General features: G+C 33.2%; 1 protein-coding gene and 1 pseudogene across 2 annotated transcripts; both read right to left on the bottom strand.

The window, feature by feature from the left end:
• Positions 1-70,958: 70,958 nt before the first annotated feature.
• SNTG2 (syntrophin gamma 2) lies at positions 70,959-711,184 on the bottom strand. 2 transcript variants are annotated; one of them, XM_051976027.1, is made up of 17 exons: positions 710,451-711,184; positions 509,463-509,600; positions 486,051-486,107; positions 485,888-485,945; positions 461,337-461,380; positions 461,189-461,230; positions 406,055-406,142; positions 394,403-394,494; positions 351,326-351,453; positions 276,772-276,901; positions 273,664-273,702; positions 230,668-230,784; positions 213,102-213,173; positions 206,568-206,777; positions 126,714-126,806; positions 118,257-118,367; positions 70,959-72,196 (listed from the first exon to the last, which is right to left on the bottom strand). In XM_051976027.1, exons 1-17 carry the CDS (start codon positions 710,520-710,522, stop codon positions 72,065-72,067), a joined length of 1,623 nt encoding a protein of 540 aa, XP_051831987.1. In that variant the 5' UTR covers positions 710,523-711,184; the 3' UTR covers positions 70,959-72,064. The 2 variants fall into 2 exon arrangements, with proteins under 2 accessions (XP_051831987.1, XP_051831988.1); XM_051976028.1 differs by lacking the exon at positions 710,451-711,184 and having other exon boundaries at positions 486,051-486,102; positions 509,463-509,579.
• LOC127548579 (elongin-C-like) lies at positions 610,096-610,471 on the bottom strand (annotated as a pseudogene).
• Positions 711,185-999,898: the final 288,714 nt, after the last annotated feature.

The raw sequence follows: 999,898 nt of genomic DNA, 5'->3' as shown, positions 1-999,898 counted from the left end.
AAAAACAGAACTTATAGTATATGAATGAAGTTCAAGAACAAGGACCAACAAAATAGATGGGGAAGGAGGGCTGATAGTTCTTCACATTTGGAATGGGTTAAAGCTTGAATCATAAACATAGATATCCATGTACGTATCTATATCATGAATCATAGATATGGATATTCATATCTATATCTATAATTCAAGTTTTAACCATTCTGTATATTTATGTGTATGTAAGGGTATAAAGCCTCCAAACCTACAAAGAAATAAGAAGGGGAGGGAATAGGACAAGGTGAGGTATATCAGGGTTTATAGGTTAAAGGAATGGGATAAGATGTGCATATTAATGGGAATGGAATAAAGAGGGAAGGAATGGGTGGGTGGAGAAGGAAAGGGAGGGATCCAAGGGACCACAATTGAAAGAATAAGCAAAGGCATAAAGGAAACAAAATTAACATATTTGCAGATGATTTGACAGCATATTTAGAGAAACCTTGAGAGTTAACTAAAATTTAATTGAAATAATTAATAATATTCAAATAACTAGGATATAAAATAAACTCACTCAAAACATTAGCATTCTATATGTTACCAACAAAACTTAGTAAAAAGAGTTAGAGAAATTTTATTCAACAGAACTAGAAGATATAAAAGTTTTCTATACCTCTATAGATACATTATAACTAAGGGGGTGGGTTTAAAAGAGAGGGGGAAGCAAACCCAAACTACAAGACATACTTTTTTGTTTGTTTCAGAATCTTTGTTTATTTAATATTCCCCCACCCTCAGTTACATTTAAAACATTTTTTTACAATTGTTTTTAAAACCTTTGAGTTCCATATTTTCTTCCTTATCCCCACCCCTAGCCCACATTAAGAAACCACATGTAAGATTATGCAAAACATTTCCATAAAAGTCATGTTGTGAAAGAAAACATAGATTTCCCACCCTTATTTTTAAAAACTCTAAAGAGAGAGAGAGAGAGAGAGAGAGAGAGAGAGAGAGAAACACAGAGAGAAAGACAGAGAGAGACAGAAAGAGAAACAGAGAGAGAGAGAGAGAGAGAGAGAGAGAGAGAGAGAGAGAGAGAGAGAGAGAAACAGACAGAGACAGAGAGAAAGAAAAGAAAGGGAATACTTCAATCTATATTTAGACACAATCAGTGTTTTCTCTGGGTATGGATAGGATTTTTCATCATAAATCTCTCATAGTCATGGATCATTATATTTCTGAGAATAGCAAAGCCATTTACAGCTGGTCATCCCAGAATGTTACTACTACTTTGTACATAGTACATTTCACTTTGCTTGAATTCATGGAGGACTTTCCAAGTTCTTTTTCTTCCTGAGAGCATCCTGTTCATCATTTTTCATAGAATAATAATACTCCATTATAGTCACATACCACAATTTATTCATCCATTCCCCAACTGATAGGCATTCCCTCAATTTCCAATTTTTTGTCCTGAGAAAAAACTGCTACAAATATTTTGTACATATAGGTCTTTTCCCTTATTTTTTAAAAAATCTTTGGACATTCATGTATACTAGTGGTATTGTCAGGTCAAAGAATGTGCATGAATTTATAGCCTTTAGAAATAGGTCACGTGTTTTGATGATCAATTATCAATTACAACTTAGCTTTTTTTTTTTTTTTTGACTAATAAGGCTTTATTGGGAAACTTGCTTCAAAATTCTTTTTTATAATTGCTATTTCTAATTGTATTTCCACCCATTTATTCTTTCTCTTCTTTTACCCTGTTCATCCTCAAAAGTCTTTTGCTACTGAACACTGCCTCCCTTCATATAACTTCTTTTTTTTATCTCCTTCCGCCTTCCCATATCTCATTTCCCTCCTATTTTCCTGCAGGGTAAGATAGATTTCTATACCCACATTGAGTGTACAAGTTATTTCTTCTTTAAGCCAATTCTTATGAGAGTAGGGTTCATTCATTCTTTTTCTTCTCCCCCTCTTCTCATTCATTGTAAAAGCTTTTTCTTGCCTCTTTTTTATGGCAGATAATTTATACCATTCCACTTCTCCCTTTCCCTTTCTTCCAGTACATTCTTCTCTCACCCTTAATTTCATTATTCTTTAGGATATTATCCCTTCATATTCAACTCACACTTGTACCTTCTGTCTATATATACTTCAAACTACTGTAATGATATTAAGTTCTAATGAGGTAATATCATTCTCCCATGTCGGTATGTAAACATATACAAAGTTCCTTATGATATTACTTTCCTGATTAAGTCCTTCTCCTGAATCTTGTATTTGAAAATCAAATTTTCTTTTCAGCTCTGGTCTTTTCATCACAAATGCTTGAAAATCCTCTATTTCATTGAATGTAAACCTTTCCCCCTGAAGGATTATATTCAGTTTTTCTGGTTATGTGATTCTTGGTAGTAATCCTAGCTCCATTGCTCTCTGGAATATCATAATCCAAACTCTCTGGTCCTTTAATATAGAAACTGCTAAATCTTGTGTTATCTTGACTGTGGAGCCACTGTACTTGAATTGTTTCTTCCTGGATGTTTATAATATTTTCTCCTTGAGCTGGGAGTTCCAGAATTTGGTTATAATATTCCTGGGAGTTTTCATTTTGGGATCTCCTGAAAAAGATGATAGATTCTTTTAATTTCTATTTTACCTTTTGATTCTAGAATATCAAAACCGTTTTCCTTGATAATTTCTTGAAAGATGATGCCTAGACTCTTTTATTGATCATACTTTCAGGTAGACCAATAATTTTTAAATGATCTCTCCTGGATCTATTTTCCAGGTCAGTTGTTTTTCTAATGGAATATTTTACATTTTCACATTTTTCAAAATTCTTTTGGTATTGCCTTATTGTCACCACGTAGCTTTGAATTATTCCAATGTCCCCCCCCCATTCTGGGGGACAATTTGGAAATACACTCCTAGGCCCCCTGTCATGATCACTCTATGACATAATACAAAAAAGGAAAAGAACAATCAACTACTGTAATGGGTTGAGGCTTGAGTTGATGCACTGAGGTCCCAAGCACATGAGGCAAAATAGTAATTGGACCATACTCTATTAATATATAAGCTTGGAGAAAGAATGGCCCCCACCCACTCTTTGTGCAAATCCTGATGTGTTGTATAGGAAATGACGATTTTGGTGGGTGGAGGCAGGGGAGTGGAAAAGAAAGGGGAGAAGAGACTTTTGGGATTGCCATTGCCACGGTTGGCTCAGCTCGCGTCGCTCTCTCTTAGCTGGCTTCCTGTCGCAACTGCCTATATTTGCTATCGCAATCTTTCTTGCCTATATTTGCTATTGCAATCTTTATTCACCTCTTCACTTCAATAAATATTGAAGATTTTTCCCTTAACCTGAATTCCTGACTCCGGCTGATTTTAAATACGCGGTCATTACAAACTACAAGCATTTTTATACTAATTCTTTTTATGTAGAAGAAAAAATGACAGTACATAGTAAGAAAAGATCAAAGGGACAGTTTCAGAGGATCCTAGAGAGACTTGAATGAACTGATACCAAATGAAATAAGCAGAATTTTTAAAAAATGCAATGATATCAATATAGTCAAGAAACAATTTTGAAAGACTAAAACTTTTAAATGCTTTAAGAAATAGCAATTCTAGAGGATCAATGATATCATGTTACCCATCTCACTCAGAGTAGATAAAACATACATTTTTAGTTATCGTCAATAGGGGAATTTCACTAAGCATATTTATTACAAAGATTTTATTTGTTTTAGTTTTCGTGGTTGGAGATAAGAGGAAGAGCAGGGTTAGAAATAGGGTTGCATTTTCAAAAAAAATAAGAAATAAAGAAAAAAGGATCAAGAAAACATTCTTAAGCACCTAGAATACGAGGAATATTAGAAGAAAACTAACTTTGAAAGTTTCAGGAAAGTTTTTCCTCATGAAAAGAAAAGATCTGTACTTTGATAAACAATTTATTCCTTACTGTTTTGGGTATGGATTTATTTTTGATGCTATGTACAGAATAAAAATAATAAAAAATTAAAAGCAAAAATATAGTAAAAAATAGAATTAAAACACACTTTATTTTGAGTTACAAATAAAATAAAATTAATCAATTAAAAACAAAAACAGAATTAGAATTTTTAAAAAAACCAGAGTTTCCTTTACTAACAGTTACATAAATTTGTGATTACATAGAAAGAGTATTCAAGTGGGATTTGAGATCTTGATCAGAGAATAAGTTCTGTCTCTATCTCTGTTTGTTTAGCTATTAAATGGGAATGAGAAGTAGTGCAATATAGTGGATAGAAAGCTGACTTTTGCAGTTATAACTTGTCATCAGGTCCCACCTCTGACACATACTGTTTAAGTCATCATAAGAATATTACTTATTCTTCCAGGATTCAATATACCTCTCTAAAACTTTAAGTTCAGAGCAGATACTTAGCTGCATTGGTAGAATTTTTTTAAGAGGGACTCCTAACATCAATAATGTCCAATTAAATTTCCCAAAATTTGGTAATGAATCTGTATTGCTTGCCTGCCAGAGCTGTGAAGAAAACATTTTGTAGATGGCAAATTTGAACTGCTAATATTATTTCATTATCTTGTTTACTTATCATAGAAAGCAGTAGCTGAACAGTACAAAACAAATAGCAGCTATTTGTGCTTTCTGGTTGCTTAGATTTTAGACAAATTAGAATTTATGAGAAGCAACCAGAATTTATTCTACTTGGTGAAAGGAAGGCATAGGATGATTCAGTAATTGGCCTAATTTCCTGCAGCAATTCAAAGACATCTGGAATCTTATTTCACAGGCACTCTCTCCATCTTGGCACAGATTGTGGGTTTTAAAAAAAGTAGTAGTTAAGAGGTGTTCATAGGATCACAGACATTGAATTGCCACCCTGGTGAAGGCTCTTGTCATCTCACACCTGGACTATTATAATAGTTCATGGATTGGTCTCCCTGCCACAAGTCTCTTTCTACTCTTTTCTATTCTCAACTCAGATGTGGAAGTGAGCTTCCTAATGCAGAGCTCCCTCTAGCAACCTAGACGTACTCAATAAAATCCAGTGGCTCCCTATCACCTTCAGGGTAAAATATAAAATCCTGAGGTTGGAGTTGAAAGACCTTCATAACCTGCTCTAGCTTCCTTTCCAGTCATCTTACACTTACTGCCATCTTTAATAAAGATGTTGTTCTCCTTCTATTGCTCAAAGAAAAAACTCCAACTTTCAATTTGAGTCAACTCTGGTTGTCCCCCCACCTGGGATGCTCTCTCTTTTTATCTCTGCCTCCTGACTTTCCTGACATCCTTCAAGTTCCAGATAAAATTTCACCTTCTATATAAAGGTTTTCTTAATCTGCCTTAAATCTAGTCCCTTCACTTTATTGATTATTTCCCATTTTTTTGGTATATAGCATGCTTTTACATGGTTATTTGTAAGCTATCTCCCCTATGAGACTATGAGTTCCTTAAGAACAGGGACTTTGACTTGTTTGTATCCCTAGAAATTGGGACAGCATTCAATATATTGTGAGCATTTAACAAATATTTCTTCACTATCTGACTAACATCAAGTTTCTCATTCATTCAGTCCTCTATATCTTCTGTCAACCTTTTTAACTTTTAGGTTCTGTATTTCCACATTTCTATTTGGTTCTTCAATTTCTACCCAGTGATTCATAAGGAGGTTTGATTATTGTTTGTTTGTTTTTTGGTGTTCAGAAAACTCATCAGAGAAACTGTTTTGCTACTTAGAGTGGTGGAGAATTGCCTAAGGTAAAGAGAGAGTAAGTAAATAGCTAGGGATCACAGAGTTAATATGTGTCAGATCTTGGAGATGAATTTGGGGCTTCCTGATTCTGACTTTAGTCCAATAGATTAAGTATTCTGGTGATCTGGTAAAAATGATGTGCTTTTTCTCAGAATAGGGTTTTCCCAGTACCTTTTTATTATTTATTTTAGCTATATCTCTATCTATGTAGACATAGAAATATAAATCTATACATTTTTCTTTCTCTATATTTATATACATATATACACACATTATATGTACACATACATACATGTATAGAACTGTATTTTATTTTTCTCTTAGATACATAACAAAAAACTTTAAGCATTCATTTTTATAAGATTTTGAATTCCAAAGTTTTCTCTCTTCCCTCTTTCCAAAGAAGATAATAGGCAGTTTAGTCTTGTTTATTCATATGTTATCTTGTAAAAACATATTTCTGTACATTAAACAACCTTTCTTTGTTTTGCTAAGGCAATTGGGAGTCAGTAACTTACCCAGGGTCATACAGCCAGTGTCAAGTATCTGAAGATAGATTTGAACTCAGGTACTCCTGATTCTAGGGCCAGTGCTCTATTTACTGTACTACTTACCTGTTTCCAGATAGTCTCCAATTATAAAGAAAATTAATTATAGTGAAATTTTGTTTTTACATATATTATATAATCTCTATATACATATACAGGAAAAGATAAAGGAAGAGATAAATATGTATACGTATTTATTTATATTTTTAACTCCAGCTAATTTGTCTCTTCACCATAGTTTTGGATAGAGAAAAATAGACATTGGATCATTAGACTGGTGGTATTATAGTAAATAAAATTGTGGCAGATTTGAGCCTAAAAATGTACACCAAAAATGTATGCAAAACACCAAGAATGTTGTTTTGTGTTCATTGTTTTAAGTACACATGAGGACACTCCTTCTGTATTGCATTTCTGAATGTGCTCCCCTATAAACTAAGCCCAAGCAACTACATGGAAAGATTATAACTGAATTAATCACAGTCCCTGATCCTTTGTTCCAATGAAGGATACTCTGCTAAAGCTTCTTTATCACATAAAATTTAACTCCACAATTATAGTCTTTAAAATGGCAATAATATTATCAGTCATCTTTGCTTCCAAAATTCCCAAATATTTTGTGATTGAATAGAAATAGAAACAAAACAAAACAAAACCTTCCTCTTCTAATTTGACATCAAATTAAGTATGGAATATATTATAGCCAGAGTAGGCCAAAGGACCTTGTTTATCCTATCCATATCCTCTTCCCCTCTCCATTCCCCAGTTAACTGTTCAATTTAGCTAAACAGCTGAGATTAACATGGCACATTTATGTATATTCAAAATTTTGGAAAGTTCTTGGGGGTCCTGAAAAGGTCCAAACATTGTCATTTAAAATACCTATTACAATGCCTTGCCTTGGAGTTCCAAAGGAAATATTAAGCACCTTCCTCAGGCACATATTCAGAGTTCTGTGGGGTATACTCTAGCTTGGGAAAATAAGGGTAAGATTTGTTTATCCTTCATTACATATGTGTATGTATTGTGTGTGTATGTATTATGTGTGTATACGTACCTTTGCTCATTATAATATATTTCTTGACTTTATAAACTTCTTTGGGAAGGGGCTCTTTCATCATTGTTCTTGCTTTCCTAATATCTTTCATCATATTTAGAACATTGTATAGGCATTTTAAATGTTCATTTATAGAGTAATTGATATCAGTAATATATTTTTTAAATATTCTCTGCAAGGGATTCAGTTAAGGTGTGGGGCATAAGGTGTTGAACATAGACCTGGCTCTGGAAAAAGCCTTTTCTTCGACTACACCATATACTTCCTAGGCCATGGCATTTTGTTCTTTTTTTGGAGATTTGAATAGCTTTTCAGAAACTTTTACATGACTTTTTGTATACGTGTATAAATAGGAGAATAATTTAGAAGCATTCATCTTAATTTTAAATATTATCACCTGCCTGTGTTTGGAGGTTAAAATGTTTTGTGTATAAAACAAGAGAACCCTCTAAAACATGCAAATCGGCATAATGAGAATACATTCTTCTTTGTTCAAGAGCAAAGAGCATAACCTTAAAGTGCTTCCTTAATGCAAATTGTTGGGAATAATCACTAATGGGAACAAAAGAAGAATCAATTTGTGGGAAGACACAAAGGAACATCAGAATAGATGCTTCATTATTGCAGGAGAGTTGTGATTTCCTCCATGTAAGCACTCCCTCCACCAACGCTGATCACACCCCATCCTCAGCAAACAGACGATTTCATGAGTTACTGTAGCCAAAACAATTCATCACTGAGTGGCCAGTTTTTTAGCTTATAAACCTTGCTGGAGCTGGATGTAGCTAGGCCAGCACTTAGATATCTGGCACACAAATTTCTATTATTGAGAGTGTCCTTGAAGGATTTCTAACTGTGTAGAACCCATTAAATTTTATGTACCCTCAGGGATCCAAGGTCATCTCCATGCTACCATTATTCATTAAGGAGAATGTTGGTGGAAGATCATAATGTAAATTACAGAACTTTAGAGCTAGGAGGGAGCATAGTGATTTTTCTTGGCAAATTGGTATAGTGGCAAAAACACTGGCTTGAAAGTCAAGAAACCTGGGTTCAAATTCTACCTCGAAGGATTATTATGTTTTAATACAGACAAGTTGCTTCAACCCAGTTATCTCAGTTTTCTTATTAATGAAATGAAGAGGTTGCAAGTGATCTCTAAAATTGCTTTCAGCTCTGTTATGATCCCATGATCCCTAGATTTTGAACAGAAATGGAGCTCAGGGATCATTTAGTAATACTCTTTACTTAAATGTAAGAATTGTTAGAAGGAATGACTTGCCCAAAATTTCATATTTAGTTATGACAGCAGGCACTAAAAAAAAGTATACCTGATACCATTTTAAAATCAAAGCCCTTAATACTTCCCAGCAATGTGACCCTGGGTAAGTCACCTAATCCCAATTGCCTCAGCAAAAAAAAAAAAAAAAAAAAAATCAAAGTCTTGTAGAGACATAGCCCTAGTGGATCTTTATCTGATTGATTGGGAAATTAATCTTATTAACTGCCCAAATTTTCCTTCCTTTAAAGTCTTCCTTAAATCTTTAATTAGAAAAAAAAACTATCGCAACATACAAATTAACCTCATGTAATAATACATTTCTAATTGTAAGTCTGTAAGTCGCAGAGTAGCTCCTTAGCTGAATTGGAAAAGGAAATTTACTCACAAATAAAATCACAGATTTAACTCACCAAAGAAGATCTAGAACAGTAATATCTCATAGTAAGCAATGTAGTAACACTATGGAAATAATTCTAGCAGAGTTACTTATTAATTGAATGATCAGCAACTCACTTCAACTTTTCTCAGCCTCAATTTCCTTAGTTGTAAAATGGATTGGATCTAATGATCTCTAAGGATTCTTCTGGTTCTTAATTTATAATCCTATGTTTTTAAGAGGAGACAAAAAGGCTTTTTGGGGGGAGTATAATGTATTAAATATATTAAGAGAGGCACTCAATCTTTTAAAAAGAGTGCCTCTTTTCTTTACTTCACTGCTTCCTAATCTACCTGAATTATTAGTGCTACGACCCAACTTTCTCCCTTGAGAAAGGAATAAAATATCAATGGAAGGAACAAGATCTTGGTTTGTTCCAGAAAATTAATGGTTCATGTAACTTTAGTGACTCAATTATTCTTGCATCTTAACCCAAACTATATTTTAAGGCATCTTTTCCTTTTTCAAGATCCCTATAAATGTTATTTAAATCATCTTGTGGCAGCGACCTGTCGAAAGGTCTGGAAGGCTCTCTCTTTGGATATTTCTATTTAAGTCCAAATGTTTTGATATTACATTAATGTTATATTAAATACAATTGTTTGTGACTGATTTGAACCTAAAAATTCAAAGTACATATTAGTCTTAATATTTTTCCCATAGCAATTTCCCTGTAATCATTGCTCTATGAGTAAGTAGAGCCATTACAGTGACATTAAGAATCAATGTGTGGTTCAAACTGATCCTTTGAAAATAAGATTTCAGGTTTTGCCTTAAAGTTATTTAGCCCTTCTGAACACAATTAATTCTTTATTCAGAGGTGCTACTCATTAACTAATTAGTTAAGTAAAAGATTGAGGGCTTTTCCACTAAGTCTAAGCTCTATCTGCTGAGACCCAAGTGTGTGTGTTCACTAAGTCTAACCTCTATTTGCTGAGATGCAGGGGTATTGAAAAAAAGTTAGGTTAGCCAGATTAGAGGTAGAGTTCTTTGAACATCTGTTCAGATGTGTTTTTATTTCCTTTAGAAATAATGAAAATGTGACCTTAACAGAGCAATAAGATACCTGGAAGATGTGTACAGAGAGAAATCAATTGTACTTGGAAAATATTATTTTTATTAAAGTTAAGGGAAAAAATAAAACTGAAGGAAGATAACACATTACTAAAATATATTCATACAATAGACAAATTGATCATTCATTTAACAAAATAATAGGTCAGTATAGAAAATTTCTTCTCTGAAATTCTTAAGTGAATTGGCTAAAATAATAAACTAATTCTTAACAAAATGGTCCCCAAACTATGTGACTTTTATCCATTTTGTTGTAAAATATCACTAGAGGGAACTCCCCAACAACCTGGGAGACTTCTTTGATTTTACTTCTCATTGAAGACATTAGCTGAGCACTTTAACTAATGACCTTTCAAGTTTTATTCTTGTCACATTTATTTACATCAGGATTGGTCTGATTCAGGTCTTCTAGTAATATGATTACTTCTTGGTCATTGGACAAGTATTTTACATTTAGAGGGCAAACAGTCAATAAGAGTCCACTTTCAGACTAAAATATCAAGCAATTCTTGCACATTCTACCAGTCTATGCTATAAGTCCAGATGTACTAACACAAGTTAGAAGGACATTTTATTTTTCATTGTTTCATGGATCTCAAAATTTACATGCAGTAACTACTTGCATATTAGATTTCTGTGGTCAAGAAGTACTTAAAATGGCACCACAAGATCAGCTTTTAACTTTTGACGTCAAACTGCTCAAGCAGGGTACCCACTTGACATGCTCAGGTGGGTCTGAAGAATTACATGATCATACTAAAATGTTCCAAAACATGATTCTGTTAATCAAGTTTTAGCTAGTTCTTTTTACCTTGGATTAGAAAATGGATAGTTAAACAAGCAATGCCATTAAGTCATTCTTGAATAAAAAACAAAAACAAAAGCGTTAAGTCACTGTATGAGGGCAAGAATATGGTGTTTTGATTCTTTAGACCTAGATTTGAAAATTACCACTACTTAAAACATGACACAAGGAAAGGCATTGCATCTAGTAAAATGCGGGCATTGATGTGGGTGATTTTTGCACCATGAAAACTATACTTGATTTGATATTTGAGGACCTAAGTTGAAATCCTGGATCTGCCACTTCTTGCCTATCCCTTGCCTCTTTGGGGCTTGTGTTCTCAAATATAAAATGAAAGGGTTGGGATAGATAGTCTTTACATTCTTTTCTAGGTCTAAATTTTGATCTCTAAATTCTCTTACAACATAAATTCTATTTTCACAAAGTAGAAATAATAAAATGTCTCTTCCTTTCACCTTGGAAATCTTTTAAGATTTAGTTTAATTAGCTCTTTCCAATCTTGTTTGAAGAAGGAATTTGGAATGTGAAATATTTGGATTTCACATATTCTCATACTTTTTTTGGTGAATTTAAATTAATCTTATATTTACTCTTTGTGCTAATCCAGTGCTATTAAAAGAAAAAAAAAACACTAAGGAACTTTGTAGTTATCTTTTTAAAATAAAGATAATAAATTATTTCTATAAATTTGTATATACATTTCATACTTTACAATGTTCATATATTCAGAAACTGAACAAAGAAGTACAATAACTTGGGTTAAAATCTCTTTATCTTTTGCTATCAGTACAGGTTTAAAAGTGATTTGAAAAGAGGAAATTCTCAAGTAGTTTTTTTGGGGAGGAGGAGGTGTTTAGAAAATATGCCCAGTTTTATAAATATTACTGAATAATTTCTATTTCATCATCCACAAAGAAACAAACTGCACAGGCTATCAGTTCCATTAGTACTGGAATTATATCATAAAAGAGAATGCTGTTGCTGAAGTAGGAATACTTTGACAACCCCAAGTAGGAGATTTTTTTCTCATAAATCAGAGGAAATTATGCATTTTACTTATAATTAAAATGAAACCAGTATTTTGTCAATTAATAGTTTCTATACATTTAAGAGGGTAGGCCTTAGTGACTGCCTACTCCCACTTATAGTAGAAAATTAAAACACCATACATGAGAAATCATTCAGACCACGTGTCTTTCTAGACAAGGAAATGGTATAATAAAAATAAACAGAAAATAATAAGATTAGGAAGAATTGAGAACAAAACATTTTTAACCTCCAAAATGCCCTAAGAAATCAGTCAACCAATCAATCAATTAATATTTATTGAGTACTTGCCACATGTTAGGCACTACCTAAATGCTGGAAATACAAACACAAAAGAGACATTTTCTGCCTTAAAGAAGCTTATTGGGACAGCTAGGTAGTGCAATGGATAGAGAGCCTGCTCTGAAGTCAGGAGGACCTCAGTTCAAATCTGATCTCAGACACTTAGCTCATTCTAGCTGTGTGATCCTGGGCAAGTCACTTAACCCCAATTGCCTCAGCAAAAAACAAACAAACAAAAACAACCCTATTGTAGGAGAAGATACAATATATTCAATAAATAACTAAATGGAAGATACATAGATAGATAATTACAAGATGATTTTTAGGCTAAACTATGACTGGAGGACCTTAGTAAAAGATCCTTCCAGGAGGTGGTCTTTGAATTGAATAGAATCAAGAGTTCTAAGATGTAAAGGTGAATAGGAAGAGTATTTTAGGCATGAGAATGTGCATTTAGACAGAAGATGAAATGTTGTACACTCAAAATAGCTAGTAAACCAATTTAGAACATAGATTTCACAAAAAGCAACAACATGCCATCAGTTTGGTTGACTAGAACCAGATATAAAAAGGCTTTAAATGCTAAACAGAAGACTTTGCATTTTATCTAAAAGATAATCAGGAGTTATAGGAGTCTCTTAAATAGAAGAGTGACATGATTAGACCTCCCTTTGTGAGAATATCAATTTGACGGTTGTGTAAAAGAACAATTAGAGAGACATAGAGAAGTTGGCACTTGTCCTACTAATACCCTATCTCTCCACTGCCTTATATTTAATGACCTTATATTTATTTGGATAAATGTATGTGTATATGTGTAGATACACACACATGTATATATGTATATATACATATGCATATAGACTGCATGTGCTTAAATACATATTGTATTTCATAATAGAATGTAATTTTTTTGGGACCAGAAATTATTTCATTTTTCCTTTTTGCATCCTTAGTATACAGTACTCTGTCTGTCACATAATAGATGCTTAAAAAATACTTGTTGATTGATTGGTTGATTAGAAGGTGATTGTAAAGAATCCTAGTGAGATGTCATTAAAACCTGAACTAGGGAAAATGTAGTGCAAATTGAGAGAAGAGTACTAATATGAGCAATATTGTGGATTTGGAATCAGTGAAATTACATTGATGATGATGTTAACATGGGCCAAAAAAATCAAAAGCACCACACGTTGGAAGCAATTCTGCCTTTTCCATAGTTCTCACATCTGTAACAACAGGGGGTTGGTTTTGATGATCTCTGTGGTCTCTTCCAGCTCTAATAGCTCCATTATTTAGATTCTATTCTGAATAAAGTAATTATTTCTGGTGCTGCTTAAAGTAACATTGAGCATAAAGAACTGAGAAAAGACAAAGATATTATTGTCAGATACTTAATATACCAAAGATTTCTCAAAAAGGTCATTCTTTTTTTCTAGTTCTTTAATGAAGGAATGGATTAAATATTGTTCATGTACTAATGTAAAATAGAAAACAGATTTATAAGTAGCCTATTAAACACATATTTCCCCTCTAAGTAATATTATAGTTCTGGCTGCTTGGAAACCAAAGTATTCTATTAAAGCAAAATCTTTTACATATTCTGTAAATGTATTAAAATAGAAACACTCAATTTTATACAATGGCTTCACTATTAGTCCTTTACTGGTGGTATACCAAAATTTAAATATAAATATCTAGAATATTCATAATTCCCAGCTTCCTTCTAACTGGAGGTGAAACAGAGGAGGGATATAGAAAAAAATTTTTTTAATATGAAGAGAGACAGAATAGTGGAAAGAATATTAGCATTAGAGAAGCTGGGTTTGAACTGCTTATTGAAGATATATAGGGGAAATAATATCTTAACTTCTGCCCCAATGCTAGCTATTTTTTTTTCATCCCTTAATAAAGATTGAGATCATCCTTAATATTTGGTTGGTCCAGATAATTAAAGATTATGATTGTGGACATTTCTTCCCAGTTCTCTGAGTATAAAATATCCACAAAGAATCTCAGCTCTTCTCTCTGATGCTTTTCTGATAGATCATAATGAATAATTCAGGTTAGAGAGCTTCACTCAGCTGAATTAGATTGGAGAGGAGCACTCTGGGACAGACACAGAGCACTCTGGGAGACTGAGAGCCAGAAGCCCTCTCTTGGAGGCAAGACAGATTCACCTTTGTGCTGGCTGGAGGCTGAAGAAAGCAGAGGCAGAAGTAAAAGACAAAGCTGCAAGAGCTCTTGGAACCAAGCAGAGAGATAGGCCTCTAAGCTAACCAGGCTATTTTGGAGGAAGCAATAAAAGATCTGAACTTTTATCAGTTGGCTGTATTTGGAGTGATTATTGATCTTAACTGAAACTAAGGCTGCCTCCAGAAAACTTCCCCAAGAAATCTGCTCTCCCAGAGAGAAACATTATATTATAAAGAAGAAAAACACTACATTTTGGCAGTGTTTTCAATGTCTAGCTTTTTAAGTGTTCTTCTATTTCTATGCTTAAGTAAGTCTTCTTTTGGTAACTGTTGAAAGACCTATGTGTGTCTCAATTTGTACCAGTATCAGAGCTAAATTACCAGGAGATTGTTCTGAATCATATCTAGTCAGGAATTTTGGGTAAGTTAGGATGAATCACTTAAATTATCCGAGTCTCAGTTTCCTTATCTTTAACATGAATGGTTATACATATTCTTGGAGGTTCCTTTTAGCTTTAAAACCTATGATTTTATGACACTTCTCTATGAGGAAATAAACTAGGCTATTTTTCCCCCCAATGGAACCATTTCCCCCCCCACACTGCTAGCAACAGTAGTTCTTCATGAATCAATTCATTATTCAATCTTAGTGACAGATAAAGCCTTAGAAGTAATTTTGATGAACTTCCCTCCCAGTGTAGGAATTATCAGCAGGGATTTGATTACTCATATGTAAAATGGAGAGATCAGACTATATGGCTTCTGAGGTTTCTTCAAATCCTATGTTCTAATGATCTTTAAAATGTTTTTTAGGTCAGTATATAACCTTTTACTTCATTTTGGGTCAAATAATGAAAGCAAATGTTACAAGGACCAATGAGCCAAAGCAAGACAAAACAAAGAGTATGCCCAGTTTACATTAGCATGGCTCACACTGGGAGAATTTTTAGATCCTTGACATGTATGTAACAATAGAACCTTGACAGAACTATTGGAATGGTAATACTCAGCTGGGAGCCTCACAATTTGGAGTGCTGAATAATGAGAATGTTAGTGACCCATTTCATAAGAATAGCTCTGACACACATACAAAAGCAGCCCAAGGCAGCCTGGAAACCTCTATTTTAGAGGTTTCTCTTTTCTTATATGAGGAAATTGAGTATATTAAAAAGAGGATTGGATTTGGCATCAGAATATGTGGATTTTAGTTCTGGCTTTGCTACTTAAACAGGTAAGGGATCTTTGGTTCAGAAGAATCCCCCCTGGGATGAAGGCAGGAGAGGCAATTATTTAAACCCTCACCTCTCCTAGCCTGAGAAGGAATAGGATATAACATGACTTTGACTAGGCTGTGAATAAAATTACCCCAGACCTTACCAGAAGTTTTTGAACTTCAAGAGATAAATTATTTCATGGGAAAGAAAAGGAAAGGATGTTATTCTTCTCCCTCCCCCATTGCTGCTAACTATATAATTTTGGAAATACTATTTTACCTGTGTCTCAGTGTCCTAATATGTAAAATGGGCATAATAGTAATTGCATTTCCTATATCATAGGATTGTTATAGGGAAGCAGATAGTGAGATATTATTGTATATTGTTTAGAGCTAGAAGATAGTTTAAAAATCATTTAAAAAATCATTTATACCTCAGTTTTCACTTAGAAAACTGAGAATCTGAGAAGAGATTATTAATAGTAAGTTTTGCTCACAGTAAATAGCAGACCTGGGATTAAAATCTAAGACCATTCTCTTCAAATTCAATGCTTTTGATTAAATTATTATTAATTCTGTGATTACATGCCTTACTCTGTAACCCAATTTGAGGTTTTCTTGGTAAAGATACTAGAATGGTTTGCCATTTCCTTCTCCAATTCATTTTACAGATAAAGAAACAAAGGCAAAAAGGGTGAAGTGACTTGCTTAGAATCAAACAGCTAGTAACTTTCTGAGGCAACATTTGAAGTCAGGAAGAAAAAAATTCTGTTATAATTAAAAATATCTAGATATATTCCTCACCCCAGGCCTGGCACTCTATCCATTATGACAACAAGCTGATCTGCTTTTATTACCTAACTTTAATGACTACACTTATACTTGTGGGTCACCCTATACCTACACATGTGTACATGTATATCTAGCTACATAGACAGAGACATATGTGTCTATGTTTACATGTGTATATTTATACAAATATGTACAAATCTGAAATTAGATAATAAAAAAGACAAGGAAAAATAAAAAGGAAAATAAAATTAGTTATTATAAAATATTAATGATAGTATTTATACAGTGATATAAGGTTTGCAAAGTACTTTATATGTATTAATTCATTTTGATTTTTGTGAGACAAGTTCTGTTACTGTCCCCATTTTATGAATGAAAGAACTCATTCATGAGGCTAAGAAAAGCTATGACTTGCCATAGTTAATATATGTCTGAAATAGAATTTGAACTCAGTCTTCTTAACTGTGGGTTCAATGCTTTATCTATTACATAACTTAGTTGTCTACTAAACAAAAGCAAAGTTCTTCAACTTTTAAAAAAAACTCCCAAATGACCTTCTGGAGATTTTCGATTGCTACAGAATTTCATTTAGTAATTCATACTGTACATTAACAAAGTATATTCACATTTTAAAAAAGAAAAACTACATGTTATTCATACTTATACATGTATGTGTCCAATTATGATAGTAAATGGCATAACTGAAAGAACACTGAATTTTGAATCAAAGAATTTTCATCTGAAATGTAGTTTTTTATGATCTTGAGTAACTCCCTCAATCTCTCTGTTCCTCAGTGTCTTCTTCTATAAAAAGAGGAGTTTAAATTATGTCATTTAAATACACAAATAATTCATGGAGGATTTTACAATGACAATGAAACATCTTTTAATTTGCAGACATATAGTTTAATTAAGAATTATGGAGGATGGGATGATGTTATTGTTGTTGCTAAAAGAAAGCTTATTGTTAAATTAAATTGTGATTAAAAACATCAAATCTAAAAAGAATCACTGTAGGAACAAGCCCTTCTATTCCTAAGTCAGTGAAGAGATGAGGAGGCAAAAGTCAAACCATTTGGAATAAATGCAATTTCATTTCTTAAGAAAAAATGCTGTTATAATTAAAAAATGTCTAGATATATGCTACTATTCCCTCAATCATAAGTTTTATAGGATCAGGACTATTCTCCTTTCTGTTCTCTTCCCTGTCTAGCACACTATCTTGGCTAATACGCATTTACTTTAGAAATATTGACTAAAAGATTTTAGTGATAACATTTTTCAAAAGAATTGCAAAGGATCAAGAAATAAAAGAAACAATGTTTAGTCATTAATAATAAGAGAAATGCAAATAAATTTTTTTAAAAACAACAAACGTAAGATGTTACTTCATGGCTATCAAACTGGGAAAGCTAAAAAAAAAAGTTGGAGGGACTAAGAGGGAGACTGGCACACTAGTATACTATCAATGGAGCTTTAAAAACAATTCTATAAAACAATTTGGAATTGTGATAATATCACTAAATTGTTCCTTGAATATTTGAACATCCTTTGAACAAGCAATAGCAAAAGCTATTGGCACTGAGGTCAGAAAGTTTTCATTTAAAAGTTTCATATTGGTACAATTCTGTGATTTCACTCACATGGAAAGCTGCTAATGTGGAATTCTCTTCTCTTATAAAAACGTCTTTCATGACTCTCATAAAATGGAAACTCCAACACCACATAGCTTCATATTCTGACTCCAACCTTTCTTTTCAAAGTGAGTTCACATTGATTCCCTTCCCATACTCTTTATTTCAGTCAAACTGGCCTACTCTCTATCTCTCAGAAATATTCAGTTTCCTACTTCTCTGCCGTAAGAGTTTATCCATGTCTGGGATATATTCCTTGTTTATCTCTGCCTTTTAGAATTTCTCTTTCCATCAAAGTTAAAGCTCAGTTGTAATTTCCTTTAAGAGGCCTTTCTAGATCTTCCCACTTTTCTCCACTTCCCAAAGTCATTTTGTATTTACTCTGCACACATTTTCTATATAAAGACAGTTTGTTATTGTAGATAAAGATTTAGCTTTGAAGCAAGAAAAACTTGAGTACAAATCCTATTGACCTGGTTAAGTCGCTTAACTTCTCAATAATCTCAAGAAATTTTGTAAGATTTCAAGTTACAGAAGAAAAAGTAGTGCCTCTCATAGGATAAATATATCAGTGAAATCACTAGTCTAGTCAAAAATATATTTTGGATATATTTATGTGAATATACATTGCTATTCCACAATAGGATATAAGGTCTTTGAGAACAGGACTATTTCACTCCTCCACATTTTTTTTTGTCCTCTACATGTAACACTAGAATATAGTGATCACTTCATAGCTACTTAGTAAATTGAATTGACTAAGCATCTCATCTATAAGTAAAGCTGCCTTTTTCCAGGCATCTCTCTGTGTCTCTATTTCTCTCTCTCTCTCTCCCTCTTTCTCTGACTTTCTGTATCTATTTCTGTCTCTGTCTGTTTCTCTGTCTCTCTCCAGATGTATATCACCATCTAGCTAGCAAACATTTCAATCTAGGTATCCCAGAGATATTACAAACTCAGCATATCCCAAACTGACTTCATCATATTTTCTCTCCAAGCTCACTCTTCTTTAGAATTTGCCTATTTCTTTGGAAATACCACCATTCTTCTATCATCTGAGGTTTGTGACTTTGATATCATGTTCAGTTTTTCATTTTTCCTCAACTAATATATCCAACCAAGTTGACAAGTCTTTACGTTTCTGCTTCCACAATATCTCTTCCATTCATTGCTTCTCTCCTTTTCATTCTTCAGCAGTTATAAATATACTCAACATTGTTCTCTTTTATAAGATTGATTGTTGTAGTCTAAACTATTGTTCTGGTTCTGCTTACTCCCCTCTCTATAAATACATAAGTGTTTTCAGGTCTTCTGGAATCTCTATTTCCTTATTTCTTAGAATATAATAATATTCCATCACAGTAATATATTTAAAATGATTCATCCTTTCCTCTGAGTTTTTAGTTTTTTGAAACCTTTAATTTAACTGATGAAAAGCTATTGTCATTGAAATTAGATGATTTACTATTGCTCTTTAGTGAAATCTACTGTTTGAAAGATATGAAATCTCTAAGAAATATTTAATTGCTTTTTGATGCCACTACTCTGGTTTATATTGAAAGGGAAAAGAAGAGGGAAGTAGCTGAAAAGATAAGTTTCAACCAGGTTTTCTGAACTTTAAATGTTTTATTAATATATTTTGTTTTTAAAGTAGATAAAAAGTCACAGATTCCTTACACAAATGTTACCCTAGTTCATCTCCTAAATTAGGTCTCACATAGACTAGTTCAGTGGGCTTTTAATTGGTCTCTCTGTCTCAAGTCTTCCCCCACTCTAAGCAATTTTCCACATAGCTGTCTAAGTAATAGGGAATTTTCTTATGCAGAGTTCACATCACGGCTTCCCCCTACTTAATCAAATCCAATGGCTCTCTCTTGCTTCTAGGATCAAATATAAACTCCTGTTGACATTTGACATCCTGGAAAACTTGTTCCAACCTAATTTTCTTCTCCTTTTCCCTCTTAAAATAGAGTAAGGGTAAACCAAGAGCAACCAGGAGAAGTTTCACATCTCTCAAACTCTAGATGGAGCTAAAGGGCAATTGTCAGAATTCAACTATTTTCCAATGAACTTCAGCCAATCAGTAACTCTGGACTTCAATAAAGTTTTCCTTTGAATTAATGGTTCCTTTTCATTCTGCTCCTCCTGCAGTCTTTACAACTCTCATTCATGCTGAGTTCTTTAGAGTCCTCAAGCATGGTTCAAATCAGGGTCTCCTGGTGCTCAGTGACGCATCTTTCTCTTTTTAGATAAAACTCAGAACCCACCTTTCTGTTAATTATAAAAGCAACAGTCTTTAATTATCCTATAGTCTCCCACAGTTATTTGATTTGTCACAGTGTGAGTTTTAGCTCCTTTAGCTCTAAAAACAGTTACAAAAAGTGAACTCAGGAACTACAGTGTCCTGCAGTCTCAATCATTTCTCTGTCCTCACACATATTCTCTCATTTGCCTACTCCTATCAGTCTGTAGCTCACCTTTTTAAACAGTTTTTTTTTTTTTTATAATTGATTTTAAATTTTTTTTAGGTACAAAATTTCTTTTCTGCCTCTTTTCACAATCAAGTTGGGCACATAGATAGTATATTGGATAGAATACTGATTCTGGAGTTAAGAAGACCTGAGTTCAAATATAACCTACTAAATGTAGAACTTTGGACAACTGACTAAATTTCCGTCTGCCTCATTTATAAAATAGGAAAAAGAATAATACTTATCTCCCAGGGTTATTATGAAGATGAAATGAGATAGTAATTTAAAGTACTTAGCACAGATCCTGGTACATTGTAAGCATTATACAGATAGCCGTTTTCTACAAATTCACATTATGCAAATTTGATTTTACTTAAAGAAAACTGTTTTCCAAAAAAACGCCCATCCTCATTGTACAGTGCTGTCGTCTCTTTCCCTGCTCTTGCCCTTTAGGTTTTATTGACAAAAAACAATAAAAATAAGCAACAACAACAAAATCCTACAAGTCAAAGTAGAACTGATGCTAGGAGAGGGACCACCAGGGAAGCTTCCTGAGTTGACATGGACTCAGCTTGAAACCTTTGACAAAGATAGAGGAGACCTTTGTCCTGCTCATTCCACCTGCTCTTGGGTCAGGTCTGTCTTCTGTCATTCTGCACTCAGGATACATCTGTCCCCTGCTCTTGCCTATTTCTCTTTCTGCTCTTGCTTCTCTTTCCCTTTTTTCAACATATATCTTAAAAGAAGCACATCTCACAAAGTCTGAGAAGACTAAGCTTATAGAATATGACTCTCTTCTGCATGCCTTAGATTATAACTCTAAACCCATTCAAGTGTCCCTATGACGTTGTGACATGGCCAAAAGGAAAAAGAAATTCTCTACTTTACACATCATAGGACTATTTCGGACTGCAGAGAAGAACTTGTGGGAGAGCAGAAAGTATCCTGGGAAGATAATGACATGGATCTACCTTAAAGGATTACTTATCTGTGAACCTCTTAAGATACTGCGGAGATACAATTCCACCTCATAAAAGATAGAGAGCTGACTTTAGATGTCATATAGCTCCATATCCTCCTTTAATCCATGAGGAATCTGTGGTTTGGAGAGTTTGTCACACAAGTAATGCATGGAAGAGCCAGGACTTAAGCTGAGATTATCTGACTCCAAATCACTGCTCACTACTTCTCACATCTGAGTAGTGATACTCTCACCCCCACTTTTACACCCCTAGTATTAATCCCCCTAGGGATTAATAAAGTTTTGTGCACAAGTTATTATGTTGGGCTTCAATACAGCCTCAGATATTTTGTGGTAGAAGTAAATGCTCTTCATCCCTAACCTGACACATTTGATAAATGCAGGATTTGTAATTTCTCCAGCATAAGCAATTCCCTGTACTAAAATAAATGGCAATCCACCCATGTAGAGGACAAGTTCTAGAAGTTGTCTGGAGGTACTTGGAAGTCAAATGACACCTCCAGAATCACACAGCTAGTATGTGTCAGAGGCTAAATTTGACCCAGATCTTCCTAACTCCAGGTCCAGCATACTATCCCTCTCAAGGCAAGAAGAGAGATATAAAATGTATAAAAATGCCCGAGGCATCAACCCTGCCCTAGGCCAGGGAGAAAATAAATAGGTATAGCTTCAAATGTGGCTCAAGGCAAAATAAACATTTAAAAGAGACCTCATTCATATCCTGCTATCAATACTTGACTTGTCAAGACATGAAGCAATCACACTCCATCTAAGTAAGGTATGGATATTTCCTAATGATGCAAATTCTGAATAAATTCACACCTACAGTGTTACCATGCATCAGTTTCACCAAAGATGAAGGGAATCACATTTTCACTTATATACTTTAGAGAACATGAGGGGAGAGGTGTCCTTTGCCAAAGGCACATTTGAAAGGAAATCACAAATAAGGATTAAATTATTCAGTAGAAGCTAGTTAGAGCATTATCTTAATTTTATTGCAGGTTTATTTCTTTTCATCTTCTTTCTCTTTACTGCTCCCCCCTCCTAAAATAGTCTAACTTATAAATAGGTACGAATATTTTTCAAATGTAAAATGGGAAGCTAATGAAATAGTCGAATAAATATTCATCTGACCAATAAAAGAGCCACAATCTCAATTAAAACTGAAATCAGAAAATATCTATACAGTCTGACTTGTTGTTCAGTCATATCTGACTCTTCTTGACTTGATGAATATTGCTTTGCCATTTCCTTCTCCAAATTAAGGCAAATAGAGGTTAAGTGACTTGCTCAAGATCACACAACTAGTAAATGTGTGAGGCCTTATTTGAACCCGGGTAATCCTTTTTCCATTTCCAGTATGCTATCCACTGAATCATCTAGCTGTCTCAGGCTGATACTATTACCATTATAATTATTTCCACTACCAAGAAAACCCAGTAAGTCTAAAACCAAATTGTTACATTATTGTATATTACTAATTATCAGGTGTTTTTTTTTTCTAATGATAACTGAGCTGAATATTGAATTTTGTCATTTTGAAAGTGTCATATTGTTAACACTCTAGGCCTTAAAATCCTGATGTATTCAGATACATGTATGTGCAGACACAGGATGCGTAGAAGTTGTAGTACAGGAAGTAGCCTGAATATTGACTTGTAAAGTTATACATATGTAAGCTCAAGGCATAATTGAAAAGTAGTGAGATTTCCTACTTATAAGTTAATTTTGATATATTTCTGAAAAATTCATGGCTAATATAATAAATAATTCTGCACATTTGTTAGAGTTTGTGCACACATAAGTATTTAAGTTGGAGAGAGAAATAGAAAGAAAGAGATGGAAATCAAGTCAGACAGACAAGGAAAGGGGAGAATTTAGTATTTACTCATGTGCCTTTTGTGCTTTAGCTTTTCCTTACTTTGGTCATCTTGGAAAGAATGGAGTCCTGAATCCATGTCAACAATAAGCAAAGCAATGTATTAACTGCCAAAGAAAGAAAAGTTGCTTGAACATGGACATTTAAAAAACAAAAACCAAATTTTATTTATGGAAATAAAAGGAGTCTATGAATATGAATAAGTCAAAATAGAGATATCTGGGTCCTTTCTACAATATTGATTGCCTAACATGCATTCCCTCTGTTCAGCCAGCAGTCACTTCCCAAGACCTCTTGTATGCCATAATCATCTTTACTTTTCAAGGCCGTAATAAGTGGAGTGCCAGATCTGGAGTCAAAAGAAAAATTTTTTTTTCCTAAGATCAAATGCTACCTCAAACATTTGCTAGCTTTGTGACTCTGGATAAGTCACTTAACTTTGTTTGCCTTAGTTCTTCATCTATAAAATAAGCTAGAGAAGGAAATGACAAACTCCTCCAGTATCTTTGCCAAGAAATCCCCAAATAGTGTCACAAAGAGTTGGAGATGACTGAAAATGTTTGAACAACATATCCATCTTTGTTTTGCATCTATGTGTAGATTTTGGTGGGGAGGGAGCAAATATGGGCCCCCAAAGAACTTAGTGGGTGGCCAGATTAATTCAGAGGATAACTGCCCAGCAAGAATCCTGATTGGCAAATGAAGCAAGGTCTAGTGATTTGTACTAATTGGGTTAGAGATAGGGCAGAGAGATGAGGGGGTGGTATATCTAGTCAAAACAAACATTTTTGGATGGTCTATAGTCTACTTGTGATATACAAAGAAAAATTATTGTACATCTATTTACATGTACACAATAAGAAGTAGATATCTGAATAACACTTCAAAACTGCAGACTTTCTATAAGTCTCATGATCAAGAAGCAAATAACTTGAAATCATCTAAAACTCAATATTACTAAATTAAATTTGAATCCCTTATTGTAAAGCAACAACAACAGCTATAATAATGGTGACAATAATTCTCATTTATTTATTTAATTGATTGATTGAAAATTAAAGCTGAACAGAACTTGAACTTGGCAAGTAAAAACAATTGAAAATTTCCTTTTCTTTCTTGGTCTCCCCCCATATACCATATTTCTATTATAATTCCTGTCCTTTTCTCCCTTCTTGGCCACTACTTTAGGTTTTATGAGAATGGAGAAGAAAAGAGAAAGGATGAAATTCTGAAAGGTTTCACCTGATTTGTACTATTTATCCCATATATAGCATGTTTGGACACATGGTATACGAATGTATGAATGTTGTCTCCCGCATTAAGTTGTGAGTACCTCGAAAGTATTTTTTTTTTTTTTGCCATTGCTTATTTTCTAGCACTTAGGTCAATGCTTGGAACATAACAGGCGTTTAATAAATGAATAGAGACTCATTTGCTGAGAACAGAAGCCTTTTAAAAAATAAGAGAAGTAAAAGTGTGATTACCTTGAATTCAAAGCACTAAAAAATGTGAAGACTGAGTTAACATCATGGATACTTTAGAATCAGCACCCTGGATACTTTAAAATCAGCTGGACTCAGGATGAGCAAAAGCCCTTGGTCTTTATTCTTTGTCGAAGTTAGAGGAATGGACACAGGAATGCAGCCAGGAGTCACTCTGGCTTGTCTTATTCCATCCTCTAATCCCTTCTCCCAATCGCTCTATACACCAACAAATCGAGCCAGCACAGAATGGTGAGGCAGGTCATTTTCCAAGCAAATGCTAATAGAGTATTGTCCAATTGATAATTAGTCTTAAGTGCTCCGACCTCAGTGCATCAACTCAGTTTCAGCCCATTACAAAAAAAGCTCCCCAAAATTATTAATAATTCTAGTTTGCAACAATCTTGTAAGAAAGATGCATTATTATCTCCACTTAATATATGATGAAACTGAAGCTCAGGGAAGGGTTATGACTATCCTAGGGTCCCATGAATGGTAAATGCTGAGACTAGAACTCAAATTAAAGACTCAATTTCGAGAATAATATTCTTTCCATTTCCTAAGCATTATTTTTTTTATTAATTCAGTCTTAGTTCTTCATCTACATTTGGAGTCTTCAAATTTAGTAGAGGGATCCCTATTATTTTAAACTATGATATGATTGCTTTGAGGAGCATATAATATCTATGGAGCTTTCTCCAAACATCCACAATTATGAAAGTGTGAATGAATGATTTTCTAGTCAAACTACTTCATGGTTTGCAGTCTGGTTTGCTATCATAAAGCCTTCTTTCAATTCCCCTGACTGGGAAAGAGCATTTCTTTGGATAAAAATCGCTATGGATATTTCATTTTCAAAACATGCTATAAATAATGGATTCCAATGACCTGCCTCAGTGCACTCAGCATTCAGTAAGATTATACTTTCCTTTAATAAAATGGTGTCATTTTCCTCTAAGGCATTAGCAACACTCTGGAGACAGTATACACAGATCAAGATGGACACTAAAAATTGCTTGGAATAGAGGAGACCCTCAAGGTAATGTCTTACATAGATGGGCTGAGCGGTTAGAAACTAGGAAAGTTAATTTGTTTCTTAAGAATAGCATTCATTACTTGATGAGCCATTCTCTCTGAACTTTGCCTGCCATGGCCTGCAGTTTCAGTAGAATAAACTAAGCTCAAAGAAGAAAAAAAAAAGCCAGGATAAGAGGCTGTACTTTATTAGAGAACATAGATCACATAGTCATTACTCTGAAAATAGCATTCTCTGCAGCACTAACTAGATGCAGACAGGAAATATATGAGTTTGAAATGCTAGTCTTGGATTATGTTCAAGCCTTCTAGCTGGCAATTATCTAGTACTCTCAAGTGGGCATAGCATAATGTTCCAGTTTTGGAGTCCCAGAGAAGTTCATGTTCAAATTCCATCTCTGACTCTAGCTATATGTCTAGAGGCACTACTTAATATCTCTGTGCCTCAGTTACCTTCTCTGTAAAATAGGGATAATAATATCTACACTATCTATCTCCCAGGTTGTTATGGAGCTCAAATGAGATATCTAAAAACCACTTTGCAAACCTTAAGGTGATATGTGAATACTAGATATTCTGCTTACTAATTGTATAAATATGGAATGTCACAACAGCATTGCAAGGAAGATTTCCTCGTTTTATAGATTAGCAACTATCAGCCAAAAATATAGCCTTTAAATTACTATTAAACTATACATTCTCATCTACTTCTAAAAACTGATAAATCTTTCTATGCAGTCTTTCTTTAGTGATTAGAGTCTGATAGTTAATTGATCAGTCAGTTGAGACTTCATTGAAAGGCAGGATGGTAAAGTGTTGAGCTTCATTCACATCTGGAAGACCTGTTTCAAAAGCTATCTCCAATTCTACTAGCTGTGTGTCCTTGGGTAAGCAATTTTTCCTCCTTGAATATCTCTTTTCTCATGTGGAAAATTAGCATAATAATAACTATATTACATAATGCATACATTGTAGTGTGACTAAAATGCAATAATGTTTATAAACCTCTTTGCAAACTTTTAATCACCATACAAAGTTACACTGAAGTCTTCCAGTAGGTTTGAGTGAAGACTTTTGGGACTTCCTGTATAAATTTTATCTATGTCTTTTGCAGTGCATCCGAATATTTATACTTAATCTTATTTTCACTAATAACAAGCTGTCCTCTCTTGCTTTCAAATTGCTCTGAAAAACTTCAGTGTTTCATACAGGCGCAACAGTATAAAACTTTTTTCACACTTTATTTGAAATATTTATGCCTCATTGTCTGTTACCTGTCCTTTACTTTCTATGATTAATCAAATAGGATGGGTGAGGAGAAACAATTGACAATTATCAACTTATGCCCACTTTATTCTTATTAAATTTAACAGTGTGAATGTTGATTTTATAGGACATCTTTTTGCCCATGAAATTAATCAGAGTTAATCACAGTTTATGTGAATTCTGGAAACTATTGATTAATATTTTCATTTTATCCAGAAAACTAGATTGGGTACATATCTTCAGAATATAAGGTCAGTTCACCTGTTCAACCTACTTCTTTTTCTCTAGAAGTTGAATTTTATAAATCAAGAAGTTAAACAAAATTGAGACTCAGAAGTTTCTAAAATACCATTGATGCATTTTCTCCTGTCTTCAGATCTCATTCTTTGACCTCTTATAATCTCTATTGTCCATCCATTGTAATTTCATACTAAAATATAATATTTTAAGACAATATTCTTATGTTCTTACTTTAGTAGATAAAAGATATAGTAAAAAAAGATACAGAAAATAGTGATAGTAAAATTAGAATATTGTTTTCATTTCATTTATTTTGATTGAAAAACATCAATACTTGTTTTCTAGCAAGGAATTGCAATAGTATCAAATCTTTTCCTGATCTCTGATAAATCTGTTTCTTAGGACCTGACCAGATATCTATTTTCCCTTAAGCATTTATAGGTTTACAAATATATTTTCAACAATTGTTAATTTACAGCTAAATAAAACTTTATTTGTAAAATATATCTATCCTTTTATATTATTATTATGTTACTTTGTATTTATTTGTATATTTTTGCCCTGGCCTGTGATTTCATAAGGAATTATGAGTTTGGAAATTCCTTATACTAATCAAAATGGCTTTTTACATTATATATCTATATTAAAATTTTACTTAAGGATATTAAGATATTAAGTGATTTGCCTAGGGTTGTTCCATCAATGTGTAGCAGAGAGGGTAATGTGATTCTTTACTAAAATTATTAATCTCTAGATTGGGAGGCAGGAGTTTTTCCTCCACTGCTGACTGGGTGACCTTGGATGAACTAGTTATGCTTTCTGGGCATTCTATAAAATGGGAATAATAGTTCTTACTTTACTGAAGACAGAAGTCAAGATCAGATGATTTCTTTATCTCCTTTCCAACTTTAAAATTCATAATGATAGGGGCAAGGTAGGAGAATACTAAACCAAAAACTATTCTGGACCAAGTCCAATTTAGATCAGTCTAGCAATTCTAGCTGAAAAACTACTCTAAGTTAAAATAGGATATTGACTCAAATAAAAAATTATTCCATTCCAGGGCCTTTCCCCTTTGCCATGATTGGCAAATCATGTTATGGTAGTGAGAAAAAGAGCTCCAATCAAAGACTCTATATATAGAGTCTAATATATTAAGACTCTGACAATGGTGCTTTTCAGCAAATGCAGAGACTAACTGCCAGATCCCTATTTGTTTCACCAAGAAAATATGGTGAGTCATTCTTTCACTAAGTTGCAACTCTAGGTGGTAAGATCCCAGAAATTTTCTAGGATATCTTTGAACATTGAAAACTAAAAACATTTTTTATACTAATAGCTTTTTATTTTTCAAAATATAAGCAAACATAGTTTTCAACATTCCCTCTTGCAAAATGTCATGTTCCAAATTTTTCTCCCTCCCTTCCCCTCTCCTCCCTCCCCTAGACAGCAAGTAATCCAATATAGATTAAATATGTGCAATTCTTCTAAACATATGTCCACATTTATCATTTTACACAAGAAAAATCAGATCAAAAGGGGAAAAATGATTTTAAAAAGAACAAGTAAACAACAACAAAAGATGAAAATACTATGTTGTGATCTATATTCAGTACTTATAGTACTATCTCTGAAAGCAGAAGGCTCTCTTTATCACAGATCTATTGGAATTGGCCTAACTCATTTCATTGTGAACACTAAAAATAAATAACAGCATAAGCAGAACTGGAGAAGGTCAATATTAACAATAAAAATATAAAATAATTCAAGCAATCTCCTCAAAAGTACAATTCATACAATGGAAATAATGTCAAGAGAAAGAAAAATATTATTAGATATATATTAAATAGATAACATGATACTTCTGATGTTGCTGATATAAATTATTTTTCCCCAAGTGACAGCTTTTTTCCTTATTTTATTTCCACTGATTCTCTCTGTACAGATTTTTAAAAATCAAAAAAATTTTTTTTTGTTTTCCCTGATCTCATATTCTTTTTTTATATTTTTGAATTTTTCCTAAAAGCATAAATCTGAAAACTGCATTATTTAATTTCCTACATTTTTGCTTAGTTTTGGTTTTCAATGATATGAACTTTAACATTAACATTAAGTATGTTTATCCATTTAGGACTTATGTTAGTCTGTGATGTCAAGTGTCTACTCTAAATCTAATTTCTGCCAAATTGCTTTCCAGTATTCCCAGACTTTCTTATTAAATAAAAAATACTTTCCATAGTGGTTTGTGTTCTTTGGCATATTAAATGCTAAGCCACTTTGTGTTTGATTACTTTTGAATATTGCTTATTTGGTCTGTCTCTCTAATTTACTTTTTTATTTCATTTCAATCCTCCTTTTAAAAATTATTTGCCTTGAAATTCTAGACCTCCACATGAATTATGCTATTATTTTATCTAAAGTCATTAATAGTGTCCTGTTGATTGAATTTTGGGGGTAATACTACTACTCCTACTCCTACTCCTACTCCTACTCCTGTTATTTTACTCAATTGTGTTTTTTTTTTTTTTTTCTTTTTTAGACCTCTTAAAAATCAAGTGTGTATTTTCATGTGTACAATATCAAGTTGTTTCTACATGGGTTTCTTTGTTGTTTACTTGGTCTGATTTAACTGATATTTCCTTATCAGATAGAATACATTAAGACTCTTAACAGTGGTGCTTTTCAGCAAATGAAGGCACTAACTCTGCCAGATCCCTATTTGTTTCACCAAGAAAATATGATGAGTCATTCTTTCACTAAGTTGCAACTTCCTGGTTTCATGTATAATCATAATTGCAATCATGTTGTAAACAAACAAACAAAAAACAAAAAAACAAACACATTCATTAATTTAGTGCTAGTAGCCTAAGGAAATGTCATATTCATCCTATAATTCCTATTTCTTTATTTGTTTATTCTGACACACACATATGTTTTAGAATAAGCCCATTTTAAGGATCATATTCAAAATAGAATGCATGTCCCTCTTCTTTGAACTGTTCTCTAGGAAAATATACATCCATTCCATTCTACGAAAAGAATTTCAAACAAAAAAAGAATGATTGCTATACAAATATAACTAATCACTGACCTAAATTTAGGCAATTCAGGATGTTTTGAGGATAGTATCAGACAAAGAAAATTCTGTCTTTTTTGATACTGAAGAATTAAAAACATTTTTAAAAATTTCTTGCCTGAGATAATTAATGGTAAGTCATTTACCCTCTCTAATCCTCAGTTTCTTTCTCTGTAAAATTTAGAGTGTTAGAACCAAATGATCTCAAGATCCATCCCCACTCTAACATACTGTGATTCTTATGCTTCATGGAATCATTGAACCTATTAGTTCCTTGTATCTTGGGATAATAAAAGAATTCATAATCTGGGTTATATAATGCTAAAACTCAGTGATAAGATCAATCAAATCAGTAATGACTTTTTGTAGACGTACCCTCTGTTCTCCAATTCGTATTTAGCAATCTGTCAAAAATTAATTTCCTAATACTCTGCTCTAGCCATGCTATTCTTTTGTTCAAAAATCTTAATTGGTTACTCCATGAAAAGAGGTACCATGCCTCTTTCTTTAAACATACACTTCGTCTTCCAGGATAAAATCACAGGTCCTTCAACCAATCCTTTTAAAACATATCCTTGAAGCCATTTCTTATCTTATTCATCCTCCTGTAGATAATCTCAACTTATTAATGTCCTTCTTAAAATATAACTGATGTCACAACAAAACTTTTCAGCTGTGATACAACTTGAGCAGCATACAGGAATTTTTGTCTTGTATATCATGCCTTTCTTACTTCAGGCTAAAATTGCATTTTCTATTTTATTTAAAATTTTAAAAGTTATAGCTTTTTATTTTCAAAATACATGCAAAGACAGTTTGCAACCTTCGTTCTTGCAAAACCTTGTGTTCCAAATTTTTCTCCCTCTTCCCCACTCTCACCCATAGACAGCAAGCAATTTAATATAGATTAAACATATGTAATTCTTTTAAACATATTTCCATATTCCTCATGTCATGCAAGAAAAGTCAGATCAAAAAATGAAAGAAAAAAACAAACAAACAACAATAAAAAGGTTAAAATACTATGGTGTGATCCACTTTCAGTTCCCATAATCCTCTCTTTGGATACAGATGGTTCTCTCTATTACAAGTCTATTGGAATTGGTCTGAATCACCTCATTGTTGAAAAGAATCAAGAACATGACAGATGAATATCTCATAATTTTCTTGTTTCTCTGTATAATATTCTTCTGATTCTACCTCACTTCACTTAGCATCAGTTCGTGTAAATCTCTCCAGGCCTCTCTGAAATCATACTGCTGATCATTTCTTATAGAACAATAATATTCCATTATATTCATATGCCATAATTCATTCAACCATTCCACAACTGATGGGCATCCACTCAGTTTCCAGTCCTTGCCACTACAAAAAGGCTGCTACAAATATTTTTATACATGTGGATCCTTTTCTCCTTTTTATGATCTCTTTGGGATACAGACCCAATAGAGACACTGCTAGATCAAAGGGTTGCATTCTCTACTTTAGCTACCATATTACACAATTGAATTAGCTTAAATTAATCAAGTTAAGTCAACTAAATTTCCTGAAATCTTTAAGATACACTTCCTATCTTGTGCTAGCAACATTGATTTTTTTTTAACTTAAGTGAAAAATTGTACCTCTCTGTTTTAAATTTCATCTTTATGTGATTCATCCCAAAGTTTTAACTTGTTAATAAGGTATTAACTATCACTGGATATATTAATTGATCCTCTTATTTTTGTGATAAACATGTTTGATAGATAAATATATGATTTATCCTTTCCATATAAGTTATTGGTTAAAATTGTTAAACTTTCCAGAAGATAGTTTATCACGTATATTCTTCTAGACATTCCTCAAAGTTGATATACTGATATGTTCTTTTGATTAATTCATTCAGTTATTTCCAGCCAGATTTCTCTAAGAAGATAAGAATGGAGTGGGAATAAGCGTTCACAGCACTTGAAGATTCACCTTAGGTGGGCAGAAGACTCTAAGAAGGAAATGCTTTGCTCCTAGATCACTTGAGAACTTGTGCCTCCACCTCTGGAGTCTTTATGGATAATTATTTCTTCTGCTCTTTGGTTGAAGGAGGCCAGTGTCAATGTAAATTTATGACAGTTGCTTCCAGTGCCAAATAGATGACCCCTCCTGTCTCTTTCCTTCAATGACTGATAGGAGTTCTATTAATCCCAGGAACTTCAGGTCTCGAGAAACCAAAAGTTCTGGACTTCAATAACACCAAGATAGAAGGACCATCCCAGTACTGGCCAGATTCAAACAGGTGACTAAAGGCCTAGGCTCATTGAGAGTCCAGAGTGAGCAAGATGAAGTGGCTATTTTCTCTTTCCTCTTTTTCATCTCCCACACATATCTTATACCTTATAATTTTTGGGAAAAGTTGTTAACCCCTAAGAAGTATTTCTACTCCAGCCCTAAAGATTGCTCTTTGGGACTTTCTTCTATAAGTCTTGGTCTGCTTTGCTTTTGTGGCTTTTTAAGATAAGGAGAAAAAAGGAGAGGAAGCTGAACAAGGTATAAAGAGAACAGAGAAATAAAGAAAAGAAAAAAAATGAAAAGGAACAGATTTTAGTTTTGTTTTCCAAATGTTCAAATTAAAAAGTTTTAGGAGGTCCTTGAATTTGCTACACTGGCTATTTTAAACAAAATAGAGTCAAGTCTATTTGCTTTTCTTTCTTCTTCTTTTTTTTTTTTAAAGAAAAACATTTATTTAAAATTACTCTGTGTGAATAAAAGTGCAAAGCACCAGGAATTCAAAGAAAGAAAATGAAACAAACAAACAAACCATCTATCTTCAAGAAACTGTCAATCTAATGGGAGATAGTATGTTAAAAATTAAGTAATGTCCAAGATAGACATAGACTAGAAAGAAAGTAAGCTCAGATGAGAAGATTCTGGTTACTAGGAGCTGGGGTGGTTTATTACAGAAAATAGGATTTGTTTTATACATACATATCCATATGTATATACATATATATGTATGTACACACATATTCTATGCAATTTCTATGAGATTCTTGCTACTTCATAAACATACATTTAAAAACGGAAAGCAAAAATCTCATCAAAATTAAACAATGTAAATCCTCTCATGCATTGGATATATACACTATGTAAAGATGATAGAAAGATATAATGAGAATCCCATAGGATTAAAAGACATGCTCATCATTGCTGAGGAAACCCCCCACAAAAAAAAAACAAAAAAAAAAACAAAAACAAAAGTCAAAAGCCAGTCTCTGTTCTCAAGTTCACAATTAAGTGGAGGAGACCACATACAAACACTATGTGCAAATAAATTGTATGTAAGATAAATTGGAATTAACCAACAGAAGGGAGTCACTAAAATTAAGACAGATTGAGAAAGACTTCACATAGTAACTTGGATTTTAGCCTGTTAGAACCAAATGATCTCAAGATCCATCCCCACTCTAACATACTGTGATTCTTATGCTTCATGGAATCATTGAACCTATTAGTTCCTTGTATCTTGGGATAATAAAAGAATTCATAATCTGGGTTATATAATGCTAAAACTCAGTGATAAGATCAATCAAATCAGTAATGACTTTTTGTAGACGTACCCTCTGTTCTCCAATTCGTATTTAGCAATCTGTCAAAAATTAATTTCCTAATACTCTGCTCTAGCCATGCTATTCTTTTGTTCAAAAATCTTAATTGGTTACTCCATGAAAAGAGGTACCATGCCTCTTTCTTTAAACATACACTTCGTCTTCCAGGATAAAATCACAGGTCCTTCAACCAATCCTTTTAAAACATATCCTTGAAGCCATTTCTTATCTTATTCATCCTCCTGTAGATAATCTCAACTTATTAATGTCCTTCTTAAAATATAACTGATGTCACAACAAAACTTTTCAGCTGTGATACAACTTGAGCAGCATACAGGAATTTTTGTCTTGTATATCATGCCTTTCTTACTTCAGGCTAAAATTGCATTTTCTATTTTATTTAAAATTTTAAAAGTTATAGCTTTTTATTTTCAAAATACATGCAAAGACAGTTTGCAACCTTCGTTCTTGCAAAACCTTGTGTTCCAAATTTTTCTCCCTCTTCCCCACTCTCACCCATAGACAGCAAGCAATTTAATATAGATTAAACATATGTAATTCTTTTAAACATATTTCCATATTCCTCATGTCATGCAAGAAAAGTCAGATCAAAAAATGAAAGAAAAAAACAAACAAACAACAATAAAAAGGTTAAAATACTATGGTGTGATCCACTTTCAGTTCCCATAATCCTCTCTTTGGATACAGATGGTTCTCTCTATTACAAGTCTATTGGAATTGGTCTGAATCACCTCATTATTGAAAAGAATCAAGAACATGACAGATGAATATCTCATAATTTTCTTGTTCCTGTGTATAATATTCTTCTGATTCTACCTCACTTCACTTAGCATCAGTTCGTGTAAATCTCTCCAGGCCTCTCTGAAATCATACTGCTGATCATTTCTTATACAACAATAATATTCCATTATATTCATATGCCATAATTCATTCAACCATTCCACAACTGATGGGCATCCACTCAGTTTCCAGTCCTTGCCACTACAAAAAGGCTGCTACAAATATTTTTATACATGTGGATCCTTTTCTCCTTTTTATGATCTCTTTGGGATACAGACCCAATAGAGACACTGCTAGATCAAAGGGTTGCATTCTCTACTTTAGCTACCATATTACACAATTGAATTAGCTTAAATTAATCAAGTTAAGTCAACTAAATTTCCTGAAATCTTTAAGATACACTTCCTATCTTGTGCTAGCAACATTGATTTTTTTTTAACTTAAGTGAAAAATTGTACCTCTCTGTTTTAAATTTCATCTTTATGTGATTCATCCCAAAGTTTTAACTTGTTAATAAGGTATTAACTATCACTGGATATATTAATTGATCCTCTTATTTTTGTGATAAACATGTTTGATAGATAAATATATGATTTATCCTTTCCATATAAGTTATTGGTTAAAATTGTTAAACTTTCCAGAAGATAGTTTATCACGTATATTCTTCTAGACATTCCTCAAAGTTGATATACTGATATGTTCTTTTGATTAATTCATTCAGTTATTTCCAGCCAGATTTCTCTAAGAAGATAAGAATGGAGTGGGAATAAGCGTTCACAGCACTTGAAGATTCACCTTAGGTGGGCAGAAGACTCTAAGAAGGAAATGCTTTGCTCCTAGATCACTTGAGAACTTGTGCCTCCACCTCTGGAGTCTTTATGGATAATTATTTCTTCTGCTCTTTGGTTGAAGGAGGCCAGTGTCAATGTAAATTTATGACAGTTGCTTCCAGTGCCAAATAGATGACCCCTCCTGTCTCTTTCCTTCAATGACTGATAGGAGTTCTATTAATCCCAGGAACTTCAGGTCTCGAGAAACCAAAAGTTCTGGACTTCAATAACACCAAGATAGAAGGACCATCCCAGTACTGGCCAGATTCAAACAGGTGACTAAAGGCCTAGGCTCATTGAGAGTCCAGAGTGAGCAAGATGAAGTGGCTATTTTCTCTTTCCTCTTTTCCATCTCCCACACATATCTTATACCTTATAATTTTTGGGAAAAGTTGTTAACCCCTAAGAAGTATTTCTACTCCAGCCCTAAAGATTGCTCTTTGGGACTTTCTTCTATAAGTCTTGGTCTGCTTTGCTTTTGTGGCTTTTTAAGATAAGGAGAAAAAAGGAGAGGAAGCTGAACAAGGTATAAAGAGAACAGAGAAATAAAGAAAAGAAAAAAAATGAAAAGGAACAAATTTTAGTTTTGTTTTCCAAATGTTCAAATTAAAAAGTTTTAGGAGGTCCTTGAATTTGCTACACTGGCTATTTTAAACAAAATAGAGTCAAGTCTATTTGCTTTTCTTTTCTTTTTTTTTTTTTTAAAGAAAAACATTTATTTAAAATTACTCTGTGTGAATAAAAGTGCAAAGCACCAGGAATTCAAAGAATATATGTTCTCTCTTGAAAATATATATATATGTTCTCTCTTGAAATTAGATTCCAGACAGCTAGAATCTCTCCTCTCCTAAGCTCTCACAAATGTTGTACCTCACACAAACTCAGAGCATAAAGTAATCATTTTCCAGCAATACATAGAGGCTTAAGTGAATGGGGTTGAATTTCAAGTTATACAGATAAAATATATCTACAGCATCTCTCTGATCTACTAACCTTGCCATAAAAGAATGTAAAGTAAATTTGTCCTAACTTGTTCTTTTTTAATAGTTTTGTTTTTTCCAATTACACATAAATATAGTTTTCAACATTGACTTTTATAAGATTTTGAGTAACAAATTTTTTTTCTTCACTCCCTTTTCTTTCCTCTTCCCAAGATAACAAGTAATCTGATAGAGGTTATACACATAAAATCATATTAATCATATTTCTATATTTGTCATGTTGCAAAAGAAGAATCAGAGCAATAGGAAAAACTCATGAGAAAAACAATGAGTGAAAATAACATGCTTCTAGCTGCATTCAGACTTAATAGTTCTTTTCCTGGATGTGGATAATATTTTCCACCATGAGTCTTTTGGAATTGTCCTAGATTATTGTATTACAGAGAAGAGCAAATTTATCATCACACAATGTTGCTGTTACTGTGTAGGGTGTTTTTTGTTGTTCTGTTCACCTCACTCAGCATCAGTTTGTGTTAAGTCTTTCCAGGATTTTTCTGAAATCTTCATTTTCATCATTTCTTGTAGAACAATAGTATTCCATTATATTTATATACCACAACTTGTTCAACTATTCCCTAATTGATGAGTATCTCCTCAATTTCCAATTCTTTGCCACTACAAAAAGTAAGTTTAAATATTTTTGTACATGTGGTCCTTTTCCCTTTTATATGATTTCTTTGGGATACTGACCTAGTACTGGTATTGTTGGATAAAAGGGTATACACAGTTTTATAGGCCTTTGGTTGTAGTTCCAAATTGTTTTCTAGAATGGTTGGATCAGTTCACAATTTCACCAACAATATATTATTGTTCCAGTTTTCCCACATCTTCAGCATTTATCATTTTCCCTTTCTGTTATATTAGTCTATCTAATAGGTATGAGGTGGTTTTAAAGATTTGTTTTAATTTGCTTTTCTCTAATGAATAGTGATTTAGAACATTTTTTTCATATGATTATAGATAGATTTAATTTCTTTATCTAAAAACTTCCTGTTCATATCCTTTGACCAGTTACAATTGGGAATAATTTGTATTTTTATAAATTTGACTTGGTTCTCTATATATTTGAGAAATAAGGCATTTATCATAAATACTAGCTGTGAAATTGTTTTCCAGATTTTTTCATTTCTTCTTATCTTGTTGACATAGTTCTTAATTCTCTTTGTGCTTCTTTCCTTTCTAGAGATTAACAAACTACTCCTTCATAAAGTGTTCTAGAATTTTGCCATGAATTGAAATCAGACAAGCCTACAGTTTACAAAGTGAGAATTGAAATCAGACAAGCCTACAATTTACAAAGTGGGAATGTTAAAATATATGCCATATATTTCCTTTGTGTTTTAAGGAATGTGTTTGTGCTCATTTTATATGGTGAATATTTGCATAAAAACAAACACAAAAACCATGAGGAACTACAACTCATGAGTTGCAGTTTCACAGTTTGTCTTTATGGCTTTCACTTCACTAACAACAGAGCTCCTACAGCATGAAAAACGAAAGTGCTGTTTCTGTCAGTATGACCTACTTCTGGGGGAAAATCACTCATCTCCTCTTTCTGTTCATCATAAAAGCAAGTCTTTTCTCTGCCTGACCACTATTCATTTGCCAATATCTTTGAAGTAATTCAAAGTGTTGGTAAGAGCACTCTATACATTCTCACTATTATTATTTGAGATTTTACTCTTCTCTTCTGCAGTAACTGCAATTATATTATTAAGAAAATAGCCTGTCAGAGAAGGGGAAAGTTCTTTGAATGTTATTTATAAGTCTAGCCATATCAAAGAGAATATGCTGAGGTATTCAGTTTTCAGAAAAGTTGATCCAAGTCTAATTTGGGTGAGGACTCATTTCCTCAAGTTGATAAATCTAAATGAAGTTGATATTACGTGACTGTCTGTGGATCACTGCACTTCACAGATAGGCAGCCTCACTCTTCTCCATATGGCACATAATGCTAACTCTGAGATTGAGCAGTAGGAGATAGAGATCAAACATATGGTCTTTATTCAAGTAAAGTAGGGCCATATGTGCAACTCTATATAAAGTTTGGGGTTCAAGGTATATTTCTCTGGCTGCTAACCACATACTCAACTTTGTCATCTTCAACCTTCTGTTGACACAGCCAAGAATCGCTAATATTGGAATGGTTGAGATTCTCATTGTAGGGCAGAGATGAAAATAACCTAGGATTTTTTTTTTTGATTTTATAGTAGATAATACATGACTCATTTCCCAGAATATGTTTTCTGTGGCCCCTTTAACATTGTTTCTTCCAGTTGTGTAAAATATTAAACTTCCAGTTGTGTCAAAATGTGAAAACTTCAGGTGGTAAGCTCTTTGAGGCCAGAGACTATTCCTTTTAATATTCTCTCAGTGCCTGAAACAGTGCCCTTTGTTATATCTTAATAAACATTTATTAAATTGTGACATAAAGTCATTCAGCATGTATTGTATTACTCAATAAGATCATAAACTTGAAGCTGGAAGTGACTTTGGACATTGTAGAATCCAATCCACTTATTTTATAGATAAGGAAACAGAGGCACAAAGAAACCCAGTAATTTTTCAAGGTTGCATAGGTAATTAATGTCAAAGCCAAATCCTTATGTTTGAATTCAGTGCTCTTCCCACTATATTATGTTATCCCTCCTCTTTTTATGATACTCATCAATAGTTTTGTCCCCACAGCTTTTCTTTTTTTTTTTTTCCTTCAGTTCTAAAGCTATACATGGCTCTATATACTATCCTATACATTATTCAAATTGCTGTTAAATCAGACTTCTAATTTCTCCAGTAGTAATATATGTACTGTATTATTTTAAGACCTTCTTTGGAGATATAGTGAATCATCTATTACCTACTAGTAGTCATATCCCTTTAACTTTTTAAGCAACATTTTTTATTCTTCCAATGCTAATATGATATGACAATAATGACTTAAATGATAGACATAAAAATATCCTAGTTGAGGATACATTTTTCAACTGATGTTAATCATGATATGCTACTGATGGAATTTCTCAGTGGTTTATGAACATATACTGGGTTGTTTCAAGTGTTGGAAATTATCCCTACATCATTATCCATCTTGATCTAGAAGTGGACAATCATGTGTTCTGGGTGGTTGAAATACTTTTCAACAAGATTTAACTCAGTTAGTCAACAAGAATTTATTGAGTACATATTGTGAACCAGCATTGTACAGAATGTTGGAGATATAAATATAGAAAATGTACATGAAGAAACTTATTCCAATGGAGAAGAAAACATGAAACAAAAATAAATAAACCCAAAAAACCTTATGTATAAATCTTTATAAAATAAAGATAGTTGACATGAGAGGTAATCTCAGAGGGAAGTCACTGAGCAACAGAGGAACTGGGAAAAACTTCTTGCAGATACCTTGCAGGATATCAGTTGAGTCCTGAAGGAAGCTAAAGCATCCAAAAAGCAGAGATGAAGTGAAATATCATTCCAGAAATAAGTGACAGCCATTAAAAAGATATAAAGTAGAGAGACTGAGTGTTCTGTGGGAGGAATAGGAAGGTCAGTGTCCCTGAATCACAGAGTTTGAGGAAGGGAGCAAGGAATTAAAGGGTAAAAAGGGATGCTTAAAAGCAAATCAGAGGATTTTATTTTTGATCATGGAATGGAGCCATTAAGATTTTATGAGTTTGTAGGGAAAGGGTTATATATAAGTGACCTGATTAGCTATTAGGCTAACAAGTGGATAGAAGAACATGGCAGCTTTTTCTTTTAGGTTTTCTACCTGACAATCGAGATATTATAGTGATACTGAATTGTTAGTGTCTTAGCAATGCCTACAAATCTGGGATACCTTCCCTATACTCCAAAGGGATGGATAGAGGTATTATATGGTCATTAAATTTCCCCTACCAAGGATTCAGTTCAATTAAATAAATCTTTATTAGGCATCTACTATGTTACAAGTACTATTTTAGAAAGAAACAATGCTTGTCCTCAAAGAGCTTATAATCTGATGGGGGGAGACACAAAAATGCTTAATGTTGGTGTATGGGTGTGTGTGAGGGGGAGGGAAGAGGACCAGAGTTCAAACCTAGACAACTGCAAATGAAAAGAGGAAAGTTACTTCAAAAATACAGATTTCAGTTTTCTATAAAGAAAAGCTGTGAAAATGCTCCACTCCCTACCCCCCCCCGCAGCTGTCCCTCCAAATCCCCAATCAGATCAAAAAGAAGGCTGAGTTGGAAAGAAAGGAGAAAAGAGAATTTCTTTCCCAGATAGCAACTGGGAAAATTTGCTTTCTCCTTTGCCCATGTAAAGTGACCATGCAGCAAGGTCATTTTTATTGGTTTCATTTGTTTTGTTTCCCCCTGACATAGGAATAATAGGCATGATATTGAAAAGGTAGAGAATTGTACAGACTTGGTAAGATAGAGAACTATAGGAAAAGTAGCAAGAGACAGACCAGGTATAAAGAAATAAGCAGGGAAAGCAGATGTTCTTAGCCCCAGATTCTGCCCTTTCTATTTAATACATTGGACTAAAGAGAGTAAAATAAGGCTTTTGCTACTGGAATCACAGTTTCGAACACCTAATACAACCTTATTGGCATTGGGAGGTATAAAAAAACTTTGGAAAACCGTGTATTCCTTTGAGAATATGGCTGATGCTATTTTTGTTATTTCAATATTCATTTCTAGCTCAATTGTTTACTCTTTCAAAGCCATTTCCCTCCAGATCTATTAGTAAGATGAAAATATTAGAACTTAGTCATGAGTCAACTTCAGAAGCACTAAAAAATTCAACATGATAGTGGAAAATGAGGTGGCATAAGAATACTAACATTAAAAATCAATTTAAATTCATACAGGGCCATAGGCAGAAGGAGGAGCTTTAACCATGACACTCAGAAGCAGGCATAGTTTGAAAAGATTTCATTTCCTTAGAGTTTATTTATACTCTCAAATTAAATTTATTAGTAGACAAATATCTTTGAATTGACTGTCTCAGACTTCTCACAATGATCACTATCTGTTATCTAGAAGGACTTGTAAAATGTTTTAATGAAAAAATAGAAATATTTAATATCCTTTTTTGGGAAGGGGAATACAGTTATTTTTTGAGTCATCATCTCTGTAAATGAGATAGAATAAAATTGGGTCAATCATAGCTTATTTTAATTTCTTAATGATAGGCTGTGCTTCTGTGGCTATGAACTCCAAATTCATTAGTGGTATCAGACCAAATTACCTTAAATTGTTAGAAAAAGTCTTTAGGCTTGCCAACTCAACTAGAAATTAAGTAGAATCATTAAGTCAATAACGATTTATTATGTTTATCATATGCTGAGCACTATGCTATATACTGAGAATAATAATATAAGCAAAAGGGGAAAACAACAACAAAACACCTTCCCTCAAAGACCTTATGTTGGAATGGGAGGGAAGCAATGCATAAAAGAGAGCTAAAAAAGGGAGAGGGATATAAAAGGGACATGGCAACACACATTTGGAGACTCAGGAGAGGAAGATGAACAGGAATAAAGACATAATTGGCCTGAGCACTTTCTTTAAATTAGAGGTTATGGGAAGAATTGATTAATAGGAGAAAGAAACTGTAGGGGCAGAGAGATATACGTTGAAAAGGCTACAGGATGAGAGTGACCTTCCAAGGTATGAAATCCAATCAACAGCTGAATTTTCAGGACAATCAAGACAAAATAAATGTAGCGAGTGATACAGGGGATTGTGCATTGGGCCTGGAGTCAAGAAAACTTAAGTTCTTAACCAGCCTCAATATTTACTATCTGTGAGACATTAGGTAAATCATCTAATCTCTTTCTGCCTCAATTCAACTGTAAAATGGGGATAATAATAGTATCTATTTCCCAGAGTTGTTGCAAGGATCAAATAAAATATTTGTAAAGCACTTAGCATAGTTACTACAACATAGTAATTGCTATTTATCATAATAAAAATTATTATGATTACTGTCTCAGGCTATTACAAATATCAAACACTATGATTAAAACATGGAATCAAAGGACTGTAAGAAACCATAGCGATCACTATGTCTATTATTACTTGAATAGGACTTTCATCTACAACATCCCTGTCTACTGGGTATGAAGCCTCTGAAGATTTCCAGTTAAAAGGAATTTGGCTCTTGCAAAAATAGACCAGTCCATATTTAGAAAGCTAGGGAATTCTTCATATTATGACGTCCAAACTTACTACTTTACTACCTAGTTTTGTCCATTTGGACCAAAAAAAATAGATCTAATTTTAATTTTTTTTTCAAATACTTGAAAAAAGTGATGTTGTTTCTCTTAAGTCCTCTCTTTTCTGCAGTGGATATAGCACTGTGTCTTGAGTCAGGAAGATCATACTACAAATTTAACCTTATATACTTGCTACCTGTGTGACCCTAAGTCACTTACCATCTTTGGGAAGGGGGAGGTAAATGGTAGGATCCAAAACTATTTTTCTCTTTTTACTACTAGGAGATACACTTTTCAAAAGCTAAGGCCCAGTCAGCAAGCTATGCCCTGAGCTTGACATAACAACAATGCTTTGTGCTTACCTTTTGGATGAATTCTACTGCAACTCACAGAACTGATAGTTCCTGAGCTCAGGAAAGCAGCAATAGTCCTGTTGTGCCAAAGTTCCCTTTTTAATGTTGTGACCCAGTTTCTCCAATTGTCCTGTTTAGTTATTCTGCCTCAGGTTATAACCTTTCCTCTTAATGTTTGATGAGATAAAGGTTTTATATCTTTAGGTTATAGACATTCCTTCTTAATGTTTGACAAGATAAAGGTTTATCCATTTTAGATGTCATTAGAATATCAGCAACCTCCCCCACCATTAGGTTATCCCCACTTAGGTACCTGTCATTGTTCTTATTATTCTATAAAAAGCTTGCTGTCCCAATACTCAGGACTAGACTCTTTGAGATGATAATCTCATCTAGCCCTGGGATCAACCATGGATCCATTGGTCCCAGTATTTCTCTCCATTTAGTAAACTATTGAATTGGTCTCTAACCTCTATCTTGCTCAGTTTCTTCGGCATTACAGTTCAAGAAATGAAGCTCTGTAATGAATGGACATTTTGTCATTGGACAGTCTTGACTTACTATTGCTTTTTTTTCTCACTACTGCTACAATATTACACTGTTTGATTCTTTGTCTAGTCACAAATCTCTCTCTCTCTCTCTCTCTCTTTTTGCTTTTAACACATGTGAGTTTTTTGGTATATTTGGAGTCAATAGTGGTTGCAAAACTTATGTGACTCTTTGGTCACTTATTACCATAGTTAACATGAAGGAAGGGGAAAAAAAATTGGAATTCAAAATGAAAAAAAAAAAAGAATGTTAAAATTTATCTTTTCATGTAATTAAAATAATATATTATTCAAATAAAAAACCCAACAAAATATTTTGTTAAAATTCAAATATGCTGTGTATGCCATTCTTATAGTCTAACAGCCTAATAAAGTTAGTAAAAATAGAAAATCAGAATCATTTCATGTGATTTATTCTTAATGAAGCCATGATAATTCCCAGTGTTCCCTTCTTTCCTTTAAATGGACAAATAAATAATAAATAAAATAAAATAATAAAGAAATAATTAAAACGGCCAAAACATAATTTTAACAGATCTTTGCCAAAAACTAAAGTCAAATTCATTTCCCTATAATGACCACAATTTATTCTTATAAATTGTGGTCACATTTATTCAAATAAATTAAACTTTCACTGACAAAATTAGCCTTTGCATCTTCTCAAATAGATTATTAAACAAAAATTCTTCTGCTTAACCTTTTGTAAAGCCCATTTTAATGTAACAGTGTGACATTTTATGATGACTCCATCAAAAAAATTTAAAAATTCTTCTTTTTGTTCTACTTTCACTTTTAGGGTGTTTGTTCTTGACATACAAGTCATATTACATTCTTATGGGAATAGCATTCATTTTGAAGTCACAAATAATTTGAAGTCCTAGCTTCCTCAGATACTTTGACCTCTGTTTCTGTCCTGTGTCCAGGTAAGTTGCTTTACTTTTCTGTACTTCCCACAGAGGAAATAATACTTTTAGTATATAGCTCACAGGGTTCTTGTGGAGTAAGTGATTTGAAAACATTTAAGTGAAATGATTATAGGTAGTTGTTATTATAAACAATAGTTTGATTAGAACTGAATAAAATGAAATAGCTTTGATTTGAAGGCCATTGAAATGCCCACTCTCCCCTGAATATCTTTCCTATAAGTCTTCCATGATGACTGAATTCCCACTATTGAAAAATATTTTTTTAAAGAGGGGGATTATATCATATGAAATGGAAATATTTTATCTGTAAGAAATAATATTCAGTATTCCAAGGATCCAGAATTTTTACTGTGTGAAAACCCTCTCTTTGATCAATAAAAAAAAAAAATGGGGACAGTTGGAGTGGAGGCAGGAAGCGTGTACCATATTGTATGGAGCCTGGGGAGAGCTACTCTCAAGGGACTTTCCCTAAGGAGATATAATACATTAGCATAATAAAATAAGTATTTAACAGTAGCATCAAGCAGCAATCACATAAGGTATCAGAGTATTTCTGGCTTAGCTGATACATATCCTTTGCCTCTAAGTTTTTTCTCTCATCTTTTCTGGTTCACAGACATCTGTTCCTTGACTGATATTTGTTACTGATATTTGTTACAAGACCAGATGTGATTAATGTTGGGTAAGAGCTTGGTATAATTCTACAGCTGCTGTAAGGAAGACACCCATGCCTTCAGCAAACTTTCATCCAATTGTGTTTAATCTCATTTGTGAATTTTGATTCCAATGCAATAAATCTGAATTTATTTTGTTTCTCCCAGAATTTCAAGATTTTAAAAATAGTTCAATGAAGTCCTGCTGATAATCATCCTTTTGTATTTTAGGTTGATATTCTAAGCCACCTGGTAATAATGGGGTAGACTTGAAAGAACACGGGGCTTGGAATCAGGAAATCGGAGGGGTGCCTTGCTTTCTCATTATATAAATGGAGGTAATATTACTTGTATTATGTTCTTCATAGAATTGTTGTGATGAAAACACTCTATAAAATTTAAAGTATGATTACATTATGCCAAGTTAGATATATCTAGAGGATTTCAAGAGCCACAAAGATCCCCAAGGAAGGTCTCTTTCAAGTCTTCTTGATAACAATTGTCATTGTCATTATTGTTATTATTATTAAATAATCAAAAATAGAAATTAATCTCTACATGCCAAATATCTTAGGAGATTCTCAGAACTTCTATTGATTAACTCTCAATAAACAAATAGATAATAAACTTGTATCTATTCTAAGTAGGATTCTGCTTCAGGTAGTCATTGGTGAAATCATTTGGGATACTTTCACTAATCATTTGTTTAGGGTTAAAATAAGACCCAAACACATTCCCAAGTATTTAAAAAAATTGGAGAAGTCAGGGCTAGCCAAGGATCAAATTGAATTTGGTTTAACCAGAGCACCAGATCAGATCTCAGGAAAAGGACTATATAAGCCTAATGTGGCAAAGAACTTTGAAGAGGGGTATATGACCTTTCTTTCTCTGTGAGATGATATTATTTGACTTGTGATCAAAAGGACTTGAAAAAATCCTTTAAAGGGGATCATTGTGGCTCTTGGAACCTTCTTGGAATAATGTAATCATAATTAGGCAAGTAGAGTAGTTGACTTATGAGGGCTAGAAGTCCTCATAAGATGTTCTTAATAGATGAATAGATATTAAGAACATCTATAGATGTTCTTAATAGCCCTAAATTTTGTGCTGGCCTTTTTTCACTCAAAGAATGCTGGTAAAAAAAAGAGATAAAAGATGGAAGATTAGCCTCCAGGCTGGTGTCGAAACTTGCCTATTTCTAGAAAGAAATAGATGATTGTTCATTATGGCAGAATAATTCAGCTTTAGTTCCCAGGTGACTTTCTTTGTGCTCCTGTCCCCCTCCCCCCTCCTCTATCCCTTCCCCTTGCATGCATTTCTGGGGAAAGTATTGAGCTTCCTCAAGTCTTAGTTACAGAATGAATGAGATGAGGTGAGATCTTTCAAGACAGTTGTGAAAATCGAGTAAGGCTTCATCTACTTCAGAATTTGTGTAGGCCTGAAGGACTTTGAAGATTGGGTCAAGGGCATACCTAAATCCCCTTCCTGCTATCCTTCTATGACATCAGTTTCTCCCTATTTCAGTCAAATATGGGCAACTATGTACTTATTGGTCAAGTTCAATTTCTTGGGTAATTCCCTCATTTAGAATGTAAGATCCTCAGCCAATGGGGATGAGGGTCAGTGGCTGGGAGGGGATATTTGTGTTAGGGATTAAAAGTGTTAACCCTGCCCCTGAAGGTGCTTCCTCCCTTCGATTGTCTGCTCACGGAAGCCCTTCTCCTGAGTATGTATAATAAATTTTGCTTTGCTTCTAGAGATCTCTCCAGCTTTTTTTTATTAAATTGTGACTCCTCACCATTTCTGAACCACACATAGAATACACCAAATGGTTAAGCAAAATTCAAGATTAGCTGAGCCTTTGAAAATATCTGTACCCAGGAATGTGTTGGGATTAGTTTAAAACTGTCCCTTAGAACCATTGTTAAATCCTGAGGCATGAACATTTTTAACACAAAAATATCCAAAGGCTACAAATTAGGTCTTCATTCTTTTTGTTGTTGATTGTCTAGACTTTGGAAAGTGATGGAGAAAATGTTAATAATACAGATTAAAATGTATAAGTACACTTTTTTTTTTTTCTGAGGAACCAGTTGTTTAATATTTACCAGCACTATTCTCCATGGCCCTGCTGAAAGGAAAATTCTTCATTTGGGATGTCAATCTGATTAATGATGTAAAATTTAGGACAAAAAGAATTTAAAGGATTTTATTATAAGTATGTCAGGATAGCAACACATAAGATGGGTTGATCATTAGAAATCAGCAAGGGCTTCAAGAAGAATAACTTTAATAGAGACTTCTGGCCAAGATGGTAGAGAGGAGGCACACATCTGCATAAGGTCCGCGTTCTCTCTCAGAATTCATTTCATTACAAGCCTCTGAATTAATGCTTGACTGAAAACCCCCCCCACAAATAATTACCAAGAGAAGACATCCTTGAAATTCACCAGGAAAGGTCTGTTTTTGTGCGAGGGCGGGGATGGTTTTAGATCGGGCGCAGGCTGAGGGCAGGCAGCAGGAGCACAGCAGGCAGCTCACAGCTGAGTAGACCGGAGCGAGGTGCGGTGTGATCGCAGCAGTCTCTGGGGGGGGAGGGGAGGAGCTTTGCTACAGGATTGGATACTTTGCTTTGGCAGCAAGCCAGCAGCCCAGCAGAGAAGCTAAAAACACCGGGGGTGAAGAATACAACCCCAAACAGCTGGAGTCTCTCCGGGACCTGGCCACCCCTCCCCCACAGCATCTCAGCACGCTCTCAGAGTCTCAGAGCGCAGACGCAGCACAATCGGGCTAGTGCCTCACTGCTGCCCCCGCAGTCTGTAGAGGAAGCTCGGTAACACCACCCAGCCCCTCCCTCCAAAAAAGCAGACTTCATTTAGGGTTTTTTTCTTTTGTTTCTTTGCCAGTTTGTCTTTGATTCTTCTCTGACAAAATGAGCAAAAAATTGAAAAGGACCTTAATCCTTGTCAGCTTCTATACAGATAGAGAAAAGACTCTAAAGCGTGAGGAGACTAAAAACAGACAGTCTCCAGGTGCATCCCCAAAGGAGGAGATCATCTGTTCCTCAGCACAGATGAACCTCATAGAAGAAATTAAAAAGGCTCTCACAAGGGAGCTAGAAGAAAAATGGGAAAAGGAAAGGAAGGCTTGGCAAGAGAGTCTGGAGAAGTCATCTCACTCATTTAAAGACAGAATGGATAAAGAAATTAAATCCTTGAAAAATAGGATTAGTGAACTGGAAACAGAAAACAGCTCTCTAAAAAACAAAATTGGTGAAATGGAAAAAAATTCCACAGAACAAAAGAACTCAATTGGACAATTAGAAAAAGATTTTTAAAAAAGTAAGTGAAGAAAATACTTCATTGAAAATCAGGTTCGAACAAATGGAATTGAATGACTCGAGGAGACAAGAATCAGTCAAGCAAATCCAAAAAAATCAAACAATGGAAAAGAATGTGAAATACTTTCTTGGGAAAACAACAGACCTGGAAAATAGGTCCAGGAGAGACAATCTGAGAATTATTGGACTCCCAGAAAAGTATAATGAAAAAAAGAGCCTGGACACTGTTTTCCAGGAAATTATCAAAGAGAACTGCCCAGAAGTCATAGAAACAGAGGGTAAAATAGACATTGAAAGAATTCATTGATCACCCACTGAAAGGGATCCTAAAATCAAAACACCGAGAAATATAGTGGCCAAATGCCAGAACCCTCAGATGAAGGAAAAAATACTGCAAGCGGCTAGAAAAACCCAATTCAAGTATCAAGGAGCCACAATAAGGATCACCCAGGATCTGGCAGCATCCACATTAAAGGATCAAAGGGCCTGGAATATGATATTCCGAAAGGCTAAGGAACTTGGTATGCAACCAAAAATAACTTACCCAGCGAGAATGAGCATCTTTTTCCAGGGGAGAAGATGGACATTCAACGAAGTAAGAGAATTTCATCTATTTCTGATGAAAAAGCCAGAACTTAACAAAAAGTTTGATCTACAAATATAGAACTCAAGAGAAACCTAAAAAGGTAAAAAGAAATCTTGGGAACTATATTTCTGCTATAAAGATGTATAAAGAATACATGTATACCTTGTTCTAGAAATTGATGTGGAGAGGACATTGTACCAGAAAAAGGGTAAAGTGGGGGTAGTACATCTCATGAAGAAGCAAAGGAAACCTATTATATCTGAGAGAAAGAATGGAGGGGGATGAATATAGTGGGTATTTTACTGCCTTCAGAATTGGCTTTAAGAGAAAAATTTTAGACATATTCAATTTATGGTGAAACTTCTTCCACCTCATTGAAAAGTGAGAAGGGAAAAGTGAAAAGGGAAGGAATAAGCTAAGCAGAAGGGAATACGGAAACTGGGAGGGGAAAGGGGTAAGATAGGGGGAGGAACTCTAAGGTGAGGGGAGGGATATTAAAAAGGGAGGGGTGTGAGAAGCAAGTGGTGCTCACAAGCTTAATACTGGGAAGGGGGGGAAAGGGGAAAGAAGGGAGAAAAGCATAAACCGGGGTTAACAAGATGGCAAGTAATATAGAATTGGTCATTTTAACCATAAATGTGAACGGGGTAAACTCCCCCATAAAGAGGAAGCGGTTAGCAGAATGGATTAAAAGCCAGAATCCTACAATATATTGTTTACAGGAAACACACCTGAAGCAGGGAGATACATGCAGGTTAAAGGTAAAAGGTTGGAGCAAAATCTACTATGTTTCAGGTGAAGTCAGAAAAGCAGGGGTAGCCATCCTGATCTCAGATCAAGTTAAAGCAAAAATTGATCTAATTAAAAGAGATAAGGAAGGGCACTATACCTTGCTAAAGGATAGCATAGATAATGAAGCAATATCAATATTAAACATATATGCACCAAGTGGTGGAGCATCTAAATTCTTAAAAGAGAAATTAAGAGAGCTGCAAGAAGAAATAGACAGCAAAACTATAATAGTGGGAGATCTCAACCTTGCACTCTCAGAATTAGATAAACCAAACCACAAAATAAATAAGAAAGAAGTCAAAGAGGTAAATAGAATACTAAAAAAGTTAGATATGCTAGGTCTCTGGAGAAAATGTAATGGAGACAGAAAGGAGTATTTCTTTTCAGCAGTTCATGGAACCTATACAAAAACTGACCATATATTAGGACATAAAAACCTCAAACTCAAATGCAGTAAGGCAGAAATAGTAAATGCATCCTTTTCAGACCAGCAACAAACTGGAAAAATATCTTCACAGTTAATAAAAAAAAAAATAAAAAAAAATGATAAAGGCCTCATTTCCAAAATATATAGAGAATTGACTCAAATTTATAAGAAATCAAGCCATTCTCCAATTGATAAATGGTCAAAGGATATGAACAGACAATTTTCAGATGATAAAATTGAAACTATTACCACTCATATGAAAGAGTGTTCCAAATCACTATTGATCAGAGAAATGCAAATTAAGACAACTCTGAGATACCACTACACACCTGTCAGATTGGCTAAGATGACAGGAAAAAAAATAACGATGAATGTTGGAGGGGATGCGGGAAAACAGGGACACTGATGCATTGTTGGTGGAGTTGTGAATGAATCCAACCATTCTGGAGAGCAATCTGGAATTATGCCCAAAAAGTTATCAAACTGTGCATACCCTTTGATCCAGCAGTGTTTCTACTGGGCTTATACCCCAAAGAGATACTAAAGAAGGGAAAGGGACCTGTATGTGCCAAAATGTTTGTGGCAGCCCTGTTTGTAGTGTCTAGAAACTGGAAATTTAATGGATGCCCTTCAACTGGAGAATGGCTGAGTAAATTGTGGTATATGAATGTTATGGAATATTATTGTTCTGTAAGAAATGACCAGCAGGATGAATACAGAGAGGCTTGGAGAGACTTACATGAACTGATGCTAAGTGAAATGAGCAAAACCAGGAGATCATTATGTACTTCAACAACGATACTGTATGAGGATGTATTCTGATGGAAGTGGATTTCTTCAACAAAGAGAAGATCTAACTCAGTTTCAATTGACCAATGATGGACAGAAGCAGCTACACCCAAAGAAAGAACACTGGGAAATGAATGTAAACTGCTTGCATTTTTTTTTTTTTCTTGCCGGATTATTTTTACCTTCTGAATTCAATTCTTCCTGTGCAACAAGAGAACTGTTCGGTTCTGCACACATATATTTTATCTAGGATACACTGCAACATATTTAACTTATATAGGACTGCTTGCCATCTAGGGGAGGGGGTGGAGGAAGGGAGGGGAAAAATCGGAATAGAAGAGAGTGCAAGGGATAATGTTGTAAAAAAAAATTACCCTGGCATGGATTCTGTCAATAAAAAGTTATTATAAAATAAAAAAAGAAAAAAAAAAGAATAACTTTAATATAATCAAGATAGATTCACTTTATGAAAAGAACTCAGCCCTTGAATCAACAGTTCCTCCCCAAGGTAGAAAGAGTATGACAATTTGCAGGTATGGTTAAGTGAAGAAGAGCTAGTGATACTGAGGGTGAATAAGACCACAGAAAAAGTCCATGTCCCTGCTAGCAATTCAATGTTTAGGTGGGTCATAAGGAGGGACCAAGTTGACCTGCAAAGGCTTTAATTGAATTCAAGTGGGCCTTACTTAGTAGAATTCCCATAGCTACTCCCAGAGGCAAGCTAGGAGGAGCACTGATAGGATAATCTCCTGTTTAAATGGATTTTTTGTAATCTTAATCAGGCTTTTATTGCAGTAGTCCCTAGTTGACCTCCTTTCCTCCCCCTACACATACACACAGACTTACTGCATCTAATTGGAAGGCCAAGTTATGATATAAACCTTTGAGGTTATTTCTCTCCTATAAAAGAACCTACTAGTACCTCCAATCCTGCCCCCCAATTCCTTTTAGGACACTAGTTCCTTTTAGGGTTACGGTAATCTCCCCTTCCTCCCCCGCCTCCCTCCCCATTTTTTGTGTGTTTTTTAGGAACCATAGGCTTTAGGGCAGCAAATCTTTAGGGACTTGTTATGCTTTCTGGTATCTTCCCTCTTAATAGCATCTTCTGCCTCAGTTAATTTTGAGTTCCCTAGGAAACTTTGGGCCTGAGTTTTTCCCCTTGTTAATTGTTAAAATTCTCTTTTGGAACTTAGCCTCCCAATCAATGGCATAGTAATAAAATATCATCTTATTACAGACACAAATCAAGAGGTAAAGCCTACAAATTCTTTTAAGATATTTCATGACATTGACCTAAAATGGCAATATACTTTTGGGGTGCAATCATTTCTCCCTAATGTTTGGTAGATCGTATAAGTAAAGTCCTAAAATCCTAATTTTTGGGAGGGTTCAGTGCTTTTGCTCTCCATACACATCAATAGAAAAGCTGCAGAGACTTTTTCCTTCTCCCCTTTTCCCTACTACTGTTTGATATGAATCAATATAACATTCAGCACTACTTTCTCTTTTCTTTTCTTTTTTTTACCTTTTCTCTTTTTTATGGTATGGGGACTTCTTATTCAGTAGTTATGAGACTTTGCACTATAATATTGCTCTTTAATTAGTCAACAAGTTCATATTTGTGTAGTTTCCTGCATGCTTAAAATTCAACTTTTATCTTCTATTTCCTTAAATTTATGTTGCTAAGGTGAGTCAGCCACAGAATGATATAATGGGAAGAAACCTAGAATCAGTCAGAGTACTGAAGGTCAAATCTCAATCCCCATGTTATTTGTGTGACCTGGAAAATTCATGGAACCTTTCTGAAGTTTTTTCCTGCAACTTGTATATTGAGGATAATAATATATATATATATACATACTACCTAGTTCACAGTGTTTTTCTATAAGGAAAGCACTTAGTAATAATAGCTAGCAGTGACCTAGTACTTTGATGTTTGAAAAGTTTTATAGACATATATGTATGTATGTGTGTATATCCTAGATATATAATATATGTATACATAAATATAAACATGTGTGAAATATATGTATATATGTAAAATCTCTCTCATAAGTATAATCATCATTTCGTCTTGTCTTGTGAAGTAAGTGCTATTGTTTTCTCTGTTTCCCAAATAAGAAAATAGGTTTAGAGAAATCGACCAACTAACCTAAGAAGGTACAGCAATTATATGATTTGAATTCTGGTCAGTCAGTCAGTCATAATCACTAAACACTTATTAAGCACCTATTATGTGCTAGTGTCAGGAAGGCAACTAGATATGGATAGCACACTAGGTCTGGAGTCAGATTTCAGATATGAATTTCAATTTCAATCTGAACTCAGATACGTTTAGCAAAGTGAACCTGGCAAGTCCTTAGTTTCTGACTGCCTCAATTTGCTGGAGAAGGAAATGGCAAACCACTCCCATAACTTTACCAAGGAAAACTTTATATAGGATCACAAAGAGTCAGACATGACTGAAAAACAACCACAAAAAAGTATACCAAAAGAGGCAAAAGACAGCCACTGTCCACAAGGAACTCATAATCCACAATCTTTATGACTATAGGACTTTCACCCTATCTTTTATCCCATCTAGCTTCCTCTTTAGGCTAGTCTACTTAGCAGTCAATAAAGATTAAATTGTTCTAGAATTGAGAATTGTTCATATTGTTTCTCACAGTGAGGCAAGAGTGCTGCTCTTGGAGTCAGGAAGACTGAATTGAAATTTTGTCTCCATTACTAGCTGTATAACTTTTGGCAATCACTTAACTCCTATCTTAGTTTCCTCATTTCCAAAATGGTGATAATAATAGCACCTACCTCAAAAGGTTGTTGTGAGGACCAAATTGGAAAGTATTTCTAAAGCCTTTGTAAAAACTAGCTGTTGATAACTGACATTATGAGGTGTTTTGAGATCTGTGGGTTAAAGGCATTGTGGAATTTTTGAAGTATTTGAGTAAAACTATAATTCTTAGGTTATTGCACATGCATCATGGCCTCAACAATCAGAATCAACAATCCAGAAGAATGTGAATAAATGTACTTGAAAGAACATATATGATAACAATCTTGATCTTTATGACAAACAGAAATTAATAGCAATTGGAAATTTTTTCACTTTAAAAAAGATTATAAATATATCAATATATATTCTAAAATATAGAATATTTTAAAGAAGACTAAAATACTTGCCTAATACCAAATTAAGCTGAAAGAGCCCCTTTTTCTGATGCTTTGAGTAAAATTCTTTTTCCTGAAACTTGGTCTGAACCTTTGGACAGTACATTAACTGTCAAAGTTGTGAAAGGCTATCAGTCAGCTTAAAGCAAAGAATGTCTTTGGCAGCCCAGCTTACATCAATTCCTTTGGACATAGATCCAAAATTGAGAATAAGTAGGAATGACCTGATTTGTTTTGACTGAACCTGTTCTCCTTCCAAATCTTTCTGGGTCCATTTTGAGCTGTTGTGAAGCCCTAGAAAATCCCTATTCATAGAACAAGGGGGTCAGATGCCATTTTTATAATGCCACCGGTAAAATCTCCTCTCTGCTGCTGAGCCTCAGTAAAAGAAGGATTTTGCTTAAAAGTCTAGCAATACCTTCAATCACCTTGAATCAGCTTTTTTGCTGACTTATAGAAAATGTTTTTCATAAAACTATGACAGGTTATCAGAAAGAGAGCTGTGGTTCCTGCATATTTTTTTCTATTTAGGTTCATATAATATCAGAAAAAATCTATAGAAAAAGAATTTATTTCAATAGAACCATGCTTGTCTTTGTTTGACATTTTACATAGTAAATTATCAATGGCAGTTTTCTACTTGAAAATTCATTCATTTAATAAACCAAGAAAATATTTTACAAGTTTGTTTAAAATTAAAGTTTCAAATTTTTTAAAACAAGGAAAATTCTTTTAAAGTTCAGTATATTTACAAATGCTAATCAAAATTCATTTAAAGTTCTGATTTCTATAATCATATAAGACCAACATTTACTGGAACTGCTTTTAGATGTGTTGTTCAGTCATGTTCAAATTTTTGTGACCCCACTTGACTTTTTTTGGCAAAGATATCAAAGCGGTTTATCATTTCCTTTTCCTATTTATTTTACAGATGAGGAAACTGAGGCAAGCAAGGTTAAGTGTTTTGCCCAGAATCATACAGATTAGTAAGTATATGAGGTCAGATTTGACTTCAGAAAGAGGGGTCTTCTTGATTCCAGGTCAAACACTTTTAATCTAATGCACTACCTAGCTGATCCTACTTTCAGATAGAAACTGGATTATAACATGAAAACAAGGATACCACACACACACACACACACACACACACACACATACACTCACATATTTTCTTTCTTTTTTCTTTCTTTCTTTCTTTCTTTCTTTCTTTCTTTCTTTCTTTCTTTCTTTCTTTCTTTCTTTCTTTCTTTCTTTCTTTCTTTCTTTTTTTTTTTAAATCAGGGGCTTCTATGCTCCATCTCTTGACTGCAAGACTATAACATATGACTGTTAGAATAGTGGTCACTAAAAGTTGTACTTAAAATGTTCAGTGGTTTTATCATGGTAGCAGAAAGAATCCCATCCATATCTTAGTGTAATGCTGGAGAAACTGAGGCAAGATAGAGATTAGAAAGTTTTTAATATTTTATTTGGATTTCTGAGAGGGAGAGATTTTCTGAGACCAAAGGATCCATTTTGGTCCCAGGGCTGATGTCTCAAAGTATTCAGCAGCAGCAACAGCAGCAGCAGTATGGAATGTGAGATTCCAATGGTTTTTATATATGTGGCTCTAATGGATCAGAGTAGACAAAGGCAGGGGTGGAATCAGAACACTGAGAGCAGGAATTTCCAAGGATGGACCATCAATTCGGTTCTGAGAGGGTAGGGGATGAGGACCACAAATTCTTAACAATTGGGAGTTAAGGAAGTAGTCAAACTAGAACCAGGAAGTCTGGAGAGAGAGGCAGAGGGTGTCAATTAGGTATCTGAGATAGGATATCAGGAGTTTTATCTTTTGGAATATCAGAATGGCCAGATCTCCATAGCCCTAATTATCTCAGTTCTAATGGTCAGGAAGTGGGGTGGGGGGGAGGGGGTTGCAACCAGGGGGATTGAGGCAGAACAATTCAAGGTACTGAGGCATAACAGTTCAGGGAAATTGAGGCAGAACATTTAGGGAAGCTGAGGCAGAACAATTTAGGGAAATTGAGGCACAATATTAGTAGACAATTCTGAATTTCTATGTCTAAAAATTAATTCACCACCAGGAGGACGCCTGTAGGGGTAAGCATCTTTGAACAAGCCCATCATTAAAAAAAAAATAAAAGTAAGTGAAACATCATGATATACCTTGAACCTCAAGATTGCTTGTCTGTAAAATGGGGATAATAATTGTGGCAAAGTAGAAAGAACATTCAATTTGAAAGATGAGAACCTGGATTCCAATCCTGGTTCTGCTACTCACATCTAGTTTGACATTGGATAAGTGATTTATTTTTCCCTGACATCAGTTTCTTTATTTGTAAAATGAGAGAGTCCCTCTCTCACAGGTCCCTTCTAGCACTAGATCCAATGATTCTAATCTTGGACTCATAAGTAAAATGGGACTTTATAAAGACTGAATGAGATAGTACATCTTACCCTCTATGCAATTGTCAGCTCTTATTATTAATGGATGAACATGGGATGAATCTGTCTAGAAAGATGGATATGAGTTTCCTTCAAGTCACTCAGTAAACATTTAGTAAACATCTATCTGCTATGTGCCAGGCATTGTGCTGAGTAGCAATGTCAAGGACTTTGGGGAACACCACTGAATAGTTGTTGAAAACCTTAAACATTGTTTCCTAACATTTATTCTTTGCTTTCATGGAGAAGAAAGAGTGAGAAACAAAAATAAAGACAGAGAGAAAAACAAGAGATAGAGAGGGACAGACAGAGACAGAGACAGAACAAGGACTGTGTTAAGCAGGCTCTTAGTCTTTTATGGAAAGGAATCAAATATCTATGGAAAGCATAAAAAATTGTTTCTATTTATAGATAGAATAAAGTTTTTAGACTTGCCGAAGACTTAGAACTTAGATTCATTTGCAAATATTAATTGACATTGTAGGGATAAAGTGAAATATCTTTTTACAGCATATTTGTTTAATGCAAGTGAAGTAAGAATCTCCCTAAGGCATAGCTCAAAACTTCCCTGGACTGACTGATCAAGTAGCATTGATTTATTCTCTAGCTTTCATTAAAAAAAGAAAATCTCCATTATAGGGTGCCCAACATTAGCTGCCAGTGTGAAAATGAGGCCAGAGAGCTTTCTTTTCTGTATTGATCATCAAAAAGTGAGAAATATGAGCTTTGACTTGTTCATGCAATCCATACATAGCATTGGTATATTTTATCCCATTCTTTTTCTAAAATGTCTTTTAGTATTATCTGATTCTAAATAGAGCAAAACCACTTGGCAAAATAGTGTTTTGTACATAGTATATTCATAATTAATATTTGTTGAATAATTGGTGTCCAGTTTTGGCCTTCAAAAAAAACAAAAAACAAATGTGCTTTTACGTATTACTATTAAAGATGCTATTATCTAGAAGTGAGTCTATAATAGAAAGTTAATGAAATCAAGATATAAATCTTATCCTGGCCTTATTAATAAATAGCTTTGTGACCTTGGACAAATTACTTTCTTAGTCTCAGTTTTCCCATATATAAAATGAAGAGTTTGGGTAAAATAAACTCTATGGTCCCTTTCAACTCCGACATTACAATAATCAGTTTGGATGTGATATAGTGAAGAGAGTACTTTATTTAGCACTGGGAGGCCCAGGTTCAAATCTTCACTCTGCTACTTTATGGAATACATAAATTTTAGAAAGATAACTTGCTCTCTTTTGGTTTCAGATTCTCCATATAGAAAATGAAGGCTTTAGATTCGATTATCTCTAAGGGAAAAAAGTAGTAAGATATATCTATTTATATATTTATAAATGTATAATTAGTGGCTCCCTGTGAGATCTAGAAAAGCTGGGCTCAAGTCTTGTTTCTGACGCACAATGACCCAGTGTTAGCTCATTTAAACTTCTCAGTATCCTCAATGACTCAAAAACATCTACAAAGTCTCAAAGAAAATAAAGTTTGGACATGTCAACCAGACATACCTGGTCTCTAACTTGTGGGAGGATGTTGCTGAATAGAGCTGGCTATAGTGAAACACAAATATTCAGATGTTTAAAAAAAAACCCAAAACAGATAAATTAGGGCTGTGAGCCCTGACCATTAGCATTCCATAAGAGCAGATGGCTCATCTCAGATACTTAGCTGGCACCCTATATCTCACTTGTTCCAGACTTCCAGTCTCTAGCTTGACTACTTTCTTTACTCCCAATTTAATAGAATTTATAGTCCTCACCCCCAAAACTGTGTCTTCCCCCCTAAAATAATACTTTCGGAATAATATTTTCTATTCACAACTTTAATTTTCTAGTATAGATTTTAAGTATGGATTTCATTTCTTCTTTAAATGTTAGAGGTTTCATCAGCTATAATGCACACATAGAACATACATTTTTATGCTAATCTGATAATGTATTTTTCAGGACCTTACATATGTTTATATATAAAAACTGGCCAAATTATTTGAGGAGTAATTCAAAGTCACAGAAGAAATAAAATGTTATTATCTATAAAGCTTTTTTTTTTCTTTTGTAGCTTATAAAATTTCTTTGCTTTCCTGAATCATGAAAGATTTTTCGAAGGATTTTTGTTGTTGTTGTTGTTTACTATTTTACATAATCCTTTTTTATTCATACTTTCATTCATTTTATTCGACTGATAAAGTCATGGACTTTAAAAAATAAACAACCTTCTAGTAGATACAAAAATTTACACTGAGCATCTTTCCTGCTTTATTTTGACAAAGAGCTGAGTAATAAATTATTATTGATTAATTGATTGATGGAATTAGAAAATTTGCAACCCAACTTGAAAACACATTGGCTAGCTCATATGAAAGAGTATTCCAAATCACTATTGATCAGAGAAATGCAAATTAAGACGACTCTGAGATACCACTACACACCTGTCAGATTGGCTAAGATGATAAGAAAAAATAATGATGAATGTTGGAGGGGATGCGGGAAAACTGGGACACTGATTCATTGTTGGTGGAATTGTGAACGAATCCAACCATTCTGGAGAACAATCTGGAATTATACTCAAAAAGTTATCAAACTGTGCATACCCTTTGATCCAGCAGTGCTACTACTGGGCTTATACCCCAAAGAGATACTAAAGAAGGGAAAGGGGCCTGTATTTACCAAAATGTTTGTGGCAGCCCTGTTTGTAGTAGCTAGAAACTGGAAAATGAATGGAAGCCCATCAATTGGAGAATGGTTGGGTAAATTGTGGTATATGAATGTTATGGAATATTATTGTTCTGTAAGAAATGATCAGCAGGATGAATACAGAGAGGCTTGGAGAGACTTACATGAACTGATGCTAAGTGAAATGAGCAAAACCAGGAGATCATTATGTACTTCAACAACGATACTGTATGAGGATGTATTCTGATGAAAGTGGATTTCTTCAACAAAGAGATCTAACTCAGTTTCAATTGACCAATGATGGACAGAAGCAGCTACACCCAAAGAAAGAACACTGGGAAATGAATGTAAACTGCTTGCATTTTTGTTTTTCTTCCCCGGGTTATTTGTGCCTTCTGAATCCAATTCTTCCTGTGCAACAAGAGAACTGTTTGGTTCTGCACACATATATTGCATCTAGGATGTATTGTGACATATTTAACATGTATAGGACTGCTTGCCATCTGGGGGAGGGGGTGGAGGAAGGGAGGGGAAAAGTCAGAACAGAAGAGAGTGCAAGGGATAATGTTGTAAAGAAATTACCCAGGCATGGGTTCTGTCAATAAAAAGTTATAATTATTTAAAAAAAGAGAGCGAGAAAGAGAGAAAGAGAGAGAGAGAGAGAGAAAGAAAAGAAAATACATTGGCTATATGTGCACAGCACCAGGAAATCAGTTGCTTAAGAATTCATCCAGTTCAAATAAAAAAAAAAAATTAAGAAGAGCCAATTGAATGGTATCATGTGGACAAAACATTAAGATGAAAGAATCAGTTTTTGAATGAATTGGGCAGATGTTCAGCATTACAGACTAATTCAACTAGAGAAATTCATGCATGAGTTAACTCATTTGAATTCAACTGTAATCTACACTTCTGGGTCACTTTGTGATATCTTAAGTGTATTAATACAAAGGAAAGTTCAGTCTTTTATCTCCCTAATCTCCTTATCCCCTGAAATCAAGGGATAAAGTTTTGTTACTTTGCACCTGTGAGAGAATCCTTCTAGCTGGGGTTACATGCTCAATTTATCTTAAATAAAAGTTTTAAAAATCAGTTTTAAAAGTCTAATCAGAATTGAGCAGAACATCTTTCAAGGGTCCTATGAGATTTTGATTTTGAATGAATCATAGATGTTACTGTAAAAAATTGGCACTAGAAAAAATGACTTTGCTTTAATTTTTTTGAGAAGTGGGTAGAAGGGAGTTCTGTGTTGTTCTAATATTACTAAAAGGTAAAATCTGTCTTGAGGAAAAATTAAAAGGAAAATCATATCTTTTAAAGTTTGCTTAATCAACGTTGTTTAAAACAGTCCCAAAATGTTTGTTTTGTCAGACATACCCAAAGGACCATGAAAATGAAAAGCTAAAAGAGATTTTTTTTTTTTACAAATTTGTCCCATATAGAAAAAAATAATAAATATTTTTATTTTCTCATTTAAAAATCAATCAAAAAACAAATTAGAAAGCATTTGTTTAGCATTAACTGTGTGCTAGCACTAAGCCTTGGGAATACAAAGAAAGGAAAACCCAAAACAAACAAATAAAAAACAAGAGAATGAAATCTCTTTTGGAAATGTAGATTTTGAGATGTCTGTGGTCCACTGAAATATTCAAAAAACAGTTGTTAATCTATGTCTCTATGGTGTTCAGGAGAGAGGTTAAAGCTGAGTACATAAATCTAGGAAACATCTAATAAGAGATGACAATCAGTTCCATCAGTTCCTCAATTACTGATGAGATCACTAAGTGAGATAGTATAGAGTTCTGTCCTTAGCCTGTAAGGTGCACCCACAATTAGTGGTTATGACTTGGATAAAGAAGCAGCAGGCACAAAGTGTGTGTGCGCACATACATGCGCGCGCACACACACACACACAAATTAAAAAGAATAAAGAGAAATGAGAGAATACAGTCATGGAAACATAGAGAAGGTGATAAACAGCGTCAAATGCTACAGAAGAATAAACAATGATAGAGATCAAGGAAAATATATTTGGCAACTTAGAAATAATTAGTCACTTGAGAGAGCAGTCTCACCTGAATAATGAGATTGGAAGCCTGAGTAAAGGTTTAAAAGAGAGTTAGAGAAGAATAAGTAAATATCTAGTACATGTGACTTTCTCAAGTTTAGTTGAGAAGAAGTAGAGCATAGTATAGAGAATAGATCAAGTCAAGACATGGTTATATCTATAAGTAGCAGAAAAAACAACAGAATAGGAGAAATTAAAGAGAATGGGAATTATAGTGAGGGCAGTCTGCTAGAAAGATGAGCAAAAACAATATCAAGACTGTTGGTAGAGGTATGCCTTGGGAAGAAGGACCACCTCTATTCTAAAACTGTAGTGAGGAACAGATAGTGAGGGGAATTGTTTGAGTTATGTGAAATGAAGAAGGGAGGGAAGATAAAGAAAAGGAGAGAAAAAAAGAGAGGAAAAAGAGGGGGGTGAAATTCAGCAAATAGCTTCAACTTTTTCATATAAGAAAAAACTCAGCAGAAAGTTTGGGAGGAAGGAAAGCTATGGATGAATTGCTTGAGAAAAAGGAGAAAGTTTGGAACAGTTTCTACATGGAAAGTAGGATAGTAGATAAACTGGGGAGAAGTACAATTGCCTTATAATGAGGGCTCATTTGAAATTATATGCCATCAATGAGTGGATTCAATTTGTATGTTTTTATTTCATCCAGTTCCATTAGTAATATAAATAGGAACAAAGAGAGTAAACAGTAAAAATAATCCAGTGTTAGGATTTGTCAAAAACAGATCCTTTGATCCAAGAACAAGAGAGTGGAAAAGTTAAAGAGAGAAAAATATAATGTCGAGTTGACCTGTTCACCTTAGGATTGAAATAGGAAAGAGGAGAACATAGTACACGAAAAGGTGAGGGCCTCAGGAAGAACTAGGAGGTGCAAGTAACAGAGATCATGATGAATATAAAGAAAAGAGAAGAGATCCTAAAGTCTAAATAAATATTGTTTATGAAAGATTATAATTTATTGAAGGAATTTTTGAACTCATGAACATGGAAATGGAACAATTTTAGATGATTTATCAAGAGTATGATCATATTTTATGTAGCTGAGGTAAAGTGAAGGGAAGATCATGAAAAGTGACTAGATTGAGGAACTGAAAGTTAGAATGAGAGATCACACACATATATGTATATAAACACATAGACATATATGTATATATATATATATATATATATAAATATATATACATGTATATACATATATACACTGTTTCTCTCTTTATAATTCCCTAATATAAGGACTTCATGGGATGAAGAGAAATATTGTGAAATAGACACTGATCTATTTGAGTAAAGAAGAAAATTATAGAGATTTATAGATAAAGAACAGTAAGGACCAAATTGGATGAAAAATATAGATAATTTGGAACTTAAAGGAGAAGTTACTGAGTAATGATGGAAGAGCTTAGCTTAGATTTGGCAACGGAGAACAAAGAAAATTCCAAGTCCCAAATTAGGTTATGAGTGAAAGTGTAGTCAACAATAGAAAGATTAGCAAGGGAAGTATCATCTGAAGGGATTCAAATGTCAGTGACTGCCATAAAATAGAGAGAGTAAGTTTGTTCATTTTGGAGCCAGTGTTATAGAAGTTATAGTAGAATGGGTATAATGATTTAAAGTATGACACTGAGGAAGGAGGGTCAGGGTGAGATGGATAGGAGCCAGGCTTTTGGTGATGAATAAAAGAGTTTGTGCATTTGCAAAAGCAGGGTTTCAGAACATGAAATGGAGAATATATAAGGATAGATGTAATAAGTGTTTCTGGTCTATCATTTGGCTGGCTTCTGTATATGGCAGTTTAAGAAGTCCCTGGGCCTGGGCCTATCTCAAGGTCTCAAGTTCTTAATTCGACAACTAGAGCAGGCCCTAGATTTTTATATTCTTGTCAAGGTTAATTTTAATATTTTAAATCCATGTATTAATTATGGATTTTTAAATTTTTCTTCATTGAAAATATTTGAATCTAAAATAGTCTAGCATGGTAGAAAGAATACTTGATTTAGAAACTGTAGATTCAAATTTCCACTCTGGAACTTACTATTTGCATGACTGTGGGCCAGTCACTTGAGTTTCTCTGAGTTTCAGTTTCCTCTTCTGTGACATGAGTATGATATACTTCAGATGTTTACCTTGCAGGGTCATTGTTTTCACTAGAGTTGAAATCATTAATGTGTCTTTCATATTAATCTTATCCAAGTTTTATATAATTATATAATAAGTTGAAAACTTTCATTCAAAAGCAGAATTTCCAAAGACTTTCTTATCCAGCTTATACCTAAAATCATGAATCCTTTCTGCAGCATCTCTGACATGGAAACCTCCAGACTCTGCTTATTTGTAGATCTCCAGTGAGGGAAAACCCACTATATCCTGAAGCAGCTTCATTCACATTTGGATCATTCTAACTGCAAAAATGTTTTTTTATACATTAATGCTAAATTCTTTTTTTTTTTTGGTAATTTTTACTTGTGCTATCCTATGGAGCCAAATGGAATACTTTTAGTTCTTTTTCTTGATGAAATACTTGAAGAAAACTATCTTCAAGAAATACTTGAAGAAAAATAGAAAACTATTTATATTATATATAAATATAATTATATTATATTTATATATAATATAAATCTCTCTTGAAGAACTATCCATTCCCCTTCCTAATTCCTCAAGTATCTTCTCTAAGTGAAACAATTTGAGTTTCACAAATGGTTCATCTTCTAGTCTCTATTTCCTGACTCTTTTAAATCTAACACTTTCCATAAATTGGTATGGACTCATTCTATCACTTTCCCAGTCTTTTCCTTAGCATATAGTGGGTGCTCCATAAATGCTAGTTGATTGACTGATTTCCCCTTGACTTTGTCTATGTACTGTTGCAAACATCACTACCTTCTAAATAATGTTTCTGCCTGAGTTATCCACATTAATATATCCAGTGACCAAATAATAGGGGTCAAAGGTATAAAGGGAGATAAAGGATAAAGAGAAAGCAATAAGTATTTATGTAGCATTTGTGTGTCAGGCACTGTGCTAAGTGTTTTATAATATTTTCTCAATTGATCTTCACAACTATCCTGAGAGAAAAGTGCCATTATAACCCCCATTTTATAGCTGAGAAAACTAAGTCAGACAGAGGTTAAGTGACTTGCCCAGGATCATACTGTTATAAGTGTCTGATACAGGATTTGCATTCAGGTCTTCTTGATTCCAGGACCTGATGCTATTGCTGCTGTTAAATATATGGTGATTAAGTCAATTATGTCTTTATTCCTTTATTGTGTGTCAATTTTCTATGGTCTCATTCGGATGGACATCTAACTTTGCTAACAATAAATTCCTCACCCCTCCAGCTTCTACTTCCTTACACAAAATCTTATTTTGGGACTCTGAAACTGGAGAGTTGGAAGGGACTTTTGAGATAAACCCTTATATCTAACAGAATCATTCAATGTATTTGAAAAGTAAGGATATTTTGCTTGCAAATTTCTCATAAACAGAAACACAATCTCTAGCTACAACTCATTCCATTTTTTGTATACCTCTAATTAGTCAAGTAGTTTTTCCTTTCTTTAAATCCAAATTTGCCTCTACAACTTCCAACAACTGTTCCTTATCTGGTCCTCTGGGGAGAAACAGAACAAGTGTAATTTCATTCTTGAAACAATTCTTTAAATACTTGAAAATAGCTCCCAACTCTTTTTTCAAGAGTAATGATCTCCATTTACTATAAATGTTCTTCATCTTGACACCCTCTATTATTTTGTTTTCTCCATTGTGGACTCTCTCCAGTTTATCCCTTTCTTAAAGTGCAAGACTGATGATTTCATTTAAGGTGTAAAAGTGATCCTAGGTTTTCAAACAGTAAGCCAGCAGTTAACAAGCATTGGTAGGTTCTACAATGCTGGAAAGACTTTGAATATGAGTTATGGTGATAAATTGTGTGTCTATCATTTAAAGATCCAATTAATTGTCTCCCAGCTGCTGCTGATTTTTAAAGTGCTACAGATTCATGAAACCTCTTCTAACACATAAACAGATTGCGATATACATTGATGAGAGGATCACCATCACAGTGATAATGATAGATCCTCCAGGTTTTGTGGTATGTTAGTCTGAGATTGTATTATTGCAAAAATTTCTGATATGACTGAAAAATTCAGTGAGACAGCGTTAAGAACCACATCTAAGTGTGAAAGCCAGAAAGCTTGTAAAGAGTTTAAGGGGATTGTACCATAAAGGGGTGGGTTGGTTCTCCCAAAGCCCCACAGCTATGAATCATAACACACTTGAAGGAATTGCAAATCAGCTTTTCCTTATGCAGATGTTTCTTGTGAATTACGAAATAAATGTGAGGCAAGGGGGAAGAGAAGAGAGGTCAGAGAATACAACTGCCTCTCAGCCTTCTTGTATTGTTATCATCCTCTTACATGAAGGGATTTATTCTGCTGGTCAGAATTAGATTCCCAGCAGCCACTAGCAGGTGGCTCCCATAACAACATAGTGTAGCTTCTTGAGCATGAACTTACTCGATTCTTTCAATGGCCCTATGAAGATATCTATGTCAGATAAGTGAATCTTAAGAAAGTGATATTCTGAAGATGCCATTCATTGACTTTAGCAAGTTGTCAGTGGAATTCATGATATTTAAAAAATAAGTGGTAAAAAAGCCTGATTTAGATCAATTGATTAATTAACAAGCATTTACTATACATCTATTACATGTGAGTTTCCCAACTGAGTCTAGGGTGCTAGGGTGCTAAAAGAGGAATTAAGGATGGGAGAAATCTTGCTGAATATTTTTCATGTGTATATGCACATGTCCAGGACTCTGATATCTACTAATTGTATAGCCATGAGCAAGACCTTTTATTCCTCTGACCCCTGTATCTTTATCCATAAAATTAGGATAACAATAGTTACTACAGATCTCATTTGTGGAGAAGAAAGAAGTTTGAAGATTTAAAAAGTTTTATAAAATGTGAGTTGTTTACTTATCTTTGTTGTATTTATCATTGAGTAGAAAGAAGAGCTAACCATAAAAATGTTTGCCTTTTTAGAATACTCCAGAGTTTTGTATTATTAGTATTTTACACAATGCAAACTTCTTGAGAAATTGATACAACAAAATTTGTTCCATAAAAAACGTAAGAAGAGTCCTGGGCTCTGACAAGTGATGATAGGTCTTCTGGTTGAGCTACTTCCCGAAGAATGCTTAGTCTGTGCTCCAGACACTTCCAGGAAAATGTGTATTCAGGCCAGAGAGAGTTGGCGATTTAGAACAGCAATACCTTGGTCCCCACAACAGAAGCAGGAAGAAGAGGCATCAAACAGAAATGGTCCCTGAAATTGGAAGAGCCAACTATTCAATAAATCTAAAAAAGGAGTCATTCCACTCTTTAGCATTCTTTCTTCTCTGATTATTTGTAACAACTAATATATGTCTCTTTCTCTGAGACTTCTCATGGGGGGTGGAATTTCCCCCACTTCACCAGGAATTATTATTGATTCAAACTTGAGTGAAGATTAAATGAGTCTGAGTCAAAGGCTGCTGCTTCTGCTATCACTGAGTATAGGTATCTCTAGAGAGATATTTTTATGAGGAGATTCTTGAGAGTCTGAGAGTTTCTGAGTTACTCATTTCATTCCATTTATACTTTGAGAGCTCCTCCCAATAGCCACTGAAGTACTTCTTGGGGAAGACAGACAGTGAAAGGTTAAATTCAGTCTCTTACCATGAAATAGCCTGAAGACATATGCCTGGGACTACATTGGACTTATGATTAGAAGGTACAGAGTTGAAGTGAAGGTGAAATATAGATTTAGCAGCCACAAAATGTTTCATATTTATATGTTTTAAATATCAATTTGTTAAGAATGTACAATAGTAATTGTCATTATTTCATATTTAATACTTTGTCAATATTTGTGAATCTTTTTGTGTTTTTTAACATTTGTGTGTGTGTGTATGTATGTGTGCAAAGAATAACTGTCCTATTCCTGATCTTCATTGCATATTGAATACCTTTTTATTCTCTTTTGAAGAGATCCTTGACATGAGTCAATTATAACTTTAAGTAATTTTTCCTGAGAGCAAGAAAGAATCCAACAGTTTTAGGGAGGAAAAAAGACTGATATTTTAGGGATGTGGAGCCAGTTCACACCCTTTTTGGGGAGATAATTATTAAAATTTTAATGTAAGCATTTATATCCCTGAAATAAGAGTACAAAACAGGGCACAATTTCTTGTTTTGCTAATTGTCTAGATTTAAGAAAGTGGACGATACAAATTAAAAAAAAAAGACTATTTAATTTTGGAAGAGCTGGTTGTTAAACACTGACCAGCATGATCCTATTTACCCCTCTTTTTAGGGATCAGGCTATTCCAGGACTGAGTATAATTCACACATATGCATCCAGAGTTGAGAGGGATGTTTAGAAAGGCCAGTTCTCTGTTGTTATTAGTATCCTCCTGAGGCCAGAGCAGAGACTATAAAGGGAGGGAATGGACTGGCTCAGTAGTATTGTGCTGTAACAATGAAATACACTTCAAAGTTATTAAAATAATAGGCATTTAAAAGATGGATGGCTCAATGGAGCTTTCAGAGTAAGAAATGCACTGGGATCATTTAAAATGACTCTTAATGCTTTTACCTTCTAACTGTAGACATTATCTTCATTAGCATTGTGCCTAGCTTGGCCTGGAATATCTGACATCTTAGCCTACTGCTAGCATTCCCCTCCTTTTTAGAAGTTTTCTTACTTAAACTAAATTCCATTCCTTGGTATCAGACATCTTTCATGAAATGTGATGATGTCTAACCTGAGCTTTCTTAAATTTAAATTCTTTTTTCCCCCTTTAGCAAAACTTAATCATTACTGCTACTACTAGATTGAGGGGAAAATGATCTACATTGTGGGAATTTTCTTACCCAAGTCTAAAATAGACCTTTATTTCCTATACATACCCCAGTTGAAACTCTCAGAAATGTCAATAAAATGTTTGCCTATTGATCATATAAACTATAGTATCTAGAGCATTCCAGAGCTTTCCTCTCTGAATTTATCATTTGTATCTATCTATCTATCTATCTATTCTTGTTCACCCCTCTTTTTAGGGATCATGCTATCTATCCATCTATCTATCCATCTCTCTATTTTGACATAGATATGTAGATACATATAAGCATATAGATATAAAAAACTTGTCTCCATAAAGACTTTCCTGACTTTTCCAAATAGAAAGAATCTTTTTTTCCCCCTCTACTCTAGGAGTGACTTGCATTCTATTATAAGGAGATCATATTCTAATGATTTGCTTCAAATTTTTCTGGGTGTATGTTTTATTTCCTCTATGTGACACAATCAGATGGCACAGTGAATAGAATGCTAGTCAGGATGACCTGAGTTCAAATTCTGTCTCAGACACTAGTTGGAGCCTCCAAAATTCAAAATTAATAAGAAACATTTTTTCTAGGTCACTTAATCTTTCTTGATTTTTGTTTTTCCAGTTGTAAAAAAGAACAAATGATAGTACCTATTTTATAGGTTTGTTGTGAGGACCAAATGATATAGTATTTGTATAATAATAATACTATTATTATTCTTATTAATTCCTTTTGTAAGTTCTTTAAGGAAAATCTTTAAAGGCAGAAAACTATGTTTTAATTATCTTTGTTTCCCCTAAGCACCTAGATTTTGTTTTTCATAAACACTTGATAGCAAAAATAACAACAGCATTTATATAGTGTTTATTATGTGCCAGAAACTGTGCTAAGCACTTTTCAGATTCTATCTCAAACGAAGCACACAACAACCCTGAATAACAAATGCTATTTTTATTCTCATTTTATAGATGAGGAAACTTAGGCAAAGATGAAAGGATGACATCACTAGAAAGGTATAAGACCTGATTTGAAATCAAGTCTTCCTGATTTCTGATCCAATAGGCTATCCACTAAGCCATCTTGTTCTGTGTTGATTTGATATGTATTTAGTGAATTAATGGATATAATGTTGAATGTCTAAATATAATGTTACTTTTTGTATTCATCATATGGACCAATTATGTGTACCTAAGGTAGAAGAATGCTTTTCTTTCTTACAAGATTTTAAATGGAATATTTCAAGCTTAATTAATTAGCCTCATTTTAAAAATCATTTTATTTTATCGCACCATATTATAGAATAAATGTGACTTTGGATTTCTGAAGGTTACACTAAGGGAAGCATATGTTCTAGTAAGTCCCACTGAATTAGAAAGCTTTTTTTTTTCTTAGAATAATAGAAACATTTATATAACAACATAACACCCAGTATGTGTCAGGCAGCATACTAAGCATTTTATAAATAACATCTCATTTGATCATCACATTAACTTTTCATGTTGTTGTTCTTCAATCATTTGGAGTCTTTATGATCCTATTTGAGATATACTTGACAAAGACACTAAAATGTTTGCCATTTTCTTCTCCAGTTCATTTTACAGATAAGGAACTGAGGCCAATGGGGTTAAGTTTTATTCAGGGTCACAAAGCTAGTATCTATCTGAGGCCATATTCGAAAACATAAAGATGAGTCTTCCTGATTCCAAGCTACATTGTATTGTATTGCATTATATTATATCATATTACATTATATTACACTATATTATATATTTTGTTATATCATATTATATTTTAGTTATATATATATATGCTGCCCAAATAATCTTTTAAGATAAATGCTGTTATTATCTCCATTTTACAGTTGAGAAAACTAAAATAAATAGATGTTGACTTGCCCAGGGTGGAAGCACTCCTTTTAATTTGGAAAAAATTAAAACAGGGTCATATAACTTATGAGTATCTCAGGTTGGATTTGAACTCAAGTTGAATAAAAGGCTAATGACAAAGCCTAGGCTACCTACTTAAATTTGGAGAAGCTCATCACTAGGACTGCCACAAGAAAACATTGTAATTTTTAATTTTTTTGCCACTGTGTCTTTCAAAGGGCATCAGTCAAATCATAGAGATGTTATAGTCTTATTTTGAACTAACCAAATAATGACTTCTTGGGTGTTGAAAAACCTACATCACATTTTCTAAGATTTGTTTAAAATTTGTTTTTCAAAAAAAAAAAGAATAAATCCAAATATGATTTTTGTTTTGGGATAAAAATTAGAAATTTGAAAAAAATTATGGGAAAACAATATTCTGCTTTCATTTTTCTAGGCCTGTGAATATTTTAAGGTTAATATTAATGGAAAATTTGGGTTAAAAAAAAGAGAATAACTAGCCATGTAGTTAAAACTTCTCTGGCACTGTATCAGCATTATTTCCTCTACTATATCTTATTTTAAGATGTTAGCTGTATAAAATATAATATTTCAGTAGGAATATTTGAAATCATGAATGTGTTTTGGGGATTTTTTAAATGAAAGTACTATTAAAATAATATATTAATTAGAAATATTCCTGCTCCACTAAAAAACATTTCTCTTCTTTCCTCAGTATGAGATATATAGGAAAGAGATTCATGAATCTACTGCATTGTTGTAAACATGATTTATCTTAGCCTACTGTTTATTTTTTTCCTACTATTACTCATCTACATCTTGATGACAAAAGCCTGAGATTTGATAGCTGAGAGCTCTTGCACTGCCTATGTTTTATTGGTTTTGCGATATGTGCATGGTGTTCTTAGAAATGTCATTGTGTTTTCCTGCAAGTAAAATACAACTGACTCCATTAAAGTGCTTTTTAATTAAAAAACAAAACAAACCAAATCAACCAAAAATAACTAAGCAGAACAAACAAAAACATGGGAAAGATTTTTTTCTTTTGAGAAGAAAAATATTGGAAAAAAATATTGTGAAGAACCTACATTGTAGGAATTATACTTCAATGTCTCATCTCCCTCACATCATCTCTCATAAAAGCAAGACCAGAAGACCATGCCAGTCTCTCCCCTTTTAAGAGAAAATAAAACAGTGGAACCCCAGTCTCTCCATTAATATTATTAATGAATCTTCTCAACAGGGGCAGTCAAGTCCTTAGTGTTCCATATTTCTTATAAAAATGATAGTAGAAATGTTATAGATCACTTTACTTGGGAATTCTGATTTATGTTACATATAACAAGCTGATTGCCCTGAACAAATATGTTCTAAATTGTCAAGTTTAACAAGTATGACCCAAATTTGGAAACTAGTTACATATTTTATTGGTATCACAACTATAGGCTCATTATAAAATCACACAAAGTTGCAATATTGTTCAGGAAAGAATTAATGTCTTAAGAAAATAATTTAATTTTCAGTCATCACTTGACAGGAACAATTTTCAGTTGCTATACATGTATCTTCTTGCAACACTCTGGCTGTCTATAAACATGGGATCTATCGATGCCACTTTTGCAGCAATAAAGGAGTGTATGCAATGTAAAATAGCTGTCAGGTCCTGGAATTCAAGTTCCTATAAGAAAAAGAATAAATATACTCATTATTAGAATATAAGAGAAACAACAACAACAATAACAACAACAACAAAATCAAACAAATAAAACCGATCCAATAAACCAAGAACCTATTGTAAAACTTTAGGTGTCCTTAAAAGTTATGTCCATGTTCCTGGGGGAGAGAAACAGTTTTGCTAATAGGAAGTAGAAAACACTGAAAAATGGAAACCATCAAAATAACTATCATTTCTTGGAATCTATGTTTTAGCAATATGTTTACTAAGCAGAACTCTGATGCTGGAACTTAGGTGCCAGAGAAATAGAGTTTACACCAATCTAACAACCATTTAGGTAGCACTTGAAGGTTTGAAAAGCATTTTGTATATATGATTTCATTCGATCCTCACATGGAGCTTGTGAATTGCAAAGTTGAGTGTCTTACCCAGGTTCAGTAGGTGTTTAAAGGAGAAATTTGAAGGGGAGTTCTTTTGATTCCAACTTCGCCTGTTGTCATCCACTGTTGTCATCTTGATGCCAAAAGTTATTTTTGATGTCTTGCTTTGTAATTTGATAAATGCTAGATTTTAATATGGAGCGATTCTATGTAACAACTGTAAATACTCATAAAGCACCTAGGAGGGTTCTGGTACTGTGCTATGTGCTAAGTGTAGAAAGAAAAAAATTGAATCAATTCCTATCCTTTGGGAGCTTATGTTCTACATATCTTTAGCTCCTGTATCCCTCAAGTTACCATGCTCCTTAAATCTTATTGTAATTACTATATGAGGATCAATTCTGATAGAAGTGGCTATCTTCAGCAATGAGAGGATCCAGTTCAGTTCCAATAGATCAGTGATGAACAGAACCAGCTACACCCAGCGAAAGAACACTGAGAAATGAATGTGGACTATTTCCCTTTCTGTTTTTCTTCCCAGATTATTTTAACCTTTCTAAATCTGATTTTTCTTGTGCAGCAAGAGAACTGTATAAATATGTACACATACATTATATTTAAGACATACTTTAACATGTTTAACTGTCTGCCATCTAGGGGAGGAGGTGGAGAGGAGGGGAAAAATTGGAACAGAAGTGATTGTAAGAGTCAATGTTGAAAAATTATCCACGCATATGTTCTGTCAATAAAAAGCTGTAATAATAATAATAAAAATCTTATAGTAGTGAAAATGTCATTAAAATAGTCACTTTCATGGAAAAGAATTTTTGTAATGGTGATATGATAAGAAATTGGCCTCTGTCCTTTTACTTCAATAAGCATTAAGTTTATGACTTGCATTGCAAAGTGGAAAATGAAAGAATGACTAAGACATCATTCCTGTCTTCAGGAAATTTAGAACTTTTGCAACTATTTATGATGTCATTTTCAATTGCATATTTTTTAGTTATTTACAAAACACTTTCTTCATAGGTATCTATATTCAAACCTCACTTCTGAGACTTATTTTGTATACATACATACCACACACACACACACACACACACACACACACACACACACATACACATACACATAAAACCTTGGAAAAGTCAACTAAACTCCTGAACTTAATTTTCTCATCTACAAAATGATGAGGATGTTGAATTAGTTGGCCTCTTTCATCTTTCATCTTTATGAAAGCTCTGAATCCTTCACAAAGGTAGTGCTTTATATATATTAGACATCTTCAATTCAGGTCCACAATGGAACACAAACCCTTCTTTAAACCCTCTTCTCCTCCCATCCCTATTACTATAAAGGACAACACTAATGTCCCAGTGGTCTCCAGCTTACAACCTAGGAGTCATCTGGACTCCTCCTTATCTGTCATCCCCCATATCTAACCTTTGCTAATAGTTTTCACATTTGCCAACTCTCTTAAATATTCCCCTTTTCTCTCCTCCGGCACTGCCACTACTTTAGTGCAGACCTTCATTTCCTAATAATACCTGGACTATTGTAATAAATTACTTGTGGGTCAGTCTTCCTCAAGTCTGTCACAGTCCATCTTCTATTAAGCCATTAAAGTGATTTTCAAAAAGTGGAGGTCTGACTATGTCACTATACTACTCAATAAATTCCAGGGGTTCCCTATTTTGCCTCCAGAATAAAATACAAAAATATTCTCTTGATATTTAAAAGCTTTTTACATTGTTGTCTCATCCTACTTTTCCAGTCTTCTTAAACCTTACTTTTACCAGGTAATCTGACCCAATGATATTAACCTCCTGGCGGTTCCATAAGCAAGATATTCCACCTCTGGCTTCTGGGAATTCTATCTGGCTCATGCCTGGAATGATCTCTCACCCCTGCTCTCCCTACTTATCTTTCTGGTTTCTTTCTTTTACTTAACGAAAACCTTTCTTTTTTTTTTTTTAAATAACTTTTTATTGATAGAACCCATGCCAGGGTAATTTTTTACAGCATTATCCCTTGCACTCACTTCTGTTCTGATTTTTCCCCTCCCTCCCTCCACCCCCTCTCCAAGATGGCAAGCAGTCCTTTACATGTTGATGGGTTATAGTATATCCTAGATACAATATATGTGTGCAGAACTGAACTGTTGCACAGGGAGAATTGGATTCAGAAGGTATAAATAACCTGGAAAGAAAAACAAAAATGCAAGCAGTTTATATTCATTTCCCAGCCTTCTTTCTTTGGGTATAGCTGCTTCTGTCCATCCTTGATCAATTGAACTGAATTAGCTCTCTTTATTGAAGAGATCCACTTCCATCAGAATACATCCTCATACAGTATCGTTGTTGAGGTATATCATGATCTCCTGGTTCTGCTCATTTCACTTAGCATCAGTTCATGTAAGTCTCGCCAGTCCTCTCTGTATTCATCCTGTTGGTCATTTCTTACAGAACAATAATATTCCATAACGTTCATATACCACAATTTACTCAACCATTCTCCAATTGATGGACATCCATTCATTTTCCATCTTCTAGCCACTACAAACAGGGCTGCCACAAACATTTTGGCACATACAGGTCCCTTTCCCTTCTTTAGTATCTCTTTGGGGTATAAGCCCAGTAGAAATACTGCTGGATCAAAGGGTATGCACAGTTTGATAACTTTTTGAGCATAGTTCCAAATTGCTTTCCAGAATGGCTGGATGTGTTCACAATTCCACCAACAATGTATCAGTGTCCCTGTTTTCCCACATTCCCTCCAACATTCCGCATTATCTTTCCCTGTCATTCTAGCCAATCTGACAGGTGTGTAGTGGTATCTCAGAGTTGTCTTAATTTACATTTCTCTGATTAATAATGATTTGGAGCATATTTTCATATGTCTATAAATAGCAAAACCTTTCTTTTACTTAAAGCTTTCCTCAAGCCTTTTAAATATTAATGCCTTCTCCCTGTTGATGACTTCTTTATATTCCTGTATATAGTTTGCTTTGTATAGATTTGTTTTCATGTTGCCTCTCCCATTAGATTGTAAACTTTTTGTTGTCAAAGGAATATCTTTTGCCTCTTTTCATATCTCCAGTTCTTAGCTCAGAGCCAGACCCATAACTGTTTAGTGATTAATTGATCTTAAAGATTATGGCTAATTATACTAGAACTTTCTAATCAGAGAGATTTGATTTCATCTGTGCTAAAGGACTCTCTCCAATTGGATCCTTTATCTGTTCTCACAGTGGAACACTGTATGCAAATCAAAAGATTATAACAATTTGTAATTAGTCTAAGGGATAAGAAGAATGGGTACAGACACAATGGAAAAATAGCTTCTGGCATTCATCTCCAAAGTAATCTGGAACTGGAATGTTCATTCAAAATATCTAGTTGGTATTCATGTGCACAATATAATTGTACTCTGGCAAAGAATACCTTTAATACCCTTTAAACTATAGGATCCTGAGTTTATCACCTTTCTAATGGAAATTGTCTTTTTTTTTTTTTTTTACAAATCATAAGAGTGACACAATTGAAATTAGAATACAATGAAAACAAGATATCTGAGCATAATATCTATAATAAAAATAATATCTGTAATATCTCATTTCACCATTTTGTGTCTCAGTTTCCTTAATTATACCATAAGAACGTTGTACTCAGTAGACTTTAATGCATATTATTGTAAATTCAATAATCATAGTAACTTGAATTTCTAAAGCACTTTTAATGTTTGCAAAGCAGTTTATTTATGTCATCTTATTTGATTTTCATCTCAACTCTGTGAGGGAGGTTCTATTATCCCATTTCAGAGATAAGGAAATTGACTCTCAGGGAAATTAAATAACTTGGTGGAAGTTATTTGAGATAGGAGTTGAACTGAGGTCTTCCCAACTCCAACTATTAACAATCCATCCATTCTAATACTGATGGCTGTTTTCAGTAACTTCTTAAGTACATATATTACCTAGTTAAACTTTGTATCTTTCAACACAGTTTTCTGCAGAAATATTTACTTGATTATATCACTGCCTCTTTAGTAGTGTTAAGATGACAACAATAGTACATAGATGTCTCTTGGATTATAGAAAATAAACAAAAAATTTCCAAGTGTAGACTCTGTAATCAAGGGTGGAAAAAGAGGGGAAGAAAAGTTTCCTGAGTACCCTGGAACAAGACAAAGATTATTCAAAAACATTGGAAACTGTTGCACAAAACAATTGGGATCCTCATGAATTTTGAAGCCCTGCTGTTTCAGGTTCATTATTTTTTGAACACATGTTGTTAGTAATGATGCCTTGTGTTACAATTTTAAGGCTAAGTAAAGACCAAAGGTGTATTTTTGATTTTGAATTAGAATTTTGACTGAACAAAGCTGTAAATGATTATTACTGTTGAGTCCCAGAATTCCTCAGGTAAAAGTGTATTTGGGCTTGTAGACTAAATAAATGGTCTATTTTTAATACTGAATAAATCTTTGGGCATGAATATTAAAGGCCTCTGGCTCAGCATCCTGCATTATATGGGTCCTACTCTTGGCTTTACCACAAACTTACTCTGTGATCTTGGGCACTAATGTCTCTGGGTCACAGTTTCCACATATATTAAATGGAAAAAATGACATAGAAAATCACAAGATGATAGAGATCTGGCTGAGTAGTCTTCCATATGGAAAAAAATAGCTCAAGTGTTTTATCAGATTTTGATCTCTCTGAAGGCAAGGACTATGTCTTACCTAAATCCACAAAAATAAGGAGGTGACTGAAAACACAATATAACCTGGAAATTTGCATTGGCATGGTATGATTCAATACTTCAATGTCTACCGTATGCCATTTATCCAAAAAGAGAAATACAGTGTGTATGTATCCAAAATCCAAATAGGACTTTTACAAGTGATTTTATTACCACAATTAGGTTTACAGCTGTATGATACAAACTATTGAGGGATGACATGAGCCAAGAATTCTTTAAAAAGGCAAATGGTTTTAAATATATTTAGTGAGCAATCAACTAGTATTCTCTCTTTCCCTATTCAAGCACACAGGAGACTATGAGTTGTGTCATTCAAGTAGAGAATCTCATTCTCTCTTTTTCCATTGGACGCTTTCATTAGTGTTTCCTCAAACTGATATTCCTGAGTGATCATAAGATCATAGTTCTAGAACCTGTTAGTCATCAGGTTCAACCTTTTCATTGATGAAATTCTGAGGCTGAGAAAGGTTAAACTACTTGTCACATAGCTACTAATTATTCAAAGTAGGATCTTAAGTCTTTCTAACTTCATGGTCAGTACTCTATCCATTGTACCACATAGCTGCTTCATAGTAATAACTGATATTTATAAGGTATTTTAAAGTTTGCAAAGTACTTTACAATTCTCACAAAAACCTTGTAAGGAAGTTAATATTATCACAGAAGAAAAAACTGAGTCTGAGAGATTAAGATACATACAACTAATAATTATCAGAGGCAAGATCTGACTCAGGGCTTCTTGACAAAGTTCAATTCTGTACTCATCATACCACCTTGTTGTCATTAATCCTAAATAGAAGACTAGATTAAAAGTCCAGCATATAAGCCTTCACATTCACCCTTGAATACATCTTCTCATGATTTCCAAATGTGGAATGGGCTGATTTAAAAGGTCTTCATGAAAAGACTGGATAATCATTTGTCAAAAGTATGGGAGAAGGAAAATGGGATGATGATTTGATATGGTTGATGGATTGGAGGTCTAGATATAAATGATGAGTAGGATTTAATAAAGGAAAGCAGAAGAAGAGGTGGAAATTCAATAAATTATGGGCAGATAAGAGAACTATTGACCATGGCGGGGGGGGGGGGGGGGGGGTTCAAGGATGTGGCGGAATAGGTCATGAGAATTGAGTAGGTTGAGGAATTGAGTGAAGAGAGTATCTTAATGAGAGTCAATATGTTATGTAAGTTGAATTCTTCTAGTATGAGGACAGAAGTTGGGGAAGAAAGACAGATTGTCAGCCAGGTATCAGATTTATTGAGGAAGAATCAGACTGATTGGAAATCTATAGACAATAGTGGCCTGAATTTTGAATGAATGGTAGATATAACATGGTCTTCAAAGGTGAACAAATTACTGATTGATGACGCTAAAGTGAGAACCCAGAAGAGCCAATGAGGAGCAAGGAATTTTCCATTTCCCTTACCTGAACCAATGAATTGAAGAGAATGAATAAAGATACAGCCAGCACTAGAAAATATAGCCAGTGACTCTGTGCCATCATAAGAGAACCAGGTTTTGCTAATTTTTAGAAGATGAAAGAAATGAGAAGGGAAGTAATTTAGATTAAAAGGAAGTCTGCTGTCTATAGAAAAGACATTCCAAAGGCACAGTAGTTTGTAAATATAGGGTTGAAAAGGATGGGAATAAAGAATTAGAGGGTAGGGAATAAAAGGATGAAGTTTGGCTATTTACCTACAGTCATTCAGAATCACCAGAATATTTAGGGAATGACCAGATGAAACAATACACATTTTTGAAAGGAAGGTGCCACTTATCTTCTCAGAAGAAAGTGTCAATCAAGCAAGAGACAAAGACAAGACAGAATGAAATATATGTAAATAGATGATCAAATTGGAGATGCCATTTTGCAATCCTTCTTCCCTTTGAAGCCTGGGGCTTAGGTAGGAGATGGCACAAGAACAGAGGAAAGCCAAACATTCACAGCAGAGAGGGAAGTCATGTTTCTCAACAACTTTCCTCTTCTTCCTCTTCCCTAAAAAACAAGAACAGCAGGAGATGGAAAGCCTTAGGAAGTTTGTTCCTGTTTATACAGGAAGTTCTTCACATTGAAAAGATGGGGCTGGCAGAGATCAGGTTGGCAATAAAAGTCAGAAGTTGCCTTATATTGGTCCCTAGCAGAATTCCCTCATAATACACAAGCATGGGGAGATGGAAAGCAGGAGCAATAAGAGAAAGGTCATACTTCTTTTCTGACTTGGGGCTGGAGATCAGATAGGCACAATGAGAGCTAGAAGTCTTACATGTAAGGGGGAATCATTCTGGGGAGAATGAAAACCAGCCTGGTTCCTGCTGCCATCCCACAGGGGACACCACATTAGGAGATGATGGTATAGTTCAGAAGAAGGGATAGTTCCTCTTGGCATAGTTAATTGCATATGATCATTTTAGTGATACCACTCAGGTACCAAGTCTTGTCATTACTAACTCAGCATCCTTAGCATCCATCCTTTCTTTACCTCACACAGTCATCATTTCTTGTTGGGACCATTGAAGAACAAGCCTTTAACAGATTTCCTTGACTTAATTCTATTCTCAACTGAACCTGTCCTTTACATAGTTGCCAAATTGATTTTTCTAAAACACAGATTTGACACATCGCTTTCTTGCTCAACACACTTCAATGATTCCTTGTTCCTTTTAAGATCAAATATAAATTCCTCTGCTTGGCCTTAAAAGCCTCCATAGCCTTATACCAGCCTACTTTCCATGTTTATTACATATTATTTACCTTGAGGCAATTAATATGCTTGCCAAATTAGATTTCAATTTCCATATATATGCACATATATACATATATGTCTCATATAAACATACATACATATCTGTACATACATATGTGTGTAAATATAAATATATTTTAATATGTCAACGTTATTTATCTGTCTCTATCTATCTATAGTTTATCCTCCTTATCTCTATGAATTCATGCTGGCTGTCCCTCATGAATGACACACCTTCTTCTCCTCTGCCTCTTAGAATCCTAGTTTCGAAAAAAAGTTACTTTAAGGTCCATCTTTTTTTGTTTGTTTTCTGAGGTAATTGCAGTAAGAGACCTGCTGAAGGTCATACAACTAGTAAGTGTTAAGTGTCTGAGACAGGATTTGAATTTAGGTCCTCCTGACTCCAGGATTAGTGTTTTATCCATTGCACCACCTAGCTGCCCCTTTTACATGAATATTTTTTTCAATTTATCCCAGCTACTACTGGCCTCCCTAAAAAAAAAATCATCTTGTATTTTTTTTTGTTAATATTTCCCACATACCTATATGTTCACATATTGTCTTTTTTGATATATACAAGAGGACAAAGACTTTTTTCACTTTTATTTTTATATCTCTAACAAACACTAGAGTGCATGGCATAAGTTGGATTACTTATCCTGGCTTCACTTCCTCACATGTCAGATGACATGCATGCAAGCTGCTTAAAATGTTTTGTGGGTATTTTTAGATATATACATTCTCCATTATTCTGATAATAAAGAAATCCAAACTGTCTTTTGGCATATTCATAATTCTTTCTATCTTATAGCACTAGAGGTTTTTGATCTTTCAACACTGATTGAGTCATGAAAACTCAAAAACCCTATTTAGGAGAAAAGGCAGATGGCAGTTGTGATAATGGTCTGACTAGCATATGTTTTCCAGTACCCTCACCTTCACCTTCATTTGCAACTCGGCATGCTTCCCTCCCTTCTTTCCTATTTCACTGTGATGACTACAACTTCAAAACAAAAGGTGAGACTATCTAGTTTAAACAAACGACACCAAAGAGAAACTTCTTTTAATTCTAGGATAATGTGTTACACCTAGTGTAGCCTCATTAAAGCTTTATAAATTCTGAACATAGGCCTGAATTAAATAGTTAGCCCTGGGAAACCAAAGCTTCTTGGTTTGACAAGTTTTTTTCTTGGAACATCAATGTTATGCAGACAAATTAGGATTCTTACTAATTTAAAGGTTGTTGAAGATAGAAGAAATAGAGGAAAGAAGATAGATCTTGGCAGCAGCAACAACAACTTCTGATATAATAACCTGTATCAGGTATCTCTGACACTTAAACTTGCAGTGTCCCCACACTAGTACAAAAATCTCCATGTGTCAACCTTCCCAAATATATCACTGGAAGGAGTCCCCATTCAATGAATTTACCATACCAATGATGTCATGGTGTCAAACTTAAAAAATTAAAAAAAAAATTCACAGATGTCAAAAAATTGGGAGTACACTCAAGTAATAGAGTTAGAAGTCAAAGTCTTGTTGAGTTAAAATAGGAGCTTAAAATAAAATAAATTAAATTATTAGCAACGGAAAAAATACTATACTTATGGAAGAGAAAATAAACTGCACTGATGAAAGTTATCAAGGACTATGTTTTTATCCTCAAAAATCTTTTTATTTTCTACCAGTCAATACTTCTTTTGGATTTCTTTGATTTCTACACCATACTCCTATAGATAGGCACTTTCCATCTACTCCCACCATTCTATTTCTCTTCAACTTTCTTTTCTATTAGATTTTAAATCCATGAGAGCAGGACAAATGACAACACAGGGTGATATTTTGATGTGATTATACATTAGATTTATCAGCATTACTCTCTCTTCTAGAGAGTCATTGAAGCTCAATGGCAAGAAAAAAGTTGGGATAACTTATGATGGTCTGGGAAGCAGTGGATGACTTGCCATCTTCAGTGTCTGACCAAGCTCTAAGCACTCCACAATATCTACTACAATTATCTTCATGATAGCTGGAACAAATTGTTCTCATCTTCACATCCCACCATGGAAAGTGTTCATTTGCTTGAGTTAGACACTTCCTAACTGATATATATATATATATATATATATAAGTATAGCTCACAGGTTGACACAGCTTACTTGTACTTGGCTTATGCTCATATTGTAATTTCTTAGAGCCACAGGTGAGAGCTGAGTGCCAGGTGGACGTCTAAGGTGGATGAGCAGTCTGGAAAAAGATTCAGCAAACTGTCACGTCAGAAGCATTAGTCCTCCTTGAATATCCATAAATCTATATATTTATACACACACATATAATCTCTATGATTCCTTCCTAACTCTAATTCTTTAAATCTCCTTCATAGATTCAGTTAAATTTAAAAAAGATTATATGTGTGTGTATAAATACATATATCTATATATCAATCTATATATTGTTGCTTAGTCATTTCAATCATGTCCAACTTCAATTTGGAGGTTTTTCTTGGCAAAGATACTGAAGTGGTTTGCTATTTCCTTCTCCAGTGCATTTTACAGATGTGGAAACTAAGGCAAATAGAATTAAGTGACTTGCACAGGGTCACATGGCTGTGTGTGTGTGTGTGTGTGTGTGTGTGTGTGTGTAGAATATGGGAGAAAAAATTCTGAACAATAAAAGTAAATACATGTTTAAATTCAACTATATCGAGAATCAATTTCAAATGGCCATTTCCTTAAATGCTGACATGTTGAATGCAGTAGAATTTATTCATTTATAGTCTAAACAATTAAAAATCTTCCTGTAGAAGGTCAATAGCTTCCCTCATTTGTAACTGTATTTTAATTCTTCATGCCTTAGGGAATGGATTGGACCTAGTTATCACCATCTGTACATAGTCTTGAAAATAGTATTCTAAAGTTATTAGACTGGAAAATTCTATTTCCAGAGGCAATCAAAATTTGCATTAGCCTCACTCACATTTGCCAATGCTACCTCTCCTCTTCTGACTCCCAAGTTCAGTACTTTTTCCATTATACCTCACAGAGCTATATTATTCAGATTGTTTTCCCCCAGTATATTTGTCTTTGAAATCTAATTTCCTAACAAATCTGTTCATGGGCCAAGATATTCATTTTAAATATGATATATAACTTGGCATTATTTACCCCCTTTTAAGACTATAGAACTTTTCCCTAATTAAAGAAAGGTTTAAGTAAGCTCCTATCTACTCTTACAAAATATGAATTATAAGGTCAATCATAAGTTGTGAAAATATTTCTCCTTTCACACTCCTTAGCTTTAAGTAGTCTCTATTTATCATTAGAGTGACACTTTCAATCAACACATCAATGTTAATATTACCCACATGTCCTCAATAAATCTTCTCCAGTTGAAATCACATTTCTTTATTGCACTATCCATATTTCCATCTCAGTGCACAAATTACTATACATTTGTCATCAAAATGAAAAAAAAAAGTCTGTGGAGTTGATTGGCAGTTCTGATGAATTACAGCTATCAGAAGATTTTGGATTTTCCCTAATTGACATCTAATGACCCTTTGTAAGGCAAAAGAAAAAAAAAAACAGAAAAGAAATACCAATAGAGAAAATTGCTGCCCTCAGCCATAACAGTTCAAATACATGTTCAGTTTTAAGGCAGGGGGCACAAATCATTACTCATACATCAGATTTTCTATGCAAACCCCCAAAGCAGGGGTGATAGAAGAGTAGTGATACATATTCTTTCTCTGGAGGATATTTATTGAACAAATGTAATGGATGGATATTGTATGCAATTTGCTTTGGGAAATTGCAAATAGAAATGCCAATTATGATGATCGAGGTGGAATGATGTACATATACTAAGGAGTTTCTATTGATTGAAGACCTAGATGAGTTCTCTCTACACACAGTGTTGAGAGGTTAAAGGATGTTGTACAGAGGTGCAGTAGACAGCTCTGGGCTTGGAGTTAGAAAGATCTGAGTTCAAATTTGACCTCAGATATTTACTATTCATATGACCCTGAACAAAACATTTGATCTCTTACTGGCTCAGTTTTCTCAGATGTAAAATGAAGATGATAATAGCATCTATCCCCACAGTGTTGTTGTGTGGATCAAATAATATAATATTTGTCAAGCACTTAACATAGTGTCTGGCACATAATATTATGTAAGTGTTAGCTATTCTTATTCTTATTGTTATAATCTAAAAAAAGCATTAGGTTAGCTGTCAAGAAATTTGGATTCAATTCAATCCTTGCCACTTACTGTCTCGGTGAACTTCAGTGAATTACTTTACTTTCCTGGTCCTCTGCACCTCATTTCTCAGCTGTAAAATCAGAGGTTAGACTGCCAAAAAAAAGGGGGGCTAATTTTAAGGCCTTGGGTAAATTATTTAACTTTTCTGAGTCTTAGCTTCCTCATCATTAAAAGTGATGAAAACACATGTCTTATTTATCTCATGGGGAGATTATGAGGATTAAATGTGATAATAAAGGTGAGAATGTTTAGTTAACTCTAAAGCATACTACTACTACCACCACCACAACTAATACCACTACTGATACTAGCACCACTACTGCTACCACCATCACTACCACCACTACTACCATCACTACCACCATCAGTATCACTACTGCTGCTGCTGCTGCTACTGCTACTACTACTACTACTATCCTTGGAGAGTTAGGATTCAGATGTTTTTGGTCCAAGAAATTCCCAGCCCTTTAATTATTCTTGGCCGGCTACTACTCCTGGCTTTATGCTTACTTAAAAGGACATCTGTGCTTTAGAGGAAGATTCTTAATAAAATCTCAAGTTTCAGTTCACAGTAAGTTAACTATTATGATAAAAACTTTTGTTGTTATGTGGTGCTTTTCACTTTTTTTCAAAATACTTTAATATCATTTATAATCAAAATATTTATAATATTTAAAGAGAAGGGAGAAGTTAGGGAGCATATTGTTACACTTTTTTTTTTGCAAGTTAGGAAATTGGATTGAAAATATATTATGTAATTTGTATAAGATCACATAACAGGCTAGTGGTAGATTCTAGCCTTGAATTTATTGTTCTTTTTATTTTTTTTATTTGTACACATTTATTGTGAACTTTAAATAAAGATAAAATCAAATCAACCTGGCAAATATTTATTAATAGTCACTGGGAATGCCAAAGATGAACTCAAACAGTCCCTGACCCCAAGGGACTAATATTCAATGGTGAGGAAGGGAAATAAAATATGCATCCAGATAAATAAATCATTTAATATAAGGTAACATAGGAGAGAGAAAATACTAACAAGGATATGCATGTTTGTATGTGCACAATATATTCATGAATCTAGTATGTTGAATAAAGAGATGAACAGGAGCAGAGCCTTTTAAAAGGCTGACATGGAAAGGAAGTAAAATCCTAGGTTTTGGGAGGTGGCTTGAACTGATGTAGGCATACAGGAAAGAGGATGGTGATTGTAGGAATCATAGAATAGAAGGATCTTTTGAAGTCAATAAGTTAGCCCCTTCACCTGGCAAATAAGAAAATTATGATTCAAAGAAGGATCATAAAACTAGCAAGTTTCTGAGGCAGGAACCTTAATGAAAATCTGCTCTTCCTTATCACAAATCCAGCACTCTAGATATTCCATCACATATCTGATATTTAGATTATGTGAAAGGTAACAGTGAGAAGTAAGAATGGAACGATAGGTTAGCATCAGGCTGTGAAAAATCTTACATGCTAAACTCTAAATGGTTTATATTTCTACTGGAAGTAATAGGGAGACACTGAGTATTTGATTGAGGAATGGAGTGGTGGTAATAGCATGTTTGTGTTGTACATTAGAAAGTTTATTTTGGCTTTCATGGGGGAATGGCTAAAGACATTAAAGATCAGGTGACCCCTGAGGTGACTATACAATAATCTAGATAATACTTTATTGCACTCTGAACTAATGAATCACATTATGTGTTAATGAAATGGGGAAGACTGCAAAAGATATTTGTAGATGTTGAACTGATTGGTTAAAGGATCAATCAGTCACTAATAATTTATCTCATATCGAATATGTGTTAAATACTATGACAAAAAACTTGAGAAAGAAAGAGCAAAATTATTCTTATCCTCAAGGAGCTCACATTCTAATGGGGAAGTTACATATACATAAAATCAGAATATGCAAGTTATATGCAAAGCACATCCAATTTGAAAGTAGAGATAACTTTCAGCTCTGAGAACCCCAAAAGGCTTACTGTAGTAGGTAAAATATAAGCTGAGACTTGAAGGAAGCCAGAGGACAACTAGTACAAAGGCATGGAAATAAAAAGAGTGTTGTATTAAAATAACTTTAAGTAGACCAGTGTAGCTGGATAAACAGTAGGAAGGGTATAATGTATAAAAAGTCTGGGAGAGTCAGATCTATGCTTTAGGAAAATCATTTTGACAGTTGAAGTAAGGATGGATTTGGGTGGAGACTAGATATAATAAGGAGATCAATTATTAAGCTATTAAAATAATCCAACTTGGAACGGATAAAAATCTGAACTAGAGTCTTGACTGAGTGTGAGGAGAGAAAGAGTTACATATTAGGAAAGGAAAAATAATACAATTTGATAAAGTGAATATGTGGGGTGAGAGTGAGGAGTTGAAGATGACATCAAAGTTATAGCCTCAGTGACTAGGAGGGTGGTGGTTCCCTAAAGAGTCATAAGGAATTTTGGAAGAGGATGTTTGGAAGAAAAGATAATGAGTTCAGTTTTAGACATATGAGTTTGAGATACATATAGGGCAAGTTTGAAATGTTCAAGCAGAAGTTGGTGATGCAGGACTGGTGCTTGGAAAAGAGAGGTGCTTGATCTGGATAGCTAGATCTAGAAATCATCTTCATAGAGACAATAAGCCATTTGCCATGAGCCATGGCAAATGATGAGAACAACAAGTAAGATGGAATGGAAGAAAAGAGAGAACAGTCTAGTACAGATTTTTGGGCCCACATGATTAATGGTTGTCCTAGGGATAAAAGTAAGCAAAAAAAAAAAAAAAAAAAAAAACAAAGAAAGAGTAGACAGATAGAATAGAATTAATGAATAATCACAGAAGACAGCATGTCCAGAAGGAGGTGATAGGCAGTGACATGTTAGAAATCCAAAAGGGAAAAAAATTGAGAAAAAGTCTATCAAGTTTGACAATTAAGAAATCACTGGTATCTTTGGAGAGGATAATTTTAATTTGAAGATAAAGTTATGAGATTTATAAACTAGATTGCTGAGAGGTTAGAAAGGAATATTAAAATAATTTTTAAAAAAAGTTAAGAAGGGGAGAAAAAATATAGTGTTGTTTAATGGAAATCAAATGAGAGGTTTTTTTTTTTTTTTTTTAAATGGGAAAGATATAGGCATGCTTGTAGTTAGTAAGAGATTCAGTAGATAGGAAAATATTAAAGAGAAGAAAGAAAGAGGAAGAACCAAAGATGACAACAAATTTTGTGAACTTAAGTGATTGTGAGGAAAATGGTGAAATGAGCATCAGGAGGAAGTGTTAATATGGGTGATAAAAGAGTTTATTTTTTTCTCTCTAACTATATATTTATGAAACCATTTCAAAAGTAAACTTGAAATGTGGTGCTATATCATTCCTAGTACACATTTACTAAACTTGACAAAACTTCCATTTTTTAAGAACTTGGAATGAGAAAGAGGTTAAGCGGTAACCCCACAGATGTTTGGTGTTTTTTAATATTCTAATAGCCTATGCTTTTTAGGAGTTGCAGTGTTTATCCCATTTCTTCATTTTTTCTTCTCTTAATATTATATACTACTTTTGGTATAAAGGAAAAAGAATGTAACAGGAAATCACGAGATCTTGTTTCTATTGCTGGGTGTTCCATTACATGCCTTTGTGACCTTAGAGAAACTGTTTCCTCTCTTTGGATCTCAAATTTCTCAATAGTGAAATGTGGGGATTGAACAAGATGGTCTTGAGGTTCTTTCCAGCATTAGTCATCTATGGTTTTATGTATGCTTTCATTGGGGAAGGACTGGGGAGGGTAGATGGGCAGATTAGTTGAGAGTGAGATAGCATATCTGTCAACTGTTAAAGTTACACCAGCCCATATCCAAGTTATGTGAACAAAATACATCTATTTGTGATATAAATTCTCCTTTCCCAATCTTATCTGGAATTTACTTGGGTCAACTATTACTCTTTCTTCTCTGTGGCCCAGATTCATTCAGCTAGACCCAGGAGGATAAACTTTCCCAAAGAAAGTGCTTCTTTGTAACCTTTAAAGGTTATATTCTATAATTTACCACTTCTGATACTGTCTGCTTTCAGCCATAAAATCTACTCAGTTGTTTCTTTGGCTCACATTTTAAAACCACCTTTTCCCCTTCAGCAAATAATGGAATTATAACTTCATAAATTTTATTTATACTAAAGCTCAGCATTATTACTTTGCCAGGATGCTTAAAAATTTGACTTTTCCAAATAGCTCTACATCTATCACTTTCACCCGCTTTCCTTGTCTCTGGAGACATATATTTTAAAGATGAATGATCACTCCTTGCAAAGTTGTTTGCACAATATATAGTCCTTGCAACTTATGATAGTCCAGAGTTGCTTAGACATATACCAGGAAAATGACAGCTAGGAGGTGAAGTAAACCTATGTTTCTTTTTCCTTCATGTAAATATTTTATTTAGAAACTGCCAAGTTCTGAACAGAAATAAATAATACCTAAACTTGTCTAAGTAAAAATAAATTTTAGAAGGGTGATATAGAATTCTACTTATTATGAAATGAAGGTTGAAAAATAGAAATGAGAAAGAATATGTCTACGTAAGAAAAGGAAAGAGATAATTCCAACTCATGCATAATCACAGAAAATGAAAACCAGACATCACTTCATGCTATTAATTTTCTAACTTAAACTATTAATTGGCTGAATAAGGTCTATTCCCATTACTATTCTCTTCTAATGCCACAGGTCCTTATTTTAGGAAAGTGATTTCTCTCCCTTTCCCTCTCTCCTTTCTTTTTCTAATCATCAAAGAACTTCATTTCCAGTCATTTAAGAATCTAAGCAGATTGAAATTATGTGACTGAAATGACTAAAACAAATATATCCTTTGACCCAGAGATCACACTATCAGGCATATATTACAAGGGGTCAAAGATTTTTTTAATGTCCTAAATACATTTTAAAAAGTGCAAAGTAGCACCTTTTTAGTGATTAAGACCTGAAAAGTAGACTCCATTAACTGGAAAATGACTAGACAAGTACATGAATGTATTGGGATATTACTCTGCTGTATGAAATGATGAACAATATGAAAACAGAAAGGTATGGGAAATTTTATACAAACTAGAAGAGAAGTAAGCAGAAACAGGACAGCCAAACACAATTACTATAAGAACATCAGAAACAAAACAATTGAAATGGAATATAGTGAAATTATCAAGACAAAACTTGTGCCTCAAAGGAAAAAGAAAAGAAATTTTTCCTCTGGATTTTCTTTTCCTTTTTGCAAAGGGGGGGGGGGCAATATGTACAAAACATTGCATATTATGCTAGAAACTTATTTAATATATTGACTGATTTTACTTTTTTTTTTCATTTTTATAAAATTCTTGATTATATGAAATATCTATCTGGGACAAAGTAGTGATTCAATGGGGAGTAGTGATATCAAACCAAAATATTTTGATAAAATTTATTTAACAGAAGATCTATGTTGTAAGGAGAGTACACGCAGTTGCCAAGATATTCCAAAGAATTATATTTCCAGTCAAATGAAGAAGCTTGTTTGGATAGAGAAGCTGAAAAAAAAATCAAAATGGGTAGGTATTCCTCTGCTCCTTATCATAGAATCTTTTTAGATATCATTATCATCAGAGATAATGGATATCTCCCATATGGATATAATAATCACTTATATGGGAGACAGGAAAATTAGAGGTTCCCTAACATACTAATAGTCTAATTTGAAACATGGGGCTAAGTTTGGCAACAAACATTCCTACTTGTTAATTTCCAAATGACTTCCAAATCTTTATTTTTCAGTCTTAATTTATTCCTGTATTTCTAATTTCCTGGTGGATAGCTCAACCTGGATATACCATTCCACTTCCAAAATTTAGTCATCTGAGAAATATTTTAAATTATAGCTCTTCGGTATCTTTTCAATCTCTGGGTTACATAGCTAGTGAGTATTTGAGACAAAATTTGAATTCAGGAAGATGAGTCTTCCTGACTCCAGGCCTGGTGCTCTATATACTGAGCCACATCTAAGCTTTAATTAAGTCTAGAACCAGGATGACTTTCCAATCTTATTTCATATTATTTTCCCTTACATATTAGATTCCTACTAAATTGGAAACTCCTCGACTTTGTTTTTATTTGTATTATTATCTCCAGTAGCAAGCCCAGTGCTTGGCATATAGAAGGCACTTAACCAACATTTCTTGGCTGAGTAACTAACATACACAATATTTTCTCTAAACTAAACTATTATTTGTTCTCCAAATTCAGAATTCCATTTCTCTTCTCCATGTATTTACAGAAGTTAGGTCTGGGACCCATTTTTGCCACATCTTTGCTTTTGTGAATTGTCATCTCTCTTCTTTCATGGGCTAGCTTAATTGCCAGTTCTTCTGTGACTACAGTTTCTCTGATTCCCAAACCATGAATTTCTTTTCATCAGATTTTCTTGGAGTACTTTTTTTTCCCCCTCTCTGGCCTCTTTACCACATATTTCAGTTATATTTATTTTTGCATGGTTGTTCTCTCAATAGAATATAAGCTCTTTGAGGTTGGGGATATACCATTTTAAATCTTTGTTTCCTCATGACCAGCATAGCTTGATGCACATAATAAGTACTTAATTTATACTTTCTAAGTAAATAAAATTAAATGAACAATTCACCTTTGTGATAAATGTTTGGCAAGCATCTGTATATACCAACTCTGCCCAGTGTTCAACCCTGACTAGCTTTTTAATTTGTGTTTCTGCTTGGTCCCACTTGGCTGTGCTTTGGCCTGCTTATCCAAATTCCACAATCCATGGCCTATGTCCTGGTTATACTACAGCCTGTTCTTCTAATACTAACTTCTGTCCTTATTCTCTTCAATTGAGTTCCCTCTGGAGAGCTTCTGGTTATAGATAATTGATATTCCTACTTTTGATCTATTTCCTTAGCTGTGAGAAAGAATCTTTAGTTACCCAGCCAGCCCAGTTCAGCAGCTTGCTAGTACAGCTTGTTTAGCCCTGGTTGGCTCTATGACTCTTGGAGCTTTACCTAAAATCATGATAGCAGCTTAACAAAATCATGATAGCAGCTTAACTTTCCCTCCCCCTCTCCCCCAGACTTTCATTAAAGTCAGGATAGGAAATGACAATGTTTAAACTCTGTGTGTGTGTGTGTGTGTGTGTGTGTGTGTGTGTGTGTGTGTGTGTATGTGTGTGTGTGATTCTTACATCTCTGGCTCTGGATAAAATCATATCATAATCTTTTTAATCACAATATTTTCTTCTATTTACCTCCTAGTCACTTCCTTTACCTTAGAGGTTAGAAGCTAAGAAAAGAACTTTATATTGTATACTAAAAAGTAAATCTTAATTATTTATACAAGTACCCAATACTACTAAATATCTCTCTCCTCTCTCACCCCTTCCCCCACTCTTTCTCCATCTCTCTCTCTCTCTCTCTGTCTCTCTGTCTGTCTCTCTGCCTCTCTGTCTCTCTCTGTCTCAGTCTATCTCTGTCTCTGTCTCTCTCTCTCTGTGTCTCTGTCTCTCTCTGTTTCTTTCTCTCTGTTTGTGTGTCTCTCTCTGTTTCTCTCTGTGTCTTTCTCTCTTTCTCTTCCTTTCTCCCTGTCCCTGTCCCTCCCCCTTTAAGCTAGATTGCATTCCTTTTTGAACAGAGGAAAATTAGTATCTTCAGATTAGCCCTCTTCCATGAGGAGAAATTGTGAGAAAGGATACAATCTAAATCAATAAAACTATAAACAGTATAAACACAGTAATAAGGGCATTGCTCACTAAATCTGAATGTGAGATATAAGGAGTAGCAATTTGAGATAAAGAAGGAAGCATTTCTTTACACAGTAATACAATTAACCATTAATCCATCTGTCTCCCCACCACTATCACTCAAGAAATTATAGTAACATCAGATTTAGAACTCAAAGGATCCTTATTAGTTTATGTGATCTCAAATGAAATAATTAAAAATCTTTGCACAGAAATCAACTTTATAATCGCCAGTTATCATTATTGTCTAGTCCAAATTTCTCGTTTTACCAATTTAAAGACTAGAGTGAATCAGATTAAATGTGTGAATAGGTTTTAAACAATTTTAGATAAATTCTGAACTAGTATATTGTTAAAGAAAATCAAGATTTTCCAGGGCTTATACTTAACTACCAAAAATACAATTAGAGAAGATATCCATGGATTTTTGCAAAACGTTTCTACAAAACATACAAGAACAACAACAACAAAAAATCCAAAACATTGGGTTGTATTATAATAACCCAAAACCATTTAATTGATATGGTGCTTTAAAACTGGCAAAGCACTTTATATAAAGAAGATTTTTTTGTTTGATTCTCATAACTGTTATGCCACAGTCTCCTTGAACTGTTCTACCTCAGTTTCCTTGCATTAGTTTCCCTGAATTATATCTCCATTTCCCTGAATTAATATGCACCCCCCCTCCCCTTTTTCTGTCCATTAGGGCTGTACTACCCACTCTAAACATTCCAAAAGATAAGACTATCTCAGATATCTAATTGACATCTTTACTTCTGTTTTTTTTTTCAGACATCCTGTCTCCAGCCAGATACTTTCTTACCTCCCAGTTAGTAAGAATTTAGAGTTTTTACCCCCATCCTGTCAGAACCGAATTTATGGTCTATCCCTGAAAATTCCCGCTTTTTGCTTCATGCTTTTGTTTCTCTTCTCACTAGAATCCTATTAAAAAACCCTTGGAGTCTGTTAGACTGTTAGAATGTTAGAATGGAGAGACATTCACTGCTGGATTCTTGGAGACAATAGTCTCATTCAGCCCTGGGACCAAACCATAGATCCATTTGGTCCCAATAAATCTCTCCCTATCAAATAAAATATTAAAAACTCTCTAGTCTCTATCTTGCCTCAGTTTCTCTGACATTACAATAACAACCCTGTGGGATATGTGCTATTATAAATCTTATTTTATAGAAAGTGAGGTTCAGAGAAGTTAATTTACTTATTCATGGTGGTACACCCAACAATTATCATATGATTATTTTTCATACTCTTATCTTTATCTGTTAATATTCTTTTTATACTTTAGTAGGTTTATTTTTCTACTTCTTATATTTTAAGGGAAGGGGCTTAACCCTTGTCTCAATATAATTAGAGAAAATCTACAATAGAATCACAAGGTGTTAAGTGTCAATGAGGAAGTGATTTGTCAGCTGGACTAATATCTATTAAGCATCTTATATGTGACAGACACTCTGTTAAGTACTTGAGAGATATCTAGGTTTATTTATATGTATGTATGTGTGTATGCATGTATGTATGTCTCTATCTAGGTAAACAAACACATCAAAAACATAAACAAAGACAAAAACATCCCCCCTTCAAAAAAAAAAAAACACAACCAAGGAGGAAGCTCATAGTATAATTGAAAATTGAATAGACAATTTGCAAACAATTATTTACAAAGAAAATACTTAGAGGATTGCAGATAGTTTCTAAGTGAATGGATGAAAATTAAAGAAGATTGGGAAATGCTTCTTATAGGTGTGTGAGACTTGAAGCCAGGGAAAACAAGAGGTAGAGAAGAGAATGAAAGAGAGATCTAGGCAAAGGGAATGACCAGGGAAAATTCTCAGATTTGAGAAATGGGGTATTGTGTATGACGAATAACCTGGAGGTGAGTATCATTCAATTGCAGGTGGTGTTTCCCATATCCTGCTCACTCTGATTTCCCCACAACTGAAATAGTCAGAGAATTAATCAGTCAAGTGATTTAGATTGTAATCACAGAGTATAAATTAGATACCAAAGAATTTTTCTACTATCCTACTATAATGTATGAATAAGCATTAATCAATTAGAAAGGATTATAGATTGTCCTTTCTTCCCCCTCCTACAAGATAAAGGCAAATGATGGAATATAAGAAATGTTTTGTGATTGGAGGAAAGATCCAGTCATGTCCCTTTTTCCAATGTATTAAAAAAAACAGCTAGTCAATTCATAAAGTTGGCTGTTTTCCATAGGTGGAGTTAAAAATCAAGTCCCTGAGAGATAATTGATCTTGGGAAAGGGAGTCAAACAGATGGAATTTTCTGATCTTTCTGCTTCACTCCATTCTTCACTGAAAAGTTCATGGGAACTACCAGAACAGTAAATCACAGAGCATCTAGGAAAGAACACAGACACATACAGAGCAGAAGCAGATGTAGGCACTAAGTCACATGATGAATGAAGCAGCTTCAGAAATTATGATCTCTTGTAGCAATATCATCTATGGACTCAATAAAGAAGCAAATCTTGGGACTTTAGTTGAGCAACCAGCTATGAAAAGAGTTGTACCCAGAAGTAATGCATAAAGATTCCATGCAGGATTTCTATCATCAGAAGTTGTGTTACTCATTTGTCATATATCTCATTTCTATTATATTCTAAGTTTGAGCTCACTCTTATTATGGATATGATATACACATATTGGGCTGATTGCCTCAGGCCATTGAAGAAAACGTTTTTGTATCAGTTCTTTTTACTATATCTCATTTCTAAGTATCTTTGTTAAAAGTGAATTAAGTATAATGGTAGATTGTTAATGAAAAAAAAAAAACACTGCTAGAGGGTCATAATCAATAACGTTAAGAATAGTACCTCACAAGGTGTACTTTAGAGCCAAACGGTACCCACCTTCATAGGGTCTTAATTTGATGAGTTGAAGAGAAAGTTTGAGGAATGGCCCAGTGAGAATATGATACTGAGAATACCCTTTGATCATGAGGGACCTATACTTTTGTAATTTTAAGTACTTTTCTGAACTACACAGTTTATGTGACTTCATAGATGGCCTCTGAGAGATATTGAGGCTGTAAAATTCATTATCCTTGGATAGTCTAGTGAATACCCTCTAAAAATGAGGTAGATTGGTCTTTGAGAGAAGAGATATACACTTCTTCACTCGTTCATATTCTAAGACTTTTTAGTTTGCTAGGACATTCAAGTTAGGGTTTGTGTTCTGGCATAAATTTTGAGAACTTAAAGAATTATCTCTATGATGAAGCATAGACTAACTTTGAGGTACTATTAATGCTTATTTTACTAACATCATTAAAATCCAATATTTTACACTCTTTTAAATTCACTAATGAAAACCACTTTTAACACTTGTCTCAATTCATTCCTAACAGGTGATTCATGCTTCTACAAATACAATTCTTACCCTTAATTTGATTCAGAAAGAAGTGATACTGCTCATGACTTTTGTATCAGAATGAAAAAGGCAAAAAAAAAAAATTGTAAAACATAGTGATTAACAAATTCCTGATCACAGTATTCATCTAGCTAGGATTGGTCTAGGTATCATGGGGTTTAGGGTTGAGAGGGGGAAAGATAAACCTCCCATCCCTTTACTTTATTTTTGAATAGTATTTTATTTTTCCAAATACATGCAAAGATAGTTTTCAAATTCACTTTTGCAAAACCTTGTGTTACAAATTTTGTTCTCTCTATCCCCTCCTACCCCATTCTCAAGACAGCAAGCAATCTGATATAGATTAAACACGTGCAATTCTTCTAAACATATTTCCATATAAGTCATGTGTGCAAGAAAATCAGATCACAAGGGAAAAAAAAAAAACATGAGAAAGAAATACAAGCAAACAACCACTAACAACAAGGTAAAGCCATTTTGCTTTAATCCACATTCAGTCTTCTTAGTTTTCTTTCTGCATGTAGATGTCATTTTCCATCATGTCTATTGAAATTGCCTTGAATAATCTTGATGTTGAAAAGAGCCAAGTCCATCACAGTGGATCATCACATATTCTTTTTGTAACAGGTATAATGTTCTCGTGGTTCTGATTACTTCACTCAATATCAGTTTGTATATGTCTTCCCATGCTTTTCTAAAGTCAGCCTGCTTGTCATTTCTTATAGAACAATAATATTCCATTACATTCACATACCATAACTTTTTTAGCCATTCCCCAATTTATGAGCATCCATTTAATCTCCAGTTCTTTGTCACTACAAAAAGAGCTATCAACTAACATTTTTTCACATGTGGGTTCTTTTTTCTTTTTATGATCTCTTTGAGATAAAGACCCAGTAAAGATACTGCTGGATCAAAGGGTAAACACAGTTTTAGAGCTATTTAGACATAGTTCCAAATTGCTGTCTAGAATAGTTCATTCCTTCTTTAGAGAGAAGGGAAATAAGGCTGCATAAGGTGTGACTGAAATTATGGAGGTAACAAAATAATGGAGTTGGAATTCAAACACAAGTTATTTGGGTACAGATCCAAATCTATTTCTACTATACTATTTCTATATCATTATGTCATCCAATTGCCATGTTGTCAGGAAAAATAGTATTTTCTGACAGGAGTAAAAGAGGGGCAAGCACCCTTGCTCCATTTATTCTGAGCTTTTAAAGTATATACAGCATAGGATAGTCGATAGGTCTTTGAGAAAGTATTTTGTTACTTTCTCTGCTTTAAGACTTGTGCAAAAACCAACAGAAATAAGATTAGAAGAAAAGTGCAAAGTTGGGAAAAAATTTTACAACCAGTGTTTCTGATAAAGGTCTCATTTCTAACATACATAAAGAACTGTATTAAATTTATAAGAATATAAGTCATTCCCCAATTGATAAATGATCAAAGGATATGAAGACAATTTTCAGATAATGAAATTAAAACTATATATAGTCATAAGAAAAATATTCTAAATCAATATTGATTAGAAAAATACAAATTAAAATAACCACCTCATACCTCTCAGATTAGCTAAGATAACAGGAAAAGATAATGATAAATGTTGAAGGGATGTGGGAAACTGGAACACTAATGCATTGTTGGTTATGATTCAACTATTCTGAAGAACAATTTGGAACTATGCCCATTGTTTGTGCATACCCTTTCACCCAACAGTGCCATTACTGGGTCTATACTTTAATCATAAAGTAGGGAAAAGGACCCACATGTGCAAAAATGTGGTAGCAAAGAATTGGAAAATGAATGGATGCTCATCAATTGGGAAATGGCTGAACAAGCTGTGATATATGAAGGTAATGGAATATTATTATTTTATAAAAAAAATGACAACTAAGTTCATTTTAGAAAAACTTGGAAAGATTTACAGGAACTGATGCTGAATGAAACAAGCAGAACCAGAAATACCTTGTACATAATAACAGCAAGAATGGTGATGATCAACTATGAAAGATTTGGTTCTTCTCAGTGGTTCAGTGATCCAAGGCATTCTCAATAGACTTTGGATAAACTGCATCCAGAAAAAGTATCTAAGGACACAATATAAATCAACACATGGTATGTTCACTTCTTTGAATCTCTCCCATAGTTTTTCCATTGGTTCTGATTCTCTCTCTCAACATAATTCATAAAGCAATTTATATTAAAAATAAATACATTTAAAAAAAGACTTATGCAAAGAATCTGAACTCTATGTAGAGTTTTTTTATGCTAAGAGGCTTTAAGTAGCAAATACTTCTATGCAGGTAGAAAATTAAAATGTCTTTTATTTGGATTAATTTGTTATCAATATAACAATATGACAGAATATAAGATGAAGTTTAAAGATATATCTCATAGTCTGCCCTAATGAAACAAGAATTAATCAAACAGGAATCTATTAAACACCAACTATATGCTAAAACTAAGCTAAAGGCTAGGGGTATATAGTAAAAGCCAAAAAAAAAAAAAAAAAAAAAAAAAAAAAAAAAAAAAATACCTTGTATTCAAGGACCTTATATTTTCATGGTGGACATAACATGTACCCAAAGATCAAATTGAAGGGAAAAACACAAGCAAGAATAAGGACTGGCAAAGGCCTCCAGAAATTGGTGTTTGAACTAAATATTTTAAAAAATCAGGAATTGAAAAAAGAACATTTCATGCCTAGAGGCAGATAATACAAAGGCATGGAGATGGAAGATGTGTTAAGTGAGAAGAATATCAAGTAATCCAGTAAGACTGAAGGGTATAAAAGGGAGTAACATCTAAGAAGACTGGAAAAATAGAAAGAGGGTAGGTTGTGAAAAACTTAAAATTCTAAACAGGAGTCTATATTTGATTAATAGGAAGATATTGGATTTCACTTATTTGAGTTTTAGGGTGATAAGAGGAGTGGTTGGGGAAAATCACTTTTGCAACACTTTGGAGGATGCTTTGAGATGGGGAGAAGTCTGTGTTGAGGAAACTCAAAAGGAAGCTATTGCAACAATCTATATTAACGGTTAATAGGGCTTGAAGTAGGCTAAATGAATAAGTAGAAGGTGGTGTGTAGGAAATGGAAAAGATCTTGTGCCTATGTATGTAGTAAGAATTGAATTGAAGACAACAAATAATTTGTGAATTGGAAGAATGATCTATCACATTAGGCAAGTTCAAAAGAGAGATATATTTGGGAGGAAAGATATTTATTTCTGTTTTGAACATGCTGAGTTTGAGATACCTATGGGATATTTAGTTTAAAATAACTTAAAGATAATTAGAAATGTGCAACTGGAGCTTAGGGGAAAAAAACACAAAAACTAGAATTATGTAACTAAATATGGAGATATATCTCCATAAAGAGGGAAAAGAAGAGGGAGAGAAAAAGAGAGAGAGAGAGAGAAAGAGAGAGAGAGAGAGAGAGAGAGAGAGAGAGAGAGAGAGAGAGAGAGAGAGAGAGAGAGAGAGAAACACACAGAGAGAGAGAAAGAAACAGAGAGAGAGAGAGACAAAAACACAGAGACAAAGAGAGACAGAAACAGAGAGACAGAGAGAGAAAATGATTGTTCAGGTATATTGTACTAATATAGTTGGATATAAAGAGGGAAGGAAGAAAGATTTTTGAATTGCAATAGACATGAAAATGTTTAAGCTTTTTATAAACCCTCTTCCTCAGTCTTTTCTTACATAAGCTTATTCTTCATTTGCTCTGTGACCTCCAATCCTTTTAGGAGAATTGGATAAGAGTTTAGTTTCCATAGTTATGAAACAAAAAAAAGAAAGTAAAACCTAAGAAATGGAGGCTAACTGCAAAACAAGGGTTAAAAAAAACACTAATAATTAGGAGAAAATGTGATGGGGTGGGGACTTAAAATTAGAAACACTGTTATAAAACATAATTAGAGGTGGTGGAAGCAAGTGAAAGGGAAAATGTAATTAGGGGTTTACACTCATGTGGTGATGGTGGGGGAAATAATGATATAATTAGGGATGGAGACTCACATGGGAGAATTAGACTCTTTAGATAGGCTGAAAACTTTTGGGGTACTAAGTTAAGAAGGAATCAGGGGAAGGATTGAACTACATCCAAACAAGGAATCCTAAGAAAATATGTAAGGATGTAAACAAGGGTGGAGATTAACATTCATTTGGGAGGATTAGGCACTTCAGATAGGTTATGACTTCTGTGATACTGTGTTAATGGAGAATCAGGGGAAGGACTTTTGTTTTGGGTCTTAAAAAAAAGACATATTTATTGATTCTAAATGTTCCAGTTCTGTAGGATACACACTTCTATAGTTGTATAATTAAAGACTTTTAACTTCACCTTTCCTAAATCCAATGGAATTATTTCTCATCTCAAATATCTACTATCATCCATTGTTTTTAAGTTTACATATATGCTGCTGAACAAAATTAGAGAAAATCAAACAACTTTTCTGACTAGTCCACTACAAATTTATGTCACATAAAGTCAGCTGGACCCTCACTGTTGCTTGAAAATCCTACAATTACTGTCTTATCAATTCACTCCTTTTCTCAATCAAACTGGAAAAAGTCATCTTAACATTTTACAATCTGGCTTCTGAGTTTATCATTTCACTGAAACTACTCTCTAAAATTACTAATGATCATTAGGTGCCAAATCCAATGCTTTTTTCTCAATCCTCATTCTTCTTGATCTGTCTTTAGCTTGTTGATCACTCTCTCTTGTTCTCTTCTCTCTAGATTTTGGAATATTGTTCTCTCCTTGTTTTCCTCTTACCTATCTGACCCTTCCTCTGTCTCCTTTGCTGGTTTCTCCTCCAGAGCATGACTTCTAACCTTATATTCTGAATATTCTAACCTGATCCCTTTTCTTTTTCTTTTTTTCTACTTCACTTATGATCTCATAAGCTCTCATGGATTCAATTACTATCTCAATGCTAATGATTTTCCAATCTAGATTTTCTACCCCAATTTCTCTGTTGATCTCTAATCTCACATATCCAATTGCCTTTCAGACATTTTGAAGTAGAGAACTAGGAGAAATCTTAAACTCAAAATATCCCCAAAGACCTCATTATCTTTCTACCTAAACTTTCCCCTTCTTTTCTTTTTTCTATTATTGTAGTCCCTCAGGCAGACAATCTTGGAGTCATCCTGAATTCTTCAGTATCTTTTGCCTCTCCCTCCTCCCAACCTTACATGTAAGCTGTTATCAAGGCCTATCAATTTCACCTTTCCAACGTCTTTTAAATATGCTTCCTTCTCTCCTTTGACACTGCCATCATTATAGTACAGGTTTTCATTACCTCATTCATGCCTTGATTACTGCAATAGTTTGCTGTGGTCTGCCTGCCTCATCTTCCCCCACTCCAAAGCATTTTCCACTCAGCTGTTTAAGTGGTTTTCCCAAAACACGGGTTCAATCATGTCTTACCTGACTCTTCTCACTTTTTTCCAGTATTTTTTCCCTGCTTTAATAACTTAACTCTCTTATACTTTCCTAGTGAACGAGATAAAGTGAGATCTTTCAAGACAGTTGTGAAAATCAAGTAAGGCTTCATCTATTTCAAAGTTTGAGTAGGCCTGAAGGACCTTAAGCATTAAGTCAAGGGCATACTTAAAGTGTCTCCTCCCTGCTATTCTCCTAAGGGCATATTTAAAGTCTCCTCCCTCCTATCCTCTTAAGGGCATATTTAAAGTCTCCTCCCTGCTATCCTCTTAAGGACATAGTTAAAGTCTCCTCCCTGCTATCCTTTTAAGGGCATAGTTAAAGTCTCCTTCCTGTTATCCTCCTAAGGGCATACTTAAGTCCCCTTCTTGTTATCCTCCCTATTTCAACCAAATATGGGCAACTATGTACTTATTGGTCAAGTTCAATTTCTTGGATAGTTCCCGCGGTTAGAATGTAAGATCCTCAGCCAATAAGGATGAGGGTCAGTGGTGGGAGGGGAATTTACATTAGGGATTAAAAGCATTGACCCTACCCCCTACGGTGCTTTCTCCCTTGGATTGTCTGCTTGATGGTTGGGAAGCCTGATTCTTGCAAGAACGTATAATAAACTTTGCTTTGCTTCTAGAGATTTCTCCAGTCTTTTTTTTATTAAATGTTTCTGATCCACACACTAGTCCTCTTATCCCTTACTTCCCAGACCTACTCTTCTGTACGGTTACACTGACATTCTGCCTGTTCCACAAACAATCTCTTATCTTTTTTCCTAGTTGTCCCTCATGCCTGGAATTCTCTCCCTTCTATGCTCCAACTACTGACTTCACTCACTTCCTTTTAAGTTCCAAATAAAAGTTCACTTTCTACAGGAAATCTTTCCTAATGTCTCTTAATTATAATGTTCTCCCTCTTTTAATGATTTTTTATTCTTTTATATAGCTGCTTTGTTTGTTTGTAAAAGCTATTTGCTTGTAAATTATTTGTTTGTAAGCTACCTCCCTATTTATTTGTAAACTCTTTGAGGGCAGGGACTGTTTTTTGTCTCTTTTTGTATTTTAGGTGCTTAGCACAATGACTGGCACATAGCAGGCACTTAATAAATGTTGATTGATTGGCTATATGAGTGGATTCCATTAATAAAAATTAAGCAATTATCCTATAACTTTATATGGGCACTTATTTTGAAAATATCAAAGGACTTTTTTTGTCAGTAAATGAATGGTAGATTATGCCACAAAGGAAATGCCACTTTATTATCCAGTGAAAAATTCTAGTCACATATTTGTCTTACATATAAAAGGAATATAGTCTAGGAGTGAACTTAGTTTAATAGTAGAATACAATAAGCTTTAGAGCCCTTGAGGACACAGACTCTTGTAATCTATACTTGAGTTAAGGAGGAGGAGGGAGCAAGCTTAAAGGAAATATTTCACTCCTCCATTTCTTGCTCATTATAAAATTGGACAGAAAGAACTAGTACAAGACAAGTATTCAATTTAAAGCACAAAGACATACTGAAAACATACAACTTCTCACCTGATAAAAGGGAAACTATGCTGCAAAATTCAAAATTTAAAAATTTACAGACAAGAAGAGATGGGAAAAGAAATAGTAGGGTAACTACCAAGGGGAAAAAATAGCTTCAAATGTTACCTTTTTTTCCTTTCACCATGGAAGAATATTGACTATGGATTCAAGAAAGCAACAGGGATCATGGATTTACCCTTTGGCTATGATTACTCTTAGAACTCTGAGAAAGTAAAGTGTATACTGCCTTGTTTTTGGAAGTGAAAACTAAGAAAGTAGTCTTGGAATATAAGTATAGTATAGTGCAGCATGGTATAGTATAGTATGTATAGAACAGCAAAGTACGATACAGTATAGTATAGCATTATAAATAAAAGAATATAAGGCATAGAGCAATAGCATTCAAAGGAAGAGGAGGAAGAAAATGTCAAAAAGACTGAATAAGGAAGAGGAAGGAGTTGGAGGGACAAGAAGGTAGAAATAAAAGCAAGAGGTATAAAGAGGAAGAAAAATGGGCATACCAGTAATTAGATGCTGAGCCTTAGAAATTTGTTAAAATCACCATTCTGAATTCCTGGAGATATATGTGTGTGTGTGTGTGTGTGTGTGTGTGTGTGTGTGTCCTATGCCTAGCAATTATTTTCTACTTCTTGTTCTTATTATTTGAGAACAGCAGAATTTTTAATGATTAGGGGTAGAGCTTTGTTCATGGAAGGTAAAGAAATAAAAATCTTTTAACATTTTTCTCTCACTAGCAGAAATTCTGAAATAAATAAATGAGAAGGCTACTTCCTCCTTGAATTTTGATGCACACTTCAGAAAAAAAGCATCTCAAGTTGTAAAAAGAATAATCATAACCTAATAGACTAGAAAAACTGGTTTCATGATTGAGTCTCAAAGTGGCTTAATATCATATATGAACATTTTTGAGTTGTACTTAGTGTACTTAGTATTTAAGAAAGTTTATTTTCCATGAAAGAAAAACTCTTTAAGAATCCTATTATTCAAAGATTGTATATTTAAAGAAAAACAAAACAAAACAAAACAAAAAAAAAACAACTAGTGGGGAGAGTGTCACAAAATCACAGGAAGCTTCTCTTAAATATTTCAAATGCAGAATGATGCACATGCCTGCATGATTCGAAATCTCTTGAAATCCTCACCACATGGTTGTGTGATGGGGGAAAAAAATAACATTTGGAGTCACAAGACCAGATTTCTAATCCTGTCTTGCTTTCTACTTGTATGATCTTAGGAATGACATCGTAATGAAGATAGAATTAACCTTAAAGATCATATAGTTCAATTCCTTCTCATTTTATGAATGGACTGAAGCTTAGAAAAATTCAATGACTTGTCCAAGAAAATACAGGTAGGATTATAAGATCATAGATCAAGGGTCAGAAGGAAATTTAGAGACAATCTAGTCTAACTCTATTGTTTTACTGATAAGGAAACTGAAGAATAGATTAGGTGATTTTCCAAGGAAACAAAATTAGAAAGTAATAGAACCAAGATTCAGACCAATGACTTCTGACTTCAAATGCAGAATTCTTTCCATAGAACCAATTCACTGAGCTTCTCTGGACCTCAATTTCCTTCTCTGGAAGATGACCAGAGTGCAATGAGAATTTATTAAATTTTTATTATTTATCAGGCACTGTGCTAAAAGCTGGAAATAGATACAAAGACATAAGAGTCCTTGTCCTCAAAAAGCTTATATTTAAATGTAGATGCTAACTCTCACATGTATAAGTAGATTGGTTTATTGTCCTTTTAAGATAATATTCTCTTATATGGAACAGTTTAGGGATAAAAGGAACAGAAAAAATATTTTGACATGAAGTAAAGGATCAATATTAATTACTAAATGATATAAGGTATTGCTGCTGTTTGGGATAAGTATTTTGATACCTTAAAGGAGTAGAAAAAGAACTTTGTTTTGATTTTTTTTTAAAAGAAGAGTTTTCAAATGCTCTTTCAGGCATTTTAAAAAAATGAATGGTAGCATAAATGTAATTGCTCAAATCACCTTTTGAATGAAGTTGAATAACGCCTCACTTGTGAGAGAACAACTTGATGTTTCATAGAAGCAGAGAAAGAACTTATATTTATTTTAAAATGTAAAAATACAAGTATGAAGAAACACAGCTTCAATAACACAAAATGACATACTGGACCATGTTAAGGATTTACAGCTGCAAGTAATTATGCCACTTTAGCTCATTTGCATACAGCTAGCTGATTAAAGAGGATGAAACTTTAAAACCAGAAATCATATAAACATTTAGAATCTAAGGCTAAAACACTTTCCAGTTCCATAGTGAAGGTTGAAAGGTGAGACTGAGAAATCAGGAGAATCTCATTTAAATCCATTCAAGGGAAGGGAAGTGGAAAGAAAAATATAGCCGAAGAAATGCTATAGAAAGTCTTGTAAAAGAATCAAAGAGAAGCGTTGAAAAATCTAGAATCAGACAGCTGACAGAAAGTTTCAGCTGTTATCCCTGATTGATTAGAGAGGAAAAAAAAAACCCTTTAATTATGAAAGAGATTCATTCACAAGTATTGTTCTTCAGGGTCATCTAGAGCTTAACAATGGTGAAGTTTCTTACATGTCTATTGTCATCTTATGCCACTTCTGACTTGAAATGAAGAAGCAGAATTGAATCCAGGCTTTGCAGTGACTTAGTATCCTGGTAAGCTGACAAGGTTTTTTTCTTTCCCTTGCTCAATAAATCTGTCTGAACTTTGTTGCTGTGAACTCTGTTCTGATTGGACAATTTAGTATCTGGGTGGGCTTCTTTCAAAGACAAGAGTCTTGGGAACTGGTTCTCTGGATCAAATTGGAGTAACATTTTCTAAATGCTCTTTCAAGGATGATCGTAAATTGAAAGACTTCATATTAGCACATTCTAGTATAGAAGAGAAAAGGATTTGCCATGCAAAGAGCAGTGAATGGACCAATGCCATAAAAACTGTAGCACTCCACTTTTTTTTTTTTTTTTTTTTTGCCTCAGGAATATTTGTTTTCTTACCTAACTTACTTTTCTTACTTTATTAACATACTTCTCTGCCAAGTTGTTATATGTACTAACTCTTGTTCATATATACACATTGGTGAGAAAGTATTCCCATTTTGGGGTAGATTATGATGTATTTTATTATATGAGTCCCTTGACATTATTATACTCTTTGTCTTACTATTAAATGTATGGTAACTTTTAAGAATTAAAAGCATTATTATTGTGAAGGGTTACATTGTAAGAGGTTGACTATGTGAATGAGAAATGCATTAGTGAGAACTAAAGGCTAAAAGAGTGATGATAATAATAAAAATAATAACAATTCTCTTTTATATAGCATTTAGAAATTTATTTATTAACATATTTTATATATTAACTTAGTTGATTCTCATAACAGTACTGTGCTAATATTATTTCCATTTTACAGATGATCAAACTGAAACACAGAAAGTATAAATAAGGAAGGTGATAATATTTTGTCTTAACAGTGTTATCCTCTAAGACCCTGACAGAGTATGAATTTAATGAAATGTTGACATTTTCTCTGAGAACTTTAACTTAATATTGAGAGAGCCAACTAGAAACTCCAGGACATGCATGGGGATATGCCTCTCTTCCTCCCTCTTAAAGGGTAATACATGGATGAAAATACAGGAAAAGACATTTAGAATAAATGGAATAGTTGAAATAGGCAGGTGATGAATTCAAATAGGTCCATCCTGACAAAACAGAAAAGAAAGAGTATCTAGGAGCAGAGGGTACTTAAATTGGGTCAAATGCTGAAGAAAAGTAACTAGAAAAGGGGGGCAGTAATCCATATATAAAGATCCCTGCTGGGGGATACTGACAATCAAAATCATTTATTTTTATATTTATTATTTAAAACATAAATACCATCTATGTTTTGCTGTATTTTATATTTTATTTTATTAAACATTTTCCAATTACATTTTAACCTAGTTTAATTACTCTAGAAGTACTATGGGTCACATGCTGCAGTTCATGTTATGCTGGACACTTTTGTCTTATTAGAACATTAGAGGAAATTAATTTTTGTTTGGTTCTTTGTATTCCTAATATACTAGGTATTTAATGAATAGTTGAATTAAATTAGAAAATACTATGTCTATATCTATGAAAAATTATAGTATTTAAAAAACCAGTCTTATTATAACCAAAGCAATATTCCATCACACTAAATTGTATATGAAAGAATGTATTCCTATATTAAATAAATAGTTGCTTTTGGATATCAGATCAACGATTTCTATGATATTTTTAGAGACTTCTGCTTTGACAATAAGGACTAAAATTTGGCAGAGATAATTATACATCTTTGGAAACATTCTATGGATGACAATACATTGTTATTTAATATTATAAAAAACCTAACAATACAATTAACTGCAAAACAGAGGAACTCTTCCCCTTTAGTTAATATTGAAAAGATGCTGTTATTTGAATACTTCATGTCATGACAGTTTGAGAGCAGTATTTCATAATCAGACTTCTTATTAACTTGCTTATTCGTCTGAATTTCACATCAATCTTCTGTTTTTATATACTAGCATTATTTTTGAATAGCATCAGAACACAATCATATACATTTGTGAGTCTTTTCTCCTTTAATAAGCATCGTAAAATTATATCCTCATGTTTCAGAATTGGAAGGGATTATAGAGATTACAGAGTTCAATCTACTAATAATAGACGAGGGATCTAAGAATTAGAGAATCCAGTTCCTGACTCCAAATTCTATATTCTCTATACTGGTGTTTTTGTCCTTCATTTTCAAAGAGGACCAATGATATCACAGGGTGATATCTTGACTTATGTGAAAATTGGATTTAAATAAGGCAGAGTTGCACAAAGTTGCATCAACCTTACTCCCATTTTCAGATTCATCAAAATCCAATAGCAAGAAAAAAAAGTCAAAACAATTGGTGCTGGTGCAATGTCTGGCCAAACTTTAAGTGTTCTACCGTACCTGCTTCAGTTGCCTTCATGGTCACTGGAAAACACTGTTCTCATCTTTCTATGCTTTGGATAAACATCCACTAACTCGTTGACAAGTCTATTGGTTGCTTTCAATCATGTTTATTTCATCTGTTGAAAAGTTTTAATGAATTATGGCCAAAGTGTATCTTATAGCTTCTTGGAGCCATAAATGAGAGTTAAATGTCAGGTGGATGAGAATCCCTGAAAAGGTCCTGGCAAGCCCTCACACCAGAAGTGGTAGTCCTTTTTCAATTCCCCACACATTCCATTCTATTCAATATCGTACTAGTACTATGATTAGTATAATTATCACTACCACCATCCTACTACTACTACTACTACTACTATTACTGCTACTACTACTACTTTTTCTCCTTGTTCTTCTTTCTCTTTTTTCTTCTTGTTCTTGTTCTTCTCCTCCTCCTTCTCTTTCTCCTCATTTTTCTCTTCCTCCTTTTCCTTTTTTTTTCTTTCTCCTCCTCCTCAACTACCACTACCAGCACTTCCACCACCACCTTTACCACTACTACTACTAGCTGAAATGTATATAATTCTTTTTATTCATAATTTCATTTCATTCTCATGACAAGCCTAAGAGAGAGATACTCAATATTATTCTTATTTTAAAGATCAGAAGCCAAGCTTGACTTTCCTAAGGTCATAAAACTAATAAAGGATAGAGATGGGATTTAAACCAAGATCTTCTTGATTTCAGGTCTAATTCTATATCTCTTGTACCATTATATTAACTCCTTAAACCATTACATTAAAATTTGAGGGTTTTTTCATCTTTGTTTAGGTTTCAGCTTTGTGTTTACTCTAGTTTCAGAAAATCTGCTGCATCACTGAAACATCTTCAAGCTTTCTGCAGTTGACAAAGTTCTACCTCTTCCTTATCTTATTAGATTATGTCTTTTAGTCATGTACTTGCAAGCTCTTCAGTTTACTGTCCTTCAGTAAACTCTATTACAGTTTATATAGTATATACTATATAGTATAAATACTACTCATTTATGCCTTAATTTTCTCTCCATCTCTTAACATTTCCATTCATTATGAGCCCTTCATTTAACTTTATTGAGAATAGTGGATGTTCATCGAGACTGAAAATTTAGGGAGATAACATATCAGGCCCAACATAACCTAATTATTGGACAAGTTATCTTCCTGAAATATCTGTACATCTGGCTTTGTCTCATGGTACCATGGTACCATTGGCAGTTCTGAGACGTGATATATCTGGGAAAAAGTAGGAAAAAAACCCACTTTTTTCACAGTCACATTTATTTTGTTTCCTGGGGTAATGTTTCATTTACTTAGTGATAATTTTTTTCTTCAATTTCAATTACCTGGTATAGTCTCAAGTACAGAAAAAATAATTTCAGTTTTTTTTTTAAATCTGTGTAATGATGAGGAAGAAATCTGTCACAAAGCTTATATAATTTTTATAAAAGGAAAAGCTGAAGGCATTCTCAATTTCTCACCAAATCATAGGTGAAATAAGGATAAAAGCCAATGAAAAATCAGTGAGAAAAGATAGCTGACAATCAAGGAAAAAAACATGCATTTTAAATAGCCACCTAAATATCTTTAAATGCACAAAATATTCTGGGATACTTTAAAGTAGGGAGAAACATTCTTAAATTCTTCAACAGTTATTAATATAGCCAATTACAGGCAAGTATAGAAATGTATGTAGGATGTTGACCTTGACTATTTATAGAGAACAGAAAGCATGGATTATATATTTTAGGAATGGTTTCTTCAAGAATTATGTAAAAAAGCTTTGATGCTTAAATTAATAATCATCAAGTTTTTTTAATGCTTTTTTTGTGGAATATTTAATTTTATTTGTCTGCTTATGAAATTTGGTAGATTTGTGACTTCACAATACAGGCACTTCCACCAATGATGCATATTGAAATCCCTCCACAATTTTTTTTTCTTTTCTTTTCTTTTTTTTTTTTATCTTGTGAATTCCCTTATTTATGGATCTCCTATTTGCTGGAGCCTTTCCTCAACTCCTCATACCTCTAATTTCCAATGTACCAATGTATAATCAGACTATCCATCTGTTTTCTTTTCTTTTATTATATAACTGGCTTAATTCAGCGTTGTCATCCCCATTGTCTTTTATGCCACTTCTCACTTAAAATTGTCATGTGTGACATAATATTGTTTCTTTATATTCATCATATGTCTTTTAGTTCCTCTTTGGGTTATTTGTAATTTCATTCCTCTGAGAACAGTGTTGTGTTTCATAGCCACAAAGAACTATCAGAAGAACGCTAACTGGTGTTGAAATGATAGTCTTGGGAGGAGGAAAGGATGTACCAAAAAAATGCACAGTTACTCAAAAATGACTCAGTTTCTCTATTCCCAATACATTTTTGGATTCAAGTCATCATCCATATATCCTACTGATAAAACACAAAGGCCAAATACAAAAAAAAAAAAAAAAAAAAAAAAAAACTGAAGCCTAACTGCATGCCATAGTTATATGATATTTTAAAAATTCCATTTTGTTTTTCTCATGTGGATGGCTAGATCAATTTCTTTCATATTGAGTGGCTTCCACTTAGAAAGCTTAAGAATTTAATAACATTAGACAAAAGCAAGCAATTGTTGGAGGGTGCACAGATGTAAGAAATCTCAAAGGAGAAGAGACTTGAGTTATATTATTTGAAGGAGAAAAGTATATTTAATTCAGAGAAAAGAAGACTCAGAAAGGGCATCAAAGCTATGTTCAATTATTTAAAGAGTTGTTCCATAGATTAGGCAGAGATAACTATGATCTTTTTGAGATACCAATTTTTTTTTTGAGGGGGCTTAAGGGAAAATTTTTGTAGAATATTTCTTTAAGATGATGTAGTATTATATTGAATCTTGAAATTATGTTTTTTCTCTGTAAAAATTGTGGAGACAGTATGATTCATAATTAGTATGTGTTTTGCAAAATTTTAAGTTTTGATATTGCTTCCAAGAATGTATGTAAAAAAGTTTGTGAAATAAGTAAAATAATCAAATCCAATTACATCCTACAATTCAAAAACAAATAAAATGAACATTTCCAAAGTGTCTCTACCTTTCTAATAGGAATCAAATTTGGAAAATTTGAGGACTTAAGGAGAATTTTTGTTTTTTTTTTCCCAAGAAAGTCATAAGTAACTGTAAGTTTATAATGGAAGGATTTTAATCAGTTAAAGATAGCATTCTATCTCCTCAACAGAATAATTTGGTAGTAGGTATACTGACATAGTAGTGACTGACAAAGGAAACTCCCTTGAGTTGGATTCTATCAGCAATGTCAGAGTAACTGCTAAATATGATAGTTTTTAGAAATTTCACTTAGAATGATACAAAAAAAAAGGTGTTCTATAAATTAAAAAAAATTCTCAAATTGAAACAGTATGTTTCTGTCATCTTAAATTTAAGTTGAAATCATTCAACATTTTTGATGCTCAACCATATTGTTTCTATTTCCCCCATGACATCTACTGACTTACAAAATAAAATATTCCTTACAATGTCTCAATCTTTTCATTTATTGAATGAAACAAGTCTTCCTTTTAAATTGAAGAAAAATTGCAAACTGTCTCTATAAAATTTAGGAAAAGGCAAGAGAAACTCCTTTAAAGTCTCTGTATTAATGGGGGGTAGTGTTGAAATTTAGATTTAAGTGTTTAAGACATAATGAAAAAGATATTTTGTAATCAGGGTGCCAACATCATTGACTTTTGTGAATGCAACTGTTAGAGCACTATATATAATATTTATGTTATATATGTTTCTATATGTTAACGAAATAATTACAATCTTTCCCTATAACTCCTATTTTTATTTCTATTTGTTCTTCCTATGTTCCCAAAGAATTGGAATGGCTTATGCTGAATCATAGAATTAATATCATGTAAAGGAAACGCCACAGAAAAGAAAGCATCAACATAGATCTATATCTATATCTATCAATCAGTCAATCAATCAAATTTATTTGACTGCCCATCTAACTATATTCATAGCTAAGTTTTGATACATATATACATACTGTATATATATATGTGTGTGTGTATGTACACACACACAACATAACACAATGCCTTGCACATAGTAGACTTAAAATGTTTATTGAATTAATTTATAACTAAGAAGCATATATCTCACATAAATATAATATGTAACTAAATTACTGAGTTAAATAATAATCTTTTCATTAAATTACTTGGGATATAAAATGCCACCAACAAGATATAATGAAAAATAGAACTAAAATCATCAACCAAGCTAATCTTTCTTTTTCCAAGTCCTTGCTGAATATATGATGTTCAACATCCAGCATTTTTATCCTACAGAATAAAACATTTTCCATTAGGTGATTTGTTCAGTGCAAATGTTTTGCACTTGATCTAAATCATCTCCTCCACCTCTATACAAATTAAACTGAAGATAGCACATTGAATTCTAAAGTGTTAAGGTGGTGGATTTCTTTAGCCAGGACTGACAGAAATGGAACATGTCTTAAGTGACAGTTTCTAAATGTTCCACTTACATTAATATACCTCATAAATCTACATTTGACTTCCCACAAATACCCAGGGAAAACACAATTCATTGACAGACTTAAATGCTTGTTTGGGACTTATATAGTAATAGTTTTGAACTTGTGGAAATAGATCATAGGATTATTAGAAGTGGGAAAAAATTTAAATGTCATTTAGAGTAACTTCCTCATCTGAAAAAAGGAGGAAACTGAAATCTAGATAAGACAAAGTAACTTATTCAGGTTCACCTTGAGAGTTAGTAGCAGGGTTAATACTAGAACCTGTCTCTGATTTCCTAAAACAAACTTCTTTGTTGATTAATGCTATTTTTTTGTTGTTGTTGTTGTACATTGGATACAGTGAGCCAATATTTAACCTCTATGCCACATATCATTGTTGCAGGACCCTAGGATCAAAGATGTAGTGCCAAAAGAGTTGTCAGCTGCTATCTAGTTGAAATCCCTCCTTTTAGAGATGAGGCAAATAAGATCCAGGTAAGTTAAGTGACCTGGCCAGTCATACATCATAGGAATGTTTAATCTGACTTAAAAAAGTTTACAAATTAATGGGAAGAAGACATGTATAAAAGTAAATGATATGAGAGAGAACAAAGTAAGTGCAAAAGAGATCCAAATAAAATACTGTGAAGAAAGAAAGAAAGAAAGATCACTTTTACCTGTACATTAAAAGAGAGAGGCTTCATGGAGGAAATGGTACATGAGTTAGGTTTAGTTTTCAATGCTAAATATAATGTACTCAGGGATGTGAGTCCATTCAAGATACAGAGAAAGGTTAAAATGAACTAAGCATAGAAGTAGAGGGTGACTAATATATTCTAAATTTTCTAGCTTGACTAGAATATAAAATGGGGAATAGTATACAGCTCATCTAGATGGGAGCTGGATTATGGGCACCCCAATTCCAAAGTTACAGTTTTATATTCTATTTGGGAGGAAGTAGGGAACCAATGAAGGTTTTATTTTACAGGAATAGACTTATCAGAGTGGTGAAACATGAGGAAAATGATAGACATATGCAGGAGAAATAAGAGAAATGAAAGATTAAGTAGGAGGTGATTAGTGTAGGCTCACATGAGAATATGTAGCCGCTTTTACCAGAAGGAATGTGCTATCTTACTTCCAATTGCCTATAAAAGTGAGAAAGCTAAGAACACAGATGGAAACTCTATAAGGCCTCAGAAAAGTGACTAAACATGCCTCTTTAAGGGTACTTGGCTTTATTCATCCTGGATAGATTATTCACTTAGCTACATCTCATGGGGAATTATAGACTTTCATTTAATGAAACAGAAGACATATAATGAGTGTAGCCAAATTCCATAAATTAAATTGTTTAAAACATCCAAATGAAGCATCTCTGGGGAAAAATTAATTTCCCTACCTGATGCACTCCTCTAGATTACCAAATATCTGCTCCTTAAAAAAAAGCTAATGCTTTTTCTTAACTAACTCAGAATCAAACATCTAAGACTTTATTGATAGCAGTCACTAATACATATTTAGTAAGCTGTGAAAAAGAAAGTTTTCATTAAATGAAGAAATAAAATCAAAGCAGAAATGATTATTTTTCTATTATCATCATAATAAAAGCCCAATAGTCCTGGTACCTGTGTATATGTGGGAGCAAGCAAGAAAGAGAGAAACAGAAAGACATAGAGAGAGGAAGGGAAGAGAGAGAGAGTGAGTAAGTGAACAAGCAAGAGCAAAGGAGAGAAGCAAAGAGACAGAAACAGAGACAGAGAGAGACAGAAAGACATAGAGAGGCAGAGAGAGAGATGGAAAGACACAGAAACAAAGACACAGAGAGGTACACACAAAGAAACAGAAAGAGAGAGAGAGAGAGAGAGAGAGAGAGAGAGAGAGAGAGAGAGAGGTGGGGAGGGAGGAAGACAGAGACAGAGACACAGAGAGGCCTCAGAGAGAAAGAAACAGAGAAAGAGAGAGAGAAAAAAGAAAGACAAAGACAAAGACAAAGAAAGACAGAGACAGAGAGATAGACAGAGTGACAGAGACAGAGACAGAGAGAGACAGAAAGAGACAGAAAAAGACATTGGAATCCTAAGCTAAGGTTGGTATAAATTGGTTTTTTTTTTTTTATCATCCAGTAAAAAATGTTATCTTTGAAGAAAAGTGAGGCAGGAGAGATTTCCTCATTATGTCTGAAGTAGTCTGATGTTCTTGGATGGCTTCTTCTATACTGTGTTTGCCTAGGGTTAGGGTGGAGTGTCAGTATCTGCTGTGCTGCCAGAAGTCTTTGGCATTGACAACAATGCTACATTTGTTAGTCATAGATATATCACAAAATCATCTTTGAGCCCTCTGCTTGGCTTCTTGGGTGATCCTTGTGTTATAGGTCATGAAAATCTGATACTCATTCCGATACAGTCTAGAACATTTTACTGTATTCCAATTCTTTTAAGCTAATCCTTGTATACAGAGAATCTAGAAATGGTTCAGGTTTTGGTGAAGTTTGTCCAAATTCATAGCAAGTCCTACATCTTTTGCTCAATATACACATTACATATTAGAATTATAGGATCAGGGTCTTAGATATGACTCATACAGGGCCTTAGAGATAATAAAGTATAAATCTTTCATTTTCCAAAGGAGGAAACTGAGGCTCAGCAAGATCAAATGATTTTCCCTAGGTCACAAAAATAATAGGAAACAGGGCTAGGATTTGAAACTAGATTTGTGGAGTTTATTTTTTAACACAATGCAATGAGGATGGTTATGCTATAATGGAGGGATTTTATCAGTATTCATTCATTCAAGATATATATGGCATTTGCTTATTTGCTTTGATGAGGAAAATTGCTAACCAGGTGCTCCTTATATTGATGAAATCACAGGTCTGATTAAAAAAGGAAAGGCAATTAGCAAGTTGTCTGAATTTTTTTCTCTTTGAAGCAGTCCAGAAAAATTTTAAGGCCTTTGAATCCTTCAAACATTCTAAAAATAGTTGTCATTAAAGAAAGTCATGAGACATCTTGTGTGGCTGTCCTTGGTCTCCTAAGGAACTAAATTTTACTCAGTAGGGTTGACTGCCATTGACTAAAGAACCAAATTCCATGGAAAGGTCTCAAATGATTCATTATTCTGGTTGTGCAAACAGAGCATAAAGCTGCAACAGAAAACGAAAGGCATCCATCATGTCCACTTTTTATAATGGAGGCTACCTTCTTATATTGTTGAGAATTTCCATTTGATAAGCCATTTTGAAGGTTCAAATAAGCTGTGTTTTATTTTTAACATTCTCAGGTACGGGCCAAAGCCCAAATTATTGTAGAAATAGATTTTTTTGAGAAAAGGGAGTATATCAAGGACAAGAAGCCTCATTTCATAAATTTCTTTTTAATTCTTTATCCCTTGACTTCTTAGTCTGTACTACCAATTCTAATGAACATTCTGTGTTCCTTAACCATGTACACAAGGGATCTGAAATTTTCTATTTGATGACATTTTGTCTTGGTTGTCCCTTCTTTGCTGCACCATCTGGCTACTTGACAATCTTTGTTGCAGCAGAACAGCTTCACTTCTATCAATAATAAATGCTGTGGATCTCAGTTCTTTGCTGATGAAGTTTAGTGCAGAGGATTCAGCTTCAGTTTCAGAAACATGCCAAATTACTTCCACTCTTTCAAGTCCTCAATCAGTTTTTAATCTACTCTTGAAACCAAGTTCAACTCTCAACTACCAACATTCTAAGTCTCATACTAATCTTTTTCTTCCATGGCAAATAAATGATTTTTCCAGAGAATTTATCATCACAGACTTTGGACATGTGAAAAATTCATATGGTTTTTTCATTTAATTGCATTAATTATTATCCATTGAACTGGTCTTTGCTTTTTCAGGCTAATTTATCTTTTATGGTTATATATAAATACAAAAGCATCAGATATTTGTGCATTTGAACCAGTCACAAAACTGAGGCTAGTTATCTTTCAGTTAATTTAGATTGTCCATTATTCCTTTCAAAAATATTGAACCACTTTTAGGGGCGATATTTGATGTTACTTTTAGCAGTATTCTGATACACACTTTCTTTTTTCTAAAAATTTTGCTTTTATTGTTATTGTTTTTATGTTGTTCAACACATTCTTATCCCCTTTTTGGGGTTTTCTTGGCAAAGATACTGGAGTGGTTTGGCATTTCCTTCTCTAGTTCACTTTAGAGATAAGGAAACTAAGACAAACAGATAAGTACTTTAGTCAGTCATGCAACTATTAAATGTCTTGTATTCAGGTCTTCCTGACTTGAGGTCTGATATTAAATATACTATACCACATAACTGTCCTTTAAGAAGTTGAATCCTGCTAGTCCATCCTTGACTTTAAAAAGAACTTTAAATTTGCGAAACATCTCAGTTCTTCCTCACAACAGTGGATTACAAGTCATATTATTTCCATTTTATGAATGAAGAAACTAAGGTTCTGAGAAGACAAAGCAGATTCAGCCTAATCATCTCACTGATAAGTGTAAGAGACAGGAGTCAAACTCAGGTATCTCCTGACACTAAGGGTGATTATAAATAACATCTGAATCTTTATCCCAATACAAATTGTTAGTTTTTCCTTAAAAAAAAAAGATATGGAGACATACTTGGGACTTGGTTGACTCAGGGAATTAAAAGATTTTATGTTAGTTTCTCAATTCTTAAATACAAAGCAGCAAGAATGAATTCTAACAGATTCTCTGGATTATGCTAGGCAAGAGAGTTTCATACTTAGGCAAGAGAGTTTCATGGAGCTAAATTAACTCAAGATAACCTCAATCTCTAGACATGCTGAATATTTTCCTCCAGTTTTGATTAAAAATTCATTTATTTTTAAAAGATCCTATGACATATATTCTAAGGTCACTATAAACAACTAAATTGACAGAATTTCAAATTAGTATTAATGATTAAAATATAGACTCTGAGATTCAATGTCCTCTAACACCCAAGATTATATTTTCTTCACTAGGCTATTATATTGGACAAAATGGACTTTAGAAAAAAAATTAGATTAAAATAAAAAGAAATTGCAGGGTCTTTCTCAATAAGAACGATAACAAAAAAAAAATCTAGTTAATTGAGGTTTAAAGAAAATAATTTTACCTTCTGACTACTAAAAAAACCAATGTTTTCCATACAACTATGCCAAATTCTCTTATGAGAGATATAATATAAATAAGAAATTATTTAATAATTCAGTTTTATTTTTTTTTTTTTTTTAGGTTGTCACCTTTCTACCACTAAGCTATTTAGGTCACCCTTCTGCTCTACTCTCACAAAATACTCTCATAGTTAGGAATGAAAAAATGCTAATTTAACAAAAATGCAACTTGAAAGGAAAGTCTAATGATTTTTTAAAGGTTAATGTTAAATGCATAAATTTTGGATTTATAAAAATTGTTGATGTCATCATAACTTCTATTATTCCAGGGAACTGAGAATAGATTGAATATTTAAAAAGATAGAATCTACTGATATTTTTAAAGAGATAAAACTCTATCAAAGCATATTCCAATAGGTCAGATATTTCTCCTGTAGAGGATAACTCTCTAGAACAATGATGTTGCTAGTAAGAGCACATATTACATTAGTGTACTAGAGTATCTTATCAAAGACATCAAAAGTAAATAGCAATGTTGAGCAATTTCAACTTTCAACAGTTTAATAAGCTCTCAAATATCACAATTTATTTTTGGAGAATTGGACTTATTAAGCAAACAGGCAATGTACTAGATGCTTCTATAGTTCAGGAGAGTAGGACCCTTCCAGAATGCTGTTGGTCATTATTAATCATCTGGTCATTCATGATATCTGTATGTGGCAACTCAATTTTCCTTCCTTCCCTCTTTCCTTCTTTCCTTTCCTTCTCTTCTTCCCTATTATAGCCTTAGCTACAGATGCTCTTAAAAGCATTTTTTCTTTTATTTTGCACTTCTGACCCCCTCCCAAGATGATATCTTGGGGCTTGCTGGCTAGATTTCTTACGGATCATGCCTTAAACCAAAACCAATCTTATTCTCATTGATTGACCAGGACTTTCCCTAAAAGTCTTGGTGCACAAATTTATTTTATAACATATGTAAGAACATTTTGATCCCTACGCCAATGAAATTTGACATCTTTGTGGTTTTTGTTGCAAAAGACAGACTACATTCCCTACCTTCATTTCAATTTGTTTGGTGTCTAGATTCTGAAATAGCAGCTTTACTCGAGTTTTCCCATCATCTGAAGATCCTTTAAGCTGAGAGAATTTAAACCTCCAGAGAACATTCTGTTTTAAAAAAAAGATATTAATTAGTAATTTGTCATTGAAATTATTGAAATTCACTGTTATTTTTAAAAATGTAAATAAGTTGAACATGCTATTTAAAGAAATTCAGGTTTTCACAGAGATTTACCCTACTGTTGCTATAACCCTGACATAACATTTTATCTTTACAAAATATTTTATATATATAGCATATTTCTAAAGACTTCATTTCTTTTCCACCACACACCCATAAGGTAAAAAAAAAAAATAAATAAATATTTTTATCTTCTCTCAGCTGATTAGACTGAGACAGACTTGCTTACTCAAGCCTCTGCAACTAGTAAGTAGCAGAGCAGAAACTTGAAACTAACTCATCTGACTAGCAGTCCAGAGAATCTTCCATAACCCCACCTTCCTGTTCTACAAAGAGTGTATATTATGTTTTTTCTTCTCTTTTTATCAATTCAAACATCTCTTCATAGATCCAACAGTTTCTCTCACAGTTAGTGCTATATTAGGAAGGATGAAAGGAACAAAGGAATAAAAAAGGGAGGAAGCAAAGAAGAAAAGAAAGGATAGAAGGAAGCTATCAGCATTTATTCAATGTCTATGTGCCATTGTGCTAAGCATTTTATAAATATTATCTATTTTATTACATCATTATCTGTTTAGTTCATTATATGTCTGAGTCTACAGTTTTCTTTCATCTGATTATAACCTTTCTATTCTCCTCTTCCCCTTAACCCTCTCTATCTCTCTGTCTGTCTCTCTCTATTCCTCCCTCCTTCCCTTCCTATTCTTCCTTTTCCTCCTCCTTTTCCCCCTCTTCTTCCTCGATTTCCTTCTTTCTCCTTCCCTCCCCCCTCTCTCTCCCTCTCTCTTTCCCTCCCTCTCCCTTTCTCCCTCCCTTCTTCTCTCTGTCTCTGCCTCCCTTTCTCACACTCTCTCCTCCTCTTTTTTCTCCTCCTTTTCCCCCTCTTCTTCCTCGATTTCCTTCTTTCTCCTTCCCTCCCCCCTCTCTCTTTCTCCTTTAATGTCTCTGTCTGTCTATCTATCTGTTTCTCTTTGTGTCTCTCTGTCTCTATCTGTCTGTCTGTTTCTCCCTCCCTCCCCCCTCTCTCTTTCTCCTTTAATGTCTCTGTCTGTCTCTCCCTCTTCCTTCTCTTTTTCACTTCTTCACTGTGTGTCTCTCTCATAGGTTCCTGTTTTTATACTGAAAACTTAAGGAAAATGTCATTTCTTTGCCTGGAAAACTTTTGGCACATAATACCCTGTTATTGCTCTAGTATAGAAGACATGGTCTAGTGGAGGGCAAATAGAATGAAAAATTTTAATCCTGACTGACACCAACTCCATCAGTGGCCTTGGGCAAATCATTTAACCTTAGTTTCCCCTGGACCAAGTTGGAAAATATTGATAAAACTGCTTTTTTGCAATGTTGTGAAAATAACTGAACATTTACTAAAGTACTTAAATATGAAAATACATGCTATAAATTTTTACTCCTTTAATTTTTAAAAAAGACAGAGAAAATAAAAACTTAATGTCTATATATTTGATAAAAGATAGCCTTAATTATAGGTTTTTAAAAATTATAATAAATGCCTTCCACTGCTGTAAAATCTATGACAAAATAAATGCATTTTTTATACCAAGCTGTGATCTTTTTTTTTTAATTAAAAGATTTTATTTTTAGATAATTTTCACAAATTTTCCTTAGTGTTAATGTTTTGGAGGCATGGGGATGCAATGTAGGTAGTGGATTGGGCATTTTAATTTCTTGCCACCTTTTGGCCTATTTTTTTTTTTAATAAATCTCCATTAAACTAAGGTGTTGTAGCATTCTAAAACATATTGGGAAGTTTGTAAAGATTGTGCTTTATATAAAAAAGTTAAAGTGTATAGGTTCCACTTAAATAACTTAAAATAAAATCTCTATCTGTATATAGAAAAAAGGAAAAAGCTCAAAAAAACCCCCAATAAATCCCAGAATATTGGAAGAATGACTTCTAAGTCTCTTTCTATCTCTAAATGTATATAATTTAATAATAATAATAAATTCACATTATATAGTTCTTTAAGGTGAACACATTTTTTATCACAATATACTTTTGAGTTTGCTATCAAAAGCATGTTTATCCCTATTTCACAGATGACTTGGCCAAGGTCATACAAACTACTTTAGGGATCTATTAAAGCTTATGCAAATGAACTCAGCTTTTAGGAGCAACCCCATTAGAGATAGTTTCTCACAGAACTGTACACTCAATTTTAGAAAGCATTAATCTACTCTCTTGACAGTATCTTATTTGCTTACCAAAGCATAATAACTTTAGTCTCAGGGTAAAGCTAAACATACTCTTTGAAGACTTAAAACTGAGCATAAAGTTTGAGCATGAGCTATTAAACTTGCTTTCCTCTGATTTGTAATATGATTAGCTATAGATATCTAATAAGTTCCCTTTTTTGCATATCCCTGCAGTTATATATTGTAAGATCAAAAGAAATCTGGTGATATCTGATGAATAACAACTTTTTCCAATTGGCTCACTAAATCAATACTACACTATTAATGCAATCCACAGTTCTTTGAACTTCAGTGAGGCTTGGTTTAAGTTTGATTATGACAAGGAGGTAGGCTTAGAGGAGCTTAAAGATACCATTTTAAAATGTTGAGAACATGGGAGTGGGGGTGTGTGCCTAGATGTCAAATTGCAAAAATAATATAAGGAATTGTCAATAATTGTAAAGAAATACCTATGCTTACATATTGTAATAGAGACTATGATCCAATACTAGCATCTTTTGAGTCATTATATCATTTCAATATAAATGTAATCATACTGCTGCCAGACAACATAAAGTGGGAAAGCTTGCTTGTTTAAATGATTATATATGCATTGTTATACTTCTAAAAAATGAAGAATAGTCACTAAGAATAATGACTAGTAATTTTCAGGTCAAGCAATGAGTACATTTTATGGTTAGAAAAGACAATAAAATATGGCTCTACTTAAACACACTTGTACACACTGGCCGCCCAGATTCTAACTGTACAATTATTATATTCATTAATTCATGAGTTGGGTAATGAGAGGTGACTTTATTAGCTTCATGGAAATTTATGTCCAGGTGGGACATATTGACAATTGACTCACTAGTAAGGAAATGAAAAGAAATGTATTCTCCCTAACCCTTGAATTATTCTTTGCTAGGGATGGATGTTGAAAAAAGAGACCCTCTTTCAGTTCACCAGAAACACTAAGTTATGTTTCAAATTATGAATGTCACTTGAGATCATAGAAATACAATTGAATTTTGATTTAGACTTGAAACCATAAGAGCTGACTTCACATTTTGGCTCGGCCATTTCCTAGGCAGAAACTACAATTAATTAATTACAATAGAATGTTATCATGTTTAATATAATTTGGGGCAGCTAGGTGACACCTGAAAGACCTGAATTCAAATTTGGCTTCACATGCTAATTACTTGAGTTACCCTGGATAAATCATTTAAGCTTTGTTTGATTCAGTTTCCTCATTTGTAAAATGAGGATTATAGATACATACCTTGCAGGACTATTGTAAGGATCTGATGAGATTGTATTTGTTTTTGTTTTAAAGCACTGGCAATAACTGGTATATTTCTTTCTTTTCTTATTTTTTAAAAAACATTTCTCTCCAGTTACATGCCAAATTTTTTTTTTACCATTCATTTTGGCAATATTTTGAGTTTCACATTTTTGTACTTTTCTCTTTCCTTTACCTCCCTTCTTCCAAATATGGTAGGCAATTTGTTATAGTTTATACATGTGCTATTATGTAAAATACATTTCCATATTAGTCACAATTCTGAAAGAAGAATCAGGTCAAAAGAAAAAAAAAATACATGAGAGAGAATAAACTGAAAAAAACCCCATGCATTGATTTGCATTGAGAATCTATCAGTTCTTTATCTGAATGTGGATAACACTTTCCTTCATGAGCCCTATAAGGGCTCTGGATGCAGTTCATGCATATTTCTAATGAAGATTCATAGAGTTACTCTTAAAAGCTAGAAATATGTGTCATACTCATGGCCAGCTCAAGTTCATTTAACTCATGAATGGGAAGGTAAATTGAAAGAGTAACTTAGATAGGGAGTCCTATTAATTATTGTGAATTCCTTTAAAACTGTTCCAAAGAGAACAAATTCTTTTAATTTTTTTAGAGATAATCTTCATCAATTTAACACCCTGAGAGGATTAAATTAGATAGCCAGGAATTATGTTCTTTTCTTTCTATATATGAGTAATATAATTTTGATATTTCATCATGTCTTCCAAATAGTCAGCTTGCTTCTATTTTGATACCTTTAACAAGGGGGAAACATCCTTCAAAGACTGTGTATTCTGTTCTTCTTTTCTAAATGTGTCTGTGTTAGTTTTATTTAAAAAAAAACTAGATTATATATGTATATCTAATTTTTTTTTTACATATTTCCATATGAATCATATTGGGAGAGAAAAGTCAGAACAAAAGGAAAAAAAAAAAAACATGAGAAAGAAAAAAAAAACGGGAAAATAATATGGTTCAATCCATATTTAGTCTCCAAAGCTCTCTCTTTGGGTGCAGGTGGCATTTTCCATCCAAGGTTTATTGGAATTGCTGTGGATCATTCAATTGCTGAGAAGAGCTAAGTTTAACATAGTTGATCATCACACAGTCTTGGTGATGCTGTGTACAGTGTTTTTTTTTGGTTCTGCTTGCTTCATTAAGCATCAATTCATGTAAGTCCCTCTAGGCTTTTCTAAAATCAGTCTGTTCATCATTTTTTATAAAACAATAATATCCCATTACTTTACTTTCTTATACCTAATGCTGCCATTCCCCAGTTGATGGGCATTCACTTATTTCCCAATTCTTTACAACTACAAGAGCTGCTTGTGTATTATTTTCTTGAATAGCCTTGATTGTTGGGAAATACATAGAGTTAGTCCTAAATTACTCTTTTTTTGTGTGTATTGTAGGCAATGCTGAATCAGCATAAGATGTCCAGAAGGACAATGTAAAATTATATTAGAAGCCTTGAGAAACTTTAGAAGGCAAGTAGAGAACTAGAGAGACAGGAACTGAGAATTTAAGCTAAAAGAGATAAGGAGCCATATCACCTGGAAGAGTAGGCACCATAGACAGAAAAAAAACTGAAGAGTTAGAGAATCTGTACAGGTTTGAGGATGGATTTTTTAAATAACAGAGAATGAAAAAAGTAAAAAAAAATACACATACACACATGTACATATGCATGCATGTATTCTAGTAGAAGTAACAACCAGGATTCAAAATATCTCTAGTGCCTCTTGCTGTTCTTGATCATGTTCCTGAAAAGCATCTTGGATAAATTGATCAAAATAGAATGTCCTAGACACATAATTTATCTGGTATATGTAATGATTACTATATTTTGTTCAAAAGATTGGTATGTAGAATGTTAAGCACTATAGTTACATTTACTATAGCTTAAACTAAATATAGGACAAGCTATGTCTTACAATGGATAAAACAGTGGATTTGGGATTAGGAAATCTTCATAAGTTCAAATCCTGCCTCAGACACTTACTAGCAATGTGACTGGACACATTGCTTCAGTTCCCATTACTAAAATAAGCTAGATAAAAATAGCAAGCCACTTTAATATCTTTGCTAAGAATACCCCAAAATGGGATCATGAAGAGTTGGACACGGCTGAAATGACTGAACTATAACACATCAAATATATTTCTCTTTGGTCAAGTTGTAGAGAATGATCTTGAACATGTCAGGTGGATGCTAGGTGTATTCCATTGAACTGGTTTTATATTGAAGCTTAATAAATGCCAATTTGGTTTTCCAGAGATGAAATTCTTGAGATAGATAATAGGAAATGGCCACATAAATACCATGTTTGGTGATAATCAAAAAATTAGGGGCTGGAAAGTGCCTGCAAATAAAATAGATGGATCAGGTTATGAAAGGAAACTTATTATATTCTTGATCTACAGACAGCTAGGTTATTATGTGATTTTACTCTTAAGGATAATCTCAGAAGGTCATGTGAATTTAAGAATGTCAAAAAAAATTATAACATAACAAATCTGTAATCTTGAAGATCCTAGACTTTTCAAGTCCTTCACATTCAAAGTCAACATTTTTCCTGTTTTGTTACAATTCCTACAATGTAAAGAAGACTGTAGAGCTGGAGGGGAAATTAGAGAATATTTAACTTTACTCTCTCACTTTTTTTATAGATTGGGAAACTGAAACTCAGGGAGGCAAAATGACTATCCTGGAATTACACAAAAAAAGCAAAAACAAATAAACAAAAAGTAAATAAATAAACCTCAAATAAATAAATATACACATATATGTATATGTATATATATACACACACACGTACACACACACATATATATATATATGTAATACACACACACATATATGCATATGTATATATATCTTTGACTCCAAAATTCAGTGTTATTACCATTTGCTATTACTATGATGCTCTTTATCTTCCAAGATTATATTTATCCATTAGTTGGGATGAGTAAGATTATCAGGGATTATCAGAACTTGATCTATTGTATAAAGATTATCTAGAATATTAATAGCCCAGAGTAGAAATTGTTCTGAAATGTTTTGGACTTCTTGGATGTTTATTATTTATTAACAACGATATTCTTATTTGAGATAATATCCTAGTAATATGCATGGGAAAATGGAACTCTGTATAACCCAATGGCTAATGCAATGCAAGTAGATGATCTGTTCTTTATACAAGAGTCTCAAGAGGAGTAAGAAAAGAGACTTTGTTATAAATGTTTAAAAACTGATTACATTGGATACTTAATGTTCAGATGAGAATATTTTTAAAAAATTGAATTTGAAAAGGTGCCTACAAAAACTAAACTGATTGACAGTTTTCCAACTCCTTCAGATTTGCTAATCCATTTACTTTGTGCTAAAATACTGCAAAAATACAAAATAGAACAATAGGTCAGTGAGATCATATCAAGTGATATTTCACATTTCAATAAATATAATAATAGCATGTAATAGCAGCATACTAACAAAGGTTAAGTTCTTTTGGGGGGGTACCTCAAAATTTATTTAGTTCAACTTTCTTGTTTTGTTGATGAGGAAACCGAGGCTCAGGGAGAGTAAGTTGTCTGAGGTGATACAGATAGTAAGTAGCAGAGCTAAGATTTGAATCCAGGTCCTCTGATTCCATATGCAATATTCCATGCACCACAGAATACTACTAACATTAAGTAGGGTAGCTAGATAGCACAGAAGATACAGCTTTGGCCTTGGAATCAGGAGGACATCTATTAAGTGAAGTTTTCCATACACATGTCAAAATAGGGATTCATAAATAGATAAGTTGATATATAAGAGGAAATCTGTTCATTATTTTGTTCAACCAACCAATAAACCTTTATTGAGCAGCTATTGTGTTCCAGACACTGTGATATATGTTAGGAAGATAAAAAGGGTCGAAAAACAATCAAGAGGCTTACAATTTAATGCAGAAAGTTACACTGTATATATTGTTAAACAAATCCTAATTTCAAGGGGATGTAGATAAAGGTCCCAAAAATCAGTTAGGTCTAAAATGTCCACAAGATACTGATTCTGTTCCTTACCTCAACTATATTCATCAGGAAATTTTATCTTTCTTTGCTAATACTTAGGATTCTCAGGCAGGGAATTTAAAAAAAAAACTGAATATAAATAAGCATTTCTTGAATGCTAATGTGAGCAGTTAGAAGTAGAAATATAACTATACCTATAGTATAGTTCCATGAGTAGCTAAGTTTTGTTTCCACAATTCTTCTATGACTTTCCTCAGCTTAAGTTGAAGACCAAAGGTAGAGGTGTCAAACATGGCCACATATAGCCCCAAATACTTCCTAGTTAGGCTGAATCATATTAAAATGTAGTTGGAAAATGTTTAACAAAATAAATGAAAATAAAATAAAACAGATAATATTACATTTTAAAACTAAATGCAGTCAATATGTAGCCACCAGAGATCATTATGTATGGATTTGTAGACATTTATCTTTTTTAGTTTGACAACTGGTTTAGACCTTGAAAAATACCCTTGATATTTAGCTTATCAGAAAGAACTATAGTCTATATTATCAAGTGTGGTGCATATATTAAACTATATTGACTAATATTTTAAATGTCTTTCTCTTTGATTCCCCCAATACCAAATCAATATACATTAGTTTGACAAAGGAACTTAAACTATTATTTAAATAAATGTTCCAATTCAAAAACTGATTATTAAAAATTAGAAATATTTATGGGTAAAGTATTGAACTCCTTGACATCTTACCTTTGTTTTACTGTCAAAACAGGTGAATCCCAAGGCAAAATCCACCGTGAAGCACAGTGCTTCTCCTTGCCAGCTACACATATATGTTTTGGACTACAAAAAAAAAGCATTAATTTTGAGAAGATATGATTTAGAAATCATTTTTAGATCTAATCAAATAACAATTTTAAACTTCAATTCTAGAAGTAAATACTGGGGAAAACAATGACATACAAACTAACAACCCAGGGTGAGATAAAAATAAAACCCAAGTTATACATAAAGGCAGAAAGAAGTATTGGGAGTCCATTTGGTGAAAATGTGTTTTTTCTCCTTTTTGACTCTAGGCAAAATAACTATTAGTATATGCATATATTGTATTTAACATGTATTGGACTACCTGCCATCTAGGGGAGGGAGTGGGGGGAAGGAGGAAAGAATTTGGAATAGAAAGTTTTGCAAGGGTCATTGTTGAAAAATTACTCATGCATAAATAAAAAATAACCATTAGTATATGAAATTTATACAAGTTTTTATGAGGCTCATTGTGATTTAGACACATCACAAATTAGTCTGACCAAACACAACCTTTCAACAGAGATGTTAATGAGTGGCTTGAGGGTTTGCAGCTAAAGAGATATTTGCAAACTTGCAACACAAGCACTTCCAAGAATCATCTACACAGGAAAGGCAGGTTGTAAGCTACTTGCCACAGGTCCTGCCTGAAAACAGTCAGACTAATGATGTATATAAATTCATGTCAGAATTTTTCCAAAGCTGAGTAATTCTCATCATTCCCTTCCCAATCCTAGAGGATGGGCAAATTATAGAAAAATAACTTTTTGGTTATAAAATAAGGAAATTCAGAGAATATCTGGTAGGCTAAGGAATTCCATCCTTACCATATTCATGTTCATTTTAATCTAGCTCTTGTGTTTTCCTCTGAGTTAGAACCTTAGGCGCTGATAAGGAAGGGAGTAATAGGAAAAGAGAGAGAGAGAGAGAGAGAGAGAGAGAGAGAGAGAAGAGAGAGAGAGAGAGAGAGAGAGAGAAGGAGCCATTATATCTATCTGTCTTTTGTATTTCTGGGAGGGTAGGGACCTCTACTGGACTGCCCACTGGCTATGAACTAACCTAAGAATCCCTGAAAGATAATTACAGATAAAAAGAAAAGTCCCACAGTCTTCCAGATAGATGTACATCTCAAAGAAGGGCTCTGCAATACCAGTTGTCCTTTATGACAGCTCCAGAGAAGAAACAATGCCATCCTATTGAGACAGCCCTCCACACAACTTAGATTACTTAGTGTTATTTGTTTACGATGTAAATATGTGAAAACTGGCTTTCTTTCCCACATGACTGCCATTGAATCTTTCTGAGTATTGCAAATAACTTGCTACCAACTACAATTCAATTTTTATGTACACTGTAGTATCTATATAAATTAAATTTGGTATAGAATGTCAGAGAAAGCTTTGAGGGCATGGAACTTGAAGTGAGAATGCTCCAGGGAACTTTATTTCTTCTTTTCTTAGGATGCATGCTGGGTGAGACAGTGATAATTGGTTTCAAAAAGGAGACACCCTCAGTTGCCACTTTACTCACTAGTCCTCCCTATACCTCAGGGATAGCCTGACTGCCACATATAAAATAAAAAATGAGGTCCCTGCTGAAGTTGCCCTCAGTCACTGGAAAAATTTTCAAGGAGAAATCATTTACCACAGAGATTTGCAGAATTATTCATATAACATACAAATATTATACCTTAGTGATGCTCAGTTTACCAAATATATACAATATATATATAGAAATATAGAAATGCTATAAAAAGAATACCATTAAAAGTGTTTTCCATTCAGGAAAATAATATACACAATGATACAATATAAACAGAAAGAACAACAATAGCAAAAACAACAATAATTACAATGAACAAGTTTATACTTAGAGAAGAATTGAGACAATGAAGCTCCCTTCTCTTTTTGTAGAGGTAACATATTATAGGATGAAATATTACATATATTGTTTTATATAATTAATATGTTGGTTGATCCCCTCTTCTTCCTCTCCTTCCTTTCCTCCCTCCTACTTTTCCTTCTCTTATTTACTCTTACTCTTCCTTTCTTCCTTCTTTCCCTTTCTTTTTCTCTTTTAACAAGGGATAGCTTTGTAGGAGAGGAAACAGTCATATTAAAAAAAGGTGATATTAAAAATAACAATAAAGATAAAAAATATAGCATTTGTACAAAAAATGTCTTAATCTTTCATATTATCCTACTCTGTTTTAATTGATCATTATTTCATAAGTAAAAGCACTCCCCATATCAGTGGTGATTACATACTTTCCATTCTTTGGTATTTTAGATGTCTTAACACTGGCTATCCTCCTCTCTTCCTCCCCAATTCTTAAAATGTACTTCTTCCTCACTTCCATCTCTGAAATCCTTGGTTTATTTTTACAGTCAGTTTTTAATGACTTTAAAATTTAAAATTAATGATTTTTTTGGCCTTTTCAGTTGCTAGGGCCCTCTCTTTGAAAATCACCTGGTACTAATTTTGTTTATACTTATATGTTTCATTAGAATGTAAGTACCTTGAGGGCAGGAAGAGTTTCACTTTTGTTTTTGTACATGTGAACAAATAATCAATTCACATTGGCTTATCTATTGACAGTTTTTTTTTCATGAATTTATTTTGTTTCAAAATTCCCAGAAGAAATAATTTTTGGTCTTTAGAAGTTGCACACTGCTTAGACTGATCCTTGGACAATAACCCATTTCACAATCTGGATTTGGAACTTTTCTGGCATGAGAGAAAGAGCCAAAAACCTAGGATAATCAATCAACCAGAATATAATATGAGAAATAAAATATTCTCAACTTTTAAAATAATTTAATCCACTTCCTGTTCTTATCCTAAATTTCTTGTGTTTAATTTTATTGCTGCAAAAATGGGGGTGGGGGAGAAAATGCCCTCCTTTTACAAAAAAGAAAAAAAAATCCCATAATTTTTGTAAGTGTACCATCAGCACAGAGTTGTCCAGAATCCTATCACTAATCTCCCTTAGTTTTGCACTTGGAGTGAAATCAGGAAAAGAGATTCATTTATGTAAAATTCAGTTCACTGCTACTTTCTTTTGTCCTCCAAAATTCTAATCTTCAGAATTCTCTTATCTCATATGCCCAAGAGACTCCACCAAAAAGAAGTATGAAAAATATTTCCAGGTAGAATTCTCCTTGTTATTCTCTTTTTTTTTTTTTTTTTTTTTTCTTTTATGGATGTGAGCCAAGATGCGAGAAGTGAAAAAGTTGTGAAAAGAACCCACAGTTCATAAATGGATTTCCAGTACTCTCTGAAAGTTGATGAGAGTGAAAAGTTAGAAAGATTAGGCTTGACTAAAAAAAGAGCTAGGAGGGGACACTCCCCAACCATCCCTTTGTGGAGGTAAGAATACCGTATGTATTTCACATTACATGTTTTCAAACTTTGCTTGATAATAGTCTCTTCTTCATTTTCTTTTGTTTTTCTTTAAAAAGGGACTATTTATCATATGGGATGACTCTTTGCAAGAGGGAAGGGAGAGGCATACTGGGGAAACCTATGATACTATAAAAAACAAAATAAAAAAATCAACAGATTTATTTTAAAAATAACTTCAAAAAAAAAAAAGGACATGAGAATTGAAATTCTTACATTATAAGATTTAGGAACATTAAATAACCAGGATATCAACCATAAACTACAGTCTTTCATACTGATTCAGCAACTAGTATTCAATACCCATTAAAGTCTGGGTCAATTTAATTTTTCAAGGGATGTGGGCTGATAGCAAATCATAATTATTGTTATTGAATAATATTAGCCTATCTGTGCTCTTATATAGAGAGGAATAAGAGAAAACTTATGGTGAAAGATTGCATAGTACACATAGTCACATTTGCATAATCTCTAAAGGAGTTTAGATAGAGAGAGAAGAAAAGAATAGGCTTTAGTTTATTGTATTTCTGTGGTACATAAAATCCCATTTTCTGCCATGATTCAATCAATATATTCTCTGGAACAGATAGTACTGCATTAGTTGCATTTTTAGAATTTCTTCTCAATATTTATATTTGTTTTGTCTTATGTTGTCCAGTATGGGGCTGTTACAGTTACTAAATAGTCATACTATAAATGTTGATATTTATTAAAATATACTTTCTTCTTAGGTCAGAGTTTCTACAATAAACACCTGGAGTAATGGAATCATTTCTATCCTCCTCTTAAGGAGGATAAGCTTTCTTTCCTTCCCCATTTTTCAAGAGTCTTAGATTTGCAGATAGCTTCTAGACTCTGCAGAAAAGATTGGATTTTTTATCATTTTCTGTTTCCCACTTATACCTATGATTCTTTTGTGCATTTTAAACATATTTTGTTCAAATATAAGAAGAAAAACTTTTAGAACTTTTTCTTTTTTTTTTTTTTTTTTTTAAATTTTTTTATTTAATAATTACATTATATTGACACTCATTTCTGTTCCGATTTTTTTTTCCCCTCCCTCCCTCCACCCCCTCCCCTAGATGGCAAGCAGTCCTTTATATGTTGGATATGTTGCAGTATATCCTAGATACAATATATGTTTGCAGAACCGAACAGTTCTCTTGTTGGGTAGGGAGAATTGGATTCAGAAGGTATAAATAATCCGGGAAGAAAAACATAAATGCAGATAGTTCACATTCGTTTCCCAGTGTTCTTTCTTTGGGTGTAGCTGCTTTTGTCCGTCATTTATCAATTGAAACTCAGGTCTCTTTGTCAAAGAAATCCACTTCCATCAAAATATGTCCTCATACAATATCGTTGTCGAAGTGTATAATGATCTCCTGGTTCTGCTCATTTCACTTAGCATCAGTTCATGTAGGTCTCTCCAAGCCTCTCTGTATTCATCCTGCTGGTCATTTCTTACAGAACAATAATATTCCATAACATTCATATACCACAATTTACCCAGCCATTCTCCAATTGATGGGCATCCATTCATTTTCCAGTTTCTAGCCACTACAAACAGGGCTGCCACAAACATTTTGGCACATACAGGTCCCTTTCCCTTCTTTAGTATTTCTTTGGGATATAAGCCCAATAGAAACACTGCTGGATCAAAGGATATGCACATTTTGATAATTTTTTGGGCATAATTCCAGATTGCTCTCCAGAATGGTTGGATTCGTTCACAACTCCACCAACAATGCATTAGTGTCCCAGTTTTCCCGCATCCCCTCCAACATTCATCATTATTTTTTCCTGTCATCTTAGCCAATCTGACAGGTGTGTAGTGGTATCTCAGAGTTGTCTTAATTTGCATTTCTCTGATCAATAATGATTTGGAACACTCTTTCATATGAGTGGTAATAGTTTCAATCTCATCCTCTGAAAATTGTCTGTTCATATCCTTTGACCATTTATCAATTGGAGAATGGCTTGATTTCTTATAAATTTGAGTCAGTTCTCTATATATTTTGGAAATGAGGCCTTTATCAGAACCTTTAACTGTGAAAATGTTTTCCCAGTTTGTTGCTTCCCTTCTAATCTTGTTTGCATTAGTTTTATTTGTACAAAGGCTTTTTAATTTGATGTAATCGAAATTTTCTATTCTGTGATCAGTAATGGTCTCTAGTTCATCTTTGGTCACAAATTTCTTTCTCCTCCACAAGTCTGAGAGATAAACTATTCTATGTTCCTCTAATTTATTTATAATCTCGTTCTTTATGTCTAGGTCATAGACCCATTTTGATCTTATCTTGGTATATGGTGTTAAGTGTGGGTCCATGCCTAATTTCTGCCATACTAATTTCCAATTATCCCAACAGTTTTTATCAAATAATGAATTCTTTTCCCAGAAGTTAGGGGCTTTGGGTTTGTCAAACACTAGATTGCTATAATTGACTATTCTGTCTTGTGAGCCTAGCCTTTTCCACTGATCCACTAATCTATTTCTTAGCCAATACCAAATGGTTTTGGTGACTGCTGCTTTATAATATAATTTTAGATCAGGTACAGCTAGGCCACCTTCATTTGATTTTTTTTCATTAATTCCCTTGAGATTCTCGACTTTTTATTGTTCCATATGAATTTTGTTGTTATTTTTTCTAGATCAATAAAATATTTTCTTGGAAGTCTGATTGGTATAGCACTAAATAAATAGATTAGTTTAGGGAGTATTGTCATCTTTATTATGTTCGCTCGGCCGATCCAAGAGCACTTAATATTTTTCCAATTATTTAAGTCTGACTTTATTTGTGTGGAGACTTTTTTATAATTTTGCTCATATAATTCCTGACTTTCCTTTGGTAGATAGATTCCTAAATATTTTATGGTATCAACAGTTATTCTGAATGGAATTTCTCTTTGTATCTCTTGCTGTTGGGTTTTGTTGGTGATGTATAAAAATGCTGAGGATTTGTGGGGATTTATTTTGTAGCCAGCTACTTTGCTAAAATTATGAATTATTTCCAATAGCTTTTTGGTAGAATCTCTGGGGTTCTCTAGGTATACCATCATATCATCTGCAAAGAGTGATAGTTTGGTTTCCTCATTGCCTACTCTAATTCCTTTTATATCTTTCTCGGCTCTTATTGCCGAGGCTAGTGTTTCTAATACGATATTAAATAATAATGGTGATAGTGGGCAACCTTGCTTCACTCCAGATCTTACTGGGAAAGGTTCCAGTTTTTCCCCATTGCATATGATGCTTACTGATGGTTTTAAATATATGCTCCTGACTATTTTAAGGAAAAGTCCATTTATTCCTATGCTCTCAAGTGTTTTTATTAGGAATGGATGTTGGATTTTATCAAATGCTTTTTCTGCATCTATTGAGATGATCATGTGGTTTTTGTTTGTTTGGTTATTGATATAGTCAATTATGCTAATAGTTTTCCTAATATTGAACCAGCCCTGCATTCCTGGTATAAATCCTACTTGGTCATAGTGTATTATCCTGGTGACAATTTTCTGTAATCTTTTTGCTAATATTTTATTTAAGATTTTAGCATCAATATTCATTAGGGAGATTGGTCTATAATTTTCTTTCTCTGTTTTCAGCCTACCTGGTTTAGGTATCAGTACCATATCTGTGTCATAAAAGGAGTTTGGTAGGACTCCTTCAATCCCTATTTTTTCAAATAGTTTATATAACATTGGAGTTAATTGTTCTTTAAATGTTTGGTAGAATTCACATGTAAATCCATCTGGTCCTGGGGATTTTTTCTTAGGGAGTTGATTGATAGTTTGTTCTATTTCTTTTTCTGAGATGGGACTGTTTAGGATATTTACTTCTTCCTCTGTTAGTTTGGGCAAGCTGTATTTTTGGAGGTATTTTTCTATTTCATTTAAGTTGTCGAATTTATTGGCATAAAGTTGGGCAAAGTAACTCCTAATTATTGCTCTAATTTCCTCTTCGTTAGTGGTGAGTTCTCCCTTTTCATTTTTAAGACTAACAATTTGATTTTCCTCTTTCCTTTTTTTAATCAGATTTACTAAGGGTTTGTCTATTTTGTTGGTTTTTTCATAGAACCAACTCTTAGTTTTATTAATCAGTTCAATAGTTTTTTTACTTTCAATTTTATTGATCTCACCTTTTACTTTTAGAATTTCAAGTTTAGTGTTTGACTGGGGGTTTTTAATTTGTTCCTTTTCTAGCATTTTTAATTGCAAACCCAATTCATTGACCTTCTCTTTCTCTATTTTATACAAATAGGCCTCTAGAGATATGAAATTTCCCCTTATTACCGCTTTGGCTGCATCCCATACATTTTGGTATGATGTCTCATTATTATCGTTTTCTTGGGTGAAGTTATTAATTATGTCTATGATTTGCTGTTTTACCCAATCATTCTTTAGTATGAGATTATTTAGTTTCCAATTATTTTTTGGTCTACTTCCCCCTGCTTTTTTGTTGAATGTAATTTTCATTGCATCGTGGTCTGAAAAGGGTGCATTTACTATTTCTGCCTTACTACATTTGAGTTTGAGGTTTTTATGTCCTAATATATGGTCAATTTTTGTATAGGTTCCATGAACTGCTGAAAAGAAAGTGTATTCCTTTCTGTCTCCATTACATTTTCTCCAGAGATCTATCATATCTAGCTTTTCTAGTATTCTGTTTACCTCTTTGACTTCTTTCTTATTTATTTTCTGGTTTGATTTATCTAATTCTGAGAGTGCAAGGTTAAGATCTCCCACTATTATAGTTTTACTGTCTATTTCTTCTTGCAGCTCTCTTAGTTTCTCTTTTAAGAATTTAGATGCTACCCCACTTGGTGCATATATGTTTAATATAGATAGTGCTTCATTATCCATGCTACCCTTTAGCAAGATATAGTGCCCTTCCTTATCTCTTTTAATTAGATCAATTTTTGCTTTAGCTTGATCTGAGATCAGGATGGCTACCCCTGCTTTTTTGACTTCACCTGAAGCATAGTAGATTTTGCTCCAACCTTTTACCTTTAACCTGCATGTATCTCCCCGCTTCAGGTGTGTTTCCTGTAAACAACATATTGTAGGATTCTGGCTTTTAATCCATTCTGCTAACCGCTTCCTCTTTATGGGGGAGTTTACCCCGTTCACGTTTATGGTTAGAATGACCAATTCTGTATTACTTGCCATCTTGTTAACCCCGTTTATGCTTTCCTCCCTTCTTTCCCCTTTCCCCCCCTTCCAAGTATTAAGCTTGTGAGCACCCCTTGCTTCTCACAGCCCTCCCTTTTTAGTGTCCCTCCCCCGCCTTAGAGTTCCTCCCCCTATCTTACCCCTTTCCCTCCCAGTTCCCGTATTCCCTTCCACTTAGCTTATTCCTTCCCTTTCCACTTTTCCCTTCTCACTTTTCAATGAGATGGGAGAAGTTTCACCATAGATTGAATATGTCTTAAGATTTTTCACTTAAAGCCAATTCTGAAGGCAGTAAGATACCCACTATATTCATCCCCCTCCATTCTTTCTCTCAGATATAATAGGTTTCCTATGCCTCTTCATGAGATGTACTACCCCCACTTTACCCTTTTTCTGGTACAATGTCCTTTCCACATCAATTTCTAGAACAAGGTATACATGTATTCTTTATACATCTATATAGTCAAAATATAGTTCCCAAGATTAATCTTTACCTTTTTAGATTTCTCTTGAGTTCTATATTTGTAGATCAAACTTTTTGTTAAGTTCTGGTTTTTTCATCAGAAATAGATGAAATTCGCTTACTTCGTTGAATGTCCATCTTCTTCCCTGGAAAAAGATGCTCATTCTCGCTGGGTAAGTTATTTTTGGTTGCATACCAAGTTCCTTAGCCTTTCGGAATATCATATTCCAGGCCCTTCGATCTTTTAATGTGGATGCTGCCAGATCCTGGGTGATCCTTATTGTGGCTCCTTGATACTTGAATTGGGTTTTTCTAGCCGCTTGCAATATTTTTTCTTTCATCTGAGGGTTCTGGCATTTGGCCACTATATTCCTTGGTGTTTTGATTTTAGGATCCCTTTCAGTGGGTGATCGATGAATCCTTTCAATGTTTATTTTTTCCTCTGTTCCTATGACTTCTGGGCAGTTCTCTTTGATAATTTCCTGGAAGACAGTGTCCAGGCTCTTTTTTTCATCATGTTTTTCTGGAGTCCAATGATTCTCAGATTGTCTCTCCTGGATCTGTTTTCCAGGTCTGTTGTCTTCCCCAGAAGGTATTTCACATTTTTCTCCATTGTTTGATTTTTTTGGATTTGCTTGACTGATTCTTCTTGTCTCCTCGAGTCATTCAATTCCACTTGTTCAATTCTGATTTTCAGTGAAGTATTCTCTTCACTCACTTTTTAAAAATCTTTTTCTAATTGTCCAATTGAGTTCTTTTGTTCTGTGGAATTTTTTTCCATTTCGCCAATTTTGTTTTTTAGAGAGCTGTTTTCTGTTTCCAGTTCACTAATCCTATTTTTCAAGGATTTTACTTCTTTATCCACTCTCTCTTTAACTGACTTCTCCAGGCTCTTTTCCCATTTTTCTTCTAGCTCCCTTGTGAGAGCCTTTTTAATCACTTCTATGAGGTTCATCTGTGCTGAGGAACAGAAGATCTCCTCCTTTGGGGAATCACCTGGGGACTGCCTGTTTTTAGTCTCCTCAGGATTTAGAGTCTGCTCTCTATCTGTATAGAAGCTGTCAAGGGTTAAAGTCCTCTTCAGCTTCTTGCTCATTCTGTCTATTAATCAGAGACAAACTGCCAAAGAAAAACAGAAAAAACTGGAGTCTTTCTTTGGGGGGGGGGCTGGGTGTGTTATCGAGCTTCCTCTACAGACTGCAGGGGGCAGCAGTGAGGCACTAGCAGGACTGTGCTGCGCCTGCGCTCTGAGATCCCAAAGCGTGCTGAGTCACTGTGGGGGGGGAAGGAGGGGGCGGCCAGGTCCTGAGAGACTCCAGCTGTTTGCGGTTGTATTCTTCAGCCCCGGTTTTTTTAGCTTCTCTGCTGGGCTGTTGACTTGCTGCAGGTTCCAAACCTGTAGCGAAGCTCTCCCCGCAGAGACAGCTACGATCACTCCCCTCCCCCTCTCAGCTCTGCTCCCGTGCTCTCACTGCCGCTGCCGCCTGCGCCCGATCTAAAACCGCCCCAGCCCTCCAGTAAAGACAGACCTTTCTTGGCGGATCTCAAGGATGGCTTCTCTTGGTAACTATATGTGGGTTTTTTTCAGTCAAGCATTGATTCAGAGGCTTGTAATGAAGTGGATAGTGAGAGAAAGCGCGGAGCTTATGCAACTGTGAGCCTCCTCTCCGCCATCTTAACCGGAAGTCCTTTAGAACTTTTTCTTTGTCAACTCAGTTAAATATATAAAGTAAAAGTTGCTAATAATTGTTATGGGCCAGAACCCTGAAACAAGGATTCTTACAAGGTGTTAAGTCAGTAGAATTGATGAGACAATGGTTATCTAGTTTAGCATGGTGATTAATAGTTTTCTAAGTTCAGTTTAATTGAGTTAATCCTACAACAAATAATGGTTTCCTAGTAATATAATGATTGGTTATCACTATCCAATAACCAGGTGGGATTCAGAGCCAGGGAGGAGAAGCAGACTGGAGATAGGAGCTCAAGCTTTTGGAGCCAAGGAGAGAGAGATTCATTTCCATCGCCCACCTTTGTGGTGGCTGGAGGCTGAAGCACAAACCTTTGGACTCAGACTCACTTCATCTCACACCACTGTGGTGGCCTATTCTCCTGCATTTTCTCCACTGAAACCAAGTCCTCTCTGAAGGCCATGAGAAAGCTGAACACCAAGCAAAGGAGACAATAAAGACTTTTGGATTTTAATACCTGGCTATTCTTGTGGCAATTTTAATCTATTGAAAGGAAGGCTGCTCCAAAGACCTCCAGAAAACCAACGAAATACTTATTTGAACATTTTCTCAGATGTCAAGAACTCAAGATCATTCTTTTAGACTGTAATCAATTTGAAGAGATTTTATTTGGTTGTAAATATGTAAAAAATATTGAATAAAGATTATTTGCAAAAACAAATATTGAATGATTATACACTAATTTTTTTTTACACAAACCCAACATATTCTACCTGAATTGTGGGAAAAAAAAACACTAGGCACATAAATGTATATTATCTCTCTCTCTCTCACATACATAAATCTTTATACAGATAGAAAATCCGAAAAATTTTAATGTGGTTTTAAATTTAAATACATATATTATTCCTGAGTTTCAAAAAAATTCAAAACTGTTTAAAATTTTCAAGCAATGCATAATTAATAAATTTTCCTGATCTGGGAGATAAAGGCTTAGGATATCTTAAAGAATCTTAAGGACATGATGAACTGCAATTGACTCACTAATCAGTACCAATTCTAGACAAAAATATGAAGCAAAGAAGGATGTTTTTAATGACCCCTTATTGATGTTTTTACTTTCACATTTATTAATACAATGTCCTTCTACATTTTGCTCATCACACATTCCCCACATATGGGTATTTCCACATATGTGTATTTCCTTCCCCAATGGAAATCATGGACCTTTCATACTTTAGTTAATACTTTCTGTCATGGATGAAATTTCAAGTCCCAGTCACCAATTTCATTGGTGCCTCTTCCAGTATTTGTAGGATTGTCCTCAAGCAACAGAGTATATAAGCCGGACTGAACTTCAAATTTCTTTATCATTGCATTGTTTTATAAATTCCAATCAATTAAATAATCCAAATAGCAATCAATTTTATGAGGCATCTTCCATATATCAGTCACAGTGCTAAGGAATCTAGATGAAAAGAATGTAATGATTCCTTCTCATAAGGAACTTACGTTTTAATGGGAAAAAAGTACATGTTATATGTTGTTGCTGCTGTTCATCCTTCAGTCTTGAAGAGAACTAGTAACATCAGGTTCTCAGAATTTGCAATTGAATTGAATTTAAGTGAGGCAGAACTGTGCAAAGTTATCAGCCTAATTCTTTCCTCTAGAGTCATTGGAGTCAACTGATAAGACTCTAGTCAAGCGAACTAATAATGATTGTGGAGACAGTGGAAGATGGCATTTTAAAGCTAAAGTATTTAAAGATGTCCAAGTGGAATATTAGAATGGAAAAGATTGGAAAGGATTCCATGTAAGATGAGGTGTTTGAACTGTGTTTTGAATGAGGAGAACCCTTCTGAGGAATGTGGAAAGAATGAATGTTAGGTATAGGGGAAGAACTAATTAACAGGAATAGATAGGAAAGTTTGAGTGTCATGTATGGAGAAATGAGAAGAACTGGGCTAGGTCAAAGAGTGTAAGAGAATAAGAATTGTCTTTGAGGCTTCGAAACATAGTTTTGATCAGATCATAAAGGACTTTGATGTCAAAGTGAAAAAGTTATATATTATTCTAGCAGTAGTCAGGAGTCATTAGAGTGACATAGCTCTCTAAGGAAAATCATTTTGGCAGTTTTGTGGAAGACAGACTTGTATGGTGAGAGATTTGAGCTAGGGAAACAAAATAGGAGGCTGCTATGGTAATTTAGGTGAAAAGTGTGTGAAAAGGACATGAACTGAAACCTTAGCTATTTAAGTAGAAAGAAATGGTCAGATTTTAAAAGAAGGAATAAAAGTAGACCCACAGGAATTGATCATTGATTAAATATGCAGGAAAAGGAAGAGAGAAGAGTTGGAAATGATGCCAGAATTACAAAGTTAAGAATGCTGAATAATGGAAGAATGGTGATACCTTTTAAAATATAAGGAAGTCTGGAAGAAGAATAGATTTAGAATGAAACATTTAAAAAATCTATTTGGGATATGTTGCATTTGAAATATCTCTGATACAATCAGATTGAAATGTACAAGAATTTGGTGATACAGAACCCAGGCTGAGGGGAAAAGACTGGGATTAGATTTATCTGCATTGACATAATACTTAAACCTATAGGAGATGATGAAGTTACCAAGAAAATAGAAAGAAAGAAGCCCTGGGAAAGAGAGTTGGTAGTAAATATAGCAATTGAGTGTGATGTGGCTAGTAAGACAACAACAACAACAAAAAAAAAAAATTGAGAAGAATCAGTCAGATATGCAGGAGAAGAATGAGAAGAAGGCAATGTCAAGAAATTCCTTAGAAGAGAGTATTCAGAAGAAGTAAGTATCAACAGTGTCAAATTGTTGTTCTTTACCCTTTTTTCTCAGAGGACCATAACATCAGGAAGGTAATTCCATGGCTTTCAAGGGAACTGGATTTAAGTGAAGGAGAGCTATTCAAAGTAACTGGCCTGAGACTCTTCTTTGGAGCCATCTGATCTGCATCCAGTGGCAAGATAGAGATAGTTCATGATGACTGGAGATGAATCCCAGTGTCAAATGTTATAGAAGCCCAGGAGGAAGACAACTGTCTACAGCTAATGAGATATGGCAATTAAGGTCACTGATAACTTTGGAGGAAACAGTTTCAGTTGAGTTAGAGGCAACTAGTATAGATGACTTTTTTCTTTTTGACTGAGAAAGGGAAGAATAATAAGATGATAATTCAGTGGGATGGGAGAGTCTGTTTTATCAAAAGATGTGACTCAAGCAAAGCAAAGTTAAACCTTAAATACATTATGTGTTATTGTATTTGCTGTTGTCCAAACTTGATAACTGCCAGACCCATCTGTTGACATAACCTTTGTGACCTCAGGTTATTGTCATGGGCTTTCATATTTCATTAGAATCAATATGATAAACAACAAAAAGCCAGTCATTTAGACTGCCCTCAATATGTAGATTTACTAAACAAAAAATTTGCAAAGAACTTCAGATAAATACATAAGAACTCACTCTACAGTATTTATTACATATAATCATTTAACTTTTCCTTGGGAAAATTCCTATGTGAGAGAATATACTACAGCCTGATATAGTATATTCCACTTTTAGATAGTTCACATTATTAGGACATTTGTGCTGACAAACTACTACTTATAGTTCTAACTTCTATGGCCAAGTAGGAACATAGAAATGTATTCATTTTCTATGTAACACTTTCTCAAATAAATGAAGGCATTCTTTCTGTTCTGCTTAAATCACTTCTTGAGGTAAAATATCAGTTACTCATAAGTGTTGGGCAATGTACTAAACTCTGTTATAGAAAAAGAGGCAAAAGACAGTCCCTACACTCAATCTAAAAGAGGAGACAATATGAACACACACACACACACACACACACACACACACAGAGAGAGAGAGAGAGAGAGAGAGAGAGAGAGAGAGAGAGAGAGAAAGAGAGAGAGAGAAAGAGAGAGAAAGAGAGAGAGCAAACTATACATAAAAATTATCAGTGGACAGGCACTATAATTAAGAAAGGTTGGGGAAGGCTTCCTATAGAAGGTAGAATTTTACTTGGGACTTAAAGAAAACCAGTGAGGTCACTAGTCTGGGCAGAGGAAGGAGAAATTTGCAGGCTTGGAGGACAGCCAGAGAACCTGAACTAAGAGACTGAATGTGGAATTGGCAAGAATGCTCAGTCACTGAATTGATGAGTTCATGTCAGGGAGTAAAGACAAGATTGACACAGTAGGAAGGTGCTATTATGAAAGCCTTTAACAATGCATGCATTTTTTTTTTTTATATATATAATTGCTTCTGGAGGCAATGGGAAGCCATTGAAGTTTATTGAGGAGGGTAGGATGACATGATTGGTCTTGTGCCTTAGAAAACTCACTTTAGTTGCTAACTGGAGGGTAGATTGGAATGGAAAGAGATTTGAGAGGCTGGCAGACCCATGAGTAGATTATTACAATAATAAAAGGCCTCTACTAGAATGGTGGAAGTTTTAGAGAAGAGAAAGGGATGTGCTGGGGAAAGGTTATAAAGGTGAAATTGACAGGTTTCAATAACAGCTTGTATATTGGAGGGGTGGTAGTGGTGCTGTAATGCCAGAGAAACTGAGGCAGGATAGAGATTAGAGAACAATTTAATATTTTATTTGAAAGGGAGAGATTTAATGGGACCAAATGGATCCATAGTTTGGTCCCAGGGCTGAATGAGACTATTGTTTCCAAGAATCCAGCAATGAATGTAGGATACAAGATAGGATAACAAGAATGATGACATAATGGGGGAGGTACTTAAGATGACATAATGGAGAGGTAATGGAAAGGCTCCTGATATTCTAATGATGTCTAAGATATAAAACCATTATCCTATCAAACATTAAGAGGGAATGGTTATAACCTGAGTTATAACCTCTCCCTGAGGCAGAGTAAACTGAGTGGGACAATTAGGGAAACTGGGTCAGGATATTAAAAGAGAACTGTGGCACAACAGAGATATTGAGACATAGTGAGAAAATGAAGACCACTCCTAGGTTGTAAGCCCGAGGCACTGAGAGAATGATGTTACCTTATACAAAAATAAGGAAGGTGGGGGGTAAGAGGACAATTTAAGGAGAAAGAGAATGGATTTTGGTTTTGACATACTGAGTTCAAGGTGTTTACTGAACATTCAATTTGAGATGAATGAAAGGCAGTCAAGGGTAAAAGACTAGAAATCAGCAGACAGACTGGGCAGAAAAGGAAATTTTGAGAATGATCACCATGGAAGTGGTACCAAGATGGCAGAGTAAAGGCAGGGATTCACTCTTGCTCTCTCCTAAACCCCTCAAAATACTTTAAAATAATGAATCTAAATATATTTTAGAGCATTAGAATTCACAAAAACACAGACTGAAGCAATTTTCCAGCCCAGGACAACTTGGAAGGTTGGCAAGAAAACTTTGTTGTTCCTGGGTGAAAGTGGAGCACAATCCTGGTCTCAGCAAAACAGAAACAAATCCTGGGAGCCACTGAATCAGAAACAGCAGTGATGGCTTCTGGAGCTCTCAGCCTATAGAGGATAAGGGATTAAACAACTTGTAAGAAGAATATTACAGGGGTCTCTTTGCCAGCATTGAGGCAGGACTTTGTTGCTTTGCCCATATTCAGATTCAGGATGCAATCCTAGATTGCAGTCCCAGGGTGAGGAAAAGCACTAGCACACCAGAACTTAAAGCCATAGTGGAACATAATCCTCCTCACAGTTCCAAGGAAGTAAAGAGTGTTTGTGTTTGCTCACAGGTCAGAGCACAGACCAGAAAAGTAGTAAACATATTCTCCTTCGATCATATCAACTTGGAAGAATTGAAAACTTACTGGTCCCTAGAAGTTTCTCTCATACTGCATAAAACCTCTAAAACTTGGGACAGTGTACCCTTCTCCCTAGAAGTAAAGCCCTGCTTTAACAAAGAGTTCAAAGTCAAGTAATAGGAAAATGAGCAAACAACAGAAAAAGATTCTGAGCATAGAAAATTATTTTGATAACAAAAAAAGATCAAAACATACTCAGAAGTATATCTAAAACCTCCAAGAAAGATATGAATTTGTTTCAGGCCATGGAAGAACTCAGAAAAGATTTTGAAAATCAACTAAAAAGTTAGAGGCAAGCATACATTTGCCATCTGAACAGTGTAGCCACTTGGCAATTTAGTTCAGGAAAGGAGTTCAGTGTGTGGTATCTTATGTCAGGTAATCGTCAGAATCTTCCTAAGACAATTCAAATTGAAGAAATTCAATTTCCTGGCATGGCAATGATAAACTGTTCAGGTTTTATAGGCATACAACGAGGTCAACACAAAGGCTCTGTAGATCTTCTGTTTGATTATCAGTCTAATACGTCTCCTCTCCTACAATTTCCTTCAGAGCTTCTCAAATACTGAGCTAGCTCTGGCAACACCTGTGTTGATCTCATTATCAATGTGGAAATCCCTGGAAAGTATAGGGCCAATATCTCATATAGGTATGAGAATTTATCCACAGCATTAAAAATTTCACCATTTGATGTAACTGATGGTTCCACATATGGATGTTGTGGTGCTGGCTGATATAAGTCCTGTGTTTTCTTGGAATCAATTGTTAGATCAATATTAGCACTAATTTAGTAAAGTTAGCATTAGTTCATGGAGAACTCACATAGACAAGCACCCACAAGGTGATCAAAAAAAGCAATACAAAGACACTATCAAGATCTCTCTTTAGAACTGCAGAATTGATTGTATGACACAGGAGATACTAGCACAGGACTGCCCAGCATGGAATGCCCTCATCAGAGAAGGTGTTGTAGTCTACGAGCAGAGGAGAATTGAATTAGCTGAGAAGACATGAGATTCACAAAGTTAGAGTCCCCCAAAGTTCATAGGTACTATTTGTATCCAACCACTGGCAGAGCAATCCAAACTTGTATTGGTGTGATCAGCCACAATCAGAGACACTGCAACTCGACTCTAGCATAGTGATGTCATTTTGGTCCTTTTCAAGAATAGAGGACAACAATCAAGAGAGATTTTAAAAAGTGGGAAGAAAAATGAGAGTGAGGCAAGAATATCACAATAAATAAGTCAACAACTTTGTAAAGAAGAAACAAAAAAAATACTAAAGAAAATAATCTTTAAAAAAAACAGACAAGCTCAAACAAAATCCTTTTTCTGTACAAAAAGCCATCAAGGAGAAGAATGCCTTAAAAAGCAAATTGGCCAAATGGAGGGGGAAATTGACTTGATAAAACAACTCCATAAAAATAGAATTGGACAAATGATAAAAGAGATACAAAAATTCACCAAAGAAACTAATTCCTTAAAAATTAGAATTGAACAAATGGAAGCTAAGGACTTCATGAGAAATCAAGAAACAATCACATAAAATCAAAAGAATTAAAAAAGAAGAAAATGTGTAATATATAACTGGAGGATCGTCAGCATAGAAATGGTAATTAAATCCAAGGATATTGGTGAAATCACCAAGTGAAGTAATCTAGAAGGACAAGACATGAAGGTCCAGAACAGAGGGTATGATCTGAATGAGGATCCAGCACAGGAGACAGAAAAAGTCATTAGAATTTTTTCAATTTGACAACATCTTGACTTTCTTCAACAGTTGACATTGTTTTGGCATATCTTTAGACCCTTCATCATCTTTACTACTCTCCTATGTGTTTTACTCTATCAATGTTTTAATTAAAATGTGGTATCCAGAACTAAACACCATATTTTCAATGCATATGATCAGAACAAAGGATGGTGGGATTATTGCCTATTTAGTTCTTGACATTATGTTTCTCAAAACAACCTTTCCTTTCATTCCCTTTTTTGTTGCTGTATCATAATGTTGAATCACATTGAGCTTAACAATACCTTAAAAACTACAGAAACTTTTCAGATATAATTATATAGTCACAACTCTCCTATCTTGTACTTGTGAAGTAAACCTTTTGAATCCAAGTGCAGGACTTTGAATTTCTTTTTTCAGATTCTTACTTTGTCAAAAAATATGTTATCTATCTTACCTGGATTTGTTTCTTCTGAAAAATCTGATAAATGTAGCATACCATTTTGATTTTTATCCAAATCACTGATAAAAATTTTAAACAGCTCAAGGGTAAGCACAGATCTTTGGGCACACCACTGGGACTTCCCTCCAGGTTAACATCAATCCATTAATTAACACTCTTTATTTTCAGTTTTTCACCATTTCTAAATCCTAACTATACAATTCTCAACAAAAATATAGTAAGACTTTGTCAAATGTTTTGAAGAAATACAAGTGCACCTTGCCTTCAGTGTAATTCCATCCCCAAACAATGTTTTTTTTTCCCACTTTCAAAACCAGGGAATGAAATTATTCAGGTGCGGCATTCTGATGTCATATTGGTCTATATTACCAATTTCTTTTTTCGGTGTTCACCAGCCACTTTTTTATAATACTGTATTAGCTTCTCTTAATCCAGCTCTGGCCAAGATCAGGGTGCTAGTTTGGGAGATATTTCTCTCAGTATTCCCTTTATCTTCTCTCCAGAGAATTTTGACAAGAGGAAGATTGGTATGAATTATTAGCTAACGCTTTCCAATCTTTTCCTAAGCTCGGGAAATCAGGAAGTAGGTAAGCTTCTAGAGGACTGTACAAAAGATTGTCAAGGTTCCCAAATTCTTTTGGAATTGCATACAGAGCCTGATAGTTTAAAAAAAAACTTTTTTGAATTTTTTTAAAGTTTTTTTTTTTTTAATACACATTTCTTTATGAATCATGTTGAGAGAGAAAATCGGAACAAATGGGAAAAACCAGGAGATTTAAAAAAAAAAAAAAAAGAGAAAAAATAGAAAAAAATAAAGTGAATGTGTTGATTTACATTTATTCTTCATAGATCTCTCTCTGGATGTAAATGGCATTTTCCATGCAAACTTTAATTGGGATTGCCTTGGATCACTGAACCACTGAGAAGAACCAAATCTTTCAGAGTTAATCATCTCACAATCTTGCTGTTACTATGTACTATGTATTCCTGGTTCTATTCATTTTGCTCAGTGAGCCTAATGATTTAAAAAAAAATTTTTTTTTTTCTCTTCTCTTGAGAGGATATTTCTTAGTCTCATGTTTCCCACTTAGGCAAGGGGAAAGGCTTGGTTCTTAGGTTAAACTTGTTATGTTTGAATGTTTACATAATCTCTGAATCCAATAAATGCATTAAAAACTGGTAATCACTCACTCCTTGGAAAGAGAGGTGATCTGAATTTCAGGAAGGGAAATAGAAAAATCTAAAAGCTATAATATTGTCTAAAACTCAATCTCTGGCTTATCTCTCTGGGGCTTAGAGTTATATGTTAGACATAATTTGATGGACTGGACCTGAGGCAATACTTCTATCATTTTTCCTGGCCTTGTTTTGAGGGAAAAGGAATTCCTATAGGACTAGAGCCAAAGGAATGGTTGGAGAGAAAGGCACATTGAATTGGAAGAACATTTCAACAAGCAGCAAGACAAGGGATAGTTAGGAGAGACTAGACTTCTACCCAACTTGTTCAGTAGCTCACCAAGATATCACAACCCATGCAAGACCTTTAATTATATATTCTAGAACTGAGACAGGATTCAAAGTTAAGTTGGGCTGTAGTTTAGAGATGCCATTCTCCTCCTTTTTTTAGTAAATGGAGGAATAATATTCTTTGCTTATAATCTTGCAAGACCTGTTCCATTGATTACAGCTTTTCAAAATGGTCTTTGAATTAAAATGAGTGTTTAATAAATGGAAACCTAAAATGAACATAGAGGTAAAGATAGATCATTTCCCTAGGAAGAGAAAACAGAAGTAACACAATTGGGAGTTCTTTCTTGTTTTGAATCTATTGTCATTAACTTATCTAGTTTGGAGCAAGTTCTCCCATTCTTTCTTTGATATTCATCTTTCTCTCAAGTTAAATTTAGCTCTCCTTTTAGCTGATATTATGACTACTGAGTTCCCTGTGCCTTAAGTTCAGTTCCTTTAGACAATGTCCTTTTTCTGTTTTATGAAAATCTTTTTTCCTTGTTTCTTTAGAATTTCACTCTTAGGGACTTAAAATTCTTTCTGAGAATAATTTCACTAAAATTATTGTCTATTAGATTCTTCTTGTCTTTTCTTTGAATCCTTGAAAATTGATTTTCCTTAAATCTAGGGTAAATATCAGACTGTGTCCTACTTTCTTCTTCTTCTCTACCAGAAATCAAGATGAAGTGATCCTTTACCTCAAAGTTTTAATCATTCTCCTTTAGCAATCAATTTCTCCTCATTAGTGAGAGTAAGATTTAAAATAGCAGTTACCTTTTAGTTTCCCTTATGTTTTAAACATCAAATGGGTAGACTTCCAGGAGACAAAAAAGCAGAATAAGTAGCAAATTGCTGTAACTTTCCCCTATTCACCTCACAAGCAACCACAATAGTTCCCCAAAACAAATCCTGGAACAGAAAAACCAGCAAAAAGATGGATGGAACAACCTTTTAGCCCAAGAAATTTGTAAGACTGATACACAGATAAAAGGAGATCCCAAGCATAGAAATAAGCCAGTAGCAGACATCACTTCAACAAACCAGCAGGAGATCCTATGCACCAGTGTGATGGGGTAGGCAAATGGCAAGGCCTCTACCTGCCTCCTATGTGCCTTGGAATAGCCAGGGGAATAAAAGACTCCAGCTCCAAGAACAGCTATAAGGTTTCAAAACCCCAAGTAAACAGGCAGACTCCAAGGGCCAGATTGTTATATGCTTCAATATAAAGCCAGGGAAATGCAGAAACACACTACAGGCCTCAGCAGGACATAGCAAACATCAGACATCAGCAGTAGGAGCATGGTTCAGTACTAGGTAAACTGCCAGACTCCTATTACCTCTAGCAGTGCCAGCCACTCCCAATTCCACACATCAACAAAAGATTAGACATGATGGTCCCCATGGACCTCAAGGCAACATCAGTGCAGCATCAGGTAAACAACCATGGCCTGCAACCCTCAATAAAAGAAACCTGAGAAAGTATCCCTTCTATCCCTGGAATAGAGCTCAAATTTAAAAGAAAGGAAAAAGCCAAAACATATGATCAAAAAACAACAAAAAACTGACCACAGAAAATTATTATGGTGACAGGGAAGACAATGACACAAACTCAGAAGAGGACAAAAAAATGTTGAAACACCTATGGGCAAAATCCCAACTTTTTTAAAAAATAAAATTGTCTTAAACCCAAAAAGGATTCATAGAAGAGTTCAAAAGGAAGCTTAAAATAATATGAGAGAGACAGAAGAAAAATGAGAATGATGCAATAGAATTATGAAAATAAGAGTCAATGTTTTGAAGAAAAAAAGAAAACAATTCCCCCCATCCCCCCACCCCCAAAGTAGAATTGGCCAAATTGAAACTAAAATCGACTGAAAAAAAACTTCTTAAGAGTTAGAACTGGGAAGCTACTAATTCTGAGTCATCAAGAATCTAGCAAATGCAAAAAAAAAAGAAAAAAAAAAGAAAATATACAATTCCTCATTGGAAAAACAATGGAAAATTGATCCAGGAGAGAAAATGTTAAAAAAATCATTGAATGATATAAAAGCTATAATCAAAATGAAGATCTGGACAGCATCTTTCAAGAAATTATCAAGGAAAACTGTCCTAATATCTGGAATCAGCTAAATAAACATTGAAATAATCCATTGATCACTTTAGGAAAGAGAGACTAAGATAAAAACTCCAAGGAAATTGGAAACTCCAAATTATAGAACTATCAGTTTCAAGAAAAAAAAAAAAAACCCTCCAAGTGGCCAGAAAGAAACAACCCAAATATTGAGAAGCCACAATCAGGAGCACACAGGACTTAGCAGCTGCAACAATTAAGGATCAGAGGTCATGGAACATGATATTCTGGAGGGCAAAGGCTAGGATCATAAATATCTTCTACCTAGTGAAATTAAGCATAATACTTCAAAAAAAGGGAAAAAAAAGTCATTCAACAAAATAGAAGGATTTCAATCTTTCATAAGGGGAAGACCAGAAATGAACAAAAAATTTGATCTCCAATACAAAGAAACAAGAGAAATCTAAAAAAAGATAAAAAGGGGAAAAGTAACACAAATGATTCAAAGAACTGAACTATTTACATCCTTATATGGGAAAAAAATAAACTTGTAATTCTTAAAACTTGTGTCACTTCTAGTATAATTAGGAGAATACATGGACAGAGGATGAGGTAAATGGTGAATTTGAAGGAATGAAATAAAAATAATCAAGAGATAAGAAAGCAGAATATAATTGGCACAGAAAGAAGAAAGAGGTATAGTAGAGTAAACTATATAAGAAAAGATACAATCTCAAGGAATATCATTTGAACCTTATTCTCATCAGTATTGGCTCAAAGAAGGAATAATATACATAATAGGTAGAATATAGAAATCTATCTTACCTGACAGGAAAGTGGGATGAAAGGAGAATAAGTAAAAAGGGAGGGGAGTGACAGAAGAGAATGTAGACAGGAGGGAATGGTAGACAGGAAAACACTGTTGAGAAGAGAAAGCTTGAAAGAAGAGAGGGGGGAAAATAGGAAGAAAAATAGGATGAGGGAAATATACACATATGTACAAGATTAGAAGGAAAGCAGAAAACTGGGAAACAATCTTTATAGGAAATGTCTCTGATAAAGTCCTATTTCTCAAATATAAAGAGAACTAAGCCAAATTTGTAAGAATAAAAGTCATTCACCCATTGATAAGGATCCAAACAGGCAGTTTCAGGTGAAGAAATCAAAGCTATCCAATTTGTTTAATTAGCATTTCTCTTATCAGAAGTTATTTAGAGCAATTCTTTCACTGTATAACAATGCTATTTTTATTGAGTAAGCAACAGGGAATTTAGAATAAAGTGTATATTAGATACAAAGAAAAAATACATCTGAGTTTAATAACAATAGGCTTAAGATTAAAGATGTGACTAAAAACAATGAAGTTTTAAAAGGGGTGATAATTTATTTAATTACCTTCAAATCTTCCTAAACTCTGAAGAATTTTTTTTTCCTTTGCTTGAGCAAGGATCATTAGTTAATTTGGATATGACCTTACTCAATTTCAAATATTGACTTTGGCAGAGTGATGGAAGGAGAATAGACTTGATTTAAAATCCTGGCTCTGATATTTAATAAGTTGAGTGGTATTATACAACTTCCTCAATTTCTCTGAACTTGAGTTTCCTCATCTATTGTATAATATAGAGGATATAAGTGTGATTTATCTGACATAAGGTATTCCCAGGTAAAGAAACTTGCTTTCCCAATACTTGTCAGCTCATTCTTTGCAATTTATAATCTTTGATCTGGGATTTTCAAAAAAATGACCTGCAACTACTTGGGGAATGAAACCTGAGAAGCTTTTAGATGATATATAATGCCAAAGCTATCTTCAAAACAGTACTAAGATATTGTTTATCTATTTAAATCCCATCCTTTTTCAAGTTCATATTAGTTTGAGATGAAATTTCTTCATTTACTTCAACTAAAATATTTTGCAAAAGATAGAAGTAAATAAGGGAGATATTAAAATACAGCTGTTTCAAATCACACATTATGCAAAAATTATAAAAACAAAGCCACTCCTTACTATATTTTTCTTTTGGAAAATGTGGTTTTTCATAAAAATATCAATTTAACATGTAGTGAGTTTACTACTATTATTTTAAATGAATTAACAGTTAAAAATTTATTTTAATTACTAATTTAGTATTTATAGGTAAATATAAAATACATAAACAAAAGTTTTTCAGGGTCCTCAATAATTTTTCAAAGTATAAAGGGGTACTGAGTCCAAAAATTTAAAAATTACTGTCATGGGAAATTGCTCAATGCATTGAGAAATTACATGCTTTGACCAGAGTTGCACAATTAATATGTGTTGAGTGTTCTCAGTATTTATTGCTGCTAATGTTGCTGTTTGTCCTTTGTTTTTGAAGAGGTCATTAGGGAGCTGATATCATGATATGCAAATAAATTGGATTTAAGTGAGGGAGGGCTGTGCAAGGTCACCTGCCTCACTTTTTCCTCCAGTGATATCTGGGTCTAGTGACTAAATATAGATCAGAAAAAAAAAAATAGGAGATGACCCTGGATGCAATGGGAGAACTTGGTCTTTATAAACTATGGTCTTTAAGAGGTTTCAGTTTGACTGAGGCAACTCTGCATTCATTGACTAGTTTATTATTCCATGTTACCTCACTACAGGAAGAGTATTTTGTACTATACTGTCTGAGATTCTGTGAAGATAGGTGAGTTTGGATCACAAAACATCTTCACCATAATATAGCATGTGCTTACATTGATGTGGAAAAACACTCTAAGATTCTTGCACAGAAATATTAATCTCCATGAGATTTTAACTCAATCTGGACTATATGATATAATTAAAAGAGCACTACATACTCTTTAGTATCAAAAAAAGTCAGGATTGTCCTGTCTGCAGTTTATTTCTGTCACGGAGTTCCTAGGAGAGAAGTTCCTTATAAACCTGAAATTACTCTGGGCATTTATGCTATTATTACTACTGTGTGATCTTAGGCAAGCCCCTATACTTTCTTGACCCTCAGTTGCATCTCATTTGCCTCCTCTGTGAAATGATGGAATTGGGTGAGATTAATTCTGAGGTACTTTTTGGCTCTAAATAAAATTATTCTATTTTCCCATTGAGGAAAAGTGGAAAGATAAAGAACTAACTCTCTCTCTCTCTCTCTCTCTCTCTCTCTCCTCTCTCTCTCTCTCTCTCTTTCTCTGTCTCTCTGTCACTCTCTCTCTGTTTCTGTCTCTCTGTCTCTGTCTGTCTGTCTGTCTCTGTCTTTCTTACTCTCTCTCTTTCTCAAAATTTCTTAATATAGGTATGAAGTGTTCTATAGATAAAGCATCATGCAGCTCTACTTCCTACTGTTCAGAGTCCATTTAATCACTAATCAAAGTTTCCTGGGGGTTTGATTCATTCCAATCAAATTTCTTTAAATATTTCAAGACTTTATCTAAGGTTGTTAAAATGAAAATAAGAAATGAGGAGAGGCAAGAAAATCAGGATAAACAGAAACGAAAATGGCTGCCCACAGGGTACTTGGCAGTGATATATATTAGAGAAAAATGGAAATTGTAAGATTAAAGAGCACTCAAATAATCACAAATTTATTTATCTTTTAAAATACTGTTATAAAAATAACAAAAGTATTATTATTATTTTTAAATATCATAAAACATTTACCAACATGTTTTAAGGATGGAAATTATCTACATTCATTCACATTCTTCTTCTTCATAAACATTATCTAATATCCAACCTGCTCGTTAGCTCTTTGTTGCATATGACACCGAATCTTCCTTCTCTTTGCCTTGCACAGGTTATCTAGCTCCCTTGACTGAAATCTATTACTTTCTAACTTTTGCCTCCCATAAATGTTATCTTTCTCCAAAGTTCAGATATATTTCTACAAGTTCTATGACACCTTCTTCAATTTTCCCAGTTAGTACATAATCTCTCCTCAAACCATTTTGTATATATTTGCCTGTGACTATGTTGTAAACCCTTCTAACATGTCTGCTTTTGGATGGTAAAGGCTTTCCCTTATAGACTTCCCACTTGCATTACATGGGGTTGGTGCTTAATATATGTTTATTGAATCGGATTAGGACTGATTTATTGAAAAGGAAGTATGGTATAATATCAGATAAAATACTAGACTGGCAATCAGTCTTAAGGCAGCTAGATGGAAGAGGAGATAAAGTATTGTGCTGAGAATCAGGGAGTTCACATCTGCCTCAAATATATCTTAGCTGTGAATAATTTTACCTGCCTCAGTTTTCTCATCTGCAAAGTAAGGATAATAATAACAATTACCTTGTAGAGTTATTGTAAGAATCAAATGATATAACTTTTATAAAGTACTTTGTACCGTGCTGGGTATCAGGAAGACTCATCTTCTTGAGTTCAAATCCAACTTCAGATATGTACTAACTGTGTGACTCTGGGCAAGTCACTTAACTTTATCTGCCTTGCTTTTCTCATCTTTAAAATAATCGTCAGAAGGAAATGGCAAACTGGTCTAGTATCTTTGCCAAGAAAACTTCAAATGGGGTCATGAAGAGTTGGACACAATTGAAAAAATTGAACAAAATGGCACATAATAGGTGCTATATAAGTGTCTATTTCCTTCCTCCTTTTTCCTCTTTTTCATATGACTGTGGCAATAAAATTACTTTGTAAACTTTAAAGATCTATAAAATCATAATTATTTTTGCTAATGGGGAAAATTTTTTGCTTTTTTTAGTAAGAGGTGGAATAGTGGAGTATAGCTCTGTAGTCAGGGAGACCTAAACTTATGTTCTGGCACTTATTGGCTATCTGTCCACTAGTCATATACCTCAGTGCCTCAATACCTTTCCAAGAATATATATTATAGACAAGTTGCTCATTTGTATTAGAGGAGGGAGTTTCTACAACCAGAATTTCTTATGAAGATATAATCATGAAATCTGGACAGGAACAACTTGTATACATACAAGTACACATGCACATACATATATACTGTAGAGGGCCACAGATAGTGGAAGAACTCAGGGTAAGTTATAAGACCCTTCAGCCCAGAAAGAATCTGCTGACAATGTCTGATTTGACTCCCCACTTCCCTTTGATGTTCTCACCCTTCCTGAAAAGTCAAGGAGGGAGTGACCCCTGTGTTCTTGAACAAGGGATACTTACATTAAAGAGATGCATTTACATATCAATATCAGGGTGCTTATAGTTAGCACTTGCTGAGTGTGATTAATGAGATAATAGTTCTCTAGTTGGCACATACTTAGTGTGCTGTAATAATATAACCATACCAAGGTATTTAAGGGCTGGGAGGATTTGGAATAAAGACTCCATCTTTGACCATCCTTGTGAATCTCCTTCCTCTTTTACTCCTCTACTAAGACCAAGACAAGTCCTGAGAGCCTCCGGAGAGTTAGTCCAGATGGTATATTTTGGCATCCCAATTTGAGGACTCTAGAAAGCACAATAAATTTTGGTGCCCAATGTGGGGCCTACAGAATGACACTACAATATGCAATATGCATAAATACACACATTATGCAAAATACATTGATGGATCCATAAATAGCTGTAGCATTGTATACTGGGAAGCCAATCACCTGAGTTCAGATTCCAGTTCTGTCACTTAATAAATTAAGGACAAGGGAAATTAACCTCACCGACCTCTAGTTTCTTCATCTATAAAATGGGAATATGAATATTTATGCTACTTACCTACATACCTTACAAGGTTATTTTGAAGATCACTGACCACAAAATACTTTATAAGTAACATAGCACAGTGGGAAGATTTTAGATATGGGGCCACTTTGCTCTGACATGGAACACTTGAAAAGCCTGGAAAAAAAACACTGAGCTTTGTTCCTCATCTATAAAAGGAAGATTTTAGGATTTAGAACTCAATGAATGAAGAAACTGATAACCAGATAATGACTTTTGCACTGCCTGCATTGTGGGGGTGTGTGGTATGTAGTGAACTTCATAAATTGTAAAGTGTTATAGAAATATAATTGAATTGTAAAATCATTATTTAATCTAAGCTATTGTTATTAGATGATTTCCCCCAAATATTCAATCCCAAGGTAGCAGCCCATTTATTCTCAGGTCAAAAAGTGCTGACTGACATTAAGAGCTATTGAGTAGTTTGACTTTTTATTTCTCATTGGAGGTCCATGAGTCCCAATAGTCTAATGCTGTCTTCAGCAGAAAACAGAATCATTCACAGAGAAATAAAGGTTATATGATGAAAACTAGTAGAAAAAACCATGAGTGACCAAAAAATACTATAGACCTTAAAAAAATTCCCTAAATGGCTGGCCCAAATAAATAGGATGATTCATAACAGCATAGGACCTTCAACATCAATGTTCAAAATCATTTAGTAGTAGCAAATGGTCCCATTTCTATAAACACTTCAAGATCTAAAAAGAACTTTCTCCTCAGTAACTTTGCAAAGTAGAAACTTCAAATATCATTTCCATTAAATAGCTGAGAAATTTGATTCACAGAAGGAATAAAATAACTAAACCAAGACTCAAATTCAGGTTTGCTATCTCAAATCTAGCAGTCTGTCAAGTAAACTACTTTTCTTTGATTTCTTTGGTTATTATCTTTGGTCCTCCTAAGATGGGAAATGGAGAATTTGGGGAAAATATTTGAATAATATAGGAAGACAGCAGTGTTAGACACCACATTTGCTATGAATAAAAGGAGAGGAGAGGAAAGGAAAGGAAAAAAGAGAGAGAAAGAAACAAATACCCAGAGAAAGACAGAGAGACAGAGACAGAAACAGAAATAGACATAGAGAGAAAAAGACAGAGAGAAAGAGACAAAGAATGACAGACAGAGATAGAAACAGAAACAGAAAGACATAGAGATAAAGGGATAGGGACAGAGACAGAAGAGACAGAAACACGGAGACAAACAGGCAGATACACACAGAGAAACAGAGACACAGACATAGAGAGATAAAGAGAGAAAGACAGAGAGCAAGGTGGGGAAGAGAAGAAAGGAGGGAAGGAAAAGGAGAGAAATGGAGAGGAGACAGACAGAGAAAGAGACACAGAGAGGCAGAGGCAGAGGCAGACAGAGAGAAACAGAAAAAGAAAGAGACACAAAGACAGAGAAACAAAGGTGGAAGAGCAAAGGAAGGAGGGAGGGAAGAAAAGAGAAATAGAGAAAAGAAAAAGACACACAGAGGCAAAGACAAGAGAGACAATGAGAGAGGGAAAAATGGAAAATGAATTTATTCAAGAAATATTTTTGAATACTTTATATTGGTAGTTTTCTAAATTGTTTACTTTGGTTGTTTTAACACTGATAGCACACTGGTCCAGAATTCAGGAGATCTCAGATCTCAGGAGATCTCCAATATCATCCATTCTCTGGCAAGGTTGTACAACCTTGAAAAAGTCTCTTGCCATCTCTGGACTCCAATTTCCTCAACTAAAAATAAAAAGGTAGCACCAATTCTCTGTAAGTTACATTCACACTGACATTCTGATACAGACTGATATAACTTCATAGAGACTCTGTCCCTTGATGTAGAATTCAGACTAAATAGTGCTATGTGAAAGTTACCATTCAGCCTTCACTTTGAAGATTTCTGATAAAGGGAAACCTCCTATTGTTTAAAGCAGCATATTCCATTTTTGGATAGCTCTCATCATTAGAGCTATTATGTTAAATGAGCTGGAGAAAGAAATGGCAAACCATTCTAGTATCTTTGCCCAAAAAATCCAAATGGGGTCACAAAGAGTAGGACACAAAAGAAATGAACAACAAAAAATTTAGGGCATTTTCTCTTTCATCAAAGCTAAATTTACCTTCCTTTAAATTCCAGCCATTGTTTTTAGCTCTGTGATCTTGGACCATATCAGGCACATCTAATCTCTCTTTCAAATTTAACTTTGAAGAAAGCTATCCCATTCCTAATATGTTTTTATTTTTGTAATTAAACATTCCCAGTTCTTTCAATTGAACCTATTATGACATTATTTCTAATTCCCTTGTGAGTCTGGTGATCCTCTTCTGAAAGCTCTCATTTGCAAATCCACTTACTGTTCAGAACTGGCCACTGTACTCCAAGCAAACATGTCCTGATGCAGGGGAAAGAGTTTGGACAGATGATCTATTATCCTTTTTCTTCACCCACTCCTTCTCTCAAAGGAGCCTATGATCGCTTGAGTTGTTTTGCATTGCTGTGTTAGTACCCATTTCCTGGCAACTTCAGAATTTTCTTCAAATTAACTGTGAATCACATTTTTGTATTACACATATTGAGACAAGCCCTGTAGCAAAGAAAATATGCTTTTCTCCATGCTAGGATTTCTAGAAAATCTGTGCTGGGATTGTTGAAGAGAGAGAAATATTGTGGATAGTTGTTGTGATACTGGAGCCACTTGCTATTGGCTTCTGGAGGTCTAACTCAGACCTATAGAATGAATCTCTTCATGTGAGAGGATGATGATACAAGGAGACTGAGAGGCAGTTGCTGTTCTCTGACCTCTCTCCTCTTCCCTCTACCTCCAATTTATTTCATTCACAGTCCATAAGCAGCACCTGTGTCAGTAAAGACTGCTTTACTTCAGATGTCATGATTCACAGCTTTGGAGGCTCTCAAAGAATTGACTTTCCCCTTCCCCTAGGCATGGTCCTTAACAAATAGTCATTTTGGAGATATACTAGATGAAGCTTTTAAGATTTATCCTTAAATTTTGATCTATTTTATACTAATTCAACTAAATGTAGGCCAGTCATTAGAAATTCCTCATTGTAATATGGAAGTGATGGTTCTTAAAGACTATGACATTGGGACATAAGCTCGAGTGCAGCTTTTGAGGGCTGGTCTAAAGATAAACTATATGTCTATCACTTGAAGACTAACCTAGCTAAATTCAGACAGATTTTTAATCTCAAACAGATATTGAAAAAAAAATTTGGCCATAAGTCATCAAGACTATAGACTATGGTACAAAAAACAATTAGCTACTTCACTAGCCAGAGTACCCATACTGACAAGCTAGGACCTTGGAAATATTGAAGAAGAATCACAGAATCATATAATACTAAGCTAGAAAGTAACATAGAGAGCATTTCATCCAAATTCTTTATTTTACAAGTAACGACATTTAAATCTGGCACTCAAATGCTAGTCTTTTAACTCTAAGATGTGGTACTCTTTCATGATAACCACATTTCAAAGTGGCAGTGAATCCACATCTTGTAACAGAAATACCCCAAATACTAGCTATCCTCTTGCTATGTGACATTTAATTAAATGTTTGCTTTTGAGACTTGGTATACAATATGAATATACAAAAAAATTTGAATCCTGTAACATTTAAGTTTTGTTTCAGAATAATACACAGTTATTACTTTTTGTTTTCTATCTCCCACCTCCAAGATTTAAGGGAGTTTAAAGCATTAAATTCACTTGGATATTTGAAATATGCAAGTAGGAATCTAATTTTTAGTGTACTAAGAAAAGCATCATAAATCAGAACTTATTATGCCATTTGTACTCAGAGGGAAAACAGAAACAGGAAATATCTTTAATATCAAGAGAATCATGACCCCTGTAGTTTAAACTATCCCCTAGGGATGTCTGAGTTAACATGTTGCATTATGAAAGTACTCACCCTAGAAGACTTTGAAAGTGAAGTGCTCCATCATACATTGTTTAGGCAAATGTCAGGTTATTTGTTGTGTATGGTGTTTGATTTTAAGTATAAGAAACACTAAATGTTTATCTGACTTTAATTACTACAAGATCCTTTAGGGGTGAATATATGCTATAGTCTTTTTGATAAATGAGGCACTTTCCTAAAAATGAAATTCCACAGTAGGACTAAAAACTGAAGGCTTTTCTTAAAGGGTGATGATTTATTCCTAGATAATTTGCTAGGAAAGCACAAATTGCACAATATGATGTATATTGCTTGATGCTAATGGAGTCACCCATGAATGGCAAACTCTTCAAGGGAATACACACTTCCACAATTAGGAAAAGTAAAGAGTTAATGTAAACCAAAACAAAACACAGTTTACTAATGAGTGAATCTGAAGTGATAATACCCTTAAATAGCTGAGAATAAATAGAAAACCTAGAATGGCACAGAACTGAGAAAAGCATTTTATATTGTGATCATTCTTTGTATTTGGTGCACTGTGTACTCCTTTGATAAATATTATTCCATAGAAATACAAGAAAGTACATATATAAATGATAATAAATACCCCTACAAGAAATTGGGCAGCAATTAATTATCATCATCACTGTAATTAAAGTCACAGAGACCTGATACTCTAATTAATATGATTAGCAATAGCAACAATCTAGTTGTCTCACCATTCCAATTATTAAAGGTCATATAGCTAGTTAATAGCAAGATGGTAAGCTAGAATTCAGTTTTTCTGACTCTAGTTTATGCTGTACTACATCTCTAAATAGAATGAATGAATGAAAAGCTACAGTAGTAAGATTCTATCAGGCTTGAAGTTAGATATAACTTAAGTTCAAATCTTTATTCTGATTACTTGTTATTTGTATGATTCAGGGCAAAGATTTAGAAGATCTCTTCCTACTTTAAAGTTATATCTCATGTTCCTAAATAGTACAATACTAGAACTAGCTAAGTTAACCATTAAACTTTTGCCCTTTTGAAACTGGCAAACTCTATGATGACATCTTTCTTTATTGCTTTTCTGATTATCTAAAATTTTTAAAAAATGATGGAAAATGTGAATAATGCAGATTAAACTTAAAGGTATTATAAGCAGAAATACATATATATCTGTTTTGCAGGAAGGAAGAAAATTTTATAAGTTTTTAAAGTGTTATAAAAATGTGAATTTAAAAAATATATGCTTAATTATATTGACAGATGAATGATCTCTGGTAGCATTATTCATGTTCTTAGATAAATATTTGATCATAAAAATTTAATAAATTCTTAGTAAAAAGGTTAAGTCAATAGTGGTCACTGTCATGGATTAACTCCCTTAATTATACTTCACAATCATTTTCCTGTGGGAGAATACAGAATAAGGTCATGTATTATAATTTATTACAGGTCATAAATTAGATCAGAGTTATAAGACTGAAAATAATAGTGTTAAAGCTGTGCTCTAAGAATCAACTATGTTGTTCAAAATCTTAGACAATCTTATTTTTGAGATACTACTAGCCAAACCTGTGGATACAGCTGGTAATGGATGTTAATTTCAAAACAAAACAAAATATACCCTTAATAAACCATTCTCGATTTAATTCTTTATTTATTTAATGCAGCATTTTGGGTACCTTATTTCTAAAGACTCTTAAAACTATGAACCTAATGATAAAAGGAGAAGATTTGGAAATTTCATAGATCAGTGGTTTTAGGGAATAAGATGGTGAGGTTGTAATGGAAGAGTCAGTTAAAGAGTTTGACAGAAGGTTAGTTTTGGAGGTGAAGTGGAGTATGAAGAAAGAAGGAATTTCACTGGCAAACAATGGGTTTTCAATGGAGATTTCTCAATTGCAATGACATCTGCAAATTAGTATAACTAGTGGATAATCTTTTTGGGGTGAGTGGAGGTTTAGGATAATTATAGTAGGGGAGAAACTGAATATAAGGAAATCAATCAGGGAGCTAGTACAATAATCTAAACAAATAATAATAATAGTTATAACAAATTACATATATTATAAATATTATGATATAAGGTTGAACTAGAGTAACAAATGAGGGCAATGGAAAGAAAGAGATAGATATCAGAGATATGACAAAATAGAGAATCCACAGGACTAAATGACTGACTAGATATAGTAAAAAGAGGGAAAAATAGCTACAGCAATATCAGTAGATTGCTTATAAAGTGCTTTAAAGTTTACAAAATTTTTTTCTTCCTATCCTATCAGATAAATAGCATAAGCATCATATTCCTTATCTTCTAGATGAAAAACTGAGACCAAGAGATAGCTAGAAAAATGCAGAGGCAACCCTGAGAACATCTTATCTTTGTTCATTTCTTTGGGGTTCACAGCAATTTCATGCAACATAAATTATTTGTTTTGAATTTTGTAGATATTTTTTGAAGGACACGGTTTAGGTATTATATTTATTTTTCATTCTCTGAAATTATAGGTTAGAGTGGCATAGTAACTTGCCTATAAAACTATTCCAAAGTTTCTAATTAACCCTAATCTTAAACAAAGGGAATAATAGTGTTTGAAAAAAAGTTGTTAAGGAAGTCTGAAAAAAGAGATTTTTTTTAGGACCCATGATGAGCTTAATAATAAGCATTTTGTCACTGTTAAGTCATTTTAGTCATGTCTGACTCTCTGTGACTCCATTTGAGGTTTTCTTGGCAAAGATACTAGAGTGGTGCGCCATTTCCTTCTCCAGCTAATTTTAAACATACTGACTTTGCATTAACAAAGGATCAGCAACATTGGTAATACTTAGATCAGCAATTCTCAAACTTCTTAGTCTTAGGATCTCTGTATACTATTAAAAATTACAGAAGTTATATTATTCTTTTTATTTATCCTTTTTTCCCTCACAGAAAGTCAATGACATCATGGGGTGATGTCTTGACTTGTGTGTGAATTGGATTCAAGAAAAGCAAAATTGAATTGTCATCAGCTTCACTATTTCTTTTAGAATACTGGAAGTCCAATGGCAGAACAAAAGTAAAGATGATTCAGTGCATGATCTTGGTATCTTCAATGTCTGATCAAGCTCTAAGGATTCTATAATGCTTTGGTTTTTGAGGAGGAGCATATCATTCAGAGATAGATGATTCCAGTTGAGAATGGGGAGTTTTAGAGAAAGATTTTTAAAATACTAACAATCTCATCTCATTGCCTGGTTGAAATTTTGAAAGCAGCCTAGTACAACAAAGAACCATGTAGCTCATTTCTTGGGATTTGGGAAGAGGAACAGTTTAATGATTTATATACTAAATTCTCACTGGTGGTCAGTACTAGTCTGGCCTCACTGGAGGCTGTACTAGTCATATCTCAAAAAGGACCTAAATGGGCTACAGGGCTAATAGCTTCAGAAGAACCAAAAGCTCATCAAAAAGCTCAGTGCATTGTCTTTCTTCCTGAATGAGCGAATGAATGAAGAAAGTATCAATTAAGTACTTGGTAGATAACACACACTGCTGTTAAATGCAGATCATACAAATAAAAATTACAGACCCCGATCTCAAGTTCATTTCAATACAAAGAATAAAGTTCAGTTGAAGAATAACAAAACTCAGTGATTCTTAAGATACATTAAAGAAAAGTCTAGTTTTATGGAAAGTTTAGTAGAGAGGTAAATGGCTAAGCCTAGTGCTTTAGAGGTGGCAGCAGAAGGGCTGCCAAGTCCTGGATGATTCTGACTGTGGCTGCTTGTTTCTTGAATTTTTCTGCCGCAGTATTTATTTATTAATTTATTTTTTAAATGAATGTTCACAATGGTATCTTGCAGTTCTAGATTTTGTTGTTAATTCATTTTCAAAGCTGGTCAATGTGTGTCATCACAGGATGATATCTTGATTTTTATAAGAATTGGATTTAAGTTAGGCAGAATTGCACAGAATTATCAACCATACTCTCTCTTCCCGAGTCATCTAAGTCCAGTGACAAATAACTGACAATGGTCTGGGAAGCAGTAGATAGCCTTGACATCTTCAATGTCTCACCGAGCTTCTAAGCATCGCCCAGTGCCTGCTTCAGCCACTTTGGTGGCCATGGGAATAAATTGTTCTCATCTGTCCATTCTGCCTGGGAAGAAGACTTCAATGCTTGGAGTAGACATCCTCCTAACTCACCAACTGGTCTGAGATCTATTCATTACTATCAATCTGATTTAGCCCATCTGCTGGTAAGATTTTACCAAGTTGTGACTGCTGTGCATGCTACAATTTATATGTATCAAAATATGTGGCATAGGCATAAACCAATGAAATGATTTAGAATTATAATTAGGGAAACCAGGGGAAAAATGTAGGCTTTGAAGGAGGAGTAAAATTTTGAAGGACATTTTAGTAGGAAAGAGGGTATTGCAAGTGAGAGAGTATGAGTAAAGATTGTTGACATGGGAATTAGAGTACTGCAACTATAGTTTATTATAATGTAATTAAATTAACTGGCATACTGGAACTAAGGCTGGCATTAGTAGTCTGGCATGATAGTCTAGTATTAGAAGCAAATTTTAGGATATTTTTTTTCCTGGCTGAACCAAATACATTATTTCTGCTGGAACCATGAATTCTCCTTAGGTGCTTTAAAGGAAAACACCAAACTTGAATCATAACTTAATTTAGCAAATAATACTTAGGAAAATCCAGATGAGAAATATCAAACACAATACTTAATAGGTGATTAGAAAAAATCTTGGGACTCATGTTTTTCTTTTTCTTTCTTTTTTTTTTTAAATTTTTATTTAATAATTACTTTATATTGACAGAATCCATGCCAAGGTAATTTTTTTTTTTTACAACATTATCCCTTGCACTCGTTTCTGTTCCGATTTTTTTCCCCTCCCTCCCTCCACCCCCTCCTCTAGATGGCAAGCAGTTCTTTATATGTTGGATATGTTGCAGTATATCCTAGATACAATATATGTTTGCAGAACCGAACAGTTCTCTTGTTGCATAGGGAGAATTGGATTCAGAAGGTATAAATAACCTGGGAAGAAAAACAAAAATGCAGATAGTTCACATTCGTTTCCCAGTGTTCTTTCTTTGGGTGTAGCTGCTTTTGTCCGTCATTTATCAATTGAAACTCAGTTAGGTCTCTTTGTCAAAGAAATCCACTTCCATCAAAATATGTCCTCATACAATATCGTTGTCGAAGTGTATAATGATCTCCTGGTTCTGTTCATTTCACTTAGCATCAGTTCATGTAAGTCTCTCCAAGCCTCTCTGTATTCATCCTGCTGGTCATTTTTTACAGAACAATAATATCTCAGGATATTTTTAAATGCATAAAATAAAATATGTAAGTGTTATAAAGGAAACCAATTATATTAAAGCATAATTATCAACATATTAAAAAAAATTGTGTATCCTTTGTCGGGGAATGAACCTTTGCTTTAGATAAAGGGCACCCACATAGTAAAGTCCTAATGAAGGTAGCATCATGCAGTGGAAAATATATCAGGTGTAATGTTAGGAATGTGCAATGATCAACTTTGAAGACTTGGGTTCAGTGAAACAAGGCAATCCCAATAAATTTTGGATAGAAAGTCATCTGTATCCAGAAAAAGAACTATGGAGATTGAATGTAAATTAAGACATGTTATTTTCAATTCTTTTTTTTTTTCTCATGGTTTTTCCTTTTTGTTCTGATCTTTTTCTCCCAACATGATTCATAAAGAAATGTGAATTAAATAAATAAAGAAAAAAACAAAAAGAAAGGAATGATGAGCAGGATGCTCTCAGAAAAACTTGGAAAGACTTCCACGAGTTCATGCAAAGGGAAATGTATTATACACAAAGTAACAGCAATATTGTAAGATGATCACCTGTACTTGATTTAACTATTTTCAATAATACAATGATACAGGACAATTCTGAAGGACATATAATGAAAAATGCTATCCATATCCAGAGAAAGAACAGATAGTATCTGACTGGAGATTGAAATATTCATTTTTAAATTTTTCTTTATTTTTCTTGAGGGCTTTTCTTTTCTTTATTTTTTATTTTTTTGGAGGGGAGGGTGTTATATTTTCTTTCCCAACATGAGCGATGGAAATGTTTTCCTTGACCACAAATGTATCTTCTATGTTGAACTGCTAGTATTTTTGATGAGCAGGGGTTTAGGATAGAGGAAGGGAAAGAATCTGAAAATTAAAAAGTTTTAAAAACAAAATCTTTAAGATTGTTTTTACATGTTAGTGGGGGAAAAAAAATACTAAAAGTAAAAAACAAAAAATCTTTATCACCATCACTATTTTCAGTGGCACAGTGGTCATAACACTGAATCTGAGTTTAAATCCACCTCGAATTTGAACCTCAGACACTAATTATGTGACTGAGAAAGTCACTTAAATTTTTTCTGTTTTAGTTACCTCAGCTATAAAATGAGACTAATTATAGTGCCTATCTCATAGTGTTGTGAGGCTCAAACGAAGGAATATTGATGAAGAGCTTAATACAGTACCTGGAACACTCTGGAACACTTTGAAGCTTGTTTCTTTACTTCCCTAACTCCCTTTTCCCCCCTCTTCTCTTCTTTTCCCTTCCCTTCCTTTCTCCTTCCCTTCTTTCCTCCCTCCCTTCCTTTCTCCTTCCCTTCTTTCCTCCCTCCCTCCCGTTCTCCCTCCCTCCTTTCCTCCTTCCTTTCCTCCTTCCTTTCTTCTTTCCTTCCTGCCTTCCTGCCTTCCTTCCTGCCTGCCTTCCTTCCTTTCTTCTTTTTACTCTCTAATCAACAGTATTTATATATCAGTATTTATATAGCACTTTAAGGACTTCAAATTCTATACAAATATATATATATGTATATATATATATTTAATCTTCAGAATAACCCTAAGATATGATGCTATTATTATTCCCAGTTTACATATGAAGAAAATGAAGCACAGAGCCTTTAAGTGATCTGCCCAGGATCACAAAACTTGTAAGTGCCTAAGGCACTTTGGATTTGGATGCAAAAGGTCTAACTGCATTCTGCACTCTCTCCTGGCTGCAGAGATGGGGAAAGAGAAAGGATTGCATAAATATGCATTCTGAAGAAAGGTACAGGTGCTAGAAGGTATTACAAATATAGAACAGATGATAATCAAATTTGGCTGGGACACATTTGAGGAGGAGTCATGGGAAATAAGATTGGAAAGATAAGATTAGAAGGGTAGAGATAGCATGTGAGTGGGGGTTTTAATACCAGATTATTAAGGCCTGAACTAGGAGCCACTAAAAGACTTTTATCAGTGAAATGACAATTAGATTTGTACATATTTAAGATAAATATGGAAGGTTGAAAAGGTTGTTATTCAGCTATCTGGGATCTTGGCACTGGAACTAGAAAGAAAAGTACTGAGATTATAGAAAAAATAATTTTGGCAGCTGATTGAATGTGGGAGGTGAGGAAGAGGAAAGAGTCAAAGATCATGCATGGGTTATAGATCTAGAACTAGAAAGGATCACAGTGGCCATCATTGTATGCATGAGGAAAATAAGAACTGGGCAGTCATTAACTAAAAGTCAATTGCCACAATCTTCAGTGTCATTTCCTTTTTGAAATGCCATGATCCCTTAAAAAGGACAAAATAATAGACTAAACTTCATTCAAAAAAAATTCATAATCCCCCCCTAAAAAACTTAAATGAATTTTTAACTAGATGTAATGGCTTTAAATTCTGACAATATCAAAAGTTAAAAACAAAGAATTGATACAAAGAATAATGCTTTCAAGATATACTCTTTACATTATGCTTAAGTGGTTTTTGTTATCAAATTGTTTCTTTAGAAAAGAAGAAAATAGTATTAATCAAAATTAAATTTTATAGAACAAAAACTTAAACTCATTAGTGAAACTTTAAAAAAGAAAGAAAAGAGCTATATATTTAGGGTTGGAATACAACATTTAAGATTTACTTTGAGATTGTGAAATGACAGTGTTTTAATGATCAAACCATATTTTAGAGCTTGTCTAAGTATCAGAGGCAAGATTTGAATTCAGATTCTCTGATTCTCTTTCTTCTATATCCTACTAAATATAGGATTTTCCCATGGATGTCTGAGTGGTGCCACTAACAGACATAGGGAATTTAGGAGGGGTCGGATTTGAGTGTTGAAAAAATAATTTTTGTTTTATACATGTTGAATTTAAAATATTGTTAGCACTTCTAGTGTGAGATTTCCTATAGGCATTTAGCAACATGGACCCTTGAATTAAAGAGGAAGTTTATATAAAGTGAAAAATATTTAAGACCATTTCTCTAAAATTACAGGTAGATGAGAATTTGTTACTCTGGGATACGTAGACCTGTTACTACAATATCAGCCAAGACTTTGAGTAGCTAACGTTGTCACTTGGAAACAAATAAAAAGGGAAAAAAAAGACCAAGATAATTCAATTTTCAATGCAAAATGCATTTATTATGCACCTATTACGTACAAAATATAAGAAGTCTTTTGCCAGTAAGGTTCAATAGCATAGGCAACTATGTCTATACTTTGCTGACAGGTATGAAGAATATTAAAACCCAGTGTTTTTAAGGATAAATTTTAAAGTTTTTTTGTTGTTGCTGTTATTGTATAGCACCTACAGAAATAATGGAGGTTTAATGAATTCCAATTTTGCTAAACACTATAGATACAAAGAGGAAAAATAATTGCAATTTTTACTGGAAGGAAATTGGCATGGGCAGTGCTTACCTGAATTGTAGATGAGATGTAATAGGGAAGAGAAAAATTTGAGGATGGAGAGGGGGAAAAATGGGGAAATGAAAGGACATTTCCTTAAAAAGGTGGCACTTGAGCTGAACCTTAAAGGGAGAAAAAGATTTTAAGAGGTAAAAATGGAAAGGAGAAGACATAGGTTTGAGTAAAAGTTTACTTCAGTATACTGAGAATGAGACAATGGGTTTCAATATAGATGGAGTGAAGTTTGCATGAAGAGGAGTATTGTAAAATAAGACTTGAAAGATAGGTTGGAGCCAGATTGCAAAGGTTCCTGAATGCCAGGATAAACTTATTTATAATTTATCTTATAAGCATAAGGGAACCAATGAAAATTTGATATTATAGATGTGCCACTTTCAGAGCTGTGCCAAAGAAAGATTATTTTGGCATCTTTGAAAAGGAGGTTGAAAGAGCAGAGTCAAGGAGATCAGTTAGGTAATTATATTAAACTTTTAAAATACTCCATGTGAGTTGTGATGAAAGCCTAAACAAGGACAATAACAATTTGAATAGAGAGAAATGGATGGCTCAGAAAGGAATTTCTGGAAATAAAATTAAGGGAGTTCAATAAGGGATTGAATGTGAGTGATTTGGGAAAGGGAAGAAAAAAAATCTGATATTTGAACCAGGTGACTAGGAAAATGTAACTTCTTGTTTTTGTCCTGTTACTAATGTGCTATGTGACCTTTTCTGTCACTTACTATCTACATTTTCCAACTCCATTTATAAAGATAAATGAGAAAAGATATAGGGAAGTCTTGACAGTAAAGTACATTTGTATGAAGAGTAGAAGGTAAAGCTTATTTTTACTTTAATAAATACAAATATTGGTATCACAAGGAAACAGAAACATTGCATTTGGATTTTGTCAAATGTATTCAGTAGTGAAAAACTGTGTATGAGATGAAGAATAGAAAGTGACATTGAAGTGAACAGTTTTTATCTGATATAGAGGATGGAGAAATATTTCAATGAGTTTGATGTACTGTTGGGAAGGCAGAAGAATTCTAATGAGTTAAGCTTGACAAAATCTTGAAACAGACACTGCATCAGTTTTGAAGCATTTTTTGGGGGGGAGGATGGTGGATGATAATTAAAAAACCTTCAACACAAATGGCATTGAGCTCAGCTTGACATCTGACAGTACAAGAATATGGCATCCTAAATATACATATACATTTTTGACTTCAAAAGCGTAGTGTAGCATTTTCCTAAGGAAGAATGGTTATAAAGAAAAAGTATAAGTATATTTACAAATAGTGAATAAAAATACATTCCCAAGGGGAAAATGCTAACCCTTAAGAAAGGCTAAAAAGGCAGTCATAATTATATAGATAGATAGATAGAGAGATATTGAGAGATATAGCTATATAGATAGATATAGATTCATTCATACACACACATATCGTTGTGCTAAAAACAAATGACAAAAACCTTTTTTAAAAGCATGCAAGCTTTAATGGTTGGTAGATCTAAATCCATTCTTGGTAAATCACATGGGCTTGTTTTGTTTGGTGCCAGGTGGAAGAATTTTTACCAAAGAGGAGAAGTGATAAAGAGAAAAATTTTAGTATTACACAGAGGGAAAAAAAAAAAAAAACAACTTCCTAATTATCAAAGTAATCAAAAAACAAAATGGCTAACCATTGAAAGAAATCCATTATCATTGGAGCTGTTCAAGTAGAGACTGCAAGGCCACTTTTTAGAGATGTTTTAAATAGGATTTGATTTGAATACAGAATTGAACTAGATGACTTCTTGAAGTCCATCTAAATTTTATGATTTATGGATTAAAATTAGGAAGAAAAGGGGGGAAAACATATATTTCTGGGACTTGGAAACATGAGCAGTTAAAAAGTTCAACATTTGTAAAAAAAATTTATAATATTTATGTAAATGTTGCCTCTGTTATCAGATTCTATGTTCTTTGAGGGCAAGGATTACTTCATTGTTGCCTTTGTATTGCAGAGAAGGGCACATAGTTCTCACTTGGTGTATGATTACTAATTTACTCTTTACAAAACGAGTTGTACATTGAGAAGCAACCTCAGAGTCTGAATGACATGGGATTAAGTCCTATCTCTTTCAGTTTGTATGACCCTGAGCAATCAATTCTTTTAACTTTTTTGGTGTCCTCAGACACTAAACCAATAAATTGCTGGGCAGATATCAGTCTGAATGGATAGAGGGAACTTCCCTACTGGGAGATGCCCATATTAATGATATCACTCATGTTGTGCCGTCCCCCCAAAAAAACAAACAAACAAAAAAAAAACAAGTAGGAATTTTCCCTAATATATGAATAAATTGCATTCATTTCAAGAAATATTTATTAAATGTCTAATTTATTCGGGTTACTATTAGGTTTGCTAGGAGCTGAAATGGATATATAGCATATATAGTAACTCATAGATATATAATACTTCCATTGAAACATGATGAGGTCCTGAGCAACTAATTGGGGTTGACAGAAAAAGTACTGATGAAATTACTCCCTGAGGTAAACTGAGGGCACTGATGGGGATCAGTTCAATCCCACCTTCTGTGTAGATTGAGTCCCACCTTGCTATGTTCAGTCAGAAATCCAAGTTTTGTCAAACCATTAAGGTTAAATTTCCCCTATAAGTCTGTCTATGGCCCATGCCATCTTTGCTGAATCTCTTTTGGGGTTATAGCTCTCCACAGCTTTCTGCCTCATAGTGTCTTTACTTCCCCTTCCCCATGCCAAGAAATGTCTCTCCTTTCATCATCTCACCATGCCTTATAGTGTCTTTCCTCTCTTCTTCTTATAGCTAATTACTCTTTTAAGATGATAAATATCTTTAGGTGAATCCTGTCTTTTATAAATTTGATCCAACTTCATAGGGTGTCCCCTTTCTCTTGGTTAATTGTGAGATGCACTAGGGAACTTTCTTTTCCATTGTTAATTATTACATGATCTCCCAACTTTATTTCATATTTATCATTCCTGGTATGTCTATTTTATCTCTCTTTTCCTAAATAAACCTACCTTTTGCCTAATAGAATGGCCATTATGAATTCTTCACATGACTGAACGCCAACATTTAGTGCCTGAACATCAATCTCATCATTAGGTGCTAAACTCCAGACACATCATTTTGTTGAGGTTGGGAAAGGGGACCCCAAAAGTTTGGGGTCACAGTCTAGTGTAGTGGGGTGTCTCAAAAGAATTTGCAGGCTTGAACTCATCACCTTAGCCAAGGGACACAGTTTTATTATAATTGTAATACCATTACAAGCAGACTAAATTGCAAGGGAATTCATGAGAGAAACAGAAGCAAGGAGAGACATTTATCCAGTTTCTATCATTTGATATGCTAATTCTATGGCTCATAGGTAGGAAGGAATGTGTTCTTATTGACCAGATTTTTACTGACCAGATTATCAGTCAGCAATAAAATGAGGATTGGTTTTATTCACTATTGTCTCAGGTGTTTGATCTGTGGGACTATCCTAAAGCCAGAAACTGACTAAAGAGTGATCAGAATCAGACAGACTGGGTGTGGGAATTTCCTGAGGCAGACTCTAAAGTGAGAAAATCTAGAATCACTGATTTATTTCCAGAACAGAGGCTCCTTCTACTCCTAAAATCAGGGGACCACAAAATCATATTATATCAATTTGGAACTAGAAACCATTCTCCTAAATCACATCACTGGTATGCCAATCAGTCAATTTACAAGTACTTATTAAGCACCTAATATGTGGCCAGCACTGCCCTAAATTTTGAGTATATGAATTCGAGAATTAAACTATCCAATCTCACAAGGAACTTAAATTTTAATGGGATATATATATATATATATATATATATATATATATATACACATATATATATATATATGTATATATATATATACACACATAAAACAATCATACAATATAAATATGAAGTTTAAAATATAAATATATACAGAGTATTTAAATACAAGATAATTTGGGAGGATGGGCACATTTATTGGGCAAAGCAATCAGGAATAAGTGACTTGCCCAAGGTCACACAGTTAGTAAGTATCAAGTGTCTGAGGTCACATTTGAACTCAGATCTTTCTGATTTCAGGGTTTATGGTCTATTCATAGTCCAAACTAGATTCCTCTTTGGTTTTCTTTTTTTCAGGACTTGCTTAGCTAAGTACAGATCTGGCATCAGATTCTACCTGCCTACGTGCCTGTACCATGGCAACCTGTGAAACCAAAAACAAACAAACAAACAAACAAACAATCAAACAAACAAACAAAAAAAAAACAATTCAAATGTTTCTTATCCATTGTGATATTTTTAATTTCTCCAGTATAGAGTCTTTGAAATAGTTAATCACATTTGTGTTGGGAAACAAGGACAATTGGATACAATGAGAAAAAGCAGGTTCCATACTCTACAAGGAATTAAGCAGAAAAGCTACATCATAAATAAGGAGAAACATACAAATACTCAATGAAAGGAACAAAAGTATTTCTAGCAACCACAAGTTGTGAAGTACCTTTATTACAAGTACTTTTATCAGCTTAAATTCACTTTGTCTTAGACTCTATAAATATGTTGTTGGGAAAGTGTGGTATGCCTTTTTTTTTTTTTTTTTTTTGAAGGGTGGTGGTATTTTATATTGACTTCTTATTAAGTTCTTAGTAGTAATCAACTAGGTGGCACAGTGGATAGAGTACTAGGTCTGGAGTCAGAAAAGACCTGAGTGCAAATTCAGCCTGAATTTGTGTGTCTCTAGATAAGTCACAATGCTTTTTCATTGTCCTCTAATTGTTTATTAATGAAACCACAAGTCCTCCCAGTTATATATGGTGAAAGAGAAAATATTATATACTATTTTTGTACTCCTATGGTGCCTACCTCAGTATTGAACAGGGAAAAGACAAATAGGTTCTCAATAATACTTATTGACTGATTGAGAACAGACTCTGGAAGACCCATTACCTTTAGGACAATAGCAGTCTGGCTTAAATAGCACACTGCAGGAAGTTGCTTGTTTGATAAGTTATAAGCTTTACCTGTCAAGCCATTAGAATGAAAATGTAATTTGCCATGGGCCAAAATGACAAATTACAATGAATACCCTCTACAAAGAAGTATTTTATCTTGTCACTAAAACCCTTCAGGTTCCTTGTGTGCATTTCTATTCAAATAGCAGTCTCAACATTCTAACCTAAATATTTTATCTGCCTTTTTCTAGAATTGGAAAAGGCAGTGATTTACCATCAACTTTCCATTACTTGGGTAAATTTCCTTTCTCTGATAGACCTCCTCCTCTCATCTGATTTTCATTATGCTCTTAAGTTGATTATGATTAATCAATAAATCAGTATGTAGCATCTTCCAAGTGCCAAGTATAGTGCTATATGCTGAGGATATAAATATTTAGAATGAAAGAATCTGTACCTTTAAGTTGTTTATTTTATTGTTTACATGAGGATGAAGGAGAAAGACAAGTACAAAATAAGCCAAATAATTCAGTAAGAGAACTATACAATCAGATCTGCCCTTAAAGAAAATCTCTTTGGAAGATTTAGAGATGGACAGAAGTGGGGAGATTTTGAGTCCTACAATTAGGACTCAGATTTAAAAATCTAGAAATGATGAAGTCCTGAAGGTGTTTACTTCATTAATGGAGAGAAAGGAAAGGGAAACAAATATTTATTAAGTGTCTATTATGTACCTGGTACTGTGGAAAGCTCTTTGCAAATCTTATTTCATTTGATTTTGAAAGGTAGGAACTATTATGATTTGATGAAAATGTTTTATGATTCAGTGTATTATATGTGTTCTATAATCAACTTGCTTTATTACTGCAAGTTTTTTTTTTTGTGTGTGTGTGTGTGTGTGTGTGTGTGTGTGTTGGGGTGGGGGGGAAATAGATGGAGAGAAAGAGAATTGCCTTTGAAAAAAGAAAAGTAAAATTATGACTTTCATGTCTAAAATGCTTGGTTTTCTATACTTCTGTTGTGCCACAGTTCCCTTTTATTGTCCTGATTCAGTTTCCCTAATTGTCCTGACTCAGTTTCCCTAAATTGTTCTGCCTCAGTTCCTAATTGTAATACTCAAACCTGCAACATCATCCTTCCCTTTTAATCATTGGAATGGTTGATAGGATAAAGATCTTATATCTTAGCCATCATTAGAATATCAGTGCCTCTTCCCCTATTATCTCATCCCCATCCCAGGTGCTTCCCCGCATTGTTCTTATTACCCTATTAAAGAATCCTTGTATCTGACATTTGTTGCTGGATTCTTGGAGACCATAGTCTCATTCAACTCTAGGACCAAATCAAGGATCCATTTGGTCTCAGTAAATCTCTCCCTTTCAAATAAAATATTAAAAACTCTCTAATCTCTACCTGGCCTCAGTTTTTCCAGCATTACACTTCACTAGCACTTTTTTGGGAAACAACAATCGCTCTTTTGTTTTTAGCAATTTGTCAATTACAACTTTTCCTTATGAATGAGATAGACAGGTGAAGCTTTCTGAAGAAGTCAATAAGAGTAGGCCTAAAACATGGGATCCTTATTCCCAGAGATCTGCAAAGCCGGAAGATCAGATCTTGGGCCAAGGTTGCTGGAAGTCATATGATCTTTAGGCCTTCAGGTCTAAAGGCCATGATCCTGGGTCAGTGACAAGAAGTGATATTGTTATGCCACAGTTCTCTTTTAATGTTCTGACCCAGTTTCCCTAATTGTCCTATTCAGTTACTCTACCTCAAGTTATAATCATTCCCTCTTAATGTTTGATGGGATAAAATTCTTTATCCATTTTAGATATCATTAGAATATCAGGAGCCTCTCCAGTACCTCCCATTATGTCAAGCTAGGTGCCTCCCCCCATTAGGTCATCCCCATCCAGGTACCTCCCCCATTATGTCATTGTTCTTGTTATCTGATAAAACATTCTTGTATCTGACATTATCTGCTGTATTCTTTGAGATGATAGGCTTATTCAGCCCTGGGACCAAACCATGGATCCATTTGGTCCCAGTAAATCTCTCCATTAAATATTCTCTAATCTCTATCTTGCTCAGTTTCTCTAGCATTACAACATGACCCAGAAGAAGCAGACAACATTGGTCTCAATTGGTCAATGATGGTTATTTACGTTTAGTTTATCCAATGAAAAGGCTTGGGTCTTTTGCTGTTTAAAGAACTGTTCTATTTCTGGCTTGTCAAGTCAAGGAGCACATGTTGGGAGCTGAGATTCCTCCCAGTTGTGCTGGGCCTCTCCCTGCAGGGACTAAATAAATGCTTTTATCTTTGTACCTGAAGATGTCTCTGATTAGTTAATTTGGGAAAAGGGGGTCTATAATCTGAAAAATGACTTTTCAGACAGTATCCTGGACTCCCAATGAAAATGACTTCCTTAGGACAATATTTAATTTATTATGTAGAGAGGTACCAGACTCTAACAAAAAGTTTTGCCTTTGTAGTCCAGAGAACTGAGTTTGAGTCCCAAGCCCCAGTCTTCTTCTGATGGTTAATAGTTATGTGGCCTTAGGCAAATCACTTAAGCTTGATATTTATTAAGTGCTTCCTATGTGCCAGGCAATTGTGCAAGTTCTGGGGAAACAAATATAAATAAAAATAAAGACAGTCCCCCAAGGGACTTCAATGACAGACTAACTCACTCCCTCCAGCAAAAAAGGTCATAATGTTTAACAAGAAGAGATTACATAATCAATAAAAATTCCTTAAGCACCTGACCACCACAGTATTAAATTCTAGAAATACAAAGAAAAAGGTTTGTCCCAGCCTTCTAAAGAGTTTATAATCAAAAGGGGAAAGATAAGACATACTTAAGCTGAAAAGTAGAAGGGGAAGAGAATACTTAGTTGTAGGGTACCTCTAAATAGTCAAATATTTCTCTCCTACACTTTCCTTCTAAATCTCTAAATACTGAGCTCCCTCTGACAGTGTGTGTGTGTGTGTGTGTGTGTGTGTGTGTGTGTATCTCATTACCAATGTGGACATCCTTGGAATATATACTGTCCAGGTAAGTGAATTTGTCCATAAAATTTCATCATTTACTGTAACTGATGGTTCCACATATAGATGGCATGGTGCTGGCTGATGGAATACTTGTGGTTTTTGGTCTCAATTGTTAGGCCGAAAACTGAAGGTCTACAGAGCAGTTGTGCTGACCTGATTGTTGTATGCTCATGAAATCTGGATAGTATACCAGTACCATGCCAAGAAACTGAATTGCATTCCAACTCTACTGCAGAGAGTACAACTCCATTGGGCTGGCCACTTTGAATGCCAAATGTGCGCTTGCCAAAAAAAAAAAAAAAACTATTTTATGGAGAACTCACACAGGGCAAATGCTCACAAGGTGCTCAGAAAAAAACAGAACAAGGATACATTCAAGGTCTTTTTTAAGACCATTAGAATTAATTGTAGGATATAGGAGACACTGACACAGAACTGCCTAGCATAGCGTGCCCTCATCAGAGAAGGTGCTGTGCTTTATGAGCAAAACAGAATTGAATTAGCTCAGAAAAAACTCGAAATGCACAAAGTTAGAGAGAACATCCCAAATGTTTATAGGGACTCTTTGTATCCAATATGTGGCAGAGCATTCAGTACCTTTTCTGGTCTGATCAGCCACAGTAGGACACACTGTAACTCGACTCTACCATAATGATGTCATTTTGGTCCTCTGTACCACCACATTCTAATACAAATGAATCTAGCTTGGAGGGAAAGGATGGCATGGTTGCTCTTAGACACCCTCTTTAAAAGAGGAATCTGGGAGGAGTTCTCTGACGTCTGCCCTACCCTCCTACCTCTCTAATCAAAGAGAAAAAAAAGGGCTGCAAACATAGGGGAAATTGAGGAAATAAGTTTAAGAGTGGATGTGAGGAAAGAGCAGCCTGATTAATTTAGTTATTTTTACTGGCTGTATGTGTGCTTCTGTATCTGTATAGCATGTATGTATACAGACAGATACAAATCTTTCTTCCAAGTGCTACTCTGATGCCTTTGCTTCTTGTGAAGCAAAGGCTAGATCAGTAGGTCTCCTATGTTGGTAGAATCTATGAAACAAGAGATTTTAATTACCCTAGGAAAGACTGGCTGAGCACCAGTTTAGCTAAGCAGCTTTTGAAGTACTGAAGAAAATATGCAAAAATGAAGAAAGACTGAACTTGGTCTAAGGCCTACAAACAGTATAAAAATCTTTAGCAACTTCATTATTTAAAGGTCACATTTCCACTTCTATTGTGAAGTTTAATCATTTGTGTGCTTGAACTGATAAACTTGGTTTATCATTCTTTATTGAGTGCCATAAGAGATAATGCCTAGACTTCCAAAAATCTGTCACCTGAACAGCTCTTGAATTTCTAAATAGTTTTCCAGTTCAGTGAAGTTTTTAAATGACTGACAAAAGAAAGAATCTTAATGAATGATTACTCTTGCTAACAGAATTGTAAAGGTAAATCTCATTAAGGAATCTGCTATCAGTAGCAACCTAATTAAGTATACTAGAGTAACCTATACATATGTTCAGAATTTATTCCAAATCTCCATATAGAATTCTTTGAATCCAAATACAATGATTCCAGTGGGAGCATCTGGCAAAAAGATTGGAGCATATAGTATAGTGATCATGTCTATAGAAAGAATATGTTGTTTAGTCCCAGGCTTTTTCCCCCAGTTTCTGCATATGTCAATGATCTATAGAAAAGCAGTTTTCTTTTTCCATTCAGTAGAACTAAAAATACTTTTTCTACCTGCTTCTTAAATGAGTCTTTGAAGACTTGCTTTTTCCTCTATTTTTTTTTACCTATTTTCCCCAAATGTGTTCTCAAAGGGATAACTGATTGATATGTCTTTTATATAGAGTTAACAGAAAACTTTGGATTTAACCAATAATTTGAAAGCTATATATAAAGACCTAAACTTGTTGCTCTTGCTCTTCCCCTAACAATGCACTGACCTTGGGCCTTTTCACTGGCTATTCTCCATTCTTGGAAAGCTCTGCCTCCTTGAGTTAGCTTCTGCGCTTCCTTCAAGTCCCATTTAAATAAAATACTCCCTTTTCCAAGAAGTATTTTTTGATTCACTATTTACCTTCCAACTGTGATTATCTTAGACGTACACACACACACACACACATACACACACACATCACATAGTGTTAACATGTTGGCTTCTCTATTAAACAATGAACTTAACTACAGGGACAATTTTTGCTTTTCTTTGTATATGCATCAATTAGTGCCTGACACGAACTAGATGCTTAATAAATGTTTGTGGATTGACTGACATGCTCAAACTATCACAATCATAAATGTAGGGTGGAATAGATATGGTCAAATCACATATCACATTATAAAGAGTATAAAGGAAATATAAAGACAAAAAATTAAAATACTGTATTCAATATCCCAAATGTATCATCCTCTTTATGGACAAATGCTTCTATAGCTGTAGCCTAAGACAATATTAGGTTTGGAGAGAATATCAATCACACTGTTCTTGCCTTTGAAAATTCATTCTAAAATTTTTGTGTTACAGTATAACAGCTAAAGCCAGATGATCTAGAGCAGTGGTCACCAAACTTGTTTGACTGTGCACCTTCTAAGTAAAAGTTTCTTGAACATTCCTCAAATGTATAATTATACACACATATAAAAGATAGCTTCACACAATGTACAGAAAGCCAGCCTTGAAGATAAAAATGCTTGAGTTTCAGTTCTGCCTTTGACCTGTAGTTGCTGTGTGAAACTGGATAAGTCATTCTCTTGGTGCTTTGAACTGACAGAAACATGTTAACTAGTATTGTTAAAGAATTTCTTCACTTGAGCATTTTCTGTATCAATGAAATTAGTTATATAGCTTTTATTAAGTACCTGTTATATAGCAAATGGACAAGTCGGTGGCATAAAGTACTGGGCCTGATTCATGGAGACTATCTGAGTTTATTACCATGAGACTACTTCAGACACTTAGTAGTTGTGTGACTTTGGGCAAGCACTTAACCCTGTTTGCTTTAGTTTTCTCATCTGTAAAATGAGTAAGAGAACGAAGTGGTATCTTTGCCAAGAAAACCCCAAATGGGGTTTCCAAAGAGTCAGACATGACTGAAATGAATAAACAACAGCAACATTCCAGACATTGTCTTAAGCACTGTGGTCCCAAAGAAGACAAAAAAGAATCCTTCCTTATCTCTACATATGTATGTGATTCAGAATTAAATTAATTTTGATATTCAGTTTTACTTTCTGTCTTGGTAGAGATATTTCACAGATGTGCATATACATACATACATATACACACATATAATTATGTATATACATATATATCATAAACATACATGCAGCTTAAGTAAAAGAAGAGTAATACTGGCTATATCGCTAAATCATAATGCACATGTTTAATTTCATCTACTAATTATTTTGTTGAAGTTGAAATTTGGTTACTAATTTGCTATCTTCTCCAATATCTTTTGTTATTCTTTTGAATCTAAAGTTGTTGAATTAAAATAATAGCAAAAATGAATTCCAAACCCTCAGAACTTTAATGCAAAAGATTTTTAAATAAGTTACAGAATTTTTTTCAAGGTTTTTAAAGTATGCACATATGACATTGTTTATAGGTTCCATAAATTGTTTTTGGGCGACATCAGGATAGAAATCATTCCAAATATCTGTTTCCAAATACTTCCTCCATATGTATTTCTTTCCAGAAAAAAAGTTATTTTGTCACTCATTGTTAAAACATCACCTTTTTATGACAAACAAGACATATAGAAGGCACAAATATATAACACCAAAATTCCCCCATGAATAAGTGGTTAAAAAATAAGAACAAACTTTTCAAAAGAAGAATTCAACCATGTTAAACATTATCCCTGCTCAACAACAGAGAAAATAAAATAAAAATAACTCTGAAGTTTCATGGCATATATTGCAAATTGACAAAGATGACATAATGGAGATATTTACTGTTTGGAGGAAATGTAGAAAGATAGGCATATTAAAACACTGTTTATGAAACTGTGAATTCATCTAAACATTTTGTAAAGCAATTTGGAATTATACTAAGACAATGTCTAAAGTATACATACCTTTTGTTCAAGAGATCCCACTATTTGGCATATATCCCAGTAAAATCAAAGATTGAAGAAAAGTCTCCATATACATCAAAGTATTTATAGTGACACTTATTTTGTAGCAGCAGAGAATTAAAGACAAAGTAGATAATCACTGATAGGAAAAGTTAAGTTGTGGCTTGTTAAGAGTTTTAAATACCAAACAGAAGAGGTTATAATGTGATCTATGGGAAAACTTTATTGTTGTTTGAACCTATCCCTGCATGATTGAGAGACCAGATGTGTTTAATGCTTATGCCTAGGTCATAATGACCTTCAAAAAGCTTTCCAGAGAGCTAACTATTGATGCAGAGAATGTCAGAAGTTTCCTTCCATTTTACATCTCTCTCTCTCTCTCTCTCTCTCTCTCCTTCTCTTTCTCTGTTTTTCAATTTCTCTTTCTCAATGTTTATTTCAAACTTAAATACAAAATAAGAAAAGAAAAAAAAAAAAAACATGACAGCAGACCATAAGAGAGGATTCAATATAAAACAATACATTTGCACTTCAAAAAAACCTATATAGTAAGCACAATCCATTATTTTCAAAACTTTTTTTTTCTTTGCTTCCTTCTTGGTGTTCTTTTGTTCTCTGATGCACTTTTAAATTTTATTTTTTTCTCCATTATACAACTCAAACAACCTTTGTGTCTGATTTGGAAACTGCCTTTATGCTGGCCATTATGTGTCTTTGCTTGAATTTTATATAATGTTAAGTTTACAATTTTGGCTCTCTCCTTCCAGATGACTTATTAGGTTTCTTTCTACATTTTTTTTTCCAGCTATGGGTTTTGTTCTTGACTGATAGATCCCAGAGGTGATAGGAAGCTACTATAATTTATTGTGTAGTAGAGTGAAGAGGTCAAATCTGAACTTAAAAAAAATCACTTTGGCAATTTTGAAGAGATGGATTGAAGAGGGGAGAGACCTGAGGCAAAAAGACCAATTTATGATGCTATTGTAAACATTCTAAGGTTGAGGGATAGAAGTCCTAAACTAGACTGATGGCTATGTGTGTAGAGGGAAGGGCAAAAATGAGGAGATGTTGTTGAGGTAAAAACACTAACATTTGGCAAATGACTGGATATGTGAGATATTTGTGGAATAGAAGACATATATAATGATAACCTGGTACAACTCAGAAGCTAGGTCAAGGAGTTGTCTCTAAATAGATCATAGGTTTCCCCCTCTCCTTTTCCTTATGTTGGCCTAAAGATCATCTCATCCAGGGCCCAGGTTCTCTTTTTCTGATCAAGTCATCATTTATTCTGCTATTGCAGAAATTCATTTATATTTTTGTCTCTCCAATGAGATTGTAATCTGCCCATCTCCTTGCTTTTCCTTTTTTTTTTTTTTTTTTTTTTTTTTGCCCTATTTCCTTATCCCCACATACCTCAGATTTTTTTTTTTAAGGGACAAAAATAAAAGAAGCCAGAAACCTAAAAACACTGCACCAAAGCTTCTTGATTTTAGCACCATTGACTGGTGTGCCTCATTTGTGGAAGGCTGTAGATATCAGCTATAATGAACTGGCATAGTCACCATTTAAATCACTGATAAATATATTGGATAGCGTAAGAAAGATCCCTGAGGTAATCCACTAGAATTCCCTTCAGGTTAACATCAATCTATTAATCATTTTGCCTTCAATCTAGTCATTCAACTATTTCTAAATCCTCCCAAATGCATTATAATCCACCAATATCTCTTTCATCTTGTTTCTAAAACTAGTGTAAGGGGCCTTGTTGAATTCTCTGCTGAAAACCTTGATAAATGATATCTAAAACTCTCCTGTTTAGCATCCCTGTTTACCAGTTTAGCATCTCTATGAAAAAAAAGTAAATGAAATTAGTCTATTCTTGATGAATAAATCATCATTCTTATTTTCCCCAAGAACAACCATACAAAGCCTATTTACAAATACACGTATTTCCTCAAGTGCAAGATAAGAGAGAGATTTTATCAAGATACTGAGTCAGACATAAATTCATGGCACTTTTCAGTTTCCCTAGATAATTCTGAAAACACACAGTCTCCTTTGTCTTCTCTTCATCTTTCCTACGGAAAGATTAAACAATACAAGATCATACCTGTTCAGACTGAGAATCACTAAAAATTAATGTTCTAATAAGATCAGTCCATCAATCAATCATTAAACTTTAATTAAGTGCCTACTATGTTCTAGGCAACATGGCACTCAGCTCAGACAAACCAAAGAAAACTAGGAAGGTCAGCAGTTAATATTGGCAGTAGGGTGAGAGGGGATTGGGAAATCAACAGACTTGAAATGGGCATGGTTGGCAGTAGTGGCAGCAGCTTCCAGAGACCTCAGTCACAGGAAGTCTCTTTATTTACACTCAAGAAGGCCTCTGTTTTAGTATACTAGAACTTACAGCCACATTGGAGTGGGGACATGCATCACAGTTCCAGGATAAAAAAGAAGAGTTATTGTCAGGTCCCTAGAAGGTTTTCTGAAAGTAGCTGCACAAAACCTGTGGAGCCTGGGACAGAGCCCTACTTTAATAAAGAATTAAAAGCCAAGTAATAGGCTGGGAAAATGAACAAACAATAGAAAAAAGATTCTGACCATAAATGATTACTATGATGACAAGGAGGATCAAAACACACACTCAGAACAAGATACCAAAGTCAAACATCCTATATCCAGAACCTAAAAAAAAAAAAAATTCTCTCAGGCCATAGAAGAGCTCAAGGGATTTCAAAAGTGAAGTAAAAGAGATAGAGGAAAAAATTGGGAAGAGAATTGAGATTGGTACAAAAGGAAATACAAAAAAAGCTAATTAGAAGAATGTCTTAAAAAGCAAAATTGGCCAAATGAAAAAGGAGTTACGAAAGCTCATTGAGGGAAATGATTCCTTGAAAATTAAAATTGAGGAATGAAAGCTAATGACTTTATGAGAAATTAAGATACAACAAAACAAAAACAAAACAATGAAAAGTTTTGAAAACATTGTCTGAAAACAATGTGAAATATCACATTGGAAAAACAAAAACAACTGACCTGAAAAATAGATCCAGGAGAGATAATTTAAAAATTATTGATCAATCTTAAAAACATGATAAAAAAAGAGTCTAGATACCATCTTTAAAGAAGTTATCAAGGAAAAAATGTTCTGATATTGTAGAATCAGAAGGTAAAATAGAAATTGAATGAGTCTACTGATCACTTCCTGAAAGAAATGCCCAAATGAAAATTCCCAGGAATATTACAGCTAAATTCCTGAATCCCTACATTAAGGAGAAAATATTACAAACATCCAGAAAAAAAAAAAAGTATAGTGGAGCCACAGTCAGGATATCACATTTTTTTTTAACAGCTTCTGCATTAAAAGATTAAAGGATTTGAAGGGTTTGGAAAATGATATTCCAGATGCAGTGGAACTAGGATTACAATCAAAAATTGCCTACTCAGCAAAACAGGGTATAATCCTTCAGGGGAAGAGGTTGAAATTGAAATAAAGGACTTGCAAGCATTTGTCATGAAAAGACCAGAGCTGAATAGAAAATTTGATTATCAAATAAGACTCAAGAAAAGTATAAAGAGGTAATCAGGAAAGGGACATCATAAGGGACTTAATAAAAGTTTATCTGTTTACATTCCTACTTGAGAGAATGAGACTTGTAACTCATAAGAACTTTCTCATTATTATGCCAATTTAAAGGAATATATATAGACAGAAGGCACAAGTATGAATTGATGAATTCTCTGATGAAGGCTTTATTTCTCAAATGTATAGGGAACTGGATCAAATTTATAGAAAAATAATAAGAACCATTCCCCAAGTGATAAATGATGAAAAGATATAAATTATACCCAAAGGACTATAAAATCATTCTTGATCTAACAATACCATTATTAGGCATCAATCTCAAAAGCTATTTTTTTTTAAAGGAAAAGGATCTGGGTCAGCTAGGTGGTGCAGTGGATAGAGTACCAGCCCTGTATCGAGGTCAAATCTGGCCTCGGACACTTAACACATCCTAGTTGCATGACCCTGGGGAAGTCACTTAACCCCAATTGCCTCAGCAAAAAAAAAAAAAAAGATCATCTGTAAAAATATTTATAGCAGTTCTCTTCTCAGGGCAAAGAATTTGGAAATTGAGGGGATATCCAACAATTGGGGAGTGGTTGAATAAATTTTGGTATGTGATAATAATGAAATATTATAGTTCTATGGGAAGTAAAGATCAAGATGCTCTCAGAAAAACATGAAAAGTTCTCCATGAACTTAAGCAAAGTGAAATGTATTGTGTATAAAGTAATAGCATTGTTGTAGAATGATCAGCTATGAATAACTTTGCTATTGACAGCAGTAAAATTATCCACAATTACTCTGAAGGACTTATGATGAAAAATGCTATTTGTATCCAAAGAAAGAACTGATCATGTCTGAATATGGATTGAGGAATATTCTTCTTCTTTTTTTCTTGAAGTATTTTATTTTGTTTTTGTTTTTGTTTTTTTTTTGTGGGAGTGGGATCTATGTTTTCTCTTGCAGCATGACTTTTATGAAAGTGTTTTGTATAACTTTGCATGTCTTCTTAATTGAGATGTGGGTTGCAGAGGAAGGGAGAGAATCTGAAATTCAAGAGTGTTAAAAACGAATCAAAAAACCTTATTTTACATGTAATTGGGAAAAGATAAAAATATTAAATAGTTAAAAATTAAATAAAATACCCTCTCCTCCCCCCAAGAACTTCTTAGAAATGTTGTATGGGTAATCTAATCCAATTAATTTTTTTTTTAATAAAGTGTCTACTACATGTCAGGCACTAAACCAAGTGCTGGGTATATACAATACTAATAAAAGACAGTCCCTGTCCTCATGTAGCTTAAAATCAAGAGAGGGAGAAAACATAGAAAAGAAGGCAGGAAAAGTGAGGGGAGAAAGAAGATCAGGATGTATCTTATTTCATATAAATTGATAACAGGCAGAATTGATAGTCCAATCTCTACTCAATAAAACAAGAAATTGGGAGGAGTTGGGTACTAAACCCTCCAGCACTATCTGAGGAGAAAGGAAGCTGAGGAAAGTAGTGTCAGTGAGGGCTTGAGTTAACATGATCAGCAGATACAGAATGGATTGATAGAATGCTTCTATTTGGTTGGTGGGACTAAGAAACCTTTAAGATCACTTCCATTTCTTAGATTTATGATGCCTAGGGTAACTTAAAAAAACTTCTAACAGAATGAAACAATATGACCTGACATGATGGTAATAATGATGATAAACATCACCATGATAGTCATTTTTTTTTTTAGAACTAATATAGATCATGTAAATGTTAAAAATTCATATGAATTTCCTAAAACATAAAGCATAAATATATATACCCTAATGAATGCATGTAACTCCCTGAAGAGCATAATATTCTTAGTTTCAGTATTTGCAGTATCTCAGCAAACATAAATATCAAAATAATAACAATTTTTTGTAAAAGTTGATATAATAATCCATTAAATATGAACTGAACCCAAGTGCTTGAATTAGAAGGATACTGAGCATAGAAACTCTCCTTAGTTTTTTTTTTCCCATACTTACAAAAGAATTTATAAAAATACTTTTGTCATCTGAAGAATCATTTATGAATATAGAGTTTCAATAATTTCACAGGTGACACAATGAATAAAATTCCACCCCTGGAGTCAAAAGGACCTGAGCTCATATCAAGCCTCAGACATTTACAATTATGTTGATCGTATTAACTTCAAAATAAACCTATCTCAAAAACTACATCCAAAAACAACCACTCAAAAAACCAAAATGACTAGGTAAATTAAAATTACAATAAGTTTCCTATATATAATGGAGACAATCTAAAACTTAATTGTGTAATTAAACTGGTGCTTTGGATAACAAATCAGTAATTACCTTTTAATGATCCCATAAATCTATTCTAATCTAGGTACTATTTAATGTCCTACTGAATTTATATTAAGAGCTTTCTGTCTTTTTTTTTTTTTTCTTTAGGAGAAACAAAGGAACATATTTTCAATGTACCATACAAAATGTTATAAGACCTCTCATTATCATCAGCAGGGATTTTATGGATAACCTCAGCCTGGTTTCCTTAAGCATTTGTCTGGAAATTGTTTTAAGCATTCAAAGTAATTATATTCTGCACCTTTTATCTGAAAGTGCTTTTTAAACATCAATTCATTAAATTTGATAACACCACTCAAAGACAGAAAAAGGTAACTATATTTTATATGTAAACTAATAATTCAAAAAAGATTAAGTAACTTATCCAAGGTTATCATGTCAGTTCATTGCAATCTAGCAGAGAAGCACATTGTTAACTCATTGGTTGCACTTATTGTTCTGAGTACTTTCTTTACTAAAAAGGTCATTCTTCCTCTTTTTCTTTTTCTCTTTTAGTCTCTAGAATCCTGAATATTTATGGCTTCTCAAATCTGTCTTCCTTCCTTGGTGTCAGCCTGGATTCCTGAAAGTTAGGCTAGTGAAATGTAGTCTCTGATTTGTTCCAAACTAGAAAGTTTTCTCATGATGACTTACTATATAAGAAACATTTTACTGAAGTTCAGTAAAACTCATTTTATCATCCAAAAGTTGGCCACTAGTGGTAATTTCTTTCTTTCTTTCTGTGTATGTGGGATAACAAAACTCTCAATTGCTTCCTACCAAGATGTGGATGCACTCCAACTGGTATAAGAGGAGAGAGCCCCAACACCAATTGAATTGTAACTGCTTTGAATTAAGTATTATCAATATTTCTAAATTGTCCTTCAGAATACAGATTTGGGATGTAGGTGACTAGGATTATGAGTTCCAAATGAGGGGGACTCATATCTTCCAAGGCATCTCATTCTGCTTTTAGAGAGTTCTGATTCATAGGATCTGAGATCACATAGCTTTTGACTATCAGAGCTTATCTTTTTTTTTTTTTTTTTTTCATAATTATAACTTTTTATTGACAGAACCCATGCCTGGGTAATTTTTTACAACATTATCCCTTGCACTCACTTCTGTTCCGACTTTTCCCCTCTCTCCCTCCATCCCATCCCTTAGATGGCAAGCAGTCTTATACAAGTTAAATATGTCACAGTATATCCTAGATACAATATATGTGTGCAGAATCGAATAATTCTCTTGTTGCATGGGAAGAATTGGACTCAGAAGGTAAAAATAACCCGGGAAGAAAAACAAAAATACAAACAGTTTACATTCATTTCCCAGTGTTCTTTCTTTGGGTATAGCTGCTTCTGTCCATCATTGATCAATTGAAACTGAGTTAGATCTGTTGTTGAGGAAATCCACTTCCATCAGAATACATCCTCATACAGTATTGTTGTTAAATTATATTATGATTTCCTGCAGAGCTTATCTTTTTAGGTTACCAGATTTTGGCAAATGCTGACTGTTATATCACACAGCTTGTCCAATAAGCTTGGTTACTTAGTTTCACATTTAAAATATGATTAAAACAACAAATTACAGAGTTATGAAGGAGTGGATGAAGTCTGGGGGAGATGAATTGAAGGTTCTTGAATCTTGAAGCTATAAATAAAATAAAAATCTACAGGGGGCGAAGCCAAAATGGTGGAGAAGACACACGTGACATTCTAAACTCCTCTCATACCTTCACTACTAATTACCAAATTCAGCCTCAAAAATAGTACTTGACTGGTAAAATTCACGAAGATTGGAAGTACAACAAATTATCCAGTTAAAGATAATATGGAAGATTGCCAGAAAAGGTTTGTCCTGAGTAGCAGGAGCAGACCAGCACAAGTAGGGAGATAAGAGAGGCTAGCATACTGAGTGGAGGGGTGGGGTGGGGAATGGTCTCCGTGGCAGGAAAATTTACAGGGAGGAATCTACCATAGGTTGATTGCTCTGTTTTGGTTGCAAAGTTGTAGACCAGCAAAGAAATTAAAGCCAAAGGTAAAGGGTACTCCAAAAAACACCAGAATCTAACAGCATCTGGCTACACTCACATAGCACTAGAAGTGAGTGACTCATCACAGACCACAGCACAGCTGTGCAGCTGCACTCTGTAGCATGGAGCTTTTGCTTGGGGCAATCATAAATCTGCATGGCAGGGAGACTAAGCCTAGAGCATCCTCTAATCTGTATGGGGGAGTGGGGCTCAGTCTGGGGCAATAGAACTTCTGCAGTGCAACTGCACTCCCCAGGGCAGAGACACTTCTGATCTGGTTTGGGGATCTTCCCAGGGCAACTGCTAATCTCCACAGTGGATTCTGTCTGGGGTAGTGACTTTCCCAGCTTAGCCCCTGCAACCCAGGGCAGAGACACTTCCAGTTCAGAGCTTTTCCCAGGGCACTTCCACAGCTGAGTTGCTCTTTGCAGCTCGTTTGCAGGACAGCTACTGTACATATACCTGTCCCTGCTCTGCAGAGGAGGCTGGTAACCTCCTTGCCCTGAAGACAGACAATAAGGGCTTTTAAAAAATAAATGAGTAAAAAAGCCAAATGGACCATCGATAGCTTCTATATAGAAAGAAAGCAGGTTTTCAACCCTGAGGAGACTAACAGCAGACAGTGTCCAGACAAAACCCCAAAGGGGGGATGTAAATGTGGACAAATCTCTCCTAGAAGAAATTGTAAAAACATCTTAAAAGAGAGCTAGAAGAAAAATGGGGAAAGGAAAGGGAAGCTATTCAAGAGAGTAACAACTTCTTGAAATGTGAATTGGAAAAAGGAAAGAACTCCCAGGAAGTGCAGGGAAACAGAATTTGTGAATTGGAAAAGGTAAAGAACTCCCAGGAAAGTAGGATTTGTGAACTGGAAAAGATAAAGAACTCCCAAGAAAGTAGGATTTGTGAATTGGAAAAAGAATATAACTCAGTTAAAAAAAAAGTGAAATGGAAAAAAAATTCCATAGAGCAAAACAACTCATTTAAAAACTCAATTGAACATAAACAAAAAGAAGCAAAAAAAGCTAATGAAGAAAATAACTCATTATAAATCAGAACTGAACAATTAAAAATGAATGATTTGTTGAGATATCAAGAATCATTCAAGCAAAACCAAAAAAAAAAGAAAAATTAGAAAAAAAGTTAAATATCCACTTGGAAAAACAACAGACCTGGAAAATAGATCTAGGAGAGATAATCTGAGGATTATTGGACTTCCCAATAATTATGATGAAAAAAAGAGCCTAGATAGTATTTTACAGGAAATCACCAAAGAGGACTGCCCAAATGTCATAGAATCAGAAAGTAAAATAGGTATTGAAGAATTCATTGAACACCTTCTGAAAAAGACTCTAAAATAAAAACTCCAAGGAATAATGTGGCCAAATTTCAGAACCATCAGACTAAGGAAAAAAAAAATGTTACAAGCAGCCAGGAAGAAACAATTCAAATACCTAGGTGCCACAATAAGGATCACTCAAGATCTGGCTGCCTCCACATTAAAGGATTGAAGGGCCTGGAATCTTATATTCTAAAAGGCAAAAGAACTTGGAATGCAGCCAAGAATAAACTACACAGCTAAGCTGAGCATTTTCTTCCAGGGAAGAAGATGGACATTTAATGAAACAGATGAATTCCATCTATTTCTAAGGAAAAAACCAGAAGTAAACTAAACCAGAACTAAAAAAAAAAAAAAATTACCTCCAACTATAGGATTCAAGAAAAGCAGAAAAAGGTTAAAGAAAAAAAAAAAACTCTTGAGAACTGTATTTCTGTTATGGATATACATAAAGAGTACATCTGTAATTTGATTTTACTGATATAACATTAAAAAAAGGGAAGTAGAAATGGAAAAGGGATAGTATCAGAAAAAGGGAAAAGGGGAGATAAAAAGAGGGCAACTACATCCCATGAAGAGGCAATGGAAACCCTATCATATCTGAGGGAATTTAGAGGATGGGGGAACATTGTGTGAATCTTACTCTCATCAAAGTTGGCTCGAAGAGAAAATAATTGACATATTTGGTTTTCAGAGAAACTTCTCTCACCTTACTAAAAAGTGGGAGAGGAAAAGGGAAAGGGAAAAGAGTAATAAGGGAAAGGTACAAGAAAGGGGAAGGGATTCAAAGGAGGTGGGAGGGATTCTAAAGAGGGAAAGCTGTGTGAGGCAAGTGGTACTCATAAGTTTAATACTGGGGAAGGGGATAAGGGGGAGCAAGAAAAAAAATCTGGGCATATTAAGATGGTAGAAAATACAGAATTAGTAATTTTAAGCATAAATGTGAACTCTCCCATAAACTCTCCCATAAAGTGGAGGTGGATAGCAGACTGGATGGAAAGCCAGAACCCTACAATATGTTGTTTACAGGAAACATATTTAAATCAGGGAGATACATACAGAGTAAAGGTAAAAGGCTGGAGCAGAATCTTATTATAGTTCAGGGGAAGTCAACAAAGTAGGGGTAGCCATTCTTATCTCAGATCAAGTAAAAGCAAAAATTGATCTAATTAAAAGAGATAAGAAAGGAAACTATATCTTGCTAAAGGGTAGCATAGACAATGAAGCAGTATCAATACTACACATATATGCACCAAGTGGTATAGCATCTAACTTCCTAAAGGAGAAGTTAAAAGAGTTGCAAGAAGAAATAGACAGCAAAATTATAATAGTGGGAGATCTCAACCTTGCACTCTCAGAATTAGATAAATCAAACTACAAAACAAATAAGAAAGAACTTAAAGAGGTAAATAGAATATTAGAAAAATTTGGTATGATAGATTTTTGGAGAAAACTGAATGGAGACAGAAAAGAGTATACTTTCTTCTCACCAGTTCATGGGACCTATACAAAAATTGACCAAATATTAGGACATAAAAACCTCAAAATTAAATGCAGGAAGGCAGAAATAGTAAATGCATTCTTTTCAGATATGCAATAAAATCTATATTCAACAAAAAGCTAGGAGTAAATAGACCAAAAAGTAATTGGAAACTAAATATCTCATCTTAAAGAATGATTGAGTGAAAGAGCAAATTATAGACACAATTAATAATTCCACCCAAGGAAATGACAACAATGAGACATCATACCCAAATTTGTGGGATGCAGCCAAAGAGATAATAAGGGGAAATTTTATATCTTTAGAGGCTTACTTGAACAAAATAAAGAAAGAGAAGATTAATGAATTGGGCTTGCAACTTAAAAAGCTAGAAAAAGACCAAATTAAAAACTCTCAATCAAATACTAAATTTGAAATTCTAAAATTAAAAGAAGAAATTAATAATATTGAAAGTAAAAAAAAGTTATTGAATTGATAAATAAAAGTAAGAGTTGGTTTTATGAAAAAACCAATAAAATAGATAAACCTTTAGTCAATCTGATTAGAAAAAGGAAAGAGGAGAATCAAATTGTTCTTCTTAAAAATGAAAAGGGAGAACTTTCCACCAATGAAGAGGAAATTAGAGCAATTTAAGAGTTACTTTGCTCAACTTTATGCCAATAAATTTGATAACCTAAGTGAAATGGATTACTACCTCCAAAAATATAGTCTTCCCAGATTAACAGAGGAGGAAGTAAATTGCTTAAATAGTCCCATTTCAGAAAAAGAAATAGAACAAGGTATTAATCAGCTCCCTAAGGGAAAATCCCCAGGACCAGATGGATTTACATGTGAATTCTATCAAACATTTAAAGAACAATTAGCCCCAATGCAATATAAACTATTTGAAAAAAACAGGGAATGGAAGAGTCCTATCAAATTCCTTTTATGAGATAAATGTGGTACTAATATCTAAAGCAGGTAGGTTGAAAACAGAGAAAGAAAATCTCCCTAATGAATATTGATGTTAAAATCTTAAATACAATATTAGCAAATAGACTACAGAAAATCATCCCCAGGAGAATACACCATGACTAAGTAGGATTTATATGGAATGCAGGGCTGGTTCAATATTAGGAAAACTCTTAGTATAATTGATCATATCAATAACCAAATTAACAAAAACCATATGATCATCTCAATAGATGCATAAAAAGCATTTCATAAAATCCAACAACCATTCCTATTAAAAAACACTTGAGAGTATAGGAATAAATGGACTTTTCCTTAAAATAATCAGTAGCATCTATTTAAAACCATCAGGAAGCATCATATTTAATGGGGATAAACTGGAACCATTCCCAGTAAGATCAGGAATGAAACAAGGTTGCCCACTATCACTATTACTATTCAATATTGTATTAGAAATGCTAGCTTTGACAACAAGATTTGAGAAATAGATTAAAGGAATTAGAGTAGGTAATGAGGAAATCAAATTATCACTCTTTGCTGATGATATGATGGTATACTTAGAGAATCCCAGAGATTCTACTAAAAAGCTATTAGAAATAATCCACACCTTTAACAAAGTTGCAGGATACAAAATACACTCATATAAGTCATCAGCATTCTTATATATCACTAACAACATTCAACAGTTAGAGTTACAAAGAGAAATTCCATTTAAAGAAACTACCGATAGCATAAAATATTTGGGAATCTATCTGCCAAGGGAAAGTCAGGAACTATATGAGCAAAACTACAAAACACTTTCCACACAAATAAAGTCAGAGCTAATCAATTGGAAAAATATTAAATGCTCTTGGATAGGGCGAGCAAATATAATAAAGATGACAATACTACCTAAACTAATCTATTTATTTAGTGTTGTACCAATCAACCACACAAAAAACTATTTTAATGACCTAGAAAAAATAACAACAAAGTTCATATGGAAAAACAAAAGATCAAGAATTTCAAGGGAACTAATGAAAAAAAAAAATCAAATGAAGGTGGCCTAGCTGTACCACACTTAAAATTGTATTATAAAGCAGTGGTTACAAAAACCATTTGGTATTGGCTAAGAAATAGACTAGTTGATCAGTAGAATAGGTTAGGTTTAAGGGACAAAATAGTTAATAACTTTAATAATCTAGTGTTTGACAAACCCACAGACCCCAGTTTTTGAGATAAGAATTCACTGTTTGACAAAAACTGATGGGAAAATTGGAAATTAGTATGGCAGAAAGTAGGCATTGATCCATATTTGTGACGACTGCACTCACACCCTGGAAAATTTTGAATCAGCCGGAATCAGGATAAGCAAAAGTCCTTAGTCTTTCTTCTTAGTCTTTAGATGCAGGATTGAACAAGAAGGAAGCAGAATCTCCGTGACTGCCTTCTCCCTTTTCTACCACCAAAGTGTGATCCTGGCTCATCTTTCTCTACCCCCTAGTCCCTCCTACAATCTTCTGTATACATCAATCATTGAACCAGCACAGGATAGTGGGAAGGACCATTTTCCAAGCATATACCCATAAAGTATCATCCAATTGGTAGTTAGCCTCAAGTGCTCAGTAGTCCTGACCTCAGTGCATCGACTCATTAATTTCAGCTCTGTACACACACTTAACACTGTACACCAAGATAAGGCTAAAATGGGTTCATGATCTAGGCATAAAGATGAGATTTTAAATAAATTAGAGAACATGGGATAGTTTACCTCTCAGACCAGTGGAGGAGGAAGGAACTTGTGACCAAAGAAGAACTAGAGATCATTATTGATCACAAAATAGAAAATTTTGATTATATCCAATTGAAAGGTTTTTGTACAAACAAAACTAATGCAGACAAGATTAGAAGGGAAGCAATAAACTGGGAAAACATTTTTATAGTCAAAAGTTCTAATAAAGGCCTCATTTCCAAAATATATAGAGAATTGACTCTAATTTATAAGAAATCAAGCCATTCTCCAATTGATAAATGGTCAAAGGATATGAACAGACAATTCTCAGACAAAGAAATTGAAACTATTTCTAGCCATATGAAAAGATGCTCCAAGTCATTATTAATCAGAGAAATGCAAATTAAGACAACTCTGAGATACCACTACACACATGTCATATTGGCTAGAATGACAGGGAAAGATAATGCGGAATGTTGGAGGGGATGTGGGAAAACTGAGACACTGATACATTGTTGGTGGAATTGTGAGCATATCTAGCTATTCTGGAGAGTGATTTGGAACTATGCTCAAAAAGTTATCAAACTGTGCATACCTTTTGATCCAGCAGTGTTACTACTGGACTTATAACCTAAAGTGATCTTAAAGAAGGGAAAGGGACCTGTATGTGCAAAAATGTTTGTGGCAGCCCTCTTTGTAGTGGCCAGAAACTGGAAACTGAGTGGATGCCCCTTAATTGGAGAATGGTTGAATAAATTGTGGTATATGAATGTTATGGAATATTAGTGTTCTGTAAGAAACGACCAGCAGGATGATTTCAGAAAGGCCTGGAGAGACTTACATGAACTGATGTTGAGTGAAATGAGCAGGACCAGGACATCATTTATAGTTCAACAACAACACTATATGATGATCAATTCTGATGTATGTGGCTCTCTTCAACAATGAGATGAAACAAATCAGCTCTAATAGAACAGTAATGAATTGATCCAATTTACAGTCAAAGAACTCAGGGAAATGAATGTGAACCACTACAGAGAATCCCCAATCCCTCTATTTTTGCCAACATGTATTTTTGATTTCCTTCACTGGTTAATTATACACTATTTCAAAGCCCCATTCTTTTTGTGCAGTAAAATAACTTTATGGACATGTATACATATATTATATTTAACATATACTTTAACATATTTGACATATATTAGTCTACCTGCCATCTGGGGGAGTGGGTGGAAGGAAGGAGGGGGAAAAATTAGAACAAAAGGTTTTGCAACTGTCAATGCTGAAAAATTACCCATGCATATATCTTGTAAATAAAAAGCTATAATAAAAAAAAAAGAAAAGAAAAGAAATACCTGAAAGCACAGAGTAGTTTGTGGCTATTTGGCTATAATGTATCACTGGTGGATTCATGTTTTTCTTTATATTCCCTTGTGAGAATACCAAATATATGGGAATTTTCTGTGATTTTTGAAGTTATAGGGAATAAATATAAAGAAATTTGATTTAAAAAAGTTAGTAAAGCAAGGATTCTTATTGTTGTGATCATGTGGATTTATGTGTAACTCCTTTGGCAGTCTGTTGAATCATCTAGATCTTTTCTCAAAATAATATTTTATATAAATAAATTAAAAATCATAGGATTTAAAAAACCCCCAATATTGAAATGAAATATATTTCCCCATATAATTTCACAGATCTCCTGAAATATATTCTAGGTATCCTGGTTGAGAACCTCTGGAGAGGACTGGAGCCTAAGAATGGGTACAACATCATCTTAAAAGGAAGCACACTGTATCTCAGTAAGAAAATCTGGATTCAAATGATAACTTCACCACTTAATACTTGTATGACCTCAGCTAAGTTCCTTAAGATTTGTTGGATCACACTTCCCTTACAGATTACATGAGGGAGTTGGATAAGATGAACCTTAAGGTCTTTCAAAGACCTAAATCTAAATCTGTGATCATATAAATCAGAACCATCCATACATGTAAAGGACTGCTTTGGGAGATAAAGAGTTCCTCTCCTTGGAGCTCATCAGTCAATAAGCATTTATTAAGCACTTATTATGTACTAGGGACTATGATAAGCACTGGGGATATAAAGAAAGAAAAAAGACATTGTCTATTCTTAAGTACTTCCCAGTCTAATTGGGGAGAAAACATACATACCTCTATGTATAAACAAGATATATAATGGAAAAATTGGAAATAATCACATAAGGAAGACATTAACAATTGATGGGGATCAGGAAAGACTTCTTGTAGAAGACTGGATTTTTAGCTGAGACTTGAAAAAAGGGAAGTCGAGGCAGAAATGAACAAGAAGAGAATTCCTGACATAGAGAAGAGTTAGTAAAAATATTTTGTACAAAGAACAAGAAGATTAGTGAGGATGAATTACAGATGTTATAAAGGAGAGTCAAGTATAAAAAGACTCAACAGAGGAGGGGAGCAGGTTCTGAAGGACTTGGAATGCCACACATTTATCAAACAAAATGGATGCCAATTTAATAGGCACTTTATAGAGATGATTCTTTTTCTTTTTTATACATGGCTTGGACTAGATGGTCCCTGGAGTCCCCAACTTTAAAATTCTAAGATTCATTAAAGATGAACAGGAAACTGGTTTAATTCTAGCCTAAATAATGTAAGGAAAATTCTGACAAATATTCACAAGAAAAATGGAAAGTGGTGTGTAGGAAACTTGTGCCAAGGTTTCAGGCAGGCATTTTATGTGTGTGTGAGTGTGTGTGTGTGTGTGTGTGTGTGTGTGTGTGTGTGTAAGAAGGAAACTGAAAGAGAGAGCATTTTGAGTTTGGGGAACCACCTCTTGGCTGAAGCAGGGATTTCACTCATTTCTGCCTTGCTTTTTCCCTTTCCATTTTTATGGCTCATTTAAGGTTGGTAATGCTAGAGAGAAGAGATATTGCTATACTCCTTTGTATTTTGGTGGCAAATAGCCTCATATGCCTTAACACTCTTTGATGACACGGAAAAGGCAGTATAATAACTAATTCTAATAATGATCCTGAGTTGTCAAGAATATGTTCATGTTTTTCCACTATTCTTTGATTATAAAGGCAGGGGAATGTGTGACAAATTGAAAAAAGATTTTCATCCACATTCAGTTTTTTAAACTTCAAGTTTTAAAGATTTACATTAAGTAGAAGAATTCAATCATGTGGAATAGTTCACTCTTCAACAATTCCACTAAATGAAATAGTACAGAAGGTGATGATTATTGTTTCTGAATAATGTTAAGCTTAATAGTAAGTATCTGAGACTACTGTATACATGGGGTAAATGAGATTCATTAAGCTAGAATAAGAGACTGATTTCCTGGGGGAACATCTTGAATGAAGTGCCTTTTTGGAATTATCTATAGATCAAAGAACTATTCATTCACATGTACTTCTATGTTTCATCTGTGTTTCACTTATCCAATCATCTAATCATCTATCCATAATGTATATAACAATGACATGTGGAGATACAGAGAACATGGGGTAAGGGTATAACAGCAAAAACACAGAACTTTGACCAGGACACCCAAGATAAATCTTTACTTTATGACTTAGAAACATTTTAATTCTTTATCTAGACCTTTATTTTATTCTCTACTAATGGCTCTAGTGAAATAGTATCTTTTTTTTTTTTTCTGGTTTTAATTTTTTTTTTCAAGTCTAAGAAGGATAAAATAGTGTCCTTATGTACACGAGGCTGTAGAATTTTAGAAAAGGTCAAAAATAACAAAATGTTACTCTGATGCTGTATTTATGTGGAGTTGATCCTCAAATGCTGCACCATTAGAGGAAAAGATTTGAGAATGATCTTGTGACAAACTGTGTCTCCTGCCCACTACCAACTCATTTAAGTATGGAGCGACAATGCCAGCAGATTGGCTACTGGGTGATAAATTCATTGGTTCCTGTAAATTAAAATAAAAACAAAAACATAGAGATTAGGAATGTTTTTGTTTGTTTGTTTTTGTCTTTATTCTCAACCTTAATGTTTAGTGCACAGTACCTACCACATAGTGGTCTTAATAAGTGCTGCTTCACTGATGGACTGATTAAAAATTAAGATAGAGAGTGAAAGTTTAATGTTATAAAATGCTATGGGAGTTCAGAGGGCTAAGAGATTTTTTTTTTCTTTTTGCTTGGATAGGAGGGTAGATTTCATGGAGAAGATGATATTTAAAATGGATTTTTGGATTTTAAATGAATATTTGAAATGGATGCATGGGAATTAAAAAAAAGGAGTTAATATCTTGGGAAGAAGAGAAAAATCTGAATAGCAAGTAGTCTAATTTGATTGGAATTTATAGAATGAAAATGAGAGTAACAAAAAAGAGGCTTACCAATAGAGAACTTTGAATAACAGAGGAACTGTTTGAATGTTACAGTATCATCCAAGAGACATAAGTTTTCTTTCTTTTTGGACATATACATCCTATTCTTTTGACCTCACCAGCCAAATCCATAGAACAACTCTGAGCTATTTATTGACTTAGCCCAAAGTCGGAGAGTCATTAGAATAATATTTTTAACTCATGATATTATTTAGTAAATAAAACTGATCCCAAACTATATTTAGCATAAGGGCCAATATTAGTCTCCTCTGGTCAATTCTGAAGAGAAAATTATTTTGAAATCTTGTTTCAAGCAAAATATGTACCTTTATGAGTCAGTGGTAGCCTTTTTTTTTTTTTTAACCAACCTTCCAGATGGATGTTCAATTCCAGGGAAATTTTTCACTGATATAATGATCCATTAATATATATCTTCAGTCATCCTTATCCCAAACTTTGAGCTCTATTTCTTCCTTCCTTTATTTAGTCATTCTCACTTTTTCAAAGAATTATCTTGCAGCAAAGAAACTCTGAGTGTTTAGGAGCATATTTTTGCATGGTTTCATAATAAGGTATAATCAGTCCTGATTGAATTTGTTAATTTTCTTCATAGTTGTATGTAGTAAACAGTAAAGAATGTAGTAAACATTCTTTATGATCTTTTTAATAACACTTCTTTTGTAGGGACCTCACTAAATATTTTCTTCACTTAAATGGATAATTTTGCTATTTCCTATTACTGTTTTGAAGATAATACCTTGTGAAGTTGAATTGAAGTCTAAACAGTTAAATAATATAGAAAATGGAGATAATAGTTGTAATTCTTCCATCAGATAAATGTAAGTGCATTACAGCAAATTTAAGATGTGTATTCTATTATCTGAGTGATGAGTAACACAAATAGACAAGATTATGAATTTATTCTGTGACGTATTAAGTAGAAGCAACCTGGATTTACATATAATAGATTTAGTAGCTTAAAATACAAACAATCCACAAAAGAACCTCCTGATATCCTTTTCAAGGATGTCCTGCATTCTCATCACTGTGTGATAAGGATTTTCTCTTACTTCAAAGTTTATCTCAGGTGGCACTTTCTTTTCTTTTTTTCTTTTTTCCTGAGGCAATTGGGGCTAAATGTCTTGTGTCTGAAACCAGATATGAAGTCAGGTCATCCTGACATCAGGACTAGTGCTCTGTCCACTGCACCACCTAGTTGCATGAGGTGACACTTGCTTGATGCTTCCAGTTAGAAATGTTATCTTTTGGCTCAGATTGTCTTATTTGCCTCTATCATTCTATCTTATATAATTCTGCATTTACCTGTACATGTTTTGTTTTCCTAAGTAGAATGCAAAATTCTTGAGGATGAGATTTGGGTAATCTTTTTTTTTTTTTTTAATTTCCAACACCTTATATCATATTATGCTTTTGGTAATCAATGAACAAATATTTGAATTGAAAGTATATACATTGACTGTTGGATTGATTAAGCTTTAAAAAGCCTGATCTTTATGATGGAAAGATAGAGTATATTATATAGCATGCTATAGAGGACAGTATGCTGGTTTAAAAGATTGAGGTTCAAAAGCTGCCTTTGACACTTAAGTCAGTCTCAATTTCCTCATATATAAAATGGGATAAAAAAGATCATCATCCAACTAACAGAGTTTCTGTGAGTAGAAGATGGTACATATAAATAATTTACAATAGTAAACATAATGATGATGATGTGATGAATCTCCACCAACCTGATTGGATATTGTCTCATTTCCTTGCTTCTATTTGATTTTTATTCTTTAATTTTTAGCCTTTAAACACTCTATTTTTTAAAGGGATACACATTTCTTCTCTTATTAAAAGTCTTTCATAAATAAAGCATTTTGTTATTTGAACCAATACTTTCCCCCCTCCACACTTATATTCACAACACTTCTCATGTAATACCATTCTCTCTACACTTACATTTTACCACTAGATTGTCCTCACCTCATGTTTGGAGGCTATTGCAATAGCCTGTTGGTTAATCTTCCTGTTTCAGTTCTCTCCCCACTTCAGTCTATCCTCATCTCTGCTCTAGAGTAGTCTTCTTAAAGTACAGTATCATATCACCACCTCACACAAAAAAGCAGTGAATCCCTATAACTATCAAGATTAAACATAAAATCCATCATTACCTTGCGCTTTCCTTCAATTCTAGTCTCCTTATATTTTTCCCTTTGACATACTCAATCATTTATTGACAGTATATAGGGGACAGTGGTCTATATACTGTTCCTTATGTCTGTAACATCATCTCCTAACTCCAAGCCTTACTTGCATCAAGGTTTAATTTATATGCCAACTCCTTCAAGAGACCTTTTCAGATTCTTCCCATTAAAACTCCACAAAAATATATGTATGTACACATCATTGTTTCTGCATGTTTGTGTCTATGTCTGTCTGTCTATCTATCTCTCTGTCTTTCTCTTTCTCATTGTGTTTTGAAGAGAAAACAAAAGCAATGAAAGAATCAATCAGTTCTGCCTTCTCTTTGGCCTTACCTTGCAAGTAGAAATCCTATATCTTCTTTTATCCTTTTTCTATCAATAGAATTCAAGAGATTTTTTTGATTATCTATAGCTTCCCTAGTTAAACTCCCTTATTAAACAAAATGATATTTATCATTCTTGATGCACTTTTATAGGACAATGCTATTGTTTTATGTTCATTTTTTGTTCCATAGTCTTTCTTCCATCACCTGCACATGTTTGTTTGCTTGTTTTTTTTTTTTAATTTTGACTCTCAGTTGATGAATAAATTATGACATGACATCTTCAGACAAATCTCATTTCCCTCTCCTCATTGCAATTGTTTCCCTTTGTACTCATAAGTTTATTTTTGAATTGAATAAAGTATGTTAACATATAATAAATGCATCTGATAAAGCATTTTCCATCTCTTTCCTATTGGCCTCTCAGTTATAAATAAAATAGATGATCCAATGTAAAGTTTTTTTGAAATCTTCAACATTGGCTTTCCCAAAATTTTTGTTTTCTGATTCTCAATCCAGTGTTTTTTTTTTTTTTAATTATACTATAATACTTTCAAAGAATATAATGATTAATAAGGAATTGAGAGTTCCAATCTGGTATATACAGAGGTGGGCCAAGGGTATGAAGAAATGGGAATTACCAAGATTTTCTGAATTTTGAATGGCTTCACACTCTTTCAAACTCCACCATTTTACCACTCTTTCCAATCTCCCAAATTTGCAATATTGGCATTATTCTTGGTTTGTCACTGTCCCTCACCCTAGATATCTGATCACCTGCCAACTTGTGCAAGAGTTATCTCTAGAATTTCTGAGTCATTCTCTCCATTCAAAAAGAGACCCTCCTATTTTGGGCTCTCATCACTCCTCATTTAGATTATCAAAAGTCTCATAATTGATCTCCCTGCTTCAAGTGTTTTCTCAAACACTATTACATAATGCTGCCAAAATCATTTCCCTTAACCATATATATAATGAGTTGACCTACTCAAGTTTTATTGCTTCTAGGATAAAATATAAATTTTTTTGTTAAGCTTTTTAGTATCTCTCACAACCTGCACCCAACCTCTCTTTCTGACATCATTTGAACATTATACCCCAACCTCAACTCAAGTCAATAAAACTAATCTTTCTGCTCTTCACACATAATACTCCATTTTCTGTCTGCACTGACTAAACTATTTTTATTTATTTAATCTATATAAACTCGTATTTGTTCCTTTTTATAATTATAATATGTATACTTAGATATGTATTTATTGTTTTCTTCCTTAGAAAGTAAGTTCCTTCAGTCAGTCAGTTAGCAAATAAACATTTTACATTTATTAAATACCTACTATGCACCAGGCATTATGCTAATATAGCACTTTATTTTTTTATAAATACTTTATAATATATGCTTTAATAATAATAATCAATCAATAAAAATAAGAATAAATAAGAATAAATATTTAAAACTTAATATTTAATTTGATCCTCATGGCAGTTTTTCATATTCCCATTTTACATAAAGGAAACTGAGACAGATAGAGATTTAGTGACTTCCCAAATTCACACAACTATTAAGTGCTTGAAGTTGGAATTTAATTCAAGACTTCCAAACTTTAGGTCCATCACCTCATTCTCTGTATCATCTAAATGCTTCTGAGGTAAAGTGGAAGAAGTACTGAAATGGAATAGGCTTGTGAAAAAGGACCAGACATGGCAAGGCATGAGACCACTCACAAGATGAAAGCACTGTCAAGGAAGAGAAGTGGGGTAGCACATTATGATACCAATAATATGGGAGGTAGATAATAAAAGCCTGATGGAATCTAGATTATCCTGTACAAGTGGGAAGATCACAACATCCTTAATAGTCATAGGGAAGTTAGCAAGAAGGGAGGGTTTTTGAGGAAAGACAATGAGTTCAGTTTTGAAAATTCTGAGTTTAAGATTTCCATGAAACAGCTAGGTCTAGGTATGCAATAGACAGTTGGAGAAGTAAAACTAAGTTGGAAAGGAGATAAGGTCTGATTAAATAAATTTGAGACTTTGCAGTATAGAGATGATAATTGAATTAAAAGATGCTGATGAGATTACTAAGGGAGAACAGAGAGGGAGAACCAATTTGGATATAGATTCCACAAAGGAAATTGAGAAGAAGCAATCACTTAGATAAGAAAAAGAAATTGAAAAGAACAATGCTATGAAAACCTAGAGCAAAGTATCAAAGGCTGCTGAGAAGTCAAGAAGGATGCTGATTGAGAAAATGCTAGTAAATTTAGAGATGTAAGTTTTAATTAAACGATCAGGTCAGAAGGAAGTCTGTAGGGATTTAAGAAGAATAAGATGAAATTAAGTAAAGTCATCTGTTGTAGGACCTTTTCAAGGTATTTGTCCACAAAAGCAAGAAGAGATATGGAATGATAGCTAGGTAGCAGGCATGGATAGATCAAGTGAGAATATTTGGAGGGTGAGTGATTCATGGGCATTTTGTAAACATTAGTGAACCAGTTGACAGATTAAAATTTGAAGATAAAATAGAGAATAGAAATGATAGGGCAAACTGTTGGAAAAGATGGGATGGTTTGCAAGGAGAGATATTTTCCTTTTTTTACACTTATAGCTCCAGTGGCTTATATAGCACATAGCAGATACTTAATAAAAGCTTATTATTTGATTGCACATGAAAAACATCTTACATTTTACATACATAAAATTATCCCACAATCCACTTAGATACTTGTTATTCTGAACAAGTCACCTAATCTTTTTTACTCTCAATTTGTTTACTGTAGCATGTGGATAATTATAGCACCTACCTAACAGGGTTGTTGTGATGATAAGTGAGACAATATAGAAAAGCATTTAAAAATAAAAACTTTACAGTGTTACATGGATGTTAGTATTATTTTTATTATTCAGTCATTAAGGATCTGGCCAAGCCTCAGAACCCTCACTTCTAATCAGCAGCTCTCACAGCTTTCTAAGTAATTGAATATATGCTTCCTTTTCCCCTATGTGATCTGTTATCTCTTTTGACAACCACAAAATTCTTTAAAAGGCAATAAAATTCATTCAGTAAAACTAAACAAATCCATTAGATTTGATATTATAAGCACTATTCCACAATCCAGTCATTTTATCTCTACAAATAGAAGAGAAAGACACATTTTCTCATCTTTTTTTAAAAAGACAAGCTTGATCATTATATTCCATAGAATTCAGTTTTAGGCATTTTTAAATTTTTGCTTTTCAGTCTTTCCATTTACATTGTTGTATAGTAAATGCTTGACAAATGATTATAGACTGACATATTCTTTTAGCTATCACCATTCTTATTTCACTTTTTATTTTTGCTCAAAAATGATTTTTTAACTGATTTGTATGACTCAGGTGTTAAATTTGTACTTTTACCTCCATCACACTTCTGCATTTATTATTTCTTGTTTAGAAGGTCATCTTCCCTTTATTTTTCTTATCCAAAAACTACTCAGCCAAAAAGTTCTACTTCAAATACCATTTTCTTCTAGAAACTTTCTTTGAATACTGCAGCAATTTTTTAGCCATTTACTCTAAACTAGTTCTTATAGTTTAGGGTGTTCACTTTATCCTTAAATTTATCTGGACAATTTCTTTGGATCACTCTTATGACTTCTTAGTCCTTGCTTTGTAACATATTCCCTGGATATAAAATTGTGGCTCCTCCTGTGACACTTAAAACATAAGGAAGGACTTTTCAACCACCAATTTTTTTTTTAAATACTGTTTCCCTAATGTACAGAGATTATTTTTTCTCAAAGAGGACTATGACATCAGAAGGTGATGTTATGACAAACAAATGAATTGGATTTAAGTGAAGGAAAGCTTTGTAAAGTCACCTGCCTCACTTTCCCTCCAGAGCCATCTGGGCCCAGTTGCAAGATATAGATCAGGACTCCAATCCTAAACTAGCATTGCTAATTGTTTCCATGAAAATATTTTAGGGGAAATGACATTGAAGCTGACCATTAATTCTAGAGAAAAAATAGTTATAAATAAATGGGTTCACATCTTTAAGTGACTTTGTTACAATGCTGAAAAGTTATGAAAAAGTAATATTCAAGACAATCACAACACAGGTTGTCTTCATAGTAGAAAAGACTCTTAAGTGAGCCTGTTCAGTTTTTATCTCCAAAAAACTTCAAGATAGGAGAGAAAATTTGTCTGTCTTGGAAGGTTTAGCTTATCTTCCTGTAAGCAGGTAATTTGAAAAAAAAAATGGCCCTTGGAAGTTCCTGCTTGGAATACCTTCTCTCTTCAGCTCTACCAATTCCCATCACATCTCTCAGAATTCAAAACCTTACTCAAAAAATCACCTTCCAAATATAACTCAAATTTTACCTCTTCCCTCCCCACAAGAATGCTTATTTGATTTTAATTATTCCTTTATATCACATTTTATCATTTCCCTACTAAGTCTGTAGAATATATATATGAAAATTGTTTAACAGTGTTTTGTAAGTTGTTCTAAGACTAAACTGATTTGTATATTCTTTGTATCCCATCAAACATTATACTTCAGTGTCTTATACATAGTATGTCCTTAATAAATCTTTGTTGAAGTAAATTTAATTTATATTTTGTTTCTGAAATTAGGATATAAAGTGATTGAGATCAAGGGTCATTAATTTTGTACTTATTATTTTATATAATGTTAGGAATGAATGCAAGACTTGTCATCAGAAGATTCAGTCTTCAGTTCTTATTTTATCTTTTAATAATTGTACAAATCAACATCTTTGGGTCTCAGTTTTTAAATTGTAAAATAGGGATAAAAATAATTGTCTTATCTTTTGCCCTTTTGCTATAACCTCTGGAACCCTGTATACTCACATCTGACCTGCTGGTGTTTCCTAAGGATTCCCAGGTCTTGTCACCTAGTTTGTGGCTGAATTCTAAGACCTCTGAGTCTTTCCATGTGAAATTTCCTACATGTGTTATCTTCTTTAATGCGAGTTTTTTTATATCACAGAGAATCTTGATTTTCTATTTGTCTCCCTAGAATTCAACAGAGAGCTAGGCAAATCACACACATTTAATAAATAGCTTTTTATTCAGTATCTAAAAATGAGAATTAATTTGTATACACATACATACATACATAATAAATATAACTACCAAGATACATGCATGTGCATTCATGCTTTGTAACCAATAAGCACTATGTAAAGATTAAGTTATTGGTGCAATAAGTGAACTGGATGGTCTTTGAGACAAAATTATGTCAATTTAATTTCTATTATCACAGTTGTACTTAATTAAATTTAGGCTGCAGAATGGTATAGTGGTTACTGGATGAGTGTTGAAATTATGTACAGTAGAAAACATGAGTAGGAAATAACTTGCTAGTAGTAATAAAGGATTGAATTTCTATAGTGTTTTAAGTTTGATGACCACTTTACATATACCATCACATTTGAATATAACAATTTGTAACCATTCATAGGAATGTATATCCTTTTATCTAAATACACTAACAAAAACACCACAGTCAAAACATATAGAAAACTTTAAGGTTTGCATTGTGTTTTATTTAGACAAATTCATGGGACTTCCATAATGTCAGGGAAGTATATTTATCCAAATTTTATGGATAAGAAAACTAAGAGTTAGCGAAGTTGAGTGACTTTCTATCATCACTCAATATGTCATAGGTGGGAACTGAATCTTTTTGTTGTGACTACGAAGTCCCATCTTTCAGTCAATAAACATTCATTAATTACTTACTATGTGCCAGGCACTGGGCTAAGTTGCCTTTTATATTACAAAGATAGGTTTCACTGTGCTTCCATCTTTTAATGTAAAAGTACTTCAAACCTCTATCTGTATATCAACACACCTGAGTAGCAAATCAAATATTGAACATAAATTAGAATTGAAAGAAATCATTTAAAAATGCAACTAATATTTGGTTCACAGCATGCTTATGATGTTCATGATGTAGCGCACAAGGTTAGGGGAAAATGATTCCATTTTTGTTTGTGCAAAATGTAAACTCCATTGTGATATATTTGATTCATTTATGTTCTGTAATTTTTATTTCTGGTGATCTATAGCCTCCTGGAAAGGAATTCTATTATTTTAGATAATACATAGTCTAATAAATTCTTTGTTATCAATTTCATGGATTTCCACTAGAAATTGTATGTGACATTTCTTGTAATCAGTAGGGAAAAATTCACATTTGACAAATGTGGAAATTAAAAAAGTCTTCCTGGATCACATGTAGGACAAAAAGGAATATGGTATTCTAGAAAAACTTGTTCAGTCCTTTAATTTTATGTAGTTATTTGGTTTTCTATAAATATAGTCTGCAAGACAAATTCATCTCTTCAGAGAATATTCAGATAGTCACTGGATATCAGTTCAAGAACATAACAATTAAAAACATGGGCCATTTTTCAAGTATGAAAATTAGATACTTCTTCCTTACGCTCCTCTCTCACAATCCATGATATAACATATGTTGCTCAGCAAGATTACCATGGAATAACCAATGCTTACATAGTTAATGATTTTTTTTTGCAATCAGAAAATAAACTGAACTTTGGTAGAACTTAGAAAACATATTTTTCTAACATCTAACATATATGATTGTCATTTCCTACATATTGTCTATTAAGGATGAAAGATTACTAATAAAGAGCATATATTACTTACCCCTGTCCTTTGAACTTCCATGAAAATGGCTCTTTGGAATGATTTTTCCCACACAGCTAGCTCACTCCCTAGCTCTACATTGAAAAAATGACTTTTTCCCTGTCCAACCATGACACTGAAGCAATATGGCCGTTGGTCTTCCAGGTCATAGTCCTGGTGAAGACCTAGATAAAAGTTTGCCTGTAACCAGTAGTCATCAGCAAGCCAGAGCTGAAAAACATAGAATAAAAATTTATTTGTTTATTTTAATTGCTAGAGAGGTCCTAACAACATAGAAAGACATATTAGATATGGAAGGCATACACAATATCAAAGGTAGAAGGGATTTTAACATAGCTCAAATATAATTGAGTGTGAGAGGACTTTAGGAGGTAATATATCAAGAATACAGAATGTTGGAAAGGAACCTACTTGTCACTTAATTAACTTCTTTATTTTAGACAAAAAACTAATAAGCAGAGAGTTAAAGTCAGTTGCTTAAGTTCATAAATTGAATAAGTAAAAGACTTAAGAGTAGAATTGGGACTTCTAGTACAATCTTTTATTATTATATGCATAAATATAAATATACCTACACATATATATGTGTGTGCATTACACCCACACCCACACTATACATATGTGTATAAATATATATGTATGTGTAAATATGAATTATGTATATATATATATATACATATATATGAAACAAAATACATTTATGTAGAAATATTTTATTCTATCTCATACTCTAATGTCCACGAATAACATCCTTAAATAGAACATAACAGTAGGTATTATTATCTACAGCAGTGGAGAAAGGTCAAACATGTTGATGGGCCAGTGGGAAATACAGATCATTATAGCGAAATAAGTAATTGCTCTTTTGTGTGAGCTCACAAACCTGTGAGAAAGGTAATATAGTAATTATTATTCTTATTGTTCAGATGAAGAAAGTGAAGCTCAGGGAGAACATATGAATTGCATAAAGTTCAACCTCAAATTTCTTCTGATTCCAAGTCTTTCCCTCTTTCCACTGTTAGAAACATGCACACACACACACACACACACACACACACACACACACACACACACACGTCTTTGTGTATAGACTAGAATTATTTCTCCACCTCTCCTTTCCTCTTCTCTTTTCTCCTCTCTTTTTAATTTCTCCTTACTCTTATTGTTCTTTTTTTCTCTCCCCTCTCACTTGCTCCTTCTCTCTATACGTATATATTGTGTTTGAGGATGAGACTGGATAGAAAGATAGAGCAACTGTCTTACTTTCTATGTGACCCTAGATATATCACTTGACCTTACTATCCCTTGGTAATACTCTAAGAATATAAGATACAGAGTATGTGCTGTTTTGGATGTCCTGCACCAGCAAATGAATCCTCTTCCTCTTCTGTTTCCCACCCCCTAGCAGGGGTCCTCAAACTATGTTCTGTGGACTAGATGCAGCATCTGAGGATGTTTATCCTCCTCACCCAGGCCTATGAAGTTTCTTTATTTAAAGGCCCATAAAACTTTTGCTTTTACTATAGTCCAACCCTCCAACAGTCTGAGGAACAGTGAACTGGCCCCCTATTTAAAAAGTTTGAGGAACCCTGCAAGAGATTCCTTTGATGAAATAATGGTGAAATGAGGTCAATTTTAAAATAAGAAAGCATAGGCTTGTAAACACACACACACACACACACACACACACACACACACACACACACAAATTTCCTCAAAGGCAGGACTATTAATTTTATCTTTATATCCTTAGCACATAAAATACACTATCTTGCACATAGAAAATAGATTCATGTTTGTTGAATTGAATTACATATAAAACAAATTCATTAACCAATTAATGGTTCTCTTCCATTAGTTTTCATAGAAAACATTATATAGAAAGATTACAGATGGTTTTACTTTGCTTGAAAGAACTTAAACATAAATTTATTTTTCTTTTTGAAGGGGACATTAAAGTTGCTTGGAGTATATTCTACTTTATCATTAAAAAGGTATGTCTTTGATACATTACTCAGATGATGTTCCTAATTTAAGTCACGACTGCAATCAAGGCACTGATTGATGCAATTTTCTCATCAATTTCACGGCTGATATAGAAATTTAGTATAAACATAATTTTAATAGGAGAAAAATAACCTCTAGGAAGAAAAGAACAGCACTGAAAAACAAAATAATTTCTCTAAACTTATGTTTAGAGATATTTCTAGCCTAAACATTGATAGATATAATTGTGGAAGAGGGATTATGAACACAGATCAGAAAGAAAAACTGAAATTTAAGACTGTTGTTTTCTAATTATATATTTACTCTAATTCCTGAAATATTAACTTCATGTGAGAAAAAATCTAAGATGGAAGAGATTCAACATTAAATTTACAAGTTTGCTAAACAAAAATGGATTTTTGCACGTTGATTTAGTTTTTTAGAAAACCCTACAACATTGGATGCAGGAAAAGTGAATGGGCTCAGAAGGTATTGTTAGAGATACAAACTTATGTTCCCTAACTGATGACTGATAAATTATTGTGAGACTTTGAGCAGTTTTTAGTTACACAATACCTGTGATGAGGAAAGAAAAGAAAGGCATATTCTGACACATTTATTCATTCAGTAAGCATTTATTAAGTGTCTAGTATATGTCTGGCATTGTGCTAAATACTGAGGATGCAAAAAGAGGCAAAAGACACAAGGAATTCACAATGTAGTGGGAAAGACAATAAGAAAACAAATAAATACTAGGCAAACAATAAATGATAAATAAGAAATGCAAATTATCAGAGGGAAGGCAATAGAATTAAGAATTGATGGGAAAGGTTGATATAAAAAAAAACTAAGAGTATGATAGGTGGAATATCTCACTCACATCTCAAGTTTCTTTTTGGATCTCTTTTTACAAACTACATCCCAGCCCAGTAGAAGCCTCTGCCCCTGTGGCCATTTTTATGACTGGAGACATATTCTCCTAAATTTTTTTTCTCTTTATCCTTTCCCTATTTCCAACTCCTCTTTATTTATTGTTTTTCACCTTTAAATTCTAAATTCTTTGAAGGTAAGGCCCATCTCACGTGTTTTTATGTGTATCAGTAATACTTAGCATAGTACCTGGCATACCACATACTCTCTCCTTTTTCTCTCTCTCAATGTTTAAGAACTACGTTGTAACTATTGTATTAAAATCTGGGAGTCAAATTTTAGCATAGACAAACTAGAAAGTGTCTAATTATACTGGAATGGTACTGGTATAAAAGATTATTTCATAAGAAGATTTATTGAAGGAACTGGGAAAGGGAAAAGGTAGGGGCATCATGTCAATTATTTCTAATTAGGTGAAAGCTTCTTACTCAGAAGAGGAATTAGCCTTGTTTTAGTTTGTCCCCTTAGACCAAGAAGCAGTGTATGTAAATTCAATTGGGAAGATTTAAGCTTACTAGAAAACTTTTCTTTATAATTATATTTATGAAAAATTAGAACGGTCAGGCCTGGTGAATAGCAGGTTCCATCTTAGCAGAAGTTTTCATTCAGAGAGTGGATAACCATTTGTTAGCCATTCGTTGAGGGGATTCTTGTGCAGGTGTGGGTTGGCTGAGCTAGATGGTTTTGAGACTCTCTAACTCCAAGATTCTGTATTTCTGTATTACTCACTGTACAAGTCTTTCCAGGGATACACACTGTACAAGAACACACAGAAAAAGAGATCAATCTCCTATATAACTACACTGCTTTGGCATAAGGAGGTCTCACTTGCCTTTCCTGCTCTCCTGTCTCCAAATAGAGTCATGTTAGTAAGTTTACCAAAAATCAGTCCATAAGCTTGGGCTATCTTTGCTGATATGAAAATTCATTGTCAGAAAAGCTGATTCTTTTAAGTAATAGTCTCTTCCCTAGTTTATAAATTAATTGCCCTCATTTCATGATTGTGCTAACATGTATAAGTACCCTTTAAAAATTTGAAATGAATGTTAATTAACTTAAATGACTACTTTTCCTTCATATGCTCCAAGCTATATAATTATCAATAGGGAAGAAAAGAATTCAATACCTTTGCTTTCTAGTATCTATTACATTCCTCAAGAATACAAATGGAATTATTTTTATATCTTAAATTCCTAAAATTTAGACTTTGAAGTTGGGTTTTTCATTTCTTTGTCAACAAAAAAATAGCCTCAAGATAAACTGAAAGTTCCAGAAATTAACATTAGTAGAATACATCAACTTTTGAATCCGATTGAGCAAGAAGTCAGCAATTATAATTATGCTGTAAAACTTAAAAAAAACAAACAAAACTGTTTTATACATGAAATAGTAGTAACGTGGTCCAAAGAGAAGAATATTGAATTTGAAGATAGAAAATCTATGTTCAAATCCTGCCTCGGAAATTATCAGTGTGACCTTGATCAAATCATAATATTTTTCTATACTTAGTTTCCTCATCTGTAAAATAAAAAGCTTGGACTGAATGGACTCTCAGATCCCTTCCAATTCTAAATTTATAATTTATTTGTGATCTAATCCAGATGATAATCTAATTCTAAATGTACAGCCCTCAATTATTCAGGCCAATGGAGGGCACAAATACATATATAATGAACTAAAAATGTACAAATCATCTGTATAAAAAATTACACATTATCCCCCATTCCCTACTCTTTGATCCAATCTCTGAAGAAGAAATTCTTCTTACCAATTCCACCTCCTTTGCTAGTCACTCAGACAGTTAGCAGCATTTATTAAGCTCTAACTATGTGTCAGGTACTGCTTAAAACTCTGGGGGTACAAAGAAAGGCAAGGATCTTACAATCTAGTGGAGGAGACAAAATGCAAACAATAGTGCACAAACACAATTTATATAAGATATATTAAAGATGATCAATGGTGACAAGGTGCTAATATTAAGAGAGCTCATAGTAGTTCCATTCTTTATTACTTCTGACCTGGACTGTTTTAACATCATTTTCTTTGAATCTGCCCTTTCCTTTCTTCAATCTATCATCAATACAATTGTCCAATTGATATTCATAAAACACATGTATATCTTATTCCCTTATTCAAGAAACTTCAGTGGCTTTTCTATATACTCTGGGATGAGTTCCTCTTTTAATCACTTAAGGTGTTTTCACAATCTGGTTCTACTCTTTCTTTTCAGAATAATTACACTGCTTCTCCCTCTCATGCACTCTAATTTAGTTCCAGCTGATCCTAGAAAGAACTGAATATAAATAAACTTACTAGCTGTGTGATCCTGGGGAAGTCATTAAACCTCAGTTTGCCTCAGTTTCCTCAACAGTAAAATGGGAATAATAATAGCATCTACTTCATATGGTTGTGTGAGGATCAAATGAGATATTAAAATTGCTTAGCACTATGCTTGGTACCCAGTAGGCACTATATAGATACATATTCTTATTCCTGCATAAATGATAGTCCTCCTCCCACCTTTGTGCCTTATTCTATGTTGTCTTCAAGGATCTGTTGAAAATCACTTCCTTCAAGAAGCCTTCCTGCTTTTCCCAGTTGTGACTCCTCCCCTGTTACTTTGAATTTGCTATCTGTCTTCTCTATTTGTCTCGCTATCTATGAATCTATGCATTTAATTGTCTGTGAGTATGTTGTAATCTGTCAATTGAATATAAACTCCTTGAGAGTAGACAAGAATTATCTCTTATCTCAGCCCATTGAGAACTGACTATGCTATTTAAGTGTATATTAAGATTAATTTAATAAATACTTTGTGATTCACTGATTGATTCAAATGATAGATTGAAATCTATTGATCATCATGGGAATTAAAATTTTAAAGATACTAAAGCAATTAACTTCATTTACAGCTGAAGAGGTTGAAGTGATTTGCTTAATGTTATATAGTTAGTTTCCAATTAAGAACCATAGATGTTCATAATTGGATATTATGCTTTTAAGATTTTTATGTCATTTGAAATTCTTTCATTTCAGATGCATTGTCCATTTGTCCTTGTACGTAATGCTATATTTGGATTTGAGATTTTTATATAAATTGAAATCTGACTTGAAATAATTTTCTTCAAAACTAGTCATTTCTTCAATTGATTCAATGTACCTAACTTTGCTTCAATATGCTTAACATTACCAAAAAAAGATAAATAATGTCAAATAATTCCATGTATTTCAAAGATATTATGTTCCTTTACATTGACAAGCTTTGTTAATACATGGCAGACAGGCCATGATAACAGTTAAAATTTGATTTGTGCAGCAAGAGATTAACTAGTTTAAAATTATCCACACTAAATCAGATGTCTTTAATTTAAATGCCATGGATAAAATTGTACATATTACCAGTGATGTATTCTGATAGTAAAAGCCACCAGTAAATGCACACCAGTCTTGACTAGATATAACTCCACAGGGATTATGTGGCTATCTAGAATATTTTAAATTTTTTATTAAATTCAAGAGTATACCTGAAAGATGAAGCATTTGTTTTCTTTTCCTATTATCTGAAATGCCAAATACTCTTGGTTATTTGAAAATATCTCATTACCACAGTACACTTACCTTGTGAACTTTAAATAGTACCTCACAGAGGTTATAGATTTTTTCAGCTCGCACCCAGTCTAATGTACTCACCTGTAAGAAAGAGAAAGTACAAATATAAATATATGCTTTTTTCTATTAGTCTGATAATGCAGATCACCTGTAGATATAAAATGAAACTTAATATGCAGTTATGTCAATGAAATCTCAAATAAGCACTAATTATTGGTAATATCATCCTGTATATTCTGTATATGTCAATTGCTAATCACAGCTGTTTATTTTAAAAGCAAAAAAAGAATATCTTCTAGATGTATTCAATATATTAGATATGCTAAAACAGAAAACTTTTTGATTCAAGACAATATTAATATATAGCTTTATGAGAAACAACACTATGACTTGGGATGTCCTCCCTCAAGTTACTAGCAAAGAATTCAAATTGAGAGGCATTAGGACCAATCATAGAAAGGCATTAGTATTAATATTATTATTTGGAGAAGTATGATGTAGTATAAACAATCTTGGATTTGGAATCAAAGGACCTGAGTTCTTATCCTGGCTGTGCCAATTGATACCATCGTGAATCTGCTTAAATCACTCTGCCTCAGTTTCCTTCATCTGTATAATTAGGAGATAGATGACCTTTAAGCTCTAGATTTATTCCCTCTAGATTTATTATTTCATAATTCTATGTGCTCCTCCAATCAAATTCTAGCTCTTTTATCTATCAGGTATTGGGCAATTTACAACAGCTCCAAGCCTTACTTAGTTTCATCCTTTCTATAATAAGAATGATATAATCTCTAAGCTCTCTTTCTACTCTTAATCCTGTGTCTATCTGCATTAAGAATTATTTTGACTAAACTAAATAGATAATTCAGACATAGACACAGACACAATCAGACAATTTGACTGATTAACTAGTTATTTTTTATTTGGCCAATTAAGAGTTGAATTGATCTAAGTAGGGGCTCCAAGGATTATATACCAAATTTGTATTTTTTGTTATATTTTCTATGTTTCTTTTGCTCTTCTACTACCCAGGATAATTAAAAGTTTACTGCATTATGCCTTTCAAGTACCAAAATCACCATGAGCAAGGGATTTAATCAATTTGCTCCTTCCTGCAGTAAACATCTTATTAAATAAAATGCCAGAGACATACAGAATCTGAAACTCCAAAGCCATTAGATTTTCCTAAATATTCTTCTAACTATAAGTTAATGATGTGAATAAAAATTACACTTGGCATATTATTAGCTAATATTTAATTGATTCCACAGTGAACCAATCCTAATTGAAATAATAATAATAATAAACACTAAATCAATCTATAAGTGAGATGTAAAGAATAGTTCACTCAACAGGTAATTGTGTTATTTACTTTTAAATATCTATATATTTATCTATATACAAACACATATATGTGTGTGTATATATATATATGTATCTATACATATATATATATACACACACAATTAAAGCCATAGAAGTTAAAATCTTACATTAGTATTGATATTTTAAGAAACTACATAACAAAAATTTTGGAAGAACTATTATGTCTTCCAAGACCTTTAGTTAGTAATAGATGCAGCCTTTAATAAGCCTGCCTTTCTGTGCTTATAGTAATTTCCATTGTGATCATAATAACTGACCCAGTTATTGTACTGCCTAGGATTCCAAAAACATCCCCTTCCCTTTGAATTTTTATTACTGCTGATACATTCACAGGATTACTTATATAATTATGGTGGAGTACTTTAAATATTTATATCATTAGAGCTGAATTATTTTTTTGGGGGGTGTAAGTAGGGTGAATTTGAAGAGATTCAATGGTTTAATAATGTATCTGCAAATATGTCTTCGGATTATAGTTATGTAATGGACTCAATTCAGAAATTATGGTTTTGATATTTATTCTCTCTGTGTGTCGTTTTTCCTTTGCTTTTTCAACTTCCTCAACCACAAGATAAATTTCTTTCTTTAGGGATATCAATTGCTGCTTATGTATTCTCCAAAGAACAGTTGTAAACACAGAGGAATCCAGGATAGTCTGCAGATGGGAAAAGGAAACTTTCTATATTCTATTTTATTTATTTTCTATCTATCCTATATATTATATGTATGCACATAAATGCATATAATAAATATATAATGTAAACAGGTGCTTTTTTCTATTTGGTCTGATAATGTAGGTCACCTGTAGATGTAAAATGAAATATGAATATGTATAATAAATGTATATAAATACATATGTATGTATATTTGTTGTCATTCAGTCATTTCAATTGTGTCTGATTCTAAGTGACTGCATTTGCAGTTTTCTTGACAAAGAAACAGGATTGGTTTGTTATTTCCTCCTCCAGTTCCTATTGCAGATAAAGAAACTGAGGCAAGCAAGTTTAAGTGACTTGCTCAGAGTCACACAGTGAGCACCTGAAGTCAGTTTTAAAATCTGAAAAGTGAATGATGATGTCAGGCCTGACATTCTGTCTACTGTGCCATTTAGTTGTCTCTGTTTCTCTCTCACACATGTGTGTACATATATACATGCATGTATAGATATATGTATTTAAATATACACACACAAACATATATATATACACACACAAACATACACATAGTTGGTTTGGTTTTAATGCAGGTAGATTACTTTTTTTTTTCCTTTTTAACAGTTGGGAAAGTTTATTACTCATCTTGCTCTGCCTTTTCTTCCAATTAATGTAATTTTATTCACTTTTTGAAGCTTAATATCCAACTCCTAGACAAAGTTACTTCTAATCATTTTAGTCCTAAGTGAATCTTTTCTTTTCTAAAGCCAAGAGACCTCGACTGTGTCATTTGTCTGACATTTATCTAAGTTGACCCAAACCACATATTTTATTTTTAAGTACCTCTCATGATACTGCAACTCCATAAAAATATTCCTGAAGTCAAAGACAGTGATTTATGCCATTCTCCATTTTCCATGGTACTTTACATTGTATATTCAAAAAGAAATGATGTGCAACAAATTCTTGATTGATTTGAATAAATGTGTAATATTAGATATGGTATATATTAATGGTGGAATATTAATTATACCAAAATGGATGAACAATCTATATGTGGTGACAAAATGTCTGTGGTCAGAAAACTGGATTGTTTTCTGTGTTGATAAGTCTAATCTTTTAAAATACACTATCAGGATGACTTTTATATTAATCTGTGAGGATGTGCAGCTAAGAATTACCTTATTCATTAAAAAGGCAAAAAATGGAACTAAAAACATATATTACAATTCTTGAGACTTTCTATCTTATCACAACAAACATTTAATGTGATATTTAGAGTTCCTTCCTTTTGTAGTTATAACTGTAAAAACTAGTTAGGAAAAAATTGATAATATAAGCCATCTGTTTTCTACGTGAGGATTTGTACTTAAGATGATGTAATATTTACTAAATGATTTTGTTGTTAGGTATCTGACTCAAAAGATAGAATTTTTGTTTTCATAATAAAAAAGATAGTCAATAACAACAGAAAACCAGCCAAAAGCAAATAGACATAAGTAAAAGACAAAAAATTTGTTCAGCCAACAAATTTTGTATGGTAATGACTTAGTAATTGAAGTAAAAATATACAAAAGATGTTCTTGAAAGGAAATTCCATCCCAAGAAAATTGTTTCTATAATTTTACATGATGACAAATACAAAGACCAATCAAAGTCAACTGTCTCCACAAGTGAATGAAATAAATATTTATTGAGTGTTATGGACAAAGCATTATGCTAAGTGCTGGGGATACAGACAGAAAAAAAAATTATGCAATACTTGTTCTCCAGGAGCTCACATTCCAGTAGAGGAGATAACAGATATTAGCAGGTTTCAGGTGTAAGTCAGATAGAAAAGTCCCATTGATCTTTGAGTGAAAAACAATTGTTATTTAATATCTTTAATATCATTTTTACTGATTACATTATATTAATTTCTAATATTGACTCATTTTAAAATGCCAAATACTTTAGTTGAAAGAAATTCCTTTTTTGGAGCCCTGGTAGCTGTGGCTGTAATATTTGTAGGAATAATCAGGTTTCTGAATCTTCCCAGTATGATGGTAGAGGGTACTATGCTGGAAGCATTGCTATTTTCAAGGCTCTTGGATTTAGGATCCTGAACTGTCCCTATAATACGAAAAGGGAAATGATGATCAAGGTTGTAGGGGCAATTTGACTTGCTTGCCACATGCTGTTTTGTATTTTTCTCTTGGGACACCTTAGTGCTTCATCTAGGTTGGTTTACATGCCTTGTGATTGGCAGTTGGTTGAAAGCTTATGGGGATCCTGGTTCCTTCTCCATAGAAAGTGCTTCCCTCTAGGTTAGCTATATGATTTAGTCTGGAAGTGGAACTGATGGTTCTATATGGTGCTATATCTGTCTTTACTGGCAAAAACAATAGTCTAGCACAATGGAACAAATCTGAACAATGTTTTTAATATGGCTGTAGAACAAGAATGTAAGGTCTAAAGTATAGGCATGTCATTCAGTATCGGTAAAAATGCCTTAAAAAACTAAGTGAGGTGATAACAGATGGATGTGGCCATTATTCATATAACAGAGGGGTTCTTCACTTTGGAATAGCCACAAGTCTTAGAATACAATGGTTTCGGCAGCCAGCTTTTTAAAGGAACACATCTTTTGGAAAGTGAGATACATTTGTAATGGCAAATAAGAAATGGGGGAGAAGACAACTCAAACTTTATGTCTTTATTCCAAAAGCCTAGAATTTTTCTCAGTAAAATGATTTTGTATCATTTGAAATAGTATGAAATCAACCATGTGACAATACTTCTTAAAATCACTTCATTGATGGTCATTCTGGGGGTAATATAATGGAAAACTACATGCTAATGGCTCAAATCTTTATTTGGCCAAATATATTGGGGGAAAAAAAAGGTAGCATGAATTAGTTACACAACCATGGAAAATAACAGATTCAATAGCCCATTCTTTTAAATATTTTCTTGAATAACACATATTTTTCATAACTAATTAATTCATTTCAATAACCTATGAAAACTAGGGCTGTTTAAAATTACCAAAAAATTTACCAAAACCTCCTTTTATGTTATTGTTCTAATTATTACTTATACCAAACTAAAATCTCAAGGCCAGTAGTTTGTTTTTTGTTTTTGTTTTTGCTGAGGCAATTGGGGTTACGTTAATAAGTTGTGTCTGAGAACAGATTTGAACTCAGGTCCTCCTGATTACAGGGCTGGTGCTCTATCAGTTGTACCACTTAGCTGTTCCAGTGCCTGCAGTTCTTAACCTGGGGTTTCATGAACTTTTTAAAAAAACAAATGTTCTGATAGTTATTTTTCAATATGATTCAATCCCAGTGAATTTTATTTTATACTTTTAAAAATATTATTTCAAGAAACAGTCCATAGGCTTTCCTGGATTGCCAAAGAATTTCTTGACACACAACAAAGATTATAAGGTCTGGCTATGTTAACATGAGATTTATAATGTTTGAATATCTCTTCAATCAACACATTTGCACTTGTTATTTTCTTCTGGGTAAACAACAAAATCTGATAGGCTGTGATTGCTTAATTGGTGTTAAAAATTGCTTCTCACATTTTCCTGAATACATTGACAACTGTTGCATAATTTATATATTTTTAAAATTCTTTAATATGCCTATAAATTTGAATTTATGGTTATTTTAGCACATTTTAATGAAGTTTGAAAACATTGAATTTCTGGAGGATTTTATTTCTGATTGTCTCTTGTAAACCATAAATCAATAACAACAAGAAGCTCTTTCTGTCCTAGAGAGGGAAGTTAAACATTTCAAAAAACATTTTTTGGGAAAGTATCTTCCAGTGAAATAAAATGTTACTTTCTCAAGTTATGGTTGATGTATGATTTCCAGATCTTTTAAAAATCTTGACTAAAATCTGATCATTGGAAAAGCTAGAATGGATTTTTGGCAATTTGTGAACTACCTTGGGCAAGCTGCCAATTTTTCTTGATTTTCTTGATCTGTAGCTAATTCAGATGAATTAAATAATTTTTTAAAAAATCTACTTTAAGTAGGGTATTATACTAGGATCTGGAGATATAGACAGAAAAGAAACAATTCTTGACCTCAAAGATCTTAGTGCAAGGGATTTATTTACTTTAAGATATCTACCAAAGATAATTAAATCAAAGACCATTTCAGGTAGAGAAATGTCATTGCTATTTAGGAAAGAGGAAAGACTTCTCACAGGAAATAGCACATGAAATGATCATGAAAAAAGGTAAGGGTTCTAAAAGATAAAAATTAGAAAGGTGTTAGAAAGGAAATAGTCTGGGCAAAATCGTGGAGACAGGAGATGGGAATATTAAGGTCGAAAAACAGTTAGGCTATTTAGGGTGATAGGATAATGGGAAACGGAGTAATAGGAAGTAAATCCTTATGGGTAAGTAGAAGCCCCCTGGGAGAGGGATTTAAACATCATGCTTAATAGTTCGAATTTTATCTTAATGACAATAGAAAACTATTTTTGTTTTGTTTTGTTTTGTTTTGTTTTGAACAGAGAAGTGACGAAGTAATAGTTGGGTTAGACCATATTTAAGGGTTTGAAATGCTGATATTTAAGTGTCCGAAATGGTGATGTATAAATACTCTTGAATGGAATGACTTGTTAAAATCACTACACTGATACTCTTCTTTGTCAGGAAAGAAATAAATGACTGTGATTACACTTCTGCACTGTTACACTTCTGCACTGTGAAGATCAGTATACAACCTGAGTAAAAATGCTGTTCTCTCTAAACATAGACATTAATATGTTGCAGGAAAAGGAAACATGGAAACTTTTGCAATATTTGTCTTCATTCATTTTTTCAAAAAAAAATTAATTTTTGCTTCTGATTGACAACCAGCTTTTTCTTCCTTTTAGCTTTTTTCCCACATTGAGCCTTTTTTCTTCTGATTTCTTTGAGAGATTTGTGCTTAACAATATATTTGATTCTAAATGTCTTTTTAATCAACAAAAAGAAGCAGAGGTTACATTTTATTTAAGTGACTGAAATTAAAAAAAAAAAAACTTTCAACTTAAGTACCAACTTAAGTAGCAGTTGACAGTTTCTTTTCCATATCTCTTCTCTCTTATCCTTCTCATCTTATTTCATCTTGCAGTTTCTTTTTACACCCCTTATCCCCTCCTCCAATACAATGTCTCATAACTATTCTGTTACAAATGGCTTGGTTATTTTGTTGTTTATTTTCTCCAGACCTTCTTACCTTCTTTAGTTTACTTTCTTTACTTTCTTCCTTTCTGGTGTAGTGCTTTATGACCTGACCTGGACAGGGTTTGAAGTGTGGTTATATACAAAGCTGAAAAAGACATAATTTCTGTATCTAGGAATGACTGTTTCTTCTTATGTTTATGTATATTCTACCCAATATTAAGGTTTTTGTGGCTTCCAAGTCTTCCAGGGAGAATGGATTTCTAACATCAGATCCTATTGGTCCTCATACACTATGAAGAGTAAATTGTTCAGTTTGTGGACATGTGTTAACAGAGCCAATAAAAATCTGGGAACCTGTGATAAGGCTGACAGCTCAGAAGAGATATATTGGTCTGCTGATTTTGAATTCTTGATGGCTATTTCAGAAAAGCATAATATCTGAAAGGTTTTTTCATTAAGTTGAAAAATTGAACATAGGTCTTGTTGTATATTCTTTTTTGGAAATCAGCCTACCTAAATATAGAGACATATCAGCAGAGTTTGACCACTGGTTAATATTTTTTTTAAATAAAATTTTACTAACTTTGCAATTTATAATTAATTTGCAATTTGTAATATAATTAACAAAAATTTAATAATTTTAAAAATAAAATTTTACTAACTTTGCAATTTATGAATCTATATGAACATGATTGATAAATTAGTTACTGATAAAATATTTATTTTATTTAACAAAAGACAAAATACTCTGGTAAGTTTTTGGCTTACACACAGAAAAGTGAGTTATTCCCTGATGTCACAAAGCTCATATTCTAATAAAAGGAAGCAATTGTTTGCTGCAGGGAGAGTGATAAAATTAGGCAGGTTGAAAGCTTCAGTTGGCAAAGTGGTATCATGGCCATGGATCTTTAGAGTACAGAAGCAAGCCACTTGTGCCTTTGAGTAAACCACTTGACCTCAACTTATTCATCAGTAGAATTAGAGTGCAAAAGAGTATATCCTCTGAAGTCCATTTTGGTTGTACAATTATGGTCCTATAACTACAGAATTCTGAAGCTTCAGGATCAAGTTAGAATGTGCTTCACCCTCCTACCTCCATTTATTTTATAGCTCTAAGAGATTTCTATACCAATAATAAATAGTACATCACCCTAATGTAACAAGAATCACAATGTTTTATTTTGATTTAAAAGCAGGCTCCTAGGAGTCCTGTGTATATTGATTTATATTACAGATATTAAAATGTGATCACTTCTCATGACTTTATACATTTCTGGGTTATGGGTAATGGATCTCTGAGTTTCAGAGATTCAAGACATTAAATTGACAAAAGCTTTAACTTATAATAACTATTTAAAATTCATTCTGACTATTCTACTCAAATAACTATTTAATATTTAGTTCACATCTGATAAATTGTTGTTCTAAGGTGTAATGGAAAGATAATTTGATTTGAAGTCAATGGATCTAGTTTAAAATTCCAGTTTATTTGCTACCTGTATGACCTTAGGCAAATTACTTATCTTTTTAGGCCTTGATTTATAACTTCTTTAAATGAAAGGTTGGATTATATGATCTTGAAAGTTCCTTTAAGGCTCTAGATTCTGCAATCATATGAAGAGATGGTATGTAAATACCTTTTAAACTCCTAGCTCACAAATCAAGAATAGTGCTTTTTCTATCTAAGGAAGGAGGTACATCATTATATTTTTTATAGGTCCACTGATATATGAAAAAAAAAATTCAAGACTAGTTTAAGATATGACCTAAACTATTAAGAATCAAATATTCCTCTGCAAGAATCAATATTGGAGGAAAACCTCAAAATTTCAAATTGGCTCAGAAATTTTCATTATTCTATTCCTGTACAATTCTTAGTTTGATTTCTTATCACTTGAGACTATTAAACCCTGAAGTAAAATGCAAAGCTAGGTGATTAAATCTCCTTTTCCACATATCACCAAATAAGATATGTATTTATTGATGAGATCCTTTATATACTAGAAAGGGAGGTATGCAATGATGTAATAATTCAGGTACAAGCTGGTCTGGATTATGTAAAGGCAGATAATCTGAGTTTATAACAATTTTAAGCCATTTAAAGTATTTATTATACATTATCTCTACTCTTACAAACAACTTTTGAGGTAAATGCTATCATTTCCACTTCATAGATTTAAAAAAAAAAAAAGCTAAGACAAAGAGAAAGAAGTAAATTGTCCATGGCTGTACAGTAAGGAAAAAAAAATTTGAGCTAGAAGCTGATCCCAGACCTTTAAGTCCAGTACTCTATTCACTTCATTGCAAATATTTTTGTACTAAACTTTTATACCATATATAAATGTAATTATTTGATTCTAACAACAGAGTCCCAGATTTACTTATTACGGTGATAGAATTGTATCTAAAGTTGGGAAAAGAGGCTGGATTAGCCTAAGTACACACAGATGATATACATATGGGAGGCCACATGACTTAAAGCACATTAAGGAATAATTGAATCAAAAAATATTTGAAATAAAAGAAGATATCAAAGGCATGAGAAATGCCTTTATCAAACACAGATTTTAAGTTTGAGGAGAATTCCCATTAGATTGTGAAATCTTCTAGGTGCTCTCATTTATAAATGACATTGTGTTATATGCACTAAGCTTTGGTCTATCGCAGAGCCTCCTGAACAAGATTTAGCACCACTTAGAACTTTGGCTGAACCATGCACATGGGAAAAACCAAGTGGATGAGTAATCATTCCAAATATCATTGAAAAGCACTCATATATAAATGTGTATAATTTAGATGGGAAGTGCAAACTGAAAGTGAATCAAGTCCAGAACCAAACAGGAAAAAAGTGGCCCTCTGCCTCTGGGAATTGCCAAATCTGCTTATTATTCCAGATTTTTCCCAAAAGCAAATTCCTATCTTTTTAAAACACCTTTACTCTAAAGGCAGTATGGTTTGATTATAAATCATAGAAAATTAGTCTTCATAGAATTAAAATGATGAAAGTTCAGAAAGTATTAGAACTTTCTAATGAACATATATAAGTGTATGTGTGTTTATATGTGTGTGTGTATATACATATATACATACATATATATATATATATATATATATATAAATCCTTCAATATAAAATGTCATCAAGGAAATATATAATTTAATTTAAAAAAAAAAGAACTCAGGCTATTCCTGCAGTAAGCATAACTAATAACTAGTTGGTAACCTATGGGATCTGCTGTTATCTTTGATTTGGGAGAAGGGAAGGAAGGCAGGGCACACATAATATTTCCACAGGATAGATAGCATAGTGAACTGCATCATTTCAATGAATATCCAAGTCAATGACATAGCATATGTGTTTAAATCTGATGTGTGTTCTAATTTCATCCATAGTGTTGCTCCTTGGGGTAAGAGATAAGGAATAAAGCTGACGATTTATTTATGTAGAAAAAATATTTATAAAATAATTCTCTCCCTCTAGTCCTTGAATACATCTAGGTTTTGAAATTGTTTCAGTACTAATCATAATTACTATAAATTATAGACAAGAAATAAAGTTGTCTAATATAGCATAATAACAGTAATAATAATAAGATTTATTCTCTGTTTCATTTATATGTCAAAGGGATATGTAGTCAATTGTAGGCATTATTTACAAAAGCCTAAACTTGATCAGAAAGCAGTTAATTTTGAAGATAGTTCTTCAATTTATTATTCTGTATAAAATATATTTTTAATTTTTTTCTCATATTAACAGTGGAAAATTTATTGTTGGGTTAAAGTCTAAAAAGAAATGGATATATTGAAAGCAAGTAAGTGCAGGCCTAATCATAACTTTCTTTATATCCACTTCTTCATTTTAAGATCATGAGATCTAGAGGGTGGAAACAGGCCTACATTTTGAGTCAAAAGGATTCAAGTTGTGACTCTTACAATTACTCTTCCATTCAGAGAAATTTTAAGATAAAAACAAATAAAAAACACCAGAAACCAATAATCCATTTAGCAGATCATATTTTTACTGTGTATTATAGTCTTGTATATAACTTGTTAATTTAATGATTGATTTTATCTGCAGATAAAATTATATCATAGAAATGTCTTGATTTTTGCAGGCATGTTATGTATATATCCTGTTGGAATCCTTACTAACTGCTAACTAATTAGAGTTGATCTAATCTTACAAGAAGATGTTTTGGGCAGAACCTGAAACAAGGTACTAAGTAGAACTACCCATAATCCCTCTCTCTGGAAGGAGCATAAATAGGCCAATGGGCCAGTCAGAGAGTTCGAGAGAGGAAGACGCTACAAGTCGAGATTTCACCGGAATGACATGAAGACTGGAGCTGGCTGGAGGCTGAAGAAAGCAGAGGCAGAGGCTGTAGGACCAGACCTTTGGATTTGGTGACATTTGGAGAGAGCTCTTGGAACCAAGCAGAGAGATAGGCCTCTAAGCTAACCGGGCTACATTGGAAACAATAAAATATCTAAACTTTTATCACCTGGCTGCGTTTTTGAGAAGAAAAAGCTCCCAACATTTTGGCGCCCTGAACGTGGGGCTAACAGACCCCTCAGTGGATTTCAGTGGAAAAGCTCCGATCCTGATTCAAGTGGAAAAGCTCCGATCCTGATTCAAGTGGAAAAGCCTCTGATCCTGATCCAATGGAAAAGACTCTTCAACCCAGAAACTAGGGTGAGTGCAACAAAGAAATTTTGTTAGAAGAGTTAAAGTAGAACTTCAGCTAAGATGGGACAGATATTTAGAAAACAGCCTGTTTCTGTTCAAGGAAAATGTTTAGAGAGCATTGTCAAAGTTATGGAAAGCCAAGGTTTAATTATAAGTTTACAGCAAATCACTGAACTTTTACAAACTGTAAAGGACATATGTCCTTGTTTCTCTCTTGATAAGGAATTAGATCTAAATGAATGGAAATTGGTTGGAGAGGATCTGTGTCAATTCTATGATAAAAATGGGCCTAACTCAATAATTAATACATATAATGTAATACAATTGGCTATAAGAAGTTATTTAAGTGATAGAATGATGAAAAGGAAAGTACAGGAGGAAGAAGTGCCAACTTTACTAGGTGAAAAGGAGGACGAATCAGATGAGAATGGAGTTAATTACAATTCTGAGTATGATACTTCACAGCAGGAGGAATTAGGTGATTCCACATCTCATGACCCTCCCTCCGCAATTAACCCTTCATGGGTGGAACAAGGGGGAGGGAGTGAGACAGAAACACAGTCAGCTTCTCCTGTAAAGCAGAATTTAACAAGATTAGAAAAAGCATTAATTAAGGCAAAAAATGAAGGAGAAGATATATCTGATTTTATAAATGCATATCCTGTGATTGAAGAGCTCTCTAGAGAGGAAGACACTACAAGTCGAGATTTCACTGGAATGACATGAAGACTGGAGCTGGCTGGAGGCTGAAGAAAGCAGAGGCAGAGGCTGAAGGACCAGACCTTTGGATTTAAAGACATTTGGAGAGAGCTCTTGGAACCAAACAGAGAGATAGGCCTCTAAGCTAACCGGGCTATATTGGAGATAATAAAAGATCTGAACTTTTATCATCTGGCTGCTTTTTGAGAAGAAAAAGATCACTGTTTTACTTCTTGAAAAACCAGCAAGAATCATTGGGTTCCCTGAGATGAAAAATTGTTGATGAGACTTTTGCAGTACTTCAGGGCTTACAGGAACTATTGGATTCCTGGCACATGAACTAATGGACAATGGAATCCTATTGGACTGTTTCTAGGACTTATGGACATGTGTAAATTTTTAGGTTGATTCATGTTGTTACATTACTACTAGCCTGTGTTATATTGCTATGTACTTATGTAAATTATGTATAATGCCTCCCATATTGATGGATTTATGTATACCATGTATATCTGTTACAAAGTTCTGGCCCATATTGATGGATTTATGTGTACCCCCTCAGAAACCCCCTATGTTTTAAAACAAAAGAAAGGGGGAGATGTTGGAATCCTTACTAACTGCTAACTAATTAGAGTTGATCTAATCTTACAAGAAGATGTTTTGGGCAGAACCTGAAACAAGGTACTAAGTAGAACTACCCATAATCCCTCTCTCTGGAAGGAGCATAAATAGGCCAATGGGCCAGTCGGAGAGTTCAAGAGAGGAAGACGCTACAAGTCGAGATTTCACTGGAATGACATGAAGACTGGAGCTGGCTGGAGGCTGAAGAAAGCAGAAGCAGAGGCTGTAGGACCAGACCTTTGGATTTGGTGACATTTGGAGAGAGCTCTTGGAACCAAGCAGAGAGATAGGCCTCTAAGCTAACCGGGCTATATTGGAAACAATAAAATATCTAAACTTTTATCACCTGGCTGCGTTTTTGAGAAGAAAAAGCTCCCAACAATATCCCATCTCCCTTTCACTCCCAAAGTGTTGCCTAATTTCAAATGATTCGGAAGAAGGAATTTCTAGAGTTGTCAGAATCCTGACTCCGCTGAACCTTAATAATTCATATGGAATTTTAATGGAGAATTCTAGAAAAATTTTGCAAATTCATAGTTTGATAGATTTACAGCTATGATGGTCCTTGAAAGAAATTGAGTCAAACCTCTTCCTCATTTTAAAGTGGAGACAACTGAGTTTAAATGAATTGCACAGGATTACACAGGTAAGATGGTATTTGTACCTGGATCTTTTTGACACCAAGTTTAGTACTCTACCTAGCATCTCATGCTATCTGGTCATATTTTCTCAATATTGAAAGGAGACCTAGAAAATGAGAGATTTATTGTGATGTGTTGACTTCTCTTCCCCACCCTCTACTTAATAGTATTTTATTTTTTTCCCAATTATCTGCCAAATAATTTTCAGCATTCATTTTTGAAAGATTTTGAGTTCCATTTTTTTTCTCTTTCCCCTTCTCCCCCAGCTCCAAGAGAGCAAGAAATCTGATATGTTATATGTATACAATCATATTAAACCTATTTCTACATTACTCATGTTGTGAAAAAAGAATCAGAACAAAAGGGGAAAAAATGAGAAAGGAAAAAAAAAACAAAAGTGAAAATAATATGCTTCAATCTGCATTCAGACTCAGGATTTCTTTCTCTGGATATGGATAGGATTGTCCATTGTGAGTTTTTTGGAACTGTCTTGAGAAGAGGTACATTTATTAAAGATGATCATTGTATAATAACAGTGTTACTATATACAATGTTCTCCTGGTTCACTTCAATCAGCATCAGTTCATTTAAGTTTTTCCAGTTTTTCTGAAACCTGTCTACTTATCATTTCATATATAACAAGGTATTCCATTACATTCATGTACCACAATTTGTTCAGTCATTCCTCAGCTGATGAGCATTCCCTCAATTTTCAATTCTTTGTCACCATAAAAGAACTGAAAATATATTTTGTAAATATGAATCTTTCCCCCTTTTTAAATGATCTCTTTGGGATACAGACTTAGTAGCAGTATTGCTAGATCAAAGGATATGCAAAATAGCCTTTGGTTATAGCTCCAAATTGTTCTTCACAAAGGTTCAATCAGTGTTCACTTTACTCACATTCTCTCCAATATTTATCATTTCCCTTTTCTGTCAAGTTAGCCATTCTGTTGATATGAGGTAGTACTTTAGAGTTGTTTTTATTTGCATTTCTTGAATAAATAATGATTTAGAGCATTTTTTTCATATGACCATTGAGAACTTTAGTATATTTATCTGGAAATTGCATGTTCTAGGGTTTATTGGACCATTTATCAATTGGGGAATTGATGTGTTGATTTTTCAAGCTGCTGGCATGCCCTCAGGTACAGTGAATTAAGAAAAAAAATTCAGATGGAAACTTGGAGGATCTTTATAGAATAGAGCTGAAAGGAACTTTAGATATTATCTAAACAAGCTCTTTTATTTTACAATGAAGGAAAATGAGGCACACCAATAAGTGACTTGACTAAAGGAGTACACAGAAAGTTAAGGACCAGAATCTGCATTTCAGTTTCTTTTGAAAACAACTGGAGAAGATAATATAGGTTCAGAAAATCTCAGATTAAGAGCCTTCAGCTTTTCTCTTATATCCTGGGTTGATATTTTTAAAATGCACATAAATTCTTTATTTTTTAACACACACCCACTCACACACACACACACACACACACACACACACACACAATCTATATATAGATATTTTATGTATCTCACAGGTTTCAAGGAAATTTGTAATACTTAAGGAGCTTTAGAAATATGAATTGTGATTTTTATTCTTTTAATTGAACATATTTTAGCATGTATTTAATAAAAAGATCGCATGGACTATTGAGTTGTCTGTAACTTAAACAGACACTTTGACAGTCATAAAAAGAAATGAAGAAAAAGGCAAATTTCATGCTGTAAAGGCAAAGAAGAGAGGAGTACTTTTTCAAATGCATTTACCTTGAATACATATGGCTACTACATAAAGGTTCCAATGTACACAGCTGTTGTATTGATTCCAGTTCTTCAGTTATTTATTTTTCTTTAATGGAAAGCTACAAAGATATTAATTTCCTAAACTGGATATTACTAAAAAATGCAAAATGCAATTGCACAGTCTGCATGCTTTTGGTAGGGCAATCTATTTGTAAGACAGAGTGTTAACTATATAGATCAATATAATTGGTCACTGTTTTAAAATAAGGAAGTAAGGCATGCCATTAATATAAGAAAAACAAGATTTTATTATATGTCTTGTCAATTTATTGTGGAGAACACCATATATATTTTTTCTTAGTGAAGTTGAATCATCTAGAAATATGGAATTATTTGTACTAGGATAGAGTTTTGAAAAATAATTGAAATAATTTCTCACCAAATAGTATTATAAAGATAGAGAGAAGCCCTTATATAAAGAACCACATTTCAACTTTTAGAAAATAAAGAACAACTGTGATTCAGGCATATATATTTTAATTTGTTCATTTAGGTATCTATAGCATTTACTTCTTGCTACATTATCTCCAGCTTTGAAAAGAGAAGGAAACCCCCAATTTTCTTAAGTGAAGCCTTTAAATGTTAATGTGTTGAGCTAGATTTCTATATGAATACATGTTCTTTTCTTCTTTTCTTTTCTTTTTTTTTTTTTTAAACAATTTCAGGTTAAATGTCGAATAATAACATGGATATTTCTTGTGTTAATAAATGAAATGCTCCAATCTGGAAATAGTTAACAAATGTTGGTTATTGATAAATACTGTCTCAAATGTATAAATAACATTTAATATATACCTTTGCTTTATCAGGTGGCTTGAACTGAGTCTATCAATGTTACTTGATTTAAAAAAATCAACTTTTTCTTCTTTTCTATTTCTTTAATAGAGAAGCAAATCTTAAATAGTTGCTATCTGATAGTCCTTGGATGGGATTCTTTTTAAAGAAATTAATTTATCCTGATCTACAGAGCACACAAAATTTTATTTTAAACAACCTCAATTTATAAAAAAAAAAGCATATTATTGAGTTCTTTGTCTAAATATCCAAGTTCTTATTATGAAAATATCTATACTTTTAGATATAGGTACAGTCTATATAATGTTGTATATAGCATTATGATCAAATCCTAAATTCTATGCAATTGTTTTCTTAATATCTCATTTACTCAACTATAAAATATTAATTTGGTAATTATTATTTAATAATAAATTAAGGGAAAAGGCGAGATATGATTGAAACAGGCTTTAAGACTATCTTGAATATGTAATCCAGACTTGTGATAGCTATGCTATTCTTGTTCTACCTCTTTGTGACTCTGCTTCTTATTTTATAATAAACAGAATAGCCTTGTTAAATATGCTGAGACTGAAAGGCTCTTTGAAAAATGGGAGTCCTGACAAGTATTTGGACAGTTTAAAATGCACAGAATATAAATGTCAATCTCTCTAATGGGGACTAAATAATATGAATTTATTATCTATAGACATAAAATTTTTAAAAAGATGCCTGGTAAGAAGAAATTTCAGACACAAGAAGAATGGGTTAAGTCAGAAAGTATGTCTTTACCATATAGCGAGTCCCTTGAGTTATCATATTCTTCTAAATTCCACTACCACATTTTACATTTAGATTGGTTTTCTATTAATTATTTCTAGTGAGAGTGAAGAGATAATTCATATATAATTTCATTGGGCAAAATAAAGAAGTAAAAATGTTCATCAATGAGGAGTGTATTTTTAAGTCAATCTGCTAAAAGATAATAAGTTCATTTTGGGATCTCTAAAAGAGAAGCCAAATGCTGATTTAGCTGGAGTCATGCCTTCTCCTTCAATCAATTTGATCAATGCTTCTAATATAACCAACTGTATCAACAATCTATTGCTTACTGAAAGCAAATATATTCTTACCGGTGGAGTGCTGAAAATGTAGAAGGATGAACCTTTCAGGGCCAGGAACTTGTGTTTGTAGGGTTGAGATGAATCATTTCCCTGGGGCCTTTCATTTACCCACCCCATATGTATAACCTGCAGAAGAAAACCTTTGAAAATTAAAAATCAAGCCTTACTATCAGCACACATTAAAGAAGTAAAAATAGCAAAATTATCAACTATCCCCAAACAATATTTGTACATTTAAAAATAGATTAATTTCAGAGACTGAATAATACAGCCCAATTTTCCAGTCAAAATTTCCTATACTTCATACTCCATACTCCATATACTTTAAGTGTCTTGAGGAACACTTCTAAAATTCAAGATTAGTTTGGCTTAACTATGTATGTTTTCACCAATATATAAAAGTGATATAGCTGAAAAGTCTAGACTTCCTTTATTGATTATGTTAGATTTTCTATATAAAGGATTCTATCAGCACCAGCTGGAGAAATATTGAAAAAAGATTTCGTTCTTTAGATTTTTTCTCAGCATTCCTAAGGTAACTATTTACATTTTAAGTTTGCAGTCAATCATAGAGAAGGGATAAAATAAGGTAAAACTGATTAATCTTTGTCTTTATAATGTAACTATATTGAAATTAAAGTTTCAGTGTTAAAATTCACAATATGAACTTGATACTATGCCAATAAAATGGTTTTTAACTAATTCCGTAACATGTTTTTCACTGGTATTGAATGGACCTTCCTTAAATATTATAAACACATATAATGAAATACCAGTAACAACTGGCATTATAAAAATTAAATTTAAAATGTTTTTTGAAACTTTTAGAGAATCAAAAGACATCCAAGTCTGAATATCACTACTAATTGTATGAACTCAGGCAATTCACATAAACTTGGTATCTGATACTGAAGATTTTCTGTGTTCAAAAACTATTATCAAACTGAGGTCAATATAATGATGAGCCTCTGCAAACCTAGCTAACATTCCCTTCCTGAAAAAGATATAGAATTCAATCCATTGCTAAGGCCATATATATTTCCAGGTTTGTAGGATTTCTCTAGAGTTTATATGTTGGCAAAGTCTTTAGAAAGAGGGTCACTTCCATACCATTTAGAAATTTAGAAGATAATTTTATTAAAGGTATATTAACTAAAAATATTAAAAGAACATTTCATTTATAGATGTCTATATACATATTTAGGTATTTTTATATATGCTTCACAGTGCTTTATATAAACCATATTTAATACATGATTATTGATTTCAATTCCATTCTGAATCAATCAATGTCTTAAAAACAATTGGCTAACTTGATAACCATTAGACTGGATGTAGAAATTAAAATGTAGAGAATGCAATTGCATTTACAGTTTTATTCACTTTTCTACTTTTCAACATTATTAGTATTCATAATCTTGACTCAAATAGATTGAAAGTGGCAGAAATAATATATGAAAACAGATATCTAGGTGGCACAGAATGTTAGACTGAATCATGAAAAATAGCTCAAATTATGCCTTGCACACTTACTAACTAAGCAAATTATCTAACTTATCTTTAGTTTAGTTTCTTTATCGCTAAAATTAGGATAAAAGTAACACCTAGCACTCAGTGTTGTGAGAATGCAAGGAGATAACATATGTAAATCATTGTGAAAACTTTATTGTCATATACACATCATTTACATAGAATTTCTGTTCTCATTATCCCCCTTTCCTGATAAGTACAATAACAGTACAAATAGATCCTCTTAGTATCTCTCCTCCATCATCTTTTTATGTCACCGGCATTGTCCTAAATAAAGTATGCATAAATGAGCAAACTAGTAATAGACTTGTAAATTGATGGCACTGCAAAGATGCTTGTAGAATTCTAGACTATTTTTTAAAATTTCATTTTAAATTCGTCCAGTGATTTTGATAATTTCATATGCTTATTGTGAACTAGGAATTATTATTGTCCATAGGGTTGCTAGTACTCATTCACAATTCCACTTAGAATACCATTTTAATTTTATTGAATGGGATTCGAATGCCACAGAACTCATAGGTCAGTATTCAAGATCCTGTGAATTCTTTGCTGGAAGGAAAACTATGCCATTAACATGTAAGAGAGTATATTCATGCATTCAGCAGAAGACAGGACAAGGTAATTGCTTATGGTGACTTATAATTATAAGATTTTATGAAAGGATGCTGGCTTAAGAGCAAGGATGACCTGAGCTCAGTTCTTATCTCTGACACATATTGACCATAGGGCTTCTAGGTATAAGCATAAGCAATTCCTGAAGACTGTAACTTGCAGAGATGAATATATGTGGTGGTAGAGAGTTCCTTCATCCATGTAGCAATCCATATAGCTAAATTGATAATCCTATGTAAACTCATAACTGATTGACTAAATTGCTTATGTGATGCTTAAAAACCATGGTGCAATAGAGTTTTGGATTTATAATAAGATTTTGCATTTTTACTTAGATTCTGTCACTCTATCAACTTTGAGCAAAGCAAAGCATGTCACATCTTGAAGACTATTTCTTCTTCTGTAAAATGTAATTAGGTTATTGGGAACTAAGTATTTATTAAGAACCTATTATGTGCCAGGTAGTGCCAGTAAGATCTTTGGATACATAGAAAGGTAAAACAAAATACAACTTCCCCCCAGAATTCCCTGATTTCAAGGTGGTCATCTTCTAATGGGAGGAAGGAAGGGGGCAAGAAAGAAAGAAGAAAAAAAGGAAGGAAGCAGGAAGGAAGAAAGGAATCAAGAAGAAAGAAAGGAGAGAAAGCAGGAAGGAGGAAGAAAGGAAGGAGTGAATGAAAAAGGGAATAGGAAGGAAGAAAGTAAAAAAAGAAAGAAAGCAGGAAGAAGGAAAAAGACAGGAAAGAATGCAAAAGGAAGGAAGCAAGAAGAAGGAAAAAAGGAAGAAAAAATAAGTTTTATTAAGTATCTATCATGTAGAAGGCACTGTTTTCAGTATTTTACAAATATTATATTATTTATTTCTCACAACTACCCCACAAGTCAGGTGCAATTATCATTTCCATTTACTGACTGAGACAGATAGTGCTTAAGTGACTTGCCCAGGGTCATAGAACCAGTGTATGAACCTGGGTTTGAATTCGGGTTTTCCTTATACTAATCCCACTGCTAAATCTAGTGAGTCATTTAGGAGTCTTGAAAAGGGAAGAAAACATGCAAACATCTCTACACAAATAACATATGGATAATATAAATTGGGCATAGTAACAAAGGGAAGTAATTAAGATTAAGGCAGATAGAAAAAAAATGCTTATGGAACTTCACCTGAGACTTAAATGAAGACAGGAAAATGAGGATCCAGAGATGAGGAGAGAGATAATTTTAGGTCTGGGGGAACAGCAGAATTGATGGGTGGAATGGGCCTATGCAAGGAGCAGCAAGGAGGCTAGCATCACAAGTTACTGAATACATGGAGGGGACTAAATTGAAGAAAACTGGAAGGGCAATAGATTACAAAGGACTTTAAATGAACAGATATTTTAATATTTGATCTTGTAGGTTAAGTGCCATCAGAGATCATTAGATGGGAGGATAACATGATCAAACTTCACCTTTAGAAATATCAATATGGTGGCTGAATGGAGTTGTATGGATCTTCTGCCTCCCTTGAGAAGAAATGAAATGTCATTCCATTGTGAACCACTCCCCTACTGGAAGGTGAAGGGAGAAAATACCATTACATCCCATCAGGACTCCTGCCTGACCTCTTGTTTCCCTTGACATGAGAATCATCATTTCATCAAGCTTCAGTTTCCTACATTTCAGGCAAAAAGAAAAACATCTTCCTATCACCCTTGTCTCCTACCTTGGAATAAGGGGAATGATAATGCCTTCAGCTCCCAAAACTTGTTCCCTAACCTGAATTATATAACTCTTCTAGCCTGAAGAACATAAGCAAGTTCCTATACCCATGGACAATGAAAAACAATCTACACTTATGCCTCAATGATTAACAAGTTTTACTCTCCTACTTCCCAGTCTGGTCATATACTCTCCATTCCAGTGATTCTGAATGCCTAGATTTCATCATTCAAACCTGGTTTTCAGTCTCTTACTGCCTGATCTCTTCTCATTCCCATCAATGCAATTCACAGCTACCAGGCCATTCTATAGTTACATACTCCTTCCTCTGTGCTCTCTGGAATGCCTAATCCATAGATAACAAACTTGGCTTTCATATTAATTTTCCCCACCCTTTCCTACTTCTTCCATTTTCTGTAGTTTAGGAGAGTGGCTCTCTTCTAAATGACAAAGCCTCCCTGATCTACCTTTCCTGCACTGGCTGCACTTTTATTTATTCCCCCAATTTATTGATCTCCATTACCATATCCATGTTCTACTTCTACTGTCATTCCTTAGAAGCTCTTTTCCTTTGAGGTGCACTACATCCAAATATACTTCTTAATAAAAATTCTAATTGCTATTATATTGAACTCTAGGCCAGTATTTTATTTTCTCAATGAGTTTGGTATCTAGCTCAGATTCTTCTGCTTTTTAACTTTTGCCCTTAGCTTTCATACATAGGAAACTTCAATAGATTCACTGATATTCTCTCAAATAACCTAACTTCCCAGTTCCTCAATTTATTCATATCACATGACTTACTCCTCACCTCACTCACCTCAGCCACATATAAATATGTTTATATCCTTGAATTTGCCATTATTAATTATTTCCATATTCATGATCTCTGAAATGTCCTATACCCAAACATAATCTATTGTTATTCTAACACTCTCTCTGCCTTGTAAACCTAAACTCCATTTTTCAAACATACTTAGCCCTCAATCGCATAGTACTTTAGTTCTTTTACAGGTAATTTCCCCACGTACATTCTCCTCATTCCCCTTTGCAAACTAGTTCATCTCTTTTTCTCCTCTTGATTTCCTGGTCCTCTTATTGTATTACTAATTTTGCTCTGCCAAATGTCACCTTGGATTAATTAATATCTTGTCTACCATAGTAGCTCTTTCAAATTTTTTTACCCCTCTTTAAACCAGTATTGCTTTCTCTCGTCTTAATATATTTAAAAATTTTAATCATCACAGTAGTATTTCAGCACAATTATATATACAACTTATTTAGCTATTCCTTGTTTGTTGGTCATCCCCTCAGCTACCACAAAAAAGGAAACACAAATATAGAACATATAGGCTCTTTTCCTTTTCCCCTGATTGACTTTGGAAATAGACCTAATAATGATATAGCTGGGTCAAAGGGCATACACTATTTTATAACTCAGCATCATTCCAGATTGCTCTTCAAAATGTTCGGATCAATTTGCAGTTTCACCAACAGAATAGAAGTGTTCAATTTGACTCAATCTTAATGAAAAAATTGAGGCCATTTGCAAAGAGCTTCCTTTTCTTTCCTCCCCTTCTCACATCACTCAGATACTTTCTGCAACCATCTCTTCCTTCAACCCTGTATGAAGTAATATGATAATCCTTTATTTGTCAAAGTAAACACTTTTACATGGGCAAGATAACCCATTCTATCTTCTATTCTTTACCAGATTGAGTGCATCAACTATTATCTCCATATTCTCAATTATTTTCAATTTCTTTTTGTTTATTCTTCCCTATTGCCTGCAAACATGTTCATGTCTCCTTGATTCTGGGAGAAAAAACAAAAAAAGCAACAACTTGTTTGACTCATCCATTCATGATAACATGCCACATCTCTCCTGCTTTTTGTGGCTTAATGCTTTGAAAAAGCCATTTTTAATTGATGCCTCTACTTACATTATTTCCCACTCTCTTATTTCTTGATTGTCTCTTACAACTTTATTGTTCAGCTCAAACCAAACACAACCTCACTCTTCAACTGCTAATTATTAGTTAGTTGCCAAATCTAATGGTCTTTTCTCAATTCTCTTCCTTTTTGATCTCTCAAAAGGAACTGGCACTGCTGATAACTCTTTTCTCCTTGATACTCTTCCTCTCCCCTCTTTATGTTTCCAGACACTACTCTCTTCCACTTCCTTTCCTATTTATCTGGCATTCCTTCTCAGTTTCCTTTTTGGATATTCATTAAAGTCATACTCAAAAACTGTGGGTGTCCCATAGGGCTCTGTGCTGAAATTCTATTTCTTTATTGATCTCATCAGGTCCCATTAATTCAATTTTCATTTTAATGCTGATGATTCTGAAATCTACTTATGTAGCCTTAACCTCTTTGTTGACTTCCAGTCTCCAATCTTCTGTTGCATATTGGAAATCTGGAAGTAAATGTCTGATAACAACTTAAATTCATCATTTCCTAAACTGAACTCAATTATTTTCTGTTCTATACTTTCTCCTCTTTCTAATTTCCCTATTACTGCATCCTCAAATTTGCAGTTACCCAGATATGCATTCTGAGCGCCATTCTCAACTCCTTGCCTTTTCTCATTCTTTATATAAAGTCTTTTGACAAGGCCTTTTAATGTTACCACTGTAACATCTCTTCTACATGATGCCTTCTCTCCTATGACATTGCCACTACTCTGCTCATACTCATAATTTGATGTCTGGAGTATTGCAATAGCCTTTTGCTTGTTATTCTTTGCCACAATTTTTTTTTTCCTCCCTATTTCAGTCCATCCTCTACTCAATTGTCAAAGTCAACTCCTTAAAGTATTGGTTTGATCCTGTTATCCTCTTATTCAATAAATTATATTTCTTTTCTATCTCCTTCGGTAGCAAATATAAAATCTTCTGTTTGGTATCCCAGGTTCCTTCCAGATGTTTTAGACTTTATATTCTTTCATGTATTTTGTAATTCAGTGAAATTGACTTCCTTGGTGCTTCTTGAACAAGACAGTCTACCTTCTGACTTCAGGCATTTTCATTGGCTGTCTTTTATCCCTGGAATGTATGTGATCTCTTCTCTTCTCTTCTCTTCTCTTCTCTTCTCTTCTCTTCTCTTCTCTTCTCTTCTCTTCTCTTCTCTCTCTTCTCTTCTTCTCTTCTCTTCTCTTCTCTTCTCTTCTCTTCTCTTCTCTTCCCTTCCCTTCCTTCTCTTCCCTTCCCTTCCCTTCTCTTCCCTTCCCTTTCTTTCCCTTCCTTCCCTTCCCTTCCCTTCCCTTTCTTTCCCTTCCCTTCCCTTCCCTCCCCTTCCCTTCTCTTCCCTCCCCTTCCTTCCCTTCCTTCCCTTCCCTTCCCTTCCCTTCCCTTCCCTTCCTTCCCTTCCCTTCCCTTCCCTCCCCTTTCTTTCCCTTCCCTTCCCTTCCCTTTCTTTCCCTTCCCTTCCCTTCCCTTCCCTTCCCTTCCCTTCCTTCCCTTCCCTTCCCTTCCCTTCCCTTTCTTTCCCTTCCCTTCCCTTCCCTCCCCTTCCCTTCCCCTTCCCTTCCTTTCCTTCCTTCCCTTCCCTTCCCTTCTCCCTCCCCTTCCCTCCCCTTCCCTCCCCTTCCCTTCCCTCCCCTTCCCTCCCCTTCCCTTCCCTCCCCTTCCCTTCCCTCCCCTTCCTCCCCTTCCCTTCCCTCCCCTTCCCTCCCCTTCCCTCCCCTCCCCTTCCCTCCCCTTCCTTCCCTCCCCTCCCCTTCCCTTCCCTCCCCTTCCCTTCCCTCCCCCCCTTCCCTCCCCTCCCCTTCCCTCCTTCCCTTCCCTCCCCTCCCCTTCCCTTCCCTTCCCTCCCCTTCCCTCCCCTTCCCTTCCTTCCCTTTCCTCCCCTCCCCTTCCCTTCCCTTCCTTCCCTTCCCTTCCCTTCCCTTCCCTCCCCTTCCCTTCCCTTCCCTCCCCTTCCCTCCCCTTCCCTTCCCTTCCCTTTCCTCCCCTTCCCTTCCCTTCCCTTCCCTTCCCTTCCCTTCCCTTCCCTTTCTTCCCTTCTCTTCCCTCCCCTTCTCTTCCCTTCCCTTCCCTTCCCTTCCCTCTCTTCCCTTCTCTTCCCTCCCCTTCTCTTCCCTTCTCTTCCCTTCTCTTCCCTTCTCTTCTCTTCTCTTCTCTTCTCTTCTCTTCTCTTCTCTTCTCTTCTCTTCTCTTCTCTTCTCTTCTTCTCTTCTCTTCTCTTCTCTTCTCTCTTCCCTCCCCTTTCCTTCCCTTCTCCTTTCTTCCCTTTTTTCTTTCCCTTATATATTTCCTTTCCTTATATATTTTGTTTGAACATTAGATTTTAAGAATAGTTACTCTCTTTTGCATTTTTTTTCTATTCCTAGTCCTTAGCACAATTCTAAGCTCATAAAAACTAACTGACTGAATAGAGTTTGAATTGTAAGGGAAAGATTTGAGGCAGAGACACCAAACTGGGCATGAAATGATGAAAACCTGCATCAAGATGGTCATTTTAGATAAGAGAAGGAGATAGAGATATTTGGAAGGTAAAATAAGAGGATTTGACAATTGATTACATATTAGAAATAGAGAACAAAGAGGTAAGGGCAACTGAAAGAATAGTGGTACACTGGATAAGAATTGCAAAGTTAGGAAGAGTGGAAGAAATTGAGAGACAAACAATGATGGGGGGAGACAAGAAAGAGCCATATTTGGTCTAAATGATCTTTGAGTTCCCTGTAAGTTCTAAGTTTATGATTCTAGGAAATTTCCCTCCTATTGATATAAAAAAGTATATATTCTTGAAACATACATAATTAACTGCTAGAATAAAATCTTCATTTAAGAAAAAAATTCAGTGTGTTATAATCAGTAGTTAAAAGCAGCATTAAGGACTTTATCTAAAGGATGCTTAATCAGAATGGAAATGGGCTGGTTATATATGGGAAGTTAATCTATGACAATCATTGAAAGGCATATCGCATGGTTTTCTTTGAGAGTTAACTAATTTATAGGCATTGAAAGGTGTATCTATATGGAAGAAGGAACAGTTGAGTATCTTTATTAAAGATTTATTATGTTTTATTATTATTAAGATTTAAGTGTAAGAGATATAAATGCAAGCAAGTAAAACTGTACCTAGTATAAAAGAGCTTACATTCTAAAAGAGGATAAGAAAAGGACTGAGCTCAAAATACAAGAAAAATCACAATATTATTTAAATTATGTACATATGTTATGTATATAATTTTATACATGTACATGTTTTCATATTAATTTTTGCTATTGCTATTTAAGTTATGCTATTACAAATTTATACTTTGAACTGAGATTCAAATGAACAATTGCTTTAATCATGAAAATACTGAATTCATGATCTATCCCATTATGGGCAGTGCTATTATTTAAAGGAAATCTTACTTTTAAGCTCAGAATCACTGAAACTATGTTGAATTCTGAACTTTATATATTGCAAAAAATCAAGTTAAGTAAGTAATTTTTGCCTTAGAAATGTCTCAACTACATGAAGACAGACGATGTAAAAAAGTAATGAAAAATGAGAAAATTTCTTTTTAATCTATGATCATATTAAAATTAATTTTACATAACATATGCATATATATATATATATGTTTCTATGTTATATGAAAAATATTTTGTCAAGATTTTCCAAACTAAATCATGGCTATGGGAGATTCTAAGACTACACAGTTAATAGCAAGTAATTTCTTTTTGTAATACCAAGTTTGAAACTTAATGAGCTGAATTATGTTACAGGAAAACCAGGCATTTATGAACACTCAGGCTTCTTTTTCTATTCATTTTATTATTCTCTTCTCTTTCAGGATTGCATTTTTATTGTGAGTTGATATGTTAATGACTAGTAGGTAATGCTGCAGGTAGAACAATAATAAATTGTCATTTTGTCATATAACTAATTTTTAAGTACAACAAACCATTCAAATGTAATTTTTTCTAATTATAACAAAGATAAACATGTCCTATTTCATATTTTGTGCAAGTTGTTTGGAAGTTCTTATTTTCACTGATCATATTTTTTCCCATGCCTCTAGGATTTCAAGCCTATCAGGAGTAAGAATTTAATGCTGATTAAGTATTAAACTTTGGCCACAACTTATTAACAGTCACTAGCAGGCAAAATAAGGTGACTATTTCTCCTAAGAAATTTGCCATATTCTATTAACTGAGATTCTATCAAGTCTTTATTCAGTTGACAATCTGAAAAAAGTCTTTATTCAGTTGACAATCTGAAAAAAGTCTTTATTCAGTTGACAATCTGAATAAAGACTTTATTCAGATTTGAATAAAGTCTTTATTCAGATTGTCAACTTGGTAGGGAAGGGGTGGGACCCAAATTATAGCAGTAATTGATGGGGTGACACCTTTTCTCCAACTTTACAGGTTTAATATGACTATGTTATCACTAATCACAACATTAAAGTTTCCATTGGTGAGAAGTTCTAGGAGGTTAAAAATGTTTTATGTTTATGTACAATTAAAATAATAAAGCTCATCCTCTTGGAAATTCAAAATATTTAGATTTTGACAGGTGATATGATGGGGAAATTATTGTGGGTTCCATATTTTCCATGTAGCTCCCCATCTTTTAATCCTTTCTCCCCACTTTCTCTCCACTGAATACTTATTTTCAAATATATCAAATTTCTACAATATTGTCATGCAATTGCTTTTTGATTCACCACAGGGAATTGAAAGGTAAACCTTCTTGGACTTAATTTTTAATCTTATACAGTTTCCTAAGTCTCTAGGACTAAATTTTTTTAGTGACTTGACTACAGCCATATATCTATGAAGTATCTGATGGATGGAAAATTTATACCCAGGAAGACAAGATCAACACCCTCTCTACTATGAAACCTTGTTTCAAAGAGTTGCACAGTAATTACAGTGTTGCATAATTTAAATATAGAAATAATGTAATTCATAGAATAAATATAATATAAATTCCATGCTCGGATGGAATTTACAATCTAAAATGGTTGGGAACAGAAATGTATAGTATATATATATGTAGCAGAAAAATGCTACATTAAAAAATGAATAGAATAACTATTTATTCATACTTGAGAAGTTGAATGGAGAAGTAAGGCCTTTACTGAGAATAGAGATTGCTGATGCAATAGGAGCTCTATGTCCATAAATATTGTAAAAAAGGGAATGTAGTTGGGTATTCATAAAGATTCTGTATGTTAATAAGTTATCTGATCTACTAGTAAATTACACTAAAGAAAACATGCCAAGATAGAAGACCATGATGACAGCATTAACTTCTGAAGTGGTTAAACTCTGGTATAATAAATTAAGGTTATCCTTCTAGTAATAAGCAAAAACCAGGTGGGATTTTCATTTGCTAATTAATAGATTAATATGATCTGCTTTTCTTTTAGCAGTATGCTGCTATTTATTGATTAGTAACAATAGTGAGACAACAATTTTATTTCTGATGAATGATATTTATACCTTCACTACAAACACCCCAAAAACAATAATAATAGAATTATAAATGCTTAAATGAATGCAGATGAGAAAATGTACTCAGGAAGTTAAGGGAGTCACTTGGACTTTTTTGTATACTACGAAACAGTATGATGAGCACAGGAAAAAGAAAAGAAGTTACTAAATGTAGGGATATTTGAGAATGGTGAGCCTACTTTTTTTTGATGGTGATTAAGGAAAGCTTCAAGGAGAAAATAATTATGCTAAGCCTTTAAGACAGAGAATACTCTGGTAAGAATAAGTAAAGTATGAGTGTATTCCAGATCAAGGTCATACTTATGCTAAAACATGCCTGTAGGAGACTGCATAATAATTTTGGTTAAGACATAAAATGTATGAAAGAGACTAGTATAAAATAAATCAGGAAACAGATTATGGAACACATAAAATATCAATCTAAGGAAGTGGAAGCCATCAAAGGTTTTCTGAACAGAAGAATAATGCAGAAGAACCTGTATGTTAAAGTGAAATGGGGTCGTAGCTGAGCCCCCTAAAGTTCTCTTATAGGTGGTACAGTTTATGGAGAAAGATCTGAGTTTAAATCTGACATCAGACACTTACTAGCTATGTAACCCTGGGCAAGTCATCTAACCTCTGTTTGCTTAAGTTTCCTCAATATCATAAAATAATACCAATCTTGCAGTCATTGTGACAAATGAAATGATATGTGTAAAAGTGCTTATAAGAATTTCTGACACATACTAGGAACTATACAAATGCTTAGTTCCTTCATTTTCCCTTCCTGTTTCATTAATAACATCCATATTCTCAAGGACCTGCTCCCTTGCTTCTCTATTTCAGGCCAGATGCAGAGTAATCTTGTCACATAATCTCCTTCCTCAAAAAGTTTTATTGTATCACTCATGTTTATTGGATAAAATAGGAATCCTCTAGACATTCAAGATGCCCTTATCCAGCTCCACCTACTTCTCTAACATTATCTTCAAGCACATCCTTTTTTGCTCTTACTTTCTGAATAAGCCAAATTGGATGACTTTGTTTCCTTGATTCTACCTTGTTCCCTATTACTGGAATAGACTTGCATCATGGCCTACCTCTTCAAATTGACATTTCAATTCTTCCTTCAAGGCCATCTCTGGTGCTACCTCCTCTGATCTTCCAGCTGCAAGTGATTCTTCCTTATTTGAGTCTAAGACCATGCCTAACAACAATAGCAAAAACAATGATAATAGTAGAAGCAGTAGCAACAGACATTTATACAGCTCTTTAAGGTTTGTAAAGTATATTACACATTATATCATTTGATCCTCACAACAATCTTGTGAGGTAGAAGCTTTTATTGACTTCTTTACACATGAAGGAATGGAGACCAAAGAAGATTAAATTTCTTGTTTAGAGTCACACATTGATAAGACATTATCCTAGAGAAATAGGATGAATATTTCCATAGTATTCTCAACAGACTGTCATCAATCAATTTTGAAGCCATTGACCATTAAATTCAGGTTGAAGTTAATTCCTCTCTAGCTGAAGTTCCAACTGAAGAAGAGATTTTGAGTGCCATTAGTCTCCTTTCATATAGCAAAACCCCAGATGCTAATTCTATTTCAGCTGAAATTTACAAGGTGAGGGTTAGAGTTCATTGCTCACACAAAAGTTGACTGAAATTTTCTGAATTATGTGGCAACAGGAGATTATCCCTTAGGAGTTCAAAGATGCTTCCATCGTCCATATTTATAAAGGTAAAGGGAATAGATTTTTTTGTGACAGGCACAAAGAGGTCTCTCTTTTAATCATAACTAGCAAGATTCTCATCCTTAATAGGGTGTTCCTTCACCTGGAAGGAGGTTATTTACCCAAGAGCCAGTGAGGCTTCAGAAGGGATTGAAGAACAGTCAATATGGTGTTTGTTGCTTGACAATTCCAGGATAAATGCCAGAAGCAGAACAGAGGTCTGTATACAATATTTGTAGATCTGACCAAGGCTTTTGATACTGTCAGTTGTGAGGCCTTAAGGAAAATTGTGTCAAAATTTGATTGCCCAGAATATTCATCAGTATTGTACATTAATTTCACAATGGCATGCTTGCCTGGATTCCCAGTCACTAATGGAGTGAAACAAGACCATGTGCTTGCTTTCATGCTTTTCAGTATGATGTTTTCAGCCATATTGTCAAACTCCTTCAATAAGTTGAAGGTCAATTCAAGGTCAGTTATCACACTAAAGGTAAATTCTTCACCTTGAAAAGTCCATAAGCCAAAACTAAAGTGGAGGGCATGTTGGTGCATGACTTTTTGTTCACAGATGATTTTGCACTCAATACAGCCTCTGAAGCTGAGATGCAATGTAGTGTGGATCAATTCTTTGCTATTTGTACTAATATATTGGCCTAACAATTAATACCAAGAAAATATAAGTACTTCTTCAGACAGCAAGCACCACACCATCCATCTATGAAATCACCAATTACAGCAAATGAAAAAGTTATGAATACTGTGGATAAGTTCACTTATGGTAGTATACTTTCCAAGAATGTACACATTAAAAATGAGACTGAAGCATTCATTTCCAGAACTAGCTCACAGTTTAGGAGGCTTCAAAAGAAAATGTGGGAGAGAAGAGGTACTAGACCAACTATCAAAAGAAGGGTCTATAGAATCCTTGTGCTGATCTCATTGTTTTATGCCTGTGAAACTTGGATAGTATAACAGTGCCATAGCAGGAAATTGGATTACTTTCATTTGAATTTTCTTAGGAAGATACTGAAGATCACCTAGTGGGATAAGATACCAGACACACAAACTAAACTGACAAGCATTCAAATTCTGCTGCAGAAAGTACAACTCTCTGTCAATGCCAAACATATACTTGTCAAAAAAGATGATTTTCTCAAGAATTCACAAAGGATAAGCTTACATGGTGATCAAAGAAAAGCAATACGAGGACATTCTCAAGACCTTTCTTAAGAACTTTAGAACTGATTTGTGACATGGGAGACACTGGAAGAGGTCCTCCCCTCCCAGTATTGTGTGCCCTTATCAAAGAAGGCACTGTACTCCATTAGCAAGGGAGAATTGAAATAGCTCAAAAGATGTGAAAAATTAGAGAATCCATTTGAAATGTTCACATGGATTATTTGTGCTTGACTTGTGGGTAGAGCATTTTGAACTTGCATTGGTCTGATCAGCCACAGTTGGACACGCTGTATCTTGACTCTAACATAGTGATGGCATTTTGGTCCTTGCCAGGCCATTTCCAGGATCTTGATCTATATCTTGCAACTGGATCTAGATGGCTCCAGAGAGAAAAGTGAGGCTAGTGACATTGCACAGCCCTTGCTCACTCAAATCCAATTCATTTATATGTCATGGTATCACCTCATTAATGTCATGATCCTCTCTGAGAATGAAAGACAAACAATAAACAACAGCAACTGGAATGAAGGACAACAACCAACCAAACAAACAATTAGACTTACATAATAAGAAAATGGAATTCAAGTTTTCCTATACTATTCAGTGTGCATCCTAGATGATCAGGAGCTTAATTATTTTAAATCTTGAATTTTTAGCATCTTTGCAAAAGTCTTACCCTCCCAATGAAGTCACAAATCCTTTGGGTCCAGAAGATACACAGAGAAACACAAACAAAATTTATCTATTCTTTGAGTATAGCATAGATCTTTTCAGCTTTTTAGATACTTAAAAATGTTTGCTGAATTTAATTGAAAGGTAAGTCTTTATTATCTTGGGACATTTCTTTAAAAGAAATTCCCAGAAATTGCAAAGGATAGACTAAGGAAAGGGGACCTTTTGTAATATAGAGACACAAACATAAGACTCATAATTTTAATCTTAGAAATCTTGGATTTTATTGGTATGCTTTCATAAAAGTGGACTTATGTTCACACAATGGAGAATTCCTAAAGCTTTCATATTTTCCAAATTACGTCTTCAGATAGGTAGATTATTTTATTTTTATAATAGAGTATTTAAAGTTCTCAGGCAGAGCCAAGATGGTAGAGAAGACACATGTGTCATTCTAAGCTCCTCTTCTACCCTCACTACTAATTAACAAATTCAGCCTCAGAAATAGTGCTTGACTGGTAAAATCCATGAATATTGGGAGTACAACAAATTACCAGGCGAAGATAATCTGGAAGATTGCCAGCAAAGGCTTGTCCTAATCAGGAGGAGCAGGCCAGTGCAGGCAGGGAGGTAGAATACAGAAGCTAGCACACTGAGTGAATGGGGCAGGGGTGGTCTTTGCAGATGGAGATTTTACAGAGAGGACTCTACCAGAGGTTGGCTGCTCTACTTTGGTTAAAAGCAGTAGATCAGCAGAGAAGTATACTCTAAAAAATGCCAGAATTTAACAGGTTCTGGCTACATCCACCCAGAACCTGAAGTGACTCAGCGCAGACCATAGCACATCTGTGCAGCCCCATTCTGTAGCACAGGGTTTTTGCCTGTGGCAGCCACAAATCTACATGGGGGGAGGGCAGAGGAAGAAAAGGGGGAAGGCTTCTGACTGGGGCAGCCACAAATTTGCACAGCAGGAGGGTCTGCCCAGGGCAATAGAACTTTGGCAGAGTGCTTCCCAGGGCAGAAACACTTCCAGTGTGAGGCTCTTTCCAGGGCACTTCCACAGCTCAGCTATCTTAGACGTTTGCAGGGCAGCTACTGTCCATAAATCTATCCCTGCTCTGCAAAGGAAGCTGGTGATCTCCTTGCCCTTAAGGCAGATCCTAAGAGCTTTTAAAAAAATGAATAAAAAAGCCCAGCTTACACTAACCATTTATAGCATCTATACAGAAAGAGAGCAGGTTTTCAACCCCAGGAGACTAATAGCAGACCGTCTCCAGACAAAACCCCAAAGGGGGATGTAACATGGTCCTCCTCACACAAAGTTCTCCTAGAAGAAATTATAAAAGATCTTAAAAGAGAGCTAGAAGAACAATGGGGAAAGGAAAGAGAAGCGCTGCAAGAGAGTTCAGAAAAGGCATATAATTCACTTAAAGAAAAATTTGATAAAGTAGAAAAAGAAAACAACTTCCTGAAATATGAATTGGAAAAGGTAAGGAACTCCCAGGAAAGTAGGATTTGTGTGAATTGAAAACAAAAATAACTCAGTAAAAAAAAATTGGTGAAATGGAAAAAAATTCCATAGAGCTAAACAACTTATTTAAAAACTCAATTGGACATATACAAAAGAAGTAAAAAAAAAAAAGCTAATAAAGCAAATAACTCATTAAAAATCAGAACTGAACAATTAGAAATGAATGATTTGTTGAGACATCAAGAATGTCAAGCAAAATTTAAAAAAAATGAAAAAATAGAAAAAAATGTTAAATATCTACCTGAAAAAAAAAAAAAAAAAAAAAAAAAAAAACAAGAGACCTGGAAAATAGACCTAGAAGAGAAAATCTGAGCATTATTGGGCTTCCTGAAAATTATGATGAAAAAAAGAGCCTAGAAACTATTTTACAGGAAATTACCAAAGAGAACTGTCCAGATGTAATAGAATCAAAAGATAAAATAGGCATTGAAAGAATTCATTGAACATCTTCTGAAAAAAACCATAAAATAAAAACTCCAAGGAATATTGTGGCTAAATTTCAGATCTATCAGACTAAGGAAACATATTATAAGCATCCAGGAAAAAAAAAATTCAAATACTGAGGAGCCACAATAAGGATCACTCAGGATCTAACTGCTTCCACATTAAAGGATCAAGGGCTGGCAATCTGATATTCTGAAAGGCAAAAGAACTTGGAATGCAGCCAAGAATAAACTACACAACTAAGGTGAGCTTTTTTTTACAGGGAAGAAGATGGACATTTAATTAAACAGGTGAATTTCATTTGTTTTTAATGAAAAAAAAAAAAACAGAACTAAATTAAAAAAAAAATTGACCTCCAACTATAAGACTCAAGAGAAGCAGAAAAAGGTAAAAAGAACTTTTGAGAACTATTTCTGTTATGAACATACAAAAAGAGTGCATGTATAATTTGATTTTACTGATGTAAAATTAAAAAAAAAAGAGAAGTAGAAATGGAAAGGGGATAGTAGCAGAAAAAGGGAAAAGGGGAGATAAAAAGAAGGAAACTACACTCCACGAAGAGGCAAAGGAAACCTATCATATCTGAGGGAATTTAGAGGGGGGGGGAAAGTTGTGTGAATCTTACTCTCATCAGATTTGGCTCAAAGAGAAAATAATTGACATATTTGGTTTACAGAGAAACTTCTCTCACCTCATTAAAAAGTGGGAGAGGAAAAGGGAAAAAGAAAAAAGTAATAAGGGAAAGGTATAAGAAAAGGGAAGGGATTCAAAGGGGGTGGAAAGGATTCTAAAGAGGGAGAGCTGCATGAGGCAAGTGGTGCCCATAAATTTAATACTGGAGAGGAGGGTAAAGGGGGTAAAAAAAAGAAAAGCATAATCTGGGGATAATAAGATGGCAGGAAGTACAAAATTAATAATTTTAACTGTAAATATGTATGGGATGAACTCTCTCATAAAGTGGAGGCAGACAGTAGACTGGATCAAAAGCCAAAACTCTATAATATGTTGTTTACAAGAAACACATTTTAAGCAGGGAGATACATACAGAGGAAAGGTAAAAGGCTGGAGCAGAATCTTATTATGCTTCAGGTGAAGTCAAAAAAGCAGAGGTAGCTATCCTTATCTCAGATCAAGCAAAAGCAAAAAATTTATCTAATTAAAAGAGAAAAAGGAAGGAAACTATATCTTGCTAAAGGGTAGCATGGACAATGAAGCAATATCAATACTAAACATATATCCACCAAGTGGTATAGCATCTAACTGCCTAAAGAAGTTAAGAGAGTTGCAAGAAAAAATAGACAGCAAAACTATAATAGTGGAAGATCTCAACCTTGTACTTTCAGAATTAGATAAATCAAACCACAAAACAAATAAGAAAGAAATTAAAGAGGTAAATAGAATATTAGACAAGTTAGATATGATAGATCTTTGGAGAAAACAGAATAGAGACAGAAAGGAGTATACTTTCTTCTCAGCAGTTCATGGAACCTATACAAAAATTAACCACATAATAGGATACAATGACCTCAAAATTAAATGCAGAAAGGCAGAAATAGTAAATGCATCCTTTTCAGATCACAATGCAATAAAAACTACATTCAACAAAAAGAAGGGGTAAATAGACCAAAAAGTAATCAGAAACTAAATAATCTCATTCTAAAAAATAATTGGGTGAAACAGCAAATCATAGACATAATTAATAATTTCACACAAGAGAATGACAACAATGAGACAACATACCAAAATTTGTGGGATGCAGCCAAAGTGGTAATAAGGGGAAATTTGATCTCTTTAGAGGCTCACTTGAATAAAATAGAGAAAGAGGAGATCAATGAATTGGGCTTGCAACTTAAAAAGCTAGAAAAAGACCAAATTAAAATCCCCCAATCAAATACTAAACTTGAAATTCTAAAATTAAAAGGAGAAATTGATAAAATTGAAAGTATTAAAAAACCTATTGAATTAATAAATATAACTAAAAGTTGATTTTATGAAAAAATCAGTAAAATAGACAAACCTTTGGTAAATATGATTAGAAAAAGGAAAGAGAAAAATCAAGTTGTTAGTCTTAAAAATGAAAAGGGAGAACTTTCCATCAATGAAGAGGAAATTAGAGCAATAAATAGAAGTTACTTTGCTCAATTTTATGCCAATAAATTTGATAACCTAAAAGAAATGGATGACTAGCTTCAAAAATATAGGCTTCCCAGATTAAGGAAGACGAGGAAGACGTAAATTGCTTAAACAGTCCCATTTTAGAACAAGAAATAGAATAAGCTATTAATCAACTTCCTAAGGAAAAATCCCCAGGACCAGATGGATTTACATGTGAATTCTACCAAACATTGAAAGAACAATTAACTCCAATGTTATATAAACTATTGGAAAAAATATGGAATGAAGGAGTCCTACCAAATTCCTTTTATGACACAGACATGATACTGATACCTAAACCCGGTAGCTTGAAAACAGAGAAAGAAAATTGTAGACTAATATCCCTAATGAATATTGATGCTAAAATCTTAAATAAAATATTAGCACAAAGATCACAGAAAATCATTGCAAGGATAATACACCATGACCAAGTAAGATTTATATCTTACTGCAGGGCTGGTTCAATATTAGGGAAATTTTAGCATAACTGACTAAATCAATAAATAAATTAACAAAAAAAAATATGATCATCTCAATAGATGCAGAAAAAGCATTTGATAAAATCCATCAACCATTCTATTAAAAACACTTGAGAGTATAGGGATAAATAGACTTTTCCTTAAAATAAACAGTAGCATCATATGTAAAACCATCAGTAAGCATCATATGTAATAGGGATAAACTGGAATCATTCCCAGTAAGATCAGGAGTGAACAAGGTTGCCCACTATCACCATTACTATTCAATATTGTATTAGAAATGCTAGCTTTGGCAATAAGAGTTGAGAAAGAGATTAAAGGAATTAAAGTAGACAATGAGGAAACCAAATTATCATTCTTTGCAGAAGATATGTCTGTATACTCAGAAAACCCCAGAGATTCTACCAAAAAGCTATTAGAAATAATTCACACCTTTAGCAAAGTTGCAGGATACAAAATAAACCCACATATGTCATCAGCATTCTTATATATCACTAAGAACATCCAACAGTTAGAGTTACAAAGAGAAATTCCATTTAAAGAAACTACTGATAGCAAAAAATATTTGGGAATCTATCTGCCAAGGGAAAGTCAGGAACTATATGAGCAAAACTACAAAACACTTTCCAAACAATTGGAAAAATATTAAGAGCTCTTGGATAATAAAGATCTAATCTAAATCTAATCTAATCTAAAAACTAATTTATTTATTTAGTGCTGTACCAATCAGACTCCCAAAAAAACTATTTTAGTGACCTAGAAAAAATAACAATAAAGTTCATCTGGAAGAACAAAAGATCAAGAATTTCAAGGAAACTAATAAAAAAAAAAAAGAATAAAATGAAGGTGGCCTAGTTGTACCAGATCTAAAACTGTATTATAAAGCAGTGGTTACCAAAACCATTTGGTTGTGGCTAAGAAATAGACTAGTTGATCAGTGGAATAGGTCAAATTTAAAGGACAAAATAGTCAATAACTTTAATGATCTAGTGTTTGACAAACCCAAAGACCCCAGCTTTTGGGATAAGAATTCACTATTTGACAAAAACTGCTGGGAAAATTGGAAATTAATATGGCAGAAACTAGGCATTGACCCACACTTAACACTGTACACCAAGATAAGGTCAAAATCGATTTATGATCTGGGCATAAAAAAATGAGATTATAATAAATTAGAAGAACATAGGAAAGTTTACCTCTCAGACCTGTGGAGGAGGAAAGAATTTGTGACCAAAGAAGAACTAGAGAACATTATCAATCACAAAATAGACAATGTTGATTATATCAAATTGAAAAGCTTTTGTACAAACAAAACTAATGCATGCAAGATTAGAAGGGAAACAATAAACTGGGAAAACATTTTTACAGTGAAAGGTTCTGATAATGACCTCATTTCTAAAATATGTGGAGAATTGACTCTAATTTATAAGAAATCAAGCCATTCTCCAATTGATAAATGGTCAAAGGATATGAACAGACAATTCTCAGACAAAGAAATTGAAACTATTTCTAGCCATATGAAAAGATGCTCCAAGTCATTATTAATCAGAGAAATGCAAATTAAGACAACTCTGAAATACCACTGCACACTTGTCATGTTGGCTAGAATGACTGGGAAACATAATGCTGAATGTTGGAGATGTGGGAAATACATTGTTGGTGGAATTGTGATCACATCCAGCTATTCTGGAGACCAATTTGGAACTATACTCAAAAAGTTATCAAACTGTGCATACCCTTTGATCCAGCAGTGTTACTACTGGGCTTATATCCCAAAGAAATCTTAAAGAAGGGAAAGGGACCTTTATGTGCAAAAATGTTTGTGGCAGCCCTCTTTGTAGTTGCCAGAAACTAGAAACTGAGTGGATGCCCATCAATTGGAGAACGGTTGAATAAATTGTAGTATATGAATGTTATGGAATATTAATGTTCTGTAAGAAATGACCAACAGGATGATTTCAGAAAGGCCTGGAGAGACTTACGTGAACTGATAGTAAGTGAAATGAGCAGGACCAGTAGATCATTATATACTTGAACAACAATACTATACGATGATCAATTCTGATGGACGTGGCTCTTTTCAACAATGACATGGACCAAATCAGTTCCATTTGTTCAATAATGAATAGAACCAGCTACACCCAGTGAAAGAACTCTGGGAAATGAATGTGAACCACTACATAGCATTTCCAATCCCTGTGTTTTGGTCCGCCTGCATTTTTGATTTGCTTCACAGGTTAATTGTACATTATTTCAAGTCTGATTCTTCTTGTGTAGCAAAATAACTATATGGATATCTATACATATATTGTATTTAACATTTACTTTAACATATTTAACATGTATTGGTCTACCTGCCATCTTGTGGAGGGGATGGAGGGAAAGAGGGGAAAAATTGAAATGAAAGTTTTGCAATTGTCAATGCTGAAAAATTACCCATGCATATATCTTATAAATAAAAAGTTATAATAAAAAAATAAAGTCCATTCTCTTCAAATTAATTTGAAGGAACAAATAATTCTTGACTTTGTGGCTCTTCCAGAAAGTCCAGGCTATACTGACATTAGTCAGTAAGTAATACTTGGGGTTCTAGATTGAGGTAGAAAGTACATGTCAATATGTCAATGAAACCATATGGCAAAGTATAACTCAACCATGTATCCTAACCTACTGTACAACTATGTTTCTAAATCCTGCTTTCAGACACTACAGTTTTATAATCTGGGAAGGCCATTTAACTTCTACCTGTTTCATTTTTTTTTATTTGCAAAACAGGCACAATAATAGCATCTATCTCACATAATTGTATTGGAGGATCAACTGTAATACATGTAAAATACTACAAAGAAATGTTAAAGTATCTTGAAAATGTTAGCTATTATAGATCTTCCACATATATCCATCAAATATCCTTGAGTCATTTTTTATTATACATTAAATATTTCCTGGATACTAGTACAACCCTTAAGCTGCCCAGTAATCTCATTTTGCACACTTATATAAATATTTTTTCTTTTAAATACTACTTACATGCACATCTGACTGTACTTTGATGCTTTCTGTCCTTTTTATGAACTTCTCTTATAACTAATGAAATTTCAGTATAGTATATATGAGTTTGAGAGGGGAAAAGCCTTGAAAATAAAAATCCATGACCTACAAAATATATGAATTGCAACATTTCTTTATTTTATACTTATAAAATTCATATCTGTAAAAAGAAAGTAACAGAGAACTGAGAATAATTCGTCTTCAAATTTCAGGGTATAAGCAGCTAAATAGAGGTTTTAAAATGTATATATTCATGGACCCACACTTAACACCATATACCAAGATAAGATCAAAATGGGTCCATGACCTAGGCATAAAGAACGAGATTATAAATAAATTAGAGGAACATAGAATAGTTTATCTCTCAGACTTGTGGAGGAGAAAGAAATTTGTGACCAAAAATGAACTAGAGACCATTACTGATCACAAAATAGAAAATTTTGATTACATCAAATTAAAATGCCTTTGTACAAACAAAACTAATGCAAACAAGATTAGAAGGGAAGCAACAAACTGGGAAAACATCTTCACAGTTAAAGGTTCTGATAAAGGCCTCATTTCCAAAATATATAGAGAACTGACTCAAATTTATAAGAAATCAAGCCATTCTCCAATTGATAAATGGTCAAAGGATATGAACAGACAATTTTCAGAGAATGAAATTGAAACTATTACCACTCATATGAAAGAGTGTTCCAAATCATTATTGATCAGAGAAATGCAAATTAAGACAACTCTGAGATACCACTACACACCTGTCAGATTGGCTAAGATGACAGGAAAAAATAATGATGAATGTTGGAGGGGATGCGGGAAAACTGGGACACTAATGCATTGTTGGTGGAGTTGTGAACGAATCCAACCATTCTGGAGAGCAATCTGGAATTATGCCCAAAAAATTATCAAATTGTGCATACCCTTTGATCCAGCAGTGTTTCTATTGGGCTTATATCCCAAAGAAATACTAAAGAAGGGAAAGGGACCTGTATGTGCCAAAATGTTTGTAGCAGCCCTATTTGTAGTGGCTAGAAACTGGAAAATGAATGGATGCCCATCAATTGGAGAATGGCTGGGTAAATTGTGGTATATGAATGTTATGGAATATTATTGTTCTGTAAGAAATGACCAGCAGGATGAATACAGAGAAGCTTGGAGAGACCTACATGGACTGATGCTAAGTGAGATGAGCAGAACCAGGAGATCATTATACACTTCGACAACGATATTGTATGAGGACATATTTTGATGGAAGTGGATTTCTTTGACAAAGAGACCTAACTGAGTTTCAATTGATAAATGACGGACAAAAGCAGCTACACCCAAAGAAAGAACACTGGGAAACGAATGTGAACTATCTGCATTTTTGTTTTTCTTCCCGGGTTATTTATACCTTCTGAATCCAATTCTCCCTATGCAACAAGAGAACTGTTCAGTTCTGCAAACATATATTGTATCTAGGATATACTACAACATATCCAACATATAAAGGACTGCTTGCCATCTAGGGGAGGGGGTGGAGGGAAAAAAATTGGAACAGAAACGAGTGCAAAGGATAATGTTGTAAAAAATAAAAATTACCCTGGCACGGATTCTGTCAATATAAAGTAATTATTAAATAAAAATTAAAAAAAAATAAAATGTATATATTCTAATTTCACAGCTATTGAGAAAATTGGATAGAATTATTTGGGGAAGTAACCTATAGTTAAAACAGAGAAATGACAATATTTTATTTTGCAATGGATTCTGGAATGTCTCATCAATATGTTTACTCTCTCCAGTAGGATAGATCACAGATAATCTAGGCACCCTGTGCAACTCAGCCATTTTCTGCTATACTACAGAATTTAATAATCTAAATTTTCTATTAGTCAGATGTACATTTAATTAAGTTCTATTTTAAATTTGATTTTCCTAAATAAAATTAGTAAAGATTCAGTAATAGCTTTACTATTATTGGAGACATTAGATGCTTTTGGAATTCTATATTATGCACCCAATTAATAAATAATATTAAATGATGCTAATTTCATTTCTTTATAGATTTTTGTGATTGCTTATTACAAGTTTCTAGCAAGTGCATATTATAATGTTATGAACACTTACCTGATTGTATCTTCATAACTAAATTTAAAAAAAAATCTACTACAATAATAAAGAAGTAGGTTTTCATTTATCTTTCCTGAGGTCATTTATATAGAAATTATATCAGAAGGCCCAAAGCAGGCACCATAGCTAGTTATAAATTCATTGACTGTATTATTCCTGCTTTACATTCCTTAAAGAAGACTAGAGCCAACAGCAATAGTTAGGTGATTGGTTAGCATAAGCAAGCAGACACATTGGTATTTTGGATTTTCATTTTTATTTTATTTGAAGGAAGTTTCTTAGAAAATATGTTTTTCATTCTGTAAGAAATAAGGACATCGTTGATTTTTAAGCATGGCAGTTTCCTTTTTATTAACCTACTAAATTCTGTTTTTTTTTTTTTTTTTCTCCTTTTGCTTGTGTTTTGCCAGTCTTGATTTCTCAAAGCACCTTCATTTCCTCCATTTTTTATTCTAGTTCTACTCCCTGTATTGCCAGGATATAGAATTAATTTCTTAGAATGAAACTAATTGTTCATTCCTACTGTTTTTAGAGAGAAAAGATTTAATTACTCAGAATTGTTGCACCCATTTGGAGGATGAGAAAATAAAGCATCTGGTTCCAGTACTTTTTCAAACTTAGAGAAAGGGAAGTATCTGAACAATCAAGCCATTGTAATAGACACTTTATTCAACTGAACCTGTGAGGAAAGATTGCTGATGTTTCTTTGCCTTGGGGGAGAAGGGGAGAGGAAGGAGGAAAAAAAAAAGCATTTCAGATCACTAATTAAAAAATTTTAATCCAGAACACAAACCTATTCCACTAGAGTCTTCTGACCTGATTTCTCATGATGAGGAGGAGATTCTGAGTCTCCAAAATCCATACTATTGAGCAGGTGTCCCAAAATGCTACCTATATTTTAAAACTTAGCCACTAGGAAATGACTTTTGGGGAGTATGGGATGTCGCAATAGAGCACAAGTCCTTAATTAAGCATATAGAGAGGGGTACCAATACTACCTTTATTAGTGGAGGATGTAGTTATATTTGTCAAATCACAGAATCTTTGAGATATTGAAGCTCACTAAGTAAATGCCAATTACCTTCATAGAATAAGCAGTCATATCTATTCTACAGGATTGAATATATTGATAACAGGTCAGAACGAAATGGCAAACCATTCCATTTTTGCTAAGAAAAACCCTTGAACTGCACTGGAGTGCTGCTTTCCACAGGATCAGGAATGATTGCAAGAGACTGAATGACTAAAAAACAATATCTTTTATTTATTATATGGCAAAACAAATAGGTTTAGGTGTTTCACAGGTAGTCACCTATAATAGTGAAAATGCCTAGGCTTTGAAATAAATTCATACTTTGCTATTAAAATGGAGTTAATTTGTTGGTTGGGTATAAACTCCATATATAATTAGTACAACTCCATCAGTTTTTCCTTTTTCATACTTTGTTAAATGTAACATAAGGTATAGTGACCGCGCTAGTGCCTAGGACACTCCAGAATCAGCCAGAGTCAGGATAAGCAAAAGTCCATCTTTATTCTTGGTCTTTAGGGGTAGAAGTGAAGGGGATAGAAGAGAATCTCTGTGACCACCGTCCTACTCACCTTTTCTGTGTAATTTTGGCTCTTCCTGAAATGTTATATTTTCAGTTGAAATGCCTATTATATATTTCGTAACAATCTATGTAATCTAATCTCAGTGACAGAAATCTATCAGTAGCAGTTGTGCCTCTAGAAGATTAGAGGTTGTTGTAGTGGAAAGACTATATTTGCAATCCAAACATTTGAATTTAAATCTTATTATGCTGCTTACTAACTTACTGTCTGACCTTAGCCCATTTAATTTGGACAAAAATATTTGAACAATATTTCTGTCTTTTAATAAATCAGCTGAGGATTTGGGGAGGCAGTGTAGAGGAAGATGACCAGCTTTATAGTTGGCTAATCTCTATTCAAGTCTCCATTCTTTTGCTAAATAGTTATGTGACCTTGGATGGTTCTTTTCACCACACTGAGCCTATTTGACTAATCTGCAAGACAAAAAACTGTAGGGCTGATGTTAGTTCTATTATTCTCTCACATTTTAAATTATTGTATTAACATATATTTCACTGTTAGCCACAATGCCATATGTAAGGATGAAACATGCATTTCTTCATAAATTTAATTATAGGAATAATTTTGTCTAGGCATATGAACATGTACAAATTTTTACTGTCCTCAAAACAGAATATTCACACATATGTGAATACATAAATACATATATATGTGTATATGTGTATAATAGACACATATATAAACATCTCTCTATATATATCTCACATATACACATAGACATATATTTAATGTATGTACACCACTTAACAAACTATTTCTAACTCATTTATATTTATCTTTTCCAGAGGGGTTGCTTACCTTCTCTTATGTCAAGGTAATGGTTGAGTCTCATTTAGGCTTTGACTGCTTTTACTAAGCTCTATCAATATGAATCAATAAAATCTATTATTTCAAGTCTAATTTTTTATCAGGGCATCCCCTTCTCAAAAAACAAGGCAGGTAGGTGGTACAGTAGATGGAGTGCTGGACCTGGAGCCAGAAAGATTCACTTTCCCAAATTGAAATCTGGCACCAGATACTAGTGGGCACTTCAAAACATGTCACTTAACTACCTTTGCTGAAGTTTCCTCTATTGCAAAATGATCCAGAGAAGGAAATGAAAAGATACTTTGCCAAGAAAACACCAAGTGAGGTGACAAAGAGTTAGACACAAGTGAAAATGACTGAACAGTTTTTTTTTTTTTTTCCTAAAATGACTAACTCCTTTTCCTAGGCAATTCACCACCCACAATTGGAATGTTATGTTTGGTTAGATTCAACAAAATATAAGAATGTCATTGAACACTGGGAAAATATCCTATAGAGAGCAACCAGGAAGGTGAGAAGATTGTAGATTTTTCCATACACAGACTGATTGAAAGAAGTGCAGATGTATAACTTGAAGAAAGGAATTTAGGGGGAAAAGGGTGTCCTAGCCGTTTTCAACTATATGAAAGACTGTCATGTGACAAGGGATGGGACTTATTCTTCTTGGCATATAGAAACTAATTCCAAGATGGAAATTGTAAAGAGGCAAATTCAGGTTTGATGTGATGAAAAGTCACTTAAAATGTGAAATGGAATACCCCCCAAAATAATAGGTTTCCTCCAAATGAAAATCATTAACTAGATGATCCTTTATCAATAGATAAAGGTTCTAGTTGAATTAAATAATCTCTGAAATCCATTATATCTTGGAGAATCGGTGATTTTTACTAGATGATTTTTAAAAATTTATTGAACTAAATTCAAAATAAGAAAGAAAACAAAATAGAAAAAAAGATAGAAAAAGAAACTTGAAACAAAACAAAACAAAACAAAATATTGTCACGAACTCAACAAAACACCAAAGAAAATTTGAAATAGATAACAATAAATTTCCACGTCAATAAAACATAATAATAAATTATATTCATGAAAGTCCATTTTTTCTTTGCTCTCTTATAGGTTATTCCTTTGTTGTCTGATGAGCAGTTTTTACTTTATTCTCTTTCCCCCTTTCATTTTTCCTGCACCTCCTCCAAGTAGGCTACAGTTAAGCATAGATATGTTTATACATACAGACACATACACACACATTCACAAACACACACAGACATGCACACATATACATATATCTATGTATACGCACACACAAATATCACACACAGACACACACATATATATCTACATGCATACTGAGACACATAAATGCATATGCATTTACCCATTTATAAATATGCTTCTAAAACAACAATAAGATGGCTGGCATATAATGTACAATTTTCTCTTGATTGAATCCTTAATTTTGATTTTGTCTGAGATCAATGATTACTACTTCTACTATTTTTCTAACAAATTCCGCTCTTGATCCTTGTTGTAGTGTTTCTGTATATCGCTAATTTCCTATCCTTGCTAATTCTTCTATTTTAATTCTGTTCTTTAACTTGACTTGCTATTACATGACCTTCACCCTCTCATGGATCCCTCCTTTATCTTTTCCCTCCATCTTTTCCTTCTCTCTTTATCCTTTCCCCATTAATCTATACAGCCTTGTCCCACTACCATTACTCTATACACACTTCTGTACCCCATCTTATTCTTTATCCCTTGCCTATTAATTTACACACCTTGTTCTACTATCATAAATCTATACATCCTTCTATGCCCCACCTAATTCTATTCCCTCCTCCCTTATTTCTTTAGGGATTTTGTAGGATGCAACATACTTCATGGCATATATGTTGTGTGGCCTATTTAACCCATTTCCAATGTGAATAAGTTTTCAGAAATATGAGCTCTCCTTCTCCCTCTAATGTCTCTGTGTCTATTCTTTCCTTGAAACTCACTTGTGTAACATAGTTGCTATTTTTAGCAACTATTCTTTAGAAAGTTTTGCTTTTTAGAGGTAGATGCTACTCAGTTCTGCCACAATCTTTCTTTTGAGCTACCCAATTCTGATGTCAATCTTAAACATGTGGTATACATTTTGTGCAAAAAAACCATAATTTTTCCATGTTAAGTTTCTTGAAATTAATCTTTGATATTAGGTTTTATGTATCAAATTTTCTATTTATTAGGTTGAAAGTCCTGAAAATTTGCAAATTTATTGAATGTCCATTTTTATCATTCAATATTATGGATAATTTTGCTGGATATGCTATTTTTGGTCACAGGCCTAGTTCTTTTGATTGCTGGTACATGATCTTTTATTATGACTTTTGGTAAGTCCTGTACAATTCTAATTGTAGCTCTAGCATATTTGAATTGTTTTTTTCTGCTTTCTTGCACAATTTTCTCTTTACTTTGGGGATTTTGAAATTTGGTGTCCTATATGTTTTCCACAAAGGCTCTTTGAGGTGGTAAACGGTAACCCCCCCTCTCCCCTTTCTACTTTTTTCTCATGTTCTATCTCCATGGGAAATTTTTCTTGGATTGTTTCTTGTATTATTCTGTCAAAGTTATTATTATTATAATTATTATTTTTGATCACAGCTTTTAGGTAGTTAAATTCTTACATTTTCTCTTCTTGCTCTGTTCTCAGATTTTTGTTTTTCTTATAAGATGTTTCACACTCTGTTCTATTTTTTGATTCTTTATGTTTTGTTTTGTTATTTCTTGGTCTCTTATAGCTTCAGTGACTTCCCCTTACCCAATTCCAATTATCAAAGAACTATTTTCTTCCTTAAGAATCTCTCTTTTTCTCATAATCTTCTTGTTTTTCTTATGCAATGATGATGATGATTGTTATTTTTTCCTCAGTCTCTCTCATTTGAATTTTAAAGTCTTTTTTGAGCTCTTCTATACATTTTCTCTGGGTAGGGAGCAATTTATGTTATTCTTTGGGGCAGAAGCAACTTTTTAAACTTGAATGTCCTCTGAAAATGAAGCCTTATCATTCCTATTCTCATAGGGAACCTATGGTTGGCTTCTGTGTTCTTTACTGTTCATTTTTTAAAATGAGAAATATTAATGTAAGCACCTCTAATCATGGAAAGAGGGAATGGTGCTTCACTTCAACTCAGCTCTCTGGCCTGGAATCCCAAGCTAAAAGCTCCACCTTTCTGCAAGTGCCAACAACTAGTAGTTTTACTTGCCCCACTGCTTCTGATCTCACCAGGTATGCTGAATCCGTCTCAGCCATAGCCCTGTCTCTGCAGCTATCTTAATCAGCCCAAATTCCCTCAGTCTTCTCAATCTTAGACCCCCCCCCACCTCCCCATTCTGTCTGAGAAGTGAAAGTTTTTCTGGATCTGGCAGAAGTTCTAGCTAAAGCCAGCTACCTCCAGGGATTTTTCATTGCTGTTCCTGTGAAGCTAGTCTCAAGGTTTTTACTTACACTTTACACTGGTTAAAGTTGTAACCAGCATTCTGGTTTTCCTGGGTTGTCCCAGGAGGACCCCTGCTCTGCCCCATCTTCTTTGTATTCCACCAGTCTATGTTTGCCCTGAGGTACAAATTTGTGTTATTTGTGGGGGAAATCTGAAGAGCTTGAAATTTAATGACATACTCTTGTCATCTTCCTAGAATCCTCTCCTGTTTTTTTTTTTTTTTTTTTTTTTTTACATTTTAATCCACCTCATATCTTTTCAGAGGCTGTGAAAGTATACACTGACTTGAATAAATTACTAATTATCAAGGAGAAGCAGACAACAATGGATAGAATGAAAAAGACACTGACTCCTTTTTCACAAGCAGAGGATCTGATAATTTTTCCCCAAATTAGGTTGGGTGAAATTAGTGGCTTGAAAGGAGAAATCAAGGCAGCTCTCCATTACTCTTTGGCATTAGATTTAGTGTTAGATACATTACTAACACTGTTCCTAAACTGTTACCTAAACTTCATGCATTAGAGTTTGAAAGTAACTACAATGAAAATGGTATCTACTAAATACAATGCAAAACTTTGATTTCTTCAAATAGTTTATTTTTCCCCAAAACATGAAAAAACAATAATTAATATTCATTAAAAAATTTTTGGGTTCCATATTCTCTCCCTTCCTTTGCAGCCACATCAATAAGAATTCATGGAATTTGATATATGTAGTAAAGCAAAAATATTTTTCAATATTAGTCATATTATTAAAAAAAAAACAGATAGCCCCCCCAAAAATCACCAAAAAAATTAACAGGTTAAATATTTTATGTTCCCCTAATTTGCTTATAGAATCATTCTTTATGTTTAAATAATAAATTTATTTGACTTTATCTTGGTAGATAGTAATAGTTTAGTCTATACTTTGTTTCAGACAAATGATGCTCCAGTTTTCCAAGTAGTTTTTCTCAAATAAATTCTTGCTCCCAAAGTCTGGATCGTTGTATTTATGAAACATAAAATTACAACTGTAATTTAATATTATTGTGTGCACCTAGGTTATTACAATGATCTACCACTCAATTTTTTAGCCAGTATCAAACTGTTTTTTTATGATTATCACTTTAGAATAGTGTTTGAGATCTAGCATTACTAAGCCTCCTTCTTTCACATTGTTTTCCATTGTATCCTTGATATTCTCAACATTTTTTTCTTTCAGATGACTTTTATTATTTTTCCTAGTTCTGCAAAATATTTTTTGTAGTTTCATTGATATAGCAGTTAATAACTAAATTATTTTTAAAAAATAACTGGCTCAATGAAACATACTATTTTCCCCATCGCTATCTGCCTAAAAATCATTTTGTAAATGTGATTAAATAGTTCCTGGGTTTGTGTTGGCAAATAGAATCTGAAATATTTTATATTGTCTACAATTACTTTATTTAAAGTAATTCTTTTTCTTTTTATTGTATTTTAGTGTAATATATATAAGGTGGATGATTTATATGTGTTTATTTTATATCCTGCATTTTTGCTAGAAGTATCATTTCAACTATTTTTTCAGTTGATTCTTCAGAATTTTCTATTAAAACATCATATTATCTGCAAAGAATTATAGTAATATTTTCTCAATGTGTATTCTAATTCTTTTTTTCTTCTTCTCTTATTACTTAATTAACTTTTCCGGTACAGTATTGTATAACAGCAGTAATGATGACCATCTTTGCTTTACATTTTATTGAAAATCTTCTAGATTATTCCTTTTATAAATATAGTTGCTGAAAGTTTTAGATATATACTGTTTATCATTTTAAGGGAAAACTACACTTAGTCTAATACTTTAGAGTGTTTTAATAAGAATGACTTTTATTTTGTGAAAAGACTTTTCTCTATTGAAATAATCACATTATTTTTGTTAGTTTTGTTACTGATGTAATTAATTCTGCTGATCATTTTCCTAATACTGAACTAGTCCTACATTCCTGTTTGAAATTTTATCTGGGCATAGTATATGATTTTTGTGACATATTGTTGCAATCTCTTCCTAGTGTTTTTTTCCCCATTAATATTTATTAGGAAAATTAATTTCCTATTTTATTTTCTGTTTTTTTTTTCTCCTGTGCTTGTTTTACATGTCAGCACCACATATATATGTTGTAAAAGGAATTAGGTAGGACTCCTTTTTCACCCATTTTCCCAAATAATTTTTAATTTTTATTGTATTGGAATTACCTGTTCTTTAAATGTTTGGTAGAATTTACTTGAGAATCCATTTTGTCCCAGTGATTCTTTATTCCCCCCTTAGAGATCTAATTGCTGTCTTGTTCAATTTAAAACAGGGGTTGTTTATTTTTTCTTCTATTAATTTGGGCACTTTATATTTTTATAATTACATATTGATTTCACTTACATTATTAGACATATTGCCATATAACTAGGCAAAATAACTCCAAATAGAAACCTTAATTTCTTCTTCATTGATGGTGAAGTCAGCCTTTTAATTATGGATACTGGTAGTTTGGTTTTCTTTTTAAAATCAAATTAACAAATAGTTTGTCAATTCATCATTTCCACTCTAGAATATGTTTTTATTTTTAAATTAGTTCAACATTTTTATTTTGTTTTGTTTTTTACTTTCAATTTTAATTATATCAACATTGATTTTTAAGATTTCCAATTTGCTGCTTAATTACAGATATTTAATTTGTTCTTTTTAAGTTTTAAAAAATTCTATCCTTAATAAAATGACCTATTTTTCTCTATTATATCATAAACTATGTGTGTGTGTATATATACATATACATATACATATATATATATGTACATATGTATATATACACACATATATATGTTTAGGAAGTGAGATGATACAGTGAATTAAGAAGACTCATCTTCCGGAGTTTGAATATGATCTCAGACATTTACTAGCTATTTGACCATAGGCAAGTTACTTCACCCTGTTTAACTCAGTTACTCATCTGTAAAGTGAGCTGAAGAGGGATATAACAAACTACTCCAATGTCTGGTAAAGAAAAACTTCAAATGGGATCATGAAAAGTAGGACATAACCCCGAAACTACTGAACAAGAAGAATTATTTGGAGATGCACTTAGGGGAAAATGTGCATCTCCAAACAATTCTTCTTGTTCAGTAGTTTTCTACATTCCATCAATTTTGGTATGTTTATTGTCTTATCATTTTCATTTTCCTTAATTAAATTTTTATCATTTCTATGACTTGGTCTTTGACCCACACGTTCTTTAGGATTATAATATTTAGTTTCCAATTAATTTTATCTATACCTCTCATTTTATTGAATGTAATTTTTATTGCACTATGATCTGAAAATGAGACACTTAATGTTTTTATGTTTCTGCATTTGGTTGCGAAGTTTTATGTCATCATATGTTAAGGATCATGCCTAAGTAAAGGGACAGATCAATTCTCCAAGAGCTTCCATATCTGTGAATCATAAACTTAAAGGAGTTGCAAAGCAGCTTTCACAGGTGTTCCATGTAGATCGGGAATGAAATAAATTGGAGGCAAGAGGAAAGAGGACAAAGGTGAGAGAACAGCAATGGCCTCTCAATCTCCTTGTTTCATCATCATCCTCTCACATGAAGAGATCCATTCTACAGGTCTGGGTTAGACCTCTGGCAGCCACTGGCAGGTGGCTCCTGTATCACAACAATAATATATGATCAGTTTTTTTTTTTTAATAATAGCTTTTATTTTTCCAAATAGTTTTCAACATTCACCTTTGCAAAAACTTGTGTTCCAATTTTCTCCCTCCTTCCTTACCTCTCCCATAGACACCAAGCACTCTGCTATAAATTAAATGTGTAATTCTTCTAAACATATTTCCATATTTTTTATTCTGCACCAGAAAAATCAGATCAAAAGAGAAAAAAAAAATGAGAAAAAAAAAAAAAAAACAAGCAAACAAACAATGCCACCACCAAAAAAGTGATAATACTACATTTTGACCTACTTTCAGTCTCCATAGTTCTCCCTCTGGATGCAGATGTCTCTTTCCATCACAAGTTTATTGGAAGTGTCTTGAATTGCCTCATTATTGAAAACAGTATAGTCAGTTTGGGTGTGAGTGTGTGTGTGTGTGTGTGTGTGTGTGTGTGTGTGTGTGTGCGCGCGCGCACATGCTATGTGCTGTGTTTGTGTGTGTAGATCCCCATGTACCAGTTTTTATCCCTATTTAAGTTTTCTTCAGAGGTATATTAGATATAATATACAGATTTTTCTAAAATTCTATTCATCTCCTTAACCTTTTTCTTGTTTTATGTTGTTTTTTTTTTTTTGGTGGTGGTGGTGGTGGTGGTGGTGGATTTATTTAATCCTGAAAGAGGAGAATTTAAGGTCCCCAACTAGTATACGTCTATTATTGGCTTAATTCTGTGACTTATTTAACTTTTCCTTTAAGAATTTGGATGCTATATTTTTTGTTGCATATGTTTAGTATTCATATTACTTCATTACATCATTATCTATGGTGCCTGTTAGCAAAATGTCATTGCCCTGTTTATTAATTAGTCCTGTCTTTTAATCAAATCTATTTTTTCTTTTGCTTTATCTGGGGATTTATAGGGATATTTACCCCTAATTCTTACACTTTAGTTGAAGCATAACAGAGTCTGCTTCAGTCCTACATCTTTACCCTGTGTGTACCTCTGTTTCAAGTATGTATCTTATAAACAATCATAATATTTTTTAATTTACTTTGCTATCTACTTCCATTTTATGGGTGAGTATACCCAATTCAAAGGACAGCTAGGTTGTTAAGTACATTAAGTATATGGAGTTAGGAAGACTCATATTGCTGAATTAAAAATCTGGCTTCAGATACTAACTAGTTGTATCTGAGTTGTTTAACCTCATTTGTCTCAGTTTCCTCTTTTGTTAAATGAGCTAGAGAAGTTAATGGCAAACTGCTCCAGGATCTTTGTTAAGAATACTCCAAATGAGATTACCAAGAATTACACATGCCTAAAAAATGACTGAACAAGAAGAAAATTATTCCATTTGCATTCACAGTTATGATATCGCTTCATTTCTCACCATTTTATGCTTTCATTTTTTCTTCTCTTTCTCCTTTAATTTTATCCCTCCTTAAAAATACTTCTGACCACCACTACTTTCCCCAATATGACCTTCCCTTCTATTAGTCTTTTATTTTCACCTTCCTTTCATACTTCCCTGTAGCTGATTGTGTATGTTATTCCTTCTTTGAACCAAATTCTGCTCTTCCTCACCTTCTCATTTCCCCTTCTATTTTAGAAACTGTTCACATCTCTTTTATATGAAATAATTTACCTTGCTCCCCTGTTAGGATTCTTACAAGATACTAAGCACTAGAATTGATCGAGACAATGATTATGTACTTAGTACTTACTAGAGTTCCACAAGATTCACACCTTTAAGAGAGTATATATAAGCTAGGAGCCTCAACTAGGATTCACTCTGGGAAATTCAGAAGCCAGGATTCAGTTTAGGAGATTCACAAGCCAGAGAAGGCAGTCAGGCAGAAAGAAGGAAGACAGAGAAGTGGTGGCAGGCTGTCCTGTGCAGAACACTGAAACCAAGATCCAGAAGGCCTCCAGAAAACTAGCCAAGCCTCAAGTGAAGGAGATAAGATTTTGAAGGAGACAATAAAGGATTTGGACTTTAACTCCTGGCAGCATTTGAGGTGACTATACTGAACTGAAAGGAAGGCTGCTCCCAGAAGCCCACCAAGAAATCTGCTCTCAGAGAATATTATATTTTAGAGAAGAATATTACACTCCCCTGTTCTCCTTCTCCCAAGGCATCCCTTTTCTTCTCATTGTAGTCAATTCATTTCCATTCCATCTATTGTACTCCTTTGTTTCTTTTCTTTTAAAATTTTTCACCTATTTATTTATTTTTGCTGAGGCAATCAAGGTTAAGTGACTTATATGGGGTCACACAGCTAGGAAGCGTTAAATGTTAAATGTCTGAGGTCATGTTTGAACTCAGGTGCTTCTGCTCCTATGTTTACTCCTTCTAACTTCCCTTAGAATGATAAAGGTTTTCTTTTCTTTTTTTTTTTTTTTTGTTTTGTTTTGTTTTTTGTTTTTTTTTTTTGTTTTGTTTTTTGTTTTGGAGTTGCAGTATTACCTTCCCATGTCAGAATGTAAACAGTTTAATTTTATTACAATGCCTTATGGTTTCTCTTTCCTGTTTACTTTATTTTTATATTTATCTCCCCCTCCCCCGAGAAAAAAAAAAGATTATACCCTTTTACTAGATAGGCATTTCATTGGTCTTTTGCCTTCTGCAATATCACATATCAAATCTTCTGGTTGTTTAATATAGAAGCTGCTATATTTCGTCCTATGCTGACAATATCTGAATTGTTCTTTTCTGGCTGCTTGAAGTATTAGCTTTATTCTATGTCTATATTTTAGAAACATTATTAAAAAACCTAGAGAGTGTAACTGTATTTATCTTTGAGTAAATGTGGTTTTGAGTAAAATAAATTCCCAATTTAAATCCCTTACAATTTAAAAAATTTAAATATTAATGGCAGAGTGATATATTTTCCTCTCGAAAATATGTATATCTTATGTGGAACAAATATAATTATCTTTAAAAAAAATCCATGTTAGAAACAAATCTGAACTATTCTAGACATTCTAAAAAACATTTGATAGTATATGGCAAAAAACTATTAAATTGTTCATATCCTATGACTCAGCATTACTACTACTAGCTCTATACTCAAAGAGATAAATGAAATAGGAAAAGGATCCATATATATATATATGTATTTAATCAACTCTGTTGGTGGTGAAAATGAATTGGCAACTAAGGAGGTGTTATTCAATAACTGGAGAATGGTTCAACAAGTTATGATACATGAATGTGATAGAATACTGATTATGCTGTAAGAAATAACAAAATGATGGTTTAGAAAAAAAAAAACAGAGAAGACCTTTTTCATAGTACAAATCATCTTGTAAAAACAATTGATTTTGAAAGACTTAGAAACTTTGCTCAACATGATGACCAATCACAATTCCATCATCTTTAGGAATAATTGGATTGAAAAAGCTCAGTCTCCTAAATGTCACATTTTCTGGGCTATTTAAGGCAAATATGAAAAATTTTGTTTTAGTTAATTTAAAAACTGAAAAAGCCTAAGATATCTCTATACCAAAATTAAGAACAATAAAGATATATTAATTATACTATAAGCTTTATAAATTCATACAATTTGAGTTAAGATTTTATTTTAAAAGAAAATGAAAACAAAAAAATACAATTCAGTATTTACCTGAAATGGGAACAACTGATTTTATTTGAAGTGACTATTCTGAAATGTCAATATCATCTGTGGATAAATTGTTATTATGATTGTTTTAAAAACTCCTAAAACTGTGCAATAGCTCTCAGATGATCCTATTTTGAATCAAACTAAAGTATTACTTATTATACAGGATAGTGGCATAAAATTGGAGTTATATAAGCATTTCTCAATCAATAACTTGCCTAGTATTTTCAAAAATCAAATATGGGAAATTCCTCTTGAGAACAAGAGTTTTGTTTGGATATTTTCCAGGAAATTAGGCATTTTTCAAAAATAACATTTGCTATCAGGCAGATTGACTCATAGATATGAAAAAATGGGTGCATTTACAAGTAAAAATCAATGTGAGTATTAAGGAAAGTTTTATAATGACTACTCATTAGTGAATAAGAAACAATCAATTACCAATATCCTGCCAATGTAGAATAAATGTCTTGTTTCAATGTAGCTTGATATTTTTATCACAGTTTGACAGGTAATATGCTATAATACAAAGAAAAATATGCATGGTATATGGAGATTGTGTTCTTAGCCTGGCTACAATATTTATTCCATGCATTTTACTCTCTCAGTCTCACTTTCAGCATATATGAAATACAATGCTTACAATGTTGTGAAGAAAATCCTCCTGTCTAGGTCAACAAAACAATGTTCTTGTTGATCTAAACAGAAGTTGACAAAACTCTTAAATAAAATTAATTTTATTTGTAAAATTAAGGGCATGGATGTGTTATATCCATATGAAAGTAAAAAAAAATAGAAATATTTGACAATTGACTAGTTATGTGGAATAAAGGTTAGTGAAAAATCCAGGATAATGATGAAATTATGAACCTGGGAAATTTGATGTATTTTCAAGAAAAAAGGAGAAGTTTGGAAGAAGGGAAGGTTTTCAAGAGAAAATAATAAGTTCATTTGTGAGTATGTTGAGTATAGGAAGTCTCTGGGAGAGACACCATGTGAGATTGATAAGAAGAAAAATTATCAAGTAAAGAGAAAAAAAAGACATAGAAATGATCTTAGAGAATATTGACATGGTATAGATGATAAACTGAGAAATAAGACTAAGTAAGAATGATGAGATGAGGGCCAGGCATCAGTCTTTAATTAATATGCATTTATTTATTTAACAACTACTTTGTGGCAAGTTAAGCACTGGAAATACAGAGAAAGGCCACATACTCAAGGAGATCACATTCTAACCAGGGAGACAACATGGAAATAACAAGGAAGAGAAAAAGTATACTTAGAAGGTAATCTCAGAGGGAAGGGCACTAGCAGCTCTTGGATTAAGAAAGATTTATAGAAAGTGGGATTAAAGATGAGACTTGATGAAGACAGAAAACCTAAAGAATGAAGGTGGGAGCAGAGAGGACAGCCAATTCACAGACACAAAGATGGGGAATGGAGAGTTGTACATAAAACACAGTCAGTGTACCTGAATGGTACATAGTATTGTACCATTATTATATTACTATGATGGTAATAGTGATATCTAAGTGGTTATGAGCTGTAGATTCTAAATTCACTTGCTTAACTATTTGAAGTTAAGTGAAAGCCCTCTATTTTTGATTTGCTTTGTGATGATGAGTAAGCTCAGTTTGACAGAGTTGACAACAATCTGGAAAGTCCCTCCAAATGTTTTTGTACCTCTTAACCAATCAGCTGTCCAATAGGAGCAGAAGACCATCTTATGACCACTTAGGTTTGACAGCTTGTATCATTTCTTCCCTGTCCAAATTAAGGAGAAACCTGTCCATCTTACATAGAGATATTTCTTGCTTTACCCAACTTGTGATCCTACTGACAAATTATTTTGCTTATTTAGTGGAATTATTCTGTATTTTGGTATAGCTCTTCCAAATGACTGGACATCAGCCCTATAAAAATAGGGCCCTCGAAGGAAGTGGCATCTCAGATCATGAGGAAGATCTGACGTCTACTTTATTAGAGAGGATCATGGACTCTTTAATAAAGTGTCATTGGCTCAGATCTCTGCCTCATTCTTTCTTATTATAGGTGGAAAAATTTTAATCTCTACAAGATTATATTCAATTGGAGCAAGTATGGTAATATAGAAATAAGCATAATGCAAAGTCAGGGATAATAGTGATAGAGGAAAAATCTAGGAAAATTCCAGAAGGGAGAGAAATGAGGGAGAGAAATCACATGGAGAAAGTGATAGCTATACTGAACTTTCAAGGGAGATAGGAATTGTGAAACGGTTAAGAAGCTAATGCAATTCAAGCATGGTAGATGACCTCCCACTAGATTGTGGGTTCTTTAAGTGCGGAGAAAATGTTTGTCTTTCTTTGCGTCCCTAACATTTAGCATATAGTATATCATAATTGTTTGTTGACTACTGACTGTCAAACTGACAACGCACAAATGAAAAGTTTTGGGATGGTTTTTCTCAAACAAAGTAAGGAAGAAAAAATATCAATGGAAAGTAAGAAGAGAGATTAGAACCAGACTGCAGAGCTTTAAAAACAAAATTATCTTAAATCTATTAGGAATACACTGAAGTATCTGAAGAGGAGAGTGATGTGGTCAGATATGTGAATTAGGTAATTTTTATATTTCTCTTACATATATCATTTTAGAGAAAAAATATTCTTGAACATTTAAATATCAGTTTTTTAAAAGATGAATATTCTGCAGCAAGCTTAGCTCAGGCCAGTCTAGGGATTCAGTTTCAGGCCCAGAACATATTAAATCACTTGTAAACTATAAAATTCAAGTAAAAAATTTGGTCCCTTCTGTCTCTGCATTATCTAGGCAACAAAGCTGGGTTAGTGATATATCCCACAAGGTAAAAATGGAAACTTTCCTAACCTAATCAATTCCCTATGGCTTGGGCTCTTTGGTGAGAGAGAAACCTTGTCTTCTGACTAATCACATTCTATGAACATCTTCCTTGCTTTCTTAAAGAGAAACTAATCCCCACACTTAACACCGTACACCAAGATAAGGTCAAAATGGGTTCATGACCTAGGTATAAAGAATGAAATTATAAATAAATTGGAAGAGCATAGGATAATTTACCTCTCAGACCTGTGGAAGAGGGAGGAATTTATGACCAAAGAAGAACTAGAGATCACTATTGACCACAAAATAGAAATTTTTGATTATATCAAATTGAAAAGGTTTTATACAAACAAAACAAATGCAGACAAGATTAGAAGGGAAACAATAAACTGGGAAAACATTTTTACAATCAAAGGTTCTAATAAAGGCCTCATTTCCAAAATATATAGAGAATTGATTCTAATTTATAAGAAATCAAACCATTCTCCAATTGATAAATGGTCAAAGGATATGAAAAGATAATTCTCAGATGAAGAAATTGAAACTATTTATAGACATATGAAAATATGCTCCAAATCATTTTTAATCAGAGAAATGCAAATTAAGACAACTCTGAGATACCACTACACACCTGTCAGATTGGCTAGAATGACAAGAAAAGATAATGTGGAATGTTGGAGGGGACGTGGGAAAACAGGGACACTGATACATTGTTGGTGGAATTGTGAACACATCCAGCCATTCTGGAAAGCAATTTGGAACTATGCTCAGAAAGTTATCAAACTGTGCATACCCTTCGATTCAGCAGTGTTTCTACTGGACTTATACCCCAAAGAGATACTAAAGAATAGAAAGGGACCTGGTATGTGCCAAAATGTTTGAGGCAGCCCTGTTTGTAGTGGCTAGAAGCTGGAAAATGAATGGATGCCCATCAATTGGAGAATGGTTGAGTCAATTGTGGTATATGAACATTATGAAATATTATTGTTCTGTAAGGAATGACCAGCAGGATGAATACAGAGAGGACTGGCAAGACTTACATGAACTGATGCTAAGTGAAATGAGTAGAACCAGGAGATCATTATATACCTCAACAACGATACTGTTTGAGGATGTATTCTGATGGAAATGGATCTTTTTGTTAAAGAGAGCTAATTCAGTTTCAATTGCTCAAGGATGGACAGAAGCAGCTACACCCAAAGAAAGAACACTGGGAAATGAATATAAACTGCTTGCATTTTTGTTTTTCTTCCCCGGGTTATTTGTCCCTTCTGAATTAAATTCTCCCTGTGCAACAAGAAAACTGTTCGGTTCTGTACACATATATTGTATCTAGGATATACTGTAACCTATTCAACATGTAAAGGACTGCTTGCCATCTGGGGGGAGGGGGTGGAGAGAGGAAAGGGAAAAAATCGGAACAGAAGTGAGTGCAGGGAATAATACTGTAAAAAAATTACCCTGGCATGGGTTCTATCAATAAAAAGTTATTAAAAAAAAAAGAAACCAATCCAGGCTTCATAAGATGAAACACCATCAAGGTGGTGCTTATAAACTCACAAACCAATTCTTTTCTCCTTACTGCAAACTTCACAATAGTCTTGATTTAAAACATATTACTACAGGCTTAAGTTGATCTAACTAGATGATGATGATATTAATGATGAGGCAGTTCTGCATAATTGATCACTGATGTATTTGAATTCAGAAACTGGGTTTATGCTTTGCCTCTGATTTTTTCTAGCTGTGTAATTCTGAGCAAACCAAAAAAAAAACCTCTCAATAACCTAGACAATTCATTACAATTCCAAATGAGTTGGGGATCTGCAAAAATAGAGGAAGTTCCTCACAGAAAGAATGTTCACTATATTAATGAAATTACAGGTCCAGTCCTATCTCTAACTTTCCCTCTCCAGAAGAAAACAAAAGAAACAATGACAGCAACAAAAACAACAGACACTTACATACAGCTTTAGAACAAAAACATTTTTGTTTTCTAAATATATGTAATATTTACTATTAATAAAACCTTGTTTTAATGCAGTCTTTCAAGTAATGAAAGCTCCACCTCAGGATGAAGTTTTAATGTATTTTCCAAACAAACTAGAAAAACAGTTTAAGGGATTTCCAACAAATTGTTTGTAGTATAAATGAAAAAGTAAATCAAGTTTAAAAAGAAGTCTTCAATACTGGGCTAAAATCCTTTACTTTGTAGTGGCTTCCAATTTCACATACATAATACATCTTTAAAAGTTAGAAAAGGTTTAGCATATGGAAATCTATGCCCCTGTTAAAATGAAAAACAAAAGTCCTACCTGGTCACAAGGAGAACAGCATTTATTTGCCATTTTCATCTGGAGAAAGAAGTTAGTGAAGAGTCAGTTTAACAAGAATATTAATGCTATAAATTTTCAAACTATCTGTTTGGCAGTTGAAATTAATTAGCAATTCAAAATGCCCTTGACAAAAGGTGGATTTTTTTCTTTTCTTTTTAGTATATTTCTCTGTAAGCTATAGAATGGTTCAAGTTGTCATGAATTTATTTAATCAATTCTGATAATAACAAGTCATAAAAATGTAATTAAAAGACTCAAAAAACTAGAAATTCAATCTGGATGAGATTTTTCTGCCACCTCATACCATTCTCAAATAGGGATAATCACTTTGGAACCATCTGAGTTAATAAAATTATTGTAGTCAATCAATATTGTGAAAAAATCATTTTGTTTCTTTAGGTTCCCCACTTGTAAAATAAGAGGATTTGCATGAAGAGATTATTAGAGTCTTCTTAATCCCTTTTAGTTATGCCATACTTCTTTAAAATAATCTAAAGAATAGGAAAATGCTTTAAAGATTATAAAGGCTTTTCAGCACATAAGATTTGTAGGGATACATTAGGGAATCTGAATTTAGATTCATTAGTTTTGAGTTCAGATTTATGTACTCATTTATTCTGCTAGTTATATGAATTTCACCTCTTGAGTCTGCCAGAAGTTTACTCTTCTATAAAATGCAAGGGTGGGACACAAACAATGATATCCACTACCCATTTCAACTATTAAATTCTTGGATCCCATTACTGACAAGTTGTAAAATGCTTATTTAAAGCATAGTAGTTTCATCTTAAGAATCCTAGAATGAGCAATACATTGAATAAAATGCACATATACTCTAGAACAAAATAATTGCAAAAACAAACAAAAATTAAATGCATGCCTAAAATTTAATTTATATAACATACATTTATTAAAAAATTAATTTTAAAGAGATATGAATTGGACCTATAGTATTACTGGTGAACTCCCAGATTCAGAAATTCACACTACCCATGCAAATTGGCATCTTCTCTGAAAATTATGTCTCAAAGTTGTCTGAAGTAGTGAGTGAATCAGTGGCTTGTCCAAAGTCATGCATCTAGTATGTGTCAGAGAATTAACTTGAAACCTGTTTTTTTCTGAGATCATCTCACTACTACTCCAGGGTTGTTCTTTTGAGCCTTAAGAAAAGATTCATAATTATTGTATTATTTATGTCTCATGTATGTCATAAAGGGAGTGATTTGTAAACAAAAAGGAAATAAACATGTTTATCATTACTGTTATTATTAATATTTTTTTCCACTTACTGGTATTTTATTTTTCTAATCACCTGCAAAATTTTTTTCAGCATTCACTTTTTTTTTAAAGAATTTTAGTTACACATTTTTTCTCTGATATTGTTTTTTTTTTTTAGAAAATCAAGATGATAGGGGATTTATTTCTACAGATAAATGGGAGGAAAAAATCTAATTCTACTGTAGAATGTACCTTTGGTAAAAACAATATGCTGAATTTGAAGTTGAAGATCTCTCCGTGGCAATTGCATTTTGGTAAATGTTATACAGGTGTCATAACCTGTTTTTGTTTCTTCATCTCCTCTAAAAGGTTTTGGAGTCCAAAATATATCATATTCTTGAATGAATAACTTATAGTGGTGGTTGCACTGGCCTATTTAATTGAAAGGCCAATTTCATATCTACAGATCAGAATATCACACCAATTTCCAAGGTTATTTGCATATTCAGCCAAGAATAACTAAGAGAAGATACATCAGGCTGGTAATATTTGGAAAACTCAGTCTCTTTTTGGGTATAAAATTGCTCAGCTCAGAGTCAGAACTGATCATTTAGTGTGTGTGAAAGCAAAATAAAATATATCTGTCCCAAACTATGGCTCTTCATCAAACTTCCATAATTTTTAATTCCTGCCAACATTGTCCCTCTGAGTATTAAACCCTTAGTTCTCCAGAATTTCTTTTTTGGAAGACAAAGATATTATCTAAGAACAGGATCATGAAGAGTATGCATGATAAAACATGCTAAATTTGTAGACAGAAGATCTAGGTTCAAATCCTGGCTCTGCTAAAAATTGCTTGGTCTCTGTTCCTCTTCTGTAAAATGAGGATGTTGGACAAGGTAGACTTTAATATCCTATTCAGGACTACAGCTATGATCCTAACCAGCTATGCAGCACATGTACAGAATTGGGCTTTTATACACTTGTCTCTGTTGTTAGAATATAAGCTCCTTGAGAGTAGTCATTTCTTGTTGTTTTTTAATTTGTATCCTCAGCACTCAAAACAGTTACTGGCATGCTAGATACTTAGTAAATGTTGATTGATAGCTTTTCTTTTTAAATACTATAAAAATGTGTATTATAAACACTGAGTTTCCCTAAATCTTCAGAGTTTTCTCTTATTTAAAATCTTATTCACAAAAATCAAATCATGCATATATAACTGCAAGGCTGAGTTATTTGTTTTGTGTTTAATATTTGTTTTTTTTGTGGAAATTTCCAATGTGTATCCTGGAAAGCATTTTCTGTGGTCACTCAGTATCAGAGTCCAAGAAACTTAGATTTCCTGATTCAAAATCAAATCCTCTTATTATAGTATCATTTTGCCACATAATTAATATTTAATATTTACAAAATTACAAACTATCTGGGTGGACATATGGTAAAAATGTCCTTCATATGAATGTTTGGAAATGAGCTTCAGTACTGCACTACAGGACACTAAATGAGATATCAGAAAAGCTAGATTTAATGCCTTTGTCCAGTTTTTCGAAATTAGAATAATAATACTTAAATTATACTTAAATTTACTACTTCATAGCAGTTTGTAGGGATCAAATGAGGCAATTGATTTGAAAGTATAAAGTGTAAATAGATGTAAGGAAACTGCAAAGTAATAAATACTTGAAAAATTTTGGATGACTTTTTTAATTCATGTTTTATGAGAATTTTAGGAAGGTTTTGAAATATGATTCTAAACCCTTATTTAAAACAACTTTATTAAAGACTAATTAATGATGACATTGTTACTATGAATGATTGAACATAACATTGCAAAAGTATCAAGGTTGGGAAAATTTATATACCTACATTTTGGAGTGTCAAATCACCAATGTTAGCTGATATTGCTCTTAGCCAGTCAGTACTCTCCTGGATTGTATAAAACTGAATGATGCCCGTACTGACTCCATCCAGGGCTAGCACTTCAAAGGCGTTAGATCTGCAGGGAAAAGGGAAGAATATAATGCTATGTTTATGTTTCTATACTAGCTGATAGACTTCTGCACCATTCTTTTGAAAGGAATTTTTTAAAAAGGAAAGACCTTTGATATGTAGTAGTTTTTCCCTACAGTTTATACTTAACCTTTCAAAAAATATTATTCACTATAGGCATATAGTAGAGAGAATGTACTCATAGACTTGACATATTTAAGTGATCTTATAAAATATTTGTTGAAATTAAGTAAAAACTTTCAAATCCCTCATCTCCAAGAGTCATTTCTTATATGATAAAAACTTAAAAAGGGAATTCACAAAGTCAATAACTTCTTGTAAAAATTTTGTCTCCTTATTCTATTTCCAGTAATAATTCATTCAAAATCCATTTATTATAACCATTAAATCTGCTAACATGATGATTATGTATATCAAAGTCATTTCTACATATTACTTAAGACATTTAGAATCATAAAATCATGTATATATATTCAGTTCTTAAAGCAATGATTTGATATAGTTCCTGCATGGCTAGTAAATGACCAAAATCAGTCCAAGCAATTTAAGAACAAAAGAGAAACTCTGTAATTCTTCAGCATTTTAGTCCTGAGGTCATATTTGTCCCTCCACAAACAATTGTTTTGAAGGCAATTTCCAAACATTATTTCCAGGGGGAAAATGAAATCTGAATTTTAGTTCATTTTTGGTTGTAGATTATTATTTGTCTTTGGAGTGGGCCTATTGACATGTATGAAGCAAGTAGTTAAAACAAAAATCAATAGTTGTTTACTTATATTAAATGTGAAATTTGCAAGGATTTTTTTCCAAAAGAACTCTGTGTAATAGACATTACACCACCAAAATTCTATTTTATAGATGACAAAATGTACATATCAGAAATTAAACATTATATAATATATTTTAAAGTTATTTATTTGTTTAAAAGTTTTATTTGTTTATCTTCCTTTCTACTTCTTACTCAAACTCTTTTTCCCAATTTAGAACACAAGAAAAATAAAATGTATTGCCAATTGAGGCAAATTTCCACATTGGCCATATCAAAAAAAAAAAAAAAGTGTTATTCTTTATTCTGAGCCCTTCATCTCTCTATTAAGAGGGAGAAAGTACATTTCATAATTACTCCTCTGGAATCCTATTTGGTAATTATGCAGATGAGATAAGGAAAACAGATTTCCATCTCATTGATATACCATAATTTTTTTTTAACCCATTCTTTAATTTATGAGAATCCTCTCAGATTCCCATTCTTTGCTACCTCAAAAAGAACTATTAGTATTACTTAAGACTAATTTCTCCTTAATTCTACTGTCCTTCTAATCCCCCATTTCCTCTTCTTCCCTTTCCTCCCTTATGCCTATTAATTGAAACATATTTCTGTACCCACCTCTGTGTATGTGCCTATTCTTCCTTCTTTTCAATAGACACTTTTCTCACTAATCCTCTTCCTTGTTTGTAGAGATGTCTTTCTGTGCATTCTGATTATGGGCAATAATTAATTTAAACTCCTTTAACCTGATTCCCAACCTCAACTACAGTTCATTTCTCTTTTCTTCTCTTTCCATTCTTTCCATACAAAAAAGAACAGTTCCTAGGTTCCTTTACTTAGAATCTCTCTAGAAACCTAATCATGAAAAATTTCAGAAAGACACTTGTATAAATTTTCCATATTTGAATATAAAATTTATTTTTGTTTAAGGCTTTAATTGTATATCCAGAAAAACTTCTTTTTTTAATGTGTAAGTATGTGTGTGTCTGTATATTTTCTTCTTCCATTTCCTTCTTTCCTTCCAATTTTGATTGTACTGATTTTGTTAGTACAAAACTTTCTTAATTTAAAGCAAACATTCATTTTTATATCATATGATCCATTTTGTCTTTTGTTTTGTTATGAAATCTTTTTTCCACATATTGGACATACATGTTTTCTCATGCTTTTTGAATTTGTTTATGATATCACTTTTGCTACCTAAATTATGTATTCATTTTGATCTTATCTTATAAATGAAGGTCTATGTCTAGTTTCTGCCAGACTGTTTTCCACTATTCCCTAAAATTATTGTCAAATATTGAACTGTTAGCCACAAAACTTAGAGCTTTGAGTTTATCAAATAATTATAGTGATCATTTACTTTTATTTATTATGTATCTTTATATTTCGCTGGTAAACCACTCTACTTCTTATCCAGTACTAGATTGTTTTAATAATTACTACTTTGTAATATAGTTTGAAATCTGACACTTAAATTTCCTCCTTTTGCTTTAAAAAAAATTATTCCCTTGATATGTTAGACTTTTTTATAATATTTCTCCAATTGTTTAGATGTGTCTTTATGTGAAAAGTGTTTTGTTATTATGTTCATATAGCTCCCATGTGTATATTTTAGAAGGTAGGTTCCCAAGTATTTTATACAGTCTACAGATATTTTAAATGGAATTTCTGTTTCTATCTCTTCCTCCTAGGACTTGTTGGTAGCATTCAAAAACGCTAATAATTTATGTGGATTTATTTTATATCTTCCAATTTCACTAAAGTTTTAATTGTTTCAATTAGTTTTTAGTTGATTCCTTAGAACTCTCTAATTATAGTAGCATATCATTTGCACAAAGTGAACATTTTCTTTCCATGTTCCTAATTGATATTCCTTCAATTTCCTTCCTTCCCCTGCTCTGATTGCAATAGCTAGTATTTCTAATACAATACTGAATAATTTTAGTGACATTCTTATTTTATCCTTGATCTAATTGGGAAGAAATAGCTTATCATCATTACATATAATCCTTAATTTTAATTTTGGACAATTATTATTACATAAAGAAAAACTGCATTTATTCCTATGCTTTGAATAGGAATACTATATTTTGTCAAAAACTTTCCCCTCATCTATTGAAATAATTATATAGTAGTTGTTATTCTTATTAAGTACATAATGCATTATGTATATAGTTACTTTAATATTGAACCAGTTCTGCATTCCTTGGTATAAATCCCTCCAAGATAGAGAATATGATATTTGTAAAGTATTGTGGTATTTAATTCTTTTTAAATTGCATATATATTCATTAATATTTGTCAATATTTTTTCTTTTTCATTTTTGCTTATTCTGGCATAGGTATGAAAATCATATTTGTATCACAAAAGGAATTTAGTAGGATATATTTACCTACCTATTTTAAAAAATAGTTAAAATAATATTGGAATTAATTTTTAAAAAATGTTTGGTGGAATTTGCTTGTAAATTCAACTGGTCCTAAGACCCTGTGAATATAACTTGTTCAATTTATTTTCCTAAGATAGGGTTATTTAGGTCTTTATTTATTTCTAATAAACTAGGAAATATATATTTCCATAAATATTTATTCAATTCATTTGTATTATCTGTTTTGTTGCCATATAATTAACAAAATAGGTTTTAATAATTAATTTAATTTCCATTTCATGGTGTTACCTACACCCTTTTCATTTTTTGATGCTGGTGATTTTTTTTTCATTTTAAAATAAAACAAATCAATGATTTATCTGTTTTATTTATTCAATTATATATTTCTTTTTTGGTGAAACCACCTCTTAGTTTCATTTATAAGTTCAATGGCTTTTTTCAATTTTACATTCAATTTTGTTAATCTCAGGATTTCTATTTTAGTGTTTAATTGGGGAATTAATTATGTCATTTTTCTAATTTATTATTTTTTGATGAAACATTTAGGGATATAAATTTTCCTCTGAATACTATTTTGGCTGCCTACCACAAATTTTGGCATATTGTCTCATTGTTGTCTTTATCTTTAATGAAATTATTGGTTGTTTCTATGATGTGGTTTTTTTTTTTTTTTTGGACCACTCAGTATTTAGGATTAGATTATTTAGTTTCCAGTTAATTTTAAATCAATGTTCCAGGCCATTTAGTGAATGTTATTTTTATTGTAGTATGTTCTGAAAAAGGTGCATTTAATTGTTGGAATCTTTACAAACTGCTAACTCATTAGAGTTGATAGATTATTGATCTAATCTTACAAGATGGTTTGGGCCAGAACCTGAAACAAGGTACTAAGTAGAACTAATTGATGCAATGCTTGTGTTCACACCTTTACTCATTGGAGTTCCCACATTTGGGAGATTTCAAGGTTTGGTATGAGATATGTGAATTCACACCTCCCTTGAAGCTCTTAGGGCCAAAGAACACTCTGGGAAGAAAGCCATAATCCCTCTCTCTTGTATCCCACAATTCTTCTCTCTCATATATAAGAAACAGACAGAGGCTCTCGGAGAGAATTCAGCTGAATTACATGAAGAGTGGAGGTGAATTTAGATTGAGAGGGGAGCGTCAAGTGAGTTCAGCCAGAAGCCCTCTCTTCTTTGGAACATTGGGGTTGGAGAGGAGCACTCTGGGAGATTGAGAGCCAGAAGCCCTCTTTCAGAGGCAAGACAGATTCAACTTGGCTTTGGAGGCTGAAGAAAGCAGAGGCAGAAGCAAAGGACAAAGCTGCAAGAGCTCTTGGAACCAAGCAGAGAGATAGGCCTCTAAGTTAACCGGCTATATTGGAGGCAGTAAAAGATCTGAACTTTTATCACCTGGCTGCGTTTTGAGGTGATTATTACTTTCAACTGCAACTAAGGCTACCTCCAGAAAACCTCCTCTGAGAAACCTGCTTTCTCCCAGAGAGAACTTTTATTTTAAAAGAAGAAAATCACCACATTTAATATTTATGCTTTTTAAAAAATTTGTTTGTTAGGTTTTTAAGCTTTAATATATAAATAATTTTTGAAAATTCTAACTATAGCTGACAAAAAATGATCATTTCTATTACCTTTTAGTTTTTCTCCAGGGGTCTATTATATCCTTCTTTTCTAAAATTCTATTCATCTTTTTAATTTCTTTCTTATTTATTTTATAGTTTGATTTATATAGGTCTTAGAAGGGTAAGCTAAGGTTCTTTACTAGTTCAATTTTGTTGTCCATTTCCATATTATCTTAGAAGAGTAGTTTAAGGTTCCCTCTAATATAATTTTATTGTCCATTTCCTATAACTTATTTAAAATTTTGAAGAATTTGAATGCTATGCAATTTGGTACATATGTGTAATTTTTAAATATTATTTCATTATCTATAGTATCTTTTAGTAAAATGTAGTTTTCCTGCTTATTTTAATGAAATCTATTTTTGCTTTTGATTTGTCTATGATCATGACTGTCACTACTGACTTTTTTACTTCAGCAGAAGCATAATGTATTTTGCTCTCATCTCTTATTTTACTCTGTGTCTTTCTGGTTCAAGTCTGTTTCTTGTAAATAACATATTATTGTATTCTGGTTTATAATACATTTTGCTATCTGCTCCCATTTTGTTATTGGGCTCAACTCATCAAATTCACACTTATGATTACTAATTGTGTATTTCCTCCATCTTATTTATAATCTGTTTCTCTCTGTGTCTGTTTCTGTCTTTTTTTCTCTCTTCCTTCAGAAGTCCTTACTTCTCTCCATTGCCTGTCTTAATTTGTATTCTTATCATCACTTTTCAGCTCTTAGCCCCTCTTCTCCTCTTCTCCTGTTGAATGAGATGAATTTTGTATGTAAATAAGTGTAGATGTAAACTCTTCCCACTTTGAACAAGTTTAGATGAGAGTTTAAATGTTTCTTGCTTCCTCCCATTTTATCTTCCACTGGAAAAAATTCTCTCCTATCTGCTTCTTTCACATAAAATAATTTTCCCCATTCTTCTTCTCCTTTCCCCTTTCTCTCATTGCATCTACCTTCCCTTCTTTCCCTTCCATTCTTTAATTTTTTTCATCATCACAACATAAGGAACTCACTCACACTCATGCCTTCTGTCTAAGATGATACCTTCCAACTGCTCTAATGACAAAGCTTTTAAGTTACATATATCATTTTTCCATATAGAGATGCTTAACCTTATTAAGTCCCTTAAGATGTTAATGTTTACCATTTCATGCTTCTCTTTAGTTCTGTATTTGAAAATCAAATTAGTTTTCTGAGTATGTTATTCTTGTTATTATCCTAGCAATTTTGCTTCAAGGGGATTATATTTCAAAACATTAGCTCATTTATGGTATTAGCTGTTAAATATTTTATAATCTCCACCATACTCATTTCTTCCTCTTATCCCCCACTGCTACTATTTGCAAAATTTTTTACTTCATCGGGGAAATTTGACTATATATGCTCGGAAGTTTTCTTTTTTGACATGGCTTTCTGGAGGTGATCAATAGATTCTTTCAATTTTCATTTTAACCTGTTAATTGTAAGATATCTGGGGACTTTTCCTTTATAATTCTTTATCCAGAAAGGGTCAATGCTCCCTTATGATCACAAACATTTCTCTTCTTCCTGTAACTGGATAATAAGCAATGGAATTGTCAAAATAAGTCCAACTCTGTCCCTAGAACTTGCACATTGGTGTCCTATAATCTTGAGACCAAGTATACAAATACTTTACAACCTCTGTGTTGTGAGAGCTCCAGCTGCTGTTGCTGCTTTTCTCATTGCCACTGACATCTCCATGGTGCTCAGTTTGTGTCATTATAATGGTGTGCTTTTTTAGTCATTTCCCTGAAACTCCAGTCCATAGATTTTTCCTTTTGACTTTATAAAGTGTGCTGGGAGGGGAAAATATCTCACTTGGATATTTTGTTGGCTATATTGCTACAGAATACCACATATTAGTTTAAAGTTGTTTGGAGGGAAATGTTGGGAAAGTTCTGCTATCGTGTTTCCTATATGTATCATCTTAGCTCTGCCTCATTCAATCAATTTTAGTTTTTAAGTTTTCTTGAAATATGATGTTGGATTTTTATAGTCATACCATTCAGATAGAATAGTGATCCGCATTTTTTTTTTTTTGCCTAGATCAAATTGCCAGAATTTTCTTCTTTCTTATTTTTTTCAGCTCATTTACTTCATTTTAACATTTTTTGTCAGTCTTTGATTTTTACTTGATCTATTAAAATTTTCAGAGAGTTTTGCTTGGGAAAAGTTTGATTTCCTTTTTTAATTCTTTTTTTTTTCTATAGCATTCATTAATTGTTCATTTTTTTCCCTTTAGAATTCTTATTCCATTCATAAAAATATTTTTATCTCTTTAGAAATATTCTTGCTTCATTTCTTTCACAAATTGTAGCTGAGTTTGAGCTCAAATTCTGTTTTTTCTCTTAGTCAGGATTGTAGATGTTTTGTAATTATATGCCTCTTGTGCATAATAGCTCATTATTGTGGACTTTTTTTCCTTTCTATGTGTGAAAGCTTTAGATTGTTTGATGTTATAATTATAAGATTCTAATATGGAGTCTCTTAGGCTAAGTACTCCTGCCCATAAAACATATAGATAAAGACCTACAGAGTTGCACTTTTTTTACTTTTCTCACTTATGTTAATTCTTTTTTGAGAAATTATTGCTAGTAATTTTTGAACAGATAAAACTCCTTGCTGATTTTAGCAATCTTTGAATCATTCTTCTTCTGCTAGCCACAGTAACAGACCCTTTCCTAATTTCTGGGTTTGATAATAAAATTTTTCCTACCAGACTCAGCCAAACCTAGTTTGATAATGGCTCTAAGGACTTCTCTGCCACATCTATGTTAATTAAGAATGTCTCATCTAACATCTAGTACTAAAACACCAAATACTTATTCTTCACAAAGACCAATTTTTAGGATATAACTTCAATTATTTAATCCCCATTTAAGAGTGTGCTTTCTCCTCAACTCATCTCTCTTGTACTGGTTGAGTTTCTTGCATCTGTTTGAAATAAATCTCTATTTATATTGTTATACAGTGTGTGTGTGTGTGTGTGTGTGTGTGTGTGTGTGTGCGTGTATGTGTGTGTATGTGTCTGCATTTTGCACAACATAAGATAAAGCTCTTGTTTCTACTAGCTTGCCAGGTACCAATTTTCTGTAAATTCTTATACCTAACTATTCCATGAGGCCAAATAAAGCACTATCCTTCTAGCCCATTTTCTAAATTTGAACTTGATGTTATAGCTAGATTCTACTGTACTTCTGGAGGGAAGATGTGGGCTAATTCTGCTGCTATTTGTTTATTTATTTGTTTGTTTGTTTGTTTTTTGGAATACTGGATATTGCATCATTTCAAGACCCAGGGGATAGATTGAGAACTTTGAAGTGGTCTTACCCAAGGCAAATTCTGATTAATGCTCCTCTGCTCTGAGCTCTGTAAATTTCTGATCTTTGTTTGGGTCCAAGTAAAGCATTCATATAGTATTTCTCTAGCAGATTGTCCCTTTAATTATTTCCACTCTCTCACTTCAATATCTTCCTATTTACTGGTTATTTCCTTATTGTCTATAGATATGCCTATATCTTCTCCTACCCCTAAAACACTTTCAGTTTATTAATCAATGAACTAGCTTTTACCCCAAATCTGTCCTTTTTATGACTAAACTTGAGAAGGATATCTACACTGCAATCCTCCACATCTTTTACACACACATACACACACACACACACACACACACACACACACACATTTATGTATATCTGTAGGTCTAGATAGGCAGATATAGATAACCATTTCTTTTCATTCTCCTTTGCTGGATATTCATCTAAGTCTATTCTGCTAACTGTGGGTATAATATAGGGTTCTGTTCTGGGTCTTATTTTTTTCTCCCTCTATGTAATTTCACTTGTTAATCTTATTTGCTCCCACAGTTCTAATGCTATCTTGATGCATGACTAAGATCTATTTGTCCAGCTCTAACTTCTTTCCTGATCTCTAGTCTTTTATCTCAAACTGCTTTTTAGACACCTTAAACTGGATTTCTTCTTAATCAAAGATGTCAAATTTGGGATTAGAAAAGTATGGAGCACAGACTGAATAAGATTAAAATATAATTGAAAATGTTTAATAAAATATTTTATTTATATATAAACAAAAAAAATGTTGATTTGTGGTTTTCTAAATGCATGTTTCTCTTCATATTTTGTAGAGAGCCAGAACTCTGCAGAAGTATACTTGAAATAAGGATACTTACAACAAAGTGTTAACTCAGTGGAATTGATGAGATAATAGTTCTCTAGTTTTCACATATTTAATACTTAGTATGGTGATGTAATGGTTCTCCAGTTTACACGTATTTCGTGTGCAGTAATGATGTAATTGTAATAAGGTATTTAAGGGTTGAGAGAACTGGAGACAGAGTCAGTCAGTCAGAATGAACAGACTGTGAAAAAGACAGACTGTGAAGGAGACAATAAAGACTATAGAATCTATACCTGACTATCCTCTTGGTGACTATCTTGCTGAGACCAAGGCCCATCAGGAGGACCTAGCCCGAACATTACAGTATTTGATACTAAAGCTTCTTACATTCAACATATCCAGAACTATGCTCATTACTTTTCCTTTATCTTCCTACTTTTCCACTTACTGTTGAGTGTACCATCATTCTTTCAGCCAATTAACTTCATAAGTTAGGTATAATTTTTTACTCCTAACTTTTTCTCATTTTATATATCCAATCAGTTGCCAAGGCTTGTCAATTTTACTTTCAAAATATTTTTTTCAAAAATGACACTGCCAGATCTCATTTCTTGATAACGGGATTATTGTGATAGGTTAGTATTTGTTTTCTCTTCTACAAGTCTCTTCCTCACTTCAGTCCATCCTTCACTCAACTGTCAAGCTGATCTTCCCAACATGCAGGTTTGGACAGAGCCATGAAGCTGAAGAGAAGTCAGGGAATTGCCTGAGCTCTCCCCAGTTTCCCTTGGAAGCAATGCTAAATCAAGCCATGAAACAGATTGTGAAGCAACAGAATCCACAAAAAAGATACAATGAAATAATTGGCCAGTTTAAGATGTTAGGAAGACTTCAAGAAATATATACCTTATTTGGGTAAAAGGGCAGCATGGCCCAGTGCAAACATAGTGCTGCAATCAAGCAAGAAGCTCTTAGTTGTGACATAGGTTAGCAAATGATGCTCTGTAGTACTGGCTCAGCAGACCAGTGGCACAACAGTCCAGTTGTGAGACTTCCAGTCCCATCCCAGAAAGCAAAGGATCCCTCACATAACAAGTGTGATTAGGCTGGGCCAATTTAGCACAATAAGCAAGCTACCAGCACCTCCAGTCTTAGCTGAGAAAGCCAATGACAAGGGCCCTGTCCCCTGAAAAAGAAGCATGTAAAAGTATTCACTCTTCTGTAGGAGCAGATTTCACCTATTTAAAAAAGAGTGAAAAACCAAAAAAAAAAAAAAAAAATAGAGTTCCGGCCAAGATGGCAGAGAGGAGGCACACTGTTGTATAACCTCCACATTTTTCTCTCACTATCCATTTCATTTCATGCCTCTGAATTAATGCTCGACTGAAAAAAACCATACAATTAGCTACCAAGAGAAACCATCCTTGAGACTCGTCAAGAAAGGTCTGTTTTTGCGCGAGGGCGGGGACGGTTATTAGATCGGAAGCAAGATGTGGGCAACAGCGGCAGTGAGAGCACAGAAGGCGGCTCAGAGCTGAGCAGAGTGGAGAGGGAGTGGGGCATGATCGTAGCCGTCTCTGTGGGGAGAGCTTTGCTACAGGATTAGATACTCTGCTCTGGCAGCAAGTCAGCAGCCCAGCAGAGAAGCTAAAAACACCGAGGGTGAAGAATACAACCCCAAACAGCTGGAGTCTCTCGGGACCTGGCCACCCCTCCCCCACAGTGTCTCAGCACACTCTCGGATCTCAGAGCGCAGGCACCGCAGCACAGTAGGACCCGTGCCTCACGGCTACCCTGCCCCTCCCCCAAAGAAAGCAGCCTCCATTCAAGGGTTTTTTTCTTCTGTTTCTTTGATAGTTTGTCTTTGATTATTAGACAGAATGAGCAAGAAACTGAAAAAGACTTTAACCCTTGACAGCTTCTATACAGATAAAGAGCAGACTCCAAATCCTGAGGAGACTAAAAACAAACAGTCCCCAGGTGAATCCCCAAAGGAGGAGATCATATGTTCCTCAGCACAGATGAATCTCATGGAGGAAATTAAAAAGGCTCTCACAAGGGAGCTAGAAGAAAAATGGGAAAAGGAGAGGGAGGCTTGGCAAAAGGAGAGGGAGGCTTGGCAAAAGAGCCTGGAGAAGTCAGTTAAAGAGAGAGTGGATAAAGAAACCAAATCCTTGAAAAATAGGATTGGTGAACTGGAAAACAAAATTGGCGAAATGGAAAAAAATTCCACAGAACAAAAGAACTCAATTGGACAATTAGAAAAAGATCTTAAAAAAGTGAGTGAAGAAAATACTTCACTGAAAATCAGGGTCGAACAATTGGAATTGAATGACTCGAGGAGACAAGAAGAATCAGTCAAGCAAATCCAAAAAAATCAAACAATGGAAAAGAATGTGAAATACCTTCTGGGGAAGACAACAGACCTGGAAAACAGATCCAGGAGAGACAACCTGAGAATCATTGGACTCCCAGAAAAGTATGATGAAAAAAAGAGCCTGGACACTATTTTCCAGGAAACTATCAAAGAGAACTGCCCAGAAGTCTTAGAAACAGAGGGTAAAATAGACATTCAAAGAATTCATCGATCACCTACTGAAAGGGATCCTAAAATCAAAACACCAAGAAATATAGTGGCCAAATGCCAGAACTCTCAGACGAAGGAAAAAATACTGCAAGCAGCTAATAAAACCCAATTCAAGTATCGAGGAGCCACAATAAGGATCACCCAGGATCTGGCAGCATCCACATTAAAGGATCAAAGGGCCTGGAATATGATATTCTGAAAGGCTAAGGAACTTGGGATGCAACAAAAAATAACTTACCCAGCGAGATTGAGCATTTTTTTCCAGGGAAGAAGATGGACATTCAACGAAGTAAGTGAATTTCACCTATTTTTGATGAAAAAGTCAGAACTTAACAAAAAATTTGATCTACAAGTACAGAACTCAAGAGAAATCTAAAAAGGTAAAGATTAATCTTGAGAACTATATTTCGGCTATAAAGATGTATAAAGAATAAATGTATACCTTGTTCTAGAAACTAGATGTGGAAAGGACATTGTACCAGAAAAAGGGGAAAGTGGGGGTACTACATTTCATGAAGAGGCAAAGAAAACCTATTATATCTGAGAGAAAGAATGGAGAGGGATGAATATAGTGAGTATTTTACTGCTTTCAGAATTGGCTTAAGAGAAAAATTTTAGACATATTCAATCTATAGTGAAACTTCTCCCACCTCATTGAAAAGTGAGAAGGGAAAAGTGAAAAGGGAAGGAATAAGCTAAGCGGAAGGGAATACGGTAACTGGGAGGGAAAGGGATAAGATATGGGGAGGAACTCTAAGGGGGGGGGGAGGAATACTAAAAAAGGGAGGGGTGTGAGAAGCAAGTGGTGCTCACAAGCTTAATACTGGGAAGGGGGGTAAGGAGGTAAAAAGGGAGAAAAGCATAAACCGGGGTTAACAAGATGGCAAGTAATACAGAAATGGTCATTTTAACCATAAATGTGAACGGGGTAAACCCCTCCATAAAGAGGAAGTGGTTAGCAGAATGGATTAAAAGCCAGAATCCTAGAATATGTTGTTTACAGGAAACACACCTGAAGCAGGGAGATACATGTAGGTTAAAGGTAAAAGGCTGGAGCAAAATCTACTATGCTTCAGGTGAAGTCAAAAAAGCGGGAGTAGCCATCCTGATCTCAGATCAAGCTAAAGCAAAAATTGATCTAATCAAAAGAGATAAAAAGGGCACTATATCTTGCTAAAGGGTAGAATGAATAATGAAGCAGTAGCTATATTAAACATATATGCACCAAGTGGTGGAGCATCTAAATTCTTAAAAGAGAAATTAAGAGAGCTGCAAGAAGAAATAGTAAAACTATAATAGTGGGAGATCTCAACCTTGCACTCTCAGAATTAGATAAATCAAACCACAAAATAAATAAGAAAGAAGTCAAAGAGATAAATAGAATACTAGAAAAATTAGATATGATAGATCTCTGGAGAAAATGTAATGGGGACAGAAAGGAATACACTTTCTTTTCAGCAGTTCATGGAACCTATACAAAAATTGACCATATATTAGGACATATAAACCTCAAACTCAAATGCAGTAAGGCAGAAATAGTGAATGCATCCTTTTCAGACCACGATGCATTGAAAATTACATTCAATAAAAAGCCACAGAAAAGTAGACCAAAAAATAATTGGAAACTAAATAGTCTCATACTAAAGAATGATTGGGTGAAACAGCAAATTATAGACATAATTAATAACTTCATCCAAGAAAACGATAATAATGAGACATCATACCAAAATGTATGGGATGCAGCCAAAGCGGTAATAAGGGGAAATCCCATATCTCTAGAGGCCTATTTGTATAAAATAGAGAAAGAGAAGGTCAATGAATTGGGCTTGCAACTAAAAATGCTAGAAAAGGAACAAATTAAAAACCCCCAGTCAAACACTAAACTTGAAATTCTAAAAATAAAAGGAGAGATCAATAAAATTGAAAGTAAAAAAACTATTGAATTAATTAATAAAACTAAGAGTTGGTTCTATGAAAAAACCAACAAAATAGACAAACCCTTAGTAAATCTGATTAAAAAAAGGAAAGAGGAAAATCAAATTGTTAGTCTTAAAAATGAAAAGGGAGAACTCGCCACTAACGAAGAGGAAATTAAAGCAATAATTAGGAGTTACTTTGCCCAACTTTACGCCAATAAATTCGACAACTTAAATGAAATAGAAAAATACCTCCAAAAATATAACTTGCCCAAACTAACAGAGGAAGAAGTAAATATCCTAAACACTCCCATCTCAGAAAAAGAAATAGAACAAACTATCAATCAACTCCCTAAGAAAAAATCCCCAGGACCAGATGGATTTACATCTGAATTCTATCAAACATTTAAAGATCAATTAACTCCAATGCTAAATAAACTATTTGAAAAAGTAGGGATTGAAGGAGTCCTACCAAACTCCTTTTATGACACAGACATGGTACTGATACCTAAACCAGGTAGGCTGAAAACAGAGAAAGAAAATTATAGACCAATCTCCCTAATGAATATTGATGCTAAAATCTTAAATAAAATATTAGCAAAAAGATTACAGAAAATCATCCCCAGGATAATACACTATGACCAAGTAGGATTTATACCAGGAATGCAGGGCTGGTTCAATATTAGGAAAACTATTAACATAATTGACTATATCAATAACCAACCAAACAAAAACCATATGATCATCTCAATAGATGCAGAAAAAGCATTTGATAAAATCCAACAGCCATTCCTAATAAAAACACTTGAGAGCATAGGAATAAAAGGACTTTTCCTTAAAATAGTCAGGAGCATATATTTAAAACCTTCAGTAAGCATCATATGCAATGGGGAAAAACTGGAACCTTTCCCAGTAAGATCTGGAGTGAAGCAAGGTTGCCCACTATCACCATTATTATTCAATATTGTATTAGAAACACTAGCCTCTGCAATAAGAGTCAAGAAAGAGATTAAAGGAATTAGAGTAGGCAATGAGGAAACCAAACTATCACCCTTTGCAGATGATATGATGGTATACCTAGAGAATCCCAGAGATTCTACTAAAAAGCTATTAGAAATAATCCATAACTTTAGCAAAGTAGCAGGATACAATATAAATCCCCATAAATCCTCAGCATTTTTATACACCACCAACAAAATCCAAGAGCAAGAGATACAAAGAGAAATTCCATTCAAAATAACTGTTGATAGCATAAAATATTTGGGAATCTATCTACCAAAGGAAAGTCAGGAATTATTTGAGCAAAATTACAAAAAAGTTTCCACACAAATAAAGTCAGACTTAAATAATTGGAAAAATATTAAATGCTCCTGGATAGGCCGAGCAAATATAATAAAGATGACAATACTCCCTAAACTAATCTATTTATTTAGTGCTATACCAATCAGACTTCCAAAAAAATATTTTAATGATTTAGAAAAAATAACAACAAAATTCCTATGGAACAATAAAAAGTCGAGAATCTCAAGGGAATTAATGAAAAAAAAAAATCAAATGAAGGTGGCCTAGCTGTACCTGATCTAAAATTATATTATAAAGCAGCAGTTACCAAAACCATTTGGTATTGGCTAAGAAATAGATTAGTTGATCAGTGGAAAAGGTTAGGTTCACGAGACAGAATAGTCAACTATAGCAATCTAGTGTTTGACAAACCCAAAGATTCTAACTTTTGGGATAAGATTTCATTATTTGATAAAAACTGCTGGGATAACTGGAAATTAGTATGGCAGAAATTAGGCAAGGACCCACACTTAACACCATATACCAAGATAAGATCAAAATGGGTCCATGATCTAGGCATAAAGAACGAGATTATAAATAAATTAGAGGAACATAGGATAGTTTATCTCTCAGACTTGTGGAGGAGAAAGAAATTTGTGACCAAAGATGAACTAGAGACCATTACCGATCACAAAATAGAAAATTTTGATTATGTCAAATTTAAAAGCCTTTGTACAAACAGAACGAATGCAAACAAGATTAGTAGGGAAGCAACAAACTGGGAAAACATTTTTACAATTAAAGGTTCTGATAAAGGCCTCATTTCCAAAATATATAGAGAACTGACTCAAATTTATAAAAAATCAAGCCATTCTCCAATTGATAAATGGTCAAAGGATATGAACAGACAATTTTCAGATGATGAAATTGAAACTATTACCACTCACATGAAAGAGTGTTCCAAATCACTATTGATCAGAGAAATGCAAATTAAGACAACTCTGAGATATCACTACACACCTGTCAGATTGGCTAAGATGACAGGAAAAAATAATGATGAATGTTGGAGGGGATGCGGGAAAACTGGGACACTGATGCATTGTTGGTGGAGTTGTGAACGAATCCAACCATTCTGGAGAGCAATCTGGAATTATGCCCAAAAAGTTATCAAACTGTGCATACCCTTTGATCCAGCAGTGTTTCTATTGGGCTTATACCCCAAAGAGATACTAAAAAAAGGAAAGGGACCTGTATGTGCCAAAATATTGGTAGCAGCCCTGTTTGTAGGGGCTAGAAACTCGAAAATGAATGGATGCCCATCAATTGGAGAATGGCTGGGTAAATTGTGGTATATGAATGTTATGGAATATTATTGTTCTGTAAGAAATGACCAACAGGATGAATACAGAGAGGCTTGGAGAGACCTACATGGACTGATGCTAAGTGAGATGAGCAGAACCAGGAGATCATTATACACTTCAACAACGATATTGTATGAGGATGTATTCTGATGGAAGTGGATTTCTATGACAAAGAGACCTAACTGAGTTTCAATGGATAAATGATGGACAGAAACAGCTACACCCAAAGAAGGAACACTGGGAAACTAATGTGAACTATTTGCATTTTTGATTTTCTTCCCGAGTTATTTTTACCTTCTGAATCCAATTCTCCCTGTGCAACAGGAGAACTGTTTGGTTCTGCAAAAATATATTATATCTAGGATATACTGCAACATATTTAACATATATAGGACTGCTTGCCATCTTGGGGGGGGGGTGGAGGGAGGGAGGGGAAAAAACGAAACATAAGCGAGTGCAAGGGATAATGTTGTAAAAAATTACCCTGGCATGGATTCTGTCAATACAAAGTTATTATTAAATAAAAAAAAATAGAGTCCTGATCATAAAAAGTTATGTAGTACTAGGGAAGATCAGAACACAAACTCAGAATAGGATAATAGTGGTAAAATGTCTAAATGTAAAGCCTCAAAAGGGAATGTGAAGTGATCTCAAGATCCAGTTTCTCTTGGAAGAGCTCAAAAAGGAATTAAAATCAAATAAGAGAGGTAGAAAAAATAGGAAAAAGAAATGAGAATTATGCAGAACAATTATGAAAAAGAGTCAGAAGCTTCAGAAGCAAAAAAATAAAGAAAAGACTCCTTAAAACAGAATTGGCCAAGTGGGGAAATGCTCTGAAGGAAACAACTCAAAAATAAATTTAGTGAAATGGAAAAAAAAAATCAATTTTAAACAAAACAATTTAAAAAGTAGAATTGGGTAAATGTAAAAGAAGGTTTAAAAATATAACCAAAGAAAATAATTCACTAAAAATTTGAATTACACATAATGACTCTATAAGACATCAAGAATCAATCATACAAAATCAAAGAATGAACAAAGAGAAGAAAATGTAAAATAGCTTATTGGAAAAACAACTGACTAGAAAAAGAGATCCAGGAAAGAGAATTAAAAATTAGTGAACTATCCAAAAATAATGACAAAAAAAGAAGGTTCTGGATAATATCTTTCCAGAAATTGTCATGAAAAACTGCCATGATAAGGATATCTAGAGCCAGAGGGCAAAACAATAATGGAAAGAATACAAGTAGTCACTTCCTGAAAGAGATCCCAAAGTGAAAACTCCAAAGAATATTGTACTAAATCAGCAAATTATCAGATAAAAGGGAAAATACTGCAGGTAATCAGAAAGAAGCAATTTAAATACCAAGGAACTCCAGTAAGAATTACATATGATTTAGCAGCTTCTACATTAAAGGATTGGAGGGCCTAGAATGTGATATTCTCTAAGACAAAGAATTACAATCAAGAATCAACTACTCAGCAAAATTGGGCATAATATTTCAGAGGAAAATATGGATATTCAGTGGAACAGAGAACTTTCCAGCTTTACTAATGAAAAGATTAGAGCTCAGTCTTCAAATATAAGTCTCAAGAAAGGCATCAATAGGTAAACAAGAAAGAAAACAACAACATGGTACTAAATAAGGTTAAATTGTTTACATCCCTACGTGGGAAAATAATATGTGGAATTTGATGTGGTGATAAAAAAAAAAGAACTATTGAGAGAAGAGAAAATGGAGACAAAAAAGTGTAAATCCTATCACATACAGAATTATGAAAGATTTTTTACCACAGAGGGAAATAGGGAATAAGGGAGGGAGGAGTATTTGAACCTGATTTGGCTCAAAGAAGGAATAATATATACATTTATCTGGATAAAGAAATTGCTTTACCATATACAGAAGTAGGAGAGGAAGGGGAAAAGAATAAGGGTAAAAGTATTGATAAAAGGGAATATAGGAGAAGGGGGAAAGGGAAACTAAAGAGGGAGTGAGAGAAGGAAGGGCAGATTGAGGGAAGTGGGTAATTAGAAGTAAAACTGATGAGGAGGGACAGGTTAAAATGAGAGAGAAAAGTATAAATGGAAAAAAAAATAGGATGTGAGGAATTCCCCACACAATAATCAGGACTATGAATGTGAATGGGATGACATCTTCTGAAAAAACAGAAGCAGATAGCACAGTGAATTAAAAAACAGAATTCTGTTTGCCAGAAACATAATTACAGCAGAGAGACATACACAGAATAAAGGTAAAAGGCTGCAGCAAAATATTTTATGTTTCAGCTGAAGTTAAAAAAAAGCAGGGGTAGTGATCCTGATCTCAGACAAAACAAAAGCAAAAATAGATCTAATGAAACGATAGGAAACTGTATCTTGCTAAATGGTACAGTAGACAATGCAGTAATATCAATACTAAACATATGTTTAATATATAAACATTAAGAATGTAAGAATTTAAGAATATAAACATTCTTAGTGAAATTAAGTCAATTCCAAAAAGAGAAAGACAACAAAACTATACTAGTGGAGGATTTCTACCTTGCTCTCTCAAAACTAGATAAATTTGACCACAAGATAAACAAGAAAGAAGTTAAAGAATTGAAAGATTTTAGAAAAGTTAGCTATGATAGACCTTTGGAGAAAATTGAATTGGGGATAGAAAGGAATATACCATTTTTTCCCCAGCAGTATATGGCATCTACACAAAAAGATGACTATATATTAGGGTATAAAAAACACTGCAATTAAGTGCAGAAAAACAGGAATCCTAAATGCATTCTTTTCAGATCATGATGGAATTAAAATTACGTATAAGAAAGGGCATAAAAAAAAGACAATAATTAATTGGAAATGAAATGGACACAATAATTTCATGCAAGAGAATGACAATAATAATACAACATATTTATGGAATGAAGTTGACACAGTTCTTAGAGGAAAATTTTATATTTCAAAATGCTTTCATGAATAAAATAGAGGAAAAGGGGATCAATGAATTGGATATTGAAATAAAAAAAAAAACTTTAAAAAGAAAAATTAAAAAACAATTAAATACCAAATTAGAAATTCTGCATATCAAAGAGGAGATTCATAAAATTGAAAGCAAGAAAACTATTGAACTAATGAAGAAAACTAAGAGTTGGTTTTATGAAAACAACAACAACAACAACAACAACAACAATGAAATAGATAATCTTTTGGTTCATTTTATTAGAGAGAAGGAAGAAAGAGAGAATTCTGGGGAAATAGAGGAGTAGGCACAAAAAATCCAAGCTCTTCACATTTTCCCAAAAAATAAAACAAAATTTTATCTCAGAGAGAGTATAGAGGTTTGGAAAACAAGTAAGACTTGAGGTAGAACAAGAGTTCTTCTGGGATTACTGGAGAAAAGCCTGAAGAAAAAGACCCTAGGACAAACATTTGGTAAATGTGAAAAGTAAAAACATCTAGACTATCTCTACTGAAAGAACAAGCATGGATTCCTTGGGCCACCTGGCTTTGGAGATAGTCTTAATCCCAACCAAAGGAATTTATCTTTGTGACAGTGTGAGGAGTTGAGGATTTGAGTCTAAGAAGACTAAAGAATGCCTAGCCCAGTTGTGCTCTTGAGACTCTTCTAGGGATGAAGGAATCAGCACTGAACAAGTGAATACAAAAATAGTAGAGCTGAGAAGCTGCTACCTGTGGGCACTTACAAAAGGTTGGAGTTTTTGATTTTGCATTCCAGGCTAAAGAAAAGACCTGAAGGAAGATCTGAAGGTAGAGGCACCATTCTTCTCCCAATCCAGTATTAGAGGTTATTACATTAACCAACTCTTATTTAAAAATTTATTAGGCAAAGAAGAACCCAACTACAGAAAATTACTTTGGAATAGGGAAAACCAGGACTCACCTTCAGAGGAGAATATTGAAATACAAAAGAGTCTCTCCTATTCTAAAGAGTAACATTAAATGGTTACCTGATTAAAAATAAGTCATAAAAGGACTAAAAAAAGGACTTTAAAATCATATTAGGGAGCTTGAGGAAAAATTAAAAAACATACAAGAACAATCCAAGAAAAAAAGAAGATTGTGAAAAGAAAGTCAACTAACTAGAAAAGGAGTTTCAGAGATTTATGGAAGAAAATGACCTTGAAAATAGAATTGGGCAAATGGAAGCTGGTGAAATGATGAGACCAAGAAATAACAAATGAATGAAAGAATGAAAAAAAAAAACCAGAGGAAAATATGAGATATCTGAAAAGAAAATCAATAGATCTGAAGAACAAATCAAGAAGAGAAAATATAAGAATGCTTGGGCCTGAAAGCTATAAGCAAATAAAAGAATCTTGATATAATAATAAGCAAAATAATCAAAGAAAATTGTCCTGAAGTGATAGAACAAGAAGGGAAAGTACAAATAGATAAAATCCAACAACTATCACCTGAAAGAAATCCTACAAGGAAAACCTATAGGAATATCATTTTGAAATTTTGAAACCCAGATCAAAGAGAAAATTTTACAAGTAACCAAAAAGCAAACCCTAACAATTCAAATATGCTGAAACTACAATTAGAGACACAGAAAACCTATCAGTGACTACCATAAGTGTCCACAAGTCTTAGAATACTGTTTATCAACAATACCCCTCCTCCCAAAATTAGAGTTGTGACTGAAAATATTATATCCAACATAATTAAGAATGATATTTATGAAAAAAATGAACATTCATTGAACTGTCAGATTTTCAGGATTTTTTTTTTTACAAAGAGACTCAATAAAGACAAGCCCTTTATTTTATGATTGATAGGTAATGTAAACTATATCTCTAAGATTACCATTAGTAATTGAGTTTTACAAAATGAAAGCCTAGAGTAGAGCTGAATATGATGTGATTATAGAAATCAAAATTATGTAGGAAAGGGCAAAACCAGTAATTATGTTATACAAATGAAGTGTGAGAGTAAGAACCAGCACAGAATAATTTGATGGATCCCCTCACCTGTGGGGATTCTATGAGGGTTAATAAGGAAACAGTACATACATACATAAATACACATACATATGCATATGTTTTTACACAACACACATATTAAGAAGGTTATAGCACCCTCCAAAATCTATAAAAAATAAAAGAGAGAGGGAAAAGGACAAAGTGTGGTATAGAAGGGTTAAGGGTACATTACTGGGAGTGGGATAAGTTATATAGATTAATGGGAAAGGGATATAAAGGTCAGGAAAAGGTGATGGATGAGAGGTGATAAAAGGGATTCTTTTGTCGGGAAGTTAAGTAATAGCAAGACAAATTAGCAGGTAAAAATAAAGTAGAAGAGTTAGCAGGAATAGTGAGATAATATGCATATATATACATATATATATGTATTTATGTATATATGGATGTATGGATGGATATATGTGAATGTGTGTGCATATGTATGTGAATATGTGAAATATATTTATACATGCATATGTATGGACATGTGTATATACACATACCTACCTACCTACATATATGGAACCTTAAGTATGTCTATGCTTTACTGTAGCCTACTTGGGGAAGAGAAAGGGGGAAAAATTAGAAAAAAGAAGTAAAGAGTGCACAGCAGATAACAAAAGAAAATCTACAGGAAAGTCATGAAAACATGGACAGCTTCGAATACAATGTGTTTTATATATAAGCTTTCTTGAAATGGAAATTTATTGTTATATATTTTTAAATTTTCTCATATATTCTGCTATGCTTGTGATTTTTTTTGTTTTTTCTTTTTCTATTTTGTTTTTTCCTGTTTTGTAGGTAAGTTCTAATTTTAAAATAGTAGAAAAAATGAAAGAGGGAAAGCAAATTATCTAATGAAAAAGGTAAACTCACTACTAATGAGGTAGAATTTAAAGCAAAAAAAAAAAAAAAAAGGAGATATTTTGTCCAACCATATGCCAATAAATTTGACAATCTAAATGAAACATGAATATTTACAAATATAAATTGTCCAGAATAATAGAAAATAAAATATGCAAATAATTCCTTTTTAGAAAAAAAAAGAAATTTGCCAAGCCAACAATGAACTCCCTAAGGAAAAAAAAATAGGGCCAGATGGATTTACAAGTGATTTCTACTAACCATGTAAAGAACAATTAATTCCAATACTAAATAAACTATTTAGGGAAAAAAAAAACAGTTCTGGTACCTCAACCAGAAAAAGCCCAAACAGAAAAAAAAAAAACAATTAAATTATAGATCAATTTCCCTAATGAATATTGACAAAAACATTTAAGTAAAATATTAGCAAAGAGATTATAATAGTTTATCACTAAAATAATAAACTATGACCAAGTGGGATTTATACCAGGAATGCAGTTCAAATTCAGGAGAACTATGATCATAATTGACCACACCAATAACAATACTAACAGAAATAATATAAATATTTCAATAGATGAATAAAAAAAGCTTTCCACAAAATAAGGCATCCATTTCAATTAAAACAACAACTATTACCACTATAATTATAGGAATAAATGTAATTTTTCTTAAAATGATAATTATTATCTACATAAAACCATCAGCAATCATTATATGTATTGGGGATAAAGCTAGAAGCATTGTCAATAAGATCAAGGACAAAATAAGGGTATTTGTTATTGCCACTATTATTTAATATTGTGCTAGAGATGTTAGCTTTAGTAATAAAAGTGGAAAAAATAAACTGAAAGAATTGGACTAAGCAGTTAGAAAACAAAATTGTCACTCTTTGAAGATGATGATATGATGGTATACTTAGAAAACCCTAGTGAACCAAGTTAAAAAAAGAAAAAAAAAACTACTTTAAACAATGAAAAGACTTTAGCAAAGTTACAGCATATAAAAGAAATGTCTATACATTATTGGCATTTCTATATATCACCAATAAAGCTCAGTAGTATGAGAGAGAAAGAGAAATCCCATTTAAAATAACTATAGATCAAATAAAATATTTGGGAGTCTACCTGCAAAGAAAAATGCAGGGATTTTGTAGACAGAAATATATAATACTGCTCACACAAATAAAGTCAGATGTAATCAATTTAAAAAAATATATCAATTGCCCATGGGTAGACCAAGCTAACATAATAAAAAACACAATTATATATTAATTATTTTACTTACTGCTATACTAACAAAATTGTCAAAAAAAAAAAACTGTTTTAAAGAGCTAGAAATCATCTGGAAGAACAAAAGTTCAAAAATATCAAAAGAATTAATGAAAAAAATGCAAAGAAAGGTGGTCTATGCATACTAGATCTAAAACTGTATTATTAAATAGAAATCATCAAAACCATTTGGCATTGGCTAAAAAGTAGAGTGATACATCAGTAGATCAGATTAGGTACCTAAGTAGTCATTTATTCTAGTAATTTACTGTTTGATAAACTCAAGGGCAGCTTCTGGGATAAGAAATCATTATTTGACAAAAACTGCAAGGAAAACTAGAGAATAGTATGACAGAAACTAGGCATAGACCAACATCTCACACCAATGTCTTGGTATAGTAACAAGATAAAAGCAAAATCAGTTCATGATTTAGACATAAAGGTTGATCAAAATGTACTATTTTCACTTTTTTTGATCATTTTTTTCTTTCTTATAATTATTCCCTTTTCTGATTTTTCCTTCATAACATGACCAATAGGGAAATATGTTTGATTGGACAAGTATAACTATATGAGATAGCTTTCTGTCTTGGGGAAAAGAGAAGAAAGTCAGGAGAGAGAAAAATCTGGAACTCAAAATCTTATAAAATTGAATGTAGAAAACTGTATACATTAAAAAAAAGCATTATTAATTGAAAAAAAGTCCAGGTTTGACCATATTATTCTCCTATTCATTAAAGTCTATTGCCTTCCTATTTTCTCCAGGATTGCATAAAAAACACTGTTTGAAATTCAAAATCCTTAATAAACTTTTCTACATAATTTTCCAAACTTCTCACATCTCACAATATCTTCTCTTTCATACTCTGTGATCAAATGTATTGGACTCTGTTTTCCAAATAAATCTCTACATAGCTTGACTTTGGGCAATATCACTGCAATTCCCTCATTCCTTGAAAGCTTTCCTTTCCCATCTCTGTCTCCTGGTTTACCTGGTTTCCTTTAAGTTCTAGTTAAAATTTCACCTTTTATTGGAAGCCTTTCCTGTTTCCCCTTAATTCTAATGCCTTTGCTCTGCTGATTATTTCTAATTTATTCTATCTATCTATCTATCTATCAAATCTAAATTGTTCATAGATTTCTGTGTTGTCTTTCCCATAATACTGTGAGATCCTTTAGATCAGGGATTATCTTTTACACTTACTATGCTTCCTAGAACACAGTAGACACTTAATTGATTGCTTATTATTCTCTCTAAGCCTCTATTTTCTTATCTATAAGAGAGGGATACAACAACCCAAAGTACTTGTCTCACTGAATAGCTATGAGGCATCAAAAGTTTTCCTCTTTATTTTGTTTTGTGTGTGTGATTTTTTTTTTTTAAGCAATTGGGGTTAAGTGACTTGGCCAGGGGTCATATGGCTAGTAAGTATTAAATGTCTGAGGCTTAATTTATTATTTATTTTATTTCATTTTATTTATTTATTTTGTTAATAACTTTTTATTGATAGATCCCATGCCTGGGTAATTTTTTTTTTTACAACATTATCCCTTGCACTTACTTCTGTCCTGACTTTTCTCCTCCCTCCCTTCAGCCTCTTCCCCAGATGGCAAGCAGTCCTATACATGTTGAATACATATTCAACAATATTCAACAAAATTCAACAATATATATACACTGTATATCCTAGATACAATATATGTGTGCAGAACCGAATAGTTCTCTTGTTGCACAGAACAAATTGGATTCAGAAGATAAAAAATAACCTGGGAAGAAAAACAATAATGCAAACAGTTTACATTCATTTCCCAGTGTTCTTTCTTTGGGTGTAGCTGCTTCTGTCTATCCTTGATCAATTGAAACTGAGTTAGATCTCTTTGTCGAAGAAATCCACTTCCATCAGAATACATCGTCATACAATATCATTGTTGAAGTATATAATGATCTCCTGATTCTGCTCATTTCACTTAGCATCAGTTCATGTATTCTCTGTGTTCATCCTGCTCTCTGTATTCATCCTGCTGGTCATTTCTTATAGAACAATAATATTCCATAACATTCATATACCATGATTTACCCAACCATTCTCCAATTGATGGGCATCCATTCATTTTCCAGTTTCTGGCCACTACAAACAGGGCTGCCACAAACATTTTGGCACATACAGGTGCCTTTCCCTTCTTTAGTATCTCTTTGGGGTAAAAGCCCAGTAGAAACACTGTTGGATCAAAGGGTATTCACAGTTTGATCTGAGGCTTAATTTAAGCTCAGGTTCTCCTGACTCCATGGCTGGTGCTCTATCTACTATGCCACCTAGCTGCCCCAGCATTACATGTTTTAAAGCATTAAATCTCTCTCTCTCTCTTTCTGTTTCTCTCTCTCTCATTCTGTCTCTGTCTGTATCTCTCATTCTTATTACTGATTAGTGTTAATCAGGGAGAGCTACAGGAAATGATGTCATTTGAATTGATCTTTAAAGGATAAAGAAAAATTCAGACACAGGAAAAGAAATGGTAGCATTACATTTAATAGATAAAAGTCAGCAAAGATGAACTAAAAACTAACAAATCACAACAGAAACTCAGCCTGGGATCAGGGAGAAATCAAACTGGAAGTGGAAGATAAAATAAAAAAAAAAGACTTAAGAGACAAAGTTCACTTTTCTATCTAATGTTTTTTTTTCTGTGAAATTATTATTATTATTATTATTATTTACAAATGTATGTGTGTATGTGTATGGGTAAAGTATAGAAAGGAAAGAAGGAAGTGGCAATTCAGGACTATGGAACATTTTCTAAAGTCTGGGTACTTATGGGGAACTTTGAAATATAATAAGAGATATCATAGAAGAGTCACTGAAGGAGAAGTTAATTGTCATGCTTCCTAAGTTAACAGCATAACTCTTTCATTGGCCAAGACAGCCCCAAAGAACTTTTGGTTTGACTTTGAAAAAAGACTCTTTCTACACATAATTATAAGCAGATCCATCTTATTTGTGTAACTTTTGATTACAAATACAATACTAATAAATGAGGAATAGCTGTCGTGAGTTTATTAAAAGTTCAGTGGAGAAACCTGAGTGATTCTTCAAAAAGAACCAGGGCTTCTTATTAGCACACAGTAAAATACTGTGCACATACCAGGAGTTTAATAAATATTGAAGGATTTTAATCAATATCTTGTTTTTAGAATAAGTAACCATTAGTACACATTAATGTAAGCTAATTGAAAGCAGAATCATGCCATAATTTAATGTGAAAATGCTAAACTGTTAAGCAAAAAAACAAAACAAAACAAAACAAAACAAAAAACAAGTAAGTTAACCTGCTTCAACAGCATTAAAAAAAAAAAAAAAAAACAACTCCAACCAACCAACCAAAAATATTTAAATCTATTACTAATACTGACTATTTTTTGGGCTTCAAAAAAATTCTGATAGTTCCCTCTTACACTTAAGAAAGTAAATAATCTTTTGTTTAGATATAAAAACTAATAATAAAACCAAGTAAACCAAACTCCATTTTGTCCAATAACATTAAATATAATAACTCAATGATCTCAATAACTTAACTTTTAAAAACAAACAAATAATAACAAAACCTGCAAATTATTAGAAGATTAAAAAGTCAGTTTATTTTAAGTAGGAAGGTAGTACTTTTGTAATAGAATTAAAATAAAAAAAAGTTTCCACTTAAGTGCTTAAAACCTAATTGTATTGGTTAATTATAAGATGTGTAATGATTAATTATAAGATAATTCTAAAGATAAATGTAATATGTAATGACTTTTGATTCTTTGATATTACCCAACCCATCAACCAATCAACAAATATTTACTAAAGGCCAAATATTGTGCTATGCTTGAATAGTTCACAACTCAGTACCTTATCTTTTCCTTTGGAATGAATGAACAAATGAGAATATATGTCTATAGCTGTTTTATCCCTCTCTTCCCTTCAACAACAAAAAAGAAACATCTCCACTTTATGTTTGACACTAGAAATTCCCTTACAAATTATGAATAATGATATCAGATACACTCTCATTTTAAAAGGAAAAAAAAATCAGAAAGCTCTGAGTATTTTAGGGGAGTCAAGGCAAAAGGATCAGGAAAGGTTAAGTACATTTTGGAAGCAAATTTCATTAAATAAAACATTGCTGGTCTGAGAATTTGGAAAACTAGGCTTCTAGTTTCATTTCTGAAGTTGTTTGCTTGATTGGTTGAGATGCAGTTAGAAGCACCAACACTATTTGTTATATGTTTATTCTGCTGTCTATAAATTTTTTTTTTATGAGTTTCATCTACATGTAACTTAAATGTATCTTTGATGAGGGTACAGGGAATAAGCAGGCTTTTACAATTAATATTTAATAATGGGCCAAATTTAACCAATTCACATTCATTTGAAAGAAAGCAATAATATAAGACATCATTGTACTTGTTGACTATGGGAAAAAATGGTAGAAGAAAGTACAGATTTATATTCTTTTTTATAGCAATGTATCTACAACAGTATTTCTTGGAATATATAATAGGAAAAATAAACATGTAAAATGACAAGAATAAACATTAGGTAAGGCATAAAAGAAAGACATACTTGTCAAATACATTTCCTGTTGAAAGACAGGAAATCTTATATAAATTCTAGGTTAAAGCAAGATTCCCTTTGGGCCCTCAGATAGTTACTTGGGAATGATGATTTGCTGATTGAATCAAATCCCAGAACATTGCGAAGACCCCTAGAAGAAATCTATAAAAATTCAAATAAATTTGTCTCTTCATTCACACAGAATCAAATGAATGAAAAATGTCTCTTGCCAAGATTTCAACATGAATTTGTATGAATATGGTATAAAACTTATCTAGGCAAGAATAAGGTGAGAGATGACAAGTGGGTAAATATTGTTCTAACTATACTGATGGGATGTTGGGAGAAAGATAGGGAGGTCCTGAGTATTTTTGGTGAATACTCTTTGATGAACTTTTGAAAGGTCATACATTGTCTAAAAAGGAGAGGCAGGCATAGATAAATTATAATCTGTCTAACTGATTGATTCTCTAGTTTTTTGATAGCAACCAGAATTATGAAAGTCCTTGAACTCAGATCATTTCAGAATTCCTTTAAGAAATATACTTTATATTCTGAGCTTTTATGACTTTGTCTGGCTCACTATGCAAACTTAGTTGAGTGACTTTTCTCTGAATTCTAGTTTCTTTGTCTGAAAAATTAAAAGTTTGGATCAGGTGAATTTTCAGTTTCCCACTAGGTTTCAAATTCTATAAATCAACATTACCATTTTTCTTATGACCCTCTTCATGAACACATGAATTAATATTCTGGCAATAAGCATTTTTTGTTGTGTAGAAGTTTATAGAGTCTGAAAATAACTGCTTTCTTGATTAGAAGTCATTTCCGAATAATGTATATAAATGTAGTCAATTCACCCATTAATTGGATGATTAAGGAAAAGTTAAAATTGATATCAAATGAGAAAAAAAGATACAATAAGAAGTTGCTATTTTTAATTACAGAATGTCCACATTAGCTTTTTTGAACAAACTTTCATCTTTGAAGAGTGAGATTAAAAAAAAAAAACAGTTCAAATTGATACTTAATAGTTACCTTAGTAAGAATGTTGTTAAATTCAAAACTTCCCTACTTAGTAAATATCTGATCTCCTCACCAATCAGATGGTGAAACCCAGGGTAACATTAAAACCTTAAAAATTATTAAAAACATAAAAAATAGATACTAATGATATGTTGGAGCCAACTTAGATCAGCAGAAAAATGTCAAATTTTTGTATGTCCATTTGCACCTTGGAAAGTGGCAAACAATACAAATCAGGAAGAGATTTATTCATTGGTTTGACTTAATAAAGTAATGGAAAAATATCAATAATGCAGATTAAGTTTAAAAGTATGTCCTGGGCACATTTTAGGGAAAGATCCCGTTATTAAACATTTATCACTACAATTCTGTATATGGTCTTATCATTAATAACTTGCAATTATAAGATCCTTTCTATTACCTAAAAATATACCCATATCTCTCCAGTTCTTATAAAATATAAATACAATAAACAAAAAATTTATTAATCTTATCATCATCATTTACTATTAGTTAATTATTAGCTATTATTCCATGTTTTCCTCCTCTTACCAGGTAAACTCCTTGAGAAAGCTATCTATATTAGGTCACTCCACTTCTCTAAATTCTCTTTCTAATCAGATTTCTTACTTTATCACTCATCATTCATTCATTTCTCCAAAATTAGTCAGTCAATAAAATTTTTGTTGAATATCTACCTCATATCAAGTATCATGCTAAGTGCAGAGAATATAAAGAAAAGATAGCCTCTGTTCTTAAACTGCTCATAGTCTAAAGTGGGAGACAATATGCAAAGAGTCAGGTACAAGTTATATACAAGATACATGGGAATAACAGAGAGAAGGCATTAGAATTAAGATGGATTAGGAGATGCTTCCTAAAGAAGGTGGGACTTAAGCAGGTTCAGAAAAGTAAGGTGGCAAAATTCATAAAGAAGAGCTTTCCTCTCTTGGGGTACAGGTAGTTAAATTCTAAGTACTGAGAAATGTATTGCATTGCTTAAGAAAGAGTGAACAAATTAGTGTCACTGGATGACAGAATATGTAAGTGTGTGAGGTACAAGATGTAGGAAGACAGAAATGTTTTGGGGTAGGGGGTGGAAATTGTATATGAAGGTTTTTGAATGACATAAAGGATTTATATTTGATCCTGGAGGTAATTGGAAGCCAGTGAAATTTATTGTATTATGTGGTGTAAAATTTGAGACATAGACTTGTCCTTGAGGAAAATCACTTTGACAATTATGTGGAGGATGAACTGGAATAGAGAGAAACTTTTGGCAAGAAGAGTAACAAAGAAGGTATTTAAATAGTCCAGGCATGAGGTAATGATGTTCTGTATCATGTTGCTGGCAGTATAAGAGGAAAAAGGGGGACTTATATAAAATGTGTTTAAAGATAAAATTAACAGGACTTTGCAATAGATTTAATAGTGTGTGTGCTAGAAAGAGAAAGGCATTAAAGATAATACCTAGGTTGTAAAACTGAAAGTTGGAGGATGGTGGTGTCCTCAACAGTATTAGGATAGTTAAGAAGAAAAGGGAGATAGTTTGGGGAAAAAAAATTTAGTTCTGTTTTAGACATATTGAATATAAGATATCTACAGAATATCCATTTTTGAGATATTTCAAAGGTATTTTGAGATGTATGACTCAAGTTCAGCAGACAGGTTAAGTCAGTACAAGACAATCTGAGAATTATTAGTGTATCACAAAAAATGTTAATTGAATCCATGGGATATGATGAGATCACCATTGATCCAAAGTTAACAAAGATCTCTAAACTGTCAAATCTATTATCCTTTTCTTTATCTTCATTCTTGACCTCTGCAAAGTAGCAGTGTTGATCACCTGAAAATATTTTCCTTTTATGACACTGTTTCTCATAGTTTCTTCCCTTGTTTGTTGACTCCTTAAAGTCTCCTTTACTAGTTATTTCATATTATGTCCAATAACTATGAGTATCCCCCAAATCTATATCCTGAGTCCTCTCTTCTGTCCCTCTGTATTCTCTTAGTGATCTCATTAGCTTCCATGACTTCAAAATGACCATTCCCATTCAGATGATTCTCAGACCTAATCTTATACTATTCTTAGTTCTTAGTTCAGTTTCTGGAGGTCTCTGGGCAGCCTTCCTTTCAATTCAGTAATTACCACAAAAGTAGCCAGGGGTTAAAGTCCAAATCCTTTATTCTCTCTTTAAAAATCTTGTCTCCTTTCCTAGGGCCCAGTTAGCTTTCTTAAAGGCCTTCTGGAATCTTGGTTTCAGTGGAGAAAATAAGGAGGAGAGCCAGCCACCATGGGATGAATGAATCTGAGTCCAAGGGCTTGGTGCTTCAGCCTCCAGTTCACTTGTCTTCTCTAGCTCTCTCTCTGAGCCTCTCAATCTCCCAGGAGAGCCACCAGGAGTCTGACTGAAGATCGAATGAATCTTTCTCCTTGGCTCCAAGAGCTTGAGCTTCTGCTTCCATTCCTCTGTCCTTTCTTCTCTCAATCTGGCTGAGGCTCCCAGTTTATATGCTCTACACTGAATATAAACCAATCATTATATCACTAGGAAACCATTATTTGTTATAAGATTAAATCAATCATACTGAACTTAGAGAACTATTAAGCATCATGTTAAACTAGATAACCATTGTCTCATCAATTCCACTGAATTAGCATCTTGTAAGAATCCTTCTTTCAAGTTCAGAGTTCTGGCCCATAACATAATCTTTCTTCTACTATAGGTCCTCATCAAAATTTGCATTTTGTATATCTTGAATAACATATTAAATATGAATGTTAATTCAAAATAGTCGAAGCAGAAGCCATTTATATTCCTTTTCTACCCAAATTATCTCCCTTAATAATCTTCCAAATAATTTTCTTTTTTTTATTATATAACTTTTAATTTATAAGATATATGTTTGGGTAAATTTTCAGCATTGACAGTTGTAAAATCTTTTGTTCCAACTTTTCCCCTCCCTCCCCCTACCCTCTCCCCCAGATGGCAGGTTGACCAATACTTGTTAAATATATGAAAGTATAAGTCAAATACAATATATGTATGCATGTCCATAGTTATTTTGCTATACAAAAAGAATTGGACTTTGAAATAGTGTACAATTAGCCTATGAAGGAAATAAAAAATGCAGGTGGACAAAGATGGAGGGATTGCTTATTCTATTTAGTGGTTCATAGACATCTCCCAGAGTTCTTTTGCTGGATGAAGCTGGTTCAATTCATTACTGCTCCATTGGAACTGATTTGGTTCATTTTATTGCTGAAGATGGCCATGTCCATCAGAATTGATCAACATATAGTATTGTTGTTGAAGTATATAATGATCTCCTGATACTGCTCATTTCACTCAGCATCAGTTCATGTAAGTCATTCCAGGCCTTTCTGAAATCATCCTGCTGTTCTTTTCTTACAGAGCAATAATATTCCATAATATTCATATACCACAATTTATTCAGCTATTCTACATTTGATGGGCATCCACTCAGTTTTCAGTTTCTGGCCACTACAAAGAGGGCTACCACAAATATTCTTGCACATACAGCCCCCTTTCCCTTCTTTAAAATCTCTTTGGGATATAAGCCCAGTAGTAGCACTGCTGGATCAAAGGGTATGCACAGTTTGATAACTTTTGGAGCACAGTTCCAAATCGCTCTCCAGAATGGCTGGATGTATTCACAATCCCACCATCAGTGTCCCTGTTTTCCCACACCCTCTCCAACATTCCGCATTATCTTTCCCAGTCATTCTAGCCAATCTGACAGGTGTGTAGTGTTATCTCAGAGTGTCTTAATTTACATTTCTTTCAGTAATAATGACTTGGAATATTTTTTCATATGGCTAGAAATAGTTTCAATTTCTTCATCTGAGAATTGTCTGTTCATATCCTTTGACCATTTATGAATTGGAGAACTGTTTGATTTCTTATAAATTAGGTTCAATTTTCTATATATTTTGGAAATGAGGCCTTTATCCGAACCTTTAACGGTGAAAATGTTTTCCCAGTTTGTTGCTTCCCTTCTAATCCTGTCTGCATTAGTTTTGTTTGTACAAAAACTTTTCAATTTGATATAACAGAAATTTTCTATTTTGTGATCAATAATGATTTCTAGTTCTTCTTTGATCATAAATTCCATCCTCTTCCACAGGTCTGAGAGGTAAACTATTCTATGTTCTTCTAATTTATTGATAATCTCATTCTTTATGCCTAGGCCATGAATCCATTTTGACCTTATCTTGATGTATGGTGTTAAGTGTAGGTCAATGCCTAGTTTCTGCCATACTAATTTCCAATTTTCGCAGTAATTTTTGTCAAATAGTAACTTCTTATCCCAAAAGCTGGGGTCTTTGAGTTTGTCAAATGCTAGATTATTAAAGTTATTGACTATTTTATCCTTTGACTCTAACCTATTCCACTGATCAACTAGTCTATTTCTTAGCCAATAGCAAAAGGTTTTGGCAACTGCTGCTTTATAATATAATTTTAGATCTGCTACAACTAGGCCACCTTCATTTGAATTTTTTTCATTAATTCCCTTGAAATTCTTGACCTTTTGTTTTTCCATATGAACTTTGTAGTTATTTTTTCTAGGTCATTAAAATAGTTTTTTTGGGAATCTGATTGGTACAGCGCTAAATAAATAGATTAGTTTAAGTGGTATTGTCATCTTTATCATATCTGCTTGCCCTATACAAGAGCATTTAATATTTTTCCAATTGGTTAGCTCTGACTTTATTTGTATGGAAAGTATTTTGTAGTTTTGCTCATATAGTTCCTGATTTTCCCTTGGCAGATAGATTCCTAAATATTTCGTACTATTGGTAGTTACTTTAAATGGAATTTCCCTTTGTAACTCTAACTGTTGGATTTTGTTAGTGATATATAAGAATGCTGATGACTTGGGTTTATTTTGTATCCTGCAACTTTGTTAAAGGTGTGGATAATTTCTAATAACTTTTTAGTAGAATCTCTGGGGTTCTCTAAGTGTACCGTCATATAATCAGCAAAGAGTGGTAATTTTGTTTCCTCATTACTTACTCTAATGCCTTTAATCTCTTTCTCAACTCTTATTGCCAAAGCTAGCATTTCTAATACAATATTAAATATAATGGTGGTAGTGGGGAACCTTGTTTCACTACTGATCTTATTGGGAATGGTTCCAGTTTATCCCCATTACATATGATGCTTACTGATGGTTTTAAATAGATGCTACTGAGTATTTTAAGGAAAAGTTCATTTATTCCTGTACTCTCAAGTGTTTTTTAATAGGAATGGATGTTGGATTTTATCAAATGCTTTTTCCACACCTATTGAGATGATCATTTGGTTTTTCTTCATTTGGTTATTAATATAGTCAATTATGCTAATAGTTTTCCTAATATTGAACCATTCCTGCATTCCTGGTATAAATCCTAATTGATTATGGTATATTATGCTGGGGATAATTTTCTGTAGTCTTTTTGGTAATACCTTATTTAAGATTTTAGTATCAATATTCATTAAGGATATTGGTCTATAATTTTCTTTCTCTGTTTTCAACCTACCTGGGTTAGGTATCAGTGCCATGTCTGTGTCATAAAAGGAATTTAGTAGGACTCCTTCATTCCATATTTTTTCAAATAATTTATATTATACTGGGGTTAATTCTTAAAATGTTGGTAGAATTCACATGTAAATCCATCTGGTTCTCGGGATTTTTTCTTAGGGAGTTGATTAATAGCTTGTTCTATTTATTTTTCTGAAATGGGACTATTTAAGCAGTTTACTTCCTCCTCTGTTAATCTGGGAAGCCTATATATTTTTTGGAGGTAGTCATCCATTTCACTTAGGTTATCAAATTTATTGGCACAAAGTTGGGCAAAGTAACTCCTTATTATTGCTTTAATTTCCTCTTCATTGGTGGAAAGTTCTCCCTTTTCATTTTTAAGACTAATAATTTCATTTTTCTCTTTCCTTTTTCTAATCAGATTGACCAAAGGTTTATCTATTTTATTTGTTTTTTTTTTCAAAAAACCAACTCTTAGTTTTATTTATTAATTCAGTAGTTTTTTTTTTTTTTTTTTTTACTTTCAATATTATTAATTTCTCCTTTTAATTTTAGAATTTCAAGTTTAGTAGTTGACTGAAGGTTTTTAATTCGGTCTTTTTCTAGCTTTTTAAGTTGCAAACCCAATTCCTTAATCTTCTCTTTCTCTATTTTATTCAAGTAAGACTCTAAGGATACAAAATTCACCCTTATTACCATTTTGGCCACATCCCACAAATTTTGGTATGATGTCTCATCATTATCATTATCTTGAGTGAAGTTATTAATTGTGTCTATAATTTGCTCTTTCACCCAATCATTCTTTAAGATGAAATTATTTAGTTTCCAATTACTTTTTGGTCTATTTACCCCTAAATTTTTGTTGAATGTAGTTTTTATTGCATCGTGATCTGAAAAGAAAGCATTTACTATTTCTGCCTTCCTGCATTTAATTTTGAAGTCTTTATGTCCTAATATATGGACAGTTTTGTATAGGTTCCATGAACTGCTAAAAAGAAAGTATATTCCTTTATGTCACCCTTCAGTTTTCTCCAAAGATCTATCATACCTAATTTTTCTAATATTCTATTTACTTATTTAATTTCTTTCTTATTTGTTTTGTGGTTTGATTTATCTAATTCTAAGAGTGCAAGGTTGAGATCTCCCACTATTATAGTTTTGCTCTCTATTTCTTTTTGCAACTCTCTTAAATTCTCCTTTAGGAAGGTAGATATTATACCACTTAGTGCATATATGTTTAGTATTGATATTGCTTCATTGTCTATGCTACCTTTTGGCAAGATATAGTTTTCTTCCTCATCTCTTTTAATTAGATCAATTTTTGCTTTTGCTTGATCTGAGATAAGGATGGCTACCCCTGCTTTTTTGACTTCACCTGAAGCATAATAGATTGTGTTCCAGCCTTTTACCTTTCCTCCATATGTATCTCCCTGCTTTAACTGTGTTTCCTGTAAACAGCATATTGTAGGGTTCTGACTTTTGATCCAGTCTGCTATCTGCCTCCGTTTTATGGGAGAGTTCATCTTATTCACATTTATGGTTAAAATTACTAATTTTCTATTTCCTGCCATCTTATTATTCCCAGATTGTGCTTTTCTTTTTCTTGCTCTCATCTCCCCCCTTTCCCAGTCTTAAACTTATGGGCTCCACTTGCATCACATAGCTCTCCCTCTTTAGGATCCCTCCCACCTCCTTTGAATCCCTTCCCCTTTCTTGTATCCTTTTATTATTATGTTTTTTCTTTTCCCTTTTCCTCTATCACTTTTTAATGAGGTGAGAGAAGTTGCTCTGTAAACCATAAATGTCAATTATTTTCTCTTTGAGCCAATTCTGATGACAGTAAGATTCACACAATGTTCCTCCCCCTCTCTAAATTCCCTCAGACATGTTAGGTTTCCTTTGCAACCTCATGGGATGTAGTTTCCCTTTTTTTATCTTGCCTTTTCCCTTTTTCTTCCACTATCCCCTTTCCACTTCTACTTCTGTTTTTTATTCTATATCAGTGAAATCAAATTATAGATGTGCTTTTTATGTATATCCACAGCAGAAATACAGTTCTAAAGAGTTATTTTAACCTTTTTCTGCTTCTCTTGTGCCCTGTGGTTGGAGAGCAAATTTTTTGTTTAGATCTGATTTTTTTCCCCTTAGAAACAAATGGAATTCATCTGTTTCATTAAATGTCCATCTTCTTCCATGGAAGAAAATGCTCAGCTTAGCTAGTTTATTCTTGGCTGCATTCCAATTTCTTTTGCCTTTTAGACTATCAGATTCCAGGCCATTTGATCCTTTAATGTGAAGGCAGCCAGATGTTGAGTGATCCTTATTGTGGCATCTTGGTATTTGATTTTTTTCTTCCTGGCTGCTTGTAACATTTTTTCCTTAGTCTGATAGTTCTGAAATTTGGCCACAATGTTACTTGGAGTTTTTATTTTAGGGTCTTTTTCAAAAGGTGTTCAATGAATTCTTTCAGTGCCTATTTTACCTTCTTATTCCTTGACATCTGGCCAGTTCTCTTTGATGATTTTCTGGAAAATAATATCTAGACTCTTTTTTTTTTAATCATAATTTTTGGGAAGTCCAATAATCCTCAGATTATCTCTCCTAGATCTATTTTCCAGAATCTCAATCTCAAACATAGGATGGGTGATAGGAAAACTTTGGAATTAATTGAATAAAGTGTTGCCATAAGTGGACCTGTGCTTTAGGAAAATTACTTTGTTGACCAAATGGAGGGTGGACTGGAGTGAGGAGTGAGTTGCACAGGCAGACTCATGAGGAAGCTATTGGGATTAATGATGATGATGATTGATGATAATATTAACAACAAGCACTTCTAATCCAACCCAATAAACATTTATGAAGTATCATCTGTGTGCCAGACACTGTGCTAAGTGCTTTTGTTTTTCCAAGTGGATATTTAACGTTTTTTCCCCTAATTTTTCTTTTCTTCTTCTTCTTCTTCTTCTTCTTTTTTTGGTTTTGCTTGACTGCTTCTTGATGTCTCAATGAATCATTCATTTCTATTTGTTCAGTTATGATTTTTAATGAGTCATTTTCCTCATTAGATTTTTTTTTGTTTCTTCTTGTATATGTCCAATTGAGTTTTTAAATGAGTTGTTTTGCTCTATGGAATTTTTTTCCATTTCACTATATATATATATTATTTTTTTTTTTTACTGAGTTATTTTCTTTTTCCAATTCACAAATCCTACTTTCTTAGGAGTTCTTTATCTTTTCCAGTTCACAAATCCTACTTTCTTGGGAGTTCTTTACCTTTTCCAATTCATAAAGTCGGTTTCCCTGTACTTCCTGGGAGTTCTTTACTTTTTCCAATTCACATTTCAGCAAGTTGTTACTTTCTTGCATAACTTCTCTTTCCTTTCCCTATTTTACTTGTAATTCCCTTTTAAGATTTTTAATTGTCTCTTCTAGGAGAGCCTTGTGTAATGGGGACCAGATTAGATCCTCCTTTGGGATATTGTCCAAAGACTGTCTGCTATTAGTCTGCTTGGGGTTGAAAAGCTGCTCTGTATCAATATGTATATTGATAAATAAAATAAATAAAAAGGTTAAAAAACTATGTTGTTATTTATATTTAGTCCCCATAGAACTCTTTCTGGATGCATATGACTCTCTCCATCATGTCTATTGGAATTAACATGGATCACCTCATTGTTGAAAAGAACTATTTCCATCAAAATTGATCATCACATAATCTTGTTGCTGTGAACCATGTTCTCTTGGTTCTACTCATTTCACTTAGCATTAGTTCATATAAGTCTCTCCAGGATTTTTTGGAATCATCCTGTTGATCATTTCTTATATAAACAATAATTTCCAGAACATTCATATACCATAACTGATGAGCATACACTCAGTTTCCCGCTCGTTGTCACTGCAAAAAGAGCTGCTACAAACATTTTTGCACATATGGGTCCGTTTTCCTTTTGTCTGTTCTCTTTGGGATATAGCCCCAGTAGAGACACTGCAGGATCAAAGGGTATGCAGAGTTTGATAGCCCTTTGGGCATAATTCCAAATTGCTCTCCAGAATGGTTGAATTAGCATATATCTCATTTTAAAAGACAAAACTAAAGCTTGAATTGCTTTTTACAGATATACAACAGAAAACAACATAGGCAAATCTTTGTCCAGGAGTCCTTAAAAATTTAATTCAATGTCTTCTACTTTCTATATCTGCTGTATATTACTACTACTACTACTACTACTACTACTACTACTACTACTACTACTACAACTACTACAATTACAAATCAATTAATAAACATTATTTGATCATCCACTATGTGCCAGACAGTGTGGTAAGCCTGAGGGATTAAAAAAAGGAAAACTACATTCCTTCCCCTTAAGAAGCTTGTAATCAAAATGGGGAGACAACATGCAAATACATACAAACCAAATAACATATAAGATAAATACAAATAATTAATAAATGGAAGCTACTGGAATTAAAAGGGGCTGGGGAAACTTTCTGTAGAAGGTGGAATTTTGTTCAAGACTTAAAGGAATTCAAGGAATTGAATAGGTAGAGTTTATTGTTCATTGATCCAAGAGTAATTGGTGGGGGATGATAATAGAACGAATAGGTTGTGATGGATTTTTCAATCTCAAACATAGGATGGGTGAAAACTTTGGAATTAATTGAATAAAGTGTTGCCATAAGTGGACCTGTGCTTTAGGAAAATTACTTTGTTGACCAAATGGAGGGTGGACTGGAGTGAGGAGTGACTTGCACAGGCAGACTCATGAGGAAGCTATTGGGATTAATGATGATGATGATTGATGATGATATTAACAACTAGCACTTCTAATCCAAACCAATAAACATTTATGAAGTATCATCTGTGCCAGACACTGTGCTAAGTGCTTTATAAATATTATTTAATTTGATTCTCATGATCACCCTGGGAAGCTGATGCTATTATTGTCCTCATTTTATAGCTGAAAAAACTGAAGCAAACAGAGAGTTATTTGCCTAAGTTACACAGCTAGTAAATGTTTGACACAGGATCTGAACTCAGATCTTCCTGACTAGGACTAATCCTCTATCTACTATCTTACTTAGTTACTTCTAAATAATAATTTATATCCCAAATGATTATCTCCTGCCACTGAAAGAATTATGATATATAAAGGACTAAGCAATTCTACCTAGAAAATTCAATTATTGTGATCTTTCTTTTGTAAATTCTTTTCCCCAAATATTTTGGATAATAAAAATCCAGATGTCATTTCTTCTTAATATTTAGCTCTTTATTGAAAGGCTTTCTTTATCTTGTCTATTACTTTGTTTTTGTCATTTCAAGTCTAAATGCTCTGTGAGATAAGGGAGGGGGATGTGTTTATATAAATGCACAGCTCAGCGTATAGTAGTATAATGTGTAGCATCAAAGGAATGCACATGTGTACTTCTTAGGCATTGGAAAATGACCATATTAATGCAAAATAACAAAATCTTAAGTTTTAATAAGCATATAGTGAAAACTAACGTTTCAATATGACTGGGGTTACTGTTTGTATAGAGACATAGGGAATATTGTACTTAATTATTCTTCTTAATTTGCACAGTGACATTTCAAGTATTAAGTATTAAATATTAACAAAGAAGTCTACTTAAAATTCAGACACAGTTCCCCACATATACTGACCAAAGAATAAGTCACCACAACTGGAAAACTCATAGTCCCAGAACAATGATTGGGAAAAAGTACAGAAATCAAAATTAATTTGGTTTCAACAGAGATTTTCTAAGCAGTATTTTTACACTCTGAAAATAATGGTGGTTTTTCACTGGTGAAGGGAGGTTCTCTGAACTTTTAGAAATAATTGTTTTAATAACTACATTTCAATATAATTGTTTTGCTTGGTAATTTTATGTATTTTGTGTTATACTTTCCAAACATTCTAAGAAGAGGTGCATAGGCTTCTTTAGATTGCAAAGGAACCCCTGTTATAGAACCAAACATGTTTTCCTTCAGTAACAGCTAAACCACACAGATATATTTATACTTATACAGATATATTTTATATAGTTGTCCTTAAAAAGCCTTTTCTTTGAACAGGAAAAGACATAAGATTTTAGATGATCTTAAAAACATATTCATAGAATGATAGTTTCAGGCCGAAGAGAAAACTTTACACATCATTCAGAATAATTCTATTATATTGTTGGGGAGGAAACTAAGGCCCAGAAAGAAGGACTTTGCTAAATTCATCATGCTATGAGAAAGTTCTCTTTGGATGATTTCAGTATTCTTAGTTTAGTAGCAAGCTAAGTCACTTTGGTGAAAGGCTTGAGAGTGGTATTGCAGGTCATAAGATCAAATATTTAAATTTGTAAAGTTCCTCAAAGGTAAACTAATTCAAAATTCTCCAATGAAGGAAGTGAGATGAGAACTAAAATGATATAGATTAAGAAGTAGAGTTGAAATTTTATCCCAGGTTTTCTAATCCAAGATCAACTATTATTTCCATTGTGCTACTGATGACATTTTTGAATTTATAGTTCAATTATGAATTTTAGTTCTTTTAATTTTTGTTCCAACTGTAACAGAGGGCAGCTAAATCTCTGGTCTTGGTGTCAGGAAGGCTTATCTTGCTGAGTTCAAATCTGTTATCATCCACTAGCTATGTGTTCTTGGGCAAGTCATTTTTATCTCTTTAACTCAGTTGCCTCATTTGTACAATGACCTATAAAAAGAAACAGCAAAATACTTCAGTATTTTTGTCAAGAAAACAATGAGCATGAAGAGTCTGACATGATTGAAATGATTCAAAAACAAAAACAACCAACTATCCTATTATGTCTTTTTTTTTAATAGAAAGTAAGATTTTGTGACCTTTTGTTATCTTAATAGCATTTTATATGTTTGTAGAAAAATAATGTTATTGAACTATAAATTTGTTGCTTTGTCAGCCATTCTTGAAAAAGACAATTTTTGAGACCAAGACTCAAAAGGAATCAGTATTCATCTAGTAATAATCAAACTTAAGAAAGTAATACCTATTTACATTTTTAAAGCAAGCAATCAATCAATAGGCAAGCATTTATTAAGTACATACTATAGACCACTGGGGTAAGCACTGGCAATAAATAACAAAAGCACAATAGGTCACAACTTCAAGGAACTTGAGTGCAGCAGGAAGAACAAGTATATATATATATATATATATATATATATATATATATATATATATATGTGTGTGTGTGTGTGTGTGTGTGTGTGTGTGTGTGTGTGTGTGTGTGTATGTGTGTGTGTGTGTATGCAAAACACATACAAAGTGAATACAAAGTAGTTTGGGAAGGCAGATATATATATAATTTATTTTATAATAACTTTATATTGACAGAATCCATGCCAGGGTAATTTTTTTACAACATTATCCCTTGCACTCGATTCTGTTCTGATTTTTCCCCTCCCCTGGATGGCAAGCAGTCCTATATATGTTAGATATGTAGGCAGATATATTTTGAAAAGCTTCACTTTGAAGTTGAGAAGTCTGCAGGAAAACAAGGAATTCTAAGAGGCAGAGACCAGGAATATAGACATTTCAGATGGGAGGGGACAGGCAGGTCAAATATATAAATATTTGTTGCGCTAAAATAAGCTCAAAGTGCTAGGTCACAGAGCACATGAGAAAGAATGAAGGCCATAAATATCAAACAAAAAAATTTTGTTAGTAATAAGAAGGATCTGGAGTTTCTGAATGGGAGGGTGATGGGAGACATACAATCAAGCCTGACGTTTGGTGGCCAAAGAGAAAATTCATTGGATGAGAGAAATTTTTGAAACAGAGAGACAAAAATGAGATCAGTGAAACAGTTCAGAGAGAGATGTAGGTGCTGGCATTGTGATGGAGGAAATAAAAGTAAACAGAAAGGAGAAATATTCAAGGGATGTTGTGCAGATAGGAAGTATAAGATTTGTTCACCATTTGGATGTGTGGGATGAGTGGGGAGACATTCAAGAATACAAGTGAATGAAGTATTTTCCTTAGAAAAATACTGTTGTGTATATGAGGAAATTGATGGTCAGGTAAGTTATGATACTTGCCCAACATGGCAAAAATAAGTAAGTATCTGAGCTGGGCTCTCAACTTAGGTCTTCTGAGTTTAAGAATTTACCACTAAACACAATTTTTCAGGAAGTGTATGCTCAATCTCCCTTTTTCTATTTACAGTGCATTCTTCCATGATCTATTCTCTGAATCCAGCCTCTCTTGGCTGAACAGAGTAGGGACTTAATTGATATTTGTTGAATTTTATCCTCAAAATTGAGCTCACCTTTCAAATACCCTATTAAGTTTTCACTGACTATACAACATAGGGTAACTCTTTCAGATGTGAACATGTTTGTACTAAGCCCATACTTATAGCAGGGTCTGTGCCCAATAAATTAGTAATAGCCACATTGAATAAATGTGAATAGTGGGACTAAAATTTAGTTTTAAGGTCCTAAAACATAGAGATAGGAAGAACAAAAAAGATGTCTATCACTAGAGAAGTTGCTAGTCTCTGTTTTCAAAATGGTTCAGGAAGTAAGTAGAACATTGGACTTGATGTCACCAAAATGTGACTTCTACTCCATCCTCAGGAACTCCATAGCTGTGTGATTCTGGGTAAATTACTTAATTCCTGTCTGCTTTGACATACAGATGAAGATCCTGTTGTGAGTTGTGAGGATAAAATTAGATAATATATTTCGTAAAGTACTATACAAATATTAAAAAGTCATGTAAATATTATTTGTTATTATTAATAATATGAACACAAATCTTATGACAATATAATGCCTTTCCCTTCCTTTTACTATGTTCATAGCTAAAAAGGAAATACTTAGTATTTTCATACCAAATTGAGCCAAACTCCTGTTTTGCCAGTAAGTAAGCAACTGAAATGAAGCTAATCAGTCTCCAGCCAGCTCACAAATTAGAGTGCTAAAAGCAGATCTGGCACAGGAAGTAAAATAATATTTCCTCCACACCAGGGTTGCCTGAACTGATCTCATTAAGAAAAAAACAAAGAAAGCATTTATGTGTAAGTAGCTCACTCCTGAGCATTGTCATCTTTTGTAAAGACCAGCTTTGCTTTATGAGAAACTATCTGTAATAGGAATGTAGAAAATAATTCAAAGTACACAGACTTAGACATGAGGGTTTAGACACAGGAGCAACCTTAGTCACTGAGTCCAAAAACTTTATTTAATAGGTGAGAAAACTGAGACTGATGCTATTTAATTTTTATAACTTTATAAAAAGTTTTATAATTTTATATGTCTCTATAGTGATATAGGAGTATCATCAAAAGATAGAATTGATTGTATGAGTCACCTATGAAATCTGCTTTTTTAGATTACTTTTTAAAATTAAGGAATATTAATTCAATCAAGGTAACATTGAATAATAAAGTAAAAATATAAAATCATTTATTCTGGCTCCAAATTTGACAGGGCTCAGCTCAACTATAGCCGTACCCTTGAATACCTCTTTTCTCATCTCTGTTATGGGCCAGAATTTGAAACAAGGATTCTTACAAGATGTTAAGTCAGTGGGATTGATGAGACAATGGCTATCTAGTTTAGCATGATGCTTAATAGTTCTCTAAGTTCAATATGATTGATTTAATCTTACAACAAATAATAGTTTCCTAGTGATATAATGATTGGTTTATACCCAGTATAGAGCATATAAGCTGGGAGCCTCAGCCAGATTGAGAAAAGAGAGGACAGAGGACTGGAGGCAGAAGTTCAAGCTCTCGGAGCCAAGGAGAGAGATTCTTCAGCCTTGTGGTGAATGGCCTGTCCTCTTGCATTTTCTCCACAGAAACCAAGTCTCCTCTGAAGGCCATGAGAAAGATACCTTAGCACCAGGCAAAGGAGACAATAAAGAATTTTGGACTTTAATACCTGGCTATTTTGTGGTGATTGATCTGCTGAAAAAGAAGGCTACCCCAAAGACCTTCAGAAAACCAAAGCAGAAATTACATTTTGGCATCCAAACATGGGATTGACAACCTACATCTGTGACCCAGAAATTAGAGTAAGTACAAAAATAGACAAGAAGGAAACTTTGTTAAGGGCTAAAGCTGAAATGGGACAAAAAAGGAGCCTTTTCCACTTCAAGGAAAATGTATTGAAAGCATAGTTAAACTCATTAAAAGCCAAGGTTTGATTGTAATTTGGGAGCAGATCATTGAACTTTTAGAAATATTACAATACACATCTCCTTGGTTTTCCAAGGAAAAAACAATTAGATCCTGACGAGTGGAAATTAGTAGGAGAGCAACTATGTGAATATTACAATGATAAGAGTACTGTTCAATACCCAAAGAAACATCATATACATATATATATATATATATATATATATATATAACTTAATACAACTGGTTTTAAGGAATTATATAAGTATTAGAATAAGGAAAAAGAAGAAAGTGCAGGAGGGGAGGGGTACTGACAAACTAGGTGAAAAGGATGAAGAATCAGATAAGAATGGAATTAAGTACAATTCTGATGAAATTCAGGAGTGTGGTGCTTCACAGTAGGAGCCATAATGGCATTCCCAACTCCTGACCTACCCCCCTCAATTAACCCTTCATGGATGGAGGGAGAAGGAGGAGGAGGAGGAGAAGTGACACCATCAGCACCATCCATGTAAGAGCTTTCACCCCCCCCCCCCATGACAAGATTACAAAAGGCACTAGGTAAAACTAAAAATGAAGGACAAGATATATCTGATTTGATAAATGCATACCCTGTGATTGAAGAATTTGATTCTTCAGGTCAGACCAGGAGAAGATACACTCCTTTTGATCTGGAAATTATCAAAGATTAAAAAAAAAAAAAAAGGGTTCCACTCTTTATGGGGCTACATCATCTTATCTTAAATTGCTATTAGAGAGTTTAACTTATGACATTTTTAACCCCTAGTGATTAGAAATCTATAGCAAGGACATGTTTAGAGTCTGGATAAAACTTGTTGTGGCTTTTGGAGTACAGTGAACTATGTAGGATACAAGCACAATGAAAAAGGAAAATTGGAGTTAATATACAAATCACCTTTGACCAACTAGAAGGTAAAGGTCAGTATGCAGACACTTAACTACAGTTTAATTATCCCATAGTAGCATATGAGCAAATTGCCGCTGCTGCTATCAAAACATGGGGCTTCCTCCCAGGAAAAGATCGAGGGGAAGCATTCACCAAAATAGAGCAAGGTCCAAATGAACCCTTTGTTGATTTTGTGGGACATCTGCAAACAGCTGTCATATGAACTATTGGTGAAAATGCAGCTACAGGAATAATGATGAAACAGCTTGCTAAGGAAAATACTAATGAGGTTTGTAGAAGAATTATTCAGGGACTATACAAGGATGCTCCTTTAGAGGAGACCTTAAGACACTGTGCCACAGTAGGCACAATGCTTTTTATACCCAGGCAATGATACAGAACATGGGAAGAAAGGGTCCCTTTTGGCAAGGGACTTCCAGAAAGACTCATGGATGCTTTCAGTATGGTAAAGTAGGGCATCTTAAAGTTCAATGTAGGCAAAGAGATAGAGTTAAAAGACAGGGTGAGAGAACAAGACCCCAAACTCCCTGCAATAAGGGCTTCTACTGGGCCTCAGAATGCAGATTGACCCAAGGAAATGAGAAATGGGGTCCAGCTCCAAGACCTCAAACAAAAAATAGATGGGGCATGATGGCAGCCGAGGTTACACCCAGAGAGTCTTTAGAAGTTCAGGACTATGATATGATCAATCAGATGGAAGAAAGGGATTACATGATCAATCAGCCAAAAAGCAATCAGATAGAAGAACGGGATTGCAATTGGAGAGAATATAGGCTTTTTAATCCAATAGAAGGGCAGTGTCCAGTGCAAGCAACTCCAATGTGATTGCCAGGTGATAAGGAGAGATCTAGAAAGTGGTAAATAGAAGGGACTAGATAGGTTAACTGCTTGGGAGAAAGGGTTTGCTTGTCTCTCTACAGATGGAGAAGGAATCAGATGGGTGACAATCAACACTTTAAGAGAAACAGAAAAAGAGAAAAAAACTCAAAACAAAGGAGAAGATCTATGAAACATCTAACTGAAAGAGCATGGCTGATAATGAGACTGTTACAGAACTTCAAAACCCACAAGAATCATTGGATTCCTTGAGATGAAAAACTGTTGATAAGATTGTTACAGAATTTAAAACCAGCAGGAATCATTGGATTCCCTGAGACATGATAAGATTGATACAGGACTTCAAACTCTGCAGGAATCATTAGATTACCTAATGCAAGATGAGACTATTGCAGGACTTCAAAACTTGCAGGAATCATTGGATTCTCTGACACATGAAATACTGGATAATAGATTGGTTTTGGACTATTTCTAGAACTTATGGACATGTATAATTCCTCATGTTGATTCATGTTGTTTGTTATGTACTACCTCCCATGTTGATGGATTTATATATACCTGTTTCAAGTGAGACCCTTCAGAAACCCACTACTCTGATTTGATTCCTTATTTTCCTTTGCTTTTCATCTCCCTTCCTGAGATGTCAGGGAGGGCTTGATCACCTCCTTCTTTGGTATTTTCACACTTTTTTGAGAATTCAGGGAAGGCATGATCACCTCCTTTTTGGGGTTCTCACCTCCTTGAGAAGTCAGGGAGAGTATGACCACTTTATGTTCTAAAACAAAAGAAAGCAGGAGATGTTATGGACCAGAACTTGAAATAAGGATTCTTACAAGATGTTAAGTCAGTGGAATTGATGAGACAATGGCTATCTAGTTTAGCATGGTGCTTAATAGTTCTCTAAGTTCAATATGATTGATTTAATCTTACAACAAATAATGGTTTCCTAGTGACATAATGATTGATTTATCCTCAGTGTAGAGCATATAATCTGAGACAAACTCAATCAAAGGAGGCAGAGACAGATTCATTCCACTGTCTACCTTTGTGGTGGCTGGGGGCTGAAGCGCAAGCCCTTGGACTCAGATTCATTCTATCTTTAGTCAGGCTCCTAGTGGCTGGTCTGGCCTCCTGCATAATCTCCACTGAATCCAAGTCCCCTCTGAAGGCCACAAGAAAGCTTGCTGAGCACTAGGCAAAGGAGGTAGTAAAGACTTTTGAACTTTAATACAGACTATTCTTGTAGTGATTATTCAGCTGAAAAGAAGGCTGCCCAGAGACCTCCAGAAAACCACCAAGAACATTACATATCTGCATGTACTTTTTGTTTCATATAGTACACAACATATTTATTATGCTTTTATTGCCAAATCCAATTCCTTTTCACTTAAAAAAACCCAACTGCGCTATTTTTCCTCCATCTATCTGATTTAATAGGATCACCTTTTCTCTCTTCTTTGAGCTTTTATCAATATACTATCTCTTGATTCTGTTTCAACTTGTCTGACTATCCCTTCTCAATCACGTTTACTTTTTCACTATTCATGCCAAGTCCTTGAACTGTAGTTATCCCTCAGAACTTTTCTCTTTCTTTTTCTTAGGCCATAAAATTTCTCTTGGTGAAGACGAATCTTATGGGCTTGTCATCTCCCATCTTGAAAATGGCACTTATTCCTGTTTCTGTTAAAGACACTATCATTTTTCTAGTCTCCAAGATTTGTAACTTTAGAATTATACTTGAAACCTCATTTTCCTTTATACCACATGTCTAGTCAGCTGCCAAATATTGTAACTTCTAACTTCAAAATATTTCTCAAATCTGAATTTTTTTTCCTACTTAGTGACTACTTGAGTAAAAATTCTCATCACTACTCACTTAAGTTATTGCAACTACCTCCTAATTGGTTTGAGTCAAATTTCTTTCCATATGCCCTATTTTCCTTGAAAGCACATATGATCATTCCATACATACACCATAAATTTCAGTGGATATTTATCATTATTAGGATGGCATATAAATGCTTCTCTTCAGATTTCAATGTCCTTTACAATCCTGACTACAATCTTTCCAAATTTGGGGACAGAAATTAATTAATTATCCTACTACACTCTTCAGTCTAGCCAAATTGGTCTTCTTTCTGTTTTTCAGAAACACCTCTATCTCTTGTTTCCTCATCCACAATGACTGTTGTTTGTGCCCAAAATAAATTTTTTTATTTTGTATTTTAATGCGCCAAATTCTTCTCTTCCTATAAGAAATAGCTTACAAATCATCTACATGGAGCTTTTCTTGATCTGTCCATGGTTGTTAGTACCTTCTCTCTCAAAGTTTCTTATATTTAACAACTTTGTGGTTTTGTGTTTATTTCCTCTTGTATTTTGTTCTGTATATAATTATATAACTACACATTTCCTCTACTGCTAGAATATAGATTTCATGTGAGTAGGGATTGTTTTGTGTACTTGCATACTCAGTACACTGTCTAAATATTTTTAAATACTTGCTGATTGATAAATTCAGGATTCAGATTAATTTCCAGAAAACAACAAAAAAATTAAATAATAATAAAATTTAAAATGGTTTCAAATAGATGTTTAAATATGAATATTTTGATGTGTTAGAACTAAATAACAGAATTCAGATCCTAATGTTTTACAATTAAAAATTGTAAGATGAGATTATTGCTTAAAATACTTCTAAAAGATACACTTCTAAAGATAACGGAATTTCCATTTGTAAACTTGGAGTAATATATCTAAAATTGGGAGAGATCTTAGACATCAACTAGATTATTTATTTTATTTTTCACTTTATAGATGAAGGAACTGAAAGCTGTTCTTCTCATCATATAATTATCAAGTGGCAAAAGTTCTATCATACTTTTTCTATTATATTCTAAATGAAAACTAAATTCCCCAATGCAGCATTCAAATCCTTTCACAAATTGTGCTTAATTATCTTTTCAGATATTTTCCACACAACTTTTTCTTATTGTTCAGTCATGTCTAGCTTTTTGAGACCCCATCTGAGGTTTTCTTGGCAAAGATATTGGAGCACTTCGTCATTTCCTTCTTCAGCTCATTTTTTATAGATGAAGAAACTGAAGCAAACAGGGTTAAGTGGTTTACTCTGGATCACAAAGCTAGAAAGTGTTTGAGGTCAGATTTGAGCTTAGGTATTCCTGATTTTAAGTGTGGTCTCTATCTTCTTTACCATCTAATTACCCCACTCTACTTTTTGAATAATTCTTTATAAACTCAGGCCAAACTGGACTCCTCTCTGTAGTACAAAAACCTAATCTTCTAAACACCATGCAATTTTACATTTGGTTTTCTATACTTAACATCCTGTTTACTTTAAACATTGTCTATTGAAGTCAGTTGCATATTTCAAGCATCATCTGAAATGCCACCTGCTTCATGAAACTTCCTAGTTCCCTAATCAGAAATCTTCTTCCTTAATTATATTATATTATATTATATTATATGTATTACACGGTAATTTCTAGATCTATTGTGCTAATTATATTTGATTATGTATTATAGTAATTTGTGTATATGCCATATACTATTTCTCATACTTTCTACATCCTCTGAAACAAACCATTTCCAATTCCAGTTTCCAATTTAATTATCATCTTTCCTTGTATAAAAAATAATATCCTATACTTAGTCAGTATTTAGAAAATGTCTATTCAAATGAACCATTTCATAAGAACTTGAATAAATTTCAAGAGAGCAATGTAGATAAATGAAATGAGTGCTCAGTTTTGTGTGTGCTCATATTTCCCTCACTCAGAAGGGGACAAAATTTATTTTAATGAGAAAATAGCTTCTTGTAGCAGAGTACAAGAGAATATGTCTGGGAGGGATTCAGCCATCTGAATTTGAATCTCAATTTCATCACAAATTGTTGTGTTACCTTGGCAAATCATTTCACCTCTAAGCACATATGTCTTCATCTGTCAAATGTTTATAGCAGCTGTTATATAGAGTAGTTGTGAAGATTGGATTGGATGTGTTAAAGTCCTCCTCTGATGCCTTACTAGTCCATGCTCAGGCACATTATAACTATAAAAAAGGTTTTAGGTATGGCTGCAGTGATGAATTCTTTTCATTTCATGTGGAGATCATCCTCAATGTGGAAAGGTTCATTATCGGTTCCACAACAGGGACTCACAGAAACTAAATATATAGACGTGATATAATGGAGAGAATGCTAGACTTGGATCAAGGAATCAATTAGCATAGTCCTCATCACAAAATCACTCTCATCTACAGCAAATTATGAATTTGAAGGCAAAATATATTCACATATTCAATTTTAAACATTTTAGTTCCACAAACATTATTTCGGTACTCACCATGTGCAAAATATTTTACAATGTGCAGAAGATATACAAATGAAAAATAGTATCATCTTTACTTTCAAAGAACTTATGTTCCTTAGGGAGATAGGACATGAACAAAGATGAATATATGGCAAGAAAGGTACCAGTATAATTTCCCTTCTCCATTTTAGAAAATTGGAGTAGAGAAGTTCAAATCTTTTCCCCAAAGACTGTAATCTTCATAAGAAGGATTTGAACTCAGATCTTCTATAACTTACTCCTCCTTTTCCAGAACCTAATTAATATCTTCTTTTTCAAGGTTATCCTCATTCTATTCTGTATTTATTTTATATGCTTTTATTTGTGAACATTATCTTCTCCACTAAGATATAGATTCCTTCAGAGAAGGGACTGTTGCCTTTCTTAGCACTTAGTATATTTCTTGTTCTATTTATTATTCAGTCATATCCAGCTCTTTGTAATCTCATTTATTTTTCTTTGTTTTTTGGCAAAAATACTAAAGTGGTTTGTCATTTCCTTCTCCAGCTCATTTTATAGATCAGGAAACTGAGACAGGAAGGTTCAAGTGACTTGCCTAGGGTCACACAACTAGTTTTCCTCTCTTCAGTCAGAATAATTGTTTTCTGAACCTGACTTTCTTTAGTATGTCTAGTTTGTTCTCTTTTACCTTCTAGCTGGATGTATAGTGTGATCCTATTTTTGTCAATCTTTTGTGACATGGTTACTGGTGTGTGTGTGTGTGTGTGTGTGTGTGTGTGTGTGTATCAGTGATAGTAGTAGCAGTAGTAGAAGCAATAGTAGTAATAGTAGTAGTACAGGTAGTAGTATACTCTCATTGCGTTTGTTCCTCTTCCCCACTCCCCCGCCTTTTACCCATATTTGTGTAGTTATATGGTCAAGGATCTGGCTCCTCAAAGTACAACCAAAGTTTAATTACTTTCCTCTTTGATTCCTTTTTCTATACAGCTTGATCCAGAAGTGTGACTAAGTCCTTCAACCAATCCCAACACACCATCATTTGTATTCAACCAATGGCTCAAAGTATATCACTCTTCTTATCTAATTTATATTTTATTTTATTGGTTAGTTTCATTGAGATGAATTATTCACCTTGAGTTTATACATTTGGTTAATTCTAAAATTCAATCAAAGAGTATTTTCATCCGATAAAGGTAAAAAAGCTAGGAAATCTTGTTAGTGACAATTATTGGGGTATAATCTTCTTACATATACATACTCACACATATGCACACACATATTGTAAACAATTAAAATTCACCTATAATGTATTCATGTACCATCTGATTTAATTAGAATCATATTTGATAATTCCAAGATAATATGTACTAATAATTCTATCTCAAATAACAGATTTTACTTTGGAACAGAAAGAAATAAAATAAAAAGTGAAACAAAAACATTGCATGTATCACAAAGTTTGGGTGGGAATTTGGACATTTATCTTCTCAAATGTTTACTTTTCAAGTCTTTTCTATGGTACATATTCAATCTACAATGTGCTTCTAGGTTTAGAATATATTTATAGGTTTTTTTCCCCCTTTCCATTATAGAAACTATTAAATTTCCTAAAAGCATTATTGACATTTTCCACCTGTGACCAAGGTGAATAACTGCTGACCTAGCATATGAAATACATATGGAGTGATATAAATAAAGGAGATTCTTGAATGTACTTTTTATTTACCCTGGAAAAAGTTGCAAAGGTGATCTGAAACTATTAATTTACAAATAGCAATCCCTCTTCAAATGACAAATATATTTGGGCAATTAATTCTTCTCTTATTAATTAAGAATCCATATGAATCCATTCAAAATCCCTTAAAGTTTGGTCTATCTGTCCAACCTTTTGGATTGTTAATGAACATTTCTATTCATTTATTCAACAAGCATCCACTTGAACTTAAGAATCATATTGGTTACAAAAGTTTTGTCAACTGGATAAAAAATATTTTTGTAAAAAACCAAGTTAATAAGTGCTACACTGACACAATAATAATAACTATCTAATAGTATCTTATGTTTTGCAAAATACTTCAAACACATTATCTCCAATCTTCAGCACAATGGCTCTGTGATACAGTTGCTAAATCAGAGTTACTATTTTCAATTTATAAATAAAGAAATTAAAGCTCAAAAAAATAATAGTAATCCCCATCATGTAGTGGTCAGTGTCTGAGGCTTGTTTGAAACACATCTTTCCATGACCTCTAAGCTCATCAACCATTCTATCACACCTGACACAACTTATCAGATTTTTCATGTTCTGATCAGTTGCTATGGAATCTTATAAGCATAACCCTACTTGGATGATAACTTGTTCTTGTACAATGCTTTTAGATGTGATTTCATTTTCTCTTCACAACAAACTTTTGAGATGGGCAGAGTACATATTAGTATCTTTACAAGACAAGAAGTAGACAGTAAGTCTACACAAAATGATTTGAAAATGTTAGATGTGAAGACATAAAGACAAAAAATGAATATTCTTCGATCTTAAACATCTTATACTCTATTGGGAGGAACAATATGTACACAAGTTTATAAATGAAATAGTAAAAAGGGAGCTGGTTTGGAGATCCAAACATACGGCTTTTAGTCCTATTTCTGATACATAATAACTTGGGACTTTTGGTCAGCCACTTTTATTCTCAGTGTTCTGGAAAATGCTCTGACTAAAAGCTGTAGAATAGGTAAGAACCTAGATTTTTTTAAAGAGTTTCCATATCTGAGAGTTCTCTACACCAATGAAATCACAAGCCCAATTCAGTGACCATAATCATTTCTAATATATGCAAAAAAACATGCTAGGTTCCATAGAAGGTTTAGTTGTTATAGTCCAAAGGTTTCTTCCTAAATAGTAGGACAACCATTTAAGGAGTCAGTTTAATTTCAAGTAGGTAATTAATAAAAGGAGAAAAACAGGGAAGAAGGATGATTATGTCAGTATAACCTGAACATACCCAAAGGATATTTCCTGAGGAGTTGATTTTGCAATACCAGCAAGGGGATGATATAACCAAAAAGTTTTCAGCAAGACTTCAAGGAATGTGGGAAATGTTAAGAGAGTATTGTTGCTTAAGCTGATATCCACTGTACTACTGCCTACTATATATTCAAACAAGTCAAAAATTAACTCTAATGAAGAAAATAATTGCTAGAATACTTTGCTCCCCTGCTAGGTTCCCCTTCAATGAATACACTCTTCATGTTATTTTCATTTAAATATCTGAATTTTGCTTCAACACACTTTTTCTAACAATGCTAACAAATGCCAACAATGCTGACTATGTTTATTCTATGGAGACATTTAATTAGCTATAAAGTATCAACAAATCAAACTTCATTTTATTTTTCCTTTATCTTGTCTTGTGCCTAATTTAAAGCTTTCAGAATTAGAAAAATATGCATGAAATTTCTATTGTCTATTAATGAAGATAAACATATTTTTCTCTTGAAACTATCACAATTAAGCAATCACTAATATTGGGAGGGATTGTGATAAGGAAGCAGTATGTCTGAAAATCTATTTACCAGAAATAAATAGGTCTGTGTGCCTGCACTAGAATGGCAAAGATTTTGTGAGTTTTAAATAACCAAGAAACATTTTTTAAACATATATATATATATATATATATGTATATATATATATATATATATATATATTTTTTTTTTTTTTGCTAAGGCAATTGGAGCTAAGTGACTTTCCTAGGGTCACACAGCTAGGAAGTGTAAAGTTTCTGAGGTCAAATTTGAACTCAGGTCCTCCTGACATCAGGGCTGGTATTCTATCCACTGCCCTACCTAGCTAATCCAACATTCATTTTTAAAAATTTTGAGTTTCAGATTGTCTACCTCCCTCCTACCCCACAATGAAAATTTAAGCAATCTGATATAAGCTACACATATGCAGCCATGAAAAAAATGTATTTTCAAGTTTTTCATGTGAAAAAAAAACCCAAAGGTTTATAGCAACTCTTTTTGTAGTGGCTAAGAATTAAAAATTGAGGGGATGTCATCAATTGTGGAATGGCTGAACAAGTTTTGGTATGTGAATATAATAAGATATTATAGTAACATTAGAAATGATGAGCAGGGAGATTTCAGAAAAACCTTGAAAGACTTACATGAATTGATGCTGCATAAAGTGAGCACAACCAGAACTTTGTACTCAGTAATAACATTATTGTATGATGATCAACTAAGTAATTTACTTAGCTCTCTTCAGCAATACAATGATCTAAGACAGTTCCAAAAGAGTAAAGATGGAAAATGCTTTCTGCAGCCAGAGAAAAAATGGATGGAGTCTGAATGCAGATTAAGCATACTATTTTCACTTTATTTTTTCTATTTCCTTTCTCTTGCAAGTTATAAATTTTTGCAAGGTTTTTTTCTTTAAAAATAACTAATATGGAAGCATTTTATATGATTGCAAATATGTGATAAGCACACAATTGCTTATTGTTAGAAAGAGGAGGAGGAAAAGAGGAAGAAAGGAAATTTGCAACTGAAAATTTTATTTAAAAATGTTAAAATTGTCTTTTCATGTAGTTTGGAAAAATAAAATAATTTTAAAAAGAAACAAAATATAAAAAACAGGAACTATAAAGAAAATAAATAAAAGATATGCTTAGTTCTACATTCAAGGACCATTGGTTCTTCCTCCAGACATGGATAATATATATATATTTTTTATTATAGCTTTTTGTTTACAAGATGTATGCATGGGTAAAATTTTTAGCATTGACAATTGCAAAACCTTTTGTTCCAACTTTTTCCTTCTTTCCCCTCACCCCTTTCCCCCAGATGGCAGGTTGACAAATACATGTTAACTATGTTAAAGTATAAATTAAATACAATATATGTATACATGTCCAAACAGTTATTTTGCTGTACAAAAAGAATTAGACTTTGCAATAGTGTACAATTAGCCTGTGAAGGAAATAAAAAAAAAATGCAGGTGGACAAAAATAGAGGGATTGGGAATTCTATGTAGTGGTTCATAGTCATCTCCCAGAGTTCTTTCGTTGGGTGTAGCTGGTTCAAATCATTACTGCTCTATTGGAACTGATATGGTTCATCTCATTGTTGAAGAAGGCCATGTCCATCAGAATTGATCATCATATGGTATTGTTGTTGGAATATATAATGATCTATTGGTCCTGCTCATTTCACTCAGCATTAATTCATGTAAGTCTCTCCAGGTCTTTCTGAAATCATCCTGCTGGTGTATTATCTGGGGGATGATTTTCTGTAGTCTTTTTGGTAATATTTTATTTAAGATTTTAACATCAATATTCATTAAGGAGATTGGTCTATAATTTTTTTCTCTGTTTTCAACCTACCTGATTTAGGTATCAGTACCATGTTTGTGTCATAAAAGAAATTTGGTAGGACTCCTTCATTCCCTATTTTTTTCAAATAGTTTATATAACATTGGGACTAATTGTTCTTTTAATGTTTGGTAGAATTCACATGTAAGTCTATCTGGTCCTGGGGGTTTTTTCTTAGGGAGTTGATTAATAGCTTGTTCTATTTCTTTTTCTGAAATGGGACTATTTAAGCATTCCCTTCCTCCTCTGTTAATCTGGGAAGCCTATATATTTTGGAGATAGTCATCCATTTCACTTAGATTATCAAATTTATTGGCATAAAGTTGGGTGAAGTAATTCCTTATTATTTCTCTAATTTCCTCTTCATTGATGGAAAGTTCTCCCTTTTCATTTGTAAGACTAATAATTTGATTTTCCTTTTTCCTTTTCTAATCAGATTTACCAAAGGTTCATCTACTTTATTGGTTTTTTCATAAAACCAATTCTTAGTTTTATTTATTAATTCAATAGTTTTTTTTATACTTTAAATTTTATCAATTTCTCATTTTAATTTTAGAATTTCAACTTTAGTATTTGATTGTGGGTTTTTAACTTGGTCTTTTTCTAGCTTTTTATGTTGCAAGCCCAATTCATTGATCTTTTCTTTCTCTATTTTTATTCAAGTATACTAAAGACAAAAAAAATTATTCCCTTATTACCACTTTAGATGCATCCCACAAATTTTGGTATGATGTCTCATCATTGTCATTATCTTGAGTGAAATTATTAATTGTGTCTATAATTTGCTCTTTCACCCAATCATTCTTTAAGATGAGATTATTTAGTTTCCAATTACTTTTTGGTCTATTTATCCCTAACTTTTTGTTGAATGTAGTTTTTTATTGCATCGTGATCTGAAAAGAAAGCATTTACTATTTCTGCCTTCTTGCATTTAATTTTGAAGTCTTTATGTCCTAATATATGGACAGCTTTGTATAGGTTCCAAGAACTGCTAAGAAGAAGGTATACTCCTTTATGTCATCCTTCAGTTTTCTCCAAAGATCTATCATACCTAATTTTTCTAATATTCTATTTACCTCTTTAATTTCTTTCTTATTTGTTTTGTGGTTTGATTTGTCTAATTCTGAGAGTGCAAGGTTGAGATCTCTCACTATTATAGTTTTGCTCTTTATTTCTTCTTGCAACTCTCTTAAATTCTCCTTTAGGAAGGTAGATGTTATACCACTTAGTGCATATATGTTTAGTATTGATATTGCTTCATTGTTTATGCTACCCTTTAGCAAGATATAGTTTTCTTCCTCATCTCTTTTAATTAGATCAATTTTTGCTTTTGCTTGATTTGAGATAAGGATGGCTACCCCTGCTTTTTTGACTCCACCGGAAGCATAATAGATTGTGTTCCAGCCTTTTACCTTTCTTCCATATGTATTTCCCTGTTTTAACTGTGTTTCTTGTAAACAGCATATTGTAGGGTTCTGACTTTTGATCCAGTTGGCTATCCACCTCTGCTTTATGGGAGAGTCCATCCCATTCACATTTATAGTTAAAATTACTAATTTTCTATTTCCTGCCATCTTATTATCCCCAGATTATGCTTTTCTTTTTCTTGCCCCCCTCTTTTCCCCTTTCCCAGTATTAAACTTATGGGCTCCACTTACATCATGTAGCTCTCCGTCTTTAGGATCCCTCCCACCCCCTTTGTATCTTTTCCCCTTTCTTGTACCCTTTCCTTATTATCCTTTTCCCTTTTCCTCTCCCACTTTTTAATGAGGTGAAAGAAGTTGCTTCATAAACCATAAACATTAATTATTTTCTCTTTGAGCCAACTCTGATGACAGTAAGATTCATACAGTGTTCCTCCTCCCTCTCTAAATTCCCCCAGATATGATAGATTTCCTTTGCCACCTCATGGAATGTAGTTTCCCTCTTTTTATCTTGTCTTTTCCCTTTTTCTTCCAGTTAAAACAGGGAAATACATATGGAAGAAAGGTAAAAGTCTGGAACACAATTTATTATGCTTCCGGTGAAGTCAAAAAAGCAGGGGTAGCCATCCTTATCTCAAATCAAGCAAAAACAAAAACTGATCTAATTAAAAGAGATGAGGAAGAAAACTATATCTTGCTAAAGGGTAGCATAAACAATGAAGCAATATCAATACTAAACATATATGCACTAAGTGGTATAACATCTACCTTCCTAAAGGAGAATTTAAGAGAGTTGCAAGAATAAATAAAGAGCAAAACTATAATAGTGGGAGATCTCAACCTTGGATTCTCAGAATTTTTCTTCCACTATCCCCTTTCCATTTCTACTTCTGTTTTTTTTATGCTATATCAGTAAAAGCAAATTATAGATGTATTTTTTATGTATATCCACAGCAGAAATACAGTTCTCAAGATTTATTTTTACCTTTTTCTGCTTCTCTTGTGTCCTATGGTTGGAGATCAAATTTTTTCTTTAGATCTGTTTTTTTTTTTCCTTAGAAACAAATGGAATTCATCTGTTTCATTAAATGTCCATCTTCTTCTATGGAAGAAAATGCTCAGCTTAGCTAGGTAGTTTATTCTTGGGTGCATTCCAATTTCTTTTGCCTTTCAGAATATCAGATTCCAGGCCCTTCGATCTTTAATGTGGAGGCAGCCAGATTTTGAGTGATCCTTATTGTGGCATCTTGGTATTTGAATTGTTTCTTCCTGGCTGCTTGTAATATTTTTTCCTTAGTCTGATAGTTTTGAAATTTGCCCACAATATTTCTTGGAGTTTTTATTTTAGGATCTTTTTCAGAAGGTGTTCGATGAATTCTTTCAATGCCTATTTTACCTTCTGATTCTATTACAACTGGGCAGTTCTCTTTGAGGATTTCCTGTAAAATAGTATCTAGGCTCTTTTTTTCATCACAATTTTTAGGAAGTCCAATAATCCTCAGATTATCTCTCCTAGATCTATTTTCCAGGTCTGTTGCTTTTCCAAGTAAATATTTAATATATTTTTTTAATTTTTCTTTTTCTTTTTCTTTTTCTTTTCTTTTCTTTTTTTTTTTTTTTTTTTTTTTGGTTTTGCTTGATTTTTGATGTCGCTATGAATCATTCATTTCTATTTGTTCAGTTCTGATTTTTTTTTTTTTTTACTTCTTGTATGTGTCCAATTGAGTTTTTAAATGAGTTGTTTTGCTCTATGGATTTTTTTTTTCCATTTCACTAATTATATTTTTTTTACTGAGTTATTTTCTTTTTCCAATTCACAAATCCTACTTTCTTAGGAGTTCTTTATCTTTTCCAATTCACAAATTCTGTTTCCCTCCACTTTCTGGGAATTCTTTATCTTTTCCAATTCACATTTTAGGATGTTGTTACTCTTTGCTTAGCTTCTCTTTCCTTTCCCCATTTTTCTTCCAGCTCTCTTTTAATATTTTTAATATACTCTTCTAGAGGAGCATTATGTGATGGGGGCCAATTAACATCCCCCTTTGGGGATGTTCTCCTGGTTCTTATGATTTCACTTTGCATCCTTTAAATCTTTCCAATTTTTTTCTTAGAGAATCCTGCTTGTCTTTTTTTTTCCCCAGTTATATGTAAAGCATCATTTTTACAGGTATGTTCATGTTTTATATATTTCCTTATGAATCATGTTGGCAGAGAAAAAATTGAACATGGAATAACCATGAGAGAAAAAAATGGAAGAAAAAGGAAAAAAAGTGAACATAGCATGTGTTGATTTACATTGTCTCGATAGTACTCTTTCTGGATGTGAATAGTGTTTTCCATCCAAAGTTTACTGAGATTGCCTTGGATCACTGAACTGCTGAGAAGAACCAGGTCTGTTATGGTTGGTCATTGCACAACCCTGCTGTTGCTATTGTACAAATTTTTTCCCCTGGTTCTGCTTGTTTCTCCTTTATGTACAATGCTAAAATTTTATTTATTTTTTCCTCATATTTTGCTATCATTTAAAGAATTTGGTAGCATGTTAAATCTCCACATACTAAGGAATGAAAAATCAACTGAATATTTTAAAAAAGAGTTGTGATGAATCTATCATGCTTACATCATAATAAATCATCTTTATAGTGAACAGTTGTGCCTTTGCAGTTCCTATGAGTAGACATAGTACTCATCTCTTATAGTCAAAATGAATAATCCATAATTATATAAATGAATGTAAATTTAAATGTGAATTTGATGTATCAAATGAAAAGTTTAAACATGTGTTTTCCAGAAATAATACTTTACTTCAGAGATAAAAAGTAGTCTTGAGAGAAAGTTTATCTTATTTAGGAAATCTCTATTCCACACAAAAGAAAATCTTGCTATTGGAAATAACATGGGAAATGATGCCCAGGGAAAATTTTTGAGTTTTTAGAAAAGGAAAAAAAAAAGACTTGCATTAACCAAGAATTTATCTTTTAGTGAGAAAGGATTTGTGGTTTTAAAATTTTAGTATAAAGAGAAGGGTGAAATACAATTAATTTGTGGGTTATGACATTTTCTTTTTATTTTTTTAAAATTGAAAAAAAATTTTTCTATAGCTATTAGGCATAGATAAGATATTAAAGAAAATAATGACCTATTTATGCCTCATCCCTACACTTTTAATTTCAAGAATGTACATTCATAATTCTAATGGAGGAAACTCCTTGTGAATTACAGAGATTAGAGGAAAAGGAATCCTATTTTACACACTTGCATGAAATGCATAGAAATTATATTAATCACATGCATAATAGCACTAGGTAAACCAATAATTTTTGGGACAAGGATAAATGTAAATCTGCATAGTAGAGGGGATAATTTAAATTACATTGGATATATACAAGAAGTTTCAGTTAACTGAAATGGGTTTATCTTAAAAAAGTAATTAAAGCAATGGTTTTATACTGTGTACAAGGACAATAAGTACATAATTTCATAGACACTTGGTCATCTTAACCTACAATGATCATGAAGAATATTAACAAAAAAAACTTACTAAAAAGATAAGGGCAACATACTTGCTAACATCAAATGAAGAAATGGGCATAAATTCTATCAAGAACTTGCACACACTGGATATTTAATAAGGATCTGTTGATCCAAATTGAAATGTAAAACTTGCATGAGAAACAACATAAAAACACAAATGTGTGCATGCATGTATGATTGAGAAGGGAACTATTCATATTTAATAAGAATAATGAATGACAATTAACTCTCTATAATGCCACACTGCTGTCTTCAAAAGTTAGAGCCTTAACCTCCCTCCCCCACAAAAATTAGATCTTTCCTGAAGTATTTGTGAAAAGACTTGAAGAAGAATCACAATTTTAAATAAAACATAGATTCTTCATTATCTACCAAGATATCTTTGTTATCTTGATAAAATTCAGCCTGCTGCTTTTTCTGCATGACATGTGAACTAAGCAAATTGACCAAAGTCACAGAAAAGGTAAAGCCTATATATGAATACATGTCCTTTGACTCTAAAAACAAAACAAAATAAAACAAAACTTCTCATTCATTATTCATTAAAATATAGAGAACAAACTTTATTACTATCCCATTAACATGGAGATCTATTACTTTAACAAAAGATTTCATTTCACCTGATTTTAGGAAAATTATAGTTGCAATTTCACAATTTAAATCCAATATACATATATATATATATATATATTTGCCATAAATCTTCAAAATACAACATTTTCAATAAAAGATAGAATGTAAGATGTTAATGTTAATGTATGATTTTTTTTTTATAAAAGTATATTTATCACATCTATTTATATTAACTACCATATAGCTGATTAGGTAGAACATTATATTACTCAAGCATAAAGAAAAAAAACAAAACAAAACACAAAGTGAACTCCCTGAAAAAACAATTATAAATTTTCAGAAAGTTTACCAAAAAAAATCTGATAACTTTGAGCATAGTCTTTACTCTAAGCTCAATTCTACTATTAATTTGCTGTGCTATTTTGGGCAAGTTATTTCATGCCTCCAGAATTCTGCTCAGAAGGCAGAACTCATGCAGTTTCATTTTACTATATCCTGATTACTCTCCCCTGGAAAGCATACTTTTTCTTTTAAAAATAAATTCTCTGTTGGGATTCATGAATAGTAGTGGTATTGTTAAGTCAAAAGGGTATGCATGATTTTATAGCTCTTTGGGCATAATTCATATCTTTTTATGATTTATCAATTGGGGAATGGCTTTCATTTATTTATTTTATAAGTTTGGCTCAGCTCCCTTTATGTTTGAGAAATTGGGTTTTATTAGAGAAACTTGCTTCAAAATTATTTTTATAATTACTATTGCAACTGTACTTCTTCTGATTACTTCATTTCTCTGTTGTCTTTCATTTTGTCTCTCTCCAAAAGTGTTTTGCTACTGACCACCTCCTCCCCAATATGCCCAATGTTCTATCATTCTTCCTCTTTCCTGTATACTATTCCCCTCCTACTTTTCTGAGGGATAAGATAGATTTCTATGTCTATACTAAGTGTATATATTATTTACTCTTTGAGTTAATTCTGATGAGAATATGGTTTACTCCCACCCCTTTTCCCTACCACTGTAAAAGTTTTTTTTCTTGCCTCTTTTTGTGGTAGATAATTTATACTATTCCCTTTTTTCTTTCTCTTTCTTTCAATATACTCCCCTCTCAACCCTTAATTTCTTTATTTTGACAGATACTATCCCTTCATTTTCAACTCATGCCTGTGCTTTCTGTCTATAAATACTCTTTCTAATTTCCATAATAATGAGAGTTCCAAAGAGATAAAAGTATCATCCTCTTATGTAGGAATGTAAACAGAAAAAGCTTAAGTCTCTTATGATATCACTTTACTGATTTCTTCCTTATACCTCTCCTGAGTCTTCTATTTGAAAATTAAATTTTCTATTCAGCTTTAGTCTTTTTATCATCAGTGCTTGAAAAAGTCCTTTATTTCCTTGAATATCCACCTTTTCCCCTGAAGGATTAAGCTCAGTTTTGCTGGATAGATGATTCTTGATTGTAATGCTAACTCCATCATTTTTCAGAATATCATATTACAGGCTCCCTGGTCCTTTAATGTAGCAGCTGCTAATTATGTTATAATGATTGTGGCTCCACCAAATTTGAATTATTTTTTTCTGCATGCTTGCAAAATTTTGTACTTGACCTGGGAATCCCAGAATTTGGCTATAATATTCCTGGGAGTTTTCATTTTACATTTATTTCAGGAAGTGATTAATGGATTCTTTCAATTTCTAACTTACCCTCTGGTTCTAGATATCAGGGCAATTTTCCTTGATAATTTCTTGAAAGATAATGTTCAGGTCCTTTTCTGATCATGACTTTTAGGTGGGCTAATAATTTTGAAATCATCTCTTCTGGATCTATTTTCCTGCTCAGTTGTTTTTCTAATGAGATATTTCACATTTCCCCTATTTTTCCATTTTTGGTTTTTACTTTATTGTATCTTAAATTTTCATAAAGTCATTAACTTCTATTTGTTCAATTTTAAATTTCAAGGAATTGTTTTCCTCAGTGAGCTTTTGTACCTACTTTCCCATATGGTCATTTTAGCTTTTGAGGGCATTCTTCTCTATTTTTTTTTTATTTATTTTTTTTTTGGACCACTCTCAATTCACTTCTTTTTTTTTTTTCTCTTTATCTTTCTTACTTCAATTTCAAAATTACTTTTGAGCACTTCCATGGCCTGGAGCTAATTCTTATTTTCCCTGAGGCTTTGGATGCAGTACTTTTGATTTTGTTTTCTGAGTATGTTTCTTATCACCATATTATCTTTCTATGGTCAGATTTCTGTTGTCTGCTCATTGTTCTAGCCTATTATTCAGCTTTTAACTTTTTGTTAAAGTAGGGCTCTATTTCCAGGGTAGACGGTGTATTGTTCCAAGCTTTTTTCAGAGATTCTTCTAGGGACAAGATAACAAGTACTTTTTTCGACCCTAGAACTGTGAGGCATGTGCACACTCCACTTATAGCTGTAAGTTGTAGTGTGAAAAACAATAGAATCTTTTCTCAGTGTTAATAAAGAGACTTCCTGTAAGCTGAGACCTCTGAAAGCTACCACTGCCACCACTATTCATGTCTACTCCTAGTTTGCTGGTTTCTCAATGTCCTTTCACTCTACTGATAAATATTTCCTGTTGGGTCTTCCAAGTCATCTTTGGTGTCCCTGTGCTGAAAGGTCTAGAAATTACCAGTATAACTGATGATTTAGGAGCCCGAGATTTGTTTCTGCTTTGCTGGGGCTGGGATTGTGTTGGCATGGCCTGCACGGGGATCTCATCTTTTGCCCTAGAAGTTGTCTTCATCTGGAAAATTGTTTCACTCCATTTTTTTTTTTTTTTGCATTTTCTGATGCTCTAAAATTTATTTATTTATTATTTAAAAGAATTTGGAGCAGTTTGGGGGAGAACTCAGTCCATGTCTTTACTTTGCCATCTTGAATTTGTGTCTTAAACAGTTTTCAAATAAATGATTGCTAACCTTTGCACCCATATAAAAAAAAAAAAACTATTCCAAATTACTACTAATAAGAAATTTTCAAATCAAAATAACTTTAAATTATTTAACTGGCAACTTCTCAACTATGTCAGTCTTACATAGGTTGAAGAAAAAGGCCCAATAATGTATCTTTGATACATTGGATCATTACAATCATTTTTAAAAAAAGCAAAGTGGCATGATTAAAAAAAATAAATTCAAATGTCTCTATTCTTTGACCTTACAAAGTAGTCAATGACAAAAAAAAAGTTCTTATGCATACCAAAATAGTTATAGCAGGGTCTATAGCTTTTTGATAGGCTAGGAGAAGGAAAATAAATGAGCAACAGCAATAGAGTATTGAATCTTTTTTTTTTTTTTTTTTTTTTTGTTGCCTTTTTTTTCTTGGTAGTGAGAACTAAAAACAGAATAGATGTTCATTAACTATGAAATCAGTAAATCATCACATATTAATGTGATGGAAAATGATTGTGCTATAAAAATTGCATGTTTTTTTTTAAAACAAAAAACATGGAAAAATATGAAGTCATGAAAAGTAAAGCATAAATAGGAAAGCATTATGCAAATTTATTACTGCAATGTTAAAAGAAAGAACCCAAACCACAAAGCATTCAAAATTGAATGTTGTGAAATTATAATGCCCAAGTATGACTGAAAGAAGGGATTTTTATTCTTTGTAGAAGTGAAGCTTCATTCTTTTTAAATAGTGTCTATTTTCAGATATTAGCATTTTTTTATTTAATGTTGCTGAGTTCTTTCTTCTTCAGAGGATCAAATCAGGTGATATACAAGGCATTGTGCAAATTTGAAAATCCTATAACAAATATTTAAATTAAATTAATCTTTCCTATCTATCCTTTTTTGAAAACTTCACAAGGAAATGTAGATAGTATAAAAAGAAGTTATAATTAAAAATAAATTTGGACAGAGACTAAGTTTCATATATACCATTTTCTTAGGATTCTCCGTCCCTCCACCCTACTTTTCTTGCTTTCAAAAGATAACTAACTAGAGTTTCACTATTTACCTTGTCTAGTCCTGGATGATTTGTTCTTTTCTCTACATTATAAAATCTGAGTGAAGAAGCTAGTCTTGGCATCATAGTCAATATATAGTTTCAGTCTATGAGCAGCTCTTTGTGCACTATTATTTTAGCATATGCAAACTATATACATTATTTACAATAACTCCATATCTAAAGTCAGATGCTTGTTTCTTTATCTCTTTTATGTTTCTCCGTCACACTTCCACATTTGCAAATGCTAAAACCCTGCCTGAAATTATGAAATAGAGTTTAGCAAAGCTTTTAAGCTATGTTTACATTCATGAAATTTAAAATATTTCTGCTTTTTTGGAAAGTCAGGAAATTGTCAGTCAGCCAACTAGGTTTTCTAATGCAATAAGAATGACTAGGGGAGGTAAATGGCCTGAACAATAAACTATCTGCTTGCTTTCTATTTAATTCTTTGTAGAGACACTGCATTTATCTTAATGAATGCTTTATGGATGGCATAATAGGTCAAAGTCTTTAATCTTAAGGGATAAAAATGGGTCTTGAGATATTTTCAGAACCTCAAAATAGCAAGTAAAATCTCCATTTAGTTAATAATTATCAGAGAATCCCATCACTTCTAGGTTAGTGAAAGTGGCATTTTATCTTGTGTCCTGCAGGCATTTTGGCAGTGGGAGGACAGGGCACAACTGGTGACAAATGAATTGCATTAATCTTTAAACTCATGTGGCTGGGATCCCACATCTTTTGTACTTTAGCTGCTTAAAAGACAGAAATCTACTCAATAAAGGTAGGGACTCTATTTTTCACAATAACTTATTCACTTAAAATAAAATAAGAAAAGTGACTCAGAGAAGTATTGATATACCTTTGGCAAGACTGATATTTTAATGTAAATGCTTTTTTACCTTGTTTCTGACAAACCTAGACTTATATTTTCCTAAAGGTTATGATGGTGAAAGTATTATTCTTTTCTGGAATCCTTTTAGGACTAAATATGTTAATATGTTATAACTGAAAGTAATATCCTCCATAAAAGTTTCTTTTATCTATGAGGGTGATACTTCTCTTTTGGTGATTATTCTAGCAGAAGAGAAGTTCTAGAAAGTATTATCAAGTTGACAGACTTGTCCTGTTGCAATTTGTAAATGAAATAATCATCTTAAAAAAGTCTTAGAAACCATCTAGTCTAACTAATTCATTTTACTGCTAAAGAAACTTAACCCAAAAGAGAGACTAATGTCACACAGGTAGTTAGTGGCAGAATTAGATTTTAACTTGACTTCCTTTCACTACAAGCTCTACCATCTTTCAACTTCATTTTTATAAATGCCACTCTAGTTCAGAAATTTAGCAGGCAATAAAAAGAAAGACCTGAATGTAGCTTCAAGAGGAGACAGCACTAGGGAGATCCCCCTGACCTTGGGTTGTGTTCTAACCATCTGTGAGTGATTCTAAAATCTTTTGGCTTTCGAATCTGTGATCCTGAGGAACCCCTTCCTTGGAATGCTATTGTTCTGGCAATCTGTCAATAGTTGTAAAAGTCTTCTGGCCTAGGAATATAATAATATTTCTTCCCTTAGATTTTAGGGAAGATATATTAGTGATCCTGAGGCCCTCTGACTTCCGTTGTTCTATTCTAACAACATGCTATTGTTCTAATAATTTGTCTGTCCATGATTTCAAAGTCTTCTGGCCTTAAAATACATTACTGTCTTTGGTCAGTGATAACCAAATTCCTAAGACTACTCCTCAGTTCTATCTCTAGGCCATAACATTAGCATATCAGTGACATAAAGAACTAGATAAAGTGTCATTCTTGGTTCTTTGCTAAAATCTTTTGGAATTTAGCCCACTTCAACTGGTTTTATAATGACAATAAACTTGCCCCTTGACTTGGATATAGGTTCAAGCCTGCAAATTGTTTTGAAAATGAAACTTGTGTATGACCCCCAAACTTTTGGAGTCCCTTCCCAACTTCAACAAAATCAAATGCTTCCTTAGATACCTCTAAGACATTTAAACCTAGATAAGTCACTTGACCCATTTCTAGACTTAGTTCCATCATTTTAAAACTGAAAATAATAATAATATTACTTACTTTGCAGGGTATGGTAAAGAGAAGAGATACTATATAAAAAGAGTTTTTCAAATTTTCAAGTACTATATAATTGCTAGTTATTATTTTCATCATAGGGACATCTAGCAATCACTATTTTTGATAATATACTAAAGCCTTATAATTTTCTTTGAGCTTCTAGATTACTATATCTTATCTTACCCCAAAGTGTCTTCCACCTTCCTTTTATAGAACAACAAGAAGAACAACAAACCCTGATACTCTATTTGGCTTTAAATTTCAAAATAAAAAATAAAATAATTAGCATTTATGTACTTATTTATATACAGATTTAAACTTAAGTCTTCCTGACTCATGGTTCAGCATTCTGAACTCTTGTGCTGAGTTCCATTTCTCTTTGTGGATCACAATTGCTATGACCTTCCAGAGCATTTCTTCTATAAAACACCTCTTTTTTATTCTCATCTTATTCTCATCTCATCAACTTATGATCCCTCCACCCCTCAGTGCTTTGGTCACAATTACTTGCTCATCTAACATCACTTTCCCTAAAAAGTGCTCTTGAATACTTCTAACTTTATCAGAAATTTGACTCTGTTCTCTTCAGAGATAATGTCTGCATTGCCAAATCTTATAGTCTTTTAAAAAGTTTTTATCTTATCTTGACATCCCTGGTGCATTTGACATTGCTTACCACTCTCTGTCAAGATAATTTTTTCTCTCTTTGTTTTTATGATTCTGCTTTTTCTAAGTTCTACTTTTATCTGTCTGATTGGTCATTCTCAGGATATTTTGCAAGCTCATCTTTCATATCATGTTCTCTAACTGAGCATTCTCTTTAAGGCTTTGTCCTGTACCCTTTCTACACTCTTATGCATGTAATTTCATTAGTTACAGTGGTTTTAATTGTCATCTCTATGTGAATAACAGATCAATATACTCAGTCCCTATTTCTTCTCTGATCTTCAGTGACCAAATCGCCTATTGCCTATTGGACATTTCCATCTGAATGCCTTTATGCACCCTAAAGTCAATATGGCTTCAGAACAGAACTCCTTCTCCCCAACTCCATTCCAATCCTCCTATCTTCTAAAATTCCTCATTTTTCCAGGTTCATAGCTTCAACATTTTTTGCATGCTGTCTTTCCTATTAGACTGTAAGTTCTTTGAGAGTTGGCACTGTTTGATTTTTCCTTTCTTTTTATCTCCAGATTTGTATGTACTACACTATCATTTTGGCATTTTAAAATATACAAATTTTGTTGCTTTAGTTAGCATTAACTTTTACTTCTCTCCTATGCTCCCCCATTTTTTTTTCTTTTTCCTCCCTTTCTTCCCTTTGAACTTAGCTGGCACACAGTGGCCACTTAATAAATGTTAGTTTACTAAATGACTGATTCTTCACTTTCTTCTAAATCTTATCAGTTCTCTTACCATAATTTTTGAAACATCTAAATGTGTCTACTTATCTATTGAGCCGCCATATTAGTTCAAGACATTCTTTATCACTTCTCAACTAAATTGTCAAAACATCTTTTTAAATTGGCTTCCTTGATTTATTTTTTTTTTCTCTGCTCCATCCTATCTATCCTTTCCACATTTTCCAGAGTGATTTTTCTTAAAGGCAAATGCATTTTCTCAATCAAATTTAATGGCTTCTGTTTATATGCAGAATAAAGCATAAACTCTTCAGTTTAGATTTTAAACGTCTTCATGACCTAGTCAAAATCTGTTTTGACAATAAGGTGGTGCAGTAGATAGAGCTTTGTGCTCAGAGTCAAGAAAACCCAGGTTCAAGTTTAACCTCAGATACTTAGTAGGTATATGACACTGGGTGTCACAAATTGTTTGTCTCAGTTTCCTCAACTGTAAAATAGGGATGATAATAGCCTTATCTCCCAGAGTCATTTTGAGGATCAAGTGAGACAATATTTGTAAGTCTCATGATTGTCTCAGCTTCTAGTATCTTCTTCTTCCTTAAATAGTGTGTATATCACCACCTAAATACATTACACAAATTTCCCTCCCTTCCTCACACTCCCTCCTTTAATAGCAAGCAATCTAACAAAAGTTAAATATGTTCAGTTCTGCCATGCATATTTCCACAATTATCATGCTGCACAAAAAAAATCAGATCAAAAAGGAAAAAAAAATGATAAAGAAAACAAAATACAAGCAAACAACAACAAAAAGAGTGAAAATACTATATTGTGATACACTCTTAATTCCCACACACCTCTCTCTAGGTGTAGATGACTCTCTTCATCAAAAGATCCTTGGAACTGCCCTCAATCATCCATTGTTGAAAAGAGCCATATTCATCAGAATTGACCATCATATAATCTTATGGTTGCCATGTACAATAATCTTCTGGTTCTGCTCATTTCACTCAGCATCAGTTCATTTAAGTCTCTCCAAGCCTCTTTGAAAACATCCTGCTGATCATTTCTTATAGAATAATAATGTTCCATAACATTCATATACTATAACTTATTCAGCCATTCTCTAACTGATGGGCACCCACTCAGTTTCCAATTTCTTGCTACTACAAAAGAGCTGCCACAAACATTTTTGAACATGTGGGCCTCTTTCCCTCTTTTATGATCTCTTTGGGATACAAGCTCAGTAGAAACACTGCTGGATCAAAGGGTATGCATAGTTTGATAATCTTTTGGACATAATTCCAAATTGCTCTCCAGAATGATTGAATCAGTTTTCAACTCCACTAACAATGTAACAATGTTCCAGTTTTCCTACATCCCCTCCAATATTCATCATTATCTTTTTCTGTCATCTTAGCTGATTTAAGAGGTATGTGGTAGTACTTTAGAGTTGCCTTAACTTGTATTTCTCTGATCAATAGTGATTTAGAACACATTTTCATATGACTAGAAATGGTTTTAATTTCTTCATCTGAAAATTGTCTGTTCATATCCTTTGATTATTTATCAACTGAAGAAGAATGGCTTGAATTCTTATAAATTTAAGTCAATTCTCTATATATTTTAGAAATGAGATATTTATTAGAACACTTTAATGTAAAAAAAAAAATACCAGTTTATTACTTCTCTTCTAATCTTGTCTGTGTTGGTTTTGTTTGTACAAAAACTATTTAATGTAATATAATCAAAATTATCCATTTTTGTATTCAATAAAGTACCTCATTCTTTTTTGGCCATAAGTTCTTTCTTTCTCCACAGATCTGAGTGGTAAACTATCCTTTGCTCTTCTAATTTGCTTATAATATCACTAGTTCTTCTTTGGTCACAAATTCTTTCCTCCTCCATAGATGTGAAAGGTAAATTATCCTGTATTCTTCTGATTTAAAATATAATTCTTTATGTCTAGATCATGAACCCATTTCAATCTTATCTTGATATAAAGTGTTAAGGATAGGTCAATGGGTAGTTTCTGCCATACTAATTTCCAATTTTCTCAGCAATTTTTGTCAAATAGTGACTTCTTTTCCCAAAAGCTGAGGTCTTTGAGTTTGTCAAACACTAGATTACTATAGTCGTTGATTATTTTGTTCTGTGAACCTAACCTATTCCACTGATTGACTATATTTCTTAGCTAGTACCAAATGGTTTTGATGACTGCAGCTTTAGAATATAGTTTTGCATCTGGTACAGCTAGGCCACTTTAATTTGCATTTTTTTCATTAATTCCTTTGAAATTCTTGACCTTTGTTTTTCAGGATGAACTTTGCTATTAGTTTTTCTAAATCTCTTAAAATAATTTCTTAGGAGTTTGATTGGTGTGGCACTGAATAATAAATTAATTTAGTTAGTATTATCATTTTTATTATATTAGCTCACCCAACCCATGAGTACTTGATATTTTTCCAATTAATTAGAGTTGACTTATTTGTGTGGGAAGTGTTTTGTAATTATGTTCATATATTTCCTGACTTTGCCTTGGCAGGTAATATTCCAGATATTTTATATTATCTATTGTTATTTTAAATGGAATTTCTCTTTGTATCACTTGTTGCTGAATTTTGTTGGTAATACATAAAAAATGCTGATGATTTATGTGGATTTATTTTATATCCTGCAATTTGGCTAGAGTTGTCAATTGTTTCTTGTAGTTTTTTAGTTGATTCTCTAGGATTCTCTATATATACCATCATATCTGCAAAAAGTGATAATTTGGTTTCTTCATTACCTTCTTTAATTCCTTTAATTTTGTTTTTTCTATTCTTGCCAATACTTACATTTCTAATACAATATTGAATAGTAATGGTGATAGTGAGCAAACTTGTTTTACCCCTAATCTTAGGGGAATGGTTTTAGTTTGTCCCAATTACATATGATGCTTGCTGATGCTTTTAAATAGATGTCACCAATCATTTTAAGGAAAACTCCATTTATTTCTATACTCTCTAGTGTTTTAAGAGGAATGGGTGTTGGATTTTGTCAAATGTTTTTCTGCATTTATTGAAATAATCATATAATTTTTGTTAGTTTGGATATTAATACAGTTAATTATGCTAACATTTTCCCTAATATTGAACCAGCCCTTCATTCCTAGTATAAATCCTATTTGGTCATGGTGTATTATCCTGGGTATGATCTCTTTGATAATATTTTATAAGATTTTTGCATCAATATTTATTAGAGAAATTGGTCTATAATTTTCTTTCTCTGTTTTGACCCTACCTAGTTTAAGGATCTGCACCATATCTGTGGCCTAAAAGGTATTTGGTTGGACTCCTTCTTTCCTTATTTTTCAAAATAGTTTGCATAGTGTTGGAATTAATTGTTCTTTAAATGTTTGGTAGAATTGACATGGAAATCCATCTGGCCCTGGAGATTTTTTCTTAATTAGTTGATTAATAGCTTGTTCAATTTCTTTTTCTAAAAAGTAATTTAAGTATTTTATTTAAGTAATTTATTTTCTCTTCTCTTAATCTGGGCAGTAAATCCATTTTTATACATATCTCTTTAGGGGTTAGCATTAATGCCAGCACAGAGGAGACTTAAAATCCTACTGATTAATTAATTGCTAATTGACATAAATAAACAGGTAGATTATACTTGTAAGACATTTGAGTAAACAAATAAATTATTTGCTCCCTCCCACCCCTAATTTAAGAGATGAAGTCAAGTAGTTTTAGCAAGGTCAATATCTCTTTAGGGAAAGAAGTAGGGACTGACCTCGAGTGTCTTGATTCTAAGGTCTTGTTAAAAATTTTAGAAATCAAGGTTTATTTTCTAGTGGCTATAAATGATGACTGTCATATTATCTTAATCTTTATGTATTATCCTATTTACCAAAAGACAGACAAAATGCTCATTTATCCATAAGACTAAAATATTTCCATTATATGGTTTCACATTTCAAAATAGCTAATAAAATTTTATTTCCCTTCAATTTCTTTTATGCAAATCTTGAAAACACAATAATAAACCAAAAATAATTGTCAGTTTTTTTTAATATTTAGAAAGTTATATATCTAGCTTATTTGATCATTACAACAACTTTGTGAAGTAGGTGCTATTATGAATCTCATTTTAGAGATGAGAAAACCAAGTCCAAAGGAAGTTAGGTGACTTGTCCAAGATTATTCAGCTCACAAATTTCTGACATGATTCAAACTCTGGATTTCCTGACTACAGATTCGGTACTCTAACCATTGTACCACTTATTTGCTTCTTACCAATTCATCTCAAGCATCAGATATACTACAATCATAATAATATGAGCAGAAATGGAAGATATAATTACATTGAATCTTTGCTCAATGACAGAGGCTGGGCCTAGCAAAAATGTCTTTTTTTTTTTTTTTCTTTCTCTGCCTGTGTTGTTATCTCCAAAGCTGAGCTTATATCCATGGAGGAGAAATAGCTGCTAATTGTGAAAATCTTCTTCATATTTTTTTCTCAGTCATACCAAGAAGAAAATCTCTACTATTATACCCAGGAAGAGATGACATATTTTACCAATCAACCAACAAATCAATCAAATCAAACCTAAAACCAGATCCTTTTATTAAAGCCCTCTTTTGATGCCTTACAGGCATGGATTTGACCTCGGGTAATCAAGCCTGTTAATAGAATACAAACTCCAGCAAGTTCTCACAGTCTCTAAAGGCTTCACATAGGAACCCAGTGAGATATTGTCAGTCTTCCATCTAGTGTTCATCATTGGTAGATTTGCCAGACCAGTTTATGAAAAATATATACTGAGTTATGCAGGGACTGAGATCTTTGTAATTGAGGGAAGTAGCCTTATTAGAATCATTAAAAAATCCAAGTAGCCAAAGCAATAACAAAATTAATCCAATAATTCAACTTTTCTCCCACCAATCCCACAAAATTGTAGATTATTAAATCTAAAATATCCTTGAGAGATAATCAAGTGCAGATCATACAGCAGAAAATCAATCATCTGCCTAACCTACGACCCTTCCCCCAATCTAGTTTTAGGGATTTCTAGGTCACATAGTTTTAATAATAGAAAGCAAATCTACTTACTCCTAACCAGCTCTCTCTCTATGTGATAAACTGAAAAACTATGCTATCTTTCCTAGTAGATATAGATGACATGACCCAGGCAACCACAAGATATAAATAAATTTTTTCATTAACATTTTGGTCCTCTATTTACTATATTTTCATTTTTCCTTTAAGGATTTTCCTAAATAAAGGAAATCATTACTGAGTCTTTCTGGAATATGTAAATAATACCAAAATAGAAGCATGGATTTATATAACTAAATGAAATAAGATATAAATAAAATTTTACATGTATTTATCATAAAAATTGAAAGCAACTTATTAACTCTTCTATTTTGAGATGATAATTACACACCTTAATTTATCTGTTCCAGCTTTGTATCTTGAGATTCGAGCCATTGAGAGAGGAATTGATAAGGCATCTAGCCATCGCTTCTCATATTTTGATTCATTAGCTATGGGCGAGGAAGGTGATGATGGTGCCTGTATAAATGAATAAATGAAAATCAATAATCACAGTCTATCAGTTCAGAAAAAGCCAGATATATAGAATGGGACTATTATCTGAAAATAATATTCTCCACAATTATGCTTATTAGACCATATTAGTTATCCTACAGCAGGAAATGATTTATTTCCTCAAAGATCTTTAAATATTCAAGTTATTCTCAAATTTTCAGTGACTACTTATATTCTTTTTTTGTAAGTAAACTATGAGATAGGTATTAGAAAGAAAGAGAAGATGGCAGAAGTACAAAAAAATACAAATATGGGGATTTGGGAATAGGTAGAAGAGACAATATCCAGAGGAGAGGTTGGATAGGGATAAGTAAGAAAGGGAAGATAAAAAATAATTGAAAACCTTTAATACTTTGTCTAAAAATAATGTTGTTTTGATTAGTGTTTTGTGGTTATTTTTTTCCACTAAAAGAATTTATACAATGGAAAGATGATCATACAATAGACATTTACTACAGAAAACATGAAAAGAAATTCTAATAATCACAGACTGTACCCTTCAAGTTGATGAACCCTCTCAAATAATCACAACAAAGACATTAAATAGATGTTAAAACTATTTCACTATGGAGGGAAAAAGGAATTCTCACACGGATTATGAAATCTGAAAACAATGTATCTAAACAATAAAATTAGTTGAACATATTGTTTCCTCCTTTGCTCATTTAAAAGTATATTTCTTAATAATATCATCTTGCAATATGTAGTCTATGGAAAAAAGAATAAGGGATGACTTTTTCATTGCTGAAATGAAGATCATTTTCACCATCCATGTTTTACCATTGAAAAGGCTAACTTCATATACTTTTGATGACAATCCAGGACAATAGTGACTATCTGTAGCATAATTTTTGAGTATAAATGGAACAAGAAAACTATTTTATTTCTTCAACAAGACTGTAGAACTAGAGTTTCATCTTTTTGGTTGACTCAGCACCAATAACTGAGTCTTATACAGAGTAGAACTTAGTGTAAACAAATGTGTATATTTGTATTTGTTGGGTTAATAAAAAGACTATAATTAATTAAAACAATTATTTTTCATGAAAATATCTATTTTATTAAATTACAGAAATTCAGTAGGAATTAGAATGAATAATGATATTGAAGACAACCCTTTCTATTGAGGCAAGTTTTTTTTTTTCCTCAGTCACAAATTACTTGGGAATTATCACTTCAAAATAAGCTAAGATTAATTAAATAGTACTATTTATTTTAGTTGAGTCAAGTTAGAAAATTCATCTTTGATTAAAGTAATTTATAAAATAATTTAAAAATATTTTAATAATCTATATATTGTGAATTAGTGTCCACATCTACTTATTCTTTATGTGAGAAGTAAAGAACCTTACTATAATTTAGGATAACACTTTCTCTCTATTCCACAAATTTGAACTTCTCATAGTATTGAGGTGACCATGGTTCATGGAAAATTGTCAATAAAAAGTACACTATGTTAGGTCCTAACAAATTTGAAGAATTTTGGAATACAGATCTGATGATAGACTATGTGGGATGTTTCAGGATTAGATTAGCTAAGTAACTTAAGTCTCATCACCAAATAATTTAGTCAATAAGTAAACAACATTTTTATCACAGTAGATCATAAAACAAATAAAAATTCAAATCAATGTTCAATTCTGTTAGGAGCATTCTACATCTATTAGAAATTAGGAAAATTTATTTTCATCACTTTTCATGTTTTATTTTTCAGATGAAAATGATAATAAATATTTTCTCCTAGGTTTTATAGTAAGATTTCCTTAAATATTAGAAGCTTTCGGGTCAGGATAACTGATGTCCTATTAAGAAGATTAGCTGACAGTATGGCAGAAACTAGGCATTGACCCACACTTAACACCGTACACCAAGATAAGGTCAAAATGGGTTCATGACCTAGGCATAAAGAATGAGATTATAAATAAATTGGAAGAACATAGGATAGTTTACCTGGCAGACCTGTGGAAGAGGGAGGAATTTATGACCAAAGAAGAACTAGAGATCACTATTGACCACAACATAGAAAATTTTGATTTTATCAAATTGAAAAGTTTTTGTACAAACAAAACAAATTCAAACAAGATTAGAAGGGAAACAATAAACTGGGAAAACATTTTTACAGTCAAAGGTTCTGATAAAGGACTCATTTCCAAAATATATAGAGAATTGACTCTAATCTATAAGAAATCAAACCATTCTCCAATTGATAAATGGTCAAAGGATATAAACAGACAATTCTCAGACGAAGAAATTGAAACTATTTATAGACATATGAAAATATGCTCCAAATCATTATTAATCAGAGAAATGCAAATTAAGACAACTCTGAGATACCACTACACACCTGTCAGATTGGCTAGAATGACAGGGAAAGATAATGGGGAATGTTGGAGGGGATGTGGGAAAACAGGGACACTGATACATTGTTGGTGGAACTGTGAACACATACAGCCATTCTGGAGAGCAATTTGGAACTATGCTCAAAAAGTTATCAAACTGTGCATACCCTTTGATCCAGCAGTGTTTCTACTGGGCTTATACCCCAAAGAGATACTAAAGAAAGGAAAGGGACCTGTATGTGCCAAAATGTTTGTGGCAGCCCTGTTTGTAGTGGCTAGAAGCTGGAAAATGAATGGACGCCCATCAATTGGAGAATGATTGAGTAAATTGTGGTATATGACCGTTATGGAATATTATTGTTCTGTAAGAAATGACCAACAGGATGAATACAGAGAGGACTGGCGAGACTTACATGAACTGATGCTGAGTGAAATGAGCAGAACCAGGAGATCATTATATACCTCAACAACGATACTGTTTGAGGATGTAGTCTGATGGAAGTGGATCTCTTCGATAAAGAGAGCCTTAATTGATCAAAGATGGACAGAAGCAGCTACACCCAGAGAAAGAACACTGGGAAATGAATATAAACTGCTTGCATTTTTATTTTTCTTCCCGGGTTATTTATACCTTCTGAATTCAATTCTCCCTGTGCAACAAGAAAACTGTTTGGTTCTGCACACATATATTGTATCTAGGATATACTGTAATCCATTCAACATGTAAAGGACTGCTTGCCATCTGGGGAAAGGGGTGGAGGGAGGGAGGGGAAAAATCGGAACAGAAGTGAATGCAAGGGATAATGCTGTAAAAAATTACCCTGGCATGCGTTCTATCAATAAAAAGTTATTAAAAAAATAAAAATAAAAATAAAAATAAATAAATAAATAAATAAAAAAGAAGAAGATTAGCTGAGGTGGATTTTTCGATCTCACGTCTTGCTATTGGTGAAATCTCTAGAAATTTTCACAAGTGATAATGACATGACTTCTGTAAGAAAACTGTATTCTTCAAACTTATTTTGAAGAAAGGAAAATAAAACAGAAGATTCTGCTCAGTGTTACAACTGTTGAGAAAGGATTTAAATTTGCAGGATTATAAGAATATTTAGAGATAGGAGAGATGATCAGAATTTCCATATTGTTAGCCACAAAATAATTCTGGGTCTTTAATCTGCCAAAAACCACACTAGAGAAATAAAAAAAAAAACTATCTTGTAAATGATTATTGAAAATTTGTAACCAAAATAACCATGAGCAATGAAATTCAGAACATGGCTTCTGGTTCTCCCAGATTTTTGCTATATAAAATAAGAACCCACATTTTATCTTTTCAGGACATCTAGTTCCCATGAAGTATGGTATATATGTTTCTGTCATAGGATGGAATTAATATGATAGCTTCTGAGCTTTTTCTTCATGTAGAGAAAGTGTTCTATCTCTGAGAACTACTGGAGATACTTTGCCATTTTCCAGATTTCTTAAACATTGAAGAGCAATGGCTCGTGGATATACCAGCTGCTATTTGATGTTTCTGTATCTCTATATTTTTGGATTTCAGAGCATTATAAGTGATTGGGGAAGGGTATTAAAAGAAGCAAATAATGACGGATATGGCAAAGGGAGAGAAAAATAGACTAACTCATTCCATGGCTAACCTTGAAAATTTATTATATTCATTGTTTAGAAGTGGAGACTTCCTCTAACAGCCTTGACATATTCTCATTTCTGGAAAATGTAAAGATAAAATATTTTACCATTTATCTTTACATTTCCCAGAAATGAGGATGTGATAATAGAAATAAGAAGCAAAAACAGGGGTAGCTAAGTGGTACAGTGGATAGCTCACCAGCCCTGAAATCAGGAGGACCTGAGTTCAATTCTGGCCTCAGGCACTTAATTCTTCCTAGCTGTGTGACCCTGAGCTAGTCATTTAACCTCAATGGTCTCAGAGAAAAAAAAAAGCAATAACAAAATTAGTTGTCCATAACCTGAAATTCTTTTTTCTTTTTCTTTTCAAAATACATGCAAAGATAGACTGTATCATTCACCCTTGAAAAATCTTGTGTTTCAAATTTTCTCTCTCTCTTCCCCCACCCACTCCCCCAGACAAGTTATGTTAAACATGTGTGGTTCTTCTATATATATTTCCACATTTCTCATGCTGCCAAAAAAAAAAAAAATCAGATCAAAAAGGGAAAAAAATGAGAAAGAAAAAAAGAAAGCAAAAAAAAAAAAAAGGTGAAAATACAATCTTATGATCCACATTCAGTATCCACTTACTAATTGCACATGGCTCTCTTCATCACAAATATTTTTCAGTTTGGCCTGAATTACCTCATTGTTGAAAAGAATTATGTTCATCAGAATTGAGCACCATAAAATCTTGTTTCTGTGTACAATATTCTCCTGATTCTACTCACTTCATTTAGTATCAATTCATGTAAATCTTTCCAGGTCTTTCTAAAATCATCCTGCTGATCATTTCTTATAGAATAATAATATTCCATAATATTCATATACTATAACTTGTTCAAACATTCATCATCTTAGGGGCACTCACTCAGTTTCCAGTTTCTTGCCACTACAAAAAAAAGGCTACCATAAATGGTTTTGCATGTAAGTCCTTTTCCCTTTTTTTGTGATCTATTTGAGATACAGAACCAGTAGACACACTTCTGGATCAAAGGGTATGCATAGTTTAATAGCACTTTGGACAGAGTTCCAAATTGCCCTCCGTAATGGTTGTATCAGTTCACAACTCCACCAACAATATATTAGTGTCCCAGTTTTCTCATATCCCCTCCAACATTTATCATTATCTTTTCCTGTCATCTTAACCAATCTGAGAGGTGTGCAGTGATACCTACAAGTTATATTAATGTGCATTTCTCTAATCAATAGTATTTTAGAGCATTGTTTTATATGACTAGAAACCATAACTAAATATCTTTTTAAATTTTTATTTTATTTTTTAGTATTATAGCTTTTTATTTACAAGATATATGCATGGATAATTTTTCAGCATTGACAATTGCAAAACTTTTTGTTCCAATTTTTCCCCTTCTTCCCTCCACTCCCTCCCCAAGATGGCAGGTTGACCGATACATGTTAAATATGTTACAGTATATGTTAAATACAACATATGTTTACATGTTCATACAGTTATTTTCCTGTACAAAGGGAATTGGAATTTTAAATAGTGTATAATTAACCTGTGAAGGAAATAAAAAATGAAGGCAGAAAAAAAATAGAGGGACTGGGAATTCTACAAAGGGGTTAAAACTCATTTCCCAGAAGTCTTGTGCTGGGTGTAGCTGGTTCAATTCATTACTGCTCTATTGGAACTGATTTCGTTCATCTCATTTTTGAAGAAGGCCACGTCCATCAGAATTGATCATCATATAGTATTGTTGTTGAAGTATATAATGATCTCCTGGTCCTGCTCATTTCACTCAGCATCAGTTCATGTAAGTCTCTCCAGGCCTTTCTGAAATCATCCTGTTGGTCTTTTCTTACAGAACAATAATATTCCATAATATTCATATACCACAATTTATTCAGCCATTCTCCAATTGATGGGCACCTACTCAGTTTCCAGTTTCTGGCCATTACAAAGAGACCTGCCACAACCAATTGTGCACATACAGATCCCTTTCCCTTTAAGATTTCTTTGGGATATAAGCCCAGTAGAAGCACTACTGGAACAAAGAGTATGCACAGTTTGATAACTTTTGGAGCACAGTTCCAAATTGCTCTCCAGAATGGCTGGATTTATTTACAATTCCACCAACAATGTATCAGTGTCCCAGTTTTCCCACATCCCCTCCAACATTTGTATTATCTTTCCCTGTCATTCTAGCCAATCTGACAGGTTTGTAGTGTTATCTCAGATTGTCTTAATTTGCATTTCTCTCATTAATAATGGCTTGGAGCATCTTTTCATATGGCTAGAAATAGTTTCAATTTCTTCATCTGAGAATTGTCTATTCAAATCCTTTGACCAATTAGCAATTGAAGAAAGGCTTGATTTCTTATAAATTAGAATCAATTCTCTATATATTTTGGAAATGAAGCCTTTATCAGAACCTTTGACTGTAAAAATTTATTGCTTACCTTCTAATCTTGTATGCATTTGTTTTGTTTGTACAAAAACTTTTCAATTTAATAAAATCAACATTTTCTATTTTGTGATCAATAATGATCTCTAATTCTTCTTTGGTCATAAATTCCTTCCTCTTCCACAGGTCTGAGAGATAAACTATCCTATGTTCTTCTAGTTTATTTATAATCTCATTCTTTATGCCTAGATCATGAACCCATTTTGATCTTATCTTGTACAGTGTTAAGTGTGGCTCAATACCTAGTTTCTGCCTACTAATTTCCAATTTTCCTAGCAATTTTTGTCAAACAGTGACTTCTTATCCTAAAAGTTGGTGTCTTTGGGTTTATCAAACACTAGAATGTTAAAGTTATTGACTATTTTGTCCTTTGAACCTAACCTATTCTACTGATCAACTAGTCTATTTCTTAGCCAATAGCAAATGGTTTTGGTAACTGCTGCTTTACAATATAATTTTAGATCTGGTACAGCTAGGCCACCTTCATTTGATTTTTTTTTTTTTCATTAGTTCCCTTGAAATTCTTGATCTTTCATTTTTCCATATGAACTTTGTTGTTATTTTTTTCTAGGTCATTAAAATAGTTTTTTGGGAATCTGGTATAGCACTAAATAAATAGATTAGATTAGGTAGTATTGTCATCTTTATTATATTTGTTTGCCCTATACAAGAGCATTTAATATTTTTCCAATTGGTTAGCTCTGACTTTATTTGTGTGGAAAGTCTTTTGTAATTTTGCTCATATAGTTCCTGATTTTCTCTTGGCACATAGATTTCCAAATATTTTATACTATCGGTAGTTACTTTAAATGGATTTTTTTTTTTGGTAACTATAACTGTTGGATATTGTTAATGATATATAAGAATGATGATGACTTATGTGGGTTTATTTTGTATCCTGCAACTTGCTAAAACTGTGGATTATTTCTAATACCTTTTTAGTAGAATCTCTGGGGTTCTCTAAGTATACCATCACATCATCAGTAAAGAGTGATAATATGGTTTCCTCATTAACTATTCTAATGCTTTTAAGAGTTGAGAAAACTCTTATCGCCAAAGCTAGCATTTCTAATACAATATTAAATATAATGGTGATAGTGGGGAACCTTGTTTCACTTCTGATCTTAATGGGAATGGTTCCAGTTTATCCCCATTACATATGATGCTTACTGATGATTTTAAATAAATGTACCTGATTATTGTAAGGAAAAATCCATTTATTCCTATACTCTCAAGTGTTTTTAATAGGAATGGATGTTGGATTTTATCAAATGCTTTTTCTGCATCTATTGAGATGATCATATGGTTTTTGTTAATTTGGTTATTGATATGGTCAATTATACTGATAGTTTTCCTAATATTGAGCCACCCTGCATTCCTGGTATAAATCCTACTTGGTCATGGTGTATTATCCTGGGAATGATTTTCTGTTGTCTTTTTGCTAATATTTTATTTAAGATTTTAGCATCAATATTCATTAGGGAGATTGGTCTGTAATTTTCCTTTTCTTTTTTCAACCTACCTGATAACATGAATTTCTTTAAAAAAGTTCTTCACTAACATTTGTGAGATGTTATCCAAACTTTAAAGAATACTACAAAGTTAAGCTCAGTATAAAGGCTAACATTCACTCACTAAATATTATAATTTTTTTCTTTTTATTAGTTTATATGTAGGATTTTCTTACATTTATGAGCTCAATCAACAGACAGCTAAAGGGGAAGTTAAAAAAAGAAAATTTCTGTGACTCCACCTGCAAATCCTAAGTATTTGGGAGAGTGAAGAAGAGTTTGTATTCTCAATATGATAGTGAAAAAAACTAGTTTTATATCACAGAGGAAAACTTACTCCCCTATATTATGGATAGGAGTATAGAGGAGAGAAAAGAAGCTAGAGACAGATCTTTCAATGTCTCATCTTTTCCTTTATCAGCTTACTAAGTTTCTCCCAAACCACCAAAGGATTTCAATTAAGAACCATAGTCATTGGTACTTAGCAGTTAAATTCCATCAGGGACAAATGAGTAGAGAATAAAGCAGCCATCATTAAAATCAATACCAAAAAGCTTCTTCTCTAAAGGAATGTCAGATGGTAATGATATGTTTTGGGGAGCTGATTTTTTTCTGTTAATAATGATATTTTAAGAGGACATCAAAAATTTTAAATTTGAATAGACTTATAGTCTAATCACTTTATTTTATAAAAGAAACAAAAATAAAAACCAAGGAAAGGGAATTTTCATTTCTTAGAAAAATGGCTATCAATTTTTCTTAAAACCTGAGTTTCTATAGTATCCACCTTCCTGAGAATGAAGAGATCACTGAAAAAACAATGAAGTAAAATGTTGTTCCTTTGAAATTATGCCCCTCTCCCCACAAATAAAACAAAAGAAACAAACAAAAAAAAAGCCCACTGTTGGAATCCTTACTAACTGCTAAGTAATTAGAGTTGACCTAATCTTACAAGAAGTTGTTTTGGCCAGAACCTGAAACAAGGTACTAAGTAGAACTAATCAAGACAAGGCTTGTGTTCCCACCTTTACTCATTGGACTCCACAAGTATGCTAGCTTCAAAAAGTACACTTTCTACACCACACCTTAAAGCTCTTTGGGCCAGAGAGCATTATGGGAGAAAACCCATAATCCCATTCTCTCAGAAGGTTCACATATAAGGCGAGACAGCCATTCCAGAATACATTTTTTCCTCTTGGCTGGCTGATCGCGCTAGACTCGAGAGAAACGACTCTGCTGCAGAGAACACTTTTGACGGATTTCAGTGGAGCTATGCCAGAAGCCATCTCTGTTGGAGGCAGAAGAAAGCAGAGGCAGAGGCTGAAGGACAGAACCTTTGGATTTGGAGACATCCGAAGGGCTCTAAGCCTCTAAACCGGCTGTGCCCTGAGAAGAACAAACTCCAACATTTGAACTCTTAACATTTGGCGCTACAGAAAAAATTCAAAGGCATGCTCCTTTTCAATATTTAGGATATGAAATATATCCTAAGGCACTTACACTACAAAAACTGTCTTTAAGAACAGAGAGGTTAAACACGTTAAATGATTTCCAAAAATTAATAGGAGATATCCAATGGATGCGTCCAGTATTAGGTTTAACTACCAATCAATTGCAACCCCTATATGACATTTTAAGGGGAGACACTGCTTTAAATTCACCACCCCGGCTTACAAAAGAAGCTCAAGAGACCTTGAGAGAAGTTGAACTGGCTTTATCCAATGTAGTTGAGAGAGTAACTCAAAAACCCTTGGAAATATCAGTTTTGCTACGAAAGAAGCACCCACAGCAGTCCTTCATCAAGGAGACAGTGTGATAGAGTGGGTGAACCTCCCAGCACAACCAGAACAAAGCCTTACGCCTTACCCAGTGCTTGTGGCTAGAATTCTATTAAAGGCCATTAAGCGAGCAGTACAATTATCTGGGACAAGACCTGACAAGATATATACCTTCTATACAAATGCACAAATTAATGTATGCTGTGAAACCATCCCAGAGTGGCAGATTTTATTGGCCATGGCTCCAAATTTTGCACATGGATCTCCATTAAAGATAACCAGACTACTGCATAATTGGCAATGGATTTTTGAGGAGAAGGTTTCTAAGGTTCCTCTTGAAGGACCAACCATTTTTACAGACGCAGCCAAACAAAATATTTGTGCTGTATACTCTCATGATCTAACCGTAAAAAGAGTAGTCAGAACTCCTTTTCAGTCCACTCAGCAGAACGAATTATATGCGATCATGCTAGCTCTCACTTATTACCCAGGCGACATAAATATAATATCTGATTCAGCCTATTCAGTAGGTGTGGTACAAAGAATTGCAACAGCCCAAATAAAATTTGCAGCTTCTAATATATATCAGCTCTTTAAGGAACTTCAAGAGCAAGTGAGAAAGCATCCGGGAAAGATTTATATCCTGCATGTCCATTCACATAGTGGACTTCCAGGTCCTATTTTTGATGGAAATTCAAAGGCAGATAGCCTTTTAACTATGTTGGCCAGTACGCCTTTATTTCAGGAGGCCCAGGAATCCCATTCTAAATACCATCAGGCTGCTCGAGCTTTGCGTTTACAGTTTGGGATTACAAGAGAAGAAGGTAGGAGCATAGTGAAAAGCTGTACAGCTTGCCTTCCCTTCCACGCTCCTACACTGCCTCCAGGGAAGAACCCTCGTGGTTTGAGACCCAATGAAATCTGGCAAATGGATGTGACTCATTATAAATCTTTTGGTCGTCTGTCTTTTATCCACGTTGTGGTAGACACCTTTTCAGGATTCACTTTTGCCATACCAGCAGCAAAAGAGACAGCCCGAGTGGTCACTGAATTCCTCATTCAAGCATTCGCAATTATGGGTGTGCCACAAGAAATAAAAACAGATAATGGACCGGCATATACCTCCAAACATTTTGAACACTTTTGTGCACAGTATAAGATTCTACACACTACTGGCATACCCTTTAATCCTCAAGGTCAAGCAATAGTAGAAAGAAGAAACAGAGACATTAAGACACTCCTCCAAAAACAAAAGAAAGGGGGAGCCGCGGGTAACCCTAGAGAACTTCTAAATTTAGTTCTCTATACCATTAATTTTTTAATCTTTGATAAAGATGCACTGGCTCCAGCAGACAGGTTTTATAACCCACCAGAAGAGCAGTGTCCAGTGCGAGCAGCTCCACTATCTTTAGATAATCGCCAGGTGATGTGGAGAGACCCAGAAAGTGGTGAATGGAAGGGACCAGATAGTCTAACTGCTTGGGGGAGAGGATTTGCTTGCATCTCTACAGGTGGAGAAGGAATCAGATGGGTGCCTACGAGCCGCATTCGCCTTGTCCATCGCAGAAAGATGGAGCAGACCCTTGAAACAAAGGAGAACACCCAAGAAATATCGGGTGGTTCTGTTGCTGATTGTGCTCACAAGAATTATTAGATTCCTGGCACATGAACTAATGGACAATGGAATCCTACTGGACTGTTTCTAGGACTTATGGACATGTGTAAATTTTCAGATTGATTCTTGTTATTTGTTACATTACTACTAGCCTGTGTTATATTGCTATGTGCTCATGTAAATTATGTATAATGCCTCCCATATTGATGGATTTATGTGTACCCCCTCAGAAACCCCCTATGTTTTAAAACAAAAGAAAGGGGGAGATGTTGGAATCCTTACTAACTGCTAAGTAATTAGAGTTGATCTAATCTTACAAGAAGTTGTTTTGGCCAGAACCTGAAACAAGGTACTAAGTAGAACTAATCAAGACAAGGCTTGTGTTCCCACCTTTACTCATTGGACTCCACAAGTATGCTAGCTTCAAAAAGTACACTTTCTACACCACACCTTAAAGCTCTTTGGGCCAGAGAGCACTATGGGAGAAAACCCATAATCCCATTCTCTCAGAAGGTTCACATATAAGGCGAGACAGCCATTCCAGAATACATTTTTTCCTCTTGGCTGGCTGATCGCGCTAGACTCGAGAGAAACGACTCTGCTGCAGAGAACACTTTTGACGGATTTCAGTGGAGCTACGCCAGAAGCCATCTCTGTTGGAGGCAGAAGAAAGCAGAGGCAGAGGCTGAAGGACAGAACCTTTGGATTTGGAGACATCCAAAGGGCTCTAAGCCTCTAAACCGGCTGTGCCCTGAGAAGAACAAACTCCAACATTTGAACTCTTAACAGCCCACCACTAGCAACAACTTAACAGCTTACAGAGATAATGAAGCATTTGGCCACCAGCTGAGCCAAAACACAATTGCTTGTGGCTATCAGATTTTCATGACTTTAGTACAACTGGTGTGCAAAACCCATGCTATCCATGAGAAAATTACAGGAGGGAACACAATCCATTTTGATCCTTATAATTTATTATCAAAAATCACATCAGGATTTTAAGAAATTTAATGTCTATAATATTTATATTTAATTGACAATTAGGAAAGGACTTAACAAGTGGATAGTTCAGAATTGATAGATTAAATTTTGATCTGATTTAAAGGGAAAAAAATATGTATATATACTTCAGAATATATAATATACTTCAAATTAAAACATATTTAGAAAGAAAATTTTACATAAAGTTTAGAGTCATCTCTGACTCTAATCTGGACTATAAGATATTGGGGTAAATAAAATTGATAATAATTGGATAAATAAAATTGGAATCAACTCCCCTTTCCCCTTTTGTAAGGTGAGCAGAGATGTGAGAATAGGAAATAATGGGTTGGATTAAATGTTATCTGAGATTTTTTTTTTTTGACTTTGACGTTTTATAATTTACTGGTTCCCAATCTTAGAAAAATAATAGAATCATCTTCCTTTCACTTATATCAAAGTGTTGTCAATCACTTTTTAAATGAAAGTAAATTAAAATTAAATTTGACTTTAAGTATTTTTTTGAGAATTTCATAATACACATCTATGAGCAGTATGATGGAGTGGAAAAGCAACAGATTTTTAGAATCTGAATAACTGAGTGTGGAGTTTGGAATAAAGGATATCTAAACATCCTTCTAGCTCTAAAACAATGATTCTAAAACTACAGATATCCCAAGTCATCCACAGTAGATCAGGAATCCATTGCCTCATAGAGTTTCTATTATATTACAAAGCTTTCACAAAACTGGTATTTTTCCAGGCTTCCTCAGAATATTAGGAAATGTGCTATTGTAATAGGATAGAAGAGAAATTGTAAACCAGGAAGACAATTTGCACCTACCCAAAAGTTTCATTTTTCATTCATGCTGTTCTTGCAACTCTTTAGAAATAGTATTTTTAGCTCCCAAAGTTTTGATACATATTAATTTTTCCCTCTCTGTTTGTCATATCAATGATGTGACTTTATAACATGAAGCACTTTCACAATATAATACTTAATTTATCTAGGCAGATAGCTGGTGCAAAGAGAATAGAATATGGTACTTGGAAAGAGGGAAACCTGAGTTTAAACCCTGAGTTGCTCTCTGTAAGACATGAGGCATGTCACTTACCTTTACATATAAATATATATATATATATTTTCATTTGTGTAATGGAGAAAATAATAACAGTATGAAATTCACAAGTTTGTTATAAGGATCAATTGAGTAAAAGCATTTAAATCACTGAAACTTTAAAATGCTATATAAATGCTAGATTTTATTACTATCATCATTGTTGCTATTATTACTTTTCTGCACATCACTTATAACTCAGCCTCTATATAATCTGGGACAGCTGAAAACATGTAAGTAAAATCAATAAATGACAAATGAATGAATGAATAAAAAAGTGAAGAAAAGAACTGGCAGACTTTTAAAATAGATGTCACAAAATCCACACAGATCTTTTATGCACTTAATTTATAGAAGAATCACTTAATGTCATGAGAACTATTTATGTTTATACACAAAATTTGAGTAAAACTAGTTCTTGTTGCCTGGTCATTGGTGGAGAAAAAGAGTACTGTTTAACTCAATCTCTTGATTGAGTAACATTCCTCAAGGGGATGAGAACATACTTAATTACTTCTAGGGTAAGCAAGAGGTTTATCTCAAGGTGATTACTGTATGGCAGAAAAGTTTTACATACCCATATTTTACATCTATTCATAGTAATTTATAATGATACTCCTGCTGAAGTGTCAGGAAAGTATAGAATGTCCCATATGGGAAGAAAATGGTTATACTCCAATGGATCTGTGTTCTCAGTGATGTGACTATTCCCTCCCAAAATGCAAATAGTAACCTATGTAGGCAAGTCTATTTTGTACAACTTTCAATTATGTCTTCTCATAAATTAAATATAGAATATTCATTCAGTCTACTGAGGTTTTTTACCCTTTTTTTTCATTTTTCCATTTATTTTTCTAACTTTGCATGACTACCAGGGGAGCTTGTGTGTTATCAAATGTTATCTCTGTGTGTAGGTATATGACCAATCTATCTTTTTTCCCCTGGTCAATCATTTTCTGGGTTATATCATTTATAACATTTATCCTTCATAATTACTCAATTGAATTGTTTTGTAGTCTGTTCAAACCCATTATGTATACCTCTCTCTATTGCCCTTTGGGTGTCCTACTGGAAAGAAGTTCTTCCTTGATAGTGGTCAGGATAAAACTTGAACACCTTATCAATACAAGTCTTTCATATACAAGACAATACAGGTCTTTTTTGATCCCTACCAGATGATTGTTTTGTTTTTATTTCATGTATGTTTTTGTATATGAATATGTATGCATGTGGCAAACTGAAGACATCTAACCCTTCTGCCAATTTTTTTTTTAGAATCACTGATGTGTAAACACATCTCTCCCATCTTATAGTTGTCAAATTTATTTTTAAAATCTAAATGTATCCCTTTACATACCTTTATACATTTGTATTTATATATGTGTATAAATATATATGTGCCATTTGTTTAATGTGTCAAATAAATAAAATAAAAATATTTTCCCTACCTTAACCCAATTTTGTCTTTATTAAAAAAATTATTATTATTAATTTTTTAGTTTTTAGAACAAGGTCAAAGATAAAGTAAATGGTGGGGAGATATAACATAAATACAAATAAATCCAAAGTATATATTAAATAGGCAGCTAAGTGGCATGGTGGATAGAATGCAAAGTCAGCAATCAGAAAGATTAATTTTTCTGAGTTCAGGGCTGGACTTAGACATTTATTAGCTAGTTGAACCTAGGCAAGTCACTTAACCTTAATCATTTTACATTAATCTTTAAAATGATCTGGAGAAGGAAACTGCAAAGCACTCTGGTATCTTTGCCAAGAAAATCTCAAATGTGATCCCTAAAAATCAGACATAACTGACATGATTGACTGACTGAACAACAACAACAATAAAGCAATGGACAAGGAAAAATACTAATAATTGGGGGGAAGGGAGGAAGAATATTAGGGAAAAAAAAAACCTAAATTAGAAGACAGCATCTAAGCAAAATCATAAGAAGGCACCATAAGGCTATTTAGCCTATCTTTAACATGAAGGCCTTGTATGAAACAGCTAATAAATGATCACATGCTCTTTTTTTTCCTGAAGAGCTCTAATAAGAGAAAATTGACCATTTCTTTCCAAAACCTAGCTAACCGCATCTCTGCTTTCTCTGTAATTGATCTTACTTGGTTTTACCAGTTTCATGAATTGGAAATTTTTCTGTGGGCAAAGAAGAAGAGAGTCTTGGGAGCATAATGCAGAATCATACTTTCATGTATTCACAGAAATTGCACCATGATACATAGTATTCTTGAATAAATAACAATTTAAAATAAAATATAGGAATGATAATTATTTTAATGATAAATTGTTTTAGCAAGCCTTTGGCATGAGATTTTACTGAATCAAAGTTAGCAAACTTATAAATGACCTGTTTTGTTCCCTGGAAATAACATAACATTTACATCTAAATTAGTTATGTAAGAAAAGTGTAATTTTGTCTTAAGAAAACAACAGAAAAATACACACAGTGACACAAAGTTAATTAAATAATTTTTATAAGTGTCACAACTCTCAAATGCAATAATTGCCTAATTACACCAGAACTCTGACTATATAGACCTCATAGCACTTTCAGTGCTTTGTTTATTAAATACAAACCTTTAAATAATAAAATATTTCAGATAGATATGTAATAATTAAGAATAATAGATGAAAGGGAGACATATCATTTCCCCAAAACAGAAAATTTTATTTACCAACTTTATTTCAAACAAAACCAAAATGAAGTCAATATCTCAAATATGATAAATTATTTTGATTGTAGTTTTAATATAAATACTTAATGGGTTCATACTAAACTTTAAAAAAAATTACTATTTGATAGTAAGTAAAGATTCATTATTTGAAGAATTGTATTTATAATTTTTGAAAGCTATTTTTAACACAAAATGACATTTCCTATTTTATTTACTATTATTAATTGGAATATCATATTATTTAGTTACCTTATAATGTTGCATTATGGCACTTTGAAGTTTTAAAAATTTACTCTTTGATTTTTAAGAAATCTATGAAGTCACCATACTGATATTTTTAAGCCCATTTTACTGATAAGGTAATTTATTCTCATGGAATTTGAGTGGCTTGTCTATAGCCATAACGATTTAGCTAAGATTTCTTTATTTTTGGACTTTTCTATTTCTATGACATCATACATTTAATTTACTTCATCGTAATGCATTGGAAGAGATGAAAGGAATTGAAGAATAAAAAGGAGTAGTTAATGATATAATATGCCATAATGAAGAGCATTTAGGGGAGCATGCTAGACCAAAGACAGCATTAATTATTAGGCCATTAGAAATTTTTTTTTTTCTTTAAGATCTGACAATTTATTCTCTGCCAAGCAGAAATGCCATGGGATAACTTCCTCTTCAAAATTAGTAGTCTTTACTATGCTATGAAGAAGTAGGAAATTGGATATATAAAATAACTCATTATGATGAGGGAAGCCCTGAACTCTCTGTCACTCTCTCTCTTTGACTTTGGGGGGAACACTTGAGAAACTCCTTCAGAGAAGCTCTCCCCTGAGAGACCCGCCCCAGGGAATCAAGATAAAGTTCTTTCATTCTATTATCTGGGTGGGACTAGTTGAATCCAGGACCACTCCTATTTATCCCCAAGCTGGAAAATTAGATTTCTATTGACCTCTATTGAGTTGGAGATTAGTCCAGGGACACTCATTCAATTAGAAGATTCTCTATTTGATTTCAAATCAAACTGCTCCCAGCCTCCAGCAAATGCTACCCATATAACAAGCTCAATTCCTTGCAGAGAGGGCAAAAGCAGGAATCATGCCAGGCCAAGAGACCTCCCTTGGCATAGCTGCCTGTGAGGCACTCTCTGCCCACTGAACAGCTGTTCTCTTTTCAGCATTAACCTCTCTTTGTCTCTTTCACATATTTCCCTAACAGGACTGTACCCACCTTTACCTCTCTAGCAGGATTTCTCTGCTAAAAACTTTCTCTTTCTCTGAGAAGATTTTTCTGCTAGATCTTTACTTCTCTGTCAGGACCTTGCCACTAAGGAAGTCATCCTGTAAAAGTTGACTTCCCAGTGCCAATAAAAACTTTTTTTTGCCAGTCTAACTTTTCAATTTTGTAAATTCATTTACAAAGGATCAGAGCTGACCAGAAGGGGGTTCCCACAATTCTATGTCCTGCACCAAACCTCAACAATTATGACCACCAACTCTGAAAGAATTTTGAACTGATCAATGCAATGACTAACCATGACTTCAAAAATCTGATAATGAACAATGCTAAGAGAAGGGTGATAACTTCAGTTGAATATTGAAATATAGCATTTTGAAAAAGGCAAATCTATTGAACTATTTTGCTTGATTATAGTTATTTGTTACAAGAATTGTGGGCTTGTTTATTTTTTGTTTGTTTGCATTTGTAATGGTAGAGGGCAGGAAATTGGTAGGAACTTGGAATCAGAGATACTATTGTCAACCAAACCAAAGAAAAGATGATTATTAAAGCATGTTTAAGTGCAGATAACAGAATAAAATAACAAACCTGACAGCCCTGAAAGTAATCTTCTAAATTCAGTATAATTTAATATATGTTCCATTTTTAAAAAAAAGAAATTAAGTTTTATGTGATGAGATTAGTCGTTTTAATTACAATTCATTTTTAAATTTTTACTGTTATGCTTTTTGTATGGTAATTTCTTTTTTGAGGTTCAATTTCAGAATAAAAATTTAAAAAGAAGAAGGTTTTTAATGCTTTTTAAAAGTTTTTATTTTTAGTACAAATGCATATTTTCTTCTAAGGTTTTTTTCTGCATATTTTGATGAAGCAAATCTCAGTTGTTTCTTCTTTAAAAAAAATACTAAATTATGTGATGTTTGTAACTTTTAGCCATTCTTTCATCTTTAGTACAAATTCAATTTGTTCCTTTTAATGAGTTTTTTCAGATCTTTCTATATTCTTTTGTTGATAATTTTATTTAAATTTTTCCATCTACTGCAGCAATATTTATCTTCAGTCCTCTTTCTTCTGCTTCATTCTTCTCTGGTAATATGATTTGTGAATTCACATTTTAATCTTGCCCACTCTTTTCCTATTATTTAATTCTGGATGCAACTTATCATTTATCTTCAGTGACTGCCTATACTCCTTGCTTTAAGAATCTGTTTTGTTTCTAACTCCCTTAATCTCCAGTCATTTCTATTTCCTTCCCCTTTTCTTTTCTATTTTCTTGTTAAGTGAGATACATTTTTATATCTACTTGCAAGTGCCAATGTGTATTCTTTCCTCTTTTACCAGATCAGATGACAATGAATTTTCAAGTATACCCACTTCATTCAGTCCATTGACTCCTCCTTACTGAATAACCTCTTCTTTGTGTATCTCTTTTATATCAGATATTTTTCTTTATTCTTCCTTTTTATCCTCCCTCATCTAGTCTATTCCTCTTCTCCATTCTTTCCATTGTTCTTTTGAGGTAATCAAAATATAACAAATAACTTTCAGGTCCTGTATGCAATTAGACTCCCTCTATGACTCTTGATGGCAAAATTCTGAGGAGCTACAGGTATCATTTCCCTAAAATGAATATGTAAACTATTTAACTTTGTTTAATACATTTTGATTGGTCATTCCTTTGTTTCTACTTCAAGGTTTTGAATCATTTCTGGTCTTTTCACCAGGAATGCTTGGAAGTCCCCTGTCTTGTTAATGAACAATTCCAAGATTTGTTGGAGGTAGTTATTCTTTGTTGGAAACTGATTTTTCTTCAGGACATGGTATGCAAATTCCTTCAATTTCTATTTTGCCTTCTGGTTCTAAGAAACCTGGAAACTTTTAAGGTTTCTTGAAATATAATTCTAGTTATTAATTTTTGTTGTCATTGTTATTCATGACTTGCAAGTAGTCCACAATCAATTTTCCAGTTTAGCTGTTTTTCCTATGTTTTTTTTTTTCTCCCTCTCAGCTCTCTCAGCCACAGACACAAAAAATTATACATTTCAATTTATTTTTTCAAATTCTATCTCCAGAATCTACAGACTTTTCTGTCTGTCTTACTAAGTCACTCCAGGCTGGAAAAAATGATCTACTATGACATTCTCTTAGCTTTCTCACTTAGACATTGTCTGTTGTGTTTTCTAGAGCATTGTAGAGAAAGTTTGTGGGAAGTTTGGCTTTATTGCTTCCTCTCATTCTATCATCTTGACTTCATCTCCTTACCCCTCTTCCCTCTCTATATGCACTTGTACAATATACACTGTATCCTGCTGGACTCATTGGATTACACATTTGACTTTATGTCATAATCTGGGCAACAGTATTTCTTCAACTTTTTTGCCCTTTATGGAACTGTTTTGGTTAAACTCTTGATTGTCAATAAATCTGTCTAAGGAGCTGCCATACGTTTACAGGGCTTTGTGTAATCAGTAGTTTCATTTTCAAATGAAGATTTCTCATTAAATTGAATAATCCAATGGAAAGAACCACATTAGGAATTTCTTATTTGCAGGGTATTCTTTTGAATACCCAAAAGAAATACATAAAGGATCTGAAAGCTTGTTGATAAGTGACTTTCTATATCAATGCAGCTAATTGCTTTCCCCCTCAACTTAATGGTCTTTTGAGAACTGCTGTGGTCCAGAAAACTAATATTCTGAAGTCAATTTGATCATGTCACTCCAGGAATATAGCTAGGCCAGTCTTCAGATAACACTCTTCCCATCCCTATCCTCCTGCTACAATAACTAGCTTGCTAGAATTTCTATCATACTCACAGAGCCTTTGAGGGTTCAGAATCCCATTTATGCTTTAAGGAAGCATTAGAGAAGGACTCTTGTATGATATATCTAAATAATAAATCATAAATCTAAAACATAAATCTAAGCAATGGATGTTCAGAAAAGAAAGTTGAAAGGCTATACAAAGAAAACAAAAGATAATAGATGGCCAATCCAAATATTGCACTGTTAGCCACAGAAGTGGAAAGAATATGTACTTATTAAGTACCTACCATGTTCTAGGCATTGTAAAAATTCTTTGAAATATTATTTCATTTGATTCATTGATATCTGTGGATGAGGTGGATTATCAAGAAGGACAAAAAACAGGTATTGGGAAAAAAAGTTGATACATGGAGACTTAGTTGGGGTCTGTACCACTGGAGGTAGTACCCACATTGGTGAGATAGCATAAGTATTATTATTTTTTAAAATCCTTATGTATAAGCATAAATATCCATGATTGTATTGCTGAATAGTTTTGACTAAATTAGTTTTTATGTATAGATTTCTATTTTGTCATATAATTATAGAATCATAAAAATAGCAACTTGCAAATGACATCATAGATCATAACATCCAATTATTAATATTATAATTAAACAAAGAAAAATCATTTCAAAAGTATCTATCACACAAGTCGGTACTTAATAATTGTCTACTTAGTTTATCAAATGTACTATCCAACTTCCTTTTGAAAGTCTATAGTAACATAAAATTCATTAACTTTGAAGCAAGCCTATTCTCTTTTCAGATGCATCATACTTCTTTATGGTTGAGCTTTTATTGATCTGAAATTTTTCTTCTTATAATTTCTACTTTACAACTTTAGGTTTTTTCCTTTAGTTTAATAAAATAAGTTTAATGTCCTATGTAGAGGGCAGGAACTCTGAAGAGGTATACTTAAGATTCAGTATGATTTATGAAAAATTTGATTTTGGTTAAAATTTGATTAAATAAAAATTGATAATGATTCTCTAGCTAAGTATATACTTAGTGTGGTACTTAATGTGATGTAATGATGTGCTCAGTGTGGTGTAGTGATGTAATCATACTGAAGTATTTAAGGGCTGGGACAACTGGGAACTCTCTCTTAGCCACAGCTCTCTCAGTCACAGACACAAGAGAAATTTCCAGATTCCAGACTCCATCTTTGACTAACCACATGGTAGCTCTCCTGCCTCCTTCACTCTCCCACTAAAACCAAGAACTCAGAACCTGGGGTCCTCCAGAGAGCTAGTCAGGACATGACATTTTGGCAGCCAAAACGTGGGGCCCTAGAAATGCAGGGCCTTGCAAAGTAGAGCACATCAGTTCAATTGACACAATTGTAAGCTCAGTAGAGAAGTCCCCTGTGACCTGGAAATAGGGTGAGTATAAAAATAGATAAGCAAGAAACTTTGGTAAGGGCTAAAGTAGTCACTTTTGCTTTTTAGGTGAAATGGGGCAAATACTAAGAAAAGAGTATACTCCACCACAAGGAAAATATGCAGAATGCATAGTTAGATTAGTAAAGAAGCACAGTTTGTTGGTAACTCAGAGGCAGATCACTAGACTCTTAAATACATTAAAGTGTACATCTCCTTGGCTATCTAAGGAAAAAAAATAAAGCCAGATATGTGGGAACTAATGGGAGAGCAGCTAGTTGGACATTATGAAGCTATGGGTCCAGATTCAATTCCTGAGGATACACTCTTTGTACAATATAATATAATCGGGTTCAAAGAATCCCAGAAGTTCTAAAGAAAAGGAAAAGTTTTAAGGAGAACAGCCAGACAAGGAAGTGTGAGGAGAAAGAGGAAAGGAGGGGGATGGTACTGACAAAGCAGCTGAAAGGAATGGAGAGTTGTATCTTAAGTACCATGCAGATAAGCTTGAAGAGTGTGGTGATTCTTACTTTCACAGCTCAGTTACACCAAAGCAAGTGCCATTAGGGCATTCCTCATCTCTTGATAGTTCTTCAATTTTACCTTCATGGGTGGAGGAAGGAGGAGGAGGAGGGGGAAGGGCAGTGACACCATCAGCACTACCCATGAAGCAGCTTTGTTCACCCCCTATGACACAACTACAAAGGGCACTAATTAAAGCTAAAGAGGAAGGGCAGGATACATCTGATTTGAGAATAGAAATGTATCCTGTGATTGAAGAGTTTGACTATTTTGATCAAGAAAAAAGAAAATACAATCATTTTATCTGGAAATTATCAAAGATCTGAAAAAGCTTGTACTCTTTATGGGTCTACATCATCTTATGTCAAGACAATATTAGAGAATTTGGGTGTTGAAATTTTAACCACTAAAGATTGGAAATCTATATCAAGGACATATTTAGAACCTGGACAAAACATGTTATGGCTTTCTGAGTATAGTGAACTCTGTAGAATATAAGCCCAATGAGACAAGCAACCTGGAGTTAATATACCAATCACCTCTGATCAACTAATAGGTGTAGATCATTATGCAGACACTTTAGCACAGATTAATTACTCTTTGTCAACATATGAACAAATTGCTTCTGTTGCTATCAAAGCATGGGGCACCTTCTCAGGTAGACAAGATAGAGGGGAAGCCTTCATGAAAATAGCACAAGGTCCAAATGAACCCTTTGCTGATTTTGTGGGATGTCTGCAGACAGCTATCATAGGAACTATTGGTGTAAATGTAGCAATAAAAGTTATGATAAAACAATTTGTTAAAGAAAATGCTAATGAGGTTTGTAGAAGAATTATACTAGGACTACACAAGGATGCTCCCTTAATAGAGATCATAAGATGCTGTGCCACAGTGGGCACAAATGCCTTTTATACTCAGACTATGATGCAGACTTGCCAAGATATGAACATGGGAAGACAGGGTCCCTTTTGGCAAGGGACTTCCAGAGAGACTTGTCAGTGCTTTCAATATGGTAAAGTTGGACATTTGAAAGCTCAATGTTGGCACAAAGATAGAGTGAAAAACCAAGGTGGGGGAACAAGACCCCAAATCTTATGCCCAAAATGCAACAAAGGCTCCCATTGGGCATCAGAATGTAAATTGACTCAGGGAAATGGGAAGCGAGGCCTAGCTCCGGGGCCTCAGGCAAAAAACAAAACAAAACAAAACAAAAAACAACAAAACAAACAATTGGGATATGATAGCAGCCAGTGTTACACCCAGAAAGTCTCTAGAAGTTCAATGCTCCAATATGGTCAATTATCCAAGAAGCAACCTGACGGGAGAAAGGGATTACAATTGGGGAGATTAGAGTTGTATGCAGCTAGGACTACTGAGATATACCCTAGAGAGGTGAAATCTGTCCCTGTCTGGCCTATAGATTCTTGCCTCCAGGCACAGTAGGCTTCACCATTTCACCTCCTGAGAGTACTTACAAAACAGTGTTCGTCCCTACACTGATGTGGGAAAATGGGGAATGTGTAGCTAATTACCAGTCACTAATACAGATAGACAATGTGTAACATCACCACAGGAAAAGTAGTAGTATCATATTTACTGATACACACTGCTAATAGGCAATTTGGTGATTTTGCACAGATTTTGACTCCCAACAACAGAATCCAGGAATATTTTGGACTGCAGCTGTTATAGCTGATCATCCTATGCTCACTATCTATATAAATGGCATACCATTGAAAGAAGTGGTAGACATGGGTGCAGATTGTACAGTCATTAGAGGTGTGAATTGGCCATCATTGGCCAAAGATTAAGGCAGACACCTATATGTCTGGCATAGGAGGCTCAACAGCAGCTGAAGTTAGTGCTATGAGGTGGATATTTGAAGGTGAAACAGGAGTTTTTGCTCCTTTTGTAGTAGAAAAAACCCATCAATTTATGGGAAAGACATCTTACAACAGTTAGGATTATAATTGAGTACTTTTGCTTTTTAGGCAAGGTTGCTATTGAAGGCCTGACTGTACACTCACCTGTTCCCATTCAATGGAAAACTGATACACCAGTGTGGATAGAGCAGTGGTCCTAAGTGAGTGATAGAATTCAGGCCTTATTAGATATAGTATGAGAGCAACTTGACCAAGGACACTTACAACCTTCTTTAAGTCCTTGGAATTCCTCTGTATTTGTTGTAAAAAAGACATCTGGAAAATGGGGGATGTTCACTGATTTAAGAAAGATAAATGAACAGATGGAAACTCTGGGAACTCTTCAGCCTGGACTTCCATCTCCTATTCAATTGCCTAGAGAATGGCCTCTTTGGGTTATACCGTGTTTCCCCGATAATAAGACACTGTCTTATTATTTTTTTGGACAGAAAAACACCAGAGGGCTTATTTTCAGGGGAGGGCTTATTTTAATGAACATTGACAGCAATTTTAATAAACAGGTAAATGTGAACAAAAAAAGTACCTTTATTCAATAATAATCATGTCATCTTCTTCAACAACATCGTCATAAGTGTCCATACCCTGAATTCCGTCCTGGATGTCTTGCGCCTCTATTTCCTTCAGAAGAAGTGGACCCAATCTGTCATGTCCAGCAATATAGCTCTCTTTAAATGAACATGTCTTGTCCAGGTAACCTGCTTGTAGTGCCTTGGTGACACAGCTGTCAGTAATTTTATCCCATGACTTCTTCACCCAAGTCACGACTTCTTGCAGACAGGGCTTCACAAAGTTTCCATGCTGATTTCTTTCCATTCTATTTTCAATGTAGTCATTGACTTCCATGCACAAATGGTCCTTGAATGGCTTGTTTATTGCAATATCAAGGGTCTGGAGATAGGCAGTCATTCCTGCAGGAATCATTATTTGATCTATTCTTCTCTCTGCAAGGAAGTTCTTCATTTCTTTAGCACGGTGAGTTCTGGCTGAGTTCTTCTTTTATCCTCCATCATGCCCCCTGAGTTCTTCTTTTATCCTCCATCATGCCCCTTTTATCCTCCATCATGCCCCCTCACTCCTGCTTACATACCAGGTTTTTATGTTGTCCTGCCTCAGCTCTCCTCCACGGCACTGCTCTCAATGGCGCCAGCAAGCACATCACTGGGGAAGAACAGGATGATAAGCTCACTGCTGCAGCTCTGATTGGATGCAGCTCGGAGCACGGCATGCGTTTCACCTGGGTGGGTGGGTGGGGGGCGGTGCATACAGAGGGTACTGTAATGTAGTGTGTAGCGCAAGGGATCACCTTCACTACAGTAGCAATCTCAATAGGGCTTATTTTGGGGGGAAGCCTTATGTTAGAGGAATCTTACACAGTAAGGGGAGGGCTTATTTTCGGGATAGGTCTTATTATTGGGGAAACATGGTAGACATTAAAGATTGTTTCTATTCTATCCCTCAAGATAAGTAGGATATAAAAAGATTTGTCTTTTCAGTACCCAGCTTTAATTTAGCTGAGCCTTACAAAAGATATGAACAGGCAGTTTTGACACAGGGAATGAAAAATAGCCCTACTATGTATCAAATGTATGTGGCTGCTGTATTTACTCCCGTAAGAAAAGCATTTTCAAAAGTTGCGTTGCTACATTACATGAATGTTATCTTAGGATGTGCACCTGAGGAGCAAGTATTAGAAAAATGTCTACAAAAGACCATAGAAACACAAAGGAACTACAAATTGCATATAGCTCCAGAAAAACATTCACACTTCTTTTCAATATTTAGGATATGAAGTATATCCTAAGGTGCTTAAGTACAAAAACTTTCTTTAAGAACAGAGAATTTGAAGACCTTAAATGACTTTCAAAAATTTTTAGGAGATATCCAAAGGATGCATGCAGTGTTAAACTTAATTACCTATCAATTACAACCATTATATGACATTTTAAGGGGAGACACTGCTTTAAACTCACAAAACTTTAAACTTACAAAAGAAGCTCAACAAGTTTTGAGAGAGCTATTCTGGACTTTACAAGAATACATACTGAGAAAATCAAATTACCACTCTTTGCCTATGATATGATGGTATACTTACAGAACCCTTGAAAATCAACTAATAACATACTAGAAATAATTCATCATTTTAGCAAAGTTGCAGGACTTCAAAATCATTGCATTCTCTGACATATGAAGTAATGGACAATAGATTGGTTTTGGACTATCTCTTGGCTGCTGAAGGAGGTGTATGTGTGATTATTATTTATATACCCTCCTTCTAGGACTTATGGACATGTATATTCATATTGTTTGTTATATCACTATGTTGATAACTTCCTTTTTGGTGTTTTCACCTCCCTTCCCGAGAAATTTCACTTGTATTCTAAAACAAAAGAATTCGGGAGATGTAGAGGCCCTGAAGAGGTATACTTAAAACTCAGTTTGACTGATAAGATAACAATTCTCTAGCTAAGCACATACTTAATGTGGTACTTAATGTGATATAATGATGTAATATTCTACAGCTGGTGTTTGCTCAGTGTCGTGTAGTGATGTAATTGTACTGAAGTATTTAAAGTCTGGGGCAATTGGGAATTCTTTCTCAGCCACAGAAACAAGAGAAGATGCCAGATTCCAGACTTCATCTTTGACCAGCCATGTGGTAGCTCTCCTGCCTCCTTCACTCTCCCACTAAGACCAAGGACTCGGGCTGATCCTGATATGCTCCAGAGAGCTAGTCAGGACATTATAATCCTATTCATATGTTAATCTTTTTAATACTAGAAGTCAATCTCATCATATCATATTCAAGTTTTTTCACTGAACTGAATGTTGAACCTTATATGGAATAGCAAGGATCAGATGAGATTTTATATGCACCCAAGTGCATGTGTGTGTGTGTGTGTGTGTGTGTATGTGTGTATTGTGTGCATGCTGTGATAATGGGGAGCAATTAAATGAATAATCTCAAATAAAAGGACCAAGTTAATTTAAGCACTTTAATGTTAATAAATTATTTTGATGATTAAGAAGACATTGGTTCTTAATATGAAATTAATAATTTTAATTGGAGGCCATTTTTGTATTCATATTTTTTTGATGCATGTTCAAATCTTATTGAGATTTTACTGAAAAATTTCAATAAAAGTTAATCCATCTTGACTATCTCCTAAGGTCCCCATACACTTTTGGATGTCTGAAAATGGGCAGGCTCTCTGAAATAGAGATGATGTATGTTGTTTCTGTATGTTATAAGTTAGATATCTGTATTTGCCTCACACTGGTCATTTCAAGAAAGAGACATTTTACCCAAGCAGCTGAAAATAAATAATTGCTTTAGTCTGTGGGGAATCTCTATGAGTCACTTTTCTCCCAAGTGTTTTTGCTATAAATGAACCAATATAAATATATATTTTAAAAGCTTTCATATAGGTATAGTTTTCTTCTAAAATAACAACTCAAAATTGAAAGTATGCTATGATGAACATTTGCATTTGAATATGTGGCGCAGAATGACAAACTATATTCTTATAATACTATTGCTATCAGCTTGTATCACTATTTTCACTTTCACTTATGGGCAAACTAAGTTTAGACAGAAATCTATTTAAAATCTCATCATGAACAGTGATATTAAAACAAAATACACATACAGAATTTCAAAGAGTTGTGAATGACCTATTAGACAAAGCTACTGAGGTTATTCAGAAGCTAATTAAGAGTACTCCTTAGGGAGATAAGAAGTAGACCAAGCCTTGCAAAAATGTTATTCCTATATGTTCTCTAAAAGTGTCACATTTGTAGATATTTATACAGGTTTATTCCTTTCCATTTCATGATGGTAGTGGTACTTCTTATGTTGTTTCCTCTGTATAGAATATTACTCTAGGAAAAGCTCAATTAACAGCCCTAAAATTTAAAGGTAAATGAAGGAAGTTGTTTTAGCTGTGGTTAAATTAAAGAATACTTTCTTGGCCAAATTATTGTTGTTTTTTTTTTTTTACTAATTTTCATTTTATGAGTATTTTTTAGCACTGTTTTGATATATTCATATGGGAAATTTAAATGGTAACTTCAGTTTAAATGTTTTAGAGATTTTTGATGAAAAATGTTCAATTTGTGATCTTCCTTTTTTAACCAATTTCTTTGATATGAAAATGGTATAAATAATGCTGTTGAAGATTTGTATGACCAAAAAGTGGGATGGGCTGCTTATATATAGGAAGAATGGAAAATAGATATCAAATATAAGTAACAATACACTGATAACTATGATTCACAGAAAAGATGGAGAGAGGGAGAGAAAGTCAGACAGACATATAGACAGAGATAGAGATAGAGATATTGAGAGAAGGAGGAATGAGATAGGAAGAGGGGAAAACAGAAAGAGATGAAGAATTATTGATCACCTATAAGATATTTTAATAAAGATACATTATCGATATATAGTAAGCTCTTAATAAAAGCTTTGTCATTTATTCAGATAAGGACAAAAATAACAAAGTTAAGAAAGCATAGATTGGTTGCAATATGGATAAATAAAGGGAATAGCCACACTGGTCAGGATACAGATTCTTGAACTATTGAAAATTTAGTCACTAAGAGTGTATCAAATCAGTTCAAAAGTTAAACTAGGAGAATATGCACAGGACAGAAAGACAAAGAAGTGCCTAGTTCCCACATAAATTCTCTTGTTTATCTTTTGCATATAACAAGATATGTACATGCTATCTTTTGGAGCTAGACTATAACTTCCAGGGTATGAGAGATTTGCTTTTTTCTTTATCTTTTATGTATGAGAGACAGAAAGAAGATCAGTAGTTTCACAGTGTCCTAAGCTTCTGACAAGACTTCTCTTCTTGTGTTTACATTATGATGATAATGATGATGATGATGATGATGATGATGATGATGACATAATGAATGCTCATAATTAGTGTAATGGGCTGAGGCTTGAGTTGATGCACTGAGGTCCCAAGCACATGAGGCTAAATAGTAATTGTACCATACTCTATTGATATATATTCTTGGAGAGATAATGGCTCCTGCCCACTCTTTGTGCAAGTCCTGATGTGTTGTATAGGAAATGACATTTTTGGTGGGTGGAGGCAGGGGAGTGGCAAGGGAAGCGGAAAGAGAGACTGCTGGCTGGTTTCTTGACACAGCTGCTCGCATTGCTATCCTGACCCCTCTTCACCTCCTATCTCCCTTCACCTACAATCTCCCTTCACCTCTGCTGGCTGGCTTCTTGTCACAGCTGCCCATATTGCTATCACAATCCCCCTTCACCTCAAAAAGAATAAAGATTGAAGATTTTTCCCTTAATCTGAATTCCTGACTCCGGATGATTTTAAATACATGTCCATCACAAATTAGTGATGATATTGATATTGTAAAGTTCACAAACAATGTCAATTACAATCAGTCAGTTAGTACACATTTAATAGGGACCTGTTAAATGCCAAGATTGGGATAAGCACTAGGGATACAAATAAAGGATAATAGGCAATACTTGCTCTCATGGAGCTCATGGTTTAAAAGGTGAATAACAGGAAAACAACTACATACAAAAAAGCTAAATACAGAACAAATTGAGAATAATCTACAAAGGGAAAGCAGTAATATTAGGGAGATTGTAAGAGGCTGCCTATAAAAAGTGAGATTTTAGCTGAAATGTAAAGGAAGTAGAAAAGTCAAATGAAAGAAGTAAGGAGTGAAAATATTCTGTGCATAAGGGATAGCCAGTAAACATGCCAGGAGTTGGAAGATGGAGTGCCAAGTTTGGAGAACAGAAAAAAAAAAAAAGGACTGTGTCACTAGATCATGAAATACATGGTGAGGCATAAGTAGAAGAAGAATGAAAAGTTCTGGGAAAGAATGTTATGATGTACTTTATTGCAAAACATGATTTTATATTTAATTCTGAAAGCTCCAGGGTGCAAGTGGAATTTGTTGAATGGTAATGTGAAGTGACATGGTTAGACTTGTACTGTTGAGTGAAGGATGTAGGGAAATGGCAAAAAACCTGTGTCTGGAAAACAAATCATCAGATGTTGTGATCTTTTTCTTCTCAAAACGCAGCCAGGTGATGAAAGTTCAGATCTTTTATTATCCCAATATATCCCGGTTAGCTTAGAGGCCTATCTCTCTGCTTGGTTCCAAGAGCTCTCTCCGAATGTCACCAAATCCAAAGGTCTGGTCCTTCAGCCTCTGCCTCTGCTTTCTTCAGCCTCCAGCCAGCTCCAACTCTTCATGTCATTCCGCTGAAATCTCGACTTGTAGCGTCTTCCTCTCCCAAGAACTCTCCGACTGGCCCATTGGCCTATTTATGCTCCTTCCAGAGAGAGGGATTATGGGTAGTTCTACTTAGTACCTTGTTTCAGGTTCTGCCCAAAACATCTTCTTGTAAGATTAGATCAACTCTAATTACTTAGCAGTTAGTAAGGATTCCAACATCTCCCCCTTTCTTTTGTTTTAAAACATAGGGGGTTTCTGAGGGGGTACACATAAATCCATCAATATGGGCCAGAACTTTGTAACAGATATACATGGTATACATAAATCCATCAATATGGGAGGCATTATACATAATTTACATAAGTACATAGCAATATAACACAGGCTAGTAGTAATGTAACAAATAACATGAATCAACATGAAAATTTAACTACTGCAAAAAGTCTCATCAACAATCTTTCATCTCAAGAAATCCAATGATTCTTGCAATTACTTAAAATACATAAGCACATAGTAATATAACACAGGCTAGTAGTAATGTAACAACATAAATCGACCTGAAAATTTACAAATGTCCATAAGTCCTAGAAATAGTCCATAAGGAATCCATTGTCCATTAGTTCATGCGCCAGGAATCTAATAATTCCTGTAAGCTCTGAAGTACTGCAAAAAGTCTCATCAACAATTTTTCATCTCAGGGAATCCAGTGATTCTTGCTGGTTTTTCAGGAACTGAAAGCTGAAGATTTTAAAGTTCTTTTGACAGTCTCATTGTTAGCCTTTTCCACCTGTGGAAATATAAGCAGATCCTTTTCCCCAAGCAATTAACCTAATTCCCTTCTATTTACCAAATTTGGGATTTCTTCTCATCATCTGGTAATTACATTGGAGTTGTTTGCATTGGATATTGTCTTGTTGTCTTAAAAGGCCTGTATTCTCCCCAACTGTAATCCTGATTGCTTTTCTGTTGGTTGATGACATCAGAATCCTGAATTTCTAAAGTCTCTCTGGGTGTAACCTCAGCTGCTATCATGCCCCACCTGTCCTTTGATTGATACTTTGGAGCTGGGCCTTGCCTCTCCTTCCTCTGGGTCAATATACATTTAGAGGCCCAGTGAAAGCCTCGGTTACATTTTGGACATGGGGTTTTGGGTTTTCTCTCACCCTGTCTTCTCACTCTATCTCCATATCTACAATAAGCTCTCAAATGTCCAACTTTTCCGCAGTGAAAACATCGACGAGTTTCTCTAGAATTTCTCTGCCAAAAAGGACCTTGTCTTTCCATGTTCATCATAGTCTGGGCATAATAAGCATTTGTGCCCACTGTGGCACAGCGTCTTATGATTTCTTCTAAAGGAGCATCTTTGTCTAGCCCCCATATAATTCTTTTGCAAACCTCATTGGCATTTTCCTTAGCCAAATGTTTAGTCATTATTTTTGTTGCTGCATTGTCTCCAATGGTTCTTATTACAGCTGTTTGTAAATGTCCCACAAAATCTGCAAAAGGTTCATTGGGACCTTGCTCTATTTTTGTGAAAGCATTATTTCCATCTTTCTGTCCAGGGAGAGAATTCCAAGCTTTTATTGCAGCCTTAGAAATTTGCTCATACACTGTTATGGGATAATAAATCTGTTCTGAACTCTCTGCATACTGACCTTCTCCAGTTAGTTGGTCAAAAGCAACTTGTACAATAGCTCCTGTTTGCCTATTGCGTTGGGCTTGAATCCTACATAATTCATGAAACTCTGAAAGCCACAATAAATTTTGTCCCGGTTCTAGACAAGTTTTTGTTATGGATTTCCAGTCATTCGGGGTTAGGATTTCATAAGACAAATTATCCAGTAACATCTTCACATAAGATGATGTAGCCCCATAAAGAGTGCAACCCTTTTTCAAATCTTTAATTTTTTCCAAATTAAAAGGAGTGTATCTTCTCCCTTTTTGACCTGAGGAGTTGAGCTCTTCAATCACAGGATATGCATTTATAAAATCAGATATATCTTCTCCTTCATTTTTTGCTTTAATTAATGCTTTTTCTAATCTTGTCAAATTCTGCTTTACAGGAGAAGCTGACTGTGTTTCTGTCTCTCTCCCTCCCCCTTGTTCCACCCATGAAGGGTTAATCGCGGGGGGAGGGTCATGAGATGTGGAATCACCTAATTCCTCCTGCTGTGAAGTATCATACTCAGAATTGTAATTAACTCCATTCTCATCTGATTCGTCCTCCTTTTCACCTAGTAAAGTTGGCAATTCTTCCTCCTGTACTTTCCTTTTCATCATTCTATCACTTAAATAACTTCTTATAGCCAATTGTATTACATTATATGTATTAATTATTGAGTTAGGCCCATTTTTATCATAGAATTGACAAAGATCCTCTCCAACCAATTTCCATTCATTTAGATCTAATTCCTTATCAAGAGAGAAACAAGGACATATATCCTTTACAATTTGTAAAAGTTCAGTGATTTGCTGTAAACTTATAATTAAACCTTGGCTTTCCATAACTTTGACAATGCTCTCTAAACATTTTCCTTGAACAGAAACAGGCTGTTTTCTAAATATCTGTCCCATCTTAGCTGAAATTCTACTTTAACTCTTCTAACAAAATTTCTTTTTTGCACTCACCCTAATTTCTGGGTTGATGAGTCTTTTCCACTGGATCAGGATCAGAGGCTTTTCCACTTGAATCAGGATCGGAGCTTTTCCACTGAAATCCACTGAGGGGGTCTGTTTGCCCCACGTTGGGCGCCAAAATGTTGTGATCTTTTTCTTCTCAAAACGCAGCCAGGTGATGAAAGTTCAGATCTTTTATTATCCCAATATATCCCGGTTAGCTTAGAGGCCTATCTCTCTGCTTGGTTCCAAGAGCTCTCTCCGAATGTCACCAAATCCAAAGGTCTGGTCCTTCAGCCTCTGCCTCTGCTTTCTTCAGCCTCCAGCCAGCTCCAACTCTTCATGTCATTCCGCTGAAATCTCGACTTGTAGCGTCTTCCTCTCCCAAGAACTCTCCGACTGGCCCATTGGCCTATTTATGCTCCTTCCAGAGAGAGGGATTATGGGTAGTTCTACTTAGTACCTTGTTTCAGGTTCTGCCCAAAACATCTTCTTGTAAGATTAGATCAACTCTAATTACTTAGCAGTTAGTAAGGATTCCAACAATCAGATTCTTGGAATATGCAGGAGATGATAAGAGTCTGCATGAGAACAGTGGCAGCATGAGAGGACAGAATAGAACATATGCAAGAGATGATACAAAGGAAAAAATTAACAGGCATTGCTTATAGAGAGATGTGGGGGCTGAGACAATGAAGAATCAAAGATGCCACCTAGATTTTGATCATGGGAGATTGCTAATGCTCTTGACCAGGTTTTCTTAAACTTTTTCCACCTGAAAAATTCACATGACTCCAGGCATATAAGTATATAAAATAGTTTTACAAATCAAGCATTTACTGATAATAAACCATAATTTCATGACCAACAGTCAGTTATAAGAACCCATAAGGGTCATGATCCACAATTTTAGAAACTGAGTCCCCGTGACAATAATAGGAATGATTGACTAGGGTAGAATTAGGCATAAATTTATGTTTCCAGATAATTTTACATAATTTCATGTATTATTCATTGTTTCAAACTTCATCTTAAAGCATATTTCATCTTGTTTTCAAATAATTGCAATTTCATTTTGCCTTTCAATTTTATATTCATTATCCCTTCACAGTTTAGAATATACCCTACAATAGCATTTTAGCTCAGAATTTTTAAAAGTTGCTTATTTATCATTTCAAGATCCTCCTTCTGCCACTATTACACCAATTGCTTTCTCCTATAATTATTTCATCTATCTATATCACTCAGTTCAGATTCTTGTTACTATTTATCAGCCCCTAGCTTTGCCCTATTAATGTTTTCCTCTTATTTCTCAGACTACTTTTTCTTTAGTGCTTCTCATTTTCTTTTAATCCTTAAAGATGGATATTCTCCAAGATACTATATTAGCATTCTTTTTTTTTTCTTTTCACATTCTTACTTCTAAGACTTCAATCATCTATCCATACTTTTCCCCCAAACTCCACACTTGTATTTTTAAATGCTTCATCTAACATATTCCTTCATTAAATAATTCACATGCCCAAAACTAAACATATCTTTTTTTTCCTCTAAATCCCCTATTTCTGTTATCATTTCCTGGCATTTCTAGGACACTACATTAGCTAATTTGATTTTATAATCTTTGAAGTAGTGTCTATAGGTAACAAGTAAAGACAGAAGTAGAATTATCAGATTTTTCCTGACCATATTCCCAAAATCCTTTCCATTTAGCAATGTTTCTGTTGATAAGATGAAAAATCATCCTCCTATTCTCTTAGGTTCATGTGTTTTAAATCATCTTTTTGAATTTGACCTCTCTACTATCCTATCCATCAATATGTTCTTCTATCCTAACATATTTACTTTTACCATTTCTTCCACAATTTGCCCTATCTTCATATTCCTATAGCAGACATAGGTAAATTAGTCCCTTGCTTTGTTGTCATAGTTGGATTATTAGATTCTTCTAACTGGTCTTCTTATCAACAATGCGACCTGTATAAACCATCCTTCAAAACATTTCCCAAGAAAGTATATAATTATACAGTTTATATCTGCACAAAAACTTCACTTGTCTTGTACTGCCTACTAACTAAAGTTTTTCTGGCATTCAATGTTCTTCACAATTTGAATCAAACTTACCTGTCTAGTTTTATTTCCTACATATATACTATATTTTGTATACTCCAGATCCTAGTAAAAATAGTTTATCTCTTCCTGTGTCATTGTTTCTGTTATTTGTACTTTTCCATATCACAATTTACAAATGGAATGGAACTTCACAAAAGTTTCATTTCTCACCAGGATTCAATCTCTTGCTCTCTCTATGATGCCCAAACACCTCTTCATCTTGGAAGATTACATCAGTCCTGGAGTCCTAGAACTCAAATGCTGGAAATACCTTCTGTCCTTAGCCTCTCTTTATGACTGGAAAGTAGAGGGTTCCTCCTGGAACTTCTATTTAAGGAGGTTGCCCAGACTTGTCCTCTTTCTCCACTGGACTACAGAGCTCTGTACCACTGAGCATGGAGTCAAGAAGACTGAGTTCAAATTTAGCATAAGACACTAGCTAAGTGATCCTGAACAAGGCAATTAACCTCTATTTTCCTCAGTTTTCTTAGTGCTTGTGAAGATCAAATGATATAATACTGGTAAGACACTTATCATAGTGCCTGGCATATAGTAGATTCTTATAGTGTATATAGTAGCAATTTTATCATCATTATTATTAATATTATAATTGTCTTTTCTATTAGCATAAACACTGTTTGAGGATAGGGTTTTTCTGTCATTAATATTTGCATTACCAATTCATCAGCTTAGCACCATAGTAAGCACTCAAATGCTTGTGGACTAAGATAGCCAACTATTCCAATTCTACTCTTCCTTCAAGTTTTTATTCAGTTGTCATGAATTTACCAGGTAAAAGTGACCTCCTTACGTTCTCTTAATTTTCTAGTAGTACTTTGCCTCCACCTCTCCTTTCTACTTATCTCATTGTTTCCTTTATAACATAGTGATATTTGTACTTGCTCTTCCCCTGCATTATACTGCAACCTCCTTGAGAGCAGAGCCTGTGATAGATGTGTGTGTGTGTGTGTGTGTGTGTGTGTGTGTGTGTGTGTGTGTGTTAGAGACTTTCCTTCTGAGAACTGCCATGCATGCCATGTCAGCTGGTGGGGTGGACCCAGGTGGTAAAAAGGAACTTGGCCTTTGAGGCAGGAGGTTGTGTCTTACAGATGTTACCTTGAGATGGTGAGGGGTGTGTCCTCTTGCTAGATCTTTTCTTAGGATGCAGCACTAACTCCAGGTGTCTCCCTTCCATGGATCTACTTACACAGTGCTGAGTAGACTAGGCACAGGGTAATCCCAGAGGAGAGTAAATATAGCTTTGACATAGGTGAAAAGAGAAGGATGCAGAGAGAAGTAGAGAGAGGCAGAGATACAGAGCAATTTAGGGAAGCAGAGAGACACAGAGACATGCAGACACTTGCTCTTGCTTCCTGCTAACTCCTGCTGAGATTACCAGTAAAGAAAAGCTATTTGGACCTTTAACATTGGGCTCATCTCCATGTCTATACAGGGAAGATTGGTTTGGATGGTCCTGGCAAACAGTAGCCTTGGAGTGGGAGGTTATGTGTGTGTATGTATTTGTATTCTTAGAAGCAAGCCAGGTGGTTTGCAAACAATAGTTAATTTAAAAATCTTAGTTCAGTTGCATAGAATAGAATAAAAAAGCATTGTGTAGAAAAGTACATAGAATATTCAAGCAATTCCAGAAAGGACTAATACACAATTATTACCAATGCTTTTTACTTCCTAATCATTAAAATTATGGTGGTTTGTAATATGTAATTATTATAAAGTTAAGCATATATGTTGGAATCTTTACAAACTGTTAAGTCATTAGAGTTGATTAAAAACAATAATTATCTAATTTAGCATGGTTCAGTATCACTGATCTGATTTTACAAGGAGATGTTTTGGGCCAAAACCTGAAACAAGGTACTAAGTAGAACTAATTGATACAATGCTTGTGTTTACACTATTACTCATTGGAGTTCACTAGTATGGGAGATTCACAAAGAAAACTTTGTAATTTTGTGAATTCACACCTCCTTTAGGTGTGCCTCCAGAAGGAGGAGTCAACCTTTGGGAGATGATATATAAGAAGTGGACTCAGTTGGGAGTTCAGCTGAATTAGATTGAGAGGGGAGTGTCAAGTGAGTTCAGCCAGAAACCCTCTCTCGGAAGAGAGTTACTTCAGAACATTGACTGGGGTTGGAGAGGAGCACTCTGTGAGGAAGCCCACAAAGGACAATCTGCAAGAGCTCTTAGAACCAAGCAGAGAGATAGGCCTCAACTAACCGGGCTATTTTGGAAGGAGAAAATAAACATTTGCATTTTTACCAGCTGGCTGCATTTTGGGTGATTATTACTTTCAACTGAAACTAAGGCTGCCTCCAGAAAACCTCCCTAAGAAACCTGCCCTCCCCCAGAGAGAATATATTTTAAAGAATAAGAACACCACACATATACAAAAAACTTGATCTGTATTCTCTTTTATTAAAATCCCTGGTGGTTCAGGAGTTTAGAGATCAATTAAGGTTACACTTTTCTAGAAATTTCAACATAATTTATAAAAACCCAATGAAGAAATATTTTTAGCAGCCCTCTGCCACATCTACTTAAATGGGTTCCAAAAAAATTGGTTGCCTTAAATTAAAAAGTTTTTGCACAAACAAAATCAATGTAGCCAAGATGGGAAGGGAAGCAGAATGTTGAAAAACAATTTTTACATTCAGTAAAGGTAAAGGCCTCATTTCAAATTTACAATAATACAAACCATTCCCCAATTAAGGATAGAAAGAGACAATTTTCAGATAAAGAAATTAAAGCCATCTACAATCATATAAAAATGATCTAAATCACTATTGATTAGAGAAATGCAAATTAAAACAATGCTGAGGTACCACTTCACAACTATCAGATTGGCAAAAATAATAGGAAAAGGCAGTGATAAATGTTGGAGGGGATTGGGAAGAATTGGAAGATTGAAGCATTGTTGTTGTTGGTGGTGGTGGAGTTGTGAACTGATTCAGACATTATGGATCAGTAAAACTACACCTCCTTTGATCCAGCAGTATCACTACTGGGTCTGTATCCCAAAGATATCCCAAAGAGATAAAGCAAAGTACCTACATGTGCAAAAATGTTTGTAGCAGTTCTTTCTATGTTAGAATGGAATTGAAAATTGAGTGGATGCCCATCAATTAGAGCATGACTGAATAAGTTTCAGTATATGGATGCAATAGAATATCATTGTTCTATAAAAAAACAAACAGGTTGACTTCATAAAAACATGGGAAGACTTACACGAACTGATACTGAGTGAAAGTGAGCAGAACTAGAGAGCATTGTAAACACTAATAGCAAGATGATGATTAGTTATGATGGACTTAGCTCTTCTCAGCAATACAGTGATCCAAGACAATTCCAATAGATCAGGGATAGAAATCATCATCTTTATACAGAGAGAGAACTATGGAGAGTGAATATGGATTGAAGCATACTATTTTCACCCTTTTTTTTTTTTTTTGGTTTGATTTTTCTTATAATTTTTCCCTTTTGTTCTGATTTTTATTTCATAAGATGCCTAATATGGAAATATGCTTAAAATAATTGTACATGTATAAATTATATCAAATTGCTTATTGTCTTGAGGAGGGGCAAAATAAAGGAAGTAGAAAAAATTTGGAACTCATAAACTTACAAAACTTAATGATGAAAACTATATCTTTATTTTCAAAATAAAATAATATTGTAATAAAATAAATACATAAATGAATGAATGAATAAATAAAATGGATTACTATTATTCCATCTACTCTGAACTTAATAATATGTGAGCTCAATCCTTAATCACAATCACTAGGGAAAACATTATCTATCTATCTGTAAGGGTCTGGAGAGGAACCTCACATAGTATAATGAGTAAGTAAAGGAGCTTTGATGTCTGAGGCACCCAGATGTGATCTCTGCATCTAGTAGGGACTGCCTTGTGAGTGGAAGGGCCACACTGAGAACATATCATCAACAGGAGACATCTCCTTCTCTTATTGCCAGTGTGTGTGACCTCATAGATCCTATATAAGTAGTAGGGTTCAGGAAGTAGGTGGAGTGCAGTAGGAATGCAGTAGGAGTACAGAAGAGTGCAGGAGTGTGCAGGAGTAGTGCAGGATGTTATTATGTGGAATAAAAACTTGTGCTCATGAGCTGCTGTTTCTGAGCACTCTGTTGAACATAAGAACCACTGCCCAATGAGGCAGCAGCTAGAGATCTCTGAAGGCCTGGGATTAGGCAAGACTGACAATCAGTAACCTCTGAGGGGGAGGTTACATCTATCTATCTGTCTGTCTATCTATGTATCTAACTATCAATACCGTCCATGGAGGGTTGATGGCCCTCACAATCTACAGTTATTCACCGACTCAAGTATTTTAGACATAAATATGGCCTACTAAAACAAGACCAAGGTGAAGAGGTCTAATGTACTCTAAAAGTAACCTTTTTTAAAAGCCAGTCTGTAGTTTCAAATTGTGGTAAAATATCTTTTGACAGCAGAAACTCCAAATGGAGTTGATTCACAAAATTCATGAAAACTGAAATTTGTATTTATATAGAGCTATGAAAATGATACAAGCATACCATGGATTAAATCCTATGAAACTGAAATTGATGCTTCATTTTTGGCAGTTTTGAATGTGTTCATGACTGGACAGTTTAACAAAGAGAAGGCAGCTGCAAAATAGGAATGTGATTCATTTTCTAATCCAGAAATCAGGTTAATTCTATAAGTTCATCCATTTGATCAAAGACAATGACTCATCAAGTCCTGTTATTTTGGGGAAATAGGGGAAAGGAATGAATTACAACACTTTAAACCTTCTTTAGAAAAAAAGGCAGTTCAGGAATGTAAATCTCTCTTTAGCTCAAACAAACTTATATAATTTTGATTACTATTAGAGATATGTGGGGGCATGTATTTGGGGGGACATTAAGGAGGCAAATATTTAAAAGAGAAAAAAAAAAGATGAGTAGTGAGTCTTTGTTTTATATCTTTTTTAGTATGCATATTTATCCTGCTTTTCTCTCTGAAATTCATATTTTATATGATGAATATCTATTCCATGGTGAACTAAACAGCTAGATTTAGTGATAATCTTAATATTATCTAAGTGCTGTTACTTGAAAGAGTCATTAGAGATACCAAACAACCTGTGCCTGAGTCAGTTTTATCAGAATACTGTTCTAGGTGTGCTTGTGAATAGCTAGAATTTAGGTTAGTTGTCTCATTTATCATGGAATTTACAATCTAGAAGGAATCTCTGGAAGGATGCCTGAAGAGAAGCATCCAGACAGCTGTTTGCCTATTTATTACTTTTCATCTTAGGGAAAGTAAAAAGGACTTTTAAACATTAACTACTCCAACCCTCTCATTTTAAAGTCCTAAGGGAAGTTCATTGTTTTGCTGGTCACAAAACTAGAAAACAGTAGTTATGCTTCTGAATTTTCCTCTTTATTTACCTTTCTCCTCTAAATAACAGTAATAAGTAAAATGGTTACATGGGATAGATATGATGACAAGTTGAAGGCTGAAGACTGGCTCTGATTGTTTAATTTAATATGTTAATTGGTGCTTGGTCACTTAGTTGACACGTGTTTATAGATGTTAATAAATAACATTATATATGTTTAAAATTACAAGTTTATATGCCTCTCATAATAAACTTTTGGCATAAATGTCAAAAAAATGTACATTCATATTTCAGTGCTCTTGTTTTTTTTTTTTTTTTTTTTTTTTTTTCTCAGTGTGATCATGGTCAAGATATTTACCCTTTCTGTGACTCAATTTTCTCATGTATAGGGTAAATCTATTGTTAAATTAAATAATCTCTAATTTTACTTCAGAAACTAAAGCTTATGATATTATTGTTGATCAGATGAAAACTTATTAAAAATAATGCTATTGCACCTGCTGCTGCACAATGGATAGAGTATTAAGTCTATAGCTACAAAGACTCATCTTGCTGAGTTTAAATATGACCTCAGACCTTAACTGTGTGATCCTGGACAAGTCAGTTCACTCTGTTTGCCTCAATGTCCTCATCTCTAAAATGAGCTGGAGAAAGGAATGGCAAATCACTTTGCTAGAAAACCCTAGAAGGTTATGACAAAATTGAAAACCCACTGAGCATTAACAGCTATTACTACCACTATTGCTACTGCTAATATTAGCTAATATTTACATAACACAAAGAATAAAAAACTTTTGAAAATGCTAAAACAGTATTCAAAAATAAATAATTTAATGACACTCATTGTCGATTTATTATTTTTATTATTACTATTACTAATTAATTTTTGGACTCATTACCCTTTTAGGGCTTCTTCTGTAAAATAAGGGGATTGTACTAAATCATTTGTAGGGTCTGTCATAACTGTAGGATTTTAAGCTTCTATGTTCAAGAAACCTCCAATATTCTAGCAAATACAATCGTGAAACATTATTCTTTACTTTAAGGTCTTCAAATGTAGATTAAATAGATGATGTCTGTATAATTGTTTTTTGGAGAAGGAATCATGATTCAAAACATTTCTCATGTTCTTGAGATGCAGAACTCATAGTAAACAAGATGCCCTTTTGGGATTTATACATGGGTTAGGTAGTAGAAGGGATAAGAAATCTTGAAAAGTAACATAGATAGATAGTAATACAAATTTTGCCTACTTAACAACTTTCTTCTTCTTCTATCTATCTTGGGAGAAATGAAAATTACATTAATTATTTCATATTCATATCTGAAAAGGTGTTTTAAACCATCTGTTAAAGAATCTCTTGAAATTCTTTGACCAGTGAGTTTCACTGAACTTAGAACCAAATTTGATCATTTAACACATTCCAGATGAATTTTGAATGCCTACTTAGATCTAAGTTAGTTGAACTTAGGGTAATATCATTGATTTATCAACCAGGCTTCAAAATGCAGTGGCATGGTATATTAACAAAGATGAAACCATATACCAAGAGGATTGCTTCTTAAATCAATATTATATCAAGTTGTGTCTGTTGAGACTAGTTTAGCCCAATATATTATACAGGTAAGGAAACTAGATCAGTTCTCTGCAAACTACAGCCAAATATTGCTTGTATATTGTTTCCATACTTTCAAGCTGTACAAAAACAATTCACTGGTGAGATTTTGCTCAGAGGCTGTAGTTTGCCAATCTCTGGACTAGTTGTTGAATTTTTGCTATTAAAAATGTAGGTGTTCTCATGAACTACTTCTTGATTCTTTTACTGTTAAAATATTGTTTTCATGTATTACCTTTTCTATGTATTTGCTCAAGTTCTTCCCTAAAACTAGAATGCCATTTTCTACCCACAATCCCTTTTCTGCCCAGTCTACCTATTGAAATTTTACTTATTCATAAATGTTCAGTTCAAGAATGATAGATATAGAACTTCAAGCAAACTTAAAGGCCATCTAGTTCAAATGTATCAAATACATAGGCTGCAAAACTCCTAAGTGCTCCTTGAACTGGATTAAAATGAAATTGGGAAATATTTAGCAAAATAAATAGAGATACAAAAACATCACATTTTAAACTGTTAATGTGTGGCCTGTGGGAATCCTTAGCTATGGATTAGTCTTTTGAATTTGATACCTCTGATGTAGCTAATTTTCTTCTTTTTATAGATGAGATGTCCATGACATCTTATCTCTCAGTTAGAAGTGAGCTTTCCTTTCTAGTCTCAGATTTATTTTTGTGATACTTTTAACATGCTATTTTTCTTACTATTGTTATTTGCTTCTCTGTCCTATATACCTCAGTATTCTTCAACCTCCTTCATCTTTGTATCTTCCCAGAAGAAGGCATAGTATTTTGATGCTATAGCATCAGACACTTAATGCATATTTTGTTGAAGGAATTAGTTAAAATAAAGCTCATAGTAATAAACAGCTTACTGTGTTGTTGGAGTTTCCATTTAAATGTAAACCACTATCAAAGAGAGGTGAAGAAGCCCCACTGCTGTGATCACTGGATGGTCCTGGAGATCCTGAAAACCAGAGGAGAGAAAATTATTGCTAACCTATACTTTGAGAAAACAAAGAGTAAAATATGGCCAAAAACATAGTATTAATTCTTCACATAAAAATATTATTCTATAACAAAAGGAAAATTGATGTCAATTTTTTATTATATTAATTATCTCCTGTGAATTATTTGGGTACCATGAATCATAAAATTAAAAGCTAAAAAAGAATTTATTGTTAAAGCAGTCCAATAGCCTTAAATTAAACAAAAAAAAATGCTTAGGATCACATAACTGGTAATGAAAGGGATGAGATTCAAACCCATGTCTTCTGATTTCAAATCCAATTTTCATTCCACCACTTTGTGGTGGAATATTTATATATTTAATACCTTCTGAATTTAGGCCCTACTCTACTCTACTCCCTGAGATGTTGGTGAATGAATAAATTGATGAATGAATATTAAGTAATCTCTAGCACTAAGGCAGTTCCTGCACTCAAAGACCTACTATCCCAACAGAAGTTTTAAATTCAAGCCAGAATAGCAAACATATGGGAATAACTACTCTTTCATTCAGTTTCTGATTGCAACCATTTGGCAATGCCACAGACTGTGAGTCTTTAGTAGATATGATTACTAAGGAGTCAAAGATTGCAGTAGTTCTGTAAGTACTTTCTTGATCTTATCTCCACAAGAGTTGATTCCCTTGCCATGGCTTTGAGCACTGGGCTAGGAACAAAATCAGAAATCTAAGGAGTAAGAGGAACTGCCATTCTTGTAGAAGAATGATCTGAATATCACTGTTTCACAATAACTCTTAGAATCCCGGGTGGCTGGATATTAGCCTTTGATATCCCATAAATATCTATTGGGAGAGCATGAAAGAATCAATTGTAGAAGATTAACTTGCCTAGTACATGATGAAGGTGAAAGAGGAGAATGTAAAAGGTGACTTGAAACTTAACATAGAAAAAGGAAACAAAAAAAAAAGAAAACCAAGATCTCAAGAACTGGTCCCATAACTTCCAAGAAAATAGAAGCAGAGGGGCAGCTAGGTAGCACAGTGGATAGAATACTAGCTCTGAACTCGAGGACCTGAGTTCAAATCTGACCTCAGACACTTAACACTTCCTAGTTTTGTGCCCTTGGGCAAGTCACTTAATCCCAATTGTCTCAGCAAAAGAAAAAGAAAAAAAAATAGAGGGAGAAGAAGATCACTGCAGACAGTGACAGCAGCTATGAAATTAGAAGATGATTGCTCTTTGGAAGGAAAGTTGATGGCAAATAAGGACAACATGCTAAAAAGCAAAGACCTCATCCTGCCAAAGGTTCATGTAGTCCAAGTTATAGTTTTTCCTGTAGTAATGTATGGCTGTGACAGTTGAAGGACAAGAAGGCTTTTGAATTGTGTTGCTGAAGAGGATTTTGGGGAGTCCCTTGGACATCAAAGAAATAAAATCAATCAATATATTTAAAAATTAATTCATACTATTCACTGGAAGGTCAAATACTGAAGCTGACAGTTAAATACTTTGGTTACATAATAAAAAAAATATGATTCATAGGAAAGGGCTCTGATATTGGAAAAGATAGAAGGAAAAGGAGAGCATAGAGGGTGAGATAGTATCATTGAAGCAATGAACATGGACTTGGATAGTTTTTGAAAAACAGAAGAGGATATAAGAGCCTGGCATGCAATAGCCCATGAGATAACAAAGAAAGGAACACAACTGAAAGGATGAACTAAAACAAAAAGCTTATATTATCTTCTCTCTCTCTCACAGGAAACCTTATTGCTACAGCTATGATGTTTGGTTGTTTTTGATGTTTTTTTTCTCTGTAGAATGCTCTCCATTTTTAAAATAATTGTGGAGGTTGAACCAGAAGCAGAGCTAAAAGTCTGAAAGGACAGTCAGAAGAGGGGAGGGTACTGATTTTTTAGGGTTTGAATTTAAGGACCTGGAATGTTTCCATTGGGGTATTAGGGTTGTGCTTGGAAAGTAATGGGTTTCAGTAAGACAAAGATTCAATGATGTTGTGGCAAAATGGATTTTCAATCAGCTTTGAGATAAGACTAGATGTGTTTTAGGTTCCTTTCTAACACTAAAATTCTGTGATTCTCTGTATACTACCAAAGAAGGTCCTTCTAAGAAGAATTTGAGAGCCTGAAAGGAAGAATAAAATGCTGAAGACTGATAAGGTAGAGAAGAATGTCACTGACCATTTTTAGCTTTAGAACATAACTAGTAAAAGATAAATTGAGAGTACCTGAAAAGACGGACCTCTCCTATTCTTATCCATTCAACTCATATCTCAAACATCAAAAAAGGTAAAATAGCCAGCCAGAACAGTATCCTTTTTTTATAACCACAAAAGACATGTTTTAAAACTCATCTCTTCTTAAATAAAACTTATTTGACCAACTTAATGATACTCTTGTGACATTAGTCACAAGAGTCCTTCAAGTACTAGGCTGCTTGTCCACTAACTCTTCTCTACAGTCAATTTTCTTTTGTCTATTTCCCTACCTTAAGTACTATGCTTTTTAGGTCTTTTATATTCCTTCTTTCCCTTCTCTAGGCACAACTAAAGTCAAGTACAATTGTGTGTCCACAGAAAACATTCAATAAAAGCAGCTAAGTAAAGAAATAAATTGGTGAGTATTCATGTTATTGTCAATTTTGGCCAGTCATGTGTGTGCTTTTATGTTTAGTTCATCTCTCTCTGAACTGCTGGATAAGGGTAAAGGTCACTTCTTTCAGAAACTTCACAAAAGAGAAATGGATTTGGAGGTTTGAATTGGTATAAGATAACTTTGTTGTAGAGCTTATAATTTAGAACTCATAAAGACCATATTACAAAAGAATAGCAGAAAGATTGTTGGGTTTTGTAACTCAGAGCATTTGTATACAGATTCTAGCCCTGATACAATATAGATATTACCTTGGGACAGTCCCTCCCTGCCTTCAGTTTCCTCCTTTATGATACCTGAGGATTTGTTAAAATGACTATTAAGTTCCCCCACAGCTTTCAATGTATGATCCTATGAATATTTTTAAATAAAACATTTTAAGTGCCTGGGGCACTTTTTTTTTTTTTTTTTTTTTTTTTTTGCTATAATAGCAAATTATAAAACAAAGCAAATTCAAAGCAAATTATTTTTGTGACATGGAATGGATTGCTTTCATTAACATCAGAATTAAGTTCTGAAAAATATAAAACATACTACTTCAAGATATAATTTCCTTTTTAAACTCATTGTATAGATGAGGAACCTGAGGCAAATAGGATTAAGTGAGTTACCAATACATTGCAGTTACACAACCAGTGGATTTCTGAGATTATATATGAACTCAGATCTTCCTGACTCTAGGCTTGTTGCTCTATTCATTGTGCCACTTAGCTGTTTACTCTGTAAACATTGAAAAACAATAGATCAGGTTATTTTCCTCAGTCAGGCAGATTTATCTTTATAATTTCTTAATTTTTTCCCAAGTAATCTATTTTAATTGTTTACCTGGATAGATTTCTACAACTAGATTTCTAAGTCAATTCAGACACACACACACACACACACACACACACACACACACACACACACACGATTCTTTTAAGTTGTTCAGGCAAAAACAAAAATATTTTGAATTGAGTGGAAGATATTTGTTTGTCTGAATTACTAATCTTGGTCCTCTAGGCTTGATTCTATTGTTTAAGTGTACAAACTAGAACTGATCTACCATGTGGCTAAGCCTATATCTGTATTTGATAGGAAAATCACTTATCTTTTTGGCTCTTATTTTGTCATTTGTAGGGAGGGCTGGACTTAATCTTCTTTAAGATTCCTTTCCATTTTTAATCCTTTAATCTTAATTTTCCTTCTAACAATCATTTATGTTGCTTAGTTACCTTTTTTTTTACTAAGGCAGTAGAAACTTATAGATAACTAGTTATCCTGAGAATATTTTCACTTTCCTTTCCAAGGAAAGCTTGAGGTCTGGATGACTTTGGAGTAGAAGCAGCTTCTCCTAAACCATGGATGACAAAACCAAATAACTAAGTTGGCAATTATGAGATTATTAAGCAGAATAAAATTCAGGTTCAGGGAAAAACAGCACTCAGATTAACTACATGGATGGGTTGTATGCATTGATTAATGATGACAGATGATGAACAAATATGTTCTTTTGATAATACATGTTCATTCTTTCACTTTCTCATCCACTTGTATAACAGACTTTAGCAATGTAGAAATACTAAAATAACTTCAGATCATATCAAGAATAAAAACAGAAGAGTCCTCAGCTATCAACTTAACTAGTATTCCAAAAAATGGTAAAGGAGTTCTAAGAACATAAAAATTAAAAAAAAAATGTGCCAGAAAGTATCATGGGACATGTAGGACTGTACTGAACTTCAAAAAATACTATAAGAACAGAACAGAAGCACTGTATCGATTCTAATTGATGTCATAGTTATTTAAATCTTCAAGCTTCAGCTATTCCCTCTTTTCAATATTGTTTTTCAAATTTCAACTTTTAATTATGCTTTTGGAAATGGCATTCATTCTAGTGGTACAATAAGTCTCTATTTCTTCCCAACACTCCTCATTATGATGGTTGCTTGCCTTGGCCCACTTTCTGATCACCAAAATTAGGGGGAAATATTTTAAAAATCCATGCAATTCTATCCAGATCCAAGAACAAATCTCTTTATGCAAGGCCACCTAACAAAGTGAGGGATATCAGAGCAAATCTGCCTTATCCACAAATTCTGATTCCCTTCCCATCCCCATCCCTCCAAACTCTCACAATACAATTTTCCTCTAAGAAGGAACATAAGAAACTCCATATGAATATAATTTTCCCCTACAAAAATGATCCCATGACTTTCCCTCTTCTTTCCCCAATTTATCTTGATACATTGTAAATGCTTGCTGACTAACTAATTTAACAGAATACACAAACACACTTGATATTAGAAAGAAAACATAACAGTGGGAAGAATACTGGAATAAGAAATCAAAAGTTTAAGTCCTTGTGAGACTCACTAACTGTGTCACTGTGAGCAAGTGATTGTTGATTGATCTATATCTACACTTCTTGGAACTCAGTTTTCTTATCTGAAAAATGAGGGAATTGTATTATATGATTTCTGACATTCCTTCTAGCTCTAAATCTATGATCCTAGGAACTTTTGTTAGCTTTATTTACACTTTTGATCTAGATTACTTGTATTTCTGGTAATATTCTAAAAAAAATGATTCTGGAAAATATACTACCTCATTTTATTTACTGGTTAAAATGTTTATGAACTTAAAAAAACACAGATTAACATTTATAGTTACCATTGTGGTATATGAATGTTATGGAATATTATTGTTCTGTAAGAAATGACCAGCAGGATGAATACAGAGAGGCTTAGAGACTTACATGAACTGATGCTAAGTGAAATGAGCAGAACCAGGAGATCATTATATACTTCAACAACAATATTATATGAGGATGTATTCTGATGGAAGTGGATTTCTTTGACAAAGAGACCTAACTCAGTTTCAATTGATAAATGATGGATAGAAGCAGCTACATCCAAAGAAAGAACACTGGGAAATGAATGTGAACTATTTACATTTTTGTTTTTCTTCCCGGGTTATTCTTACCTTCTGAATCCAATTCTCCCTGTGCAACAAGAGAACTGTTCGGTTCTGCAAACATATATTGTATCTAGAATATACTGCAACATATCTAACATATATAGGACTGCTTGTCATCTAGGGGAGGGGGTGGAGGGAGGGAGGGGAAAAATCAGAACAGAAGCAAGTGCAAGGGATAATGTTGTAAAACCCTGGTATAGATTCTGTCAATATAAAGTTATTATAAAACAAAATAAAATATATTTAAAAAAATTATAGTTACCAAAGTCTTTGGAATATTTTCCCAGTTATTTCAACTCAAGTCTTTTGTGCTCACAATCTTTCAAGACTTTCAATAAAACTTGACAAAAGATAGCAATTTCTCTTGATTAATTTGTATTCAATTTTCTTTAAGTTAGGAAAAGTTTCACAAAGCTAAAGAATGCTTCAATGATATATTTAAGAGTGTGAGGAATGTAGAAGACCCTTACCCAAAATGACTATTCAGAGATCACTCAGTAGAAGGCATAAAAGTTGTTTACTGAAAACCTCCAGAGATCCTCTACTGAGTGATCTCTGAGTAGTCATTTTGGGTAAGGGTCTTCTACAACCCTCACAATTGGGGGCTTGCCCGGGATGGGTCTTTGGGGGAGACAGCTATGTGTACCCCGAACAGGGACAGGCGCCCACGGAGTAGTTTTCTCCATGGTCTCTGGCTCTGGGTGAGCAGCCTTCCTCCCCTCTTAGACAATGACCCAAGGCAGGGATACTCAGCGGAATGAAGAATTGAAGATTGAAGGAAGTAGAGTCCTGATGGCCGGCATTTGCAGCCTGAAAAGAAACATATGTTCTTGAGGTAAAGCTCTTGGGAAGTCTGGGAGTTTATTGGCTGGGTCGAGGGAGACCCTAAGGGATTAACCCTCTTAAATATATTTTTGGTGTGGACTGCTGTTGACTCCAACGATAAAGGACTTTTCCTAAGGTGGCTTTCAGGTGGCTGTGGGGGCATGAGGGTAACGTAGGGCCTCTGCCCAAGTGTGAGGGTAACATAGGGCCTCCACCAACACCTGGATTGGGTTCAGGGTGGTATAGAAGCAGTTCAAAAACTTGTATCAGGACGTTAGCTAGGGAATTCAAGACTGGAAGGAACTTCCCAGATATAAAAGGGAATAAAACTGGGAGGATGTATTTCCCAGGACTATTTGGGTAAATCAGACTTAAATGTATGTAAAAGTCGAAAATAGAGTTTTGTGAATGTCTGTGTGTATGTCTGCTTTGCATTGCCTTTGTTCTGTGTTAAAAGTTAGAAAGCTTGTAAGAGATAAGAATTCAGCCTCTGTGTTAACAGGCTTAGAAAAATATCAGACTGAATTGTTAATAGTTGGAAGTCATTCAAAGTGGTATTCTTTCAAAGTGCTTCAGAATGTAATTTGGGAACTAGTTTTGGGCTTCTCAAGAAAAGAAAATCTTTTTTTCTCTTTCTTTCCCTCTGTCTCTGGCAGTGGCTTTGCAGGAAGGAGGAAAGAAGGGGAAAAAAATAAAAACATAGATTGAAAGTTTAGAAAGTTTTGAGAAAATAGAAGAATAGTGGCTATCACTCCTATAAACAAGGAGCCTATTATCAGGATTCAGCCAGAAAAAGAATTCTCAAGGTAAAGCAAGGATTGCATAACTCTTTCTTGGTTACTAAAGAAAAGATATTTAAATGAAATATCTAGGTAGATTTTAGGAAATTTCACAAACTAAAGTACTGGTTAATTTTAAAATAACTTTAAATTGGTGTGTGTGTTAAGATTGGAAATAAGAAACTGCAGATATTGGAAAGGAGGAATAAAAATAGAATAAGAGAGGTAAATAGTTGAACACAGGGGCGTTCTGACCTGTTGGACCTATGGGAAAACTAGGCATACTTCTAAAGGAAAAAAAAACTTTTTTTCAGGAGAAGAAAGAAAAAATCATTATTAGTAAGTTTGCCTTCATGGAACTGGAGAACAGAAAGTTTAATAAGACTAAACTGGGTAATTGTCTGCAATATTTGATTAAGAGTTTTGGAAATTTACTATATTTTAAAGAGGTACTATAATTTTGAAATTGAAAATAAAATTGAAATTGGGGGAAATAATTTTACTGTTGCCTTGCACATGTTAGATTTATTCTGAGTGTAAAATCTTAAGAATTTTTTTGAATACTGTGGCCTTTACATCTGAAGAGAAAAACTTTTCTTTTTTTATTATTTGGTTGGACTTCAAATTAGAAATATAGGTTATTAAAGAAAATGCCAGTAGTTTACCTTAGGGGAGCCTTGTGTTTGTATCTCCCTACTTAAATGGTATGTTGCTTTTTAAAAGTATTGGGTAATTTGTAAACTATATTATGAGTTTTATAAAATTTGGTTCAAAATTAATGGTGAATCTTGAAGTTTAAAGTTTTTTTTTTTTAAAGATGATTTAAAGACAAGGGAAAAGAGATTGATTTACAAAAGCAATTAATAGTTTAAATAGAGCATCTAGTCAGAAGTATTTTGGAGAAGGTTTGAGCAAGTAGGCATTGGGAGGAGAGAGACAGAGATGCAACAGGAGAATGAAGATAATTTAAGAAGGATTGATTAGTAGAAGCAAATGATTTCAAGATGAAGTTGGGGGGAAAAGAAGGAACTGGTTAAAAAGGGTAGTCACAGAGAGATGGCTGTGAGATGGGATGTGTTTTTTTGGGGGGAGAGCAGCAGAGCAACAGTGGAAAGTGGCAGCCGCTTGGTTCCTTTGGCTGAAGAAAACAAACAATTATTTAAAGGGACAAGCTGCTCTTACAAGATATTAATTGATTGAATATTTGTTTCTTTAGATACATAATGATTATGAATATTAAAAAATATGATCAGAAATGTGGTATATTGTTTGAAAGGGTTATTTCAAAAAGTTTAATTGATGTTTTCAAGAACTTTTCAGATTCATTTTATGTGAAAATAGAAAGTTTTAATTAACTGTATTGATGCCAATTATCTGAAATGAGACTCCAAGGATAATAGTTTTTGCCTTCTTCCTTTTGAAAATATTTTTGTTGTGAACAATATGTAGTTTGGGATTTTTCTGTGTATTAGGTATTTTAAAAGCAAAATGATTGGTATAATATTCAATTTATTCAAGATGCAACATCTATTTGGGCATGTAAGAATTGTATGAATTTTCTGGGATAAATGTCTTATTGTTACTGATATAAAGTCATGGTAAATAACTGTTTGGGATTTATCTGAAACTTTGGAGATAAAATTCTTTGGGCTTATAATTAATGCTATTTGGGAATTTTAAAGTTCCACTCTCTGATGTGCTGAAGATTGAGTTTTAACTGTTTATATTATGTTATAGTTATGTTCTTGCATTTTTTTCCTCCTGTGACTGATTTCTATGATCAGAACAATAGTCAATAAGAACTGTTAATGCAATTCAAATATGTCATATACTGCTGCTTTTAATCTGGTTACATGTAATCATTATATCCTAAATACTTAGGCAAATAAGTATGATCATCTATCTGTTACTGGATATTTGTGTCTGTGGATATTCAGTTTTTTTTTTTTTTTATGTTTCTAAATGATAAGAGGACAATTAACAATGGTCTGTGAAACCTAACTGCTATTTATTGGGACTATAGCCGTCTGCTTGTCCTGTGAAGCAAACTTGTTCCTTCACATAGGAACTGCTGCTCAATCTATATTGGCCTCCCCACATGTTGTTGCAGCTCCAGACTGTTCTAATCTTGTTAGATTTATTTTTTTGTTGTTCTAGATTTTGGTCAAATTACAGATTATTGAACCTCTTCTGGGACATGGATTGGCCCATCTGAAATTTAGATTGACACCATACCCATCCCCCTGCTTGGACTAAGAACCAGTTCTTCGCCCATTTATCAGCCCGAAGCAGCTAAGATTGAGACCATCACCCATGCTCTTGATGTAATTTGAACTGATATGGGGAACTTGGGAATGGTTGATGAATGACTGTTAAACCTTGACTCGGTCATCTATTATTGTGTGTTTAAGATTTGGGATGGAAATTGTTAAAATTGATAACTGTTGCTGTTAAGGAAGTTATAATATGTTTATAATATCTATGTATGTTCACTTCAGAATATGTAATTGTTTGAGGGATTTGATTTTATTTGATTTTCTTTTATGAAACTCCTCCTGTACTAGTCTGTTATATATAGGAACTTTAATTCACTTTTGGGATTTATATGTGGATGGTTATTTGACTATTTACTTTTTTTTTTTTTTTTTGCATGATTCCTTTCCATGAGGGGAAAAAAAAAAAGGAGAGGAAGAGATAGGGAAGTAGGGAAACTGGTGCATGCTCTGATAGCTCTGCTCAGAAATCTGTATTCTAGTGACAGCTCTGTCTGTTCCTCTGGGTGGGGCCAGGTAGAGCTACTCCAAGCCTCACCCTTCTCCCCTCGAGTGGGTTGCCCCTCTGAATGGGCAGCATGTCTGTCTCGAGCCCTGCTACTCCCTGTATAAGCAGAAGCTGAGTTAAGTGCACAAATGACTGAAGACCACCTAACACAGTGAATTGTCCATCTCAAACTGGATTCTCTGGCCAAAATGAGGACTTTTGTACTGCTGATAACTTTGTCAGGAAGAGACTTGCCCTTGCCATTAAGTCCTTGCATTTTCTAGTTTCATTTTGATTTATTTGCCTCACATTGGATTCGTCAAAATTATGGTGCTGACATCTCCCAGGTATCTAGGAGAGGTCCTACATATTGCTTGCACCAACTATCTTAAACAGTTATCACAGAACAGATTGGCATTTGCCAAACATAAAAATACAAAGATAAATAAAGATGACAATCTAGGGAAACTGAGGCACAACATTACACACTCTTCTTCTGAATATTTGAATTATTGAATTACCTCCCCTAGATAAACTTTGAATCAGCTTTTATTTTCACTTTGTTTACAAACATACATATTGCTTAATTTCCTTAATCATTTTCTTCTACTATTCTGCCTTGAAAGAAGTAATGCATTTAGAAAAATATGTAGTTAGTTGATATTAGGAATGTTTTTAGGAATATAATTAGGAAAGTTTTAAAAACATTTTTATCAATGTCATGTTTCTGAGAAAAGCAAATCTACTGATCATTGTCTGATCTATAAAACTAAGGTATAAGTAATTTTTTGCTTACATCATAAATTTAAGCATTTTTTAGGATGTCAGACCTCTAGCCCTTAGCTGGAAGCTTTCAGGAATTAATTAGCAGTCCTTTCAACTTTGTAGGGAATTGCCAAAGTTTTCCCTCAAAACTCTAGGACCAAATAGTCATGATCACAGCATGGTGTCCAGAGAATAAAACTTGGCTAGAGAAGGGTCACATGTACAGCAAAATAATTACTGGCATATTCTTGCCCTTTCCATTTGATTGTGGGTTTCTTGAGGATTGGGTTTGATTTGAGTCTCTTCTCTATATCCCTAGTGCTTACAAAGAAGAGGCTTAATATACATATATTGCTGATTTTGTTAACAGTTATCATTAAATATTCTATTATGGCATGGGTAGAATTCAACCTGTGGAAGCAAAGGAAATATTCATTTAGGTTTCAGGGAAAAATCAGAAAGCCCTAGAATAATCATTTCATCAACCATTTTGATCTAGAGTTTTCCTAATATGAAAAAGGAATGCAAGCAAGTATCACTGGTAAGTCTAAGAAAAGAAAATAAACAAAGTGGCACATTTGCTATTGGTTTAATTTAAAAGATTAATCATAGAATAATTTAGGATGCAGATCATCTCAAGGATATAGAAACACTATATTGCTAAAGTTTTAAAAACAAATCCTTTCTTTCCAATGTATGATTACATAAAAGATTTATATTTCTGTCAGTGCTACTTCATTTGGATAAATTTAGCAGGAAGGGAATTCCAGCTTTTTCCTTTGATTTTCCCCATTTCTTCTTACCTAATGGGAGCTTCAGAAATGATGGAGCTTCCCTTAAATACTGAACAGTGATAGTAACTTCATCGCCAGCATTTCGTAATAGATGTACCTGTCAATGTGACAAAAAAAAAAAGCTACTTTACCATCACAAAAGAACCAATCACATAAAGTTATATCTAGTCTTCCTCCCACTCTTTTGGGGTTGATAGTTACCTTTGGAATATTGAGACCCTAGAGAGCCCAGAAGGAATCAATAATGAAAGAAAAAAAATACGATTCTCTCCAAAAATAAATTCAATGAAATTCAGCTTTTATTATATATAAACTACATGCATGATACTAAGATTAAAGTAAAATCACTGATCCCAAGAAGCTTGTGTTCCATTAGTGCATTATGATGAAAAGGATGTGATTCATGAGAAAATTTGAGGAGAAATATGATTTTTCCCCCCTTTTTTAATTAAAGGATGGTGAAGTGCAATACAGAGAGGAAATTAATTTCAGTTGCTCTGTTTACAACACATGTTACCTCAAGCAAGTGTCTTAAGTTCTTTAGGCCTCACAGGCTTCAATTAGAAAAGAAGAAAATAGGATCAGAATTTTAATCTCTTTGTGACTTGCAAGATCTTCAGTAAATATCTGTAATAATACTTAGTTACTTATAACATTTAATTTTTTTTTTAACAAAAATAAACTCTAGATATCAGGAAACTTTATTTCTGAGACAGTAATGCCTCTTTTCTATATATTAAATTAAAAGTATGAATGTTTCTTTTCTGCTTTTAGCCATAGTTGTTAATGCTAGCTTATAATCTTTGAAACTTATGTATGATTTATCTAAAAACCATACAATTGAGCACATCCTAAATGCCTAAAATAGGCACATCCAGATATTATGACTTATCTTTTTAAAAAATCAATAAATCAACAAGTATTTGTTACCATTTCTCCCCACTCACACCATGGAGTATTTATGGACCATTGACATGCAAATAAGGTGGGTGTTCCTGAATTCTCTAAGTATGTACATTTTTGACCTTGAAAAAAACATACTTCAACAGACAAATCACTCAGATAAAAGAAAAGGAGTACTCTGATTCAAACTGGTCCACCTTGTTTCTCCTGCAGAGAACTTAAGGGTTGACTCTTGTTCCTTTGACATAAAGCAGGAAAAATAAATAGAGCTGAGGTCTTGTGGCAAAGCAAGCATTAAGATGATAGAGACATGATAAAATGGATGGTTAGCAAAGGGCAACTTGAACAGAGACCTGACTGGAAATTAGCAGCACAGTGGACACTGAAATTTAAAAGTCAGCCCATAGTCTTTTTGTTCCTTCATCCCCCAGTTCTTCTCTAGATTTTTTCCTGGGGTAAATCTCTTTTCTCTTTTACCTATAAAAATATCATGGAAAAGTCAGGTTGTTAGCTATTCAAAACTCTTAGTCATCAAGGCCTTAAGAAGATGCATGTTTCTTTAAATTCTTACTGACCTTTCTATTATGTAAAGCTACTATTGAACAATAGTCATTTACCATAATTTTAGTCTAGAACTTTAAATACAGAATTTGATAATGAAGGAAGAAAAAATTAGTCCAAAAGTGACCATAGATTTTTCTAAGTTCATGTTGAAGTGATTAAAAAGAAATTTCTATAATTTTAGTAGCTTCTAAGCTTATCCCTAACTAGGAATGCTTTTAAGATCTAATAAAGTCTTAAGAAAACATGCCAATAGCAATAAGAGGCAGAATTTACTGTGTTTGTTGAAATAACAACTTATTCTTATCTCCCAGTGAACACTTTTGATTATAAACTAAATATCTGCTAATAACCTCAAAATCCTAAATATTTGCTAATTAATATTTTCTAGTATGTCTTCCCTCATTAAATTACTAAAAATAGTTATAGGGCAGATTGCACTGATTAACTGGTGACTAATTTTTTTACTTTTCTTTTTTTCCAAAATTTAACTTATTTAAATTTAATTTATTTAATTAATAACAAAGTATAATAAAAAGATGATTGCCCAAGAAATTGCAAATATATTTTATACAAGTTGCTATTAATTTAAAATATATAATGAAGTTATCATGCAATTTTTTTCTTCTCTCTTCCCTAGAAATGGCTAACATTAGAAACAAATATGCAAATATGTATATAACATATTATCTATATCACATATATGTGTTATATAGATAGAAAGAGAGGAAAGAAATAGAAGAAAAAAAAAGAAGAACAAAAAGAAGAACAAAAAAGAATCATTCTATTTATACTTCTATTTATCTGTTCTTTCTCTGGATCCTTCATATGTCCTTTGTAGCCAATTTGGATATTTATAATAGTTAAAATGACAAATTCATTCAAAGTTGTTCTTAAAACAATGGTATATATAATATTTTTTTGGATCTGCTCATTTTGTTTTTCATTATTTCATGCATATATCATTTGCATCAGCTCATCATTTCTTATAGCATGGTAGTCTTCCATCACAATCATATACCAAAAGTTGTTCAGCCATTCCCCAACTGACGGACATCTTTGCAATTTCTACTTATTTTCACAACAAAGAAAGCTGCTATAAATATTTTAGAAATTTTAATTTAATTTTAGTAATTTTCTTTTTTTCTCATAATCATCTTTGGAAACACACTGAGTAGTGCTATTGCTGGGAAAATAGGCAATTTAATAATACTTTGGTAATAATTCCAGATTATTTTCCAGAATTGGGGAATCGGTTCACAATTATGTCAGTGATGAATTAGTGGCCCAATTTTTCCACATGTTCTGCATTTGTTGTTTTCTCCTTGGATTTTTGTCAACCTAATAAGTGAAAAATGATAAAGTTATTTTAGCTTTCATTTCTCTAATTAATAATTATTTAAAGCAAATTTTCATATGACTATACAGTTTTTTTTTGTCTTTAAAAATTTTGAAAAAAAATTTAATAGTCGTTATCTAATGTTATCCTATACAAGTTTAAAAATTAAGAAAAAAATAAAAGATCTAGCTGAAGTATCCTGAACTAGGAAAAAATGTTTAAGTGAATCAACATTTTATTTGCCTTTTAAGTGATGATGTAAGAAATGATGTAAATGAATTATAAATGTATAAGTCTGAACTATGTTGGCACTGACAAAATGAGTGTAGATAAATTTATATGACAATCATATTATCTCATAATTTGTAGTATGCATGCTAATTCTTGGTCTAATAAAACTTTTGGATATAACCAGAATTCTGAATTCAGAAACAAGAATATTTCCATATGTGACATTATAAAACTAATTTTTTAAAATGAAAATGAAATGCCTAATAGATTTGGATTCAATTGATGAATCAAGATTTTTGTAGTGTTTTTGGAATCTCTCATTTATCTTGAATAATATTTTATCTTAGAATATTCTGAAAGATAATGTGAATTTTATATATTTTGCTGCCTGCTTTTTTCACTTTATATTATATTTATATATAATATATATATATAATATATATATATAATATTATAGTTTAAAAGAGATATAATTTTCTCACACTAATTTCCTGTGTCACTTTATGTTTTCTTATTATTGATGTTTATGTGACAAGTCATAGTAGAATTTCTTTCCTAAAATAATTTTTCATCCTGTACTATATGTTATAATCAAATGATGCTAAATTTGGAATAAAAAGATGAAAATCACTACATATAATCAAATTCACATTTTTATCAATGAAAGAATAACTAATTCATATGTGACCCTCATCTTCTAAGAAAATCTGCTAATTCCATATAGAAAACATTTCAATGCTGATTTACATATGGTATAAGCACTCCAGTTATGATAAATTATCTGTGATATGAATAATTTAAAATGGAAATTCATACTCAAGTAATTTACATATGGTTTTAAAAGTTATGTACATAAACTGAAACTGTTTAGCATATATTTCTGTGCTTTAAACATGTAAATGGTGAGATGTTTGACATTTTGAGTATTCATCATACACTAAAATCAATAACAGATATAATGCTGTCAGTTCAAGAAAAACTTGAAACTTTACTTTTCTTCAGATTTCATGATTAATTCTTTCAACTTTGCTACCCTCTACAAAGAATCAGCCTGTCATGATAATTTGTTCTTTTTGATATTGTCTTTCTGTTTCTTTACCTTCCTTAAAGTAATAAATTGCTCTGAATATATTTCAAGTCCAGTGGCTAGTTCTAATATGAAGATACAGAATGTCACTACAAAGGGGTTCTTAAAAGACATCATTTTCAAAGCCATCATATTAAAAATTAAATCAAATTCATTTTTGTTATATTTGAAATTTCATTCTATCTTCCTTTCCCACTCTGCACTACAGAAGGCCAATATCACAAACACACACACACACTGCATAATTCTATTTATCATTTTTTTCTCCTCAGCAGGTGGCTACCATCTTCTTTCATAGGCCATTTTCAACTGATTTGTATGTTTATAGTACTTTGAATAGCTTAGTCATTTCACATTTGTTCTTTAAAAAATATTGCTGTTACTGTATACGATATTCTCTTGGTTCTTCTCATTTCATTCTTTCTTATTCCATTCAAGTTTTCCTATGTTTTATAAAACCAACAAAGCTTGTTTGGATAGATTTATTTTTAGGAAATTAATTTTTGTAACATACAAATCATGAAGTCATATAGATAAAGGCAAATAATCAACAGAGATTGATACTACCACCAAGACACAAAGTAGATAATGTTGCATTAGTTGAAACCAAGATGTGATTACATAAAAATTGCAATATACATGGCATACTTCATTGCTTATATTAAAAAAAAAACTTTATAAACCATAGAAGAATCACTAAAAACCAAATTGTAGTCATAAAGTATTTAAGACTTCAAAAAAGTAGCATTAGTTTAAATTTATTAAAGGATGGAAACATCATCATGAATTTTCTTTGAAAGACAATTTATTGGACTTCTAGGGATAGAACCTGGGGTGGAGTGAAGCCAGGAATCTTTACAAATTCTCCCAGTTTCCCTTGAAAACTATATGAAACCAAATCTCTGTACAGAGCCTGATGGAATAAAACTCTTCTCCAGCTCAAGACAGATTGGACGGACTTCAAGAAAGGTCAGTCTCATTGAGGTGAAAGAGGTGTTTATCCCAGCTCAAACAGAATCTGAGAAAGTAAGTGAGAAGCTCTTAATTACAACAGATCAACAACTAAGACTCTCAGTCCCCGCTTAGTAGTGGAGCAGACCAGTGGGATAACTCCAATACCAATTCAGGAGGCAAATTCTGGGAAACCAGGCTGTTTCTTGGGGAAAAAAAACATGCAAAGCTGTGAGCAAAACACCAAATACAAGAGGCTCCTGTACTCAAAGTCAAGGCTCAGAGCTGAAGAGGAAACTTGGAACAGCATCTCTTTGCTCCTTAACATATAAGTAAAAAAGAGCAAATATAAAAAGAAAAGGAAAGAAAATGAGCAAGGAATAAACAAGAACTTTGGCCATAGAAAACTGCTATGGTGATAGGAAATATCAGAAAGACCAACTCAGATGAGTGTGGTGAGCTTTTTCTTCTAGCCCAGTTAGCTTAGAGGCCTATCTCTCTGCTTGGTTCCAAGAGCTCTCTCCGAATGTCGCCAAATCCAAAGGTTTTGTCCTTCAGCCTCTGCCTCTGCTTTCTTCGGCCTCCAGCCAGCTCCGTTCTTCATGTCATTCCAGTGAAATCTCAACTTGTAGCGTCTTCCTCTCCTGAAGAACTCTCCGACTGGCCCATTGGCCTATTTATGCTCCTTCCAGAGAGAGGGATTATGGGTAGTTCTACTTAGTACCTTGTTTCAGGTTCTGCCCAAAACATCTTCTTGTAAGATTAGATCAACTCTAACTACTTAGCAGTTAGTAAGGATTCCAACAGATGAGGGCAAAATATCCATAGAGGAAATCTTAAAGAATGATAAGAATTGGCCTCAAGCCCAAAGCGCCTTCTTGGAAGTGCTCATAAAAGACTTTAAAAGACAAATAAGAGGTAGAAGCAAAAAATGTGAAAAAGTATGCAATAGAGAGCAACAGCTTTGAAAAACAAGGCAATTCCTTAAAAAATACAATTGGCCAAATGCAAAAAATAAATCCACTAAAAAAAACACCTTAAAAGTAGAATTAATCAAATTGAAAAGGAGAGACAAAAATTAACTGAAGAAAATCACACATTAAAAACTAGAATCAGACAAATGGAAACTAATACTCTATGAGATATCAAGAATCAATCAAATTGAAAAAGATGAAAAAAATGGAAGAAAAAGTAAAATATCTCAATGGAAAAATAGCTACTCTACTAAATAGATCCAGAAGGAACAATGTAAAAAAATATTGGTCTAAGTCAAAGCCATGACCAAAAAAAGAGTTTGGATAGCATTCTTCAAGGAATACTATCTTGATATTCTTGATACAGAGGGGGAAATAGTCATTGAAAGAATCCATCAAATAACCTTTGGCAAGAGAACCCACAAGGAGAAACCCAATGGAACACTGCAGCAAAACTACAGGACTATAATTTCAAGGAAAAATACTGCAAGATGCCAGAATAAAGCAATTCAAGTATCAGAGAGCAATCATCAGGTTTACCAAAGATCTGGCAGCATCTACAATAAAGGATCAGAGCCTGGAATACAATCTTCAGGAAGGTAAGGAACCTGAGGTTACTACCAAGAATTAACTACCCAACTAGACTGTAAGAGACTTTAATTCATTTCTATTGAAAAAAAAAAAAGAAGAATTAAACAGAAAATGTGATCTTCAGAAACAGGACTGAAAAGAAATATAGAAAGGTAAACTGGGGAAAATATATATTATTGAATGGTTAAACTGTTTAAATCCTGATGGAAAAATGATACCTGTAACTCTTGAGAACTATATTTGTTATTGGAGCAGTTAGAGGAGGTATCACATTGACAAAGGATTGGTTGTGCATGGATTCCAATGTGATAATATCAAAGAAAAAGACAGTAAGTGATGGGGAAATGATTGTATTGGGAGAAGAGGAAAGAGGAGATAACTATGGGATAAATTGGATGACATGAAGAGGAAAAAAAAGTCTTATGACAATAGAGGGAAAGAAGGGAGAAGGATAAGCTTGATATCATCAGTTTTGGCTGAAAGAGAGAATAACTTAATCATGTAGTTGGATATAGAAATTTATCTTAGCCTATAAAAAATAGGAGGAAAAAAGAAAAAGAAAAGGGAGGGGTTGAATAAAAGGGAAGATAGAAACACTCGGAGAAAGGGGTAAGAGAAGGGGGAGGGGTGATAGAAGATAGGGCAGGTAGTGGGAAGTGGGTTAAAAACTAAACATTACTGAGGAGGCACAATGTGAAAATAAAGAATAAAACTATATGCAGGGGAGAAAATGAAATTGAGAGAAAGACAGAGCTGTTAATCATAATTGTGAATGTGAATGGGATGAAACTCTTCCATAAAATGGAAGCAAATAGCAGAGTGGATTAAATAAGGAGTTCTACAATATGTAGTTAATAAGAAACACATTTGAAGCAGAGAGATACAATTGGAGTAAAGGAAAAAAGCCTGGAGCAGAATTTATTATGCTTAAGGTGAGACAAAAAAAAGCAGGGGTAGCAATTCTGATCTCAGATAAAACAAAAGTAAAAATAGACCTAATTAAAAGAGATAAGGAAGGAAAATACATCTTGTAAAAGGATATCATAAATAATGAAATAGTATTGACACTAAATGTCTATGCACCAAATGGTAGAGCTTACAGATTCCTAGAGAAGTTATTAAGCCACTGAGAGGAAGAAATAGACAGCAAAACTATATTAGTGGGCAATCTCAAACTTCTCTCCTCAGAATCAGAAAATCAAACCATAAAATAAACAAGAAAGTAACTAGGGAGGTTAATGGAATTCTAGAAAAAACTACATATTACAGATATTTGGTAAAACTAAACAGGGACAGAAAGGAATACACTATTTTTTTCTTGGCAGTATATGGCACCTACACAAAAACTGACCATTTATTATGGCACAAAAACCTCACAATCAACTGCAGAAAGGCAAAGATGGTAAATGCTTCCTTTTCAGACCGAGATGAAATAAAAATTATTTTCAATAAAAAGCCAGGGAAAGATAGATTAAAAACCAATTGGAAATTAAATAATCTAATTCTAAAGAAAGAGTAGGTCAAACAACAAATGACAGAAACAATCCATAATTTAATTCAAGAGAAGGACAATTATGAGACAACATATCAAAACCTGTGGAATACTGCAAAAGTTGTTCTTAGGGGAAATTTTATATCTCTAAATGGTTACATGAGTAAAATAGAGAAAGAGGAGGTCAATGAATTGGTCAATGTACTAAAAAATCTAGAAAAATAGGAAATTAACCTCCAATTAAATACTAAATTTGATATTCTGAAACAAAAAGGAGAGATTAATTAAATTGAAACTATGAAAACAATTGAATTAATTAATAAAATTAAGAGTTGATTTAGAAAAATTAACAAAGTAGATAAATCTTTAGTTAATTTGATTAGGAAAAGGGAAAAAAAAACAGCTATCGATATCAAAAATGAAAACGGTGAAATTAGCACCAATGAAAAAGAAATGAAAGCAATAATTGGGAACTAGGAACTCCAACTATCTGTCAGGAAGTCCGACAATCTAATCAGAATGGAATAATATTTTAAAAAATATTAATTTTTTAGATTAACAGAACAGGAAATAAATTATTTAAGAATTTCCATTTTAGAAAAAGAAATTAAACAAGCACCAATGCTACTCCATAAGAAAAATCTCCAGGGCCAGATGGATTCACAAGTGAATTCTGCCAAGCATTAAAAGAACAATAAATTCCAATACTATGTAAACTATTTGGTTGTAAAGGGCTGAAACTATGGAAAGGTATACTTGAATCAGAAAACCAAGCACTTAAGATTAACTATTCCATGTGAGACAATGACTCTATTAGCACATGTTTCGGATAAATGGCAGGATGAAGAGGAGAAAGGTGGAGATTCTGGACTCCAGAACTGAAAAGAGATCTTTGGCAAAATTCCTGGCAATTTGCCTACTTCTTTCACTTCTCCCCCTAAAAACCAAGGACTTAAACTTATCTTGATTCTGGCTGATCCTGAGACCTCCAGGGAGGTAGCTTGGACTTAACATTTGGTAAAAAAGGATTCCTGCCAAATTCTTTCTGTAACAGCAATATAAAACCATGAAGAACCAAAACAGGGAAAGAAAATTACAGACCAATCTCCCTAATGAATATTGATTCAAAAATTTTAAATAAAATATTAGCAAAGAGAAAGCAATTTATGAACAAGTTAGTACCAAAAATGAACATTTAAATTAAATTCAATGGACTATTCAGCATTTCCCATCCATAGTTTCCCTATGCCTTATTTTTTTTTTTTTTTTTGGTGGTGGTGGGGAGGCAATTGGGATAAAGTGACTTGCTCAGGGTCACACAAATAGTAAGTGTTATTTGAACTCAGTGTTCCTGAATTTACAGCTAGTGCTCTATCCACTACATCATCTAATTGTCCCTAATATCTGCTCAAGAATTAATCTTGGCAAATATAATTGTTCTCTCTCTCTCTCTCTCTCCACACACACACACACACACACACACACACACCTATATCTGTGTGAAAGCCTTTTTAATGATTACTTCATTTTGAATTAAATCCTAGAAGTCTTCCCATGCTCCTAGATTTGATTTGTAATCTTCATTTTTTTTACAGAGCATTAATCTTCTATTGCAGTTTTGAACACAATTTGTTTATCCATTTCCCAATAAATTGTTATCTATTTTGAATCATGTTCTTTTCTATTATAAAATGTGTGGTTTAAATGTAGATTTCTGCTTACTTTGATTTTCCTAAGCTAAATGCCAAACTATGAGATTCTTCTTCTTCTTCTTCTTCTTCTTCTTCTTCTTCTTTCTTCTTCTTCTTCTTCCTTCTTCTTCTTTCTTCTTCTTCTTCCTTCTTTTTCTTTCTTCTTTTTCTTCTTCTTTCTTCTTTTTCTTTCTTCTTCTTCTTCTTTCTTCTTCTTCTTCTTCTTTCTTCTTCTTCTTCTTCTTCTTCTTCTTCTTCTTCTTCTTCTTCTTCTTCTTCTTCTTCTTTCTTCTTCTTCTTCTTCTTCTTTCTTCTTCTTCTTTCTTCTTCTTTCTTCTTCTTCTTTCTTCTTCTTTCTTCTTCTTCTTCTTCTTTCTTCTTCTTCTTCTTCTTCTTCTTCTTCTTCTGTTTTATATTTTACTTCTATTATCACAATTGTGAATTTAGTATGTTATTTTTTAATTATAGTTTTTATTTACAAGATAAATGCATGGGTAATTTTTCAGCATTGACATTTGCAAAAACTTTTGTTCCAATTTTTCCCCTTCTTCCTTCCACCCCCTCCCCCAGATGGCAGGTTGACCAATACATGTTAAATATGTTAAAGTATATGTTAAATACAATATATGTTTACATATTCATACAGTTATTTTGCTGTAAAAAGAGAATTGGAATTTGAAATAGTGTATAATTAACCTGTGAAGGAAATCAAAAATAAAGGTGGACAAAAATAGAAGGACTGGGGATTCTATGTAGTGGTTCATACTCATTTCCCAGAGGTTTTTCACTGGGTGTAGCTGGTTCAATTCATTACTGCTCTATTAGAACTGATTTGGTTCATCTCATTGTTGAAGAGGGCCACATCCATCAGAATTGATCATCATATAGTATTGTTGTTGAAGTATATAATGATCTCCTGGTCCTGCTCATTTCACTCAGCATCAGTTCATGTAAGTCTCTCCAGGCCTTTCTGAAATCATCCTGTTGGTCTTTTCTTACAGAACAATGATATTCCATAATATTCATATACAACAATTTATTCAGCCATTCTCCAATTGATGGGCACCTACTCAGTTTCCAGTTTCTGGCCACTACAAAGAGACCTGCCACAAACATTCTTGCACATACAGGTCCCTTTCCCTTTAAGATTTCTTTGGGATATAAGCCCAGTAGAAACACTGCTGGATCAAAGAGTATGCACAGTTTGATAACTTTTGGAGCATAGTTCCAAATTGTTCTCCAGAATGGCTGTATGTATTCACAATTCCACCAACAATGTATCAATGTCCCAGTTTTCCCATATCCCCTCCAACATTCTGCATTATCTTTCCCTGTCATTCTATCCAATCTGACAGATATGTAGTGGTATCTCAGAGTTGTCTTAATTTGCTTTTCTCTAATTAATAATGACTTGGAGCCTCTTTTCATATGGCTAGAAATAGATTCAATTTCTTCATTTGAGAATTGTCTGCTCATATGCCTTGACCATTTATCAATTGGAGAATGGCTTGATTTCTTATAAATTAGAGTCTATATATTTTGGAAATGGGGCCTTTATCAGAACCTTTGACTGTAAAAATGTTTTCCTAGTTTATTGCTTCTACAGGGATTAGCTTTACAAAACTTTCTCCAGAATTTGGCTGGCCTTCCCTTACATTTCTTGTGCACCTAATGGCATAAAAAGTCTCAACTTGGTTGAATTACTGAGATTCTTCAAATATGGTGACTTACTGATGGATATCAAATTATTTTGATTGACTTTACTAAATTCTTCCTTGATAAATTTTTTTGGATTTTGATAATTTTTTGTGATCACAAAAAGAGAAACTGTAAATATTTGTGTACTGATAGGTCCTTTCTCCTTTTTTATGATCTCTTTGGGATAGAGATCTAATAGCATAGATCCCTATTACTATAGCACTATAGTGCTAGATCAAACAGTACATAGTTTTATTGGTCTTTGTGCCTCCAAATTACTTTCCAGAATATTTGGATTAGCACAACTCCAAAAAATGGTAACTTCTTAAACTCCCTTCTGATGACTGATAGCCAGTTTTTGGATTTGTCTCTCATGTGATTAACATTTATTCTTTAGCCATTATAGTCCTATAGTTCCTCAGTCTACCTCTTTGCATCACTATGCACATTTCAAACCTTTCTAATTTTATCACTAAACCCATTGATATCCTCTCAAGACAATAATAGCTTAACCCCAATCCATCCATTCAAAGTAGCTGCTGCTCAGGTGTAAAGATCCACATTTCATCTCTAGCACTTTCAGCAGAAGCAACTAGGAAGAAAAGGAGTTATTGCTAGAAGTTCATGATCAATTTCTTCCCAGGTTATTTTTACCTTCTTTCTAAATTTGATTTTTCTTGTGTAGCAAGACAACTGTATAAATATGTATACATATATTGTATTTAGCATATACTTTAACATATTTAACATGTATGGGACTGCTTGCCAACGAGGGGAGGGAGTAGAGGGAAGGAGGGGAAAAGTTGGAACAGAAGTTTTTACAAAGGTTAATGTTGAAAAATTACCGATGCATTTATTTTGTCAATAAAAAGCTATACCATTTAAAGTAACTACAGATAGGATAAAACACTTAGGAATCTATCTGCCAAGGGAAAATCAGAAACTTTATGAGCAAAACTACAAAACACTTTCCACACAAATTAAATCTGATCTAATCAATTAAAAAAATATTAAATGCTCTTGGATAGGGCGAGCAAATATAAAGATGACAATACTACCTAAACTAATCTATTTATTTAGCGTTATACCAATCAGACTCCCAGAAAACTATTTTAATGACCTAGAAAAAATAACAACAAAGTTCATATGGAAAAACAAAAGATCAAGAATTTGAAGGGAATTAATAAAAAAAAATCAAATGAAGGTAGCCTAGCTGTACTAGATCTAAAATTATATTATAAAGCAGCAGTTACCAAAACCATTTGGTATTGGCTAAGAAATAAACTAGTTGATCAGTGGAATAGATTAGGTTCAAGGACGAAACAGCCAATAACATTAATACTCTAGTGTTTGATCAATCCCTCAGTTTTTCTTTTAAACTAGGTGAAGTTTCATGAGCACTGAATATGCTGAATCAAAACAAGTAGCTTTTGTGTGAATTAAGATATATATTATTGAGGGCTTTTTTTTTTTGTTTGTTTGTTTTGTTTTTGTTTTGTTTTGTTTTGTTTTGTTTTCATGGATGTACTAAAATGTGCTGTGCCTTACAAGAAGAGTTAATAAAAATGAATGTCTATAAAAGAGGACAAGACTAGCTAGGAATCAGAAGACATGGGTTCAAATTTCAGCTCTCTATATAACAAATTTAACAATGATCAAGAAATGTAATAGAACTAGTTTGTTTTCCTTCTTACTGAGTTTGATAAGAAGATGTTTAGATTTCCTTATATTTAACATAATCTGGGAATCTATGAAGACGATAAGGTAGCAGAGATTTCATAGAGGGGAATACATTATTATGACATTGAACCTGATGCAAGATTCAATTTGGAGGGACTATGGTGTTCTTAGAATAGAATAAATGTCATGTTAATTTGTGGCAGCCTAATTTACTTTTTAATATTTGACAGCGTGACAGAACTTAAAAACAAATTAATTTTACTCACCCATTCTCCAATTGATGGACATCCATTGAATTTCCAGTTTCTAGCCGCTACAAAAAGGGCTGCCACAAATATTTTTGCACATACAGGTCCTTTTCCCATCTTTAATATCTCTTTGGAATATAAGCCCAGTTGTTATGGGCTAGAACTCTGAACTTGAAACAAGAATTCTTAAAAGGTGTTAAGTCAGTGGAATTGATAAATACAATGGTTATCTAGTTTAGCATAGTGCTTAATAGTTCTCTAGCTCAGTACATATACTTAGTACTTAATACAGTTCCACAAGATTCACACCTATGATAATGAAGTATATAATAGCCAGCAAGGACTGAACAAAATTCATTCCATCTTCATCCAGGTTCCTGATAGCTCTCCTGGGGGACTGAGAGGCTCAGAGAGAGGGCAGGAAAGCAAAGGATTGGAGGCAGGAGCTCAAGCTCTCAGAGCCAAGGAGAGAGATTCATTCCATTTTCGGTCAGGCTCCTAGTGGCTCTCCCGAGGGACTGAGAAAAGGTTCATTCATCCCATCTCACACCCTGTGGTGGCTGGCCTGTCCTCCTGCATTTTCTCTACTGAAACCAAGTCACCTCTGAAGGCTATGAGAAAGCTAGCTAAGCACAAGGCAAAGGAGACAATAAAGCTATTTGGACTTTAACACCTGGTTATTCTTGTGGTGATTACTCTGCTGAAAGCAAGGCTTCCCAGAGATCTCCAGAAAACCGAGAAGAACATTACATTTTGGTAGCACTATTTTTCATGTCCTGTGGCAAAACTGTCCATCCATATCTTTTATAAGGCACTGAAAAGGCAAATGTTTTCATATTCTTCTTATCTAGAGGGATAGAATAGAAACAATCCTTAATGTCTATAACCCAAAGAAGTCATTTTATAAGCAATTGAGTAGGAGATGGAAGTCCAGGCTGAAGAGTTCCCATAGTTTCCATCTCTTCATTTACTTTTCTTAAATCAGTCAACATCCTTCATTTTCCAGATTCCTTTTTTATAACAAATACAGGGGAATATCAAGGACTTAGAGAAAATTGTAAGTGTCCTTGGTCAAGTTGCTCTTGCACTATATCTACTAAAGCCTGAATTTTAGCACTTGTTAAGGGACACCATTCTACCCACACTGATCTAACAGTTTTCCATTGAATAGGAACAGATGAGAATGCAGGTAGGTCTTCAATAGCAGCCCTGCCTAAAAAGCCAAAGTACTCAATTGTAATCCTAACTTCTGTAAAATGTCTCTTCCCCACAGATTGATGGGAATTTTTTTAACTACAAAAGGAATGAAAACTGTTTCACTTTCAAATGTCCATCTCATAGGAGCAGCACTAACTTCTGCTGCTACTGATCCTCTTACACCAGACATATAGGTATCTGCCTTAATCTTTGGCCAATGACTGGGCCAACTGGCACCTCTAATGACTGTACAATCTGGACCCATGCCTATCAAGCCTTTCAATGGTATGGTATTTACATAAATAGTGAGCTTTAGGTAACTGCTGTAATCCAGAATATTCCTGGATTCTGCTGCTTGAAGTCTGCAATTATCATCAGATTGCCTATTAAGGTTATGTAACAGTAAACTTGATGCTACTACATCTCCTGGTTGATGAGTCACACATTGTCTACCTGTATTAGTGACTGGGATATTAGCTACACATTCTCCAGTTTCCCACGTCAGTGTATGGATGGACATTGTTTTGTAAGCACTCTCAGGAGATGAAATGGTCAAGCCTATTGTGCCTGGAGGCAAGGGATCCATAGACTAGACAGGAACAGATTTCACCTCTCCAGGGGATATCTCAGTAGTTCCTGCTGCATACAACTTTATTTTCCCTAACTGCAATTCCTTTTTTCCTTTTAATTGCTTCTTGACTTGGTTTCAGTGAAGAAAATTCAGGAGGCCAGGCCAGCCACTACAAGGCTGATGAAGATGGAAATGAATCTCTCTCTCCTTGGCTCATAGAGCTTGAGCTCCCACTGCAGTCTACTGTTCTCTCTGACCCTCTCTCTGAGCCTCTCAGTCCCCCAGGAAAGCCACTAAGAGCCTGACTGAAGATGAAATAAACATCATCCAGTCCTTGCTGGCTGTTTTTATTCCATTATCATAGGTGTGAATCTTGTGGAACTATATTAAGTACTAAGTACATGTATTGAACTAGAGAACTATTAAGCATCGTGCTGAAGTAGATAGCAATTGTCTTTATCAATTCCACTGATTTAACACCTTGTATGAATCCTTGTTTCAGAGTTCTGTGTCCATAACACCCAGGAATAACAGTGTTGAATCAAAGGGTATGCACAATTTGATAACTTTTTGAGTAAAGTTACAAATTGCTCTCCAGAATGTTTGGATCTGTTCACAACTCCACCAACAATGCATCAATGTCCTAGTTTTCCCACATCCCCTCTAACATTTCACATTATCTTTCCTTAGCCTTCTAGCCAATCTGACAGGTGTGTAGTGGTAACTCAGAGTTCTCTTAATTTGCATTTTCCTGATCAGTAATGATTTGGAATATCTTTTCACATGGGTAGAAAAGGTTTCAATTTCATCATCTGAAAATTGTCTGTTCATATCTTTTGACCATTTGTCAATTGAAGAATGGCTTAATTTCTTATAAATTAGAGTCAATTCTCTATATACTTTGGAAATGAGGCCTTTATCAGAACCTTTAACTGTAAAAATGTTTTCACAGTTTATTGCTTCCCACCTAATGTTGTCTCAATTAGTTTTGTCTGTACAGAATCTTTTTAACTTGATATAATCAAAATTTTCTCTTTTGTAATCAATAATGGTCTCTAATTCTTCTTTGATCACAAATTCCTTCCTCCTCTGCAGGTCTGAGATGTAACTATCCTATGTTCTTCTAATTTATTTATAATCTCATTCATGAACCCATTTTGATCTTACTTTGGTTTACAATGTAAAGTGTGAGTCAATGCCTAGCTTCTACCATAATAATTTCCAATTTTCCCAGCAGTTTTTTTCAAATAGTGCATTCTTATCCCAAAAAGTGAGATCTTCAGGTTTGTGAAACACTAGAGTGCTATAGTTATTGACTATTTTGTTCTGTGAACCTAACCTATTCTACTGATCAACTAGTCTATTTCTTAGCCAATACCAAATGTTTTTGGTGACTGCTGCTGTATAATATAATTTTAGATCAGGTACAGTTAGGCCACCTTCATTTTATTTTATTTTTCATTAGTTCCCTTGAAATTCTTGACCTTTAGTTCTTCCAGATGAATTTTGTTATTATTTTTTTTAAGATAATTAAAATAGTTTCTTGGGAGTCTGATTGGTATAGCACTAAATAAATAGATTAGTTTAGGGAATATTGTCATCTTTATTATATTCACTCAACTTATCCAAGAGCACTTAATATTTTTTTCCCCAATTGTTTAGATCTGTCTTTATTTGTGGGGAAAGTGTTTTGTTGTTTTACTCATATAGTTCCTGACTTTCCTTTGGCAGATAGATTCCCAATTATTTGATAACATCAACAGTTATTTTCAATGGAATTTCTCTTTGTTTCTCTTGCTATTGAATTTTGTTAGTGATGTATAAAATTGCTGATGATTTATGTAGATTTATTTTATATACTGCAACTTTGCTAAAGTTGTGGATATTTCTAATAGATTTATAGTGGAATCTCTGGTGTTCCCTGAGTATACCATCATATCATCTGCAAAGAGAGATAATTTGATTTCCTCATTACCTACTCTAACTCCTATTTTTTTTTCATCTCTTATTGTCAAAATTAGCATTTCTAATACCATATTGAATAGTAATGGTGATAATGGGCAACCTTGTTTCACTCCTGATCTTATTGGGAATGGTTCCACTTTATCCCCATTACATATAATGCTTGCTGATGATTTTAAATAGATGTTACTGATTATTTTAAGGAAAAGTCCATTTATTTCCAGACTCTCTAGTATTTTTAATAGGAATGTGTATTGGTTTTTATCAAATGCTTTTTCTGCAACTATTGAGATGATCATATGATTTTTGTTAATTTGGTTATTGATATGGTCAATTATACCAATAATTCCCCTAATATTGAACCAGCCCTGCATTCCTGGTATAAATTCTACTTGATCATGGTGTATTGTCCTGGGGATGATTTTCTGTAATCTTTTTGCTAGTATTTTATTTAAGATTTTTGCATCAACGTCCATTAGGGAGATTGGCCTATAATTTTCTTTTTCTGTTTTCGTCCTACCTGGTTTAGGTATCAATACCATGTCTGTGTCATGAAAGGAATTTGGTAGGACTCCTTCATTCCCTATTTTTCAGAGTTCATATCACATTGGAGTTAATAATTCTTTAAATGTTTGGTAGAATTCACATGTAAATTCATCTGGTCCTGCAGATTTGTTTTTTTAGAGAGTTGATTAATATTTTCTATTTCTTTTTGTAAAATGGGACTAATTAACCAATTTACTTATTTCTTTGTTAATCTAGGCAATTTATATTTTTGAAGATATTCATCCATTTCATTTGTTATCGAATTTATTGGCATAAAGTTGGGCAAAGTAACTCCTAACTACTGCTCTAATTTCCTCTTCATTAGTGGAGAGTTCTCCCTTTTCATTTTTAAGACTAACAATTTCATTTTCCTCTTTCCTTTTTTAAATCAGATTTACTAAGGGTTTATTTATTTTGTTGGTGTTTTCATAGAACCAACTCTTAGTTTTATTAATTAAATTCAATAGTTTTTTTTTTTTTTTGTTTGTTTGTTTGTTTTTTTTTACTTTCAATTTTATTAATCTCTCCTTTTATTTTTAGAATTTCAAGTTTAGTGTTTGGCTGGGGGTTTTTAATTTGTTCCTTTTCTAGCATTTTTAATTACAAGTCTAATTCATTGACCTTCTCTTTCTCTATTTTATGCAGATAGGCTTTAGGGATATAAAATTACCCCTTATTACCTTATTTGGCTGCATCCCACACATTTTGGTATGACATTTCATTATTGTCATTTTCTTGGGTGAAATTATTAATTATGTTTATGATTTTCTGTTTCACTCAACCATTCTTTAGTATTATTCAGTCTCATATTATTTTTACTATGGCATTTTATTTATTAATTTTCATTGCACTGTGATCTGGAAAGGGTGCATTTACTATTTCTGCCTTTCTGCATTTGAATTTGAGGTTTTTATGTCTGAATATATGGTCAATTTTTGTATAGGTTCCATGAACTGATGATAAGAAAGTGTACTCCTTTCTGTCTCCATTTAGTTTTCTCCAATGATTTATCATACCTAACTTTTCTAGCATTCTGTTTACCTCTTTGACTTCTTTCTTATTTATTTTGTGGTTTGATTTATCTAATTCTGAGAGTGTAAGATTGAAGTCTCCCACTTTTATTGTTTTGCTGTTTATTTCTTCTTGCAGCTCTCTTAATTTCTCTTTTAAGAATTTAGATGCTACACTGCTTATTGTATGTTTAATATTGATATTGCTTCATTATCTATGCTACCCTATAGCAAGATATAGTGCCCTTCCTTATCTCTTTTAATTAGATCAGTTTTTGCTTTTTCTTAATCTGAGATCAAGATGGCTACCCCTGATTTTTTTACTTCACCTGAAACATAGTATATTCTGCTTAAGCCTTTTACCTTTACTCTATGTGTGTTGCCCTGCATCAAGTGTGTTTCCTGTAAACAACATATTGTAGGATCCTGACTTTTAATCCAGTCTGCTATCTGTTTTCACTTTATGGTGGAGTTTGCCCCATTTACATTTACATTACATTTATTAAGATTACTAATTTTGTATTTTCTGTCATCTTGTTAACCCCAGATTATGCTTTTCTCTTTTCTTTTTCCCTTATCCCCCTCTCCAGTATTAAACTTATGAGGACCACTTGCCTCACACAATCCTCCCTCTTTAGGATCCCTCCCTCCCCCTTATAGTTCCTCTCCTTTTCTTAAAGCTTTCCCTTTAAATTTATGTATTACCTTCTATTTATTTTACCCCTTCCCCTTTTGCTTTTCCCCACCCCAATGATGTGGGAGAAGTTTCTGTGTAAACCACATATGTCTAATATTTTCTCTTTGAGCCACTTCTGATGAGAGTAAGATTCACACTATGATTATCCCCCTCCCTCCTTTCCATCACATATAATAGGTTTCCTTTGACTCTTCATGAGATGTAGTTTCCCTTTTTACCTCCACTGTTTTCCTTTTTCTGGTACAATTTCCTTTCCACCTCTAGATCCGTTTTTTGATTTATAACAGTAAACCAAATTATACAACTACACTTTATGTATACCCATAACAAAACTACAGTTCTTAAGAGTTCTTTTTACCTTTCTATGCTTCTCTTGAGTCCTATATTTGGAGGTCAAACTTTTTGTTTATCTCTGAGTTTTGTTTTTTTTTTTTTTTTTGTTGTTGTTGTTGTTGTTGTTGTTCACCTATTTCATTGAATGTCCATCTTCTTCCCTTGAACAAAATGCTTAGTTTGGCTCGATAAGTTATTCTTGGCTGCATAAAAGTTCCTTTGCTTTTTGGAATATCAGATTCCAGGCCCTTTGATCCTTTAATGTGGAAGCTGCTAGATCCTGTGTGATCTTTATTGTGGTTCCTCGGCTTTGAATTCCTTTTTATTTGGCTGCTTGTAGTATTTTTTCCTTGGTCTGATAGTTCTGGAATTTAGCCACAATATTTCTTGGAGATTTAAGGATCTCTTTCTGTAGATGCCTGATGAATTCTTTCAATGTCCATTTTATTTTCTGTTTCTGTAATATCTGGGCAGTTCTCTTTAATGATTTCCTAAAAAAATAGTGTTTAAGCTCTTTTTTTCATCATCTATTTCAAGGATTCCAATAATCCTCATATTCTCTCTTCTAGATCTGCTCTGTTCTCCATGCTGTTGTTTTCTGCATTAGGTATTTTACAGTTTTTTTTTTTTTGTTGTTGTTGTTGTTGTTTGTTGTTGTTTTGTTTTGTTTTGCTTGACTATTCTTGTTGCCTTATTGAGTCATTCATTTCCATTTGTTCGTTTCTGAATTTTAGTGTGTTATTTTATTCATTTACTTTTTAAGCTTCTTTTTGTATTTGTCCAATTGAATATTTAAATGAGTTGTTTTGTTCTATAGAATTTTTTTCCATTTCACAAATTCTGTTTTTTAAGAAGTTTTTCTTTTTCCATTTCACAATTTTAGTTTTTAAGAAGTTATTTTCTTTTTCTGTTTCACAAATTCTGTTTTTTTCTGGGAGTTGCTTTCTTTTTCCTGTTTATCAAATCTATCTTTTAATGTGTTACATGCCTTTTTCCATTTCACTATGTCTATTTTGTGTTGCCTTTTCCAAACTCTGTTGCAAGACTTTCATTTCCTTTCCCCATTTTTCTTCTAGCTCTCTTTTAAGATTCTTTTTATGTTCTCCTAGGAGAACAAGGTGCCCTTGTGTGATGGGCACCAGGTTATTTCACCTTTTGGAACTTCATTTGGAGACAATCTGCCTTTAGTCTCTTCAGGATTTAAAATCTGTTTTTCTCTTTTGCCATAAAAGCTGTTAATTGTTAGAGTCCTCTTTACTTTTTTACTATTTTTTTAAAAGTTATGTTAACATCTACCTTTAGGGTTGGAGAGGTTTTCCAAGCAACCTCAGCTGCACTGGGTCTGTGCTGATTCATTCCTGGTGCTGGCTCTGCCATACTGCATTGTTAGTAATGCTCCAGAGTTCTGTGCTGTCTGCCCTGGTGTATGTAGTCAGAGTCTGCTCAGCCACCCCGAGACTGTACTCCTCTGGGACTCTGAGCTGTCTGTTCTGGTGTTTGTGGTCAGCTGCCCAACTCTTGCTATCTCTCTCCTGCTTCCAATTGAAATAGACCTTCTCTAGTCTGCTTCCTCTCTTAAACTCTCTGCCCTGGGAAGTCACACCACCACATTGAGACTGCTCTGCCCTGGGGCCCTGATGTGGTGGCATTTGTGGTCAGCTTTTTGTGCTTTGCTTTCTCTCTCCTGTTTCTGATTGAAACAGACCTTTTCTGTCTGTTTCCTCCCATAAATTCTCTGCCCTGTGACTCTGAGCTAGCTGTGTTTGCATTTGTACTGGTTGCCCTGGATGCCTCTCTCCCATTTCCAGGTGAAACAGACCTTTTTTGTTGATCTTTGAAATTATCTTCTGCTGATAATTTGTTGTACTCCCAATATTTGTGGGTTCTGCCTGTACAGAGATAATTCAGAGGCTGTATTTCATAATTATTGTGATGGTTGTAAAGAATTTCAGAGAGAAATGTGTGTCATCTCCACCATCTAGGCTCCATTGTGTACTTTTTTTTAATGCATGTAAGAAAACTACATTTAACTAAGAATGTCTATAAATATAGAAGCATCTGAATCATATTTGCTACTTTTCCCTTTATACTCATCAATAGATACTGATTTTTAATAAAGCTAGAGATACTTTAAAAACAATATCATTCTATCCAATTCAGTTGGGATATAATCTTTATCCAGAACTATTAACATTTTCTTCCACTAGATATTTGCTGACTCTGAGGAAGGCTAAGAGAAAATTTATTATTTCAGTCTTGAAATATTCTCATATTTGTAGACTTAATCATTGACAATGGAATTTTCAAAAAAAAATAATATCAATATTACCTCAGTATTATCTGTTTTCTTTGATTTTATCCCTGTTTCATAGTCATTCCAGCTTCTTCTTCGGTCATCTTTGTTTTTGTATATTTAGGATACAATGTTGACGTGTATTAAGTTTCTGAAAATGTAACAGTATGGAAAACTAATTTTTGTTCTTTTGGCTATCACATTTCTATACCACTTTTTTAGTTTGTAAAATACTGTCCTGAAAATAATCCTTCCTATGAAGGAGGAATGTTATTATAATATTCATTTTTAGGAGAGAGATGAGTAGGTAGCATATTTCTCCATTTGTCCTCTGAAATCTTTGATAATTATTGCCTTGATTAGAATTCTTAAGTCTTTCTTTTTTAAAAATACATTTTTCAGTTTGCATTGTTTGCTTGCCGCTGTTTACTTCACTTTGATTTCCTACTTTCTTTTCTAAATAGGCTTGTTAAAAGCATTATTTTTCCAAGAAGGCAATGTGATACTTAAAAACAAAAACAAACACACACACACACACACACACACACACACACACACAGGTCCTAAAGTTAGAGAAATGGGTTCATAAAACCTGATACTTATCTGTGTGACTTTAGGCAAGTTGTTTCACCTCTCTGAAAATGAATTTATTCAGTTTTTAAAACATGAAATTGAAATAGAAAGGTTCTGAGGCTCCTTTCAGCTCTAGCTCTATGATATTACTATTATTTGAAGCTAAGATGAATGGCTTTCAAATCTGTTTCTGTCTCTCTCTGTGACTCTTGCCCTGTCTCTCCTCCTTTCTTCTATCTCAGATAGATAGCTATTTTCATTTCTCTATCTTTGTCTTTCTCCCACATCATCTTCTACTCCCACTCTGATTCTTCTCTTTCTCCTCATCTCTTTATGGACGGGATGGATCTCTTTCCCATTAGCCCTGCTTTTCTGCAGTACTTTCCCTTCCCCACAACCTTCTGAAGGCCACTGAAAATCTCAGAAATCTAGTATTAGAGAAAATATAGGAAATATGTAATTGAACTTACCAACATTGATTTATTCACTTATTTATTCAAGAAAAAAGATGTTGTATGTATAAAATAACAATGTGTGTGCGCGCTTGCACACACACACACACACACACACACACAAACTTTCTCCCATAATCCTTCTTCTTAAATCAAAGTAAATTTGAATAACAAAGACAAACTTTTTTTTGCACTTCTAAATCTAAGCTAATGTCTTTTAATGTTATTGACTTAACAAGCATCTTAATAGACTCATTTGGCTTTCATCTTCTTTTTCTTTTTTTCTATCTGCTATTTAGTGGAAGTGTTAATAATATGAAACTTTTAAAATATTGTTCTCTGGTAGAAATACTAAATATTACTGACATTATCAAAGTTTCCTCTCAGGAACAGAAGAAGTAGAAATGTCAAATAACATTTACAATCTACAAACTATAGTGATTCATCTCTGGTGATTAAAATGTTTTGGAAAAAATATTTATAGTTAATAGAATAAAAACTATGTACTCACAGATGAATAAGCATTTTCTAGTATTCTAACAGTTTGGCTTAAATAACTGTTTACTTACTGTTTGGTTTTATCCAAATCATTGAATTAATAATAATTTGTCACTGGCATTTAAATAGCACTTAATGCTTCACATTTGCATAACTTGGTAAGGCTTATAAAGTTTCCTCATAGCAACTTTGGAAGATAAATAGACTCCAATAAAGGATGCAATTAAGAATCCCCAATCAGTGGTAGGGCTTGAAGCCAGATTTTTTTATTCTATATCCAGTTCTTTCTACTATTACCAGTAGAATAGTACTAAAAGTCAATTACTTACTATTTATTAACTTTTTGTTGCTGTTATTTTAGAAGAAAATTCTTACATATATCTCTTATCCTCTTTAATTAAAAATTTAGTAACTTATAAGCACAAGGACATTCATTTCAGCAAGAAGAAGGTATTCTTTCATCAGTTATCATATTGATACTCTTTCACCTCTAGTCAATTCTCCTAATGACAGACTCAATCATTAAGTTGTCTCTAGAGTATACCAGTAGTAAGGACATCTTTTTTACTGATAGACTCGTAGTACTTTTAATTAAAAAATTATTTTCAAGAAAAACTGAAATCTTTTCTGTGATATGTACTCCATAATACAAATTGACCAGTTCAGTCTACTTTGCCTTGGTATCATGGCACCAGACTGTGTTTGTTTATTTAAAAAAAAATGTGACAATCATTTACAAGAGACAGAGACAGCCTTTTTTTTTCCATTCTTAACAGATAAATGGAAAAAGAATCCTGTTTCTTCAAGGGAAAAGCTCATTAGCATTTAAAAAAAAATCAGATCATGGGAAAATTTATTAATTAAGGATTTGGAAGTCCAAAAACAAATACACATTAGCCTCACTACATTCTATTTTAAGGTATTTTGCATAAGTAAGTTAGCATCAAGTGAGATCAAAATGGTAAATATAACCTTACATTGTATAAGACTATGCAGAGAAAATATTTTAGCTTACATTATTTATTACATATTTTATTATATAATTTATTATTTAACATGATATATGAGAGAGATTGTGTCAGTGCTCACGCTGAAGTCCTTTTTTAAATTTTGCAAAGATTGGGAGGTTAGGCTAGATTCCTGAATGCTCTGAACAATTTCAGGCATATCCTAACAACCTTATTGAACTTAATGTACAAGGGCAGTGACAATCAAAAGACATCTAAAAAATGGATTTGTAATTAAGTTTATACAAATCTTGAGTGTTAGTCTTAGCAGATTGACACACATTTTGTGAATTTTGTTGTTAGTTTGAATGAAAATTCCTTTTCTTGCTGTATTTTTAAGAACTCATATAGAAAAGTTGATTACTATCAAAACTAGAAGGAGGACAAAATATTTTTCTGGTTTTATCTTTTGCTGAAGCTGCTTAATAATATTCATATTATTATGACTGGCTGACACACACAGGATATATGAACCTATATGAGTTATTTAGCTACTGAGTTGTAGGCAAATCTATATCACTCTTAAGTTGAAGAGAACATGTCAACAAACATTGGTGTAGAGAATTTCCTCATTTGGGAGCTCCTGCTACCAATACAATTATATCTCTATTCTCCATGCCTAACCTCTGATAATAGATAGAGATGTGTTTCTTCTATCTAACACTGCTAAAATAATTTCAAATAATTGTGGACATGACATATGCTTACTATATTCTTATTTCCCCTAGAATATTTTCAATATTTCCCCACTAAAAATAATGTTAGCATTTTAGATTTAGATAATGATTTAATATGCTAAAAGTATAAAATTAGCTAATATCTATGTTTTTAGTACTTTCTTACCATAAATGACTGTATTGTTGTGTGAAATACTTTGTCTGCTCCTATTGTTATGATTACATATTTGTGTTATTGATAATTTAAATGTCACTAATCATGTTAATTGCTTTCTTAATATTTACACATCCCTGATAAATATTCAATTTTGTAACACTGACATTGCATTTAAATATATAGATACACATAGAATGCTAGAAAATTACATAAATATATTGTATATTCTTTTTGCAGGGATTATATTTCAGTATCTTTCAAGTGCTATTCATTATTGATATTGATTTGCAGATTTCTTTATTTTCTCTTGAATTAGTTATTATGGACAAATTTGTCCAAATAAAAGTCCTAATAAGAAATAGTTTTTTTTTTTTGTTTGTTTTCTAAATATGTTATTATCTCTTTCAGATCCAAATGTTTTAGTAGAGAAAGTTCTATATGGTCATTTTTTGCTTTTTTCTGCATTAAGTTCTCTGATTTCCAATATTTCATTCCTTTTAATCTTCTTTTAATAGCAATATTTGTCTTTAATAATTTTTGAGTTTTAATTCTGGGAAATCTATATAATTGCTTGTTGATCTGGAAAGTGTAGTTTCCTTTCTTCTTCATTTTTTAAAAAAACATACTACTAATTCATGGAATTTTGCCATCATTTTGAGTTTTGACCCAAGTGACCTATTGTTTTTATGAAAATATGTTTGTTTATCAGCTCCTATCACTCTTTCCCCTTCTCTTAGTGATTTTTTTTTACTTACCCCACTCATTGCCTTATCTTATTTCACCCTTTTCCCTCTTCTCTTACCTTTTCCCTTAGTGTTTTTGCCCTCCCTTCAATCCTGCTCCTCCCTTTTCTTTCTTTTTTTTCTCCTCCTAATTCTTTATAGAGTTAGATAAATTTATATATTCAACTTAATGATTAAGTTATTCCCTCTTAGAGCCAAAACTGATGGACCTAATTTCATCATAGTTCAGACAATGCTCATGCCCCTTCTTGCCCTGAACTGTAATAGGCCTTTTGTGCCTCTTCATATGAACTAATTGGCCCGTTATACCTCTCTTTTCCCCTTTTTTCTAGTACAGACCTGTTTCCATCCCTTAATATATTTTTCTTTGATATCATCCCATCAAAGTCCATGCACAGCCATACGCTCTATCAATGTGATGCCCCCTCTAACTGCTCCAATAACAGCTATCATTCTCAAGAATTACAGATATCATTTTACCATCTAGAGGTATAAACAGTTTAACCTAAAGTTTATCTTTCTATGCTTCTCTTGAATCCTGTATATGTAGATTAAATTTTCTGTTTAGTTCTGTTTTTTTTTTTAATAGAAATGATTGAAAGTCTCTTACTTCATTTAAGATCTATCACCTCCCCTGAAAGATGATGTTGAGTCTTATTGGGTAGTTGATTCTTGTTTGTAACCCTAATTCCTTTGCCTTCCGGAATATGGTATTTTAGGTTCTCCAATTCTTTATTGTAAAAGCTGCTATATCCTAGGTAACCCTGGCATTGCTCCTTGATATTTGAATTGTTTTAGTCTGGTAGCTTGCAGTATTTGTTTCCTTGAGATTATAGTTTTTGAATTTTCCAACAATGTTCCTTATGGTTTTCCTTGTGGAATCTCTTTCCAAAGACGATTTGATGGATTCTTTCAATGAGCCTTTCCTCTCTGTTTCTATAATATTGAGGCAGTTTTTCTTAATGATCTCTTGAAAAATGGTATCCAGTCTTTTTTATTTTATTGGTAGGTTTTTTATTGGTAGGTCAACAATTTTTATATTGTTCTTCTGTATCTGTTTTTCAGGTTGGCTGTTTTTCCAATGAGATATTTCACATTTTCTTACATTTTTTCCCATTCTTTTTAGTTTGTTCAATTTTTGCTGTCTTACAGAGTCATTAGCTTCCATTTGCTCTGTTCTAGTTTTTAATGTGTGATTTTCTTCAATTAGCTTTTGCATCTCTTTTTCTATTTGGTTAATTGTACTTTTAAAAAGTTTATCAGTTTAGTGACTTGTTTTTTTTTTTTTTCCTGAGGCAATTGGGATTGTGACTTGCCCAGGGTCACATAGCTAGGAAGTGTTAAGTGTCTGAAGCCAAATTTGAACTCAAATCATCCTGACTTCAGGGCTGGTGCTACATACATTGCACCATGTAACTGCCCCTAGCAGTTTATTTTTTAAACCTCATCTTGGATTAATGAACTTTTAGGTTATTTAACTTGTTTTCCTAGCTCCAGTCTCTAATTTCTCTCTTTACCCCTTGGCCCTTTGCACCTGCATTCCTACAGATTCTCCATGGCTATATTTCAGCAGTATCCTCTTGAAATATTTTCTTCTCTAAGAGATTTTCACCCTGCCTAGCTTCTCCTATTGTTAGCTCTCCCTCTCCCCTCCCAATCTCCCCACTTCATGGTAACCATTTTTATATCTTTTATGTGTATGGACAGAGACACTGTATATTGCCTCTAGTGGATGAAAAAGGGTTTATACTGAATTATTGCCATATGGAACTGTTCATAAATACTAATAACCAGACCCTGTTTGTGACTCATGATTGTGAAATTGAAAAAAAATAGAGAAAGGTTCATGGAAGCTATAGATAATCCAATGTAATTTTCATGCTGAATTTAGCTTTTGGGGTATTTTGGTTCCACAACAATAGTCTTCTAATTGGTTTCCCTGCCTTTGCTCTCTTTCCCATTCCAACCCATTCTAGAGAGACCCTTTGAAATATGGAAATGCAGATGATTTCCATATGTGGAAGCTAATTCCTTATATAACAGAAGGATTATTTTTGCTTCAAAAAATAAGGGTTTGAGATTAGATGCAGTCAACAATTATTTGAGGGCTTTATATAGAATAGTTATGGTAAAAAGTATTGTGTTCTCTAAGCCAACTTCTAGCTATATGATGATAAAATTCTACAATTTTTAAACTACACATCAAGCCCCACATTAACTATTATATAACTTTTCTGGGCTCTCATTGATTTGATTAATGTCATAAAGGTCAGAATTGAAACCCTTTTCCTTCTAGCTTCTCTTTTTTCTTCAAACTAACATTCATTTGCTTTTAGTACCTTTGAAAGAAAGGCCAGAAAATACTTTATAAACAACTTATTTATTTTTACCTCCTCTTTTATGAATAAGGTCACTGATAAGGTTCCAGTTTTTCTTTCAGATGATTAAAGTATACTTTCCTTCTCCCCTCAAGATGACAATCGGGACTCTATTATCTCTATTTTCCTTTGGGTATTTCATATCTTTACAATATAATGAACAAACATTAATCTATTTTTGAGAAAATCTTTTTGAAGATAATTATCATTTGGGAATGAATAATATAGTAATGTCTGTGCTGTGTAGTTTTTTTTAAATTCATATTTTTGCATCTATTTTTTCTTTGTGTTGATTTCTGCTCTTTATGTCTGATGATCTAAGAATTTCTTCTCTGGATATATGCATATTTTCCATGATGCAATTAAAAATGTTTTCAAAATCTATTATTGGAGTCACAGAGAAAATAAAAAAATTATGACATTCTTTTAGAAGTTTTCTATGATATTTTAAATTCTATTTTATTAAATTTGAGTCAGAAATGGAATTTTGAATGACCAATGTCTTTTATAAAGAGAAGAGGTGACCATGACAGTACAGATACAGCTTGGAAACACTAGGAAACACTAGGAACTTCTAGAAACTGTTTATAGTGGTTAAATCTCATTCAATTAAATAAGAGGAATGGTATTGTAAACCAGGACTCATTTAAAATCCACTCACTTGTATGTCATAACATCATCTCCCTGAAAATAATGGTCCTCTGAGAAAGAAGAACAAATGACAACAGTTAAATATTTGCAGTTTACTAAAATGTGTTACATTGTACCTGAACTTTTGAGAAAATCAAACTTTTTGAGATACTAATTGCTTGACCCTCACAAATTCTATCTGTCCATTGTGGACTGGAGGATACAGTCTGCAACAAGGAAGTCATAGATATATTATCTTGTCAGTATCTTAGTCCCCCAAACCATGTGGATTCTGGGGTTGACAATACTGGAGTGATTTAGTCTTTCTGTCAGGACAGTGAAACTACTTAATTAAATTAGTCAGTAAATATGCAAGGTTGGATTGGGATTGGAAGAAAATTAACAGGAAAAAAAGAATATTACAAAATTGTTTTAGATGAAGGGCCATTCAGTTTGTTTCTGAAGACCTTTCTTGAGGAAGACCAGCATTTTCTTATCTAGCATAGTCTATTTTTAGACAGTTGTGATTGCTAGGATGTTTCATCTCCTATTAAACTTAAAATTCTTCATAACAAGCCTTACTATCAATACTACTTTACCCTTTGGGGCCAAACAGCAAATCAAAATCCCCTTCTAAATGATAAGAATTCAAATATTTGAATACAATTTTAGTTTTTAACTGCCTCAGCTTTCTCTTCTCCAAGTCAAATATATCTACTTATTTAACCCAGTCTTCATTTAGGCTGGAATTCATGGACCACTACATTACACTCCTTTGAATATGCTCCAGCTTATCAATGCCTTTATAAAATGTGCCTAACTAAATACAGAGCTCTAAATATTATCAGATAAGCAAGACTAAAACATCTTAACTCCTCTTGGACACTATAAATCTGAATTTAAATTTGCCCTAAGACAGCAACTTACCACTCTCATCTTCACTCCCCTTGTATATAAAATAAGAGTAAAGTCAGCGCTTATTTCATAATCTTGTTGTAAGACAGATTAAGTGGTAGATATAAAGCATTTCACAAAAAGATAATGGACATAAAGCATTTCTCAAACTTTAAAATGCCAAATAAATAGAAAAGTTAGATATTTTATTCACTATTGTTTTTAAATTTGCTGATATCAGTTTTGTATCAGATTTATATCACATTTATATCACTCTAGCACATCCTTAGGTGTACTAAGTGCACATGTCCACAATTCTATTCTTTGTGCTATATTTCAATTGGCATGGATCCATGGGATCCACTTGAAACATTATTCTGCATTGTTACAGGGTAACTGTAGGTAATCCATAGGACTCTTTCCTGGATCTTTTTATCTTCTCTTTCAATATTGTTTTACTTGGAGAACTTATCAACTCCCATGGATTCAAATTTCATCTATAATAATTATTCTTGAATATATATTTATTCAGCTCTAACTTTTCTGTTGACCATTAATGGCACATGTCCTACTGCTAATTAGAGATCTTAAACTGAATATTCTGTAAACATCTTCAATATTTCCAAAATTGAATTCATCATCTTCCCCCCAAAGTTTTCTTCTCTTCCAAACTTATTATTTTCAAGGGCATCATAATCTTTAAGTCCCTCAGGTTCACAATTTAGGTATTATCTTCAAATCCTCACTCTCCCTCTCACTAAATAACCAATCTGTTACTAAGGCATTTCAAGTCACTTTAGGAATATCACTTATATCCAGCCTCTTTTTTTCCACTTAATACTAATCCTTGGATTTGGCAACATTCGGAGGGAGCTCTTGGAACCAAGCAGAGAGATAGACCTCTAAGCTAACCGGGCTATATTGGAGATAATAAAAGATCTGAACTTTTATCACCTGGCTGTGTTTTGAGAAGAAAAAGCTCACCACATTTTGGCACCCGAACAGGGACCGACAAATCCTGATTCCAGGGAAGGCACCCAGAGAGAACTTTTATAATATTTTAAAGAAGAACAAGAACTCCAACATTTCCACCATGATGCATGCCTTTATCAACTATTAGTTGGGTTTTTGAAACCAAATATGTCTCTTGTCACTCCAGTCCATCCTCCATTCAGTTGTCAAAGTGATTTTCTTAAAACACAGTTGTGACTGGGTTATCCTACTATCATCTCTGGGATCAATTAAAACGCTTCTGTTTAATATACATAGTCCTCCATCATTGGGCCTCTCCTGATTTTCCATTCTTTGTATACCTTACGCTCAGTCTCCATGAGAAAGCCTCCTTGCTGTTCTTTAATAAAAGATTCCATCTATTACTTCTTGATGTTTTCTCTGACTGTTTTCAAAGTAAGAGACTGTCTTTTGACATTTTTTGCATCTTCAAACACTTAAAACAGTTCCTGGCACACAGTCAGCATTTAATAAATGTTTGCTGATTGATAAAAATTTTAGAAATAAGCTGCTTTGTGAGATCATAGGAAAGTAAAATAAATTTTGGTGGGAAATTCAGTATCTATTTTAAATAAGTGAAACCAGATATGAAACTTGAAGGATAAGTATAATTTCAAAGAACAGATTTTTTTTTTTTTACAATAATGTTTATGATTCATTCAAAATCAAAATCTCACAGGGCCCTTGAAAGATGTTCTGCTCAAAAATTACAAAAAACTTTCCACACAGTCAAATTTAAATAATTGGAAAAAATATTAAGTGCTCTTGGATAGGCCAAAAGAATATAATAAAGATGACAATGCTCCTTAAATTAATCTATTTATTTAGTGCTATACCAATCAGATGCCCAAGAAAATATTTTAATGATCTAGAAAAAATAACAACAAAATTCATATGGAAGAACAAAAGGTCAAGAATCTCAAGGGAATTAATGAAAAAAAAAATTCAAACATGAAGGTGGCCTAACTGTACCTGATCTAAAACTATATTATAAAGCAGCAGTCACAAAAACCATTTGGTATGGGCTAAGAAATAGATTAGTTGATCAGTGGAATAGGTTAGGTTCACAAGACAAAATAGTCAACTATAGCAATCTAGTATTTGACAAACCCAAAGATCCTAACTTTTGGGATAGGAATTCATTATTTGAAAAAAACTTCTGGGATTTTTATTGATAGAACCCATGCCATAAAAAAAAAAAAAAAAAAAAAAAAAAAAAAAACTTCTGGGAAAACTGGAAATTAGCATGGCAGAAATTAGGCATGGACCCACACTTAACAGTTTACCAAAATAAGATCAAAATGGGTCCATGATTTAGGAATAAAGAACAAGATCATAAATAAATTAGAGGAACATAGGAGAGTTTACCTCTCAGACTTGTGGAGGAGGAAGAAATTTGTAACCAAAGATGAACTAGAGATCATTATTGATCACAAAATAGAAAATTTTGATTATATCAAATTAAAAAGCCTTTGTACAAACAAAACTAATGCAAACAAGATTAGAAGGGAAAAACAAACTGGGAAAACATTTTCACAGTTAAAGGTTCTGATAAAGGCCTCATTTCCAAAATATATAGAGAATTGACTCTAATTTATAAGAAATAAAGCCATTCTCCAATTGATAAATGGTCAAAGGATATGAACAGACAATTTTCAGATGATGAAATTGAAACTAGGTCCACTCATATGAAAGTGTTCCAAATCACTATTTGTGGTGTTTTTCTTCTTTAATATATAATATAATAATGGTGGTTCTCTCTGGGAGAAAGCAGGTTTCTCGGGGAAGTTTTCTGGAGGCAGCCTTAGTTTCAGTTGAAGTAATAATCACCCAAAACGCATCCAGGTGATAAAAGTTCAGATCTTTTATTGTCTCCAATATAGCCCGGTTAGCTTTACTTGGAGGCCTCTCTCTCTCCTTGGTTCTAAGAGCTCTTGCAGCTTTGTCCTTTGCTTCTGCCTCTTGGTTCCAAGAGCTCTCTTGGAATGTCTCCGATTCCAAAGATTTGTCCTTCAGCCTCCAGCCAGCCAAGTGGAAAATGGAATGAATCTCTCTCCAATTGGGTCTCTGCTTTCTTCTTATATATCAGAGAGCAGGATTATGGGTTTTCTCCCAGTGCTCTCTGACCCTAATAGCTTCAAGGGAGGTGTGAATTCACAAAATTACAAAATTTACTTTGTGAATGTCCCATACTTGTGAACTCTAATGAGTAAAGGTGTGAACAAAAGCATTGTATCAATTAGTTCTACTTAGTATCTTGTTTCAGGTTCTGGCTCAAAACATCTTCTTGTAAGATCAGATCAATAATCTATCAACTCTAATGAGTTAGCAATTTGTAAAGATTCCAACAACTATTGATCAGAGAAATGCAAATTAAGATAATTCTGAGATACCACTACACACCTGTCAGATTGGCTAAGATGACAGGAAAAAATAATGATGAATGTTGGAGGGGATGTGGGAAAACTGGGGCACTGATGCATTGTTGGTGGAGTTGTGAATGAATCCAACCATTCTGGAGAGCAATCTGGAATTATGCATAGCTTTTGATTCAGCAGTGTTACTACTGGGCTTATACCCCAAAGAGATACTAAAGAAGGGAAAGGGACCCTTTGTGCCAAATGTCTGGGGCAGTTTCAGTTTCAGAAACTGAAAACTGAGGGGATGCCCATCAATTAGAGAATGGTTGGGTAAATTGTGGTATATGAATGTTATGGAATATAATTGCTCTTTAAGAAATGAGCAGCAGGATGAATACAGAGAGTCTTGCAGAGACTTACATGAACTGATGCTGAGTGAAATGGGCAGAACCAAGAGATCATTATCCACTTCAACAATACTGTATGAGGATGTATTCTGATGTGTGAGGGGCTCCAGAATAGACCTCCTGAATGGGGAGTGAGCGGTTCCGTGTCTGAACCCGCCCACCCGGAATTGCCACGTTGGCTAAGGCTTATGTGGACAAGAGCCGAGGGCGCTGGGAAGGCACAAGAGGAACATAGCTCCACCTTCGGGGTGGAGGAGCCACCGAAATTACAGGAAGAGAAGCCCAGAGAGATAAAAGGAAGAAGCACGGACTTGAAGGCGGATATTTTTTTCCCCTCCATTTACTTAAATAAACTGTTGCAGTAACTCCGGCTCCCTGTCTAGTCATTTCCCTTTCAAGGGAACCGGGGACGCCCGAAGCTGAGTCCGTGGTGTCGGACTTAGAGTGCGGAGGAAGGAGACCTGCTTTTGCCATGAATACCACGAGTTGGCCCTGAACATGATGGAAGTGGATTTCTTTGACAAAAAGAAGATCTAATTCAGTTTCAGTTCATCAATTCTGGACAGAAGCAGCTACACCCAAAGAAAGAACACTGGGAAATGAATGTAAACTGTTTGCATTTTTGTTTTTCTTCCTGGGTTATTTTTATTTTTACCTTCTGAATCGAACTCTTCCTGTGCAACAAGAGAACTGTTCGGTTCTGCATACATATATTGTATCTAGGATATACTGTGACATATTTAATATGTATAAGACTGCCTGCCATCTAGGAGAAGGGGTGGAAGAAGGGAGGGGGAAAGTCAGAACATAAGTGAGTGCAAGGGATAATGTTGTAAAAAAAAAAACTACCCAGGCATGGGTTCTGTCAATAAAAAAGTTGTAATTATTTTTAAAAAAGTTGTTTGGGTGTACCTGTAACATCAGAATGTAAAACTTCATTCCCCTCTTCCTAAAAACAAAAACAAAAACAAATAAACAAACAAAAAAAAACAACTTGAGAGTTAAGAAAACATGATTTATTGAATCTAGAGTCTGAATACTTCCCTTTTAGGGAATTATGAACTCTGGAAATATATATATATATATTTTCTTTTTGTGAGGCAAGTGGGGTTAAGTGGCTTGTCTAGGATCACTCAGCTAGGAAGTATTTAATATTTGAGGCTGGATTTGAACTCAGGTCCTCCTGATTTCCAGTCCAGTGCTCTATCCACTACACCACCTAGCTGCCTTGACACAACCTATTTTAAAAAGAAAACATTTCTGAGGAGAGCACTTTATAAAACTTAAAATTCCATAGAAATAAATTATTATTATTACAAAATTGTAATTTTTGTAATGTTACAGACTTCAGAAGGTCCTATGGTTAGAAAGTATTTTTTTTTTAATGTTGGCATTTAATTTTAAAATGTTTGGCCACTGGAGAGGATCTTATAGACCATTTAGTTTGAATTTTACATTTTTTAGATAAGTGAATTAAGGATAAGATAAATTGACTTCTCTGAATAAACAAAATAATTTAATGATCAAAGTATGATGAGAACCCAGGTTTTCTCTCAGTTAAGTGTTCCCTGACACTTAAAAAAACACATTCTATTGGGGTGATGCCATAGCTTTTATTCTTAAATAAGTGTGATATCCACACAAAGACAAACACACAAACACATACACAATAAAACAGAAATTTTAGCAAGATGGAAGACACACTGATAACTGGGGTATTCACAAAGAACTGTTAAAAGCATGAATCTAATGATTTGATGACATCAATTCCCATGGATTTTAATATATAATATATATGTATAATAATTACAATATAAACTATAATACATATAATATATGTATAACATAGTCATAGAATGTATAATAATATACAATATGTATAATATACAATTTATAAAAAAGTATAGAATACTAGCTCTACCTCTCTTTTTGACTCCCTAATGTACCATTAAAGCCATCACACAATCAGATTCCATACTTATTTCTGATTATTATCCTCTAACACTTTGATTCAGTTACACTAATCTATTTATATGTGAAAGAACACATTTTGTTTTCTGTATAAAAATTTCTAAAAGAAGAGGCTAGATAGTTGCTAAATGGTGAAGCTGAAAAGAGAACTCATGCTTATAGGTAGTTAGAACAGATTATTTCTGACTTCTCTTCCAACTGTGATAGCCTATGACATCTATTGCTCTTCAAATACATTGTACTTTTGATATGGTAGCATTAAAAGAATGATGAATATGGAGTCTGTGAGAATAAATTGGAAGTTTGTTTCTGATAATTATTAACTTTGGACAAGTCATTTAACTTTGCCAGGCCTAAATTTCCTCATCTGCAAATTGTTGGAATGAGATTAGATGATCTCTAAGAGTCAAGTTAATTAATAGATTATAAAATAATTACTTCTTACCCCCCAGTACTTAAATCCTTCAGAGATAAGTTAATCACCTGGAAGTGGCTAAGGAACAAGCTCAACATGCTATGGGATGGATTCTGAACCTTCGCTATAATTTACCTTTAGCTATATCCCTTTTTATATTTAAGGTTTGCCCTGAAATATCTTCATTAAGTTATAATTGATACTATTCTGTGCCTCATTCTTTTCTAAAATTTATTTCAACATTTTGTTTAGTTATTATGGCCTCTTTCCTCAATTGTAACAAGCCACAACTTAACTATGACCTGGTAGATTCACTTAAATTGAAATTTATTTCCCTCTAGTTATGAGCTACTCCCCACTTCTAGGTGCCACTCTCAGAAGACAATTAATTAATCAGTGGACCTATAAAGTAGGACTGGTTTTAAGAGCTTTGGAGAACTTAGCTTCAGCTACTTGCCGTGAAGAAATATTGGATAAAGATTTTAAGAGTAATAAAAATTAAAATTGAACATTATCAAATTAGTTTAAGTTCATTGGTTTCCCAAAATATGGAATTATGCAAAAAACATTTTATTTTAATCTTATTCACTCAATGAAAAAGAGTGGCAATTTTGGATAAGGAATCAAGGAGGGAAAAAAAAATCTGTAAATACTTTGTTTTCTTTTCTTTGTTTTTTGAAGGAGGAAATGATAGAACTGTGATTTCATCAATAAAGGAAACTTCTATAATAAAAAATTCCTACAGATATGTAGACTGGCAACTTGTATGTTTCATATAATCAAAGACAATTGCTTGAGTCATTCAATGACAAGTATGTGTCAGAAGTAGAGAAAAGATTAGAATATTATTGTACTATAAGAAATCAAAAACAGCTTGCTCTTAGAAAAATCTGGAACGATTTTCATGAACTGATGCAAAGTGAAATGTACTGTGTACAAAGTAAAAACAAAATTGTAAGATTACTGGCTGTGAATGATTTAGCTATTTTCAGCAATATAATGATTTGAGTCAATTCTGAAAGACATGAGATAAAAAATGCTATCCATACCTAGAAAAAGAACTTTTGGTATCTGAATAAAGACTGAAGTATACCTAATTTTTTCTTTATTTTCCTTTAAGGATTTTTAGGGGGTCTATATTTTCTTTCACAGCATCACTATAATGAACACATTTTGCATGATTGCATATGTATAAACAACATGAAATTGCTTGTATTTTTGTTGGGGTGGGGCTGGGAAAGGAGAAAGAGAGAATCTGGAACTCAAAATTTTTTAAATGAATGTTAAAAATGTGTTTTTACAAGTAACTGCAAACAAATAAAATGATAAATAAAAGCCTGAGAGCAAAAAGTAAAATAATGGCAGTAGGATTTATTATTGATTAACATATACTGTGACACAAAGTTGAAAGAACAAACAGTAGTTTATTACTATAGTATCTATATTCTGTTGTGTATTTTTTTTTTCTGCATAACCATTCATAACAGTTTTGATTTACACAAATCTCAAAATAGTCGATCTTTGAGCAGAGGTCAAAAGATCATTTGGCAGAAAATTTTTTTGTTTTGTTATTATTAAACTGATAAAGTATTTTGACATTGCCTTCTGCAGTGGATTAAGATAAAAAAGAAGGGTGATAGAGTTAGTTAGTATGGGAGCCTGGATTTGAACTCAGCCAAAGAAAACAAAAACAAAAAAACAAGTACAAAGTTCTATTTATATAAATAAAAGAATATATAATTAATTGGGAAGATATTTACAATTCACAGTTGGAGTTTGTTATTATAATAAATATAATAATACTGCATAAATTTAGTTTCATATGTGGTTTTAAACCAATTCAACTTGTTAAGGAAATGTAAATATTTTGCATTTTGCATATCTGCCATATTGTCTCCAAAGGATGCAAACCGTTTAAAAGGAAGGCTGCATTGTTTTGCCAGTCTTTATTCAGATACCAGAAGTCCTTTTTCTAGGTATGAATAGCATTTTTTTATCTCATGTCTTTCAGAATAGATTTAAATCATTGTATTCTGAAAATAGCTAAATCATTCACAGCTAGTAATCTTACAATTTTGTTTTTACTTTGTACACAGTACATTTCACTTTGCATCAGTTCGTGAAAATCTTTACAGATTTTTCTGAAAGCAAGCTGTTTTTGATTTCTTATAGTACAATAATATTCTAACCTTTCCTCTACTTCTGACACATACTTGTCATTGAATGACTCAGGCAATTGTCTTTGATTATATGAAACACACAAGTTGCCAGTCTTCATACCTGTAGGAAGTTATTATTATAGAAGTTTCCCTTATTGATGAAATCACAGTTCTATCATTGCCAAATATACCAAATGATCACTTTGCTTTCTATCCTTGCACATAACAGGACTTAAATAAGTCCTATTTAATAAGGGTTTTTTGAATAAATTTGAATTACTTCAGAACAAAGCTTCTTAAACCGTGATTTATGACCCAATATAGGTTCACCTAACTGAATGTGGGGGTCATGAAATTATGGTTCATTATCAATAAATGTTTGATTTGTCCACTTAACATATACTTACATATCTGGGATCATGTAAATTTTTTTTTTCAGAAACAAAAAACAGTCATAAGTGAAAAAAGTTCAAGAAATTCTACTTAAGAGAACTAGATAAAGTATCAAAATTTCAAGGCAAATCAGGAAAATAAAAGGAAGTGTGAAAGGGGGAATAACATTTTTTATTCTTTAAACTTTATCAATTGCATTCATTAGAACTTTTTTGGCATAAAATAAAGTACAGAAAAATAGATCGATGAAACAGATTAAATAAAGAACAGAAATAATTTAGCATAATTTCATTGATAAACTTTAACAAAGAAGTAACTGTGGGAAGAGTTCCCTATTCAACAAGGACAATTAGAAAAGTGCTAGGCAGAATTTATATTTGAAGCATTATATTAAACCTTGTATAATAATAAGCTTTAATACATAATATAAAAATAAAAGGTCAAATCTTTCAAAGAACAGAGAAAAATCAAGCAGAGAGAGTGGTGCAAATAGGGAAGAGGCATATGTGTGTTTTATAAATATGAGTATGCCAAAAGCACCTGAGGCCACAACACAAAAAGACAGTGACAGGACTTTGGTCCCCAAGCACAAGAAATCTGGGACAATCCCTCCTGTTCTCCATAAGCAGAGCTCAGTTAAAAAAAAAAATCAGGAAAGGAAAAAAAAAAAGCTCTGATCACAGAAAACTATTATGGTGACAGAGAAGATCAAAACATAAACTCAAAATGACAATAATGTCAAAACACTCACATGAAAAAACTTAATTAAGGTAATATGAATTGGTGTCAAGCCCTAAAAGTCCTCTTGGAAGGACTTGAAAATCAAGGTAGAGAAATAGAAGAAAAATGGTAAAAGCAATGAGTTATGGAAGAGAATTTTGAAAAAAAAAAAAAAAACTGAATACCTTGGAAAAGGAAGCACAAAAAATGGCAGAAGAAAACAACTCCTTTAAAAGTAGAACTGACCAAATGGAAAAACAGTTACAAAAAACTAATGAAAGAAAACAATACCTTAAGAATTTAGAATTGGTTATGACCAAAGAAGAACTAGAGATCACTATTGACCACAAAATAGAAAATTTTGATTATATCAAAATTGAAAAGTTTTTGTATAAACAAAACAAATGCAGACAAGATTAAAAGGGAAACAATAAACTGGGAAAACATTTTTACAATCAAAGGTTCTGATAAAGGCCTCATTTCCAAAATACATAGAGTATTGACTCTAATCTATAAGAAATCAAACCATTCTCCAATTGATAAATGGTCAAAGGATATGAACAGATAATTCTCAAAGAAATTGAAACTATTTATAGACATATGAAAATATGCTCCAAATCATTATTAATCAGAGAAATGCAAATTAAGACAACTCTGAGATACCACTACACACCTGTCAGATTGGCTAGAATGACAGGGATAGATAATGTGGAATGTTGGAGGGGATGTGGGAAAACAGGGACACTGATACATTGTTGGTGGAATTGTGAACACATCCAACCATTCTGGAGAGCAATTTGGAACTATGCTCAAAAAGTTATCAAACTGTGCATACCCTTTGATCCAGCAGTGTTTCTACTGGGCTTACACCCCAAAGAGATACTAAAGAAAGGAAAGGGACCTGTATGTGCCAAAATGTTTGTGGCAGCCCTGTTTGTAGTGGCTAGAAGCTGGAAAATGAAAGGATGCCCATCCATTGGAGAACGGTTGAGTAAATTGTGGTATATGAATGTTATGGAATATTATTGTTCTGTAAAGAATGACCAGCAGGATGAATACAGAGAGGACTGGTGAGACTTACATGAACTGATGCTAAATGAAACGAGCAGAACCAGGAGATCATTATATACCTCAACAAAGATACTGTTTGAGGATGTATTCTGATGGAAGTGCATCTCTTCGATAAAGAGAGCTTTAATTGATCAAAGATGGACAGAAGCAGCTACACCCAAAGAAAGAACACGGGAAATGAATATAAACTGCTTGCATTTTTGTTTTTCTTCCCGGCTTATTTATACCTTCTGAATTCAATTCTCCCTGTGCAATAAGAAAACTGTTCGGTTCTGCACACATATATTGTATCTAGGAATTACTGTAATCTATTCAACATGTAAAGGACTGCTTGCCATCTGGGGGAGGGGTAGAGAGAGGGAGAGGAAAAATCGGAACAGAAGTGAATGCAAGGGATAATGCTATAAAAAATTATCCTGGCATGGGGTTCTATCAATAAAAAGTTATTAAAAAAAAGAATTTAGAATTGGACAGGTGAAATTCAATGACTCTATGAGACATCGTAAATAAGTTAAATAAAAATAAAAGAATGAAAACATATAGAAGAAAATATATAAAACCTCATTGACAAAACAAGTAATCTGGAAAATAGATCGAGAAGATATAATTTAATAATTAGTGGATTTCCTGAAAGCCAAGATTTAGAAAAGATCCTTGACAGGATTATCAAGGAAAACTGCCCTGATATTTAGAATCAGAGGACTAGTATGGTAGATAAGTCAGTGAAAGAATATACTAATAATCTCTTGAAAGAAATCTTAAAGTAGAAACTCCAATTGTAGTCAAATTTCAGAATATCATGTCACGAAGAAAATACTGCAAGAAGACAGAAACAATTAAAATATCAAGGACCACAGACAAGATTAAACAGTACTTTGCAGTTACTATGTTAAATTGAAGGGATTTAAATATGATATTCTATAAGGCAAAAAAAATAGATTACAATAAATAATCAACTACCCAGAAAAATGAGCAAAATTTTTCAGGAAAAAAAAATTGATCTTCAATTACAAGACTCAAGAGAAACATAAAAATGTATTCAGGAAAACCTGTCATCAATATGTTTGGATGATTATATAAATAATTATATAATGATGGAGAAATGATATTTGTAACTCTTAGTGGGTGTAGGTATAAATGCAATTCAATGTGATGACAAGAAAATTAATGAAGAGGTTAGAAAAGAATTATATTGGGAGAAAAGAAAAAAAAGGAAGGCAAAATATGTTGATTTTATATCACATAAAGAAGCATGAAAGTTATATTACAATAGAAAGGAGGGTGAGCATTGTATGAAACTTACTATCATTAGATTTTGCTCAAATAGAGAAAAACATACACATTCAGTTGGATAAAGAATTCTATCTTACCCTATAAGGAAGTAAGAGGGGAAGGGGGAAAGAAAGGGAGGAGTGTGATCAAAGGAAGGACAGATTGAGGTAGTCAGTGGTCAGAAGCAAAACTTCTGGAATAGGGTGAAAAGAGAAAGAGAAAAGTATAAACAAAGGGAATATTGGCTGATGGAACATATACAATAATCATAACTATAAATTGGCAAAATTCATACATAAAATAGAAGTGGATAGTAGAATGGTTTAAAATCAGAATCCTACAATATGTTGTTTGAGAGAAACACATCTGAAACCGAATAGAATCTATTGTGCTTCAGTTGAAGTATGAAACAAAGTAGCCAAACAAAAGCAAACTAAACAAAACAGGGGAAGTAATCCTGGTCTCAGACAAAATAAAAGCAAAAACAAATCTATATATAAAATAAGGAATCTATATCTTGCTAAAAGGTACAAAAGACATTAAAGAAATATCAGCACTAAATATATATGTACTAAATGGCATAGCCACCAAATTCTTAAAGGAGATGGTGAGTTACAGAAAGAGATAATAAAATTATATGAATAGAGAAATCTAAATCTACCTCTTTCAGAACTGATAAATCTAACCAAAAAATAAACAAGAAAGAGATTAAGGAAATGGCTAGAATTTTAGCTCTTTGGAAAAAACTGAATGGGGATAGAAAGAAATATATTTTTTGCCCACTGGCACAGGGCACCCACCCATCCATACACAAAAATGACCATATTGAGAAAGGAAGAAATATTAAGTGCATCACTTTTAAATCATGGTACAATAAAAATTAAGTTTATTAAAAGGGCCATGGAAAGATACACCAATAATTAATTGGAAACTAAATCTAGTCCTAAAGCATGAATGGGTCTAACAACACATAATAAATACAATTAAAATTTCATCAAAGAGAATGACAATAATTAGGTAACACAAGAAAATTAATAGGTTGTAGTCAAAGCAGTACTTGAGGGAACTTTTAGATCTCTAAATATTTACATATAAATAAAATAGAAAAAGAATAGATCAGTGAATTGGGCACACAACTAAAAAAGTTAGAAAAAGAACACATTAACCCCCAAATTAAATACCAAATTCAAAATTCTGAAAATCAATATAGAGGTTGATAAAACTGAAAATAAGAGGACATTGAACAAATAAAACCAATTAAAAGCTATTTTTTGGGGGGTGGAGGAGAAACAATAAAAGAGATAAACCTTTGATTAATTTGGTTTTTAAAAAAGAAAAGATCAAATTACCAGGATCAAAAATGAAATGGGTGAATTCAGCACTCATGAAGAGGAAATTAAAATAATAATTAGGAGCTATTTTGTTCACATACTAATGTATGATTATGGATCTGTACATTCTAAGTGAAATGGATGAATATTTGTAAAAAAAAAATTGCACAATTTAACAGAAGATGAAATAAAATAAATGACTCTATGTTATAAAAAAAAAAATGAACAAGTGACCAATGAACTCCCTAAGTAAAATTCTCCAATGCCAGGTAGATTTATAAGCATGTATCACCAGACATTTAAAAAACAATGAATTCCAATATTCTATAAACTATTTGGGAAAATAGATGAAAAAGGATTCCTACCAAATACTTTTTAGTTCACTGTATGGTGCTGATACCTAAACCAGGAAGAGCCAAAACAAAATTACAAAACATATTTTTTTAATGAATGTTGTTGCAAAAGTTTTAATATTTCATTTATATTAACAAATAGATTGCAGCGATTTATCAAAAGGATAACATATTATGACCAGGTGAAATTTATACCAGGAATGAAGGGATGGTTCAATATTAGAAAAACTATTTAACATAATTGACTATATCAATAACAAAACCAACAGAAATCATATGATTATGTCAATAGGTGCAGGAAAAAAAAAACTTTTGATAAAATACTGCAGCCATTCCTTTTACTAGCAGTAGAAAGTCACAGAATGAATGAGTCTTTACTTAAAATGATTAGTAGTATCTATCTAAGACCATCAATCAGCATATTTGTAATACTAATAATCTAAAAGCCTTTTCTATAACATCATGGGTGAAGCAAGAATACCTGCTATCACCTGTTATCATTATTCAATATCATACTAGAAATATTAGCTTTCATAATAAGAAAAGAAATTGAAGAAATTAGAATTGGCAATGAGGAAACAAAACTATCATTTGCTGATGATAGAATATTTAGAGAATCCTAGATAACCAATTAAAATTACTTAAATAATTAATAACTTTAGCTAAGTTGCAAGATATAAAATAAACTCACAAAATAATCAGCATTTATATATGTGCATATATACAAATTGACAATTTTATATAAATTAATCTACTCATTCAATCTCATACTAATCAAACTGTTAAAAATTTATAGAACTAAAAAACAAATAACAACATCATTTATCTGGAAGAACAAAAGATCAAGAATATAAAAGGAATTGATTTTAAAAAAATGCAAGGAAAGATGGTATAACCATATCAGTCCTAAAACTGTATTATAAAGTGGCAGTCATCAAAACCATTAGATATTGGCTAAAACATAGAATGGTGGATCAATGAATAGATTAGTTACAAAAGGCATAATAGTCAATAACTATAGTCATCTATTGTTTCATAAAGCCAAAGAATCAAACTTGTGATATAAGAATTTACTATTTACCAAAACCTGTTGGGAAAACTAGAAAAGAGTATGGCAAAAACTAGATAAAAATCAACATCTCACACCATATGTAAAAAAAAAAAAAAGTTAAAATGGGTAAATGATTTAGACATAAAGGCTGATATCAAAAACAAATTAAGAAAGCATGTGATCATTTCCCTATCAGATTCATGGAGAAGGAGAAAATTTATGACCAAAGAAAAGCTAGAATACATTATAAAATGCAAAATTGATCATTTTGGTTAAATTAAATTACAAAGATTTTTCACAAACTAAACAAATGTAAGCAAGATTAGAAGGAAAGGAGAAAGAATGGAAACAATCTTTGCAGCATGTGTCTCTGATCAAGGCTTCATTTCTCAAACATATAACAATATAAGTCATTTCCCAATGGATAATTTTCAAAAGATATGAACGAACAGTTTTCAAATGAGGAAATTAAAGCTATCTATAGTCATCTAAAAATGTTCTAAATCACTAGATTAGAGAAATTGATTAGAGAAATGCAAATTAAAACAGCTCTGATGTACTACACTATACCTATCAGATTGACAAATATGACAGAAAAGGCTAAAGATACATATTGGAGAAGTGAGAAAACTGGGACAGTAATGCACTATTGATGGAGTTGTGAAATGATCCAATTATTTTGGAGAGTAATTTGGAAATATGTCCAAAGTGCCATGAAACTACGCAAATCTTTTTGATCTAGCAATGCTACTATTAAGTCTGTCTCCCCAAAAGATCATTAAAAAAGAGAAAAGAATTTCTGTATCAAAAAAATATTTATATTTGCTTTTTCTGTGATGCCAAAGAATTACAAGTTAAGGGGAAGCCCATAAATGAGGGATGGCTGAACAAGTTGTAATATTTAAGTGGAATGGAATAGTATTGTGTTGTAAGAAAAGATGAATAGGCAGATTTCAGAAAAACTTGAAAAAAACTTACATGAACTGATGCTGAGTAAAGTTAGCAGAACTGGGAGAAATATTGTACACAGCAACAACAACATTGTGTGATTATCAATTATGTGATGTGTGATTTAGCTCTTCTCAGTAATGAAGGGATCCAAAACAATTCCAAAAGACTCATGACCAAAAATGCTATCCACATCAAGGGAAGGAAATGTGAGGTCTACATGCAAATTAAAGCATACTATTTTCTCTCTCCTCTCTCTCTCTCTTTCTCTCTCTCTCTCTCTCTCTCTCTCTCTCTCTCTCTCTCTCTCTCTCTCTTTTTTGAATAGTAATGGTGATAGTGGGTAACCTTGTTGCTTCTAGTTTAATCCCTATTATGTATGATGCTTTGCTGGTGATCTTAAATAGATTCTACTAAACATTTTAAGGAAAACTCCATTTATTCCTATTCTTCCTAGTATTTTCCTAGTATTAGTAATGAATGTTGAATTTTGTCAAATGCTTTTTCTGCGTCTATTGAGATAATCACATGATTTTGTTAGTTTAATTATTAATATAGTCTTTCCTAATACTGAACCAGCCTTGCATTCCTGGTATAAATCTTACTTGGTCATGGTACATTATCCTGATGATAATTTGCTGTTATCTTTTTGCTAATATTTAATTAAGAATTTTTGCATCAATATTCATTAGGGAAATTGGTCTATAAGTTTTTTCTTTGTTTTGATCCTGCCTCGTTTAGGTATTAGTACCATATCTGTGTCATAAAAGAAATTTTGTAGGACTTCTTTTTCTGTTTCCAAATAGTATACATTATATTGTAATTAATTGTTCTTTAAATGTTTGGTAGAATATGGTCCTGGAGATTTTTTTGTAGAGAATTAATTAATAGCTTGTTAAATTTATTTTTCTAAAATGGGACTATTTAAGTAATTTATTTCCTCTTTTGTTAATCTGAGCAATCTATATTTTTGTAAGTATTCATCCATTTGACTTAGATTATCAGATTTATTGGCACATAACTGAACAAAATAGCTCTTAATAATTGCTGTAATTTCCTCTTCATTGGTGGAAAGTTTTTTTTTTTTCCCCAAAAAAACCCCAACTCTTAATTTTGTTTATTAATTTAATAGTTTTCAATTAATTAGAGGTTTTTAATTTGTTCTTTTTCTAGATTTTTTAGTTGCATAACTAATTTATTGATCTTCTCTTTATTTTATTCAAATAAGCATAGAGAAATCTAAAATTTCTCTTAAGAATTGCTTTGGCTGCATCTCATAAATTTTGATATGTTGTCTCATCATTGTCCTTCTTTTAGATGAAATTATCAATTGTGTCTATGATTTGTGGTTTCACCTACTCATTCTTTAGGATTATTTAGTTTCCAATTAATTTTTGGTCTATTTTCCCCTGGCCTTTAATTGCATGTAATTTTTATTGTATCATGATCTGAAAAAAAATGCATTTACTATTTTTGCCTTTTTTCATTTGATTTTGGGGTTTTATGCCCTAATACATAGTTGGTTTTTGTATAGGTTCCATATACTGCTGAGAAAAAAAAGTATATTCCTTTCTGTCTCCATTCAATTTTCTCCACAGATTTATCATAACTAACTTTTCTAAAATTCTGTTTACCTCCTTAACTTCTTTCTTATTCATTTTATGGTTTGATTTATCTATCTCTGAGAGAGCAATGTTGAGATCTCCCACTAGTAGAGTTTTTCTGTATAATGTTTTTTGCAGCTCTCTTAACTTCACTAGGAATTTGGATGCTATACTTGGTGCATATGTATTTAATATTGATATTACTTAATTATCTTTGTTACCTTTTCATAGGATGTAGTTTCCCTCCTTACCTCTTTTAATTAGATCTATGTTTTGCTTTTGCTTTATCTGAGGTCAGGATCACTACCCCCCTTTTTTTTTTTTTTAATTTGAGCTGAAGCATAATAGATTCTGCTCCAGCCTTTTACCTTTACTGTGTATGTATCACTCTGCTTTGTGTTTCTTGTAAACAACATATTGTAGGATTCTGGCTTTTAATCCAGTCTGCTATCTGCTTCCATTTTATGGGAGAGTTCATCTAATTCACATTCACAGCTAAAATTACTATTTCCTGCCATCTTCTTTCCCCACCAGTTACACTTTTCTATTTCCTTTCCCCCTTTTCCTCCTCTCCAGTATTTAGTTCTGATCACCTCCTCTCTCAAACAGCCCTTCCCTTTTACAGCCCCCTCTCTTTCATTTCCCCTTTCCCTTCCTACTTCCCTATAGGGTGAGACAAGCTTCTCTGTGAAGCTAAATGTGTCTGATATTCTATCTATGAGTCAGATTTGATGAAAGTAAGATTCACACAATGCTCTTCCCCATCCCTTCTTTACCTTAGTTGTAATAGGTCTTTTTTTGCCTCTTTATGAGATATAATTTACTCCATTTTAACTTAATTTTCCTCTTCTTCCAGTAGAATTTCTTTTCTTTCTCAAGTTTCTTTTTTTATATCATCACAATAAAATCAAATTATATCTGCACTCTCTAAGGATACCCATAACAAAGATACAGATCTGAAGAGTTAATCATATCATCTTCCCATATAAGCTTTTTAACTTTGGACAGAAAGTTTCTTTCCTTTTAACTTTTTTATGCTTCTCTTGAGTTCTGTATTTGAAGATCAAATTTTGTATTCAGCTTTGGTCTTTTCATCAGAAATAAATGAAATTCACTTGTTTCATTGAATGTCTATCTTTTTCCCTGAAAGATAATACTCAATGGTACTCCTACTTTTTTTTTTAACTTCAACTGAAGCATAATATATTAAGCTCCAGCCTTCTACCTTTACTCTGAATGTATCCCTCTGTTTAAATGTGTTTCTTGTAAACAGCATATTGTAGAATTCTGTTTTTCTTTTTTCTTTTTTGTGGCTTCCTCCTTTTGTTCTGTTTCTTTCACACCATGACTAATGCAGATAAATACTTACATGATTTTATGTATATAACCTGTATCAGATTGGTTGACATCTTGGGGAGGTAGAAGAGATGGGAGAGATGGAGAGAAAAAAAATTGAACTAAAAATCTTATAAAATGAATTTTGAAAACTGTCTTTGCTTATAATGGAAAAAAAAAGATTAAAATATTAGCATAAAGGCATTATTCTAAAATTGATAAATATATAATCAATAGTAAGTAATCCTTACTTATTTAACACAATCCTATGTTATGTACTGAAAAAAATAATAATGGCATAAACTGTAAGAAACCTAGATTCTTTTACTGCCTCTGCCACTCACGAACAGTATAAACTTCAACAAAACGATTCCTCTTAGCTAGCATTTATATCATTCTTGAAATTTACAAAGCACATTGTTGGAATCCTTACTAACTGCTAACTAATTAGAGTTGATCTAATCTTACAAGAAGATGTTTTGGGCAGAACCTGAAACAAGGTACTAAGTAGAACTACCCATAATCCCTCTCTCTGGAAGGAGCATAAATAGGCCAATGGGCCAGTCGGAGAGTTCTGGAGAGAGGAAGACGCTACAAGTCGAGATTTCACCGGAATGACATGAAGACTGGAGCTGGCTGGAGGCTGAAGAAAGCAGAGGCAGAGGCTGAAGGACCAGACCTTTGGATTTGGTGACATTCGGAGAGAGCTCTTGGAACCAAGCAGACAGATAGGCCTCTAAGCTAACCGGGCTATATTGGATATAATAAAAGATCTGAACTTTTATCACCTGGCTGTGTTTTGAGAAGAAAAAGCTCACCACATTTTGGTGCCCGAATAGGGACCGATTCAGATCCATCTGAACTAGATCACAACAGTTTGGCGCCCTGAATGTGGGACTAACAGACCCCTCAGTGGATTTCAGTGGAAAAGCTACGATCCTGATTCAAGTGGAAAAGCCTCTGACCCTGATCCAGTGGAAAAGACTCATCAACCCAGAAATTAGGGTGAGTGCAACAAAGAAATTTTGTTAGAAGAGTTAAAGTAGAATTTCAGCTAAGATGGGACAGATATTTAGAAAACAGCCTGTTTCTGTTCAAGGAAAATGTTTAGAGAGCATTGTCAAAGTTATGGAAAGCCAAGGTTTAATTATAAGTTTACAGCAAATCACTGAACTTTTACAAACTATAAAGGACATATGTCCTTGTTTCTCTCTTGATAAGGAATTAGATCTAAATGAATGGAAATTGGTTGGAGAGGATCTTTGTCAATTCTATAATAAAAATGGGCCTAACTCAATAATTAATACATATAATGTAATACAATTGGCTATAAGAAGTTATTTAAGTGATAGAATGATGAAAAGGAAAGTACAGGAGAAAGAAGTGCCAACTTTACTAGGTGAAAAGGAGGACGAATCAGATGAGAATGGAGTTAATTACAATTCTGAGTATGATACTTCACAGCAGGAGGAATTAGGTGATTCCACATCTCATGACCCTCCCCCTGCAATTAACCCTTCATGGGTGGAACAAGGGGGAGGGAGAGAGACAGAAACACAGTCAGCTTCTCTTGTAAAGCAGAATTTGACAAGATTAGAAAAAGCATTAATTAAAGCAAAAAATGAAGGAGAAGATATATCTGATTTTATAAATGCATATCCTGTGATTGAAGAGCTCAACTCCTCAGGTCAAAAAGAGAGAAAATACACTGCTTTTAATTTGGGAAAAATTAAAGATTTGAAAAAGGGTTGCACTCTTTATGGGGCTACATCATCTTATGTGAAGATGTTACTGGACAATTTGTCTTATGAAATCTTAACCCCGAATGACTGGAAATCCATCACTAAAACATGTCTTGAACCGGGACAAAATTTATTGTGGCTTTCAGAGTTTCATGAATTATGTAGGATTCAAGCCCAACGCAATAGGCAAACAGGAGCTATTGTACAAGTTGCTTTTGACCAACTAACTGGAGAAGGTCAGTATGCAGAGAGTTCAGAACAGATTTATTATCCCATAACAGTATATGAGCAAATTTCTAAGGCTGCAATAAAAGCTTGGAATTCTCTCCCTGGACAGAAAGATGGAAATAATGCTTTCACAAAAATAGAGCAAGGTCCCAATGAAACTTTTGCAGATTTTGTGGGACGTTTACAAACAGCTGTAATAAGAACCATTGGAGACAATGCAGCAACAGAAATAATGACTAGACATTTGGCTAAGGAAAATGCCAATGAGATTTGCAAGAGAATTATATGGGGGCTAGACAAAAATGCTCCTTTAGAAGAAATCATAAGATGCTGTGCTACAGTGGGCACAAATGCTTATTATGCCCAGACTATGATGAACATGGAAAGACAAGGTCCTTCTTGGAAGAGGAATTCTAGAGAAACTCGTCGATGTTTTCAGTGCGGAAAAATTGGACATTTGAGAGCTCATTGTAGATATGGAGATAGAGTGAGAAGACAGGGTGAGAGAAAACCCAAAACCCCATGTCCAAAATGTAACAGAGGCTTTCACTGGGCCTCTAAATGTATATTGACCCAGAGGAATGAGAGGCAGGGCCCAGCTCTAAAGTATCAATCAAAGGACAGGTGGGGCATGATAGCAGCTGAGGTCACACCCAGAGAGACTTTAGAAATTCAGAACTCTGATGTCATCAACCAACAGAAAAGCAATCAGGATTACAGTTGGGAAGAATACAGGCCTTTTAAGACAACAAGACAATATCCAATGCAAACAACTCCAATGTAATTACCAGATGATGAGGAGAAATCCCAAACTTGGTAAATAGAAGGGAATTAGGTTAACTGCTTGGGGAAGAGGATCTGCTTATATTTCCACAGATGAAGAAAGAATCAGATGGCTGACAATGAGACTGTCAAAAGGATTCTTAAAATCTTCAGAAATCATTGGGTTCCCTGAGATGAAAAATTGTTGATGAGACTTTTGCAGTACTTCAGGGCTTACAGGAACTATTGGATTCCTGGCACATGAACTAATGGACAATGGAATCCTATTGGACTGTTTCTAGGACTTATGGACATGTGTAAATCTTCAGGTTGATTCATGTTGTTACATTACTACTAGCCTGTGTTATATTGCTATGTACTTATGTAAATTATGTATAATGCTTCCCATATTGATGGATTTATGTATACCATGTATATCTGTTACAAAGTTCTGGCCCATATTGATGGATTTATGTGTACCCCCTCAGAAACCCCTTATGTTTTAAAACAAAAGAAAGGGGGAGATGTTGGAATCCTTACTAACTGCTAACTAATTAGAGTTGATCTAATCTTACAAGAAGATGTTTTGGGCAGAACCTGAAACAAGGTACTAAGTAGAACTACCCATAATCCCTCTCTCTGGAAGGAGCATAAATAGGCCAATGGGCCAGTCGGAGAGTTCTGGAGAGAGGAAGACGCTACAAGTCGAGATTTCACCGGAATGACATGAAGACTGGAGCTGGCTGGAGGCTGAAGAAAGCAGAGGCAGAGGCTGAAGGACCAGACCTTTGGATTTGGTGACATTCGGAGAGAGCTCTTGGAACCAAGCAGACAGATAGGCCTCTAAGCTAACCGGGCTATATTGGATATAATAAAAGATCTGAACTTTTATCACCTGGCTGCATTTGGGAAAAAGTTCACAACAGCACATTATTTATATTTTATGATGCCTGGGAGAAAAGTACTATTATCATCTCCATTTAAATTTGAGGATTTCAAAGAATTGCATGTTCAGTGAGAATCAACACTATGGTATGGAAAGCTAGACATTGAATATACACCTAGCCTTCATTGTTGTTGTTCATTTTTGTTCAAATCTGACTCTTCATCATCTTATTTGAATTTTTCTTGGCAAAGCTATTATAGAGGTTTGTCATTTCCTTCTCCAGAAAATTGAGGTAAACAAAGTTAAGTGACTTACCCAAATTCATATGACTATTAAGTATTTTAAGCTCAAATTTAAACTTAGGAAGATGAGCCTTCCTGACTACAAGGCTGACATTCTATCTACTGTTTCACCTACATACCCTTTAACCTGCATTAGAAGAGGTATAACGTCTAGGGCTTAGAAGGTTTAAATATGGCAATACTTTGCCATGGTCAGATCACATCAGTATCATTACGTTTGGTTCTAGATGCTTCCATTAAAGGAGAACATTTAAATGGAAAGAATACATGGGAAGTCAATTGCAGTAATAAATGGTCTAGAATTCACACCCAAAGAAACATTAGAACCTGAAGAAAGATGTTTAGCCAGTAGAAGAGGATGTATTTGAAGTATTATCTGTTGGAAGAAAGATGAAACATGTGCTATTAAAGCCTAAGGGTGGGGAAGTGAAAGGAATGACTATGACTTTAAAGGGGATTATCTAAAGTTCGACATAAGGACAAGGATTCTACCAGTCTGGGCTAATAAACATGTATTGGATTTCATGGGGAGATAGTGGGCTCCTTCTCACTGAAGACCATACTATTAATAGTACTTAATAGTATTAAGTACAGTAGCACTTAGAGATAGATATAAGCTTTGTGGTGCCTTGGAGGTCATTAAGTCAAATCCCTTCATTTTAAATGAGAAGAAATTGATTCAGAGAGTACTGATTTAGAGAAGAATCCTTGATAGCTTCAGGGTGGTTTAGATTTCCCCTGAATCTTCTTTCAATTCTGAACTTCTATGATACTGGTAATAATTCCAGATGTTAGTACCTGTGTAACTTACCAAATTACTTACTGACTGAGATCAGTTTCTTCAACTTTAAAATAAGCAAGATTGGACTAGAGGTTCTCAAAAATCATTTCCAGTTCTAAATTTCTTTGAATCCTATGAACCTGAAAGCAGATTTGTTAAACACTACCAGGTCTCTATTCATGTTGCATAGAAGCTAAGTTTCTCTTTATTTCTGATGGTGTAGATATATAAAAATGACTTTTTTTCCCCCCAGAAAACAATATGTGCAGGCAAATTGTTAAAGTTTCTACTATTGGGCCAGTTCATTTGTTGGAATCCTTACTAACTGCTAACTAATTAGAGTTGATCTAATCTTACAAGAAGATGTTTTGGGCAGAACCTGAAACAAGGTACTAAGTAGAACTAATTAATACAAGGCTTGTGTTCACACCTTTACTCATTGGAGTTCAATGAGTTCACACCTCCCTTGAAGCTCTTTGGGCCAGAGAGCACTATGGGAGAAAACCCACAATCCCTCTCTTGAGCATAAATAGAGCTTCAATGGGCCAGTCAGGGAAGTTCTTCAGAGTGAAGAAGCTACAAGTCGAGATTTCGAGATTCATTTCATCTCTGTGCTGGTTGGAGGCAGAAGAAAGCAGAGGCAGAGGCTGAAGGACCAGACCTTTGGATTTGGCGACATTCGGAGGGAGCTCTTGGAACCAAGCAGAGAGATAGGCCTCTAAGCTAACCGGGCTATATTGGAGATAATAAAAGATCTGAACTTTTATCACCTGGCTGTGTCTTGAGAAGAAAAAGCTCACCACATTTTGGCACCCGAACAGGGACCGACAAAATCCTGATTCCAGGGAAGGCACCCAGAGAGAACTTTTATAATATTTTATAGAAGAACAAGAACTCCACATTTGAACTCCAACATCATTTCCTAAAGCAATTCTTTTTTTCTGGATGAATGAATTTGATGGTACCTGTATTAGTGTATGAATTTATGCAACATTCACGATTTCCAAATACTCTGAATTCACAAACCTTAGGAAGGGGACATATGGAAGAAAACTAGAAATTAGAAAACTTGTTTCATTAGCATCATTGGTGACAATATTACTGATCTGGATGAAAACACTGCAGTTTGTAATATGAACCTAAGCAAAAGCTATTTTTGCAACTACTTTATAACTTTTCTCTATAATTGCTGTATTCTCTGGCAAACACTAATTATTATTTCTAAACTAGCTTGTACTCTTGCTATCACCTAGTCTGACCCACTCCTTTTATAGACCAGGGAATTGAGACCTGTAGAGTTCTATTGTTTTCCATAGAAATTCTTTGAGCACAAAGGCTTCTTGATAAATGTTTGTTAAAAGAATGTAGATTCTTGGATGGCAGTGACATTAATTTTTTTTCTTAGAATTGCCACATTTAAAAACATTTTTGGCACATAAAGGAGCACTTGGATGGACAAATTAAGAGAAAAAAGGTAGTATCTCTGACCTAGAATACCTCACCTTTCAGTTCATGTTTAATTAGAGGATTTCAATCTTTAAAATAATCATCATGTTAGCATTCATTCTCACATTTAATGGCTTATCTATGGAACAAATACTGCATTCCTTAACACTCAAATTGAGATAATAGCATAATCAATGCCTAGTAGATTTTGACTAGAAGCAGTTAGATACTTTTTATTAAATAGCTCAAGTAAATGATTGCTCTTAATCCCACAAATTATGATAAAATGGGTCAATTTCCATTCTTTGAAAGATAAAGATTTCAAATAAAAATTTTACATCAGCCAGTTGATAATATTTAACAATATAACAATAATAATAACATTTCTTTATCCCACCTAGTTTTTGTAGTTGTTTATTCTATGTGCATTTTAGATATTATTGAAAAATTCTAGGATGAATAAAGAATCCAAAAAAAGCCACCATACAATACATGCTAAAAGATGGAAAATAAGAAAAATGTGTAACTTACCACTTCTTCATGGGTTGCATTGTCTACATTAATGCCATTAACCTAGACAGATGACAGATTAGGACACATGAGTGTGAAATGAATATATACGAATTAAAATACAAAATACATGATACAATATTGAGGACTGAATCCAAATCACACTGACCTGTATTACTGCATCTCCTATAAATAACATTCCTGTTTGGTCAGCTGTGGGGTCATAAAAGTATCAAGTGTTAAGAGAGTTATTTTTTTAATAACAGCAGATTTTTTTAAGGCAATTGTTTAAAATATATTGTTTACATAAGAATTAAAATGTCTTTTCTTGTGAAAATTGCTAATAGTATAGCAGTTACTAAGTACAACTAAACAGACTGCTACCAATTTTAAGCAAATTAAAAGTTACTTTCCAGGCACAGACAACTTATTTAATATAGAACGCAAATGTCACTTCTTACTAATGAAGGATTTAATCAAATTACATGGAGATTCTGATTCACATTTTTCACTCAGCTGTCACAAAGAAAAATCATAGAAGCTATTTAACTTTTTTTTCCCTTTTCTTCCCCAAACAAATGCATAGAGATTGCTTTAATTAAAGGACCATGCCTGGAATGTTTTTTTTTTTTTTTTTAATTACAATGTGAATTTATTCTACTTTGCATTGCTTCCACTTAAGCTTTCCCTCCTTACAGATGAAGGTCTCTGCAAACATTAAGGTAGGAGTCCTTAATCCTGAAATTCGTTTTTTTTTTTAATATTTTGATAATCAAGTAGGAAATTGACCTTTGTTTTTCCTTTTCATGGGTTGTTTTTGACTAACACACTTTTCACTAAAAAAAAAAAAAAAGATCGTTTTATTGTATATATCACATTATAAAGACATTAACATCATTTTATCTATGATTATTTTGTCAATATATTTGGTTATATATGCATTACAACACAAACATATTTAATTACTCTGTAATTTTATAATTTCAAGAATCTTTGTTGAATTCTCACTCATATTTGAATAGTATCTTTTTTTTTTTAAATAACTTTTTATTGATAGAACGCATACCAGGGTAATTTTTTACAGCATTATCCCTTGCATTCACTTCTATTCCGATTTTTCCCCTCCCTCCCTCCACCCCTTCCCCCAGATGGCAAGCAGTCCTTTACATGTTGAATGGGTTGCAGTATATCCTAGATACTATATGTGTGCAGAACCGAACAGTTTTCTTTTTGCACAGGGAGAATTGAATTCAGAAGGTATAAATAAGCCGGGAAGAAAAACATAAATGCAAGCAGTTTATATTCATTTCCCAGTGTTCTTTCTCTGGGTGTAGCTGCTTCTGTCCATCTTTGATCAATTAAGGCTCTCTTTATCGAAGAGATCCACTTCCATCAGAATACATCCTCAAACAGTATCATTGTTGAAGTATATAATGATCTCCTGGTTCTGCTCATTCCACTCAGCATCAGTTCATGTAAGTCTTGCCAGTCCTCTCTGTATTCATCCTGCTGGTCATTCCTTATAGAACAATAATATTCCATAACATTCATATACCACAATTTACTCAACCATTCTCCAATTGATTGACATCCTTTCATTTTCCAGCTTCTAGCCACTACAAACAGGGCTGCCACAAACATTTTGGCACATACAGGTCCCTTTCCTTTCTTTAGTATCTCTTTGGGGTATAAGCCCAGTAGAAAACACTGCTGGATCAAAGGGTATGCACAGTTTGATAACTTTTTGTGAATAGTATCTTAAGAGTAAAATACTTTAAAATATTTTGAATCTAATTACAACTTTTTAAAAATTCTAAGCATTTGTTTAAGATGAAACTGCCTCAGAAATGAATACAAATAAAAATGGCCTAATTTCCATGTGCTAATCAATAGATTTGAATCATATCATTTTTTTTTCTTTTCTTTTTTTTTAATTTAAATTTTATTTTATTTAATAATAACTTTGTATTGACAGAATCCATGCCAGGATAATTTATTTTTTACAACATTATCCCTTGCACTCGCTTATGTTTCATTTTTTTCCCCTCCCTCCCTCCACCCCCACCCCCCAAAATGGCAAGCAGTCCTATATATATTAAATATGTTGCAGTATATCCTAGATACAATACATATTTGCAGAACCGAACAGTTCTCCCGCTGCACAGGGAGAATTGGATTCAGAAGGTAAAAATAACTCGGAAGAAAATCAGAAATGCAAATAGTTCCCATTCATTTCCCAGTGTTCCTTCTTTGGGTGTAGCTGTTTCTGTCCATCATTTATCCATTGAAACTCAGTTAAGTCTCTTTGTCATAGAAATCCACTTCCATCAGAATACATCCTCATACAATATCGTTGTCGAAGTGTATAGTGATCTCCTGGTTCTGCTCATCTCACTTAGCATCAGTCCACGTAGGTCTCTCCAAGCCTCTCTGTATTCATCCTGCTGGTCATTCCTTACAGAGCAATAATATTCCATAACATTCATATACCACAATTTACCCAGCCATTCTCCAATTGATGGGCATCCATTCATTTTCCAGTTTCTAGCCACTACAAACAGGGCTGCTACAAACATTTTAGCACATACAGGTCCCTTTCCCTTTTTTAGTATCTCTTTGGGGTATAAGCCCAATAGAAACACTGCTGGATCAAAGGGTATGCACAGTTTGATAACTTTTTGGGCATAATTCCAGATTGCTCTCCAGAATGGCTGGATTTGTTCACAACTCCACCAACAATGCATCAGTGTCCCTGTTTTCCCGCATCCCCTCCAACATTCATCATTATTTTTTCCTGTCATCTTAGCCAATCTGACAGGTGTGTAGTGATATCTCAGAGTTGTCTTAATTTGCATTTCTCTGATCAATAGTGATTTGGAACACTCTTTCATGTGAGTGGTAATAGTTTCAATTTCTTCATCTGATAATAGTCTGTTCATATCCTTTGACCATTTATCAATTGGAGAATGCTTGATTTTTTATAAATTTGAGTCAGTTCTCTATATATTTTGGAAATGAGGCCTTTATCAGAACCTTTAATTGTAAAGATGTTTTCCCAGTTTGTTGCTTCCCTACTAATCTTGTTTGCATTCGTTCTGTTTGTACAAAGGCTTTTTAATTTGATATAATCAAAATTTTCTATTTTGTGATCGGTAATGGTCTCTAGTTCATCTTTGGTCACAAATTTCTTTCTCCTCCACAAGTCTGACAGATAAACTATCCTATGTTCCTCTAATTTATTTATAATCTCGTTCTTTATGCCTAGGTCATGGACCCATTTTGATCTTATCTTGGTATGTGGTGTTAAGTGAGGGTCCTTGCCTAATTTCTGCCATACTAATTTCCAGTTATCCCAGCAGTTCCTATCATTTTTTAATATAAAGAGAAATACCATTTGGCAAATACATTTTGACTTACTATCTTTTTCTGCCAAACTTTAAAAAGCTGTACTTCAATTTTTGTTGTCATTTTAAATTTTTCATGAGGCTATTTTTATTTTGTATTTATAATTTCTACAAAAAGCATTATATAATAACTTTTGTTTAAATTTAAATGGTCTCTAGGGTAGCAAAAATCTATAAGCATAATGTAATATAATGATAAAACTAAAAAACAATAACGATTGATCTTAATAATCACACTGATTTGAAGAGAGACTTATTTCTGAGTGCCAGTTCTGCCACAATCTAGCCATGTAAAATTAGGCAACTTTTCTCAGTCTCAGTTTTCTTCTCTACAAAATGGAAATAAAATAACTCCTCACAGAATTGTCATGAGGATCAAGTAAGATAATATATGTAATATATGTAAATCTCTTTAAATCACGAGTATCTCCATGGAATCCTATGATTACATCATCTATAATAAACTTGAGACAAGAAGCTGTGCCAAGTGGTTTTATTGCTCTTCAGTCAAACCCTCCACAATAATCTCCACTAAGATATTTAAGCCTCCTTTCAGAGCAAGATAAATCTTTAATGATGAAATTCTCTTTGTGATCTGAGAAAGAGTCTCACACCTAGCCTGATGCTTAGTGATGAGTTTGCAGCACAGGGTTTGATTCTGCATGAGGGAAACCAAAGAATGCATTGAATTCAGACTGTAACCTCTGGTCATAAACTATCCTTTTTCACTATAGAGATCTGTAGTCAAGGATAGATATTATTAGTATCTTAGTTAAGAAGATGAGGTCATTTACACTTCAGAGCTAATCCTTGGAGTGCACAGCTCTCTAAAACTGAAAGTTACAGAGAAGTTATTGAGTTACATAGAAAGAGGAGTTTCTTCATTAGAGTGCTCTCTAAACAAGCAAAATGAAACGTCACAGATCCAATTCCAATCAGGGAAACTACCCAAGGAGAAGGAAAAACTGAATTTTCTCATTTTAAAATTGCTGCTTCACTGAGATCCCTCATTCTACTTGCTGTAGCAAGTGACCATTCCAGAAGATAAGGTATTCTGATAAATACTTAACAACCAGTTTTTATTTTCAGAAAAAAGAATCATATACATATATATGTATATATATATATACATAAAATGTTATACATTAATATATTACATATACATTATAAGTAAAACAAACAGATTAAAAGTGTCATATATATATATCATATATATATATATATATATATATACTATTTGTCTATCTACATTGTATAACAGCTTTCTTCTCTATCAATATAAAACAATTTAATCAGGTCCTGATTTGTAGCATTTATCAATTTTTGAGGCAAATGCTTGCTCTGAAAATTTAGCAGTCAGACATAACAATGACTATTTTCCTGAAAATCACAAAAGAGATTATAACAGAATCACTAGTTACCATAGCTCTCATCTCCTCCATAACACTGAAACATGAGTTAGGCTATTTTTTCTCTAAATAGTGACAAAAGTATCTCCAGGACTTAATGAGGTCAGTGTTTAAGCTGCATCTTCCTAAATGAAGCATCCTGAAAGCCTGTGGTCTCATTGATTGAATTTCTTGGTAATTACAGTGCATAAAAAGGCTCACCCATGTAGATCTAAACTCCTTCATACTTGGAAAATTTCTAGTATCACATGTGTTACTCTTCTTTGCCTTGCAGATCTGTCCCAAACTCCTTTTAACCATTTAATGACCTATGATTTTCTCATTTTATTAGGAAAGTACCAATCTAACTCAGGCTTTTCCTTGACAGAAATAATTACTGCATAATTGTATTCAGCATAGAAGGAGAAGTCAGTATTCACTGAATCTATTTACTTCATCAAGTATTTAGATATAGGTACTATAAATTCTGAAAGTTATTGATCTAAGCTCTGCAACATTCTACTTAATAAATCTTCTCGGGAATTCCAACATCATTTGGAAAGAAATAACTGCCTTATAGTAGTACTGCTGTAACTGCCATGATGATTGGTGTTATAGACTATCCCATGACTCTAAAGATAAAGCCAAGAGATCAGAAACCTCTATTTAACCTTTTGTTGTTGAGTTGTTTCAATTCTGTTTGGCTCTTCATGAGCCATTTGGGGTTTTCTTAGCAAAGACACTGGAGTGCCATTTCCTTCTCCATTTCATTTTGTACATGAGGAAATTGAAGCAAATAGTGATAAGTGATTCAAGGTCACATAATAAATATCTGAGGCCAGACCAGAACTCAGGAAAATAAGTCTTCCTATCTCCAAGCTCAGTGCTCTATCCATTGTATCATGTAGCTGTCTCCTATTTAAATTACTGTTCTGGGAGAAAAATAAAAGGGGGGGGGCATTTCAACCTTTCAGCAAAACTTTTATACCACAGTGTTATAAACTACATAGAAGTATACTATAGTGCTCATTAATCTATGGTTATTGGATTCACTTCATAATATCTGGTATGTAATGTATGTGCTCTTTATTATGATATATGGATATGTTTGATTCTTAAAATTTACTGAAAGTATTGCAATTTGTACATATATACATATCTAAATAGTTCATATATATGTATGAATATGTCTAAATGTCCATAGGCATATACACATATACTAATAATTAAATCATTTATCCTGATTAGAGTCTTTATGTAGTAAAATTTTATTCCTCTTTCCCTATATAAACTTCATGAATATTAAAAATCCTTTTTGAGCTTTTCCAAGAAGCCTTCCAAGAAGGCTTGAGATGAATTCATATTCCCTTAAGGATTTGCATTTAGGTATTTTGAATTTGTTGTCTCTTTTGAGTTTGTGTTTGGGTCTTCTCTGTTGCTTTAGTAGCTTTTTATGGTCAAAGCACTTTTCTGTTTCTTATTCATTTTTAGTCTACTTTGTGGGTTTTAAGTTCAACTCTGTTCCTGGAGAATAGGGGACACTGCCCTAAGTTTCTTGTACTGAGGGTTAGGAGTCTAGCCACAGGCTTTATGTGCTGAGGCCTCAGGTACTGGTGGCTTATTCATTGTGCTAGTGTGGCCTGGACTAGCTGTGTCTGCTGTTGCCTAATGTCCAGGGCCGGCAATATACCTTCTGTGCTGGGGATAAAAACCTCACAGCTCACCTACTATGCCATTAGCTTGTTAAGTCAGGACTGAGATGCTTCAGTTGCTGATTTGTGCCTCCTGCTGGTTTGCCCAGACACTGCTGCACTGGGCTGTGCTTCCCTTTTACCCAAGAGAGACAGACCTTTCATGAAGTCTTTCTAAGTTATCTGAAGTCAGAAAATTGTTTTACTCCATTCGTTTTGAGGCTTATTAAACATCGTTTCCAAGGAAAACTGGGGAGAGCTCAGACAACTTGGCTTTTCTCTGCCATCTTGGCCTTATCTGTACACATGTATTAAAGAGAAGAATAATGGCATTGGATAGAAAGCTGTCCTTATAGCCTTACACAAGCATGACCACTGATCCATACTGGATGAATGTGTGAGCTGGGCAAATTACAGAATTTCCCAATGTTCTAGGCAATCCTTTAAAACTGCAAGTTATAGAGAAGGTACAGACTTGCTTTGGAAGAGGAACACCTTTACCTGGGTATGCACAATACAAAGGAAGTAAGAAGCCTAGTCTCTATCCTAGAGACTATTTATATGAAGGAGTAAGAATAACTATCTTCTTATTTAAAGTCATTTAGATTCACTAGCATTCCTCAGCTTATTTTATGCCACAAACAACTCTAAAGTGGGAATGAAATAAGGAACTAGTAGCAATGTCAGAAAATTTGTATATTCTCTACTCTCATTTTATTTAATCTCCAAAACAGGGACAGATTCACAATGTGGCACCCACAAATTGAAAAATCTAAATTTATGTTTATTTATATCTGTATTTATACCCACATTTATATCATCTATATCTATATCTATGTTTCTATTTATATCATCTATATAGGTATCTGTTGTGTCTGTCTCTTTATGTGGATAATTTTATTTAATAAAATTTATTTCCTTTGTAATGTTATCTTTTATTTTATTTCAAAACATTATATTGAAAGTGAGTCACCAGATTGGCAAAAGGGCCTATCAATATCACACACACACACACACACACACACACACACACACATACACAAAACTATAAGAGTTCCTGCTCCCACAATGATGCTACAGCTACACCAATATTTTTTCTATCTCAAATATGCTACTATGGCTCCTAAGCTTCTCAGTTATATTAATACATGCTGAATTTCTCAGTCTTGCCAATACAGATGGAAAACAACTTTCACTGTGAATATTTCTTACTCACATCTCTAGTGCAATGAGAACATATAAATATAAAGCAAAACACTCATACCATAATATCTGATGTGACTTTCATATTCCCAGTTCCCCATACTAATTTCCAGCCTAAATTACCTATACTATCAACTGACATAAACAAGTCCTAAGACTTTTCTTGAAATTACTATCAGAGTAGACAGAACACCTAAATACTACTCACATCTTTATCTTAATGGAAATCATTGCATGGATCTTTAGCTTCTTTCATCTAAGAAAAAATGAAGAGCAAATCTTTTAAATAATGACACATATGACACATCTATCACCTTCTTTTCTCCTCAACCCTAAACTGTCCTGAATTACTAAAACAAAACCATTTACATATATAAGCTGTTAATATTATTAAAAGTTTTAAGGTGGCATAACTTTGATAAAATAGACTCTAAGGTCCTAGAGGCTAAGCAACTATAAATTCATTTTAAAGAACCACTTTGAAAAATAAGTCCTAGATACATTGCTGTAACAATTTTTAATTGTTTGAGTTTTCTCAAGCACTAAAACGAATATTGTTTTGTCACATTGCTTAATTTGGTACCATTCTGTCATGTTTAAAAAATTTCCTTCCAATACAGAGAATAAATACACACTTAAATAAAAGATTAAATCTAACTTTAAAATGCCTAAAATTATAGATAAAATAGGATGGAGCACTGAGATTAAACTACTCTTTTAACTGGAAAACAGCAACTACATTCAAAATTGATGTTACATGAAATATTACATGAAACAAATACTTGTTGGTGTTATGTCTTATTTCTTCTGTCCAGTTCAATTTTGATGTATTCTATTGTTATTATTTATTATATTATATCCTCTTACATTAATGATACAATATATTTTATCATACTATACTATATTATACAATGTTTTATACTATACTATATTAAGTTTTATTATACTAATTGACATAATACATATTTTATAATTTGAACTGAAAAATAATAAATTATATATTTTCTTTATTATAGGAATTATTTTGTTATTTTAACACAAAACAGGTGAGAATAAATTATATGGATGAACTATATGAATTCTTTCAGGTCACAGAGTTAAGCTTAATAGGTTGAAAATCAAAATTTACTAAATGGACAATGGAAGACATTTTTATCATTTTCATGACAGATCGCAATCATGATACCTGTTTGGAATTGTTTATTTCTGCATTCAGTCATTATTCATTATCTGTATATGATGAGAGGAATTTTCTAGGAAACTAAATCTTTCGCCTCTAAGCAGGATTTCTTTTTATTATTCTGATATTTTTGGCAGATTTTTTTTTTTTTTACAATTAATACCAATCAAGTTTTTTTTTTTTAAACTAGTACATGATCACTTCCATTTGTACCAACTGTCTCTTGATTGCACAATAGTTTGTATGCATTTAGAAATTTAAGTGATATGAACAAAAATCAATGCAGATAGAATATAGGAAATTGTCAAATGGGGAAAAAATTGTACAAAATAGCATGGCTAAATGTCTGAAATGCAAGCTATAAATAAGGAAGTGACAGATATTTAAAATCAAAAATGTTTTAACAGTAGATAAATGATCATAGTATAAAAACAATTTGCCAAAGTATTGTCACATACCAATGACAATGTGAAAATCTGTGCCAAATCATTTATAGTGGCATAAATTCAAATTAAAATTAACTCAAGTTTCATTTTATATCATGCAAGTTGGCATATATGAACAAAACATACTACTACTACTACTGATAATAATAATTTTGTAGGAACTTCAGGAAACCAAACTGACCAATGCCCTATTGGTAAAGTTATGAACGGTCTGGCTTTTTTGGATAACAAATTGATTAAGGCAAGAAAACTGAACTACTCACATTCTCTAATCTAGTATTCACAATACATGGCAGAAACCAAAAGGTGGTCAAAAAGTAAAAAGATATGGACAAAATGGACAGAATGCTGAACCTGGAGTCAGGAAGACTCCTCCTGAATTCAAATCTGGCCTTTGACAATAGCTATACAACCCAGGCAAGTCACATAATCCTATTTGTCTCAGTTTACTCATTTGAAAAATGAGCTGGGGAAAGAAATGACAAACCACTCCAATATCTTTATCAATCTGGTGAAGCTTATGGACTCACTTTCAATATAATGTTTTGACATAAAATAGAAGAGATGATTACAAAGGAAATACATTTTGGTAAATAAAATTATCTGCATAAAGAGATAAATATGACAGATATATAGGAAATAGATATGTAGATATAGATGATGTAAATATGGGTATAAATATAGATATAAATAAATATGAATTTAGATTTTCAATTTGTGAGTTCCACATTATGAATTTGTCCCTGTTTTAGAGACCAAGTGAGAGTAGAGATCCCACAAATATTTATAGTTAACATAGTACTGAATATATTGATCTTGTAGCCACTAAAAGTGAATGACTGGTTAGAAATATGGTGTTGAATAATGAGTTTCCTTTCTTGTATATAGCTTATGATAATAAGCTATTATATACGTATAATACATTTGATTAAAGTTCTTTTGATTTTGTTACAAAATTTTAAATTGAAAAGGGAAGAGGGTAGGAAAAAATCTGCTAATACAGTTATGAAAGAGAGAAGTAGGTATGAAATAGAGAATAACAAATGAATTAAAATGTTTTAAAGCAACTTTCTTAAAGACACAATATTAGACACTGATGATATACAAAATGGTATATTTATAATGCACATATTCTGCTTTACAATTTTCTTGCTTTTGAATTGTCTTTTTTTTTTTTTAAAGGAAATTGAGATTAAATGACTTGCTCAGGGTCACACAGCTAATAAGTATTAAGTGGCTAAAGCCAAATTTGAATTTGGGTCCTCCTGAGTCGAGGGCCAATGCTCTATCCACTGTCAAACCCAGCTGTCTCATGTTTAAAGATTTTTAAAGCATTTAATAACATTTATCTGTTACTCACAATAACCCCTGGGAAGTAGATGCTATTTTTATTCTTATTTTATAGATGAGAAAGAGGAGGCATTGTGCGTTAGATGGGATTTGAACTCAGTTTTACAATGGCCAGGAATAAGAAAACTTTAGGAGTGCTCCTCGAACCATACTTAGAGTATTTGTTTGATTTGGTTCACTAGATTTTAAGAAGAACATTGAGTAGATAGATATTATATTATTTGAATTGTACCTTTTGCCAACTCTATGATATAGATACTATTATTGCTCCCATTTTAGAGTTGAAGAAACTTAAGTCTGGGAGAGATTTTTTGAATTATACAAGATAATACTGCTAAATAAGAATATCAAGAAAAACTGGACTATTCCTTTTTCCATAATCTAGGAAAATACTTTTTAAGATTTGTAAGTATGTATCACAAACTTTTAATAAGAAATAAAAATGCAAACTAAGTAAGGAGACTATTTAATTTGTTCAATCAATGTAATTCCAAGGATGTTGGAAGAATTTAAAGATTATGAGTATCTAATCATCACTATGATATTTGGAAAATTTTGGAGAATGAGAGAGATGCACCACCAGAATATATAATTATTGTCCCATTGTGATGAAAGAAGAGGAGAGTGAAGTTTTTCAAGTAAAGACTGAGCACTTAACATTACTTCCTAGGAAAAGAAAATGGGTAGAGATATGGTTATGAACATTTGGGAAAAAAAGCTGGAATCACTATATACCAGCAGCAATGACAATAATTCATATCAGAGCTAGGAACTAGGCTGGTCATTTCATTTCTAAGATGAGGAAACTCCTCCTACAAACACAAGACAGAGTATCCCTGTAACTTAGTGTCTTAGAGCAGAGGCTCTTGATCTTTTTGTGGTTTATAGACTCCTTTGTTAATCCATCATCTTAATTTGAATCATTATATTTTTGTTACTCACAAACTCAGATTTATTTTCTAATTATTGCCTTTTTCTTTAGTGAAATTATTTCTTTTATACGAATTATTCTTTGACTCACCAATTATTTGGAATGAAGTTATTTAGTTACTAAGTTTTCTAAATTGATTACAAAATTTATTATGTTATGATAATTAAATGGTGTGCTAATTTTGTAATGTTTTATAAACATCTTAGAAATATGATTATCTTATTTTCCATTGGGCAATTATCAGCTATCTATTATATTTAACTTTTCTAAAATTCTAATAAGTTTCTTATTATTTCTGTTTATCTGTTTAATTTTTTCTCAATCTGAAACATCCATATTCAAGTGACAAACTATTATAATTATTTTGCCTCTTTCTTATTATAAGTTTGTTGATTTTTCTTTTCCATATTTAGATTTTATGTCATTCAGCACATACTAGTTTTGATATTATTCCATCATCTTTGGTAACTTCAAGCTTAATGTGGAGTTCCCATTTTTATCCTTTTTCATCAAATATATTTTTATTGTTTTCATGTCTGAGATCATCATTTTATCATTTGTTCTTTTGAGTTTGACTAAAGTATAATAAATTCTACTACTGTCCATCATCTTGACTTTAATCATTATATTTTTGTTATTTCTAAACAATTTACCAATGGAATCTTTACCTAATCTATTGTGTCATCTTTAATTTGAAAGATGAGTACATATTGTTCATAATCAGGTTTGTTTTAGATATTTACTAGTATATTCTTTCTATTATGTTTTAAACTTTCCTCTCTGTTTATAATAGATCTGGTCAATTTTCATATAGTTCCCTAAAATACTGTATGCATTACTTTTTTAATTGTAGTTCTCAGAGAATCTAATAACCCATAAATGATCTCTCTTGGACATGTTGTTTGCTTTTAATATAACAGATGCCTTAAATTTGCTTTTTGCCTCCAATATTGCCATTTTATTCTAACTTTTTTTGGTTTCCTAGATTCCTTGAGTTTGTTCCATTCTAATTTTCAGAGTCTTTGCCTGTTGGGTAAAGATGTCTACCTTATAATCCTAAGTATATATTTCTCTTTCACTATTTTCTTCATAGTTCTTATATTTCCAACTCTACTTTCATTTAGTTCAAGCACTCAGCCTTCATGGTCAAACTCTTTTTTTTCCTATTACTTTTTACTTATGTTTATGGTGGAGTTATTTTCTTCTTTTGGGATTATATCTATAGCAGCATTTTCAGTCTCTTCTTCAGTCAGTTAATATCTCTAGCCTCAGTTTTTGATTTTGCACTTTGTTCCATTCTAACTCCTGCTCAAGACTGTTTGGTTATCACTGTTTTTTAGGCTCCTGCTACTGGTTTCTACCTCCTCTATTGTGTCTGAATTCAAAAAGTTGGCAGATCTCTGGCATACTCCTCCATCAATTATCCAATGTAAGAGAACTATGTACTTATTCCATCTCTACCATGATCCTTGGGTCTCTTATTCAGAGTGTGTTCGTTCACAGTCCCAAGTCCATTCTTAGAATTTTAGAGGTTTTCAATACAGAAAGCTTTCCCTGTCAGATCACTCCAGATTTCTCCATTCTTAGAAATAGAGAACTGTAATCTTCAGCATCCTGAAAAACAACAAGTGGAATTTAGTAATTCAGTAAAATGAAAGTGCAAGTTTTGGCCCCTTTCATGTTCTTAGTCCTAGTTTATAATTCCATATTTCTATTATGTGATGTGGATCTTTCATTTTGACTTTCCTTTATCTCCATGTTCTAAGAGGTTAAAGTCTTTATCTGTCACTTGCTAAAGAGCAAGACATTTGATTGTTTTAAAGTGTTTTCTATTTTGATTTTCAAATTACTTACTACTTCAACTCCATCAAAGTATGAAAATCATACCTTTTCTTTGTTATGGAAAGTATGTTAAAGGATGTTTAAGCTGCAAATCAAAATTCTAAACTTTCACTTCTTACACCCAAACTGTACAGGCAATGATTAATAGTTATAGCTTTACAAAACTTCTGTTTTGAGTACTCTTAAATCAACCTAGCAGACAGAGATCTTTCACATCTTCTAAAACCACCAGGGGAGAATGATTCTGGTTAATTTAATCTTTACTCTTAGTTTCAATAATCAATTGTCATATAGACCTGGTTAGTTGCATTTCATTCTAAATTCAAAATATTCTCATACAAAGAAAATATGAAATAATAGACATAGTTGTTAAATTCAATAACAAAGGAATATGATTTGTCTTGTAGGAAAAAGTTCATTGAGTTGAAAAATGTAACACCAAATGGGACAAAGATATGAAATATCTAAAGTTCAAGGAAATAAGAAGACAAATGGAATCACCCATTCTTTTGTGCTAAAAGTATTACTGGGGCTGTCCCTGATCTGTAAAGAACATGCAAAGAAAGGAAAGAGAAGAATGACAACATTAAAAATGACAAAAAATGTAAAACAGTGATAATGAACAAGGAGAAAATCTTAAATTGTAGCTCATACCTTACCTCCATCCAAAGAACTTATAAAAGATAATAGTTCTAGTATTAATATTAGGTGGAGGGTGCTGCTGGGGGAGATAGCACCCTATCCCAAAACCCCATCAGAAACAATAATAGTGATTTCTAGCAGAAGTATGGGACCATAGGAGTCATTTTTCCTTTCCTTTAATTATTAAAGTAGTTTTTTTTAATTTTCAAAACATGCATAATTTTCAACATTCACTTTTACAAAACCCTGTGTTCCAATTTTTTCCCTCCCTTGTCTCTATCCCTTCCCCTAATGTGAAATAATCCAATGTATTTTAAACAGCAATTCTTCTATACCTATTTCCACAGTTATCCATGCTGCACACGAAAAATCAGATCAAAAAGGAGAAAAAGGAGAAAGAAAACAAAATATAAGAAAACAACAACAAAAAAGTGGAAATCATATGTTGTGATCCACTCAGTATCCACAGTCCTCTCTCTGGATGCAGGTGGATCTCTTCATCACAAGATCATTGGAATTGGCCCAAATCAACTCATTGTTGAAAAGAGCCACATCCATCAGAATTGATCATTGTATAATTTTGCTGTTATACATGTACAATGATCTCCTGATTCTATTCACTTCACTTAGAATCATTTCATCCAGGTCTCTCTGAACCACTCTGTAATTATCTTTCTGACTGTTTCTTATAGAACAATAATATTCATAACATGCATATACCTTAACTTTCCAAATGGTGGGCATCCATTTAGTTTTCAGTTTCTTGCCACTATAAAAAAGGCTATTACAAATATTTTTGCACATGTTGGTTCTATAAGAGTTATTTTCATTTATTAACCTGAGTCAAATTCAAATTCATTACTTCCTGAAATCTAATCTTCTGTACAAGAGAGGGAATTATTAATTCTTTCAAAACAAAAAAGCATTCAGCCTGAGAAAAGAATTTTCTGGACCCACAACAAATTTGACAGCTGGCTAGTTTGAAATTCCAATTTCAACAGTTTCTGAATTCTAGAGTTCTAGACCCCAGAGCTTCTGGAGGGAGACTTGCTGGTACAACATTTCCTCTGGAGGGAAAAAAAAAAAAAAAAAAGAAAGTTCATAGGATTTCTTTGCAGTATCTGACTTCAAAGACAAAACTCCAAGTCATTTCCTAAACCTAAAAATGCTTAGTGAAATTCTTGCTGAAAATAAGCAAATTGAATCAGAAGTTGGAGGCCATTAAATTTACATTCATCTGGAGCCAGTGAAGCAACATCTGGTAATTTCCAATGGGACAATAGCTAAATGAAGCTTGAAGTCAAGGTCATTTGAAGCAGAGATAAGAAATGAGCATTCCTGTAACATCAGAGGTTTAAGTTACTCCTTAAAATTCATTTTTTTTTTTACTTTTTGTTTCTGTTAATACATTTAAACATATGTGTTTACTTTGAATTAATTCTTTTCTTTGGTTGACTATTAAGGTTGCAAAAAATATAGAAAAGATCTGACTTTCCCCATGATTATAAAGTTTGGATTATTTTTGGTAGTTACAAATAAGGGGAAAAGTGAAGATTTAAGAAGAGGAAAGGATCTGAAACTAGGTGTTGCTTTAGGCAGATTAATCTAGTGTAAATTCACTCTTAGCTCAACCATTTTGGTTCAACCATTTTGGAAAACAACTAGAATTAAGCATTCCCTTTGAACCATTTATATCACCATTAATTCCAAGAGGATCAAAGGGAGAGGGAAAGTTCCACCTTCTTTATATTTAGGGAATACTAATAGGGAATATTTAAGAATATCCACACATATGCTTGCTCATTGATCCTCTGAAATTTATACACAGACATAAAGGAATTTTATTTATCTTATATTAAAAACTTCATATTTATCTCATATTAAAACTTTATTACTGTGCCATACAAAATTAGGAACATTCTGAATACAGAAAAACTTGAACAGAAAAATATTATCATAAATAATAATGGTAGCACTCTCAATATATACAATTTAGTTATTCATCTATTTAATTTTTCATTTGAGTTAAGAGTAATAATATATCAATATGTAGAGGATCTTAAATTTTGTTATTGAGGACATTTCTGTTGTGAGATCTCCCTTTGCCAGTGGAGATTAGATCCCATCTACAATTTAATGACTGATCTGAGATGCAAAGGGAGTAATTAGTAGCAACATGTTCAGTCATCTTACAGTTTGTTTCAGATGTTCTCTATTCATAATACCTTCCAATCCTTTCTTCCAAATAAAAGTAATAATTGAAGCTAATAAGTATATATCATTAATCTTATGTAACTGGATAATAACAGATAATGGCAACTTCGCATGTGTATATGTATATATATTATATATGTATATGTATACACACACACACACACACACACACACATATATATGAAATGTGCATGTATATTTGGTATCATTCCTGAAATGAATCTTGTATGAAACTTTGACAGATATGAATATTTATCTTCTGAATACATGAGACTTTATAACTCCATTTGAAATGCCTTACATGAAACATAAATACATTTTGTCACTGAAAAAATCTTTCACACCAAGAAATTCAAAAGATTGACCTCTTATGGTCAACTTACATAAAATTCAGAAATCTAGCTCAAAACTGGATTGGTTGTGGAAAAGAACATTACATATTCATGACTCTTTAATGGGAAAGTACTTCAAGTTTAATATTCCTTAGGCAAAAAAAAAAAAAAAAAAAGAAAGAAATTATCTTTTTTTTTCAAATCCAAGGAAGATTACTTTTTCAAAAGGATGAAAATATGATACCCCAATACTATAAAGTACAGGAATAAATGACAGGTTTTTCTTTCTTGGCTAAATTTGCATTCTTATATACATAATACATACATATATTTCATTTTGGGGATACTGGCTAATTTCTTTCTCTTGGTTGTTTGGTTTGTGTCCAGAACAAGATGAATGATGTTTCAACTGCTTTGCACTCTAGTCATGTTACATCTTAATTATTGGGTTAATCTGCCATACTTTTACAAGGATATTCAAAAGCTAGATTATGAAAAGTGTAATTACAATATTGAGGGGAACAGAATTCATAATACATTATGGACTTGGGGAAAAAAAAAGAACTGGGGATGTTAATGACACAACTTGGTGAACAGTAAGGAGAGGCTATGCAAACCAATCTAATTCAATTCAAAATGCATTTATTAAGTACTTTCTGTGTAAGAAACATTATCCTAATTATTGGGGATATAAATACAAAATGTTCATTCTAGTCAATAGGATGATATGAAAGGGGAATGGTAAGGCATGTTAATTTGAGAAAGAGGGAGAAACCACTAAGAAGCTAGGATCTGTGCATAAGATTAAATATAAGAGGAAGCTAGAATGAAGCAAGGGATTTAATAGATATACCTGAAGAAAGAATATATTCCAGACATGGAATACAGCCTTTATAAAGGTACAAAAGAGGGGATTGTAAAGTCCAGGTTTGGGGAATTTACTTAGAATGTAAGGATCATGTACAATAATCTTGGAAAAGAAAGCAGGAACAAGACTTTAAAGATCTTTAGATGAAAGTTGGGGGGAGTTATATTTTATCCCAGAGGAAATACAGAACCACAGAAATCAAGGGAATAATAGAGATAACTCTTGGAGTTCTGGTGAGGATAAAATGATAAGGGAAGAAATTGTAAGAATTAAAACCAAAAATAAGCTACTATAATAACTTTAGGCAAAAGATAATAAGGACCTGAGCTAGGATGATGGTCTATGTGAGTAGTGAGAAAGGGAGAAACATAAGCTGTAATTTATAGGTAGAAATTAACCACAGTATATCAACAGACATGACAATTCTTTTCAAGTTAATTTGAAGGATTATTAAGAAGATAAATCTTGTTCTGGTTATTTAGATAGAGAAAGACTAACAAGATCAAGTGGAATTTTCAAAGAAATAAATTTAAATTTGATATAAGGAAAAGCTTCCTAAAAGTTAAAGGTGGACCTAAATGGTAGCAAGATTACCTTAATCTAGAATTTGGGAATGACTACCTGTCAGAAATGCAGTAAAGGACATTTCTGGCTAGATGCAGGTTGGATTAGTTTGCTCTCTGACATCCCTTCTGGTTTCAAAAATCTGTAAGCATCTTTAAAATATAATGGAAACATGTTAGCAAACAAGTATATATATACATACATACATATATATATATATATAATTGTATTATTGAAACATTTTTCCAGCGGTCCTTAAGGTAGTCGAGTTCAATAAAAAAAAAAAAATATATAGTAATACCTAATTCTCCTAATTTCATTTTTTTCCACATTCCATAGATAAGATGGTACTTTTTGTAAATTACTACAAAATTTTGGCTAATAAAATATTCATCAAATATAAGATGATGATGTGTTATAATCTGTAAATAGGTTTTATACCTACATTTTTTTTTATGTCAGGTTTTTTTGTTGCAATAGTTTACAATAAATTAGCTGTTTTTTTATATTTCTCTGAATTCTTTATATTTGTCATTTCTTATTGCAAATTAACATTTGGTTGTATCAATATTTTATTATTTTAAATATTTTATTATATTTATGTCATAGTTTTATCAGAAATCCACAAGATTTCTTTGAATTTTGGGGGGTACATGCCTATTACTTGGATTACTTGGTTAAAAAGTACAATTAGTACACCAACTTTTCTTGCATTATTCCAAACTGGTATCAAGAATGACTAAAACTCTTCACAGATGTCAAAAGTGCATTAGTATGCTTATTCTCTCACAACCTCTTCAAAACTCCTATTTTTTTCATCTAACCAATTTAAATGACATGATGTGAAAATGCAAAAATCTTTTAATTTTCATTTCTTGCAGCAATTTGACATGCTTTCTAGATGCCATTTATGGTTTGCAATTACAAAAAAAAAAAAAAAAGTGTTAATCATATCTTTTGACCATTAATCTTTTGAAGAAGAGCTCTTAGTTCCAGGGACTTGTCAATATAATATATATTTTGGATATATAATTTTTACTGGTGATACTTGATTTTTAAAATTTCCATCATATCATTTTCCTCCTAATTATAACTACATTGATTAGTATTACATAAAAAACCTTTTAAATTATTTTGTGTAATCCATATTTTAATTTTATTATTTTCAATCTCTTGTACTCATAATTTATTTTCCCATTAACTATTGCTATGAGAGTTTCTGATCTTGTTCTTTTCTCTTTTTCAGTGGCACAAACTTTTATAATCAGATGATATGTCATTTTAAATTTATTGTACTACATGGACATTAATTTAGCCTAAACTATAAAAGAGAGAGTATAAGTTGAAGAAACTGGGATGGAGGGAAATACACAGTGATTATAACTATGAATGTGAATGGGATAAATACCCATAAAACAGAAACAATTATCAAAATAGATTCAAAATCACAATTAAACAATATATTAAATGTTTATAAGAGACACATTTGGAACAAAGACATTAAAATAAGGGGCTAGGGCAGAACCTATTTTGGTTCAGTTGTAGTTGAAAAAAAAGGTAGGTGTAGCAATCATGATTTTGGCAGAGGCCAAAGCAAAAGCAAAAACACACTTAATGAAAAGAGATAATTAAAGAAGCTACACATTGCTAAGAGGTAGTATAAATCATAAATTAATATCAACATTTTTAAGTAAGCTTTTCTGATAAAAGCTTCATTTTTCAAATTTGTAGGAAATTATAAAAATAAGTCATTCACTAATTGAAAAATGGTCCAAGGAATTGAAGAGGTAGTTATCAGAAGAAATCAAAGCTACCTATAGTGACATAATAAAATGTTTTAAATCTGCATTGATTAAAGAAGTGCAAATTAAAACAATTCTCAGATACCACACCTATAAGATTGGCTAATACAAAAGGGAATAAAAATAATAAATGAGGAAGGGGATGTGTAAAAATTGAAGTACTAGTGCACTGTTGGTGAAGCTGTGAATTGATCTAAGCTTTCTGGAGAACAATTTGGACTATGCTTAAAGGGCTATAAAACTGTGCATACTATTTGACCCAGTAGTACCAGTATAAGATCTATAGCTCAAAAAGATAAAAGAAAAGTAAAAGGAACTATGTCATACATACGTATATATGCAGAACCAAACCACTGTAACATAGTAACAGCAATATTGTAGTATTAATCAACTATGAAAGATTCAGCTACTCTATTGTTACAATTATTCACCGCAATTCTGATGGATCTACTTCTGAGAATGAATCAAAGTATGGTTTTCTCACTTTATTATTCTTCTTTTTTTTTTTTTTTTTGGTGTCTGAAATGGCTCATGTGGAAATATGTTTTGCATGATTTCACATGTAGAATTGATATTATATTCCTGGTCTCAGTAGACTGTGTTTATGCATGTGATGGTCCATAATTAAATATATGTAGTTATATTCATGTGTATATAGATAGATAGATAGATAGATATACTTACATACACATATATGTATATATATGCATTAGCTAAATTAAATAATGCATTTAAAATTTTTTAAATTTAAAATTTTAAAAGAAATTAAAATGACAATATTACAAAAATTGTTTTGACTTTGCAGTTCCCCTGAATGGGAGTCCGTTAGGGTCTCTAGAGTACAATTAAAGAATTCCAGTTAAGGGAGTTCCCTAATTTTACAGATAATGAAACTAAAACACCTACATGCATATTTCTAGATCTAGAAGGGATTTCTGTAAACTTAATCCTAATTTCTTCCTTTATAGATGTATCATTTAAAAATATTCCCTGCCTAGGTAGAGAGAGGTTCTATTAAGAGGTCTACATTTACCTATACTGTTCAGCAACTGTATTACTACTTAAAGAGTTTTGAAGAGTAGTCTAAAACCCTAAAAGGTTAGGTACCTGCTAAGGTTGGGTTATGTTATAGAAAAGGCTAAATATTTCTGACTGCAACATTTGCTTTCAATGTACTGTCAATCTATTTTATAATCCACAGAAAAGTAAACTGAACTTGCAAAGCACCAAAGTGCCAAGATGTTTTCCAGATGAGATCTTGTCAAGCCTTCATCTCTATTATGTAGCTGGGAAATAAATTTTTTGAATCCTAGTGAAAGACTTTATGTTTCTCCCCAATAGCATTTTATTCAGTTAAACCAAATGTTTTCCTATGTAAATAATATTTGTATATTTAGTGAATTTGTTTTTCTTTTTCAGTTTGAGTCATATACAAATTTTATAAGCATGCAATTTGGTCCTTACTAGTTTTGTGATCTTGGATAATTCAATTTAATTTTCCTGAATCTCACTTTTTTCATTTGTAAAATGAGAAGGAGTTCCTCTTAGCTTTAGAAGTCTGAAGGTATGGGTTTCAAATGAAAGGGCTGGACATTGCCTCTAATGTCTTTTTCAATCATAAATTTATGAATTTATGAGTGATGCTTTTGTACAAGTCATTGAAAAAATGTTATCATTCTTATGTTTGTTGAAATTAAGTTTGCATTTTCCTAAATAATGTTGTCTAACACATAATTCTCTATCTTTTCTATAAGGAGAATGACAATCTTTCAAATGCCAAAATCAGGGCCAATTATATTGACAGTATTCCTTTGCTTCATCAGCCCAATAAGACTGTGAATAAAATAATATGGCTATTCTGAGATAAACAGCTCTGTTGGTTGCAGCTTCCCTACCCCACTTACTTAGATAAAGAGAAAATATATATTTCTATTCCAACTCAGCATATGATTTCTCATATCATTCCCTTTTTCTCTTTTTATTCCAAGCCTTTTATTATGTTTCTCAATTCATATCGAGTACTTAAGCACATAATATAAATGAGGAACTAAAAAAAAAATATTTGTTTCACAAAATTAAGGAAATGCAATAATCTTTGAAATGCTATTTTCAACTATTAATCAGTCAGGCAAATAGCTTACAATAACAAAGAAATGATTAAACATAACTAACTCTATTGATTCATTTTCTTCTGTAGACTTTAAATTCTATTAACTTGGAAAATTTAATCAATGCTGTCTTTCTGAACAACCTATCAATTTTACACTTATTAACACTTGAAATATCCAATAAAAATCCTGTGGTCAAATTTAATCACATTAACTATGTGTGAATTTCAAGAATCCTGATTATAAGGAATATTTTTTTCCCCTAAAGTGAGTTGTCCAACTTTTTACTGCATACTAAGAAATTATTTATCTGTTTCTTGTCTGGTCTGTTCTTATTATTTCTTTATGCCTGATTTGAACAGTATCTGAACATTTCTACTACATTGCTGTCTATCCTCCTCCACCGGACATTGATGTCTATATCCTCAGCATCCAGTTCTATATTCTCCTGTCCATGCTAGCTTCTTGAAATTTTAGGGTACAACTGACTAACGATTACTGAATTATCATATGTCCACAATGTTTCATTGTCATTTTTTTTTTAATTCTCAAATTCATTTCAACCTTCTTAAACAAAACAGAAATGGCACAGACTAAAAGAGAATCACCTTGTCCCTTGAATATAAATAACAACTGTGTTTATATCCTTAGTTCTAAATCCCTTATATATGTTATCCTTTCTGTTGTAAATTAGATTGAATTATTTTTAACTCCTTCTGAAAGAGAAATGAAGTTAACCTATCTGGTCCCTTCCATTCACCACTTTCTGGATCTCTCCATATCACCTGGAGATTATCTAAAGATAGTGGAGCTGCTCGCACTGGACACTGCCCTTCCAGTGGGTTATAAAACCTGTCTGCTGGAGCCAGTGCATCTTTATCAAAATTTATCAAAAATTAAAATGCACCTTTGGTTAGAAACAGTAATAAAGGTAATAGTTTATTATTATTATCTATACAGCAGCAACTAATTATATAACAATTAATTTTTTGCAAAACACTTTCATTATATCATCTCAGTTTAGTTGCAATGAGGCAGGACAATATCACAGAACAAGTATTAAAACATTTAAATGCTTTTCTTCATGAATGTATAAAAATCATGAAGAAAAGAAGCCATTTATTTATTTATAGAAAAATAAATAGATTTATAGATTTATAGAAAATAATTTGAACTAAAAATATATAACTGCACTTTTCTCCCAGTAAATACATACAATTATTCTAAAAATAATCTAAATTCTATTATCAGCTTCCTTTGCTATCTCTTTAATCATAATATCACAAATGACTTGTACTAAAATAATCCTCTCCTTTCTTCCCTCATTCTTGGATGTTGTAGGAATTAAATTATTTCGTTAGTAAATCCATAGTAGATTGTGTTTACTGTTTCTACTTGAGATTATTGTACAGGTTTAATTCTCTAGGGAAGATGGGCTTCTTTAATGCTATTTGGAAGAAAAGGAACTTCGTAGGAGAAATTGGACAAGTTGCTTAGGGTGTATCTGAGTAGGAATAGTTAAAAGGAACTATATAAAAGAAAATTAAATTCAGTCTGGCTCCCTAGGGGCTTCTGCCAAGAACAGACAATGAGAATGCAACCTTTAGGAACAAAATGATATGCAAGATGTGTATATAGTGGGATAATGACTATTGGGATGAGATTCACTGTCCATATAATGATGAGTCCTCAGAAGAACTGGACAGTAAATTAATCATTGGTCCCTTTGGCTTTAGCTAATACATCTATAAGGGGTCTTTCATTATCATATTCTTATTGCTCTCTCACCTATTCTTTTAATTCTGTTAATGTTATCATGTTGTTTTTCAGTGTGTTGCCTGGAAATTTCAGTCAATAAAATGTGTTGATATATATTCTTTCAGTTTAGAAAAATGTATAAATGCTCATAATTTAGGAGATTAAATGTATTAAACAATATGACTAGCAAGTAAAAGTAGATATACAAAGGAGACCTGTTCCCCAAGTGAATGAGGACATAGAAATATTCAAAGAGGAGATAGAAAAGGAGGGAAGTCATCTAAAAGTTTGAAAAGGCTGATCAAGGGAAAGAAATGATACTCCTTTTTAAAGTTTAATGATAAAAATGTGACCATCAAAAGTCATTCTTTTTTGATTCCTGGCCAAGTTTTATACTTATGCAAATCAAATTTCTACATTCATATCCAATATGAACAAAACCAGGATGCATTATGTCATTAAAACTCCCCTGTGTTTACTTCTTTTGCCATTGATGGGTCATGCTTAATACAAATATTTCTATTACAAGATTTGTTTGTGCAAATTAATTTATATGATGTTTTAAAGAAATTTTATCATGTCTATTATTTTTTATTCACAATTATCTTTTGACATTTCAACGACTGCTGGTAACTTGTTTATTACTAATTTTTAATCACTGAAATTTAGAAAAAAATACTCATAATAGGAGAACTGGACCAGCATCATCTAAGACTTTTGTAATCAATTTAAATATAAAGTAAAAATAATTAAATTCTAACACAAGATAATAAAAACTAAATGCCATATGCTAAATTTATCAAATTTTAAAGTATTACAAGTTTAAAATGAAAAGTAAAAGACATTATAGTTCACAGTCAAATTTCTTCTTTACACATACAGTGAAACTGGAGACTGGGGGATATAAAATCTTCCCCAAGTGAACCCAATTAGTAATCATTTTTCAAAAACTATAACAGTGTATAATATAATTTTTGGTAGGGAGGAATTCTTTTACCTGCTTGATCTTTGAATATTTTTGAGATGACGACAGGTACCTTGTGTTCAGCACCTCCCTGGAAAACACATTGACCAAAATGAAATAGTAATTCACATTGTGTGCTGTTCATGCATATATAATTTAAGAAGGTAATAGGAAATGGAAAAATATACATATATACCTTAATACTTAGGCCCAAGCCCCCGACAGGTTGTCTGCGAAGTGTAACAGTTCTGTGCTTTAAAAAATTGTAGAAAAATAAATTTAGTTTAAAATACATTAGAAGATGGATAAATAAAATATATGTGAAGATTATAATGACCATATATGTACACACACTTTTAAGGTAATCAAAATAGTGGCATATATATCTGGGAATGTGTCACCTAGAAAAAAAATTTCCAACAATTTTCTTTAATCTTTCTTCAACATTCAGCCTGTCACAGAATCTCTTTTTTCCCTATTGCCAAACATCTTGAAAGAGTTATCATTATCTACTTGCTAACCATCTACTTACTCCTCCAAACTTTACAATTCAATTGCATTTATTATAACTGTCATAAACTGTTCTCCATAAGGCCACTAATGTTTCAATTGCCAAATGCAATAGACTTTTTTGGTAGTCTTCATTTTTGTGTTTTTTAGATCTATGTAGCTTAGGAGATTGTTGGTCCCATATCCTGATGAATACTCTCTGTTATCTCAGATTCTACAAATCCCCTTAGTACTTTGATGTTTCTAGCTTTTCCTTCTCTGTTCACTTTGATGAATTCTTATTCCATTGCAAAATCAATAACATAAGTATTCTGTCCTTAGCCATTTTCTCTTCTCTCTCTACACAAGGAATTCATCACATTTTTGTATCATGGAGATGCTTAACAATATGGTTTCAAACTCTCAAATATTTTTAAATACATAAAATAAATACAATTTTATTGCCTTTGAAAATTATAAGATAAAATATAGTATTACAAAGAAAATCAATTATTTACCAAATATTTTGAAAATGTACATATACAAATTCATACTAGTTTAAGAATGTTTACAAAAAAAAAAAAAAAAAAAAACAAAAAACGAACAATTGCAATTAAAAAAAAATTCTTGTATCTAGTGTTAATAGTTTTACTTTCTCTTCTATCCTCATTATTGTATGCCTGCCTCTAATAAGGTTTTTACTCCCTTATAAATTTCTAATGCTCTATTATCAGCTTTCAAAAGACATAAATAAAGGGCAACTAAGCGGTGCAGTGGATAGAGCACCAGCCCTAAATTCAGAAGGATCTGAGTTCACTTAACCCCAATTGCCTCATCAAAACAAAACAAAACAAACAAAAACACATAAAGAATAAAAGAGATAAAGTTAAGATGTTTACAAAATATGAAGGAATGAAGTATGAATAAAGATATGAGGCTCTCTTATGAAATAAGTTCAAGCATTTTATTTATTGGAATTATTGCTACACAATGTATTTTTCAGTCAACTCTTTTATTTCCTACTTCTTGGCAGGTAAGATTATCAATTAAGGAAGCTGTGGGTTTATGAGATACTCTATATTTTAACTAAATCTGAAAATCTTTGATAACATTCTCTAAATGAAACTATATTTTAAACTAGTAATTGTAATAAGCAGTAGTTATCAATTGCACAATAATAAATTTCCCTACAAAAGATAATTAATATGAAGAAGTGTCTATATAGTCTTAGGTAAAATAAAACAAAACAGAACAAAAAACTAAAAACATGCCATCAATCTGTGGTCATCTGTGGATAATTAAATTTTCAGAGTAGATAATTACAAGCAGTTTGTGTAAAAGAGTATCAGTTGTTCTCTTGGCCTAGTGATCTCTAGAACATTTATATACATATATACATACACACACACACACACTCGCGCACACACACACACACACACACACACGTAAAACATTTCTTCAATGCCAGGAATCTATTAGGAATTGTGCTTGATGATGAAGATACAAAGCCAAAAATGCCAATAGGTCCTGCCCTCATAGAGCTAACATTCAGAAAGGGGATTTGACATCTACACATACAAGTACATATAAAATAAATACAAGGTAATATTTTGGGGGTGCACAGTTGGGGTGAACAATACCTTAAGTTCTGGTATAAAATGGTGGTAGTTGAGCTGAGTTTTGAATAAAGCTAGGGATTCTCAGAGGCAGAGATGGGGAAGAAGCACATAGGGATGTGCAAAGGTACAGAAACAGGAGATAAGTCTAATTATAAACCAAGAAGGCCAGTATGGTTAATTTGAAGAGTATGTGAAGGGAGGAATGTATAAAGCTAGAAAGGTAGATTTGATGTCAAACAGATGAGGTTCTGGGGAACTGGAATTCACTGAGTAAGAGAATAATGTGGTTAGATTTGTGATTTAGGAATATTTCTTTGGATTGGATTGGAAAAGAGAGATCTGAGGTAGAAAAATCAACTAGGAGACTTCTGCAATAGCATATGTGAAATGACATGGACCTGAACTTGCGTAGGAATCGTATAAGGAGAAAGACTGTGATGGATATGACAGATATGGAAGCAGAATTAAAAAGTGTTGGCTACTAACTGAATACACAAGGTAAGGGAGAGTGAAAGAGGAAGACATGACTGGGAAGGAGTGAATCTGAATGAATTTTCCTCCTACATTGAATTTCCCTTTTACATTGAAATAAATTTACTTTTCTCTGATTTCCATCCACTGTATTTATCTCTCCTATCTGGGGCCAAATGGAAGAAATATAATCCTTTTTGATCCTTATATTCCTTCAAAAACTATGATGTTTCATCGAAGTTTCTCTCTAAGTCTGCTCTTCTGCAAGCTAGTAAGTGTTGATACATAGTGGAATAATTTTTTTCTGCAGGTAGTGGGTTTCTCCAGCTAGGGAGCCCAGAAGGCCATTTGTTAAAAGAATTAGACACAGGATTCCTGCTTATGTTTGGCTTCTCAACTTCCTTCCAACTTTTAGCCTCTGTGATTTGTATGTTTGAGAATTTAGAATCAGTTCATTTCAGTTCAAGGAAATATTTATTAAGCATAGAGAATCTTCCCAATGTCCTATGGACCTTTTTTTCTGGGTCTTTCAACATTTTTTTGAGAATAAGTGTAACTTTTGTGCTTATCCATTTGTTATCCTTCTTTCTCATAGCAGGGGCAGCCCACTACAGTTATTTGATGATTTTTAAAAATTCTAATCATTGAATTATTGATAATAAGCAAGAGTGTACTTATATTTATAATGCATGTATTTTTTTATTCTTTGTAAATTTTAGTTTTATGAAGATTACAGTGCTTTATGATTTGCAGTTAAATAATATCACAGCAATGGTCTGTGTAGGCAGTAGGATATAAACCTCTCATTGAAAATACTGAACAATTTTCCAAATGTAATCCAAGATGGAAACTATTAATTCACCAAGTGTTCTCTAAGTAAATTCAATCAATAAATATTCTATATTAAATATACTCTGAGAAATATTGAATGAGATACAAAATACTGGTAAACATGCTTGGCTGTTAAAATTAATAATATGAAAACAGAGCTCCCTAGAAGATTCAGGCAGGGCTTCCTCTATAAACTAGACAATTTTAGGAAGAAGGGGGAAAGCATGTTCACTTCCTTGGTCTTTGTTGTGTCTGGTTTTGCTTTATTATCAATTACTGAAACTAGTTATTTTTTTCTTTCCTTTATTCACAGGCCTCATCTGAACTTAAATGAATATGAACATAATTAAGATTTGAAAATATAAAATGCAGAGAAAAAGAGTTTTTAGGGAATTAACTCCAGATCCAGATTTGGATACAAATTATCCAATAATTCCACTGGAACAGAATCCAGTTTTTTTGCTAGCCATCATTCAGTTAAAAACTACATTTTGTGTGCATATTATAAATAGGTATCATATCATTCGTTTATCTGTGGATTATAAATATTGTAGAGTTGGTTTTCAAATAGCTGATCACATCCTTATACTCAAAATATCTTTTATCTGACAAAAAAAAGTGTCTTAGGGACACTTGTGAGATTTCTTATTTTTCAACTCAGTGTATTAGTTCTCAATCTTTGAATTGACTCCTTACTTATCATATCTTATTCTGTTATATATCTTATCTCCACATATAAAAAACTTGGCCATAACAATGTAGTCAAAATCTCTCACACAAGAAAAATAAAAACCAATGTTATTTCAAATTGACTATTGGCAGAATGCATTGCTGAAAAAAATTTAAGTATACAAATAAAAGTGATTAATTTTGTGTTATTAGGCAGACTATCATTTTTCAGTATTATCTGAAGTATAAGGAACCCTACTGTTTCATGGATTTCAGATTGAGAGTTTGAATATCTGGTGCCTTCTAAAGCACTGTATACTTTCCCACTCCCATTTAATGACTGTTAAAGACTAAGTTAAATTTGCATATACAAGTGGTAAAGAGTATTCCTATCTGATTACCTAATTAAAGCTTTCTCTCTAATGTAATCAGATCTCAAAGAAGGAATAGCTTTACTGAGTTAGTAGAGAAAACTCCTCACTGAGGAAGGTTATTTTTTTTTTAATTCCCCCTTTATTGATTCTCTATTCCCACTCACCACAGCACAGGTTTCAAGAATTTTCTTCCTTCTTAAATCTTTCAACAGCAGCCCCTCCTTTTTCAGTTCAGGATTATATATCAGGCTTCACTGAAAAAAATGAAGCTATTTGCTTAGAAACCTACCATCTCTTCTCATTTATGGGCCCCTTGTTGTCAGTCCCCAATATCTCCTCATATTTTTTTTTAAGTTCTTAAAAAGAAATGGGTTTTCTTGTTGTCAAGGCTAATCACTCTCCCAATGGCTATTACCTATAACACTTCTGGTCATTCTCTTTCTGCTCTCTGATTTTTTTTTTTTTTTTTTTTTTTTTTTGATAAGGCAATTGGAGTTCAGTGACTTGTCTAGAGTCAGCTAGGAAGTGCAAAATATGTGAGGCTGTATTTGAATTCAGATCCTCCTGACTTCAGGGCCAGTGATCTTATCTACCATCTAGTTACCCCAACCTTTCCACTTTCAATGAGTACAGTGTTTGGCTCAATGTTTTTTCTTTCCCATAATCTACACTCAAACAAGGTGACTTCAACATACATCTTGACAGTCTCTCAAATTCCCCAACCTCTCAGGTTCTCAGTCTACTCAAAACCTATAACCAGAGGAATATCTTCAAGCAAACCTAAGCTAACCAGAGATAGTCATTTTGATCTTGAACTATAACTATTCCACTCTAATATTTATGTTTTCTGAAACACAATGATCTAATTAAATCGTTAATTAATCTGTTTTTTTTTTCTCTATGGTTATGAATGACCTTCAAAACTGTCCTACATCCTCATTCAGTGTGGATTCCATTTTCTATATTTTTTTGTTCTCTCAAGCCATAAGTCCTGCATTACCTAAAATCTCGTTTCTTTGCTATCTTGACTCCTTGGTAAACCAATTCAATTCCACATGCTAATCTCTTGTCCCCTTGTTGCAATGCCAGTCATAATACACAAAATCCCAATTATTCTTTTCATCTAATTTCCTTCACTCATATTCACTCCTATTGTAGAACAGAATTTGAGGAAATCAGGAAATTATTCGGATTGGGTCCACCACAAATGTATGTATCTTAAGTCAACTAAGTATAGGCTGCAGTAAATAGAATTCTCCTTTTTAACTCATTCATTATACCACCCTCCACAGTGACCAGTTGAATACCTTTTTCTTCCTTCTAAATATATAGTTATTCTCTGGTTAAAAACAAGCAATAACCAAAACCAAAACCAAAACCAAAAACCATTTTTCTCTCTTCTCCCTCTTCCTCTTAAGCTGATCAAATGTGTTCTATCACTATCTCCTCTTTTACTCTGTTCTTGAAAGAAAAGGTGACCTTACTCCAATCCTTTCTTTTGTTTTATAACACACTATCATTTTACTTCTTTAATATTTATTTTACCCTATCTAAAATGTGTCCATGTCTCTCTTACTTTAAAAAATAAACAAACCTCAAAATTCTACCATGTCTGTCATGTCATTTATGTTATCTCTTTTCTGATTACACTGAATATTTCCAATTCTTCTATTTTTGATTTTTTCTAAATATTTTGCAATCTGACTTTATTCCTCATCCTTCAACTAAAATCACCTTCTCATAAAGTTTAAATGATCCATTAGTTGCTAAGCCCCATGGTCTTTTACAAATCCTCATTGTTGAGCTCTCTGCAGAAACTGATAGTATTTACTACCTCTAACTAGATAGTCTTTCTATGTTTTTGTTTTTGTACCACTGACTTTTTCTTTTATTCTTCTCCTATTTACCTATCAGCTTCCTCATTACCAGTTTCCTTTCAATGTATATCATGTACAATGTTGATTTTCCCCAAGACTGTTTCCCAAACTGTCCCTCATTTTTATACTATATTATCTCACTTGGTTATCTCATCAACTACCATGGATTTAATTAAAATCATTATGCAATTGATCCTTGGATCTCTTCTTAGATCAAGCATGCATCATCAATTCCTTTAAATTGTACATCTCATAAGTATCTCAAACTCAACATATCTAAAAAAAGAAATCTGTTTTCTTCCCTCTACCCTCAATCTTTTTCTCTGCTCATCTTCACCATTACATTCAATGGAATTATCCTCCTCCCAGTCATATAATTTAGCAATCATTCTTGATACTTTACTCTCACTCAATACTTATAATATTGTCAAATATTATATCTACCTTCACAACATTTCCTGAAAATGTTACTTTTCTAAATTCACACATCAATTGCCTTCATTGAGTCTGCGATCCTTTCTTTCCTTGGCTATTTCAATAGCCTCCTTGCATTGCCTCTCCTCACTACAATATACATTCCAGTCAAATTTATTTTCTGAATATACAATGCTGGAGGGAATTGTGGGAAAATGGTGAAATAAAGTAGGACACTATTAGGCTTTCCCAAATTCCCCAAGCAATTTAAAATAATGTCTAAAAGTAAATTTTAGTGAGTCAGAAATAATTTAAAGTTCATGAAAAGCAGTGGTTCAGTTGAAGACAACTTAAGAAGACAATGAAAAAAAATCTTCCCTCCTGGGGTAATATTGACTATGTAGATACCACACAGGAATTCTGCTGAGAAAACAGACAATAAGTCCAAAGGCAGCTGCATAGTCAATAGTATTAGTTTTGGGAGTTTTTACTCCATAGATGGTATGGGGATCAGACTGTTGATCAAGGGAGGTTATGGAAGATATCCCCTGGTGTTGGCTCTAGAGCCAACCTATGATGATTATAGGATGTTCCAAGTCATGGATAAGCAAGAAAAAGTGAGCATACATATCAGAGGGGAACTTGTTGATGGTGATTATTGGCACAATAGTAGTAGGTTTTTTTTTTTTGTTTGTTTGTTTGTTTTTTGTTTTTGTTTTTTGTTCTTTGTTTTTTTTTTTTTTTTTTTTTTTTTTGTTTTTTTTTTTTTTTTTTTTTTTGTTTAAATTCCTAGGGAGAGAAGTAAGTTGAAATGTGTAGCCATCAGAGAGACCACAGGGAACAAGAATGTTTGAAGTAGAAATAGTACTAAGGCTACTCCTCACTGGTGAAGAGGACCACCTGAGGTCACCTGAATTTATAAACATTTTCTTAATTTATAAAGAAATAGGAGTGTGAGCAGGTCCAATAGAGAAAGAAATCTTTCCCTATTGTGTTTATTAAGAAATAGAAAGGCAAGTAGATGGTTTATCGGAGGGACTTTTAGAATTGTGTGAGTATTAAGGTGGCAGTGGTCAGAAGTAAATTAGATTTCTGAGGAAGAATAAGTTAAAAGGAGAAAGAGGAACTTAAATAGTGAAGAAAATTGAATGAAAGATAATATACAATTAGTTGGGATAAAATCACTTTTAAAATGAAATGGATAGCAGAATGAATCAAAAACTAGAACCCGACAATATGTTGTTTACAAGAAATATATTTTAAGACAGATACAAATAGAGTAAAAATAAAGGCTTGGAGCAGAATTTATAACGTTTCAGGTGAGAAAAATGCAAGAATAGCAATACTGATCTCAAGATTAAAATTAAAATAATTTTGATTAAGATATGAGAAAAAAATTATATTGTGCTAAAAGAAATCATAGGTAATGAAATAAACTTATATTAAACCTATATGCACCAAATGTTATAGTATTAATTTTTTTTTAAAGAGATAATTAATTACAGGTGTAAATTGATAGCAAAACTATAGTGGGGGATTTCAACCTTCCTTCCTCAGAACTAGATAAATCTAATAAAAATAAATACGGAAATTAACAGAATCTTAGATAAACTAGATATCATAGAAATCTACAGAGAACTCAATAGAAATATAAAAGAATACATACATTATATATATATATGTGTATATATATATATATTATTTTTTATTATCTTTTTATTTACAATATATATGCATGGTAATTTTTGGGCATTGACCCTTGCAAAACCTTATGTTCCAACTTTTCCTCTCCTTTTCCCCACCCTCTCTGCCAGATGGCAGGTAGACAACAACAAATTTCTTAGACTAAATAACAGACTTGCTATCCATTTGAATTGGTAAAATATGTTTCCTTACAGGAAAAAGTATCATATTAACAAAATCAGAGCTACAGCCAGACAAATAAGGGAAATATTAATAAATATTAGCTACTATATTAAGTACCATAGATACAAAGGCAAATACGGAAAGTTTTGATCACCACATTCTGTTGGAAGCCAGAATTTTAATAAGCATAAAACATATACAAAAGTGTTCCATGAATAGATTAAGATACTCAGGAAAACCTCTTATAGGAAGAGGAGTTTGTGCTGACCCTTGAATGAAGCTAGTGGTCCTGAAAAGTAGATAAAGCCTTTGCAAAAGCATAGACATATAAGATGAACACTGTCTATGGGAAATAGCAATTATACCAATTTGCATTTGATAGAGACAGATGGAGATATTGTAAAAACATAGCAACAACAACAACAAACTTCTAAATATCACAAACAAAAAAAGTTTACATATTACAGAATAATATACATTTCCCTAAACAACATATATTCAATGAAATTCCTTGAGCAGGTGAGTGACATGGAAAAATCTTTGTCTTGGTAATATTTATTTGGCATCCATTTGAAACAAAACAAAACAAAACATGTGCATGGAAATGATGCAGTTAGAACACTACAGAGCCATATACATTATATGGCTCATCAGGGAACTTGATTCTATTATTTTATTTTATATGATGCTACTGTTTTCTATTAATGTAGCCTATGGGCAAATCAATTTATTTTCTAACTTCTACATGACACTTAACCACAACTCCCCAAAGGTTTCCACCCAAAATATATTCTCCATTTTCTTTCATTTTTAATAATGCATGTATTATACCTTTACATTTGTAGAACACAGATAGGTAAGCTATAAAATATTTATTGCTCATTTTGTGGAAAATGTTACACATATTACATAATATCAAAAACAATTGCTAATATGATTTTTAACTATTTAAACCTAAATAACAGTAATTATGGCATTTTTGCCAATTAAACATTTTGAACATTTTATATTGTCTCCCTTCCCAAAAGAAAAGATTTGAAACCAACTTTGAGTTTGAACTTTTACACAATTAAAGCAAATTAAATATCAAGAATATCAGTCTTTAACTTGGCTCTTTTTGAAAGTCAAACTTTTGCTTTTTAATGTAGGATGTTATTAAATCTTATATGATGAGAAAACTTGGAATAGTTATGAAGGAAGAAAAAAATATACTTTTACCAAAGTCATCCTTACATACAGAAAAGCAAAGTATGTAAAGTATGGATACTTTATGGATTATTTGATTTCCCCAAAGGATTTTGAAAGGGCAAATATTTTGAAATACTGAAAATAAAAATATCCAATGAGGAGTTCCAAGAAATAATGAGATATAAAGAATGAGGACTAAAATTTGCAGGTTTTCCATTCTTATTTTGGTATTATCCAGATATTTTTGTTATACAGTAAAATTTTCCTTTATGAATTTAGATACTATACTATGGTATGTGAAAAACATATGTTGAGTACTGGTTTTGCTTTGTTGGTTATTCTTCCTTTCAAGATAATATAGTTTATCATTTTTAGCTCTATATTGTGAATTTTTGTTTTGCTTTATGATAGCATGATCAAAACTACTGATTTGTAATTATGTTGAAATTTCTGATTTTTATTCTGTGTATGCATATGTGTATGTGTTTAAATTTTAGATGTGTTTTTTTGAAAGCAACATATTGAAGGTTTTATTTTATTAACCAATATGCCTTTGTATTAATAAGATGTTTAATAGATCCTTTTTAAAATAGAGGAACATATTCATATTTTTCTCTTTAATGCTTTTTTCTGAATTATTGTAGGGTGTTTATTTTTTGAGATGTCTTACCACACAGTATTTTCTTCCTATAATTATTTTTGCTTTACCAACATTAAGGATATTTCCATAAGCTTAATTTTATCCTCAATCTCAACCATGTTCCCTTACAATTTTTCTATCCTCCTTCCAAGTTTTTGATGTTTTTTAACTTATTAATTCCTTTCTCTTCTTTTTATAGAATTATCTTATTTTCCCTTATTGTATTTTCTTCTTCCCCCCTCAATTAATTAAATTAAACTCCCCTTCTTCTCTTAATCAGTATTTTAAAAAATAATGTTAAAATTATGAAGAACGAGTTTAGCCCCAAAGAAGTATAAGAAAATTCTTTCTACTACTTTAAAGAGATTGAACATGTAAAAACAATGGCTATATTGTCAGTTTTTTTTTTTGCATTATTCAACTTTGCAATTTTTTTCTCTCATTTTTTCTTTCTAAAAAAAAAAATTTGTGATAATGGTAGTTCTATGAAAAGATGGAGTGTTGGAGTTTTTACAGGGGAATCTGGGCAATATAAACATAGTAAAAAGATATATATATATATTATATATATATATATTATATATATATATATATATATATTTAAAAGAGTACACCAGAGTTAGAGTGAAAAGACTTAGCCACAATCCATGATTCTGGTATGACTCTGATACTTATTAAGCAACCTCTGTGATTCTTGCAAAGTCAATCTCTGAGAGGAAGTTTCTCATGTGCATAATGAGGGAGTTTGACATATATTTTGTCCCTAACACATCACTAGGCCTGACAGATGATAAGTGCTTAAATAAAGGCTTTACATAACTATTTCATTATTCTTGAAAAGAAGAACTACCTTTATTTTTTAGATTATTCTCCCATATCACCCCAAAAAGTCCCATAAAAATCAAATTTGCTATTCTTCACTAATAAGGTCACAGAGTAGTCGTTTATTTTATTTTATTTTATTTTATTTTTTAATTTTTCTGAGAGGCAACTGAGCTTAAATGATTTATCCAGGGTCACACAGCTAATAAGTGTTAAGTGTCTCAGGCTGGATTGAACCCAGATTTCCCTGACTCCAAGGTCAGTACTTTATCCATTGCACCATGAGTAATTCTTAGAAAAATATATTCCTAGTTAAAAATAACAATGATAACTAATAATTTTAATATTATATAGCAATTTTATAATTGCAAATTTGCTAGATGTGTGAAGAGAAGATTACATGATGGATTTAATTCATTTCTTGGGAAAACTGTACATATGAAGTATTATAATACTTTGTAAGATTTTAACTAAATAATGGGATATTATAATTCTTCAGCATTCCACAAAAAATGATATGTAGCATTATGTTCAGATTCTTTAATTAAAATATTCTATAGTCATTATGGGGTAGTGATGGCCATAAGATGCTGAAAGTCATAATAATAAAACACAAGACCTGGTAGTTCCTACCAATATAGAAAGACTTAAAAACTGGTTCTGATTATTATTCTCTGAGGATCAGTCTAGACAAGTAACTCAATCACTAAATAATTAACTATCATAGAAACTCATGAAATGAAAACTAAATTTCCTACAGATTCATAAAGTTCTGATATATATATATGAAATATCCATAGAGTGATTCCAATCAAGCTCATATAAGTTCCAGTCAAAATTCCCATCTTTTGCATATATATAACCAAAAGCTCTCAAATTCTTTGCTTTTCTTTTTGAGTTTTCCTTTCTTTGGCATCAAAGTGGGAAACATCAAAATGTCTTGGAATACCTATATTTGCAAAACAACAACAAAAACAAATCTAGGAGACAGCATCATTGCAGCAGTAAAAATGGATTAGAAGTACAGAGTTACCATCCAAGGGAAAGCAAGGCTTTTGAAAAGAAGATACCACTAGGTATTTTATTTCAACATACTTAAAAGAAATAAAGTGCAAAATGGCTAATTAGAAGTCTTGTAAAGAAATTTTTTCTCAAAGATGTTTCTGAATTGCATTTCAGGTGAGAAGTTAGTGAATTTGATTCTAAATATTCTGTGAACATTTACTGCTTGATGTTCCTTTTTCCTTTATGGGAACACACAAACCAGGTTTGATTTATTTTTTGTACTAGGAACTTTCTTCACTTCCCGGTTCGAAGAGGAAGAGACCCTAGAATAAATCTAAAGGGAATTTGGCTAGAAATTGATGATAAAAAGAAACACTGGAAAGCCTAAATTCCCTATTCCAAAGTGAAGCAAATCTCACAACAGTGAACATAGTTGAAATCTTAAGAATGGGGAGAGGACAAGTCTTGATAGTATAAAGGACTTTGCTTTTCAGCCCAGAGGGAAGAATTTTTTATCATCTTCCCTCTGGACTGTGATTGGTCATTGGGCATACTTATGTAGATGTGTATACATACATATATATACACATACATACGCATATTTATGTCTTTATACAAGGCACAATGTAGGTATACATATATGCATATATAACATGTGCATGTATACAGTTAACCTATACACAACTCACAAATACATATATACAGGTATATGAGGAATTTGATTTAACAATGCATATTTGTTTTAAGGTTTGTGTTTTTCTTATTAAATCATTTCTCATTTTTCAATGGGGACAATAGATAGAGGGGAGAAGAAATATTTAAGGAAAACTAAAGAAAAAAAAAAGAAAAGCTCTTTTGCTCTATATTACTAAAAAAAGTGACAAAGAAAATCTGCTCTTTGAGAAGATTGAAATGCAAATGTACAAAGGATTTAATTATTTGGTGATACTTCTGCATATCAAATGGATATTTATCTACTTATCTCCCTCCATTTATCTACTTATCCTATCTATCTATCTATCTATCTAGCCATCCATCCATCTATCCAGGTTATTACAAAGTTTGATTACATAATATGAGAGGAATAACAAAAGAGTCATAAAATAAAGGTGTGTGTGTGTGTGTGTGTGTGTGTGTGTGTGTGTGTGTGTGAATTGGATTTAGTGATTTGCCCAGGGATTCACAAAGGGAATATGAAGTGATTGAGGCCAGATTTTAATTCAAGTTCTCCTGACTTCAGGGCCAGTCCTATATTCAAAATAAACTACTTTTTGAAATGATCCTGCAGTGTCTATGTAGCATAGACATGGAAATAGATTTGAACATTTTACTTGAGTTATCTTTTGTTATCTTCCTGTGCACTGGCTGTTAATGAACATTAAATTATTCATAAACCTTCTCACCTTCATTAAGGAAATGACTAGATACCACTATGAGTTAATTTTCCAATCTCAATAAGAACTTCTAAAATATGAGAGAGAAGAAGAAAAATAGGACATTAGGAATGGCATCTTAAATTGTAAATCTGGTGGTTTTGGACATAGAGATAATTAGAATGATGTTAGATTGTTAATTCAGTCCCTATATATCACAGGATGAATTGATTTAGCTGAACCTCTTGAATGCTGGGTCATTTTTAGGATGGTATAGTGACTGTCTTTTGGACTGAACTAACCATCTCAATGCTACCAGTGCTTAGCAAACTGAACCCAAAGTAAGAATTGGTGTAGACTAACCAGGGATTTAAAAAGCAACATGACTGGAATGAATTCTGACCCCTAAGAAACTTATTAATGGAAATACATCTGGAATGATGCCTGAGATTCATGAATAAATGGATAAGCTAATTCAAAAATTTATATATATATATATATATATATATATATATGTTGCCAAGTACAAAGCACCGGAAATACAAAATAAATAGATAAATATTTAGACAAACAGACTATCTCCTGCTCACATGAATCTCTTATTCTAATGGGTCAGATGGTATCTATAGTAGAATTCAGGGGCTGAGATCTGAATAAAGTTTAACATTCGTTAAAATATAGAGGGGAGATAATGGTTGACATACAGATATATATTATTTACTGTTGTTATGATTTATAAAGTCTTATCTGTTTCTAATGTTTGACTATCTGATAGTGTCAAGGTCTTTGATGGCAAGAACTTTGCTTTTCAGTGTTTTAGAGACTATGAATGCTGAAGAGGCAGGGAACTTCAATAGTTTTAAAGATAACTGCTTGGGTCTTGCATTTGTTAAGCTTGTTTCACTGAAGGACAGGGGAGAGAATATGGCTAGCATTAAGGATGACTACTTAGGAGGAGTGCTGCTGTTCACAGAATTTTAGGGTTTGAGTAACTATCCGAACAGAGGCCAATTGCCTCATTCATTCTAATTTTTTTTTTCTTTGTCCTTCAAGGTATCTTAATGCTTAATGCATAAGGGGCAACGTTTTGTGGCAGTTAGTTATAACTAAGACATTTCTACTGGAGCCATATCTATACTGGCTTCTTTGGTTAATGATAGTGGGTCAAAAGGTAAGAGTTATAGCCAGTGATATGAAGGAAATACTTCTTAATAGGATTTTTGAATGGGGATTCTGGATAGGTTCTTATCCAAAGACTAGTGACGGATAATGGTCATCATTTTATCTGTGTCAATCATATTGCCTCAAACCTCAATTAGCTAACTAATTAGCATCTTTGAATTGTTTGTGAGTTAGTAAAACAAGCTCTGGAGTTAGAATCAAATGACTTCTGAATAATCAATCAATAAGCATTTAAAAATTACTGGCTATATGAACCACTATGGCAATAAAAAGCTTTTTTTGAGTTACATATCTGTCACTAATAATAATAATAATCATATATATAATGAAATTTAGGTGGGTCAATACACTTTCATACCTCTACATCTCTGAACTAATATTATCATCTGTATAATGAGAATGTTGGAGAAGCTTACTATTGATGCCCCTTTTATTCTTAGCAATTTATAATGCACTATTTTTAATAGAGATACTTCTGGCTGGTATTTATTTAAAAATGAATGTGGAGTCAGGTCAATCATTTTATCTCCAAAACACTTAAAATACATTATCATAGCCATGAAAACAAACCCCTTATGGTCACATTTTTTCCAGTAAGTTCTCAAATACTAAAAATTATGCCAATAAGACTACATCTATTTGATCTAAGGTTAAAAATATATTAAATCCATAAACCAGCCATATTTATATAGAAGCCTAACATCACACACAAATGAATGAATGAAAAAGCATTTATCAAATACTGTCTCTATGAAAAGTATTGTGATAAATGCTTCAGATAAAAAAAAAAAAGAAAAGAAAAGCAGTTCTCCAAGGAACATCATATCCTAATAGCCTAATAATAGGACACATCATATACAAGAACTCAAATATTAGTTAGATGAAAATATAATAAAAAAGGAGAGTAAACATTAACATAATTAGATATGTAATTAGAAAACAGCTGTAAAACATATTAATTGTATAACCATAACCATGAATAAGTTTACTAAACTGGATCAAAATTTTCTAATATATATATATATGAAATAAAAGATTTAGACTACATGAGAATTTAGGTTAAATTAATGTTTATTTCTATGATCTTGAATTTTCTTCTGTTCCCCTGACCTAATATCTGATCTACTTATTTTCATAACCAGATTATGAACAAGAGGACAATTTGAAATATCATACTGGAAAAATAACTCTCCTGGAAAATTGATCTAGAAAAGATAATTTTTAAATTACTAAACTACCTGCAAGTTGTGATCAAAAAGAGAGTGTGCAGATCATCTTTCAAGAAATTGTCAAAGAAAACTACCCTGATAATCTTGAAGAACAAGGTAAAATAGAAATTGAGAGAATTCACCAATCACCTCTTGCAAGATATATCAAAATGAAATTTTCCAGGAATATTTTAATCAAATTACAGAACTTTAAAACCAAGGAGAAAATATTACAAGCAGTCAGAAAGAAACAATTATCATGAGGTTACAGTCAGGATAACATAAAATTTGGCAGTTTTCATATTAAAAAATCAGAGAATCTGCAATATGATATTTTGGAGAGCAAAAGAGCTAAGATTACAACCAAGAATCACCTACCCCCAAAACTGAGAATAATCCTTCTTAGGGAAAATGGATATTCAGTGAAATACAGTATTTTCAAGCATTCTAGATGAAAAAAAAACATAGTTGAATAGAAAATTTGACTTTCAAATACAACACTCAAGAGAAACAGAAAAAGATAAACAGGAAAGGAAATTTATAAAAGATTGAATAAGTTTGATCTGTTCACATTCCTACATGAGAAAATGATACTTATAACTCATAAGAACTTTCTCATTATTAGGACAGTTAAAAGGAGTTATACATACACAGAGTGAACAGGTATGAGTTGAATATGAAGAGATTAATATCCAAAAAATACAATTAAGGGAAGAAGGAGAAGAATGTATCATGAGAAAGAAATAGGGATAGGAAGAATGAAATGAATTATTTCACATAAAAGGGGCAAGAAAAACATTTACAGTGGAGGGGAATAGGGGACAAGTAAGGAGAAATGAATGAATTTTACTCTCATCAGAACTGGCTCAAAGTGGAAATAACACACACACTGAATTGGTTATGGAAATCTATCTTATCCTATAAAGAGTTAGGTGATAAAGGGGATAAGAGAAGTGGAGTGATAGAAGGGAGGACAAATTGAGGGACACAATAGTCAGAAGTAAAACATTTTGATGAAGGGCTGTGAAAGGAAGCACAGAATAGAATAAATGGGACAGGAGAGTAATAAGATGGAGGGAACTATATCAAAAGTAACTAAAAAAAAATGAGGCAAGTTTCTCTGATGTAGGCTTCATTTCTCAAACTAAGTCAAATGTATTAAAATAGTCATTCCCCAATTGATAAATGATCAAAAGACATGAACAATTTTCAGATGAAGTAATCAAAGCTATCTATAGCTTTATATTACTATTGGAGAAATTCAAATTGGAAGAGTTCTGAGGTAATACCTCATACCTATTATAATTGCTAATAGAATAGGACAGAAAAGGAAAATGATAAATGTTGGAAGGGATGTAGGGAAAAATGAGACAAAAATGTTGCCAAAGTTATGAACTGTTTCAACAGTTCTGTAAAGCAATTTGGAACTAAGTCTAGAGAGCTATAAAACATTGCATACCTTTTGATCTAGCAATATCACTATTAGGTCTGTATCCCAAAAGAATGAATACTATTATGCTATAAGAAATAATGAGCAGGATTCTCAGAAAAATCTGGAAAGACTTCTATGTACAAAAGTGAAAATGTACGATGTACAAACTAATAGCAATATTGTAAGATTTTCAGCTTTGAAGGACTTAACTATTTTCAGAAATAAAATAATCCAAGACAACTCTGAAGAACTTATGATGAAAAAATGCTATCCATACATAGAGAAAGAATTGATGGGTGGGACCAAGATGGCAAAGTAAGCATAGGAACTCACCAACCTTTCCCTCAAACTGCTCCAAATTTCCAAAAAGATAGAGTAGAACATTTTCCATCCAAAGACAACTTAGAAGGTCAGCAGGAAGGTTCTATGACAACAGGATGGGGAGTCTAAAAGGTACAATGCAGGCCATGCAAGTGCATTCCCATTCCTGGTTCCAGCCCAGCTCTGGCCCTGAACCAGCAAAGTAAGAATGGATCCAAGGACCTCTGATTCAGTAACAGTACTGGTGGCTTCCTAATCTCTCAGCTCAGAGACACCAAAGAAGGTAAACAGAAAAGGTCAAAGTGAGAGGCTAGCATGCAGTTCTGGAGCAGGCAGTCCTAGCACAGCCCCAGCCCAAATCCTGGTCATGAGCCAGCAAAATAGGAATTGGGGTATGCACCTCTGAATCAGCAACAGCACTAGAGGTTTCTAGACCTCTCAGCTCAGAGATATATAAGTCTACTTGCAAGGCTGGCAGAAAAGATTTGTCAGGAGGGTGAGGGGGCTTTGGGGAAGGCCCTTGGCAACTTCTACAATAAAGGATCAGAGGGCCTAGAATATCATATTCCAGAAAGCAAAGGACCTGGGGTTACAACCAAGAGTTAACTACCCAGCAAGAATGAACATCACCTTTTAGGGAAGGTGATGGATCTTTAATGAAGCTAAAGACTTTCAATCATTCCTATTGAACAAACCAGAACTAAACAGATAATTTAATCTTCAAACAGGATTCAAGAAAAGCTTATAAAGGTAAACAGGGGGGAATGTATATTATTTAAAGGTTAAACTGTTTACATCCTTAGATAGAAAACTATATCTCTTACTCTTGAGAACATATTAGTTATTGGCACAGACAGAGGGGTACATCATATGAGCAGAGGATGTGGTTGTGAATGGACTCTGATGTGATGATATCAAAGAAAAATACATTAAGGGATGAAAAAAATGACTGTACTGGGAGAACAGGAAAGGGGGGAAATAATGGGACAAATTACATCACAAGAAGAGGCATAAAAGACCTATTACATCCTGGGAAAGAAAAAGGGAATGATATTGTCTGAAGCTAGAACTCATCAGTTTTGGCTCTGTTAAAAGGAATTTTTCCTCATAAGAGGAGATAACAATAACTCAGTTGGATATAGAAATTTATCTAACCCTATAAAGAATAAGGACAGAAAGAGGAAAGAAAAAGGAGGGGGTAGATAGAAAGAAGGGCAGAAACACTTAGAAAAAAGATAAGAGAAGCTGCAAGGGCTGATAGAAGATAATGTAGTGGGTGAGGAGGTCAAAAACAAAACAAAATACTACTAAGTAGGTGAAAAGAAAGAACAAAAGTACAAATAAGGGAGAAAATGGGAGGGAAGGAAATACAGAGCTGGAAATCTTTTTTTTTTTTTCCCTAAGGCAATTGGGATTAAGTAACTTGCCCAGGGTCACACAACTGGGGAGTGTTAAGTATCTGAATTCATATTTGAACTGCCCTAGAACTAATAATCAGAACTTGAATGTGAATGGGGTGAATTCTCCCCTAAAGCAGAAGTAAATAGCAGAGTGGATTAAAAAAACAGAATCCTACAATATGCATTTATAACAAACACATTTGATGTAGAAAGAACACATACAGAGTAAAAAATAAAAGGCTGGGGCAGAACTTATTATGCTTCAGCTGAAGCAAAAAAAGCAGGAGTAACAATTCTGATCTCAGATACTATAAAATTAAAATTGATCTAATTAAAAAAGATAAAGAAGGAAACTATATCTTGATATATAGAGATATATATGTTATATATACAATGAAACATTAATGATACTAAATGTATATTTGCCAAATGGTAGAGCATCCAAATTCTTAGAAAATATATGAAGCCCATCAAACAAACAAACAAACAAACAAAAAAAAACAGATAGCAAAACTATATTAATGGAGCACTACAAATGTTTGTAGCAACTTTTTTTTGTGGTAGGAAAGAATTGGAAAATGAGTAGATGCTCATCAACTAGGGAACAGCTGAATAAGTTGTGGCATATGAAGGTATTGGAATATTATTGTTCTATAAAAAAATTATGAACAAGCTGATTTTAGAAGGGTCTGGAAATTGAGGGAATGCCTTTTAATTGGGGAACAGTTGAATGAATTGTGATATGTGCTTATAATGACATATTATTGTTCTATGGGAATTGATGAGTAGGATGCCCTCCAAAAAACATAAAAAGAATCCTAATAAGAATTAGCCAGATTTAATTAGCTTTTGCAGAAACTATTTAGCAAGCATGTATAGAAAGGATAGTTGTTAGAGGAAAAAAGACAAAGCAAAACACTTTGTTTTCCACAAACCTGGGATAATGCTTTCTCCTTGCTCATATAACTTATGTATCTTTTGGACCATAATCTTAAAGTAGAAAGGATAGTGAGATACACTGTGGAGATCATATGTATCAGAAGGATACTTCATATTCCTGGTTACTAGGAGTTATCTTCTCCCTTTGTGGAGTAAAAAGTTGCCCTTAGATGCAGCTTTCTGTGGATTTCCAGTATCAATATCTTTCTAGATTTCAGGAATGACATTTCTCATGGCTCCTCAAGATAACAATTCCTAATATTATCTTTTTTCAGTGTACATAATTTTTTTTTTTTTTTTTTTGGTGTATCTTTTAGAACCTAATGCTGATGTGGTTGTTAGTCACTGCTGTTGCAGGGACTCTCTGCTACTGTGAAAATACATCACATTCTTTCTATGTCTTCTCTCTCTCTCTCTCTCTCTCTCTCTCTCTCTCTCTGTGTGTGTGTGTGTGTGTGTGTGTGTGTGTTTTTCTGTGTTTCTCTGTCTGTCTCTGTCTCTATTCCTTTTTCTGTCCTGTTTCTGTCTCTTTATCTTCTCATTCTCTCTGACTTTGTCTGTCTCTGTTTTTCTCTCTCTCTTCTCTCTCCTTCTCTCTTTCTCTTTCTGTCTGCCTCTCTCTGTCTCTTTCTACCTCTCTCTGTCTCAGTCTGTCTTTGTCTGTCTCCCTTTTTTCTTTCTCTTTCCATTTTTCTAAGAAAACAAAACAGAGACCAAGGCAGATAGTTCAAGAACCTTCAGATTACATATGATGAAAATGAAATCCAGTGATTGAATAAAAAGTTTTAAAAAAAGTAGATTCTAGAACTGATATTTGAATTGAAATAATCTGATTACAAAATCTACTATCTCCACTGAACTATATCGACTTATTAAGAAAAACAAAACAAAATAAAAACCACAAAATAGTCATTTTAGAATACTACCAGGAATATTTAATCTGCTTATACGAAAACTTCTAACTACCTAGTAATAAAGATTAGCTTTCTGACAAAAATGATAATAAAAAAACTAATTAACAAGGTTGATGCATCATTGACATTGCTTTTTATGTTTTTTTAGTTAAATAAAAACAATTATTTCCCATGTTTTGGAATCCTGATTTAAAATAAAATAACAAAAACAACAAAAAAAGAAAACAGGTTTAATACTCAAATAGCCTGAACAAAGAATTCAATACAGGTTCACATGCAGCAAAACTCATAGTATTTGAAGTTAAAATTATCTAAATTTTAGTAATTGTTTATAACCCAAAGGAAGTATGGAGTGTGAATTAGAATGATGAGACTACCTACCAGGATTAATATCACTTATTGGGACCCAACATGTAAATATATGAAAAATCTGCAAGGTTGGAAATATTTGCTAAAAACAAGTAAGCTAATAATTATTTTAATTTAATCTCTGAGAAATGCTGGTGCAGGGGATGAGCTTGCTGAACTCAGTTGTTGAGCATACCAACAGATCAGAATATTCTGTGCTGGCTAGATCTGTTGTTACATAGAGAGAGTGGGAGGAGAGGTTAGAGGGTGGAGTAAAACAAGCCAGGGTGACTCCTGTGAGAGGAGAGAGGTGAAGATTCCTGGGCCATTTGTCTTATTTTCGACCAAGAATAAAGATCAAGGATTTTTGCTTATTCTGACTCCAGCTGATTCTAAAGTATCCAGAGTGTTAACTCGGTCTTCACAGAGGCCATTCACCATGAATTCTTTCTTCTCTTCCCTTCCTCATATATCACTTATATGCCTTCTGCCACTATTTCCTCCTTCAAAACTGTCACATGATGAAGTGGTTTTACTCCCTACCAAAACTAACTTCTTTACCTATTCAAGTGATTCCATTCCTTTTCCTCTCCACTAATGTAGTGATCTTGCTATCATCCTCACACTATCACTTTTTTATTTCTCCTATCCATGTGCTCCTTCTATGCTTCCTACAAACATACTTATATCCTTGCCATTCTCAAAACACCTCATTTGATCTTTCGATCCCTGCTATTACCACATATATCTTATTTTTGTAGCTACACTCTTCAAAAGGTTATCTATGATAGGATGCTTAATTTCTCTTCTTAAATCCTTACAATCTGGCTTAAATCCTCAATATTCCATTAAAATTTTCCTTGCCAAAGTTTCTAATGATGTATTAGTTGTGAAATCAAATGGTCTTTTCTCGATCACTATTCTCTTTAATCTCTGTAGCCTTCAATACTATGGATCTAGGACACTGTACTAGATATTCTCTTCTCCCTCAGTTTTTTGGACATCACTCACTCCTGGTGCCCTTTCAAATTATCTAAATAGTCCTCAGTATCCTTTCTTGGATTCTCATATAAAACATACCCTTAAGTGTAATTGGTATCCACCAAGGTTCTGTCCTAGGTAATCTTCTCTTCTCCCTCTATACTCCTTGATGATTATATCACCTCTCAGAGATTGAATTAACATCTCTATGTTGAAGATCCTGAAATCTACTAATCCTACCCAAATATTTCTGCTGATTTCTAATCTCACATCTTCAACTTCAAGACATCTCAAACTATATGTCTAATAGTCATCTTAAAATAAACATGTTCAAAATAGAACTTCTCTTTCTCCCTAAATTCTCCATTCTTCAGATAATCTTTGATCCAGTAATGCAGGCCTCCTTGCTATTCTATGCACAAGATTCTCAATGTCTTGGCTCTGGGCATTTTGTCTGGAAGTTTTCCATTCCTAGAATCCTCCCTCCTCTTCTCTGCCTACAGCCTTCCCTGGCGTCAAGTCCCAATGAATATTCCATCTTCTATTGGATGCTTTTTTCAAACTTTCCTGATTCTAGTGCTTTACAACTCATGTTTCTTACTTATTAAATATATAGTGTTTGTTTTTACATATACATTTGTTTGCCTTTTGATAGCTTCAGTCAACTGAGATATCCTTAACAGTAAAGATTTTTTGCCCTTTGTTGTATCCAAAGTGCTTAGCATAGTGTTCAGCACATAATAGTTGCTTTAAAAATATTTATTGACTAATAAATTTCTATAAATTTAAACTCAAATATATTAAATTTCTATTTATTTCTATTTTGAAGTAATATCTTACTTATAAAATCTCAAGATAAAAATTTTAAAAAACAGGAAAATATTTAGAGTACATAAAACAATAAATACATTTAAATACAAAACTTTTAAAAAGTTGTTTTCATAAGTAATAGCAAACTATCATTTAATGATAAGAAAAATTCAAATGATTAGGATATTGTAAGTAACAGGAAATATATTGCCCAAACATCTGTCTGTCTATCTGTCTCTGTCTCTGTCTCTGTCTCTCTCTCTATGTATCTATGTGTGTGTGTGTATATATATATATATATATGTGAAAATTACATTCCTTTCAACATTCATTGGCATACCTCAATTAAACAATATGAAGATGACCCTATGTTCTTGGAATATTCACACATACTGAAATATATCATTAGACACAAAGAAATAGAGAAGCACTTACATTTGCACTATGATTGCTTCCACTAACACAGATGACATCTTGTTTTTGGATTGTGAGTATCTCTTTTGTAAGTTTCAATCGGATGTCAAAAGCATTTTCTGACCCTTCATCATACAATAGTGCAATACCTGTTTTCGTCTGTAGAGACAAAGGCAAAATGGAAATAAAATAGTTTGTAATTAACAAATTTATTTTTAAAAATATATTTCATTGAAAATGTGCTGTAAACTTATGAGTATCCTCTTCTTAATGTTTTAAATTACACACAAAAAAATTTAAAAAAAAGAATAATAATTTGTTTTCACAAGATTTAAATAGAATTAGGGTTCCTAATAAAACTGGCTAATTAGCTTTGAAAACAATTCTCTGTATTATTAATGTATTATAATTAATGTAATTATTCAGGTAACTCAAGCCACAAACAACATTTTTCTGTTTTATTTTTGTTTTAACTTCAGCCTAGCTTTCTCCTTACTCCCTTATTCTTTTCTCTATGGAAAGTTGGCCTCAGAGTCAAGAACCTTGAGTTTAAATTCTGCCCTCTGATATATACTGACCATGTAACCCTTGACAAGCTACAGTATTTCTCTGTAATTCAGACAGATATGTTGCAGAGCACTAGCTAATAACCATCATCATCACTATCATCATTATTTATACAGTATTTTAAAGTTTATTAAAAACTTTATAAATGTTATTGAAGTAGATGCTATTACCCCCATTTTTAAATAAGAGAAAACTGGCAGAGCAAGGTGATTTGGTTTGTCCAATGCCATCAGCCAATAAGTTTCTGAGATAGAATTTGAACTCAGATATTTCTGAAACAGGTTCCCATTGTAAAACTTAGGTGATAACTATTTGGAAAGGGAGATTCCTAAAATCACAGAAGATGACACATGTGACTTCAAGAAATTTTGTCATCATAAGATAAAGTTTACTTAGACAGAAGATATATGACTGAGAATATTTTGTTGGGATGATCTCAAAATAAAAATGTAAGACTGAGAATGATGGATATGTTGGAGAATGGAAAACAAAAAAGAAAGTTGTGGAAATAATTTTTAAATTTTATAATGGGGGATGAATTGGGGAACAGTTAATGCTTGAGCCACTACAAATTCCCCCTCACAGGACATGTGACTTCTTCCCCATTAACTGAGATTTTCACTGAGGTCACTGATACACTTGAACTATTTTAAAATTAATTCAGGAAATAAAGAAGAAATGTCAGATTCTATTGAACAGAGTGCTGAATTTGAATCTGGAATTTTTCCCCAGAATCTATATTAACTCAGAAAATTACATGGAAATATAACATTTCATACTTGTTCTTGTGGGAAATAATATCACTATAATTTTAAAAGTGGACTAAGCATTGTAGTCTAGTAGATAGTCTCCTAGGTTTAGACTCAGGCCAAACTGAGTTCAAATCCCTCTTCTTAGATGTGTAAGTCCCTTTACTTCTGTGTGCCATTGACAATTCTCTCCCGTTTATACATTAAATTATTTTAAACAGATTGTATTATGCATATAAGTAGAGGATGCTCCACTATCAGGTATGGTTCACATAATTTTTGCATTTTAGGACCACAAAAATATTCATTTCATGCATATAATTTCTAAAACAGTTATTTCACCTATTTATAAAAGCAATATATTTAGAATCAGAGCTTATCTACTGTGCAGATCATTATGTTCAATTTTATGGGCAACCTATGAATTTATCCATCCATTTACTTATCTATCTATCTATCATCTGTTATCTACTTACCTAACTACCTATAGCTAATAAACACTGTGAATGGACAAAAAATTGAGCTTAGAATATAATATGAGGAATATAAAAGTAGGCTGTTTCATCTTTTACATTTTGGCTAGAGGGAAGAGGAATAAATGGACCTAAGTTGTCCCTGTAATAAAAAAGTCCACACATTATACATTAATATTTTTCTGGTGATATTTCATAGGTGTGAATAATAGAAAGCAACAATCTCCAAATAATTAAACTTGAAAATCATTAAAGGAGCAAAAGGGAGGTTATGTAGTAGATTTCAACAGTCTACAGTTTAATGCAATAAATAATCTGTCAGGAAAAAAATGGTGTAAATGAAAGCACCATCAGGGAAATGTATGAAAGAGATTTAAAAATATGTGGGCAATGGATTTTTGTTAATGACTAAGCTGTGTGTTCATCCAACCAATTAAAAAAAAAATGAGGATCTCACTCTCTTATTTGGACTCATTAAGTACCTTTAATTTCTAGGGTTCCATTGAAAAGACCACTTAAAATATAGTTACTAATTGAAATCCCTACTTTCAAAGAAAATATTAAGTATCTCTGACTCTGCTCTTTATTTATTTTTTTGTTGTTGTTGTTGTTTTTGCTTGCTAATCCCATCAATTCTGTATTCACCTCTAGTAATGTCCTCCAGATAGAAAAGTAAACATTTTCAGGAAAGTAGAACTCAATTGACAAGATCTTAATCACTTTTTATGACCATAGCTAAAAGGCTAAAAGAATATAATCTCATGATTGAGATTCATTTACTAAGAAACTGAAAATATTTTACTCTATGTCAGATATCTCTTTATAATTCTTTTTAACTCATCACATAATTCATGGAAAATTACTTCAAGAAAATTACAGAATGGATTTATATGTACAAAAAATATCTACATCAGGTCTCTTCTGAAGATAAAAAAAAATGGAAATTGAGGTAATGCCCATCAGTTGGGCTCAATACTGTAGTGTGTATTTATGATGGAATATTATTATTATTATATAGGACATGATGCATAGAATGCTCTCAGGAATAAAAACAAATCTGGAAAGTGCTCCATAAACTCAAGAAAAGTGAAACGTACTATATACAAAATAATAGCAATGTTCTGGGATGACCAGGTGGGAAAGATTGCTGTTTTCAGGATTGCGATCATCCACAACTACTCTGAAGAATTTATGATGAAAAATCCTATCAATACCCAGAGAAGGAACTGATTGTGTCTGAATACAGAATGAAGCAATCTCTCTTTCTGTCTCTATTTCTCTCTCTCTTTTAAACTTAATATTTCTTAGTAGTATTTATTTTCATTAAAGTGGAAGATGTAGTTTTTCACAACTTGACTTTTATGGAAATGTTTTGCATAACTTTACAAATGGTTTATTAATTGTGGGTAGGGATAAGGAAGAGAACTTAAAACTTAAAAAAAATACAAAAAAATTGTTTTGAATATAACTGGGGGAAATATTAAATAAATAAAAAGAAAAAGAAAATGATAGAATGAAGTAGAAAATTAGAGGTCACTTTACTTTGCTCTCATATTTTACAGATAAAGAAACCAAGATGTCATGTCACAGAGTAATGGTCCTTTTAGGTCTCTTCTGCCTCTGAGGTTATGATACTATGATTTGGAATATTGTGTTCAGTTTTCAGGCCTGTTTTTTTGGGAAGAATAGTGATAAACTAGAAAGTGTCTGAAAGGGAGCAACTAGGATAGTCAAGGGTGTCAAGATCATGCCAAATGACAGATGGAAGAAGAATGAATATTTAGCCTGAAGAAGACTTAGAATGGATTTGATATCTATCTTAAACTATGAAAAACATGGTTATGATGAAGAGGGATTAGAGTTGTTCCATTCAGTGCCAGCAGAACATAATTAAGATTAATGATAATAACTGCAAAAAAAATCAATCTTGATATCTGGAAAACTCTCAACATTAATTGCTATACAAAAGTGGAATAGTTTGCCTTGGATAGGTCACTGAGCAAAGGCTGAAGGATTTCTTAGGTATGTTGGAGAGAAGTCTTTTTTGCCTCCTAAAATTAGAACTGTGTAAATGGAAGTTAATAACTCCATGAGACATCAAGAATCAGTCAAACAAAACAAAACAAAACAAAACAAAAAAAAAAAAAGAAAGAAAGAAAGAAAGAAAATAGAAGAAAATGTAAAATATCTACCTCATTTGAAATACAACTGACTTGGAAAATAGATTCATAAGAAACAATCTAAGAATTATTGTTATATATGAAAACAGTGATGAAAAAAGGAGCCTACACATCATCTTTCAGGAAATCATCAATAAATACTGCCCTAATGTTCTAGAACCAGAGGGTAGAAGAGCCATTGACAGAATTCACTGATCACGTCATGAAAGAGACCCCAAAATGAAAATTTCAGGGAATATCAGAGCTAAATTTCAGAATTATCAGATTAAAGAGAAAATATTGCAAGCAGCCAGAAAACAAACAAACAAACAAACAAACAAACAAACAAACAAAAAACAATTCAAATGTTGAGGAATTGGAATCAGGATTACTCAGGATTTAGCAGCTTCCACTTTAAAGGATTCAAGGGACTATACTATAATATTCCAAAGGGCAGGATTGCAGCCAAGAATCAACTATCCAGCAAAATTAATCCTAGTCTTTCAGGGGAAAAAATGGACATTCAATGAAAGAGGTGAATTTCATTTATTTCTGATGAAAAGACTAGAGCTAAACAGAAAATTTGATCTTTATATACAGAACTGAAGAGAAGTATAAAAAAGCAAAAAGGAAAGGCAAATAAACTATGTTTCTTTTAAACGTTAAAAAAGTTCACATCTCTATATAGGAAGATTATATGTTTAACTTTTGAGAATTACATCTTTGCTAGGGCTATACTTAGAGGGTGAAGATATAAATTGATATAATATTATTATGATGGCATAAAAAAGAAATTAGAAGTGGAAAAGAGGAAAGAGGAGATAAAATGGGGTAAATTACATCTCATAAAGAGGGGAAAAGACATATTATAATTGAAGGAAAAAAGGGATGAGGATGTGAATCTTATTCTCATCGAATTTGGCAAAAAGTGAGGATATTACATATATTTAGTTTCATAAAGAAATTTGAATCACTCTATAGCAAATAGGAGAGGAAAGGGAAAGGAAGAGGGAAGGCTAATAGAAGGGAGAACAGAAGTAAAAAGGGAAAGGGATAAGATAGGAGGATGGGCTATAAAAGGGGAAGACTTTCATGAAGATAGTGGTCAGAAGCAAAATACTGGGGAAAAGGGAAAGGGAAAAAGAAAAGAGAAAAGTATAATGGGGGAAAACAAGATGGTTCATCTCATTGTTGAAGAGGGCCATGTCCATCAGAATTGATCATCATATAGTATTATTGTTGAAGTATATAATGATCTCCTGGTCCTGCTCATTTCACTCAGCATCACTTCATGTAAATCTCTCCAGGCCTTTCTGAAATCATCCTGCTGATCATTTCTTACAGAGCAATAATATTCCATAATATTCATATGCCACAATTTATTCAGCCATTCTCCAATTGATGGGCATCGACTTAGTTTCCAGTTTTTGGCCACTACAAAGAGGGCTGCCATAAACATTCTTGTGCGTACAGGTCCTAAAAGAACACATTTAAAGCAGAGTAATATGTACAAAGAAAAGGTAAATAGCTGAATCAGAATCTATTAAGCTTCAGCTGAAGTTAAAAAACAAAAAAACAAACAAACAAACAAAAAAACAGGTAGCAATTCTGATTTCAGATCAAGCAAAAGCAAAAATCTAATTTAAAAAGATCTAACTAAAAAAAAATAAAGATAAGGAAGGAAACTACATCTTGCTAAAGGACACCATAGATAATGAAGTAATATCAATATTAAACATATATATATCAAGTGGTATGCATCCATCTTCCTAGAGGATATGTTAAGAGAGCTGCAAGAGGAATTTGACAACAAAGCTATACTAGTGGGGGATTTCAATCTTGCTCTATCAGAACTAGATAAATTGAACCAAAATATAAATAAGAAAGAAGGTAAGGAGGTAAAAGGAATTTTAGATAAGTTAGGTATGGTGAAACTTGGGAGAAAATTGAATAGAGACAAAAAAGAATATACTTTTTTCCTGGCAGCACCTAGAACCTATACAAAAATTGACCATGTATTAGGGCATGAAAACCTAAAAATCAAATGCAGAAAGGCAAAAATAGTAAATGCATCTGTTTTTTCAGATTACAGTGCAATAAAATTACATGTAATAAAAAAAGACCAATGAAAAATAGACCAAAAAATTAATTGAAAATTATATAATCTAATCCTAAAGAATGAGAGGGTGAAAAAACAAACCTTAGACACATTCAATAATTTCATCCAAGAGAATGATAATAATGAGACAATATACCAAAATTTATGGGAAGCAGCCAAAGTAGTTCTTAGGGTTATAGATCTCTAAATGCTTATTTGCATAAAATAGACAAAGAGAAGATCAATGAATTGGGCATGCAACTAAAAAATGTAGAAAAAAAGAACTACTTAAAACCTGCCAATTAAATGGCAAACATGACATTCTGAAAATAAAAGAGGAGATTAATAAAATTGACTCAAGATTCTGACATAAAATCCAGTGGTCTGCCTCTTTCAATGAAAAGATAACAATTAGAAAGTTTTTAAAAATCTGGGCATAAATGAAGAGCAAATAGCCCCTATCCTTCAGATAGTTCACACAGCAAAAAAGAAACTGCTTTTATGTGGAGTATTTTAATTTTAAAAAGTAAGATTTTCCTTTTACCAAAAAAAGTGGCCCCTTTGGGGAAAAGGATAAAAAGTACCAGAATTTATTTTACCACTGGTAAACAACATATATTGAATTTTATTTTTTTAATAATACCATATGTGTGTGTGTTTATGTATATTTTTATACATAGAGAGACATATGTTTCTCTGTGTATATAATTTTGCCATTGAGATGTTTTGTTATGAAATTTAAGCCAGCATACCATTCAAATCACAATTAGAGGTAAGACTATCATGGTAATTATTTATCTACAAATGCTTTAAAACTGAATAACAAAATAACAGAAAGCCATATCTTCCCCACAAAGAATATCAAAATCACTGTCACATGCACAAATCTCAACTCAGTCATACAACATGGGGCACTTAAGTAATGACTATAGATGAGGGGGAAAAATTCATACCCCTTTCTCCTCATTTTTTAGAATCAAGGACAAAGAACAAATAGATATTTTTCACAATCTTACTTCAAATGTACACTTTTGCTTCATGTATTTTTTTCAAAGTAGAAAGATAACACTAAATAATTTTTAAAAATAAATCATTTAAAAGCATTAGCTTTTATTTTCATTCACAGATTTGAATTTTATGTTTTTTAGTATCAAAAAATATATAAGTAAATGTACTACATGATAACATTACTTTTACTCATGACTTAAAAGGAAAGAATGGTTACATTTATTAACCTCTCAATACCAAAACAGAGATAATTTTCTGCAAACTGTAACATTAATAAAATGGAACAAAACATTTTTGTTCAGCTATTTTAATCCACCATAAATAAAACACATAAAATAAGTATCAAGGTAACTAATTACTTAAGTACCTAAAAGTCTATTTGACTCAATATCTACATGTCTGTGATTAAACATCTAAATACCATTTTTTTCTAAATATCTAAGTACCTAATAAATAATTAATAATAACAATTATTTAATTGTATAAATTGTATAAAACACAAGCATCAAATTAACAAAAGCCAATTGAAAGCACCTAAGTGCATGTTTGCCAGGGCAACTAATTGAATAAATTCCTACATGTCTAAGGGAAAAAGTAATTAATCATCTAAGTACATACTTAATTAAATATGTATCATAACATGTGACTGTCAAAGGATATGATCACTTCAGCAATAGCATACCTGTATTATTGCCTAATTACCTAAGTAACTAATTATAAGTATCTAGGTACTCAAGTGCCTAAGTAAATGATTAACAAATTATATAATTACTCAAAATCAAATTATCTGATTAGCTGATGACAAGTACATAATTAGTTGATTTCTTGGTTGCTAAGCATATGAACTCCTAATTATATTTTAAGATAATTTTCAAGAATAAAAATTAAGTATGTTAAATCTGGTTTAATTGGGTTCACTCAGGTATATATCGATTTATCCAGTTTAGACCAGTTTAGATTGATTGAAAGTGGTTCAGTCTGATTCAGACTAGTTTCAATAGATTTACAAGTTGCTGAAGTTCAGACTAGTCCAACTGGTTAAAGACAGGGCAAAGTTAAATAAATAGCTACTAATTAACTATTCTTATTATTGTTTGTCCTTGATTCTCCATAACCTTAATATCAGCAACGTGTTAAAAATAAAATGGCATAAAATTGAGGGAAGGAGGACTGTGCAAAGTCATCAGCCTTATTTTCTCTTTCAGAGTCATCTGGATCCAATGACCAGATACAGATCATGATCACTAAGATAGCTTTGGAGACAGTAGGAGACCTTGGTCTTTTTAAGCTAAAATCCTTAGTAGGTCTCAGTTTGACTTAAGCAGCGCTCATTCAATGATTAACAATAAGTGAGAAAGAAATGATGCAAAGATTGATCTTTTTTTTAATCTAGTCAAAAAAGAAATCAATTTCTATTTATACTTATTCTGAGGCTATCAGGGCCCAAATTTCAAATGAGAATTGACCTGGAACTTTTTTTTTTTTTTTTTTTTGTCAATAAGAGCCAGATTGATCTGGATTTATGGCATGATTTTATAGAAGGAAATCTAAACTGTGAACCTCAAGTTATCTTGCACAGTTCCAGAGATCAAAATTTACATTCATGTGGGCAGAGCATCACTGGATAGGAAGGGAAAGAAGGAAAGAAAGGAAGGAAGTAATTGAGAAAAGAAGGAAGGAAGGAGAAAAAGAAGAAAAGAAAGAAGAAATGAAGAAAAAAGGAAACAAAGGAAGAACACAAATAAAGAAAGAAAGAAAGAAATTTATGTAGCCTGATCTTCAGTGGAGCAACTCCTGATCATAGTAGTTATTTGTCCTTTGTTCTCCAAAATGTTGATGACATCTGAAAGGTGATGCGATTAGTAAATATTTAATTATCTAACTGAAAGTACCTAATAGCATAAATGCCTTTGCAATTAAATACCCCCCAAAAATATATTGCTTATTCACCTAAGTGCCTAAATGAAAAGCATGTAGATAATTAATGACATTTGTGCTAATTAAACAAATATCTAATATTGAAGGATGTGGCTACCTAAGTACTTATATATTTAAGTACCTATATTCAAAATCAGTTCAAATAGGCTTAAAGTGAATTCATTCAATGTAGTTTATTAAACCTCAAATGAATTTAAACCAATAAAGTTGGTTTAATCTGGTTTAGACCTTTTGGGATAGATTCCATTAAGTTCAAACTAGTTTGAAAATTCAAACTACTTTAAACTAAGGCAATCCAGTTTAAACAGGTTCAGCAGTATCATGCCAGTACAAGACATTCCAAAAACAGATACAGAGTTACTATTTATATATTCATTACTTAATTTCAAGTACCTAATTTCTATGTGCATAATTAGCCAAGTCCCTAATTACCTATATTATTTTGATTGGTTTTTTTTTTTTTTTTTTTGTGATTTATGCTCTAAGAGGACCAAAATGAAACGATTATTTTGGAATTAATGTAAAGTGTGTCAGACTATGGCTGATCAGGTCACTGTAAGTTTAGAAGAATATAATAGGACAGGCATAGATATTTGGAGTGAATGAATGAATGAATATTTGGAGTGGAGATATCTCTAAATCTGTACATCTCACCATTTCATTTTAGATACTGTTCTGTTGTAGTTCTGCTTTGCTCAGAGAAGACAACTTCACTTTGGGTGCTACTGTCTCCTATATCTCACAACTGATTTCAGAGTTCTGCAGAGAGACCTTGTTTCTTCTGACATTGTTTCTTACATTGTTTCTTCTGAGCCCCATGTAAGCACTTGCCTTGTGTAAGCTCGCTCTAAAATAGTCTTTGAGGCAAACATACATTTGGCATTTGAACAACATGAACAACCTATCAGATTTGCATGCTCTGTAGTAGAATTTGAATAATCAGTAGTTCGACTCTGTAACAAAGGACCTTAATGTTTGATACCTTATTTTGCCAGCTCATCTTCAGACTCTCTCTAAGACAATTCAAATGGAAGTGATTCAGGATAATCTGGCATGTCATTAGTATATTATCCATGTTTCACAGGCATATAACAATGAGGTAAGCATAATGACTTTGTAGACTTTGAGTTCTATAGGCAGCCCATACTTCTTTCTCATACTTTTAGAGGCTTTGAAATTGTGGACATTGATCTCATCATCTATGTGTGCATCCCAAGGAAAAATACTGACAAGATAAATGAACTTAACCACAGCATTCGACATTTCTCTATTTGCTATAGTCAACAGTTCTATGTATGGATGGTACACTGCTGCCCAGTGGAAAAGTTCTGTTTTCTTAATTTTAATTATCAAGCCAAAATTAGCACAAGAGACAGAGAATCAATTCATATCTGTTACATCTCAGTCTCACTGACTGCATTGAGTGCAAAATCATTTGTGGGAGAAAAATCAGCTCTTCCTCCACTTTATTTTGGATTGTGGCCTTTTCAAGTTAAATAATTTTTCATTAGGGTGGAGGCTGATTTGAGCATTTCCATACTTGTTGAAAATATCTGAATATTTTGCTCAAAACATCATTCTAAAAAAGCATGCAAGGATACAGACCTGCTTTGCTCTGTTGATAACTAAGAAACATAAGAATATCAGCTGTTGGAATCCTTACTAACTGCTAAGTAATTAGAGTTGATCTAATCTTACAAGAAGATGTTTTGGGCAGAACCTGAAACAAGGTACTAAGTAGAACTACCCATAATCCCTCTCTCTGGAAGGAGCATAAATAGGCCAATGGGCCAGTCAGAGAGTTCTGGAGAGTGAAGACGCTACAAGTCGAGATTTCAGCAGAATGACATGAAGAGTTGGAGCTGGCTGGAGGCTGAAGAAAGCAGAGGCAGAGGCTGAAGGACCAGACCTTTGGATTTGGTGACATTCGGAGAGAGCTCTTGGAACCAAGCAGAGAGATAGGCCTCTAAGCTAATCGGGCTATATTGGGATAATAAAAGATCTGAACTTTTATCACCTGGCTGCGTTTTGAGAGGGATTATGGGTAGTTCTACTTAGTACCTTGTTTCAGGTTCTGCCCAAAACATCTTCTTGTAAGATTAGATCAACTCTAATTACTTAGCAGTTAGTAAGGATTCCAACAATCAGCCATTATTCAGAACCCATACAAGCATGCCATCTGAAACTGACATATAATATTGATGAACTTCTCCAGACAACCAAATTTTACCAAGATTTTCCACAAACCATTATGACAGACAGGATTAAATTTCTCTCAGGTAGGCAATCATCTTCCAGGTGAAGGAAGAGAATTGTGGGGGAAAAAATTTCCAGCGCTGAATAAGGGAGTGCCATCCATAACGATCACAGTATAACCTATTTCTTTTTTCTTTATAGATATGGACGGTAGAGGCATCTTTGAAGTTCTGGGGGATTACTTCCTCCTGCTGTGTTACACAGAAAATTTAATGTGGCCTTTGTAGGAAATTGCAAACCATCTATTATCTTTATCAAGTAAACGCCAAATGGGGTCAGAAAGAATTATAATGACTAAAAAGAACATAATTAATTGATTGTATAAGTATCTAAGAATCTTTTTTACTTAAGTACTCAAGTGACATTATTTAAATATTTAAGTACCTAACTGCCCAAAGGAAATAAGTCCCTAAGGACATAAATATCAAAGTACTTTAAGAAACTCTGTTCCTAGGCAGAGCCAAGATGGCAGAATAAACATAGGGACACAACTAAGCTCTCCCACAAATCACTCCGGTTAACTTTAAATAATGACTGTAAACAAATTTGAGAGCATCGGCACGCACAAAAAATGAATGATGTCCAATAAAAATTAATTTTATCTGTTAGGAGTATAAGAAACTATTGAGAATTAGCTATTCATGGGTAGCTAGATGGCAGCAGTGGATTAAGCAACACCCCTGAGGTCCGAAGGACCTGAATTCAAATCTGGCCTCAGACACTTAACATTTCCTAACTGTGCGACCCTGGGGAAGTCACTTAGTCCCATTTGCCTCAGGAAAAAAAAAAAAAAAAAGAATGAATTAGTTATTCATTAGAGAAATACTGACAAGCCTGAAATATTGAGCAGTGGTGGAATAAAAAACAAGTAAACAAAAATCCTTAGCTTGTGTTAACAGAAAGCAAGAGAAACATCTAAATATGAAAAACCAGCAACAGATATATGGAGCTTATGTACATTTCAACAGGTATACAAACCAACAGGTATACAAATATACTTAAGGAAAATAAGACTGCATTTATAAACTGTCATGCTGATTTTTCTGTGATTATTTTAGTCTCTACTCTATTGATTTTGATTCAATATTTATTGAAAGTTATGTGATATAGCTGAAAGGCATAGATTTAGAATCAAGATATCTATGTTCATGTCCTATCTACATTTATATTAGCTGTGACTAAGACTTCACACACATTTTAGCATTTGATTTGTGATTGCTATTGTCCTTTGATGTGCTCAAAAGTTTTATTTGTTTTTTAATATTAACATCATTCAACATAAATGACTGACTCTTTGTCTCTTTGTCTCTCTCCCTCTCTCTCTCTTTTCTTTCTCTACATAATATATATTATATATATATATATATATATATATATATATATATATATACACAAACAAACCCACACTTACATGCATATTTTATATATGTATATAAACACTGTATACATGTATAAAACATTTACATGTAGCTTAATAATTGAGATCTTCTTTTCCCATACTAAAATGTTTGAGTATTAAGAATTAGTCTCTCTCCACCAGAATCTGTTGGTATTCACTCATTGAAATTTAATGGAAAAACCTACCAACACATCCAAAAGGCTTTGATCTCTCACCTGAGATAATAAGTCAAGACCATTTTCTTTGCCTTCATCTTCTTATTTAGGAAAAGAACTCCATGGGAATATTCAGGACAATATGAATTCCTTTATTATTATGCATATCTATGCAGTTTTAATTGCTTCTCAGCACAGAAGGTTTCCACAATTATAACTACATAGAACACATACCACTAGGGATCAAAGATAAAGCTTTCCTTTCCCACTTTCCTCTCCTAGAGGAGGGAAATTTCTACTTCTGTTTTGTGTGTGTGTGTGTGTGTGTTCCAAATCCTCTCAAACAATTATTGATCCCAAATCTCAGAACATAGATCATAGGACCATTGAGATAGATTTGTACTTTGAAGACCATCTAGACCAACACCTTCATTTAACTGAATCAACAGCTGAAGAAACTGAGATTCAGTTAGATTTAACAATATGTTAATGGCCACACAGGTAGTAAGTGTTAAAGGTGACATTTGAACCTTGTTCTTCTTATCCAGTGCCAAGGTTCTTTCCTCAGTTACACAGATGTCTCACTAGGATAAGATTTAACAAACACATATTACATTTCCACTAATTATCATCTTGAAGCTTCCAAAAGTTGAAACATCCCTAGCACATATTGCTAATCAAGTATTCATTATGTTCTAGATATTATTCTAAACTCTAATAATTCAAAGACAATAGTAAAACACAGTTCTTGCTATTGAGATGTTTATATTTAAAGAGAGGAATAAACATACATTAAAAAAGGTATTTATGCAAACCAAGACAGAACATTAATGGCTATGCAAAGACTTTATGTAGACAGTGGTGCCCAGACTGAATATAGGAAAACAATGGCTTTCAAGAAGTGGAGGTAAAAAGAGAAGGTACTACACATATGAAGGAAAACTGAAACAAGGGCATATAAAGAAGTAATGCAATGCAATGTGTAAGAAAAAACAATCAATATGACTAGATCAGAGAGGTTTTGGAAGGAAGTAACATGTAAGATTACAAAGTTATGAAGGAATCAGGTTATTGAGTGCTTTAAACATTGAAAAGGGATTTTTATTTACTTCTAGAGGTAATAGGAAGACAGTGAATTTTGCTATGCGGAACAATGATGTGGGGAAATTTTCATTTTAGGAAAAATATATATTGGTAACTGTGTGGAGGATGACTTAGAGGGGAGAGAGAAACTTCAGGCTGGAAGATCCATTAAAAAGACACTGAAACATCTCAGGTGAAAATAATTTAGATTTGAACTAGAAGGCTAAAGGAGCTAAGAAGTTAAAAGTGAGGGAAAGACAGAACTCAGGAAAGAAGTTAAGAATATGGAAATGAAGTTAAATGAATATATTTGTGATAGACAAAATTTATGATAGACAAAAAATAAACTAGGAAGTCATATTTAAGGCAGTTATGCCACCACCTAAGTCCTCTAAAACTATTGCAAAGTAGAAACAAAAGGTAGTGGGAGATGGGGAAATGAGACTGAAGCTATTTGGTGTGTTAAAGTGAAAAGTCAGGTAGCTAGATGGCACAGTGGATAAAGTGCAAGACCTGAAGTCAGGAAGACTCATCTTTTTGAGTTTAAATCTGACCTCAGACTATATAACGTTGGGCACATCACTTAACCCCATTTTCCTCAGTTTCCCATCTGTAAATTGATATGGGGAATGAAATGGCAAACCATTCTAGTATCTTTACCAAAACAGCCCCAAATGGGGTTACAGAATCAGACACTACTGAAAGGACTAAACAACAATAAAAACAAAAGTAGGAAAAGGAAATAGTTCCCAATGCATGGCCTCAGCTTTAGTTACCTGAAATGATTAAATTAGCACCTTCTCTCATCTATTTTGTTTCTTTATTCTTAGCCAGCACACATCCTATCTGTTTCTTTGTTACCCTTTACCTTGCTATTTCCTAAATTTACTCAGTAACCTTGTTTTTCTCCTAATGTTCCCCTCTTGGTAAACACCATTTTTAAGGTAAATCAATCCACATATGTAGAAAATTTAAACTACTGAAAAGAAAGGTTCTAGTTAAGAAAACCTAGAATCTATACTACAGCTAAGACTTTATTTTCAAAGGCTATTTATATCCAATTCCTTCATCTTATGTGTTAAGAGACTGGAATACCCAATAAGTGAAGCAATTTTCCCCAAAACAAGCAAATCAATGTGACAAAGACAGATTTACTATTTGGGTCTCATGACTCCGAATCATGGCACAAATAGATTTGTGGTTATCTTCTCTGTTACATAATAGATAGCAAAAAAAAAAAAATATTGAATTTTAAATACATTTGTTTTTTATTTTCCTATTTCCCAAGGTAAAGCTATTCTTGACCCATGTACTCAGCCCCAAGGGAAAGTATTAATAAAGAAAAATATTACTTTATTGATATGCTTCATCATAATAAAACAAACTAAGAGAAAAATATAACTTAAATAGTTAAAAAATACTATTTTTTCAATTGTGAATGATAACCTTGTGAAAAATTGTTCCAATTTCATATTCTCTTTTTAATTAATAACAATTTCACATTATCTCACTGGAAAAAAATAAAAAGCAAAGAACTGCCTTTGCAGATGTTACATCTACCATTAGCTTAAAAAGAAAACCCAAACAATTATCTGAAAAAAAAAGTATTCTAACATGTCATGATGAAGAAGAGAAGAATATATTTTTTCAGACACAATAAATCTCTTTTAATGAACAAAACAGGAAGAAGCTGAATACCTATCATAGAAGGAAAGTCAAACTTCATTTTATAAAAATCATCCAATTAAGAATATGGTCTTTTTATAGATTTAAAAATATATTATTTGTATGACAATAGTGGCGGAAAAGAGACCAAGACAAATGAGAATATATTTAAATTTTTAAGTTTTTTTTTTAAATTAGATAATTTTTACTTTTTTATCACAAAATAAAATCAATATGTCAAAATTTTGCACGATGTTTATATAGACTCACAAAACTTGATGAAAAATAGATAATTATGAGTTAACATTTGAATTCACACTGAATTATTAAGGCAACAGCCTTAATATGCAAAGGTTACTAAAAGTCTTCATTTATTTTAAAATTCTTAATACTTGAGCAACAGTCCATTAATTTATTAACAATAAGATTGTGCTCAATTTAAAAATAGATTGTGCAATTACTGAAAATAAAATAAATTGTCTAATATGTCTGTGAAAATATAAAAAATATAAAAACAACTGATGAGGTCACAAAAAGACTCTTTAAAATATTAAAGCTTAAATTTATAAGAAGACTTTGTGGACATTCAGTTTACACTTTTATATTAGAACTCTTCCATATACTCAGCATCTTCTTGTGCTCAATGAAACTTGACTTCTTTGAGAACATACTGTATCTATCCTTAACAAAACTTTCCAGTACTAATCAAACTTTCTCTCAAACTAATCTCTTTGGGGGGAAAAGGGAAGAAAGAGGGGAAAGAGAAAGGGAGAATTGAAGGGGAGGGAGAAGGGGAAGGGGAAGGGAAAGGAGAAGGAGAATGGGAAAGGGGAAAGACAAGGGCAAGGGGAAGAGGAAGAGGGAAGGGGAAGAGAAAAAAGGAAGGGAAAGGGGAAAAAGGAAGAGGAAGGGAAAGATGAAGAGGAAAGGGAAAGGAAAAGGGAAGCGGAAGGGGAAAGGGGAAATGAAGGATATCCCTGGCTCTAAAAGAAATTTATAATTTAATAATAGAAGACAATACTCAAAATGAAGACATTCTCAATGGACAATAGCATAGTAGTTGCATCAGAAAATCTTTAAAGTAGCGCAGTTAGATGAGCAATACAATGTATTAAGCTGATCTCTATCTTTCTTTCTTTTCTTTTCTTTTCTTTTCTTTTCTTTTCTTTTCTTTTCTTTTCTTTTCTTTTCTTTTCTTTTCTTTTCCTAATGGCTCCATTAATCATATGGACAGAGAGTGATGAAGTAGAATAGGTTGATCAAATCTTGCAAGATGAGGATATCCCAATAATGAACTTCCTAGAGCATGATGTAAACATCAGTGAAGTTCACTCAACTGTCATATTATTATACTTCTCTATCTTCTCTCTCCTACACACAGAGAAAGTCAAATACTTGATCTTGTTATCATCCACAAGTATTCCCCTTCTTCATCCAAGAACTCTAAAATATCTTTATTGATGACAATTTTATTTTAGTAGTAATAATATTTGAAGTAATTATTATAATTTTTAATGTTTGTTTATAATAGTACTGTTTTTTGCATGACATTCTCCTTAATTATGCTCACCACATTCTTCTAAGTTTATAAGTTAACCATAGTGTTCATTTCTAAAATATCATAATAATATGCATACCTATTCTGGTTCTATTCATTTAACTCTGTTTCAGTTCCTGTAAGTTTTTCCATGTCACTTAAAAATCATTTATAAATTTAATTTTTCCAGTTGATAAGTATATTTTCCACGAAGTGATCTTTTTATCTAAATCATGTGTCTATATGGACCGTGATACACTAGAAATGAAGGGTAAAACAATAGGGGTAGCAGTCCTGATTTCAGTCAAAGGAAATACAAAAATATATCTAACTAAAAGATATAAAGAAGAAAAGTATATCCTGTTAAAAGGAACCATACACAATGAAGTAATATCAAAACTTAACATCTGTGCAGCAAGTTTTACAATATACAAGTTCATGGAGAAGTTAAGTCAAGTTACAGAAAGAAAGTCAGCAAAACTACACTATTGGGAGACCTCAACTTCCCACTCGCAATATCAGGTAAATCTAACCACAAAATAAACAAGAAAGAAGTTAAAGAGATGAATATAATCGTTGAAAACTTAGATATGATAAACCTTTGGAGAAAACTGAATGGAGATAAAAAGGAAAACACCCTTTTTTTTCCCCTTAATGGTGACATTGCAAAGATACAAAAGTTGATTCTATATCAGGACATAAAAACCTCATATTAAAATGCAAAAAAATCAGAAATATTAAATGTATCCTTTTCAGATGCAGATGTAAGAAAAATTACATGCAATTAAGGACCATGGAAAGATTGACTAAAAACTTATTGAAAATAAAATAATTTGATACTAAAGAATGAGTGAATCAAACAAAGAATCATAGAAACATGTAGTGTTCTTTTTCTTCTTTTAAAATAAGTAGAATAGTTCTCTCTGGGGGAGAGAGTGCAGGTTTCTCGAGGAAGGTTTTTCTTGGAGGCAGTCTTACTTGCAGTTGAAAGTAATAATCAACCAAAACGCAGCCAGGTGATAAAAGTTCAGATCTTTTATTATCTCTAATATAGCCCGGTTAGCTTAGAGCCCTCCGAATGTCTCCAAATCCAAAGGTTCTGTTCTTCAGCCTCTGCCTCTGCTTTCTTCAGCCTCCAGCCAGCTCCACTCGTCATGTAATTCTGGTGAAATCTCGACTGGTAGCTTCTTCCTCTGAAAACTCTTCTGCCACCAGCCAGCCAAGTGGAAAAATATTCCAGTGAATCTTTCTTGCCTCGGAGAGAGGGCTTCTGGTGTAATTCAGCTGAAATCTGACCGAGAGCCTCTGTCTGTTTCTTTTATACAAGAGGGAGGAATTGTGGGATACAAGAGAGAGGGATTATGGGTTTTCTCCCATAGTGCTCTCTGGCCCTAAGAGCTTTAAGGGAGGTGTGAATTCACAAAGTTACAAAGTTTACTTTGTGAATCTGGCATACTTGTGAACTCCAATGAGTAAAGGTGTAAACACAAGCATTGTACTAATTAGTTCTATTTAGTACCTTGTTTCAGGTTCTGGCCCAAAACATCTTGTAAGATCAGATCAATAATCTATCAACTCTAATGAGTTAGCAGTTTGTAAAGATTCCAACAGAAACACTCAATAATTTCATCCAAAAAAATGCCAATAATGAGATAACATACCAAAACTCATGGAATGCGGCCAAAGCAGTTTTTAGGGGAATCTAATGAATAATAATAATAATAATGAATAAAAATGGAAATCAATGAATTGGGCATGCAACCAAAAAAGCTAGAAAGATCATGAATTAAAAATTAAATACCAAATTCAAAATTGTGAAAATCAAAAAAGAAAAAGCTAAAATTGATATTAGTCACAAAACAAAAATCATATGATTTTCTCAACAGAAGCAGAAAAGTCTTTGACAAAATATAGCACTCATTCTTAATAAAAACACTACAGAGCCCAGGAAATAATATAATATTCCTGAAAATTAAAAAAAAATAGCAGCTTTGGAAAACATTCAGTAATGTAATGAAGATAAACTAGAAGCTTTTCCAGTAAAAACAGGGATAAAACAAGAATGGGTATTATCACCATTATTATTCAATGTTATATTAGAAATGTTACCATTAGCAATAACAGAAGAAAAAGGAATTGAAAGAATTATATTAGACAATGAGGAAGCAAAACTATCACTCTTTGCAAATGATATGATGACATATTCAGAGAATTCTAGAGAATCAACCAAAAACTACTAGAAACAATTAAGAAATTTAGCAAAGTTGCAGAATAAAAGTAAATGCTCACCAACTATTAGCAATTCTATAGGTTATCATTAAAGATCAGTAGTAAGCTATAGAAAGAGAAATCCCATTTAAAATAATTGTAGACAATATAAAATATGTGAGAGTCTACCTGCCATGACAAATTCAGGAATTGTGTGAATACAATTACAAAATTTTCACACAAATAATGTTAAATTTCAATAATTGAAAAAATATCAATTGGTTATGGATAGGCTAAGCTAATATAATAAATGACAATTTTACCTAAATCTACTTATTTGGTGCCAGACCAATCAAATTGCCCCCAAATTATTTATTATTTTTTTTACTTTATTTTTTTTTAATCAAAGCTTTTTTTATTGTTCAAAATATATGCATAGAGAATTCTTCAACATTAACCCTTACAAAACCTTGCATTCCAATTTCCCCCTCCCCCTATTGACTATTTTAAGCAAAAGTCCATTTATTTCTATATTCTCTAGTGTTTTTAATAGAGATGGATGTTGGATTTTATCAAATCCTTTTTCTGCATTTATTGAAATAATCATATGTTGTTTGTTAGTTTGGTTATTGATATAGTCAATTATGCTAATAGTTTTCCTAATATTAAACCAGCTCTGCATTACTGGTATAAATCCTACCTTGTCATGGTGTATTATCCTGGGGATGACTTTCTGTAATCTCTTTGCTAATATTTTATTTAAGATTTTTGCATCAATATTCATTAGGAAAATTGATCTATAATTTTCTTTCTGTTTTCATCCTACCTGGTTTAGGTATTAGTACCATGTCTGTATCATAAAAGGAGTTTGGTAGGAGTCCTTTTTTCCCTACTTTTTCCATTAATTTATATAGCAGTGGAGTTAATTGTTCTTTAAATGTTTGGTAGGATTCATATGTAAATCCATTAAGGAGTTGATTAATAGCTTATTCTATTTCTTTTTCTAAAATGGGACTATTTGAGCTTTTTTTTTTTTTCCTTTTCTGTTAATGTGGGCAATATATTTTTGTAGTATTCCTCCATTTCACTTAGGTTATCAAATTTATTGGCATAAAGTTGGGCAAAATAACCTCTAATTAAGTGCTCTAATTTCCTCTTCATTGTTGAAAAGTCTCATTTTTGGAGACTAACAATTTTATTTTCTTCTTTCCTTTTTCTAATTAAATTAACTAAAGGTTTATCAACCAAAAATGCTTTATAGAGCCAAAAAATAATAAAATTCATCTGGAAGAAAAATCAAGAATATCAAAGGAATTAATGAAAATAAAATTGCAAAAGTGACTTAAATGTACTAAAACCATATCATAAAGCAGTAACCAACAAAACTATTTGGTATTGGCTAAGAAATGAAGTGTGGATTAGTGGAATAGGTTAAATACACAAATAGTAGTAGTCAATGGCTATTGTATTCTTGTGTTTGATAAACTCAAAACCTCCAGCTTTTGGGATAAGAACTTGCTATTTGACAAAAACAATACTGAGAAAACTGGAAAATAATATGTTTGAAACTAGGCATAGATCTCTTACATCCTCTACTGAGATAAAGTTGCAATCCATTTCTGACTTAGACATATGTGATGATATCATAAACAAATTAGGAGATCAAAGTATAATTTACCTGTCAGTTTTCTAGAGAAGGTAGGAAATTATGAACAAATAAGTAACAGGGAACATTGTGAGATGCTAAATGGATAATTTCAATTATAATAAATTAAACAGTTTTTGCACAAACAAAATTAATGCAGCCAAGATTATAAGGGGAGCAGAAAAATGTGAAACATTTTTTTTACAGCTAGTGTTTCTGATAAAGATTATATATATATAAATAACTGAGTCAAATTTATAAGAATACAAGTCATCCCCCAATTGACAAATGGTCAAAGGAAACAAACAAGCAGTTTTAGGAGGAAGAAATTAAAGCAATCTATAGTCTTCTGAAAAAAAATAATACTTTAAATTATTGATTAGAGAAATGCAAATTAAAAACACACTACCTCTGGAAGTGTGGTGTACTATCTCACACCTGTAGATTGGCTAAGAAATGATCCAGCCTTCTGGAACTATGCCCAAAGGGTTATAAAACTGTGCAACATCTTTGATTCATTAGTACCATTATTGTGTCTGTATCCTAAAGAGATCATAAAAGAGGGGAAAACACCTACATGCATAAAAATGGTTCTAGCAGCTCTTTTTGTGATAACAAGGAATTGGAAACTGAATGGATGCCCATCAATTAGAAAATGACTGAATAAATTGTGGTATATGAATGTACTGGATTATTATTTAGATAAGAAATGATGAGCAGGATAATTTCAGAAAAGCCTGAAAAACCTTAGATGAATTGATGAATGAAATAAGGAGAACATTTTAGGCTGTGTATGCAAATTATGTGATGATCAACTATGACAGACTTAGCTTTTCTCAGCCATATAATGATCCAAGAAAATTCCAACAGAGTTTGAATGGAAAATGCCATCCATAGCCAGAGAAAGAACCCTGAGGTAAAAACCCTGAGGTAAAAATGTTGGCATTTTTTGTTAATATCATTAGCCTTGCAGAAAAAAAAAAAAAAAGATTAACAGCTGTTTCTTAATCTACATGATCTTAATCATTAGAAAGTAAGTAATGATGTCTTCATTAATTACTTGAAGCACAGTGTGTCACTAAGCTAATTACATATGATTGATTATTGTCATCTTTATATGTCTCTCAAAGTATAAAGCAAAAACATTTACATTCTGTGCTGTGTGTTTCATGGAAACTTTCAGAATGTACATTTATGTTTCAAAAAAAAATTATGCATTTAAGAATGTGTCACAACACTTTGTCATAGGCACTACTTCAAAATATGACTTTATATCTGCTTTTGTAAATGTAGAATAGAAAAGAAAAAGCCCAAAATGATGTAAGAAAAAAAAAAAACAGTCCTTTTACAAATGCATTTTTAGCACTTTTTTATTACCTGATCATTATTCAGGTGATTATTAAATAAAGAGATATTTAAGATATTGGGTATGTCCTGATTTGAAGTAAATGTGTTCATTTACTCCTAAGCATTAAAGTGTGAAAGAAAAAAAAAGTCATTAAAAAGTACTGTTCTGTGTATAGTGGCGCATGCCTGTAGTTCCCTATGTTGGAGAGAGTGAAGCTGGTGGATCACTTGAGTTGGGGAGTTTTAAGTTATGATAGGAAAAAAAAAATCTAATGGAGGTTATGATAAATTCAACTCTACTATAGAAATCTTCTGAGAGAAGGTTGTCAAAGGAGAAGAAACTTCCCTATGTCAAAAAAAGAAAAAAAGTTAACATTTTCCCATGGATCATCATTAGGAAAGAATGAATGCTGCTTGCACTTCCAGCCTCGGTGGAATGGAGAGATCCAGAGAAGAAAAGGGAAAGAAAAAAGAGAAAGGAAGAGGGAAAGAAAGAAAAAGGAAGAGACAGAGAGAAAAAGAGAGAGAATGAGAGAGACAAAGATAGACAATGAGATAGAGAGAGGGGCAGAAGAAAAGAGATGAATGGATAAATGGAGGGATGGAGAGAGAAAGGAAAGAAGGAAGGAAGAAAAATTTTCTAGTTATAACCCCTCAGTTATAGATGGGATTCTGAGAGCCAGCAAAATTCAGTGACTTGCAAATATCTATAATAGCAGATTCAAGATTTGAATGTGGTACTCTAATTCTAAGATCACTATCAAAAAGCATATATGAAATTGCTTCATTTGTATACCTATGACCACATTCATTATGGTAGAAACAATGTAGGTCTTGGAATTAGAAAATCCTTGATTTACATCTGGTTCTGTTATTTCTGTGATTTTTAGTGAAAAATTTAGCTTCTTTAAGCCATAGGCTTTTCATCTGTAAAATGGATATAGTAAGTCCTCCCTGAGTCACAAGGTTTCTATGAAAATCAAGTGTGATACATCTCTGACTTTAATTTCTGTATATCCTCAGCTAAGTCACATATCCTCTCTAAGTTTCAGTTTAAATTTTTTAAATTGGAGATTACACTCCTTGCCTTATCTCTCCTCATAAAACAGTTGTGAGAAAAATCTTTTGTAAACATTCAAATAAAGCATAGATGTATATTATTTGTTACCAGTATCATCATTAATATGAAACTTAAAAGACGATATGATGCTTCTTTCCGTCTCATCTGAAAGCTGTTCTAGAAAGAAAAAATCATTTAAACAATGCAACAATGAATTGTAAACTTAATATGTATTTTTATTACTATGCTTAGAATTTATTACCCAAATATTTAAATATTTACTGATGTCTACTATGGTGTTATGAAATTTATTATTTATTATATATAATAAACATTATGTATTGAATTTTATAAGAAAAAAGGGGTCACAAAACTGTACTTAAGTATGGCTTAGAAAAATCACAAATTAATATTATCTATGTCATCATTTTAATTTACTTATGTTAAACATTTCTTTTTATTAAAGTTTTTTATTTTTCAAAACATATGCATAGACAATTCTTCAACATTAGCCTTTGCAAACCACTATGTTTCAATTCCCCCCCCATTCCCCATGCCCTCCTCTAGATGGCCAATATATGTTAAATATAGTAGAAATATATGTTAAATCAAATATGCAGACATATTTATACAATTATTCTGCAACAAAAAAAGAAACAAAATACAAGCAAACAAGAAAAAAATAAAAATGTTATGTTGTGACCCACATTCAGTTCCCATAGTCCTCTCTCTGAGTATAGATGGCTCTCTTCTTTTTCTTATTTATTTGCTTTTTTTTAAAATTAAGCTCATGCATAGGTAATTTTTCATCAGTGATCCTTGTTTGCAAAACCTGTTGTACCACATTATCCCCTATTTCCCGCTACTCCCTTCCCTTGTTAGCAGGTAGTTCAATACATGTTAAATATGTTAAAACATATGTTAATTCTGATGTGTGTGTGTGTGTGTGTGTGTGTGTGAAATTATCTTGCTGCACAAGAAAAATCAGATCAAGAAGAAAGAAAAAAAAAATTGTGAAAGAAAACAAAATGAAAGGAAACAACAACAGAGACAGTGAGAATGCTATACTGTGGTCCATACTCAGTTCCCATGGTTCTCTCTCTGGGTGTAGATGCTCTCTTCATCAGTGAATAAGGGGAACTGATTTGAATCATCTCATTGTTGAAGACTGCCATGTCCATCAAAACTGATTGTTATATAGTCCTGTTCTTGCTGTGTAAAATGATTTTCTGGTTATGCGTAGCATTTCATTTAGCGTTAATTCATGTAAGTTTCCCCAGACTTCTCTGAAATCATTCCACTGGTCATTTCTTACAGAACAATAATATTCCATAATATTCATAAACTATAATTTATTTAGGCATTCTTCAACTGATGGGCATCCACTCAGTTTCTAATTTCTTGCCATTACTAAAAGGGCTATCACAAACATTTTTGCACATGTGGGTCCCTTTCTCTCCTTTAGGATCTTTTTGGGATATAATCCCAGTAGAAACACTGCTGGATCAAAGGATATGCACAGTTTGATAACTTTTTGAGCATAGTTCCAAATTGCTCTCCTGAATAGTTGGATTCGTTCACATTTTGACAAACAATGTATCAATGTCCCAGTTTTCCTACATTCCCTCCAACATTGGTCATTATCAGTTCCTGTCATCTTAGTTAATCTGACAGGTGTATAGTGGTATCTCAGAGTTGTCTTAATTTGCATTTCTCTGATCAATAATGATTTGGAGCACCTTTTCATAAGACTACAAAGAGTTTCAATTTCTTCATTTGAAAACTGTCTGTTCATATCTTTTGACGATTTATCAATTAAAGAAGGGCTTGAACTATTATAAATTTGAGTCAATTCTCTCTATATTTTAGAAATGAAGCCTTTATCAGAACCTTTGAATCTTGTCTGCATTAGTCTTGTTTGCACAAAATCATTTTAACTTAATATAATCAAAATTATATATTTTGTGATCACTAATGATCTCTGGTTCTTTTTTGGTCACAGATTCCTTCGTCTTTCACAGATCTGAGAGGTAAACTATCCTATATTCTTCTAATTTGTTTATAATAACATTCTTTATGTCTAGATCAGGCATCCATATCGACCTTATCTTGGTATATGGTGTTTGGTGTGGGTTAATGTCTAGTTTCTGCCATACTATTTTACAATTTAACCAGCAGTTTTCATCAAATAGTAAATTCTTATTCCAAAAGCTGGAGTCTTTGGGTTTGTCAAACACTATATTGCTATAGTTATTGACTATTTTATCCTGTGAACCTAACTTATTCTACTGATTGACTATTTTTTAGCCAGCACTAAATGGTTTTGATGATCATTGCTTTATAATATAGTTTTAGATCTGGTACAGCTAGGCCACCTTCATTTGCATTTTTTCAATTAATTCCCTTGAAATACTTGACCTTTTCTAATTCCAGATGAATTTTGTTGTTATTTTTTCTAGATCAGTGAAATACTTTCTTGGGAGTTTGATTGATATAACACTTAAAAAATAGATTGGTTTATGTAGTATTGCCATCTTTATTATATTTGCTCGACCTATCCAAGAGTACTTGATCTTTTTTCAGCTTTTTAGATCTGACTTTATTTGTGTGCAAAGTGTTTTATAGTTTTGCTCATATAGTTCCTGACTTTCCCTTGGCAGATAGATCCCCAAATGTTTTATTCTATTGACAGTTATTTTAAATGGAATTTCTCTTTGTGTCTCTTGCTGTTGGATTTTGTTAGTAATATATAAGAATGCTGATGATTTATGTGGATTTACTTTGTATCCTGCAATTTTGCTAACATCGTGGATTATGTTTAATACTTTTTGGTTGATTCTTTGGGGTTCTTTATGTATACCATCATATCATCTGCAAAGAGTGATAATTTGGTTTCCTCATTACCTACTCTAATTCCTTTAATCTCTTTTCCTTCCCAGTTATATTTGGGAATACAGTTTGGGACTGCAGTTGGGAATGTTGTGGACTGTGTTTTACACATTTAACCTCGAACATTTAAAACTTTGTGCTGGGCACTCAGAAAGATAGAACATGATTAAAAGCTTAATTCTGACATTAAAACAATATTTTTAAAATTTTCTTTAAATTGAATTAGACCTAGTAGATCTCACACTCAGTTTCTCATCATGGTGAATAACTTGATAATGTTGACATAGCATAGTGGCAGAGCCATGGAGCTACTAAAGGAAATGGTTGAGAAACTGTGTATATTTGGTTTATGGTAATAATAATGGCATCTGACAAAAATAATCTCTAAAATTCCAATTGAAAGCTGATGTTACTCATGAATTAAGACAATTTTAATGAAATTTCATTGAAATGAAAAAGTAGATCAATAAAAGAGAGTGGACATAGAATTTATAGCAGAAGATAAACCAAATAATATTGTATTTGGCAAGTGTGAGGAGTATTTGGGGATAAGAACTCATTAGTTTTTTTTTTTTTTTTAATTGTTGGGAAAACATTATGGCAGAAACTGGGCATAGACTAATATCTTGCATCAATTAGCAAGACAAGCCCAACATACATACATGACCTAGATATAAAGAGAAATTTTACAAGAAAATTAGAAAATTTTTCCAAAAAACAATTACAATGAAATTCTCACAATTTTTTTTTGCCTATTCAAAAATATGAATGAACAAATAATAAAGAGCAATGTTAGGTACAAGATAGAGCATTTAAGTTACATTACATTAAAAGTTGTACAGATAAAACAAATGCAGCCAACCTCAAAAAAAAAGTACAAAATTGGGGGAATATGATAAAGGCAGTTGATCTGATAAAGGTCTTATATCTAAAATATATAAAGAAGTTTGTTAAATCTATAAGAATAAAAGTCATTTTCCAATTAAAAAAATTATCAAATGATATAAATACAGGAAAATTTCTGAAGAAACCAAAATAATTTATAGTCATATGTAAAAACAATGTAAATCTTTTATGATCAGAGAAATGCAAATTAAAACAACCTTAATATGTCATGTTATGCTACCATATTACTTAAAATGATAGAAGAGGAAAGTAACAAATATTAGATGGTATGTGGAAAAATTTGGAAAATAATTGTTAGTGGAATTGTGAATTGATCCATCAGTTTTGGAAAGCAATATAGAATTATCCTTAAAGAGTTAAATCACTTAGACCCTTTGACCCATCAATATCACTATTTGGTTTATTCCTAAAGATAGTTTGGGGAAAAGGAAAAGAATACATATGTTCCATGATATATTCCACATAATTCCATATTGAAGTATATGATTTGAGGGATTGTTATTGTGCTATAAGAAATGATTAACTTGATTTTAGGAAAACATGGAAAGACTTGTATGAAAAGTGGAGTGAACAGAAACAAGAAAATATTGCATACAGTTACAGCAATGTTATTTGAGCAAATAAGTTATTTTGACTATGATAAATAATCATCTAAGTATAAAGGAAGATACTACTTGCTTCCAAAGAGGGGAAAAAACTTGATAAATAGAATAATTTTATCACCACTTCAAAGAAATCCTACAGGAATATACATAGGAATGTTATTGTTAGATTTCAAAACCTCTCTACCAAAAAGAAAATTCTACAATACAAGTAACAAAAAACAATTCAAGTATATCGTAGCTACAGGTAGAATTACAAAGGATTTATCAGCTGCCACAATAAAAGACTTAAGGTGTTGTTATAATATATTGTAATATATATTTACAATCTAAAGAACTAGGCCTATGGTCAAAATATCATATTCAGCAAAACTAATCATAATCTTGAATTAAAATTGATATTTAATGAACTTGCAGGTTTTTAGGCCATTGTCTCAACCAAAAATGAGCTGAATAAAAAAATTAAGATATTAGAATCAACATCAAACATTAATTTCAAGGGATGCAAAAAGGACAAATAGTTTATTTTTTTTTACACAGAAATGTAAACCACCTGTTTAATATTGGCATCAGTAATTGGGTAGTTAAAAAAAAAAAAAAACTGAGGCAGAGCTGACTACGGACTGATTCTGAAAAGTGAAACTAGCTAGGAAAAAAAAAAAAAAAAGCAAATTAAGCCATATGAATGATATACAGGGGAAAACCTACTCAGAGACATGGGCAGGAAGGGTTGGTAGTTCTGAAAAACTATTCAAATCAGGAATGAGTAAATAGGGAACTATATAAAGACCTGCGTGCTTATACATATATACAAAATAGATTTACACACAACTGTATGTGTGTGTGTGTGTGTGTGTGTGTGTGTGTGTGTGTGTGTGTGTGTGTGTAGATTAATGGAAAAGGGATAAAGAAGGAGGGAAAGGATAGAACAATTTTATAAATATACATGTATATATTTATTTGTATCTAATGGTAACTATCTCTAGAGTGGGGGGGAGAGAAGAAAAAAATAAGAAATGTTCATGATAATTTTGAAAGGAAGAGAGCAAATTGAGCATAGTAAATTTCAGTTTCATGTGCAATCATATTATTTATTGTATCCTGTTATGGAAATGTTTATTTTATTCCATGAATTAAAAATAAGATTGAAAAAAAAAACTGCTTACAAATAAGACATATATAGGATTAAATAGGTATAGTCTGAGAGGAAAGAAACTAAAATTGAGAAAATCTTGAAAAGACTTCCTGCAGAAAATGGGAATTTACAGGGAAGTTGAAGGAAGTCAGGAGGTAGTGATGAGGAAAACAAGTATTTCTAGTGTGGAGGATAGCCAGTGGAAAAACATGGAGTCTGGAGATGGAATGTTAGATTCTGAGTAAAAACAATGAGAAATTTAATCTCACCTCTGAAGGAAACAACAATTGAATGAATGTAAGTAAATCAATCAATAAACATTTATTAAATGTCTACTATGTGCTAGGAAACATGTCAAATCCCAGGGATACAAAAAGAAATAAAAAATTGCCACTGCCTTTAAGGACTCTAAAATCTAATGGAGGAAGACAAATGTGTGTGTGTGTGTGTGTGTGTGTGTGTGTGTGTGCGCGTGTGTGTGTGTGCTTATATGTGTATATATGTGCATATATATACACACATATACACTTTTGTATATATATGTGTTCGTATGCGCACATACACACACACACACACACACATTTGTCTTCCTCCATTAGAGGAATACACTGAAGGCTAAATGTGCATGAGAGTGACATAAAAAACACTTTAGAATTGACTGTTAGTAGCTATGTACCACTAGGTAATTCCTATAGCCTCTCTGACGCTCAGTTTTCGTACCTATAAAATGCTGATTTCTATTATATATACTTTACAGAATAGTCACAAACATCATTTATTACTTCTTTGCATTTTCTGTAATGATCAGTAAATATGTATTCCTTAAAGACAAACTTTCTTTAACTTCTGGCAGCAATCTTAAAACCTATCTTAAAACCCAGCCTTGAATTCAATACCTTTTAATTGAAATATTGTTGAATGAGTTCCCATTAATATTATACATAGACAAATAAATGAGGAAATAAACAGTAAGTGCATACTATGTGCTACACTCTAAGCCAAGAATTTTGATCCTTATAATAATCCTGAGAAATAGATATTATTATTATCCACATGATATCTTTATGAAAACTGAAAGAAAGAGGTTAAATGATTTACTGGGGGTGACATAGCTCAGGACTCCCTAAATTTTTCCATTCTACCCTTTTTTGTCAGAGAAAAATTTTTGTGACCTCAGGGATATAGGAATATAAAATAGGTATAGAAATCAAACATTTACTGATGATAAATCATACATATGTGGCCAACATATTCAGTTATGTTATCTCATATGAGATCATGACCCACAGCTTAAAAAAAAAAAAAAACTTTTATCTGGTGTCAGAGGCTGGATTTGATATAAGGGTCTTTATAATTCCAGGCTTAGCATTATATGGATAGTACCACCTAATCGTGATCGATCTTTAATCAATTGGGACACAAATATAAATTTGAGAAAGTCCCTACACCCAACAAGCTTACATTCTAATGGGAACAGTAATGTTCCCATGAAAATGTTGAATTATAAGTCAATAAACTGACCCCTTTTCCATGAAAAATTACATATGAAACTATTGATTTTATTATTAAATCCAGAACAAAATATAGAAAAAGGAGGTTGACTTGGAAGCAGCAGGGCATATGACATGATCAGTAAGGTAGAAACTAGGATTGAGAGTAAAGCATGTTCTGGTCTGATTACTAGTGAATATAGTGGGCTCATTAAATTTAAATGTATTTTCTCACTAAAAGACATAGCTTTAACTCCAAAAGACAACTTCCCAGTGGTAAGTACATTAACTGCCCAAGAAACTAAAGGTTTTTTTTTTTGTTGTTGTTGTTGTTGTTTGTTTGTTTGTTTTGTTTTTTGTTTTACCCCTTCTGAAAGAGTGAAGAAGCTATTCTGAGTAGAAACAAGCAAGACAGATGTAAGGTGAACAGCAAGATCACTAGGACAGATACCTGGGTGGGATTTGAAAAACAATGGCAGGGCTTCTTTCTTGATTGAGTGAGAAGACAGAGAAAGCTACATGAATAAAAAAGCATATGACTTGGGATTTGAAAGATTTTAACTATTAAAGAGGAAGTGGAATTTCAGATGTTGAAGAAAAAAAGATCATTTAAAAGTAGGGAATCAAGAGACTTAAAAGATATGCATAAGTTATATATATATATATGACCTATAAAATAAAAGTAAATGAGGAGATGTAAATAAATGGACAGATTTATGAAGCTAGATTAAAAGTAGATAAATAGATATCACATCAGAACAGGGTATCTATAGCACCACTCTAGTTCTTAGTTTCTTCATTTCTAACATGAGTGAAACAAACAAACAACAACAACAACAAAAATCTCTATAGTTTCTAACACTAAATACTATAAATAGAAGCTAATGACCTGTGAGATCCTTTGCAATACTGAATCTTTGAAATTATGCCAGTTTTGCAGTTATCAGATGAGTACATTTTTTTTTTATTGAGGATTATATAAAAATAATAATCCAGGTTTTTCTGTTTCTTTCATAGTGGTTTTAGGTTTCAATTACCATCAGATATTTAAATAATGTAGTTTTTCTCCTTGTATATTAAGTATTTGTTTAATCAGCGTAAAAAAAAGACCAACAAATTTAGTCCTTGCTATGTAAAAAAAAGGAATTTTCAAATTCTTTTACATTACACATGATTTTGACAGTCAATTAAATATATCTCCTTTTTCACATACTAAGTTCTCCCTTCAAATGTTGTAATATGTTACATGCATTGTGCCCCTGATACTGATTTTTTTTTCAATTTTCATGATCCAAAACATGAATTTTATTTAAAATATCTTCAGAGTAAATTTTAAATAAAGAGCATTTTGAGAAAGAAATTATATAATAGTCCTATAACAGAGTTTGTTTTACATTGCACTTTTTTGTTTCCTCCTTTAAAACTGAGAAATATAATTCTATCCATCACAGCATATTCAAGCAAAGAAAATTAGAAATCATTGTCAACAAATAGAACTTTAGTTTGTACTTAGTTTTGGAGGTATATGACCTATGTGCATGATTTTTAAATCTACTTCAGTTACTTATTACATTTGTGATCTTGGCAAGTAATTTTCACTCTCTAATCTCTGTATCCTCCTCTATGAAGTAAGGAATTTAAACTAGATTGTCTCTAAGGTCAGTTCTTTCAGATTTAAATTGTATGGATTTGTCATTCAATTCCAGTGTAACTGAAGTTAGAACCTAGACAAGGAATTTTACTTTGAAAATCTCTAGCTCTTTGGGATGAAATAAAAAGCAAAAATTTCAGTTTTTGTACTTATATATTTCCTAATTTTATAAAAAAAAAAGAATAGCCCATAAATCAATAATATTAACCACAGTTTAGCATGTTACACAAAGACAAGCAGAGGAAACATTATTTTGAGGCAATCCAAATATGTGGCTGCTTTATTATTTTTGAACATGAAGAGAATAAGGAAATATAGGAAAAGTGGAAATGAATCCTATGGGAGGGAAAAACTTACTAGGAGGAAAGGACAACAATAACTTATAAATAAAGAAGTAGCAAATGTTTGATTATTACCATTATTCTCTCCAATGGTAAACAAACAAACAAAAAAATCCAAAGGCATCTGTGCAGTTGCACATCACTGAGAAGTAATCACAATAATTTAATAATAGGCTTAGAAACATGTTCCAGGGAATTTAAAGCACAATTAATCTGATGTTAATTTAAAGACTTGTATAACATAAATTGTTGTCATCAATTAGCTATGCTATCAGATTTCTTTGTGCTTTTTGAATCTTAAAAATATCCAATAATTCAGACTTTTGAAATCATAAAAATATGTAAACTCCAGCCACAAAAAAACAAAACAAAGCAAAACAACTTGGTATTTCTGACAGAAATTTCTGTATTGTGGTAAGTGGTACTATCTTTGTAACAGTGGCCAATACTGACCTATCAATAACCAACAAATAGCTGGAAAGGTGTCCTTTAATTCCTCTTGAATGAAATCTGAAAAAGAGTAAGTTCCCTTAAATAAAAATTAAGTTAACATGTCAGGAAATTTAATGAAAATCTGCATTCAGAATTTTTGAAACATACCCCAGGATTCTCATAGTATATATGCTAAGTATAACATAAAGTTATGTAGAAAGTTGCCTATATATGAAAGCAATGACAATGGTGAGACATTGTACCAAAATTTATGGGATGCAGCCAAAGCGGTAATAAGAGGAAATTTTATATCCTTAGAGCCTTACTTGAATAAAATAGAGAAAGAGAAAATCAATTAATTGGGCCTGCAACTTAAAAAGCTAGAAAAAGACCAAATTTAAAACCCCCAATCAATTATTAAACTTGAAATTCTAAAATTAAAAGGAGAAATTAATACTATAGAAAATAAAAAAAAAAACTATTGAATTAATAAATAAAACTAAGAGTTGATTTTATGAAAAAGCCAATAAAATTGATAAACCTCTGGTAAATCTGATTAGAAAAAGAAGAGAGGAAAATCAAATTAGTAGTCTTAAAAATGAAAGGAGAGAACTTTCTACCAATGAAGAGGAAATTAAAGAAATAATAAGGGATTACTTTGCCCAACTTTATGCCAATAAATTTGATAACCTAAGTGAAATGAATGACTACCTCCAAAAATATAGGCTTTCCAGATTATCAGAGGAGGAAGTAAATTGCTTAAATAATCCCATTCCAAAAAAAAAAGAAATAGAACAAGCTATTAATCAACTCCCTAAAAAAAAAAAAATACCCGGGACCAGATGGATTTACATGTGAATTTTACCAAACATTCAAAGAACAATTAGCCCCAGTGCTTTGTAAACTATTTGAAAAAATAGGAAATGAAGGAGTCCTACCAAATTCCTTTTATGACACAGACATGGTTCTGATACCTAAACCACATAGGTTGAAAACAGAGAAAGAAAATTATAGACCCATTTCCCTAATGAATATTGATGCAAAAATCTTAAATAAGATATTAGCAAAAAGACTACAGAAAATCATTCCCAGGATAATACACCACGATCAAGTAGGATTTATGCCAGGAATGCAGGGCTGGTTCAATATTAGGAAAACTATCAGTATAATTGGCCATATTAATAACCAAATTAACAAGAATCATATGATCATCTCAAAAGATGCAGAAAAAGCATCTGATAAAATCCAATGTCCATTTCTATTAAAAACACTTGAGAGTATAGGAATAAATGAACTTTTCCTTAAAATAGTCAGTAACATCTATTTAAAAACCATCAGTAAGCATCATATGTAATGGGGATAATCTGGAACCATTCCCAATAAGATCAGGAGTGAAAAAGATTGCTCACTATCACCATTACTATTTAATATTGTATTAGAAATGCTAGCTTTGGCAATAAGAGTTGAGAAAGAGATTAAAGGAATAAGAATAGGCAATGAGGAAACCAAATTATCACTCTTTGCTGATGATATGGTAGTATACTTAGAGAACCTCCGAGACTCTACTAAAAAAGTTATTAGAAACAATCCACCCCTTTAGCAAAGTTGCAGGATACAAAATAAACCCACATAAGTCATCAGCATTCTTATATATCACTAACAAAACCCAACAGTTAGAGTTACAAAGAGAAATTCCATTTAAAGTAACTACTGATTTATAAAATATTTAGGAATCTACCTGCCAAGGAAAAATCAGAAACTTTATGAGCAAAACTACAAAACACTTTCCACACAAATTAAGTCTGATCTGACCAACTGGAAAAAATATTAAATGCTTTTGGATAGGGCGAGCAAATATAATAAAAATGACAATACTACCTAAACTAATCTATTTATTTAGCACTATACCAATCAGACTCCCAAAAAAACTATTTTGATGACCTAGAAAAAATAACAACAAAGTTCATATGGAAAAACAAAAGGTCAAGAATTTCAAGGGAAGTAATGAAAAAAAAAATCAAATGAAGGTGGCCTAGCTGTACCAGATCTAAAATTATATTATAAAGCAGTGGTTACTAAAACAATCTGGTAGTGGCTAAGAAATAGACTAGTTGATCAATGGAATAGGTTAAGTTCAAAGAACAAAACAGCCAATAACTTTAATAATCTAGTGTTTGACAAACCCAAAGACCCCAGTTTTGGGGATAAGAACTCATTATTTGACAAAAGTTGCTGGGAAAATTGGAAATTAGTATAGCAGAAACTAGGCTTTGGCCCACACTTAATACTGTACACAAGATAAGGTTAAAATAGGTTCATGACCTAGGCATAAAGAATGAGATTATAAATAAATTGGAAGAGCATAGGATAGTTTACTTCTCAGACCTGTGGAAGAGGAAGAAATTTATGACTAAAGAATAAATAGAGATCACTATTGACCACAAAATAGAAAATTTTGATTATATCAAATTGAAAAGTTTTTGTACAAACAAAACTAATGCAGACAAGATTAGAAAGGAAACAATAAACTGGGAAAACATTTTTACAGTCAAAGGTTCTGATAAAGGCCTTATTTCCAAAATATATAGAGAATTGACTCTAATTTAAAAGAAATCAAGCCATTCTCTAATTGATAAATGGTCAAAGGATATGAACAGACAATTCTCAGATGAAGAAATTAAAACTATTGATAGCCATATGAAAATATGCTCCAAAATCATTATTAATCAGAGAAATGCAAATGAAGACAACTCTGATATACCACTACACACCTGTCAGATTGGCCAGAATGACAGGGAAAGATAATGCGGAATGTTGGAGGAGATGTGGGAAAATAGGGACACTGATACATTGTTGCTGGAATTGTGAACACATCCAGCCATTCTGGAGAGCAATTTAGAACTATGCTCAAAAAGATATCAAACTGTGCATACTTTTTGATCCAGCAGTGTTTCTACTGGGCTTATACCCCAAAGAAATACTAAGGAAGGGAAAGGGACCTGTATGTGCCAAAATGTTTGTGGCAGCCCTGTTTTTAGTGGCTAGAAGCTGGAAAATGAATGGATGCCCATCAATTGGAGAATAGTTGAGTAAATTGTGATATATGAATGTTATGCAATGTTGTGTAAGAAATGACTAGCAGGATGAATACAGAGAGGACTGGTGAGACTTACATGAACTGATGCTAAGTGAAATGAGCAGAACCAGGAGATCATTATATACCTCAACAATGATACTGTATAAGGATGTATTCTGATGGAAGTGGATTTCTTCAACAAAGAGATCTAACTCAGTTACAATTGATCAAAGATGAACACAAGCAGCTACACCCAAAGAAAGGACACTGGGAAATGAATATAAACTGCTTGCATTTTTGTTTTTCTTCCCCGGGTTATTTATACCTTCTGAATCCAATTCTCCCTGTGCAACAAGAGAACTGTTTGGTTCTGCACACATATATTGTATCTAGGATATACTGTAACCTATTTAACATGTATAGGACTGCTTGTCATCTGGGGGAGGGGTGGAGGGAGGGAAGGGAAAAATCAGAACAGAAGAGAGTGCAAGAGATAATGTTGTAAAAAAAAATTACCCTGGCATGGGTTCTGTCAATAAAATGTTATTTAAAAAAAATAAAAAATAAAGACTAAAAAAAAAAAATAGTAAATCTTAAAAAAAAAAAGCCTATATATGAAAGCATATCTTTTCAAAATCTCATAACATAAAAAAGCTGAACCAAAGCCCTTTAAGGACAAATAATTCCACTGAATATCAGGATCAGAATGTGAAATGTATGTTGAATAGTTTTAGCAGTCCTGAGTAATTGAGAATTACTAACATTGAAATTTTTTTGATGCAATATACTCCTTAGAGGAAGAAAAATAAATTCTACAAAATATTAAATATAATACTTGAAGATCAAATACAATGAATTCTTGGATGGTAAAAGTATGAGATGATGTAGCACTTGCTTAGGATTCACAAAGATTGTTCCTGTTTACTAAGGGGAATTCCAGATTGTCTCATTGACTATTTCAGGCTTTTATGTGTCTATATTTGTTCATTGGCTTCTGTGAGTCTTTGGAGCCTTATGTCAAATATGCTGTGGAGTTGAAATAAAATATTATTCCCTATATTCACATTGCATATTGAGAGACTTACAGGATTTGAAGCTCTGTTATCCACACACACATATGTGTTTTAATGAAAATTATCATGGGGCTTTCCCAGTAATAAAAATCTGGAGTAAAGACAATAAGCCAAAGAGAAAAACTGACCCTGAGTCAGACAACTAGGATTCTACTTGGTCTGTGTGAGACTAAAGTCTTTGGCTGAGAAGGAGGTGGGGGATTTGAATAATGGGCTAAAGATTTTACAATATTGAAAAGAGGATCTCTATCCAATCACATTGGCTTTGATGCAAAAATGAATCTTTTTCTTTTTTATTTGATAGAGATAAAATATAAAGAGACTCTGGATTTTCCTTTTACATATATATATATGTATATATATATATATATACATATATATATATATATATATATGCAGCTATCTTTGAAAATGATCATTAAAAATGGGGAGAAACTATGATGTTGGGTGGGCTTCATAAGAGATGAAACTTACAAACTTTGGAAGTGCTCTAAGAAATACATTTTTTTTTATTATCTCTGTTTTATGAATAAGCAATCTGTACTCCAGTTAGAAGTACCTTGCCCCAAAGAAACAAGGTACAGACTGATATTTTTAACTGAGATCTTGTAAATCTAGAATCAGTTTTTTTTTTTTTTCCCACTGAATTAACTTTTTTTTTTTTTTTAATATCATGAATAGAATGTTAGAGTTTTGAGTCAGGAAGATCCTCAGTTCAAATCTCATATCAGACACAATAACTATATGAGTGTAAATATAAGCAAGTTTACCTATATTCAGGCTCAGTTTCCTCATTTATAAAATAAGTTACTACTTCTCATCAGCGTCATTGAGAAGATAAAAACATCAAATGAGAGAATTTGGGGGGAATGCTTAGCAAACCTGAAAGTCTCTCTCTCTCTCTCTCTTTCTCTCTCTCTCTCTCTCTCTCTCTCTCTCTCTCACACACACACACACACACACACACACACACACACACACACACACTCACACATACACACACATACACACACACACACATGTTAGCTATTACTGTTGCTTTTATATTAAACTGTACCAAAATTAAGTAGCTTTTAGGTAAATTGAGAATTAAAACAGAATATGTCAATAACAGGTAACTTGACAACCTATACATATGTTAATCAAATACAGATACATATGTAGGAAGTGGATAGAAATAAAATGAATTTATTAATTTAGGAAAATAAGCCAAAGAATCTTAAACTGATATTATAAAGCTCTAAGATTTTCTATAAAGTCTTTTCACAAATGTTCTGTTTTCAGTTGTATAATTTAAAAATTAAAATCTCTCTCCTATATTGGATGTTTAAATATGCTTTTGATCAACTGTAGGTCAATAAAATGAACTTATTTTTACTTTTGTACAATTAACAGATAAGGAAAATAAAATAATTTACTTATTCTGCTTAAACTTTTTTAGCTGCAGATCAAACGAGAAGATACCAAAGACCCATTATTTGTCTAACCCTGAAGATACAAAGTTACACACACACACACACACACACACATATAATTCAAGGTAACAAGAGTAGAGGAATTAACACCTGGGAATCAGGAGACTTCTTGTGTAGAATGTAGATTCTGAAGGAAATTAGGGATTCTAAGAAGCAGAAATGAAGAGAGAGTGTATTACAACCCTAAGAAACCTCCCATTTAGAGGCATAGATAGGAATGCCAGTGTCAGTAAGGAAAGCAAGAAGACCATTTTAGAAATAAAAGTTGGAAAGTAAGTTGGAGCTGCAATGGGGAGGTATAAATGCCCAAAAGAACAAACTAAATTCAATCTGGGAAACACTGGAGTTTGTTCATTAAGAGAAATGACATGGGAATATCTGTGCTTTATGACCAACATATAGGTTTATATGTAGAGAATGGATTAGACAGAGAAGAAATTTAATCAGGGAGCTTAATTAAATGAATGTTATAATAATTTGGGCAAGAGGTGGCTTTGTGACAATAGCATTGAACACACATTAAAAATGTTGAGAAGGAATTCTCTAACATTTTTAATAATAGCATAAGATAAATAAGAGATATATGAATTCAAGTGTAAATATAAGTTTTATACAATTCTCAGTGTGTCTAGCCAAAATTTATCACATAACTTTACAATCTGGCACACTGTTTGGGAACCACTGTATTCAAATAATTGATAAAATTTGGTAACTAATTATATATGTGTGGTGAGTGAGAATAACATGCTAAGGATCAGTTTACAAATGTGAGTAAGTAATACCATTCATAGAAAATAATGAAGTTTGAGTGAGGAGTGAACTTGAAAGAAAAAATAATGAGTTTCATTTTCAGACATGTTGATTTTGGGATTTCTATAAAACATCCATTTGAAAATATCCAACAGGCACTTCATGATACAGAACTAGAGTTAAAGAGACTAACTAGGACTAGATAAATATCTGGAAGAGATGTATACAAAGAAAATAATCTGATAAGAAGAGATGTGTACAAAGAAAATAATCTGATGAAAAGCAAAACAGCTTACCAAAATGGCATAACTGATGAAAAAAAATTAGCCAAGACACAGACTTGAGGTGTACTTATATCAGAATATTTTATTTGAACAAAGTTTTAATAGAGGGTACTAAGAAATGTTCAATCCATATGCAGACCAGAGGAAAGGATACAGAGATTTGAATTGAATCTGTAATTTTCATTCAGATTTCTACCAGATCAGTGATTTATCTGTGTGTTTGGTAGAGCCTAATCTTGTCATGGAAAAGAATGTGAAGTTACTTAAGCATCTCTAATGATTTCTTAAAAGAAACAGAACTGAAGCTTCAAAAGGGAAAAAAGCAAACTAAGGTCAAGGAGGAGAAATCATAAGATCACAGATTTTGCGAAGAGAATCCAACCCCTTCATTTTATAATTGAGTAAGAAATGTCCAATTGGAGATCAAGGAGATTAAGTAATGCTCCAAAATCATACAAAAGTCATGTTCAAGAAACACCAAGTAGTTCATGTAGGTATTTTATGGAGTCAATGTTTAGGAGTAAAGTACAAGAAGATCTTTGGAAAATTAAAGGGGCAGATTGTGAAGATTTTAAAATATGAAACAAGTTATTATTATCTTTTTTTTTTTTTTGGAGGCAATGAGGGGCCAAAGGATGAGGATGAGATGACCAAACTATCTTTTGGGGAAAAAATATTTTGGCAGGGTGGGGCAAAGCCAAGATGACAGAGAGGACACACACTTCATTCTGAGCTCTCTTCTACCATCACTTAATGATTATCAAATTCAGCCTCTGAACTGCTTGACTGGTAGAATCCATGAATCCACAAATTACCAGCAGAAGATAATCTGGAAGATCAACAGAAAAAGTCTGTCCTGATTGGGCAGGAGGAGGTTAGAATCAGCAGGGAGGCAGAACTAGCACATGCTGAGTAGACCTGGGGAGGCATGCAGTCTCCTCAGTGGAGAATTTACAGGGAGGACTCCACCACAGGTTGGCTGCTCTGCTTTGGTTGCAAAGCAGTAGATCAGCAGAGAAGTTACACAAATGCCAAAGGTAGTGTATACCCCCAAACCCTAGAGTTTAACAAGACCTGGCTACACCCACCCAGCACTAGAAGTGACTCAACACAGATCACAGCTCAGCCACATTCCACAGCCACAATAACGATCACTCAGGATCTAGCAGCATCCACATTAAAGGATCAAAGGACCTGGAATCTGATCTTCTGAAAGGCAAAAAAACAAAAAAACAAAAAACAAAAAACAAAAAACAAACAAACAAACAAAAAAAAAAAACTTGGAATGCTGCAAGAATAAATTACCCAGCTAAGCTGAGCACTTTCTTCCAGGGAAGAAGATGGACATTCAATGAAACAGGTAAATTCCATTTATTCCTAATGAATAAAACAGAGCTAAACAAAAAATTGACCTCCAAATATAGAACTCAAGAGAAGAATAAAAGATAAAAAGAACTCTTGAGAACTATATTTCTATTACGTGCATACATAAAGAGTGTGTATATAATTTGATTTTACAGATATTAAACAAAAAAAAAGGGAATTAGAAGTGGAAAGGGGGTTGTATCAGAAAAAGGGAAAAGGGGAAATAAAAAGAGGGAAATTATATCCCATGAAGAGTCAAAGGAAATCTATCATATCTGAAGAAATTAAGGAAGGGAGAGGAACATTTTGTGAATCTTACTCTCATCAGATTTGGCTCAAAGAGAAAATATTAGATATATTTGGTTTATAGAGAAACTTCTCTCACCTCAATAAAAAGTGGGAGAGGAAAATTGAAAAGGAAAAGAGTAGGTTAAATAGAAGGAAAAGCAGAAAAAAAAATAAGGGCAAGATATAAGAAAGGGAAAGGGACTCAAAGGGGATGGGAGGGATTCTAAAGAGGGAGAGCTGCATGAGGCAAGCGATGCCCATAAGTTTAATACTGGAGGAGGGATGGGGGGGCGGGGAGGAAGGAAGAAAAAGAAAAGCATAATCTGGGAATAATAAATGGCAGGACATACAAAATTAGTAGGTTTTTTTTTTTTTATTTGTTTGTTTGTTAGTTTTTAATGGTGTTTTCTAGGATTTTATTTTATTTTATTTTTTTAATTGTTACTTTTTATTGACAGAACATACGCCTGGGTAATATTTACAACTTTATTCCTTGCACTCACTTCTGTTTCTACTTTTCCCTTCTCTCCCTTCACTCCCTCCCCTAGATGGCAAGCAGTCTTATACATGTTAAATATGTTATATATATATAAATACAATATATGTGTGCAGAACCCAGCAGTTCTCTTGTTGCACAGGAAGAATTGAATTCAGAAGGTAAAAATAATCTGGGAAGAAAAAATAAAAAATGCAAACAGTTTACACTCATTTCCCAGTGTTCTTTCTTTAGGTGTAGCTGCTTCTGTCCATCATTGATCAATGGGAACTGAATTAGATCTTCTCTTTGTAGAAGATATCCACTTTCATTAGAATACATCTTCATACAGTATCATTGTTGAAGTATACAATGATCTCCTGGTTCTGCTAATTTCACTTAGCATCAGTTCATATAAGTCTCTTCAAGACTCTCTGTATTCATCCTGCTGGTCATTTATTACAGAACAATATTCCATAACATTCATATACTACAATTTACCCAACCATTCTCAAATTGATAGGCATCCATTCATTTTTCAGTTTCTAGCCACTACAAACAGGGCCATCACAAACATTTTGGCATATACATGAATCTTTCCCTTCTTTAGTATTTCTTTGGGATATAAGCCCAGTAGTAGCACTGCTGGAGCACAGGGTATGTACAGTTTGATAACTTTGGGGGCATAATTCCAGATGGCTCTTCAGAATGGCTGGATTTCCCACATCCCCTCCAAAATTCATCATCATTTTTTTCCTGTCATCTTAGCCAATCTAACAGGTGTATAGTGGTATCTCAAAGTTGTCTTAATTTGCATTTCTCTGATCAATCCCACTTAGTCATAGTGTATTATCATGGGGATGATTTTCTGTAATATTTTTACTAATATTTTATTTAAGATTTTAGCATCAATATTCATTAGGGACATTGGTCTATAATTTTATTTCTCTGTTTTCAACCTACCTGGTTTAGGTATCAGTATCATATGTGTGTCATAAAAGGAATTTGGTAGGACTCCTTCAATCTCTATTTTTTAAAATAGTTTATATAGCATTGGAGTTAATTGTTCTTTAAATGTTTAGTAGAATTCACATGTAAATCCATCTGGTCCTGGGGATTTTTTCTTAGGGAGTTGGTTGATAGTTTGTTCTATTTCTTTTTCTGAGATGGGACTGTTTAGGATATTTACTTCTTTTTCTGTTAATCTGGGCAGGCTATATTTTTGAAGGTATTCTTCCATTTCATTTAAGTTGTCGAATTTATTGGCATAAAGTTGGGTAAAGTAACTCCTAATTATTGCTCTAATTTCCTTTTCATTAATGGTGAGTTCTCCCTTTTCATTTTTAAGACTAACAATTTGATTTTCCTCTTTCCTTTTTTTTAAATCAGATTTACTAAGGGTTTGTCTATTTTTTTTTCATAGAACCAACTCTTAGTTTTATTAATTAATTTAACAGTTTCAGTAGGTGATTAATGAATTCTTTCAATTTCTATTTTACCCTCTGTTTCTATAACTTCTGGGCAGTTCTCTTTGATAATTTCCTGGAAAATAGTGTCCAGGATCTTTTTTTCATCATATTTTTCAGGGAAACCAATAATTCTCAGATTGTCTCTCCTAGATCTATTTTCCAGGTTTATTGTTTTCCCAAGAAGGTATTTGACATTTTTTTCCATTATTTCTTTTCTTTTCTTTTCTTTTTTTTTTTTTTTTTCAGTTTTGCTTGACTGATTCTTGGTGTCTCAAGTCATTCAATTCCATTTGTTTGATTCTGATTTTCAATGAAGTATTTTCTTCACTCACTTTTTTATATCTTTTTCTAATTGTCCAATTGAGTTTTTAAATGAATTGTTTTATTCTAAGGAATTTTTTTTTCATTTCACCAATTTTATTTTTTTAGAGAGCAAGTTTCTTTTTCCATTCACTAATTCTGTTTTTCAAGGATTTGATTTCTTTATCCACTCTGTCATTAAGTGAATGGGATGACTTATCCAGACTCTCTTGCTAAGCTTCCCTTTCCTTTTCCCATTTTTCTTCTAGCTCTCTTGTGAGAGCCTTTTTAATTTCTTCTATGAGAGTCTCGTGTGTTGGGGATGGGATTATATTCCCCTGTGGGGATGCATCTGGAGAAAGTCTGTTTTTAGTCTCCTTAGGATTTAAAGTCTACTCTCTATCCATATAGAAGCTATCAATGGTTAAGGTCCATTTAAATTTCTTGCTCATTTTGTCAGAGAAGAATCAAAGAAGACAAACTAGCAGAAAAAAAAGTGCAGTTTGCTTTTTTTTTTTTTGGGGGGGGGTGGTGGTGGTGGTGGTGGTGGTGGTGGATGGTGTTACCAAGCTTCCTCTACAGACTGTGGGGACAGCAGCGAGGCACTAGCAGGACAGCAATGGCTACACTGCATCTGTACTCTGAGACTCTGAGACTGCGGGTGGGTGTGGCCAGGTCCTGAGAGACCCTAGCTTTTTGGGGTTATAGTCTTCCCCCCACTGTGTTTTTAGCTTCTCTGCTTGGCTACTGGCTTGCTGCCAGGGCAAAGTAATCAATACTGTAGTAAAGCTCTCCCCACAGAGATAGCTGAGATCACACCCCACGCTCTTCCGGTCTGCTCAGTGTGAGCTGTCTGCTCAGTGTGAGCTGTCTGCTGTGCTCTCACTGCTGCTGCTTGCCCTCAGTCTGTGCCCAGTCTAACTGTTCCTGCCCTCGAGCAACAACAGACCTTTTCTAGCGAGTTTCAAGGATGTCTTCTGTTGGTAATTATTTGTAGGTTGTTGTTGTTGTTGTTTTTTCACTCAAGCACTAATTCTGAGGCTTGTCAGGAAATGAATTCTGAGAGAAAACATGGAGCTTATGCAGCTGTGTGCCTCCTCTCCGCCATCTTCGCTGAAAGTCCCCAGAATTAGTAGTTTTAACTGTAAATGTGAATGGGATGAACTCTCCCATCAAGCAGAGGTGGATAGCAGACTGGATCAAAAGCCAGAATCCTACAATATGTTGTTTACAGGAAACACATTTAAAACCGGGTGATACATACAGAGTAAAGGTAAAAGGCTGGAGCAGAACCTATTATACTTCAGGTGATGTAAAAAAAAAAAAAAAAAAAAAAAGCAGGGGTAGCCAAACTTATCTCAGAGCAAGCAAAAGCATAATCTAATTAAAAGAGATAAGGAAGAAAACTATATCTTGTTAAAGGGTAGCATGGACAATGAAGCAATATCTATACCAGTAGTTCTCAAACATTTGTTCGCAGTATCTTTATGTTGTTAAAAAAAACTTTCGAGGATCTGTTCAAAGAGTTTTTGTTCACATGGGTTATATTTATAGCTATTTACTATATTAGAAATAAAAAATGATTTTGAATTTGTAGACCCTCTGAAAGGGTTTCAGAGACCCCAACAATTCTTTGGACTACACTTTGAGGATACCACTGATTTATACTAAACATAGATGCACCAAATGGTACAGCAGCTAACTTCCTAAAGGAAAAGTTAAGAGAGTTGCAAGAAGAAATAGACAGCAAAACTATAATAGTGGAAGATCTCAACCCTGCACTCTCAGAATTAGATAAATCAAACCACAAAACAAATAAGAAAGAAGTTTAAGAGGTAAATAGAATATTAGAAAAGTTAGGTATAATAGATCTTTGGAGAAAATTTAATGGAGACAAAAGGGAGTATACTTTCTTCTCAGCAGTTCATGGGACCTATATGGTCAACAAAAATTGATCATATATTAGGACATAAAGACCTCAAAATTAAATACAGAAAGTCAAAAGTAGTAAATGCATTCTTTTTAGATCGTGATGCAATAAAAACTACATTCAACAAAATTCTAGGGGTAAAAAAAACAAAAAGTAATTGGAAACTAAATAATCTAATCTTAAAGAATGAATTGGTGAAACAGCAAACCAGAGATGCAATTAATAATTTCATCCAAGAGAGAATGACAACAATGAGACAACATACCAAAATTTGTGGGATGCAGCTAAAGCGGTAAGAAAGGGAAATTTTATATCTCTAGAGGCTTACTTGAATATAATAGAGAACGAGAAGACCAATGAATTGGGTTTATAACTTAAAAAGGTAGAAAAAGAGCAAATTAAAAATTCCCAATCAAATACTACACTTGGAATTGTAAAATTAAAAGGAGAAATTAATAAAAATGAAAGTAAAAAAATCTATTGAATTAAAAAATGAAACTAAGGGTTGTTTTTATGAAAAAAAAACAACAAAATAGATAAACCTTTGGTAAATTTGATTAGAAAAAGGGAAATCAAATTGTTAGTCTTAAAAATGAAAAGGGAGAACTTTCCACCAATGAAGAGGAAATTAGAGCAATAAATATGAGTTATTTTGCCCAATTTTATGCCAATAAATTTGATAACCTAAGTGAAATGGATGACTACCTTCAAAAATATAAGCTGCCCAAATTAACAGAGGAGGAAGTAAATGGCTTAAATAATCCCATTTTAGGAAAATAAATAGAACAAGCTATTAATTAACTCCCTAAGAAAAAATCCCGAACTTCCAGCCACGATGGCGGAGAGGAGGCACACAGCTGCGTAAGCTTTGTGTTTTCTCTCAGATTTCATTTCAGGACAAGCCTCTGAATTAATGCTTGACTGAAAAAAACCCAACAAATAATTAACAAGAGAAGACATCCTTGAAATTCGCCAGGAAAGGTCTGTTTTTGCTCAAGGATGGGGAAGAGTTTAGATTGGGTTCAGACTGAGGGCCAGCAGCAGCAGCCAGAGCATGGCAGGCAGCTCATAGCTGAGCAAACCAGAGAGGGGTGGGGTGTGATCTCAGCCTTCTTGGCCGGGAGAGCTTTGCTACAAGATTGAATACTTTGCCCTGGCAGCAAGCCAGCAGACAAGAAGAGAAGCTAAAAACACAGGGGGTGAAGAATACAACCCCAAACAGCTGGAGTCTCTCGGGAACTGGCCACCCCTCCCCCACAGTGTCTCAGCACGCTCTAGGAGTCTCAGAGTACAGGTACAGCACAGCCATCGCTGTCCTGCTACTGCCTCACTGCTGCCCCCCACAGTCTGTAGAGGAAGCTCAGTAACATGACCCAGCCCAAAAAAGAAAGCAGATTCTTTTTGCTTTTTTTTTTTTCTTTGCTAGTTTGTCTTTGATGCTTCTCTGATAAAATGAGCAAAAATTTGAAACTGATCTTAGCCATTGACAGCTTCTCTATGGATAGAGAGCAGACTCTAAACCCTGAGGAGATTAAAAACAGACTGTCTCCAGGTGAATCCCCAAAGGAGGAGATCATCTGTTCCTCAGCACAGATGAATCTCATAGGAGAAATTAAAAAGGCTCTCACAAGAGAGCTAGAAGAAAAATGGGAAAAAGAGAGGGAGGCTTGTCAAGAGAGTCTGGAGAAGTCATCCCACACATTTAAAGACAGAGATAAATAAATCAAATCATTGAAAAATAGAATTAGTGAACTGGAAACAGAAATAGCTCTCTAAAAGATAAAACTGGCAAAATAGACAAAAATCCCATAGAATAAAACAACTCATTTAAAAACTCAATTGGACAATTAGAAAAAGATATATACATACACACATACACACACACACACACACACACACACACACACACACATATATATATATATATAGTGAGTGAATAAAATACTTCATTGAAAATCAGAATCGAACAAATGGAACTTGAGGAGACAATAAGAATCAGTCAAGCAAAACCAAAAAAATCAAACAATGGGAAAAAAAGTGAAATACCTTCTTGGGAAAACAACAGACCTGGAAAATAGATCCAGGAGAGACAATCTGAGAATTATTGGATTCCCAGAAAAATATGATGAAAAAAAGAGCCTGGGCACTCTTTTCCAGGAAATTAACAAAGAGAACTGCCCAGCAGTCATAGAAACAGAGGGTAAAATAGACATTGAAAGAATTTATCAATCACCTACTGAAAGGGATCCTAAAATCAATACACCAAGAAATATAGAGGCCAAATGCCAGAACCCTCAGACGAAGGAAAAAATACTGCAAGAGGCTAGAAAAACCCGATTCAAACATAGGGAAGCCACAATAAGGATTACCCAGGATCTAGCAGTATCCACATTAAAAGATCGAAGGGCCTGGACTATGATATTCCGAAAGGCTAAAGAACTTGGTATGCAACCAAAAATAACTTATCCAGCCAGAATAACCATCTTTTTTCCAGGGAAGAAGATGGACATTCAAGGGAATAAGCTAATTTCACCTATTTCTGATGAAAAAACCAGAACTTAATAAAAAGTTTGATCTACAAATATAGAACTCAAGAGAAACCTAAAAAGGTAAAAAGAAATCTTGTGAACTATATTTCTGCTACAAAGCTGTATAAAGAATACACATATGCCTTGTTCTAGAAACTAGAGGTGGAAAGGACATTGTATCATAAAAAGGGTAAAGTGGGGGGTACTACATCTCACGAAGAGACAAAGGAAAACTATTATATCTGGGAGAAAGAATGGAGGGGGGTGAATATAGTGGGTATCTTATTGCCATCAGAATTGGCTTTAAGAAAAATTTAGACATATTCATTTCTGGTGAAACTTCTCCCACCTCATTGAAAAGTGAGAAGGGAAAAGTGAAAAGGGAAGGAATAAGCTAAGCAGAAGAGAATACAGAAACTGAGGAAAAGGAGTAAGATAGAGGGAGGAACTCTAAGGTGGGGGGAGAGATACTAAAAAGGGAGGGCTGTGAGAAGCAAGTGGTGCTCATAAGTTTAATACTGGGGAGGAGAGTAAGGGGGAAAGAAGGGAGAAAAGCATAAACAGGGGTTAACAAGATGGCAAGTAATACAGAATTGATCATTTTAACCATAAATGTGAACGGGGTAAACTCCCCCATAAAGAGGAAGTGGTTAGCAGAATGGATTAAAAGCCAGAATCCTACAATATGTTATTTACAGGAAACAAACCTGAAGCAGGGAGATACATACACAGTAAAGGTAAAAGTTTGGAGCAGAATCTACTGTGCTTTAGATGAAGTCAAAAAAGAAAGGGTAGGCATCCTGATCTCAGATCAAGCAAAAGCAAAAAAAAAATTGATCTAATTAAAAGAGATAAGGAAGGGCACTATATCTCGCTAAAGGGTAGCATAAATAATGAAGCAATATCAATATTAAACATATATGCACCAAGTGGTGTAGCATCTAAATTCTTAAAAAAGAAATTAAGAGAGCCGCAAGAAGAAATATACAGCAAAACTATAATAGTGGGAGTTCTCAACCTTGTACTCTCAGAATTAGATAAATCAAACCACAAAATAAATAAGAAAGAAGTCAAAGAGGTAAATAGAATACTAGAAAAGTTAGATATGATAGATCTCTGGAGACAACTAAATGAAGACAGAAAGGAGGTCACTTTCTTTTCAGCTCATGGAACCTATACAAAAATTGATCATATATTAGGACATAAAAACCTCAAACTCAAATGCAGTAAGGCAGAAATAGTAAATGTATCCTTCTCAGACCATGATGCAATGAAAATTACATTCAACAAAAAGCCAGGGGGAAATAGACCCCCCCAAAAAAATGGAAACTAAATAATCTCATATTAATGAATGATTGGGTGAAACAGTAAATCATAGACATAATTAATAACTTCACACAAGAAAATGACAATAATGAGACATCACACCAAAATATGTGGGATGCAGCCAAAGTGGTATTAAGGGTAAATTTCATTTCTCTAGAGGCCTACTTGCATAAAATAGAGAAAGAGAAGGTCAATGAATTGGGCTTGCAACTAAAAATGCTAGAAAAGGAACAAATTAAAAACACGCAGTCAAACACTAAACTTGAAATTCTAAAAATAAAAGGAGAGATCAATAAAACTGAAAGTAAAAAAAAAAAAAAAACTATTGAATTAATTAATAAAACTAAGAGTTGGTTCTATGAAAAAAACAACAAAATAGACAAACCCTTAATAAACCTGATTAACAAAAGGAAAGAGGAAAATCAAATTGTTAGTCTTAAAAATGAAAAGGGAGAACTCGCCACTAACGAAGAGGAAATTAGAGCAATAATTAGGAGTTATTTTGCCCAACTTTATCCCAATAAATTTGACAACTTAAATGAAATGTAAGAATACCTTCAAAAATACAGCCCAGATTAACAGAGGAAGAAGTAAATATACTAAACAGTCCCATTTTAGAAAAAGAAATAGAAATATTAACCAACTCCCTAAGAAAAAATCCCCAGGACCAGATGGATTTATATGTGAATTCTACCAAACATTTAAAGAACAATTAACTCCAATGCTATATAAACTATTTGAAAAAATAAGAATTGAAGGAGTTCTATCAAACTCCTCTTACAACACAGACATGGTACTGATACCTAAACAAGGTAGGTTTATAGACCAATCTCCCTAATGAATATTGATGTTAAAATCTTAAATAAAATATTAGCAAAAATACTACAGAAAATCATCCCCAGGATAATACACTATGACCAAGTAGGAGTTATACCAGGAATGCAAGGCTGGTTCAATATTAGGAAAAATATTAGCATAATTGACTATATCAATAACCAAACTAACAAAAACCATATGATCATCTCAATAGATGCAGAAAAAGCATTTGATAAAATCCAACATCCATTCCTAATAAAAACACTTGAGAGTATAGGAATAAATGGAGTTTTTCTTAAAATAGTCAGGAGCATATATTTAAAACCATCAGTAAGCATCATATGCAATGGGGAATAACTGGAACCTTTCCCAGTAAGATCTGGAGTGAAGCAAGATTGCCCACTATCACCATTATTATTCAATATTGTATTAGAAACTCTAGCCTCAACAATAACAGTCAAGAAAGAGATTAAAGCAATTAGAGTAGGCAATGAGGAAACCAAACTATCACTCTTTGAAGATGATATAATGGTATACTTAGAGAACCCCAGAGATTCTACTAAAAAGCTATTAGAAATAATTCATAACTTTAGCAAAGTTGCAGGATAAAAAATAAACCCACATAAATCCTCAGCATTTTTATACATCACCAACAAAATCCAACAGCAAGAGATACAAAGAGAAATTCCATTCAAAATAACTGTTGACAGCATAAACTATTTGGGAATCTATCTACCAAAGGAAAGTCAGGAATTATATGAGCAAAATTACAAAACACTTTCCACACAAATAAGTCAAACTTAAATAATTGGAAAAATATTAAGTGCTCTTGGATAGGCCGAGCAAATATAATAAAGATGACAATACTCCCTAAACTAATCTATTTATTTAGTGCTAAACCGATCAGATTCCCAAGAAAATATTTTAATGATCTAGAAAAAATAACAACCAAATTCACATGGAAGAACAAAAGATTGACAATCTCAAGGGAATTAATGAAAAAAAAAAATTCAAACATGAAGGTGGCCTAGCTGTACCTGATCTAAAACTATATTATAAAGCAGTAGTCACCAAAAACATTTGGTATTGGCTAAGAAATAGATTAGTTGATCAGTGGAATAGGTTAGGTTCACAAGACACAATAGTCAATTATAACAATCTAGTGTTTGAAAAACCCAAAGATCCTAACTTTTGGGATAAGAATACATTATTTGACAAAAACTGCTGGGATAACTGGAAATTAGTATGGCAGAAATTAGTCATGGACCCACACTTAATACTGTATACCAAGATAAGATCAAAATGGGTCCATGATTTAGGCATAAAGAACGAGATTATAAATAAATTAGAGGAACATAAGATAGTTTATCTTTCAGACTTGTGGAGGAGGAAGAAATTTGTGATCAAAGAAGAACTAGAGATCATTACTGAACACAAAATAGAAAACTTTGATTACATCAAATTAAAAAGCCTTTGTACAAACAAAACTAATGCAAACAAGATTAGAAGGGAAGCAACAAACTGGGAAAACATCTTCACAGTTAAAGGTTCTGATAAAGGCCTCATTTCCAAAATATATACAGAATTGACTAATTTATAAGAAATCAAGCCATTCTCCAATTGATAAATGGTCAAAGGATATGAATAGACAATTTTCAGATGATGAAATTGAAACTATTTCCACTCATATGAAAGTGTTCCAAATCACTATTGATCAGAGAAATGCAAATTAAGACAACTCTGAGATACCACTACACACCTGTCAGATTGGCTAAGATGACAGAAAAGAATAATGATGAATGTTGGAGGGGATGCAAGAAAACTGGGACACTGATGCATTGTTGGTGGAGTTGTGAATGAATCCAACCATTCTGGGGAGCAATCTGGAATTATGCCCAAAAAGTTATCAAACTGTGCATATCCTTTGATCCAGCAGTGCTACTACTAGGCTTATACCCCAAAGAGATACTAACGAAGGGGAAGGGACTTGTATGTGCCAAAATATTTGTGGCAGCCCTATTTGTAGTGGCTTCAAACTGGAAAATGAATGGATGCCCATCAATTGGAGAATGGTTGGATAAATCATGGTATATGAATGCTATGAAATATTATTGTTCTCTAAGAAATGACCAGCAGGATGAATACAGAGAGGCTTGGAGAGATTTACATGAACTAATGCTAAGTGAAATGAGCAGAACCAGGAGATCACTATATACTTCAACTATGATACTGTACAAGGATGTATTCTGATGGAAGTGGATTTCTTTGACAAAGAGATCTAACTCAGTTCCAATTGATCAATGATGGACAGAATCAGCTACACCCAAAGAAAGAAACTGGGAAATGAATTTAAATTGTTTGCATTTTTTTTTCCCCGGGTTATTTCTACCTTCTGAATCCAATTCTCCCTGTGCAACAAGAGAACTGTTAAGTTCTGCACACATATATTGTTTCTAGGATATACTGTAACCTATTTAACATGTATAGGACTGCTTGTCATCTGGGGGAGGGGGTGGAAGGAAGGAAGGGAAAAATCGGAACAGAAGTGAGTGCAAGGGATAATGTTGTAAAAAAAATTACCCTGGCATGGGTTCTGTCAATAAAAAGTTATTATAAAATAAATTTTAAAAAATAAAATAAAATATATGAATTTTAAAAATAAATAAAAAAGAAAAAAAAGTTATTAAAAAGATGACAATGATTTACTTTGTTGAGGAATTCCCTATTGCCTAGATTTTTCACTTTCATCTTACATGAGAGCTCTTATAAATTAAATTCTTTCAGATCATAGAATATTTGACAAATTTTCTTATTGTAAACATTAACATTTGCAAAACATGTATGTATGTCTACATATGTATACACACAAATAAAAGCCTATACTATTAAAAAAAGAAAAAAGAAAAAAAAATCACCAGGAACAGATGGATTTATATATGAATTCTACCAAACATTTAAAGAACAATTAACTCCAATGTTATATAAACTATTTGAAAAAAATAGGGAATGAAGGACTCCTACCAAATTCCTTTTATGACACACACATGATACTGATACCTAAACCAGGTAGGTTGAAAACAGAGAAAGAAAATTATAGATCTCTCTAATGAATATTGATGCTAAAATCTTAAATAAGATATTAGCAAAAAGACTACAGAAAACCATCCCCAGGATAATACACCATGACTAAGCAATATTTATACTAGGAATGTAGAGCTGATTCAATATTAGGAAAGCTATTAGTATAACTGTAGTCACTATATCAGTAAACAAATTAAAAAAAAAAACATATGATCATCTCAATAGATACAGAAAAAGCATTTGATAAAAATCCAACATCAATTCCTATTAAAAACACTTGAGAGTATAGGAATAAATGGACTTTTCCTTGAAATAGTGAGTAGCATCTTCCTAAAACCATCAGTAAACATCATATGTAATGGGCATAAACTGGAACCATTCCCAATAAGATCAGGAGTGAAGAAAGGTTGCCTACTATCACCATTATCATTTAATATTGTATTAGAAATGCTAGCTTTGAAAATAAGAGTTGAGAAAGAAATTAAAGGAATTAGAGTAGGTAATGAGGAAACTAAATTATCACTCTTTGGAGATGATATGATGATAAAAAGCTATAAAAATATTTTGGCAATTGAGTTAGACTACCTAAGAAGTAAGAAGAACAATCAAAATGCCAGTATGATAACCCATATATGAGTTAATGAGGTACTGCACTGAGGTGATTATTGGATGTATGGAGAAGAGAACATATATAGGAAGTGAAATATATATATAAATGATAAGACTTATAATAGGTAAGCAAAGTGAAGTTAGGTCTCACTAAATGGGGAACATAGAGAAAAATAGCAAATTGAGAATTGCTACCTGATACAACTATGGAGATAGTATGAAAGCTCCTATTTTCCTCTCATGAATTCAAGTCACTTGAGCTAAATTCATTACATCCTGAGGAACTGAAAGAACTAGCACATGTGATTACACATATTATTTGAAGTATTGGTACCCCTAAGATTGCAGAAGGACAAATGTTATCCTTGTTACAGAGAAAAAAAATAATAATTTGCAAACTATAGGTAACTGAACTTGACTTCAGTTCCTGATAAATATACAGAACAGATGTAAAGAAGCAGAAAAGGAAGCAGTAATTTAAAAGATCTCTCATAAGTGCATTAGAAAGAAGTCATGCTAAACCCAATTTATTTCCATTTTTGACAGGGTTACTGAAATTGATACAACACATATGATAAAACATAATTTACCTACCTAGATTTTTAACAAAGCCTTTCATGAAGTATCTAATGGAATTCTTATAAACAGTATATAGATATGAGGATTAAAAATATTAATTAGAAGGATTCATAACTGGTTGGATTACCAGAGGCAAGAAGTTTATTGGTGATTCAATTCAGTTTGGCAGAAGGACATCAAGAATTTGTTTTTGGCCATTTCATATTTGTATTCAAGATATGGATGGAGGCAGAGATGGTAAATTTATAGATAATACTAAGCTAAAAAGAGAATATCAAACATACAAAATGATATCCAGAATCTAAAAATATCTTGGTTAGATAGATGATCTAATAATATTGAATAAGGTGAAGTTCAATGGGAAAAAAATAATTTCACAAGTATAAAATGTGGTGAATAGCAATTTAAAAAAACAGAGCATTTTTTAGTGGATTATAAGCTTAATAGATCAAAAACATACAGTTATCTATCATGAGTTGGGGCTTTATTCAGATGCATACCCTTCCAGAATAAAAGTCATAGTTTCCCCAGTCTCTGCCGTTTTAGACTTTATATATAATACTAAGTTCAATTTTGAGTTTCATAGTTTAATAAGGATATATGTTAACTGGATAATGTTCAGAGGCTGAGAAACAATAATGGGAGGTATCTTAAATCCATTTCATATGAGGAATTATTGAAGAAAATTGGAAACAACAAGGATAAATATGAGAAAATGATTTCCATGTTTAGGTATTAGAAGAACTTTCAACTGAATGAAGTATTAGACTTGTATTGTTCAGCTGTGGATGACAGAACCAGGAGCAAAAGGTAGATAGATATGTTGTGAAGAAAGAAATTTAGATTTGATGTCAAGAAAAACTTCTTTACATTTAGAACTGTTAAAAATGAGTGACCATAAAAAGCTCCTTTCTTTGGAAATCTTCAAAGAGATGACAGTCATTTTTTAGGTATCTTAAAATGGGAATTCATTTTAGGTATGAGTAGTAATACATGATTGCTGAAATCTCTTCCAGCATTTAAATTCTATGAGTCTATGATAACACCAACAAAAAATAAAATGAAGAGTACACAGTAGAATATAAATCAAAGGAAGAGAGCTTAAAAGAGAAAATGGTGATTGAGTTAAATTCTACAAGGTAGAAAAAGTCAAGTTTACAAAGTCAAAAAAGTTTAAGAACCAAGAAAAGATTTTTTTAGATTTGACAAGTAAGAGAACTTTGGTAATTTGAAAATTTTATTTCAATAACTAGGTTGGAATTAAAATACAAGAGTGAGTAAGAAGAGGAAGTGGAGTTATCAGGACAGTCTCTCATACCCTCAACTTAAAAGGAATTGATCACTAATTTGAAAGAGATAAAATCCCAGATATTCAGATTCTACATGGAAAGTCAACCCAATAGGGATAGGAAAATTTTATAAATGAAGTTGTAATGACAAAAGTCAAATAACTCTGTGTGTGTGTGTGTGTGTGTGTGTGTGTGTGTGTGTGTGTGTGTGTGTTCTCCCTAAAGAGATATGTGGAGAAGATTCTAGGAAGATGGTAGAGTAGTTAAAAAATAATCCTAAACTATCCAGATTTCTTACACAAACAAAACAAAGCCTCAGGATGACAAAAACAGGGAAAGTAAATAAGAGCTGGGGCAGAACAATGTTTTCTGGAGACAACTGGAGAAGATCCAAAGAAACATATCAATATGTAGGTTTGTCCTCATGAAGTGGAAATAACTCCACACTAGCTCTGCTAAAACACCGAGTGGGTGAGTCGTTGGGTTAGCTATACTGGGAGATAGGCTCAACTCTAGCCACAATAATTTTCACATCCTAGATAGTGTAGGGAGTCAACTCTTTGTTGATAAGGGATGGTAGGCTCACTTGTGTTTTTGAGCCACAGTCCTGGGTGAAAACAAATGAGCATATCTACATTTCGGGGCAGGGATGCTGACTGTAAGCATTTACAGCACAGCAAAATTCTTTCAATTCTAGACCAGAAGGGAGAACTGAAGAAGAGTTTCAGGGTAGAGGCACCAGCCCACACTCCAGGATTAGAGGTAATTATAATAATAAGTTGCTATATATTTTTTAAATAAGCCAGCAAAGGAGAAAGAAGCTAATTATGGAATATTACTATGAAAAAACCACAAAATCAGGACTATCTTCAAAGGAAGATACTGAAGCCAAAACAAAAACAAAAACAAAATAAACAAACAAATTGCTCCATCCACAAAGAATAATGTCAAATGGTCACATGGCCAAAAACAATTCATAGAAGAACTCAAAAAAGACTTAACAGATTGAAGAATTTTTAAAAAATAACAATCGCCCCCCCAAAAAAAAAAAACCAAAATATTATGAAAACAGGTCAACCTATGTAAAAAGAAAATTAAAAATATTAAGAATGAAAAAAAATAGAAGAAAATATAAAAATCTCATAAGAAAAACATTTTATTTGGAGAACAGATAAAAAAGAGAAAACATAAGGATAGTTAGACTACCTGAAAGCTCACAATTTAAAAAAAAAAGACTCAATACAACACTACAAGAAATAATTACAGAAAAAAGTCCTGAAATTTAGAATAAGAGACAAAATTAGAAATATAAAAGTAAAAATCCACCAGATACCCCCTAAAAGAGATTATAACACCCCCACGTCAATGAGAAAATCTTATGAGTAACCAAAAAAAAAAAAATCAAATATGGAAATATGGTGGAGACACAATTAAAATCACAAAAAAAAGCTAGCAGGAGCCACATTAAAAACCATATGTCTTAAAACATTATATATTGAAAAGCTTTTTAATTAGGTTGTGAGCAAAAATATTATACTCAGTTAAATTAAGCATAATCTTGAATGAGGATAAAGGATATTAAACAAATTGCTAGACTTTTAGAATTTGACTGCAAAAAAGATCTGAACGTAATAAAAATTTTGACATTTAAGATCCAAGAGAAGTACAGGGTAAACATCAAAAGTAATTACAAGGGACTCAATAAGGACATTTTTTTTTATATATGTGAAAATATAAACCATATATCAAAGGTTGTCATTAGTGATTGGTTAGTTTGAAAGAAAGAAAGGTTGGGATAGAGCTGAGTTTGTGATTCTAAAAAGGAAAACTATGTAGGAAAAGATAATAAAGAGGTATTATCTTATGCAAATGAGGTATGAGAGTATGAACTGACATTAGATGAGGAGAACAACTGGTAGTTCTGAAACCCTACTCTCCTTAGGACTAGATTAAGGGGAGGGTATATTTATATCTAGAAGAATATGTAAGTCTTCTAAATTCTGAAAGTAATAAAGGGGGAGGAAATAAAAAAGGAGCAGAGCAAAGGGAGGAATTTTAGTGGGAACCTTATATTAGTATGTATAAATGGAATATGAAAGTGAAAGGAACAGATGACACATAAAAAAAAGCATATTTCTGTAACAATACTGTCAAGAAAACTAAAATCCAATAAACCTAAGTTGAGAAGTAACAAAAATAAAAGCAAAGAGTAAAGTTATATTTGGGGAAGTTTCATTAAAAGGAAAAACAAAGAAGAGATACACTAGGTGTTGAAAATAGATGGCAAAGAACAAAGTATCTTATCCTTTTTTTTTCTTCTATTTTTTCTAATACAAAGCTTCATCTTCAGACTAGGAAGAATAGGACAAAATTAACATTCAAGAAGATGAAATACCAAGTAATTCAGGAGATGGTAAGAGAGAATACATGCACTTAGTGAGATCAAGTTGACAGCCTTAGATGTACTGCATATTTGAAGTACTAAAAGAAAAAAAAAAGATATGTGGATGGTGAGACACTGTCCCTGATCTTTGAAAACCTAAGAGAACTCAAATTCCAATAAGCCTCATGAAAAGATGCTCCAAATCATCAAAAATTAGAGAAATTAAAATGAAAGCAATTCTAAATTTCAACTTTACATTAACTAAATTGACAAAGTTGGCAAAAAAAAAAAAAGACAAATGTTAGAAGGCATTCAAGAAAATGAAACTTGATGAATAGTTAGTTGGTGGAGTTGTGAAATAATACTGTCATTCTGGGAAGCAATTTGGAATTATGCCTTCAAAATAACCAACTTTGTGGACTTGTTGACCTAGTGCAAACAGCTAAGATCACTGCATCACAAGGAGATTAAAGAAAAAGAGAATGGGCCTTTATGTCACAAATGTATATATCTATATCAATAAAGATAGACAGCTGGATGACCGGATAGATAGAAATATAGATCAGATTGTTTTTTGATGCCAAAACTGTAAACTAAAATCGGTATCCATATTTTGGCAAACAGTTGAATAAGCCATGATGTAGTAATGTAAGTAATGTGATTATATTGTAAGAATTAAAGAAATAGGAAAACTTGTATGAATTGAATCAGAGCAAAATTCATGAAATCTATCAATCTACCCACATAGTATGCAATATGTGATAATGTCACCACCTACTTTTTTTTGGTAAAAATATGCATCAGTGTACTCAATGTAGGTGGGTTAATAATGATATCTAGTTTCATAATTTACAGAGGGAACAATGTTATATATGCACTTCTAATCACCATAGATGATGTGATAATATTCAAAGACGAACAAACAGATCATTCATCTATAGGTATGTTCATTCTTATGCAGAAACCATGACTCACTGCAGCTGTCTCCCACTTTGGCTATCATCCCACTCCATGACACCAACATAGACAAGGAACACATTTCTTTTCAGTTAAAGTCTAACATTTACTTTTCACTAAAATAAATGTAATTATAACTTTTAATTTCCTAACAATTCTTATCCATCTATATATTAAGAATAAAACAATAAAACTAGATTAGATTTTGTTAAATGACATAAACTGGTTCAAATGGGAAAAGCAATGTTTATATCACTGGCAGGCTTCACTTTTTATTAATTCAGTTTTCCCATTTTGCTCAGGTGATACTAGGTGAAGACATATTGTTCATTTTCATTTATCTGCTCATTTTACAGTTATGATAATATCTGACTGATCTGAGATTTGCAACATGCTTTTACATATACTATCTTATTTTATCCTTACAACTGTCTTTGAGGTAAATATTGTTATTCCCATTTTTATAAAATGAGGCATATAAAGATTAAGTAATTTTCCTAATATATAATTAGTTAATATCTGTTGGAATCCTTACTAACTGCTAAGTAATTAGAGTTGATCTAATCTTACAAGAAGTTGTTTTGGCCAGAACCTGAAACAAGGTACTAAGTAGAACTAATCAAGACAAGGCTTGTGTTCCCACCTTTACTCAAGGGAGTCCACACCTTAAAGCTCTTTGGGCCAGAGAGCACTATGGGAGAAAACCCATAATCCCATTCTCTCAGAAGGTTCACATATAAGGCGAGATAGCCATTCCAGAATACATTTTTTCCTCTTGGCTGGCTGACTGTGTAATCCCCTTCTCCCATCATATGGCTTTCTGGCTGATTGGTCATGTCTGGGTACTGGACTTCTAGGCACTCTCTGGGTGCACCATTGGTTGCCATCATGCCCCAAGTGTTTTTTGCCTTGGGCCCTGGGGCTGGGCCCCTCATCCCGTTTCCCTGAATCTGTCTGCAACAGAGGCTTCCATTCCATTAACTTATTAAGTTAGCCTATAATTAGACTAGTAAATAACCAAATACTATGATGTAGCATATAATTGACTAAGAGTCATGATGACAGAAGAGTATATAGATAAGTTTGTTGAATTCTGTCAGAAATTTATACCAAGTCGACAAAGTAAATGAACTTATTTCAGATAAGATTTTTCAAGGATCAGTAATTTCACTTCCTTTACCAGTGAACATCAAAACAAGCAGTATATAATAAGATTTTCTATCATAAAAGACAAAATATCTCTCTGTGGTCAACCACTATTTTATGTAAACTCTAATAATTGTACTCCCTACTTATTCACTAATTCTGTGACTGAATAGTCAGCTTCCTTAATGTGAAAACCCAATAAACTGAATCTTTCTAATTCCCCATTCCCATTCCATTTATGAAACAATGATAAATTTCAGTATATCCAAAACTGAATTCATCATTACATCTCCTCAAACACACTATAATGGATAGAACAATAGGTTTGAAATCATGAAGACTTCAGTTCAAATTTTACTTTAATAACTGTGTAATCCTGGATAAATCCCATCATCTTTATGTATCTCAGTTATCTCATCTATCAAATAAGGGGATTGAACTCGAAATCTACAATTCTAGAAATGGCTTCCACTTGTAATTCTCTATCTCCTCCATAAGTTATAATGAAAATCAGCTCTCCCAAATTGAAGCTATCATGTTTTTTTTCACCATACCTGGTCCAAAAGTAGCCTTCTTTGGGCTTCTCTATTTCTGTGAATAGCAATACACTTGGTCATTTAAGTTCAGGTTAACTTTTTTTAAAAAATAACTTTTTATTGATAGTACACATGCATAGGTAATTTTTTTTTAACAATATTATCCCTTGCGCTCACTTCTGTTCCAACTTTTCCCTTCCCTCTCTCCACCCCCTCCTCTAGATGGCAGGCAGTCTTATACATGTTAAATATGTTATAGTATATCCTAGATACAATATATGTGTGCAGTACCTAACAGTTCTCTTGTCGCACAGGAAGAATTGGATTCAGAAGGTAAAAATAACCTGAAAAGAAAAACAAAAATGCAAACAGTTCACACTCATTTCCCAGTGTTCCTTCTGTGGGTGTAGCTGATTCTGTCCATCATTGATCAATTGGAACTGAATTAGATATTCTATTTTTTGAAGATATCCACTTTCAATAGAATACATCCTCATACAGTATTGTTCTTGAAGTGTATAATGATCTCCTGGTTCTGCTCATTTCACTCAGCACCACTTTATGAAAGTCTTTCCAAGACTCTCGGTATTCATCTGGCTGGTCATTTCTTACAGAGCAATAATATTCCATAACATTCATATGCCACAATTTACTCAACCATTCTCCAATTGATGAGCATCCATTCATTTTCCAGTTTCTAGCCACCACAAACATTTTGGCACATGCAGGTCCCTTTCCCTTCTTTAGTATCTCTTTGGGATATAAGCCCAGTAGTAACATTGTTGGATCAAAGGGTATGCATAGATTGATAACTTTTGGGGCATAATTCCAGATTCTCTCCAGAATGATTGGATTCACTCACAACTCCATCAACAATGCATCAGTTTCCCAGTTTTCCCGCATCCCCTCCAATATTTATCATTGTTTTTTTCCTGTCACCTTAGCCAATCTGACAGGTGTGTAGTGGTATCTCAGAGTTATCTTAATTTGCTTTTCTCTGATCAATAGTGATTTGGAACACTTTTTCATATGAGTGGAGATAGTTTCAATTTCATCATCTGAAAATTGTCTGTTCATATCCTTTGACCATTTATCAATTGAAGAATGATTTGATTTCTTATAAATTAGAGTCAATTCTCTATATATTTTGGAAATGAGGTCAGGTTAACTTTTGGCTTTTCTTTCTTTTTCACTCAAGTTCACTTCAAGTTTCACCCAGTTCTACCACTTACTAGCCTTGTGACTCTGGACAATTCACTTTTTATAAAAAGCAATGAAGTCATCTCTTGATAATTTGTAAATATTATTTTTGTCATACCATTCTGTTATTAGGTTCAGTATGTGGAAGGTTTGAATGAGTCCAGTAAGATAATTATTTCCAACAGTTGAAGATCAAATTGCTGAAATACCTTTAGTTAAAGAAAACTTAATAAGAATAACTGAAAAGGGCCCATCAGTATAGTTTAGTATACAAATACAGCTTAATGCTAAAGAAGTAATTAATTTTAAATGCTCAGGAGAACTGAAAAGCATAAGAAAGAAGAATGTACTGTGATTAAAGTAGTAACTTCTGTACCTAGGTAAATGCTTTCTCTGAGAAGATAATATAAAATTGAGGCCACATTAAGGAAATTATAGGGAAGATATTCACATTTTTCTAGGCAAGGGGAAAACTAATATTTAAGAATTCATAGTTCACATAGGCTAATTAGTCATTAAAGAGTCAACAAAATGAGATTTATTTAATCAGAATACAAGAAGATATTCAATAAGGCGAGGCATTGCAGATAACTTCAATTGATGTAGCTGAATGAAGTTCCATTGTCTGGTCCACCTATTGTGATCTATCACCCACAAATTAAAGAAAACATTTGGGACTTTCTATTGCTATTCTGTTGCACTCAGGAGATTAGGATGTGATGTTAATAGTTTGAACAATTTGAAGATGGTTGTCTTTTAAGGCAAAAAGTAGTTTACACTGGATGCTGAATGAACTATGGGATTAAAATATGAATCCCATCATAATTTTTATGCTACAGATTATTGTCATATAAGGTTCTCTTTTCAATACACCCATCTAATTAGAAATCAATAACACTTTTCACAGAAAAATCTATCAATTTCATTTAGTTTTCAATTAAGAAACCAAATAAAATGTAAGTACATAGACCTAAGATGAAAAATTTAGAAATTAATCAATTCAATTTCTCTACTCAAAGCTATGACACAAAGCTACATTTTATAGAAAAATTAACATGAAAATTCAAAAAGAAAAGTGAAGAGCTGCATAAATTATTCATCTGCCTACACTGTCATTCACACCTTTTAGTTATTGTATTTTCTTCCCACATCTTTTTAAACCTTTCTTGTACTTCAATGTCATCTTTTATATTAATTATAAGGTTTAAAATCTGTTATCTTATCTCAGTGTTTTTGTTTGGTGCCAGAAACAAGAGAGGGGTTCATTAAAACAGAGTTTGGATGTGGGACAAGGAACAAAATAATGAAAATTATAGAATCTCATGATTTAAGAGAGGTGCACAAGGGTAGAGCAGGTTGAGAAGAGAGATGAGAAAGACCATTATTCAAGAAGTAATTTGCTTGGCATAAGTAATCCACTTTATAGATAAGAAAGAAAAAATAAATTAGCACAAAAGGCAACGATAAGGGGATATAGTTGAGACCTCTGGTAAACACAAAGTTCATTAAACCAAGCAAAACTTTGACTATTGTAGACTATCATAAGGTAGAAGAGATGGATTTAGCTTGTCTTAAGGACAAGCATCTGAAAGCCTTGTGAAGTTAAAGGATCATTGAGCAACCATTAGTATTATGGATATTGTCCCAGAGAGTTTTATATATAATGCAGTCACAGAATCATGAATTTAAAAGCCAAAAGGAAACCCAGAGTCTTTCAGTCTAATCCCTAAGAATCTTAATGATGATATGCTCAACAAAATATTTATTCAGCCTCTACTTAGAGACTTCAAGAAGGGAGAACCATAACCTTGGAACACCATATTCCACTACTGAATAGTTCTTGTTGTTTATTTTTTCAATGTCCTAAATGTATTATATTTTATTATCTCAATTACATGTGAAAACATCTTTTTACATTTTTTAAAAATTTAGATTTCCAAATTCTCTTGTTATCCCTTTCCTCCCCTCTCTTTGAGAAAACAAGCATTTTGTTACTTCCTTTGAACCATTTGATTTATGTAATCAAGTAGCACTAGCATAAATCTATTAAAAACAAGGAGAAAGTGATAGGAAACTGGCTAATACTTAACCCTAACTTTTTTTTTTGACCTGATTAAAAAAATAGAGATGTATATAAATACAAGTTTGAGTATGAGTGAAAAAAAAAATTTCATGCAATAGAAAAGTAGAAGGTAAAGAAGACAATGAATAGAAGGTAGTCAATGAGAAAGCAGTCCTAAGCAAAATAAACTCAAAAATATACAAAAAATATTTATGACTTTTTATGGAAAGAATGTGAATTTTAGGGGATTACCATTAATCGAAGAAAATAAATTAAGGTATATAACTTTGATAGAAAACTATAGTGGTATAAGAAATTGTGAAGGGGATGGTTGCAAAACAGAAAGAAAAGAGTGAAGTGAATAGAACAGATGAACAATTTATTATGGCAACAATATAGTAAAGATGAAACAATGTTGAAAGACTTAGGAACTTTTATCCTCATAATCACCAACTGTGATTCCTTGTTTCTTGATAGATATATGAAAGACACAGAAAGCAAATTATGTCCATGTAATACATATGTGTCTGTATACAAACATAGATACATATATGTAGAAACACACACATATGTAATGAAAAAAACTTAGTTCTATATCTCTTCATTTCTCAGTGAAATAATTTTGAAATGTTGTCCTCAGTTATGGGTTATACTCACTCTAGGCTTATTTAATTCTCTTCTAAATCCTCTTTAATTTGGACTTCAACTTCATTTTTTAAGTGATTTGGTTGATTATGGTAATAGTTTTGCCAATATTGAACCAGTCATACATTCCTGTTATAAATCCCACTTGGTGATAGTGTATTATCTTGCTGATAATGGTGCTATAATCTCTTTGATATTTTATTTAAAATTTTTGCATCAATATTCATTAAAGAGATTGGTCTATAATTTTCTTATTCTGTTTTGGCTCTTCCTGGTTTAGGTATCAGTACCATTATTTGTTTCATAGAAGGAATTTGGCAGGATTTCTTTACCTATTTTTCCAAATAGTTTACATAGTATTGTGATTAATTGTTCTTTGAATGTTTGGTAGAATTCACTTATGAATCCATATAGCTCAGGAGATTTTTTTTTTCCTCATGCAGTTCATTAATGGCTTGTTTAATTTCTTTTTCTAAAATGGGATGATTTAACTAATTTATTTTCTCTTCTGTTAATCTGAGCAAATCATATTTTTTTGTAAATATTCATCCATCCATCAGATTTTCTGTCATATAGTCGGGTAAAATAGCTTCTAATTATTGCTTTAATTTCTTTTTTATTGGTGGTAAGTTCCCCCTTTTAATTTTTGATTCTGTCCTCTCTTCTATCCAGCCCCTCTTTTTTCTTTCCTCTTTCTCCTCATATTGCTTTCTATGATTAGATAAATTTCTATACCCAACTGAATGGTTACATTATTTAAGTTATTCCATCTTCAAGCCAATACTGATGAGGTCAAGCTTCAGAAAGTGCTCCTTCCCCCATCCCTTTTTTCCCTTGATTATAATAAATACCTTGTGCCTTTTCATGTGATCTAATTTATTCCATTATAACTCCCCTTTTCTCTTTCAGTATAGAGCTTTTTCTACCCCTCTTTGATATTATTATATTAGAGTCCACTCACAATCACACCCTGTCTATGTAATGCCCTGCTCTGTCTGCCGCAGTAATAGATACAGTTTTATAGAGTTATAGAAGTAGTTTTCCCATCTAGGAATATAAACAGTTTAAACTTTAAATAATATTTTCCCTTGTTTATCTTTCTATGCTTCTCTTAAGTCCTGTGCTTGTTAAAACTTTTTGTTTAGTTCTGCTTTTTCTCAATAGAAATGGTTGAAAGTCTATCATTTTATTGAGGATCTATCGCCTCCCCTAAAAAATGACTCTCAGTCTTGCTGGGTAGTTAATTCTTTGTTGTAACTTCAGGTCTTTTGCCTTTTGGAATATGATATTCCAGGCTCTCCAATTTTTTTTTTTTTTGGTAGAATCTGCCAGGTCCTGAATAATTCTGTTGCTCTTTGATGTTTGAATAGTTTTTTTTTTTTTTTTTTTTTTTTGGGGGGGGGGGTTTTCCCCTCATCTGGAAGCCTGCAATGTTTTTTTTTTTTTTTTTTTTTTTACTTGAAAATGTAGTTTTAAAGTTTTGCAACAATGGTCCTTGGGGTTTTCCTTGTGGGTTTTCTTTACAAAGGTGATCCATAAATTCTTTCAATGAGTATTTACCCCAGTTTCTAGAATATTTCTAGAAGAAGGGGTTTTTCTTGATGATCTCTTAAAGAATGCTATCCAGAATCTTTTATTTTATTTTATTTTATTTTATTTTGGTAGACAAATAATTTTTAAATTGTCTCTTCTCAATCTATTTTTCAGGTTGGCTGTTTTTCTAATCAGGTATTTTACATCTTCTTCCTTATTTAATTCTTTTAAGTTTGTTTGATTATTTCTATTCTGCCTCATAGAATCATTAGCTCCCATTTTCTCTTTCCTAGTTTTTAATGTATGATTTTCTTCAGTTAGCTTTTGTATCTCTTTTTCCATTTGGTTAATTCTGTTTTGCCCTTTCCTAGTTTTTAATGTGTGATTTTCTTCAGTTAGCTTTTGTATGTCTTTTTTCCATTTGGTTAATTCTGTTTTTGAAGATGTTTTCTTCATTGGATTTTTTTTTTTTTTTTTTTTTTTTTTTTGCATTTGACCAATTGTATTTTTTAAGGAATTGCCTTCCTTTACCAAACTGTTGACTCTCTCTTGCATACTTCTCATTTCTTTTCTCATTTTTTTCTACTTCTCTTATTTTAAATTCTTTTATGAGAAGTTCAAAGAAGCCTCTTTGAAAATAAGTCCAATTCAGACCATCCTTTTAGATTCCCTCTGTGGATATTTTGTCCTTCTCTTAGTTGGTGTTTTGGTCTTCACTGTCACCATATTAGCCGTCTATGGTCAAGATTCTTTTCTATTTTTCATTTTTTCTTCTTTTCTTTTGGTGTTTCCTCTTTCTTTTACTTTTATGGTTGAGCTCTGATCCTGGCATAAAAGGGGCACTGTTGCAAGTTTCCTGTGCAGCTTTGAGAACATGGGCCCCATGTGTTTGCAGGGAGGTCACATTGCCTGCTTTTTCCAGGAAATAGTCTGGTTTTTCAGAGTTTGCCTTCTGAGTTGGGACTGAAGGCTGCCTCACTGATCTGCTCCTCTGCTGAGTCAGGACTGAGGATTGCAGTTAATGATTTGCTTTGATTAAGATTCTGTTACCAGCTTTCCCAGAGTCACCCTTTTCACCCACTGAAACTGACCTTTCTTGCAGTTTTCTCAATCTATCTTGATCTGGAGAATGATTTCATTTTGTTCAGAGGCTTGTTTTCACGTGGTTTTCAAGGGAAATTGGGAGGGCTTAAGCAGCTTCTTGGCTTCACTCTGTCACCTTGGCCCCATCTCAGAACTCCTTTCATTTTTTTACTGAAACTTCTCAAAGTTATCAATGGCCTTTAAATTTATGCATACAATATGCTTTATACTTTCATACTTATTGATCACTCGGCATCATTTGGTATAGTTGACTACCTTCTTTTGAATACTATCTCCTTTCTGTGTTTTCCTATTCCTTTTCTCTCTTGGTTTTCCTCCCAGCTGTCTAAATGCTAAATGTTAGTCCCCTTTGCTGAATGATCATACATGTAATATTTCTAATGTCTGGGTATATCCCAAGGTCATATTCTATGGACTTTTCTCATTTATGCCTACAAGTTTTCAATTTCCCACAGGTGATATCATTAGATCTAATAGATTCAACTGTCAGTTTTATGACTTGAAGTCTCTGATCAATCTATTGTCTATTTATTCATTGTCTATAAATATGGCTCTGTATACACATAGCCTTAGTCATCATTTCAAACTCCAAACTTATCATACCAAATGCCTAGTTGACATTTCAAACAGAGTATCCTATATCAACAAAAATATGCAAAATAGAACTTATTATATTTAACCAATATGCATTCTAATTTTCTATATTTTTCTAGGTTATCATAATCCTTGTATTTACTCAGTTTTGTAATCTTGCTTTCATACTTAAATAAAGCACAGCATATCAGCTTTAAAATATTATTTTTCTACTCCCAAAAATTTCTCACGTCTATTTTTTTCCTGTCACTTGCATAGTGTCACCTCTCTACTGCAGGCTTTTATCACTTCTCACTAGGACTTTTGTGATATATTTATAATTGTTCTTCATACTTCCTTTCTTCCACTTCAAATCATCCTATACAGAAGCACCAAAGTGATTTTTCTCAAGCATGAGTTTGACTATGTCACCTTTTAATTCAACAAATTCCAATGATTCTCTATACATTTATAAACTAATATTTCTTCTATTGATATTTAAAGTTTTTCATAACCTGAGTGCATCATACCTCTCAAACCTTACTATATTATTCCATTTCACACTCTCTATGGTTTAGAATTATGGAATACAACAATATTATCCACAATATACTATAATAAAAAAAAATGAATGCAGATGAAACTGCAAATCTAATTGCTTTTATGTCTATATGTCTTTTTAAAATATAATAAAGTTATCATGTATATTTCTTTTTTCTTATCTTCCCATTCTCTTTAGAGATGTCTACTACTAGACACAAATATGTATGTATGAATATATATGTGAAATTTTGTACATATGTGTGTACACAAATATCTATGTGAGTATATATGTATATGTAACATATATGCAAAAATCATTCTACACATAATTCTATTTATAAGTTCTTTCTCTGAGTGCAGATGGCATCTTTCTTCACATGTCCTTTGTGGTTAATTTGGGTATTTATATATAGTACTCAAAATGAATTATTGAACTTAAAATGTTTCTTAAAATAATATAGCTGTTACTGTATACAATGTTCTTTTGGTTCTGCTCATTTAACTCTACATTATTTTGTGCAAATTTATCCATGTTTTTCTAAGATCATCAAGCTCAGCATTTCTTATAGGATAGTAATATTCCAGTTTGTGATATTTCTTACACATGATATTCCACATTTCCTATCACCATGACTTTGTAATCACTTCTATCCTTAACTGTAATAAACTTGCAATCTGCTTTCAGAAGACTTTCCTTAAAAATTCTTTTAAAACTCTCTCTTCATCTACTTAGCTGTTAATATCTTCTCTGCATTCCTAGTATATATATATATATACATATATATATATATATATATATATATATATAGAGAGAGAGAGAGAGAGAGAGAGAGAGAGAGAGAGAGAGAGAGAGAGAGAGATAGGCATGTCCAATGTTTTCTATTCGTTTCTCTATCAATAATTTGATAGAGAGAACGACATCTATCATGGCATATTCTCATAAACTGCAATAAAGTAAGATTTACTTTTTAAAAAAAATTATGAAGAAACATGAGTTAGATGTGTCTATATGTATTTGTCTAGAGATTCATACATATATGTATATTTGTTGCCTTCATTGAAATGTAAGGTCTTTGAGAGATAAGAACTATTCTATTTTATCTTATTTTATCTCTAGTACCTAGTAGAACACTTTCAAAAGAGAAAGACCTTAGTAAATGCCTATTGATTGAATGATCAATGTGTTTAATACAGCAAAGTAGTTAATTTGCTTCTGCAGGGCCAAAGATAGTTGGATTTCAGGTCTATAAATTTTTTAAAATAGCTTTTTATTTACAAGTTATATGTATGGGTAATTTTACAGCATTGACAATTGCTAAACCTTTTGTTCCAATTTTTCCCTCCTTCCCCCCACCTCCTCTCCTAAATGGCAGAATGACCAGTAGATGTTAAATATATTAAAGTATACATTAGATACACAATAAGTATACATGACCAAACCATTATTTTGCTGTATAAACAGAATCGGACTCTGAAATAATTGTACAATTAGCCTGTGAAGGAAATCCGAAATGCAGGCAGGCAAAAATATAGGGATTAGGAATTCAATGTAATGGTTCTTAGTCATCTCCCAGAGCTCTTTCGCTGGGCGTAGCTGGTTCAGTTCATTACTGCTCTATTGGAAATGATTTGGTTTATCTCATTGCTGAAAATGGCCAGGTCCATCAGAGATGATCATCATATAGTATTGTTGTTGAAGTATATAACGATCTCCTGGCCCTGCTTGTTTCACTCAGCATCAGTTTGTGTAAGTATCTCCAGGCCTTTCTGAAATCATCCTATTGGTCATTTCTTACCGAACAATAATATTCCATAATATTCATATACCACAATTTATTCAGCCATTCTTCAATTGATGGGCATCTACTCAGTTTCCATTTTCTGGCCACTACAAAGAGGGCTGTCACAAACATTTGTGCACATACAGATTCCTTTCCCTTCTTAATGATCTCTTTGGGATATAAGCCCATTAGTAACACTGTTGGATCAAAAGGTATGCACAGTTTGATAACTTTTTGAGCATAGTTCCAAATTGCTCTCCAGAATGATTGGATGTATTCACAATTCCACCAACAATGTATTAGTGTCCCTGTTTTCCCACATCCCCTCCAACATTCTGCATTATCTTTCCTTGTCATTCTAGCCAGTCTGACAGGTATGTAGTGGTATCCCAGAGTTGTCTTAATCTGCATTTCTCTGATTAATAATGACTTGGCGCATCTTTTCATATGGCAAGAAATAGTTTCAATTTCTTCATCAGAGAATTGTCTGTTCATATCCTTTGACCATTTATCAATTGGAGAATGGCTTGATTTCTTATAAATTAGAGTCAATTCTCTATATATTTTGGAAATGAGTCCTTTATCAGAATCAGGTCTATAAATCTTAAAGTGGCCAATTAGACTTATGAACAGCTTGTGTAGATTTTATTTTATATAAACAAAATGAATACATGTTTTTTAATGGCAAATGTAAAAAGATCAATTAAAATACTATGCATTCTTCACAGTTATATTCAAAGATAATAAGATAGAATAATTTTCTATTAGTAAAACATTCACAAAACAACATGTCAGTTATATACTTCAATAATAGTATGGTATTCATTTCTTCAAACATGGAAAAAATGTTATGGATCAGCTTCCCTTTTTGTTTTGAGGCTTAAAATTTTCAGTCCATAATTGTACTTTTTTCTACAAAATATATATGTTCATCTTTTCGACAAAGGTGTCTGACATGAAACATTTCATCCTGTCCTGTTCAAGGGACTCAGAAAGATTAAATGGGAAACACACACACACACACACACACACACACACACACAGAGAGAAAATCACATAGTAGGAGTTGGCATCAATGCTTTATCGGCCATATACTTAAAAAAATAGTAAATAGTAAATATAATTGTTATGATTTTTTCTATTACTGAATGTTTTCCATTACTGCAAAATAGAAAGCTCAAAACACAGTGTTCTTCAGAGATCACAAACTACTTATCTGAAATATAACATTTAAATAATATGGATTTTTTATACAGTAATGATATTTCAGCATTGTATGTAAAAGTTATCTGCATTTTCATATTATGCTTTAATATAAAAATCCAATTGTGAGGAAATGATTGGAAAAAAAAATGTTGCACTCACAAGTTTAAGTGTAAAAGGCCATTACATGCATGAAAACAGAAATGAGTCACTGTTCAGTGCTACTTAGACTCTAATGTCAGTTAGTCAGGCATTGATTTTGAATCTGTCAAAACCGCTCTTTAAATTTTGTAAATGAGAAATTTCTGACTGATTCCAAAAAGTCCCATTTAAGATAAAATTAGTTGCTTATAAATGCTCATACTTGTTTCTAAACTACAAAATGGATGAAGCTTTTATATCTACTCCAAAGCAACTTATATGGAATTGTAAGTCTTATAGATTGGGAAGGTATTTATTTCTGAACACAGATCCTATCTCGAGTAAGAAGGCAAACCATCAAAAGACAGGGGATCATTGGGGAAGAATAAATTTAAGAGGAAATCCAAATCTGAATTTATTGAGCCTATATTTCCCAAAGAATCACATACCAATTGACATCTACTAATGGTTTGATAATGGTGAGATCCCAAATTAAACAATTTAATTTTTGAAAATGAACGTATCCAAAGAGATACTAAAGAAGGGAAAGGGACCTGTATGTGCCAAAATGTTTGTGACAGCCCTGTTTGTAGTGGCTAGAAATTGGAAAATAAATGGATGCCTATCAATTGGAGAATGGTTGGGTAAATTGTGGTATATGAATGTTATGGAATATTATTGTTCTGTAAGAAATGACCAGCAGGATGAATACAGAGAGGTTTGGAGAGACTTACATGAACTGATGCTAAGTGAAATGAGCAGAAACAAGAGATCATTAGATACTGCAACAATGATGCTGAGAATGTATTCTGATGGAAATGGACTTCTATGACAAAGAGATTTAATTCAGTTTCAACTAATCAATGATGGACAGAAACAGCTACACCCAAAGAAAGAACACTGGGAAATGAATCTAAACCATTTGCATTTTTGTTTTTCTTCCCGTGTTATTTCTACCTTCTGTATCTAGGATATATTGTGGCATATTTAACCTGTATAGGACTGCTTGCCATCTGGGGGAAGGTGTGGAGGAAGGGAGGGGAAAAATTGGAACAGAAGTGAGTGCAAGGGATAATGTTGTAAAAAATTACCTTGGTATGGGTTCTGTCAATAAAAAGTTATTTTAAAAAAATTAGAAAATGAATGTAAAACACTCAATGCCTAAGAAAAAGATTTAGTAATTAAAAAATAGAAATAACTGAATTCAAGTCACTCTTGGGTATGAACTAAAATGCTTAGAACCTCAGTTATAAGAATATTCATGGAGATCATGCCATGGAAACATATGTAAGAACAACATCATAATGCACAACTTTTGCTACATCACAAATTCATCTGAAATTAGATTTATGACTATAACTTCCTGCTACTGTCTAAAATAAAAAGTCTTCTACCATCCACTTCTACCTGCTATTGACTGTAATAAAGACTCTTTTATGATCTATTTCTATCATGTATTCATCTACATTTATTGTATGCACAGGTAGAAGGATACATATAAAGATATATAAAAGATTACTTGGGGTGTTGTTATCTGCTACTGTTACTGCTGCCAGGAGACATGGATTTCATTTTCAAGTAGATCCTTTATGTGTTATGTTGCATTGGACAAGTAATGGTACTTCAATTTTCTTATATGAAAAATGAGGGAATTACATAAGATGATTAACCTTTAAGGCAATTTCTATCACTAACAATTCTGAGATTTCTAAGTCTTTGTCAATTGTTTTACAGTGAAAGCATTGAGAGTAAAAACTACCTAAAAGAACTAATAACTTCAGGCTTTCAGAGAATTTACATTTTACATGAGGAAATAGAATGTATATAATTATGTAAATACAAGATAAATTAGGGAGGGGAGAATATTAACAAATAATAAGATGTTGAAAGGCTTAAATAATAAATGGACAAAAAAGTTAAATTATAAATCAATATTCCTTTCAGTTGGAGAAGCCAATTATTTCTTAATTTTTTTAAGGGAAATAAAATTTATAGAAGTTCCTGAAGCATTAACTTTTAAAGTACTCTAATTTAATTTTTTTTTAAAAGAACAAAATGGGATTTACCAAGAAGTTCCAAAAAGAAATGGAAGAAAATATGAAAATGTATTTTGGCTCATCTCATTCTCCTCAATTCCAATGATTCCAAGAAATATTTCTCAGTAGTTTGTAATAAGTATATATATTAAGGTTCCAGGTTTAGCTTGACCCAAACCAGATGCATTATTTAATTGCATTCTGAAAGCAAAGATTCTGTTACATCATAAAGCCTGCCCAAGCATAGGAACATGTTGATTGATCAAAACTAAAACTTGATTTTTATTTCAATCTGGAATGCATTTTTTTCTATTACAGAAATTTTAAAAATTGGAAGAAAATAATTTTATATATTCAAAATATATATGAAGGTAAAAATCATTTCCTTGCTTCCACTTCATAGAATCCCTCTTTTCATTCAAGCACTACCTTCTATATGTAGCCTGACTTTATTCTTTCCCTGCTTGGTCCTTCACTTACCTTCTGGCCAATACAATCCCTCCTACCTCCCAGTATTTGCCTACTTTAATATTTGTTTGTTTTCTCTTTTTAAATATCCGGTTTATATTATATAATCAAATTAGTTTTCTCTCTCTGCTCTTCAATCATGATTCACTTCCATTTTCCTTATACTTATACTTCCATTTCTTTATGTCAGTAAACTGACATATTACTTATATGGTAGATTTGGTTTCACCTTTTCAGGTTAAAATAAAATATTGAAATTCCTAGAAAAGTAGTACTTTGGGAATGATACAATGATAAGTTTCATCATCATCATACAACATAATAAGCAAATAAAAAAGCACATATACACTGTATAACAATATAAATGGAGGTATCTTCCCATAGATGCAAGAAACTCACCTAGTGTAAGGGGGAGAAATACAAAGCTGGGGTTCAGATGGCATGATTTTATACTCTGAGAAATGAGCTTGATTGAGAATAGGTGATAGGTGACAAATGTGAGACTCACTCAGATTCATCTAACAATATGAAGTTTGAGGGAAACTTGGGTGGGAGGAATTTTTATTTTTGTCAAGACCACAAAGTGGAGAAGGATGGATCTAATGATAAACATTTGTAATAACAGAAGAGAGGACAAGGTGAAAGCCCTACAGCCAGTCAAAAGAGTTATCCAATCAAAAACGGCATAAATCTTATTTCCTTGACACAAATTGTCTGTCCACATATTTTTATAAACATTAGAACCACTTAACCTAAATGACTCCACATTGGAATTTCATCATTATAACTGAGCAGCTTGAGCAATGGGTATGTTATCAAAAAAACTCATTTCATTAGTTTAAATCCAGCCTAATTGACTGTATGGCCTAGCTAAAATCATCTTTTTTAAATATTCTTTTTTAATCTGAGCTAGAAACAGAAATGTCAGACTCCTCCAGTATCTTTGTCAAGAAAATTCCCCAAAGGCTCATAGTCAGTCACTACTAAAAGTGCACAACAACAACTTTACAACTATTATTCTAAACTTCAACTCTAGCATCTAACAATATAAAGCTATAATTCTCCATGGCTGGAATGTTCTCCCTTATTACTTCTACCTCAAAAAGAAATCATATTTATTTAAGAAGCAACTCAAACATAATAAAACCATTCCCAATTTCTTCAAATGCCAGTGTTTTTTTCACTCTCTTAGTATGGTTTCTTTATTTACATTGTGGGCATATGCATATAACTGTTAACTTTATATCAATTAGTGCTATGCATATTTTAATATGTACCTGTTTCTTTTATTATAATGAAATATTATTTCAAATAGGAATTATTTTATTTATTGTACTGTATATGTATTGTATTATATTGTATTCCTATGATCTAGAATAGTACCTGGCATTTAGTAGATAATAAACTACATATATATATAAATATATGAGCTGCCAAAAACATGCCCTTTGATAGATTAATATTACACATAGTATATGTAACATATATATTTTGTGGGTGTACTTGTTTTCTTTTCCATTTGTACATAGCCTTTTTAGGTGCATGGAATGTTTCAGTCATTGTATTTGTTGCTTTATTGATTAACTTATGAGTTCATCTTATAAAAGGAGTCATATAGCTTTTGCTGAAAATTTTCGGTAAGGAAGAATTCATAGTTTCCCAGTACACTTTAAATAAACAGATTTTAAATTGTGTGTGTGTGTGTGTGTGTGTGTGTGTGTGTCACCCTAGATTGACTGCTCTATTCCTTTCCTATTCCAGTCCCTGGTAGTTATCACTTGAACAAAGAATTGTTGGGGGGTTTTTTGGTTTTTTTTTTTGATTTTTGCTCAAATTAAAACAGGAAAAAAAAATTTTAATGTATGCATTAGAAAACATAATTTAACTTTAATGCAATATTTACATGCAACACGTGGATCCCCTAATTTCTGTAATGAAATAGAGGTGGGTATCCTTATATAACATTTTTTTTTTGTATTTTTGCAAAATTTATTTTTGTTTATATTGTAGTTATTTATTTCTATTTATATTATTATAGTCATATTATTTTCTTAGCTCTATTTCACTTTGTGTCAATTTATATGTTCATTATATTTTAGATAGCTCCAATATAATTTAAATTATTTTTTTTTATTTCAACATTATTCCTTATTTCATATGGTCCAAGGATTCAACCACAACAATAATAGTGGTATTTACATAGCACCTATAATATTTCTGGAATGTACAACAATACTATGAAATAGGAGTTATTACTATTATTATTTTAGAGTTGAAGCAACTGAGGCAATATAAGATTTAGTTGAGTTGCCTATGGTCAAAGATCAAATGTGATGACCTTGGCTGTTTTCAACCCTGAGATATTTCAGGATAATTCCAATAGACTTACAATAAGAAGTGTCATACACATCCAGAGAAAGAACTATGGAGATTGAATGTGGATCAAAGTATAATATTTTCACCTTTGTTGCTCTTATTGTTTGTTTGTTTGTCTTTCTCTTTTTTTCCCTTTTGATGAATTTTTCTTGGTTTTGAAGAATTATACATATTTAAACTATAGCGAATTGTTTGCTATCTTGAAGGGAGAGAGAGAAAAATCTGACACATAAAAGTGAATGTTGAAAATTATTTTTGCACATATTTGGATGAATAAAATGCCATTAAAATAAATAAATAATAAGAAAAAAATAAAAAGACTTTTTCAACACCATTACAATAACCCAAAGATTATGGCTTTTCAGTGACGCTAGATCTCTTTCACAGAAAATCATGCATTGTCTAGAAGAAGGCATAGGACTTTGAAATTGATTGTTAGGCTTCAATTTCCTTACATACAAAGAGAAAAATAAGCCTTCACTGGCTACTTCCTAAGGGTGTTGACAGAAGAATAACTTTGGAATCTTTAAAGAATAATGGTAATTTAAGTTGTTACCTTTGTTTTTAGGAGAAAACATTGATTCTATAAATAGGCAACATTCTAATGTTTACCTAATGAGGTACATTTCTGCCCTTATATGCTGATTATTTCTATTGGCTTTTATAACCTCTTCCAACATTTCAAGATGTTTATTTCATTATAGTTTACCTTCAATATATTTTCCTAATACAAATTTCCAATTCCAAATCCAAAATTCACTTAGCTCAATCTTCTCTTTACGTTCTAACTGGGAATCACAAAATGGGCAATCAATGCAGTATACTTTGAAATCAATGTTACCTGCTTTGGAGAACTAATGCTAAGATGAGATGAACCACAGAGTCCCTAAATACATTGAGAGTTATTTGACTTGATATTCATGGAATACCCATGAATCCTACTTCAAATACCAAGGGATAAAAGGGCTTTGAAATACAATGAATTTTAATGTGCCACAGAGCAGCCTACATTTCCCTTATAAATCTGGAGGGAAATCATTACAGGAAAATTGGAATATTTTTTTTTCTATATTCTAAGAGATGCCAGGCAAGTTTTGTAATGCTTATAGTTATTTTTAAAAACAATAGAACTGGATAGTTATCATTCTGCAATTGGATCATGATAAATACATCCCCCAAATCTTTTTAAATTATATATAATAATCAAATCAATTTAGAAGACTAAGGATGGTGATGACCACTTTGAGTTGTAAACAAGTAAAAAGAACACACTAAAGGAATTTGAGACTATGAAAAGAAAAAAAAAATCTGAAGCTAGAGAAGAGAGAGGAAAGTTTACACAGATTAGGACAAATGTATAGATTAGCAGGGATTAGTGAAAAAATGAGAAAAATAAGGAATATGCTTTCTAGTCCTGTTTCTGAAACTAACAAGCAATATATTAAGACATTTTCTTTCTCAAGACTTTACTTTCCTCATCAGCTCTAAGTCCTACTGATTTCATCTCAAAAATGTTGAATCAAAGTTAGAAATACATGAATGAATATAGGCCTTCTAGTAAGACCCATGCCTAAGCAAGACTTCTCTACTCAAAAAAAAAAAAATGATCTAAGAACAAAACTTTTGCTTTAAGAAACCACTTCTCAAGATAGTATTTTTGAATACTTTTGTCAAGAAAGATTCTTTACACAGGAATTCCTTTTCTATTTCTACCCTTTGCTATTAATTCTTACTTTTGAGAACTCCCAGAATAATCCTATTTTCTAAGTTTTTGATTGTCCAAACTAAACATTCAGTTTCTTTCAATAGATTCTCATCTGCTCTTATCTTATGATCTTTCATCATTCTGGTTAGCTTTTCACTAACTTTAGTCCAATCAGACATCTACTACCTGGTAGTTAAAAAGCAGGAAAGACATCTTTCACTACAAAATCCTTGGTATTGTCAATTGCTTTAGAATCAGCAAACATTTTTTTCTTAATATATGTGTGTGTGTGTGTGTGTGTGTGTATGTATACACACACATATATATGTATATAAAACACTAAAAATGCTACATTATGATCTGCTCTTTCTGTATCTTAAGGACTACTGGACTTTGCAATTATATATGTAGCTAAAATCCCCCTCTATGTATAGTCTTGATTTAACATAATTTTATATCCTTAAGAGCAAGAGCTTTTCTATGCCTTGCTTAGTGCAGAACCTTGTAATACTATGACCATAAAAAAAGTTTTTTTTTCTTTTATTCCTATTTCAATTGATTCCTAGTAGGAATTCTGATATTTACTCTCTGTGCTCTGAAGTTATCCTATCTTTGCCACTATAGATGTGTTCATGTAAAAATCTTCAGTGATTAATAATTACTTGCTTAGTAAAGTTCAAAATATTCTACAAAACATTAAAGATTTTCTAATATAAAATGAAATTTGACCTTTCCAGTCTAACATTATTCTACTTCATGCCAGTCAAAATGTGCTACTCCTTGCCTCTTTGAATATATTCTACATGTGCAATCCATTGTGATTTTGCTCAGTCTGTTGCCAATGCCTAAGATCCATTTCTTTTCTCCTCCACTTTATGTATTGAATTCCTACTCATTCTATAAAATTCATCTCAAATGCATCCTGCTCAAAAAAGACTTTTTGATATCACTCACTGTAAATTACTTTCCCCATTAGACCAAGCATAGTATTTTCTTTTTAAACTCTCTAATACACTGATCATATATTATAGTAAGTCCTTTTTCAGGATCCACTAAGTTGGGGGGAAAAAAATACAAAAAACTTCAAGGACTTTCCTGATGCTAGACTGTATCTTTCTCCTAAAGGTTAGATTAGATTGGAGATAAGGGAACTAATTTGATATTGAAGACTTTCTTCCAAATAGCATATAACTTTTTATGTTTGGCCACAATAAAGAAATCACAGTTAACTGAAGTATGGAAGATCTGTAATATATGCTGGTATGTTATGTGTGTTTCTTATCCCCTTATTATCATAGAAAATACTATCATATGCTGGAAGGGATACGGCTATTTAAACAAATGGCTGTTTAAAGGCAGGGACTCAACTGATTTCTCTCAAGTTCCCCTCCAAACAACTTTAAAATAATACTTAAAATGAATTCTGGAGTAGCAAAATAACAACAACAACAAAATATTGGATAAAATATTTTTCCAGCCAAAACAACTTAAAAGGGAAGCTCGAAAGGTCTGTCTCACTGGAGTGAGAGTCAATTATAGTGCAGCACAAGCCATGCCTAAGTAAGACAGAGGTAGGCCTTAGAAACAACTGAAAGAGTGTCAGTGGCTTCTGGAGTTCTCAGACTACAGCAGAAGTTGAGACAACTGGTCAGAAGGAGATTAGAGAGGATCTTTTTCTAGCACCTGGTACAGGATTCAGTTACTTTATCTATCTTTGATTTTAGGACACAGCTGATGACAAGAAGAAGCATTAGCACACTAGAATTGCAAGGTAGTGGGGTCCCTGGTCACAGTTCTAGGATAAATCATATGACCTGATATAATCTGAAATGAGAAGAATCAATAAAACATTGTACATCATATCAACAATATTGTATGATGATCTAATCATTTTCAACAATACAATGATCTGAGAAAATTGGAAAGATTTTATGATAAAAATAATCTCTCTACCTCCAGAGTAAGAACAAAGGAATCTTAATGCAGATCAAAGTATACTTTTAAAAACTTAATTTATTATTATTATTTTTTTGTATCTATGTTTGTTTTGGTCTGCACTTTCTTTTGCAACATGGCTAATTTGAAAAATAAAAAAATATGCTTTGCATATGTATAATCTATATCAATTTTCTGGCTTTCTCAATGTGTTGTGAGGGAAATGGAAGGTAGTTGAGAAATATGAATTCATTTTTTAAATGCATGTTTAATGCATAAAAAAATAAATATTAAAATGGAAAAAAAAAACATGGGACCATATCTCTCTCTGTAAATGGTAATCTATACCCAGTACACAATGCTTATTATTCCAGTCTTTGTGTTATATTGTAAAATGGTACTACATCAGCTCTAAAGGTCTCTACCTTTTCGATTTTATAGTTAAGACACTATGACTAACGACAGCCCTTAGAAATTAAATGGTTTATAATTGTTGCAAATGTACATCATTTTAATCAAAAAGTAAATCAAGAAGTACACATTAAGTCATTATTATATGGCAGGTACTGGAGATACACAGATAAAATAAATCAGTCCTTGTCCTTAAGGAGCTTGCATTCAAATAGAAGAGAGAAGGTGTGCACATATGGTTATTTAAAAAATACAAAACAGACTTCAGAAGTAACTTTGGGGTGAAAGTCAATGCACTACATTATGAGATCAGGAAAGGCTTCTTGAGTTAAGTCCTGCAGAAAATGAGAGTGAAATCAAGGTGACAAATTAGAGTAAGCACTTTTCTGAGCTCTTCCAACATTCTTTTTCAAATAATTTGATAAATAATGCTCAAATTAAATTCTGGAGTTGTGAAGTCAACCAAAGAACAGAGGAGTATATGCTTTCAACTTAGAAGGTTGGAAAAAGGAATTTGTTACACAAGATTGAAAGGTGGGGCTTGCTTAGAGCCCATGTGGGCAACTGGTGAGAAACTGAAAACTGGAAATTGGCCACTGGTGAGACAGATTACAGGTGTCTCTGTGCTTGTTTAGGTTACAGAACCAGATGCTTTTTTTGATAAATCCATTGCCTGTAACCATTTCTGGATACTAGTTCAGGGGCAAAAAGCAACACTCTAACACTTTAAATTAACAGGGTGTGGGAGCCATGTAAAGCAGTATTACTATTGGTCTCATGGGATCAGAGACCCTGAGGAACAGTATCATTTTTGGTTCCAAGAAAAAAGGATTTCTGAAGAGTAGAATCCTTTCCAGTCCCAAGGGTTCAGGAACCCTGAGGAACAGTATCATTTTCAGTCCCAAAGGAACATGGGCCTTGACAAACAGTATAAACTTTTTTTTTTTTAATTTTTATTTTATTTAATAATAACTTTATATTGACAGAATCCATGCCAGGGTAATTTTTTACAACATTATCCCTTGCACTCGCTTCTGTTCTGATTTTTCCCCTCCCTCCCTCCACCCCTAGATGGCAAGTAGTCCTATATATGTTAGATATGTTGCAGTATATCCTAGATAACTGCAGAACCGAACAGTTCTCTTGTTGCACAGGGAGAATTGGATTCAGAAGGTAAAAATAACCCGGGAAGAAAATCAAAAATGCAAATAGTTCATATTCATTTCCCAGTGTTCTTTCTTTGGGTGTAGCTGCTTCTGTCCATCATTTATCCATTGAAACTGAGTTAGGTCCCTTTGTCAAAGAAATCCACTTCCATCAGAATACATCCTCATACAATATTGTTGTCGAAGTGTATAATGATCTCCTGGTTCTGCTCATTTCACTTAGCATCAGTTCATGTAAGTCTCTCCAAGCCTCTCTGTATTCATCCTGCTGGTCATTCCTTACAGAACAATAATATTCCATAACATTCATATACCACAATTTACCCAGCCATTCTCCAATTGATGGGCATCCATTCATTTTCCAGTTTCTAGCCAATACAAACAGGGCTGCTACAAACATTTTGGCACATACAGTTCCCTTTCCCTTCTTTAGTATCTCTTTGGGGTATAAGCCCAGTAGTAGCACTGCTGGATCAAAGGGTATGCACAGTTTGATAACTTTTTGGGCATAATGATGAAATTTATTTTTTTCTCAGATGTATGACATATTTACAAATATTGACAATATATTAAGGCATCAAATCTCACAAATGCAAGCAAAGGTGAGAAATATTATATGGAACCTTTTCCAACTATAATGCAATAAAAATAAAATCTAACAAAAAGACATGAAAACATACATTAAAATTGATAGAAACTAAATAATCTGCTGTTAAAGAAGAATGGACTAATGAACAAATCAAAGAAACAATTTCATTAAAGAGAATGAAAATGAGAATATATTCCAAATTTTTTAGGATGCAACCTGATTAGTACTTAGGTGAAAATTTAATTTCCAAATGCATACATAAATCCAAGAATAAAGAGAAAATCAATGTATTGGACAAAATTTAAAAAAAAAAGTAAAAAGAACAGTTAAAGTTATTCAATTCCCAATTTACCTTAAAATAGAAATTCTGAAAAACAAAGGAGGTAATATAATTGAAAGAACAGAAGTAACAAAACTAGGTTTATGTTAAAAATATTAAAATAGATAAAGCAATGATGAATTTGATGTAAAAAGGGAAAAATCAATTATCAGTATAAAAAATGAAAACAATGAATGCAATGGAGATAAAATCATATGAATTATTAGGAATAATTTTACCCAAATGCTAACATATCTGTTAGTTTAATTGAAAGTGATGAATTTAAAAAAAAAACAACTGCCCATATTAAAAAAAAGAAGAAATAGAATACTTAAATAACCCTATTTTAGAAAATATTAAGTGAACAAGCTATCAGTTTCCTAATCTAAAATAAATGACAGGACCACATAGATTTATAAGTTTATTCTACTACTTAAGGAAAAATTAAACTCAATACTATATAAACTATTTGAAAAACAAAGCAATAACAAAAAAAAAAAGTTAGAGGAGTCCTAAAATGTTCTTTATGACACAAATAAAGTCATTTTAAAAAATCTAAACCAGGAAGAACAAAAACAAAGAAAGAAAATCATAGGCCAATTTCCTTAATCGATATTGAAACAAAAATTTAAATAAATTTATGTAGTAAGGATATTATAGCACTATATCATAAAGATCATACACTACGACCAGGTAGAATTTATTTATTTATTTGTTTGTTTTTCAATCTGTCTCATTTATTTTATTTTATTCATTTTCTATAGACTTTTTTATTTACAAGTTATATGAATGGATAATTTTACAGCATTAACAATTGCCAAATCTTTTGTTCCAATTTTTCCCCTCCTTCCCCCCATTCCCTCCCCGAGATGGCAGGTTGACCAATACATGTTAAATATGTTAATGTATAAATTAAATACAATATAAGTATACATGTCCAAACAGTTACTTTGCTGTACAAAAAGAATCGGAGTTTGAAATAGTGTACTATTAGCCTGTGAAGGAAATAAAAATGCAGGCAGACAAAAATATAGGGATTGGGACTTCTATGTAATGGTTCATAGTCATCTCCCAGAGTTCTTTTGCTGGGTATAGCTGGTTCAATTCATTATTGCTCTATTGGAACTGATTTGGTTCATTTCATTGTTGAAGAGGGCCACGTCCATCAGAATTGATCATCATATAGTATTGTTGCTGAAGTATATAATGATCTCCTGGTCCTGATCATTTCACTCAGCATCAGTTCATGTAAGTTTCTCCGGGTCTTTCTGAAATCATCCTGCTGGTCATTTCTTACAGAACAATATTATTTCATAATATTCATATACCATAATTTATTCAGCCATTTTCCCATAAATGAGCATCCACTTAGTTTCCAGTTTCTGGCCACTACAAAGAGACTTGCCACAAACATTCTTGCACATACAGGTCCCTTTCCCTTCTTTAAGATTTCTTGGGATATAAGCCCAGTAGTAGCAATGCTGGATCAAAGGGTATGCATAGTTTGATAACTTCTTGAGCATAGTTTCAAATTGCTCTCCAGAATGGCTGGATGATCAGGTGGAATTTATAACAGAAATGTAGAATTGGATCGATATTAGAACAATTATTAGCATAATTGGCCATATAAAAAACAAACAACAAAAAAAATGATTAAAACAACAGATTTATAGAGCAAAGGCTTTTACAAAATATAAAACCCATTTCTTTAAAAAATACTAGAAACATTGGAATAAATTGAACCCTTCTTAAGATCATAAGTACAATCTATCTAAAACCAAAAACAAACATTATCTGTAAAGGGAATAAAATTGGAGCCATCCCAATAAGAACAGGGGTAAAGCAATGATATCTATTATTACCAAAATTATTCAATTGTCTTGAAATCTTAACTATATTGATGACAAGAAAAAAAATTGAAGAAATAAAAATAAGTAATGAGGAAACAAAAGTTGCCGATGATATGATGCTAGTTTCAGAGAATCCTAAAGAATCAACTTGAAAAAAAATGAAACAATAAGTTTAGTAAAGTTATAAGGCATTAAATAAAAATGCATGAATCATCAGAATTTCTAAATACTACCAACAAAACTCAGGAGGAAGAGAGAAAGAGAAATTCCACTTTAAAATAACTATAGATAATATAAAGTGGTTGAAAGTCTATCTGCCAAGACAACCGCAGGAACTATATGAACATGATTATATAATACTTGGCACACAAATAAAGTCAGATATAGACCATTTGAGAAATATTTATTGCTCATGAGTAAGCCCAGTCAGCATAATAGAACTCACAATTCCATCTAAGTTAATTTACTTATTCAGTTCCACATAAATGAAATGATCAAGGAGGGTGGAGCCAAGAAGGCGGAGAGCAAACATAACTTTCCATGACCTCCTCTGACCTTCTCTCAAACTAACAGCAGATTAAGCCTCTAAATTGGTTGTGGAGTAAAAGAATCCACAAATATTTCGAGTACAACACATTCCCAGAAGATACCTTGGAAGAACTTCAGAACAGTCTGCTTGAAACAGACAGTGGGACAGTCTGCTGAGCCCAGACCACTGCACAGGGAGACAGGGCAAGGAGCTGGGGTGGGGTGGGGTGGGGTGTTGAAGCTTCTACACACCTGGGAATCTTCTGTGAGCCTCTTAAGCTACTCTGTCTCATCTGAGGATAAGCACTGTGTGACTCTTACTTTCATCAGATTCGGCTCTAAGAAAGAATATCAGCCATATTTGGTTACACGGAAAAACTTGATCACCTTATAGGGTAGTGGGAGGGAAATGGTGGGGAAGGGAAAGGAAAGACTAATAGAAGGGAAAACAGAAGTATTAGGGAAAAGGTGTAAAAAGGGGGAGGGGCTCTAAAGGGGAAGAACTATTTGAGGGAGATGGTCATCAAAAACAAAATACTGGGGAGGAAGAAAGGGGGAAAGAAAGAGAAAAGCATAACTTAAGGTAAATAAGATGGCAGGAAATATAGAATTAGTTATTTTAACTGTGAATATGGATGGAATGAATTCTCCCATAAAATGGAAGTGGAATTAAAAGCCAGAATCCTACAATATGTTATTTACAAGAAACACATTTAAAGCATAGTGATCCATATAGAGTGAAGGTAAAGGGTTGGAGTAGAATCTATTATGCTTGAGGTAAAGTAAAAAAAGAAAAAAAAAAAAACAGGGTAGCAATCCTAATTAGGGAGGAAGAAAGGGGGAAAGAAAGAGAAAAGCATAACTTAAGGTAAATAAGATGGCAGTAAATATAAAATTACTTATTTTAACTGTGAATGTGGATGGGATGAACTCTCCCATAAAATGGAAGTGGGATAGCATACTGGATTAAAAGCCAGAATCCTACAATATGTTATTTACAAGAAACACATTTAAAGCATAGTGATCCATATAGAGTGAAGGTAAAGGGCTGGAGTAGAATCTGTTATGCTTCAGGTAAAGTAAACAAACAAACAAACAAACAAACAAAAACAGGATAGCAATCCTGATCTCAGATCAAGTGAAAACAAGGATAGATCTAATTAAAAGAGATAAGGAAGAAAACTATATTGTACTAAAGGGTACCATAGATAATGAAGCGATATCAATACTAAACATATAATGCAACAAGTGATATAGCATGGAAATTCCTAGAGGAGTTAAGTTAGTTGCAAGTTAAGAAAGATGTAAAAAGAATTAGACAGCAAAACTATACTGTGGGAGAACTTAACCTGGCTCGCTCAGAACTAGATAAATCAAACCACAAAATAAATAAGAAAGAAATTAAGGAATTAAAGAAAATGTCAGAGAAGTTAGGTTTGATAGATGTTTGGAGAAAATTGAATGAAGACAGAACAGAGTTTACTTTTTTCTCAGCAGTTCATGGAACTTATATAAAAACTGACCATATGTTAAGACATAAAAACCTCAAAATCAACTGCAGAAAGGCAGAAATAGTAAATGCATTTTTTTTTTCAGATCATGATGCAATAAAAATCACCTGCCATATAAGGCCAGGAGAAAATAGACCAAAAGTTAATAGAAAATTAAATAATCTAATCCTAAAGAATGAATGGATGAAACAGCAAATTATAGACAGAATCAATAATTTCATCCAAGAGAATGACAATAATGAGACAACATAACAAAATTTGTGGGATGCAGCCAAAGTGATTATAAGGGGAAATTTTATATCTCTAGATGCTTATTTGTATAAAATAGAGAAAGAGAACATCTATGATTTGGGCTTACAATTAAAAAAGGTAGAAAAGGAACAAATTAAAAAAAAAAAACTCATCATTTAATTTAATTTAATTTAAATAAATTTTAGTTTGATTAACTCCACTGATCCAACAATCTATTTTTTAGCTAGTACCAAGTGGTTTTGATGACTGCTTCTTTATAATATACTTTTAAGTTTGGTACAGCTAATCCACCATGCTTTGTATTTTTTAAATTAATTTCCTTGATATTTTTGTGGAATGTTTTTTACTTCACATTGACAACAACCATAAAGGTATCATCAAGCATTCACAAAATGATAGAAAATATAGATCCACATAAACAACCATATGCACATGTGTATTTCTAACATTTGGCTCAAAAGATCAGAACTAAAAACAATTGGTAGGAGTCTGAAAAATGATGGATTTAAAATGATGGATGGAAAAAGAATTCCAAGACCCTTAACATTTTTAAAATTGTCATAATATAATTGTAATTTTCCAAGAATTAAATAAAAAAATCAGAGAGACACATGACAAGAAAAAGAAATTCTTGATATATATGAAGAGAGAAGTATAAGATGTTATGTGTTTTTCTGACATTCATAGAATCATGACATCTAAAAGTTATCAAGCCTATTTAGTGTAGTCACAGGATAGGATATAGAGAATGATCTGAGAGTACATGGCTTACAGAATGAGAAGTAGTAGACTAATTATAATCTGTACCATTAAAAGAACATTCTCTATGCCAAGAACTCTCACACCAAAGATAACCACATAATAAATCCTTCTACCTATGGAAAATATTTCTAAAAATTAAAAATACCCTGAAGTAGTATATACTAGAAATTCTAAATTGTCGCTTCCTAGAAGTCTTCAACAATTTCTAGATATCTATTTTTCAGGAATATTGTAAAGATAGTTCTCTTTCAGAAAAATGTTGCACCTAGTGTTCTCTGAAGAACCTTCCTACTCAGATTCTTTCACTCTAATCTTAAAGAAAATCCATTTGGATTTAAAACAAGATACAAAAAAGTTGATGATACATCACTATAAATGCATTAAAGTAATAAAATTGCTGTTCAATTTTAATGGTTTTATTTATTAATGAACATTAGTAACCAGTTGCTACATTTAATGGCTACTCAGAGATTTTTTTTTTAAGTTTTGAGATGTGTTTTAGTACCTATAATTACTTGTTAGCAAATTCAGAAGATCCTTTCTACATCTCCACTTAAAATCCCACGTTTTATGTTATTGCTTTATAATTTACAAAATGCTTATTTCTTTTGATAGATGAAAAATTCATCCTTATTCTCCATCTTGTAAATAAGAAAAGCATGGTTTTAAAAAGTCCTGTCTCAGATAGAAAAGTAGAAGAATATAATATAAAAAGTCCTATCTTAGACAGAAAAGTAGAAGAATATAATACTGTCTTCCATATCCACTAATTCCAAATCTATTATTCTTCTCACCAACAATTCTGAGGGAACTGGATGAATAATGAAGTTCAAATATGATGAAGAGAAGTGATAAAGTCAATTTCCCATTAGTCTTAGTCAAACTATGGTCAGCTACAATCTCTTGGTATTTGTATAATTAAAAGTTCTTTTTTCCCTTTATCTAAGGTTTTAATATTTTAATGGAATATACTAGAAAATAAAAACAGAAAAATAAAAGAACATATTAAAAAATAAAAGAAAATTTTGTTAAATTTCTATGAGAGAATTTCATCTAATGCTTTAAGGTCTTTGTATAGGTTTTAGTGAATTAAAATAAGATAAATAGTAAATTAAGGATAGCTAAGACAAAAGAAAACTTCTAGAAACAGAAATCAGCAGTTTTTGTGGCAGCAAAGAACTTGAAGCAAAGTGGGCACCAATTCACAGAAGAATGACTAAATGGTTTGGGGCATAAAAATATAACAGATTCTTATTTTGCAGTAAGATTCACCAAGACCAATGGTATCACAGTCTGTTCCATAAACAAAAGGGAGTTATGAATAAAGCATTCAATTAAGTAATACTTATGAATGACCTACAATGTTCTAGGTAGTGTGCTAAGTAATGAGGATGCAAAGAAAGGCAAAAAGATAGCTCATGGTATAAAGGAGCTCACAATTTAATAGAAAGAATGTGTAAAAAATGGAGAGATTAAAAAAAAAAAACAACCAAAATATTAAAATAATGTAAATAAAAATAACAATAAAATTATGCAAACTGACAATATAATGACCATACTTTATGCTTAGGAAAATATAAACATATTTCCATACTCTCAGCATAGATTTCATCATAGGGACAAAATTAGAGGCCTTTGAATAGAATTATGCATATGCTATCATATACTGCTGTTGCATCAATTGTTGATTAATATTAGCTTTTGTTATATAAAATGAATGTTTTAAAACTACTACCATGCTTCCCCGATAATAAGACACTGTCTTATTATAATTTTTTTGGACAGAAAAACACCAGAGGGCTTATTTTCAGGGAAGGGCTTATTTTAATGAACATTGACAGTAATTTTAATAAACAGGTAAGTATGAACAAAAAAAAGTACCTTTATTCAATAATGATCATGTCATCTTCTTCAACAACATCGTCATAAGTGTCCATACCTTGAATTCCATCCTGGATGTCTTGCGCCTCTATTTCCTTCAGAAGAAGTGGACCCAATCTGTCATGTCCAGCAATATAGCTCTCTTTAAATGAACATGTCTTGTCCAGGTAACCTGCTCATAGGGCCTTGGCGACACAGCTGTCAGTAATTTTATCCCATGACTTCTTCACCCAAGTCACGATTTCTTGCAGACAGGACTTCACAAAGTTTCCACGCTGATTTCTTTCCATTCTATTTTCAATGTAGTCATTGACTTCCATGCGCAAATGGTCCTTAAATGGCTTGTTTATTGCAATAAGGGTCTGGAGATAGGCAGTCATTCCTGCAGGAATCATTACTTGATCTATTCTTCTCTCTGCAAGGAAGTTCTTCATTTCTTTAGCGCGGTGAGTGCTGGCTGAGTTCTTCTTTTATCCTCCATCATGCCCCTTTTATCCTCCATCATGCCCCCTCACTCCCACTTACATACCAGGTTTTTATGTTGTCCTGCCTCAGCTCTCCTCCACGGCACTGCTCTCAATGGCGCCAGCTAGCAAATCACTGGGGAAGAACAGGATGCTTTGATTCAGCAATGTTTCTACTGGGCTTATACCCCAAAGAGATACTAAAGAAAGGAAAGGGACCTGTATGTGCCAAAATGTTTGTGGCAGCCTCGTTTGTAGTGGCTAGAAGCTGGAAAATGAGTGGATGCCCATCAATTGGAGAATAGTTGAGTAAATTGTGGTATATGAACGTTATGGAATATTATTGTTCTGTAAGGAATGACCAGCGGGATGAATACAGAGAGGACGGGTGAGACTTACATGAACTGATGCTAAGTGAAATGAGCAGAACCAGGAGATCATTATATACCTCAACAATGATACTGTTTGAGGATGTATTCTGATGGAAATGGATCTCTTTGATAAAGAGAGCTAATTCAGTTTCAATAGATCAAAGATGGACAGAAGCAGCTATACCCAAAGAAAGAACACTGGGAAATGAATGTAAACTGCTTGCATTTTTGTTTTTCTTCCCGGGTTATTTATACCTTCTGAATCCAATTCTCCCTGTGCAACAAGAAAACTGTTTGGTTCTGCACACATATATTGTATCTAGGATATAACCTATTCAACATGTAAAGGACTGCTTGTCATCTGGGGGAGGGGATGGAGGGAGGGAGGAGAAAAATCAGAACAGAAGTGGAATGCAAGGGATAATGCTGTAAAAAATTACCCTGGTATGGGTTCTATCAATAAAAAGTTATTAAAAAAAAAAAAAAAAGGAAGAACAGGATGACGTGCTCACTGCTGCAGCTCTGATTGGATGCAGCTCGGCGCGGTGTGCGTTTCATGGAGGGGGGAGGAGGAATGGTGCATACAGAGGGTACCGTAATGTAGCGTGTAGCGCAGGGGATCACCTTCATTAAAGTAGCAATCTCAATAGGGCTTATTTTCGGGGGAGGGCTTATTTTAGAGGAATCTTGACACAGTAAGGGGAGGGCTTATTTTCAGGATAGGTTTTATTATCGGGGAAACACGGTAGGTAAGAAAAGGAGGACACACCTTATAATTTATCATTATTATAAAAACCATGAAGAATTATTTAAAAACTTAGTAATAATAATTATTTGTTTTACAAAATTATGAGAATGACTATTAAGAATACTTGTTAGATTATGAAATAAAATAGCTGAATATATGTCATGTATTTCAAGTTGCAAAATTTTAACACCTTAAAAATACCTGTTATTATTTATTGACACTGAATATGTAGCAATATGTGGTGCTAGAATTATACATCAGAAATTTTCCATATTTCATAAATTAATGAACAACATATCATCATTCCATAAATAAAGACTGTAATGGGCTGAAGCTCTCGAAGCTCTCCTTGCACTGAGGTCCTGCTTAACACTGGAGGCTAATTAGCTAATTAGACAATACTCTATTAAGATATGCTTGGAGAAAGAATGGCCCTGCCCACTCTCTGTACAAGTTTGATGTGTTGTATAGGAGATTGCATAGACAATTTGGTGGGTAGAGTGAGAAAGGCAGAGGCACTGCTGGCCAGATTTGTGTTGCAATTGCTTTCACTTCATATCGCCATTCCCCTTCACACATGCAAAGAATAAAGATCAAGCATTTTCCCTTATTCTGACTCTGGCTGATTCTAATATACTCTGGGTGATAAATGCAGTCATCACATTTGGCACTCATCATGGAATCAAGGACCCTACTTTCACTGAAGAAGTCTTTGGTGACCAGGAAATTAAGTGAGTATTTTAATAGACAAACAGGGAACTTACTTTGTTAAGGGCTAAACTAGTAATCTTTTCTGGCTGAAATGAGGCAGATATTGGGAAAAAGATTCTCCTCCATTCTCATTCCCACCCCCACCTCCCACCCCTACCCCAAAGGGATGCTATAGAAAGCATGCTTAAGTTGATTGAGGGACAAGGCCTACTTATAACTTGGAAACAGATTGCTAGACTTCTGGGTACATTAAAACGCACCTCCCCTTGGTTCTTAGAGGAAGAGCAAATCTCTCCAGACAATTGGAGATTAATAGGACAACAGCTCTCTGAATACTACAATGAAAAAGATCCTCGTTCAATTTCCAACAAAGCATTCTATGTTGGCCTTAAACATAATACATAATACAGTTGGCCTTAAAGAATCCTGCAAGTTATAGAAAAAAGAAAAGTTCTAGGAACAGCCAGATGAGGAAGTGTGGGGAAAATGAGGAAGACAATGAACAGATTAATGACCATATCCCCACAGGGCATGGAGATTTAAGTGAGGCTCAAGGGTGTGATGACTTTCCATCCCACAAGACAATTTCAACATAGCCTACAGAACAGATAATTGACTCTCCTCCATCAACTCCACCTTCTGGGATGGAGGGAGGAGGAGTAGTGGAAGAGGCAGTGACACCATCAGCACCTCCCCACCCCCCACCCACCACCCCCCCAGCATCCAACCGCTCCTATGAGTAGATTGCAAAAGGCACTACTCAAAGCCACTGAGGAAGGGAAAGATGTAAATGAATTACGACCACACATTTTTCCTGTGATTCAACAGTTTAACTCCTCAGGTCAAGAAAGTAGAAAATACACTCCTTTTGATATAGAAATCCTCAAAGACCTGAAAAAAGCTTGCACTCTTTATGGGGCTATATTGGCTTTTGTTAAGATGTTATTACAGAATTTGGCTTTTGAAATCTTAAACCCTAAGGACTAGAAATCTATAGCAAGGGTATGCTTAGAACCTGAACAAAACTTGTTGTGGCTTTCTGAATATAGTGAGCTCTGTAGGATACAAGCCCAACAAAATAGTCAAAGTGGAGTTCATGCTGCAATCACCTATGACCAACTAACAGGTGTAGGTTCTTATGCAGACATCGCAGTACAGGTTAATTACTCCCAGCATAGGAGCAAATTGCTACTGCTGCTATCAAAGCGTGGGCCTTTCTCCCCAGTGAAAACGACAAGGGTGGGGCCTTTGCAAAAATAACACAAGGGCCAAATGAATTCTTTGCTGATTTTGTGGGACATTTGCAGACAGCTATCACACAAACTAATGGTGAAAATGCAGTAACAGACATTTTGATAAGGCAACTTGCTAAGGAAAATGCTAATGGGATTTGTAGAAGAATTATACTAGGACTGTACAAGGATGCTCCTTTAGAGGAGCTCATAAGACGCTATGCCACAGGGGACACAGATGCCTTTTATAGCCAGCCTATGATGCAGACTTCCCAAGATCCCAACATGGGAAGACAGGGTCCCTTTTGGCAAGGACTTCCAGGGATATTCGTCAATGCTTTCCATGTGGTAAAGTAGGGCATCTGAAAGTTCAATGTTGGTATAGAGACAGAATGAGAAAACAGGGTGAGAGAACAAGACCCAATACCCCATGTCCAAAATGCAACAGAGGCTTCCATTGGGCCTCAGAATGTAGACTGATTCAGGGAAACGGGATGAGGGGCCCAGCTCTAAGGCCCAAGACAAAAAATACTTGGGGCATGATGGCAGTTGATTGTGCACCCAGAGAGTGCCTAGAAGTCCAGTACCCATGACCAATCAGCCAGAAAGCCATCTGATGGGATCTGATAATTGCAAACATAATATTTGTGCTGTATGCTCTCACGACTTAACTATAAAGAGAGTAGTCAGAACTTTTCAGTCCACTCAGCAGAATGAATTGTATGCTGTGGTGTTCTCTTCTTTTTTTATAATATAATTATTCTCTCTGGGAGCAGGTTTCTTGGGAAGGTTTTCTGGAGGCAGCCTTAGTTTCCATTCCAAGTAATAAACACTCCAAATGCAGACAGGTGTTAAAATAGTTCTTTATTGTTTCTTCCAAAATAGCCCAGTTAGCTTTCTTTGGTTCCGAGAGTTCTTATTGCTAGCTTCAGCCTCTCTCTGAATCCTGGTTCTGCCCGACTGCAGATTAGCTTCTCAATCTCCCAAACTGAACTCTCACTGTGTCAATCTTCCAAAGTGACTTCTAGCTCTAGCTCAACTCCAACTTGTGGCTTCTTCTGAAATTATGCTCCTCTACTCTGAATCTTCTTAACTGACTAACTGACACTCTTTTTATGCTTGGAGTAAAAGATTGAATCCTCCTCTGAGAGTGGGATTATGGGAGGTGTGAATTCACAAAGTTATAAAGTAACTTTGTATATCTCCCATATTTGTGAACTCCAATGTGTGAGCTCTAATTTGTGAGATCTAATGTGTAAACTCTTACAGGTGCAAACCCAAGCACACAAGCATTGCTTCCATCAATTCCACTTACTACCTTGTTTCAAGTTCTGGCCCATATCATCTCCTTGTAGGATCAGATCAATCATACTGAATCATGCTAAATTAGATAATTATTGTCTCTATCAATTCTAATGACTTAACACTTTGTAAAGATTCCAACAGTATGCAATCATTTTAGCTCTTGTTATCCAGGAGCTATAAAACAAACATTGGGTGGTTCCATTGCTGACTGTGCCCATCACTGAAAGAGCATGGAAATTGTGCATTTGGCTCATGGACATCAAAAATTGTTGGACTTCAAAACCCTCAGGAATCATTGGATTCTATGAGAGATGGTAAGACTGTTGTAGGACTTCAAAACCCTCAGGAATCATTGGATTCTCTGAGACATGATAAGACTGTTGTAGTACTTCAAAACCCTCAGGAATCATTGGATTTTCTGAGACATGATAAGACTGTTGCAGGACTTCAAAATCTGCTGGAATCATTGGATTCCCTAACACATAAAAAGACTTTTGCAGGACTTCAAAAACTTGGGGGAATCATTGGATTCCCTGACATGTGAAGCAATGGACAAGAGATTGGTTTTGGACTATCTTTTGGCTGCTGAAGAAGGCATATGTGTGACTGTTGTTAACATACCCTCCTTCTAGGACTTCTGGAAATCTTCTACAACACCATGTTGATTTATATTGTTTATTATATCACTACTTGCATGTACAATTCATGTTTGTTATACCACCTCAAGCCTGCACTGTGGGGAGAGTCATTACTAATAGCTTGTGTGTTATTGCTATGTGCTTTGTAATACCTCCCATGCTGATGGGGTTGTGCATACCTGTTTCTAATAAGACCCTTTAGCCCAGAAACCTGTTAACAATTCCCACTCCCCTTTGGTGCTTTTCATCTCCCTTTCTGAAATGTCAGGGAGGGTGTGATCATCTCCTTTTTAGTGCTTTCACCCCTTTTCTGTGAAGTCAGGGGGGTGTGATCACCTCCTTTTTGGGATTCTCACCTCCCTGAGAAGTCAGGGATGGAGTGACCACTTGTGTTCTAAAACAAAAGAAAGCGTGAGATTTAAAGGTCTGAAACTCTTGAGTCAATGCACTTGGACAACAGAGCACTTAAGGCTAATTACCAATTGGACAATACTCTATGAGCATAGGAAAATGGCCCTTCTCACTATCCTGTGTTTGCTCGATAATTGGTGTATACAGAGAATTGTAGGAGGGACTAGGGGATAGAGTAAGACTAGCCAGGGTCACTTTGGTAGTAGACAAGGAAGAAGGAAGGTCGTGGAGATTCTGCTTCCATGCAATTCAATCCCACCTCTAAAGACCAAGAATAAAGATCGAGGACTTTTGCTTATCCTGACTCCGGCTGATTCTAAGGTATCCAGGGCACTAATGTGGTCATCACATTTACCTACATATCACACACACACACACACACACACACACACATACACACACACCTGTATAAACATACACACACACACACACACATACACACACATGTATATTTGTGAAATGACATTTAGACACAAAGAGCCTAATGGCTTGTTCATTCAAAAAATAAAGGTATAGGGTGCATAGGTTGTTGGAGAGGGAGCACCAGCATATTGAGAGTGGAAAGTTACAAAGGGTATAGTAACCTTAATATATTACTAATTACCACTACTAAGTTAAGAACCATCACACAGCTGGTTGACTTCTAAAAAATCTTAAATTGGTGCCCCAACTTCCATTTCAGTATACTTTTCACCACACCATTTGACCTTTCAAATGATGCAAATCTTTATTTGTTCAAAGTAACAAACCGTTAGATTCTCTATAAATCAGTTTAATTTACTCATAAAAAGTTAGAAAGTTGTGTGCTCTAAAATTAAATGGGATTTATAGATGACAAATAAAATTCCATAATGAACTGCTTTTCTAATGACTGGCAAGCATTAAAATTTTCAATTCGTTGTTCAAAATTGGATATGAACAATTTGAGTTTAGCATCACAGTGTATAAGAACAAATCAAATTATTTGTGCTTGTTAACTTAGAGTTTATAAGTTTCTAGTGTTTCATATATCTTTCTGGAGAGAAATTTCTAGAATTAGTTAGCCTATCTGTCTTACAACCATTTAGAAATGTTATATTACTGTTTTGATAGGATCATAAAATTAAAGTTAACAAGACAAAATATATACTGTCTAAGGGAATCAGTCTTTTCACTAGTATGAGCTGTTTAGAAAATAAAAAAAAATAGGGACTGGACATAATTTTGGTGGTAGAAAAATTCTTGGTAAAAAAATTATATATATATATATATATATTACTTGGTAAAATCTACTAGTGAAGGTTGGTACTTTCTCTAGGATTTATAATCCTAGAACGTAGTCTAAGGCACTGAAATTGGTGAGTTTTCCCAGATCACACAGTTACTATGTGTACAAAATAGGTCTTAAACCCAAGTTTTCCTGGCATAGAAGCCAGCTATCTATCCACTATATTATCCTATCTTCTGAGCTGAATTTAATGGTTTATAAATTTTATTTTTCAAGTATTAGTTTTCTGACACTGTGCTACCCATGAGATGCGGATTCACTGATTACTGCACAATAAACACAAACATAAACTCAAACTAAAAATAACATAAGATAATTTAGATATTCAGGGGACAATGAAACATAGGCAGCAATTGCAGTAAAGGATTTGCTTTTTTTATATATCTTTCAAAATACATTCAAAGATAGTTTTCAACATTCAACTTTGCAAAATCTTGTGTTCCAAAATTTTCTCCCTCCTTCCCTTTCTTCCCACTCCTGTAAACAGCAAATAATCCAAAATAAGTTAAACATGTGTAATTCCTGTGAACATATTTCTTATTTTTTTTATTTTTTATTATAATTTTTTTTTATTGACAGAACATATGCTTGAGTAATTTTTTACAACATTATCCCTTGTACTCACTTCTGTTCTGACTTTTCCCTTCCCTCCTTCTACTCCCTCCCAGCAGTCTTATACATGTTAAATATGTTAAAGTATATCCTAAATACAGTATATGTGTGCAGAACCAAACAGTTCTCTTGTTGCACAGGAAGAATTGGATTCAGAAGGTAAAAATAACCTGGGAAGAAAAACAAAAATGCAAACAGTTTACACTCATTTCCCAGTGTTCCTTCTCTGCATGTAGCTGCTTCTGCCCATCATTGATCAATTAGAACTGAGTTAGATCTTTTCTTTGTCGAAGGTGTCCACTTCCATCAGAATACACCCTCATACCGTATCATTGTTGAAATATACAATGATCTCCTGGTTCTGCTCATTTCACTTAGGATCAGTTCATGTAACTCTCCAAGCCTCTCTGTATTCATTCTGCTGGTCATTTCTTACAGAACAATAATATTCCATAACATTCATATACCACAGTTTATTCAGCCATTCTCCAATTGATGGTCATCCATTTAATTTCCAGTTTCTAACCACCATAAAAAAGGGTTGCCACAAACATTTTGGCACATTCTGTGAACATATTTCAACATTTACCATGATGCACAAGAAAACTCAGATCAAAAGGTGAGGGAAAAAAAAAAAAAAAAAACAAGCAAACAACAAAACAAAGGTGAAAATGCTACATTGTAATCTACATTCAATTCCCATAGTTCTCTCTCTGTTTGCAGATGGCTCTCCATTATAGGTCTATTGGATTTGCCCTGAATCATCTCATTGTTGAAAAGAGTTAAGTCCATCACAGTTCTTTATCACATAACCTTGATGTTACTTTATACAATGTTCTCTTGATTCTAATCATATTACTTAACATCAGTACATATAAATTTCTATTCTATTACATTAATTTACCATAGTTTATTCAGCCATTCTCCAATTCATGAGCATCAGCTCAGTTTCCAGGTCCTTGACACTACAAAAAAGTCTGCTACAAACATTTTTGCACTTGTGAGTTCTTTGCCTTTTGTGTGATCTCTTTGGAATATAGAACCAGTAGAGACACTGATGAATCAAAGGCATGTACAAGGCTTGTATCGTTGGATGGTTCACAACTCCACCAATAATGCATTAGTGTCCCAGTTTTCTCAAATCTCCTCCAACATTTAATCATCTTTTCCTGCCATCTTAGCCAATATGAGAGGTTTTCTTCTTTGCATTTCTCTAATCAATAGTGATTTAGAGCACTTTTTTCATATGACTATAAATGCATTTAATTTATTCATCTGAAAATTTTATGCTGATATTATTTGACTATTTAAAGGAATTTCATTATAATACAAGTCTATGAGTATAAATTCTATCAAAGCAAAAACACCAGGGTAGAGTTTTAAGAAGAATTTCAAAAATAATCTTATATCAATTTCAGAAACAATTATAGATTTGAATATATGTTATTAAAATTTCTTAGATTAATCAAATAAATAATATCTAGTCATTCTGACTACACAAAAACATGATGATCAAAAATGCCAGGAATAAAAACCATGAAATGGGGAATTTAATGCTTTTGAAAATAGGACCAGACTACATACATAAGAAAATATCTAATAGTCTTTGGTAAATGTTTGTTCACTTATCATGCAGGATCTCCACTGAAGTACATAATTAATCCTAATCTGAAATCTGACCATACTAAATTAAGACATCAAATTTAATATTTTATGACGTGTTCAAATGTAGCCATGAGTTAAAAGACGACTTACTAGGACAGAGCTCGTTAGACACGTAGTTTCTATTACCATCTTGACCTATAAAATCATCATAATGTAATTGGCATTTTTATTACCATCTAACATTAAAATTCTCTATACTTAATAAACAAATAATAGTTAATACTTTTGTACTATGTAGAGAAACCAGAATTTTTCTTAAATGAATTACTAAAACAAATATAACAACAATTTTCAAAAAAAAAAATTGAGAGCACAATAATTAAATTTCCTGATGTTTTTGGTTTTTTCTCTTGGGAATTTATAGAGTGAAATAAAAGAATTTAATTACTAGTATTTAAACTTATTTTTGTATATGTATATTTTGCATATATGTATATATATATATGCATATTTTTAAATATATTCTCTATATGAAAAGTAGGAAGCTAAAGTTCCACTTTTATGTTTTTGATTCCATATCTAGGTATCAGATACCCTGACTGACATTTTTATTTGTTTTTCAAATCATAAAGGTTAAAATAATATTTATTCAAATAAGTGAAAGCCTATTATTCTGATGTAGTCAGCAAAGAGTACTACCCCTGTTATATATATACTTTGTTCCTCATAATCAATAACACCCTCTGTATAGTCACCACATACAAAGAAAACAAACTATTAAGGTACTTTATGTCAGACTCCTATCATGAATTCTACATGTAAAGCCCCATAAAGAATATTTCTTTTTATTTTTGTAGTTTAATTTTAAAATTTTGGAAGGGGAGGGTAAATTTTGCTATTATCTTAATACATTTATGTAATGCTTTTGTTAATTCAGTAAGCGAAAAGTATATTTCAAAGGAAGTTTTCTTAGTTAGATAATTATTGTTAATGTCTGATTATCCCTAACTTTTCAGGGCCAAAGCTATCTAATGTTATGGTTACTTAATGACAACTTGGCTGAAGTTGTTAAGAATTCAGTATAGGAAAAGAAATGTGTGACAATTTTCCATAAAGATTTTAAAAGTGCCACTTAAGTTGCATGACAAAAACAGATATGCAAATACACTTTGATATGTTAACACAACTCCTATTTATCAAAAGACACATAAGATCAACTCTTATATACTAAAGAATTACTAAAATAAAATAATAATTTTTTTGCCTACCTTTATTTGTATACAGAAGTTGACAATGCAAAATAGTTGCATAACTATTTACAATAGACAGCTATGACATAGTAAGTTGAAGTATATATGCAGTATGCTTTCTAGAACCCCCAAGTTGAGGTGCCAAACTGTACTATGCTTTCTAGGGCCCTCATACTGATGTGCCAATATGTATAGTCTGGACTAGCTCTCTGGAAGATCTCGGGACCAGCATTAGTCCTTGGTCTCAGTGGAGGAGTGATGAAACAGTAGGGACCACCCCATGGATGGTCAAATATGGGGTCCCTTTATTTTAAGTTCTCTCAGCCCCTAAATAGGTTAGTACAATCACATCACCACAGCTTACTGTGCAAGTGCCAAGTATAAGCACCCTGCTATTAATATGTAAATGCTTCTCTTCCCATAAGAATCTCTGCTTCAAGTAGAACACAGGTTGACCTGCCCCACCCCGCACTTCTCAGGAAGGCCGAGATGCCCCAAGAGGGGATGAGAGCAAGTTTCTCTGGGCTCTGGGCCAAAGGGTACATCAAGAGTTCTGTGGCGCTGCTCTCTCTCTCTCTCTCTCTCTCTCTCTCTCTCTCTCTCTGTATGTGTGTGTATATATATATTTTATGTATACACACACACATTTATAATTATTGTTCTAACATTTAAAATGATAAAAATATAAAGTGTAGTTACTACTAATTGGTGGATTTGTTTATTTGTCATTTAATGACAATATTCTTATTTAAGTTGCAAAACAAATTTCAGTTCTGATTGCTCTGTAAAAGTATGGACTGAAGATATTTGCTTTCCATTGAACTTTAAAATTTTCAACTACTCCCATCTCCATACACATATAAAACGGTATATCAAAAAAAGTCACACTCTAAACTACAGGTATTAAGTATGGAAAAGTTAATTCTAATTTATTTTATTTAACAATTTAGGAAGTTCGCAGCCACTAGCAATTCCAATGCAATTTCAAGTGCAATTGAGAATTCAGGAATCTCTATATGCAGTTGTTAGTGTAATGAACCGTGTAGTAAAACACATTCATACTTTTGATAGAACTTATAATCAAATTTCTTTAAATTTAACCTCATTGGTTTCATTTTCAGCAAATTGACCAAGCCACTTAACATGGCCTTTATTGTTTCTGATGTTAAAACATACTCCCTTTTTATAATAAATTTGCCATTATCAGAAGATAGCAATTTCCCATACATAACATCTGGATCCTTATTATATTTTGTTTACAAAGGAGTTTTAACAAAATGCCCTTTGAAACTTCTTCAATGACTGTAGCTGGATCCTGGCTCACTATCATATACCTTGCTCCCAGCAACTTCTTTATCCCAGCTCTGCAGGACCCAACTTTCACCATTGTCCACTAGTGGTCATTTTTAATGGAAGCTATGCTACAGGACAAGAGGAGTCTAATGATTTTCAAGTAAGGGAACAGAAAATATCTTGAAAATTTTAGTCTAGTCAGATTGAAATCTATTCTTGCCCAAAATTTAGAATATGAAAAATTATCTAATTATTATAGAGAAGGAATAGCTAAATACAAAGAAACAGAATAACTTCAGCATGAACAGGGCATGTTAAACTAAACCTATATATTTTTGTCATGATTGTTACACTGGATGATCAGGACAGTGTTACAAATTTAGTTTGTTCATATTTTGGCAATGGGCCAAATGAAGTAAAATTAGATGGATTGTGAACTGGTTGTTTGACAAGATGCAGCGTAATTATTAATATTTCCATTTCAGTATGGCTGTTGATCTCTAATACAATGCAAAAAAAAAATCATTGGTTATCCCTGTATGATAACTTTTTCCCCCTAATTCTTTTTATTTTTCTAATTCTTTCTAATTTAGAAAATAAAACAAAATTTCCAAAAAACAGCAAAATAAATAAAAATATGATTGCACATGAAAGTGAAAATCTACTTTGCACAACTTGCTATTCCTTGCTATTCCAACACAAATAGTATGTAAATTTTTTACAAAGTAGGTTCAAGTATATATAATTGTTGTGCTAATATTTAAAATCACATCTAAAAGATAAGGCATAGTCATTACTAATTGGTAGATTTGTTTATTTTCATTTAGTGATAATGTTCTTATTTTATTTAAGTTGCAAAACAAATTTCAATTCTGCTGGAATTGTAGAGATGACTATCATTGGAGACAAATAGATGTGTGTGTGTGTGTGTGTGTGTGTGTGTGTGTGTGTATCTGTTTGTCTATGTATGTATACACACATACATACATATATATATAATTAATCTATATATATCAGTTTATCAGTTCTTTTTCTGAATGCAGAATGACTCTGTCTTCACATGTTCTTTATAGTTAATTTGGATATTTATAATAGTTAAAATAACTTACTTAATATTTACTCAAATGTCTTCACATGTTCTTTATACTTAATTTGGATATTTATAATAGTTAAAATAACTTATTTACTTAATATTTACTCAAAGTTGTTTTTAAAACAATGTTGCTATTACCATATACAATGTTCTTTTGGTTCTGCTAATTTTGCTCTTCATTATTTCATCATTTCAAATTTATTCATGTTTTTCTAAGATAATCAAACTTATCATTTTCTGTAACACAATAGTGTTACATATCTCAACCTGTTCAGCTTTTCTCCAATTTATTGGGATCCCTACACTTTCCAGTTCTTTGCCAACAAAAAGAAATGTGCTATAAATATTATGTTATTGCTCTGGCCTTTTATTTTATAGCATTTGCCATTAATATAGAAGTAAATAACATTTTAAAATCTCTTTCTTATAGCAGAAAAGGATGCCAAAGTATTAACTAATGTTTGGGTATGGTGGAGGATGATGAAGTCTTCAGAGAGAAATGCAAGAAGGCAGCAAGGTATAATATGAAGAGCCCAGACTGACTCTGAATCAGAAGACCATGATCCTCATTTCAGTTTCATCACAAATTTGCTGTGTGATCCAGAGGAGGTCAGTTCTCTTTTGCCCTCAGCATCTCCATTGATAAAATGAAGGAGTTGGGCATAATGGTATATAAGTATGGTACCTGGCCCATTCTAATGACTAAGGAATGACCTCAACAAGATCTTTAAAAACAGAGAGTGTTTGAGAAGTTCATCTACAGTGGAGTCTTGATCCAATATCACTGCATGAAGAGAGATGGTCTTTGAGGAAGTCTAAGGCTAAAGGAGTCAAAAAGTTCATAATTGGGCACCAGTGAACTCACAGACTTGGTAATTGCTTTGCATCTGGCTACAAGATGGGGGTTGTCCTGCTGGGACAAGTGAGGTTGAATGCTCAAGGGAAGTGGATGGGGAAGCAGGTATCTTCCCGAGATGGGTCATTTGATACTTTCCCAGAACATCTCCAGAGGTCACCAATGCTGCTTAAAGAAGGGTAAACCATTCAAAGGGACACTTTGGGAAACTTGGCTGGGCTAGGTATATTGCCCTTTTCTGTCCTCTCCTCTTTTTCTCCTAATCAAAATTTAAGCCTAAATAAGACTCTGCCCTGGAAGTGTCCAACATCCTTTGTCCTTCTTTGAAGAAAGTGGAAAGAACCTGTGGCTAGTAGAGGGTCAGCTTGGTTTGTAAAATGTGCCTAAGTCTGGAAAAGAATCAATATCCCTTTTGTGTGATCTGCAGGAAGGCTACTGGGAGTTGTTCCTTGTTGTAGGTTGGGGGTGTGTGTGGCATTATACTTTCAGGAGTCACAAGAAGGGCCATCCCACTTAAGAACATTGGGTGGGACCAGCCAGGCTTGGAGTTATTGCTGAAATCCTACCTCCCTATTCCTCACATGAGTTCTGGATACAGAGGGGTTCAGTATCTAATGGAAAGAGTAGCGTCTGTTCATATCTATCCTTCTCTGGCTTTATGGGACTAAGGGAATTCTAAACCTGAAGGTGAGGTGTTGACCAGCTTATCTGGTTTGCAAGAGGTACCTGGGGCCTCCTTTGTCAGTGGAGGCTGTGCTATGGTTGGGAGGAACAGAAAGTCTTGAATTGGAGGAAGAGGTAGGATGGAGAGGCATTTGGGTCTGGTGCCCCTAGGTTCCCTGGTCCCATCAGCAATAACTGAGAGCCCTCTGATACTATAAACATTTTAGAACATATAGGTTCTTTTCCTTTTCCCCTATTCATCTTTGGAAATAGACAAAGTATTGGTATTTCTGGGTCAAAGAGTATAGGTAGTTTAAAAACTCTTTGGACATAATTCCATATTTCTCTCCAAAATTGGTGGATCAGTTCACAATTCCACAAACAATTTTCCCACATCTTCTTTAACATTATCATTTTCCTCTTCTATCAAATCTAGTAGGTATGAAATGATATCTCAGCATTGCTTTAAAGTATAATTCTTTAACTGATAATGATTTAGAACATTTTATATGAATATAAATTGTTTTGATTTCTTCATTGGAAACCTTCCTATTTATATCCTCTAACCATTCATCAATTCAGGAATGATTCGTATTCTTATATATTTAACAAAGTTCTCTCTGTATTTTAGATATGAACTTTTATCTGATAAACTATAATCCCTCCCCACAATTTCCTGTTTTCTTTTTATCAATAAATTGGATAAAGGAATTAGTGGTATATTTATGTAAATTGCAAATGGGAGGGATAGCTAACATATAAGATGCCAGAGTAAGGATCCAATGTTATGAAAAAAACATTAGAAAATAAAATAAAATGTAATGAGAATAAGTATACAATCTCAAACTTGGGTTTAAAAATAACATCAAAATTATAAGAGTAGCATGGTTATGAAATAGTTTATCTGTAAATAATATTGGAATTGTAATGAACATGAAGTTGATTGTGATTCTATTGTGTCCAAAAAAAGGTAATGTGAACTTGAGGCTCTTTAAGTGTCCCATATATGATTTCCAGAAATATAGAAATAAGTCTTGTTTTCTTTTTGATCCAATCACATATAAAATATTGCCCACAATTTTAAAGAAAAAATTTAGGAAAAAAAACAGTTTTGAAGTTTATTTCATACAAGTATTAGCAGAAAAAACTGGAGATTAGTCTGGAGAAGAAAATACTATGTTTGAATTTCTGAAAGATTGTCATATGGGAGAAGACTTTTTAAATTTGGATTCAGGAGTCAGAACCAGAAATAGTGAATATAAGTTGCAAAGAAGCTTGTTATAAAGATAAAAACCACTTAGCAATCAAAGTTATTTAAAAACAAAATGGGTTGATTCAGAAAATATTATGTTTAACTTCATTTGAAGTTTTAGGCAAAGAGCAAATGACCATGGTTGAATACTATATGTAGCAAACATTGCAATTCACAAAAATCTGGAATTCTATCATTCTGAAGCGGCTTGGTTTACCCTACTTAAGAAGACACTGACCTATTAGTGCTAGGCATAGATTACTTTCTAATAACATAAGAATATGAAAACTTTGGGAAGGCAAGATGTCAAGTTCTCAACTCTTTGGCATTCTGAGAATTTAGGGGTTTTAATCTTAATTTTTCAGTCCTGAATCTCTGCTTTAGGAACTATTGCTTCCAGTAATCTAAATCTAAAAAATATAGTATCTAAGTTAACGAGGTTAGGAGATTAGAAGGAGCAGGACTATCATGTATGATTGGTAAACAATAATCCTAGGGAAATAATTTGTTTTTGTTTTTGTTTTTGTTTGGTTTCTGTTTTTTTTTTTTTTTTTTTGTTGTTGTTGTTTTGTTTTTGTTTTTGTTGTTGTTGTTGTTGTTTTGCAATTTCCATATTGCTCTCCAAAATTGGTGGATCAGTTCACAATTCCACAAACAATTTTCCCACATCTTCTCTAACATTATCATTTTCCTCTTCTATCAAATCTAGTAGGTATGAAATGATATCTCAGCATTGCTTTAAAGTACAATTCTTTAATAAGAATTTAGAACATTTTATGTGAATATAAATTGTTTTGATTTCTTCAATGGAAACCTTCCTATTTATATCCTCTAACCATTCATCAATTCAGGAATGATTCATATTCTTATATACTTGACAAAGTTCTTTATATATTTTAGATATGAACCTTTATCTGATAAACTATAACCCCTCTCCACAATTTCCTGTTTTCCTTTTCTCAATAAATTGGATTTTACACCATTATGGCATATACAAAGCATATTGTTATACAGAAAATAAAGAGCAACTCTATAAATTAGAAAGAAACTAAATATTAAAAGAGAATGAAAGCCCTGTTTTTAGCAGAACAATTTTATTTCTTTAAATTTTTATTATTCCTTTCTTTTATACATCACACATATTCTCTAACATATTCATCTATATTCTGCTTCCTGGAGATCCATACCTCACAGCAAATATTTTACAACAATAGTCTTTCAATTCCACATAGAAGGAAAGAGGGAAATTACTTTATTTGAGGATGGGCATAGTCACAATAATTTAGTTTTTTAATTCTATCTATACTGATATATTCATTGTAAATCTTTCCATGTTCTGCTATATTCATCATAATAATCATTTTTGTAACATTCGGGTTAGCTTTCTGGAGGATTTGGGGACCAGACTTGGTCTTTAGTGCAGGAGGTAGAAGAGCCCCCAGGAGGATGGTCATTGTAATTATCATTAAAACACACTATGTGTGAGTGAACTAAAAAACCATTATATCACCATGCTAAGTACTAAACATATGTATACTATAAGTACCTTGCTGACCTAGATTCAAATACACCTTTTCAGAGTTCAGGCCCTCTACATCTCCTGCTTTCTTTTGTTTTAGAACATAGGTGATCAAGCCCTTCTTGACTTCTCAAGGAGGTGAGAACCCCAAAAACGAGGTGATCACATCCTCCCTGACTTCTCAGGAAGGTGAAAACACCAAACCAGATATTGTTAGCAGGTTTTCTCTAGACTGAAAGGTCTTACTTGAAACAGGTATACATAAATCCATCAGCATGGGAGGTACTACACAAGCACACATAGTAATATAACACAGGCTAGTAGTGATGTAACAAACAACATGAATCAACATGAGGAATTATACATGTCCATGCCATAAGTCCTAGAACAATAACAATCACACATATACCTCCTTCAGCAGCCAAGAAAAAATGTCCCAAACCAATTGATTGTCCATTACTTCACGTGTCAGGGAATCCAATGATTCCTGCAGATTTTGAAATCCTGTAGTAGTCTCATTAACATTTTTTGATGTTCATAAGTCAACTACCATATTCATAGGGTCAACAGCCATGCTTTTTCAGTGGTGCTTGTAGTCAGAGATGGAACCATCTGATGTTTCTCAGGTCTTCTCCTTTATTTCAAGGGTCTTCTCCATTTCTCTCTAATAGGCAAGGTGAATACAGCTCAATGGCACCCATCTGATTCCTTCTCCATCTATAGAGATACAAGCAAACTTTCTCCCCCAAGCAGTTAACCTATCTGTCCCTTCCATTCACCACTTTCTGGATCTCTCCATATCACCTGGTGATTATCTAAAGATACTGGAGTTGCTTTCCACTGGACACTGCCCTTCCAGGGGGTTATAAAACCTGTTCTAAATCTTTGTCAAAAATCTTTATAAAATCTTTGTCAAAAATCAAGAAGTTAATTGTATAAAGAGCTAAATTTAGAAGTTCTCTAGGGTTACCTGTGGCTCCCCCCCCCTTTTTTTTTTCTTTTTGGAGGAGCATCTAGATGTCTTTGTTTCTCCTACTTCTACTATTGCCTGTCCTTGAGGATTAAAAAGGCATGTCAGTGGTGTATAAAATCTGATACTGTGCACAAAAGTGTACAAAATGTTTAGAAGTATATGCATGTCTATTATCTGTTTTTATTGCTTGTGGCACACCCATGATTGCAAAAGCTTGTATAAGAAATTCAGTGACCCCTGGGGCTGTCTCTTTTGCTGCTGGTATTGCAAAAGTAAATCCTGAAAAGGTGTCTACTATAACATGGATAAAAGACAGATGACTAAAATGTCCCTCTTTCAGTCCTTCTTAGCCCTTATATACATTATTGTAATTACATCATTGCAGTGCACTATGTATGTGTGTACTTGTGGTGATCTTCTTCTTTTAAAATAAGTAGAATAGTTCTCTCTGGGGGAGAAGGCAGGTTTCTTGGGGGAGGTTTTCTGGGAGGCAGCTTTAGTATCAGTTCAGATCAATAATTACCCCAAATGAAGCCATCTGGTAAAAACACAAACATTTATTTTCTCTTTCCAAAATAGCCTGGTTAGTTGAGGCCTATCTTTCTGCTTGGTTCCAAGCTCCCTCCGAATGTCTGCAAATCCAAAGATTTTATCCTTCAGCCTCTGCCTCTGCTTTCTTCAGCCTCCATCCAGCACAAAGATGGAATGAATCTCTTGTCTCCTTCACTTGGGGCTTGGCTAGCTTTCTGGTGAGTCTTTCAGACCAGCTTGGTCTCAGTGGGGGAAGTTCAGGAGCCCAGCAACTACAAAGAGCCTTCTCAATCTCCCGCTCAACTCTCAACTCGTAGCTTCTTCCTCTCAAGTCAGCCTCTACCAGTCAGCCAAGTGGAAAATATTCGAATGAATCACTCTTCACTGGCTTATATATGACTCTTCTGAGAGAATGGGATTATGGGTTTTCTCCCATAGTGCTCTCTGGCCCTAAGAGCTTCAAGGGAGGTGTGAATTCAGATATCTCATACTAAACCCTGAAATTCCCCAAATGTGTGAACTCCAATGAGTAAAGGTGCAAACACAAGCATTATATCAATTAGTTCTACTTAGTACCTTGTTTCAGGTTCTGGCCCAAAACATCTTCTTATTAGATCGGATTAATAATCTATCAACTCTAATGAGTTAGCAGTTTGTAAAGATTCCAACATGTACTAGAGAACCATTACATCACCATACTATGTACTAAGTACATGTATAATATAAGTAATGTAAATATAAATTTAATTTATAAAAATGGGAATATTTTCCTCCTAAGACCTAAAATTATCATTAAATATCTTAATCATAATTATTTAAAAATTAAGCTAGGCAAGACACATTAATTCCTAGATTCCAGTACACCTTTTTGGAGTTCTGGCTCTCTATAATTTCTGACATCCCAGTAATGTCCCATTGCTTCCATATACAATAATTTTCATAGCCACCCATCTCCCCAATCAGCAGGCATCTATTTTATTCCATTTGTTTTGTTACTTCAAAAATTGCTATTTCAAACTAATTGATGTATATAGAATCTTTTATCAGTTGGCTAACAGATGATTTTTAAGTGATCATACAGGCAGTTGTCATATTTATAAAACTTAGTTTTAAAGGATTTTCTGTACTTCTCATCTGTGACATATTATGTAATATTTCACCACCACTTCAATCATTAAACTTTTTTTTTTCCTGCACAAGCTTATCTGATTTGTCTTGAAAGTTTCTTCCTAGTGCTCTTTTATAATTAAGTCAGTGATGGAGTAGATAAAAGCATATTATCATGTTGATATTTTTATATGGGGCTGGATAAATGGTCTTATAGTTTTGCTTTTTCCTAATTTCACACACAATTTTAACTTGGAAATAAAACCTTAGACATAAGGTTGTGGTGTTCTCTTCTTTTATATAATATAATGTTTCTCTCTGGGAGCAGGTTTCTTGGGGAGGTTTTCTGGAGGCAGCCTTAGTTTCAGTTAAAAGTAATAATCATCCCAAATGCAGTCAGCTGATAAAATGCAAACATTTATTTTCTCTTTCCAAAATAGGCTGGCTAGTTTTTCTTAGAGGCCTATCTGTCTGCTTGGTTCCAAGAGCTCTTGCCGTTAGTCCTTTGCCTCTGCTTCCTTCAGCCTCCAGCCAGCAAAAAGGTGGAAGATGGAATGAATCTGTCTTGCCTCCGAGAAAGGGCTTCTCTCTGAATTGATTTGACTGGCTTACTGAAGTTCTATTTATGCTCCTTCTCCAAGAGTGGGATTGTGGGATCCGAGATTGGGATTATGGGTTTCCTCCCAGAGTGCTCTCTGGCCCTAAGAGCTTCTTGCTTATATGAGCTCTCTAAAGGTGTGAACACAAGCACTGTTTCTATCAGTTCTACTTAGTACCTTGTTTCAAGTTCTGGCCCATAACATCTCTTCGTAGGATCAAATCAATTATATTGAACCATGCTAAATTAGATAATTATTGTCTCTATCAACTCTAATGACAACACTTTGTAAGGATTCCAACAAAAATATTAAACGTTTTTGTTTCAAAAATCTCTTTGATAGTTTAATAAAGCCTACAGACTCTATTTTTGAATAATATTTATTGCTTATAGTTGTAATAGAAAGAAATGCCAAATGTCAGGTAGATGTTAGTATAAAATAACTTGTAATCTTTTTTTTCCAAATAAATTTATGGACTCTCTGAAATCTATCAAGGAAACCCTTTACTCCTGGGAAATTCAGAGACCATATGTTAAAAGCATCTTATCTAACACAATCATTTTGCTTTATAGGTGATAAAACTGAACTCCAAACATGTTAATATACCTGCTAATACTATAATGCACATTCAGAAGGTATGAATAAAAATGAAAAAAAAATCTTAGAAATAACTTAACATTTGAATATTTATTTAAAATTTAATTTATAAAAATGGGAATATTTTCCTCCTAAGACTTAAAATTATCATTAAATACCTTAATCATAATTATTTTAAAATTAAGCTAAGCAAGACACATTAATACTGAGAAGTAATATTTTCAGAATATATTTTATCCTAAATTATTACACCTTATTTATAATCATAAAACAGATACTATAAAATATGGAAGATCATATTCTTGAAATGAAACATTTTAAATATTTAAATATTGCTATCCTCAATTATCTACCCAAAATTTCAGTTAAAGTGATAATTATAAAAACTTAAGTTGCATCACCAAGGAAACCTGCAATCATGAAGAAAGACCATAACTTATAGGATTTTCTGATTCATTCAAGTTCTTGTAAATTTGTGCACTTGAAGATTTCAATTGGTATCTTTTAAAATATAACTGACACAATATGGTTAAGATAATTAATTAATTTTTCAAAGACTTTCAAAAGATCAACATTGCCTTTTTTTTAAGCAAAGTTTTAAGAATCATTCACATCAAAAGAAGATCAACATTCCCTTTTTTTAAACAAAATTTAAAGAATCATTCATAAAGAGTAGACTTATTATGACAATCTAAAAGATATATAATAAACATTATCTAACTCCTCATTAAGAACTGTTATATAGAGTAAGGCCTTTAGTGTTAAAAGATTATTATTTTTATTATTATTTTTGCAAACTACTAACATTTTTTAAGAATGAGACCAGATACATGATTATGATGTAATATTTTTTGTTCTCTAGGAAATGATGAGCAGGATGCTCTTAGAAAAACCTGAAAAGTCCTCCATGAACTTAAGCAAATGTACTGTGAAATGTACTGTGTATAAAGTAATAGCAATACTGTAGGAAGATCAGCTGTGAAAGACTTTGCTATTCTTAGTAATATGATGCTTCAGAACTACTCTAAAGGACTTATGACAGAAAATGCTATCCATACCCCGAGAAAGAACTGATTTTTCTTTCTGAATACAGATTGAAGCATACTATTTTTAAACTTTATTTTTCTTGAAGGCTTTTTTTTTTGGGGGGGGGGTGTTGAGGGGAGAAAAAAATCTATGTTTTCTTTCAAAACATCACTTTTATAAAAATGTTTTGCATAACTTCACATTGCCTTCTTGAAGGTGGTAAAAGATGTGGAGGAAGATGACATGATCATTATTGAATAAAGGTACTTTTTTTTGTTCACATTTACCTGTTTATTAAAATTGCTGTCAATGTTCATTAAAATAAGCCCTCGCCTGAAAATAAGCCCTCTGGTGTTTTTCTGTCCAAAAAAATAATAAGACAGTGTCTTATTATTGGGGAAACACGGTAAGGATATCTGTTCCGTGAGAGTGGTCACCTAACCCTGATCCCTATCTATGTTAAAACATCTGCCTTTGTATCTTTCTTCCTGTAAAGTTGGGTTGCTGTTTAATGTCAAAGGTGCCAGCAAGGATGAACAAGAATGCTTATAAGGCTATCCCTACTTCAGTTGGGCACGGAATCATGCCAGAATCCTACTGGAGGTCCGTCCTGGCCATACACACCATCTAGGCCAGTTACAAATAAATTATTTCTAAATTATGAATTACTATGGCCGTCTTGAATTTCATTGCCTGGGCTATTTCAGGGGGAGAAATATGAATTACTCATAGTTAGATAATAAAAATGAGATTACTTTGCTTATCAATTGCAATAACAACAAAACTACAAAAGGATTGTTTTGGAAAGCAGGAAACCAAAATAAACTTCATCTGGAGCAACAAGTGCTTCAAGAAAAATAATGGGGGAAAGTGGGCCAACTATAGAGATCTCAAAGCATACTACAAATCAGTAAGTATCAAAAAGTACTATTATTTTTAAAAAAGAAAAAAAAATAGAAAAGTTTATCCCTATAACTGATTTGGTACACTAAACATAGAAGCAGTTGAATATAGTAACACAGGATTTGATAAAACAAAAGATTTTCTAAACTAACAAGGCAAAACTCATTAGCAAAACTGCTAGGTAAGTGGACAGTGGTTTGATAGAAATTATATTTAGTCCAATTTTAAAGGTGACATAAGTAAATTAAAAGTCTAAAGAGGAAAATAGTTTTTACAATTATGTATAATGGATCATTCATGATCTCAAAAAGGATAAAGATGAAAGTAGAAAATAAAATAGACAAATCTGATTAAATAAAATTGAAAAAAAATTTGCACAAACAAAATGAATGCACTTACAATTAAAAGGGAAAATGTTAACTTGGAAAGATAATCAAAGAATATAAACAAACACTTTTCAGAAGAAGTAATACAAATTAACAATGACCATTTAAAGAAATGCCCTAAATCAATAATAATAAGAGAAATTTAAATTAAAATGGCTCAAAATCACATCTATCAGTTTGACAAAGAAGAGGAAAAAGTAAAATGATTGCTGGAAATGCTCACCAAAGGCACACTGATGCATGATTGCTGTAGCTGGAAATTGGTCCATTCTGAAAAGAAATTTAAAACTATAACAAAATCCATTAAATCAGACATATCTTTTGACCCAGTGATAATTCTAATTGATCTATACTTAAAAAGAGATCAAAGAAAAATTAAAAAATATATATACAGAAAAATAGTAGCAGCAGCTTCTTCCTCAAAAAATTAGAAATTGGTGGGACTAAAACTGGGGGAAAGCATCAACAAATCATTATATAAACATGTAGAGGAATATTATTGCACTACACAAGGGTGGAAAACTCTAATGAAAATATGCAGACTATAGTAAAGAGATTCAGGATAATCACAAACATGTTTATATTGTAACACCAACCATGACTTTTTGTGACTACTACTGAAATATATTACCTGCCTCCTGATGGAAAGTATATGGAGGCTGAGTGTATTTATAAGAATGCATCTGCTGACTTAGTAAAATTATATATTTGTTTTGCTAGAATATGATTGATATTATGAGTGTGGTTTTCCTTTTTAATACTATATTAGACATTTTTGCTCATGGGAGAAAAGTAAAATAATAATAGTAACAATATTCAACATACTTTAGTCTGCTCAATGTGAAAACCACAGAAAATAAACCATGAATTCTTGCTCTATGGATAAATTTATTTTGTATTATTATCTAAAAAAGTAGCATGACATAGCATAGTCACTATGCTACTGAGCTAGAATTATGAAGACTAAATCCCTATTTGATTTTATCAAATAAAAATCTGGTTGTGACAAAGTCAACAAACTGAGACAACAAATATGACATGCATTCTTTCCAACAACTCATTTGATTTGATTCAATTATAACATAATTGAGAATTACTTATAACCAAGAAAAATCATAATGAAGTTAAACTATAACTAAATAACAATTCTTCTCTGTTAAATGAAGATTATTTAAGGATGCTGTGGTATTTTTAGTTATGATATGTCTTTAGGGTTTATGAGAGACATAACCATGATACATTAATTAGTTACTGGATTGTACAGAATGCCCAAGGAACAGATACAATCAAAATGTACTGTCGAATTTGAAACAGTGTATCTTTTCTAAGAAAGCAAAAATGATTTGCCAAAAATTAATTTAAATTCACCAGTATAAGCTGATTAAAAACTTCATGCTTTGCCTGGGAAGTAAATTCTCTCTGTGTATTTGTCTCTATCTCTCTGTGTCTCTGTCTTTGTCTGTCCCTCTCTTTCTCTTAGTCTGCCTCTCTCTTTTTCTGTCACAATGGGGCTTCAGGTGCTAGTTATTAAAACGAGGTGAAAGGAAAGTCAGCTCTAATTCAATGTCGAACTCCATATTTTCATGTTACGTTATTTTGTGACAAAACATTTAAATAGGACCAAAAATCACCAAAAATAATTACACTTTGTCACTAAATATCAATAGACATCATTTTGTTTAGGAGATAATGAACACAGAGAGGTAGGTAACTCAGGAAAACAAACATTATTCTTTAAAAAGAAAAAAAAAAACTTTTCCAACATAATTTTGATCAAGTCAAAGTGGGGAGCTTTTTAAAAATTCAGATTAAAAAAGTTGAAATGATAGAGGGCACTTTAAATAAGTTAGACTTCACTCCTTCAGTTTATTGGAGATGAAAATGATCCCCAGTGGATGAAGTAAGGTAACACAGTTATTGACAAAACACATTCAAATCTAAATAAATATAAAATTCATTCTATATACTTACAATCTTTCTCATCAGGACTAAGAAACTGATATTCTTAAAGGTGATAGACCTTCACTGATCACTGTCAATACTCTTTAGAAAACTACCCCAAACCATCTAATTACAAGCAAGAACCACTTAATGTTGTCATCAAATTTATAGCAAAGGTAGTTTTATAATGGACAAAATATTTTAAAATAAACTTATATAGATTGGTGCCTTAAGCACATCACTAGATGTAGCAATGAAGAAGCCTTTATCATCAGCCTTTAGAAACTTAAGAAACATTTAGGACAAAACTATTTGAAAATATGTAACATAAATTGTTGGTTGCAATATTACTCCATACCTGCCAAGTTAAAGTTTTATCTCATTTGAAAATATCAGAAAAAGAATATATTAAAATATATGCATTGCAATATTTAACATCATTAAACAACATATTCAAAAACCAATAATTAAACAATTGAAAAAAATGTAAATATGGAATGTTAATCAAGGTTTGAAATAACAGATATTTGTTCAAAATTGGGTCATCTACTATAAATTGAAGGAGTCAAATCTAAATTATTTAAAGTGCCCTCTATCATTTCTGATCTGAATTTTTTTTAAATCTGAATTTAAAAAAGCTTCCTACTTTGACTTAATCAAAATTATGTTGGAACTGATTGTTTTTCTTTTGAAAGAAGAATGTTTATTTTTAATTTAACCTAAGGTACCTACCTCTCTGTATTCAATATCTCCTAAGCAAAATGATGTCTACTGATATTTAGTGACAAAGTATGGTTATTTTTGGTAATTTTTGGTTCTCTTTAAATATTTTGTCGTAAAATAAAATAACATGAAAAAGATGGAGTTTAACATTATATTAGAGCTGCCTTTCCTTTCACCTCTTTTTAATAAGTAGCACCTAAGACCCCTTATTATGACAGAAAAAGAGAGGCAGAGAGAGAGAAAGGGAGGGACAGGCAAAGGCAGATAGAGGTAGAGACAATAGGTATATATTATTGTAGATACCTAATTATCCTTTTATTATTTTCTCTTATTGAAACAACTCAGAATATAAAGAACAAATGTGTAAATATCAATAGTGTATGCTAGGTGGAAAAATATAATTCTAGATAATTAGAAATACAAGAAGTGAAAAAAAAACAAAAAAATAAAACAATAGGATTTAAATCTCTCTATTTCAAAAGCCACTTATAAAACAGTCTTTCAGGATTGCAAACTTTAAATACATCCACAATGTACCAGAAAGTGATCAAAAATTCCCTGGGGAAGGAGAAAGTGAGAAAGAAACTCTTTCCTTTTCCCAGGACCATTTCCCACTAGGGACTGTGACTCAAAGTAGAATTTTAAACTACTAAATTGAAATCTTCCACTGCTGAGCTGAATCCCTTTGGACTATGGAACTACTAGAATGTCTCTGCTTTTTAAAACTATTAAAATCATAGAGAGTTTGGTTAGCAAATTGCATTTTCCCAACTTGATGGTGATAAAGATAATTCCAGCTCAGGCTACTGAAACTCTGATTTAAATAATGTCCACTGATTAATTCTGCAACTCAGTTTAAGAGTAGTTGGTATCTCATAAATCTGTCAGGTCATAGAATATTTAGTTCATTGAGGTAGGTGGGCTTGGGGACACGAGAAATTCCATTGTTTACATTGTTACTTGGTTGCACGAGTTTCGCAAATATTGTTCCAAATGAGTAATATTTTCTTTGAAAAGTTTCCAATACTCTATTTCATTCCCAGTTCTTTAATATAATAGAACTTTATGGTGCACACTTAGACAAATCCCATTTATTTCATTTACAAAACAAACAAAAACCAAACTAAAATCATATACCCAAAATCCAGTAAGGTAACATTATAATCTATTAGACTAGACATTATCTTTAAATGGAAATTACATTTTTTCAATTACAACATAATGTTTCCCAAAACAGACTATGTAGTTCCATCAAAATTACATTGAAAATATAAATATCAGGTGATATTTTATATTTCCTGTGTGAATACCCTGACCAAATTTCTTTGATTAAGTACAGATCCCTTTTCAAGGACATCAGAAGTTTTGTCAAATGTTCTTGTAGCAAATAGTAGATAGATTTGTTGTTTGTGGCATTCACCTGATCTACCAGTTTAATAACTAGAAGAAACCAAGTAAGTGCTCATGTTGACTGTTGATAATAGCTATTCCTTTTGTGCTTATGTGCTTTTTAATATCACATTCTAAAATTTTGCAGATGATTGATATCAAGATTATCAACATGTAATTTTCAGATTCCAACTTCCCCCTGTTTTTGAAAGTGAGCCAACATTTGCCACTCTTCAGCTTTTTGGAACCTTTTCCATTCTTCTTGATTGCAAAAATATTTCTGACGATGATTCTTTAATCACAATCGCAAGTTTTTGTATTCCCTGATATACAGATTTTCCAGTTCTATAAACTAAAGGTCATTAAGTAGTCAACATAATTCCTGCTCAATGTCCTAAAGTTAGCAAAAATTAGAGCTATTGACAAAAAAAATTATTTTACAAGCATGATTCAAATATATACAATCAAGGCTATTATTTGTCATTTTAGAAGAGGACTAAAATGTCATCATTGTATCAAAGATGGAAATGTAAAAAAAAAAAATAGGTCAAGCCAGCTCCCCCATACAACCTAGGAATGATAGAAAATGACACCATATGAATTAAAGGAAAAAAGAAATACAGAGAAATAAACACTAGTCAGTTCCTTTACGTTGCTCTGTACTTTTAATATAATATATTATATTAAATATATTTATTTATTTAATATTCTGCTTGTTTCACTATAATGAATATTATAATATAATATAATATATATAATAATATAATATATGTATAATATATTATATTATATTATAATAATAATTCTTCCTAAATTAACCTATTTGTATCATACTATTATTAACCTATTAGTGACATACTAACCAAACTACCAAAATTAATTTTATGTGCTAGAAGAAATAATAAAAAAAAATAATAAAAAATTCATCTGGAAGAAAAAAAGGTCAAGAATATCAGCGATAAAAATAAGTACTCAATTCCACAGAAGTCAATAACTATAGTAATCTAATTTTCATAAACCCAAAGACTCTAGCTTCTAGAATAACAACTCACAATTTGACAAAAACTACTGGGAAAATTAGTAAATAGTGTGGCAGAAACTAGGCATAAATCAACATCTCACACCCTATACCAAGATAAGGTTGAAATGCATTTAGGATTTAGATATGAAGGGTGATACTAAAGCAAATTAGGAGAGTAAAATATTTTTGGGAGATTTTTGGAGAGGGAGGAATTTATGACCAAAGAATAACTAGAGAATATATTGAAATACAAAATGGATAATTTTGATTACACTAAACAAAAACAGTTTTGCACAAATAAAAGCAATGCAACCTTTTTTTTTTCTTTTTTTTTTTTTTTAATTAGAAGGGAAGCAGAAAGTTGGGAAATAATTTTATAGTAAGCATTTCTGATAAAAGCCTCATTTCTAAAATAGAGAAGTAAATCAAATTTATAGGAATATGTCATTCCCTAGTTCACAAATGAGCAAAGGATATGAATGGGCAATTTTCAAATGAAGAAATCAAAGCTATTTATAATCAGATGAATAAAGCTTTGTCACTATTGATTAGAAAAATGCAAATTAAAACAACCCTGATGCACCTCTTCATGCCTATTAAATAGTCTAAGATAACAAGAAAAGATAATAATACATATTGGAGGGCACGTGGTAAAACTGGGACATTAATGCCTTATTTAAGGAGTTGTGACCATCACAGCAATTTGGAACTGTGCCCAAAAGGGCTATAAAACTGCATATTCTTTGATCCAGCAGCATTACTATTGCACATGTATCCCACAGAAATCATAGAAGAGGGGAAAAGACACAAGTGCAAAAATTTTTGTGTAGTTCTTTTTGTAGAACCAATTAGGGAATGACTGAATAAGTTATGTATGAAAATAATGGAATATTATTGTTCTATAAGAAATGATGAGCAGACTGACTTCAGAAACAGCTGGAAAGACTGACATGAACTGAAGTTCAGTGAAACAAGCAGAACCAGGAGAACACTGAACATAGTAACAGTCAAATTATATTAGCTTATTTGCGATTTTGGAGAGGGGAGAAAAAATTGAGGAAAGAGAAAAAAAAAAAAAAACCTGAAATTTTATAAAATTTTTAAAAAAAAAACTATCTTTACAGGTAATTGGAAAATAATTTTAAAAAATCGAGAAAAAAAAACAAAAACTGCCTTATCACTTTCATTCCCAGATATGCACTCATTTCTTTTACAAGTCTTTCCTAATTGTCCTATCTATCTATTATAGCAGAAAGATATAGCAATTATGTTTCTGATACTTATAGTGGATATTCAATAGCTTTTCTAAAAGCTTCTAAAAGTGTTATTCACTTTTTAGAAGATGCTTGACATGAACCAAGCTTAAACTTTCTTTTGAAGATTTCACTAGAATTACTCTATGGTGTGGGTAATGATCCAGTGAACAAGAAAAACCCGAAACTTCCTTCGTATATTACTCTTCAAAGTTTGCTGTTTAAAAAAAAAAAAAAAAAAAACCCATCACCCAGAATCAATACACTCAGAGAGATGGATGCACCACTTCCTATCTACATGGTTTTAATATCTCTGTGCCTCAGGTTCTTAATATTTAGAATCGATTACAATTTTCCTTACATTGTCAGGACCTTCAAGAACCAATAACCACTTACATGTCATAATTATATATTATAGAAATACTTATATAGGGGGATTTTTTGACTAGAGATGTTATGTAAGAATATCACAAATACACAAAGCCATTGTTTCCTCAGGAAAAACATAATAAAGTTTGTCTTTTTACATTAGTTTTATTTCATTTAATCAATATGTATCAGGCAGTGGCTGTGACTCAAAGGGAAAATAATTTTAAAACATTTTGTTTCTTTTTTATAACCTATAGAAATTGTTCAGCAATTCCCTTGGGAAAAGAACACTAATAATATGAGAAAGGTTAAATTTACTTCAGTCTATTGGATGCTTTTCATTAAAATTATTTGAAATGTCAACATTTATTATTAATTTTGTCATTAACTATTATCTAAGCATGTTCATAAATGCTTAGCTACAGTTTTTTTGTATAATATAAATAATTAAGCCACAGCAATTTCCAGCATTTTGAATGTATCCATAAAACTTAGTGACATGATTTGAGCATATTACAAAAGGTTGCCTGTGATTCTTATTTCCAAAAGCTGTCTTTTGTGAATCTAACTTTTCAGTGGAATCAAAATACAGGATTTCATCATTTATTGAAAAAAAAGTCTACCACTTCTGCCACATAGTAGATGCTTAAATGTTTGTAAGTTGGTTGATGGGAACATAATTGTATAATTTTAAATATTCTAAACACAGAATTTTTTGAATATTTGAAATAGTATTTTAATGACTCAAAGTTTCCAATAAAGTATTTTACAAGTAGACTTAAAAAAATCACAGTTATAAAATACAATGTATCTCACTGGAAAACAAAGTTTCCCTTCATTGCTTTTAAAGAAATACTTTTTTTCTTATACATTTTCTGAGATATATATCAACTTAATGAGACATAATTTTAGAGACGAAAGAGATCACAAAGGACATTTAATCTTACTCTCATTATACTAGTGAAGGCTCTGAAGACCAGTGACATTAACTGAGTTGACCAAAGTGATTCAAAATTTTAAATCCATGTTCTTTTAATCCAAATCCACTAATTCCTACTAGCAATACACAATATGTATATTTGTATATATGTAATTTGATTGTGATTTTTCCATATAATTTAATTTAATCTTCCTGATTGATGAGAATCAAAATGCTGTCATTTATATTCATGTTCATCAAAAACAGGGGTTCTTTTTTAAATAAAAGCTTTTTATTTTCAAATTATATGCAAATAAATTTTCAACATTCATCCTTGCAAAACCTTGTGTTCCAAATTTTTCTTCCTCTTCCCTCAACCCCTCCCTTAGACAGCAAGTAATGAAATTATATGTTAAATAATTCTTTTATATATATTTCTATTTTTATCATGCTGCACAAGAAAAATCAGATCAAAAAGAAAAAAAGAGAAAGAAAATAAAAAGCAAAAGAACAACAACAAAAAAGTGATCATCATAATAATGTTGTGATCCACATTCACTTCCAACAGTTCTCTTTCTGGATGCAGATGGTTATCTTCATCACAAGTCTATTGGCATTGGCTTGAATCATCTCACTGTTGAAAAGAGCCACTTCCATCAGAACTGATCATCATACAATTTTGTTGTTGTGTACAACGTTCTCTTAGCATAAGATTCTCTCACTTCACTTAGCATCAATTAATATTAGTCTCTTCAGAGCTATCTGAAATCATCCTGTTAACCATTTCTCATAAAACAATAATATTGCAAAAATTCATATGCCATAACTTATATAGCCATTCCCCAATTGATAGATATTTAATCAGTTTCCGATTCTCTCATGCTTCAAAAAGGATTGGCACAAACATTTTTTTCACAAGCAGGTCCTTTTCCCTTTATAAAGATCTCTTTGGGATACAGGCCCATTAGGGACCATGTTGGATCAAAGGGTATGAACAATTTGAGAGCCCTTTGGGAATAGGTCCCGGTTGCTCTCCAGAATGGTTGGATCAGTTCACGATTCCATCAAAAATGTATAAAGGTACCAGTTTTCCCACATCTCCTCAAACATTTATCATCATCTTTTCCTATCATCTTAGCCAATCTGAGAGGTGTGCAGTGGCACCTCAAAATTGCCTTACGGTGCATTTCTCTGATCAATAGGGATTTAGAGCATTTTTTAAAATATGACTAGAAATGGTTTCAGTTTCTGCAGCTAAAAATTGTCTGTTTATATCATATTTGACGATTAATCAGTTGGAGAATGGCTTACATTCTTATAAATTTGAGTCAAGTTTCTACATACATGAGGCCTTTATCAGAAACCTTGGATGTAAATTTTTCTCCAGTTTCCTGTTTTCCTTCTAATCTTGTCTGTATTGGTTTCATTTGTACAAAGCTTATTTAATTTAATTTAATAAAAATTATCTATTTTGCATTTCATGATGTATCCTAGTTTTTTTTTTTCCCCAAATAAATTCCTTTCTTCTCTATAGATCGGAGAGGTAAACTGTTCATCATTCTTCTAAATTGCTTATAAAATCACTCTTTGCATCTAAAATATAAACCCATTTTGACCTTACCTTGGTATAGGGTTTCAGGTGTTGGTCAAGGCCTAGTTTCTACCGTACTATTTTCCAATTTTCCCAGCAATTTTGTCAAATAGTCATTTCTTATCCCAGAAGCTGGGGTCTTTAGGTTTTTCAAACACTAGATTACTATAATCACTGACTATTGAATCTTGTGAACCTAACCTATTCCACTGATGAAGTATTTTATTTCTTAGCCAGTACCAAATGGTTGTGATGACTGCTACTTTAAAATATAGTTTAAGGTCTGGTATAGATAGGCTACTTTCATTTGCAATTTTTTTCATTAATACCTTGAAATTCTTGACCTTTTGTTCTTCACAATGAACTCTATTATTATTTTTTCTAGTTCTGTATTTTCTTGGCAGTTTGACTGATATGACATTGAATAAGTAGATTAGTTTAGATAGAATTATCATTTTTTATTATATTAGCTTGTCTTACCCATAAGCACTTGATATTCTTCTAACTATAAAACAGGGGTTCTTAACCTATTATTTTATGGATCTCCAGCAATGAACTTGGATGGGGAAAAATTTATATGTTTTCCTTATATTGTAACTGACATTCAATACTTCCTTAATATATGATTTTTAAAAAAAAAGTCATTATTCTGAGAAAGGACCTGCAGTCTTTGACAGATAGATAAAAAAGCTATATGATGAAATAGGTTAATAAGTCCTGGTTCAAAGACACTGAGTCACAGAAATATAAACATCAAAGAAGAAATAAAAGAAATTGAAGTTTAAAAAAAAGTATGAATTTTAAAGGAAAATATTAGGAAATTTTAGAAAGGATCAAAAAAGAGAATAAACTGGTTGAAGAAATCCTTTATTACAATTTCAGAAACCTGGGTTCAAATCCTGACTGCACTACTTACTAGTCATATAACTATGGGCAATTAACACCTCCATGTTCTGGGATTCAGTTTTATTTTATGTAAAATGAGGAATTTGAAAGAGATTCTGTTTTGTGTGGACATTCTACCATTCCATGATTGCATAATATTAGTAATGAACAACAATATCTTATTGATACATCACATTTCTATAGGTCTTTAATGTTTACCATGAGCTCTTTTCTTTTTTCTTTCTTTCTTTCTTTTTTTTTTTTTTTTGGTTTCTTTTTTTATTATAACTTTTATTGACAGAACATATGTTTGGGTAATTTTTTACAACATTATCCCTTGCACTCACTTCTGTTCTGACTTTTCCCTTCCCTTCCTCCACCCTCTCCCCTAGATGGCAAGCAGTCTTATACATGTTAAATATGTTATAGTATATCCTAGATACAATATATGTGTGCAGAACCAAACAGTTCTCTTGTTGCATAGAGAGAATTGTATTCAGAAGGTAAAAATAACCTGGGAAGGAAAACAAAATGCAAACAGTTTACACTCATTTCCCAGTGCTCCTTTTCTGGGTGTAGCTGCTTCTGTCCATCATTGATCAATTGGAACCGAGTTAGATCTTCTCTTTGTTGAAGGTATCCATTTCCATCAGAATACATCCTCATATAGTATTGTTGTTGAAGCATATAATGATTTCCTGGTTCTGCTCATTTCACTTAGCATCAGTTCATGTAAGTCTCTCCAAGCCTCTCTATATTCATCCTGCTGGTCATTTCTTACAGAACAATAGTATTACATAACATGCAAAGACCACAATTTACCCATCCATTCTCCAGTTTCTAGCCACTACAAAAAGGGCTGCCACAAACATTTTGGTACATACAGGTCCCTTTCCCTTTTTTAGTATTTCTTTGGGATATAAGCCCAGTAGTAGCACTGCTGGATCAAAAAGTTTGATAACTTTTGGGGCATAATTCCAGATTTCTTTCCAGAATGGTTGGATTCGTTTACAACTCCACCAACAATGCATCAATGTCCCATTTTCCCACATCCTCTCCAACATTCATCATTATTTTTTCCTGTCATCTTAGCCAATCTAACAGGTGTATAATGGTATCTCAGAGTTGTCTTAATTTGCATTTCTCTGATCAATAATGATTTGGAACACCCTTTCATATGAGTGGAAATAGTTTCAATTTCATCATCTGAAAATTGTCTGTTTATATCCTTTGATCATTTATCAATTGAAGAAAGCAAGCCCTCTTTTCTCAAATTAATTCACCTATAGAAGAATCTTGGGACAGTCTCTTCTTTACCCTAAGAGCTGACATCAACTTTTAAAAAATGAGCAAAAAATGCAAAGAGAACTTTGACCCATAGGGATAGTGTTTATGGAGGCAGAGAAGAACAGACCTGAAACTCTGAGGACATTAAAGGCAAATTCTCTCCAGATGAAGCCCCAAAGAGTGATATGATTTGGCACCCATCTCACAAGGTTCTCTTGGCATATTTAAAATAGAATATTAAAAGAGAGTTAGAAGAAAAATGGAGAAAGGAAATGAGAACTTTCCTAGAGAGTCTGGGAAAAAAACCCCAGAAATTATCTGATGAAAACTCCTTTAAATATATTTAATGAAAGGGAAAAATAATATAACTTCCTACTAAATAGATTTGACAAAATGGAAAAAAATGATATAATTATTTTAAAAAGTAGATTTGAAAAAGAAACAAACTTTTTGAAAAATAGAATTTGTGAAATGGAAAAAAAAATCCAATGAACAAAAAAAAACTCATTTAAAAGTTCAATTGGTCAAATACCAAAGGAGATAAAAAAGCTAACTGAAGAAATAATTCATTAAAAAGTAGAATTGAACAAATGGAAGTGAATGATGCAATGAAACATCAAAATACTGGGGATGAAGGAAAGGGGGAAAGAAAAGAGAAAAATATAACTAGGAGAAAATAATATGGTGGGAAATACAGAGTTAGTAATTTTAATGGTGAATTTGAATAAGATGAATTCTTCCATAAAACAGAAGTGAATACCAGACTGCATTAAAAGCCAGAAACTTGCAATATGTTGTGCTTTAAATGAAACACATTCAAAGCAAAGTGATATATACAGAGTAAAGGTAAAAGGCTGGAGCAGAATCTATTATACTTCAGCTAAAGTTAAAAACAAAACAAAACAAACAAAAAAACAAAACAAAACAGGGATAGTGATCCTGATCTCAGATCAAATGAAACAGCAAAAATAGATATAACCAAAAGAGATAAGGAAGGAAACTATATGTTGCTGTAGGGTACCATAGATAATGAAGTAATATCAATATTAAACTTATATGTACCAAGTGGCATAGCATCCAAATTGCTAGAGAAAATGCTAAGAGAGCTGCAAGAATAATTAGACAGCAAAGCTATATTAAATAAGGGATCTCAACCTTGCTCTCTCAGAAGTAGATAAATCAAACCACAACATAAATAAGGAAGAAATTAAGGAGATAAATAGAATTTTTTAAAAAATAAAATTAAATAATATAAACAATTTAATATTAATAAATAAAATAAATAAATAAGTGATGAATAAACAATTAAAAATTAAATAAAAATTAAATTAATTTTTTTTTAAGTTTTTAAAGTTAAAAAAATAAACTTTTGGAGAAAATTGAATGGAGATAGAAAGGAAGATACATTTCTCTTGGTGGCACATGGAACCTACACAAAAATTAACCATGTGTTAGGTCATAAAAACCTCAAAATCAACTGCAGAAAAGAAAAAAAAAATAGTTAAATGCATTTTTTTTCAGATAATATGGCAATATAAATTACATACAATAAAAGACCAGGGGGAAATAAACCAAAAATAATTTGGAAACTAAATAATCTAATCCTAAAGAATGAGTGGGTGAAACAACAAATCATTGACACAATTGATAATTTCATACAAGAGAAATGAAAATAATGACACAACATACCAAAATTTATGGGATTCTGTCAAGGTAGTTCTGAGGGAAATTTGATATCACTAGATGTTTATTTGCATAAAATAGAGAAAGATAAGATCAATGAGTTGGGCATACAACTAACAAAGTTAGAAAAAAAAAACAAATTAAAACCTTCCAATTAAATATCAAATTAAAATTCTAAAAATAAAAGGGGAGATTAACAAAATTGAAAGTAAGAAAATTATTTAGTAAACAAAATTAAGAATTGGTTTTATGATAAACTGACAAAATAGCTAAAATTTTAGTTAATTCAATTAGAAAAATGAAAGAAAAAAATCAAATTGTATGAAAAATAAGTTTCTACAAATGAAGAGGAAATTACAGCAATAATTAGGAGTTATTTTGCCCAAGTGTAAGTCAATAAATCTGATAATCTAAGTGAAATGAAGGACTATTTACAAAAATGTAGATTGTCCAGATTAAATGAAGATGAAATAAATTACTTACACAGTCCCATTTTAGAAAAATAAACTGTACCAGCTATCAATCAACTCCCTAAGAAAAAAATCTCCAGGGCCATTTGGATTTACATGTGAATCCTACCAAACTTTTAAAGCACAATTAATTCCAATACTATGCAAACTATTTGGAAAAATAGGGAAAGAAGGAGTACTACCAAATTCCTTCTATCACAGAAACATGGTTCTGATACCGAAACCAGATAGGGTCAAAAGAAAATTATAGACCAATTTCCATAATGAATATTGATGCAAAATTTTTTAAAAAATATATTATCAAAGAGATTACAGCAAGTTATTCCCAGAATAATACACCATTATCAAGTACAATTTATACCAGGAATGTAGGCCTGGTTCAGTATTAGAAAAACTATTAGCATAATTGACTATATCAATGATTAAACCAACAAAAATCATATGATTATCTCAATAGATGCAGAAAAAGATTTGACAAAATTCAGCACCCAGTCTTTTTTTTTTTTTTTAAATAACTTTTTATTGACAGAACCCATGCCAGGGTAATTTTTTTACAACATTATCCCTTGTACTCTCTTCTGTTCCAATTTTTCCCTTCCCTCCTTCCACCCCTCCCCCAGATGGCAAGCAGTCCTATACATGTTAAATAGGTTACAATATACCCTAGATACAATATATGTGTGCAGAACCGAACAGTTCTCTTGTTGCACAGGGAGAATTGGATTCAGAAGGTATAAATAACCCGGGAAGACAAACAAAATTCAAGCAGTTTGTATTCATTTCCCAGTGTCCTTTCTTTGGGTGTTGCCGCTTCTGTCTATCATTGATCAACTGGAACCAAGTTAGATCTTCTCTTTGTTGAAGGTATCCACTTCCATCAGAATACATCCGCATACAGTATCGTTGTTGAGGTATATAATGATCTCCTGGTTCTGCTCATTTCACTTAGCATCCGTTCATGTAAGTCTTGCCAGTCCTCTCTGTATTCATCCTGCTGGTCATTTCTTACAGAACAATAATGTTCCATCACATTCATATACCACAATTTACTCAACCATTCTCCAATTGATGGGCATCCATTCATTTTCCAGTTTCTAGCCACTACAAACAGGGCTGCCACAAACATTTTGGCACATACAGGTCCCTTTCCCTTCTTTAGTATTTCTTTGGGGTCAGCACCCATTCCTATTAAAAACATTAGAAAGTATAGGAATAAATGGAATTTTCCTTAAAATGATCAATACTATTTATTTAAAATCATAAACAAGCATCATATGTAATGGGCATAAACTATAATTATTCCCAATAAGATCAGGGGAGAAAAAAAGTTACCTTCTATCACCATTATTATTCAATATTGAATTAGATATTTTAGCTTTAGCAATAAGAGAAGAAAAAGAAATTTTTAAAAATTAGAAAAGATACTGAGGAAACCAAATTATGACTCTTTGCAGATGATATGATGGTATACTTAGAGAGGCAACTAAAAAAACTACTAGAAGCAATTAATTCACTTTAGCAAAGTTGAAGGATATAAAATGAATCCATATAAATCATCATCATTTTTATATATTATCAACAAAGTCCAGAAGCAAGAAATACAAACAGAAATTCCATTCAAAATAACTGTAGATAATATAAAATACGTGGGAGTTCGCCTGCCATGGAAAAGTTAGGAACCATATGAATATAATCATAAACCACTTTTCACATAAGCTTCTAGAGAGGACATAAAAATCCAGATGAATCCCTGGATTAAAATTCCAATTTTTGACCATCTTTCCCATATATATAATATGGGAAAGATGGTCAAAAATATATATACCATATACATATATGTTGCCTCCCTACCTATATATCCTTTCTCAGAGTCTATTTCACTTTATTATTTATACTCATTATCACTGAGTAGTTTATAATCATTTACTCACTTATTTGTTCTTTATATTTCATTTACCACTTCATTTTTCATTATTCATTTACCTTTCCAGATTCCCATAATTTTCTTCATTCCTAACTTCCTTATTTTGTGTAAGTTTATCTAGTATATACTTAAATAATAAATGTTATCTCCCCCTTAAAAACTGTCACCTTTTTGATAACAAAGATTTTATTTTTTGTTTTTTATTTTCAATGCCTGGCACAATATATGCATAATAAATGTTTAATAAATATATGTTTGCAATTGACTTTATGTGTTAAACTCATTCTGATCCTTCAAGTTCAGATACACTTCCACTAAGGGTGTTGTGTCAAAGTTCCCTTTTAATGTTGTGACCCAGTTTCTCCAATGACCCTATATTTAGTTATTCTGCCTTAGTTTATAACCTTTCCCTCTTAATGTTTGAGATAAACGTTCTATAAACATTCCTTCTTAATGTTTGACAAGATAAAGGTTTATCCATTTTAAATGTCATTAAAATATCAGTAACCTCCCTCCATTAGGCTATCGCCACCTAGGTACCTCCATTATGTCATTGTTCTTGTTATTCTATAAAAAGCTTGCTGTCCTGATACTGGGGGCTAGACTCTTTGAGATGGTAGTCTCCTTTAACCCTGGGATCAATTGGTCCCAGTATTTCCATTTAATAAACTATTGATTTGGTCTCTAATCTTTGTCTTGCTCAGTTTCTTTGGCATTACAGGGGGACTTCCAAATTCCCAAAGCAGTAATGCTATTTTTGAAGAGGAGAGAGCAGTAGCCTAGAAAGGAGAAATGTGTAGCTTAAAATCTCCCATCAGACACTTTAACTAGGAAACCTAGGGTAAATAATTTAATCTTTCTCAGAAGTCCAGCTTTCTCTCTCTCTCTTTTTTTTAAATAACTTTTTATTGATAGAACACATGCCAGGGTAATTTTTTACAGCATTATCCCTTGCATTCACTTCTGTTCCGATTTTTCCCCTCCCTCCCTCCATCCCTTTCCCCAGATGGCAAGCAGTCCTTTACATGTTGAATGGGTTACAGTATATCCTAGATACAATATATGTGTGCAGAACCGAACAGTTTTCTTGTTGCACAGGGAGAATTGAATTCAGAAGGTATAAATAAGCCGGGAAGAAAAACAAAAATGCAAGCAGTTTATATTCATTTCCCAGTGTTCTTTCTCTGGGTGTAGCTGCTTCTGTCCATTTTTGATCAATTAAGGCTCTCTTTATCGAAGAGATCCACTTCCATCAGAATACATCCTCAAACAGTATCGTTGTTGAGGTATATAATGATCTGGTTCTGCTCATTTCACTCAGCATCAGTTCATGTAAGTCTCACCAGTCCTCTCTGTATTCATCCTGTTGGTCATTCCTTACAGAACAATAATATTCCATAACATTCATATACCACAATTTACTCAACCATTCTCCAATTGATGGGAAGTCCAGCTTTCTCAAAAACAAAATGGCGATAATAACACCTACCTCCTAGAATGATTGTGAAAATCATAGGAGGTAATGTGCATTTGCAAAATTAAGGGTATCTATATAATTTCAAACATCTATTGAGTGAACTGGAGGCATTTAGCCTGGAGAAGATAAGATTCAGAAGGGATCATGGGACCATAATTTAGTTTTTAAAGGGAGTTTAGAGACTATCAAATCCAACACTATCATTTTACAGATGCAAAATAAAAGTGGCATAAAAAGATTAAGTGATTTCCAAAGTCATATAGGTAACTAAGATCAAAGGTAGAATTTAAGAGAGGATTTGTGACTCCAGAGCTAAGTGGCCACTCATGTAACCAGAATACAATGACAAATGAACTGTCTATATAGCTGTGAATATAAACATGGTACTTTAAAAGATTTAATTTGTTCAGGAATTAATCAGGGAGCAAAGTTGTGAAGTGATAAGGGTTTCTGGTTGAGAAATGAAAGATCTATGAGAAAAAGATGAGGATTGTGGAAAGAGGAGGATGGTTACAAAAACAACTTTCTTACAATGAGAGTTCAAGCTTGAATGTCAGTTATCCAGAGATAAGCAACAGAAAGGTTGGTTATTACACCAGGTAAGAAACAATTGTGCACAACTTTATTTCCAGGGAAATCAACCTAGTTGAAATGAAACTAAACTTCTGGAAATAAATATATTCTCTCTTCAGAATCAATATTTTATGAGTGCTTCCCAGGACATAGTGATCCAAATAACCCACCTTGCCCTTAGGAAATCTAAAAGAATTGGGGGAAAAAAAGATTATAATAAATGACTAAATAAAGGAATCCTTATCATTTTTAGTGTGTAATAGATTTCTTTTGCAGTCTGATAAAACCTATGGACCAACTCTTCAGAAGACTGTCTCTTAATGCATAAAGTACAATATACAAGATTTTGAAGGAAACAAATTGAAATATACACATATATTTGCATATTTGTGTATATGTGGTATCATCTATATGTGTATATATTATGTGTCTATATATATGTGTGTGTATGTATGCATGCATGTATGTATGTATATATGTTCACAGAACCTTAGGTAAGAATCCCTGCACTAGATGAGGAAGTAGTTAAAGAAAATACTTTCTGGAAAGAAAATTCCAAATATACTATCTCTTCTAGAAAAAAAAAATTCATATTTTTTTCTAAAAAATGTTATAGAGTTTCTCTCTCCTCTTAACATCCCGAGTATATTTAATATGGTTGAGATGACTGAATAATTTATTTGAGGTATTGATACTTAGAAATGCATATCTAGAACTGACTGTGAAGTGAGACCCAGCTGTATTTTCTAAAGTTATGGAACAATACAAGCCACCAACTGGTTCTCTATACTCAATAGGAACATTTCCTTAGCAAAAGAAAAAGAAGAAGAAGAAAAAAAAAAGGGTTACCTCCTCAAAAGAATCTCTCTTTTTCTTGGGGTAGAAAGGAGCATACATGAGCAGTATATCTGCAAGATATTCATTTTTTTAAAATGGGAAATACACAGAGAACAAAAAGAAAAAAGTAAAAGAATCACTCCAAATAAAAATGCCAGCAATAACAACTTTGTTAAAGAGGGCTTTCATGTTTGAAAGATGTTTAATCTTATTTATCTTATTATATTTCATTATCTTATTTAATTCCCACAACAAAGATGAAAATTTTAATGTTGTCTAAAGCTTAAGAACAACTTGACAACTCTCTTAATTTGCTTAATTAAGGCGATGTTTCCCCCCCATCACTTTCTTCAGGATTTTAAATTCCATGCCTACAAATTTTCTGACAAAAATTTTCAAGTCATTATTTAAATTAAAGTCTCTTCATAAATTGTAACATCAACACTTCAAGAGGCAAAACTTGAATAAGTACTGAGAGATATTCAATTGGTTGTAAATTTAGGTAAACTGAGGACTTTTTTTTTAATAAAAAATGTTACTTTGAGAAAAAAGTAGTTTGATTTTTTTTTTTTAAATATAGCTACATTAGAGTAGTCTCCATATTATATCTGGTCTTGTTTTTCTAAAGATAGGTAAGTGCTATATTGAGCTTTGAGGACCTAGAGAAAAAAAAAAGAGGTAATTCTTTCAATCCAAGCAAGGAGGCAAAGCTAATATTAGGAAGAAGCAGTAGAGTACAGAGAGACAGAAGGCAGCTGTCAAAGTTGGATTTTTAAAGTGTTTGTGAGACAGAGCCAAGATGGTGGAAAGAAGCAAGGAAATTGGCTGAGCTCTCCCCAGTTTCCCTTGGAAACAATGCTAAATGAAGCCTCTAAGTGGATTATGTAGTGATAGGAACCCAGAAAAAGAAAAAAAAAGTTAAACAATATTCTAGCTTAAATTAATTTAGAAGGACTTCAAGAAAGATCTGATTCATTTGGGTAGAGAAAGAACTTTACCTAGTACAAGCACTGTATGGGAAATCTAATGGAGAATCTTAGTTGCATTAAAGATTAGTCCCTTACTTCTAAGTCAGAACGCCAGCTGTGAGAGCTCAAGCTCTGGCACAGAAAGAAAACTGTGAGCCCCAGAACTCTATCACAATAAATACAGCTTAGGCCAACTCAGCACAGTGAGCAAACTGACAACAATTCAAACCCCAGCATGGAAAGCCACAAAGCTCCTTTCCTACAGCAAAAGAAGTTTGGGCAAGTCTACCTTGTGCTCTTGGAGCAGAACTCAATTAAAAAAAAAAAAAAAGAACAAAAAAGATGCAGCCCTGTCCACAGAAAGCTATTCTAGTGACAAGGAATATCAGAGCACAAATTCAGAAGAGAACAACAATGGCAATGAAGTCTCAAAGGGGAATATGATTGTCACAAGTACAAGAGATTATTTTCAAAGATCTTAAAAATCAGGTAAAAAAGTAGAAGAAAAACTGGAAAAAGAAATAAGAATTATACATGAGAATTATGAAAAGAAAGATTCAACAACTTGGAAAAGGAACAGCAAAACTTGCCTGAAGAAAACAACTCCTGAAAAAGTAGATTTGGTGAAATGCAAAAAGAGGTTAAAAAAAAAAAAAAGCTATGTGGAAGAAAATAATTAATTAAAGACTATAATTGGCTGATAGTTCTTAATAATAGTTCTCACTAAAAGAAAATGAACAGGCAAAGAAGAAAGAACATAACCAGACTTACTATAGGAATAGAGAAGATTGAGAATCATCTTCAGAAGAGAGCAGTGGAATGAAAAAGCTTCTTCTACCCCAAAGAGTAACATTTAATGGCTACCTGCCCATAAAGAATTCATAGAACTCAAAAAAAAAAAAAAAGAAAAGACTTCAAAGGGGAAAAATGAAAACAAAAGCAAACAAAAAACTATCAAAGAAAATCAAGAAGATTATTTAAAAAGCCAATAAACTAAAAAAGGAGATTCAGAGTCTTAAAAAAGAAAAACGTACTTGAACATTAGAATTGATCAAGGGGAAGCAAGGGAATCTATGAGAGATCAAGAAATTAAAATATATATATATTTATATATATATATATATATATATAATGATAAAATAAAACAGAGTGTAAAACATAAGAAAAAAAATAAATCTAGAGAAGAAATTAAGAAGAGAAAATATAAGAATGACTATACAACTTGAAAGCTAGAAGCAAAAGAAAAAAGAACTTGACATAATAGTATAAGAAATAATAAAAGAAAATTATTCTGGAATGATTGAACATCAGGGGAAAGTAGAAATAGAATAGTATCCAATGATCACTACCTCAAAGAGTTTCTGTACGTAAAATATGCAGAAATATTGTAACTAAGAAGAAAATTCTCTAAGATTTGTGAGCAATCACAATAAAAGACCATAGTCCTAAAATGATATTGTAAAGGGCAGGAACTTTGGAGAAGTATGCTTGAATCAAGGATATTTAAAACAAGGTGTTAATTCATTGGGATTGACAAGATGATGGTTCTCTAGTTTACATATATACTTAGTACTTAGTATGGTGATGTAATGGCTCTCTAGTTAACACATATTTAGTGTGCTGTAATGATGTAATCATACTAAGGTATTTAAGGGCTGAGAGGACTGGAAATGAGACATGCCATCTTTGACCATCCTCCTGGTGGCTCTCCTGATTCCTGCACTCCTCCACTAGGATCAAGAATGAGTCAGACTGTGACAGACACAGACTGTGAAGGAGACAGAGTATAAAGGAAACAGTAAAAACTTTAGACTCTATTCCTGACTATCCTCTTGGTATCTATCCTGCTGAGATCAAGGCCCATCCAGAAGTTTTCCAGAAAGCTAGCCTGGACATTACATAATATATATTGAAAACAAACAAAAAAAAAAAATAAGCTCTGTGGCCAAAATATATATCCAGCAAAACTAACCATAAAATTAAACAAAATTTTAAAAATGGATATTAAACAAACAGAAATTTTCAGGACTTTTCCTAGGGCAAAGTGTGTAGATAAATGAAAAAGGGATAAAAAGCAAGAGAAGGGGGTGACAGAATAAGGTAGGGTACAGAAGGGTATTTAGATTAAGGGGAGTGGGAGACGGTATGTAAACTAATGGGAATGGGATAGAGAGGGAAAAGATGGGAGAGAAGATAAGGGAGGGATCCATGAATGGGAGGAGGTTAAGTATTAGCAAGCCAAACTAAAGAGTAAAATTAAAGTAGAAGAGTTGGCAGGGATAGGAAATAAGAGACAGATACAAACACTATAATAAGTATCAGGAGGGGAATTCATTGGAAAAAAATAAAGATTCAACCAAGAAGGAAATCTACATTATATGTCAGCCATGTTAATATTGTTTTAGATGTATGCCTAGATAATGTAAATGTGTAAGTAAATATATACATATATGTAAACATATATATGTGTGTGTGTATGTATGCATGTAAGTATGATTATGTATACAGATATAGATAGATGTGTGGTTGGAAATATATGTGTGTATAAATATATCCTTATTTAACTATAGTCTGCTTGGGGCAGTATGGAGGCATAAAAAAAGGGAAATAAATGGAATAAAGAGTGCATAATAGAGAACAAAGGCAATAAGGAAATAAAAATGAACAATCATGAATTTACAATTTTTAGTATTTTTATATATACTTTCTTGAAATTGGAAATGTATTTTACATATTTGAATCTTCCTTGATGTTCTGCTGGGAACATGACAATGTTGTTTCATTCAACACATTCATTTATGTGTTGATTTAATTTTCCTTTCCTTTTTTTTTCTATTTTTCTAATTTAGTATTTAGTTATAAATAAATAATAAGAGTTAGACAAGTGAAAGCTAATGAATCTATGAGACATCGAGTCAAACAAAATTTCAAAAAAAAAAAAAAAAAGAGAAGAAAATGTAAAATAATTCATTGGAAAACCAACCCATCTGGAAAATAAATCTAGTAAAGATAATTTAAGAATTTAAACAATTGCACTACTTACTGCTTAAAAGCCATGATAAAAAAAGACCTGAGGAAGACAAACTCTTTTTCTCATAAAGACAGTTTTCAACATTCATTTTTAAAGACTTTGTGTTTCAGGTGAAACAAGGTAGCCCACTATTACCATTACTTATTCAAAATTGTATTAGAAATGTCAGCTTTGGCAATAAGAGAAGAAAAAGCAATTAAAAGAATTAGAATAGGTAATGAGGAAATCAAATTATCACTCTTTGCAGATGATATGACAGTACACTTAGAGAATCAAACTAAAAAACTACTAGAAACAATTCACAATTCACAAAGTTGAAGGATACAAAATAAATCCACATAAATCATCAGCATTTTTGTATATTATCAATAAAATACAGCAGCAAGAGATATAAAGAGAAATTCCATCTAAAATAACTGTGGATAATATAGCATATTTGGGAATCCATCTTCAAGGCAAATTCAAGAACTGTTTGAACAATTACAAAACTCTTTCCACACAAATTAAGTCAGATCTAATCAACTGGAAAAAAAAATAAAGTGTTCATGTGTATCCTGAGCTAATATAATAAAAATAAAAATATATAATATAAAAAATAAAGATAATATAATAATAATAATAATAATAATCTACTTATTCAGTGCCATAACAATCAAACTACCAAGAAATTATTTTATAAAGCTCATCTGAAAGAACAAAAGGTCAAGAATTTCAGGGGGATTAATGAAAAATGCAAATGAAGGTAGTCCAGCTATACCAGACCTAAAACTATATTACAAAGCAGCAGTTATCAAAACATTTGGTACTGGCTATATAAGAGTAGTCAATCAGTGGACAGGTTAAGTTCACAAGACACAATAGTCGATGACTACAGTAATCTAGTGTTTGATAAATCCAAAGATCCCACCTGGGAGAATTTGAAAATAGTGAGGCAGAAACTAGGCATTGACCAAGACCTAATACCCTATACCAAGATAAGGTGAAAATGGGTTCATGATTTAGACATAAAGAGTAATATTATAAGCAAATTAGAAGAGCAAAAGATAGTCTAACTTACAGGTCTGTGGAGAAGGAAGTAATTTGTGGCCAAAGAAGAACTGGAATACATTATGGAATGCAAAATGGATAATTTTCATTATACTGTTTTTTTTTTTTTTTTGTTTGTTTGTTTTTACAAACAAGAGCAATGCAGATAAGATTAAAAAGGAAGCAATAAACAGGTGAAATTTTTTTTTTTTTATATTCAGTGGTTCTTATACAGGCCTCATTTTTAAAAAATATATAGATAATTGACTCATTTATAAGATTTCAAGCCATTCTCTAATTGGTAAATGGTTAAAGGATATGAACAGACAATTTTCAGATGAATAAATTGAAACTACTTCTAGTCATATGAGAAGGTGCTCTAAATCATTATTCATCAGAGAAATGCAAATTAAGACAACTCTGAGATACTACTACACACCTGTCAGATTGGCTAAGATGACAGGAAAAGATATTGACAAATGTTGGAGGAGATTTGGGAAAATTGGGACACTAATACATTGTGATTGAATTTGTGAACTGATTTCAACCATTCTGGAGAGCACTTTGGAACTATACCAAAAGGGCTATCAAATTGTGCATACTTTTTGATTCAACAGTATTTCTAATGGGCCTATATCCCAAAGAAATCATAAAGGAAGGAAGAGGATCCAATTGTGCAAAAATGTTTGCGGCTGCCCTATTTGTAATGGCAAGAAAATAGAAACTGAGTGGATGTCCATCAGCTGGAGAACAGCCAGATAAATTATGGTATATGAATGCCATAGAATATTATTTTTTATAAGAAATAATCAGTAGAATGATTTTAGAGAGACTTACATGAATGATGCTAAGTGAAGTGAGTAGAAGCAGGACGCCATTGTACATGGCAATAGCAAAATTATACAATGATTACTTCTGATGGACATAGCTCTTTTCAACAATGAGATGATTCAGACCAGTGCTAATGATCTTGTGATGAAAAGAGCCAAATGCACCCTCAGAGAGGACTATAAGGACTGAGTGTAGATCACAACATAATATTTTCACTTTTTGTTGTTTGCTTGCATTTTGATTTTCTTGCGCAGTATGATAATTGTGGAAATATATGTAAAAGAATTGCACATGATTAACATATATTGGATTACTTGCCATCTAGGGGAAGTGGGGGGGGGTAGGGGGAGGGAGGGAGGAAAACAGTTTAGAAGACAAGGTTTTGCAAGGGGGAATATTCAAAATTATCTATGCATATGTCCTGAAAATAAAAGGCTTCACTAATAAAAAACAAAGACTTTGTATTTCACATTTTCTCCCTCCCTCCTTCACTTTCTCTCCTCTCCAAGGCAACAAGTAATCTGATATAAATTAAACATGTGTAATCCTTTTAAACATATCTCAGTATTTCTCATTTTTGCCAGAAAAAAAAAAGTCAGACAAAAAGAGAAAACAAATCATAAAGAAGAAAACGCAAACAAGCAAAGATGAAAATATTATGCTTAGATCCACATTCAGTCACCGCAATTTTCTCCCTGGATAAGAATAAAATTTCCCATGCCAAGTCTTTTCTAATTGCCAGGAAGCATTTTTCAAGAAATTGTTAAGGAAAGCAACTTTGATATCCTAGAAATAAAGGATAAAATAGTCTTAGAAAGAATCCTCCTGAAAAGGACCACAAAAATGAAAAATCCAAGGAATATTATAGTTAAATTCCAGAAGATCAAGGAGATATTGTTGTAAGCAGTCAGAAAGAAAAAAAATTAAATATTGAGGTACCACAGTCAAGATTACATGTGATTTAGCAATTTTTGTATTAAAGGATCAGAGGTGTGGGATATAACATTGCAGAAGAAGCTTGGAATAAAACTGAGAATCAACTATTCAGAAAAATTGAGCATAATCTTTCAAGGGAAAAGATGGAGATTCAATGAGATAGGGAACTTTTAATCATTTCTGATTTAAAAAACAGAACTAAACAGAAAAAAAAAATGATGTTCAAATACAAGACTGGAGAGAAGTATGAAAAAGCAAACAGGAAAGCAAAAATAACCAAAAAATGACAGTTTCAAGTTTAAATTGTTTACATATATACATGGGAAGATGATACTTGTAACTTTTGAAAACTATATCTTTATTAGGGTAGTTAGAAGGAGCATATATAGACACATATGGAAATAAGTTGACTTTGATGTGATAATATAAAAAAGAAATTAAGGAGTAAAAAATGTATTGAACTGGGAGACGAGGAAAGAGGAGGTAAAATGGGGTCAATTAAATAAAATGAAAAGACACAAAAATATCTATTATAATAACTGGAAAGAAAGGAGAGAGATGAACATTCTTTGCACAATAATCCTCACTTCCCTTCATTCCACACATCCAATCAGTTGTCAGACTTTGTCATTTCTTTCTCCACAACATGTCTTTTTGACCTATTCTTTTTTTTCTATTCCCATAGTCTACATTTAGTTACTCCTTTCCTTTCACGAGAATATTATAATAGTCTTCTAATAGCTCTCTTCCTAAAAAAATTTGTCTATGCAATATACCTCCATTCATATTCTTTTTTTTTTGCCAATAAATTTTATCCTTTGTTTTCTTCTTCAAAAAAAGTGTATCATACATAGCAGAGTATTGCTGTTATATACATGTGTTTGCTATATATTCCTTGTTATTTTCTTTTTTTTATTCTATTTTATACTAAGAGAAATAATCATGAAATCTTTAGATCATGGAATCTAGAGCTTAAAACCTTTTTAATAGTATTTTTCCAATTTTATATATAAAGATAATTTTAATATACATTCTAAAGAAATTTTGAGTTTCATTTTTTTTTCTCTCTTCCTCCATCCTCCCCTTCCTGAGATGGCATTTTATTAAATGTTTATATATATATATATATATATATATACACACACACACACATATACACACATATATATGCAGTCATATGAAATAAATTTCTTTATTAGTCATATTGTGAAAAAAAGAAACAGACCAAAAGAGAAAAAAATATGGAAAAGGAAGCTGAAAATAGTTTGTTTCAATTCTGCATTCAGACTCCAGTAGTTCTTTTTCTAGAGGCAGATATTTTCCATCATGCATTTTTTTTGAATTATTTAGGATCACTGTATTGCTGAGAAGAGCTAAGTCATCCATAGTTAATCATCACACAAAGTTGCTTAACTGTTCTGGTTCTGCTCACTTCAATCTACTCAGTTTCCAAAGTTACTGTCCTAAAGTGCAAGTTTTATTATGTCACCTCTCCAGTCAATAAATCTAGCACTTCTCTAATACTTATCTCTGGGGTTGAATACAAATCTACTGTCTGCCATTTAAAGCTAATGACTTGACCCTTTCTTCCCTTTCTATATGTTATTGTCCTCAGTGTACTGTTATTTAATCATGATGGCTTACAATCCACTCCTAAAATATGACATTCCATCTCCTATTTCTGATATTGAGCTGGCTGATCCCCCTTGCCTAAAAGATTCTAACTTTTTTATTTCAATTTTTTTTTTAAAGCCCTGGTTCAGCTGAGCTTGTAAAAGAACCTTCTTCATGAAACTTTAGTGGATCTCCTAAAAGATAGGGTCCCCATTTCTAAAACTACTTTATATGAATTGTTACATATTCTGCACTTACATGTACATGTGCATGAATATACAAATACAATTTATTAAATCTTATCATGTGCCAGGCATTGTATAAAACACAGCAATATAAATAAGCAAAGCATGTGTCACTATAGAGTAGAGGACTTGAAGCCAGAAAGAGCAGTGCTATAATCTTACATTTGACACTTCCTAAGTGTATGATCCTGAATAATCTTTTTAACAATTCTTTTGCTGTTTCCTCCTCTGTAAAATGAGGAAAACAAAATGATCTACTTCACTTAGTTGTAAGGATCAAATAAGTTACAATAGATGAAGTACAATATAAACCTTCAAGTGTTATATAAATGGCAACTATCATTATTTATAATAGGAGAAAAAAAACCACACATGAGGGGAATCATCTCCATATAGGGGTAACAAAAGTTACCTCATCCTTTCTAAGAAAGCTAATGTTGGTACATTAAGTTTCTTATTAACACGAGCTTTTCTCTTGTTTTTTTCATTCCTAATGCTTTCAGATTGACTGGCACGTAGTAGGTATTTAATAAAAGCTTATTGCTTAACTAAATAACTTCTCTATATGAAGCTTATTTCATCTCATCTCAAATGCAAGCCCCTTGAAGTCAGGAGGGACTGTTTGATTCTTGTGTTTATATTACCCATGCCTAGCAAACAAAGTTTGATGAGTTTGACTGAGTCAACATCTAATTCCAACTACAGCTCTCTTGGTGGTGGTTTGGGAATGGAATGTAGTAAGAACATGGATCTAGTAGTGCATAGATAGCTAGATGATTTAGTATATAGAGAACTTGATTTCTAATCTGGAAGAGCTGAGTGAGACCCACATGAGAAATTTAGTAGCTTTGTGACCTTGGGCAAATCTGGTATTGTAGAAATTATAATAGCATCTTCCTCATAGGGCTCTTACAAGGATCAGATGAGAAGATATTTGTAAAATGCTCTACAAATCATAAAGCAGGGTATAAATGCTCTGTATTATTAGATAAGAACAGGTAAGTGGTACGATAAGTAGAATGCCAGACTTAAAGTCAAAAGTTAAAAGTCTTCCTCAGTTCACATTTGACTTCTGATACTAATTATATGATTGTGGTTAAATCACTTAATTCTGCCTTAGTTTCTCATTTATAAAATGAACCAAAGAAGAAAATTGCAAACTGCTCCAATATCTTTGCTGAGCAAACCTCAGATGAGGTCACAAAGAGTCAGACATATCTGAAATGAATGAATAGCAAGAATTTTAAATTGTCAATTTTTGAAATTATAATTTTGAAAATAAAATGACAGTTTGATTTAATAAAGCACCATGAAAATATATTAAGTGATTTAGTATGACATGGACAAAACCTTGTTTTCTTAAAAGTAGAGCCAACAAATTCTAACTCTATCAGGTAGAATTTCAAAGAAAGATTTTGAGATTGAAGCCACTCCTAAAGAGAATTAGTCAGTCATTTGCTTTTTGGCTCCACTCATATTTCTTGTCATTTTGTAGTTCACTTCACTTTCTTCTTGTCAAGTTATATTCAATTTTTCTGTCAAAGAAAATTATTTTCTTAATGCACAGGTCTTACTATGTCATCCCCTACTCAATAAATTTCAGTGACTCCCTATTGCCTCCAGAATTGTAAATGTTACATTTGCATTAAAAATTCTTTATAAAATAGACACCTTCTACATTTTTAATTTGTTTATACTTTATTACATGTCTTACAGTTTTCAAGTAAGCAACTTTGGCTTCTTGACTATTCTATCAAGACACTATTTCTTAGCTCAGATAATTTTCTCCAATTATACTCCCTTCCTGGGATATTTTCTCTCCCTACTATAACTACTGGAAGTGTCAACTAAAATTCCATATGTTACTAAAAGTTCCACACTACTCCTTTTTAGGTTTTCCCTCTATATTTCCTATTTATCTTCTGCATACTTTTCTTTGTATTTATTTTTATCTTATCTCTTCTATCAGAGTGCAAGTTCCAGAGTGCAAATTCTGGGCAGAATTTGTTCTTTGTCTCTTTTTATCTCCCTAGTACATATATAATGTTTGGCACATAGCAGGCATTTAATACATTTTTATTGATTGATTAAAATTATAGACAAAAATTAAGAGAAGCTCATTTCTAAACAATAACAAATGAGGAAATTTTGTTCACAAATACAAGAGTCTATCTGAAAAGAGAATCTCTATTAGAAGATAATCCATATAATTACATGATCATAGAGACTGAGGACAACTTACCCATGATTATGAAATCATATTTTTTTAATTATTGAAATTATGTGATATAACATTATTTTTTTGAATATTCCATGATGGATTTCAATTGATGATCTCATTAGTTCCCATGATTATGCAGCTAAATCTTAGATATACTTATATAGGCCTAATCTGTCTCCTGTCTTTGAGTTTCATGTTTCCAACTTTCTACTGCATATCTCAAACTGAAAGCCATGTAGATATTTTAAACTCAACATATTCAAAACTGAACTTATTATCATTCTCTTCAAATACTCCCGTCTATGCATTTTTCCTACTACAATTGAGGGTCATCCTCTCACACACCTAGAAAATACTGATGTCATCCTCTTCTATTAGGGGCCAGAATTCTGAACTTGAAACAAAGAATATTACATTTTAGAAAGAATATTATACTCTTCTTTTTACTCTTTAGAACTATCACATATTCAATCAATTTTGTCAAGTCTTGTCATTTCTACCTTTTTAATATCTCTAATACATGTTCCTTTCTTTTCTCAGACTCTGCAAACATCTCAGTGAAGGTGTTTATCACTTCACAACTTGACTATTTCAAATGTCTAATGATTGATTGGTCTTCCTTCCCCAACTATTACTGCACTCCAATTCATATTTCACTTAGCTGCCAAATTGAACTTCCTAGTGCAGAGATATTATTGTATCACACAATTATTACTTATTATTGCCAGGATCAAATATAAAATCCTCTGTTTGGGTTTAAAGTTTTTCATAATCTTTCATCTGCCTACTTTTCCAGTCTTCTTACTTCTTTTCCCCCTTTTCCACATATCCCTTCATCTGTAATGCCGGAGAAACTGAGAAAGACAGAGGTTAGAGACCAACTTAATAGTTTATTAAATGGAGGGATATACTGGGACCAAATGGATGTTGGTCCCAGGACTGGCTGAGACTATCATTTCAAAGAGTCCAGCCTTGAGCATTATACAACAAAACTCTTTTATGGGATAACAAAAACAATGACATAATGGGGAAGGTATCTGGGATGATACAATGGAGAGACTACTGATATTCTAATGACATCTAAAATGGATAAACCTTGATCTTGTCAAACATTAAAAGGAATGTCTATAACCTAAAGATATAAAAACTTTATCTCAACCATTTAAGAGGGAATGATTATAGCCTGGGGTTTGGGGGCAGAGCAACTGAAATAGACCTTTATCTCATCAACCATTAAGAGGAAAAGATTATAACCTGAGGCAGAATAACTAAATAGGACAATGGGGAAATTAGGTCAGGACATCAAAAGGGAACTTTGGCACAATACATTTAGTGATCTTAGCCTCTTTGCTCATCTTCTTACAAAGCACTTCATGTCTTGACTCTGAACTTTTTTGTTGATTGTCTGCCATATCTGGGAAACTTTCTTTCCTCATCTTGATTACTACTCTCTTTGGCTTTCTTCAAGTCTTAGCTAAAGTCTAATCTTCAAAAAATTTTTCCAGTCTTTTTGTGCTTTCTTTCTGAAGCTACGCCCAATTTATTTTGTATATATCTTGTTTGCACTAGTTGTTTGCAGGTTGTTTCCTAAATTAAATCATGAAGTCCTTGAAAACAGTTACTGTCTCACTTTTCTCTATAGCTTCCCTACGTGGAACAAAGTAGGTACTTAAAACTTCTAGATACCTTGACTTAGACTATTTATTGTATTTTAAAACATATAAATTCCTGGATACCACTTTAATATAAAAATTTAATTAGCTCAGAAAAGTTCACATCTCTTTCTAGAAAAATTTTAAAATACTTCTGATGGTACATAACAGAGTATATTCTTAAAGATGAAATAATTTTGACTATGACACAGAAACTGTGACATTCATCACCAAATTATGTCAACTACAGTAATTTTCAGGGTTAAGATTTAACTATGCCAGAACTGTGCCAATGAGAATTAAGGTTTAATGAAGACAACATGGTATGATGAGAAAGGTGCTGAACTTGGAGTTTAGGGTAGACTAGAGATTGACTCTTGCTTCTAATAAAAGCAAGTCATATAACTTTTATTTGTGTTTTCAATTCATTTCAATTTGCTTCAAAATCTCTAGTACTCACTTAGCAAGACTGATAGAAGATCAACTGAGTTAATGTAAATGAATGTAAATGAGTTAATGTAAATGAATGTAAAATAATTACAGAGCTAAAGTCACTACATAAACATTAGCTAATCCCATTACTGAAGTCACCAGAAGTTTTGAATATATTACAAAAGAAAAAGAGAAAAGAAAAGGAAAACCTTTGGGTCCCTTATAAAGTACTTGCTTTCTTTGAATGAATTCATTTTAAAAGTATGAAGTTACTTGTGAATTTAAACAGGATGCAAAATTCTATCTTTCTTTCCTACTATGACTAAGAATAGAAAGATGAGAACTGAGGTAATTATATAGGGAGAATCTTTTAGTTTCTCCTATTTACCTGGTAAAATAAGGCAATTTTTGGAATTCTTTTTGTGGTTTAAAAAAAAGTGTATGAATAAATACACATTCAAATATACACACCTCTTTTGGCTAGGAAACAAAGAACTGTATTCAGAATGAATCATGGTTCTTTTTTCCTATGAATAAAGAAATATAAACATCTTTTACTCTAAGTGAGTCTAAGTAATAAGTTACTTAAGAATTCCTCAAGCATTCATAACAATTAGTTTTGCCGTATCAACATTTATTTTCTGATCTACTTGAAAAATTAACTTGGAAAAAAATTACAACCAACCAAAAATAAGAAGCTTCATTTTTTCTAAGATATGTTATAAATATTTGTTTTAAAGAAAGTCACATTTAACAAAATGATACAACTTTTGCAAAAAAAAAAAAGGTTGTTTAAACTGTCTTCATAATTTTATTTTATTTATTTTTTGTTTTCCTAATTTTAAACCAAATTCATTTATGAAAAAATATAGCACCTGTATTATAACACTCAATCAACAACTCAATAATCATGATTTGTTGAAAAAGGGTTTGCAATTTCATCTTTGTGTTTAAAAAAAACAAACTGTCATTCATCTAGCTCTACCTATCTATATAGCCCTTTTTGAAATTCAATCAATGCTTCTTAGGGAGCAGTCATGTGTTATTTTGTTTTCTATTGATTTTTCTTGCATTGTTCTAATCACTCTACTAATATTGTCATTCCTATCCCCACTCCTCAAAGTTACTTAATATATGGCAGTTTCCCATTACTGAAGGATTTTAAGAAGAATCTAAATTACAATTTCTCAGGAAAGTAATAGTAGAGGAAGAGGGGTATTTGTGCCCATATATGAGTCGAACAAAATAGTCCATGATTTCCCTTCTTTGTATTTATTTGTATTTATCTATCTCCTTTATCCCTTCCAATTTTTTTTTTTTTTTTGAAATTCAATATCCTCAGTGTGATAGATACAACAGTTCTAAAAGCTAGTGCGATATTAGGCTACGTGAACAAATTAACTCTTAAGAGAAGTAAAACTATTCTTCTCCATTTACTAATCACAGTTAGGGTATTATGTTTAGTTCATCAAGCCATACTTTAAGAAGAAAAGAAAAATCTTCGAAAAAGGTCAGGAAGGTCAAGGGGAATTTAAAACCATCCCAGATGAGAAAAAAGTGAAGTAACTGGCAAAAGAGTAAAAAAGTGAAGACAAATCTTTGGAGCTGAGGATGGTGATTCCTCTTCAAATCTTTTAAATAGCTTCAAATATTTAAAGAGTCGTCATCTAGACATGAGATCTGGGAGCAGAACTAGAATAAATGGGTGAAAGCTACAAAAAAAGACATAAAATGGAATATTTTTCAAATTTATAATTATACCAAAATAGGAGGAGCTGTTCCATGAATTACAGAATTTCTTTTCAAAGGCACAAATTATCTGCCTCAAAAAAAAAAAAAAAGAGAGAGAGAGAGAGAGAGAGAGAGACAGACAGACAGACAAGCAAAAGCTTTTACAATGGAGGGAAAGAAGGAGAGGAGAGGGTGAGAGAGTGAACCTTACTCTCATCAGAATTGGCTCAATAGGAAATAACATACATACTTTGTAAGAGTATAGAAACCTATCTTACTCTGCAGAAAAATGGGAAGGGAATGGGAAAGGGATAAGGGGCAGGGTGATAAAAGAGAAAGATTTTGGAGGACAGAATAGTCAGGATCAAAATATTTTTGAGAAAGGACAGGGTGAAAGAAGAGAGAGAATAAATGGGGGGAAATATAGTTAGTGATAGTAATGAAAATTTTTTTTTCTAAGCAAGCTTCTCCAATAAGGCCTTATTTCTTAAACAAAGAGGGAAATGAGTCAAATGTATAAAAAATAATAGCCATGCCCCAATGATAAATGATCAAAAGATATGATCTGTGGCCAAAGAGCTATAAATTCATTCATATTCTTTGACCTAACAATTTCACTACTTGGCATGAATACCAAAGAGATTTGATGGGGAAAATGTTTTAAAAAATATACATAGCAATTCTCTTTTCTGAGCAAAAAAAACTGGAAACTGAGCAGATGCCCATCAATTGGGGAATAGATCAATCAACTACGGTATCTGTTTATGATGGAATATTATTATTCTCTGGAAAATGATGAGCAGGATTCTCTTGGGGGAAGGGGAAAGACAAACACTTGGACACTCCTCCATGACTTAAGTAAAGTGAAATGTGCTATATACAAAGTAGTAGCAATGTTCTGGGATGACCTGAGTGAATGGCTTTGCTATTCTCAGGAGGACAATCATCTAAGACTATTCTGAAGGACTTATGATGAAAAATCCTATCTATGTCCAGAGAAGGAACTAATTGTATCTGAACACTGATTGAAGCATTATCTCTTTTTCTCTGTCTTTTTCTCTGTCTCTCTTAATTTAATTTTTCTTAAGGGTTTTTATTTTCATTCAGGTGGAAAATCTGTCTTCTTTTTTTCCACAATCTGACTTCTATGGAAATGTTTTGTTTAACTTCACTAAGTGGTTTTTAAATTGTGGGTGGAAATAAGGGAGAGAATCCAGAACTCAAAAATATTTAAAACAAATCTTAAAAAAAAAATTGCATGTAACTGGGGGAAAATATTAAATAAATAAATTAAATCAGAAAAAAAAAAGAAAATAAATTTCTTTTCATTAAATTCATTTGGTTAAGAGGATGGATAACCACTTGCCAGTTTTAATGTAGAGAGATGTATTAGAAATATAGAACCTTTCCTATATTAGAAATTTTATAGAATTAGATAATTTTTAAGCTTTCTTCCAACTCCAAGTTTCTGTGACTATGAGATTACCTTGCATAATCAAATTTCCAACTATCTGGAATAGTAACAGAGTAAGCCACCAAGACAAGTGATTTTATGATATAGCTGAAGGTGTATCTTGGAAGTACCAAATTCTAGATCAAAATCTTACCAGCAAGGAAAAAGGATTTTTCTAATGTGCATCACTCTTTCTCACCTTGTTAAAAAAAGATGGTATACATAATGAAACTTCTATTTTTCATGGCTCAAGTTCAATATTATGAATACCAGTTACTATTCTGTGCTATAAAACAGTTTCATCAATGGGATATGTATGATACACTTTGCCTATATGCTATTTAATCCTACTCTTTCCTCAATATTTACAGTTTGTTTGTTTTTAAATCTTTTTCCTCACCATTAAGCTGTCATTTATAATTTTCAATTATGATTGGTGTGTCTGCTTCATTTCCTCTCTGCTGCTTCTTACTTGTGATGGAATTAGAAACAATGAGGTATCTGGACTAGATGTATATTGGATGTGTATTTAGAGCAGCTGGTTTCCAACACTATTTCCTACTAAACCTCAAAGAAATAATGTAATGTCACTGGGACTCAAGTTCCTGATTTATTATATGAGGCAGTTGAATTAAATAGCTTCTAGGAAGACTTCCATTTTAAATCAATGATCATATGAGCCTATTAACATAGTAGTTTGAATGCTACAGTGTTGTTTTTCCCTTTGTTTATGAAGAGGACATCATGAGGTGATATCTTGACTTGAATATAAGGCAGTCACCTGTCTCTCTCTCTCTCTTTCTCTCTGTCTCTCTCTCTCTCTCTCTGCCTCAAGACCACTAAAACAAATTGTTCTTATCCACCAGTTCTAAAGGGTAACTCTTCACATCTTTGGTGTGGACATCCGCATACCCATCAGATTTGAAACTTGTTGGTTAGTCTCAACCAGGTTTAGCCCATCCACTGTAACACTGTTAGCCGGGATGTGGGTCACTTTACATACTACAGATTCTTCGACCACAAATGAGAGATGAATGAAGGTAGACATCAAAGTTGGGTGAGCAATCTTGAAATAGGCTCAGGAAGCCCTCAAAGCAGAGGTTCTAGTCTTTCTTGAACATGTTCCATACCCTTGAAATTCCATATAAAGGAATATCTAGTGAGTTAGGGCCTGGGAACACTTTTATGAATAAAGTAAATGAACTATACTACTTAGATCTTGTATCATAGAATTTAGCTCCTTAGACTCCTTTTATTTTTATTTTCTTTTTTCCTATAGATATTCCAGTTAAGTGGGGTTATCATCATAAAACAGATTTCTCCATAGGAAAAATAAAATTCAGATTGTTAGATTTCCAGATGTCATTCATTAAAACCCAATTAAAATCTCATGAATTTGAATTTCACTAATTGTACTGTTGTTGATGGGATGGTTTAGTGTCTATAAATATATAAGGAAAAAAGGACTAGCTAATCAACAAATTAGACATGTAAATAAGATTATATACAATATTTTTAGCCCAGTCAAGGAAACAAACTCTTTTAAAGGAACTTAGCATACTCATCATTTCTATATAAACAATGCTGATTAAAACTGAGTTATCTATTTATTAAATCATGGCCAGAAGACTTTCTTTTTGTAAATATCATTAATTATTTAATTCAGGATGTATGATAGCAATACAACTTTATTTTTTTTGGAATATAGTCTATGTTTCACTAATTTTGACTATCATTCCATGATTGGTTTTAATTAGAAAGATTTCATTAATTTTCTTCAATGAGAGAATTCTATACTAGCAGTCTAGATTTCCATGTTACCTGTGTCCCTGTGTCCAAGTTCATTTCCTGGAAAAAAAAAAAAGTTGCCTTTGCTTGCCTTTTTCAACCTGAAAAGTAGAAGCCTTGCTGACCTGGTGAATCTGGAGAAAGGAGAAAACACATTTTGGAAATGGAAGAGAAAGAAGAATTGAAGAGAGAGAGCAGCACTTTTAGAATTTCTTCAGACTATAATACCAGAGAAACAGAGGCAAGATAGAGATTAGAGAGTTTTAATATTTTATTTATTGGAGAGCTTAATTGATTGACTGGACAGGACTCTCGTCTCAAAGTATCCAGTGGTGAATGTGAAAATCCAGGTTTTTTCATAGGACTTAATAAGAAGAGAAACAAAGATAGGAAGCAAAGAGCAGGAAGTTTCAGGACCATAAATGTGGTTCTAGCAGGATGGGGGGGGGGGGACTATAAATTCTTACTAGGAAAGCAGAGTCAAGATGTCTGAATAAACAGAAGTAAAGATGTCAATTAGGTATCTGAGATAGTCTTATCTTTTGGAATGTTTAGAGGGGGTAGTGCAGCCCTAATAGACAAGAAAAAAGGGTTGTATACTAGCACTCAGGACAATGGAGATATAAATCAGAGAAACTAATGCAGGGAAACTGACAGTTCAAGGAGACTGTGGCTTAACAAGTCTATTGGAATTGCTTTGAATCTCCTAATTGTTGAAAATAGCTCCCAAAATCTCAAGCATAACTTTGCTGGAATGTGAAATGAGAGCAACTGTTCACCAATTTGAACATTTCTTGGCAATGATCTTTTTAGGCTTAGTATGTAAGTCAATCTTTTCCAATCTAGTGCTCACTATTGAGTTTTCCAAATTTGCTGATACTGAATGAAGAACTTTAACAGTGTTATCTTTTAGAGTTTTAAATATTTTAGGTAGAATAACATCAGCTCCACTGGCATTATTCTGAGTAATGTTTCCTCAAGCCCATTTTACTTATTCTCCAAGATTTCTGCTGTGAACTAGTAACCATGCCATTTTGGTTATTGGTTATGTTAAAATCTTATATAATCATTTTGTGTATTTTTCCCATCTCTTCTAAGTACCTCCTATTTCTGTGAAATCCCTACCATTTTTGTCTTTTAGTATACCCATTTTTAGAAGGAAATATTCCTTTGACATTTCTAATTTTCTTGAAGAAATCTCATCTTTTCCATTATACTGTTTTCTTCCATTTCCTTGCATTGTATTTTCCTGTTATCCTCTGCAAGTCTACATTCAGTTGGCTATATCTTTCTTGTTCTTCTTTATTTTTCACTTTGTTTCTTCCACAAATATTTGTAAACCCTCATCAGAAAGTCATTTTGCTTTCCTGCTTTTCTTTTTCTTTGCAATTTTTTTTTTTTTTTACTAGTCTTCTGTATAATATTGCAAATATCTGTTCACAGTTCTTCAGGCATTCTGTATACCTTAAATCTATTCCTCTTCTTTATTTCATATTCAAAAGTGATATTTAGGTCATACCTGTATGGCCTAATGATTTTCCCTACTTTATTCAATTTAAGTCTGAATTTTGCAATAACAAACTCATGATCATGGTTAGCTCCAGATGTTGTTTTAACTTACTAAATAGAGTTTCTGCATTTTTGGCTTCAAAGTATATAATCAATCTGATGATTGCTATACTGACCATCTTGTGACCCTGTGTAGAGTCACCTTGTGGGTTATTGATAAAGAGTGTTAAAAGTTGTGAGCTATTTTGACAAAACTCTATTGGTCTCCATCCTATTTCATTTTGTATTTCTAGGACAAATTTGCCTGTTATTTCAATTATTTTTTATTTCATACTTTAGTATTTCAATGCCCCCTAGTGAATGTAATATCTCTTTGTGTGTTTTGGGGTGTGTCATAAGTCTTCATAGAACGGATTAACTTTGACCTTTTTAGCATCAGTAGTTGGAGCACAGACTTGCATTACTGCCATGTTGAACTGTTTTCTTCCTTAAATTTGAACAGATACCATTTGTTAAATATACCCCAGTACTGTTTTTTTTTTACCTTTTTATTGATTATGAGTGCTACTCTTATTCTTCTAAGGAATTTTTGCTTACAATAGCATATATAGTGATCTTCCAAATCTCTTTCTCAGGCTCTTGTTATATCTCATCTAGACTAAGAAAGGGGCTTTTCCTTCTACTCAATACTAATTGTCAAATTAATCTTCATCAAGAACAACACACATCACATTCTCTAGTCAATTTATCAACAAACATTTTTAAATGTGTAGTCTGTGTCAGAGAGTGTGCTAAGTTCTGTAAAAACAAACACGAGCAAAAACAAAAACTAAAAATCCTCACAGACATTCTTTGCTTTCAAGAAAATCAAATTTAAATTCTATATCCTATGAAGGAAGATCACATTCACAAGGAAATTAAAAAGGAGACAAAAGGGTGCAGGGAATATTAGATTGTATCTTAATTGGACATGGCTGGCTTAGACAATTTCCTTTAAACAGATGTTTTTGAAGGAACTATCACAAGGGTCCTCAAACTTTTTAAATAGGAGGCCAGTTCACTGTCCTTCAGACTATTGGAGGGATGGACTATAGTAAAAACTAAAACTTTGTTTTATGGGCCTTTAAATAAAGAAACTTAATAGCCCTGGGTGAGGGGGATAAACATCCTCAGCTGCTGCATCTGGCCTGCAGGCCATAGTTTGAGGAACCCTGAAATAGAGAGGGGAATATAGTGAAAATAAAATAATGTCTGAATTTTGTGGCTGGTATGAGCTTCCAGGCTGAAGACATTTAGGATATATAGTGAAGGAAATACTAGTGAGGACAATATCATTTAGTTGGCTAGCTGATCAAAATTTGCTAAGTTTCAACTTCTAAAATCAGTAAAAAAAATGACTAAAACTTTCATATATTTGATAATGATGCTTAATTTATAAAGAACTTTAATCTTATAAATTAAGAGATTTCTTTTTTTTATTTGAAAGGAAGTCCTCCCTCCCTTTTTTGAACACTAGGATAGTTTTTAAGGTCAGTGAGCACACTAATCCAAAATTAATATTCATTCCATAAAAGGATAATGATTCTAAGACTTCCTCATAATTACTTTATGTATCTATTCTATTGAATAATGACAGTTTTTGTTGGGCTTTTCCTGATTTTCTAGATCCCTTTAAATACTTTGTTTAGTACTTAACAATGATGTATTTTAATTTCCAAAAATAGGGGCAAAGTTCAAAGTGCAGTTGAACTTTTTACTTTTTTCTTTGGAAAGCATCCCTTTTTAGACTAGGAAACATGACCTTTAGCTGCCATGTGATCTTAGAATTATTTTGAGTCAAAATGTAATTTTCCCAACAGTCAAATTAGCATAGTATATGCTGCTACATCTAAAGTTATTTGTGGTGAAAAGGAGACAATACTTATAAAAAGGCTTAGGAGAGCAAAGAACATTGTGAACATGAAATATATTAAGTCAATAGTATTTGTCCAGCTCAAGATTGAGTGTAGTCCTGTTTTCATAGTAGCTGGGAGGGATGTGGTGACATTCAATGCATAATAAGAGTTCTATTATAAGCAGAGATTTCTCATCTGTAAGGAACTTTTGATTTTTCACTGATTTTTTTTTTTTTAAGAAAATTACTGTTTCAGGCTATATATGTATATTCATTTTTCATATATTTCCATGAGTCATGTTGAGAGAGAAATAATGAAAGGGGAAAACCACAAGAAAGAAAAACAAAGATTAAAAAGGTGAAAATAGTATGCTTTTCTATTTAAAACCATCAGTAAGCATTACATGTAATGGGGATAAACTGGAACCCTTCCCAATAAGATCAGGAGTGAAACAAGGTTGCCCACTATCACCATTACTATTCAATATTGTATTAGAAATGCTAACTTTGGCAATAAGAGCTGAGAAAGAAATTAAAGAGAGTAGGCAATGAGGAAACCAAATTATCACTCTTTGCTGATGATATGATAGTATACTTAGAGAACCCCACAGATTCTACTAAAAAGCTATTAGAAATCATTCACACCTTTAGCAAAGTTGCAGGATACAAAATAAACCCACATAAGGTCATCAGCATTGTTATATATTACTAACAAAATCCAACAGTTAGAGTTACAAAGAGAAATTCCATTTAAAGTAACTACTGACACTATAAAATATTTAGGAATCTATCTGCCAAGGGAAAATCAGAAACTATATGAGCAAAACTACAAAACTCTTTCCACACAAATTAAGTCAGATCTAACTAACTGGAAAAATATTAAATGCTCTTGGGTTGGGCGAGCAAATATAATAAAGATGACAATACTACCTAAACTAATCTATTTATTTAACACTATACCAATCAGACTCCCCAAAATTTATTTTAATGACCTAGAAAAAATAACAACAAAGTTCATATGGAAAAAACAAAAGGTCAAAAATTTCAAGGGAATCAATGAAAAAAAAAAAAAAACCATTTGGTATTGGCTAAGAAATAGACTAGTTGATCAGTGGAATAGGTTAGGTTCAAAGGACAAAACAGCCAATAACTTTAATAATCTAGTGTTTGACAAACCCAAAGAGCCCAGCTTTTGGGATAAGAACTTACTGTTTGATAAAAAATTGTTGGAAAATTGGACATTAGAATGGCAGAAACTAGGCATTGACCCACACTTAACACTGTACACCAAGATAAGGTCAAAATGGGTTCATGACCTAGGCATAAAGAATGAGATTATAAATAAATTGGAAGAGCATAGGATCGTTTACCGTTCAGACCGGTGGAAGAGGAAGGAATTTGTGACCAAAGAAGAACTAGAGATCATTATTGATCACAAAATAGAAAAACTTGATTATATCAAATTGAAAAGGTTTTGTACAAACAAAACTAATACAGACAACATTAGAAGGGAAGCAATAAACTGGGAAAACATTTTTACAATTAAAGGTTTTGATAAAGGCCTCATTTCCAAAATATATAGAGAATTGACTCTAATTTATAAGAAATCAAGCCATTCTCCAATTGATAAATGGTCAAAGGATATGAATAGACAATTCTCAGATGAAGAAATTGAAACTATTTCTAACCATATGAAAAGATGCTCCAAGTCATTATTAATCAGAGAAAGGCAAACTAAGACAACTCCGAGATACCACTACACACCTTTCAGATTGGCTAGAATGACAGGGAAAGATAATGCGGAATGTTGGAGGGGATGTGGGAAAACAGGGACACTGATACATTGTTGGTGGAATTGTGAATACATCCAGCTATTCTAGAGAGCAATTTGGAACCATGCTCAAAAAGTTATCAAACTGTGCATACCCTTTGATCCAGCAGTGTTACTACTGGGCTTATATCCCAAAGAGATTTTAAAGAAGGGAAAGGGACCTGTATGTGCAAAGATTTTTGTGGTAGCCCTCTTTATAGTGGCCAGAAACTGGAAATTGTGGGGATGCCCATCAATTGGAGAATGGCTGCATAAATTGTGGTATATGAATATTATGGAATATTATTGTTCTGTAAGAAATGACCAGTAGTATGATTTCAGAAAGGCCTGGAGAGACTTACAAGAACTGACGCTGAGTGAAATGAGCAGGACCAGAAGATTATTATATACTTCAACAAAAATATTACATGATGATCAGTCCTGATGGATGTGGCCCTCTACAACAATGAGATGAACCAAGTCAGTTCCAATAGAGCAGTAATGAACTGAACCAGCTACATCCAGCAAAAGAACTCTGGGAGATAACTATGAACCACTACATAGAATTCCCAATCCCTCTATTTTTGTCTGCCTGCATTTTTTATTTTCTGCACAGTTTAATTGTACACTATTTCAAAGTCCGATTCTTTTTGTACAGCAAAATAACTGTTTGGACAAGTATATGTATATTGCATTTAATTTATACTTTAACATATTTAACATGTATTGGTCAACCTGCCAATTGGGGGAAGGAGTGGGGGAGGGGGTGGAAGGAGGAAAAAAGTTGGAACAAAAGGATTTGCAACTGTCAATGCTGAAAAATTACCTATGCATATATCCTGTAAATAAAAAAGCTATAATAATTTTTAAAAAAAGAAAGAAAATAGTATGGTCTGATGCATATTAAGTCTCCATAGTTCTCTCTCTGGATATGCATGGCCATTTTCCATCCAAAAGCTATTGGAATTGGTGTGGATTACTGAATTTCTGAGTAGAAATAAATCTGTCATAGTTGATCATGACATAATCTTTGCTGTTACTACGTACAGTTTCTTCCTAGTTCTACCCACTTTACTTCTTGTTTTGGTCCAGAACTCTGAATCGGAAACAAAGGATTCTTATAAGGTACTAACTAAGTGCAATTGATGAGACAATGATTATCTAGTTTAGCATTATATTTAATAGTTCTCTAAGTTCAGTATGATTGATTTAGTCTTAAAACAAATAATGGTTTCCTAATGTAGGATACAAACCCAATGCAATAAGGAAACTGGCGTTAATATACAAATCACCTTTTACCAACTAGAAGGTAAAGGCCAATATGCAGACAATTCAGCACAGATCAATTACCCCAAAACAGCATATGACTAAATTGCTGCTGCTGCTGCAATCAAAGCATGGAGCTCCCTCCCAGGAAAAGATCGAGGAGAAGCCTTCACAAAAATAAAGCAAGGTCTCAATGGACCCTTTGCTGATTTTGTGGGACATTTGCAGACAGTTGTCAAAAGAACCATTGGGAAAAATGCAGCTACAGAAATAATAAGAAGACAACTGACTAAAGAAAATGCTAATGAGGTTTGTAGAAGAATTATATGGGGACTACACAAAGTTGCTTCTTTATAGGAGATCATAAGATGCTGTGCCACAGTGGGCACAAATGCTTATTATACCCAGAATATAATATTCTGATGAAGTCTATAGACTTCACAAGACTGCCACAATGCTCTAGTTTAACTTCCTCATTTTGTAGGTGAGGTAACAAAGGGAGGCCTAGAAAGCTAAAGGAGCTTGTCTAAAGTCACATAAATAGAATGTAGCAAAAGTGACATTGCTACTCAAGTACCCTGACAACTATCCTATTGCTTCTTCTATTGCATCTCCAGTTTGACTCCTTCATTTTATAGATTTAAAAAAAAAAAAACCTTAATGTGGATAGAACAATTCATTTAATCTGAGATCTTAGAAAAACAGAAATATAACTCTAGCCATCTCCCATAATTAAAGATTGGATTTGTCTCTAATGACAAGGATAGAATTGTTTCATACAAAGGGAGATAAAGGGAGTTGGAAACTTTTTCAAATGTATTAAATTAAGTGTACACTAGGGACCTTTTGAATACAGTATTTCTGTGCATATTGTTACACATTCTCATAAAGGCTGGAAGAAATACTTTTGTATCAGAAAATTTATTATAGGCTTATTGCTTATTACTCTATAAAGAGATAAGATTGGCCTATGTGACTTCTGTGATTACTTTCAGATCTGACTATGTGTTTGCAATTAAGATTTAGGGGACTCAACAGAGGAAGTCATCCTAGATATTCATGATTCCTTTTCCCCTATTGCTTTCTCCTCTCAGAGGACCTAGTCCAGCTAGACTGTTCTACTTGACATCATCAGCCATCCATTAACCATACATCAATTAAAAAAACACATATTCTTTTTCAATTAGGTAAGTATGTTATTTGGACACAGATTTCTCCCTTGTCTTGGAACTGGTAATTATGTCGTCTTGGTTAGAGACCTATAAACATTTTTTCATGAACACTGTAATTAGCTACTTAGGTAATGGTGCAGTTAAGTGAGTTGGTACATAAGTGCCAAGTTTAGATTAAGGAATATTCATTTTCCTGAGTTCAGATCTTGCCTCAGACACTTACCAGCTATATGATTTCAGCCAAGTTATTTCATCCATTTCCCTCAGTTTTCTCATCTGTAAAATGTGCTGAAGAAGGAAACAGCAAACCCCTCCAGCTTCTTTTCCAAGAAAACCCTAAATAAGTTCATAAAGAGTTGTAAATAGCTAAAAATGAATGAATAACAATAAAAATGGTTATTAGTGACTTTATGTTCCTGAGAAATATGTCCATGGATAATATCTTCCTTTATTGGTTAAACTGTAAATTTAGCACTACCTAAGTATAAAAAACAAACTTTATCAGAGTGAAAATCAGGAATGCTGAGTACAACAAATTAATATAAAAGAAGTGCACACAAACTTTTGCCTTTTAGAGGAGGGGAAATAAACTTAATTACAAAAGGCATTGTAGCATGAAATGTTTCCTATCTAAACTTCAAATCTGCAAAGAAATCAGACAGTCTTGATGTCTAATAAAAGTAGGTACATAAGTCTCGATTTTCTCTGAAAGAAACAGGATATATTAATCCATGGAGAGGCAATTACTCTATCAAAAGTAGATTTGTTTCCTTGGATATTTTTTCCAGAAATAAGACTATGTCTGAGAATAAAAATAATTTATACATTTTTAGTTGCCTGACAAAACCTGATCCTTTCAATTTTTTTTTTTTTTTACTTTCAGAAAATAAAGTGATTGGTTTGGGAAAAAAATGAATAAAGACTGAAGAAGAAATAAATAAAAATGTAATCCTTTATTAAGAATTGTTTTTAATAATTTTCTGTTGTGTCTGGAAAATGCAAATTATTGGGTCAGAAAGATCTGTACTTACCACAACAAAATCTCCTAAGACTTCAATTTTCTTAAACAAAACTACGTTTTTTAACTGAAGAAATACTAAGTGTGTTTTGTTATAAATACTGAGAATTTGGTTAACTTCATTTTTCTATTTTTATTCAAGAAATTGGCTTCTATCGATTTGGCTATTAGGACTAATCAGGCCTTTATAGGACTGTTCCTTTTCTTGTAAGAAAGCCATAGTCAAGCTCCTATATCTCCTTGGATCTTAATTGCCTCATCTATAAAATAGTTGATTTGAATCTTATATCCTCTTAAGTTTTTTTTTTTTTTCCATTTCTAGATCCAAGATCCTATGATGCAATTTTCTACCAACACTATATATTTGTGCCATCTGCTTCCTTATGCAATGCTTTCTCTCCCCTCTATTTTATTTTTATTTTTTTGGCTGAGGCAATTGGGGTTAAGTGACTTGCTCAGGATCACACAGCTAGAAGTGTCAAGTATCTGAGACCAGATTTGAACTCAGGTCCTCCTGACTTTAGGGCTTGTTCTTTTTCTACTATGCCACCTAGCTGCCCCTCTCCCTTACATTTGAGTAACTAAGGGAAATAGTATATTGACTTCAAGGTAATGGACACTGATCATGATCATCATCCTTTTTCTTTAATTTGTCTTAGATGATATTTTGATAATATGACTTTTGCTTCTTAGATCCATTATTTCCTCCCTCCACTACTATATAATCTTTTTTCTATCTTCCTCTGTTTATTCTTGGGCCTCTTCTCTTTAAGAATGAAAATTATACTAAAGGGGACAAAAGGAATCTGTAAAAAGAAAAGTTCTTTTCTGTTACAGTTAGCAAGCAAAAGGGAAATGGAGAAGAGCAGTGGCAATAATTCCATTGTAAACATAGTTAGTCTAACTTTTGCAGGGAATCAGGAAAATTGAACAAAAGAAAAGTAACAAACCAGAGATATCTAATTATCAAATTTAGCAGTAGATGATCCTGGATTCATGGCACATAGATAATCACAGTATAGAGAAAAAACAAAAGATCAAGAATTGAGAGTCTTGGAGTAATATTTCTACCTTTGGCCATAAACTGATCTACTTCTTTGAGCTTTATCACTTACAAAATCTAAGAGGTAGTGCTTGAGCCTTTTAACCTTAGGGTCCCAGGAGTGTTAATGATCCAAACAAGGAAGGTATTTTGTAACACTGATGCTTCAAAGATGGATCCATGGAGAAGAGTCATGTAAGTTAAGTGGGAAAAATTCTTAAACTCAGTCTTACAAAGTACACAGAATTTCTGCTAACCAATCTTCTGGAGAAATGTCAAGAGTTTCTGGATTGAGGATTCCTAGAACAAGAAAATTTAAAAATTTAAAAACTTCATTTGTTATTGTTTGGCTATTTCAGTCATGTCTGATTCTTCATGACCCCAACTGGGGTTTTCTTAGCAAAGATACTAAAGTGGTTTGCCATTTCCTTCTCCAGCTCATTTAACAAATAAAAAAACTGAGACAAACAGTATTAGTGACTTACCCAGAGTCCCATTGCTACTAAGGGCTTGAGGTTGAATTTGAACTCAAGAAGATGATTTTTTTCTGACTTCAGGCCTGGCACACTATCTACCATGCCATATAACTGCTCTTTGAGCTATGTTAACTATATTCCCCCACTATTACTGAGTTACTTTGATAATTCAGTTCTGATCAGAAAGGGATTTGTCTCTCTAGCAATCTCAGGTTTATTTTTTTTCTCAGAGGAATCTAAGCTCTTAGGATAGTACCATGAGGCAGCCTCCCCCCTACACTCCCTGTAGCTTCTAATGGCAATAAAATGTAATAGTGTTGCTTCTCAATCATATGATACTCTGAGATAATAAAGGAAAGGGTTAGAAATAAGTATTTATATAATCCCGACCATGTACTAAGTCCTGTGCTATGAATTATAAATATTATCTCATTTAATTTTTACAACAATCCTGTATGTAAGTGCCACTATTATTCTGATGTAATAGATGAGGAAACTGAGGCAAACAGAGTTTGAGGATCTTGTCCAGAGTCTCATAGCTAATATGTATCTGAAGCCAGATTTGAACTCAGATCTTTTTTTTTTTTTTTAATAGCTTTTTATTTACAAGATATATGCCTGGGTAATTTTTCAGCATTGACAATTGCAAAACCTGTTGTTCCAATTTTTCCCCTCTTTCCCCCCACCTCCTCCCCCAGATGGCAGATTGACCAATACATGCTAAATATGTTAAAGTATAAGTTAAATTATATATATATATATATATATATATATATATATATATATATATCCATAGAGTTATTTTGCTGTACAAAAAGAATTGGACTTTGAAATAGTGTACAATTAACTTGTGCAGGAAATCAAAAATGCAGGCGGACAAAAATAGAGGGATTGGGAATTCTATGTAGTGGTTCACAGTCATCTCCCAGAGTTCTTTTGCTGGGTGTAGCTGGGTCAATTCATTACCACTCTATTGGAACTGATTTGGTTCATCTCATTGTTGAAGAGGGCCACGTTCATCAGAATTGATCATCTTATAGTACTGTTGTTGAAATATATAATGATCTTCTGGTCCTGCTCATTTCACTCAGCATCATGAACTCAGATCTTCTTAACTATTTCCAGAACTGTAGCCACTAAGCCACTTAGTCAAAAAATCTCTGATTTTCTGAAAATTTTGAATTCCTGGAGAGTTGGGGATCCAGCCTTCTATACCAAGAAAGAGATGTCACCTCTTGGGAAGAATATCATGCATGTGCCTTGTCACCCCCCTGACATGGAGAAGCAGCAAGAAACCAAATCAAAGTAGTGAAAAGTAAAGATATTTGCCCTTTGCTATTTCTGTGACAAGTTTTTTTGGACAGAACTATATAATGGGCCATTAGATATTAGGAGCTTTTGCCCTCTTTTTAAATCAAAATCAAGTCTCTTTTGTCATATTAAAATCTAGGTCCTCAGCATAGTAAAAAATATTATATTATGAGGCTGGAGGACATGTGGTTTCCAATACTGAAGAGGGGATTCACCAGCATGCAATGGAATTGATTCTTTAGCAACTGTTTCCCTTCTAAGATGAATATAAATCAAAGGGTAATGATATAATAAGTCTATATAGAATTCTAGTGGCAACAGTGGAGTTCAGTGAAAAGGAAAGCAATTGCAATGATGCTTAAGGCCTGCTCTGGATATTTTGGGTTGTTTCACATTATTTAGGTAGTGAAATAAAGGTTTTCCTCTCCCTTTAGAGGTAGAAGACAATAATATGCATTCTTACCTTCCACGGTTTTTTTGAGATCTCACACAAACTACAGTCTCAGGTTTTGAAAAGAAAATCTAAGTGGGAATAAAATAAGTCAGGGAGTTGTAACTTAGCTGTTATCTCTAAGATTATATCCAGTCTGAATAAGCCTAAAACTTAAGAGTATTGACCATGGATTATATTATAATCAATCTATTTGTATTTAATAAAAAAAAATACTATATATAATGTTTACAAATGTCATTGCCAGTTGGTTCTAATTCTATCTTGTATAGATTTTTTTCACTACTTCATGAACCCATGATTTCAATTATGAGAGTAATTCTTCCACTAAAATGTATTATGATCTCTCTATGACTTGACAGATAATTAATTAAATATGTATGACTTTAAAAAATCATTATCTGATGGTTAATCGTCTGAAATATATCTATTCTAACTTAGAGACATCCAAATATCATATTGGATGATATATAAAATCTAGTCCATTTTGTAAACCTTTCCAGCTTATTAGAACTTCCCAAACTTGGCATTCCATTGGCATAGATTTTTTAACTCATAACCATAAACCCAGAAACTATATGCACACAGTTACAAAATACTTTTCATACAAATAAAGTCAGATGTAAACAATTAGAAAAAATCAATTGTTCATAGGTGAGCTGAGGTAATATTATAAAAACATGGATTCTACCTAAATAAGTCTATTTGTTCAGTGCCATACTAATCAAATTGCCAAAAATGTTTTACAGAGATAGAAAAAGTAATGAGAAAATTCATTTGAAAGAACAAAAGATCAAGAATATCAAGCGAATTGATGAAAAAAAGATACAAAGCATAGTGGTTTAGCAGTACCAGACCTAAAATTCTAATATAAAGCAGTTATCATCAAAACTGAATGGAACTGGCTGAGATATAGAATGGTAGATCATTCAATATGTCAGATACACATAACACAATAATCAGTGACTAGAGTAATATAGTGTTGGATAAACCCTCAGATTCCAGCATCTGGGATAAGTAATCACTATTTGACAAAAATTTCTGGGAAAACTGGAAAATCATATGTCAGAAACTTGGCATAGACCTACATCTCATACCCCATACCAAAATAAGATCAAAATGGATACATGATTTAGGTATAGTATAATCAAATTAGGAGAGTAAGGGACAGTTTACCTCTAAGATCTTTGGAGAAGGGATGCATTTATGGCCAAAGAAGAACTAAAGAACATTATGAAAAGCCAAATAAATAACTTTGTTTACATTAAATTTAAAGGACTTTGCAGCCAAAAATAGAAGGGAAGCAGAAAGGTGAGGAAAACATTTATAGCCAGTGTTTCTGATAAAGAACTCATTTCTCTTTGTTTTTGTTTTTGTTTTATTTATTGATCATTTCTAAAATATATAAAGAACTGAGTCAATTTTATAAGAATAAAAGTCATTTCCCAATTGACAACTTGGTCAAATGATATGAATAGACAACTTTTCAATGAAGAAATTAAGATCAACTGTAGTCATATAAGAATGCCCTAAACCATTATTGATTTGAAAAATGCAAATTAAACAACTCTAAGGTACCACTTCACATCTCTCAGACAGAATAAGAAGACAGGAAAAGATAATGATAAATGTTGGAGGGGATGTGAGAAAACTGGGGGCACTAATGTGTTGTTGCTGGATTTGTGAACTGATTCAACCACTCAACAAAGCAATTTGGAACTATGATCAAAAGTTGATAAAACTGTATATACTTTTTATTCCAGCAGTGCTCTACTAAGTCTATAAAGATCATAAAAGAGGAACTAGGACCTACATGTACAAAATGTTTGTAGCAGCTTTTTTTTTTTTTTTTTGTGGTGGCAAATATTTTTCTTTGTTTTTTAAGGGCAATTGGGGTTAAGTGACTTGCCCAGGGTCACACAGTTAGGAGGTATTAAGTATCTGAGGTCACATTTGAACTTAGATCTTCCTGTCTTGAGGGCTGGTGCTCTATTCACTGTACCATGTAGCTGTGGCAAAGATTTTTAAAATGAAGAGATGTCCATCAATTGGGGAATGACTAAATAAGTATGGTATATGAAAGCAGTGGAATATTATTGTTCTATAAAAATGATGAACAGGCTGGTTTTGGAAAGATCTTATCTTGAGAGATTTAGATGAACTGATGCTAAGTGAAACAAACAGAACTAGGAAAATATGCTACATAGTATCAGCAAGATTGTGCAATGATTGACTGTGATAGACTTGGTTCTTCTCAGCAGTTCAGTTATCCAAAGTGATTCCAATAAACTTTGAATGGAAACTGCTATCCACATTCATACAGAGAACTATGAAAAATGAAGGTAATTTTTTCTATTAAAACTTTTACATTGGGGTAGATACGTGACACGGGGGATAGAGCACCAACCCTCAAGGCAGGAGGACCTGAGTTCAAATGTGGCCTCAGACACTTCGTAGCTTTGTGACCCTGGACTAGTTACTTAATCCCAATTGTCCCAGGGAAAAAAAAAAAGCTTTTAATTTTCAAAACATATGCATAGACAATTTTCAAATTTATTTTTATTAAAGCTTTTTTGTTTTCAAAACATATGCATAGATAATTTTCAACATTTGCCTCTGCAAACCTTGTGTTCCAAATGTTTTTTCCCCCTTCCTTCCTCCCACCTATCCCCCTAGATGGCAAACAATCCAATATATGTTAAACATGTAATTTTTCTATAAATATTTCCACAATTATCATGCTGCACAAGAAAAATAAGATCAAAAAGGAAAAAAAAATCAAGAAAGAAAACAAAATGCAAGTAAAAAACAAAAAGAGTGAAAATATTATGTTGTGTGATCCACATTTAGTTCCCACAGTCCTCTAGGCCATTGGAACTGGCTGAATCATCTCATTATTGAAAAGAGCCACATCCATCTGAACTGATCATCATATAATCTTGCTGTTACTGTGGACAAGAATCTCCTCGTTCTACTCACTTCATTTAACATCATTTCATGTAAGTCTCTCCCCGCCTCTTTGAAATCACCCTGCTGATTGTTTCTTATAGAACAACAACAACAACAATAATAATAATAAAAGTAAAACCCTAAACAGCAATTGGCTGTTCCAACATATGTTGTTAATCAATCAATAAATAATTTATTATATGTTGTCTGTTTCATTAGACTGTGAGTTATGGAGCAGAGACTTGCTTTGTTCCTTTGTTTCCTATGGTTTGGCACAATGATTTGCATATATTAAGCACTTTACATATAGTTTTTGATTTAATTCCCTCATGAAATAATTTCCTTTTGATTTTTATTAGTTTTTATAAAACAATTTTATTTTTATAAAAATATGTATTCTATCTATATAATGTATTATAATACATATTAATGATTTTGATATTTTCTTTCAACCTAAAAAGTTACTAATATTGTTGTATGAGCTAAGGATGACTCAGTTATTATTTGAAGCTTTATAAAAATCACAAGAAAAACTTCACATCAACAGAAGTCATCTTATAGCCAAGAGAACTAATGTACTGAAACCTATGAGCACTTTGCTTATCTTAGTTTCCTGAAGAGATCAGGGAACCAGAAGGTGAACATTAACAAACACTACTATTGAATGTTTACCGTGTGTCTAGCACAATTCTAGTAATTCTAAAGAACTTTATTCCCCTATGGCAATATCTTTTATTTTGGTCTTTAGGAATCAGGGAATTTTTCTATGAATTATTCAACATCAGATGTCTTAAGATTTTGCTTTAGGAAATCCTCCCTCCTATTTGATATTTAACATTAGCCATCCTCATCTGTTCTCCTACAAAAGGATGCTACCAGATTAGATTTTGAGTGTATTATGTCTACTACACATTTATTTTATTTTGTAGTGTTTAACTAGGCTGGTGTCTGTAATTAAGAATTAACTTTAAAGGAAAGAGATTCTTAATTGAAATTTCTGGGCTGGTAAAGGATTTGTTTCCATTCAAATGCATAAGCCTTGAAAGCTAGAAAAAAAAAAAAAAAAGAAGTCCAAAGTGGAGGCAGTATTAACAAATGCTTGAGAGAATTTATAGTATCATAATAGATCTATTCTGTTCATAGCAATAAAATTTTTGATATAATTATAAATTCTTAAAGTGATACAATTTTAAAAGTACAAAATAATTTCAGGAAACACATCTAATCTACCAAAATAAGTCAGTGAATTTTGTTAGGCTGAATGTCTAGAAATATGTGCATAGACAATTTATTTAAAAGTTGTCTAAACTAGAACACAGGATTGAGAATCGGAAGGTGTCTCAGAGATCATGGAAATCCAATCTCGAAGATTTTATAGATGATTTCATGTCTCCATTTACTTGACATAATAAAATAAAAAAGACCACATTCTTTTACATGTATGGGTACTAAGTTCATTATTCATGTAATTAAAAAATATTTACTAAGCATTTACTATCAGTACAGCAACTAATATTTGTTAAACATTTACAATGTAGCAGACATATTGTTAAATTATAAGAGCAAAAAAATCCCCAGTCCATTGAGAATTTATATTCTAATGAGGAAGAGAAGATGCATAAAAATAGGTATGCAAAAGATAGACAAAATGATAATGAATGAGAATGTTGGAGGAGAAGGTATTAGAAACTGGGGAAGTAAGACTTCCTGCAGAAAACAGGATTTGAACTGAGCCATAGAGGAAATCAAGGATTCTTAGAAATGTTAAGTGTGCAAAGAGGACATTAAAGATATAGGGGAAAGCCATTAAAACACATGAAGATGACAGAAATTCAGTCCTATGTGAGGAAGGGCAATTAGGCAAATATGTGTGAAATACAGCATTTATTGAGAGAAATAATGTAACAATGTTTTTTGAACATTTGAAACATTGTAAAAGACTGGGAAGATAGGAAGAATGTAAGTTTTAAAGTTTTAAATGTTCTTTTAAGATGACTTTATATTTAATCCTAGATGTAATAAATACTTGAATCTATTCAGTAGGGAAGTGACATAGTGAGAGTGTGTTTTTGAAAAACAGCTATGTGGAGAATCAAGAAGGAAAAGACATGAGTCAGAGGCAGCAATTAGGAGGTTAATTGCAATAATACAGAGGAGATGTCATGGAAATAAGAACTGGGATGGTAGCTTTTTAAGTAAAGAAAAGAGGATGTATATGAAAGACACTGTGGAAAGAGAATGAATAATAACTGGTAACACATTAGACATGTTTGAGGATGAAACTGAGGTCTTCTATTTGGGTAAGATATCTTGATGGATCACAGTGATTTGAGACATCTGTCTCAAAAGAAACCATGTGTATTAATGTGAAAATCATTTTACCTAATTATACTATGAAGTAAAAAACAAAAATAAAAACAGTATGACAGATTTATAGGACAGAATATATTGTAGCTTCCATATGAGGAAGATTAATTATTGAAATATAAAAAAGATCTCCTGAAAAGCATTCTCATTTAAGTTTTCCTTATCATATGCTCCAATACAGTTTTAACCCAAAAAAAGGTCCAATATAGGAAATTACTGAATAGTAGTTAAATGAAGTTCAATAAATTTAAGCAGTAAAAAACACAACAAAATAATGAGATTTATTTAATTTGTCCATTTTCTTTTCAAATGTCATCAGGTGACTAGAATTTCTCTAAGGAATCTTGAGATTAAAGAAGAATGCAAGTTTGAATATAATTAAATCAAGCAGAAATTAAGATTTAATAAGTTTTTATAAGCTAAATAAAATCTTATATAAAAACCACATTTGCATGAAAATCTCTAGTTAATTTTCTTTGCATTAAAGTAAATAAAACTTTTCTAAATCCAAGGTAGATCTTTAAGACTAGCTAAAAGTGAAGGAAAGGGGGAATAAGGAGTGGTCCAATAGTTTCAACATCATATTTCTCTTCCTATCTGTTAAACTGATTCTTCTCAATCTCCTTTGCAGTTTTCTAACCCTTATCCCATTTCCTAGACATTTTTAGGGTTCTATCCTGATTCCTCTCTATTTCTTTCTCTACATTCTGAGTAATAATATCAACTCCTCAAGATTCAACTTTTATCTCTATGTCAATGTCTTCCAAATTTATATATTTAGCATTTACCTCTCTGATGCTCTTGTCTTCCATATCTGCCTGCTAGCTAGATATCTTCAACCTCTTAGGCATTTCAAAGTGAAAATTTCTAAAGCAGAACTTATGATCTTCTCTCCCCCAATCCAAACTAACTCATCTTGTAACTTCACTATTTCTGTCAAGAGCACTAGCAATCTTCCAATCAACCAGCTTCACAATAAGAATTATCTTCCACATTCCATTCCCATTCACTTCCCTTACATTCAATCTTTACTAAATGCCATTGATTTCAACTCATGCTGTCCTTTCCACTTTTTTCCACTGACACCAGAGCCAAAATTTCCCAGCCCCTCATCACAACCCTATTTCAATAGCCACATTATTCATAATCCAATACTAAACCTCTCCCCACTTTTTTCTTTGAAGAGGTGAGTAGCCAGGGTCATACAACTAGTGTCTGAAGCAGCATTTGAACTGAGGTCCTCCTGACTCCAGGGCCTATTGTGACATCTAGCTGTTCGAACTAATCTATCCTTTTATACAATTGGCAAATTGATATATGTGAAGTACAAAAACTCTCATATCAATCCTCTCATCAAAAAGAATGAGAAGTTGTTCATTGGGTTTAGGTTAAAGTTACTAACTCTTTAGGTACCTAAGGCCCTTCACAATCAGGCCCCTGCTTAACTTTTTAGGCTAATTATATGTTGCTATCCTTCTTCCCATGCAATCTATGCTGTTTCTACTCTGATTTTCCATTTTCCATTTGAATACACCATTCCTTCTAAACCCGTAGTGCTCTTCCTTCTCAATTGTTTCTTGGAAATCTTCCCTTCTTTTGAGAATAAATAACATCTCTTTCAAGACCTTTCCTGGTTTCCAAGCTATTAAGGGCCAAAATGATTATTCTATACTATCTGCTTTATATCTTACATTATTATGTTAACATTTTGTATCATCCTAGTAGAATATATTCTACTTTAGGGTAAAAACAATCTCAGCTTTGTATCTGTAACTGCAACATTTTAAATAGAATCCAGTATATCAGAGTCCTTTCATAAATTCTTGGGGGCTGAGTCATTAAAACAAATTTTCATTAAGTGTCGGCAGTGTGCAAAACACTGTACTAAATCCTGGAGGAGATTCAAAGTTTAGGAAAGACATAGCATCAAGGAGGGTACAACTTTGTAAAGGAAAAAGACGTAGAATATGAGTAAAAAATACCAAAGTTTATTTATTTTATTTGTAAGAGTATAAGGAGAGAGACAGACACAGACACAGACACAGACACAGAAACAGAGAGACAGAATATGAGCTACCACAATCTTTCATTAAAGAAATAAAATAACTATCCCCCCCCAAAAAAAAAAAAAAACTGCATAGTTATCTTTGTTGCAAAGTCTAAAGATACTGCCTATTCTGTTTTCTTAGGTTCCTTGTGACTTCTTTCTCAATCATCTTGTCTGGATATCATTTTCCATTATTCCACAAATATGCATGTAGTTTCTGAGGTACCTCTATTCTTTTCTAAATTTTCAACAAAGCTACCAGAAATAGAAGGGACAATCAGTATTCCACCAATACTGTTGGAATCTTTACAAACTGCTAACTCATTAGAATTGATAGATTATTGATCTGATCTTACAAGAAGATGTTTTGGGCCAGAACCTGAAACAAGGTACTAAGTAGAACTAATTAGTACAATGCTTGTGTTTACACCTTTACTCATCGGAGTTCACAAGTATGCCAGCTTTACAAAGTAAACTTTGTAACTTTGTGAATTCACACCTCCCTTGAAGCTCTTAGGACCAGAGAGCACCATGGGAGAAAACCCATAATCCCATTCTCTCAGAAGAGTCAGATATAAGGCCAGTGAAGAGAGAGCTATTCCAGAATATTTTCCACTTGGCTGGCTGGTGGCGGAAGAAAGAGTTTTCAGAGGAAGAAGCTACGAGTCGAGAGTTCAGCAGACAACCAGATTCATCTTCATCTCACACCACTGTGGTTGGCAGCTGGGCTCCTGCACCTCCCCCACTGAGACCAAGCTGGTCTGAAAGATTCACCAGAAAGCTAGCCAAGGCCCAAGTGAAGGAGACAAGAGATTCATTCCATCTCTGTGTTGGTTTGAGGCTAAAGGACAAAACCCTTGGATTTGGAGATATTTGGAGGGCTCTAAGCTAAACCGGCTGTGTTTTGAGAAGAACAAGAACTCCAACATTTGAACTCCAACAAATACTATAGCTCATTGACCTTACCAAAGTGTTTATTTTTACTGCTTGCCAGGGAACAGATTAGTTCAAACAAAGCTATTTAATCAAATACCATAACAAATAAAGTGGGAAGAAAGAATTCCCAATGTGCATACATGGGGTGCAGTCCCCTCAAGTTTTCCATTACTTTGGTGGGGAAGGTGCGTATTCAGAGGACACTACCAACCAAGGAACTTAAAGCCAGGACATAAATGTATTACATATGTATGGTAAGAGACCATACATAGAACTTACATACTTGGGAAACACATGTAAACAGAAAACATACATGATGGTACCTATCTTTTGTAGATATTTTGTAACAACTATATCCAAACCATATCTACAAAAGGAATAAATATGGCCAAGGCAAGTGCAAGTTCTGATGCAATAAGGTCAGTGATATCCTCAAATGAGATAATCTCTGTTTTCTGCTGTTTTCTATTATTTCTCTCTGTTTCCATTATGCCCATATTTTCAGAAAGATTTTGCTCTGCTGATTGTAAATGGATATCACTATCAGGTATGTAGCACCAGGCTCTGGCAACCAGCTTTTCTATATTTCTCTGCAGATTACCTTAAACATCTCAAATCCCACCTACTGGAGTGCAGTGTACTTACCTTTTAAGGGAAGTCTTATCAAAGCAAGAAAAAAAAAAACATAATCAAGTGAAGATTAAGTTATTTCTGTTATTCCCCTATGTCAGGCATTGAATAGTTCCTTGTCCCAGACAAATATCTAGAGTTAACATTTCTTTAACTACCATTTTATTACTTACAGAAGTATTATATCTGTAAAACTCATTTCAGGGTATTTGACAAAGAAACCCTACAAGAACTATAAGCATGCAGCTTGTTTAACTTTCTAGATCCTCTAGCTATCAGCTTGTATGCAACTTGTTTAATTTTCTAGATCTTCTAGCTATCAGCTTGTAACTAATTGTGACCAAATCATCCCATTGTATTCTCCTGGCCCACTTTTGTGCCTTTCTTAAGTTTATCTATAAGAAGTAAATATCTATTTTAGCTAATAAAAAAATCTATCTTATATCTAGTAAACATTACAGTGTAAACATTGGAAAACACATTAACAGTCTCACAATCTTATATCTGATTTGAATTAAGCATATATTAAATTTAATGGTTCAAACAGAGGATCAATAAATTTATTAAAGTTCCACTTAACATCATTTCATGTGTGGTTATATTTTACAAGCTTTCTCTTCTTGTATTTTTTTTTTCTTATCATCTTAAGAACAATATAATATGCGACATTATTATAATAACCTGTTGATAATTATAGCATGACACATGGTTTAATTTCAAAGCTGGTATAGTTAATTCTGTACTCTCTGGGTGAATAAATGCATTTTAATCCAGCATTTGTCTTATGAAAATATGCTACTGATAAAAGGGAGGCTAGCTGAAAGTTTGTTTATTATTTATTCTGCTCTTGCTATGTGTATTACTGTGTTCTGAAATTGGAAAGCAAGAATAAGTAAACCATAGTTCCTGTTTTTTAGGAGCTTATTATCTAGTAGAGGAGCAAAGATATTTATACAAATAACTTTAACACGCCTTCCAAAAATAGAATTATAATTTACTTAACAACACTTTAGAACAAAACATAAGCTCATTCTACACATGACAAACCAGATTTCATCTTTTTTTTTTTTAATATAAAAGATAGCTTCATTACTGAAATAAGAGAAATCATTAAATTGACAGAGAGCTTAGTATATACAGGTCAATCATCTAGCAATGCTAAGAGTAGAAACTTTTAGAAACTGGGAACTCATTGGCATTTAGCCACACGTTCAGAGAAGGCAAACTGCTAAGCAGGATGACAGGTGAAGGCTCCCAAACCTTGCTAAATTATCTTTGCCCACATCCTCATTCTCAGAGATGGCAGCTGAGTCACTTCCTCTGCTCAGCAAATCTTGGAGTAGGAGCTATATGTGAATCAGTTATGATGCCACAACTTTCAAAGCATTTTTAAATTTACACTCATACATTTTAAAAGATGATTTGTCAGACAAGTTCTCACCTTTTTCTTAGCATTTTTTATGATTCTGAATGATCACCTTTCTACTGAATAGTGTTTCAAAACTACCAGCAAATGGTTTTAAGAGTTTGCTTTGTATTTTGTATTGAAATAGTAGAATCAGAAAACACTAATGATATGATACTATCCTAGTTGTCTAACACCTTGGTATTTAGATCATATCATGAATCATTCACCCAGGGCTTCAATTAGAACAATCTGAAATTTGCTTGAGGGTGCTAAAATTTGGAAGGGGTCCATTTTATATTCTTTATTAGCAGAGAAGTAACAGAGCTTTGCAGATATTTAGCAAGAACAATTAATTAAATTAGTAACTTACAAGAAGCCAACTTTATTCTTGGGCCAGGTAGCCCAGGACTAGTGGAGTTTCTATGATTTCTCTCCCTTCAAATGACTGAAATATATATTTTTGGCTATTTGCCCAAGGTACTGCTTCCCCCATTGGCAAAATTGCTAGTTATTGCTTGGCCCACACCCAGATTATCCATATATATTCAATATTATTTCAATATTGTAGGGTGTTCGATATTATAGAGCCAATAGAATGAAAATCCCTTGAAGTCGGAGACTACTGTCATCTCCAGTACATGGCACAGTTCTTTCTATGAAAGAGGGACTTTATATATGAATTAGATTGGAAAGCCCATTTGTAGGAAGAATAAGAAGTAATACCATTTCATCAAATTAATCCTTACATTCCTTGGCTAAATTCTAAGTTTTAAAAAAATTGTGTGACCTTGATGTAAGATACTGCTTTTAAATTCAATGCTAAATTTACTACATTGCAGTTAGAGAAATTACATTTTGACATTTAAAACTGGCGAAGTTTGTCATGGGAAGAGCATGAACTTCTAAGATGTCATTTTTACAAAGTCACCCTAGGGAATACAATTAAATTTAGGAATATTTTGTGGAAATGAATTATAATATGATCTCCTAACTTTTTTGCTAGAGAGCGTTAACTTCAGCAAAACCTACTAGTACCAAATGGAAATAAAGCAGAGTGACTTTGCATTTAACTCTTGAGTAAATTGAAAGGCTTCTTCCTGAATTCTATCTGTATAATCGTATCCATAGACATTTAAACTAATGTCTGTTTTCTTTTGTGCCCTATTCTAAAATGGGGAAAGCCATGCATATTATGCTTTAGTGGAACTGAATTTACTAAAATACACATACACACACAGTTGCCAAGCACCACCCTACTTTTGACAGACTTTTAACAATGTTCCAATCTCTAGAGCTGACATTTATGAAAATAATAACTGTTGAGCAACTGGCATTACCAAGTACATTCATAAATCTGTCTTTCTTCTGCCCAAGGCATCCAATCCAGTACATACAGTGAGAACCACACTCAGTTTTCTTAGTCTAATGACAGCTTCAACACCACCATTCTGAAGAAAAAAAAATCTACTTCTAATATTAACAGAGTAAAGACCTGACTATTCAAAGAGTAGTTCATGTGTCAAGACTACATGGAGGTTAAAAATGTACAAACTTGGGAATCATTGTCGATTTTTATAGACGTCCATTTTTAATATCTAGGGATACAAGAAACATTAGTAATCATCCCTAGATCAAAATCAATCATTTCATATATAAGAAAACTGAGTTCCAAAGAGGATAAGTGACTTTCCCAATGTTACAAAGGGAATAGGCAGCAGCACCAGGATTTACATCCAGTTCCTCTGATTTGGCTAATGGGATTTTTATTGTTCTAATATAGGTTTTTAAGGATTTAGAGAGATTTAGAGAGAATAAGAGGATGTGCTATTTCATTGATGTAAGGAGCTCCTGGTGAGAAATTTTTAGTACCAAGGCATATTGGTGTCTTCTCTGGCCTTGATAGACACAATTAATACAGTTTCCTTGAACACAGAGAAGTAAAATAACTTACTAGTTGACTGAAAGTTTAGATATTGGTGGGGGGTTGTCAACTGTGGTAGTGAGTGAATATTGAACTGTACAGTGCTTTCAACTACTGGTAGTTTTTATGGAAACCTCCTCTCCCCAATTCCCTAAATGTCACAGACATATCTTGAACCCAGATCTTCTTGGCTTTGGAAATAACTCTATATGCCTCTTTTCTATTAAAACCATGCTGCCTCTCTACCATCAGTATGCCTTAAAAGCTGTGCCATAATCAATTTTTCACCTAATAGTTCCCATTTTAATCATATCATAATGAACACAGACTTGCTTACTTCATGCTAGATTCAAATGAAATTCAAGTACATTCTCAATTGCTTCCCTTCACATTTTTCAATCTATATCAACCTATAGCCAGCTATTATGGCATACCCAAGCCAAATTGGAAAACTGGCAGCAGTAGCCTCATCAATTCAAGGTATAGTCACAGTTCCAATGTCACCAGTTGGTATTTTCTTTCACTGGATAAGAACTAACTTCCATGTGCCATAATATATATGCTCATATCTCTTTATCTTTCTCTGCCCCCTCCTCTATCACATATAGTTTTGATATGCTATCTCCTAGAAGAGCATTTATTCTTAAAAAGTTACTGTGAAAAATAATTTTTGCTAAAGCATCTATTTTATTAGTGATTTTAGGGAAAAATTATGATGTACCATTTAGGGTCTCAAAACAAAACTATTCAAAAAAGAAAAGGAATTTGAATGATTCTGGGGAAGTTTTTCAGGGTATAATACTTAACCTTTTTCACAAAGAACAGTGGATAAATAAAGAAACCTTTTGTAAAGTTTTACCACTTCAATTTCAAGTGGAAATATGAATCTGATGGTTTTAGTCTGGGAATAAGATAACTTGTGTGTTGGCTTTTATCATTTATAAGATGTGTGACATTGGACAAGTCATTTATATTCTTAAGATTGTTTCTAAATTGTTAAAATAAGAATATTTAAGAGGTAAAACTTTAAGCACTCTTATTTTTAAACTAATGGTTTCCGATAGAAATCTTTTCAATTTAGTCAAGACCTTTCAATATTTTTAAGAGCTGACATTTGATGGAAGAGTTCCTCTCCAGTGCAGACCAGAATCCTCTATGACTTAAAAGAAAGTCTTTGAGAATGGCTGTAGACTAAAGATCCATCACCTTTTAGCCAGCTTACTAGTGAACCTCTACAAACCTAACTACGCCTATTTCTCAGATAACATACATACAGTTTATCCTGGGCTTATATTCAAAGACCTTCTTCCTAGTAGGCCCTGCCAAATTTTCTACTTTGTTAACACTGCCTTGGAGAAATCAAGAGACATTTTCCAGTCATGATGCAGATGTGGAAAAATACTTTGACAGAGAAAGCAGAATATAATGAATATGCTTCAGCTTTCCTTGATATTTTGGGGTTATAATCATGGGCCTAATTAACACAAGAAGAAAGATTGGTGGATCCAAATGATGATTGTGTTAGTGAAAAGGCTAATAGGGTTTCCTGACTCCAACACCAGAACAAGCTATTTTAAAAGTCCTTCAGTTAAGCTTGGTTTTATGACAAGGTCATTTGTCCCTTTCTCATAAAAGTAATATCCCATGATTTCATTAACTCAATTCATCTCAGTTGAATTCAACAAGCATGCCTGTTTCTACAAAATTAATCATCAAAACTGACCCAATTGTTTCCTCTCCCTTTCCACTCTCATCAATGTTATTGTGTATTATCCAGGGCTTACGAAGTTTCAGAGAAACAAAACTAATTGACTTGCTAATGAATTATGGCCCAGGAGTGGTCTAATATTATTTATCTTTCTTTCTCAAAAATATCACCATCCTAAGGTATTGATGCCTTGACTTGCTCATGAAATGGACTTATGTGAAGCAGTTACACAAAGTTGTTAGCCTCATTCTTTCAATTAGAGTACTCAAAATACACAGGGCAGACAAAAAACAAGATGAATTTTACAAAGAAAGGCACTTGTCTAGGATGTATTGGGTAATGTTGATCTTTGTAAATTAAGGTCTTTACCAAGCCTCAGTTTATCTGAGGTAACATATACTCAATGGTAAAAGACTAAGTCAGATTGAGACAACATATAAGGACCTGAGGCAAACAGGATTAAATGACTTAGTAGAGGTCACAAAGCCAGTAAATTTTTGAAAGCAGATTTGAATTTGAGAAGATGAGTTTCTCAAGTCAGCACTTTATCCAAAATATCCCTATAGGTCTATTCATCATGCTCTAAGAATATTACCCTTTCCTCCTTTTTAGTGTTGGGAAAGATGCTATAGTGATTTTCCAATTCCTTCTCCAACTCATTTTATAAAGAAACTAAAGCAAACAGTGTTAAGTGACTTGCCCAAGCTCACAGAGCTTCTAAGTAAGTGAAGGTAGATTTGAACTCAATTCTTCCTGAGTTTATACACCCTGGACTCTAACCAATGAACAACCTAACTGCTTAAAACAATAACATCTTGCACTTCTTAACACCTGTAGGATTTCTTTCTTGGTGTCTATCACCTATTATCCATTGTGAGACATCTAGAAGGTACACGGGATAGACTGCTAGTAAAAAGTTTTGTTGTTGTTGCTCAGCTATTTCTGTCTTGTTTGACTTTTCTTGGGGGGATATTATTGGTCTTTAAGGAAAGCCAGAATGAATTGGGTTTAAGAACAATAGTCAAATTATTCCATTTGAATCAGAACTGTTTTTTTTTTTTCCAGAGCTGTAAGAAATTCAACTGTAAGAGTTCAAGAAATAGTAAATGAAAACTGCTGCACAAAGGTAAATTGTGCCAGATTTTTGAAAAAATAAATTATATTAATTTAAATAAAATATAGCATCAGATTTTATCCAGGTGCCTTTTGTGTGGGATTCCATACAAATCAGATAGCTACAAAATTCTGGTCATCACTGAATCTGCAGCCCATTTCCTTTAGAGAGGAAGTGTTTACTAAGGGAGAGTTTTAGTTTATCCTTAGCACCCACTGAAAGTACATTGTAGGCTCCAATATAACAAACCTAAAATATACCAAGGTGATACACATAGAAAAATACTGAAGAGAATAAATAAGGAAGGATTCTTGATATCCATGTTGCTGACATAAAGAATGCCAGGGAACCCTTAGTCAGGAAACAATACTAGGGTAAACATTCAGAATCCCTCACAATCTTACAATAATTCCTGATTTTATAGGAACTTGAGCACTAAATTGTACCTTTACCTTATTTTGTTAAAACCTTATAATATTTCACTCACTGGTACCCACTGCAATAGTTGTCAAACTTTATCAAAATAAAGAGGTTTCATCATTACACGAAAATGAACTTTCTGAAGACGCCAAAAAGTGCTCCAACCTTTTCATCAGCTACATTGAGCCTTCTAATGATGCTCTCAAAGCCAACTTTCTGATAGTGCATAAGGCTCAGTCAACAAATTTATTATAATAATACTGAGCTTTTTAAGTGAAGAGTGGACAAAAGATATGCTGACTTCATATTTCTGTGTCATCTCCCTATCAGGTGATATTGCAGCAAGGCTGATTTAAGCTTAACATGGGGGGGGGGGGCGGACATCCATCAAAGTTATCCAAAATGGAATGAACTTTCTTGAAAGATAGATGATTATATATCATTAGACGTCTTCAAAGCAAAGACTGTAAGTCAGTATTTATATTGTACAGCATAGTATTTTTCATGAATGTGTTGCCTCTGAATTCTCTTTTAAATTTAAGAATCTATAATTAAAAACTTGAGCTCATTCTTTTTTGTGTGTCCTCTGCATTTAGCATAGTAACTGGTATTTGATATATAGTGATTGATTGATGATAAATACTTGCAAGTATTTGACTTGCAAGACTATGTGCTAGGAATTGGGAAGACAAAAGCAAAACTAAAATCATTCCTGCCCTGATTTCATTAGATAGATATAATAAAATCACAAATAAGAAAAATAAAATAACAAAAAAGATTTCAAAGAAGAATGAGTTTTAATAATTTTATTATTATGAGGGACAGGAGGAAGAATCAATTAGGAAAGACCTCCCATTAAATATAGTATGTGAGCTATAAATGACTTATACAGAAAAAAAGGGTATATATTTAATTCCTAATTTTTATCCTGGGGAATTCTTATTCAGCATCAAAGTGGGTATATGGATGTGCACATGTATTTATGTTGTGTAGGTGTGTATGATTTTCTTGAGTACTAAACACAGGGCTACCTTTATTCTCTGATAAGACATCAGAAAAAGCCATTACTGTATATCTATGTTTATGTATACATATATATACACATATAGATTCACATCTGTTAATTAAATAAGCAATCCAAAGTATACAGAAACCCCTAATCTAGAACCCTCAGGAATGACATCAGATTTGGAAATGTCACATACAATTTCTTACACATATCAATGAAGAGATATGTTCCTTCAAAAAATTGCATATGTTCAATATACCAGTAATCATCTTTGCCTGGCAACACCAACAGCATTTAAAACTAAAATGTACCTAAATTAATACTTTGTTCATCCACTCACCTCAACACTAAAGTAATATTTTTCCCTCACCTACCCATTTGATTTCTATCCATATTATCCCTCCACCAGCACAATCTTTATTTCCTCCACGCATTGGTAAGTTATTATTATTTTTTTGATAAACTGCCCTCCTATCTCTTCCTCCCCAGCTCACAAAATAAAACAATAACAGCAAAGATGTGTTCAGTTTTGCAGTAATGACCTATTCCAACTTAACTTAGATGATACTTTCCAATATATATTCAAAGATTTGACAACTTGTTTGGTCATGTATGAGCGTCTTGCTGGCCCAGCCATCAAAATATAGGATGACTTCCATGTCATTATGAGGTATTAGAAAAGGACTTAAGTAAAGAAATGTAATCTTAAATTAAATTACTAAAAGTATAATATCCAGAACAACAGTGATAATTATCCCACTATACTATGTGCTGATCAAGGAACACATGGCCTAATGATTTTAGTTCTGGTTATCACCATAATAAGAAGTACATTGGGAAGTACATGTCTCATCTAAAGAAGAGCAGACAGGATGGTGATGGGAATTAAAACTATGTCAAATAAGACAGTTATAAAGACTGGATATGTACAGACTAGAGAAAAAAAAACTTTTTTTTTTTCCTTTCAAGTATTTGAAGCACTATTATATGGAATGGAGATTGGACTTACTCCAATAGGAATAAATGGCCAATAAGAAAAGTATAGGAAACTTGATTTCAGTTCAATATGAAGAAAATTTTCTTAATGATTAAATCTGGGTGAAACTGAAATTATAAATCTTTTAAGTGCTAGCCTAAAGACTCATTAGTTTTTGTCACTTTTCTGTCACTAACAGTGTTAAAACAGAAATGAAATGACAACTATTGGAGATGCCATAATGAAATTTGGACAATAGTTGATGAACATTATGGTCCTTTCCTTGCCAAGATTCTGTGAAAAAGAAACCACTGAAAAAAATCATTGAGATCAAGCTTTCCCACTTGGGTGATATCACTCTAGTCTTAAAAATTTGTAGTTTTAAAAGATATCATTCATCTATGAAAAAGAAGAAAAAGAGTTGTTCTTTTCCTCTAATCTAACTGCATTTAAAATAAAGAGCAGTCCCACAGGATACATCTATTTGCCCTGCATTTAGGGCCAAGAAATGTTGATTAAAGTGAAATATTTCTATTTTGTAACATTTTTGATTATTTTTAACTATAAATTAGATTTTGGAAGATGGGACTGAGTAACAGGGGCCATGTGTAAACCCCAATAAACCTTTTTCTAATGATGCAAACTCCCTTCACATAGATAATGCTAGGAAAGTTGGTTTTGAGAGAATCTTGGTTATTTTTAATGGCAATATCTTGGAGAAATTGTTTAAAATGTGCAAATGTTATATATTTAGTTCAATCTGACACATCACAATAAATAGAACTGTCTTTACTTAGCTATAGGGCCATTTAAGAGAAGGCAATAGTTGGCTTCTGCCCTATCTTTTGTCTCTCTTTACTTCATCTAGTGAGTCCATTGACCATGATATTTGTTGAAATATTATTTTATAAAAAGAAAGTCCTTAGAGTCATAAGACTCTATGCAAATTTAAGGCATAGGTTCTAGTCCTTGGCTTTTTCATTTATTATTTTCTATTCTAGGAGAAGGAAGTAGAACATTACAAAGGAGTAATCAAGAAGGATTATGGCATCCAGGCATTCCACAGTCTAAGTTCCAGAGGCAGTGCAGCATTTATGCTTCTAGGAGAAAAAAGTGACCATTATGAATGAGTTTTAGCATCCCAGACCAAATGAAAAATCCATTAATTATTCATGATGTATATCTACATGAACTTAGTGAGAGTAAGACTGTCTAGAAACTGAACTGTATTCTAAGCTTTCTCTCCTAAAGATTATGTAGGTGATAGTCAATAAGTCTTTATATCTTAAAAAAAAAAAATCTAATATTAAGTGATTAAATGGAACTGAAAGCCTAGTAACTGGCCCCTAATAAGGAGTACACAACCAGTGGAGCCTTGAATCAATAGCAATCGAGAAAAATTTTCCAAAACCTCACAAGTGCCTTGGCACACTGAGGATTGCTAATGGAGAAGAGCCACAATATACACACACTAAAAGTTTATTTTAACATGCAACTAAAGTTCCAATTGATTATTTCTAAGGAAGAGGAAAATAAACTTGATTTTTTGGCTGAGTACACCATAAATTTATGTTAGCAAATTTCAATTGAGCCCTCACTAAAGTAAGGCAAAGTTACTTCTCTCTTAGTGATTCACATGTGCAATAACAGCCATTCCAAAAGTTTTTTTTTTTTTTTTTCTTCTTCTCGTAACTCTGTAATTCCTATACTGAAGTTCTACCAAGGAACTCATTTCATACTTTAATTCTCCCACACACACCCAAAGTCTTTATTTAAGAATTCCATTTTCTCCCTTCCTAATCTCAATGACTTTGACATTATCCCCCATTATAATTTATTTTATATCCACTTCTAATTATGAGAATACTTTTCTATTTTCAAAGGTTATTCTCTCCACATGTGCCACTGAACTTATGCTTTCGTCTTTTCCCAAAGATTCCCTTAACCATCATCAATACTTAAAAAAAAAAAATCAATTTATTCATATTTATTTTCTCTTTCTCTTTCTATATAAACACTTTCAAATCTTTCATATACTTCCAATTTCCCTCTTACCTCTGTCTGAAGTTCTTCATAATCTAGACTTTTCTTGCCTGCTTATATGTTCAGTTCTCTTCCACTTATTCCCCTGTGTGTTCTCTATGATCAAGCTACATTGATTTGTTCAGGGTTGAACATAACATTCTTTTTGCCCGACTTTTCATCTCCATTCCTTAGCACTGACTGTTCTTCAAACAGGAAATACTCTCTCTTCAAATGCTAGCTCTTAAAATTCCTGGCTTCCTTTAAGATTAAAGTCATTATACATGTGTGATCTGTATGGGATTGCTTGCCATCATAGAGAGGGATAAAAAAAAAAAAAGTTAATCAAAGTCATATAAAAGTAAATGTTGAAAACTATACTTGCATATCATTAGAAAAAAATAAAACATTATGAAGTGAGGGAAAAAAGGACTTTAATCAAGTGTCATCTCTTCACTACTATACTCCCAGTTTCTAGGACCATCCCCTCCTTCTATGGTTAATTTTCATCTATTGTTTATTTATCATGTATGTTCTGATTTGTTTGTGTCTTCTTCCTGCTTATAATATAAACTCTTTGTTTATTTTTGTTTTTTCTTCATATTACCAAAGTTTAAAATTTGTTAAGTATTTACCATGAACTTGTTGATTAAATAATTGGTTGATAGAGCCTTCTATCATGCAATAATTCGGGTGATTTCAACTCAAATAAAAAAAAAAAATTCAAGTATAGCTCTGGAAATATATATGCAACCCATGATTGAAGAAACAACATAGTTAAACATATTTATCATGAAATAGTTGTACACAAAGTACTAATTTTAGAAAATGCTAAATTAACTTCTAAAATACCTTCTAAGACATAAAAGGGTTAGGGTCTGCATTATTAGAATGTGTTACAAAAATAGAAGAAATCAAAAATTTTAAAGAATTAAAATCTGACTAATAAAGATTGACTATCTAGCTTTCAATGAAATTTTATTTACTTTTTGGCTACAAACTAAAGAGATTCCTGGTTTTATTGTGTATCACATAATAGTATAATCAATGGGTAGACAAATATATTTGAAGATTACAAGGTCAAAAAAGTGTGCTAAAATAAAATAGGGAGTTGAAACCTTTTTTTTTTTTTTTTTTTTTTTTTTTTTTTTGCCAGGAAAAAATGTTAAAATAATGGTTATTTCCAGATTTTCTTTTCAAGGAGCAAAGTTAAAAGCACTAGATCACATAATGGTGAATGCCTAACAGACACATTGCATTTAGCTAAATTACTAGGATTCTAGGCACTTTACAATTTTGAAAGACCTAACAAAGGATACTCCAACCATTGATAAAATGGGCTAGAAAAAGCATATGATTGCTTAATATCATCATAAATAATTGTTAATAGGACTTAGGTACAATGACAACAATTCCGCAAGAGATCACAGGAATTAAAGTCATTTGAGGTTCCTATCAATATGGGGCAAACATGAATTCATGATAAAGATTAGTACTACTGAGCAAGTATGAGCTTTCTTTGGTGGGTATTGTGGGGTAGGTAGGAAGAAAGGGAAAGGTGAAGTTATTTCAGCATGTCATGCCTAATTAAATTTGTAGTAAACATTGAGCAGATGAATAAGTATATGGGTAGGGCGAGAAGGTCACCAATAGCTGTAATTTATTTGGACTTTTCAAAAGCACTTCAATAAGCTTTTTTTACCAAGGAAACAAAGTAAAGAAGTGAGTTACCATTGCAAAGGAGTATTTGCGTTTTAAGACAGGATAGTAACTTAAAAATAAGAAACAATGAAGAATAAACTAGTTTTTCTCATCAAAGATTATTCATTATAATATTATAAATGTTAAATTTAAAATTTGAAGATTTGAAGATTTGGATTACAATATTGGCCCTTCCACCAAGTATTACTGTGAACATGAATAAGTTCCTTTCTCACTTAAGTTTTGATCTTTTTATCTGAAAAACTGAGTGTTATGCAGGGATTATATAAGACCTCAGCCAGCCTGACAACAGTCAAGAACTAGAGTGCCTCGTTACATTTTTTACATTTCATTGGTTATAAGGCAATGGAATCTGAGGGTATTTCAACACACACACACAAACACACACACACACACACACACACACACACACACACACACCTCAAAAGTAGTAAAGATAGGGTAGAACAAGGAGTACCTAAAAGGGTGGCATGATATTCCATGGAGTCAAAACTAACCAGAATTACTGAAAGAAAATAGAAAGTTATCTGAAAAATTCAAATACTAGCCCCGTATAAAAGGAAGTCCTAGAGAGGAATCTAATACTTTACCCTCCAGACTTCCGATAAGAGGGGAGAGGCAACAGAGGAAACTGAAAAGATGACTATCAAAATCTAAATTAATCAACACAGTGATTAGATTTCATATGATTAGCATATCCTAGATGAGGCATGATGTTCTATGGAATCAAAATCAAGCAGAGTCATAGATAGAAAATGGAGTTACTACACTTGCATTTTCCTACTTCTAGAAAGTAGCAGTGTAAAATAGTTATCATGTATCTTAGTAACGTTTGAAGATTAATTTTTAAAAGGAGTAATAATACCAAATAATCAACCATATTCTTGAAATAAAAGTAGTTCCATAGAAGAGACTAAATCAATTTCTTTTCATAATAGTTTCTATCTACATGTTCAGTTTAGGATAAAGTGCATGCCCACTTACAATAGAATATGGTAGTTATATAAAGAGCACAAAACTCCTTTTTCCTCTTTAACTAAACAAAAATCCAATGGGGAATCTATCTATATGAAAACTTATGAAATCTCTCTCTCACCCTCTCTCTTTCCCTCCCTTTTTCCCTATCTCTCTCCCTTTTCTCCCTCCCTCTCTCTTCCTTCTACTCTCTCCGTCCCACTCTCTCCCTTCTTTTCTCTCCCTCCTTCTCCCTCCCTCTCCCTTTCCCTCCCTTCCTCTTCCTCTCCCTCCCTACTTCTCTCTCTTTCTCTCTCTCTCTCTCTCTCTCTCTCTCTCTCTCTCTCTCTCTCTCTCACACACACACACACACACACACACACACACACACACACACACACACAACCAAGAAATGCACATACTTCTCAGTATCCTACCATCAACTTTGATAAATTACTTGCATTTTAAATGCTGTCCCTCTACAGCCAAAACATAAAACTTCAAGGAAATCAACAGTAGTTTTTCATTAGGAAAAGATTAAGGAAAACTGGCATAAAGGATGTCCCTTTTCAGTGCAGCATAACTAATATTCTGACTGTCATTAAAATTTAAAATAATTATTATTCTTTCAATTTTAGAGAATTTGATTTTTTTGTATAAAAGTTGAGTTTTATCATTGACAAGGAGCAATGAAGTTTGAGTAATTTCTAAACAGAGTAAGAATAATTGAGAAAAATTAAATTCAACTAATTGTTTTAAATGTGAGAACAGTAATACGGATACACAACAATTAGTTTACCCTTCCCTTCCTAGTAACCCAAAACTGTCTTCTCATCTGCAGGAAAAAAAAAATTGCTTCTCATGCTGCTGGGAAACAACATATACAAAGTAAATATATTCTCGCAATTGAATACTGACTTGGAAATTATACAGGCTTCAATTTTTATAACTGATCTTTTTTTGATAAAATTGTGAATTGTTAACAAAAATATTTAGTTCTCCAGTGAGCACAAAGCTTGAGCAGTATTTTATAAATGATATAAAATTTATGGGATTGTACTAAATGGTCCAAGCAAATGAAGGTTCTATTCTTTAGGAAACAGGTAAATCTAATTATATCAATATGCCTGCTGATCTACATAAAGAATGACAGGAAGCCTTCATTATGTTGACTTTAACTGAAAAGACCTACTGTTCTTTGTAACTGAACATTCAGGACAAGATTAACGACAGTCAAACAAAAGAATAAGCCATTTTCTAACTAGGTGAATACAGAGAATTAAGTTGAAATGGGTAACAATGTGTGATTAGAACTCTTCTGGAATTGTCAGGTCAGTTTTTATAGAGTACTTATTATTCCTCAGTTGCTTTTTAGATTGTAGGGATTTCTATATTTGTAATACTTTTAATCTAAGAATTATTTTTACAATTATAATTTAGAATGAATTATGTATAAGATCCCAAATTCAGATTTAAAGTATAGTCTATTTTATTTCCAATATTTTAATATTTACTTCATATTAGTCAAAATCAGAAATTATACCCAAAGGAGAAAAAAAATTGAATCAAATTTCAGGATGACCCATATCTAGTTATGCATAACTTTTAATAAATTCAATCTGTTTATCAGTATACTAGGAGGGGTGATACTGGTCATTACCATGGCCATTTTACATGTAGTAAAGAACAACTACATAAATGAATAATAGAAGTAATAAAATATCTGGTGTTGACTTTATTAAGAAGTTGAGAAGGAAGTGATGTTTTAACTGCCCAGAATTTAACTTAGAAGATAAAAAACTTTATTATCTGATCAATTTGGGTAGATTCTCACTTTGCTTATATTAGAAACACAAAGTAGTAGAGTAAGAAGAAATCAGGTGAATTCTTATAAGCTCAGTAATCAGAGTAACTAGAGATAAAAGCATTTTAGTGCAACCTTAGGCAAACCATTTAACTGCCCTGGACTTCAGTTCTTCGTCTATGAAATAAAGTTTTGGAATAAATGACTCTTGGTGTTTCTTTCAGCTCTAGATTTATGATGCTATAAGCAGCTGATTTTCTATTTCTAACTTAAGGCAAATACAGACTTTACATAGGTCAGCATTTAAGTTCCAAAGCTCTAACCCAACCTATAAAAACAAAAAGTTGACAGAGGGGGGAAAAAAGAAATGAAAAAAAAAAAAAAGGTATCAACTCGTAGCATTTTAGACAAGTTTAACTAATGGAATACTATTACCAAAACAAGAAAACCAAAAGCATACAGAAACTGTTGGTCAGGCAATGGAAGAGCCATATCACTTCAGAATTTGAGCTAATTTGTGAAACATTCTGGACCATTATAGAAGATTATATACAATGGTCACCTCAGAGAACAATCAGAAGCAATAAGAAGAGATCACATAGTAAAATAAGATAAGCCAGGTTGATCATCCTAAAGCTTTTGCAGATGAATCTAGTTGGAAGATAAGGAAAAAGAAAAGACCTATCACAGAAGAGACATATCAATATTTCTTTGAAGATCTAATCTCAGCATAATGACAATGGAACTTCCACATTTAGATTATTATTATCTAAGTACCTCAAGTATCTAAGTACCTAAAATGGTACTGAAGAACATGGATATGAAAAAAAAGAAAAAGAAAAAGAAAAAGAAACAGGTAATTTTTTTTAGAAATGATTCACTATAGCAAACCAAACAATTCACTCAGGGACATACAGGTAAAATACATTCTTGTTACTACAGTTTGTTGATTAGGGGAAAAAAAAAAAGATTTGACGTTATAGAACAAAGAGCAACCTTAAAGATTCTCTTTCTTCAGTGCTACTCTTGTGCATGTGTTTAAATAATTTTACAGACAATATTACAAAATAGCTCTTTTTAATCATGTATTGAATATAAACATCAAGTAATATATAGCACAAATAGATACCTATTCAACAAAGGGATCAGAACTCTTCTAAGGAATATGCTGTATGTGTTCCTTTTGAAAGATTCTTGTTGTAAAAGGTCAAGAATTTCAAGGAAATTAATAAAAAATGCAAATGAGATGGTCTAGCTGTACAGACATAAAATTATACAGTAGCAATCAACAAAAACATTTGGTACTGGCTAAGAAATAGAGTAGTTGATCAGTGGAATAAGTTAGATTTATAAGACAAAATAGTCAATGACTGTAATCTCATGTTTGATAAACCCAAATACCTCATCTTCTGAGATAAGAATTCACTATTTGATGAAAATTGCTGGGAAAACTGGGAAAACTGAAAAAAAGTATGACAAAAACTAGGCATTGACCCATATCTAACACGTTATACCAAGATAAGGTTGAATTTGTATTATTTGAAAAAGGGACTGAGAAGATCTTCTCTCAATCAGAAAAATAGCCAACAAATTATCTGAGCTATTCAAAAGTTGAATGAAGCATTTCCTCAGATAGTTTCCCTTTACAAACAGTACTTAAAATTTATTCTAGCTCTAGAAGACTAATTATAACCTATTATCTACATTGCTTGAAAGAACTCCTTCACTGGATACAAACTTGGATTCTATTACTTCTAAGATGAAAATTTTATTCTGAAATTTTAGATTCTATAAATCCAATAATTGATGAAAAAGGAAAAGAAGAAGAAAGGAAAAGAAACAACCATGAAGCCTACAGAACAGAATGCTGGGTCTGAAGTCAAAACCTCCCTGTGAAACTTGGTTTGTGATGCGAGGCAAGTCCCTTAATCTCTATATCCCTCAAGTAAATACATATTTACCCACTTAGTTATACAGTTGAAGATCTGTTGGAGGAAGCAGTACCCAAACTGGAAGAAATGCTTTCATCCACTCACTTAAAACAATGCCTATTTATACAACATTTTAATTTTTACAGAGCATTGCTTTTACAAGACTCCATAAAATAGGTGATATAAGTATCATCCCAATTTCACAGATGAAAAAATTTGATAAAGCGATTTTTTGCCTACTCTAGGGTCCCACATTTCTCAAATTGTCTAGAGCCCCACCATTCTTACTTTTCAGAATTACAGTTAGGAAATCTGATATTTTGATTCCAAGTCATGTGTTCTTTAACCCATGTTACACTTTTTAAGGAGATGCTTCATGCCTTTTTTGCCATTTATATAACTCTTTCCCCAATTTAACAAAATTAGGAAATAGCACTCAACTGGATCCAGGCTCATTTTCTTTTCTTCCAATTTTCCATGATTCTAACTGAGACAGAAAATGTTCATTTATTTCCAAGACAAATTGATATGTAAATAATTTATCCCTGGATAGTCTAAGAAGTAAGTCTTTTGGTCAAGGGATGTGTTTGAAGGGAATTGTATTTGGTTTTTATATAGTGTATAAAAATCTCAGATAATTCAACAATATATTTCATTATACAGAATCAGATAAGCACAGAAATGTAAAGGACCTCATAAAGATCATCTTACATATAAATCTTCATTTTACATATAAGAGAACTGAGGTCCAGGAAAGATAAAATATTTTCTTAAGGTCATACAAGTAGTCTGAAGCAAAAGGTGCATTTAAGCTCATCTTCTGACTACAACTTCATTGCTTCCCACCATAGTAGGCTATTCCCATCCTAAAAATAATACATTTTTATGGTTGTCATCCATGCCAGGAATGTGCTTCCACATCCATTCTACATCTTGGAATGCTTCTTCTTTTTTTTTTTTTTTCTTAAGACTAATTCATATACCATCTTCTTTATCATGCTTCTTTTGTGATCCCACAAATACACACACACACACATACATATTCATTCATATACATGTTTAGTCTCACATTAGAACATAAGATTATGTAGGCAAGAAATGATTTACTTTTTTTCTTTATATCCCTGGTATTTAGTATAATGCCTCTCAATAAACATTTCTTCATTATTTACTATATACTAGCTACTTGTTATAAACATCAGGGATACATAAAGAGATAAAAGACAGTCCCTCTCAAGGAACTTACAATCTAAGAGAAAAGAAACAAGCACTGATATAGATTCATACACATATCCATATATACATGCATTTGCATGTAGGAATATATTCCTTTGTGTATATTCATACAAATACAGATATAAATCTCTGTATATTTATATGCATATGTATATGTGTATGTATACATAAATGTGCATATATGTAAAATACTTATATAAATATATATATCAAGTTATATGAAAGATAACCAGGAAACGCTAAAGAGATGGAAAACATTGGAATTAAGAGGAATTTGGGAGGCTTCCTGTAGAAAATGGAGTTTTAATTGGGATATAAAGGAATGCAGGAAAACTGGTAATTTGAATGGATGAAGAAGAACATTCCATATATGAAGGACAACTGAGAAAATTCCAAATCAGAGAAATAAAAAAATAGTGTTCATGAAACAGCAAGGAGGTCCTTAGATTGAAGAATATGTTTTGGGGAATAAGATTTAAGAAGAATGGGAAGATGAGAGTTTGTAAATGTGAGCCCTTATACTTAATAAAATATATTGATTGATTGATTTCACAAATCATTTCCCTCATGATAGTTGAGATAGTTGCCATCTTCTTACTAAAGGAATAAAATGATGCCCCAAAATAAAGATATGACTTTATCCAAATCACAGTTGTAGGTTTTCAAGCCATTACTCAGACCAACAGACCACTGATTCTAGGTCTAGCAATCCCTTTTCTACACCTCAGTGACTTTAGACTGCAGGCAGTGCTGTCAAGTATGTATTGAAACCAGTTTCTATGCAGTGTTTCATGACACATACCTGAAATGACAGTTTAATTTTGCACTTGAAGATAATACATTTAACTAAGTGTGAATTTTTAAAGAATCTTTTCTCAAAAAAAAAAAAATATTCAGTATATTGTTACAACATAAGGTTTTTAGGAAGCATATTTAGGATAAAAATCTTTTCAATATCATCCCACAATGTACTAGTCTGACTTTTTTTTTTTTTCATATGAATTCTGTTTACAATTTTCATTTTGCTCTTTTACAAGTCCCCTTTGTTTTATTTAATACAATACTGAGAAAGTTTTTATTTCAGATTTATTTATACCAACATTTGAGAGTACTAAAAACTGAACTGGAATCAAAGTGCTCTAAAATCTTATAAGAAAAAAGCAAGGTAATATAGGAAGTGAATAAAAATCAAGAAATGAAGAAAGACAATAACAGTTATATTTCTGAAATCCCCAAAGTTCTCAAGGTCTGAAATCCATTTAGTTGCCCCTAAGTGGCAACTGAGGGTAAAATAACAAATAAATGATTTCATTCAACAAAATGCAATATAACACAATGATGAACAACAGCATTAGAAATGGCACTGGATTTTGCATCAAAGGTACCAGATTTGAATCCTATCTTTAAAAGGGATCTTTCCCCTCTCTTGGCTTCAGTTTCCTTATCTGAAAAATAAGGTACTTGATCAGTTGATCTTTAAGATCTTCCCAAATCTAAATAGTACAAATTCTCATGGTTACATAAATAGTTCAAATTTGGTGCTTTTTTATTATATAAAACTGCTTTTCAAAAACTCAAATCATGCTATTGTCTCTTGTGCTTGCATTTTGACCAAAAATAGGACTCCTATTTCCTATTTTCACCAAAGATAGAACATATATCTAAAAACAATAATAAGCCCTTCCATTCTAGGGATAGTATTTGGAAAATGTAGTATTTTCATTTGGAGATCAGTCAGCCTTACAAATAGGTTGTTACATAAAGTAAATGATGAAAGGAGCTAGAAAAGTTTATTTAATCCACGCCCATCTAAATAACAAACAAACAAAAAAAAGATCAATTCATTATAAGATGTAATATTTCACCATTAGAAATGTATCCTTTTGGATCTAAAATTCTGTTAAGCTTTCAAGAATGGTCTCATAAAATGTATAACCATCCACATTGGAAGGTGCCTTCCTGGAAAGATTATAAATTTTTTCATCTTGAAAGTTAATCAGTGAAATAAGCTAAAACCCGTAGGGACTGGTGGGGACAAGGATTAGGAAAGAGTGAGAAGGCTAAAAGAAAAAAAAATGGATATCACCAAAGGACAAGTTCATTTATTATATAATTATGGGGAGGAAATCTCTGTTTTCTGAAGATGAAAGGGTGGTAAGAACTCAAGGACTATCACATTCAGAATATAAATTGGATGCAATTTTATAAATAGTTATTTAGTTTATATTTACATACTATTTAAAAAAAACTGATGGAATTTAAGCTACATCAGGGCTGGACTGTTTATTTTATATGCTTCTCTTTAATATAGTATCTAATACTCATTCTTAATAAATGATTGTTGCTTGAACGATTAATTTAAAATGTTAATTTATATGTCGCAATATTATATCTTTTTTTTTTCTTTTCAGAAACTCTAACTCTATTTATGAATTATTTATGTGACATTTCTTGGTACCAGCATTTGGGTCTGATGGAACTACCGAAGTTCCTAACAATATTTTGCACTTGCATCTGTTTTACCTAAATGTTTCACATGGATTTCATTTAAAAAACAAAAAACAAAAAAAAACAAAACAAAACAAAAAAAAAAACAAAACAACAACAACAACAACAACAACAAAAAACAAATCTAAGAATGGATGACTGATGTTGCATCTATCAGATAGTGCACAAATGTAGGGACTATGTTTTGTATAAATTGATATCTCCCAAAAGTGCCTGCAATGATGTTCTCTTTTCTCTTAGTACAAGTTTATTTTTTATTGTGTACACAATTCTGACAAAGCAGAGGTGTCACTGATGCAAGCAGATTGAGTTCAGTACAATAGGATCTTAGATTTAGAAATGAAGGAGAATTTAGGGGCTGTCTAATTCTTTCTCTATAGATGAGGAAACTGACATTAAATTAACTGAAATTAAATCTTAAAGATAATAAATGAAAAACAAAAACAAACCAGTATTTTAATTCAGGTCATTAGGCTTAAATTCAGAATTTTTTCCCCTGTGGCAATAAGATTCCTCTCTTTCTTCCTTACCTGACAAACAGCAATTATGGGGGTCAAATGTGATAACTATGAAAGCACTTAACAAATTGTAAAGCCCTATTAAAATATAAAGTGAGATTATCTAATTTTCCTTTTACATTCCTTGTAGCTTTGATACAAGGTTGAGCACATAGTAGGTACTTAGTAAGTGCTCATTATATAGAATATAAGTGGAAACATTCACTGTGCCACATGCTTATAATCATTAATCGCAAAGGACCAGTAAACATAGAGTTATGATAACAATTAATGAAAATGAAATGCATTATTTTTTTTTCCTCCCACAACCAAATCCCCTCCAAGAAATGACAAACTAGAAAATATATTTGTAATTTTTTGCTTGTTTTTAGTCTATAATGGTAATTTTATCATAGTAAAATTCCAGTAAGCACTCCTTCCACCAAAGCAGCTCAGAATTGTTCTACAATTTACAGTTTTTGAGAGTTACTCAAAATTTTACCGACTTGCACGTTTTGACAGACAGTATATATAATAGTGGGACCTTGCATCTAGGTTTGACTGTGAAGGCAGCTTTCCATCCATTACACCATGCTGCTTTTCCATTCTACAATTTAGAATAACAAATAGGGAAAATGTAAATATGGAAAGATTAACAGTATAAGATGAAAGAAACATTAGAAATCATCCAACTAACCATGTCTTCTTAACTGATGAGAAAAATGATAGCGATAAAGAAATATACCCAACTCTCACCTAGGCAGATGATTTCCAAATCTTTCCCTTCAGCTTTCATACTTCCTCCTACAATCCATAGAGGCAACACTATTCTGATGTCCTGTGGCATCTCAAATTCTATATATCCAAAACCTAATTTATATTTCCCTCTCTATGCCTTGTATACTTTCCTCTACATCCTTTCCTCCTGATTTCACATTTTTATGTACCAACACTCTCTCCAACTCAGAGGCCAGCTACCAACATAGGTTTTCTACCTCTAAATCCAGTATGCTAACCACTAAACAAGGCTGCCTTGGCTTAATCTTAAGTAAAGACAGTAAAACTTGTTGAATAATATATCAATTGCATGTGACTGTATAAAAAGAGAATGTTTATAGATGAATAAAGTAATGTAAAGAATAAATTTTATGAAGTTTACATTTTTACATGTGAAAAAGTTTCTCTGTTTAAAGTTAAATTTACAATAAATGATTTGATTTAAAAAACAGCAAACGAATACATATCAATCATATTGACAATTTTTAGTATGAAGGAGACAATAAAGGTAAAAATACCCCCTTATAACATTCAGTCAGAGAATCGAATGAGTGCAATTTATTTTTCTTAGGACAATTTCTAAGAGCTAGCTTAGAAGAATCATCCAGTTCAAGAACTTGAGAAAATTTCAGACTTGTTATTTCAGAAGCACAAGATACTGTTTCTATATCACCACATAAGCAACCATTTTGAAAACCTTATTAGCCTCTTTTCCTTCTCTTATTGCCTTCTAGGACTACAGATCTTTAGCCTATGTAACCCATCTGACTTCTCTGTTCCTATGTCAATGGTAAAAAAAAAAAAAAAATCTATTTTATACATACATATATATATATACATATAACTCTTTTCACATATATGATTCCTTAATTTTCACCAGTTTTTTTAAAAGGGCAGACCCGATTAAAGATCATATTTTTTAGGCAGTTTCCCTGACCTCACCTTTAAGTCTGATAGTTTTCAACTTTAGTGTACATTTATATATTTGTCTTCCATCACATTTTTACATATTGGCCCTTTAGTTTTAAGTGTATAAGGGCTGTGTCTTATAATTCATATTTAGCAAATAAAGCAGACTTTTCCCATGTGGAAAACACTATTGAGAGTTGAGAAATTATATGCATGCAGACATATAGACATATAAATAAGATTAGATATCTCTCATACACACACATATATATTTGATATATATGTGATATATGCAGCCGGGTAGTATAATGAATAGAGCACCTTGTTGCCTGGAGTCAGGAAGACTCTAATTCAAATCTAGCTTCAGCCACCTACTACTTTTGTGACACTGGGCAAGTTTGCCTTAGTCTTCTAATCTGTAAAATGAGCTGGAGAAGGAAATGGAATGTTATACCAATACCTTTATCAAGAAAATCCTAAAATGAGATCATAACAAGTCAGACATGATTGGAACCACTGAACAACAACAAATACATACACATATGTATGTAAACACATATATATATATACACATATATGTATGTATGTATATGATAGCACAGGATATAAGAAATCATATCTCCATTATCTCCTAAAACAAGAATCTACATATATAGTATATTGATTGTTATCATTAAAACAACTTTTAAGAAGATTGCTTCTTCTTTTGCATTGTTTAGAAAATACTAATAAATCATGGCTATAGCAAAAAAAAAAAAAATCATACATTTAGAGCCTTATGGGACCTTAGAAACTACTTAGTTCATCAATTGATACTTTCCAACTTGTGGGGAAAAGTGAGGACTAGAGATAATGTACTGTCCAAGGTTTTCCAGGTTGTAAATAAAAAAAAAAGTAAGGATTTGAATTCAGATCATCCAACTCTCCTACCTTTTTCCATTATGCCAAAATATTTTTTATCACACTTATGGATTTGGAAAGTGCTTTTCTCACACTATTCACATTCCTTGTGAAATAGGTTGTATAAATTCCATTATTCCTCTTCTAATCAACAAGGAAATTAAAGTCATAAAAAAATTAAATGGCTTACCCAGGGTCACAGACTGGTAAATATTGGAGTTGGTTTTAATGCCAAGTTTTCTCATCCCAAGTGCAGAATGATTTCCACTATAAAATCTGCTATAAAATATTGAAATATGTAGCAAAATAACTTCATCTTAAACCATTTTATGATAATATGATGAGAGAATAAGTAGTAATTGATGGTGATGATGATTTTGGCCAGTGCATATATTAGATACCCACACTTGAAGTCCAGAAAACCTGGATTCAAATCCAACCTGAGGCACAGATAAGCTGTATGACAGAAGGAAATCACTTGATTACTATGAGCTTCATTTCCCTAATCTATAAAAGGGGATACTAATAATTTTGTTACCAATAGAAATTGTCTTATTCTTTGCTTTTATATCTCAGCTTCTAGCACAATATCCGGCATTAAGTAGGCACTTGATAAATATCTGTACATTGATATTTTATAGAGTTACTGTGAGAAAATATACATAAAGTACTTGCAAGTGTTACATTTTGTTACATAAATATGAACTAATATTATGAGATATGATCTGTATATTTCTTACCCACAAATATTTATGGGGAAAGATGTTTTAGATCCAGGTAGAATTAATTTGAAATAGCATTAATAATTGGTTACTTAAACAGGAAATTAAACAGTTTCATCTCATTAAATACTAGGAGATCTAGAGAACAGAGACTCCAGTTTCCTCTATTGAAGGTTTTAAAGAAAGGTGTAGATACGATATAGCTTGAGAGGTAGTTGAAACATTCTGAGCAGTCCTGTTGGAGAGGAGCCCCCTAAAATATGAGCACCTTTGCTAGAGTAAGCATATTTTGTTGTGTGATTCACATATATTCCTGCTTGTGCTTTTCTAATGCTAAGAAGTCAGGATTAGTAGAAACCAGTTATCAACAATATTAGCAAATAAAAAGATGAAAAAGGGCAAGTAGAAATTGCAGCTATATGGGACATTCCCCAGAAGCTTTTTAAAATTAAGAACGTCTCTGGGAAGACCCAACATTCCTACTATAGTGATAGAAAGAGTAATAAACTGATAGCTTGAATACTGGGTTTTCCTAGTTTTGGATTATCCATTAATTCAATCTATGACCAAATGCTGATCGTGAGATCACAAAAAGACTTCATGTTTCTAGAGTTAGAGAAGGCACTAAAGGTCATTATCACATCTCTCCTTCCCCTCCTCCCCCCATTTTAGAGATGAAGAAACATGAAACTAAGGCCAGACAAGTAGCAAGTGGCTGTCAAAATTTTAAGTCAGTTCTTTTGAATCAAAAGTCAATGATCTCCCCCACCTCCCCCTTTCCCCCTACCCCTTTTTGGCATCTCTTTCCTCATATATAAAATGGGAGTTGAACTAGATGGAATCTAATGTTCCTTTTCTTTAAATACTAAAAATGTCTGGAAAATTATTCACACTAAAGAATAAATAACTAAAAGCCATCATTTCCTTTAATTCTCTTAATGGAAATATTCATATTTTTAAAGGGGCCTATTTATTCAGATAAATCCTTTATAGTAGAATGGTACAGATGATACTTCTGAGCACTGGAGTTTTTCCAGTATCCGATACTCTATTCAGCTTTCTTCATCTCTACCAAATTCACTTCTGGCAACTGCTTGAAGAGTCTGTGGCAGAAAACAGTAATTCATAATACAAGCAACTTAAATATAAATCATTATATTAAAAGCTGATTATATGCAATGGAGTTGAGATTTCATCAGGAAAGATTCAGGGATGTATGTACAGGCCATATAGATAACTATTATAAATATTTTGTTTTTTTCCTTTTTGGCTTTTATATTCCCAGTTCTCACAAGAGGGATTCCATCAAGAAGGTACTTAATTGTTTGATGAATTGAGATAATATATGAGTTTGGCAAGTTTACAACATAGCACATAAATGAATATAAGAAGAATTTGTAATTATATAATATAAGGAACTGTCAACATTAAGGCAGAGCACAATATCTTATAGCTCTTCAATCTTTTGGAGATTTGTCAGAAACCCTTGTGGTTAAGTGACTTAATCAGCTCACAAAATTAGTAAGCCTCTGAGGCAGGATTTGGCCCCTCTTATTAAATCCAAGTCCAGCAAACTAATCACTAGGTCATAATGCCTCTAAAATATATCATAAACCCACAAAAATCCTTCACAAGCTTATACACTAGCAATAAAGATTTTTAAAAACCATTAAAAACCATTTAACATATTACAAAGCACAACAGAAACATTAAATATTTAAAAGTCAAATCATCTAATCGTTCAAATAAACTTTATGAAGATAATTACAAAACTATACTACCAGAAATAAATGGGTTTATTAGAAAATAGATTGATTTAAAATCAGGGGACTTAAGTTTGATTCTTAATTCAGCACTTGCTACTCATATGATCCTGAGAAAATCCTTTCTCCTCTCTGGAGTTCAGCTCCTTTACCTGTAAAATAAAGACTCTAGGGAGGCACTCTGAATCTTTCAGCTCTAAAACCTATGATGTCTAAATTTAAATACTTTCCATTCAGAAGTGACATAATTAATAATCACTTTCTCACTCTTACATTCTCAACTACTGGATAAGAAGCTGTTTTTGCTAATTACTATTGTTACCTTGAACCTTTAATATTTCACAAATTACTTAAAGGTGTGACTCAACCATAAGACAATGTTAAAAATAAAATATAAAAATCAATACTGATTTTACTAATTTTGACTGGTTCTACAAATGATATTTAATCCAACATTATTGTGATTGTGGCATTAGCCTATTTTATTCCATTTTACTGATGCTACTGTCACTGAATATTTTTTATTTATCATCTAAAACAGGTTATGCTGAAGTTAACTGCTTTTCAAAACACAGCAGATGAGATACTTAACATGGCATTGGTGGATTGTCAGTCTGATACTGTGTAGCTGTTTGAGCCCTCGAATCAATTTTGACAATTTCCAGATGCAAAAGACACAGAGAAAAAACAAATACAATGAAGACTAATGATGAAATTCTCAGTTCTGTGTCTTCTAGAAAAGCCAGTTTTAAAAGTAATTTATTATTATTAAAAAGATACATTTATTTGCCCCTGATGCTCTTCTTGTCTACAATATAAATAAAATAACATGTAAAACACTAATATCTCAGACATCAGAAACTGTCTTCCTGAGTCATTTTAGTTGAACTCTCTGCTACTGATGATCAGTATAATGTAGGAAACTCTTCAAGTGAAGCTAAGGCTAACAGCATCTTGTGCATGTTAACAGTCATCAGAGAAAGAAGGGAGAGGGTCTTCATTGCTTGGAACATTCACAAAATCAATTCCCTTGTCATAACTCTCTGTCAAATCTTTTTAAGGAAGACACTGCAGTAGTAATGCCTTAGTGTTTTATTCAACATAATAAGAATAGTGGGGTAAATGAGGCCTCAAATTCTTAATACTAGAAAATTTAAGAATGTTGATGGTCTGGGGTAAAGTGACATCTAGTGTTCACCTAACATAGTCCAAAAATGCATTATCCAGGTGAATTAATAATGGGGAAAAAATGCATCTGTTTAATAGAAAAGTATAGATTTATAGAATGACAGCACAGAAAGGGACTTTTTACAGATAGGAAATTATAAACTAAAGTTAAGTAGGTGACTTACTTGAAGTTACACAGCTGGAGGAGCTAAGGCCAAGTGTTCCTACATTGTGTTTAGTGTTCTTTCCACTATGCATTTTAACATAATTTTTGCGTGGATTTTGTTTTAAAGAATCTTGAAATTCTTATATCTGTCAATCTAACACACTACACACATACACCCCTAACTATGAAAAATTGTAAAAATACAGAATCATAGAAGAGAAATGAACATTTTTGAAGAAGCCAATACTTATACAATGTTCGTCAAGTATTAGGAGTGTATTATAATAAGGATTTTTCAGGACTTTGGGTATCTGAGATCCTAGGTTAGAATTAGCCTCGTTCCAATTATCCTTACCTTATCCGTGAGATTATTATGTTTTGAGAGCATACTCATTTAATTGATTTTGATATTCATATAGGAAAAAGTGAATTATCTTTTACCTTTCTCTTTGTTGACAATAGCTCTATAAAATAACTTGGAGTAAAACAAACTTTGAAACTTTTCCATAGAACATTTTCAATAGATTTTAGTTTGAAATATGTGTCTTTTGTTAACACTGCAAAATGTCTATGAAATATAAGTTTCTGTACTAGAACCTGCTAAAAATTTTCACCATTGATCTGTTTCACCCATCTGTTAGAACAGAATATTTTGCCCTTTCCAAAAATAAGTGTACTTGCTGTGTTTTATTTATGATGTCATGGCCATCATCAGAAATTCCACAGTTGAAATGAAAGATGAGTCAGCAAGGCTGAGACATACATAATGAACGCATGAAAGGAATGATTAAGATTCTTTGGGAGATTAGGTGTTTAATTTACTGTATGTTATAACTCAACCTCTAAAGAGATGGTTAAGTGGTTATATTGCAAAATGGACATTTCAAATGACCTAGCATTCCCCCCCCCCCCACCTTTCAATCTACAAACCCATCATATGAAACAGATCATTATTGTCTCCCACAGTCTAATGCTTCAAGCTTGGTAGACTGAAGTAGCATTGTTATTTAAAAACAGAAAGTGTGCTGTAAATACCAATCAATAGCAGAAAACACACAGTACACTGTACTAATGGTTTAATGCAATAGGCTTTTGTAATGTGAATAAAAGTAGAACAAGAGTCTGAGCTATGACTCACTTAAATTGAAAAAAAAAATCAGGTACAAATGCTATAAATAGAACAAAAGGGAAAATAAAATCAACTATTGAACACTTATGACATCCTCATAAAATGTGTCACAATCACATAGTCCTACAGAAGTTGTGAACACATCTCACCAAATATAAATATTTGTAGTAGGCTATAAGAATTGCAACTTGTGTTAACTTATGCATCTGTGTTTATAAAATTCATTAGACTTGTATTCTCCTTAACTAAAACCATTAAATACTATTGCAAATCATTAAGAAAACTATACACTTGTTGATATTAAAAATTGTTTTCTTTCCAATATTAATTAACCTTTGGCTAATCTTTTGGTCATCTGTTCTAAGAAAAATTATATAGCACTGTGTGGCTTATGCTATATTACCTTTGGAATGATGAATATTGCAGATATTATTAGTACATTCAAACATTACACTGAAAAATTAAAAGATATATTATGAATCCTCATTGAAAATATGAGCAAATAATTGGACAATTAAAGTGCATCACATTTAATGAATTTAATATGAATGATATTGGGGTCATAGAATTTTTTAATGAATTTACTAAATGCTAGACTTCTTACTTTCAATCTCCTGTATGCCATCAACCTGATATTTAGACTCCAACACTGACATAAAGTTTCCTATCATACAATTCATTTATCATTTCACATAATAGGATTTCAAACTGCAATAAAAAATCTCTAATTGTGTCTTTTAATTTAGTTGTGTTAAGTAATCTCCATCTCAGAAATATGCATTTAAATACTATGTATTTGCCACCAAAATCAATACTTTAAGGCAATCAATAGATTGATAAGCCATTAACATTCTTAAAAAGTACTTGAAATAAATATGGCAGAATTATCTTTTATATTAAAATTTTCATAAACTAAGTTGCTGTGGGTCAACATGATATATTGTTCATAATTTCAAACCCATGTTAATATTAATGGTTTTGAAGAGTATTTGAGTCAGAACAGAATACTTAAAAGCTTCTACAGATGTACAAAGTATATATAACCATTGAGGGGAATAATTAATAAGCAATCATTCAAAAGAAAGTTTTTGGTGGTACTACATGCATACTTTTATGAAGATTAGAATTATGAAGCCTAATATTTTGACATTTATTTTATCACAAGCTAAGCTTTAGTTATACTTCATTTCACAAATGGCTATGTATTTCAATTTAAAAATAAGTTACTTTTAATAAATCCATCTGAAGCTTTACTTTAAGATCCGCTAATAATATTTCAACACAGAACAACTTTCATCTAAGATTCTTGTGCCTTTATAATGACCATCTTTATTTAGGAACCGAAGTACAATGAAAGTACAGATGCATTATTACAAAGGAGACAATTCAGTCACTTTTTTCCAAAGACTATTGCCTTTTGGAACATCATTCAGCATTCTGAGAAAGCTGGCAAAAGGTATTAATGGTTACACTGTTTTTAGTCATTGGTAGTAGTGGTGAAGGGGGTAGGGGTGGGCAGGGAACTGTGTATTTTAAGTAGTTGGCTGTAACTTCATTTTGGATGAATACAACCATGCCTCCTTTTCTTAAAGCTTCTTGTGCAAAGTTGTAACCTGCTGGGCTACTTCTTTCTCTCTCTCTGTCTCTCTGTTTCCGTTTCTGTCTACTCTCTGTTTCTCTCTGTTTCTTTCTCTCTTTGTCTCTCTCTGTGTCTCTCTCACTGTGTCTCTGTCTCTCCGTCTCTCTCTGTGTGTCTCTCTCAAATTCTCTGTCTCTTTTTTTCCCCTCTTTCTCTTTGTCTGTCTCAGTCTTTTTTCTCTAGTTAAGTTTGCAGGACAACTCCTTAGGTAAATAAGAAAAACTTTTCAAGTGTGTGCACCACCTAAAACCACTAAAAATTTGAATGAGTAGCCTGGGGGCAGGGTAGATAGAGGCTGGAGAAGATGGTAAGGAATAACCTTGGAAGAAGGGCTGACAGCTGAGGAGCTATGAGCTCAGATCACCAACTCACTTAAGTTACAAAGGTTCCCTATGCCACTACAGTCTACAGATGTAGAAGAGAGAAGATAAGAAGATTGACAACTGGATATTGGAAAGGGAGTATAAGGGGAGGTGGAAGAAATGTCTCTCTTACAATCTGGGACAGAAGCCTAAAGAAGAATTGGACATAAATCTTTAAATGCTCTTACTGGGAGGGGGGAGGGGAAAGAATTTTTCTCACCTCGAGTTCAAGGAACTGCCCTGTCCTGCTAAGCACTTCATGCTCCTTCAAAATAAACAGAAGAGTTAAAGCTAAGAAGTTCCTTAAGAGTCAGAGATATGTGAGATCGAGATGGAGGAAAAGGGAAAGAAGATGAATGAGTCACCCCCACATCTTGGGTAGGAAGGACTTTTCTTAGTAATCTTTTTGAGCCCCGATCCAAAGATGCCCCAAAACAAAGTCTCTTCCCCACCCCCACCCTAGTCTCTGCTTCTCCTCCTGGGCAGGAAAGTTATCTAGGAGGTGCGAAAAAGAACAGATGCAGCTGGATGGCCGCAAAAACAGCTGCCGAGAGGCGCAATAGAGGGAGCGCAATGTACTTACCCAAGTGGGTACCAGGAGGGTGACCGGGCGCTCACGCGGTGCGGGTAGTGGCTGTTTCTCTGCCACATTCATTTCCTCCCATGCAGCTCGAATCGTCTCTGCGCTATATTCGGCTCTGTCACTCCTTTATCAGGCATTGAATAATCCCAAAGCGAACCAGAAACATCCGCGGGCTTAGCCCCTGCGTCGCGTCCGTGGCTCCAGGCTCAGCCACTGCTTCGGGTTTGTTATTCCGTCAGGCTTTTGGTCTACAGCTCACACCAGCTGGAGACGGGCGGTGGCGGCAGAGGCAGTGGCGGCAGCAGATCCCGGCCAGGCCATGAGCTCAGCTCAGTGCTCCCAATAAGAGCAGCTCAAGAGCAGGAGCCACGACATGCTCTTTGCACGAGGGAGCCCGAGAAAGGGAGGGGCGCTGAGCCAGGGAGGGGAAGGAATGAACACTGCTTTTCACCAGGTTGGGCGCTTTGGGGAAAGGCGATTAATAAAATAGAAGGAGAGAGCAGCTGTAAATTTTTTCCTCCTTCAATTGTCTCTGTGTACTGCTCTCTCCTTTCCACTCAGCCTTTTCGTCCACTCAGACCCCCGTTGTTTCTTACAGCCACCTCGCACGAAGAGCTGCTACATTTCTGCTTTTTACTCATGTATTTCTCCCCATCCTTCCTTCCTTCCATCCTGGGAGAATGTTTCACACCTCTTGAACTACTTTTCAAATAATAAAGACACACTGAAACATTTTCCAGCATCTGGCCCACGTCAAGGTTTCTGACCATTTTCCCTCCATCCTAGGACAATTATCTAATTCTGTCTTCGTGGTATATCAATGGAGTTCCATTTCTCCCTTGCAAAGTACTGAGTGCTCCTTAGATTCCTACGATTTGCACCTGCTGGCCTTGGCCTTCTGCCTCTTTCAAATACCAGGCAAGCAGTTTTCTGTTTGTTTGTTTCCCCCACCCCTCTATTTTGCTGGGTGGTGCCTTTTCACTCTTACTTATCTGATACCTTAAAAAAACTTAATTAAATAAGTCTCAGAGAAACAACATTTAGTGAGCATCTTTTGTCCCTGATGGATAACACCTCATGTGAAACAAATCTTTTATAGAATTGCAGAGTTGGAAGAGAAGCCTTGAATAACAAGGTTTGGAGCAGGAAAGGACCATCAATAACTTTTGTTTTGCAAAGGAAAAACTGAATATCAGAGAGAGTACCCAGTTTCTTCATATCTCACAGGTAATAATTAGCAAAGCAAATAATTCCAAACCACATCACCTTTAAAGCAAACAAACAAAAAGTAATCGAACAAAAAAAAAAAAACGAAAGAGAAGAAGGAAAGAAGGAAGGAAAGTGAGAAAGAGGAAGTTAGTACTCTTTCTGTTTTCATTGAACATCTCGTCAAACTATTGAAGTAAAAATTTTACTAAATCTTCAGGGAAACAATATTTAGCCAAAATTTGTAGTTTTTATGAATCCTTCTAATTTCTGTTTTCTGGAGCAACAAAACAAGCTTAAAGCTCCATCAGATAACAGATTTATTAATTTTGAAGAATATTGTCCTGTTCCTTTTATTTATATGGCTAAATGTCTCCAATTTCTTCAACTTAGCTTCCTGTCATTCCATCATCATCCTGATCATCCTACAGCAACCTGCATTTGTTTCTAAAAAATTGGTTTGATACTAGATGAAATATGGGCAAGTTGGAGTTCATTTGAGATAGTTGCAAAAATAGTAGCCAAAAATTGAAGAATACCTCACTGGTTAGGCTATTATTATCATCATCATTATTATTATAAAGACAAACACACAATGGTCTCTCCTTTTGTGTTCCTCTTCTTCCTAGATATGTTTTCATCACACAACCAGATTTTCCTTCTCTTTTCTGATGACTCTAGAAAAAGAAGTGAATCTAAGATCACTTGAAAGCCAGCATATACCTAGCAGTTTCTAAAAATAAGAAATGTTCCTTCCTGTGACCAAAATCCAAGCAAGTCTAGTTTAATGGTTAGATCCCACAATAATCATTCCAGCTGATTTCCATTTCATAAAATAGGAGAATTAAAAGATAAAGGAAGAAAGTGGTCATCAAAATCAGGATTAATCAGATGTATTTCCATTTGAAGAAAAAAAAATCAGTCACTGGGGAGAAAAAAAAAAGCACTATTAACAGCTTATTTGTAATGAAATTAAGGGATAAAGAGGAAGAAAATATTTGAGTTTCAACAAAATAGTAAGTAACTCTACTGAAAACTCTATAGGCTTATTTGTATTGAAGTGTACAAAATTCAGGAAACAAAGTGCTGACTAAATATCAGTTAAATTTAAGATTAGAGATTTAACATTAAGAGAAATGTTCCACTAAGGTTCTTAACTAGTGGAAACCCAAAAAGGTAAAACTATTTGCCCAAGGTTACTCAGCTATCATAAAGCAAAGTCAGGTTTCATTTTTAGGTCTCTTGAAGCCAAATCCAACACTTTATTCTCTGTATTATGATGCAAATTCCATAAGCTATATCTAGCACAGGGGCTCTGTATATCACAGATAATGAAGTCAGTATTCTAATATTGTGTATAGTAAAGTAATCACCAGAAAAGGAATTTGGAAACCAGGGTTCAAACACTGAACTTGCTTGAACTGAGCTACTAACAAATTATGGCAGTTGATATTATCTTTCCCCTTCTACTCTTGCATTGCCCTGCCTATAAAATGGGAAAGTTAGATTAGGTGATTTCTAAAATCATCATAATCTTTCCAACCCAAGCTTTTTATGATTCTACTAGATCAATTAATGACCTATTGTGACAACCTAGGTAACTGTTTCTTCATCTGTAAAATGAGGTTATTGGAATAGATTCTTTGAACTCTTTGGTTTCAGTTCCAGTTTTAGAAGTTCCAAGCATTCCCAGAATTTCTCCTTCCAAGTCCAGATGTTTATAATGGGCCCATGTGAAGTAGAGAATTTTTGGTGTTCTGAGGAAATTTCATACTTTGTCATATGAAAACTTAATTGACAACATTTTTTCAAGGACTTTTTTTTTAAAATTAATTTCCAGTATAGTTTTCTATACCTTATTCTTCCAAAAAAAAATCCCATTGTTTTCTTATTTCCAAATTCCAAAATCATAGAATCTGATTTGTGGCTAAGTAGTAGCATGGTGAATAGACTGTTGAAGCAGGAATTAGAAAAATCTGAGGTCAAATCCAGTCAGGGAAATTAGATGTGTGATCTTGAGCAAGGCACTTAACTTCTGTTTGCTCCAGTTCCTCTACTATGAAAGGGGGATAATAATAGTAACTCTCTTCTTAGGTTAACATGAAGATTAACACAGTTTGGCCTATAGTAGGCGTTATATAAATGCTAGTTGTTATTTTAAAGATCATTAAAAATCTTATAATTGAACAGTAATTCCCAGAAGAACAAGTAGTCATCTAACCTTCTAGTGAACAATGCCAATAAGAGATAATCTGTGATGACGGTGTATTTAAAATCAGCCGGAGTCAGAAATTCAGGTTAAGGGAAAATCTTCAATCTTTATTATTTTTGAGGTGAAGTGAGAATAGCAATGTGAGCATCTGCAACAAGACGCCAGCCAGCAGCCTCTTTCTGTCTCTGTCTCCACCTCTCTGCCTCCACCCACCAAAATTGTCATTTACTACACAACACATTAGGACTTGCACAAAAAGTGGGCGGGGGCCATTCTTTCTCCAAGCATATATATTAATAGAGTTTGGTCCAATTACTATTTAGCCTCACGTGCTTGGGACCTCAGTGCATCAACCCAAGCTTCAGCCCATTATAGTAATCCATGGACATCTGAGGCAGTTGCCTCTATTCTTGCAGATCTCTAAATTCTAATCTCTAGAAAAATTGTTTCATAATGATAAACTAAAAACTATCTCTCTAACTTCGGTATCTTACTCTCCATTCTGCCTTTTTTGGCCAAGGAGAATAGGTATAATCTTTTACATATATAGGTAATCTTCTGACTACTTGAAAACAATTATAATGCTTACTCAAATCTTCCCTTTTCATGTTATCAATTTAAACAAATAAGCTCCTACAATGTAATAGACATTGTGCTAAGTTCTAGGATATGAGTGAAATAATGCCTACTTAAAAAGAGTTTCCTTTTCTATGAAAGAGATAATAAGGATTGTTATTTAAGTATAGTTAGAATTAATGTGAAGAGAATAAACATCAATATATAAAACTAATTACAAGGTGCATTGGTAGGTAGAAATGGAAAAAAATATTGCTTAAGAAACACAAAGAAAGATTCTATGAGGTAAAAAGGAAATGCATTCCTTACATAGTGAATGATCAGTACAAAGGCAGTGGGATGAAGAGATAGAGTTATTTTTCTAAAGAACAGAGAGAAGATAAAATTTGATAATATGATAGCATGAGGAAGGGCGATGAGATATGTTGAAGCTAAACTATATGATATTCTAAAAACTAAAGATAACTTACTATATCCTCCAAAAGAAGCACCTGGAAGACAACATGAAAATATATATTTTTTTTTTTTTTGCAAACAAGATATATATATAGTCAGGATAGGATTAGAGAGAAGGTCCAAAGAAGGACCAAGGTAGGACTATATATGAGACTTGAGTGAAGCTAGAGAAATGAGGAAACAGAGATTAGAAGATAAAACATTAAGGGGCATGAAGACAGTCAATAGAAATGACCAACATAAATAGGAGTAACCTGCCTGAGGAATAGCAAGGAGACTGGTTTACTGGAATAAAGAATATGTAAACAAAAGTGTAAGGTATAAGAAACCTGACAAGATAAGAAAGAGCCACATTAAGAAGAGGTTTTATACATATGTGTGTGTGTGTGTGTGTGTGTGTGTGTGTGTGTGTGTGATATATATATATAATATGTATTTTATATATATATATAAAACTTTTTATTTTCTTCTTTTTTATTATACGTTTTGATTTACAAGATATATGCATGAGTAATTTTTCAGCATTGACAGTTGCAAAACCTTTTGTTCCAATTTTTCTCCTCCTCCCCACTCCCTCCCCCAGATGGCAGGTTAGACCAATACATATTAAATATGTTAAAGTATATGTTAAATACAATATATGTATATCAACACAGTTATTTTATTGCACAAGAAGAATCAGACTTTGAACAAATATGCAATTTATCTGTGAAGGAAATGAAAAATGCAGTCAGACAAAAACAGAGAGACTGGAAATGCTATGTAGTGGTTCACACTCATTTCCCAGAGTTCTTTCACTGGATGTAGCTGGTTCTATTCATCACTGAACAAATGGAACTAATTTGGTTCATCTCATTGTTGAAGAGAGCCACGTCCATCAGAATTGATCATCATATATTATTGTTGTTGAAATACATAATGATCTACTGGTCCTGATCATTTCACTCAGCATCACTTCATATAAGTCTGTCCAGGCCATTCTGTAATCATCCTGCTGGTCATTTCTTACAGAAAAATAATGTTCCATAACATTCATATACCACAATTTATTCAGCAATTCTCCAACTGATGGGCATCCACTCTGTTTCCAGTTTCTGGATACTACAAAGAGGGCACCACAAACATTTTTGCCCATATAGGTCCCTTTCCCTTCTTTAAGATTTCTTTGGAATATAAGCCCAATAGTAAAACTATTGGATCAAAGGATATACACAGTTTGATAATTTTTTGAAGATAGTTCCAAATCCCTCTCCAGAATGGTTGAATATATTCACAATTCCATAAACAATGTATCAGTGTCACAGTTTTCCCACATTCCCTCCAACATTCAGCATTATCTTTTCTTGTCATTCTAGCCAATCTGACAGGTGTGTAGTGGTATCTCAGAGTTTCTTAATTTGCATTTCTCTGATTAATAATGACTTGGAGCATCTTTTCATATGTCTATAAATAGTTTCAATTTCTTCATCTGAAAATTGTCTGTTCATATCCTTGACCATTTATCAATCGGAGAATGGCTTGATTTCTTATAAATTAGAGTCTCTTCTCTATGTATTTTGGAAATGAGGCCTATATAAGAACCTCTGACTGTAAAAATGTTTCCCCAGTTTGTTGTTTCCCTTCTAATCTTGTCTGCATTGGTATTGTTTGTACAAAAGCTTTTTAATTTGATATAATCAAAATTTCTATTTTGTGATCAATAATAATCTTTAGTTCTTCTTTGCTCACAAATTTCTTCCTCCTCCACAGGTCTGAGAGGTAAACTACCCTATGTTCTTCTAATTTATTGATGATGTCATTCTTTATGCCTATATCATGAACTCATTTGGACCTTATCTTGGTGTACAGTGTTAAATGTGGGTATATGCCTAGTTTCTGCCATACTAATTTCCAATTTTTCTAACAGTTTTTGTCAAACAGTGAATTCCTATCCCAAAAGTGGGGTCTTTGGGTTTGTCAAACAATAGATTATTAAAGTTATTGACTATTTTGTCCTTTGAACCTAACAAATTCCACTAATCAACTAGTCTATTTTTTAGCCAATACCAAATGGTTTTGGTAACTGTGGCTTTATAATATAGTTTTATATCTGGTACAGTTAGTCCACTTTCATTTGATTTTTTTTTTTTATTACTTCCTTTGAAAGTCTTGACCTTTTGATCTTCCAGATGAATTTTGTTGTTATTTTTTTTTTTAGGTCATTAAAATAATTTTTTGGAAGTCTGATTTGTATAGCGCTAAATAAATAGATTAATTTAGGCAGTACTGTCATCTTTATTATATTTATTTGACCTATCCAAGAGCACTTAATATTTTTCCAAATGGTTAGATCTGACTTTATTTGTGTGGAGAGTGTTTTGTAGTTTTTGTCATATAGTTCCTGACTTTTTTTTGGCAGATAGATTCCTAAATATTTTATACTATCGGCAATTACTTTAAATGGAATTTCTCTTTGTAACTCTAACTATTGGATTTTGTTAGTGATATATAAGAATGCTGATGACTTATGTAGGTTTATTTTGTATCCTGCAGCTTTGCTAAAGGTGTGAATTATTTCTAATAGCTTTTTAGTAGAATCTCTGGGGTTCTCTAAGTATACCATCTTTTCCTCAGCAAAGAATGATAATTTGGTTTCCTCATTACCTACTCTAGTTCCTTTAATCTCTTTCTCAACTCTTATGGCTGAAGCTAGCATTTCTAATACAATATTGAATAGTAATGGTGATAGTGGGCAACCTTGTTTTACTACTGATCTTATTGGGAATGGTTCCAGTTTATCCCCATTACATATGATGCTTACTCATTGGTTTTAAATAGATGCTACTGATTATTTTAAGGAAAAGTCCATTTATTCCTATCCTCTCAAGTGTTTTTTAATAGGAATGGATGTTGGATTTTATCAAATGCTTTTTCCACACTTATCGAGATGATCATTTGGTTTTTCTTCATTTGGTTATTGATATAGTCAATTATGCTTATAGTTTTCCTAATATTGAACCATTCCTGCATTCCTGGTATAAATCCATTTTAGTTGTGGTGTATTATCCTGGGGATGCTTTTCTGTAATCTTTTTGCCAATATTTCATTTAAGATTTTAAGATCAGTATTCATTGGGGAGATTGATCTATAATTTTCTTTCTCTGTTTTTAACCTACCTGGTTTAGGTGTCAGAACCATGTCTTTGTCATAAAAGAAATTTGGTAGGACTCCTTCAATCCCTAGCTTTTCAAATAGTTTATATAACATTGGAGTTAATTGTTATTTAAATATTTGGTAGAATTCACATGTAAATCCATCTGGTCCTGAAGATTTTTTCTGAGGGGGTTGATTAATAGCTTGTTCTATTTCTTTTTCTAAAATGGGACTATTTAAGCAATTTACTTCTTCCTCTGTTAATCTGGGAAGTCTATATTTTTGGAGGTAGTCATCCATTTCACTTAAGTTGTCAAATTTATTAGCATAAAGTTGCCTAAAGTAACTTCTTCTTATTGCTGTAATTTCCTCTTCATTGGTAGAAAGTTCTCCCTTTCATTTTAATGACGAACAATTTGATTTTCCTCTTTCCTTTTTTTAATCAGATTGACCAAAGGTTTATCTATTTTATTTGTCTTTTCATAAAACCAACTCTTAGTTTTACTTATTAATTTAATAGTTTTTTTTTTAACTTTCAATATTATTAAAATTCTCCTTTTAATTTTAGAATTTCAAGTTTAGTACTCAATTGGGAGTTTTTAATTTTTTTTCAAGCTTTTTAAGTTGCAAGTGTAGTTCATTGATCTTCTCTTTCTCTATTTCATTCAAGTAAGCCTCTAAAGATATTAAAATTTCCCCTTATTACCGTTTTGGCTGCATCCCACACATTTGGTATGATGTCTCATTGTTGTCATTATCTTGAGGGAAGTTATTAATTGTGTCTATAATTCACTGTTTCACCCAATCATTCTTTAAGATGAGATTATTTAGTTTCCACTTACTTTTTGGTCTATTTACACCTAACTTTTTGTTGAATTTAGTTTTTATTGCATTGTAATCTGAAAAAAACAAAAAAAAAAAAAAAAAACATTTACTCTTTCTGCCTTGCTACATTTAATTTTGAGTTCTTTATGTCCTAATATGTGGTCAATCTTAGTATAGGTTCCATGGACTGCTGAGAAGAAAGTATACTCCTTTCTGTCACCATTCAGTTTTCTCCAAAAATCTATCATACCTAATTTTTCTAATATTCTATTAACCTAATTTCTTTCTTGTTTGTTTTGTGGTTTGATTTATCTCTGAGAGTGCAAGGTTGAGATCTCCCACTATTATAGTTTTGCTGTTTATTTCTTCTTGCAACTCTCTTAACTTTTCCTTTAGGAAGTTAGCTGCTATACCACTTGGTGCATATATGTTTAGTATTGATATTGCTTCATTGTCTGTGTTACCCTTTAGCAAGATATAGTTTCCTTCCTTATCTCTTTTAATTAGATCAATTTTTGCTTTTGCTTGATCTGAGATAAGGATGGCTATCCCTGCTTTTTTAACATCACCTGAAGCGTAATAGATTCTGCTCCAGCCTTTTACCTTTACTCTGTATGTATCTCTCTGTTTTAAATGTGTTTCCTGTAAACAGCATATTGTAGGCTTCTGACTTTTGATTCAGTCTGCTATTTGCCTCTGCCTCATGGGAGAGTTCATCCTATTCACATTTATGGTTAAAATTACTAAGTCTGTATTTCCTGACATCTTATTATCCCCAGATTATGCTTTTCTTTTTCTTACTCCTCCTTTTTCCCCCTTTCCCAGTATTAAACTTATGGGCTCCACTTGCATCAAGCAGCTCTCCCTCTTTAGTATCCCTCCCAACCCCTTTGAATCCCTGCCCCTTTCTTGTACCCTTTCCTTATTATGCTTTTCCTTTTCCCTTTTCCTCTCCCACTTTTTAATGAGATGAGAGAAGTTTCTCTGTAAACCATATATGTCAATTATTTTCTTTTTGAGCCAACTCTGATGAGAGTAAGATTCACACAATGTTCCTCCCCCTCTCTAAATTCCCTCAGATATGATAGGTTTTCTTTGCCTCTTCACGGGATGTAAATTCCCTCTTTTTAATCTCCCTTTTTTCCCTTTTTCTGATATTATCATCTTTCAATGTCTACTTCCCTTTTTTAAAAATGTTTTATCAGTAAAATCAAGCTATATATGTACTCTTTATGTATATCCATAACAAAATACAGTTCTGAAGATTTTTTTTAACCTTTTTTTTTTTCTGCTTTTCTTGAATCCTATAGTTGGAGGTCACATTTTTTGTTTAGTTTTGTTTTTTTCCTTAGAAACAAATGGAATTCATTTGTTTCATTAAATGTCCATCTTCTTTCCTAGAAGAAAATGTTCAGTTTAGCTGGGTAATTTATTCTTGGCTGCATTCCCATATTCTTTTGCCTTTTGGAATATCAGATTCTAGGCCCTTCAATTTTTTAATGTGGAAGCAGCTAGGTCTTGAGTGATCCTTATTGTGGCTCCTTGGTATTTGAATAATTTATTTTTTCTGGCTGCTTGTAATATTTTTTTCTTAATCTGTTAGTTCTGAAATTTAGCCACAATATTCCTTGGATTTTTTATTTTAGGATTTTTTTCAGAAGGTGTTCAATGAATTCTTTCAATAACTATTTTACCTTCTGATTCTATCACATCTGGACAGTTCTCTTTGATGATTTCCTGTAAAATAGTATTTAGGCTCTTTTTTTCATCATAATTTTTGGAAAGTCCAATAATCCTCAGATTATCTCTTCTAGATCTATTTTCCATGTCTGTTGTTTTTCCAAGTAGCTATTTGATGTTTTTTTCTAATTTTTCTTTTCTTGTCTTTTCTTTTTCTTTTTCTTCTTCTTCTTCTTTTTTTTTTTTTTTTTTTTGGTTTTGCTTGATTGATTCTTGATGTCTCAATGAATCATTCATTTCTATTTGTTCAATTCTGATTTTTAATGAGTTTTTTTTTCATTAGTTTTTTTTTTTTTTTAACTTCTTTTTGTATATGTCCAATTGAATTTTTATGGAATTTTTTTTTCCATTTCACTTTTTTTTTACTGAGTTATTTTCTTTTTCAATTCACAAATACTACTTTCTTGGGAGTTCTCTACCTTTTCCAATTCACAAATTCTGTTTCCCTGCACTTCCTGGGAGTTCTTTACCTTTTCCAATTCACATTTCAGTAAATGGTTACTTTCTTGTATAGCTCCTCTTTCCTTTTTCCCATTTTTCTTTTAGCTCCCTTTTAAGATTTTTAATAGTCTCTTCTAGGAGAGCCTTGTATAATGGGGACCATGTTAGAGTCCCCTTTGTGGTATTGTCTGGAGACTGTCTGCTATCAGTCTCCTTGGAGTTGAAAACCTGCTCCCTTTCTGTATAGAAGCTATCAATCATCCTTTTGATATTATACTCATTTTTTTTAAAAGCCTGTAGGATCTGCCTTCAGGGCAAGGAGGTTACCAGCTTCTTCTGCAGGGCCGGAATAGATAGATGGACAGTAGCTTTCCTGCAAATGGACTGGTAAGAGCAGCAGAGCTGTGGAAGTGGCCTGGGAAGAGCTCTGCACTGGAAGTGTTTCTGCCCTTGGAAGTGCAGCCACACTGTGGAAGTTCTACTGCCCCAGGCAGAACCCCCCCTTCCCCACCCCTGTGCAGATTTGTGGCTTCCCCAGGCAAAAGCCCTTGTTGCAGAATGGGACTGCACAGCTGTGCTGTGGTCTGTGCTGAGTCACTTCTGGTGCTGGATGGGTGTAGCCAGATCCTGTTAAATTCTGGTGTTTCCTGGAATACACTCTATCTTTGGAGTTTGTGTAACCTCTCTGCTGATCTACTGCTTTGTAACCAAAGCAGAGCAGCCAACCTGTGGCAGAGTCCTCCCTGCAAAATCTCCACCCATGGAGACTGCCCTTACCTTGTCCACTCAGTGTGCTATCCTCTGTGTTCTACAGCCCTGCCTGTGCTGTCCCACCAATCAGGACAAACCCTTGCTGGTGATTTTCCTGATTACCTCTGGCTGGTAATTTATTGTACTCCCAATATTTGTGGATTTTACTAGCCAAGCACTATTTCTGAGGCTGAATTTGATAATTAGTAATGAGGGGAGAAGAAGAGTTTAGAATGATGTATGTATCTTCTCCACCATCTTGCTCTGCCTCTCAGAAAATAACTTCTTAAAAAACAGAATTTGTGAAATAAAAATAAAAAAAACAACCTTAGAACTAAACAATTCATTTACAAATTCAATTGGACAAATACAAAAAGAAGTTTAAAAAAGTAAATTAAGAAAAAAATTAACTAGAAATCAGAACTTAATAAATGGAAATAAATGACTCAATGAGACATCAAGAATCAGTCAAGCAAAACAAAAAAAAGGAAAAAAAAGGAAAAAAAATAAACTACCTACTTGGGCAAACCTGAAAAACAGATCTAGGAGAGACATTCTAAAGATTATTAGACCTCCAGAAAATCATGAAGAAAAAAAAAAAAGAACCCAGATACTAATTTCCAGGAAATCATCAAAGAGAATTGCCTGGATGTCATAGAATCAGAAAGTAAAATAGCCATTGAAAAAAATCATCAAACACCTACTGAAAGAGACTCCAAATTTATAATTCCAAGGAATGTTGTGGCAAATTTTTAGAACTATTTGACTAAGGAAAAAATATTACAAGCAGCCAGAAAAAAAATTCAAATAACAAGGAACTACAATAAGGATTACCCAGGATCTAGCAGCTTCCACCTTAAAGGATAGAAGCGCCTGGAATCTGATATTATGAAAGGCAAAGGTACTTGGAATGGAGCCAAAAATAAATTATCACTCTAAACCAATAATTTTCTTCCAGGGAAGAAGATGGACATTCAATAAAACAGGTGAATTCCATTCATTTCTGATAAAAAGAGCAGAGCTAAACAAAAAATTTGACCTCCAAATATAGTACTCAAGAGAAGCATAAAAAGGTAAAAAGAACTCTTGAGAATTGTATTTCTGTTATGGGTATACATAGAGAGTGTACGTATAATTTGATTTTGCTGTGATTAAAAAAAAAAAAAAAACTAGAGGTGGAAAGGGCATTGCACCTGAGAAAGGGGAAAGTGGAAGTAAAATGAGGGAAATTATATCTCAGGAAGAAGCAAAGAAAACCCATTATAATTGAGGGACCACAAGGAGGGGGATGAACATTGTGTAAATCTTACTCTCATCAGATTTGGCTCAAAAAGAGAATATTAGACATATTTGGTTTCATGGAGAAACTTCTCTTTATTGAAAACTGGGAGCAGAAAGCTGAAAAAGGATAAAGTAGGCTAAAGAGAAGGGAAAACAGAAATTGTAGGAGAAAGGTATAAAAAAAGGAGAGGGACTATAAAGGGGGAGCGCTGCTTGAAGAAAGTGATGCTCATAAGTAAAACACCAGGGAAGAGGGAAAGGGGAAAAAGGAAAGAAAAAAGTATAATTTGGGATTAATAAAATGTCAGGATATAAAGAATTGGTAGTTTTAACCATAAATATGAGATGTAATGGGCTGAGGCTTTAGTTGATGCACTGAGGCCCCAAGCACTTGAGGCTAAATAGTAATTGAACCATACTCTATTAATATGTATGCTTGGAGAAAGAATGCCCCCCCAACATCCCCCGCCCACTCTTTGTGCAAGTCCTGATGTGTTGTATAGGAAATGACATTTTTGGTGGGTGGAGGCAAGGGAATGGAAAGAGAAGCGGAAGGAGAGACTGCTGGCTGGCGTCTTGACACAGCTGCTCTCATTGCTATCGCCCCTTCATCTCCATTCCCCCTCTGCTAGCTGGCTTCCTGTCGCAGCTGCCCATATTGCTATTGCAATCCTTCTTGCCCATATTGCTATTGCAATTCCCTCTCATCTCTACTGAGAATAAAGATTGAAGATTTTTCCATTAACCTGAATTCCTGACTTTTGCTGATTTTAAACAGGCGGTCATCACAATGAATGGGGTGAACTCTCTGATAAAGTGAAAGCAGATAGCAGGCTGGATAAAAAATCAGAATCCTATATTATGTTGTTTAAGAGAAATACATTTAAAGCAGAGTGATACATATGGAGTAAAGCTAAAAAGGCTGGAGCAGATTCTATTATTCTTCATGTGAAATTAAAAAAAAAAAAGCCATCCTGATTTCAGATCAAAGCAAAAGCAAAAATTGATCTAATTAAAAGAGATAAGGAAGGAAACTATATCTTGCTAAAGGGTACCATAGATAATGATGCAATAACAATACTAAACATATATGCACCAAATGGTATAGTATGGAAATTCCTAAAGGTTTAGTTAAGAGAGTTGCAAGAAGAAATAGACAGCAAATCTATTATAGTAAGATATCTCAACTGGCTATTCCATTACTGGCCAAGAAATAGAATAGTCAGTGGAATAGGTTAGGTTCACAGGATAAAATAATCAATAATTATAGTAATTTATTGTTTGACAAACCCAAGGCCCCTACCTTTTGGAATAAAAACTCAATATTTGATAAAAACTGCTATGAAAATTGAAAACTACTATGGCAGAAACTAGGCATTGACTCATACATAACACTACATACCAAGATATGGTCGAAATAAGTTCATGATGTAAATATAAAGAATAATATTATAAACAAAAGACTGATGGGGAAGGATGGAATTTGTGATGAAAGAAGAACTAGATATCATTATTGATCTCAAAATAGATAACTTTGATTATATTAAATTAAAAAGGTTTTGTACAAACTAAACTAATACAAACAAGATTAGAAGGGAAGCAATAAACAGCAAATATTTTTACATTCAAAGGTTCTGATAAAGGCTTTATTTCTAAAACATATAATGAATTGACTCAAATTTACAATAGTTCAAGATATTCTCCAGTTGACAAATGGTCAAAGGATATGGACAGACAATTTTCAGATGAAGACATTGAAATTATTTCTTGTCTTATGAAACGATCCTCCAAATCACTATTGATCAGAGCAATGCAAATTAAGGCAACTCTAAGAAATCATTACACACCTCTCAGATTGGCTAAGATTATAGGAAATGATAATGACCAATGTTGGAGGGAATGTGGTAAAACTGGGACACTGAAACATTGTTGGTGAAATTGTAAACAGATCCAACCATTCTGGAGAGCAATTTGGAACTATGCTCCAAGAGTTATCAAACTCTGCATACCCTTTGTTCCAGCAGTGTTTCTATTGGGCTTATATCCCAAAGAGATTTTAAAGGATGCAAAGGGACCCACATGTGCAAAAATGTTTGTGGCAGCCTTTTTTGTAGTGGCAAGGAAGTGGAAACTGAGTGCATGCCCACCATTTGAAGAATGGCTGAATAAATTATGGTATATGAATGTTTTAGAATATTATTATTCTGTAAGAAACGACCAAAAGAATGATTTCAGAGAGGCCTGAAGAGACTTACTTGAACTAATGCTAAGTGAAATAAGCAGAACCAGGAGATGATTATACAGAATAGTGCCATAACTGGGTGTGTATCCCAAGGAAATCATAAAAGAGAGAAAAGGACCCACTTGTGCAAAAATGTAGCAGCTCTTTTTATGATAGCAAAGAATTGGAACATGAGTAGAGGCCCATTAATTGGGAAATGGCTGAACAAGTGGTATACGAAGATATGAAATATTATTCTATAAAAATGATGAACAAGCTGATTTTGTTAGAAAAGAAATTGTGTTTAAAACATGGAAATTTTTTTTATATAAACAGTTTTTTATTCTATTTATTCATTTATTTCTAAATATGTGTGAAGTTGGTTTTCATTATTCACCCCTGCAAAATCTTGTGTTTCAAATTTTTCTCCCTCCCTTCACATCTCTCTACTCCCTAAGATAGCAAGAAATTAAATATAGGCTAAACATATGCAATTCTTCTAAACATATTTCTACATTTATCATACTGTACAAGAAAAAAACAGATCAAAAAAGGAAAGAAATGAGAAAGAAAAAAGCAAGCAAACAACAACAGAAATGAAAATACTATGTTGTGATTCACATTCAGTCCCCACAATCCTCTCTCTGGGTACAGAGAGTTCTCTCCATCACAAGTCTATTGGAATGGGCCCGAATCGCCTCATTGTTGAAAAGAGCCAAGTGCATTATTGTTGATCATCACATGATCGTGCTATTACTGTGAATATTGTTCTTTTGGTTCCATTCACTTCACTTAGCATCAGTTCATATAAGTCTCTTCAGGCCTTTCTGAATTCATCTTGCTAATAATTTCTTATAGAACAATAATATTCCTTAATTACATTAATATACTATAACTTATTTAGCCCATTCCTGCCCATTCGATGATGGATATCTACTCAGTTTCCAGAAGAACATGAACAATTATCGAATGATTATGGTCTTCCTAATACTTTAGAACAAAAATGGATTCTTGTGATCAGTTTGGGAAGCTATATTTTAGGATGGAAATGTAGATTTTAAATAGGAAACTTATAATTTAGAGAATGTTGAGAAAAAAGTAGCCAAGATAATGAAGGAACTTAGCATTATGACATAGCAGGATAGGTTAAAGACATTAAGAATTTTTACATTAGAAAAGAGAAGCCTAATAAAAGAGTATAATAACTGTCTTCAAATTTTCCAAGAGCTCTTAATGGAAAGAGAAATCAAATTTGCTTTGCTCAGTCCCAGTGGGTAGCAAGAGATGTAATTTGCAGAGTAGGTTTGAAGTTGATGTAAAGAGAAAACAACAAAAATCCCTTCCTGAAATTAAGAGCTATACAAAACTGGAACATGCTGCCTCTAGAGGTAACAGCTTTCTTCCCCATAATTGTATTTCATCAAATACTGGATTGCAACTTGCCAACGATATTAAAGAGGGGTCTCTCAGCCAGGTAGACTTTGGACTAAATAGCCTCTGTGGATCTATCCAATTCAGAGATATTTTGCCTTTTACTAGTTTTATTGAGCCAGCAAGACATAGTTTATTTTATGTTTACTTCAAATGTAAGTAAATGACCCAAGATGCTTACAAAAAAGTAAATCTCTTCCTCCATAAAATGATAATTTGAAAACTCTAAAAGTTTTTAATGTAGATTCAGTTTTGTTTATCCAAAGACATTGAGCCATAGGCATTGGCCCCACAAGTACAGTCAAATCTTAAAATCTAAATTAACATTTTATTTGCCTAATGAGCAAGTTATTCCAATAGAAAAGTTGAGTTGGATGGAAAGCATTACAGATTTATGGATGACTGGAACACAACTAGCTACATTAAGGGAAACTCCTGATGGTAATATCATAACTCTCTCTGTCTTCCCTATCTTTCTTACATACAAACCTAAAAACATACACACACATACACACACACACACACACACACACACACACACACACACCACTTCCTCTTTCTCTTTCCTATCTTCCATTTAGTGTTAAGAACAAGTATCTGGAGAAATATGAATTCTAAGTGATATCCAGCTTGCATTACAACTGTAGCTGTACATATAGGAGGATAAATACAGAACCAATTACACATTTACCCAAAGCAACTATTTGAGAGTGGGAGAAGGCAGAGAATTCTAGAATTCCCAGATTGCATGAAAGAAAGGCAATAATACTTTTCAAAAGAGTTGTTATGGAAGAACATTTATAAAAGAAAGGGAGAATCATGGGGCTGTAACCTTCCTTTTGAGCATCATCATATTCAACAATTGAGTTGGAATGTGTGGTACATAATAAAGGAAAAAATGTGTGCCTTTTAAAGTATGGCATTTTATGGTGTCTAAAGTTTGTAAAACATTTTACATATGATACACAGTTTGATATCCATAACAATATCCACAAAAACCAGTGAAGTTGAGTACTCCAAATACTATTTCCAGTTCAGTGATAAAGTAACTGAGACTTAGATTATACAATTAAGAAATGTCACAGGTGGGATTCAAATGCATGTAAATATTTGAAAACCAACTTTCTTTAGGTTACATAGTTATTAAACATGATCATTGCAATAAAATTTCTCTATTTTTGTTCATTTGTTTTTACTTATGATTCTAATGGACTAAATTCTAAAAGCATATCTCTCAATGACATTCTTGAAATAGATTCCCGGCTTTTAGGTCCATCTCATAAATTCCCTTTCATTCTTTTTTTTTTTTTAAATAATATTTTATTTTTCCCAATTACATTTAAATATAATTTTAAAATTCATTTTTTATAAAATTTTGAATCATAAATATTTTGTCCTTCATCTCTCACTTTCAGCCCCCAAATATGATAAGCAATCTGATATGGAATATTCATCTGCAATCACGTAAGTATATTTCTATATTACTCCTTCTGAGAAAAAAGAAACAAAACAAAAGGGAAAAGTCATGAAAAAAATGAAAATAATATGCTTTGATCTGTATTTAGACACTATTCTTTCTCTGGATATATATATTTCATTTCCTATCATGAGTCTTTTGGAATTGCTTTTGTTCATTATATTACTGAGAAGAGCTAAGTCAGTCAGAATTGATCATCCCATAATGTTGTGGTTATTTTGTACTATGTTCTCCTGATTCTACTCACAGCATCACTTCATGTAAATCTTTCCAGGTTTTTTTTTTTTTTTTTTTCCTGAAATCCACCTGCTCATCATTTCTTATAGGACAGTAATATTCCATTACATTGATATATCACAATTTGTCCAGATATTCTCCAATTGTTGGGCATTCCCTCAATTTTCAATTCCTTGCCACCACAAACAATGTTCTTGAAAAAATGCTTTTACCTTTGGAAGTTCAATTAAAAAAAATATTTATTTAAATATTTTGTTTCCTCTACTACAACTCTGGGCAACTAATATTTTCATAAGAATTCATCCATTTTACTTCGATTGATAGATTTTTGGCATATAGTTGGACAAAATATCTCCCAAATTATTCTTTTAATTTCCTCTTCATTGGTAGTAAATTTTGATTTTGATCATTCAGTTTTCTTCTTTTTTGTTTCTTTTTGAAAAAAAATTACTTTGTTTTTTATTTTCTTATGTAAGAACAGCTTTAACACATATTTTTAAAAAAATTAATTCCCAATTCTCTCCTCTCTTCCCTTCCTCTTTCCCTTATTTTGAAGTAAAGTATTCAAAATAGGTTATACATGGTCATGATGGAAAACATTTCCATAAAAGTTACATTGTGAAAGAAACACACCTCCCCCCAAGGGAAAAAAAAAAAAAAAAAAAAAAAAACTTCAAGGACAACAAAGAAAAAAAAAAGTATGCTTTAATGTGATTTCTAAATACTTTTCCTGGGAATGGATAGTTTGTTGTTGTTGTTGTTGTTTTTTCATCATAAGTTCTTCACAGTTACATTAGATTATTGTATTTTGAGAGTAGCAAAGTCATTCAGAGGTGATCGTCTTACAATATTGATGTTATTTTGTACACAGTAAAGGCTGCTTGGTGAGCTTTGGCTGAGAAAATTTGTAGAAAGAGATTTCAAAAAGTGTAAATGTATTTGTTCTCATCACGGTGAATAAACAAATAAACTAATGAATAAAGAAAACTATATATATGTATATTAGGAGGAACATTAATAAATTGATATTAATAAATGCATTAAGAAGTTTTATTAAGTCCTTGGAAGTAGCTAATTATGGAGACCCTAAATGAAAGATGTTTGCTATCAGTGAGCTGAACAATTTAAAAAATGTAAACAAAAACTTTCCTAAGATTATAACTCCATAAAAACATTTCCAACCATCAGATGATAATAATGAAGCCGAGAGTCCTGCTCTCATTTCATTTCTGTTTGTTTGTTTGTTTGTTTGTTTTTGATTTAATTTCCTTTTCTAGGTCTTTCATATCAGAAATTAGGTTTTTGCAATTATTTTTGTAAAGTATGTAAATATTGTAGAGGGTGTTGTTGGGTCAGTCTTGTCCAATTTCCTGTGATTCCATTTGAGTTTTTTCTTTGGCAAAGATATTGCAGGTTTGCTTTTTCTTTCTCCAGCTCATTTTACATATAAGGAAACATGGCAAAAGGTTTAAGAGACTTGTCCAGGGTCACATGACTAAGAACTTTCAGAGGCCAAATTTGAATTCATAAAGATGATTCAGGCCTGGCACTTTATGTACTCCGCTACTTAGGTATTCTTGCCACTAATTGCCCCTGATTGTTTCAGTACTGATTTATAAACAAGCAAGACTGGCAAAATTGTGATAATAGTTCCAAAATTGTACTATTAAGAGAATGAACATTATACAAGTATTAAAAAAAAAGCATTCCCTCCCCCCCACCCCCGCCGCCACCTCCCTGAGATTACCTGGCACAAAAGCTTGATATAAGACTTCAAATCTGGGAGTCCTGGGTTGAAACCTGACTAATGACCTTAGCTGTATCAAGTAGACATTTGGTGAAACAAGATTGAAGCTCAACAAAGTAACTGTGGTTAATGAACATGCTGTTTCAATCCATTTTCAAACTCTTTTGAAAGAGTTGCCTGTTTTTCCCTTTCTCCTCACTCAAACAGTTTCTGATTTCTCACCTCAATATTCAATAAACACTCTATTCAAAATAAGCAATTATATTTTAAATATAAAAGTTGATATTCACTGAGTTCTAATCTTTCTGGGGCTGTCTGCTGCCTTTGGCAATGCTACCCATGTTCTACTCCTTTCCAAGTTTGCATGACATTAATTTTTCTTGGTTTACCTAGTCTGATTATTTTAAATCTAATTTTCTGTATCACTATTTCCATAACATTTATTTACTTTGAATATTTTTCAGTGTGCTGTCCTAGGCCTTCAACTGTATTTCAATACTTGCTCTTAGTATCCTGTGATCCAATAATTTGCTAAATCTTGTCTTTTCTATCTTCGTAATATTTCTCACATGCGACACTTCTCACTTACATTGCTAGAAACTTTATTCAGACCCTCAAAAGAAAAAGAATCTGATTTTATTAATTATTATTAGGTACTTTAACAAAAGAAGATCTGGGTTCATATTCAGAGGAAGATGGTGAGGTAAAAAAAAAAAAAATCCTATACAAAGAGTAACATCAAATGGTCACAACCCAAAAAGTAAAAAAAAAAAAAAAAAAAAAAAAAGAAAGAAAGAAAGAAAGAAAAAAAGAAAAAAGAAAAGAAAAGAAAAGGAAAAAACAGAAATTCAAAGCACAAATATGAGAAAATGAGGAAAAAAATAGAAACAAAGGAAAACAAATGGAGAAAATAATGAAAAGAAAGCAAACCAATTGGAAAAAGAGAAAAACTATTTCCTCCCCAAGATTTTCTTTTTTTCTTCTTGAAGCTTTTTCTTTTCAAAACATATGCAAGGGTAATTTTTCACCATTCACCCTTGCAAAACATTGTGTTCCAATTTCCCTCCCTTCCCCTATACCCTCTCCTAGATGTCAAATAATCCAATATATGTTAAACATGATAAAATATATGTAAATCCAATATAGGCATATGCATTTATAAAATTATCTTGCTGCACAAGGAGAATCAGATCAAAAAGGAAACAAATGAGAAAGAAAATAAAATTTAAGCAAACAACAACAAAAACAGTGAAAATACTGTGTTATCATGCACAATAAGTTCCCACAGTTCTTTCTCCGAGTGTATATCACAAGATTGTTGGAACTGTCCTGAATCATCTCATTCTTGAGAAGAGCCATATCCATCAGAATTGATTATCATACATTCTTGCCTTTGCCATGTGCAATGAAATCCTGCTTCACTCGTTCTCTAAAATCATCCTGCTAATAGTTTCTTATAGAACAATAATATTCCATAACATTCATATACCATAACTCATTCAGCCATTTTCCAACTGATGGGCATCCACTTAGGTTCCAGTTTCTTGCCGCTACAAAAAAGGGCTGCCATGAATGTTTTTGTACATGTGGGTCCCTTTCTCTCCTTTAAGAACTCTTTGGAAAATAAGGTCAATAGAAACACTGCTGGATCAAAAGGTATACACAGTTTGATAACCTTAGTTCCAAATTGCTCTTTAGAATGGCTGGCTCCATTCACAACCAACAATGTATTAGTGTCCTAGTTTTCCCACATCCCCTCCAACATTTATCATTATCTTTCCCTAATTTTTAGTTAATCTGAGAGGTGTAAGATGGTATCTCAGAGTTGTCTTAATTTATATATCTCTGATCAATAGTCATTTAGAGCACCTTTTGATATGACAAGAAATGGTTTCAATTTCTTCATCTGAAAATTGTCTGTTCATATCGTTTTACCATTTATCAATAGAATAGCTTGAAATTATAAATTGGAAGCAATTCTCTGTATTTTTTAGAAAAGAGCCCTTTATCAGAATGCTTAAATTTAAAAATGTTTTCCCAATTTATTGTTTCTCTTCTAATCTTGACTGCATTAATTTTATTTGTATCAAAAACTTTTTAACTTAATATAGTCAAAATTATTTATTTATTGTTCAGTTATGAGTTTAGATCTAAACTGAAATCTAGCTTCAGATATTTATTAGTGTGATCTTAGGGAAATTATTTAACCTATCTGACTTAATGAGGTATATTTGTAAAAAAGGTTTGTACAGTGAATGACACATAGTAAGAATTATTTAAATGTTTGTTTTTTAATTAATGTAATATCATATATTGATAATATGTAATATATTAAATATATTACATACTGTAATACATACACACTGTATAAGTGTCATATATTTATTCTTTTATAATTGGTATATATTTTATTTATGCTATTTATACTCTTACTAGTTCTTGTCTTTCTCATTAGTATAAATTCTCATGAATAGAATTGTTGCACTGTTTATGTCTTTTTCCAATGTCTGACACACAGTAGGTATTTAACACATATTTGATTGATTGATTAATCAAGATGTGAATTTGACAATCAATGTTATATTAAAGACCCAGCTGAAATTAGAAACATGGATTTGTAATGTAATAATCAAAACTATACGACCTTCTATACCTGCATTCAGTAGGAATGAGTAAGCATTCAAGAAGCAGATAGAATCATTGAACAAGAGGCAAAGAATTCAAGCATAAAGAATTATATAGATTAGGTAAGATATGGGATTTGTGACCCTAGGCAAATAAATAAGATTCTCATTGTTTTAGTCAACTCTCTAAGGACGTAAGTGCTAGAGAAGGAGATAACTTACATTGGTAGTAATAGTTCCCTTAGCAAGAAGTTCTCTATACCACAAACATGGTCATTCTAGGTGCTCTCCCTCATTTTATGCTTCCTTAAAGAGACTTATTCAGTTAAATTATTATTATGTCTATTGCAGATATGAGGATATTGGGACTCTGGGAGTTTAAGTGACTTGTTCAGGATTTCACAATTAGTAAGGGCGAGTAGTTCTTGAATCCTGGACTTCTAGTTATAAGATCAGTGTTCATGTTATAGTATCATAAAACATTCATCGTGGTGTGATTTTAACTAGTGAAGTCTAGTTTAGTAGTGAAGTCTACTAAAAGAGTTTATGAAGTATGTATGACACAGAAGCTTCAATGTTAGTACTGATTGGTATATACTAACAATGTTGAAGGTATTATACTGTTTAAATGTTCATTAATGTGTTCACATATTCAGTTAGACTTCTACAATACTGAGCTGATATGAATATAGTTTCTTTTCTACTAAGTAATACCCAAGAAAAACTGAAATTGCTATTGATGGCTCTGGAACAAACAAATAAATATATAATTCTTAGTGTGGGTGAATTATATAAAAGTTTTCTTGTCAAACTGGCAATGATTACTTAATGTAGATATTTTTAATCCTTAGCATAAAAAAGAAATAAAAAAAAGAGTACTGGGTCATATTAAGTAATGGAACATCTATTTTAGGATTCTTGAAAATATGGTAGATTATCATTATACTTCATAATAAAGAAAACCTTTGATTTATCTTTTGCATAATCTTTCAACAAAAATTTCTCTAATTGTTAACTTCACTACAAAATGAATGTCCTTATTTTTCTCACATTTCATTTACTTTATTATTATTCATCATTACTTGTTAATATTCATCATAATGTTTTAGATTAGTTCAATATTTAAATATAGTTACTAAATTTAGTTAACTAAATTTAGAGCCAGAGGGATAGGTAGCATGGCACAATGAACATAGCACTGAATTTAGAATCAGGAATATTCATATTCAGATCTGGTCTTTGACAGTCATTAGTTGTATAATCATGGGCAGGTTTTTTTACCCTCAGTTTTATATTTATAAATGGGTGTGATTTTGCCTACTTATCAGGACAGCAAAGGATAGTTTTTGGATCTGTGATTTCATTAATGTAGTATATTTCTGGCTAAGGAAACTTCCCATTTTCTTTCTTTTTTTTTTCCTAGTACTTTTTTTTAAATTTTTATTTAATAATTACTTTATATTGACAGAATCCATGCCAGGGTAATTTTTTTTTTTACAACATTATCCCTTGCACTCATTTCTGTTCCGATTTTTTTCCCCTCCCTCCCTCCACCCCCTCCCCCAGATGGCAAGCAGTCCTTTATATGTTGGATATGTTGCAGTATATCCTAGATACAATATATGTATGCAGAACTGAACAGTTCTCTTGTTGCATAGGGAGAATTGGATTCAGAAGGTATAAATAACCCGGGAAGAAAAACAAAAATGCAGATAGTTCACATTCGTTTCCCAGTGTTCTTTCTTTGGGTGTAGCTGCTTTTGTCCGTCATTTATCAATTGAAACTCAGTTAGGTCTCTTTGTCAAAGAAATCCACATCCATCAAAATATGTCCTCATACAATATCGTTGTCGAAGTGTATAATGATCTCCTGGTTCTGCTCATTTCACTTAGCATCAGTTCATGTAAGTCTCGCCAGTCCTCTCTGTATTCATCCTGCTGGTCATTTCTTACAGAACAATAATATTCCATAACATTCATATACCACAATTTACCCAGCCATTCTCCAACTGATGGGCATCCATTCATTTTCCAGTTTCTAGCCACTACAAATAGGGCTGCTACAAACATTTTGGCACATACAGGTCCCTTTCCCTTCTTTAGTATTTCTTTGGGATATAAGCCCAATAGAAACACTGCTGGATCAAAGGGTATGCACAATTTGATAATTTTTTGGGCATAATTCCAGATTGCTCTCCAGAATGGTTGGATTCGTTCACAACTCCACTAACAATGCATTAGTGTCCCAGTTTTCCCGCATCCTCTCCAACATTCATCATTATTTTTTCCTGTCATCTTAGCCAATCTGACAGGTGTGTAGTGGTATCTCAGAGTTGTCTTAATTTGCATTTCTCTGATCAATAATGATTTGGAACATTCTTTCATATGAGTGTTAATAGGGAAACTTCCCATTTCCAATGTACTTTAAAGGTTTCTTTGAAAATTATAGTTTTAGAGAGTTGCATAAAACTATTTGCAGGTTAGATAAATTTCCCATTGTCATTTAGTTAGTATATTAGAAGTGGGACTTCAACTCAGGTCATCCTGTTTCAGAGCCTAATTCCTTGTTCACAACATCCTGGTACCTTTCATAATGGTTTATAAGGGATTTAGGAGGATTCAATGAGATGAAATATATAAAATCCTTTAAAAATTTTAAAATTCTCAACAAATGGAAGATTCTATTTTCATGATAATGATCGAAAAGAATAATAAAAAAAAAAAAACAGGAAGTCTGTATTTCTTTAGAACCAAGGTAGTGCCATTTCTTACCTGTTCCTTGAAGTCTAAATATTGTTCTTAATTTTTTTAGAAGTTAGCCTTATTTTTCTAATTTATAAAATACTGAGAGCAATCTAAATGCTATGAAAATATGATCACATCACATGAGGGAGGTGATCTCAAGTCTACTTGAAAGAAAAAAAAAAGTAGATAGTACTCCTGCTCACATTGCTGAAACTGTGCATCCTTAAAGGAGTCAATTATGACCAATTTATATATAAACTACTTGACTCATACAATATTATTTTAGATGATTAAATCTGAAAGACTACTTTGGAAATATATGAATACTTTTTAATAAAATGATTTTGTAGGCTTATTAGATAAGTCCTAGGGAGTTAGTTATCTGCCAAATTATGAGATTGTCTTAGGGTCACATGGCTGATAAGTATAAAAGGAAAAATGTGAGTTCAGGTCTCCTTGCCTTCAGGCCCTAATTCTATTCTATGGACACTATCCCTAAGACTACATAATTATTATTACATATGATAATTATAGTATTGGCTTCATTAATTATGATTGAATAAAATCATTGATTACTTACTATTTATCAATTACTGGAATTCAAATATGAAAGTAAGATAGTTTTTGTCCTCAAGGAGTTTATAATCTAATAAGGAAGTTAGTACTTAAGGGAATATGTTCTAGGAGGAGGCACTTAGATTGGGAAAAACACAAAGAGCAGGGTGCTAGCTCTGTATGACAGTTTGAAGAAAACAACTGATTTTGCCACAATTTCAAAATGCTATTCCAAGCTTCTGAATTACTTTTTTTTTATATTAGCTTTTTATTTTCAAAATATATGCATAAATAATTTTCAACATTCACCTTGCAAACTTTGTGTTCCAAGTTTTTCTTCCTCTTCTCCCCCCGCCCCCCCTTAAAGACAATCCAATATATGCTGAATGTGTGCAATTCTTCTACACATATTCCCAATAATTATCACGTTGTGTTAAGGGATAGGTCAATTCTTGGAGAGCCTCCACAGCTGTGGATCATAGCATCTGAAGCAGTTTCAGGGCGACCTTTGCTGACACAGAGGTTGTGAATTGGGAATGAGATAAATTGTAGGCAGAGGGAAGAGGAGAGAAGTCAGACAATGCAACAGCCTCTCAGTCTCCTTGTATCATCCTTTCACAAGAGGTGATCCATTCTGCCATAGCCAAGCAAGGAGTCTATCATCAATCTCCTCTTCTCCATTTGAAAGTTTGCCTCTCTGATAAGATCAACCCCTGCTACAACCTTTCAGAAGTGATGATGTTGCTTGCATTTCTCAGTCCATGGACCATACTGGGGCAGGGAGGGGAATAACAGCAAAAAACAAAAAAAATGGGGAATTGTTAAGGGACAGGTCAATTCTCTGAGAGCCTCCACAGCTGTGGATCATAACATCTGAAGGAGTTTCAGGGAAGCCTTTACTGTCACAAGTATTGTGGACTGGGAATGAGATAAATTAGAGGCAGAGAGAAGAGGAGAGAGGTCATACAACACATCAGCCTCTCAGTCAGAGAGGTCAGAAAACAGTAACTGCCTCTCAGTCTCCTTGTATCATCCTCTCACAAGAGGAGATCCATTCTGCAGATGGTTCCCGTGTATTCCAACAGCTCTCATGTATTCCAACAATGCTGTACAAGAAAAATCAGATCAAAAAAGAAAAAAAATTGAGAAGGAAAATTAAAACAAGCAAACAACAACTAAAAAGGTAAAAACAATTGTCTTTCTGAACTGCTGAACAAATCTAATATAGAAAACCACTGAATGCATAGTAGCCAATCATGGGTTTCTTGAATTGGTGGCAAGGTGTAGTGGTCCATTATGTTTATTTTTGTTCAAAGTTAGGTAGTTTATATATACACAGACACACAGAAACACAGACACACAGACACACACACACACATACACATATACATATATAAATTGTAGTTTACATATGTGTGTATGTGTGTGTGTGTGTGTGTGTGTGTGTGTATAATTTCTGTTCTTCTTAGGTAGAACTACTTTGAACAAAGTATATGGACTATTTGTGATTATACTATTCACCAACAGATACTTGAGAGTATATCTGAGGTTATCCATCATAAAGGAATTTTTCCAGGAATTTTATTGAAAAAATTAAGAGTTGTTAAGTTAGATATGGTAGTTTTATCTCTGGGCATTTCCCACATGCAATTTACACAGGCAAAATACATTTTCCTTCTAACTAGACTTTTCCTCAGTCACTCCTTCCATTCTTTTAGTAATAAGGAATCCTCCAATTTAAGATATCATGGTATATTTTGCTCATGAAAGAGTTTGTATGCTTAGTGATATTCACTGTCATCATTCATTAATTTTATTCTCCTGTGCTTCAGTGGTGCTCCAAAGTGTTCAGATATTGAGTCTCAACTTAATTTTTGCAATATTCTGTTGATATCTTAAGCAAAGTAGAATGATTTCTGATTAGAACTGATATCCCCTTAACAGATAATAGTCAAGACAAATTAGACCCACTTTCTCCATTGGCAAAGAAATCTGGAGCCAAGAAGCTCTGAGTTAAAGCTTGTTTAAAGAAACTAGCTATAGAAGGAAGAGAAAAAGGAAGGAAGGAAGGAAGGAAGGAAGGAAGGAAGGAAGGAAGGAAGGAAAAAATAAAAAGAAAAGAAAGAAGAAAGGAAGGGAAAAGGAAGAAACAAGAAAAAAGGAAAAGAAAAGAAAAGAAAAGAAAAATAAAAAACAAGAAAAAAGAAAAAAGAAAAGAAAAATAAAGGAACAAGAAAAAAGAAAAAAACAGAAAAGAAAAGGAAAAGAAAAGAAACAAGAAAAAAGAAAAAAAAAGACAATAGCAAAAAAAAAAAATAAGAAAAGAAAGGGAGGAAGAAAGAAAGGATGGGAAAAGGAAGAGAAGATGGAAAGGAAAGGAAGAGAGGGGAAGGGAAAGGAATGGAAGAGAGAAAAGAAGGGAAGGGAAATGAATGAAATAATGGGAAAGAATGGAAGGGAAAAGCAGTAATAGGATGGAGAGGGTAGTGAAGGGAAAGGAAGAAGAGGGGAGGGAGGGAAAAGGTAGAACAGAAGAGAGAAGACAGAAGAGAAGGACAAGAAGAGAACCTATGTAATTCTGTATGCCTCAGTTTTCTCACTTGCAAAAAGAAGACAAAAAAGATGAGTTGTTGTTGTTGTTGTTGTTGTTGTTTTTTTTTTTGAGAGACAAATGAATATTTGTAAAATGTTTTGCATACTTTAAAACCACTACCTACTATTATTATTGACATTAGAAAAAAAAAATTCAGACCCATTCACTTCAGTGTATCCCAAGAATTGATAGTTTTTATATCCCAATCTTCCAAGGTAAGAATCTATCTACAAAAAACTTTTAAGATGTTTTCTTCAAATGTCTCTCAGAATGACTAAGATATGATGATCATCTGAAATCCCATGTCTGAGATAACAGTGGCATCTACAAACCCAATTTTCATTTTTGCTTCTGTGTGAGTTCTTTTACAACCATGTGGAAATGACCAATGAGAAATTGCTAAAAAAGAGATTATTTCCACAGATTTTCCTGAAGTTGATTTTGAAGCCATCAAATTTCTGCAGTATCAATATATAATTTTCTTTTCAAGTACAAATAGTTTATATTTATTTGTCGGTTGTTTCATATGTGTCTGATTCTTATGACCTTATTTTGAGGATTTTTTTTTTTGTGTGTGTGTGTGTGAAGATATTGGATTGGGTTGCTATTTCATTTGCAAAATCGTTTTGTAAATGAGAAACTGAGGCAAACAAGATTAGGAGACTTACCCGGGATCACACAGATGGTAAGTGTGCGAGTCCATATATAAACTTACAAAAATGAGTCTTTCTGATTCCAAGCAAAGTACTCTATTCACTGTGCCACCTAAATGGCTAAATTAGAATACACAGGGACATTTTGTCTACAGTTGTAAGAAAGGACAATTCACTCTCCCTGACTTTTGAAAAAAAATGGCGGTGTGTGTATGTGTGTGTGTGTGTGTGTGTGTGTGTGTGTGTGTGTGTATGCGTGTGTGTTTGAGTTTTTCATAATCATCTCTTAGTGTAGTACTTTTTCAAGAAGCCTGTTTGGAAGTGTTCATGTAGGCTACTGTTCAAGCTTAGAAACCTTCCCATAAGAGTTAATACTTATATTAGCTGATGTTTTGGCAGGTATTAAAATATAATTTTCAGCTGGGACTTTCCTTCTGGTTGTCACTGAGTTTCAGTAACATCATGCTACTCATTTATCTAAAAATGCAGCTTGATGGTTTTGGCTTAAGATTTTGTTTGTTTAATTGCAATACAATTTAATAATTTTACTTTGTCTTTGAAAACTTGGTTTAAATTGATCTCATCCTCATATTTGGATTTTCAAACCCTTATCACAACTAATTTCTACAGGTAGTGGGCCAAATCAGCTAACAAAAAGAAAAAAAAATAAAAGTTCCATGCCAGGTTGTTGTGTACAACTCCAAGCAAAGAAAAATCCAAACATTAATTTTTCCCCAAGATTACTTTCTTATTTGAAGTTGGTCTTTATGCAACTTAAAGGGAGCTTAATATGTAGACTCATGGTGAATTCTAAGGTAATTAGTCTCAGGTTCCCTTTTGTCTTCATCTCTCCTACCCAGTTCATATCTGTATAGTCAACACTATTTCAAATAATCAAAATCTAACAGAAGCAAACTTTTCCTTATCTTGAGAAAAATGTTTTTAAAGAAAGGTTTTAATAGAGTAGAAACCACAACAACAAAGCACAGTTATATTGGTTAGATACGAACTGATGATACAAAAAGAGTTGAAAAGTGGATACCTTCACCATGTCCCATTGTGTCAAACAGGTATGTTTAAGTAGATAGAAAGTTCTATGCAGTCAGATCACATTTTAAGCGAGTGAGTTGATAGTAAATCAACCAACATTATGTGTCTACCTGAGTGTGGGATTGTGCTGAGCCCTGAGAATATTAATGGAAAAAGAAACAAAGATGGTGAGACTTCATGGAGCTTACATCCTAATTGGAAAAAAAAAAAAAAACAACACATATATAAAAGATCACTAAAGGGGGGATTAAGGGTAAAAGAGGTATCTGGTGGTAAGGCATGGTAGAAAAAAAATCCAGACTGAAGCTTGGGAAAGAATACCACATGGCTAGTCTGGATGCTCTTCTCAAATGAATGTTCTTGGAGGATCCATCCAGCCAGATGAAGAGCACATGGGTATAAAAGCTATTTCCACTGTGTGCAGGTTTATGATGTGCTTCTAAAATAAAGAGATTTTTGAGAAATGGTAGAGAAAGTCCTATGTATAACTTGGAAAATAATGAGACCATTTGTGAGCCAGGCAAGGCTCTAAAACTGAAGTTTTATTCAGTTCGTGACAGAAGTGCCTTTTTTTGCCATTGTAATGTGACTGATGTGTGAACAACATTGTCCCTTATCATTTCCACGTAGTATCCAAGAACTTGGATTTCCCCTATTCTCAGGCTATATTTCCCATGATCCTTCCCTTTTAGTTTCATCTCTCTTGTTTTGTCTATATCAGTATAACAATACTATTTAGTATATTCTGAATTAAAAAATCATCTTTTATTTTAAGAAAAATATATAAAAGTTCAGGGACCAAAGAAATTAGTTTTAACAGAGTAGAAAATATCTGAGGGCAATAATGCTAGTTGACTGAGAAGTAGCTAAGAAAAGTGGGAAAAGCTACACCCCCCATTAGTCTCTTTGCTTATAAGGACTACAAAAGAAAATGTGATAACTATATACAATGAAAAAAAAAAGTTCCATGACAGATCAGAGAAAGGGGTAATAATGTAATGGGGAGCAGTTTCAAAAAAGGTTTGGATAGGGGTTTCACATGTGAAGATTCAAAGCAAAGATATGTGCAGAGAAGGCATTCTACTAGATATTATATTGTGACTTGTTCTGAATAAATACTTTAGAGAGGATGAACTTGGGGAATAAAAAGTTCCATATCCACAAGAACAGTGCATTTGTCAGAAATGAAACACGATAAAACTTCCTTGTATATGCTCTTTCTCATTGGGATTCTGGAGCTCCCAGACTCAATCAGATATTAAAGATACCCATAGTTAATAGTGATCTTGTTCTTCCCAAATATTCATTTGTTTAAATGTTTTATCTCCTCAGTAAATCGCAACCTTCTTTGGAGAGCAATTGTTTCTTCTTTTGTGTCTTATTTTTATATCTTAGCATAGTACATTGCACATGATTAACAATAAATGCTTCTTGCAGGAAAGAAGAATCACTTTAGATTGCCTCTTCAGTCTCCTCCTAAGGTTTCACTACAAGTGTGTGCAGGAGGAATTTATTTGAGTCTCCTATAAGACTCAAATAAATTCCTCCTGCACACACTTGTAGTGTCCTATAAGACAAAATGGATTTTATTGGTCATTGTCTCAGAGGAACACTTTTGAGACATTTATTAAAGACAATTTCATAATTTTACAATTGTATATGCTATTAAAATGTTGATATTCATTAGAAAATGAATTTTGACAAAATACCAAGTATAAAACTTTTTATTTTAAATAATCCCCTTCTAGTCTAAACACTGTCTGTTATCAAATATTTTGCAATACAGATTTTTTTTTTCTTACTTTCATCAGTTAGTTCCCTATCTCAGAACTCTATTTCTATTTGTCTCTTACACTTAATTGAATTTTTAACTCTCCCTTCTCCCATCTGCCCAGTATGGAAAATTAAATTTTAATTCTATAATTCAAGAATAGATATCAAAATCTATTACCTGCCTTGCATAGTAATTTTGACCATTAAAAAACACCAACCAATCGACATTTCCAAATTTCTCCATTTTCTTTTATATCTGTTTTTCTATTTTCCATTCAATGATTTATATCTGGTTGTGCCATTTGAGCCTATAGATTCATTTCCTGTAAATAGAAAAATATGATAAAAAATATGAATCATTCTTCTATTTTTGTCTTCCTCAGTAATTCTTTACATATTAATACCCTTGAGAATTTAACATGATCTTTTTGATCATTTAATGAAAAAATAGAAAGAACTGAAATGGGGCAGAAAGTATTCTGTAAATGAAGAGCATGATTCCCTTAGGAGAGAGTATTCATTTTGGAGAGTTGTGGTCATTCTTTTAAGCTAATAGTGCAGGATTTCGTTGATTCACACCTTCATTCCTTTTCTGAAAAGACTATTTGGAACCTAACCTTCTAATACTTTAAGAAAACTCTAGATTTGTATTTTTTTCAGTTTAGAGAATTAGAGATTGCCTTCATTGATTCAAGGACTTAATTGAATCTCTTACTAGATGAATTGATCAGTGTCTCAGAGGAAAATTTTGGGACTTTTATGAAATATGGCTTCATAGTTTTATAATTTCCTATACCATTAAATCCTAAAGAAATAAGCTACATTTTCCATAGTAGCTTTTAAATGAATTAATTATAATTTATTCAATAAAATAAGTATTTTTATAATATAGAATAAGAAAATATGATTGAGCATAAAATGACAAATCTATTATATACAATTTGCTTTTCTTTAATATTAAAATCATCATGCAAATTTATTTTTCTCTCTTTTACCATCTTTGAGATAGTAACCATTAAACATAAAAAAGTATGCATAGGTAAAATAATTCTCTATATACTTCTATTCATCAATTTATTTCTCTAGATACAGATACTGTCTGTCTTCCTTCATATGTCATTTGTGATTAATTTGGATATTTATAATCATCAAAATTTCTTATTCACTCAAAGTTGTTCTTTTCTAAAATTAATCAATCAATCAACTATTTTCCCTTAGTTACATTCAGGACAATTTTATTTTACATTTGTTTTTAAGACTTTTGAGTTCTAGGTTCTTTCCCTTATCCCCACCCACAATTAAGAAACCATATTGAAGTTATGCAAAAATTTATATAAAAGTCCAGTTATGAAAGATAACATAATCCTAATAAAAGCAAAAACCTTCAAGAAAAATAAATTAAAAATACAAAAAGATAGAGAGAGAAATAAAGAATGTTTCAATTTGTTTTCAGATTCAAACAATTCCTTCTCTGTATAGGATTTTTCATCATAAGTCTACCAGAGTAGTTGTAGATGATTGTATTACAAAGCTTAACAAAATTATTTAGAACTGATCATCCCAGAAAATTGCTTTTACTCAAAGTTGTTCTTCAAATAATATTGCTGTTGCTATAAACTATGTTCTATTAGTTCTGCTCATTTTGGTTTCAGTTATTTCATACAAGGCTATCCATATTTTTCCTAAGACTGTACTTGTTCAGTCATTCCTTAATCTATATCCATACCTACAATTTCTAATTATCTGACACCAGAGAGAGCTGTTATACATGTTTTAGAACATAGGGGATCTTTACCCTAATCGTGTTTGGATATAGACCTAATAGTATAGGATCTGGGAGATCTGCTGGATCAAAGGAAACAAGTAGTTTAACAACTCTTTGGTCATAATTCCAGATAGTTCTCCAAAATTATTAGATCAGTTCACAATTCCACCAAAATTTATCAGTGTCCCAATTTTTCAACATTCCCTTCAATATTGATTGCTTTCTCCCTCAATCATTTTAGCCAATTTGAGATGTGTAAAATGATATCTTAAAGTGGTTTTAATTTGCATTTCTCAAATAAATAATAATTTAGGGGGGCTTTACATGAATATAAATTGATTTCTTTATTAGAAAACTTCCTATTCATACACTGAACATTTATCAATTGGAGAATACAGTTATGACAAAATTCTTTATATATCTGGCATATGATTTCTTACTTAATTGTATGGTTTTTTTTTTTTTGTTTGTTTTTTGTTTTTTTTTTCCTTAAATTTCTGGTATCCTTCTGCATTTTGGTACAAATATTTATTTGCACAAAACTTTTAAATTTTATGCAAATAAAATTATCCATTTTACACTCACTTTGCTCTCTACCTCTTATTCATTCATTGTTTGTCTTTCTTCCTGACTCCAGCCCCAATACTCTATCCATTGAGCCATTTAGATGCCCTGCTTTCAGCAATCATGTGCAAGTGGATGATAGTTTCAATGTAATCAATCTGAATTGCCATCTTGAATACACCAAAAATGCAGATTTCAAGCTGTAACAAACCTTGGATTTACCTTTTTGTTTGGGATCTGCTATTGTTATTTTTACATCAGACTTCTGTGACCTTTATCCTACCTACTGATATTATCAGTATTTCATATTTCAGGAGATCCTAGCTCCTGAATTTAGAATTTAATAACCAGAGGTGATATTTTGCTTCAATTTTGTTTCCCACACATTAAAATATATTTTAGGAGATATTTATTGTTTTGGATATTTGTATTCTAAGAACTCATTCCAAGATTAGAGTTCATATCTTGGCAACTAATAGAGGCTTAAGGAATCTATAGCCTGATTTCAGGGAATTTGGATGGGGTAAAATATATCTTTATTTTTATTCATATCAAATCAATAAACATTAATCAAACTTTTATGTGCTATACACTAGACACAAGGGAAGTAAATAAAGTTTTGCTGTCAAAGAACTCACAATTTAATGGAAAACATATAAAAAGACATATGTGTGTGTGTGTGTGTGTGTGTGTGTGTGTATACATACACCTATATATGTGTAAATACACAAATGTGCAAAATACATGTATATATAAATACAGATATATTTGTGTATCTGTCAATATGTAATGACTTAAAAGAGCAGCCAACAAAAAACTACCCTACTAAACTGAACATTTTCTTTCAGGAAAGAAGATGGACATTCAATTAAATATGGGAATTTTGTTTATTTATAATGAAAAGACCAGAGCTGAACAAAAATTTGACCTCCAAATACAGAACTCAAGAAAAACATAAAAAGGTAAAAAGAAAAGAACTCTTAAGAACTTTATCTGTTATGGGTATACATAGAGTGTTATGGGCCAGAACTCTGAACCTGAAACAAAGGATTCTTACAAGGTAAGTGGAATTAATAGAGACAATAGTTATCTAATTTAGCATGGTTCAGTATGATTGATTTAATCCTACAAGGAGATATTATGGGCCAGAACTTGAAACAAGATAAGTGGAATTGAGCAGACAATGGTTAAATCTAGTTTAGGATTGATTTAATCCTACAACTAATAATGGTTGGTTTTCAAAGATATAATGATTGGTGTATACTCGGTGTGGAGCATATAAGTGAGAAGCTCTCAGGGCCAAAAAAGGACAACGGCACTAGAAACTCTCAGAGGCTGAGATTGATTCATTCCATTGTCCACCTTTGTGGTGGTTGGAGGCTGAAGCACAAACCTTTGGATTCAGAGAGATTCTGAGGGCAGAGAAAGAGGCAGGGGCTCAAGCTATCGGAACCAAGGAGACAGACTTTAACACTTGGCTGTACTTGTGGTGATTACTGAATTAAAATGAAGGCTGCTCCCAGAGACCCACAAAAAACCCAACAAGAGAAGATTACATTTTAGAGAAAACATTACAATAGAGAGTGCATGTATAATTTGATTTTACTGTTATAATATTAAAAAAAATAAGAGCTGGAGAGGGAATTGTACTGGAAAAAGGGGAAAGTGGAGGTAAAATGAGGAAAATTACATTTTATGAAGAGGAAAAGAAAAGCTATTTTAATTGAGGGAAAGAAGGGAGGGGGGTAAACATTGTGTGAATCTTAGTCTCATCAGATTTGGCTCAGAGAGAATATTAGGCATATTTGGTTTTATAGAGAAACTTCTCTCACCTTATAGGGAATTTGGAGGGGAAAAGAAAAGGGAAAGAGAGAGGCTAATAGAAAGGGAAAGATAAATAGTAGGGGAAAGGTATAAGAAAGTGGGAGAGGCTATAACAGAGAACAATTGCTTGAGGCAAGTGGTGGTCAGAAGCAAAATACTGGGGAGGAAGGAAAAGAAGAAAGAAGAGAGAAAAGCATAATTTGGAAAAAAATAAGATGGCGGGAATTAGAGAACTAGTCATTTAAAATATGAACGTAAATGGGGTGAACTGTCTTATACAACAAAAGTGGAGAGCAGACTAGATTAAAAGCCAGAACCCTACAATATATTTCTTACAAGAAACATATTTAAATCAGAATGATACATACAGAGTAAAAGTAAAAGGCAGGAGAAAAATCTATTATGCTTTAGGTGAAGTAAAAAAAAAAAAGCAGGGATAACCATCATGATCTCAGATTAAGTTAAGCAAAATATATATAATTAAAAGAGATAAGGAAGGAAACTATATCTTTCTAAAGAGTACCATAGATAATGAAGCAATATCAATACTAAATATATGTGCACCAAGTAGTATAGCATCTAAATTTCTAAAGGAGAAGGTAAGAGAGCTGCTCAGGTGTTACTACTGGGCTTATATCCCAAAGAGATCTTAAAGAAGGGAAAGGGACCTGTATGTGCAAGAATGTTTGTGGCAGCCCTCTTTGCAGTGGCCAGAAACTGGAAATTGAATGGATGCCCATCAAGTGGAGAATGGCTAAATAAATTGTGGTATATGAATATTATGGAATATTATTGTTTGGTAAGAAATGACCAACAGAATAATTCCAGAAAGATCTGGAGAACTTACACGAACTGATGCTGAGTGAAATGAGCAGGACCAGGAGATCATTATTTACTTCAACAACAATACTATATGATGATCAATTCTGATGGACCTGGCCATCTTCAGCAATGAGATGAACCAAATCAGTTCCAATGGGGCAGTGATGAACTGAACCAGCTACACCCAGTTAAAGAACCCTGAGAGATGATTAAAAACCATTACATAGAATTCCCAATCTCTATATTTTTGTCCACCTGCATTTTTGATTTTTTCCACAGGCAAATTGCACACTATTTTGAGTCTGATTCTTTTTGTACAGCAAAATAACTGTTTGGACAGGTATACTTATTTTGTATTTAATTTATACTTTAACATATTTAATATGTATTGGTCAACCTGCCATCTAGGGGAGGGGGTGAGGGAAGGAGGGGAAAAATTGGAACAAAAGATTTGGCAATTGTCAATGCTGTAAAATTACCCATGGATTTAACTTGTAAATAAAAAGCTATAATAAAAAAGAGAGAGAGAGAGAGAAAGAGAGAGAGAGAGAGAGAGAGCTGCTCAGAACTAGATAAAGTGAACCACAAAATAAATAAGAAATAAATTAAGGAAGTAAATAGAAGACTAGAAAAGTTAGGTATGCTAAGGCATTTGGGGTAAGTGACTTGCCTAGGGTCATACAGCCAGGAACTATTAAGTGTCTGAAGCTGGATTTGAACTCAGGTCTTCCTGACTTCAGGACAGGCATTTGATGATTCAAATCTGGGCTTCAGACACTTAATACTTCCTAGCTGTGTGACCCAAGGCAAGTCACTTAACCCAAGTTGCATAAGGGGAAAAAAAAAGGTAGGGATCCATAGATCGTTGAGAAAATTGAATGGAGAAAGAAAGGAGTACACTTTTGTTTTTCTCTGCAGTTTATGGAAACTATACAAAAACTGACCATATATTAGAACATAAAGACGTCAAAATCAAATGCAGAAAGGCAGAAACAGTAAATGCAGTTTTTTTCAGATCAAGATGCAATAAAAATTATATTCAATAAAAAGCCAGGGAAAAATAGACCAAAAAGCAATTGGAAACTAAATAATCTAATCTTACAGAATGAATGACTGAAACAGCAAATCATAGACACAATCAATAATTTCATTCAAGGAATGACAATAATGAGACAACATACCAAAATTTGGGGAATACAGCCAAAGGGGTTATTAGAAGAAATTTTATATCTCTAGATACCAACTTGCATAAAATAGAGAAAGACTTAGCCTTGCAACTAAAAAAAAAAAAAAAAAAACTAGGAAAAAACAAATTAAAACCCTCAAATACCAAACTTGAAATTTAAAAAAAGTGAAGATTAATAAAATTGAAAATAAAAAAAACTAATCAATAAATAATTAATCATTTATTAATAAATAAAACTAAGAGTTGATTTTATGAAAAAATCAACAAAATAGATAAATGTTTAGTCAATTTGATTAGAAAAAGAAAAGAGGAAAATTAAATTATTCATCTCAAAAACAAAGAGGGAGAACTTTGTACCAATGAAGAGGAAATTAGAGCAATAATTAGGAGTTACTTTGTTCAACTTTATGCCAATAAATTTGATAACCTAAGTGACATGGAGGAATATTGTAAAAATATAGATTGCCCAGATTAACAGAAGAGGAAATAAATGACTTAAATAGTCCCATTTTAGAAAAAGAAATTGAACAAGCTATTAATCAACTCCTTAAGGAAAAATCTCCAGGATCAGATAGATTTACATATGAATTCTACCAAACATTTAAAGAACAACTAAACCCAATATTACACAGACTATTTGAAAAAATAGAGAAAGAAGAACCTCTATCAAATTCCTTTTTATGACACAGGCATGGCACTGATAAGTAAATCAGGTAAGCTAAAAAGAGAAAAAGAAAATTATAGGTGAATTTCCCTAATAAATATTGATGCAAAAATCTTAAATAAAATATTAGCAAAAAGATTACAGAAAGTCATCTGCAGGATAATACACCATGACCAAAGAGGATTTATACCAGAAATGCAGGGCAAGTTCAATATTAGTAAAACTATTACCATAATTGATGATATCAATAACCAAACTAACAAAAAGTATCTGATTATTTCAATAGATGCAGAAAAAGCATTTGATAAAATCCAACACTCATTCCTATTAAAAACATTAGAGAGTATAGGAATAAATGGATTTTTCCTTAAAATGATTAGTAGCATCTATTTAAAACCAACAGCAATCATGCATAATGGGGATAAAGTAGAACCATTCCCAGTAAAATCAGGGGTGCAACAAGGTTGCTCACTATCATTATTACTGTTCAATATTGTATTAGAACTGTTAGCTTTGGCAATAAAAGAAGAAAAAGAGATTAAAGAAATTGGAGTAGATAATGAAGAAAACAAATTATCATTCTTTGCAGATGTTATGATGTTATACATAGAGAACTTTGGAGAATTAAGTCAAAAAACTATTAGAAACAATCTACAATTTTAGTAAAGTTGCAGGATACAAAATAAATCCACATAAATCATCAGCATTTTTATACATCATCAACAAAGGCCAACAGCAAGATATACAAAGAGAAATTCCATTTAAAATAATTATTGATAATATAAATATTTGGGAATCTATCTTGCAAAGGAATGACCAAAAACTATATGAATGCAACAACAAAACACTTTCCACACAAATAAAGTCAGATATAAACAATTGGAAAACTATCAAGTACCTTTGGTTAGATTCAGTGAATATAATGAAAATGAAAATACTGCCTAAATTAATCTATTTGTTTAGTGCTATACCAATTAAACTCCTAAGAAACTATTTTGCTGACCTAGAAAAAGTAATAACAAAATCCATCTGGAAGAATAATAGATCAGTAATTTCCAGGGAATTAATGAAAAAAATACAAATAAAGGTGTCTTAGATGTAACAGATCTAAAACTTTATTATAAAACGGTATTCATCAAAATCATCTGTTACTGGTTAAGAAAGAGAGTAGTGGATTAGTGGAATAGATTAGATTCACAGGACAAACTAGTCAATGACTAGAGCAATTTAGTGTTTGGCAAACTTAAAGACCCTTTTGGGATAATAATTCACTATTTGACAAAAACTGTTGGGAAAATTAGAAATTAGTGTGATAGATACTAGGCATTGACCCACACCTAACACCATATACCAAGGTAAGGTTGAAATGGGTTCATGATCTAGACATAAATAATGATATCATAAATAAATTAGAAGAACATAGGATAGTTTTCCTCCCAGATTTGTGGAAGGGGAAGAAATTTGTGACCAAAGAACAACTGAAAATCATTATTAATCACAAAATAGATAATTTTGATTATATTAATTTTTTTTTGTACAAACTAAACCAGAGCAGACAAGATAAAAAGGGGAGCAATAAACTGAGAAAACATTTTTACATTCAATGATTCTGATAAAGGCCTCATTTCTAAAATATATGGAGAATTGACTCAAATTTATAAAAATTCAAGCAATTTTCCAATTAATAAATGTTTAAAGGATATGAACAGACAATTTTCGATGAAAAAATTGAACCCATCTCTAGTCATATGAAATAATGTTCCAAATCATTATTAATCAGAAAAATGCAAATTAAGACAAACATGAGATGCCACTATAGACCTCTCAGAATGGCTAAGAAGACAGGGAAATATAATAATGAATGTTGGAGAGAATGTGGGAAAACTGGGACACTAATACATTGTTGGTGAAACTGTGAGCAGATCCAGACATTCTGGAGTACAATTTGGAACTATGCCCAAAGAGCAATCAAACTGTGCATACTCTTTGATCCAGCAGTGTTTTTACTGAGATTATATCTTTTTTTTTTTTTAATTTTTTTTTTTTATTATAGCTTTTTATTTACAAGATATATGCATGGGTAATTTTCCAGCATTGACAGTTGCAAAACCTTTTGTTCCAATTTTTCCCCTCCTTCTCCCCACTCCCTCCCCCAGATGGCAGGTAGACCAAAACATGCTAAATATGCTAAAGTGTATGTTAAATACAATATATGTATGCATATCCATACAGTTATTTTGCTGCACAAGAAGAATCGGACTTTGAAATAATGTACAATTAACCAGTGAAGGAAATCAAAAATGCAAGCAAAAACAGAGGGATTGAAAATGCTATGTAATGGTTCACACTGGGTTCTATTCATTATTGAACAAATGGAACTGATTTGGTTCATCTTATTGTAGAAGAGAGCCATGTCCATCAGAATTCATCATTTTATAGTATTGTTGTTGAAGGAGATAATGATCTCCTAATCCTGCTCATTTCACTCAGCATCAGTTCATGTAAGTCTCTCCAGACCTTTCTGAAATCATCCTGTTGGTCATTTCTTACCAAACAATAATATTCCATAATGTTCATATGCCACAATTTATTCAGTCATTCTCCAATTGATGGGCATCCACGCAGTTTCCAGTTTTTGGCTGCTACAAAGAGTGCTATCACAAATATTTTTGCACATACAGGTCCCTTTTCCTTCTTTAAGATATCTTTGGATTATATACTGGGTTTATATCTTAAAGAGATGTTAAAGGGGCAGAGCCAAGATGGCGGAGAAGGCACACACAACTCTCTAAGCTCCTCTCATTCCCCTCATAACCAACTATCTAATTCAGCCTCAAAAATAGCTCTTTACTGCTTAAATTCATGAAGATTAGAAGCACTACAACTTACCAGCCAAAATCAATCTGGAAGATCGCCAGGAAAAGTTTCTCCTGAAGGGCCAGGAACAGACTAGCGCAGGCAGGGAGAGGCTAGCCTCCTGAGCAGACAAGGGGCGGGGGTGATATCTGTGGTTACAGAAGTTATAGGGACCACTCTGCTATAGGCTGACTCCTCTACCTTGACTACAAAGCAGTAAATTGGCAGAGAAATTAAAGCCTGAAACAGAGGGTACTCTAAAAAATGCCAGAACCTAACGAGATCTGGTTGTAACCCCTTAAACTTGGAAGTGACTCAGGCATACTTTAACGCAGCCCTGCAGCCACATCCTGCAGTTTGGGGCTTTTGTGGGGGCAGTTACAAATCTGCACAGCAGAGGGGAACAGCCTGGGCAGCCTTCAATTGGCACAGTGGGGGCTTGGCCTGGGGCAATAGAACTTCCCCAGCAGATTGTGCTTCCCGGGCAGATGCTTCTGGTCCCTGCAAATCCATTCACTGCTCAACTGCTAATACCCACAGCCCCAGGGCAGGATTTGACTTGGGAAGTGAAACTCTCACTGCTCTGCTTCTAGCCCCAGGGCAGTCGTTATCTCACACAGCTGGGGTTCTTTGCAGAGCACTTTCCCAGCTGCACCCTACAGGCCTGAGTTACGCCTGGGTGGGGAACTCTTTCCCAGAGCACTCCAGTACCTCTCTGCTTTTTGTAACCAGCTGGCAGGACAGCTACCTGTCCATACACCTTCACTGCTCTGCAGAGGAAGCTGGTAACCTCTTGGCTCTGAAGGCAGACCGTATAGGCTTTAACAAAATGAGTAAAAAAATCAAAAGAACGATTGATAGTTTTTATACAGAAAGAGAACAACTTTTCAACCCTGAAGAGACTAATAGCAGACAGTCTCCAGACAATTGTTGGTCTCCAATAGAAAAGGATCTCCTAGAAGAGACTATTAAAAACCTTAAAAGAGAACTAGAATAAAAATGGGGAAAGGAAATAGAAGTGGTGCAAGAGAGCAACAACTTCCTAAAATGTGAATTGGAAAAGATAAAAAACTCCCAAGAAGTGCAGGGAAAAAGAATTTGCGAATTGGAAAAAGAAAATAACTCACTTAAAAAAAAAAAATTAGTGAAATGGAAAAAAATTCCATAGAGCTAAACAACTCAATTGGACATATACAAAAAGAAGTAAAAAAAAAAAGCTAATGAAGAAAATATCTCATTAAAAATCAGAACTGAACAAATAGAAATGATTGATTCATCGAGATATCAAGAATCAGTCAAGCAAAGCCAAAAAAAAAAAAATGAAAGATTGGAAAAAAATGTCAAATATTTACTTGGAAAAACAACAGACCTGGAAAATAGATCTAGGAGAGATAACCTGAGGATCATTGGACTACCCGAAAATTATGATGAAAAAAAGAGCCTAGATACTATTTTACAGGAAATCATCAAAGAGAACTGCCCAGAAGTAATAGAACCGGAAGGGAAAATAGGCGTTGAAAGAATTCATCGAACACCTTCTGAAAAAAAACCTAAAATTAATACTCCAAGGAATATTGTGGCCAAACTTCAGAATTTTCAGACTAAAGAAAAAAAAAATTTACAAGCAGCCAGGAAAAAACAGTTCAAATACTGAGATGCCACAATAAGGGTCACACAAGATCTGGCTGCCTCAACATTAAAGGATCGAAGGGCCTGGAATCAGATTTTCCAAAAGGCAAAAGAGCTTGGAAGACAACCAAGAATAAACTACCCAGCTAAGCTGAGTATTTTTTTTCCATGGAAGAAGATGGACATTTAATGAAATAGAGGAATTCCATCTGTTTCTAAGGAAAAAAAAAAAAAAAAACAGACTTAAACAAAAAATTTGATCTCCAACAACGGGACTCAAGAGAAATAGAAAAAGGTAAAAGGAACTCTTGAGAACTGTATTTCTATTGCGGATATACATAAAAACCATATGTATAATTTGATTTTACCGATATAAAAAGGGAAAGTAGAAATGGAAAGGGGATAGTGTCAGAAAAAGGGAAGAGGGGAGATAAAAAGAGAGAAACTATATGTGACAACGAGGCAAAGGAAACCTATCATATATGAGGGAACTTAGAGAGGGGGAGGAACATAGTGTGAATTCTACTCACATCAGAGTTGGCTCAAAGAAGAAATAATTGACATATTTGTTTTACAGAGATTCTTCTCTCACTTCATTAAAAAGTAGGAGAGGAAAAGGGAGAAGGAAAAAGAGTAATAAGGGAAGGGTACAAGAAAGGGGAAGGTATTCAAAGGGAGGAGGGAGGGATACTAAAGAGGGAAAGCTGCTTGATGTAAGTGGGAATAATAAATTTAATACTAGGGAAGAAGGGAAGAAGGGCAAGAAAAAGAAAAGTATAATCTGGGGATATTAGGATGGCAGGAAATACAGAATTATTAATTTTAACCATAAACGTGAATGAGATGAACTCTCCCATAAAGAGGAGGCAGATAGCAGACTGGATCAAAAATCAGAACCCTACAATATGTTGTTTACAGGAAACACATTTAAAACAGGGAGCTACATACAGAGTAAAGGTAAAAGGCTGGAGCAGAATCTATTATGCTTCAGGTGAAGTCAAAAAAGCAGGGGTAGCCATCTTTATCTCAGATCAAGCAAATGCAAAAATTGATCTAATCAAAAGAGATAAGGAAGGAAACTATATCTTGCTAAAAGGTACTATAGACAATGAAGCAATATCAGTATTAAACATATAAGCACCAAATGGTATAGCATCTAACTTCCTAAAGGAGAAGTTAAGAGAGATGCGAGAATAAATAGACAGCAAACCTATAATAGTGGGAGATCTCAATCTTGTACTCTCAGAATTAGATAAATCAACTCATAAAACAAATAAGGAAGAAATTAAAGAGGTAAATAGAATATTAGAAAAAAAATAGGTATGATAGATCTCTGGAGAAAACTGAATGGTGACAGAAAGGAGTATACTTTCTTCTCAGCAGTTCCTGAAACCTACACAAAAACTGACCATATATTAGGACATAAAGACCTCAAAATTAAATGCAGGAAGGCAGAAATAGTAAATGCTTTCTTTTGAGATCACAATTCAATAAAAACTACATTCAACAAAAAGTTAGAGGTAAATTGACCAAAAAGTAATTGGAAACTAAATAATCTCATCTTAAAGAATGATTGGGTGAAACAGCAAATTATAGACACAATTAATAATTTCACTCAAGATAATGACAACAGTGAGACATCATATCAAAATTTATGGGATGCAGCCAAAGCAGTAATAAGGGGAAATTTTATATCTTTAGAGGCTTACTTGAATAAAATAGAGAAAGAGAAGATCAATGAATTGGGCCTGCAACTTAAAAAGCTAGAAAAAGACCAAATTAAAAACCCCCAATCAATTACTAAACTTGAAATTCTAAAATTAAAAAATGTAATTAACAATATAGAAAGTAAAACAAAAAAACTATTGAATTAATAAATAAAAGCAGGATTTGGTTTTATGAAAAAACCAATAAAATTGATAAACCTTTGGTAAATCTGATTAGAAAAAGGAGAGAAGGAAATCAAATTAGTAGTCTTAAAAATGAAAAGGGAGAACTTTCCACTGATGAAGAGGAAATTAAAGAAATAATAAGGGGTTACTTTGCCCAACTTTATGCTATAAATTTGATAATCCAAGCGAAATGGATGACTACCTCCAAAAATATAAGCTTCCCAGATTATCAGAGGAGGAAGTAAATTGCTTAAATAGTCCCATTTCAGAAAAAGAAATAGAACAAGCTATCAATCAACTCCCTAAAAAAAAAAAAATCCCCGGGACCAGATGGATTCACATGTGAATTCTACCAAACATTCAAAGAACAATTAGCCCTAATGCTTTATAAACTATTTGAAAAAATAAGGATTGAAGGAGTCCTACCAAACTCCTTTTATGACACAGACATGGTACTGAAACCTAAACAAGGTAGGTTGAAAACAGAGAAAGAAAATTATAGACCAATCTCCCTAATGAATATTGATGCTAAAATCTTAAATAAGATATTAGCAAAAAGAGTACAGAAAATCATCCCCAGAATAATACACCATGATCAAGTAGGATTTATACCAGGAATGCAGGGCTGGTTCAATATTAGGAAAACTATCAGTATAATTGGCCATATTAATAATCAAATTAACAAAAATCATATGATCATCTCAATAGATGCAGAAAAAGCATTTGATAAAATCCAATATCCATTCCTATTAAAAAACTCTTGAGAATATAGGAATAAATGGACTTTTCCTTAAAATAATCAGTAGCACCTATTTAAAACCAGCAGTAAGCATCATATGTAACAGGGACAAATTGCAACCATTCCCAATCAGATCAGGAGTGAAACAAGGTTGCCCACTATCACCGTTACTATTTAATATTGTATTAGAAATGCTAGCTTTGGCAATAAGAGTTGAGAAAGAGATTAAAGGAATAAGAATAGGTAATGAGGAAACCAAATTATCACTCTTTGCTGATGATATGATGGTATACTTAGAGAACTCCAGAGACTCTACTAAAAAGTTATTAGAAACAATCCACACCTTCAGCAAAGTTGCAGGATACAAAATAAACCCACATAAGTCATCAGCATTCTTATATATCACTAACAAAACCCAACAATTAGAGTTACAAAAAGAAATTCTATTTAAAGTAACTATAGATTGTATAAAATATTTAGGAATCTATCTGCCAATAGAAAATCAGAAACTTTATGAGCAAAACAGCAAAACACTTTCCACACAAATTAAGTCTGATCTAACCAACTGGAAAAATATTAAATGCTCTTGGATTGGGCGAGCAAATATAATAAAGATGACAATACTACCTAAACTAATCTATTTATTTAGCACTATACCAATCAGACTCCCAAAAAACTACTTTGATGACCTAGAAAAAATAACAACAAAGTTCATATGGAAAAACAAAAGATCAATAATTTCAAGGGAATTAATGAAAAAAAAAATCAAATGAAGATGGCCTAGCTGTACCAGATCTAAAATTATATTATAAAGCAGCAGTTACTAAAACCATCTGGTATTGGCTAAGAAATAGACTAGTTGATCAATGGAATAGGTTAGGTTCGAAGGACAAAACAGCCACTAACTTTAATAATATAGTGTTTGACAAACCCAAAGACCCCAGTTTTTGGGATAAGAATGCATTATTTGACAAAAATTGCTTTGAAAATAGGAAATTAGTATGGCAGAAACTAGGCATTGACCTACACTTAACACCGAACACCAAGATAAGGTCAAAATGGGTTCATGACCTAGGCATAAAGAATGAGATTATAAATAAATTGGAAGAGCATAGGATAGTTTACCTCTCAGACCTGTGGAAAAGGGAGGGATTTATGACCAAAGAAGAACTAGAGATCACTATTGACCACAAAATAGAAAATTTTGATTATGTGAAATTGAAAAGTTTTTCTACAAACAAAACAAAAGCAGACAAGATTAGAAGGGACACAATAAACTGGGAAATCATTTTCACAGTCAAAGGTTCTGATAAAGGCCTCATTTCCAAAATATATAGAGAATTGACTCTAATCTATAAGAAATCAAACCATTCTCCAATTGATAAATGGTCAGAGGATATGAACAGACAATTCTCAGATGGAGAAATTGAAACTATTTATAGACATATGAAAATATGCTCCAAATCATTATTAATCAGAGAAATGCAAATTAAGACAACTTTGAGATACCACTACACATCTGTCAGATTGGCTAGAACGACAGGGAAAGACAATGCGGAATATTGGAGGGGATGTGGGAAAACAGGGACACTGATACATTTTTGGTGGAATTGTGAACACATCCAGCCATTCTGGAGAGCAATTTGGAACTATGTTCAAAAAGTTATCAAATTGTGCATACCCTTTGATCCATCAGTGTTTCTACTGGGCTTATACCCCAAAGAGATACTCAAGAAGGGAAAGGGACCTGTATGTGCCAAAATGTTTGTGTCAGCCCTGTTTGTAGTGGCTAGAAGCTGGAAAATGAATGGATGCCCATCAATTGGAGAATGGTTGAGTAAATTGTTGTATATGAATGTTATGGAATATTATTGTTCTGTAAGGAATGACCAGCAGGATGAATACAGAGACGACTGGCGAGACTTACATGAACTGATGCTAAGTGAAATGAGCAGAACCAGGAGATCATTATATACTTCAACAACGATACTGTTGGAGGATGTATTCTGATGGAAGTGGATCTCTTCGATAAAGATATCTAATTCAGTTTCAATTGATCAAAGATAGACAGAAGCAGCCACACCCAAAGAAAGGACACTGTGAAATGAATATAAACTGCTCCATTTTTGTTTTTCTTCCCAGATTATTTATACTTTCTGAATTCAATTCTCCCTGTGCAACAAGAAAACTGTTTGGTTCTGCACACATATATTGTATCTAGGATATACTGTAACCTATTCAACATATAAAGGACTGCTTGCCATCTGGGGGAGGGGGTTGGGAGTGGGAGGGGAAAAATCGGAACAGAAGTGAGTGCAAGGGATAATGCTGTAAAAAATTACCCTGGCATGGGTTCAGTCAGTAAAAAGTTATAAAAAAAAAAAAAGATGTTAAAGTAGAGAAAGGGACCCACATGTGCAAAAATGTTTGTGGCAACCCTTTTTGTAGTTACAAGAAACTGGAAACTGAGTGGATGCCCTCAGTTGGAGAATGAAGGAATAAGTTATGGTATATGAAGGTTATGTAATATTATTGTTGTGTAACAAACATTAAGCAGGATGATTTCAGAAATAACATGAACTGATGCTAAGTGAAATGATGTGAACCAGGAGATCATTGTGCATGGCAACAGAAATATTATATAATGATCACTTCTGAGGACATGGTTCTTTTCACCAATGAATCGATTCAGACCAGTTCCAATGGTCTTGTGATGAATAGAGCCATCAACACCCAGAGAGAGGACTGTGGGAACTGAGTTTGGTTCACAACACAGCATTCTCACTCTTTTTGTTGTTCTTTGCTTGCATTTTATTTTCTTCATTTTCTTTTCTGGTTTGATTTGATTTTTCTTGTACAGCAAGACAATTGTATAAATATGTATGCACATATTCAATTTAACATCTATTTCTATCATGTTTAACATGTATTAGATTACTTGCATCTAGGGGAGAGGGGTGGGAGAAAGGGAGGGAAACTGGAACACAAGGTTTTGTAAAGGCTAATGTTGCAGAATTATCCACATATATGTTTTAAAAAATAAAAAAAAAGCTTTAATAAAAAAAGAAAAAAATAACTTAGAAGAAAGATCATATGAAGATAACAAATTAAGGAGGACTGGGAAGGGCTTCTTGTAAAAGGTGGAAGTTTTAGCTGAGGTTTTTTTTTTTTTTTTAGCTTTCTTAAAGCATTTAAAATTTATTTAAAATGTTTAAATTATTTTTTTTCATGAGGAAAGCCAATGAAAATGCACAAAGTCAAGAGATGACATACAGTGAGTAAAACATTACTCTGAAAAGGTTTCTTAAGAGTGTTCTACTAAAAATAACCTCTGCTTTAATAAATTAACAAATAAATATATTCTGTTAAATATACTATTCATCTATTTCAAGTAGATTTAAATGTTTTTGTAGTAGTTTCTATGTACTTTCTCTAAGACTTATATTCACTTGGAACAATCAGATATTTATATATACTTATATTCACTTGGAACAACTTGAATTTACTGCTCCTTTGGTTATTAATCTCTGATTCAATCTTTCTAGAATTGCACACATTTATAGAGGTCCTTTTCTAATTTCCAGAAAATGTTGAGAAATTTATGATGGGCTTGCAATGAATTCTCTGTAATGCCAAATTGTTGCTCTAGATTTTTAAATATCAACATGATATGATGTCTAGGGTTCTTGATTTCAGATCATACAGGAAACTAAAAATCGGTCTCTTGAACTTGTTCAATAGTGTCTCCTTAGTTTATACTTCAGTTACCTACCCTGACTATCATGTTCCTTTTTCATATCTGTCAGTATCCAGTAAATTCATTGCCACCTGGATGTATGAAAATGAACATAGTTTGGCAAAGTGAAAACCTTGCTTTGTCTGTATCTAGTTAGTTTGGCATCTCTAGTTATCAGTTTTCTCTTTGTAAATGAACTAGGCAACATCCTCCAAAACCCCTTTGCTTTTCAGGAGTATTTACAATTTTAACATCTTTTTTTTTTCTCAATAAGGGAAATAAAGATTAATTTCCAAGTATTTTATTCTTAATCATTTCAGGGTATTAGAATAAGCTTCTGATATAAATTACCTTCAGATTCCAAGAAAATCTCTTTCTGCAATTATGTGGAATCAGAAAGAATCAAATTCAACTCCAAATAATGACAAGTTCAATAATCTGGGGCAAGTTACTTAATTTCAATTTACCTTAGTTTCCTCATTTATAAAATCTTCATCATAATAATACCTGCCTCTAAGGTTTATTGTGATGATCAAATAAGATAATAATAGTTGTAATAGCATATTAAGCTATTATTATCATTATTCCCATTAGATTTAAATGTTTTTGTAGTAGTTTCTATGTACTTTCTCTAAGACTTATATTCACTTGGAACAATCAGATATTTATATATACTTATATTCACTTGGAACAACTTGAATTTACTGCTCCTTTGGTTATTAATCTCTGATTCAATCTTTCTAGAATTGCACACATTTATAGAGGTCCTTTTCTAATTTCCAGAAAATGTTGAGAAATTTATGATGGGCTTGCAATGAATTCTCTGTAATGCCAAATTGTTGCTCTAGATTTTTAAATATCAACATGATATGATGTCTAGGGTTCTTGATTTCAGATCATACAGGAAACTAAAAATCGGTCTCTTGAACTTGTTCAATAGTGTCTCCTTAGTTTATACTTCAGTTACCTACCCTGACTATCATGTTCCTTTTTCATATCTGTCAGTATCCAGTAAATTCATTGCCACCTGGATGTATGAAAATGAACATAGTTTGGCAAAGTGAAAACCTTGCTTTGTCTGTATCTAGTTAGTTTGGCATCTCTAGTTATCAGTTTTCTCTTTGTAAATGAACTAGGCAACATCCTCCAAAACCCCTTTGCTTTTCAGGAGTATTTACAATTTTAACATCTTTTTTTTTTCTCAATAAGGGAAATAAAGATTAATTTCCAAGTATTTTATTCTTAATCATTTCAGGGTATTAGAATAAGCTTCTGATATAAATTACCTTCAGATTCCAAGAAAATCTCTTTCTGCAATTATGTGGAATCAGAAAGAATCAAATTCAACTCCAAATAATGACAAGTTCAATAATCTGGGGCAAGTTACTTAATTTCAATTTACCTTAGTTTCCTCATTTATAAAATCTTCATCATAATAATACCTGCCTCTAAGGTTTATTGTGATGATCAAATAAGATAATAATAGTTGTAATAGCATATTAAGCTATTATTATCATTATTCCCATTAATATTAAATTAATATTTATAGCTTTACAAATTATTGTCTTTGTTATTCATTATTTTCTATAACTCTTATATCAAGATGCATTCCTGATATCAAAAATCCTTAGTGAAAATTGAGTTCACAATATTCATGCCGATACAGTAACTTTTTATGTCCCTGATTAGGTGAGATCAAATTAATATAAAACGTAGTCTCTTCCCTCAATACAGTTAATAGTAATCTTAGCTTACAATGTGTTCAATGTACAAAGTAATATGACAAATAAGAGTAGTTAAGCACACAATACATAATTATATAATTGTTGTAGATATATTAAACTCAACATGTCCAAACATGATCTCCTTGAAAAACTTTTCCCTCTTCTAAACTTTCTTATTACTGTTACGGGTATCATCATCCTCCCAGTTTTCTAGAATCAAAATCTTGGTGTCAGCTTCAAATATTCATTCTTTCTCAAATATTTGGAAATCTGTAGCATTTCCAAAAATTATGTAAACTTCAATTAAGTATATTTGAGAATAAAAAATATGGTCTTTATTTAAATTTTTTTTCTACATTTCTATGGAAGAATACTTCTATAACATCCAAGTCAAGTTATTATAAGTCAATGAAAAATAACAAGTTCAAGAAGGAAGTTGGATACTATAATAAGGTTGTGATTGGGAGTTGATTGGATAAAACCACACTAATCCACAACACCAGTTCACATAACAGAATAGACTTCTAAAGAAATTGGGAAATTTGAAGTTTGTTTTCTTTTTATGAGTTATGAATTTATGAATTTATAAATTTATGAATATACTAAAAAGTTTGGCATTTCCTAGCACTTATTTTATAGAGCACCATTACCTCCAAGAGAGTAGAGCCACTTCTTCTCCAGTAGTGCCATCTAATGGCAGGGATAAATCATATGATTCTGCAATGGAATTCATATGCATAGGATCTGAACAAGAATATTCTTGACATTATCCCCAACCAGAGGTTGCCTTTTTTTTTTTTCATTATTGGACTTAAAAATGAAAGAATACTCATAATTTCTAAGTATATCTTTCTGAAAATAATATATATCTTGTAAATGCAGCAGGTTGTTATTTTGTGATCCCATTTATTTCCATAGGTATTCCTCCATCCCTGGAATTATTTTTTTCCCTTTTTTTTAAATCTACTTCTTGGCTTCCCAGACTTCTTTCAACAAATTAAAATTCTCCTTTCTATAATAAGTTTTTATGTTCCTTTCTTAATTCTGTAAGTTATCTCCATTTGAGTTTGTATACATCTTGTTTGCATGTAGTTGTTTGCATTTTCTCTCCTTCATTGGATTTCTAACTTCTTAAGAACAAAGGTTGTTCTTTACTTTTATTTATGTCTCTAAAACTTAGCACAATTCATAGAACATAAGGTCTTAATAAATGCTTGTTGATTTGATTGAAGTTCCCATTATGCCCAAGATTAGGTGAGATAAAATTAATGAAAACATAGTCTTTTCCCTCAATAATTTCGACATCTAGTAGTGAAGAATAAGATGCATAATATTGGTAAATATGAATAAAAGAGGATGTATTATGCATTTACTCTGTTCTAGGCACTAGAGATACAAATCCATTCTTCAAGGAAGTTAAATTTTAAAGAAGAAAGACAACACATAAAGAAGAGCTTGAAAAAAGGAAGAACATATAATACTAATAATAATTTTAATAAACACCTGCTATTATTATTTTAGCTAGCATATTATTATATGCCAGGCATTCTAGGTGTTTTAAAATTATCTCATTTGTTTCTTGATCTGGATGTGGCCAAGAAGAGGTTTGATGGACTGGTTCTAAGCAAGATAAGTCAAAAGCTCATTTTTATGAGTCTATAATCCTAGGTACAGAGTCTGTGTTCTCAAGGAATAAAGCAAAGTTGCCACAATGCAAGTAGCATGGTTTGGTAATAATTGAGAATGGATCATGAGTGCATTAAGAAATTTACGAAATGCTATGGGAGTTCAACAAAGAAAGGAATCATTTTTGGTTCTGGAAGCAATCTATAAAGGCCTTACAAATGATGTGAGAGAATTTATTAATATTTTGTAGATTAGATATAGATTGTTTTTATTCTATAAATATTTCCTATTAATGCCATTGATAAAATCCTGATCAACATGAATAACAATTATAATATGGTATAAAAGAGTGCAATATAGCATGGTATAGCATAGCATAATGTAACATAACATAACATAACATTTTCTTTCCTTGATGCTTAAATGGTACTATGATCTGAACAAAATGGGATCTCCCTCCACCAGTGAAGATCTCAATTCATCCATGTCTTCATATCATGTGAAATTTTTATCTATCTCCTTTCAAATATACTCTATAAATTACTCTTCTTGAATTGAGTTTCCTTATGGAATTTTACAATTCATTATAGTATTTCTTTTGATGAATAAATTGACATAATTAAAATAAATATTTGTGGATTTTAATGGAGTTATAGGGAGAATTCAGTGAGGAACTTTCTCTACCAGTACATTTCAGCATTTTCAAGGCAACACTTTGTCTTAGAGTATTATTTGGTGGCACCGAAAGTTGAAATGATTTGCCAAGGGCCACACAAACAGCAGGAATCAGAAAAATATACATCTTCCTGACTTTCACACCAACTTTTTATTACTAGCTTATTCTGCCTTTCCTTCTCTGATATTATAGCAATATAATCCAACAAGAGAACAGAATAAAATAGAACCATAGAGTTAGATCTAGAAGGGAAATAAAAGGTTACCTAGTCTAATTCTTTCATTTTACAGATGAAGAAAGTGAGGCTCACAGAATTTAAGTTACTTGTGTAAGGTTCACAAAGGGAATAAGTAAAAAAAAAAGCAGTGATTGAAAACAGACCTGAATTATACTGCTTTTATCCCATGCAGTAGTATTAATTTTGAATTTTGTGTTTGAATATTACTTTTATTAATATTCAATGTTTCTAAAGTTCTACTTTGTTTTTATGTGCTATTCATTTCCCATTCTAAATACAGTAATTTTGTTAATATGCACTTTAGCAAAGCACATTGTGAAAATTCAATATAAAAGTGCCTTTAACTGGAGTGCAAATTAGCCACTGGCTTAGACAAATACACACAGGAAAATATCTATTTGGGATTATATTCACTTTTGAAGTAACTCAAAAGGCTTTCTAAGCCTTTGGTATCAGAACTGGATGTAGTTTATTAAAAGCAAATCTTTTACTGAGCAGTTACTTTTATACCTTGAATTTCTTTTTATGTTATATTGCCCACAAATCTGTCAAATTTGCTATGTAATGATATGCTACTTCTCCCAAACCCTCTATTCTCAAATTTAATAATGCAAAGCCTACTCTATTGCAATCTGTTGCAATAACAAGTAATCTTAGAAAGGCTTCTTAAAAAAATTAGGGATAGGTGAAGGAAGGAGTCAGCCAATTCTGACCAGAACCCTTATTGTTATTAAAATTTTCTTGATGACTTAAACTGCAAATGCTTACATGAATAATGATGTTTTACACCAATAATTTCCATGTCTTCTCAAGAATTTTCAAATCCTATGTGAACTTGATATGGTGGAAACTTCACTAAATTTGGAGTCAGCAACATCTGAATTAAGATCTTAAGTCTGCTGCTTAGCTACACTCTTGGTCATTTGATTTCAGAGATTTCATTTGTAAAATGAAAGGGATAGATTAGATTACCTGTAAGGTACTTTTTAGAGACAGACTTTTTGATCCCTCTAAATACAAGTGTTTCATGAACAAAGGGTCCCTATGGTAAGCTCTCTTATCTTTCTTTCATTATCTTTTCATGTAGATTCCCACTACTCTATTCTACTCTCTTACACTTTTAGAGGTCAGTGATTTTGACCTAGTTGTCCCCATCTTTCCTAATGTTCTTCTCTGACCCTTTGTTATCAGGGATGATGGTTTGCTTCTATTTCTGTTCATTTGAATAAAGGATATTACCATGGAAACTTGTGAACATAACTGAAGAAGAAGCTTCACGGGATAAGTAGAATACTATATAATCTCTGATTGTCAGGATGGCAAGTGATTCAGTCTGTCTGGTCTAATTATTCAAGCATCACCTCTTTAACCTATTTGAATTACTCAGAATTTGAAATCTAACCTTCTTCCTTACCCAAAGGCATATACACAAGATCCAGTGGAATTAGAAGACAGGATGGGTCTGTATTCTAGTTTTCCTAATTATTAGCAGTAATATGCTGATACAGTGATTTAATTTCTTTGTTCTCTAATTTTCTCACCTGTAAAATAGCCATATTAATACTTGTACTACTTATGTCACAATATTGTCAGAGGAAAGTGCTCTGGAAACCAGCAATTACATCATAAAAGTGAGCAATCATCATATCATATTCCTAATTGCTTTTTGTAGTCTAGTACAGATCTATAAAATGGCATTCATACATGTTTAAATGAAAGTTTAAAAAATATATAAATACATGTATATATGTATATGTATGTGTGTACATCTATCTATCTATCTATTATCGGTCAATGCAGGACAATACTGAATATATTAGTCCTAATACTAATTAAATGGATTTATATCACAACATCACATAAAAGAATTTTATGCAATAACATGGTCTATATTTTGAAGCTTTTCAATTGGATTGGATTTTCTAGAGTTTTTGTTGTGCTCCCAAAACCAGTCACATTGAAGTACTAATTGAAGTTTTTAGTGGGGGAAAAATGTGAACACACAATCATCAGTCTCATCCCTTGATATCTCAGTTGTCTCTCTGGCCATCTTTCTGCATTAGCTGCTCTCTCTTCCTTTCTCCATCTAGATCCTTTGAATCAATTCAATTCTATACTGTGTACACAGTTTTGTTATTTTTAATAGCTTTTTTTTCCAGATATGTGCACAGATAGTTTTCCTTTTTGCAAAATCTCATGTTCCAAATTTGTCTTCCTCCCTTTTCCCAACTCCCTGATAGACATAAACCAATTCAAAATAGATTAAATAGTATAATTCTTCTAAAAATATTTTCATATTTATTATGCTACCCAAGAAAAATCAATTAAAAGATGAAAGAAAAAATAGAAAAAAAAAAAAAAAAACAAGCAAACAAACAAAAAAGTGAAAATACCAGACTTTGATCCAAATTCAGTCTCCATAGTTCTCTCTTTGGTGTAGTTGGCTATCTCTATTTACAAGTGCACTAGAATTGTCTTGAATCAACTCATTGTTGAAAAGAGTGAAGTCCATCACAGCTGATCATCACATAATCTTGTTATTGCTGTATACAGTGTTTGCTTGGTTCTACTCACTTCACACAACATCTTTCCAGGATTTTCTAGTCAGTCTGCTTTTCTTTTCTTATAGGATATAATTTCCTATTACCTTCATATACTATAGCTTATGTAGCCTTCCCCAGCTGATAGGCATTTACTCCATTTCTTATGCTCTCTTCTTTTAAACTACTGTATCAAAGTAATGGCTGTTCTTGTATCACCTCCAACATTCACTGCTTTTATTCACTTACTCTTGAACAAAGGTGGAGAAAATAAATCAGGTGTTCTGACTGGGATCACTACAATATTTGAACAACTTCAACTAGACCTCAGTACTGCTAGGTAACAGAATTACCATAGAAATACTAAATAATAGAATTATACCTCCTTGTGAACTCAGTATACAACTCTCCATCATGGTTCTTCCCCCATAACTGTATCAGAGAACTGAGAACTTTGTCTCATATGTTAGAAAAATTGAAGTCATTAAAGATCTCTCAGATGTTTTGTTACTCTCTCCTTTATTAATGTCTCAGATAAAGAGAGAGTTTTTCTCTTTACCCAGCTTAACCTCTCTACTTTCATAAAAGATCCTATTCCATCCTGTTTTTTCCAACAAATTGTCACTCCTGTCTGTAATGTTCAGGCTAGCTTTCCAGAGGTCCTCCGAATGGGCCTTGGTTTCTTCAGAATAATCACCATAAGAATAGTCAGGAACAAAGTCCAAAATATTTATTATCTCCTTCACAGTCTGTATCCTTTGCTTAGGGCTGGGCTAGGTTTGGGGGACCTTCAGATGGGTCTTGGCCTCAATGGAGAAGTGAAGGAGGACAGGACAGCCACCACGAGGATCTCTGTCTCCAAGTCTCTTCGAGTCCTTTAGTCCTTTATCTTTTCTATCGATCTCTGAGTCTCTCTTCTAGGTCTGACTCTGACCTCTTAAATATTCTATTACAATTAAATTCATTCATCATACTGAGAATAAGCCAATCGTTATATCACAAGGGAACCATTATTTGTTATAAGATTAAATCAATCATACTGAACTAGAGAAGTATTAATCACCATGCCAAACTAGATAATCATTCTCTTATCAAATCCATTGAGTTAACACCTTGTTGAAAGAATCCTTGCCTCAAGTATATTTCTCCAGAGTTCTGGCCCAATTACAACTGCCATTCTCACTTTATTATTTATTTTCAATCTCTATATATCTAGATATTCCTACAAACATGCTTATGGCTCCCCCATCCAAACATATCACCTACAAACATATTTATGACTCCCCCATCTAAAAAAAACCCACAACAACCTATTTTCATTCTCATTATCTATTGTCCTATGAATCATAGATGTTTTCTCTGATTAACTACACTTCTCAAAAATATTAAGAACAACAGCTTCCTTCATTTTCTCTCCTCTCATTGGCTCCTTAACCCCTTACAATATGATTTCTGGCTTCATTATTTCATAAAAGCTTATCTCTCCAAAATTATCAGTGATATCTTAATTGCCAAATTCAATAACTTCTTCTCAATCTCATTCTTTTCAACCAGACCCTCTGATTTTTTTGATTATACTTTTCTCCTTGATTCTCTCTTCTCTTCAGATTTTTAGGACACCACTCTCTCTTGGTTTTCTTTCTACCTATATTTCCTTTCCTGAACCATCTTCATATTATGGCTCCTAAATCTAGGTGTCCACAGAGTTCTATCTGCACTCGCTTTCTTGCTCCTTTTAAAATGCTTCACATTATGATCTCATCGATTCTTAGAGATTTAATTCCTGTCTTGAAGAAGTGGATTAGTGACCCAATTTTCCCACTTCCTCTCAAACACTTAACATTTTGCTTTTTTTTTGTTTGTTTATTTGTTTGTTTTAATTGTTCTTACTTTGTATTTTTCTAATAAAATTGATTTAGAGTCCTTCTTCACATGCCTGCAGATAACATTAATTTTTCCATCTGACAACTATCCACTGATCTATCAACTGGGAAATTGTTACAAATGTGACTCAGTTCACTATATAAGAAATGAAGACTTTATTATATTAAAGATTGTTTCCTAGATTTTTGTTTGTCTTCTAATCTTTCTGGCATTGGTTTTGTTTATATAAATGGATTATTATTTTAATATGATCAAAATTATCTATTTTGTATTTTTTCATCCTGGCTCTTATTTTGTGATGAATTCTTTCTTCCCTTCCCCATAGATCTTTTTTTTTTTTTGAGTATAATATATATATTTTTTATTATAGCTTTTTATTTACAAGTTATATGCATGAATAATTTTACAGCATTGAAAATTGCCAAATCTTTTGTTCCAATTTTTCCCGCCTTCCCCCAACCCCTCCCCCCTATGGCAGGTTGACCAATACATGTTAAGTATGTTAAAGTATAAAGCAAATACAATATAAGTATGCATGTCCTAACAGTTATTTTGCTGTACAAAAAGAATTGGAATTTGAAATAATGTACTATTAGCCTGTGAAGGAAATCAAAAATGCAGGCAGACAAAAATAGAGGGATTGGGAATTCTATGTAATGGTTCATAGTCATCTCCCAGAGTTCTTTCGCTGAGTGTAGCTGGTTCTATTCATTATTGAACAAATAGAACTGATTTGGTTCATCTTATTGTAGAAGAGAGACATGTCCATCAGAATTCATCATCATATAGCATTGTTGTTGAAGTATATAATGATGTCCTGCTTCTGCTCATTTCACTCAGGGTCAGTTCATGTAAGTCTCTCCAGGATTTCTCAAATCCTCCTGCTGGTCATTTCTTACAAAACAATAATATTCCATAATATTCATATACCACAATTTATTCAGCCATTCTCCAATTGATGGGCATCCACTCAGTTTCCAGTTTCTGGCCACTACAAAGAGACCTCCACAAACATTCATGCACATACAGGTCTCTTTCCCTTCTTTAAGATTTCTTTGGGATATAAGCCCAGTAGAAACACTGCTGGATCAAAGGGTATGCACAGTTTGATAACTTTTTGAGCATAGTTCCAAATTGCTCTCCACAATGGCTGGATATACTCACAATTCCAACAACAATGGATTAGTGTCCCTGTTTTCCCACACCCCCTCCAGCATTCCACATTATCTTTCCCTGTCATTCTAGCCAATCTGAAAGATGTGTAGTGGTATCTTAGAGTTGTCTTAATTTGAATTTCTCTGATTAATAATGACTTGGAGCAGGTTTTCATATGGCTAGAAATAGTTTCAATTTCTTCATCTGAGGATTGTCTGTTCATATCCTTTGACCATTTAACAATTGGAGAATGGCATGATTTCTTATAAATTAGAGTCAATTCTCTATACATTTTGGAAATGAGGCCTTTATCAGAACCTTTGACTATAAAAATGTTTTCTCAGTTTATTGCTTCCCTTCTAATCTTGTCTGCATTAGTTTTGTTGTACAAAAGCTTTTCAATTTGATATAATCAAAATTTTCTATTTTGTGGTCAATAATGATCTCTAGTTCTTCTTTGGTCATAAATTCCTTCCTCTTCCACAGGTCTGAGAGGTAAATTATGCTGTGCTCTTCCAATTTATTTATAATCTCATTCTTTATGCCTAGGTAATGAACTCATTTTGACTTTATCTTGATGTATGGTGTTAAATGTGGGTCAATGCCTAGTTTCTGCCATACTAATTTCCAATTTTCCCAGCAATTTTTGGCAAATAGTGAGTTCTTATCCCAACAATGGGGTCTTTGGGTTTGTCAAACACTAGATTATTAAAGTTATTGTCTATTTTGTCCTTTGAACCTAACCTATTCCAATGATCAACTAGTCTATTTCTTAGCCAATATCAAATGGTTTTGGTAACTGCTGCTTAATAATATAATTTTAGATCTGGTACAGCTAGGCCACCTTCATTTGACTTTTTTCATTAATTCCCTTGAAATTCTTGATCTTTTGTTTTTTCCATATGAACTTTGTTATTTTTTCTAGGTCATTAAAATAGTTTTTTGGGAGTCTGATTGGTATAGAGTTAAATAAATAGATTAGTTTTGGTAGTATTGTCATCTTTATTATATTTGCTTACCCTATCCAAGAGCATTAAATATTTTTCCAGTTGGTTAGATTAAACTTAACTTTTGTGGAAAGTGTTTTGTAGTTTTGCTCATAAAGTTTCTGATTTTCCCTTGGCAGATAGATTCCTAAATATTTTATACTATCGTAGTTACTTTAAATGAAATTTCTCTTTATAGCTCTAACTGTTAGATTTTGTTAGTGATATATAAGAATGTTGATGACTTATATGGGTTTATTTTGTATCCTTCAACTTTGTTAAAAGTGTGGATTATTTCTAATAACTTTTTAGTAGAATCTCTGGGGTTCTCTATGTATACCATCATATCATCAACAAAGAGTGATAATTTGATTTCCTCATTGTCTACTCTAATTCCTTTAATCTCTTTCTCAACTCTTATTGCCAAAGCTAGCATTTCTAATACAATATTGAATAGTAATGGTGATAGTGGACAACCTTGTTTCACTCCTGATCTTATTGGGAATGGTTGCAGTTTGATCCCATTACATATGATGCTTACTCATGGGTTTTAAATAGATGCTACTGATTATTTTAAGGAAAAGTCCATTTATTCCTATACTCTTAAGAGTTTTTAATAGGAATAGATGTTGGATTTTATCAAATGCTTTTTCTGCATCTATTAAGATGATCATATGGTTTTTGTTAATTTGGTTATTAATATGGCCAATTATATTGATATTTTCCTAATATTGAGCCACTCCGCATTCCTGGTATAAATCCTACTTGATCATGGAATATTATCTTGGGGATGATTTTCTGTAGTCTTTTTGCTAATATCTTATTTAAGATTTTAGCATCAATATTCATCAGGGAGATTGGTCTATGATTTTCTTTCTCTGTTTTCAACCTACCTAGTTTAGGTATCAGTACCATGTCTGTGTCATAAAAGGAATTTGGTAGGACTCCTTCATTCCCTATTTTTTTCAAATAGTTTATATAGCATTGGGCCTAATTGTTCTTTAAATGTTTGGTAGAATTCACATGTAAATCCATCTGGTTCTGGGGATTTTTTTTTTGTAGGTAGTTGATTAATAGTTTGTTCTATTTCTTTTTGTGAAATGGGACTATTTAAGCAATTTACTTCTTCCTCTGTTAATCTGGGAAGCCTATATTTTTGGAGGTAATCATCCATTTCACTTAGGTTATCAGATTTATTTACATGAAGTTGGGCAAAGTAACTCATTATTGCTGTAATTTCCTCTTCATTGGTGGAAAGTTCTCCCTTTTCACTTTAAAGACTAACAATTTGATTTTCCTCTTTCTTTTTTCTAATCAGATTGACCAAAGGTTTATCAATTTTAATGTTTTTTCATAAAACTAATTCTTAGTTTTATTTGTTAGTTCAATAGTTGTTTTTTTTTTTTTTTACTTTCAATATTATTAATTTATCCTTTTAGTTTTAGAATTTCAAGTTTAGTAATTGATTGGGGGGTTTTAATTTGGTCATTTTCCAGCTTTTTTAGTTTCAAGCCCAATTCATTGATTTTCTCTTTTTCTATTTTATCCAGGTAAGCCTCTAAGGATATAAAATTTCCCCTTATTACTGCTTTGCCTGCATCCCACAAATTTTGATTTGATGTTTCATCGTTGTCGTTATCTTGAGTAAAATTATTAATTGTGTTTATAATTTGCTGTTTCACCCAATCATTCTTTAAGATGAGATTATTTAAGATGACAGGAAAAAATAATGATGAATGTTGGAGGGGATGCGGGAAAACTGGGACACTAATGCATTGTTGGTGGAGTTGTGAACGAATCCAACCATTCTGGAGAGCAACCTGGAATTATGCCCAAAAAATTATCAAATTGTGCATACCCTTTAATCCAGCAGTGTTTCTATTGGGCTTATATCCCAAAGAAATACTAAAGAAGGGAAAGGGACCTGTATGTGCCAAAATGTTTGTAGCAGCCTTGTTTGTAGTGGCTAGAAACTGGAAAATGAATGGATGCCCATCAATTGGAGAATGGCTGAGTAAATTGTGGTATATGAATGTTATGGAATATTATTGTTCTGTAAGAAATGACCAGCAGGATGAATACAGAGAGGACTGGCGAGACTTACATGAACTGATGCTAAGTGAAATGAGCAGAACCAGGAGATCATTATACACTTCGACAACGATATTGTATGAGGACATATTTTGATGGAAGTGGATTTCTTTGACAAAGAGACCTGAGTTTCAATTGATAAATGACAGACAAAAGCAGCTACACCCAAAGAAAGAACACTGGGAAATGAATGTGAACTATCTGCATTTTTATTTTTCTTCCCGGGTTATTTATACCTTCTGAATCCAATTCTCCCCATGCAACAAGAGAACTGTTTGGTTCTGCAAACATATATTGTATCTAGGATATACTGCAACATATCCAACATATAAAGGACTGCTTGCCATCTAGGGGAGGGGGTGGAGGGAGGGAGGGAAAAAAAATCGGAACAGAAACGAGTGTCAATATAAAGTAATTATTAAATAAAAATTAAAAAAAAAAGATGAGATTATTTAGTTTCCAATTACTTTTTGGTCAATTTACCTCTAACTTTTTGTTGAATGTAGTTTTTACTGCATCATGATCTGAAAAGACAGCATTTACTATTTCTGCCTTCTTGCATTTAATTTTGAGGTCTTTATGCCCTAACATATGGTCAATTTTTGAATAGGTTCCATGAACTTCTGAGAAGAAAGTATATTCCTTTCTGTCTCCATTCAGTTTTCTCCAAAGATTTATCATAACTAATTTTTCTAATATTCTATTTACCTCTTTAATTTCTTTCTTACTTGTTTTGTGGTTTGCTTTATCTAATTCTGAGAGTGCAAGATTGAGATCTCCCACTATCATAGTTTTGCTGTCTATTTCTTCTTGTAACTCTTAACTTCTCCTTTAGGAAGTTAGGTGCAATACCACTTGGTGCATATATATTTAATATTGATATTGCTTCATTGTCTATAGTACCCTTTGGCAAGATTTAGTTTCCTTCCTTATCTCTTTTAATTAGATCAGTTTTTGCTTTTGCTTGATCTGAGATAAGGATGGGTACTTCTGCTTTTTTGACTTCACCTGTAGCATAATAGATTCTGCTCCAGCCCTTTACCTTTACTTTGTATGTATCTCCCTGTTTTAAATGTGTTTCCTATAAACAACATATTGTAGGGTTCTGACTTTTGATCCAGTTTGCTATCCACCTCTGCTTTATGGGAGAGTTCATCCCATTCACATTTATAGTTAAAATTACCAATTCTATATTTCCTGCCATCATAATATTCATGGATTGTGCTTTTCTTTTCTTTTCCTCTCCTTTCCCCTTCCCTAGTATTAAATTTATGGGCCCCACTTGTGTCACACAGCTCTCCCTCTTTAGGATCCCTTCCTCCTCCCTTTGAATCCCTTCCCTTTTCTTGTACCATTCCCTTGTTACTCTTTTTCCTTTTCCCTTTTCCTGTCCCACTTTTTAATGAGGTGAGAGAAGATTCTTTGTAAAATAAATATGTCAATTATTTTCTCTTTGAGCCAACTCTGATGACAGTAAGTTTCACACAATGTTTCTCCCCATCCTTTGCCTCATTGTGGGATGTAGTTCCCTCTTTTTATCTACCCTTTTTCCCTTTTCTGACACTATCCCCTTTCCATTTCTACTCCCATTTTTATGTTATAGCAGTAAAATCAAATTGTACATTTTTTTTTTGTATATTCACAACAGAAATACAGTTCTCAAGAGTTCCTTTTACCTTTTTCTGCTTCTCTCGAGTCCTATGGTTGGAGATCAAATTTTTTTGTTTAACTGGCTTTTTCCTTAGAAACAAATGGAATTCCTCGTTTCATTGAATGTCCATCTTCTTCTTTGGAAAAAAATGCTCAGCTTAGCTTGGAAGTTTATTCTTGGTTGCATTCCAAGTTCTTTTCCCGTTCAGAATATCAGATTCCAGGTCCTTTGAGCCTTTAATATGGAGGCAGCCAGAGCTTGAGTGATCTTTATTGTGGCACCTCAGTATTTGAATTGTTTTGTTTTTTTTTTTTTTCCTGGCTGCTTGTAATATTTTTTCTGTAGTCTGATAGTTCTGAAATTTGGCGACAATATTCCTTAGAGTTTTTATTTTGGAGTCTTTTTCAGAAGGTGATCGATGAATTCTTCCAATGCCTATTTTACCTTCCAGTTCTATTACTTCTGTACAATTCTCTTTGATGATTTCTTGTAAAATAGTATCTAGGCTCTTTTTTCATCATAATTTTCGGTAGTCCTATGATACTCAGGTTATGTCTCCTAGATCTATTTTCCAGGTCTGTTGTTTTTCCAGGTAAATATTTGACATTTTTTTCCTAGTTTCTCTCTCTCTTTTTTTTTTTTTTTTTTCAGGTTTTGCTTGACTGATTCTTGATGTCTCAATGAATCAGTCATTTCTATTTGTTCAGTTCTGATTTTTAGTTAGCTATTTTCTTCATTAGCTTTTTTTTTTTTAAACTTCTTTTTCTATATGTCCAATTGAGTTTTTAAATGAGTTGTTTTGCTCTGTGGATTTTTTTTTCCATTTCACATTTTTTTTTCTTTTAGTGAGTTATTTTCTTTTTCCAATTCACAAATCCTACTTTCTTGGAAATTCTTAATCTTTTCCAATTCATAAATTCTGTTTCCCTGCACTTTTTGGGAGCTTTTTACCTTTTCCAATTCACATTTCAGGAAGTTATTGCTCTCTTGCATAGCTTCTCTTTCTCCTCCCCATTTTTCTTCTAGTTCTCTTTTAAGATTTTTAATAGTCTCTTCTAGGTTAGCCTTTTGCATTGGGTACCAACAATTGTCTGGATACTCTCTGCTATTAGTCTCCTTGGGGTTGAAAAGCTGCTCTCTTTCTGTATAGAAGCTATCTATTGTCCTTTTGTTTGTTTGTTTGTTTGTTTTTTTACTCATTTTGTTAAAGCCTGTAGGGTCTGCCTTCAGGGTTAGGAGGTTACCAGCTTCCTCTGCAGAGCAGTGATAGATGTATGGATGGGTAGCTGTCCTGCCAACTGGCTACAAAGAGCAGCAAGGTGCTCTGGGAAAGAGTTCCCCCCAGATCTAACTCAGGCCTGCACTGTGGAGCTCTGTACCCTGTACAGAACCCTGCTATGTGGTTTAAGGACTGCCCTGGGGCTAGATGCTGAGCAGTGAAAGTTTTACTACCCCACGGCAAAGCCCACCCTGGAGCTGTAGGTATTAGTGGCTGAGCAGTGAATAGACCAGACTGGAAGTGTCTCTGCTCCAGGAAGCACATTAGTGCTGCCAAAATTCTATTGCCCCAGGCCAAGCCCCTTACTATGCAGATTAGAGGCTGCCTTGGGCTGTGCCATGCTGCTGTGCCCTGCTGCTGTGCAGATTTATAGCTGACTCCCTGCAAAAGCCCAGAACTGTAGAATGTGGCTGCAGGCCTGTGTAACTGCCTGAGTCACTTCTGGTTTTGGGTGGTTATAGTCACATCTTGTTAGGTTCTGGCGTTTTTTAGAGAGTATCCTCTGTCTTTGGCTTTAATTTCTCTGCAGGTTTACTGCTTTATAATTAAGCCAGATCTGTTAGCCTATGGGAGAGTCATCTCTAGCCACAGAGGTTACCCCCGCTCCTGGTCTGCTCCGGAGGCTAGTCTCTCCCTGCCTGAGTTGGTCTGTTTCTGGTCCCTTTTCCTGGCAGTCTTCCAGATTATTTTTGCCTGGTAGATTGTTGTACTTGTAATCTCCATGGGTTTTACTAGTCAAGTGCTATTTTTGAGGTTGAATTTAATGTTGGTCATGAGGGCATAAGAGGAGCTAAGAAAGTCACATGTGCCTTTTCTGCCGTCTTCCCATAGATCTTAAATAAACTGTTTTTTGTAGTTCTAATTTTTTTTTGGTCGAAATCATACACCCACTTACCTTATCATGGGATACATTGTGAGGTGTTGGTTTATATCTAGTTTGTATAATATATATTTTTTAATTTTTCCAGCATTTTTTGTCAAATAATGAGTTCTTTTTCCAAAAGTTGGGGTCTTTGGGTTTATCAAACAGTGAGGTATTATGGTCATTGACCATTCAATTTTTCACCACTCTATTTCTTAGCCAATAATAGATACTTTTAATGTTTTCTACTTTATGATATAATGTTAGATCTGATATTGCTAGCCATTCTCCTTTGTATTATTTCTTATTAATTCCCTTGATTTTCTTGATGTTCTTTCTTCTAGATTCATTTGTTATTATCTCAGTCTAACAATTCTAGCTCAATCAAACAATTTTTGTCAGCTTGATTGGTTTTGCACTGAATATATAAATTATGAACAATTGCTATTTTCCAGTTGTTTAGATCTGACTTTTTTTGGTGTGAAAAGTATTTTGTAATTTTTTTCATAAAGTTCCTAAATGTGTCTTGGTAGATATACACCAAAACTACAGTTATTCTAAATGGGATTTCTCTTTTAGTCTTTTACCTCTGGGCTTTGTTGAGTATATAAAGGAATGCTGATTATTTATGTGAGTTTATATTATAACTTGCAACTTTACTGAAGTTGTTCATTATTTTTGATTGATTCTCTAGAGTTCTCCAAGTATGGTATCATATTATTGCAAGTAATTATAGTTTTGTTTCCTCACTGATTTTTTTTTATTTCTTTTTCTCATATTATTACTAAAATTAACATTTCTAAGATAATATTGAATAATAGTAGTGATAAAGGACATTTTGGCTTCACCAATGATCTGCTTGGGAAGGATTCTAGCTAATTCCCCTTGCATATAATGCTCCCTGAGAGTTTTAGATAAGTACTAAGTATAATTTTTTCAAAGCTTTTTCAGTATATATCAAGATAATCACATAATTTTTGTTGGTTTTATTATTAGTATGGTCAATTATGCTGATAGTTTTCCTAATGTTGACAAAGCCTTTCATTCTCGGAATAAATTTTGTCTGGTCATGGTGTAATCCTTATTATATGTTGTTGTAATTGCCTTCCTATTATTTTGTTCAAAAATTTCCCATTTATATTCATTAGAGAAATGGGTGTATATTTTTTTTCTCTGTTTTAGCTTTTTCTGGTTTAGCTATCAGCACCTATTTGTGTCATAAAAAGAGTCTGATAGGAGTCCATCTATTTTTTCCCAAATAGTTTATGATTATTCTTTAAATATTCGATAGAATTCATTTGTGAAACAATCTGACCAGGAAAAGTTTAGTAATGGTTCATTAAATGTCTTTTTTTAAGATGGAATTACTTAGGTATTCTATTTCCTGATTTATCAATTTCAGAAATTCTTTGATTTTGCCAAAATTGCCAGATTTATTGGCATATAATTGGAAAAAATATTTCTTAATTATTACTTTAATCTCTTCCTCATTGCTGGTGATTTCATATTTTTCATTTTTGATACTACATATCAGTATTTTTCAAATTAAATTAACTAATATCATCTATCTTATTGGTTTTTATATAAAACCCAATTCTTACTTTTACTTATTAAACAAGGTTTGTTTCCTTTCAACCTTAATAATCTCATCTCTGATTCAAGATTTCCAATTTGGTGCTTAACTGACATTTTCAATTTGTTCTTATTCTATTTTTCCCTCATTGCATGACCAATTTATGGCTCTTTCTGTTTTCTTGATGTAAGATTTAGACAAATAAAATTTTCCCAAGTCCTTCTTTGGCTCCATCCCATGAATTTTGTTATGATGTTTCATTGAGATCATTCTCTTTATTGAAATTCTTGATTGTTTCTATGATATATTTTTGATATATTTGATATATTTCTTTAGGATTAGATTATTTAGTAACGACATATATTTTAACTATCTTTCCACTGCACTTTGTTGAATATTATTTTTATTACATTATGATCTGGAAAGATGCATTTTGTATCTGCCTTTATACATTTGATTTTGAGATTTATTTTTATGTAGATGCTGAAGATTGCTGAGAAAAATGTATATTCCTTTCTGTTTCTGTACAGTTTTCTCGACAGGTCTGTCATATCTAACTTTTCTAATATTTCATCTATTTCCTTAACTTCCTTGTTTATTTTTTAATTGGGCTTATTTAGTTCAGAGAGGGTACAGTTGAATTGCTCCACAAGTACAATGTTGCTGTTTATTTCTTCTTGTAATTCACTTTACTTCTTTAAGAATTTGAATGCTATACTGAATGTGGATGTGTGTTTAATTTTCATAATACATCATTATCTATGGTACCTTTCAGTAAGATGCAATTTCTTTCCTTGAATCTTTTAATTCGATCTAACTGTGAAGCACATGGTTGTTCTCAGAGCTGGACTCTGCCTATTTCCTTGGATATACTGAGGCATGTGGAGACCTTGATCTTGACATTTGCCTATTCCATACACTGGAGCTCAGGCTTGCTGAGATCGTAATTGTTGCCAGCTAACTGGTATATTTCTGCTCTGAATTTGTTCCCCTTTTTCCTGAGCATGACAATTCTTTTCTGCCAATCTTCTGAGTTTCTTGTGTTGAAAGGTTGTTTTATCCTGTCTTTTTGTTTATTTTGCTGTTCTAGGATTTGCTTGGGGGTGTTATTTTACAGTTGCTTAGAAATTAAAAGGGGAGACTTATGGTAATTTGCTGCCTGCTTACTTTATCATATTGGATTCCAAAAGTTCATTTTCCTTTCTTAATAATGAATGAAGTCATTTCCAATAGACTGGGGATGGAAAACACTATCTATATCCAGAAAGAGAACTATGGAGATCAAATGTGGATCAAAGCATAGTATTTTCACTTTTGGGGGAGGGACTTGGGTTGTTTTTTTCTCATGACTTTTTTCTCTTTTGGTCTGATTTTTCTTCCACAACATCACAAATATGAAAGTATGTTTAAAACAATTGCACATATTTAACTATATTAGGTTGCTTGCTGTCTTGGAGTGGAGGGAAATGAAAGGAAAGAGGGAGAAAAATCTGGAATACAGTCATATAAAAATGAATGTTGAAAAATATCTTTACATATGTTTGGAAAACAAAATACTATAAAAAAATTAATGAATAAGCTTGTTTCTTTTCTTGGCTTCCAAAACCCAACCCACTATTATAGATGCTACTATAAGACAAGGGCTATTGGTGTTAGAAATTGGGGTACCTGATGTTCCATGCAAAATTGGTATCTGAAATGAAATTGGTATAGTCTTAAATGGACTATAGCATCAATATGCCTCAAAGACATTCGTTTATTTAATGAAAATGATAGCTTCTTACTTCAGGTAAAGTGCTCTTCTAATATCTCACTGTGGCTTAAAAGTGACCTGAATTTTCTATCAACAATACAAAAGTGCTTTCAGGGCCTACTGATTTTTAAGAGTTTTTTATTTGCAAAATATATGTACAGATAGTTTTCGGCATAAAATCCTTGCAAAACCCTGTGTCTCAAATTGTTTTCTCTCTCTCTTCTTCCTATCTCCTGCTGCAGATGGCTAGCAATCCAATATATGTTAAATATGCAGTTATATCCAATACAAAGTATTTGAAAAAAATAGGGAAAGAAGGACTCCTACCAAATTCCTTTTATGAAACAGACATGATACTGATATCTAAACCAGGTAAGAAGAAAACATCAAGAAAATTATAGACCAATTTTCCAAATAAATATTGATGCAAATATATTAAATAACATATTATCAAAGAGATTACAGAGTCATCCCAGGATAAAACACCAAGACCAAGCAGGATATAAACCAGAAATGCAGGGCTGGTTCAATATAAAGAAAAATATTAGCATGATTGACTATATCAATAACCAAACTAATAAAAACCGTATGGTTATCGCAATAGATACAGAAACATTTGATAACATCCAACACCCATTCCTATTAAAAACACTAGAGAGTATAGGAATAAATTGACTTTTCCTTAAAATGATAAGTAGCAAGCATCGTATGTAATAGACACAAACTACAACCATTCCCAATAAGATCAGGGATGAAATAAGGTTGCCCACTATCACCATTACTATTGAATATTAGAAATGTTAGCTTTGGCAATAAGAGGAGAAAAAGAGATGAAAGGAATTAGAGTAGGAAATGAGGAAATGAAATTATCAATCTTTGGAGATGATGTGATGGTATATATAGAGAACCCCAATCAAGTAAAAAACTCTTTAAAAAATCCACAACTTTAGCAAAGTTACAGGATACAAAATAAATCCACATAAATCATCAACATTTTTATACATTACCACAAAGTCCAACAGCAAGAGATACAAAGAGAACATCCATTTGAAATAATTGTAGATAATATAAAATGTTTGCAAACCTATCTGCCAAGAGAAAGTCAGAAACTATATGAAAAAAAACATCAAAACAGTTTCCACACAAATAAAGAGAGAGCTAAACAACTGGAAATATATCAAGTCCTCTTGGATAAGTTATTTGCTCAACTTATATAAAGTTCAATTTAAATAAAGATGATAATACTACCCAAATTAATCTATTTATTTAATGTTATACCAATCAAATTCCCAAGAAACTATTTTACTGACCTAGAAAAAATAACAATAAAATTCATCTTATAACAAAAGGTCAAGAATTTCAAGGGAATTAATGAAAACACACACACACACACACACACACACACACACACACACAAACAAACAAACAAACAAACAAAAAAAAAACAAATGAAAGTGACCTAATTTTACCAGATCTAAAACTATATTATAAAGCATCAGTCATCAAAACCATTTGGTCCTGGCTAAGAAATAAATAAAGAAATAAGCTAATCAATAGAATAGGTTAGATTCACAGCATAAAATAATCAATGACTATTGTAATCTAGTGTTTGACATATCCAAAGACCTCAGCTTTTGGAATAGGAATTCACTATTTGACAAAAACTTCCAGGAAAATTGGAACCTACTATGGCAGAAATTAGGCATTTACCCACACCTAACACCATATACCAAGATAAAGTTGAAATGGGTTCATGATCATAAAAAAAAAATGATATTATAAACAAGTTAAAAGAGTGTAGGATAGTTTACCTCTCAAATCTGTACAAGAAGGGATTTGTGACCAAAGTAAAACTGGAGATCATTATTGATCACAAAATAGATAGTTTTGATTATATTAAATTAAAAAGGGTTTGTACAAACAACTAATGCAGACAAGATTAGAAGGTAAGCAGTAAACTGCTTTACATCCAAGGGTTCTGATAAAGGCCTCCTTTCTAAAATATAAAGAGAATTGCCTTTAATTTGTAAAATTCAAGACCTTATTGTGAAAGGGCATGCACGACAATTTTCAGTTGATAAATTGAAACCATTTCTAGCCAATTGAAAAGATGCTCTAAATCATTGTTGATCAGAGAAATTCAAATTAAGACAATTCTGAGATATCAGTACACACCTCTCAGATTGGCTCAGATAATAGTAAAAGATAACGACAAATGTTGGAAGGGATGTGGGAAAACTGGGACACTAATACATTGTTGGTGGAATTTTTAAGCATTCTGGCGAGCAATTTGGAACTATGCATACCTTTATCAAACTGTGCATACCTTTTGACACAGCATTGTTTCTACTGGGCTTATATCCCAAAGAGATTTTAAAGAAGGGAAAGGGACCCACATGTACAAGAATGTTTGTGGCAGCTCTCTTTGTAGTGACTAGAAACTGGAAATTGAGTGCATACCCATCAGTTGCAGAATGGCTGAATAAGTTATAGTATAGGGATGTAATAGAATATTATTGTTCTGTAAGAAATGATAAAGCAGGATGATTTCAGAAAGAACATGAAGTGTTGGTAAGTGAAATGGTCAGAACCAGGAGATCATTGTACATGGCAACAGGAATATTATACAATGATCAATTCTGATGGACGTGGTCCTCTTCAACAATGAGATGATTCAGACCAGTTCCAATGGCTTTGTGATGATTAGAGGTATCTACACCTAGAGAAAGGATTGTAGGAACTGAGTGTGTTCAAAAATAGCATTTTCATACTTTTTGTGTGTTTTTCTTGCATTTTATTTTTTCTCATTTTTTGGTTTGATTTTATTTTTCTTGTGCAACAAGATAATTGTATAAATATGTATGTATATATTATATTTAACATATATTTCTGTAACATCCCTTAACACAACTCTAACCTTGTAGCTCCCCTTAGACCTACTTTAACTGCCTCTTGTGGATAGGCCACACTTACCTGTCTTTGGGCCCCAACCCAGATCCCACAGAAACAGACCGACCAGGAGGTAGGGGTGAAGCAAAAGAGAACTTTATTTTTAGGTAGCACATATTTATACTCCCCTGAGGACCAATGAAGGCAAGGTCCTCTAGCAGGAACCTGGTATAATGGAATTGGCTTGAGAAGAGGGAGGGAGGTATGCTAGGCTTTGAGATCACTAAGGAGGGAGACTTGATACCTGGGATCAGACACCGCCTCTTGGGGCTATGCTCCACCTCCACATAGAACTCACTGGTGCCTCAGTACCTCTTATCCCTCAGGTCCTCCCCATGCCTTGAACTGCATTCCTTGCTCCTACAGGCTTTTTAACCCTTACATATTTCAACCATGTTAAACATATATTGGACTACTTGCCGTTGAGGGGAGGAAGTGGGGTAAGGAGGAGAAAATTGGAACACAAGGTTTTGCAAGAGTTAATGTTGAAGAAATTAAAAATAAATTTGAGTCAATTCTGTATATATTTTAGAAATAAGGCCTTTGTCAGAAACCTTGGATATAAAAATTTCCCCCAATTTTCTGCTTCCCTTCTAATCTTATATGCCTTGGTTTTCTTTGTACCAAAACTTTTAAAACTTAACATAATCAAAATCATCCATTTTCCATTCCATAATGTATTTTAGTTCTTCTTTAGAGCCTTCTGATTTTGAAAGAGTTTGAGACAGGCTTATCATGCACCATGAATCTGTTTTCTGAGCTTCATGCTACCTAGTTTTGGATAAACTCATTACCAAAACTTTGGGCAATAGAAGAGGGATTTTATTTTTCAATCTAGGTAATTTAGTAAGACTGCACAATAAACAATAGACCAATTCAAATCTACATAAGAAGAGGGAAATCAGTGTTATTATCTTCAAATATGTATAAACATTGGATTCTCAATTAACAGAATTAAAATATGCTGGGGAAATTAGTAAACAAAAAATAAAAACATTCTGACCATACAAAGTTATTTTTGTGATAAGGAAAATCAAAGCAAACACTTAGAAGAAGATAACAAAGTCAGAACTCCCACAAGCAAAGCCTTCAAGAAAAAAAAAATCTTCTCAGGCCCTGGTAGAACTCAAGAGAGATTTGATAATCACAAAATAAGAAAAATATAAAGAATATAAAATGTATTTATTGATGATAAACAACATTGGTGTGTTTCTGAATAGAACATATGAAATGGATCATATCTACAACTATGGAAAAATGCTCACTATATAAGCATTATGAAACAATAAAAAACAATGAAACAATAAAAAATGAAATCAAAATCATGTAGGCATAGGACAAGGGATATATTTCTGTTGGTCTTTTTGCTTTAAATTTATCTGCAGATGCTTTTAGCAAACTTACAATTGCTACAAATATGACCTTACATTCCAATAGTCTTATTATTTACAAAAATCAGAACATTTTGGACACTTGTACAATATTCTTTTAGACATTAAATGTAAAACAAAGTAACAACATAGTTCTTTCTACTAGGATCTTATTTATATCTAAATTCTATGTAAACATTACTATGAGATATATGTGTACATGTATATAAGTAAATATATGTCAAACACACATCTATAATCCATTTGCTTTTAAAAAGCACTCCTTATATCCCTTTACAAAATTTATACCTCATAGTGATTTTAAAAATTACAAGCTAATTTCTTGTTTTTGAAGCAGTAAGTAGTTTTTATTTTTTTATTTTTTTTTTTTTAATTTTTTTATTTAATAATTACATTATATTTACACTCATTTCTGTTCCGATTTTTTTTCCCCTCCCTCCCTCCACCCCCTCCCCTAGATGGCAAGCAGTCCTTTATATGTTGGATATGTTGCAGTATATCCTAGATACAATATATGTTTGCAGAACCGAACAGTTCTCTTGTTGCGTAGGGAGAATTGGATTCAGAAGGTATAAATAATCCGGGAAGAAAAACAAAAATGCAGATAGTTCACATTCGTTTCCCAGTGTTCTTTCTTTGGGTGTAGCTGCTTTTGTCCGTCATTTATCAATTGAAACTCAGGTCTCTTTGTCAAAGAAATCCACTTCCATCAAAATATGTCCTCATACAATATCGTTGTCGAAGTGTATAATGATCTCCTGGTTCTGCTCATTTCACTTAGCATCAGTTCATGTAGGTCTCTCCAAGCCTCTCTGTATTCATCCTGCTGGTCATTTCTTACAGAACAATAATATTCCATAACATTCATATACCACAATTTACCCAGCCATTCTCCAATTGATGGGCATCCATTCATTTTCCAGTTTCTAGCCACTACAAACAGGGCTGCTACAAACATTTTGGCACATACAGGTCCCTTTCCCTTCTTTAGTATTTCTTTGGGATATAAGCCCAATAGAAACACTGCTGGATCAAAGGATATGCACATTTTGATAATTTTTTGGCATAATTCCAGATTGCTCTCCAGAATGGTTGGATTCGTTCACAACTCCACCAACAATGCATTAGTGTCCCAGTTTTCCCGCATCCCCTCCAACATTCATCATTATTTTTTCCTGTCATCTTAGCCAATCTGACAGGTGTGTAGTGGTATCTCAGAGTTGTCTTAATTTGCATTTCTCTGATCAATAATGATTTGGAACACTCTTTCATATGAGTGGTAATAGTTTCAATCTCATCTTCTGAAAATTGTCTGTTCATATCCTTTGACCATTTATCAATTGGAGAATGGCTTGATTTCTTATAAATTTGAGTCAGTTCTCTATATATTTTGGAAATGAGGCCTTTATCAGAACCTTTAACTGTGAAAATGTTTTCCCAGTTTGTTGCTTCCCTTCTAATCTTGTTTGCATTAGTTTTATTTGTACAAAGGCTTTTTAATTTGATGTAATCGAAATTTTCTATTCTGTGGTCAGTAATGGTCTCTAGTTCATCTTTGGTCACAAATTTCTTTCTCCTCCACAAGTCTGAGAGATAAACTATTCTATGTTCCTCTAATTTATTTATAGTCTCGTTCTTTATGCCTAGGTCATAGACCCATTTTGATCTTATCTTGGTATATGGTGTTAAGTGTGGGTCCATGCCTAATTTCTGCCATACTAATTTCCAATTATCCCAGCAGTTTTTATCAAATATTGAATTCTTTTCCCAGAAGTTAGGGGCTTTGGGTTTGTCAAACACTAGATTGCTATAGTTGACTATTCTGTCTTGTGAGCCTAGCCTTTTCCACTGATCCACTAATCTATTTCTTAGCCAATACCAAATGGTTTTGGTGACTGCTGCTTTATAATATAATTTTAGATCAGGTACAGCTAGGCCACCTTCATTTGATTTTTTTTTCATTAATTCCCTTGAGATTCTCGACTTTTTATTGTTCCATATGAATTTTGTTGTTATTTTTTCTAGATCAATAAAATATTTTCTTGGAAGTTTGATTGGTATAGCACTAAATAAATAGATTAGTTTAGGGAGTATTGTCATCTTTATTATGTTCGCTCGGCCGATCCAAGAGCACTTAATATTTTTCCAATTATTTAAGTCTGACTTTATTTGTGTGGAGACTTTTTTATAATTTTGCTCATATAATTCCTGACTTTCCTTTGGTAGATAGATTCCCAAATATTTTATGGTATCAACAGTTATTCTGAATGGAATTTCTCTTTGTATCTCTTGCTGTTGGGTTTTGTTGGTGATGTATAAAAATGCTGAGGATTTATGGGGATTTATTTTGTAGCCAGCTACTTTGCTAAAATTATGAATTATTTCCAATAGCTTTTTGGTAGAATCTCTGGGGTTCTCTAGGTATACCATCATATCATCTGCAAAGAGTGATAGTTTGGTTTCCTCATTGCCTACTCTAATTCCTTTTATATCTTTCTCGACTCTTATTGCCGAGGCTAGTGTTTCTAATACGATATTAAATAATAATGGTGATAGTGGGCAACCTTGCTTCACTCCAGATCTTACTGGGAAAGGTTCCAGTTTTTCCCCATTGCATATGATGCTTACTGATGGTTTTAAATATATGCTCCTGACTATTTTAAGGAAAAGTCCATTTATTCCTATGCTCTCAAGTGTTTTTATTAGGAATGGATGTTGGATTTTATCAAATGCTTTTTCTGCATCTATTGAGATGATCATGTGGTTTTTGTTTGTTTGGTTATTGATATAGTCAATTATGTTAATAGTTTTCCTAATATTGAACCAGCCCTGCATTCCTGGTATAAATCCTACTTGGTCATAGTGTATTATCCTGGTGACAATTTTCTGTAATCTTTTTGCTAATATTTTATTTAAGATTTTAGCATCAATATTCATTAGGGAGATTGGTCTATAATTTTCTTTCTCTGTTTTCAGCCTACCTGGTTTAGGTATCAGTACCATATCTGTGTCATAAAAGGAGTTTGGTAGGACTCCTTCAATCCCTATTTTTTCAAATAGTTTATATAACATTGGAGTTAATTGTTCTTTAAATGTTTGGTAGAATTCACATGTAAATCCATCTGGTCCTGGGGATTTTTTCTGAGGGAGTTGATTGATAGTTTGTTCTATTTCTTTTTCTGAGATGGGACTGTTTAGGATATTTACTTCTTCCTCTGTTAGTTTGGGCAAGCTGTATTTTTGGAGGTATTTTTCTATTTCATTTAAGTTGTCGAATTTATTGGCATAAAGTTGGGCAAAGTAACTCCTAATTATTGCTCTAATTTCCTCTTCGTTAGTAGTGAGTTCTCCCTTTTCATTTTTAAGACTAACAATTTGATTTTCCTCTTTCCTTTTTTTAATCAGATTTACTAAGGGTTTGTCTATTTTGTTGGTTTTTTCATAGAACCAACTCTTAGTTTTATTAATCAATTCAATAGTTTTTTTACTTTCAATTTTATTGATCTCACCTTTTACTTTTAGAATTTCAAGTTTAGTGTTTGACTGGGGGTTTTTAATTTGTTCCTTTTCTAGCATTTTTAATTGCAAACCCAATTCATTGACCTTCTCTTTCTCTATTTTATACAAATAGGCCTCTAGAGATATGAAATTTCCCCTTATTACCGCTTTGGCTGCATCCCATACATTTTGGTATGATGTCTCATTATTATCGTTTTCTTGGGTGAAGTTATTAATTATGTCTATGATTTGCTGTTTTACCCAATCATTCTTTAGTATGAGATTATTTAGTTTCCAATTATTTTTTGGTCTACTTCCCCCTGCTTTTTTGTTGAATGTAATTTTCATTGCATCGTGGTCTGAAAAGGATGCATTTACTATTTCTGCCTTACTACATTTGAGTTTGAGGTTTTTATGTCCTAATATATGGTCAATTTTTGTATAGGTTCCATGAACTGCTGAAAAGAAAGTGTATTCCTTTCTGTCTCCATTACATTTTCTCCAGAGATCTATCATATCTAGCTTTTCTAGTATTCTGTTTACCTCTTTGACTTCTTTCTTATTTATTTTCTGGTTTGATTTATCTAATTCTGAGAGTGCAAGGTTAAGATCTCCCACTATTATAGTTTTACTGTCTATTTCTTTTGCAGCTCTCTTAGTTTCTCTTTTAAGAATTTAGATGCTACCCCACTTGGTGCATATATGTTTAATATAGATAGTGCTTCATTATCCATGCTACCCTTTAGCAAGATATAGTGTCCTTCCTTATCTCTTTTAATTAGGTCAATTTTTGCTTTAGCTTGATCTGAGATCAGGATGGCTACCCCTGCTTTTTTGACTTCACCTGAAGCATAGTAGATTTTGCTCCAACCTTTTACCTTTAACCTGCATGTATCTCCCCGCTTCAGGTGTGTTTCCTGTAAACAACATATTGTAGGATTCTGGCTTTTAATCCATTCTGCTAACCGCTTCCTCTTTATGGGGGAGTTTACCCCGTTCACGTTTATGGTTAGAATGACCAATTCTGTATTACTTGCCATCTTGTTAACCCCGGTTTATGCTTTCCTCCCTTCTTTCCCCTTTCCCCCCCTTCCAAGTATTAAGCTTGTGAGCACCCCTTGCTTCTCACAGCCCTCCCTTTTTAGTGTCCCTCCCCCCGCCTTAGGGTTCCTCCCCCTATCTTACCCCTTTCCCTCCCAGTTCCCGTATTCCCTTCCGCTTAGCTTATTCCTTCCCTTTCCACTTTTCCCTTCTCACTTTTCAATGAGATGGGAGAAGTTTCACCATAGATTGAATATGTCTTAAGATTTTTCACTTAAAGCCAATTCTGAAGGCAGTAAGATACCCACTATATTCATCCCCCTCCATTCTTTCTCTCAGATATAGTAGGTTTCCTATGCCTCTTCATGAGATGTACTACCCCCACTTTACCCTTTTTCTGGTACAATGTCCTTTCCACATCAATTTCTAGAACAAGGTATACATGTATTCTTTATACATCTATATAGTCAAAATATAGTTCCCAAGATTAATCTTTACCTTTTTAGATTTCTCTTGAGTTCTATATTTGTAGATCAAACTTTTTGTTAAGTTCTGGTTTTTTCATCAGAAATAGATGAAATTCGCTTACTTCGTTGAATGTCCATCTTCTTCCCTGGAAAAAGATGCTCATTCTCGCTGGGTAAGTTATTTTTGGTTGCATACCAAGTTCCTTAGCCTTTCGGAATATCATATTCCAGGCCCTTCGATCTTTTAATGTGGATGCTGCCAGATCCTGGGTGATCCTTATTGTGGCTCCTTGATACTTGAATTGGGTTTTTCTAGCCGCTTGCAATATTTTTTCTTTCACCTGAGGGTTCTGGCATTTGGCCACTATATTCCTTGGTGTTTTGATTTTAGGATCCCTTTCAGTGGGTGATCGATGAATCCTTTCAATGTTTATTTTTTCCTCTGTTCCTATGACTTCTGGGCAGTTCTCTTTGATGATTTCCTGGAAGACAGTGTCCAGGCTTTTTTTTTCATCATGTTTTTCTGGGAGTCCAATGATTCTCAGATTGTCTCTCCTGGATCTGTTTTCCAGGTCTGTTGTCTTCCCCAGAAGGTATTTCACATTTTTCTCCATTGTTTGATTTTTTTGGATTTGCTTGACTGATTCTTCTTGTCTCCTCGAGTCATTCAATTCCACTTGTTCAATTCTGATTTTCAGTGAAGTATTCTCTTCACTCACTTTTTTAAAATCTTTCTCTAATTGTCCAATTGAGTTCTTTTGTTCTGTGGAATTTTTTTCCATTTCGCCAATTTTGTTTTTTAGAGAGCTGTTTTCTGTTTCCAGTTCACTAATCCTATTTTTCAAGGATTTTACTTCTTTATCCACTCTCTCTTTAACTTTCTCCAGACTCTTTTCCCATTTTTCTTCTAGCTCCCTTGTGAGAGCCTTTTTAATCACTTCTATGAGGTTCATCTGTGCTGAGGAACAGATGATTTCCTCCTTTGGGGAATCACCTGGGGACTGCCTGTTTTTAGTCTCCTCAGGATTTAGAGTCTGCTCTCTATCTGTATAGAAGCTGTCAAGGGTTAAAGTCCTCTTCAGCTTCTTGCTCATTCTGTCTATTAATCAGAGATAAACTACCAAAGAAAAACAGAAAAAACTGGAGTCTTTCTTTGGGGGGGGGGGCTGGGTGTGTTATCGAGCTTCCTCTACAGACTGCAGGTGGCAGTAGTGAGGCACTAGCAGGACTGTGCTGCGCCTGCGCTCTGAGATCCCAAAGCGTGCTGAGTCACTGAGGGGGGGGAAGGGGGGGGGGCCAGGTCCTGAGAGACTCCAGCTGTTTGGGGTTGTGTTCTTCAGCCCCGGTGTTTTTAGCTTCTCTGCTGGGCTGTTGACTTGCTGCAGGTTCCAAACCTGTAGCGAAGCTCTCCCCGCAGAGACGGCTACGATCACTCCCCACCCCCTCTCAGCTCTGCTCCCGTGCTCTCACTGCCGCTGCCCTCAGCCTGCGCCCGATCTAAAACCGCCCCAGCCCTCCAGTAAAGACAGACCTTTCTTGGCGGATCTCAAGGATGGCTTCTCTTGGTAACTATTTGTGGGTTTTTTTCAGTCAAGCATTGATTCAGAGGCTTGTAATGAAGTGGATAGTGAGAGAAAGCGCGGAGCTTATGCAACTGTGAGCCTCCTCTCCGCCATCTTAACCGGAAGTCCGTAAGTAGTTTTTAAACAGATTTAAATTCATCAACAAAACCAAATGATTTTCCTATTATTACTTTTAGTAAAGGCTTTTGCTAGAGCAAAAATTATATCAGTCAATTACACAACCCTTTAAAAAATAATCATCAATCAACAAGAATTTATTGAGTATCAATTATGAGCCTGATTTGACAAAAGCTGGACAAGGTGATCTCTAACCTCTCTTTCAATTCTGAGGTTTTATCATACTGTACTCAGCACTATGGAAAGACATACAGAATTATAAGTCGTGGTTTCTTATTTATAAAATTGGTGGTCATATCTGGGGATTGATATTCAATATTAATAAACACATACATCAAATTATTCCAACAGCTAGGTGACATAGTGCATAAAGTGCCAAGCCTTAAGTCAGGAAGACTCTTCTTACTAAGTTCAAATCTAGCTTCATACACAAGTTGTGTAAAGTTGATCAAGTCACTTACTCATGTTTGTCTCAATTTCCTCATTTGTAAGATGAACTGGAAAAGGGAACAACAAATAAGTTCAGTATTTTTGCCAAGAAGGGCACAAAACTGATGACTGAAAACTACTGATAAAATCATTAAATATAATTGATATTTTAAATATTCATTATATAAAATGTTAAAACCATTAATCAAATGAATAAATAATTAGTACAGAAAATAATTATTAGTTAGCATAAATAATAAATATAAATAAAAAGTGTAACTATGCATATTAGTTAACATTGAATATATTCAAATATGAGTAAACAATCCAAAGCAGATTGTGTTGAATGACAAAATATTTGGGTACAAAATATAAGTGCCTGCGTCAGTATATTAACAAACATCTATTAAGTGCCAGGTTTAGTACAGTTACTAAGTGCTAGAGACACAAAGAAAAATTACATTCTAATTGGGGCAGATAATATGGTAAAGTATGAGATACATGCAAAATATATACAAATTACATATAAAATAACTGAGAAATAATACTTTTAGCACAAAATAGGACAGGAGCTGACTTTTGAAGGAATATAGATAAATCAAGTGATTGAGATGGACACCTAGAGCTTTCTAGGCATGTTGAAGTCTAATAAAAAGTAGGAAAAAAAAGTAGTACACAAGAGAGAAATCATAGGTTTCTAGCATTTTGTACTGAGGCAAATGTCATTTTATTTTTTCTTATTATTTTAAATTGTTTTATTTGATAAGACTTGAACATCAGACAACCAAACTAATAAATACTAACACACACTTCCCCGAAGTACATTTTCCAAAAATAAGAGTTAAGTGAAATAGGACTACAATTTCTCCAAATCTCTATTTCTCAAATCTATTCATTTTTTTTCTTTCTATTCCTCTCGTTCTTTATCCCCATCTCTTACTGTGCCAGTGTAGGTACTTAATAAAGGAAAGTACTGGACTTCCGGCCAAGATGGCAGAGAGGAGGCACACAACTGTGTAACCTCCGCGTTTTTCTCTCACTATCCATTTCATTTCATGCCTCTGAATTAATGCTCGACTGAAAAAAAACATACAATTAGTTACCAAGAGAAACCATCCTTGAGACTCGTCAAGAAAGGTCTGTTTTTGCGCGAGGGCGGGGACAGTTATTAGATAGGAAGCAGGCTGCGGGCAGCAGCGGCAGCGAGGGCACGGAAGGCGACTCAGAGCCGAGCAGAGTGGAGAGGGGGTGGGGCGTGATCGCAGCAGTCTCTGCGGGGAGAGCTTTGCTGCAGGATTAGATACTTTGCTCTGGCAGCAAGTCAGCAGCCCAGCAGAGAAGCTAAAAACACTGAGGGTGAAGAATACAACCCCAAACAGCTGGAGTCTCTCAGGACCTGGCCACCCCTCCCCCACAGTGTCTCAGCACGCTCTCTCAGATCTCAGAGCGCAGGTGCAGCACAGTAGAACCAGTGCCTTATGGCTACCCTGCCCCTCCTCCAAAGAAAGCAGCCTCCATTCAAGGGTTTTTTCCTTCTGTTTCTTTGATAGTTTGTCTTTGATTATTAGACAGAATGAGCAAGAAACTGAAAAAGGCTTTAACCCTTGACAGTTTCTATACAGATAAAGAGCAGACTCCAAATCCTGAGGAGACTAAAAACAAACAGTCCCCAGGTGAATCCCCAAAGGAGGAGATCATATGTTCCTCCATGAATCTCATGGAGGAAATTTAAAAAGCTCTCACAAGAGAGCTTGAAGAAAAATGGGAAAAAGAGAGGGAGGCTTGGCAAAAGGAGAGGGAGGCTTGGCAAAAGAGTCTGGAGAAGTCATCCCACTCAGTTAAAGAGAGAGTGGATAAAGAAATCAAATCCTTGAAAAATAGGATTGGTGAACTGGACACAGAAAATAGCTCTCTAAAAAACAAAATTGGTGAAATGGAAAAAAATTCCACAGAACAAAAGAACTCAATTGGACAATTAGAAAAAGATCTTAAAAAAGTGAGTGAAGAAAATACTTCACTGAAAATCAGGGTCGAACAAATGGAATTGAATGACTCGAGGAGACAAGAAAAATCAGTCAAGCAAATCCAAAAAAATCAAACAATGGAAAAGAATGTGAAATACCTTCTGGGGAAGACAACAGACCTGGAAAACAGATCCCAGAGAGACAACCTGAGAATCATCGGACTCCCAGAAAAGCATGATGAAAAAAAAGAGCCTGGACACTATTTTCCAGGAAATTATCAAAGAGAACTGCCCAGAAGTCATAGAAACAGAGGGTAAAATAGACATTGAAAGAATTCATCGATCCCCTACTGAAAAGGATCCTAAAATCAAAACACCAAGAAATATAGTGGCCAAATGCCAGAACCCCCAGACGAAGGAAAAAATACTGCAAGCAGCTAGAAAAACCCAATTCAAGTATTGAGGAGCCACAATAAGGATCACCCAGGATCTGGCAGCATCCACATTAAAGGATCGAAGGGCCTGGAATATGATATTCCGAAAGGCTAAGGAACTTGGTACGCAACCAAAAATAACTTACCCAATGAGAATGAGCATCTTTTTCCAGGGAAGAAGATGGACATTCAACGAAATAAGCGAATTTCACCTATTTTTGATGAAAAAGCCAGAACTTAACTAAAAATTTGATCTACAAGTACAGAACTCAAGAGAAATCTAAAAAGGTAAAGATTAATCTTGAGAACTATATTTCGGCTGTAAAGATGTATAAAGAATACATGTATACCTTGTTCTAGAAACTAGATGTGGAAAGGACATTGTACCAGAAAAAGGGGAAAGTGGGGGTACTACATTTCATGAAGAGGCAAAGAAAACCTATTATATATGAGAGAAAGAATGGAGAGGGATGAATATAGTGAGTATTTTACTGCTTTCAGAATTGGCTTTAAGAGAAAAATTTTAGACATATTCAATCTATGGTGAAACTTCTCCCACCTCATTGAAAAGTGAGAAGGGAAAAGTGAAAAGGGAAGGAATAAGCTAAGTGGAAGGGAATACGGTAACTGGGAGGGAAAGGGGTAAGATAGGGGGAGGAACTCTAAGGGGGGGAGGGATACTAAAAAAGGGAGGGCTGTGAGAAGCAAGTGGTGCTCCCAAGCTTAATACTGGGAAGGGGGGTAAGAGGGTAAGAAGGGAGAAAAGCATAAACTGGGGTTAACAAGATGGCAAGTAATACAGAATTGGTCATTTTAACCATAAATGTGAATGGGGTAAACTCCTCCATAAAGAGGAAGTGGTTAGCAGAATGGATTAAAAGCCAGAATCCTACAATATGTTGTTTACAGGAAACACACCTGAAGCGGGGAGATACATGCAGGTTAAAGATAAAAGGTTGGAGCAAAATCTACTAGGTTTCAGGTGAAGTCAAAAAAGCGGGGGTAGCCATCCTGATCTCAGATCAAGCTAAAGCAAAAATTGATCTAATCAAAAGAGATAAGGAAGGGCACTATATCTTGCTAAAGGGTAGAATGAATAATGAAGCAGTATCTATATTAAACATATATGCACCGAGTGGTGTAGCATCTAAATTCTTAAAAGAGAAATTAAGAGAGCTGCAAGAAGAAATAGACAGCAAAACTATAATAGTGGGAGATCTCAACCTTGCACTCTCAGAATTAGATAAATCAAACCACAAAATAAATAAGAAAGAAGTCAAAGAGATAAATAGAATACTAGAAAAATTAGATATGATAGATCTCTGGAGAAAATGTAATGGGGACAGAAAGGAGTACACCTTCTTTTCAGCAGTTCATGGAATTTATACAAAAATTGACCATATATTAGGACATAAAAACCTCAAACTCAAATGCAGTAAGGCAGAAATAGTGAATGCATCCTTTTCAGACCACGATGCATTGAAAATTACATTCAATAAAAAGCCAGGGGAAAGTAGACCAAAAAATAATTGGAAACTAAATAATCTCATACTAAAGAATGATTGGGTGAAACAGCAAATTATAGACATAATTAATAACTTCATCCAAGAAAATGATAATAATGAGACATCATACCAAAATGTATGGGATGCAGCCAAAGCGGTAATAAGGGGAAATCTCATATCTCTAGAGGCCTATTTGTATAAAATAGAGAAAGAGAAGGTCAATGAATTGGGCTTGCAACTAAAAATGCTAGAAAAGGAACAAATTAAAAACCCCCAGTCAAACACTAAAGTTGAAATTCTAAAAATAAAAGGAGAGATCAATAAAATTGAAAGTAAAAAAAAAAACTATTGAATTAATTAATAAAACTAAGAGTTGGTTCTATGAAAAAACCAACAAAATAGACAAACCCTTAGTAAATCTGATTAAAAAAAGGAAAGAGGAAAATCAAATTGTTAGTCTTAAAAATGAAAAGGGAGAACTCACCACTAATGAAGAGGAAATTAGAGCAATAATTAGGAGTTACTTTGCGCAACTTTACGCCAATAAATTCGACATATAAATGAAATAGAAGAATACCTCCAAAAATATAGCTTGCCTAAACTAACAGAGGAAGAAGTAAATATCCTAAACACTCCCATCTCAGAAAAAGAAATAGAACAAACTATCAATCAACTCCCTAACAAAAAATCCCCAGGACCAGATGGATTTACATCTGAATTCTATCAAACATTTAAAGATCAATTAACTCCAATGCTAAATAAACTATTTGAAAAAATAGGGATTGAAGGAGTCCTACCAAACTCTTTTTATGACACAGACATGGTACTGATACCTAAACCAGGTAGGCTGAAAACAGAGAAAGAAAATTATAGACTAATCTCCCTAATGAATATTGATGCTAAAATCTTAAATAAAATATTAGCAAAAAGATTACAGAAAATCATCCCTAGGATAATACACTATGACCAAGTAGGATTTATACCAGGAATGCAGGGCTAGTTCAATATTAGGAAAACTATTAACATATTTGACTATATCAATAACCAACCAAACAAAAACCATATGATATCTCAATAGATGCAGAAAAAGCATTTGATAAAATCCAACAGCCATTCCTAATAAAAACACTTGAGAGCATAGGAATAAAAGGACTTTTCCTTAAAATAGTCAGGAGCATATATTTAAAACCTTCAGTAAGCATCATATGCAATGGGGAAAAACTGGAATCTTTCCCAATAAAGGAAAGTACTAAATCAATGCTTTTTTTTTTTTTTTTTTTTTTTACTACCTAACTAGTTTATAATTTACTATTTAGCAGAAAAGAAATACAATTGGCTTGGAATCATTATTAATTATTATATATTTAACCTAAGTTCTGTATTATATTTTACCTGATATAATTTGAATTCTGAGTTCAGAATTGTCTTCATTTGCATTATTTTTCTTTGCATTTTTATTGAGTTAAATAGAAAATAAGAAATAAAAATAAAAGAAAGACAGAAAATAGAAATTAAAAACAAAATAAAACATTATCATGTGCTCAGCAGGACATCTTGGGGAATTCAAAATCTATAATATTAGGTTTTTTTTTTTTATTTCCAGAAAGCGTATATTACAATAAAATAAATTTTATCCATAAGTGCTCATCTATTACTTGCTTCCTTGTAGGCTATTCTTTTGTTTTCTGCTGTATATTTTTTGCTTAATCCTTTTTTTACACTTTTATTCCCCTGTCTTCCACAAGTAGGCTACAGTTAAGCACAGATACACACAGAAGATTTGTATGTATTTACATTAATATTCAACCAGATACCCACACATATACACACACACTTAGATCTAGGTGCATACAAACACATGCTTACACACATATGTGTGTACACATGCATATTTACTCGTATGTAAACATTCTTCTGAAACACTATTAATATGGCTGATAAATAATGTAGATTTTTATTGAATTTACAAGTTTCATTTTGTAAAAGATCAATGATTACTAGTCTTACTTTTTTCTGATAAATTCTGCTATTGATTCATTAGATAGTGTTTGTGTTTATCTCTTTATTTCTTATCCCTGCTAATTCTGTTGCTTTAATTCTGATCCTTAATTTACTTTATTATTGCTTAACCTCTCCCCATCCATACATTCCTTCATTATCTTCACCTCAACCCTTTCCTTCTCTCTTTATCCCATTCTCATTAAACTATACAGGTTGCCCCACTTCCATAAATTTACATATCCTTCTATACCCCATCTTATCCTATTCTCTCCTCTATTTCATTAAACATGTTTCATTATATATATATATCATATATGTATATATGTATGTATATATATCTGTTCATGATATATATATATATATATATATATTCTTCTGCATTTGGCCCATTCATGATGTGAGTAGGTTTTCAGAACTATGAATCCTCCTCCTTCCTCTAATACTTCTGTGCTTGTTCTTCCTCTGTATCTCATTTGTATGACATAATTACTATTTTTACTTTTTTTCTAGATAGTTTTACTTTTTAGAAACAGATCATACTCAGCTCTGTCCCAATCTTTCTTTTGACCTATCCAATTACTCTCAATGTTAAACATATGGTATATATTTGCATGTAAAAACCATAATTGATTTTGTCTATTTTGAGTTTCTTGAAGTTAATCTTTGATATTGGCTCCTATATGTCAGATGCTCTATTAGGTTCAGGTTTGGTTCAGACAAAGTTCTGAAAATCTGCAATGTTCAATTTTTTGATTCAATATTATGGATCATTTTCCTGAATATGATATTTTTGGCTTCAGACTTAGTTCTTTTGATTGTAGATATATATTATTCCAGCATCTATAGTCTTTTATTGTGGCAGCTGATGAGTCTTGTACAATCTAATTTTATCTCCAGCATAATTGAAAAAAAATTTTTTTTCTGCTTATTTGTTTCTGTTTTGTTTATTTATTTCTTACAAAATTTTCTCTTTGATCTAGGGGTTTGAAATTTGGCAATACTATTTCTATGTGTTTTTCACAAAGAAACTCTTTGAAGTGTTGACTGATGATTTTTTTTCTCTTTTCACTTTCCCCTCATGTTCTATCACTCCGGAACAATTTCCTTTGATTATTTCTTACATTTTCATGTAAAATTTTGTTTTCTTGTTCTGTTTTTGTCACAGCTTTCAGTTAATGCAATTATTTTTATGTTTTCTCTTCTTGATCTGTTGTCAAGATCAGGTTTCCTATATATATATAGTAACACTGAAAAGATTGGAATACACATCATAGAAAGCTCTAGTGTTTAAGGCAACTTATATTTCCGACATTGTAAGAACCTATTTTGTTTTCTATTTGCATGATGTTCTTATGATATTTTTCCTAGGGTAGCATCTTTTTCACTTAGTTGAAATCTTTCATTCTTACTCTATTGCTCAATAGTTCCAATTTGATTACCAAAAGATTTTTTTTATTATTTCTAAAACTTTCTGGTTGCATGTATTATACACACACACACACACACACACACACACACACATACAGAGAGAGAGAGAGAGAGAGAGAGAGAGAGAGAGAGAAAAGAGAAAGAGAGAGAGAGAGAGAGAGAGAGAGAGAGAGAGAGAGAAGCATAGCTCATTGGGAGAGAAAGGGGAAAGAGAACCTAAAAAGTAAAGAACAATTCATTTGCAAGGACTTAGATGATTTCTGTTTTGCCAGATGTTATATCTGTCCTCCCTCTGTACTAAAGATCTTGCTATTTTTTAGATCCTACAAATGGTAAAAAAAAAGTATATACTTCTTTGTATTTCATTTTAGACACTAGAATTATTTTTTTTTTCTTTTTCCTGTCTCTTACATTTTCTAATTTTATCAACTAATCAACTGGGTTGTGTGAAAATCATTTAAGAAAGGTCATATTAATGAAACTTCCTTTCATTACCATGATTTTTACACAAAACAAAACAAAATAAACTAAAACTCCCAAAACAAGAACAAAGGAGATAACACTGGTAATAGAGATAATAGAGATCAGTTATTCTTTTTCAGCATATAAAATTAGTTATTTGAACAAGGAAAGTAATAAGAATTTTTATAGTAGCTACAATATGCCAGGCATTATGAAGTATGTGTGCATGTGTGTGTGTGTGTGTGTGTGTGTGTGTTAGTATATTATCTCATTTGATCTTCACAACAACCCTGGGAGGAAGGTGCTTTTATTATCTTATTTTTATTAGTTGAGGAGACTGGGGCAAATACAAGTTAAAGTGACTTGTTTAGTATCTCACAGCTAATGTCTGAGGTCAGATTTGAGTTTTCCTATCTGCAAATCTAGTGTGCTATCCACTATACACTCTAGCTACAGTACAGTACTAAGAGTAGAAAGAACTTATCCAAGTTCATATTGTCATATTTCAGAGAACATAGGTCAAATTTTACAGTTAGCTTTCTTTCCATTATGCCATGTTATCTCTCACAAATAATAGTCTAAAGGAAACAGTAATCATTGATGGAAATTTAATCAGAGAGTAAGATATAGAAATTAAAATTTGGTATCCTAATAAATTAATCAAATAGCAAATCAGAGTAATAATAAAATATTATATTAAAAGTCATCAGACTCACTTTGTCTTACTGGGTCATTAAAGTCTCCAGACTATCTCCAGTTATCTTGATTTTTGTGCTACCACTGAAATTTTTGATAGGTGTGAAGTGGTACTTAATTGTTTTAATTTACTTTTCTTTAATCCATAGGTATTTATACTATTTTTAATGTGATTTATTGATAACTTTGTTTTCACTTCTGAAAAGTTCCTGTTCACATTTCTTCACCATTTATCAGTTGGGAAATGATTTTTTTTTAAATAAATTTAACTCCCTTTGTTTTATATTAGAAAAGCAAGGCCTTTGTCAAAGGAACTTACTGTATCTTTATATTATATTACTTCATCATTTATGGTACCTTTTTAGAAAATGTAGCTTCCTTCATTATATTTTTTAATTAGGGCTATTTTTGCTTCAGTTTCTCTGAGATCATAATTACTGCTTTACCTTTTTTACTTCAGCTGAACCATAATAGATTCTGCCTCAACATTTTATTTTAACTCTGCGTGGATATGCTTTATATCTTTCAAATGAGTGTCTTTTAAAAAAATATATTGTTAAATTTGCCATTCTGCTATGTGCTTCCATATTATGGGTGAATTCATCCCATTCACATTCATAATTATCAGTGCTCACTGTATAATTCCCTACATTCCATCTTTATTCAGTTTATATCCTATTCTTTTTCAAGTCCATTTTTCATCTGTTTTCCTTAATCCACCTCTGTTTAATTATTCCCACTCTTCTCATATCCCCATACTACCCCGCTTCACTGCTGAATTGTTATTTGTTCTCAAAGAACACTAAAATGTTAGAGTCAAATTATAGTGTATTTCACTGTGGCTCATCAGACCAATATGAGCTCAGAGTGCTTTGCCAGAGGTCAGACACAAATAGTCCATATGAACATTTGGGGTAGCTTCTCTAATTTTCCACATCTTGCATTTCTTTTGGGCTAATTCAATCATTTTCTCATAGAGCACAGCACTTTCTCTGATAAGGATATACCACCCTGGGTGATCCTGTGCCCCTATCTCCTTTGTCATACAATTGTTTCTACAATTCTTAACAGACACCTTGAGGATGTCTTTCTAACACTTTTTTTTTCTGGCCAACTTATAAATACTTGCCCTCCATAAAATAATTCTCCATAAATTTTCAAAATCCCTTAATTCCATAAAATCCCCATAAATTGCCAAAAAAATTGATAAATGTACATTTGTCATTTAAACAATGTGACAAGCCAAAAAAGTTGTGTTCTCTATTGTAGAGTTGTAATTCTTGGCAGTGGTGATTGGTATCTTATCCTGTCAGGTAATCTTCAAAATCTTCCTATGGATTGAATTGTCCTAGGTATCTATTTATATCTAATGGTATCAATTCAGTTTCATGGCATGATGCTGATATGCTATCCAGGTTTCATAGGCATGCAACAATGAAGTATGCACAATGACTCCATAGACCTTCAGTATAACAGTCACTCTAATATTTCTCTTCTCCCACAGTTTCCTTCAGAGTTTTCTGAACATTGAGCTAGCTCTGGCAATGCATATGTCAATCTCATTATAAATGAGGACATTCCTGGAAAGTATAGTGCCAAGTATAGTATTTACAGCATTTAAAAGTTCAACATTTATTGTAATTGAAGATTCCACATATGGATAGTGTGATGTCGGCCAATGGAGAATCTCTATTTTTTTTTTTTTTGGTGTTTATTGTTAGGTCAAAATTAGCACAAGAATCAGAGATTGATCCATACTTTCTTTATTGCAGTTCAGGTTTGGAGGCTGCATTGGGTACAAAATCATCTGCCGCCAACAACCACTACCACAACAACAATAACAACAACAAATAGTCATGCACACTTTCTCCACTTTAGTTCTGACTTGTAGCCTTTTCAAGTTGAAGAATTTGCCCCTAGTAAAGCTGACTTTGATTCCATATTTGCCTGTATTGAAGGCATTTGACAACATGATTGAAAATATTATGCTAAAAAACATAGGAGCATGCCTTGTTTCACTCCATTGATGACTGGGGATGCTTGAAAGTATTGCTAGTTTTCCAGACATGGGTAAGCATGCCATCATGAAACTGATGATTATATACTGATATACTATACTGATAAACTTTGCTGGGAAATGAAATTTTGACATACTTTTCCACAAGCCCCAATGACATTGTATTAAAGACCTTGGTCATATCTACAAATATATATAGAACTCTTTTTTGCTGCTGAAATTTTTCCTGGAGTTGTCAGGCAGTAGACACTATATCGACTGTTTCTTGCCCCCTTATGAAGCCACACTGACTCTCATTTAAATGACTTTTTTCCTATGCGTAGGGTCAGCCTATTAAGCAGAACTCTAACAAGAATCCTCCTGGAAGTGACAAAGAGAGATATCCCTTTTGATTGTCACAGAACAATCTATTCCCTTTATTTTTATAAAAAATGGACAATGAAGGGAAGTTTGCTGTCAAGTTGGAGGGTAAGTTGATCCAACACACAGTTGTCAACAACGGAGCAGAAAAGGAGTGGGCATCTTCCAGAGATTGGTATTTGGCACTGTATTTGTTCATCTGGGTCAGAACACTTGCAAACACAAGAGTGGTTTCATGAGAATAATGAGGAAATTCAGACATTCCTAAGTGAAAAATAAGAACTCCATTGGGTGTACCAGCAGCATGGTTCATTTATCTTTAAGAAGGTAGCATTCAATTCCATCAAAAGTAAAGTACAATCGAAACTTAGAGAAATGCAGCATTCTTGGCTCAGGAAAAAGGCAGTTGAAATTAAGTTTTATGCTGATAGCAACAATCCAAAGCATTTTTATGATGCACTAATGACTATTTAGAAATCAAAGACCTATGGTGCATCTCAACTACTTGGTGCTGATACTGCCATACTGATTAGTTATAGGGACATGATGCTAGAGAGACAGGTTGAACACTTCAATATTTTCAACAGATCATCATCAATTAATGCTGAAGCTATTGACCATTTATCTCAAGTTGAAATCAATCACTCCCTAGTTGAAGTTTCAACTGAAGAAGAAATTTTGACTGCAGTTAGGCTACTTTCATGTGGTAAAGGGTCATGTACTAATTCTATTCTAGCTAAAATTTACAAGGTGAGGATTCTTTGCTCATACATAATTTTCCAGATTATATGGCAAGAGCAAGTTATGCACCAGGAAGTCAAGGATGCTTTCCTATTGAATAAGATAAATGCCTACTCCCAATTGAATGTGCATATAAATTCTTCCCTCTTTGAACCAATTTTGATGAGGGTGAGATTCAAGCATTGCCTGCTTACTCCCATTTTCATTTTCACTGAAAAAATTCTTCTTATTCCTTATGTGCTTTTTTGTGAGCTTTTTTTCCTAATCTTCCTTTTTCTTCCAGACTACATTTATTTTTCTCATTCCTTCATTTTTGTAGATCATTCCAACATAACCAATTAACTCATATACCCTCTATTCATTCAGAGTTTTTCTAAATACTCTAATAATGATACATTTCTGAATAGGCATAAGTATCTTCTCATGTAGGAATGTGAATGGTTTAACCTTATTGAAGCCCTTGTGATTTATTTTCAATGTTTCCCTTTTGATAGCTCTCTTAAATCTCATTTTTGAATGTCAAATTTTCTATTCAGCTTTAGTTTTTTGTTTAATTCCTTCATACTTGTAATAACACAATGGAAATAAAAAGAACTGAATAGTTTGAAGAAGTAATAAACCAATAAGTGCCAGATCCCCAAATACTAGAAAATGTACTTGAACAATTAAAAGTATTAAACAAAATTAAAATCAAAGTAATTAGTTGAACAGATATGGAGGTTTCTTTAGAAATACTTGCGATTATTGGTAATTAATTAGCTATTAGCTAATTTTATGAGGGTGATGGTAATGAGGAAACTAAAGACTTAAAATCCAAAAGAAGAGAAAAAATAATGATGAAAAATATTTATAACTATTAAGCAAATTACCTTCTGAATCAATTCAATATTTAAGTGTAAACATCTGAAAAAATGCAAATTCTCCAAATTAACAAACCACAAATTACAAAATCTGAATAATCTAGTTTCAGAAAAAGAAATTTTCTTTTCTAGCTAAAATTTACAAGGTGAGGATTCTTTGCTCATACATAATTTTCCAGATTATATGGCAAGAGCAAGTTAGAAGAAATTTATGTTTAATAAATAAAGTATGTTTAAAAAGGCAAAAGGTAGTTTTGAAGAAATTCCTTGTAATTAAAAAAAATGTCTCTGACACCTACAACAAGAAAGTAGAAGGAAAAAATGTATTCTATCAATGCAGGTTATTATTTTTTCCTGCAGTGTGTAGTCTAAAAGTTTTATTTGCCCAGTTTCATAGAGCCAATGTATATATCAGAGGTAGGATTTGAACCTATGTCTTCCCAACTTACCAACCCTTCTAGGTGTAAAGGTGCAAAGTATTATAAAATTAATGCTGAAAGGGGTGTTAGAGGACACCATGACCAACCCCTTCATTTTTTTTTTAATAAGGAAATTTTTATCTAGAGAAATAAAGTGATTTTTCAGTGGTCACACAGGTAGTGGCAGGGCAGGATTTTAGCTCATATCCATTGACTCCATTTCTAGGTCCTTTACTCAGAATCACACTTCTGATTACAAAAAAAAAAAAATAAATAAATAAATAAATAAAAGTAACAAATAGAACATGGTGCCATTTTAAAAAATCACTCTAATTCAAAGCTGTTGTAATTGTTAATTGATCTAAATTTGTTGGAAACTAATATGAATTTGTTCAACAAATATTATGCAACTGATTATACCTTTCATTACCATGAACCTGCTCTGAGATTTGTACTTTGAGTTGGCAATTAACAGGAGAAAAAGTCCTATCTATACAAAAATATTTTTAGCTGCACTGTTTATAATGACAAAAAGTTGGAAGCAAATTATGTGTCCAATAATTAAAGAATAGCTGTACAAATTGTGGTACCTGAATGAAATGTAATATGATTATTCTGTATGAGTGTGAATAATTCAAAGATGAAGTTATCTGGACTGAAAAAGGCAGATCCAAAAGGTAATACACATAACACACACATATATGTGTGTGTATATATTTGTGTGTGTATATGTGTGTATGTACAAGCACATATATGCACACAAAGACACATTTGTACAATCAACCTGAAACCATTTATTAAGCAAGTGCTATGTGAAAATTGACTATGGGGAAAATTATTATGATTTTCATAATTATCAAGATGATATCTGTAATGAACATACTAAATATTTAGAAATCTCCAAACTGCCTCTTCTGACTTGAGAGTAAATGTCATACAATACATCTTAAAATGATTCATCAATTCTTGATAACACTCTCCTATGTATGTTAAATGAAGTGAATCAAAGATTGTAGAATTTGTTCTACACAATTTGAAATAATTATGTATGTATGTATATTTAAATATATAAATACATATATGTGCATGTATATGTATGTATATGAAATATTTTTTTAGGAATATGGAAATCTAAGATAACTTTTGAAAGGAGAGGAAGAATAAATCAGAAAAAAAAAGTCTCTTACAGAAAGTGATACTTGAAGAGAACTTTGAAGAAAACTAAAGTATATCTCAGATGTGGGAAAGATGCCTGAGTGAGGATTCTGGTTGTGGAAATAAGGAAAAGGGGGCAGGCAGGGGAAACATTGTGAAATTAGAAATGGCACTCTTGGCAACAGAATGGATAGATATGATGAATAAAAATAACAAGAAAAGGTTGACTCTGAGGTTATGAAACTGTGACAGGCAAAAATATCTTTGACAGTAATTGAGAAATTAGAAGGATGGATAGGTATCTGGGGAAGTGGAGGGTACATGATTTCGTGATTGAGCATCTTGAGTTTTAGAAGGCTATAGCATATCTAATTTGAAATGTCCAATAGAAAGTTGGTGATGTGAGGCTGGATACAGGACTCCATCAACAGATCTGGGTGTCATTTGCAAAGAGATGGTATTTAGCTACCTAAGAGTTGATGAGATAATTGAGAATGTAGAGAGAGAATCCAGGACAAAACCTTGGGTAAGAAATGCAATCAAAAGGAACAATGTGGATGAACCTCAAGCATCTCCATTAATCTTATGCCTCTGGCTTTTCTCTTTGATTAGATGTCTCCTCCAAGAATCAGCATTTAAGGAGGGCACCCAGGTCAGTTAGGTCTCATTCTTTCTAAGCTTGTACTCAAGTCTTTCTCTATTACACTTCCCATGTCAAGTACTTTTGTGTCTTCCCACACTTTTCAACTTCTCTTTGTTGTCTCTTGTTGTCTGTACTCTTTAATATGTAAGCTCCTTGAAGTTAGGGAATGTCTTTCTACTTGTATTCCCTCAGAGTTTAGCTGGTGCCTGTCACATAGTTACCTCTTAATTAATGTTCAATGGCTGATTGTTTGAAAGAATAAAAGATTGAGAGCAAGCTGCCAAAGAGGAAACCATGAGAAAGCTTGTGTCACAAAAAAAGTCAGAGAAGAAAGTATGACAGAAGTAAAAAAGGAGTGACAAATGTTTCAGAGAAGTAAAGCAGAATGAACATTAGAGATAAGGCAATTATGTTAGAGTATGATGTCAAAAAGAGATCATAGGTGACTTTTAAGGAGAGGAGTTTCATATCCAAAAAAGTCTTAAGTCAAATTATTATATTTCAGAAGGGAGGAAAGCAGAAGAAATGGAGGCAAAGATCGTGCAACTTTATTTCTTTAGGAATTTGCTAAGGAAGAGATAAAAATATGGAGTTATTGTTTGAGGGGAAAATATGGTGAAGTGAGGGTTTTCTAAGGATGAGAAGAGAGGGAGAATGATGATAGAGAATAACTAAGAGGGAATGGGATCAAGAGGAAATATATAGATGTTCCTCTCCAGCCTATGAATCCCTCACCTCCAGGCACAGTAGGCTTGACCATTTCACCTCTTTTTTGTACGTACAAAACAGTGTCCATCCACACACTGATGTGGGAAACTGGGGAATGTGTAGATAATATCCCAGTCACTAATACAGGTAGACGAGCTCTCCTCCCCTTCCTTTTTCACTCTCCTGCCTCCACCCACCAGAATTGTCATTTCCTGTACAACACATCAGGACTTGCACAAAGAGTAGGCGGGGACCATTCTTTCTCCAAGCTTATATATTAATAGAGTATGATCCAATTACTATTTAGCCTCATGTGCTTGGGACCTCAGTGCATCAACTCAAGCCTCAGCCCATTACATATAGACAGTTGTTGCTTTACTGAATTTCACATTATGCAAATTTTACTTTACATTAACAATTCTGAAAGAAATCTGAAATGAATCTGATTAATTTGCTAGCTGTAAAGATTGTAGAAAAAGAAAAAGAATTTTTTTAAGTCACAGTTGAAACAAAAAGAATCATGAGGAAATAGTTGGCTGAAGTATTTTATTATTTGAGTTTTTTTTTCTTTTATGAAAAGATGGATCCATATCCTTTTAGATTTTTCAAAGCTCAATGACTGGTGGATGATAACATTGCTTCTATGGTCAGATATATGAAGAGGGGAAAAAGGCCACAATCAAAACATCTCTCAATAATTTTAACCACCAGTGATAAAGGCTAGATGTAGTAAGCATGGAAATGGCAATATACTGAACATTTATGTTACCTTTACTGCACAGTACTGTGTATACCTTAACATTAACTTTACCTTTCATTTAACAATTATATTTATTGTCATTGAATGTCCGAATTTTAGTACATTTTATGATTTGAATGAAGGTATGGATTTGTGTATCTGTTTATTATTTAATCTAAACAAAGTGAAAAGGTTGAAATAAATTTTAGCTATTTGCAGAATTGACTTAGATAAAATGAGAAGTGTTTGTAGATGGCTAAACCTTCGTGAGAAGGAACTACTTTATTACGTACTGGAATAAAATGGAGGAATTATGATTTTGTGTAATGCCTTTTCAATTCCCATTCAGTTTTTATTTTAACCTTTGTATGACTCTAATAGTATGACTGTATATAGATGTATAATTTGTAAATAATCCTCATATAGGCAAACTGCTATTTCTTCTGTATTAACATACAATTAACAATAATAACATCATTGATTTCTTTCCCATGTGTGATATTGCAAGTATTGAGTACTTGCCACATTCAGAATTATCAAAGTCTCTTTTTGATGAAAACATTCATATTACACATGGATAGGATTTTTGAACATTGCAAACTATTAACTCATATTTAATTTTCCAATATATGTTTTGTGGTCATACCTTATGTCAGCTATTATATTGAAGTCCCTGAGAATGAAATATTTATTCAATTGGTTTAAAGAATGTTGTCAATTTTTAAAACTGGAAACATAGGAAGCTTGTTTGACTTAGAAGCTGAGAAAAGATGGCCACCAGAGGAACAGTGATCTCTGGTCCTACTTGGTAAACAATAACTGCTTATCATGTGAGAAATGTCATAGAAATTATGAAGGGAGGAAAGTTTCTGGGGGAGTCTCCTCCCCTAGGCAGACCATCTTACTGTAATTTGCTAGCATCACATCCTTTAAAGCTTCTTCTGGGTAGGGCCCAGGTGTCTCTACTTCTCTCAAGTAAATCACATTCTTGAAAGTAACCAAAATTTGGCAACCTCCTATGGAGGTGACTTGGGGCTCTCTTAACTCTCCAATTCCCACTCTTCCAGGAGACACTGCCCTTTCCCATTGAAAGTAGTTCTGACCTTTCTGGGGAAAGAGGTTAGAAAGTTGATGCAGGCTCAAATGTGTTAAATTTGTCTTTCCCTTTTTTATCTTCTGATATATTTTTGTACATAAACTGCAATTATCTACATAGTGGGCCTTTTGCTTCTATTTACTATTATTCTTGTACCTTTAAACTTAATTTTTGTTTGGGTAAACAATTAGAATAGCATTGCTAGATCATTTATTTATTTCCTCAAGGAGAGCCTATGAGTTCTCAATCCATTTAATCACATTTTTTTTTAGTTTCATTTATATTGACAATATTAATAGTGATGTGTTTCAGTCTACACGGTAGTATATCCACTCACTGCTCATTGGACAACTTGCACACTAAAGAATATCAACAATTAAATTAACATTTATAAATCACTTAGAAACCATCCCATTTCCACCATTACTTAAGAAAAATAAGTCATCAAGACAGGCATATACTTCATTTTTCATCACTTATATAGAATAATTCTAAAATCATATTATGAATTTCAAAATATATAATTAGACTAATCTCCTATTTCCACATACATTCCCCACCTTTGCAGAAATAACTGTAGGCTCTGAATTAAATCATATACCTTGATGAGTTTAAACTCTAAAACTATAACAAACCAAAAAATATAACAATGAAATATTTTTGTTAATCTGACCCAATCCAAGCAAAAGATGTTTTTGTAGAGTATAGCCTCAACTAGGTGTTGATTTGACAGTGTCTTTCCCTCTTTCTTATTGGATATTAACAGGGCGGTCTCTTCCTCAGGCATTTCTGGTCCTGTTTAAAAGAGGATAATTGGGACACTTGCTTTTTTCTGCTCCTTCCCCTCTTCATTTTGGAAACTGAATTAACCATATTGTGTTATTATAATTAGTTTGTTTCTGGGGAAAATATAATTTTCCAAAGTTTTAACTGTTCTCCTCTTTGGCTATTTTATGTAGTGTATAACAGTCAAAGAGTTAGTTGCACAGTCACATTAACTTAGAACCCCAATTAGCAATATTACTACTTACATCCATGCAGAAGTTTAACTCTCTGCCCTAATTTATGTGTTTAGTTTACCTTTATTTAACCTATAACTTTTTTTATTTGAAGCAAAAGAAAAACATTTAGGTAAAAGAAATGAGCAGAATATATTGTATCTGTTTCTGTAATGTTATGGGGAGAGGGAGTTAGGGGAAATAGCAGGCTATTTTTGGAATTTCCCTTAATCCTAGAAGATATAGGTACATCTGAGAAATTCAGCAGCCTGAGTCTTTTGTTCTTAGATGTCCATAGGAGATTGGTGACCCTTCTCAATCTGTTCCTTTTCTTTTATTTTTTTAATCCCTCTTTCTCTTTCCTTTTAAAGTTTTTCTCTTCAGTTTCTCCTTTCACTTGTTTCCCTTGTGCTGCCAGTTCTTTCTGGCTCAGCCTATTAAGTATTGGATAGGCTAGCGATCCATTCCTCCCATTACCACAGCTTAGCTTTTGAAGTCCCTACTCCACTCTGACAATCTGTCTTTCAGAGGAAGTATGTGTCTTTTTAAGAACTCCTGGGAATAATTCAAGTCTGATTCTGCCTTAAAGATGAAGACAGTCTCAAATCCTTCCCACCACTGAAAGGGAACATATTCCTTTCAGCTCTGTAGTATTGTACTCCAGTTAATTCTCAAAACCTTTTAACATTAATAACTGAACAAAGGGAAAAAAAGAACAATTAATCTCATTTTTATGTGTTACTCAATTTTATATGTTGAATCATGAAATTTTAGAACTAAGTGTAATGTTGGAAATCATCTAATCAAACCTCTTCTTTTTATGGACGTGAAAATGAAGGCTGAAGAAGAGAAAGTGACTAGTTCAAATTTATTAATACCATCGAAAGCAGTAAAGTTCATATCATTAATATGTTTGAATCTCTCACTTGAATAAATTATTGGAAAAAAGTAGAAGGAAGGTAACTCATCATTTAAAGCCAAGTCAATGGCTCAAGTGTACATACCTTCTTTTGATAATTTTTCTCTTAATATTATCTAACAGTTTTCATATTGCTTACATAATTTTCATGCAATATTGTATATTATATGGAGATAAGTTATATATGTATATATCTATGATGATGTCATATGTGTGTAATATAATTAGCATTGTAGCTCCATCTTCTGTGTCTAATCTTATTCCACATGAGACTTAAATAATACCATTTTTGTTCCTTTCTCTAATGGCTGTTTTAGTTCCCAGATGCAGTAGACTCTTTATAAATGTTTGTTGTACTGGTGGTAGAATTGTTGTTACCTCAACAATGGAGTACAGAAATTTTGTTACATGACTCTTTTGTTCCTATAACATGTGGGGATTTGTGGGTGTTATAGGCAATATGCTATGGTGAAATAGAAGTCTTTAAGAGTATTTTTTTCTTTCTTCTTTTTGAATGAATAATAGCTGTTTGTTTTCAAATACATGCAAAGATAGTTTTCAACATCCACCTTGCAAAACCTTGTGTTCCAAATTTTTCTCTCCCCCCCCAACCACTTTCCCTACAGAGCAAGTTATCTAATATATGTTAAACAGGTACAATTCTTCTATACACACTTCCACATGTATCATGCTATACAAGAAAAATCAGATCACAAAACTAGAAAACACTTTCTACAGAAATAAAATCACATCTAAGCAATTGGAAAAAAATATCAAATGCTCTTGGATAAGTCAAGGGAATATAATAAAGATGATAATGCAATCTAATCTATTTAGTGTTACACCAATCAAACTCCCAAGAAACTATTTTATTGACTTAGAAAAAATAACAATGAAATTCATCTGGAAGAACAAAAAATCACTAATTTCAAGGAAATTAATGGGAAAGAAAAGCATGTGAAGATGACCTAGCTGTACCAGATCTAAAACTATATTATAAAGCAGCGGTCATCAAAACCATTTGGTATTGGCTAAGAAATAGACTAGTTGATTAGGGAAATAGGTTAGGTTCACAGGACAAAATAGTCAATAACTGTGGCAATATAGTGTTTGAAAAATCCAAAGATCCCAGCTTTTGAGATAAGAATTCACTATTTGACAAAAACTGCTGGGAAAATTAGAAACTAGTATGGCAGAAACTAGGCATTGATCCACACATAACACCATAAATCACGATAAGGCCAAAGTGGGTTCATGATCTAGACATAAAGAATAATATTAAAAACAAATTAAAAGAACATAGAATAGTTTACCTCTCACACCTGTGGAGGAGGAAGGAATCTGTGGCCAAAGAAGAATTAGAGGTCATTATTGATCACAAAACAGGTAATTTTGATTATATTAAGTTGCTTAGTTTTTCTATAAACAAAAATAATGCAGACAAGATTAGAAGGAAGCAATAAAGTGGGAAAACATTTTTACATTCAAAGATTCTGATAAAGGCCTCATTTCTAAAATATATAGAGAATTGACTTAAATTTATATGAAATCAAGCCATTGTCCAATAGATAGATGATCAAAGAATATAAACAGACAATTTTCAGACAAAGAAATTGAAACTATTTCTAGTCATATGAAAAGGTGCTCCAAATCACTAGTGATCAGAGAAATGCAAATTAAGACTACTCTGAGAGACCATTACACACCTCTCAGATTGGTTAAGATGACAGGAAAAAGATAATAACAAATATTGGAGGGAATGTGGGAACTGAGTGTGGACCACAACATAGCATTTTCACTCTTTTTATTGTTGCTTGCTTGCTGGGCCTCAGTTCTGAGAAATAGGGAGTCTACAAAGTACATATTTTCTTTCTCAGGTTTTTTTTTTTCCTGTCTTAATCCAATTTTTCTTGTGCAACAAAATAACTGTATATATATGTGTGTGTATATGTATATATATACATATACACACACATACACACACACACATATACATATATTGTATTTAACGTATATTTTAACATATTAGCATGTATTGGACTACTTGCCATCTAGGGAAGGAAGTGGGGTGGGGGAAGAAGGGGAAATTTATATCAGAAGGTTTTGCAAGGGTCAATGTTGAAAAATCATTTTGTAAATGGTTTGTTTTGTAATGTTTTGTAAACAAAAAACATTAATTAAAAAATAAAAAGAAAAAAGAAAAAATCACAAAAAAGAAAAATTAGATCAAAAAGGATCAAAACATGAGAACAAATCAAAAAAGCAAGCAAACAACAACAAAAAAGATGAATTAAAAAAAAAAAACTGTGTTGTGATCTATATTCAATCACCATAGTTATCTTTCTGAATGCAGATGGCTCTCTTCATCACAAGTCTATTGGAACTGGCCTGAGTCACCTCATTATTGAAAAGGAGCCAAATCCATCACAGTTGATCATCACATAATCTTGTTGTTGCTATGTAACAATGTTCTCTTGCTTCTACTCACTTCACTTAGTATCAGTTCATGTAATTCTCTCTAAGCTTTTCTGAAATCATCCTGATGATTGTTTCTTATAAAGAATACTTTTAAAAATTTATACTGATTCCCAGAAGAGCAATATAAAAAGTTAGATGAGGTAGAAGGCATAGCAAATAGAGCATCTGCTCTGGAATTAGGGAGATCTGAAATCAATACTGGCCTCAGAAACTCACTAGCTCTCTGTCTCTGGGCAATTCATGTAATATTCTCTTTCATACAGTTTTTTTCATCTGTAAAATAAGTATAATGTTATTGCCAACTTTTCAGGATTATCAAATGAGGTAAAATCTGTAAAATGCTTAGTATAAATGATAAATAAATATTAGCTATTGGCTGTCATTTTGGATCCTATTGTACATGCATTTTCTTTCTTTTTTTTTTTTTTTAAATTTTTTATTTAATAATTACATTATATTGACACTCATTTCTGTTCCGATTTTTTTTTCCCCTCCCTCCCTCCACCCCCTCCCCTAGATGGCAAGCAGTCCTTTATATGTTGGATATGTTGCAGTATATCCTAGATACAATATATGTTTGCAGAACCGAACAGTTCTCTTGTTGCGTAGGGAGAATTGGATTCAGAAGGTATAAATAATCCGGGAAGAAAAACAAAAATGCAGATAGATCACATTCGTTTCCCAGTGTTCTTTCTTTGGGTGTAGCTGCTTTTGTCCGTCATTTATCAATTGAAACTCAGGTCTCTTTGTCAAAGAAATCCACTTCCATCAAAATATGTCCTCATACAATATCGTTGTCGAAGTGTATAATGATCTCCTGGTTCTGCTCATTTCACTTAGCATCAGTTCATGTAGGTCTCTCCAAGCCTCTCTGTATTCATCCTGCTGGTCATTTCTTACAGAACAATAATATTCCATAACATTCATATACCACAATTTACCCAGCCATTCTCCAATTGATGGGCATCCATTCATTTTCCAGTTTCTAGCCACTACAAACAGGGCTGCTACAAACATTTTGGCACATACAGGTCCCTTGCCCTTCTTTAGTATTTCTTTGGGATATAAGCCCAATAGAAACACTGCTGGGTCAAAGGATATGCACATTTTGATAATTTTTTGGGCATAATTCCAGATTGCTCTCCAGAATGGTTGGATTCGTTCACAACTCCACCAACAATGCATTAGTGTCCCAGTTTTCCCGCATCCCCTCCAACATTCATCATTATTTTTTCCTGTCATCTTAGCCAATCTGACAGGTGTGTAGTGGTATCTCAGAGTTGTCTTAATTTGCATTTCTCTGATCAGTAATGATTTGGAACACTCTTTCATATGAGTGGTAATAGTTTCAATCTCATCCTCTGAAAATTGTCTGTTCATATCCTTTGACCATTTATCAATTGGAGAATGGCTTGATTTCTTATAAATTTGAGTCAGTTCTCTATATATTTTGGAAATGAGGCCTTTATCAGAACCTTTAACTGTGAAAATGTTTTCCCAGTTTGTTGCTTCCCTTCTAATCTTGTTTGCATTAGTTTTATTTGTACAAAGGCTTTTTAATTTGATGTAATCGAAATTTTCTATTCTGTGATCAGTAATGGTCTCTAGTTCATCTTTGGTCACAAATTTCTTTCTCCTCCACAAGTCTGAGAGATAAATTATTCTATGTTCCTCTATTTATTTATAATCTCGTTCTTTATGCCTAGGTCATAGACCCATTTTGATCTTATCTTGGTATATGGTGTTAAGTGTGGGTCCATGCCTAATTTCTGCCATACTAATTTCCAATTATCCCAGCAGTTTTTATCAAATAATGAATTCTTTTCCCAGAAGTTAGGGGCTTTGGGTTTGTCAAACACTAGATTGCTATAATTGACTATTCTGTCTTGTGAGCCTAGCCTTTTCCACTGATCCACTAATCTATTTCTTAGCCAATACCAAATGGTTTTGGTGACTGCTGCTTTATAATATAATTTTAGATCAGGTACAGCTAGACCACCTTCATTTGATTTTTTTTTCATTAATTCCCTTGAGATTCTCGACTTTTTATTGTTCCATATGAATTTTGTTGTTATTTTTTCTAGATCAATAAAATATTTTCTTGGAAGTCTGATTGGTATAGCACTAAATAAATAGATTAGTTTAGGGAGTATTGTCATCTTTATTATGTTCGCTCGGCCGATCCAAGAGCACTTAATATTTTTCCAATTATTTAAGTCTGACTTTATTTGTGTGGAGACTGTTTTATAATTTTGCTCATATAATTCCTGACTTTCCTTTGGTAGATAGATTCCCAAATATTTTATGGTATCAACAGTTATTCTGAATGGAATTTCTCTTTGTATCTCTTGCTGTTGGGTTTTGTTGGTGATGTATAAAAATGCTGAGGATTTATGGGGATTTATTTTGTAGCCAGCTACTTTGCTAAAATTATGAATTATTTCCAAGAGCTTTTTGGTAGAATCTCTGGGGTTCTCTAGGTATACCATCATATCATCTGCAAAGAGTGATAGTTTGGTTTCCTCATTGCCTACTCTAATTCCTTTTATATCTTTCTCGACTCTTATTGCCAAGGCTAGTGTTTCTAATACGATATTAAATAATAATGGTGATAGTGGGCAACCTTGCTTCACTCCAGATCTTACTGGGAAAGGTTCCAGTTTTTCCCCATTGCATATGATGCTTACTGATGGTTTTAAATATATGCTCCTGACTATTTTAAGGAAAAGTCCATTTATTCCTATGCTCTCAAGTGTTTTTATTAGGAATGGATGTTGGATTTTATCAAATGCTTTTTCTGCATCTATTGAGATGATCATGTGGTTTTTGTTTGTTTGGTTATTGATATAGTCAATTATGCTAATAGTTTTCCTAATATTGAACCAGCCCTGCATTCCTGGTATAAATCCTACTTGGTCATAGTGTATTATCCTGGTGACAATTTTCTGTAATCTTTTTGCTAATATTTTATTTAAGATTTTAGCATCAATATTCATTAGGGAGATTGGTCTATAATTTTCTTTCTCTGTTTTCAGCCTACCTGGTTTAGGTATCAGTACCATATCTGTGTCATAAAAGGAGTTTGGTAGGACTCCTTCAATCCCTATTTTTTCAAATAGTTTATATAACATTGGAGTTAATTGTTCTTTAAATGTTTGGTAGAATTCACATGTAAATCCATCTGGTCCTGGGGATTTTTTCTTAGGGAGTTGATTGATAGTTTGTTCTATTTCTTTTTCTGAGATGGGACTGTTTAGGATATTTACTTCTTCCTCTGTTAGTTTGGGCAAGCTGTATTTTTGGAGGTATTTTTCTATTTCATTTAAGTTGTCGAATTTATTGGCATAAAGTTGGGCAAAGTAACTCCTAATTATTGCTCTAATTTCCTCTTTGTTAGTGGTGAGTTCTCCCTTTTCATTTTTAAGACTAACAATTTGATTTTCCTCTTTCCTTTTTTTAATCAGATTTACTAAGGGTTTGTCTATTTTGTTGGTTTTTTCATAGAACCAACTCTTAGTTTTATTAATCAATTCAATAGTTTTTTTACTTTCAATTTTATTGATCTCACCTTTTACTTTTAGAATTTCAAGTTTAGTGTTTGACTGGGGGTTTTTAATTTGTTCCTTTTCTAGCATTTTTAATTGCAAACCCAATTCATTGACCTTCTCTTTCTCTATTTTATACAAATAGGCCTCTAGAGATATGAAATTTCCCCTTATTACCGCTTTGGCTGCATCCCATACATTTTGGTATGATGTCTCATTATTATCGTTTTCTTGGGTGAAGTTATTAATTATGTCTATGATTTGCTGTTTTACCCAATCATTCTTTAGTATGAGATTATTTAGTTTCCAATTATTTTTTGGTCTACTTCCCCCTGCTTTTTTGTTGATTGTAATTTTCATTGCATCGTGGTCTGAAAAGGATGCATTTACTATTTCTGCCTTACTACATTTGAGTTTGAGGTTTTTATGTCCTAATATATGGTCAATTTTTGTATAGGTTCCATGAACTGCTGAAAAGAAAGTGTATTCCTTTCTGTCTCCATTACATTTTCTCCAGAGATCTATCATATCTAGCTTTTCTAGTATTCTGTTTACCTCTTTGACTTCTTTCTTATTTATTTTCTGGTTTGATTTATCTAATTCTGAGAGTGCAAGGTTAAGATCTCCCACTATTATAGTTTTACTGTCTATTTCTTCTTGCAGCTCTCTTAGTTTCTCTTTTAAGAATTTAGATGCTACTCCACTTGGTGCATATATGTTTAATATAGTTAGTGCTTCATTATCCATGCTACCCTTTAGCAAGATATAGTGTCCTTCCTTATCTCTTTTAATTAGGTCAATTTTTGCTTTAGCTTGATCTGAGATCAGGATGGCTACCCCTGCTTTTTTGACTTCACCTGAAGCATAGTAGATTTTGCTCCAACCTTTTACCTTTAACCTGCATGTATCTCCCCGCTTCAGGTGTGTTTCCTGTAAACAACATATTGTAGGATTCTGGCTTTTAATCCATTCTGCTAACTGCTTCCTCTTTATGGGGGAGTTTACCCCATTCACGTTTATGGTTAGAATGACCAATTCTGTATTACTTGCCATCTTGTTAACCCCGGTTTATGCTTTTCTCCCTTCTTTCCCCTTTCCCCCCCTTCCAAGTATTAAGCTTGTGAGCACCCCTTGCTTCTCACAGCCCTCCCTTTTTAGTGTCCCTCCCCCCGCCTTAGAGTTCCTCCCCCTATCTTACCCCTTTCCCTCCCAGTTCCCGTATTCCCTTCCGCTTAGCTTATTCCTTCCCTTTCCACTTTTCCCTTCTCACTTTTCAATGAGATGGGAGAAGTTTCACCATAGATTGAATATGTCTTAAGATTTTTCACTTAAAGCCAATTCTGAAGGCAGTAAGATACCCACTATATTCATCCCCCTCCATTCTTTCTCTCAGATATAATAGGTTTCCTATGCCTCTTCATGAGATGAACTACCCCCACTTTACCCTTTTTCTGGTACAATGTCCTTTCCACATCAATTTCTAGAACAAGGTATACATGTATTCTTTATACATCTATATAGTCAAAATATAGTTCCCAAGATTAATCTTTACCTTTTTAGATTTCTCTTGAGTTCTATATTTGTAGATCAAACTTTTTGTTAAGTTCTGGTTTTTTCATCAGAAATAGATGAAATTCGCTTACTTCGTTGAATGTCCATCTTCTTCCCTGGAAAAAGATGCTCATTCTCGCTGGGTAAGTTATTTTTGGTTGCATACCAAGTTCCTTAGCCTTTCGGAATATCATATTCCAGGCCCTTCGATCTTTTAATGTGGATGCTGCCAGATCCTGGGTGATCCTTATTGTGGCTCCTTGATACTTGAATTGGGTTTTTCTAGCTGCTTGCAATATTTTTTCTTTCATCTGAGGGTTCTGGCATTTGGCCACTATATTCCTTGGTGTTTTGATTTTAGGATCCCTTTCAGTGGGTGATCGATGAATCCTTTCAATGTTTATTTTTTCCTCTGTTCCTATGACTTCTGGGCAGTTCTCTTTGATAATTTCCTGGAAGACAGTGTCCAGGCTCTTTTTTTCATCATGTTTTTCTGGGAGTCCAATGATTCTCAGATTGTCTCTCCTGGATCTGTTTTCCAGGTCTGTTGTCTTCCCCAGAAGGTATTTCACATTTTTCTCCATTGTTTGATTTTTTTGGATTTGCTTGACTGATTCTTCTTGTCTCCTCGAGTCATTCAATTCCACTTGTTCAATTCTGATTTTCAGTGAAGTATTCTCTTCACTCACTTTTTTAAAATCTTTCTCTAATTGTCCAATTGAGTTCTTTTGTTCTGTGGAATTTTTTTCCATTTCGCCAATTTTGTTTTTTAGAGAGCTGTTTTCTGTTTCCAGTTCACTAATCCTATTTTTCAAGGATTTTACTTCTTTATCCACTCTCTCTTTAACTTTCTCCAGGCTCTTTTCCCATTTTTCTTCTAGCTCCCTTGTGAGAGCCTTTTTAATCACTTCTATGAGGTTCATCTGTGCTGAGGAACAGACAATCTCCTCCTTTGGGGAATCACCTGGGGACTGCCTGTTTTTAGTCTCCTCAGGATTTAGAGTCTGCTCTCTATCTGTATAGAAGCTGTCAAGGGTTAAAGTCCTCTTCAGCTTCTTGCTCATTCTGTCTATTAATCAGAGACAAACTACCAAAGAAAAACAGAAAAAACTGGAGTCTTTCTTTGGGGGGGGGCTGGGTGTGTTATCGAGCTTCCTCTACAGACTGCAGGGGGCAGCAGTGAGGCACTAGCAGGACTGTGCTGCCCCTGCGCTCTGAGATCCCAGAGCGTGCTGAGTCACTGAGGGGGGGGAAGGGGAGGGGCGGCCAGGTCCTGAGAGACTCCAGCTGTTTGCGGTTGTATTCTTCAGCCCAGGTGTTTTTAGCTTCTCTGCTGGGTTGTTGACTTGCTGCAGGTTCCAAACCTGTAGCGAAGCTCTCCCCGCAGAGACGGCTACGATCACTCCCCACCCCCTCTCCAGTCTGCTCCCGTGCTCTCACTGCCGCTGCCCGCCGCCTGCGCCCGATCTAAAACCGCCCCAGCCCTCCAGTAAAGACAGACCTTTCTTGGCGGATCTCAAGGATGGCTTCTCTTGGTAACTATTTGTGGGTTTTTTTCAGTCAAGCATTGATTCAGAGGCTTGTAATGAAGTGGATAGTGAGAGAAAGCGCGGAGCTTATGCAACTGTGAGCCTCCTGTAAATGGTTTGTTTTGTAATGTTTTGTAAACAAAAAACATTAATTAAAAAATAAAAAGAAAAAATCACAAAAAAGAAAAATTAGATCAAAAAGGATCAAAACATGAGAACAAATCAAAAAAGCAAGCAAACAACAACAAAAAAGATGAATTAAAAAAAAAAAACTGTGTTGTGATCTATATTCAATCACCATAGTTATCTTTCTGAATGCAGATGGCTCTCTTCATCACAAGTCTATTGGAACTGGCCTGAGTCACCTCATTATTGAAAAGGAGCCAAATCCATCACAGTTGATCATCACATAATCTTGTTGTTGCTATGTAACAATGTTCTCTTGCTTCTACTCACTTCACTTAGTATCAGTTCATGTAATTCTCTCTAAGCTTTTCTGAAATCATCCTGATGATTGTTTCTTATAAAGAATACTTTTAAAAATTTATACTGATTCCCAGAAGAGCAATATAAAAAGTTAGATGAGGTAGAAGGCATAGCAAATAGAGCATCTGCTCTGGAATTAGGGAGATCTGAAATCAATACTGGCCTCAGAAACTCACTAGCTCTCTGTCTCTGGGCAATTCATGTAATATTCTCTTTCATACAGTTTTTTTCATCTGTAAAATAAGTATAATGTTATTGCCAACTTTTCAGGATTATCAAATGAGGTAAAATCTGTAAAATGCTTAGTATAAATGATAAATAAATATTAGCTATTGGCTGTCATTTTGGATCCTATTGTACATGCATTTTCTTAAAGGAATCAAACAATGAAGAGAATTTTAGAGTGACCAAGAAGAAAGAATTGGTTTTTCCTCTTTTGAGCTAGAATTCCAAAGAACAATTTTTTTTTTTTTGTATTTCAGGAGAACAAAATGAAGAAACATCTAGATTGTCCTTGATTTTAGAACTAATTAAGATCTAAGAGTCAAAATATCCTTTGTTCTTCTAATTTGCTTATAATATCACTCTTTAAGTCTAAATCATGAATTCATTTTGACTTTATCTTGGTTAAGGGTGTTAGGTGTAAGTCAATGCCTACTTTTTGCCATACTATTTTCCAATTTTCCCAGCAATTCTTGTCAAATAGTAGTTCTTGTTCCATAAGCTGGAGTACTTGGGTTTATCAATCAGTAGATTATTATAGTCATTGACTACTGTGTCTTGTGAACCTAACATATTGCACTGATAGACTACTCCATTTTTTAGCCATACCAAATGATTTTGACGACTTCTCCTTTATGATATAGTTTTATATACCAGTAGGTCACCTTCATTTGAATTTTATTTCATTAATTCCCTTGAAATTCTTGACCTTGTGTTCTTCCAGATGAATTTTGTTATTATTTTTTCTTGCTCTGTGAAGTAATTTCTTGGAAATTTGATTGGTATGACACCAAATAAGTAGATTAATTTAGGTAGTATTGCCATTTTATCATATTTGCTTGTTCTACTCATAGCGCTTCATACTTTTCCAAGAGATTAGATCTGACTTTATTTGTGTGGACATTGTTTTGTAGTTGTGTTCATATGTACTTTGTAGACACCCTATTTCTCAGAATTGGGGCCCAGTAAGCATGTTTTTTTCCTGAGTTTGGCATTACAATAATCCTTTGTGCTTTGCATGACCTCACCATGTGGCAAAATGTATTGCTTTCACCAGTACCAGTTGTTCACTGAGGGATTTAGCCTCTCCTATTTCCCAGGGTCATCCATCACATGTTCACAGCCCCTGTTCTTTGTGACTGCCAGGTATTGCACTCCTGTTCCTATCATGACATTCTGGTTCTATATTCTGCAGAGACCCCCAGACTTGAGACTTTTCCCATAAGGCCTACGCATATTTATTTTGTCCCAAGAAAAGTCAACTAAGAGAACTGTCTCCAGACTGGAGAGTGATTATTTTATCATCCAGTCTGTTTTATATAGCATTGCCTTCCCCCAGTATGTTAAGCTCTCCTCAGGATAAGGCATTTCCCTCACTTTGAAATAAAATTATACTGCTGCTTTGTGCCCTGACACATGAGCCTCTAATTGTTCAACTCTGGCCATTTTCATATTAAAAAAATCATTCAAGTATGGGCTGCATTCGAAATTGTTTTGACAGCGTGTTGCCTACTTCGTTAGACTGTGAGGTGTTTGAGAACAAGTAATATATTTTTCCTTTCTTTGTCCTTCTAGCACTCAAAATAGGGTCTAGCACATAATAAACATTTATAAATGTTGATTGATTGACTGATTTAGATAAGTAGAATGAGAGAGATGGAGAAGTTCAGTCTAACCCCACTATTAAGAAGCTAGGCTACTGAAGTTTGGTATAAATTCCGACCCTAAGTTGTTGAAAGGGTGGATAAGGAAAAGGACAAATATTCCAGGACCCATAAACTTATCAGTTTATTCTACCACTTGGAACTTGACTTAACCCAGAGAATAAGGGCCCCTTTCTTGGCTTTCATCAACTATTGTTCACTGATATTTAAGTTAAAGTCACAAAATTCCAGTATATTCTTTTATATAAATAGCTTGTCTATTTATCTTTTCTAACTAATCTTGAAATTATGTAGTTAATTTATTAAATGTAAGTTTTAAGACTTTGTTTGCCATTATTGTACTGAAACATATTGTACTTAGCTCAAAATTCTAATCTTTCCTTGCTTTGTGTCACCTGAGAATTCAGTAAGTATGCCATCAATGCCAATTATTGATAATATTAATTTAAAAATGTTAAACAGAATAGGACCAACCACAGAGTACCAGATTGCTCATCTTTAAACCTGTTTCCTAATTGACATTAGACCTTTAATGAATATTTCTTGCATGCATCCATTTGGAAAAAAAGTCTGAATTTCTTTAATTGTTCTATAATCTGGCCCATATTTTTCCTCTTTTCCTATAAGAATCATATGAGGGAATTTATCAAATATGTTCCAAATCAATTTAAATATTATCTTTAGCACTTTTCAACTTAGTAATATTATCAAAAAAAGAAATGGGAATAATATGTCCTTGAACTGATGAAGCTATGTTATTTCTTTGTGATATGTTTTTCAAGTACTTATAACTAACAATTTAACAATGCTTTTTCAAAATCAATATACTTAGGAATATTTCACTCTCTTCTGGTTTTGAAAATGAGAGCAACATTGCTCCATATCTCATTTTATCAAAAGATTGCAAATCAGAATGAATTTTTCTGTATTTTCTGTCCATTTGATTAAAATGATACCCTCAAAGTATATAAATTCCTGTGCTATTTACTGGCCTAGTAGAGTCACGTTGCTTGTAGAAGACATTGTCATATATCACTTATGAATGGCCTCTGCAGTACAACCAGATATTAGTAACTTTCTTGTTAAATTTTAGCTCTGCTATGTATAATATAAAATAAGAATTTGAGTAACTAGCTATTCAAGTATTTCCTCTAAAGAAAGATATTTGCATTTAATAGAAACACTTAAAAACAATTTTAAAAAGTGACTGGGAATTTCAGGCATCTAAGCACATGGTCTCCCTTCCTCCCTTATTTCTTTCTTGAAAGCCTCGTTGAAAGGAGCATGAAACCCTTGGTTTTCAAAGACTATACCAGTCATAACAAACTGGAGAGGTAATGAATTTGGATTCTGTGACAATGAGGATATCTGTCATAGTGATTCCTCTAGAATATATAATGAAAAACAATTATCAGTACAACATCAATTACTAATTTTTTTTCCTATTTCTTTTTGTCATAATGACTCATGAAGACTAAAAACCCTGCAGATGGGCCCATGCTGAATAGACATTATATACTTGGAATATAAAAGTAAATTATATATTAGAAAAAAAGAGATTTTGGGAAGGAAGATTTACTTATGGCAAAGATTTATTTATGGCAGAGTTTTATATGCATATATCTATATGGTGCTTTTAGAAGTTTTTGCTTTTTCCAAATTATGTGTTAAAAAATGTGGCATTCCTTTTTAAAACATTGAATTCCAAATTCTCTCCCTTCTTCTTTTCCTATCCCTCATTGAGAAAACAAACAATTAGATATGATATATATGTGTGTGTGTGTGTGTGTCTGTGTGTTTATGCACTCCATAATGATCATGTGTTGATAGAGAACATGGATTAAAAAACCTCAAGAAACATAAAGTTTAAAAAGTATACTTCAATATGAATTCAAAGATGATTGGTTCCTTCTCTAGATATGTTTAGCATTTTTAATCATAAGTCCTTGAAAGTTGTCTTAGATCATTGCATTGCTGAGAATATCTTAAATCATTCACAGTTGATCATCTTATAATATTGCTTTTATTTTGCACATAGTACATTCCATTTTCAACACTTCATGGAAGTTTTTTCAGAGTTTTCTGAGAGTATCCTCCCCATCATTAATTATAACACAATAATATTCTATCACAATCACATACCACAATTTGTTAAGCCATTCTCCAATGAATGGGCATGCCCTCAAATTCCAATACTTTGTCACCAGAAAAGAGCTGCTACAAATATTTTTTGTGTCTACATTGTTCTTTTTATTTTTGATCTCTTTTGGGATACAGTCCCAATAATGTTATAACTGCATTAAAGCCTATGTGTGCTTTTATAGCCTTTTAAGCATAGTTCCAAATTGTTGGCTAGATGGTGGATTCACTTAATAACTCCACCAAAAGTGTCTTACTGTCTCATTTCCCCCCATATCAGCTTCACCATTTGTTATATTCCCTTTCTTTCCTTTTTGTCAATCTAATAGTAATATGTCTGAATTGTTTTAATTTTAATTTCTCTAATCAATAAAGAGTAAGACACACCTCTCAGATTGGCTAAGATAATAGGAAAAGATAATGATGAATGTTGGAGGGGATGTGGAAAAATTGGGACACTGATACATTGTCAGTGGAACTGTGAATGGATCCAGACATTCTAGAGAGCAGTTTGGAGTTATGCTCAAGAAGTTATCAAATGGTGCATAACTTTTTACCCAGCAGAGTTACTACTGGGCTTATATCCCAAAGAGATCTTAAAGAAGGGAAAGGGACTCACATATGCAAAAATGTTTGTGGCAGTTCTTTTTGTAGAGGGAAGAAACTGGGAACTGAGTGGATGCCCCTCAATGGAGAATCACTGAAGAAGTTATGGTATATGAATGTTGTGGAATATTATTGTTCTGTAAGAAATGATATGGAAGATAATTTTAGATATGTCTGGAGAGACTTACATGATCTGATGCTAAGTAAAATGAGCAGAACCAGGAGAATGTTAACAAGACTAAACAATGATCAATTCTGATAAATATAGCTCTTTCCAACAATGAGATGATTCATATCAGTTCTAATAAACTTGTGATGAAGAGAGCCATCTATACCCAGAGAGAGGATTGTGTAGACTGAGACATTCAGTCTCCACAACATAACATTTTCACCCTTTATGTTGTTTTTTATTTGCATTTTGTTTTCTTTCTCAGTTTTTTTTTCTTTCTTGACCCTATTTTCTTGTGCAGCAAGATAACTATCAATATGTATACATATATTGGATTTAACACATTTTAACATATTTAACATGTATTGGATTACTTGCCATCTAGGGGAGGGGGTGGGGAAAAGTTGGAGAAAATTTGGGACGCAAAGTTTTGCAAGGGTCAGTGTTGAAAAATTACCCATGCATATGTTTTGTAAATAAAAAGCTTTAATACAAAAGAAAGAAAAAATAGAGAGTAAGAGCATTTCCCCATATGACTATAGATAACTTTGATTACTTCATGATCATTTATTAATTGAGGAATGGCTTTTATATTTCCACATTTGACTCAGTTCTTTACGTGTTTGAAAAATGAGGCTTTGATCAGAGAAACTTGCTTCATATTTTTTTTTGAGTTATGTTTACTAACTGTATTTCCTTCCATCCCATTTCCCCATTATTTTTTTTTCAACCTATCCCTCCTCAAAAGTGTTTTACTTCTGACTGATTCCTCTTCCAATTTATTTCTGCTTTATCATCACCTACCTTTTATTTTCCTAGATTTATTATCTAGGGTAAGATAGATTTCCAGACCCAATTGAATGTGTATGTTATTTCCTCTTTGAACCAATTCTTGTGAGAATAGAACTCACTCACTCTCTTTCACCTCCTTTTATCTTCCCTTTCACACAAAAAGTTTTTTTTTTTACCACTTTTCTATGAAATATTTTTTCACATTTTATCTTTCCTTTTTTTCTTCCAGTGCATCACTCTTTTATTTTTGAATTGCTAAAAATAAATACCTTCCCTTCATATTCAACTCACACATCTTCTATCTCTATCTATCTATCTATCTATCTATCATTCACTTCTAAGTATAATAATGAGAAAATTCTTATAAATTACAAATATCATTTTTCCATGTAGGAATGTAAAAAGTTAATCTTATAAAGTCTCTTGTGATTTCTTTTTCCTATTTACCCTTTTATTTATTTATTTATTATTTTATTATAGCTTTTTATTTACAAGATATATGCATGGGTAATTTTCAGCATTGACAATTGCAAAACCTTTTGTTCCAACTTTTCCCCTCCTTTCCCCCACCCCTCCACCCAGATGGCAGGTTGACCAATAAATGTTAAATATGTTAGAGTATAAATTAAATACAATATACGTATACATGTCCAAACAGTTATTTTGCTGAATAAAAAGAATCGGACTTTGAAATAGTGTACAATAGCCGGTGAAGGAAATCAAAAATGGAGGCAGGCAAAAATATAGGAATGGGGAATTCAATGTAATGATTCTTAGTCATCTCCCAAAGTTATTTCATTGGGTGTAGCTGTTTCAGTTCATTATTGCTCCATTGGAACTGATTTGGTTCATCTCATTGCTGAAGATAGCCAGGTCCATCAGAATTGATCATCATATAGTATGTTGTTAAAGTATATAATGATCTCCTGGTCCTCCTCATTTCACTCAGCATGTAAGTCACTCCAGGCTTTTCTGAAATCATTCTGTTGGTCATTTCTTACTGAACAATAATATTCCATAATATTCATATACCACAATTTATTCAGCCATTCTCCAATTGAGGGGAATCCACTCAGTTTCCAGTTTCTGGCCACTACAAAGAGGGCTGACACAAACATTCTTGCACATACAGGTCCCTTTCCCTTCTTTAAAATCTCTTTGGGATATAAACCCAGTAATAACACTGCTGGATCAAAGGGTATGCACAGTTTGATAACTTTTTGAGCATAATTCCAAATTGCTTTCCAGAATAACTGGATTTATTTACAATTCCACCAACAATGTATCAGTGTCCCTGTTTCCCCACATCCCCTCCAACATTCTGCATTATCTTTCCCTGTCATTCTAGCCAATGTGACAGGTGTGTAGTGGTAGCTCAGAGTTGTCTTAATTTGCATTTCTCTGATTAATAATGACTTTGAACATCTTTTTGTATGGCTAGAACCTATTTACCCTTTTTAAAAAAAATGATTCAAGTCTTGTATTTGAAAATCAAATTTTCTGTTCAACTCTGGTCTTTTCATAAAAAGTTTTTGACAATTCCTTATTTCATTGAATTTTGCCTCTGAAGTATTATACTCAATTTCTGGGTAGGTGATTCTTAGTTATAATTATAATTCCCTTGCCCCTGAAATATATTTCAATCTTTCTAGTCCGTTAATGTAGAAGGTTCTAACCCTGTTTTATCTTGACTATATGTATCCACTATATTTAAACTGTTTCTTTTTGAATGCTTGTAGTATTTTTTTTTTCATTGACTTGTGAGATATGGAATACAAAAACAATATTCCTGAGAGATCTGTTTGGGATCTCCTTCAGGAGGTGATCATTGAATTATTTCAGTTTCTTTGTTACCTTCTTCTTCTAGAATATCATTATATTTTTCTTAATACTTTCTTGAAAGATTATGTTTAGATTATTTTTCTTTGCTCCTAACTTTCACATATTTTAACATTTTCAAATTATCTATCTGGATCATTTTCCCATGTCAATTGTTTTTCCAATGAGATACTTCATGTTAACTTTGATTTTTAAATATTTAATTTTGTTTTATTGTTTCCTGATTTTTCATAGTCATTAGCTTCCACTTGCTCAGTTCTATTTATTTGTTTATTTGTAATTCTTTATTAATCATTAATATATAATTCTATTTATTTACTTCAGTGAGCTTTTGTAACTTTTTTCCATTTGGCCATTACTGCCTTTTAAGGAGGCTTTTTTTTTCTTCAGTGAATTGTTGTGCTTTTCTTTCCATTTGGCCAGTACTGCTTTTCAATGTTTTCTTGTATTTGTATATATATATCTATATATATCTATATATATATATATATATATACACATATACATATACATATACATACATACATATACATATACATATACATACATACATATATATATATATACATATACATATACATATATATACATATACAGATATATATATATATATATATATATATATATGTATATGTATATATATATATATATATACCCAGTAGTGTATGTGTATGTGTATATATACACAGAGAGAGGGAAGGAGGGAAGAGAGAGAGAGTGCCACTTTTACCATTTGCCCTATTCTGTTTTTTAAGATATTATTTTCTCTAGCATTTTTGTGTTTCCTCTACTCATTTTTCATGAATTTCTTGCATCATTCTTATTTCTCTTCTCATTTTTCTCTATCTCTTTTACTTGATTTTTAAAATTCTTTTTGAGCTCTTCCATACTCTATGAAAAATTAACAATTTTCTTGAAGGTATTGGATGTAGGAGTTTTGACTTTGTTATTTTTTTCTGATTATGTATTTTGATCTTCCTTGACAGCACAGATATTTTCTATGGCCAGAACTTTTTCTGTTGTTTGCTCATTTCCCTATTCTATTCCTGGACTTTTAACTTTTTGTTAAAGTATAGGTCTGCTTCCAGGGTGAAGGATACATCTATCACAAGCTTCAAGGGGTTTGTGCAACTATTTTTAGAGGTATATCATCTTTTGCATTTGGCCAATTCCACATTAAAATGAATTGTTTTGTTCATTGGATTTTTTTTCCATTTCATAAATTCTGTTTTTCAAGAAATTGTTTTCTCTTTTCATGTCACCAAAATTATTTTTAGGAAGTAATTTTCTTCAGATAATTTCTGTGTGTCTTTTCCAAAGCTCTCATTTCCTTTCTCCATTTTTCTTCTAACTCTCTTTTAATGTCCTTTTTAAATTCTTCCAAGGGAGCCCTTTCAGTTGGAAACCAACTTATATCATCCTTTGAGACTTCATCTGGAGATGGTTTGTCTTCAATGTCTCAGGGTTTGAGGTCTGTTCTTCTTTGTCTCCATAATAGCTATGTATGGTCAAAGTTCCTTTTGCTTTTTTGCTCATTTTTAAAGGTTGAAGTCAGCTCTTAGGACAAAGAGAGGATTGTCCTAAGTTTTTTTTTTTTTTTTTTTTTAACAAAGGACAGCAGTTTTACACTGCCCTGGATTCAGTGCTTCCAGCTTCCTTCTTGAGCATGGTGGAGTTTACTTTGTTATGCTGGGCTTCGAGGCTCACTATTTGACTTGTGTAGTTGTGTTGGAAGTCTCACAGCTAGTCTGACGAGTTGTTGATTTCCCAGGACAGAGTAACTAATGCTGGTGTATTTTGGCTAAGAGCCTCCCAGTAGATTCCCCAGGATGCATGGAAGCATCTCCACCCTGGGCCTCCCTGTGTTGTGCTGGGAAACCACTACTGCCATACCTTAACCCCTTTTCTTATTGAGCCAGACCTTTCCTGAAGTTCTTCCAAAATATCTTCTGCTAGAAATTTGTTACAATCCAAATATTTGTGGGTTCTATTACTTCAAAACCCATTCAGAGGCTTGATCTGGTGCTGATCTGACACAAGTCAGGAAGAGTTCATATAAAGACCTGTTTACTCTCTGCTCTCTTGGCTCTGCTTCTAAAGATATATCTACAAACCTGGAGGTTTTCAGTTCTTTCAATGTGGTATGATCTAAGAAAAGGTGTTTACTACTCTCTTGGACTGTGCTCTGGTCTGTGAGTAATGACAAGTGCTCTTTTCTGTCCTGGCACAGAGTTAATACATATTAAAATTTTAATTCTGATCCTAGGTCTTCCTAATTTCAATTCCAACTTTTTATCAACTATACCAAGCTGCCTTATTTGACATCATTATTGTATGTGTATGAACTTTAAATATCAATTCTTGAAAACAATATTATTAAAGATGCTGATAACTGATGAATAAAAAGAGATTCAAGTTTAGTACAATAAGTAAAACAGCTGAATTGTAAAATACGGAAACATCCTGGTAAGAGAGAATGTTAATGATTGAACGAGTGTCTTGTAAAAACAGAACAGAAATACTTCACAGTCATATATCACTTTGAAATACATAATACATTAAAAAATATCCCTGTGTAATAAATAATGCAAATATAATTATTTCCTTAAATAACTTACTGATTATTTTACTATGGGTGAATCACTTAACTTTTCTCAGGCTTCTTTATCTTATCTCTAAAGTAAGCATTATCATATGTTCTTCACAGAGTTAGTCTAAGTACGATATGAGAATCAATATCTTGGATGGGAAAGTTGACTTAATTAAGATCACATAGCCAGTGTCAAACTTGAATCCAGGTTTTCAGATACTGTGAGCAATATTATTAGACTTTTTGTTATTAAAGGTCAAATTTTGTGAAAGGGAATAGTTAAAAATGAGTAATATTGATTATATATATATTGCTGTGAAAAATGAAATAAAGATATCCTTTTTGAACTTCAAAGAAATCAAGGGTTAGTTATATTTCATACCTTACCATCAAATAGATTAACTTTAGTGGTTTATACAAAAAAGTATAAGAATTCTTTTAAAGTACTGACCAGACAGATCAAGTGTAGAGTAGAAAACTTATAGCATGAACCTGAATTGATGCTCTACTCTAGCCTCTTATAAAACCTTTCTTCCACATGATATAATAAAAATCAATGTGAAGTAGTCTGGTTAAGAAAACTATTTATAATAAGGAGGATTATACACCTATTTTTGATATTTTCTAGCTATGTGATCCTAGACAAGTGCTTTAACTTCTACAATCCTCACTTTCTTTACTTGTAATAGGGGAACAATGACAGCTATTTTACAATATTGTTATAAAGGTTAAATGGGGCAATACAGTAAACACAAACATGTATGTATATATGTATACACAATGCATACATGCATACAATCATATATATATATAGAGAGAGAGAGAGATACATATAGATGTACGTATCTATATCTTTGCAAACTGTGAAGCACTTTACATTTCCTATTACTCTAGCATTTGTAATAACTATCTGAGGAAAATTCAGTGTCAAAAGGAATGCCTTGCCTTTGTCTTATATCTATAGCTAAACGTAATAATAATGCCCCAAATCACAGAAATAGAGGCATCACAAAATGCATATCTTTAGTAAAGATATCCAGCTATTATGGAAAAGTCAGAATAGTATTGTCACTGAGTAAATTTTCACTCCACATCCAATCATTTGGAAAATAGTGGCTGCTGATGTGGAAAATACATTTCAGCCATTTGGAAAATTGTGCTCATTGTACCCTCTAATCAAGAAAGTTTCCTTCACATAAGTTCAGGGCAGTGTCATAAAGGTAGCACTTTGAGGTGTCCCATTTTTGTTAATATGTCTATATTTCAGAGTATAATTTCTGCCTTGGTACCTAACTAGCATCTAATTTCTAATTTGAGTATGCACTGCTAATCAATAACAAATGCTAAAAGATGTTCAACTTGTAATATGAAATCTTTTTTTTTAGTATTATTCTGGATTTATTTTTTATGATTCTTTGGAGACCATGTCCCTTTTTCAAGGTGTTTAAATATGATTTTTTTTTATACAATTGGAAGAAGAACACCTTTTTCAATAAGTTATTTGTGAAACTATACTCAACATTTTAAGGTCATGTTCTCTTTTGAATGGCAAAATCCAAAGTTCTATATTGATAATCCAGTATCAACTTGAAGATTATTGCTATCATTGAGATAAAAATAAGACCTTAGAGTATTTTTCCAATTCTTTTTATTTATGAGTATTCTGAAGTCTAGGAATGTTGCTGTTTTCTTCAAGGTCACATGGATATTAAATAGCAAAGATGGGCTGCAAATTCAGTTTATTTGAATCTAAATTCAGTTCTACTTGTACTGGATTATACTGTTTCATAAGCCATTAAAACCATAATATAGCAGGAAGTCTTTAGTGGGGTGTCCTAATGATATTTGACTTGGTTTAAATATTTTTATCAGTCACTTAGAAAAAGACATAGTTGGTATGCTAATACAATGCACTTGATACAAAATGGTGAAGGGTAGCTAATCATATCCTAGATGTAGAATAGGGATTTAAGAATATGTTTATAGTTTCGTTTTTTCCCCTCCCTCCCTGTGATTGCAAGGGATAATGCTGTGTAAAAATTATCCTGGCATGGATTCTGTTAATACAAAGTTATTATTAAATAAAATTAAATTAAAAAAAGAAAATGTTTATAGGCTAGAGCAATGGACTGAGTCTAATGATGAAAACTAATAGGGAAAAATGGAAATAATTCTATTTAGGTTCAAAATATCAACTTAATACATGATGGGAACGTTGTATAGGTGTTTGGGAAAAAAACAAAACAAAACAAAACAAAGTCTCTAAGTCTCAAGAAAGATTTCCGCCAAACTACCTTGCCCTCAGGTAATCTTCAAGGCTAGAGTTCCATAAAGCTTCATTCACAGTAGGAGAAGAATAAACTTCAGTTGTCACCAAAAAAGTTCTTAAACCTCTAAAAGCTCAAACTCCTATCTTTTTATTTTTAAACCAGCTTTTAAAAACTCACCTCAGTGACACATCCTCCAAATTTTTTTCATTGATTTTGTTCTTAGGAAGGACCTTCCTTTTCATATCTCAGAGTACTTTCTGTTTATATTTCTATAATTTTAATCAGTCATTATTGCCTATTTTTAGTTTTCTGTCTTGATGACATTTTCTGCTAGAAAAATGTTAGTTATATGGTGGAGGTATGGGTTGTGTCCCATTTAAGCTTTCTGTCTCCTACAACGTCTAGAAGTGTTCATTGTATATAATGTACAACAGAGGATAATTTTTTGTTGCATATAAATCTGGTTTTTAATTTACTTTTATTTTCTTTTGAGACACAAGGGGTCATTGATAGAATGAAAGGGGGAAGAGACAAAAAGAGAGAAAGAGAAATAGAGACAGAGACTTTTCTTTTTCCCTCTCAATAGTATTTTATTTTAACAAATACATGTAAACAAAGTTTCAGCACTTATTTTGTATGACTTTGTATTCCAAAAATGTCTCCCTCCTTCCTTTATCTACCCTCTTCCTAAGACAGCAAACAATTGAAATAAGTAATACATGTACAATCCTTTTAAATCTATTTCCTTATTTGTCATGTTGTGAAAGAAAAATCAGACCCAAAGGGGAAAAACACATGAAAGAAAAAGGAAACAAATAAAAAAGCTGAAAAACACTATGCTTCTGTCCATGTTTAGTCTCCAGTTTTCTCTCTGGATGAAGATGGCACTTTCTATTCCAATTCTATCAGAATTATCTTATCACCAGATAGCTGAGAAGAACAAAGTCCATCACAGTAGATCAGCACATAATCTTGCTGTTATTGTGTATAAAGTTGTGTTTTTGCTCACTTCACTGAGACTTCTACACAGACTTCCAGTTATGTCTGTGGCTATTGTTTCATGAATTTTCATTGGAAATACCCCATTGTGTGATTTTTCTTTATTTATTTACACAAAACACTTAGAATGTAACAAATATTAGCTTATTTTTATATAAAGACAAAACTTATGATAAAAAAATACAGAATTAACTGCATTTAGATAACAAGAAATTCCAGCAAACTATGGCAGTTCTACAGGTGACAATGAGGTAATGAGTTAGGGAAGGGAAAGGAAGTGGAAAGAAAAACATTTCAACAGTTCCAATAGTAGCAAGAGTCAGGGAAACAACAAAATTCCTAAAATCTCGAAATAACTTATGATTAGATGGAGTTTAGGTTAGCTGTACTCTTCACTTGATATCAGCTGACTACTAACACTATTAGTTATCCATGTTGCCAGAATTTTTCTCTTCAGTGGAGCTACAAAGTTCTTGGTCTATCTTATATAGTTATAAAACTTTCCATCTTTCTTCAGCCTCTTCTTTCTTAGTCTAATAGCACAGGCTTAAGACTGTTCATGGAATTGAAGGTTGAACTCTCCATGAAAAGGAAGAGTGTCACCTTCCACCCCTTTCCCCCCAAAGATGTATTAAATATGATTTGGTTCAATGTGGAGAAGAACTAACAGTGATTAGATTTTGCTTTGCTCATGTATTATTGTCATAATAAGCAAAGTAGTGTTTGAGTTTTAAAAGTGACTTAGTTACAGAACACTTCTGAAAGAATAGATTACTTGAACCTGAAATTCTTAGTGAGTCAATGTATAAAAAATCTATTTGAAATTATATTTAGAAAACAAAACAAACAAAAATATTTTGTCAGGTTTCATAAGAAAATTTATTGTATTTTGCTCAATAATTTTTTCTGATTATTGCTAATTCTTTCTTTTTTTAAACTGCTGTCATAGTGAATTACAAAGCAGCAGACAAGTTTCTGGTCACATGATGACAGAGAATAAAATTTCTATTTTAATATGTTAAAGATGAAGTTAGATCTAATTCAAACTAGAGACAAAGACAATATTCAACTCTACCCATTCTCTCTAAGTATTTCAACAGTTCCAATAGTAGCAAGAGTCTACTCTTTTTTTCCTCAAATTTGGTAAGTGCTATTTCTGAAAACATTAAATTGCCAACTATGTTTTGAAGACATGTTCATATCTTTAGTCTAAAACTCTTGTTTTTCATAATCAAATTTGAATGGTGGAGCCTATTACAAATATTTAACTTTTCATTTACTGTAATCTTAGACTTATAAAAAGAAACTTTAATACACAGATCATGCTTTGTTAATGCTGCAGGACACTTAAAAGTTACATCATTTTGTGCAACATGCCCATCAAAGAGAGCATTACTACATCATCATCATCTACTAAGCCCTGATATTAAGCCTTATTCTAGATAATTTTTTTACTTATATTATGAGTAGTATGATTTTTTAAAATGATGTAAAACATTTCATTTTAACCATTTTGTGCAAGAAAACTAGAATAAAAGAAAGAAAAAAGGAAAGAAAGTAGAAAATAATAGGCTTTAGTCTATAGATAATCAACATTATTTCTTTCTCTGGAGATAGATAGTATACTTGATCATAATTAGTCCCGTGCGATTGTTTTGGAACATTGTATTGCTGAGAATACCTAAATTAATCACAGTTCTTCATTTAATAACATTACTGTTCCTGTGTACAACTTTCTCCTGGTTCTGTTCACTTTGCTATGCACCAATTTTTTTTTAAATCTTTACAAGGTTTTCGGAAATGTTCTTGCTTGCCATCTCTTATAGCTCAATCATATTCCACTAAAATAATATACCCCAACTTGCTTACCCACTCCCCAATGAATGGATATCATTTTGTTTTCCAATTCTCAGTCACCACAAAAAGAGGTTCTAAATACAATTTTATGTGTGCATGTATGTATAAAACATACAGGTCCTTTCCCCTCTTTTTGGATGTTTTTGGAATATATATCTAACAATGGTATTTCTGAATCAAACAATATGCACAGTTTTATAGCTCTTTAGACTCCATGGTCCTGTAGTAGTAATGTATTTTATATTGCATCATGATCTGAAAAGGATATATTTAATATTTATGCCTTTATGCAATTTATGGTGAGGTTTTTATGCCTTACAATAGCTTCAGTTTTTGTGTTGGTGCCATGTATCACCGAAAAAAAGTATATTCCTTTCTGTGCTTATCCAATTTTCTCCATAGGTATATCATACCTAACTTTTCTAATATTCTACTTGCCTTTTTTATTTTTTTCTTATTTATTTTGTGATTGGATTTATCTAATTCTTAGAGGAAGAGGTCAAGATTCCCCATCAATATAGTGTCGCAATCTTTTTCCTTCTATAACTTATTTAACTTTTCCTCTGAGAATTTAGATGCTATATCACTTGATGCAAATATGTTTAGTAATTATAATACTCCATTAAATATAATATTTTAAGAGGATATAATTTCCTTCTTTATCTGTTTTAATTACATCTATTTTCATTTTTCCTTTCTGTGAGATCAGGAGTTCTGCCCCTGCTTTTTTAATGTCAGCTGAAGAACAATATATTCTGTTCTTGCTTTTTATCTTTATTCTATTTGTATCTCTTTGCTTCAGATGTCATTCTTGTAAACAATGTATTGTAAGAGCCTGGCTTTTAGTCTATTCTGCTATTCACTTCTATTTTATGGGAGGGTTCATTCTATTTACATTCACAGTAATAATTACCAACTCTGTATTTCTTTCCATCTTATTTACCCCATTTATATTTTTCTTTTTCCCTTCTCATCAGTGTATTTTTTCTGACCCCTATAATCCCTCAATCTTCCCTCTTATATCAACCCCCAATTTTCTTAGCTCTTTCCCCTCCTATTTTTCCCTTTCTTCTATCAGCCTTCCCTCTTCCATTTTTTCCACTTTCCCATTTTATTTCTAAATAAGGTAGAATAAAATTTTATACCCATCTCAGTGTTTATGTCATTCTCTCTTTGAGCCAATCCAATGAGATTAAAGTTTAAATAATACTCAATCCTCTCCCTTCTTTCCCTCTATTCTAATGGCTATTTTATGTCTCTTTATATGATGTAATTTACTCCATTTTACTTTCCCTTTCATTTTCTCCCAGTAAAATCCTCTTCTTTTTTTATGTCATCCTTTTAAAGTCAACTTATATCTCTGCTGCAGCTATTTCCAAGACTTTTTGTTTTTTTAATGAGGCATATTACACCCCCCCATTTTTTTCATTAAAAATAGCTTGACTGATTCTTGATATCTCTTTGAGTCATTCGCTTTCACTTTTCCAATTTTAATTTTTAATGAATGATTTTCTTTGGTTAGCTGTTTTACTTCCTTTACCATTTACACAATTCTATTTTTTAAAATGTTTTATACCATGGATTTTTTTTTCTACTTCACCAAATATATTTTTATGAAGTTATTTTCTGTTTCTCTGATTTGCTTTTTTAAATCATTTTAAAGCTTTATCTGGAATTCTTTTTGGGCCTGATGCCAAATTGAATTTTTCTTTTAGGCTTCCCATTTAGCCATTTTGGCACTATTGTGTCTTCTTCTATGCCTTGATCTTCCCTATTACCAAAGTAACTTTTTATAGTTTAGTTCATTTTTTTTGCACATTTTCTTTCCTGCTCTTTTGGTAACGATGTTTTTATGTGACAGTTGGGTTCTGGTCCTGCACTGTTCCATGCATTTTACACTGAGACTCTGGGTCTTGCTGCTGATTTTTACTAGACTTCAGGACCTGGCTGCTTAATTTCTCTGTAAGGAACCATTGTGTTACATTTTGTTTTGTCCTGTTTCCTCCCCTGGGTGAGAATTTTAACTGCTGGCCTGCTCCAGGGGTGGAATTTTGCTACAGGGTTGCTATAGTAACTGAGTCTTTTTGGTGACTGCTCCTGGAAGAAGGGATTTGTTGTTTTTCTTCCCCAGAGGTAGGTCCCTGATTCTGGGTTACTATGGAAACAGATTTTATTTATTATTAAGTCCCAAAGCTAGAGGATTTCACTTTTGGCCATGAATGGGGTCAATTCTCACTGATGGCTTTTGGTGGGACTGGGTTCAATGGGGTGGGGTCTTGCATTAGACTGCTGTACATTTTATGGACTATCCGCTGGGTTTGTAGGTTTGAAGGAGGATGGGATCTTTCTGGTGGAGTAGCTCCAACTTGGAGCCTTGCTGCAAATGTCCTGCTGTGAACCTAGCTGGCTGCTGCTGCTGCTATTAGACCTTCCTCCCCTTCCTCACCAGTGAATTAAACCTGTCCTGTTCTGATAAACTGCTTCTCTGTACCTAGATCATTTTCTGAAGTGGTTTACTAATTGTTTGGAGGGGAATTTGAGTGACTTTCAGAGGGTTCCTTCCTTACCCCTCCATCTTGGGACCCGGAGTTAGAGAATATGCTTCTATGCTCTGAAATTTTAAGATGTTTACTTTAGTGGTATAAATATAAATAAATCAATATGTACTATTTGCTTTTGGCAAGCAACCTCTAGAGATGAGTCTAGTTTGTAAAAATCTAATTTGTATAAATAGCAATCAATGTATTTTTTCATGCTAGAACTGATTTTTATTGGATTGTATGAAACAGGTAAATCCCATACTAATAAGAAAAATTCCATATGGAATATTTGTGCTTGCATATTATACACATATGTATGCATATCTGCACTCACATGTGTATAATTATAGACAGATATATGTATAATTATACATACATATCTATATATAAACTACAAAACAAATGAATATCTTGATCATATCTTTTGTACAATTTAGATTATAAGGCTTTTAGTTGGTTGGTTATTTCTAGAGATAAAGAACATTGCCTTTGAATTTAGCAGGTACTTCCTAAATGTTGATTGAATTGAATTAATACATTCTTATTAGAGTGGAAGCACTGTATCAGATTCTGTTCTGATTCACAGGCTGTTTCAAAAGTATAATGTAAGATGTATGTTGGCACATTGAAAGTATGCAAAAACTCAGCCCTTTTCAGATTCACGAGCTCTTTTTCCAGTATTACAGAAAAGTTGTCATTTTACTTCTGCTGAAAATACCCACTTATGGTAAATTCTGCTTAAGTTAGACTATTCCATTTTTAGATAATTGTGATGGTTATAAGTTATTCTTCATATAATAGTTTTCACATATGATAACTTACATTTACATAATGCTTTATTGCTACAAAGTGTTTCACTTAACATTCATAATAGAAGTATAATAATGGTGAATAGGATAAATTGCCCTTCCTTTCTGATTCTTTCTGACTACATGTACTTGTTTAGTACTTATATATTTTGGAGATAATGAAGTTTCTGGCTATTTCTAGGAATTCAGCATTGAAATATCATTTGGAAACAACAGTCAGGAACATTATGAAAATGAATTAGAGAACTTTTCTAAAAAGGGAGTAATTTTCTCCATACCCTCTCTCTCTTCTAGGCACTTTTTAGTGTCATTACATAATTCAGGGATTTCTAGGAGGATTGAAAGAAGGGCAGTTTACTCTTTCCTCAATCCCAGCTGCTTTGGGATTGCCATGAACAGATGGCAACAAAAGCCTTTTTCCTGATTAAGTAAGTCTGATCCTGGATTTGGAACCACCTCGTCTACTTGTCCTTTTCTAAACTTAGGTAAATAAATAGAAATTTTGAGATGAGTAAATTTAGAATTAGATTCCATATCGTTAGTTTAAGATGTTTGTTGATAATGATTCCTTTAGCCAGAGTTAAGTATTGGAGGCCAGAAACACTCATGGAGTTTTTGGATTGTTACTTATAAGCTCCCATACAGTTTATTCTCCCAAATCAATTAGTTTATTAATTTTGACAAAAAAATGAATTTGCTAAAGTTAAATGCTACTAAAATCTCACTTAAACTGAAGGCAAGTTCTCTCTTCTATCCATATTTGGTCCTTGGGAATAATGAGACTCAGGCTGAGAGCACAAATATTGTAATGCACAGATGTATGTAACATGAGAAAATAAAGGATGTTTTGTTAGTTCTGGCCCTGAGAGTTCTTTTCTCCCTTTAAGGTCTTATCAAGTATAATTTATAATGAAGTATCATTGAGGGACAGATAACTATTTTTCCCCTAGGGGTTTGCTCTCAGATGGGTTAATGTCTCAGCTGACAAGTTAGTCCTTCTATGCGCTGGATTAAGAAAATTGGCTGCTGTGCTTGCCCCGCATTGATCTTGACTTATCTCTACTATAGGCTCTAGTTTCTGGTGAAAACAAAAACATGGTTCTATTTTTGTGAAAACAAAAATACTTTAATATTTAAAATTATATTAGACATAATTTTAACTTAGCATATATTTATTTTTGATTAAAGTTTTTTTTTAATTTCAAAATATATATATGGATTATTTTTGACATACCTACAAAACCCTGTGTTCAATTTTTCCCCTTTCCTTGCCCTCATCCTTTCCCCCAGGCTGCAAGTGATCCAATATGTGTGAAACATCTGAAATTCCTCTATGCATATTTCTTTTTTTATTATAGCATTTTATTTACAAAACATATTGCATGGTGATTTTTCAACATTGACTCTTACAAAACCTTCTGTTCCAACTTTTCTCATCCTTCCTCTCACCCTCTCCCCTAGATGACAGGTAGTTCAATACATATTAAATATGTTAAAGTATGTGTTAAATACAATATGTGTTTACATATTTATGCAGTTATCTTGCTGTACAAGAAAAATTGGATCTAGAAAGAAAATAAAAGAAAAACTGAGAGGGAAAACAAAAATGCAAGCAAACAACAGAATGAATGGAAATGCTATGTTGTGGTCCACACTCATTTCCCATAGTTCTCTCTCTGGTATAGCTAATTCTCTTCATTACTGAACACTTGGAACTGATTTGAATCATTTCATTATTGAAGAGAGCCATGTCGATCAAAATTGAACAGCATATATTATTGTTGTTGAAGTATATAATGATCTCCTGATTCTGCTCATTTCACTGAGCATCAGTTAATGTAAAGCTCTCCAGGCCTCTCTGAAATCATCCTGCTGGTCATTTCTTACAGAACAATATTATTCCATAATATTCATCTACCATAATTTATTCAGCCATTCTCCAATTGATGGGCATCCACTCAGTTTCCAGTTTCCAGACATTACAAAAAGGGTTGACACAAACATTTTTGCACATGTGGGTCCCTTTCCCTTCTTTAAAATCACTTTGGAATATAAGCCCAGTAGAAACACTGCTGGATGGTTCCAAATTGCTCTCCAGAATGGTTGGATGCATTCACAATTCCATCAACAATGCATCAGTGTCCTAGTTTTTGCACATCCCCTCCAACATTTGTCATTATCTTTTCCTGTCATCTTAGCCAATCTGAGAGAGGTGTGTAGTGCTATCTCAGAGTTTATTAATTTGCATTTCTCTAATTAATAATGATTTGGAGCACTTTTCATATGACTAGAAATAGTTTCAATTTCTTCATCTGAAAATTGTCTGTTCATATCCTTTGACTATTTATCAATTGGAGAATAGCTTGAACTATTGTAAATTTGAGTCAGTTCTCTATATATTTTAGAAATGAGCCCTTTATCAGAACCTTTGACTATAAAATGTTTCCCCAGTTTATTGCTTTCCTTCTAATCTTGTCTGCATTAATTTTGTTTGTATAAAACTTTTTAACTTAATATAATCAAAACTTTCTATTTTGTGACCAATAATGATCTCTGGTTCTTCTTTGATCACAAATTCCTTCTTCCTCCACAGGTCTGAGAGGTAAATTATCCTATGTTCTTTTAATTTATTTATAATCTCATTCTTTATGCTGATCAGGGACCCATTTTGATCTTATCTTAGTGTACGGTGTTAAGTGTGGTTCAATGCCTAGTTTTTGCCATACTAGTTCCCAATTTTACAATTTTTGTCAAGTAGTGAATTCTCATCCCCAAACCTGGGGTCTTTGGGATTGTCAAATACTAGATTGCTATAGTTATTGACTATTTTGTCCTATGAACCTAACCTGTTTCACTGTTGAACTAATCTATTTCTTATCCAATACCAAATGGTTTTGATGACTGCTGCTTTATAATATAGTTTTAGATCTGAAATAGCTAGGCCACCTTCATTTGATTTTTTTTTTATTAGTTCCCTTGAAATAATTGACCTTTTGTTCTTCCAGATGAATTTTGCTGTTATTTTTTCTAGGTCAGTAAAATAGTTTCTTGAGAGGTTTTATTGGTATAGCACTAAATACATATATTATTTTAGGGAGTATTGTAATCTTTATTATATTTGCTTGAATTGTCTAAGAACATTTAATATTTTTCCATTTGTCTAGATCTGACTTTATTTGTGTGGAAAGTGTTTTATATTTTTGCTTATATAATTCCTAACTTTCCCTTGGTAGATGGATTCCCAAATATTTTATATTATTGATAGTTATTTTAAATGGAATGACTCTTTGTACCTCTTGCTGTTCGATTTTGTTAGTGATATATGAAAATGCTGATGGCATTGTGGACTTATTTTGTATTCTGTAACTTTGATAAAATTGTAAATTGTTTCTAATATTTTTAGTTTGTTTTCTAGAATTCTCTAATTATACCATTATATCATCTGCAAGGAGTGATATGTTGGTTTCCTCATTACCTGTTCTAATTCTTTTAATCTCTTTTTCTTCTCTTATTGTCAAAGACATCATTTCTAATGCAATACTGAATAGTAATGGTGATAGTGGGCAACTTTGTTTCACCCCTAATCTTATTGGGAATGTTTCTAGTTTATCCTCATTACTTCTGCTGCTTGCTGATGACTTTTAATAGATGCTATTGATCATTTTAAGGAAAATTCCATCTATTCCTATACTTTCTAGTGTTTTTAATAGGAATGGGTTTTAGATTTTATGAAATACCTTTTCTGCATCTATTGAAATAACCATATAATTATTGTTAATTTGGTTATTGATAAAGTCAGTTTTACTAATGGTTTTCCTAATATTGAACCAGCCCTCTATTCCTGGTATAAATCCTATTTGGTCTTGGTGTATTATAGTGGTTATAACTTATTTCAATCTCTTTGCTAATATTTTATTTAAGATTTTTGCATCAATATTCATTAGGGAAATTGGTCTAAAATGTTCTTTCTCTGTTTTGACTCTACCTGTTTTATGTATCAGCACCATGTTTGTGTCATAAAAGAATTTAGTAGCATTCTTTCTTTTCCTCTTTTTCCAAAGAATTTGAATAATATTGGAATTAATTGTTCTTTAAATGTTTGATAGAATTCATATGGAAATCCATCTGGTCCTGGAAATTTTTTCTTAGGGAGCTGAATATTAGCTTGTTTAATTTATTTTTCTAAAATGGAAATATTGCAGTAATTTGTTTCCTTCTCTTTTAATCTGGATAATCTATATTTTTTGTAAAAAAATCATTTCATTTAGATTACCATATTTATTAGCATACAGTTGGACAAAATAGTTCCTTATCATTGCTCCTATTTCTTCTTTATTGGTGAAAAGTTCATCTTTTTTATTTTTTATACTAAAGCTTTTATTTTCCTCTTTGTTTTTTCTGATCAAACTAACTACAGGTTTATCTATTTTGTTTGTTTTTTTGATAAAACCATCTCTTAATTTTGTTTATTAGTTCAATAGTTTTTTACATCAATTTTATTAATCTCCCCTTTTATTTTCAAAATTTCAAATTTGGTATTAACTTTTTTTTTCATTTGTTCTATTCTAGCTTTTTTATTTGCACACTCAACTGATTGATCTCTTTATTTTATGCCACTAAGCATCTAGACATATAAAACTTCCTATATGAACTTCTTTGGCTGCATCCCATAAATTTTGTTTTGTTGTTTCATTTTTGACTTTCTCTTGGATAAAATTATTGACTGTGCCTATGATTTGTTGTTTCACCCACTCATTCTTTGGGATTAGATTATTTAGTTTCCAATTAATTTTGGTCTATTTTTTCCTGAGTATTTATTACATGTAATTCTTATTGCATCATGATCTGAAAAAATACATTTACTATTTCTGCTTTTCTGCATTTGATTTTTAGATTTTTATGCCCTAATATATGATAATTTTTTGCCTAGGATCCATGAATCGCCCATAAAAAAGTATACTCCTTTTTGTCTCCATTCCTTTTTCTCCAAAGATCTATCATACCTAACTTTTCTAAAATTCTATTTACCCCCTTCTTTATTATTTATTTTGTGATTAGATTTATCTAATTTTGAGAGAGCAAGGTAAAGATTCCCCCACTTGTATAGTTTTTCTGTCTATTTTTTTTCTTGCAGCTCTCTTAACTTCTCCTCTCCTCTAGGAATCTGGAAACTATATCACTTGGTGCATATATGATTAGTATTGATATTACATCATTATCTATATCACCCTTTAGCAAGATAGAGTTTCCTTCCTACTCTCTTGAAATTAGTACAATAGATTCTGCTTCAGCCTTTTACCTTTACTCTGTATGTATCACTCTGGTTTAAATGTATTTCTTGTAAATAACATATTGTAGGACTCTGCCTTTTATTCTAATCTGCTATCCACTTCTGTTTTATGGGAGAGATAATTCCATTCCATTAGTTAAAATAACTAATTATGTATTTCCTGCTATTTTATTTATTCCAAGTTAAGCTTTTCTCTTTCCTTGCCCCCTTTCCCTCCTCCCCAGTTGCTTCTCACCACCTCCTCCCTCAAACAACACTCCCCTTTTATAGTTGTTTCCCTTTTCTACCTTTCCCCTCCAACTTTTGTTTTCCCTTCTATTAGCCTCCCTCTTTCCTTTCTTCTTTCCTCTCTCACTTCCCTCTAAGCTGAGACAATTTCCGTGTGAAGCCAAATATGTTTGATAATCTCTCTTTGAGGAAAATCTATTGAGAGTAAGATTCACACAAAGTTCATCCCTTTCCCTTCTTTCCCTCAATTATAATGTCTTCTTTGCCTCTTCCTGAGATGTAAATTCCTTCATTTTTCCTGTTTTCCTCTTTGTCCAGTATAAACCTCTTTCCACCTCTAATTTCCTTTTTCTATCATAATAAAATAAAATTATATCTTCACTCTCATATTATACCCACAACAGAAATGTAGCTCTCAAGAGTTCTTTTCTTTTTATCTTTTCATGTTTCTCTTGAATTCTATATTAGGAGAATTTTTTTCTTCAGTTCTGGTCTTTATATCAGAAATAAATGAAATTAACCTGAATCATTGAATACTCATCTTCTTTCCTGAAAGATAATGCTCAATTTAGCTGAATAGTTGATTCTTGGATGTAATCCAAATTCCTTTGGAATATCAGATTCCATCCCCTTCAGTCCTTTAAGGTGGAAACTAGTAAATCCTGTGTAATCCCTAATGTGGTTCCTACATATTTGATTTTTTTCTTTCTGGCTTTTTGCCATAATTTTTCCTTAATTCTGTAATTTAGCTATAATATTCCTTGGAGTTTTCATTTGGGAGTCTCTTTCAGGAGGTGATCTGTTAATTCTTTCAATGGCTATTTTACTCTCTGATTCTAGGTATCAGGCTAGTTTTCCTTGATGATTTTGTGAAATATTATGTCTAGGCTAATTTTTTTATCATGGTTTTTAGGAATTCCAATAATACTTAGATTGTCTCTCCCAGATCTATTTCCTAGATCAGTTTTTTTCCAAAGAGGTGTTTTACATTTCCTTCTATTTTGTCTTGTTTGTTTGTTTTCTTTGATTGATTCTCATTGAGTCTTTTTTTCCCCATTTGTTCAGTTTTAATTTTTAGTGAATTATTTTATTTAGTTAGCATTATTTTTTAAAACTTTAAAACAAGAATAAAACCTCATTTTTCTTCATGTGGTTAAAATGAATCTAAAACTAAATTTGGCTTTTTAAATTGAGAAATTATACAAATTGTCCTAGAAAAATTAAGAGAGAACCAAGGATGTCTTTTGGCTTCCTATTCAATCAATCAACAAGCATTTTCTAAGTGTCCACTATGTGCTAAGATTCTTTGTTATGAGTACAGGTTGCAAATGCAAAGAAAGAAACTAATTCTATTTATAAGTTGTTTACATTGTATGTAGAAACAAATATATGGCAAGGCATATATAGGACCAATATAAAGAAAATATAAACATAAGTATATGGTATGGTGGTCAAATGTTAGTTATACCAATGATAAAGGAAAAATTGAAAGATTTAACGTAGAAAAAGTAGAGGCAAAAATGTTGCTTTGTGAATAGTATGTGTAGTTTATTATTTCTATTTATATATTTGCAAATCTGTATTTACCTTTTTTTTTAACTTTCTGGGGGGATGGTGGTAGTGATAACAGTGTTAGAGTACTTTGGCTCCTCAATTCTTGATAAGTTATTCTTTATATTCTCTAGTTTTTATTCTTCCCATCAAGATTGTTTATACTTTATAAATATTTATCAATTTTTGGAGGTATTGTTGTTCAATATAATTATATGTATTCATTTGTAATAACATTTTTCTTCCTTTATCCTTTTAAATTTTAACAGAACATCACTCATATAGAATTTTATGGTTAGAAAGAAGCTCCATTAAGCTTTTCCTTGGGATTTTTCTTTATAGCTTCAAAAATGTGTTTTCTTTACACACACACACACACACACACACACGCACACGCACACGCACACACACACACATTATTGCATAAGCTCTTTGAGTTTGGGTACATCATATATATATATATATATATATATATAGTATATATATATATATATATATATATATATATATATCTGTATTCCCAGCACTTCTTGGAGTAATTGTCATGTAAATGTTTATTGACTTGCTTTGATGTGACTTATTGAAGTGGTTTGATTTCTAATGTTTCATCTGAGGGTCAACAATCATGTTTTGTTTTGATAACCCTTCAGATATTTGAAGATAAATATGATGTTCTCTTTTTACCATTTTTTATCTTTAATCTAGAAATCCCTAGTTTCTTCAATGAACTCTCTTATAGTATGAATTGGAAAATATCTCAAGTAGTTTTAACAAGATATTTAAATACTATTTAAAAAGTAATTAAAATATTCCTTATGATCTAGATGGATTCTGTGCAAAATGAAAGGATAGTTTAAACTCACAAAAACTAGAGTGATCACCAGTCACATTAACAGAAATGGTAAATCCATTTTTTTGTCAACAGAGTAGAAAACTAATTTAGCTAAAAATCAGCATTCATCTTTGCTAAAGTGGTAAAAAAGGCATAAAAGAAATTTTTAAAAAGTATCTGTTTTATTATTAGTAGTAGTATTAATATTATTTTACAATGCAAGAAGCTTGTGAGCTTTTCTAATGAAAGGTAAAGCAAAGATGTTTATTGCTTTTCTTATTATTTAATTCACTGTTAGATCAGTTAAAAATAACAAAAAAGACAAGAAAAAATAAATTCAGAAAATAGGCATAAGCAAAGAATGAGGCACATGATTTCCATTAAAATGATATTTGTGTTCACTTAACAAACATAAGAAATTCAATGAAAAGGATTACTCAAAATAACCATCAGCCTATCTGTATATTATTAATAAAATCTTGCTGGAAAAGATGGAAATTCGATTAAAAAAATAACCATACGATGTATAAAATACCTGAGAATTTATCTAACCAGAAACATAAATACAAATAAATAAATATAAATAAAAAATATTCAGTTTGCAGACTTGATAATTATTATTATTTTCATTTCTGTACTTGTCAGAGGAAAAGCAAGTTGGGGCAGAATTTTGGATGTTTCTTCAGAAAATGGGGAATTGTGATGTGCAACTGGGAGGACTTTTGTTCTCTTTTTTTACTTTAGTACTTAAGGAGAAGCTTGATGGAAATCTTTTTAAGGTGAAGGAAATTAATATTATGCTATACTATTTAATCACCATTATTATTCTGGGATCCATCCTTCTTTTTTTTGTCAAAGCCCACTTGCAAAAATCAAGAAGTTTCTGAATGTCATGATCTAGTAATGTGGTCATTTTCAGCCTACAAGTCACATGCTCTTTTACCAGGGTGGGCTAAATCCTGGTAAAGACAAATCTCTTTTCCTTTCTTTCCCTTGATCAAAGTTAGGAGCAAACAGAATCCTGGGTAGCCTTATTGAGATGGTTTTTGTTTTTTTCTACTCAAGATTGCTAGATGCAGAGGGATTTCTTAAAGAAAAAAGCATTCTTGAAGGTTTCGAGAGGGGCATAATTAACCACATCTGAAAACCAGCCCACTTTCCTCAGTTACAGACTAATCCTATTACCCATGATTCTGTCACCTGTCATATAATTCTGCTCTACCCTCTCCAATGATGAAATAATAGGGAGAAGATGAGAACTCAACTATCTGCTTCATTGATATGTCTACCATTTAGTCATTTCATTTTGTCATTTACAGGGAAGACACATGTGGTTTAAAAGGCCCTTATTGGTCCTTACTGTGTCTTTTGACATAAGTGGGCATGAACCATTGATACCTTTATCAGATTTCATGCCCTACTAATAAATTATATCTCTCTCAGAGAATTAACTCAATTTTCATTGACACAACTTCCATATTGATGATTTGTAAAAAAATTAAGAAAAAAGAAGAAAATGAATTAAGAAAGGGGATTAAAAAATTAAAATTATCCCAGATGATAATGCCCCATTATATTGCAACACAACTGAAAATGTAAAAATACACAAATATTTATAAGATATAAATATATGTATGACCCATTTTAGGAGACTTTAGGATTCCAGAAACAAAGAGCACTGAGCTACCCGGCAAAACAGGAGCATTCAGGATGGAGACTTCTTTGCTTAGATTTTAAATTGCTATGGGTTACTTTTGGAATTTGGAAGTTACACTTTCATTCTTTCAGTTTTATGATTCTCTAAAGGAACTAGTGCTTTTCTACTTTGCTCACTATAAAATTAAGAACTTGATTAAATGATTGAACTAGATTGATAAGTGGCTAAATTTGATCAGGAACTGATCCTATTGGCATAGAAGGTCAAAGAAAAATAAAGCTAGTTCTTCTTAGATATAGAGTGGAATGAAAATTAACTAAGACAAAATAAAATGATTAAGTTTATTGACAAGGAATAACATTTATAATTTTGCATTAACATATTTAGTGTTTTTCTTTTGCTGAAATTACTTATGCATGATAGTATTAAATTCACAAGAGCTTAATGCATATTATTTAATTATATATGAAATTACACAATACAAATTGTCTAACCATACAAGAGCAAGGTAAAGTAAATGGTCTTATCTATCATTCTAAACTTTATTTTTTGATCCTGCTATGTGAAAAGGACATTTTTGACAATTGCAAAATGTTTGTTCACCTCCTTTATTTTAATCTGTCCCTTATGTTTTCTATTTTTAGAAACAAGTCATGTCAATTGGATTCCAAATATTCTCCTAGAAAACTCCATCCTATTTCTCCTATATTTGACTTTCACCTTCTTCTACTTATGCTCATAAAAGGTGTTATTTTTGTATTTCTACTTCTTTTAATTGCCTTCAAAGTTATTCTGAAGGATTTTGCTTATATTCTACAAGAAACTAACCATCTTCAGTAATTGTTCAACGTGTCTTTGTGGTGTTTTTTGTTTGTTTGTTTGTTTGTTTTGTTTTGTTTGTTTGTTTCATTTTTGAGAAGACCCTTTTGCATTTTGGTGGAACTGCTCTTAATACAATATGGGTATATATGATGTTTGAAATGTTTGACATCTACACACCAATACATGTTTAACTATCTCTGAATTTTTGAAGTGTGTTTTCAAGAAATAAAACCTTTCATGTGGAATAATAATCATTTCTAAGAAACGCAAAATTAAAAAATACAACGCAAACTATCAATGAAAACTATTTATACTGTGATATTTAGCACAGATTTGATAGAAAGCCAATGAATAGAAAATAAATCAGCACAATATGTTTCCACATTTTTAGACTGTCATTTGAAGCACAGACTCATGACCAGGACAAAAATTATTTGCCCCATTTAATTCACATAGTACTAAAAATTAAAACTATAAGCAGTCATATGTGTGTATGAAAAGAAATGAAAAAATTACATCACAAAATGAGGGCCAGAGTCAGATCATTATACAAAATAAATATTCCATTGCTTTAAGTGGGATTTGAGAATTTTAAGGGGTGATTTTGTATTCACATCCTGTGATGCTTTGCAGGTAGATGAAAGAGTAAAAATGATAACTGTCATTCAGAGGTGAAAGCAGTTCAAACTTATTCAGAAATGGAGTCATCCCCAATTTGTCAAAAAATTCTTATAAATCTATGCAAACAGGAAAAAAAATTCATGAAAGTAGACAACTAGTAGATGATTCAAACTACTTAGCTTTGGTTTAACGTTTTGTGAACATCAAGCCAAAATCAAAAACTTATGTCCCATTTAATGTCTTAAGAAGAAAAAAAAAAGATCTAAAATTGGTAATGATGAAATAAAGGAAGACATTTGGATTGAGATGAATCAAAAAAGATTTGTGTAGGTAGGATTTTAACTTGAAATTTGAAGGAACCTAGCAAATACAGAAGGTAGAACTGAGAAAGGAGAGCATTCCAAGTAGGCGGGGTAACAAGGAAAGTTTGCTGCAATTGGCAGATTGAGTAGCTTGTTTGAGAAACAGTGAGAAGTGCAAATGTCTGAGGGAGGAGGTGAGCAGAGGATAGATAAGGTCTGAGAAAACTTGAAAAGGTAGTAGGGCACAAGATTATGAAAAGCTTTAAATGTCAAATTAAATATTTTCTATTTGATGCCCAGAGGCAATAGTGAACCACTCAAATTTATCAAAAACGGTGTCATATGTGTTTTGTGAAGACTACTTTGACAGTAGAATGAAAGATAGCCTGGAATAGAGAGAGACTCATAATATGGAGAACGACCAACACATTATTGATATAGTTTAGACATAAGATGATGAGATGCCACAGAGTTGTGACAGAGTCATGGGAGAGTTTGGAGTCTATACAAAATTACAAAAGCAATGTTGACAGTCTTTGGCAACAGACTGAATGTGGGGGATGAAAGGTAGTGGGGAGTCCAGAAAGACATCTAGATTGTGAATTTGAGTTATTGGGATGTCCTCAACAATGACAGCAAAATTTGGGAGAGTTTGGGAGAGAGACAATGAATTTAATTTGGAATGTAATGGAGTTTAGGAAGATTGCAGGATATCCGATTTGAGATTGCTGCAATTGGCAGATTGAGTAGCTTGTTTGAGAAACAGTGAGAAGTCCAATGTCTTTTGGAAATATAAGCTTACAGGTCAAAAAAGAGGTTAGGATCAGATAACTAGGTTTGAGAATAATCAGCATAAAACTGATAATTGAGCATTGAAGAGCACTTACTCACTATTCAAAAGAATTTTTATACTGAAGGCAGTATGTCAAAAAATAAAGTCATATATCTAATACAGTATACATAAAAACACTTCAAATGCATTTGTGAATTAAGCATATCAAACAAAAAATCACTACTGAGGTTACGATATATTTTTTTAAAATGAAATGTGTCTCCTACATAGCTGAGGGAGAATTCAAAGGAAATAAAGGATGTATGACAACAGAAAATACAAGTTGTATATTTTTCATTTCATAAAACTGATGAGATTTTATATAAAAAAATCAATGCAATTGCCCAGAGAAACACTTGAGTGAGAAAAAAAAATTCCCCAAATTTCATAAATTGCTGCTACTGAATTTATCTTAATGTTTTATCTCTGTGTATATGTGTGTAGTATATATACACACAATCAAGAGACATTTACTTATAGTGAATGGTCCAAGGCTGTGAATAAATAGTTTTCAGAAAAAAGGAATGAAATTTGTGGACATGGTAGAAACATATATTTGTGTGTGTGTGTGTGTGTGTGTGTGTGTGTGTTAGTATATAAGTATATATACATGTATGAATATATGTAAAATAAATAAAAACTGAAACAACTATGAAGTTCACCTCACACCCAACAAAGTGACAAAGATGAAAAAACATATCATATTCAAGAGGTTTCAGGAAGAGAGGTTCATAAATTTCCTGAAATACCTGTGAATTGGCCCAACAGATATTAAAATTTTGGGGATTTTGTGATAAAAGCATTTTCCAACTCTTCATAATTTTTGACCTAGTGCTCTCACATCTGGTCAGATTCCAGAGGTCCTCAAACTACGGCCCATGGGCCAGATGCGGCAGCTGAGAATGATTATTCCCCTCACCCAGGGCTATGAAGTTTCTTTATTTAAAGGCCCACAGAACAAAGTTTTTGTTTTTACTATAGTCTGGCCCTCCAACAGTCTGAGGGACAGTGAACTGGCCCCCTATTTAAAAAGTTTGAGGACTCCTGGGATCTGCTAGAAAGAATGGATCTTCATAAACCAACAAATTCAGTGTTAAATTGTTATGCTAGGGGAAATATATCAAAATATAGTAAATGTTCACTTATTGGGAATTGTCGAGCAATTGTGGCATTTGAATTTAATTGGATATTTTACCATTAAAATAAATACAGTGATTGAAAGAAACATAAAAGCATGTGTGAGTGAAACAAGTAGCATAAGAAGAAGGATATATTTAATGATACCAACAATGTAAATGAAAATAAACACTAAAGACAAATTTAGATTATATGCAGTGCTTAATTTGGTTCCAAAGGGCAAACAATCACATCCATGCTACTCGTTGTACAGAGACAGGGGATAGAGACAAAAAAGTGGTCAATTATTTTTGATTATTTATTACAGGGAAGGTTTCTATCAGTGGAGGTGGTATATAGGAAAATGTTTATGATATTAAAATAAAGACATTGATTCAACTTAGAAAGAAATAATGGTCCTATTCAAATAATAATTGTTTTATGTATCAAGGAATGGTTTAAAATCATTGAAAGTGCCATAAAATCTTCAAAATATAATATATCACACTTTTTTCTTTCTCATTATTTCTGGATCTAGCTTGTCTAATTTTAGTGATTGCTCAAGGTACATCTGCTCATCTAATTTCATGCCATAGTCTGGAAAAAATTTTCACCCATTTTTTTTCTTTATAAGTTAATAGGATGTTCTATTTTTTTCATAGTCAAATGATATATACTTAATGGATTTTTTATGATTTTACTCTTAAAGAAAAAAACTAAACAAAACACATCAACAAAGCAACAGCTTCAAGCTTTCTCTGGAACACTAAGGTAGAGATATAGGTATAGAATGTTAAAATATTTTAGTGGGAGGGGGATGATTAGGATCTCTTCTTGATGATACTCACTGCTGCCAAAGCACTGAGATGTTTTCCTCAGTTTATTTGTGAGATATCAAATACTCTGTGTGTGTGTGGGTGTGTAGTTTCTTCTCTGGACTATTCAGAGGGGAGAAAAAGTGAAGTTAAGGATGTTTTCATTTGGGAGTTTATTGTGGAGAATATTCATTAGGTATCTGTAATTTCTTTTCTCTTTCAATTCAGTGATGCTGATTGTGTAGCTTACTGTTTGCCTAGGTTTCTATTTGCACAGAGTGATAACTGAGTATCTAGACTCCAGGCCCATAATGATATAGAAACTTAAGCCATGGTGGATGTCTTTAGTAGAAAATGACTTCCACAAAGACAAACCCAAGTTCTTGAGGTGCTCATGTTGGCTGATCCATGTGTAGTGGAATAAACATTAACGACTGATTGTTCCAACAGACACTTTACCTTCTGGTGTTGGAGGTGTGTTTTCTCATCAAATGCCAGATGGCACTGTGGAACCAATCACTCCACATTTAATATAAATGTCATCTAAAGAATGCAACTAAGCAAAACTACATCATTACAATGATTTTAAAAGTTGAGAAACTTTAAACTCCCTTGGTATCTGTAAATTTGATTTTCACTGATCATACTTCTTTCATATGATTTTGTTCCAAGAGTTAGTACACATAATGAATTATAAAGTTTTTCAAGTTTCCTAGTATGCAGCTTTGAAATATTTTGCTTATGTTTTTGATAGCATTCTTGTCTTAATGAGCCATATGCAATTATATTATTTCTCATTATTTGATAAAAATTACTGGTAAAAATGAAATGTGATCTGAGTGCAGGTAGTAGAGCATCATTTCAGATCCTATACCAACATAAACTCAAAATAGTTACATGGCTTGGACGTTAGTAATGTCCAAATTAAGCAAATTAGTGGACCATGGAAGAAATTATTTGCGAGATCTTTGAACAAGGGAAAAGTTCATGACTAAATAAGAGAAAGAGAGATTCAGAGGAGATAACAAGGGCAACTTTGTTTACATATAATTAATTTTTTTCACAAACAAATCTAATAAAATTAGAAAAGGTGCAGGTAATTTTGGGAGAAAAGTTTTGGCAAGTTTCTCAGATAAATATCTCATCTCCCATATATGAAACCAAGGCAAATTTATAAGAATAAGAGTCATTTTCCAACTGTTTAAAATTCAAATGATGAGAAGAAGTACTTTTCAAAGGAAGACATAAAAGTTATCAAAAAGGCATGGGAAATACTTTAAATCACTAATAATAAGATAAATTCATATTTAAATAAAATTAACTACCTGAAATGCCAACTCAAACTCATTACATTGACTGACAGAAAAAGAAAATGACACATGCCAGAATGGACATGGGAAATAGAGATACATTTATGGATTGATGAGGTAGCTATATATTGCAGTAGATAAGAGTACTGGGCCTGGAAGTTAGGAAGACCTGAATTTAAATCTGCACTCATACACTTATGTATTATGTGATCCTGAGCAAGTAATTTAACTGTATTTACCTTATTTTTTTTCATCTAAAATGAAATGGAGAAGGAAATGACAAACAATTCATTACCTTTGCCAAGATAAGTCCAAATGGGGTCCTGAAGAGTCAGATATGAACCAACTGTAGAACAACAATGCATTATTGGTAGAACTGCAAATTAAGCCAACCTTTCTGGAAATCAGTTTGGAACTATTTCCAAGAACTATTAAACTGAGCATACACATTTGACACAGTAATACTGCTACCAGGTCTGATCTCCAAAGAAATCAAAGAGAAATGAAAGGGATGTGCATGTAAACAAATATTTAAAAAATTCAAGAATTCAGAGTATGGGGAATTAAGAGAATGGCTAAAAAATGAGGAAATGACTGAAAAAATTGTGGAAAATGAATATGATTAAACATTATTGTGTCATAAAAATGTTGGAGGGGATGCTTTTAAATTAAAAAAAAAACAAAAGATTTATAGGAGTTAATTAAAAGTGAAGTAAGCAGAATCAGAATAACATTTTGCATAATAAAAATAACTTAATCAATTGCGAAAGACGCTGAAGACAGCATGAAGACACATCAACATCCCAAAGAACTCATAATGAAAAATTATGGATATATATGCATATCTACTTTTTGGAACATAACTAATATGGAAACATATTTTGCATAAATTTATAGTTATAATGAGTATTATATATTTTTTTCTTAGTGGATAGGGAAGAAAGAGAATTTAAAACTGAAAATAAAATTAACTTGAATATTAAAAATTATGAACTCTATTGCAAACCTCAGATCCTGTTACTTCTGGAAATTTCAATATTAAAAGATCTATTTGGCTCTTTTCTTCAGGTTGACAAAATTATATAGTTAACATATGACTTATCTGATTGGTATCTCCAATAAATGGAGAAGGATGAAATGTTTGAATCTTTAAAATAAAAAAAAGCATGTTATTTAGTTCTAACATTGAATTCCTACTAATTTTGTCACCTTATGGATATTACTTCTCATTTTTTCAAACAGTTTCTCATCTACAAAATGAAAAATCATCTGAATCTTTATGGATCCTTTCAATTCTAAAATATAGCTACATGATTTGTATGATCTTAAGAATATATTTATAGGCAAATCACCATGACCTTTGTCATATTATATGTGAAAATTTATCTTGATTTATATGAAATTTATTCATTAGAAGATTTTGAAATTGATTGTGATACATATATCACATATACCACAATGCTTTACTTTTTAATTTTTTTTCTAGTAAATGTATTCATTTTTAATTTAATTTTAATTTAAAAATAATTTTAATTTTAATAATTCATTATTTAATTTTTAATAATTTTAATTTAATTTTACTCTACTTCAATACTTAGCTATCTCATCAATACATAAGTGTACCTCTATTTCCCACATCCATTCTGGCATTTGTCATTTTCTTTTTCTGTCAGTCAATAAGATGGGTTTGAGGTAGCATTTCAGAGTTGTTTCAATAGGGATTTATGTAATTACTTAATTATTTTTTGATGTCAACTTTTAATAAGTCCATAACATTGCTTTATGAATCATGTTAAAGAGAAAAATCAAAGCAAAAGGGGGAAAAATGGGAGAGAAAAAAAGAAACAGAAAAAAGAAGTGAATATTGATTTGTTGATTACATTCAATCCCCCTAGTTTTTTTTTTTTTTTTTCTGGATACAGGTGGCATTTTCTATCCAAAATCTATTGGGTTTGCTTCAGATCACTGAACCAATGAGAAGACCCAACTCTTTCATAACTGATCATCACACATTCTTACATTCTTCAATTGCAGGAAATGGAGAAATTTGGAATGTTGTGTGTAGAGGGCCACGTATAGTAGGGTTGCTCTGGGTTAAGGTATAAGACCCTTCAGCCCAGAGGGAATCTGCTACCAAAGTCTGGTTTGACTCCCCATCTCCCCTAAGGTCTCTCAGCCTTCCCGAGAAGTCAGGAAGTGATGACAACCTCATTTGTAATTAAAGCAGAGTGATACTAAGTGGCAAAGAGATTGCAAGTTTTTTATGTGATCTAGCATGCACAGTATGTAGTTAGTACATGTGCTGTGTGCTGTGGTTATATTAAGAGTATTAGGGCATATTAGGCTGAAAGAATTTGGAATGAACAGACTCTGTGTTTGACCATCCATGTGAGTCCTCCCTCATCACTCCTCTTCTAACACTAAGGACTTGGGCTGGTACCAAGATCCTCCAGAGAGCCTAATCTGGACACAACATTTGGTGCCTAAACGTGGGGCCCTAGAAACATGGGGCCTTAGAAAGTAAGGTACACAGCAGCTCGATTGATGTAATTAGTGAGTTCCGCAGAAGAGTCCCCATCACCTTAGGAATAAAGTAAGTATAAAAACAGGCAAGTGGAAAGATTTGGTAAGGACTAATCTAGTCACTTTGTTTTTTTCCAGCCCAAATGGGGCAACTGTTAACAAAAGAACTTCCCTCCTGAGAGAAGTAGGAAGCATGATTAGTTAGGTTAAAAGAGAAGGAAGGTTTGTTGGTAACTCAGAAGCAGATCACTGTGTTCTTAAATGTAGTAGAGTGCACTTTGTCTCCTTGGCTCTCTAAGAAGGAAAGATTAGAGTCACAAATGTGGAAAATAGTGGGAGAGCAACTAATCACATATTACAAAACTATGAGTCCTGATTCAACTACTTATGTACAATATAATACAATTGGCTTTAAGGAATCTCACAAGTTTTTTTAAAAAAAAGTAAAGATTCTAATTTGAATAGCCAGGCAAGGAAGTGTGAGGAGAAAAAGCAGGGAGATGGTACTGACAAGGCCAGAGGGTATGGTGATCTGGGTGGGAAAGGAATTAAGTGCTTTGCTGGGAAGTTTAAGGGGCTTGGAGTTTCTCAGCTTCACAGCTTAGTTTTACTGCCCCCTACAGCTGAGCATGTGCTCTTAGAGTATTCTCTGACTCCTGATCCTCCCTTCTCAACTCCCAGAATTCTCCTGGAGGGAGAAGGAAGAGTGGGAGGGTCATTGACACCATCAGCACTGCCCATGCAGCATTTTTGCCCCTCTTCTATTTCCCCATTACAAGAGGCATTAGTTAAAGCAAAGGAGGAAGGACAGGGTGCATTTAGTTTGAGAATAGAAGTATATCCTGCAATTGAAGAGCTTGACTCTTCAGGTCAAATCAGGAGAATACACACTACTTTTAATGTGGAAATTATCAAAAAATCTGAAAAAGGCTTGCACTCTTTATGGGTCTACATCATCTTGTGTTAAGATGCTTTTAGAGAATTTGGCTTTTGAATGAATGAATGAATGAAATTTTATCCCCTAATGATTGGAAATCTATATCAAAGACATGTTTAGAACTTGGGCAAGTTGTGGCTTTCTGAATATGCTGAATTCTGTAGAATACTAGACCAAGGAAATATACCAACCACCTGTGGAGTTAATATACCAACCACCTGTGACCAACTAGCAGATGTAGGTCCTTATGCAGATACTTTAGCACAGATTAATTACCCTATGGCAGCATATGAGCAAAATGCTCCTGCCACTATCAAAGCATGGGGTACCCTCCCAGTAAGACAAGATAGAGAGGAAGCCTTCATGAAAATAGTCCAAAATCTCAATGAATCCTTTGATGTTTTCATGGGATGTGTGCAGACAGCTGTTACATGAACTATTGGTGAAAATGTAGCAACAGGAATTATGATAAGTTAACTGTCTGTGAAAACTACTAATGAGGATTATACTAAGACTAAAAAAGGATGCTCTTTTAGATGAGATCATAAGTTGCTGTGCCACAGTGGGCATAAATATCTTTTAAGGTCAGACTATGATGCAATCTTTTCAAAATCTGAACATGAGAAAACAGGGTCCCTCTTGGGAAGGGACTTCCAAAGAGACTTGTAAGTGCTTTCAATGTCATAAAGTAGGGCATCTGAAAGCTCAATGTTGGCAAAAAGATAAAATGAAAGAACAGGCTGGGAGAAAAAGACCCAAAACCCCATGCCCAAAATGTAACAAGGGCTTCCACTGGGTGTCAGAATGGAGAGTGGCTCAGGGAAATGTGAAGTGTGCTCGGCTCCAGGACCCCAGGAGGGGAAAAACACTTGGGGCATGATGGCAGCTGATGTTATACTTCTTTAGAAGTTCAGTACTCCAACATGATTAGTCAGCCAAGAAACAACTTGATGGGGAAAGGGGATTGCAATTAGGATTAATAGAGTTGTATGTATCTGGGACAACTGACATATCCCCTGAGGAGTTGAAACCTGTCCCAGTCTGGCCTATAAATTCCTTGTCTCCAGGCACAGTCAGTTTGACCATTTCATCTCCTGAGAGTACTTACAAAACAGTGTCTATCTATACATTGATTTGGGAAACTGGGGAATGGGTAGGTAATACCCCAGTCACTAATATAGGTAGACAATGTGTGATCTATCACTCAGGAGAAGTAGTAGCATCAAGCCTCCTAATACATACTCCTGATATGGAATTTGGTGGTATTTATATAGATTTTAATTCCCAACAACAGAATCCAGTAATATTCTGGACTGCATCTGTTACAGCTGACCATCCTATGCTCACTATCAATGTAAATAGTATACCTTTGAAAGAGTTGGTAGACACAGGTGCAGATTATGCAGTCATCAGAGGGGCCGGCCCAGTCATTGGCCAAAGATTATGGAAGACACCCATCAATAGTAGCTGAAATTAGTGCTACCCCATTGAAATGGAAATTTGAAAATAAAACAGGAGTTTTTATTCCTTTTGTAGTAAAAGAAAAAAAAAATCAATCTCTGGGGTAGAGACATTTTACAACAGTTAGGATTACTAATGAGTACTTCAGGCAGGGCTGCTATAGGAGGCCTGCCAGTACTTTTCCCTGTTTTCATTCAATGTAAAACTAATACACCAATGTGAACAGTGAACTCTTAACTCTTAACAGTGAACAGATATAGTACAGGAACAACTTGACCAAGGACATTTACAACCTTCTCTAAGTCCTTAGAATTCCCCTGTATTTGCTATAAAAAAGAATCTGGAAAATGGAGGATGTTGACTGATTTGAAAAAAGTTAATAAACAGATGGAAGCAATGAGAATTCTTCATCCTAGACTTCCATCTCCAACTCAATTGCCTAGCGTTAATTTAACTTCGGTTAATAATAATAATTCAAAATAAAAATTTTTGAATGGACAGTTTTGCCACAGGGAATTTTCATTCATAGCCCTACCACATATCAAATGTATGTGACTGCTGTTCTTGTTGTAGTTGAAGCAGAATGATATCAAGTGGCAAAGAGTCATGTACATACTATAGCAAGTTTTTTATGTGATTCTGCATGTTCAGTATATAGTTAGTGCATGTGTACTGTTGCTTTGGTTATATGAGCATATTAAGGAAAACAAAGCTGAAAGAATTTGGAATAAATGGATTTCATATTTGACCTTCCATGTGATTCCCATCTCTTCACTCCTCCTTTAAGACCAAGGACTTGGGCTGATACCAAGATCCTCCAGAGTCCAGACACAACACTGTGAATAAATTCACTTACTTTGGCAGTATACTTTCCAAGAACATACAGGTAGATTATGAGATTAGAATACTCATTGCTCAGTGTTTGAGAATCTTCAAAGGAATCTTCAAAAGAGAAAGAAAAGGTGATTACCTATCAAATTGATAGTCTACAGAGCCATTGTCCTGATTTCTTTGTGTATGACCATGAAACCTTAAGAGTCTACCAGTCCCATGCCAGGAATCAAATTGCTTCATTTGAATTATCATAGGAAGATTCTGAAGATCACCAGATACTTAGGTCATTTTTCAAGCTAAAATTTCAGGTATTCAAACTCTACTGCAAAGAATGTAACTCTGATGGACTTGCCCCCTTTTTTGAAGACCAAAATTATGTTTGTATAAATTACCATTTTTATAGAGAACTCACACAAGGCAAATGCTCAGGTGGATATAGAGGACCACAGATATAGGGGAACTCTGTAAAAAGAATACTTGAAGAAAAGATACTTACAGCAAGGTGTTAACTCAGTATGATTAATGAGATAATTGTTCTCTAGTTCACATATACTTAGTATTTAGTATGGTGATATAATGGTTCTCTGGTTCACACATACTTAGTGTGCTATAATGATGTAGTCATACTGAGGTATTTAAGGGCTGAGAGGACTGGAAATAGAGATATTTCATCTTTGACATCCTCCTGGTGGCTCTCCTGCCTACTTCATTCTTCCACTAAGATCCAGGCTGATCCTGAAATGCTCCAGAGAGTTAGTCCAAATGCTATATTTTGCCACCCATGCAGGGATCTGCAGAAGGACATTACAGGTGGAGATCCAAAAAAATATAAGAACACTCTCAAGGTTTTTCTGGAGGTCCTTGGAATTGATTGTGTGACATGACAAACTGAGAAAAGGCCATCCAGATTGTCGTGCCCACATCAAAGAAAAGAAAGCTCTGGGCTAAATTGTAGTAGCTCAAAAGAAACAAAAGATGTACAAATTTAGAAACATTTCTATTCCAAATATTCACCTGGGATATTTGTACCTTCTGAGCCTTCTGAGCTTATATTGGTCTGATCAACCACACTGATGTCATTTTGATCCTCTCCAAGAATGAAGGACAATCACCACCATTATTGGATTAAGATTTAAACATCCTAATCATCTTATTCTTTCACATTTATGTAGTACTTTGCATTCTTATCTTTTTTTATCTTGTGGAGAAGGATTTATATACATAATAATTATCCTTATGAGGAAATTGAAGCACAGAGGGAGGACTTGACTTTTCACTGTTCACGTAGCTAGTGAGTTGAAGTGCTTGTACATTAATATAGGTCATTTGGTTTAAAGTCTAAGATCTTTCTTCTCTTCTTTATTTTTAATCTGTTTTTATCTTAAGAAAAACAATAGGATTCAATTTATTTTTCTTCTCTAAGTTTGCTTATTTCTATGGACAATAAAGGAGACAAATGGATACTAGAATTAAAAATGTGAAATAAATATACCATGACAGATTGAAAATAGAGATGATGCCACAGTTTCAATTGAAGTGTCATTTTCTTAGTGAATAGCAGGTATTAGCCCAAGCAACCATCTAGACTTTCTGGCATAAATTCATCTGTCTTCTTTGCATCTTAGAACTCATTGAGTTTTAAATAAGAGTAATTGAAAGAGAATATCAGGAGCAGGGTAATACAAGGAATTGTTAAGGAAAAACAATAAGAAAAAAATGGAGACTTGTTTGCTAGTGGTAACTTGGATCTCATTCTTATCTAAAGTGAAAGACATAGAGAGGAAATTAGAGGGGAATATCTTACATTCTATTTACCTCTTTAACTTCTTTTTTTAAAATTTATTTTGTGGTTTGATTTATCTAGTTCTGAGAGTGTAAGGTTGAGATCTCCCACTATTATAGTTTTGCTGTCTATTTCTTCTTCCAACTGTCTTAATTTCTCTTTTAGGAATTTGGATGTTACACCACTTGATGCATATATGTTTGATATTGATACTGCTTCATTATCCATGGTACCCATTAGCAAGATATAGTTTCCTTCCTTATCTCTTTTAATTAGATCAATTTTTGCTTTTGCTTGATCTGAGATCAGGATGGCTACCCCTGCTTTTTTTTTTTTTTCTTTTTTAAATTTCACCTGAAGTATAATAGATTTTTCTCTAGCCTTTTACCTTTACTCTGTACATTTCACTCTGCTTTAAATGTGTTTCTAGTAAACAACATATTGTAGGATTCTGGCTTTTGATACTGCTATCTGCTATCTGCATACTTTTATGGGAGAGTTCACCCCATTCACATTTACAGTTAAAATTACTAATTCTGTATTCCCTGCTATCTTATTTACCCCAAATTATACTATTGTCTTTCCTTTTCCCCTTTCCTTTCTCCCCAGTATTTTACTTATGAGCACTATTTGCCTCAAGTACTCCTCCTCCTTTAGAGACCCTCTCCCTTTTTTATATTTTTCCCCTACTATTTCTCTTTTTCCTTCTTTTTAGCTTACCCTTTAAGCCCTTTACCCCTTTTCACTCTCACTTTTTTATAAAATGAGAGATGTTTCTTGGTGAAATCAAATATATCTAATATTCTTTCTGAGTAAGATTCACAGAATATTCATTACCCTTCCTTTTCCCCCTCAATTATAATGTTTTCTTTGCCTCTTCCTCAGATGTAATTTCCTCATTTTACTTCCACTTTCCCCTTTTTTTCTGTTGTAATCCCCTTTCCAGCTTTAGTTTCTTTTTTATAACAGTAAAATCAGGTTATACATGTACTCTCAATATATACCCATAAAAGATGTACAGTTCTCAATAGTTTTTTTTTTTCTTTTCACCTTTTTATGTTTCTCTTGAGTACTATATTTGGAGGTCAATTTTTTGCTTAGCTCTGGTCTTTTCATCAAAAATAAATGGAATTCACCAGTTTCATTGACTGTCCATCTTCTTTGCTGAAAGAAAATACTCAGTTTAGTAGACTAATTTATTCTTGGCTGCATTCCAAGTTCCTTCACCTTTTGGAATATCAGATTCCAGGCCCTTCGATCCTTTAAAATGGAAGCTGCTAGGTCCTGAGTAATCCTTATTGTGACTCCTCGGTATTTGAATTGTTTCTTTCTGGCTGCTTGTAGTATTTTTTTCCTTGCTCCTATAGTTCTCAGATTCAGCCCCAATATTCCTTCAGGTTTTAATTTTGGAGTCTCTTTCAGGAGGCATTCAATAATTTTTTTTTTTTTTTTTTTTTTTTGGTTTATCACTTTCTTTTTTTTTTAATTATAACTTTTTATTGACAGAACATATGCATGGGTAATTTTTTACAACATTATCCCTTGCACTCACTTCCATTCTGACTTTTCCCTTCTTTCTCTCCACTCCTTCCCCTAGATGTTAAATATGTTATTGTATATGCTAGATACAATATATGTGTGTAGAACCATACAGTTCTCTTGTTGCATAAAGAGAATTGGATTCAGAAGGTAAAAATAATCTGGGAAGAAAAAGCAAAAATGAAAGCAGTCCACATTCATTTCCCAGTGTTCCTTCTCTGGGTGTAGCTGATTCTGTCCATTATTGAAATGAATTCTTTCAACAGTCATTTTATCTTCTGTTTCTATGATATCCTGGCAGTTCTCTTTGATGATTTCCTGAAACATAGTGTCCAGGCTCTTTTTTTCATCATGTATTTCAGACAGTCCAATAATCCTTAGATTGTCTCTCCTAGAGCTGTTTTCCAAGTCGGTTGTTTTTCCAATTAGGTTGTTTTCCCAATTAGGTATTTTACATTTTTCTTTTTTTTTTCTTTTTTCTTTTTGGTTTTGTTTGTTTGATTATTGTTGTCTCATTGAATCATTCATTTTCATTTGTTCAATTCTGAATTTTAGTGAATTATTTTCTTCATTTATTTTAGTTCTTTTTTGTATTTGTCCAATTGAATTTTTAAATGAGTTGTTTTGTCATATGGAATTTTTTTTCCATTTCACAAATTCTGTTTTTTAAGGAGTTATTTTCTTTTTTCTGTTTCACAAATTCTGTTTTTCTGGGAGTTGCTTTCTTTTTCCACCTTATCAAATCAATATTTTAATGAGTTATATGCTATTTCCATTTTACTAATTCTATTTCTAAGTGAATTTTCTTCAGAGTTTTCTGTATTGCCTTTTCCAAACATTCTTGCAAATTTTTCATTTCCTTTCCCTTTTTTCTTCTAGCTCTCTTTTAAGATCCCTTTTAATTTCTTCTAGGAGAGCCTTGTGTGATGGGAACCAGGTTACATTGCCTTTGGAGGCTTCATCTGGAGACAATCTTCCTTTAGTCTCTTCAGGATTTGAAATTTGTTCTTTTTTGTCATAAAAGCTATCTATTGTCAGAGTCCTTTTAGTACTCAAATTTTTCAAAGTTAAGGTTTCCTTCTAGGGTGGGGGAGGTTTTCCAAGCAGCCACAGTTGTACTGGATCAATACTGACTCACTCGCAGTGCTGGGCAGGCCTGGCTAGGTCCCATGAGATTCTGGCACTTTGGGGTTCACTATTGATCATTTGCGTTTGTGTTGTTTTATAACTTGGATGTTTTATAACTTCTCTGCTGATCTACTGGCTTGCAACCCAGGGCAGAATGGCCAACACTTCTGTAGATGTCTGTAGATTCCTTCCTGTAAGTTCTCTGCCACATGAAGTCTGCATGGCCCAGCAGGCTCTGCACCACCCTGTGGAGTCTGCACCACCCCATGGAGTCAGCAACATCCCAGACTCTGTGCTATCTGCACTGGCATTTATGGTCAGCTGTTTGTGTTAGGCTGCCTCCCTCATGTTTCCAGTTGAAACAGATTGTTTCAATTTCTGGTCTGTTTCCTCCCTGCAGATTCTCTGCAACATGAAATCTGTACCACCCCAAGCCTCTGAGGTGTCTTTGCTGGTCTTTCTACTCAGCTGGTTGTTCTGGCTGCCTCCCTCCCATTTCCAATTGAAATAGACCTTTTTCTGGTGTTCTTTGAAATTGTTTTCTGCTGATAATTTGTTGCACTCCCAATGTTTGTGGGTTCTGTTGGTCTAGATCTAATTCAGAAGCTGGATTTTATAGTTAGTTTGAGGGATGTAGAGAAAATCAAAGAGAAACATGAGTTGTCTTTGCCATCTTGGCTCTACCCCAGGAAGAAGACTAATTAAATGTCTTTTGCTTTGAATTTCTATATCCTATTCTAGGTCACGGGGACTTCTCTACTGAAATAGCTGATCATTATCAATTGAACTGCTGTATGTAGGCCACCCATTTAGGCAGCAAAATGTAGTGGTCTTAGTGGAGGAGTAATGAAGCAAGAAATCCATGAGGATGGTCAAAGAGGGAGTCCCCTAGAGGATATTAACTTAAGAAGATGAGTAACTCCTATTGGAATAATATTCTCTGACTTGTCTGAAAAATTTAAACTAATATTTTGGAAAGACCTATATTGTCATTCAGCTTCTTAATGCAAAGCCATAGATTGTCCACCACTGCCTTGTTGTAGTGCTTTTACTACAAAGAGAAAGCTTTCAGGTATTTACCCTTGGAATAGCTTCCTATTGGGGATAGTTAAAGGAACTAAATTTTCACAAGGAAATTTGTGGACATTCAGCATAGATATCTTGTTTGAGAATGAGCATGATTTTAATGGAATAAGTATTGTATTTAAAGACAGAATGTCCAGATTAAATCCTCATTCCAGTTTCTCATTTTTAAAATGGGGAGATTATATTAGATGAATTGATAGGACTATAAACCCAGATCTTTATTCCCTAAATTATATTGTCCCTATCATATTCTAATTCTGTGGTTCTTTAATACTATTGATTATAATGGATTTGTTTGCTTTTGCTCATTTACAACAGTCTAATTAAATAGTTCTGTACAAAAATTCTTTTGTAATAAGAAAAGCTAATCTTTACATAGTGATTTAAGGTTTGCAAAATGGGAGATCATAGCAATAAGACTGGAAGAAACAGGTATATCTTGGCAAAGAAGAGAAGCATGTCTTGAAATTATGATAAGGTGGAAAAAGAAAGCAACTCCCAGAAAAACAGAATTTGTGAAACAGAAAAAAGAAAAGAATTGTGGTACAATTTTTCATCTGGAAAATAAATATATCTGAGAACTTTAGTATATTTCAATCTCAATATGAGTCAAGTATGATATGGCAGCTAATTCACATTTAGGCTATGTTAAAATACATAAGTTTAGGACTAGGAAGTCCTAAACTCCTAAAATAGTAAGCTCACTTATGAGCTTATTAAGAAAACATATTGATGAGTTGGAAATCTGTCTCTACTTCTCCCTTAAGGCAGATATCTCAGCTGTTCATTTCACCAGATAATTTTCTCCAATTTTGCCTCCATTTTTTCACAACACTCATTTTTCTGTCTCATACAAAACCAGTTCCTGTTTCCATCAATAGACTTAAAATATTTTTAGGCATTAAAATTATTTGGGCATTAATCACCAAATCCAATTGCTTTTATTTAGCCTTTTAAAACTTTTCTGCTGATTTTTTTTTTTTATTATTACCACTAGCTTTTAAAAAAATAAGAGACCTTGCTTCTGATAACCTCTTTTCTTTTACTCTCTGCACACTCTATTTTCTTATTTCTCCTTTGGATATTTATTCCTTTCATTTTCCTCTTCTTCCCAAATGTGGATATGTATAAAGTATTTCTTTGTTTAAGACCTCTACTCAATCTATCCTCTTTTTCTTGGCAATCTCAAGAATTTTGATGATATTTCTTATTCTTTTCCAAGTAGACATTTCCCAAATCTATATCTTTAGCCCTATCACCCTTTTATTTTCTTCTATTTGGTAGGCAAACCTACCTAGATTTTATGATGATATTTCAATTCCAATATTCTTCAAACTAAACTCATACTATTCCTCTATAAACCTGTTTTTCTCCTAACTTAAAGTTTGATTTTGAAAAATGCTTACCTAAAACTAAGTACAAAATTATAAAAAAAGAAAATACAAAAAGAAAGGAAAAGGAAACAAACAAAAACAAAAAATCAAAATATTTTCATGTGCCTATCAGATCATCCAGGAAAATTCAAAATATGTAACTGTAAATTTCTATTTTCAAAATATATATATATATATATATATATATATATATATATATATAGTAATAGAAGAGTTTATATACATGACTGCCCACATTTGCTTCCCTGTAAATTATTCTTTTGCCCTCTGCAGTGCAGTTTTTACTTTATTATTTTTCCCCTTTCATGTATCTCCACCTCTCCCAAGCAGGCTACAATTAACCAAGGATATACATATATAAACATACATATGCAAATACATACTATATATATATATATATATATATATATGTATATGTATGTATATACAATACCCATCAATTCACATAGTCATATACACATATACATATACCTATATGTATACCTACAGATGCAACATAAGCACACATTTACACATAACAAGTGTTATATCTAAAATAATATTATTTTGTTAATTAATAATTATTTCAATTAATTAATAACTAATAAAACAATATAAATATTTTCTTGATTTGTCCTTTAAGTTTGACTTGGCCTTAGGTTAATGATTACCAGCCCTACTTTTTTTTTTAAATAAATTATATTCCTGATCATTGTTGTACTTGTTTATGTCTTTTATTTCCTATTTCTGCTCACTCTTCTACTTTAGTTCTTCTACTTAATTTGCCATGCTATTATTTAACTTTTCTCCATCTAAGTACCCCTCTCTTATCTTTTCCCTACTTAACCCTAACCCTCTCTATTCCTATTTATCTACACACCTTGTTTCACTACTATAAATCTATATTTCTTTCTATATCTAATTTACCTATTCCCTCCCCATTTTTCTTTGTTGATTTTGGAGGGTGCTTTATCCTTCATTTTATGTATACATATATACAAACATGCATGCATACACACATGTAAAATGAGTGTATATATGTGCATGTATATATGTATGTATTGTTCCCTATTTTACCAATTCCTGATGCGAACTGGTTTTCAGAACTACCAAACCTTCTTCCCTTTCTAATGACTCTTTGTTGATTCTTTCTCTGCATCTCAGTTATATAGCATAAGTACTATTTTTACCTTTTACTATATAGTTTTGCTTTTTAGAGTCAGATCATGCTCAGTTCTGCCTCAATTTTTCTTTTGAAGTACCATTACTAAAGTCAATCTTAGATATATGATATACATTTCCACCTATAAAACTTGAACAGTTTGTCATTATTGAATTCTTTAACATCAGTCTTTAATGTTGGTTCTTATATGTTAAATTTTCTATTGAGTTCAGGTTTGTTTGAGACAAAATCCTGAAAATCTGAGAGTTTATTATATTTCCATTTAATTTTCATTCAACATAGTGCTTAAATTTTGCTGGATATAATATTTTGGCCACAGGCCTATTTCTGTTAATTGTCAATATATAATATCCCAGGATCTGTGGTCTTTTATAGTAATTGCTGATAAATTCTGTAATATTCTTATTGTAACTACAGAATATTAGACTTATTTATTGATTGATTTATTGATTTGTTTCTTGTAAAATTTTCTCTTTAATCTGGGAATTTAGAAATTAGCAATGGTTTTCCTTTGTGTTTTCCTTGTAGGATTTCTTTGAAGTAGTGATTGACAGATTTTTTTTTTCTATTTTTACTTCTCTTGTTCTATCATTTCAGAAAAAAAAAAACATAAATATATTTCTTATATAACTGGGCCCAATTTATTTATTTTTTAATTCTTAGTTTTTTTGATAGTTCAAATATTCTTTATCTATTCTCCACATCTATTGTTTTTTAAATAATATATTTCACATTCTTTTAATTTTTTCATCCTTGTATTGTTTTGTTATGTCTTGGTTTCTTATAGTTTCACTTACTTCTCCTTGCCCAATTCTAATTTCAAAGAATTATTTCTTCTTTAAGACTCTGGATCTCCTTTTCTAATTGGTTGACTTTCTTTTCATAATCTGCTTGTTTTTTCCTTTTCTTTTCTTATTAATGTTATCTTTAAAGATGTTTGATGTTAAGTGACATGCAGAGTACTACACAGCTAGGAATTGTCAAATGTTTTAGGTTGGATTTGAACTCCGGTCCTCCTGACTTTAGGACTGGTACTCTATCCTCTGCTCTATCCTTCTTGTTGTTCTCAACTGGTTCTTCTTTTTAAAAGTTTTTCCTCAATCTCTCTCACTTGGTTTTTTAAAGTCTTTTTTTGAGTTCTTCCATAACTTCAGGGGCTGTTAGCAATTTAATGTTACTCTTTTGTGATAGAAGAGGCTTTTTTATATTTCATTATCCTCCTCTGAAGATGAAACTCGATTTTCCTTATTCTAATAGTAAGTTTCACTGGTTGTGTCTACTCCTTTGTCTACTCATTTTTGAAAATGAGTACTTATTAATGTAATTCCTTTTAGTCTTGAAATGGAAGGTGTGCCTCTGGCTTCAGTTCTCCCTTCTGGCCTGGAACCCCAAACCAAGAACCCCATCCTGAAGGTGCCAGAAACCAGCAGCTTCCCTAACCACTACTTCTGTGTTCAAGGGGTATACTGGTTCCTTCTTTGGTAGGGCCACTTTCTATCAGCACAGCTGGGCGTAGCATCCCTTATCAGCAGAATTATCTCAGTCTTCTGAGATTTAGACTCCCCACTCCCCATGATTTCCTGGCGACAAAAATTCCTGTGGTTCTAGTTGACGCTACTTCTGAAAACAAGTAGACTCAGGGCTTCTTGCTGTCTGTTTCTACAGTTAGTGAGGTGTTTACACTTCACACCAGTTATTCCTCAATTCTGAAGTCTTTCTTATCTCTTCTCAAGTTGTCTCAAGAGGACCCTTACTCTGGCTCAGTTTTATGTTTTATGGTATCTATGTTTGACTACAATTTTGTTTTATGTGCGGGAGAAATTCAGAGACCAATCTTTGACCAGTCCACTATCTTCTCAGAATCCCTCTTTTCCCCTTTTAATAGTATCATTAACCAAAATTTTAGGCTCAAAATCTCAGTCACCTGTGATTCTTATCTCTGGATCATCTTCTCAATCCAAAGTGTTGTCTGTTCTTTGCAGTTCTCTCTCTGTCATTGCCATTTACTTTCTCTCTTCTCCTCTTTCTGTCTTCTTTTCTCCACTCTTCTCAATCCCTCCTTTCATTTCTTTCCTTTTCTTTTTCCTTTCCTTTCTTTTCCCTTTATTTTTTGTCACTATTTCAAGGGACAAAAATTTGTCAGTGTGTTCTAAGTTTATTTCTTTTTCCTTGGGGAATAAGGTCCAGAAGTAACCTAACTCCAATTACATTTTGATTCAATGTATAAGAAATTCTGCTTTTGCACTGATTTTAATTTATTCAGCAGAAAAAATGGTGAAGGAATTCAAAATCATGCCATATGAATATAATTTGATTTCATTTTAATGGAAATTATTTAATACTTTCCACAAGTATATGTAAAAGCAATATATATATATATATATATATGTTAATTATATACATATATTTGTAGTCATATTACATTAATTAATTCATTATATTAATTTTATTTCCAAATATAATATTATAGTTTTAGTTCCAAATGTAGCAAGTGCAAAAGCAGAATTCCTTACCACAATGAATTAAAATTTAATTAGATGTGGGTTACTCCTGGATCTAATCCCCCAAGGAAAAATAAATGCACTTTAAATACACTGATGAAATCATTGCTCTTTTAAAAACTTACTGACTATTTAAGCTGCAGATGCTCAATTATGTTAACACCACAGACATCATATTTCAAAAAGAATGTTTCTAGGCTTATCAATTTGCTTGTGCCTCTCGGTTCTGGTACAAGACAGAAACACTCTAGTAAGTCTGTAAAATTAGCATACATTCATTAATTAATTTAATCAGAGGGAAAGTGATTTTTCACTGCAAACATTTCTACTCAAGAGTATTGCATAATTTTGTCACAGTCCCAATATGCATAATGAAATCTTAGCAAAGGATTCCAGCTCACACATCAGAAAAATTAGTTATACATTATGTTTCTGATGTTTTGTTGATAAGTTTAAAGGCCAATGATTATGGAAGAGGAAAAGCAAGAACAAAAAAATAATTTTAAAAATTCATCTGTTTTGTGATTTAAAGAAATTTTAAAAATGAGTATGTCCTATCTACTCTTTAGTAGACTGGATTCAAGGTTATTTAAAATATTCAGAACATGGAAAGAAAATAGTAAGATCAAATGATTTAGTGGTCATTGAGATACTGGCATTTTCACAATGCCCCAAATATTAGTCTTAATTTATTTCCATCCTATTTATAAGAAACCATCTCCTCTTCAAGAAAATGTCTGCAACTTTCAAGAATATATTTAAAGATTTTATTTTCATTGTATATTAGTAATATTTTATTATCATGCAGTTCTAATTGCCACAACATAGGAAATACATTGACAGGATTCCAGAGAAAGACAAACAGAATGTGAAAATTCTTGAGTACATTTAAATGACTGAATATTAGAAATTTAGAGTTAGAAGAGACCTTATCAGTTATCTAGTTCAATTCATAATATTAAAAAATCTTTTATGATATATTTGACAAGCTGTAAGCATAGCTTTGTTTTCTGTTTTGTATATCATCATAAGTATCACCACTATCCCTCCCAATCCCCTTACCAAGGAATAATTCATATTACAAATAATAATAAGTAAAGAAGGAGACATACCAAATTCTTTCCATGATACAGATATATTATTGATGCTTATGCCAGTGGACACAAAAACACAGAATGAAAACTACAGACCAATTTACTTAATGAATATTCAAACAAAAATTAAAATACTAACAAGGATTCTATAACACTATATTACAAATCTTCTATAATATGATTAAGTGAGGTTTATTCCAGGAACAGAGGACTATTTCTATATTAGGGGGTAACCCCCCAAATGATTAGAATATCTATAGTAATAACAACAAAATGATATAAACATTTCAATAAATGCAGAAAAAAGTTTTTTAACAAACGACATCCATTCCTGTTATAAATACTAGAAACCATAGGAATAAATGGAACATTTTTTTTGGTTATGGAATGTACCCAAGGCCAACTGTCTCTATTTCTCTGTTTCTTAATTTTTAAAGCTTTTTTATTTTCAAAACATATGCATGGATCATTTGACAACAGTAACCCTTGCATAACCTTGTGTTTCAGATTTTCTCCTCCTTCCTCCTACCCTCTCCCCTAGATGGCAAGCAATCCAATTTATGTTAAACATGTTAAAATATATGTTAAATCCAGTATGTATAAATGTATTTATACAATTCTCTTGCTGAACAAGAAAAATCAGACAAAAAAAAGAAAGTAAATGAGTAAGAAAACAAAATGCAAGCAAACAATAACAAAGAGTGAGAATGTTATGTAATGATCCACTTTTAGTACCCACAGTCCTCTTTCTGGGTGTAGATGGCTCTCTTCATCACAAGATCATTAGAACTGACATCATCATCTCACTGTTGGAAAGAGTCACATTAATCAGAATTTGTTGTATAATATTGATGTTGCCTTGTATAGTGATCAGATTCTGCTCCTTTCACTTAGTTGGAACTTTTTTTTTTTAATTGAAAGTAATATCAATATAGAACCAAGGGTAGACATTATCTGTTATGAACATAAACTGAAAGTCTTCTAAATAAAATCAGAGGTGACACAAGATGCCCCTTAAGACTATTATTATTCAACACTTTTATAAGATATATTAGCTATTGCAATGAAGGGAAAATGAAAGAATAAAAATAAACAATGAAGAAACAAAACTATTACTCTTTGCAGATGATATATGTTTAGAGAAGCTAAGAAAATACATCTAAGAACTAATCAAAAAATTAACTACATTTACAAAGTTATAGGATATAAAATATCATTAACATTTCTATATATTACCAACAAAAGCTGGATAGAAGAGATAGAAGAAATTTCATTTTAAATAATTGCAGACATCAGTTTATAACTGCATCAACTGTGAATTGATTTCCTCCAAACTTTATCATTTTCCTTTACTGAGCCATTCTAATATGTGTGAGGTAATACTCCAGAATGCTTTTAATTTGCATTTCTTCTACCAATAGTGATTTAGAGCATTTTTGCCTCCAGGGCTTTTGACAGCTTTGATGACTTCATCTAAAATCTGCCTATTCATATCATTTGATCATTTATCAGTTGGGGAATACCTCATGTTTATGTGTGTATATATATATATATATATATATATATATATATATATATATATATACATATATATATATATATATATATATATGCATAGTTTTGACTAATCTGCATATTGAAGAAATAAGGATTTTTATCAGAGAACATTGTTTCAAAATTTTATTGCTAATTTTATTTCCCTTCATCTTATTTACCCCTTTGTTCCATTTTCTCTTTTTCACTGTCTTTCGTCAAAAATGTTTTCCTTCTGACTATTGCCTCTCCTAATCTGCCATACCATTTATCATCCATCCCCTCTTTTTCTTTTATTTTACTCCCTTCCCCTTCTGTTTTTCTGTATGGCAAGATAGGTTTCTATAGTCCAGTGAGTGTTTATGTTTTTTTTTTTTTCTCTTTAAAGTCAATGCCTGTTGGAATCCTTACTAACTGCTAAGTAATTAGAGTTGATCTAATCTTACAAGAAGATGTTTTGGGCAGAACCTGAAACAAGGTACTAAGTAGAACTACCCATAATCCCTCTCTCTGGAAGGAGCATAAATAGGCCAATGGGCCAGTCGGAGAGTTCTTCAGAGGAAGACGCTACAAGTGGAGATTTCACGGGAATGGCATGAAGAGTTGGAGCTGGCTGGAGGCTGAAAAAAGCAGAGGCAGAGGCTGAAGGACAAGACCTTTGGATTTAAAGACATTTGGAGAGAGCTCTTGGAACCAAGCAGAGAGATAGGCCTCTAAGCTAACCGGGCTATATTGGAAATAATAAAAGATCTGAACTTTTATCACCTGGCTGCGTTTTGAGAAGAAAAAGCTCACAACATTTTGGCGCCCGAACATGGGACTCTTAATCCCAGGGTCGTGGGTTCGAGCCCCACGTTGGGCGCCAAAGTGTGGTGAGCTTTTTCTTCTCAAAAAGCAGCCAGGTGATAAAAGTTCAGATCTTTTATTATTTCCAATATAGCCCGGTTAGCTTAGAGGCCTATCTCTCTGCTTGGTTCCAAGAGCTCTCTCCAAATGTCTTTAAATCCAAAGGTCTGATCCTTCAGCCTCTGCCTCTGCTTTCTTCAGCCTCCAGCCAGCTCCAATCTTCATGTCATTCCGGTGAAATCTCGACTTGTAGCTTCTTCCCTCTCTCCAGCCTCTTCGACTGGCCCATTGGCCTATTTATGCTCCTTCCAGAGAGAGGGATTATGGGTAGTTCTACTTAGTACCTTGTTTCAGGTTCTGCCCAAAACATCTTCTTGTAAGATTAGATCAACTCTAATTACTTAGCAGTTAGTAAGGATTCCAACAAATGCCAATGAAAGTAAAGTTCAAATATACTTCAGCTTCTCTTCTACTATAAAAGGTTTTTCTTGTTCCGATTTTTTTTCCCCTCCCTCCCTCCACCCCCTCCCCTAGATGGCAAGCAGTCCTTTATATGTTGGATATGTTGCAGTATATCCTAGATACAATATATGTTTGCAGAACCGAACAGTTCTCTTGTTGCGTAGGGAGAATTGGATTCAGAAGGTATAAATAATCCGGGAAGAAAAACAAAAATGCAGATAGTTCACATTCGTTTCCCAGTGTTCTTTCTTTGGGTGTAGCTGCTTTTGTCCGTCATTATAAAAGGTTTTTCTTGCCTCTTTTACATCAGATATTTTTTCCCCATTCTATTTATGCCATTCCCTTTTTCCCAGGTCATTCTTCTCTTCCATTAATTGATTTTTTAAGATATCATCCTTTCATATTCAATTCACAGATTGCCATCTGTCTTGATATACTTCTAACTGCTCAATAATGAAAAAAAGTTCTTATGAGTTACAAGAATGAAGGAATCCTACCACATATCTTTTATGACACAGACATGGTACTGATACCTAAACCAACTAGGACTAAACCAGAGAAAGAAAACCAATATCCCTAAAGAACATTGATGCAAAAATATCAAATAAAATATTAGTAAAGAGATTACAGAAAATCATCTCCAGGATAATACATCATGATCAAGTAGGATTTATATCAGGAACACAGGGCTGCTTTAATATTTAGAAAGCTATTGGCATAATTGACTATATCAATAACCAAATTAGGAAAAAAAAACATATGATTATCTCAATAAATGCAGAAAAGGCATTTCATAAAATCCAACTCCAATTCCTATTAAAAATACAAGAAAGTATAGCAATAAATGGACTTTTCCTAAAAATAGTCAGCAGTATCTATTTAAAATCATCAGTAAGCGTCATATATAATGGGGATAAACTGGAACCATTCCCAATAAGATCAGGGGTGAAACAAGGTTACACACTATCTCCATTACTATTGAATATTGTATTAGAAATGCTAACTTTGGCAATGAGAAGAAAAAAGAGATTAAAGGAATTTGAGTAAGTAATGAGGAAACCAAATTGTTACTCTTTTGCAGATGATATGATGGTATATTTAGAGAATTGTAGAGAATCAACCAAAAAACTATTAGAAGTAATCCACAACTTTATCAAAGTCACAGGATACAAAATAAATGCACATAAATCATCAGCATTTTTATACGTCACTATCAAAATCCAACAGCAATAGATACAAAGAGAAATTCCATTTAAAATAATTTCAATAGCATAAAATATTTGGGAATGTATCTGCCAAGGAAAAGTTAGGAATTATGTACAAAACACTTTCCATGCAAATAAATTCAGATCTAAACAACTGGAAAAATATCAAGTGCTCTCGGATAGGTTGAGTGAATAAAGATGACAATATTACCTAAACTAATCTCTTTAAATAAAGAGTGCTATACCAATCAAACTCCCAAAAGACTATTTTACTGAACTAGAAAAAAAAATAACAAAAAAATTCAACAAGAATTTTGGAAGAACAAAGGGTCAAGAATTTCAAGGGAATTTATGAAAAAAAAAATCAAATTAAGGTGGGGTAGCTGTACCTGATCTAAAACTATATTATAAAGCAGCGGTCACCAAAACCATATGGTATTGTCTAAGAAATAGATTAGTTGATCAGTAAAATAGGTTAGGTTCACAGGACAAAATAGTCAATGATTAGCAATCTAGTATTTGCCAAACCCAAAGACCCCAACTTTTGGGATAAGAATTCACTATTTGACAAAAATTGCTGGGGAAATTGGAAATTACTATGGCAGAAACTAGTCATTGATCCACACCTAATACTATATACCAAGATAAGATCAAAATGGGTTCATGATCTAGACATAAAGAATTACACTATAAACAAATTAGAAAAACATAGGATAACTTTTTGAACATAGGTCCAAATTGCTTTCCAGAATGTATGATTCAGTTCACAATGTATCAAACTGTGCCTACCCTTTGATCCAGCAGTGTTTCTACGGGGCTTGCATCCCAAAGAGATCATAAAAGGGGAAAGGGACCTGCATGTGCCAAAATGTTTGTGGCAACCTTTTTTGTAGTGGCAAGAAACTAGAAACTGAGTGGATGCCCATCAATTAGAGAAAAGCTGAATAAATTGTGGTATAAGAATGTTGTGGAATATTATTGTTCTGTAAGAAATGACCAGCAGGATGATTTCAGAGCAGCCTGGGAGACTTACATGAACTGAACATAAGTGAAAGGGCAGCAGAAAGACTATATGATGATCTATTCTGATGGATGTGGCTCTCTTCATCAATGAGATTATTGAGGCCAGTTCCACTTGTTCAGTGATGGAAAATTTGACTTCCAAATGGAAGACTCAAGGGAAGCATAAAAAGGTAACTCAAAAGGGAAAAAAAAAATTCCTGGGTAGGTGATTCTTGGTTCTAATCCTAGCTCCTTTAGCCTCTGGAATGCCACATTCTAAGTCCTCTGATTCTTTAATGTAAAAGTTGCTCAATTTTGTGTTATCCTGACTGTGGCACTGTCATAATTGTTTCTTTTTGGATACCTAAATTATTTTCTCCTTGACCTGTGAGCTTAGACTTTGGCTTTAATATTTCTGGGAGTTTTATATTTAACTCTATGGTCCTAGAATATTAGGACAGTTTTTCCTTGATAACTTCATAAAAGTCTTTTTTTTTTTTTTTGATTGTGGCTTTTAGGTAGTCCAATAATTTAAAAATTATCTCTCCCGGATCTATTTTCCAAGTTAGTTGTTTTTCCAGTAGTTGTTTGATTGTCTTGATATTTTCATCCTTTTGGTTTTGTTTTATTATTTCTTGAATTTTCATAAAATCATTATCATGCAACTGCTCAATTCTAATTTTTAAGGAATTATTTTCCTTAGTGAAGTTTTGTTTATATTTTTTACAGTTGATCAATTCTTGTTTTCAAGGCATTTTTCTACTCAGATTTTGGAAACTTTTATTATTTGAAATAGCCTGTTTTTTAAGGTTTCGTTTTATTCAATGTGTATATATATATGTATATATACATATATATGTATATATATATATACATATATATGTGTGTGTGTGTGTGTGTGTGTGTGTGTATGTGCGCATGTACAGGTGCTCCTCCTCTACCAAGCTGTTGACTCTTTTTCCTTCACTCTCATTTCTCTTCTGAATTTTTCCTCTGTCTCTCTTGATTTCAAAAGTAGTTTTTGAGCTCTTCTGCATTGCCAGATCCTGTCTGTGCCTCTGCTAAGGCCTGCACTGTCACTGTCCTAAATTATCCACTATTCTCACCCTACTGTGACAGATGTTTCCTGCGAATCTTCTCAGTTGTCACATTGGGAAATTGTTTCATCCTAAAACTATTATGGTTTTACTACTCTAGAATTTGCTTTAGGGAATTATGTAATAATGTTCTGAAAAGTTTTGTGTCATATTATTTTATTTTTCTTATTCTATTTTTGCACTAATTTTCTTTTTCTTTTTTTTTTAATAGCTTTTTATTTACAAGTTATATGTATGGGTAATTTTATAGCATTGACAATTGCCAAACCTTTTGTTCCAATTTTTCCCCTCCTTCCCCCCACCTCCTCCCCTAGATGGCAGGATGATCAGTAGATGTTAAATATATTAAAGTATAAATTAGATACACAATAAGTATACATGACCAAACCATTATTTTGCTGTACAAAAAGAATCAGACTCTCAAATATTGTATAGTTAGCCTGTGATGGAAATCCAAAATGCAGGCAGGAAAAATATAGGGATTGGGAATTCAATGTAATGGTTTTTAGTCATCTCCCAGAGTTCTTTCATTGGGTGTAGCTGATTCAGTTCATTACTGCTCCATTGGAACTGATTTGGTTCATCTCATTGCTGAAGAAGTCCAGGTCCATCAGAATTGATCATCATTTAGTACTGTTGTTGAAATATATAATGATCTCCTGGCCCTGCTCGTTTCACTCAGAGTCAGTTCCTGTAAGTCTCTCCAGGATTTCTGAAATCTTCCTGCTGGTCATTTCTTACAAAACAATAATATTCCATAATATTCATATACCACAATTTATTCAGCCATTCTCCAATTGATGGGCATCCACTCAGTTTCCAGTTTCTGGCCACTACAAAGAGACCTGCCACAAATATTCATGCACATACAGGTCTCTTTCCCTTCTTTAAGATTTCTTTGGGATATAAGCCCAGTAGAAACACTGATGGATCAAAGGATAGTTTGATAACTTTTTGAGCATAGTTACAAATTGCTCTCCACAATGGCTGGATGTATTCACAATTCCACCAACAATGTATTAGTGTCCCTGTTTTCCCACATCCCCTCCAACATTCTGCATTATCTTTCCCTGTCATTCTAGCCAGTCTGAAAGATGTGTAGTGGTATCTCAGAGCTGTCTTAATTTGCATTTCTCTGATTAATAATGACTTGGAGCATCTTTTCATATGGCTAGAAATAGTTTCAATTTCTTCACCTGAGAATTGTCTGTTCATATCCTTTGACCATTTATCAATTGGAGAATGGCTTGATTTCTTATAAATTAGGATCAATTCGCTATATATTTTGGAAATGAGTCCGTTATCAGAACCTTTGACTGTAAAAATATTTTCCCAGTTTATTGCTTCCCTTTTAATCTTGTGTGCATTAGTTTTGTTTGTACAAACACTTTTCAGTTTGATATAATCAAAATTTTCTATTTTGTGATCAGTAATAGTCTAGAGCTCTCTTTGGTCATAAATTCCTTCCTCTTCCACCGGTCTGAGAGATAAACTCTTCTGTGTTCCTCTCATTTATTTATAATCTCATTCTTTATGTTTAGGTCACAATCCCATTTTGGCCTTATCTTGGTGTACGGTGTTAAGTATGGGTTGATGCCTAGTTTCTGCCATACTAGTTTCCAATTTTCCCAGCAATTTTTGTCAAATAGTAAGTTCTTATCCCAAAAGCTGGGCTCTCTGGGTTTGTCAAATACTAAGTTGCTATAGTTATTAACTGTTTTGTCCTTTGAACCTAACCTATTCCACTGATGAATTAATGTACTCCTTAGCTAATACCAAATGGTTTTGGTAACTGCTACTCTATAATATAATTTTAGATCTGGTACAGCTAAGCCACCTTCATTTGATTTTTTTCCCCATTAATTCCCTTGAAATTCTTGATCTTTTGTTTTTTTTTTCCATTGGAACTTTGTTGTTATTTTTCCTATGTCATTAAAATAGTTTTTTTGGGGAGTCTGATTGGTACAGCACTAAATAAATAGATTAGTATTGTCATCTTTATTATATTTGCTCACCCTATCCAAGAGCATTTAATATTTTTTCCAATTAGTTAGATCAGACTTAATTTGTGTGAAAAGTAATTTGTAGTTTTGCTCATAAATCATAAATTTGCTGATTTTCCCTTGGCAGATAGATTCTTAAGTATTTTATACTATCATTAGTTACTTTAAATGGAATTTCTCTTTGTAACTTTGACTGTTGGATTTTGTTAGTGATATATAAGAATGCTGATGATTTATGTGGGTTTATTTTGTGGATTATTTCTAGCTTTTTAGTAGAATCTCTGGGGTTTTCTAAGTATACCATCATATCATCAGCAAAGAGTGATAATTTGGTTTCCTCATTGCCTACTCTAATTCCTTTAATTTCTTTCTTAGTTCTTATTGCCAAAGCTAGCATTTCTAATACAATATTGAATAGTAATGGTGATAGTGGGCAACCTTGTTTCACTCCTGATCTTAATGGGAATGGTTGCAGTTTTTCCCCATTACATATGATGGTTACTGATGGTTTTTAATAGATGCTGTTTATTATTTTAAGGAAAAGTCCATTTATTCCTATACTCTCAAGTGTTTTTTAATAGGAATGGATGTTGGATTTTATCAAATGCTTTTTCTGCATCTATTGAGATGATCATATGTTTTTTTGCTGATTTGGTTATTAATATGGTCTATTATACTGATAGTTTTCCTAATATTGAACCAGCCCTGAATTCCTGGTATAAATCCTACTTGATCATAGAGTATTATCCTGGGGATGATTTTTTGTAGTCTTTTTGCTAATATCTTATTTAAGATTTTAGCATCAATATTCATCAGGGAGATTGGTCTATGATTTTCTTTCTCTGTTTTCAACCTACCTGGTTTAGGTGTCAGTACCACGTCCATGTCATAAAAGGAATTTGGTAGGACTCCTTCATTCCCTATTTTATCAAATAATTTATATAGCATTGGGGCCAACTGTTCTTTAAATGTTTGGGAGAATTCACAAGTAAATCCATCTGGTCCTGGGGATTTTTTCTTAGGGAGTTGATTAATAGCTTGTTCTATTTATTTTTCTGAAATGGGACTATTCAGGCAATTTACTTCCTCCTCTTTTAATCTGGGAAGTCTATATTTTTGGAGGTAGTCATCCATTTCACTTAGGTAATCAAATTTAGTGGCATAAAGTTGGGCAAAGTAACTCCTTATTATTTCTTTAATTTACTCTTCATTGGTGGAAAGTTCTCCTTTTTCATTTTTAAGACTACTAATTTGATTTTCCTCCCTCCTTTTTCTAATCAGATTTACCACAGGCTTATCTATTTTATTGTTTTTTTTTTTTTTTCATAGAACAAATTCTTAGTTTTATTTATTAGTTCAATAGTTTTTTTTTTTTACTTTCAATGTAATTAATTTTTCTTTTTAATTTTAGAATTTCAAATTTAGTATTTGATTGGGGGGTTTTAATTTGGTCTTTTTCTAGCTGTTTTAGTTGCAAGCCGAATTCGTTGATCTTCTTTTTCTCTATTTTATTCAAGTAAGCCTCTAAGGATATAAAATTTCCTCTTATTACCGCTTTGGCTGCATCCCACAAATTTTGGTATGATGTCTCATCGTTTTCATTATCTTGAGTGAAATTATTAATTGTGTCTATAATTTGCTGTTTCACCCAATCATTCTTTAAGATGAGATTGTTTAGTTTCCAATTACTTTTTGGTCTATTTACCCATAATTTTTTGTTGAATGTAGTTTTTATTGCATCATGATCTGAAAAGAAAGCATTTACTATTTCTGCCTTCTTACATTTAATTTTGAGGTCTTTATGCCCTAATATATGGTCAATTTTTGAATAGATTCCATGAATTGCTGAGAAGAAAGTATATTTCTTTTTGCCACCATTTAGTTTTCTCCAAAGATCTATCGTATCTAAGTTTTCTAATATTCCATTTACCTCTTTAATTTCTTTCTTATTTGTTTTGTGGTTTGATTTGTCTAATTCTGAGAGTGCAAGGTTGAGATCTCCTACTATTACAGTTTTGCTGTCTATTTCTTCTTGCAACTCTCTTAACTTCTCCTTTAGGAAGGTAGATGCTATACCACTTGGTGCATATATGTTTAGTATTGATATTGCTTCATTGATTATCCTACCCTTTAGCAAGATAAAGTTTCCTTCCTTATCTCTTTTGATTAGATCAATTTTTGCATTTGCTTGATTTGAGATAAGGATGGTTCCCCCTGTTTTTTTGACTTCACCTGAAGCATAATAGATTGTGCTCCAGCCTTTTACCTTTACTCTGTATGTGTCTCCCTGCTTTAAATGTGTTTCCTATAAACAACATATTGTAGGGGTCTGACTTTTGATCCAGTCTGCTATCTGCCTCCTCTTTATGTGAGAGTTCTTCCCATTCACATTTGCAGTTAAAATGACTAATTCTTTATTTCCTGCCATCTTGTTATCCCCAGATTATGTTTTTCTTTTACTTGACCCCCAACCCTCTTTCCCTGTTTTAAACTTATGGGCCCCACTTGTATCACACTACTCACCCTCTTTAGGATCTCTCCCTTCCCCTCTTTGAATCTCTTCTCCTTTCTTGTACCCTTCCCTTATTACTCTTTTTTTTCCTTTTCCCTTTTCCTCTCCCACTTTTTAATGAGGTGAGAGAAATTTTTTGTAAACCAAATATGTCAATTATTTTCTCCTTGAGCCAAACCTGATAGGAATAAGAGTCACACAATGTTCCTCCCCTTCCCTAAATTCCTCAGATATGATAGGTTTCCTTTGCCTCTTCATGAGATGAAGTTTCCCTCTTTTTATCTCCCCTTTTCCCTTGTTCTGATACTATCCCCTTTCCTTTTCTATTTCCCTTGTTATATTATATTGGTAAAATCAAATGATGCACACTTTATGTATGTCCATAAGAGAAATACAGTTCTCAAGAGTTCTTTTTGCCTTTTTCTGCTTCTTTCAAGTTCTATAGTTGGAGGTCAACTTTTTTTTTTGTTTGTTTTGTTTTGTTTAGCTCTTTTTTTTTTTTTTCATTAGAAACAAATGGAATTCAACTGTTTCATTAAATGTTCATCTTCTTCCCTGGAAGAAAATGTACACTTTACCTGTGTAGTTTATTCTTGGCTGCATTCCAAGTTCTTTTGCCTTTTGGAATATCAGATTCCAGGCCCTTTGATCCTTTAATATGGAAGCAGCTAGATCCCAAATAATCCTTATTGTGGCCCCTCAGTATTTCAATTGTTTTTTTCTGCCTGCTTGTAATATTTTCCCTTAGTCTGATACTTCTGTAATTTAGCCACAATATTCCTTGGAGTTTTTATTTTAGGGTCTTTATCAGAAGGTGTTTGATGAATTCTTTCAATGCCTATTTTACCTTCTGCTTCTCTTACATATGGGCAGTTCTCTTTGATGATTTTTTTTTTTTTGCAAAATGGTGTCTAGGCTCCTTTTTAATCATAATTTTCTGGAAGTCCAATAATCCTCAGAGTATCTCTCCTAGATCTATTTTCCAGGTCTGTTGTTTTTCCAAGTAGATATTTAACATTTTTTCCTATTTTTTTATTTATTTTTTATATTTTTTTGGTTTTCCTTGATAGATTCTTGATGTCTCAATGAATTATGTATTTCTATTTCTTCAGTTCTTATTTTTAATGAGTTATTTTCTTCATTAACTTTTTTTTTTTACTTCTTTTTGTATATGTCCAATTGAGTTTTTAAATGAGTTGTTTTGTTTTATGGAATTTTTTTCCATTTCACTATTTTTTTTTTTTACTGAGTTATTTTCTTTTTCCAATTCACACATCCTATTTTCTGAGAGTTCTTTACCTTTTCCAATTCACACATTCTGTTTCCCTGGGAGTTCATTACCTTTTCCAATTCATATTTCAGGAAGTTGTTTTCTTTTTCCACTTTATCAAATTTTTCTTCAAGTAAATTATATGCCTTTTCCATACACTCTTGCAGAGCTTCTCTTTCCTTTCCCCATTTTTCTTGTAGCTCTCTTTTAAGATTTTTATAATTTCTTCTGGGAGAGCCTTGTCTGATGGGGATCAGATTACATTCCCCTTTGGTATTTTGTCTGGAGGCTGTCTGCTATTAGTCTCCTCTGGGTTGAAAACCTGCTCTTTTTCTGTATAGAAGCTATCAATGGTTAGAGTTTGCATGGCTTTTTTACTCATTTATTTTAAAAGCCCTTAGGATTTACCTTCAGGGCAAGGACATTACCAGCTTTCTCTATAGAGAAAAGATAGATATATGGACAGTAGTTATCCTGCAAACGGGCTGCTAAGAGCAGCCAAGCTGCAAAAGTGCCCTGGGACAAGCCCTACACTGAAAGTGTTTCTGCCCTAGGAAACGTAGCTATGCTGTGGAGGTTCTATTACCCTGGACAAAGCCCTCTTACTGTGCAGGTTTGTGGCTGCCCTGGCAAAAACCCTCCATTGCAGAATGCACAGCTGTGCTGTGGTCTGTGCTTAGTCACTTCTGGTGCTGGGTGGGTGTAGCCAGATCTTGTTAGATTCTGGCAGTTTTTGGAGTACACTCTATCTTTGGCCTTTTTTATAATTTTTCTGCTGATTTACAGCTTTGCAACCAAAGCAGAGAAGCCAACCTGTGGTAAAGTCCTTCCTGCAAAATCTCCAATTGTGGACACCACCCTCACTCCATTTGCTCATTGTGTTAGTCTTTGCATTCTGTCTCACTACCTGTGCTTGCCTGCTCCCTCTGATCAAGACAAACCTTTTCTGGCAATCATCCAGGTTATCTTTGGCTGGTAATTTGTTGTACTCCCAATATTCATGGATTTCACCAGTCAAGCACTGTTTCTGAGGCTGAATTTGGTGATTAGTAGTGAGGGTAGAAAGGGAGCTTAGAATGACAGGTGCATCTTCTCGACCATCTTGGCTCTGCCCCTATATTAAGATAGTTTTTTACCTTTACCTTTGCAAAACCTTGTGCTTGAAATTTTACACCCTCCCCCTCTCACCACTCTCTTCCTCAGAAACAAGAAATCCAATATATGTGAAACATGTGCAATTCTTCTTTACATATTTCTACATTTATCATGCTGCACAAGAAAAATCAGATAAAAAATAAAAAAAGAAGCAAGAAAATAATATATTATTATCCACATTCAATCCTTACTGTCCTCTTTTTGGATGCAGAAAGCTCTCTCCATCACAAGTATATTGGAATTGGCCTGAATCCCCTCATTGTTGAAAAGAACCATATCCACACATTCTTATTAAAAACACTGTAGAGTATAGGAATAATGTACTTTTCCTTAAATGATCAGTACAACCTGTTTAAAACCATCTGCAAATATCCTATGTAATGGGGGCCAAACTAGAACCATTTCCAATAAGATCAGGGGTTAAATAAGGCTGCTCACTATCCCCATTACTATTCAACATTGTATTAGAAATGTTAACTTTGGCAATAAGAGAAGAAAAAACAATAAAGAATTAGAGTAGGTAATGAGAAAACCAAATAATCATTCTTTGCAGATGATATGATTGCATACTTAGAGAACCCACTAAAAAACTATTAGAAACAATAAATCCACATAAATCATTAGTACTTTATATATTAGGAACAAAGTCCAGCAGCAAGAGATACAAAGAGAAATTCCACTTAAAATAACTGCTGATAATAAAAATTTTTGGAAATCTACTAGTAAGTCAAAGTCAGGAACTATATAAACACAACTACTTATCACTTTCCACACAGATACTTAGAAGCATAGCAAAGTCAAAACTGCTACAAACAAAGGCACAAAAAAAGAAAGGACTGCGAATTTGTCTCAGGTCTTCAAAAAGAAGTGTTCAGAGAGTTCCAAAAATGATTTTTAAAATCAAATGAAAGAAATTGGAGAAAGTTAGGAAAACAAATGAGAATAATGCAAGAAAGTCATAAAAAGAGACTCAACATCTTTGTAAAAGAGGAAGAAAAATACTGAAGAAATTAATGCCGTACAATACAAAATTGGTCAAATGAAAAAGAGGGTATAAAATTCACAGAAAAAATAATTCCTGAAAAAAATAGAATTGGGCAAGTGGAAGTTTAGAACTCCATGAGACATCAAAACAATCAAAAGAATGGACAAAAAAAGAAGAAAAGTGAAATATCACATTGAAAAAAAAAGTGGCTCACTTGGAAAATAGATCCAGAAAAGATAATTGAAAAATTGTCAGACTACCTTAAAGTTATGAGCAAAAAAAAAAAAAAGCCTCAGTACTATCTTTCAAGAAACTATGAAGGAAAAAATTCCCTTACAGCTAGAACTAGATAATAAAAATAGTAATTAAAGGAATTCATCAACATTGTTTTGCTTCTGATTATAACCTCCCTCAATCAATATTTTTTTTTTGTTTACAGCTACTCCTCCTTTCTTATACATTTCCCCTTTTATTTCTGTCCTCCCTTCTGTTAGCCTCTCCATTTCCTTTTCTCTTTCCCTTCTTATTTCCTCATAGGGTGAGAGAAGTTTCTCTATCAAACTAAATATATCTGATATTCTCTATTTGAGCCAAATCCAATGAGATTAAGGTTTGCACAATGCTCATCCACTTCCCTTCTGTCCCTCAAATGTAATGTCTTTTTTTTTTTTCTTCTTCATATGATGTAATTTAACCCATTTTACCTCCCTTTTTGTCTTCTTCCAATATAATCACTTTTCTATCCCTAGTTTCCTTTGAATATCATCACAATAAAGTGAAATTATACCCACATCCTCTCAGTATACCCCTAACAAAGATATACTTCTCAAGAGTTAAAGAGATCATCTTCCCATATAGTGATGTGCACTTTTCAACCTTTAGAAAAAGATGTTTTTCTTCTCTTTTTTAATCTTTTTTATGCTTCCCTTGAGTTCTTTATTTGAATGTCAGATTGTTTCTTCATCTCTGGTCTTTTCATCAAAAATGAATGAAAATTCCCCATTTCATTGAATGTTCATCTTCTCCCCTGAAAGATAATGCTTAGTTTTTCTGGATAGTTGTTTCTTGGCTCCAATCCAAGTTCCTTTGCCCCTATGGAATATCATATTCCATGTACTTTGTGAGTGAAAGCTGCTAGGTCCTCAGTGATTCAGACTGTGCCTCCTTGATATTTGATTATTTTTTCTTTCTGGCTGCTTGCAGTATTTTCTCCTTGATCTAATTCTTGAATTTAGCTATAAGATTCTTTGGGGTTTTCTATTTCAGTTTTCTTCCAGGAGGTGATAGATGAATGCTTTCAACAGCAATTTTACCCTCTATTTATAGTACATCAGAGCAGTTTTCCTTAATGATTTCTAAAAAGATGTTATTTAGGCTCTTTTTTCATCATGGTTTTCAGATAGTCCAATAATTCTTAGATTATTTTTCCTGGGTCTATTTTCCAGGATGTTTTTTTCTTCTTCTTTTTTTAATAGCTTTTTATTTACAAGTTGTATGCATGGGTAATTTTACAGCATCGACAACTGCCAAACCTTTTGTTCCAATTTTCCCCTCCTTCCCCCCACCCTCTGCTCTAGATGAAAGGTTGACAAATAGATGTTAAATATGTTAAAAGTATTAATTAAATACAATATAAAGATACATGTCCAAACAGTTATTTTGCTATACAAAAAGAATCAGACTTTGAAATAGTGTACAATTAGCCTTGGAAGGAAATAAAAAATGCAGACAGAGAAAAATAGAGGGATTAGGAATTCAATGTAGTGTTCATAGTCATCTCCCAGAGTTCTTTCACTGGGTGTAACTGGTTCAATTCATTACTGCTCTATTGAAATTAATTTTGTTCATTTCATTGCTGAAGATGGTTACGTCCATCAGAATTGATCATCATATAGTATTGTTGTTTCAACATACTTCAGTATGTAATGATCTCCTGGTCCTGCTCATTTCACTCAGCATCAGTTCATGTAAGTCTCCATGCCTTTCTGAAATTATCTTGCTGGTCATTTCTTATAGAACAATAATATTCCATAAAATTCATATATCACAATTTGTTCAGCCGTTCTCCAATTGATGGGCATCCACTCAGTTCCAGTTCCTGGCCACTACAAAGAGGGCTGCCACAAACATTCTTGCACATACAGGTTTTTTCCCTTCTTTAAAATCTATTTGGGATATAAGCCCAGTAGTAACACTGCTAGATCAAAGGGTATGCACAGTTTGATAATTTTTTGAGTATAGTTCCAAATTGCTCTCCAGAATGGCTGTATGTATTCACAATTCCACTAACAATGTATCAGTGTCCCTGTTTTCCCACATTCCCTCCAACATTTCACATTATCTTTCCCTGTCATTCTAGCCAATCTGATAGGGAGTCACCTCTTTATTGAAAAGAGCCACATGAGTTCTACACTTAAGGCAAAAGTTAGATTACCCAAAGCTTCCTATACAGGAGAGAGGGGTTTCATGCTACCCTGGGGCCAGCGTTGCTGGCTTCAGTCCCATGCTGGGTGGGTGTGGTCAAGTCTCTCATGTTATGCTGGGGTTCAGGGGCTCATTCTTTGGCTTCTTTAGTTGCTTTGGAAGTGTCACTGCTAGTCTGCTGATCAACTGGCTCATGAACCAGGACAGATTAGCCAATGCTGATGCATCTTGGTTACTCCTAGTGGATACCCTTGGTGTGAGGAGGTCTCTCTGCTTTGGGTCTCTGCCCTTCTCCTTCTCACACCTGATTGAGACAGATATTTTCTGAAATTCTTCCAAAATATCATTTTGTTACACTGCAAAACCATTTCAAAGGCTTAATCTGGTGTTGATCTGAGGGAATCCAAGAAAAACTCAAACAAAGACCTGTCTATTCTCCACTATCTTGGATCTACCTTCAGGAAGCTTTTTAATTACTATTTTTGTAGCATAGTAAGATATATATATATATATATAATATATATATATATATATATATATATTATATATATATATATATATATATATATAACCTTCTTGGGTTTCTCTCAAGTATAAAATAAATGTGTTTGACTGCATAGTCTATGAGCTTCATACTTATCTTCCTATGAGTTAAGTGAAATTGAATAATAACTGACAAACGTCTTTTTTTAAGACAGAAATATGAGGATTTTTGCCATTTCTGAAGCTTATTCCGAAGATGAGTTGAATAGTGATTCCATCTCAATACGAAATATAATGAATTGGAGCAGGTACCTATTTTTTCAAGGCAGGTCATTGCATCAATTTTCTGCAACACATCTGCCGCCATGTGCTACAAGTTTTCTTTTGGTTAATGGACAGAAGTGCATCACTAAAGAATTCATTATCCTTATTTCTCCATCTATAACTATCTACATATTTTCCAGTTGTACATATTATTAGTGATGTCATTTATACTATTTTTCTCAAGAAAATTATCTCTGATAATATGTCAGAGCCTACCTATACCCATCTTTATCTTTCTATTATCCATAGATTTCCAAAAATGTGTAATCATATAGGATTTTTTTTAACAATGTTGAATCCAGTCTACTCTCTTTGTCCTATGAAATACTGGGCTGATTCATGGTCTAGCAAATAAAAATATGGCCAATGCCTATATTTCATCAATTTACTCCCATGTAGATTTCTATTCTTTTGACTTACCAGAAACCTAATTGATTCAACTTTAAAGTGGTTCATGGATAAGTATAGTCAACATAATATTAGAGGCAATGTTGTACAGTAAAAATGAAATTGATTTGGAGTTAGAAAAAAATTAATTCAAATCCTAACCTACTTATTTTATGTCATGCTGCACTTGGGGTGAGTTAAATAACCTTCCTAAGTTCAAACCTGAACCCAGACATTCCAGACATTTGGCAAGAAAATGTCATATGGATTTATGAAGAGTTAAATAAGAATGAACAGTGATATTCATCTTTATATCTTTGAGTAAGTCATTCAATATTTCTGGGATTCTATTTCCTCATTTGTAAAACAAAGGAAAATAGACATGATGACTACAAGGTATCTTTTAGACCTAAATCTGTGATGCTATGAATCTTTCATCTTGAAGTCAGTGCAAGAAATGTACTGTGACAATGTCATAGCTAAATATCAATGATTGATGACAAGATCATGAAAGGTCTACTACTTCTTATTTGTTATACATTCACTCAAAATAAAGGGCAGTATTACATACCTAATCATATTGGATAAATCAAAATTATGGCTTTGTTTTCAAGATGTCAAACTATCTGGATAACAAATAAAATTCAATAAAAAATACAGGTCTTGTAAAATTTCTGAATGTTTGACAATGAGTAGATTTTTTTTTTTTGATTCCTCCTCCCCACCCATACACACATATCTGTCAGTGAAGAGATAATCTAATTTGCAGTATCTTAGATATCATTTTATAATACTGTCATTCTTCCATTTTCTATTCATATTATTCATTCTTTCTTTCACACAAAGCCTACCATTTTTCTTAAATACTGTTTGCTTTCTTAGTTGATTCATATATGTAAATACTATCTCCTCAAAAAGAGGGTAACCTTCTTATTCAATCTTTGAAACATTTATTTTTATTTTAAAAATCAAAATCATGAGACAAGATGGTAGTATAAAGGCAGGAATTCATCTGATCTTTCTCAAGAATCCCTCCAAACTACTTTAAGTAATGCCTATGGAGTAGCACTTTTAAAAAGACAGGGTGAAACCATTTTCCAGTCTAAGACAACTTTTTAGAAGTTTGGCAGAAAAAGTCTATTTCATCAAAGTGAGAGAGAAGAAGAGTCAAGTATAGGTAGTGTCTCAACAAACCAGCAGTAGGCTTTGGGGAAGCTGATTCAGCAACAACAGTAGGCAATTTTCTGACTTCTCAGCCCAGAGATGATAAGGTAGGCAGAAAACTAGTCATAAAGTGATCATATAGTGCCTTTTGCTGGCACTGGAGGTTGCATTATCTTCTATTGTCTATAGTTGGATCTGGATCACAGTCCATGAGGAAGAGTAGTACTTCATTAGAACTTGTAGCTAAAGGGAACCTGAGATTCTGGTTACAATTCCAGTATGGGAGAGAGTTCTTATGGAAAATGGCAGAGAAAAGACAGAGAATCCTCTGAGTTCTGACCAAAACCCTTCAAAACAACTTTAAATGATTTTCAAAAAAAAAAAAAATTCTGGGATGGGAGAATCCAGAAAAGTATAGACATGAAACAATTTTCCAACCAAAAAAACCTTAGATCAGTAGGAAAGGTCTGTCACATTATTGTTAGAGTAGAGTGTAGTCTACTGCAGGATATACCGGTGCAGTCCTGGCCCCAGCAAACCAAGAGCAGGCCCAGGGAAAGACTGAAGCAGGTGTTGAACTAGCTGCTTTGAGATTTCTCAGACCACAGATGATAAAGAGATTAAACAATTGGCCTAAAGAAGGTACAGAAGTTCCTTTTCTGAATAAGGGGCAAGATTCTGTTGCTTTGCCCATACCTGAATCTAGTTTCCAATCCTGGGAGGTAGTCCCATGGTAAATAGGAGAAGTAGGACAACAGTGTCTATAGCCATAGGGGAGCAAGAATCATTATTAAGGTAGAAAGGAATGTTTATAGTATTTCAGAGACAAGAGCACAAGCCAGTAGAGTAGTAAATACCCTTCTTGTTAGATTGTATATCTTGAAAGAACTGAAAACTTATGGATATTTGAGTACTTCTGAAAATGCCTTCTGAAATTTTAGACAACTTCTATTCTGGAAACAAAGGTAAAGTCAAGAAATAACAGAAATTAAGAAATCAAAATAATTTGTAGTTCTATAAAAATTCTCTAAATCATTATTGATTAAAGAAACACAGATTTTAAAAATCCTTGATTTATAATTCTGTAATTACCATAATGCCTAAAAGGATTGAAGGGGAAATGACATATGTGGAAGGGGTTATAGAAAAATTGGGAACTAACTCAATAGAAATGTGAAGTTATTCAACAATTCTGGAGAGCAATCCGAAATCATGATAAAGAAGTTATTAAATTACCTACACCCTTGGATTCAGCAATACACGATTATATCTATTTCCAAGATGATTATGTAAAAATGGAAAAGAACCTCTATGTTTCAAAATGTTTAGAGTAGCTCTCTTTGTGGTAGCAGGTATGTTCATTAATTAGGAATGGCTAAACAAGTTGTGGTATATGATTGTGATGGCATACTACATACTACTCTGTTAAAAATAATTATCTTGGTCATAGAAAAACATGGAAGGATTTGCATGAAATGATGTAGAATAAAATAAATGAAAACAAGAAAATATTTCATAGAGTAACAACAATATTATTTTTTAAGCTTTCTATTTTCATGGATAATTTTTCAACATTAACCCTTAAGTAGCCCTGTGTTTCAGGTTTTCCCCTCCTTCTCCCCATCCCCTCCCCTAGATGACAAGCAATCCAATGTATATTATATCTGTTAAAATATAGTTAAATTCAATATGTGTAAACATATTTATATAATTCTCTTGCTGCACAAGAAAAAACAAATCAAAAGGGAAAGTAAATGAGTAAGAAAACAAAATGCAAGCAAACAACAAAATGCAAACAACAACAACAACAACAACAACAACAACAACAACAACAAAAAGAGTAAGACTATTATGTCATGATCCACATTCAATTCCCACAGTCCTCTCTCTGAGTGTAGATAGCTCTCTTCATCACAAGATCATTGGAACTGGCCTGAATCATCTCATTGTTAGAAAGAGTCATGTTCATCAGAATTGATCATCATATAATGTTTTTGCCATGTACAATGATCTACTGAGCATCAGTTCATGTAAGTCTCTCCAGGCTTCTCTGAAATCATCATGCTAATATTCCATAACATTCATAGGCCATAACTCATTCAGCCATTCTCCAACTGATGGATATCCACTGAGTTTCCAATTTCTTGTCATTATAAAAAAAAGGCTGCTACAAACATTTTTGAATATGTGAATCCCTTTCCTTCCTTTAAGATCTCTTTGGGATATAGGCCCAACAGAAACACTTCTGGGTCAAAGGGTAAGCACAGTTCAGCAATATTGTTTTAAGTATAACTTTGGGAACAGTTAGATAGTACATTTGATAGAGCACCAGCCCTGAAATCAGGAGAACCTGAGCTCACATCTGGCCTCAGACACTTAACACTTCCTAGCTGTGTGATCCTAGGCAAGTCAATTAACCCCAATTTCTTTAGCAATAATAATAATAACAATAACAGAGTGAAAAACTTACTTTTGGTACTATAAATGCACAAATTAATTATAAAGGACATTTGAAGAAAGACACTATATGTATCCAGAGAAAAATTGATAACTAGAAGTGTGTATGAATGTATGTATGCATGAATAAATTCACATGTATACATATATATCCATATATAAATAAATATACATATAAACACATTTGTGTATATTACATATATATGTGTGTATGTACATATATATACATTTGTACATCTTTATACTTATTTAGGTCTAGAGGTATCCATTTCTGGGGCAGGACGGAAGGAAAATAGACAAATAAATATAAAAGAAATTTACAAGATAATTTTCTTTTATATTTGAAAGGAATACCAAGCTGTCTTTAGCTGTTCTGAAGGTGTTGTCTAATGATAGATCACAGCCTACATTCTCTTTCCCTCATTGATTTTTCTTATGCATTTTTATTCTATGTTTTCTTTTCTAAGACTAATATAGAAATATACTCTATATGACGACATATGTATAATACCCTATATAAATTTCTTGACTAATGAAGAAGAAAGATGAGGGGAACAGATAATTTTAATCTCAATTTTTTAAAATGAACACTAAAATTTTATATTCAATTGGTGAAAAATAAAATATTCAATAAATAGATAAAATAAATATGTGCTTGTGATTGTTCCCAGACCACAGTAAAGGCCATACCTTTCCCTAGATAATATCATCTTAGAAGAACTGAAAACTTACAAGTACTCAGAATTATCTCTGATAAAAAGCTGGACAAACTCCTGAAACTAATGCTAGCACCTCCTCCAATCCAGAAGTAAAACTATGCATTATCATAGCGTTAAAAGTCAAGAAATAGGTTAGAAAAAATGAACAAACAATTCCTGATTATAATGTTACTCTGGTGACATGGAAAGTCACAAGCTAAATAAACTAAGAAGACAAGAGATTCCAAACTGTTGCATCCAAAAGCCTAAAAGAAAAATATGAATTGGACTCATGCCATGGAAGAAATTTAAAATGATTTTAAAAGTCAAGTAAGAAAAATATAGCAAAAATTGGGAAAAGAAATGAGAGTGAAGCGAGAAAATCATGTAAAAAACAATCACTTAGTAAAGGAGGAGCAAAAAAAAATACTGAAGAAAATAACATCTTAAAAAATAGACTACAGCAAAAGATGAAACAGGTACAACAAAAATCCAAGAAAGGAATGCCTTGAAAACAGAGTTGGTTAACTGAAAAGAGGTACAAAAGTTCCTAAAAATGAGAATTGATTAAATGGAAAATAAAGTATAAAAGTTCCCTGAGGAAAATAATTCCTTAAAAGTCAGAACTGAACAAATGAAAATGTATAACTTCATGAGACATCAAGAAACAATAAAACAAAATAAAAAGAATAAAATATATGTGAAATATCTCATTGTAAAAACAACTGACCTGGAAAACAAATTCAGAAGAGATAATTTAATTATTGAATTACCCAAAAGCCATGTTTTTTTTTTTTTTTTTTTTTGGTTATTGTGCCCTGATACTCTGGAACCTGAGAGTATGTTGATCTAATCTACCAGATACCTCTTAAAAGAGACCCCAAAATGAAAACTTCCAGGAATGTTATACTCAAATTTCAGGACATCCTAATCAAAGGGAAGATATTGTAAGTATATAAAAGAAATAATTCAAACATGAATCCATAACCAGGATAACACAAAATCTAGCAGTTTCTACATTAGAGTTCTATCATTCCCTTCTTTTCAGAGGTGAGGGACTGGAATAAGGAAAATTATGTACAATATTGGAAACATTTCATTGTTAAGGGACAGGTCAATTCCCTGAGAGCCTCCACAGCTATGAATCAAAACATCTGAAGGAGTTGCAGGGCAGCCTTTGCTGACACAGGTGTTGTGGACTGGGAACGAGATAAATTGGAGGCAGAGGGAAGAGGAGAAAGGTCAGACTCAGAGAACAACTGCCTCTCAGTCTCCTTGTATCATCCTCTGATAAGAGGAGATCCATTCTGAGTTGGATCTCCAAGCAGCCCCTATTAGGTGGCTCCTGTGTATTTCAGTAGCTCTCCCATGTATTCCAATGTTTCATATTATCTGTCTTTTAAAAAATCGCAATAGCCTCCTAATTGTTTTCTCTGTCTCCCATCTCTCTAATGCATTCTACCCTACACATAACTGCCAAAGTGGTCTTCCCTAAAATCAAATATGACTGTATTATTCTCCTATTCCATCCATTTCAATGATTCTCTACTACTTCTAGGGTAAGTATAAATTGCTGAATTTATCTTTTAAAATCCTTGACAAACTTGCACAACCTTCTTTTCCAGTCTTACTCCTCTTCAAAAATTCTGAAATACAGCCACACACACATTATTTTTGTTTTTCACACATAACATTCTATCTTCTGTCTTGTATCTCTCTGTTGTATCCCAGGTGAAATGAATTCCTTCCTCACCTCCAATTAATAGAATTTCTTTTTGTTTTTCCAGAAGGAATTTGACATCAATTTCTCCAAGAAGTCCTTAGTGCTCTCCCTTACTGTTAGTAGTCTCTATTCCAAAATGCCTTATCTTTAATATTAATCTCATATTTCTTTATTTTATTTTCTTTAATATTTATTCTGTGACACTAAGAGGGGTGTGGTGGGAACTAGCTGATTCAGTGGATAGAATTTTGAGCCTGAGAACAGGAAGACTAATCCAAATGGCCTCAAGTCTGGCCTCAGACATTTCCTAGCTTTATGAACTCAGGCAGGGCAATAAGATAATTATTCCATCATATTCTACTCACACCTGTACTGTCTGTCTATGTATATTACTTCTCACTGACCTAGTAATGGGAGAGGTTTTAGGAATTACATGCATCATTTTACTATTTAAAAATGTAAACAGTTTAACTTTATTGAGTGCCTTATGATTTCTCCATCCTATTTTGCTTTTTATTCTTCTCTTCAGTCTTATATTTGAAAGCTAAATTTTCTATTCAGCTCCGGTCTTTTCATCAAGAGTGTTTGAAAGTCTTCTATTTCATTGAATATCTTTATCTTTTGTCTCCTTAGTTTTGCTCAGCAGGTGCTTCTTCATTATACAAATAAGTTATCTTTTACCACCAGAACACAATATTTAAGAAAAAATAATTTGGTAAGACTCTTTTTTCTCCTACTTTTCCAAATAATTTATATAGTTTCAAAATTAATTGTTATTTAAATATTTTATAGAACTCACTGGTAAATCCATCCAGCACTGGAGAATTTTTCTTAGGGATTACATGAATGATCCTTTAATTACTTTTTTTTAAATAAGCCTATTTAAATACCTTATTTCACCCTATATTAACCGGGACAATCTATATATTTTTAAGTATTCAATCATTTCATTAGATTATCAAATTTTTTTTCACACAATGGTGCAGAATATCTCCTAATTATTGTTTTAATTTCCTCTTCACTTGGTGGTAAATTGATCTTTTTCATTTTTGATACTGGTTACTCTTTCCTTTTTAAATTAAATTAACTAAAGGTTTATTTGTCTTAAGTTTTCTTTTTTGATTCAATAGTTTTCTGTGTTTCAGTTTCATTAATCTCTCCAATGATTTTCAGAATTTTGAAGTTGGTATTTAAATAATGATTTTTAATTAGTTTTTTTTCCCTAGCTTTTTAGTTACATGCTCAATTCATTGATCTCTCTCTATTTTAATTATAATATATTCTAGAAATTTAAATTTCCTTTATGAACTTTTTGAATGCATCCCATAAGTTTTGGTATCTTGTATCTTCATTGTCATTCTTTTGGATGTTATTATTGATTGTTTCTATGATGTGTGATTTCACCCACTTATTCTTTAAAATTAGATTATATAATTTCCAATTAATTTTTGATATTTTTTCCATTGGCCCTTTATTACATGGATTTTTATTGCTTCATAAAGGATGTATTTATTATTTTTGTCTTTCTGCATTTGATTATAAGGTTTTTATGCCCTAATACAGGGTCAATTTTTGTGTAGATATCATGTGCTGCTGAAAAAAAATGTATATTCCTTTCTACCCTCATTCAATTTTCTCCAAAGGTCTATCACAACTAATTTTCCTAAAATTCTTTTCACCTGTTTAACTTCTTCCTTGTTTATTTTGTGGCTCTATTTATCTGATAAATAAATCTGATAGAGTGAAATTAAGATCACTCACTAGTATAGTTTTGCTATCTATTTCTTCTTGCAAATCATTTGACTTTTCTTCTAAACATTAAGATGTTACACCACTTGGTGTATATAGAGTTAGTATAGATATTACTTCATTATCTATTGTATATTTTAGCAAGATGTAGTTTCCCTATGTGTCTCTTTTAATTAGAATTATTTTTAGATCTTGATCTGAGATCAGGACTGGTACTCCTGTTTTTTTTTTTTTTTCTTCAACTGAAGCATAATACATTCTGTTACAGCCTTAAATCTATCTATCTGTTTGTTTGTCTGTCTATCTATCTATCTATCTATCTATTTGCTTCAAATGTATTTCTTGTAAACAGCACATTATAGTATTCTGACTTTTAATCCAGTCTGCTTCTGTTTTATGGGATATTCATTCTATAGTTAAGGTTATTAACTATTTCCTACCATATTTTCCCTCAAGGTTTTATTTTTCCCTCTCCTTTTAGCCTTTCCTTCCTGATCCAGGTATTGTTTTTGATTATCATCTTCTCAACTGGCTCTCCCTTTTATCAACATTCCCTTTCTTATTCCTTTTCATTTCTACTTATGCCTCTTTACTATTAGCTTTCTTCTATTTTCCCCCTTTCCCCTCCTAATTACCTGTAGTGTGAATCAAATTTCTGTACTAACTTAAGTATTTCTGTTATTCCCTTTGTGAGCCAAATCTGATGAGATTGTTTTTACATGAATTTTTAATTTTTATGAAAAGCTTTTTAATTTTTAAAACATATGCATGGGTAATTTTTAAACATTAATCCTTGTAAAACTTTTGCTCACATTTTTTCTTCTTTCCCCCATTATTTTCCCTTATGGAAAGTAATCCAATATATTTAAACATGGTAAAATATATGATAAATCCAATATGTTCCTACATATTAATACAATTATCTTGCTGCACAAGAAAAATCAAATGAAAAAGGAAAAATGAGAAAGAAAATAAAAAGCAAGTAAACAACAACAAAAAGAGTGAAAACGCTATGGTGTGATCCACAAACAGTTTCCACAGTCCTTTCTCTGGGTGTAGATGGCTCTCTTCAGCATTGAGTAATTGGAACTGTTTTGAATCATGTCATTGTTGAAAAGAGCCATGTTTTAATTGAATATTGTAAAGTCTTGTTCTTGCTGTTTATAATGATCTCCTGGTTATGGTCATTTTGCTTAGTTATCAGTTGATATAAGTCTCTCCAGGTCTCTCTTAAATTATCCTGCTGATCATTTCATACAGAATAATAATATTACATAACATTCATACCATAATTTATTCAGCTATTCTCCAACTTATGGGCATCCACTCAGTTTTCCAGTTTCTTGCCACTACGAAAAGAGCTGCCACAAACATTTTTGCACAGGTGGGTCCCTTTCCCTCCTTTAAGATCTCTTTGGGATGTAAGCTCAGCACCGTTTGATTACTTTTCGAGCATAGTTCCAAATTGCTCTCCAGAATGGTTGGATCCATTTACAATTCCACCAACAATATATCTGTGTACTAGTTTTCCCACATCCCCTCCAACATTTGTCATTATCGTTTCCTGTCATCTTAGCCAATCTGAGAGGGGTGTATTGGTATCTCAGAGTTGTATTAATTCTCATTTATCTGATCAATAGTGATTTGGAACACCTTTCCATAAGACTACAAATCGTTTCAATTTCTTCCTCTGAAAATTGTCTGTTCCAATCCTTTGACCATTTATCAATTAGAGAATGGCTTGAATTCTTATAAATTTGAGTCAATTCTCTAAATACTTTGGAAATGAAGTCTTTATCAAAACCTTTGACTGTAAAATGTTTTCCCAATTTATTGCTTCCCTTCTAATCTTATCTGCATTAGTTTTGTTTGTAAAAAAAAAACAAAACAAAACAAAACAAAACAACAACAACAAAAAAAAAACTATTTAACTTAGCATAATCAAAATTATTTATTTTGTGTTCAATGATGATTTCTAGTTCTTTGGTCACAAATTACTTACTTTTCTATAGATCTGAGAGATAACACACTATCCTATGTTCTTCTACTTTGTATATAATATCACTCTTTATGTCTAAATCATGAACCCATTTTGACTTTATCTTGGTATATTGTGTTAGATGTGGGTCAATGACTAATTTCTGCATTCTTTCTTTTAAGGAATTTTTTTGTTTTTGGCCAATTTTTGTGCTTTTTTAATCTTTATTTTAAGATGCTTTTTGAACTCTTCCAAGAGAGTCTTTTGAGCAGAGACTAGTTCATATTCCCTTTGAGGCTTTGTCTGAAGGTATTTTGCTTTTGCTGTCCTCTTCTGGGTTTTTGTTTTGATCGTCCCTGTATCCCTCATATCTTTTTGTAGTCAGAGCTCTTTCTGCTTTTTGCTTCTTTTGAAAGCTTGAGTTCTGCTTTTATGGCACAAGAGAGATTGCCTCAGGCTTCTTTTGAAGGGTTACAGGGCCTCTAATTGACTGTGCTGGAGTCAGTGGTGCTTCAGGCTTTCTCGCTGCGCTGGGTAGGCCTGGTCAAGTCCTGCTTATTATATTTGGGTCAAGAGACTCACAATTTGCCTTCAGTAGTTATGTTGAAGCTCTCATAGCATGTTTGCTGATCCAATGATTTTCTGAACCTGGACAAAGTAGCCAATGGTGCTTTATTTTGATTAAAATCTTCCTTCTAAAATTCCTTGAAAGAGCCTTCCTATGCCTGGATTGTGCTGAATTCCTCCCTTCCCAAACTGGAGAGACCTTTCCTGAAGTTCTTCCAAAATATCTTAATGTTAATATTTTATTTATTAATTTTGTTTATTTATTTATTTATTTTTAATTGTTTGTTTATTTTGTTTTTGTTATGATTGTTATTAATTGTTATGATTGTTATTACTATTGTTAATTATTACTTTCTGAATGTTTGTGGATTCTGTCACTCCAAAATCTATGCAGAGATTTGACCTACCACTGATTCTGAGGAAAATTGCAGAGAGCTCAGGCAATGTTTGGTCCGCCCTCACCTATTTTGGCTAAGTTCCCATAAGTCTTTCAAATTTGTCTACATGTATTGCAATTATCACATAAATGGCTATCCTGGTTCTGCTCACTGTACTTGGTATCAATTCATGCAAACCTTTCCAGGTTTTTCTAAAATGATGTCCTTCATCATAACTAGAAGACAATATTATTACATGACATACATACAGCATTGTTTCCATGAAAAGAGGTGTGATAAATGGCACATTGGTTCCTTTTCCTTTTCTTTGCTCTCTTTTGTAAATAGATCAAATAGTGGTATTGTTGGGTCAAAGAGAACATATAGTTTATTAGTGTTTTAAGTATAGTTCCAAATTACATTCCATAATGGCTTAATTAATTCACAATTTCACAAAGAGTTGGTTGTTTTTATAGCAATAAATTCATGATGTCCCATTTACATGACAGATTAGAACTTCTCTCATCCAAAAATAACAATAACAACAAGTTACATAATTATCAACAAATTTCTTTTAAAAATCTATTGCAAGATGCTTTGGTTGGTTGGTTTAATGAATGGAATTAATGAATAATTCATTGTATATTGGTGGATGCTCCCTTCAGTCATATTTAAAAACCAATAACTGCTTTTTGTTCTATATGATTTCTGCCCATGTCTTGTAAACTTCCTGGGGAAAATATTTTCATTAAGAAGTGGAAAAGTATTTCTACTTAGTGATTAAAATATCTCATCCCATTTGTACAAACAAAACTGGTCAGTGTCAATTTTAAATGCATAAATGCATAAAACTTAATTTAATTTAAAATGTAAACACAAAAAATATTTTCTAAATATATTTACTTCATGATGAGCCTTCGCCATAGTGACATATTTTTAAAAATAGAATGCAGATCTAATCTCTTGTCATTGAGATGATGCCTCAATTACTGTTTATGGAAAATCCAGCTGATGACATTCTCTTATAAAAAGACTGAAATCCTATTAAAAAAAACAAAAACAAAACAAACAAACAAAAAAAACAAAAACAAAAACAAAAACAAAAACAAACAGGGGTGAGATGGGGTGGAGCCAAGCAGAGAGGATACTTGTTTCTTTCCGGATCTTCTCCTACAACCCTCAGGCTAATTAGCAAATCTAGCCTCTGAATTAGTTTTGGACTGACAGAAGTCATGAATAATGGAAATGTAACAAATTATCAGCAGAAGATATTTTCAAAGATAAAGATCTGTTTCAATTGGGCTTAGAGGGAAGCAGAATCAAGAGCAGAAGCAAAAATTGATCTAATGAAAAGAGATAAGAAAGGAAAACATATCTTCCTAAAGGGTACCATAGCATATGAAGCAATATCAATACTAACCATAGAGGGACTTCCAGCCAAGATGGTGGAGAGGAGGCATACATCTGCTTAAGCTCCACATTTTCTCGCAGAATTTAATTTATGACAAGCCTCAAACTTAGTGCTTGACTGAAAAAAAAAAAAAAACACAAATAATTACCAAGAGAAGACATTGTTGAAATTCACCAGGAAAGCTCTCTTTTTGCTCGAGGGTGGGGATGGTTTTAGATATGGCAAAGGCTGGGGGCAGGTAGCTCACAACTAAGCAGACCTGGAGGGGGGGGGGGGGAGTGATCTCAGCCATCTCTGTGGGGAGAGCTTTACTATATACTTTGCCCTGGAAACAAGCCAGTAGACAAGCAGAGAAGCTAAAAACACAGCGGGTGAAGAATATAACCCTGAAGAGCTAGGGTTTCTCAGAGTCTCACAGACACTGCGCAGCCATTGCTGTCCTGCTAGTGCCTTGCTTCTGCCTCCCTCCTCCTCCCTCTCCCCCAGTCTCTAGAGGAAGCTCGGTAATACCACCCAACTCTCTCGCCTCCCCCCCAAAAAAGCAGATTCCATTTTTTTTGCTACTTTATCTTCTTTGATTCTTCTCTAACAAAATGAGCATGAGCAAAATATTTAAATGGACCTTAACCCTTGATAGCTTCTATACAGATAGAGAGCAGTCTCTAAACCCTGATGAAACTAAAAATAGGCTGTCTTCAGGTGAATCGCCAATGGGGGATATGATCTGGTTCTCAGCACAGATGAATCTCATAGAAGAAATTAAAAAGGCTCTCACAAGAGAGCAAGAAGAAAAATGAGAAAAGGAAAGGGAGGCTTGGCAAGAGAGTCTGGATAAGTCATCCCACTCATTTAAATATTTAGTGGATAAAGAAATCAAATCCTTGAAAAATAGAATTAGTGAAGTGGAAACAAAATAGTTCTCTAAAAAATAAAATTGGTGAAATGGGAAAAAAAATTCCATAGAACAAAACAACTCCCTTAAAAATTCAATTGGACAATTAGAAAAAAGATATAAAAAAGTGAGTGCAGAAAATACTTCATTGAAAATCAGAATCAAACAAATGGAATTGAATGACTCGAGGAGACAACAAGAATCAGTCAAGCAAAACAAACAAACAAACAAACAAAAAAAATGAAACAATGGAAAAAAAATGTCAAAACTTCTTGGGAAAACAACAGACTTGGAAAATAGATCTAGGAGAGACAATCTGAGAATTATTGGACTCCCTGAAAAATATGATGAAAAAAGAGCCTAGACACTATTTTCCAGCAACTTATCAAAGAGAATTGCCCAGAAGTCATAGAAACAGAGGATAAAATAGACATTGAAAGAATTCATTGATCACCTACTGAAAGAGATCCTAAAATCAAAACACCAATAAATATAGTGGCCAAATGCTAGAACTATCAGATGAAGGAAAAAATACTGCAACAGGTAGAAAAAAATCAATTCAAATATAGATGAGCCACAATAAGGATTACTCAGGATCTAGCAGCATCCACATTAAAGGATCAAAGGGCTTGGAATATGATATTCCAAAAGGCTAAGGAACTTGGTATGCAATCAAAAATAACTTACCTAGTCAAAATGAGCATTTTTTTTTCCAGGGAAGAAGATGAACATTTAACGAAATAAGCGAATTTCACCTATTTTTTATGAAAAAAAAATCAGATTTTAACGAAAAGTTTGATCTACAAATATAGAACTCAAGAGAAACCTAAAACTTGGGAACTATATTTCTGCTATAAAGATATATAAAGAATATATGTATACCTTGTTCTAGAAACTAGAGGTGGAAAGGAAATTGTACCAGAAAAAGGGTAAAGTGGGGGTACTACATCTCACAAAGAGGCAAAGGAAACCTATTATATCTGAGAGAAAGAATGGAGGGGTATGAATATAGTGTGTATCTTAGTGCCATCAGAATTGTCTTAAAGAGAAAAAATTTAGACATATTTGATTTATGGTGAAATTTCTCCCACCTCATTGAAAAGTGGGAAGGGAAAAGTGAAAAGGGAAGGAATAAGCTAAGCAGAAGGGAATACAAAAATTGTGACAAAAAGGAGTAAGATGGTGGAGGAATGCTAAGGTGGGGGGAGAAATACTAAAAAGGGAGGGCTGTGAGAAGCAAGTGGTGCTCACAAGTTTAATACTGAGGAGAGGAGTAAGGGGGAAGAAAGGAAGAAAATCAAAAACAAGGATTAACAAGATGGTAAGTAATACAGAATTGGTCATTTTAACCATAAATGTGAATGGGGTAAACTCCCCCATAAAGAGGAAGTGGTTAGCAGAATGGATTAAAAGCCAGAATCCTAAAATATGTTATTTACAGGATGCATACCTTAAGCAGGAAGATGCATACAGAGTAAAGGTAAAAAGTTGGAGAAGAATCTACTATACTTCAGGGGTGAAAAGAAAAAAGCAGGGGTAGCCATTCTGATCTCAGATCAAGCAAAAGCAAAATTTGATCTAATTAAAAGAGATAAGGAAGGGCACTATATCTTGCTAAAAGGTAGCATAGATAATAAATCAATATCAATATTAAACATATATGCACTAAGTGGTGTAGCATCTAAATTCTCAAAAGAGAAATTTAGAGAGCTGCAAGAAGAAAGAGACAGCAAAACTATAATAGTGGGAGATTTCAACCTTGCACTCTGAGAATGAAATAAATCAAACCACAAAATAAATAAGAAAGAAGTCAAAGAGGTAAATGGAATACTAGAAAAGTTAAATATGATAGATCCCTGGAGAAAACTAAATGGAGACAGAAAGGAGTACACCTTATTCTCAGCAGTTCATGGAACCTATACAAAAATTGACCATATATTAGGACATAAAAACCTCAAACTCAAATGCAGTAAGGCAGAAATAATAAATGCATCCTTTCCAGACCACGATGCAATGAAAATTACATTCAACAAAAAACCAGGGGGAAGTAGACCAAAAAATAATTGGAAACTAAATAAGCTCATACTAAAGAATGATTGGGTGAAACAGCAAATCATAGACATAATTAATAACTTCAAAGAAAATGACAATAATGAGATGTCATACCAAAATGTGTGGGATGCAGCCAAAATGGTAATAAGGGGAAATTTCATATCTCTAGAGGCCTACTTGCATAAAATACAGAAAGAGAAGGTCAATGAATTGGGCTTGCAACTAAAAATGCTAGAAAAGGAACAAATTAAAAACCCCCAGTCAAACACTACACTTGAAATTCTAAAAATGAAAGGAGAGATCAATAAAATTGAAAGCAAAACAAAACAAAACAAAACAAAACAAAAAAACAAAACAACAACAACAACAAAAACTATTGAATTACATAATAAAATTGAGAGTTGGTTCTATGAAAAAACTAACAAAATAGACAAATACTTAGTAAATCTGATTAAAAAAGAGAAAGAGGAAAATCAAATTGTTAGTCTTAAAAACAAAAAGGGAGAACTCATCACTAACTAAGAGGAAATTAGAGCAATAATTAGGAGTTACTTTGTCCAACTTTATGCCAATAAATTCGACAATTTAAATGAAATGGAAGAATACCTTCAAAAACATAGCTTGCCTAGATTAACAGAGGAAGAAATAAATAGACTAAACAGTCCCATTTTAGAAAAAGAAATAGAACAAGCTATTAACCAACTCCCTAAGAAAAAATCCCCATGATCAGATGGATTTACATGTGAATTCTACCAAACATTTAAAGAAAAATTAACTCCAATGCTATATAAACTATTTGAAAAAATAGGGATTGAAGGAGTCCTACCAAATTCCTTCTACGACACAGACATGGTAATGATACCTAAACTAGGTAGGTTGAAAACAGAGAACGAAAATTATAGACCAATCTCCCTAATGAATATTGATGCTAAAATCTTAAATAAAATATTAGCAAAAAGATTACAGAAAATCATCCCCAGGATAATACACTATGACCAAGTAGGATTTATATCAGGAATGCAGGGCTGGTTCAGTGTTAGGAAAACTATTAGCATAATTGACTATATCAATAACCAAATTAACAAAAACCATATGATCATCTCAATAGATGCAGAAAAAGCATTTGATAAAATCCAACATCCATTCCTAATAAAAACACTTAAGAGCATAGGAAGAAATGGCCTTTTCCTTAAAATAGTCAAGAGCATATATTTAAAACAGTCAGTAAGCATCATATGCAATGGGGAAAAAATGGAACCTTTCCCAGTAAGATCAGGAGTGAAACAAGGTTGCCTATCATCACCATTATTATTCAATATTGTATTAGAAACGCTAGCCTCCACAATAAGAGTTGAGAAGGAATTAAAGGAATTAGAGTAGGTAATGAGGAAACCAAACTATCACTCTTTGCAGCTGATATGATATGATATACTTAGAGAATGCCAGAGATTCTACTAAAAAGCTATTAGAAATAATTCATAACTTTAGCAAAGTTGCACGATACAAAATAAATCCACATAAATCCTCAGCATTTTTGTACATCACCAAAAAAATCCAACAGCAAGAGATACAAAGAGAAATTCCATTCAAAATTACCTTCGATAGCATAAAATATTTGGGAATCTATCTACCAAAGGAAAGTCAGGAATTATATGAGCAAAATTACAAAAAAAATTTCCACACAACTAGTCAGATTTAAATAATTGGAAAAAAATATTAAGTGCTCTTGGATAGGCTGAGCAGATATAATAAAGATGACAATACTCCCTAACTAATCTATTTATTTAATACTATACCAATCAGACTCCCAAGAAATATTTTAATGATCTAGAAAAAATAACAACAAAATTCATATGGAAGAATAAAAGGTCAAGAATCTCAAGGGAATTGATGAAAAAAAAAATCAAATGAAGGTGGCCTAGCTATACCTGATCTAAAACTATATTATAAAGCAGTAGTCACCAAAACCATTTAGTATTGGCTAAGAAATAGATTAGTTGATCAGTGTAATAGGTTAGGTTCACAAGACAAAATTATCAACTATAGCAACCTAGTGTTTGACAAACCCAAAGATCCTAACTTTTGGAATAAAAATTATTTGACAAAAACTGCTGGGAAAACTGGAAATTAGTGTGGCAGAAATTAGGCATGGACCCACATTTAATACCGTATATCAAGAAAAGATCAAAATGAGTCCATAATTTAGGCATAAAGAACGAGATTATAAATAAATTAAAGGAACACAGGATAGTTTTCCTCTCAGATTTGTGGAGGAGGAAGAAATGTGTGACCAAAGATGACTAGAGATCATTATTGAACACAGAATAGAAAGTTTTGATTATATCAAATTAAAAATCCTTTGTACAAACAAAACTAATGCAAACAAGATTAGAAGGAAAGTAACATTTTCACAATTAAAGGTTCTGATAAAGGCCTGTTTCCAAAATATATAGAGAATTGACTCTAATTTATAAGAAATCAAGCCATTCTCCAATTGATAAATGGTCAAAGGATATGAACAGACAATTCTCAGATGAAGAAATTGAAACTATTTCTAGCCATATGAAAAGATGTTCCACGTCATTATTAATCAGAGAAATGCAAATTAAGACAACTATGAGATACCACTACACACCTGTCAGATTGGCTAGAATGACATGGAAAGATAATGCAAAAGGAAAACTGGAACATTGAGGCATTGTTGGTGGAGTTGTGAACGAATCCAACCATTCTGGAGAGCAATCTGGAATTATGCCCCAAAAGTTATCAAACTGTGCATATCCTTTGATCCAGCAGTGCTACCACTGGGCTTATAACCCAAAGAGATACTAAAGAAGAAAAAGGGACCTCTATGTGCCAAAATGTTTTTGGCAGCCCTCTTTGTAGTGGCTAGAAACTGGATGCCCAATAATTAGAGAATGGTTAGGTAAATTGTGGTATATGAATGCTATGGAATATTATTGTTCTGTAAGAAATGACCAGCAGGATAAATGCAGAGAGGCTTGGGGAGACTTACATGAACTGATGCCAAGTGAAATGAGCAGAATCAGGAGATCACTATATACTTCAACAGTGATACTGTATGAGAATGTATTCTGATGCAAGTGGATTTCTTTGACAAAGAGAAGATCTAACTCAATTTCAATTGATCAATGATGGACAGAAGCACCTACACTCAAAGAAAGAACACTGGGAAATGAATGTAAACTGTTTGCATTTTTGTTTTTCTTCCTGGGTTATTTTTACCTTTTCAATCCAATTCTTCCTATGAAACAAGAGAACTGTCCAGTTCTGCACACATATATTGTATCTAGGATATATTGTGACATATTTAACAAGTATAGGACTGCTTGTCATCTTGGGGAGGGCGTGGAGGAAGGGAGAGGAAAAGTTGGAACAGAAGTGAGTGCAAAGGATAATTTTGTAAAAATTTACCCAGGCAAGGGTTCTGTCAATAAATGTTATAATTATTAAAAAAAATACTAAAGATATATGCACCAAGTGGTATAACATCTACATTCCTAAAGAAGAATTGAAGAGAGTTGCAAGAAGAAATAGACAGAAAAAACTATATACTGTGAGATCTCAACTTTGCTCTCTCAGAACTAGATAAATTAGATCACGAAATAAATAAGAGAGAAGTTAAAGACATAGATACACTATTAGAAAAGTTAGGTTTGATAGACCTTTGGAGAAAATTGAATGGAGACAGAAAAGAGTCCACTTTTTCCTCAACAGTTCATGGAACCTATACAAAAATTGACCATATATTAGGACACAAAGACCTCAAAATCAAATGCAAAAAGGCAAAAACAATAAATGCATTTTTTTCCAGATCACAATGCAATAAAAATAACTTTCAATAAAAGGCCAGGGGAAAATAGACCAAAAAGTAATTGAAACTAAATAATCTCATCCTAAAAAAATGAATGGGTGAAACAGGATATCATAGACCCAATTAAAAATTTCAAACAAGAAAATGACAATAATGAGACAACATACCAAAATGCATGGGATGCAGCCAAAGTGGTAATAAGGGGAAATTTATTTTTTATTTTTATTTTTTATTTTTTATTTTTTTAATATTTTATTTTATTTTATAATAATTTTATATTGACAGAATCCATGCCAGGATAATTTTTTTTTTTTACAACATTATCCCTTGCACTCGCTTCTGTTCCAATTTTTCCCCTCCTTCCCTCCACCCCCTCCCCTAGATGGCAAACAGTCCTATATATGTTAGATATGTTGCAGTATATCCTAGATACAATATATGTTTGCAGAACCGAGCAGTCCTCTTGTTGCACAGGGAGAATTGGATTCAGAAGGTAAAAACAACTCGGAAAGAAAAACAGAAATGCAAATAGTTCACATTCATTTCCCAGTGTTCTTTCTTTGGGTGTAGCTGCTTCTGTCCATCATTTATCAATTGAAACTGAGTCTTTGTCAAAGAAATCCACTTCCATCAGAATACATCCTCATACAATATCGTTGTCGAAGTGTAAAGTGATCTCCTGGTTCTGCTCATTTCACTTAGCATCAGTTCATTAAGTCTCTCCAAGCCTCTCTGTATTCATCCTGCTGGTCATTTCTTACAGAACAATAATATTCCATAACATTCATATACCACAATTTACCCAGCCATTCTCCAATTGATGGGCATCCATTCAATTTCCAGTTTCTAGCCACTACAAACAGGGCTGCCACAAACATTTTGGCACATACAGGTCTAATTAGAAATTTTATATCTTTAGAGGCTTTCTTGCATAAACTAGAGAAAAAGAAAATCAATGAATTGGGCTTGCCACTAAAAAAGCTAGAAAAAGAACAAATTAAAAACTGCCATTCAAATACCAAAATTGAAATTCTAAAAATAAAAGAAGAGATGAATATAATTGGAAGTAAAAAATTTTTTTAAAAATTGAATTAATAAATAAAATTAAAAGTTTGTTTTATGAAAAAAAAACTGATAGAATAGATAAACTCAGTTAAATTGATTAGAAAAAGAAAGAGGAAAACAAAATTGTTAGTCTCAAAAATGAAAAGGGAGAACTTTGCACCAATGAATAGGAAATTACAGCATTAATTACAAGTTATTTTGCCCAACTTTATGCCAATAGATTTGATAACTTAAGTGAAATGGAGGAGTGACTACAAAAATCTAGATTGCTCAGATTAACAGAAGAGGAAATAAATCACTTAAATAGTCCCATTTTAAAAAAAGAAAAAAAAAGCTATTAATCAAATCCCTAAGAAAAAAAAATCTGCAACCAGATGAATATATATGCAATTTCTACCAAACATTTAAAGGACAATTAGGTGCAATACTATATAAACTATTTGAAAAAACAGGGAAAGAAGGACTCTTACCAAACTCCTTTTATGACACAGACATAGTACTGACACCTAAACCAGGTAGAACGAATACAGAGAAAGAAAATTACAGACCAATCTTCCTAATGAATATTAATGCAAAAATGTTAAATAAAATATTAATAAAGAGATTACAGAAAATCATCTCCAGGATAATACACCATGACTAAATAGGATTTATACTAGGAATGTAGGGCTGGTTCAATATTAGGAAAACTATTAGCATAATTGACTTTATTAATAATCAATTTAACAAAAATCATATGATTATCTCAATAGATGCAAAAAAAGCATTTGATGAAATCCAACACCCATTCCTATAAAACACTAGAAAGTATAGGAATAAATGGACTTTTCCTTAAAATAGTCAGTAGCATGTATTTAAAACCATCAACAAGCATTATATGTAATGCGAATAAACTGGAACCATTCCCAATAAGATCAGGGGTGAAATAAGACTGCCCACTATCATCATTACTATTTAATATTATATTAGAAATACTACATTTGGCAATAAGAAAAGAAACAGATTAAAGGAATTAGAGTAGGTAGTGAAGAAACCAAATTATCACTCTTTGCAGATGATATCATGGCATACTTAGAGAACCCTCAAGAATCTATTAAATAAACCTATTAGAAGTAATCCACAACTTTAGCAAACTTTTTTCAGGATAATAAAAAAAATTTATACATAAATCATCAGGATTTTTATGCATTATTAACAAAATGCAACATCAAGAGATATAAAGAGAAATTTCATTTAAAATAACTGTCGATAGTATAAAATATTTGGGAATCTATCTGCCAAAGGTAAGTCAGGAATTATATGAACAAAACTACAAAACACTTTCCACACAAATAAAGTCAGACCTAAACAATTGGGAAAATAACAAGTGCTCTTGGATAAGCCAAGTGAATATAATAAAGATGACAAATACTACCTAAACTAATCTACTTATTTACTGCTATACCAATCGAACTCTTTAACTGACCTAGAAATAATAATAACAAAATTCATCTCAAAAAACAAAGAAACAAACAAAAAATCAAGAATTTCAAAGGAATTAATGGAGGAAAAAAAAAACTGCAAATGAAGTTGGTCTAAAGCAGTGGTCATCAAAACCATTTGGTACTGGCTAAGAAATAGAGCAGTTGATCAGTAAAATAACTAGGTCCATAGAACAAAATAGTCAATGACTATTGCAATCTAGTGTTTTAAAGCCCAAAGACCCCAGGTTTGGGGCATAATATCTCATTATTTGTCAAAAAAACTTTTTGGGAAAAGTGGAAATTAATATGGCAGAAACTAGGCTTTGACCTATGTCTAACCTCATATACCAAGATAAGGTCAAAATGTGTTCATGATCTAGACATAAAAAATGACATTATAAATGAATTAGAAGAACTTAGGATAGTTTACCTCTCAGAACTGTGGAGGAAGAAGGAATTTGTGACCAAAGAAGAATTAGAGATCATTATTGATCACAAAAAATATAATATTGATTATAAGTTAAAAGTTTTTGTATAAACTAAATTAATGTAGATAAGATTAGAAGGGATGCAATAAACTGGGAAAACATTTTTACGTTTAAAGTTCTGATAAAGGTTTAATTTTTAAAATACGTAGAGGACTGATTAATTTATAAGAAATCAAGTCATTCTCTAATTGATAAATGGTCAAAGGAGATGAACAGAGTTATATGAAAAGGTACTCCAAATCATTATTGTTCAGAGAAATGCAAATCAAGACAACTCTAAGATACAATTACACACCTGTCAGATTGGCTAAGATGACAGGAAAATATAATGTTAGAAGGGATATGGGATAACTGGGACACATACATTGTTGGTAGAACTATTAATGGATCCAACCAGTTTGGAACCATGCTCAAAAAGTTATCACTATGCATATCCATTGATTCTGCAGTGTTTTTACTGTGCTTATATCCCAAAGAGATCTTAAAGGAGGGAAAGGGACCCACATGTACAAAAATATTTGTGGCAGCCCTTTTTGTAATGGCAAGAAACTGAAAACTGAGTGGATGCCCATCAATTGGAGAATGGCTGAATAAATTATGATATATGAATATTATGGAATATTATTGTTCCATAAAAATTTGACCAGCAGGGTGATTTCAGAGAGGCCTGGAGCGACCTACATGAATTGATGCTAAGTGAAATGATTAGAACCAGGAGATCATTATACATGGCAACTACAAGGCTATACGATGATCAATTCTGATGGATGTGTCTGTCTTCAATAATGAGATGATTCAAACCAATTCCACTTGTTCAGCGATGAAAAGAGCCATCTACACCCAAAGAGGACATCGCAGGAGCTGAGTGTGGAACACAATATAGCATTTTTGCTCTTTCTGTTGTTGTTTACTTGCATTTTGTTTTCTTTCTGAGTTTTATTTTTCTTTTTTTGATCCAATTTTTCTTCTACAATAAGATGACTGTATAAATATGCTTACATTTATTGGATTTTGCATATTTATTTAACATATTTAAAATATATTGTACTACCTGCCATCCAGTGGAGGGGATGGGAGGGAAAAGTGGATAATTAGGAGCAGAAGTCTTTGCAAGGGTCTATGTTGAAAAATTACCCATGCATATGTTTTGCAAATAACAAGATTTAATTTAAAAAAGCATAAAAAGCTAAAATTAAAAAGGAAATGATTTACCAGAAAATTCAGTTTTGAAATCTTCGAAGATGAATGTCATTCCACTATAATAAAAATATATTATTCCTATTTATGAGTGATTTTTTTAATTGCCCCAGATAATAAGACCTTAAAATGGTAGCATGAATCATATTGGATTCACTATAGTTTTTGTAAGTAGCAACTTTGGCCAGAAATAGTTTTTCCTAGATTGTATAACATCTTTGACATGTGATATTATTGGCTTCATGATATGAATGAAGTTTCTGAGCATTTTATAAAGTATGCATACTACTAGCATTAGGGATAAATGAAAGTGTATTCATATTGATTTCTATAAGCATGGATAAAGTACAAATAATTTTCACAATGTTTTTAAGGTAAATTAATTACTAAATTATCTAGCTATATATATAAAAAACTTCTTAGTCCAAAACTGTTTGAGGAATTTCTGAAAAAAAAGGCAAGTCAAAAAAGGCTACACTGAGGAAAAAAATGGAGAAAGTTAATCCAGAAGCTGTAGAATTTTTGATTTCCTGTCACAAGCAAACACTCTCTCTTCCTTTCCTAATCAAACACATTTTCCTTTTAAGAGTCATGGATTGTAATTTTCCCTTGCAACATTATCTAAACATTCACTTGAAAGATTATTTTATACTTTCAATGTCAATGAATAAGCATCTTTTCAAATTAGTGATACTAGTAACTTACATTTACAAAGTTTGATAATACACAAAAAAGCATTTTATATATATGATCTTATTTGATCACAATTGTCTTTCTTCAAAAGTCTCAGCAAAAGAATTATGGTTTTTACATATGTCAATAAGGCCCCCACTAAACCCCATAGATAATTTTTCATAATGTGGTTGACATCCTCTATTAATAGGGGACAGTGATGAGCAAGAGCAGCAACTTGCATTTGGAGGCTACTTTAAGGTTTGCAGTGTTTGTCTCTTATCTCATTTGATTTTCACATTAAATTAAGAGAATTATGAATTTAGAGTTGAATAGGATATTAGTGTCCATCTCATCCAGTCCCCTCAGTTTTCAAATGAGAAAACTGGTGCCCATAGAGGTCAATAGACTTAGTGAATATTGACCTCTTAGAGGTCAATAGCCTACAGTCATACAGATAGCAAATATTCAGAGCAAAGATCTGACCTTTGATGCTATTTGACCTTGATGCTTTTGAGATTATCTTGTCCAGTGCCTTGATTTTTTTTTTTTTTAAGGAAAAAATAATAAATATTGTATGGTCACACAGTAAATGGAGGATAAAGTCAATTCCAGACCACATTTTCTTTAGTTGTTATTTCTTTTATTTTTATTTGTTCCATTTAAAAAAATATTTCAAATCTAGTATTCTATTACAAGGTAGCATGATTCTCCTTATTTATTTATTTATTTTTCAGTTTATATTTATTTATTTATTTATTTTAATTTTTTAATTTTTTAAAAACTTTTTTATTGACAGAACCCATGCCAGGGCAATTTTTTACAGCATTATCCCTTGCACTCACTTCTGTTCCGATTTTTCCTCTCCCTCCCTCTACTCTCTCCCCCAGATGGCAAGCAGTCCTTTATATGTTAAATAGGTTACAGTATATCCTAGATACAATATATGTGTGCAGAACCGAACAGTTCTCTTGTTGCACAGGGAGAATTGAATTCAGAAGGTATAAATAACCTGAGAAGAAAAACAAAAATGCAAGCAGTTTATATTCATTTCCCAGTGTTCTTTCTTTGAGTGTAGTTGCTTCTGTCCATCCTTGATCAATTGAAACTGAATTAGCTCTCTTTATAGAAGAGATCCACTTCCATCAGAATACATCCTCAAACAGTATTGTTGTTGAGGTATATAATGCTCCTGGTTCTGCTCATTTCACTTAGCATCAGTTCATGTAAGTCTCGCCAGTCCTCTCTGTATTCATCCTGCTGGTCATTTCTTACAGAGCAATAATATTCCATAACATCATGATTGTTTTTAATCTAGTATCCCCAGAATGTTCCCTCTTGTGACCTAATGTATGGAATCTTATTCTATTGATACATTAAGTTACCCTATGTATGCTTATCAGAATCCATTCTGTCTCCAAGTGTATTATGATTCTTCCTGATTGTACTCTATACATTTGTCTTTTCTGTTCTATGTCATGCATTGGCATGTCTCAAGCACTACTAATTGAAGACATATTCCTATCTCAATATATCAATTTCTTTTCAAATAAAATATATAGATGAAACAGTTTATTTTTATATTTCAAAAAAAATTTGTAGATATCCATTTTAACCCTTGGATTGTGCCAATTCCTACAAAGTAATTTAGAAAAGGATGGATGACAGGTTCCTTAATTCCTCTGGCATTCACTTTTCTCCTCTGTAAAGTAAGGTATCTAGTCTTGATGACCTCTGATATCCCTTTCAATTTTAAACCTGAGATTCTATAAATGAATCATTTATGATGTTAAATTAAGGAGACTTTAAGCTCAATTATCTGAGTGTATCAAACAAAATGAGTCATTTCAGTAATTGCTGAATTCTCCATGTCATCTTTTCTATAGTAATAATGATTCTCTGCTAATAATACATAGCACTCATTGCTATGAAAGGAAACAGACATATAATTGATTTCCTGAAAAAAGATATGTTGGATTTTTATTAAAGTATAATATTTTGACAGGGTTTACCTATATACTTTTTAAAGGAAAAAAATAAACATACTTCAATGACAAAATTTAAGATGTATTATAATTATGTGAATTTATTTATTTAAATAATCTTATTAATATTCTGTTATTACAGAACTGAAATGCAAATATAGTTCAGATTCAAATCCTTTTGATTCTTCATGGAAGGATTAACTCTTGCCTTTTCTAACATGCAAGGATCACAGCCTTATAGGAAAGAAAATAGACAAAAAAATGTAAAAGAAAAATTCTTCTAATTAAGAGACTCCTGAAATTTTAACATTAAGTGAAGACAATAGTCTAAAGAGGGATCTTGACATAAGTTCTTGAAGAAGAAACTCCTTTCCTTGAATGGTAAAGAGATAGCCATCCTAATTTTCGAGAATGCGAGCAGAAATTTCCAGGATGCAAATAATCTACCTCCTATTGTTTAGACATAATCATTATGTCCATGCTCCACTACTTTACAATTATGAGAGTGGGTGGTTCCCTAAATTTTGTATTAGGACAGAGTAGAATAAAGAGCCAGGCAATCAATAAGAAATCAGGAAGGCTCAGGAATGAGGGGTAAATAGTCCTTAAAAGAACAAGTGTTTTTTTTTTTTTTTTTTGGATATGCAAGAAAGTACAAAAAACTTAAAAATATACCCAAAAAGTTCAGACAAAGAATTAGCAAATGAGAGATCCATAAGAATTATGTGGGAGATCGAAGCACTTCGTCTAGAGAACCAATAACCATAAAAGAATCTTGAATTGTGGCTGCTGTTGATGACTCAAGTGTTTTTATTTTCTTTATCTCTGACCATAACCATAAGGTGGCATTGATAAACACTGATTAAAAAATGTCAAACTCACTCTGGAAGTTTAAAAAAATGCTTTGTTGGATGAGGAGTTCTGAGTTATTGTAATATTCTTTATGGATATCAGATTCAATAAGTTTTAATCCCTCAATGCACACTCTTTATTACTTGACCAAGCTACCAATAGTCTAGTTGCATGTAGGTTTGCTGATTTCTGAACACTTACCCATTGCCTACTCTCGACTTTTTTTTGAACTGTTATATTTCAAGGAGTTCTAGTCACATGATCTTGACACAATGCTTTTGCTTGTTTGTTGGTTGGTTGGTTTTTCCTGAAAAGTAGACAGGTTTTGGAAATTTATATGAGGTGCTTTTTGCTCAACATAAAATCAGAATGAATAAATATAGAACAAAAGGTAGAAAGCAATGAATAAGAAGACAGACCTCTACCAATAAATTACCCAATGTAAATTGGTAAGATCATTGCTGTCTTAATCCCCAGGTATTCTTCAAAAATAGCATTACTGGGACACAACATATCTTTTTATATATGTATTTATTTATTTAAAACAAATGAATATTAAAAAATACAAAAAGAAAGAAAAAAATTGTCCCATATCAAGATAAGGACAAAATGAGTACATGATTTGGCCAGAAAGGATCATAACATAAACAAAAAAAAAAAAAAAAAAAGGAGAGAAAAGGATAATTTATCTATCAGGTCTTTGGAGAAGGGAAGAATGGAGATTGTGATGAAAGGCAAAATGGACAACTTTGATTACATTAAATCAAGCTTTTGCACAAACAAAACAAACAGAAATAAGGTTAAAGGGGAAGTTCAAAGCTTTGGAAAAAAAAAAAAAAACAATTACAGCCAGGAAGGTCTCATTTACAAAATATATAAAGAACAGTGTCAAATTTATAAAAATGTAAGTCATTCTCCAATTAATAAATGATGAAAGGATATGAAAAGGCTCTTTTCCAGTGACCAAATTAAAGCCATCTACAATCTTATGAAAATATGCTCTAAGTCACTATTGAGTAGAGAAATGCAAATTAAAACAAGACTGAGGAAACACCTCACACTTCTCAGATTGGCTTAGATGAGAGGAAAAGATCACAATGAATGTTGGAAGGTGTGTGGGAAAACTGGAACTCTAATACATTGTAGTTGGAGTTATGAACTAACTCAACCATTCTAGAGACCAACATGAAACTATGCCCAAAGAACTATTAAACTATGCATACCCTTTGATCCAGCAGTGTCTCAACTGGGCCATATCCCAAAGAGATAGTAAAAAAAGAGAAAAGGACCCATGTGTGCAAAAATATTTTTGGCAGCCCTTTTTGTAGTGGCAAGAAACTAGACACTGAGTGGATGCCCACCACTTGGAGAATGGCTGAATAAATAGTGGTATATTAATGTTATGGAATATTATTGTTCTGTAAGAAATGACCAGGAGACTGTAAGAAAAGGCTTGGAGAGATTTACATGAACCCTTGCTAAGTGAAGTGAATAGAATCAAGAGAACATTGTACACAGCAACAGTAAGCTTATAAGATGATCAATTCTGATGGATTTGGCACTTCTCAACAATGAGACAATTCAGACTAGTTCCAATAGCCTTGTGATGAAGAGAACCATCTGCATCCAGAGAGAGGACGGAGGGAACCAAATGTGGACAATATAGTATTTTCACTATTAGTTTTAGTTTGCTTGCATTGTTTTTTCTTTGTTCCATTTTGATCTGATTTTTCTTATGTAGCATCATAATTGTGGAAATATCTATCTATCTGGAGAGAGAGAGAGAAAGAGAGAGAGAGAGACAGAGAGAGAGAGGAATTGCACAATGTTTAACACATATTGGTTACTTGCTGTCTAGGGGAGGGGATGAAGAGAAGGAGGGAGAAAAAACTTTGGAACACAAGGTTTTCCAGGGGTGAATGTTGAAAACTATCTATGCATTTGTTTTGAAAATGAAAGTCTTTTAAAAGACTTTGAAAAATACAAGTCATTCCCCAATTAGTAAATGGTCAAAGAATATGAACAATTTTCAGATAATGAAATTAAAGTCATCCACAATTATAATGCTCTCAGTATTGATTAGAGAAAAGCAATTTAAAACAACTCTGAGATACCACTTCATACGTATCAGATTAGCTAAGATGACAGGAAAAGATAATGATACATTTTGGTGGGGATGTGGGAAAACTGCGACACTAATGCATTGTTGGTGGAGTTGTGAAATGATCTACCCATCCTGGAGAGGAATTTGGAAGTATGCCCAAAAAGCTATAAAACTATGTGTATCCTTTGACACAGCAGTGCCAGTACTAGGTATTTATCCAAAGAAAATCATAAAGGAGAGAAAAGGACTCACATATGTAAAAATGTTTATAACGGCTTTTTTTTTTTTTGGTAGCAAAGAATTGGAAAATGAGTAGATGCCCATCAATTGGGGAATAGCTGAATATGTTCTTTTATATGAAGATAATGAAATATTATTCTGCAAAAAATGATAAACAAGCTGATTTTAGAAAGTCTTGTAACAATTTACACAAACTGATGCTGAGTAAATCAAGCAGAACTACAAATACATTGCAGACAATAACAGTAAGAATGTGAGATGGTCACCTATGAAAATATTGGTTTTTCTCTGTGGTTCAGTGATCCATGTCAATCCTAATAGACTAGGGATATAAATTACTATCTGCATCCTGAAAAAGAACTAGGGAGATTGAATGTAAGTCAACACATGCTATGTTCACGTCTTTTTTTTTCTGTCTCATGTTTTTTTTTTCCCTTTTGTTCTGATTTTTCTCTCCCAACATAAGCAATCATCAAGCAATGTTCATTAAAATAAATAAAGAAATAAAGATAAAAAAATTATCATGTGCCTAGAAGATCATCAGGGAGAATTCAAGGTATATGACATCAAAGTTCCATTTCAAGAAATCATATGTAATGATAGAAGTCATTATTTTCCTAATTGTCCATCTTTTCTTTACTTCCTTTTATGTTTTCTTTTGTTCTCTGTTGCAGACTTTTTACTCTATTCTTTTTTCCCCATTTCTTCCATTCCACTTCCTCTAGGCAGGCTATAGTTGAGCATAAATACATTTATGTACACATATGCCCATACGTACACAGGCATGCACACCCATAGACACATAATATACCTATATGAATTAAAAAGTTTCTGATCTACTCCTCCATTTTCCCAGAATCCTCCCTGGTACCCAAGAATTTTTAGAGTATGCAGACTGAACAATTCCTTCAATAGATCAAAGGGCAGGTCACATTTTTTCATAAGATGTCTGTCATATTTGGGATAGAAAATGTCATCTACATCCACACAGAGAACATGGAAATTCAATGTGGATTGATTTGTTTTCTTTTGGTTTTTCCCTTTTATTCTCATTTTTCTTTTACAACATGACTAACATGAAAGTATGTTTAAAATGATCATGCATGTATGATTTATATTTGATTACTTGCTATTTTTGGGTGGGTGTGTGGGAGTTTGGTCGGTTGTCCTTTGTTCTCTAACAGAACCAAAATGACACTGTGCTCCTGTGTCTGATCCAACAAAATAAGCTCAGAATGCTCTGCTACATATCAGACACTATAAGAACATTGTGGTAGCTTCTCTAATTTTCCACATCTTGCATTTCCTTTGGGGTAACTCAATTCTGCTTTGCTCACAGAGCACAGTACTTTCTCTGATGAGGGCACACCTGTGCTAAATAGTCCAGTGTCTCCCATGTAATGCAAACGATTCTAAAGTTCTTAAGAGATACCATGAGAAGGTGTCTTTCCCTCTGGGATTTCTCCATAATATATATATATATATATATATATATATATATATATATATATATATATATTTTTAGAGAGTATACATTTGGCATTTGAACAAGAACAATGTGGCCAGCCCAATGGAGTTGTGCTCTATAAAGAGCAGCGAGGTAAGAAGGCAAGGAGGGAGAAAATTTGAAACTCAAACTCTTATAGAAAATGAATGTTAAATGTTAAAAATCTTAAAAACATTAAAAACGATATTTACAAGTAACTGGAAAAAAATACTATTGAAACTTTAAAAAAGGCTGTTGATCATATTTTTTCATTGAAGATTTCATCAGGTGTTAATTCAGGAATTATAGATCAAGGTTCACAAGTCAAAAGAGGTATTATGACTAGTTTGAAAATAAAATCATCAATAGGAACTCAGGAGCTTTAGTTTTTTGGATGATCTGGGGTAAATTAGAAATCAAGTTGGTTGGGGATTTGTCTGGAGATAGGAGAAGACTTTTGATCTAATTTGACTCAAATTAACTTATCAGAAATCTTTGTTAGCAGCATTGGCAAACAGTTATGGCATAGTCTGCTTTTGCTATGCTTTTCCTCTCCCTACTTCCTTTCACAAAGTATATTCTAAATGCAGCATGTCAGCAAGCAAGTAGGAGGGTGGAGCAAACAGAATTAAGAGTGAGAGGATAGAGCAGAAAAATGTAGGCCAAACAACAGGCAGGAATGAAACTTGATTAGTTAGAAATCAACTGTGAAAGTCTCTGCTGATTTAAAAAAAAGACCTTTATAATTTTTACCCTGATTATGGATCCATGGCATTATACTGTAACATGAATTATTTTTGTTCCACTTTGTCACTTATTTTGAAAAAAAAAAAAACTAAAAGGAATATTCAGAAAACAAATGGTAAGATCATAGAAGATACCATAATCACTTTTCTCTGAAATTATAAATAGATATATATTCCTTGAAGGGCTTCTGAGAAGAGGTTGTTTGTGTGAAGACTGGTTTATATTTAAGAGAATAAGAGTGTATCAAGCAGAAATTATACCATTAAAGATTAGTGACATATTTATACTGTTGTAAATTATTTATATTTGTAATTATTTATATGAAATTACTTTCCTTTGTTTATATTAAATAATTTAATAAAGAATAATCCTATCATTATGCTTTTAAAATAGAACACATCAAGAAAACATATTTTCCATGTATTCACATCCATGTGCATAATATGAGACTATTAAATTAACAGTTACTTGATATAAGCAAAGTGCTTTCCATCACCTCGCTTGAGTTTCAAAATAACCCCATGAGATGGTGTAGTTGTCTCTATTTTGTAGATAGAAAAAATGAAACAGAAAGGTATCTGGAAATGAATGGAATTTATGAGACCATCTAGTCCAGCTAGGTGCAACAGTGGATATAAATCTGGATCAGAAATATCCAAGTTTAAACCTAGCCTCCTGTACTCATTAGCTGTGTGACACTGGACAAGACACTTAACTGCTCTCTGTGTCAGTTTCCTTATCTGTAAAATGGGAATAACAATAAGCCCTAGTAGCTCCAGGATTGTTATAAGGAAAAGATAATATTCACAGAAGATTTTATAAATCTTAATGTGCTATGTAAATGTAGTTGTTATTTTATAGAAAAGGAGAGAAAAGGATCAGAATAGTTAAAGTTACTTGTCCTTGGTCACAGAGATAGTATTTGCAATTTAAGGTGACTCTGAGATTTCTTCACTCTCTATTTGGCAGCAACTACCAGAATTTTCAATACAACACCTAAAAAAAAAAATGAAGCAACTTTAGAGAAATTGCTTGTATATTAAAGTGTAAAAAATGATACCAAATATCACAGAAACTGACCAAGGGAAGACAATATTGGGTCCCAACTAAAACTGAGAAATTAAGAAAAGTTTTTGTTTTGCAGAAGGCATAATACATCTATCCCTACCAGATTGTTTCTCCAATAAGTTTGGGCAGATATTTTATTACAAATACCTTGCTTTGATGCATAGATCTGCTTATTTGTCTCATATGTAAATTTGAATTCACCCTACATAGCTGCTTTGGCTCAGTGACTCAGTCCAAGCAAATACAGCACGAAAGTGAAATCTTTTGTATGCCATTTCAAGGGAATTTCAGTAAATGTTCATTAGAGGAAAGAAAGCATTCCAAAAGAAAACACTATATTTCTGAAATGTTCAGCACTAAATTCTTGCCCAGGGATGCAATAAAAGAAATCTGATGCAGATTACATTTTTATTTTGTTTTCTATTTCCCTTATTGGTAATGACTTTGAAATGAAACAAGATAAAGAAGGAGGATGAGGAGGGGGAGGAGGAGGAGGAGAAGAACAAGGAGGAGGAAAAGCTTCATTTGCCATTGGTGACATTTTCAACAGTGTCACTGTGTTCTAATCACAGTGCTGAAAACCCAGATGGTGCCTTAGATCACATGCTGGGCTTGGAATCAAAAACACCTGTTACTAAACCATGCTTCTGAGACTTAAGATAACTGTATAATCATGGACAAATTGCTTTATTTCTCTATGCCTCAGTTTCCAGAAAAATAAATTTCAGTGTGGAATGTTAAAGCTACAGGACGTTGAAGTTCTCTTCCATCTCTAGAATATTAAATGTAAGGCATCTAGATGGAATAGTAAATAGAATACAGGGCTTGAGGTAAAAAAATACTTGAGTTGAAATCCTAATTCAAGTATTTATTAAACTATGACCTTGAGCAAGACATTTGAACACAGCATCAGTTTTCTCATCAGTAAAGTAGGGATAATAATAGCCCTTAAGTGATGGGATTATTTTGAGGACCAAATAAATTGTCATACATATATGGAAATATTCACTCTTCCTAAAGCTTCCTAAAGCTTATTTTTCATATTGGCAGATGCCTCTGGGAGCAGGTCCACACCAGCTGTGTCTTCATGCCTCTTCAGGTTGCATTGAGGACTCATTTCCAGAGGGCTTTCTGCACCATGACCCTAAGTTTAATGCTTTCTTTTTCATTGCCTTCAAACCCTCTTCAATTCCCCTTTATGTGTTATCTTCCCTTATTAGAATATATTATTTGAGTGAAAAGATTCTTTTTCACTATTATTTATTTTCTTATCTTTTAGCACAGTGTTGGAACTTTACATTTTTGTAAAGGCTTAATAAATGCTTTTTGACTTCATTCCTTGACTCCTGAATAAAACTATACCTATTTTGAAGATCAAATAAGATCACATGTGCAAAGTGCCCTATAAACCTCATTATAGTATACACAAGAAATCTCTTATTAGGCCTGCTTAATCCATTTTTCCCCATTGATTTATTTTTATTTTATTTCTGATGCATGTAGTCTTTTTAGTTCCTCTATTTATCAGAAATACTGCAACAATTATTTTGGCCAAAAATTGTAGGTTAAAAAAAGGTTAAGAAGCATTGCCCAACAATCAGAATTGTCAGAATTGTAATAGATTGGCTCGGGAGAGGTTGAGTTTGTCCTAGCTAAAGACTTTCAAATAAAGGTGAGATAACAACTTTTTGGTGATGCAGAAATAAGAATATATGTAGCATATACTGAATGGATTAAATGGCCTCTGTGATCCTTTCCATTCTTAAATTCACTTTTCATTTCTGTGCTTCTAAGCCTTCACTTTGTCATGCTCAATAACCCTGTTTGGTGATCTCATTTATAAACCCATTCTAAACCTTTTTTTTTTTTTAGATAACTTTTTGTTGACAGAACCCATGCCAGGGTAATTTTTTACATTATCCCTTGCACTCTCTTCTGTTCTGATTTTTCCCCTCCCTCCCTTCACCCCCTCCCCTAGATGGCAAGCAGTCCTATACATGTTAAATAGGTTACAGTATATCCTAGATACAATATATGTGTGCAGTTCTCTTGTTGCACAGGGAGAATTGGATTCAGAAGGAATAAATAACCTGGGAAGAAAAACAAAAATGCAAGCAGTTTATATTCATTTCCCAGTGTCCTTTGTTTGGGTATAGCTGCTTCTTTCCATCCTCGATCAATTGAAACTGATTTAGGTCTTCTCTTTGTCGAAGAAATCCACTTCCATCAGAATACATCCTCATACAGTATTGTTGTTGAGGTATATGATGATCTCCTGATTCTGCTCATTTCACTTAGCATCAGTTCATGTAAGTCTCACCAGTCTTCTTTGTATTCATCCTGCTGATCATTTCTTACAGAACAATAATATTCCATAACATTCATATACCACAATTTACTCAACTATTCTCCAATTGATGGGCATCCATTCATTTTCCAGTTTCTAGCCACTACAAACAGGGCTGCCACAAACATTTTGGCACATACATGTCCCTTTCCCTTATTTAGTATCTCTTTGGGGTATAAGCCCAGTAGAAACATTGCTGGATCAAAGGGTATGCACAGTTTGATAACTTTTTGAGCATAGTTACAAATTGCTCTCCAAAATGGCTGGATATGTTCACAATTCCACCAACAATGTATTAGTGTCCCTGTTTTCTCACATCTCTTCCAACATTCTGCATTATCTTTCCCTGTCATTCTAGCCAATCTGACAGGTGTGTAGTGGTATCTCGGAGTTGTCTTAATTTGCAATTCTCTAATTAATAATGATTTGGAGTATATTTTCATATGGCTATAAATAGTAAAACATTTGTTTTAATTGCTAATTGATCATTGTTTTCACATTGAAAGGAATGTTGACTAGCATAAGGCTGAATTATTTATACCACAGACACAATTCAAGGTTATTAATTTCTTTTGCTGATTTATCTTGGTATAATTTGTCTCAAAACAAATCATTAGGAAATGGTCTTAGGCTGTCCAAAAGAATAATGAGAATCATAAAAATAATGTAGCTGGCATTTTTTAGCACCTACTGTATGTTGGATACTATGCTAATCTGTGTACAAATATTATTTCCTTTGATTATCAAAACACCTGAGATAGTATTATTAACTCAATTTTAAATTTGAGGAAACTAAGCCTAACAAAGGTTATATTATTTGCCCAAGATCACATCTAATAAGTATCTGAGGTTAAAGTTGAGCTCACTTTGTCTAGATTCAGGGACCAGGACTCTACACTACTTCATTGCCTCAATAATATACGTTATATGTGTCTGGAAAGACACTGGGATCTCTAATGCTAACATTAGATGGAAAAATAATTCTCTTGATATACTTCAGGAATAACTCAATCATAGCTCATATATTTTCTTTCTCTGGATGATTTCTCACTTGATACATATGTGGACATCTTAATTTACTAGGGTACCAGAATATGAGAAAATATACTTACTCCAACCACCAAAGGAACCCCATTATTATGATTTTTCTCCCAATAGTCAGTAGCCTTTCTTTCCTTCCAGCTCTATACAATATTCTTCCACATTCCTATCTCCTATCAGAATTTAGGGTTACAAACTGCTTCTTCATGTTTGCTTTCTTGTTGTTTTTTGTTGTTCTTTTGGGGGGTTCATGCTTTCTTTCTCTCATTCTTTTCTCTCTCTGTGTCCTTTTCTGTTTCTCTTTTCTTTTTCTCTTTTCTGTCTCCTTTTTCCTTCCTTTCTTTTTCTATTACTTTATCTTTTCCTCACCTTTCTTCCCTCTCTCCTTTCTTCCTTCTCTATCTCCCTCCCTTCTCTATCTTTTATTCCTCCCTCTCAACCTCCCTTCATTCCTTCCTCCCTCCCAACCTTCCTATATTTCTCCCAACTTTCCTTCCTTCCTTCCTTCCTTTCTTTTTCCTTCCTTCCTTCCTTCCTTCCTTCCTTCCTTCCTTCCTTCCTTCCTTCCTTCCTTCCTTCCTTCCTTCCTTCCTTCCTTTTTTCCTTCCTTTTTTCCTTCTTTCTTTCCTTCCTTCCTTCCTTCATCTCTTTTCTTTTTCTTTATTTCTAAACACTAAAGGAAGAATGTGCAACTTTTAATGGTCAATACAATTTTGAAGATTATTATAAAATGTTTATTGTTGGGTCATACACAGCAGTGTCAGTCATGCTTCTGACTGTGACAAAGCACAATGTTAAAAATGGAACATTAGATATGAACAATGGCAAATAGATTATGTTGGCTGCAATGTAAAGTTCATGAAAGAGAAAGTGATAAAAGTGTGCAAAGGTATTCTGGAGTAAGATTACAAGAATTTTAAATTAATACATATAAAGTTCAAGAGTTTAGATTATATCCTACAGTCAATGTGAAACCAATTAAAGTTTTTAAGCAGGAGAGTCTGAGCTATAGTTTAGAAGTAACAGATTAACAATTGTGTGGATGATACATAGGAGAGATGTGAACTGAAATTTAGGATGCCAATAAATAAGCTGTTGGCAATAGCATAGCCAAGAAATGATAAGGGCCTGAAGAAGTGTAATTACTATGAAAGCAATGATAAGGATATGGATGCCAGATATGCTATAAAGAGAGAATCAACATGACTTGCAAGGGTATTGAATAATTAAAGAAGAATGTTCAAGGATTAATCTATAGTAAACATTAATTAAGTACTTTCAAAAAGTGTGCTAAGTACAAGGGCTACAAAAAAGAGGCAAAGGAAATCCCCTGACCTTAAGTTCAACATCTTATTTATTTACTTTAAAATATTTTAGGTTTTTTTTTCAATTACATGTAAAGACAGTTTTCTTCTTTTTTTTTTAATAACTTTTTATTTACAAGATGTATAAATGGGTGATTTTTCATCATTGACAATTGCAAAACCTTTTGTTCCAACTTTTCCCCTCCTTTACCCCACCCCTTCCCCCAGATGGCAGGTTGGTCAATACAGATTAAATATATTAAAGTATAAGTTAAATACAATATTAGTATATATGTCCAAACAGTTATTTTGCTGTACAAAAAGAATTGGACTTTGAAGTGGTGTACAATTAGCCTGTGAAGGAAATAAAAAATGCAGACAGACAAAAATAGAGGTATTGGGAATTCTATATAGTGGTTCATAGTCATCTCCCAGAGATCTTTCACTGGGTGCAGCTGGTTCAATTCATTACTGCTCTATTGGAACTGATTTGGTTCATTGTATTGTTGAAGAGGGCCATGTCCATCAGAATTGAGCATCATATAGTATTGTTGTTGAAGTATATAATGATATCCTGGTACTGCTCATTTCACTCAGCATCAGGTCATATAAGTCTCTCCAGGCCTTTCTGAAATCATCCTATTGGTCATTTCTTACCGAACAATAATATTCCATAATATTCATATACCACAATTTATTCATCCATTCTCCAATTGATGGGCATCCACTTAGTTTCCAGTTTCTGGCCACTAAAAAGAGGGCTACCAGAAACATTCTTACACATACAGGCCTCTTTCCCTTCTTTAAAATATCTTTGGGATATAAGCCCAGTAGTAACACTGCTGGGCCAAAGGGTATGCACAGTTTGATAGATTTTTGAGCATAGTTCCAAATTGCTCTCCAGAATGGCTAGATGTAGTCACAATTCCACCAACAATGTATCAGTGTTCCAGTTTTCCCACATCCCCTCCAGCATTCCACATTATCTTTCTCTATCATTCTAGCCAATCTGACAGGTGTGTAGGGGCATCTCAGAGATGGCTTAATATGCATTTCTCTGATTAATAATGACTTGGAGCATATTTTCATATGGCTAGAAATAGTTTTAATTTCTTCATCTGAGAATTGTCTGTTCATATCCTTTGACCATTTATCAATTGGAGAATAGCTTGATTTCTTATAAATTAGAGTCAATTCTCTATATATTTTGGAAATGAGATGTTTATCAGAATCTTTGACTGTAAAAACGTTTTCCCAGTTTATTGCTTCCCTTCTAATCTTGTCTGCATTAGTTTTGTTTATACAATTTTTTTTTCAATTTAATATAATCAACAGTTTCTATTTTGTGATCAATAATGATCTCTAGTTCTTCTTTGGTCATAAATTCCTTCCTCTTTCACAGGTCTGAGAGGTAAACTATCCTATGCTGTTCCAATTTATTTGTAATCTGATTCTTTATGCCTAGGTCATGAACCCATTTTGACCCTATCTTGGTGTACGGTATTAAGTGTGGGTCAATGCCTAGTTTCGGCCATACTAATTTCCATTTTTCTCCGCAATTTTTCTCAAACAGTGAGTTCTTATCCCAAAAGCTGGGGTCTTTGGATTTGTCAAACACTTAGATTATTAAAGTTATTGGCTGTTTTGTCCTTTGAATCTAACCTATTCCACTGATCAGCTAGTCTATTCCTTGATAATTGCTGCTTTATAATATAATTTTAAATCTGTTACAGTGAGGCCACCTTCATTTGATTTTTTTTTTCATTAATTCCCTTGAAATTCTTGATCTTTTGTTTTTCCATATGAACTTTGTTGTTATTTGTTCTAGGTCATTAAAATAGATTTTTGGGAGTCTGATTGGTATAGCACTAAATAAATAGATTAGTTTAGGTAGTATTGTCATCTTTATTATATTTGCTCACCCAATCCAAGAGCATTTTATATTTTTCCAATGGGTTAGATCTGACTTTATTTGTGTGAAAAGAGTTTTGTAGTTTTGCTCATATAGTTCCTTATTTTCCCTTGGCAGATAGATTCCTAAATATTTTATACTGTCAGTAGTTACTGTAAATGGAATTTCTCTTTGTAACTCTAACTGTTGGATTTTTTTTTAGTGATATAGAAGAATATGTGGGTTTATTTTGTGTCTTGCAACTTTGCTAAAGGTATGAATTATTTCTAATAGCTTTTTAGTAGACTCTCTGGGGTTCTTTAAGTATACCATCATATCATTAGCAAAGAGTGATAATTTGGTTTCCTCATTACCTACTTTAATTCCTTTAATTTCTTTCTCAGCTCTTATTGCCAAAGCTAGCATTTCTAATACAATATTGAATAGTATTGGTGATAGAGGGCAACCTTATTTCACTCCTGCTCTTATTGGGAATGGTTCCAGTTTATCACCATTACACATGATGCTTGCTGTTGGTTTTAAATAGATGATACTGATTATTTTAAGGAAAAAAAGCATTTATTCCTATACTCTCAAGTGTTTTTAATAGGAAGGACTTTGTATTTCATCAAATGCTATTTCTGTATCTATTGAGATGATCATATGTTTTTTGTTGATTTGGTTATTAATATGGCCAATTATACTAATAGTTTTCCTAATATTGAACTAGCCTTGCATTCCTGGTATAAATCCTACTTGATCATGGTGTATTTTCCTGGAGATGATTTTCTGTAGTCTTTTTTGCTAATATCTTGTTTAAAATTTTAGTATCAATATTCATTAGGAGATTGGTCTATAATTTTCTTTCCCTGTTTTCAACCTACCTGGTTTAGGTATCAGTACCATGTCTGTGTCATAAAAGGAATTTGGTAAGACTTCTTGCTTTCTTATTTTTTTCAAATAGCTTATATAGCATTGGGGCCGATTGTTGTTTATATATTTGATATAATTCACAATTAAATCCATCTGGTCCTGGGGATTTTTTCTTAGGGAGTTGATTAATAGCTTGTTCTATTTCTTTTTCTGAGATGGGACTATTTAAGCAATTTATAGCCTCCTCTGTTAATCTGGGAAGCTTATATTTTTGGAGGTAGTCATCCATTTCACTTAAGTTATCAAATTTATTGGCATAAAGTTGGGCAAAGTAATTCCTTATTATTGCTCTAATTTCCTCTTCATTGGTGGAAAGTTCCCCCTTTTCATTTTTAAGACTAAGAGTTTGATTTTGCTCTTTGCTTTTTCTAATTAGATTTATCAAAGATTTATCTATTTTATTATTTTTTTATAAGACCGAGTCTTGGTTTTATTTATTAATTCAATAGATTTTTTTTACTTTCAATATTATTAATTTCTCCTTTAAATTTTAGAATTAAAAGTTTATTATTTAATTGAGGATTTTAAATTTGTTTTTATTTTTCCTAGCTTTTTACATTGCAAACCCAATTCATTGATCTTCTCTTTGTCTATTTTATTTAAGTAAGCCTCTAAAGATATAAAATTTCCCCTTTTTACTACTTTGGCTGCATCCACACATTTTGGTATGATGTCTCATCATTGTCATTATCTTCAGTGAAATTATTAATTGTGTCTATAATTTGCTGTTTCACCCAATCACTCTTTAAGATGAGATTATTTAGTTTCCAATTACTTTTTGGTCTAATTACCCCTAACTTTTTGTTGAATGTAGTTTTTATTGCATTGTGATCTGAAAAGAAAGCATTTACTATTTCTGCCTTCCCGAATTTAATTTTGAGGTCTTTATGTCCTAATATATGGTCAATTTTTGTATAGGTTCCACGAACTGTTGAGAAGAAAATATATTTCTTTTTGCCACCATTTAGTTTTCTCCAAAGATCTATCATATCTAATTTTTCTAATATTCCATTTACCTCTTTAATTTCTTTCTTATTTGCTTTGTGGTTTGATTTATCTAATTCTGAGAGTGCAAGATTGGAATCTCCCACTATTATAATTTTGCTGTCTATTTCTTCTTGCAACTTTCTAAACTTCTCCTTTAGGAAGTTAGATGCTATATCACTTGGTGCATATATGTTTAATAGTGATATTGCTTCATTGTCTATAATACCCTTTAGCAAGATATAGTTTCTTCCTTATTTCTTTTAATTAGATCAGTTTTTGTTTTTACTTGATCTGAGATCAAGATGGCTACCCCTGCTTTTTTGACTTCATCTGAAGCATAAAAGGATTCTCCTCCAGCTTTTTACCTTTACTCTATATGTATCTCCTTGCTTTAAATGTGTTTCTTATAAACAACATATTGTAGGGTTCTGATTTTTGATCCAGTCTGCTATCCGCCTCCTCTTTATGGGAGAGTTCATCCAATTCACATTTATGGTTAAAATGACTAATTCTGTATTTCCTGCCATCATAATATCCCCAGATTGTGCTTTTATTTTTCCAGCCCCTCCCTTCCTCCCTTCCCTAGTATTAAACTTATGGGCCCCACTTGTGTCACACAGCTCTCTCTCTTTAGGACCCCTCCCTTCTCCCTTTGAATCTCTTCCCTTTTCTTGTACCTTCCCTTATTAATCTTTTTCCTTTTCCCTTTTCCTCTCCCACTTTTTAATGAGATGAGAGAAGATTCTCTGTAAAATAAATATGTCAATTATTTTATCTTTGAGTCAACTCTGTTGAAAGTAAGATTCTCACAATGTTCCTCCCTTTCTCTAAGTTCCCTCAGAAATGATGTTTCCTTTGCCTCATTGTGAGATGTAGTTTCCCTCTCTTAATCTCCCCTTTTCCTTTTTCTCACACTATCCCTTTTTCCATTTCTACTTCCCTTTTTTATGTTATATCAGTAAAATCAAATTATACATGTGGTTTTTTTGTATATTCACAACAGAAATACAGTTCTCAAAAGTTCCTTTGCCTTTTTTCTGCTTCTCTTGAGTCCTATGGTTGAAGATCAAATTTTTTTGTTTAGATCTGTTTTTTTTTTTTTTCCTAAGAGACAAATGGAATTCATTTGTTTCATTAAATGTCCATCTTCTTCCATGGAAGAAAATGCTCAGTTTAGTTTGGTAGTTTATTCTTGGCTGCATTCCAAGTTCTGTTGCCTTTCACAATATCAGATTCCAGGCCCTTTAGTCCTTTAACGTGGAGGCAGCCAGATCTTGAGTGACCCTTATTGTGGCACCTCAGTATTTGAATTGTTTTTTTTCCTGGCTGCTTGTAATATTTTTTCTTTCATGAGATAATTCTGAAATTTGGCAACAGTATTCCTTAGAGTTTTTATTTTAGGGTCTTTTTCAGAAGGTGTTTGATGAATTCTTTCCATGCCTATTTTACCTTCTGGTTCTATTACTTCTGGCCAGTTCTCTTTGATTATTTCCTGTAAAGTGATAGCTAGGCTTTTTTTTTTTTTTTTTATCATAATTTTTGGGAAATCCAATGATCTTCAGGTTATCTCTCCTAGAGCTATTTTCCATGTCTGTTGTTTTTCCAAGTAAATATTTGACCTTTTTTTCCTTTTTTTTTGTTTTTTTGTTTTGTTTTGGTTGACTGATTCTTGATGTCCCAATGAATCAGTCATTTCTATTTGTTCAGTTCTGATTTTTAGTGAGTCATTTTCTTCACATCATTTTTAAACTTTTTTTTGTATATGTCCAATTGAGTTTTAAAATGATTTGTTTTACTCTATGGATTTTTTTTTCTATTTCACTTTTTTTTTAGTGAGTTATTTTCTTTTTCCAATTCACAAATCCTTCTTTCTTGGGAATTCTTTATCTTTTTCAATTTATAAGTTCTCTTTCCCTGCACTTCTTGGGAGTTTTTTTTTACCTTTTCCAATTCACATTTCAGGAAGTTGTTGCTCTCTTGCATAGCTTCTCTTTCCTTTCCTCATTTTTCTTCTAGTTCTCTTTTAAGGTTTTTTAATAGTCTTTTGTAGGAGAGCCTTTTGTGTGGGGACCAACAATTTTCTGGAGCTTGTCCACTATTATTCTCCTCAGGGTTGAAAACCTGCTCTCTTTCTGTATAGAAGCTATCAATTGTACTTTTGATTTTTTACTCATTTTTTTAAAGCCTGTAGGGTCTGCCTTCAGGACCAAGAGGTTACTTACTTCCTCTGCAGGGCAAGGATTGGTGTATGGATGGGTAGCTGTCCCAGCAACTGGCTACAAAGAGCAGCAAGGTACAGAAGTGCTCTGGGAAAGAGTTCCCCACCAGAAGTAGCTCAGGCTCAAGTGCCCTGCAAAGAACCCTGCTTTGTGGGTTAAAAACTGCCCTAAGGCTAGAGGCTGAGCAATAAAAGTGTCACTACCCTAGGCCCAAGCCTGCAGTCGGGCTGTGGGTATTAGCGACTGACCAGTGAATAGTCCCGCATGGACTGGAAGTGTCCCTGCCCAGTGAAGCAAGGTTGCACTGGGAAAGTTCTATTGCCCCAGGCCGAGCCCCTCACTGTGCAGATTAGAGGCTGCCCCGGGCTGTGCCCCTGAGTCATGCAGATTTGTAACTGCCCCTGCAAAAACCCCACTACAGAATGTGGCTGCAGAGCTGTGTTATGATCTGTACTGAGTCACTTCTGGTTTTGGATGATTTAAGCCAGATCTTGTTAGGTTCTGGCATTTTTAAAGTGAATACCCTCTGTCTTCGGCTTTAATTTGTTTGATGGTTTACTGCTTTTTAATTAAGGCAGAGCAATTAGCCTATGGGAGAGTCATCTCTAGCCACAGAGGTCAATCCTGCCTCTGGTCTGCTCCAGATGCTAGTCTCTCCTTGCCTGTGCTGGTCTGTTCCTGGCCCCTCAGCACAAACCTTTCCTGGTGATCTTCTAGATTTTCTTCGGCTGGTAAATTGTTGTGCTTCTAAACTTCATAGGTTTTTACCAGTCAACCACTATTTTTGAGGCTGAATTTAATAGTTGGTCCATGGTTCCACCAAAACTACTCATTTAAAAGTTCAATTTAAAAGTTCAAAAGGATAAAAAAGCTGAATAAAATAATTCAATAGATATTAAAACTGAACAAATTGAAGCAAAATGACTCAATGATATATCAAAAATTGATTAAACAAACACCCAAAATAAAAAATAAAAAAAATAGAAAAAAGTATAATATTATTCATCAGAAAGATAAGTGAGTTAGAAAATAGATCCAGAAAAGATATTCTAATCATTATTGGACTTCCTGAAAACCATGATGAAAAAAGAGCCTAGACTACATATTTCAAGAAATCATCAAAGAAAGTTACCTTGATGAACCAGAGGTTAAAATAGCCATTGGGATAATTCATCGACCCCCTTATCAAAGAGACTTGAAAATGAATGCTCCAAAGAATATTGTGACTAAAATCCAGAATTATCAGATAAAGGAGAAAATACTGTAGGCAGACAGAAAGAAGCAATTCAAATATTGAGGAGCCATAAACAGGATTCCCAAAGGCTTAGCAACTTTCATTTGAAAGGATCTAAAGACCTCGAATATGATATTCCTGAGGGCAAAGGAACTTTGATTGCAGCCAAAATGAGGTATTCAGTAAAATTAAGCATTATATTTCAGGGGGGAAATGGGCATTCAATGAAATAGGGAATTTAAAATTATTCTTGACGAAAAGATGACATCTGAACAGAAAATTTGATCTTCAAATGCAGAACTCAAGAGAAACATAAAAAGGTAAAAGGGGTCTTAAAAACTATGGTTTTTTGAAAGTTAATTTTTTTTTTACTTTCCTATATGGGAAGGTGACATGTTTAACTCTTGAGAACGATATAATTTTTCGAAGTATACTTAGAAGGTATAGGTATAATTTGACTTTACTGTAATCATATAACTAAGGAACTACAGGTGGAAAAGGAATTGTACTGGAAGAAAAGGGAAGAGGTAAAATGGGGTAAATTACATCACATAAACAGGCAAAGAAGACCTATTACAGTTGAGGGAAAAAATGGAAGGCAGATGAGTATTGTGTGAATATTAATAGCATGAGATTTGGCTTAATGAGAGAATATCAGACATATTCAATGTAATATAGAAACTTGTCATATGTTATGGGTAAAAAGGGAAAAGGAAAAGGAGAGGCAATAGAAGAGGAAAAGGGATAAGAAAGGTGGAAATAGATAGGGTTGAGTCAAGATGGTGGAGAGCAGAAACGACTTTCTGTGACTTCTTCTGATCTTCTCTCAAACCAATAATAGATTAAGCTTCTAAACTGGTTTTGGAGTCAAAGAATTCACACATATTTGGAGTACAACAAATTTCTTGAAGAAGATACCTTGGAAGAATGTCAGAACAGATCTGTTTCAAATGGGCAGGGAGTCAGCCAATCCCAGACCAGAGCACTGGGAGACTGGGAGAAGCAGCTAGGGCAGGGAGCCAGAGCATTGCAGCTTCCATGCATTTGGGAATCTTCTATGAGCCTCTTAGACTACTCTGCCCGGGTTGCAAGAAGGTGGTTTAGCAGATCTGCTACAAAAGGCAAATTGTAAATCTCTGAACCTTGAAAGGACTCTGGATCTAGCCACCATTATCCAGCACTGGAATTTGATCAGCAGAACTGCCCCAGAGCAAATTAAAACAGCTATCACTCCTTTGCATTGAACAGATCTCAAGCCTTAAAAAATGAATTGAAAACCAAAAAGAATTCTCACCCATAAACACTCTTTATGGAGAGAGAGAAGAACAGACCTCAACTTCTGAGGTTCCTAAAAGCAAAGCAACTCCTGATGAAGCTTCAAAGGGAGACATGAGCTGATTTCTATTTTACAAAACTTTCTTGGAAGATTGCATAAAGGATGTTAAAAGAGAGTTAGAAAAAAATGGGGAAAGGAAATCAGATCATTGCAAGAAGGATTGGAAGAAGCATATAATGCCCTACAAAATTTGTGAAATGGAAAAAGAATTCAAAGAACAATATAATTCAATTGTCCAGTTACAAAAACGGCTTAAAAAGGTAATTGAAGAAAATAATAGAGTTAATAAGACTTCAAGAATCAGTCAAACAAAAACAAAAAAAAAAGGAAAAATGGAAGAAAATATGAAATACTTTGATCTAAGAGATATGTTCTAAGGATTATTCAACTTCCTGAAACCCATGATGAAAAAAAAAAAAAAGAACCTAGACATTATCTTACAGGAAATAATAAAAGAAAACTGGCTGATATTTTAGAATTAGAAGGTAAAATAGCCTTTGAAAAAATTCACTGATCACCTCCTGAAAGAGACTCCAAAATTAAATCCCTGAGGAATATTGTGGCTAAATTTCAAAAATATTTCAACAAGGAAAAGATATTGCAAGCAGGAAGAAAGAAACAATTTAAAAATGAGGAGCCACAATTAAAATTACCCAGGATCTGGCAGCTTCTACCTTAGAGGATAGAAGGCCTGGAATCAGATATTCCAAAGGCAAAGAAACTTGGAGTAAATAAGCTATCCAGCTAAAATGAGCATTATCTGAAAGGGAAGAAGATGGATATTCAATGATATGGGTGAATTTTACTTATTTTAAATGAAAAGACCACAACTTAACCAAAAAATTGATTTCCAAACACAAAACTCAATAGAAGCATAAAAAGGTAAAAAGAAAAGAACTCATGAGAATTATATTTCTGCTATGGGTATACTTAGAGAATGTGGATATAATTTGATTTTATTATGATAATATGAAAAAAAATAAGGTGGAAAGGGGACTGTTCTGGAAAAAGAGGAAAACAAAGTAAAACAAGGGAAATTACAACTCACAAACAGGCAAAGAAAAACTATTATAATCAAGGGAAATAAGGGAGTGGGTGAGCATTGTGTGAATCTTATTCTCTTTATATTTGGCTCTAAGTGACATTATCAGACATATTTGGTTTCATAGAAAAACTTGTCTCACCTGATAGGAAAGTGGATGGGAAAGGGGGAAAAGAAAGTGAAAGACTAATAAAAGAGAAAGTATTAGGGGAAAGTATAAAAAGGTGGGAGGTGGGGCTCGGGGGAGGACTATTTGAGGGAGGTGGTAATCAACCAAAATACTGGGGAGGTGAGAAGGGGGAAAGGAAAGAGAAAAGCATAACTTAAGGTAAATAAGATGGCAGGAAATACTGAATTAGTTATTTTAACTCTGAATGTGAATGGGATGAACTCTCCCATGAAATGAAAACAGATAGCAGACTGCATTAAATGCCAGAATCCTACAATATGCTGTTTACTAGAAACATATATAAAGCAGAGTGAAACATACAGAGTAAAGGTAAAGGGCTAGAGCAGAATCTATTAATCTTCAGGTGAAATAAAATAAAGTAGGAATAGCCATCCTGATCTCAGATCATGTAAAAGCAAAAATAGATTTAATTAAAAGGGATAATGAAGGAAACTACATATTGCTAAAGGGTACCATAATGAAGAAATATCAATACTAAACATATACGCAACAAGTGGTATAGCATCCAGATTCCTAGAGGAGAAGTTAAGAGAGACGTGAGAAGAAATAGACAGCAAAACTATACTGGTGGAGGATCTTAACCTTGCTCTGTCAGAACTAAATAAATCAAATCACAAAATAAATAAGAAAGAAGTTAAGGAGGTAAACAAAATGTTAGAAAAGTTAGCTATGGTAGATCTTTGGAGAAAATTAAGTGGAGACAAAAATATTTACTTTTTTCTCAGCACTTCATGGAACTTAAAAAAAATAACCATAGGGTAAGGCACAAAACCCTCAAAATCAAAAGCAGAAAGACAGAAATTGTGAATGCATTTTTGTCAGATCATGATACATCCCACAAATTTTGTTATGTGGTCTCATTTTTATCATTCTCTTAGATGAAGTTATTGATTGTGACTATGATTGTTGTTTTGCCAATTCATTCTTTAGAATTTGATTATTTATTTTCTAATTAATTTTTGTTTTATTTTGTTTTGGTCTTTTATTGCATGTGATTTTTATTACATCGTGATCTGAAAAAAAATGAATTTGCTATTTCTTCTCTTCTGTATTTGATGTTAGGTTTTTTATGCCCTGTTACATGGTCAGTTTTTGTATAGATTCCATGGACTGCCAAGAAAAAAAGGTAAACTCCTTTTTGTCTTCATTCAATTTTCTCCAAAGACCTACATTATATTGGTTTTCAAAAAATTGCTACACTGCCATGTGGGAGGAAGATTTAATTTGTATATCTTGATCCTAGGAAGCTGAATTAAAAACGATGGATGGGAGTTAAAGAGAAAACTTCAATTTTCCACACAAATAAAATCATAACCAAAAAAAAATGGAAAACTATCAATTGTTCATGATTGGGCCAAGGTAATATAAATCAAAATGATGATGCTGTCTAAATTGCTCTACTTGTTCAATGCCATACCAATAAAACTGCCAAAATATTATTTTATAGAATTAGAAAAAAAATAATTCATCTGGAAGTACAAAAGGTTAAGAATATCAAATGAATTAATGACAAAAATACAAAGGATGGCACTTTAACAGTACCAGACTATATACATTATAAAGCAGCATCAAAACCATTTGTTACTGGCTAAGAAATAAGAGTGTTGTATCAGTAGCATAGATTAAGTACACACAACACAATAATCAAGGCCTATAACAATTTAATATTTGATAAAGCCACACACCCCAATTTTTGGAATAAGACCTCCCTATTTGACAAAAGTTGCTGGAAAAACTGAAAAATAACATGTCTGAAACTCAGCATAGACCTACAGCTCACACTCCATACAAAAATAAGATCACAATGGATACATAAATTGGGCATAAAGACTGATACCATAAACAATTTAGTAGAAAAAAGGTTAATTTATCTATCAGCTCTTTTGAGAAGGGAAGAATTTATGACCAGAGAAAAACTAGAGAATATTTTAATAGGTAAATGGTACAACTTTGATTACATTAAATTAAAGTAGTTTTGCACAAATAAAATCAACAGAAACAAAATTAAAAGGGAAGTATAGGAACAACAGGATGGTGCAGTGGATAGACCATCAGCCCTGAAGTCAGTAAGACCTGAATTCAAAGCTGGCCTCAAACACTTAACACTTCCTAGCTATGATCCTGGGCAAGTCACTTAACCCCAATTGCCTCAGGGGAAAAAAAAAAAAAACACGTTAGAAAAAAAAGTAAATAAAAAAGGGAACTATAAACTTGAAAAAAAAAAAAAACTTTATAGCCAGTATTTCTGATAAAGGTCTTTATTTCAAAAGCATATAAAGAATTGTATCAAATACAAATAATTCCCCAATTTATAAATGGTCAAAGGATATGAGCAGACAATTTTCAGATGATGAAATTAAAGCCATTTATAGTTATATGAAAGAATGCTCTAAGTCACCTTTAATTAGAGAAATGCAAATTAAAACAACTCATGTACCAGATCATACCTGGTTAAAGTGACAAGAAAAAGTAACCATAAATATTCAGTGTAATGTGGGAAAATGGGGCACTAATGCATTGTTGGTGGAATTGTGAAATTATCCAACCATTCTAGAGATCAATCTGGAACTCTAACCAAAGGGCTATAAGACTGAGCATACTGTTAGACCCAGAAGTGACACTATTGTGTCTGTGTCCTAAAGAAATCATAAGAGGGGAAAAGACCCACTTGTGTAAAAATGTGTGTAGCAGATCTTTTTGTGGTAACAAAGAATTGGAAAAAGAGTGACTGCCCATCAATTGGGAATGACTGAACAAGTTGTGGTACATGATAGTAATGGAACATTATTGTTTTAGGAAAAATGATGAACAAGATGAATTTAGAAGGCCTGGAAAGATTTGCATGAACTGATGTTGAGTGAATCAAACAGAACTGGGAATACATTGTACACAAAAATAGCAAGAATATGTGATGATCAACTATAGAAGACTTAGTTCTTCTCAGGGGTTCAGTAAGCCAAAGAAATTCTGCTAGATATTGAATAGAACATGCTATCTCCATCACCCCCGAAAAATGAACTAAGGAGACTGAATGTAAATCAATACATGTTATATTTCATTCTTTTTTCTGTTTTTTTTTTTTTTTTTAGCTTTCCTATGTTTTTTCCTCTTTTGCTCTATTTTTTTCTTTCTCAAAATGATGCACAAAACAATATGTATTAAAATAAACAAACTCACTACAATAAAAAATAAATAAAATTAAAAAAGATAAAACTTCAGTTTCCTATATGATAAAATCTCCTAACTATTAGAGGTAATGAAATGGATTTTATTTAAAATTGTGAGCTTCTCCCTATCCTGCTTTAATTCTTTTCTTTGAGCAAGAATGAATACTTTGTTATAGAGGCAGTTACTATTCAGATTGGGGTTGGCTATCTGAGATTTTTACATTTTCTTTTCATTACAATCACAAAAATCTAGACAGAATATACATATTGTTCAAAACTATTTTACAACTGTTTAAATTATTTCAGATTTGCAATTCATGCAGAATTTTTTTTTTTAATTTAGGAAGATTTATTGGAAAGTAGGGGAGTAGAATCATAGATTTAGAACTAGAAGGATGATTCAGAGCTAAAAAGACCTTACAGATCACTTAGTGCAGTTCTCAGGGGAGCTGTTGTTCATACTTCATTTTCAAAGAGGACCAATGATGGTGATGTATTTTCTTACTACTGAATTGGATTTAGGAAAGGGAGAATTGAGAAAACTCAGATGGCTCATTGGACACTATGCTTACCCTGAAGTCATGAAGATCCATTATTTTCTGGCTTCAACTATGGTCTCAGACACGTAGTAGCTGTGTGACCCTGGACAAGTCACTTAACTCTGTTTAAGTTTCTTCATCTATAAAATGAGCTGGAAAAGCAAATGAAAAGATATTCCAGTATCTTTGCCAAAAAAAATCAAAATGGGATCACGAAGAGTAGGACACATTTGGAAAATGACTGAGTGATAAGTATAGTTCTTTCATTTTCTGGATGAGGAAACAGTTATAGAAGTAAAATTTTAGTTCAAAGTCAAGACAAAAGGTGAAACTATATGAGGCTTGAGTTGATGCACTGAGGTCCCAAGCACATGAGGCTAAATAATAATTGGACCATACTCTATTAATATATATATGCTTGGAGAAAGAATGGCCCCCTCCCACTCTTTGTGCAAGTCCTGATGTGTTGTATAGGAAATGATGATTTTGGTGGGTGGAGGCAGGGGAGTGGAAAAGGAAGGGGAAGGAGAGATTGTTTGCTTTTGCCATTGCGATGACCTTTCAGCTCAGATCTCCCTCTGTTAGCTGGCTTCCTGTCGCAGCTACCCATATTGCTATCACAATCTTTCTTGCCCATATTGCTATCACAATCCTTATTCATCTCTTCACTTCAATAAAGATCGAAGATTTTCCCCTTAACCTGAATTCCTGACTCTGGCTGATTTTAAATATGTGGTCATTACATGAAACCATATCCTCTGATCACAAATTCAGAGTGTTACCTTTCAGGGAGTTTATGATGCAAAAACAATTTGTGTTGGATTAGGGATGCTATTTTTAAAGTCTGGGATAAAATTAGAAATAAGCTGATTTAATAGAAGAGTTGAGAAGTGAATTGGAAACTTAGTTTCTACTTTTGAGTTTTAAAAAATTGTCCTGCTAGCCTTCCATATTTCCAACATCTCCAAATCTCAGGATGCTACTTTCTTACTTGGCTAATTCATTTTCAAAATTGAAATATGAAGAAAAAGATAAAATAAGCTCAGTTCAATTGAAAATCTATAAAGGTTATGTTGAAAGAGAACAAATTATCTTTCTTTCAACTAGCCTCTAAGTAGCTAAGTATCCATTGATAATACCCTTTCATAAAGTAAGAATGGATTCATCTTTCATGATGCAATCCCATTTCATTTATCATGCATCTTTTTAATCGGTGACATTCTCAGACATCTCCTAAAACTCATTTTGAGCTAGTGCTTTTATGCCTATGTTTTATCTAGATATCTTATGTAAACATAATATCCACTAATTGCACAATATATATTTCTAATTGTTGCAAGCTATGGCAAAATCATAAAGTAATGTCATCATTGTAAGGAAGGAGAAAGTGTGAATTACTTATTTATTTTCCCTAAAGTATTTAAACATAATTTTGTGCCCATCAAGTGATAAATGTTACATTAAAGCTAGTGGCGGCTTCATCACACTAACTTAGATTCCCCTCACCCTTTATATTCTTCATGACTAAGGAAGAGGATAAATTATAGTCAATTTCATTTTGCTGATTCATCTACACTGAAATTACCCACTTCATGTTTGGTCTTCAGAAAGAATTATTCATCAGAAGTGTTCATTAAAATAAAATGATTCTATGGTTCTCTTTGGTTGTCTTTTTCCTATCACAATAATTAACCCTCCAGTTTTAGTGATACCTATCTTGAAGCCTATAAAGACATTCCATGCTATAAATATTTTATAACATATTTAGAAATTCCACAAGAAATCCAAGAAATAGTATGTGCTTAATCTGTGATTTGTGAACCAATCAGTGTGCATATTTTCTCCATTGAAGCAAATTGCAACTCAGCTATATGTATCCTCTTAGTAGGAATACTATGTGTTTCCTGTTATAAATTTACTCCAGGGTTATCCCTCAATATACTGAAGAGTTTCATCAAACTCTTTCAAAATTGAGGCAAAAATTATACTTGATACAGTCTTTGTACTTAATTTTACTGATATGAGGGATTGAGGAAATTATGGCATAACCATAATTTAATATAAGACCAGGTGAGGAATGAATAGAGAAAGATCCACATAAAGTTCTCTAAATAAATCTGAGAAGGGAGATCATATTTTTATTGGAGAGTTCAAGGAAAGTTTCAAAGAGTGAATAACATTGGAGAAAAAGGGTAAGGTTAAAAGGAACTATAGAGGGATGGAGAGTATCCTATGTAGAAGATGGCTACATACCTACCACATTGACTAAAATGACAGGATAAGATAATGATGAATGTTGGAGAGGATATGGGAAAACTGGGACACTGATACATTGTTGGTGGAGTTGTGAATGGATCCAGCCATTCTGGAGAGCAATTTGGAACTATGCTCAAAAAGTTATCAAACTGTGCATACCCTTTAATCCAGCAGCGTTTCTACTAGGATTATATGCCAAAGAAATCTTAAAGGAGGCAAAGGAACTCACATGTGCAAAAAAATTGTGGGAGCCTTTTTTGTAGTGGCTAGAAATTGGAAACTGAGTGGATGCCCATCAATTGGAGAATGGCTGAATAAGTAATGGTATGTGAATGTTATGAAATATTACTGTTCTGTAAGAAATGACCAAGAGGATGATTTCAGAGAGGCCTACAGAGGCTTACATGAACTGATGCTAAGTGAAATGAGCAGAACCAGGAGATTATTATACATGGCAAGAACAATACTATATTAGGATCAATTCTTCAACAATGAGATGATTCAAAGCAGTTCTAATTATTCTGTAATGGATAAAACCATCTACACATAGAGAGGGGACTATGGGAACTGAGTATGACCTATAACAGCATTTTCATGCTTTCTATTGATGTTTGTTTGCATTTTATTTTCTTTCTCACATTTGTCTCCTTTCTAGATCTGATTTTTCTTCTGTAGCAAGATAATTGTATAAAAATGTATACATATATTGGATTTAACATATATTTTAATATATGTAACATGTATTGGACTACCTGCCATCTAGGGGAGTGGGTGAGGGGAAGGAGGGAAAAATTGGAACAGAGTTTTGCAAGATTCAATTTTTTAAATTACCCATGCATGTTTTGTAAATAAAAAGCTTTAATTACAAAAATGAAGATGGCTTAGATGAATTTACAGAGGTTAGGAGATGGTATCTTAAATTCAAGGAACAATTAAATTGGTAATTCAGTCCAGATAGAATAAGAGTATACAAAGAAGAATGATGTGAAATGATGCTGGAAAGAAAGATTTGAGCATGGTTATGTAGGATCTTAAATTTCAGGCTATTCTTGAATGGTTAAAGAAAACTGACTATTTTTGAAACAAGGTAAACTATTAGACCTATATGTTAGTTAGTTTATTTTGACATTGAATCAGATTGGATTGTAATTCAATTGAAGATGGGAGGTTGGAGATTGGACAAAAGTTTGGAGAAAGAAGAGAATAGAGGCATGGAAATCACCTGGGAGACTTGCAGTAATTCAGGCAAAATTTGAACTGGAATTATATCTGTGTTAATGGATAGCAATGTTCATGTGAGGGGTATGGAGAATAAAGGAGAAGAGTAAAAGATGATTTGCTAGTTAATTAATATGTAAATGAATAGATCTTTTCATTTTATCATCTGCTCTCTCTAAAACCTCAAAAAATCACCCTTTGTCCTTGATTATGTTTTTTTTTTTTCATATTGAGTCTTGTTTTTTTAAATGAAGATAATATGAAAATAATATGCATTTTATTAACTCTCATTTATAGTTACTAAAGAAAATCTGATATTAATGTATTATTGACTTTACACAATTTAGGGAAATATATTTTATTAACGCCAAGGAAAGAAATATTAGACTTTTTGCTGTGTGATTTTTAACTGAGTTGATCATTTTATTATTGAATCTAAAGAAATATATTTTACTACAATTTTGAATAGGCATATATATGCTTATATTTAGTTCATTTTTCTTTTGTAGTTCTAACTTGTCATGGGAGAAGCATCAAACCCCCCCCCTCCAAAAAAACAAAAAACAAAAGTAGAGTTGGAAGGGACCTTATGAAGGGGGAAAAGTTAATTTATATTATTTTATAAAGGACTTCAACTAGCTATGATAATTAATAGATTCTCTCTCATTTTATATTCAAGCCAATAATAAAGACTTATTTGAGGCCTGAGCACCAAACTTAGTGGTCTGTTTCCTGAAATATGGAACAAGTTGAAGATTAATAGAAGGAAACAAGGTGTCCTTAGAAAACAGCTCTTCAATAAAGCCATTCTCTAGGTGATAAATGGTCAAAGGATATGAACAGACAATTTTCAGATGCTGAAATTGAAACTATTTCTACTCATATGAAAGGGAGTTCCAAATCACTATTGATCAGAGAAATGCAAATTATGACAACTCTGAGATACCACTACACATCTGTCAGATTGGCTAAAATGATAGCAAAAGAAAGTGACAAATGTTGGAGGGCATGTGGGGAAACAGACACTGATACATTGTTGGTGGAATTATAAATACCATCCAATCATTCTGGAGAACAATTTGGAAATAAGCTCAAAAACTTATCCAACTCTGCATACTCTTTGATCTAGCAGTGTTACTACTGGGCTTATATTCCAAAGAGATACTAAAGAAGGTAAAGGGACCTGTATGTGCCAAAGTGTTTGTGGCAGTCCTTTTTGTAGTGGCTAGAAACTGGACTATGAATGGATGCCCCATCAATGGGACAATGGTTGGGTAAATTATGGTATGTGAATGTTATGGAATATTATTGTTCTATAAGAAATGGCCAGCAGGATGAATACAGAGAGACTTGCAGAGATTTACATGAACTGATGCTGAGTGAAATGAGCAGAACCAGGAGATCATTAAACACCTCAACAATAATACTGTATGAGCATGTATTCTAATGGAAGTGACTATCTTTGACAAAGAGAAGATCTAATTCAATTCCAATTGATCAATGATGGACAGAATCAGCTACACCCAGAGAAGGAACACTGTGAAATGAATATGGACTACTTGCATTGTTTTTCTTCCCAGGTTATTTTTACCTTCTGAATCCAATTCTTTTTGTGCAACAAGAGAACTGCATGGATCTCACACATATATTGTATCTAGGATATACTTTAACATGTTTAACATGTATAAGACTGCCTGCCGTCTAGGGGAGAGAGCAAAGGGAGGAAAGGGAAAAGTTGGAACAGAAGTGAGTGCAAGGGAGAATGCTGGAAAAAAAAATTACTCATGCATATGTTCTGTCAATAAAAAGCTATAATTAAAAAAAAAAAACAGCTCTTCTATCTTATGTTTAACCTGTACTTTAAGACTTTTCAAGTGGTTTAATCTCAGTAAGTATAAATGAGATGGCATAAGTACCATTATACTCATTATACAGATGAGTTAGCTATTGTTCACAGTGGTTAACTCTTTTGTTGGGAGTTGCATAAATGGTAAGTGTCAAGACATGAACTCAAGTCTAATTCTGTGAACTGATTTTTTAATAGTGTCAATTTTAAATAGATTTTATTTTCCAGGACAAAATTTCTACTTATTTACAGTAATGACAAAGTTCAATATTATTGACTTTCCCCATTTTCACATTAAAGTACTCAGACTGTCCTGATTTACACAATAGTTTAAATTTTATTTTTAAATGCTACTGCCTTGACTATAAATTTGACTGCTTCAGTTTTGGAATGCTTCTTTTTATCTATTGTAGTTAGTCAACTTTTTCAATGGAAAATCTGGAATATGCATTTTTGAATGGCATTTCTCCATTAATTGGGAATCCACCAGATATGTCTCATAACATGTCCTTGCACTCTGGTATAGTTTAATAATGAAAAGGTTGCAGACTTTCTCCTATCCTTTCTGCTTATGTTCAACATCTTCCTTTCCAATAGTCTAAGCTTATCTAATGATTTGATTATTTCATTACATCTGTCAAGAATCTTCTTTTTGTCTTTATCCCTAATTTTGCCTTGAAATTTCTCGTCTTCTTCAGTAGCCTTAATGTTGAAAGCATAAAGATTCAAGAGAATTCTTTGAAGACATCTAATCTCTGCTTCTTATCTTTAGCTTAATATTTTTTTTAGCCTCTTAGACTACACAATAGATATCTTCTTTGCTCAGATGATCTTTGTCATTGATGATGGTGATCTCATTCTACCTTCCTCTACTTTTATCTGCAGAAGACACCTTGAGGTTGACATTTGCATTAAAGTCAACAGTTGCTTCAATTCAAGAAATATCCCTGGGGCCAGTGAAATTGCTGGGAGCTCAAATTTGCCAATTTATTATCTTTTGTCATTGTTCTCTCATTGTCATAAACCTTATGAAATTCATCAAGATGGTTTTCTAAGTAGGTGGTAAAGATAAGCACCTAATTGTGGGGATAGTGTTACTGCATTTGATTATAACTTTTCTAAGTTGATCAGCAGTTTAAATTCGAAGAGAAAGATGAATGACATCAAACAGTTACAAATAGGGTACGTTATCATATTTATGTCCAGATGATATGGTAGTCTGGATAACTATACTTTAGATCACAACTTCATCAAGCTTAATACTCTTGTTGCATTTCTTGACATTGAAAAAAAATTCTTGCAGAAATTTCCAGATTTGGGGCATCTGAGTAAAACTATCCACCAAGACAATGCTATGAATCTGATAATTGTCTCACTTAGCATTTCTTAAGGCCTTTCCCAAAGGATCCAGTATGTCATGTAAGAAGACAGAATTAAACTCTTTAAAACAGATCTAGGTGATAGAGATATAGAATTTGATACTTAACATTGAAAGAATCAATCTCAATGTCTAAGCAAGCTCTAGGCATTCTACCGATGAGAATAAGGTTCAACCATTGCCCATACCCCATCCTCTCAATTTCTCCTCCAGGTTAATAAATCTTTTCCCCCTTATCAAATGAAATAGTTTTCACTGAGAGGTGAAGCCAATTGTCAAAGTAAAGGCAGGAACTCACCTTTTCTCCAAAGTACTCCAGATTCCTTTAAATGATGACTCTAAAGAAATTTTAGAGCATCAGAACACCCATATAGACAGAGTAGAAAATTTTATAGCTGAAAACAACTTAAAAGGTCAGCTGAAAAGACCTGTGGAATCAGATTGGGAACCCAGCAAGCCTTTTCAGTGCAGGCCACCCTAGCACAGTCCAAGACTCAAACCTTAACCAGACTCTGACCACAGCTGTAGCAAAGCAGAACTTCTGAATCAGATGCAGTAATGGTGCCCTTTAGACCTCTCAGCCAAGAGACACCAAAGAAGACTTGGGAGGTCAGCAGAAAAGATAAAAACAGAGTGGGGATCTAGCACACAATGTCAGTGCAGTTTCTGCTGGCACAGCCCCAACCCCAGCCCCAGCTAAACAGGACTCTGTTGCTTTAGCACACTAGATTTTACAGCTAAGGGAGGACAGAACACTCCTAACAGTTCGAGGAAAAGAGTGTTTGTGGTCATGTTCCTGGAATGATCTCTTAAAACAGCTTGGATCAGTGTATCCTCCACTCTACAAACTGAGCCCTACTTTAACAAAAAGTTAAAAGTAGAGTATTAGGTTAGCAAAATGAACAAACGAGGAAAAAAAATGTTTCTAACCATACAAAGTTACTAAGGTGATTTAAAAAAGAGCAAAATACAGATTCAGAAGATGCTGAAGTCAAAGCTCCTATATCCAAAGCCTTCAAGAAAAATAAGAATTGATCTCAAGCAGGGGAAGAGCTCAAAGGAGATTTTGGAAATCAAATAAAAGGGATGGAGGAAAAATTTGGAAAAGAATTAGAAGTGAACTTCCAGGGGCTGAGCCAAGATTGTGGAGAGTAGACATGACTCTCTGCAACTTCCTCTGACCTCTTAAACCAACAGCAGATTAAGCCTCTAAACTCAATTTTGAAAGTATGTGTGTGTGTGTATATGTGTGAGTGTGTGTGTGTATGTATATGTGTATGTACATATATATGTGTGTGTATATATATATATACCATTGAATTAATAAATAAAACTAAAAGTTAGTTTTAAGAAAAAAAACAATGAAATATGTAAATTTTTAATTATATTAGAAAAGGAAAGAGGAAAATCAAATTGTCAGTCTAAAAAATGAAAAGGGAGAACTTACCACCAATGAAGAAGAAATTAGAGCAATATTTAGGAGTTACTTTGCTCAATTTTATGCCAATAAATTTGATAACCTAAGTAAAATGGAGGAATAGATACAAAGATATAGATTGCCCAGATTAACAGAAGAGGAAACAAAATACTTAAATAGTCCTATTTTAGTAAAAGAAATAGAACAAGTTATTAATCAATTCTCTCAGAAAAAAATCCCCAGGACCAGATGAATTTATATGTGAATTCTACCAAACATTTAAAGAATAATTAACTCCAAAATTATATAGACTATTTGAAAAAATAGGGAATGAAGGACTCTTACCAAATTCTTTTTTATGACACAGACATGGTACTGATACTTAAAACAGGTAAAATAAAAACAAAGAAAAATTTAGATCAATCTACTGAATTAATATTGATGCAAAAATCTTAAATAAAATATTAGCAAAGAGATTACGGAAAATTATCCACAGGATAATACATCACATCCAAGTAGGATTTATACCAGAAATGCAGGGCTGGTTCAATATTAGTAAAACTGTTAGCATAATTGACTTTATTAATAACCAAATTAACAACAACAACAACAACAAAAATAACATCAATAGATGAAGAAAAAACATTTGATAAAATCCAACACCTATTCCTGTAAAAACACTAAAAAGTATAGGAATAAATGGACTTTTCCTTAAAATAGTAGCATCTATTTGAAACTAGAATCATGTAAAGGTGATAAACTGGAACCATTCCCAATAAGACCAAGAATGCAATAAAGTTGCCCATTATCACCATTACTATTCAATATTATATTAGAAATGTGATGGTATACATTGAGAACCCCAGAGAATCAACTAAAAAAGTATTAGAAATAATCCACAACTTTAGCAAAGTTGCAGGATACAAAATAAACCAGCATAAATCATCAACATTTTTATACATCACTAACAAAATCTAGCAGCAAAATTCAGTTTCAATTAATCAAGGATGGACAGAAGCAGCTACACCCAAAGAAAGAACACTGGGAAATGAATATAAACTGCTTGCATTTAAAAAAAAATCTAGCAACAAGAGATACAAAGAGAAATTCCATTTAAAATAACTATCAATAATATCAAATATTTGGATATTATTGATAGTTATTTTAAATGGAATTCCCAAATATTTGGAAATCTCTCTTACAAGGGAAAGTTAGGAACTATATGTGCAAAACTCAAAACACCTTCACACAAATAAAGTCAGATCTAAGCAACTGGAAATATGTGAAGTGCTCTTGGATAGGTCAAGCAAATATAATAAAGATGACAATACTCCCTAAACTAATTTATTTATTTAATGCTATGCCAATCAAACTCCCAAGAAACTATTTTACTGAACTAGAAAAATTAACAACAAAATTCATATGGAAGAACAAAAGGTCAAGAATTTCAAAGGAATTAATGAAAAAAAAAATCAAATGAAGGTGGCCTAACTGTACCTGCTCTAAAACTATTTTATAAAGCAGTGGTCATCAAAACCATTTGGTACTTGCTAAGAAACAGAGTAGCTGATCACTGAAATAGATTAGGTTCACAGGACAAAATAGTCAATGATTATAATCCTCTAGTGCTCGACAAAGCCAAAGATACTTTTAGAATAAGAATGTATTATTTGACAAAAACTGCTGGGAAAAATGGAAACTAGTATGGCAGAAACTAGGGATTGATCCACACCTAACACTGCATACCAAGATAAGGTCAAAATGGATTCATGATCTAGACATAAAGAATGATCATATAAACAAATTAGAACATAGTATAGCTTACCTCTCAGATCTGTGGAGGAGGAAGGAATTTGTGCCCAAAGAAGAACTAGAGGTCATTATTAATTACAAAATAGATAATTTTGATTATATTAAGTTAAAAGGTTTTTGTACAAACAAAGCTAATGCAGACAGATTAGAAGGGAAGTAATACATTGAGAAACATTTTTATATTCAAAGTTCTGATAAATGCCTCATTTCTAAAACATATAGAGAATTTGTTAAAATTTATAAGAATTCAAATTATTCTCCAATTGATAAATGGTCAAAAATATGGACAGATAATTTTCCGATAAAGAAATTGAAACTGTTTCTAGTCATATGATAAAGTACTCCAAATCACTATTGATCAGAGAAATGCAAATCAAGACAACTCTGAGATATCACTACACATCTCTTAGATTGACTAACATGATAGAAAAAAAGATAATGATGAATGTTGGAGGGAATGTGGCCAAACTGGGACACTGATACATTGCTGGTGGAACTTGGAATGGATCCAACCATTCTGGAGCACAATTTGGAACTATGCTCAAAAAGTTATCAAACTGTGCATATCCTTTGATCTAGCAGTGTTTCTACTGAGCTTAGATCTACTGAGAGATCTAAAAGGAAGGGAAGGAACCCACATGTGCAAAAATGTTTGTGGCAGCCTTTTCACAGTAGCAAGAAAATGGAAACTGAGTGGATGCCCATCAATTGGAGAATGGCTGAATAAATTACGTATATGTATGTTATAGAATATTAATGTTCTGTAAGAAACGACCAACAGGATGATTTCAGAGAGTCCTGGAGAGATTTACATAAACTGATGCTAAGTGAAATGAGCAAAACCAGGAGATCTTTGTACACAATAAAAACAAGGCTATACCATGATCATTTCTGATGGACATGACTCTTCAACAATGAGATGGTTCAAACCAGTTCCAATTGTTCAGTGATAAAGAAAGCCATATACATCCAGAGAGAGGCCTGTGGGAACTGAATATGGACCACAACATAGCATTTTCACACTTTCTGTTGATGTTTGCTTGGATTTTGTTTTCCTTCTCAGACTTTTTTTCTTTCTAGATGTGATTTTTCTTCTGCAGCAAGATAACTGTATAAATATGTATACATTTATTGCACTTAACATATATGTTAACATATTTAACATGTATTGGATTACTTGCCGTCTAGGTGGGGGAAAGGATGGAAAAAATTGGAACAGAAAGTTTTTCAAGGGTCAGTGTTGAAAAATGACCAATGCATATGTTATATAAATAAAAATATTTAACTAAAAAAAAAGAAAGAAAAGAATTGGGAGTGATGCAAAAGGAAAAACAAAAAGGTAAAGAGGAAAAAAAGTTCCTTAAAATTTAAAATTGACCAAATGCTATTGCTCACTGAAAAAAAGAATTCCTTAAAAATTAGAATTGAGCAAATAGAAGCTAATGACTTTATGAGAAATCAAAGTACAATAAAACAAAATCATTAAAATGAAAAAAAAAAAGAAGCAAATGTAAAATTCCTTACTGGAAAAACAAGTGATCTGGAAAATGGGAGAGATAATTGAGAATTATTCATGTAAATTAAAATCATGATTAAAAAAGAGCCTAGGCAACATTTTTTTCTTTATTAAAACTTTTTTAATGTGCATGGATATGCATATGCAAATGCCTGGATAACTCTTTCACATAAACCCTTGCAAAATCTTGTGCTCCAATTTCCTCCCTTTCCTTCATCCCCTTCCCTAGATGGCAAGTAGTCCAATATATGTTAAACATGGTAGGAATGTGTTAAATCCAATATATGCATATATATTTATGCAATTATCTTGTTGCTCATAAAAAATCATATCAAACCAGGAAAAATGAAAAATAAAATAAAATGCAATCAAATAACAATAAAAAGAGTGAAAAAGCTGTGTTGTGAACCACACTCAGTTCCCACAGTCCTTTCTCTGGATGTAGATGGCTCTCTTCATCATAGTACCATTAAGACTGGTTGGTTTCATCTCATTGTTGAAGAAAGCAATGTCCGTCAGAATTGATCATCATACAATCTTCTTGTTGCCGTACACAGTGATCTCCTAGTTCTACTCATTTCATTTGGCATCAGTTCATGTAAGTCTCTCGAAGCCTCTCTGAAATCATCCTGCTTTTCATTTCTTACAGAACAATAATATTCCATAACATTCATATACCACAACTTATTCAGCCATTCTACAACTATTGGGCATCTATTCAGTTTCCATTTTCTTGCTGGGCAACATTTTCATGAAATTATCAAGGGACACTGTCCTGATATTCTAGAATCAGAAGGGAAATAGAAATTGAAAGAATCCACTGATCCCTTCTTGAAAGAGATTCCAAATTTTGGAATTCTCACATCAAAGAGAAAATATTGCAAGCATCTTGAAAAAAAATAATTCAAATATAATGGAGCAACAGTCAGGATAACAGAAGATTTAGCAGCTTCTATGTTATAGGGCCAGAGGGCTTGGAATATGATATCCTAGGGAGCAATACAACAAGGATTAAACCCAAGAATCATCCATTTTAATATAAATGATTGAGGAGAAGCATAAGGAGGTAATTGAGAAAGTGATGTCATAAGGGGCTTAATTTCATTTCTACATGGAAAAATAATATTTGTATCACATTAGAACTTTCTCATTATTATGGCAGTTTGAAGGAATATCTATTATATATATATGTGTGTGTGTGTGTATATATATATAGAAAGAGAGAGAGAGAGAGAGAGAGAGAGAGAGAGAGAGAGAGAGAGAGAGCGCATAGATGTGAGTTGAATATGAAGGGATGATATATATGTATTTTTTTTAAATGATGAAATTAAGAAAGTGAGAGAGAAATGTACTGGGAGAAAGGGAAAGGGGAATGTGGAATGGTGTAAATTATCTGCCATAAAAAAGAGACAATTCCCAATAAGATCAGGAGTGAAACAAGGTTGTCCACTATCACCATTACTATTCAATATTGTATTAGAAATGCTAGCTTTGGCAATAAGGTTTGAGAAAGAGATTAAAGGAATTAGAGTAGGCAATGAGGAAACTAAATTATCACTCTTTGCTGATGATATGATGGTATATTTAGGGAACCCCAGAGATTCTACTAAAAAATTATGAGAAATAATCCACAACTTTAGCAAAGTTGCAGGATACAAAATAAACCCATATAAGTCATTAACTTTCTTATATATCGCTAACAAAATCCAACAGTCAGAGTTACAAAGAGAAATTCCATTTAAAGTAACTACTGATAGTATAAAATACTTAGGAATCTATCTGCCAAGAGAAAATCAGAAACTTTATGAGCAAAACTACAAAACACTTTCCCACAAATTAACTCTGATCTAACCAATTGGGAAAATATTAAATGCTCTTGGATTGGGTGAGCAAATATAACAAAGATGACAATACTACCTAAACTAATCTATTTGTTTACCGCTATATCAACCAGACTCCCCAAAAAACTATTTTAATGACCTAGAAAAAATAACAACATATGGAAAAACAAAAAGTCAAGAATTTCAAGGGAGTTAATGAAAAAAAAAAATCAAATGAAGGTGGCCTAGCTGTACAAAGATCTAAAATTATATTATAAAGCAGCAGTTGCCAAAACCATTTGGCATTGGCTAAGAAATAGATTAGTTGATCACTGGAATAGGTTAGGTTCAAAGGACAAAGCAGTCAATAACTTTAATAATATAAGTGTTTGATAAACTGAGAGACCCCAGCTTTTGGGATAAGAACACACTGTTTGACAAAAATTGCTCAGAAAGTTAGAAACTAATATGGCAGAAACCAGGCATCGACCCACACTTAACACCATACACCAAGATAAGGTCAAAATGTGTTCATGACCTAGGCATAAAGAATGAGATTATAAATAAATTAGAAGAACACAGAAGAGTTTACCTCTCAGACCTGTGGGAGAGGAAGGAATTTATGACCAAAGAAGAGCTAGAGATCATTACTGATAACAAAATAGAAAATTTTGATTATATCAAATTGAAAAGTTTTTGTACAAACAAAACTAATGCAGCCAAGATTAGAAGGGAAGCAATAAACTAGGAAAACATTTTTACAGTCAAAGGTTCTGATAAAGATCTCATTTCCAAAATATATAGAGAATTGACTCTAATTTATAAGAAATCAAGCCATTCTCCAATTGATAAATGGTCAAAGGATATGAACAGACAATTCTCAGATGAAGAAATTGAAACTATTTCTAGCCATATGAAAAGATGCTCCAAGTCATTATTAATCAGAGAAATGCAAATTATGACAACTCTAAGATACCACTACACACCTGTCAGATTGGTTAGAATGACAGGGAAAGATAATGCAGAATTTTGGAGGGGATGTGAGAAAACAGGGACATTAATACATTATTGGTGGTATTGTGAATACATCCAATCAGTCTGGAGAGCAATTTGGAACTATGCTCAAAAAGTTATCAAACTGTGCATACCCTTTGATCCAGCAGTGTTACTACTGGGCTTATATCCCAAAGAGATCATAAAGAAGGGAAAGGAATCTGTATGTGCAAGAATGTTTGTGGGAGCCCTCTTTGTAGTGGCCAGAAACTGAAAACTGAGTAGATGCCCATCAATTGGAGAATGGTTGGGTAAATTGTGGTATATGAATATTATGGAATATTATTGTTTTGTAAGAAATGACCAACAGGATGATTTCAGAAAGGCCTGGAGAGACTTACATGAACTGATGCTGAGTGAAATGAGCAGGACTGGGAGATCATATATATACTTCAACAACAATACTATATGATGATCAATTCTGATGGACCTGGCCATCTTCAGCAATGAGATGAACCAAATCAGTTCCAGTGGAGCAATAATGAACTGAAACAGCTACACCCAGCGAAAGAACTCTGGGAGATGACTAAGAACCATTACAGTGAATTCCCCATTCCTATATTTTTGCCTGCATGCATTTTTTATTTCCTTCACAGGCTAATTGTACAATATTTCAGAGTTCAATTCCTTTTGTATAGCAAAATAATGGTTTGGTCATATATACTTATTTTTTATTTAATTTATACTTTAATATAATTAACATGTATTGGTCATCCTGTCATCTAGGAGAGGAGTGGGGGGAAGGAGGGGGAAAATTAGAACAAAAAGTTTGGCAATTGTCAATGCTGTAAAATTACCCATGCATATGACTTGAAAATAAAAAGATACTAAAAAAAAAAAAAAAAAAGAAAGGAAAAAAAAAGAAAAAAGACAAGAAAAAAATTTATAGTGTTGGGGAAGACGGGGAGTAGAAGGGGAATGTCTCAAAGAGGAAATCACATATACACTTAATATGAGTATAGAAATCTATTTTACCTATAGGAAAATAGAAGAGGAATGGGATCCAGGAAGGGGGAAGGGTGGTAAAAGAGACACATATTGGGGGAGGGAGTCGTCAGTAGCAAAACACTTTTAAGGATAGACAGGGTAAAAGAACAGAGAATGGAAAAAATCGGGGAAAATATACACTTAGTAACAGTAATTATAAAAATAATTTTGAAGAAAATGTTTCTGGATTAAGACCACATTTCTCAAACAGAGGTCAATGAGTCAAATTTACATAAAAAAGAGCCATGTCCCAATTGAGAAATGAAAAAAGATATGACCTGTGCCCAAAGGGCTATAAATTCATACATATCCTTTGATCTGACAATACTACTACTAGGAATGAATAACAAAAAATGATTTTCTTTTACAAAACAAAGGTAACTAAAATGTACAAAACATATTTATAGTAACTCATCTCAGGGCAAAAAACTGGAAATTGAGTGGATGGCCATCAATTGGGGAATGGCTGAACAAATCGTGGTATGTGATGCGATTTTCTATTGGAAATGATGAGCAGGATGCTCTCAGGAAAAAAAAAAATCTTGAAAGTCTTCCATGAACTCAAAGTGTAATATACTGTATACAAAATAATGTTCTGGGGTGACCAATTTTATATGACTTTGCTATTCTCAGAAGTACAATGATCCATGATTACTCTGAAAGATTTATGGTAAAAAAAAATCTTATGTATACCTGAGAAGGAATATGTCTGAATACAAATTGAATCATTCTCTCTCATTCCGTCTGGTGTATACATGTATTATTACTCTTTAGACTATTTTTGATGTGATCAGGATTTCATAATGCCTAGTCCTCTTCCTCCATCTAATTCTTCTGTGTTGAATCCTATTCTTCCACCTCATTCATATAACATTGTTATTAATTTTACCTTTTCCTACATGATTTTACTTTTCACAATTATATCATACTCAGACCCACTTCAATCTTTCTTTGGGCTAGCTGATTACTAATTACAATCTTAGACATATGGTTTACATTTCCACTTATAAAACATAAGTTTTTCCTTATTTATTCCCTTGAAATTAATCTTTAATGTTGACTCTTTAATGTTGTCAGATTTTCCATTGAGTTTAGGTTTGTTTGCAACAAAATCCTGAAAATCTAATAGTTCTTGAATATCCATTTTTCCATTCAATTTTATTCTTCATAATATTAATTTAAAAATATAAATGAACAAAATACAAATAAATAATAATAAAATAACCACAAACCTAGTTCTTTATATTGTCAATATGTGATATTTTAGGACCTACAGTCTTTTATTGTAGCCACTGATAAATCTTATATGACTCTAATTGTAACTTGAGCATACGTCAATTGTGTCCTTCCTTCCTTCTTCCTTCCCTTTCTTCTTCTCTCCTTTCTTCTCTCCCTCTCTTTCTTTATTCCTCCCTCCCTACCTCTATTTCTTCTTTCCTCCCTCCTTTCTTCCCTCCCTCTCTTCCTTCCTTTCTCCCTTTCTCTTTTTCCCTTCCTCCCTCTCTTTCTCCCTTTCTTCTTCCCTCCCTCTCTTCCTTCTTCCCTCCCTTCTTCCCTGCTTCCCTCTCTTCCTTTTTCCCTCCTTGCCTTTTTCTCTCTTTCACTCCCTCCATTTTTTCCTTTCTTCCCTCCCTCCCACCTTCAAGCTTTTTATTTAAAAAAACATATGCTTAGGTAATTTTTCAACATTGACCCTTGCAAAACCCTCTGTTCCAAAATTCCCCCTCCTTCCTCCTACTCTCTCCCCTGGATTACAGGTAGTCTAATAGGTTTTAAATATGTGAAAATATATATGTATCCATATTTATACAGTTATCTTGCTGCACAAGAAAAATAGCATCTAGAAAGAAAAAAAAAACTTGAGAAGGAAAACAAAATGTAAGGAAACATCAACAGAGAAAGTGAGAATGCAACATTGTGTTCCACACTCAGTTCTCATCATCCTCTCTTTGGGTGTGGATAGCTCTCTTCATCACTGAACAAGTGGCACTGGTTTGAATCATCTCCTTGTTGAAGAGAGCCATGTCCATGAATTGAAGGTTGTATAGTCTTATTATTATGTATAATAATTTCTGGTTCTGCTCATTCCACTCAGCATCAGTTTATATAAGTCTCTCCAAGCCTTTCTGAAATCATCCTGCTGGTCGATTCTTACAGAACAATAATATTCCATAACATCCATATACTATAACTTATTCAGCTATTCTCCAGTTGATGGGCATCCATGAAGCTATTTTTTTTTTCAATTTCAGTATCCTCCTCTGAAGATTGTTTCATATTCTTCTTTGAATTACAATTTCTATGCCATGAAAATACAAATAGGGATGTAAACTGGTATACTTGTTTGTGTGTTTTACTGAATACATTAATTTAATACTTGGAGGTTTAATAATACCTGTTATTTCTAAGTATAGTGGGACCAAGATGGTGGAGTAAAGACATGGACTTGCCAAGTTCTACCCTAAACTACTCTAAATTACTTTAAAAATGATGCTAAATGTTAAAACATTTTAAAAGATGGAGTGGAAACATTTTCCTGACAAAGGCAAGTGAGAAGGTCAACAGGAAATATCTGCAGCATCTGTAGGAGTCCAGCATGTAGTCCCAGTGCAGGCCATGCCATCACAGTTTAAGCTCTAGACCCAGTTCTGGCCAGCCAGAAACAGATTCTGGGACCTTGAAGCCATTGGTAGTCCCAGTTGTTTCTAAACCTCTCAGTCCAGATATACCAAAGTAAGGTTTGTCAGTAGAGTGAGAGGGTCTTGGATAATCAATAAACCAGGAGTGAGCTGTGATGGTGACAGATTCCCAAGGAATCTCACAGGAAGTCTCTTTGCTAGAATTGAGGAAGGACTTTGTTGTTTTAGCACACTAGAACATACAGCTACTTACAGATAAGAAACAGGATCACTCTTCACAGCTCCAGGGGAGAAAAGAATGCTTGTAGAAGAGGCAATGGAAGAGCTCAAAAGGGATTTTGAAAATTAAGTAAGAGAAATAGAGGAAAAATTGGGAAAAGAATTGAGAGTGCTGCAAAAGGAAATGAAAAAAGCAAATGAGGAGAAAAATGTCTTAAAAAGAAAAAAAAAGAAGTCTTTCTAAGTGTCTTAATTGATAAGGGTACTTAGGTTTAGTTGTGATCATATAAGTGAGTGATCTCATAATAAGGCAGGATTTGAACCTTTATCTTTCTTATTTCAACCTTAGAACCATCTCTAATATGGCATTTTCTAACACTATATCTGAAGAAATATATATGTAGAAAATATACACAAAAAGGAAAAAAAATATATGTATTCATACAAAATAAGACATTTTAAGGAAAAGTGAATTTTCCAAATGTGAAATGACAAAGGTGGAGATAGATTCTAGTACTTTTGATTCCTAGTCTAATTTATATTGCACTCTGCTATGATGACAGAAAATCTTAGTAGCCTGAGAAATGGAATGGTACTTCTTCATATTTCCAATAGCACTTAAGGATAATTCATTGACAGAATGTCAGTGAAAGCTAAAGAACAGTGAAATAACAGAGAATCACACTTCAAAGGAGAAATGTCTACACTCTTTCTTCTCTGACTTTCTCATCATTTTATATTAACAGATGGTTTGACTAAGTATCATGTTCATGCTAAGTATTTATGAAGCACCTAATCATTTGTGATACTTTGCTAGAGACACCATATGAGGAGAATTACAAAGATAAAGTAGCTCCTCTTGAGATATGATACATATCAAAACTAGTGATCCTAACATTTTTCAGATGCCCAAGGAAGGGCTCAAGACTATTTGATATCATTTTTTAATACTAGTCATATGAAGAAAGTAAAAATCTATGTCATATAACCAGAAGAGAGCTGACCTAAGAACCAGGAAAGGTGGAGTTTTGATCTCAGTTCTTCTTTTCAGTTTTGTGACCTTGTAAAGTTCACTTCATCTTTATGAGCTTCAGTTTCCTCTTTGGATTGGAAGATATCTATGTTTCTTTCCATTCTAAAAATCCTTATTTTATTCTCATACTAATTATCAACTATAACTCAGGGAAAATAAAGTTGGTACTGCTTCTTAGACACTATTAATTTTTTCTGTACTTTCAAAATTGACAATCATATGCTATTTTTCCTCACTTCTGTCAATGTCATTTTCCACATAAAGACTTTCCTCTTATTCCTTTTGGCAATACTTAATGTCTCCTCAACAACTTCAATTTTTTTTTTTAAATCTATTTTGTATATATCAAACAAAAACTTATATATGTACATGTCTCTCTTAGACAAATTTAAATTTCCTTAGAGAGAAATGTTTTCATTTCACTTATTTATTTATTTATCAGCAACACTTAGCACAGTGTCTGATGTATAGCAGCTATGAAATGTTTATAGATTGACAGATGGATTAATTTTGACCTTAATTCTCCCGGCCAAGATGGTGGAGAAGACACACATATCTACTTAATCTCTGACTTTGCTCTCAGAATTAATTTCATGACAAGCCTTGGAATTAGTGCTTGACTGAACCCCCCCCCCCCAAATAATTACCAACAGAAGACATCCTTGAAATTCACCAGAAAAGATTTGTTTTTGCTTGAAGGCGGAGGTGGTTAGAGAGGGCACAGGCTGAGGGCAAGCAGCTACAAGGAGAGCATGGCAGGCAGCTCACACTGAGCAGACTGGAGTGGGGTGGGGTGTGACCGCCATTTCTGCGAGGAGAGAGTTACTATAGTGTTGGCTACTTTGCCCTGGCAGCAAGCCAGTAGACCAGCAGAGAAGCTGTAACCACAGGAGGTAAAGACTATAACCCCCAAAAGCTAGAGTCTCTCAGGACCTGGCCACACCCACCAGCAGTGTCTCAACACCCTCTTAGAGTCCCAGAGTCTCAGAGCACAGATGCAGTGCAGCCATTGTGTCCTACTAATGCATCACTGCTGCCCCCCCCCACAGTCTATAAAGGAAACTTGGGAATACCATCCCCCTCCCAAAAAAAAAGCATACAACATTTGTTTTTGTGTGTTTGTTTGTTTGTTTTTTGCTAGTTTGTCTTTTTTGATTCTTCTCTGACAAAATGAGCAAAAAATTTAAACGGACTCTAACTATTGATAGTTTCTATGTGGATAAAGAGCAGACTTTAAACCCTGAGGAGACTAAAAACAGATTGTTTCCAGATGAATCCCCAAAAGGGGATATGATCTGGTCCTCAACACACAAGATTCTCATAGAAATTTAAAAGGCTCTCACAAGAAAGCTAGAAGAAAAATGGGAAAATGAAAGAGAAGCTTGGCAAGAGAGTCTGGATAAGTTATCCCACTCATTTAAAGATAGAGTGGATAAAAAAATCAAATCCTTGAAAAACAGAATTAGTAAACTGGAAAAAGAAAATAGCTCTCTAAAAAATAAAATTGGTGAAATGGAATTCATGGAACAAAACAACTCACTTAAAAACTCAGTTGGACAATTAGAAAAAAGATAGAAAAAAAGTGAGTGAAGAAAATAATTCAATGAAAATCAGAATCTAACAAATGGAATTGAATGACTCAAAGAGAAACCAAGAATCAGTCAAGCAAAACCAAAAAAGAAAAAAAAAAAGAAAAGAAAAAAAGAAGGAAAAAAAGAAAGAAAGAAAGAAAGAAAAATGGGGAAAAAATGTCAAATACCTTCTTGGGAAAATAACAGACTTGGAAAATAGGTCTAGGAGAGATAATTAGAGAATTATTGAACTCCCTGAAAAATATGATGAAAAAAAGAGCCTGGACACTATTTTCCAGGAAATTATCAAAGAGAACTGCCCAGAAGTTAGAAACAGTGGGTAAAAGAGAAATTTAAAAAATTCATCAATGACCCACTGAAAGGGACTCTAAAATCAAAAGTCCAAGAAATATACTGGCCAAATTCCAGAACTATCAGACGAAGGGAAAAATACTGCAAGCTGCTAGAAAAAATCAATTCAAATATATAGGAGTCACATTAAGGATTACTCAGAATCTAGTAGTGTCCACATTAAAGGATCAAAGGGCCTGGAATATGATATCCGAAAAGGCTAAGGAACTTGGTATGCAGCCAAAGATAACTTATCCTGTCAAAATGACCATCTTTTTTCCAGGGAAGAAGATGAATATTCAACAAAATAAGTGAATTTCATCTATTTTTGATGAAAAAAGAGGAACTAAACAAAAAGTTTGATCTACAAATACAGAATGCAAGAGAAACCTAAAATGGTAAAAAGAAATCTTGGGAACTATATTTCTGCTATAAAGATATATAAAGAGCACATGTATACCTTGTTCTAGAAACTAGAGGTGGAAAAGAAATTGTACTAGAAAAAGGGTAAAGTGGGGGTACTATATCTCACAAAGAGGCAAAGAAAACCTATTATATCTGAGAGAAAGAACAGAGGGGGATGAACATAATGTGTATCTTATTGCCATCAGAATTGGCTTAAAGAAAAAAATATTAGACATATTCAATTGATGGTGAAACTTCTCCCACCTCATTGAAAAGTGGGAGGGCAAAAGTGAAAAGGGAAGGAGTAAGTTAAGTGGAAAGGAATACAGAAATTGTGAGGAAAAGGAGTAAGGGGGGAACTTTAAGATGGGGGGGAGGGATACTAAAAAGCAAGGGCTGTGAGAAACAAGTGGTGCTCACAAGTTTAATCCTGGGGAGGAGGGTAAGGGGGAAGGAAAGGAGAAAAGCATAAACAGGAGTTAACAAGATGGCAAGTAATACAGAACTGGTAATTTTAACCATAAATGTGAATGGGGTAAACTCCCTCATAAAGAGGAAGTGGTTAGCAGAATGGATTAAAAGCCAGCATCCTACAATATACTTCCTATTTTTAAAATGAGAAAATTGATAATGCCAAGTCATTTAGCCTGAGATTCAATTTTCTCATTTTAAAAATAGGAAGCATATCAGCATTTATATCACAACATTTTTCTATCAATGGAATAAAATAAATGAGGTGATAATTTGCAAATGATAAATTTATATAAATGAAAGGTGTTGTTGGCCATTATTATTCAATATTGTATTAGAAACAGTAGCTTGGGCAATAAGAGTTGAGAAAGAGATTAAGGGAATTAGAGTAGGTAATGAGGAAACCAAATTCTCACTCTTTGCAGATGATATGATGATATACTTAGATGGTATACCCTAGAGATTCTACTAAAAAGCTATTAGAAATAATTCATAACTTTAGCAAAGTTGCAGGATACAAAATAAATCCATATAAATCCTCAGCATTTTTATACATCACCAACAATATCCAACAACAAGAAATATGAAGAGAAATTCCATTCAAAATAACTGTCAATAGCATAAAATATTGGGGAATCTATCTACCAAAGGAAAGCCAAGAATTATAAGAGCAAAATTGCAAAACACTTTCCACACAAATAAAGTCAGATTTAAATAATTGGAAAAATATTAAGTGCTCTTGGATAGGCCAAGCGAATATAATAAAGATGATGATACTTCCTAAGCTAATCTATTTATTTAGTGCTATACTAATCAGACTCCCAAGAAACTATTTTAATGACCTAGAAAAAATAATAACAAAATTCATATGGAAGAACAAAAGGTCGAGAATCTCAAGGGAATTAATGAAAAAAAAAAAAATCAAATGAATGTGGCCTCACTGTACCTGATCTAAAACTATATTATAAAGCAACAGTCACCAAAATCATTTGGTATTGGCTAAAAAATAGATTAGTTGATCTGTGGAATAGGTTATATTCATAAGACAAAATAGTCAATAACTATAGCAACCTAGTGTTTGACAAACCCACAGATTCCAACTTTGGGGATAAGAATTCATTATTTGACAAAAACTGATGGGAAAACTGGAAATTAGTATGGCAGAAATTAGGTATGGACCCACATTTAACATCGCACACCAAGGTAAGATCAAAATGGATCCATGATTTGGGCATAAATAATGAGATCATAAATAAATTAGAGATCATTGGATAGTTTACCTCTCAGACTTATGAAGGAGGGAGGAATTTGAGACCAAAGGTAAACTAAAGATCATTACTGGTCACAAAATAGAAAATTTTGATTACATCAAATTAAAAAGCCTTTGTACAAACAAAACTAATGCAAACAAAATTAGAAGAGATTCAACAAACTGGGAAAACATTTTTACAGTCAAAGGTTCTGATAAAGGCCTCATTTCCAAAATCTATAGAGAATTGACTCTAATTTATAAGAAATCAAGCCATTCTCCAATTTATAAATGGTCAAAGGATATGAACAGACAATTTTCAGATGATGAAATTGAAACTATTTCTACTTATATGAAAGAGTATTCCAAATCACTATTGATCAGAGAAATGCAACTTAAGACAACTCTAAGATATCACTACACACCTGTCAGATTGGCTAAAATGACAGAAAAAAAAATAATGATGAATATTGGAGGGGATGAGGGAAAACTGGGACATTGATGCATTCTTGGTGGAGTTGTGAACAAATCCAACGATTCTGGAGAGCAATCTGGAATTATGCCCAAAAAGTTATCAAAATTGCATACCCTTTGATCTAGCAGTGCTACTACTGGGCTTATACCCCAAAGAGATACTAAAGAAGGGAAAGGGGCCTGTATGTGCCAAAATGTTTGTGGCAGCCCTTTTTGTAGTGGTTAGAAACTAGAAAATGAATGGAGACCTATCCATTAAAGAATGGTTGGATAAATTGTGTTATATGAGTATTATGGAATATTATTATTCTGTAAGAAATGAGCAACAAGATGAATACAGAGAGGCTTGGTGAGACTTACATGAACCGATGCTGAGTAAAATGAGCAGAACCAGGACATTATTATACACTTCAGTAACAATACTGTTTGAGGATATATTCTGATGGAAGTGGCTATCTTTGACAAAGAGAAGATCTAATTCAGTTCCAATTGATCAATGATCGACAGAAGCAGCTATACCCAGAGAAGGAACACTGGGAAATGAATGTAAACTTCAAATTTTAGTTTTTCTTCCCAGATTATTTTTACTTTCTGAATCCAATTCTTTCTGTGTAACAAGAGAATTGTTTGATTCTGCACACCTATATTGTATCTAGGATATACTATAACATATTTAACATGTGTAAGACTGCTTGCCATCTGGGGAGGGGGTGGAGGGAGGGAAGGGAAAAATTGGAACAGAAGTAAGTGCAAGGGATAATGTTGTAAAAAATTCCCCATGCATATATACTGTCAATAAAATGTTATAATTATTTTTTTTAAATTTCAACTTAATTTTTTATTGGTGAATTGTCAAACTTTTCACCAAGAGAGGATGAAATATATAATGCATTTGACATGCAAAGGTATCTAATTTGATCCTCACAATAATTTTCTTAGATAATTATTGGAATAAAAATTATTCTCAAATAATCAAAAAATATCCATTAAATCCTGAGTACATTCCAGACACTATGCTAAATTTAAGGCATAAACAAATGGAAGTGGAAAGTGGAAAAAATTCTTGGGTATATAGATAAAAACCAATACATATGAACTAGATACCAGCTACACTTATAAGATAAGCAAGAATTGGCTGGAAAAGGGAGAGTGGCCACCTGAGTAAAATTTATACTGAGCTGGGAAAGAGGCTGGAAACTTAGAGGTAGATATGAGGAGGGAGAACATTCTAGGGAAAACGATGATCAGGGCAAAGACAAAGATGGGTAATGGAGCATCAAATAGCTAGGCCTTAGAGTGATAAGAGTGAAGTAATGTGCACAATGACTGAAATGCATAAAAGTTTCTGAAGAGTTTTAAGTGCCCCCAAAGAGCACTTTATATTTGATTGTGGACATATCACAGAGGCACTAGAGTATATTAAGTAGGAAATAGGCACAGTCAGATTTATGCTTTAGGAAAAGCACTGTGACAACTATAAGGAAGATGGATAGAAGCAGGGAAAGATGAGACAGATTGATTAGAAGACATTTGCCATAATTCAGGTAAGAAGGAATAGACATTTGAAATAAGATGGTGGTGAGAAAACAAAATGGGGTGAAGATAACCAGTATAAGAGATGTTGTAGAGTTAGAAATAGCCATACTTGTCAACTTATTGACTCTTTGTAGAGAATGAAATATTTAGAATATCATGAAGTTAAAAACTTGACAAATGGAAGAATGTTGGGGCTTTCAAGAAAAATGGAAAAGATTGGAAGAAGGGTGTTTTCTTCAGGAAAGCTAATAAATTCCGTTTTAGATGTCTTAAGTTTGAAATGTTTCTGCGACATCTAGTTTGGGAAATACAGAATAATTTATTAAGGGGTAAAAGTTTTGCCTAGAAATATAGCCCAGTTGAGAATAATATATTTAATTATTGGTGAAATAACTTACTCTATCTTTATTTAGCATCATATAGACAGGTATGAAGAAATGGACTGTGGGGGTAATCAGAGTTTTAATCTGACAGTTTATGACTGCTGATAAGTCAAGAAAGAAAGAGTAAAGAACAGTGTCATTTACATAGATTTGACATTGAGATCAGGATTAAGAAGTTGGGGGAGAATGTATCTAGAATAAAGTTGATGGCCTTGAAAAGTAGCAAATATAGCAAGGAATATAGATCACAGAGAGGACAGAAATATTAATACTAATAGATGGAAAATGGGAAAGGTAAATAATTTTGATGAAATAGAATTTCAAAGCTTGGGGAATGGATATGGCACAGTTTTGAATGATTGAGAGGTCAAAGATATGACCAGTGTTTGTTTAGCTGAAGTAGAAAGAAAGAATATCTAGTGGAAGTTAAAGAGATTAAGGAATTGGAAAATTAAGGTATTTAAGGGAACATTAACATGTATATTGAAGTCACCTACTATGAAGAAAGACTATGTGAACTAGACTCTGAGTTCATTGAGAAACATAAAAGAAGCTTTCAAATGTGGGATAATCGATGACAGATGATAGGTTGTTGATTGAAAATGATAGAGGAATAGTTTGGAAATGTCAATGGCTATTCTAATTTTCCTACTAGGATCATTGATGGGGGTTATTTCAGAGAAGGTGAAACTAATATTTGAAAAAGGATATAGTGTTATTCAGGTCTCAAATACTTCTGGTTTGGGAATTCCAGGGGACACAGTTGAAAAATCAGAAAGATAGAGATTGGAATGTTATTGGAAGTAATTCATAATTAGTTTGAGAAGTGGAATGAGGGAAAGAACAACAGGGTTGTGGAGAAATTTATTCTTCAGAAGTAATGAGTATGTTTTCATTATATCTGTCACTGTACCTGTTACTCTACTTGGCTTCCTTCCCTTAAACTCTTTTTACTGTCCTTATTTATCTTTTTACTGGTGACTCTAAGAGGAGATGCAAGGATGATACCCATCAGGGAAGGTATTTAGATTGACTGTAAATGGATGAGAGGGGTTTGCCTTATGAAGGCAGGTGATTAGAAATGTCTTCCTTGAGTAACATCCCACCAGTTTACTTGTCAGTATTTCAGCAGTCTGAGATGGAAAAGAGGCAGGCAAGGCAAGGAAGATTTGACAATTAAATATTCTGGGATCCTGTAGTAAACTTGGGTAGTAAGGAGAATTCATTGCTTTGTTGGTGAGTAATTGAGTTTTAAGTCAACTACTCCTTATTTTCCATGCTTATTACATATTTGGTAATTACCAAAATTTTAGGAAATGGCCTTGTCATTTGGTACTGAAGCTTAGAATCAATTCCTACTGTACTTCCTTATATCACAGATTAAAGTGTATTTTTTGTTGTTTTGTTTTGTTTTTGTAAATCAGATATTTGCCACATAAACATTTTGCAAACTACAGGATCTGTCTTAACTGGTATCCATATGTGATGAAGCCAAATCATGTTACTATTGAAAAGAAAAAAAAAATATATACAGTTTTTTTAAGGAGGTGAAGTAATAGTTCAAGGACCTATTTGAGTAGGAAAACAACAAAGGTTAGAGCTATACCATTAGCTTCAAAATCTGCAAAGACCTAGCCCTTAGAATATACCCATTATGGAAGGAGGTGAAAGCACCAAAAAGGAGGTGATCACGACCCCCCTGACTTCTCAGGAAGGGAGGTGAAAGCACTAAAAAGGAGATAATCACGCCCTCCCTGACATCTCAGGAAGGGAGATGAAAAGCACCAAAGGGAAGTGGGGGTTGCTAGCAGGTTTCTGGGCTCAAGGGTCTTATTATGAACAAACCCATCAGCATGGGAACACATAGCACATAGCACATAGCAACAACGCAGAGGCTATTTGTGATGACCCTCCCCACAGTCAGTGCAGGCTTGATGTGGTGTAACAAACATGAATTATACACCCAAGTAACAGTATAACAAACAATATAAATCAACATTATGATGTAAAAGATTGCCAGAAGTCCTAGAAGGAGAGTATGTAAACAGCAGTCACACATACACCTCTTCAGCAGCCAAGAGATAGTCCAAAACCAATCTATTGTCCATTGCTTCAAATATCAGGGAATCCAATGTTCCCCCCAAGTTTTTGAAGTCCAGCAAAAGTCTTTTTATGTCTTAGGGAATCTATATTGGTTTACCTACTTAATAATAATAACAGCCAAAATAAATATTTATATAGTGCTTTAAGATTTATAAAGATATTTTCATTCATTATTACATTTGATCCTTCTAATAATTCCCAACACACAGGATGCTTATAGAAAAAAATTGAAAAGGCTTTTACAAGAGAGCTAGAAGAAAAATGGCAAAGCAAAGGGAAGTCTGGCAAGAGGGTCTGTATAAGTCATCCCACTCATTTAAAGATAGAGTGGATAAAGAACTCAAATCCCTGAAAAACAGAATTAGTGAATTGGAAATGTAAAACAATCCAAGGAAAACAGAATTAGTGAAATGGAAAAAGAAAATAGCTCTCTAAAAAATAAAATAGGTGAAAGGGAAAAATACTCCATAGAATAAAACAACTCACTTAAAAACTCAATTGGACAATTGGACAAAAAAGAAATAAAAAAAGTAAGTGAAGAAAATAATTCATTAAAAATCATAATTGAACAAATCGAAATGAATGACTCAAGGAGACATCAAGAATCAGGCAAGCAAAATGAAAAAAAAAAATGAAACAATGGAGAAAAATGTTAAATACCTTCTTGGGAAAACAACAGACCTGAAAATAGATCTAGGAGAGACAATCTGAGAATTAAAGAACCTAGACACTATTTTCCAGGAAATCATCAAAGAGAACTGCTCAGATGTTATAGAAACAGAGGGTAAAATAGACATTGAAAGAATTCATTGATCACCTATTGAAAGAGATAACAAAATCAAAACTCCAAGAAATATTATGGTTAAATTCCAGAACTTTCAGACCAAGGAAAAGATACTATAAACGGCTAGGGGGAAAAAAATCAAATATAGAGGAACCATAATAAGAATTATTCAGGATCTAGCAGCATCCACATTAAAGGATCAAAGGGCCTGGAATATGATATTCTGAAAAGCTAAGGAACTTTCTATGTAGCCAAGAATAATATGTGCAGCCAAAATGAGCATTTTTTTTTCAGGGAAGAAGATAGACATTCAACGAAATAGGTGAATTTCATCTATTTCTGATGAAAAAATTGGAACTAAACAAAAAGTGTGATTTCCAAATATAGCACTCAAGAGAACCCTAAAAAAAAAAAAAAAAAAAAAAAAAAAAAAAAGAAAAGAAAAGAAAAGAAAACTTGGGAACTATCTCTGTTATAAATATACATAATGAACACATGTATAATTTGGTTTTACAGTTATAATATAAAAAAGAAACTAGAGGTAGAAAGGAAATTGTACCAGGAAAAGGGTAGAGTGGGGGTACTACATCTCACAAAGAGGCAAAGGAAACCTATTATATCTGAGGGAAGGAAGGGAGGGGGATGAACACAATGTGCATCTGACTCTCATCAGAATTGGCTTAAAGAGGAAAATATTAGACATACATGATTTACAGAGAAACTTCTACCACTTCATTGAAAAGTGGGAGGGGAAAAGTGAAAAGAGAGGGAGCAAACTAAGCAAAAGGGAATACAGAAATTGTGAGGAAAGGGTGTAAGAAAAGGAGAGGAACTTTAAGGTATAGGGAAAGATCCTAAAATGGGAGGGCTATGAAAGGCAAGTGGTGCTCACAAGTTTAATATTGGGAAGGGGAGTAAGAGGGAAGGAAAGGAGAAAAGCATAAGCAGGGGTTAACAAGATGTCAAGAAATACAGAATTAGTAATTTTAACCATAAATGTGAGTGGGGTAAATTCCCTCATAAAGAGGAAGCGATTAGCAAAATGGATTAAAAGCCAGAATCCTCCAATATCTTGTTTACAGGAAACAAACTTGAAGCAGGGCAATATATACAGAGTAGAGGTAAAAAGTTGGAGCAGAATCTAATATGCTTTGGTGAAGTCAAAAAAGCAGGAATAACCATCCTGATCTCAGGTCAAGCAAAAGCAAAAAAAAAAAAATGTTCTAATTAAAAGAGAGAAGAAAGGCACTTTATCTTGGTAAAGGGTAGCATAGATAATGAAGCAATGTCAATATTTAACATATATGCACCAAGTGTTGTAGAATCTAAATTCTTAAAAGAGAAATTAAGAGAGCTGCAAGAAGAAATGGACAGCAAAACTATGATAGTGGAAGATCTCAATCTTGCACTTTCAGAATTAGATAAATCAAACCACAAAATAAATAAGAAAGAAGTCAAAGAGATAAATAGAATACTAAAAGAGTTAGGTATGATAGCTCTTTGGAGAAAACTAAATGGAGACAGAAAAGAGTACACTTTCTTCTCAGCAGTTCACAGAACCTATACAAAAATTGACCATATATTAGGACATAAAACCCTCAAATTCAGATGCAGAAAGGCAGAAATAATAAATGCATCCTTGTCAGATCGCAATGCAATGAAAATTACATTCAATAAAAAGCCAGTTGAAAATAGACCCCCTAAAAAAAATTGGAAACTAAATAATCTCATTCTAAAGAATGATTGGGTGAAACAGCAAATTTTCATAACTTCACCCAAGAAAATGACAATAATGAGATGTCATACCAGAATGTGTGGGATGCAGCCAAAGTGCTAATAAGGGGAAATTTTATATCTCTAGAGGCCTATTTGCATAAAATAGAAAAAGAGAAGGTGAATAAATTGGGTATGCAACTAAAAAAGCTAGAAAAGGATCAAATTAAAAACCCCCAGTTAAGCAATAAACTTGAAATTCTAAAAATAAAAGGAGAAATTAATAAAAAATGAAAGTTAAAAAAAACTATTGAATTAATAAATAAAACTAAGAGTTGGTTTTATGAAAAAAACAAAAACAAAAACAAAAACAAAATAGATAACCCCTTAGTAAATCTGATTTTAAAAAATGAAAGAGGAAAATGAAATTTTTTACTCTTAAAAATGAAAAGGGAGAACTTGCCACTAATGAAGAGGAAATTGGAGCAATAATAAGGAGTTACTTTGCCCAACTTTATGACAATAAATTCTACAACTTAAATGAAATGGAAAAAAACTTCAAAAATATATCTTGCCCAGATTGAGAGGAAGAAGTAAATTGGCTAAACAGCCCCATTTTAGAAAAAGAAATAGAACAAGCTATTAACCAACTCCCTAAGAAAAAGTCCCCAGGAGCAGATGGATTTACATGTGAATTCTATCAAACATTTAAAGAACATAATTGTTATATACCCCAATACTATATAAACTCTTTGAAAAAATAGGGATTGAAGGAGTCCTATGAAATTCCTTTTGTGACACAGACATGGTACTGATACCTAAACCAGGTAGGTTGAAAACAGAGAAAGAAAATTGTAGACCAATCTCTCTAATGAATATTGACGCTAAAATCTTAAATAAAATATTAGCAAAAATATTACAGGAAATCCCCGGGATAATATTATACCAGGAGTGCAGGGCTGGTTCAATATTAGGAAAACTATTAACATAATTGACTATATCAATAACCAAATTAACAAAAAAAAAATGATCATCTCAATAGATGCAGAAAAAGCATTTGATAAAATCCAATAACCATTCCTAATAAAAACATTTGAGAGTATAGAAATAAATTGACTTTTCCTTAAAATAGTCAGGAGCATATATTTAAAACTGTCATAAGCATCATATGTAATGTGGAAAAACTGAAACATTTTCCAGTAAGATCAGGAGTGAAACAAGGTTGCCCGCTATCACCATTATTATTCAATATTGTATTAGAAACACTATCCTTGGCAATAAGAGTCAAAAAAGAGATTAAAGGAATTAGAGTAGATAATGAGGAAACCAAATTATCACTCTTTGCAGATGATATGATGGTATAGGTAGAAAACCCCAAAGATTCTACTGAAAAGCTATTAGAAACAATTCGTAACTTCAGCAAATTGCAAGATACAAAATAAATCCACATAAATTATCAATATTTTTATACATCATCAATAAAATCCAGCAGTAAGAGTTACAAAGAGAAATTTCATTAAAAATAACTGTCAATAGCATAAAATATTGGGGAATCTATCTACCAAAGGAAAATCAAGAATTATAAGAGCAAAATTACAAAACACTTTCCACACAAATAAAGTCAGATTTCAATAATTGGAAAAATATTAAGTGCTCTTAGATAGGCTGAATGAATATAACAAAGTTGACAATACTACCTAATCTACTTATTTAGTGTTATACCAATCAGACTCCCAAGAAACTATTTTAATGACCTATAAAAATAACAATAAAATTTATATGGAAGAATAAAAGGTCAAGAATTTCAAGGGAACTAATGAAAAAAATCAAATGAAGGTGGCCTAGCTGTACCAGATCTAAAGCTATATTATAAGGCAGCAGTCATCAAAACCATTTGGTATTGGCTAAGAAATTGATTAGTTGATCAGCCAAATAGGTTAGATTCACAGACCAAAATATTTAATAACACTAGCAACCTAGTATTTGACAAACCCAAAGATCCCAACTTTTGGGATAAGAATTCACTATTTGACAAAAACTACTGGGAAAACTGGAAATTAGTATGGCAGAAACTAAGCATGGACCCACATTTATCACTGCACACCAAGATAAGATCAAAATGGGTTCATGATTTAGGCATAAAGAACGAGATTATAAATAAATTAGAAGAATATAGGATAATTTACCTTTCGGACTTGTGGAGGAGGAAGGAGTTTGAGACCAAAGAAAAACTAGAGATCATTATTGATCACAAAATAGAAAATTTTGATTACATCAAATTAAAAAGCCTTTGTACAAACAAAATTAATGCAAACAAGATTAGAAGGGAAGCAACAAACTGGGAAAACATTTTCACAGTTAAAGGTTCTGGTAAAGTCCTCATTTCCAAAATGTATAGAGAATTGACTCAAGCCATTCTCCAATTGATAAATGGTCAAAGGATATGAACAGAAAATTTTCAGATGATGAAATTGAAACTATTTTCTACTTATATGAAAGAGTGTTCCAAATCACTATTGATCAGAGAAATGCAAATTAAGACAACTCTGAGGTACCACTATGTACCTGACAGATTGGCTAAGATGACAGGAAAGAATAATGATGAATGTTGGAGGGGATGCAAGAAAACTGGGACACTGATGCATTGTTGGTGGAGTTGTGAATGAATCCAACCATTCTGGAGAGCAATCTGGAATTATGCCCCAAAAGTTATCTAACTATGCACACCCTTTGATCCAGCAGTGTTACTACTGGGCTTATACCCCAAAGAGATACTAAAGAATGGAAATGGACTTTTATGTGCCAAAATGTTTGTGGCAGCCCTCTTTGTAGTGGCTAGAAACTGAAAAATGAATGGATGCCCATCAATTGGAGAATGGTTGAGTAAATTGTGGTATATGAATGTTATGGAATATTATTGTTTTGTAAGAAATGACCAGCAGGATGAATACAAAGAGGCTTGGAAGAGACTTAAATGAACTGATGCTAAGTGAAATGAGCAGAACCAGGAGATCATTATATACTTCAACAATGATACTGTATGAGGATGTATTCTGACAGAACTGGATTTCTTCTACAAAGAGAAGACCTAAATCAGTTTCAATTGATCAATGATGGACAGAAGCAGCTACACCCAAAGAAAGAACACTGGGAAATGAATGTAAATTTTTTGCATTTTTGTTTTTTTTTCCGGTCTATTTTTACTTTCTGAATTCAATTCTTCCTGTGCAACAAGAGAATTGTTCACTTCTGCACACATATATTGTATCTAGGATATACTATGACATATTCAACATGTATAGAACTGCTTGCCACCTGCAAGAGGGGGTAGAGGGAGAGAGGGATAAAGTTGGAACAGAAGTGAGTGCAAGGGATAATGTTGTAAAGAATTTTTTTTTTCCAACAACAACAACAACAACAACAACAACAAAAAAAAAAAAAAAAAAAAAAAAAAAAAAAAAAAAAAAAAAGAAGAAGAAGAATCCTTGTTTCAGAGTTCTGGCCCATAACAGGGTTCAAATTCTATCTCTGACATATACTGCCTATTTGACCATACATAAGTTATTTAATTTCATAGACTCTGATAATTAAAAACAAAAACAGCAGCAGATTTGATAGAGAGATTTTCTTCAAATAGTTTCCTAAATCTATAATATCACAGGTCCAACAAAACAAAACAAAAATGTTTATGTGAGATTATATAGTTGCTAATTAAGTTACTGTGCAACTTCTAAAAAAAATAAAATGTATCTTTCTGAAGAACAATTCTAAATTATTTTCCAGAATGGTTAAAACAATTTGTAGCTCTTCCAATAGAACAAGAGTATGCCTATTTTTTTTTCTCAAATTCTGCAAAGATCATTATTTTTTTTTCTCTTTTTGTCACCTTTGCCAATTTTATTGGGATGATATGAAACTCAGAATTATTTTGTTGTATTTTAAAATTTAGTATTATTTTAAAATTATTCCTTTTTGTATCACTTTTTCAATATAGAATACAATAATTTGTATTTGATTTGAAAATTACCTTTTAAATCCTTTTTTTGACTGTTTAATTAGCAGATGGCCCCTGTTCCTACATATTTGCATAGGTTCCTTATTTCTTTTTTTTTTTTTTAATTTTTTATTTAATAATTACATTATATTGACACTCGTTTCTGTTCTGATTTTTTTCCCCCTCCCTCCCTCCACCCTCTCCCCTAGATGGCAAGCAGTCCTTTATATGTTGGATATGTTGCAGTATATCCTAGATACAATATATGTTTGCAGAACCGAACAGTTCTCTTGTTGCGTAGGGAGAATTGGATTCAGAAGGTATAAATAATCCGGGAAGAAAAACAAAAATGCAGATAGTTTACATTCGTTTCCCAGTGTTCTTTCTTTGGTGTAGCTGCTTTTGTCCGTCATTTATCAATTGAAACTCAGGTCTCTTTGTCAAAGAAATCCACTTCCATCAAAATATGTCCTCATACAATATCGTTGTCGAAGTGTATAATGATCTCCTGGTTCTGTTCATTTCACTTAGCATCAGTTCATGTAAGTCTCGCCAGTCCTCTCTGTATTCATCCTGCTGGTCATTTCTTACAGAACAATAATATTCCATAACATTCATATACCACAATTTACCCAGCCATTCTCCAATTGATGGGCATCCATTCATTTTCCAGTTTCTAGCCACTACAAACAGGGCTGCTACAAACATTTTGGCACATACAGGTCCCTTTCCCTTCTTTAGTATTTCTTTGGGATATAAGCCCAATAGAAACACTGCTGGATCAAAGGGTATGCACAATTTGATAATTTTTTGGGCATAATTCCAGATTGCTCTCCAGAATGGTTGGATTCGTTCACAACTCCACCAACAATGCATTAGTGTCCCAGTTTTCCCGCATCCCCTCCAACATTCATCATTATTTTTTCCTGTCATCTTAGCCAATCTGACAGGTGTGTAGTGGTATCTCAGAGTTGTCTTAATTTGCATTTCTCTGATCAATAATGATTTGGAACACTCTTTCATATGAGTGGTAATAGTTTCAATCTCATCCTCTGAAAATTGTCTGTTCATATCCTTTGACCATTTATCAATTGGAGAATGGCTTGATTTCTTATAAATTTGAGTCAGTTCTCTATATATTTTGGAAATGAGGCCTTTATCAGAACCTTTAACTGTGAAAATGTTTTCCCAGTTTGTTGCTTCCCTTCTAATCTTGTTTGCATTAGTTTTATTTGTACAAAGGCTTTTTAATTTGATGTAATCGAAATTTTCTATTCTGTGATCAGTAATGGTCTCTAGTTCATCTTTGGTCACAAATTTCTTTCTCCTCCACAAGTCTGAGAGATAAACTATTCTATGTTCCTCTAATTTATTTATAGTCTCGTTCTTTATGCCTAGGTCATAGACCCATTTTGATCTTATCTTGGTATATGGTGTTAAGTGTGGGTCCATGCCTAATTTCTGCCATACTAATTTCCAATTATCCCAGCAGTTTTTATCAAATAATGAATTCTTTTCCCAGAAGTTAGGGGCTTTGGGTTTGTCAAACACTAGATTGCTATAATTGACTATTCTGTCTTGTGAGCCTAGCCTTTTCCACTGATCCACTAATCTATTTCTTAGCCAATACCAAATGGTTTTGGTGACTGCTGCTTTATAATATAATTTTAGATCAGGTACAGCTAGGCCACCTTCATTTGATTTTTTTTTCATTAATTCCCTTGAGATTCTCGACTTTTTATTGTTCCATATGAATTTTGTTGTTATTTTTTCTAGATCAATAAAATATTTTCTTGGAAGTCTGATTGGTATAGCACTAAATAAATAGATTAGTTTAGGGAGTATTGTCATCTTTATTATGTTCGCTCGGCCGATCCAAGAGCACTTAATATTTTTCCAATTATTTAAGTCTGACTTTATTTGTGTGGAGACTTTTTTATAATTTTGCTCATATAATTCCTGACTTTCCTTTGGTAGATAGATTCCCAAATATTTTATGGTATCAACAGTTATTCTGAATGGAATTTCTCTTTGTATCTCTTGCTGTTGGGTTTTGTTGGTGATGTATAAAAATGCTGAGGATTTATGGGGATTTATTTTGTAGCCAGCTACTTTGCTAAAATTATGAATTATTTCCAATAGCTTTTTGGTAGAATCTCTGGGGTTCTCTAGGTATACCATCATATCATCTGCAAAGAGTGATAGTTTGGTTTCCTCATTGCCTACTCTAATTCCTTTTATATCTTTCTCGACTCTTATTGCCGAGGCTAGTGTTTCTAATACGATATTAAATAATAATGGTGATAGTGGGCAACCTTGCTTCACTCCAGATCTTACTGGGAAAGGTTCCAGTTTTTCCCCATTGCATATGATGCTTACTGATGGTTTTAAATATATGCTCCTGACTATTTTAAGGAAAAGTCCATTTATTCCTATGCTCTCAAGTGTTTTTATTAGGAATGGATGTTGGATTTTATCAAATGCTTTTTCTGCATCTATTGAGATGATCATGTGGTTTTTGTTTGTTTGGTTATTGATATAGTCAATTATGCTAATAGTTTTCCTAATATTGAACCAGCCCTGCATTCCTGGTATAAATCCTACTTGGTCATAGTGTATTATCCTGGTGACAATTTTCTGTAATCTTTTTGCTAATATTTTATTTAAGATTTTAGCATCAATATTCATTAGGGAGATTGGTCTATAATTTTCTTTCTCTGTTTTCAGCCTACCTGGTTTAGGTATCAGTACCATATCTGTGTCATAAAAGGAGTTTGGTAGGACTCCTTCAATCCCTATTTTTTCAAATAGTTTATATAACATTGGAGTTAATTGTTCTTTAAATGTTTGGTAGAATTCACATGTAAATCCATCTGGTCCTGGGGATTTTTTCTTAGGGAGTTGATTGATAGTTTGTTCTATTTCTTTTTCTGAGATGGGACTGTTTAGGATATTTACTTCTTCCTCTGTTAGTTTGGGCAAGCTGTATTTTTGGAGGTATTTTTCTATTTCATTTAAGTTGTCGAATTTATTGGCATAAAGTTGGGCAAAGTAACTCCTAATTATTGCTCTAATTTCCTCTTCGTTAGTGGTGAGTTCTCCCTTTTCATTTTTAAGACTAACAATTTGATTTTCCTCTTTCCTTTTTTTAATCAGATTTACTAAGGGTTTGTCTATTTTGTTGGTTTTTTCATAGAACCAACTCTTAGTTTTATTAATCAATTCAATAGTTTTTTTACTTTCAATTTTATTGATCTCACCTTTTACTTTTAGAATTTCAAGTTTAGTGTTTGACTGGGGGTTTTTAATTTGTTCCTTTTCTAGCATTTTTAATTGCAAACCCAATTCATTGACCTTCTCTTTCTCTATTTTATACAAATAGGCCTCTAGAGATATGAAATTTCCCCTTATTACCGCTTTGGCTGCATCCCATACATTTTGGTATGATGTCTCATTATTATCGTTTTCTTGGGTGAAGTTATTAATTATGTCTATGATTTGCTGTTTCACCCAATCATTCTTTAGTATGAGATTATTTAGTTTCCAATTATTTTTTGGTCTACTTCCCCCTGCTTTTTTGTTGAATGTAATTTTCATTGCATCGTGGTCTGAAAAGGATGCATTTACTATTTCTGCCTTACTACATTTGAGTTTGAGGTTTTTATGTCCTAATATATGGTCAATTTTTGTATAGGTTCCATGAACTGCTGAAAAGAAAGTGTATTCCTTTCTGTCTCCATTACATTTTCTCCAGAGATCTATCATATCTAACTTTTCTAGTATTCTATTTACCTCTTTGACTTCTTTCTTATTTATTTTGTGGTTTGATTTATCTAATTCTGAGAGTGCAAGGTTAAGATCTCCCACTATTATAGTTTTACTGTCTATTTCTTCTTGCAGCTCTCTTAGTTTCTCTTTTAAGAATTTAGATGCTACCCCACTTGGTGCATATATGTTTAATATAGATAGTGCTTCATTATCCATGCTACCCTTTAGCAAGATATAGTGCCCTTCCTTATCTCTTTTAATTAGGTCAATTTTTGCTTTAGCTTGATCTGAGATCAGGATGGCTACCCCTGCTTTTTTGACTTCACCTGAAGCATAGTAGATTTTGCTCCAACCTTTTACCTTTAACCTGCATGTATCTCCCCGCTTCAGGTGTGTTTCCTGTAAACAACATATTGTAGGATTCTGGCTTTTAATCCATTCTGCTAACCGCTTCCTCTTTATGGGGGAGTTTACCCCGTTCACGTTTATGGTTAGAATGACCAATTCTGTATTACTTGCCATCTTGTTAACCCCGGTTTATGCTTTCCTCCCTTCTTTCCCCTTTCCCCCCCTTCCAAGTATTAAGCTTGTGAGCACCCCTTGCTTCTCACAGCCCTCCCTTTTTAGTGTCCCTCCCCCCGCCTTAGAGTTCCTCCCCCTATCTTACCCCTTTCCCTCCCAGTTCCCGTATTCCCTTCCGCTTAGCTTATTCCTTCCCTTTCCACTTTTCCCTTCTCACTTTTCAATGAGATGGGAGAAGTTTCACCATAGATTGAATATGTCTTAAGATTTTTCACTTAAAGCCAATTCTGAAGGCAGTAAGATACCCACTATATTCATCCCCCTCCATTCTTTCTCTCAGATATAATAGGTTTCCTATGCCTCTTCATGAGATGTACTACCCCCACTTTACCCTTTTTCTGGTACAATGTCCTTTCCACATCAATTTCTAGAACAAGGTATACATGTATTCTTTATACATCTATATAGTCAAAATATAGTTCCCAAGATTAATCTTTACCTTTTTAGATTTCTCTTGAGTTCTATATTTGTAGGTCAAACTTTTTGTTAAGTTCTGGTTTTTTCATCAGAAATAGATGAAATTCGCTTACTTCGTTGAATGTCCATCTTCTTCCCTGGAAAAAGATGCTCATTCTCGCTGGGTAAGTTATTTTTGGTTGCATACCAAGTTCCTTAGCCTTTCGGAATATCATATTCCAGGCCCTTCGATCTTTTAATGTGGATGCTGCCAGATCCTGGGTGATCCTTATTGTGGCTCCTTGATACTTGAATTGGGTTTTTCTAGCCGCTTGCAATATTTTTTCTTTCATCTGAGGGTTCTGGCATTTGGCCACTATATTCCTTGGTGTTTTGATTTTAGGATCCCTTTCAGTGGGTGATCGATGAATCCTTTCAATGTTTATTTTTTCCTCTGTTCCTATGACTTCTGGGCAGTTCTCTTTGATAATTTCCTGGAAGACAGTGTCCAGGCTCTTTTTATCATCATGTTTTTTGGGAGTCCAATGATTCTCAGATTGTCTCTCCTGGATCTGTTTTCCAGGTCTGTTGTCTTCCCAGAAGGTATTTCACATTTTTCTCCATTGTTTGATTTTTTTGGATTTGCTTGACTGATTCTTCTTGTCTCCTCGAGTCATTCAATTCCACTTGTTCAATTCTGATTTTCAGTGAAGTATTCTCTTCACTCACTTTTTTAAAATCTTTCTCTAATTGTCCAATTGAGTTCTTTTGTTCTGTGGAATTTTTTTCCATTTCGCCAATTTTGTTTTTTAGAGAGCTGTTTTCTGTTTCCAGTTCACTAATCCTATTTTTCAAGGATTTTACTTCTTTATCCACTCTCTCTTTAACTTTCTCCAGGCTCTTTTGCCAAGCCTCCTCTCCTTTTCCCAAGCTTCTCTCTCCTTTTGCCAAGCCTCACTCTGCTTTCCCCATTTTTCTTCTAGCTCCCTTGTGAGAGCCTTTTTAATCACTTCTATGAGGTTCATCTGTGCTGAGGAACAGATGATCTCCTCTTTTGGGGATTCACCTGGGGACTGCCTGTTTTTAGTCTCCTCAGGATTTAGAGTCTGCTCTCTATCTGTGTAGAAGCTGTCAAGGGTTAAAGTCCTCTTCAGCTTCTTGCTCATTCTGTCTATTAATCAGAGACAAACTACCAAAGAAAAACAGAAAAAACTGGAGTCTTTCTTTGGGGGGGGGGGGGGGGGCTGGGTGTGTTATCGAGCTTCCTCTACAGACTGCAGGGGGCAGCAGTGAGGCACTAGCAGGACTGTGCTGCGCCTGCGCTCTGAGATCCCAAAGCGTGCTGAGTCACTGAGGGGGGGGAAGGGGGGGCGGCCAGGTCCTGAGAGACTCCAGCTGTTTGGGGTTGTATTCTTCAGCCCCGGTGTTTTTAGCTTCTCTGCTGGGCTGCTGACTTGCTGCAGGTTCCAAACCTGTAGCGAAGCTCTCCCCGCAGAGACGGCTGCGATAGCTCCCCACCCCCTCTCCAGTCTGCTCCTGTGCCCTCACTGCCGCTGCCCGCCGCCTGCGCCCGATCTAAAACCGCCTCAGCCCTCCAGTAAAGACAGACCTTTCTTGGCGGATCTCAAGGATGGCTTCTCTTGGTAACTATTTGTGGGTTTTTTTCAGTCAAGCATTGATTCAGAGGCTTGTAATGAAGTGGATAGTGAGAGAAAGCGCGGAGCTTATGCAACTGTGAGCCTCCTCTCCGCCATCTTAACCGGAAGTCCCTTATTTCTTCAATATTAAACTTTTATCATATAAATTTGCCATGAAGATTTTACTGCAAATATTTGCTCTTCTTCTAAAACATTGAATTTACTTATTTGTAATATACATAATTGAAATTGTCTATCTTTTATGATCACCTCTATCCTTTATTTAAACAATAATTCTCGCCTTTCATGTTACTGAGATAATTGGTCTCCTACTCTGTCTTCTTGAAATTACTTTTGATATTCAATTCATTTATGAAATTTATGAAATTACAGATCCAGTTCCCATCATTTCCCAATTGTGTTAATTTCACAATTAAAAAGATAATTTAAGATAAATTAAATTTGTCCCATTTGAGAAAGTAACTATATGGTATTCTTTTACAACATTTCAGAGCAATTTTTGATAGAAAAATCCAAAGGGAGAGTGATTCACAAAGAAGACCAAAAGCCATTTCCAAATTCAAAAGTGGTCAAAGGATATGAACAAATATTACCAAAAGAAGAAATGAAAACTATTAACAATCATATAGAGGATTTTAAAAAAATCATTAGTTATAACAGAAATGGAAATGAAAGCAATCTTGATTTTTTACCTGATACAATGTAAAGTAACAAAGTTGAGAAAATAATGGGATAATAAAACATTTGAAATTATGCAAATAAAGTGGGAAATTGTCCATATGGTTTAACTCAGTGATCTCATTGCTAGGCTTATACGCCACAGAAACCATTTATAAATAGAAAGACTACATATATTCCAAAGCATTTAAACATCCTTTTTTGTGAGAGCAAAAAAAATGAAAAATAAGTAAATGTTCATTGACCAGAGAATTATTAAACAAAATTTATAGGAATATAGTGGAATTTTAATGAGACATAATAAATTATAAATATGGTAAGTACAGAGAAGCATGGAAAGATCTGCATGAAATGATCAGCTTTGAAGTAGATCCAAGAAAACAACATATACAGTGATTATAACAATGTCCTTTCTAACAATGGGAATTACAACCATATACATAAACAGAAGTGAGTATTATTATAAGTTATAATGAATAAGCAAGAACTGAAAGAAAAATGAAGTGGTATTTTCATTTCACCCCTTTAAAGATTTGGAGGGTCCACAAATGTTATGCTTTTCAAATATTTTCAGATACTTGCATTATATCAATGTTATGCCTGGTAATTGTTTTCCCCTTTTCAAAAAAAAAAAATGCACACACACACACACACACACACACACACACACACACACACACATATTATGGCTTGGTTCCCTGGGAGGGAAAGAGGAAGAAATATTTGGGGTAAATAATGATAATATAATAGAGAGAGAAAGAGAGAGAGAGAGAGAGAGAGAGAGAGATCTAAATAAAAATTTTGTGATTTCTTAAAGAGAAAGTCAAATTAAAGATGCAGAAATATGAAGATAGTTAAACGTAATTAAGAGAATGTTTGTTGTACTTTTATTTGCCCTTTTAACTCCTCATACAAAACTGAGATTCACTGGACATTTATTATATTTTCATAGAGAAAAATTCCTTGTCTTTATTTTGGCCATTACCATAGGTCAGAGGATTTGAGATCCTGAGTTCCTCACTTTTTCTTTCCTTACTTTCTCTAGGCTGCTAGGTAGGATAATGTACAAAACATTGGTGCAGGAAACAGGAAGACCCAATTTCAAGTCCAGCATTAGTCACTTAGTAGCTGTTACCTGGGGCTTAACTGTTCTCTGTTTAAGTTTCAACAACTGTAAAATAGAGATAATAATAGCAACTATCTCTCATACTTTTGCAAGGATTAAATGAGGTAATATTTGTAAAAGACTTAACATAATGTCTGGACCAAAGTAGGAATGTAATAAATATTGATTCTTTCCTCCCCATGTATCTCCATCAAGGGAAACTCCAATTTTGGATTTTGCAAAATTTTGAGTGTGAAACTCTTTTTAAATTCAGATCCTTGAAAATGACTTTTTCAATTAGTTCTTAACCACTGGCTCAGTGACTGAGGAACAAATTTATTTTCCCAAAGCATTGATTTTTGATAGGCTATGGGGCTACAATACAATGTATGATCTATGTCAAGGTTCCATCCTGATTCATTTCTCTGCTTTATTTTGATTTTGATTTAGTATGATTAAATGCTTATTAGGATATGTCTCAGAGTTAGAAGTTAATAAGTGAAGCACAGCAGCAGGAAAAGAGAAGAGATATACTGATTTTTCCAAGTGAGATGAGGAGAGGAATAAAGGAATTAGAAACAAAAGACATCTGATTGGATAAACCTGTATTCCACAGCTACATATAACAAACAAATAGATGATGGATGATAGATAGATAGATAGATAGACAGATAGACAGATAGACAGATAAAATGTCCAGTCTATTATCCACTAGAGGATGAACCAAAGGATTCAGATACAGGAACTGGTAGAGAGCTTGTGGCAGTCTCTCGGAGCTTTAATTGAAAACCCTGAATGGATCACTATCCATTATGAATTATTATTTATCCCTCATGCTTGTATTTTGCTATTGAATTAGAGTTTACAGGAATGGTGTATAATATCTAAATATAATTGAATAACATAAAACTTTTCATAACTTTTGTGTAGTCACAAATGATTTTCAACATATTTTTCCTTTTTTCAAACCTGAAGCTGAATTCTAATTGTATTGGTAGAGAAACTTTGATTAAAGACATATTCTATTTTTTTTTAAAAAGGACAATTTTGCCACCCTCTTTTCTTCCCACTCCTTTCATATTGGTGGTCAGTAATGAGACAAGTCTCTTATAAGCTTATATTTATATTGTAAAAATCTGAGGGATCATATTAAAACACAGAATCACACATAATTTAAAACACTGATCATGAGAACTAAAATTCTTACATTGCTTGGTGTAATCAATTTCTTAAAGAAGGGAAAAGAGAAATTTGAATAGACAGTCCCTTTTGTCCTAGTATCTCTTCCTAAAGAAAACACCATACTTCTTTTTAATCACATATCCTCTATACACAGAACTGAGTACAAATAACCCTATACTACATTTCTATTCAAGATCTTTGTACTGTGTTTCCCCGATAATAAGACCTATCCCGAAAATAAGCCCTCCCCCGAAAATAAGCCCTATTGAGATTGCTACTGTAGTGAAGGTGATCCCCTGTGCTACATGCTACATTACAGTACCCTCTGTATGCACTGTCTCCCCTCCTCCCCACCCCCCCCCGAGTGAAATGCACATTGCACTCCGAGCTGCATCCAATCAGAACTGCAGCAGTGAGCACGTCATCCTGTTCTTCCCCAGTGATTTGCTTGCTGACGCCATTGAGAGCAGTGTGCAGAGGAGAGCTGAGGCAGGACAACATAAAAATCTGGTATGTAAGAGGGAGTGAGGGGGTATGATGGAGGATAAAAGAAGAACTCAGTTGGCATCATGGAGGATAGAAAGAGCACTCAGGGAGCATGATGGGGTTAAAACATTGAGGGGCATGATGGAGTGAAAAGAAGGACTGATGGTCATAATTTTATTATTCTGCCTGCATGGGGCACCTGTGTTTTGGCAATTCGTTTGGATGGAAAGACAGCCACACCTCTAATCATCAGTAAGGGCAAGAAAGATAAGATTGAATGTGTATCAGGCATTTACGTTCTTGAAACCGAAAAAGCCTGGTGTACACAAGCCGTTATAAGAAAGTGGGTTGATTTAATGCTGCCACTTGTTATGCAAGGTAACCAAAGAGGTCTGATAATCTGGGATTCAGCCAGCACTCACCACACTAAAGAAATGAAGAACTTCCTTGCAGAGAGAAGAATAGATCAAGTAATGATTCCTGCAGGAATGACTGTCTATCTCCAGACCCTTGATATTGCAATAAACAAGCCATTCAAGGACCATTTGCACATGGAAGTCAATGACTACATTGAAAATAGAATGGAAAGAAATCAGCGTGGAAACTTTGTGAAGCCCTGTCTGCAAGAAGTTGTGACTTGGATGAAGAAGTCATGGGATAAAATTACTGACAGCTGTGTTGCCAAGGCACTATGAGCAGGTTACCTGGACAAGAAATGTTCATTTAAAGAGAGCTATATTGCTGGACATGACAGATTGGGTCCACTTCTTCTGAAGGAAATAGAGGCGCAAGACATCCAGGACGGAATTCAGGGTATGGACACTTATGAGTGTCCATATGATGATGTTGTTGAAGAAAATGACATGATTATTATTGAATAAAGGTACTTTTTTTTTGTTGTTCAAATTTACCTGTTTATTAAAATTGCTGTCAATGTTCATTAAAATAAGCCCTCCCCTGAAAATAAGCCCTCTGGGGTTTTTCTGTTCCAAAAAAAAAAAAAAATAAGACAGTGTCTTATTATCAGGGAAACATGGTATCTTAGTACCTAGCTCAGGATAACTATCTTTATATAGAGAGATGCTTAATATCTTTTTGTGTCTTTGCCATAATTCAGATTCTGTAAAACAATGTAGTTAGATGAGATTACAAATTCTTAATCTGGTTTCAATGAAATTGAAATGGAATTTTAAAATATTTTAATAGCTGAATTTCAACATACTTCATTTTCATTTTAATTTAATGTTTTTGTTTGTTTGTTTTATTCATTTATAAATAATATTCTAAGCTTAGGTTTTACCAGATATTTAGAAGCATCATTGACACAAAAAGTGTTAAGAACTCATGGAATAAATGGTTCTTGCCAAATCTAGCTTTCTATTACTGGAAGCATTATTGAGGAAGATAAGCAGTGAAGTGGGTAGGTGTAGCACTAATTCATGAATTCATGAATTCAAATGTGACCTTAGAAACTTATTGAGTATGTGCCCAGTGCAAGTAGAAGCTTGACACATGTTTTTTGATTGAAAGGTTGTCCCTGATTAAATCACCTCTCTCCTGTTGGCCTTAGTTTTCTTGACTTTTAAAGGTGATAATAATAACACCTACTTCTCAGAGTTATTGTGAAGATTAAATAATAATAGTGTAATGCTGGAGAAACGGAGCAACATAGAGATTTACCCCAAAAGGTACTCAAAGACAGATTTACTCTCCAATGGCTGAAATGGGCATGTCTACCTGTAATGACCGCATATTTAAAATCAGCCAGAGTCAGGAATTCAGGTTAAGGGAAAAATCTTCAATCTTTATTGAAGTGAAGAGATGAATAAAGATTGCGATAGCAAAATGGGCAAGAAAGATTGTGATAGCAAAATGGGCAGCTGCGACAGGAAGCCAGCTAACAGAGGGAGATCTGAGCTGAGAAGCCGTCACAATGGCAAAAGCAAGCAGTCTCTCCTTCCCCTTCCTTTTCCACTCCCCTGCCTCCACCCACCAAAATCGTCATTTCCTATACAACACATCAGGACTTGCACAGAGAGTGGGTGGGGGCCATTCTTTCTCCAAGCTTATATATTAATAGAGTATGGTCCAATTACTATTTAGCCTCATGTGCTTGGGACCTCAGTGTATCAACTCAAGCCTCAGCCCATTACATCTCCCGCTTTCTTTTGTTTTAGAACACAGGTGATCATGCCATCCCTGACTCTTCAGGGAGGTCAGAGCCCCCAAGGGGAGGTGATCACACCCTCCCTGACTTCTCAGGAAAGGAGATGAAAGCACTGAAAAGGAGGTGATCACGACCCCCCTGACTTCTCAGGAAGAAAGGTGAAAGCACTAAAAAGGAGATAATCATGCCCTCCCTGACATCTCAGGAAGGAAGATGAAAAGCACCAAAGAGAAGTGGGGGGTTGCTAGTGGGTTTCTGGGCTGAAGGGTCTTATTATACACAAACCGATCAGCATGGGAAGTATTACACAAGCACATAGCAACAACGCAGAAGCTATTAGTGATGACTCTCCCCACAGTCAGTGCAGGCTTGATGTGGTGTAACAAACATGAATTATACACCCAAGTAACGGTATAACAAACAATATAAATCAACATTGTGTTGTAAAAGATTGCCAGAAGTCCTAGAAGGAGAGTATGTAAACAGAAGTCACACACACACACCTCTTCAGCAGCCAAGAGATAGACCGAAACCAATCTATTGTCCCTTGCTTCACATATCAGGGAATCCAATGATCCCCCCAAGTTTTTAAAGTCCAGCAAAAGTCTTTTTATGTCTTAGGGAATCCAATGATTCCAGCAGATTTTGAAGTCCTGTAACAGTCTTATCATTTCTCAGAAAATCCAATGATTCCTGAGGGCTTTCAAGTCTTATGTCTCAAAGAATCCAATGATTCCTGAGGGATTTAAAGTCCTACAACAATCTAATGTCTCAGAGAATCCAATGATTTCTGAAGGTTTTGAAGTCCAATGATTCTATGTCCATGAGTCAAATGCCATAACTGCCATGCTCTTTCAATGGTGAGCACAATCAGCAACAGAACCACCCAATGTTTCTTGGGTCTTCTCCTTCGTTTCAAGGGTCTGCTCCATCTCTCTGCGATGGACAAGGCGAATATGGCTCATTGGCATCTATCTGATTCCTTCTCCACCTGTAGAGATACAAGCAAACCCTCTCCCCCAAGCAGTTGGCCTATCTGGTCCCTTCCATTCACCACTTTCTGGGTCTCTCCACATCACCTGGCAATTATTTAAAGATAGTGGAACTGTTCGCACTGGACACTGCCCTTCTGGTGGGTTATAAAACCTGTCTGCCGGAGCCAGTGCATCTTTGTCAAAAATCAAGAAGTTAATAGTATAAAGTGCTAGATTTAGTAGTTCTCTAGGTTTACCTGTGGCTCCCCCTTTCTTTTGCTTTTGGAGCAGCTTCTTAATGTCTCTTTCTCCTCTCTACTATTGCCTGTCTTTGAGGATTAAAGGGTATGCCAGTGGTGTGTAAAATCTTATACTGTGCACAAAAGTGTGCAAAATGTTTGGAGGTGTATGCAGGACCATTGTTTATTGCTTGTGGCACACCCATAATGGCAAATGGTTGTGTGAGGAATTCAGGGACCACTCAGGCTGTCTCTTTTGCTGCTGGTGTGGCAAAAGTGAATCCTGAAAAGGTGTCTATCACAACGTGGATAAAAGACAGACAACCGAAAGATTTATAAGGTCACATCCATTTGCCTGATTTCATTGGGTATCAAACCAAGAGGGTTCTTCCCTGGAGACAGTGTAGGAGCATGGAAAGGAAGACAAGATGTACAGCTTTTTACTATGCTCCTAGCTTCCTCTTTTGTAATCCCAAATTGTAAACGCAAAGCTCAAGCAGCCTGATGGTATTTAGAATGGGATTCCTGGGCCTCCTGAAATAAAGGCGTACTGGCTAACATAGTTAAAAGGCTATCTGCCTTTGAATTCCCATAAAAAATAGGACCTGGAAGTCCACTATGTGAGTGGACATGCAAGATATAAATCTTACCTAGGTGTTTTCTCACTTGCTCCTGTAGCTCCTTAAAGAGCTGATATATATTAGAAGCTGCAAATTTTATTTGGGCTGTGGCAATTCTTTGTACCACACCTACTGAATAGGCTGAATCAGATATTATATTTATGTCTCCTGGGTAATAAGTGAGAGCTAACATGATTGCATATAATTCATTCTGCTGAGTGGACAGAAAAGGAGTTCTGACTACTCTCTTTATAGTTAAGTCATGAGAGTATATAGCACAAATATTGTGTTTGGATGCATCTGTAAAGATAGTTGGTCCTTTAAGAGGAACTTTAGAAACTTTTTCTTCAAGAATCCATCGCCAATTATGTAAAAGTCTGGTTATCTTTAATGGAGACCCATGTGTAAAATTTGGAGCCATGGCTAATAAAATTTGCCACCCTAGGATGGTCTCACAACACACATTAATTTGTGTATTGGTGTAAAAGGTGTATATCTTATCAGGTCTTGCCCCAGATAATTGTACTGCTCGCTTAATGGCCTTTAACAAAATTCTAACCACAAGCACTGGGTAAGGAGTAAGGCTTTGTTCTGGTTGTGCCGAGAGGTTCACCCACTCTATCACACTGTCTTCTTGATGAAGGACTGCTGTGGGTGCCTCTTGTGTGGCAAAAACTGATATTTCCAAGGGTTTTTGAGTGACTCTTTCAACCACATTGGATAAAGCCAGTTCAACTTTTCTCAAAGCCTCTTGAGCTTCTTTTGTAAGCTGGCGTGGTGAATTTAAAGCACTCTATCCCCTTAAAATATCATATAATGGTTGTAACTGATAGGTAGTCAAGCCTAACACTGGTCACATCCACTGGATATCTCCTATCAATTTCTGAAAATCACTTAAGGTGTTTAGCTTCTCTGTTCTTAAGGACAGTTTTTGTACTATAAGCACCTTAGGGTATACTTCATAACCTAAATATTGAAAAGGAGCATGTCTTTGAATTTTCTCTTCAGCTATGTATAATTTGTAGTATCTTAGTGTTTCTATCATCTTTTGTAGACATGCTTCTAGCATTTGTTCCTCAGGTGCACATCCCAATATATCATCCATATAATGTAATAGCATAATTTTTGGAAATGCTTTTCTTATTGGAGCAAGAGCAGCAGCAACATACATTTGACACATAATGGGGCTGTTTTTCATTCCCTGTGGCAAAACTGTCCATTCATATCTTTTATAAGGCTCAGCTAAGGTAACACTGGGCACTGAAAAAGCAAATCTTTTCATATCCTCCTTATCCAGAGGGATATAATAAAAACACTCCTTAATATCGATGACCCAAAGAGGCTACTCTCTAGGCAATTGAGTAGGAGATGGAATTCCGGGCTGAAGAGTTCCCATAGTTTCCATCTGTTCATTCACTTTTCTTAAATCAGTGAGCATCCTCCATTTTCCTGATTTCTTTTTTACAATGAACATTGGGGAATTCCAAGGACTTAGAGAAGGTTGTAAATGACCTTGTTCAAGCTGCTCCTGTACTATATCTAATAAGGCCTGAATTTTATCGCTACCTAAGGGCCACTGTTCTATTCACACTGGTGTATCAGTTTTCCATTGGATAGGAACAGGTGAAAGTGTTGGCAGGCCTTCAACAGCAGCCCTACTTAAAAAACAGAAGTACTCATTTTTAACCCTAATTGTTGTAAAATGTCTCTTCCCCACAGATTGATAGGGATTTTTTCAACTATAAAAGGAGTAAAAACTCCTGTTTTGCCTTCAAAAGTCCATCTCATAGGGGCAGCACTAACTTCAGCTGCTATTGATCCTCCTACTCCAGACATATAGGTGTCTGCTTTAATCTTTGGCCAGTGAATGGGCCAACTGGCACCTCTAATAACTGTACGATCTGCACTGTGTCTACCAATCCTTCCAATGGTAGGCCATTTATATAGATCGTGAGCATAGGTTGGTCAGCTGTTACAGCTGCTGTCCAGTATATTTCTGGATTTTGTGGTCTGGAGTCAGAATCTGGGTGACTATCACCAGGTTGCTTATTAGGATTCTGTATGAGTAAACCTGATGCTACTACTTCTCCTGGGTGATAAGTCACACATTATCTACCTGTATTAGTGACTGGGATATTATCTACACATTCCCCAGTTTCCCATATCAGTGTGTGGATGGACACTGTTTTGTATGTACAAAAAGGAGGTGAAATGGTCAAGCCTACTGAGCCTGGAGGTAAGGGATCCATAGGCTGGAGAGGAACAGATTTCACCTCTCCAGGGGATATCTCAGTTGTCCCAGCTGCATACAGCTCTATTCTCCTCAATTGTAATTCCTTTCTGCCATCAGGTTGCTTCTTGGCTGGTTGATTGTATAATCACTCCACTTTGACTATTTTGTTCAGCTTGTATCCTACAGAGCTCACTATATTCAGAAAGCCACAAGTAGTTCTGTCCAGGTCTTAGGCATATCTTTGCTATAGATTTCCAGTCATTAGGGGTCAAGATTTCAAAAGCCAAATTCTGTAATAACATCTTAACATAAGCTGATGTAGCCCCATAAAGAGTGCAAGCTTTTTTCAGGTCTTTGAGCATATCTAAAAGTATCTTCTACTTTCTTGATCTGAAGAATTAAACTGTTGAATAACCGGGGAAAATGTGGTATTGAAATTCCAATACATTTCTCCCTTCCTCTTTGGCCTTAATCAGTCCCTTTTGCAATCTACTCAAAGGAGCAGCTGGATGCAGGGGGGGAGGTGCTGGTGCTGTCACTGCCCCCCTCCCCCAACCCCTCCTCCCTCCATCTCAGAGGGTGGGGGTTGATGGAGGAGAGTCAATTACCTGCTCCTTAGGTGGGGCTGAAGCTGCCTCAGATTCACCACACCCTTGAGCCTTACTTAAATCTCCATGCCCTGTGGGGATATGGCCATTAATCTGTTCTTTGTCTTCCTCCTTTATCTCAGGCTTTCCCATTTGGCTATTCCTAGAGTTTTTTCCTCTTCTCCTAGAACTTATACGGTATCTTAAGGCCAACTGTATCATATTGTATAAATAGAATGCCTCGATGGAAATTGAATGAGGACCGTTTTCATTGTAATATGCGGAGAGCTGTTGATCAACCAATGCCCAGTTATCTAGAGAGATTTGCTCTTCCTCTAAGAACCAAGAGAAGGTGCGTTTTAATGTACCCAGAAGTCTAGCTGCCTGTTCCTAAGTTATAAGTAGCCTTTGCTCTTCTATCAGCTTAAGCAGGCTTTCTATAGCGCCACTCCTGGGTGGGCCTGGGAGTGGGGGGGTTAGGATGGGGAATGGAGAATCTTTACCTAGGATCTGTCCCATTTCAGCCAAAAAGTTACTAGTTTAGTCTTTAAGAAAATAAGTTCCCTGTTTGTCTTATACTCACCTAAGTTCCTGGTCACTGGAGACTTCTTCAGTGAAGTCCTTGGTTCCCATGCTTGGGCGCCAAATGTAATGACCACGTATTTAAAATCAGCTGGAGTCAGGAATTCAGGTTAAGGGAAAAATCTTCAATCTTTATTGAAGTGAAAAGATGAATAAGGATTGCTATAGCAATATGGGCAAGAAAGATTGCAATAGCAATATGGGCAAGAAAGATTGCAATAGCAATATGGGCAGCTGCGACAGGAAGCCAGCTAACAGAGGGAGATCTGAGCTGAGAAGCCTTCACAATGGCAAAAGCAAGCAGTCTCTCCTTCCCCTTCCTTTTCCACTCCCCTGCCTCCACCCACCAAAATCATCATTTCCTATACAACACATCAGGACTTGCACAGAGAGTGGGTGGGGGCCATTCTTTCTCCAAGCTTATATATTAATAGAGTATGGTCCAATTACTATTTAGCCTCATGTGTTTGGGACCTCAGTGCATCAACTCAAGCCTCAGCCCATTAATCTACCTTTAGGCACATTTGTGGCTGGAAACTGCTCTCTTTCCCCGGAATCTCAGGAAAAAAAAAAATCCTGGGAGGCCAGCCTCTCCAGGCCAAGAATTCAGCTCCCCAGCCATCCTGAGGCCTAAGCCGGAGACCTGAAAGTCTCTTATCTGTAATCCTGCTCATTGTCTAACATCTTGGTGGGAAGCCTTTAAAATGTAATGCCAGAGATATTGAGCAAGATAGAGATTAGAGAGTATTTAATAGCTTATTAAATGGAGAGATATACTGGAATCAAAGTGGATCTATGGTTTGGTCCCAGGCCTGAATAAGACTATTTCCAAGAATCCAACAAACAATGAGAGTATTCAAAGACATATATACTCGTGCCTCAGATGCAGGGGGTAAATTGAGGCAGGGGCAGAGTCAGGATACTGTGAGCGGGAATGGGATTCTGACAGTGTGGGGTGAGCCTCCAGAGAGGAAGATGACATAATCAGGGGGAGGCACCCTGGACAAGGGGGGAGACATCTTAATAAGACAGTATCTTATATTCTAATAGCTTGAGATGGGGAGAGGCATTCTGATATTCTCTCAAGTATTCTGATAAAGAGGGAGTGGAGATTTTGCAGAACTGAGAAGCAGGGAAACCGAGGCAGGACTGAGTCAGAATAATTAGGGAAACTGAGTCAGGACAATAAAAGAGAACTGTGAAATAACAATAGTATCAGTAAAGTATTAAGCAAAGTGCCTGGTATATATGAAGTTATTTTCCCCTCAAATTTCCAAACCCACGTGGCAATTTATTATTACCCCTGATATTATCTCTTTTAGGGAAAAAATAACTGCATACATACATATATTTGCATATATATGCATGCATCTATTTATTTAATTATAAAACAAAAGTATGTGTGTAGTTGTGTATGTGTGTGCATATTGTGCCTCTGTGTATGTATGTCTATGTGTCTGTGTGTAGGAAGATGCGAGATGCAAACAAGTAAAAGAATCAGAAACTTTACCCTTCTCAAGTCTTCACAAGCAATATTTGCAGCTTTTATGGCTTGTACTGGAGATTCTAGTGCGTTTCAAGAAAGGAGATGGATGTACTAAAACACAAAATATTCAAGATAAATATTTCATGTGAGAGAAAATATGTTCAACACATATAAATTTGATTTGCTCAAATATATAACAGCATTTAAAGAGGGCCAAACTTTATTATCTTGTTCAGGTGCTGAGAAATAAGTGTAGTAGAAACCTTGTTGCAGGTGTGACTGCACTAAGGAAGAAATTTGTTATAGAAAAAGAGTTGAGACTTATTGACTTATATTTTCTTTAAATTTCTAACTATCGGCAGATAGAAGATAAGAACAGAATCCTTGGGCTTGTGGTTTTTGGATTAGGCTGATTCTTTCTACCACTTTCACTGAACATGAGTCAGAATTTGAACCAAAGTCTTCCTCCCCCCCCTCCCCAGCTGGGTTAAGTGACTCCAAGGTCACACAACCAGGAAGTGTTAAGTGTCTGACGCCAGATTTGATCTCAAGTCCTCCTGACTTCAGGGTTGGTGCTCTATCCACTTAGCCACCTAACTTTCCCATAAAAATCTTTTAAATCCACGCTTTTCCCACTCCAAACTGCCTCATTTTTAAAGTGTATCCTGGTTAATATCAAGCTTTGAATTTTTACCTATAATATTTCAAGGATGGGAATAGTTCTAAGTGATTCCAATAAACACTCAACTTTCACCAAAAAAACAAACAAACAAACAAACAAAACAAAACAAACAAAAACTGAGGTATAGAATCACCATTAACTATTAATAAGCCCTACAATTTTTGTCAATTCATAAAAATACAGCTTAGAGGAAACTCTGTTTCTTTCTGTCTCTGTCTCTCTGTCTCTCTCTTTTACACACACACACACACACACACACCTATCTATCTATCTATCAATATATGGAAAATCATTCTATAAATGCTTCTATTTATCAGATCTTTTTTCAAGGAGCCACAATGTTTGCATATAATCAAATATCCTGGTTGAATGTAACTTCTAAGAAGTAAAAAGTATAATGTATCGTTCTTGTTCAGAAATTCTTAAAACTTTTGATTTCAAAACCATTTTACACTCTTAAAAATTATCAACACCTCCCATTAAACAGCTTATATTTATGGACTTTATCTATCAGTACCATATTAGAAATTAAAATACTACTAATAATAATATTTTCATGAAAACAATTTGAACCTCACAGACTCCAGACAAAGGCTTCAGGGAAAACCACTGTTCTTGAAGTTGAATTCATTCCCTTTACATATTCCAATATACTATTATTAGTAATAATTACTATCACTTATGTAGAATTTTAAGATTTGCAAAATACTTTACATACATTATTTCATTTGATCTTCATGATAAATCCTAAAAGATAGCTAACTATTAGCATTATTATTATTCTCATTTTTCAAAGGAGGAAAGAGATTTAGAGGAATTAAGGGTCTTTCTGACAGGCACACTGATGGTAATAGAAGCAAATTGGAACTTAAATGTCAGAAGTCTCTTCATTATCCTGTAAGTAATCATGATTAATACACCATTAATCTCTGCAAAGATAATCTCAAGCACTTTCAACTACAGTGACAAGCTGAAGTTTACCTCAACATATTCACTTTAGAATATGAAGCATAAAAATATATGCTAAGGAATATATTCTGTTTCTCTTTTTGAATCTAAATCCCTCTCTCATTCTTTCTCTTTTAATAATGGTTTGGAGCAGCTATGACTATGATTTTGTATGTATGAGTGTTCATGTCATAAAAAGAGATTTCTCTCTATCCAGGTGATTTCTTCTGGTCCATGTTTTTCTCATAAATATTATAAAGAAAATAAAAATTATGTATGTGAGATTTTTTATTGTTATTTAATGTGTGATTGAAAATGTGAAACTAAGAGGTCATTTAATCCAACTTCCTCATTCTATAGATGAGGAAACAGAGACCTACAGAAATTTAATGACTTGTGTGAGTTGCCAAACTAATATTCAACTTTTGATCTGATGATTTCCAGTTCAGCAATCATTCCACTGCACCATGTTAATTCCTTTTTCTATGGTATATCAATGTAACATATACTATTTGATTATCAATTGATAATTGTAATGTTCTTCTCTAAAATATGTTCTCTGGAAGCAGGTTTCCTGGGGGGCTTCTGGGAGTAGCCTTAGTTTCAGTTACGTGTAATCATCCCAAATGCAGCCAGGAGTTAAAGTCACCTCAAATGCAGCCAGGAATTAAAGTCCAGATCCTTTTTCAAAATAGCCCAGTTAGCTTTCTAGGCCTATCTCTCTCCTTGGTTCCAGGAACTCTTGCTGCTAGTCCTTTGTCTTTTCTAGCTTCTGCCTCTAGCTCCCTCAGAATGTCTCCAGCCAGCACCGGTGTGGAAAATGGAATGAATCTGTCTCCTCCTCTGAGAGTGCACTTGTCCTTTAGTGGGCTCCTCTTTATATATGGTCTCTTAAAGGTGTGAATCTTGTGTAACTCTAATAAGTGCTTAGTACATTAGTGAACTAGAGAACTGTTAAGTATCATGCTAAATTAGATAATTATTGTCTCTAGCAATTCCAGTATCTTAGCACCTTGTAAGAATCCTAACAGATAATTATTAATCATCTCCCAATATGGTTTATAACTAGCCCATCTACTCTTTATCAATGGTGACTTTTTTTTTTTTATCAGACTTGATAAAAGAATTACCAAAAATAAAAAACCAGAGGCTTTGAGAAGTAGTAATCATCATTACAAATTATTAGAAATAGGACATAGAACTATGTATTTAGAAATCATTATTTCTAGTATAGAGCAACTATAAACCAATAAGACATATATACATGAGATATTTTTCATAAACTACATGTGGAAATTAATCAAAAATACCTTAAGCAAGAGAATCGACCATTTTAGACTTCGGGTTTTTGTGCACAAAATTTTCTTCTTGGACTAAATTATTTCTTAGTATCTTATACCTCTATTCAAGGAAAAAAAGGGTTTTATAAGTAATGTTATTGCTCATTTGTCAATTTGGAAAATTACTTTTATAAATCTGAATTCCTGTGATTTGGTGACAGTTTCTATCTTTTCATATACTTAGGGACACTTAGAGGGCATACTCTAAAGGGCATAAAGAAAAATTTAAAAATTGCATTACTTCATTTTTCTTCCCAGAAAAATCTGGCCACAAATGCTGGCAACATATAGTCATTCAAAGGTTTGAAGTTAACATTAATGAAGTGATTCTGCTCCATGCAAATAATTTTCTCCCCAGAAAGATAGAGTACTACCCCGTTAGGAATCCCTGTAGATTGTTTATGAATTTAATCACTGTCAGCTTGCTTGACAATTTTACAGATTTTGAGTAACAGAACTATAGGGTCTTCTTTGGTCTGAGCTCTCTGTGCTGGTTATTCTGCTTTGAGGTTGCTGTTAGGCTGGGAACTGAACCTGAGTACCTGTTCTGAGGGCTGTATGAAGAAACAGATGCTACTTGGCTAATGTTTCTATTCCTTCCCCAGTGTCAGATCCTGGATTCAGAATCTGACTACACTGGATTTAGAATCCTGTATTACCTTAATGAACAGAGTCAGATTTGTTTTCGTTCCTAGAACTTGAAGGCTCTATTCAGGATCCTCCAGGCAAGAACTAGTCCCTAGTTTTCACCAATCTTTGTTTTCCTGTCCCTACTTGGACTAAAAAAAGATAATTTATTTTTTCTTGTATTTTCTGATATGTCCTAGGTCTGGCATTGTTATGCCACAGTTCTATTTTATTGTCCTAATTATCTTGACTCAGTTTTCCTAATTGTTCTGCTCAATCCTGCAAAACTACCCCTCCCTCTTAATCAGAATATTTGATAAGAATAAAGGATCTTATATTTTAGAATATCAGAATGCCTCTCCCCATCCCAAGCTATCAGACTATCAGATACTGTCTTATCAAGATGCCTCTCACTATCTCAGGGGTTCTTCCCCCCATTATGTGATCGCATCTCCAGTGGCTTGCCCCATCCTGTCAGATTCTCATTCCAGCACTCTGACTGTGCCCCTGAATCAGTCTATCCCCTGAGTCTGAGCCATGTGTATATATGTCATTGAGAATTCACATCGTTCCCTGGATTCTTGGAGACAATAGTCTCATTCGTCCCTGGGACCAAACAATGGATCCATTTGGTCCCAGTAAATCTCTCCCTTTTAAATAAATTATTAAATATTCTTTAATCTCTATCTTGCCTCAGTTTCTCTGGCATTACAGTATATTTCCTTGATTTTTGTAGAATTGTTTTGAAAGGCAATAGGGATAAAATGTTTCCTACTTTGCTATCATGGATGATCATTATTTTCCATATATTTCTATTTCATTCTGTGCATAGTTGCCAGAATAGTCTGCCTTCAATCTAATTTTATTATTCCCCTTTGCAGAAATCATCAAATATTTCCCATTGCCTTTAACATAAAGACTGAATTTTTAAGGTCATCCATAATATGACATAGTCTACTCTCCCACTATTATACCATGTTGCTTGCATTCATGAGATCAATGTAATTGTAACATGATTATCTATATTCTAGAGTTTCTCTTTCAGTATGGAGTATGCTGAATACATGCTATGTTTTTGTACTTTGTCTTTTTGCACATAGTGGGACCTATGTCTAGAGTGTCCTTCCCTTTCAAAAACTATGTTTATTTCAAGGCACAAATCAAATTTTGGCTTTCTATAAAGCTGTTCCTGACATAAATTTTACTCCCTTCCCTCTAGTGGTATTTCTCTACTTTAAGTCTTTACAATCAGGATCAGGTGATCAATAAATATTTATTAAGCACTTAGTATATTCCAGATACTGTGCTAAGCACTGAGATTATAAATAATGGTTGTTGTTTAGTTTATTTCAGTAGTATTTGTCTCTTTGTGATTCCACTTAGCATTGTTTTGGCAAGGGCACTGGACTGAATTGCTATTTCCTTCTCCAGCTCATTTTACAGATGAGGAAGTTGAGGCAAGTGGGGTTAAAAGACTTGCATAGGGTCACAGAGCTAGTATATATCTGAAACCAGATTTGATCTCAGGAAAATGAGTCTTTCCGACTACAAACTCTGTCCTTTATCCATTGTGCAATCTAGCTGGCCTTCAGGGAGACAAATGCTAATTAAAAACAGAGTCAGTTCCTGTCTTCAAGGAGTTTATAATTTATTTGTAGAAGATAGCAAACAAAATAAAGCTGAAAGGAGTTGGAGGGCACCAGAAAGAGAATTTACTCAACCCTGAGGCTTCTTTGAAAATTCCAGAGAGGTCCAAGAGCAGTATAGCTGGTGGGAAAGGAGCTCAGGTAGGCATTGTGCTAAATTTATTTATACAAAAAAAAAAAAAAAAAGATAGATAATCCCTACCCCCAGGAGTTTATAATCTCATGAGGGACATGCAAGCACTAAGTACAGATAAGCTATGTAAAGGAAATACAAGAAATAGTCAAAAAAAAAGAGAAAGCATTTGAATGAATAGGTATTGGGAAAAGTATCTTGTTGAAAACATTTTTGGGGAATTTTCTTTTGGAGGCAATTGGGGTTAAGTGACTTGCCCAGTGTCATTTTTTTTTTTTAGTAATTTTTCTTTTAAATTTTAAAAATACATGCAATGATAGTTTTCAACATTCACCCTTGCAAAACATTGTGTTCACAATGTTTTTCCTCCCTCCCTTCTCTCAGCTCCCTCCCCTAGACAGCAAGTAATCCAATATATGTTAAACACATACAATTCCTCTCTCTATATTTGCACATTTATCATATTGAACAAGAAAAATCAGATCAAAAAGGGAAAAAAATGAGAAGAAAAAGCATGCAAACACAACAAAAAAGGTGAAAAACCTATCTTGTGATCTACATTCATTTCCCACTGTCTTCTTTCTGGATGCAGATGCTCTCCCTATAACAAGTGTTGAAATTGCCCTCATCATTGTTGAAAAGAGCCAATCAACCAGAAATGATTATTGTACAATCTTATTGATGCTGTGTACAATATTATCTTGATTCTAATCAATATACTTAGCATCAGTTCATGTAAGTCTCTCCAGGACTATCTGAAATCACGAAGACTTTGTATTCATAGTAGATATTTATTATATTTCCTTTTTGTATGATAGCTCTTTGTACCTGTCATACCTTCCCTTGTTATATGTAAACTTCTTGAAAATAGGAACAAATTATTTTATCATCCTCAGAGCCTAGTCCAATGCCATAAACATATGAGCTGCTGAATATGTGTATGTGTTGAAGAGCTATACCAAATTAAGATTAGAAACTGAGTTGTAAAGCTACCTCATATAACAAAAATCAATGAGAGAAAAGAAAGAAAGAAGGCAGTGGAATCAGAAAGGCCATTATCTAGTATTAGAACAATATAACTCATAACAATAGAAATAATTTCAATACATAAAATGGGATTATTGAATCTTTGCATAAGAATAGACCGTCAACTTTTAAAAGATGAATATACAGCAATAAAATGAAATTATTTAAATGATTTGCTTGATGTAACAACCTTTATTTTTTTTAAAGTACTTAAAATCTAACTACTTAATAGCTATAATTTGTTTTTGTTAGTAGAAATTTGAACTTTGCTCAGTTTTTGCTAAAAATACTGTTCATTGTAGGCTTGCTATAATCTTTTACATCTGTCATAATGTTATTTTTTTCTTCTAACAAATTCTTCAATCTCACATGTGTCTAGATAGCCACACAGTTTTTTGTATGCTTACATAATAAAATTATGTTCAATCACAAATATCTTATTTGAGACAGAACACATTTCTATGAAGAAAAGTTTTATTAGTTCTGTTTTCTAAATTTAAAAAAAAGTCACTAAATCTCAGACCTGTAAGGGACTTTAGAGGCCATATAGTATGATTCATACTTGAATAAGAATCCTTTCTTTAACAACCTTGAGAAGTTGCTGTTTGGTTTTTAAGTTACCACAATATTTCATAGCTATAATAAAACTCAGAAAAAGAATCCAGTTCAATCTATGGAAATGGACAAAAGATTGGCCCCCTCATCCTGCATCAAGGGGCCTCAGGCTTATAGGAAAATGTTGCTTAAACTAAATTAAGGGAAATGTTATGCTCAGACAGAATGCTTGCCTAACAATGTCAGACATCCTGTAAGCTCCCCAGCATCCCCCTTCTCGAGCGAGAAGTCAAGTCACTGTTGTAATTACAAGGCAGAACAAGAATTGCTTATAAGCCTGTCTCTATTTGGGTTCGAGATGGTACTCAGA

The sequence above is a fragment of the Antechinus flavipes genome, chromosome 2 (assembly GCF_016432865.1).
Source record: "Antechinus flavipes isolate AdamAnt ecotype Samford, QLD, Australia chromosome 2, AdamAnt_v2, whole genome shotgun sequence".
In the NCBI taxonomy this organism is placed as follows: domain Eukaryota; kingdom Metazoa; phylum Chordata; class Mammalia; order Dasyuromorphia; family Dasyuridae; genus Antechinus; species Antechinus flavipes.
Note: the sequence above shows the minus strand (reverse complement) of the source record. Positions and strands in the feature narration are given on the sequence as shown.

What these genes read in the sequence shown, in the direction of transcription:
- SNTG2 (XM_051976027.1), bottom strand. Translation starts at nt 710,522, where the DNA reads ATGAATGTGGCAGAGAAACAGCCACTACCCGCACCGCGTGAGCGCCCG. An exon ending in TAGGAGATGCAGTAATACAG is followed by an intron (nt 461,231 to 461,336) that starts GTCAGTGTGATT and finishes TCATCTGTCTAG; the next exon opens with GTTAATGGCATTAATGTAGA. An exon ending in CCAAACAAATTGAAATGAAG is followed by an intron (nt 72,197 to 118,256) that starts GTAGGGAATGTA and finishes TTTTTCTTATAG; the next exon opens with GAACTTGAATTCCAGGACCT.